Source organism: Cnephaeus nilssonii (genome assembly GCF_951640355.1).
Source record: "Cnephaeus nilssonii genome assembly, chromosome: 13".
In the NCBI taxonomy this organism is placed as follows: domain Eukaryota; kingdom Metazoa; phylum Chordata; class Mammalia; order Chiroptera; family Vespertilionidae; genus Cnephaeus; species Cnephaeus nilssonii.
The window spans coordinates 59,019,721-60,054,790 of NC_137084.1; the positions used below are offsets into that span (position 1 = coordinate 59,019,721).

General features: G+C 42.5%; 5 protein-coding genes and 3 pseudogenes across 11 annotated transcripts; 4 read left to right on the forward strand and 4 right to left on the reverse strand.

The window, feature by feature from the left end:
- Nucleotides 1–103,003: 103,003 nt before the first annotated feature.
- On the reverse strand, nucleotides 103,004–104,026 carry LOC307108756 (immunoglobulin-binding protein 1-like; the record flags this gene model as incomplete). The annotated part of the gene is made up of 1 exon (XM_079786921.1): nucleotides 103,004–104,026. One exon carries the CDS (start codon nucleotides 104,024–104,026, stop codon nucleotides 103,004–103,006), a length of 1,023 nt encoding a protein of 340 aa, XP_079643047.1.
- Nucleotides 104,027–291,564: 187,538 nt separating this feature from the next.
- FAT3 (FAT atypical cadherin 3) lies at nucleotides 291,565–809,657 on the forward strand (the record flags this gene model as incomplete). 3 transcript variants are annotated; one of them, XM_079787123.1, is made up of 28 exons in its annotated part: nucleotides 291,565–294,871; nucleotides 461,232–461,546; nucleotides 618,605–618,666; nucleotides 680,973–681,287; nucleotides 683,616–683,826; nucleotides 684,259–684,327; nucleotides 693,880–694,019; nucleotides 710,150–710,425; nucleotides 713,418–713,628; nucleotides 718,582–722,655; nucleotides 727,127–727,323; nucleotides 728,350–728,508; nucleotides 731,002–731,230; nucleotides 755,305–755,694; nucleotides 758,214–758,428; nucleotides 759,490–759,627; nucleotides 760,573–760,716; nucleotides 763,545–763,742; nucleotides 767,086–767,884; nucleotides 777,382–777,516; nucleotides 779,384–779,541; nucleotides 785,885–786,353; nucleotides 798,242–798,395; nucleotides 800,495–801,156; nucleotides 805,083–805,196; nucleotides 807,525–807,584; nucleotides 808,391–808,426; nucleotides 809,035–809,657. In XM_079787123.1, the coding sequence occupies 28 exons, from the start codon at nucleotides 291,580–291,582 to the stop codon at nucleotides 809,655–809,657; spliced, it is 13,845 nt and encodes a 4,614-aa protein (XP_079643249.1). The 3 variants fall into 3 exon arrangements, with proteins under 3 accessions (XP_079643249.1, XP_079643250.1, XP_079643248.1); XM_079787124.1 differs by lacking the exon at nucleotides 684,259–684,327 and having other exon boundaries at nucleotides 291,568–294,871; XM_079787122.1 differs by lacking the exons at nucleotides 684,259–684,327; nucleotides 807,525–807,584; nucleotides 808,391–808,426 and having other exon boundaries at nucleotides 291,580–294,871.
- LOC307108875 (ubiquitin-conjugating enzyme E2 D3-like) lies at nucleotides 411,206–411,884 on the reverse strand (the record flags this gene model as incomplete). Its single annotated transcript, XM_079787138.1, has 1 exon — nucleotides 411,206–411,884. The coding sequence occupies exon 1, from the start codon at nucleotides 411,644–411,646 to the stop codon at nucleotides 411,206–411,208; it is 441 nt and encodes a 146-aa protein (XP_079643264.1). The 5' UTR covers nucleotides 411,647–411,884.
- On the forward strand, nucleotides 627,165–643,518 carry LOC307109266 (translation initiation factor eIF2 assembly protein-like; annotated as a pseudogene). The gene is made up of 3 exons: nucleotides 627,165–627,206; nucleotides 642,554–643,101; nucleotides 643,197–643,518. The product of its transcript is annotated as a translation initiation factor eIF2 assembly protein-like (transcript).
- A 43,988-nt stretch (nucleotides 809,658–853,645) lies between the features above and the next one.
- MTNR1B (melatonin receptor 1B) lies at nucleotides 853,646–864,579 on the forward strand (the record flags this gene model as incomplete). Its single annotated transcript, XM_079789521.1, has 2 exons — nucleotides 853,646–853,871; nucleotides 863,708–864,579. The coding sequence occupies 2 exons, from the start codon at nucleotides 853,646–853,648 to the stop codon at nucleotides 864,577–864,579; spliced, it is 1,098 nt and encodes a 365-aa protein (XP_079645647.1).
- Nucleotides 864,580–929,472: 64,893 nt separating this feature from the next.
- LOC307109267 (DNA damage-regulated autophagy modulator protein 2-like) lies at nucleotides 929,473–929,882 on the forward strand (annotated as a pseudogene). The gene has a single exon. The product of its transcript is annotated as a DNA damage-regulated autophagy modulator protein 2-like (transcript).
- Nucleotides 929,883–946,817: 16,935 nt separating this feature from the next.
- Nucleotides 946,818–947,304, reverse strand: LOC307108800 (ribonuclease H2 subunit C-like; annotated as a pseudogene). The gene has a single exon. The product of its transcript is annotated as a ribonuclease H2 subunit C-like (transcript).
- Nucleotides 947,305–957,955: 10,651 nt separating this feature from the next.
- On the reverse strand, nucleotides 957,956–1,003,919 carry SLC36A4 (solute carrier family 36 member 4). Of its 2 annotated transcripts, none has more exons than XM_079787133.1 (11): nucleotides 1,003,754–1,003,919; nucleotides 996,218–996,341; nucleotides 994,320–994,410; nucleotides 992,949–993,037; nucleotides 990,884–990,979; nucleotides 988,595–988,679; nucleotides 983,194–983,421; nucleotides 981,056–981,154; nucleotides 978,029–978,198; nucleotides 972,876–973,045; nucleotides 957,956–962,141 (listed from the first exon to the last, which is right to left on the reverse strand). In XM_079787133.1, exons 1-11 carry the CDS (start codon nucleotides 1,003,803–1,003,805, stop codon nucleotides 961,837–961,839), a joined length of 1,509 nt encoding a protein of 502 aa, XP_079643259.1. In that variant the 5' UTR covers nucleotides 1,003,806–1,003,919; the 3' UTR covers nucleotides 957,956–961,836. The 2 variants fall into 2 exon arrangements, with proteins under 2 accessions (XP_079643259.1, XP_079643260.1); XM_079787134.1 differs by having other exon boundaries at nucleotides 961,992–962,141; nucleotides 972,889–973,045.
- Nucleotides 1,003,920–1,035,070: the final 31,151 nt, after the last annotated feature.

Here is a 1,035,070-nt window from a genome sequence, read left to right on the forward strand (position 1 = left end):
CCTCCTTATTGGCTGTGGACGCCACCATCTTTGCAACGGCATGAGGGTCCATTAGCATATTCCCTCTTTATTAGATAGGATATTGTGCTCAATGTTATCAGAAATGTAAAAATAATAAGGAAGATATAAAAGATTATCTTCACCTCAAGTGCTTCCTGTATTACAATTTGGAGGCAGAAGGCCCAGCCTTACTATAACTTGACTTGTTCTATGATCTGGGTTAAAGATATAGCCAATTTGAGTCTCATTTTCCTCATCTGTAAAATGGGAATAATAAATGTCTTCCAAGATTGCTGATGAGAATTAGTTGAGAAAGCATCCGTGAAGATATACTACGAACATGTGAGCTACTAGTGTGAGTCTGTTCAGAAGCACAGATGGGTGGGTACAAATATTGATAGAACAACAATTCAGTAGGCTCTAAAAGGGGCTGAAAAGCTGTGCTCCTATCTAATGATATTTGAAGCATGAGCCAGGGATCAACAGAGCAATAATCAGGATAAAGGATCTTTGGGAAATCATATATATTTTCCTATAGAAACTACAAGGAAGACGTTAGCTGAAGAAGAGAGTGAGATTTGGTGCCATCAGGCGACATTCCAGCATCTCAGATTCTTAATACGCACTTGGTATTCATCATCTCTATTTGACAAACATGGCCATAAACCTGAAACAGGGCAGTCAAACATAATTAAAGACCAAATGACTGCTCTGTAATGAGAAACAAGTTTTCCTTTTTTAACTCCAACAGCATGGAGTGTTGCAGTTTGGCCCAGGGAGATTAATATAGGAATGCAATTCAGGTAGAGAAATGGTGACCTCAATAGCAGCTTTTCCACTCCTTAGGTTCCTTTTGAATTTTGTTCTTGGACTTCAGTTTCCCACAAGGAAGGGGTGAGAATTGCTGTCTCACAGCATGTGGAATCTTGGGATTGTTTGTTTGTTTGCTATACAGCACTTTCTTTCTCTGGAAAGAATACCCCTACTTCCTTCGGTAGAATTGACTCTTTAATTTTGTGCAGTCTTGGTAGATCCTAAATAAAGATATTATTTCTTTCTTGAAGGGAAGGCTGGGGTGGGTGTTCATGATTCAAACTTAGCCAATAAGGCATTAAATGTAAAGACAAAGGACTTGAAAAGAGGCCTGGCACTCAATCTGAAATGTTATCTGATGAAACTATAATTAATTCTTGCTACCTGATTTCCCAAGAGGTCCTTTGCTTCCAAATCTTTCTGAAATGTTCCTTTAGTTCTGAGTCAACTCATACACCTTCATTAAACAACCTCTTTTTTAAAAAAAATTAGCCAGAATAGCAACTTTTTAAAGTTTGCAGAAACCTAAGTCATAACAAACAATCCAAAACAACCACAAAACAAAAATGCTATGATTTCCCCAACCTAATCGTGCTGAGAGGGGATAGTGCCATTAATATAGGAGAAAATCTGTGAGGAAATCATCCTTACAGAGCATAAATCCCCGCTGTTCTTCAGTCTCTCGTATGAAAGAGAACCGCTTGTGGCATTTAGACCTGCTACAAATATAAATTTTGATGTACTCCAATTCATCTATATTTTTGTTTTATTGCCTGTGCTTTTGATGTCACATCCAAGAAATCACTGCCAAAACCCAGAAAGCTTTTCCCATTTTCTTCTAAGATTTTTGTAGTTTTAGGTCTTACGTTTAGGTCTTTGAACCATTTTCAGTTAATTTTTGTATATGATGTAAGATCACAAATAGAAAGTTAAACATTGTTATTCAAGAAATCCTGACATCACTTTGTGGAAGTTCTAACAAAGGTAGTTTATTAAGTCAGGATCCCTGAGTGAGAGGGGATATTGGCAATTCAGGTAGTTTTTCAGTGTAAGGAAAATTGTGGGTCTGGTAAAGTGTAGTTTTGGTACTTTCCCACTTCCTTTATAAGGTCCATTTTTGCCCTTCCAGCACTCAAATAAAAATACCCTTCAAGATCCTACTCACTTCCAGCTTCACAAATCAACACCAAGGTCGGTGCTAGGAACGAGAGCTGACCTCTGTGGAGCACCTGCTTAGTGCCAGAAACTTTGCTATATTATCTCATTTCACATTATCAGAAGAAAGTTTTGCTCAAGATATGAGAATTTTTAATTCTCACCCTATGATATGTTTACTGATTTGAGAGAGAGAGGAAGGGAGACAGAGAGAGGGAAACATTACTGTAAGAGAAATATCAATTGGTTGCCTTCCGTATGTGCCCTGACCAGGGATCAAACCCGAAACCTAGGTATGTGCCCTGACGAGAACCTGCAATGACTTTGGTTTATGGACCGATGCTCCAACCAACTTAGCCACCTGGCTGAGGCTCCACCTGCATTTAAATGATACATTTATAGACTAAAATCCTTTCAAATCCATTTATTCCTTAATTCATTTGTTTATTTATTATTATTTTTTCAATAAATAACTATTGAGCACCAACTATGCATTGGGCACCATGCCAAGATCTAGAAATACAGCTATTAACAAGCCAACAAAGATAATGCAAGTGAGTTATTAAATAATTCCAAAGAAATCATTGAGAATGGTAGGTTCCCAATTTGGTATTTGAGAGCAAGCAACTCCTTGGCCAGAACATCTTGGTTCCATACCTCATACGATCCTAGCATGAAGTCAGCCCACATTCCGCTTAGATCATTTATAACAGATATAATCAGATCTGAAGCCAACAGTATTTGGAATTTGATTAGATGGTAGACCAGATGGTATAAGAATAGGCAGAAGGCACGACACCATATTGTCCCCTGTGCTATCTAGTGAAAATTCAGTAGTATCTCATTCTCACCCTCAACAAAAGATGACTGCCCATTAAAACCCAATAAAAACAAATATAGAATTCCCTTCCTTTGCTAACTCCAAACAGATGTTATTTGCATGAGTGACTAATAAATTGTTGAATCCCCACAATTTTGCCACTCTGTCCACATTATAAGAGTCTATCCCGATCCCCATAGTTTAAGGCAGATGTAAATTAACAGTGTAGATTGCCTATGGTTTCAGGAAGATTTTTGCCTGAGATAAAGGATGAAAAGTGCCCCTTATAAATATTTTAATTTTCTTTTAAATTGGGATTTGTTCTTGTTTTTCTTTTTGTTGTGGTGAGTTTTTGGTTTTCGTTTGCTAAGGGTATAGGTATTTTTCTGAGAAGTATCACAGTTCAACTCCAGAGGGTGGTGCCTTCTGCATGCCCCAAACACTAATCTTACAGATGACTATCAACTTAGGAAAAAACAGAAAATTAAAACTGAACCAGGTGACTCCTTTTTATCAGAAATGAGCTACACTTCAAGCCCAACTACTCTGCAACTCAACGGAGGAGGGGAAGGTAAAAGGTCTGTGATGAAAGGTTTCTCAGAGACAATGAAAAGATATCTAAAATGGATCAACAGGACAAACGCACCCAGACCTCGTGTTTTCTGACACGAACAGACACTTAGTGGTACAATAGCTTGTATTCACAAGATGTCAGGCTATTGAAAGCTTTCTTCAGACTTTTTGAAATATCTCTCTAATGAGAAATTAAAGCTAAAAGAGTGATAGTATCAGAGAGATTCCCCCCTGCCACTTTCTTTAGATTGAGAAACAAAATCCCTGAATGCTCTTTTGTTTCTGGACTCATTGACTATTTCTGGAGGCTTGGAGGAATTTCTTTATGGGGATATTTAGAAGACTCAATTCAGGTGGGGAAAGTTGGGACCTGTCAGCTAACCCATCCTCCCTTGGGGAGAGCTCAAAAGGAAGAAGAGAGTGGACACTGATACGCAGCTCTTAGGAAGCGCTATTCACCTGGGTTCAGAGGTCGCTTTAACTTGACAATATCCTATTTTCATTTATTAAGCAACTGCACTCTACTAGGCACCCGATCAAGCATTGACACCACTGAGATTTCAGCTCCTAAATCATAAATAGGTGACAGAAAGCAAAGGCGGAGAAAGATGAGAACTTGAGAGAATCCAATCTACCTAATCACCCAGGAATCCTGGGAAAGCCATGGAGACCCAGGCTTTTGTTCCCTACCAAAGAAGCAAGAAGCATCAATGGGCCAGTGTGGAAATACAATGATTCAAAATTTGAATTACTTTTCTTCCAAGTAGATAAGCTGACTACCATGCAGCAGTCTGATTTGCGCATTAAAACTCAAATTTATGTATGCTTTCCGAATACAGTTAAGATTCTGAGGTGTCTTGTCTTTGAATGAGCGGTATGACCTAGTGTCTGGGCCTACTTTGTGACCAGCAGAGATCCTGACTGTCTCATTAATCGTTGTGTTTCCATACCTGGCTCAGTGCCGAAAACACAGTAGACCCTTAACGGATATGTGATGAATGAGGAAAAGAAAAATAAGATCTATTAAACACAAATTATTATCAAAATATACTTTATGTCACTATGTCTATATAATAAGGATTCTGGTCGTTTCCTCCTGTTTTGACTTCCCATTTTGTCTAATATTATAGACCAGAAGTTCAACTAGAGTTTTTTCTCTGTGTTTATTTTTAGATTAAGGCTGAGGGCAGATATCATGAATTTTGTCCCTCTTACTGTTAGCCTCCAGCAGGACTAGGGGTATCTCTCTATTCCTCTAGCCACATCATCTCCTCTCTCTGCCCCCAAAATGTGGACAGTCCACATGAACCAGCTCCTATTGGGCAAATACCTCCATGAGCCAAAGCAGTTACAAAATTGTAAGGGATATTCTAGCCAGCTCTCTTTCCCTAGCTTCTGGACTGGGGGACTCTACTACTCTGATATCCCAGGAGAATAAGGCAAGTACCAGATCTCTGTTGTTTACATCCTGTACGTTGATCAGCCCATTCAGATCTAAGCATGAATGAAATAAATAGCTATTCTCAAGATGAAATTTTGATTCCTTAAACCTCTCCTTCACAAAAAGCTCTGCCCATCAGGCTGCCATGAAAGCATGCTCTCCTCCTAACTAGTTCAATATTCTATCATCTTTCACTGAAGCAACAATGGAGAAAATCATTATTAAAGGGGATGCTATCTGTGATGGAAAGATGGACTACTTATCAGATTGGTTCCTTGTCAAACAGTAGAGTACAGTGATTCACAGTATGGACTATAAAGTCAGACTACCTGAGTTTGAACCCCAGGTCTTTATTGGTTAGCATTAAGATGCTGAGCATATTACTTTTCTTTGTTTCTCAGTTTCATCATCGGTAAAATGGAGATAATTATAATACGTATCTCATAGAGTGGTTGTGATTATCAAATGAGCATAGCTAGATAGATAAATAATAGATAGATAGATGATAGATAGACAGATAGATGATAGATAGATAGATAGATAGATAGATAGATAGATAGATAGATAGATAGATTTTAAAAAAAAAAACAACAACAACAAGCCCACTGCATGGGAGAACATATTTGCCAATGTTATCACTGATAAGGGATTAATCTCCAACATTTACCGGGAACTCATACAACTTAACAAAAGGAAGATAAACAACCCAATCAAAAAATGGGCAACGGACCTAAATAGATACTTTTTGAAAGAAGACAGAAGGAAGGCCAAGAGGCATATGAAAACACGCTCAAAGCACTAATCATCTGAGAGAAGCAAATCAAAACGACAATGAGGTACCATCTCACACCTGTCAGAATGGCTATCATCACCAAATAAACAAACGACAAGTGCTGGTGAGGATGTGGAGAAAAGGGAACCCTTGTGCACTGCTGGTGGGAATGCAGACTGGTGCAGCCACTGTGGAGAACAGTATGGAGTTTCCTCAAAAAACTAAAAATGGAACTCCCATTTGACCCAGTGATCCCACTTCTAGGAATATATCCCAAGAAACTAGAAACACCAATTAGAAAGGATACATGCACCCCTATGTTCATAGCAGCACAATTTACAATAGCTAAGATTTGGAAACAGCCTAAGATTTGGAAGTGCCCATCAGCAGATGAGTGGATTAAAAAACTGTGGTACATCTACACAATGGAATACTACACTGTGGTAAAAAAAGAAGTTCTTACCATTTGCAACAGCATGGATGGAACTGGAGAGTATTATGCTAAGTGAAATAAGCCAGGCAGAGAAAGATAAATATCACATGATCTCACTCATTTATGGAATATAATGAACAACATAAACTGATGAACAAAAATAGATCCAGAGACAGAGAAACATCGATCAGACCATCAAACCTCAGAGGGAAGGTAGGGGACGGTGGGGGTAAGAGGAAGAGATCAACCAAAGGACTGGTATGTATGCATATAAGCCTAACCAATGGACACAGATAACAGGGGGGTGAGAGCATGAGTGGGGGGAGGGTAATGGGGGAATAAGGACACATATGTAACATCGCAATCAATAAAGAAATAAAAAAAGTAATAATTAAAAAAAAAAACCAACAACAACAGTTCTTAACATTTGAAAGCTGGCCTGGCACTCATAGGTATGTCATGTTATTCTCTTATTGGACATAAATAGAATGCCAACTTCAGGAACAGTTTACTCTGAAAACATGATAAAGTAAGACAAAGTGAAGCCACTTCATAATTTTGTCTAAGAATAGACAAAAGCTAGGTCACTGTGCTGCTCAAAAATGCCAAACAATCCCCCTGTCTTGGCTAAAATGAGTGACTGCTGCTACTTTAGCCATGACAGCTTTATCCTGGCTCTAATCTTCCCACCCCATAAGATAAGATTTAATGAGATCATAAAATTGCCCCTGCTTTTTGAAAACATCCAATTTAGAAGAAATAGGATGTTTTAGCAGGCTTCCTTAGACCTTCCCCCAAATCCCTCAATTAGATCCTAAATCCTAAATCCATGATTAAGTTATTTCTAACACCCTATTATTGACCCACAGTTTCCTTCTCATGCTCTTGGTGTTCTCCCACTTGTCAATTAGTAATAAACTCAGGTCTTTGGATGAAGGGTATTGATGATAGATATATAATTGGGAGGAGGATGAGAGAGGAAAGAGGAAAAAGGGGAGAGAGAGAGAGAAAGAGAGAGAGAGAGAATGACTGCTGACACATAGTGCTTGAAAAGTCTTTCCTACCATGATTACTATACATACCTTGAGAGTATTAAGTACAAGACAGGGAAATCATGTGAGATAACAGAACCAAGAAGGAGATCCAGAAGGTCAAGCTTATCAATCAAATAATCAGAATAAAGCATGTGTCTATGGCAGAAAATCAGTCCCTAGACAATGAGACAACTGGATAAGGGCTACCAAGTTCAGAGGGATTTGTAGTCAGTAAATAAGGTATACCAAAAGCATTAACACATTACCTGGTGCATAGAAAGCATGTAAAAATGTAGCTTTTTTCCATCATCGTAATCAAGTGCTCAGGAAGTCACTTGGGCATAAGATGACGTTAGCTCTCTGTTTATACAATATGAATCCATGAAGGACAAGAATACTCCTTTTACACTGAAAGAGCATATGACAAATTACTCAGAGGTTCTACTTTCAGAAAGTAGTTAGCATTCTTATCTGTAACTGGAAAGCACAAATATGTTTTGCATAGCAATCATATCACCATCATTTGGCATTCTATGGTACATTCCTGTGACAGGCATTTGCAGTGTAAATTCAAGTCACATCTGGCAATTTCACTATCATTCTTACTGTAAAGTCACCTTGCAGGTTTTGTCTACAAGGCTGTGATTATTTTTCAACTATATAACTGAACTGATTTGTTTTCCATTTGCTTATTGATGAATTTTGCTGTTAACCAGAAATATTTGTTCAGTGGCTAGTAGCAAGCCCAGGGAATCGTTACAGGACAAACCTTGCAAGCTGATAGGAATAGCAGGTAAAACTAATGTGGATCCAGCTCACATCGTTCATTTCACAGCCTGTGTTCCAGGCACTTATCAATTTATTCCACTGATAAGAATGGCAAACTCACAATAAAGTCATGGAGGGTGAAAAACAATTTATCTGTGACCATTACTTATTCATGCCCAAGTCACACGGATGAAAAATACTAACCATTAACACCAGAACAACAATCTTTTATGATAATTGGGCCTTTGCTTTCTTTACCATTCACCCCAGTAGTGTGCTACATGCAGCAAACAGAGGATGATTTGGTAATTAGACCAGAGCAAATAGTTTCTGACTCCTTATGTCCATATTGATGGAGTCTAGTACACACACAGTGTAACTCAGTTCAAACTAGTTGCCAGGGTTAATAGCGTAGGTTTTTAAAGCTTATTTATCATTCTAATGTGATATTACCATATTGAAGAAATATTTAAAATAGAAAAAATATTAAATTTCTCGTTTTATGTCTCTACAAAGAATACTCACTATTAATATTAATGTGTTTTAAGGTTTTGAAATTGATTTGAGAGAGAGAGAAAGGAAGAGGGAGAGAAGGAGAGAAGGAGAGAAGCATCGATATGAGAAACATCCATCAGCTGCCGCCTGCATGCCCCCTACTGGGAATTGAGCCTGCAACTCAGGCATGTGCACTGACCAGAGACCTTTTGGCAATGCTCAACCAACTGAGCCACACCAACCAGGGCTGATTTAAGATTTTTTTAAATGCTTATGGTTTGTTTTATACATATACACTTATATATACAGCCATCCTTCTGTACCCATGGGTTTCACATCATAGATTCAATCAACTATGGATAGTAAATATTCATAACAAAATAATTCCAGAAATTTCCAGAAAGCAAAACTTGAATTTGCCATGCACCTAATAGTATACTGAATCCATACAAATGAAGTGATAGGTGGGCACATTCTGCTATAGCCTATAGGCAAATGTTAAATCATCCTATATAATAAAAGGCTAATACGCAAATCGACCGAATGGCAGAATGACCGGTCGCTATGATGCACACTGACCACCAGGGGGCAAACGCTCAATGCAGGAGCTGCCCCCTGGTGGTCAGTGGGCTCCCACATGGGGAGGCACCACTCAGCCAGAAGCCAGGCTTACAGCTGGCGAGTGCAGCGGTGGTGGCAGAAGCCTCTCCCGCTTCCAAGGCAGCGCTAAGGATGTCTGACTGACTGCTGAGGCCTGCTCCCTGCTGAGGAACCCCCCAAGTGCACACATTCCATGCACTGGGCCTCTAGTCCTATATAATAAAAGCCTAATATGCTAAATGTCCAGTTGTCTGGTCAGCCGTTCAACCAATCAAAGCGTAATATGATAATGATATGCTAAGGCTGCTCAACCACTTGCTATGACATACACTGACCACCAGGGGGCAGACGCTCCGACCGATAGGTTAGCTTGCTGCTGGGGTCTGGCTGATCAGTACTGAGGGAGGTGGGCTGGACACGACATGGAGCCCTCCCGCGGTCCCTTCCCGGCTGGCCAACCTTCTGCATTTCTCCCCGGCCACGATATTGCACTGGTGGGATCCCTTGGCCTGGACTGTGCCCTCTTACCATCCAGGACCCCTCGGGGGATGTCAGAGAGCTGGTTTTGGCCCAATCCCGCAGACCTGGCCAAGGGACCCCACTGGTGCATGAATTTGTGCACCAGGCATCTAGTTTTTATATAAGAAACTTGATCATCAGCAGATTTAGATATCCCAGGGGTTCCTGGAAACAATACCCTTTGGATACTGAGGAATGACTGTACATGTGTGTGCGTGTGTGCGTGTAGTTGTATTCACATCATACATACAATTTTAAGAAAAGAATTGCTCTCCATCTATTCTCCATCTAGCATATCCTGTTCATATTTGTCAAGTGTTTGACTGAAGACTTGGGGAATATCCTTGTTCTACCTATATTAAATTTTTTTCTATTTCTTCATATGTTTATTCTTATTATTATATAGATACTGCAATAGAATTTTAATATTACATTATGTCCCCCAAACACGCATAGTTTTATTTTTTTTAAAGTAGATATCATCCTCACATCAGTTATATATCCGGTTTTTCAAAGGCATTATTTAACAGCATTGGGGGAAATCATTCATATAATTGCTTACACAGCAGTGGAAATTTCAATGCTGAGCTTTTGCACTTCTGTGTGCCATTGTGTAAGGCAGGAGGGTGCTGACTAAAGCTCTGCATGGGCAGGCATTCCCCAGGCCCAGGAGCTCCTGTAAGGGACATGTGGAGAATCTCTTGTATCAATAATGCAGAGATCACAGTGGGAGATAATGCACAAAGGACAGGGGGAGGTCAAAGGAAAAAAGTAGAACTGAAGAATAATTCCTCAAAAAGAAATTCAGCAACCCAAAGGAGCACTGTAGCTTGTTACACAGGTTCCCATGACTGGGAAGGATTAGAAAAGTTTCTGTATAATGAGGGGGCAATTAGAGCCAGTATAAGGCAGTCTTGTTAATTATGATTAAGCAAGGTCAACATGATAAATCTCTTCCATTATTTATAAGTTTGTCGGTAATTACTATAAATTCTAGGTGTTTTATATGTTATAATAGAACTCGTGGTAATGTTATTTTAGGTCCTCATGATGTGTGCATCTGTTTCCCCCAAAATTTTAGTCATTTGACCAAAAATACACACAGTATGCTCTGACATTAATCAAGAGAAAGAGCAAAATAATTTTTGGCATACTGAATTTTGTTTTTAAAGAGCATAGAATAATGAGAGCATAATTACTTTTATACTCCATCCTTTGCATATGTAAAACAATTTTTAAAAGCAGTTTACATCACACTCTTGGCTTGAATCTTTTTCTGAAATGCCTCTTTTGGTGACGACTAAAAATTAAACACACAACTCTTATGAGTAACGTCAATGTTTGCGGTAAAATGAGTCAATTGTTAAATCAGCTATAACACTGTGAGGTGGGCATGAACAATGCAGGGAGAACTGTCTTCTAAATTTGTATGAGTAACATTTCCAGTTTGATGAGGGAGTTAGCTTATAGCATCTGTTTCAGACACATGAACATTCAATTAAACTATCAGTTATCAGAATTACCGTGAAGCACACATCAACATAGGAAACCATGACCTAATTATATTATAAATTTTAAACCGGAGATAAAAGCTACATTACAAGTTAGTCACATTGACTGACTCATTTCCCAGAAAGCCAACAAATATTTTAAAAAATAAGATATTCTCTGGAAATATATGGAAAGCAGAATCTTGTATTTATTACTAGTCTTTATCAGATCCTTCTAAAACACAATTTAATAATAGAAATAGACATTTTAGTAAAAGAAGAGCAGACTTCAGAGTAAAGCACAGGAGGTTAAATTGGAAGATAGAGCAAAAGTTTCTATACTAGTAGTTCTGCCCTGGGAAATATGGAGGACAATGAATCAAAACTTTCACAACCTTGGAACTCTATTCCCACTCGTACTCTGACTACAAAGGAGAGGAGATATGCTATGTGAAGTGTGAAGGACAGAGCCAGGTCATAGAAACAGTAGGTTGTAACATGAGGGAAACTACCCAAGCAGAGCTAAAGCTAGAGAGTCCGTGGGAAGTCCTGCCACCATATTGGGAGCTTCTCCCATTGGAACCGAGCTCAGAATGTATAAGGAGGTCATCTGTCAGTCTTCCTACTTAAAATATTCATGTATTCATGGTCACAGAGTCATGGAGCAACACTGGGAGGTGAAAGTAATAGCAAGATAGAGGCCAGCTGCCATCCTCACTGAATACACTAAGTCTGATTTCACTTCCAAGTCCCAAGCATGGTGTCCTCTTATCCTCCCTGATCTGTGGTACTTATGAATTCTATCACCTTCACTGATTGATACTGTAAATTGATTTGTTTCTTACTATACAAATGACTAAAATAGTTAACTAAAGACAAAAGATTTTATGAAGTGACAACATATCTCAGCCAGATATGTCTTGTGTAGTATTAATCTAGCAATATGACCATGAGTCTCACTGACCTGCACATTCACCCTATACATCCAATACTTAAGTCATAAGCTTATCTCCACCTGCAAACCTTTGCTCACTCTGGCTGTGAGTCCTATACCCAGATGTGCCTCTGTACCTTCTGTCTACATGGTCAACTCTTAGGCTCACTTCAATATCTAGTTCAATTGTCTAACAGCAGATTGTTACCTCCTATGCTCCTAGAGCATTTTCACACACAAACTATCACAGCTCTTAGCATATCATGTTCTGACTTATGTATGTATTCCTGCGCTATTTTGATTACGAACTCCATGACAAAAGAGACCTATATACAAAGATAAATCAACTCATGTAATAAGGTCCACCACAGAAGTATCTTTAACTACTCTGAACTTTAATCAGAATAGGCACACCTGGCGAACGAAAAATTCTTGAGAATAGGCAGGCCAAGCTTCCATTCTAGCACAGAATGAGAGAGAGTACCAGGATAGTCTACTAAACAGACTGGACACACATGGGGGAGAGACCACAGTTAATACCCATAGAGGCACTCATGGTTTAGTTTACTTCCTAGGAGCCCACACAGTGGAAACAAGTGCTTTAGACTAATTCCAGAACATTCACTCTGGGCAGCTAATTAAAGCTATCTAAGATAGCGATTGATACCTACAGCAATAATCTAGGAATAACTTCTCATTCCTAGGTCAAACAGAATCTTTAAACTTGGTCATCATGACAAAACTAGCTAATCAAAATGTGTAAATGTGTGTCTATTACAGAATTGCTACACAGTGAATAAAAATTCACAGCATTTTTCTATTTTTTAACAGCCCATACTATCTTCACTAAGCCCAATAAACAAAGAGCCTTGTGGGGAGGATAATGTATAAGGCATTAAAAGAAGTGAATTAATACAGAACAAAGCAGCTAGTTACCAGAATTCAAGGGAAATAGACTAGGGCAGTGGTCAGCAAACTCATTAGTCAACAGAGCCAAATATCAACAGTACAACGATTGAAATTTCTTTTGAGAGCCAAAAACCAACTTCTGCGTATGGGACACGAAGTTTCAATTGCAGTGTATGTGCGCACCCACACGTGGTATTTTGTGGAAGAGCCACACTCAATGGGGCAAAAGAGCCACATGTGGCTTGTGCGCTGCAGTTTGCTGACCACTGGACTAGGGGAAGTAATAGTCTTACATCTTCAAGACTACACTTGATATTTTCTCTGCCTATATGCTCATGGAAAATTCCATCCTATATAATAAAAGAGAAACATGTAAATTGACTGTACCTCTGCTACACTCACCAACCAATTAGGAGTGAGTATGCAAATTAACCCAACAAATATGGTGGGTTAATTTGCATGCACAGGTGCTGGGCAGAGAGCAGAGCAGGAGAGCTGGTGGAGAGTGGAGCAGCTTGGGGAACTTGGCTCCCCAAGCCACCAGATGGAGAGCTGAGAGGGAGAGCGTGTGGTTTGGAGGACTTGGCTGAGCAGAAGGCCAGAGCAGAAAGGGAAAACCCAGAGCCTGGGGAGCACCAGGAATTCTGGGAGCAGTAGTTCTGGTGGCAGCCCCAGGACCGGAAGCGGAAGCCAAGAGCACAAGGGGCACCCGGAATGCTGGGAGTCATAGTTCTGGTGGCAGATGGATTACCTAGACACTAGAGCAAAGTGAGCCTGGAGCAAGTTACTGTTGTGGTGGGGGATGGAGGGAAAGCAAAGGTGAGAGACATAAGTAAAGTCAGAGTGTCGAGGAAACATTAAAGGGAAGATATCCTGCAACTTCCAGGAAATCTCCACCAATGAAGCAAAAAAAAAAAAAAATGCCTCTATTATTCTGTGAGCAACAAACCAAACTGGGTTGGGGTCTCAGACAATTTGCTCATATGATTGCAAAGACAGACAGAAACTTCCAGATTATAGAAGGCTCCCCTGAGGGCTCCCAGATTGGAGAGGGTGCAGGTCAGGCTGAGGGACCATGGGGGTGCACAAATATTCATGCAGCGGGCCTCTAGTTTAAAATAAGAACCCTGTAACTAGCAAGCTTGTCAGTGAGTTGTAGTATTTTTACCAATCATTAAATTCCACATGCTTCCTCGCTACTACTCATATACACTGTATTTTTATTAGCTGATTTTGTTTTCATTGAAGGAAAAGTGACTCTGGTTCTATAGATTTTTTTAAACATATAAAAACCCAGAAAAGGTTCACTCATAATTGGTTCAAAAATTATTTTAAATATATAATATATAGATTATAGAAAGTTGTCTATACTTCTGGTTGACAATTACTTTCCTCTCAATCTCAAAATCACTACAGTGAGAACCTTGTTCTGGCCTCGCCCATTCTTCTCAAAGTCACCAATGTCCACCCTGTTGCTATACCTAATCAATTCTCAGTCCTCATCTTATGGATCTGCCAACAGTAGAAAGCACAGCTGATCACTGTCTCCTCCTTGCTGTACTTGCTTCACTTGGTTTCCTGGACACCACATTCTCCTGGTGCTCCTCCTCCCTCTCTGGCCCTCTCCTTCTTTTCTCTTGCTTCTCCTCCTCTTCCCCATCCCTTATCACTGGAGTGTCCCAGGCTTCTCTTCTTTGCTCTACCTACACTCCCTCCATTGGTGATCTTATCTAGTGTTAGACCTTTAAGATGTAAAAGACCTGTACTCGGAAAATTATAAGGCCCTGAAGAAACTGAAGAAAATACAAATAAGTGGAAGCATATACCATGCTCATGGATAGAAAGAATTAACATCAATAAGATTTCCATACTACCTAAAGCAATCTATAAATTCAACACAATTCTTATCAAGATGCCAATGGTATATTTCACAGAACTAGACCAAATATTCCAAAAATTTACATAGAAAACACAAAAGACTCCAAATAGCCACAGCAATCTAGAGAAAGAAGAACGAAGTTGGAGGAATCACACTAACTGATATCAAACTATACTACAAGGCCATAGTAATCAAAACAGCATGATACTGGCCTAAAAACAGACATAGAAACCACTGGAACAAAATAGAAAGCCCAGAAATAAACTACATCTTTACAGTCAATTAATAGTTTACAAAGGAAGCAAAAACATACAATGGAGTAAAGATAGTTTATTCAATAAATGGTGTTGGGGAGAATTGGATATGTGCAAAAAATAAAACTATACCACCTTTTTACGCCATACACAAGAATAAATCCAAAATGGATTAATAAAGACTTAAATCTTATACTTGAAACCATAAAAATCCTAGAAGAAAACATAGGTAGTAAAATCTTGGACCTTTCTCTTAGCCATATTTTTTCTAATATATCACCTTGGGCAAAGGAAGCAAAAGAGAAACAAATGGGACTCCATCAACTAAAAAGTTTTTGCACAGCAAAGGAAACCATCAACAAAATGAAAAGACAATACACTAAATGGGAGAACATATTTGCCACTACATCTACTAAAGGCTTCATATCCATAATATATAAGGAACTTATAAAACTCAACATCAAAAAAACCCACCAAATAATCCAATTAAGAGATGGGCAAAGAACCTGAATAGATACTTCTCTAAAGAGGACCTAGAGACGGCCAATAAACATATAAAAGGATGCTCACTGTCACTAATCATCAAAGAAGTGCAAATTAAAACGACAATGAGATATTTCCTCACACCTGTCAGAATGTCTATCATCAATGAATCAACAAACAAGATATGTTGGTGAGGATGTGAAGAAAAGGGAACCATTGTGTGCTGTTGGTGGGAATGCTGATTGGTGTAGCCACTGTGGAAAGCAGTATGCAGTTTCCTCCAAAAATTAAAAATGGAACTGCTTTATGACCCAGTGATTCCACTTCTGGGAATATATCCAAAGAAACCTGAAACACTAATTTGAAAGAATTTATGCACCCCCATGTTCTCTGCAGTGTTATTTAAAGTAGCCAAGATTTGGAAGCAGCCCAAGTGCCCATCAGTAGATGAGTGGATAAAAAAGTTGTAGTGCCCTGGCCCATTTGGCTCAGTGGATAGAGTGTCAGCCTGCAGACTGAAGGGTCCCTGATTCAGTTCCAGTCAAGGGTACATGCCTGGGTTTCAGGCTGGATCCCCAGTGCGGGGTGTGCAGGAGGCAGCCAATCAATGATTCTCTCTCATCATTGACATTTCTATCTCTCTCTCCCTCTCCCTTCCTCTCTGAAAGCAATAAAAATAATAAAATAAAATAAAATAAAATAAAATAAAATAAAATAAAATAAAATAAAATAAAAGTTGTAGTAACCCTGGCTGGTATGGCTCAGTTTGGTTGGGTGTCATCCCATGTACCAAGAGTTTGCTGGTTCAATTCCAGGTCTAGGGCACATACCTGGGTTTCCAGCCCAGTTCCTAGTAGGAGGAGTAGAGGAGTCAGACGATCGATGTTCCATCTCACATCAATGTTTCTCTTTCTCCCTCTCTCTCTAAAAATCAATAAAAATATCTAATTTTTTTTTAAAAGCTGTGGTGCATTTACATAGTAGAATGCTGCTTAGCTGTAAAAAAGAAGGAAATTCAGCATGGTTGGGTGTGAAGAGTATTATGCTAAGTAAAATAATCCAGCTAGAGAAAGACAAGTACCACTTGATTTCACATATATGTGGAATCTAATGAACAAAATAAACTGACAAAGTGGAGACATACTCATCGATACAGAGAACAGACTGATAGCTATCAGAGGAGAGGGGTTTGGAGGCTGGGTGAGAAGGGTAAAGAGACTAATCAAAGAAAAAAAAAAAAGAAAGACTCATGGACATAAACAACAGTATTGTGATTCCCAGAGGGAAGGGGGTTGGAGTAAAGTAGAAGAGGGTAAAGGGGATATAAATGGTCATGAAAGGAGACTTGACTTGGGGTGGTAAACACACTATACAATATACTGATGATGTGTTGTAGAATTGTATGCCTGAAACCTATATAATTTTATTAAACAATGTCAGCCCAATAAATTCAATAAAAAATAAACCACTGGATAAAAATAAAGTATTATCTGCATGCCAATGAGTCTCAAACACTTATACTAGTAAACATTGTATTTCCAGTACAGCTTTTTTCCCAAAATCCAGACTCAACTATCCCTTGCCTATTCAACATCTCCACTTGCCTGTATCTGATAAAAATGTCAAACTTAACATGTCTGCAGGTGAATTTCAGATCTTCTCCTCCAAATCTGTTATCTTCAGCCTTTGCTCTCCCTGTTGTTAGCAATGGTATCTGTCTATTTGCTCAGGTCAGAAAATACAAGCATCTTTGACCTTTTCTTTCTGTGACACCACATCCAATTAATCAGCCAATCCTTTTGTTCTACCTTCAAAATATTAATCCAGTGAACCAATCATTCAAGAAATATCTATGGGAAGAAACACAACTCACTATACTGAAATGTAATTTAAGCATTACTTCATGCCCATCCTCATATGGGTTTCTGGGCCATATAATGAACCTAAAAACAACCTGCATATGCCATCTGAAACTATTGTTTTGAGTTTCTTTTTCGGAACATACTAAACAAAAGAAAATTAAGGTTTGGTTTAATCCCAGCTTTTTTATTAATATCTTTCTCCACAGATGCTAATGTCCTACAAGCTAGTTCATTATTAGAAAGTGACTATATCCCCCCAAAAGAGCATAATACTGTTCATTTCGCACTCCAGAGAGCCTATTAATACAATTTAAGGTATGAAAGGATAATCAAAGACATACAATTTTTAGCTTAGTATGCTTGCATGGTAATTAGTAAGAAAAAAACAATTTACTTGTTAATCTCTTAATACTTACATATTTCTCTTTGCTCTCTTTCTATTAAGTGATAAGATGCATATTTATTCTCTAGAGTAAACATATTATCCTATTTTCTCTGTACATATAAAACACATTTTACATCTGATGGGGTACAAATTGAAACCATGCATAGTAACAAATTTGCCTCTATGTTCAATAGAAAATGAGTGAAAGAACTTAAACAAAATCCTTTCATGTATTTTATTTATTAATCCTTTTAACAAACATAATTTGTGAAACACTTTGCTAGGAACAAGTGATTCAACAGCTCCAGACAAAAGTAATTTCTATCCCTCATTATAACTTGCAGTCTAGGGACAATCACAGACAAGGAAATGAGCTATTACATTACAATTTAAAACCTGCTAAGATGGGTGAGAAAAAGGTTATCACAGAAGACCAAATTTAGAATATCAGCAAAAGCCTCGTAGAGAAAGTAACTTGCAAATTATAATCTAAAGAATGAGTAGGAAGAACCCGCTTGTCAAGGAGAAGAGACTAGCGGTTTAAGCAGTGGGAGTGTCATTTGCAAAGACCCAGGGGTGAAAGAACATCTAGAAAACTCTAGAATTTCCAAGTGTTCAAAGGAAAGGAGTGGTCACAAAATAAAGCTAAAAAAGTGAACTAGAGCTGATTCTAACCCATGGCAAAGAAACTGTACTTTATAGCAAGGACAACAGAGAAACTGTCTTAGTCTGCTTGAGGTGCTATAACAAAAATATCATAGACCAGGTGGCCTGGGAAGTACAAGATTAGGTGTTGGTGAGGACCTGCTTCCTTTTTCATAGATGGCCATCTTCTCATTGTGTCTTCACATGGCAGAAGGGGTGAGGGTTCTTTCTGGGGTGCCCGCTTTTTTGAGGGTATTTCAAACATCATTTTAATTTTTTTCAATTACACTTGATATTCAGTATTTCTTTAATTAGCTTCAGGTATAGCACACAGTGGTTAGACATTTATAGAATTGAAGGAGTGATCCCCCTAATAAGTCTTGCACCCACCTGGGGCTATAGTTAGTTATTACAATACTAGAGGCCTGGTGCATGAAAATTCATGCACTGTAGGTGGGGAGGGTCCCTCGGCCAGGCCTGCCCATCTCACAGTCCAGGAGCCCTCAGGGCTGGGAGGTGACCTGGCAATCAGGGGAAGGCGACGCCCCCATCACACCTCTGCTGCTGCCACTGCTGGCGGCACAAGCCTTGGCCGGCCCTTGTTACCTGAGCCTTGGGAGGCCCTGGGCAGATGGGCAGCTGCCATCCGAGGCTTGCCTGTACCTCAGGCCCACCCTAGGCGGCTGGGAAGCCGCCATCTGAGGCTTGCCTGTGCCTCGGGCCCGCCCTGGGTGGCTGGGCAGCTGCCACCCCAGGCTTGCCTGTGCCTCAGGCATCAGCTGGGCAGCCGATATCCGAGGCTTGCCTGCACCTTGGGCAGGCCCTGGGCAGCTGGGGGGGTAAGGAGACTGGGGGACTCCAGAGGCAGGCATGCAGAGCGGCTAGACCCGCCTGGGGACGGGCCCGGCTGTGCCATGCACCTGTCACCAGGCGGGGCTGAGGGGACTGGGCACCACCATCTTGTGGCTGTGGATGCCGCCATTTTTGAGGGCATGGCAGTCAATTAGCATATTCCCTCCTTATTGGCTGAGGGTGCCGTCATTTTGTGAGGGCATGATGGTCAATTAGCATATTCCCTCTTTATTAGATAGGATCATGTAAAAATTGGTAGTTAGAAAATAGTCACAGAGATGTGAAGTATAGCATCTGAGATCCCTATTATAAGGGCATTAATTCCATTCATGAGGGATCTTCCCTGATGACCTAGTCACATCCTGAAGGTCCTACTTCCAAATACCATTGCATTGGGGTTGGGATTTTAATATATGAATTGAAGGAAAAACAAACATTCAACCTATGGCAGAAATCTTAAGCATGAAAGTGAACAATCAAATGTGTGCTTCGGAAAGATCACTCTCATTGCCTTGTAAAGGAGACACTAACAGAGGGGCAGGATCAGAAGTAGGAAAACAGGGAACAGTTGACCTAATCTTAGAGAGAAAGGATTGTGGTCTGAACTAAAAGAATGAGAACAGGAATTAGAGAAAACAGACAAAAGAGATTCTATCAGTTTGAATCATTGCCAGATAGAATTTTGGATGCATGGGGATCTTAAATTCTAACACATTTACTCAACAGTATTTTCTGTAAATCTTTATCAAAGCATGCAATCATAATCTGGAATCTAAGATTCAAAGAAATTAATTAAGGTCACATAGATAATTACTGACATGACTGAGTCCAAAATAGATCTTTCAGTGCAATGTTTTATACATAAGAATACTCCAGATATCGCAGTAAGATTAATTTATATCCATCCAGATAAAAATGTTATAAAAAATAAGGTTATGAACTAAAATGTTTAGAATGAGCTTCATTCTGATCCTTACAATTCACATTTTAGAAATGTAATTTTGTTGGCCACCTTCCCTCATATAGTTTAAGTCCCTTTGAATTAATCTTTTCATATGATTGCATCTCCAAACAAGAGACTAATATTGCTTGCCAGAGACTACCTCCAGCCATGCCAGGCCATTGTTAGAGCCATTAGCAAACAAATGTATCATGTACATTAACTTGCTGCCTTGAATGGAAGGTTACTGAAGTAATGACTTGCAGTATGAAAATCATGAATAAAATATTGGAATCTGCGTTGCAACTTATAAAGTTCTCTTATCAAGTCTGAAGACTAACTGTGCTCTCAAAGGTAATGCTCCCACCTTGGGTGACATAGATAAATGATGATGCTGATTAAAAAGGAGAGAAGAACAGATTAGCACCTTAGGTTTCTGTTGGTCTTGTTATCAGTTTGCTCCAAATAAAATGTGTTAATTTTTCTGTGTTTTCTCAGAGTTCAGCTGTGAAAATTGAGGTGTTTTGTGGAGCAAAGATTAAAAGGTGAAGATAAAATGCGTCCTTTCAAATGGCAAATGAAAAGAGAGCATATTTTTGTTAAAATCAAATTCTTCAATATATATTTTAGTTCACTCAGGGAGAGAAAGGCATGGAAAGTATGAGGTAATCTGCTGGGATTAAGTATGTGGGTGCAGGAAAAAGTGGAGTAGTGCCCTATAAAAAGGGGGATATTGCTGTCAAGTTTAACATATAGGATATATGTTTAGACTCCTGGGTTGAATTATCTAGGTAAATCTTGATGAAGACATAAATATTTTCGAGCAGTTCTGCCAAATCTCTCCAAATTCAGTCATAATTTAAACACGACAGTGAAGCTGGAAATTTCAAAAGGCTTCAAGTCTAACTGAAAGGGTTCAAGGTCCGCAGATACTGACTGACCCTTGCCAAGTACTGCACCACGCAGGTTTCATACACAAGAAGATCCACTGGCGATCAACCTGACCTCAGGGGCACCTTATAGGGTCTGTGGTGCTTCATCTGGGAATCACTTCTTTTGTTTGCAAGTAAATTCTAGGTAGATTTGTATTCACACAGGAAGCAAAGATTCAGCAATGCTATTTTTATTTTGCAAGTGTGATTATTCATCTATGAATTGGTATCTTTGTACTTAGTAAAAAAAGAATCATGCAGGTAAGGTAACCATGTGCAGGGAAGAATTTTTGTATTTCTTTAGAGAACTAAGTGCTTGCAAGCCCCTTAAAAGCACCCATTAACATAAGAGTATCAAGATCTTCAGAGTCAACTCAAAGAGGAATGTCCAGTCTTATTCCTCATTAGATTCCTAACAATAGACAGTGAAAGCACACTGGCTCTTTCTGGTAATCCTCACCAGAAGATAGTTTTCCACTGATTTTTTAGAGAGATTGTAAAAGAGAAGGAAAGACAGAGAAAAACATCTATGTGATAAAAACACATTGATTGGTTGCCTCCTGCACAACCTTTGATCAGGGCCTGGGTCAGGGAGAAATCTGCAACCAAGGTACATGCCCAGATCAAACCCAGGACCCTTCGGTACACAGGCCGATGTTCTATCCACTGAGCCAAACTGGCTAGGGCGGTGGTCAGCAAACTGCGGCTCGCGAGCCACATGCGGCTCTTTGGCCCCTTGAGTGTGGCTCTTCCACAAAATACCACGTGCAGGTGTGCATGCACAGTGCGATTGAAACTTCATGGCCCATGCGCAGAATCGGTTTTCGGCTCTCGAAAGAAATTTCAATCATTGTACTGTTGATATTTGGTTCTGTTGACTAATGAGTTTGCTGACCACTGGGCTAGGGCAACCCTTGCTCTTTCTGGCATCTACTTCAAAGGTTATGAATTAAGAAAAAATTAGTCCTAACTCCTCTTTCCTTCAGAAAGAGCTTATTTCAGCCCTTTATAAGTCTTATTAGACTTCAATCTATAGCTGGTCATTTAACTATTTCATTTAATTTTTATAACAACCCTAAGAAATGGGACTTAACTATCCTCAGTCTGAGAAACAGGATATTTTCATTGAAAATTTATTTATTCAACAACTATTTATTTGTCTGGAGGTCACACAATGAGGAATTGTGACACTGGAATTATTGCCAGATATGGTATTAAATTTTTTGAGTCACACAGTCTTATGTTTGAATCTCCATGGTTTACTAACTGTGAATTGGGAAAATTTTCTAAATTCTTTGAGAAGCAGTATAAAATGAGTCTAATATTAGTACTCACTCCATCCCTGGTAAGAAAATGTAAATGGTTACAGTGTGGCCTCCAAGGGGAATCCTATGAGACCTTCCCTTTACTGCATCCCAAGAGGAAGGAAACCCACTCAGGCTAGGTCAAGCTTTACAAAATTTTTGGCACTATACCATTACGTGGAGTCACTTACTAAAATTAAATACCCCTTGTTCCTAGTTTGACCTCATTATCTTTTTTAATTTCTTTATTGTATCTGAGTGGGAAGAATACCCAAGGTTCAATTTATTCTCTCTCCCTCTCTCCTCACCCCCATCCCCCAACCTCTGTCCCACCATCAGCGCCACCTAGGTTCTCCTGAATGCATGGCAAGGGCAAGGGAATGGGCCTGGGCTAGCTCAGTTCCAGGTCCTGTGGAAGACACTTTTCTCCATGTGTCCCCAGCACCACTTCCTCATTGGTTTTGGATGCCCTTCTCTCCAATGAATGAGAAAGGCAGAAAACGCCAGTGTGAGATTGGAAAAAATAGGAAGAATAGGTCTTACATTTATTTCTTTCCAGGATATGTGATCTGAATAGTTTAGGAAAGAAACCATCTTCCTTAGGGCCTAGCTTAACTTATGGGATCAAAGTTATCACATAAGGGTCAGTGTGCTCTGCTTTGACTTTTCCTGCACTGGCTGTCCTCAGGCTTCACACCAAGAAGCAAGGCTGGACTATGGCTGAAGTCAGGCAATCCTTGGTGCTTGGCCTAAGGCCACAATAACCTTCCATTATGATTTTAATATCTGTTATAATTATTAATAAACTAATTTTCCTCTATTCTTAATCTCTGTGATATGGAGGGAAACTCAGAAGTTTATCATATCTACCTATTTTATGATTTTAGTGACTGCTCTCACTTATAGAATCAATATTACATAAAAAGAAATTAGTTTTCAATCACTCTTTCTTACTATAAAATAATGTATAATGTAGAACATACTAAGGAAGCATTTTTTTCTGTATAATCTTATGCCATTGAAAATAATAATGTAGTATTTTCATAATACATATTCAGACTTTTCAGTAATTTACATGGGCCTTTCCCCTAGTTAACCCTAAATGGAATTGCATTGATTCATGGGCTTTTTGTTGACCTATCCTCATTTTCATCTCAGTCTCAGTTTTCTTATCCCTAAAATAGAAATAATGTAACAATGTTTACTTCTTAGCACTTGGAATTCACTAAATTTTTATAAGTGCTGTGTTTGAATAAGATGCTTTACAATAAGGGTTTAGTGTGACTGAATGAAACATGAAGAAGCAGTAGCACACTTAGACCCTGAGTAACCAAAATAATGCAGATATTCAGTTAAAATTACCTTCTCACTAAAGAAACTCTGCTGACACAGCTCTGTTCCAATTCTAGCAAACCTGATTTTATAACCAAGTATGAGCCTTATGGGTTTTCCCAGCAAGCTGCAAGACTTCATAGTATCACTTTTAGCCATATAATCAAATGGCTGTAATTCAAGACAGCCAAGTGGCTTTAAAAGGTATTCTTAATACAAAGTCTTTCTAAATTATTATTTTTTAAAAAAGCTAACAGCTCAGGAAATGAAAGAGACTCAGGAGAGAAGATCTAATCTGATGGCGAAGAGAATAAATGTCATCATAAAATAAAGTCATTGAGGTGCTTGGCATATAGCGTGGTGTTCTGAGATTGAGACATCTTTAATTTAACAAGCATTATTAAATGCCTACAACATGGCGGACCAGAACTGAGCTAGACTCCAGAGATACAAGAACAAATTGGCTGTGGTTCCAGCCCTCAAGAATCCCCACTCTGGTGGACAGAGTTAGGTCTGTAGAATACATTGGGATTGCGTGTGCGTGCAATTCACTGTATATGCATCAGTCTGGAGAGGAAACTGGGCCCAGTTCAGAGGGACTTTTATACCACAAGTCACATATTTCCAAACATGCTTTGGTAGTAAAAGAACTGATGTGAAACTGAGTAACTGCTTGAGGTGTGGGGAATGAACATTTAGATCATGTATCTCACATAATAGTTCCAGCAGACCTCAGAGGCAGTTATTGCTATCCCCTTCTATAGAGAAAGTAATGAGGCTCTGTCCCTCATCACCTGCTAATATGTGGCAGGCCCAGGATGCAGAAACATCTGATTTCAGAGCTTGGTTCCTCCTTCTGTCGCACCACGTGGCCTCCCATTAAGGGCGTGACTATGAAGCTGTGAGTGAACAGTGTCTGATTTCTGGGAAGGGGAACTCTGACTCCTGCTTCAGACAATAGCCATGGTAAGTTGATCAAATTGGCTCAAGCAAAAAAGACAGCTGAGTGGCTTTGAGTGGTCAGACAGTTAATATATGACCCTCCAGTACAAGGTGTATGTAGGAGATTGGCTGATAACAGATGGTCCATATGTACTAATTTGCTATCCCTCTTTGCCCAGAGGTTTGTAACACACTAGCATAACTCTACTAGTAATTATGCAAAGGGGTAAAATAACGGTTATAGATAAGGTTGTCCATCACCTGAGTCACAACAGATTAAAAGATAATAAAACAGTGCATCTCAACTGTTAGCTCTGTATACAAGCCCTGGGTCTGTGTCTGGTTCACTGGTGTAAGCTTAGCACCTCACACAGTGTCTTCACACAATAGACTTTCAATACTTCCTGGAGAAATGAATGAGTGATTAAATGAATGACAGCGGTACACAAAAATCCACATACCTCAATGCAAATTACAAGCCAGGTTTTTCTTTCCTGGTCTAATGATCTGAGGCCAGAAAGTAGGCCTGAGAGCGAGCCCTGGAATCTGAAGGAGAAGCTCCTATTTACCTTCTGGGGACACCTACAGTCTTCCGGGTGAAGTCAATGTCTTCATGTGATTTCCCCAGGGCTCAGCAGCAGCACCTGTTCAGGGACCCAAGTATGCTCTGCAAGCACATCTGGTGTCATTACAAGGACTCACTACTTTCTCTCTGTGCAGATCTAGTCCACAGATCAGTGGAGATGAATAAATGACCCAGTGCCTTAGTGCAGTGGTTTGGAATCTACATCAGTGCATGTTGTCTCTACAGCCTCATAAATCCCTAAGAATAAATCTAATCATCCTGTGCAGTAGCAGAGGACTCATCATAGGGCCCACTGGAGGTGAAAGAGAATGGGGGAGGAGGAGACAGTAAGGGAGTGTGTGTGTTTGTGGGGGGAGATGTGTGTATATGCATCGGGGAGTGTGTGCTAGTCTCTGTGTGGTTAAGAGATGTAAAAAGATAAAATCAACATGTCAGGAAGGTAGTGTTATATAGGAAGAGCATGGACCTTAGTGACTAACAGATTTAAGTTAAACCTTACCTCTAACCTTTACTTTGTCACTTCTCTGGGTGTATGTGAAGGTATCCATGAAACAACAACTGCATGCATCTTCATGGGTTATGGTAAGATTTAACTGAGAGAACTATGCAAGTCAAATGGCAAAGTACTTGGAGCATAGCTGGCACTTCACACACATTAGTGCCTTTCCTTTTTCTCCTTTCTGAAGGGGAAAGCCTTCCTTGCTACTGTGCTCCTTAATTTGGGAGCCTTCTTCTCCCCATTCATCCAGAGGCAAGTTTTGAACAACACGGGTTTCAACTGTGTGGGTTCACTTATATGCAGATGTTTTTTCAGTAAATATACAGTGGCTCTCTGTATTCCCAGATTTCACATTCATACATTTTTTTTAAAAAAGTGAATTGAAAACAACATTTTTCAATTCATGTTGGGAATCCTTGGATACAGAAAGCCAATTGTATGCATTGTTCTATGCCATCATATCTAATAAAACAGTAATATGCAAATTAACCATCACTCCGCGACAAAATGGCGGCGCCCATGGCCACAAGATGGCGGCGCCCAGTCCTCTCATCCCTGCCGGAGTCCCCCAGTCCGCCCAGCCTTCGCAACGCAGGTTGTCCAGCTCGGAGGCACCTGCACCCCCACACCACGATTCCCGCCCAGCGGTGTCAGCCTGGGCTGGGGTCTCAGCCTGCGAGGGGCACGCACCCCAACGGCACGATCCCCCTCCCAGCAGCCATAGCCTAGGCTGAGTCTAAGCCTGCGAGAGAGGCGCGCACCCCCATGGCGCGATCCCCCTCCCAGCGGCCTTAGCCTGGGCTGAGTCTAAGCCTGAAAGGGCGTAAATCCCAATTGCACAATCCCCCCTCCCAGCGGCCATAGCCTGGGCTGGGGTCTCAGTGCGAGGGGCACGCACCCCCACAGCGCGATCCCCCTCCCAGCAGCCATAGCCTGGGCTGAGTCTAAGCCTGCGAGGGGCGTACACCCCCACAGCGCGATCCCCCTCCCAGCAGCCATAGCCTGGGCTGAGTCTAAGCCTGTGAGGGGCGTACACCCCCACAGCGCGATCCCCCTCCCCGCAGCCATAGCCTGGGCTGGGGTCTCAGCGTGTGAGGGGCGCGCACCCCCACAGCGCGATCCCCCTCCCAGCAGCCATAGCCTGGGCTGGGGTCTCAGCGTGTGAGGGGCGCACACCCCAACAACGCGATCCCCCTCCCCGCAGCCATAGCCTGGGCTGGGGTCTCAGCGTATGAGGGCCGTGCACCCCCACAGCGCGATCCCCCTCCCAGCAGCCATAGCCTGGGCTGGGGTCTCAGCCTGTGAAGGGTGCAATCCCCCTCCCCGCAGCCATAGCCTGGGCTGGGGTCTCAGCCTGTGAAGGGTGCAATCCCCCTCCCCGCAGCCATAGCCTGGGCTGGGGTCTCAGCCTGTGAAGGGTGCAATCCCCCTCCCCGCAGCCATAGCCTGGGCTGGGGTCTCAGCCTGTGAAGGGTGCAATCCCCCTCCCCGCAGCCATAGCCTGGGCTGGGGTCTCAGCCTGTGAAGGGTGCAATCCCCCTCCCAGCATCCATAGCCTGGGCTGGGGTCTCAGTGCGAGGGCCGCGCACCCCCACAGTGTGATCCCCCTCCCAGCAGCCGTAGCCTGGGCTGGGGTCTCAGCCTGTGAAGGGTGCAATCCCCCTCCCAGCAGCCATAGCCTGGGCTGGGGTCTCAGTGCGAGGGGCGCGCACCCCCACATCGCGATCCCCCTCCGAGCAGCCATAGCCTGGGCTGGGGTCTCAGCCTGTGAAGGGTGCAATCCCCCTCCCAACAGCCTTAGCATGGGCTGGAGTCTCAGCATGTGAGGGGCGTGCACCCCCACGGCCCCATCCCCCTCCTAGCAGCCATAGCCTGGGCTGAGTCTAAACCTGCGAGGGGCACACACCCCCATGGCACGATCCCCCTCCTAGTGGCGGCAGCCTGTGGTCTCAACCACTGAGTCACACCAGCCAGGCAGATATGGAGAAGTCTTAAATGTTACTTTTTTTGTTACATATATTTTATTGATTTTTTACAGAGAGGAAGGGAAAGGGCTAGAGAGCTAGAAACATCTATGAGAGAGAGACATTGATCAGCTGCCTCCTGCACACTCCCCACTGGGTATGTGCCCCTAACCAAGGTACATGTCCTTGACCAGAATCGAACCTGGGACCCTTGAGTCTGCAGGCCGATGCTCCATCCACTGAGCCAAACCAATTAGGGCTGTCCAATATGTTAAAGAAAAAACCCTATCTAATAAAGAGGGAATATGCAGGGGAGGGCATTTGGGGGTGACCGGGTTGTCAGGGAGGGCAGTTGGGGATGATTGGGCTGGCAGGGGAACAGTTAGGCATTGATCAGGCTTGCAGGGGAGTGGTTAGGGGGTGATCAGGTTTGCAGGCAGAAGCTGTTAGGGGCAATTAGGCAGGCAGGCAAGCAGTTGGGAGCCAGCACTTCCGGATTGTGAAAGGGATGTCTGACTGCCTGTTTAGGCCCGATCCCTGTAGGATCGGGCCTAAACAGGCAGTCAGACATTCCCCGAGGGATCCCAGATTGGAGAGGGTGCAGGTTGGGCTGAAGGACACCCCCTCCCCCAGTGCACGAATTTCGTGCACCGGGCCTCTAGTGTTTTATATAAGGGACTTAAGCACCCTTGGGTTTTGGTATCCACTGGGGGCAGGTTCCTGGGACCAACCCCCACGGATACTGAGGGTTGACTGTAGTTAGGTGTGGGGGAGTCAAAAGTTACTTGCAAATTTTCAACTGCTAGCAGAACCCTTAACCCCTGTGTTACTCAAGGGTCAACTGCAATTGGGAATGTGCATTTTGGAGTCAGAACCCCCATTAAATTTCACTGCATCATGTTCTAACTATATGATTCTGGGCATTTATTTTACCTCTTTAAGCTCTGGTTATATCTATAATATGAGAATAAAGATAGTATCAAATTGTTAGGGTTTTTCTCAAGATTAAATGAGATATTATATAAGACAGCAGTTAGAGTCATACCTGGCCCATGTAAGCCTCAACATTTGTTAATTTTTATCATCATACAGCTGATGCTATGGAGAGTTTTTAAGTTGAATCCTTTCAGCTCAGTGCAGTTGAGGCAACTGAAGTTCAGAGCAGTTTAGGAATTTTCCTAGGTTCCTACATTACCTTAATTTCTTTTTTGATTGTGCCTCCCTCCATAAAGTAATTTCTTCAAACCTGCCTGGAGCAGGGAGGCCCCTGCCGAGGGGAGAGTGAGCTAGATTAGGAGGTGTCAAAGCTGAAGCAGTGGTAATTCCACTTATTAGCCGCACACAGGGGCAGTTCACTCCACTGCTCTGTAAATGAGAAGGCTCAACAAGGTGTTTGCTAAGGTCGCTCCTGGCTCTGACACCGATTCTGTGGGAGGGGCTTGGAGACTTGGAGAAGCGCATATCTCAGGGGACCTCGGTGGGCCTAATCGATGCTGATGACATTACTCGGGTCATCATCCTGCTTCCTTCACTTTCCCACTCACGGGGATGGCCCTGTCATCCCTCTTCCCACAGGGAACTGAATGAGGTTCTCATTATAATTCAACTTCCTCATCTGGAAAAGTATATTCCCAAACACCAATCATGTTTCCATATGGAGTACAAAGAACAATTCATTTCCTCTTTTTGTTTCCTTTGATTTGTCATCTCCAGTCTGGGTTGTCACAAGCTCGACTTCCTTGGATATTTTTAGGCCAGATCCACTAAAAATGATCACAAGTGTCAGGGGCTGTAAATATTGACAGTTTAAATGTCGTTTTGAATCCCAATTTTAAGGACAGACTTGGATTGCAATAATTCTAGTCAGGGTTCCCACTTTTATACTGAAATAACATATGTAAAAGCACTGTTAGTGAAATGTGTTTAAATTAAAATGCTGACCATCTCATCACACTGGCACAAAAATATTTGTTGCCTTGCAATATTTAATGTGCATTGATCTCATGCTATGTATCAGGCACTGTGCTAAGAACTTCATAGAGCCTATCATTTAATCCTTAAAGCACTCTGAGAATGCTAGCACTATAATTAATTCCATTTTACAAATGGGGAAACAGGCATAGAATGATTAAGAAAAAAAAATCCCTAAGATCACACAGAGATAAATTGGGCCAAGTATTTAACCCAGGCCTGTCAGATTCTAAAGTCCAAGATATAAGTGGTTAAGCTATTCTGCCTTCATTTGTAGTCATTCCTATTTTTATAGAATTTCAACAATAGTAAACATCTTCCTCTGCTGTTTCTGCTTAATATTTTCATAAACATTCTCTGGAATCACTTGAATTAATATTTAAAGATTAAAATAACAATGAACATCAACATTGCCAGGTACTGTTCTAAGTCCTTTACTGTTGGAACCCTCCGATTGCCTTCACTAGCAGAGAGGTGTGGACAAGGAACCCTGAAGGCTGGTCAACCTTGAAGCTCTGAAAGGTCAGAGCCAACCACCCACTGTTTAGTTGAGACAATGGTAGCTAAAGCAACTTCCACCTTTTAGTTTTATGTAAATTCTTGCTGATTGGCTATTATTGGAATTGCCTGCCTAAAGGCTATGGGTGGATCCCATAGTCTTAATAAAAGGGATAGCAAGGCCAGAGCTGGGTGGAGTCCTTCCCCTTGAGTTGGGCTCCTGCCCGGCCTCCAATATTTCCAAATTAATATTTTCTAGTCTCTTTCATTTGTGTGCGGCCTCCTCCAGAGCCCGAACCCTGAACCTGAACCTTGAACCACGCGGGACGTGGGGGGGACACTCGCAACTGGCAGCCCAACGTGGGACACTCGCACTTTATCATCGCTTTTTAATTTGGCCTTAAAATAGTCCTATAGGTAAGGAATTATGGATGTCTCCATTTTACAGATAAAGAAACAAGTGCAGGAAGTCACACAGCTTGCCATGGGCACAAAGCTTAGACATGGCAAAGCCACAATTTAAACTCAGATCTACCTGACTATGGAGCCCAAACTCAAAGTAATACAGTGAATAACATCCTCATAAAATGAAAGCATTCTCTGCTTTCTAAAAGGTGCAGAGTCAGCAAGATGTAGCAAGACTCCCTTTAGAGGCAGTGTTTCTTTCCACTGCTACCTGCCATTATTCAGGGACTCTGGGCTTTCAATAAAGACTAGGGATCTCTGCAAAACCATTGTCAACATGATAAGCAGCACTGGTTGATAAGGGGCTTGTGATGACACCACCCACAGCACTGCTCCAAACACTGATGAGGCCAGCAACGACCATTCACATGGAAACCAAGAGGAAGGCAGAGAAATGTGTGACACCTTCCTGTGGATCCTCAATGACATCATCTACCACGAGGCAAGCCAGCAGCCGTCCCCCATATGATCTTGCCATAATACCATTTCTATTGGCATAAATGGCCTTCTGATCATTTTATCTAGTGAGAAAAAAGTCAACACATGCCCATTGATAAAGTCTTGAGCCACAGAGAAAATATTTGTGAAAGAAATTGCAAGAAAAACTCATGAAGTTATAGAGGTGGGCTTCAATCTGTTACTTCTTAGGTATGTCACTTCACCCTTTGAATATCATCTATAAATCTGGGTACTAATGCCCCTCTCAAGACTCTGCAGGGATTAATTGAGATAATCTACACAAGTCAGCCAAAACACTCTTCACCCATAATACACAAAAACATAAATTCTGGGTCCTTGTGCAATGTTCACCCTTCCTCGGGGACACCCCGCCCCGGAAATCAGAAGACGTTCTAATCCAAAAAGCTGACTCACAGCCTTGAAAGCTGCTGAGCTATCCAGTGGTACTGTACAGTCTACATGATTTCATGGCAAGAAGCACAGCCATATTCGCTGTAAAATCATTGGCTTAGAGCCTCTTGTCCAGCTCCTATTAATTTTCTTGCACAGACGATAAAACTTAACAGAAGAGAGCTCGGTAGTGCCAAGGCTTCAGACAGCAAAAGCTGAAAGGCAAAGTCCCTCTCAGCTGAATTCACTTACACACAGATTATGCTTAAACACTGGCCATTACACAGGCCTAGATAAGATTTCCAGATGTGCACATTTGGGAGACCGATCCTGTGTGTGAGAAGACAAGTGAGTTGTGTTTTCACTGATGATGAATGATCTCTTCACCCACAGAATAACTCCCGGGGAAGATAGGGATGAGTACGTCTGGTCACCAAAAGGCTAATCCCCAGTTTTTAGGCACATGTGAGGCTCCTATCCTGGCTAAGGCAAGACCCTCATCCATCAATGGAGGGAAAGCTATGTTCTTTAATACCTGAAGTTACTTCTGAGGAGTGGAATGCAGGATGGTGGGGTGGCTGGAATTCAGCATCAGACCCTAGTATTCCCTCTCTTTGCAGACTCTGAATCATTCAAGGAACAAATCACTACCCTTTATCTCCTCTGCTAGTTTTTATCCCACTAGGAAAACTGGAGTTGTAATAATGATACCTGTGTCTAATTCCAGCAAGGGAAAGGATTGTGGAGTACTGTTCAGCCAGGATGATAAAAGCACTTTTCAAAGTACAGTTCAGCCACCCTCCCAAGCATCTGCCATTCTCATAAGCCCATTCCTGAGTGCTAAAATTATTTTAAGAGGCTCAGAGCATGGTGCATTAATAAATGATCAAAGGCTGTGCATTTTCTAATGTCCCTTTGCCTTGATAAAGAAACTGGCAAATATTCCATTAACCACAAGCCATGAAGTCATTTTTAAACTTAAAATACACTTCCCCATCTCATGCTGGTGTTGGGTCACCAGGATCGGTTACTTTATGCACTTGAAAATTAGATCCTTAAAGAAAAAGGTTGAGATGGATTATTTATAAATATGTGTAAATTATGTAGTGATTTCATTGAGATTTCTGGGATTTCTATGAAGTTAGAATGTCCCCTGTGGTGGCCATGTCTCATTTAATCCACACATTTCATCTTTTCCTACACTTCAGAGACTTCCCATATTTCAAAGTTCACTTTGAAACAATAGCTCATTTTTAAATGTAATTTAGCAATATGCTCATTATGTGTTTCTGTATAGCACAGAGTATTGCTTTATAAGAAAGAAATCCACACAAAAGGGAAAACGTACCCAAGAGCCATCATTAATTCATGATTAAATGGGTGGGGAGATTAATGGTACCAAACAAAATCACAATAAGGAAGATCAATGAGAAACTAGTGACCATGAAAACTATATGTGCTTCCCTCTTCTCGGTGCTTTAATACAGCCCCCTGCCTTCCACAAAGGATGGGGCAAATAGTATTAGTTCCATCTTCCACTGCATTACACATCCTACCAACCCTACATAAATGAGTCACTTGCAAATTAGCACCAGAAGTCTACAAAACAATAATATTTTTATCTCAGCTCCAAAATTGAAAGACATGAATCACTGTGGCCCCTTTTTGTCAGTGTTCCAAGAGACACATCCACATAAGCAAGAGAACATTCTAAAATATATTTGTATGGTAAAGTATATAATTACATATGTATGTAAGCACCCTATCATGCAAATATTATCTAAACAGATAATATAGCAAAGAGATGTGCATACATTTTCCATTACATCTTTTGTAAAGAATTTTAATATTTCTTTTTTATTGATTGATTTTATAGAGAGAAGAAAGGGGAGAGAGGGAGAGATCAATTTGTTGTTCCACTTATTTATGCATTCATTGGTTGATTCTTGAATGTACCCTGCCCAGGGATTGAACCAGCAGCCTTGATATATCAGGGTGACACTCTAACCAATAGAGCTACCCAGCCAGAGCAGTAAACAATTTTAATGTTTAGATAATAAGGGATTACACCCACATAATAAAACACCAAGAAGAAATTAGAAATGACATTAGAGAAAAAAGGGAAATCTTTATTGATATAGAAAAATGTTTTTCTTATATTGCTAAGAGAAAAATAAAACAGACTTCAAAAGTGTACTTGAATGGTAGCATTTCTGCAAAGAAAAACTATGGAAAATCCTGGCAGATCATGCACCAAATTATAACAGTAATCATCTTTAGTGGTAGAATTATAGCTAATTTTTGTTTTCTTTCTCTGTAAATTCCCATGCTTTCTAATATTACTATATTGAGCTTAACTACAGTTGTAATTAAGGAACATTGCAAACCCCTTTTTTAAGTAAAATAAAAAAAAATCTTTAAGAAGAGGCCACACCCAGTAGTACTTACTGATGAAATGAATATATGGATTCTGAGGACTCTATTTTAGAACCTGTCAAATTCTATACCAGGTTAAATGTGTAATTTGATGCCTTAATCGTCAAGTTAAAAATAGGAAGATCAGTACCTGAGAAAGTCTTCTCCTTAATTTTCAAAATATACATGGGCTGTAACATGAATAAAATTTAATGTGGATTTATCTATAGTTTTATAAGTTAAAACAGGGTTCTGAAACATATGAGGAGACACAGCAGAAGGTTTTGAGGTTGTCTAAGCTGAATGTCTAATGTCTAATCTAAATCAACAGTTTAGTTCAACCAATATTTATTGAATACACACTATACACCAGGCACTCTGCCGGGTGGAAAGAAAACAAAGATGAATGAGACATAGTCCTTGGAACTCACACAGTCCAGTGTGGAAGGCTGTGTGGAATACAGGACCGCATGGAACACTGTGTTAAATCCAAGAACAGGCATCAAAATCACACTGAGGATTGAGAGGAAGGAGAAGATGCTGAACTGAGTGTAAAGAAGCAACAGAAAATAAAGCAGGTAAGGAAAGAAAGGAAGATCACTAGAGGCAAAGGGGACTTCACAAGAGAAAGAGAAAAGAGACAGAAAAAAAAAGACTCAAATATCTGAGTCCTCCTAGAACATAGCTCATGATGCAGGGAATGGTGGGAGTTAGAGCTGGACAAGCAGGCAAAGGCCAGATCTTGTAGTTATTTGGTTGTGGAGGAGAAGGTGGGACTTGCCGCAAATGATGAGATGTGTGATGACTTTCAATATTTTGGCTTGGGTGCCTGTTTCAGTGATGTCACTAAGTGAGATAAGAATAGCAATAGTAATAATGGCAAATATTTCTTGAAATCTAAATTTTGCCAGGCCCTGTGCTAAACATGTTCACATATTGACTGCCTTAACCCTCACAACAAGCCTATGAGCCAGAGAAGTTAGGAGATGGTGAATAGAGGAAGGTGGACAGCCTGCGTGGGAGGAGCAGATTGAGATAAACTTTAAACATGTTGAATTCAAAGTAAATACAGAGCCTCCAGATGGAGAGGTTCTGCATCGGGAAGAAGCTGGATTCTCGTGTCAAAAGGGGAAATTAGGGGCAAAGATGTAGGTTTGAGAATAATCTGAATTTAAGAAGAATTCCTTAAAAAAAATTCTCAAGTTGTTGCTAGTTCAGACAAAATATGTTGTGTAAAAAAAAGTTGGGTTACAGACAGAGCCTTAGGGTATGGGGCAACAACACCAGATAGAAGCAGAAGGTATTTTTGAAGGACACTGAGAAGGAAGAGTCAACATGTTTGGGGAGAGAAGGTGCCAGGAAAAAAAAAAAATAAGACAAAAAGAGTTCTAAGAAAATTAGTACAAAGTGCCAATGCTAACAGGAGTTCAAATAAAGTAAGGACCAAAATATGCCCATTAAATTTGACAACATCAAGTTATTGTTAACTACGTTGTCAGTGCGGGTAAGAATGGAAGAAGCCACATTGTTGATGACCAATGATTCAAATGGAAAGGAGAAATTGAAAACAAGAGGCATAGAGACACTGCTAAGATGTTTGCATAAGAAATAGGTGAATGAGCCGAAACCGGTTTGGCTCAGTGGATAGAGCGCCTGCCTGCGGACTGAAAGGTCCCAGGTTCGATTCTGGTCAAGGGCATGTACCTTGGTTGCGGGCACATCCCCAGAGGGAGGTGTGCAGGAGGCAGCTGATCGATGTTTCTCTTTCATCGATGTTTCTGACTCTCTATCCCTCTCCCTTCCTCTCTGTAAAAAATCAATAAAATATATTTTTAAAAAAAAAGAAATAGGTGAATGAGATAAACCAGGAAAGAAAGGATAGTCGTCACAGGGGTTACTATCATAAATACAAGAGAGCAGGGTTTGCTGGTTGGTTTTACTGGGCTTCAGAAAACTGAGGCTCTAGCTGGAAAGAAGGAGGTAGTATAGAGGCAGAGGGTAGAGGCTGAAAGAAGGAAATGATTTTTAAGATGATTTTTAGAGCAGTTTAGCAATATTGAGCAGAAGGTACAGAGACTTACTACACACTTTCGCTCCCACTTATACAGAGCCTTCCTCACTATCAAATCCTGAAGCAGAGTGGTACATTGTTACAACTGATGTAACATTGGCACATCATTATCACCCAAAGTCCATAGTTTATATTAGGGTTCACTTATGGTGCTGTACATTTATGGGTTTTGAAAAATGTATAATGACATGTATCCATCATTATAATATCATAAATAGTAGTTTCACTGCCTTAAAAATCTGTATTCTCTCCATTCATCACTCACTCCCCAACAACACCTGGCAACCACTGATCCCTTTACTGACTCCATAGCTTCACTTTTCCCAGAATGTCATATAGTTGGACTCATAAAGTACATAGCCTTTTCAAATTGGCTTATTTTGCTTAGTAATATGTATTTAAGGTCCTTCCATGTCTTTTCATGAGTTGATAACTCATTTCTTTCTAGTGGTGAGTAATATTCCATTGTCTGACTGTATCACAGTTTATTTATCCAATGACCTTCTGTAGCATAGCTTGGTTACTTCCAAGTTTTGGTAATTATGAATAAAACTGCAGTTAACATTCATGTGCCAATTTTTGTATGGACATAAGTTTTCAACTCACTTAAGTAGAGGAATGTCATTGCTGGATCAGAAGGTAAGAATATGTTTTGTTGTATACTCATGGAGGGACATGAGTACTTTTTAGGCTGAGAGTAAATCCTGGCAGAGTTTGAAGAAACAGGAAGGAGGAGTAACTGCTGAATTGAGTCTCGGGGGGAAATAGGTGCCAGCGCACAGGTGGTGGGATTAGCCTCCACCTACGCAGCCTCCTCTAATCTACCAGGATGAGAATGAGATAGAGAAAGGGGAGGAAGCAGGTAAGTTTCTTCCTCCACTACACAAGTTAATTGCCTCTAAATGCTTTGTGAATTATGCTATACTATTCACTGGACCCTGGGGGTTTAAAGATTTCATTTAAAAAAGAGAGAGAGAGAGAAAGACCTTGGCATTACAGTCTTTTGAAACCTCTAACACGTTTAAATAAATTTTGTTAAATTATTTCCTCACCACCACATATTATTCTAATTGCTAAGTCTAAGGAAAGAATCAACAAGTCAACATATCAACTCTCTTATGAACCCTGCTGATTTTTTAAAAAAAACAGATATTTTCTGAGGCCAAAACTATAATTAAAATCATATATATGTTTTGCTACATCAAGTCAAACAACTGGAAAATGCAAACTCATTAAGTATATTTTAATCATCTCGTTACTTCTGTGGCATGGATGGATATAAATAATTTTAATTGTTCTACAGTTTAAGTAAAGCATTTGAAAGGATGATTTGGCTTCTGTGTCTCTTCTTCCCTAAGGCAAAGCAGAACTTGCAGAAACTGGGTTACTTCCTGCGGGATAAACCTTTCAACAAGAAAGTGGATATGGAAAGGCATATGGATCTAGTGACATTTTGGTTTAATTATCGAGACCACTGTTCAAACAAGTGTTGTGAATAACAAAACAAGTCAAATTCCAGGTTGCTGTAAACAGAGAAATGAAAAATCGCATCCACAGATGATACCTCTAATACACGATGCTGAAAGCGGCCTTCTCAGGTTTCCAGTTAAATCAGTTAATGTTGATTCGCTTACTTTATCTTCACCTCACAGACTTACAAGCCTCTGGGAAAGGGGTGGGAAATACACCTGTTTGTCAAAACTGCATGATGTTGCCCCAATGGCCTCCAGTCCAGTGCAATGAGGTGTATTTTCGGAGTTGGTGGGCAGTGACAATACTGAGAACAAGGCCTTACTTCATATTCCCCAGAGAAACAAGCAAGACTCTTCTCTTCAGTGAACCCAAAGGTGTCACAGCCACAGATCAGCAGAACTCTACTCCCAGGCAGAGCAAAGCAAGTATTCATAGAAGATGAGTGGTTAATAATATTTCACTGTGCACATTGCAAGCCCAGATAAAGGCTGCTTGTCTTCACATATTAACAGTAATAACTACAAAAGCCAGTCTTCTCAGCAATCCAAGGTCTATTTAACAAATATGCACACTTAAATTTGCTTTTTATAGGCTAAGAGAATAAATCAATATTAAAAACAAATATTAAAAACACATTTGTCCATCTCTCCCCACCCCACCCTACTGATTATGCCTATTACTAATAAGCTGAAAGAAACACAGAGGTGAACCTATCTCCTGACCAGACCAGAGGAAGTTGTTTTGCATAGAAAAGAAAAATATGTTCAGAATTAATAATCACTGCTCCCTAAGGCAAAAAAGAAAAACAAAACCAAACAAAGCAACTGAAGAAGGATTTTAGCTTCAAATGATGAAAGAGAGAAGGAGATAGATGATGATAGATAGATAGATGATAGATAGATAGATAGATAGATAGATAGATAGATAGATAGATAGATAGAATGAAAATGTGTCAGATGGGGAGCAAAGGATTGATTTTTATTCCATAGCCAAAGTCACTAAAAGGCCTTGTGGTAAAGATGACAGTTCTGTTCAAAGATGCTTTTAGAGGGTTAGGCCTTATAGTCCATCCTCTCCCAGGGCTATTTCACCCTCACTCCTACAATCAGAGGACACTCACTGATGACCTGCCCAGCAAGTGCTAAAACAGGTTAGAGTCACCATCAGCTCAACAGGAAACCCAAAGAGTGTCTAACACTTGTTCACTAATTCAATCAGCCAGCCAGCAGACACTTATGGAACTGTGATGAGAAAAATAGACACAACACCACCCTGATAAGGCTTACAGTTCAGTGGAATCAACAGGTAGATACTGATGTAATAAATAAGCCACAGGTTTTGCCTACCAAGTCTGTGGGTTCTGGGATAAAGTGGATTTGGGAGGTGGCTAGCAAACTTAGCTCTGAAAAAACTAAATTTGAACTGAGATCTCAACAAGGAATACGTGTGAACAGAGGGAAGAACTGACTGAGTGGCTGGAGAGCAGAGAGGCAGAAAGGAATCCAGCACAGACACTCAGAACATATTTCCAACGAACAAATAACGGATGAGCGAACACATGAATGAATAGATGTCCAGTTACACAATCACCCAACATTCCAGCCATCCATTCACGCAGGATATTCAGTACAATCCCAGTTGTTCATACCTTTTGCCTTCTCCCAGTTCACATTTTAAAATTCAAGTTTAATGAAAGTGAAAAAAAATTAGAGAAAAAAATAGAGCAACAGAACCATCCTCTCCAATATCTTCAAATGGAGATCCAAACCTTCCTGAATTGCCCCATCACAGGATAGAAGTGTGCCAGGCACTTTGTTAGGAGATTCTATACACATTATGTCATTGAATCTAAACAACAATCCTCTAAGTTAGTTATTGTTATTCCCAGTTTTGAAGGTAAGGAAAAGATTCAGCTACCTTGTGAATGTCCCAGCAGCACTATTCAAATAGCCAATTAGTTTGTGGGGGAAAGTCCATCAACTGGTGAATGGATTAAAAATGTGATATATTTATGCAGTGAAAGAGTTTTCAGCCGTATAAAGGAAAAAATATGCCATATATGCTACATTGATAAACCTTGAAAACATTATGCTAATTGGAAAAAAAACAAACACAAAAGGTCATATATATATCATATGATCCCATTTATATGAAATATCCAGAATGGGTAGATCCACAAAGAGAGAAAGTAGATTCCTGGTCACTAGGGGCTGGGGGTAGTGAAAGAGGGCAGTGACTGCCTATGGGCATGTGTTTCTTTTGGGAGTGAGGAAAGTGCTCTAAAATTAGTGCTGGTGGTTGCACAACTTTGTAAATACACAATAACCCACTGAATTACACACCTTAAAGGGGTGAATTTTATGGCATGTGAATTATACCTTAATGAAATAGTAAAAAAAGACATTTAAAGTATTTTATTTCCTTCAGTGATGGGAACTTTATTATCCACATAATTCCTGTTACTGTATCTCAAAAGCATTATTATTTATCTTTGAATAGGTGATTACAAATTCATTTAGAGATTTCATGACTAAAATACACTGTTTCTGAAAGTGGCTGTGCCTGCCCCCTTAAGATTGCAGGTCCTTCAAGAACTCCTGCTGCTGTTTATAGAATTAAGCATTCATTTGCTTTCCTCCAGAGTCCACATCTTCAGTGGTATCAGCCATTATGAACTGGCCTGGGAGCACACAGGATAAGATAAGATAGAACTGAAAGTTTAAAATGGAGGCCTTATGTCGTTTGATAAAATACCTTTAACTTTTTACTTACAGCAGTTTTGTGTTTGTTTTTAAAAATATACTTTTATTGATTTCGGAGAGGAAGGAAGAAGGGAGAGAGAGATCACCTCAATGATGAGAGAGAATCACTGATCGGCTGCCTCCTGCACACCCGCTACCAGGGATCAAGCCCACAACCCAAGCATGTGTCCTCACCAGGAATCAAACCATGACCTCCTGGTTCATAGGTCAATGTTCAACCACTGAGCCACACCAGCTGGGCTGCTTACAGTGTTTTAAATCATTTGCTTACTGTGAGAGCACCTGTTTTAGCTTGTTGTGACATCAATGCTCGAATCCTTTAAGGATTACCAGAAAAGTTACATCTAGTCTCAATTTCAAACGAACTCTACTACCTTGGTGTTTCCATTCTAATTTTCATTAACTACATCAATGGGGAGAGCTTCAAAGGTTAAAATGTAAAGGACTCTAGGATTCTTCCAACCTCCACTCTATCTCAGGAATCAAAGCCTTCCCTTCAGACTTCACCTCACACCCTTGCCAGCCAAAACCTGCTAGGGAGGGGAGAAAGAAGAAATAGATTATTTAGTTTTCCCCAAGGTCTTTTTCTGGGCCCAGAATGTTCAGTCCTTTTACCATTCAACAGAAAAAGGAAAAACTAGCACAGAGAAGATAAGTTATCCTTCTAATGACTGCAGGTAGGCAATGGGCAATGGATTCTGCAGACCCTTACGCAGCTCCATGATGCTATCTGAAGCTCCGGGATCCTTATCATACATGTGGGCTCAGTGATGACTGGACATGTAGAGGCTCACGGGACAGGAGATCATCATTTCATGAAAATACAGAATCTCATAGGTGAGAGAACACTAAACATGAAGTTTCATGCCCCTCCTCCAACAGTAATTATCTAGTCCTCATTTTGCATACAGCTATTAAGGAGACACTCACTACATGGAAAATAATGGCTTGAACGTCAAGATTAATGCAACCAAAATGCAGAGCATGTTTTGGTCTAGATTTTAATTGCAGATTTGTCTCTTACCAATTATGTCATTAATATTATCATTGTCAGTTTTCCCCATTCTCCCTTTCCATCATAATCCCATCCTCCTCAGCAAAGAGTCACGGACCAGACAGAGGAGATAGCAATGCTGTGTTAGACTCTCTTCCCACCTCAAGTCCTGGACTGAAGTGCCCAAGCAGAGCAGGGGAGCGGATTATTAAACACTGTAGAGCACCACATCTCTTTAAGACAACCAACCAGGAGCTTGCTCCCATCTAACACTTACCCAGGAAAGAGAAGGCACCACGCGGTGATTGCCTGATGCTTTGAGTGCCACTGTTTAGGAGCAACCAGCCATTGCCCTGGAGAAAGCGGCCCTGGTGGCCATGGAGCAGGCCGTGCATGAGCACGGAGTGAAGACCCAGGTGATAGCACCAACACATCGTACTGTGTTCCAAGATTTCATGCAGTTTTGGGGAAAGGAACATTATTTATTTCATTATATGCTAGATTAAATGGTCCTACGCTGGTTGAGTGAAGGAAAATAAAATAGAAAACAATCTTATCTTTACTGAGAAACTACCATATGCCAGGCCTAGTGCCAATCTGCCCTCACAAAGGTTATGACTAATCCTACAGGGGAAAACGAAAGCCTGGGCACTGAGCCCAAACCTAAGAATTTGCTTAGTTACTGCCCTCCAGTGCCCATTGTTCCCAGAGGGACCAGTCAGACAAACTGCTGTCAGCCACCCCATGGCTCCCTCAAGATCTCTGTTTTCAAGCCCATTGCAAGAGCCTTAATTTTGAGATGAAGAAATCCAAGAGGAAATCCTTCTATATGCTTATGACACCAAAATAAAGCACAGAACTTCACTCCTTGAATCCAGCAAAATGGGCACCACATTGAGAGTCACTATTCCGTCCCTGGGACTGTCTGTATACTCTATGCCATTCAGTTAACATTTATTGAGTTATACTTTGTGTCAGGCAGTGCGATACAAATGATAAATAAAAGTTAGTCTGTAGAATAAGGAATTCATACCCTTTTAAGCGAGGTAGAAACATGAGGCATGCTCTGTGGGTTGAGATGTAGGTAAGTGCTGCATTAGAATGTAAGTGGAGTGGCGAGGCAACCTAAAGGTTGGAGAAATTAATTTCTACTGAAGCAACCCAGGAAGGCTCAGATCTGGCCATTAAAAAGGCCAAAGATTTTAAAGCGCTGTAAGACATTTCATGCAGAGAACATAGCATAAGAAAGACACAGAGTGCATAGTATATTTGTGAAATCATGCGGATGACTTGATTATAAAAGACATGTCATGCTAAAATGTTTGGACTTGATTCATCAGGGAATTAAAAGCCAACAAAGCATCTTAACATGATCAATACTATATTCAAAGAAAGGTAATAAGCTAGGAGAACTAGGCAGGGCTTAACAGAGGAGGTGACATTTCAGCTGGGTCTTAAACACTATTTCAGAAAGTAAGAATCAAAGCAAAGATAAGTAAAGCCATAAGAGTCTACTTCAACAACAGCAGAACCCATGTCAATAACATCATGGAATCTGGTTTATCAAGAAATTAGACAGTACATATGATAGGAAGGTTAGAAGCAGATTGTGAAACGCCTTAAATACAAAAACAAGGCATTTATTTAGAATTTCTCAAGAGATGCTGAAAAGCTACCAAAGTTTGTGCTTAAATTTTGCTGATTAAAATTTTACATAATGAGAATGAAACTAACATCCAGAGATAGGAGAGTTTAGAGAAAGATGATAGAAGAGAGGAAATAAAAGGAATGTTATAATCACAACAATTAACTTTTATCGAGCACATAATTACTTTTATGTGCATTATTTCACTCAATATTCACATATAAGGTAAAAGATTATTTTAACTAAATTGAGAAAATTTAGCATTTGAGGGATTAAAGAACTTTTACTACAGCTCACAACTAGGAAATAGCTGAGAAGGGACACAATCCCATTGTATCTGACACTATATTTCCCGTACTTAGCTAGCTCTGACATATGGTAAGTAGCTAATGAAAAATGGTGAAACTATTATTGTGAAACTATCTTTTATAAAAAATTGATTGGTTGATTGATGAGAGAGAGAGAAACATTGATTTTTGTTCCAACCATTAATGCACCACTGGTTGATTCCTGTATGTGCCCTGACCTGGGATCAAACCCACAACCTTGGCACATTAGGACGATGCTCCAACCAAACTATCTTAACTTTGAATACCACCTATTCAAAGATGTTTTCGGATCAAAATTGATATATTTTTCTGCATCCTAAGTTTTACTGGTTATATTCATTTGGGAGTGCATCATCCTTCAAGTTTATGGCGGGGGAGGCAGAAAATACATCTTGCTCACTCATGTAGATCTAACAAGATGTTCAGCACAGTGTCTACCAGAGAAGAAACCTGATAAATATGGGATGACGAATACATGGATGAATAATGAATAGCTTTGCTAAGTGGCCTCTTCTCCATTTCAGCACAGGTAAATTTCAATGACTTCTCATGAAACATCCAAAGCATAGAATTGACTCAGCGTTCAGAATCAGGTAATTCCTTCCACTTTCTTTTCTAATGAGAATCTTTATTGGCTGTGATTTAATCGCTGCATTCATATTCTCCCCACCCCCTTTTATTCAATGTATTGGGGTGACACCGGTTAACAAAATTATATAAGTTTCAGGTGTACAATTTTATAATACATCATCTGTACACTGTGCTGTGTGTTCACCACCCCAAGTCAAATCTCTGCCCACCACCATTTACTCCCCTACACGCTCCTCAATCTCACCCCACCCTCTTGCCCCCAGCATCATATCCTCTCTATAGAAGCCCAAGTGCTCTGAGGTGGTGGGTTCTGTTTAATTAAATTTGATCAAGTAATAATGATCTTTAATTTCCTAAAATCAAGATCACTAAGCATATGTGAAGCATTATTTAATGCAATTTTATGACGATGTTCTTATTTCTTCGTTAACAGAGACGTGGGTAGACTCAGTGTCCTCACTGTGAGAATTATTAGACTAAAAAGTTTCCTAACTTAAAAATATTTCTCACATCTGCCTGCCCCACTCTCTAAAATTCCATCATCTATATTTTCATTGGGCCAACAGGTACCCCTTTTAAAATGAATGTCAGAGAACACAAAACATTGAGTCATCACCTCCCTTTTATCTTTTTGTTGTTCAGGGAAAAGCAAACCAACATTTATTGAACAATATCTACAGACCAGGAATTGTACTAAGCACTTTAAACACATTATCTCATTTAATATTCACAAGTCTGTGAAGTATTTATTTATAGACAAGAAACCCAAAACTCAAAGGAGATAATTAATTTGACAAAATCAAACAGGAACAGTTGAGCTGGGATCCTGGGTTGGTTCTCTGATTCAGTAGCTCTTTGTATTTTTTTATGCTGCCTGTCTTTGAGAAAATGGAGTTGTGAGAGGAGGAGGGGTATATAACATTTGAATACTGGAATAACATGGCATGCCTTAGTGTGTGTCTGGAACTAAGTTGGGACATTCTGAACTGCCTGTGGGCAACTGGGGATTGAGAAAGGGGAATGGTTACAGGATTTATTGGCCATAGAATTTTCTAGTCCAACTGACTTTATTAGATGGCTGATGGATACTTAATTTCAAAGAAAACACTTGCTGGCCAATGCCATTTCCTATTAAATCAGAAATTGGAAAATACATATAGAAGGTACTAGTTTCTTTCTACTTAACTTTTGTTTTAAAGCCGTATATTGCAAGATTTTTCAAAACTGTGAACATGTTTGCACACCATCCATTATGAAGTAAGTGTTTATGGGGAAAACACCTTAGAGATCTGCAAGTGGTAGAACTGAGAACTCTCCAGCCATCTAAATATTCAACCGCCTTTGACCTGATTCCGAACCAGGGACCTCTTATCCTATTTCTGAATGATATGTGACATTTGTTTAGGGTCTTATAGATCAAACATGCCCCCAAAATACTGGCCTGGGTAAAACGCCCACGATGTTATAGCTATGTGTTCAATTGTAATGCCTTTACAGCGATGAGTTAAATAAGTCTGCATTTCTGCCAACTGCAGGTTCTTGGCGGCTTTTCACCTTTAATTTTAGAAAAAGTCACTTTAGGAAAAACTGTGATGTTACATTTTTCAGTGTAAATTAATTCTCCACTCCTAATTTTTAGGCTCACCAATAACTGTTGCAGGATTTTGAGAGGGGGGGAGTTGTCAAGAGACCAGTAAAATCAGCAAATTAAAGGGAAAAGAGAACCTAAATAAAACGAGTAGACTTCCATCTTTGACTTACATTTTACATTTGAATGGATTGCCTCAACCCAATTCCCTCTACAACCTACCCCGAGTTGGAGATGGCTCTGCTTAAACACATACATCTTTTTATGGCAAAGGCACTGTGTGTTGTTGCTTATAGAGACACCACAGAATCAATAGTGCAGGGCACCCCAGCGTACTGTATTTTGCTGACATCCTGCTGGCTAGACTCAGATTTCCATTTAATTGTGTTCTTATTTAAAATGTCTGCTGCACCTGCAGTCAACTTGATCAGTATTAGCTATTTGCTTAGTGTCATGTACACTTATGAACAATGCAACTTTAGAAAAAAATGTCAGCGGAGATGCATAGATCATAAATCACAAGATGATAACATCTCACATGAAAAGAAAGTCTCTGAGAAAACAGGTCCGGTGATGTAAATATTGAATTTACCAGCACTGCCATATCACTATGGAGGCCGGACAATAGGCCATTTCTTAAATGGCAAGAGGGATGAGCTCTCTCCTTTATCTGTATTCACTTTTCCTTTTATTTTATTCCTGGGAAAGAGAAATGCCAGAGGAGAAGCTTAAGACAGATTAGACTGCGAGTACTGGATATAGGCTATTACATCATAACTGTCTTTGAAAACTCTCAAACAGCTGACCTGTTTATATTACAAGACGGGGTCAATTTCCATTCTAGTGACTCTTTTGATGTTTGTGAATACTAATGCTCTCCCCAGAATGCTGGCTTTAGAGTAAGGGCAATTGAACCATTCAGCCTTCTCTGATGCAATCTTTCTGCAGCCAGATAGGATTCTATACATGGATTTCATTGAAGCACACAGCTTGGCATGATCAAAAGCTTTGCTGGAGCCATGAGTAAATGATGTTTCAAATAATAGAACCGTGTTGATGCTGAACGTTTCTGCTTTAGTCACTGAGGCTGTATGCATGAGTGTGTGTGTGTGTGTGTGTGTGTGTGTGTGTGTGTGTGTGTGTAACACAAAACGACAGTTTTGCTTCCGTTAGAACTCAGAATGATTAAACATCAAAATGAAACAACAGGGTCATTTTCACGGCAAATGTCTGAGAAAACAAGAAAGGCCTCAACAGCCATGTTGAGTACTAAAGAACCTGCTGTGGCTTTGGTGGGAGCAAGACATGGATTTCACTTCCATTTCCTCATCTCTCCAACGATGGGAACTAAAGCAACTTATTTGTCCTCGGCCTCTGATGCCTCCTTTCTAAGATGAGAATGACATCATCAGTCTCACAAGGTTATAAGGCAGAATAAATGTACATACAACAACAACAATAATGGTTGGCACTTATTGGGAAAATATTCTGTGCAAGGCACTCAACACTTTAAGTGCATCATCTCAAACCAATCTTCACCACAGCCACATGAAGTAGGCACCATATTCATTCCATTCTACGTATGAAAAACCTGAGACTTAGAAATAAGATTGTATAAGTTTGTAAAGGGTCTTCAGTGCATATTAATTCCCCTTAAGACAAATTAAGTGAGCAAATCATGGTTTTCTGGTTAAACAGATTCGTGCTGGAGCATATTTTTAATGGAAAGAGTTCCAACCAACATTTTATCTTTGAATATTAGCAATAGAAGAGACCTTAAATCGTGTGCAGTCTAACACTGCGTGTCCCAAAGTAGGAATTCAGACATCAGCATCCCCGGTCACCATTCTGAACACTGCCTTCACACCAAGGAGCCCTGCTCCACACACCAGCCTGCTCCATGAATGGGCAGTGCTCTCTGTTACACAGGATTTTAACCTGCTTCCCTTTACATTCCACCTCTGGAGCTAAACATCTACCCTTCAGAGAGAAAAAACAGTTTTCTTATTTCCCCTAAGCCTGCACCAGACTGAGCACCCACAGCTCCTCAACTGTCCCTCTTACAACAGTGTCTTCACAATGCTGAAATTTGCTCTGGTTCCTCGATATCACCCTAAAAATATGGGAACCAAATTCTAGTATCAATTTAATCTATGTTCTCTGTGCATTTTAATTTTAAAGTAGTTTATAAAAGTAGTTAGTTTAGAGATTTATAGAGGAAAGACATCAACTCCCTTTGTCAGCCACAACCTACATACAAAATCAGATTCTGGATAGTCTTCCCTCCATAATTCAGTCTTCTGTTGAAGAATTCACTGCTTGTTCTTCCTCTTGCACTTGAGAGCCCTTGCTATTCAGAGAGAGGCAAAGTGTGAATTATTTAAATTTTATTGAAATACCTTTCTGGAGTTTAATCTTCTTCAGCCAGCTGGGCAGTACATGCTTGATAGCTTTAGCTTTGTGGTGGCAGGTGAATCAGACACAAAGTCTTCCAAATGGAAATGCCAACTCTAAAAGCTTAATCACTGAAATTATAATTGCTCCCTTTAGGGAAGAAAAGTGATCTGAATTCAAGACATTTCTTCCTGCAATGTAAGGAATTTTTTATGGCAATGGTTTCAGGGTTCAAATGGATTAAAATTTTATAGTATTTTTTCTTCTACTTTCATATAGTGAAGAATGCCCCAGCTCTATTGTTACCTGACTATATTACTTTGGTCACCTCTGTGTGTCTATTCCTAATCTGCAAAATGGATATAATACTTATTTAACCATGTGTGCTTTGGTAATTAAACAAAGTATATGAGAGCACAAACATTTTAGTATATTTACTACTGACTTTTCTTTGTGAAAAGTCATGAAGTTCATGTCTAACTTAGAAATAAAATTGTATTTGTATAGTTGTTTTGCTTTTCACCTACACCTCTCATTGAATAACAAAATAGCCCTGTGATGTATGTAGGGTAAGAACCATTGTTACCGCACTTGACACATAGGAAAGAGAGATTGAGGGAGGATGGGTACCAAGCTTCCAAGATCACACAATGCAATGAGACAAAGTTGGACCAAGAAGGTTTTCTGACTCCAGAAAGAATCAATGCTGCAGAGTAGAAAGAGCAAGATCTGTCTATAGACCTGGTCTGCCCATGCCAGCTCTGTGTCCTCAGATCATTTACTTGCTAACCTTGTTTATTTTCCATAAAATCCTGACAATTACTACCTTTTCCAGTCAGGGTCCTCCAGAGAAACACAACCAATAGTATAATAGATTGTGTGTGTGTGTGTGTGTGTGTGTGTGTGTGTGTGTGTGTGTGTATTTTGAGAGGGAGAAAGAGAGAGAGAGAGATTTGAATTGGCTCAAAGGACTATGGGGGCCTATAAATCCTAATCTCCAGAGCAGGTCAGTGAGCTGGAAACTCAGGCAGGATTTCTATGTTACACTGTTGAGGCAGAATTCCTTCATCTCCAGGCAACTTCAGTTTTGCTCTTAAAGTATTCAACTGAATGAGGTCCACTCACATTATTTCCTTTACTGGTTATAGATGTTAATCACATCTACAAAATACTTTCTTAGCAACATCTCAACTAGTATTTGACCTACCAACCATATCCTAGCAAAGTTGACACATAAAATTGACATTCATGCTATCTCATCTATAATAATAAAAGCGTGATATGCTAATTAGACCGGATGTCCTTCCTTCCAGATAAAGCTTCAGTGGGCAGGCCGAGGCAGAGGCAGTGGGGGGGGGGGGGGGAGGGGAGGGGGCAAGGCCCTTGCACAAATTTCGTGCATCGGGCCTCTAGTAGTCTTATAAGTTTTAAAAGAAAAACTATGTATTGGTTCAAAGTGGTGATCTCTAGAGATCAGCACAGGACGATTTGGGAATTAAAGGGGTGCTTAACTGAGGCTTCAGGTATCAGGACAGAATTCCCAAAAGAAGACATGCTTCAATGTCCAGTCAGGAGTAGACCCAGGTATATGAGCCTGTAGCTTCTATAATTTGCTGCCCTTTTTTAATAAAAAGTATTTAAAAATTAGGTATAAATATGAATATTTATTTACAATGAGAAAAATTTAAAGAAAATGAGAAGTTGCAATTTGGTCAACATGGAAGCAGACTTTCTTTGTTGTCTTATATTTACTTATTAAAGAATTAAGAAAATCAAATTAAAAGTTAATGAAATATGAAAGAAAAGCAAATAAGATAAGCACTGGAATCAATAGAAATTGTTTTGACATGGAGACTATCAAAAAATATAAAAATAATCTATTCAGCTCATACCCAAGGCAGTAAATTATTAAGAGGCAGAGATGAATATTGAATAGCACTGATAACTAGACTTCTAAGTTGTTTGATAATCCAATTAATGGAGAAGAGTGAATAATATAATGACATTGGCAAAAGATTTTACTTTCTTGCTGAGTTGATACTTAAATAATAAAAGTATCATGCTCCTTTTTCTGGATTTTGCAGTGTTTGAGCTATTTATCAGCTTCAATAATTTGTGTTTAAAACTGCACACACTGCCCAGCCAGTGTGGCTCAATTGATTGAGCATAGTCATGTGCAATAAAAGGTTGCTGGTTCAATTCCCTGTCTGGGAACATGCCTGGGTTGCAGGTTCAATGGCTGGTCAGGTCATATACAGAGGCAACTGATGGGTGTTTCTCTCGCACATCGATGTTTCTCTCTCTCTCTCTCTCTCTCTCTCTCTCTCTCTCTCTCTCTCTCTTTCTCTCTGCATGTCCTCAGGTGAGAATTAAAAATTAATAATAAAATAAAAATGAATACACTACATTACTAGACGTTTCCTGTTAGGGGAGGACTTATCTTTTGGCAGGTGTCAATGAGAACTGCATCCTTTGCTTACTATTTCATGTCTCACGTTGAGAAGGATTTTCCACAGCGGCGTCTGGCTCCTTATATATTGAACCGTGCTTCCCTTCTACTACCCATGCACTCCCAGTGGTGGGGCTGGCTATACAGGATGTGTTTTTATGAACAAGATAACTTCTGGTTCTGACCTTCTGTGTCATGACACCTGGTCAGTCAGCTCAGTAGGCAGCAGTATTCCTGGAAACAGTCCCACACCAGGGTGACTAACAATAACTTAACTTTACAGAGAATTAACTGAGACCCACATAGGTAAGACCCACTACATTCATACCGAAATTACCCTCAATTTAACCTGCTTTTAGCCATTATCAAAAATGTCATGGCCTCTCCAACACCTCCCGATAGGAGGAGAACAATGAAAGAAAAGGCAGAGTAGGAAGAGATACATACAGGTTGCAAATGCTTTTTAGTTACCATACCCTATTTTTGCAAATTACACAAAAATATATGTAATATATACCTATAAATATATAAAACCTGGCGATTGCAGAGAGGATGTTGAAAATACTTATTATAAAACTGAAGGGCTCTGAAGCCTGAACTTCATTAGTTTAATGTAAATCAGCGTAGGCCTAGTGCAAAAATGTTTTTCATTTCCCCAAAAGGAGACCTGGAAGAGCTTTGAAAGAGTGTGAGGTTCTCTGCATCACGTGCTAGCTGGCATCTTCTTCTCCCCTCCCAACTGGGCTCTAAGCTCCTGGATGTCAGCCACGCATGTTGTCACTCTGCACCCCTTGCAACCAGCACAGTGTGGGCAATGTGTGGGCACTCAATACGTATTTGATTATTAACGAAATGGTTAGGGCTAAACATTTTAAATAAAATAAAAGGAAAAGGAACACTTTTTAAACAGCTGTAGTGACAGCCTTCTAATCAAGGCACCTGGGGCACCACAGGTGTTCCAGCTTATATAATGCAAACCAATTACCCCAAACTTAGCAACTGAAAACAGCAATCATTATTGATTTCTCACTCACAGTTTCTCTGGCCTGGGAACTGGGTGCAGCTCAGCTGCATGGTACTGTTCACTCACACGGGGCAGTCATGTGCTTGCTGGGGCTGGCCTCATCTCAATACTTCTTCACTCCTGTGTCTGGTGACTGGTCTGGAAGACCCCAACGTCTGAGGCTGAAACAGATGCAGCAACTCATATCTCTCTTTCTCTCGCTCTTCTCTCACTCGCTCTCGTTCTCGCTCTCACTCTTCTCTCTCTGTAGTTTGTTTTCTCTACATAATCTCTCCAGCAAGCAGCTTCTGGGGAGCTGGATTTTAAATGTTAGCTCAGGGTCTCCAGAGGCCTGTCCCAAGAGAAGGAACCAGGGGGGAGCGATTTCCCCTTTTATGATCCAGTCTGAGAAAACACACAGTATCACTTCCTGCGCATTCTATGGGTTGAGGCAGTTACAACGTTCTCCCCAGTTTTGAGGGCTGGAAACCCAGCCTTCACCTCCATGGAGAGGAGTATCAGTGCCACGCAGCAAGCAAATCATCTGATACAGGGTACATATTGGTGTGACCATTTTAGGAAAATACTATCTGCAGTATGAGAGACAGCAGCTTCTAAATTTATGAGCATTTTTAAGCGATAGGTTTGTTGCTGTTTTACGCTCTTGCTACTAGCTACTAGCTACTGTTCTTTTTCTGCCAGACTACCAGGTGTACTGTAACTGCTAACTCCTCCCACCACTGCTAAGGGAATAAAGCATTGCACATGAACTTGCAAAGACCTCGCCTTCAGTGCACACGTTGGTGGATGATGTTATTTCTAAGAATATCTGCTACGTCTGTTGTGGTTTTCAAAGTGCCTTCAAGAGTTCCTGGCAGCAGTGCCATCTCCCTGTTGCCACGACTATTCAATATAGAGTGGGCAAAATCTAGTAACTAATATTAGTGCAGCCAAGCTATAAGCATAGGTTTATATCTTCCCCAAATGTACATGTTGAAATCCAGTGCCCAGTGTGATGACATTAGCAGGTGAGGGCACTGGGAGGTGATTAGGTCATGAGGGTAGAGCCTTCATAAATGGGGTAAATGCCCATTTAGAGACACCAGAGAGCTCCTTTATCTCTTCTACCGTGTGCACACACAGTGCGATGGCCATCTATTACCTAGAAAATGGGCCCTTACCAAACACAGAATCTACTGTGGCCTTGATCTTGACTTCTCTGCTTCCAGAACTGTGAAAAATAAGTTTGTGTTATTTATAAGCCACCCACTCTATTCGTATCCTATTACAGCAGCCTGAGCTAAGACAACTCCTATATCCGAGTTCACCATCTGTGGGTACAACAGGCATATCTTATGGACCTCCTGAGATTCCTGGACCCCTTGGCTACTTGGTCCAAGTGTGGCACTGCCATAAGGAAACCAAAAACAAAACCAGCAGATCTGAGAGGTTCTGCTTCCACGAGCTGACTTGACTAATTTCTGTAGTTGCTAACTCCTTCCACCATATCTACTTCCAGATTGCGAAAAACTTCCATGAAACAGGATATAGGATCTGACTTTCTGAGCAGCTGCCAAAGTTAATTCCTCTGAGGAAAAAATTGTGACCAATTGTAGACAGGATTCAGAAGGAAGCCAGCAGATGAATTCCCTCTCCCTTCCTCTTACTGATGCTCAGTCTGGAAGCACAGCATCATTTGTCTGGAAATATCCTATAAGGCCACCTGCCAAGTGACTGACCGTGTCTCTGTAAATCACGCTACAGTGGCCTGTAAAGTATTGTATCTTGTTACATAATACCCCTTTCTTTCCTGCTCCACTTCCTTTTTCATTCTCAGTGCCCTGGGAAGCATCTCCCAAATAAAGCACTGGGAATTCATCTTTTACTTGGGCTTTGTATTTTAGAGAACCTGGGCTAAGACCCAAACCAGTGATATCACCATTGTCTTCATTTTATTTTTATTTTTTTTAAATATATTTTATTGATTTTTTACAGAGAGGAAGAGAGAGAGAGATAGAGAGTTAGAAACATCGCTGAGAGAAACATCGATCAGCTGCCTCCTGCACACCCCCTATTGGGGATGTGCCTGCAACCAAGGTACATGCCCCCGACCGGAATTGAACCTGGGACCCTTGAGTCCGCAGGCCGACGCTCTATCCACTGAGCCAAACCAGTTTCGGCTGTCTTCATTTTAAATATGAGGAAATCAGGATGCATAGAGTTTCCCAACATCTCATAGCTTAGGATTTAAATAAGAATTTTTTCTTAGCTACAATGCTCATATTTTTCCTTCTTCACCATGCTACTTTCTCAAGTAGTCTACGACCAAGGAAAACTGGAAAAGAAGGTGGTGCTTGTGACCACACAAGCAAATTAAATAAATATAGGAAGTTATGTAACATAATGATATTAATACTTATTAAATAACTAGAGGCCCGGTGCACAAAACTTGTGCATGGGGGGGGTCCCCTCAGCCCAACCTGCACCCTCTCCAATCCGGTACCCCTCATGGGATGTCCGACTGCCAGTTTAGGCCCAAAATTGGCAGTCAGACATCCCTCTCACAATCCTGGACCGCTGGCTTCTAATCACTCACCTGCCTGCCTGCCTGGTCACCCCTAACTGCCCCCCTGCACCCTGGTCACCCCTAACTGCCCCCTGCTGCTGGCCAGGTCGCCCCCAACTGCTCCCTCCTGATGGCCTGGTCACCCCCAACTGCCCCACCCCCGCTGGCCTAGTCGCCCCTGACTGCCTCCCCCCCAACCAGCCTAATCATCCCCAACTGCCCCCCCCCTCCAGCCTGGTCGCCCCTAACTGCTGCTCTCCCCGCTGGCCTGGTTGCCTCTTACTGCCCCCCCTGCCAGCCTGGTCACCCCCAACTGCCCCCCTCTGCTGGCCTGATCACGCCTTACTGCCCCCCCTGTGGACCTGGTTGCCCCCAACTGCCCTCCCTGCTGGCCTGGTCACCCCCAACTGTGCCCCCCCCCTGCCAACCTGGTTGCCCCACGCAGCCTGCTTGTCCAGTCGTTTGGTCATCCCTCACTAACCCCCCTGCCGTACTGGCCACCCCACGCAGCCTGCTTGGTCAGTCATTTGGTCGTCCCTCATTAACCCCCCTGCCAGCCTGGTGATAGGCAGCCATCCTGTGAGGGTGTTAGGGTCAATTTGCATATTACCTCTATTATATAGGATAATAGCTAACATTGGTTGAGTCCTTACAATATGCCAGACTCTGTTCAAAGTAATTTATATGTGATTTCTTTAATTACATAAATTTCCTTATGATTTAAATGGTATTGTCATCATTACTTTATAGATGAGGAAACTGAGGCACGGGTTTACTATCAAACGTTCCATAGATACTAAGTTGTAGTGTCTTTGTATGGCTCAGTTTCCTTGTCTATTAAATGTGGGCATAACCCCTCTCATGCTTATCTCAAAGCATTCTCATAAAGTTTTGATAATGACATAAACATGCTTGGAAAAGTGCAAATATGAAACATCTTTAATATTAGAGCTGTTCTTCTGATAAATGGAGTGGAAGACACATCAATTCACATGTAGGTCCTAAAGTAAGAGCCTCACTCAGCCAATGATGGACTCTACGACATAGGGCCACACCCCCAAGTAGGCATGGGCCAGGTGTCCATGCTTACGGACAACAGAATTCATGAGCCTTTTGTTCCTTCTTTGGGTTCAGCATATCCATTTCCTGCTGATTTCTACCTATTCTAAAGAGTGCATCATATCAATAAAGGTCACTTAGAAGGAATCACAAATCACCCTCAATCCCACCACCCCTGGAGATTAGCTATTTTCACAGGCCCAATTTTCCTTTCTGCCTTTGTTCTTATGCATGAATCTTTTTACATAGGTATAACTACATTGGAGAAAAAAAAAGCAGTGTTTTATTTTATTTAATATAACCACTTCACAAACTTTATTTCTAATGTATATTTATATCCATCATTAAATATAATCAATTTTCACTATGAACTTGGAAACAAACAAAATCAAGGCAATGGGTAATCCTTTAGCAATCCCTTTTCTAAGTCCTCTTAATCTGACCTCACCATTACCCTATTACCCAACCCCACAAATTCATCACTGCCTAATCAACCTCACCTTAATTTATTTGAGGGGAGGGACCTTATCTGTCTTATCCATCTATGTTTCAATAAATCAAATTAAAGTATATGACACTCAAAAGATCCCTTCCCTATATTTTAGAAACAGCTCAAAATCCTATTACACCACATTGTACATGAAATTTCCCTACCAGCCGCATCACTCAAGGACACATATACAATGCTAAATATACATTAGAAATAAAGATTGTGAAGTAATTACATTTCAAAAGAGATTAACTTTTAAATTATTGCTTAATTGTGTCTCTAAACCCATTGAAATTGAAGATGTAACATTCAATAACAATGAGTTAACATGTAAATAGTTAAGCTCTCTTAAACAGGACAAAGACTATTTTCTGCTGAAGGTCTAATTTATCTGATATTAGCACCACTTTTTTAAAATCAGTGTTTGCATGGTGTAACTTTTCCTATTCTTTCACTTTCAACCCACCTATGTAACCATTCTTCAAAGAGAGGTTTTCTCACAACAAATCCTTTTTGTTTTTATTCATCTGAAAATGTCTTTCTTTCCCCTTTATTCCTGAAGGATATTTCACTGAACAAAGAACTCCTGCGTGACAGTTCCTTTCTTTTAGCACTCAAAGGCTGTTATAGCACTTCCTCTGGCCTCCATGGTTCCGGAGGAGGAACCAACCCACTGCCATTCTACTGGGTGTTCCCTGGTCAGGGATGCATCATTCCTCTATGACTGATTTCCACTTTTTCCTTAACTTCAGGGGTTAATTATGATATGCCTTCGCATGGATTTATTTGGATTTATCCTATTTGAGGTTTGTTCACCCGGAACCTATAGATGTTTGTCTTTTGCCAAACTTGGGACATTTTTGTCATTTTTTTAAAACTACTTCTTTAGTACCACTCTTTTTTTTCCCCTGGTAGCTATAATTTCTTTGGTTTAAAAAATATATTTATTGTTGAAAGTATTACATATGTTCCTTTTTTTCCCCATTGACCTCTCTCTCAGACCCCACCACAGGCCTTCACCACCCTATTGTCTGTGTCCATGGGTTATGCATATATGCATATGAGTTCCTTGGTTGATCTCTTTGCACCCACCCACCCACCTTCTGCTGCCTTCCCTCTGAGGTTTGACAGTCTTTTTGATGCTTCTATGTCTCTGGGTCTATTTTTGTTCATTGCTTTATGTTCATTAGATTCCACACAAGAGTGAGATCACGTGATACTTATCTTTCTCTGACTGGCTTATTTTCCTTGGTATAATGCTCTCCAGGTCCATCCATGCTGTTGCAAATGGTTAAGAGTTCTTTTTTTTTTTTTTTTTTTTACATCTGGGTAGTAGTCCATGTACCATAGTTTTTTAATCCACTCATCTGCTGATGGGCACTTAGGCTGTTTCCAAATCTTAGCTTAGTAAATTGTGCTACTATGAACATAGGGGTGCATATATTCTTTCTGATTGGTGTTTCTGATTTCTTAGGACATATTCCTAGAAGTGGGATTACTGGGTCAAATGGGAGTTCCATTTTTAATTTTTTGAGAAAACTCCATACTGTTTCCCACAGAGGCTGCACCAGTCTGCATTCCCACCAAGAGTGTACGAGGGTTCCTTTTTCTCCACATCCTCACCAACACTTGTCATTTGTTGATGATAGTCATTCTGACAAGTGTGAGATGGTACTTCATGGTCATTTTAATTTACATCTCTCAGATGATTGATGACTTTGAGCATTTTTTATATGCCTTTTGGCTTTCTGTATGTCTACTTTGGAGAACTGTCTATTTAGGTCCTCTTTTTTTAAATCTTCCTTTTGTTAAGTTGTATGAGTTCCCTATAAATGTTGGAGGTTAACCCCTTATTGGATGTATCATTGGCAATTATGTTCTTTCATGCAGTGGGCTCTCTTATTATTTTGTTGACAGTTTCTTTTGCTGTGCAGAGCTTTTTATCTTGATGTAGTCCCATTTGTTTATTTTCTCCTTAGTTTCCATTGTCCTAGAGATGTATCCATAAACATATTGCTATGAGAGAAGTCTGAGATTTTGCTGCCAATCATTCTTCTAGGATTTTTATGGTTTCGCGCCTTACATTTAAGTTCTTCCTCCATTTTGAGTTTATTTTTAGTATGGTGTAAGTTGGTTTAGTACCAGTCTTTACTCTCTTTCTGAAACTCCAATGATATAAATGTTTGCAGTCTTTTTTTTTTAATTTATTGTCCCACAGGTATAAATATTTCTCTCTTTTCTGCATCCAGCGTGGCTAGAGAGCAGTCTGGTTCCTGAGTAGGGTCAGCTGGGGATTGAGAAAATGAGAGACAGACACAGAGATAGAAGGAAAAAGCTGGAGTTGGGTGGGACAGCTATCCTCTGATGGAGAAACAGTGACCCAGAGCCAATACAGCATGTTTATTTTATACAGCAAAATACCAGGAAGTTTTACTAAAGCCCAAGACAAAGGAGATTATGCGTATTCTTGTGGCTTCTTTGTTATCGTCACTTCTGGGTGGGCCCAGATAATCCTGTTTGTTCCTGGTGGTTGGCTGGATTTTGATAATGAAATCCATGCCCTGGCGCCAGAGCTGAAGGTCAGGCTAACAACACACCTGCCTCTGGCAAGGTATGTTTCCAGGGCATGGCTCTGCTGGGCACCACTGGATTCAGATGACAATCAGCTCAAGGGCCTTTCCCAGGCGCTTTCTACACAAGTACCTAAGATTGTTCTTTTTGTTGTTGATGATGTTGTTGTTTAGCCCATTTTCTCTCATATTTGGATTTGGTAGATTCTATTGATCTAAAAATCAAATTCACTAATTCTATCCTGTCATCTCCATTCAACATTTTGAGACCATACAATAAAGGTTTTTATTTTTTAACTTTTAATAGTTTTATATATCAGTTCTCTAATTTCCATTTTGTTCTTTTTATAACTTTTATTTCATTGCTGAGATTTTCTATATTTTTATTCTGTTCCAGGATCATTGATAAAGCATTTTTATGATGGTTGCTTTAAACTCTGTGTCAGATAATTCTGACATCTAATTCATCTCAGGCTTAGTTTCTGTTGATTGTCTTTTCTCATTCATGCTGTGATATTCCTGGTTTTTGGTATGACAAGTGATTTTCTATTGTATCCTAGACATATTAGATATTATATTATGAGACTCTGGAATTGATTTAATCTTTTTCTTCTAATAGTTGGTCCCTCTGTTGAGGTGTAACACATGGGCAGATGGGCCCCACCAACATCATCTGGCATAAGAGTGGCACTGAGTTGCACTGTCCCATTACAGATTGGTGGGGCAGATTTTCCACTTCCTGCTTTGCTCTGCTGATTCCTTTCTTTAAAAATGAGGCACCAATGGTCACACTATATTGCCTTGTTGTCTCCAAGTAGGGGTCAATACCAGGCCCTGACTCTAGGCCCATTACCACTAAGTAGGGGTAAGCAGAGTGCTGATTCATAAGACTTTGTTGCTATAGAGAGGGCGTGGGATCCACTAGCATGGGTGTGTGGAAAATGAAATGCTTACCACCCCCAACTTATACCACCTGTTCAGTCTCATTGATGCCAGGTAGAGGTGGAGGCTCATCTTACCTGTGGACCCCAGTGATGCTGAGTTGGTGGGGATATCAGAGTATTGCCTGGTTCTACTGTGTGGGAGATGAGAAACCAGCTACTCACTCAGCTCACTAATACCATCTGGTAGTTGAGTTGGAGTGTTGCCACCTACTCTGCCAAGCAGAAAATAGAAGAAGAGGTCCCTGCTCTGCCCAGCTGACATCAGCTAGTGGGAAATTGGTGCAAAATATCTGTTACCACAGGGCATAGGCCAGGTGGTGGAATTAACTGTGGAGAGGGGATGGTATGATTTTTTCTGTTGGTGTTTAACTGGATTAAGGTGCATATTGCCACAAACATTTTCTGATGTTAGGACACCCTTTTCATAGTCCTTTGGCTAAGGGGAACAGATTGGAGACTTCTGTCTGCATCTGTTGGCAGTTCTGGGATGGAGGCTTCTGCAGGACCCTGCTGGGAACATTTTGGAGGCAATAAAGAAACCCAGGGAACTTATCACCATGCTGTTACTGAAGTCCCAACATCACTGGAGAGTCCACCTTCTTTTCATCTTTCAGACATGCTGGCCTGGTTTGTTGTGTTATGACCAGGGTTTTTTAGTTGTAAGAGGGAGGACAAGGAGGAATGGGACTACACCATCTTGTCAGAACATCAAAGACTGCCTTGTTCTGTGTGCTATGAAAAGTGCCTGACACACAGTAGAGAATTCAAATAAATATTTAGCCTATGAATGAAGGAGTTACTGTCAACTGATGGTAATTGGTGCCAATTCAATACCAACAGGAATCCCCGATTTGGGGTGCAGTGGAGAAGGAAACTTTATTCAGCACAAACTGCTCAACAGTAAAACAGCATGGCTGTGAAAATGGCACAGCTGTGTGGCTGTCCTGAGGTCATGCAGCCCTGAGACCACACCCGCCTTCAGTGAGGCAGCTGTGTTCCACAATGGTCTACTCAACTCCTGGGAGGCATCATTGAGGAGGCATCATCAGTGTTTCAGCTCTAGCTGGAGAGAGGAGGACTTGGGTCTTCAGTCTTTGGTGGAAAATGCACTCTGTAGCCAGAGGGGAGACAGCTTGTTTGAACAAAAGTCCCACTACCTTGTTCCTGATGGGTCCATCCTCATGCAAATGAGGACTCCAAATCCTCACTGTTTGATGCCTTGGAAAGGCACTGCCCTGATTGGTCAGAATAGAACCATTCTGACTGGTCAGAGCTGCACAGCTCTAATTGGATGGGGAAAGCTCAGTTCTATTGGTAGAAATAGAACTCCAGGAACTCCTTTATAAGTGCTGGCTCAGATGGCAGACACAGTGCAGGCAGGCACTTCAGTGCAGGGGCTCCTTCACAAAGTGCAGTTTGAGGAGAGGCTCCTGTGCAGAAATGGCTGCTGGGCTCTGCTTTCTTATGTGAGCCCTGTTAGCCACCAGGAGCCTTCTTATTAGGTGCCTTCTTTTTTTTTTCCTTTAAAGGTTCACATTACTAACGATGAAAATAGTACAGGCCCTCCCTGCAGTACTTTAGATCTGAATTCTCTCAACCTCAGCTCCCATCCTAGATGTGTGACTTAACAGCTTGAGTAAGGTCTTAAAAATCTTTAAGATTAATTATCTCTAAAATGGGTATTCTAATCATTCCTGTAGGGAGTAGCTGGTCTTCCCAGTCCTGATGATTCATTCCATGTCAAAGAGATTCCATTAATCTGTTAGTCCTGGCTTCTCTACCCAACTTCTTTTATTTTATCCTAGTGAGTGGTTGACAAATGCATTAGTCAACAGAGCCAAATATCAACAGTACAAGGACTGAAATTTCTTTTGAGAGCCAAATTTTTTAAACTTAAACTTCTTCTAACAACACTTCTTCAAAATAGATTCGCCCAGGCCATGGTATTTTGTGGAAGAGCCACACCCAAGGGGCCAAAGAGCTGCATGTGGCTCGCAAGCCGCGGTTTGCCGACCACGGCCCTAGTCAAATGGGGTGACCCCCTGATTGGTGAGTGAGGAAGGAGAAACTGAATATGTATACTGAACTTCTCAATTGTTCTAACTTACCCATGCAGGTGACAGCATGACTTCTGCCCCTCCTAATTCACTGTAAGCTTCTGGAAACTAGCAAAGAAAACCCCCATATATACTTCTTCAGTGCTGACCAAGGGCCAGATATTTTGTTGCTAAACAAAGATGAATGACTCAAAGTCCCTGCCCTCAAGTAGCAATTGGGAAATTGGAAATATAAATAATAACATGTAAATACACTCCAAAGTGCTATAATAGAAATATGAAAAATATCGTGAATTGAAACAAAAGTGTGGGACATAGGTAAGCTTTCTAAAACATTATCTAGTTAAACATACCTGTAAAAAGCCCTGGGAAATTAATCAGATTAATAAGGACAATAGGCTAACATTTACTGATTATATTCCATGATAAAGTGCTGAGAGCTTTATATACATTATCTACAAAATTTTCACTGTAACCCTTTAAAGCACACACTTTCCTACTCTCATTTTATGGTAAAAGAAACTAAAGCATAAAGGTGTGACTAGCTCTCTCAGGATTGCATAAGTAGTTAAGGATGACCCGTCCACCTACTCCAAAGCATCTGATCCTAACTATTAGGAAAAACTGCCCGTTCTGTAAATGAAGAGACTGAAGCTTAATTGTTTTTATTTTTGCATCCCCAGCATGGCAAACACTGAGCAGCCAATAACTACTATGGAATAAATAAAGGTGGGAGACAAGACAGGAAAGATAGGAGGGGAAGGAGGCTCTTAGAAAAAAATAATCCGCCAGAACAGCAGAATGATATATTCATGTAGTTTGTGCTGGTGATAGGTCTGTTGTCACAGGAAGCAGTCATTGAAGGGCAATATATTTGTAAATATTTAGAGTTCTGACTTATCTTGAATAGGGCAGGCTGAATACACAGCTGTCGTCACTCTTGGATATTTGTTTGGTCTATAAATAATAACAATGTGGTGACAGTCCAGAAGCTCTGCACAGAAACCACTCCTGGGTTACTTATCTCACCCCAAACATCCCAGGCTTCTGAGACCACAAAGCAAGGGCTTCCCATTCTAGCTGACCCTGGAGAGACAACACAGACACTTGGCAGAGGAATGATCAAAGAGTTGAAAAATAGAAACAGTGGCCAATGTTTGATTATCATTTTTTTAAAGTGCATTAAATCTATGGAGTCGTATTTTATATTTCACGAAGACCATACTGAATTTGAATTGTTCATAGCAATTGGAATTAATGTTATCTCTCAAACATGTAATAATACTTTTGTTATTTTTCATGGCCAATCTACTATATAAAATTATTCTGATGTGTTCCTATCTCATGTTCTGAATATACATACTCTATGAGCAAAGGCTGAGCTGTTATTTTATTTATTTCTTCATCCTCACTTCCTGGCATGTTGAGGCTATAAAATGATATATTAAAGCTCTCAGTAAATGACTAAGGAATAGATAAGTCATTTTAAAATCTTCAGTTTTTCCTCATGCTATCAGATCTTGAGTATTCACACACTGAGTGTGTTAGAACAGAAACAGGATTTACCCTGTTTGTAGCTTCTACCTTAATCCATCTTATCTACTTCTCCATCTACTTCCTGTTCATCTGCTCAGAAGCAGGATATTGGGCTGCCTAATTTCTAAGTGGCAACTTAGTAAACTCTAGTTACAGATTTCTATTTAAATTTAAACTAGTTAACATTAAATTAAAAATCCAACACCTCATTTCCACTGGCCACATTTTAAGTGCCCAATATCCACATGTGGCCAGTGGCTACTATACTGGACAGCACCAATAAGAGCATTTCTACCCTCAAAGAACGAGCTCTTGGACAGTGCTGTTTGAAAGAACTCCTTCTGCCTCCATCTCTTAAGGCAACCACTTTATCGAGAGTCTGATCCAAGCTTCCCTGGCTACACTATGTTTCAGAATGCACAAACACGACTGCTGCAGTTTTTCAGAATAGTCGGGAGATAGGCACAGAGCTGGTGGGAAACAACTGGGGGAACTATTATTGAAGGGGTGGACTGATGAGAGAGTCTGGAATATGACTGTGCTCCACATGAGAATCAGCTCTCTAGGACCTGTCTATTTGAGCAATTACATGTCCGGGGTGAGATAATTTGCATTCTGATGGAGTTGAGGGAGCAGGTCACCATTCTTCTACTACGGAAGGGATTGTGTGGGAAGCATTTATATACTCTCCATAAATATTCATAGAAGAGTGTCTGTCTATATGTATAGATATATGTGCATGTTTACTCTATGCAGATGATTAAAATGTGGCTACATGAGATTTGGAAGACCTAATATTTGCTATGCTAGGACAACTGTTATGTGACTAGAAATCACTCTGAAGGAAGGGGAGCAGGGAGGATACCTCTGCTGAGAAGGAGTGGCCAGGGCTGGGCAGCTTGTGAACAATAAATATGCCTTCTCCCCAGTCTTTTATTTCATCCTGCCACTGCTGATGTAGAGACATATCACTGACATTGTTGAGTCTGGCTATCTACTCCATCAGGGGATCTCTCTGATTGTCAGGCTGCCCCCTCACACCCATTCCCACTGTGGGAATGAACCATTCCACTTGTATTTACCCATTCATTTACATACCAGTATAAAGAGAAAAAAAATGTTGGTTAAAATTAGTTGATTTTCAACATGATTTTATCTGTTTCAAATTGAAACCTGGCTTCATTATTATTAGTTTATGGAATGATTACTATATGCTAGACTCACTATATCCACCAGCTTATTTAATCATGACAATACTCTATGCAGTAATGCCAGTAATATACCCATTTCAGAGATGAAGATACTGAAGCTGAGAGAAGTTAATGCCATTCCTAGGATCACACAGCAGTTTCAAGACTGATTCAAACGGAAGCACATGATTTCAAAGATGAGAAAGTGGATGAATTAGGATGGAGGGAAGACGATCCAATGTTGTATATCTTGGTGATTTATGTTTGCAACAGAACTGCACTGTCCAGGGACACTTTCCTAATGTGGAAAGGCCACTCATGCCCTAAACGTGACACTCACTCAGTGTGTGCTCTCCCGCTATCTTATTTCCCTGTGGACATGTTCATTTTCCAACCACAGTCTTCCTTCTCAGCTCTAAAGCTGGGGCTGTGCACAGTAGCTAAGAAGGACACTAGGTTTTTAGATTAGTGAATTCCCTGTATGCTTTCCTTAATTTCCTCCGCTTTCATTTTCACACCCTTGGAAAGAGGCACTGACAGATACCCAGACAGAGCAACCAAACACAGGACCAGCTCTGGTTTCAGATAAGATTATTCACAAAGACAAAAGCCTGAGACGTTTAGCAAATGCGAGTGCTAGCAGCCAGTTCAGCCTACCAGGGGCAGGGAAAATAGATTGCAGTGTCAACTTAATCAATGGTTCATCGCTGTACTTTTTCAGTGCTTGAACCTTATTAGGATTGAGGCTGCATTGCTTGGCTGAAAATCAATCCGGAATTTTTCAAACAGCTGCAAACTGCAGAAATGCAATTGAAAATAATTCGATGATTTTTCCAAGTGCCTTGGGAAAATCCATGCAGAGCTAAGTGGACTGGTACATGGATGTGCCTCTGGCTAGGGCTCAGGGGCAGGAACAGATGAGGCAGCCCCAGGATACATGGTGGAGTTCCAAATCCAGGGCAAATTGACTAAACTAGTGTCTTAGGTCAGCTTTGAAAATGTAGTGACTGAACATAGAAGTATGAGGGCTAGGCTAGCTAGATACAGAAACTGACTTCAGGCTAAGGTTGAAATAGAAAAGCCTACGGAAGAGTCATTGAGTTTCTCCTTGGGACCTGACCTAACATCTAAAAATCACTTCAAGGATAGTATGGATTACCAGGACAAGGGGAAAGATGAAACAGGGTGTAACAGATGAGATGTTGTAAAGAAAGGGTGAAGGAGAGTTCTAGAGAACCTAACCAGGAAAGAGCACATATAGATCTATGTGTCTACCTCAGTTAGGTAGTGGTTGGGTATATGATAGGACAATGCTCAATGCAGATGTTAGGAACATAGTTCTAAAGTTTTAAGACATAGGAAATCTGAAAGTGATTAATAAGCTTATGGGTAAAACATAAGTATTTGTATTGTGGTTAAGAACATCAACCTTCTTATCAGTGACATCTGAGTAAAATCCTGGCTCCACCATTTAGTAAAGCTGCTGATGGGAGATATTCAACCTCCTTAAGTCTCAATTTCACAGCTGTTAACAATGCTAACACTTCCCTCCTCTCAGGCTTGTTAAGAAGATAAAATGAAATAATTAAATATATAGCACCATGATTGGCATGTAACACATGGCCCCAAATAGTATAGGTTGATGCTATTATTGTGAAGAAGGTAAAAATAAGATTTTCAACTAGGTCATTGCATGGGTTGAACTGTGTCCTCCCAAAAATACTAGTATAAGTTGAAGTCCTAACCCCTGATATTTGTGTGGTCTTCTTTGCAAATAGTCTTTGCAGATATAATTAAGTTAACATGAGTTCATTAGAGTGAGCCCTAATTCAAAATCTGAAGTCCTTGTAGGGAAAGGAGAAGAAACACAGAGACAGACATGCACAGAGGCAAGATGACATAGAGACACAGAGGGAGAGGTTGGCCATGTGAAACTGGCAACAGAGACTGGAGACAGGACATCCCGGGGAGGCCATAAGGTGGAATAGCCAAAGAAGAATCATCTCAGGGAATACAGTCCAGCTAACACCTTGACTTTGGACTTCCGGCCTCTACAATTGTGAGAGAATAAATGCTGTTATTTTAAGTCACCTAGTTTGTGGTACTTTGTTACAGCAGCCGCAAGAAACTAATACAGTCATGATTCTTGCTCAAGGGGTCTCTCTATTTAGCTAGCATTTCATTAACTGTCAGTCTTAACCAACTAGAGATGCTTTGGTTCTCTAGAAGAGTTTACAAAAATCCAGAAAGACTGAAAAGTTTTGAATGTTATAATTTTGTGAAAGACTTTTTTATTTTCAGTATAGTTATAATGTGAAAAAATATTGCATGGTACATTGTATTTGCCTAACAAAATACCATAGATTGGGTTGCTTAAACAACAGAAATTTATTTTCTCACACTTCTGAAAGCTGTACGTTTGACATCAATGTGCCAATATGGCTAGGTTCTGGTGAAGACTTTGTTCCTGGCTTGAAAGTGGATGCCTTCTTGTTGTGTCCTCACGTGGCCTTATGGCCTTTCCTTAGTGTATGTGTCGGGGGGGGGGGGGGGGGGGGAGGGGAGAGAAGAGAGAGATAACGCTTTTTGGTATCTCTTCTTATAAGAATTAATCCCATAAGACCAGGGCTTCATCCTCTTGGCCTCATCTAATCCTAATTGCCTCCCAAAGGCCCCATTTCCACAAACCATGAATTGGGAGTTAAGGCTTCAATTTATAAATTTGGGAGAGATACATTTAGTCCATGACATATGTCTTAAACTGGAAAGCAATTTATTATTATCTTTCTCTTCCAAATATACCATAACATCAGGTTAATGCAGTTCAAATAACTTTGGGGGTTAGAGGGGACAGGCTATGCCCAGTGATTAGTAACATATATTCTCTGTCCCCAAGCATCTTACAGACTAATGGAAGAGACGGATTGTTAACAGGACATTCTGTATAATATGGTGCTGGAGGTAAGCTTGAGGGGCAACAGAAGAGGTTCAGAGAAATATTCCTGCAGGAGACTCCTGACTTAAGGGAAGGGATTGTGTCTCATTCCTTTTTGTCTATGAGAGAGCATAGCATATTGCAACATATATGCCTGGTGTTTAATAAATACTTATTGGAGAAATAAGTGAATGAATAAATGAACCATATTGCCATGAACCAGGACACCCAAATTCCTGACCATATTCAAGGATGCTCTATATCAGAAGTTCATTATAAAAGTCTAAAATGTAAGCCGAGGTATTGTGTAGCAAACAAACAAACAAACATTGAACTAATAATATAAAGAATATGTTTTATTCATAACTGTCTTTAACTAGCCCTGAGACCTTGGGTAAGTGGCTGAGAAAAAATACATCCAAGAGTGAAGAGGTTCGCCCAGCTCCTGTAATTTCTATGATTCTAAAATCTCCACCATGCATTACATCTCAGGAACATTATTAATAATATTTGTAGTGCTAAAAGTAACTCATTACTCTCTGTAAGGGGATAACTTGAAAAGGGATCCAAATATTAGCCATAATATAAACATTTGCTGAATCCCAGGGTAAGTAGTCTAATATAGAGGCTCTGGTGGATTTTATTTATTCATTCAAAAGTGTTTATTCAACTACAACTAAATGTCAGGGTAGGGGACAGGTAATGATGTAGTCATATAATTCATATATAGCTAAAGCACCAGGGGGCTAAGGGTATGAGTGGGGGGTGGGGGTGGGGGTGAGGGCAATGGGGGGATAAGGACATATGTGTAATACCTTAATCAATAAAAAAAAGAAATATATATGTGTTTCTCTATATATATGTAAATTTTAAACATTAATATCTATTTCTCCCAAGCAGCTCTCTAAAAGGCTCTTTATACTTTTCAACCTGAGTGCTCTGTTGCCATAATCTCATGCTAGCAATGCTTTCAGGAAAGGAATTCCCTTTAATGCTTTTAGTACTTGGCTCATGTATCTGCACCATGTGGTTATTGTAGTTGACAAAAGCCAAAATTAGCCCTAACCATGTAGTTCAGTAGGTGGGAGTGCTGTCCCAATACACCAAGTTTGCAGGCTCCATCCCCAGTCAGGGCACATATAAGAATCAACCAATAAATGCATAAATAAGTGGAACAACAAATTGATTTTTTTTCTCTCTCTCTTTCAAATAAAAAATAAGTTAAAAAAGCCAAAAATAGCTTAAGAAAATACACCCTATTTATTCACCTTAGAATTTGGAAAGTCTTAACAAAGTTTATAATTCTACTAGAGGCCTGGTGCACAAAACTCGTGCACGGGGGGAGGTCCCTCAACCCAGCCTGCACCCTCTCCAATCTGGGACCCCTCGAGGGCAGTCGGACATCCCTCTCACAATCCAGGACTGCTGGCTCCCAACTGCTCGCCTGTCTGCCTTCCTGATTGCCCCTAACTGCTTCTGCCTGCCAGCCTGATCACCCCCTAACCACTCCCCTGCCAGCATGATTGATGCCTAACTGCCCTCCCCTGCAGGCTTGGTCACCTCTAACTGCCCTCCCCTGCAAGTCTGGTCACCCCTAACTGCCCTCCCTTGCAGGTCTGGTCCCTCCCAACTGCCCTGCCCTGCTGGCCTGATCACCCACAACTGCCCTCCCTTGAAGGCCTGGTCCCTCCCAACTGCCCTCCCCTGCTGGCCTTCTTGTGGCGGCCATCTTGTGTCCACATGGGGGAAGCCATCTTTGACCACATGGGGGCAGCCATCTTGTGTGTTGGAGTGATGTTCAATTTGCATATTACTCTTTTATTAGATAGGATTCCAGTTATTTTGGGAAACATGTATATTTTGCTTTTCTTCCTAAATTCAAGTCTACCTCTGTGTCATTCCTGGATCCCTTCCCAGCCTTTCCTACATACTAAAGTGATATTGGAGTTTAAATGTATAAAGGAAATATCAATCCAAGTCTTGTCTCCTTTCTGCCCTAGGCTTATTTTCCAAAGAATCATAGAATATTAGTGGTAAAATGACACTAGGGCTGATTTAATTCAACTTTTTTATTTTGCACATAAAGAAGCACGCCTAGAGGAATGAAGATATTACCCAAGGTCATTCAGCTAACTGCTAGTAAGGGGTTGAGACTATTGTCCAAGTTTCTTGACTTTCAGTTGACAATTTCTCTAACTAAACCAATTGCCCTGTTTCTATTCTGTTCTTCACGTATCTTCCCTTACAGATGGTGGCATTCTGAGATTTCTGTCATACATCCAACTGGGTCATATTTGGGTAAATCAGGGTCCAGAAAACATTTTCTATAAAGGTTCAGATAGCAAGTACTTTAGGCTTTGAGGTCCACTTGTTCTCTGTGGCAGCTACTCAACTGTCACTATAGTACAAAAGCAGCTATAGATAATATGTAACAAATAAGAGTGCCAGTGTTTCAATAAATCTTTATTTACAAAAATAGGCAGTAGGCTGGATTTGGCCAGTGTGCCATAGTTTGCCAAATGCTGGTCTATATTTCTCTTCACTACTCATCATCCCAGAAGCTGATTTTTTTTTTTTTATCATGAGGTCTAAGAATGAGAGATGCCATTCTTCTTTCCTTATTGTAATAAGATCTATTAATTTTATGCATTACATTCAAGAGAAATCTATTTAATACCCACTTTATGGAAAAGGAACAATGAGTAAAATCCTATATAATAAAGAGGTAATATGCAAATTGACCCTCTGGCCCTCACACAAGATGGCCGCCCCCATGTAGTCAAAGATGGTTGCCACAAGATGGCCAGCAGGGGAGGGTAGTTTTGTGCGATCAGGCCAGCAGGAGAGGGCAGTTGCGGGGGACCAGGCCTGCAGGGGAGCGCAGTTAGGGGTGACCAGGCCTGCAGGGGAGGGCAGTTGGGGGCGACTGGGGCAGCAGTGGAGGGAAGTTGGGAGTGATCAGGCCGGCAGGGGAGGGAAGTTGGGGGCAATCAGGCTGGCAGGGGAGTGGTTAGGGGGTGATCAGGCTGGCAGGCAGGCAAGTGGTTGAGAGCCAGCAATCCCAGATTGTGAGAGGGATGCCCAACTGCTGATTTAGGCCTGATTCCTAAACCGGCAGTTGGACATCCCCCTAGGGGTTCCATATTGGAGAGGGTGCAGGCTGGGCTGAGGGAAAACACAACCCCTCCCCCCCCCCGCAGTGCAAGAATTTTGTGCACCAGGCCTCTAATAAGATGTAATAATAATAAGAAGATATGCTATCTATTGTTTACTATGTCTCAGTTATCAGACAAAATACTTTTATTTACATGCTTCTCATTGTTCTTACAAAAGGCCACTTTACTGCTAAGAAAGATAAGGCCCAGCAGAAGTAGTAAATTCCCCCAAGGGCACACAGCTAGAACGCCCTAGAAGTAGGATTTGAATTCAGATCTGCATAAGTCTTCCTGAAGTCCTGAGATCATGAGGGGATGGTTTCCTGTAAAGCCATCATTGCTCTAGCCCAAGGTCCATGTTGTCTTCAGTTAGTGCTAGGGGTTTCTCCATTCATTCCTCTACCTCTTGTCTCTTGTCTGGCAATAATTGGTGTGCAAAGGGACACATTATGAATGGTGTGAGTTGCTGAACCAAAGAACAACATGAAATTACAGTGAAATATTAGTCTTGGTTTCCAAAGGAGATTAAAAACCAAACTATAGATTTAAAGTAAATAATATATAGGTATATATAGATGTTAGATAGATAACAGATAGATAGGTAGATAGATGATAGATAGATATGGGTATATATATTTCAGCCTTCCAGTCTTTCAGTGTGTGTACTTTACCCACTCATTCTGACCAGCACAGTGCCAGGCATTACTGCTCACACAAGAGAAGATTTTTAGAGGGCCCTGAGGTTGAGGGCTAACTGCATCTACCTAGCTGAGAGAACTTGTGCAAATACCTCATGCTGTAGTCCTCATTCCCCTCCAATAAAACGAGAGTTAATACCTCATGCTGCAGTCCTCATTCCCCTCCAATAAAATGCGAGTTTTATTTAACACTCACCAAAATCCCTTATACTCAGATGTTCTAGTTAATGAGTCTACAAGGAAGGTAACGTGCCAAGGGGCAGCACCCCTGAGGTTTGAGAGTTCTTTAAAGAACTACCACTGCTCCATAAATTCTTATAAAAGGTGCTTATAGGGACCAAAATATAACAACGAGCACCTGACTGTGATACAAAGATGTGCAACTGCATGTGTGTGAGCACTACAGTGTGCTGATTAATTATCATACCCTCTGACTTACTTCTCAGTAGATTGTCCATTACATGATTCCTAACAGAACAGAGCTGGAATGGCACTCATAATAATAGCAATAATAATAACTGTGGTACATATTGTCTATTGATACTTAGCACCATCCCTACATTTCTTCTTTTAAAAATTAAATTTATTAGAGTGACATTGGATCATATAGGTTTAAGGTATATATTTCTATGTAACAAGATCTGTATATTGCACTGTGTGCCCACCACCCAAAGTCAAATCATCTTCTTTTACCAGATATTAGGTGCCCTCTGCCTCCCCGCTTCACTGCCCCTCTCCCCTCCCCCCATACTGCTGTTTGTGTCCATGAGTGTCAGTGTTATATCCCACATATTAGTGAAATCATACGGTTCTTAGCTTTGCCTAGATACAAAACCACATGTATATGGCAGATAATTTTTGACAAAGGAGCCAGAAACACACAATGGAGTAAAGAAAGCCGCTTCAATAAACGGTGACGGGAAATCTGGAAAACCATATGCAAAAGAATGAAACTAGAATTCAGTTTGTTCCCAGGCACAAAAATTAATTCAATGTGGATCAAAGACCTAAATATAAGATCTGAAACAACAAATTACATAGAATAAAACAGAGGTACTAAACTTATGGACTTGGTCGTAGAGAACATTTTATGAAATTGACCCCAAAGGCAAGGAAAGTAAAGGCAAAAATAAATCAAAGGGACTATATCAAACTAAAAAGCTCCTGCACTGCAAAAGGAACATCCCTACATTTCTGATCTCTCCCCTCTACTGCAGGACTGAAAGTCTAGAATCTGAATTTTCAATGCTGTACTTCTTTCACAATTTATACTTAACCAGTAAAGTATTTGCACAAGACCTATAAAACATAAATGAAAAGGGAAGCCATCATTTTCAGCTATGTACAGGTAAAGAAGCATTGACAGGTAGAGGTTTTTCCATAGCTTTGTGGCAGACAGCTGGTAATCACCCACTTCCATGATGCTGGCAGCTGAGACAAAAGGCAGTGTTTCCCCGTTATTCCTGCACATCAGTGTGTGTGAAATCCAATAGTGGCCTCCCTAATCTTCCACCCCCAGGTCCTTCCCAGATGTGTAAGCCTCTCCCCATGTTCAATTTCTTCCTGCCTGCAATTCCTAAAATTCTTATCCCTAGGGTTTCTGTTTTCCAGACAAATCTGCATGGCAGACTGTAATAGCTAACTCACAAAAAACTCACTTATTAAACGGTACTATTTTCCAGGCACTCATCTAAATGCTTTATGAGTATTTTCTTCTTTAACCCTTTTTAGAAATTATGAGGTCTATTTATTAGATGAGGAAATTTGGAATAGATATATTAAATCACTTCTACAAAGTCACATATAAACTGAGGGAAGCAAAGGGTTTCTGAAATCTAAGCAGAGCCAGTTAAGATGAGCCATCCCTTGCAGAAAGTACCTGGAGGAGGTCCAAGAAGGCAGGTAGGACACAGGATCCAGAAAATTATGATGCAGTTTTGGATGATCCAGGAAGCGGTACAAGGGCTATTTTCAGATGAGGTGAAATGGAAGTGCTGGATAGACAATCAAGTAGTTAGCAACAGTGAGGCTGAGCAGCATGAAGCAAGACACCAACTGCTCAAATAGGATTAAGGGCCAGGACTACATATCTCAGCAAGGCTCATCTAAACTATGACAAGTCTCAGTCTTGAGGGAACTTAAGTACATGACAGGATGGCAAAGCTAAAAGTCAAGTATGGGCAACAAGACTGGGATGGAGTGATTTTCTACTTACCTACTGGAAAGTAGAAAGCCCTCCAAGTATGAAATGAATTACCTTAGCAGGTTCTCGGTAGTACTCTTTAAAGCCATCCTGAAATTAAACTAGGATTATTCTCAGAGACCATTGAGGAAATGAGATTGGAGGTGGTTAGCATGAGACCTCAATTTTGGTGTTTGTAAAAGTGAAAAGACAGAACTTAGATAATTTATCATTACTATATCATTCTTTATACATTTCCCTTATCTATTTCATTTTTGAATATATTTTTATTGTTGATAATATTATAGATGTCTCATATTCTCCCCCTTTACCCCATTATTCCAGCCTCTACTCACCCCCCACCAGGTCTTCACTACCCTATTGCCCATGTCCATGAGCGATGCATATCCTCTCTAATAAAATGGTAATATGCAAATTAACCATCACTCCGCTACATAAGCCACACCCACCAGCCAAGCCACGCCCACCAACCAATCAGGGTGGATATGCAAATTAACCCCAATCCAAGATGGCTACAGCCACAGAGAGCAAGGTTTCCCAGGTAACAGAGCAAGCCAAGCTTTCCATAGCCGTTGCAGGCCTAAGCCTCCACTCAAGCTACAAAGTTTCAATTATAGAAGGTAAACAAATTCAAACAAATGGAGGCAGAATGGAGCTTGAGAGAGCAGGCCAGGGTTGCCGGCGGCAACAGGGGAAGCAAAGCTTTCCGCACACCCTGGCCGGGCTCACCCGCTTAAGGCTACAAAGTTTCAATTGTAGAAGGTGAATTAACTGCCACAGAAATGGCTGCCGCCCCAGAAATGGCTGCCACCCCAGGCTACAAAGTTTCAATTGTAGAAGGAAAATAAATTCCAGATACCAGGGCCTCCCCTTGGGTTGCCAGGGGGCGTGGCCGGCCTGCAAACCACCACAGGCCCCTCGCTCAGGCCGCCCCACACCCCAAGGGAACCCCCACCCTTATCTGTGACACCTTTCAGGGCAAACCAGCTGGCCCCCACCCGTGCACCAGGCCTCTATCCTATCTAATAAAAGAGTAATATACAGATTGATCATCACTTCAACACACAATATAGCTGCCCCCATGTGCTCAAAGATCCTGCTCCCATGTGGATACAAGATGGCCAGCAGGAGAGGGCAGTTGGGAGGCACCCGGCCTGCAAGGGAGGGCAGTTGTGAGGGACCAGGCCTGCAAGGGAGGGCAGTTGGAGGTGATCAACCCTGCAGGAGAGGGCAGTTAGGGGTGACCAGGCTGGCAGAGGAGGGAAGTTGGGGGCAAACAGGCTGGCAGGGGACCAGTTAAGCATCAACCAGGCTGGCAGCGGAGTGGTTAGGGGGTGATCAGGCTGGCAGGCAGAAGCGGTTAGGGGCAATCAGGAAGGCAGGCAGGCAAGCAGTTGGGAGCCAGCAGTCCTGGATTGTGAGAGGGATGTCCGACTGCCCGTTTAGGCCCGATCCTGGTCGGGCCTAAACGGGCAGTCGGACATCCCTCCAGGAGTCCCAGATTGGAGAGGGTACAGGCTGGGCTGAGGGACAACCCCCCGCCGTGCACGAATTTCGTGTACCAGGCTTCTAGTAAGTACATAAGTTCTTTGGTTTAAATCTTCTCGTCCCCCCAAACCCACATCAAGGTATGTCAGTCTATTCCATGCCTCCCTGCTTTGGGTCTGATTTTGTTGGTCAATTAATTTTGTTCCACAAATAAGTGAGATTATATGATATTTGTCTTTATTAGTCTGGCTTAGTTTACTCAGCATAATATTTTCCAGATCTATGAATGCAGTCCCAAAGGGTAAGAGATACTTTTGTTTTACAGCTGAATAGTATTCCATGGTATAAACGTTCCACAGCTTTTTTATCCTTTCATCTACTGATGAGAACTTGGGCTGTTTCCAGATCTTAGCTACTGTAAATAATGCTTCTATGAATATAGGGATGCATATATTCTTTCTGATTTTTTGTTGTTTTTTTTTTAGTTTTTAGGATATATTCCCAGAAGTGGGATCACTGTGTCCAACAGAAGTTCCATTTTAAATTTTTTGAGGAAACTCCATACTGTTTTCCATAGTGGCTGCACCAGTCTGCATTCCCACCAGCAGTGAACTAGTATTCCCTTTCCTCCATATCCTCACCAGTACTTGTTGTTTGCTGATTTTTTGATGATAGCCAATCTGATATGTGTGAAGTGATATCTCATTGTGGTTTTAATTTGCATTTCTCTGATGATTAGTGACTTTGCACATTTTTTCATGTGTCTCTTGGCCATTTATATGTCCTCTTTGGAGAAATGTCTATTCAGGTCTTCTGCCCACTTTTTAATTGGATTTTTATCTTCTTAACCAGTGCATTTTATAAAGAGCCATGGCTATAAAAGAACTAAGGAGTGAAAGCTATAGAATGTGTTAAACCATTTATCCAAGTGGTTTAGTTAGTAAGGGAGAAGGGAGTGAGTGACATGGGATAAGCAAGGGGAAAAAAAAACAAATGGTCTCATCTAGAAACTAGCTTTGTTCTGATGTCACAGGGAAGAACAATTTGCACCACAAAGTTAGTCCCATCTTCAGACAAGTGAGCTGGCCTTTCATATGACTATGCCTGTGAGTCTTTTGCCCCCCAAACAGGGATATCCTCTAAGGTGAGGTGTTCCTTTTTAGTCTAAGGCAATTCTCTAAAGAAGGAAAAATCTGTGAAGTATTCTCAACCAACACTCTCAGCAGGTGGGTTATGGGCTCACTGATTAAAAAATATCTGTGCAAGGCACCAACAGCACCCACTACACCACTTAGTCTACCCCTTGCACCACTTAGATCCATTTGACTCTTACATTAAGTTCATTCCCTCTGTGGGTAGGTTCTCAGAATTCTCATTGGTCTCAATTTCTTGGAGAACTCACAGGAGTATGGTTAACTGGAATGAACTACACCCACTGCTGCTGCTGCTGCTACAGCAGCATAATCAATATTCATCTCCATAGTTTCAAATATCCATGCTAGCTTTCTCTCTCCCTGGGCCAGCAAGCACTACTACTAGTCTAGGTGTCTTGTTTTAAGATTTGCCATAAATTCTTATCCCTAGCGTGTCTGAAACCTTGGTTTCTATGTTCTTATTGACTACTAGAGGCCCAGTGCACGAATTTGTGCACTTTGAAAGGAACTGTGGGCTGCAAGGCTGCGGTGGGCACAGGGGTGGATCTCAGCCCATCCTCTGCACCCCTGCCTGGCCCCTCCCACTGTGGCCCCCAATCCCCTGTCTGCCAGCAGCCCCACTCCCACCACAGCTGCTGCTCCCATGCGCTGACAGCGCCAGCCCCATTCGCACCCGCTGATGGCGTGGAGTGATTGGGGCCGGTGCCGGCAGCAGGTGTGAGTGGGGCTGCCGCTATCAGCGGGTGTGAGCAGTGGCTGCTGCCTTGATCGCCCCTCAGGAGCAGGGGGAGGTGGAGAAGCCCTCAGGGGCAATCGGGGTTGGCAGCTGCCGCTCACACCCACTGACGGCACCCAGCGATTGGGACCAGCACCAGGTGTCGGCAATGGGTGTGAGCGGCGGCTCTGGCACCAGCTGTGGGTGCCAGTGGGGCTGGCGCCGGCAGTGGATGCGAGTGGTGGCTCCAGTGCCAGCAGCAGGTGCAAGTGGGGCCATCGCCAGCAGGGGGTGCAAGAGGTGGCTTCCTGCCCTGATCACCCCTCAGGAGCAGGGGCAGGTGGAGAAGCCTAGCAATCGGGGCCTGTGCTGGGCACCTGCAGCAGGTGCAAGTGCCAGGCGGGACCGCGGTGCATGGGAGCAAAGAATTTTCAGTAACCACCAGAGGCTCGCCCCATGACAGTAATCAGTGCCCCACCTTGGTCTGGCACCCCTGCTCACTTGCTCCACCATCTTGCTGCAGCTGATGCCTGCCATGTTCCTTGTGCACCCCCTGGTGGTCAGCACACGTCATAGCGACCAGTTGTTCAGTTGTTCCGCCATTTGGTCTATGTGCATATTAGCCTTTTATTTATATAAGATGGTTGCTCTTTTTGTGAATCTGAAATAATAACTGGGCATGAAAGTACCAAGAGACACCTACGTGGATTATCTCTATGTTAGACATATCCCTCCTTCATTATGTATAAGCAAGCCTACCACCTCATGATAATCAGAGTTAAATACCTCTGCTGCTATGCTAATTTCTTTCTTTGGCTGATAGTCAGCTACCTTGAGGATCCCAAAGGACTAAGTGGCAGCTGTAACTTTAGATTAATAGTACTCTTACTGTGTCCCTCTGGGCCCTAAGATCTCTAAAGCCACAGAACCAAAATTTACAGAAAAGGGTTGTAAAAACTTCATAAATGGGTAACAAGGAGTCAAAATCATTGTGCTACTTGTACTGCCACGCCTTGGTTCTCAGACCCATGTATTCTACCTATTGGGAACATAATATCATATAATGATTAATGGCTTAAGATATATACTTACAGGGCTCAATCTTTGCATATTGTCTTTTCAAAGCTGGTGCTTCAGCTGTGGCATCAAGAGTTTACTTTCATTGCTCTACTAGGCTGTGGCTTCTGGATGGTATGTGATGAGGAAGGATCAGTGGATGCCATAGCTATATGTTCAAAGACCCTTCTCCTTTACTATAAATTGGATCCAAACAATGTGATATGGAATACCATGTTGGTAGATCAGATACTCTGTGAAGTCTTGGATACTGGTACTGACCAAGGCACTACAGACAGGCAAAGGCAAATATATGAGTAGATTCTGTGTCAACCCCAGTAAACATAGCTTACTGGTCTTTCCAAAATGGAAGAGGTCCAATCTGTCAGCTTGTCACTTCTTGGGCTCTTAAGGATGACACAGAATCAAGGTCTCTGTTGCTGGCAGGTAGAATATTCAGCAGTAGTATTAGCTAGATCAGGCTTGGGGAACCTGGGGTTTAACTGATGAAGCAAATAGGAATATGATAGAGATCACTAAACCTGAGGGTGGCATTTCTTGCTGACATTCCAGAATGTGTTCTTATTTTTATTTAGTTGAGGGGGTGGTTTGAGGAGATTCAACTTGGCCTGTCTTACAATAGTTCTTAATGTACAGAATTAGGGACTAATGTGAGGATTCTATTGATTGCCAAATATGTCTATTCCAATTACACACTTGGGAACCTGGAAAATGAGCTATTTTTTTTTCCAATACCCACTACATCCCTATTCTATCAGCGAGATCAGAGCAGCAGATATTACTGTTAACTCAGATTCTCTATCCAAAGTTCTCAAAAGATCTAGGTGTTCCCCTTCCTCAGTGTATACATACTCAAGTAAATAGCTTTTGTGAAAGTGCTACAGTAGTTATTACTATGTGCACTTGTCATGATGCTTTAGAGTTCTCCATCATGGGAACCTACCTCTCCTTCAACTGATGTCCTCTGAGTCTGAGAACTATATCAGACATAGAAACTGACTAAGATATTATGACTTTCCATTAAGGCACCTGCCCTCAGCCTTTTGTTCGTTTATTTGTGATCTCTTACATATATATATATATATATACTAGAGGCCCAGTGCATGATTGAATCATGCACGTGTAGGGTCCCCTACACGCTTTCGCTTTCGATCGCGGTGGAGCTGGGTGCCTGTCCGCTGGTGCACCAGGCCTTTCAGAAGCCTCCGGCTCGGCGGAGGCTTCTGAAAGGCCAGGTGCTGGAGCAGACAGGCACCCAGCTCCCCCGCTTTTGATGGTCCACGGCGGGACGTGAGCTCGCTGCCCCAGAGGCCCCTTCTGTTCCGCAGCACAGCCATGGCGCAGACGCTGAGCTCCGCCGCCACTGGAGATGCGAGCATAGCGTCCTGCCAGCCCAATCAGCTACCCCGGCCACCCCGAGTCCCGTCCCCTACGCACCCTCTGGCCCAATTGTGGGTGTAACGGAGTGATGGTAATTTACATATTACCATTTTATTAGGTAGGATATATATATATATATATATATATATACACACACACACACACACACACACTAGGGGCCCGGTGCACGAAATTCGTGCACTGGGTAGGGGTCCCTCAGCCCAGCATGCCCCCTCTCACATACCGGGAGCCCTCAGGGGATGTCCTACTGATGGCTTAGGCCCGCTTCCCATTGGGAGCGGACCTAAGCCGCAGTCTGGCCTCCCTTTGCGGGAGGCGACCGGGCTGATCAGGGGAAGGCACCAGCCCCATCACCCCGCTGCTGCAGCCACTGCCAGTCACCGCAGCCGCCAAGGTATTTTCATCAACACGGACTCCAGTCCCTTCACCATGAAAAAATGACAACTTTCTTTAAGCATTTTTAAGATGTATCTTTCATAGGATATGACATTTCTTTCTTTATTTTCCTTTTTATCCTCACCTGAAGACATGTTTCCATTGATTTTATCCCCTTCCATTGATTTTAACCCCAACCCCAGGCTTTAGGCTTGGGAAGGGGTTCCCCCACCTGCATCTACGATTGCAGGCTTGGCCCCTTCCCAAGCCTAAAGCCTCTGCCCCAGGCTTTAGGCTTGGGAAGGGGCCTCCCTTGCCCCTCCGATCACAGGCTCAGCCCCTTCCCAAGCCTAAAGCTTCCGCCCAATGGCCGGCTGGGAGTGACCTGTTTTCCAAGGAGGTTCCCGGGACCCAGGTATGTATGCAAATTAACCACTATCTTTGTTGGGTTAATTTGCATACTCACTCTGATTGGCTGTGGGCATAGTGGAGATATGGTCAATTTACATGTTTCTCTATTATTAGGTAAGATATATATATATATATATATATATATATATATATATATATATATATATATACATATATATATATATATATATATATATATATATATATATATATATATACATTTTTTGGCTGCCCTTCTATCATGCCTTTAGGAATATTGTGTTCTATACCCATCTCCACCTATGCCTCTGAGTCAGTTTCCCTGGCTGCCATTCTGCTTGAAAATAGGTGTAATTACCTACCACTTCTGAATGTAATGTGCTGCCACCTGTCCTCTGTTTTACCATGATCCTCTCATCTCTATTATTACTGGGAGCCCAGTTTACAACAGGAACTTCTACTGTGAGTCCCATTCTACAGAGACATACAATGGGAGATTATCAGTGATACTGGTGCTCCCTTCACCAACACATTCCTTACCACCTGAAAAGTATTATCCTCTAGGTTTATGTGAGTAATATGGTCAGCTGGTAGGTTTTCCTACCAGCTGACCATATTACTGCAGTCATCCCATTCTAGCATATCTGCTTATATGAGCATTTTTATTTCTCCTTCTACAGTTTTCCACAGCACTTCTGACATCTGTATTTTGTCTAATGTTAGGCCACTGCTTATATCCAAGCTTTTGAGAGCCATCACAGCACTCAGGGTCCTTGCCCAGGTGCTAAACCCTATGTAACAGGAGATTACCTTCTTATCTAGCTTGATATTCTCTGTCCCTTGATATAGCATCATTAGAATTCACTCACAGGTATACTATCCAATTCAGCCAATACATGCTAGCCCAGTCCTATAGGTACTTCAGCATATAACCCCTGTCTTATTTTAGTAGGATGGCTAGGTTATATTGCAATTTGACCTTAATTATGCATATGTGGACCAGAGAAGGTAGGACAAATCCTGAGGTGTCTTGTAAGGCTCATGCCTCATTTGAAGCCCCTCATAGTCTTCAAGCAAGAGGTCAAGGTGGCAGTACTCTATCTCCAACAAAGTGAAGCAGGCTACATCGTCCGCCCTGAAGCTCCAGGGAATTTGGAGTTTCAAGGTTCTCAATGCATCTACCAGCATTCCCCATCTCAAGTCTCAGAGTCTCACTCACTCCCTGTGAGGTCTTTGATTTTGGCATAGAAGACTTGCTGATATTTTAGACTTCTCTGAAGTTCTGCCTCCTTCTGAAGTAAGTCTTGTTCCTGTCCCTCAGATGTGCTTCCCCTCTGGCTGGAGGAGGTGTAGACTCTTTAAAAAAACTTTCAAGTAAGTTCTCTGTCTCTCACTTTACTTTAAAGTTTTGATAGCCAGATCTAAAAAATGTCATATTTTCTCTTGAATGAATGGGTGGTACTTAGAATAAATACATAATTCCATAGTCCCAGGAGTTGCTATTTTCCCACACATTTCAAACAAATGCCCAAGACTCTGCACTAGCTAGTGCACCCCTTCCACATGTAACCATCCCAGCTCACCTCAGGTGAACAGCGTAGCAATTGCATTGCTTCTTGCATGCCAGAGACTGTCAAGACTCCACCTTCTACCGGTGACACATTGCCATCTATCTAGTGAGTGATCCAACTCCAGAATTTCACCCCAGGACCATGTGTGATACCAACGGCCTTAGGTCTAGAAGCAGAGCCCAAGGCGGGAAATGGGAGTGCTCATGAGAAGGAAAACAAAGGTCACAAGGTCAGGGATAGGATACATGCTAAGCAAGACTGTGACCTCAACTGAAGACAAGCTTAGATCTGATCCCATAGGCATACTTTCAGACTTAATCTGCACCACGAAGTTAGTCCTACCTCAGGCAAGTGTCACTGTCTGAAATCCACAGTAGGTGAGGAAAGGGGCACATGGCAATTTGCAGCTTACATTCAGCCAGTGGTAATTCTCTATGGAAAGAATAGCTGTAAATTGTAATCACCCAACCCTCATGGCAGCTGGGGGACAGATGTACCAACAGGTAAAGGGGATACGGGCCCAACAGCATCCACTATACAACAGAAAGTCGGATTCTGCTCAACAAAATTTAAAAGCTTCTAGTAATATCATTTAGTTATTAATTAATTAATTAATTTTTTAAATTTAATGAGCAATCATCAGGGTGGGGTACATTGCTTTAAACTGGACAGGTGCAGCTTATGCTGTGGCCATTTGGACCCGACAAAGAATAGGTCCACGGGGCATTGAGGTCCCTTCCACATCCAAAGGGCTATTACTGTACTTCAGCGGAGAGAAAAGAATTAGGAAAATGAGTACAAAAAGGGGTGGAGAGAAAATAAAAGGAATCAAAGCTCTAAAGAAGAGTGTATTTACTAACTGGAGTCTTGACTGTGGGCAGGTTTGGGAGTGCATATGAACCCCTGAAATTGTATGCAAAACTCTGTGTGACAGAAAATATGCTTTTTGCTAGGAAAGTAGTCCATAGCTTTCTTCATATTCTCAAATGAGTTTATGATATACAGAGAGTTAAGTGGGAGTCAGGGGGCCCTTCATAAAGAAGGAGACATTCCTCACTGGGGACTCCCTTTCCCCCCCACGTATGTCAGGACCGGACTTTCCTATACTGTTTCGAAAATGTGTTTGATTGAATTTTTATAAGAGGAGATTGACATTGAAATGTCAGAGAAGAGAGACTGTACCTAATACTCTTCTGTATAGCTTCTGAGTTTTAGGCTGAAATTTTGCAGGGCTAGTCCTCTAACAGAGAATAGGAGACCAACGCCACTAATGAGACTTCATTTGTGTTAAATCTAAAATGAGGACACGCCTGGTGACTATCGCAACCCCTGCAATCCCTTTGCCACATACATTTTAACTCTGCAGTGAAGTTCAAATTTGGGAAGAAAAGTTCCAGGATAACAAGGAGGAATTGCCTCAGAGGACAGGAAAGTCCTGCTGCATAGATAGCATGCTTCTCTGCAGCTCCATGTCAACAGCTCACGGAAAGAGGGAAAGGCACACACAGTCCTTGTGACTCACCCAGAAGCTCCACTTCATGAGTCAGCGGCCAGTGTGGGTCTGACCTGCAGGACATGCCCTTTTGTGATTTTTATTATGACAACATTGATTTGCTCTATTGGATAGACTCATGGAAGGGATTTTATGGTTTATCTAAATGACTGACTCATTTTATCAATTAACAAGCTGAGGCCCAGAGCAGAGAAATGTGGCAGAGGTGAGCCCACCCCGGGGGAATATTGTGCTGACCTGAAAACAAAGATTGTGGAATCAGATTGCCTGAGGCCATATCCTGACTCTCCATGCTTGCTTGTTGACCTGCAGCAATCCAGGTAGCCTCACAGTTTACTCACATGTAAAATGGGGATAATATTATGGCAGGTGTAACTGAGATAGTGCTTGGAATTGCTTAACACAGGTCTGGTATGTGGTGATGTCTCAGTTAGTATGAGCTCTATTATTGTAATCTGGACAAAAGCCACCTGACTCCAAGTCCAGTATATTGTTCAGTAAAGAACACAGGGTTCAAGTTCTGAAACTTTCATCAACTAGATAAGACCCTTTGAGTTAAGCTTTTATGGGCTCATTTTCCCATCCAGAAGGTGAAGATAATAGTACCTACTTCATAGAACCATGTGAGGATAAGACAAAATAGTAAGTGTAAAACACCTCAGTTTAAGAAACATCTCACCTTCCATGACCCTGTCCCTAAAGGTTTTTGATTTAGAACTTCAGAGTGTGAGAGAAGAGTGTAAGTGGTAGAGAACACACAGGAAATTAATAATTATATTTGTATGTAGTGTGTGTACTTTACCTATATCATCTCTATTATCCTCAGTTCAAAACTATCTTTACTTTTAGTCCCATCTTACAGACGAAGAAAAGTGGGTCAGGAAGATTAAGGAACTTACTAGAGTTTGCATTGTGAACATGTGCCAGAGTCTTGAGTCTCACCAACATGCCACTTGCTCCTCTGCTTGGATAGTGGGGAGCTAACCTCACATTCTAAGGTCCCTCCCAGATGTAATGTTCTGTGACAGGCTCTATGGGTGTGAGAATAAACAAGTCATCTTATATGTCAAAGAACAGTTTAGACAGCCACCATGTTGGCTGCATGACTTGCAGCTCCCCTGGGGCCACCATCTTGAAATGGCAAAGGCCAACCCCTCCCTTTGAGTTAGCCAATCACAAAAGACTGTTCACCTGAGCTCCAATCAAATCAAGAGTAAGGGACGGGTCCTATGCGTCAGGGATTATAAAGCCAAGCAGACCGCCTGCTCAGTGTGTGCATGCTTCCAAACCATGTGCGTGTGCACCCTTCTACGTAGAAGTAAAGATATTTGCCTTGCTGCCTGGCTCCCGGGTATGTTTTGTGTTCTACCAGGACCCCTGACTTTGGGGGATTGCCTTATTTCTTACATGGGGAATACAGACAACAGAAATGGATTGAGGACTATCATGTACTGGGTGTGCCACATTCAGGCTTTACCTGGGAGATCACATTAGGAAGACATGGCTTCCGTGAGCCTGAAAACCAGCTTGGAGAAGACAGTACGTGTCCTATTGTCTTATCTTTCAAGTCACCAATGTTTGATTTTTTTTTTTTAATACCAAGGTAAGCAACACTGGTAAAGGGGCTCCCAGGTCTGTCTACACAGCTATTTACTCAGACACCCTTCCTCAAATAATTGCATTAAGTGAACTTCGAGTTGAGGAATGAACAGCCAAAATCAATTGCAGTTAGAGTCCATATGCATTAACTGCACAAATATTAAAACACTTTGCATGAATTTAGAATTACTTCTAATCCAGTAAAGAGTGGTGTCCAGAATTCATTGGCTGCTGGTCCAGAAGCCATGAGTTGGAAGCACAAGCACCAACAGAGACCTAGCTGTGGACAATTTGGATTTAGGAAGTCAACTTATCTGAGCTGTGGAAATGATGCTAATTTAGCCAATTCTTGAAGAAACCTCAGTTGACAGACTCCTAGTGAGCTCTTGTCATGCCTCTGTCTACATATTGCCAAACAGCATTTTAAAAAGTAAAAAAGTATATATATATATATATATATATATATATATATATATATATATATATATATATATATATATAATTGGTTATTATTTTAGCTACACACATCCATATAACTGACTTTTACCAAATTAATAATAATTAGTACCTGCTTGTTATTTTTACAAAGGACATTCAAATGTCCTTTATCATCCTTGTCTGAAAATATGTTTATTGATTCCAGAGAAAGGGGAAGGGAGAGAGAAAGAAACATCGATGTGAGAGAGAACATTGATTGGTTGCCTTCCATACCCACAACCTAGATATGTGTCCTGACTGGGAATCAAACCCACAACCTTTCAGTGTACAGAATGATGCTCCAACCAACTGAGCCACACTGGCCAGGGCCATTCAAATGTCTAATTTTATCCTCACAACTCTGAGAAGTGGGCTTGAATTAGTATTCCCAATTTATAGATGAGAAAATGAGAATGCAGAAAAATTCAGTGATTTTATCCAAGCTTACACAGCTGAAAAGTCAGACATACTTAAGAGAGTCTGAGTGTTTTCTCCAGAAAGCTAGTTGCCTTGCTAAGAAGCCAGATGCTGGGGTCACATGAAACTGAGTCCAACTCTAGCTCCCATGTAAAAGCTGTGTACCTTTGAGTACAGTACTTAACATGTTTAAATATCAGTTTTATCATCTGTAGAATGGGGAATAATATTACCTACCTCATTATATTGTGAGGATTAAATGAGCTCATTCTTATAAATCACTTAGAGCAGTGCCTGGTACATTGTAACAACTCACTAAATTTTAAATGTATTATTAATATTTCATAGATATAGCAGTGGACTAAAAGCACCAAGGTTTAAGCCCAAACCTAATACTTTCTAACTGAATGAGTTTGGTTAAGTCTATAAATATAATATGTCAAATGGGAATAGGTTATTCTTGCCCTTCCAGCCTCACAGGATACATGACATAATGTAAGTGAAAATGCTTTGAAATTTTCAAAGCCTATGAAAATATCGTAAGTTATTATATCAATGTAATACTGACTTTTCAGGCAGCAGAAATAATACTAGTTAACATAGTATTGACTCCTTGTACGCATGGCAGACAGTGTGCTCGGTACTTTGCATGCTGAACCTCATGTCATCCTCACAGAGACCTGAGGGGCAGCTATTAACATCCCCATTCTATGAATGTATACACTGAGGCTCAAAGCAATGAAGTAATTTGCCCAAAGTCACTCAACTAATAAATAATGGGACCCAAAATGAAATTCAGGTCCTGAGTGTAAGCTCTTAAACACTCTATTATAAATATGAACTATAAACTTTATAATGGTGAAGAAAGGACCAAGAATAAAAAATAGCATACTTTTATATGTGAAAGGCTCCTTTATAACATATGAATGAAACAGAGTAGATAGGCTTTGCTTGGACATGCAGGAATTATCAGAGATAATAAACTACTGTTTGCTTATCGTTTTGTCATCTTCACATATGGATATTGTTTGGCTGATTTATGGGGAAGCCCAAAGTAATGTCTAATCAAATCTACCCAAGTATTCTTACATCTTTCAACTAGAACCCACCACTTGGAGAGAGAGAGAGAGAGAGAGAGAGAGAGAGAGAGAGAGAGAGAGAGAGAGAGAGAAGAGAGAGAGAGAGAGAGAGAGAGAGAGAGAGAGAGAGCCAGAAAGCATCTAAAGAAAGTGACCCTCCTCCCAGGGTATTCTAGGGAAGGAAATTAAAAATGCCATTTCAATGGCAAAACATTTGAATTTATAATCTTGGATATTTCAATCTGTTCTTTTGGAGTTTGGCAGTGTTACAAATTTAGTGGCATCTTTTTTAAGGAAGATACTGTGGGAAGTCTGAATGGATTTATTTTTATACATCCATGCCCCTACCGACCCTATTTAGAAGAGGCCAATCTTGTGGAATATATATTTTTATACTTAAAAATAAATCAGAAAAATGTTTCCTTCTTTTTCCAAAAAAAAAAAAAAAAGTTTTTCAATGAATTTTAATGAGGCTCAAACTGCCACCCTGTGTGCCTTCCCTCAAGTTATCCATTTTTAATTGTCTTCAGACCTTGGCAACTTGATGCCATGGAGAGGGACTGTGGCTCTGTTCTGCCAGTCTCCCCACCCCTTCCTGGATGCTCACTGAAATAGGCTTAGCGGCCATCTGCACCTCCGGGTGGAGGCAGGCTGAATGTCAGCCCTCCTGTGGGCTCCACACAGAAGAGAGCTCCAGACCTGCTGGCCTCCCACCCAAACTGGCGTGGGCCCTTGCCTGTCTGGTGGCTTCTTTTCCTATTAATATTTCAACACTTGAGGAGGCCCTTTTGTCTCAGCAGGGAGCAGAAGACAAGCTTCAGAGTCTTGTTTTCGGCAGACAGTTTGAGGACTAATATTTAGATCTAACTAAAGAGCACAGTCTCTTATTTATTTATTTATTTATTTATTTATTTATTTATTTATTTAATCAATTGGGGGGGGGGTAGGCTAGAGGGACCTGATGTTCCTGTTAAGCTTTAAGAAAGTCAGAGGAGAAAGTATGGGTTGGGCTGAATGTTGAGTACAAGGGAAGAGTAGAAAAGAAAGAAAGGAGATGAGCGAGACTAAAGGGGAGACCACTGAGAAAGAAGGAAGCAGTTGAGAGAGGACTGAAGAAAGAATGGGGGTCCTGTGCTTAGCCTTGAGGTTGCAATGATAGTTAAAGCTACAGTAGGAAGGAGGGGGTGAGAAGAGAGATGGAGGAAGAGAGGCACAAGGATATCTGTAATGCCTACTCTGTACCAGGCATGCGTTTGGGGTTGTGTTATCCACTCCCTTATTTGATTTCCACCACAGTCCTATATGGTAGACACAGAGAAAGTTAAGCTCTGAGTGATTTTGAAAGTTGCCTAAATTGCAAAGCTCATAGCAGAATCCAGTCCCCAGTGGACATTACATCATTAAGTAAACATCTGCTGAGTACCTTATGGAGAGGTGCTGTGCCAGTTGTTCCAGTAAGTGAGGTACAGTCTCTGCTCTCCAGAACCCCACAGTAAACTATAACAGATGTACTTGACAATGGGTGGGAGTCTGTCCTCAAGGTGACTTGGCAGAGCTTCTGGAGAAGTCCATACAATACAAAATTGAGTTTCAGAATCAAATTAGGAACTAGAGTTCAATCTAGGTTGGCTGGAATGGCTCTCAACTCTTTAGAAAGTTGATGGAAGTGACTCAGATGTAGGGTCAATGTGTTACTCAGTTTTCCCTCACATTGGAGGGATTTTCCTAAGGTGAATATTTCCCACATATAGAAGGTTCAGTCCTGAAAGGAACTATGGCAGATGTCAACAATATAGTGGGCAAGACGGTCCCAATGCTTGTCTCCCTAACTAAAACAACAAAATCAATAAATAAACAAGTCCAATGTTGATGAAAATTGCTCTGTGAAAGCTCTTGGGTATAATGAAGAAGAACTAAACATTGTGCTGAGCTTCAAAACTGCGATGACCTCTTAGAAAAGCACAGGAAACAAAGTGTTTGCATTACCCTAGTCCTCAGTCTAGAGCACCTCAGCACCAAGTTGGAACCCCAAACCCCACAGGGAAAAGGAGAGCAGGAGAACTCCAGCAAGCATCATCACCACTGTGGTCTTTTGTATTCTTTGCTACTGAGGATCCCCTTCCCCCCAATCTTCACCAGCACTGAACCCAGCTGATAGAGCTGTCAGAATCCCCATCACCATGTCTTCTCCCTGGCTCTGGAGCTGTAGACCAGGCAAGGAAGCAGAGAGCTCACAAATAAACAGTAAAAAGAGATGGAAGGGGAGCTGAGCATTATACCATCTAATGACTCTCCTCTCCTGAAAGAAGTTTCAGATGAGACCTGCTAAATTCCCTTTGGGGAACCTGTTTCTACTATGCAACATAGCATTTCATTCCAAAGATATTTCCCGAGCACCTACAATGTCAATCCTCAGTGCTGTGTAGTGTGAGCTACAAGCAAGGAATGGAAGTTTGTCCTTTCTGCACTAAGCTCTGTGGTTTCCTTAATGGGCATAAACTTACATACAATGCAAAGATGAAAACTTGCAGGTACTGGAGGGCTTTAATCATGCCTTCAATATCCATTCAACAATTACCTTTTTTAACCTCAAGCCCTGAGTGCTTATCTGGAGTTCTGTAGAAAGCAAGTTGTTTTCTTCCTGTCTTTGATGTAAAAAAAAAAGTGCAATTTAAACTCTGATGACATTGTAGTTGTTGGCATGAGTGAGATAATGGATTCCTCCTTTCGTACTGTTCTATTGATAGAAGCAGAATATAGCTAACACCCACAACTTACAGGAAGAAGGGGTATTACGTAGGCCAATTTCATATACTCCCAGCTCTAAACACATATTCCATCCCTAGTATTGTCCATTTTGCTTGGTGCTAAGACTACTGGGATGAATAAGACAAATTCCCTGCCTTTTAAAGGCTGGACAAAATCCAAAGATCACAGAGAAACATGTAGTCCCAGCAAATACCAATCCAAAATTATGTGAATCCATCCATATTTCTCTTGTTTCCTGAGAGAATTGTTCACTAGCATTTAAGCATTATTGTGGCATGAAGATTCCTTATTCTCACTTTTTCATACCTCCTTTCTTCTCCACTGCCAGGACTATTGCTATATTTTAAAATATCATTTCCTTGAACAAGCTGACAATACAAGAGTGGTAATTACAGTCCTAGCCTATGTTGAGATCCAACTCCATAAATATGCCTGGTTTCTAGGTCACCTCTGTTTATGCATGATTTCTAAGTATGTGCAGCTCTCTATACCTTTGTCCATTTCAGGACACAGGTAGCCTCGAGGCACTCTTACGGGACTGGGTGTTTCATTGCAGTGAGGTGTGTGGGCATCATTAGATGGACAGATGAGTCCAATGCCTACTAAGTAGAATTCTTTTGGGGGGAAAATGACCCAACATTGATCAAAACTGCAACATGAAGGCTCCTCCATGCCACAATCATCCTGGAGTGCCACTAGCTGCCCCCACTTCAGGACTCAGGTTTACACTACACAGCTGCTCAGTGTTGGCACCTGTTTTAGTTTCCCAGGGCTACTGTACAAAGGACCACAAATGGGTGGCTTAGACAACAGACATTTATTGTCTCAAAGTTCTGGAAGCCAGATGCCTCAAATCAAGCTGTTGACAGGCTTGATTCCTTCTGAGGGCTGTGAGGGAGAATCAGGTCAATGCCTCTCCCCTAGTTTCTAGAAGCTTCAACTATGAAACTTAGTGCATTATATTATAGATGGTGTTCTCCCTGTATCTGTACACTGTCTTCCATCTACACATGTCAGCTTTGGTGCTCAAATGTCCCTCTTTTTATAAGGATGCAGTTACACTGAATTAGGACCTAGTCTAATGGGTTCCTCCTAACTTGATCATCTACGAAGACCCTATTTCCAAATAAGGTCACATACTATATAATAAAGGGAGAATATGCAAATAGACTGTCACACCATCACAAAGATGGTGGCACCCATAGCCACAAGATGGCAGCACCCAGTCCCCTCAGCCCTGCCACAGTCCCCCAGTCCTTTCAGCCCTGCCCGGGGGTGGGGGGGAAGGGGTGGAAGGTGCGCAGTGCGGCCAGACCCGCCCTCAGCCCCCCCAGCCACCCAGGGCCGCCCGAGGTTCAGGTAACCAGGGCCAGCTGAGGCTTGTGCTGCCAGCGTCGTCTTCCCCTGATCACTGGGTCTCCTCCCGCCCCTGATGGCTCCCAGACTGTGAGAGAGGGCAGGCCAGGCTGAGGGACTTCCCCTCCTCCCCCCCGCCCCCCAGTGCATGAATTTTCATGCACTGGGCCTCGAGTTCACAGATAATGGGGGTTAGGACTCAAACATCTTTTGGAGGGATACAATTAAACTCATAACAACAACTGAGAACTCATGGCTAAAACCCCACCTGAGGTTGCCCTCAGCTGAAGAGAGCCACCTCTCCCAAATCATGTCCCTATCTCTATATCAACCCACATCCTGTGACTGATCAGTGAAGGGACTGTGCGGGTCTGGATCCCCGGTCCCAATTCAGGATAACTCTCCATGGTTACCCAGCCCCAAAACTTCCTGCAGTGTTGGCAAAGCCTTCTGCTTGGTCCTTCTTCCTTCATCTCCATACAGGTGTTAGACTGAGAAATATACCACTATAAACTTCCTGCAAGCAAATAGCCAATTCAGGGTCTGCTTCCCATGTCTTATTACCTACAGCAGGGCTTCTCCACTGCCTTGTGCCAGATGCTGCAGAATCAAAGGTAACAAAACCTATCTGTGCCACCCAGACTTCTTTAATGTCAGAAACATCAGAAAGTATAGAAAGAAAAGCTTACCTCAAATACGACTTGCCTATTGGATCTCCACTTTATATTTTGTGATTTGTCTCCATTATCTGCTCTTCCCCGAAATCTCAACCAAAGATCACTCTTTTTCTTCCCTTAGAAGAAAAAATAAAGAGAATAGATTATTGTTTATTAAGTAGCAGAATTGTGCCCCGCCAGTGTCACTCAGTGGCTGAGCGTAGACCCATGAACCAGGAGCTCACGGTTTGATTCCTGGTCATGGCACATGCCCAGGTACGGGCTTGATACACACAGTAGGGGACATGTAGGAGGTGGCTGACCAATGATTCTTTCTCACCATTGATGTTTCTATCTCTCTCTCCCTTCTCCCTTCCTCTCTCTGAAATAAATAAAAAATATTTTTTAAAAAGTAGTAGAAATGTGAGCTAGACATTTTGCATGTGATCACATTAAATTATTTCAGCAACACTACTGCCTTTACATTACAAATAGAGAAACTGAGATCCTAAGAGGACTACCCAGCTCATCTGGCTTACAGCAGATCCAGCAAGAAAGGAAATTTCAAAGCCTCTAACACATCAGTGGTTCCCAGATTTATAGTACACAGGCTAGTAAATTAAAAACAAACACATAAAAATGGCAAACAAAAATAGAGCTAGCAACTTTGGAAAGTTCCAACAGCATTAACAAGTAAAAACTTCAGTCTACTATTACCACTATTTCATAATATAAAGGGACAGACATATCAACACAGAACATTTTGAAAAGAATGAACCACAAAATAAAGGAGCAGCACTTACAGATGAATTCATTTTTAGTGTCGTGAAAAATATGCCAATTTGCCCTTCATTTTCCCACAGAATTGTGAACATTTTGTCAAGAACTGGTACAAATCTTGAGATGGGGGAGAAAACTTGGAATCAGTTCTAATAAATCTGGGTCTTATTCACACTAAAGTATAAATGACCTCTCTAGGTTATTCAGCAAAATACTTTGAGTGTTTCACAAGATGTATGTCAGCTAGCTTTGATGTGATCAAACATCACCAAGGACGACATGGGAATGTTACATTTGAAGAAACAAAGTGAAAGCAAAAGGAAATCATATTTTATAACTTGGCTATTTTTCCCGAGGTCTCGGATCTCTCTCAGGACTCCAGAGCTGGCATGGGTCCAACTTCCAATCCGATTTTGCTTTGGCCTATCTATTCACATTTGAAAGTTGAAGCTGCATTTAACAATTTTCATTCGGTGATCAGTTACCTCTGACAGGGAACAATAGTTGAAACTCACATATTAATAACAAAAAGCTTATAAAATGTCAGCGCAGGGTTTGAAATGTATGATTCTACAATGTTTGCTGAACGTGCTTTTTAATTATTATGGAGAAGTATAATGAACTGATATATTCAGTAATGGCAACAAATCTATCTTGTGCAGAAATGGTGGCTTACATTTACAAGGTTCTTCCTCCCAAGTGCCCCAGCCCCTCCGTACAGGGCAGACAGCTCAGAGGCAAAAGCCCTTGTGTCTGAGGTTTCGCAGGACAGGGGGCACACGGCAGCATTATACTGGATAAGGCTCTGATTCCCCAAGTAGTGAAGGTTTAGAACTGACTGGGTATTTCATCTGAAGAACAAATATTTTAAGAAGGCTGAGTGCAATTTTAAAGTGGCAATCCTTATAGGCAGCTTGTCATCATTGAAAGAAGGAAACCAGGGGAATTGGTCAGAGTTAAGTTTGAATCCCAGTTCTACTGCTTACCCAGCTGGGTGACCCTGAATACAGCCTGGTTCCTCTTTGGAAAAGTGGGGATGATACCTTCCCACAAGCTTGTAGTACAAATTCAATGAAAGAATGCACCCAATATATGATAGTTACTGTCATTACTTCATCTGTAAAATGGAAGTATCCTGAATCTCAGTATTGTGAAAATAAAAATAATAATTTAAAAATAAAATAAAGTACATTTAGTGAGAAGTTACTATGTACCCAGTGCTTTGCATGTATTATTTCACTCAATGCTCACAGTTGTGGACCCCAAGAAAATTTTCATGTGATCCTAGAGAAAGAATGTTCCACCTGCTGAGATGGACTCCCTGTGGTCAGCTGAGGACTCAAATGTTATAAATAATGAGAGTCTAGCAGCCCTCTGCTGGCTGGGGCTTCTCACGCACTCTGAATACTGGGAAACATGGCTGGCTGAACTCTCGGCCTCTCACACTAGGCCATGGTCGTTCATGCTGTCTGAGTCAACTATTATAAAGGAGACCCTGGTTTTCTCTTTTGACCAATGGGCTGAGGTCTGTCCCATCTCATCAGAATTGCTCCATAACCAATCAGAGCTATGCACCTGGGACCAACCAGTTAATAACTGACAGATGATACCCACATTGGTAGTGTTTAAATGTATACTAGGAACCAAACAAATAGTATTTAGTTGATCTCTTAGAGAATGACTTGGGATGCCCGTCTCATCTCTCTCTACACCTACTTACCCCTCTGGCAAATTATTCTGAATGGACTCAAAGTGAAAGCATGCACAGTCCTCTTAGTTTACCCTGCCCCAGGATAACTGTGTTAGTTCCATTCAATGCACCAAACCATTAGGAGCTCCTGTAGAGGGCAAAGATTGTTCTTAGATGCTGCGCATACAAATATTTTTGAGATACAGGTCCAGTTTTGTCTCATAACAAGGCCATGATTATAGCTAATTAACCAACAAGTTACACTGTGATAAGAACTATGAAAATGTGAGCAAAATATTATGGACACAAAGAAAAAAGTAATTCTCCCTGGGAGAAGAGGGCGATCTACAGAGTGGAAAGGGCACTTGACTGAGCCTCAGAGCCTAAGCCACCTCTGATGGGATGTCAGTCCTTTGGGCTGAGCAGTACCCTCTCCTGAACGCAAACACTGCTTCTGGGAAGAGGATGGTATTAACATCTCTTACACAGTCATTTGTTTAGGTCATTTTTATTTTTTTTATTAAAAATATTTTTATTGGTTTCAGAGAGGGAGGAAGAGAGAGATAGAAACATCAATGATGAGAGAGAATCATTGATTGGCTGCTTCCTGCATGCCCCCTAATGGGGGATGAGCCCGCAACCCAGGCATGTGCCCTGACCAGGAAGCAAACTGTGACCTCCTGGTTCATGGGTCAATGCTCAACCACTGAGCCATGCCAGACAGACTGGGTCATTTTCAGCTGCGTCTGGCCAGCTCTGGAAATGTCAGCACACTGCGCCCTCAGAAAAGAGAAGCAGGTGAACGGGAAGAAACAGGAAACCACACATCGGGTGAGAAACACAGAGAACAACCTCCAACCTCTTTAGCTGAAGAGTGCAGGGCTATTAACCTGGAGCAGCTGACTGAGCAGCAGGAGCACGGTGCCCTTTCCAAAAGTAATGGGCTGGAATATGAGAAGCAGGGCTACAGTTTAGGTACCTGACAGGACATTTCCAAAAGCATGTACGTTTTCGGTTCCAGAGTCAGTTGACAGGAATTTAACTGGAACTTTTGATTTCTGCACAGGATACAAGGGACGGATGCAATGGATTGTTTGGGGCCTTCTCAGCTCTCCTTAGCATCTTATCGAACGAAGGCTGTCTCCAGGTAATATACTTCAATTTCAGAGGGAGACCAGCATTTCCAGAGGAAGGAAGATAGTTTTTTATTTAAAAAATCACCCTGAAGCTGTAATGATGGCATAGAAAATATGAGTTTGGGAGCTAAATGATGTGACAGTCTGTTTCCCTCAGCTGATCCTCACAAAATTCCTCGCAGTTATTTCTGACCCAGGTGGCCTTTGGCTACTCTATTGGGAAACGCTGCCCTAGACAAAGACGGTCGCAAGGAAAGTCGGCAGTTCGGGAACAAACCTGGGGAGGCTGAATTCAGAAACCTCAGGAGTAAGGAAGGGAGTAGCTCTTTTCTTTGAAATCGTGCCACTCTAAAGAACAGTGTTAAAATGTTGTTGTTATCATCATGCTACTCCTGCTAAATATTACAAATAGCTCCCCACTGCCAGGGAGATAATTTTAGCAAGGTTCCATAATCTGTTTCCCACTTACTTTGCCAATTTGCTCTCTTTCCTCATGCATTAGTCATTCATTTCAAGCAGAAGGACCTACGCATTATTCCAAGTACACCATAAACTTCATCTCGACATCTATGGAGGAATAAAAATATCTCCACGACTTGGAGTAATCTAACACTTATAATTTCTTCGAATTCCAGGACTAATGGCACCTCAGGCTGGACAGCGCCTGCAAGCCTGCTCTGTAGGCCTCCACAGCTTGTGTCCTCCAGGTCTCCAAGCCAGACTCTCAGGATTTCCTGGCAAGCCTGTGAGTTTCTAAAAATCTTCAAAAAAATCCTCTTTTGCCCAAGTTATCTAGAGCAATACTGTTGATTTGAATTAAAGAACGTTACTTCATACTCATTCTTCCTTTTCACCTTCACCTTCCCTACCTTTCCCTGGGCACTGTACATATCCTGCCTTATCCCATTATTTATCATACAGTTCTGAATTTTTCCGCAACCTCTTTTAAAACAGAGCGCCCAGCCCTGACTGGTTTGGCTCAGTGGATAGAGCATCAGCCTGCGGACTCAAGGGTCCCAGGTTCGATTCCGGTCAAGGGCATGTACCTTGGTTGCGGGCACATCCCCAGTAGGGAGTGTGCAGGAGGCAGCTGATCGATGTTTCTCTCTCATCGATGTTTCTAACTCTCTATACCTCTCCCTTCCTCTCTTTAAGAAATCAATAAAATATATTAAAAAAAAAATAAAAAATAAAAAAATAAAACAGAGCGCCCATGGCTTATAACTCTATATGTGCCCCTCTAAAGGTCTAGTTGTTGTCTTGAATAAATAATCTGGACTTTGGTCGGATAATTGACTCCCCCCAGAGATTCAAAGTCACCTTTCTGACTCCAGCATAAAGTACTTTTAACATCCTGACATCAAACTAGTTCTGGAATTTTCCAAATCATTACTAATCCTTTGCCAAACCAGTTTAAACTGTGATGGACAGGATGCATTCCTGTCTGTGACATTTCCCTGGTGCTGGCGTTTAATAAAGATTGCAGCGCTGTGAACATCCGCTTAAAAACAAAAACAGAATTCCTCCAGATGAACTTGATTTCTGATCTTCATCAAGAAATGTCCTGGACTCCAGCACTCATCAGAGCATCATGGAGCCCCACACACAGAATTCAAACCTCTCCTCTCCCCTCCGTTTAGGAGGTGCTGGGTGGGTTTTGAGTCACACACCCTCCCAGCAGCTCACCAGGTTCAGGATCCTGGCCTCTTTCTTTCTGATTATCCAATCTATGCACTCCTCTTACCAAGGTTGCTTTTCATTAGTGAAAGAACATTGCTAAGTCAAATACATTTACTGTGGATGTTGCCTTTCATATTTCTACATGGAAAGTGCACACATACACACAAAAACACAATTTAACTAAAATATTATTAATTTGCCCTTTAAAATAATCCCGTATATTATTTTAAAAAGTAATTTCATATATATTTAAAAAGGATCTATTCATTAAAATAAATTGATATTTGAAAAGGAAGTGGTAAAATAATGTGAACTTATACAGTTGTTTTTGGATCCTGTCTGTATAGGTAACAACCTCTGACCTTTCTTTGCAGAGACTCAGAACATATCAATCATGTACACACAGATTGTTAGTGCACTCTTAGAAAATGCTATCAAATATTCTTAGTATTTTTTAGTGTAAGAATCTCCTTTCCTCCCCCTTCTAGTCACTTTACCCGTTAGTCCCTGGGAAATGGACAAAATAGGGAAATATATGCATATACTGATAACCTTCAAGACTGGACTTAATTTTTTGACAAGAAAAATTGTGCTCAAGCCTGAAGCAATCTCAGGGATATTTTATAGTTACAAGTGACATTTCTTCTAGATAACCTAAGAGAAATGAGCCTGAGGTTACATTGAGAATAAACAAATTACCTTCCAAAGTTCTTAATGCTGAAACTCAGACAGTGAGTGACAATTTAGACTTCATGTGAAGTCTGTCTCCATCAAGAATTCCTTAGACAACCAAGCACTGCATTTAGAACACTTATTCTCTCCTACACAATTGAAAGTGTCACATGCATAAGAAAGCCAAAGTTTTTTTAAAATTCCAACAAAACAATGTGACACTGTCTTCCCTTTGACTTCTTCCGCTGAATCCTTCACTGCTTATTACTATTATTATTGATAATAAGCATTTTTGTGCCACTAAAATATTCACAGGACTCCTTACAGGCATCCTCCTATCTATAAGCATCCTACTTCTCAACCCCACCATACAGTGAATCAGTTATATTCTGATTTTATAAAGAGTAAAACAAAGACCTCAAACAAAAAAAGTAAACTGCCCTTTCCAAAATTATTTTACTGAACAGAAATTAGAATTCATCATTTTTATCATACATCAACATTCTGAAACACTCTGCAGATGAAAGTACAAAATAAGTCCACCAATTATTTGGATAACAATTTTCCTGCAAGTATCCTCGAAGTACAACCATATTTTCTTGGTAATTTTATCGAAGGAAAAAAAATATTAACCTTATGCCCAGACTTAATTTAACCTCCTCCAAGCAACTGCCAGAAACTTCGTTGGAAATGCTGGTTCTTGTTCTAGGAATTATGACACCTGAAGTCATGTATGACAGAGGCCTTGTTTTACCAAGAGCAAGGGAGCAGTCTAGCTATGAATCCACCTGTCCTGCCCATACATCATCACAACACAGCCGCCGGCCACAGGTATTTCTCTGGCAGGTCAGTAACACATCAGTGCAATTTTCAAACTAGGTTATTTATCAACTGCACTTTCCTGATGAAGCCCCTAATGCTAAGAGCAGAACTACTGGGTTATTTTTCCCCTTTTAAATGTCAAACCCCTCACTCCTTTAAACACAAAATGTTGAGAAAAGGAAAGAAGGACAGCAGCTTTGTTGTGGATGCCTCTTGCAATGATGGTGAGGAAGCTCCGGCTTCTAACATGATGTGTGGTTTATAGATAGCGCTAAATAATTTATAATTTAAAATAAAGATGAAAAAGTCATTGACCCCCTCCTCTGACTGGCATTTGGCTGATGAAAGTAAGATCAGCATTTATTCTTGCCCTATAAATGGTTATTTCCAGTAGGATCACTGTACCAAATTGAGTTATTTACATTTGTTATCTCTAAATGTACCTGTTTCAAACAATGTTAGCAATGCATTAAGCATATTTTTAAAAACGGAAAAGAAGCTTATTATTTGCAATTGAAAACAGAGAGGAGTCGCACTAGCTCGAGGGTCCCCATGTTCCTGGCCTTACTCCAGAATAGAGATCAGGGCCCCTCCTCAGCCACACCGCTCACTGCACGATTCCAGGGAACCCTCCAATGACCAGCCTTGCCACAGGCTAACCCTATAAGTATTTTCCTATCAAGCATGAAGCCCTCAGGGTAGGTGTGGGTAAAAGCTGGTACAGCTTGGATGACTCCTCTGGACTAGGGATTAGCCAAGCTGTCTGGCTTTTCCTGTCCTGATGACAAATGAAGATGTAGTGTTGGGTCTCGAGGGATCATTTGAATGAATGTTATGACAACTGTAGATGTCAGTCCCAGGCTGAAATAGGACTTGGAGCTTCATAGAGAGCTCAGTCACTACCTCCTGCCCCACCTCCTGACTCAGCTGGTCCCTCTCCATCAGGGCTATTACCTGTCATGAGGGCTTTCCCTTACTGTCATCTCCTCTGAAACCCAGGGCAAAGGGTTAGGGTTTTACTACTATTGGCTCACTGATGTCTTACTTAACAAGAGAAATAGAGCAAGCTAAAACATTTTTTTTTGTCTGGGTCATGTTGACCAATATGAATGAATCAAGTTTTGTTGTTGTTGTTATTCAAGTCAAGATATACTCACTATCTGAACATTAAATATACTCCTTATAAATTTGGTTCATCTTAGTTTCCCAGGGAACATCATAAGAATACTTTATAAGAAAGTTCCCAATATACAGATGGGTACCTAATTGCTTTTTTTCATCTTCCAAGTTTAAATACTTATAAATAGTACTTTTAAAATAGCTGAAAAAAATTTTACAAAAGACTATACAGGAAACATATGCTTATTCAATAAATAATGAACATTTTTTTCTAAGTGCCAGGGAAATAATAGTGACTAAGACAGACACAGCCATTGGCCTCGAAGAGTCTTCTCCAGGATCTTGAAAGAATTAAGATTTTGCCAACACCAATGCCTTCTATAAAGAAAACTCATACCAACCATGTTAATCCTAGAGTGGGAGCTCAGTAGTGGTTAAAGATGATGAAGGATGATCAATCCCTCCTGAAACTGACTCAGTTCTCCAGATATGTCACTATTTAAATGCGGCCTACATTTTCCCATCTATTTTAATCAAAGTGAATCTTTGTTTCAGCATATGGGCTGCAAGGTGCATACAGGTACCTTGCTGACAGTGTAAACATTCACTCCTCAGCATACTTAGGATTCAGATGCTGACATTTGTTTTGCTTCGCCTTTTAGGGTGGCATTACAATCCCATAGACAAGGAAAAACAAAGAAGTCTGGGTTGTACTGAAGACACACATTGGCCTAAGAGGCATGAGCAATTGATCACCCATCTACTACATTAATCCCAGGACTTGAAGTTACTGAAGTAAAATTGGGGACTCCTGTGGTCCCAGATGTTTCAGACTCAGATGTCTACTATCCTTTAAGATATTGATCAATAAGTTATAACCTTATGTACCGGAAATTTCCTTAGGACTTCCAATATGGCGACAGAAGTTGAAATTGGTCGAAATCTAACTGTTCAATTAAGTCCACCTAACGATGGCCAAGTACTCTGCTTCAGTAGCACTTGTCTTCTCCATATACCATTCCCTCTTGTACTTTAGGAAACAATTGGGTTAACCAAACAGCAACCCATTACCACCACCATGAATACATACACACACACACACACACACACACACACACACACACACACTTTTCTTCACATGGAAAATTCTTAATTATCCTTAAACGCTCAAACCAAATATCCTTTTCTCAGTTTCCTAGAAGCAGGGCTCCCATAACACTCTGTTCATAATTCTATTTTAAAGTTAATACTCTGTATTTTAAATCATGCATTTACATACAGGTTCCCTAACTAATCAATGAATTCATGAGGATGGGGATTGAACTTTATCTTTATCCACAAGCCTCACAGTATACTTAGAACACAGTAAGTACTTAACAAATACTGCACATTTAAAAATACCTCGTGAAACAGCAGTCAATATATTTATGAATATTTTCTTTTGTGATCAACAATTAAGTTATTGAGACTAAATATTAATCAATTTTTTTCAAAGAGGATGTACCTCAAATTGTTTACATGGGTTACTCCCCTTCCCCCAAAAAATAGTATTGGTGTCAGAGTAAGCTCTGTATTTCACTTTGAACAATTCAGAACTTAGACTTTCTATTTCGTAATAAAAAATACAATAAAGCTGGAGGCTACAACTGCCAAATTTTAATTTTATGATGAGACCCAGGAGAACATGATATATTTCCCATGTCTGGGGACTTTTCTCTTACAAAAGACAGATAATGATAAAGAGATACTACGTTAACTATGAGACCAGGTGCAACAGTGGATTGAAAAGTATGCTCATGTGTTATTGTCACAATCCCCCTTTGCTATGGGTGTCAGAAGTATATAGCATATGCAAACAGCAACATTATCAGTAAAGGAATCTTTAAAATAAGTGAGCACATATACAACCATCAGTCTCTTTTCAAACCTATGTCACCTGCACTAACATACTCCATTTATGAGTCAAATATTTGAACAGGGTGGCTGCTGTAGGGAGCAGTTATAGGGTTAAGCCTCAGACTGACCTGTTGGCAAAGCCAAAAAACAAGTCCCAGCTTAGAGGGCACAGCCCTCTTAGCATAATTAAGTTTGATCTTCTGAGGCTCCCTAGATCTTTCCTGGGTAGCTAGTGGGCTGTGAGAGGTGCAGCAAGTGCTGCGAAAACAAGTGAAACTTACAAGAACATTGTAAATTACCTTATTTACCTCTGACTGTAAAATAAAGGCTCTGCTTTCAGTCTGGATCTGTTCTGTGGTCTCAGCCAGGCACAGAAGATCCACCTAGACCCAGCTTATTCTCTTTGTCTTTTCTTCATCCTTCGCCAGCCCTCCCTCAGGCTCACCAAACCCTTGGCTGTGCTGGCACTGCACAGGCTGCCTTAAATTTTCAAAGCTCATTCTGTTCTTCAAATCTTAGAATTACAACTTCTTAAAAAAAGAATGAAAATATTTGCAAGAGCTACATAAATAATAGATTTTAAAATATCAGGTCCACCTTGTATTACTGAGCCAAGGTCCTTGAAAGCAGGGGTGGGCGGGTGGTTGGGAAGAGATTAAGAATTTCTATGCACATATGCATAACCATGGACACAGACAATAGTATGGTGAAGGCCTGAGGTGAGGGGCAGGTATGGGCCAGAAGGGGTCAACAGGGGAAATGGGGACCTCTGTAATACTTTCAACAATTAAGATAAAAAATACTTTTAAAAAACAAACATATATTGACAGCAGGGCAACCAGCTGAGTCTGAAAGAGCTCGTCATTGGAAACACACATCCCAAGAAGGATTCTATGACATGAAACAAGATTACTGACCATTTCATCTGAAATGGATTGAACCAGAAGGAAACGCAGAAGCAATATGCTAAAGTAGAATCGTGATTGGGTTGTTTTAGCAGCTTAGGCCATGCAACTATTTACTGTAAACCACTCTGGTCAGGGAATCAGAGAATGAATGTTCTAGGAAATATGCTGCAGATTGCAGCATTAGGAGACACTTCATGCCTGTAATATGAAGATGATGCTCGTCCTTTGTGCGTTACAAGGTACAGAACTTGAGGATTACAACCAAGGATTTCTTGCAAGCACTTGAAAAGGGAAATAGCAACTTTATCTACAAACACCACTATTGCCCCAAGCCTCTACTGAAATGGGTTGGCCCTCTGAGTTGGCAAAAATATAAGTAAAGGCCAGAACTTTCCTAACATAATGAGAACTCTGCCTCCCTCTTTCTAGTGTATAAAGCACATGGCGTTCACACTAGCCAGCAGCATGGAAGAGCTGCACCATGGGTAGTTGTTTGAGTTTAATCGTGAATTGTCTGTGACACGGCACTTGCAAAGGGCTGGCTTAAGTCATCTGATACTTGAAAAAGACAGTCTAATGGACCTGCCAAATACTCCTCCTCTTCGATTCTCTAAGCTTGGTACATTTTAAGTCAGATCATCAAGAAGCAATGTACTTGCACCAAATTATCTCAGTTCTCCATAGAAATGCCTTCACTGATTGATGACACAAAGTTTTGCCCTGAGCAAAACTAAGGGTCGATATGGAAACTGTCTCATCAGTGTTTCTATTGTTTTTGTAAAGCTGTAGCCAGGCAGTGTCCCCTATGATTGCAAATAAGAGTTTTAAAAAGGCCCACAGAAATTCACTTCACTTACCTTGATTCCAAGTAAAGGTTTATTTGTGTGTTTGATGCGCAAGCTTTCTTTTGTCTGTAGTGAACATCAGGTAACTGATGAAGTTTCCTTTTAGATGTTTGGAAACTCATAGCTGAATCCATACATCCCTTAACAATTAACTCACCTAGGTTTAATGGCACTATTTTGGGGTAGATTTTTTTAAGATAGCATTATGTCTATTGTAGTCATCAACTACCCATTTTACACGATGCACTTGGAAGCTGCTTTTAATGTTTTGAAAAATTTAGAGGCATACATCTGAGAGTGAATAGCAAAGGAAGCAAAATTCACTGAATATTTTCTTTGTTCCAAGTAGTTTACATATATAACCATAAGTGTTACTCAATAACACATTCTTCTGTTTTAAAGATGAGGTTTAGGTATGTCAAATAACATAATCTATACTACAAAGGTAGTAAGAGTCAGAGCTTATATTTGAACCCAATCTTTTCTGGTTTTGTCCAAAACACATACTCCTATCTATGGCTCCACTATCTATTAAACACTAATTTTTATTTTATTTTTTTCTGCACAGGCTCATCATGTAATAGAATAGACTTTTTTACTTCTTAAGGAGAATTCATTTAGCCATTGATTATACATAGCCTTTCTCAATACTCTTTTCTTGCCACTTAAGAAACTGGAATACATCATGATGAGCATGATGATGCCAAAACAAAACTGCTGGTTCATCATTTGGAGAACAAATACACACTTAATTGCTTGACACTTTATTGAACACAAAGCAAGATTAAACATCACTGCCTTCACGGTACAGAGCTGAAGCAGGAACCCAGGCAGAGGGAGACAGCACAGCTTTCCTTCATGGGGAAAAGGTGCCCCTCGTAGTCCCGTCTTGTTGTGGGAAGACTAACCCATGTTCTGTCGGTTGCCGTAGCCCCTAGGATGGGTGTCCTTCCAGTCATCCCACTCCTGAGCTCGGTCGTGTGTTTGCTCATCATCCACTTTCTCCTTTTGTTTCTGATCTTCCTTTCTCTGAGTTACTCTTTTGACCTCGCATGTTGTCTCGGGTATTCCCTGATCTGGCAATGTTCCACATTTCCCATACTGGTCATACCAGTCGTTCACCGTCATAGATGCCAGACTCGGATAACCAGCTCCAAATACTTTGGCTTGGGTCACATTCCGAGCGAGAATGAAGGGTCTCCCTGTAGGCCTGTCCGGAAGAGAGGAGTGTGAAGTCGATGCCTCTGATGAAGAGCCTCTTCCTCTCAGGATCGTCATCTCCTGGTCGATGCTCTCAATCTCTTCTAAGCTGATAACGATCCACCTTCGGAGGTGGAGGAGGTAATATTCACGAACATTCTCATCATCTACTTGGCCGCTTTCCACGGCAGATTTCATTGCGGACAACCTCTGCTCCACCTCCTTCTTCTGCTTGTATCTCTCTATTTTAGTCTGTCTTTTAGTGGCCATAGCAAGGAGAGTAGGATGGGCCACGGATGAAATAGCAGTGTCATTTTCAGTCGGGTTGTTGTTGGTTTGGGGCAACTCGAACTCTGCCACGTGATAGAATTGGCACTGAGTTAAGTAGTTTACGAAGTGTTCCCGAGCCCACTGCAGATGATCTAGACGCTTTTTGGGGTTGACTTGTTTCATGGCCAGCGCTCCTTGAAGTGCGGGCACCAGCAGGTACTTCAGGTCTGTGGAAGCAATCTCTTCCAAATCTTCGTTTCGGCTGAACAGGTCGAGCTGCGATAACATTTCGGCTGCCTTCTCAAGTTGCGTTAGCCCCTCCGATACCTTCTTTTGGATTATCTTGGAAGTGCTGGGCTCGGCTGTCTCTTCCACTTCATCCAGAAGTTGTTTGCTAGTTTCGAACAGCTCTGGGAGCCGCGGCAGCAGTGACTCTTCTTCTTCCTCTGTGGACATCTTGGGAAAGGGATAAACATTAATTTTTATATTAAGTTTATACTGAGCTTGATTAAGTTAATTAATTAAGTAAATAACTATTCCCCTTTACAGCTTTGTTATGCGGTTAAAATCAAGTCAGGAATGTACTTTGAGAGAATTTTTAAATGATACACAAATGTGATGTTTTATTACCTATTACTCCATTATATTGATCATTGAGAGATTTGAATTACTGTATTAAAATCTAATGGTTGTATGTGAGCATGTAATTATAAATCTTGAGAGCTCCACTATTCACTCTATTAGTGCTCAACAATGATTTTTAATCAACTGGAAAGCTGAAAAGGGCTTTGATAAAAGCCCCTCGAATGTGAAATACTTTACTGAAGTTCATCAACAAATGACATTCTAAATTAAACTTTAGTTCATAAAATTCCTATTCTGATGAAGAAATCATTCTACCACACATATAGCAACTTCTTACAAGCCATATGAAATCATGCATTTGAAAATCCTACAGTGGTTTTCTGACCTGCAAACAGGCATTTCTAAGACGGACAAAAAAACTATCCCTTTTCTGTGTTCTGAGGAATAGCCACAGACTTTATAAAATGATCCATGGTCTCTAAACACAGACAAGAACAGCCGCTTCTCTCTTCATCCCAGCCTGAATCTTCAGCCAATATTAAAGTGCAACCTCATTATGCTTGATCCTATTTCATTAAAGTCTGTCTGTCTGTCTGTCTGTCTGTCTCTCTCTCTCTCTCATTCCAGCTCTTTATCCTTCCAGAAAATGACTTTTGCTATTTCAACTCTGACATTAATTATATTGTTCATGTTGTGTGTTAGCCCTACTTTCTTTGTCTTGTAAGAAAATATTTTAAAACATGCTGCATTAGAAACCATGAATATTTTTCTAAGCATCAACTGCAAGTATCACGCAATGAAAACATCACCATAATGAAAAAAAAATCTGGTGCTACTTCATTATTAAGAAGGTATACAACTTAGGATGGACATTGCAGGCCTGGGCGCTACTTAAAGCTTAATTCCTTTGATAGGACATTTAGCAAACTGTAGATAAAATATTTTATCTATTTTATTTTTAACTCAATGAGCTGCAATAATATCTTATCTCAACCCCTGCCCACAGTTTACCATCACTAGTGGTTGGAGTATTTATTTTACTTTTCATTGTATTTCCAGAGGTCCTTGGCCATTGGCCAAATCAGATATCATATGGTAAGAAATTTCATGGAAGCTCCTGGTGCTCTATAAATATAAATGCAAATAAATTAATATATGGCCCTTAAACCATGGTAGTAAAGACAGTTCCAAGCAGTCACTGATAGTCTATTAGAGAAGTGGTAGAAAGAAAAGTTGGGGTTGCAAAGATGAGAAACACCATCCCTTTCTTAGAGGAGTATCTCTGATCCAAAAGACCAACAAGGAGGGGACTGCCTACTGAGCAAGTTGAGCATGTCTGGGAAACTTCACAGCCCCCTGAAAGCCAATGCAAACACAGAAAAAGTAGCAGGAAAATAAAGAAGCATGTGCGTATATTTGTCAAGTTTCATTGTCAGGAAGCAGAGCCTGAGGCAAAGACTTGGATGCAATCCATAAGAGAGAGAAGGAAGCAGAATGGAGAGGGAGAGAGAACCAAGCCAGGATGTGGTGTCAAGTGAAGTCTGATGTTGGTCTAATGGGTTGGGAATAGGCAAGACTCTAGAACAGTGATGGGCAACCTTTTGAGCTTGGTGTGTCAAACTTCGCCAAAAAACTGAGCATAACTCGGGTAGTGTGTCACTCTGAGGAAAAAACATTATTTCGCAAATGTTTCATCCTCAGGAGCAGCAAATGTTTCATCCTTGGCGTGGCCGCATGTCATCAAAAATGGCTACGCATGTCAGTGCTGACATGCGTGTCATAGGTTTGCCATCACTGCTCTAGAATAAGGGTCAACAGTTTTTGTTTTTTGTTTTTCTGTAAAGGGCCAGATAGTCTTTCCTGCAACTACTCAACCTTGCCATTGTAGATGTAAACAGCCATAGCCAATAAAATAAATGAGCCTGGTTTGTTCTAATAAAATGTTATCTATAAAAAAAGTCAATAACACAGATTTGGAGGAAGAACCATAGTTTGCTGACTGCTTCTCTGGAGTATAAATCATACCACAGAGTAGTGTGCCCCACCCCAGAGGCAAGGAGTTTGGCATTTTGTAGTGTTTATCAATCAGTCATCATTTGTGGAGCTAGGGTGGGGTGGGGGTGGTGCCCAGGCTCCAAGACAAGGTGGTTCCCATCAACCAGGACAGTCGTTCTCAAGCTTCACTGTGAATCAGAATCACTTGGGGCTCTACAAAGGACAGATTTCTGGGCCCCACCCTCGAGGGTCTGATTCAGTAGTTCTGGAGTAGGTTCTGAATCTGTAGTAGTAGCAAGTTTCCAGGTGAAATTAATGTTACCTTTTTGGGAGCCACTCCTTTTGATCAGATGATTCCCCGGAGGAGGGGCAGCTGTGAGCACTTTGCAGCCAACACAACAGCTAGAGGCCTGATGAACTTGTCTGGTACAGAGTAGTTCAGCAGGGCACCAACAGCGTCCAGTGTAATACTTCAAGTGTGCAGTATAGAAAGATACATTTTGAAAAATAAACATCTGAATAAGGAAATGTTTATTCATGCCACATTCTCCTTTTGATGAGGCTGCTCAGTCTTGAAATATCATTGCCTAGCCTATTCTGATCCAACTATTTCTTGACACTGAGTTATAGTTTTCTGAGCATCTTTACTTATTCATATTTGTTTTCTACCATGTGTTTATTGATGCATCCATTGGTATTGGTTAGCATATGAATCTTTGTTAAATTCTAATCTCCTTGAGAGCACAGATCATGTTTTCTCCTAATTTTATAACTATCAAGGGAAGAGAATTCTATCTCTTCATAGCTGTTTTGAATCAATATTTCCCAGGGAAAATGAAAATCATAGTATATGAAAAATAAGAGGTTTTTTTTAGTACCTCCCATAAATTCTACCTTGTTCTTTACCTATATTTCTGTTAGGATAAAACATATTCCCAGACAACTGACATTAGTAGCATAAACAGTGAGCCTCACTAAATTTGTCCTCATATGTATTATGCCCCAAGTAGTAATGCCTTCCCATGAGCACTCTAATTCTGGTTCATAGATTCACTGCAAGGAGACCAAAGCAGGAAAAAATCTTAATTTGTGCATTATGAAGCCAGTTCTCTGAGCTGCCTACAGTTTGAGGGGGAAAATATAGATCACTTTGTCCTGAACTGTGTATCTAAATCTTGATTTATCTTTCTTAATATCCTCAAAGACAAAGCAGAGAAATGTGGCTTGGGGTTGTGACTACTTGACTATTTAAACCAGTTTCTAGAGTGAAATTAAGTCTGGCTAAAGGGCAAGGATTAAGAAAATTATTTCAAACTCAAGTGTTCAGATAATCTCTCTCTCTCTCTCTCTCTCTCTCTCTCTCTCTCTCTCTCTCTCACACACACACACACACACACACACACACACACAGTAAACCAAGGAGTAAGTAGCCAGGAGTGTGGCTCAATTAGTCAGAGCTGATGGAGATTGAAGGGTTGAATAAAATGAAAAGTTATCTACACTAATAAAAGAGAAACATGCAAATTGACTGTACCTCCGCCACGCCAACCAGCCAATCAGGAGAAAGTATGCAAATTAACCCAACCAAGATGGCTGCGGCCATGGAGCGAGCAGGTGGCTTGGGTTTCCCCGGCAATGGAGGAAGCCAAGCTTCCCGCAGCCCTGGCCTGCCCTGGCTTCTGCTCAAGGCTACAAAGTTTCAATTATAGAAGATACATAAATCCAAACAAAAATGGTGGCGGCCACGGAGCTGGAGAGAGCAGGAGGCTTGAGTTGCCCCCGGTGATGGAGGAAGCCAAGCTTCTGCAGCCCTGGCCTCCACTCAAGGCTACAAAGTTTCAATTATAGAAGATAAATAAATCCCAGGTACCAGGGCCTCTGCTTGGGTCACCAGGAGGCGTGGCCAGCCTGCAAACCACCACAGGCCCCTCACCCAGGCCGCCCCACACCCCAAGGAAACCCCCACCCTGATCCGGGACATCCTTTAGGGCAAACCAGCCGGCCCCCACCTGTGCACCAGGCCTCTATCCTATCTAATAAAAGAGTAATATGCAAATTGACCATCACTCCAACACACAAGATGGCTGCCCCCATGTGGACACAAGATGGCCACCACAATATGGCCAGCAGGGGAGGGCAGTTGGGAGGGACCAGGTCTGCAAGGGAGGGCAGTTGGGGCCGATCAAGCCTGCAAGGGAGGGCAGTTAGGGGTGACCAGGCCGGCAGAGGAGGGAAGTTGGGGGCGACCGGGCCTGCAGGGAAGGGCAGTTGGGGGGGACCCAGGCCTGCAGGGGAGGGTAGTTAGGGGCAATCAGGCTGGCAGGGGAGCAGTTAGGCATTGATCAGGTTGGCAGGGGAGTGGTTAGGGGGTGACCAAGCTGGCAGGCAGAAGCGGTTATAGGGGCAATCAGTAAGGCAGGCAGGCGAGCAGTTGGGAGCCAGCAGTCCTGGATTGTTAGAGGGATGTCCCAGATTGGAGAGGGTGCAGGCTGGGCTGAGGGACACAGCCGCCTCATGCACGAATTTCGTGCTTTGGGCCTCTAGTCATATTATATAGATCAACACAATGTAAGCTAACATAGTGAGTTCCAGCCAGAATATTTTAAGCAGCACTGGTAAAGAGTCAAATACCAAGCAAATTAATACCAGCAAAACAAGAGCTGAATCATAAGCCACAGGTAAAGCTAAGATCCAATTTTTTTTTTAACAAAAGAGGAATTAGTATTCAAGAGGTCATAAAAAGAACAAAAAAGGATACAGGTAATGACAAAAAGGAAAGAAAGTAAATATAAGTGGTGTATGCAGTTTTTATCCCTCAGAATATGTAGAGGCATAAATTAAAAATCAAAGGTATTATTTTGTAAGAATGAACTTCAGCATACATATCTTGCAATCAAACTAAACCCCTCTTAGATATATAAGCTAGAGAAACTTACAAATGTACACCAACAGATATGACTAAGAGTGTTCAAAGCAGTGTCATTCATAAAAGTAAACAACTAGAAATAACCCCATACCTTTTTACAGGAGAATGGATATATTGTGCTATATACACATAATAGAATATTATACATCAGGGGAAATAAATGAACTGTAATTACATGTAATAACACAAATGAATCTTAAAAATATAATGCTGAGTGAAGAAAATGAGCCATATAAATCCTGCTTCCACTTAAGCTATAGAAAGCTGCAAGAAAATGCTGTTCCCATCCTAATGACAACAAAAACCAGATGATATACAAGATCATAACTTCTACTGAACCCACCAGGGAGCTGAGGTCATCATAAGGCAACCACAAGAACTGAATTTCCACTAGAGGCAATCCCCTCCAAGGAGAGAAAAGACAGGGACATTATTTTCCCTTTGTTGGAGTGCAAGAAAAATAGGGGGCCACTTCAGAAGAAGGTAGGTAATCAGGTACATGTTAATAAAATCTTAAAGGCCAACTGTAAGCTAGCATGTAAACTTAGAATAACCAGGAGCCCCAGACATAGGGTGGTTCGTACTCACACACCTGCTCTCCTCCACTGGGCTCCCAGAGTGCTCTAAGGAAAGATTAGGGGCAGAACAGGAGACCGGAGAGCTCTCCCTTCAGTGGTGCAGGCACACAGAAGGTGAATAGCTTCTGCTTGGATGCAGGTACAAAACACCTTGCACTTCCCTGGACCATCTCTCACAAAAAGCAAAAACCTCGGCCACTCGGGGAAGGGCACAGGAAAAGAGATAAAAGTAAAATCCATCTCCCTCTGAAGAAAGACTATGACACTCCCCTTCCTGCCACTGCTAACTTTCCCAGGGCATGGTAGAAACAAAGTTGTCTTCCCCAGGCCAGAGAAATGAGAATCTTCATGTCCCAGGGTGCTGCATCAATACAAAGCAGAAGTCTGCGACCCTAGGGGAGGGTCAGGAAATGCTTCTGCCTAGTACCCGCCAGAGATACAGGCAGAGTTTGCTTGATACAAGTAGAATGGGCAGAAACACTGAGACTGTCCTATAGACACGGCCCAGGTGCATAGGTCCTGGCTAAAGTTAAGACTGACCCAGAAGAACCAAAATATCTCCTGGTCCCACAACGAACTTAGTAGCCAGTAACAAGCAATAACAGTCTACCCCTGAGGAAGGGAAACGAGTGTGGAGAGAGACCCTTGCAACATAGTCATACTGAGACTCCTGAAAGCTGAGGGTAGAGCAGGTGCTCAGAGAACAAGCGTCCAGTACTCCAGACCCCACTGGGAAATCAAGGTAATAGCTGTTCACTGATGGAGGAACTTGAAACCTGTGGTACACCGAGAGTAACTATAGCAACAACAAACAGTAACTCAGTTGAACAAGTGACTAGATTGATTCAAACCACCATATTAACAGTCTGAGCAAAGAGAAATACCCATTTCCAGACAAATGCTATCTCCTCCATTCTGTCCTGTCTACAAATAATGCCCCATAGTCAATAACAAATATGAGACAGACAAAAAACTCGGGAAAAAAAAAAAACAACCCGAAGGATTTCCAAGGGATAAAGCAATAATTAGAATCAGATTCAGAGATAATTCAGGTGTTAGTTCTATCAGACAGAGACTTTAAAATAATTATGATTAATATGCTAAAGGATCTAATGGAAAAGTTTTATGACATATGTAAAAAGATGAGGCATTTTAGCAGGGAGATGGAAACTATTAAAAATGTCAAATAGAAAAGCTATAAATAATAATTTGATATCAGAGATAATTCTTTCAACAGACATATCAGTAGACTGCATATAGCTAAGGGAAGAATCCATGAACTTTGGGATAGTTCAATCAAAATTTTCCTAACTTAAGAACAAAGAAGAGAAGGAGAGAGGGACTGGGTGGGGGGGGTGGGGGGGGGAGAGAGAGATGAACCAGAATAGAGTATCCAACGCTGTGGTACAATATCAAATAATCTAACATATGTAGTTGGAGTTCAAGAAAAAAGAAGAACAGACTTCTTGTTAGAAATTTTGTGAGTTAGAAGGTGATGAAACATCGTAATTAAAGTGCTCAAAGGAAAAATACTGTCAACCCAGAATTCTATATTTAGCAAAGTCATACATCATAAAGGAAGGCAAAACAAAGACTATTTTCAGATGAACAAAAGCTAAGACAACATAATGCCAGCAGATCTGAACTGCAATAAATTTTAAACTAAATTCTTAGGCAAAAGGAGGATGGGATCATATGCAAATTTAGAAGTGCATGAAGAAGTGTAAAGCATCAGAAATGGTAAGAATTAGAGTAAATATAAAGTTTTAAATTATTTTTTTCTTACTAACTTTAAAAAAGCATATATAGCAAAAATGTATTACAGGGCTTATAACATAGAATTAAAATGCATGACAATAGTAAAAAAGTTGGGAGGGAAGAAATGAAAGTATTCTGTTATAAGGTTCATATACTCCATGTGAAGTGGTATAATGTAATGTGAAGATACATTATAATGACTTAAAGACATAGTGTACATCTTAGAGCAATCACCAAAAAAATTATAAAAGAGATTTAACTAAAAATACAAGTGGTGGTGAAATAGAATTAAAAAAATGTTCAATTAATCAAGAAAAAAATGTCAGATAAAGCAGAAAAGTGAACAAAAAACAGATAAGACAAAAACAAAGTAAGATGGTATATTTAAAATGAACCAGAAATAATTTCAAAAAATGTAAATTATCTGAATTCTCTAATTTAAATGATAATTCACAGAAACTGAACCATAACATAATAGCATTTTTATAAGCCTCAAAAATGAGTTAAACTAAACAATATCCTTTCTAAGAATGTTATGTCTACATAATTATGGAACTATTTAAATTCTGGATGGGAAAAGTCACAATACATATAACTTCTGGGAAGAGAGAGGCAGCACAGTAGCTGTGGTGAATTGGTGAAATTCTGGTTCTTGAATTGGCTATTGAGTGTACTAGTATACCGTATTAATATGCTTTGACATTCTCAAATATATTACTTGTATTTTGTCATATGTATTAAAGAAAATGCTTTTAAAAAGAAGACTGTTTAAATAACTAAATATAGAAAAGTACCTCAAAGTAAGCTAGACTGATTTTCAAAAGCAAAGGGAGAAAGGGTTTCTAAACTATGCTAAAGTGAGAGATTCCATAAAAATTTATCTCAACAAAAATGTCTTTAAAAAAATATTTTTTAATTGATTTTTTACAGAGAGGAAGAGAGAGGGATAGAGAGTTAGAAACATTGATAAGAGAGAAACATCGATCAGCTGCCTCCTGCACACCTCCTACTGGGGATGTGCCCGCAACCAAGGTACATGTCCTTGACCGGAATCGAACCCAGGACCCTTGAGTCCGCAGGCCAAAGCTCTATCCACTGAGCCAAACTGGTTAGGGCTCAACAAAAATGTCTTGATTATATGTTCTATGTGCAAGATGCTGAGCTATTCATTGGATATAAAATTATGAATAAGACACCATTCCCAACTTGGACAGCTTACAACATAGTGGAGGAGTTCACTATCAAGTCTCTATGTAGGCACAAAGAGAGCGTCAGTGGAAGTACAGATGAAATAAGATTGGCCATATGTTGATAACTTCTGAAACTCTGTGATGGGTGCAAGATGTTCATTATATTATTTTTCTACATCTATATATATTTGAAATTTCTCCTAATGAGAAGTGGGTTTGCTTGTTTTATTTTTTTACAAAAACTATCTGGTTCAGTACTTTTAATACAAAATGGGATGAGAATTGGTGAAATATTGATAAGCAGTGAAAAAAACTAGGTGATAATTTCATGATTCCAAAGTTCCTGACAGGCTAGAACAGTGGTCGGCAAACTCATTAGTCAACAGAGCCAAATATCAACAGTACAATGATTGAAATTTCTTTTGAGAGCCAAATTTTTTAAACTTAAACTATATAGGTAGGTACACTGTTATTAACTTAAATAGGGTACTCCTAAGCTGGCCTTTGCTAAAATCTCAAGGGGCCAAAAGCCGCATGTGGCTCGCGAGCCGCAGTTGAACGACCACTGGGCTAGAACAATGGGCTAAAAAAGAAAGTAAAAATATAATAAAGATGCAAGAAAAAGAAGTAAAAAGCATACACATTGGAAATGAAGAAACTGTCTCTACTTGCAAATGACATGATTGTATATACAGGAAATCTCTCAAAGAAGCTTCAAATAAACTATTAAAACTAATTAGTGAGTGCCCTGGCTGAGTAGCACAGTTGGTTAGAGCATCATCCTGATACAACAAGGTTGTGGATTCAACCTCCCAGCAAGAAGCAAACAATGAATGCATAAATAAGTGGAACAACAAACCAATGCTTCTCCTTTCTCCTCCTCCTCCTTCCCTCCCTCCCTCCCTCTCAATGTAAAAAGCAACAAACTAATCGGTGAGTATCAAGGTTAAAGAATACAATGTCAATCTAAATATTTAATCATATTTCTATATACTAATAGTGAATGATCACAAATTTAAATTTTTGAGTTACCATTTTCAATAGCACCCAAAAAAGGAATATCTGTAAAATCTTACAAATGAATGAGTGCAAAATCTGTATACTAAAACTACAAAACACTGATGAAAGAAATAAAAAAGGATCTAAATAAATGGAATGATCTAACAGTTCACAGATTAGAAGGTTCAAACTGTTAATATACCGATTATCCCCAAACTGATATATAGATTCAATATAATCCTAGGATATATTTTTAGAAATCAACAAACTCACTCTAGAATTCATACAGCTAGGCAAATAAAATAGAATAGTCAAAACATTTTGAAAAAAGAGAACAAAGTTTCACAATTACCTGATTTCCAAACTTACTATAAAACTACAGTCTGATGTGGGAGAGCAGACAGACATAAAAATAAATGGAACACAATAGAGTCTCTAGAATTAGATGCACACATATAATATCAATTTTTCATGAAGGGGCAAAAGTAATTCAGTGGAGAAAGGAAAGTCATTTCAATAAATGTTCCTGAGATGATTATACATATAACAAGGGTAAAAATATTTGTACATGAATCTCAATCCATACCTCTCACCCCATACAAAAATTAACTGAAAATCAATCATGGAAGCCTAAAACTATGCACTTTTAAATATATAAGAGAAAAATCTTGTAGTGAGTTAAACAATAATTTCTTAGATACAACAGCCAAAGCATAGTCCATTAAAGATAACAGTTGAAAAATTATGCTTCATCAAAATTAAGAGCATCTACTCTTCAAAAGACAATAGCTAGGGGTTAGAGAGGTTGTGGAGGCAAAGGAACCCTCATACACTACTAGTGGGAATGTAAACTGGTATGGCCATTATGGAAAACAGTATGGAAGTCCCTGAAAAAAAAATGAGGAATAGAGTTACCATATGACCCAGCAATCACTCTTCTGGATATCTACTAGAAAATTTTGAAAACATTTATTCACAAAGATATAAGTACTCCATTGCTAAGTGCAACATTATGCACAGTGGCCAAGACATGGAAACAACTGTAGTGTCCTTCAATAGATGATTGGATAAAGAAGATGTGGTAGATATGCAGGATGGAATACTACTCAGACATAAGAAAAGATGAAATACTGCCATTTGTGATAATATGGATGGATCTTGAGAATATCATGCTAAGCAAAGTAAGTCAGACAGAAAAGTAAAAAACCATATGATTTCACTCACAAATGGGGTATAAACCTGAAAGCAACAAACAAACAAGACAAACAAAAACTACCAGACACAGAACACAGTGAGGTGGTTACCAGAGGAAAAAGGGGGTGGGGTAGTAAAAGGTAAAGGGGGTGAAATGTATGGTGACAGGAGATTTGACTTTAAGTGTGAACACACAGTACGATATACAGATGATATGTTATAGAAGTGTACACTTGAAACCTATATAATTTTATTAAACAATGTCACCCCAATAAATTTAATAAAAGTTTAAAAAGACAATGTCAAAAAAAAGACAATGTCAGGAGACTAAAAAGACTAGCCAAAGACAGGGAGAAAATATTTTCAAGTCACATTTCTAAAAGCAGGTTAAGAGTCTCTCAACTGGGAAATAGATAAAACTGATTGTAGTATTTGTGCACGATGGAATACTACTCAGCAGTAAAAAGGAACAAACACTTGATAAACGCAACAATATAATTGAATCTTCAATGCATTGTACTAAATGAAACAAGCCATAGTCAAAAGCCTACATATTGCATGATTTCTTTAAATGACATTCTTGCAAAGGCAAAATTATATGAATACAAAACACATCAGTGATTGCCAGACATGGGAACAGGAGACTGGTTGACTACAAAACTACACTAGGAAATATTTTTGAGCAATAAAACTATCATCATGATTGCCGTAGTGGTCACATGATATATAAATTTGTCAAAAGTAGCAGAACTGTACAGTTAATATGCAAATTTTACTGAATGCAAATTATACCTTTTTTAATTTTAGGAGGGTTTAAAATATAATAGCAGTTACTTTAAAATACTTTATTTCTTTTACAAAATACAAAATGAGAAAGATATGGTTCAATATGCATCCATGCAGGGAAAAAAATTATAAATTCAATATGAGTAAACTCCTTGGCATGGCTGTCCAAAAAAGTAAATTCACTTAATAGATATATAGAATTCAAAATAAGGCAAAATACTGTTATTATGTACTATAAAGGTCACATGTTGGGCAGTATTTCGGATCTGTGTCCAGGAAGTAGGAGGAATATGAACCATACCACTATTTACAAATGGAAGAGCTTTTTCCCAGCCAGTGTGAATTCACCATCACTGAAGTTGTTCAAACAGAGAATACTGAGATCAATTTTGAAGTGACTTAATAAGTCAGAACTTTAGGAATTGCTTTCTTCCCAAAAAATATCAATAGGGCCACGAACTACAGAGACATGGGAATATGACAGTGAATAGGTAGATGTGTTTCCAGCCTAGCAATGACCGGGTTAAAGTTATAAAACTACCTACTCTTTTTTTCCAAACTATAAAACTTGTAGTTGAGAAAGTAGAAATGCAGAGAGAAATACTTCCTGATTTATTTTAATTATGTCCAGGAAACCCTCAGATAGCCATGAATATGAGAAGTCAGCCAAATTCTAATTGCCTGCCTATGCCTAGAATTCAGGTCTGTTCTGTTCTGTTTTTGTAACTTTGATACTATATCTGGACTTCCTCAGCATGGTTGCTTATTACCTTACCCTAAATCTTTCTCCAATTAGTATCAGAAATGATTTGAGTACAAAGACCAGAGATTAGCAGTTTATCACTTGCCTGTTTTCAGAGCCTCATATGTACTTGATGGCTTATACAACACAAAGCTGATGATGGCCTTTCCTACAGCTTTACACTCTATGTGGGAGATTTTTCCCATCTATGACACATTTGTTATATTGATATATTTTATATATCAAGCCATGATTTTCTTTTTTGCATATATGAATGCTCTCCTTCAGTAATTTCTTAATCATTCACAATTCATTCCTTCACTTATTAACTAATCACTTGCACATATAGCAAGTGTTTACTTTGGTGTCGCTCAACAAGCTAGGTGTTAGAGGTACAAAAGTGATGATTATTTCACTACAATTTCATTTTACTTTTAAAACTATTTCTGACTATAGAAAAAATGAATTGTGGATTTCTTTCTCAGGCCACTAGCTTTTGTTAGTGTAACACTCACAAACACACATACATCCAACTAAAATGACTTGATCTTCATATTTTCTTGTCACCCCCTTCATGAAAGTTTCTCTAATTTTTAGCCCATAATGATCTCCCCCTTTTGTATTCCCTAAATATATTTCACCATTTGTCTTTCACGTATAACACTTTATAATATCATCTCTTACATTTCTTTGTATGTACCTTCTGAATATTTTTATTAAATGTAAGATAATATAACCATGTGATAATAAGTAATGATGATAAAATATATCATACAAAAGTCATTGTCATGGAAAGCAACAGTCTCTGTCCCCCATTATCTTGCTAGGCACTCCCCAACAAATTGTCCTAGTCTCTAAAGGTAACTGCTTTTTATTTTATTTTTATTTATTTTAAAATATATTTTATTGATTTTTACAGGGAGGAAGGGAGAGGGATAGAGAGCTAGAAACACCGATGAGAGAGAAACATCGACCAGTTGCCTCCTGCACACCCCCTACTGGGGATGTGCCCGCAACCAAGGTACATGACCTTGACTGAAATCAAACCTGGGACCCTTCAGTCCGCAGGCCGATGCTCTATCCACTGAGCCAAACTGGTTTCGGCAGGTAGCTGTGTTTTAAAATTTGTAGATACTAGCACTTCTAGATATTAGCTGTTTTACTTCCTGTTACAAAATTAATGTATTATATCTTGATTCTTGATATGAAAGAATAAATTTTAACTTATTTCACCCAGTTTTCTGCATCCTTAGTCCCCACCCAATTTTTTAAAATTATTAATATTATTATTTTTGCTGTTCTTCTTTCCTCAGCTTTGGAAAGTACAGCTTGACTCTCAATTATGTACAATGAAGATATTACTGCTCTTACCTTTAATTCCACCTCTCCTCCCTCCCAAGGAGAATGCTGATACTATCGAAATCAAATTGATTCACTAGTATTTTACCCCATATTTTGTTAATTCATGCAATACATTTATTTCTTTCACATTTAGATTGCGACTTTTCATAAAATTTCATTTAATTTCCCCAGAAGTTTCTAATTGGCTTTCTTTTCTTCTTAACAAAATATTATCCATTTAATATTGCCAATTTTCAGCCTTCTGACTATTCTTTCTCCTGCTTATAATCCACATCCATTTTATTTTTGAATGAGGAGTGTCTTTACAGAGCCTTCTTTTGCAATTTACAATGACTGTTTTTAGACCTCGGCATAAACTGTCATTACAGGGTATGTTTTAATCATACTCTTTAGTGCCGTATTTTAAAAAATTATCTTTTTCTTGGTTTTCACCAAAATTTCACTAGAGATGCATTATTAAGAAAGGTTACATAGATCTGTCTTAACAAGGCTATAATCCTTGAATGTATGAAATGTTTTATTTTTTTCCTCAAGATAACTTGGCTAGGAATGGAATTCTAGATTCAAAGTAGTTTTTCTTTTGAATATTAAAGCCATCATTCTGATGTCATCTGTCAGCAAGTGTTGCTGAAGAGAATTTCTGCTAATTTGGCTCTCATTCCTTATTGCTGTTGTTTTCTTTTCCTCTCCAGTAGCTTTAAGGTGTTTCTCTTTTTCTTCGATATTTTGAAATTTCATGATGATTTGTCTCAGTGTCTCCATCAGGGCCCCCATAAGAATCAATGGCTGTCAATTTTCAAACTCAGTTGTTGTCCAGGCAAAGTCTTTAACTGGCCCCCACACACAAAGGGCAAAGAGAGACTGAAGAGAGAGGCAGGTTACTGTAGATTGCTAGGTGGTAGGTTTAATAAGCAAAAGAACTTACAAGGCTTGGCTTGGGAGGCTGCAATGAGTTGCTCTCTGAACCTGGTTACCATATCTTAAAAGTTTATATGGAGGCACTCCCCCACACTCCCTCTTAGATGTTATGTACATACCTACACACACAAATATATACATAGACCGTTACTGTCAGTCCCCAGAATAGTCTTGTTTCAGGAATTAATATGCCTATTTCAGTATGATAACATTATTTAACATTAAAACCCCTCTCCTCCTCCATCAGAAAGATGGGTGTTGGTTTACAACCTCGGGAGTTGCTGGCAAGAATTTCAAACTGGCTCTTACATGAAGCGCAAGGAACAGCCTGAAAAGGAGGCAGAGCAGTCCACGTGGGGGGTAGGTGGCAGGTTTAGTCAAGAGGCTTGTCTTCTGTGCCTGCAAGATTAGTAATCTAGGCACCTGCCCAAGAAAACCTTAAGAGTATATTTATCTCAGATTTCTTGTTATTTTAATAGAGTAACATTTTTAAAAGGTTATTTTAATAAAGTAACATTTTTTTAAAAAAAAGAGTATATACAGAGGCCAGTCACACATACCATCACATAGTCTCAGCAATAATCTTACTCTCAGACTGTATCCTTGAAAATGGCTCCAGCTATGGGAACAGCGGCTGGAACATATATATATTCCAGAGACAGGGGAGGGAGTAAGAAGCCTCTGATTGCCTGGGTCCAGCTCTCAGGTTAATTGGCCTTCCCGGGCCTTCTCAATTACCTCTTTCAACAATGGGGTAGCTATTTCTTACATTCTCACCTCATTTTTACCAGCCTTGGATTGTACAGGCTCTTTCAGGAGAGAAGCTAAGAGTGATACAAAAGGTAAGTGTTACTTACCTGATATTAGCAATCTACGCTGGACTTGTTGCAGGTTTAAATGTCAGCAACAGGTGTCTGCCACTAATTTAAGGACAACAGGAGTGCCCAGTCTGGGGTGCAATAGGAGGAGAAACTTTATTCAGAGAAATGCAGTCTCCTGAGGAAACTGAAAATGCTCCCATGGAGACAGAGGGCAGACCCCTTTTTATAGAGAAAGTTCCCGCCCTAGTCCCTGATTGGTCCATTTTTATGTAAATGAGGACTCCAAGTTTGCACAGTCTGATTGGTCCATTTAGCACTGTCCTGATTGGTCAGAATCATGCATGCTGATTGGTTGTTAGGGAGCCATTCTGATTGGTCAGTAAAGATGCAAATGAGGATATAGCTGCACTGTTCTGATTGGACAGGGAAGGTCTCAGCCCATTGGTCAAAATATCATACAGGAACTACTTTATAAGGGTCAGCTCAGACTGCAAGAACACAGTACAGCAGGCAGGCAGCTTAGTCTGTAGCTTTTCTGTGAGAGGCCTCCGTTAGCAATGACTGCTAGACTCTAGTTAGAAATTTTTGCCCAGTTAACCCCAAGGACTCCTTGGCAGGCATATTCCTTCTTAAGGACCACAAAAACTAAATCTCTTTGGGATTGACAGAAGTTTAGACTCTTTTTCTTGGGTTCTTCATAGACAGTATAATTACTAGGATCTTTCATCTGAATTCCCTTAACAGAAGCAATACCTCATCTGCCCGGTCCCATAAAATCCCCACATTTGAATGACCTACTCTGCACAAACTCACCCTTTTGAGGGCCCATCACTCTTCCTTCTTGGAGACATCTATTTTAAAACATCTCAGGGCATATTTTGTCTCTTATGGTCCCACATCTGCTTCTCAGGCAAATCTCATCCATCTGCTCAGACAGACTCTAACACTACCACCTATCCTTACTTGCTATAGATACATCTAACCAGCCACAGCCTCATAACTTTAGGCCTTTCTAGTCTTGACCTGTGGCTACAGAAAACACAGGTCAATCTACAAGTGGTTTCCTTAAAGTAACTCTCACTCAATTTGGAGTGAGTGTGAACAGAGCGGGAAGGGTGATATAAGAGAAAATGCTTCGACAACTTTTCCACATGCATTCTCTAATTCCCACTTTATAATTCTTTTAACGATGGGTGTTGGTTGATAGGTTACAAAGCTGGAGTTTGAAAACTGTTTTGAAAATCCTGCGTAGGCTGCCTGGTACCTCAGTCCATTATGGAACAGCACTTACACCTGCTGATTTGGGACCTCACTTTTAAACATCCTATAACCTAGAGTATAGAGACTCAATAAATGACTGCCTGGTTGCAATTCGTGTGGAAGCAAGTCCCAATAAAAGATAAGCAGACATTGAAAAATAGAGTGACAAAAAGATAAAAGTCTATTAAAGGCACATAAAACAAGGATTTCAACAAATCCCTATTGGGGAAGACTTGAGATAAAAAACAAAATTATAATACTGACCTTAGTAAATAAAATAATAATAGTTACTCGTTATTAAGGGTTTACGCTATGCCAAGCACAGTGAGAAACACTTTATAAACAGGATCTCTTTTAATCCTATTTATATGTATCAATCCTTAATCTATGTATTAAGTATTATTGTCCCTATAATTCACGGAAGGAAAATAAGACTAAGAAAGGCTAAGCACTTTTTCTGTGTAGTTGCGGGTAGTCTGCTGAATACCTACATATTTAGGCATATGTACTGATCTACTCCTGAGATTCTCCATAAATAATATTTTAAGATATTGTTAAAAGTAAGACTGAATTTGGGGGACCACAACAAAGGAACAAAGGTCTGAAGCCCATAGTGCAACGGTCAGGTTAGAAGCACCAGTCACCAGACAGCAGCTAAATCAGGTCTATCCATATTTGTGGCGTCACATGGAAAAAGGACTTCTATTTTTAGAAAAAAAAAACCTAAAAGTATTTTTGCAACTTATTCAGAAGCCTCATAACTCAGATCACCCAAGATATAAATTCAATATAAGCTAAGTCATCTATAACCAGTTTTTCTCCCACTTATGACATTATTTAACCCATAGCCTCTTATGTGGCTTAAGCAAAAGCCATTTTTAATAAGGAAAAATCACATATATGAAATTTATGAGCTTCCAATCATTTTATGCCAATAACTAGCTAGTCTGCAGAATTTCATAATGTGGTACGAAATTTCAATGGTTCTTTATGATTTGAAAGAGACTCGTTTACATCTTCCTTCTTTCTTCCCTCTAATAGTTCCCTGTCAGATGCGTTCTTTAATTTGCTCTCTGAGGCCTTAAACTTAATCTTTGTGTTAGTCACCAGAAAAGAAAATAAGCAGAGAGATTAACTTTATATTACCACACTCTGAAGTACTATATTTAAATTAAAAAACAAAAACAAAACACAAAATACTGTGAAATCTTGACCCTTCACTGTCACTCACCCACCAATCCCAGAAGCCTGCTGCTCCTCTCTGAACTCTGAATGTCTCCATCCACCTCGTTGCTCAAACCCCTCCATCCAATCACCTCCACATTCTGTAATTCTAACACCAAAGGGCATTTCAGATATCTCCACTAAACTCTACCATCACAGAAACCACACTGGTCCAACCCACCAGCATCTTCTCACCCTTCAAAATCCCCTATTCATTTCTGCCCCAATCCCAATCCATTCTCCAAATAAAAGCCACAAAGAGCTATTAAAATGTAAACCTCATTCCACGTGCCCTATGTAAAACCTTCCAAGACTTCTATCACACTCAGAATAAAATCTAACCTTTTTGTCTAAAATGTATTGGTTAACTGATTTTTAGAGACAGAGGAAGAGAGAGAGAGATCTATATGAAAGAGCAACATTGATCAGCTGCCTCCTGCACACAACCCTATGGGATCAAACCTGCAACCTAGGTATGAGCTCTGACTGGGAATTGGGACAACACTTCAACCTACTGAGCCACACCAGCCAGGGCAAATCTCATCTTCTTAAAAGGCTGACAGGAGCTATATAGTCTTGCCTCTGTCTATCCCTCCAAGCATATGCTGACTTGTCCACCCAGCTTTTATCCCAGTTTCTAAGTATTTGTGTGTTCGGTGTAATGTTCCTCTCCCCCACCAGAGTGTCAGTTACGTGAAGGAGGACCACAGTGGTTTTATGCATCATCCATCATCGGCCTGTACGAAAACATCTGGCTTCTAGGTTCTCCATAAGTTTTTGTTAAATGAATAAATGAACTTAAGTAAAAATTACTATAATCAGTAGGAAATATTCTATGTCATATGCAGTCAGTAAAATGGAAATTACAAACATAATAGGGAAATGTTTATAGTATATTATGTGTGGGAAGCAAAATAAGAAACATTATGTAAAATATAACTGTGCATAGTATTGACAATATGTTTAACATAACATTTACAATATGTATATATTTTACGTATACATAACATTTACAATACTACCAAGCCCATTAGGACATAGAGTAGACTTACATAATTTTTTAAACCAATCCTGGATATAAAGAGAGGGAGAGCTATTTAAAAAGCTATAAGCAGGGTCTGTTTTCTGAGGTGGAAACTAGCGTTTGCCTCTGGAGCACAGGAGTCCTTTGTCTGGAAGGGAATGTTCTGGTGGACCTTTTGGTTACCCAGTGAAGCAAAATGCCTTCTCTGCAATAGGAGGACACGTGGACTGTTCTGTGTAATGATGAGTTTGTCTTCAGGGTAAGCAGAGGTGCATCTTTGCTGATTGTCTTCTTTTGGAGGAACCTCTTGAACCCACCCTCCCATCCTCTGCTGTGAATAGCCATGGTGGGGAGGGTCTGGCTAAGAGGTTGGAACTAGAATTCTGTGTAGAAACACAGGCTAGGCAATAGCATTTTGAAAGCAGCTCGTGACAGAAATTTTGTGAGATCACTGTTAAAAGCAGACTTTATTACAATTCATTGTATAATCTTACAATTAAATAAATGTTATTAAAATTAAAGGTAACAAATACTCAAAGCTCATTACTTCCTAAGTATCCTATATAATAAAGAGGTAATATGCAAATTAACCCTCACACCATCACAAGATGGCAGCGCCCACAGCTGAGGCGGGGGTTCCTGTAACACAAGATGGCTGTGCCCATAGTGGAGGTGGGGTTCCCATAACAAGCAATCAGCAGGGACCTGAGGCTGTGTGGCACTGGGCCACGACGGGGGACCTCACGCCGCGCCCCCCATCCGGCGGGGCTTGACGGGGGGCTTCAAGGCGTGTCCCCTGCCCCGTCCAGGCTGGGGGACCTCAGGCTGCGCCCTTCTCCCTGGGCCAGGGGACCTCAGGCTGCACCCCCCCACACCCAGGTTTTGATGGGGAACCTCAGGCTGTGCCCCCTGCCCCAGCGCTGGGTCCGGGGACTTCAGGCCACGCCTCCTGCCCAGCAGGGCTTGACGGGGGACCTCAAGGCACGCCCCCCGCCTCCGTGCTAGGCCGGGGGACCTCAGGCCGTGCCCTTCACCCTGGGCCAGGGGACCTGAGGCCATACCACCATCCTGGTGCTGGGTGGGGGGACCTCAGGCCATTCCCCCACCCCAGTGCCAGGCCGGGGGACCTGAGAGTGTACCAGGGGACCTGAGGCTGTGTCCCCCACCCGGCGTGCGCCAGGAAACGTGAGGCTGCAGCCCCACCCGGCGGGGCTTGATGGAGGTGGGGCCGGCCAGGTCTGGGTCTCACGTGATTTCGAAGTGCACGTGGGTGGGCGGGCACTTGACTCTGGGTCCCGTGGTGCGCCCCAGACTCTGACAGGAGGGAGGTTTTCGTATACCTTTTACTAATTTTCTTTCATCTATGACACTTCTATTATAGACAAAGGGCAAATAGCAATATTAAAATATTTCCTCTAATTAATTCCCTTCTAATGTGCATGAATTTTGTGCACCAGGCCACTTGTTTTATTATATTTGATGATCACCTATGCTGCTGAAGTTACTTCTATCTCCTGTATCTGTCTGGTGAAAATGCTGTGTAATGGAATGTTACTGCCCAGCTCTTCCCAACTCTGTGACTCATGGTGTCATAGTGACAGCTTGAAATCAGCCATGGTAGCTGTATTGACTAGAAATCAACAACTGCTACAAAACAGGGGTGGACTTATTGTTGACTTTCTCGACTAAGAAAGAAAGAAAATGTTAAAAATCTAGTTAATCTGGATTGTGAATAGCACAAAAATTTACCCAAAACCCAATGAGTAAAGCTCTGACATATGTTGTCATTGTTTAACTTTTGCTGTATTCCTTAATACAAGTGAAAATATCAACCCGCATTTATGTCAGAACCACACCTGTTTGTCAATTGCAACCATATATTGTCTATGGACACAAAAGTTCTGCAAAAAATAAAAAATGAAATAATTCTATGAGAATCCATTGCAATATGGAATTTGCTATAAAAAGTATTGCATATCTTATTACTGCTGTAAATTGTGTTATACAGCCTTTCTAACAAACACATTAACCATAAACTTATGTACACATATAAATGCACACATTTTTCTGGGTCTAGGCCATTTATGTAGAATATCATTGGCGAGTGGGGGAGAGACACATAGAATTTTTTTGGGAAGAGAACTTAATAACATATTGTCCTTCCTGCAACAGAGTAGGAAGAAGAAAAGGGATGCAATTCGCTAGGGAAAACATAATTTATTTTAATAAGTGGCCTTTTACCCTCTCATTATTTTTGTTACCTCTAATTGGTGTCAGAATATAATCAGTATCATATCCTTACCTCATAGGACTCTTGTGAGGATTAAATGATATATAGAGTGCTTAACACAGGCATGCCATACACACTACAGACATGTTACTATATTATTATTATTACTATTATACTCTGGCTAAGAAAATAGGATGTCAGCTCTATACCTGCCTGGCGGTGTATTCCTGGTGCACATTTTCATTGTCTATCTTCTAACTGTCTGCCAGGCTTCTCCTTAGCCATGTTCACTTCTCTGACTTCCTTCTTGTTGCTTCATCCAGACTTCTCAGGATTCTCTGGCCACTGGATAGAAATTAGAGATAGATATTTAGCACACCGGAAGTATCCAGGTAGCAGGTCTCCCAGGATTTTTGGCATTTTGACGTGTATAAAGCCCAGTAAGTAGATTGTGGTGGTTTCTCAGGTTCTTATGTCACGGCCACCTAGAGAATGTTACTCCTGATGATTTACCTTTCCTTATTTTGCTTTTTTAGTCATGCTTTTTCGTTTGTTTGCTTTTAATTAATTTTTAGAGAGAGAGTCAGGAAAGAGAGAAACATCAATGTGAGAGCAAAACATCGATTAGATGCCTCTTGTATGCCCCTACCAGGGAGCAAACCCAAAACCCAGGCATGTGCCCGGACCAGGAGTCAAACCAGCAACCTCTCAGTACATGGGACTATGCCCAATAAACTGAGCCACACCAGCCAAGGTTTTAGTCATTCTTTTTAATACTAAATATATAATATTCTTGCTACCTGTGTTTTTTAGAACAAATGGCCAATTGTTTTAGAATTATGGAATTAAAGGAATGGGAAGAATCTTACAGATTAAGAAGTCAGAGCTCCCACTGAAAGTTGAGTATAGCATTGCAAAGCTTCCATTATACATCTCTTGCATCTCTCCATCACTTCACATTGATTACACTCAGGTCATGGGCACCTTGGTATTGTTGCTGTTTTTATCTGTCTACTCTCCTCACCATAGGAGTGGTCGAGTGACACAGGTAGGTCCAAGTATCCAATCACTCTGGACACACTCATGGTCTGAGGGTAGATATGTGACCAATACTGTGATCCGTGTTCTTTGAAGATTGATGGGGTCACCCTCTTGTTAATGGAACCAATATTCACCTGGAGAAAGCCTTGCCAGAGAATTCAGCAATTTGTAATTAAATGGAGTATAATTACCCTTTGTCATATATGCCAGGAACTGTCCCTGTTACTTCAAACATATTCTCTTATTCAATCTTTCTAACCAATTTTTGAGGTGGATATTCTCTCCCCATTTGTAGATGAGAAAGTTGAGTCTCAGATACGTTAAGTTGCCCAAGCCAAATCTCTAGTAACTGGCAAAGCAAATTTAAAAAAACACACACACAACTTTCTATCCCATCTTGTGATGACAGTTTCCACAGAAGTGAAACACTCTAATAGTGGTTGGAGCAACCTACTTCCCCACAACAAAGAGGCTGGGCATTCCTGCAGAGAGAGCTGAGGGGGGAAGAGGCCAGGTCTAGCGCTGTTGCTCCCTAGAAGAGACACCCTAGTGCTCTGAAATGGGCGCACGCCGCGGCTGTGTCTAATTGCTAGGCTATGTCGGCAGATCCACATGCAGGGGGAAGAGAGCTTGAATGTTCACATAAGTGATTAAAGCAAATCCAGGCTGAGTATTCCCTGTGCCATTCAGCCTGCTCCCTCTGGAGGCTGCCAATCCAGTAGTCAAGACAGTCTTGTAGATAAAAAGCAGTCACACAGGAGACAGAGACAGGTGCGGTGACTGAGTGACAGCGTGCCCTGGCTTTCCCGGTGAAGCTGAGAAGAGCTTGGCCTCCTATTCTGTTTTCTAGTGTTATTCCCTCCAGTTATTTTTTCCTCACATAAAATAACTTCTCTTCCACTTATTTCTTCAAAATATAAAAACAAAACATCCTCCCCTCTAAACACACACACACACACACACACACACACACACACACACACACACACCCACACCACTATTACCACCAACAACCTCCACCACAACTTTATTTCTCCCACCTTTTATTCCCCTGTCTTCTCTCAGTGATAGCAATTCTTCCCCGACATTGGTTGTCTAAGACTCTACCTAATGTCCCCCTGCCCTCCTCAAAGCCTTGCTGGTGACATGTGACTAAACCAGGGGAAAACTTTGTCCTATCCCTGTCCGGACCCCCCGGCACACCATTTACTCCAGGTTTTCTCCCTCTCAAACACAAGGTCATTTCATTTTCCCTTCTCAAAGTACGCCTTTTAAAAGCAATTTCCATAGAGAGTTTCTCTAAGCTTTTTCTGACCTCCTTCACTTCTTTGTCCTATCCCAACAGGACTCATTCTAAAGGTCTCCTCCTTCCCTCTCATTTTCTTAATCTGTAACCTCACAGTATTGAGGGTCAGGGTACCATGTGCAAGCGGAATGTGTCCTCCCCCACAATGCACGAGGCAGGCTGCCCCTGCTGGCTCTGTGCTGCCCCCTGTACTGATCTTTCCAGAAGCTTGACCACCGATAGCAACCACGGAGCATCCACTGCGGGCCATCTCGCATGACCCTCAAAGTGCCCCCATTGCCTAGGCATTATCATCATCATTTACTGATTAGGTCATATGTGGTTACAAAGGAGATGGAACTTAGCAAGGTCACGGAGCAAATGGCATTGCCTGCCCTCAAACTTCTCACCTTGTCCGATTCCAGAGCCTATGATTTCTTTCTATTTCCTTGTTTAACCCATACATTGTATTGCTTACCAAGGGAAATACAGTAAATCCAACATTACAAGGCTTGAATTGAAACCTTGGTTCACCTGTATGACGCAGTAAATGTAGGGGGCAGTAAATGAGGAAATAAGAAAAACGTCCTGGCCCTTGGTGGGGGACAGAACCGCTGCCCTCCCCAGAGCATACGGCTCCCACTCTACAGTCACAGGGACCTGCCGAGAATCCACGGCACTAATATGATAGCCTGATGTATTTTTGTTTTTAGATTAAAAAACAACAATTATAAATGAGCTTCCTGAATATATTGGATGCTCTTGCCCAACCTGAGGGTACCTGCACCAACTTCAGAGGGTCACTGCTCTGCTCTAGGCAGGGTCCTGGAGCACAAGAACTAAATCTTCTTCATTTTTTGTTTTCATCCAGTCAGGAAGGCTCTCTTTTAATAATAATGAACAACCAAGTATTATTCTGTTTACCCTTATCACTTAATCCTTACAAAAACCTACTAGGTGAGTATTATTATTACCCCCAATTTATAGATGAAAGACCTGAGAATCCTGAGAGGTAAATTAGCCTAATTAAGGCCACACAGTTAGCAAGTGGTAGAGCTGGATTTGAACCCAGGGTCTAGGGCTTCTGATCCCATATTACTCTTTTTAAAAATATATATTTTATTGATTTTTTACAGAGAGGAAGGGAGAGGGATATAGTCAGAAACATCAATGAGAGAGAAACATCGATCACCTGTCTCCTGCACACTCCCTCCTGGGGATGTGCCCACAACCAAGGTACATGCCCTTGACGGGAATCGAACCTGGGACCCTTCAGTCAGCAGGCCAATGCTCCATCCACCGAGCCAAACCGGCCAGGGCCCCATATTACTCTTAATAATGTTATTAACCTCATTTGTGCAATGTTTTTGGGTACTGCTGCAAATATTTTCTCCTAGTTCATGGTTTGTCTTTTTACTTTTAAATGCTGTCTTTGCATTTTAAAAATAAGTTTTTAATTCTAATATATTTTTTCAAATCTTATTTTGCTGGCTTCTCTCTCCAATATAATGTTGGAGAGAATTCATGAGAGTGAGATTTCTTTTCCTATTTTATGTTGTATAAATAATGCATTTATATTTTACCAGAAAATATTTTTATATTTTTTTCCATAGACATTATTTTTGTTTTATCTCTATCTTGTTTTTAAAAAATCTTCCTGATCTTTTCTTTCTAATGGGGATATACTAGTATAATCTTTTTTTTAAATATATTTTTTATTAATTTTTTACAGAGAGGAAGAGAGAGGGATAGAGAGTTAGAAACATCGATGATAGAGAAACATCGATCAGCTGCCTCCTGCACACCCCCTACTGGGGATGTGCTCGCAACCAAGGTACCTGCCCTTGACCGGAATCGAACCTGGGACCTTTCAGTCCGCAGGCCGACGCTCTATCCACTGAGCCAAACCGGTTTCGGCTAGTATAATCTTTATTTAAACTCTCCTCTTACTTTTATTAATTCTGTGGTAAATTCCTCCCCTATTGGTGGACTTCTTGGATTTCCTTGTTATTAATTTCTGTTATTTTAAACGTATTTTAGATGGTTGGATAGCAGATTTATTTTGATAGAGAGGTTGCTGTTATTCTCTCCTTCCCTTTCTCCCTCTCCTTCTTCCACTCCCTTTCTTTCCCCCTCTCTCTTCTCCTCTTCCTCCTCTCTTCCCATCCACCTTTTCAATTCGCTTTCACCCAACCTTTTGCACAACTGGTAGCCAGCGTGGCTCTGTTCTTGGTTGTGGAGCTGGGACTAAGTCCTCCAGCTTCCATCACTCTTATAGCCACACGTAAACCCCAGCCTCGAAAGCAGCTGCAATGCCTTTCCTACATCATCTCACCAGTGGGAGAAGCATCCCTGCCACTGGTTCAAGCAAGGAGCCTGGCTCAGGCCCCGCCTCACAGACAAACACTGTCAGTCCAACGGTCATGTATAAAGGGGACTCCTGGCTGCCTGTGTAACTGAACAGGAGGCCAGGGGGTCAGCAGGACACCTTCTTAGCTTTGCTCCCACTTGGCATCTATATTTTATTTCTGGTCCATGAGATCTTGTCTTGTTTTAAAGCCCAAGAATCTCTTTTTGAATTTCTCATTGAGTATTTTTTTCTATCTGGGGGGAGAGGATGGTACCTAAGGGGACAATTTACAACATTATCTCAATATAAGGTCCCTTATCTTTGTGCTCCTAGGAAGGAGCATGGCTTATCCACAAACGACTGATGCATCAGTGAAGACACGCAGGACTCCGTTCCAAGAGAAAGTAATGACTACCTTCCAGGACTGTCCTGAGGCTCGCTAAAGTAGTCGGGTCTGACTCTTGCCTTTGGTTTTGTATTTTTCAGCTAGTTTTACGCGATATGAGATGGTACCTTGAGGAATATCTGCCGGTTAGACAGGAGTTTGTGGGAGGAAAAAGATTGCACAAAGCGCTCCTAATCTGAGCCGGCTTCTGCCTGAGGGGCACATTTTGGGACAGGAGTCAAGTGACTTTATAATTGGAAAGGAAGCATGAGCACCAGACATCTGAGGAAAGCCACTTGGCTCTGGGATGGGAGAAGGCAGTGTGGGAAGGCTAAAGCCATTTGGGGCTAGAATCACATAAGATGCACTGTGTGAAAGAATTCAAAAAAGTATAACCTTAAACCGGCAAAGTGGGGTTTAGCGATCAAGAGACTTGCTTCATCTCCTTATGGTCTGAGCTCCCCAAACACAAACCAGGGGAAATGAATTCTGTGCTTTGCACAAACCACAGAATGTGCTACATGTTGGCTAAGGGTATAGGCACAGCCCTTCCAGCTTGCTGAAGGGGAAGGGGGCAACAGCGGCGTACATTAATTTCTTAAGTGTTTCCACATTAATAATATTAATAAAAGCTCCCAAATATTATTTTTACAAGCTCTTCTGATTTAGAGGTGTTTATTACACGAGCTTTATAATTTGGTTATTTATATTGCCTTTCTTTAATTTTATTTTTCTCATATGCAATTTAAAGGATTTAATAGAACTTGCTTAGAAAAGGCACTAAAACTCACATTCTCTTTTTCCGCACACCATAAAACTGAAACCTCCAGGGGTAAATATATCTTACAGGTATTTGTATTCACCGTAAGGCTAAGCTCTGTCTGTCGCTGGCCCCTCTTTGAGCCTGAAAGGAATCCCCATCTCAGAGGTGCCTTTGGGGGGGCCCTCCGGAGCGGAGGCTGACCCACGGCTGTGAAGGACAGCTGTGCCCAGCATCTGGTGGACCTGCCAACCTGTTGCTGAATCTGTACTTGGCCGCCAGTAAGTCTCTTCTAATAAATAAAAAAGAACGCATCCATGAAGGAACCAGATGCTATGGAAATAATTTTGCTCAGTTCGAAGATGGTTTTTATGAACTGCAATTTCCAAGAACAAAAATGTGCCTCTGAACAGGCTTTCATAATAGAAATGGAAACAGTTCTAAAGACCAAAGGAAGGCTGGTGTGTTTGCATACCCACAGAGAGATGTATTTCCTAATGTGAGGTGACAGGTATGAAATGAGATCACAAAATTGTTGGCATTTATAAATGTATTATTTATATTCTTTCCTGTATCCAGGTACCACAGTGTGATTTGTATCCAACAGTTAAAGCTGTGAGCCCTGATAAAATTTAACCAAGAGTTATTGTACTTGTAGCATTACAAAAGGAGACCCCTGTTTACTGCTAGAGTTAAAAGTCTATTTTCATTTTAACCCTCATTTCTGGGAGTTTTTCATCTATTAAACTGTATAAAAGGCTGAAGTTGGCATACATTCTTCAGAGTTATAGGGTCTGCACTGATGTTTTCTGTCCTTTAATCACATTTATGCATTCTACAGTGATTACTGCAGGATAAATCAGTGTGACCTGAAGATCGGAATGTTTTAATCAGCTGCCCATGTTGCAACAGAGGCAATGTTTTTATTCTGGGTTACATTATTAGTTGATTAGGGACAAAGCGTGGAAGCTGATATTTAAGAACACCTATTATGCTCCAATCTCTCTCAGAGAGTGTGCACCCTTTGATCCTTACAGCAGCCTTCCGAATCAGAAAGAATCATTTCTATTTTTTCAAATGAGGAATCAAAGGCTCAGAGAGGTAAAGGAACTTGCCCAAGGTCACACAGTAAAGAAGTGGTAACAAGAACAATTCTAGCACAAGTCTTCCTGACTTCAAAGGCCCTGCTTGTAACACATTCTTCTACAAGATCTTTATGCTCTAACACAAGGGTGCCAAGTTGGGTGGATAGAAAGAGGATTTCAAATCTTTGTTCTTTTCCCTCCAGTTAGGAAATTCCAAAGATGAAAAAGCAGATGCTGAGTGTGTGGACTAGAACCAGAAATGGACTTTAACTCGCATCTTTGCTGTGGGGAGAGCTGAACCTTCCCCGGACCGAGAGCTTAAGTAGCCACCCTCACCCTCCTTTCAGTCCACCTCACCAGCTCTAGGGAATGCCCTTCCTCCCCCGACAGACACCAATGCCCTTTGCCACACCATCCAGGCGTCCTTGGGTCACCTTTCAAGCTTTTATTCCCCAAGGAAAGCCTCATTCTTTAAACCTCTATGGTCAGTTAGCAAGTATTTCTCAAGGACCTATATGAGCCAGAAATTGTAGTAGAAATGCAAGATGCAAAGAGAGGGAGATAATACACAGTTCCTGCCCTACAGCATTGCAGGGGGGAAAAGGCATCCAAACAGGTAATTTACATATATATATATATATATATATATATGTATATATGTATTTATATATATATATATATATATACATATATATATACACACACATATACATATACATATGTGTGTGTGTGTATATATATATACATATACATACATATATATACATATACATATATATATACATACACATATATATATATATATATAAAAAGCTAATATACTAAGTGTCCCTCCGCCTGTCTGACCGGTCAGTAGCGGGCAGAGGCTCAACTCAGAAGCTGCAGAGCTGCAGTGACTTGGCAGCGGCAGTCTCCAGTGACACACCCTGGAACCAGAGAGGAGGGGGCCCGATTCCTCGCAGGGCTGTGTGATTCCACCTTAGGCCATGGGTTATGCTGTTGCTGCGGCCCTGTCGGCCGAATCTGGTTTACTGCACACTGTGTTTGCATTCTATACCCTGTATGACAGCAACTTTGCAGAGTTCCCTCTTGCACTCTGGGACCCCTTGGGGGATGCCTGATCCCCACAGGCCAGGCCAAGGGACCCCACATGCTGGAGGGACCCTGCTCACTCCGCAGACTTCGGGGAGGGACCACAGGAGGTTGGTTCCAGGGTGTGTCTGGCCATTATCGCCCAATCCCACCCCTCCAACCACCTTCTAATTAATTTCCTTTCAAAGTACATGAATCCATGCACTGGATCACTAGTTAACTATAATGTGAAAAATACTATAGGGCAGTTAAAAAGCAAGAAAAATAAGAACACATTAGAGTGAAATGAACTCCCCTGTGGAACCTGGATTGGCTTCCCAGAGGAGGTGAGCTTTCTGTTGGGTTTTGAAAGTTAAATAGGAAGTAAATAGAAAGGGGGGGGGGGGAGAATGTCAAAAGAATTTCAAAAAAGAGGAATTATGTGGGTAAGGGCAGAGAGGAATAAATGGGCATGGGGGTGGTTTGACGTGACTGAGGTAGACAGCATTGGTGTGATTGTTTTTCAGTGGCTGCTGTCACACAATCTGGGTGGCTTGAAATAACAGAAATGAGTTACCTCAGAGTTCTGGAGGCTAGAAGTATGATATCAAGGTATTGGCAGGGCCAAACTCTCTCTGGCAGCTCTAGAAGAGAATCTCTCCTTGGGTTCTCCTAGTTTCTGACGGTTTCTGCTAATCTTAGGTGTTCCTTGGCTTGTGGATACATCAATCCAGTCACAAGGCCCTCTTTTCCCTGTGTCTCCACTTCATCTCCCCTCTGTGTCTGTCACTGTGTCCAAATATCCCCTTTTCATAAAAGCGCCAGTCATACTGGGTTAGGGTCCACCCGAATGGTCTTATTTCAACTTGGTTACTACTGTAAAGACACTATTTCCAAATAAGTTTACATTCTGAGGTACTGGGTTTTAGAACTTCAACATATCTTTTCGGGGGGACCCGATTTAAACCATAACAAAATGAAGGCTGAAAATGTAGGTTGGGTGCTACTGCAAAGAATCAGTCATTCAACAAACATTATCAATCACTCATTATGTGCCAAAGACTGTGCTGGAGAAAAAAATGGGTCCTGCCCACAGGATGCTCTAATGTTTCTGAGCTATTATACAATCAATTTAGGCCATAGAACCAGAAAGAGCATTGTATCATCAGCTATGGCTCTTAATCACTCCAAACTTGGTGGCATAAAATAGCAATCATTAATTACCGATTATGCATTTGTGGGTCAGCTTGGGGCCCAGCTGATCTAGTCTGCACTTATCTGAGGATGCTCTTCTTCAAGGATCCCTCAGACTCCTTGGATCGGTGGGCCATGTGGGCGTGTTCTTCTCATGACAATGTCAGAAGAGCAGGAGGACATCAAGTGGAAATAAGTGAGGACTGTCACTTCTGTTCATACATCATTGGTCAAAGCAAGACTTATGGTTGAGCTCAAAGTGTAGGGGGAGCAACTGTGAAGTTGGGAAGCATATGTAGGAAGGGTAACAAAATGGAAGAAATCTATGATATAGATTTTGCAGTCAAATTGGACTTTGCAGACAAATAAGCCTGAGGTTATGTGAGACAGATAGATGATAGATGACAGATAGATAAAAAATTATTTTTTTGGTCAGACATAGCCCCTTGGCTCTCTTTACAGTAGGCAATACCTTGTTGCTGTAGAGTGTCTGAAGTCAAACTCCTTTTTATACTTCTTGTCCTTTTAATCTGTTCTTAATTTGTTGCCACAGACAAGAAATCTGATAGTCAATATAAAATGATAAGAACTGATAATGGTCTAATATATTATCTTGCCAGGAATACACAGAAGGACTCTGCCTAACCTAGTGGTGGGTACTGCTTAATCCATCATGGTGAGGTAATAATGGTGGAATTTCAGGCATCTATGACAAACTTTGAGGGTAGGCACAATCTTCCCACTACCCCACATAGCCAGCCACCTACTCTCTGTACCTATCTCTCCTTATCAGTCATCACCCATTGAAGGTGATGCTAAGGGCTGTCAGGATGCCTTACTTAGGGGAATGTAGATTAAATCTAGACTTGGGACTCTGTCCATCTGCGTGCTTTGACAACATCTTTATGCTGTCAGTACTGACTCTGTGCTCTTCCCCATCATTATTGTCATGGATACCATCCTCCCACCAGTAAATGTGTCCTTAGCCCCTCTGTAGTGGCAGCTTCACACACCTGAAATGTGAAGCCATCTCTGGGATTCCACTGGCAATGGAATTACAGCATAAACCCTAGCAGCTCTTCATGTGTGACAAGTAGGAGGAGATGAAATGCCACTGTGCTTCACCAAGCAGAAACACACATTTGCTTTTATGAAGAAAAACTTAAAATAAAAAATAAGGGACTCTTTCAAAGAGAAAATAAGTGACTTTTTAGGTTCACTTCTAATAACTAGAATTTTTTTCTCTAACTCTAAAGTAGAGCATGGTTATAGGCAATAGGGAAAATTATATAAAAGCAAAATAAATAAAGCCCACCCCTGATATCACCACCCACAGATAATCATGGTTACCTGGAGAATGGATGGTAAGCCTGGGACTCTGGATTAAGAGATGTAGTTTCACCTTTGTTTTTTTTCACTAGCAGTAATGGGGGGGGGGGGGGGGGGAGAAGGGTGCATTCCCAGCCTCACGTTGCTCATATTATAGAAGAATAATGATAATATGAACTTCATTGGTTTGCCTTGAGAATAAAATAATACACATAAAGCACTTAGTACATTTCCATGCACTTAGTGATTCAATGAATTTAACTGTTTTTATATCGTTCTGATTTGACAGTTACTTTAAATGCATAGGTAGCATCCCATGCCACAGCCAGGACTAGAATCTGCCTGTGTTTGCTGCCTCTCGCTCTAGAGATATTTCCTTTGAGGTATACCTGTGAGGAGTATGGTTGCAAGCTGCGCTCTCTCAGCCCTTCCATCTAGCCCCACAGTCTGCGTGTAATGGAGAGTCAGTAGATACTGCTGAATAACTAAAAAGCAGCGGACTCCAAGGCAAATTACAAAGTTGCTAATGTGTGTGTGTGGTGTGTGTGCGTGTGTGTGTGTGTGTTTCTGAGCTTTGTTTGGTATTGCTTTGGAGAATATTAAAGATATCAAGCATCGTTTGTTCTTTTGGCCAACCATCTGGTCATAAAAGAATTTAGGTGCTCAGATCGTGAACAAATCCTTCAAGGACACATCCTGCTTTAGCGGAGTTGACCTGAGCACAGAGATGTTGAGGAGCTAATTCCAGTTCTCACTGTCCTGGCAGGAGGAAAGGAGTGGTGATTGGCCTGGCTGAGGGGAGGGAAGGCATCTTGCTCCCTACTGAGGAGAGGCTGGGGCAGATCCATGGCCTAGGCATCTGAGAAGGGAGCCTGACTCAGTGGGTCTAGGACAGTGGTCGGCAAACGCATTAGTCAACAGAGCCAAATATCAACAGTACAATGATTGAAATTTCTTTTGAGAGCCAAATTTTTTAAACTTAAACTGTATAGGTAGGTACATTGTTATTAACTTAATTAGGGTACTCCTAAGCTGGCCTTTGCTAAAAACTCAAGGGGCCAAAGAGCCGCATGTGGCTCGTGAGCCACAGTTTGCCGACCACTGGTCTAGGACAAGTCCACGTTGGCATGAAAAGTTTAAGTTACTGAAGTCTGGCCGAATTGGAACAAAAGGCAGAGACTTCCTTGAGAAAGAGCCAGTGGGATGACATCCATGTCCTGAAATATACAGCTGAGCTTCTTCTCCAGCAACTGAAGATTCTGGAAAAGCATATTGCCGAGAGCTTTTCTATATCATTTGCTGAGTTTATTACTACAATGGACTCTCTTGTCACCATTTTTTGAGTATCTGCTGTGTGCCATGAACTATATATACATGACCTCATTTAATCCTCCCAATTGTCCCCATCTCCACGAAGAACAGCAACCCAAGGTAGCTAATTTGTTCATTTTAGCACCACTATACCCCCAGTGCCTACAACAGTGTCTAGCAGAGTAGATTCTCAGTAGTTTTTGCTGAATGTATGAAAAGGATGGACACTAGCATCCAAACCCGGAACTCAGAAGGGTGCGTGATGTGCACAGATTTGGAAATGGAGGGGTTAAGTCTGGAACCCAGATCCATGGAATCCCCAGCCCTGCCCTCTCAGCCACAGCCCTCCTCATTCTCACTGGTTGCCCTGCCTCTCGGCTCTTCCCTGTTCAAAGCAGATTACACATCACCACCATTAGTGCCCTAAAAGTCTGCATCTTGTCGTTTCTCAACTGAAAATGCTCCATGTCTCTCAGGGGCGTTAAGGTGACGTTCAGACTCCCTTACCCAGCATTCCAAAACCTTTTAAATCTGGTCCTCACATTATTATTTTCCACTAAAGCTCCCACAGATGAGCTCTAGCCCAGCACTCTGCCTTTCCCCGGAAGATCTCTAATGCACTTCTGCCCTACATCTCTCTCCCTTTGTCTATGTCATTTGAAATCACCGATTCATTCTGCCCATCTCTCTGAATCCCTCCCCATCCTTTAGGATTCAGCCCAAGTTGTACCTCTTCAATGAAACTTTTCTGAGTATCTCAGAATGCAATCATTTCTCATTTCCTAGGAATTGCAAATCTCTCTAGGCAGTTCGATAATGTTCCTATGATTACTGGTCTTTGTTCAGAGTATAACACAAATCTCTCAAACTAGAGAGTGTACGGATATTGAGAGCAATGAACATGGCCAAAAGCAAACAAAACAAATACTGTATCTCGTCTATAAGAATTTCCCACTGAATGGTTAAGGAAACTAAGTATGTTAGGGTAAGCTAGCCAGATGACATATACTAAATGTATTTATACGAAATGATTGATTTAGAATAAAAAAGGGCTAACTTTCATATCTTTATACTGTAAAATGGCCCTCCCCTTTCTTTTTTCTTTGCCTCTTCATTCTTTTCTGTTGGGAGGGTCCTTGTGTGTCTCTGTGCCAGGACAGAGACTAAGGGAAGACAGCCCACTGTGAGACAAATGCAGGTTACAACAGCCTTGAGGCTGGGCTGGAGTTCAAAGATCCCGGCCAAGATTTCAAACTGGCTCCATTCAAGAGCTATGGACTCCTGAGTGGCAAATTTAGCTGTGATATTACTGCTGATGCAGTTTCTCGGTGACTTCAACAGGGACATGATGGAATACCACCCAACCTAGCAGGCCAAGTCAGGGCTGGGCAGGGTGAAAAGAGAAAATCAGGAAAGACTGTAATTTAGCAGCACTTGTTAATGCAAAAATCACAATGATACACTTCTCATACTTAGGATGGAAGGATCATTCAGACTGAATTTTATTGTTCCTTCCAAGTTAATCAATTCTTATGGAAATGCTAATGAATGTGACTACATGTGCCCTGTTAGAGAGGAGGTGAGGAGGCACCGTCTCATCCGTGCACTGGCACATGCCATCACAATAAATGAAAAGCTTGCCGAGGTTCGTTCTCAAGGGCGGTTTCTGGTCCTTTTTGGGTAGGAGAATAATTGGTGCTGAGCCATCTCCCATCAATTGCTGTTCCTATTCCCAGAGGAATCCAGTTGTTCAAAAAAAACAAAAACAAACCAAAACACAAAAAAACTACTACCAAAAACAATCTGCTGAAAATTGTCCAGGAACCAGACTGAGGTCTCTACACCATGTGCAGTGGAGACACACAACTGAGATCTTAGTAGCTGCTCGGGAAATATTTTTCAAGTAGTTATCCATTTAAAAAAATAACGGTTTCCTTTTTTTGTATAATAAAAGCAAGTTAGGGACTTAGAGAAAGGGACAGCCACGTTGGAAAGGAAGCAGGCGTAAGTATTACAACTGTGTTTTAGGCTAGAGGGCATTGTAAAGGCAAGTAGGTACAACTAGAGGAGGATGCAAGCTCCTTGAGGCAGGAACTATGTCATGTTAACCTCTAGGCCCTCGGCTTCTGGAAGGTAACAGACACTCAGGAGTGTTCACGGAATGCATTTGTGCTTGCACACGTAAATAAGTGGGCTAATAAATGAATACAAGTACTGGTCTTTTTCTGTTTTGGCTCTTACTGAGTACATTAGTCCAAGGTTATCAGAATATTATTGTTATAAACCCTCTACTGTAAGTAACACTCGAATTTACGGGAATTAAAACCTGATGTTTCCTGAATTCTCTATAGCTTCCAAATATTCTAACCATAATGAACTAAAGCATGTATGTTTACTCAGCTTTGAAAAAAAAATCCCTCTGCCCCCACTCAAACAACTAAACAAAAAATGATGATGTGGTCTCTACATCAGGGGTCCTCAAACTTTTTAAACAGGGGGCCAGTTCACTGTCCCTCAGACCATTGGAGGGCCAGACTATAGTTTAAAAAAAACAACTATGAACAAATTCCTATGCACACTGCACATACCTTATTTTGAAGTAAAAAAACAAAACGACAAAAACACCCGCATGTGGCCCGCGGGCCGTAGTTTGAGGACGCCTGCTCTAAATGTTACTTGTCATTATCAGGACTGGGCCAGCTTCCTTGATGGTGACCACTAATAAGGACACTCTGCGAGACCTTCAAGAGCTGGGGATGTGCCGAAACCGGTTTGGCTCAGTGGATAGAGCGTCGGCCTGGGGACTGAAGGGTCCCAGGTTCGATTCCGGTCAAGGGCATGTACATTGGTTGCAGGCACATCCCAGGTAGGGGGTGTGCAGGAGGCAGCTGGTCGATGTTGCTCTCTCATCGATGTTTCTAGCTCTCTATACCTCTCCCTTCCTCTCTGTAAAAAATCAATAATAAAAAATCAATTTATATATATAAAAGAGCTGGGGATGCTCAACAGATTTGCAGGTTTTCATCCCGCTCTGGCCTCTCACTAGCTTCCTGGAGCAGCACAGCAATGCCTTGTAATGCCATTACTGCCTCTCCCAAACAAGCTCAGAAATAGGTTCTGAGAAATGAAATTTTCTTTAGACATTTCTTCACCTAAGCCTTCCAACTCGGAAAGATAGAAGGCTCTATCAAGCAAATCAATTTTGTCTTAAGGGGAAATAAAAAGTTATTGGCATCTGGTTTCAAATATCTCCGGGAAAGTAATACTTGCAGCATGGCTAAAAAAAAAAAAAAAAAAATTACTAATTTTAGGTGCATATTTTCCATCGTAACTCCTTAAGCATTCTTTCATATTTCCAGGTGCCTAATCCCTGTAAGTAATCTGATTATTTCCTACAACCAACAAGAATTGCTTGCAGTTCATTATTTGCCTGAACATTCCCTTCTCAAGATTTCAGAACGTGTGTTCTCCTGGGACTATGATGACTTAAATTCCAGTTCACATACAAGCAAAATTGCACTTACCATTGGCGGGGAAACCAAAGCTGTTGAGGCAAAGGCAAGAGAGCGTTTCCCAGCCTGATCCACTTCTCCTATGATGAATCTGACGATGGGGGCGAGGCACCCAAAGTGTAAGGAAAACACTTCCTTCTATCACTCGAGTGCCAGACCTTGGTAGCATAAAATCCTTTGAACTGGGGTATAAATGAGAGAAATTTGTGAACAGGGATGAAGAGATACAGACACTGGCCCTGTTCTCTCCTGAGCTGGTTCATTTCCCCTCCCTGGCAGGTCTCTGGTTGACTTCCACCTTGAGGGAAGAAGCTTGAACACCTTTAGGATACTGTGGATGGTTTTACCACCAGCTGTGTCTAAGGAAGCACTATGAGTTGGTTAATTGAAGCAATTAGCTGGCAATTCAAACACAAACCCTTCCCTAGGAAAACAAAGAGGTAGGGTAATTTGGAGTTTTTGCCAAATCAGACTAAATGACTACATCCTGTGCACGGATTTAAAGTTTGATTTAAAGGGGTGCGGGGCTTCTGTCCTTGAGGACACAAGAGCAGGTTTTAAGTGGGTGTACTCTGAACTGTGGGTATAAATGTGTACGTTAAGAGTAGGAAGACCTAGGCTAGTGGTTCTCAAATTGTAACAAACATTGGAATCACCTGGGTGGTTTGTTAACACCCCCCCCCCCAGCTTACTGGGCTCCACTTCCCAGGTTTCTGATTCACTAGGTGGGGTGTAACCCCTGGGGTGTGCATTTCTAACACGTACCCAATTGATGGGAATGCTACTGCTCTGGGAACCACATTTTCAGAACCACTGATTTAGGCCCAGGGAAAAAGAAACCGGTGTGAGGCTTCCTATGGGCAACTCCATAGTCTCCCATCCTCTACAAAAACAAAACAAACAAACAAAAACCCCACAAACAAACTAGGCGAGTGCAGTCATTCAACAACAAGCAAACGTTTTGTTGAGCAGCGGTTACGTGATGCCCATCTTGGTGATATAAAGACCAGCCCCTATCCTCAGGAGGCTCCTAGTCTGGTAGAGAGGCAGACATCAAACGAGATGAAGATGAGGCTAAGACAGTGTGAGAAGCGATGTCACAGAGGGGCCACTGGGAGCACAGACACTTCACCGGGACTGGAGGTCACCAGGAAAAGCCCCCAGGGTTGGCGCAGTAGCCAAGAACCGAAAATAACGGTATCAAGGTTAAGAGTTCTGTTTATATTCATAGGAGGCAATGTGACTGAGTCTAGAGGCAGCGCTAGATTTGGGTGGTTATCATGGGGAAGCTTCCTGTTTTATCAGGGACCATGTATGCTGCAAAGATTTCCAACATCGAGCCGGACCAGAATGGCTCAGTGGTTGAGCGGCCACCTATGAAACTGGAGGTCAGGGTTCGATTCCAGGTCCTGGCACCCTGGGCTCAATCCCCAATGTGGGGGTGTGCAGGAGGGAGCCAATCAATGATTCTCTCTCATCATTGATATTTCTAACTCTCTCTCCCTTCTCCCTTCCTCTCTAAAATCAATAAAAAAATAAATTTTTTTAAAAAAAGATCTCCAACATCTGTACTATCTCTGTACATAGTAGGTTTTCAGTGTATGAATGAATTGCTGTCAATGTGTCATAAATCTGTATAATGAGCTGATCTGCCCAATGGAAAATGTACTGAGGGAAGTGACTTGGTTCAAACCGAGGCCTGAGTCAGAGCCAGAGGAAAAGAACTTTTTAATCACCACAAATCTGGTTTGCATTTGGACTGGCAGATTCTGAAATGAAAAATAAAAAACTGAATCCTATCATCAACTCCTTGAACCTGCTAATTCCTCATAGCCAGTAGTTTTTTGTTGTGGTGGTTTGTTTGTTGTTGTTTGTTTGTTTTTAACTTTACTGAAAATCAACTGCATTTGGTAAGGGTCAGTTATTTTCCGGTGGACAACATTGTCAGATAAGAAAATAGATGATGTTCACCTAGCTTTCAACAGCCACGGGCAGCAAGGTACTGGTTCACAGTGACATTTTTGTTATGCAAATCGTTTAATGCAGTTCACTTTTGAAAAATTACACTGACATTCATGGCTAACATTTGGCCTGGTGAAATGAAGTAGGAATTAACTCATTTAGTTAAAGTATTCAAAAAATAAAGGTAAATAGACCCTTTTCAGGAATTCAAAATGAAAAGCGGGTTTTATATTCATTAATCTAAGGCAATATGCCTGCATTTATTTTTAATAATACTTCACTGATTCAATTAAGATCTGGTTTTTAAAAAAAAGCAATTGCTATAATTTGTTCACCAAACTCTTGGGAAGGGTTTTTCCTTTCCTTTGGTTTTGGAGCTGCTTGCTTTAGATGGATTTCTTTTTAACTTTCCTTTCTGTGAATAAGGTAGAAAAGACACCAATTTCCTCCTTTTAGCGAGTAGACAAAAGTCTTCATCCTGTGTCTAGACTATTTTTTGGAGGCGCACTAGAGAAGCAAGTTAAGAAGATTGAAGGAATCAGCAGGTAAGACATGTGGGCAAAGGTAACGACAGTGAGGGATATGAACTCTAACTACTTTTCTAACTCTTAAGATTTTATAGAACTTACAAGAAATGATTACCTCATTTTTATATTATATAGTAACTTTCCCTTTGCTAAAAGAATGTCCTGATTTACAAACAAGTCATGTTCCAAAAGTCTGTAAGCCAGTTGTGTTTTAAACTTGGAATGCCTTTCCCACAGAAAGATGTTATAAATTGTGGTCTAACTAGATTAGCCCACGAAAGCATATTTCATTCTGAATATAACTATATTGAAATATAGGGGCAGATAATAAGTATCCATAATTTATAAATAATTAAAAGCAGCGATTTTGAATGAAAAACTAAAATTTCATCTCAGAATACTTGAGGAAAAGACGGTTTAACTAGAGGTCAATGGGGTAGTTGAAAACTTTTGGTGAAGATGTTGAAGTGGGATCCTGACACTATTAATACCTTAGTATTTGATGACATTTGTCATTTATAACATTGAGTCAAAACATATACCAGGTGTAGCACTAAATGTCCTATTTGCTTTTCAGCCCTGGTTAGTGTTGAACTTTATTAATAAAGTAGGGAGATAATTGAAAATCTCTCCTCTCTGGAGTGGTGGTGTTCATTTAACAAACAACCTGGGGCATTCATTTGTAGCCCTTTCCACTGTTACATTTCTTACTTTCTTTTTTTAAAAAAAATATACTTTATTGATTTTTTACAGAGAGAGGAAGGGAGAGGGATAGTCAGAAACATTGAGAGAGAAACATCCATCAGCTGCCTCCTGCACACCCCCTACTGGGGATGTGCCTGCAACCAAGGTACATACCCTTGACCAGAATTGAACCTGGGACCCTTCAGTCCGCAGGCAGATGCTCTATCCGCTGAGCCAAACTGGTCAGGGCTGTTACGTTTCTTTATATGATTGTTTGGGGTAAGCAGTTAGACAGACATGAGCAGACCAAGGACAGTAGGCCAGGTACAGAAGGTCACCAGGGTGGAAAGCCCCGGGTGCCTAGCAACTGGGCAAAACTAGACAAACAGGGACCTGGCCCCCAGGGTAATCTTTCCTCCTTTTGTATATGGCTGGTCATGTGGTTTAAACCCCTGACTTTTCATATCTCTGGTCATTTGGTTCAGACCCTCCCCCTGACCTTTCCTATCCGTGGATGTCAATAATCAGGCAGTAGACCTCCTTGGAGGAGGAAAAAGGGGCCAAAGAGTGGCCTCATGCTACTCCTATGCAGGCCCTTGCATGTCTACAGCCTTAAGCATTAACCCCCAGGGAGAACATCTAGGCCTCAGTTGTGTTTCAGCTCTAGGCCCAGAAGAGCAGCAAAACAAGACAAGTGATGCCATGGCTGACATCAGGACCAGCTGCACTGACTAATGACCCACTACGCTGTTGCTGACCAATCGGTGGAGACCAGGATCCTGAGGTGAGACACCTGGAAAGTTGATGAATAGTCTATTGAGATCTTCCCCTGGGACTTTCCCTAAATCCCCTGCTCTTAAAAGCCTGTAGGATGGAGGATCTGGCTGTGATCCCTCTCAGGAACATGCCCTAGTCTTTCCCCTCCCTCTCTTCTACTGCCTGACCCCATTACCTTTACCTTTCTCCCTCCTTCCTTTGTGTATGTAACTTGTTTCCTGAGCCCATTTCTTCTACCACTCACTTCCTCTACCTTTGTGACTTTCTAAATAAACTTTCTCTTATAGTTTGAGTCTTGGCTCTGAATTCTTTCCTAGCCAGAACTCAAGTACCAAGGTTGCTGAACCGAGGCCCAACCTTACTCTACTGGTCTAACACCTGGTGCTGTTTTGGTTGTCACCAGGAACAGTTTGATAACGATGACTTCTCCTCTGGCCTAAAGAGCCAAAAAGGCAGATATCTTAGAAGTTTTTGCTAACCATTATATTCCCAGCACTTAGTAGAGAATGAAGTATATAGCTGCTCAAAAGCACTTTTTGAATGAATGAATGAATGAATGAATGAATAAGAGAGTAAGAAAAAAAGGAATGGTTTAAAGAACGTAGAATTGTAGATGTGTTAAGAATGAAATTACATTTATTATTAGTCTGTGTGTAACCAAAGAGGGGGGAGTCATAGCCAAGGAGGAGTATACAATATAGGATTTTTTTTAAGGACAAGAAGAGTCAGCAAGACAATTTACTTGGTAAAGGCCAAGTAGTTAGATCTGTCCAAGTTTCATCTGTTGTTTCTAAATAAGGGGGATTGGCTTGATCAGCCTTAGGATAGCTAAGTGGCAACGAAGGCCCTGTGCAAGTCTAACCAGTAGTGGGTACACCAGTAGGAGGGGCCTGCACAACGTGCAGGTAATGGGTTGTGTGGCAGCATTATCTGGAGAGAATTTAAAAAGGGGAGGTGGGGGAGGGGGGGTTAGAGAGCAACCAAAGGACTTGTATGAATGCACAGATGCTGGGGCAGTGGGGGCTTGCCGGGAGTGGGAATGGTTGGGGGGGTCAACTGGGGGAAAAGGAGACATATGTAAAACTTCAGATAATAAAAAAAAATAGTCTGCTTTATAGTATTGTTGTATGCCTGCAATTTTGAGAAACATCAGTGATAAAACATTCCTCTGTAATAAGATATTTTTGGTTTAATTTCTAAAAAAATTCCTGCAGTCACTTTTGTCTTAATTAGGTTACTGCTGAGTTTTAATTTGGAGCTTGTATATCCCAAATTAGCACTTTTTAATTACTTATCTCTTAATAAGCTTTGTAGTCTAAGTAGAAGTTAATTCAGAGAATGTCTAGTTGTATATCGGGTCCCAACACAGGTGGCCTTGGCTACACATTTGTTTAAAAATATTTTTTTTATTGATTTCAGAGAGGAAGGAAGAGGGAGAGGGATAGAAACATCAATGATGAGAGAGAATCACTGATCAGCTGCTTCCTGCACACCCCACACTGGAGATCAAACCCGAGACCTGGGCATGTGCCCTGACTGGGAATTGAACTGTGACCTCCTGGTTCATGGGTCAAAGCTCAACCACTGAGCCATGGAGGCCGGGCTACACGTTTGTTTTAAGAGTATGTTTTAAGAGTAAGTTCTCAAGAGTTTGGAATGATCCAAGTTCATTTCAGGTATGGTTTGTACCTCCAACAAATTCCTTCCTTTTAACAGTAAATTCAAAAAAGCAATGCTAGCAAGGTAACTAAAAACCTGAAGAAACGAAACTAGAGTTCTGGACTGTATTTTTTCATGTACAACATTTCCCCTAACCTGTGTTCTATGGAGGGAATTTAGAGGCAATGACAATACTGAAGTAGAATGCAACAAATATGGGTGTATATGTGTGTATTTTTAAAAAAAGAGGTTCCATAACTTTAATCAAAGAGGTCCGTGAACCAAAAAAGATAAAGAACCACTGGGATAAAGTGTATACAAGGTCTGTTCTATGTTCTGCAACGTTTTATAATGCATAGAGTTAAATGAAACATTTTTTCTAGAAAATATTTGCGTTAAAATTAGTCATATATGAAATATATGATGTATGTCATTCTTAATTAAAAAATGTAGTTTTACAAAAGGTGAATTTGAAAATGAAGGGGCTTTATGTATTAACGAAGAACAAAAAAGGATATAAATAAATGTTCCCATCCACAACTGAGCCTTTTTATATTACATATAAATTTTATGAATATCTGGAACATCACTTTGCTGTCCTTGAGTAAAAGTTTGGCCTGTAAGAGCTATGTGGATAACAAGATGTCATTCCAGACTAGGAGTTGCAATCAGAATTTTAGCATGGGAGATGATGGTAGTGTTAGAGGCAGAAAAACAGCACCAGGCATCAGCGACGAGTTAGGTGGCCCTCAGTTCAACAATCTGGGTACTTGCGTTCTGGCTAAGAGAAGAATTCAGAGCCCAGAAACTCGAATTATAAGGGAAAGTTTATTTAGAACATTGCAGAGGTAGTAGAAGGGCCCTTGGAGCTGAGGAGTAAGAGGGAGAGAGAGAGATAAGTGGCTTTAAGTAACTAAAGAGGGAGGATAGGTGCCTGGTGCCTGAGTACTTCAAGAAAGAGAGAGAAAGAGAGAGAGAGAGAGAGAGAGAGAGAGAGAGACAGACAGACAAAGGGAAAGAAAGAAACCTCCTGGGAAAAGAAGCATTAACCCCTGGGTGGGGAAAGGCAGGAGTCATCTTCCATAGAGAGCCCCACGGGGTCTTCCATCCTGAGGGCTTTTATCTGCAGTCTCAGGGAAGGACCTCAACAGAACATTCACCAGCTTTCCAGGTGTGCCCCCTCCTGGTCTCTACTGATTGGTTGGCACCAGGGGCGGGGGTCATTAGTGGACACAGCTGGCCCTTCACTCTGCCTCATTTTGCTGCTTTTCTGGGGCTGCAGCTGAAATACAGCTGAGGCCGATATGTCATCTCCAGGGGTTAATGCTTAAGGGAGTGGTGGATTGAGGGTTTGTAGTTTTGCCCATTGCTAGGCACCCGGGGCCCTGACCCTGGTGACCCTCTGTATCTGGCCCATCCTTCCTGCTCTGCTCATGCCTATCGAACTGCCTACTGCAGGAGGAGAGTCTGAACTTTGCTCTGGCTTCTGGCATTGACTTTAAGCTCAGGTGAAATGAAATAATTGCTTCATAATTTGTCTCCAAAATAATAGTAGCTAAAATTTGTTGGGTGCTTATTATATGTTGAGCACACGTTTTTATGAATTACTTCATTTACTCTTACAATAATCTTGTAAGATAGATACTATTATAGGTCCTACCTTACATATGAAGCAACTTAGACCTAGGGAAACTAGAAAACGTATCCAAGATCTCACAGCTTGAGAGTGGAAAGTGAGGATTCTAACTCAGTCAGTTTGCCTGCTTCCGGGGCCTGGTCACTTAACCACCAACCTCAACTGACTCTCTGACATAATACAGCTTGATTTTATCTGTTTCCAAGAAAAATCCTATTACCATAGTTTCTTGACAGATCCACTCCCACCCCAAGTTGATAAACATCTATCCATTGATTCAGTACTTCCAGGGAAGGAAATTCTACCACTCTCCTCAATAGCTCATTGTGGTAACAAATTCTTCCATTATTGAATGCTTTATGGACAGCTTAACAATAAGATAGGCACTGACTCAAATGTCACTCTACACACATGCCTTCCTGATTTATAAAACACAAATAAACTGAACAGGACTAATAGGAACAGATCTGGGTGGGGTGTAATTGATCACAAAGAGGAACCTGTGTGTGTGTTTACATATGTATATGCTATAGAGCACTTTGAAAAATCATTCGACTATTCCTTGATGTAAATATTTAGGATAAATGGTGGGTATTTAGCCTGGAATTGTCAGAAAATGGAGCCTGCAGTAAGGACGCGTGGGAAGTACATTTTGGGGGAGTGTAATCCCAGGGAGCCCGTGAGGGACAGCTGGAGGGGCCCAGCAGAGGAAGGAGAGCCAGTACCTGAATGTGCTATCAAGCTGGGCCCTGCTTCTGGCTACTGGCTGCTTCATTCAGTAAGACCACCTGAGGAGCACTATGTAACCCTTTTCAGCATCCTTTGTTGGAGGCCTGAAAGGGGAGCATTTATTAGTGGCCTCTCATCTCCCATTGATCACAGATTTACCACAGGGCGTTTAATCTCTCGTGCTCCTTTCTGGATTTTAGTCTACCCTGAAACTTTAACCAAGAAGTCTGTGGGTGGGAGGAGAGATGTAAGAGAGGCCTAAAGCAAGGCACTGTCAGACTGCACCTGTGTGAAGCTGGCTGGAGCCACTTAGAACTGGTTATCCCAGCAGAGGCTAAAAGACACAGGTGAGGCTCAGAGGAGTTCAAGTGGTGCGTGGGATGCTGAGGGAAAGAGTGCTGGCAAGGAAATTGGTGCATGTAACATAGCAAGGAACATTGTTTTCTTATAGGTTCACAATCTTTAATTTTTGGGCCTCCTTTCCTATAAGAACTTCCATCGCAAGCTTTCATTATCTGTATATTCTTCGAATTATGTATTGAGCAGTGACTAATATTCATTAAGTGTGCCAAGCCCTATGTAGGGAACTGTGGATAGAAATGTAAACATGGAGTGTGGCAAAGGTAGGTTTACAGTTGTGACCATGGGAAAGTGTTTATTCTTGTATTGTTATTTATTAATCATTATATTATTTTCTATGCAAACTGGAAACCTACTTTTTTGCCACCCTGTCTGAGAAACAGACTCTCTGATGTCATAAAGCTTAGTGTGTCATCGACTCTGTGCTTACCACAGTACTAGCACACAATAGGCACTTTTAAATACAATAAAGTGGTCTTCTAATACAATCAGTATTATATGAGGATTAAGTGCTATGCAAACCTTAAATGACCAGAAGGGTGTTCTGTTAGATAAACCACTCTATCATCTTTGCAGGAAGTCTCTTACCCATGGGCTATAATGGCTTGTGCCTGCCCTTTGAGTAAAGACCGTTTACTTTATTCTCTACTTACTGCCTAGGGAAATAGGAGGTTGAGATTTAGAGAGATTTTTTGTACTTATTTGTACGGCACCTTTGAGGCATAACAGAACATTCTAGGAGCAGGAATCAGAGCATCACCAGCAGTAGTAGCAGCAGCAGCAATGGCCACACCTACACTTATCTGGCAATCTTCCCAGGCAAAAGGTGGAAGATGCCCAATTTCTTTGCCAGCACTTTTTTTAAAAAAAAAATTAAAATATAGTTCTATTGATTTCAGAGAGAGAGATCGAAACATCAATGATGAGAGAGAATCATTGATCAGCTGCCTCCTACATGCCCCCCACCGGGACTAAGCCTGCAACCTGGGCATGTGTCCTTGGCCAGAATGGAACCTGGGACCCTTTAGTCCCGTGGTCAGCAAACTGCGGCTCGCGAGCCACATGCGGCTCTTTGGCCCCTTGAATGTGGCTCTTCCACAAAATACCATGGCCTGGGCGAGTCTATTTTGAAGAAGTGGCGTTAGAAGAAGTTTAAGTTTAAAAAATTTGGCTCTCAAAAGACATTTCCATCGTCGTACTGTTGATATTTGGCGCTGTTGACTAATGAGTTTGCCGACCACTGCTTTAGTCCATAGGCTGACGCTGTATCCACTGAGCCAAACCAGCTAGGGCACCTTGCCGGCATTCCTTCCCTGAGCATCCCATTGGCCAAACAACCACCAGATGACTCTACCCAAAGTACTTGGTTTCTGGAACCAACTTATTCCAGTACTTCCACAGAAACACTCAGGTGGGAAATATATTGGTTCATTAAAACCTTTGATGCAGTTAGCTGTATTCCATTGGTCACAAGAAAAATGCCATGCTAGGGACATATTTATATGGTAATAAACTTTTTAGTGCCCTAGAAAGCTGCTGATACAAAGATGAAAATAAAACTATTCACATTAAAACATTTTGGAGGGCAAGTAAGTCTTCTAGCCCTGTTGGTGGTTTCCCTCATTCCAGACCCATCCTCTGGCCTATGTGACAATGCAGCCCTAGGTAACACGCTGATTGTCTCCCAATTAGCTGATGTATGGGGAGCTGTCGCTCTCCTTTAGTATTCACATTCAACTCTCACGGTGACCAGAGCATGTCATGTTTTATGGAGCAGTCAAGGCGGCAAAGATGCTAGAGGCTTTCAAGGGAAACGTTCCACCTGTGAAGAGTGGGGGCTATTGTGTACTGTGACAAGAAGGAGGCCCCGGCCCTAACCGGTTTGGCTCAGTGGATAGAGCATCGGTCTGCGGTCTGTGGACTGAAAGGTCTCTGGTTCGATTCTGGTCAAGGGCATGTACCTTGGTTGCGGGCACATCCCCAGTAGGGGGTGTGCAGGAGGCAGCTGATCGATGTTTCTCTCTCATCGATGTTTCTAACTCTCTATCCCTCTCCCTTCCTCTCTGTAAAAAATTAAATATGCTGGAAGGACAGAAAGGTAAACTGAATTGGCTCTTCAAAGGGCTCCTTCTAGTGGCTGAGTATAAAGTCCCCTAATAGCAACCCCTTACCTAGCTCCCCAAAGAGAATTTCATGGTTCAAAAAAAGTAAACATTTCTTCTGGAGAATAGATCTGCAGGCCCTGTGCGCCTCTCCCCATGTATCAAAGGTTGAGCTGGGGAGAAACAGCCTAGGAGACAGCATCCCAGGCAATGGGCACGTTTATAGGTTGGCTTTAGGGAGATCTGTGCATTGCTCTGTGTGTGGGGCGCTGGGGGTGGGGATGGAAGCTGGTGTGGGGGTGGGGGTGTAAGACTGCCTCTCTGCTTTGAGGGGAAGAAAAAGAAAAGTGGAAGAGTGAGGGTACACAGAGAGGGGCTGGGATGGGGAGGTAAGGAATTGGGGAGACAAATGTAGCCTCTGTTGCAGGTGTGTGTGTGTGTGTGTGTGTGTGTGTGTGTGTGTGTTGGTAGTGGTGGGTGCAGAAGGTACTGGAACAGGCCTACTGGCAGGTTGAGTTGCAAATCATCAAGCCCCAAGTCAATCACTCATTCTCTTCGATACCTTTTAGTTTATACTCCTCCCTTCTCCTAAGGTTGTCAAATGGACAAAGTAGCAGGAGCCCTGTCTGTGTAGCACCTTTGGAATCAAGGTACACATTTGAAGGTTTTATCTCCACACTACAAACTAACCTTGGGATCTTAAGAGAAGCCATTTTCACCTTGATGTGCCTCAGTTTCTTCGCGGCCCTAGGAGAGTAACACGTGCAGGACCTCTGCGCGGGGCTGTGGTGCGGCTGGGACTGCTAGGACTGCAAGCGGTGTGTGCGTGCGCTCTCTGAAGCCGGCACTTCACTTTACGCGCCGCAGGAAAGCACGTTGGTGTGATCCTCGCGCCCCGAGAGACGGGTGGAGGAAGACCAGAGCTCTAAAATTAGTCCAGCTCGGCAGGCCCGGCGCCGGGAGCGCCCTCCAGCTCAGCGTGCCTCCCCCACTAACCACCTCTCCCCGCCCGCCCCCGCTCCCGTGCGCCGCGCTCGGAGATCGCCAGTCAGCCGGGACGCAGAAGCTTCTCTCCCCCTCGCCCCTTTCTCTCGCGGTTTGGGAGGAGGAGACAGCGAGAGAGAAGCGAGAGGGGGAGAGGAGAGAGAGGGGCTTGGCCGTGCGTCGGCGTCGGCTGTGATGGGGCGCTGGGAGCAGCGAGGCGGCGAGCAGTAGCGGCGGCGGCAGCGGCGGCAGCTCGGAGCCAGCCCGAGAGTCGGCGCTCCTCCAGGCAGGCTGCGCTGTGATCTGGGCTGCGTATTGGGATCTCGCGCCCCCGTCCCCCTGCGCCCGCTGCTGTTCTCCTCCTCCTGGCTACCCTCCTCCGTCTGCGAGCCCCCGTGGCGGCGGCGGCGGCCGCCGGCGTCCAGAGCGCGGAGCACCTAGAGCCTCCGCTTGTGGCTCTAGTACCGGCGAGCGCGCGGTGAGCTCGGCGGCGGCGGCGGCGGTGGCGGCCGGGTGGCCAGCTTGCCCTGGGCTGGAGCGCCGGGAGAGGAAGACCACGGGGGAAGCGCCTGGTGGAGCCGTGGATCGCCGGCGGAGGCAAGGGTGCGTGGGGTTTATAATGTGATTTTTTTGGCTGCCCTTTGCACCGGCTGGAGCGCGCTACCTAACCACAGGCGCAAAAGGGCTGCGAGGTGGGCTCGGGGAGGCGAGAGCCGGCGGGAGCGCGTGGGGGGAAACTTTTCACCTTGTAAAGTTCCTGTCTCGGCATGGCTCCGAGCCACCTTCGCCGCCGCCGCAAGAAGGGGAGAAAGGGGTTCTGCCCTGCGGTGGTAGCCGGGAGGTTGGCATGGAGAGTTGGCCAAGTTTGGGACCCAGCACTTGCTTAGGGAGGGAGCGAGAGGGGCTTGCGGATAGGTGCACTTCTCCCCGCCCCCTCCCAGTCCCGGCCGCTGGTGCAGGTGGATAAGAGGGTCCAGGCGGCGTGCCTGCCTGGTCGCCCGTGCCCATCAGGTGCAGCAGGGATGTTCTGATGCGGATGAATGCACTGGAGGGGCCGGGAGGCACGAGTTCGGTGGTAGCTTGGACGGAGCCGGGAGCCCAGATGCCTTTGACCAGGGAGGGGAAGGAGTTACCGGTCTGTGCGGTCGGCTCCACGCTCGATTCCGGCTTGCGGGTTCATGAGCAGGGTGAGATTTACTCATTGGCAGCGGGTCTCGAGCTGGAGCGACAGCCTTTTAAGCACTGGCTGGAAGAGGGACTTTTCCTGCTATTTTTACAGGGAATGGGAAACCGAGTGCCCCGGAAGAGTGCATGGTTTTTGGCGGGCGAGAGTGAAGGTTGCTTCTCTTTGACAAGGAAGCTGAGCGGGCCTGGCTGTCCTAGGGGTGCATTGCAGCCATCTTTGGGTCGGGGGCTGGGAACGAGAGGGCGTGCCAGTTCCGCACCATGAGCCCCTTCACGGGAGCTTCTGGATGGACCCCTTCGCCCGGACCAGTGTGAGTGCGGGGCCGAGGTTGGGGGTGTGAGGGGCGCGGGCCGAGGAGGCAGCCGTCGTGGCCCGGACTGTCTGCGCCGCGTGCGGTGCGCGCCAGGATTCCGCCAGTGGGGGTCGCTGAGCTAAAGTGCATCGGGCCCCCGGGCTGGCGCGAGGTGGCGAGCACGGGTATTTTTAGCGGTGCTTGTGGGCTGTGTTCCTTCCTCCCCCGTCCCACGGACTCTTGCCGCGTGCACTTTCAAGAGATGGCTAAACATCGGCCAGCATCGGGCTTTGCGGGAAAACAACTTTTATTGTTCACTTTTCCCTTCCCCACTTTCGTGGGCTGGCGTGCGCTGGGAGCAAGGAGGTGGCGGGAGTTTGGCTGTGAGCTAAGGGAGCCCCTTGGGTAGCCTACTACGAAAGGGTGGCCACGCTCCCGGGAGGTGTGCGTGTGCGGGGTGGCGGCGGTGGCAGCATCCTGCAGCTGCAGCCCCGTGTGATAATGTGGGCAAACTGGGCAGTGGAAGCGGTCCCTGGAAGAATGTGAGGCTGGAGGGAGGATGCAGAGGTAGCCATGGGGCATGGGGGGGGGGGTGGGGAGGAGAAGAGAGGTTCCTGGGGGGGGGGGGGGGGGGGGGAGAGGCGCCTGCGCCCAGGAGCGTGGGCGGTCGGTGGCAGAGCTGGAGGCTTCTGGCTGACTCCCGGCTCCTGGCCGGAGCTTCCTCTTGCCGCCGCCGCCGCGCGCCCTCGGAGTCTCCGCTTCTGGTTTCGGCGAACCTGCTGCAGCCTGGGCGGCAGGGAGGGAGGGCAGACCACGCTACTGTGGGAAGGGCCTTCTCTCCTCCTCCTCGCCTCTCCTCCCCCTTTCTCCCCGCCCCAGACTCCAGCGCGTTTGTTTTCCAAGTTGGATCCCACTTCCATTTACAAGTGTCAGACAAACCCGCGCAAACCTCCCCCACTCGCGCGGGCCCCTGCCAGACGGGAGAGGGGGCGGGGTGGGGGTGGGGGGAGGGAGTTGTCTGGTCGGCGCTTAGGGCTGTGCGACTCAGGCTAGGGGGCTTGCCCAGCTTGGGTTCACGCTTGCGGGTCCTCGATGCTTAAAAAATACGCAAACAAAACAAGGAAACCCAAACCACCCCTGGCCACTGGTGTTCCACCGCTTTGCGCCTCCTGGCCTCGGACGTATTAATTTTCTGGCCCCACTGCTTAGTTGGAGGCCGTGGGAGGAAGGGGGCGGGGGAGCAGGCCGACCAGTTCATCTCGGTGGATTTGTGCTCCTGGCTTTGTTGCTAGGATTAGATTCTCCTCCGATTGTACCCGGGGTCCAGTTAAAATAGATGCAGAGGGACCGGGAACCGACCAGAAAGCCTGCAGGCCACTTTGCCTCTGATTCAGAGGGCAAGTCCAGGTGGTGAAAAGGAGAAGCCTGCCATCTAGGAATTGAGGACTGAGGTGCCCACTTTTCATGATCGATCCCAGATCTCGCTTCCACCACAAGGCACTGAACTTCTCTTAACGTTTATCGAACGCTTGAATGATGTTTTGGGCTGTGACTTGGAGATTTGAATCTGACAAGGAAACGAAGGAAGGGGATAAAGAGAAAGAGGGAAAAGCCATCAGGAGATAGGGATTCTGCAGAATCCTGGAAGATGCACAAAGCCAACTGCTCCTGCTCTTTTTTTTTTTTTTTTTAGTTTTTATTCCTAAATTGGAGCCTTTGAGCAGTGAGAGACTAAAGAACAGCCAAGAAAACCAGGGCGCCAAGAGACAAAGACAAAAAAATGCATAATAACTTTAGCGCTTTGATGTGCTTTTTTCCCCCCTCTAGTAGGATTGGAGTGGGGGAAGGGTTTTTTTTTTAACGTTTTATAAGGAGAAAAGTTGTCTCTTAGAACGAAAACGAATGCCAACATTTAACCATGAATCCTAGTTGTTGCCTTTTTGGAACTTGGACAATAAAGGGTGCTGAGGCCAATTTCTGTGCACTGTGCGCTGGGATGAAAAAGTTCCCAGAACTGTCCAGTTATAATGTCTTCATATCTGAACCACACAGAGAACCCCACATGAAAGGCAGCTGGCTCAGAGATCAGAAATCGGTCAGCTGCTGGGCTGGCTCCATCTCTTGTAGCTGCAGGATTTTCACAGCCAGTGTTTGTTGCCCAGTGACTGGCTATCAAGCTCCCACCCCACTCCACCCTTTTGCCTTTTTCCCCCCAAATTTTATTTATTCTGGTTCCTGGCACAGTAATTTTGGGGGATTTTTAAAAATAGTCAGGACCCAGTCTGTCTCTTAACTAGCAATTACAGTTGTGCTGAGCTACTCAAAAATGAAATGAGTAGCAATAAACAGAGTGTGTGCCCACTGACCTGTATGCGATATGGTTATTTTGCCAGCTCATAGAGTTTCGTAAAGCAGCAGCTCTTCAGGCAGCTCACATAAGAACATTTTGATGTGTCAGGTTATGTTATCCTTGCTTTCTTCACTCGCTGCAGAATGACCTGCTCTAATCTGGCTGATGAATTATGTCAAATAGAAAGAAGTAGGCAATTACCAGAGAAGAGGATGTTTAGTTATTACCAGCTGGTCTGAGGAGTGCTCCCTATGGCTGTAGTGTGCTGTTTTAATAGCTCATACTGCAAATAGGACTAAGGGGGCTTTACCTTACCATTTGTGGAGTTGTTGTGTGGCATTCTATGCTGCCTATCCTACTGTCCAGTGGCTGGTGGGTTGGGTTATTCCTCTGGGGCAGGAGGCAAAGGATAATATTGGGGATGTTTGTTTGTTTTTTATTTTCTTCCTCCCCACCCCCCCCCACCCCCCTTATGGGCCATTCCTAGGTTTTTCTCTTCTGCAGGAGCATTGAGTGGGGATCATCTGATGGGATCAGGTGGGCAAGTTCATTCCCATTGATTGCTGAGGAAGGATTGTTGATGAACAGTTGTCTTTGCTGATTGTGACAAACACCAGGGAGGAATGAAAATTTAAGAGAGGAGGCTCTAACAGACCGAGAGGAATGGAAGCATCTCCTGACCCATTTCTTCTGCAAATAAGGCAGCCCTGACTTCACAGATATGCATAGTCTTAAAAAATTGAAGGAAGAAACACAACTCCTCTGTATATTGCTTTGCTTATTGATAAAATTTTCTGAAATACTTTTCAGTCTCTAATTGTTGACTGTGTCTTCATGAACCTTTTTCTGCCCACTAGGGAGGATTGGGTCTATGTTTTTATAGTCTGTCCTTTTGAGAACAACCATAGTGCCTAAGGCCTGATAGCCACAAAATAAATACTGGCTGTGTAGGTGACTTCCTCTGGGAAGACCCTGAGGATAAATATCTTTTCTGTGTTTTGGTCTATTTGTTTCTACAGTCTTTCTCAGACTTACGATTTTTCTGTCAATTGAAGAGTATTTTTTTTTTAAATAAGCTTTATTCCTTTTTTGTTTACAAGTTCCTTTCGAAAAATAATTCTAAGAAAGCTTGCTTTCCCTTAAAGAAAAAATAAAATAAAGTAACCATTCAGCTTAATGCCACCGATTGAATTTATTGAGAACCTATTTGGCACTTGTCTGGTCTACCAGAATAGGTTATCAGTTATGTGTAACACTGACAAATGACCCATTCTAGTAGTTCTGAGGTGGAATGGCACTCCCAGGTTAGTCTTAGTTTTAGCCTATCCTAGGATTGAGGTATTTTGTTTAAAGCAGAAGGGATGACAATTTGTGAATGAATTTACTGGCATGATGATGTTCAGAGAAAAATAGAGACCAGATTGTAAAACTTAATGATCAAGCTCTTCATATCATCAGAGTGTTTCTTCCTTTACTGGGTAGATATGTATGAGTGTGGAGGCCCAGGTGAAGTTATGGGGAGGGTTATGTGACTCATCTTCCTTAGACATTGCTTTATGAGAGCATTCCCTGGCCTGGACAGAATGTTGTACAGGACTCCTTGAGCAGATTTTAGTATTTCACCTTTCTGATCTTTCAGGGATCCAGGACTATGGATTATAGCCTCTATTTAATGAAGGAAATTTGTATAATTAACTCTTGCCCTTGTATGTCTTAAATTTATCCCTTTGTTTTTATTCTGTAATGTCATACAGAGTTTAAAAGCACTTATTTTATTTTTCTTAAAAAAAAGCTTTACTTTTATATTTTCCTATATTTTTCTTTGTTTCTTTTTATCTCTTTACAAAATTCATTTCTTTTAAATTTATTTTTAGTAATGTTTACTGAACCTACCTTCCTCTAGATCATTGGGCAAGATTCACATAAATCTTTTGTAAAAGTAAAATCTGTTCTTTGCTTCTGTGTGCTTCTGTTTTGTGGGGGAAGATGGGAGATGCCAATGTGTGCAAACTAGAAATCAGCACATCGCCATATTTGTTCATTGACAAAAGAGTTCCACTGAACAGGGTCCTAGAGGCAGAGGGAGAGATATTATGAGCTGAATCAAACTTTTAGGAGGAGTATAAAGTAAATAGAATCCATTGTCATAATTCTTAGTGAAAACCTAATGTGGGCAAACACCATAAAACTAATTAATTCTTTCATTTCTGTAGGACAGAGCTTCTTTTTGGAAGAACATACTCATGGAATAGGCCACATGGGTTGTTGGAATGTTAGTCCATATTTTCGAAAGACACCAGAATTTATTCAGGCCCTTTTCTCCATTATCCTTTGGTGGACTCCTCCAACTTCAAAGAGGGCATTTAAGTGTTTTAAATGTTTCTGCATGACCCCACTTCCTCCCAAGCAAAGCACACACACTGTGGCATCCTGGTGGTTAGATCACTAATTCTGGGTTTTGTAGTTGAGGGTTGGTAGTAACGAAAAAGTATCAGTGCACATAAACTGCATTTTAGGGAGTCATCCATTTTTGCTGTTTTCATAGAATGTAATAGGTTGTCTGTTGGCACTACCTATTATTCTTCAACAGTTAACTCCGGGGGGGCTTCTCACACTACCTAAAGCTCTCCAAAGTGGTCCTAAAGGCGGAGTTCTCAACCTTGACTGTACTTTAGGATCACCCAAATGCTTTTAAAACAACTGATGCACAAGTGGTATTCAGACCATTTACATCAGAATCTCTGCGGGTGGGACCCCGGCATCAGCATTTTTAAAGCCTTGCCGATTTTATTGGTGTGAGGAACACTGCTGCAAAGGTTGTGCATCAGATCTTCCTTCCTGTCTGAAGCTCCTAGGCCTCAGGGAATCTGAGTGAAAATCAAGAGCGTGTACATCAAGCATGTCAAACTCAAAGGCTAACAGGTGCCAGATAAACATGGTTTAAGTTTATGTGGGCCGCAAATAAAACACAAAAGCTTCAATTTTCATAGAAATGTAGGTTTATTTCGATAGAGACATGCTGAATACAAAGGGCAGAAATAAATGAGTAATCATTAACATAAAATAATAGAACATTTTAATAAAAATTAATATTTTTTTCTTGAATATTAACTTAGCAGACACTGAATAACTGCACAAATTAATAAGCGTGACACAAATTAACCTATTTTTCTTTTTCTCAGAAAGCTAAATATTTCCTGTTGTGCACACCAAACAAGTCAGTCCAAGACTAATGACGTGGCAATCAGCTGCTAAAATATTCGCTGCTGGTATTAGTGGAGAGAAATGGTGCTCCTGAGCGAAAGGCAGTAAGGGAAATGAATGCAACACAATTATAGTAATCAGTCATTAGCGAACGTCGTAGTGCGTTATTAATAACTAGAGGCCCAGTGCATGAATTCGTGCACAGGTGGGGGGGCCAGACAGCCCAGCCCCAATCTGGACAGATCTAGGCGGGGCCTGTCAGGAGGAGGAAATGGCGGGAGGTTGGCCAGCCGGCCCGCTCTAATGGGCGTCTATCAGGCCAGGCCGGCTGGGGGGAGGGGCCACAGGTGATTGGCCGGCGGGCCTTGCCCCTGAATGGGGTGGGGGCTGATCAGGGGTCAGCAGCTGAGGGAGGGGCTATGGGAGGTTGGCCGGCCAGCCCCACCTCCGATTGGTGTGTGTGGGAGGTGATTGGGGGGGTGGGGCTGGGTGGGGGGAGGGGCTGCAGGAGGTTGGCTGGCTCCACCCCCTATTGGGGTAGAGGGTGACCAGGGGCGGGGCTGGCCAGTGGGAGGGGCTGCAGGAGGTTGGCTGGCTGGCCCCACTTCCCTCCCCTGATCAGGCTGGTTCACTGGCTGAAGTGGGTGTCATAATGGTTGTTAGGGTCATTACGGTGTTTCGGTCGCTGGCTTTTTATATATATAGATTATGTATAACAGAATATTGTAAAAATTAAGTTACAAAATTTTTATTAAAACGTTTCTTACATACTGTTATATTGGCTGGGCTGCAAAAATATTCATGTGGGCCGCATGTGGCCCGTGGGCCATGAGTTTGACATGCTTGCTCTCCATGCTCTTCCATTTCCTGCTGGGAATGGAACTCCTAGGACTCTGTGCTGTGTTGAGGTTGTGCTGGACTGACCCTGAAGGGGGTGGCTAGGAAGCTTCATGGGTTCCTCCCTCCCACATTGTTTGGTTCTCAGTTTTGCTAGTGGTTTACATTCCTTCTGTTGCCTAATGTGGACCTATCCTCAGTTTCAACTCTAGTTTGCCTTAGTTCCTCTCCAGATCATAATCAGAGCATGGTCCAGGAGCTGGTCAATGAAATTTGGAAGGTTTCAGGCATCTCCAGGAATGCCTCCTCTTTTCATATTGGACTCTTGCTCTGGAGTCTATTTGATATGAAATTCGGAATTCAGGGAGTCAATTCAAAGTAATTCATCAATATTTGCTCAGTTCTCTTTTTATTGGAAGGGATTACAAGAGCTGCGTTGTGCCTAAAAAAATGACTCATGTCCTGAGGGAGCTTACAGTCCAGTTGTGGCTAAGAAGGTGTACACTTCAGGAGAAATTCACAGCACTGGTGGATGTTGGAGGTGGAAGGAACCTACTAAGTTTGGCAGGCATGCTTCTGGCAGGTGCTAGGAAGAAACTTCATTCCTTCAGAATGAGGTACTTGGCATATTTGGAGTTCCCTGTTTTCCTGTGTTTGAGGCGTAATTATAAATCTCAGAGTTCGCTTTGGCACAGAGAACTCTGAGGTATTCTGTCCTCGAGGAATTCAGCATTCAGGTCTGTTGCCTGCATTTTAACATTTAAAAATAACAATCAAGTAAATGACATGCTTAGTAACACTAGCTTCCAGAATGTGGGTGGAAAGGCTAGAACCTGGACATGCTACCTTGGCTTGCTGCTACTTGGACTGTGCAGAGCAGTTACAAACAATATTTCAGTTATTTTTATTTCTATTTTGAATCGTCAGAGATAAGCCCAGTTGTTGAAGGAGAAGCAGATATGAAAGGTTAACTGGAGGTTTAGTTGTAACTTTAGGACTTCAACTAAATTAAGTCCCAAACAATGTGAAAAAAATTATACCCTTTTCAGTACCATGGAAGGTTAAAAACTGAGCATGCTGGAGCAGCTATCATATTTCACATTTTAAAGTAAACCCCAAATTATTAATGCTTCTAAATATCATTGAATGTTATTTAAACACTTGTAAACATCTGAAATCATGCCAGATAATACAGATTCAGTCTAGTGACAAATGTGCTTAATGACAGTATTAATGTCATCTTTTTTTTTTTTCTGTTGGATAAACTGTGTGTGTGTGTGTGTGTGTGTGTGTGTGTGTGTGTGTGTGTTCGTTCTTCAAAGGCAGAATGAGGCTGTATCTTGGGAGGAGGGGTATCTGATCTTTTGTGAAACCTAGAGCATTTATTACAAATGGCATTTTGTCAATTTTTAAAAAAAGTCTATGTGATTAATATTAGCGCATCTGAAGTCTGTTTTTAAGGCTGGGTTTGAAATTCTCTGTTAGGCTCTAGGTAATGGCTGAATGATGGCAGTTGATGCTGTGATTGGTAGAGCAGTGTGTTGTTTGGCTAGGTCCCATTGCCAGATTACAATTCCATCAGATTGGTCTGGCTGTAGAGAGCCTCACTATAAAGAACTGTGCACATCGAGCCTGGCCGGTATGGGTCAATGGTTGGAGCATTGGCCCGTGCACCAAAGGATTGCAGGTTCGATTCCTGGTCAGGGGCAGGTACCTGGGTGGCAGGTTCATCTCCACATGAGATGAATGGTTGGGGCACATGCTGGAGGCAACCAATTGATGAGTCTCTCACTTTGATGTTTCTCGCTCCCTCCCTCTATTTCTTTCTCTCTCCCTCTCCCTCCCTTCCACTTGCTCTAAAAATCGTGGGAAAAAGATCCTCTTGTGAGGATTAACAAAACAAAAATAAGAAATACACACATCAAAGTGGGCCAGATGCAGATGACTTGACATTGTTGGAGTTATGGAGAAAGTGGGGTGTGAATCTTACCCACATTTCCAAAAAAAGTTTCATAATAACAATTTCAATCACATGAGTAAAAATTCAGATGTGTATAGCAATATCCCTTGAGAATTTGGTACCTATCTGTAAAGGAATTTCAGAATGGAAAAATATGCCTGGGATTGAATATAATCAAGAAATATTGGAGTCTAGTGTCGTCTACATATTCAGATACTGTATGAAATGGTTTAATTAGTGAACCAGGATTTGGATTTATTGATGGAGGGTCTCTTTCTCATGGCATGTTTCACTCATTAAAAGCTTATAATGTCTTGGATCTTTATAACTGTTGGGACTTGACCGCTTACCATTTTGAGCTTCTTGACTTCAGTGGTTTGTTTTTGTGTTTGTTTTTTAACTTTGCAACTCATTATGATGGTGGTACAGCTCCCAATGGAATGAGCATGTGATATTTTCTAACATCATGAAGTGTCACCAAAACATCAGGCAGGGTTTTGAATCCCTGAAAAACAAGGCTTGGAGAGTAACACTATTAATTGTGGAATTTTTGCTCTAGCATTTTAAAAGTAATTTGTGAGATTAATGTCTTCTGTAAAACTTTCTATTATATTTACCTAACAGCAGAGTTTACATTTAAATTCACATTTCTCCTTGTCCTTTTCTGTTTTAGTAGTTGATGTTTTAGTGGTATAAATCCTTCTTCCTCCAGATTGTTGGTGTGGAAAAGTTTTCAATCATACAGGAGACTTGGAGATTCTCTTTTAAAATCCTTGTTGTGAGATATATGTCTTTTTTAAAAATATATTTTTATTGACTTCAGAGAGGAAGGGAAAGGGAGAGAGAGAGAGAGAGAGAGAGAGAGAGAGAGAGAGAGAGACATCAAGGATGAGTATCATCAATTGGGTGCCTCCTGCACACCCCCTACTGGGAATCGAGCCCACAACCTGGGCATGTGCCCTGACTTGGAATCAAACTGTGACCTCCTGGTTCATAGGTCTATGCTCAACCACTGAGCCACGCAGGTCAGGCTAGATATATGTCTTTTTGAACTGCATTTGATGATTATAAATGCTTGGAAGTACTGCCATTAGTGTAAAGAAATAGCCTGGAAATGTTGACAACGGGTGAGGGAGAGAGAAACATGGTTCGTGGGTCCTTGATCCTTGAGGATTTGTCACTACCTGTTTTACAATTTAAATTTTAGCTGCCTCCTGTATTGGCGTTAGTGTGAATAGCTACTTTTATAAGATTTCTGAGTTCCTCATCTTCATAGGTATGTTGTCTAATTAGGAGCTGTTTAAAACAATCTAGCATCCCATCTTTCCTATAGACAGAACACATCATTCACAGTACAGTCTTGGTGAACTAAGTGCACATTTTATTGTTAGTCTGTCTGATGGCCTGTGCTGGATTCTTCACATCCATGTCCTTGTTGGCAAAAATGTATTGAGTGCTCTTATCACCTTGGCCTGATTTTGCATGGAGCATATTAAGCAAAGGTAGTGTCTGACCCTTCACAAGTTCGCTTTCTCCCTTGAATAATGCTTACTTAGGTAGGCCTAAGGCACACGTGACCCCAAGTCAGGAAGATGGCACCAGCGTCTTTCATTTGAGTTGAAGAGACAGCGACTGCTTGGAAGTTCCTACATTAATAATGGGACCACAATGCCTTTCATTTATATTCAGGAGATAACTATCACAAGGAGGAAACTATGCAAGCTACACAATTGATTAGGAACTATAAGACAAAGACTTACTGTATTGCCAAATCAGTTTCTTAGATCTCTTTGAATTATTCAATAATTAGAAAAATCTTCTTTTACTTGGGAAGTGTAGATTTTGTATGTGCAATTATTTGCGTTAATCACTTTATTCCCAAATTGTATTCAGCAGTGCATACCGTCTGTTTAATCTGTACTCTATATTTCTGTTAAATAGGTAGGATTAATAACATATTATACCTCCTCTCCAAAGAGAGAGAGGGAGTTACAGGTGTTTTATGAGGTTTGCCACTTTTATATAGCTCATCAGTGCTTGTTATAATAATCAAAGTAAATAAGCCTAGATTGCCTTTTTTACAATCGATATGTTTTTAAATGTGAGTGTAAATTACATTTTTCAAAGCAAATCCCATTTTAAATGCATTCAATTTGGGAAGAATCACTATTGAAGCAGATTCTGTAGCACATTCTTTTGTAAAGTAAAGACTATTGTGTTTCTCCTTAATTTATCTTTTTTAACTTTAAATTTTTGTATATCACATTTCTTAGACACGAGTGTATACATACGGGAAATGTACTGCTTTGAGAAGCATTAGAGGGGATGCTAAAGAGAAGACAGAATGGGGCTACAGTTAGTTAGGATGAGAAATGTCCACCTTATTTATGGAGACCTAGGGGAAATGTTAAAGCTTAAGGGTTTGGGGGCAGTAGGTTCAGGCCAATCCCACTCAGAGTTACTCCTCTGAGGGCATCAGCTCTTTTGTGAGTATACTGAATAAGCTCACCCCCGTTTCCAGACTTGGGAACATCCAGAGAGGTTTCCCGTTATCACTCAGGGTTTCTCACCTGATGCAGTCCCTCCCCACTCCTACCTTTTGCTCTCTTGGTTGCCAGTTAGCCCCTTTAGCTCTCCCCACCCTTCCCAACTCCTGCAGTCACTGCTTGGAGCCCTGTGCCAGTGGTCGGCAAACTCATTAGTCAACAGCGCCAAATATCAACAGTACAACCATTGAAATTTCTTTTGAGAGCCAAATTTTTTAAACTTAACCACTTTGCACTCGCTTGCTTTTTTCTCGATTCCTTTATTCTACTCGGGATTTAATTTTTTAAATACCCCAGATTTTACAAAGCGCGGCAGTAGAATAAAAAAACTGGAGTTTCTTTTCATACAAACTTACTTATTTGGATTTTTTTATAGTTCAAATTATTGATACATTCAAAGAGTGATTTTAATCTCTATAATTTTTCATGGTGTGATATTTTTTGAAACATTCACTCACATGAAGACCTGGTTTACATTCACATGTTTCGCAAATATAAATCGTCTCTCTTCTTCCTCCTCTGATTTTTCTGTTAGAACAAACAACACAATCTTTGTGTTTTTTGTTAGGGTGAGGTGTGATTATATGGAGCTTTCCATCTAAACGTTGCTCTAAGTTAGTGGATAATAATCTACCCCTGGAAGTTAGTGTACTGGTCTAACCTTTCTCACGTGACTGATGTGTCTTAGAAACAAATAGCCTTTGAAGATGCCATTGGTGAAGCTTAGGTGGTGGCCTCAGTCGAGACGGCATTTACATTTTACTTGTCCTTTCATGCTAATGAAAACAAGAAAAGATACTGGAAAAATAGACAAAAATCCCCCTTCTCCCCCGCGGTGAAACTACGTGTCGAGTGTGGCTCGACATATGAGCTGCTACCGATGCTAACTGTGTCGAGTCACATTCGACATCTGAATGCAAAAGGTTAAACTTCTTCTAACGCCACTTCAAAATAGACTCGCCCAGGCCGTGGTATTTTATGGAAGAGCCACACTCAAGGGGCCAAAGAGCTGCATGTGGCTTGCGAGCCGCAGTTAGCCGACCATGGCCCTATGCCATCCTAAAGGTTTGCTTAAAGCTCACCTCCTATATTTCTCTTTCACTTTTCTGCTTACAGGTCCCCACTACAGTTTGTATTACTGTTACGCCACCTAATGCCATCTGCCTTGTAATGGAACTACCTGTGCTGTCTTCCCCCGTTATACACCATTATTCCCAGGCCTCAGCGGCATAGCATTCATCTTTGATACCCCACTCTTATTATTGCGGGGTCTCACCAGTGTTAAATTTAAAAAATGAAAGAGCCTATTTGTTTGTGTTCAACTTGAATAGTGTATCGTTAGCTTTCACAATGGGACATCTGTGACCATATATTGAAAAATATCCCTGAGGTATTAGGACTGCATTGGGATTCTGGTACTGATGGGATATGGGATATTTGAGGCCCACATTTTCTACGTGAAGGGAAGATCCTCCTTTTCATAGGCATCCAGCTTCTTGATAGCTCTTCCAGTCCACGTTCTGAAACCCGGGTTCTGTCAGAGCTGCGGGTCTTTCCTGTAAGCTGGCAGTGAGTGTGATGAAGACACCAAGAAGGCATGTTGTAGGCGTCCAGATGTGTGGTTACCTTCCCGTAGCACCGCTTTTTTGAGGAGGTCCTGCCAGAGGAATGGTATGCCTCTTGGTACATCGCCACGGAGGCTGATATGCATGAGAGCTGGGAGTCATCTCAGGGCTGAGTCTTTTCTGTCTCAGGAAAGCTTAGAATGTGCACATAAAGAATGTTATTTGGAGGATCCCTGGAGCCTTTCTCATTTATATCTAAAAATTAAATTTTTCACATACACCCTGTGCTGTCACCATTGCTAGCTACCCTAAGTCACAATCATTACACCATTCCAGTGTATACTGAGTCATGGAGGTGCACTGGGGTACTGCTCACCATTGTGCAAGAGACTCTTGCTTTAAAGGTCAAATTTATAGTGTCTAGCACATAGCAAAGTTTCTCTGTGTACAAATGAATGGATGTAATTACCTGGCAGGTAGTAATAGACTAGGTTAAAATGCAAGGATTGTAAAATTCCAAATATCGTGTGTGTGTGTGTGTTTTCAATTGCACTGCACTAAAGCATTAGTTGAGCGGCAGGCATGTACCATCAACATGTAAACGGGTGTGTGACTTGGGACTGGTAAATTATAAAATTGTTCAATAACTATTTGTTGAGTTGAATGGAAGTTGGAAAAGGCTGCGTCTGTCTTTTAGACACTTTGTCATTCTGTGAGCTTAACAAACAAAATCTCATTAATACCAAATCCGCGGGAGCATGAGAAACGTGTAATGCTCTTAATTTCTCATTAAATGATTTGTGTTTATTGAAAATTGGCTTGAAGGTACACTGAACATCATTCATCATACTGGATTGAGGTGAGCGTGGATACCTGAGTCTTTTCCGTTACGTAGAATGCACTCACAGTTCAGTGTTGGAATAGACGGTGGGAAAAGTGATGTCTTAATTTCTGGAAGGATTTGCTGAAAGGAGGAGATGATGAGTTGGACGTTGGAGATCTTTCTCTTACGCGCCTGTGCCTTTTAGGTTTGTGCGATTGTTCCAGGCCTCTCTTTATCCAGGCACGCTTTGTACGTGCCTACGAGCAGATGAGAGAGAGCAAGGGCACTGAGGGGCTGGGGGAGGCAAATGTGAATCCCGTTTTTTCCTTATTAACTCACGAGGCCTGCTGGGTAGCAGCAGGCATTACCCGACATTTAATTGTGTGCTAGGTAAGGCTGGCACAGCTCCAGCGCCATGGAGGAGCAAGAATTACACTAATCAGCTGGGAGATCCTGCGTATCTTGATTAGAGTTGGATTTTGTTATGCAAAAAGTAAAATCCTTCTAAAATAGTGGGAAAGTAATTGAGAGTAATTAGACGGGCAGGGAGTTCCTGCACAGTTTTAGAGAGGAAAGGGCACTTGGCCCCTTTGCTGCATGTATTTTCCCGGCAATGCTGGGGCAGGCTGGGAGTGCTGGGTCTACATGGTGTGATCTCTGCCACCACTGAACTAGAAAGAGGGTAAATGGGCAGGCTGTGTAGATGAGGCACTAACGATCAACTTCCAGCAGTTTCTTCTTGGTGGCTCTTTGCTGCTGGAAACCTTTTTCTTTGTTCGGTTCTGGGGGCTTTTCATTTCTGTCTTTCGGCCTCCCTTACAGCTTTGGGTTATTTTTAAAATCCCTGATGAGAAGTGAATTGGAACCCCAGTATCTTCGTGAACACCGGTGAGAACATTAAACGTCACAGGAATTATCTGGAATTCCAGCATGTTTTGTGATTGCTTCCCTGTTCCCCCCAATCGAGAAAGCTTTGCAGTCATTGGATGCCACAGAAAATACTTCATCTGTAAAATGGTGACCTGGAAGAGTGTATTTGCATATCCTTTCTGGCCTCCTGGGCCCTTTCGCTCATAGGCAGTGTCTGCCACCAAATAGATGCTCAATGAGTATTTGCCAAGTGGATGAATGAATGAGCTGCTACGTAGGTACTGGATGCTGGAATGATTTCACATCTGTAGAAGTCGTAGATGCTATTTGATGGAGTTCAAGCATCTTTATGATCTGAGATCCTGCATCATTATGATCTGAGATCCTGAATAACAAGTAGGAAAAGGGGAATGGGGATAGGGAGAAGAAAATGGCTAAGATTTATTTAGCATATGTTGTATTAGGCTCTTTGCATATGGAGTCTTGTTCTGGTATCAACTGTGTTCTAAGAGGTAGATGTTAGCATCATCATTTCTCAGGTAAAGATATGGGTAGGAATTGAACCAAGGTCATAGACCTTAATTGGCAGGACTGGGATTCAGACTCACAGCTCTTGCCAACAACCAGGGCTTTTCAAATAGAGCCACACAAATTCCCATGCAGGAGTGGGATGGTCTCATACTTTCAGAGCCTGGTGGTGGAGCCTCAATATGGGGCATGAGCATCATTCAGATTTCTTTGCTGGCTGAGTATTGTGCTCCAAAACTTTATGTGAATTTTACAATCTGTTCTATAATGTGTTTATGTAAACATGACATATTTTAAACAAATTATCCGAGTACTTAATCCCTACCCCCCAAGAATCTTTGATTAAAAATGGACCCATCTAGGAGCTGGGGAGCATTATGCTAAGTGAAATAAGCCAGGCAGAGAAAGCTGAATATCACATGATCTCACTCATTTATGGAAAATAATGAATAACATAAACTGATGAACAAAAACAGATCCAGAGACAGAGAAACATCGATCAGAACGTCAAACCTCAGGGAAGGTAGGGGAGGGTGGGGGTAAGGGGGAGAGATCAACCAAAGGACTTGTCTGCATGCATATAAGCCTAACCCAGGCGTCCTCAAACTACGGCCCATGGGCCACATGCAGGTGTTTTTGCCGTTTTGTCTTTTTACTTCAAAATAAGATATGTGCAGTGTGCATAGGAATTTGTTCATAGTTTTTTTTTAAACTATAGTCCGGCCCTCCAACGGTCTGAGGGACACTGAACTGGCCCCCTGTTTGAAAAGTTTGAGGACCCCTGGAATGGACACAGACAACAGGGGGGTAAGGGCATGAATGGGGAGGTTGCGGGGGTAATGGGGGAATAAGGACACATGTAATACCTTAATTAATAAAGAAATTAAAAAAAAGGACCCATCTAAAAGTTGTTTGCAGTATATCCTCTGGGACACCTCTGGAATTTCCATAGAGAGAGAATCAGAGATGGCGATGGGTGGGAAGAGAGATTGGGGAGTCTATCTTGAAACTTTGTTTCCATGGCTAGTGTAGTTTGACTGAGATTGCATGCTTATTTTCGGGGGCCTGGTGCTGTCAGAGATAGGACAGGTGCTACAGCTCACCATGATTCCATTCTTGTTTATCCAGGAGCTTTAAGCACCAATAACAAACTGATGTTAATCGAGTTTGAGAAGCAGGCTCAGAATTGTACCTCCCTGCATTATTTGAATAATAATAATAATAATAATAATAATAATGCTAGCAAGGACAAATACTAGGCACATCGTTAATTTACAAAGGGCTGTTTTATTATCCTGGTTTTACTGTATGGATGATAAAGTTAATGGAAGAAACGAGAAAAGGAGAATAGGGGTTAAGAATCCTGAAAAACAGAACACTCCCCAACTTCCTTATGGTCAGCACGCATTGAATTGATAGGATACTGTTAAAAGGAATTCTTAAAAAGATTAGTTGGGCAACATGTACTGAACTTGTATTTGTTCATAGAACTTTGCCATTTACAACTTGGTCATTCATTTTCGTATTTACTAGCAACAAACTGGACAAGAGGTTTACATGTATTATCTGAATTATCCCCCACACCTTTGAGGCGGGTACTATTTATTATCTCTACTTCATGGGTGAAGAAATGGAGAGGCACAGAGCTGAGTAACTTGCCCAAGGGGACATGGTTCAGGAGGCGTCAGTTAGGATTCTAACTTGGCTTTATCTAACTTTACAACCTTTGTTCACCACCCCTCTTCTGGGCCAACAGGTGTTCCTCTCCTCAGTGGAGTTCTGAGTGCCTGTCCTGTCCCAGGGGCCTTATTCACAGTTCGAGTGACTCTACCGTGATCCTGTGAAAGCACCGAGCATGCCTGAAAACACCTGCCAGCACAGTCCTGGCAAACCGGGCCCGATTCTCTAAAACTTGCATGTGCACCCAGGCCAGCAGGAAGCACATGGAGTGCCTCCAGAGAGTCCTGGCAGCAGCGCACAGCTCCCTCTTGGAACTGACGTTTCCCTTCCAGACTAGTCTGATAACCAAAGGAAATGGAGAAGTGAACCAATGCCCCAAAAATGTGGGTTATAGCCCCTGCCCGAGCAATTCACCGCTCTCTGGAACTGACTTCAGAATGGCTGGGATGTTCTGAGTTCCTGTCATGTTACTAGTACTTCTGGGATTAAGAGTGACTGGCATGCCTTTTCCACCACGGTGCATGCCCCAGACAGGTTGGATCCAGAAGCTGGAGATCTGCTATTTTCTGATTTGGGCTTCACAGCTGAATGTAAATAAAAAGATGGGAGGTAGAATGTGGAAAATGGCATTAGCTTATTAGGGGTCTCATTTACTTAAACAAGTCTTTGAATTGCAATTACCCTCTGTCTTTGGAAGCGCTTTTTTGCTTTTTCTGTCCTCAGGTCCAAGGTCATTATTTAAAGGCTTCCTGTTTCACGGAAGAAGACTTACTGAAATATTAATTTCATTGCCTGAAGTACATTCATATGGTCTGGTGAAAACTTGAAGTTCTGTCAAAATCACAAAGTAATAGAGTTATTTTTTATGCTTTTGGAAAGGTGATTCAGGAATTTGAGTAATAGGCAGCTAAAACTTGACTCTCATTTTGCCTGTCTTTATGACAGAAATGAGTAAAAAATCTTTATGTTCTTTGGTAATTACTGTAGTGAACAACCATAGCTGACATATTCACGGAACCATGGGGAAGGTTTTTTGGTTTGGTTTTGTTCTCCTTTAATTGCACTGTGACTGGGTTTGAATTTGATGCATAAGACTCTGGGAGAGAAATGAACTTGTGACATTTGAAGCTTGGAACTATTCTTCTTTTTTTAAAAATATAGGTAGAGCTGGAGTATTCAGGATTTCGTTGAATGCCTTTTCAGTTTGTCACTGCTGGAACACAAAAGCTTGACTTCAGTGCTGCTTTTTCCTTGTTCTTCTGCAGCCTTGGCTGGGAGTGTAATTTAATCCAGTGCATTAAAAAGAAGTTTCATTCCTCAAGGGTAGAGGAAAAGTCCTCCATCCCTCTTAGTAGTAGCTAATGATGATAATACTTGCAAGCACAATTTCTTACAACAAAATAAGACAGAACAAAAACAAGCCCCAAGCTTTAAAAGAAGGTTTTTTGCATCATTACAGGCAACAGCCTCAGGCAGTAACAGATATTTTGAGAGAATTGGGCTCATTTTATTGACATATTGTTTTGTCTGTTGTGAGTAGACATGAATTATTCTTGGACCAACTAACATATATCAGTTGACAAAAGCCAGTAACTTACCTGGTCTCACTTTGGAAATAGCCTTCAAAGTTATTACTTGATTATGCTTTTCAGCTGGTTTTGCTCACAGAGTGACTCAGTAGCTCTTTGCCTGGCTGTTTTCCAGTCTATTTTATAATCCATACTTGTGCCCCTTCCTCACAACCTCCCAGCCCCACATTGCTGGAATCGGTTCTGTTTTACTTTAAAAAGCAGCTTGCTTAATGTCACAACAAAATAAAGCATGGATTAGAAACAGCATTGTACTTTCAGACTTAATGCCTTTGTGACATCTCATTGCTATGCAAATGAGATGCAAGAAGGTCATCCCTTTAGCAGTTGCTCCAGCCCTGGTATCTACTTGATATTCCTTGGCCAAACTTGCTAAGCATTCATTACTGGGCTAGCCTAGGTGTTTAACTCTTTGTGGGCTTTGAACTTGCTATTCTAGGCTGCCGAGCTTAACCACCTTTTTTAGTGGATGCTTTCATTTCAGGGACTTCTTTGTAGCTCTCCTCAGCTTCTCAGCTCGGGCTATCTCAGGAAACCCAGTACTCATATTTGCAAGGTGCACTTGTTTTAATGCCCAGGCAGGATTGGGAAAGCTCGTTTGTGATGTGTTTCTTTTGGCATCTCAAGTATTTTTATCATTTACTAAATACTGCATTTTTAGATAGGTGTTCTATTCACTTGCGTCTCTGATGAGTTCTTGCAAATATTTCATAGAACAATGTGTATCTATGCTGGTAAATGTTCATGTAATACTTATTTCAAAGTTGTCTGCATTTCAAATTTGATTTCATCTGATTTAGCAAATGTGTTAATAGTAAATACTTACTGACGGTAGTGGAATCTGATTTTAATTCAGTAAGGACCAGCTACCTTTAATTTTGTATTTATTGATTGATTTTAGAAAGAGAGGGAAAGGAAGGGTGAGAGAGAATGAGAAACATCAATTTGTTGTTCGACTCATTTATGCATTCATTGGTTGCTTCTTGTATGTGTCCTGAGCCAGGATCAAACCTGTAACCTTGGCGTATCGGGACCACACTTTAACCAACTGAGCTACCTGTTCAGGGTACTGGGTTTTTGCTGGTGTTTCATTTGCTTGGTTAAAGGGTGTTTTTAATTCACTAGTAAGATACTTTTTTTTTTTTTAATAATTATAAAAGTACTAGAAGCCTGGTGCACGAATTTGTGCATGGGTGGGGTCCCTCGGGCTGGCTAGTGATCGGGGCCACAGGAGGTTGGTTGGGGCAGAGGGGCCATGGGAGGTTGGCTGTGGGAGTGCACTGACCACCAGAGGGCAGCTCCTGCATTGAGTGTCTGCCCTCTGGTGGTCAGTGCGCGTCATAGCGATCGGTGGACCGGTCGTTTGGGGTCTGGCCAGCCTGGCCAGGGGGAGGGGACATGGGCGGTTGGCCGGCCTGCCTGCTGGTCGAACTCCTGGTCGAAGGGACAATTTGCATATTAGCCTTTTATTACATAGGATTATATAGGATATACACTGAGTGGCCAGATTATTGTGCGTTCAGAGATCATCCTATATAATAAAAGCCTAATATGCTAAGTGTCCAGTCATCTGGTAGGCCATTCAACCAATCAAAGCATAATATGTTAATGATATGCTAAGGCCGTTCAACTGCTCGCTATGACGTGCACTGACCACCAGGGGGCAGACGCTCTGACTGGTAGGTTAGCTTGCTGCTGGGGTCTGGCTGATCGAGACTGAGCGAGACTGGCCGGACACGCCCTGGAGCACTCCGATGGTCCCTCCCTGGCTGGCCAACCTCCTGTGTCCCTCTCCGGCCCCGATCATGCACCAATGGGGTCCCTTGACCTAGCCTGTGCCCTCTCGCAATCCAGGCTGAGGGACATCCCCCCCCTCCCCACACCACACACACACACACACCGAGTGTATAAATTTCATGCACTGGGCCTCTAGTACCTAATAATAGACAAACATGTAAATTGACCGTACCTCCACTATGCCCACAGCCAATTAGAGTGAGTATGCAAATTAACCCAACAAAGATGGAGGTTAATTTGCATACGTAGGCGCCCAGCAGCCTGGGTCCTGAGAACTTTCTCAGCACGCAGGTCACTCTGAGGTAAGCCCCGCTGGGTCCTGAGCAACCTGAGAAGGGCCTGAGCCAGGGGGCTCCTGGGAAGGGGTGGAGCCAGCAATCGGAAGGAGCTGCGGGGCCCCTGCCCAGGTCCCAAGCCTCGGCCAGAGGCTTTGGTCCTAGGCAGGGGCGGAGCAGGCGATTGGAGGGAGCTGGGGGCCCCCTGCCCAGGCCCGAGGCTTTAGGCCTTGGCAGGGTTGGAGCCAGCGATCAGAGGGAGCTGGGGGGCCCTTCCCCAGTCCCCGAGGCTTTAGGCCTTGGCAGGGGTGGAGCTGGCGATCAGAGGGAGCTGGGGGGCCCCTGCCTAGGCCCAGAGGCTTTAGGCCTTGGCAGGGATGGAGCCGAAGATCAGAGGCGATAGGTGTGAACTACAGAGGAAATACCTTTTCTGACCGCTCATTGGCTAAGCTCCCTGTATGCCACTGGTAATATTCTTAGTAACTTGGGTATAAGAATCCAAAAAGGTGATTTGGGCTTTTCCACCACACTCCTGGGGGAAAAAAAGAGGGTTTTGCTGCTGGAGTGCTAAGATATGTCATATCCTGCCCTAGCCGGTTTGGCTCAGTGGATAATGCCTAGGCTTGCCGACCGCAGGGTCCGGGTTCAATTCTGATCAAGGGCATGTACCTAGGTTTCAGGCTCCTCCCTGGCTGGGGCCCAGGTTAGGGCTCATGCAGGAGGCAAGCAATCAAAGCATTCCTCTCACTTTGATGTTTCTCTCTGTCTCTCCCTCTCTCTTCCACACTCTCTAAAAATCAATGGAAACATCCTCAGGTGAGGATAAAAAAAAAATGAAAAGAAAGAAAAATGTCATATCCTATGAAAGACACATCTTGAAAATGCCTAAAGAAAGTTGTCATTTTTTCATGGTGAAGGGACTGGAGTCCGTGTTGATGAAAACACTTTGGTGGCTGCAGTGACTGGCAGTGGCTGCAGCAGCAGGGTGATGGGGCTGGTGCCTTTCCCTGATCAGCCCGGTTGCCTCCCACAAAGGGAGGCCAGACTTCGGCATAGGCCCGCTCCCCCTAAGCCGTCAGTAGGACATCCCCTGAGGGCTCCCAGTATGTGAGAGGGGGAAGGCTGGGCTGAGGGAACCCCGCCCCAGTGCATGAATTTCATGCACCAGGCCCCTAGTGTGTGTGTGTATGTGTATGTATATGTATATGTGTATATATATATATATATATATATATATATATATATATATATACACATATACATATATATATCTCCTATATAGTAAAAGCGTAATATGCAAATTGACCAAATGGTGGAACGACTGGTTGGCATGGGGCAGGGCAGGTGAGCAGGCAGCACCAGTCCAGCCAAAGCGTGTGCCAGTGGGCAGAGGGAGGGGATGGCGATTGGGTGGGGAGGGGCGACAACCAGCGGTGGCAGAGGGGCGATCGGGCGGGGGCGGGGGGGGGTAGGGCTGGCTGGCCGTCCCCTGATCGGCCCACTGGGTTGCCTCCCGCAGAGGGAGGCCACCGGTGGCGGCGGCGTTGTCAGCGGGGTGTGGGGCTGGCCACTTGCTGGCCAGCACCGTCCCCTGATTGGCCTGCCCAATCGCCTCCCACAGAGGGAGGCCAGACGGACATCCCCTGAGGGCTCCCAGACTGCAAGAGGGCACAGGCCGGACTGAGGGCCCACCCCCACCCCCACCCCCGCCGCGAGTGCACGAATTTTCGTGCACTGGGCCTCTAGTGTGTGTGTGTGTGTGTGTGTGTGTGTGTGTGTGTGTGTGTGTATAATTCCAGTTTTGAATGAATCTTTTGCAGTTTGCGCAACTGGCCATATTTTAAATGGCTAACTTATTAAGTAATTATTCCAGTGCATTTTCTTTACACACACTCAGATACGGAGCTACCTAAACACTGAGTTTGCTCTGAGATTTTGGCAAAAATAACTGCTTACTCAAAGAAAGTGTACCTTGCACTTGGTGTAAGAAGGCTTGGAAACTGTGGAGAAAGCATTCATCTTTCACCACCGTCTCCTACATATTAAGAATTAGAATGATGACATTGAGGCAGGGGTGATTTGAACAACTTTGTGTTTAACTTGAGAATTCCAGAATGAGGATTAGACTCTTTTAAGGATTAAGAAGGCATCTCTGGATTAAGGTATTGAATGAAATACAAATTCTTTTAAAAGATGGTACTTTGCCCTCTTATAAACCAGTACCTTTCTAAAAGTGTCTTATCTGACTACAGGCTGGCATGAAGAACTGCTCAGACATCTACTAATGACAGGTTATCCTTAAATCTGCTGAGAGAGGCAGTATGCCTTCATGATTTTTATCAAGGACCGTAGGAAACTACTAGTAGTTAAAATAGTGGAAGAATATTTGAAGGGCCAGTTAAGTGCATCTTCAAAATGGAAGCTTAGAACCACCTATCCTGTGGTTCCCCAATTCCTTTCCTGTTCTCTACTGGTTCATAAATATTCGTGGAGCTCTGTGATACTGTGGCATCTTGCTGGATGCTGGAAGGGTCAAGGAGATAAAAACAATACTGTTTTTGACCTAAAGCCATGGTTGGCAAACTGTGGCTCGCGAGCCACACGCGGCTCTTTGGCCCCTTGAGTGTGGCTCTTCCACAAAATACCATGGCCTGGGCGAGTCTATTTTGAAGAAGTGGCATTAGAAGAAGTTTAAGTTTAAAAAATTTGGCTCTCAAAAGAAATTTCAGTCGTTGTACCGTTGATATTTGGCCCTGTTGACTAATGGGTTTGCCGACCACTGACCTAAAGGAACTTAAGGTGTGGGGATGAGATAAGGCTGCCAGGTCCTATTCCAGGGAATAGAAAGTGGTGTTGCCCCAGTGGTTATGTCCTGCTGGTTCTGACATGAAAGGGTCCTCTCTGAACTCACCAGGGAATGGGTTTCCCACCTGGACCCTGTGGTCACCTCTACGCAGGACGCCCCTTCCCATGCTGGCTCAGCCTGATAGCGTAGTTCACGGTGGCTTATGACCTAATAATTGCCCCTGGGAGAGTCAGGTTTCTCAACTTGATGCTCCCGATCCTTTCTGGGTTTTTAAAAGATTTATTCAAGGAAGGATTAAAAGAAAACCTTATTTATTAGGTCTGTACTAGGAGACGGAATGAGCAACCTTTGGAGGTATGTTTTGTTTTGTTCTTAAATGGTGGTGAAATCTTTTCACTTGAAGAAGCCCCACACGTTCTCCTTTTGTAAAGAAACACGTATAATTTATGAGTTGTGAATTTGGGTTTACTAAAACAATGTTAGGCATTTAAAGTCAGGGAATAGTTGTATTAAATTTACAGAATTATCCCGATGCCTGGCAGCTGCCTCTTCTCCATTGCCTTCCTATTTCCAGCTAAACCAGATGTTGAGTGCCAGACCTGTTGAATTGAAATCGACCAATATTGATTAAAATGAGAAGCGCCAAAAAAAAGGTAAAGACTCTGTATTAGCTAAAATGAGATAAAGTCTGCATTTCATTGGTCTCTGCTGTCATTGTTTCCATTACCCCAGATGATTCAGTGCAGAGTGTTCAGGCGTGGGTGAATTATAGTAGCAATAAGTTTTCTTTGGGGGCTTGTGGGCAAAGTTTTAAAAATGAGTTTGTTCAGAGTTAGATGGAAATGTATTTTGCTGGAAGCCTTGATTTTTTTTTTCTTTTTTAAAAAGGCCTTGGTCTATGTTTTAGGAAATTGCCTATTTTTTTCCTAAATAGAAAACTGTCAGAAAATTTTAAAAAATTATTTGTTCAAATATTTGTAATTTTACATATTGTTTTATTTATATATATTTTTTTTATTTTAGTGGGGTGACGTTAGTCTACATGAACATATAGGTTACATGTGTGGATTATTAATTTATATACTCTATATATAGGACCATGTGCCCACGTCAAATTACCTATTGTTTTAGATATCTACCTTCTCGTTACAAGGATGCTAGTCAATAAAATGCTGTACACTCACTGTTGTCATCATCGGCGTGTGCAAACACAGTGTTAAGGAGTTCTACCTGGATCGCCGGCCTGCTCAGAGGGTTAAATGCTACCAGATGAGCCACAGCCCTTTGGCTTGTGGTCTGGAGTCTGAACCATAAGCCAAGATTCCAAGCCAGGAGCTTTCCCCTGGATATCATTTTTAAACAATGGAAGCAATCTTTATTAAAATACCTTAAAATAGTAAGCTCCAGCTACGTTACTGCTCATTATCGGTAATGACTGATAAAGATCAAAGCTGAAAGAAGGGAACGTCCAAGTATTTTTAATGTCTTTCTTATGAATTCATTATGATTCATAGCACAACCCTTTTCTTAGGCACACACTTGATTAAAATGTTCCCCTCTGCCTTCCCGCTTTTCCCTCAACTCCAGGGTCAGAAGCTCTTTTTTGGGTATTTAGAAGAGGCCTTTGAAGTAGCTTCACCCAATAAGACCTTGCAGTTAGCTAGTTAGTCACTGACTTAGGAAGAAGGGAGGGAGGTTTTTTCCAAATGTGAGATGTTGAGGTTATCCTATTGTTTTGTACTATGTTTAGATCATTGGCTCCCTGATTGAACTTCATGCTACTTTGGGGTAAGAACCCTTTCATGTTCATTTTGCAGCTGTGCATAGGATTGCTAGATCGAGTAAAAAAAAAAACAACAAAAAAACAGCTTTCCAGTTACATTTGAATTTCAGATAAGCAACAAACAGTTGTTTAGTAAAGTACGTCACAAACGTTGCATGAAATATATTTTTATTGGCAACCGGACTCCTGCACAGATCACAGCTTATCCTATGTAAAGTGTTGAGAGAGGGTTTGTTGAATGACTCAGTGAGCCTGTAGGTGGAAATATCTGATAGTCGAAAATGCTAACTTAGAGCACAATAGAACTTGATTCAAGAGTCACGGTCACATGCATGGGGGGTGCTTGAAGCCCTGGAGATTGGCCAGGGTCATTGCGTAGACCAGTGGTTCTCAACTGGAATGAGTCTCAGAATCATGTGGGAGGGTGTTGTGAAACATGGATTTCTGTGCCCCATCCATAATGTCTGATTTGGTAAGGTTTGGAGTGGGGCTCAAGGACTGCATTTCTTACAAGTTCCCAGGTAATGTCAGTTCTGCTGGTGTGAGACCATACATTGGGAGCCACTATGTAGTAGGTATTCTAGAGGGCATCGGCAAATGTTTTCTGTAAAGGGCCAGACAGTAAATATTTTGGGCTTCATAATGTCTCTGATATACTTACTCAGCTCTAGCCTTTGTAGCTTGGGAGCAGCCATAGATGTTAAGATGATATGTAAAACGAGAGAACATGGCTATGTTTCAGTAAAGCTTTCATTTACAAAGGCAGGTGACCGGCCCTGTTTGGCCCATGGAAGCTCCCATAGTTTGCAGGCCCTGCTCTAGAGTGACCACTGAGCCTTAAGGATATCCAGGTTTAAGAACTGGGCAGAGAAACAAGAACCAGAGAAAGAACAATCTGAGCGATGGTGGGAGATGCAAGCGAGGAGAGTTGTTCCCAAAGCCAAGGAATCAGAGACTTTGAAGAGTGAAAGCAGGAGTCACTCTCATCCACTGTTGCAGGGCAATTAAGGATGCAGGAGTGGATGAATGCTGAAAGAAGCCCTTGCATTTGGCAGTGAGGATGTAATAACTAACTGTTGACTGAGCAGTTTGAATAGAGTGGTGGGGAGGGATGCCTGCCAGATCTCAATGGGCTGAAGTAAAGGAAGAGGTGGGGGGAGTGAATTTTGAATACTCTTTCAAGAAGTTTGGCAGGGAAGGAATGAAGGGGGTTGGGGCTGAAGCTTAAGGAGAAAGTTGGGTTCAGGAAGTTTTTTGTTGTTGTTACTGTTTTTGTTAATGAGGATAAGAGGAAAACAAGTATGTTTATAGGCAGAAAGGAAAGGACCAGTAGAAACAGGAGCCTGGGCTGCAAACACATCGTTTCCTAAGAAAATTGTACCCCCACGTTGTGCGGTATTGACTGAAAAGGGAGCAAATGGAAATACAGGAGAGGAGAGAGGATTAATGGAGAAAAGTTCTCAAAAGAGCCAGGATGGAGAGGGATTAAGAGAGCCTGCAGGGTCTCCTGCAGGGACTTCCAAGGAAGGCAAGTCAGGGCAATGCCAACTGATTGTTTCCTTGGAAAAGCTGGAAGCTAGGCTAGAGTGGGGAGAGTGTGGGAAACACTGGGGATTTGAAGGAAATTGGTGAAGGTTTGGAGTGGACAATGAGGCAGAGAATACACCAAAGGTAAGTAACCAAGTTTACCAGGCAGCATTGAGGATCTGCTGGAGTTGGAGCTCATGTATTCGTGCATCGGTATCACCCCGTTATATGGGACTTTGCTGTTGTTCTTAGCAGCCTGGGGGCTGTGAAAAATAAAGCAGATGGAGATACTCAGGAATTGCAGCTTGTTAAGAGATTTGAGTCAGATGCCCGTGAATGAGGATATTAAGGAAAACTAAGTGGAGAAGGAAAGGAAACCAAGTGAAGTCTTGGTGAAGGTGAAGAACAGGTTTAGAGGGGGACAGAAGGACATTGGAGAGGATTGGAATTTCTTAGTGACTTCAGAGCTGTGGCAATTCCAAGGCATGGCAGAGGCCTGGGGTGTGGTGTGGCATTAGGCTCCGAAGTCCCGTTAGGAGGAGTGTTGTCAGAAATTGAGGTAAGTGTGTTGTGAAGGTTAGCAGGGTAGACCTTGAAGTCACACAAGATGATAGCAGGAGAGGAGAAAGCTCTTGCCACAGCAGGGAGACCCGGTCCTCCACCTTCCTCACCCTCTGAGCCTGGCTGAGTTTTGAAACCCTGTCTCTTCTTTTGATTTCTGTAGGATCCCCCCAGTCCTTGCTCATGTTTGCTTCTGCCCATGCCAGGTATGGCTTACCCCTTCTCGGACCACTCAAGTAATTCAGCACACATGTGTACTCCCACTTTGCTCATTTTTCCACCCAGCAGAAGCATGAAGAAAGATTACAGATACATAGGGTGCTTCTGTGTTGGTCACTTGAACTCTGTGACCATCCTTTACAAAACAGACTGAAGTCATGTTCCAGTTTCCTCTATAGAAGAGAGGTGAAGCCTTCCTCCCTTCCAAGCATTGCTAGGTTCCTGGTTGTTAGGCATTGCTGAACATTTGCTGGGGACTTCAAGTCTGTATTGCAGCTGACTTCTTTGAGGAAGCCTGTCTGTTGTAAAATATTTGGGCTCATTTGTCTTTGGTAGTCAAGCTTCTGATTTAAGATCATCTAAAAATAAGCCGGATCTCTTTCTATTAAAAAATACAAACTCATGCTCAGTTGGTTAGAACATCATCCCGATAGGCCAAGGTTGCGGGTTCATTCTCGGTCAGGGCCCATACAGGAATCAACCAGTGAACCAATGAATGCATAAGTAAGTGCAACAACAAATCTATTCCTCCCTCCCCCCTCCCCTTTCTTCTCTCTAAATTAAAAACAAACAAACTCATGTACATAACAAATCAAGAATAACATATAAATAAAATTGTAAGAAGGGTTTAAAACAGTTGGTTAAAACGGTTTCACTACAGAGGACCCATGCTTCAGTAGAAATATCTCCCCATTGCCCCAATCCTTCCTTTTTCTTTTTCTCTTTCTCTTAGGATACAACCATGTTCTTTCATCTCCAGAAAAGAGGACTATGTTTTAAATTTATTTTTGTCTTTGAGACTTTTTTATAATATGGGAGTGGCTTGATTTCTATCTCATACTGTCATGTTATTAATTGAAAAGTCAGAGAAAATGAATTGGAACTAGTATCATTTTTTTTAAGTTTTGGAATCAACACATCTCACACTAGATTTCACAGCTCATACTATGGCATTACCCTCTGCACATTTCCCTCCAGTTAGGAATCACCAAAGATGTAAATATGAAAGGTAATTAATGCACGTTGGAGGAAGATTGTTAGAATAGCCATCTTGTGAATACCTTATCTGTTTGAGGAATGTGTAAAAGTTTACCCTTAGACTAAATCTGTGCTGAAAAGTTTACCCTATACTTGACATTGATCAGTATATTGAGAACTAAAACATTAAAAACAAATTTAAAGCCCGGCTGGCCTGGCTCAGTGTTTGATCGTCGACCTATGAACCAGGAGGTTATAGTTCGATTCCAGTCAGGGCACATGCCCAGGTTGTGGGATCCATTCCCGATAGGGGGCGTGCAGGAGGCAGCTGGTCAATGATTCTCTCTCATCATTGATGTTTCTATCTCTCTCTTCCTCTCCCTTCCTCTCTGAAATCAATAAAATTTTAAAAAAAGAAAAAAATTCTTTAAAACTCTATCCCAACTTAGTTTATGTATATTGTTGTTGCAGAAAATAATAGGTATTGGACAAAGAGAAATAACTGATGGGAATAGAACTTGGGTATCAAACATAGGATCTCAGAACTTACCACATAGCAATGATATTTCTTGGTACATTTTGGATAGGCATATAGTTTGGTATTTCAATAGCCTGTACATAAGTATAGATAATCCTTAAGGGCAGAATAAATTCCAACAACATAGCTACATTAATGATCCTGAAAGGATGTAAGAGTCATGGACAGTTAGGACTGGAAGAAAATTTAGAGTGAATCTGATTTACTTTTTTTTTTTTTTTACGGATGAATTGAGATTCATAGAGGGCTACTGAATTGCCCAGGATCACATAACTAATTAGGGACCTGCTGAAATCCTGTGTGCCTTCACGAATTGGCCATCTACTTTTAAGCACTTGCATTTTCAGCACTTAGGCTCAATTTTAAAGTTGGAGAGGGCATATTAAATACTTATTTGTGGTTTACAAGTAAGTTAATGTACTACCTGCATTTTGCTCACAAAACATGGGAACATTTTGACAGCTACATCACTCTGGAAACAAACATTATCACCTCAAAGTGAACTTGCAGGAAGCAATTGAGATGGAAATGATGATCCTGAGGAGGGATGGGAGATTGTAACAAGGCAGCCTGTGTTTGTGGGTACAGACCCACCACCTGTTGACTTAGGAGAAGTGAAAATGCAGGGTGACAAGCACTCTGAAATGTGTCTCTCTCATCCGTCAGTGTTTATCAGAATTGGAGGTCTTAGTAAGTGAACTGAATGCTTTCAATCCAGGCAGACCAGTAATTGCCATCGACCAGGCATTCTGTCACACCTGCCTGCTTTTCTTTCTTTTTCTCTTTACTTCATTACATATTGATTGACTTCTTGGGTTTTACAAGTTCATAAATCACCTTCTTTTGAGAGGTTTCTTGCCTTTTGTGTGTGTAGAATGAGAGTACTGGAAAAGATTGATACTCGAATCATAGCAACAAAGAACTTCATCTTTCAGGTTCATATGCAAGAGTGAAGCATCAAAAGATAGTGTCATTATGATGAAACAAATTTAAAAGCAGTGCAAACACCTTATAAAATCCTGTGGCACTATTAGCCAGCCCTCCTCAGTTGGATGGAACCTCTTGCCTTGCACACATGGAAGTCATCAGAGAGAGTGGGAGAGACTTTACAATCAAGAAGAGAGTTTAATATTAATTACATGATGAGATGCCACCCTTGTAAATAATGACAGACATTATTACCCAATTGCAAATCTGTAATCTTGGTGCAGGATAGAATAGAATTTCATCAGTTTTGGAGGGTTATATTTTATATTGCCTACGATAGAGTAATAGATGAGTTTATACCTATGATCTTTTCTGCTCCTAAATTTTTCTGAATGAATAAGTCTTAGGAATCAAAGTTTGGTTATATTTTTATGAAAAAAGTGTCCATTATTCTTTCTGCTGTGGACATTTTAAAATTCCTGTTTTATGGATGAGTCCTAAAATATTCATTTTTATAGTTTCTAGATAGACACTGATACATAAACAATTTTTTTTTGCTCTTTCTAGCATCTCAGTGTTCTTGATTGTAAGACAAGCAGTTATCTGACATTTGAAATTCTTGTTTTATAGATGAATTTTATAACATTTTTTTCCTGTTTACAAACCGGTATATAAACACCAAAGGGGATAGTTTTCTGTATTTTAGTATCTGTGTGTTGTTGTTTTTTATATTTTTTTATATTTTTACAGAGAGGAAGGGAGAGGGATAGAGAGTTAGAAACATCGATGAGAGAGAAGCATGGATCAGCTGCCTCCTGCACACCCCCTACTGGGGATGTGCCTGCAATCAAGGTACATGCCCTTGACCGGAATCAAACCTGGGACCCTTCAGTCTCCAGGCCGACGCTCTATCCAGTGAGCCAAACCAGCTAGGGCAGCATCTGTGTGTTTTTAATATAATATAAACCACTTATATGGGACTTTTAATGGAAAGGCATGTGCAAGTTGTACAGTATTAATGCCTATTGTTTTCTTAAATAGCAAGTCAGTCAACTTGGTAAGCCAGTAATCCAGTATTGGCAACAACAAAAAAATCATAGTCCAGGCAGTCTTTAACAACTGATTTAATTTGGAGATATTCAGTCATTCCTGTCTGAATTAATTTAATTTCTGACGGCCAGTTTAATACATCAAAAGGGAAAAAGAAAGCCAAAGTGAATTTGAGAATGTTTGTAATTAATAGAGCTGACTTCTGAAGAACTGCAGACTGCTAAACCCTTACATGCGAGAAGTGGCTTATTCTGAAGGGACTGTGCTTAGAAAGAGCAAAACAAATGAGGCTTGAGAAGAGGGTCTCTGCACCAATTTCCACTTTTGTGACTCAGAGCCATGGCTAATATTTTCTCCATGAGGATGAGGCGGGAGGACAGGAAATGTTCTGGGAATAGCTGTCATTTCTTAACACAGTTTGCAAACAGGATTTACAGGCATGAGTGTGTCTTTTGCCTTAGTTTAGAGAAACGACATTAGCTCTCACAGTGTTGCTTCAGAAAGGCAAATCAATGAAGTGATGTGATAAAAGATTGCCATGTTTACTGTGGGTCAGTCCATTTCTACAGTACGTGTGGTGTTTTCCTGAGACAATTTTAGTAAACATACAGATTCAGCGACATTCCCTTTAAACCAAAAGCCAAAAAACAAACAAACAAAAAAAACCCCTCAATGGAATACATGTCAAATGCCTTAGTAATAAAAAGCATCACTATTAATTGACAGCCAATACTGTGCTGCTTACTGTATAGATCGTCTATGTAAGTTTCACTGCTTTTGAGGTAGGTACTGCCCTTCAGCTTTATATGAGGAACCTGAGCCTGAGGGAGGGTAATTTGTTGATGGTTCCACACATGATAAGTAATGGAACCAAAGTATGTTGGAGATCATAGTTTTTCTTTAAAGGCTATGGCATATATCATATACTAATTGAATTCATCTAATTTCTTGTCTTAATTTCTTTAGAAACTTTTACAATATTACATTTGGGCAAAAAAAGCAGGTGCATAATTTAAAACAATGGAAAATAACTGATGAAGTTATTGAGTAAAGTTACCTCATGATTATTGTAGATTTTCCACAACTAGGACATTTTTCCTATCCTAGTTTCCTTACCTCTCATTTCTTCAGAAATGTGCTTAAGGAGTTCATACATTTTTTACTATTCATTGAAACCTAATTTAAAAAAGATAAGTCTGCGGAGTAAAGGCCCACAAATTACATTTCATAATTACAAGTGATTTTCCATTAGTTCATTGAAAAATTAATCAGAAATTTGAGTGCTTACTTTGTGTCAGCTTTCTGAAGCCACCGGTGATACATGGGGGATAGGACAGGCAAGATCCTGCCTTCCTAAAATGTATGGTTTTCTGGGGAGAGACAGATAATAAATAAGATGTGACTTGCTTTTATCCACTTTTCAATTGTCTGTGACCTAGAAAGACGCAATGAACACGTGCATGTGTTGAAAGTGCTGTTAGTGTACTTGGCAAACTGTTCCTTCCCTTCTGTTTTGCGTTAACAGACCAGACAGTTCCACACACATAACTCACTGGCTACTTTTGAAAACGTGATTAGGTCACCTAGGGTTGTATATTACTCCATTTTCAACAGTTTGTGAAATATCAAGGCTCCGAGGGCCTGGAGCTGGTCAACAATGTGTAAAGGGATCAGAAGCCACTTGGCTGGGGGACCTTCTGGAGAGGCTCCAGGGTGTCAAGGACCACACGTCTGAGGGGAGGCATGAAGCACCAGAGAGAAGAATGCAGAAAATAAATGTAGCGACTTTGCCTAAGACCAGCGTTTTACACAATCCTTGGAATGGAGAGCTCTTTCTAGGAAGTTATGTGTCTGGGTCAGTGAAATGGAATCCAGTGAAGTCCTTTAGCCTCATCTGCCCTCTGTGACCATCTCAGCCACTAGCCATCAGCATTGCCCCAAAGTGACATGGTTAAACAGCTGCAGAGCTGGGACTGGACCTTTTGACCCTTTCTTAGGAGTCCTGTGCTTATGGTTCTTTGAGGTGACGTTAAGGAGAGAACAGCCTTCCCAACTAAATCATGTCAACTGAGAACCTCAAAGAATTTACTTGGCTGCAAACAGTGCGCTGGATCCATGCATCATTTCCCTTCCTTTCTACTGACGTTTGTGTCTCTTAACAGTCACATGCTAGTGTGAATGCTTTTCCCTAAGCTTTGTTCCCAAAACCTGGCGGAGCATCAGAATCCAGGAGGTTCTAAAACACAGATCCCCAGGATCCACAGACAGTGGCTCATAATTGGCAAAGCAGAAGCAAGTAAGTGCTGGTAAACCTTCCTCCAATAGCAGCATTCTTTTTATGCACTTCACCAGCGAAACTGCTGGCCAGGCATTTCTTCATCAGCCTCCCTCCTCTCCTCCTGCGCTGTAGAACTTCGGAGTGAGTTGCAAATATCCCCATGATGCTTTTCCCAGGGGGCTTGACCTTCCCTTTGAGATCAGCAGTCAAGCCTAAGCACCTCGTGCTCCTTCTAATTTTGTTGCCACACTTTCCTACTACCCCTGCCTTTTTGCCTGAATCAAGCAGTTTGTAGGAGTTGGTGTGCATCCAGTGGACTCACTCACCCCTTCCCCGTTGCCTGGGGAGCAGCCTTGTGGCTTATCTTTTATTCCCTTTGAACAGTGGTGGGAGGCCCTGGGCAGGAACTGTGCAAGTCTGGCCGAGTTTCCTGCTGTGATGCTGAAGCCGGTTCTCCCTGCCCCAGGTCCTGAGTGGATTCGGGTAATGTGTCCACGCAGAGGGAGCAACGTTGGTCTATCACACCATCATAGGGCTGTGTACCCCTTTCTCCGGACCCCATCTTCTGGAAGGCTTGTTTCCCTTCCTCTACCCAGTGCTTTCAGATTTTGGTCCCACCTCTTTTGGGGGGGGACTCTCTCTTCAGTTGATCTGCTTTTCCTTGGTATAAAGGCTGGTGCAAAAGTAGTTTTACAGTTGTCAGTACATGAAACACAGTTTTCTTGTATTATTTGTTAATTATTGTATTATTTTTCATATGAACAACTGTAAACCTCCTTTTGCCCCACCCTGTGCTTGAACATGTCAACACTAACTTCACAGTTAGTAATTGCCCTTCTTTGTTAGTCATTCTTTCTGCTTATTTCCTTGGTTTCTGTTCTGAGTTTTTCCCTCCAAGGAATGGGACTTGGTGCTTTCCTTTGCCAAGTGCACCTAGGACATGTTTATTGGCTCTTTGAAAAGGAAACCAACTGGGAATCAGCCTAAGGATGATTATTGAGTACTTGGGATTTATAGAGAGCATTTCTTCACAGCAACTCAGGTTTCTTTTAACGTGAAGTAATACCCTTCCTAGACAAAATTGTAACTGTGATTTAGCTGTTCTCTTTCTTCTTAGTACTTTTTTAATAGGCAGGTTTTAAGAAAGTCAGCCTTTGTGAGGAATTTGCTTACTTCAGAAACATCCAAAGCTAAGAGGTCTAGGCTGACAGCAGATTCATTAAGTTATAGAACCTCAAATGGGAAGAGATTTAGAAAAGACTTCTAGCCTACTGTTAGTGAATTCTGGAATGAAAAGATCACATGGCAAATTCCTAGATCACTCTGAGATTTAATTCATTTGGGTTTGGAACTAATTCAAATCAGGTATCCGTAGTTCCCTGACCTTTTAAAGAAGTGGCATCCTCTCTTGACATTGAAATCCTTCATGGAAGCTCCAGATTGAACTAGATAAAATTGAAGTTCCTCTGGTTTCAGGGGGAGAGAAGTCTGTACTTTGATGGGCCCTGGGTGAAGGGTTCTTTGTTCTTTCTACCTGTATGTGTGCTTCTTGCTGAGAGATGGAAGGTGGAGGCAAAGCAGAAACCCAGCAACTCGGCCGTTTCTCTGTGGTCTATGAAAACTATACCGCCTCTTCCACACCAAGGGCTCTGTTCTCCACATCCAAATATGGTCAGTGTGTCAAGACTTAAGAAATGTTGATATCTTGAGAAATCTCACAGAAGGATCCAAGATCCTGTCTTATTAGAGATCAGTTTTATTTTTTATTCACCAGAATGTTACTGAGCTGAAAACTTGCACCAATGCATTTTAGAAAGATTTTAAAGGACAAAGTATAAAAAAGAAGTTTCAAATAATTAAGATCTTGCTGGCTAGAACTATTGATTTTTTTCCCCAATAAGAATTTGAAGGAAAAAAATGGCATTGCTGTATATTAAAACTTTTCTATATTAAAACTTTCAAATCATTAGGCAGGGAGGGAGCTTAGGTAAACTCCAAGGGAATGTTGGATGCCAGGCTGGAGGATTCAGAACAACTTGAGATTTTTAGGACTGGGGAAAGCATGTTATGACATGTTACCCTATTGAACCTGTAAACTGATCTAATTCCTAGGAGTAACATAGACAGCCAAGGAGGGATGGAAGGAAGGTTGGCATTTTGAAATTTTATCAGCAGCTATCTTGTATTGTTTTTGAAATTCAGCAATTGAATAAACAATTCCAAATGGGCAAGAATCAGGAATCCAAATGTTAAACAAACAAACTGAGTGGTCATTGCCTTTGTAGATGCTAGTGGCTCCATCAGCAGCATCAGAAATCTGGTTCCCTGCTTTTCCAGGTCCCCTATTAGATCCTGTCACAGGGTCCTCGCTGTCTTGTAGCGATGATCCTGACTTTATTTAATGAATCATTTGCATGATTTTTCATTGTAGGGTTTTTTGTTTGTTGGTTGGTTGGTAAATTTTATTTAAGTATTTGGATCATTTTTAATGTTAGGATTTAAAAAATAAACTTGTCTTATTTGTTTATACTCTCCTTGTGGGCAGACACAGTGTTTGTCTTCTTCATTACTGGGTCCCCACTACCCAGCATAGTCCCTGCAATGTCCTAGAGACTTGATAACAAAGCATATTTGAAGAATGGCTGAATGACTATGGAAACAGTCAGCCCCTACATTTTCCTCAGTGAAGAGGACTTGTGGTGGATGCTTTGGATATCAATGGAGTACTTAGGAACATGTTGCTTTGGACCAAGCCTGGTTCTGCTACTCCTTAGGCTCTTAGGACATTAGGAATTTACGTTCTGTGCTTTAATGTCCTCTAAAAATAGATAATAATAATGGCACCCACCTTATAGAATTTTATTATTATGAATCTGGGATCTGGCACATAGTAAGTGCTCATCAACTGAGGAGTGGTGTAAGTATAGAGGAACCTGCTCGTTAAGATGAAATACAGGAGTAATTCCACTGCCATATACTTGTGAGACTGTCACTAATTAGAAACAGGGCCGTTGCTATGACAAAGATGTCAGGAGTGGGTGAAACCAGAGAAGGCATTGCCCAAGTCATTGATATGTAGAGGTGACATCTTTCCCATTACTTCAGAGAAAATCAGGTAAAACTAGATGCCGAGTCTGTTGCAAATATCCTTAAATTTTGTGAAAAACTAATCTACAAAATTAAAAACATCTCTCTTACCTGGATATTGCAGTGTGACAATGGATAATAGATTAGTGTTCTTGAGCCTAGATGACACTAAGTATTTTGGGCTGTTTTGTTTCACCTTTTCCCTCTTCCACTTTGAAAAGATTTGGCATCCATCTGTTGGCACAGAAGCAGGTCACGTATGGAGCAGGGCATGTTGCTCCAGGAGGAAGATGGGCTTTGGTGGAGACCACCCTAGGAAGAGTGCACACTTAGTTCACGTACACTGTTGAGATGCTCATGGTCTCTCTCGGCGACAGAGGAATGCTTTCAGTGTTTGGAATTTACAGTCGGGGAGTTTCCAAGTGAGCAAGATTATGTATGACTCATTTGTAAAGCTTATAAAATACTGTAAATCATAGATAGAAGACGTCCTCCCGATTTAATATTCTTAATATTATAAACAAACAAGGTTATAAATAAATAAAAAGGAGGTAGAGAATTATAAAAACCGAAGTACAAAACCAGAAAGAAGAAAAACAACCTAGGCATCATTTGGCATGTGTGAATCAAGCTTTTCTAAATGCAAGGTGCTGTGGTTCTGTTAAGTTTAAAAGTAAATGAAGTGCTTTTATTGCATTATAATTTACTATGGATTTACTCTGGCATACAGGATGTTTTGTGCTAAGCACTTGATTATGTGTTGTGTCAAGATCATCTAAGTTGTATGAGGTAGGTATTATGCCCAATTTATTGTTGAAAAACAGAGGTTTAGAGACATCACTTAATTTGTCTGAGATTATATAGCTAATAGCTTGTGGAGCCAGAATTGGAACCCAGATCTGCCCTCATCCCCACACTGTATTGTTGACCACAGTTAGGCTATAAATCACACTATCTCAGCCCTTGGGAAACTTGCATCCTGTAACACTAACAGCAGGTCCTAGGTTGGTGAGAAAACCTTGCTCCTCTCACTACTGTTTTGAATGTTCTAGAAGTTGGTAGCCTGCTTTTGAGCATTCTGGCATCGAAAAAACAACAACACCCAAAATAAAAACCTGTGACCTAGCTCAAAAGTTGTCATTTTTTCCGAGAATGACAGCACCAAAAAAATCCCCAGAGGAGTGAGACTTGTTGGGGAGAACAACTATGGTAATACGGTTAACTCAGAAATGCATAAAAGCATGATGTGTTCTTTTTCATTTGTGCCTAGAATTGTTTTTGCTTCTTTGCAAAAAAGCAGAGATCCTGGTTTTCGGCTGTTTGCAATTTCAGCTCAGGTCTTATTATAAAGTTTACATTTAAAGCTTTGCAGTGGTACCAGGTTCCGGCTGAATTTGAAAGTAACTGTGGGGGAGACAACTTTAACATTTCCCCGGGGAAGTGGACTGGAAAACTGCTAGAGAGTGAACTATAGGGAACGACCTTGAATTGGGCTCTTGGGTTGTATATAATTACCTAATGGATTTTCCATCTCAAAATTTTAGGAAAGAAAAAAAACACCTTTCAAAAGGTAACAAAAAAGTGAAACTGGTAACTCCTTCCATTTTTCTCCAGGACTGTGAACTCCTGTTCTCCTGGCCAGCCTTTGAAGAATGGGTGGGTACTGGAATAGAGGCAAGCAACGGAGAGAAATCAGATTGATGTGGGACCGAAAACAGAAATTACCTAGCCCCTTTCCCCTTCAAAATCATTGCGAGTGCTGAGATTCAGCTCCATTCAAGATGGCTTTGGGTGCAGCTGGAACTATATTTTAATGAACAATATAAACTAATTATAATTAAGCGTTTTATTTTTCCATAGTCTCTAAAGGTATTCATTGAGTGTGGCTTAGCTGTTTGCATACCAAGGTTTCTTGGTCACAATGTCCCAGGATGTAATCAGTTTTCACCCAGAACACTTCCCATACTCCATCCCCATCTTTCTTGGAAATTGTATCTGGAATCAGGAACTTAAAGGGAGTTTCCCCCCCTCTGGATATATCCCAATACCTTTTCTATTTTAATGTGTTTTATGATTATTCATGTTGTCCCTGAATGACACTGTATCTGCTCTTACTACCTTTCCTACTTCTCTAAATTTAATTATTGGCTGATGCATGTAAGACTATGCTTGGCTTTGGGACTAACTATGCTCCTATAGAGGGAGCCAGCCAAATATATTCATTGGAATAGTAAGTGAGAGTTCTTCCTGTGTGCTTAATATTGTGTTACTGCCGTGGTGGACCCACAAAGGAAACGAACACCAGCTCACTGCTTTCTGCATTGAGAGAAGTAAGTCATTTACAGAAGAAATGGAAATACCTGGTATATATGGAGCAAGCTCTAAGGGATCAAAGTGCTATGAAGTTCAGACAGGGTGATTTCATTTGGCTTGAGGGGTCATGGGAGAGATCATCTGATTTAGCTAGTGTTGACTGTGCCAAGAAGGGACATTCCAGCTAGGTACAGCAACATGAGTGGAGGCCCAGAATTGGGCAGTGCAGAGTATTGTTTGTGTAGAGGGTGGTAGTATGGAGAGACAATTGGAGCCAGATTTCGAATAGTCCTGGGTGTCAGGGAGGAAACTTGGAACTTATCAATGAGAAAGTGGGGCTCAGCTGAAAAAAATAAGAGCATCTTGGCATTATTCTGAGAACCAGGGTTAGTGTAGAGTTATATGGAGGCTGTGTAGTGTGCACAGTGAATTGGAAAGACATGGGGGGAGAAAGCGAGAGAGAGAGAGAGAGAGAGAGAGAGAGGCAGGTGAGTTAGGATGAATGGTAATAAGGGATAGATGTAGAGTGGATGCGATGGAGATGGGGACCAGAGACCAAGACTATGGTGGAAGGAGAACCAACAGTTGAACCACTGATTCAGTATGAGGAGGAAGCTGAAGGACTAGAGGTTGGATGACAAAGGGAAAGACTGTGACGGTAACAGAATTAGGTGAGGAAGGAGGATACATCTTTCAGAGCTTGATCTGACATTTTCTTAGCCCTGTAATCTTAGGCAAGTACTTTACCCCCCTGAGCATGTTTCTGCACTTGGGAAATATATATTCAATTCTTATGATTCAATATTTCAAATATTATTTTTTAAAAGAAAAATAGAGAATGAAATGGTTCGAACAGTTCTCAGAAATCGAGAAAAGGAAAGAGCAGGAAATAGAATATGGAAATTTTCTGAACTTCCTGCCACTGCATAAAATTGAGACTATTGACATTTAAAGCAGAAAAATGCAATTTGAATGAGTAACGGAAGGGTATGTTAGTTAGTGAAGAGGAAATTTTTCCCTTTGACACTTAAGATGACAGTAATGTGGGGCAGCACCTACACTGGCCACATTTATAGTCAAGGCAAATTGTGTAATGTGTAATAAATAGGAAATAGGTTGAAATTTACTAAGAGACCACACTAGTGAAGATGTAATGAATATTATGAACTTAAAAAATGGTACCTTCAAGTTCCTGTCCTACCTTTAGAGGTGGTTGATGATACAAGAATATTTCCACGTTGCACTGGTGGTATCGGTGTATTTAGTGCTCAAACTCAATATTCAGAAAGAACTCAACTGCTTTTCTACATCTGACAACTTGTAAATAAACGTAGGGCTTCTAAGTTGCTTGACGTTTTGTTGAGTAGAATGAATTGGAAAGGAACCAGACCTGTCATTGAAAACTAATGGATTGAGCTTTCTTCAATGCTGGAGGGAACCTAAATGACCTCCCAGTTTTTAAAGGAGAAAGTTTTCAACCTGCTTTCATCTCCTCTTCCTTTGGGTATTTTTCACATAGCGGGTGGAGAGCAGAAGATGTGGTTGGGGTGTTTTTAAGATTGGACTGAAGTTTGCCCTTAAGTCTTCCAAGGATAAGACTGGTTTACGTATCAGGGATAGGATCTGTTACAGCCCGAACAGCTGCTATTTTTGAGGCAGTAAAGTGAAGTTGAAGAGCTTTGCACAGCTGTCATGCAGAATTCTAAGCACCCATTTGATAAAACCTGTTGGTGTGACCCGGATTCTTGGGCAGATGCAACCTTTGTACCCTCTTTCCTCTCTAGACCTTTTCTTTCATCAGGTTTGTTTTTGTTTCCTATTAGGAATGTTCCAGATTTAGCAGCTTAGAAGTGGTGTATGTGTATATGTGTGAATGTGTGTGTGTGTTTTAAGAGTATTCATTGGTGTGATTGAACTCTGACTCCTATTTGTCTTCTAGGCATCAAAAGAAAAAAAAAATGACTCAGGGCACTGGAAATGTTGCCCTGTAGGGAAAAAGAAGAGCAGAAATCCTTATCAGCTTTCTTATTTGGTTATAAAAGTGGTAAGGCATGAAATTGGAACAGATGGCATAAAAATAGCTGGACTTTTTGCCTCTAGTTGAATTTTGCTGACAACTTCTTTAAAATCTTTGTAAACTTACATGTTTAATAGTTCTCTAAGGGCTTTCAAGGCCTTATGGGTAAATGTATCAGTGTAACATGGTCTCAGCCAGGTATATTACAGGAAATAGGCAATAAGAGAATTCAGAACTCAGGATCTAGACCAGGAAGGCTATAGGAAGTGTCTGTAACAAAGTTAGGATCTCACCTGGTCCATTATCTGTCCTGAAGGTGAGAAGCTGTAGTTGCCATCTCAGTGGGTGTGAGCAGTAGATGGCCTATGTTTGATAAGTTGGAGCTGACCTTGGAACATTAGTAGAAGAGTTGAGAAGATTTTGAGAATTGTAAGCTGACTGAGTAGGCTGACTTGAAGGACATCAGATAGACAGAAAAATAACTTAAGTAGTGGGTATCCGATTCCCTTTTTGTCTGCAGATATTAAGCAGTTTGAATAGCTGGGGGAAAATGTTATATCATTATCTGTGGGTAGCGTGGTGATAGTTTATTATAGGGCAGAGTTACTGAAGGAGAAGGAGATGTATCATTATTCATATTAAAAAATGCTGTGACAATGAACTCCTTCAGATGACTGTTGTTCCATAAATCATCCCAAATCCCTATACTCAGGGGATTTTTTTTTACAAGATAGTATTTTCAGAGGCAAAATCATTTTAATTTCTTCATGGGAGGAATTTTAGAATGTAGGAAAGACTTCATCCAAGCCAGAAAGCCATGTACTGAGTTCATATCTTTAAATAGGAAAGGTGAGGAGGACTATGCCCAGTGTAAAGATATCTTAAAGCAAAATGAATATTTAATTTTTTCTTTTCTTTATATTTTATTGCTTAAATCTCTAGAAGAGTAAATGGACTCGGGCATTATTTTTTTTCCTTGTTACCTAGAAACAGTTGCACAAAGGCTACCATGTTAGAATACCTTTTGCTTACCAGAGACATCTGCAAAGATGGAATAGTGATAAGAACCTCTAAGAAGGAACATTTACTTAGAAATTCTATTGAATAGCTAACAAAATACGAGGAGACCTTTTTAGCTGCCCTTGACTGGTAATAACTGTTCACAAGTAGTTTTTTTTTAATTCTAGTCTATTGTTTTTATTTTTTAAATTCTTTATTGTTTAAAGTATTACATATGTCTCCTTTTCCTCCATTGACCTCTCCCCAGCCATTTCCACCCCCCAGCGCATGCCCTAACTCCCCAATTGTCTATGTCTATGAGTTATGCATATGTACATGCACACATGTCCATTGGTTGATCTCCATCCCCTCACCCCCCGTCTTCCCTCTGATGATGGACAGTCTGTTTGATGCTTCTATGTCTCTGGATCTATTTTTGTTCATCAGTTTGTGTTGTTCATTATATTCCACAAATGAGTGAAATCATGTGATGTTTATCTTTCTCCGACTGGCTTATTTCACTTAGCATGATGTTCTTCAGGTCCATCTACGCTGTTGCAAATGGTAAGAGTTTCTTCTCTTTTACACCAGTGTAATATTCCAATGTGTAGATGTGCCACAGTTTTTTAATCCATTCATCTGCTGATGGGCACTTAGGATGTTACCAAATCTTAGCTATTGTAAATTGTGCTACTATGAATATAGGGGTGCATATATCCTTTTTGATTGGTGTTTCTGATTTCTTGGGATATATTCCTAGAAGTGGGATCACTGGGTCAAATGGGAGTTCCATTTTTAATTTTTTGAGAAAACTCCATACTGTTTTCCACAGTGGCCGCACCAGTCTGCATCTCCACTAGCAGTGCATGAGGGTTCCTTTTTCTCTACATCCTCCCCAGCACTTGTCCTTTGTTGATTTGTTGATGATAGCCATTCTGACAGGTGTGAAATGGTATTTCATTGTCGTTTTGATTTGCATCTCTCTGATGATTAGTGACTTTGAGTATGTTTTCAATGCAATCCACATTAAAATACCAATGACATATTTCACAGACCTAGAACAAACTTTCCAAAAATTCATATGGAATAAAAAATGACCTCGAATAGCCACAGCAATCTTGAGAAAGAAGAACAAAGTAGGAGGGATCACAATACCAGATGTCAAGCTATATTACAAAGCCACTGTTCTCAAAACTGCCTGGTAGTGGCATAAGAACAGACATATAGACCAATGGAACAAAACAGAGAACCCAGAAATCAACCTCAGCCTTTATGTTTAATTAATATTTTACAAAGGAGGCAAGAGCATACAATGGAGTCAAGACAGTCTCTTCAATAAATGGTGTTAGGAAAATTGGACAGATACATGCAAAAAAATGAAACTAGACCACCAACTTACACCATACACAAAAATAAACTCAAAATGGATAAAGGACTTAAACATAAGATGGGAAACCATAAAACTCTTAGAAGAATCCATAGACAGCAAAATATCAGACATAGGTCATAGCAATATCTTTACTGATTACAACTCCTAAGACAATGGAAACTAAAGGCAAAATAAACAAATGGGACTACATCAAACTAAAAAGCTTCTGCATGCAAAAAAAAAAAACATCAACAGAACAACAAGAGAGCCCACTTATAGGGGACTCATACAACTTAACAAAAGGAAGATAAACAATCCAATAAAAAAATGAGCAAAGGACCTAAATAGACACTTTTCAAAAGAGGACATACAGAAGGCCAAGAGACATGAAAACGTGTTCATAGTTAGTTTTTTTAAAAACTTCAGAATTTCTAATCTTTCCTTTTCCTATATTTCCTTGTAAGTAGTTGTCTCTTTCCAAAGTAGTTTCAATGAATCATTTAAGTACTGTGTAGAGCCCTAGCTGGTTTGGTTCAGTGGATAGAGCATCAGCCCTTGGACTGGTCAAGGGCACGTACCTCAGATGCAGGCTCGATTCCCAGCCCTGGTCGGAGTGTGTGTGGGAAGCAATCAATGGATGTGTCCTCTCTCACATCAGTGTTTTTCTCTGTCTCTCCCCTTCTCTAAAAATCTCTAAAAATCAATGGAAAAAATATCCAAACATATGCCAACTTTTACTGAATTCAGAGGAGTCACTTGATATAGCAAGCTCTTTCTGTCAACTGAGGAATCCTTAGCTCAGAATTTGGAGAATTCTAGACCCTGAACTGTTAGGGGATACCTTTCAGGGATCCTTGGCCTGATGCTTCTTGTCAGAACTCAGAAGAGATCATCAGATCCTTTAATGATACATCAGGAGTCTTCGGGAATTAGACAAACCCCTTTCCCCATCCAGTGAAACTTTTGCTGACTAGGGCAGAGCATGATATGTTTTAAGTAATTTAATGAAAGAATGGAAACAAGTTTTACGTTGATAATTATTTGAGAATCCAATCCATACCCTTCTGGAGAAAATGAGAAGATTTGCATATGGGACTGTGATAAGACCGGGGTTGGAAATCTTCACAGGAAACGTGGGTGGGTGGCAATACCGGTATTCATGCTTCCGAATCTACAGAACTTGGCCAAAGTGCAAGTGATTGTCGCTCCTTCTGAAGGATGATGGCCAGTTCTGTCCCATAGAGAACAGAATATAGAAGCACAGAGAAGGAGATAATTTGCTCTGGTCAAGGAGGTACCAAAATTAACCTGGTTTCCTCAGGGATCCGTGTCATATCACAATCCAGAATTATGTATATGTTATAGTTTGCCATGATATGTCACATTAGGCAGTGGTTAAATAGGCAGTTGATTTTTTTGAAAAAGATTTTACATCATCAAAACTGTGGGAATAATAACCATATCACTGGCTTTGTAAATATTTTAAAGGTTTGTAAAAAAACTGTTTATCCTTCCTCTAAAATTTCCTTCCTCTTGTCTGCAGAAAGTATGGAGATTAGCATTGGAACTTGTAGGTAAATTCCATTTGGTAAGTGTGGTATTTGAATGTAAATGTAGATGCGCGCTATAACTTTAATTTTAAATTCTAAGTGCTTAAAAATGAACAAATGGTGAAGCATTTCCCCAGTGTTTCATCTGTCAGCATTGATCATATCTGACTTTGTATTGCTTCTCATCTCCTTTCTCCTTTTCTGTCCTGACTTTTGCAGTTACATTTCTAAGGCCCCAAGAGCAGGGCTCTGCATTTGATATTAGCTCTTAAGATGAAAGAAAGCTGACATACACTGAGCAACCACGGTGCTCTAGGCATTGAGCTAGACAGGCAGTGCTCAGAGAAGTGCTGCAAGGTAGGTGTCATTACCTCTGTCTTACAGGTTGAGAAACTGAGCTGCAGAGTAGTCAAGAACTGTAGGTACATAGTTAGTTTTGAGCTGCTGACCAATCACTGCAAAGCCGCGAGTCTCATTATGACTCCATCATTATAACTCTTCTACCTTGTGCATTCGAGGCATCATTTTGTTCACTTTGTCTAATTCAGTCATAGAAATGACAAATCACATGAGTAACGTGACATTTTCCTCTTCTCGTGACAAACCAAGGGACATGAACACTCATGTTTGTGTTTACTTCTGATTCGAATATGGAACACCTTGAGACTCAAATTTTGAGCCTTGTTTTGCTGTTCTTGTTTCGGGATTGTGGGACCTAGTGCTTTGTTTCCCACATCTGAAGAACAGAACATGAAAATGGTTATATATAGTGTAAGGGAACTGCGTATTGAAATGGTTAAATTGCAGAAACCAAAGTTGTTTTAAGGACATTAAAGTCATCTCTGCCCCTTGCCCTGTAGAACAAACTACGCATTTAGAGGGAGCTTAACCAGTAATTCAGAATGACCACTATCACATAGCATACACTTACTGTGGGCGAAGTCAGGTTGCTATGACGATGGAAATATTTTCATTTTCTCCTTTTTAGAGTATAAACACATGGAGCTTGAATATTGCTGAAGTCTGCATTTCATATTTATCCTTTCTGACTTGATGTTACAAGGAGAAAGAAGTGAGGAAGACACTCGCCATGCCCCTCTGAGTTACGCAATGGTTTCTTTCCTTCAGTGACGGTCCAGGAACTCAGCATGGCTGGCATTAGACACACTGACAGTCTCTCCTTAGCGCGGTTATGCCAAGAGATCAGACATCTTTCCTTACTATCATCATTCAAAGATATGTGTTTATTTCAGCTGGGATTTGAAATCTAAACCTCCTGGGTACAGAGGATTTGGAGTCAGCGGTATTCCATGCCCACCGTTCTAAATTGTAAGGACTTAATTCTGGGAAGCTTCTCTGGGTGATTTCTTGGCATTCAGTATAGAGGGGGAAAAAAGTAGAAGAAAGGAGAAGAGGAAAACAAAACAAAACACAACAATTGCTAAGCCAGTAGTTTAGAAATTACCACTCGCTCCCTGGAGCTTTTTGTGTTGGGAGCCTTTCTTGGGGACCCACCGTGGGAGTTCAGAGGATCATGAAAGAGTCAGATAGCTGTAGGTGATGGTTCAGCAATTTTTGAGTTATCCAGAAGCTGAAGCCTGTATTTATTGGAAAGGTCAACAGCGTATTGCCTTTTGCTCACTAGGCTAACGACAGAAACGGTTGAGGCGGTTTAAAAGAAACAACAACTTCTTCACCTTGTCCTTTCATCCACCCTCTCCCTCCTCTGCGCTCCTTTCTCTTTCCTCGCCATCCTCCAACGGTGAGTGAGGGCCAGGCACTGTGTTGGGAGCTGCAGATAAATGGTGAAGGGGAAGATCTCCTTCGGTCTTCACAGAGGCCCACTCATGGGGAAGACGGACAGAGGAGTAAACAGGAAATTACAGCAGGCCAGGGGAACCCCAGGGCCTCCAGTGCTGGGGAGACTCCCCAGAGTGTGGCTGAGGCTGAGGCAGGGGGCTTCAGTCTTCTTTTTCGTCCTCCCCTCCCTCTTGCTTCCTCTTCCCCGCCTATCTTTTGGTATTCTTGTTCGCATTTGTCCCAACTCAGATTATGATTTTAATAACTGCCCTTTATTATTAAACATAAGACACAATTGGTGATGTTTTCCTCCACGTCTTTAACTTGGAAGGAGATTTATCTCAGGGTCTAAGTGCCTCTTTTAAAGAAATGCCAGCTCTTTTTTTTTTTATTAAGAGAAAGGGATAATAAATAGGCTACATTTCTTTTCAAAAATTCATCATCAAAGTAGCTCTCGGAGCAATTCATGCTGTTTATTTCCTTTTCTAGTTTGAGAACCTGGGCTCACAATGAAAAATTATGTCCAAATACCCTTGAAACGGGATGTTCTGTTTAGTATGGGCAGGAGTGAAAGAAGTGTCTTCAGGACCAAAATGCTATTTATTCCCTGTTTGACACGTACAAATCCTCCTTAATGAAGTGTCATTAGGGAAGCATAGTGAGCTGTGTGGCCTCCGTTGATAGGTACTTTTCAGCTTTTATCACTGTCTGTGTCAGAAAATTAAGCGTAATCTAGAGTGCTTCCATTTCTTTATTAACTTGAGTGGGTACACTTTACATTAGGGAATTTAGTACACCATTTTGCCTTGGACAAATGCATGTCCATTTCCACTCTTAACAGCCTCAGCCTGCTTCGTCTGGCTTGGTAGTGGCTGAGGAGGACTTTTTGTTCCAACCTCTGGTCAAAAGCCCTCTGCCCAGGGGCAGCAGGAATTGCTCTGAGACTCACTGCATTTGTAGTTCCGTTGTGCAGCGAAGAGTGTCTTCTCTTTAGAGGGTGACTATTTGCCAGAGTTTTATGGAAACACCACCTGAAAATGTGGGCATGCTTTTTGGGTGCCTCCCCCCTATGTTTACCTAATGATTTCCCTTTTCTGTGACTCACTCTCCATTACCTCTCAGTTTGACTCTGACGTATCACTCCTAGAGTTAAATCTATGAGCAAGTGGCCCAGGGGCATGTGTGCGTGCTGCCCTGTGCGGACACCATTCTTCTGGGAGAGGTCTGGACTTCGCTGCTCCTCCACTGTGGTGTGGGAGGGCATTGAGTGGCTGCCTGCCTGCCACAAGCCATTGTTCCCTACATTCCCACCAGCTCATTTATTGAAAACTTGTCCTGGAAAAGAAAGCTACTTGGTATTCATGAGTTTATCCTATCACTTGTTCTTCAGGACAGAAGAAATGGGACAGAAAACAAAATCTTTGTGTCCGTATGCTCCTACACTTCGCAAAGATGAAAACACTGTACAGATTCCTCAGTGTAGGAACCTTCTTCCGTGTTTGCAGAGAATTTCTAAGTATATGCTGAAACCTCCCACCAGAAACCTAAGTAGTTAATTAGAAGAAATTAAACCTTAAGTGTAAGAAGAAATGGCGGAGATTTTGACTGGGGACAGGGGAACAAGAAGCCAGAAGCCAGCGGTCCTCTCCGCAGCTGGGAAGGTGCACAGAGTTTGGGGAGGGTGGCACCTTAGGAACAATTGCTTTTAGGGAGGAACAGCTAATGGGATTGGAAATACGGAAAAAAAGCAGTAATGGTGATGGGAAATGATCCCCCAAAAATAGATCTACCAATTAGACCTCTGACCTTCTGTCGATTTTTTAATATTCTCTGATTAAGTGGCTAAAATGTAGTTTTACCTAGAAGTGTATTAAAAGAATATAAAAAAGGGAAGTTTAATTCTGACACTTTGGACAGTTCTCAACAGAAGCCATTGGTTGACATTATTTGGAGATATTCCATATGAAGGCTAACACTCTGAAAATTTTCAGTCATCTGAATCTGTGAAAATCATTTATGTAAATTGTAAGGAACACTTGGCAGAATGATGTATATGAGCACGTATTTTTTAGGATCCGGGAGGGGCTGGTTCTTCAGATCGATCGAGGTGACACTTCATCATGAAAGTGCCTAGATTATTGAAAATTTATTGAAAATTCTTCATTGTACAATTCTAGCATTAGAGGCTTTTAGAGTATAAAGAAAATTTAGTTGTCTCTTGAAGTTCCTCAGGCAGGAGAACAAATCCTGGTGCCAGCTCTGTGCTGATCACTTTCAGATCATTGTCTTATTTAATCTTAGCCCTGACTGATTGCTATTATCACCATTACACACATGAGGAATGTACTCAGAGAGGTTAAGGAGCTTGCCCAAGGATACACAGCAGAGACAGAGATGAGTTTTTAAATTGAGATCTGTCTACTGTCAGAGCTCATGCCCTTTCTACTACCCAAGTTAGAGCCTTTCAACTAGTTAGTGATAAAGAAATGGACTAGAAACTAAACAGTAATGTTCCCAATATATTATACTACTTAACTTGAAAAAATTTAAACATGTATGCCAATTCTAAAAGAGATTAGTATAGAATTTCTTTTCTTAATTTTAAAAAAAATAAAAATAATTTTCCTTGAGACTGTAATTTCACAATCCCCCTCCCTTTTTTGTGTGTTAAACTTTGATTCTTTGCATAGAGTTCTCAGACGCATCACTAACTTAATTTTAATATACAGTCACTCTTCTGTATGTATTTTTTTTTCCATTTGGAAGATAGTTTGCAATTGTGGTTACCCTGATTAATGTTGTACATATTTCCCCAGGCATTCATAGAGAATTGACTAAAATATAAGTTACCCCTGGCTTCAGAAAACTCCTGGCATTTACAAACATGCACAAAATATACCCCTTGGTAAGCAGTATTCCAACTTACAATTTTCTTCCTTTTAAGGGGGAGGGAAGGGGAGACATTTTCAAGGGAGATTTTGGTTACAGTAAAGAGAGACTATGGTTTGAAACCATTATTTTTACCATTTCAGCTTTTTTTATCCTTTATAGGAAAAATTTAAAAAATGAATGTATTCAGGTGTTTTTAACATGATGAGCTGGAATGAAATGCAGAATCAGCTCTTTTCTTAATCTCAGAGCAGAAATATCACCATATTTTAAATTGCCTTGGGTCAGAACACTGTTTGTTGAATTATTCAACAGTTTGAACTGGTAGAATTAGAGGATTCATTATACTGAAGGTCAAAAGTTAAGTTAAAAGCGTTTCCTTATAGTTACGATATGACTCACAATGTTGACAGATTCCAGAAAGGCCGCAGGAGTTGAGAGATGTGTGGTCTTAATGAGTTAGAAACACTCACTTTTGCCTGGCCATTTAGCCCCTCAACCACAAGTGTCCTGAATTCAAATCATTTAGGTCTGTTCTCAGACCTGGAAGCAAGTATGTACTAGGTAGGACTCCCACTGGTTCTTTTCACAAAATATTTTGATGAGAGTGAAAAATATCCTATTGATTTATATTTATTTTTCTGACTTTATCCACATCCCATGAAAAATATGAATCTGGGTCATACTCTTTGAACAAACAGAACTTTTCGCTCTATAATTCATCTTTAAGTTATTTGTTGGAAGGGCCTATGGTTTGAAGTCATAGGATGGATCTATATTAAGACGATTTCTCATTAGAAGTCATGGAAAAAGAAAGGATGGAAGCAGTAATGTACATGAGTCCAGAGTACCAAGTGCTCTTGGGCAATAAAACAATGACCTTCTTCCTAACTTATTTTTATATGGAAGACTAGAGGCCCAGTGCATGAAATTCTTGCACGGGTAGGGTCCCTAGGCCTGACCTGCGATCAGGGCCAATCAGGGCCTTCCAGCTGCAGGCCAGGGCCTCCCTTCCCCGGCTGCCAGCTGCTGGCGGGGCCTTCCTTTGTTCCGCACCGCCCCATGGTGGTCAGCGCACATCATAGCAAGTGATCGAACTCCCGGTCGAACTCCTGAAGGGACACTGTGCATATCAGCCTTTTAGATATACAGATACTTAGTGTTGAGTATTACAGTTTTAGAGGTGGAGTAGATGAGTTTCAGAATAAAATCCAAGTACTTGATTCACTTGACACCTGTGTACCCACTTGCCCCACTTCCCCTTCCTATTTTAACAGCCCACTAGAAAGCTGGGCTTTGGGGAGTGTTCCCCATACATTCTCTAATGCCCCTGAAAAGCCATTTCCTTGCTGTCTGTTGAAGCTCACTTCTTTGAACATGCATTAAGTTATTACTTGGATACTTCAGAAATAATTGATGGTGAAGCCATCTGAGGAAGAAAGAAGTTGTTCACTTCCTACTTTGGCTGTGGCCACTCTCCTCTCCATTAAGGCACTTTCTTGCTCTGTGATTAATACCATCTTGTTGATCTGTATTTTAGGATTCTAAGCTGTCAGAGGAGGTGATATTTCTCAGCAGCATTTGGCACAGATGACCACTTTCTTCATCTTGAAACATTTTCATTTCCGGTCTTCAGCTATATTGCCATGATCCTTCCACATCACCTCACTGGCCATTCCTTCTTGGTCTCCTTTATTGAACCTCCAGCCGACCTCTGAATATTGAGAGAGTCTCAGGGTTTGAACTTGGATCCTCCTTTTCCTTTATCTCTTCTCCTTCCTTACCTTGAGTGATATCATTTATCCATTGCTATTAATACCATCTCGAGGTTAGTTACTCTTAAATTTATGTATCCAATTGAACTTCCACTTGGATGTCTAAAGGATAGCATGTACATACATGGCTGAAGAGAACTAATGTTCTCTCCATCCCCATCCTGAAACTTGTGTTTATCCAGACTTTCCTATCACCATACATGGCTCTACCATCACCCAGTTTCTCAGACTAAAAACCTAGGAGTCATCATTGCTTTTTTTCTTTTTGTCATTTCCCACATCCAATCCATTAGCAAATCCTGTCTCTTTTACTAACAAAATATATCCCAAAGGCAACCACTTCTCACCATCTCCGTTTTATAACACTTATTTAATCCATTAGTGTCTTTCCCCAGGACTATTGCAGTAGTTCTTGTCTGGGACAGACTCCCTGCCTCCAGTCTTGTATTGTTAAAGTCCTTCATCCACACTGAGCCAAACTATTTATCAGGCCCTATTACTATCTTGCTAAGGCCTTCCAGTGTGTATTCTTAGTGAGCATATACTAGTAGTAGCTGCTCGATAAACATTGGTTGACTATATTTTTCTCTTTGTTTCTGTAGCTCTTTTGATTTATCTTTTAAGGAAAGAGGTAACAATTCCCTTTGATAGGCTGGACTGAGTAAATTGGATTTGCCACATTCATCTGAATAAACTATCTCCCCAGATCCCATTCATCTTTTTAATGTAGCTTTGCATTTTCTGTCTTTCTCTAGGTATCCAGTTTTGGAAGTGGATTTATTTTATGTTGCAAAACTCTTACCCAAAGATGCAATCTCAGGGTAAACCACTCCCAACCCAATAAATCTTGGGTTGGGAGTGGTTTACCCTGAGATTGCATCTTTGTCATTATTGGCTGTATGAGAACTGAGATCAATTCTCCCAAGGAATCCTTGCCCTCCACCTCACTTCTCCGGGGTTGCAGACAGAAAAAGATCTGGGTTATTCATCAAAGAGAGCTCATTTATTGATGTTGTTCTAAATTCCTACACACATTTTATATAGAGGTGGGAAGGTGATGATGGGAGGGAGCAATGAAGCCACTGAACGGCAAAAGAAGGGAAATTAACTGGTGGGTTTACACTCTTCACTGTACCCTGCTTCCATGGGAATCCCATCTGGTTGCAGATCACAAAGCTAGAAAGAAATCCAGCATGTAAGGCTGAATGGGCTACACCAACTTTCTGGGTAAGGATTCTCTATTTTAGCATAAACTTTGCATCCCCATGGCACAATAGAACTACTTTCTTAGTTCCTAATAAATGTGTGACATTTTTTGAGTCACTGAATAGTGGTGATAAGAGTGGATGGGAAGGTGAATGAGGCGTGGATCATGTGTTCAAAAAGATCTTCATGAATAAATATGAAAATTACCAGCATAATAGACAGAATAGGATTTTTGAGCCAGAAGAAAGAAAGAAGCAAAATGTGAGAGTGTTTAAAGGGGGAGAGTCACAGGTAGGTTGGAAGAAGCATCGGAGAGAATGAAGAGGGAAAGGACAGAATAAAGAGGGAAAGCTGCATGGAAGGGGTGCCATTTGAGGAGCACGTGGTATGGGGTGGAGCAGTCTTCGGGCCTCCTTCATTCTGCTGTTGTCAATGACCTTGGACAACCTTGTTAAGGAAAGGATTGGCAAGGAACACTGCTAGACATTTTGCAGAAGTAAGTTCTTTTGAGCCAAATAAACTATTTATCTGCAGACCTGCTGTCCAGCTGTCCGATCTGACCCTAAACCTTGTCCAGTATTGTGTCTGCCAGCAGTGAACCTGGGGGAAATCTATCCCACCCTCTTAGAGGTCCAGGTTTCCCCGTAAATCGGGTTTCCATACATCACCTTCTACAGACGTGCCATTGCTGGGTATGACTCCTTACCTCGTAATTTTCTTTAAATCTATCCTCTATTTTACTTAAGTAAATTGAATCGCATCCTAAACGATAGTGTCTGTGAAATCATGAGTCTGTTATAAGTTTTCCTAAATTGTGTACCTCCTGTATTCATCTCATGTCTTTTATACAAGTGAAGCCAAGGCTGTTTATAGAGAACTTGCATCTTCGGCCTTTAAAATCATTTCAGCTTTGGAGAAAAAGAAAATGACTTCTTCAACATCTTCCTAGCAGTCCTATTAAGTCCTTCTCTTTCATCTCCCTCTCCCCTCCTGTCACCCCGCCACCCCCACCCCTTCCAGTTTCTGTCACATTCTGAGCCTGCAGGGGTTGTAGAGGACATAATAAAAAAGATCTTTGGTATTTTAGGATTTGAAGTGCAATGAAAGGAAATTACTGACACACTGAATCGCCATTTAATGGGCGATGGTGATATCGATCTGGTAATGTTTCCTGCGGTCCTAGTTGTAATAACTGTATAATATCATGCATTTTATCAAAATAATTTAAAAGCCGGCAAATGAAGTTGTTTTGGTGCCTCTGTGTAAAATGAAATGGAAGTCAGAGGGTCTAGAAGATGGTGACAGCGGAAAAACAGCAAGACCCCTAGGACTAAATTAGGGGAAGATTATAAAGCTCTGTAGCCAGAATAGATTTCTGAGGATTAAGTTAATATCTGCGTGGGGCTCTGAGTCTCTTGGAGCCTGTTATTCTATACAGAGTAAAAAATGAGGCCCTCATCCACCCATTTGCTTTAACCATTCTTCTGAGCTGACATTAAGTTAGCACACAAGATTGCTTGATTTGTAGAATATGATTCTGTTCATTAGGACATTTCTGGTATAATAAACCAACTTTATGAGGGGTCTGCTATCTGCAGGTTGCAAGTTTAGTGCATAGCTCAACACATTGGTTTTAATGGCCCATAATGAAATGTCTGCTGTTATCAAAAGTTTAATGAAAATTATGATGATATTTCTTAGCTTCCTTATTAAAAATCAGGTCTCAATATTTCTAAAACTTTCATTATTACTTTAATCACTTTGTACTCTCATTATCTTTCTCAGACACTAAAGTTCTTGAGATTTCCTTCAGCATTCTTTCTTCACTGTTTTCTTCCCATGCAGAATTTAGAACATGATTATAGAATAACTAGAGGCCCGGTGCACGAAATTCGTGCATGGGGGTGTGTGTCCCTCAGCCCAGCCTGCACCCTCTCCAATCTGGGACCCCTCAAGGGCAGTTGGACATCCCTCTCACAATCCAGGACCGCTGCCTCCCAACCGCTTGCCTGCCTGCCTGCCTGACTGCCCCTAACCACTTCTGCCTGCCAGCCTGATCACCCCCTAACCACTCCCCTGCCAGCCTGATGGACGCCTAACTGCTCCCCTGCTGGCCTGATTACCCCTAACTGTCCTCCCCTGCCAGCCTGGTTACCCCCAACTGCCCTCCCCTGCAGGCCTAGTTGCCCCTAACTGCCCTTCCTTGCCAGCCTGGTCACTTCTAACTGCCCTCCCCTGCAGGCCTGGTTGCCCCTAACTGTTCTCCCCTGCAGGCCTGGTTGCCCTTAACTGCCCTCTCCTGCAGGCCATCTTGTGTCCACATGGGGGAGGCTATCTTTGACCACAGGGGGGCGGCCATATTGGGTGTTGGAGTAATGGTCAATTTGCATATTACGTCTTTATTATATAGGATGGTTGAACATAGTTAAGGGAGATGTGCCTTTGTTTTTTTGGAAAAATAAGTATAAGTTGGGAAAACACACTTCTGTGAGTTTTCCTTCAGGCTCACACTACTGTTGCACACCACTTTGCTTCTGACACCAATCACCTGTGTGGGTTTTGTTAGCATCACACAATCCTGCAAGACCAGCTGGGTGTCCTACAATTCATTTCAGTTCTGACGCTCTGCCTGAAGTTAGCATCACATGCCATTGGTTAACGGTTCAGTCCCACATGACTTCTTCCACTTCAGACACCAATCGCAAGTCTCGGGTTATCACTTGTACTTCCAAAAAAACTGGCACAGAATCAGGTTCTCGGGACCCACTCCTTGGGTTCGATAACGGCTCACCGAACTGAGGGGAACATTTACAGGAGGCAGATGTACATCAAGATGGAAGAGGTACATAAGGCAAGGCATGTGGGGAGGAGCAGGGCTCTCCAGGTGAGCCGCTGTACCAACACCTCCAGGAGTTCACCAAACGGGAAGCTCTGAACCCTGTACTTCTGGGATTTCTATGGAAGTTTCATCAGGAAGGCAGAATTAATCATTAACTCAGTTTCCAGTCCATCTCCCTTTGCCACAGGATGGGGGCATGGATGAAAAGTCTCAAGCTTCTAGCATGGTTTGGTCTTTGTGGTGATCAGCCCTCATCCTGTAGCTATACAGGGGCCCACCAAGAGTCACCTCTAGAAGGAAAGACACCCTTATCACCCAGGGAATTCCAATGGATTTAGGAGACTTGTGTCAGGAATTAGGCTCAAAGACCAAATAGAATGAAATATGCTCTTAGTGCTGTTATCACTTAGAAATGGCAAGGGTTTTAGGAACTCTGACAGGGACCCAGGGCAGAGAACAATATATATGTTTTCTATTCACAAAGCAGCTGTTCTGTTATTACTGTAACCATTCTGTAAAGCCTTGATTTGGTGTTCAATATTTCTAATAGCTTGGAGGGTCACTAACGTTTGGCTTTGAATTATTGATAAAAAGGGTGTTTTCTAAGAAATTATGTATTGTAATTCATTTAGTTAAATACATTGCAAATGTTAGGTTTAAATTTAGAGACCCAGATTTTTGAACACTTTAGAAGCATCCATTTACATGTGCATTAATTTACTTGACCACTCAGGTTTATTTCCAAATCTCTTCTTCTGTGAATGTGACATGTCAGTTACAAAGTTTTCTTAAATAACTAAAGAATATGGGACCTCTTCTTACAGAAGATATTTTGGCCAAGAGTATACATATATTTTTAAAACTTTAAAAATACTTTACACTTAGCGAAGCCTTTATATTATTTCACTATATTCCTGTGATTTTTTTTTTACCAGTTTAGGGACAAAACTATAGCATAGGGATCTTAATATCATCTTAATAGTCTCATTTTACCCATTTTTTAAACCCAAAAGAAAATAAGACAGTGAATTCTTGACCTTTTTATGCATCTGTGCGGCACCCACATCTGTCTATATGTTTCTTATATGTTTATTTTGCTGTGCTGTTTGCTTTTATGCATGTTAGTATAAAGAGCTTTGCACAGCTGTTGGAATCCCTTAGATCTATATGAAAGAACAGTGACTTTGTAGATGGGGATCGTTAGGATATATTTTTCAAACAAGGTCCCATTTACACACACACATAATGGTTACTTCCATATTTTAGTTGTATATGTCAGGCATTTAGCACAATGTGAGTACACACAGCAACAGGAATAGGTTCCGGAACGTCTGCTGTAGGGTGAGCCATGAATTCTAAGCCCTGGATCCTCCCGGCTTCCCAGGCACCACATTGGAACCAGGAGCCTCTCTGTCTCTCCATCAGGGGTGTTGTAATCCTAGCCAAACCCAGGCAGTCAGTCCTTCCATGTGACTCTCCATTTTCAGCCACTTCCAACATGTAAGTTCCTCACCGTCTCAAATCCGAACTCCTGTGTCCTAATGTCAAATGCTGCCATAATTGGCCTCAATCTCTATATTCAAACTTATTTTTCTCTGTCAACAGCACCCCCTCCCCCATTCATCTCAGGTTCCATTGATTGGCAGACACAATGTGCGTCTCATTTCCATGACTTCAGTTATGACAACTCCCTCCCTCTTCTGAAATGTATTTCCTTGAATTTTTTTCATTTTCATCAAAGCCTATCTATCCTCCAGAGCGCAGTTGGATTCTTACCTTCATCATGTGCCCCTCACTTCCAAAGAGAGCAGTTAAGTCTCTACCAGCAATGTAACACTTAACTACCAATTGATTGGTTTACATTTCAGGAGCACATATGCTTTGTAAAACAAGAACCACCTCTAAATGTTCATTTTGATGATAATGATTCTCTCATTTGAGACCTGTATACATTTATGCTTCTTAAACACAACCTTTATCCTCTCTAATAAAATGGTAATATGCAAATTAACCATCACTCCGCTACATAAGCCATGCCCACCAGCCAAGCCACGCCCACCAGCCAATCAGGGCGAGTATGCAAATTAACCCCAATCCAAGATGGCTACAGCCACAGAGAGCAAGGTTTCCCAGGTAACAGAGGAAGCCAAGCTTTCCATAGCCGTTGGAGGCCTAAGCCTCCACTCAAGCTACAAAGTTTCAATTATAGAAGGTAAACAAATTAAAACAAATGGCGGCAGAATGGAGCTTGAGAGAGCAGGCCAGGGTTGCTGGTGGCAACAGGGGAAGCAAAGCTTTCCGCACACCCTGGCCGGGCTCACCCGCTTAAGGCTACAAAGTTTCAATTGTAGAAGGTGAATTAACTGCCACAGAAATGGCTGCCGGAGCCCCAGGCTTGGCTCTGCTCCAGGCTACAAAGTTTCATTTGTAGAAGGAAAATAAATTCCAGATACCAGGGCCTCCCCTTGGGTTGCCAGGGGGCGTGGCCGGCCTGCAAACCACCACAGGCCCCTTGCTCAGGCCGCCCCATGCCCCAAGGAACCCCCACCCTTATCTGTGACACCCTTCAGGGCAAACCAGCTGGCCCCCACCCATGCACCAGGCCTCTATCCTATCTAATAAAAGAGTGATATACAGATTGATCATCACTGCAACACACAATATAGCTGCCCCCATGTGGTCAAAGATCCTGCCCCCATGTGGACACAAGATGGCCACCACAAGATGGCCAGCAGGAGAGGGCAGTTGGGAGGCACCCGGCCTGCAAGGGAGGGCAGTTCAGAGGGACCAGGCTTGCAAGTGAGGGCAGTTGGAGGTGATCAACCCTGAAGGAGAGGGCTGTTAGGGGTGACCAGGCTGGCAGAGGAGGGAAGTTGGGGGCAAACAGGCTGGCAGGGGAGCAGTTAAGCATCAACCAGGCTGGCAGCGGAGTGGTTAGGGGGTGATCAGGCTGGCAGGCAGAAGCGGTTAGGGGCAATCAGGAAGGCAGGCAGGCAAGCAGTTGGGAGCCAGCAGTCCTGGATTGTGAGAGGGATGTCCGACTGCCCGTTTAGGCCCGATCCTGGTCGGGCCTAAACGGGCAGTCGGACATCCCTCCAGGAGTCCCAGATTGGAGAGGGTACAGGCTGGGCTGAGGGACAACCTCCCGCCGTGCACGAATTTCGTGCACCGGGCTTCTAGTATCCAATAATTCCAGTTTCCCAGCAACTTTTCCTAACGTATAAAATGAAGGAGTTGGATTAGGTGTCTCATCTCAAGAATATTTTCACCATTAAATTTTTTTGAATCAAATTTAAGAGTACATAGATAACTTATGTTTATGATATCATACATGTGTGATACATACAAAGTGACAGTATTTTTTAAAAAGGACACTATACTCATTAAATCAAATATTGGATGTGAAAAGGAGGGCGCTTTGCTGTCCTATGATGAAATATATTTTCTGATTAATTGCAGCTCTGTGTTCAACTCTGCACGGGCAACTAGCCCTAAACAAAAATGTTTCTTCATCCCAAACTGTTCAACAAAATAATGTCTAAAACCCTAATTCTTTCTATTTCTATTAACATTGCTTATCAGTCTAGCAATACATTTTTATAAAGTAGTTATAAAATTGTAACATAATAGAATGTTGAATGTAACTTTGAAAATCAATCTTAACCAGAATTTTCATATATTCAAGACCCCAAGTAAGCATTTTACTTTGGTCTATGTGGTGGGTTAGACCAGTGGTCGGCAAACTCATTAGTCAGCAGAGCCAAATATCAACGGTACAACGATTGAAATTTCTTTTGAGAGCCAAATTTTTAAACTTAAACTTCTAACACCACTTCTTTAAAATAGACTCGCTCAGGCCATGGTGTTTTATGGAAGAGCAACACTCAAGGGGCCAAAGAGCCGCATGTGGCTCGCGAGCTGCAGTTTGCCGTCCACGTGATTAGACTATTGGTGAAAATATTCACTCCCTTTTCCTATCTCCGTAGGAGAAGTGTATTTTCTCACTCTGTGATCTTGGACTTGGCCACATGAGTCTTGGAGCCTGCTACCTGTTCCTTGATGACTGGTGTGGTCATGTGACTTGTATTAGACCAACAGAATACTAGCATCCATGACACACGAGGAGGCTTGAAAGTTATTCTGTGCTTTGTCATCACCATGAGCAGCCAAAGTTAAATGCTGGGTAGCTGCTGCTCTTTCAGCCTGGGTACCAGGATGCTTGTGTATAGAGCAAACCCAGCCCAATGTACAATGGGGAACCAAGCTCATGTAACCCAACCTTGAAGCAAAGGTGCTGACCTGCCCACATCATAGCTGACCCAGGGACCTATGAGCACGAGAAAAAATTGCTTTATTACATGTCATTGCCTTGGGGCTACTTGGTTATGTAGCATTATTGCTGCGATTTCTTATTGATAACAATCTCGGAGGACAACCGTATCTGTTATTAAGGAATTTTCATTTCTGGTAGAAACTTCCCTAACTAACCCACGTCCGTTCCTTTCTGGGTTCACCGCCTCCCCCCTCCCGCTCCGACACCGTCTGCCTGCTCCGGGTGTCTCACTGATGGCGGTAGCTTACTCTTCCGTGTGCGCACATGCTTCTGCCCTGAGTGGCTGTTAGGTGCCCACAAGAGTAATAGGCTTTCGTGGTGCTCACACTGATACCAGTTGTACTTACATATTTTAATTCAACGTAATGTAAAATTCCAAAACATGTCTGTGTAAAGATAGTTGCTCCTGGGAAACAGGTTAAATGCTGGGAGAAAGCTAGTTTCCAAAATGTTTCTGTCAAATTAGGCAGGTCACATAACTGTATGAAAATGGGAAACTTGAAACGTCCAGAAGCTTCTTTGTAAAATATCCCTAAGTGACTCCTTTGAGAATGCCTGACGTGAAATCACAGGCAGTGACCTAGGTGTGCCATTTACAAGATGGTTCTGAAAGAGGCCTTGGTCCTTGCAGACGATTAGAGAATAAACTTGTATTTATGTATTTTATGTTAAAATTCGTGTTTAAGGCATGATTATTACATTAGTCACCTTTTTAGATTAACTGACCAACCATTGGATTAGAGAACAGCTTAGTAAAGGGTATTTCATTGGAGTTTATTTCTGGTTTGGGATATTCATGAAGAATTTCAACTATTGGAATGAACGTTACCTTATGTCTGTTCTTCACTGTAATGGTTCTTCATATAGATAGGCATATATTTGGATGTTCTACATATTTAGAATTTATTAGGCCTCTTTGGATTTTCCAAATGTAATTTTAAAGGTCATATTTTTGGGGGTTGTTAAATGTAGGGATATTCTTAAATCCTATCTAATAATAGACAAATATGCAAATTGACCATACCTCCGACACACCCACAAGCCATGCCCACAAGCCATGCCCACCATCCAATCAGAGCGAATATACAAATCAACCCAAACCAAGATGGCTACAGCCACAGAGAGCAAGGTTTCCTAGGTAACAGAGGAAGCCAAGCTTTCTGCCTGCCCTTGCCAGGCCTAAGCCTCCACTCAAGCTACAAAGTTTCAATTATAGAAGGTAAACAAATTCAAACAAATGGCGGCAGAATGGAGCTTGAGAGAGCAGGCCAGGGTTGCCGCAGGGGAAGCAAAGCTTTCCGCACACCCTGGCCGGGCTCACCCGCTTAAGGCAACAAAGTTTCAATTGTAACCCCAACACAAATGGCTGCCTGCCTTGGAGGGAGCCCCAGGCTTGGCTCCGCTCCAGGCTACAAAGTTTCAATTGTAGAAGGAAAGTAAATCCCAGATACCAGGGCCTCGCTTGGGTTGCCAGGGGGCATGGCCGGCCTGCAAACCACCACAGGCCCCTCGCTCAGGCTGCCCCATGCCCCAAAGGAACCCCCACCTGATCCGGGATGCCTTTCAGGGCAAACCAGCTGGCCCCCACCCCTGTACCAGGCCTCTATCCTATCTAATAAAAGAGTAATATGCAGATTGATCATCACTGCAACACACAATATAGCTGCCCCCATGTGGTCAAAGATCCTGCCCCCATGTGGACATAAGATGGCCACCACAAGATGGCCAGCAGGAGAGGGCAGTTGGGAGGCACCCAGGGAGGGCAGTTGAGAGGGACCAAGCCTGCAAGGGAGGGCAGTTGAGAGGGACCAAGCCTGTAAGGGAGGGCAGTTGGAGGTGATCAACCCTGCAGGAGAGGGCAGTTAGGGGTGACCAGGCCGGCAGAGGAGGGAAGTTGGGGGCAAACAGGCTGGCAGCAGAGTGGTTAGGGGATGATCAGGCTGGCAGGCAGAAGCGGTTAGGGGCAATCAGGAAGGCAGGCAGGCAAGCAGTTGGGAGCCAGCAGTCCTGGATTGTGAGAGGGATGTCCGACTGCCCGTTTAGGCCAGATCCTGATCTGGCCTAAACGGGCAGTCGGACATCCCTCAGGGGGTCCCATATTGGAGAGGGTACAGGCTGGGCTGAGGGACAACCCCCCTCCGTGCACGAATTTTGTGCACCTGGCCTCTAGTAACATATAACAATGGAAGCTGAAAGCTGTGGTGGTTGGAGTAATATCTATCTGTGTGTTTGTGTGTGTGTGTATTTTACAAAGTACACAAATATATACATTTCATAAATTTTATATACACACTATTCCTAGAGAAGCAAATTTGTAAGCAACTGTCAAAATACCTGGAGGAATAAAAGCCAGTTGTGATTCAGCTCTTTAGTTTTGAATTCTATTCATACGAAGTTACTTTGCAACATGGAATGATTCATGCCAGGTCCCCTTGCCCCGGGTGCCAATTAGAAAAGATTTGGTGATAGAGTGAGGGACGTTTTTTCTGGAGACCAGCCCATCTCAGGAGACGGTCTATCTCGAGTATGATAAATGCGGTGCTTGTTGATTAAGTGTGCCCTGTTTACTCCTTCCTGTCCTCTGTGGTGGGTACAGCTGGGTTCTAAGGACCACAGATATGCCCAGAGAAGAGGAAAGGAAAACAAAAGCTCTGAACTAGGAAATACCTGTGCCAAAAGGATGACATCCTCAGATGTGGAGTGTCAGGTCGATTCAAAGAAAAGTAACATCATTTAAAGTCATACTACTGTTCCTTTGGATAAGACTTCATAAACCCTGTGTACTGTGTACAAGGTGACCTTACAGTATGCAGGTTTGTCTAAAACCCCATCAGGGCCCACCTGTTTTCCATCCTTGGTGTGATCTGCCCATGTGTGACCCCACCTCTCCCTTCATTGACTGCCGTTGGGGTCATGGTCTCCTCCATAGGTACAATGGGTGAGTGAAGGTCACTTTGGAGACAAAGCTCTAAGGTATTGAGTACACATCATCTGTCAGGAGTCAGCAGGAACACTGAATATACGTTGACATGCGAAGGTTTTGGAGAGAACCTCAGCAGCATATTTGACATGAGAACCATGTAGATTACCTGTAGAATTATCCTCCATCCAAATCAGTTACCAAACTTTGTAGATTCCAGCAGCTTAGTATCCTTCCTTTGTCTCCCTTTTTGTACATCGCTGTTGCCTTGCTTCAGACCATTTGTGGTATTCTCCTGGACTATTACAGTAGCCCTAAAGGGTGTCTTTTCTGTTTCATTATTTCTCCCCATCTGTCATTGCCCCAAGTGTGACCTCTCTAAATCACAAATATCATCATGTTCCTCTTTTCCTGAAAATATTTCAGTTTCTCATGACTAACTCTCTGATGGAGTTAAATCTCTATAACTCAGCTCTCAAGACTATTTATGTTTATGGTTTGGTCCTTGTTCATCTCTCCAGTTTCATCTCCGTTCAGCCACTCCCTCACCCCAACATACACACCCCATTCATATAGCCTTGCCAAATTACTTGAAGTTCCTGGAAGTTGTCAGGCTGTTTCATGACCCTGTAGCTTCATAAATACTATTTCTTGTGCTAATGCTGCCCTTGCATTTCCTATTACTTTGCTTCAGTTGTTTTTCAAAACTCGAGCCTGTTTAAATTATGTATGTTCTCTATGATTTAATAATTCCACTTCTTTGTAACAAATATTTATGTGCAAATATGTTTATTGCACCATTTATAATAGCAAAAATACTGTATTTGAAGCAGCTTAAACATCTAATATTAGGGAAATGGTTTAATAAATGGTATGCAGTATTACATAGCCATTAGATTTGTATTGTCATAAATTTTTGATAACTTTAGAAAAGGTCTATAAGATAAAAAGTGTGGAACACAAACACATGCGTATGTATTCTCATGTATATGTTTGAGTGTCTGTTGCTATCTTTAGTGAGGAGGGGAAGAGAGAAGTTGCAAATATCACTGGAAGGAAATAGCTTAAAATTGGTAGAAGCTTTTTGGGTGGTAGAATTAAGGTGGTTTTTATTTTTTTTATATTCTAATTTATTAGGTTTTCCAAGTTTCTGCAAGTATAAGTGTGTTCTATAATTAAGATGGCATTCTAATTAAACACATGCAAATGAGCTCAAGGATGCACCTGCCTGAGAAGCCTTCCACGAACTCCCCTACTGATCAGGATGCCGCTCCTGCATTTCTGCTGGCCTCGTGCTTAACTTTATTTGTGCATTTGTAGCACTGAATGCTAATCACTGATTTATTCATGTCTCCCCAATCCTAGACTATGATATTTTAAGGGCAGCCTTGAGTCTTAAATGACTTTTCCTCAGATCCTGGCACAGTAACTGCCCTATCGTGAGTGCTCCATTGAAGTAATGAATCAATAAACTAGAAATGAAGATTCTTCTAGGGCAGTGGTCAGCAAACCGCGACTCGCGAGCCACATGCGGCTCTTTGGCCCCTTGAGGGTGTCTCTTCCGCAAAATACCACGGCCTGGGCGAGTCTATTTTGAAGAAGTGGTGTTAGAAGAAGTTTAAGTTTAAAAAATTTGGCTCTCAAAAGAAATTCCAATCGTTGTACTGTTGATATTTGGCTCTGTTGACTAATGAGTTTGCCGACCACTGTTCTAGGGCAGTGGTTCTCAACCTTTCTAATGCCGTGACCCTTTAATACAGTTCCTCATGTTGTGGTGACCCACAACCATAAAATTATTTTCGTTGCTACTTCATAACTGTAATTTTATGTAGGTTGCTATAGAGCCTAAGACCATCGGAAAACACAGATATTTACATTACGATTCATTAAGAGTAGCAAAATTACAGTTATGAAGTAGCAACGAAAATAATTTTATGGTTGGGGGTCACCACAACATGAGGAACTGTATTAAAGGGTTGCAGCATTAGAAAGGTTGAGAACCACTGTTCTAGGGTAAGGCAGCCACCTAATCACTCCCTAGTCCATTGGTGGTAACAGTAGACCTGAGAGCACCGAGACCTGGAAGAAATGATTGTACGTTTGGGTGGCTCCTTCTCCTAGAACTTAAACCAGTCCTCATATCCAAGGGTCTTACTGTTCAAGTCTCCATCTGAACCATATGGCCTGTACAAATTGTGCCCCTTCTTTCGGGTCAGTTTCAGATACTTGCAGCTCTTTGCAGCTCTTCCTGATGTCTCTAGTCAGATCAGTGATTTCCCCCCATTTTGTTGAATTTATTGGGGTGACACTGATTAACAAAATTACAGGTTTCCGGTGCACAATTCAACAACACATCCTCCACAGTAATGCTCATGTCTTTCAGTAAAATCCCAAAAATGTCCAACACCATTTATCCCCCCTATCCCCTCCTCCACCTATTCCCACCCTTTCCTTCCCCTGGAAGTCACTACACTGTTGTTCGTGATCAGAGATTTTTAAGTCTCTTTATTAGGGCTTCTTGTCTTCTCTCTCTCATTAGTTATTTTTGGTCTGTATCTTATTCTGTTATCAGACTTTAAGGATCCTCAAGGGTCTGAGCATGTCTGGTTTAGGTTGCAGTCTTTAATAGTGCAGTTTCTAAGGACATTTTTTTTACATAGTTCGTAGTCTGTAAATGATTTTTTCCATATATCATCAATTCTGCTTTATGATTTTTTTTTCCTCATTTTAAAACTGAAAACCTTTTTTTTTTTTGGTTTGTTTGTATGTGTTTTTTGCTCTGGAACTTTATATGTCTCTGTTCTGGTTTTTGTTTTATTTTGCTCTATAGTAATCATCACCATCAAACATACTAAATGGTTTACTCATTTATCTATAACCTCAAATAGATTAGTAGAGATGAATGTTAGTTTTGTTCACACCTGTATCCCCACAGCCTATAACTGTGCCTGGCGTATGGAAGGTGCTCAGTAAATATTTGTAGAATAAATAGTGAAGGCTGAATAAATTCAATTTCATTCACTTCAACAAGCTGGTACTAAATGCTTATTATTTGTAAAGCACTATGAAAAGAACTACAGATAGATTAAAGATGACAGAATATGGCTGCTGGTCCACAGAATTATTTCTCAGTCTCAGCTAAGAGACACTGCGTTTAGACATGGTACAGGGCAAGTGCAATGAGAAAAATACTGGCAGTGTGCAGGGCGACTGTGAAGATGGAAGACTTGATTTCCACTAGGTGTATATATACAGAGGCTTCTCAGAGGAGGTAAAATATGAGCTGAGTCTTGAAACATGGGTAAGAGCTGGAGATTTAGTAGAGGAAATAGTAGACCGTGGGGTGGCCAGTGTGAAAAACAAAAGTGGGAGAAGACAAAATGAACTTCAAGGATATAAATCGGTCACAAGTCTCAGTTTAAAAGAAGGGGGGTGGAGAGAATGGGAAATGACATTGGAATTTTACTTAAAGTATGAGCAGCCCCGTGGATGATGAGTAAGGCGATGCTGGAAAGTCTTGGGAAAGGAGAAGTGTAGTGAGGAAGAACTGGAGTCGGGGGCAGGAGGAGGTACGGGAAGCAGAGAGGTCAGTTGGGAATCTGTTGAAATCCACCTGATATGAACCGATAAATGTCTGGATTTGGGTGACAGTGGGTATCATATCTATGGAGCCTGAGGGTTTACAAAATAACATGGTACAAAGTGACATTTTGGATGTAAAATCGTTAGAACCCAGCTTCCTCTGTTTCTTCATTTGTAGAACAAGAATATAATTCTGTGTGGCCCACTGTAATTAGGCTGTTTAGAAAACATAAATTAATCTGTATTCGACATTAACGTTTGCTATGAATGCAGATAAGCTCGGCATTGAATAGGCCTTCAGTAATTACCCATTGCATTTACCTGAAATGTATAATCTGATTTAACTTTAAAAATAAGCCTTTGAGGTAAGCAGGCTTATCCTTGTCTTACGGATGAGAAAAGTAAGGTATAAAGGTTGGCTGATTTCTCCAGAGCCATATAACAATTAAGTTACGGGGCTGGTACTGGAACACGAGCCTCAGAATCCTACTCCTGTGCAAATCCTAGTTCAGTGCTCTTGTCTGCAACTCAGACCAATTCTCTGGAAACTATTTTTCCACCGTCTTGCTGTCGCCTCCCCAGAAACTGTTATACTGCTAACCATTTTATTCCCCTTAAAGCAAAATAAAATCTGAGACTCATTGGTGTCAAGCTTTGCCCCTGAGTTGAGAGGCATTCAAGTTCTTTATTTGACATGTAGGTTGGAGTATTATAAAGTTCATCAGTCAAAAATGTTGACAGCGAACAGCTACCTTAAGAATTAAACCTTAAATCATTTTCTGAAGCGGCCTAGGTGCTGTGACAGTCAGGTAAGCCTGGCTCTGTCAGGACACTGCCTCTGCAACACCTCCTAGGTTTCCTACTGATTAGTTCTAATCGTTTGGGTTTCAGGGACTTTTAAGCGAGCAGTTCGGCGAATGCCCCAAAGAGCTGAATCCAGTTTTCTTTTGCAGCTTTTACAGTTAATGGTGGCCTGTTCACTTGAATACGTTTCTGGTCTCCTCTTCAATTCAGGAACAGCTAAGTGATGTAATTCCCCTGTGCCTTCTCAGTGAGATTGGAACCCTGGTGCTTTTTGGAAATATTTGTTAAAATGGACTTGCATAGAGTGAAAGCCACAGGGTGAGTTTGCTATGTCGTTCATTCATCCACGCATTTATTCCTTTCTTTTACCGACTGTTTATTGGGTTGGTGTACCTTGAGAGTTGCAAACCAGACATTGACCTTGCTCTAAAGTAGATTCAAATCCAATAGGGGTGATGAGACCCCTTCCTTTGAAGCCTTCCTGAGCTACCCAAGCAGATGCTATTCTTTCTTTTGGGTCTGGGGACACAAACGTTTTCTTGGGAATTGATTACATCTCCTATCCTATTACGTTGCATTTCTATATATACATGTCTCTGAATTTCCTGAGGGCTTGGAGCAACTTTTATTCATTCATCTCTGCCTCCCTGGTACCAAACAAAGCATAGAAAAGGTTTTCAGTAAATGTGTGGGGAATGAGTAAACAAATGGAGAGTTAGGCACAGCATCAAGTAGACCTCCATTGGGAGGATGGTCGAGGAGGTGGCGTTTGAGCTGGCTTTAAAGGATGGGCATGTAGCAAAGGGAGGGAAGGCTCTATAGCAAAGGTTGCAGCATATCAGAGAGATGAAAATGGGAAATCATGAAGTCAATACCATCTCTTAGGTATTAAGGAAACGAAAGCAGTTCTGAATGGGGTCAGAATGGGAATATCGTGTTATGAGGATTAGAGCCTGGAAAATCCTTCCCGGAGCTCAGGACTGAGCGGGACTGGGGGTGGGAAGGCAGCCAGGGCTCTTGGAATGGGCCCATCAACCCTAGGGTGCTTTTTGTTTTCCTTTGTGGACCTTGGGGCATGCTGTGTTTGAACAGACGTGTGTTGGATTTTTTAAGACGAACTTTGCAGAGGCTGAGTGCTAGGGGGACTTTATCGATCTGCCCCTCGCTCTTTGTACATGCTCCCAACATAATACCTGAAATATCGCCCTAGAGTGCTTTCAGGTCAGTTCTCCACTGCTGGCTGCTGCTGGCTCATGCTTCTTTGTTTCTCCAGATCGAGTGCAGTGCTGGAACATGGCAGATCTTCCATAAATATCATCTGAGTGGAATTGAATTGCTGAATTATAGCCAAGGAAGGTATTACCTTGGGGACAGAAGGAACAGGGTTTTCATCTAGATTGAAGTTAGATGCTCATAGCTCATGGGTGATAGAATTTTTCTGTTAGGAAAATGACATTACAGGTATTATTTTCCTGGTTTCTTTATGGAATGGGAGTGGGAGGGAGCTGTAACAGAGGAGGGCAGCAGACTGTCGTGAAATTAGTAGTTATCTCTGGGATATGAACTGGGGAGTGTTCAGGAAAGTTGGGGTTGCCTGATGAAGTCAGAGACTGATGTCTTCCATTTTTAATAGGGGAGGAGTGAGGGAGCAGAGTATCTAAGATGACTTTGCGGGAGTCTGCTTATGAGTTGTGTATGCACAGCTAAGAATGCAACTTCTGAAAACCTATCCAGTCTATTTGTTTTTCCAACTAGAAACACATTTGTATATACATCTAGTTTATACTAAGGACAAGCTGTTATCTATTAACATGGTATCATTATTATTTATTTTTTTAAACATCAAACTGTGTTCATTGGTTATCAACCACAATGCTCTTTTTTTCCCCCTAAATGTTTTTATTGATTTTTAGAAAGACAGGAAGGGAGAAGGAGAGAGAGAAACATTTATGAGAGGGAATCATCCATTGGCTACCTTCTGCATGCCCCCCACCGGGGATTGAGTTTACAATCTGGGCATGTGCCCCAAATGGGAATCGAACCTACAACTCTTTGTGGCCCAACCAACTGAGCCACACTGGCAAGGGCTTATTAATTTTTATGAATGCTACTAGAGGCCCGATGCACGAAATTCATGCAAAAGTAGGCCTTCCTTCCCCTGGCTGCCGGCACTGGCTTCCCTCTGGCACCCGGGACCCGGGCTTCCCTTGCAGCCCTGGCTTCATCCGGAAGTATGTCTGGTCTAATTAGCATATTATGCTTTTTTTTTATTATAGATTACTATTGTTTTGCCAAATAGTTAGCCTTTCTAGAACGTAGGTGAATTGACTGCTTGCCCAGTATTTATGTGTGTAGAGATGTGAAGGAGTTAGGATGCTGGCAGAATTAAGACACAGTACAGACTGTGAAGTGCTGAGCATGTTCTAGTCAGAGCCTCATCCCCTTCTTATAGCTCATTTGAGGAGTCTCCTCAAGTGGACATTTGATCATCTGTGTGACATCTGGGGACAGGCAGTTAGGGCTCTTCTGTTTTTATTGAAACAATCTTATCTCAGCCAAATTTGAAATTCTTTTCTTTACACTTAGGGAAAAGCAGTCATCTTGGCAGAAGAGTCTTATATCTGGTTCTGTTGTGCATGTCAGTGTTTGGTCTCCTAACATGAAGCATTCATATATTTTTAATTCAGTGCCAAAATTAAGAAAAGTTCTCTTTCGTCACTTAGGTACTTACGTTTTGTGTGTTTCATTGAGGCGGTGGGGGTGCAGGGGGTATTGCCATGTCGCGCATCTGGGGGATTCTGTTTTGTTTTCTGGAATGTCCCGCCTTGCTTCCCTGCCCCTCCGTGGAGGACAGTGGGTGGGCAGGATGGCAGGCAGGAGGGGCAGCCCTCCTGAGTAGCCCTGCCGATGCTCGATGCTCTTCCCCAAGATGAGAGTGTTGGCAGAAGCTGCTGCCCAACAACAGCGTGACTCCGCTCCTCTCCTTGGAGACTGCCTGCCTCCCTTTGCTGTGGGCCCCGGGCTTTCGATCAGAGAGGGATCCTAGTGGGAAACTCGCCCCAGTTCTGGCAGCGGGGATGCACAGCGCTGGTGACGCTTTGTCATCCCAGCAGCCGATGTATTGCAGGGAGTCGGTGAGCCATGGCTGTGCCTTGGAACAATTCAGGGTTCCAGGCTGCTTTTAGACTGCTAGGCAGGTAATCACTGCCAGCGACGGGGTCCGTCCAGGGTTGTTGATTATCCCAAATTTGGAGTTGCAGAAGCCTGGATCATCTAGGGTGAGCAATGGATGTGAATGCCCAGATTCTGGACATCGCTTTGAGAAACCTCCCCTCAGACAGTGAGGGGACTCACTCCATGTGTGCACCCAGTCCTTGGCATAATCAGCACGCGGTCCCTCAGTCACTGGCGTGGGATGGGTCGTGTTATTCAAGTACAGAGCGTGGTTCTGATGTTGCTGTTTTTCTGAATGACCACACTTGAACTAGCAAGAAGTCTCTAATAACTAGTTCATTTTGGAAGGCCTCACACTCCCCTTGTTTTAATAATGCATAAAACACTTAGGACCTGGTTAGGAGCATTTTATTACAGTGATAGCATGAGAGAGCAACCTCTAGCTGTTGCTGGTCGCGTTTTGGTTATACACTAAGCGCTAATTTACCTTTGGCTATTAAGGCTGTGGCATCTGCTAGAGAAAAGGTGCTCCAGGCGATTTGGACGGAATTAGGGGTGTGGCCTGAAGTATTTCATGAATTGAACTGTGACTGCAGGTTGGCTCATTACTCCCTCTTGAGCAAGAGACAATATGTGAAGGATTCTGATTACAGCTCAGATGTTCGGTTCTAAGAAGTCGCCCTTTGAGCTTGCTCTGTAAATACTGATTAGTTGCAAACCTTCAATTTTGTTCCTTCACCACCCAGAATGGTGCCTGGGACTGAAGAAAAGTGCTTTTCCCACTGCCGGGGTGCTTTCAACAGCAGATTCTTCTGCAGGGAGATGAAAATAGGTCTCCCATTGTTCGAATGGGTGTTTTAAGTGCTTTGCAGGTGTTGTATCTTAAAGAATGGAGTATTTATTTTTAATGAGAAGGACTGAAGAACAAAAACAATCCCAGCCTTGGAGAATTGCAGATGAAAGCTTTTTTTAAAAAAATTTTTTTCATTATGAAACAAATGAAGGCCTCCATCCTAGGAGCTGGGAAATTCATTAATTTTTAATAGAGGAATAGGCTATCCATGATAATTTAATTCCTTGGGGAGAAGATCGTTTAAGTGGTGTTTAAAAATCTACATACTTGGGTGGTTTGCAGTGAAAACCTGCTGTGATATCTGGGGTAATAAATGTACAGTGCAGTTGAGAAACTTGTTTAGAAGCACTGTGGGCCCTTTATAACTGGTCTGTTTCTACCCAGTGTACCCTGGGATATTTTGTAGTAGCGCCATATTTAGCTCTTATAAGGGGCCTGGCTCCCCCCATCTTACTGTTTCAATCAGAAATACCACTGTCAGGAGGTGGACTTGTGTGCAGAAATAATAAGCAAATCTCAGACCTTCCAGATCTTCTGTTTCGCATTTTTCCTCCCTTGGTTAAGATCTCCCCTCACCCTTCCAAAGACTAGTGTTCTTCTCGAAATGATCTCATGGGAATGTTCTTTTCACCTTCAGCTACCAGCCGGGATGTTGATGTAAGAAGCAAGTTCTGCTGTCCGTGAGTTGCTGTGTCGAGCTGGACTTTTCAGCCGCTGCTTTTTGTGATCCTGGCCCTACCCTCCCACCCTCTTCAACATGGTGGTGCTGGCTTGGACAGAGCCAGTCTGCTCAGAAGGGCCACCTGTGCCAGGGGCAGCTCTTCTGTTTATTTTTATGCGTCTGCTGTGAACCGTGTTGGCATAGCCCGGGAACTGGGGACTGTGGCATTAAAGTGGCCTGGGTTTGGAGCCGCTTGGCTGGCATGGAAACGTTGCCGAGTAAATGAGTTGTCTGTGACATGGTTGTATGCATGGAGAATCCTATCTAATAAAGAAGGAATATGCTAATTGACCCTCATGCCATTGCAAAGATGGCGGTGCCCACAGCCAACAAGGAGGGAATATGCTAATTGACTGCCCCACCCTCAAAGATGGCAGTGCCCACAGCCACAAGATGACGGCACCCAGTCCCTTCAGCCTCGCCAGGGCGCCTGCCTCTGTAGCCCCCCAGCCCCCACAGCCGTCCAGGGCCAGCCTGAGGTGCAGGCAAGCCTCAGATGGCGGCTGCCCAGGGCCACCCGAGGCTCAGGTAACCAGGGCCGACCAAGGCTTGCGCTGCCGGCAGTGGCAGCAGCAGAGGTGTGATGGGGGCGTTGCCTTCCCCTGATCACCAGGTCGACTCCCACCCCTGAGGGCTCCCAGACTGTGAGAGGGGGCAGGCCAGGCTGAGGGACCTCCCCCCTCTGGTGCATGAATTTTCATGCACCGGGCCTCTAGTGCATTTATAAAACGGAAGTCACAGATGGGCTGAGAAATAGCTTTTGGGAAGGAAGACAAGTTGGGAGGTCAAAAATGGGTGGAAGTAAAGGAGGCCCTGAGGTCATGTGGTCTGCCCCCCTGCATTAGAGATGGGGACGCTGTGGCTGAGAGCGATGAAGGGATCTCCCTGAAGCCGTGGAGTCTGTCAGTGACTGAATTACCTTTCAGCATCTCCTATCCTTCCGCCCTGATGCTTGCTGGCTTATTTATGCTTTTTTTCATCTTAAATCTTTCCCAGAATAAGACAATACATAAATAAGTGAGCGAATTTCCGCCTTCTGTGTTTTAACAAGTTTATTCTTATCAATCTGTTTATCTGTATTATAAATCTGCACATGTTTGCCTATCTTGCTTAACTTTCTCTCTCCCACCCCTCAAATTTGGATTTGCATAAAGAGAAGGACTGTGTTTACAATGAAACAAACCTACGGCATCTAACATTTCCTCGTGTGCCTATGAATATCTGAGCAATGTTGCTAGGGAATGAGCAGTGTAAATCAAATATTTGCATTTTTTTAAATCTGCTAGGTTTGCCGGACGACACTTGGCTATGGTCTTTGGTGAAAGGTAGTTAAACCTGATCTGGAAGAATAAAGGTTTCCCATGGCATTTGCCTCTCTTTCTGTTCCTAGTGACAACTCTGGCCCCCAGCTGCTGGAGCCTGAATGGGAATGATCTGCTGTGAGCTCAGGCCCTGCTTGCAGGCTCAGGAGTCAGAGGGCGAGGTCAGGCCTGAGGCAGAGAGAGGCAGGGCTGTGAAAACAATCATAGATAACTCCTTGAGATTCACCCAGGAGCACGGGTTCTGGTTCTCTAACTCACTCCAACTCACTCAGCACATGCTGGCTTGCAGTTTGGAAACGCCCAGCGTTTGAAAGGTTAAGCCCAGGTCCCACTCCAATGCTTGTCTGTTCAGGGGCAGTCAGTTTTCCTTGCCTCTTACCTGTGCTTTCCTCCAGGTTCAGGGTTGGGTCCCTGATTCTGAATGGAAAGTCCTGTTGTACGGTTTTCCTGCATCTTCTCTGCTGCCTATTACTTCCCAGTAGCACACATGTCTATTGTAACCCCTCGCATCTCAAAAGAAAACTTCTTTATTTGATGTCACATGTCTGAGGGCCTAAGCTTCCCCTTTTAGTAAAACTCCTTAAAGTGTTGCTTATTCTTATTTCTTTCACTTCCTTTCCACCCATACTCTATTAGCTCCAACCTAGTCAGATTTTTGTCCTCATCACTGCACTGAAACGCTTCCTTTGAGCGCCACAGTGACCCAGGTTGCTGTATCCAGTGGGCAGCACTCAACCTCTTGTATTTTTAATCCTCACTGAAGGACATGCTTTTTTATTGATTTTTTAAAATTATTTTTTAGAGAGAGAGAGAGGAAAGGAGAGAAAGGAACATTAGTATGAGAGAGAAACACGCACCCCAACCAGGGATTGAAACCACAACCTGGGTATGTGCTCTGACTAGGAATCTAACCTGCCACCTTTCAGTGTATGGGACAGCGCTCCAACCAACTGAGCCACACCAGCCAAGGTGGCTCTCAGCCCTCTTATTTGACACATCAGCAGCATTGGACACAAGCTATCATGCCATCACTCTAGCTTGAGACAGATTCTTCATCCAAGGACACACCGGCTCTCCTCCCACCTCTCTGCCCGCTCCTTCTCAGCTCCTTTGCTGGTCAGTCCGGGTCTCCCTTATCCCCAAACACTGGAGTGCCCTGGGATCAGTCCTCAGACCTCTCCTCTTCTGAAATGAAATTCACTCCCTTAGTGATTTCCTCCAGCCTCCTGGCTTTTAATGCCTTGTGTACATCCCAAACATAGAGCTCCAGCCTTACGCTCGCGTAAAGTCCAGGTTCGAATGTGTTCCTTAAAGGGCTCTAGAACTTAACATGTCTGATTGGAATCGTCACATCTTAATCCCACATATTTGCTTCTTTCTGCATCTGCCTTGTCTCACCTCCATAATGGCAGCTGCATCCTACTCTGGCTTATTATGATTAATAATATATATTATAAATTGTAATATAAATTACATTTATATATTGCATATTTATTATATATTTATAAAATTATGAGTTATATAAGGTATATTTATACTAGTAGATATAAACATTTTCAGAGTCTGACCACTTTCCATTGCCACCACCGCAACACCTCAGCTCAGTAATATGGCTAACATCAGTCTGATCATCTCTCCCTGCTCAAAACACGGAGGGCTTCCTCTCTAACTCGGGGGAAACTGGACAAAGACCCTGTGGAATCTGGTCCCTTGATTCTCTCTGAGGTCGTCATTACCATTCTCTAGCTCACTGACTGGCCACGCTGCTCTCAATCCTGTTCTGGAGCGCAGCAGGCCTGCTCCCATCCGGGCGCCTTTACGGTGCTGCGCCTGCAGCCTGGGGTGCCCCTGGCCACCTGTCTACGTGTTCATTCAGGTGTCATCCTACCTGAGGGCCCTGTTGAAACTCTAACCTGCCCACAGTGCTGCGGGTCTCCTTTCCTGCTTCTTTCTCTTCACAGGCCTTATCATATACACTTCATTTCTTCTCAGTCTCCCTCCACTGCAATGTAAACCCCTTTGGGGCAAAGATTATCATCTTTTTCCATTTTTTTTTTTTCTGGGCCTGAATCACTAGCTCCTTAATGGGGCCTGACCCATAATAAGCCATTAGTACCTGGAATAACTGAATGAATGCTTTCTGGTGAAATCTGCCTTTTCCTGGCTCAGAGCTTCTGTTTTCTGTGATGTCAGTATGTTTTACTCCAAGCCCACCAGCAGAAGGAATGGGTTTAGTTTATATGGCTTCTGTCAGCTACACACCAGCCGCCTTAGAACTCCGTGTGATTCTCTTGTCTATCTAACCAGGGAATTTTCACATATTTATAATGGTGATGTTATAAATATTAATTTGAAAGGCAAGGACTTGCAAAGGTACATGGGAAGCCAGGATTTCTAAATATCTGACACTCTTTGAGCCCCTATCTGGGTTAAACCCTGATAAATGCTTTGGAATCTCTCTCTCTCTCCCTGTAAGGTAGGTGGGTATTTTTCCCATTCTGCAAATGAGGACCAGAGGTTTTAAAGAGCTTAAGTAACTTGTCAAGTTCAAAGGTTAGTAGGAGGTGTCTAACCAAGATCCTTCATTTTTATCTTTGGTGGGAGCTGACCCTTGCACCCATAAAATCAGGTCCAGCCGGGGAACAGAGAGAAGACAGAGTGAGAATAGTGCATGCCCCTTCCTCAAGGATCAGGACAGTACCCAGTCGCTACCCTCAGCTCTGTGCTTCCACTGGGGAGGAGAGGAGCATTGGGAAATGAAAAACGCAGTTGGGAAGAGGAGCCCAGTGTAGCTCACGTGGCTGGACACAAGGTGGACCTCTTACCTCTCTCTGGACAAAGAGCTTTGGTCTAAATATACACTGAGTGGCCAAATTATTATGATCTCTGAACGCATAATAATCTGGCCACTCAGTGTGTGTGTGTGTGTGTGTGTGTGTGTGTGTGTGTGTGTGTGCGCGCGTGTATATATATCTATATCTATATCTATATCTATATCTATATCTATATCTATATCTATATCTATATCTATATCTATATCTATACACGCGCACACACACACACACACACACATATTAGAGACCCGCTGTATGAATTCGTGTATGGGTGGGGTCCGGCCAGCCTGGCCAGGGGGAGGGGACATGGGCGGTTGGCCGGCCTGCCTTCTGGTTGAACTCCTGGTCGAGGGGACAATTTGCATATTAGCCTTTTATTATATAGAATATATACTGAGTGGCCAGATTATTATGCATTCAGAGATCATAATAATCTGGCCACTCAGTGTATGTCCAAATGTCTGTCTTTCTCTGCATGTTTTTGCTTCTGTCTTTCTCTATATGTTTTTGCTTCTTTCCCATGCCTGAGCCACCGAGAATATCCCAAAGTTCTCTGATGACCAACATCAGAGCATTGATTTTGAAGCTGAAGTGGATTTGGGAGCTTGTGCTGCAGGACTTCTCTGTCCTTGAGTGCCCACCAGTGGTTCTCTGCCTCACTCTGGACTTTGCATGCTCTGCTCCCGCTCCTGTGAAACTTCCCTTCCATGCTCCTCTGGTGAGCTCTATCTACTTGTACTTTAAGATTCAGTCTAAGAACGAAAATGCATTTGAAAATTTGCAGTTATTTTTCCAGAGAATAGTAAGGACAGTTAAGCATGTATCATGATTTGCTTTTCTGTTTGTGGCTTATTCATAGAAAAAAAATATTAATTTGTGTAAGTAATGTTATATGTGGATGCTAGCATATGAAATTTTGGTCACTCTTTTAATCCCTCTTTTCTGTTGCAAGGCAAAATATAGCAATAGATGTGAAATCCAAACAAGTGTATTTATTAACAGATATTGATCCGTTAATCAAGACATAGCCCGATGGTTAACCATATTTTTAGGTTAAAGATAAGCAGAAGAATTTGTAAAATATGCTCAATGTGTATCTTTAGCATAAGTGTATGACTACGTTAAGTATGGGTTTTATCATTATCATCCTTAGGGAGCGAAGAAGCTAGGTTATTTTTAACGATTCCAGATGTCCAGAACTGTATTTTTCCTTAAGTTTACATGTACCTCCAGCAGTAGTTTGAAAGTTAGAGCTGTTGAACATGACCGTGGGGAAGGTAAGTGAGGTGAGACAGCTGCTTTTGTCTATGAGGAAACTTAATTTGTGTGACACTCGCCTTCTGTCTTCCAGGAAATTAGCATGTGTAGTTTTAAAGCACAGAATGGAGATGCTAGTGTTTATTAAGCAAATTCCTTTTATGTCTCTGCGTATCTCTATGACTGTACAAAAGTTTTAGACAGTACTGCATATGGCTAATTCTGCACACCTGAAGTGACACTTTTATCTAAAAGTGGGTCTAAGTGTAGGAAGGAAGGGAACTGACATTTATGGAGAGCCTTCTTAGTGCCTGACAGTAGGCTAGATCTGTGCTTTGTGCACAAGTTGGCTTTTCTTACTGAACTCAGAAATTAGAGGTACTTAATTTATTTATTTTAAAAGATTTTTTTTAAAAAATTGATTTGTAGAGAGAGAGGAGGGAGCAGGGAGAGAGACAGAGAGAAACATCCATGTGAGAGTGAAACATAGATTGGCTGACTCCTTGCATGCCCCCTGTCAGGGATTGAGCCCGAAATGCAGGCATGTGCCCAGACCGGGAATCCAACTGGCAACCTTTTGGTGCACTGGTCAATGCCCAGCTGACTGTGCCACACTAGCCAGGGTATGACATTAGAGGTATTTTAAGAAGGCAGAGTGGTGATGGGGTTGGATCACCCTGAAAACTTGGGAATAAAATCAGTTCTCAGTGACCTGAACTGATGGAGGAGAAGAGCATTTTGGGAGCTCCCAGGACTTTTTTGGTTTTGTGTGAGGGAGCAGGAGTGGAAAGCAGAGATGCAGGTGAGGCCGCGGAGGACGGGTGAGGTCTTGTTCTTGCAGAGAGTGTTGGTAATGAGGTTGCTGAGTAGGATGTTAGTCTTTTCTTTAGCCTTTACCTTGTGAGTTTTTCTCTTGCTCTTCATTCAAAATTAACTCAATTGTCTCTTGACAATTTAGAGAATACACTTGAATATAAAGAAGACAATTACAACCATGTTTATAACTACCTGAATCTGATATTAGCAGATATATTTTTGAAGTGGAGCCTCAAATAGCAGATAAGATTTTTCTAATCTAATTTGAATATACAAACTATGCCCTTATACTAAATACATTAACCATCGGGTTTCTTAATTGAGCAATTAGGAAATAATGGTCTTGTGGGAAGAGAGAGGTCTCAAGAGGAGGATCGAGTTAGCATGCAGGCCACCGGAGACTGATTGTCGGAGTACATAGGGAAGGACCCAGCTTTGTTTATAATGATAATTATTTATTCAGCGCTTCTGTGATTCTTACAGTGTCACTATGGCTTGATAAAGGAGGTTTTATCTTGTCCATATTAGAGATGAGGAAATGAAATATTGGACTGAAGTTGCTTTCTTATGAATACATATTGGAGAGAATTTTCTAATGAAGTGGCTTTTCCACCACGTTATTAAGTTCATCAATTTCTTGTTGCCTTAGTCAGCTGGAGCTGCTATAACAGAAGAACATGGACTGGGTGGTTTAAACAATAGTAGCTTATTTTTAAAGAAATTTACTTCTTACAATTCTGGAGACTAGACATCCAAGATAAAGTCTTCAGCTGATTTGGTTTCCAGTGCGGGCCATCTTCCTGGCTTGTACATAGTTGCCTTCTAGCTTTGTCCTCACAGGGCCTTTCCTTGGTGAATGATCTCCAGTGGGAGGGGAGAGAGAGGGAGATAGAGACAGAGACAGAGATAGTAAGAGATAGAGAGAGAGAGAGAGATCTCCAGAGTTCTCTGGTGTCTCTTCTTTTAAGGGCACCAATTCTACCAGAGGATGGGGGATCAGGGCCTCGTCTTTAATTACTTTCTTGGAGGTCCCGTCTACAAAGATAGCCACATACTGAGGGTTAGGGCTTCAGCATATGAATTTGAGGGGATACAATATTTAGTTCATCACACTTGTCCAACGAACAGTATTAGGTGCCTCTTGCTGTTGTGCTGTTAAGGAGCCCTAGGTATGGAGACATTTCCATAAGCAACTGCCATATCATGCAGGAATGGACTTCAATGTGCACACTCATAGGACTGTAAGTTAGAGAGGTCATCCATTGGGAAGTGACATACGAGTTACACCTTTAGAGATAAGTAGGTGTCAGGTAGCAGAGGAGAAGGCAAGCAGGGTTGACTCTATTGCTGTCTACCTCTGGCACAAAGAAATATAACATATTTTTGTGTTTTCTTTCTTACTTTGTTCTATTTGACATCATCTTGCTGGATTATATGAAATCTTGCAAGCTTTGCAAATCCTCTACCTTATCCACCCCTTTTTAAAAATCTGGAATATCTGTATATATATATAAAAGCCGAAGCGACTGAAGGACTGATCAACCAGTTGCTATGACACGCACTGACCACCAGGGGGAAGACACTCAACACGGAGCTGCCCCCTGGTGGTCAGTACACTCCCACAGTGGGAGCTCGGCTCAGCTGACCAACGGGCGCCAGACGCAGGGCTCACAGCTGGCCGCCACAGCCCGAGACTGCAGCGGAGCCACAGCGAGCCTACCACGTGGTGGCAGCGGCAGGCGCAGTGGGGCTGAGATGAGCAGGAGCAGCAGGCAGAAGTGGCAGGCGGCATTGGACTGCTGGTTTTGGCTCGATCCCCGCAGGCTACGCCGAGGGACCCCACCAGTGCACGAATCCATGCACCGGGCCTCTAGTGAATAAATAAAACAAAATGAAGAGCCTGGAGTCAGGCAATTGTCTTGATATTAATTCCAGACATGTACTTCTCTCTGTTTCCCTCTAAGTTTTGTCTTTTTAATGAGATAGTTGAAAGATTTAGTAGAGCTGTGTAATCTCTATCAATCCCTATTGATCTCTCCTAGTGCAGTGTGCTCACTTTATTCAGTGGCTATAGGCATGGTTTCTTCTCTCAAGGTCCTTCTAATCACCTCATCAGGAGCAAACCTGAAATCTTAATTTGCTAAGAAAAGGAGGTCAGAGAGCTGGAGGTTCCTTGTCAAATGCATTTTTCATCTTGCTGTCTTTATTTATTCAATTCATATTTACGAAGTATTTACTACTTGCCTTAAACCCTTCTGGGCGAAAACTAGTGGGTACAAAGCAGAATGAGAGAATTACCTGGAGATTTGAGTAGACTAGCGCAGGGATAGAAAATACTGTTAAACTCATACACAAACCGCATATTTGCCATCTTGAGCTATGTGATGTCTAAATGTAATTCTCTCACTGAATTGTGGATACAAGGTCAAAAGTAAAAAGAATCTTCTCAGTTGGAAAAAAAATAGTCTCCCATTATATTATGATCAGTTACTTTATATTTAAATTGTGGTTAGAAATGCATTTTACTCTTTCGAGAAGTTTCTCCTCTGTTGCTTTTCTTCCTTGTCCTCCTTAAATTTTAGGTTACAGTTGGGACATTGTTCTCTTCTGGAGAGAGCAATCTGTCATCGGCAGGGAGATAGTAACATGCTTTCACAAAAGCATGAGATGAAGCCAGCTGCTCTGCTGACGTGAAAAAAAGGGCCTCAAACCCTTGACATTTTCTCCTTAACATAGTAATTCTCATTCTTGGATGCACAATAGAATCATCTTGGATATTAAAAAAACAAAAACACAAGAAACAGGTTTCACGCAGGTCAGAAGAATCTCAGGCTGGGGGGCACCCAGGCATGAGGTCCTAATGTGCAGCCAAGGTTGAGAACCCCCATGTCACCAGATCAAGTTCAGTCTCCACCCAGGTTTGGTTGGTTGGATGGTTGCCCTGGTACAGTTAGTTTCTCCACGTAAACAGAGGGGATAAGACATGAGGAGCAGAGGGAGGAGGCCACGGTAGTGGTTTCTTTTGGTCCGTGGTCATGGCCAAAGTCGGAGTGCATGAATATATTGAGATGTTTTTGTTCAGCATTAGACCCACATCCTTGACAGCTTAATCCTGGGTGAAACACACAGAACCCCACCTCTAATCCCCAGGCAGTCTCAGGGAAGCAGTACAGAATTGTGGCTAAGAGCACATGGTTAAGACTTTGGAGTTGGAAAGAACTGAATTCAAATCCTGGCTTTTCCACTTCCCAGGTATGTGGCCTTGAGGAAATGGTTTAATGATATCCTAACTTAGTGTCTACCTCTAGAAAATGGTGGGATAATACATACACCTAAGGCTTGTTTCATGGTTAAATGAGACTGTTCCTAAAACACTTCAATGGACCGAGTACAAGGGCAGGGCCCACCACACACTGGCTGTCCTGGTAGCTGCATACCTAGTGTGAGGGTCAACGACAGACCTTGGGCCACGAGTACCATCGCAGCACTAACAAGGCGGGGGGCTACCCCCTCTCTCTAATGCCAGAGGAGTGGAAAGCAAGTTCAGGACGTTGCTGGTGGCTGGGTACGCAACAGGTCCAACTTGTCAGGCCCCATCTGTTTCATGCGTTTTTGACAATTGGGGGAATAAATGGATGGAACGTCTAACAGACATTTCAAAGCCCTGGGTGAACTGGAGCTGATCTCGGTGGTCAGTCTGACTTTCCCACCTCATCACGACTGCCCTGTTCATCGGGATGGTGCATGAAGGGAGCGTCCCGATGCTCATGGCCGTGCCAGTGCCATGGCCTTCTTCAGGCTCAGGACCTGGAAAGAAGGACTGACTACTTTTCTGGATTTGAATATGCCTTTCATGCTATTTATACTTCTCAGTAACTAAGAGCAGTGGATATTAAGTGATCCCTACATTTCATTGTATAAATTAAGTAAGACTATATGCCTCAAAATTATCCAAACTTCATATTAAAAAAAAAAATTGGAGCTTGAGTTTCCATTATCTTGCTTCTATTTGTCCTCTAGAAACAAGTAAAGTAGGACAGGAGGAAGAGGAACAGCCAAAGAATTAGAAGGTCCGCAGTACTGCCATACTGTAGTGGACTGGATTTAGTTCACCATTGGTGAAGCCTTCCTCATGATGCTCTCCTGGAATTCCTGCCCTCCTCCAGCCAGATGCAAGATCTTGTCGCCCCGGAATTCACATAGTGTTCCACAGACATTCCGATGCCAAATTTTGTTTTGCTAATATTATTTATGCATATACTTATACAGCCTTCTTACATGGGCTTGTGGTATTAGTTATTTTTTTTTTTATCTCCCTGAAGATTTAACACAGAGCCTTTAACATAGTAAGTGCTCGATATTTGTCAGCTGAAGAGATACATGTTTTGGGCACAATCACCAGAAATGAATCCGTGCCTTTAAGACTTACCACCATAATCCTAACCATTGAATGACAACTGTTATTTATTTTTCAAGTATCTAATTGTAATACTGATAGTCAGACCTTTTAAACTACTTTTAAGAGTCTTTGATGCCTTAATTTTTAAATGTTCACGCTCCAGATAAAACCCATGTCCAAGAGCAGCGGAGAGTTTCCAGCATTATTTTCCTCCAAGATTACAACTAGTATATCAGCATGCATTTGCAGACATACGTTTTTCTGTGTTCTGCTGGTGTCTGAGTGTAGTTATCATTTAGAATTCTCCCACCTGCTTCCAGATGTCAAAGGGGGAGGTGGATTGCTCTTGAGAGCTCATCATTTCTGCTTCAGTGGACGCTGGGAAGATGCATGATGTAAATTCTCTTTTGAAATCTTAAATTGCCCACAATTTGTGGCAACCGTTGGTTTATTTGAATATGTTGGGATGCTGGGATGGCAGTAATTTGAGTGAGAAATTCTGTCCAGCAGAAACTGGACATAAACACTAGCATTTGCCTGCCTGGTGGTAAGCTCTTTTTGGAAGAATAAGCTTGTTTCTGAGTACACAAGGAAGTGGGGGTGGTGAAGACATCCAGGATGAGACAAGTGGTGATTGACAGCCCAGCTGGTAGAGATGGGTAATTGGAAATTCATGGCACATAAATCTCCCAGTACTTATCTTGAAGCACAGGAAGAGAGGAGATCTGAGCATGGGAACATTTAACTCTTTCAAAGGGATCTAATAACGTAGCAAATCGTTACGTTCTTCATTTTAACTTTAATTAAATTATGGTTTTCTGTCTTGGAGAGATAAATGCATTATGCTTAAGGAAATAACTCTGTGCATAGTAAATGGGAATCTGCAGAACTGTTGGAGAAGTTCTTCATTTGTTAGTTTACTTAGGGTAGGTAGTCCTCCCCCAGGGGTCCCATTCCTCCCATTTCTTTAGAGAGCCATTTTTCTCTCTCTCTCTTGATGGAGTTTTCCTTTCACTGTGTATAGTGAGTCTTCTTCATGTGTCTCAGCTTTCTAATTTCCAAGCTAGTGTTTTATAAAAGGAGGCGGTATTAGATTATTGGTAAGTCACAGGAATTAAAAATAGTAACATATTGGAAGAGACATGTGTCATGCTTGTTGAAGTCTCTTGCTGATGATTTGATTTTGGTTCAGTGTCTTTGTGCTTGTCAACTACTTTTCATTGTTTTCCTCATGATAACTCATCATACTATTAAAGACATTCATTATGTTTCTTGTAGTTTTTTTTTTCTCTCTCTCTCTCTAAGGGGGACAACCCCATATAGCGTAAAGAACTAAAATTTTTGAATCCCAATGAAATTGAGTATTTAGAACTTGTCAGGGTATGAGCGCGATTGGGAACCTCCGAGTGTCCAGTTTGCATCTGAACCTGACCCTTGGCCTTGCCTGGCTCCTTTCTGTAAGTGGGATGGGCCTCTGAAAGGAATGGATCTCTTACCAGCGGGGCTGCATTTTTGTTGAAATTATCCCAGTTATCTAATCTTAGTGCCTGTGTACCTGAAGATGTGTGGCCACGTCTGTGTTATTTCTGGTTGGCAAATTGTCGCGTCTGTTTCCATGCCCGAGTTCCTGCTGGTGAACAGAGCTACACCATAGGGGGCCAGCTCTCTATAGCTTCCATGAACAAATGCTCTGACATCTTGCTGAGGTCTGAAAAGAGAGTGGAGATTGGAGAGGGCCACTGAGGCACAAAGGCAGGAGAGAGAGTAGTTACAATGGTGGTACAGGATGGAGTAATTTATCGGAGGCAATGCCTAGAGCTTTGGAAGTGCCCAACACTTTTGTCGGTCATTCCCGGAGGTACCCAAGATGAACAAAGTGCGGCTCCTGATGACCTGAAGCCAGGAAACACACTCTACATCTGGCTCTTCCAGGAGCCAGCCTAGCCACCTGGGTTGAAAATGAAAGGGCTGCACCGGATAATAAAATACAGTAGGAACAAAAATGCCCTTGGCCGTTAAGGATGCTTTATTATTCTGAAATGTGAAGGATATGTTATCTCACACAGTACTCCTTGCTGTCCACAGAGGAGGAAGACGACAAATACACATGGGCTGGCTGATTCATTGTGGAGCAAGATAACGGCAGGGAAGTGGGTCACAGGGAATGGGTGAAGACTCATATTTGACAATCGCAGCAGGAAACCTTTAGTAGAAGTGGTTATCCAGCTTTCAAAACCATGTTTCATGTCTTAAAAAGCACTGCAATTAATATATGTCTCTTCCGTGAAGGAAACAAAGAGCCACATCTTCATTTAAACAACATCAGCTGCAGCTGTCAGCACCACCAATGTAGGCTTTATAAAGGAAGGCTTCCGGGTTCAGTGGTAGGTTAAGCTCACGTTTGTCATTCATAAGGTTGTAAATTATAAAACCTTTGACGGCCCCCATACCTACCGAAAGAAGTCCAACTCCTGCCGCCGGGCACATTCCAACCTTCACAAGGCACCACTAACCTGTCTCTTTACTCCTCATCCCATGTATTTGACAGACATTCCCTCACTCCACGTGTCAGGCATGGTGCAAGAAACTCAAGGTTCCAAATGAGGAAGTCCCCTTTTGTCCAAGAATGTACATTCCAGCCGTGGAGGAAAACATGGAAACAAATTCATACAATTAAGTGCTGAAATGGCGTAAGAGTCATGTACAGGGTACAAATGTGGCTCATTGACATGTCATGCCTTTGCTCATTCTATTTCCTGTGCCCAGAATGTTGTTTTAAACAGGTGTGGAGCACAATCCAACTCTTCAATCAAGTGCATGCTTCAAGGTGACTTCTTGGAAATGGTCACGGACTCTTCCCATTGGTATTCGTGTGGCTGCTTGGGTGTGCACTTATCATGTCACTCCACATGGGGACTTCAGAGGCAGGGCATTTGTCTTGTTCACTTTCGTGACAAATAGGAGCTTCATGAAAGTTTACAGGAATGCAGGCAGGCTGGGAAGGCAGAGACTCTGCGCTTGCTGTCCCCTCTGTGGAGAGTACCTTTCCCCCAGACCTCTGAATTGATGACTCAGCCTCAGAGAGCCTTACCTGCAACCTTATCTAAAATAGACCCTTCTCTTCGTCCAGGTTTCTCTTTTTCACTCCGTGCGTTATCTTCAGAGCGTATACCACTCTGTGAAATTATTTCTTAGTCGCCTTCGTCCGTTGCTGCTAAATGCTAGTTCTCTAAGAATGGAGATGTTATTTGTCTTATTCACCTAGAACAGTTTCTGCCCCCATGGAAAGCCTTCAGTCCATGTTCGTCTAATACAGTGGTCGGCAAACCGCGGCTCGCGAGCCACATGCGGCTCTTTGGCCCCTTGAGTGTGGCTCTTCCACAAAATACCACGGCCTGGGCGAGTCTATTTCGAAGAAGTGGTGTTAGAAGAAGTTTAAAAAATTTGGCTCTCGAAAGAAATTTCAATCGTTGTACTGTTGATATTTGGCTCTGTTGGCTAATGAGTTTGCCGACCACTGGTCTCATACATGGAAGGCATTTGGTTCCCTTTTACCTTGTTTTTGTTTCTGGTCTAACAAACCTTTTATTATTTAAAAAAAAAAATAAGGTCTTCACAATGTTTTCATAGTGTTTTTTTTTTTTCTCTCTCTGGGCTTGAGTTCTCCCCTGATAAGATAATGGCAGCGGGATGGCATTTTTTTCTTTTGCCACATTTAGCTCCATGCCACTAACCTTTTGTGGAGCTTTGCTCAGCAGATGCTGCACAGAAAAGGAGCTCTTTCTGGATCACAGAGGCCCAAGCCCTCTTCTCCTGTGCTTTTGGTGACTGACAGCATGGGGTCAGGGGTTGTCTCCTGACCTCCCTTGTCTTTCTCAGCTGCTTGTCTCCATCAAGTCAGCTGGACAACGCTGTATGTGACTTACATTTGAGAGGGAAGAACACAGGTTGTTTTTCCCCTTCTTTCCTTAGTCACTGCTGACGGTTGCATAGGAAATAAGGGCACAGAGTTGAAGGAAGAGGATAGGTAGATGACAAAGGAGGGTACTGCAGTGGATAAGTTGTGACTGGGAAATCCTGGAGTTCCAACCACATGAGTGTCCCACGTGCAGAAGGCCCCGCTCACTGGCTGGAAGTGACTGGGTGAGCACCTCTCTCCCTCCCTCTGTGGAATAAGCTCCGCCTCCATGGAGAGAGCTGAAGAGGCACAGACCTCTCCATCCTGGGCCCACAGCTCTGGCCAACAGCCATCCTTAGTGTGACCGCCTCTGCTCTGCAGTCTAGAGGTGGGTGATGGGATGAGGCTGAGGAGCTCGCTTTGCTGGATGGGCAGCCCAGCCCCACTCTTCAGCTGGACAGTTACTCCTGCTATTCTCAGCCTTGGGACCCAGAATAGCCAGTTAAGCTGTTTTTCTGTTTTTCTGTTTCAACTGAGCTTATTGTTTATTTTACAGTTATTCCAGGGGAGCAGTGGAATCACAATTCTGGAAATGTTAGATGACATAACTGGATCATCTTCGTAAGCCTCATTTTAGGTCTAGACTCGGAATGTGTGTGCACGTGCGTGTGTATATGCATGTGCATGTGCTTGTGTGCACAGGCATCTGTTTAGGTTAAACTGTAAGCACAAGAATTCACACAATGCCCCACCTCTTTCCAAAGGGCCCAGAGAATCATTCAGTATCCAGCCTAACTCTGCCCAACCTGCTGGAGTTCACTGACACATCCTCATGTAGCGTCAGGGTGTTAACCCATCTAGTTTCTGCTTTGGGGCGGGTAGTGCGTGCGCACACATATACATACCATAACCCTCTCCACCATAAGAGCATATGGTTGCCTTGTTGTTTATTGATTATTAGCCAAAGTGGTAGAAACTGCCTAACAAAAGATGAGAATATGTCTCTATGAAGTTTTAAAATACTGTTGGATAATATTCAAGTCTCCTGGTGGTTTTACCTCAGGGAAAGGGAAATTCTAAAGAGAAAATGGCCTTTGTCGCATGGTTACATAATGAACTAGAGTAGCATTTAGTCAGCTTAAAAAAATCTGGCAGTTGATTGTGTAAATGTAAATGGTAATTATCTGCCTAACCTTTTCTCATGTTAAGCATGTTACTGGAAAGGTTGTTTTATTTCCTAAGCTTTTTTTCTCCTTTCAGGCGTGGTACCATTTATGTGTGTATTAGGCTTAATTTAGGGAAAGAAAAAAAAATGCTAAAAAGTATTGATAGAAAGCACCCTTCAGGGAATATTATCTAACCTCTTAAGTAGCATGGAAGGTGCTACCTTTACAAACAGTCTCTACATTTGTAAACATTTTTTTTTTTCCTTGCTGGCAGGAAAATCCAAACGGAACGCATAGACCTGTTTTGAATGAGAAATGGTCTCAGGTTGGAATTTATTATTATAATCACTGTTTTTATGAACCATTTCACAAGTGTATGGTGTTGGTGAACTTTCTGGCCATGCTGTGTAAATACGGTTCCAAGGCAGGGAAAGAAGGCCTGTCATGTACCTGGGTTTCCTTTAATTTTATTCACCAAATTGGTATTTACTTCATAACGACTGTGGAAATAAGCACAGAGCCAGGCGTTGTCATCGTGTATTTTAGTGCATAGCTAATGAGCAGAGCAGGTGTTTGTGGAAAAATAGGTTGTAGAGCTATTCAGGGTGTGAGTCAAGGGGGTGGGCATGGACATGAGGAGAGTGTAGTTCGGATGAAAGATGCCTAGTCTCTACCATAGTATGATGTGTCCATGGATGCTTGATCCATGTGAATTAATGGGGGGGGGGGACGCGGATTGAGAGCCCGTGTATAATTTTAAATTTGTGCTGATTCATAATGTACAGAAGAGGAAACCCCTTTAAGTAGAGATCAGTTTTTCGGAAAATGTACATATAAATTTGGAGGTAAAATGTTATTGTAACATTAGGCTTGGTCTGTTGGTGCTAGTTTTTAAATTCTTTTGCGTTATTTCCTTTTCCATTTTCCCTCTCTTTATTGAATGGTGATAGGCATTCTTTACCCATTGGTCAGAATGGAGAGCTTCATCTCTTTATGTAAGCCCTTGTGGTTGTGTCTTGTGAATATCTTTCAAAGATTTACATCTGTTTAGTTTTCTGACTCATAAACATACCACCTGGATAGTTAACAGTCTGAGGGACTAATAGTTTTGATTACCCTGGGATTTGAAGTATTGAGCCGTACACTTTAAACCAAGGGGAAGACAGTGCTTCAGCATTTTGTTCTTATAGAGTCTAGAAGGTCTTTGGAATTATGACCATACAAATTAATTTAAGAGCAATACATCTATTGTTCAGCTCAGAGTTCCAGTAGCAGCTTAGGTGCTGAAGTAGCTTTTTCTTTTTCTTTTTTTCCTTTATGAAATATTTCCATCTTGGGATGGGCAGTCATGGAAACAATGGTATCCTAACAGGGAGTGGATTGGATTCACCTTATTACATCATCATTTATTTTGGGTGAAAATTTAGCACCTGGCTTTGCAAATCTTGAGAAAGCGTTAACAGCCTATGAAAATGCAATTAAAAAGGTTTTACGTAGATACCAATGATAAATAATCAATTACAGAGCCCTGTTTTAGCAATTGTATGGTTGTATACAGATTTTGATTGAAAGCCTGTGGGATTTGGAGACATATTCTGTTTCAGTGATTTTAAAGGTGCTCGTGGGGTATATATGTAGGAAGTAAAGGAACCATGTAATGTGGTTTCCAAGTAACTCTGTAACCTTTCCTCCTAAGACTTTTTCCCGCCTTCATCCTCACTAGGTGATTCCCCGAGGCATGCCTGCTTGAGGAGCGTGCCCCAGTACACCTCTCTATGGCGCCTCAGAGGGGTCTAGGTAGCTCCTTTGCGGGCCTCCAACCTTCCTCCTGCACAGTACATCAGGGTTCCCCCTGGGAGATTTCTCTGGGATGTTCATGATGCAGTGTTCTGCTTCTCAGTTCTCTCCTTGCTCTTTCTGGCAGCGTCTGATATAGGCCCAAGCCCCAGGGCAGGTTCCTCTACTTTACAGATTCCCTAGGAAGAATTGGTGAGGAGTTGTGCCTTGTGTGCCCCAATCACGGTAACAGTGTGCTCCTCTCTTTCTGGAATGAAGCTCTGCCTTTGCTCTCACAGAGTTTCCTCTTGGCTGAGTTTATTTTTATTGGTGTGAGTTTGCATGACTGGAATTGTAGTCTGATAGCTAGTACGTTCAGCCAGCTTGTGGTTCTCTCAGGTGTTTGTAGATGTGAAGGGGCAAAGACTGTTCGTATCTGGGTCTTGTCTTTGATCAGCACACACTAGGGTGGGAAAGATGAGGTCTGTGCTGTTTCTAACTGGGAGGGCATTGTTTGAAGGATGAAGGTTAAGGAGACAGCTTCAGTCTGGGACTCAGAGAAACCAGATCTTTCATTAACTCGGAGCAGGCAAGTGGAGGCAGGGCTCCGAGGAAGCACAGACAAGGCGATCAGGATGGACTGGGAGTTGGTCGTCAGCAGATGTGCGGTGTGGAATGTTGGCCATTCATGGCCTTTTGCAGGGCAGGTGTATCATGCTGGGCAGGTGTGATCCTTTACATGAGCCAGAGCAACCCAGGCAGGACAACAGAATGAGGTGTGAGTTGCTGAATTCAATTCTGGACCAGAAAAAATGTCATAAATGGGATGTGTTGGCTAAGTTTGCTTCCTAAGAAAAGTTATCCATTTGTTACAAACTTTTCTCAGTATAAGCCATAGTGGCTAGCGGGAAACTGATGGCATTTCTCGGTCCTCGCATCGCCTCCGCCCTCTCCTTCGCTGCAGTGGAGTTGGTGAAGAAGCTTGAAAGCTGCAGAGGGTTGAAAGGGAAGGCTCCGGAATGTTCATACCATCACCGTCTGGGTGGCACAGAGGTGCTGTTTTATGGATAAACCAACCATGTTGGGTTAGGGATAATTTAATTTTTATAATCTTTCTCTTGTAAAGGTCCCTATTCTAGAAGGGGCAGCTCTTTCTTACAGTAGAATTCTAGTTAATAAACGGAGAAGGAATAATGGAAATATAAAATTATTTTTTGGCAAACAACACAGCAATAATTGTTTGCAGGTGAGGAAAGCATCAGCGTGTGCTAACATTAGTGGGTGGAAGTATAAGGAGAAACAGGATATCTGTATGGTCCCAAAGTATCTCACCATAAGGAATATATACGTTAAAAGGGGAAAATAGTAATTTTACAGTGGAGAAACCTAGCAACCATGACCTTCACCAAATGATCAAAGTTAGTATCACCAGTAATGAGACAAATCAATATCATGTACCTCTTTATATGATGCAGAAGAAAGGAGAACATCACTTCTATGATAGTCTTTCCAAAAATGCATGCCTTAAATTAATCATGAAGATATATCAGATAAACCTAAGTTGAAAGACATTCTATAAAATAACTAGCCAAAACTCTTCAAAGGTCAAGGTCATGCAAGACAAAGAAAGATTGAGGATATGTCACAGATATTAGAGACTAAGGAGTCTTGACAGTTAGATGCAGTGTGGGTTCCTGAATGAAAGGGACATACCCGTGAGAGTTGGCAAAAACTGAATCGTATGTTGATTAGCTCATAGTATAGCATCAATATTAGTTTCCTATAATTGCTATAATGTTATATAATCTGGGAAAGCTGAGTGACAGGTAAATGGGAAAGTTATACTAGCTTTTCAACTTTTTTTGTAAATTTGAAATTCAGAAAAAGAAGGGAAAACTCTCTTTTCTTTAGGAGACACTAAGCTTCAGTGAACTAGTGGATCCACTAACTCCCTCATATCCTGTCTCTGAACAGACCTAGTCATCTAAGAAAATAAAAGCATATGGAGACTTTGGTGTTATCATTTTACTTGAATATGCAGACTAAATATTTTAACTTCTCAAGGCTCCTCTCTCCTCTTATCACCAATAAGAAAAGATACTCATACTTCTACTGCAGGAGGAAGGAAGTTCCAGCTCTCCCTAGTATCTGGGCCTTCCTACCCTTAAGGTGCTCTTTAAAAAAAAGGTGTGTGTGTGTGTGTGTGTGTGTGTGTGTGTGTGTGTGTGTGTGTATCCTACCTAATAATAGACAAATATGCAAATTGACCGTACCTTCACTATGCCCGCGATTGGCCAGGATGCGCAGGGGGGCGGGACTCGGGGTGGCCGGGATGGCCGATTGGGCCGGCGGGACGCTGAGCTCGCGTCACCAGCGGCGGCTCTAGCTCAGCGTCTGCGCCATGGCTGTGCTGCGGCACAGAAGGGGCCCTGGGGCAGCGAGCTCATGTCCCACCGCGGACCATCAAAAGCGTGGGAGCTGGGTGCCTGTCCGCTCAGGCACCAGGCCTTTCGGAAGCCTCCGCTGCGCCGGAGGCTTCCGAAAGGCCTGGTGCACCAGCGGACAGGCACCCAGCTCCCCCATGATCAAAAGCGAAAGCGTGTAGGGGACCCTACATGTGCATGATTCAATCATGCACTGGGCCTCTAGTATATATATATATATTAATTTCAAAGAGGAAGGGAGAGGGAGAGAGAGATAGAAACATCAATGATGAGAGAGAATCTTCTATGGGCTGCCTCCTGCATATCCCTCACTGGGGATGGAGTCTGCAACCCTGGCATATGCCCTGACTGGGAATCGAACTATGACCTCCTGGTTCATAGTTTGATGCTCAACCACTGAGCCACCCTGGCTGGGCCCCTTGAGGCACTCTTGAGAGAGAGGTCCCATTGATAGTAGAATCATATATAGAGTGTCCCAAAAATGTATGCACACTTTCACAGCCGATAACTCACTTAATTTTCACTCCTTTTTAAGTTGAACTGATTTGTAATAATGGGTGTAGTCAGACTAAGCTTTGAACAAAGAAAATTTATCCTAAAGTGCCACTAGACCTTTTTTTAATGGGGATGCATCAAAGAAAAAAATTTACGGTACAAAACTGGCAATAGTGGATGAATTGAGGGTGCACAAATACGGAAGTAAATGATTCCTGATGTTTGAGATTCCATTGCTTCAGGTTACCAGCAGTGCCTGGATTGGAACGGTCATCCGTTTGAAAATAAGCATTGACCAAAAATAAAGTATTATTTTCTGTAGATTCTTTTACATTTTGAAAATTAACTGTCATGTTAATAAACACTGGCTTTATAATCATCCAAGGTGCTTATGCATTTTTGGGACACCCTGTATACTGTGAATGTCTTGAAGCTTAAGCTTCAGACCCCTTCACTTTCATGGGCCCTTTCCAACGCCTTCTATTTAATTTTCAATTCCTAATTTTATACACTTTTCTTAAAGAGGATCCTCCTGTGCGTTGCTTCAGGCCCCACAATACCTGGAATGCTCCCACTTAATAGGAAAATTTTGCCTGGGGCAGCCCCCATGCATGACAACACAGCCCATTTACATCCTGGCTCATATTTCAAAACAGCAGAGACAAAAACAACATCACGTTGAAGCTGGAATAGAGCATTTTGAAAGTCTTCTTCCTTTGATTTGATTCATGACCTGGCTAGGCAACATGACAATCAAATGAAACAAAAGTAAACGCAAATAAAAAGCGTCCTTTTCGTTTGGTGAGAAGCTCAGCTTTGCCACTTCCAAAAGATCACTGCTCGGAGGAGCACACTTTGGACCGTTAGCTGCAACATTGCCTGGACTGTGACTTGCAGTGGCAGCTGTAAACACCAGCGGATACTTGTAGCCTCCAGCCCCAGCCCAGCCGCCAGCTAATCCAACTTCATTTTCTCTCTCAGATAAGTCACAGCCCAAGTTTCTTCAAACTTAGGTTTTAAAGAACCAGACCTCACAAGAAGAGGCCCATGATTCCCGCGTAGAAGTCTGTGTTATAGGAAATACAAGATCAAGCCAAGGAGCATGGAATTTGGAGTTGGTGTTGACAGCCCCTCTTTCCTGTCACTTATTTTATTTTCCTCCTCAGCTTGTGTCATTGCCTAAAAATGACTTAAACACAGGTTTTCATATTCCGTGATTGAACCGGTAAGGCCTTTGTAACACATGGGAATTAAGGATCTTTTTCTCCATGAACATTTTATCTTGAGCTTATTCTTATGGAAATTTGATCTTTAGGTTTTTTTGTTGTTTGTTTGTTTGTGGGGCTTTTTTGTTTGTTTGTTTTGCTATATCTGTGAACCTAGATATTCTAGCCTTGAATCTACCATGGACACTTTTTTTTCTGGTTCCATACTTTTGAAATTTGAATATTAGAATTACAACATGGCTCTCATTCTGAAATTGACTCTGTGTGTGTGTGTGTGTGTGTGTGTGTGTGTTTGGAAAGTTTTGCTGCCATCTCTTATTTCACAGGTTGTGTGAATATCTGCATTTCCAGAGTAAGCAGTGGGCAGAACGTAGAAATGCTTTGCACTATTTCATCACACTCGTTGCACTAGAAATAAAGTCTTATTAAATAAAAGCTACTGGGATGGAAGCCCCATTTGAGAATCATTCCTTTTTTTTTAATGAAATACTTAGATCTAGCAATGTTATTTTTGATGTTGTTTTATCTCTGGGCTTTGAAAAAAATATCAGTTGTTTGACAGTGAAGTGGAATCAGAACCAGAGAGGATACCACTTGTAAGGAAGGCTTTGTGAAGGTTACTGGGGGAACCGTGCAAGGTTTACCAGATAAGTGTTTCTGAGATGTGTATGAATGCATCCTTTGCCAAAAGACAGAATTATGTTAGGCAGAACACAGCAATCATTAGAGTCCCAGTGAGTTTAAGCTCAAACGCCTCACATGTGAAACACCGCTGACATCCCACGGCCTCAGGATGCAGGAGCTGATTTCATTGACTTCACAACTCTGTCAGATTTAAGATGCTTCAGTATGTCCAACCCCATCATCGTGCCCTTTCTGTCCTCTCTTAATGTTTCGTGTGTGTGTGGCCCCCCTGCCCCTCAGCGCTCATTTGGCTGTTACTCTCCAGAGGAAATAAAAAAGCAGCAGCTCCAGTTTGGGGGCTCTTTTATTTTATGGAGATGCTAAAAGGCAGCTTATTTCGTATTGATCAGACCAGGGAGCTAGCCAAGTATGGTGTTAATTGGGTCCTCTGGAATTCTAGACCCCAGGGACCAAAAGCGTTCCAGTGAGGAGGGAAAAAACCCTACAGGCTGCATAGAAATGAAGTCCAGGAGCCCACAATGTCCCAGTTGCTGGTGATTTGGCCAGCTCATTTTGTGTGTAGTTGCTTATTTCAATTAGCTTGTTTTTGTATTATGTTTCCCTATACCCCTCTCCTCCCCCCGACTTTCCTGCAAAGCTGTGAAGCCTTGTTTTGAAAACTGCTGCCCCAGAGTGCACTGGTTTGGCTGTCCTGGTCTCATTGTTCTAATGCTCATTCCATATGTGAGTCACATCCTAGCACTCTCCCCCACCCCTCCCATTCCTTCAGCCATCCCAGTCCCTTCCCTGTCCATACATTGGCTCTCTCTCTCTCTCAGACACACACACACACACACACACACACACACACACACACACACACGGACTTTTCTCCCCTCAAGTGGCAGAAGTAGGGGCAGATTCTTGAGGAGCTTGCAAGCAGAGCCATTCAAACTTAAAAAGCTGGTCGCTGTGCATTTAGTTTATGGCAAACACCACTTCACCTTCCTGAAAGTAATTATTCTGTTCTTCTCCTCCTTTCCCTCTCCCCACCTCTTGCTCTTTTCTCCCCTCTTTTCCCAGGACAAAGGTTTTTAAGAAACTAAGATTGCTGCTTCATTCGGCCCTTTCTTGTTACCCTGGTAGCGGGAGTCTCAGACAGTGAAGGATGGGGCAGGCAGGCTGGGGTTTTTATGCACAGCGCTTTGGGGCTGTAGAGGGAGTCCACTGAGAAATGTGCATTGCAGGCATGTCTGCTGAGTTTATTATGTTGGTTATCTGTCACTTATTCTGACTAAAAGGTAAGGGCTTCTGTAATTTGCTGCTGCAAAGAATTGGGGCATTGTTCTATTTCTAAGGCCTTCAACTAATTGGCTCTTGATGGAAGATTGGATTGGGAGTTTTTGCTTAACTTCTGTAGCTTATCCTATTAGATCTGTCTGATTTTTTTAGTATAAAAAAGAAAAATATTCTTGGCAATCGTGCGGCTATTGATGGAAAGTCTATTTACATGTATTCAAGGAAAAACTAACAAACAACAAGGCTGATTCCATGATGTTTCATTTAAAATCTGTCACCAATGAAGACATGTGGTGCATGAATAGTCAACATTCTCAATTATTTCTGTAAACTTCGGGAATAGGAGTTGTGGTCCTTTCCCAAGATAAGAATATTTTAATTTAGCAGATTACATTTTATCAATGAAAAATTACAGTGCATTTGAGTAATCAGAGTGAAGAAAGTTAGAGACTATTTAAATGAATAGTAACACGTTATTATGGTTATTTTCTTTAGGATGGATAAATGCATGATAAACATAGATCATCCATATTTCCTTTTTTATGTATGTTTAGAAGAAATTTTCTTCGTTCAGAATTCAGGTGTAAAATAAAGCACAGGCAAAAGAATCTTAGTAATAACTCTTATAGAAATACTAGTGGCCCAGTGCACGGAATTCGTGCACATTAAAAGGGGATTAATTAGAGGAAATATTTTAATATTGCTAGTTGCCCTTTCTCTATAATAGAAGTGTCAGAGATGAAACAAAATTAGTAAAATGTATATGAAAATCTTCCTCCTGTCAGAGTCTGGGGCACACTACTGGACCCAGAGTCAAGTCCCTGCCCACCCACGTGCATCTCAAAATCGTGCGAGACCCAGACCCGGCTGGCCCGCCCCCCCCCATTGGGCTAGATCCAGACCCAGCCCATCCCACCCTTGTCAAGCCCCGCTGGGCGAGGGGTGCAGCCTCAGGTCTCCTGGATGGCATAGGGTCGGGGGGTGCGGCCTGAGGTGCCCCAGGCTGGGGGGGGGGCGCACCTTGAGGTCCCCCATCAAGCCCCGCCAGGCAGAGGGCGCAGCCTCAGGTCCCCTGTCAAGCTCCCCTGGGCAGGGGGGCGTGGCCTGAGGTATCCCGGCCCGGGGCAAGAGGAGCAGCCTGAGGTCCCCCAGCCCAGCACTGGGGCGGGGGGCACACCTTGATGGCCCCCATCAAGCCACACCGGGCAGGAGGCATGGCCTGAGGTCCCTCAGCCTGGCTCCAGGGCTGGGGGAGCGGCCTGAGGTCCCCTGGCCCAGCACCAGGGTGGGGGCACGGCCTCAGGTCCTCTGGCCTGGCACTGTGGTGGGGGTAGCGGCCTCAGGTCCCCTGGCCCAGTGCTGGGGCAGGGTGCGTGGCCTGAGGTCCCCCATCAAGCCCTGCCAGGCAGGGGGGCGGGGCGCGGCCTGAGGTCTCTGCTGATTGCTTGTTAAGGCTCAAAACGTGAACTTGGCCTCTGCTGTGGGTGCAGCCATCTTGTGTTATGGAAACACCAACCCCCCCCCCCCCCAACCTCTGCTGTGGGTGCCACCATCTTTGTGGCAGAGTGACGGTTATGTTTTTAAACTTTCTACTTAAAGTAATTGAAACTAGACTATCAATTGCCTGTTATCTCTCAGAAAAAAAACGTACCTTTGGTTAAGAAACATAATTCCAAAAACATATTGCACATCACTATGGAATTTATACAGTTTGAAGCCAACTGAGCTTTACTGGAAAAAAAATGATTATGCCTTATTTTCTTAAGCGTTGGTGATTGATGAAGTCTCTTTGCTAGTAATGTAGGTTGTATTTTATTGGAGATGGAAATCCCTTTAATGATATTTTCTTTTGCAGTTGCTACTCAGGGCATGTGATGTGGGTTGCAGTCTAGCTCTATTCATCAATTTGTCTCATGAGCCACGAATGAAGGAAAGGTGTATGTTTGGATACCCGATTTAAGTCAACTCATTTTATATGTTACTTTATAAAATTTGGTCCACAGTGCATGTGGGAAGTGTTCCCTCCAAAAGGACGTATTGATGCATCTACTTATACAACCTAGTGATAGTAGCAAAACAAACTTGATTCCTTTAGTGGTTAGTCTTTGAGAAGAGACTCGCAGTACTGCAGATACTGAAGGGGAGACGCTCTCTGTAAAGGGGAAAAGTTTTATTTCCTTGACTCTGACTCAGAGGTTCCCACTGGGACTGCTGGAGGTTGAGTAGGGAGAGTAAGGCCCAGACTTCAGAGCCCCGTTCTCTCCCACGGCCATCTTGCATCCCCATTTCCCACAGTGTAGGTAGTGTCTCTGTCACCAAGTCCTCTGATTTCCTTAATGTGTCAGCAGGGATGGGTCACCTTCAATTCAGAATCAATAGGGCCCTAGCCAATTTGGCTCAGTGGATAGAGTGTCGGCCTGCGGACTAAAGGGTCCTGGGTTCAATTCCAGATTCCAGATTCCAGTCAAAGGCATGGACCTGGGTTGCAGACTCCTGGCTTTGGTCAGGGGCATTCGGGAGGCAACCAATTGATGTATCTCTCTCACATCAGTGTTTCTCTCTGTCTCTCCCTCTCCCTTCCACTCTCTCTCTAAAAATCAATGGGTGGAAAACATATCCTTGGGTGAGGAGAAAAAAAAAATCAATAGGAATGTCTCAGATCAGCACATTCTCATGAAGACCTTAAGTTTCCCCTCCAATGTTGTATCTCAAACATGTCTTTGTTAATACAAAAACGAAATTAATAAGGAAAAGAACTCCAGATACCTCTTGATATGCAATTTTTCTTCCGTTCCAAATTTTTAAGCTTTATTTTCTGGAATTTCAACTGGCTTTATTCCTTACATAAAGTGTGCTACCTTTTCATGTACTAAATTGGTGGCTCTCAACCTGGGGATGGTCATAGGGCTCACCTGTGCGGTGTTTGAATAATGCAGGCTCCAGCTGCCACCATCAGGGAGTTTGTTCTGAAAGTTGGCATCTGTCCCTGGTACATGGTAGGTGTTCAGTAATATTCACTGAATGTGAAATATCTAAATGTTTTCGAAGTAGATTCTAACAGGCCATATTGCTTAACAGTCACTGCAAAATCTTTTCCTTTTCCTCTTTAGGTGAACTTGGAGAATTCTACGTTTCTTACATGCATATTGGGAAAAACAGGGCTGCTTTTGAAAGGATAGGCTTCTTTTGCACATATTTTCAAACCTGTGAACGTAGGTGAATAGGGTCCTCAAGTCATTTTCTCCCACATGAAACAATACAAAAGTAGGGATAGGTAAAAGTAGGTTTACAGGTGTATGTGAAACAGACTTTTTTTTGGTATTATTTATTCATTATTGTATTATTTGTATTACAATGCTGAAGCCACTTTTGCCCTTCCCTGTAGTTACTTCTGTAGCAGTGATGTAGTGACAGTCCTCTTAGACATTACTGTGTACCCCAGTTCCCTGGCTTTCATGAACCTCAAAATATATGATGGAGAGAACCCAGCAAATTGATAACATTCTCTTTTCACATCTGTTTTGGGTTATATGTATCTTTTCACTTGAACCAGTAGGAATGTGCTTGTGGGATAATTATATATTTCCCAACCAACTATTAAGGCACCTTGGTAGATGTTCCATATCAGATGAGGTACCATATCCATGGACATGACCTAAGTGTTTGTTTTTCCTATTAAAGCTTCTCTCCTCCAGTATTTTCTCTGCTTCAGACTGAGTCTTAAAAATTATGAGAGGTCTCAAGGGATAGAGGCAAGACCCTTAAAATAAAATAAAGTTCAAAGGTACTAATATCTTAATATTACCTGTGATATAATATCTTAAATGACCCTGAAATCATTCCCAACTTTCTAATCTCTGAATTTGAGCCTTTATTCATTTTTTAAGTTTAATCAATTCTCAGTAGAATTAGTTCTGCTAAAACACTTCTTTTGAAAAATGAGGATTTGTTGCAAAGCATCTATAATCATAAAAGCATAATATGCTAATTAGACTGGACAGCTGAACAACCTTCCAGACAAGGCAGGCAGAAGAGTTAGGGGCGATCAAGCAAACAGGCGAGTGGTTAGGGGCGATCAGGCTGGCAGGCGAGTGGTTAGGGGTGATCAGGCAGGCAGGCAGAGTGGTTAGGGGTGATCAGGCAGGCAGTCAAGCAGTCAGGGGTGATCCGGCAGGCAGGCGAGCAATTAGGGGCGACCAGGCAGGCAGGCAAACAGGGGCAATCCAGCAGGCAGGCGAGTGGTTAGGGGCAATCAGGAAGGCAGGCAGGTGAGCGGTTAGGAGCCAGTGGTCCTGGGTTGTGAGAGGGATGTCCGACTGCCAGTTTAGGTAGATCCCAGTGGGATTGGGCCTAAACTGGCAGTCCGACATCCCCCGAGGGGTCCTGGGTTGCGAGAGGGTGCAGGCCAAGCTGAGAGACGCCCTCTCCCCATGCACAAATTTCCTGCGCTGGGCCTCTAGTTTGATATGTTAGGGAACAGACATAACACAAATATTTTCCATTTGCGTATGTCCCATTTCCTCCTGGAGAAACAGTAGGTGAATGCAGGGAACTGCAAATTATAGCCAGCTGAACGACGGCTAAACGCATGCACATACACATCTGGTCATCTACAGCCTCAGTTTACCCATGTGTTATGAGCCCCACTCAACCACATTTGGTGTTACAGCTTTCCAATTAATGTCAACTCACCCTTCTTCCATGCTGCAGGACAACTCACAAGATGCATTCTTTCCCACACCCAATTCTAGGCAAACGCTAGGCTTTTTATGGGGTAAAGTGCCATTAATATTGTAGCATTTATGGATTTCTTAACCATTTTACATATGTAGAACTGTGCTACCATTTTTATTAAGCTTCTGATTTTGATTTAATGTTACTGATATCCTTTTTCAGTGTTATACTGCCGACCCCATGTTCACTATAAGCCCTCTCTGGTTTTTATGGCCCCACTTGCATGGCATAGGTACTTTTAAGAACACATGTTTTGTTGCAGCAGAACGGACTGGAATGGATTCTGGTGTGCTAAAATTTTAAGAGGTTAAATGTTGAGGGCATTTTGTATGGCCTAGCATTATCTTCTGTGAATGTGGTCAACTTGACATGTTTTTTCCTACTTTGCGTTTTTCCTCCCCAGTGGCTCTTTAGGATTGCCTCAGAATAATCATTGCTTCAACCTCCAAATATCAAGGAAAGTTGTGTGGGATTCTCAAAAGTGAAGACCACTGGAAAATGATTAGAGTCTTGGTCCAATCCTAGAAATAAGAAGAGTTTTGTGGTTTTAGGTAATTAACAATTAAGGTCATTGGATCATATGTCTTTTAACAGATTCTAATTTTCAGGTTTACACACGGAGATAGTGTGATAGTGTCATACTTTTGGTATAAAACTTTATCAAATGAATCCAAATTTGCTCATTTTTTGTACTTACTAAAAAATTACTAAGCTCTTCATTGTATGAAACAAGAATGCCTGTCTGGTTTGGTAGAAAAGAAAGGGTGTTTTAATCTTCAGAAGTGATAGAGTGGTAGTATGCACTGCAGGCCTGTTGGTTTGTTTTTAATGTCTTCGTATTGTGGGCCTGGGAATTGGCGTTTGGGCTTTTGTTTCTGTTTCTGCTCATGCTTCTGACTTTTGGCCACTAAGTAATTACAGCCTGATGGTGCTCTGAGTACCATCGGGCCACTTCCTGCTGGGTTAATGTTTGCTTCACCAGCAAACTTGCCCGTTAGAACGTTGCAGAACTTCTCTGTGGAATTGAACAAGACTGGGTCAGAGTGTGGAGCTATAGATGGGGCCCTTGTGTTGTCCTAGAGCCCCTGGTTTCTAACTCTGTTATCTGTCAGGCCTTTGGCCAGGCTCCTTTGTCTTCAGTTGTAAAACAGAGCTCCTCTCCTGCTTCTGCCCTAGAACTTCTTCTAAAGTGTAACCATTTGAAAGCTTCCTGGGCAAATCTGTGGTAGTTAGAGAAGGTATGATGAACATGCTCAGAACTTAGTCACTGACCTAGAGTGACTAAGGTTGGAGCCTTGAGCATTATTATACTTACTAGAGGCCCGGTGCATGAAATCTGTGCACGGGGGTGTGTGTCCCTCAGCCCAGCCGGCACCCTCTCCAATCTGGGACCCCTCTCACAATCCAGGACTGCTGGCTCCCAACTGCTCGCCTGCCTGCCTTCCTGATTTCCCCTGACTGCTTCTGCCTGCGAGCCTGATCACCCCCTAACCACTCCCCTGCCACCCTGATCAATGCCTAACTGCTCCCCTGCCAGCCTGATTGCCCCTAACTGCCCTCCCCTGCAGGCCTGGTCACCCCTAACTGCCCTCCCCTGCAGGCCTGGTCATCCCTAACTGCCCTCCCCTGCAGGCCTGGTCCTCCCAACTGCTCTCCCTTGCAGGCCTGGGTCCCCCCAAACTGCCCTTCCCTGCAGGCCCGGTCGCCCCCAACTTCCCTCCTCTGCCGGACTGGTCACCCCTAACTGCCCTCCCCTGCAGGTTTGAATGCCCACAACTGCCCTCCCTTGCAGGCCTGGTTCCTTCCCACTGCCCTCCCCTGCTGGCCATCTTGTGGCAGCCATCTTGTGTCCACATGGGGGCAGCCATCTTTGACCACATGGGGGCCAGCCAACTTGTGTGTTGGAGTTTTGGTCCATTTACATATCACTCTTTTATTAGATAGGATAGAGGCCTGGTGCATGGGTGGGAGCCAGCTGATTTGCCCTGAAGGGTGTCTAGGATCAGGGTGGGGGTTCCCTTGGGGTGTGGGGAGGCCTGGGTGAGGGGTCTGTGGTGGTTTGCAGGCCGGCCACACCCCCTGGTGACCCAAAAAGAGGCCCTAGTACCTGGGATTTATTTTTCTTCTATAATTGAAACTTTGTATCCTTGAGCAGAGGCCAGGGCCGGCCAGGGCAGGCGGGAAGCTTGGCTTCCTCCATTGTGGGGGGCAACCCAAGCCTCCTGCTCGCTCTGTGGTCACAGCCATCTTGGTTGGGTTAATTTGCATACTCACTTCTGATTGTCTGGTGGGCATGGCTTGTGGGCGTAGCGGAGGTTTGGTCCATTTGCATGTTTCTCTTTTATTAGTTTAGATTGCATTTGTACTCTTAACCATACTGTTATGGACTGGATGTTCCTGTCAACCCCAAATTCATATGTTGAAGCCCTAACCCTCAGTGTGACTGTTGATTCCGAGATAGGGCCTGTGAGGAGGTGATAAAGGTTAAATGAGGTAATAAGGGTGGGGCCCTAATCCAGCAAGGCAAGTGTCCTTGTAAAAAGAGGGAGGAAAACCAGAGATCTCGCTCCTTCATGTGAGGACACAGTGAAAAGGTGGCTACAGTCTGCAGGCCAGGAAGAGAGTCCTCGCCAGCAATTGAAACAGCTGGTGTTTTGAACTTGGAGTTCCCATCCTCCAGAACTGTGAGAATTAATATTTTGCTATTTAAGCCACCCAGCCTTCCATGTGTTTTTTTTATTGCAGCCCAAGCAGATTAATACACATGCATAGTTAAATTTAGAACCTTATGAACTTTTGTTTAAAAAGAAGAAACATTGATGTTGACATACAAATAAGTTGACAAGTAAGCATAGAAATTATAATCCAGCTAATAAACTTGAGATTGTCCCGAGCAGATCAAAGATGAGTTGATCAGAGTTCTTATATAGCATAACAGGTGCTAAAAATATAAAATACAATGTCTATTTCATCTACTTCGGCTCTTTATTTGCTAAGGTTAAAAATTATTTATACCCACTCTACAGTTATTTGTTGAGAGGTACATGCAAATCAGAACCTGAAACCATGAAAATTATAAAAAATTGTGCAGGTATATGATACAAACACTTAATCATCACTTCCAAAATGTGTTTATTTAGGAAACAACATTGAATATTTAAAACTCAATTTACATTTTAATATGTGCTTGATCCCTAAAATAAAACCTGATATAATGATATTTAAAATTTTAATGGTAGACAAATCATTATTTTTCTTATAAATTTAAAGTACATTAAGCAGCATATATTACTTATTAAATGGGGAAAAGTTGAGATTGTCTTCATACATAATGAAACTTATTAAAATTGTTTTTAAATGAACTTTATGATAAAATCTTTAATAATGTATTGATCTCAAGTGAAATGCTTTATTTTAAATCCCTTATCATATACTCGGCAAAAAGAGGATGAAATGATTAAAAGATTTCCTAAGGGGTTTCCAGTGAGTACACATTATGGTGAAGAAAGGGTTCCCAAGTTAAAAATGAATAGACGATGCTAGGCTGAAAGATCCCCAAAGGGAGAGTCTACAGTTCTCTGTTATGCCTGGAACAAAGCAGAATGAGGCATAGGAAATGGATAGGAAGAAGCGATTACCTAGGAAGCATAAAGGGGATACTCCACTTGGAGCTCAGCAGGTACAGGTCTCATTTAGCTGAAAAGTGTGAGGTTTCAGTTCTCAGACACAGTCTGCGCTCTAAGATAACATGCTCTTTGGCAGCGGTATATCTATTGGTCTTTGAAGAAATAAACACAAAATACATATTTATTAGTTGCTTTGGTTTAAAAAACTAATCTAAATGTCTGTTTTTCTATTCACAAAGGTCCTCTTAATAATCACGCCAGAAATATGCCCCCAGCTGGCCAGGCTTTAGAAGTTGAATTGGAGATGATTTACTTCTTGAGCACTGCACAATTCACTGCTTGGGTTAGTCTTGGCAAATCACACAACCAAATTGTAGATCCGTTTTGTAAAGCCTCTGCAAAATTAGGCAGAAAAAATGCATACAAAGTAAATTGTGGCTGAAATTGCATGGTGCCCAACTTTTATGTTGAGGGAAAAGATGTTTAAATTACACTTTGGAATCATTGTATTTCCATCAACTCTTTGATCATGGGTCTAGGTTAGGGAAGGTCTGTGGGACCTCTATGCTGCTGTGGTAAGTGGAGTCAACTATTTAATAGCCTTATTGTAGCTTTCAGGCAATGATTTCCTACATTCCATACTTTTACCATTCTGGGGCCAAAGAATGAATAAACCATTCACCCTCCCAATTAATCCTTGGACATATAGAGCATATTGGCTGCGCCAACAAGGAGGTAGCAGATGAGGAATTGAGATCTGAGTACTGATGATTCTGAAGGTAGATAGGTTAGTCCCAAGGAAGGAAGGAAGGAAAGAAGGATGGTGGGAGGGAGGGAAGTAGGGCTGGAGAGAAGGAAGGTCAGAATCATGCATATTTGAAAAAGTGCATGTGCTGAATGTGGAATTCATTAATTCCCTCATCTATTCACAACTATTTATGGAGCCAGCATGCCTGGCACTCTCCTAGAACCATCAGTGAACAAAACAAACATCCTCCTCCCTTGAGACCTTCAATCCAATGGGAGAACTTTGATTTTTTGCTTATATGAAATGATCAGTCTGAAAATGATACACTCCAAAATGATTATTACACACCTCTCTGAAAGGCATGGGATAAAGAAAACAGGTTCCCCGCCCCTGTGTAATTCATATTGTCACAAATAGGAGGTGGAAAAGGTAAAAGCCTTCCTTTGGGTTATAGTTTTCCATCCTTGCTCAAATAGATTGGGGTATCATTGATTGATAGTCTCGAATGAGTTAAGCTGACTAGTAGTGAACAATAAGTGTTCAACAGGTGACATGACATGATTGGCAAAATGCAAAGTGTTAGACTTCAAACAAACATTGTTTGATTTTCTGAGATTTTAGGCAATGATAAACCATTTTTGCTTCAATTCATTATATTAAAAAGACTTTACAAACTCTTCTTGTGTTTAGTCAATATAATAATGTGAACCTTCATTTTAAGAGCTCCAGTAACAAACGTTGACTCATTTAATACCTCGTGTGAAATGTTGCTGATACAAAAATGAGTAAGAAATGATCCCCACCCTTAAGGCCTTATACATCAGTGAAACTCTACGGAAATCTGCTTCTGAACGTCATTTTCTTTTTTATAGTTCTGTAGTTTTATTGTAGGAGATAGGGAAACTGTGTTCTGAATAGGAACCACTCAGTATATATCTCCAGGGACTCCTTTTGTAATAAATTCCTAATATGAGCATTTCTGTATATTTACCATTTCTGAACTAGTGTGTATAAAAATGAGATTCTAAGAATATGACGGTTATTGAAATACTGGACTTGCTTATATTAGTATTTCCCAAACCTTATTTGATGGAAAAATGTTAACAGTTATGGGAGAGGGCTGGGGAGGAGAAGGACAGAAAGAGTTCCCATGGCCAAATGATTTTGGCAAACATTGGACTAAAGGAAGTAAGCAGGTTTTGCTTATTTATGCTTTTCACAACCTTGAATTTGCTGATGAGCATTGTGAATCTCCAACATGCATTATAGCAGTAGTCCTGAATCTGGCATCATGATCACAAATCCCTACCTTCCATGGACTTAGGGAATCATAATCGTGGAAGCTGACAACACGTTTGGAGACTGCTTTTAGGCAGTGAGTTAGTCTGTCTGCCTCAGCACTGATGCAAGGCACCATTGACATGCAGAATGCAGTCCTTCCCCCACTTACTTTACAGCAAAAATTTGTTTATGGAACTAACAGTTTAGAAAATGCTGGCTCACACATTCTCTTACTGTAGAAGGCTTAATGTAAAAGTGATCGTTAGCAAGTTTATTGGTTGGGACCTTTCTTCGAGTTGTATGTTTTGGGTGTAGTGGTAGTTCAGGTAGCAGTGAAGATCTAACTCATACTTTGAGACCATATTGATGTGTTATTATTCTTTAAAGTGATACTCATTTCGTTGATATTATCCTTGGATATTTGTTTTTCTTTTTTGCAGAGGTCATTCCCCTCAGAGATTGAATGTAATATGAAGTGAACTTTATTTTCTACTCTCACTTTGCTAAGGAATAATGCTTAAGCTTGTTTGATATAAAACCCGAATCCTTTGGGATAGGAAATTTTGTAATTAAAGCAAATTTGATAAGGTCTTGGCATGAAATAGATAAGTCTCCAAAGAGAGGAGAGAATGAAAGATCTTACTAAAAAACTTCTCCATTTTTTTAGGAGTGGTTTTTAGATTATTAATTTATTGTGCTGAGGGAGGGTTACAAAGGCGAAATTAAGGTGATATGATTAAACAAATATAATGCAAAAAATACTGCTTCTGAGAAGATTAATATTTTTCTGAGAAAATAGAGTGAAAAACCCTGCCAAGAGGCTTAACTTTCTCTAAAGAAACACTGTGACTCCGAATTGCAGAGCCAAGCTGTGGGTCTGAGTCAGTTCGGACATGGAGGTGCTATGTGGGTGCAGCTGTATCTTGAGTGGAGATAGTCAGCTCTCATGGTGTGACCCTTGTCATGGTTCTTAGCATCAGATCAAGTCCAAATACAATCTTGTTTTCATTTTGAATATTCTTCTGTGTGGGAAACTTTTTTCGTAAACTCCCATTTGAGTGTCTGCTCACTTCATTCAAGACAGTGTAAATCTAATCACCAGTTTTATTCAAGCGACTGTACCTTTAAGATGATAGGTATAAATGAAAGGGCTTTGAAAATGTTCATACAGTCGTCATCAAAAACCTTAATTGCTGAAATGCAGACCCGGGTTAAACGTAGGCCTTGTCTTACAGTCCAAGGAAATCAAGTGAATGTGAGATAACAAAGCAAAACAGTACATGAATGGTGGCCTCTAACCCATTTCCTGACAATTATAATTGATCTGAAGATGCGTGGAAGAAAAGACCAATTATCTCTGATATTCCTGCGCACTGGAACTCTTTGTAGTTCCTCACTGAGTCCTGCCACCAGAATTGGAAGATGATTCTTGCAGTGATATTCTTGGAACCAGGACCTTTCATCTGATCACATTCAAAATCTATTTCCAGCGTGTTAGGTAAATTCCGTCAGGGCTCTGGGGAGAGACCTCCGGGACCTGAATATTCTCTGGGGATCTTTGTGTGACATTTGGAGCAGGTGAGAGTCCTACAGCTTGTGGAGTCATTAAGGTGCAATTATGACAAGCTTCACTTGGTGCTGTCGGAGTTGTCTGCCAGCCCTGACAGCTCCAAACAGTTGGTAGGGACCTGGGGATGCTTCTTCCTCTGATTTCTTGTAGTGCAAACAGTGAAAATTTGTGCTCCCTGTGCCTGAGGTGCATGCAAGAATGTTTTGCTGAGAAAGGTAGAAGGCCCTCAGGTTGATGGTTGCTATGAAGTTAGAAACCTTCGTCCCGTTATCGGTGACTGTCTAGTTGTACAGAATGAGTATCATTCTTCTTCTTCTTCTTTTTTTCATTTTTACTTGAGCTGTAATTGAAGACAGACATTTTCTCATTCTGACAGTAACTCCTTACCTGAGTTCTCACTTGACATGAGGCTACAATGGTGTCTGTGCTTTTGGAAGGCAGGGCTGGGGCATGTCTGCAGCAGCTTGAGTGACCTATTTTAGGGGCCATTCTTTATTTGTGAGGATGTGTGCATTCCTTTCATGCATGCCTAAGCCCTGAAAACTTAGGGTCTTGCTCCCAAGCCATATTCATGTTGGTCAGATAGTTTAAAACCAGCAGTGTTTCTTGAGTAGGCAACATAACATTACTAAGAACGCTGAGCACTGGGTTCCCTCAGGCTTCATCATATACTCACTAGTTTCTAAACCCAATTTCCCCATCTGAGCAAAGTGCCTAATTAAACCTACCTCATAGCATTGTCTTAAGGTAAAATGAGAGTGTATTTAAAACCCCAGTGTCAAGGTACATAGTAGGTACTTTATAAATGGTACTGTAATTATTGTTTGGAGTCACTCCACCAACATAAAATATCTATATCTTTTATCTTCTTGGAGAACAGGGTTTTTTCTTTGACAGTCTTAAGTGATAAATGATACCGATATGAATGTGAAATGGAATTTCTGAATTAATGCATCTCTGCTCTCAAGAAACGGTCTTATGTTGGTGGCTTTGATTGAAAATAGAATAAAGAGATTGGCACTTGTCACATCAGCAAGCTTAAGATTACTTTGGTGTTCCTTACCTTTTCTTTTTTACTTTGGCTATTTTTAGATACAACCCCTTAGTTATATCTAAATATATTTTACCCAATTTCATAACAAGACAGAAAATTTGTATTGTTTAGAAATGCATTTGGCAGCAAGTAATAGAAAACCTAACCACAGCAGCTTAAACAGAGATGGGTGGTTGCTACCTTTGGTTTAGGGCCTCAGCAATGTTGGGTCCAATGTTTCTGTGATTCTCGTAGATTTCTCTCTTCTTTTTTTTCCCTATGTGATTGCAAAATGGCTACTGAATTCTAGACATCACATCTCCATTCAGGGAAGAAGAAGGAAAGGTCCTGCTGTCTGTCATTTATGCTAGTCTCATTGGCCTCACCGGAGTCACATCTTAGCTGCAAAGGAGATCAGCTGTGATAGTCACCTGGAGTTGGACATATTGGCTCTACAATTAAACAAAGTGCTATTTAAGCAACAGCAGGGTGATGACTCTTGGGAAGACAAAAGTCATCTCCTACAATATTGTAGACCTCAGCTTAGTCTTTGTGAAAGCTGTCTTCTGAATTAGAGGAATTAAACACCAGGGAGAAACAGTTGATGCTGATCCTTCTCATCCCTCTCCACGTGAATTGAACATGCTTAATGTAGTACTGCTTATTAGGTGCAGTGGACAAATAGGGGAGCATTTGAACCAGCCAGTTAGTTGCCTGCCCCAGTCTCCATTCTTTACTTCATGACAGCTTTTCTTCCCTTGATTACATCCATCAGGATGGTTGTAGTTTGTGGTGGATATAATGGAGATGATGTTGGACCATGTTTTACCATGGTAGGTGCCGACCTAAAGGCATCCAAACAAGCATGGAGCATGTTACTCCTAATACACCCTCTCAGGACCAGGCAAAGCCAACGGGTATGTTCTCCTAACACAGTCTACATTCATCAAGGCAGGAAACCATCCCTCCCCACCCTTATCCCTACTTCATCCAAACTGAGGGCTTATTTCCTATCTGCTTATTTACTCCCAAGACTCAATTAAAAATAGGGCCCTATATTGACTCCATTATCACCTAGATTAGTGAGTCACAGTTGACTAATTCTGTAATAATTTTGGAAACTAAATCTCTCCTGGAATCAGCATTCACAGGCCCCCGTATGAAGTAGCTGCTTCCTTATCCTACGACTAGAGGCCTGGTGCATGAAATTCGTGCACGGGTAGGGTCCCTAGGCCTGGCCGGCGATCAGGGCCAATCAGGGGCCTTCCAGCTGCCAGCCAGGGCCTGCCTTCCCTGGCTGCCAGCTGCCAGCTGGGGCCTTCCTTCATTCCGCACCACCCCCTGGTGGTTAGTGCACATCATAGCGAGCGATGGAACTCCCAATCTCCCGGTCAAACTCCTGAGGGGACAATTTGCATATTAGGCTTTTATATATATATATAGATTGCCTTTGAAACAGAAACTTAGAAGTTCACTCTCCTTCACCCAGTCATTTTTCAATGTGAAATAGGCATAACCATAACTTGAAGATACTTTTATGCAGTGTAAATAGCTTTTCAGTCATATTTACAAAAAGATAGGGAGTTACTTCTGCTTATCATACAACTTGTTACTGACTTTTTCTTTCCTGAATAAAAAGGGGAAAAAAATCTATAGGCTTCCTATTAAAAGGCAGCCTAGGCAGAATGGTAGATTTCATTTTATTATGATTTTTTTCTACTTTGCAAAGCCAGGAGTCAGCACCATGGAATCAGATAATTCACATTTCTTGATGGTTCAAGCAGAGTGAAGCAGGGAATGGATAGCACTAGGTCAAATTGTGTTTGAAAGACCAGGACAATGTGGAATTTCTTGGCGTGTTCAACTCTGATAGGTTCTTATTTTAGAGCAGAGTGTTTCAGAAGCCAAGACTTATAGTGGATGGAGGCCTGTAAAAGATTTTAAAAAAACGCTTACTGGTCTTCATGGTTTCTTTTTTCCTAGTAAAAGGAAATTATTTGGTGACTTTTAAAAATCATTCGTCATGAAAAGACAGGTGGCTTTCACCAAGGTTCTTACAAGGTGGGTTAAACGTTTCTCTCCTGCTGCATGTAGCCTTTGAATCGTCTCAGACATCACCAGCTCCCCATTGTGTGTGGGTGATGGAGGTAAAAGCAGTCCCCTAAGCTGAGAACCATGGGTCCTAGCACGGGTTTGGCCAGTAACTGGCCATTTAGCATTGACTTTGAGGAAGTCACTTAACCTGAGAGAGCTCTCACTAATAAAACAATGGGGCTGTTTGGCTTCTTCAGCTTCTAAAATCAGGGTGTTGCTCTCACTTTCAACCGTGCAGTTTTAAGGCAGTCTAGAAATTCTTGGATTACTGTTCCGAGTCTAAGGAGATATTAACTGTGAGCAAAGGAGAGGCCGAAGCTTCCATGAGCTTCTGTTTCTTTTCCTCTTTCCCACAAGAGGACAGGACAGCGCCTAGAAGGACTGTGATTTTCAGTGTACAGACCAGCTCTTTGGTTTGGGTGGGCTCTAGTTCCTCCCTGGTTTTTGCTGCCCCTCCATCCGGGATTTGGGGACATTGCCCTCTACCTTTCTTTGTTGTTCTGCCCCGAAATTAAGTGCTTTGGACTCTCCTACCCCACCAGACTGGCCCTCCTGCTTCAAAATGCTGTCCCCACTCCTGTCAACCTCTCCACTCTCTGAACACAGAAACCAAACTCAACTAGTTGCCAGATTATTTGATTGAAGTGGCGGACATGAGGTTGTCAAACGATGCTGAACTTTAGCAGGAGTATTTTCACTTTGAAAGAGCATCATGTCCCCCTGAAAAGGATCTCCAGTCGGTGGACTAGGTGGAGGAAATAGAAATAACACCCTATAAAATGCTTTGTCCTCTGCAGAAGGCCTTCACAGGAAGCATCCCATTTACTGTACTCCTCGTACCAGACACACAAACTGCTTAGTGCTCTTTCGCTGGAATGTTCTGTGTTTCCTTGTCACAGCTGAGACTCAGAGAGGTGGAGCAGATACTGCTCAAGGCCATCCGTCTAAAAAGTGAAAAACCAAGAACTCGCACCCAAGTCTTCCCATCAGTGCTCTGGCTTTTGTGAGAACCACCTCTTCACAAGTTCCACCTGCTGGTCCTCATCTGCTTTCTCCCCGTTGACTCAAATGCACTGGGGCATGTTTAAGGGTCATGCTGACTTAGAGGATGACCACTAAGTGAGACGGAGCTCAGCTGTATGGAGGCTCGCTTATTTATTTATTTATTTATTTATTTATTTATTTATTTATTTATTTATTTATTTTGCAGCTGTAAAACATTTACTACCAGCTGCTTTTTGGCTTTCTCCATCTTTTAAAAGTGGGCGCAGCAAAGACAGGTGTTTGATTGAGTGGCACAGAGGAGTGGGGATATTTTATACCATGACTTGTCACATTAAGTACGGTCCACCTGGTGACAGTACTTAATGTGGCATAGTCAGGACAGTTCATTGGGGTGGTACAGAGCCACCATCTGGTTTGATGTGTTAGAAGATTGTGCTTAAATCACCAAATAATAAATAACAAGTCTTTGTTCTTCAAAGAATATTCTTCAGGCACTAAAGGACATGATCAAATAAAATGTAAAGTCTTCTCCATTCTAATCTCTTTTGGGGCTAGTTTTGAGTGTGCAGTCTTCCAGACCATGTTGTGTGCCATATAAATATAAGTATATGTGTCCACACACACAGACAGACATAAGTCTATTTTATGTTATAAAAATAATATATGTCTATATCATATTCATAAATATATATTAAATGAATCATAGTTGATGTTAAAAATCTTATTTTGTTAATAAAGAGAGACTTACTTGATTCTTCTTAATGGGTGCCTGAAATTCTACAGAATGGACTCACCAGAAATATTCACCCTTTTCTTACTGAAGGGCCCTTAGATTGCCCTCAGTTCATCACTATTTTAAACAATCTTGCAAAAAGTATTATGACAGTATTTCTGTAGGCAGTTCCAAAGAAATGAAATTGCAGTCTAAGAATGTGCGCCATTAAAATTTTAATAAGGGCTGCCCTATTGTCCTGTGAAACTGTCACCCCAAATCACTCTTCTGCTAGCAGTGTTGGAGTGGGTCCAGTTCCCCACACGTTCAGCATTGGGGAATGAAGTCTGATTTTGCCTATTTTATAAACAAAAAAAGTACTCTCATTTGAATTTATATTTCCCTGGTCATGTGAAGGTTGTACAACTTTTTTTAAATTTTTATTTTTTTATTTTTTTGGTAGTTGTATGTCCTCTGATGTGAAGGGCTAGTTCATATCTTTGTTCCAAATTTCTTTTGAAGTATGTATTTTCCTCTTAGTGGTTAGTAAGATCTTTTTCTGGTCTGTTTTTAGTCTTTTAATTTTCTCTCTAGCATTTTTGTTTTGTTGTTATTATTGTTGTTGCTCATATGTTTTTAATTTATGTGGTCCAATTCATTAGCCTTTTTTCTTATGGCTTGCAAACATTGTGTCATATTTAAGGAAGACCTCTCCCTGCCAAGATTTTAGAAATATTCTAAAATATTTCTTAGTACTTTTAAAGTTTCGTGTGGTATTTTTGTTTGTTGTTGTTTGATTTTTTCTTTTCTTTTCTTTTGTTTGGTTGTTTTAGAGTATAGATGCCTGCTTCATGTATGATTTTTACTATGATAAAGTTATACCAGAAAACAAAATGGGCACTTTCCCTTTCCACCAAAAACTGAAGTGCATCTCCCTGGCTGAGCTGATACACTGAGGATGTCTCTCCAGAGCACAGCCCACCAGCGTGTAAAGCAGCCTGCGTGCAGTGAGAAGAGCAGAGCTGCGCAGCCAGAGAGGGCCTGTCCCCAGGGCAGCCGCTCAGCCTTGCTCCCAGTTTACCCTTTTATGAGTATGTTACAGCCACACTGCATCGCAGTGGAGTTCTCACAGCTGAGCTTATCACAATTGAGTTGTTTTCACTGAATAAAGTTTCCTTCTTCACAGCACCCTAAATTAGGGATTCCTGTTGGCTTTGAATCGGCGCCAAGACCGGATTCTGAGCCAGCAGAGAATCTGGAAAAGTATGGATTTTAGTTATTAATGAGTCACTGATATTGTAACAAATGAGCGATATTAATGTTACATGTTCTTCACAGGGGAAACTCGGAGTAGGATTAAGGGGAACTCCGTACTAACTTTGCAATTTCATAAATCTGTATTTAAAAAAAAATTCTTTTTAAATAAACAACAAAATATTGACCATAAAAAAAGAAGAAGAAAAGCTGGTCTTTCCAAGAAGACACAAAGATGGCCCATGAGTATATGAGAAGATGTTCAACATCAGGAGCCATTAGGAAAATGCAAGTCAAACCACATGAGAAACGACTCTACCACTCACCCCCATTAGGATTTATATTGCAAAAATAAAATAACATACGAAAAAGTAAAATAATTAGTGTTGGTGAGGCAGTGAAATTGGAACCTGGTGCATTATTGGTAAAAATGGTGCAGCTGCAGGGGAAACCAGTGTGGAGTTTCCTCAAAATAAAAAGAGAGAGAGAGAGAGAGAGAGAGAGAGAGAGAGAGAGAGAGAGAGAGAGAGAGAGAAAGGAAAACAAAATGAACTCCTAGTGGGATTAGGATCTGAAGAAGCATTTAGGGTGCAATTGGGGATCAGTATCACCCACAAGGTGCTGGGTCTCTTAAAGCAAGTTTCCCACCAAGATCTTAGGGATTATAAACTATCACACACTCCTATTTTAAATCCATCAAGGCGTGTTTTAGGACTAGTCCACCAGGACTTAGTGACTAATGAGAGAAAACAAGTCATTTGAATCGGTTCCTTAGTAGACACTGCAAAAGACCAGGCTTGATGTCCAAGAAGATACTTGCTAGAGCAAGCATCTTGAGATGGAGTACATCACAGACCCACATTTATGCTGGGTTGCAGAATTTATGCCTTTTTTCATCTGGAAGAGAATCCCACCAATACCAATAAGCTGATGCATTGTGGGTGATGCAGAATGGAAAGCCAGGAGCATTCATGGAAAGTGTGTTTAAATAATACAGAATGCCCAAGTGGCTTAGGGAACATGCATAGATAATTGGCTTAGAGGATTGCTTATAGAGGTCACGAGGCCAGGAAAAAATGCGTGCAGAAGGAATTTATTCTTAGTACGTTTTTCTTAGAAATATAGAAAGCACATCTTGGTATCATTGAGACCACTGTGAACTAAGACCCTGGGATGTTAGTCCCTGCTCTGCATCCTATCAGTGGATTGATTTTCTCAAGGCAGTTAACCTCTCTGAGCCTAGGCCTCCCCACCTGTAAAATGAGAGATAATGACTGCTTCCAAGGATTGCTATGAAGAAAAAGCTAGTACACATAAAAAATACCCGAATGATTAGGGAAACCCTGGGCAGATTATAAAATGTGCTGTGATTGTGAGGATTTCTTGTTCTTCATTCTGATATAAGTCAAGTTTCTTTTGATGACAGTAAAATGTTTATCTTGACTTATTTTGCCCTGAAACGTTATAGATACATTTAAAATTTTATTTTTATTTAATTTATTGGGGTGACATTGGTTCACAAAACCATACAGGTTTCAAGTGTACAACTCAACAAAACAGCCTCTGAACACTGCATTGTGCACCCATTGCCCAAAGCAAAGTCTTTTTCTGTCCCTATTTATCCCCTTTTTGCCCACCTCCACCTGCCCCACCCCCTTTCATTCTGGCTGTCACTGCACTGCTCTCTGTGTCTCTCTCTCTCTCTCTCTCTCTGTGTGTGTGTGTGTGTGTGTGTGTGTGTGTGTGTGTGTGTGTGTGTTTCTTAGAAGGGCAGTTTGAATTGTATTTTCACATTGTATAGGAGGGTGGGTGTGGTGGTGTGTTAAGCTTTCTAGGGCAAAGATCACATTGTCTAGTTTTGTTTATCCTCCAGTGTCTAGCTCTCAAAGTGCTATGCATGTAGAAGACACTACATAGAAGTTTGGTGATGATCATAGATTGTCACTGAGCTAAGCTCCAGATTTCCCTGCCATGTGGAGAGTTGAGGTATCCACGTCCAGTCAGAATATCATAGAGCTTCTGTATTGCTTCTGTACCAGCTCAAATTAAAATGCTGTACTTCCAGATGGATTGTCAAAAAGTCCCCCTACCTCTCATTTTGGGGAGAAGAAAGGTGGTTTAGAGACAGGCGCTAAGCATCTATCAGCCTTTGGCTGTGTTCTCACCTACCTGCCACAGAGACCTGCTCCAGAGCTCACATTCCCAAAAGCAAGACCTTGGAGAACTCTATGGGAAGTGGATCTTGGCAAGCAGTTTCTGAATAGGCACTCATCATTCTAGCTTTCAATCATCCTTAGGAGTTGTTTGCATCTAATGAAACTTTGACAGTTAAAATCTTCAGCCAATGAGCCCTCAGGATGCAAGGAATTGCTGGGGAGAAACTGCCTGTTGAGTAATTTGTTTTAACTTCAGCTTCTGCAAGTTGGGGGCCAAGTTAAATTCTTCCTGCAGCGCTTCCGTTGCTGGGCACCTATCTTTCTTTGTCTCTTGTCTCAGACAGTAAACAGAAGTTAATGGTTGCACAAGCATCCAGCTCTCTTGTGATAGCCTGGCAGCTTCATGCAAGGCGTTCTGAACAGGTTGCATAAAGGACTGTTGAATGCAAAACAAGGAACAAAAATACCCCTCTGCAGTTCGAGTCTGTTAGCTTTTTTCCAAGTTGTTTGTGAGCCTTGCCTATCAGTATGAATCTTGACAGTTCCTTCAGTGATCAACTGTTGGGTAGGTTTGAAACTTGCACACTTGATCATGACTTAGGAAGTTCTTACCTTTGCTTAAAACTTCAGCCTCATTGGAACAGATTTTTCAGTTAATAGAAATGGGGCATATTCTTAAAGTCAAACATTATACTGCCTTTGTACATTTAATGTTTTTTCAAGTGAAGGTTACAAAGCCTTAGCATGAGAAGGAGACTAAGAGACAAACCTAATAGCAGTTATGGCGTAGTGGAAAGAGAACTGAAGGGTAAAGTAGAAGACCTCGTTTTTCTCCTAGAGACCATTTCAGACCTTCCTTTGCCCCCCACATGGAAAGATTATGATGTACGTTCCATGTGTAAATCTAAATAAAGGGCTATTTTTTTTAAAAAAGTCATAAGACTCGATGTATGTTGAAATTAAAATATTGTATTTCTTTTGGCTATGAGATGGCAACAGGGTGTTGCCAGTGACTAGACCTCGGTTCAGCAACTTAGGAGAAAGAAAGCAAAGGAACACACGTAAAGGAAGAAGGCAGTTTTGGCTCTAGAGAGGGCAAGCATGTTGGGTCCTCCTCCTGAGGATTTTTAGGGAGGACGTTTTATGGGAGGTCCTAGGAGAGGCCTTCAATGGAACATACATCAGCTTTCCATGTGTGTCCTTTCAGGGTTATGGTCTCTACTGATTGATTGGCTGGCACTAGGCTAGAGGATCATTAGTGGTCAAAGCGGGTCATGATGGCAGCCATGGTGCCACCCTGCCTGGCCTTGCTGCTTTTCTGGGCCTGGAGCTGAAACACAACTGAGTCTAGATCAGTAGTCACCAACCTTTGGACCTCATGGACCAAGTGGGCCACTGGTTGGCGACCGCTGGTCTAGATGTTCTCTCTAGTTTGACCAAAACTCTGACTCTGTGGCCAACAGACCTGAGGCTTTGTTCTTAAGATTATTTGATTCGGGTCAACACCTCCTTGTCCTGAGGGCTAAATGCTTAAGGGAGTGGTCCTGCAAGGGCTTGTATAGGATCTGATGAAGCTATTCTCCGGCCCCCTTGTTTCTCCTCTAAGGGGGTCTAACACATGAATACACAGGGAGGGAAGGTCAGGGGAGGGCCTGAGCTGCGTGACCAGTGATCTGAAAGGTCAAGGGGTCTAAACCACATGACCAGTGATATGCTAGGGGAGGAAAGGTCACCCTGGGGGCAGGTCTATAGCAGGGTCTCTCTTTTCCGAGTCCAGCACGGAAAGAGAGATGATCCGGTTCTTTGAGTAGAGGGGCTGGGGATTGAGAAATAAAAGAAAGAAAGAGACAAAGACACAAAATGGAAGGAAAAATCTGGGAACCGGGTGGGACCGCTGCCCTCTTCTGCTGGAGAGACAGTGACCCAGAGCCGAGGCAGCGTGATTATTTTATACCCCCAAATACCAGGAAGTTTCACCAAAAGTCAAGACAGAGGAGATTATTTGCATTCTTGAGTAGGTCCCAGCATTCCTGGTGCTTGACTGGATTTACATATCAAAACCCACTACCAGACACCTGGGCTGAAATGAAGGTCCAGTGTTCCTAGGGCGTGGCTTTGCCTGTCACCTTGGGTTCAGCTGACAATTTAAAGAAATGCCCATGTGCCTCCCCAGGTGCTCTCTACACAGGTCCTTGTTTTCCCCTTGCTAGGTACTTACGGTCCTTCTGTATCTGGCCTATTGTCCTTCCTCCGCTCATGCCCCTATGCCTATTACATTTCTAGATTGGATGATTGCAGAATTTGGCATGAAGTCACGGAAGCTGCCCTCCCCTCCATTCTCCTTTCCGAAATCTTAACAATTGTTAGTCTGCCTGTTGGGGAACCTAGCACAGCTGGCTTGTCTGTCTTGCCCTCTGGCTTTGACTCTGGGCCAGATATTTTCTCTCTCATCCTTGGCCTCTTCATCAGTACAATGAGAGGCATTTCTGCATTAAATTTCAAGGCACTTTCAAATTCATAGTAACTCCAGGAGTTAAGTGAGGAGGAGGGAGGTAGAGAGTTGAAATGTTTTGCCCAGGGTCTCAAGGCAAGCAGGAGTGCAACTCAAATGTTCACTTTCCGAATCCAATTTCTTTTGGCTCCACTGCGTGGCTGAGGTTTAAAATCAGCAAGAATTTTTAAAACATGCAATACCTGACTGTTTGTTTAGTCAGGGGCACTGACCTCTTTTCCCTTAGATTGTTAAAAAAAAAAAATGACAACAGCCAACACAACAATAGCTGTCTAGTGTGAATGAATCAAAATTATATTTTCTTTTTGTCAGATTGGCAACAAATATAATACATTTATTGTGTGCCGCAGCATTTTAGTAATTAGTCTATGTGTGCCGTGAGATGAAAAAGGTTGAAAATCTCTGTTATAAACTGTAAGGACATGACCTTGGGCAATGGGCAAAAATATGCAATTACATAGAGTACTTTATTGCTTCATTGTTATGTATTTGAGTAAATATTCATTTGAATGTTGCCATTATGCCTTCAAAATCTGTAATTGCTTTATTATTGAAACATTAGCACTTTGGAAGGAAAAGCTTTAAATATCTGATAAACATAGTAAATATTGCATAATATGAAGTATTTTAATGAGTTTTCATTGACTTTAGTTTGCAAATTATGGTAATGAGGTGAAGGAAGGGATTTCTTGTGAAACTGACAGGATGTGTGTGTGTGTAAAATACCTGCATTTACAGCTTTTCAAATGTTGTTATCAAATGTTAGACACAGTTGTGTAAATAAATGTTAAGAAAATAAAACCTGTAATAAAATACGTTATCATGTCAAATAAAATGTATACCTAGCTGTGCTGTTGGAAGTAAGATTTCTGCCTATCTCTAGAGGTAGTAGATCAAGAGTAATTTAAGAATATTTAGCACTCCTATGGCACAGTTCAACATTATCTGTGAGGGGTGGATGGTTAATGGAATGCAGTGCACATAAGGTATGTTTTCCTTTTTTTTTTTTTTTTTTTTGTAAATGAGAGTTCCATCTAAACCTCTCTAAGATATTAAAAGTCCTTCTCTGATCTGAATAAATATTTTCTCTTCAGGCAGGTCATATATCATAGTTTGTTTAACAAAATAAAGGCTTGTGGCAAAGGCACTTGAAGTGCACAGAATGGTGAAAGAGCGCGGGAGGGAGCCTCCCAGGGCAGGTGCGGGTGTTATTCCAGCAGTAAACCCTCCTTATTAAAGTCGCTGTCCCAGGGCGGCAGGAGCAGCTGATGTTCTTTTGAACCAAAGTGGCTGTAAAACCCCATTCCCACCTCTTTGCCTTGATCTCGGACTGAGGTACTCCAGGAGCGAGCTACTCACTCTGTTGTCTTTGGCTTTGTGAAATCCATAATACAGTGATACCTAACATGAATCAAAAACTGAATTTGAACGTTGCTTTAAAAATATGAAGTTTTTTCATATAATTTTTTGTTACTCGATCACTTTTTATTTGTTGAATAAAGATAGTATTGAGATGTAATAAAATTATGCATTAAACAATAATGTGTATATGTAAGATACTAAAGCTGAGATGAATTAACATGACGAAGGGCCATTATGTGTTCTTAAGACAGCCTTTTCCTAGCTCCGTGTTCCTTATCAGACCTCCCTGCCTCTTATCTGTTCCCTCCATTATATCCCACCCGTGTTAGCTACAGAGCTGTAATTCCAGCTCTTGGAGGTGGCAGCAGGTTCCAGAATCTCCTCTAAGTTCAAGTTCATGGTCTTCAGTTTGATAGTTAAGGCTATCAAACCTCTTTAGCTTTATTTACCTTTTTCTCCATCTTGTTCTCTTGCTTCCCCCAGTCCAGCTAAACTGGGTCACTGGTTCCTTTAGTGGCCTTGCACTCATTACTTCCTTTGCTTCCTCTGGAGTTGGGACTCAAAAGATTTCACTCAATCATTAGCATTCTTTCTGCCCTCTGTGGCCCACCTCAGAGAAGAGTATGATGCTGGGCTGGGTGAAAGCCTGGGCATTGAAGTCAAACACACACCCAACTTGAAATTGTCGCTCTGTCATATATGCATGAGAACATGGGCAAGAACCTCTCAGCCTCCAAAACTCAGTTCATCGTCTGTAAAATGGACATAATGACACCTCATGAATTTATTGTGAGAATTAAATATGTGAGGCATATATGATCAAAATTCATGGCATTCAGTAGGTACTTGGTAAAATACTATGAAACACCTCCCCCGCTGTGGATGGTGTCTGTTTTCGTGCCCCACCCAGCAATTAGCTTCCCCTCTCATAACCCTTTGGATCTTTACCTGATGGTATTGCCATTTTCTGTCAGCATTTCCATTTCCTTAAGCTCCTTGAAGTTTATCTCTGCTAGGTATTTTTCACAAATGTTGGTTGCATTGTGTTGAACTAGTGTACTTAGTAACAGTAGAGTTTAAATGGATTTCACCATAAAATAAATGGGACTTTTAGATAACGAATGGTTTCTAGGTCATGCCTAAAGCCCATATTTTTATAGTGTAATAAATGAAATCGAGCTGAAAAAGAGCACAGTTGAAGGCCAGATCCTTCCATTGTAAACAGCTCGGGAGGACAGAAGAGGTCAAATAGCTGAGTGAAGGTCGTTCGACATGGAAACATGTCCAGGGTATTTGGACTTAGGCACCACTGGTTTCATCTGCACCCTTTGTTACAAGTATTTATTGAGCTAGTGATTTCTCTGTGTTTTAGATTCTCAGTAAATTAGCAATGCTAACTTGCGAGTAATCATAGCAACTGACTTACTCAAATCACTGAAATTACGGAATAGGAGTCAAGCTCCTACTCCAGTAAAGCAGCAGACATCGGTGGCCTGTGACCAGGTGGGAGGAGGAGTGCATGCTCTGTGTTTGGCAGTCACTCCGCACATCTCCTCCTCCTCTTCTCTGTAAACAGTATGGGGCAAAAGTAGGTTTGCAGTTGTTCATATGGAAAATAGTATGATAATTAATAAATAATAATATGAGAATAATATAAATAATAATATAAGAATGTGTGTTTTATGTACTCACAATTGTAAGCCTACTTTTGCCCCACCCTATATGTATGTTTTCTCTCTGAATGCCCTTATCTGGTGGGGATTTTGGAACCTCATCAGAATTCTCTAGATTCTCATCTTGAAGCATCAGAGATAGGAAAAACCAGGAAAGTTTCTTTCAACCTTAAATCATGTTTAAATGATCATCCTCCCTATATATTACAAATATCTTTTACTGTAAACTTATTTTATTTCTCCATTAAGGTAGCAGCAAGACTTATAGAGCTTTAATACCCTCCCTAGAGCATCTCTTTAATCAAGATCCTCCCTTCATTCTCCTACCTGCCCTCTGAAAGAGCTAAAGGGGAGGAAACATTTTTTTCATTTTGTTTCCAGTTAAATAGATGACAATTGGTAAGGGACTGAAGGTGAATATTTAATTAGGAAGCACAGAAATTGACCAGTATTTTTCTATATTTACATATTGCATGTTCTTCTCATTTATAGTGATGTCATAAAGAATGGAAGTAATAGCCCTGGTTAGGTAGCTCAGTTGGTTAGATCAGTGGTTGGCAAACTCATTAGTCAACAGAGCCAAATATCAATAGTACAACGATTGAAATTTCTTTTGAGAGCCAAATTTTTTAAACTTAAACTTCTTCTAATGCCACTTCTTCAAAACAGACTTACCCAGGCTGTGGTATTTTGTGGAAGAGCCACACTCAAGGGGCCAAAGAGCCGCATGTGGCTCGTGAGTCACAGTTTGCCGACCACAGGACTGTTAGAGCATCATCCCATATGCCTAGGTTGTGGGTTTGAACCCTGATCAGAGTACATAGAAGAATCAACCAATGAATGCATAAATAAGTGGAGCAACAAATTGATGTGTTGTTTTTTTTTCCCCCTCTCAAATCAACCAATACAAGATATTTCTTAAAAGGAGAAAGGAATTCAATAACTGAAAAGGAGTAACACCATTACATTTGGTAAATTTTGAAAAATATCTTACTAATACCTTATTGCTTTTGTCATGATCCACTTGACTCAGGATCTATTTTACACCCCCACATACAAGGCTAATCTGTGGTCTCTGATTTTCTTTGTCTTCATTTTTTAATTTCAGTCATCTATATAGAGGGATTCCAGAGAGTGCCATTGATAAAGGAGTGATTCTTTCTATGAGTCAGGAGGGTGCACCCTCCGTGCCAATAATGCCATTCATATCTCGCTTAGAGTTCTTTCCCTGGGAGCGTATGAAAACATCACCTTGAGGAGCAAAGATAGCTGCTTCAATTATGGGAAGACTTTGAAACAGCCTCAGGCCAGCATTTGTGAAACCTGTTCAGAGCGCCTCTCTTCTGTGTGAAGAGCTGACTCAGATAAGAATTGTTCACAATTAAATTAGGCTTATGTGCGGGCATGACAAGCTGGAGGCACTGCCCTGTGTGTTCGCCATTGATTAGACCTGTGGAAATCCTTATCCTGGTGGGGCTGTGTGCCAGGATCTTGATGAACTCTGAATATATTAGGAAGGAGAAGGGCTCACCGGTTAAGAGATGATGCCACAGTGGGAACATTAGAGACAAAGTCATCTCTGTCATCTGACTACTTTGAATATCCCTAGGAGTTCCCTTTGCCCAGTTCCTCCCATCCGGTGCATTGGACCCATCTTTTGTTGATCTATTTGGGAAACCTATTTGCGTATTTTGCTAAAAATTGGAATAATTCCCCCAAATGTCTCCCTGTCTCCCCACTCAGACACTGAACATATGCAAAACTCCCAAATGACTTGAAATGGAAGGTTTTCCTCCTTTGACTTTTTAATTTAGGTTAAGCGGTTGATTAAGGTTTCATTGACAGGCCGAGGAGTTTTTCAATCCATGGGATGATGGACAGAGCTGATGTGTTAGAGTTATTGTGTCCTCCCTTGGGTTTGAGTGAGGGGATTGTTTGCAATTACATAGTCTGCAGTAACAACTCCCTCTCACTCCCCTTCCAAAAAACGTCTGACTGCTGAAAAATCTCAGATGTTCTGCATTGTATGTCGGCACATAAATCTCATGTAAAAACATAAAAGCACTGGCCTTGAAGGAATATTTTAAACTTTTAAAATTGTGATAAAAACATGTAACATAAAATTTATCATTTCATCTATATTTAAGTGTATAGTTCAGTAGTATTAAATATATTTGCATTATTTTCCAACTGTAAGCTAATGGTTTTGAGGTGGTCCTGGGGAGAACCAAGTGGACACAGTTTTCAAGTGGGACTTTAAAATAAATTGTGAACATGTAAAAAATTGGGACTTATATTAAAGTGGAATCAATGGAGAAGGAGAAGAATCTAGAGCATAAAGGTCATTCCAAAATCCCCCACTACCCCTTAGTCAGATAGACACAGTAAAGTCCAATGTTTCAAAAGTAGACTGCTATGTGTTGAATCATCTGGGCATATATTCTATATAATCTGTATATGAACTGTGAAGGTCAAAATTACACAAATAATGTATTCATCTATTTAACTTTTACTTAGTGGAAAGATCAGCATTATAATGCTCTAGCACAACTGCATTTTTAAAAAAATCTAATAACCAGTAACTATTTGATTGCAAAACCAAGCAATCTTAAACTATCAAATAATGGTTTTTTACTATCTCTTATGACATGTTAAATTCAAGTGTGGGAGAGATTGGGTCATGAAGTCTATGGCTTTCATCTGAGATTCTGTGAGAGGATGGTCAATAAGCATTCTCTTTGTACTTCTAGAATATTATTTTAAAATATACTAGTAGTATAACTGTGTGTTTTTAGTCTGGAGTTTCCGTTTTCATCCTGGCCCTGCCATCAGCAAGCCTGTGTGACGACTGCTGAATTTCTGGCACCATCATTTCAACTCCAGGGCAAAGATGCTGAACTAAAATCCTCAGAAATGTCTTCCCCTTAACCTCCCTAATTCCGGAATCACCAACCTTCAAGTTGTCTTAGACAACAGAGCAATGCACAAGGTCAGGCAACGTGGTCAGTGCTCATTCTGTATTAGCTGTTATTATCATTCCCTGATTCAGCTAACATTTATAAATAACTAGTTGATTTTGAAGAATATATGTGAGGCAAAGGGTAGCTGCTGCCAAGAATTCTGGCTAAGGATGTTTAATCAGTAACTTTTCACTAATCAAACCATTTTTTTCTTTCTCCTAAAAACACGTAAGTATTGGCAGGATGGTATTGTTACCCATGTGAGGGTGAGAACTAACATCTTTCTTTTTGATGTGGAAGATAAAAGTTCTTGAAAACAGTCATGTAACCTCGTGGATTCTTGAAGCTCAGAACATGAGCTACTTGGTTATATAGACTTTGTTCTTGCTAAATTCTTTATTAGTAATATTTACTCTTGTCTGTTAGCATTTACCGATGAGACAGGGACATGGAAAAGCAAGCTTCTGGGCTTACATTTGTAATGGTGTAATGAAATTTGCTCATCACGGTCAGATCACTAAGCCTTCTTTCTTTAGTTATTGAGAGAGAGAGAGAGAGAGAGAGAGAGAGAGAGAGAGAGAGAGAGAGAGAGAGAGAGAGCCATGTTAAACACAACAATAGAAATTTGTTCTAAAGGAAAATTCAGATCTGAGCCACCTACGTGGAATGGTGTGGTAAAGGTTAAACAAACCTTCTCTCTCTCCAGTGGGACTTTAAAATAAATTTCATCTAAATTCTCATCAGCTTCCCTCTACAGCTGTCCCTAAACATCTGCTGGGGATGCTCAGAAGTGCTGCTCTCCCCCTTCACAGTTTACATATGCTTGTGTAAACTATTTATTTGTAGTACATAATTAGTGGCCAAGTGGATAGTACTTGGTTTTTAACTACATGTACTCAGGGGTGGACTAGAAGAAAAGTCAATTTACATGGAATGAGTGTCCTTGGTTTAAGTCTTGTCAGAGTAACAACCCATTTACTTTCCGGCAGCTGTTGCTATTAAAAGAGTGTTTGAAAATCTGTTTCTGTTCTTGTAGCTTGAGGCAGGATTATGGGAGGCGTTGTGCTTGGTCTCTCAATCCAGGGCAGGGTTTGGTAGTCCTGTTTTGTATACCGTGCAGCAGAGTAAAATGATTCCCCAAAACCATGGAAAAGTGAGGCCACTCAAATGTTTAGGAGGCTGTGATCTTAGTCAGGCAGAGAAAATGATGTAAACTTTCAGAGAGGTGGCCCTCTATTGACCTAGAAATATCAGTCTTTCAGGGTCTTGATTGTGTTGGCAGAATAATAGCTTCTGTAAAGAGTGAGATCCCAGTCAGGGTGGTGCAGAACTGGAGCACATTGGTCCTTGGGAGCAAATGGAGATTCTGGCTGTCAGGGTGACTGATGGCCTTGCCACACGTGAATTCTTCCTGGAGAAGCCAGGCCAAATGGTTCTACCCCTGAGAGGTGACAGTACCTTCCTTCTCTGTGTGGGCAGGTTGCTGAGAACCCAGCCAGGTTTATACTCTGAGAGTAGAAGTCCAGAGGAGGGGAGCCCAGTTCTTAGCACCCAGGACCCAGAGCTGACCTCCAGGAGGCGTTATCCTTAGAACATCTCAGTGGCACTGGGAGAGTTCCATGCAGTGTATCCACGATGACCTGTTCTTGGGAATTGTGTGTTTTTTCTGAATACTTGGATCTATCCTTCTCAATATGATTGCCCTAGTTCCACTAAGCCAGCTGTGACCTCCACATTATTGGCATTTTACATAAGATACTGCTTTGTTTAGGAGGCTGTCCTGTGCCTCGGAGGACACTTCGCAGCATCACTGGCCCGTACCCACTAGATCCCAGTAGCACTTCTCTCATTGTGACATTGAACAATGTCTCTAGGCACTGCCAGATGTCATCTGGGGACAAAATAGTCTCTAGTTGAGAACCACTACTCTAATCCTATATTTTCTTGAGGTTTTATAAGTCATGCATATTTTATCCAACAACAGATATTTATTGAGCACTTACTATGTGCCAAGCAGTATGTTTAGTATGGGCAACAATGGTGGCCAATAGAGACAGTACCTTCCTTCATATAATTTACAGCCAAGTTGGGATAACATATACCAATCAAAGAGGCTAACTGAAATATCACTAAAGTGGTAATAAATGTCATGAAGGAAATGCTCTGGGTTGTCTGAGAAGACAAAATGAGGGCCCACAGGTGGTCTCGGGGACCAGAGAATGGTGGTGTGTTTCTGTGATGGGGAATCAGGAATGAGAAGAGAGTTGAACTCAAGGGCAGCAGCATAGGCAAAGCACCTGAAGCAGGAGGTGATCTGCCAAGAACCAGAAAGAAAAAAAGACCACTGTGGCTGGAACTCACAGTGGTTAGAGATGGGTCCCGAAAAGAAGTCAGGGCCATATTTGGCTGGACTGTCTCAGCCATGTTGGCAATTTGGGTCTCTCTTATCCTGAAAGCATAGGGAAAGTTTTGAAGTGTTTTAGCAGGAGCAGGATTTGCTCAGGTTTTAAGTTTGTGACTGGCTGGTTATAGCAGGAATGCTAGGGAGAGGGTGAGGGTGATGGGTCAGGCTGGTCAGGGGTTGAGGCTGTAGGGTACTGTCCTCTTTTACACAAGGGGCCAGCCCTTGGCTCTTAGTGGCACCCTCATTTTTTTTTCATCAGCAGTGTGTGAATTTGATTTCTTCTTTCTCCAAAGCCTGGGGTGTGTACTCATTGAACTCTCATACCTTCATTTGCTTTTTGAACCTACTACATTTAAGTGTTTTCTCACTTCTGGCTTTCAGTTTCAGAAATGATGCCAGCCAGGGTCCCAAGAAGGAGGGTGAGGGAGAGGCCCAGGGAGCCACTCAGTAAGCACACTACCACCTGGGCCCTAATTCCTCCAAGTTGCCATGTGCAGTAGGATTCACAGAGATGCAGTGGGATTCCCATCTCCTAGACTCAGTGGTCGGCAAACTCATTAGTCAACAGAGCCAAATATCAACAGTACAACGATTGAGATTTCTTTTGAGAGCCAAATTTTTTAAATTTAAACTTCTTCTAACGCCACTTCTTCAAAATAGACTTGCCCAGGCCGTGGTATTTTGTGGAAGAGCCACACTCAAGGGGCCAAAGAGCCGCATGTGGCTCGCGAGCCGCAGTTTGCCGACCACTGTCCTAGAGCAGTGGTTCTCAACCTTTCTAATGCCGTGACCCTTTAATACAATTCCTCATGTTGTAGTGACCCCCAACCATAAAATTATTTTCGTTGCTACTTCATAACTGTAATTTTGCTACTGTTAATGAATTGTAATGTAAATATCTGTATTTTCCGATGGTCTTAGGCTCTGCAGCAGCGGTTCTCAACCTGTGGGTCGCAGAAAACACCATCGGAACTGTATTAAAGGGTCGTGACATTAGAAAGATTGAGAACCACTGTCCTAGACTGAGCTCAAGTGACCAGCCCTGTCCAGGTGTGGTTAATAATCACTCTCCAAAGACAGGATCCGCCCTTGGCCTTTGGCCTCCATGTTGTGCCAGCGCCTCTGGGGGCAGAATTTTTGTCAGGTCATCGCTGAGGCGCTGAGTGTTCTCACTCTAGTCCATTTCTGGTGGCTTTCGGATAGTAGCCCTGTCCTGGACCTAGTATGTTAGGCTAAGGTGGTTTATGTTGAAAATTGCTAATACTTGCTTGGTAGGTTCTTTCACAGTTCCTTCAGCTTGTGTCTATAGAAATGTTTAAAAATGTCTTGTCGCTCTAAGAAGATATACTGCCTTAAGTGAACACGAGGACCCCACTGACGGATGGTTCTGTAGCCTTGAGCATTTTAGTTGAGATGGAGTGTGGCTGGTGCTCACATGTCCTCATTGACCTCGTCTTAGGAAGACTGTGTGGGTGGTCCCATGTGGGCACAGAACCTGTGACCCAGTCTCATTAGAACTTAGCACTAACCAAGGCGATGTGGGCATAAACCCATCAATCAATAATAAGTAATCTTAATGGGGAGTACGGGAGAGCTGAAGGAACCAAGTTTGCATTCTTGTCTTGTTTGCTGAGACACAGTTGTCAGTGATGGCAATGCCAGGGGAGGTGACTGACAGGATTTCTGGATTGTCAGCAAACTTCTAGACTGCATTTCTTGACCCACATGCAAGCTGTTTTAAATCCTGTCAACTTTCATCTTTCCTATTCCTAAATAATCTTTGTCTCCTTCTATATCATGAGTTTAAACTTTCTCCATAATATATTCATCTTCCACATGGAAGCTGTTTTGTCATCCCTTCTCCTTTCGGAGTGTATTGTGATGGTTGACTAAGGCACCTTTTAGAATCTCACCGATTTCCTGACATACCATTTCTTTGTTTCTTGCACAAGTATTCTCTTTTCCCCATCGGCATTTGCCAGTCCCCCATCCTTCATGAGGTGAACATAGAGTATTACTCTGTTGTGTTGAGTGTGTAACTCCTTCCTCGTTAGATTCACTCAGCAATTCTAGACTGGGCACCTAACAGTGCTGCTGTCTCACACTCGAGGGCAGGCGTCCTCAAACTACGGCCCGCGGGCCACATGCGGGTGTTTTTGCCGTTTTGATTTTTTACTTCAAAATAAGATACGTGCAGTGTGCATAGGAATTTGTTCATAGTTTTTTTTAAACTATAGTCCGGCCCTCCAATGGTCTGAGGGACAGTGAACTGGCCCCCTGTTTGAAAAGTTTGAGGACCCCTGCTCTAGGGTAACATTTGGTCAAAGAGACAGGCAGTGCCAGGTCTGCCCTATGGAGCCAGTGGTCTGCTTTATCCACAGTAAGACCTGGTCCCAGGAGTTACCTGGGGAAAATTGGGGATTGAATCCTATTCTCCAAGAAGTCCTCTACAGCCTTTAGGATGTTTTCTCATTTCTCACATTTTTCTTTGGTGGCTCAGTTCTTTCAGAAAAGGGAAACCTGATATGTTCTTGATCCCCTCCAGGTCCTAGAACTCTGTGTCCCCCTGAGCCCTCCCGTGGATGCTCACTTTCCTCTTGCCTTAACATTGCCATCGCTTATCACAGCAGGAAAGGGGTGCACTGTGGGGAGCTCCACTAATCTGCTTTCCTGATCCCTGATTTTACCATGCAGAATACTCCCTTTCTTGAAGGAGGCTCCTTTATGAAGGAGAAGGACACTCACAATGGCTAAAAGGATGTTAACGTTTGGAAACCGGACAGAGCGCAGAGACCTAACCCAGCAGTCAATGTGGATTCTGTTGGCGTGCAGCAAGCAGAAAGCTCGAGAGCACTGTCCCCCTCAACCGTATTGTGCCCCTCACTATTGGAATGGACACACCATTAAAGACATTGGTTCTATTTGAAACTCTTCAGGTTCTTTTTTTATTTTAATTTTTTTCAGGAAGTTATGTCACAGTAAATACAGTTACTTGGAAATGGTTTTTCTTGTTTTGTTTTTTAAATCTTGAGCATAAGCGAATCCTAGTGTATTTACCCTTTGGTTTCTGTCAGTGAGGCCACCAGAGAAAAATTGAAATCATGCGTTTCTTTGGAACATTTTCTCAGACAGCCGAGCATAAGAGCAAATTATGTCCTCTCCATACATTTTTTTTTCCTCACCTCATGATGAATTTGTTCCTCCAGAGAGAGAAGTGATTTTTAAAAGGCTTGAACAACATGCTAATCTTTCCTTCTGATAGCCCCTGGTTGAATTAGCCCCTGAATTCAAAGCAATTGCTGATGAAATGATACTTGACATTAACCAGTGTTGTATGGAAATATTTCTAGCACCTGGGGAGAGAGTAAAGGAGGGTATTCATAACACTGCCGCTGTGTGGCTGGTTCTTCCATTGAACCTACTTGAATTACACTTGCTTCATGCTGACTGACTTCTCTCCTGAGAGACCACTTTTGAACAACAGAAAGATCTGCACCACTGGACAAAGTTAGAATTTACAGCGTTATTACCATGAAAAGGGGTGGGGTCGCGTAAAGGTCCACTTAGCTGGTTGGAATTCTTTTTCCTCCTTCGGAGTGACAAGAGGTGATATCATACCCTTGTAAACGAAATGCTCTTCTTGCTTCGAAAGGCCTGCTTAGACTTGGGGCTCAAGGAGCTAAGCTGGATTTTCCAGAGAAGAGTGAAATCTGAACTTGGTTTTGCCTCGCAGAGTATGGTTGACTTGGCCCCCTGATTTTGGCCATGGCTATATAAAAATAGATTGAAAAACTATGGGGATATATGGATGATTATTCAACATTAATACGTTTCTTCCTCATGCCAGTCTTTGGTAGCACATGGAACTGTGCCAGTTCTTGCTTGTTTTTATGTGAGAAGAAAATAGCACAGCAAACTATGGAGCAGTCATCTCACTCTTCAGTTGGGGCATGGAGATGTGTTCATATGACAAGTACTGAAGCAATTTCTTCATGAATAACTCTCGGCTTAGTTGAAATGAGAATTTATACCCTGTGAGATGGTGTAGGAGGAAGAATAATGAACTAGTCTCAAGAATCCTGGATTACACTCACATCCAAAGCTTTCCAGGCAACTGTGTGGACTGTCTGAGGCGCAGTATTTCCCAACTGTATTTCACAAAATACGCTGTCTTCCCCTGCAAGTGGCTATGTGTGCTGGGGCTGTGAGGAGTGGGGAGAAAGATTCACGATCAAATAGATTTTAGAAATTGTGCATATTATATCCCTTGGAATCACAGTGTACTCAGTGTGTTTGTACATGGAACAAGTGCTTCCTGAGTCCTAGGTCCCAGGAAACTTTTACTGCTATTAGTGGAAATAGACACTAAATATAGACTGTGCTTTCATAAGGAGATACCAAAGTAGGGTGAGTGGTTAGCGATGACTAAGGACAGGAAATGGGGAACATTTATTTCCAAGCATACTGAAGTCTCTAAGAAATTATAAATTATGTAACCTGTTTATGTTTGTTTAACCAGTGTTTCCTAAAATGTTATTTTAATTGTATACTTGCTCACATCTCATAAAATAATGTACCATGGAACTGGCAAATCATGTGTTAAGGGAAATGGTTGACTATTTCCTCAGGGTCTCTCAGTCTTTCACTTATAATTCCTGATTTGTCTGAGGCTCACTTTCATCTTCTCCCTAAATCGTGTTGTGGAATTTAGGTCTACGCTGATTAGGCAAGTTTTACTCAATAAAAATTGATTGAGTTTTGGCCTTTCAAGGGTACTATAAGAAGACATAAGGGAACTTACTACCCAATATGTAATTTAAAAGCACACATAATGAACTTCCATACAAGTAAGAAAGTGCTGTCAGAGAGGTACATGTAGGTAAAAGCCAGACAAAGTTTCAAGCCAGGGTTCTGAGGATGCTCATCCCAGGACCAGCATCCCTTGGGGACTTGTCTCAATTGTAAATTTTTGGCCCCATCCCAGACCATCAGATCCAGAAACTGTGGGGTGGAGCCCAGCGATGTGAAGCCCACCATGACTCTGATTCTTGGGAACATTTGACAATCAGAGTTAGAAGTGGAGTTCACACTTGGATGGGGAATCTCAGGGATTGTTTCATAGAATAGGTGGCATTGTTAATCTTAGAAGATTAAAACTTGTGAACAGTAGAACAGTAGAACTGTATTCATTTTTTGTTGTTGTTAATCCTCACCCTAGGATATTTTTTCCCCACTGAGTTTTAGAGAGAGTGGAAGGGAGGGAGGCAGGCAGGGTGGGAAGGGAGAATCAGAGAGAGAAACATCAGTGGGAGAGAGACCCATCAATTGGTTGCCTCCTGCATGAACCCTGATCAAGACTGGAGAGGAAACTTGCAACCCAGGTACGTGCCCTTGATTGGGAATGAAGCCTATGATCCTTTGGTATGCGGGCTGATGCTCTAACCACTTAGCACCACCGGCCTGCGTTAGACTTATATTCTTACAGGAGGCAATAGCAATATGAGTCAAAAATCACAGTAGAGATCTGAGGGCTAACTCTAGCTTTTTTTTTTTTTACTAGCGAGCTATGTGACTTTGTCCAAATCACTTAACCTCTCTCAATCTGTTTTCCTTAACTTTAAAACTAGAGTGTTGGGCTAGACAATTTTATGATCCTTTTGACTGTAAAACTCAATTAGTTTACGTGGCTCTGGTACTAGCTGAGTAACGGCATGACATGAATTATTTGTGACCCAAGTGCCTAGTATATTATCCTGTACACACTCAAGCTACAATGGTTTGTATTAAGAAAAACGACACAGTAAACATTTTTCCTTCTTTTCAGGCGGGCATTAGCATCAGCCAGAGAGTAAAACTTGATTCCCTAGAGTGTCGTACAGACAGTGCATAACTGATTTCAGGAGCAAGGGCCCCGAACATAAAGCAGTGTCGTGAGGATGGTAATTTGAGCAGCATCGGAGCAAGCTGCTCTGGGAAATGGGGCTTCGCAGTATCTGGCTGTTCTGGGACTCATCATTGCAAGGAGAAATGCTGCTGGAACTCCCCTGGAATGAAATGCAGATCTGCGGAGTAGCTCCTAATGCAGCGATAGTTTCCTAACTTTGAAAGTGTACATGTGGGAGTTGGAATAGGTTGCAGAGCTGTGGCAGTAGCCCTTGGCCCATGTCGCCATGTGCGGATGCCTCCCTGGTGCTGACCCTGACCCATGGCATGGGGACTGGGGAAGGGGAATGGCTACCCTGTGGATCGTCTCGTTCTTGACCCTTTTCCCTTAACCCATTTTTTCCGCTTGCTTTCCATATGGCATTGCTTCTTCTGAACACCTTCATAATGAAATACCATGTAGTATTCATGGAACATGTACTGTGTGCCAGTCACGATTCCAACCCTGTTACATGGCAGTGGGAATTCTTACAGTCACCATTTTGAAGATAAGGAAACGGAGACTTAAAAAGCCTTAAGTGTTACCCCAAGGTCACCCAACCAGAAAGTGACAAAAAGCCTGGATTGGAGTCAGGGTTCTCTAACTTTTGGGTATAATATAGTAAGCCGTGGCCTTTAGTAAAGAAAAGACATCCTCTCCTTTACCTTCAATCTGGCTTGTCCTGATGGAGAAGAAAATGTCAGCGTAGGTTGTAAATTTCCTTCCCCATCGCGTGGCTCACAGATTTTGTCTTTTCTAAGTTTAACTTAATAGCTAGCAGTTGTATACACACCACGTGCCAGGGACTGTTTTAAGGGCTTCATTTTTATTAAGTCAAATCCTGGTTGGTAGGAGCGATTTTTCTCATTTGATAGAAGCAGCAGCTGAGGCACAGAGAGGTTAAATAATGTACCAAAGGTTACACAAGTCAATGGCAGAGCTGGGGCTCAAACCCAGGTGGTCAGGCATCAAAGCTTGTATTCCGGACCCCGTGTGCTCACAGCCTGGGTGTAGGTGTAGGACTCACCTGAGTGGCAGCTGATTGCCATTTGCAGTTCTAACACAAGCCTTCTTCATTAAGGATGTCTTGCAAAACCAAGGCCTTTTATATTGACTTTTTTCTTTATGGTGCAGCCTAACAGCACATTTCCTCAGTACCATGTCTGTGTGGCTAACAAAATCCTTTCAAAATATATAAGCTAGGAAGGGATGGAGTGAAAATGGGATGTTTTCTTAAGATGCCTTTTTTACTCTTCAGGAATCTCAGCTGTTTAAGGAGGCTAGTTTAATGATGGCAGAAAAGAGCTGCAACTGGGTTACCAAAGCAAGCAGAGGCACCCTGCTGGGTCAATGCATGCCCAGGAGAGAGGTGGCCTTTGTGAGAGCTGGTCCCTGCCCCCAGGTCTCTGCTCTTTATGCAACCCTGGAGAGGAAAATCACCTTGCCCTTCTGAGTCCCATGCTCAGATTCACTCCAAGTGGGTAGGGCAGGATGGGGAGGCACGTTGGGCTGCCTCTGAAAAATAAATGTCTCCAAGTTTGATTGATGTCTTGAAGAGCTCTTTGGAGATTTTATCAAAAATTATTGATTATGTTACTAAGTCATAGAAAATAGTCTCTGAGGTTGGGAACTAAGTGCTTTCTTTAAAATAACCCAGGAGCAGTAGAATAAATCAATATGTAGAACATCCAAAACACTATAACCATCATGTTGGTTTCAGTGTGGAAAAAGCAGTACTATTTTTTTTTCCCAAAGAGCATCTTAACAGTTGTATGGGCATTGTAAAATAAATAAATAAATAAATAAATAAATAAGGAAGCCAAAAGTCTTTATCCTAGTATTTACTTTGAAAATTTTATGGAATTCCTAACTTCTAACACTCACTAATTTTCTAAATCAATGAAAATAAAAAAAACCTGCAAGGCTTTTAAATTACTCTGTGCCAGATAGGGATTTTTTTTCTCTCCCCCCCCCCCCAAAATAAGGAAACAAAAACCTTATAAAGATGTTTTAGTTTTAAGAACTGAGGCCAACAAGTTTAATCCTGCTCAGTTTTTGGTATTAAATCCAAATTTCAGTACACAATAATACTATTCCATGACAGTTTGGTTTGGAGACATTTCTATTTGCATTTAAGATAACTGATTCTGCTTTATAAGAAAAGAATTTCCAGCAGTGTATCTTGCTGGAGAAAAAAAAACAACCCACAACAACTTAGCATGCAGCATACCAATTTTAGAACAGTAAAATTGAATGATGTTTTTTTTTTTTCGTATTATGACAGCATTCTGTGCTTTGAAGGATTTACCAGAAGGGTTTGTAAAAGTAACTGTCCCCTTTGGGCACTTAAATATTTACTTAGAAACAGTTAACTACTTAGAAGGGAGAGTAGGACCAGGGAGAGTAATAAGGTATCAAAAAATGATGATCGCTGCCAAATGATGATAAAACCACATCTCTCAAATTGTTAAGTAACTCAAAGAAAAAGTAATTCAATTAACACATGTTTCCGTGTGGCACCAGCTCTGTCTGTACCTGGGAGATCTGAGACCTGGTATTAGGAAAATCACTTCATCTCTATGGGCCTCAGTTTCCTCATCTGTAAACTCAGGAGATTGGACCAGCCCGTCTTTAAGGCTCTTTTGAGTCTGAATAATTTCTTGGTTCTGTTTCCTGAAGTAGATGTGCTTATTTTGGGCGGATTTGGAAACTGAATGTAGTCAAGGCTTCTGGGTAAATGGGGCCCTTAATGCTTTGTTCAAACCAGTATGTGTGCCTCCTACATGGCACCTGCTGTGTTGGGTGCTGGGAATAGGGTGAGGTACAATTGCTGCTCCTCCCTTCATGTTTCCTTTAGTCTGGGTTTAGGGTGGTAATGGGGTTGGGGCGGGGAGTGGACAGACTGAAAACGAGTTCAGTTGAGCTGAATTTGCCCCTGGAGCTGTCTTCTTCCCTGATGACCACAGAGTCCAGACTCTTTGAGGCAAGTGCCAGCAAACTGCTCCCACCGGCAGTGAGTGGGAAATGAGGCAGAAACTGGATTGGTATTTCCCCGGGGATGCTAAGGAGCGACCTCCGCTTTCTGCTTGGAGAGAGTATGCATGGCCTCTGGTCATTCCCTTATGAGAGCCATGTCTCATTCCATTATAGTCACAGTGGACCTAAAAATACCTCCCTGTCCGGGAGCATTCGCAGATGATGAAATAAGAGTCCGTTGAGGCATAGGAAGTATCACTAAGGCCTCTTCCGGTTTACATCCCTGATCCATAAACAGGGCTCTCCCGCTCCCATGTCTCACCGTGTGCTCCACAGAGAGGCACCTCCGGCGTGCTGGTCCCGTTTGAACCTACTACGTCCACGCTACTGCTTCACACGCTCAGCACCCGAGGCGTTTCCGAAGGACAGACAGCAGAGGAATTGCATGTGAAATTAACTTCCCATTATAAAAAGGCACCCCGTATTTCTCCTTTTCATTTTTACTGTCTATTCCGCTTCTGAAATCCCTGTATTAAGCTGTACTCCTCCTACCTGCCTACGCAGTGTTTCCTGGCTATTAAAGCAGATGAGAAGAGCAGGGCAAATTTCACCCCCAGCTGGAACCAAGCAATGCATGTCTGGAATTGTGCTTTATGAGGGTCTCCTGAAGGGCAGAATTTGGCGGAAAAATAGGGAGGGAGAGCCTTGTTCGGTGTGGAGAGAGCCTGAACACCGGCCTCTGCTACCAGGGAAATGAGGTTTGCTGGGCTCATCTATAGAAAGGGTGTAATAGCATGTGCCCTGCCGACCCAGGATGTGAAGGCGTTTTATACAGTTGTTCCCCTCTCATCAGTGGCTTCACTTTCCAAGGTTTTAGTGACCCACAGTCTACCTCAGTTCAAAAATATTAAATGGAAAATTCCAGAAATAAACAATGGATAAGTTTTAAATCGGGTACTATTCTGAGTAGCGTGACGAAACCTCATGCCATTCTGCCCTGGATGTAAATCATCTCTTTGTCCAGCGTGTCTAAGCCCTTTTCGCTCAGAAGCGGTGGTGACGTAGTAGCTACCATCTTGATAAACTAAGCCACTGCCATGGTATCTCAGTGTTCAGGTAACCCTTATTTTATTTAGTAATTAGAGGCCCAGTGCACGGATTCATGCACCGGTGGGGTCCCTCGGCCTGGACTGCGCTCTCTCACAATCCAGGACCCCTCGCAGGATGTTAGACGGCCACTTTTGGCCCGGTCCCTAGAGGCCAGGCTGAGGGACCCCCACCGATGCACGTCTTCACTGGGCCTCTAGTATGCATATAAGATCTTTGGTTAATCTCTTCCCGCCCTCCCCCCTTACTCCATCCCTCTGAGATTCATCAGCCTGTTCCATGTTTCCATGCCTGTGCACTGAGTATCTGCCCCCTGGTTGTCAGTGTGTGTCAGAGCTACCAGTCGAATGGTCACTTAGGCTTTTATATATATATAGATGGCTCCAAAGTGTTAGAGTAGTGATCCTAGCAATTTGGATACACCAAAGATAAGCCATCAAGTGCTTTCTTTAATTGAAAAATCATGTATGTCTAGGAAAAACATATATACGGTTCGGTACTATTTGTGGTTTTAGGCATTCACTGGGAAGTCTTGGAAAGTATCCCCCTTGGGTAAGGGGAGACTACTACAAACTACAAAATAATTTATAATATTTTAAGTGTTAAAATTCTGTAGGGTATTTTTCAGCTTACGTCCAGTAATTGGAACTAGTTTAAACCCAGAAAGGAGATAACCAAATAGAGAAGGTGGGTGGGTTTTACCCTTTCCCATCAATGATACATGTTTCCTAGTTTAATGGAATTAAATTATGATATAAATGCTTTTAGGGGGCTTAAATTATTTCATTCTTCTTGCAAATAATTTAGAGAGAAAGATGGTGTGATGGGGAAAAGCATGGCTTTTGCACTTAGAAAGACCAGGGTTTGAGATCCCACTTTACGACTTACCACGGTAAGACGGAGACCTCTGCTGAGTGGGACAGTAGTCCAGCCAAAGAGGTTAACTTCTCTTTCAGTTTTCTAACATAGTTTGGTAGTAGCTTAGGGTTGTTATAAGGATTAATATAACAAAGTGGGAAAATGGCTGACACAATGCCCCACTCACAGTGTGCAAAACCTTTAATTTCCCAAGTCTGATTTTCCCCACATTCCCCATCGAGGAGAAAGGGCATGTGAGGTCCTGCAGCCTGTGCCCTAGTGGAAGAACCATAAACTGGGGGTTCTAAAGATCTAAGCCATCAGGGGGTAAATAGAATTAGCTGTTTCTTGTTAAATAGCCCCTTCCTCCCCACCTTCTGTTTTAAATACTTGACAGATCTCAAAATAGGACAATATTTTTATCTTTTAATCTGCATATTCATAGAACTGTAGTGACTATGGCAATTGAATAGACTGATAAAAATAATTGGACATCATTCCTTAAATTACTGTTAAGAAAATAAATTTCTTACAATCCTTTAGTTTTTTGCGGTTTGTTTGTTTGTTTGTTTGTTTGTTTTTGCACAAAATCTTACTGTTCTTGTTCTGAGTAGCACAGTCCACTCACAGATATTACTTAGGTGGTGCAGCTTCTTAGGGGTGGTTCTCTCTGCTTTGTTATGAGATGTTTTGTTCATCCTCATTGTGGTGGATTATGCATAAATCTCTATCAATTTAAAAGCACAACAAAAAATGATAATATCTTGGATATATTTCTTTAAAAGAAATATTATTACTCATTAATGGTTATTAATGAGTAATAATATTATTATTACTCTTTAATATTACTCATTAATGGTTACATAATTACTTCATAATTGTGAAGTAATTATGTAACCATTAATGAGTAATATCAATTGAAGAAATGTTAAAAATGAACATAAATCACACTACACAGATAATCCTTTCTAAATATAAAAATATAGCTGTACGTTAGATGTTTAAATAATAGAATTATACCTCACATACTGTTTTATGATCTTGTTTTTATTCTTAGCATTATATCTTATTACATCAGAAATTACATGTCTTTTTATTTAAAATTATTTTTACTGGCTGCATAGTATTTCACTTTATGAATATGCCAAATTATTTGATTCTCTGTTGATAAGCAATTAGTATCTTTTCAATTTTTTTGTATTTTAAATTGAGCTGCAAATAGATGTATACTTGTATAATTATTTCCATAGGATACATGCTTAGAAGATAATTCCAAGTCAAAGGTAAATGCAATTTTTAATTCTTCCAGTATATATTTCTAAATTGACCTTCAGAATGCAAGAAATCTTTCACAAAGGAATTATGCCATCAGTAGTGTATAAGTGTTATTTTTTTAAAAAATCAAACAAGTTGAGATTAAATCCTAGTGATTTTGAATTCCTTGTCATTGTGTAGTAAAAAGGTATCTACTTTTTAAATTGTATTTATGTTTTAGTAAAAAGAGTTTTTAAATTAAATTGATTGGGTGCCATCGGTTAATAGGATACTATCAGTTTAAAGTGTACATTTCTACGATATGTTCATTGCATATGGTAAAAAGGTTCTATAATGAAAGTATTAATAGCACTGTTTCATAACAGTTATTTCCTAGGTCTTCTCCCACTTTCCTCTAAGTTAACTTATTTTTTATCTCTCTCTTTTTCCCCTCTCCAGGATGGAAGTATGATGTGATGGATATAACTATGGGATACTGTGTGGGTACACGGCCTCCTCCTTCTTGCCTCATCCTCCTGCTTCTCAAGCTCTTGGCCACTGTCTCCCAGGGGCTGCCGGGGACCGGGCCCCTGGGCTTCCACTTCACACATTCCGTTTACAATGCTACAGTGTATGAGAACTCAGCAGCAAGGACCTACATCAACAGTCAGAGTAGAATGGGCATCACCTTGATTGATCTGTCCTGGGATATCAAATACAGAATAGTATCTGGAGACGAGGAAGGCTTTTTCAAAGCAGAGGAAGTCATCATTGCAGATTTCTGTTTTCTCAGAATAAGAACTAAAGGCGGGAATTCTGCCATATTGAATAGGGAGATTCAGGACAATTATTTATTGATAATAAAAGGTTCTGTCAGAGGGGAGGATTTGGAAGCATGGACCAAAGTGAATATCCAGGTTTTAGATATGAATGATCTTAGACCTTTGTTTTCACCCACCACATACTCCGTTACAATAGCAGAAAGCACACCTCTGAGGACTAGTGTCGCCCAGGTGACAGCAACAGACGCGGATATCGGTTCCAATGGGGAATTCTACTACTACTTTAAAAACAAAGTTGATCTCTTTTCAGTTCACCCCACGAGTGGTGTCATCTCTTTAAGCGGACGATTAAATTATGATGAAAAGAACAGGTATGATCTGGAAATTTTGGCTGTGGACCGAGGGATGAAACTCTATGGAAACAACGGAGTGAGCAGTACCGCAAAGCTTTATGTTCACATTGAACGGATAAATGAACATGCCCCAACTCTCCACATAGTCACTCATGTTCCTTTCTCACTGGACAAAGAGCCAACATATGCGGTGGTGACAGCCGATGACCTAGATGAGGGGGCCAATGGAGAGATTGAGTCTGTTTCCATTGTGGCCGGGGATCCTTTAGATCAGTTCTTCCTGGCTAAGGAAGGAAAGTGGATACACGAATATAAGCTTAAGGAGAGAAAACAGGTCGACTGGGAGAGCTTTCCCTATGGCTGCAATCTCACTCTTCAAGCAAAAGACAAGGGTTCGCCTCAGAAATTCTCGGCCATAAAGATAGTCCACATTGCCAACCCCAGGAGAGACACGGTCCCAAGTAGATTTGAAAAAGAAATGTACGATGTGAGCATTAGTGAATTTTCCCCTCCTGGTGTTGTGGTTGCTATAGTAAAATTAAGTCCCGAACCGCTGGATGTGGAATACAAATTGTCTCCCGGGGAGGATGCACAGTACTTCAAAATTAATCCTCGGTCAGGTCTAATTGTCACAGCACAGCCGCTGAATACCATTAAGAAGGAGGTGTATAAACTGGTGGTGACCAACAAGGAAGGGGATTTAAAAGCACAAGTCACCGTCGGCATAGAAGATGCGAACGACCACACCCCAGAATTTCAGCAGCCACTGTATGATGCTTTTGTGAATGAAAGTGTTCCAGTGGGAACGAGCGTTCTGATGGTTTCAGCTTCTGATAAGGATAAAGGAGAAAATGGGTACATCACCTACAGTATTGCCAGCCTGAATATGCTGCCATTTGCCATTAACCAGTTTACAGGGGTTATTAGCACAACCGAAGAGCTGGATTTTGAATCCTCTCCAGAAACTTACAGGTTCATAGTCAGAGCCTCTGACTGGGGTTCCCCATACCGCCATGAAAGTGAGGTAAATGTGACTATTCAAATAGGCAACGTCAATGACAACACCCCTCTCTTTGAGAAAGTGGCTTGCCAGGGAGTTCTTTCATATGATTTCCCAGTTGGGGGTCACATCACAGCTGTCTCAGCCATCGATATTGATGAGCTTGAACTTGTAAAGTACAAAATCATCTCGGGAAATGAACTTGGTTTCTTTTACTTAAACCCCGACTCTGGTGTTTTACAGCTGAAAAAGTCACTGATGAATTCTGGCATTAAAAATGGTCAGTTTGCCCTCAGGATTACAGCGACCGATGGAGAGAATTTTGCGGACCCCATGTCCGTAAACATTTCAGTCCTACATGGGAAGGTGTCTTCAAAGAGCTTCAGTTGCAGAGAAACTCGTGTGGCTCAAAAGCTGGCAGAGAAACTACTCCTTAAGGCAAAAGCAAATGGGAAACTGAATCTGGAGGATGGATTTTTTGACTTTTATTCAGTTAACAGGCAAGGGCCACATTTTGACAAGTCGTTTCCCTCCGACGTGGCTGTGAAGGAGAATCTGCCAGTTGGTGCTAACATCCTGAAGATTAAAGCCTATGATGCCGACTCTGGCTTCAATGGAAAGGTGCTATTTACAATATCTGATGGCAATACAGATAGTTGCTTTAATATTGATATGGAGACTGGGCAACTTCAAGTCCTTATGCCCATGGATCGAGAGCACACAGACCTCTATCTCCTCAATATCACCATCTATGACTTAGGAAACCCACAGAAATCTTCATGGCGGTTGCTGACCATCAATGTGGAGGATGCTAATGACAATAGCCCGATTTTTCTTCAAGACAGTTACACAGTTAACATTCTTGAAAGTTCAAGTATTGGCACTGAGATTATACAAGTGGAAGCCAGAGACAAAGACCTGGGTTCTAATGGCGAAGTGACTTACTCAGTCTTGACAGACACCCAGCAATTTGCCATCAACAGCTCAACTGGCATCGTTTATGTAGCTGATCAATTAGACCGGGAATCCAAAGCAAACTACTCATTAAAAATAGAAGCCAGAGACAAGGCAGAAAGTGGCCAGCAGCTCTTTTCCGTTGTCACTCTTAAGGTGTTTTTGGATGATGTCAATGACTGCTCCCCAGCCTTCATTCCCAGCAGCTATAGCGTGAAGGTTCTTGAAGATCTCCCCGTGGGCACTGTCATTGCTTGGCTGGAGACCCACGATCCAGATCTTGGACTGGGGGGTCAAGTGCGCTATTCTTTGGTCAATGACTATAACGGGAGATTTGAAATCGATAAAGCAAGCGGCGCCATTCGCTTGAGCAAAGAGCTGGATTATGAAAAGCAGCAGTTCTACAATCTCACGGTTCGCGCTAAGGACAAAGGGCGGCCTGTCTCTCTGTCATCGGTTTCCTTTGTTGAGGTGGAGGTGGTGGATGTCAATGAAAACCTCCATACCCCCTATTTCCCAGACTTTGCTGTTGTTGGATCTGTAAAAGAAAACTCGCGTATTGGAACAAGTGTGCTGCAGGTGACTGCCAGAGATGAGGACTCTGGGAGGGATGGAGAGATCCAGTACTCCATCAGGGATGGCAGTGGTCTTGGAAGGTTCAATATAGATGACGAAAGTGGTAAGTTTAATATTTTGTGTCAGAAGTGTAGTTTTGCCTCTCACGAATGGTCAACAATGGAAAAGCAAATGGAGATTCTCACACACTAAAAGAGAATGACAAATGAGGTTGTGTTTGGTGTGGAGGTGACACAGTAAAAGCTTTTTCTTAGAATGTGTTGGTTTATAAGACCTGCTTATACAGTAATGGTCATTATTTTCAGTAGAGATGTCCTTGTTTTTTGTCCTTATTTAGCACTATTTCTAGATTATCTTTTGATAAGCGTAAGTAATTTTCACCTTTGTTGATTGCACTTTTGACTTTCACTAAATTAATGGCCTTGACAAAGTAAATTTCATTTGAATTGGCTTTACATTAGAAGTGTGAAATAGATTTTCAAATGGATCTTGTGTACTAATCTTTCCCTTTACAATAGTGCTTTGCTGAAGTGATATCAGTAGCTTGGTCTTCATGTTTCATGGGCACATCTGGCCCCTTGAACAACAGCATTTGCACCGTGTATGCTCCATTAACATATGGAGACCTGCTTTCACAGATGTTTTCGTGATAGACTAGAGCAGGCATGTTGTGGGTTTTATTTAGTAAATAAATTTATTTTAAGATGTTATTTTTAAGAATTAATTTATTATATTTTAAAATACGGGGCAAATTTTACCCAATATTATTATTGTCCCCTACCTATTTACTTACCCTCTGTCATACATACAGATATGTATATACTTTTCTATTTTTTTGTTATTCTTATTATGTGTCCTTTAAGTGTACATGTGCCTGGGCCTGTACATATATGTGTATGTTCCTTGATTAGCACTGTGCATTTTTCTAGTCTACTTTGGATTGCAGACATCGCAAGACAGGGGCTGTGTCTTCTTTATTCTTGTGTAAGTGGTAATATTAGCACTTTACAGTCTTCAGGACACACGTTTCTCTATTAAATCATTTTCAACAACACTCACAGGGCGCTTTGTTCCCAGTAATGATGATGATAATTAAAACAGGGAGTGGGAAGGTCCATTATAGGGATACTAACTGTACATCATTCACACCAGAAAAATGATTTGATGCATTCTATGAAATATTGGATAGGAGTTACAACATGTGTACCCTCACAAATTTAAACTGTAATTTTTGTATATACATTGGCTCCGATTATGGGCGGTGTTAAATGATAAAATTTGTCTTCATAGCCATAAGAAAGGAAAAGGTAAATGTCAAGAAAATTGGGTTCTGATTCAGCCACCTACTCTATTTTATTATATATAACTTGCTATATGATTTGGAATATATTTTCACCTTTGACGTACAAAACGAGCAAGGCTGGGAAATAATCTTTACTGAGTGTCTACTCTGTGCTAATACTTTATTACTACTACTAATAATGATTTCTTTGAATACTTACAGTGGGCAGTAAAATGTTTGAAGGGCTTTATAATCGTGTCTTATTTATTTCTCCCAATAGCCCCATGAGTAGAACTAATAATGAACTCCTGAACTGACATTCAGAGAAGGTAGATAACTGGAGCCAAGTTTCAAACTTAGCTCTGAGTGCTCCAATATATTATGCTGTCTGCCATCTAAAGCCCATATGGACTTCCTTGCATGTTCCTACATATATTTGAATTTGGTATTGATCTAAAATCTGTAAGACAATAAAGTGTTAAACAGATTTTAAAGTCCTCAAACCCTGGGCTCATTGGCTGCTGACACAGGTCATTAATTACCTTTCTATCTTCCTTAGAGTCCCATTGTTTGTGTGGCTTTCCTGTTAGAGAAGCTTAGCTTTGGGACGCAGGTGGATGTGGGCAGGTAGGTCAGCAGGAAGGTGTTGGACTGAATCATTAACTACTGCTGGCTAGGTGACTACATTAAGCCGCGTTGAGCTGTTTTATTAGGAAGTTTCATCTTGGTGTAGCCCGATGCGGGGAAGAACAGGAACAATTTGGTGAAAGTGGCCTAGATTTCCCCCGTTTGTACCATGTTATTTTGTTCTCATCTTGGGTGTTATTTCAGAAAAACGTGTGTATGGTTTCCTCTGATGATATAGCTTCCCTTATAATTCTTGATTTCAGGAGTTTGATGTCCTTTGCCTCTGTTGAGGAAACAACTCACTGCTCTGCATTTGTTCTGTTAGATTCTAAAGTACATAAAATACACTTTTCCACAGGTGATAATAATGCCCTGTACATTGTGACTTTGCTGCGTGACTTAAAAGCCCGTTCTTGGAAACATTCACTCCTTTGGGTTAAAGAGAAGCTACGGGAGTCATATCTGGTCACATGCCCACAGGAGGACATAGATGAATCTCTCCTAATACAGTGCTCTTTTTTGGGGCATTCATCACGTATGTTTCTGATTTACTTTCCTAGAGGATTTTTAATATTTAAAACTATAGTGGCATTGTCCTTTTCCACTTTTCATTTTGTTTCATTCTCTTAGAAAGTAAAACTGTGATTTTCTTCATAGGATAGAAAAAAAAAGTTTGGGCTTGATGTTAAAGTTTTTAATGAAGGTTAGAATTTCCATATAAAAATATTCTTATTCATCTTACTTCCTTCCCTCTCACCTCTTATAGATTTTAATAGCTGAGCCCAAGACATTGATGAGGAATGATTGCCTGGACTTGTGTTAGGGAGATGCTAGGGCTAAGAAGTTTGGCAAACGTATGCCCAACAAGAGAAGTCATCACCATGGTGCTGTTGGGTTTGCACTACTGTTGAAGGATCCATCAGCTCTCGGTTTCCCAGTGTTAAAAATCATGGCTTGAGCTGCTGGCAGAGTGCACAGCTATTTAGCCCTGCAGCTGTTACTGAGACTGAAGTTCAGACTCTGTTGTCTCCATTTGACCCTTGGGCATAGAATGGCCTAAACTTGTTTGGATTTTTGTCTTTCAAGAACCTTTCAGTCGGCTGCCAAAGTTTACTTAATAGCTCACATTGTCTAGTGGTTCTCAAATTTAGGAGTGCACATGAATCAGCTACAGAGTTTGTTAACAATGCAGATTCCCAGGGCCAAGTCCCAAAGATTCCAATTCAGTAGGTCTGGGCAAGGTGCCCAGGATTCTTCATTCAAGCACTCCAAGCATTCCCTTTGCGTGTGGTTCGGAAACACTACCCTAAATTTACTTGGCCTCTTCAGAGAGTGTCTACCAGGTTACGTCTTTTCCATAGAGTCCTTTTCCTTACTCTTTTGAAAGGCAGGGAATTGAGCTTATATTTGGATAAATTTCTTTATTAGTCGAGTGTTATAATCCAGATACATCTTCGGTTATTTATTAGTTTTCTGAATGCCTTCCCAATGGATCAGAAATCTATTTCTGTGCCTCAGTAATTTCATGCTCCTGTTTTATGAAACTGCATGTGCTGGGATTAGTTGATCTATTTAGTAATTTTATGTTCTCGACGTTTCTGGAACTCAGTGAACAAAACCATACCTTTGCAGTTCTTTACCACTCACAGGCATTTAATAAATGCTTAATAATGTTCACAATAAATGGATTAACTGTGGGGCCCAACCACAGTGGATTTGATCACAATTTAAATTACTAGTCTGGAAGACTCAATATAATCATTGTTTCCTTCGCTAAGAATGCATTCTTATTCTTTGACACAATAGTAATTCATATTCTTTAATGTTTAGGTTTTAGATGGCTTAGAAAGCACACATTGTCTATTTTAAACTGTTATTTTCTATTAGATTCTTTTGCAAGCTGTAAACTTAAGCAATGATTTCACCATTTTATTTACTTGAGATTAAAGAAATTTTTAATTGAGATAAATAATTTCTAATTTAGGACATTAATCATTTATAATTGGGAAGATATTTTTGCCATCCATTATTGCTAATTATATATTTTTTTCCATTTATCAAGTATCTATTATATTTCATGCACTGTGCTAGGTGCTTTATGGACACTGTTTATAATTGTCGTAGTAGTTCAGCAAGGTCGAGTTTAATGATACTTGTCCACCTGGAAGTTATCGGAGCTGGGATTGGAACTCCAGAGAAATGGGCGCCAAATGTCATTTTAGTCACTCTCTTTCCACTCCAGCATGCCGTAATAACCTTTATAAACATGTATTGGTCACATTTTTCTGTATCATGATGGCTGCATAACAAACAGTCACAAAATTTCAGTGGCTTATCGAAACAGACTTTTTTTCCTTGCTCCTGAGACTGGGGAACAGTTGAAGCAGCACTGTTGCAGGCTGTGAATTGAGTGTATGTTCCACATGTCTTCCCATTGCAGGGTGCAGGCTGAAGGCGTGCACAACTATCCGGGATGTGATGTTCTCAAAGGGGAGGTCAGACGTGCAGTAGGGCTGCTGAAACCTGCAGTGCCTCTTAAAGCCTCTGCTCAGAACTGGCTCACATCCTATTAGCCAAAGCAGGTCCTGGGGGTAAGCTCAGTGTTGAGGTGGGGCAGGGAAGAATATTTCTACAGAGGGAGGAAGGAAGAGGGATGGATAGTTATTGAATAATAATATAGCCTATGACAACTCTCATTATCCTATCTAATAATAGACAAATATGCAAATTGACCATACCTCCGACACGCCCACAAGCCACGCCCGCCATCCAATCAGAGCGAATATGCAAATTAACCCAAACCAAGATGGCTACAGCCACAGAGAGCAAGGTTTCCTAGGTAACAGAGGCAGCCAAGCTTTCCGCCTGCCCTTGCCAGGCCTAAGCCTCCACTCAAGCTACAAAGTTTCAATTATAGAAGGTAAACAAATTCAAACAAATGGCGGCAGAATGGAGCTTGAGAGAGCAGGCCAGGGTTGCCGCCAGCAACAGGGGAAGCAAAGCTTTCCGCACACCGTGGCCGGGCCCACCCGCTTAAGGCAACAAAGTTTCAATTATAACCCCAACACAAATGGCTGCCGGATTCGGAGGGAGCCCCAGGCTTGGCTCCGCTCCAGGCTACAAAGTTTCAATTGTAGAAGGAAAATAAATTCCAGATACCAGGGCCTCCACTTCGGTTGCCAGGGGGCGTGGCCGGCCTGCAAACCACCACAGGCCCCTTGCTCAGGCCGCCCCACACCCCAAGGGAACCCCCACCTGATCCGGGACACCCTTCAGGGCAAACCAGCTGGCCCCCACCCCTGTACCAGGCCTCTATCCTATCTAATAAAAGAGTACTATGCAGATTGATCATCACTGCAACACACAATATAGCTGCCCCCATGTGGTCAAAGATCCTGCCCCCATGTGGACACAAGCTGGCCACCACAAGATGGCCAGCAGGAGAGGGCAGTTGGGAGGCACCCGGCCTGCAAGGGAGGGCAGTTGAGAGGGACCAGGCCTGCAAGGGAGGGGATTGGAGGTGATCAACCCTGCAGGAGAGGGCAGTTATGGGGTGACCAGGCCGGCAGAGGAGGGAAGTTGGGGGCAAACAGGCTGGCAGCAGAGTGGTTAGGGGGTGATCAGGCTGGCAGGCAGAAGCGGTTAGGGGCAATCAGGAAGGCAGGCAGGCAAGCAGTTGGGAGCCAGCAGTCCTGGATTGTGAGAGGGATGTCCGACTGCCCGTTTAGGGATCCGACTGCCCACCGGGATCGGGCCTAAACGGGCAGTCGGACATCCCTCGAGGGGTCCCAGATTGGAGTGGATACAGGCTGGGCTGAGGTACAACCCCCCTCCGTGCACGAATTTCGTGCACCGGGCCTCTAGTAGTCTTTATAACCTAAAATTAATTGGGTGCTGCTATGTGTAAGGCCCAGGGCCAAGCACTAGAGACACATACAGGTGTAATGCCTGGGCCTTCCACAGCAGGAAGTTTCCCAGTCTGTCTGAGAGGTCAGAATGCAGCTGCCGGTGATGATGCTGGTGGCGATGGCAGCAGTAGTTAACAGTGACAAGTTCTGTGCAAATGCTTTATACAGATATCTCATTCAGTTGTCCCATAAGGTAGGGACAGTTGTATTCTTATTTTTACACATCTGGTACTTTAAAAGGAAAAACATGCACTCAGATTGACCTTTCTTTACATTGAGGTTCTAGCCAGCACTTACCCAGCTCATGTGAGCCTAGAATGCTTTCTTTATTGCCCATGTTTTGATAGAATCAGCAGAGGCTTAGGGCTAATGTGCACTTTGGTTCAAATAGACACCTGTAATAAGTTTCTCACAGTCATTAAGCACTGTAAAACTAATGACATCTTTTGTGTACAGACTATTTCAACAATAACGGTAACTGTATGGTTGTGTTTAGTATCGGTGCTAGCTTTCTCCCATTTGCCACCCCAGATTCACTTTCCACCCTCCTTTCTGCTTCATGTCCAGGAGCCTGAGCTCTTCGGCCTGTGGGCTGCTTTGCTCCCTGACATCTGTTGGTTCTGCCGGTGGGAACATGGAGAGGATGAAAGAGAGTTCGTTCCGGTTATTTCTCCCTTTGACTCATTCCACACTGGTTACTGTGGACTGGCTGCACCCCTCTATTGATGGGTAGAAAGAGCTCCCTACTGTTATCAACTCTTGGAGCACAGCATCTGTTTTTTAATTATGATTACTTTTTTCTACACCCTGCCCACACCTTTGTAAACAGTCTATTTGTTCAATGCTTCTCAATTACCCAGTTTGAGTGTACCATCTGTTTTCTGACAGGGCCCTGACTGATAAAATATGTTTCTTATGTAAATATCCTAAAACAAATTTTAAGTTTAAAATCATTTCTAAAGCTGATGTAGTCTAGCAATTCCTACTAATTTCCATCTCTATGATGCTGCTCTATGTGTTAGCACATTCCACTGGAGACCTGGAGAAACAACAGAAGAAGACTTATTTAGTACTTTCATTTCACAAAGAAAGAAGGTGAACCAAAGCAGAGAGCTTTGCTTCCCCATCTAGTTTATGCGTTCCCCAGCTTTTCTACCTTGAAAAGAAAATGCTTTGCTGAAGATTCTGATCCACCAGACACAGGAAAAGGTGGAGCAGCTGGATGGATGGTGTGATATCAGGATCTCTCAGGCTCCCAAATGTTGAGATGCGGTGCTTTGATCTGCTACAGAGAGAAGATTCATTTCAACTGGTGGCCAGGAAGAAATTCAGACATAAAACTGAGCAGCTTTTATTTAATTAGTTCAATTGAAGCACTGGTTTCTGGGTGCCAGTGCTGAGTCTAATTCTCAGTCTGTAGTCTGTAGTCATCAACTAGTTAAGAGTGAGTGAATGAAAAACAAGGAAGGGAAAATGTGAATTAGAAATATGAGGAGCTTTCATCATAGCAGGAACCGTTAGTCCCAGCCCAGACATTTAAAGAGTTGGGTAGTTCCCATAGTAGCATGATCTTGCATAATGTAATAATAATAAGCGTCCTTTTCCTTCTATTTAGAGGCACTGGAAGTCATATTTTGTCTTATGGTGATTGTTCATCTTTCCAGCTTCTTTTTGGCCAACTTGCTTATTAACGTCTCCTTGACAAGTAAAGCAGGTGTTATTTGGTGGCTTTGGTGCAATTCATGACAATCCCAGAGTTAAATGCATTCCCCATCCTCATTCTTTGTTTGAGATGATATTTTTACTTCCACCCATCTAAGTCAAAAGAGATTCAATGTAGTTGGTCCCACGCTTACCCTTAATAAAATTTGCTCTTAGGACCAGAGCAAGCAAAGGAGAGAAATGGAGTTATGGTCAACTGACAGGAGAAACGTTTCTTGGATCTGGATTTTTAACCTAAGGTCTAGACTTTTTGAACATAATTATTTGAGAGAAAAATAATGTGTCCCAGCGGAGCCTTGGACACTCCACAACATTCAGATGAACTTAGTGGTTGTCATGCAAGCCAGGTGGGATAAAGGATTAGAAGCTTCTGGAAAGTAATGAACAGCATGTTTTTATTACTCTTTTCAGCAGGTGCCTTCTTCTTGACCTTTCCTTAACTGTTGGCTGACGGCAATTTCGGTTTTAATAGAGGACTGTTGGTTCAAATCTGTAATTATGTCTGCATCATATAGCAAGTTTGAGCTGCTATTGTCCCGGTGTAACTAGTAAGTGATAAAAATAATGACCACCATAAAGAAGAAATTCAAATAGGGTGGTAAACCAACAAGCTGGAAACTCCTGTGGTCTTTTCTCTGAAATTGGACTTCCTTTTATTAATATTAATGGAAATTGTTAATGGCTTACCTGGCCCTTCACGTCACGGTCGTTATTTCTTCGATTGTTTTTATTTCTTCAGTTAACAAGAATGAAATTCAGGGGTCTCATAAGCAGAGGGTACAAAATCTACCAACTGATTACTCCACATATTAGTGGTTCTTTAGAAGGTGTGGGATAAATGTGTTGACTCCGGATAGCTCGCGTCTCATTTCAGTCTTCTGAAAATATTTTTTGCAAGTGTTTTGAAGACACTTTTATTTGTCATTACATTTTGAAGAATTATAGAGCTCAATAAATATTTCTGTGATGCCACTACATTCACAATGTCTCATTGAAAAGAAAATGAAATGAAAATTAAAATGGGCTGTAGTCTGTATTTTTAGCTTGCTATTTTTTATAAAAGCACATCTTATCAACAGACAGAATCTACACAGAGTTGTGTATAGCATTCAATTCAATTTATATTAAATTCTGGGCACCGGTCTATGAATTATTGAATATAATAGGGCTCTCCAGATTTTCCCGTTGGACATTGGAGGATTTAGTGGCTCCTCTAAGGCCAGTCTTTGTGATTAAACTCACAGGTTTTCATTTGCATAACATAGGTAATATTCTAGTTGCTTTTAGAAAGCAGTATGCTGGTGAGAATAATAGTGAGTTAGAAAAACATTGAATATGAAATGTCTTGGGTCAAAAAGAGAATGAAAGTTGAAGGAATTAAGCTAAAAATTTGAGGTACACACACACACACACACACACACACACACACACACACACACACACAGAGATATTATGGTAAAAACATAAAGGCATTGTGCTTTGCCCCAAAATATATAAAATAGAGCTTCTACCATTTTTATAGGTTTTCCTCCACCTGATTCTATTAAAGTCTCCTTCCCTCCCTCCCTCCTTTCTATTCTTTCTGAATAGCAATGGGAAAAAAATATTCTTGGGTGAGGATTAACCAAAAAACACAGAAAAATAAAATTTAAAAATAGAAAGTACAGAAAGATTATTTTGTTTTCCTGCAGTGTTGTTGATTGAAATTTGTGTTTTATTATTGGTAGTTTAGAAATGTTTTTCTCTCGTCACAACTTGTTATTGGTAATGTAACTAAATTTTCTATATTGGTGTCATTTAAAAAAAAAACCCCTCTATCCAATATCTTATATAAGCTATAACAAATATATTTACTGTTAATACTGCTACAGGGCTGTGCAGGAAAAAGTATTAGAGAGGTATGGCAGGCATTTAATCAACCAATTCTCTTAAATTCTTATTTAAGAGAATCTAATGAACAAAAGAAAAAAAATTACCGCGCATTTATTATTTGTATGCTGAATTCCAATAGAGAACTTTCATTTGGACTCTGTGGGCAAGAACCAAATTTTCCAATCACAAGTTTACAATGATTGGGGCATTTTCCTCAGACCAGCTTCTGGCCCTGTACATTCTGAGCCTACTCTCTCCTCCCCCACCACTGTAACTCCAGTGTTGGTCACCACAGGAGCGTTCCTATGGTGACACAAGTACTAGACCTTCGTTTCCATGTTATAGTGGTATGTGCCTCAGTGTAGTATGTAGTAGGAGTGTTTTTGGAATCCATTTCTACATTGGGATGACTAACAACAATTTGACTATTCATGGAATTGATGATGAACCACATAAACATATGTCACTAACTTCAAACTAAATGTATCCTCAACTCAATTCTCCCTTGAACAGATGGCCCAAATGCCTGCAGCCACTCTACCTGAGGATGCAAAATGTCACTGGGGGGAAAAAGGAAAAAAGTTTTAAGTTACTGTTGTTAAAATATACTACTTTTGCAAAAATGTTTAACCATGAGATCTATTGCTAGGGTCCTCCATAGGGATTGGAAACTTCAACTTTGACACTTCCTGTTAAATCTGCATCTGCCTAGCAATGTCAGTACATGAACGCTTTTCCAAAGAAGTAAGTCTTCAAGATCATCACAGAAGAGTGACTGTGCTGGGCCAGGCCACAAAGACTGGTCCTGATTTGAAAATCTGTGACACCTAGACCAGATTTAAGGTTTCTGTCACTCTCATGTATTATTAAACCAGCAGACAAACCTGTGCAAAGGACATAAATTCAAGGTTACATGTGAGTGGATCTGGCCCCCAGGTGTCCCCAAGGAGGTGTCCTGGAAATTCTGTTGCCAACTCCACTGGAAGTGTGAGAAAATCTGTAAGTTCAAGAAATACAGTCGTGAGCACTGTCCTTTCAGAGCAGATGGCTGGTGAGAGAATGACATTGTTCCGTGGGCCCACTCTTTTTTATGACACCTACTTGGCAGTTCACTAGCAAGAATACACCTGGATCTGGAAGCAAATACAAAGGGCCTTTGAGAGGTGTCTTAACAACGGTCACAGAGTTCTTTCCCTTAGACCCGTGGTCGGCAAACTGCAGCTCGCGAGCCACATGCGGCTCTTTGGCCCCTTGAGTGTGGCTCTTCCACAAAATACCACGGCCTGGGCGAGTCTATTTTGAAGAAGTGGCACTAGAAGAAGTTTAAGTTTTAAAAATTTGGCTCTCAAAAGAAATTTCAATTGTTGTACTGTTGATATTTGGCTCTGCTGACTAATGAGTTTGCCGACCACTGCCTTAGACTCATCATCTGTATCCTAAAACATGACTCGGGGGTTTTCCCATAAATCACACGGGTTTCACAGGACCATAATTTCCATATCACTATCAAATTTTATTATAGATAATCTAATTTATTACTATTACAATGTACATATCAGTAGCACATCTTACAATCAGTAATTTTAATATCCTTGGGATGCTGGCATTGGTAGAATGTTTCTGATTTCATTGACTCTACCTTTGTTAAAACCCTGTGGTTACTGAAAATAAACATTGACTTTCGGTCAGCTTCCATATGGAATTATATACTTGGGATATCATATCATACTTGAACCAGTATGAGGACCTGAGATCCTGAATGAAGCGTGGTGATGGAGGGTAAGTTAGTCTTAAGTATGTGGATGCCCTGCCCTTGTACATGATATTGCCCATCTTTCCCCAAACCCGGCTGGAGTTACAGATTTCTCACACCATGAGGATATTTCTCAAGGAATATTTACTACATGGTTAAACTGAATGAGCCTTGAAATGAAAAGAGTAGTTAAGTTATGGATACAAATTTCTTAAAGCATTGTTCTAGTTGCTAAAAGTGCAGGTGTAGTCCTTTTTTGGTCTGTCTGGTAGTTTTATTCTAGAAGGCAAAACTCAGAATCATACTAGGTGAGAGTTCCCTTTATGGTCCCTAAATTTCTGTGTTTCAATCAAGGGTGTTGATACTAAGTCAGAATTCTATATTCTGCAGTCACAGAGCATGATTAAAAAATGTGTACTAATAAGTTAATTGAGAACTTGATAATTTGGTAGGATGAGCTCAAGAACCAGGATGTAAGCAAAAATTGCTGTTGGGGAGTCTTCTAAATAGCCTGTGAAAAGAATTTTAGAAATCTCAAAGCAGAGATAAGTCTATAGGTAGATATACTAACATCAGTTGGAAATAACTGTTAACTAGGCAGCAAGATAAATAAATAGCTAACCCCCATTGCATGATTATTATGTGTCAGGCATTAAAAAGTATTAACTCATTTGCTTTTCACAAGGATTCTATGAGGTAGGTACTTCTTATCCACATCTCACTGATGAGGAAACAAAATCTTGATTTTACATGGCTGGTCCAAGGTTTCACAGCTTGTGGTAGAGCTGCAATTTGAATGAATCAGTCCAGCACCAGAGTCTGAGCTCTAGTCACTACTCTTCAGACACTCTCTGGATAAATAGCCCTAAGTATCTCCTTAAGGCCTGAACCCATAGGGAGCCCATCACTTCATCACCACACAGTGTAGTAGCTGATCGTTATAATGGCAACTCCCACCCCTTGTAGAGGCTCTCACTCCCTGGAAGACAGAGCCTGAGGCAAAAGTTACAATACATGCTAATGTTTTATTAAGCCTGCAGATTCCAGCAGAGCTCAAGTGAGGGGAAAAAGGAAGCCAGATTGGAAAGAAGGGAGACCAAACATAATAGTGGAGTGTTATCAAATTGCTCATAGCTTCAACGTTTTTCTCAGTCACTAATGTCTCCGGGGAGGCTGAATTAGGCCTAGATTTGAAGAGGAGGGCGGGCAATTTTCCTCTTAACTCTTTTCCATTTTTGACCTCTTATGGGTGAGATCTGCCACCCAGGACATTAACGTCCCAGCTCTTCTGGATTGTGTTGCTGTGCCTGGGCAACTGGTGTGGAAACCAGGACCTTGTGGTTAATGTACAGTCTGGCCATTGTTCATTCATTACACTGTCTCCCATCAGCTGTGGGGGAAGCTCCTTTTTCTGTTGTAGCAGCAAGAGCTCCTGTTAGGAAGCTGGTGAATAGTTGAGGCCTGGGAGGTGGTGGAGCAGGTTGGGATGAGTGGATGTTGATTGTGCAAACTGACCCTGGGCAAAGACTTGCAGTGTATTGGGGAAATATTTTTCATCAAAACAAAGGAAACATGACCCATAAAATTGTGATGCCGACCTGGGCAGATGCTCAACTACTTTTTCAGAAAACTCAACTACACAAAACAACACATTTTCTAAAGGCTCTTATTGGTCAAGGTGGTATAATTCCTGTTTCTCCAGACCCTGGATTGCTTAGTACCGTGGTCGGCAACCTGCGGCTCGCAAGCCACAAGCGGCTCTTTGGACCCGTGAGTGTGGCTCTTCCACAAAATACCACGGCCTGGGCGAGTCTATTTTGAAGAAGTGGTGTTAGAAGAAGTTTAAGTTTAAAAAATTTGGCTCTCAAAAGAAATCTCAATCGTTGTACTGTTGATACTTGGCTCTGTTGACTAATGTGTTTGCCGACCACTGACTTAGTACTACGAGGGAAGCAATGTCAGTGTTTTTTATTCTGTGACCGATGTGGGCAAAGTCACACCATTGTACCTCTCCATTCTTAGGAGCATCTGACACAGCGTACTATTTTACCAAATGTGTGTGTACAAATGTATGGGCTAGAAATGCAGAGGGAGATAGAAGAGGACCTAGAGTTGAGGATTTTGTGAGAGTTTTTTCTGTTGAACTTAGTGTCCCATCTTCATTTCTTGTCACTGTATCCTCAATGTCATTGTCTGCATCGTCAGCACCATCACCAGTATCATGTAGGACGATGAGACTTGTTAAGATGCAGTGGCTTTTCCACAGATTCCATGGTCCTTGGTACACCTGAGCTTTGAACCCAGGACATGTAAGCATGGGCACTGTTTTGCACTGAGATGTCTTGATGATTCAAAACATGCTTTTTAAAAAAATGCCTTAGGTTGTCATAATTAACTGTATTTATTACTGAGATGAGTTACTGACTTGGCTGTAAGCAGGCATCACCTTTGACTAGAATGGCTGATGCCTGAGTTGACTGTGGTGCACTTAGGAAGTTTTTTAGTGACCCTACTCTTTATGCTATTCTGCTACTTAGTATTTCACATTCTGTTCTTTACTGACCTGAAAACATCACGCATAACATTTGAAGCATAGATGAAAGCACATTTTGTTAATCACAGCCCTCAGATTTTAGTCACAGAACTCTTTAAATTAAATCATGAGCATATGCAAACATTCCTTTTCCCAAAGTGGTTTTCTATTCAGCAATTATTATGTTGTTTTGGGTAAGACAAATAAAACCAACATTAAGACACTAGACATTAAACCAAGAATCAGTATCATCTTATATAATAAAGAGCTAATATGCTAATTAGACTGGACAGCGGAATGACCTTTTGGAACGACCTTCAGGCACAACCAGTGGGTGGGGGTGGGGCCAGCGAGCCTGGGCTGCCAGGCCAGCCATGGTGGTCCTGGTGCCTCCCCTTCCGCAGAGGCGGCCGCAGAGGAGGCAGGAGAGGGGGCAGCGTGGTTCCAGCATCTCCACAGAGGCAGGATAGGGGGCGACCTCGGTGCCTCAACCTCCCACAGCCCCTCCCACATCTGCCCCCCCTACCTGTGGGCAGGGGTCGGACCAGCGCTAAGGAGCAGTGAGCCCAGTTTCTGGTTGAGCAGCAGGGATCGGGCCTAAGCTGGCAGGCAGACATCCCACAAGGGGTCCCAGACTGCGAGAGGGCGAAGGCCGGGCTGAGGGGACCGCCCCCTCCCCAGTGCACAAATTTTGTGTATCAGGCCTCTAGTGGTTATTATAAAATATTAAGGAGCTAAGAAAACCATGAACAGCACAGCTCCTGGCAGTGCCTGTTGTACAAAGTGATGTCCCTGTTATTCCAGCTTCCCTGGGTGTACACTGGAGCGTTGACAATTCTCTGCTGGGATTGACTGCCTAGACCACGTACTTTAGCTAGGGGTAGGTGGGAAAGAGAGGCTCTGCATTCTTTTGTTCTGATCAAACCAATGCAGTTTCTCCAGCTTGTAAGGTCAAATTTCCAGCTCTTCGGTAAAAGTACATTGTCTGCTTTGTCTAGTACCAGTTCTAGTTTCAGGCAGACAGACCTGCAGTGGGAAAGCAACCCATGTGGGGAACAGGAATGTGCAGTTGGCTCTCAGGCAAATAATTAATCATTCTGAGGGCCTCCAGTGCTCACTTAACATGCAGAGCTCCATACCCAGGTTTGCGTAGATGGCTTGTCACTCTCACGATTACTCTCTCTTGCAGGGGAATATTTCCTAGTAGGTGCAGGGGATTATTAATGAAGATGTTGGAAACAGCAAACCTGCTGTGTTTTGACTTCTAACCAGAAGTTGGATAAAGATCAGATGTCCTCTGTCCCTCTAAAATGGACCCTAGAATGTCTCACTTTAGATAATGAGTGTGTTTTTCTTCTCTTGGGTGTTTGTTGTTATTGTTTTTTGTCTTTTAGTGTTTTTTGAGTTGCTCTGATTTGGGAAATCTTGAACAGACATGTGAGCCTTAAATAAGTGTACTGAGAAATACAGGAAATATTGAGCAAGAGGCTATAAGTAAGCAAATATATCCGAAGAGCTCACAGGTGACAATTGCTTTTTATTTAATGAGTCATTTTTATTGGAAGGTAATGGTCATGTCCAGGCAATAAATACATTGTCAATTCCCTCAGTAGATATTAAGAAGATGACTTGCAATTGGAAGTAGCTTCAAAGCTTCAGAATATTGAGGTACAAATTTCAAACTGTGCATCCTGTACATATATGAATAGGAAGAAATGAGTGAAACCCAGCAAGAGCTCATGTGTAGGAACAAATGTTTATGACCATCATCTGTAGATCATTGCATATAGCAACACGGACAGTATATAACAGTATATTGGTAACAAGTTTGATAGCATTGCTGCATTTGTCATTTTTGTTAATCCTCACCCGTAGGTATTTTTTCCATTCAGTGGAAGGGAGGGAGGGTGGGGGAGGGAGAGAAAGAGGGAGAGAGTCAGTCATTGTGTAAATGAGACACATGATTAGTTGCCTCCCGAATGCACCCCAGGGGGATGGGATCAAACCTGCAACCCAAGTACATGCCCCCCCCCTTTTTTTAAAAAAATATATTTTATTGATTTTTTACAGAGAGGAAGGGAGAGGGATAGAGAGCCAGAAACATCAATGAGAGAGAAACACCAATCAGCTGCCTCCTGCACACCCCCTACTGGGGATGTGCCCACAACCAAGGTACATGCCCTTGACCGGAATCGAACCTGGGACCCTTCAGTCCACAGGCTGACGCTCTATCCACTGATCCAAACCGGTTTTGGCCCAAGTACATGCCCTTGACGAGGAATTGAACCTGTGATCTGTCAGTGCTTGGGATGACACTCTCACCACTGAGCAACACTGGACAGGGCTGCTTTTGTCATTTTATTGTTATAGGTAATCTGTGAGTGATCTACCCTCTTTCAACTCCACAATAAGAAAAATGAGACACAGTAAGGTTTGGTGACTTGTCCAAATACTTCATCTTTCCAACATATCATTGTCTCTTCTTGTGTTTATGAATGTGTAATTTTTAAGATTAACAATTTGAACCATCTTATCTTCAAAGATCGATTACATTTTTCTTCCAGGAACACTCAACCAGGGAAAGGAGTTACTGCTGCTGGTTGACCCTAAATGTTTAGACAGAATACTTTATAAAAAAATTCAACAGTGCTGCACGTGTCCCTAGGAAATGAAGTAAAAACTGTTGTCCAGTTACTTTAAATCACATTTAGTCTAGGTGTTCTATAATCTGTCTGCGTTAAGATTCTGTTCAGCTGCCCAGGGAGCAAGTGATAAAACTTTTCTAGCTGATTGTCATATTGTCAGAGAATCTGGCTCTTTCCACCTAGTGCTGTGAGATAAGCTGGTTTGGTTGGAATTGCTGAGCATGCCCCAGGTTCGGATTTACAGGCCCAGCTGAATTCACAGCCAGTGGCCATACTTATTTCAGCATCAGTTGTGTATTTGTCTTACTACCTCTGCTTGATGGTAAGTTCCTTGAAGGCAGGATTTAGTTCTAACGCACCATTGTGTCCTGTGTCTTGGCAGGTCAGAGCTTTGCCTATGATTGCTGCTCAGTAGGTAATTTTGCAAAGAAAGGAAGAGAAGGAAGGGCTGGCTGTGCATATATATCCAACAGCAGCCCTGTGTCTCTGTCACATTCCTTTTCCAAGGGTGGATTAGATAGAGAGATGTTTTTGCCCATCAGCTTCACCTCTGGACATGCTGGGGATTTGTTCTAGTACCTTCTTCGCTCTTTTGTGGTTCAAAGCTTTGAATAATGTCTGTGTAGACCAAGAACACTGAGACATGGATGATCTACGAAGAGCTTAACTATAAATATGGGAGTCTGTGGCTTATTTTTTCACCAGCGATTTAAGGTAGTGACAAAAGTAATGTTAATAACTTACATTGAAAAAAACATTTGACTTTTCAATAAGTTTCAGTCCATTTTATTGACCCCAGTAGGGTTTTTAGCTTATATTTATGGCTTCTTTCTCCCTGCCCTAACAGAGCCAAGAAAGTGTCTACAAACCTAACCATCACTTTCTCACAAATGCAGTCATCTCAGATTCCCCAAGCTTTCTTGTCACCTGGCTTGTTCTAATATTATAATGTGTTTAATGCTCACTTGGTCAGTTCTTGGATTGACACTTTATATTTCTTTTATCTGGAGGGCTTTATCGTCAACATAATTCTTTTATTGTCTTCTCTCCTCTCCATCTTTCAATAAGGCCCCATAAACCTATTATTGGGGACTTAGCTAACCATGTCCCTCTGAACCCCCACCTCCGTTGGGCAGCTGCTGCCTCTCATACCCAGGTTAGAACATTGGATTCATTTTAGGCAGCAATTATATAAGACATTCTATATCATTTCTACTTGCCAAAGACCTCGGATTTCACCACTCTCTTAAAGAGTTTTTTAATATTTTCATCCTCAAGTCCCTCAATTTCTATTTTATATTCATGGTCCTTTTTTTGGTATATTTTAAAAAAGTACTTTAGTGTTTTTCCAAGTTAGGTTTTTGGCCTTATCACCCTCCCTTCCATCCATATGCTTTCTGCAGGCAAAGCTTTTCTTTAAAAAGACTCTAGCTTCTCCTTTATTCCATCTTAAGTAGGAAACCATCTTTCTCCTTGGAGAGCATAGTTTTAAGCTTGCTCCACAACCAATTTTGTGTTAGATACTAAATGAGTTGTTGTATATGCAGCATAGAGCACCATGTCTGGATGCCTTATGTATTTATTTTAGCCTTTCTCATTCCAAAAGGAGTGTAATGGGCATTACTTGTGCTCCCTAGCACCTGCCCCTATACAGTCACACATGCAAATTTGAAACATAAAAAGCATTCAGTTATCAAATATGTCTGCCTTTACCAAGCCATGACTTCATTTTTTGCTTCTGGCAAGTAACATACACTACTTTTGATAGAGTTACTCTGGTTGATGGGCCAGAAAAACAGTCCTCGTGAACAGAAAATCATCTCTTTTGTACATACTAGGTTGTTCCAAGGCTGTTTGGTGGTAACTCAGACCCAGGCAGGTTCTGTCTTTGCCTCTTCCAAAATCACTTTGCTGGACTATAGATGAGAATAAAACCTGAAATTTGGGACTGGGACAGTTCATTTTCTGACAGTTGGGAGGCTCTTGTGAACAAATGAGAAAAAAAAAAAAAAAGGTTTGTGGGTCAGCCCTTGGCTTGGACTTCCTCATCTGTTCATTTTCAGAACCAGAACCTTCACAGATGCGATTGAAAACATACTAAGTATTAGAAAAAACTCAAACTTTTCTAATGATCATCATCTGTACATGATAACCTTCATTTAAATATAATAACTTGTATTTTATGTTTGTCATTCTTTTGGGATTACTAAAATGGCCAGCATAGGGTCTTTGGAGTAGAAGAATATGGACTTCTTAGTTCTAACCATATATGGAAGGAAGAAGGTCAATTAGGAATCCGACCAGTTCCTGGAAGACTGATGTCCCAGAATGGGGCTGTGAGGTTGGATGAGGTTAGAGGGCAGCTTAAATGTGCTGGTGAGATCAATAACTGGAAGAACATTTGGAGGCAGTAACCATGAGGGACAAGATGGACTGTGCTCTTTTTTGATGATGTTTTTGGGTTGGAATGGTATCTTGTATCAGATTCTTGTGTGTCTGTTTGGGGGAGGAGAGAAGGTGTATATTGAAGGAAGCTAGGAACAAAATGTTAAGGGAGATTCTGTTGTGAAGATAATTGTTGTTAAATTTAATAACAAGGATTATGTGTGGGAAAGGTCTATTTTGAAAACTAATGAGAACGCACCTGTTAGTCACATAGAGTGTCTCTTATCTTCACAATTCCCATTTGTGGTTAATTTTTGACACCGTATCTCTTGCTCATACCTGGAGTGGACAGTTTGGACCTGGTATGTAAATATTCAACTTGCTCTGTGGCCCTCAGGGTTTGTGGTCCTTAATGGGTTCTGCATGCACCCACCATCCTCTTCCAGCCAGACTTGGCTGTCTGGTTGGTTGTTCAGCTGTAGTTTACAAAGCTATTTCTTCTTTTTTTAAAAAATATATATTTTATTGATTTCAGAAAGGAAGGGAGAGGGAGAGAGAGATAGATAAACATCAATGATGAGAGAGAATCATTGATTGGCTGCCTCCTGCACTCCCCACACTGGGGATCGAGCCCACAACCCAGGCATGTGCCCTGACTGGGAATGGAACTATGACTTCCTGGTTCATAGGTTGATGCTCAACCAGCGAGCCATACCAGCTGGGCTGTTTCATTTTTTCTGAAGACCCCAAAATAAACACTGTTGACTGTGGTCCCTCATGTGAGGTGTTGCCCACATGACCTTCTCAGCCACCCTAAGAGGTATAATTATCCACACTTCAGGGATAAGAGTACACAGATAGCATAATTTAGCTCTTCAGAGAGCTGAGGCAAAACCCAGATCCCTTCATGCTTAGACCAGCTCTTTTTGAGAGGCGACCTATTGGTGATACTTTGATTTTTTGCTTAGCAGCTACAGTTCTTTTACAGGCTGAGAAATGTGTGAGATCACATTTCCATGAGTGGGTGCTAGAATATTGACTCCCACTCAATGCCCTTAGAATCCCATTGACCACTCTCTGTCTGTCAGCTGTTGATGCGATGATGTCCTTAGGGAAACCACGGACTTTTCCTGTTTTTGTTTTATTGAGATGAAGGACCCATAATATAAAAGTAACCATTTTGAGAGTTCAATTTAGTGGCCATTAGGGCATTCACAGTATTGTACAACTATCACCTCTATCTGGTTCTGAACCTCCTAGCCATCTCCCTTCCTCCCGAGCACCTGGCCACCACCAGTATGTTTTCTGTCTCCTATTTTTGTGTTTTGGTTTTTTTTTATAAGCATAAATGATAGCCATATGGGATGCAACATGATTCAATTACCCCGATGTTAAAAGAGAAGATGGGATCTTAGGGACTGGCATTTCTTTTATGTTATCATAAATCCAGGAGGTGAGTTTCAAGAATAAAGCCACATCTTGCTTTATCTACCCTTTAGTAATAAAAGAAAGATGTTAATTTTTTAAAGCATCTTTGATCTGACTCTCAAGAAGTAAACTCATGTATTTTTGTTCAAGAAGATAGGCAGCTAGCTGAAAAGTTATTAATTGATGATTTTTTTTCCATTTTAAAATTGTGTTTTTTACCAGCAAATTCCAGTAACAGTCTGGGAAATTTATGGATTAATCTCTCTTTTAAGTACCCCATTCCATTTTTTTTTCCTTAAAGGGAAATATTTTTGAAACATTCATTATGAGAAGATGATTGTACAAGGAGTTTAAAAGAGAATGAAGGAAACATGAGATGCTGTCTTTTCCTCCATTTGTGTTCATTCAGCAGGATTTTTGTTTCATGAGGTTTTGTTGCGTCTTCCTTGCAGTATTAGTTACTTTCAGTGGGCCAAATCTCATAAAATGGCAGAATATCAAGGAGAAAATTGAACTTTTGGGCTCAAATCAATTGCATATTATAGTAGGAGACAGCAGGCTTATGTGAAGGGGCAAGACCTGGGTTTTCCTTTGATTTCAGATTTTAATATCGACTTCCAGTATTTAATAGTAAAAAGACATGGCTTCACATGTATTTTTAATTTGCTCAAGTTTGAAAGTTGCATGAGTCTTAAAGTGGCCTTTAAAAGTGGATTTCAGAGTTGTTATTTAAAATATAAAAATAACAAGCATGGGGATAAGTTGGAGTGTCCTTTTCAGGAACAAGCAATATTTACATTGTCCTTTGTTCAATATTTTCTTCCATTTTCCTTTGGCAAATCTGGTTGTTATTGAAGTGACAAAGCTAATGGAATTACCTGCTGAGGTGCTTCCTCCTGGGAAAGCACCTGGTACAAAACCTTTCATTTTCTGAGGGGAGAGCAAGAGGGTCCTGCCTCACAAGAAGGACCCCCTAAGGGTTGAACTCGAACATTTCTCCTTTCTACCTGAGTGTAATTTGGATTTATTCTTACGCCACCACTTAGATGCCTATCAGCCTCCAGCTTGAAATCATTTTAAAATATACTCCTTGTTGTTTTTTTTCTTGAATTAAAAAACAAACAAAAACCAAACTTTCTAGAGATTCTTTTCCCCTTCCAGTTTTGCTAATCTTGAAGTAGCAAGCATTTGAAGGGCTTTTTCATGTATGCATCAGAAAGGATGTTCACAGTCACACAGTCACATGAAATTACAGGTGAGGATCTGCTGTTTCAGGCGACGGTAGCTGCCATGAGTCAGCAGATCTGGTGTGGGCCAGGCATCTGCATTTTAAACCAGATGACTTACTTTATTTTTCTTTATTTATTTTAAACATAGTTTATTGAGTTTTAGAGAAAAAGGAAGGGAGAAAAGAGAAACATTTATGTGAGAGCACAAGGGTGCAACATTGATCTTCTGCCTCTGGCATGCCCCCCCACCAGGGAATGAGCCCAGGCATGTGCCCTGACCAGGAATTGAACCAGCAACCTTTTGATGCATAGAAGGATGCCCAACCAATTGAGTCACACAGGCCGGGGCCAGATGATTAACCTACATCGTCTGAAATAAATCAGATGATTCTTATATAGGTGATATGCAGATATACTTTGAGAAACACCTTCCTAGTCTATGGAAGTCATTTGGGGTCTTGCTTTGTCATCCAGTATATTTGTTGTCCGGTCTGTAAGTTATGTAAAAATTTGGTGAGAAGTCCAGAACCTAATCCCAGTCATTAGGAAAAATGTTGTCAGACACAAGACTGAATTCAGAGCCCTGAGGCGAGCCACTGGAGACTTCTCTCCAGGTTGACACTGCCTTGTGTGTTCTGAAATTCAATCCCCCTCAAACCCCGTTCCCTGGCTTGTCATTCGGCCCACATTTTCCCTGTCTTGCCCTTTGGGATCTCAGGAGAGATTTTATCAAATGCCTTGCTGACATCCAGCTATGCTAGATGTGCAGAAATTCCCCTGATCCACCCGTTTAGCAAACACATTTTTTTAAAAAAAAAAGGAAAGAAGAAAAGAGAAGGGAAAGTTAAATTTAAACAAAGGAAGACAAAAGTGGGATTAATTTGGCATGCTATTCACTTTGCTGCTGATCCAAAGATATAAATTTGAATCAACAAATTTCTTTGGTTGTTTCATCTGGAACGCGCAGATTGTATGATATACTTCCCAGTAGTCACTCTATCCTAACAAAGAAATCCACATGCATTTTACAGAAAGCCTTCCCCTCCCCACAGGAACGTGTGCAGACTCAAATCTTCAATACCAACTTCCCTCATTGTGTGATGGGAAGGTGGGGATGGGGGGAGGCATCTATTAACCCTGAAGCAATGATTTTTTGGGAAAGGTTCAGAGATGGGCATTTTCCTGTAAAAATCTCCAAAGGCTTTATACTGATCATCCCCCACTTTCTCATCTGCATGCCCCTACTCCCATTATTGCTAAGTGGCCTTGATACCTTCATCTGTTTCTTTTGTGTATCAGGGAAGAAAACGGTATAGGAGTGCTGTTTGAAACAGAAAGGGGAATGCCTGTAGCACATTTGAATGACAAAACTCTATTTCTAAGAGGGTGTATTTCTAGAAAAAGGAAAGTAGTAGGAATATGCATGCCTTATAATTCTGACTATGAAATGACAGAAAAGAAATTTGATTCACCCCTTATTTAATCTAATTCCTCCCCCAGTGTCCCCACGCCATTGTGAAAACCCGAAGCAAACTGAATTGAAGCTGACACAGAAACTGGGTACCAGGCCCCTGGGAGATCACACATTGCTGTCACCCCAAGAAAATTGGTGGTTCAAAAGTGCTGCCCTTCTGATGAACAGAATTTAAGAGTGGGGAAAGCATATTCATGATATTCAAAAGGAATTTAAATTAGTCTAATCAGTGTAGTGGAAGAAACCAGGAGCAGTTTACAGATGTGCCAATGTAGAAACATTAGTATTGGCTTTTTTTCTGGAAGGAATGGTGTTATTCTTCCCTAGCTAATTAAAACAGGCTTATCTGTAAATTTAGTTATTCATAAAACTTGCTTCCACGGAGCCCTTTTTTTCCTAATAGGATGGGAAGGCTGGGTTTCTGTAAATGTGGGTCAACCATGTGATTGAGTGACCCAGATTTCTGCAGACATCCAGAAGACAGGGCAGAGAAAGGATCCCTGGGCTCCAGGCTGAACAGCACAGTGTGGGGGCTCCCAGCACTTTGAACTTCAAAGTTCTCACGTGGAAACCCCTCACTGGTAGTTTCCCCCTAAGAAAACAGCACCAACAACCAGGTCTTCCTGTTTATTCTTGATCGCATCTCTTTCTGAATTCGTGAAGAGATCTTTTTAAGCATTTAAATTACAGTAGCATTTTCATTGACTTTGACCATGGCTGGTTGACTGACAGTGCAGGAAGCGGACTGGTGTCCCAGAGTGTCCATCAGTGGAGAGTCTGGTGGTGAACTCCCACTGACTTTAGACAGCTCATCCTATTAGCATCTTATTATCTCTCTGCTCATTTTCTCTCTAATGTAGCAGTTGTTTTCACTGCACAGTCAGCTCTTTTTTTCTGTTATAAATTATGTTCAAGATGACATGGTTCAATGTAGAAAAAACTAGAACACATGGATAAGCAAAAGAAGAAAGGAAATTTAGGAGATGATGAAAGATAACTCACTCATTCTCACAGATAACCATTCTTGTTATTTTTGAAACAATCAGCAAGACTTGGTCTTGTTTAGTGGATAAAATGGGGGTGGGGGCTCTGACACTAACTACCTGGATTGAAATTCAAGCTCTGCCACTTCTCATCTGTGGGGTTAGGGGAAAATAATTGATCTCTTACTATCCGGTTTCTTCTTTGATAAAAGAAGGATGCCTACCTCAAGAAAATGACTTGATACACTTGAAAGGCTTTGGACATAGTGAGTGTTCAATAAGTGTTTATTGGAAAAGACATTGAATGCTTAGGTGGAATGTTTCCCATGTGGTATGAAGTTGTTTGTATGTCTGGTGTCTAGTCCATTGCCTGCAGCCACACTAAAAACATAATGGAGCTTGCTTAACCCAGCGTGGCACAGTAAGGGCTGTATAAGCATTAGTTATTATTATTGCCTGACACATTATTACTGTTTGTCAGATATTTGTTGAATGAATGGATGTCAGTCACTGCCTTTGGGTAGTTTGAACTTGAGAGAGAAGACACGAGAAGATGCATGAAACAGTAAGTGAGTGGTGAGCCACTTGGTACCCAATGTGAATGGAAGCTCCCAAGGGGCTGTTTTACGTGGGAGGTTTCCTGGGCGTGTTCAGTTGTTTAAACTGCTCCCATTGCAGTCTGACTGTTATGGGTAATAGATCTGGGGCAAGATCATCTCATCACAGGATGGGAAGCCTTCATTTATTCACCGTTTTCATTTTCTTTCCCAAGAAGCATTTCCTGAGTGCTTAGTGAGTGTCAGGAATTATGTCTGATTCTGAAGATCCAAAGACATTTGCAGAGGTCACAGTCTTGTTAGAGAGACTTGTGATGCAAAGAAGAATTATAATGTGCTGTGATATATGCTGTGAGCCAGCAATGGCCAGGGCTGTGGGAGCCAGTGCGCATGTGCGAGTGTGTTGGAGAGAGGTGGTGTCAGAGCATCCTTTACCAAAGAGGGTCCAGTTGGAGCCAAGTCCCAATAAGGTAAGGGCCAAGTATTAGCCTCCCATGGTAGGTGGAGATTATTATACACTGAAGACACAAGAGAAGCATTTACAAAGTTTGAGGAGAGTGAGAAAGCCATGGCGGTGAGTAATCATCCTTGGTTTAGCATGCCTACAGGTCTAGGGTGAATGCTGGATGGGGTGAATTGCCATTGAATGTATTTAAGCAGAGAGTGACATGATCAGAGCTGCATTTTGGAAAGCTAGCCAGAAGCGGTGTTTATGGTGTGTAGCGATAGACTGCAGCCAGGAAGACTCATTGTAGGAAATCCAGAAATAAGGAGCTGGAGTAAGGGCGGGGCAGCAGGGATGAAGTAAAGGAACTGATTCAAGTTATTAAGGAGGGAGAATTCACTGAATTTGGCAACCAATGGATGTGTCTGTGCTGGGGAGAAGGGTGGTGGTGGGGTGAGTAAGATGGAGTTGATGTTTCTCAAGTTTCTGGCTTGTCATGGTGTGCATGGAATGGTGAGGTCTTTTATATAGATTAAAAATATAGGAGAAAGAATAAGGTGGGGATGGGGAGAATAATGTACCCATGGGTTTTTAAAAATATGTTTTTATTGATTTCAGAGAGAAGAAGGGAGAGGGGGAGAGAGATAGAAAAGAAACATCAGTGATGGAAGCAAATCATTGATTGGCTGCCTCCTGCACGCGCCCCCCCCCCCCCCCCCCCCCGGGGATTGAGCCCTCAACCCCAGGCATGTGCCCTGACCTGGAATAAAACCTTGACCTCCTGGTTCATGGGTTGACACTCAACCACCAAGTCACACTGTGGATTTTGATGAGCCTCTGCCATATCAGATGGGGCTTCTGAATAGGAGTGGCACAGAGTAGGAACTGCTGTGGAGCTGTTGCCAGAAAGCATGAACTTCTTCATGCAGATTATCTTCTTCTAGTTGGATTAATATATGTCTCTAGATTTTTCCTTATGAAGTAGCTTTGGGTGTTATTAGCTTATATTAAGTTCTGTCTTCTTAGAGTAATTCTCGAGTCAGTAAAGAACCTTGTCTGAACTAGATGGTATGCTTTCCTTGTCTGAACTAGATGGTATGCTGTCCTTGTTTTCAGTACAGTACAAGGATATTTTCTGATGAAGGGAATTAATCTGAATAACGAATGTTCATGTGGGGAATTTTTGTCAGGCTATTTGAGGTACCACTTAGAAGCAGAGAGGAGTAGATTAGCCCTGACTATAGTTTTGATGTCTTGGCTCCAAGCAGATAAAGGAATGAAATGTTTATGATTTCAGCATGGTGTTGTGCATATGTCACAATTATTTATGTGTTCTTTGTTTGTTTGTTTAATTTAAATTCTTTATTGTTTAAAGTATTACATAAGTCTTCTTTTTCCCCCCATTGACCTCTCCCCAGCCGCCCCCAGCACGTACCCTCACCGCCCCCCCCTCCCCATCTGTGTCCATTGGTTTTGCTTATATGCATGCATACAAGTCCTTTGGTTGATCTCTTACCCCCTCACCTCCAACCTTCCCTCATAGGTTGGACAGTCTGTTCAATGCTTCTATGACTCTGGTTCTATTTTGGTTCCTCAGTTTATGTTGTTCATTATATTCCACAAATGAGTGAGATCATGTGATATTTATCTTTCTCTGACTGGCTTATTTGGAACAGACTTAAGTGCCCATCAGAAGATGAGTGGATTAGAAAACTTTGGTACATCTACACAATGGACTACGATGCTTAAAAAAAAAAGAAAAAGGAATTCTTACCATTTGCAATAGCATGGGATGGAACTGGAGAGCATTATGCTAAGCAAAATATTTATCTGTTTTTGAAAGGGAAGGAAATGCCAGTTCTTAGAAGAACTGTCCTCTCCTTGTGGCTGAGTCTGGCTATGCTGGTTCCCTTCCCCCCCTCAACACTCAGTCAGTTCATTTAAACAAACTCTTCAGGGGAGGTTCCTCCTCATCTCCTGACCCTCACCGAGGGGGTAGAATATAATAACTCATCACCCATCTGTTTACTCACTTTATGGTGCTTAGTGCCTGAGGTCAAGATATTTCCTAGAAGAGAAATAGTGGGGAAGCAATATTCAGAAAACTGAAGATGTTGCCATAATTTCTTTCTTAATCTTTCTAAAGTTAGACGTGGCACCTTAGCCGGTTTGCTCGATGGTTAGAGTGTCAGCCCATGGACTTAAGGCTTCGATTCCCAGTCAAGGGCATGTACCTCGGTTGCAGGCTCGATCCCCAGCCCGGGTCAGGGCCTGTGCGGGAGACAACCAATCGATGTGTCTCTCTCACAGCGATATTTCTCTCTCTCTGTTTCTCCTCTTCCTCTCTCTCTAAAAATCAACAGGGAAAAAAAAAATCCTCAGATGAGGATTAACCAAAAAATAATAATAAAGTTAAATATGACAAGATAGAAAATAGGGTTATGTTTCAACAGCATTTATTTAGGACTTATTACTGTGTACCAGATATTGTGGTTCGTCTCCTCATGGGCGGATGACCAGGTTTCCTATATAAACCAAGTGGGCCTAGTAGTCGTGACTTGGAGAAGCTTATTAACTTCCAGGGGAAGAGGGGTTCCCAAACAAATGCAAAGCAGCGAGGGAAAAGTAGTGTAAAAGAAGTGTATCCACAGTAGTATGGGGGTTCAGAGCATAACCGCCCGGAGAACTGTGAGGAATTCTTTGCAGAGGGAGTGCTATTTTGCAGTCTCAGACTTGCTTTCCTTGTCTGAACTAGATGGCAACTTTGTTGAAGGTCACGTCCTTTTCCCTGAGCTGGGCTTTCTTTATGTTTTATCTGTGCTTCTTCAAATGCATCTGCTGCTTTGGCTTTGTGCTGCAGTTTCTTAGCAGGAGTCCCTTCTCCTACACTCCCCTGGAGCACCTTCAGGGCACGACCCCTGTCTGTGCAACTTCCTGCTCCCTGCCAGGCTCTGCAAGTGCCATAGTAGAGCATGAAATTTCTCATTTTATTCTCTGAATAGCAACCTGGCACAGATGTTGCTATCAGTCCCACTTTTACAGATAAGAAAGCTAAAATTCAGAGCATTGAGAACTTTCTCAAGGGGTTTTAGTTCAGGCAGCTTTAAGAAAATACCATAGACTTAAAGAACAGGGATTCATTTTCTCACAGTTCTGGAAGCTGGGAGTCTGAGAATGGCTGCGTTTGGGTGAGGATTCTCTTCCTGGTTTGTAGAGCGCTGTCTTCTCTCTGTGTCCTCCTGTGGCTGGTGAGGGAGGCGGAGAAAGAAGCCAGCTTTCTCCTGTCTCTTATAAATAAGAGAACATAATTCCTTCTGGAGGGCTTTACCTGCAGGACCTCATGGATTACCTTCCAAAGACCCCATCTCCAAATACCATCACATTGGGGACTAGGGCATTTTGGGTGACACGGACATTCAGTCTATAGCACGGAGTCACACGGTTATTTGAAGGAAAACCATGAACGAATCCAGATTTTCTGACTTTAACTCTTAGACTCTTTTGACTAAACCACCTTGTTCATTAGCATCACCATATTGGAAATAAGTATAGGACTGCATCCCTGGGGAAGCTCAGTGAGCAATGAAACAATGTACATGGGTGCTCCTACTGTCTGTTTAAAAAAATTTCAATTACAGTTTACTTCCAATATTATCTTGTATTGGTTTCAGCAATACAGCATAGTGTAGCGATTTTTAACTGGTGTGCCACAAGAATTTTTAAAACATGCAATACCTGACTGTTTAGTCAGGGGAACCGACCTGTTTTCCCTTAGGTTGTCAAATAAAAAAGGACGACAGCCAACACAACAATAGCCTCATTGTGAATGCCCTGTCTTGAACCATAATATATAGTTCATATAATAGAGTTGCATCTTATCAGTTACATCACATAATAAGGTTGCATCTGATTGGTTAATTTTGGTACTAGAAATCCTTACTGGTAGATACAAACATAGGCAACTGCTGTTTTAAAAAATCACTTTGGAGCAAAAAGGGTAGGTAATTACTATCACTACTTTTTTTTTTTTTTGGAGAGCATTATGCTAAGTGAAATAAGCCAGCCAGAGGAAGATAAGTATCACATGATCTCACTCATTTGTGGAATAAAATGAACAACATAAAATGATCAAAAATAGATTCAGAGTTATAGAAGTATGGAACAGACTGTCAAACCTCAGAGGGAAGGCACGGGAGGGTGGGATGGGGGTGGGTAATAAATCAACCAAAGGACTTTTATGCATGTAAGCATAACCAATGGACACAGAGAGTAGGGAGATGAGGGCCTGTGCTGGGGGCTGGAGCAGGCTGGGAGAGGTCAATGGGGGAGAAAAAAGCAACATATGTAACACTTTCAACAATAAAGAATTTTTTAAAAGTCACTTTGGAGCAAAAAGGGTAGGTAATTACTATTACTATTTTTTTTTTGGTAAATCAATTAAAGTTATACCTTTTTAAAAATCAGATTGCAAAAATATACATTTTTGTTTACCACAGAATTTTAAGAATTAGTTTATATGTGCCATGAAATGAAAAGGCTGAAAATCGCTGATGGTGGTTAGACAGTCATATACTTTACAAAGTGTCCTCCCCTCACCGCCCTGCCCCTGATATTTCCAGTCCCCACTGGCACCATACATGGTTATCACATGTTACTGACTATACTCCCTATGCTGAACTTGACATCCCTGTGATTATTTTGTAACTTCCAGTTTGTGCTTCTTAATCCCTCCACCTCTTTCACTCAGTTCCCCAACCACCCTTCCCTCTGGCAACCACCAGTCTGCTTGCTGTGTCTATGGTTCTGTTTCAGTTTTGTTTGTTCATTTATTTTGTTCTTTAGCATCCAGATATAAGTGAAATCACATGGCATTTGTCTTTCTCTGCCTGACTTATTTCATTTAGCGTAATACCCTCTAGTCACAAATGCTAAGATATAATTATTTTTTATGGCTGAGTAGCATTCCATTATACTAGTATACTTTGGGAAGCTTATGGTGAACATGCTCCATCTCAAGATCCTTGTAAACGCTGGTTCAAGCGCATTAAAAGGGTTGATTTCGATGTGAAAGACAAAGAACATCCAGGTCAACCAAAAAAGTTTGAAGACCAACAATTACAAGCATTATTGGATGAAGATGCGTGTCAAACTCAAAAACAGCTTGCAGAAAGATTAAATGTTGCTCAGCAAACCATTTCCGATCACTTGTAAGCAATGAGAAAAATCTTAAAGGAAGGAAAATGGGTGCCATATCAACTGAACGAAAGACAAATGGAAAACCGAAAAGTCATCAGTAAAATTTTGCTTCAATGGCACGAAAGGAAGTCTTTTTTTTTTACATCGAATTGTGACTGGTGATGAAAAGTGGATTTATTTTGAGGATCCCAAACGTACAAAATCATGGGTTGATCCAGGTCAACCATCAACATCGACTGCAAGGCCAAATCGCTTCAGAAAGAAGACAATGCTCTGCATTTGGTGGGATCAGGAAGGTGTTGGTGTGTTATGAGCTTCTAAAACCAGGTGAAACCGTTAATACTGATCACTACCGACAACAAATAATCAATTTGAACCACACTTTGATCGTGAAATGACCAGAATGGGCCAGAAGATACGGCAATGTAATTTTGCTTCATGATAACACATCATTACACACTTCAAAATCAGCTAAAGACATGTTAAAAGATCTTGCCTGGGAAATATTAACCCACCCGCTGTATTCACCAGACCTTGCTCCTTCAGATTACCACTTGTTCCGATCAATGGCACATGTACTATCTGTGCAGCACTTCAAAAAGCACGAAGAAGTAGAAAATTGGGTCTCTGAATGGTTTGCCTCAAAACAAAAGTTCTATTGGGACGGTACCCACAAATTACCTGAAAGATGGGGGAATTGTATAGCTAGTGATGGACATTACTTTGAATAAAGCACTTTTGATGTTTCTCTTGAAATTATCGTGTTTTCTTTTATTACAAAATCCACCATTATTAACGGGTACACCTAGTATACTGGTATATGTACCACAGTGTTTCTATCCACCCGTCTATTGATGGGCATGTGCTACTACTATCATAGCTTGAGGTTCCCAGAATTTGAATTTAGGGAGGTTGTTTGGGGGTAAGCAGAGAGTGCTGCTGGTCAGGGGACAAGTTATTAGCCATTTACCACATTGAATACCTGGGACTGATTCTGAGGAGAAACTCTGGGAAATGGTATAAAATACATTTCAGAATGATTCTGTTTAAGGGGTGAGGGAGCTGAGGTATTAAAGTGCCATGTGCATCTAGTCATTGCTTGGGGGCTGCTGAGGGGTGGGGGGATTCATTTCCTGGCACTCAGCGTCCTATGAGGTGGGCAGAATGGCTCTAGCTCCGGAAAAATAGCCAACCCTCAGACCCAGAGATGCTGTGGGAAGTCCTCCAGAGCACCCTGAAATGGTAGAGCCCCTGGGATATCAGCGGGGTACTGACAGTGTCTCCTATGCCACCTGCCTTTCTTGCATGCATCCAAGCTCAGAGACGAGTTTCTTGGGTGCTTAGGTTTTGCCCATATGGGATATAACAGTAATGACTACTGTTCTCTGTCCTGGAGTCAAACTAAGAACTCTTAATGCTTACAACCCCTATTAATGCTTGTAACTTTGCAAGGCAAATTATTCTTTTTCCTCTCTTACTGTTGAGAAAATAATGGATGAACTTTAAAATCCAGCTAGGGAGAGAAGGCTTACATGCCTGGAAAATGAAATAAAAATAGATTTAAATAATAAAGACTAATGATATTAGACATACTCTAAGGCCAGAACCGACTCAGTTGTCAAAGACCTGGTGCATAATAAAACTACACTTCTATTGCGTGGTATGGATGTGACATATTCTGGGTGAAGCACTTCATACAATTTATAATTTATAATATAACTTCACAGTAGCCGTTAGAAATGAGTACTGCTACTTTTCTCTTTTATTGATGATGAAATCAGCACAGGCAAGTTGATTGCCTGCCATCACATAGGTATTAGTGTCAGAGTAAATGTGAGGTCTGTTTGTTTCCGGTGCTTATTCTCTTAAATACTATGGTATTAGAGAAGTGTAACACCCGTGAGATGTTAAACTTTGAGGCTTTCTTCTCCACACTGCCTTACGTCTGGCTTGCTAGTCAATTGGTGGTCTTCATGTTTCCTTCTGCAGAATGAGGGGTATTCTAGGCAGGGAGAACACTCAGCAGGAGGCATGTGCACAGAAAAGCCAAGAAAAAAAAAAAAAGAGGCTAACTTTTTTTTTTTTACTTCCAAAATAGGCTTTTGAAGTTTACACTTGACAGTTTTAAAAGCAAAGGTTTTTTTTTTTTTAATCTTAAAAGCTAACTTTTGTTAGAAGAAAAGTCTCCTGAGAATAAAAAATGAAGGTCTCTGGTGTAGCTGGGCAGGGTTTATGCCATATTAATAAATCAGAAAGGGACTAGAGGAAGATGTAATAGCATTCTTCTTCAGACCTAGAGTTTCCAAGAGTCGCTGAGGATCCTTGAGCTAGGAGAGAGGGAGCGTCAGTCAGGACATGAGCAGGGAGGAGGGGTCTTGGGCCTGCAGTGATGGGGAGGGACCTGGGCCAACCCTCACATCAGAGGAGCAAAGCCAGGTGTGGAGAACATGCCAAGCACCATCCATGGCCACCGGTGGGAGCCCAGCCCAAACCCACTCTCCTTCACCTTTGGATTGGGCATCAGATGTCACCTGTGTCAAGGAACCTCAGGGGTTGCTCATCACTGCTTGCGGGCCTTCACTGGTGGCTGTGTGAGTGCTGCTGGAACCAAAGCTTCCTCCTGTGTCCTGAGAGTCTGCAGAGCCTTGGTGTGACTCACTACATTTCTGGTAGGGACTCACTACACTTCAAAAGAAGAAGTGAAGAGGACTTTAAGATGGCTTGCAGGAGCAGGTGGGGCCAACGCAGGACCTTGAGGGATGGGAAGGTACTGGGAGGACAGAGGAGGTGGGAAAAGCTCCCAGGAGGGGAGCAGAGTGCCCAGTGGCATGGCCAAGGAAAGCCTAGTGAGTGTTGTGGAAGTACTTAAATCCTGTAGCTACAAGTCAGGCCTAGACCCTGGCACAGAGTGTCTTGAATGAGAAATCATCCTTTAGAGTCCCGGTCGCCAACCTTTCGGACCTCACGGACCACCGGTTGGCGACCGCTGCTGTAGAGTTCAGCCTGTGGTCAGCAGGGAGCCATTGAAACCATCTTTTCTTTGTTTGTTTGTCGATCTTTATAACGGCTCCATGAAATCCTCTACTATGCATTTAACACAGACATATGACTCACTTAGTATTCAAAAACAACACCAGAGAGCTAAGTAATTGACCTAAGTCCACATAATTGAGAAGAGGTAGAACTCAGCAGATTTGAATTCTAGGTTTGTCTGTTGGAGACAAAGTCTTGTGTTCTTCCCAGCTCTACCAAGCTGCCCCTGAGCTCCTCCTCCACCTTGAACAGTTCTTGACTCAAGAGTAGTCAGACTCCAGTCTGTCCCTCCAGGGGACAGTGTGTTCCTGCAGCCTTGCAGATGAGTATAAATCCCTAACAGCCCTGTCCCCCAAAAGTTTTTCTAGCCCAGTTATTCCCAGGTTGTGTGGGCCCTCATTCTTTTAAGTTCTGTTTAGACTGAAAAGTGCAATCAGAGGGAATCGCCCACAAGCTTTGGCCAACTCCAAGGCTGTTGGAAGATAGTTTTTATCTTGACATCTTCGTTCCTGGATCCGTGCTTTGTAAAAGATCCAAGTGTGTAATTTCTCCCCCTCACTCCTTCAGAGTAACTTAGTTCATGTGCCCTGGGAAGACAATTTGTATGCTTTACTGTGAGTTCTTACTATGTATATGTGGTTTAGATCTGTATTCTGTCAGCTCATTAATTTGTCTACCTTTCCTTCAGTGAATGACGAATGTGGACTTTGCAAATGTTTGACACCTCAGAACAGACGCCTTGGCAGTTTTGTGCTTTTAGATCAGTTACTCCAACTTGGAGATTTATCTAAATTAGCATGACAGTGGCTCTTTTTCCTCATACTTGTACCTGTCCTTTCGGAGTTTTACTTGGCACCTGAGAGTTCAGAATGGGATCCATTAACAGCAACAATTCTTTGAGATTGATAGGACCAGTATCTTCATGCTCTTGTCATAGATGAGGAATCCACAATATACAGAAGTTATATTCCTATCCAGTGGAGTGATGACAGTTGATTGGACTCAGTTGTGTCTGTTCATTAGCATTCAACATCATGCTCAAGGTGGAAGTAATTCAGACATCTACCATCAGATAATCCCCCTCTAGCCTCCCTCCCTCCGTCCCTCCCTCCCTCCCTCCCTCCTTCTCTTTTCCTCTCTTTCTCTCTCTCTCTCTCTCTCTCTCTCTCTCTCTCTCTCTCTCTCTCACACACACACACACACACACACACAATACACATTATATTCCAACCAAATTGAGCCAGGTTAATTTTCCAGAATGTTCTATGTTTTCTTACCTCCAAGCATCTGTAGATGTTGCTGTCAATGGTGATAATAATAATAATAATAACAACAACAAAAACAATAGTAATGATGGCTATCAGTTTTTAAGTTGTAAGTTATTTACTCACATTTTCTCATTTAATATTACTATTTTCCCTTTTACCAGCTGAAGAGCTAATGTTTGGAGCATTTGACGACCCGGAACAAATTTCTGTCTGACACTAAGTCTGCTTCCTTTGCCTTGGCTGCACTCCTCCCTAAACCCTGGCTAACTCCCATTAGTCTTGGGGACTCAGTATGCTGCCCCCTTACTCCCAGGGCCTCTAAACCAGCCCATCACTTACTGTAGCATGAACACACTGCATTCACTAGTTTATCTTGCTGACTCCTTTGCTAGAGCCAGGCACCATGCCTGTCTTGTTTGGTACCGTGTTTCGAGACTGTCACTGTTCAGTCAAGGTGGAATGGATGACTGAACGTGGCTTGGTAGGTAGGGGAGGAGAATGCTCCCCAGCATCCAACCTCTCATCTCTTTTGAGGTTGTGGCTCTTGAAGCCCCTCCCCTCCTGATCCATAGCAGGCGATCAGTAAATATTTGCTGACCACCTGGATGAGTCTAATGAAGATGGATCTGAGCAGTTTGTGACAGGAGCTTTCCGATCTGTCAGTGCCGCAGGCCAGTGGAGAGACCGGGGGGCTCGGAACCTATCTCTAAGTTGCCAGCAGGCCATCTTTTCTTTGATTGTGAGTTTGGTGAAAGGCTGGCGGCGACTTCCTGTTTTCTGATTGGAACCTAAGGATCCATTTTGTAAGCAACGAACAAAATAGTTCTCCAGTTGCTGTTCCCTTTCCAGCTGGCTTTACACCATTGGAGATAGATGAAGGACATGTGGAAGGCAGACCTCACCTAATGTTGTGTGTACCTGTGTGCATGCGCATGCACACATGCCTCTGTGTGTGTGTGTGTGTGTGTGTGTGTGTGTGTGTGTGTGTGTCTGTCTGTCTGTGGGAATTAGGAAGGGGTTCTGTTGTGCCACCAGCCTCTCGGGAAAGGCGTTGCTGTCATCACAGTGAAACATGTGGTGTCAAAGCAGCAGCGGCAATTATGCCACCATTTGGATGTCTGTGCGATGGCAGCATCTGCTGATGCTTTGAGACTCTTCTGCCAGGATTTTGCCTGCCAAACCACCCAAACCATATGTTCTCATCAGCAGTAATACCCGCATCCCAGTCTTTCAAGGGTGAGGCATCATAGATCAACGGCCGACATCTCATCGGGGATAAGCACAGCTTGTGCTTGGCTTTGATAACAGGGGAAGAGGATGGGATGTTTTGCAGTTTTGATTTCTGAAACAATCGGTATTGAAAATAATGTTGAAATTGCTTCTTACTCACAATAATTGACAGTGTAATTAATGGATTAATTAATTACAAAGAGTGGTATTTTTCCAAGGCCTAATCAACGGACTCGTTGTTAGTGAGAAGCATCATTAAACAGAATGGCATGAAGGGCTTCACTTGAAAGCAGGTATTTTCTTAAGAGGCAGAAGAAATTTTCTTTATTATTTTTTAAAATTGATTTTTAGAGAAAGAGGAAGGGAGAGGGAGAGAGAAAGAGAAACATCCATGTGTGAGTGGAACACTAAATCCCTGCCTCCTGTACAACCCCTACAAGGGATGGAGCCTGCAACCTGGGCATGTGCCCTGACCAGGGATTGAACTCAGCCACTGAGCCACAGCATCCAGGGCTGAGAAAAGTTACCTAACTTCTGGTGGGGAGTTTTCCACTTGCCATTGTCACTAACACATGAATTTTACATGCTACTGACTCATTATCTTGCAATATCTCAAGAATTGCTCTGGAATGCTTCCCAGTTGTTTCAGATGTATATGTTTTATTCATCCTCTCATCCGCATGAGAAGTGATAAACCTGTTAAGGGTAGGGGTCCACATTCTATTCCTTTCCATCCCTAGGCACGCACTAGCATTGCACACTTAGGAGTTGCTCAATAAATCACCCAATGAAAAAATAACATGGACAAATAAGGTTTATTTAGGAGACATTATAGTATAATTAAGTCACCAACAGATTATAAAAGTTTAAACTTTTATCAAGTGATCTACATATGCCCGAGCTGATTTGGCTCAGTGAATAGGGCGTCAGCCTGTGGACTGAAGTGTCCGGGGATCGATTCCGGTCAAGGGCACAAGCCTGGGTTGTGGGCTTGATCCCTAGTTGGAGGCGTGCAGGAGGCAGCCTATCAGTGATTATTAGTCATTATGGGTGTTTCTCTCTTTCTCTCCTCCCTGTTATAATCCCTCCTTCCCTCCCTTTCTCTCTGAATCAATAAAAAAATATTTTTAAAAAGGTGATCTACATATAACAAGAATTGGAGCAGAAAACTCATTTTTAAATTATATGTACAATCCAGAGTTTCTTTGACAGTCCACAATTAATAGAAAACAATAATTTATTTACCTTAATATATGTGCCATAGAGTATTTTTACCTACTTATACAGATGAAGGCTTTTGTAATCTTTTAAAGGGGTAAGAGTTTTGCTACTTTTGCCAAACTTTTTAAATTAAATAAATATTAACTATGCTCCTAGAATTCAGCTCCCAGTAAGGCGGCGATGTTTGTCTGTTTTATTTTTTGCCATGCCCATTGACTAGAACAGAGGTCACCAACCTTTCGGACCACACTGGTTGGCGACTGCTGGACTAGAAGAAGTCTAACACACAATAGTCAACAGTAGATGTTGAATATTGGCGAATGAATGAATGAACCCCACATCCTTTCTAATTTCATTGAGAGTGGTATACATAATATTTTTTACAATTTAACATCAATTAAAATATTCTCAGGAGGACTAAATATTTTTTCTACAATTTCCCTCGATGTATTCTTTTCATCCTTTACCAGTTTCTTGTTTTGTCTTTCTGTGAAACTGAAAGAATTAGAGTTTAAATACACTTGACTTGTTTGATGCTAGTGGCATTATTCAGCACTTGGAGCTGCACCTATCACACAGTGGGTGCTCCATAAATATTATATTTGAGGAAACATGGCTGCCCATCTTATTGACTCTCAGTTCCCTTCTGTACATGGGTACCTTTTTGCTCATAAGAATTTCTAAAACAAGACTGTATACAATTTGTCCCAGGACTTTCATAGCATATTTGTCTTTGACCTTTGTCTACCCAGAGTCCTGAATTTTAGCCTCACTACATTTCACCAAGTTTCTTGCTTTCTACCAAGATGCTAATCCCCCCTGCCACCCGCCCCCATGCCTTTTTCTCTCCCCTACTTTACATCCTTATGGCCCATATTCAGTGTCACCTTCTTTGTTCTCTTCCTTGGGAATTCTTGAATCCTTGTTTCTCTTCTGTGGACATATTGAACCCGTTTTACTGTAGTGTCCACTCATCTGGGTGCCTCAGGTCTCTCCTTCTAGGGGTTGAGCCTGTCCAATTCCGGGAAACTAGCTCTTTTACCCTTGTGTCCTTCCCTGTCTCCCTCCCTCACACCATGACACCCTGGCACCCACTCAGTCCCCAGCATGTTTTGGACACTATACATGTTAATGGAAGGCATGGATGACAGCTTCCCTCAGGTACAAGTGCAGGTTGAAATCTGAGGGGAATGGAGCACACCTGTGAGCCAGGCATTTCAGTTACCATCGATCTCCTTAAGTCCTCAGAAACTCATTGAAATGAGTCTGATCATTAATCCACTCTGTTCCTGAGGAACCAGAGGCGTGGAGCTACTGCATGTTGAAGTTTGATTTGTTTATCGAAAATGTCATCGCCCTCCTTGCTCTGCTGCCTTACTATCTTCTATCCTGGCCTATCGTGTGGGCTAGAGGGACAGAATTTAAAAGCCCATCTGCTTGCTCATCTGAGCTGGAAATGGGAGATCCAGTGTATGTGTAGGTAGCGCCAGGGAGTAGTTTCTTGCCAGTGGGTGTTGGGTATTTAAGTGTGTTGTGAATCAGCTGTCTCTTCTAGCTCGGTGTGAATAGCCAGGGGACCCACATGGGAAGTCCTGTGATTACATGAGAAAGCAACTCCTGAGGAAATCATGCCAGGCTTCCCCATCTCCCCATTTTGTTCTCAGTAACAGAATAAGGCATTAGCTTTCATCTTTGACACTTTCATTGGCTACACACTTTTATAAATAAATGAGATAAGGTAATAATGCAGTTTCTCTCAGTCAATGTTAGTATGAGCCTACATTATAGAAATTTTGTGCCACTTAACTGTGTCACAATGTGCATGACAAAGAGCAAGGTTAAAATTGTCTACAAAATGCTTTTTGGTTTGGCATATGTAAAAAAAAAAAAAAAACCCAAAAAGCACAAAACTGGGGTTTTTGGGAATTGAGCATTAAGCAATACATTTGCCCAGATGTTAAAAGTTAATTTCTAAGGAATACAGAGATCTTGTTTATGGTATGTGAAGGAAGCTTACAGGGAATTGGTTTAATTGTGTAAGAATATTAAGCAGTCTTCCGCCGTCTGTTGTCAATAGTGCATGGGTCCCTTAAGGTCTGCTTTTCCATTACTCTGATTTTTCTCCCTGTCTGGATGGAGTGCCCAATATCATTAACACGCCTCATATAGCTTCTTTTGAAGCTTTGGCTAGGTTAAACCGTTTCTACTTATGCAAAGTGGATTGGCTAAAACCTTTCCCCAAAGACCTGCCAAAAATGACTATTTTTGTTTTCTCTTGCAAGAGACACATGGTTGTTCTCACACAGTATATTACCCAGTTGCCAGCTACTCTATTTAATCATGCTGCTCTTTCTACCCATCTTCTCAGAAAACTCCATCCCCCGCCCCCACCCCAAACACTACACCTCTCTTCTCCTTTTTCTGGAGTGGTTTGTTTGTGTGGGTTTTTTTTTGTTTTTCGTTTTTTGCCTGCCTTCTGTGTTAGGGGATTGCCCAGATAGATTTCAGTAACAGATTTGCCTGGGTTATGGAATACTGTTAGACAAACCTTTTGACCACAATCCATAGCAGGAATTAAATTTACATTGTGACCCAGAATACACACCCACACCCACTCCCACTCCATAGAAGCTTTCACAAAACAGCATTGCATTCGGTTCCTAGGGCGGCAGCAACAATTTACCACAAACAGGTTGACTTCAAACTACAGACATTTATTGCCTCACAGTTCTGGAGGCCAGAAGGCTGAAAGCAAGATCAGCTTGCGCTGTGCTCTCTCTGATGAGTCTAGGGGAGAATTCTTCCCTGCCTCTTCCTAGCTTCCAGTGTTTCCTGGCAGCCTCTGGTGATCCGTGGCAGGCTCTGGTGATCCGTGGCAGGCTCTGGTGATCCGTGGCAGGCTCTGGTGTTTTGTGGCAGCCTCTGGTGATCCGTGGCAGCCTCCGGTGATCTGTGGCTGGTTCTGGTGTTCCAAGGCAGGCTCTGGTGTTCCGTGGCTTGTATATGCATCACTCCAGTCACATGGCTATATTTTCCCTGTCTCCCTATGTCCTCACATTGCCTCCCTCTGTGCATATCTGTCCCTGTGTTTGATGCGAATCTTTTATAAGGACATCAGTCACATTGGATTAGGGCCCACCTTAATAACTTCATTTCAACTTGACTGCCTCTGTAGTGACATTGCATTCAAGTAAGGTCATATTCTCTGAGGTCCTGGAGTGAGGGATATCCCCAACTAGGAAATCACTGTATCTTTTTGGGGTACAAATCTAACCAATAAGAAAAACTAACCCTTAAATAATGCCTTAATGTCTATTCTACTCTCTCATTGAAAAATGGACCTTGCTTCTTAGTAAAGTGATTTTACATTAATTGGAAAATGTTGTTTAGGGCTATGATTCTGCATTTGAACCCTGGCTTCTTTGATTTTCAGTTTCCTCCTTTAAACATGAAAATATAATCTCTACAAGTCTTTGGTGAGAATTAATAAGAAAATATGAGAAGGAGCTTGATAAGTTAAATATAACGAAAAAAAAGTAAAAATGAATATGAAATTGTGAGGAATACCTTTTAATCTGCTCAGGGAAACTACCTAGAATCCTTTCTGTTTGGTATGACCAGGATCTGTTAATCAAAAAATTCAATGAAACATGGGACTATTAACAATTTTAGACACACACACACACACACACACACACACACACACACACACACTGTACAAGATACAATTATTTGTTTATTCTCTAGTCTTTTAATGTTGGATCAAGAGTTTTGTTTGTTGATGTTATTTTAAGAGTCCCGTGGTTTATATCTCACTGCATTTTTCTTGCATAAAGCTCATTATCATTTATGGTTTCCTCTTAGAGGTTTTTTAAATTAATGTAATGGAGTGAATTAAAAACACAAAGTAATCTGAGTGTCGAATTCTCAGTAGAGCTTTCTCTGCTGATGTAAAAAAAGTAGTTAACTGCTTCCCTGGAAAGTTTCACAGTTGTCTTGCTCACATCTAATGTGATGGCTGGTTTTTAAAATTTGATTTTCATTCAACTTAGTTTTCTTTTTGTTCACACTCATCTTTTCAGCTTCTGAATATTTAATTAAATGATGAAACGTTGCTAACAAATAAAACTGGCATACACAGTTTAAGGCATGAACTCATTGAGGATATGGCTCAGTTAGAGGGGGAAGAAACGGAAGTCCTCAGTCTGACATGGGCATTGGCTCCTATTTTATAGAAGAAATCTAGAGCAGTGGTTGATTTGGTGAGCTGGTTTAGTGGTGGTGGATTAAGCGAGTTTCTATTTTAACAACTACCTATGTGAATTGGTTCTCAGCGATTTCTCAACCAGTATGCCTGCAGTGGCCACACTGGTGTGCTCCGATAATTTTTGAAATATACAATACCTGACTATTTAGTCAGGGGCACTGACCTCTTTTCTCTTAAATTGTCAAATAAAAAATAAAAATGACAACAGCCAACACAACAATAGCTGTCCAGCGCAAATGCAACACAATTATACCTATTTTTTGTCAGATCAGCAAAAATACATTTTTTCATGTGCCGCAGAATTTTAATCGTTAGATTATGTGTGCCATGAGATGTAAAAGGTTGAAAATCGCTGGTTTACGGGATTGTCTTGTCTAAACCTTCTGCAGTCCCTCCGACCTGCACATTGACTACTGATTTGGGACTTAGATTATGATTTGGAAGGCAGATCCTGCCAACATTAGGAGTGGAGCTATATGGAGAAAGAAGTGAACTTTCATAGGTAATATTTTAGTGTGTGCTGTGCTTCGAGGGAACTCCTGGAGTGGACTTGGGGTATGTTCTCTTCTCCAGCTTCCTGGCTCTTCTCCAGCACCTTTGTGGTTGTTTGGAAGAGAACTCACATCTCACAGTAGAAGAGCTGATACAGGTGACTTTTTGACTGTGATATTATTTTTGGATAGCAAAAATAGCAAAATAGGGTTAAGCTGAATTTTGAAAAAAGCAGATGTTTATCTTCACTGGGTCTTTATTGGGAAATGCCAAGTGGTGTTTCATTAACTTCGTAAGTTAATGCCAAAGAAATTTATAGGCGGTCTGCAGCCTGGCTTGAAACAATTGAAAGACATTTTTTTTTTGTAACTGTCTTAGCCTTGGATCACTTTTACATGAAAGGAATATGCTTTGACTTTGCTTTTAAGTGTTCTCTCAGCAGACCACACTCTTCAATAAACTGGCCTAATGCTTAGAGGGTAAGTTGGTGAGAAATGGCTAGTATAGTGCATGAGCTAGATTATAAAATAATCCAAAACAAAGGTGTCTGATAGGAAAAGTATTTTGAGGTGGCAATAATTAGCCATATCATCTCCTATTTGTGCATTACATATACGTTATCAGAAGTGCATTTTCTTATAAGCAGCTCTGTGAGAAAGGTATTGTCTATGCAGTTTTCTTCCCAAAGAAATGTGAGACTAAAACATTTAGATATTAGGTAAATAACAATAAGCTAAACAAACAGAAGATAAAAGTAGAAATTAAGTATAACACATAATAAAATAATGAAAAATAATGAAAAATGTATTGACAAATGAGAGAAAACATAGATCAGTAATATTCAAAACATGCATACTTTTAACTTCAGTAGAAATAAAAAGATTTATATGAATACATGCACACACAAAGGAACAATGCTACGAACAACTGTGTGCCAGTAATTTTGAAGACTAAATTAAATGAACGATAGTCTGTAAAATACATAAATTACTAAAATTGACCCAGGAAGAAATAGAAAAACTGAAAAGTTTAAAACCATAAAAAGGAGATACTTATCTTAGCTCTGGCATGTAAAGAGACTGGAAGCTGTTACTCCTGATGTTACCACCACAACAAAAATACTGCACAAATTGACATTTCTTGAGATTTCGTTACCTGGAGCTGAAAACACTAGGTCCCATAAACTGGTAAGAATATTTCAATACCAATGTTGATGAATTGCTGGAGGCTGAATGCAGAGAATTGGGGGATTGAAAAGCTTCTGGGGTCTATAGTCTAAGTGGGTCCCCATACTTTATAAGCTTTACGCTTTGGAATCCTACTAGGTATCCAGGGGGAGGATTCGAGAAAACTCCTCTCATACCCCTGAGAAAAGGGAGTAGGGTAGAGTAGCCATCGTGAAACCTAACAAAGGCCTAGTCTCCGTAGGGAAGGACTTTTCCACAGGGCAATTCTAAATCCTTATCCCAGCTGAGGGAAGGAAACTTGGCCCCGCCCTGCTCCAGCTGCCTATATTCTTCCTCTTTCACCTAAGGGGAAAATAAGTAAATAAAATCCATAGTCAACAGAGGAGGGAGCAGACAGTGCGTCAAGGAAATAGACTGGTAATGTTACAGCCAGGGATGCGAATAGGGGACAGGACAGAAATAAAGCTCTACTCCTGGAGAAGGATCAAACCCTTCTGAAAGCCATTCCCCCAAGACATGCTCACTAAGACTAAGAGTTAATTAAAATATATGAGAATATCTTTTTCCCCTAAACCCTACTGCTACACTACCAAGCCTCCAGTAATAGTAGCAATGGAGTACAGCTGAAGAAATTGAAAAATACGAGAAGTAGTAAAGAGGAAAACTTCAAAGCCAAAAGGAAGTAACAAAGAAGACCACTATAGGAATTTGAAGCCCCAGGTACCAATAGCTACAACACACATTAAACATAGGTCACCTCTTAGAAAGGTTAATATAAATTCATACACTGAAGACCTATTCACATCAATGCCTATTATCCTATACAGATTTCCTGTCCTACTTTCAATAAAAAATTCCCAAGGCATGACAAAAGGCAAAACAACAACAACAAACAAACAAAAAACCCCCACACATGTCCACACACAATCTGAAGAGACAAGAGTCATCAGAACCAGACCCAAATATGACACAGCTTTTGCAATTATCAGAGAATTTAAAGTAATTATAATTACTATGTTAAAGGATTTAATGAAAAATGTAGAGAACATGCAAACCCACATGGGTAATGTAAACAGAAAGCATCAACAGGAAATGATAGAAATAGAAAATACAGTAAAAAGAATAAAAAATAACTTTGATATGCTGTTAGGTAGATTTAACACAGCTCCTCCCTCCCCCCCCAAAAAAAATAATAGTAAAACTTCTGAAACTAAAATAACAAAGATAAAAAAGAATGGGGAAAGACAGACAAAACCTCCAAGAACTTTAGGACAGTATAAAATCTGTAACATATCTTTATGAGAAAACAAGGCAGAAGAAATATCTGAAGTCCTAATGGTTGAGAAATTGCCAAAATTAATGTCAGACACAAAAACCACGGATCCAAGAAGCTCACATGATGCCAAGCAGGGTAAATACCCAACAACAACAACAAAAAAACAACAACAAAAATCCATACCTACACATGTTACATTCAAAGTGCAGGAAACCAAAGACAAAGAGAAAAAAGGCAGTGCCAGGGGAACATGACAAAGTGGAATCAGAAGCCAAAACTCTCCCACCCTTCTTTTCTGGCTCCACCCAACCTTGCCTTCCTCTCTAATAAGGTAACCAATACATAAGCTCCATAGCCAAATTTAACTAACTTTAATCTCTACTTTATAAAAGAAAATTCCAGGAATTTTTTTTTTTAATGGAGATGGGGAATGAGAGAAATTACATAAATTGTTTTATATGTCTTACCTCCTTACCAAAACTGGACAAGTACTGAATAAGAAAAGTCTAGACAGTTCCCATTTGCATATGTAAATATGAAAATCCCTAAATAAAATATTAGCAACTGAATCCCATACTATAATCTAAAATGTACATTATGCCCAGGTAGTATTTCTCCTAGGAGGTAGTTTAACATTAAGAAATTTGTCAGTTAAAAAGGCTGATTAACACATTAAAAATGTTTAGCTAAGTAATGTGCTTAGTCATATAGCTATTGATTGATGGTACTATGATTTCACCTTGCATAGTCCAGAGCCAAAGATTTTATCAACTACCAGGGGCCCAGTGCACAAATTTGTGCACCTTGAAAGGAACTGTGGGTTGCGAGGCTGCATTGGGCACAGGGACGGGTCTCGGCCCATCCTCCGCGCCCCCGCCCGGCCCCTCCTGCCGTGGCCTCCAGACCCTGGTCTGCCAGTAGTCCCGCTCCTGCCGCCCCCACTCCCACACGCTGATGGTGCTGGCCCTGCTCGCACCCACTGACAGCACCAAGCGATCGGGACCGGCGCTGGGCACCGGCTGCAGGTGTGAGCGGGTCCAGCGCCAGCAGTGGGTGTGAGCAGCAGCTCCAGCGCCAGCAGCGGGTGCAAGTGGGGCCGGAGCTGGCAGCAGGTGCGAGTGCCGGGCAGGACAGCAGCGTGCGGGAGCAAAGAATTTTCAGTAACCACCATAGGCTCGCCCCGATGACAGTTACCAGTGCCCCGCCTTGGTCTGGCGCCCCCACTCACCTGCTCCACCATCCCACTGCGGCCGTCGCCCGCCATGTTCCACGCTCTGCCGCCTGCTGCTGATGCCTGCCCTGTTCCGCGCACGACCCCTGGTGGTCAGCACACATCATAGTGACCAGTTGTTTAATTATTTGGTTCTGCTGTTCAGTCTATTTGCATATTAGGGTTTTATATATATAGATTCTATCTCTGAAGAAAGCAAAAAAGCCCTGACCAGTGTGACTCATTTGGTTGGAGTATCACTGCCATACATGGAAAAGTTGCAGGATTGATTCCGGGTTAGGGCATGCCTGGGTTGTGGGTTCAATCCCCGGTCAGGGCGTGTGTGGGGCAGCCGATTGATGTTTCACTCTCACATCATGTTTCTCTCTCTCTCCCTCTCCCTTCTTCTCTCTCTAAAAACAATTAAAAATGCATTTTAAAAGAAAGATGTATGCATAGCCCATGGACAGACAATAGTCTGGTAAAGGTGTGGGGAGGGGGCAAGAGTGGGGTGGAGGGATTCATTGGGGGAAAAATGAAGGGCATCTGTAATACATTCAACAATAAAGATTAATGTAAAAAAATAAAGACAAAGAAAAGTGAGGATGGGGCCAAACAAAGCTGTGATGGCAGCAAATAGAAAAAGATTGTGGTAGCTGAGCAGGATGTCTCATTACATTGACCTTTTATTTGGTTTTCTGTTTCTTCTTTATTTTACCCAGTCTTTTAAGTTCCCACCCTTGGCGTCATCTTAAAGTGTTTCATTCCTGGGTTTCTCATTGACTAGCTGTGCTTCTCTTAGACATTCTTACTCCCTCTTATTTCCTAAAAAGGGGGGTTGCTCTTTGGAACACAAAGAAGGCTCCCAGAAAAGGTAAGTTAAATACAAATGATTTCACCATATGATTAAGTAGCATGTGGATATTTCAGAACACAAGCACAGTAGGCATCTATACTAATAAAAGGGTAATATGCTAATTAGACCGGGTCGACCTGACATCTTCCGGTCTTCTGGTTCTCCTTCCAGACAAAGCCACAGTGGCGGGGACCGAGGCAGAGGCAATTAGGGGCTATCAGGCCGGCAGGGGAACAGTTAGGGGCAATTAGGCTGGCAGGGAAGGGCGGTTAGGGGCAATCAGGCTGGCAGGGGAGGGTGGTTAGGGGCAATCAGGCTGGCTGGGAGGGCAGTTAGGGGCAATCAGGCCAGCAGGCAGAGGCGGTTAGGGGCAATCAGGCAGGCAGGCAGGTGAGTGGTTAGGAGCCAGCGGTCCCAGATTTCGAGAGGGATGTCCGACTGCCAGTTTAGTGATTGGGCCTAAACTGGCTGTCAGACATCCCCTGGGGGGTCTCAAATTGGAGAGGGTGCAGGCTGGGCTGAGGAATGCCACCCCCCTCCACCGTGCATGAATTTTATGTACTGAGCCTCTAGTTTAAGAGATGAAAGCTGTGAACATGGTCCAGGAAGACAAAATAAAAAGGAATTAGAGTTGAAGTAGGTCTTGGAATTTTGGATTGCCATTTGCAGATTTACAAGGGTGTTGAGAGCTAGGGCAACAGCACTGTTAGATGCCGAGAGGTGGGAACCTGAAGGTCAATGTCCTGCTCCCTCTGCTCCAGGTGGAGGGAAAAGTGTGTATTGAGGAGTTGTGGGAAATAAGTATGGAAAAAGTTTGTTTTGGGATGCTATGCTATAATGAAAAAAAAAAAAAAAACAGATAAAGATTTTGGAACTTTCATCTGTGAGTTATTTTTATTTATTCCCCCATTGAACAAATACCGAGTCTCTATGCTACCATCCAGAGTGCAAGTATTAAAAGGACATGATTTCTGCTTTCAAGGAGCCTTGCAACTAAAAAGATAGATGTGTCTATAACTGAAAGAAACTGCGACAGGTGCTCTATTGGTGGAATGTATGAGTGGGTATGGGAGGCCCCGAAGAAGGAGTGATTAATTTTGTCAGGCAGGGGGAAGAATAACAAATCACCGGGAGGATGTAATCTCAAGTAAACTACCCTGGACGACGTAGCGTACACGATCCATCTTTGTCAGGTCCTCAGCACTATTTCTCGCTGAGCAATCGGTGGACGCTGGAGGTCCTCCATCTGTGTTGGGTCACAGCCTGACCCCGTGTGTGTGTGGGTCATGGCTTCAGAGCCTGGCCTGGCAGGTGGATGAAGCTGCCTTGCTGGCTGTTGCTCCAAAACACCTGTTATTTACTGGCTCTTCCTGTGTTCCCCGTGGCCGTTTCTCTCCGAGCAGAGCTGTCCTGTTTGACAGATACTTTACTTCCCGGGGTGGAGGTTGCTTCTGCTTTCCCCACGTGTATATAAATCACTCTGCTCAGGGAGGATGCCTTCCTGATGCCTTCCCAGCATGCTCTAGAGAAGCAGAGGGATCACCTGGGAGCATCGTTAGCACAGTACCTGCTGAAATGTGAAATTCACTGTGGCACAGCCTTTCTTAAGCCTGGTCCAAGTGTGAAAGGTGTGTTATTTGTCAAGAACTTGCTCTATAACATGATCTCATCAAACACTCTTTTGAGTGGCATCTAAACATGGTTTTTATACAGTAGGGTCCATTAATCAATTGGAGAGCTTTTAGAAAAGTATGTATTTGAGGGGTACAGAAAGAGGGGAGTGGGAGTGACTAGCAATGTTCTATTCTTGGGCAACTTGCAAAGAAATTTAAAATTCTTTATCACCAGTGATATTTTGCATTTTTTTAAGAAAGATTGTTTTGTTTTGGAATTCTTCCAGTTTCCTGGTTAAACCCATGAACATTTTGAAACTTTGAATATTTCAGGATGTATTTCTGAAATTTGAAGTATGTTTTATTATTGTAAAAGCTAAAAAAAAAAGCTTCATTCCTTAGTTTATTAGTACATGTTGCTTGATTTATATAGTGCTGCTTTTAAATCCTTTTTAGTCTCCACTAAGAGTTCCATTTTTGGTCTTCAGCCTGGCAGCAGTAAAATTCTAAATGAGATTCCTTTTTACCATTTGAGCCACACATTCTATGACTTTGTCTCAGTGTTTCTGTGGAGATTGTCTTGTCTTTGAGAAGTGAACTGTTTTAGGAGTTAGTAGTGTAAAAAACTGAGCTTTTTTTTTATTTATTTCTGGTTCCTTGTGTTTACCCCAATCCCTGATATAAACCCTATTTTTGTAGCAGTTTATACACTTCCTTTCTCATTGTATTTTTAGCACGTGAGGGATCCTTAAAAGTTCCTTCTTAACTTACTGTTCCCTTTCTTAAATAAATACCTAGTGGGTCCTAAATTAGAGTATCCAAGGGAACCTCATTTCCCTAAACGTAATCTGATTTCCTTGCTTCATGAACATGATTAATTTGCTGGCCTGAACGCTGTACAGATCACAGTGGACTTCCAGAATTTTCCCCTTTTAAAAAGGGAAAGATAACTTTGAACTCTGTGGAGTCATTCCAGTCATATATGCCCCATGTGAGCCTGGTTGGAGGAACACTGATTTCAGCCCCTTCCCAGGAGCCAGAAACAGCACATGGAAGTGGCTCCCAGTGTGCAGGTTCAGGTGCCTGTGGGATCTAGTTGACTGAGATTGCCAACCTGGACTGAATAGACCAGTGGTTGGCAAACTGTGGCTCTCGAGCCACACGCGGCTCTTTGGCCCCTTGAGTGTGGCTCTTCCACAAAATTAGGAGTACCCTAATTAAGTTAATAACAATGTACCTACCTATATAGTTTAAGTTTAAAAAATTTGGCTCTCAAAAGAAATTTCAATTGTTGTACTGTTGATATTTGGCTCTGTTGACTAATGAGTTTGCCGACCACTGGAATAGACACATCCTTATAGGCAACAGCGGACTTCTCGAGGTCTGTACCTTTTTCCTGATCAGTCAAGGAATCCACCCTACGGAGCCTAGAGAGGCCTCTGTTTCTTCATCACACTGTCAAGTCATTGGTTTTTTTAACTTTATTTATATTGTTGACACTATGACAGATGTCCTCACCCCCCCTTTTCCCACCTCCACCCAGTCCCCTCCCCCCGCCCCCCCCCCCTTCCCTCTGACCATCACCTTGCTGCTGTCTGTGTCTATGGGTTATACATATATGTTCTCTGGCTAATCTCTTCACCTTCTTTCATCCAGTTTCCCCTCCCTTCCTCCCCTTTGACAGCTGTCAGTCTGTTCCATGTAGCCATGCCTCTGGTTCTGCTTTGTTCATCAGTTTATTTAGTTGATTACATTCCACAAATAAGTGAGGTCATATGGTATTTGTCTTTCTCTGACTGCCTTATTTCACTTAGCATAACAATCCCAGATCCATCCATGCTGTCATAAAAGGTAGAGTTCCTTCATTTTTATGGCCACGTAGTGTTTCATTGTGTAAATGTATCACAGCATTTTTATCCATTCATCTACTGATGGGCACTTGGGCTGTTTCCAGATCGTGGCTATTGTAAATTGTGCTGTTATGAACATAGGGGTACATACATTCTTTCTGACTTGTGTTTCAGCATTCTTAGGATATATTCCCAGAAGTGGAATTGCTGGGTCAAAAGGCAGTTCCATTTTAAATTTTTTGAGGTTAATCCATATTGTTTTCCACAGTGGCTGCACCAGTCTGCATTCCCACCAGCAGTGTACTAGGGTTCCCTTTTCTCCACATCTTTACCAGCACTCGTTTGTTAATTTATTGGTGGTAGCCATTCTGATGGATGTAAAGTTATATCTCATTGTGGTTTTAATTTTCTCTGATGATCAGTGACCTTGAGCATGTTTTCATATGTTTATTGACCATCTGTATGTCCTCTTTGGAGAAGTGTCTAGTCCAGTCCTTTGCCCATTTTTTAATTAGATTGTTTGTTTTCCTGTTGTTGAGTTGTATAAATTCTTTATATATTTTGGAAATGACCCCCTTATCAGATGTACCATTGACCAATATGTTCTCCCACACAGTGGGTTCCATTTTCATTTCGTTGATGGTTTCTTTTGCTGTGCAGAAGTCCTTTAGTTTGTTGTAGTCCCATTTGTTTATTTTTTTTCCTCGTTTCCCTTGCCTTAGGATATATATCGGCAAAAATATTGGATGAGAGATGTCTGTGATTTTAGTGCCTCTGTTTTCTTCTAGGATTGCTAGGGTTTCAAAACTTACATTTAAGTTTTACCTATTTTGAGTTTATTGATTTTTAAAAGTTTCCTTTAATATTCTCAAAGGCCAGAGCAAGGGGCTGTGGAGGGCTAAACTTTTTTGAAATTGAAAATCATTCTAGCTGCCAGAGACCTTCCTCATGAATATTAGCTCTACTCAGGCTGAAACAGGTGATTTTATTTGATAGAAAAATTATTTAGGCGATATTTCAAATAGTAGGAGGGGCAGACTGTGTTCAAGAGAAAGATAGGGAGATTGAGATTGACTTTCAACACTTAAGGATCATTTTTTTTTTTTTTTTTAGAAAAATGTGTTCTTTCCCCATTGATGATAGAATAAATATCAAGTGCTAGGTGCCATGCTAAGAGCTAGGGATACAGTAGTGAGAAAAAAGACAGGCACAGTTATCAAAGAGCTACTTAGAGTTGTCCTCAAACATTATCAATTCATACATCTCCAAAATAACTAGAACACTGCCTAGCACATAGTAGGTACTCAATAATATTTGTTGAGGGAAAATATGAATCAATATTATGAGTGAATTTCTGTGAAGTCACCTATGTATTATTTTCAAAGTTTTTCAGCTCTTGTACCTCAGCTTCTGCTCATGCATTTAGTGTAGTTTGCCTATGAAACCCTGGTTGATTTGAGAGGGAAATGCCCATGATTACAGACATGTAACTAGTCAGGACTGATCAGATTGAAATCTAATGTAGACTCCTAATTTAATGAGGAGAGAAAAAATTACCCAAACAAGAGCATGTGTAATTATGCTAAATTTCATGACTTCGGGGTCACAAATGGATTTTCCTTGATGTTCATTTGACACGAATTAATTCTAGCTGTTGCTGACTGTTAAGCAGCGGCTTGTAGGGCCCTTTATAATAAGAGGACATTAATTCCTGTTAAATTATGATGAGCCTCCTGCAGAATCACACATTTCATTCATATGGATGCAGCTAACAAGGAGACAATGAAAGACCAGGAGGATCAGAAGGAAGCATTTGCTGCAGAAATTGAGGGGGGATTAACTTTCCCATCCCATGAGGCAAAGTGACAGGGAAGAGCTTTAGAGTGGGTGTCTTAGTCAGCTGGGGCTGCCATAGTAAAATACCACAGACCGGGGGACCTTCAACAATAGCAATTTGTTTTCTCACCGTGCTGGAGGCTGAGCAGTCTAAGATCCCAGTTCCAGGATGATTCAACTCTGGTGAGAGCTCTCTTCTTGGCTTGTGGATGGTTGCTCTGTCCTCAACAGGGCCCTTCCTCTGAGAAAGTGCAGAGAGAGAGAGGTAGAGGGAAGGAGAAGATGGAGGGAGAGAAAAAGACAGGGAGGGAATGAGAAACTTCTAAGGACACCAGTCCTATCAGGGCACGGCCCTACCCTTCTGAGGTCCTTTAATCTTAATTTCCTCCTTATAGGCCCCATTTCCAAATGTAGTCATATTGTGAGTTAGGACTTCAATATGTGAATTTGGGGAACACATTTCAGTTCATATAGAGGGGTAGCTTCAGGTTTGAACTCCAGTTCTTTCTCTGCTTAGCTGTTTTGTGTGTGGCCAGTTGGGTGGGCTCCCTGACTACATAGATCATGCAAGTAATAATCAGAGCCTGAGTCGAGAGATTGCAGTGGATTGAATAAGTGTATGAAAGAACTCGCCCAGGGCAGGGCACACAGGGGGTGTACCAAATGCCAGCCCTCTACCTTCTTCCTTACCACATTATGGTCACTTGGATTCTGCCCTTCTTTGCCTGGGCAGGCCAGGCCCCAGGTTTGCAGGCACATTTTTGGTATTGACGCCTCTCTCAGTGATTAGTGGAGGTAATTCCAGGAGGGCATAAAAAAATCTTCAGAAGCCTGGATCAAATATAGAACATGTGATTATCTGAAAAAAATGGTGATGTTGAGAAAATGAGAGGATTAACAAGTACATTAACTTCAATGGAAATTATGGAATAGCGATGCTAAGGAAGACATTTTTATGATTGGAGTAAATGAGAGAGTGACCTAATTCTATTCTTCCAAACTATGGGATTAGGCTAAGGGCTTTCTTTGATGAGAAAATGAAATGGAATAATTTTCAGCAGAATTTGGTTTTAAAATTAACGCCATCTTTAAATATTTTTCTTTAATAATCCTGTCAACTGTTAAGGAATTAAACATTATGTATAGAAGTGTTGTTTTTCGTTTCCGCAATGCAAATAAGTCTCATGAGAAAATATTTTACATCTTCCCTGGGCTTTATTCTCATGGTATTTCGAATTAAACTCATCTGGCCAAGCGTTATATAAAATTCTTATTCATGAGTTTAGCACAAATGCTAATAAATGCCACCACAGTATATATGCTCTTATTATCCCAAATTAATGAAGTTTTCATATATATATGTGTGTATATATATATATATATATGTAATATATATATATATATAAAATACATTAATACAGCCTAATCGGGTACTTTCAAAGAGATAAGCATATTTTTTATCTCTTCCTTTGTGCTGTAAAAAAAAAAAATCATGGTATGTTCTTCCAGCTGCATTTCAATACCTTTGTAGATTTTCGTTAACTATGCTGTTTGTGCCTATGGATTAAGCCCTCTAAGGAGCTAATATCACTCCTCCACCACAGTGTGTCTGTGGCATTTCCTCAGCTCAGCAAATGCATCTTCTTTCATTCATTCAGCCTGTGAGGTAGTTGTCAGTTGGTGCTATTTAGTGTGACAGGAGGGAGGAAAATGAACTGTGTTTTAAAGTGCTGTCAAATTATTATCTTTTTTTCTTCCAGTCCCAGTTCTTATATTTGATATTCAAAAGACACCCTTTATTTTAGGGCATTGAGTGCAACATTAGATCAGTTCTATAAGATAATGACCGTCCTTCACAGCTATGAGCCCGTGTGATTGCAGGGTAGTGCTTACCGCTTTGAGTCGCTCCGAGATGAAGTGTACTTGTATTTGTTATTTTCTTTTGTGTTACACCAGCCACAGACAGTGTTTCTCCTGGCCGTTTAATGTTCCCAAATAGAGTGCAGCGGAATGGACATCACCTTTCTGACTGCTAAATTGTGCTGGTGCATTGGTTTATCTACTCATTTGTAAGAAGAGGTAACAAAGAGCAGGCATTGTTTGATGCTAGGAAAAGAAAAAAAATGCACGGAATAAACGAGAGTCAGGCCATAAGGAATAAAAAAAAGTGCACTTTCCAGATTTCTTTTACCTGAGGATCTTCTTAGGCTTATCATTATAGTTGCTCTGTGTGAGGCGGCCTCTGATTTTCTTTTCCTTTTTGTCATCAGGGGTATTGCAGCTATGGGATTCCACAAATACAAATCTGTGTGCTGTTTTCTGCCCAGCTTCCTTACATGCATTCTAATTGTACTATGAGGTCATTTAAAAGTTCACTGTGTGTGTGTGTGTGTGTGTGTGTGAGAGAGAGAGAGAGAGAGAGTGAGAGAGAGAGAGAGAGAGAGAGAGAGAGAGAGAGAATAATCACTGGGGCTAATATGTGGGGATAGCGGAGCTTAACCTATGCTTTAGAAACATCTGAGAGATTATGATATGATGCCCTAGTGCTGGGCATACAATCTGACAAATAGCTTTGTTAAGTGAACTTGAGTTAACTTGAAGCCCAAGAGACATTTCTCCAATCTTTCTATTAGGGGGTCCTGGTTTTGGATGTTGTGTAAATTCTTGTGGCAGTATTGGCTTTTAGTTCTTAGTGAATACGTTAGCTTGGTAGTTGAATGGAAGGAGAGGGTAGTTTACTGAGTAATTTTCCAGATCAGTTTCTGGCCCAGGCTTCAGCTGCAACCAGCATGCTTTCAGACGTGCCAGGTCCCTATTTACTCATTGACCTCCCTGGCCTCCCTGCCAGAAACCAGGCAAAATAAACAATAAATAAAAAAAAGTGGCTCCTTTCCTGCCATTTTCTTGGACTATAATCTTGGAAGCATAAGCCAAAACTCTGCTCTAATGAGGAAAAATAAACCTTATGAGAAGGAAGTTTTCATATATCACACTAGATTTTATTTTCTTAATTTTGAACGTTAGATATGGTTGGCATATGTGACTATTTCACATGCAACGACTGGAATGTCTTAAAGCTGTGGAGTCACTTAGACCAGCAAACAGGAGAAAGAAACACATGAAAAATACGAAAGCCAGAGAAAACTCGAGGCAATTTAGGATGGCCCGCTTTCAAGGGAACAAGCTAAGGGGGTGCTGGCCCCGTAGAAGCGTCAAAGTCGGATCAAACCAAAGTCTAGTAGGAAAGCGCATAGCAGGCTATGGTATAAGAACAATGACAAGTGGTCAGAGAAGTACAGATGTGTTTTCAGGAGAGGCAAAGTAGGGAAAGGTTGCATCTAGTTCCTTGCTTCTAAAAGTGTGTCTGAGGCCCTAGCCGGTTTGGCTCAGTGGATAAAAGTGTGTCTGCAGATTAGCTGCTCTTGGAAATGACATTTCCTGGGCCCCACCTGAACCTATTCTGGGACATGGGTTCCGGGCATCGGTATTTTGACAATGATGCTCACTACAATTTCAGAAACACTGGCTTTGTTCATTGCATAAAGAGAGTTCCGGGGCTCTTGCAGGACATGGTGTTGAAATTGGTCAGGAGGAGCGTACAGAACATGAGTAGGCGCTGCAGGAAAGCAAACTTCGCCAAGTCCTGAGGCTGCCACCTATTTTAGTGCCTCCCGCTCTTAGAATGAAAGATTTATTCTACATTTAATCTCCATTTGTCATGCTTTTCCGTGAGGCTGTTTCCTCCGCTTCCATTCTCGGTGGAATTGTGAATCACGGTGATTATATTTTGTGTAATAGCCTTTGCTATATTTCAAGGCAAATAGTAAGTTCCCCACCGTCTTTTCTTCCCCAGGCTAATTAATCCTCATTCGTCAGCCTTTTCTCTTACCTTCCAACGCTTTCATCATTTTCATTGCTCTTGTCTGGACTTTCCCCTAATTTTTCATATTTCTCCAAAGTTACAAAGATCCAAACCACACCTGGCGCTGTGCTGAGGCCTTCGCCTCTGTGGGCAGAGTGGATTAATATCTTAGCCCCCCACATGTTAGTTTTCTTAGTGAGAATTTACCCAGAGAAGAAGCAGAGTGTAGAGTAGTATATGTCATGTGTTCTCTTTGGGCTCTCAGGGAACTGGAGTTATGCTCCTATGGGATTCTTAGACTCATGTAGGTACCGCCCATTGTCCAGAGACTCGATAACTATCACGATTCCCACATAAAAGCATTTTATCTTATGTATTTAGCTGAAATAGGGATTAGTGAAATTTTAACTCTGTTATTTTATCCTCTTGTGTTTTCTTAGACTAAAAGTCTATCATGTGGGGAATCTGCAGTTATGAATGTCAACAAAGGAGCCCTGCTGTATTTGACAACACATTTACTGGGAAAACAGGCCAGACATTGGACATGATGGCCTGTCCTCATCTGCACAATAGGGAGAAAACTATCCATCTATCGTGATGCTGATTGTGACGATAAAGTGGTTACAGTCTGTAGAAGGACATAGTAGGTGTTTAGATCGTATCTGTAAAATGGGGCCACAGTTTCTCCAGCTACATCCCTGTGTTCTTATTACTTTCTTTTTTTTAAGTTTCTGTGGGGAGGGGATGAGGAAAGCTTCCGTTTTGAGTTTCCTCGGTCAGAGTTGGCCTTCTCTGTTGTGCATTTTCCCCTTCATACTCTACTGGTTGTCTAGGATTTGGGCTTGAACTAAAAGCAATAAAAGAGGATGTAGTATGGAGTGGGTTTGCTGCATAGCACCACGTGGAAAATTTAAGACACTTTTCTATATAGTCATTTACATTTTCACCAAGAACATCATTTCTGTATACACAGGAGAGGAACATTTCTGACCCCAGGAGTCTGCAGGGTGTTGAAGATTAAGTAAATGTTCTTAGCAGAGCTGAGATGAAGGTGTGGCTGGTCTCAATGGGGCCTCTGAAGGAGGTACAGTTTTCTTGGCCCAAGTCTCCCTCTAACTCTGTGACCTGTGGTGTTTGTTGGTGGTGTTGGCATAGGTTGCCCCTTTAGTTGTTGCTATAGAAACAGATGACACCACACCTACCCTCTGTGTCTGCTTTGCATTTTATGTGAGTGGGGTTTGAGAATGTCCTTGTATGAGTGCTTTTTTGACATCTCACTGCTGAGTTCATATGATTTCTTCTTGTTCTGCCAGCTGGAATATCATTTCCTGTCTTTCTCATTTCTATTTGTCTTCCATCCTTAGGCTTTACTTTGAGTTATCTGGCTTACAATAAAATTCACCTATCTGAAACCAAGCTGGGAAAGATCCTCACCCCCTATGGCCCCAATTCATAAGCATAGGAGCTCTTATGAGAAATTAGTGAACAAGTGAGAGTCCCATGTTTAAAGAGAGGGCCAGAAAAAGGCTTCATGGATTTGGTGGCCTGGTCAATGCAGCATATTTGAAATCAATTGGAAAATTAGACGTCCTAGATGATCTCCCTTTTGTCAGATTCTGGCACTGATGGCTTTCCATTGCAAAAACAAAATGTAGTTACTTTCACAAAATTTAATTTTTAAATGTAGCCTGTCTTTCCTTGTTTTACCTTTTTAAAGCATTGCACCAGTTTTGTATTTCTCTGCTACTTCTTGGCCTAGAAGAAACACAACACATGGGGTTGGACGATTTTCCTTCTTGGAAACATGCTTGACAAAGCTGTATGTAATAAAAGCGTAATTTTCTCAGCAGGAGAACAAAACACACTGCCCTCTCACAACTGGGCTTTAAAAAAATCTAAAGAATACACTCACTTAGATACATTTGGCTTGTCTTTTAATATTTTTGCAGTGACATCTCTGCTTCAGGACGTTCCCAGTTGAAAACTACAAGACTTGCTTTTCCTGGTGTGCTGGGGGAAAATAGATTCTCCTGCCAATTTCAGCATGAATAACCACGGTGCCTGTTTCACTTGTTCTCTTTGTAAGCTACAAGCCTAGGATAATCCTGCCATTTCACAATTTCGGATGCGTTCTCGTTTGATCTAATTTATGCAGCAGTGAGTGCTGATGGCCGTCCACAGACTGACCAGCCTCTCAGGTGGTTACATGCCTGGGGAGCTGCATGCCTAGATGTTAGTGTGCTTCTGGCCTGCCTGAATCAGAGTGGGCGTGGGATCAGAACCCTGGGAGTGGGGACAGCTGCCTCAGGCCTCTGCTCTGTCCTCCTGCGTCACTGGAGCAGCAGAATTGCATTTTCTTCACCTAATGTTGGCCCCCGTTTCAGAAACGAGAAGCCTCCTTAGACCCGTGGTCGGCGAACTGCGGCTCGCGAGCCACATGCAGCTCTTTGGCCCCTTGAGTGTGGCTCTTCCACAAAATACCACGGCCTGGGCGAGTCTATTTTGAAGAAGTGGCGTTAGAAGAAGTTTAAGCTTAAAAAATTTGGCTCTCAAAAGAAATTTCATTCGTTGTACTGTTGATATTTGGCTCTGTTGACTAATGAGTTTGCCGACCACTGCCCTAGACCATCCTCAGCCTCCATGCTTCACATCCCAGTGGCGGTGATTAGGGAGGGCGCTAGGTTGTCGTGGTGGAAAAAAGAACACCTGTAGTGCCTGAAAGGAACAGAAATACTGATAGGCACAAATCCACGTGCCTTCAGATGGTTCAAAGCAGCTGAAGTCTAGGACTAACTGGGGGTTTCCCTGGTACTGTGGGCTTTGCAAGGTCCAAATTGGCTCCTCCAACATGCTTTGTTATAGCCTCTATCACTTCGACGGTAAGAAGGGGTGTAAACCACCGTACTGGGAAATCTGTCCATCTTTCAGAATAAGAATGTTTGCTTTGTTTTGATCCCTATTCCTTATAATTCAGAGCAAGACATCTTCACACGTTAGATAGGCCTCATTGAAGCCTTTTTAAGAAAACATTTCTCATATCAACATTAATGATAATATGAGACTCGATCTAGTGTATTTTATACATTTTTCTGTAATTGGGGAGAAGGATATGCTGTGTTTGGCAGAGCAGATTATTTCTAAACTCTACCAGTGCTTTATCTACTATACAACAGCAACGTGGCTTGAGACCTAAGCAGTCCACATAAAATGTTGTTCCTTGAAAGCATTTCACATCTTAGCAGCCCACCCCAGAAACCTTGCCCGATGGATGAGATTTCAGCGGGGTGTGAGGTCACCTGTGAGATGCCCTTGTTTATTGGGTCCCAGTTCAGAGGGCAAACACACGGAGAAACTGACCAGCGCCTCTCTTGATGGCTCCTCTAGCGTTCTTCACAGGTGCAGATCTGTCCACATCCCGCTGAGAAAGATTGATGTGTCTGACCTTTGGTTGGAGCAGAGGATGGTACCATGACAGATGCTGGCGGTTCGGCAGTGTCCCGGGGAATCTGGCCAAGGTAGCTTGGATGCAAGCCTTAGAAAAAACCAGCCATGTAGAACAATCTTGGGGCTGTAACAAGGGAATGGACGATAAAAAGACATGGTGAAATTTGTTATTTAACTTCTACTTTAAAAATTATAACATTTTATGCAAGTTATTTCTAAATCACAGCTATGGGGAACACTTCACTCTCAGCTGGTAACAGAGCATGTTCCTCATTAGATAATTAAGCCCCTCAATTTTGAATTGCACACTCAACTTAGCATAAAATATAGTGGGTACCTCTGAGGCATTGTGCTGGATCCTGAGATACCAAAAATGAGAAGAAATAGACTCTGTTCTCCTAGAACTTACCATGTCATAAGAAGACATATTTGCAGATCAATTACTATAGTGTGATGAGTGAGGGTAGCCACAGAAATGCATAAGGAAAAAAATTAGCATGGAAGAGGCCATGGCTAACTCTCCTGGATGGGGTGTGTGAAGCAGGGCTGTCTTCCGAGGGGGGGGGGGGGGTGGTATCTGAAGCAATTTGACATGTGGGTCGGAATTCACCAGAAAGGAAAAAGATATATGATGGAAAACTGGGCAGGGTCACAGCATGGTGAAGTTACATAGATGGGGTTTTTAGGTGCCTTAAACTCCTCTTGATGGGAAAGAATTGACTTACGGAATATTAAAAATTAAAATAAAAAATTAATTATTAGACTCTGGCTGTACTAATGATAACATAGCATGTTGGTGCTTCCTGTGGAGCTTTAAGAGATAGCTGTCCTTAAACATAGGCAAGATCCATCTTCTGGCCTGACCTGGTAGCTCAGTTGGTTAGAGCATCAACCTGATATGCAAAGGTTGCAGGTTCGATCCCTGGGCAGGGCAGATACAGACCCTAAAGAAACTAGCTTTTACTAGATTAGAGGAGAAATTACTTTTAACAACAACAAACTTTAGTGAGTTGAATAGCTTCCTTCATCCCCCGAAAGAGAAAATAAATGTTTCCATCCGAACACCACCAAGCATCTCAGACCCTGTGCCTTGCTGCAATTTGCATCGTCACCCTCCCAGTGTGATGCTGCGTGCCCAGTCATCCGAAGGCCATCAGCACCCGGCAAAGAGACTACTGAGAGCAAGCCCGCCTCACTGTGCCTAAAGGACCCCAGGACCCAACAGAAGTGTTTATTGACCCTGCTGCTCCGGGAGCCCCTCCAGCCCAGAGTGTGCATCCCTGTCTGCAGTGACAGATGCGTAATGTGGTTTGCTCAGGGAATTTGTTTGGATTCTTTTTGAATCAAAGTTCTGTTTCAAAAAGCTGTGGGTTTTTGTTTTTTGTTTTTTTAAATTTGATGTAACTTTGCTGGGAATTGGCTCAGTGGTATAGGTGACTAGCAACATTTAGGTTCCTACCTTCACAGTGCTTTCAAGCTTTGCAAGACCAAAGATGTGCCCATTGTAGCTTTTAGGAAATCACTGGGCCAGAAGAGAAAAACATTTTTATAATATCCAGACCTCTGGGCCAAACATTTCTCCAGGTTAAAAAAAAACAACAACCAACAAAGCAAAGGAGTTTTCAGACTCTTTCCCCACCCAGGCCCCCAGGCCCCTGACTTAGATTCACTGAATGAAAGCCCTTGAGTGCAGGCTTCTTGCTCCCTAATTCCAATTAATATTCCACCTTAAAGTATTAGTACTCTCTGTGGAACCTCCTTTAGAGACCACAACCATTATGATGACCTCTGATTTTTTTAAATGTAAACTTATAAGACAGCTTAATGTTTCTGTTGCTGTGTTTCATGGTGGTGTGCTCAGATGCTGTTTCAGCTCTATGTGGCATTCTTAAAAGTGGTTTAAGGCACTTCCATGTTTCTAAATAGACTGGACTTCCAGGGAAACCTTGTAATAAGTTGCACATTGACCTACAAAGATCTAGGAAACTCATGGGGCCCCATTTTTGTTCATCTTATTATAAGGGTGCCTGAAGCAGAGCATTTGAGGCTTGGAAAAAGCTGAAGATCCTCATGTAGATTAATTATAAGATATAAAGTAAAGGTAGGATGAGTATAGTACATTTCCTTTAGACCTCAGATTTCGTTAATCCCTAGGTGTGTTGGGATAGTTCTTATCTTCAGAGTTGGATTAGCTAGCAAGGTAAGGGTGGAATTTTGAATTTCCACGTTCTGCCGTTTCAGTACTCTATTTAGTTGTGTGTCTGTTCATCTTCAGCTGTATACCTGTCACTAAAGCCAGGCCCTCTACCAGTCTTACGTGGGATAGGTGACAGTCTGGAGCTAGTGAGTCCAGTTCATTTGCACTTCTTAAAATTTATTTGAAAGGCTTTGTGCCTCCCTCTGGCTAAATGACAAAATCACACATTGGCTCAAGGGATACTTGATCATATTCCAGGATAACCACTTAGAGTCTTTAAGAAAAATGTGAAATATTTTATGTGAAAAATCATTTTCTCAAGGATGGCCAAGGCAGGAGAAACACGGGAAGTTCATTGACATTTGAAGCCCGTCCTGATTTCTATAGTTGATTGTAAAAGCATTGGCCAGCAAAGTCTCGCCTGTACACTGGCTGCCTGCTTTTGTAAATAAAGTTTTAATGGGACACAGCTTTTGGCATACAAAGGGCAGAGTTGAGTACTTGCCCAACTACCTGAATCATAAAACCTTAATTTGACCCTTTCCACAGGGAAAGTTTGCCAAACCCTGCCTTAAAGTATTACCGGTGCTTAATATTTATTAGGACAATCTAGCTATCAATTTTAAGTTGTAAAAAGCAGGGGTCTTATTGAGAAATCCATACATTATGGTTGCTGCTTTCCTAAAAGTGTTCGAACTTTTTTTTTTTTTTGACCACTCAAAAAGAACTTAGTGGTAGGAAAGGCGGAACCAAGGTTGTGTGAAGATAGTGATGGTCAGTTTAGGGAGACATCCTAGGGATGCTGTTCTCATCTATCCCCAATTTCATAGTGAGTGGGATCTCATATTCAGGCTCTTAGTCTGGGAGGATTCAACAGTTCCAGAAGATGAGGCTAGAACACTCTCTGGCCAGCCATGTAATTCTTTGACGGAGCCTGGGGAGCAGAGAGAACTATCTTAACTAAATGCTTACTAATAATTTAAATTTTACAAATCCCAGGACTTTCCAGCTTGACTCAAGAAAGGACAGACTCTTTGCTGTCCTTCTCTTTTTAAACAGGAAAAAAAATACCCAAGCAGATTAATATGCTCTTACCAACCCATCTAGCTTGTTTTTAAGCTCCCAAAGGAGCACTTGATTCTCAATTACACTATTTTTCCCTTTTATCAAATTGCTAAGAAACAGTAACTCAATTGATTTAAATGATTTCTATCACACATAGCCTTTAAGACAAGTAATCGGCTTATTATGCTCAGTCATAACCATGGTATTTTGCTTCTATCAATTGTATTTTCAGCAGTGCTCGTAAAATACCCAGTTTGACTTCATTTATTAACTTTCTAATTTTCCATTAGTCGATGTTTTCCTGTCTCAGATAATTCTCCTGCCTGTTGATATTGTGTAGCTCAACAGAAATGTGTCTTTCAAATGCACTAACAGAACATTCTTTGAAGTTTGGTTAAGATGAATATATCTGAATAAATCTCAAGGAATAATTTTGTTTGTTTGTCAAATTTTACTTCTAATGTTGTAACTTGAGTATCACTTTGCATCATTTTGAATTTAACTGTTTTAATTTTGTGGTTTGCTATTTAGTAGTTTCTTATTGCTGAGAGCCTGCTGGATATTTTATAAAACATTTATTTTCTATTTTTTAGATAAAAAGATATGCTTCAAATTCCATTTATTCAGCTCCTGTTGTCTGCAAAAGTAATTAGAAAATATATCTGGTCCTAGATTAATGTGTCAATGTGGTATTTAATTCTCTACTGAGTCTCAGTCTGTTGCTGAAGGGATCTAAGCCTGCATAAGGCATCTGAATTATTATTTTTTTAAGCTTCCTCTTGTTTTATTGGCAAGTGACCATGTGTATGGTAATTGAGCAATTGTGTGTTTACATGGGTTTATGAAATTTGTATGAGCAATTTTTGGAGATCTTAAATTTTTGTATCTAAACAGACTTGAAGAGGAAGCTTTCTGAAATACTGTCTTTTAGTTAAAAGTACATTTTTTGCATTTTTATTGAATGACAATCTACCTCAAAACATTGAAGATGTATTTCCTTTTACTCTTGACTGTATCTTGTGTTTTTGTTCTCTTGAAGACTGAGGCAACTTTTTGTTTGTGAGGGGAGCCAGTGAAATGCAAGAGGAAGGGGGAAATGTTGACTGAGCCCCACCCCCCACCCACTCCAGGTGGAGTGCCTTAAGCTAGCTAAGCCTTCATGGGCATCATCATAGCTTTCCTTGCCTGTAAGTTGCTCTTTTTCCTCCTGGTTTGACTAATGAAAATACTGAGATCTAGAGGGTGAGGTGACCTTTGCCTGAGTCACCCAGCAAGTGACAGGAAGAAGCTTTCAATGCAGATCTGACAGGCACTAAAGGCCACGGGCTGTTTCTTATGCCCTTTGCCCACCTGTAGCAAACCTATGTCACCCTTTCCTTAGGCTCTCAGGTCAAATTTAATTGACGGCCCCATCAAGAGAGACACCCAATTCTCTTTGTAGCCTCTACCCACAACCCCATTTCCTCTTTGTTTGGGTTCTGATCCATTTATTCCTGACCTGGACTGTGCTGTCTCCTGCCCCTGTGGCCTACCATTTCCACTTCTCTTCTTGACTTCATCTCTTACTTGTGCTTCCCTGACCCTCCTTCACTTTTTCAGTTCCTAAGGGCAACTCTTGATGGGGTGGAAGTGCTTGTGTTAAACTTGAGTTCCTCATGCTTGAGCCAGATCCTTTCTTAAAGCAGTGGGACCTGTTCATTCACTGGCAGCATCTGGAAGGCCCCATGAAAGGGATGCGGTTTGAAGGGGGCTTTGAAGAGGAGCAGCCTGGCAGGACACATGGATAGGATGTATATGTGGACAGGATGCTTACATTGGGCATGGAAGGGTGAGAGAGACAAAGGCTGAAAAGTCCGTTGAAGCTGGGGTATGGGGCCTGGAATACAAACATAGGGCTGGGAGTTTATTCTGTTTGCAGCTGAGAGCTCTTGGAACTTAGTGTCAGGAGAAATTGTGCCTTGCCCTGTGCCGGGCACTGCCAGTCAGCGATGATTTATTGCATGGCCAATGATTGCATCTGGACTTTATGGGTTCTCCTGTAAGGGGCATTAATTAGACTGGAGTAGAGTGAAGCTAGAGGTAGTGTAACCCATTGGGATGCTAGTGTTATTCATTCTCCCTCTTCTCTGGGTGTAGTATTCATAGGAAACTAGAGATGCACTGAAGGAAAATTATCTGGAATCATGTTTCTAGATGATATATTTACGTTCACTATCGCTTCATTTATATTTAGGAGAAATATACTCCACACCAAAGGCTATGTGGAGTATAGACAAAATAAAATCTCTGATACATGTGCCTGTCTCCCCCCCGCCACCCCACTGTCACCAGTGTGTCCTGAGGTAGAGTAATCAACACTGAATGCCAGTCAGCCCTGGATTCCTCTAATTCAGCTTTTCAAACTGAGTTATGATCCCATCCACAGATCATGCAATGAAGTTAGTGGGTTGCAAAAAGCATTTGAAATGACACATATTATAAAACATAAAACAGCCTATTGCATTGCACATCATAAGGGTCAGTTCTGTTTTGTGGCAGAAGATATATATCTTACTGTGGGTTACCAAGAAGACTGAAAAACAACATCGTAAGTGAAAAGAGCTCATTACTTAGGAATACCATAAATCTTTCTTCAGCCCTGCATGTAAAGAGATCATATAATTTATTATCCCAACCAGGACACACTTCAGAGGAAAAGGGGTGGCTCTTAATTACACCACAGCAAGCGGCATAAATAGGGACTGTCTCAAGCTAATTAAGAAATAGAGTCACTCTGCTCTGCCTGCATTAGAATTCTCCAGAGAAACTCAACCAATGGGAGAACTATCTATCTATCTACACACATCTATTTATGGATCTAGATATAAGTCTATCTACACATATATATACACACACACCTATATATAGATCTACGTCTAGATCTATCTATCTGTTTATCTATCTATCTATCTATCTATCTATCTATCTATCTATCTATCTATCTATCTAAGAGACAGAGAGAAAGAGAGATTTTAAGGAATTGGATTACATGATTGAAATACAAATCTGTAAGTCAGGCCAGAAGCAGACTGGCGATTCAGGTCAGAGTTGAAGTTGCAGTCTTGAATCTGATTTGTGCTGCAGGACAGCAGTCTGGAAACTCAGACAGGTTTTCTTTGATGCAGATTTGAGGACAATTACTTCTTTCTTAGACAACTTCTGTTTTTGCTTTTAAGGCCTTTGACTGATTGGACGAGACCACTGAGATTATGGAGGGTAATCTGCTCTATTCAAAGTCCACTGATTTAACTATGTATCACATATAAAAAATACCTTCACCACAACATCTAGACTGCTGTTTAACCAAACAAGTGGGCACCATAGCCTAGCCAAGTTGTAACAGTGGGGAATTATAACTCACCCCACCATTCTTTTGACATTATTTCTGTAAATGCTGACTCTGACCACTAGCGTGTTTATATAAGAATCCTAGGAACTAACTTCAGAAGATCCAGACTCCAACACTCCAACATTCAGTCATCCTAGTTCTGGGAGATTTGCTGACCTTCAGCCATAAAACCAGATGATGATGACCAGGATGACATATACTAGACCATCACTTGACAGTTTCAAGATCCTTATGAGAATGGATTGTGTTGGTTTACATGTAAAGAACTTTTCAACCCCTTCCCCTTGATTTCTTTGTTCTGCTTTCCCTCTCCCTTCTTATAAAAACCTCTGCCTGCACTGAGATGTTGAGATGCGCTTTGCAACAAGAGTCTCCCATATTCTCAGGTTACTGGCAATTGAATAAACCACTTTTCTTTTTTCATTAGCATCTGTTTGGCTTTCATGGTGATAGACAGCTGAACCTTGGTTCCGGTTACATTGTCATATAAAAGTAACCAGCACACTATTAATTTAAGGAATACAAATAGTGGATGAACACAGCAACGAAATTACCTTTAGTGTCCCATGGCTATGCTGAAGCTGGACAGTTTGTTAAAATTTTTGTGCGGTTTATTTTCTTTCATAGTTATTAGCAAAGAACTTACTGAATATTGCCATTTTGAACTTACGTCTTAAAATATGTTTTTTTTTAAAGTTTAACTTCTCATTTTGGTAATCGAGATAGCTTTTTAACTATGTGTAACTGTTTATATTTGAAGGTGTTTAAAAAGTATATGAAATATTTCATGAAATGTTTGGAGAAGAATGTTCCTGATTAGCATGTCTTCTTGGACACACTATTGATCCTATAAAAATTGCCACAAAAATGTCTTCATAATTAGTCAGCAACTTGCATGTCTCTTGCTCCAGATTAAACAGTGAAGGCTCTGAAGTGCTCCAAGAATCTGTGAAAGCTTTGATTCTCACAAAGTGGCAGGGACTAACTATTAGGTACCTTTACCCTTTAGTAGACTTCAACAGAGGTGCTGGTCAATCTCCAGCAGAAACATTGCCTTGCTAGGATGTTTGAAGCAGGAGAAGGAATTCTGCAAAGTTCCATCCTGAAAAATGTTAAAGTGAAATTCTCATCAGTTTATGTTTGCTGAACTGATAGTCAACCTAATGCTGAATTCCTTTTTTTATTTTCTTCAACTTTAGAAGGATTGCTTATAGACAAATTTGGAAGTTATTGAAGAAGTATGAAGAAAGAGAAGAAATAAAAAATAATAGCTCTGATCATATTATAGCATAATCATTCACTTATGAATATTTCCATTCTATTTATTTTCTGGGAACTTTTAAAAATTAACATTTCATTGGTTATATACTTCCATATATAAACACATTGGTTATATACTTGTGTTTTGTCAGGTGACTTAAAAAGAGAACCTTTTCCGCCCTAGCTGGTTTGGCTCAGTGGATAGAGCATTGGCCTGTGGACTCAAGGGGTCCTGGGTTTGATTCCGGTCAAGGGCAAATGCCTGGGTTGTGGGCTCGATACCCAGTAGGGAGTGTGCAGAAGGCAGCCAATCAATGATTCTCTCTCATCATTGATGTTTCTATCTCTCCATCTCCTTTCCTCTCTCATATCAATAAATTTTTTTTTTTAAAAAGAACCTTTTCCAATGATAATAAGTACTCTTTACAAGTGTTCGGTTTATAATCCATATACAGTTTCATCATGTGGGTATGTCACATTTAAGTTGTTTAGAGTTCTTCCCTTCTGGACCTTCAAGTTGTTTTCCAATTCTTTTCCATTGTTGTAAAGAAAGCAGTAATGTACAGCTTTATGAATGAAGCTTTCCTGTGGTTTTGTGTGTGTTTTTAAAGGTATTTTCTTGGCTGATTTTGAATATTAGGATTATAGCATCCCTATCGGGCCCTGTCTGCTTTGGGTTCTGAGGTTGGCTGGGCAGCACCCAAACCTCAGCATTTATGGAGACCTTCATGGAGGGCTGAGCTGCTTGGTAAGGTAGCAACAAAAAGCTACTTCTTCAGAAGAGCCGTTAACTTAGATTCAGGGACGCTGATCAGGGGAGAGGCACTATCAGTCTTCGCTACCTCACCTCACTGTGGGTTCATGGAGGCTGGTGAGTCACGCACTCAAAGAACTTGGAGTCCCGGGGAGGGAGGTGGTTGTGCAATGGAAACTGCCTTGCTGGGGACGCTCATGTGTCTCACTGGCAGTGCAACACCAGTGGATTTTTAGCAAGGAGGATGGAGGGGGACTCTAGCGCTATTAGAATCTCACGTTCAGGTCTATTTACATCATTTGTACTGACATCTAAAGTACAGTAAGGGCTCATGTCTTCAGTAGTTCTTTTACTCTTGAATAGAAATCAGCGGTGAATGTAATCTTCGTCAGAGGAGTCTGAAGAACCTTCAGATTGCCTTGTTTATGTGGTCAGGAAAGCTTGTGCTCACCCAGGAGAGGCATCGCCACTCTTGATCATGATGCAATGTGGAGAGAACCCAAGTAGTAGGTAGGGACTAGGAATCTCTTCTGTCTCTGCCATTCTAGAGCCCTGATACTAGTTCATAGCACTGGTTCGAGAGCCAGGCAGATCTCAGCTCAAAAATCAGTCTCCTCTCCTGATTCGCTGTGTACCTCAGCTGCTTAACCTTCTGTGCCTCTCTTTGCTCCTCCGTAGCATGGATATCTAGCATCCACTGCTCAGAGTTTCTTTGAGGGTTGGATAAACTACTTCTAGCAATCCATGCATGACTTGGTATATGACAAGGACACATTAAACGAAGCTGTTTTTATTTGTATTAATGGATTTCCCTAATGATGTCTACATCAGTGTCCTCCGACATGAAATTTCCGTACACTGGTGGGCGGCTCTTCCTCGGCGTCTACACTGTGACTGGTCCTCACTGGCATTAGTGCATCACCAAGAAATGGCCCAAGGTGATAACACATTTCTTAAGGACTTTATTCTTTAGGACTTTTCTCTCCCTTCTCATTTCCTCTATTCCCATTACTAGTACTATGAGTGCTGAAGGTTTTAAGTGAATAAAACAGCCTTTCACTATTTGTGGCCTCATGTTAGTTCTGTGGTCCAGTAGTTCCCAGATTATCTGTAATAATGAAAGCGTAATATGCTACTTAGACCCGACATCATTCCAGACGACCTTCGGACTAAGCTGGGGTTGCAAGGGCCAAGGCAAGCTGCCCACGGCTGCGAGGGCCAAGTCCCTTGCACAAAATTTGTGCATCGGGCATCTAGTGAATATATAAATGTATGAGTTAAAGTACATCTAATGATGCATCTCATTTGCCTATGACACAGCCTAAGGATTCACAGACCTGAAGGCCTTTATGCTGCCTTTAGCTTGATACCCCAAATTGCCTCTGTTCGGACAAGAATCCCTTCTTGAGAGAACATGTTCCATCTTTCAGAGTTCAGACACTGCCTGTCAGCTTAGCATGGTGTCAAGGACCAGGCTCTTCCTAGCCCCGTTCCTAGTCCCTTCGGAGGCTGGGCTGGCAGCAGGCACTGCTCTTCCTGGGAACAAAGATGAAAATCTGCTTCCTGGTCCTAGAGATGGGGCCCACATCAAGATGAGCCTCTGGCTGGATGCCCTGGGTCTGTTTTGAGGCCCATCTGCCCCATTTTGTCTCTGAGTTTCCAATCCTGACAGGTCCATTTGGCTATCCTGGTTCCTGTTCTGGATTGTTTTGTTTCCTGAGCATAGACCAGGATGATAGTATGTGTGGCACGGCTGCCCTCAAATGAAGAAATCAAGAGAAGGTGCATGTTTGTCCTTGCCATGGAAGCCTCAAAATTTCAGTCTTGCATGAAAAGTAGTTTTATGGCCCTATCCGGTTTGGCTCAGTGGACTCAAGGGTCCCAGACTCAAGGAGCGTCGGCCTGCGGACTCAAGGGTCCTGGGTTCGATCCCGGTCAAGGGCATGTACCTTGGTTGCGGGCACATCCCCAGTAGGGAGTGTGCAGGAGGCAGCTGATCGATGTTCCTCTCTTATCGATGTTTCTAACTCTCTATCTCTCTCCCTTCCTCTCTGTAAAAAATCAATAAAATATATTTTTAAAAAAACAAAAGTCGTTTTTTGACACTAGTTTTCCAATGCTATCTTGAGCCAGGTCATTGCTTTTTTGGCAAATATTTATGCTGCCATTGTCGGGAATGGATTGGTCATTAAGAGGAGCTATAGCAATGACATGTATGCAGTGTGTGGTGACTTTTTTTATTCCTGTCTCCAGTGAACTTAGAGGACAACTTCTTATTTACCTAAGCAATGTTCTGAGTAGGCAGCAAACAAACCTCCATATTTTGAAGGATGCAAAGGACATAAAATATTTAAGAAGCTCTTGAAATCTCATAGCCTATCAGAGTTGAAAATACTTTCATGGCTACTTAATCAACCGTCTCTTATGTTAAAATTGGAGAACGTAAAGCCAAGTTAAAAGTTTTGCCCAGTGGTACTTAATGTAGTGATTAATTCAAGGCAGAGGAAGTGGGTTTGAATTTAGCTCTCCCTCTTATTAACTGTGTGATCTTGGGCAAGTTATTTAAGGTCTTTAAGCTTCAGTGTCCTCATCTATATGACAGGAGGTAATTATCTCCATCAGGCTTACAGACCTGTTATAAATTAAATGAGATAAGCTTGCCACTGGTTAGTGCACTTCAGTAAATAGCCGCTATTATGAAGGAGGACAGGGAAGGGCAGGAACAAATGTGCTCTCAGATGGACTGCAAAAAAAGAAGACATTTTCAACAGGTGCCAGTGGTGGGTGAGGATGTTCCAGGAAGATAGGACACAAACAGAGGCAGGGGATTGAGGATCATAATGGTTTCATTGAGAGTAATCCAGCTTGGCTCTGTCCTGGATGCATGAGGGCAAGAAGGGGGAGGCAAACTCTGAAAAAGTAGTTGAAACCTGATCATGGACAGTCTTGAATGCCAGGACATGGGATTTAAACTTCAATTATTAGTCTGAGATGGGGAGAGAGGCCAATAGATAGTGTGTGTGTGTGTGTGTGTGTGTGTGTGTGTGTGTGTGTGTGTAAAAGAGAGAGACAGAGAGCTGGGCTAACAGAGCATATCTGGCTGATGATGTAAAGCAGGGGTCCTCAAACTTTTTAAACAGGGGGCCAGTTCACTGTCCCTCAGACCGTTGGAGGGCCAGAATATAGTTTAAAAAAACTATGCACAAATTCCTATGCACACTGCACATATCTTATTTTGAAGTAAAAAAACAAAACGGCAAAAACACCTGCATGTGGCCTGCGGGCCGTAGTTTGAGGACGCCTGATGTAGAGAAAGAGGTTGCCCTCTTTCTAAAAAGTGGAATTATGGGATATCATTGGCAATGTATGTACAAATGTGCCTCTCTCCATCCTGGCAATTCTGAATACAAAAGTATTCAGAAACAATGATTTAAAACTAACAAACTTCAAATTAGATCACCAAGATAGTGCTAAAATGATTTTTAAAGTATAAAATATTATGTCAGTGTGATCTCATTTTTTAAGACATTCATGCATGAAAGCATATGTCTTCATTCATAAAAGTTCAGAAAGAATTTAAACCAAAATGTTAACAATGGTTATCTTTGTGAAGATGTGTCACAGGTGATTTTTTTATTGTAGTAAAATGTACATAACTTAAATTTTACCATTGGAATCATTTTTTAAGTGTTCACATCTGTGTTATTAAGTACATTTCTCATTGTTGTGCAGCCATCACCATTATCCATATCTAGAACATAGGTAATTTTTTTTTAAATAATTGCTGTGATGTGGGAAATTATATCCTGTGTCAAGATCAGGACAGTTGGAATGAACAGGAAGTACAGGAACTGACAGAAGGCCAAGTTGTCTAATATTTTTATTTACAGTTTTTTTATCCCCTTGGATTAGAGGTGCTTTTTCCTGAGATAAATTTGGCATGACAAGTTGATGGCAACTGGACGTGGGACCTGTAGGCTTCTGGTGGGCACCAGTTGATTAGAGTGAAATGGAAATTGTGGCTGGACCACCAGATCTCTGAATGAGCTGGCGTTTACATGGTCGTTCCACCTTCAGGAAACCAAGAGTCTCAAATCTGGTTAAGGTTACATATCTGAGAAAAACACAGATAGAGGCAGAAATCCTTGCATATGGCTGAGTGGGAGAGCCTTGCTTTGTTTTAGTATCAAGAAGCTCAACCTCAGCCCTAACCAGTTTGGCTCAGTGGATAGAGCGTCAGCCTGCGGACTGAAGGGTCCCAGGCTCGATTCCGGTTAAAGGCATGTACCTTGGTTGTGGGCACATCCCCAGGAAGGGGTGTGCAGGAGGCAGCTGATCGATGTTTCTCTCTCATCGATGTTTCTAACTCTCTATCCCTCTCCCTTCCTCTTTGTAAAAACTCAATAAAATGTTTTAAAAAAAGCTCAACCTCAATTTTATGCTGAATATATTTGGATTCTCTGATATCCAAATTCCTTAACTTATAGGAGCCTTTGTTGCAAAACATTAACCAAAGGTCTCAAAGTAATAAAACAAAACTTTTTTTTTTCATTATCTGCAAGATACTCTCAATTATCTGTTTTAGATCTGTAGGCCCGGGTGCCTCAGATCTAAAACAGAGAATTTGAGAGTATTTTATCATTTTCCCCTCTCATATATTCTGTCTTATTAGGTATATTTATTCCATAATGTGAACGCCAGATCTTCCCGTGAGATAAGAAAGGAAAACACTCATAAGGAAGCATCCTTCAATAAGAAACACATGGTTTTATTTAGGGACATTTCTAAGGTTCCTCTCCTTTCAGCGGGCATTTAATGAATGCCTACCACAGGAAAGCACAGTTGCTCCCGTGGAGGCGAGAATGAATATGACGGGGTGTCTGCCCTCCAGGAGATCATAACTTAGTCCTTGGATTGTAGTAGAAGTAAATACACAAGTACACGTCCTCATACAAGGCCTGCTGAAGTGTGCGATTGAGACGTACACAGTTCTCGGGTGGGTGGAGTTCTTCGTGGGCGAGTGGCTAAGGAGCATCAGTAGGGATGAAGATGGCCTTGAACCTTGAAGGGGGGGGTGACCTTGGTAAGGTGACTCTGCACAAAAGGGGTGTTTTCAATTGAAAGAATAGCTCGAGTCTAAGTGCGGAATGGGAGATGTACAGCATGGTGTTTGGATAATGTCTTATTGGGTCCTCCCAAAAGCAGAATTGGAGTCATTTACTGGGCGCTGATCCCAGGAAACATGAGTAGGGGGGTAAAGAAGGGAGGTGGGAAGGGAAAGAAATCAGTAAATGGTATGTAGGAAGCCCATGAGGGTCCACTGAGGAGCTCTGAGAAGCTGTGTAACACACCTCAGAGTTACCCCAACTGAAGGCCGAGGAAGCCCCGTCGACAGCTCTCAGACTATCTTTGGACGAGGACTGCTTTCGGGGGTGCTGACGCTGGCCCTTTCAGCTTGCTGTGCACACGTGCAGTGTGCTTCTGTTGCTAGAATAAAATCTCAGGCAGTAGTTTCAGTGCTGTTGGTAGTTTGAGCCTTCAGCATGAACACAAGGAAGAGAATAGAATGTTGCGGTACCTCCATTAAATGAGTGGTCCCTGGTGGTGTCAATGGATGACACAGAAAGAAAGGACAGAGATAAAGTAGAATGCCATGCAGTGTCTTGGGAGTCGGTGAGAGGCAGAGTTTCAATAAGAAGGGAAAAGAATACGTTGCTAAAAGGATAGTAATAATTGTGCTTTCAAGCCCCAAACCATCCTAATACGCGCTGACCGGAGAGGTGTAATGGAGAGGCTGGCTCTGTAAATTGGTTCTGGTTCTGGCCCTGTTACTAGCTAATTGTGTGACCTCAGATACCTGCCTTACCCTTTCAGGGACGCAGGCCCCTGTGTGTACAATGAGGTTGTTGTTTCAATCTCTCCCAGCACTGAAATGCAATTGGTATGGATCCAAAGATGTGGGTCTGACTCCTACCTCACTCACTACTTACTGTTTATTAAGCTCATAAGTGTCTGACATGTTAAACAGAGAAGTAATCTAATCCCACACTTAAATAAAGAGCTAATTTAAATTACTTTTGAAATTAAATGTTCATGGAATACATTTGGTGCGTCTAATAAATGAACTCTCCATCATTCCTCCCCTCCCCCACCCATCCTCTGAACCTGCCCCTTTGTATGTTCTCTGTCAGCTGGTGTTCTTCCCTCTCATCTTGGGCTGGAGAACTGGAGGGCTGTTTTTATTTAGTGTTGGTTTATTTTTATCTACGGCTGTTTTGGAGCAGGAATTATAATGTATCCGTGTGCCTGACAGAGAATTTTACATGGAGCATGTGTTTGAAAGATTACTATAAGCAGTTGCTTCTGAAACAGTTTAATCTTGCTTTCCATAGTAATGAAAAATGAATAATCAAAAGCAGTAAATTATGTCTGGAAGATAATAAATACTTCTGAAAGCATTTTAGCACTGGCTGTGAATTATAGCTGACCCCTGAATGGGGGAGTCACGAGTATGACCAATTGGAACTCCACAGTGGGTGCCGGCCTTTTAATATTGGTCTTCAGCCGCTAGATTCACTTCATTGCTCCCTATCATAATGTGGAGAATCTGCTGTCCATCTCAATGATTTAAAACTAAAAATGACCTCTCATTCCAATTAGAGGAACCTGTGTTTAAAATGCCATAAAACAGTCCTTGTCCCCTTCTGTCCCTTGACCAACACACAGACGGAAGTGGGCCTTGGTTAGGAAATATAAATAGTAACAATCAAATTATTCTAGATCCAGCCACTATAGATGGGGGAACTCCTAAGGATGTATTTTATCCATAAAGCACCCCAGTAATTTCCTGGGTATGGATCCTACATAAGTAAACTCTACAAAGATCTCTTAGAAATTTATTATTTCCTTCAGTTACCTACCTTCTGCAGGCACATTCATGAACTAGGGGGTTATTCTATAAATGATGTTTTGAAATGTAGTGTACCTCTTTAATCAGGCATTCGGTGCAGTATTGAAGTCCTGAAATAGTCTCTTTTTTTTTTAACGCAAAATTTAGGACATATATTTGTGTACCTGTGATATTCAGATTGCTATGTGTTGTGCCACCAAAAAATAAATACATAAAACCAATACATTTATAGTCTCTCTCTGTCTTGAAGAAACTGAAAAATTACTTGACAAATGAAGACTTAACGCACTTTACAAAATAGCCGTCAGGCACAGACACCTGCAAGGCTGCTGGCAAAAGGCATCCAGACATGACACTGGTCCAGCTCCTTCGCTGTGTGCATTTGCTGCATTTAATGTGTTTTCATGTGTTTCTGTCTGTTTGCTGCTCTGGTGCCGAGGGAGGCCATATTTTCACATTACTGAACCAAAAGCAGGATGCGTCTTCCTTCTCTGATGAAGCTTGACAGGGAATTGTCCCTGGCTTGTGTAGTAAGGAGAACCCCAAGCTACCCCTTTAAAGACCTCTGAGTTTTTTTGTAGGTGACCTATTAGCTGAGGTGCTTGACCTCACTGAACCTCAGCATCCTCTAAAATTCAGATAACACTCCCCTTTTCTGTTTTAAAAAAATGTTTCTAATAACAAATGTAAAATAGAGAGAGAGAGAGAGCCTTTGAAAACTCAACAGTGGTAAAAACCTACCAGTAAGGAACTGTCTATTGATCGATCTGTCAAAAAGTTGATTCCTCTTCTATGTCTGTTATGATTCTCTAATTAATTGTAAACATAACCATGTGAAAGCTTTAGACAAGTAAATGTCCATCTCTTGTACATTGGCACCGTTTGTGTTTTCAAACCCAGAGATGTAATTCTGCAATCTCTTAAATCAGTGAAAGCAGAACCAAGTCAGCACAGCAGTCTTCTGAGAGGCTCTTCTTGGTTTATTGTTTCTAAAAATAATCTTGCTTAATTTGGCACAGCTGTTGGGGAGCAAGGATGGGATGTCAGGAGCTGAAAGTCCCCGAGTGCCCTGTATCGTCAAAGGCTTGCAGAGCTACTGAGAAAATTCCTGGCATATGTGTTCAGTTCTAACAACTTAGCTTTTTTCTTTTAACGTTGTTTTTATAAAACGTTCAGATTCTCCTGGATTCTTTTGAACTGTTGCCAGCGGGAGATGTAAGTCCTGGACTTGGCCCGGAGAACTGACGTTGAAAACGAGAGATGGATAGCCATGTGGCCCCTTACACATGAGCGTTGTCCAGTGCACACTGCACGTCACCACGGCCAGTCCAGCAGGAAGCATGTATTTTATTTTTGTTCTGAAACATTATATTTTGAGATATTTCCTGAAGGGCTTTGCAAGAAACCAACCCATTGTATATGGGAAGAGGGCTATTTCCCAATGAGCTCTTTACTTTTATAATCTCTTGTTCAAAAGTGTCATGCTCTTGGTGGTGGTAGGAGGAGGAGCAGGAAAGGGAGAAAAAGGAGGGAGAAGGGAGAGGAGGAAGAGGAAGAGCTCGTAATGATATCCTTCAAATTGTTTATTCTTTTATAATTTGCAAAGTGATTTTCTGTGTTTGTGTCTAATTTAACATTTGATGTCACAAATGAAGAAATAGGTTTTCTTTGGAGGATGGGGAGAAGTAGAAACGGTTTTTTAAAGGTATCATTTCCTATGTGTCGTATAGCTTTAAATAATGACAGGGCTAGAGCTTGAACTTGTGATTCAAAGTCTGATATTATGATACATTTTTCTGCCAAACAATTTATCCCATATCTGCATTCATAGCTCTACATGTACAATGTGGAGTTTACAATGTGACCTACTAGATTTGTAAAAGGCTTGAACCCCAGGGTCCTGCCCAGAATGAGTGCTATATCGAAATTTGATAAATAAAAATTTAATTATGGGAAGAAAAAAATGAAACATAGATAATTATTAGAGTTCATCTCTGACATAGTTGGAAAATGTCCACCGATTTCCTGAGAAGAAAAAGACTAATGATATTCATGAATATTATGGGGATAAAGTAATGCAAAATATAGTTGATATTATTTTCTTAAAAGCACACATATTTTTAAGAATGGATGATTCAGCTTTACAGAAGTCAGATAGGAATGTTCAGTACATCCGATTGTGGCAGCTGTCAGTGCACAAGCCACGTCTCAATAGGAAATTAGCAGAAACTGCATAATTGAAATGTAATGACTGTACCCTTTCAGTGGCATGTGTCTTAGAAGGAAAACGTTCTGTCATTTTGATGGAACATAATAAAATCCAATAGCCACAAACCCTTACAGGCCAATTTGTGTGTTCCGCCCCTCTCCCCAAATTCATGTATTGAAGTCCTAACCTCCTGTAATTTCAGAACGTGACTATATGGAGATAGGGTCTTTAGAGCTAACTAAATGGAAACCAGGCCATTAGGTTTGACCCTAATGCAGTATGACTGGTATCTTTATAAAAAGGGGGGAGATTGAGACACAGGTGCATACTGAGCGACAATAATGTGGAGACACAGGGAGAAGACACACCAAGGACAGAGGCCTCAGAAGAAACCAACTTTGTTGACACCTTGATCTTGGACTTCCCAGCCTCCAGAACTGGGAGAACATAAAACCTGTGGTTGTTTTTAAGCCATCTAGTCTGTGGGACTTTGTTACAGCAGCCCTAGCAAACTACACTCTGTTAAGTCAGTAGCTCTCAAATCTGGTTGCATTTTAGAATCACTTTGGATTTTTTGTTTCTTTTCAATAATATCAATGCTCAGGCTCCATCCCAGAACAGTGGCATCAGAATTGCTGCGGACAGAGCCTGGATGGCTGTTTTTTCAAAAATGTCCAGGAGATCTTGGTACAGTTTCGGTTGAGAATTACTGATCTACATTGTCTTTCAGAAGATTTCCCAGTCAGTTCCTTTCAAGGAAGGAAAACAAATCTTCCACCCACTGGGTTGTTGAGGCTTATTAGTCACAGAGCAAAGGAAGACATGCCAATGGGTCAGGAATGGTCCAACGTGGAGGATCCTTAGAATCATCTGAGCATCTATTTAAAAATGCGGATTCAGCTCAGCTGGTGTAGCTCAGTCATTTAGTGTTGACCTATGAACCAGGAGGTCACAGGTTCGATTCCCAGTCAGGGCACATGCCAGGGTTGTGGGCTCGATCCCATGTGGGGCATGCAGGAAGCAGCCAATTAATGATTCTCTCATCATTGATGTTTCTATCTCTCTCTTCCTCTCCCTCTTTGAAAACAATAAAAAATGTTTTTTAAAAAAATGCAAATTCGTAGACATTCTGATTGTATCTTTGGAGCTCTGGGATGGGGCAGGAGTTTATATGTTTAAGATAGTCTATAAGTGATTATGATGCTATTTTAGATTCAGAATGGCCTATTGTTTGTTTTTATGTGTAAATATGTATGTATGTAGGTGTATGTTATGTTTGTGTGTGTGTGTATGTATGTATATATGTATTGTCTTCAACAAGCAAGGAGCTTATTTATATTCATAATCGTAAAACAACTCTGTGGTAATGCTGTTATCCCCATTTTACAGATGAAAAAATTGAGGCCAAGGCAGAGCTGTCCAGTAGCTCATCTGAAATCCTGGAGCCAAGAAGTCGTAGAGGCAGTTTGATTACAGAGCCCTTGCTCTTGACAGTTATTAGTCTCTTCCAACCCTAAACTTACCCATCAACTCCCCCATAAGCCCTTTTCTCAGTTTCTTTTTCTTCTCTTTTAGACCTAATTCTAGCAAACTTGGCTTTTAGGTTTCCTAACCAATATCAGGTTAGAGCAGGTTTCCCAATCAAAAAATCAAGGTCAAAATTTATGAAATGGATATTTTAGGGTTATTGTCCCATTTACACAATTCTCTTATTTTCACTTACAAAAAAGTAATATAGTATGATTTTCTTGAATGTAGTGGGTTTCTGTAATAATCTTCTCATATAGTAAATTATAAAAATATCCATATGACCATAGCCTGTACTTATAAGCCTATCTTAATACAAAAACTATTTCCATTTTGCCTACTATATTCTAGTCTTCAACCTTCTGGTATTTTCCTGTCATTGCAAATGGAGCATATATATTTTTATATGCAGTGTTTCACCTATGCAAAGACATTTTCTGTAGTTCTACATGGGTCCAGATAGTCATCAGAGTAAATATCTTCAAATGGTTCTTTAAGTTGATATGTCTGGATTTGCAGCCACATATGTCTTAGCATTTTATCTCTTAAAAATCATCTAGGTTGTAGGTTTTTGAGGTTTGACAATTCTCTCTAACTCATCCCTAAATCTTTAGAGCTTGGCAAACTGCAGAACAAATTAGGTATTCAATAAATGTTGATTGATTGAGCCGAAACCGGTTTGGCTCAGTGGATAGAGCGTCGGCCTGCGGACTGAAAGGTCCCAGGTTCGATTCTGGTCAAGGGCATGTACCTTGGTTGCGGGCACATCCCCAGTAGGGGTTGTGCAAGAGGCAGCTGATTGATGATTCTCTCTCATCGATGTTTCTAACTCTCTATCCCTCTCTCTTCCTCTCTGTAAAAAATCAATAAAATATATTTAAAAAAATAAAAACAAATGTTGATTGAATGTAGCATAATAATTGTTATTAACATAGTCTCTAACTGGAAATGCTATATACACATACAATGCATATAATATATATATATGTATATGGATATATACATACATATGTACTAGTATATGTTGTGGTTTCAGAGTTAAGTTGACTTAACACTAAAGTCCTTACTGCAATATTCATTCTCTAATTCACTTTGGCGACATTAATGGACCTCTCCTAGTCTCTCTTTTATTTTTCTATATAGTGAAGACAATAATATCAACTAGCAGGTGTAGATTAAATGACAGAATAAAGGAGGAATTCTTGAAGATGTGCCAGTATTTCCCAATAAATGCCCAATAACAGCTAAGCAATATTACAATTAAAATTCCATTTACCCCAGTCTGAAATATGGTAATGTACAAAGCAAGGTAACGTGTACACTGAGTGGCCAGATTATTATGATCTCTGAACACATAATAATCAGGCCACTCTGTGTGTGTGTGTGTGTGTGTGTGTGTGTGTGTGTGTGTGTATGTATTAGAGGCCTGATGCATGAATTTGTGTATGGGTGGTGTCTGGCCAGCCTGGCAGGAGGAGGGGACAATTTGCATATTAGCCTTTTATTATATACTAGTAGCCCATTTGCAGGAAGAATCCTGCAAGCGGCCGCTGTGGCCGCATGCACTGCGGCTGCCGCGCCTGCACCCGCTCACCGCTGCTGCCTGCCCCGCTCCGCCCCTCTCCGCCCCGCCCGGGCTTTCCCTCTGGCAGCCACCTTGCTTTCTGCTTTCCTCCCTCTTCCTTCTAAGTTGTCTTCAGTCTTCACTCCTCCCTCCCTCAGCGTATGCAAATTAACCACCATCTTTGTTGGGTAATTTGCATACTCACCCTGATTGGCTGGTGGGCGTGGCTTTGACTGGTGGGCGTGGCTTGGGCGTAGCGAAGGTGCGGTCAATTTGCATATTACTATTTTATTAGTAGGAGGATATACATTGAGTGGCCAGATTATTATGTGTTCAGAGATCATAATAATCTGGCCACTCGGTGTATATGCAGGTACAATGAGAATAAGACGCAGTGAATTTCCCCTAGTCTTTTTTGGAAATAGACAAAACCACACTTCTTTTGCTGAATCTGTACCAGGGTTTCCTGTGTAAGTTGCCAGAACAAGTGTCTTCAGGTAAGCAAGTCCATCTGCCACAGTGAGCCAGGACCAGGAGTCAGGGACGTAGAAACATTTCTGGAAGGAGAGTGGAAAGAAAAGAACCAGAAAGGCTTCTTTTAGTCAAAGCTAATCCTGTGAACAGTGGCCTGCCTAGAGCACTTATACCTTGGAAGAGGATGGATGCTGAGTAAAATCTTGCAAGGACAGGGACAGGTAGGCAAGGTCAAGAATGAAGTTCAAATTGACTTGGAGTTTTAAAAGCTCATTTCAGAGCTAGGGGGAGAGCTTATGGGAGATGGCCAAATGAAGTCACTAGGGACAATGGCCTGGGCTCAGCTCTTGGCTTAGCCACTAATTAGTTGTATGACCTTGGGCAAGTCTTTTTGCTTTTCTGTGGTTAGTTCCCTTAATTATACAGTGGGGGTAAAATAGCACTTACCTTCTAGGGTTATTGTGGAGATTGAGGAAATTAATTTATGAAAGTGCTTGGAATAATATATGGCAAAAAGTACACATTCAGTAAATGTTAGCTATCATAAGCTACCTAACCCCAGAGGTCTGAATGGGCACTTCTTCTCTTGCTAAGGCTTCCAACCCCTCTTATTCATGATTGTACCTGGATTTATCTGCTTTTCCATTTAAAAGATAACTCTGAAGGTTTCTGGTTTTCTGGGGGCAGATACATATATGACATTATGAATTCTAAGTCCTGAGCTTGTTCTGTTATTAAAGTCATGGAAATAGTTGATTTTTATATTAAGAATTGTTTATCATCTTTATTAATCTGTAAAATGCAAAATCTGCATTCAGATAGGCGTGAGTAGTACAGAATACATTTTCCAGGCAGAACAAAAAGTCTGTAAACGGCCCACATATTTCTGAAGTTAGCACATGGTCTAGTTTTTAGCAAAGGTGTTTGTTTAGGATTCAAATTGTGTGTCTTGTTCTCTGTGCTAAATTCCTTTAACCACAGCTGGAGTTTTTGGTAGGTCTGGACTCCCTCCCATGCTCACTAATTTATTGTTCTCGTTGCCTGGGGAAAGTGTGCTGGGAAAACAGAACTCTGCTCTCCCGCCTTCTTCTCCCTGCTCCTTTGCATTCAGAGTCTCTGGGATTTCACTTGTCACTAAGCCCAGTTTATCGCCACTGATCTCTGGATTCTGCTAAGATGTTCATGCTGTTACTGCAAAATGTACTACAAGGCTCACAGATGTTTCTACCCAGGTAGTTCCCAAGGGCAGCATGTGGCTGCTCAGGTGACAGTCCCTGTCTTAAGTCTGGAGATGTGTGTGGCTGGCTGGCACACTATGGCACTGGCCCCACTCGGGTCAACAGTTCGTAGCGGGTATGAAATTTCGAGTTGGCCAGCAGTTAGTGAAATCTTTCAATGGACTGGGCTCAATCCTAGGCGGCTTCCGATAAGTCCTCTTACCCCATCACAGCATCCTGATGTCTATTTTGCAGATTCTTGGGAATGTCCGAGTGGGTCACGCCTCTCAGCCTGAGTTCTGAACAATTTGAGAAATAAAGCAAAAGAGCAAAGATGGAGGCCAGGATTCGTCTTTATTGTAGAGATGCTGAGTTGGCGGTCATAGGCTGTTGTCATAGCCAAATGAGCTTGCAAAGACTTAATCCTGGAATTAGGCAGATGTGCACACCAGTTACTAGTATAACAGCAATGGAAGCTTCCTTACCTGGACCCTGGGCCCCAGCAGCATCTGAGCCCTGGAGGGCAGTGGCATTGGGCTTCTCTGAGGGTAGCTCAGTCCCCAGAGGAAACAGTGTGGAGCTGAGGGAGTGCACCTCGTTGTTCTTCCCGAATGGACTAAACCAAGGAGCCACCCCTCCTAGGGATGAACGGAATGCATTAAGTGTTGGAGAGAGGCAGAAGTTGTTTAGGGGAAATACATCCTCCTGAAAGCAGTGGAGGGTCAAGTTCAGATGAGGAAACGGAGGTACAGAGAAACAACATGCAGAGGCTTCACCATCTCCTTAGCTGTGGAGCTAAACTTTGAATACAGTCTTTCCACTCTTCCATCTTAGGCTGAGTTAGAGCTTTTCTCCAAATTGAAACACAGGTATTTTGACGTAGGAAAGATCTATGAAAGGTCATTCATCCTCTGGAATCCAAAATAAGGTTTTCCATAAACTAAACCAAGTGGTGACACAGGTATTTCCTCCCTTAGGTTGGCTAACTTTTGCTCTTACCAGTCTGTTGAAAGTGCTAGAGACCTTATCTTTCATGATACAGCTCACTACCTTCTCATGACGTTATCCTGGCCAGTGGACTTTTTCCTCTCAAAACTGCCTCTGACCTGGTACACGAAAGCCACGCCTGGGAAACTTGCGCTTAGACCACAGACTACTTGGAATCCAGCTGCCTTCCCAATGTCTTGTCTTCCTAGCCTCAATCGCCTCCTTCGCCGGAGGGGAATGCGGCCCCAGCACCAGTAGACTGTGACCACCATCTCCGCACCTCTTACCTGACCTGCTGTACCCAGTGTTGGCAGACCAGTGGAGGGCCCATTATCTGTCTTAAGGCCTTGTTTTCAAAACAGTCTCCTTCTTTAAAATATGATTATTATGATGTTTAATATTTAAACATTTTAATTGCAATCTTTAAAGTTTTGCCATTGGATGGGACCCTGCTATCCAACTGTATCAGGTTCAGAACTTGGCTTCCTTATGGCTGTGTATATGGAGGGATTGATGGGTGCAATTCCCATAGGAGGCTTCCTGGAAGATTCTTATGAATGAGCTAGATAAAGAGCCAAAAGGAGACACAGTATCACAGTCTGGTTCCCATGAGACCTTATGAACCACATATGGCTGGAAATAATTAGCAGCAGCAAGATTTGGGAAGTAGGAGGAAAAAAGTTAATCTTGTACTCAGAGTTAGACGCAGGAATTTAGAATTGTGTCTCTTTCGGGTGAATTAGAAGTTAAAGTTCAGAAGCCATGAAATCCCAAAGTCTACTTATCTCCAAAATAGCAATTTTAGGAACCAAAATATCCTTTGCCTTTGTGGCTCTGCTAAAGTGATAATATGGTCAATTTATAGGTTGGAAAGACTGTATGGAAAGAGTGGGAAGACTGTATTCAAAGTTTAGCTCCACAGCTGAGATGGTGAAGCCTCTGCAAGTTGTTTCTCTGTACCTCCATTTCCTCAAAATGTTATTCACTGTATAGATTTGCATTGTTTTGGTAATAAGTAGTCTTTCAGTATGGCCAGTTGTAGTTAAAATATGAAAATGCTGTAAACTTGGGCTTCCAGACATGGGTTCCACAAGAAATTTAGACATAGAATCCTGATCCTTGCTGGCCAGACTCTTGAAATATATCCTGGAGATATTTTTTCCTAAATATTATGGAACAGATTTTATTTAAAACTAGAGGCCCAGTGCACAAAATTCGTGCAAGGGTAGGGTCTCAAGTGGCTGCCAGCTGCCAGCCAGGGCCTTCCTTTGTTCCACGCCTCCACCTGGTGGTTAGTGCATGTCATTGCGAGCTATCGAACTCCCGGTTGGTCCAACTCCCGAGGGGACATTTTGTATATTAGGCTTTTATATATATAGACTAGAGGCCTGATGCATGAAATTCAAGCAAGGGTAGGCCTTCGCAGACCTGGCTGCCTCACAGCCCCACCCCCCACCTGCACCCGCCTTGGCCTGGCCCTGTCTGCTTCAGCCCCAGTTCCACGGAGCCCCCCGATTGATCGCCATGCAGAGTGTCCTGGGCCTCCCTCTTTGGGGTGATCGTGGAGCCCCCCCCCCCCATTGATCACCCCCCTGGCCCGTGGCCTGGGCCTCCCTCTGCAGAGCAATGGATCAAGGACCCTCCCTCCCCCCATCGATCACCCCGCAGAGGGTTGCCTGGGCCTCCCTCTGTGGGGCAATTGTGGGGCAATGGCAGGCCCCTGACCAATCGCATCACACCTGCCTTGGCTGGCCTGACGCCAGTGCGTGTGTCATAGCCTGGTAGTCTGGAAGGTCTTCTAGATGGTCTGCTGTTTGGTCGTTCGGTCGATTTGCATTGCGCTTTTATTATTATAGATTACATAAAGCACTTTTTCTCTTTCCCTTCTTCCTGTTGCCCTGGCTGAAATCTTGGTGGGTGCGCAGATTTTTGCAAAGTGGTTTTGCAAAGTGACTCCACAAGCACCTCCCTGCCTGCAAGAGGCTGTAGCTCTGAGGGACCCTGGAAAGAGAATCCCCCTCCCCTCTTGTGTTTCCTCTTTATGGCCAGGTCATTGGGCGGTCACTCTGGGGGAGTTTATCCTAAGCAATTTAATTTGGGTTGTGAAACTAGTGACCCTTCAGCGGCGCTCCATGAATGAGGTTGTAACCAGCCTTCCATAACAAGCCCTGTCTCGGTTTCCCTTGAGTTAGCATTATTCTTCGGACTGTCAAACCTGCACCTTTGGATGTTTCTGTGACCTTGAAAATTAGAATAATTATGTTTCCTCTGGCACAGTGAGACTCAATATGCGTAATTAACAGCAGCAACATTCCCTGGAGATCAAATTTATGGAAGACATTAAAGGAGGAAAGAAGAAAACCTTTTTGAATGAGAGGAAGTGAACATTAGTTATGTGAGCACGGCCATTTTTGGATGTTTCTTATCATAGGTATGTAGATATTCCTCTGAAATTTAATACTGCATTTTCCCTTTATTTTTCTTGGTAGCACCAGCCACATGAAACGGGAGGAAGTGAATAGTGGCAACTCAATGAATGAACAGGGACGAGAACTAAAAAAACCTTTATGCGAGAGATAAAAGTTAGTTTCAGCCTACATTAAGTTTTCTGCTGCAAAAAAAACTTAAGGCCATGATGTTGTGTATGTTCATTTTATGTTCCTACTCTGTGACAGTGCCTAGCATAGATTGGTCACAAGTAGAAGCCTAAAGAATGTGGAACATATGATTTTGAGTGCATGTCTTTTTAACACTTCTCCAAACAACTCTGATGCCTTTTAGCATTGTTTTCTCTGAAATTTTCTTTAAGTGCATATAGATACATAGACTGATAGATGAGAGAGTGAGAGCAAGAGTGAAAGGCTGAGAAAGAGAGGATAGAACAATCTACTTAGGAAACAGTTCTGTCTATTGATTGCTCTGGGTTTGGGTGTATGCTTTCAGCCAGTGGGAGCTTAAAGAGCAGGCAGTAGATACACTCTCAACCAATGACATTAGCATTCTATCTGGAAATGCTCTCTGCTAGTGAGCTCTTGTAATGGCGTGTTTGTCCTCTGGCCTAATCTGGCCTTTATTTCATGATGTTAGAATTACTGCCATAAGATATGCAAATGATAGTGTGTCTGATTGCACCCAAAGATAAAGGAAGAGTATCAATCTAGCTGTAAACACATGGATTTTACAGTGACTTCAGACAGACACCTCCAAGGAAATGATTTAGGCAAGTAGTAGAGACCAACAGATGACTGTAGATAAATGGAAGTCCTTTGTCCTTATGAAGAGCATTATAAGCATCTTTGCCACTGAGGAGGTTGATCGATAACCTATTTGGTAAAGAATGTGGCAGAGAAGAGGTTTTCTGAAAGGCTCTGGATTGCCAAAGTATGGTTGGTGTTATAATGACCTGAATAGTGTGATTTAGTTAGTGCTCAATGGAACAACAAGCATATATTCTTTCCTTGATAGAAATGACTACAAAGAGGGCAGGGGGATTAACTGCTAAACATCCATCATGACAATTCTAAGTTGATATCTCTATTTTTGTTACTGGTCTTTACCCATTACCGCTCACATTATTGGCCATTAGCTTCTCTTCTCTTCTACTGTAAGTCAGTATTGAGAGGATCTGAATGTTGAGAAGTTAACCAAAAGATGTTCTTAGGGCTTGGATTCAGTGAGTGGGTCATAGTAAGACAGATTATTGCTCAAATGTTGCTTTTCATACTGTTCATTAATAAAACCAAATGCCATAAGTTAAATACTCATCATGTATTATTACGTACTACGTCCTCTGTATTTTAGGCCAGACCGAATGGTCTATTTCTCTTTCTTAGGGTCTTTTGGTTGGGCTAGTCATACTCCAAAATCTCTGGTCCAAGTAGAAGACATCTTTTTGTACTGCTCCAGATTTTTAAGACTAGAGTCATTTCCCAAAACTTTTTTTGGGGGGAAAATAAGTCCTATATGGTCCTCAAAAAATAATAAAAAAGAATGCAATTATTGTGTGATCAAATAAATATGAGAAACACTGTCCACTTACCTTCTTTGAGAATCAGATTCCAGATAAATATAGAGTAGAATTCTGAGGAGTCCTGGACCAAACATTTTGCTTTATTTAAACTTAAGCTTTAACTAACTGTATTCAACATGATAATAACTATTCTAAATAGCTAACATTTATTGAGGAACTCTTTTGTCCTGGGCGTAATTTTATTGCCTACCCTGCTTTTGTTTCATCATAACAACTTGTGTGGTGAAGGCCTGGGGAGGGGAAGGGCATTAATAGGGGGAGGGGACATCTGTAATACTTTCAACAATGAAGATAAATTAAAATATATATGACATGTGAAACCATCAAATAAATAGGTACTTAAGGACAAAAAATGATATACACCCATGTATGATTTGTGGTCCTCATGGTCTACAATAGCACTGTCCAGTAGGCATATTGCCAACAACATATGTCATTTTAAATTTTCTAGTAAAAAGGGTAAGAAAAAGGTGAAAATAGTTTTAATAGAATATTCTATGAACTCACTACATCCAAATTATAAAAGTTAGTAATAACACACTTTACATCTTTTTTTTCCTACTAAGTCTTTGAAATCCCGGGCATAATTTATACTTGCAACACATCTCAATTCACACTAGCTTTATTTCAAGAACTCGGTATCCACATGTGACTAGTGACTCATATTCCGGATAGTGCAGGTCCATCCCAAGACGACCTCCTGGGAGAATCTCCCCTGCCCTTCCTTCCAGGAGTGTGGTGCGCCCAGTTCTCATTTGTCCCCAATATCATCCTTCGCCCCTGTGAGTCCGTTAGTAGAAGATATTTAGTTGTATGTTTGTGTTTCTTTGATGTTTGCTTCATTCAGCTCCAGTTTCCTTCAGGTTTACTCAATGGAGAGGGAACACAGTTGATGGAAGTCTTTATGAATTACTGAAATTCAACAGGAAGGTATATAGAAACCTTCTTTAACCTTGTCAGGATAAAATTTAATTTTGTTTAGGATAGGTTCTTGAGTTGACCTGGTGCGTATTGAAACCCTGATAGGAATGTGGATGTAGTAGAAGAATGGTGTTGAGACCCTTTAGTTAGAACACTGGACTAGTCTTTGAGGGCAAGAGAAATTTCAATAGAGTGTAAGTTGAATAGATATGGGTGCATGTGTTTATTAGGAAGTGGATAATAAGAGTAATACTTAACATACCTTTAGTGTTTTCCATGTACCAAGCCCTATTTAATATGCGTTATCTCCTTTAATCCTGACCATTCTGTGTATTGCCTCCTTATATAGAGGAGGAAAAGAAGGCTTAGGCAGTTTAGAAAAATTTGACTAAGGTTCCACATTGTCAGTTCTGCTCAATGCTGGAGCCCATGCTGTTATAGAACGTGGGATTCCCATATGCTCTCCATCTGAGAATCCTCTCCTTCTGGATTCAGTCAAGATTGGACACAGTCAGGGTGGGTGGCTGCACATGTATATGTCCTTTGGGAGAAGAGCACTGAATATCCATGACATCTGGTGTCCAAATACTTCCTTCAGTTCCGTGAGTGTGCGGATCATAGCATTTCTAGTTTAAACCTTGGCGGATAATTTGAACATAGTCCTGGAGACTCAAGATTGTTCTCTGGGCCTTGGCTGGGTGGTTCGGTTGGTTGGAGCATTGTCCCATACACAAAACGGTTGTGGATACAATTCCCGGTCAGGGCACATACATAGGTTGCAGGTTTGCAAGTTTGATCTCTGATCCGGGAACATACCAGAGGCAATGGATAGATGTTTCTCACATGGATGTTTCACTCTCTCCCTCCCTCTATTTCTCTCTCCCTCTCTCTATAATCAATAAACATATCCTCGGGCGAGGATTAAAAAAAAAAAAAAAGATCTTTGTTCTCTGGGTATAGCTTCAATTTACCCACACCTTGCAATTTCAACATGATGACTCTCTCTGCTCCCAGAAATTGAGGCTCTGACAAGCTCCTGCTGCAGTCACTTCATTAATCTTACTCTGCCAGGACACCTGTTCACTACTGTGCGGTGTCTGCTGATATCATATGGTAATTATGTTGTTAATTCATGGGCTGATGTTTTCCAGACTGAAGCATGGCTTCCTGTAGGTAGTGATCTGGGAAATCAAATCAAGAAGGCAAGGAAAACATTGACAATTGTCTGCTTCTACTAGCTTGGTTATATGATATCATTTTGGGTGGAAAGAATGTCATTTGGTAAATATAATCTTTTTCATTGGGCTGCTACTCAGCAGAAATTCCATTCATTGAAGGGTGGGATAAAACATAAACTCTTGAGTGAGATTTAACTGGACCTAAATCCTAGCTCCACTCCTTATTTTGAGATCTTGAAGTTACTTAAGCTTTTAGAGTCCTCTTCTACATGATGGGATAAGGAGCCAGTATTACAAAACACAAACTCTTCGCCCAATAAAAAGCACTCAATATATGTTAACTTTTTTAGCAAATGTATATAGATACTTATTGTTAACTTACTAGTAGCAACATAGAAAAGCTCCTTAAAGTAGTACTCTAGGTATTTTTTGGTAATAAGAGTAAAGAAATAAGTGGAAAGAAGATAGAGGGATGTTACAGGTGGGGGAGCAAGCTGCATATGTGGCTTGAGTCCTTGAACTCTGAGAATTTGCAAACGAGATTTTTGCTTTCAGTTCCATGTAATGATTTCAGAAGGACTTAAACTAGAATCTTGGCTTTACTACTTTTTAACTCAGTGACCCTGGCAAATTCCTCAACCACTTGGTTTCTTCATCTATAAAGATGCAGATAAAAATAGTACTTACATCATAGGGTCACAGTGGGGATTAAATAAGTAAAACATCAAATGCCTAAAATAGTGCTTGGCTCATGGTAAATAGGAGAAATTCGCTCTTGTTCACAATAATGAACAATATTCTGGAGTGTATAGGTTACTTAAAGAGGCAGATCTTGCACATGAAATAATTAGTAATCTCTGATTCATTGCAACATGTGTGGTATAACCTGTAGTTAAGAAGAGTGATTTCTAATCTTCTCATCTACAAGTACCTCCTCATCATTCCCTACTCAAATGACTTAAACGAAAAAGTACAACAGCACCACAAATACGTCTATTTATGTTTTCTTATTGTAAAAGCAATGTATGGACATTGTAGGCAAATTATAAAATATAGATAAGCAAGGTGAAGGGGGAAATGAAACCCATAATCACACCACTCAGAGATAAATATGCTCAATACCTCGATGTATGTTATATAACTTTCCATCTTTGTCCCAATGTATGTATATACAAACGTTCTAAAAATAGAATTACACTATCCATACTGTTTGCAACTATTTTTGGACTTCTTCGTGAATATTGTTACCCATTAATAAATGTTTCTCAACAAGAATTTCTAAATGACTAAACACTATTCTGTTGTATGGTTATGCTATAATTCACTCAGCCAATCCCCAGTGCTGGACATTTAGGAGCTGTCCTTTGTGGGTGAGTGCACCATGGCAAACATCACTCTGATGGGACTACCTTGTACTGACGTGGTTGGCCTGCAGCCTGGGAAAGTGTTGTGCTTGATCTTAACTTCTGAGTAAAGAGGATAGGCATGGGTCTGTCGCTAGGCGGTAAGGGCAGAGGTGGACCTGCTGTCCACTTACCGGGCAGAGAGAGGTGCAGGAGTGAGGCAGTCCCAGGCAGCAAACCTTAGAGTGGAGGGAAAATGCGGTAGAATTCAGGTATAGGAGAGGACAGGTAAGGCGAGCAAAGCCGAGCCCACAGGCCCTGCAGAGGAAGCCGAGGAAGAACCCTGTTAACAGGTCTCTGCAGGGCTGGCCCCCTGAGCCCGTTTCCCTTTGGGTCTGTGAACCTCTATCCTAAGAGGTCAGAGAAGTGCCAAAAGCTCTGTGAGCTGGGCTGCCAGGAAAACCTTGAAACCGATGTTTTGGATAATAAATAAAAATAAACAGGTTGGTGCCCTGGCTGGGTGGCTCAGTTGGTTGGAACAGTGGTCGGCAAACTCATTAGTCAACAGAGCCAAATATCAACAGTACAACGATTGAAATTTCTTTTGAGAGCCAAATTTTTTAAACTTAAACTTCTCCTATTGCCACTTCTTCAAAATAGACTCACCCAGGCCGTGGTATTTTGTGGAAGAGCCACACTCAAGGGGCCAAAGAGCCGCATGTGGCTTGCGAGCTGTGGTTTGCCGACCACTGGGTTGGAACATCCCATACACCAAAAGGTTGCAGGTTCAATTCCAGATCAGGACACATACCTAAGCTATGGGTTTGATCCCTGGTTGGGGCTCATACAAGAGGCAACCGTTCAATGTTTCTCTCTACCTCCCCCTTCCTCTCTCTAAAAACCAATACAAACATCTCCTCGGTTGAGGATTGATTAAAACAAAACAAAACAGAAAAAAACAGGTAGAGGAAATGTAAGAGTGCCTGAAAAGGGCAAGTAGCATGTGTGGTCAGGTGAGGCTTGGTCCCATGAGCTCTGAGAAGCTAGCAGTACCATGTCATGGTTGGGATCACTCTGGGGAGCGTGTGGTAACTGCCTGCGAGTTGCCTTGCAAAGAGGACCCTGGCCCACGTTAGTTGCCCAGAGAAACGGAGAAGAAAAGCTGATCAGTGAACATCAATGGATATCCTTACCTTAAAATATAACCCATGGAAAATGACTTCTCCAAATCAGTCTAACTTCAAAGAATAAGATTGTATTGAATGTAATTACACATTAAAATAAACTAAAACTTCTTTGACCACTGGGTCAAAATTAAGCCAGCAGTCTCCCTGCCTCTCACCTGACTAGTGGCTGAGAAAAAAAGCATCACCTTTCTCATCAAAGCGTCCTACTTATAACCAGATGAAAATCTCTCATTTTCTCTAATGTATCACTTATTTTTTGGTGGTTTCTGATTTTCCTTTTCCTTCTGTGGTAAACAGTGCTATCAGGAGACTGTGGTATTCCAGCTTGGTTATTTTAAATATTTTAACTAATGGAATTTTATTATATTTTTGCCTTGGGGACTCGCAGCGCTGAGCAGAACTATACAGGGCTAACTGATGAATAATAAATGCCATAATGTCCATTAATCTATATTTGGAAGCAGTGTTTCCTTGCTTTTTGCAGGTTCTGGCATGTGCTTGTACTCTGTGTATGTAGGTTAGGTAGCTGCACTTGGCATAGATTCATTTTCTTTACATTTTCAGAACCGGTAACATATATTTTTCTCTACCACTTGCTCAGTAGGGAAGAGTGTTCATATTACTAATGAGATCCAGCTTGTTTTCTGTAAGTTGCCATGAAACTGAGAAACCCAGTGCTGTTATCTGCACCCCCTTATTTCTGCCATTCCCCTTTTCAGCTATAGCAGTGACCTTCCTTTATGTCCATTACCTGCTCAATTTCCAAAATGGTGTGGCCATTGTGACTGTCATTTTTAGGTGAAATGACCTTCTATTGGCTTCTCCAGAGATGTGTATCTGTTGGCCTTTTTAGCTTGTGGTACACCAGGGAGAGAAATGACAAGAGGCAGCACCATTCTGCATGGTCTTGGGTCTGGGCAGGCTGACATCAGTCCTTCCGAGAGCACCGGAGTCCTTGCTCTGATCCCAGCAGAGTTTGGCTCATTGCCTTCATTCAGCAAGATTCATTCGCCAACACTGTACGTGCCCTCCAGGGACCAAGCCCAGGCACTTCATAACTCGCTAAATTTGAATTTAGGCAACATTGTGACTATTTCCTATAATGTGTTAAGACAGTTGATTATATTTCCCCACATCAAAAAGGCATCCGCTGACAACTGAAATGCAGACAGCCCTGTGTTTCAGTCTTGTGACCATTCCTGCTGAGGTGCGATCGGCCCACCTGTCCGAACACCTGTTAGAGCACAACTCCCGAAGGCCCGGTGGCTGAATGAGGCGGCATTGGTGCGTGTGCGTGCGGTAGGATGGGTGCTCAACCTTCAGAGACTGTGGCTTCAGAACCATTGCTGGCACAATGGAGGGTTTGGTGCATCTCCTCACCCTTGGCTCTGAAAGCTGCTACTTGGTGTTCTGGAGCCAAAAGACAATGAAGAGAATGAATAATGGAAGAAAGGAGCAGCTTTGGGTGCCTGGTTCTGCTCCTTGCCACCTTTGTAGCTTGGGCAAATCCCAACCTGTCCTTCTCCTAGAGTTCTTTTTTATAATCCTATATAATAAAGAGGTAATATGCAAATTGACCGTCACTCCAAGACACAAGATGGCCACCCCCATGTGGTCAAAGATGCCTGCCCCCATGTGGACACAAGATGGCCGCCACAAGATGGCCAGCAGGGGAGGGCAGTAGTGGGCGATCAGGACTGCAGGGGAGAGCAGTTAGGGGTGACCGGGCTGGCAGGGGAGGGCAGTTGGAGGCAACCAGGCCTACAGGGGAGAACAGTTGGGGGGGACCAGGCCTGCAGGGGAGGGCAGTTGGGGGGGACCAGGCTGGCAGGGGAGGGAAGTTGGGGGCAATCGGGCCAGCAGGGGGGCAGTTAGGCATCAGGCTGGCAGGGGAGTGGTTAGTGGGTGATCAGACTGGCAGGCAGAAGCAGTTAGGGGCAATCAGGCAGGCAGGCAGGCGAGTGGTTGGGAGCCAGCAGTCCTGGATTGTGGGAGGGCAGTCGGACATCTCTCAAGGGGTTCCAGATTGGAGAGGGTGCAAGCTGGGCTGAGGGACACACACTACCCATGCACAAATTTCGTGCACCGGGCCTCTAGTGCAGTAATAGCATTCCATGTGTGCCTACCTTCTTTTTGTTGTTGTTTGTTTGTTTGTTTGTCCTCACCTGAGGATATTTTTCCATTGATTTTTAGAGAGAGTGTAAGGGATGGGGAGACACAGATAGAGAGAAACATCAATGTGAGATTCACTGATTGGTTGCTTTTTGCACATTCCCCAACCAGGACTGGGGATCAAGCCTGCAACCAAGGTAGAGGTACGGTGCCCTGAAACGGAATCAAATACTGGACTCTTCAGTCCACTGGCTAGGCTGTACCTACCTTCTGGGCTGTTGTCAGGTTCCATTAAATAAGCTCCTCACATTCCTTGAAGCTCTCTCTAACTTGACTGTCTATGCCCCGAGCAGAGGAAGTGCTGGGAAGTATTGGATGATAGGATGAGTGTAAAGTTCTACATGGATAATTTTGGTCAAAACTTTTCCAATCTGAGCAGATGGGACCTCATTCACTTCCTGCTCATTTGAAAGTACAGCAGTTGCCTCACTTGGCTAATTGGGGGAACAGCCAAGAGTGGTTTGGTGTCATCTATCTGCCAACATCAAACCCATGTTTCCCTGGGGATCACGAACGGGAATCTAGCTGTTGTAGGACATGATGTGTTCTTGCCATTGGTTCAGATGCTAGTTAATCTTTAACTTCGCCTGCCTTGTCTTCATGCCTAGAGCTCCTTCGAAATGTAATATCAAGGGACAGGAGCTATGGTTAGTGCAAAACAAAGAAAAAATACGTTTTCTTTTGTTTTGTCTTTAGCCCAGGGTGTGTTGTTGCCAGAGCCCCATTTCTTAGCCACTTTTACAAAGCAGCTGTTCCGTCTTCTTTTTTACCTCCAGTGGTTCCTTCCTCTGACATTTGGGCACAGCTTAACTTTAGCAATGCTCTGTAAAGCGAGTCTTGGGAAATGGATTTTGTATCTCTTTCAGAGGTAAGAGGAATGGAGGCATAAATATTGAATCCACATATTAAAAAGAGGGTAGATAATTAAGTTCTTGTCTGGTCTCCGGACACTTGTTGACGTGTTTGTTTTATCTGGCGAATGAGTGATGTTTTTCCAAGGAAGGCGCCGTATGGGAAATCAGATCTCTACTGAAGCGTAGCCCTGATCCCTGCGTGGTCGTGTTCTGCATGGGTCCAGCTCTAACCCACGGGCGTGCAGCAGGGCCAGACTGATTTGCAGCTGTCAGAATCACACAAATGAACAGGCTGGGAGTGCTGCTTTCGTATCTGTGACCATGTGTGTTAGTTTGGATTTCACTTCTGTAAGAGTGGTGTTTTAGCAGGCCAGAGAACATTCATATGAGATTGGAAACTTTCTGAAAACAGTAGGGAAAAGTATGATTCCATGCTTGTGGCGCAGTGACCAATAGCTTGCGACCAGTGCAAAGCCACCATTGCTTATAGAACAAATAGATGAAATTTAGAATCACACTGCAAGGCAGTGTCCTTTATGCTCTGCAGAAACATGCTCATTCGCAGGCAAAACACACGTACCCGGTATCTCTACTCTCATTAGATGTATGTTATGGGTGCCCTATGGGTAAAGTGTAATTATGTTGTAGACATAAAATGGGAAGCTTTATGATACCAGGATCTTTCTCTGTGAGCAGGGGAGGGGACTGCTCTCCACATGAACCATTCACTACTGACTGCCCCTTTGACTTTACGATGAGTTGGAAAGTCATTCAGAAACCAAAGAGGTCCTTTTGTGTTGAGCTGTACAAAGCAGGTAGATGTTTGCAGGGGTATGCATGCCTAGCCATATGGGAGCATGCCAATAAAGGAACAATCAGTCATGCTGACCTTGTTTGTATTTAAAATTGTGACATTTTGTTTATCATGGATTACATTAATTTATTTTTTTAAATGTCACATTAGGATTTTATCTATCGAGATTGTGGAAGTTCCACATGTGAGATGGGTATCTTACATGTGTCACTCTGGTCCCAGGGGGTCCTTTGCATTTCTCTTTGACAGGAGAGGTCAGAGACAGGAGCTTTACTCATGCTGTCCCCACTGCCCGGTACCCTCTCCTGGTTAAGTGATAATAATTGAATCAGATGCAGTGGCCACATTCATCAAGTTAATGGTCTGGAAGTAATAATAGACAAAATCAGATTAAATACATTTATAAAATCAGAGTAAACACACTTTTAAAAATTAGAATAAACACAATTTTTTTAACAAAATGCAAAGCATTTATTTATTTATTTGTTTGTTTGTTTATTTATTTATTTAGTAGGGGCCCAGTGCATGAATTCGTGCACCTTGAAAGGAACTGTGGGCCATGAGCCTACCGTAGGCACAGGGGCAGGTCTCGGCCCATCCTCTGTGCCCCTGCCTGGCCCCTCCCACTGTGGACCATGGTCCCCTGTCTGCAGGCAGGCCTGCTCCGGCCACCTCCACTCCCAGTAGCTAAAGGCGCAGGCCTGCTTGTACCCGCTGACAGTGCAGAGCTATTGGGGCCGGTTCCAGCAGCGGGTGTGAGTGGAGCTTACTGCCCTGATCGCCCCTCAGGAGCAGGAGGAGGTGGAGAAGCCCTCAGGGGCGATCGGGGCCAGTAGCCGCCGCTCGCACCCACTGATAGCACCAAGCAATCAGGGGCCGGCACCGGGCAGTGGGTGCGAGCGGCGGCGCCGGCAGCAGGTTCAGGTGGGGCTGGTGCTGGTAGCAGGTGCAAGCGCCAGGCGGGACTGCAACATGCGGGAGCAAAGAATTTTCAGTAACCACCAGAGGCTCACCCCAATGACAGCGACTGGCGCCCCGCCTTGGTCTGGTGCCCCCGCTCACCTGCTCCACCACCCCACTGTGGCTGACGCCCACCATGTTCCCTGCTCTGCCTCCTACTGCAGACGCCTTCCATGTTCTATGCATGCCCCCTGGTGGTCAGTGCACATCATAGCAACCGGTTGTTCGGTTGTTCCACCATTCAGTCTATTTGCATATTAGCCTTCTATTATATAGGATTTATTTATTTATCTATCTATCTATTTTAACCCTCACAGGAGGATATGTTTATTTATTTAGAGAGAGGAAGGGAGAGAGAGAGAAACATTGATCAGTTGCCTCCTGCACACATCCAGACCCCATCCAGGGTAGCTAGAAACAGCCACATGGCAAAACTGTGGACACCTGATGAGAAGTGTCAGTGCACTAGGTGAGATGGGGAGAGAATGCCATGCAGAGGATGCAGTGTGGTGAAGAGCCAAGTTATTAAAAAAGGGAGTGGCAAATGGGACAGGAGGTGGTAGAGGAGGGGAGGCACCCAAGGGGCTGGAATAGGGGGCAGGGGCCAGAATAGGATGGCCTCTGAAGGTTAAGGTCAGAAGTCTAAATAGGGGTGATGGAGTTTAGAAGTCCTCTCCTCTAAGAGACTTTCTCTCTCTCCACCCTGATGCACCCACAGCTTCACACTACTAGTATAGTAAGTGCTTGGTTACATTTTTTGAAACCCCTTTAGCCTGAAAACTCCACAAGGGTAAGGAATGTGTCTTGACTGTTCATTTGTATTCCCTGTGTCAAGCATGGTGGTTTATTGTGACATAAACTAACCCTTAGTGTCCAAGAAGACATGCTGGTAGCAGACATCAACCTGGTTGAGAAAAGCAGGGAGTACCTTGATGATATTACCCCTTTGGGAATGAGAGTAGCAATATGCCCTAAAAGATAATTTATGACTCCAGAAAGCTCTTTGCTGTATCCTCTGGGAGTCTAAGGACCAGAATCCCATACTGTGAACACATGTTTTTATATTATTTACTAGCGGCCTGGTACATGAATTCATGCACAGGTGGGGTCCCTCTGGGTGGCCTGCAGGAATCGGGCCGAAACCTGCAGTCCAACGCCGCCTGCAGCTCCTACCTGCCACTCCCACTCATCCCGGCCCCGCTGTGTCTGCCGTGGGCTGGTGCCCAATCAGTCCCAATTGGGAGAGGCTTGCGCTGCTGCAGCAGCGCTCGCCAGCCATGTGCCCTGCATCTGGTGCTCTCCCAAGGGGAGCGGCCTGTGGGATCTGGCTGAAATCCACTCTCCGACATCCCCTGAGGGGTCCCAATTGTGAGAGGGTACTGGCCAGGCTGAGGGACCCCACCAATGCACAACCGGGCCAGGGAGGGACCACAGGAGGGCTCTAGGGTGTATCCGGCCCATCTCGCTCAGTCCTGATCAGCCGGACCTCAGCAGCAAGCTAACCTACCAGTCGGAACATCTGCCCCCTAGTGGTCAGTGCATGTCATAGCGAGCGGCTGAGCAGCCTAAGCATATCATTAGCATATTACACTTTGATTGGTTGTTTGGTTGTTCTGCCGTTCGGTCTATTTGCATATCACTCTTCTATTATATAGGATGTTTCTTTTAGTTCATTCATTCTCTTTCCCTTGGTTTATAAAGAAAATACTTGCTCATCTTAGTTGTTAGGATTTCATCTGCAGGGATAAGTCATCATCCTCCTGTGTTTAGAAATAGCTGAGGAAGGCAGAAACAAAGTGAACAAACACTGAAGGAAAGAGAGAACCTAGGGAAAGTGGAGGACCACTTAGAGAACTTCCACAAAGCGCTGTTTTCTCCCTGTTTATTCTCTGAGAAAACCTGGGAGGCTTTGTGCATGTATTACCCAGAGTCATTTCTTTGCTCCATGCTGATGAGTTCAAAATCTAAATTATTAATTAGCTTTCAGGTTTTAACACCCTGATGCAATGGCTGATTATCTTTGTTCAAGCTTTTTATTAAGACTTGTGTTTTATAGCCAAGATGCAGAAATAACTAAAGTGTCTATTAATGATGGACAAATAATAATGGATGAAGAAAATGTGAAATATATATATATATATATATATATATATGAAATATATATGAAATATATATCCTGTAATGGAATATTGTTAATCTATAAAAAATGAATGAAACCCTGCCATTTACAAAAATATGGATGAATCTTAAGGACATTATGCTAAGTGAAATGACTCAGACAGAGAAGGACAAAAACTGTATGATCTCATTTATATATTGAATCTAAAAATGTCCAAACTCATAGACACATAGAGTAGATTGGTGGTTTCCAGGGTTCTGGGGTGTGGGGGAAATGGGGAGATGTTGGTCAAATGATGCAAACTTCCAGTTATAAAATGAATAAGTTATGGGGATCTTATATATAACATGGTGACCATAGTTAACAATACTGTGTACTGGAAACTTGCTAAGTTCTCACCACACACATAACTATGTAAAGTGATGACCATTTTAACTAAACTTATGGTAATCACTTCACAATATATACGTATATCAAATCATCATGTTATACACATTAAACTTACACGTTATATGTTAATTATACCTCAGCAAAGCTAGGAGAAAAATTAATTGCTTTAGGAATTGGAATTCCAACAAAACGTAAGAGGTTAAAAGAGTGTTTGTCTTATTCGCTGGCCAAACAGAACTTCCAACACCTCATTATCTCTTTTGACCACTTGGCACCTACTCTGCCCTTTATTTTTGCCTTCCACAAGCACAGGTTGCTGTCTGCTATGGGCTGGGAACTGTGCTAAGCACCAAGATCCTCAAGTCCATGGCCAGCATCCGATGGCTTTGTTCTCGCTGGTTTGTGGGTGACAGAAGGTGGTTTGCTGTGCTTTGGAAGCACAGTAGAGTGAGAAGTTTATTTTTCGTGCATATTCTGCGAAGCTTCCTAGAGGAGCCAATATCTGTGCCAGCACTTAAAAGATGCCTACCAGATGTGTAAGGCTAACCACATTTATCTACCTTGTGGTAAGTATAGTCTCTGGAATGCTCTCAGTTTATACCAGCCTTTTCTGAGCATTCTTTTGAAAATTATTGAATCATTGGTATGTTTATTGGGAGATAATGTAGCACAATGGTTCCAGAACAAAACAACCTATGTACAAATTCCAGCTCCGCCAGCCAACAACATGTGTAACCTTGGGGAGGGCTCTGAATGCCTCCAAAGTTATAAAATGGGGATACTATTAGAAGTACCTTATAGAATTCCTGTGAAAAGCAATGAAATGGTCCGTGTAAAGCACTTCGTGTAGTAATTGGCAATTAATAAGTGTTCAATAAATGGCAGCTATTTTTATTAGCGTCAGAATTGACTTGGGGAGTTTGTTAAAAAATACCAGCTCTTGGTTCCCGCTGAGACTTACTCAACCAGCTTTTCCAGGTAATTTCCAGAATCTGTGTTTTTCACAGGCACCCTCGTTTCTTCTTTTTTTTATTATTGATTTTTTACAGAGAGGAAGGGAGAGGGAGAAGGATAGAGAGTTGGAAACATCAATGAGAGAGAAACATCGATTCAGCTGCCTCCTTGCACACTCCCTACTGGGGATGCGCCCACAACCAAGGTACATGCCCTTGACCGGAATCGAACCTGGGACCCTTCAGTCTACAGGCCGACGCTCTATCCACTGAGCCAAACTGGTTAGGGCATCCCCATTTATTCTTACACAGGTACTCGGGCACCCATGTCTTTACTGGGGCTTGTCAACTGCAGAACAGCAAAGGGTAAATGACTGGACTTTACAGGTAGAAAAACATGCCTCTGGATTTCAGTTCTCAGCCCATTCCTGTCTCTCTAACTTTGGGTAATTCCCTAAACACACCGGCCCTCTGTTTCGTAACTTATACAATAGAAATAAAACCATCTAAGGTTTTGGTTAAACTACATGAATGTGGTGAACCATAAATGCCTAACACTTGGTGCTTAGCACATAGTAAGTGCTTAAAGCTTGGCTGCTGGTCCCATGCGTGTGTGCTACCCACCGTGTTAGAAGCTGGGGATATGAAGACAGTATTCGTCTTCACGTTTACAGTGTTTTAACGAAGGATGGCACCCAGCACAGCCATTTGAAGGGCCCAATAATTTGAACGGCATTTAACGATCAACTAGTCTCATCGGATGAATTTATTATCACTCCTTTACCGTTCCCTGCAGGTGGCGATCATCTAAATGGTACACAACTCTGGCACAAGTGCTCTCTGGTGTAGCAATCCAATTGTGTGCATTCTAATTATTTGTCCTTGCCATATAGACCCCTCTGGGTTTCTGCAGAGTAAGTCTCATCCTTGATTGAAGTTGCCATCTTGAAATATCTGAAGGCAGATGTCATATTCTCCCTTCCTTTAATTTTCCACGTCAGCATCCCCAACTCTCCAGTTCTTTCTCATATAGGAATTGCAGGGCTTCCCCCATGCCTACGTTCTGCTCCCGTTAGCAGGGTTACCTTCGGCCATAAGAGAAGCTAAGGGAACACCTATCATGACATGGATGCCTCTGCAGAAGAGCACGTAGGGCCTTTTAGAAGGCCTGTATGGCAACAGTTTCTCATTTGAAATAATACCGTTGCAACTGACAGTCATGGCTGGACCTGTAATTGTGATGTGGATGGATTCGGTCATTGTGGAAGAACATTGAAAAGCTGAATAGGAAAAATAAGTGCTTCTGAATAGTTCTTAGAATACCCCTGAGCTGTAATCTAAGGCTTCCATTTCTGTTTAAAATTATTTCTTTGGGATGTTGAAACTATCTCTGGCATATAAAGGTCGTCTGACTTCGCTGTGCTCCTAACAAATAAAAATGCTCCGGGACCTGTTTGAGAGGACAATGTCATTTAAACCCTGAGAGCTAATGAGAAGGCCAAAGCATACATGCGATTAGCTTTGTCATCTTTTTGTCTGCAGATCATAGACCTTGCATTTTAATTTACTATACATAATGCTTTCCTAATGAGTTCCAGTGGATGGCCATTGAAACATGCTGGAGCAGCTGCCAACGTGATTATGGGGGGAGGGAATAAGGGGGGGACATTTATTTGATTTAGGTGATATGCAGTTAGGGTGACTAATATTTGCAGCCAGGGTACAATAACGGCAAGGGAAAAAAATCTTCAGTATTACTGTGGACAGGAGAAAGGTGCTAAATCAATTTATTTTTCCTGTACGTGTGAAAACTACTAATTGCAAGCTAATGGAATTGCATTTTAAATGTTGAGTGCCTTGCTAGGCTCCAGTTTTGCTTTATGCCAGAAAGTTCATATTAAGCCAATGCAATTATCAGGATTATTTTTAAAGTGAAAATTGAATTGAGGCTTCCTAGTACTGATTTTGACTGTGTTATAAAAGCACTACTTTAAAAAAAAATAAATTGTTGGTGGAGGAGGGAGAAAAGATTGGAGATAATTCCTAAGGGTAAAATGTGAACATCACAGATTTAGTCTTCACCATAATCACAGTCACTAGGTACAGGGCTATAGAGTTAATAAGCATTGAAAAGCACTTTCATAAATATCGCATCATTTAATTCTGTTAAAAATTTTATATAGGAGTTATTAATTTTCTTGTCTTTCATATGAAAACACTGAGGATTTAATAGCTTAATCAATTTATCCAAGGTAGGGATGATCAAATCAACAGGGATTTGAACTCTGACTCTGACTTTCACTTCATTTTTAGGGATAATAATACCTGTCCTTGAAACACTGTTGTCTCAGTCAAGTCATGTTATGAAAATGTTTATTAAATTGTAAAGTACTATCTCTATGGATATACAGTGTAATTATTACAATTATTAATTATACAGTGAAACCAGAGGTTGGGAAAGGAAAATGGAAAGCAAGCAATTAAAAACCTAAAATTGAGGTGTGTAGATAAGAAGAAAATGGTTCCCAGATGTTGGATTCATAGAGTTTTATCTCTTGGTTCTGCACTCAGCATCTTCGATGTGTCCCCATTGTCCCTGTTCACTTGGTCTGCCAAGGTGCCGCATCTTTGCCTCCTTTGCTGATGTCTTTTGACATGTAATTTTCCTCTACACACACACACACACACACACACTCACATACTCATTAGGTGCCACCCTTGAGTTACTGTTTTGCTTCTTCTAGTAAAACTTCCTTTCCTTGGGTTAATCAGAAAGAGTCATGATCCCAGCTTCGATTCTTACTATGTAAAGATCTAGACTTACCATGACCTCACTCTCCAATCCTCAGTGCCTGCACCTCTTGCCCTGTGTATGATTTGGTTCGTCCTGTCTGTGTTTGTCCGGGGCTCACTTGAGTCCAGCCTTTGTTCCTCGGTGTTGGTCTATTGCCCATTGCCAGTTGCTTCAGGCTGTGTTTGCATCAGGTGCCCAGAAGGAACTACTCATTGGAATCACCGTGTCATTGAGGGCCGACCTTACCACAGTGCCCTCTAATCTGGAGGCAACAGTATTGCCATTTTTTTTAAAAATTCTTGCCTGAGAGTTCACTGTTTCTCTAACCTAGGATGGCAGCACTAACTTGTTTGCTAGTTGAAGACAGGAAAATACAAATATTAACACAAGTCCATTGTCTCGCATCAAAACCCTTGGGGCCAGATGTGTTTCAGAATTTAGAATTCTCGAGGATTTTTGAAAGGCAATAGAGAGGGGGCATATACTGTAACATATGCATAACATCCTCAGCAGGGTCTAGGGCAATAGCTTGTAATCAAATACTTTAGTATTTCAGTGGCAAAACATATGGAGAGTCACACTGGTGGGCCGAGTATAATAACCTCACTTTGAGCCAGGTTGGGTGTAATCATTAAATTATTTCTGGTTACATCAGGTTTTGCAGTGAAATGAGTTTTCAGGGCGTTGGGGATGTTAGAGCTGTGGAGAGATCAGGAACTGCAGCCCTGTAATAAGGCAAGGATCACTGTGTAAAGTAACTGTGTGCCACAGGCCTTGTTACAGAAATCCAACTCTCCATTCTCTGGTTAGACAGCAGTACATATTTTCTTATAATAAGACTAGTAGCCCGTTTGCACGAAGATTTGTGCAATAGACCTTCATTCACCTGGCTGCCTGCACCAGTTTTCTGCCGGCACCGGGGACCCAGGCCTTGGCTGTGGCCACCGCCTTCTGCCTTTTTCAGGGTCGGGGCTTGGCCCCGGGCGGTGGCCTTGGGCTCGGCCGCACCCAGTGTCCCTGCTAAGGATCGCAGGAGCCGACCCACAGTGGTTTCCTGCAATCGGTGCAGGCTCCCCGCTGGTGCCCGAGGCTTTCCCGGCCTTGGGCTCCGCCACACCCCAAAGTCCCTGCAACGGTTTCCTGGTGGGCGTGGCTGGTGGGCGTGGCTTGGGCGTAGCGAAGGTACAGTCAATTTGCATATTTGTCTATTCTAAGGTAAGATGCACTGAATTTGAATATTGTTGGCTTAACATGGTGTTTTATAATCTTGACAGAAGCCTTAGAGAGCTCTGTCATGTAATTTTCCTCTTATCTTTTGTGAAAACACACACACACACACACACACACACCCTCACATGTCCACGCTCATTAAGTTCCCTTAAGTTACTGTCTTGCTTCTTCTATTAAAACTTCCCTTCCTTAAATATATACCCTTTCTTAAAGCATTCATAGTGCACTGGCTCACTATTTTCAGAAGAGAGGTGTAGCGTAATTTCTCCCTTTTTCCCTCTGGGAAACTGAGGTGGGTCATTGTAAAGGCAAACAACATTTGAAAGGTGTGTGTGTGTGTGTGTGTGTGTGTGTGTGTGTGTGTGTGTGTGTGTCTGTTGGGGGCGGGGGGGGGTGATTAGAGGCTTGGTGGCAATCTCTACAAGTAATTTTTCCTGCTGATCATTTCTTCTTCTAGGATGTGAGAAATGGCCAAATCACCAAGGTGTCTTGTTATCCTCAGGTCATTTTCAAATGTATTCCGAGTTTTAAAGCTGAATAGTAATTTTTCACCATGGTTTCATTGCCTGTGAGGGTCATAGCTTAACGAACCATAGGGCTGATCAAGGTCATTGTATATGTTAGGGATGATTAAAAGAGAAAAGGCAGACATGTGGGATCTTGATTGTTTCATTCAAAAACCCAAAATTGTTCAGGAACTCATAAATTAGCCCTGTTTAATGTTTATGAATATAATTAGGGAAAGATTGCTTCAAAGTAATAACTGTTATAAAAATGAGACCTTTTTAGAACCCTGATTTATAAAGCACTTATTTGCCTTCAAGAATTTTGGGGGCTGATTTATAAGCTGATTCGCCATCTGTCTCTTCTTGGCAAGACAAAGGAGAAATGGTTGGATACTATTTTAGGAGCTAGATTAAAATATTAATTGTATATTTTACATGGGCAAGAAGCAGGGAGAGCTAGCATTTTGCCTTTGTGGGTTACTCCTTTTTTATAAAGTATCTTTTAAATCATTCTAATTTGTGATTGTTTAAGATGAACAAATATACTTTAATGGAAAAAATATAGCTTGAAACCAAATTGTGTTGCTAGTAAGCTTCTAATCAAAGCTTTTAGAGTTTTATGTAATTTACATAGTGTAGCAGTTAAATATCTGGGATATGTTATCCAATGACACTCTAATTCCAAGTGCAGAAAAAACCACTGTATTCCTGAGATTAATGTTTTTCATTTATTGAGTGCCTCCAACATGCCACACGTAGTGTTTATTTTCATTATCTTTAAAGGTCTAATAACCATGCAAGGTTGATACTCTGATATTATTCCCATTCTTACGATGAGGATATTAAGGCTGAAGAGGTTGAGAAATGTGCCCAAGGTTTCACCCAGGTATAACTGAAGGATGCTCTCTGTCTTCTGTTCCAATATGTGCCCTTGATTCTTTCAAAATTCTGGAAAATTATAACCAAATGTTTCATAAAGTGAAGTCACTTATACCAGTGTTTCAGACCATCCAATGTTGGGGTCAAAGTGTTTTCAAATCTGTCTTCTCATTCTGAGTCGATGTCTTCTACTATCAACTACATTAAATCTACTTATTTTAAAACCCTCAGAATCCAGTTCTAGCTACGTTTTCTACTTAGATCTGGCTTGACTCTCCCTAAACTGTCCTGAAATGTAAGCATAGACACAGAAACCATATGCCCACTCCATGACTGGGGTACAAATTGCCTTTCTCATCCCTTGTCTGTTTGTCTTAATTGTCTCATCCATCTTACTTAGAATGGAAGTCCTTTGGGGAAACACCCAGCCCTGCTGTATATGGAACCCACCGAACTTTGGGGGCTATTATTTTCCATTAGGTGAGACAGCAGTGATCCAAGGGTGATCATCTTCTGTGGGCTTGGCTGAAATACCTGGCCTTGGGAATGGAAATCCTGCGTACATGAACACACGGGTCTTAATTTGTACCTTTTAATGTTCCTTGCAATCTGGTGCTGTTCAAAATTCTCTTTTAGATTAATTTTCCTCCTTATAGTCCAGTTCTGAAAGAGACTCCTCTCTATATTTATATGAATAACCTTTTAAAATGTTTAATATCCTTTATAGAAATTTTAGAAAAACATAGGAATAAAAAAAGAAAAGAAACTTCAGTTAACTACCAGTAATTGGTGTCATATTTTTCTTTGAGAGGATTTTGTAATCTTTTTTCAGTTAATATATTTTTGTATACATTAAGCATTCTTCTATAAATGTAGTTTTCATGTCTATATAGCAGTCTATTTTCTGGATATGCCAAGTTTTTTGTTGTTGTTGGGAAATTTAATATTTTTTCATTTTGTGGATATTAGTTAAGTATATTGGTTGTAATATTTGTTATTATAAACAATGCTTTGATGAGCAGCTTTGGAACCTAAATCTTTTTTGGGGGGCAGGGTGGTAAAGGTGGACTTTTTTTTTAATTGTTTAAAGTATTACATATGTCTTCTTTTTCCCCTATTGACCTCCCCCCGGCCACCCCCACCCTCTGGCACATGTCTTAAACCCCCCCTAGTGTCTGTGTCCATTGGTTATGCTTATATGCATGCATATAAGTCCTTTGGTTGGTCTCTTACCCCCTCCCGTACCCTCCCCTACCTTCCCTCTGAGGTTAGACAGTCTGTTCGATGCTTCTGTGTCTCTGTATCTACTTTTGTTCATCAGTTTATATTGTTCATTATATTTCACAAATGAGTGACATCATGTGATATTTAACTTTCTCTAACTGCCTTATTTTGCTTAGCATAATGCTCTCCAGGTCCATCCATGCTGTTGCTAATGGTAAGAGTTCTTTGTTTTTTACAGCAGAGTAGTATTCCATTGTGTAGATGTACCACAGTTTTTTAATCCACTCATCAGCTGATGGGCACTTAGGTTGTTTCCAAACTTAGCTATTGTAAATTGTGCTGCTATGAGCATAGGGGTGCATATGTCCTTTCTGATTTATTGGGATATAGTCCTAGAAGTGGGATCACTGGGTCAAATGGGAGTTCCATTTTTAATTTTATGAGGAAACTCCATACTGTTTTCCACAGTGGCTGCACCATTCTGCATTCCCACCAGCAGTGCACGAGGGAACCTAAATCTTTTAACCCACTTTTATTGCTTTCTTATTTTTATTTCATTGAAGTATAGTTATTGAGTGAAAGAGTCAGAACACTTTTAAAGGCCTTAATACATAGCGATAATATGTTGTTTATAAAGTTTTAAAACAAAGGATTAGTATCGACATGTAAAAAGAAATCATACCAATAAAATAGTCCCATAGAAAAATGGGTACATGTTCTTGACTAAGCATTTTACTGAAGAGTCCCCCAAGTGGTCAGTAAACATGAAAAGATGCTCACCTTCACTAGCAATCAGGGAAACAAATTAAAATAGCAGGAATCATTTCACACTCATCATTTGGCAAAAATTAAATTTGGCTCCAATCAAGTGGTTTTGAGGCTGTGAAGCAATAGGAACGCATGCACTGCTGGGAGGGTGTAAATTGTTTCAACACCTCGGTGGAACAATTCAACCATATTTAATAAAGGAGAGGTGAAAATGCACTTAGGATAATCATTACCAGAGAACATTCTTCGAAAAGTGCACAAAAGTTTGTTATACTTTTAGGGAACAACCTAAAAGCCTGTCTCTGGAGGAATGGGTAACATACTGCAGTCTGTTCATGCATTTGAATACTGTGTATCTGTGAAACAAATAAACAGGAGCACATTTGTCAGTAGAAATGAATTTTAAAAAATAGGCTGCTGAAGGGAAATGGAGGCTTCAAAAAAGCCTGCTTTTTGTATATATGTCTGTCATTTAAAGAATATTTAAAACACAGAACATTGCTATATATTATTTTTGGAGATATTCACATGGAGCAAATATATTAAAAAGCATGCACGAAAATGAGAAATTCGTGATAGTGATATATGGAGGGAAATGGAGGGGAAAGTCTATACAGGGTTTCAATTATATTTGTAAAGTTTTAGCTCTTAAGCTAAATAGAGCAGTACATAGTGAATATTATATTTATCCTCTACGATTTTTAGTGTTCTGAAATCTAAAAGAACAAATTTTACATCAACCGGCAGTGTGTTATTCATTCTTCCTACCTTTTCCAACCCTGACCACCCCATTTTTTATGGCAGTCCTATAACAGTGTCTCCACAGCTTAATTTTGAGTATTTTTTTCCTATCAGCCCTGATAGATTTGACCTGCCTGATACATCCACACTCTCTAGTTTAGTTTTCCTGTGAAAACCAAAAAGCATTTGGAAGATTGGCAAGAGTCAAGGTTATTTTCCAAGCAGTGGAACAGATTTTTCTTTGTAACAAACTACCTGACCCTTTTAGACTCCCACGTTGTTTCCAGTTAAGCTAATCACTCAAGTCAGTGCATGGTTTTGAGTATCTGACATGTGCAAAATGCAGTGTTTTGAGCCCTCAGTGCAACTAGATTTTCTCCGTAAAAACTGGGGTACTGACACCCTTTCAGATTCTGAAGCTGTTCGACAGTGTGACTGACGTGGCCTCCAGACTGCCTTCCAACCCCGCTTTGCTTCCCTTTATCCATTGGCCAGAGGAGTCTTTGTTAAACCGGCCAAAGGGGTCATTGTCAAGTCCTTCTACACCACTGCCAATGCTGCTTCAGGTAAACCTTTCCGAAGATGCCAGAGGATGTTCAGCTCCTTAGCTGAGCATTTGAGGCCTCCTCACCTAAGCTCTCCCACTTTCCTTCCCAGTTCCCACACCCTACAGGCCCAATTGTGGTTCTTAGAAGGCGGCTTGTTCTTCCATTCACCTTTGATTTCTAGGTTGTTCTTAAGCATTTCTAGAATTTTCTTATCCTTTATTTGCTTGGCACACCTCACTTTCCTTTAAGACTTTAGCGTACATGTAAATTCCCACGGAAAGTCTTCCCTGAGCTTCTCAGTCTCTCCCGTGGGCCCCTGAGTCCCTGTGCATATCGCTATCAGCACACGTTGGCCCTGACTGTGGCTCTTAGTGTGTGTATCTATCTCCCTAATTAGGCTTATAAGCTTCTTACAGCCAGACGATGTTCTTCACGTTTATATACTTAATTGGCACAGTACTAGCGCAGGTACTCAGTAAATGTTTGTGAACTTAATTGGAATTAGAAATAATCTCTGTTTGTATGGTAGAATGACATGCAGCCCTCCCCCCACACGAGGGGGAGAGAGAGAGAGAATGAATATGAACGTCAGCCACTTTTTTGTTATATTTTCACTCCTATCTTTTGCATTTAATTTTTTTCCTTACAATTTTGAAATTGAAATTATATCCATTTATTTGTAGTATTGGAACACCTGCCAATTTAACGTCTCCTGTACATTTAGTAAGCGTATCTTTGATTATTTCGTCTTTGGTATCAATACAGACAGAAGTAAGTTGCATTTTAGGGCTTTATTCCTGTGAAAAACATGGTGAATCTCTCTAAGGGTTTCTCAGACATTTGCTTTCCTCAGGTTTGCATTGAAGTTAAATATTAATTTCTAAAGCTGGGGTCCCAGTTATCATGAGTATTATGCCTCATACTGGAAATAAGCGGACTTGGGTCAGCAAGTCCTTTCACAGAGAAAACACCGTGGAACATAGGAACTGGTAAGAAACATGGAATGTTCTTTTCCCATCGATAAAACAAAATGCCATTCCTGCAGTCCTAGTCCGGAATGATTGGAGTTCTTTGTGGGCCTTATGTGTAGAAACACTATTAACCAAGTGACCTGCTCAGGCACCCATGGGAATGTTGCGGTCCACTGTTACTTAAGCCTGTGGTCAGGACAATCTGCTGCCAGCGTGCTCGTGGGCCTGGTCATCACACACATCGCGTGGATGTCTTGTTGTTAGGGAACGTGAAATTGACCTGGAGAATGGAACTTTTCGTGGTCAAAAGATAAATGAGCAGCCTTGTCTGTTCTTCGGGATGAGAGTTCTTTCTGGACGGTCCCAGTGGTCTCTTATGAACCTTGCAGGAGGCTCACTCCTGTGGTTGTTCCCAACACAAGTGTGGTGGCATTTTGCATAATGGGGATCTCCTTGGCCTGCTAATAGGCTATAGTAACTTCTTTACTAATGACGAGTGGTTATGCCAATGAAACGTTTCTTTACCGGAAATTTATGACCAGGAAGAGATACAGAAAAGGAGATATACAAATATGTTCCCCCAAAATAGCATGAAGAATAGATTTGAACTCCTATAAAACCTTGAGCCACTACAGCCAATTGAATTATGGGCTTGGGAATGGTAGGGTCAGCACAGAATCTACCTTCATTGGTAAGAATTCATGTATTGAATGTGTTCTATGTGCTGGGAGTAAGAGGGATGGATCCGATAGATGTCATCGCTGCCCTCCAGGTTCTTAAGGTGCAGTGTGGCAGGGGAAAGAGGCCTGAGACAATGAACCAGAGGGTGATGAGGGTCTCCGTGAGAAGAGGAGACGCTGGGATCCCACAACAGGATGACTATAATAGACTAGGGGCCCAAGGAAGGCCTTCGGAGACAGAAAGCAAAGCAAAGCCTGAAGTTTGAGTATGAGTTACCAAGGGAGGAGATAGTGGGTTTTTTCCATTTAAATAATGCCAAGGTAAAGACTGATGATACCACATTGCTCCGAGGCTAGTGATAGAGTTAAGAAGCTGGAAGGTGGGGAAAAGACTGGAGATGCCAGAGCACGAGTTTTGCTGTCTTTATAGTCTGTCATCCCTCACTGATTCTATTTCCTGTCCGCTGTATTTAGAAAAATACAAGCAGTGATGTCATCGTGATGACCTGCATGGGGAAGGCCAAAGGGGAACATTGCCTTTCCTTGGTGTTTACTGGTCTTGGGTAATTCCATTCTCCATATCCTGCTTGATGTGGGTGGGTATTTTTATCACCATGGGTCTTGATTAAAGGTTATTTTTTGTTCATGTATGTCTCCCATTTTCATGGCAAGGCTGTGGAATGTGGAGATTGTGTCTCCTGTAGTTTTGGTGACACCACTCTTCCTCAGTTCTCCTGTCTCCTCAGAGATTCTGTGATTCTCTGCATTTTTTTATTATGCTGTTTTTCGTGACTGTTTTCAAGTCATTTCGCTCATCCTCTGGCAGAGAACTCCATAGATCAGTAGCACTGTGCTGGCTCTTTTGTTCAGGCTGTCTGTATTTTGCCCTTGGGTCACTGATGAAGAAAAGACATGGACATACCCTAGGATATTGCTCTAGACTGTTGTTATTCATTGTGGGAGCCCAGGGTCAGGGGGAAGGTGAACAGTTCAGAAAGGACATACATATACATGTGAAAAGATGGTTATATGCCCCCCTCCTGCCCCTCAAAAACACAAATCTTACAATTCTCACTCTTATGGGTGTAAGTTTTCAGTCCTAACTTTAAAAAATGCTAACATTATTTGTTGAAGGCAAAACAAAGAAACGAACCAAAAAACCCTTAGCAGAACAAAATGTAGGAGAATATTCCAAAATTTTAAAAGAGTAGAATCATCATAGTCAAATATAAATTTGTTTTTAGGGAGTCACCTCCATACAAATCTTTATGAAAAGGCTTTATTGAGAGAGCAGATCATGAAATCAAGTGAAAAGGAAGAAACTAAAGACCAGAGGTTACTATAGAGTGAAGGGGAAAGGTTAAGTGATTTATGAGAAAACCCAAGCAAGAGAGTGACTCCCTTTCAAAGTTCACATGTCTAATGGCAGCACCAGTCCGGCCAGCATTGAGTTAGTGTGAGTGTGTATGTAAGTGTTTATGAGCATATATGGGGATTGGACACGGTTTCAGAATGGGTGAGTATGCAGTAAAGGGGTGTCTATAAAACACTGAAAAGAAGACACATATCAAGAGGGTAGTCTTTAACTCAAGCATGTCAAACTCAAAGGCTAAGATGGGCCAGATAAACAAGGTTTAAGCTTATGTGGGCCACAAAAAAAAAAAAAAAAAAAAGCTTCAATTTTTATAGAAATGTAGGTTTATTTCAATAAAGACATGCTGAATAGAAAGGGCTGAAATAAATGAGTAATTGTTAACATGAAATAATAGAACATTTTAATAAAAATTAATATTTTTTCCTTGAACATTAACTTACCAGAAACTGAATAACTGCACAAATTAATAAGTGCAATGCAAATAAACCTATTTTTCTTGTTCTCTGAAAGCGAAATATTTCCTGTTGCACACACCAAACAAGTCAGTACAAGACTAATGATATGGCAATCGGCTGCTAAAATATTCGCTGCTAGTATTAGTGGAGGAAATGGTGCGCCTGCGCATAAGGTGCGTAAGGGACATGAATGCAACACGATTATATTAATCAGTAATTAGCCAATGTTGTAATTTGTTATTAATAATTGTGTATAGCAGGATATTGTAAAAATTAAGTTAAGAAATTTTTATTAAAACGTTTTTTATATACCATTATATTGGCTGGGCTGCAAAAATATTCATTGTGGGCCGCATGTGGCCCATGGGCCATGAGTTTGACATGCTTGCTTTAACTTGTTTTGGCTTTGGCTAGATCACCATCTTTTTGTTGAACCCCCCTGACAAGGTCAGCTGAAATCAAGCTGACCAGTTGGAAATGTCCAATTGATTATATCTCTCATTTGTGTAATCCAGTTTTAACACTATTCATAGAAGCCATCTAATAAGTACATTTGGGTCATAAAAAATGTACATCAAAGTCAAGTTTGCTTCTTTCCTCTATAGGCTATGGTCTTACTGTGGAGGTAGAAAGAGGGTTTGGAATTTTATGGGACTTTTCAGCAGAGCAGCATACACACCACACAGTCTGTACATATATGCATGCAGAAATGCACAAAACCAGAAAATGACATGAAATGCTGAAGAAAGTAGAGAGCAAATGATTTAGCAGTTCACATGTAGTGGCAGAGAGAGTGGCGGGGGGGCGGTTGCCTCCTATACATACTCGTACTGGGAATTAAACCTGCAACCTGGGTGTGTGCGCTGACCAGGCATTGAACTGGTAACCCTTCAGTGCATGGGATGTCACTCAACCAACTGAGCCACACTGGCCAGGCCAGCATAAAAGACATTTATATGCACTAACTCTATCAAAACACAGTAAGTAGTGAGCCCTGGAAGAATGTAAAGCTAACAACTGCCCTTTTGGAGCGCATAAGCTTTAAATAATAGGACACCTGAAGAGCGTGGCATGGTGGGAAACACAGGTGGAAGAAGGAAGCAAATGCCATTTACTAAAATTATCCAGGTATGAGTATACTGTGTTGGAGGATCAGGTTGAAGAAAGTGATTCAAAAGGGCTAAAAATGATTAAATTTGTTCTAGAAAATTGGAGGAAATTGCTTGTATCAAGTATATTTGCTGTGACTTTCTCCTCTACTTATTTATTTCTTCTGCTACCTTGACTACCATGTGAGGCCTAGTTTTGTATAACCAGTTATTTAATTCTGTTCAGACTACCAGCAGCCAAAGGTGGTAATATAAAATGTAAATGGTGTGCTTTAATTGCATTGAAAATTCCTCCATATGCCACCTTTTTGGTTTCTGAATACCTGATGGTGAAAATTCATTGATGAGCTTTATTAGTGAATCCAGAGGGACCATAATTGCTCTTTTATTTATTATTTTCAAATGAGACTGACATCTCTATTTACAATACTTTCCCACAGAAGAGAGTGGGGTTGTCTGTGGTAACGTGAGACTATTTGTTCTTTCTTTTTTTTTTTTTTTTTTTACTTTCTCACAGTTCTGGACACCATACATCCAAAATCAAGGTGTTGGCTTCTTCTTAGGGGCTTTTTTTTTTAAATTTCTTTATTGATTTAGGTATCACATATATTTGTTCTTTATAACAGATGACAATGTAGATTTCACTACTTGGGGGTCTCTGATGTAAAGTGTATTTTTGTCCACAGCCCCATGCTTACGTAGGTTGCAAATGCAGCATTCTAAAAATACAAACTGACAGGCTCCTAGGTTAGGGAATTGAATAAATAGGTACAAAACGAGGTAGGCAACCTAATCCCCCAAACTGAGTGTGCCTCTTCCCTCTTCTGGGTAAATTCTTGTACCTATCCTTTCGTAAAGCCTTGTTCTTATAGACATGTCTATACTTCAAATGTTCTACTGTGGTGTTCTTTCCCTAACCTTATTTATTCTCTCACCGAAAATCAGCAACTCTCTCACCCTTTATGTCTACATCTCCTCTAGTACTTAATGTGTGTTAGAGTACTTAGTGTTTGTCTTATGTTCAGGCTTGGCTGTGAGCTTCCTAAAGGCAGAAAATGTGTTATTCATCTTTGGAGCTCTTACACTTAACACAGCAGGTGTCTGACCCCGAGCAGATGCCCACTCAATGTATAGGGTTAAATTTGTTCAAGGTTCATGGAATTTTCCTATGTCTCTGTTAGAATATGAGATCAGATACTGGTAGACAGCTCAGGGGTAGCAAGTCATAATCAGCCTTGACCTTGGGTAACTTACAAGAGCATGCTCTGGGAGGTCTGTCAAAATGGCAGCATGGCTTGGGTCTGTGAGACGACGGGGCTCCTTAGAGGTCAGTAATACTGTCCATGGCAATAGCCTTCAGTGTAGAAGTCAGAAGGCCTTGTACATCTACGAGTAAGCCAGCAAGGCACATTACATTTCTGAAGTGTCCTTGGGGGAAATTACTGTGTAGAAAAGTTATTTAAGGTAGCTAGCTATAGGCTATGTGAGGCCAGGCAAACATTTTCAAAACAAAATGTTTTCCTAGTCCTGGAAAATACTAATGTCAGTATTCAAGATACATATTTCAAAGGAAACCTCTTGATGTGGTGACTGCATTCATCACCGTGACTCTCTTCATCTAGTTTTGATTCTAAAAACAACATCATTTTCCCAGTCACCCAGAATAGACATACTGGATTCTTCTTTTTTTTTCTCTCTCTCCATCTCTTTTTTAAAAATTGCTTCCCCGTTCCAGTCAAGATTCTGGCATATGTAAATGTAGTACTCCCTTCTTCCGACAGCCACATTAAAATTACAACTAAATTACAGAGCAATGATCATTCAGAACCACCTGCAGTGTAGCGGAACAGAAATCCTATAACTAAAGATATACAGAAGAAGCCATGTTGAGACTGGTAGGAGGCTCAGTGATGTAGAATGGACTGGTGCCTCACATACCTACATGTGGAGGTTAAAAATTGAGCCTAGATATCCCTAGGCTATGGAGGTCCCCCTTGAGGAGTCAGGGGTCCAAGCCCCACACTAGCCCCCAGGCTAGCGTTCCATTGCCAGGAACATAAGTCCCATAACTTGTGTCTGGGAAAACCAGCAAAGACTGTAGCTGAGTGAGAGGGAGGGCTGTTGGAGTCCCAGCCATTCCTCTTAAAAGACACACACACACACACACACACACACACACACACACACACGAACTCATTTGTTCTCAGCTGGGCCTTTCTTGGGCACCTCCAAGCCAAGCACAAGTAGCAGTTATCTGCAGATCGCTCTTTAGCTCATACTGGGTGGCCCTGGGCAAGGCACAGGCTGTGGCTGACCTTGACCTGCACCTCTCTGATGATTAGTGACGTTGAGCATCTTTTCATATGTCTATTGGCCATTAGTGGTTATCCTCTTTGGAAAGGGGTCTGTTCAGTTCCTTGGCCCATTTTTTAATTGGATTCTTTGTTTTTCTGGTGTTGAGTTTTATAAGCTCTTCCCAATTTTGGATATTAACCCCTTATCAGATGTATCACTGGCAAATATGTTCTCCCATTCAGTGAGTTGTCTTTTCATTTTGTTGATGGTTTCCTTTGCTGTGCAAGCTCTTTTTAGTTTGGTGTATTCCCATTTGTTTATTTTTCCTTTTGTTTCCCTTGCCCAAGGAGATATATCAGAAAAAAAATATTGCTATAAGAAATCTCTGAGATTTCACTGCCTCGGCTTTCTTCTAGGATTTTTGTGATATTGAATCTAACATTTAAATTTTTAATATATTTTGAGTTTATTCTTGTGTGTGGTGTAAGAAGGTGGTCTAGTTTCTTTCTTTTCTCGCATGTCTCTGTCAAATTTTCCCAACACCATTTGTTGAATAGTCTGTCTTTACCTCGTTGTATGTTTTGCCTCCTTTGTCAAATATAAATCAACGATAAAGGCTTGGGTTTATTTCTGGGCTCTCTATTCTGTGCCAGTGATCTATATGTCTGTTTTTATGCTAGTACCACGAAGCTTGGATTAATATGGCCTCTTGGTATAGTTTGATATCAGGTAGCATGATTCCTCCAACTTTGTTCTTCTTTCTCAAGATTGCTGTTGCTATCCAGGGTCTTTTGTGGTTTCATATGAAATTTTGGATTATTAGTTTTAGTTCTGTGAAAATGCCATTGGTATCTTGATAGGAATCGCATTAAATCCGTAGATTGCTTTGGGCAGTATGGACATTTTAATGATGTTAATTCTTCCTATCCATGAACACGGTATACACTTCCCCTTATTTGTATCTTCTGCAATAAAATACCTAGAAATAAATTTAACCAAGGATGTAACACACCTGTACTCAGAAAATTATAAAACACTGCGGAAGTAGAGTTTTTTAGACTTTTCTGCTTGTCTAAATTCCTTTTTATTGTAAAAGAATGATGAAAATTTACCTCTTGCTTTGTGGGGGATTTCTATGTCTGTTTTGATAGAACCCAGCTCTGGAACAGCAAAAGGAAGGCTTGAGCTTTATGATCTACTACGTGAGATCAAGACTTCTCACTCTGCAAGACACAGATACCACAACAGCTGTATGGCTTGGACAAGAGGAGGCAGCATGGAGGAGGGTAGAGGGGACTCTCCTCACAATTGAATGGGGAGGCAAAAGTCCTAATAATTTTGCCCTTTTAATTGTGTGGAGTGCTTAGAACTTCTAAGTATGCTTGAATAGATAATATTGTAACCAAAACGCAGGTTCAGCTGACTGCCACCAGAAAAGCCAAACTCATGAGACAAGTTCTGATGCAAAAGGAAGGAACTTTAGTTAGGTGCCCTGACCTGGGAGGATAGTGGACTCCTCTCTCAGAGACCATCCTGCGTCCTGCTTGAGCCCAGGGTTCCTATAGGAATAAGGAAGGGGTGGTGTGTTTTGTTTGTTTGTTTTGTTGTTTTGTTTTGTTTTGTTTTTTTTAAGAAAATAAAAAAGGAACAGTAACTTAAAGTTTATTCCAGCTACAATGCAGGTTATTCTGACTTTAAGGTAGCATCACATGGCATACTTCTGAGTCCATTCCTGAGATATTCTGTTGTACTTCTCTCTGTCTGTTTTATAGATCCGTGCAATCTCTGGCACTAGGGGGTCATCTGGGTCTGGATCACATAGCCGTGAACAAATGAGTAAAAGAACTTTAGAAATAGTTAATGCAGGAGACCACTGTGATCTTAGAATATCAAGACAAATGCTGCCATTACTGTTAATATTTGGATGATAAATTCTTGTAAATGCAACCTTAGGTGGTTTGAAGGGGTAGTCTGTAGGAAAATGAATTGTCACAAAGAATACAGCACCTTGATATGGGCTGTCATTAGGTCCCATAATTGTGGCTTCCCAATGAAACATATCATCCCCAACTGGACCTGCAGAACTTTGTGCTGGAGGGTCACGGGCCAAATCACGAAGTTCCCTGTTAATCCCTCTCAGTGCCATAGTCTGTGCTTTGTGCCTGGCCTCCCACTATCTCGGTGTGTGCTCAAAGGTCCGGCCAAAACTCTTGATTACCCCGGCAGCAGGGAAGGCTTGTCTCTTCCTCTCATAGGGGCTCTGCCAGACACAGGCACTGAGGGGCCGGGGCCTCCCTCCAGCTGCGGCCTCGGCCTCCTGCCCACACGGAAGCTGGGTGCCTCCCTGGCCCTACGGGGCTCCTGCATAGGACACAGAGACAAGATGTCCGCTCTGACGGAACTAGGGGGTGTTTCTTTTATTCCATTATATTGCTAGCATTTGGCATGCACTCGGTTTCTGTCCATTCATCTTTCTAGCTTTTTGGCCTGTTCAGTGTAAGAACCTTCTTACATCTGGTCAATGAAAGTGACACCCTGGTGCTTGCTCCTGACTGTCTAGGCCAGTGGTCGGCAAACTCATTAGTCAGCAGCGCCAAATATCAACAGTACAACGATGGAAATTTCTTTTGAGAGCCAAATTTTTTAAACTTAAACTTCTTCTAACGCCACTTCTTCAAAATAGACTCGCCCAGGCCGTGGTATTTTGTGGAAGAGCCACACTCAAGTGGCCAATGAGCCGCATGTGGCTCGCGAGCCGCAGTTTGCCGACCACGGGTCTAGGGTATCGGGCACTGCGAGAGGCGTGGGCTGCAGGCCCCTGTCAGGAAGTCTGGAGATGCTGCAGCCCTCAGCCTGCATTCCACATTGGACATGGCGCTGGCACATCTGGGAAAGCCAGTTGGAGTCTGCAGAGCACCCCTGGATTCTGGGGTGCCTGAGTCCTCCGCGCATCCCTGACTCTGCCCGCCCCTCTAAAGTGCCCCCCGCCCCCCGCCCCTCCCAGGCTGCTGCTCACCCTGCCAGCTGCCGGAGTTCCAATTGACTGTCTCTGGTAACATGATCACATTCTATTCATTTATTTCTCCCACAAACATTTGTTAAGCATTTATTTTGTGCCAGGCATTCAGGAGACATGCATCAAACAAAGAGTTTCAGCCTGCTGTGTAGTAGAAACTCGGGCTGCTCTGAAAGCACATAAAGAGATACCTTACTTTCTGTAGTAATTTCAGAAATTTAGGTAAAGTGAAATTTAGGTAAAGTGAAGGACTGTGGAACCATCTATTGAAAGGCCAATGTGCCTGGAATATGGTGGAGATGGGTTTAAGGCGTGTGACAGGTAGTTTTGTGGAGGGCCTTTTAGACCTTTTGAGTGATTGGAGAACTAGTCCACATTTGTTAATGATTTTTATCCCCTCAAACAACCTCCTGAGACCAATAGACAAGATATTACAATTCCCACATTATAAATGGCTGACATGCAGCTAAGATGTTCAGCGTCTTGCTCAAGGTCAGGGCATACCTCAGAGTTTTAGAATTCTCCCACTTTCACCACATTCATTTAATCACTCGTTGAACAATATGTATGAGTATTTACTGGTATAAGGCCTAAAATCAAGGGTTGGTATTATGTACTACCCTAACATCTGGTAAAATCAGGAAGGCCTTGAATGGCCTAACTGCAAGTTTTCCTCTCCACTCTGGTCCTGCAGATAAGATCCTCTGGTCAAATACCACCCCCGCCCCCCTCCCTTATCAATGGGACCAGGCACAGTTCCCGCTTATTCCTGCCAGCCTGCCAAATTACTCAAACAAAGCAATCACATCATCCCCGGAGAGCCAGGGGTCACTTTTCCCCTTTAGTACCGCAAAGCCTGCCTCCCACAGCCTCTAGCTGTTCACTTTGTTCCCAAGTACAGCCCCCTTGTGACCCTGCATGACATGCATTATCCTCCTCTCCTGCATTGTGAGTGTATGTGACTAATAAACTGCTCTTGCTCTCATCTGTCCAGTGTTGAGTGGCCTGTGTTCTGCCATTCCCATGACCCTGTGTTGGGAACCCTTCCCTCAACAATAAGGTAAACAGGGGGCCATCAAAACAGTGCCAGAAACGCACATTTCAAATGGAGTAAATGCAAGGAGTTGATATGTTTGGAGATGACTGCCTCTGTCTACCTTGAGTTACGGAGCAAACCGACAGCAGAACTTTTGCTCTAGAATTAAGGAAAGTGTTTTCATCAAAGGGCTCTCAATGCCCAAACTGCACTGGTGAGTGTTTTTTGGGGAATGCTACCCAGGGGGTGAAAGGCAAGAGGAATGACTAACTTGATGTTCTGCTTCCCTGGTAAGTGCCCATGAAACATATTTTCTGGTTTCTGCTAAGATTACCTGAATAAGGTACCTAATCCTCCATATGTTCCTTTTCAGTAACTTTCTATGATGCATGAGAATTTTCCTGGGAGATCAGAAAGGCTCCAGTCATAATGGAAGCAATGCTTATTTTATTGTGACTATAAGAGTAGTAAATACTGGGTTATAGCACAAGGGGAGTCCAATTTTGACTTTAATAAATATTTTCATTGAATGCTGCATAACCAAAACCTATGAATAAAGAAATCATGTAAAATGAAATTATGACTTTATGCAAGAAGCAGTAAGAGGAGATAATAGGAGAATTCCTGGCAAACGTTTGTTGTGTGAATGAAGCTTTAAAAAGCTACTAAACCACTCTGTCTGGTCCCTGTTACTCATTTTTATAACTGACAAGACATTGTTGAAAATTTAGGAGTTAGAATGCTTCACTTATGAGAAATGGGATGTTGATCAGGAAGGAAGACTTGGAATGTCAATATAATCATTGCTCATTTCAGCATTTGTTGATTTGTGATTATGCATTTCAAGGACAATACTAAATTATTCTAATCAGTTAAACTGGAATCCTACAGTTTCCACTTCTTGCTCATCTAAATAAAAGTATCTGGCCAATGATATTTAAATTTTTATGTGTACTTTGAAGTATTATGTTTGTGTGGAATATTTATCTCTTCATATTATATACTAGAGGCCCGGTGCACGAAATTTGTGCATGGGGGTGCGGGGGGAGGGGTGGTGTCCCTCAGCCCAGCCTGCACCCTCTCCAATCTGGGACCCCTCTAGGGATGTCCGACTGCCCGTTTAGGCCCGATAGAGATCGGGCCTAAACGGGCAGTCGGACATCCCTCTCACAATCCAGGACTGCTGGCTCCCAACTGCTCGCCTGCCTGCCTTCCTGATTGCCCCTAACTGCTTCTGCCTGCCAGCCTGATCACCCCCTAACCACTCCCTGCCAGTCTGATTGATGCCTAACTGCTCCCCTGCCAGCCTGTTTGCCCCTAACTGCCCTCCCCTGCAGGCCTGGTCCCCCCACAACTGCTCTCCCCTGCAGTTCTGGGTCCCTCCCAACTACCCTTCCCTGCAGGCCTGGTCGCCCCCAACTTCCCTCCTCTGCCAGCTTGGTCACCCCTAACTGCCCTCCCCTGCAGGCTTGATTGCCCCCAATTGCCCTCCCTTGCAGGCCTGGTCCCTTCCAACTGCCCTCTCCTACTGTCCATCTTGTGGTGGCCATCTGTGTCCACATGGGGGCAGGATCTTTGACCACATGGGGGCAGCCATTTTGTGTGTTGGAGTGATGGTCAATGTGCATATTACTCTTTTATTAGATAGGATAGAGGCCTGGTACAGGGGTGGGGGCCAGCTGGTTTGCCCTGAAGGGTGTTCCGGATCAGAGTGGGGGTTCCCTTGGGCCGTAGGGCGGCTTGGGCAAGGGGCCTGTGGTGGTTTGCAGGCCGGCCACGCCCCTGGCGACCCAAGCGGAGGCCCAGGTATTTGGGGTTTATTTATCTTCTACAATTGAAACTTTGTATCCTGGAACGGAGCCAAGCCTTCTGCTTGCTACGTGGCGGCAGCCATTTCTGTTGGGACTTATATATCTTCTATAATTGAAACTTTATAGCCTTAAGCAGAGGCCTGGGCCAGCTAGGGTGTGTGGAAAGCTTGGCTTCCTCCATTGCTGGGGGCAACCCTAGCCTCCTGCTCTTTCCAGCTCCGTGGCTGCTGCCATTTCTGTTTGGATTTATGTATCTTCTATCATTGAAACTTTGTAGCCTTTAGTGGAGGCCTGGGCCGGCAAGGGCAGGCGGAAAGCTTGGCTTTCTCCATTGCCGGGGAAACCCAAGCCTCCCTCCTGCTCTCTGTGGCTGTTGCCATCTTGGTTGGGTTTATTTGCATATTCGCTCCTGATTGGCTGGTGGGTGTGGTTTGTGGCGTGGCTTGTGGGTGTAGCAGAGTTATGGTTAATTTGCATATTACTCTTTTATTAGATAGGATTAGGATAATAGTGATGTTTTTAGCTTTGCAGTATTGCTTCCTAAATCTAATCCCAAAGTATTTTTTGAAGAAAAAAATATAGCAATTAGAACATAAGCGCTGAGGTTATATGAAACTAACAAATTCAAGGAAATAGTATATACCTATTACAGTGTATTTGTTCATTAATCCAGTTTATTTTGTTTAGAAAATTTTGTAAGAGTTTCTAATTGAAGGTAGATTTGGATTTGATGGTATTATTCAAGGAAAATTATAATGTTTCATTTGTTCTAATAATTTCTCAGAAGCAAATTAACTAAAGAAGTGAATTAAGGGTCAACAGCTACAATATAAGAGCTTTGTGCTTACAGCTCTGTCCTCTCAATTACTGCACCTTTTTATTTCTCTCCGTTGTGAGATTACAGAGCAGAGAGATTTAAATTGCTGATGATGAAGTGGAAAAACACCAGATACTTGATTCTAGTTACCAGTGGACACCAGGTAGCAAATGGAATATTAAGAAAAGGCTCAGCCATAATAATACCTGCTACTTGAAAATAATTGTTAACATTATTACAAAATGGATACATATTTGTTAAAACACACAAACATGCAAAATATAATTTAAAAAATTAACGTCTTCTTTCATGATGTCCTTCATTAGAGATAACCATTTTAATAACTTGATGCTTCCACTTTACAGATTTTAAAATATGCATTTTATTTACTTGGAGAAATTGTATTGTTGAACTTTTTTACTTAATTATACATTTGGGCGTCTGCATGTCAGTTCACAGAGATATATATCTCACTTATTTTAATATAGTAGAAATGTACTATGACATAAGAACTGTTTTTGTTAGTGAACATTTGGGTTGTCTTTCATTTTTTCTCATTTCCAACATGATTACAGTGAATAGACATCTTCACTTATGTATTTCTGTGAATTAATATTCTTATAATGGATATTATAGATTGAATAATAATAGTGGTAGCCGTTGGTAACTTTTTGGTCCTCACTATGTGCCAGATGTTCTGCTAAGAAAGTGCAGTATTCCCTTCTAATCCTTACCACAACCCTATTAGGCAGATTCTTTTATGTTTCCTTCTTTTATAGCTGAGGAAATTAGGTCTTAAAGAGATTAAATAATTGCCCAAAGTCACCTAGCAAATAAGAAACAGAATCTGAACTTAAACCCGGGTCTGATTTTATAGACCATCAATGCCCTCTTGCCAACATCACCATGCCTACATCTCCATTGGAGTTTTTCCACCCAAACACATTCTCCCTTCTCAGCTTGAATTTCTGCTCCAGATTCCTCTCTGCTTTGCTGTCCTGGCAGCCAAGTATAAACCCCCAACCTCTCCTTTGACCCTTTTATCTGGAGACAGGCCTGAACTTCCAGTCCCGCCCTTATTGTGCCCGGACCCTTCCTCAAGCCCGTGTTGGCCTCCCTTGCTTAGGCTACATCCCTGGTAAATGTCGAAGCCTACCTAAGTCTGAGAGTGGAAGAAGACGGGAAAGTTCCCTCTAGGTTTTCTGGATTTATAATGCCTTTGCTGTCAGCCAACAGATTCCAGCTGACCAGCAGTCTCAGAATCAGTCACAAAGAGCAGCTGTCCTCATAAATCGGGGGTTGGTGGGGGAATGGAAAGAAAAATTGCTGCATGTCCGAAATGGAAAGTCATAATGCTCTTTGGTGCTTTGAATCATACTGGCACAACCAAGTATTGGGAGCAGCCAAATAAATGAACTGGAAGATGTTGGCATGTCATTCAGTAGAACTAATATTGCAAAAATAACCACCATCCGGTGCTGCTGCTTAGGCAAGCTATGTGAACTACAGTGTACAGACTGTCCAGTATTTGAATGACCTCTGGGTACTGTGTGGGAGGAGTACATTTGTCTGGAAATTTTCTATGTGTCCATCGTAACTCAACTTTTTTCTAAATCTTATCCTAGTTTCTCCTTTAAACACTTCTTTTTCTACTTTTTATTTTCTTTTGTTATTTCTAAACAAAGTTGTTTTCTAACATTTGTTTATGTGGCTCTCTGTCTTTCAAACTGTGAGATAGGGTGTGGATCCTATCTCATTTATCTTTCATTCTCACCGTATTTTTCTCTACCTTTTTTTGCTTCCTTTCTCCCATCCAAGTTTATTAACAATCTCTTCTCTGTCAGGCACTATGAGACACATCATATCCCTAGAGGTAGATGATGTGTGTGAAAGATGCAGACTATTTTCATACCAGGCTTATAATCTAATAGAAAGTGCTGGCAAAATTAGACTCTCACATAGTATCTGACACAGAGAAGATACTCAATAAATGCATTTATTGTATTTGTTAAATTCTTACAGATACGGAAACTGATTCTCAGGATTATTGACTGACTTGTCTGCTCATTCCTTCAGCTCCAGTTGTGAATGCCTGCTGCCATGATGCAATTCCCATCTTGTCTGCCCAGTTAATGTACCATATTTTTCCATGTATTAGATGCCCCCACTCTTACAACCCAAAGTTAATAAATCAATATTTTAAACATATTGCTGGTTTTCCTCTTAAGGCATTCTTCTTTTTTGGCATCTTATGGAGTTGTTCTTCCTGTTTTCTCCACTATCTGATCATACATTCAATGGGAGGAGGTCCAAATTGTTTCCCTGCAGCTCTTTTGCATAGCTGATTACATTCAGTTTGAATTTTGCAGAGTAAGACAGTCGCTTACCATATTTATCTTTTTATTTTTGACATCTTTATGGGCTCAGAACTCTCCGGTCCCTATTGCATCTGTGCACTCTCCACCTCCACCTCCAATTAGGGCATCAGCTGAAGTCAGTAACAATAAGGCTCATGATTGAAGGAAGACTGTTTGACAAGGTATAGGCAGCTAAGCACCCGTGCAGCTCTCTCTTCTGCTGTCTTCCATGTATAAGACACCCCTGGATTTCCAGTCTAATGATTTTAGAAAAAATAGTGTCTTATACATGGGAAAATACGGTGATTATTTTTATTGTAATATACTAAGATGAGGGTGGTTTGTCAGGGCTCATAATCAGTGTTAATTTTCTAAGAATTGGCATGTGAGAAGGACAGGTGATCAAGGGTTATACTCCCTTTACTTTTTCAATGTGATCATTTGCATGAATTTTCTAAAAGATCATTTATTGTTCCAAACTGTGTCTTTGGCATAGAGTCCCTCCTCCCCCCATTGACCCTATGTCTATGCTATCCTCTCTAATAAAATGGTAATATGCAAATTAACCATCACTCCGCGACATAAGCCACGCCCATCAGCCAAGCCACGCCCACCAATCAGGGCGAGTATGCAAATTAACCCAAACCAAGATGGCTACAGCCACAGAGAGAAAGGTTTCCCAGGTAACAGAGCAAGCCAAGCTTTCCATAGCCATTGCAGGCCTAAGCCTCCACTCAAGCTACAAAGTTTCAATTATAGAAGGTAAACAAATTGAAACAAATGGAGGCAGAATGGAGCTTGAGAGAGCAGGCCAGGGTTGCCGGCGGCAACAGGGGAAGCAAAGCTTTCAGCACACCCTGGCCGGGCTCACCCGCTTAAGGCTACAAAGTTTCAATTGTAGAAGGTGAATTAACTGCCACAGAAATGGCTGGGGCCCTCGGAGGGAGCAGCAGGCTTGGCTCTGCTCTAGGCTACAAAGTTTCAATTGTAGAAGGAAAATAAATCCCAGATACCAGGGCCTCTGCTTGGGTTGCCAGGGGGCATGGCCAGCCTGCAAACCACCACAGGCCCTTCACTCAGGCCGCCCCACGCCCCAAGGGAACCCCACCCTGATCCGGGACACCCTTCAGGGCAAACCAGCTGGCCCCCACCTGTGCACCAGGCCTCTATCCTATCTAATAAGAGTAATATGCAGATTGATCATCACTGCAACACACAATTTAGCTGCCCCCATGTGGTCAAAGATCCTGCCCCCATGTGGACACAAGATGGCCACTACAAGATGGCCAGCAGGGGAGGGCAGTTGGGAGGCACCCGGCCTGCAAGGGAGGGCAGTTGAGAGGGACCAGGCTTGCAAGGGAGGGCAGTTGGAGATGATCAACCCTGCAGGAGAGGGCAGTTAGGGGTGACCAGGCCGGCAGAGGAGGGAAGTTGGGGGCAAACAGGCTGGCAGGGAAGCAGTTAAGCATCAACCAGGCTGGCAGCGGAGTGGTTAGGGGGTGATCAGGCTGGCAGGCAGAAGCGGTTAGGGGCAATCAAGAAGGCAGGCAGGCAAGCAGTTGGGAGCCAGCAGTCCTGGATTGTGAGAGGGATGTCCGACTGCCCGTTTAGGCCCGATCCCACCAGGATCGGGCCTAAACGGGCAGTCGGACATCCCTCCAGGAGTCCCAGATTGGAGAGTGTACAGGCTGGGCTGAGGGACAACCCCCTGCCGTGCACGAATTTCGTGCACCGGGCTTCTAGTATAAGTTATAAAAATAAATTCTTGTTGCCCTGGCCGGGTGGCTTACTTGGTTGGGGTGTTGTCCTTGAACCAAAAGATTGCAGGTTTGACCCCTGTCAGGGCGCATACCTGGGTTGCAGGTTTGATTCCCAGTTGGGGCATGTTCAGGAGGCAACCAATTGATGTTTCTCTCACATCAATGTTTCTCTCTCTCTTATCTCCCCCTCCCCCTATCTCGAAAAAGCAATTAGAAAAAAAAATTCTTGGGTGAAGATTACAAATAAATTAATAAATTATTAATTCACAGGTTTTGTTGTGCTGTTTTCCCCCTTAGCAGTTTTATTTTTGTTTTGTATTTTATTTACTTTTTTATATCAGAACTATTACCATAATATATATTGTCAATTTGGGCAAATTGTACCCATGTGTAGAATTTTCACTAGGGTTTGACTAATATAAGAAAAACAGAGTCCTGGCCAGGTAGCTCACTTGGTTGCGGGAAGAATTGCTCTGATGCGCCCTGTTGAGGCATGTACAGGAGCAGGAGTCAACCAGTGAATGCCTGGGTGAGTGGAGCAACAGATCTCTCTCTCTCTCTCTCTCTCTCTTCTCCCCTCTCCCCTCCCTTCCGCCTCTTACTCTCTAAAATCAAATAAATAAAAAAAGAAAGAAACTTTTGGAAGATGCTGCTTAAAGAATGTTGTTAATAAGGGTGCCTATTTTCATTGGGTGGATAGGTATAGGAATAGCATGCAACTCAATGAAATATACCTGGAAAATGAGAAAATGAAAATTATTTTAGAGCAATGGCATATCTCCTTCATTAGGCCTCCTCGGAGAAGGGAAAAGAAAGATTTAAAATGTTGGATGTTGGAAGCTGATAATAACAAAGCATCAGTAGTTGTATCTTATGTAAATTATTGGACTACAGGAAAAAATCTAATCATTTCATCTGAAACCCACAGCGTATTGTATGTAAGTTAAGTTAGAAGGACTGAGTCATTCTTGCTATTCTCCACAGAGCAGTAACTATAAATTTCACCCTATATGTTCACTTATATGTTGCATCTTCAACTAATAACCGTCATTAATAATATTCTGAAACCAGACACCCAGTTTCTAGACTGTAAGTGTAGCTTATCTATAGATGAACAGGATTTATTTGTTCATAAAGAAGTTAATTGGACAAGTAATTTTTGAAAAAGGCCATTCAAAATATAAGTGTGGTGAAAATGTGTGTTCATGTATATATTTATACAACCTAACTTTACAGAGTATACCATTTTTGGAAAACAAGATTTACAGGGTAAAGAATATAGGAAGAACTAAGCTTACAAGTGGGCTCCTCTGTGGGAAAAAAAACAGGTCATTTTAAATGTCAATTGACTTCAAATAAAATAACTCAAATTCGAAAAGCTTCCATACATCATGGTAATATAATGAAAACATGACATTTTTAACTCCTTGGAATTCTAGTGTTGGGTTATAACCCTAGTGTCCACTACTTACTATCTGGAAACTGTGACTCATCCTAGGTATTAAATAAACATGGAAGACTGGAGAGATTCATCTACCCTCCACTCATCTACTCCTTGACTGATTTCTTTTGGAAAGCAAAAAGGAGAGTGGAGTGTCCAAAGTTTCCTGAGAAAGGTCCAGAAAAGTGATCTCCAGAGTCATTCTTCTATAGAGAAAGGAAAGGACCAGGCTAAAGCTGTGTTTAGACCATCGAAATAATTGGACCACATATTGATAGACTGGCCTATTTTAATTATCTTAATGAAGGCACCAAATCCAATAGATTGTGGAGAAATGAAAGGGCCTGAGCACCAAATTAGTGTCTGAAGAGCTAATTCTGTGGTCCTGTATATATTACGTGAATGAAAGCATTTGTCTCTGCCCCGCCACCCCACACACATAAACACACAAATGTATTTGTACTAAACAACCACACATCCCATGGGAGTTCGCGTCAGCTGCTGGAGTAACCAGAAAGGCAAGGAAACAGTCCTCAATTACAAAGAATAAAATACTAGCTTTTAGTAAGTCTAAAATTGTACTGTTTAAAAATAATCATTAATGATTTGATGAAAGGACTTCTGATTGGTTAACTGGCTAATTGCAACCTTATCAAAACTCTGTTCCTAGATGAATACTACTCATGAATAGTTAATTCTGAAAATGTTCTGTGTGCAGGGAATAGAAAAGGGTTGAGCCCACATTTCATACAGTGTAGCTGCCCTGGAACAAAGGGGTTTTAGGCGGGCACTGTACGCTGTAAGTAGGAGATAGGGGAAAGATAGCAATAATTTCCATGAATTCCTCTAAGGACTCATATGGGAAATAGAGGAGAGCCTGCCTATTTTTTTTTTTTTTTTTGGTAGACTCATCTTTGTTTTGCTTTAATTTGCTCTCAGAATAAAACACTCCAGAATTGTCCTTTGGGGGGCTGTTACCATGGATTGGTTAGTTACTTTATTGACTGTGTATTAACATTCTCGGAACTGCATGTTCTGCCTGTTTCTACACTAAATTATACTTCCCATAGTTGGCAGATGGTGGTGCCTGTTTTGGAGGGACATGTTGCTGTGTGTGGTTTTGTGTGTGTTTTTTCACACATGCTATTTGTTTGGACATTATCCATCTCTTATCTCAGTGGTCAGTAATGGGAGGTCAATTGCAATGTACAGGAAAAGATTATAAGATTTTATTTCATTTATTCTCTACTTTATAAGATTGAGCACTTATTTTGCTCTAGATAATGTGATCAAGAACAATTAAAAAAAACTCCTAGTATTTCTGTCTTTCCTCTTTGATCTACCCAAATAACACAACCCAGAACTCCACAACCAATAGCTGCAAGTTTGGTATTCTCCAGATGTTTCCTCATGTCTTCCTCTCTTGTATCCTCATCTCTATTCTCTAAATCTTTGTTTTACCTTTGCAAGGATAAAAGTACATTCAAGTGACTTTTCTAAACAAAACAGCTTACAAAGAGGAATTCTCGTCTTTACCTTATGGCACAGAGAACTAGAGGAGGGTTTGAAATTAGTTGTCCATTATTTCTACCAAGAACTTTCCCTAGTGTCCAACTCCCTTCAGACCCCTACTAGCAGACATTCTCTTAAGTGAAAAGCTTTCCCCAAAATTGGGAAGGTAATTGTGATTGGAAAAGAGAATGAGGACCCCCAAAGAACAGGGGAGAGAGAAGGTTGGGGTATAAAAGAGTCATCTCCACTTTCCAGAAGTAGCTTATCCTCCCCCTTATCCAGGACGGTAAGACATGGCTCCTGCCTCCAAGGAGGTCTCAGTCTAGTAAGGGAGATAGAAAAGTCACCCCACAATTATAGTATTGTGTGGTAAGTGCCAAAGGCAAGCGTTTCCATAGAATGGGCTCCCCACAGGATCATTGTTTAGCTACTTCCTTGAGGGTGTTGGTATAACTTTCTGTGATCTGTTTCATATTACTTCTTTCAAAGGAGGTAAGTATAGGAACTGGATCCCTGGAGGGTATACAAAGCATTCAGGAGGTCTACACAGAAGACTTTTTTTCTAGCAAACAGAGGGGAGCTGGTGGTGGCTTACTTTCTGTTACACGGGAGTTTAAAAAAATCAAACCAAAACAAACCTCATACTCTGGGTGTTGCTATCCTCTCTAATAAACTGGTAATATGCAAATTAACCATCACTCCGCAACATAAGCCACGCACATCAGCCAAGCCACGCCCATCAGCCAATCAGGGTGAGTATGCAAATTAACCCCATCCAAGATGGCTACAGCCACAGAGAGCAAGATTTCCCAGGTAACAGAGCAAGCCAAGCTTTCCGATAGCCGTTGCAGGCCTAAGCCTCCACTCAAGCTACAAAGTATCAATTATAGAAGGTAAACAAATTCAAACAAATGGCGGCAGGATGGAGCTTGAGAGGGCAGTCCAGGGTTGCCGGCGGCAACAGGGGAAGCAAAGCTTTCTGCACACCCTGGCCGGGCTCACCCGCTTAAGGCCACAAAGTTTCAATTGTAGAAGGTGAATTAACTGCCACAGAAATGGCTGCCGCCCCAGAAATGGCTGCCATCCCAGGCTACAAAGTTTCAACTGTAGAAGGAAAATAAATCCCAGATACCAGGGCCTCTGCTTAGGTTGCCAGGGGGTGTGGCCCGCCTGAAAACCACCACAGGCCCCTCGCTCAGACCGCCCCACGCCCCAAGAGAACCCCACCCTGATCCGGGACACCCTTCAGGGCAAACCAGCTGGCCCCCACCCGTGCACCAGGCCTCTATCTTATCTAATAAAAGAGTAATATACAGATTGATCATCACTGCAACACACAATATAGCTGCCCCCATGTGGTCAAAGATCCTGCCCCCATGTGGACACAAGATGGCCACTACAAGATGGCCAGCAGGAGAGGGCAGTTGGGAGGCACCCGGCCTGCAAGGGAGGGCAGTTGAGAGGGACCAGGCTTGCAAGGGAGGACAGTTGGAGGTGATCAACCCTGCAGGAGAGGGCAGTTAGGGGTGACCAGGCTGGCAGAGGAGGGAAGTTGGGGGCAAACAGGCTGGCAGGAGAGCAGTTAAGCATCAACCAGGCTGGCAGTGGAGTGGTTAGGGGTGATCAGGCTGGCAGGCAGAAGCGGTTAGGGGCAATCAGGAAGGCAGGCAGGCAAGCAGTTGGGAGCCAGCAGTCCTGGATTGTGAGAGGGATGTCCGACTGCCCGTTTAGGCCCGATCCCACCAGGATCGGGCCTAAACGGGCAGTCGGACATCCCTCCAGGAGTCCCAGATTGGAGAGGGTAGAGGTTGGGCTGAGGGACAACCCCCTGCCGTGCACGAATTTCGTGCACCGGGCTTCTAGTTCTTATTATAAGTGGCAGAGAAAAAATACACCTTTCTCAAAAGTAAGATTTTTCATCTATAATATATTTGAAATCTAGAAGGAGGAGCATTACATCTTATACATTCTAATCTCATTTTATGGAAGAAACTGAACCCCACATATGTTAGCAACAGAAGCCTACGTTTATTGAGCAAGCTCTTTGTTTCAGACTCAGATATAGTTTACATTGACGATTATTTAAGTCTCATGACAACCCTAAACTCTAAGAAACAGATTTTATGGGAAGGCCATCATATAGATAAAGAAGCTGAAGCCACACAAGGTTAAAGAACTTGCCCAAGTTCACACAATTTAGAAGGTGGTAGAGACTTGAACCTAGATATTAATGGCTCCAAAGCCCATGCTCATGACCACAGTGCTAAACTATGTAATCCAACAGAGCTATTACAATCTTTCCGTCTTTTGATCTAGAAGGCAAGATTCAAAGAACTTGCCTTCTAAATGTCTCTCAAATCTATTGTCTGGGTAGTGGTTCTCCACCCCACCATGAGCCAGCTGCTTATATTGGGTAGAAGGACAAATATTACATGGGAAAGTAGGAATTGCAGGCATGGGAAAGTGGGCATGGGATAATCGTTACAGGTTACAAATCATGCGGGCTGGGGAGGGGGCGTGTCACAGAGAGCAGGTGCCTCTGGGTGCCCAGGGACCAGATTACAGGTGATAGGGGCTGGAGGTTGGAAAGAGCAGGTGCCTTCTTAACTAGATTGTTTTGCCACAAACAATCTTTGTAAATCTTTCCATAACGATAGGCAGTTCTCCAAAGGAGGATGGACTGCATTCTGATGTTAGCTGCAGTGTCCCAGTTTAGGATGTCCTTTCTCTAATCAAAACAGAACCATCATGGTTAACAGATTATGATTAATATTTCTTCTTATTGTAGCTGGTCCCCAATATTCAATTTTATCCCTAACAGTAAGTTTTATAAAGACTCTCTTGCTAACAGATTTGCTGTAGAGACAATGCTGACTTGCTGAAGTCTGTTAGCATCTGAGTAAGCTCATGTGGCAAGAAACTTCTGGCACCTTCTAGAGCCCGAGAGTAGCCTCCCTCAGACGATAGCTAACAAGAACCTGGTGCCCTTAGTGTTCCACAATCACAAGTAAATTAATGCTGCCAATAATTGGGATAATCTTGGAAGCAGATATTCCCCAGTCAAGCCTCCGGATGAGAACACAGCCTGGCTGACATTGTGACTGCAAGCTCCTGAGACCCTGAGCAGAGGACCCACCTAAGCAGTGCTCAGAGTCCTGTCCCATGGGAACTAGGAAATAATAAATATGAGCTGTTCTAAGCTGCTAAATTTGTGGTACCTTTTTCACAGCAGTAGATAACTAATACATCCCCAGAGTTTCTGATTCAGTGGATCTGGGGGTGGGTCCCAAGAATTTGAATTTATCAGAATGTCTCTGGGGATAGTAATACTGCTGGTCCAGAGACCTCATTTTGAGAATCACTGGCCTAGAACCCAGACAACTGCATTATATCCTCCTTGTTCTCCTCATACACTCTCCTAACCTCTCTCTTCCATTTCTCACACTGCAGTCAGAGAACTTAAGATGCAAATCATATTACTGTTTCCTAAAAACCTTTCAGCACCTTCCCCCAAGGGTGCACGCTCTGGTGCTGCAGCCCCGCTCCCTTGCTGTCTCTCCCTCTTCCCTCCCTACACAGGTCCTCCTTTCCATTCCCCAGTTCCCTCCTCTGCCTAGAACCACCCTGTCCACCCAGATTAACTTCTGATCTCTCTTTGGATGAACTTTGACTCACCTTCTAGCAAAAGTGGTAACCTCCTTAGCAAAGCCTTCTCTGACCTCTGCCTGGATGAGGAGTCCTTGTTGTACATTGACTTGGGGTTGAACTATATAGGCTTATGAAACTCATCTGTCAGGGTTCAAATCTCAGCTCCACCATTTTAATAGCTATGGAATCTTGGACAAATTAATTAACCTTTATGTGTCTCCATTTCCTCAATACTAAAGTGATATGCTTAGTTACTTCATATTAGGAAAATTAACACCTCCCACATTAAAATGGGATTGATTGGCTGATGGTACTAGGTTATTTTCTTAAGATAAAAAAATCATATGAGTTAAATGCATGGAAACCTGCCTGGCACTTGGTGTGCTCTCAATAAATGGTGATGGTGCCTGCTTTCTGTGTTGTTATTACTGTGGTGATCTACCACAGACACACGTTCCCTTATTTCAGTGCTTTGTAATTTTGTATGTGTGAATGTCCATCTCCCCTTCTAGATTATAAGCACCATGAGAGTAGGACCCATGGCCAATCCTGCTTCTGTTCTTAGCTCCTGTGCTTGGAGCAGTGCCTGGCACAACATGGACAGTCAAAAGATCCAGAGCATATTTGAGGAATGAACAGTAACACAACCCCAGTCCAGGAGGCCTATTCCCTGATCAATATGTTTCCTTTCCAGTTGGGTGGAATGCAGTTTCCTCTGTATTTCAGTTCCTGGTTGTACCCGTCCCTGCGCTCTACCCTTCATCCACTGGGTTGTGATGAGTCTGTTAGGTTGTCCTGCATTTTGGGTTCCAGTGGACTCCATTCCATCACCTACAATTTGGTTTTGCCATGGAATATGGAGGAGATGTACTCTTCAATAATTGTTCCTGAGCCCTGGCTGGGTGGCTCAGTTGGTGGTGAGCATTGTCCCAAACACCAAAAAAGTTGCAGGTTTGATCCCCGGTCAGGGATCATGGTGCATACCTAGGTTGCAGATTTGATCCCCAGTTGGGGCATTATAAAAGGCAGCTGATCAATGTTTCTCTCTCACAGAGATGGCTCTCTCTCTTTCTCTCTCTTTCTCTCTCTCTCTCTCTCTCTCTCTCTCTCTCTCTCTCTCTCTCTCTCTCTTTCTCTCTCTCTCTCAAATCAATAAAAACACATCCTCAGGTAAGGATTAAAAAACAACAACACAATAGCCCAGCTAGGGTTGCTCAGTGGTTGAGTGTCGACCTATGAACCAAGAGGTCACGGTTCGATTCCCAGTTGGGGCACATGCCTGGGTTGTGGGTTTGATTCCCAGTAGGGGGCATGCAGGAGGCCATTTATCAATGATTTTCTCTCATCACTGATGTTTCTATCTCTCCATCCCTCTCCCTTCCTCTCTGAAATCAATAAAATAAAAACACACAATAATTGTACTTGGGTCAAACTATTGAACATTTTTGCTTCTTAAGATTTTCCTTCGCACTTCAATGTTGTTTCAAAGTTGTACATCTACCAGATGCTAATAGGACATCATTGCTCTAAACCAAAATATGTTGGCTTCTCTCGGAGATCAAGTCCAGAACTCAGCTACTTTTCTTCAGGGCTGGTCAGAGTGCTGCACAAGAGGTGATGACACAGCTCTCTTTGCACTGGGCTGAAGGGTGGCTGTTTCATTCTTGATTGCTAAAATAGAAATTCATTCTGTAGATTTTTTTTTTTTTTTACTTTATCTGGAGAACTGACTTAGAAAACTACAGTCTGCAAGATTCCCTGGAGATGTTCTCCTCTCTACCCTAATTTAGTGACCTTTCTTCTGAAAGTACTTTTGAATGTCTGGGTTTAATTAAGAGTTTTTGCATGCAATTATAGAAGTTGTCCACCTCCCCCCTTTGTTATTCCTTCATCTGATTTGTGTTGAACATATATTTTTTGATAATTAATTATAATTGCTTTGGACAATTATACAATACTAGAAGCCCGGTGCACGAAATTCGTGCACGGCGGGGGGTTGTCCCTCAGCCCAGCCTGTACCCTCTCCAATCTGGGACTCCTGGAGGGATGTCCGACTGCCCGTTTAGGCCCGATCCTGGTGGGATCGGGCCTAAACGGGCAGTCGGATATCCCTCTCACAATCCAGGACTGCTGGCTCCCAACTGCTTGCCTGCCTGCCTTCCTGATTGCCCCTAACCGCTTCTGCCTGCCAGCCTGATCACCCCTAACCACTCCACTGCCAGCCTGGTTGATGCTTAACTGCTCTCCTGCCAGCCTGTTTGCCCCCAACTTCCCTCCTCTGCCAGCCTGGTCACCCCTAACTGCCCTCTCCTGCAGGGTTGATCACCTCCAACTGCCCTCCCTTGCAAGCCTGGTCCCTCTCAACTGCCCTCCCTTGCAGGCCGGGTGCCTCCCAACTGCCCTCTCCTGCTGGCCATCTTGTAGTGGCCATCTTGTGTCCACATGGGGGCAGGATCTTTGACCACATGGGGGCAGCTATATTGTGTGTTGCAGTGATGATCAATCTGTATATTACTCTTTTATTAGATAAGATAGAGGCCTGGTGCACGGGTGGGGGCCAGCTGGTTTGCCCTGAAGGGTGTCCCGGATCAGGGTGGGGTTCCCTTGGGGCATGGGGCGGCCTGAGCGAGGGGCCTGTGGTGGTTTTCAGGCGGGCCACACCCCCTGGCAACCTAAGCAGAGGCCCTGGTATCTGGGATTTATTTTCCTTCTACAGTTGAAACTTTGTAGCCTGGGGTGGCAGCCATTTCTGGGGCGGCAGCCATTTCTGTGGCAGTTAAGTCACCTTCTACAATTGAAACTTTGTGGCCTTAAGCGGGTGAGCCCGGCCAGGGTGTGCAGAAAGCTTTGCTTCCCCTGTTGCCGCCGGCAACCCTGGCCTGCTCTCTCAAGCTCCATTCTGCCGCCATTTGTTTGAATTTGTTTACCTTCTATAATTGAAACTTTGTAGCTTGAGTGGAGGCTTAGGCCTGCAACGGCTATGGAAAGCTTGGCTTGCTCTGTTACCTGGGAAACCTTTCTCTCTGTGGCTGTAGCCATCTTGGTTTGGGTTAATTTGCATACTTGCCCTGATTGGCTGGTGGGCGTGGCTTGGCTGGTGGGCGTGGCTTATGTAGCGGAGTGATGGTTAATTTGCATATTACCATTTTATTAGAGAAGATTAGCTCTTTCTTAGGTCCACAAATCCTTAATGCTGGCTTATATGCAACTAATGATGATAGCCATTGACATAATCATTTCTAATGATCTCTACTGTCTGCCTAGTTTTGCATATAGGATATAATTCAAATTTTTGGAAGGTTGGACAGAATGGCTCTTGGTTCTGTGTTTTACTACAGTGTTCACTGGAAACAGGTCCATTATTGCAAACTGGATTTGTTTCTCTACTTTCCAACTCTGGAAATGTGGGGAGATTCTCTAGTTCTCTTTGGCTATGTCCTCACTTTTCCACTAATACTGTCTTGAGCAATCGAGACCATAAAATATATCATGGGGCCCTGGCCAGGTTGCTCAGTTGGTTGGAGTGGCCTTCTATACACCCAAAGGTTGTGTTATTGGTGGAATTGGGGTTATTGGGGGTACTGCTGGTATTAATAACTAGCTAATTAGTTATTAATTAATTAGGTGTGGGTTCGATCCCCATTCAGGGTGCATATGGGAGGCAACCAATTGATGTTTCTCTCTCTCCCTCCCTCCCTTACTATCTCCTTCACTCCCCATCTCTCTAAAAAGTAAATGGACATATCCTCAGATGAGAATATAATAAAAAGTATCATGTGTAATGAAAGGGCTTTATAAACTATAATGTCTTCTTTACCTGTAAGTGATTATTATTTCTAATTCATATCATCCTGAAGTGATTTTGCAATGTTTGTTTGAATGCTACATTCAGAAAAGAAAGCTATATTTAATTACTGATTATTTTAAAAAGTCAGATAATAGCAACTTATAACTGTTTAGCACTTACAATTTATAAAACGTTTTCTCACATATTAACCCATTCCTAACCTGGTGAAAGGGGAAAGTTGATCTTGCTAGGCAGCTTGATGTATATATTTCACTTAACCCAGAAACCTTGTGAAGAAGCTAAAATTAGCTCCATTTTTTAGATAAGAAATTTAGGATCACGGTTCAAGGTGATACAGCTTGAAGTTAGGTCTTTATAATTCATCGCTCTTTTGTCCTCAGTGACATAGTTCTTTTCTGTGAAGAAAATTGGAAATAATACAGAAAGGGACCTTGAGTTTGCTAGAGTGGATCACTGTGCAAATTCTCCTCTTTGACTCCTAACCTTCACTTACTTTATTGGAGAAACATGGAACTAGAAGGGGCCTTCAGTCTCCTGAGATCTAAGTGTAACCAACGTATAGATCTAGCACTGAAATACTCTAGTGGTGACATTGCCCTTGCCTCCACCCCCACCCCCACAGTTGACTATATTTGGAGACATCTCTTATTGTTGCAGCTGGCAAGATGCTCTTGACATCTAAGTGGTTGGAGAGCAGGGATGCTGCTAAACATCCTATAGCGTGCAGGACAGCCATACCTCTCACAGCAAAGAACTGTGTGGCCCAAAAGGTCAATAGTGCCAAGGTTGAGTAACGTTTCTTTAGCTGGAGGAGTTAGGGAAGGCTTGAAGGAGGCAACACAGAACTGGGGATGAAAAAATCATTTAAAAATTCTTCAAGCAGGCTATAGAGAAGCAAAAGGTATATTGCAGGTAAAGAGTGAGGCATTTGCCAAAGTAGAGAGGCCTGAAATTGTGCCTCCCCTGTAGGAATGTTTGAGCTCTTTGGCGCTGTTTGAGCATTTCTGGGAGGAGAAGTAGTGGGATGACACTGAAGCAATGGGTTAAGTTCCCTTTTTCTAGAAATAATTCACAATATGAGTTGGATTGTAAACTCATTTTGTCTTTGATTATCATTCTTTTTGCTGGACACCTGTGAACATCCCACGAGTTCTTAAGTTCACGGAGAGACACCTCTACAGAAATGAGGCGGGCAGGTAGTCAAGGCCAACTTCAATTCCCACAGTCCTGTGCTCATCTCCTCTCAGTGGGTGTCTGCAAGGACTGAGGCACATGTAGGCGAGCACTTGAACACCTGCACTGAATATGTCTTTCCTAGCGTTTGTATCCACAGCCCCTGGTACCATGTCTCCTGCGTGGTCTCGGCTCTAGAGAAGTGAGATGAGGCAGCATGCACAGTGGTACTCAGGGTGCTCTTATGCAGTAATAGAGGATCTCCAGCCAATGCAGTTTGCTAGCCTTCCATGCTATTGAACCAATTATGCAGAATGATTCCCTCCTCTTTATTATACCACAGCTTCAATTTGGTTACAATCAGTTCTATCCAATGTATCTTTCAACCCTAATATGTGTGTGTGCTGGCAAACTTGGGTCGGAATTCTGGCTTTGGCTTTTGCTTGCTGTGGGACTTCTGCCAGATGCCTTCCTCTCTAAAATGGACATCATAACACTTAGCAAGGCTGTATTCAGGATTAGAAATGGTATGCAAAGAATCTGAAACTGTGATGATAAGTATTCTAAACAAATATTAGCTTTATTATTACTGCTATTATGGCAGTGCTGATGATAGTGGAGGATATGAAGGGTGATAAGGTGCATTCTTATGTTTTGGAGCTCCGCTTAAAAGAGCACCCACTCTCCAGCAATGGCATTGTACTGCTTAGTCCCACCACCTCAATGTGGTGCCCGTCCTGCACCAGCAGCCGTGATCCTGAGCTTTGTGACCTTGGGTAGTTTATTTAACTTCTCTGAGCATCACCGGGTGATTTGCAAGAACCAAATGAAATAAAACGTTTAAAAGTCTTGGCACGAAGTAGACACTGAGCAAATGCTGATTCTGTTCTCCCTGAGGCAGTCATCGTCAAGATGTTTTGTGGATTTCACTGCTGGCAAAAACAAACGAGGTTAAATCAAAGTCAAGGGTGAAAAGAAGGGGAATCACAGAGTTTTTGTTTGGTTTGGCTTCGTTTTCTTCAAGTTTTGCAAAATATGCGGAGATTCTTCTCTCCCTCAAACTTGAGTGGATTTCAGATGACCTGTCATTCTCCAAGGTGAAAAGTGTTTTTCTGATTTGATCATGAGACATCTCCGGACATTTCTCATAGATGGTTTGGACCTTGGACCTTGGATGGAGATAGCTCAACCCTGTCGGCACCAGTCTCCTGGTTACACCCTTTCCATTCCCAGTTTGAATTCCCAGAATGTCTTCTCTGGCTCAGTCACTTCTGCCCTGGCCTCTGGGGGGTCTGCTTGCACTAGACACCCCTCCCCCCCCACCCCCCACCCCCCACGCACACCATGGGAGACATTTTTCCTGTTTACTCCCAGAGCTCCTGCCCTTTGGCTCGTGGCCTTACTCCAAGCTGCGGATAGTACCCGAGGCACTTTACTGATGGCATGTACTTCCCTGCCTCAGGCCCTTCATGTTTCCCTGGCCCAGACTGAGCTCCAACTGGAGTTCAAGTAGCTCTCCCCCACTCTTTTGTTATTTCTTCTGATACCTTATAGTGCTGGTTCTTGAATATGCTAATGTACATTCTTCCCATTGAATTGCCCTTCCATCCTCAAGGACTGGGGTGACTGTCACTTCCAGTCCTCAACCCAGACTACCTTGTCCTAGGTTGATTTCTTAGGGCACAGGGACTATAAGAAGTGAATCTTTATTGGATCCACAGCCCCTGGTACAATATAAGCATAGAGTAAATGTGCCCTAATGCATATAACTAAGGAGACAGGGAGAGAAGCAAAAACGACCTACAGACATGCTGAAGGAAAATGGCAGGAATGGGACTATGAGTAGATCCTTCAGATTTAATTCTGTTGGTGCCAGTGTGAACTAAGCATTTGGAAAGTGAAGATACCAGGAAGTCCAGGAGTATCAGAAACTGAGCCACAATGAGTAGTGAACTGGGAGAATGACCTGGTAGATGAGCAGGACTCAGAGGTGGGAGAGCAAATCTTCATTCCATCACTAAGTAGCTCTACAACATCATTCAAATTCAGTTCTCTGATGCTACGATTCACTTTCGGTAAAACTGTGCTTAGTAGCCCCTACTTAGAGCTAATACATTTGGCCCATGGTAGGCACTCAATGAAATGCCCTATTATTAACTTCAGGGCTAAAGATGATATATACTCGAGGTATTCCCTGCATATATTTTATGCATTGTCTGAGTATATGGCATCTACCCTATTATTCCCATCGTCATGATCATTAATAAACATTTAGTGTGCCAAGCACTGTGGTGGGCGCTTCCTATACATTTTCTTTTTACTCTTCCCCCCAGTAATACTGTGTGATAAGAGGGTTTATTGACATATATATTACACAGATGAGGAAACTGGGGATTAGAGAATGTAGGTGTCTTGCCCAGTATCTCCCATAATAAGTAATTTAAGCCAACCAGTCCTGTTGAAATCCCTGCACTCCTCACCACTATCCTATAATGCCCCTTACAGGATTGTCAGAAAACACCCATGTGACGCTTTCCTGAGTGCTGGCTATAGGAGCCTTAACAGAACATGTGGAAATGCAATTCCTGCCCTTAAAACACACATGAAACACTGTCTTTCAAGGCCCAGATGTACCGAGAAATGGACCAAAGGACCAGCTAATCCTAATACATAAATTATGTTCTGAAATGATGAGACCACTGAGCATCATTTCGAGCAGCATGAAAACTGGTTTAGGAGGTGAATTTTTGATGTCTTCCTTTAAAGTTCTCAGATTAACAGATATATGCTGATTTTATCATGAAAAAAGAAATCTAGAATATGTGTGTTTGTGTTTTGTTTTGTTTTTTTCCTTTCTACCTCCTCAAGGATAGGTAGAATTTTTCTGCTTAATGATAAATCATTGTTATTTGTCTAGCAAATTACACTTTCCTAAGTGCTTTTGTAAACCTGTCTCGTTTGATCCTCCTAGCACCAGGAGAGGTAGGCCAGGCAAAGGACATTCTTCTTTATGAATAGATGAGGTGGCTGGGGCTCTTAGGGAGGGTGTTCTCCAAGGTCACACAAGTAATTAGTAACAGCCTGGCTGGAATCCAGGTCTCTTGCCTCAGCGTGCATCTTCCCCCAAATGCTTCTTGCATGGGTATCCGAAGGCTGCAGCCAAGTGTACACAATGAAATCTTCCACAAATGTTGACTGGCTGATTGGGCTCACAATAATTGAAGATCTTTTCTCGGTGATTTCCATTGTGTCTGTGGAGGAGTTTAGGAGCACATGATCTCCAGGTTGCTGGTGCACAGGAAAGAGGCAGAGAGCAAACCATGGGACCGTTTCTGGAAGCTGTTTCCTCCGAAGCCTGAACCGACATCAGAGCAGGGAAGTTTGCCGTTTCAGTCCATGGTTAACATAGATTCTCCTCTCTTCAGTCATAACTGGGAATAATCTGCCTGGAGCTTGTAAAATGGAGCCCAGCTTCATGGTAGAGAGGACACCCGTCCAAAGACTGTGATTTCTGGGACATAATATCCACTAGGAGGTCCCGAGAGAGTAATAAAACTGTGTACACAGTGTAGTATTTTTTCAGATCGTCGATAGAGTGTTTTAAAGGAGTTCTTTGTAGTGCGAGCCACGTGGGCTGGGGATGATTTGGGGACATTAACGCTTAGCTATTTGAACCCAAATCAGCTGGTTTACATCAGCGTTGAAGAGACATTTCCAAGTTTTAGCTATTTATCTTGGTAATCTGTAAAATCTTCATTGGACGTGCATTTGCTCTGGTGTGGATCCATGCAAAAGATGAGCGCTGAGAATTTTCAGTGCAAAAATTAAGGGGCTGTTGATTGCTTAAATCTGTTGTGCTGAGGATGAGGGAAGGCTCGGATTAGGATCCCTCTCCCAGCACATAACCACCCTGTCAGCTGCCCCACCTACAGAATGGGCACGTAACAAAGGCCAAGGGATTTTACAGCAGATGGAGCCTTTTGCTTAAATAACTTGAGGTCCAGTGCACAAATTCGTGCACGTGTGGGGTCCCTCGGACTGGCTGGTGATTGCACAGTCCAGATTGAGGCTGATGGAGGCTGGCTGGCCAGGGAGGGACCACAGGAGGGCTCCAGGGTGTGTCCAGCCCTCTTGCCCAGTCCCAATCGCCTGACCGCAGCAGCAAGCTAACCTACCGGTCAGAGCGTCTGCTCCCTGCTGGTCAGTGCATGTCACAGCAAGTGGTCGAGTGGTCGGCCAAAAGTTCCACCCATCAGTCAGACTTAGCATATTATGCTTTTATTATATAGGATATTTCGTCTGCATTGAGATTTTGCTCATGATTCTGTCTCCGGTGCCTGGCACACAGTAGTCAGTAAATATTTGTTGCATGAGTGCAGCGTAGTGTCTTGGACCTTTGCCATCTTTACCCCTTGACTCTCCATTCACCTCTGCTCCCCTGTCTTACCCACACACACACACTTCTAACCCTGGTGCCCTCCATTACAAGCACACCATACTTTCTGTTGCTTCTTGGAAAAATCTCTTCTCCCGTAGCCCATCTCCTGCCTGGCGATCTTATTCACTTTGTGAAGCCAGGTCACATTCTCTTCCTCTGTGGGACCTTGTGACATCTGCCCCAGAGTTCATAGCATGCCTGTTTTGTGCCTCGCTTTCCCTTGCACACACTTCCATGGCCATATCTGACACCCTACATTGTCACGTATGGTGGGATCTCTAAGTTCACTGAGGCTACAACCATGAGTGCAGGGCCTCTTTTATTCACAGGTTGTGGTGGGCACACAGTGGACACTTACTAATTCCTTGTTGGGTTGAAAGAAGGAAGGAATGCTAAGTGTAGCCCAAAGGTTATTAGACTTGCAAACCACAAGACTAGGAGGAAGGGGATTAAGTTTTAAATTCTGAGATCCTCCTGTGTGGTTGGAGAGAGCCATAGAGAGCAGGGAAGTAACACTCCGAGGTGGGGAAGGGCTAAAAATTCAGCCTAGCCCTCGCGGTGATGATTGTAAAAATGATTCGCACGCACTCCCTACTGCACTCTCTTCACAGTGATTACTTCATTGTGCCACTCAGGTGCCACACACTGGCCTTTGGTTAGCTTTCCCACTTGGGTTGAGTGTGTTTTGCACTGAACCTGACTTTGGTCATGGAGTTTACCTGGAATTCCTTAGCCTAGTTTGGCTCTCTCTGCTACTCTTTCCATAGGTCCCTGGGCTTCCCCTTCTGTAATGAATTAAGTGTGTATCTAGTCTCATCAGCCATGCACTTTGTCACAGTGGGATGCTCAGTCTCTGTCTCCCTCTTAGTCTTTTCACTGCAGTAGAAAAGGGACCCTGGCTGGGTCCCTGCTGCCTGGCATTTAAGGTTTGAGCACATTTTTGTTAGATAAATGAACCTGCATCAGGAAGATTATTTTTACAGAGAGGATTCAAATCAAAGTCAATGTGCATTTTAAATACTGCCAATTGGTGCTTAACACAGAGCTTCTGGTTGGAGATGTATTATTTTAATATAGACCATTTCATACAAATAAATCCTCAAGTCAGTGGCAGCTCTCCTGTACATTTCTGTCTTCACTCCCCTGTACATTTCTCTCTTCACAGTGAGGTGGGTGTCATTCTCATCGCGATTTTATGACGGAGGAAACCGAGGCTCTTGAGCAATGTAATCCTTGGCTGGAGGTCACATGGGTAGTTAATGACAGAGTCAGACCTTGACCCAAGTCTGTCTCCAGATTTTATAACATGACATCATCTGGTAATTATGGCGGTGACACAGCTTAAGATGGTCCGAAACCATCAATCAGTAGGACAAGGATACTATATAAAGGAATCTAGTCTGTGGTCATTTTTGTGAGGTCTTTCTTAAAAGCAAATGTGGACTAAATGGCTTTTCCAAGGTTCTTCTCTCCCTACTGGTCTGTAATTCAATGATGCAATTGCATGATATGTAGTCTTTTTTAAAAAAATATTTTAAATTAAATTTAATTTAATATAAAACATTTAATGTTGACATTTTTGCAGGTGTCTCCTTCCCCCACCCTCCTTTGCCCACCTCTACCCACCCCTGCCTCCCAACCCCTTGGCTTCACCAAACTATGGTCTGTGTCCGTGGGGTATGCATCTATGTTCTTTAACTCTAATGCAGATAGTGTACTTAAAAAGGAGATTGTCCTACAGATAAAACGCACCAAAATAAGAGAATCTGGTTTTGAGATCCCTTATAATACTTCTCATTTTGTTCCCCCAGCTGTTGATGGAGAGTGTTGGCTGTGCCAGGTACAGTGTGTGACACTCTGGGAGGCCCGCTGTGCCTCGGGGAAAAGCAGCCCTGCTCTTGCCCTCAAAGAACTTACCCTCCAGCACCCTACTTATTATACCAAAATATCGTGGTCCTAAAAATAACTCTAAACTTCTCATGTTAACACAGTAGCCGTCTGTGTGCTGTTCCTTTTATATTTATAGTGTATTTTTCTGTTGTGTGGCATTGTGGTGTCATTCATATAGCAAACATTTCTTGAGGACCTACTGTCTTCGTGATACAGAGTGTTTACTACATGTGACCATATCTATTCTGGGACCTTGAATATGTATGTTCAAAAGGAAAATGATTCTAACGTGGGGATCGTTTATTATTATTTTCATTGATTTCAGGGAAGGGAGTGTGTGAGAAAGAGAGAAACATTAATGATTAGAGAGAATCATTGGTTGGCTGCCTCCTGCACACCCCACACTGGTGATCGAGACCATAACCCAGGCATGTGCCCTGACCAGGAATCGAACCATGACCTCCTGGTTCTTAGGTCCACGCTCAACCACTGAGCCATGCCAGCCGGGTGGGAGTGCTTTATTAGTGGTACACAAAATTTGTTTTCGAAATTGACCCAGTTATTTAACTTCATTTTCTGAATGGTAGCTGGGACCATATATTTTATCACATTATATAAAGTGCAACTGTCATTTACTATTCAAATGCTAATTATTCTTGGGTCTAGCATCAATGTTATTGATTATTCAGAAACTACTTTGAGAGTGCTTGATATGAATAATTGCTAATTTCACTGAGAATCCAGTTTTGTGTGTGTGTGTGTGTGTGTGTTTAATATATATTTATTGACTTCAGAGAGGAAAGGAAAAGGAAGAGAGAGAGATAGAAACGTCAATGATGAGGGAGAATCATTGATTGGCTGCCTCCTGCACATCCCCTACTTGATCAAGCCTGCATCCCCAGCTTGTGCCCTGACGGGGAATTGAACCATGACTTCCTGGTTCATAGGTCCACGCTCAACCATTGAGCAATTCTGGCCAGGTGAGAATCCAGTTTTAAGCACCTGGCCTGGGCTGCTTCATAGAAGCAAAGCATTTGCAGAGTGAGTGGGCCTAGCTGACTTCCCAGTGGTCACATCTGAACTTGGCTTTGTTGTTCTCCGTGCCATGTAGAGTCATCTTGTATATGAGCAAGACTTTGATTGCTTTGTTGGAAATGAGCATCATTTGAAATATTAAACCTTGGAAAACATGGAAAGTTAGTCAGTTAACTTGTGTTGGAAAAGGATGCACAAGAAATGTGGCATTTCTCAGAAAAGCAGTAGTCAGACAGATGTAGAAATTTTTGATGTTCAGTCTGGGACTATACTGAGACCTAAGCAATATGCTAGAATAGCAAGGGTAAGTAATACTGTACGATTCAGAATGCTTTTAAGCTTCCTTGGGATTTCACATCCCACACTATATCCACAGGCTGTGGAAATGTCTACAAATATGGTAGATGCTTAGTAAATATTTGTTGACTGGATTTTAAAAGGCTCATTAACATGAAAATGCTAAGATTCATCACATACACACATATTTATTTTTTTCCTTTAAGGATCAATTCCCACAGATCTGTATTGGGCCCTACAGTATTACTTTAAATTAAGTTATTATAAAATTTAGTTTAATTTTAGATATCTTATTATCTATGAGGTACTTTTTTTTCTTCTAAGAACAGATTTGTGTTCAAGGTTAAAACTAACTGAGCCTATTAAGGTAGCATTGATCGTCTCAAATGCCGGCAAACATGATTAAGCTGGTTGTAAAAGAAATGTGAAGGAAGAAAAATAAGATGAACTATTTCAGATAATGATCCCTATTAACTCACACTCATGGCCTTACGTGCATTTTTCCTTTACGTCTTTCTCTCTCTCCCTGGAAACATATTCTTCCTGTGAGTTTTCCCCCTTATCAGAAGAACAAAGTTAGTAAGAGGTAATTTTTTTTTTTCAAGCCAAATGTGACAGAACACACATCAGCATTCAGGAATGAGGTTTTAGCAATAGGTAGTAGTGCAATTGGTTTTGCCAGCAGCAGAATGTACAATCCTATTAGAGATGGGGAAAAGGAAAAGTATCACCTTAATTTACCTCCAGGCGGTAGAGCAATAACTTGGGCTGCCTAGGGCTGCCTGTGTAAAGATGCTTTAATCATACAGTAAAAACATTTTTAGTGGGCTGCCTTCTTTAGATGAGCGAAGGCTCGCCTATGTTAATAAATGAAATTCATCCAGCACACAGTCTGGCAATGATGATATGCTATTCTTAATCTTTGTCAACATTAAATCTGTTGAAGAAATGTAGCAGGCTACAATGAGATCAGCCCCCCTCCGCATCCCCCTATATTCCCTGTGTTCACTGCAGAAAAATTGGACCGCAGCCTTTGGTTGGGGCTGCACAAGGAGGAATTGCTCTGGAATTAAGGGAAGTCAGAGTTTCATTGCACACCCTTCAAATGGAAATGCTTTCTGTTGTCTTGAACCTTTGGGATGGAAGTCATTATAGTCACCATCAAACAAGAAAGTCTTCAGCTGGGGTATTCCTCGTGTTTGCTCTCTAGCTGTATGGGGAATGTGAACTTTAATTAGTTCAGGTTGTAAAATATTGCCGAGAATTTCCCAGGCACCACTTTGCTTTGTCGTCTAGGTCAGCAAATGCAACCCTGTCTTAATTGTGGCTGAGCTATTGTCTTGGACTGGTATTCCTAGAGTGCCTTTTACCAATTAATGATCATATACCACTGGGAAATCATGTTGCCTCGTGGAAGCTCAAAAATAGCCATGCCCTAATAGACTGCCTATTAATAGTAATACAAAGTCAAGGACCTAATGCCATTTGACGGTGCTATTCATGTGTGAACGCCGTCTAGTAACTACCTTAAGGTATTTCAGCCGTCAGAGGAGTGTGTGTGTGTGTCTGTGTGTGTGTGCATGTGCACACGTGTGTTTTCCTTTTGTCCCTGTCCCTCCTCTTTGTCTTTCTGCTTGGCTCTTTTCTAGTATGAATTTCCATTTTCTGTCAACTCTATGATTGATTGGGTTCAGGGAAGCAACATGTGCCAGTCGTTGCCTTTGAACTTGCACTTCAGATGTGTGGCGTTTTATTTTCTCTCCTGCCTCTTGGCTTATCATCAATTCTAGCAGTGAATTTTGACATGTGCAAATTAATAATCATTCAGTCAAAATGAATACGGTGACCTCTGTGCCCACAATGTACTAAAGGAGCCAGGCAGTGCTCATGTGCTCGAGGAGTTTAGAATTTAACGAGAGAAGCCAAAATGTAGGCTTTTGTGTGTGTATGTGAATTTCCATCTGTCTCTAATAGTCTATCAACTTATTATAGTTTAATGTAACCCCGTGATTTTTACATCTGCATGTGATCTACTCCCAAGAATAATAGTTAAATTTATGAGAGACAGAATTAAGCATTGAAATGACCTCTCTAGGCTGGAAAGCTGGGCCAAAACAAGGCAAGGAAGCACTACAGGGATAAAAATTAAAACTTAAAATTGTGGTTCAAAAATGAGGTTGTAGAACTGCAGGGTGGACAGATGGCCCAGCAGTTCATTTGAAAAATACCTTGATGTTTTGGTTTTGGGTTTGTTTTTTTTTTTGTTTGTTTGTTTTTTATCATTACTCCAGAATCAAAGTCGTTTACAGTGAATTAGCTGTTTTTCACCTTTTTTGGCCATGGACCCTCAATAAGAAATACATTTAAGTATTATTTTTGATGGGAAAGATATGAAAGCAACCTAAGTGTCCATTGGTAAAGTAATGGATAAAGACACAGTGGTACATATATGCAATAGAATATTACTCAGCCATAAAAAATGAAATTTTACCATTTGCAACAGCATGGATGGACCTACAGGGTACTATGCTAAGTGAAATAAGTCAGACATAGAAAGACAAACACCATATGATTTTACTTATATGTTGAATCTAATAAACAAAACATGGACAAACAAAAAAGAACCAAACTCATAGACACAGAGAACAAATTGATGGTTGTCAGATAGGAGGAGGGTTGGGGAAATGGGTGAGAAAGGTGAAGGGATGAAAAAGTACAAATTTCCAGTTATAGAAATAATCATGGGGATATAAATTACATCATAGGGAATATGGTCAATAATATTTCAATAGCCCAACCGGCGTGGTTCAGTGGTTGAGCGTCGATCTATGAACCAGGAGGTCATAATTCAATTCCCAGTCAGGGTTCATGCCAGGGTTTTGTGCTCAATCCCAGTGGGGAGCGTGCAGGAGGCAGCTGGACAATGATTCTCTCTCATCATTGGTGTTTATATCCCTCTCCTAATAAATACATATTTTAAAATTATGTTTCAATAACTGTATGGTGTCAGATAGGTACTATTCTTAATGGGATGATTACTACCTAAGGTACATAAATGTTTAATCACTTTGTAGTACATCTGAAACTAATATAAGATCATATGTCAGCTGTAATTGCAAACAAACAAACAAACAAATAATTGATGGAACATTTTGCGGTAAATAACATTTTGTTGTAGAGGGTGGAGGAAAGAAATACATTTATCCATTGTAGCTGCAAAGGCTCTCTCCCTCTTGCTCTCTCTCTCTCTCTCTTGCTCTCGATCTCTCTCTTTCTCTCATTTTCTCCCCTCCCTCCCATCCTCTCCTTCCTTCTTCCCTCCCTCCCTCCCTCCCTCCCTCCCTCCCTCCCTCCCTCCCTCCCTTCTCCTCTTGTTTTATTCTCACACACATATTTTACAAAGCACTATTTATCCTTACTCCATACATCATATTCTGATTTTTTTCATCATATTGTATTTCATTTTAAAAAATACACAGGCCAAACATATTAAGTGATCTTACTAAGTAATCATAACTAATTACAATTTTAAAAATAATGCAGACTTGTTATATCTCTTCCTATAGGACTGACAATTGTATACATTGGATGAATTATAGTCCTCATGTATGTAAAAGGATTTGCTCCTTCCTCTTTTGAGATGGTCCCATGAAACAGTGTCATTTCCTAACGGCAGAGGTTATGGTGAAGGAGAAGCACATTATATGAATCATGTTGTCTAAATGAATTACTGCTGTCATCTGAATTAAAACAGATACATTGTTCCAAATCAGAGTCCTAAGTGACTTGAACATTTCCATCAGAGATTGTGAATCATTATGTAATGGAAGCTAACTAGTTGTAGTTTTTCATTTTTGAACAGCCATATCTGTCAGGTCCCAGATCATACACGAAAGCCAAGTTGTGCCATAAAAAATGCAACGTGGGAATCAGGAGACAGCACAGAGTCTGTGAAGGAGCTGGGCTGCTTGGGAGGTCAATGATTAGACCAGGGCGTGTAGGGAGCAGGTCCAATTTATTTTGGTGGTTTTTTCCCACCTCATCTTCTCTTGGATGCTTCCCAGTGACTATGCCTATTTGTTTAAGGGCCATTTGAAACCTCTCTGTTCTCTGCTTGGGGCTCAGGTTTAATAGCAGAAACTGAAGTAAGATATTCCAAAGGTCCCCTGGTTATTAGGAGTTTAATATTGGTTCTCTGCAGGAAATCATGCAAATGGCTGATAAGCTCTATCCACTAAAAATGAAGCAACTTTATAGCTAATTTTAAAAGTCCTATGTTGGAGATATCTTGGAAGGATTGCTTTAACTGGTTATGAATTAGTATGTTGCACTTTTGCCTCCCCTTCCTTGCTATAATTTTTCTTTCTACGAGAACAGTTATCCTGGCGAACTTTACAGTCTTCCTGACAAGATTTACCTGTAGTCATGTTCCCTGGCAGGGCATTTCTGCAAACGCCTTTAGTTCAGGAACGTTTCCCTTTCACCCAACACACATTTGTTGGGAGCTTATATGTGCCAGGGACAGAGAGCACAGAAGATGAATAAGACATTGGCCCCCTTTAAGACACTCATCAAGGTATCAGATATGAAGAAAATTTCAAGATAGTGTGCTAAGTACTTTCCTAGTGGTAGATGTAAATATAGCGTGAAATAAGTGGCCAGGACTGCTTTGGGGGTTAGTGACATCCCAGAGGAGGAAGTGTTCAGGGAAGGGTGGTTATTCCAGGATGAGGGAACAACATGAAGCAATTCTAGGGTGCCTGGAGTATGCGGGTGGATGGAACAGGGGGTGGAAGTCGAAGAGGCTGGAGAAAGGAGTGGAAAGGTCATTTCGATGGCCATGTGTTCCTACTGGAGGTTGTCTCGGTGCACTCGCTACCTCCTTTGGACCCGCTCTGGATGCTGGTTCGCCCATGTGATCATGTACAGACTCTCAGAGGAGAATGGTTCCCTCTGGCACTCCCTTGGCAATTAATCGTGGACTTGCTGAGACTTTTCCCTGGAGACTGAACAACATTACACTTGATTCATGACGTTGGGTGTCTGCGTACATCTCTGGTCCCGGCTCCGCGTTGTGCAGCAGATGCACTGTGGAGGAGCCAAGGCGGCAGTGCCAGCCAGGGTGCCGCTGGCGTCCATCACCGCCCCCTCCACCACCCCCCCCCCCCCCGGGGTGTCTGCTGGAACAAGGTTGCAGAGCTACATCTGCGACAGCTTTGCTCGGGTTATGTGAAGACTTTGCCCACTGGTGAGAAGCTTAGATTTTCTCAACTGGGCCTCCTGCTATTTTAATTAAACTTTGCTTTTAGCAGCTCTTCCTGTTTCCACTCTCCTGGGGCTGACTAGGTGTATTTGTGTATTTCATTTTGCTTTTCAACTCATTGCCGGATGGTTGACACTGTGAATGGATGTAAAAAGTCATAATAATCCTCTGCTGGGCTCTTCTGTACAATCATCAAAGCCACATTGGAAGTAGGAATACCATTCATTATTCAACAAATATTTATTGTTCCGATACTATGTGCAATAACTGTCAGGTGCTCTGTAGGTGCTGGGGTCTGGGTTGAGTAAGACACACAGGATCCTCTCCGCTCTGGGAGATATTATAGTCAATTGGGGGAGGTGGACATTAACCTTACAATTAAAGTCATATGTGATGGAACCCACTCCTGAGAAAGGCAGGACAATGCATCGTTGGCTATAGAACATGCCAAATAGCTTTTTAGATTTTTATTTATATTGATTTCAGAGAGGAAGGGAGAGATGGAAACATCAATGATGAGAGAAAATCATTGATTGGCTGCCTCCTGCATGTCCCACCCTGGGGATGGAGCCTACAACCCGGGCATATGCCCTGACAAGGAATCGAACTGTGACCTCCTGGTTCATTGGTCCATGCTCAACCACGGAGCCACGCTAGCTCCTTTTGAGCAAGCAGCTGGTCAGAACTGACCCCCAAACCAAAAACTTAACCCGTGCAACCTACAGTCCAGAATGATCTGCAATTCCAGTTTTATTCTCTTTTCACACCACAGTTCCCGTGTTTTCCTATCTGTTGCAAACTTCCACAAGTACCTAAGATTTTACCTCTATTGGACTCTGAAGTGTAGATGAGTGAAAGGAGTGGGTGAGGATGTGGTCATGGCCAAGGTATCCATCCAAGAGGCCCTCCTTTTTGAACATATAGTCCATTTTTTCCCCCTTGAATCCTAAGGTTGTCCCTCTTGTCTGACCAAGAGACTCCTAAGTTTAACCTAGAAGCTGCCTATGTCGAGTGATAGCTCCAACATACCACTCTCATACATTTTTATTTCATGAACCAGTTTTCCTTTGGAGATTGGATATGTATCGGTAATGTACATACACTGTCTGTACCGAGCATCAGCATCGCTCACTTGCACCAAGCAAGCACATTTTTTAATAGTCTGTTAATATAAGATTGGAACATTTTTCATATCATCTTGAATTTTCACAGTACCTATTTTTTTGTTTCTAAAATAATTATTTCTTATCTATGCATATTGCTTGCTTTACATTATGGACAGGTTCTAAATTAATATTCTTACAAAGGGGAGAAAAATCAACATGATTTTTCATCTCTGTCTTAAGGAAAATGCATAGCAATTTGTTCACAAATCTCAATAATTTGTTCTAAAACTAATATTTACCTGCATTGCTGTTTACAACATTTAGAATCCCTAAGCACATTTAAATAGACATTTTGAAAGAGCCATCCTATCTGCAGCATACAAGCATCATGGTAACCACACATGGGTCTTCTAACAGCATTCCCCCCTTCTTTTTCCTTCTCTGTACAAGTCAGCTGCTATGTATGTAGCAAAAAATGCAAGCCTTGTGCATACGCACGCTGATTTTCATGACTGTAACTAGATGAAGATCCTTGTTGTGTTTTCTTGTCTCTTGTCTTGTCGGAGCCTGATCTAACAGAGTGAGTTAGTACTTATCTGTGTCTTGTCGATGCTTCTGGTACTGCCCAGAGCAAGTGGGCACATTTCATCTCAATTACGAATAGAAGATGCACACAGGGTGATGAGCCTGAGTCAGAGGTTAGAAGCATTTAATGGGATGAAATGCGAATGAAAATTGGAAAACAATCCCAGGCTTCTATAGAAGATGAGAACAGGAGAAACTCAATTAGAGAAAACCATACTCTTTCCTCCTTCTGGGCCGGGCTTTCTTTGCACTATTGTAGTCGCTTATTTGGTTATAAATAGGAGAGCAAAGAGTTTATTGTTTCCATTGTGAGGAAAGGTGAGGTGGTCTCCCAAGATTTCATTCATGTGCTCCAATGCTTATGTAGAGTCCCTATAACCTAATCAACCTAACTTAATTACCTAAGCATGGCATGGTCTGAGATTTCCAGCACGCCGGTCAAAGGGAAAAGAAGTTTAGGAGGATTTAACCTGAAAGGATGAAAGAAAACAGAAGTTCTGTAGGGAGCTTTTCCCATGGTGAGCTATTCTAAACTTGTCAAAATAAAGATAGTTCAAAGATTTTAGGTCACAAATAGGAAAAAGCAGCAACGCTAAACGTAGACCCCATCCATCTTCCTTGGTTTGGCCTCTGTTTGGTTCCCATCACCTAGAATGTGTTTTTTTTTTGCCAAGGGACTGAGTTCAGCTGTTTTGCTTACTCAGTAAGCGTCCAATCATCTGTGAAGGCAGAGCCCATTCGCTTAAGAGAAGGATAAGTGAGCTGCATGTTTCCGTTATTTTATTAGGACATCACTGAAGACTGTTGTTCTGTGTGGACCGGTGGGTAGGAGATTTGTACCTGGTTGGATGGGGCTTCACTTACAGTTTTCCTATTCTGATATGGGGAGAAATCAAGGAAAGAAAATAGGGTTCCCTCAATTTTCCAAAAACCACAAAACGTCAGCATAAAAGGGGAGAAGTTCCAGTGGGTCTGTCTCAGAGTCAGGATTGGGCATCATACCATCCAGCATTGCTTGCAGAGTAAATGCATGTGCTTTTGTGAATGGACACTTGTGTACACACTGCAAAGCCTTTGCCCCAGTCATTTCGCTTTAGAGGATCTTTCTTCAAGGCTTATACCTACAGCCCAAAAAGGCTTTTCTAAGCAAACCTCAAAGTCCCAGTCCACATGAAGACTTGTGTATAGCTCCTCTGCTCAGAGGCCCCAGATGCTTCTTGTGCTGAGTTAGAGCTGGTTGCTAGTAAGTCTAAATATTGGATTAAAGTATGACTAATGCTGACCGCCTGTCCACATGAACACGTTCTTACTTGAAGAGCTAAAGGCTATGTTATGACATTTTATTTAAAATTCCCACAGCACTTTTCAAGGTTGAAGAGTTTTACGAACAAATTTTAATTTAATGAAAGTTGTGCCTCGTGTGAAGTTTTTCTTCTCAATAACATTTTCAGCACCATGTCTGTCAACAAAGTTTCGTCCCAGTTGTTTGTCTCTTAGTCAAATGGTGGAAATACAGTGAGGAGTGGTTTAAAGATTTTTATTTATGAGGTCAACTATTATAGATGGTAAATTGTATTTTTTTTATTTTTGTTTTTCCCCCAACAATAATACAAATCTTACAACGATTTATTCAAAAATGTGATCAGAAACTGCTGATGGGTGATCATTGGTGCAACTTTTCTATAAGGCAGACAATTGAAATGCTTTTAAAGATGTACATACCCTTTGACCTATTAATTCTACTTCTAGGAATTTATTCTGAAGAATAATTGGAAAGTGATATAGATACAAGGTTACTCATCTGATCATGAGTTATAATAGGGAAAAATAAAAATACGACCTAACGAATGACCTAGCAAGAGGGGCTTCATTAAATAAATGATAAATATCATATGAGTATATCACATGCTTACTGAGCACGTAGTGTGTACTAGCCGTTCTTCTAGGGTACACAACAGTGATGCAGCAGAGAAAATTCTTTCACATCAGAAGCTTACATTTGATTGTGTTGGTGGGCTAGTGGGAATGTGAGCATTACTCCACAGTTGTTAAAAAAGTGAATTATATAGAACTATAGTTACTGATGTGGAGAAATATTCAGTATGCGATGGTGAGGTTCTTCAATTACTGAGAAATATGCTGTTTTGGGGTGAAAATAATATCGAATAAAGCAATACACCAAAAAGAGTAACAGTTATTATCTCTGGGTCATGAGATAATGAGGTTTTGTGAGTGAATTTTTTTTTTTTTTTACTTATTTATGTTGCGTATTTTTTCAATAATGAAGTCTTCATTTTTTTTTTTAAATACAAAGACTAACCTAGTAACCAGTTTGATTACTGCAAAAAATTCCTGCCCTCCTCTCCCCACTCAGTTTCCCCCTTTCCTCTCCCCTCTCATCTATCTATCTCATCTATCATCTGTGCCTGAAACACAGGAATACAAAAAAGCTTCCCTATTCCTTTGTCTACCGTTGCTATCAGACTCTCTGTCTAGATATCCAACCAAACTCCTGTGTGCTCCAGTTTGTGCTCATTTCTTCTTCTAAAGAAATAGAATCTAGCTAATTAGTGCCCTTCATGGAAAAACCTCCGTGCTTTCAGACACTTAAACAAAACCACTTCTGGACTTTATTTCCTATATTGTCTGAAAGCATTTTTTTTTCCCATTGAGATTTCAGCCTCTCTTTCCATTTGTCTGTGTGGATTCATACCATTGTACTGGGTATGGTAGATATGCAAATTAGCACAGACCACAGAAAAGATTTGAGTCTGGGTTACAGGAAAGAAAAGGATCAAAACTGAATGCAAGCTGGGTGTGTTGCTCACTGCCGGGTACTCCCTGTCTGCTTCCTCTTTTCAGGCTGTTGGTGCTTGGCGCCAGCTACTCACCAACAGCCTGAACGCTAGAATGACTGTAGAGAGAGAACAGGTATACATGTTGAGTTTATTAACAACCAGTAGTACCTAAAAGTTTGTGGGTTGTTGTTTTGTTTTTGTTTTTTTATCTAACCCCAGAGGTATGTTTACTGAGCCTACACATCTTCACCACCGGGGAGGCTTAGTGTAGAGCAGGCAGCACAGTTTAGATTTCCTAGGCCCTACACACACAAGGAGAGCTGTCCATTTTCATTAACTCCCAATAAAAGCTTGCATTCAGCCAGCAGCCCTTTGTCTTCACCTTCTGCGCAGCTCTCCAGCTTTGAGCTTTGTGAAATAACAGAATGAAGGTGGCTTGCATTCCAGCACATAATTGTTCCCCACCACTGCGTTGTGGGTTTTTCTTCTCCTTCTGCCAAGATGAAAGATATTTCATCCATAGGAGTAGGCATGAAGAGGAGGGATCAGAGGAGAGCTGAAGTGTCACAGGGTGGATGTGAGCCAGTGAATGAGGGCCCGCAGAGGGAAAGAGCCCTGCTGGTGCTTTATCTGGGGGCCTGAAAGCATGGATTCTGACTACCTGGGGAGTGTACCTTTTCTCCTTTAAGTGCAGGAGAAAATCAACCAGTGTCTCTATGAGGCTACAACTTGGCGTTAAGCTCAGAGGATGTTACCATGACACCATCTGCTTTCTAGGTAGCAAAGGGATAGCCCAAAGGTGGACGTGATTTTTAAGAAAACTGTCTTATCGAATAGGATAATTCACAAATAGTTAAATTTCAGAGCCAGTGAACTGTCAATTCTGCATATGCATTAGAGCAGACTAAACTAGATGACAAGCTCAGCCCATCATTTCCTTTTGCCCAGTGATCCCAGGATAGCAAAATACCTAGTTGACTTTTGTACAGCTAGTTACCCCCAGTGCAGCTATTGGTCAGACACCCCAACTTGCTTGAATTTACCAAATGTCATAATGTTCTTCTTCACTTACTTATTCAACATTTACAGTGTTCCAGATTCCTAGCCACCATCCTAGGATAGAGAAAAATAAGGAAGGTTCCTTCCTATTGGAAGCTCTTAGTCCAGTGCAACAGGGACAATAATAAAGGGCTGAGATAAAGACAGAAGGGATGAGCCCCAAACCTGCATGACTGGGTGAGGGATCTTCTCTGAATCTGAAACCTTGAAACTTGAACACAGAGGCAGTTTGGGAGGCAGGGCCAAAGATGCAGCATGTGCAGTATCCTGTATAATAAAGAGGTAATATGCAAATTAACCCTCACACCCTCACAAGGTGGCTGCCTATGACCAGGCCGGCAAGGGGGTTAGTGAGGGACGACCAAACGACTGAACAAGTAGGCTGCGTGGGGCGACTAGGCCAGCAGGGGAGGCAGTTGGGGGCGACCAGACTGGCGGGGGGGGGGCACTTGGGGGCGACCTGGCCAGCAGCAGGGGGCAGTTAGGGGTGACCTGGCCGACAGGGGTAGCAATTAGCAGTGATCAGGCCAGCACACTGAGGCAGTGAGGGGCAATAAGGCTGGCAGGGGCGGGCAGTTAGGGGCGACCAGGCAGGCAGGCAGGTGAGCAATTAGGAGCCAGCCGTCCACGATTGTGAGAGGGATGTCCAACTGCCAGGGATCGGTCCTAAACCGGGAGTCAGATATCCCCCAAGGGGTCCTGGATTGGAGAGGGTGCAGGCTGGGCTGAGGGGATGTACCTGCCCCCCCCCCCATGCATGAATTTCGTGCACCGGGCCTCTAGTTCTTTTATAAAAGCAAAGGAGTGATGGATATTTAAGGAAGGTTCCGTCCACCAATTCATCTGGTCTCAAACGAAGCCACCATCTGAGAATCTTCTGAGAAGATATAAAAGTGGATTCAGAATGATACCTTTTTTAGAAATGGAGGAAGGGAATAAAACTGTTGAGTTTCCTATTACCAAAGAGCTGAGACCTACCCACTGTGAGGAGCTCAAAGGCATGGAATTGCCTTCTTTTTCATGATAATGGACACATGTGGATAGATCTGCAGGCAACTCCTGTAATGAAAAGTGTCTGTGACTCCTATTCACTGCTCCAGATTCCAGGCTTGAATTTGTCGCTTGATGAGCTGGGCGATTCCTTTAAAATTGCCAATTTAAAAAAGTACATTAAAATATATATTTAAATACACTGTGTATCAGGTATGTGATATATAAAAGTATATGCACATTATAATATGTATATACTAACATTTATTTGAATGATTTTAAATATCTAAGATCCTCTTCACCCACAATTTCTCTACTCATCTTGGCTCATCCCATTTCAGCTCATTTCAGTTATGTCATTTCAAATTGGCAGCAGTTACAGATGTAACAATAGGACTGCATGGGTTTATGAGGATGAGAAAATCCCCATTCTTTCTTAATTATGACCATCTGTTCACAACAGTGATCACTGTTAAGGCATTAAGAGCCTAATGCAAGTCCAGGGATTAATAGGCCAAGAAAGAAAAATGGTATCTGTGTGATCCTGCTGAAGGCAAGCCAGGGTTGGCTAAAAGTGGTTACAGAGCCCCTGAAGAAATTCATGGTGCTCTCAGCAATTTAAAAGTGCACTTAGATGTTAACATCTGGGAATGCTGGGTGAAGGGTACATGGGAACTCTCAGTACATTTCTTTGCACCTTCCTGCGAATTTATAATGTTTTCAAAATAAAGTTAACAAATATTTTAAATGCACTGAGAATTAGGAATTAATGTTTTGACTCACTAAAAATAAGAATTAGCACAAGTGAATATACTTGATAAAAAGCATCTACAAAGAAAATGCCATCAGGGTATTTTTTATATTGTTGTTTAATCTTTTTTTTTTTTTAAACTGCCTCCGAATCTTTAATACTTATCTCTACCGGGTGATTTTCATTATGTTGTAAGCACATGACCCCAGAGGATTTCCTGAACTATTTGTTGATATGCTGTGTTAGCACTGTTGTGGGTGTTTGGGTGCCATTCTTTTGGGGCAAGATGTCATTGAGACCTGGGATATGGCATATGGGATATGATTGGAAAATAGATAAAGTGAGAACCCCAGCATATAATAGTCATCTGATTGTGAACAACTCCATACATTTTTCCCTTTCAGCTCAAATACGTAGAGCCTGTTTGATGAGAACAATGTACACATCCTTTTCTAATACTTGTTTTGAATAAAGAAGAACAATTATAGCTTACATGTGCTTCATGCTGGGATCAACTAATTCCAGTTGAAGCTGTTCACAGTTCTTATAAATACATCATACATACATACATGCATACATACATATTGTTTGTGTATCTGCTTTGCTTATACAATTAAATATTAAGATGCCGAATGGATTCTGGTCTGCTATTGTCTTTCTTATACAGCAAATAAAGACGAAACAGGAAAAGAAAAATTTTATGACCACAAACAGATCTCAAAAAAATAAAGGGTATAAAAACTCAAACATATTTCCAAAGAATTTTTAAATGACATTTTCCTATCCACATAAAATTTGAGCAACTCAATTGAATCCTCTTTGAGCATTTCCGTGATAGACGAAAATGTGAAGGGTAGGAGTCCACATCTGGATATCCCACCTGAATTTTTTCACTGAGCAGCACTACCTGGAACATGCTACAAACTCACTGTGAATGGTTTATTGTTTAATAAGATATATTACCCATGTCCACTGCCGCTTAATACACATGTGTGGATGGACAGAGGTCAGACCCTGCTGATTCAGAGGCAGAGATGAGGAGGAGAAAGAACTAGAAGCCTGCGTAACACATGAGGGCGGGATTCTTAGAGTGGAAAAGAAAAGCCCTGGAAAGAGAAAGACATCTGCTGTTTAAAGAGCTGTCACGGGAAACGGTGGATGCAGACTTGTTCTGTTTTATGCTGCGATGTGAGGGGGGAGGGGTGCAGGTAGAAATAGCATTTGAAATTGGAGAGACCAACATTTTGCCTCAGTGTGAACACCTTCACTTTAGCTCAGTGGTTCTCAACCTTTCTAATACCGCGACCCTTTAATACAGTTCTTCATGTTGTGGTGACCCCCAACCATAAAATTATTTTCGTTGCTACTTCATAACTGTAATTTTGCTGCTGTTATGAATCGTAATGTAAATATCTGTGTTTTCCAATGGTCTTAGGCGACCCTGCTAGCGGTTCTCAACCCGCTGCTGTAGAGCTTAACAGTAGCAAAATTACAGTTATGAAGTAGCAACGAAAATAATTTTATGGCTGGGGGTCACCACAACATGAGGAACTGTATTAAAGGGTCGCGGCATTAGAAAGGTTGAGAACCACTGCTTTAGCTGAAACACCCTAGTAAATAGAGAGGATCCTGTCACCAGACTAAGAACCAGCTCGGGTGCCTGGTCAAGGATGTTGTGAGAGGGATGCTTTCATTAGAGGGTCAGTTATAGTGAGTGATCTTTGAAGTCTCTTCCAGGTCTGATTTGAGTGAGGTTAACTTATCTCATCACTGATGTAAGTTAAGTTACCGCTGATTCAGTATCGAGACTTCCTTTATTCATGAACACAGGTTTACTGAGTGCCAGCTATATGCCAGACACCACTATGGGCAGTGAGACTATAATGTATTAAAGCAAACAGACCGAGACTCTCCCCACAGAGCCTACTTTCTGTAACAGGCTTATGGAAGGAAACTCCTTTCTGGAGATCAACACTCCAGCATTGGGTTGGGTAATGGACCAAGAATATTTCCAAAACATTATATTCTGCATATGTTTCTAAATCAAAACAGACTCTCTTTGCAGAGGATCAGTACTGTTTTATTTATTTATTTTTTAATATTCTAGAATGATATACCAAAAAGTACCTTATGATGATTTCCACAGTCAATCTGGAGAACTAATATAGAAAAATATTAACTCAATAATATTTGCCCAATTAATGACACTTCTCTATCAGAGGAGAAAAAATTTATTTGGGCACAAAACACTATGCAAGTTTGATATTTCAATGGATTCATAGTGTTTTAGTTAACAACTGGTCTTAAGTTTGGTATACCAGGTTTTGAGAACTACATCTTCTATGTACTGTTTACTTAACCTAATCTCTGTTTTCTTATCAGTAACATAGGGATAAAAACAGTAATTACCTCATGAGTGCTTGACACTAATAAATATTTGCTGAATAAGTGAGGGATTTAGAAAATATAATGAAGAATGAGTTTATCGCATGTCCTTAGTACCAGGCCCTTAATGAATGGGTGTGGAGATGATGGTAGTGATGATAGTGGTTGTAAAACTGTCCTTATTTGGAGATAATATGGTCATCTGCATAGAAAGCTTATGGGATTTGTAAAATTCTGTTACAACTAAGATGTAAGTTTAACAAGGTTACAGGATATAAGATCAGCATAAAAAATGACTTTTTATATATTTACAACTAACAACTGAAATTAAAATAATAATGCTGGTGCCTATCATGAGAAACATGAAATGTTTAGGAGTGAATTTGACAAAAGTTGTGCAAGATCTGTATAATAGAACGACAAAGCATTGTTTAGAGAAAATATAAATAAATAGAGAGATTTAAGCATCAATAGAATCAAAGTTGCTCAGATGGCAATTCTGACCAAAAGGATTTAGAGTCAACATCATGGTTGATTTTTCTAAATTTTATATGGATTCTAAAGCTAATTCTATAATTTTTATGGAAACACAGACGATCTGGAATAGCTCAAACAACTCTGAAAAAGAAGAGCATAAAACAAGAGTTACACTTCCTGATTTGAATACTTACTGTGAAGCTACCTTAACTAGTGTGATATCAGAGTGAAGATAGAAGATTAGATCAATGAAACAGAATGGAGAGTTTAGAAATAGACTCAGACGTATATGTTCAATTAATTTTTGATAAAATTCAATGGTAATTCAGTGGACAAAAAAGAGTTTTTTCACCAGGCTGGGCTGGAAGAATGGACATCTACATATAAAAAAAATTAACTTAGGCCAATACCTTGAGCCATATACAAACTTTAGTCAAACTTGATCCTAGACATGACCATAAAACCTAAAATTATTAAATTCTAGAAGAAAATGTAGGAGAAAAATTTTTGTTCTTGAATTAGGCAAAGATTTGTAGATATATACCAAAAGCATGATTTACAAAAGAAAAATTGAAAATTTGGGTATCATCAAAATTGAAAGTTTCTGCTCTTCCCGAGATATTTATTATTAAGAGAATGAAAAGACAAGCCACATACTGGAAGAAAATATTTGAAAATAAATTATCTGATAAAGGAGTTCTACCCACACCTATAAAGATTTCCCAAATCTTAATAAGAAAACAACCCAATTTTAAAAATTGACAAATAATTTGAACATTTATCCAAACAAGATATGCAGATGGTAGTAAGCATTTTTAAGTATGCTCAACATTATCAGGAAGATGCATATTAAAACTTAAAGAAGCTACTGCATACTCAACAGACCGTGCGAAAAGAGGATATGGAGCACCTGGAATGCTCCACATTTACTGCTGGTGGAATAGAAAATGGTGCAGACACAGACCTGTCATATGCTATAGCCATTCTACTCCTAGGTTATTACTCAAGAGTAATGAAAGCACTCCCATACAAACTTGTATGTGAATGTTCTCAGCAGCTTTATTTGTGACATCCAAAAACTGAAAGCAACTTAAAGGTCCCTCAACGTGTCAATAATTTTTTTTTAAACTGGTATACCCATACAATGGAATACTACTTAGAAATAAAAGAGAAAGGGGATGATATATTGTTATACAGGGTGGGGATGAAGTAGGTTTTCAATTGTGAATACTCAAAACACAGGTTTTATTCTTTCGTTATTTACTACAGCCACTATGCACGAAATTTGTGCACGGGTGTGTGTGTGTGTGTGTGTGTGTGTGTGTCCCTCAGCCTAGCCTGCACCCTCTCCAATCTGGGACCCCTCAAGGGATGTCCGACTACCTGTTTAGGCCCGATCCTGGTTGGGCAGTTGGACATCCCTCTCACAATCCAGGACTGCTGGCTCCCAACCGCTTGCCTGCCTGCCTGCCTGATCACCCCCTAACCACTCCCCTGCCAGCCTGATCGACGCCTAACTACTCCCCTGCCATCCTGATTACCCCTAACTGCCCTGCCCTGCCGGCCTGGTCACCCCTAACTGCCCTCCCCTGCAGGCCTGGTCACCCCCAACTGTCCTCCCCTGCAGGCCTGGTCGCCGGTAACTGTCCTCCCCTGCAGGCCCGGTCACCCCCAACTGTCTTCACCTGCTGGCCCAGTCGCCCCTAACTGCCCTCACCTGCCAGCCTGGTCGCCCCTAACTACTCTTCCCCTGCAGGCCTAGTCCCCCCACAACTGCCCTCCCCTGCAGGCCTGGTCCCTCCCAACTGTCCTCCCCTGCTGCAGGCCTGATTGCCCCCAACTGCCCTCCTCTGCCAGCCCGGTCACCCCTAACTGCCTCCCCTGCTGGCCTGATCACCCACAACTGCCCTCCCCTGCAGGCCATCTTGTGGCGGCCATCTTGTGTCCACATGGGGGTAGCCATCTTTGACACATGGGGGCGGTTATCTTGTGTGTTGGAGTGATGGTCAATTTGCATATTACTCTTTTATTAGATAGGATTGTATTATTTTCCATAGGCTACCTTTGCCCCACACTGCATATACAACAGGAGTGAATCTCAAAAAAGTTACTCTAACTGAAAGAAGCCAAACAATAAGAGTATATCTTTATGACTCATTTCTATAAAATTGAAGAAAATACCAATTAATCTAGTGACAGAAAGGTAATCTGGCAATAGGGAGAATTAGGAACATTTATAATTGAGATTAAAAATGAGGAGGAGGATACTTTTAGGGCTAGTGGTTATGTTTGTTAGCTTGTTTTAATGGTTTCAGGATATCAGAACTTGCCAAATTGTTTAAACATGCATAGTTTATTATATGTCAGTTATGTCTCAATTTTAAAAAGTAATAAAGAATGCATGGCGGTTGTCACAAAGCTAAGGGCTCATGACATGATTTGGGCAACCTTGAGGGTGAGTTTTTGCTTGATAGTAAATCATGTGGATTTACATTTTCAGTTGTGACCATGCAGATCATCATTAGCTGTGAGGGCATAAAAGAAAGTGAGGAAATGCTATCACTGGATATTGGTAGTAATCATATGGCTAATATGGAGCCTGAGATGAATCTTACAATCACTGTTAACACATTTCAGTCACTCTTTTAAATCTGTCCTCAAATTTTTGGATCATGAGATGGATGCCAGAACACTGTGTTCCACGATACTCATTCACACTTCTAGTTAATGAGTAAATATAGCCATAGACATGATTTTATCTTAATAAGAGAGTGAATTCTGATTTCTAGATGACATTTCTATCCTTCCTTTAAAAATACTTTAAAATCCAACCATATGATTTAATTCGCATTAGTGGATGCCTTTCATCAAGGACTTCTCCAAGTCATTTAATGTCCAAAGTCTATGATAGACCATCTTCCTGTCTGACAGGTGAAAGGAACGAGAATTAAGTAACTTCCAGGAATCACAGAGAAATTCTGTGAAGGCAAATCTGGGTGCATGTGAGTGCACATGAGAGCATGTGTTGTGGGTGGTCAGGCAAGGTACAAACCACACCAACTTCTTTCATGTTGTTGCTTATTGAGACATTTTTTTTTCTTTTTAGTGGCCTTACTTTTTTGTTTTCCAAGCAGGCCAGATATTTTTATTAAAGGGTATGTCATGGGCAAGTCACAAAAACTGCAAGAATGCCCCATGACCAGAGAAGAAATAAATATCTCACAAGATAGTATATCCCCAACTTCTCTCCCTTCAAGATTGTCCCTTTCTTTGGGGTGTGGTTAGTATTTACCAGGCTTTTGGTATTGCTTTTGATTCACATTGATTTATCTTATACTCAGCACCTACTATGTTGCAAGCATTTGGCCAAAGTCGTAGGATACATTTAATTCCATGATCTGATCACTACAGCTGAAATATGGGTAATAAAATTAGGCTTATTTAGTTTAAATACCTTGTCCAGGGTCAAACAGGTAATGAGTAATAGAGTCTGGATTTGAAACTAGAACATTCGAAGCAGACAGACTGGGTTTTTCTACAAATAGCTGTGGGACCTTGGGTAAGTTACTTACTTGAGTTTGAGACTTAATGTCCTCATCTATAAGAAAGAATTATAATATTTACATTATAGGGAAGTTGTGTTGCAAGTCTCATAGAACATCATAGATGCTCAGTAAACACTATTCCACTTGCCTCCCAACCCCTTCTGGTTCCAGATCCTTTGCCTTCCCAGCCTGTTAGTCTCAAGCACATGAGACTGAGTCCAGCTGTTGGCTGTGCAGTTATCCACTCAGTACAGCTCTCCTTGTTCAAGATCTGTCTACTCAGAAAGATTCTGAGTATCTTGAAGACAAAGACTCTCTCTCACTTATCTCTGTCCCTCCAGTGCCCAGCACAGGGTCCAGTAGATGCTTATGAATTAAATTAGAGGACCGGTGCACAAAATTTGTGCACTCGGGGAGGAGGGGGTTGTCCCTCAGCCCAGCCTGCGCCCTCTCGCAGTCTGGGAGCCCTCAGGGGATGTCCCACTGCTGATTTAGGCCCACTCTGGCATTCGGACATCCTTAGCCCTGCTGCAGAGGCAGGAGAGGCTCCTGCCACTGCTGCTGTGCTTGCCAGCCGTGAGCCTGGCTTCTGGCTGAGCGGTGCTCCCCCTGTGGGAGCGCACTGACCACCAAGGGGCAGCTCCTGCATTGAGCGTCTGCCCCCTGGTGGTCAGTGTGCATCATAGCGACCGGTTGTTCTGCTGTTCAGTCAATTTGCATATTAGCCTTTTATTATATAGAATTGACAGGTGTCTTCAAGAGGTGTTTCCAGCGCTTTTAGAGAATTTTTTGCAACCAATGTCCCACATCCCAGATTCTCCCTGTCTACTCTTCGTCTTCATTCCAGAGACCACTTCATCTCCATCACTTGAACATCCTCTGATTGGAAGAGCTCCAGTTCCCCTGGGTGGTAGCAGAACCCAGGTCTGTGTGGTGGCACGTGGTTGGGACTGCTTCGAGTGTCCCACTGAGCTGGCCATGGTTTTGTGATGGGCATGCGCCCTGTACTCACAGATCTTCTCACACCTGACCAGGTCTCCTTCTCTCAGAGCCTTCTCTGGACCTCAATGTCATGTTGACGTTCTACCTCTCAGCCCAGCTGATAAGGCTGCCTGTTATTCATTCAGACAATGGACACATAGCCTCATGTTTGCAATCATTATTTTTTAATCCATTGGTTGCCTCCTGCTGCGCCCAGACTGGGGATCAAACCCGAAACCTGGGTATGTGCCCTGACCAGGAATCAAATAGGAAACTTTGTGGTGTATAGGATGAACTTCCAACCAACCGAGCCACACTGGCCAGAGCAATCATTATTTTTTTTTCCTGTTTTTCTTCTTAACCTCGTATCTAGTATTTAATCTTCTAATGCCATATTAGCATTTCTGACTTTCGGGAATCATCCATGAATCTACAGGAACCCTTGTGCTTTACATATTTCCATTGAGAATATTTAAGCTTATCTTTTGTCAGATGGCTAACATTGTGCAGGGTTCTTCAGTGGCTGACTTTGGAGTTGAAAGGTCAGCACCAGTAGGGTTATCTCTTTGGAAGAGTTTAGCAGTTCTGAGATTTAGGCAACTGAGTATTTCATCCTAATTGTTTCTGGACAGATGCCCTCCTCCCTCTCAGTTGCTGTACTTGTCAATCTGCTTATGCAGGGTCTGTATGTGCCTAATATGGTCTGTCCAGAGTCTGACAGAAATACAGAAGATAGAGTTTTCGGATCAGAATTGAAGGACTATTTTTGACTGGGGTATAATATGAATTCCATGCCTTTTATGAGTATCCTAACTGCTTAGAGTTTTTGTAAGCTGAGCCCCAGAGTTTCTTCCCCACCTCAGTGGAAATGCGTGCGGTCCTGTCCCTGTCCTGTTTCTGAGCCAGTTGATTTGGGTGAGGGCTGTAAAGGCACTGAATAGCACTGTATCTGGCTTTTCTGGCAGATGCCTCACTTCCTGTTGGCACTTGTTTCATCCATGAAATGAGAAAAGGTGGGAGGGAGAAGATTGGGCATTTATCGGGTCCTAATTTTGAATAATCGTCCATGAGTGTCTCTCCGAGTGGCTCAGAGTTTATTTATGGCTTTCCGTAGTGTTCTTCGGGGGCCTGGAGCTCATTTAGACAGTGTGTTGGTGTGGTGTCTTCACTGATTGTTTGGAATAACTGTGACATTAGACTTTCAGGGAAACAGTGTGAAAAAAGGCTGACATATTTGCATGCAAATCATTTGTATCCTAATCGGCAAAAGAGTATTTGAAAGGTCTTTTTTTCATTTTTGTGAATGAGCACATAAAATAATTTGCCCTGAGAGAGCTTTTGCTGCATAGGAAATCAATGCAATATCAGGTCACATGGAGACATTAACCTGATATTGTTCTAATTCCTCAGGCAGCATGGGAAGTATTTTGACCTCTGCCCCACTCTCTTTGCATTGCTTCCAACTGTGTCTTCTGTGTTGTGCGCGCATGTAGTGAGAGTCTGCCTATCCCCAAAATGCAAATAAAGCCTTTGTGAATGTATTCATAATCCTCAAATGGTAGAAGTACTCATTAATATGGTTTTGCAGGAAATAGTTTTCTTATGTAAGGCGGAAACATCTTAATGTAATCCTGTATTATGGGTTTCTTTTTATATGCCAACGTTACTTAGCACAGCCCTCGTGAATTCGGGATGATTTACTGAATGTCCTTCAATTTCACGGTAGCAATCATGCTCTCTGTTTCCTCCTAGGAGTCATCTCTACTGCAGACATCCTGGATCGAGAGACAACAGGGTCCTACTGGCTGACAGTGTATGCCACGGACCGGGGCGTGGTTCCCCTCTATTCCACTATTGAGGTCTACATTGAAATTGAGGACGTGAATGACAATGCCCCGCTGACCTCGGAACCTATTTATTATCCTGTCGTCATGGAAAACTCTCCCAAGGATGTGTCTGTCATTCAGATTCAGGCTGAGGATCCTGACTCTAGTTCCAATGAAAAACTGACATACAGGATTACAAGTGGGAATCCTCAGAATTTTTTTGCCATCAATATCAAAACAGGTAAGGGCATGCTCATATGACTCGTTAAAATTGGTAGGCCAGCTTTTAAATACATCAGCCTGACGCTTGCTTACTTATACTATTTTATTTATCCCCTTATTTATTTATTTTGTGTGGAGAACAGCATCCTCCTTTCAAAGGGAGAGTTTCTGAAAAGCAATGCATTCTACTATCTATGGTATATTTACATTTCAACTGATACCAAGGTGAAGTGATCTAATAAAAATTAGAGGCTTTTATAGAAAGCCTTGTATTTGCTTTATTCAAAAGAAAAAAAATGGCCCAGCCGGTGTGACTCAGTGGTTGACAGTCGACCTATGAACCAGGAGGTCACGGTTTGATTTCTGATCAGGGCACATGCCCAGATTGCAGGCGCCCAGTGTGGGGCGTGTAGGAGGCAGCCGATCAGTGATTCTCTGTCATCATTGATGTTTCTATCTCTCTCTCCCTCCCCCTTGCTCACATATATGTATATATATTTGGGGGGAAAAAAAAAGAGAAAAAAATGGGTCCAGGATACTCAGAGGCCAACTACTGTCTTTCTGTTTCTGTTTCTTGGGAGAGAGGAACGTGGCTGTGAGTGAGCTATCTGTGACACCCCTCCTTCTCAGAACGTCCTCCTTGCTTATCCTCAGTCCAGCTTGCTGTAAGATCTCCTTAAAGTCTTACCTTTAAGCCTGTAGTTTCTTGTGATTCCTATACCTACCCATCAATGAAGGGTCAGTGTTTAGAAGAACTTCTGGTGTCTCAATCTCTACACAAAGTATACAAACATTTAATTTTCTGGTCTTTTGCTCAAAACATTTCTAGAGAGTGTAATGAAAAAAAATTTGAATAAGGATCAAAAAGGGCCAGAGTGGAATTTGTTTGAATGCATTCTGAGACAAGTACATGGACTGGAAAATGCTTTGTAAAGCGAATCTCAGTTTGTTGCTTTCTTGTGATTTGCCTCTTCTAGATCTTAACTCAGGAAGTAAAACACTCAGTGAGAGTTGTGATGGATAAAGTTTTAATTGATTGAAATTTAGAAGAATATAAAAAATAGATACTATTGCTACCTCACCCTGGAAAAGTGAAAAGTTAGGGTAGGTTGGTATTTGTTGGTGTGGACACAGTTGGCTTTCCAAACAAACTGCTGATCGTGTTGGTAGTTATTTCTCCTGCCTGTGTTTGTTAAAGTAGAAACACACAGCTGACCCCAGGCGTTTTATAAATGTGAAGTTCCCATTAACATAATTTAAAGAGAATGCCAAGTATTTTGGAAACTATTGATTTTCTCTAATTATGAGTGAGTCAGTCATTTTGTTAAGCAGAGTTTAGCATTCTAACGGTGTTGAATCACGATTTGAATTGTGTTTCATTACAAAAAAGAGTGGTCTTCATCTGCCAATGAGTGAGGCCTGCTTGAACCTGAAGAAGTCTCAGAGATTTGGAGCCTGGCCCAACTTTTCAGAGCCCCATTAGGTAGGGAAAACTGCTGGTGCACTTGAAGAACGCCTGAGCTGTGCTGGGAAGTCCCTCCTGATTCGCTTTATTGCTATAACAAAGAGCTCCGTGTAATATGGTGACAGAGAAATGAATTCTGATACTTTAGAAAGTTCAGAGAGAGAGAGAGAGAGAGAGAGAGAGAGAGAGAGAGAGAGAGAGAGAGAGAGAGAGAGAGAATAGTGGCAAAAAAAAGTCACAGTAGAGGTTGAGGACGCAAACATCTTTACATTTCATAGCCCCTGTGGAATCTGAGATACCTAGTTGGATTCTGCACTTTCCACCTTGATTTCATTAGCCCTTGATCATTAACAGTGAGCCCAGCATCCTCCTTATGATAAAAGACACTGCAGAAGGGCACTTTCCACTGGAAATAAAGGAAGTGTGAATGTCACAGGGAAGAACTGGGGTTGGATGTGAAGAATGTAGACTGTACATTATGTCCGGAGAATCTGTAGACTTGTCTAACTAAAACTGTCTTTTTTATAGTTTTTAAAAAGTGTGCACATGAATGTTAAGAAAATATTGTACTCTCATAATTTGGCCTATCTTACTTAATAAGAGTCTTAATCGTATTTCTAATTTCTATGTTTTTGCGATAGATTTTTAAAAGCATTTGTGCTGGGAATGTCATTTTAGAGTAACTTTTTAAATTGCCTAGGATAAATGTATAGCATACTTTGTAATTCTCAGGCACATGGTAAGAAAACACTGGATATTATTTATTCATTTGATCTCTCACCAAGCATATGTTGTGCCCAGCAGTTTACAAACAAGATCTAATGAATAAGATATGTTCCAATTTTTTCAGGGACCCAAGGAAAAATGAAATTAAAATTACACACACACACACACACATATGTGTGTGTGTGTGTGTGTGTGTGTGTGTGTGTGTGTGTGTGTGTGTGTGAGTGTATATATATATATATATATATGTATATACTAGAGGCCCAGCGCACGAAATTGTGTGCAGGTAGGGTCCCTAGGCCTAGCCTGCAATCAGGCCATCTTCTGCCCACTTGCCAGTCCCCAGTCCCACCCTGCCACCACCCACCCTGGTTCCCCGTGGTTTCCAGTTCGCCATCCAGCAATTGGAGCCTGTGGGCCAGGGGGAGGGACCAAGAGGTCTGCCTTCTGCCTGCTTGCCAGTCACCAGTCCCGCCCTGCTGTCACCTACCCCGGATCCTAGTGGTTCCCCCTTCACCATGATCGGAGCCTGCGGGGCTGGGGAGAGGGGCCAAGAGGTTGGCCGTTCTGCCTGTTTGCCAGTCCCCAGTCCCGCCCCACCGCCAACACCACTCCAGTTCCCCGTGATTCCCCACTGGCAATCCAGCAATTGGAGCCTGCGGGCTGTGGGGAGGGACCTAGAGGTGGTCAATGCACCTCATATCAACTAGTCCATCAGTCGTTCTGGTCGTGGCTGGCCTTTTATTATATAGGATATGTACACACACACACACATATATATATATATATATACACATATATACATTGTATTCTTTTATTGTATTATATATATAATACAATAAAAGAGTACAATAATTGATTATGGTAGAGAAGTTTTGCTCATTATGAGGTTAGGGAGAGTGATAGTCAAGGAGTGCTTCATGGAGGAGGTGACATTTGAGATTAGAAGTCTTATGTTTCAAATCCTTTTGCTGCACTTCCTGAGAAACAGGAAAACATAGACTACATCAGACAGCTTCACCAGCTTCGTGAACTTTGGAAAATATTTGAACTGTCTGACCTTCAGAGTTCAGGGAGCAGGGATTGTTGCAAGGACTTATCGAAACCTCCTGTGAAATGCTTTCCATGGTGCCTGGCACAGTGACGCTCTGCAGTGCAGGCTGAGAGCACATCCTGAGGGCTTTCACTCTGATTACAGGCATGCCATTTAATCTCCTTGCACTTCAGATTCTTAGCTGGAGAGTGAGAATGACCTTACTGACTACACAGGGGTTGTTCATGAGACTGAATGCCATGCTGTGTTTGAAGGCTGTAGGTAAACTACAAAGCTCTGTAAGCATCGTGTTTTTACTCTGTGCATTTCTGTTGGGATTCGCAGAACCACAGGCCTGGCGTAATTTTGTTAAGCGTGTTGCCCTAAGTACCACGGTGCCTATGTAGCAATGCTCAGCCAGCTCAACCAACTTTCCAAAGAGACATTTTCATTTTTGGCATTCCTTCCTGTCTCTCTAAAGTCATTTGCCTGAAATAGTTATGTTAATGTAACATTTTTTTAGTAATGAATCTGGAGATGTACCTACCCGGTATATTTAGGAAAGATTTGTGCTTTAGATTTTCTCAAGTAAAAATTGGATGTAGACTCATTTAAACTGACCTTTCATTCCTTCCTCTGGGTTAGAGCTGAAATTTATAGAGTTTTGTTTTGTTTTGGCAATGTGCTACATAATAAATAGAGATTACAATGATTAATGCAAAGTCAAATACTATCAATAATTATGATCCACAGCTTGCAGCAGATAACAGATGTCCTGGACCCAGGAAGGGAGAGAGGTTTCTGTATTGAACGCTCTGTTCTCTCTCCAAAGAACTGTTTGCTTTTTTTCCTACCAGATTTGAAATCACGTAGAATCAGTAGTCTATGGACCTTCTTCAGTAATTCCTGTGGCTTAAGAAGAAAAACAAAAGCTGTGATGGTGTGAGGTCCTTTCTGGCCTGTACAGAAACATTTGATTAATTCCAGGCTGAGCCGTTGAACTCAATCAAATGCAGCCCCCTCGCATGTGCATGCCTTCCCTAGTCAGTAACTAGAGCCCTGCCCGTGTGCTCTGAACAGCAGACGCCCAGCAGACTGGTGTTCGCTTGCTCTTTGGGTGAGCACGACTCAGAGACTTCCTTTCAGCACTTGTAAGGAAATCCAAGCTGGCCACTGATTGGTCATCCAGGCTGAATTGGGAAACAGGTGTAGGAAGTTCCTCTAGGGGTTCGGAATGTTTATTTCAGTCCTGTCTACAAGCATGGAATCCACTGAGCACAGTGCCAACACCTAATACAACACTCGGCGACCGTTAGTTGTTGTTATTGTTAGCCATCCTGTATTCCTCACTGGGATAAAGTTTGTGTAAGTTGCAAGCATACACCTCCACTGTCTTGAGGAAGGCGTACTTGAAAGACCGCCTTGTCTCTTCTCACCAGTTAGTATGTAGCATTGAAACCTTCCATTCAGTTTTATAAAGTATATTGTGCACGACTTTGTACTGCTGCCGTTCTAGACCCCAGATGTTGGCAGGATGGATGATATTACAAAGTATAAAATGGTTTATGCACTCAGGGCATTTAGCGTCATGGGGAAAAATAGGAATCACATGAGGCAATTTGTAAAGACATGGTCAACCTCTGGGGCATGTAAGCTGTGAACAAGGTCACATGTCAGATTAGGGCAGGTCGGTGCCAGCTGGAGCAGAGGGGCTGGAGCAAGGACTCCACAGACCTGAAGTGGGTCCCGAAGCGTGGGTCCATCTGCACAGAGAAAAGCCAGAGGGCCACCCAGGGAAGAGAAACAAGTTACGCTGACCTTGAAACCCATCTGTTGCTACTAGACCTAGTTTGAGAGGCACTGTATGATTAGAAAAGGAATTTTAAAAGACTCATAATTGCCTGGAGTATTGCAAGATATTAGGAGTAGCAAATATGCACACCTCCTTGGGTTTTTTTGTGTTTTTTTTTTTTTTTTTTTAGTTTGAAGATATCTTTCATTGTGTATTTTTAAAATATATTAAAATCTGTACTTTTGTAACTTCCTTCAGAGAGGCCTACGTGAAATAAACGTAAGTCTAAGATCAGCGTGGGCTGTGTCGAGGGCCTGGGTCTATGAAAGCAGGCCTTCCTCGCTCCAGATCTTCCCATGATTGGATATCCAAGGCATGGGCTTTCTCAAGTCCTTCCTGCAGTGGCAGTATCTCTCTATGGCCCCATCCCTGGCATGGTCACCTGTGTTTGAGTGGAGGTGAAGCTCAGCTTTCTTTCACTTTCTGTGAACATCTTGGGAGAACCCTGACCAACGTTGGTTTGATTTATAGGCAGACCAGCAGGTGAGTTGAGAGGAAGAGATCCCCTCCCAAAGTGTGTCAGCTGCAGGAAAACCTCAAATCCCTCTCTTCACCACCGATTCCCTTGGGGTTTGACATTTTCCCTATTAAAACAAGAGAGTGCCTTATTAAAATATTGAGTGTCCTTATTTCTAAAATCAACTCTCACATCAGCTCATCTTTGGTCTATGGTATAAGACGTAGTGGGTATTAACGGAAGAGGCAACAGAAAGAGACATCTAGACGACCACCCTTCAGCATGACGATAATCACAGGGCAGGCTTGTTAGAAGACAGAAACCTGGGGTAGAGCCCAATGATTTGCTTTTCTAACAAGTTCCCAGATGATGCTGATGTTGCTCCCCTGAGAGCCTGGTTAGTAAGACTCTGGACTTTAGCATCCAAAGAGAAAGGAAAGAGGGAGGTCACACGGTGCTCAGAGATGCACCTGAGGACAAAGTAGCCCACTTTATCATTCATCCACTTACAGTCCTGGAGTTTTGAGATTTGACTATAAAGTTAAAGTGCTCTCTCTACCATCACCCCCAATCAACTTGCTTATATTTCCTGTTTTATGAAGTGAAAAAAAGAAAATTCTGTCTTTCTAATTGTCCATGAGCAAAACATCAGAACTAGATTCGTAGTTGATAAAAAAAAATGATGGGCTATATACTATTTAGAAACCCTTGTATTATTTTCATATTTGTAGAATCAAACAAATTGTTACTAAAGTGGAACTCAGACCTAGCTACGTGGATAAACAAGCATTTGATTTTCGTATATCTCTATTAAAAAAAAAGGTGTTAGTTCTTATGATAGTCGTGCTCAAAAATAATTTTGTATCTTAAATAAGCTAAGTCTTAGATTTATGCACAGCCTGTTTGGTGATAATCTGCTTAGAAAGCCACCTTTTCCTGGAAAACAGTAGGATAAATTACTATGTATAAAATCAGAGATTACAAAGAAAATCAGAGTATGAGGGACAAGGGTACATACGAATACTGATGCTTTTTCTTAGTAGTGAACATTGTAGAAAACTCCTGCTGCCCTCTCTTATTCCTTATTCCTGCCTAATGAAAGCTCACTTCTGAATGAGCAGAAATGGCTGCTGGATGATGAGTTGATATTCATAAGTCCGGGCACAAAGTGGATAATGTAGCGAATGAGTATGTATGAAACTGTAAATCACCCTCGCTCCTTCCTTCAGCCATGAAAGGAGACCTTGTCCTATAGAACATTCAATTGTGTTCGTTTAATCCAACAAGTCCCCTCGAACAAATGGGGCTCATGCAGATTTATCACAGGAGGTTATTTAAATTCAGCGGTGACCTTTGCCTCCCTTGTGCATGTGCTCCCAGTGAACAAGGACAAAGGGAACGGTCGTGCCCCGTCATTATGTCCCTAAGGAGGCTGTGTGTTTCCCCATTTGATCAACTCTTTAACTGGGAGCTAGGGGATGGGGTAGGGAGTCTCAGGGGTGCAGAAGGCTTGGTCAAGGTGGCCATGTGTTCTCCTGGTGGGGACTCTGGCTCTGCCTTTCTGTGGTGTGATTTTGTTCGAATGCTGGTTGTGAATGCAAGTACCAGTTTCAGAGTTTTTCCATCTCAGGATTGCTAACAGTTTGGACTGGAGCAGTCTTTGTTGTAGGGGACTGTCTCGTGCATTATAAGATGTTTAACAGCATCTCTGGCCTCTACTAGATGCCAGTAGCACCCCTCCCCCTTTTTGTGACAGCCAGAATATCCCCAGACATTGTCTCTGGGAGTAAAATTGCCCCATTGAGAGTCATGAGGTAATGTGGAATAGTCTATAGGCCTCTATTATATATGGCCCTGAGCAAAGCACCCTCTACAAAATGATGTACTGGTTATGGAGGTGTGATGGTATTGTTCACTGAAAAAAATGTGTATGTGCATATATCTCTATATATGAGCACATATGTATCATCTATATAATAAAAGCCTAAGCGACCTTTAACGTGGAATGACCAGAACGACTGGTCGCTATGAAGTGCACTGACCACCAGGGGGCAGATGCTCAACACAGGAGCTGCCCCCTGGTGGTCAGTGTGCTTGCATAGGGGGAGCTCTGCTCAGCCAGGAGCTGTGCTCTTGGCTGGCAAGTGCAGCAACGGTGGTGGGAGCCTCTCCCGCCTCCACAGCAGCGCTAAGGAGCAGTGAGCCAAGCAGTAAGGAGCCTACTGCTAAAGAGCAGTGAGCTGAGCAGTAAGGAGCGAGCAGGAGGGCAGTAAGGAGAGAGGGACCCCAGATTGTGAGAGGGATGTCCCGGACTGCGAGAGGGTGGAGGTCAGGCTGAGGGGATGATTCCCACCCCCAGTGCACAAATTTTGTGCACCGGGTCTCTAGTCTATATATATAAAAGGCAAATATGCTAAGTGCCTCTCCTACCATCTGACCAGTCGCTATGACGCACACTGACCACCAGGGGGCAGATGCTCAATGCAGGAGCTGCCAAGCTGCATTGACTTGGCAGCGGCGGTCCTCAGGTGATGTACCCCGAAACCAGAGAGGAGAGAGCCCGATTCCTCGCAGGGCTGCTCGATTCCACCTTCAGCTGTGGGTTATGTTGTTGCTGGGGCACTGTCAGCCCCGAATCAGGTTTACTGCACACTTGTGTTTGCGTTCCACACCCTGTACAACAGCAACTTGGCAGAGTACCCTCTCGCACTCCGGGACCCCTCGGGATGTCGGAGAGTCAGTTTCGGCCCAATCCATGCAGGCCAGGCTGAGGGACCCCACCTGCCAGAGGGACCCTGCTCACTCTGCAGACTCCGGGGAGGGACAAGGTGGGAAGTTGGCTGCAGGGGGTGTCTGGCCCATCTCGCCCAGCCCCACCCCGCCAGCCCCCTTCTAATTTCCTCTCAATGTGCATGAATCCGTGCACCGGGTCATCACTAGTTAATAATAAAATGACAAAATACAAAGGGAAAGAAATCCAAAGCCGCCTCTCACTCCACTGTAACTCCAGGATCTTCATATTTTGAAGGCCCTGTGAATACTTGAAATCAAATCTATTAGAAAAAAAAACAAACAAATCTACAAACAATGAATATGGATGAAGTTATCATTTTCTCAAATCTTAGTATTTGGAGAGGATTTGCCTGGTAACAAAATTCTCACCAGAGTCAGTTTTGAATAGCATTCTCCGAAGACAGCACGCAGAGATTATTTTGAGGGTTCCAGGGTTTATTCCCTTGAAATGCTTAAGCAGCTCCAAATCCTGTTCCTGCTTAATGTCAGCCTCTGACAGATACATATGTAGACTGTTTCTTCCCTGGAATAAAAGTGATGAAAAAGAAAAAAAAAAAAAAACACAAAAAACCCTTGACCTTGGTTGGGGATTGTGCAGCCATGTCGCTAGGTAAGGCTCTGAGCTCTTGGTCATCCCTGGTAGCCGTGCAGCACTCACTTAGGAGCCGCAGGAAGTGGTAGATTCCTGGGAAGTTAAACCAGTGTCCCAGATCGCCCTCTTGGATAAATCTTAGGATTGGAAAGACTAGCTGAGTGGGACCTGGTGCCACCCTCAGTAATAAGAAGGAAACCTTTTCCCCAAAATTAAGTCCAGTTTCGATGGTCCTGGCCAGTAGGTAGGCAGTATCATGTGTTTTTTCCCCATTTATGACATTCAGATACTTTGAGTTAATATGACTGCGATTGGAAAAAGGATTTTGGGGGGCTGATTTTATAAAACTGAACTACAGGCAGGGATGGTAACTTTGGTAAAAGTGAGCGAAGACTGAGCTGGCACAAGTTGGAGAGAGGAGAAATGAGGCTGCTGCTCATCTGGGAACCTACCCTGGGCTTGTGGGTGACTCGGAGGCACTCGTGGAGGGGCAGGGTGCCAGCCACTCTGTGTGACTAGTGGTGTTGCCTGTCTTCCAAGCTGGTCCTGTGTCCTGCTCACCCACCTAGGGGCTGGGGAGGAGGGACATCCAGCCTAGCCCTGGAGCTCAGCTGCTAGCATAGCTGCTGCTGCAAATTACTGAGAATTATTTGGGAATGAATGAGTCATGTAAATAGAGGAGATGATGATGATGATGATGATGTGTGTGTGTGTATGTGTGTGTGTGTGTGTGTGTGTGTGTGAGAGAGAGAGAGAGAGAGAGAGAGAGAGAGAGAGAGGGAGAAATTGATTGATTGATTGATTGATTGATTGATTAAGGTTATACATTTCTCTTCTATTTCTTCTATCTGGCTATTTATTCCACTGCAATAATTTACTACATCAGTTTATTACTTTCTTCTGTTCTGAGAGAAACAGTGAATTTTAGTTGAAACCATTGCCTGCCTCCCTTCATTCTTCCAGGCCATTGTTAGGGAGACTCCTGGGTCTCCCTGAGTTTGTGCCCCCTCCCTCCCAGGTATGACAGGAGGACTCCTAACCCAGAACGGAGGTCTGCTCGGTGCCCTGAGCCATGGTGGCGTTTTCATGTATGAACTCCTTTGGCTCTCACCACAATCCTGGAAGAAGCTGGGATTCTGGGAACCTGGGTGACTGGCCCCAGGTAGCCCAGCTAGTGAGCGCAGAGTTAGGGTTGTTCTGATGAACGGTCCATAATGCTAAAGACAGATGCTATTGAATTTGAAAAATGTGAGCAAACTCAATAAACACATTACTGATCCTAGAACTTTGGAGCGCCCGGAAATCTTTCAGATGATTGTATGCACACTCTCTGTTTTACAGGAGTATTATGGATTGAATTGTGTCTCCCAAAATGACATGCTTGAAGTCCCTATACCTGTACCCATGAATGTGGCCTTATTTGAAAAGAAGGTCTTTGTGCAAGTAATTACGTTAAAATTAGGTCATATTGGATTGAGGTGTACCCTAATTCAGTGACTGGCGTCCTTATTAGAAAAGGGAAATTCGGACACAGAGACAGAGGTTACAGGGCATGGAGCTAGGCTGCCATAAACCAAGGAATGCTGGGGATTGCCAGCAACCTCCAGAAGCTAGGAAAACACAACGGACTCTCCCCATCAACTCTTCAAATAAAGTGTGGCCCTGCTGACCCCTGATTTCAGTTTTCCAGCCTCTAGCACTCTATGAGAATAAATACGTTGTTTTAAAAAATCATTTATTTATTGATTTGAGAGAGAGAGAAACATTGATTTGCTGTTCAATCTGTTGATGCATTCATTGATTGCTTCTTGTATGTGCCCTGACCTGGGGATCAAACCCACAACTGTTTGAAAAAATCTATAAATTTTATTCACATTGAGGTAGATTATTCTAGGAACCCATTCTTGGCATATGGGGACTGCATTTGAAATACCTGAACAACCCAGACAGGACGACATTTCTGCTATTTTAAGCAACCATGTTTGTGGTGCTTTGTTATAGCAGCTTTAGGACACAGGTGCAATCTCAGGCTACAGGTGGGAAGGTTGAGCTCTCCTAAGGGAGTGAACGAAGCTAGTTGGCAGAACTAAGGACCACCTACTCCTAGTCAATGTTCTTTTTACTAGACTAAATGTTAAGAGTTTAAGCAGTATTTTTTTTTACCATAGTCAAGCCTGGCCTTAATTAGGTTTCTGTTTGTTTTGCAGTACGTTTGACCTAGTTGAGTTTAATTGTTTCATAGTTCTAAAAGCGATAGGGCTTTGAAGAGAGCATTGTGTGGCATTGGATCACTGTAACTATTCCAGGACTTCTGAGAGATCATCCGTGGATGGTCCTCTCATCTTGCATCGGGCTGACTGTGGGGGTGTTTTATGTAAAGCAGGTTGTCTCCTGGAAATTACTGTTGACTGGCATTCGATGTGCTTCATAAATCAGATCTCATCAGAGTCTCATTTATTCGGTCCTTTCTCAGTCTTTTAAGGTATATTCTCTGGAAATACTTTTCTGTTAAATCACTGCAAGTTTCTACCTGAAAAGTTATTCCAGGATGGAACGTAGCTTCACCATCGACCTTGAGAACTTGAAGTTCAGCTTTAGTATTGTTACCACTGCATAGCCTCCTCTTGTCATTGTCTGCCATCTTCGAATGACTTTGGTTCTAGCTTCTTGACATTCTTATGAAAATGTCTAATTGTTTTGAAAATCTATAAACTTCATTCACAATGAGGTAGATTATTCTAGGAAAGCATATGAAAACCTAACAATGAAATGATAAAACCAACATGTGGTGAGTTATGGGTAGCAGCCTCATAACTTTATAGCAAAAATGACAAATGTTTGTTTAGAGCTTTGCCATACAAAGTCATAACACTGGGAGGGGGAGGAGCTGCATGGAGCAGTGTTCAAGAACTTGGACACTAGAATCAGATGTCTTTGCATTTGAATTTGAGCTCTACGATGTCTTAGCCGTGTGATGTTGGGCACATTACTTAACTTCTCTGAGCTTCAGCTTCATCCTCTGCAGAAATGGGGAAAATTATAGTAACTAATGAATTGGCTTACCACCAGGACTAAAGGAGTTAATATATGTAAAGTACTTTCAAAAGTACTTGGCATGTAGTAAACTCCCAATGCATGTAAAATGCAATTGTCTTCACTAGCACAGTTTGTTTTAGTTAATTTGCATCCACATTATGCAATTAAGTTCGTAGGCAGTTGGTGTTTCCAAGCTACCAATAACACTTTGCCTATAGGTTCCTTAAGTATCATCTTGTAAGACTGTCCATCTGCCATGCTCACTTCCCTGTGTGATCATCTAAACTAAGTTGTAGCTGAAAGTGGACTTTGATGGCACCAAAGAGCCCTCTCTAGGGCTCCTGGAAACCCCTCTCCCTGTTTTAGATCTACTTCGTAAGAGTAAAATATAAGATGCCTTGGAAAGAGCACTAGCAGTAATAATTGGGTTATCCAGACCCTGCCCTTAACTACTCTTGTTACCATGGACACATTTACCTCATTCCTGTGGGCTCAGAATCCTCACCTATAAATCAATGAGTCTGAACAAGAATCAAATACATCAGTACCTGATGGGTGCCGCCCCTGCTTCCTGCTCCCATGGTAGACATCATTAATCACCTGTAGCAGCCTTTCCTATTGTGCCCATGCTTGGCACCAGGTCAGCCTAGCACTGATGGGGAGCTGCTGGGACATGTTGCATTTATTTTCCACTGAAGGCCCTGAGATCATTTCTACCTCTGCTAGCCTTTGAGTCTATAAATGACAAATGACGGTGGCATTGAAGGGAAGGAAAGAGAGGAACTGAGGGTAGAGACGTGGTGGAAATACAGTTTCCCGGGGACTTGGTGACACTGAGAATAAGTGAACATGAGAGGTGAAGACAGTCTGAAGGGTGTAGGGAAATGGGGTACCAGGCTTTAAATCTCACAGTGGAGACATCTTGCTGTAAATAAGTGGACATATTTGGTCCAGCCCACAACATCCCTTTTCTCAGAGTACCCCCTCCTTGCCCCAGCCAGTTAGAGGGGGATAGACACTGAGGCCCAGATTCTGCCTTCCGGGAATTGTTAGTGGGATTCAGAGATGATAATCTCTGGCTGTGGTGGGATTGAGGAGTTGTAAGCCTTAGAACTCTAAGTGAGTATTTGTGTCCCACCCTAAAATTCATATGTTGAAACCAAAGCCCCAGTATGATGGTATTTGAAGGTGGGGCCTTTGGGAAGTAGCTGTGTCATGAAGGCAGAGCCCTCCTTAATAAGAGTAAGATCCTTATTAAAGAGACACCAGAGAGACCTGCCTCCCCTGCCACCATGTGAAGACTCAGCTAGGAGGCTCAACCTGTCAGCCAGGCAGTGGGCCTTCACCAGAGGCCGAAAGCAGCTGCCAGCATCTTGACCTTGGACTTGTAGCCTCCAGAACTGTGAGAAAGAAAGTCCTGTTGTTCATAAGCCACCCAGTGTAAGGTCTGTTGTGACGGCGCCCAGAACATACGTAGGCAGTGGCTGTGTGCATGAAAGCTGCTTAGAGACATGGACAGATGGGCTCTGAGAGGCTTGATCCTAGACCAGTGATGGGCAACCTTTTGAGCTTGGTGTGTCAAACTTCGCCAAAAAACTGAGCATAACTCGGGTAGTGTGTCACTTTGAGGAAAAACATTATTTCGCAAATGTTTCATCCTCAGGAGCAGCAAATGTTTCATCCTCGGCATGCGGCTGCCTCAGCGGCCGCATGTCATCAGAAATGGCTACGCGTGTCAGTGCTGACACGCGTGTCATAGGTTCGCCATCACTGTCCTAGACCTTCCAGTGGCTGCCCCGATGTGAGTGAGACTCAGCTCTACTCTTTGCCCTTAGATTGTCTGATAATATATCACTTTGCCAAAGTTTGAAATAGGTTTCTTGTTATGTGAGGACCATAAGAGGCTGCTGCTGTAGAAAGCAAGTCAGGAGTGAGGCTCCAGAAAGAAGAAATGTCTTCTCTCGTGTTGCTGCTGCAAACAGGTTAAAGACCACAAGAAGCCTATAGACTGGGTAAAGGGGAGAGATCAGTGGGAGGTATTTGTCTTTATAGGTTGCATCATGGCTGGGTGTCTCGTCTACATTAGCCTGAATGCTGACCGCCACTTTTTATCTGCCATTCCTGAAATGCTGTGGGTCATGACCTAGAATCTGTGTGGTCTCCAGCATGTGCTTGGATTAAGCTCTGTCTCTCTTTATTAAGAGTTCGTAGATGGATGTTTACTGGTTTAAATTTTATCTGCAGCATTCCATAGGAAAATCTGCCAACAAGTATCCTATTTCAGACAGCTCTGCTTATCCTTAACCGGTGGAACGAGATGTGCACAGTGGCCACCTGTCGATCAGGAATCTCAGCCTGGGAAATTCACCCAGCGCACCCTTGGGAAGTCTGGATCCCTTCTCGATTGGAGCCCCATCTCAGTCACATGGCAGAGGACAAGTTTTTAACTTCTTAGGCTCAGGTTCCCCATCTGTAAAGTGGGGATACTACATGAGTTGTTGGGAGGGCGAAAGGGCTAATGTATTTTATAAAACACGTAGCTTAGCCTTTATCCACGAAGTGCTCAGTAAATATTAACTAATATACAGTACTTATTAAATGCATTCAACTTCCTTGCCTTTCAACAGAACTTGCTTATAAAAAGAATCCTTTCTTGAAATTTGAGGAAGAATCAGCCTGATTAAATACATTAAAAAATCTAAGATGTATAACGCATGTTCATGTTGTACGCATGCCTGCTGTATACCAGGTACTGTGCTAGGCATAGAGGGTCTAAGGATGGTATAACAAGAACTCTATCCTTAAATATCTCATGATTTCACCGTAAACCATCATCAATTGCTACTGTCACACATCTTTAAAATGAAAATAATATTCAGGCTTTTTATGGGACTTTATTTTCTGACAATAATAAATGGTTATAATATATATTGGTTGTATCAGGAAGGAAAACATGTTGAGACATTGAGTGAGGAGATGTCAAATAAATCCATCACATTAGACTATTCCAGGAAGAAAATGCTAAGCCTTGGCCAGTGCACCATTTTAAAATACGTTGCCATTGCAGATACTTTAGTTAAGGAAGACAAATCCAATTTTACCTCCTACCACTTAAGTTAATTTCTCTTCTCCGTAAAATTTCCTGTTTTATAAAGACATACTTCATCTTGGCTATGTACGTACTAAATTGTTCATTTTTTACTTAGTTAAATTGTTTTCTGTCACAGTGAGAAATGCTTTCCTCTGAAGAAATGATGTTCATGCATGGGAAATAGGGATATTTATTAAAATGGTTATTACAAAACGAGATGTAGAAGTATTTCTATAATTTGAGTATTTAAGTATTTTAGTACCCAATGAAATGACTTTCAGTGTGAAGTGGCCTTTGATCATCAGAGTCTCCAATCAAATACACTTGGTGGATTTGTGTTTACTTGCAAACGTGTAGAAATATTAGAGGTGTTTTCGTGGATCTCTAGCAAGGCTTTGCCGAGTTGTAATGACTAGTAAATGACATGAATTATTTCATGCTTTTATCCTTCTCCGATTTAATAAGCCTTTATGGACTTGGATTCTGAGCATGGGTGAGGGGAGAATTCAAAGAAATAGGAAGTTTCTCAGTCCTAAGAAGCAAACCGGCTGTTCACAAGACAAAAACACTTGGCTATAAAGGGAAAGCCTGTGTTTAGGGTGAATCCTGAGCTATTACAGAAGTTGCATGTTGGAATTTGAGTGATATCTAGTATCTTCCCATAGACATAAGTGGGTTTCCCAGGTGACCGAAGTTTAACTCTTTAGGTGCCAAAACAAACAAAAGTTTGTATTTCCGAACTGCTTTCCAAAGGGTATGAAACGTGCCTTTTCATTTTTAAGCACAGTGTACTGAGTGTAACGGTATAAGCAGGTCTGGCTTCAGGGACTTTCAACCTATGCAGTCATGAGGGGCCCCTTTTCAGAAGGGCCACGTGCTTGTTTTAATGCTCTGCTGTCATTGTCTGGAAATTCTTCATAATGTTTTAACAAGGGGCTTGGCATTTCCATTTTGCACTGGGTGCTGCAAATAATGTAGCCCATCATGGGTACGAGGTTTCCATTTGGACTGGTAATTATTGTCTGGGGCCATCAAGTGCAGTCCTGTCCCATTTCCTCCGTGGAGCTCAGCTTGCCAGCACTCACTTCTGTTATCAGCATGCCTCTCTCTTCCAGGTCCCTGCCTCCTAATTTGCTGCTTCTCATCTGCTGAGACACCATGTAAATAAGGTATTAGAATAGTCAGTAGGCTGAGAATCACCAGGCTCTGAAGGGTGACCTTGAAGACTCCTCCCTCCGAGTGAAAGCACCGCAGCATCAGCAGCGAGCCTCGGCAACATGTGCTCAGTGATGGAAGGCCGGTTTTGTGCCTCTCCTGGACCGATCACATGGGGGAGGAGGCTGTCTCTGTACTAACACCAGGTGGGACCGTGCAGTTCTGGCCCGTTTCCATTAAAGGGAAAATGTTGTAAATAATCTATTTTAAAAGCCCAATTATTGCAAGAGTAGTATGGATGATTAGAAGGCAAGTGAGATTTCTTTTTATGAGACCACTGTTACCTAAATCTTATAAGCAACGAAGGTTTCACTGTTGACCATAAGAGAACTTTTTGGATGCCAGTCATTTCTGTCCCTCCAGATTGTCCACGTTACTCAGTAAACCATGGCATACCTTCCTGACACAGGTCACAGTTGCTAGGTTTGCCTGCCTTTATGCAACTTCCTTTGTCATTGTCTACTTAGGCTCTTATCAGCTAAATCAAGTAGAAGTGTTCTCTCTGCAGTGATTTCTACTTTCCTTCTGGTGTATTTTGCTGGTTTCCAACATCCAAACTGTCTGCAGCAAAAGCAAGCAAAAACCAAGGAAATATGTTGTCGTTATTTTTAGGTCATTCGTAATATAGGAAATGTATTACAAAGATGGTAAGTTTTTCAGAATGGGGAAAGGGTTGTTTCTTAGTCCTTTATTATTCAACATTCAATGTTCTTTATTGAGCACCTACTGTGTGCTAGGCACTGTGGTATTACCAGGGTGCAATGGGGAATAGCACAATAGTTATCCATCCTAAGGACAGTGCTTTATACACAGTAGGTGTGTTCTAAGGAAATGCCAAATGAGTAAATGACTGAGTAGGTGAATGAATGCTTTGAATAATATGTATCATGTATTAATATTGCACAGGGATTTCTGAATTCCTTTTGTAGCAAGAAGTACTTACACCTTTCTGAAATATATACATGGCTGAAATTCTTGTAATTGTTTTGTTTAAACTTCCACCTGACATTTGAACTATTTTCAAAATGCCATCTCTGGATTCACTTGCCTCTGAGGAATTAAGGGAAGTTTTATATTGACATGGTTTACAAGTCTTCAGAATGCACACAGTACTAGAAATTTCATAAGTGTTCATAAAGGAAAATTAAGGGGTCCTTAGTTGCTTTGTACATCAGTTTATTCTAGGTTGTAAAAGTTCTTTGAGAATTGCAGCATCAATTTTGTGCCAGGTCTTAACACTGATATTCTACCTCTGTGATATTATCATTCTGTTGTTTGATTTTAATGGTATTTAATACGTTGGGGAGAAAGCAGGTAATTATTTGAGAAATGCCTTTTACTTTCATAAACAAGAAAAATATGGGAGTTGGTCTCCTCTAATAGATACCCTAATTGCTATCATAATTGTAAATTATATGATGCTTCAGAATATTAAAACACCTATTTTATCTATGGTAGGTTAAAGTTAAGAATAACCTCTTTTTCAAGATAAAGGTCTATCTAGAGAATCTATAGGAAAGTTCTCTAGAATTATAATTTTATGCCTTAGAATCAAAAGCAACAGACAAATCTAGGTTACCAAACCACACTGATTAGCTCCTTCACTTTTGAGGTAGGTCAACCATTGCATTGATAGTTAAAATAAAGGGAGAGGTGTCCTGGCTTAGTTAGTTGAGTGTCATCCTGTGCACCAGAGGGTCACCAGTTTGATTCCTCATCAGAGTGCATGCCATGGTTGTGGGCTGAATCCCCAGTAGGGGGTGTGCATGAGGCAGCAGAGTGATATTTCTCATATCATTGTTTCTCTCTCTCATCCTCTCCTTTCCTCTATTAAAAAAATGCTGTGAAACAGTTAGAAAAATCTATCTATCTACCAATCTATACTCATATATACACACACACATATATCCTATCTAATAAAAGAGTAATATGCAAATTGACCATACCTCCACTATACCCACAAGCCACGCCCACCAGCTCTCTAAAAATCAATGGAAAAATATCCTCAGGTGAGGATAAAAAGAAAGAAATGTCATATCCTATGAAAGAGACATCTGGAAAATGCCTAAAGAAAATTGTCATTTTTTTGTGGTGAAGGGACTGGAGTCCATGTTGATGAAAACACCTTGGCAGCTGTGGTGGCTGGCAGTGGCAGCGGCATAGGGGTGATGCGGGTGGTGCCTTCCCCTGAACAGCAGGGAGCGGGCCTAAGCCATCAGTAGGACATCCCCTGAGGGACCCCCTCTTGTGCATGAATTTCGTGCACTGGGCCTCTAGTAAATAAATAAAGGGGGAGGTGATGATAAAAGTAGGGCCAGCCCCAGCCGGTTTGACTCAGTGGATAGAGTGTTGGCCTAGCCTGCAGACTGAAGGGTCCTGGGTTTGATTACAGTTAAGGGAAGGTACCTAGGTTGCAGGCTCGATACCCGGCCCTGGTTGGAGCACATGCTAGAGGCAACCAATCCATGTGTCTCTTCCACATCCATGTTTCTCTATATTTATATCTATCCTCCTCCCTTTCACTGTCTCTAAAAATCAATCGGAAAATATCCTCAGGTAAGGATTAATCCGAAAAATAAATTAATGAAATAAAAGAAAAGTAGGGGCACCTGTCTATAAACCATATTTATAACAAAATACTAAAAGTAGTAGATTGTGTGCTTATGGCTTTGGCCTCTTTCATAAACTCATTCTGAATAAATTAAACATTCTCTGGCTTTAATAATTCATTATATTATTTTGCTTGACTTATGTATTAATTATGAATTAATCAATTCAACAAACACTTATGAAACACCTGTTCTGTGTCAGGCCCTGTGCTAGGCCCTAAGAGAACAAAAGGAGAAACACGTCATCCCTCCAGGCCCGCAGGGTCTGTCTGTCACGGCCCACTTCCCTTGGACTTTGGTTCCAAATTTCGCAGTACTTCATTTCATTTTTATCGATCCCTGCTGAACAACTGGCTTCTTACCCTTTATAGCTTTAATCTCCCCTGCATCCTAGGTTCTTTGCCAAGTCAAGAGTGATCGTAAACCAGCACTTCGCTGTGCTGGGGGAGCTCTCCTGAATGTGAACCCTATCGTCAGCCCTTTCTACCGAGAAGAATCTCAGATGGTTCTGCTACGGGGCATACACTTCCCAGCTAAGCATTAAAACGTACACATGTCTGAAAGAATGTTGGCAGGGAGTAGCTGGTTTCTTTAAAAAGTAATTGTAGACCCACCGGTCTGTTATAACCACCAATCAAACATGACAACGACAGTCTGTGTCTGTCAGCACCTGACCTGCCTCCACGCACCGAGGGAGAAAATCACACTGTGAAAGAAAGCTGGACCTTTAACAGGGTCATCCTTAGGAGAGGTGCCCAGAGCTCTGTCCCCAACCAGGAAAGCTCTGAGAATTCAAAAAGAAGTCTCTCGGTGCTTCCAGGGTGCAGTGCCCTCCTCGGGTGACTGGAAGGACTAACAGTCCGCTTCCACCTCAGGGCACTCCAGGTCAAGATGGACAGACACTCATGGGGTTAGGCGGTAAAGCAGTGCAAGTATAATGCTCTCCTAGAGAGTTTTGAGACTGATGTGTGCCAGACACTGTGCCAGGGTCTTACTGAAGCTGCATAACTATTGGAGGCACACACTGTAATTAATGGTCACTGTTCTACAGATGTTCAGAGTAATGTGTCCCACTCCATCAAAGCCCAGGTGCTTCCGTTGGCTGCTAAGGACAGGTCTGATCTGCCCCATCTCTGCCCCACTCACTCCCCACTTCCCTCCTTATCTCACTTGAGACTCAGACACACTCTTGACTATGGCCCTGCTGGTCCTGCTGCCTGGTATGCTCTTCCTCTTGGCCCCCAAATGACTGGCTCACTAAGTCCCTTTGGGGCAATCTTTGTGGGTCATCCTCCAACCGGGCCTTCCTTGGTCACCCATCTAATGCTGCAATTCCCGCTTCTTTCTTTGCCCCTTTCTGCTTTACTTCTCTCTTGAGCACTCATCACTATCTAACAAGGGTCGTATGTAACCTATTTATTTTGCTTATTCTTTACCCCCCCACACACACACACACTAGAATGGAATCTCCATGAAGACAGGGCTTTTATCAGTTTGTGAACCATTTCATATTCTGCCTTGAACATTGACTAGCAAGGTGTAGGTATTTATTAGATACTAGTAGCCCATTTGCAGGAAGAATCCTGCAAGTGGCCGCTGCGGCCACGTGCGCTGCTGCTGCCACCGCCATTGTGGCCCCCACGCCTGCTCCCGCGCGCCGCTGCCACCCGCCCCGCTCTGCGCTACCCGGGCTTTCCCTCTGACAGCCACCTTGCTTTTCGCTTTTCCTCCCTCTTCCTTCTAAGTTGTCTTCAGTCTTCACTCCTCCCTCCCTCAGCGTATGCAAATTAACCGCCATCTTTGTTGGGTAATTTGCATAATTGCCCTGATTGGTTGGTGGGCGTGGCTTTGGCTGGTGGGCGTGGCTTGGGCGCAGCAAAGGTGTGGTCAATTTGCATATTACTATTTTATTAGGTAGGATTTGTTGAATGATTGGATGAATTTGTAAAAGAACACATTTGCCAGAATTCTCCCTCTGAGGTCCACATTTGTACTCACTCTGTCTAGAGGCCATGCCTTAATCTTCCAAACCAAGAGTCCAAGGAGTAGGTAAGATGGAAACCTGATCTTTAAAAATGTGTAGATGTTGGCAAGTTGGTCAAGGAGAGAAAAGACATGAAGGTGTGCAAACAGAGGCAGCCAGCCACATCCTCTCTCTACTGCCCTGAGTTTGTTTGGGAACTTGCTTGCCAAGCCTCTAAGGATAGCATCTCTACCTCTTCAGTCATGGGTGTGTCATGCTGCACATCAAAGCCATTTCAGAGCCACCTCCGGACGTGTTGGTGCTTAGCGAATAAACTCTCCACCTTGAGATTACAACTGATCAGTGAACGTGACCAGGCATTTCTAAAATTAAGCTTCCGATCCCTGAAACATTCACAACTCTCCTTAGAGAAGTTGTCTTTTTTCTCCCCACTCCTCTCTCCACACGTGCTTGTTAGATTTTTCCATACGTTGTTTATAATAACTTCTCCCTGCGGTTGAAGATAACAGATTTTTGCTCCGCATTCAAGAAATGTCGTCTGCTGTAATGTTTTACAACATGTTACTTTCCAAGTTTCCGAGCGGGAGTGTGTTGCCTGACTGTGTTTTTGCATGTGGAACTGTGGAAATGGTGGTAATACCCTGGAACCTTGGTGTGCAGATCATCTGCCTTCTATCCCTTGTCTGTGTGCTTAAGTGAATGTAAAGGATTTTTTTTTTTTGTCACTGTAATTTAAATTCAGAAGGAGTCTATTTGTATGGTAATCACAAGCTAAGGAAAACAGTGTTTCATTTCTCCCTGGGATTTGTTTTCTGACATTTTCACATTCCCTAGTACTTTACCCTGGCAACAGCATATTAACCGCCATTCATACTCCTTATTTTAACATGTAGAACGTACCCAGAAGATTAATACGTGATGAGGAGAAAGAGCTAAGGAGGGATGTTGAGGCCATAATTAATTTTGCTTCCATACACCATATGCTGTTATTTTCTGATCTTAACTGAAATTAGACTCACCGTAGAGTTTTCAATTTTAGGGAGAAAAAAAAATTATTGTACACAGTGAAGCACAAATAACATTATCCTTCTTATTAAAGATGAAGGTTCCAATATGAAGATACAAATGATATTCTCATTGTTTGGATTTATTATTTTTCCACAAGGTTTTTTTAAGGGGGAAATTTTTTTTGTTTGTTTTTCAGTCAGGAAAGATGCCCTTAACTAACTGCTTTTCTGGCCTGCCTTGAATTGAAGAAGACAAGTAGTTAAGAGAGACTTCTCTCCCAGTGCAAGTGATCCCTGCATGTTCTTGCCTTAAGTGAGGGTCACAAGGCCCGGAATTATATCTTTAATTACACCAAATGGCACTAATATGTTCATGAAACAAGCTCAATTCAGTTAATTTCCCTGGATTATCCTCTTAGGTGTGGTGATTCAGCTAATGTCTCAGGGTTTCTTCAGATCTGGGATCTTGTGCTCAGATGCCAACCTAGGAAGACAGGTAATGGAAGGTTCACAGGTAGTGAGCCCGGCCTGGTCAAAGGTCTCCATGAAAGGGGGGCATTGGTTATGCGGTCCAGCCCAAAGCTTTACCCTGCATCTCTGACGGGACCAAAAGGTTGTCCCACCCTGTCTAAAAGGGAGCTGCTGCGAATCCCAAAGGATGATGGAATCCAGAATGTTGCCCTGGAATGGCCAGAGGTCTTCCTTCACAAGTGGCTACCAGTTGCTGTTTTCATGCCAAATCCCCTGATTACTATAAAGTGTTAGCTCAAATCTAAAAGAAGCAGTCATGCTGTAACCGGTTTGGCTCAGTGGATAGAGTGTCAGCCTGCAGACTGAAAGGTCCCAGGTTCGATTCCGGTCAAGGGCATGTACCTTGGTTGCGGGCACATCCCCAGTAGGAGGTGTGCAGGAGGCAGCTGATAGATGTTTTTCTCTCATAGATGTTTCTAACTCTCTATCCCTCTCCCTTCCTCTCTGTAAAAAATCAATAAAATATAATTTAAAAAATTAAAATAAAAAAATAAAAGAAGCAGTCATTCCTGCCAGCCTAACAAAACATCCTATGGTCTTAACCTTTTCATAGGTCCAAGATCAAAAAGAGAACAAGTAGAGCCCCACAGACCACAAGTGTAAATATTTACAAGTAATAAATCAAGCTATCAGAATTATTAAAGGGATCGATCCCATCCTCTGACTCAGACAGACATTCAAATCTGAAAGGCCAGATTTGAAACTAGAGTTCTCTAAGTCTTACGAGAGTGGGGAGCATAGGCCCTGCCTACCCTCCACTCTGCCCAGCTGCTCTTCTCACCCCTTCCCCCCGGCTCTGTCCCATGCACATGTTCCAGCTCTAATCTCCCATCCTCACCTCACCACCCCCTATAAACAGCTTCCTCTTCATCAATCCTCAATCCTGGGCACTGGGGAGGCCTGTCCTGTCCTAGGGAGACTGGATCCAGCGAAGAGACCCACCCTGGCCCTGGAAATAGCCTTGGTGGTCATCTTTGCAGAGAACTCCCGTGTGCCTAGAACCAGAGCTTGGTCTAGAACCTAGACTTGAGAATGTGTCGGAAAGAACATACGCACAGACACCACGTGGGCATATCTCCTTGGCTCCTTCTCTCCTGGCCTTGTAGGAAGATGCGAGGTTGAAGGAGGGCCGGGGTGCCTTCTGCATTGTAGGGGCAGAGGCCTCCGTGGCTGGAATATAAAAGGCCATGTTTGAGCTCTTGATTTATGGACTATTTCTTCCCAATGAGATCTTAAAGATCCCCTATGAGTCCCAAGGTCTCAGTTTACAAAGGAGGATCAGCTTAGGAGAGGCAGTGCATCTTCCTGTAGAATCGCAGGTTTTTGGTCAGACACATGGGAATACCTGAACCTAATCCCTCATCCAAACACTCGCTAGGTCAGTGGCATGTGACCTAACTTCCTTGAGGCTGCTGTGCTCCTCTGGAAAAATGGCAAAGTCCATTTTATTCTGGCACATCAAGGGCTTTTCTGACCAAGTATGATTGAGACCTTTGGATTCTGGTTCATCCTAACGGAACATCCATCCGTGGCAATGTGCAATCCCATGTAACTTTCTCAGCCACAGTTGTTTGCTTAGGCAGTTCTGGTTAAATACAAGGGCAGTCTTAGCCTGCCTTTCCAGTCCTTGAATTATCTTTCGCTTTTTTTTATGAGGGGAACAACAAACAGAGAAAGGAAGTTAGCAAGATCATGTTGTTTAAACATGAAAAAGTTCATCTTTTCTCTGAATCTGATGGCGATATCTTTCATTTTTCCGGTCTTTATAACTATTTCAAAGCTATACATAATTTTAAAATTAATTTGTTCGCAAGACTTGGTGCAGGGATTCTGGCCTACGTTTTCCTGGAAACTTATACCTGTGTAACTTTGAGGAATGGCCTCAGTAGGAGGTCTTTGCAAAGACAGCCTTCAGTCTTTGTTTTAGGAAGGAAGGAGAAAAGAGAGGGAGAGAGGGTTTCCTTACTGAGAGGAAAATATTTTAAATACAATGTAAACCAAAACCAATCTCAAATTATAAGACTGGCTATTTGGTGTAGAATTTAGAACTTAATATTGAATTGAGGAAATTGCACTTGCAGTTTTTATTGGCCAATAAGGCTAGCCTTTGAGTGTTGGCATCAAGCTTATATTCTCTTTTATTTAGAATATTAAGTGAGTTGTTTAAAAAAAGAAAGTCTGGATAATTAGTCTGCCGAGAAAATAATGCTCACTAACTGTCTAGTTGTAAGGCTGTATAAACCCATCATAGAATACTTCTTTTATGTGCAGGATAGTTCCAAATGCCTAAAAAATGCCATTAGGGCCTCTTCTTAGATATAATAAGTATTATTGAACACTCACTTTCTTACAGACTCATTAACATTTTTCTTATCTTAAACATTGTCCCTACTATCTGGATATTTTCACTTAGGACAAGCAATAAGTCATATTTTGATACACTCATAAGATCTAGTTGCATATAAGAATATTTCAGTCCTAGAAGGCCATTCAAAATGTTTTCTGCTGCTTTAATAACAAAGGAGCCATTTTGTTTTATTATGTTGTGGATTAAGGTTTTCTTTTTCATTCACCATCAGCCTATCATTGAAGTACCTTTTTTTCCTCTTCTCTTGCATGGCCCGAATGTGTTGGACAATGGACTATTTGTGAATCTCAGATAATGGTAGAAGATATATGCAAATGTTACGATTTTGGCACTTAGTGAAGGTACAGATTGATGATGATGGTGCTGATGAGCTTATACATTGATATGTCTTTGCCAAGCATATTTACAGCCGTGATTTTTTTTTTTAGAATAGTTTATTGATTTTTAGAGAGAAAGGAAAGAAGAAGGAGAGAGAGAAAGAAATATCCATGGGAGAGCACAACATTGGTTGGCTGCCTCTTGCACATCCCCCACCGGGTATTGAGCCTGCAACCCGGGCATGTGCCCTGACCAGGAATTGAACATACAACCTTTTCATACACAGGACGATGTCTAACTAAGTGAGCCATACAGGCCAGGGCCAGCTGTGATTTTATACTCATAATAATACACCGAAGTCTGTGGTATTAGAATGATCATTCCCAATTTACCATTGAAAAAAATGAAGTGTAGGAATCTAACTTGCCAGAGTCACTCAGTTAGTAAATAGCAAGGTCAAGACTCAAGGCCAGATTCACTTACATGAGAGCCTGTGTTTCTGTTCAGTACTCCATGCATAGAGAGATTAATGATAGGCAACAGTTTTTAGAAATAGGAAGTGCGTTATACATATGCTCTCATTTCATTTCATTCCAACAAGCCAGAAGAGGGTATTATGATTAGCTGCATTTTATAGCTGAGGACACTGAAGCTCCGAGAGTTTATAATTGTGCCCAATCGGCACAGCTGGGAAATGCAGGAGTTAGGATTTACTCTGGATCCTCAGGAGTGCTGCATTGCCTTTGGACAAGAAAGGGAAACAACATTCAAGAATTAAAAGCCAGTTTTTGTTTTAAAAATCACTTTCTTTTTTTTAAAATTTATTTTTTATCTTTATTGATTAAGGTATCACATATGTGCCCTTATCCCCCCCATTGTCCCCTTACCCCCCCCCCACTCATGCCCTCACCTCCCCCTGGTGTCTGTGTCCATTGGTTAGGCTTATATGCATACATACAAGTCCTTTGGTTGATAAACATCACGTTCTATGACATTTCACAGATAATGCTAGAGAATCCTACCTAATAAAACAGTAATGTGCTAATTGACCATACCTTTGCTATGCCCACAGCCAATCAGGGCGCTATGCAAATTAACCCAGTAAAGATGGCGGCCCCCACACACTGCCCCGCCCCCCATCACCTTGGGAACCGGGGCCGGAGGGAGGTGCCGGGGCCTCCCACTGCTCCCATCACTGCTGGTGGTGCAGCGCCCGCCCCTCGCCGCTGCAGCCTGGGGCCAAGTCCCGACCCTGAAAGAAGGCAGAAGGCGGTGGCCAGAGCCAAGGCCTGGGTCCCCGGTGCTGGCAGAAAACTGGTGCAGGCAGCCAGGTGAATGAAGGTCTATTGCACGAATCTTCATGCAACGGGCTTCTAGTTAAGCCATAAAAGAGATGCCAAAGTGTCTATATTTGGTTCACCAAACAAACATTTCCAAATGAGTCATTTTATCTGGCTGTGTGGTGTATTACCGCCCAGCATAAATGAACAAACCGCCAGCCAATCCAGAGAGCCAGCAGGCTGCAAGGTGTGGTTTTGTAAATGTTCAGAGATTAGAGTGGATTATTATCAATATTATTTTATAATTTATTGTGCAGAGGACATATCCATTTGTATATATGTGGGATTACATATGTTATCATCTTTATATAATTATAAAATTCCCCTGCAAAATGTCCTGGATATGTTAAATAATTTTTTCAGGGGTATTTTCATAGGTGTCCCCTTTCTCAAGTTGTTTCTAGTGACCCCTCTGCATTAGGCAGAGATGACCCCTGGGAGGACTGGCTAAATCTCTTTTCCTGCTGACCTGAGTAGCCTCTTTGCAGAGCCCCTGCTGAGATAGAAATTCACAAACAATAGGTGGCCATTGCCAGCAATTTGAGCACAGCAGTCCTGGTCCTTGGCAGCAGTAACCAGCAATTGGCAAGCTATTACCCAAATCCCCTGCCAAGAGAAAGCTAGGACTTTTGAAATTACCTTGTTCCTTTCACCTGGTTGCCTCATTTTTCTCTTAAAAAATACAGGATTTGTGTGTGCAAGTATGTTACTTCACAGCTTTTTTGTTAAAACTGTCCTTGGCATGAGCGTATTTGGGTCTTTACTGGTGTGTAGCCAAATGAATGACCTTCCATTTTGAAATGCAGTTCTTTATGGGGTTTGATTTAGAGTCCTCTGCTTCTTGACATCTTATTGGCACCTTAACTGAAAATTGTAAGAGGATAGATTATAGGTGCTAGTGTGTGCTGTATGGCAGAGTATTGAGTTGTAAGTCAACCCAGTTTTTCCTTTCAATACAAGCATAGACTCAAAGGCACTCAGAGTTTATGTAACCCCGCCTCCCCATTATATAGAAACAGAAACTGAGATACTCCAATTTCATTCCTCAAAGACTGTGAACCTAATTTTTATTCATTGGGCATTCATCGACCCCTGCTATGTGTGAAGGGGGTGATACTGAGGTAATAAAAAATTAAAATATATTTTGTGGGGGATACCTATAAACATGCAGGAATTAAACAAAAGCTTGATTCTGCATATAATTAAGAAATAAATATTACCACTGGTAATAGTCACTTCAGTGAGAAAAGAAGAGCCAACAGAAAGAAGAAGAGAGTGTAGGGTAGGGGAAAGCCATGTGCTGGACACTTCCCAGGTGTATCTGCTCTGATGCTCACTGCCATGTTAAGTGGTCCTGTTGTGATGTACCCCAAATCTCAAAAAGGACGCTTCAAAAAAAGTCAAATTATGGAGTCATTTACTAAAGATCCGGCGGCTGACGAGGGGCAAAGCTCTCCAGACCTCGCAGCATCGAACAGCTTGCCACGCCTGGCTTATATTGGCAGAAAATCACAAAAGTATTGATTACATCTTTGGGTCTGGAATGAGGAACCTGTTTCGTGAAAAAAGCATTTTCACAGAAGCAGAATCTGAGCAACTTAGTTATCTACGAATCACTGAATCAACGGAAACACATTATCATTATCTGGAACCACCTGGACAATTTAGAATAATTGTGCTGTCCAGATTCTGGGACCACTGAGTCAACCGGAACTCAGTTATCTGTAGCTACTGAGACAATTTAGGATAATCTGATTCTGGGACCACTGAGTCAACCGGAACTCAGTTATCTGTAGCTACTGAGTCAATTTAGGATAATTGAGCTGTCTTGGGTCCCAGAGGAATGTGTTCCGATGACCAGTGAGATCACAATCAATGGGATAGTCAAACTGTCACCAAGGGAGTATTCAATCATACGTAAGTTCAGAAAATCAAAATAACTCTTCTATTATTTTAGCAAGCAAATGAATACAGAAGCCAAATAGCAGGTTAAGTTAAGATTAAAACTACCATACTTCAGTCCAAGGTCACACAGCCAGCAGGAATAGAACTCTAATTTAGAGCTGTACTAAGTCAGGTTGTGCTCTTAAGAAGCTACGTATGGGAAAATGATTTTAGTTAACACTTAAAACATGGCTGCTTGTTATGATATTGTGTCTATGGACAATGGACACTTGAGGTATTAAGGATAATCCAGGAGACACTGTCCTTGGGCCCCACTAGAGAGTGGCTTTGTCCTGCTGGCAGCTCATTGCTGGTCTCCGTGTATCCGGCAGGCCTCTTGCTCACCCCTCTAACCTCCCTCTGCAGCATCCTGAAACTGAAATGTGGGGTTTGAGTCCGAGTTCATTGTCTGGCAAAATTGAAGAATGGAGTCACGGACAAAAACGGTTAACGGAAGCAAAGTTTATTGAGAGAAGCCAGTCCTGGGAAAGGTGCAGCTGGGGTTCCAGGAGCAGGCCAGTGTCCAGAGTTTCCTTTCCATGTTACCGTCGGGTGTTAAAGTCTGTTAGTCCATGTGTAGAACCCCACATGGCCATAGCCAAGTAGGTGGAGGCGATGTGCTCCCCTGCCACAGGAATTTCAGGAACCCATTGTGCACGAGGGGGGCAGGGCGAGAGGAACACTTGCTTTTTTGTATGCATGCTTGCTAGTTTTTGATTGGTTCTTTCAAATAATTCTGCCTCAGTAACATCCTTGGGATTGGTTTATATGCCTCATTGCCTTGTGATTGGTTATCTGTGCGCTGTCTTAGCAATATCCATACATGTTAAAGTTCATGCTTTGCCCGCACACCTTTCCTTTCCTGTCCAGTTGGGGTGCCTTAGTAACTCTGCCCAGCTGGGTTCCTGGGTCTACTTCCTCCCTGCCCCTACCCCCCTTCCTCTATGGTGCCAAGTCCTGACTGCCTAGCTTCCTTCTGTCTCCTCAGTCCCTTCTTTGCCTGTGAGGTCCCCACTCATCCCTACTTATTGCTTGCCACCTGCTCCATGAACGAGCACTTGTGTTCTGCCCTTCTCTGGTCAGTGAGCTACCAGTTGATCTGCAATTGTGCATGTAATTCCTTCCCAGGAAGTGTACCAGCCAGATACAGCCTTTGAGCATGCCCCAGTCTCCAGATTCCGTACTTCTTTGTCCTGGATGAGGCTGAACCTCAAAGTGCCTCCATCCTCCTGCATCTGTATCTATGATTGGATCCCTCTTCAGCAGGGCTGGGCCCCACATGGTTACGACAGACTAATAGCAAATAATCTCAACTTAACAGATGTCTTGGTCCAGTATGGGGGTCACCCTCTAAAAGCACATGCAGTGGAAATACAAGATTCAAATTTGTAGTCCTTGGGACTTCCCAAATCTCTCCACTCTAGGAAAATGATTCGGTCAATGCTGTTTTATAATTGCAACTCGGGCATAGGTGGTCTCTCTCTCTCTCTCTCTCTCTCTCTCTCTCTCTCTCTCTCTAGTGTGTGTGTGTGTGTGTGTGTGTGTGTGTGTGTGTGTGTTCTCAATAACAAACAAACTTTTCCTCAACCTCTTTTCTAAATTTTGGATTAAAAACATTTTTCACAGACCCCTCAAGTCTTTCTCTCTTTTTATTTATTTTTTTATTTTTTACAATTCTGTATTATTAGAATACTCAAGGAAACTATTTCTTCCTGAAATTGCTATACTTGGCCATGTTTTTACAGGGACACGTTATGGGCTTATTGTTTTGACAGTGAAACATTTTTAAACTAAAAATTTATAGTATTCATCCAGCTAAGGTTTGTTGCTATTCAGTACTTCTCAGATATTACTTGTTTCCAATTTTAGGAAGTTGTTTGTTTTTTTTGAAAAAAAAAACAAACCAAAAAAAAAACAACAACCTCTTATCAAGTAAGAATAGACTGTGACAAACTCAGCGAGGTATAAGATAAGCTGTCTTCCTGCTTCTCCAGGCAAGTGGTATTTTGTCTTAGTGCAGCCTCCCTGCCTTTGGTATGCTCAAAGAAATTAATTTGACTGTTTACAATGTTATTTAATTTTCAATAATTATTCAAGCATATATAACCACAGACATCTATGTAGTAGGCAGATGGATCAGCAATTGTGCATGTAATTAGAAATAACCCATGAAATATAAAAGTAGATTTTAATATTCAGCATCCAAAGAAATGCTAACATTACAGATTGCTGGGACCCTAGTGTTGCAGCCAGTGATGTAAAATGTTAACTATAACAATTGAAATGAAAATTTCAGCCTCCTCAGGACTAGGCAGTTATTGAATGACAGTAGAAAATCATGGCAAAATTACTTAAAGGGATACTTTATCTTCCTTAAACATAAAAAATCGTGATGTGTTTGTGACTAAATATAACTTGAATAATTACATTTTAAGTAATTTAGATATTAGTGTCTCTTTTTATAACATCACATACTCAAATGGAAAAAGTCAAATTTCAGTATCATATTGGTAATTACCAACATATTTTAAAATATTTTCAGAGAGAAAAATACTGTTTTCTGTTGTTTTTTTAAATGAAGCATACGACTCTTATTTACTGTTATCAATAAATATAAGGAATTTATTTCATTTCCTGCTGAGAGAGAGGGAGAGGCACAAACATATGGTGAAATGAATTCTGGTTTTAGATTAATGAGCTCTGGATTCAAGTCCATGGTCTGCTATTTACAAGATAAATAGTTTGAAGTAATTCCTCTAAAGTCTCAGGATTTGATGGTATGTTTGCTATAGTGGCTACTGTTTTAACTGTATCTAACATGGTCCCTAATACCCTGCTAACAACTTTTATTATTATTATTTTTTTTTAATCTTCACCCAAGGATATTTTTTTCCATTGATTTTTTAGAGAGAATGGAATGGGGAGAGATAGAGAGAGAAACATCGATGTTAGTCAGACACATCAACTGATTTCTTCCTGCATGCCCCCCACCCCCACTGGAGCTGGGGATCTAGCTTGCAACCGAGGTACATGCCCTTGACCAGAATCAAACCTGGAACCCTTCAGTCAACAGACTGACACTATAACCACTGAGGCAAATCGGCTAAATATGCCAGGTGTAGTTTTACAACTGTAAGCATCACCTCTTTATATTTTGTTCAAAGGTTAGATCTTGCCCATATACCAGATATTTCCCCCTTCTCTTTTTAAATTAATAATAGTGTTTGTGGAGTTCCTTTTTGTGCCAAGAACTTTGGGAGATATAAAGTTGAATGAGGCACAAGCACTGGCTCCAAAGAACTTAGCATTTAGAGAGGTTATTTCTTCCAGAAAAAAAGGAATTCTCCGTCACTGGAGTTACCAGGCATCTGTTCAGCTGTAGAATGGGGGAAGGCTGATATTACACAGGAAAACCAGAGCTGCATGTGCAAAATTGGAACGAAGTTGGGCTTTTTGCCACACCAGGAGCAGATCTAATCCCCAGAGGGGCACTGATGGGAAATTGAAGACATATATTCTAGAACCCACTATGGTTTATCGTTGGGAGAGGCAGGGTGGGGTAGGATTTGGTTTGGGAAAGAAAGAAAATGTAGGACTTGGCAGCATTCATTGTTTATTTCAAACCCATAACTGGAGGAGGCACCGGAGAAATAAGTGGCCACTGGTTTAGTGGATGAGATCAATGCTTATGACATCTATAATTGAACTCTAATCCCAATCTTTCATCCACTTCCTTTAAACATAATATACAAGTCAAGAAGTATGTCCTCCTAGGCCCCTCTTTTGTGCCAGCTCTTATATTTCCTATGGCTGGTGCGCACTGCTTATAGAGCAAGGTAGTCCCCTCTCCTTAAGGGGGAACAGCTGCTGCGTGTGGCATGGCGTGCTGGTGCCAGTGTCTTCGCTGGCCCTGTGCACTTCCGTGGTTGTCATTGGAGAAAGTGTAACACACTTTCGCCTCGGCTTCCGGTTCTAACGTGTGTGCTGCACAGAGCTCATAACTCGGGAGAATGATGACACTGAGGATTAGAGAGCTGGTCGCACCGTTTTATTCATTGGTGTCACTGGGCTAATTCACTCATATCTCAGAAAGAGAATATCTCATGTTACAGAGGCATGCTTTTAAATCCTATGGTCAGAACAAAAGCTTCGGGACAAAAAGAATTCTAGTTTTCCCCCATGATACCTAGAATTAGGTGGTGCTTTAGATGGAAAAATTGCAGAGACACCACAAACCCAGATACATTTTCTCTTCCTGGAAGACAAGATGACTTGCTGAGGCGATTCTCAGATTCTGTGGTTGTCACTACCATGATGTAATAGCGATTGTACCGCAGAATTAACAATTTAAATAGCTAAGTGCAAAATGGGGAAAAAAAAAAAAAGAAATGTTCCCTTTGGTTAAGGTTAGGAAGAATATTCTTTCTTAGGCAACTTTACATTGGAAATAACTTGAACTGCGTGCCCTAAAATTAGTTTTAAATGGAAATGGGGAGCTGTGGTTGTTTGAAGATGTTTTCCTTTTTTATTAAGCCAAGTGCCCTCTGGGATAACAACAGTTTGTATACCTTTAACTCCCGGGACAAATTTGGTTTTTCATTAAAGCTTGTATTGAGCGGAGAGATTGCTCCCTGGTTACTGCCCCTTTGTGCCTTGTGTGTGAACAGAAGGGAAAGCAGTGAGTGGCCTGTGGTTATTAATCCTGCCAGGCACACGCCTCCTCAAGGCTGGGCCAGAGCAAGACTCAGCTCAGCCATTGGTAGAATCAACAGTATTCATGGATTCATTTTGAGAAGTTTATGTAGTTGTATATTTTTAATTAAAAAAAACAACACACAAAAATCACCACACTTATCCCCAAACCCTACATTTTTGTCATCCATTCTTGTAGCCTATTAGTTAAAAGTGTGCACTGTGTGTTTACATCCTAATTGTACTGGCTTTTGACCAGACAAGTTAAACATAAACCCTTAAGGCATCAATCTGCCAATTTTAAAAATGAAACTAATAACAGTACTGGTTTAGGGTGAGGATTAAGTGGGATAATGCATGTACAGTGATTAATTCAGCACCCAGGATTAAGTGTTCAACAAACGTTAGCTATGATTATTGTAGTTTTTATGAGTTTACCCCTAGCCAGTTCAGCTAACTATAGAGAACTTCACTTTTCTGGAAACTGTATCAAGTAAAGGAGAATATAATATAGGAACCAAGGTAATGCATATCTAGTCTCTTGCACTAAATTTACCTTCTCCTTTTAGCTGTTATCTACTAGCTTCTCAGACGGCTTCTCACAAGTCATGTGCTCCACACCTCATCTACCATCATCTACTCCATCCTTCCCCTCACTGTCATCCTACAGCACCTTCATGGGTGATTCCCAAAAAAGTGCATTATTTGAACCAAAATCATCTTCTCTACTCTTCAGCTCATTTACATGGCAAAGCTACTGTGTTTCCTTTAAGCCCTGCTCCTGAAACTGAATTCCCACAATTCCTTAGTCTTCTGTATCTGTTCATAGCCTTCCTACTTACTAAAGAGCCATGGTAATTTATTACTTTAATTCATGGACTCCTAATTTCAAACACTTTTACTAAGGCCTCAGGCTGACCCAGGTACTCTCCAAGGTGCTGAAACACTTGTAGAAGCCATAGTGTTGTTTCATAAACACAATGTCTCCACGTTTAATTTATTAACCCATAATTCTAGGTCACTGGAATCACTGATTGTATATGCTATTTTTAGACTGCTAAGTCCCACTAGAAGAAGAAAAAAACATCTAGGAGTTGCTAATTATCTCCATTACAGATTATTATTTATAAATGCCTGTTCCTTTGCACATCGCAGCACTCATCAGGCACTGAGTTGTAACTTTCTGTTTATGTAACTGTCTCCTAACTAAACTCAGAGATCCAAACACTGTTTCATATGTCTCTGTACCCCTGATTCAAACCTGGCTTAAAGTACAGATTCAATTAGTTTGTATCGAATTTATGTCAGTTAATGTGTTTCTCATTTTCAACTTGGTAACTAGTCTGATTGTTGATTGGCAAATCCATTATTCATGTTTTTTATCTTTCTTTTTCTCTCTATAACACTCCTCTCAGCTTCTCTTTCAAACTTCTCTGCACCCCTCACTCCATCTTCACTTTCTACAGAAGAATTTGGCTCATGTTTTACCAAAGGTGTTCATGCCTTTTTATGTGAGTTTCCTTGAGTTCCCTTTAACGTGCTTTGATGGTCACTGTCCTTCACTACGCCCACCATGATGGGAAGCAGTGGGAGGGTCCCTCTTCCTCCCAGATGCCCCTCCATCTGTGCTTTCTACTGGGCCCTAGGTCAGTCACCTGCAATATAGCACAGGCTAAAAAGAAGTTTATTGAATTTAATTATCAAGAGTCCCGCGGCCCCCCCACCCCACCCCCCGCCGCCAAGAGTCTTTCCAGAGGACTGACCTTAAACCAACTAAAGTCCTCCTTGGCTCTGTGGATCCATACTTTTTGCCTTCATTACCTGCCTTTGGCCTTGTGGGATGTTCCAACCCTCAAGCCAGAAGTCATCTCTTAGTTCACTCCTCTTTAACCCTAGCCCCCTTATCTGCGCAGCCCTGACCTTGCCAAGAGGGATTGATCCATTCTTGATAAACTCTGGGGTCAGTGGCAGGCCTACCCTGAATCCAGCCATGATGTACTGACAGCCTACAGCTCTCTGCCCCAGTGAGACTGGAGGGGAGCCTTCTAAATTCCTGAGCAGAGGAGGGGAGATAAAACTTAGGCCTTAGTAAGGTTGTCCTGGCTTGGAAGCAAGGAAAATAGATTCATATGATGACTTACAAATGCCTTAAAATCTTGGCCTCTGGTGTACTAGAAACCCAGAAATGTCTGAATATAATAAGGAAAATAAAAGAGCTCATCCTATGTTCCTGAGGGATGACTTATTTGGGGGTGAAGATTCGCCATGATCGTTTTTGACGAAATGTGAAACTTTCATAGGCCTGAAGGCACTTGCCAGGTATTTTATGGGCCTTACTTTGGAGTGGCTTCTTTTATTTGGCCAGGGTAGGTGTCTCATGCTATCATATCAGGCATTTACTGCCAGCCTCCAGTGTGTGAGAAATGCTTGGAGATGTGAAGGATGCCAGGAATGCCGTAGTCCTCCATGATGGGCCCACGCTTGCTGGGCATGCAGACTTGGCCCTCAGGAAGACACAGGGATACTGTCTGTTCTCTCAGATACCTTTGTCAGGAGGCTTATTCCAGGGAGCAAAATTACTAAACATGGGTAGGAATTTATTTTAATAATTCCATAAAATGTTTGTTTAGGTAAGAGGAAATTTTTTTCCTGAAGATAAGCTCTTGACTAACCAGCATTAGATTACATTTCACATGGTCTCTCAGAAGCCAAAGTATGAGTGTAGAGTGTGATCTGTTTGTGTATGCCAGTGGTGTGTGTGTGTGTGCACGTGTGTGTGAGTGTGTGCGCGCGCAAGCTGCTGAGTGCTTCAACCTGCTTTTGTATTTTGAGGGTTGTTTCTAATAGGAGATGAGCCTGCCCAATTTATCTCTGGCACTGAGCGAGCCCTATTTGTCTCTGGCATGAAACAGGCTTAGCTCATCTGGTGCCGTGTCTGGTTATCACGCTACTCAGCAGGGGTAATTTGTTTTGTTTTATTTCTGTCCTGAAAGGTAATTAATAATATAGGGGCAAAATTGTTTGTGTAGTGTTTTTATATTTTTGGTTCCCTGAAGAAGAAATTTTCAGGAGCCTTTGCGAATAGCTGCTTTGCACCTGGGTGGAAAACTGATCTCCTTGATGACAAAGAGCTGACTTTTGAAAAACTTCCAGGGTTCTATTCCTTCACCTTCACATACCTCCAGCCCCCACTTATTATGGGTCAAGGGGGACTTCAGAGGGTATTAGAACACATATCGGTGACTAGTCTTAGGTCAGAGCCCTCATTTTCTAACACTATGTTCTGACTTTCTAACACTATGTTCTGACTTCCACCAGTGATTTAAAGAAAACCTTCCAAGTGCTATTATATGCCAGGTGTTGTGCTCAGTTATTTTTCTTTTCTTTTTGGCCTTCCTAACAACCAATGAGGTCACTACTGTTGTTCCCAATTCCAGAGGTGGGCAAATGGATATTCAGCAACATAGTATTTAAACCTACTTTTGCATTTTCAGAGTCATTTCTCCCAACCCTAGGATCTTAATCATTATTCCAGGAGTGGCAAACTCAGTGGTCCACAGGGCCTAGACCTATCGGTTGGGGTTGCAGCTGATTGATGAGCACCTGCTGTTAATATTCTGTGTTTGCTGTTGGTTGCCAAGGGACATTGGGGGCCACTGATGTCAGATAATTCTTAGTTTTCAATACAAATTTGAATCCTTAGGTTTCAGAACAAATTGGTACTCTTCATTATAATTCTATGCTTGGTAAAATCATTACTTCCTTTTTTTAGAAGAGGTAAACTGAGGCTTAAAGAGAATGCGTAACTTTCCTCAAACCATTCAGTTAATCCTACCTAATAAAATAGTAACATGCAAATTGACCGCACCTTTGCTACGCCCAAGCCACGCCCAGCAGCCAAAGCCACGCCCAGCAGCCAATCAGGGTGAGTATGCAAATTACCCAACAAAGATGGCGGTTAATTTGCATACGCTGAGGGAGGGAGGAGTGAAGACTGAAGACAACTTAGAAGGAAGAGGGAGGAAAAGCGGAAAGCAAGGTGGCTGCCAGAGGGAAAGCCCGGGCGGGGTGGGGTGGGGCGGAGCGGGGTGGAGCAGGGCGGAGCGGGGCGGAGCGGGGTGGGCGGCAGCGGCGCGCGGGTGCAGGCGCGGTGGCCGCAACGGCGGCGGCAGCAGCAGCGCAAGTGGCCGCAGCAGCCACTTGCAGGATTCTTCCTGCAAATGGGCTACTAGTAAGTATTATAATTGGAGTTCAACCTATGTTTGTCAACCTCAAAATCCCATTGTGTGCTATTGTGTCTTCCTTTCTCTGGCACCAGGTGTGTTTTCACTCTCACCTGCAGCCACTAGCAACTTCCAACTTACCTTTAAAAAAAATAATAATAATGTGAATCATATTGAGATATGATTCACATACCATACAATTTATAATTCACCTATTTGAAGTACACAGTCACTATTTTTTTAAATATATATTTTATTGGTTTTTTTTTTTACAGAGAGGAAGGGAGAGGGATAGAGAGCTAGAAACTGGTGAGAGAGAAACATTGATCAGCTGCCTCCTGCGCACCTCCTACTGGGGATGTGCCCGCAACCAAGGTACATGCCCTTGACCGGAATCGAACCTGGGACGTTTGAGTCTGCAGACCAACGCTTGACGCTTTATCCACTGAGCCAAACCAGTTAGGGTGGTATTTTTGGTTATATTCATAGAATTGTGCCTCAGTCCTAAGGAACAACAAGCCTACTTTCTATCCCTATATATTTTCCTTTCCTGGACATTTCATAGAAGTTAAATGATATCATATGTGGTATTTTGTGACTGACTTCTTCCCGTGAGCATGTTTTCAGTATTCATTCATGTTGCTATATGTCTAAGTGCTTCATTTATTTTTATGACTGAATATTATATGCATATACTACATTTTGTTTATCCATCAGCTGATGGACATTTGTGATGTTTTGGTTATTAAGAACAGTGCTACTGTGATTATTTGTGTATAAGTTTTGGGGTGGATATATATTTTCACTCCCTTAGGAATATGTGTAGGAGTAGAATCTGTAGGTCACATGGTTATTGTGTTAAACTTTGTAAGGAATGTCCTAGTGTTTGCCAAAATGGCTGAACCATTTTACATTCTTGCCAGAAGTATGTGAAGGTTTCAGTTTCTCCACATCTTCTCCAACACTTGTTATTATCTCACTTTTTGTTTTTTGCTACCCACGGGGTATTGAGTGGTATCTCACTGTGGTTTTGAGTTACATTTACTTCATTGCTAATGATGTTGAGCATCTTTTCCTGTGCTTTTTGCCTATTTGTATATCTTCTCTGGAATTTTTAATTGTGTTATTTTTATTTTTATTACTGAGTTGTAAGGGTTATTTACATATTCTGGATACAAGTTCCTTATCAGTTATATGATGTGCAAATAGTTTCTCCTACTCTATGGATAGTCCTTAGCTTTCTTAATAGTGTCCTTTGAAGAAGGACTGTTGCTAATTTTGATGACGTCCAGTTTATTTTTTGTCTTTTGTTTCTTGTGATTTTTTTTGTGTGTCGTATCTGAGAACCAACTGGGATAACCAGTGTCACAAAAACTTGCCCCTATATTTTTCTAATTATTTTTATTGTTCTCAAGTATATTTTTCTTTTTATGTGTATATTCCCTAGGTCTAAAATCCTGAGATTTGTTGAAAAACCCTGCTTCTGATATGTATAATCATAGAGATTTCTGTCATCCAATTTGTGGGTTACCTAAAGGTTCCTTTCCCCCCATCAGACATCATTTTTGTACATTGTACATTGGTTGGTGCTTTGCTGTTGTTTATTGGTCACTGTGTGAACTACATATTTCAGCTCCTGTGTTTTATCTGATGTTTATGTTTTTTGCTATTTTCTATTGTTCTCCCAGATTGGCCTTATAAACACTTTTATAGAAATACTGTAGTATTTACTGCAAAAACTTAAAAAATTTGAAAGAATCTTTTAAAAATCGAAAGAATACCTGTCAATGCACCTACCCTCTTATGTTATCAACTTTTTTGACAGAATATTTAACAGGTGATTTAAGCCTGGTTAGGCAGCACTTATCAGCAGGAAAGAAAATTTCTCTCAGTTACTTAATAGCCTATCTGAAGCATCTGAAAGGAAATTCTCCAAATTTCAGAGATGCTTTTGTCACTACAGTACCCTAGTGTATACAGCATGCCTGACACTTTCTTAGCCCTTCTCTTTAGCAGTGACAGTCTTTCGGAGCCTTCTGCTTCCTGTGTGTGTTTACCCAAAAATAGTTCCATTACGACACTTTTATCTGCCTTATACATTAGTAATGTTACCTGATTTATGTATTAATAATGCTCTTTGAATGAAAGTATGGCCTTTATAAAAAGAAAAGTCAATTATTTATTTGTTTAATATTCATAAAATTTCCACCCAAATCCTTGCAGTCAAGATACCGTAGAGTGTTGAAATACATTTCTTTAAGTAAAGTAGGACTGTGGTTCATTAGTTTTTACCACTTTTTTTTTTTTTTGCTTTGTTTGTTTCCTCAGAAGGAGTAATACATTTCTTTCTAATTGGCATCAACCATTTGAAATTTTAAACAATAAATAGAAATGTCTCTTGCTTATTAAGGAGGAGGATTTGGGGGTGTGATTTAATTAGTGTTGGCATCCTTTCACTAAATTGGGTAATTCATACCCTACAGAGGGCAGTTGTTCCCTTCCATCCTCCGTCCTGTTACCTGCATGCTTGCAGCTCCATGGCAGTATTAACTGACCCCTTCCCTGCCTTGCTGAACTCTGTCACTCTTCAGCCTTCCGCCAGTTGAAGATTTTACACATATGATCACTGATATATTTATATTCATATGTGATGTATATATGTGGCTGCCTCCTATAGGAGGTACAAAAAAAAAGGAAATTCCTTATGAAATTATCCATTCTCATTAATTCTCTTTCTCCCCTGCATTCACATAATTTACTATTTTAATAAATCACTAAATATGCTGAGCTTTAGTTATCTCACCTAGAAAATAGATATAATATCTAATAGTGCTATCGTGGATATGAATTTAGATCATGTTTATGAACAGCTTTGCTTTTTGGGATGCATTTCAGAAGAGCTGGAGAGTGGGCTTCTGCCTCTGGCTTCTCTGTGTCTTCTCCCCAAGATGCTTCTGCTCCAAGCCCATTGTCAGCTGGAGAGCAATTGCTCAGAAATTGTTTTCTAATTGGTCTCTGAGTAGCTGCCTAATTCTTTGTATAGTAAAGGGATTCTCTGTATATAATACGGATTATATAGAAGTGATAGAAAAATGTGAGAAAGAAGGAAGGGGCTGTCAGTAATTACGGTGATTTAGTAACTAACACAGTGGTCTCCCAACTTTTTGATCAGGCACAACTTTCAGTAAAACACCTCAATATTTTGTGATTCATTGAAGATCAGATTTATGTCAACATCATAAATTAAATGGTTCTCCAAATATAGTAGTAGTAGTAGTAGTAGTAGTAGTAGTAGTAGTAGTAGTAGTAATTAAAAAAAATCTCAGAGTTCTTTAATTCTTGGCCAAAAAATATGAACAAGGATAGGCATCTTGATAAATTACTAATTTTAGCTGAGAAATTAAAGAAATTTTTGTGACTGACTTTCTCTCCATCTGAACCCCATTCAAAATTCACCCTATTCAGTCAGCACAAAATAGAATTGAATGTCTACTCAGCCATCTGGCACTATTCTAGGCTCTGACAATGCAGAAAGGTACACATAAACACAGCCTCTGTCTCTGTCCTTACGCAAATCTACCTGCCAAGTGGAGGCAAGCAAAATGCATTTTGGAATTTGTAAATACATTTCTTTTAACCTCCCCCAAGACCAGAAGAATTTACATGTTACTGGTGTTTAATATATAGATTGACATTGACACCACCCCTTATCCATGAGTTCGGTGGTGACCTGCCAGGTGTGGTAGTTTCGGTATCCCGAGGGCATCACTCATCAGAACCTGAGGAAGTGGACTAGTAAGCAAGTTTTTATATTTTGTATCTGCTTTAGAGTGAGCCAAAAATATGTATGTGATGACGCTTCATTGTGATTAATGCCAGCAATGCAAAGACCAGAAAAAGTGTCCCTGTTAGATCTACATATACAAAACTGGAACAAAACCTGAGGCAGCGGTTAGATCATGGTGACTAGACCGATGAAAAGAATCCTCCTTAAAACCCTTGACTAGTTCTCATCTATCGTAATAGGGTAGAGTCCACCCTCCTTGACCTGGCCTACAGACATCTTCGCTCTCCGATCCGGCCTGCTTCCTAGTCCTGTCAGTTCTGTTTCTCACATTTGCACATGCCTTGGCTGCCACCCTCGTCCCGTTTACCTGTTTCTAACTCGTCCTTCAAAATTCGGCTGGAAGGTCTTCCCCACTGTGAAGTCATCCTGGGTATTTCCAGAGGGTTATTGCTCACTGTGTTCTTGCCTCCGGGGGCACCTCTGCCTGGATGCCTGTCAACCCTGAGGTCTCTGCTATTTTAATGATCTTTCCTTTTCCTTTTCTTTGCTAAACTGTGAACACGTGCCACCCTTCCCTGTCCTCATGAAAACTAAAGTAGTTTTGTTTTGGGAGGCATTCAGGGTAAAACTTGATTTCCGGGAGTTAAAAAGTCTTCTTTTCCCCCAGTGTGTCTGCCCCATCAGCTTTCACGTCACTGAACTTGAAGGAGCAGAGATCCAAGCCCTCTGTTTGCAAATAGAGTAAAAGCTTCTAACAGATACGGTATGGCCCAGCGGCTAGCTAAGTGTGGGTTTTAGTCTGCTAGGACACAATCCCTGCTCTATCATATACCTAGCTCTATAGTCTTATATTACTTAACTCTATGTGTCTTAGTTTCCTTTTCCGTAAAATGGAGATAACTAGCATACCTATTTTATAACCTTGGTATGCAGTAGGAGGAATATGATACTAAAGGCAAAGCTGTCAGAGCATTTAATAAATGTAGCTGCTGTTGTTAAAATGTGAAGTCTATGCAAGTACACAGATGTACGCATAGCCTTCAAAGTGTAAATGATGTATTTATGTCATTACGTTCTTGCGTGTTTTGAATAAGTTTGGTATGGAGGATGGAGAGAGGGATGTGACCACAGAAAGAAGAGTAAAGAAAGATGAGACTGGGACACCAAAAATACTGTTGCCCCCGTTTTCCTGAGAGAAATTCTGAATTTGAAAGATTTCCTGTTGTACTGTTGGGGAATTTAGCAGAAACACTGCCGCCCCTGTAATTTTTGTAGTTGTTCTCGTTTACCCCAAGAGAGAAATGGTTAACTATGCTATAGATCCCATTGTCTTCAGGATAAATTTAGTGGACACATCCCTACTTCATTAAAGCCCCCTCCCTTTAATTAGGTCACTTTGCATATTTAATAAAGCTAGAATGCTCGCCGCCTCATTAGGAGCCCAGTGGATGCTGTGGGACTTGCAGGTCTTTACCATCTCAGTGGCTCATCACCGTAATTGGTTGGAAAAGTGATTTCCAGCAGCTCATGCTATCTGGAGCTCCGAGTGAATGTTTCATCTCACCACAGGCCTCCTTGTCAGTCTGTGATGTGTTATTTCTCTCTTTTGTCTGACTATGTAAGTTCCTGTAATGTCTCTGCCAGCAAGTACCTGAAACTCACAGCTTCAGTTGGTGATGAGAATTGTTGTGAGTGTGTCCTTAATGGCTATATAGCCCCATGTAATAAAATTGGGTTTGGGCTGTGAAAAAAACAAAACAAAAACAAGGATAGAGTGAATATGCAACAGTTGGCTAGAATGAAAAACTACAATTGGTTTAAGTTGAATTTACTCTTTAGCTCTCTATTCACTGTCAGCGCTTTCCAGCCTTTGCCATCCAATATAATAAAAGCCCAGCGACCGAACGGTGGAACGACCAGAACGACCAGTCGACCAGTCACTATGACATGCACTGACCACCAGGGGGCAGACACTCAATGCAGGAGCTGCCCCCTGGTGGTCAGTGCACTCCCACAGTGAGAGCGCTGCTTGGCTGACCAGAATCAGTGGCAATCCCACAGCAGGCAGATCCCCACAGGCCACGCCCTCCACCAGTGCACGAATCCCGTGCACTGGGCCTCTAGTGTCATAATAGCAGTAGGTGCGCGTGTGGTATCACCTCTAGACTGTAAGCTCCCTTAAGACAGGCCCAGTCCTTGGTCTCCTAATGCTTGCTCATGAAGCTGTTTCAGTACATATGACTCTTCAGTCAATGCCAGATGAGGGAGACTCTAACATCGTGTTCGATAACCATTAGTGATGTTACCTTGGGATAGTTTCATAAAGTTTTGATTATGAAGATCCATAAGTGTACACAAAAGGGAAAGAGAATAGTATAAGGAACCCCTGTATAGCTATCATCTAGCTTCAACAGCTATTAACTCTTGGCCAACCTTGTCTCATCTCTAACCCTAGCATTCCTTTCGCCCACCAGACTATTTTGAAGAAAACATATAGAAAAGGTTTTGACATGTGTGTGCAGATAATGCAGTAAATTAAATAAACACGGGACTTATTTTGCATTGTCAGCCTTCACGAGATACTTGCTAACAGCAAGCTCTCTGTGGTGTTGTAATGCTGCTGATGGATAGAGGCACATTCCCTATTCATTTGGACCCTGTTTTGACCACACAGAACCGCCTTTTCCAGGGTTTCTCAAGATTCTCATTCTTTAATAGCTAGTGGAACTAAACTACCGACAGGTATAATTTCAGTGTCAGAGCTGGGAGCTTGTTCATTCATTCATTCATTCATTCTCAGAGGATGAAATGCCTGTCCTCTACTGAATAGTGTTTAATAAAGGCCATAAATTCCCTGTTCATTCAGACCGTGTTGGCTGAGTGTCTGCTGTGTCACTGGCATGAAGAAGACATAGCCCCTGCCCAGGTGGCGCTCACCACCCAGTGTTTCTTATGGTGAGAAACTGTCCCCCTAAAAGACATCATTTGTTGTACAATTTAAACGTAATGATCTTATTGAAGGTCTGCAATGTTAAATATATTATTTACTTCAGCTACTGACTATATCATTCTACCAAAAAAATTGCATTGATAATTTTTATGCTCAAAAGCTGATAGATTCTGAAGAGATTCATCCTGAAGCCAGTCAGGATGGAATGGTACCTGAGAATCTGACAATGAAAATAAAATGGAATAAGCACTACAGATAGTTCAATGTTCTCTCCTCCACGCACTGAATGCCAAGGGCTATTTTAAAGAGTGCTGCTCTCTGTGCTACCTGAGCAGAGTAATAATATCTGACCATGCTTTTAAAAAAGCTGTCAATATTGCAAGTTTAATAGTACAGCGAAAAGAAAGATAGCACGTGGCAATACATCATTACAACCACTGGCATGTTAGGCGAGGAATAACGATTAAGAATGTTACAGGAAAAAAAAGAATTAAAATGTCTATGTACATTGAGTTGCTTTTAACTAGTTAACCAGTAATTGAAGTAGCTAATTGCTGAATGGGTGGGTTGTCCTGATTCCGCCTGGACTGTTGCCTTGACAACAGAACCTTTCATCTTCCTTAATATACATTGAATTTCCAGTGCTTACAATTTAAGCATCTGATTTCCTCCAGACTTAACTGATAAGCATGCAGAGTCTTGCTAACCTAATTAAGAAACTGGTGCCATATGAAGATGGTGCCTAGAATGCAAGTGAAAAAAAGAGAAGACATATTGTTAGAAGTAGATTCATGTCAAAATTGAGAAATCCCAGGGTTTGATTTAGGCAGCAATAATGAATGGTACAAAACTGAAGCTCTTTTATTTTCTCTCGTAGTCCAGTTCCTTTCATTGTCGCCTACCTTCCCTATAGCTCGCCTGTGTTAATTATTATGTTCTGGGACCTGTGCAGGTGCTAACAGTACAAATATGAAAAGCCTGTTCCTGTTTTTCATCAGCCAACAGTCTAGTGGGGAAGCATCGGCTAAATTGCTATCTTGGGTCATAAATGCATAAATACAGGTGCTGTGGGGGGACCCTGAAGGAGGGCTAACTCTGCCTTCCCTCCTTGGCCCCCTAGGGGTGTCCGTGCTGTTGGGGAATAGAAGTTTCCCCAATAGATCACCTCTATGCTTTCTATTTTGTGGGAAGTGAACACAAACCACAATCATTACTGGTTGCAGTGGGTTGCTTAAGTAGCCTCCAAAATATATGTCCAAGTCCTAACCTCAGTACCTGTGGATGTGACTATATTTGGGAAATAGGGTTTTTGTAGATGTCTCTAAATCAAGGATTTCAAAATGAGATCACTGTCATTTTTGGGCAGGCTCCATGTGCAATGGTGAATCTTCTTATAAGAGACAGAGAGACACCCAGAGAGAAGAGAGGTGTGTGAAAATAGAAGCAAAGATTGGAGTAAATGCAGCTCCAAGCCAGTGAATGTCCAGGGCTGCCCGTAGCCCTCAGAAGCTATGGGAGAAGGAGTAGCATTAATTCTTTCTCAGAGAAGGGAGGCCAGCCCTGCCCACACCTTGATTTTGGAATCCTAGCCTCCTGGAATGTGAGAGAATGAGTTTCTGTTTAGTTAAGCCTTCAAAGTCTCTGGTAATTTGTTATAGCAGCCCTGGGAAGTGAACACACTGGTCAATTAAAAAAAAAAACCTAATAAAGAAAATTGAAATCACCTACAATGAAAGTTCTCCGTTCAGCCACCACATAAACCTGGCACATTCCTCCCAAGACAAGTTTAATAAAAGAGCAAATGTTTATTTTCCCAAGGCCGACATGCCTTGAAACATCCCCAGGGCTTTCAGGGGGAAGAGAAATTGGATTTATTCCCCAGGCTGGCTGAAAATAGTGCCGCAGCGGGTGAGGCTGGCTGTCACAGAGCCGTGCCACACACCTGTTTAGAAGTGTTGTGGTCCTGGGTGGCCGAAGTTAGACACAAATGTTTGAGATGCTACTGTATCAGCAAAGCAACCGGAAACAAAAAATCCCACCCCAGACTCCCGGTCCTTGCATCCGATTTTAGAAGAGACTTTGAAACATGTGCATGGGGCACATCAGAGATGACAGGCGTATCTGCTCCCAGGATGGCTTCCCCAGCCGTCTCTCCGCGGAGCCCAGATGCCTTCACCTGGCAAAGGAATGGGCAGTGGAATGAGCCCTGTGTCCTGCCCAGCCTCTAACTCGTGCCCCTGAACCGGGCCTTCACCTTTGCGGGCCTTCGTTTCTTTGATAGAATGGGGGCAATGCCGCCCACCACGGGAAACACGGCTCGCCAGCCTCCTTGCATGCAGGGGAAAAGCAGCTATACTTCTCCTCACTCGTTCATTTTGCTTTCCTCTAAAACAACCTGTACATCTCCAAGCAGATCGTTTCCCCCTTTACGTTAATGGGTTTGAGATGGAGCCAAATCCTGGTGAGCTTCCAGCAAATGGACTGGGCATTTGGCACACCTCTTGTGTACTAGGTAGTGTGTACTGCCCTTAGTACTGGTGGATAATGTTTGTGGAGCATTGCTTCAATTTAGGCACTGTGCTAAGTATTTCACACTAGAGGCCCGATGCATGAAAATTCGTGCAAGAGTAGGCCTTCCTTCCCCCGGCTGCCAGCACCGGCTTCCCTCTGGCACCCGGGACCCAGGCTTCCCTCCTCCGGCTGCCCGCAGGCACCAGGGACCCGGCTGGCTTCCCTCCGGCCCTGGCTTCATCAGGAAGGATGTCCGGAATGATGTCCAGTCTAATTAGCATATTACCCTTTTATTAGTATAGATATTGTCTTAATTGCCTATCTTATAGTAACCAGGTATGGGGGTAGTGAGGCTCTCAGCAGCTCCCCTGCAGAGAAGGGAACTGAGGCTTTGAGTGTTTCTTTCCTTAGCTCGAGGTTCCACCGCTGTGAAGGGGTGGATTGCCAGCTGCACGTGGATTCAGACCTGGTGGCTTCAGAGCCCAAGCTGCCGAGTACACAAAACATCAGTATCGTACTGGGCCTCGCTTTTATAAAATGGTTGCACCTTTCCCCTGATTTCTCATTTATTAGTCATTTGTGATATTATTTTCCATGTTTATCTTTTAGCTACTTTATGGACTTGGAGGGACAATATATAAAACTAATACATGTGATGTAAGGATGACTTGCGGTAACAGGAAAACTCCCAGCCCCGTTTCTGGCCCATTAAAGGCATGCACTTAATACAGTCCCTTTGGCTTCCCAGTCAGTGCCCACCATCACCACCTCCCCCCCCCCCGTCCAGTTTCTTCTACTTCCTTCTACTTCTCAGCCAACACAATAAGTCGATTGCAAATGATATGGCAGGAACAATAATGATAACACATTGAGTCTGTAATGAGATATCCTAAAATGAAACAAATTTTCACTTAAACATTATTTCTGTATCTTGTCTCTCCTACTTTCAACTTAATTATCTAAATATTAAGTAACTAAGGCCCCTCTAAAGACCTTGTAAAAGAATTTGCGGGTGGGGAGGGTAGGTAGAGGGGTACTTTCTTTGACAATATTAACATTTACCTTCCGTTTTATGCCTCAATTTCCTCATCTGTAAAATGGGGTTGATAATAGTTACTTCACATGCTTGTCATAAAACTTTAATGATAAGAGGATATGCTAACTTCATACTTGGCACTTTTAAATGGTATAGTTTCATAAATAACATGAATAAATAATATCTGCCTCTTTCTCTCTTCCTCTCTCTCTTTTTCCCTGAGAGTACCTTATTGTTATTTCAAAATTATTTTTAATCCGAATGAGTTAATAGGCAGAGGGAAGAAGGCTTTTCTTCAGGACTATATTTAGGTTGTTGTTTGTTTGTTTTTTTGAGACTAGAAATAATGAAAGACACTTAAAAGTATCAGATATCTTGCCCTGTAGGTTGTACTAAAATGTGACATTGTTAATTTGAGTTTTACATGCTAATTACTTTCATAATTAGCTGTCATAAAGTGAATTATAAATTAGAAGTTTGAACATGTGCACTGATCCTGAGTACCAGCTTCGCCAGTGTAGGTAATTGCTGAGACCTGGGCCCGGTTTCGCAGCCCAGGCAGATTATCAGAGTGGTTTCTAAGGGAAGGACTTTGATCCTGAAAGGTCTGAGGCTGAAGGGAAGCAGCAGTCTCCACAAGGCCAGCTTCATCATAGAACTGCAGTGATGAGGGGCCTCCCCACAGGGAATTCCCAGAGAATATTTAATTACTTGGTTTGGTTTCAATTGCCTGTTGGTCTGAACCTTAACAGGACCTTGCCTGTGTCATTAAATAGCATCTTGTGGTGAGGTCTTTGGGACATTTTAACCAACAGGTGGATTATATCACAAGTAAACTTATAAACCTTCAGACTGAGAGAGGAGTTCATATTTCTCTGTTATAGATCTTGTGCTCCTTCCCTGCTTGGGGGATGTGTACGCTGTTCTTACTTCACCAAGTACAGTCTGTGAAACCCTGTTAGGCCTTTGGGATACTCCATTTAAATTCTAGCCTCGGTGCAAATGCTTAATATTGTAGATTTGGGCAAAGCACACAGAGTTTGCATACTCTCTAAGGAATACCTGCGCTGAAAGTTGGCAGCAACTTTGAGGCAAAAGTTTCAATCAGTGGAGGGTGCAGGATAGGAAGAACTACTACATTTTTTACCACTCCTTGTGGCGAAAAAACAGCTTTCTTTAAGAACAACAACTTTCTAATCTAACTTAGATTTTGCTCTGATAATGATCAAGAAGAGAAGGAAGCAGTACATGCAATATAATAAAGTTTTAACTTCCTCAAGAAAGAAGAGATGCTTTAACAAAAACTAGTAGCTGGCACTGAGACCCTGTAGGCAGGCTGCCTCGAGCAGCTCAGCAAAGGCATTCCAGGGCAGCAGAAATAAACTAGTCATTTCCAAACAAAAATGTAGGTCCATTTGTGATGCACAATTATTTTTTCTTTTTTGATATACATTTTTGACTGTTTTATTTCCTTCACCTGTGTCTTGTGGGGCACCAGTGCGGGGGGGAGGGAGGGTAGAGATTTAAAGAGAGAATGAGAAGAAGAGATAAACAGAGAGAAAACACTGAACTAGAGAACATATACAATGAAAAGAAAATCAATTGAAAGTAATCAAAATATTAGAAATAAGCTAACAGATATCTGTGGTATAGTTATGGTATGTACAGTATGATGGGATACATCGCTAGTATGTAAAATAAAGTGCAGACTCTGCCAATTTATTTAAGAGTTTTCATCACAAGGGAAAATTTTTTTATTTTTTTGCTTTCTCTTTTTATAGCTATATGAGATGATGGATGCTAACTAAACTTATAATGGTAATTATTTCACAGTATAGGTTAATCAAGCCATTATGCCATTCACCTTAAACTTATACAGTGATGTATATCAGTTATATCTTAATAAAACTTGAACAAAAAGACATTAAAATTATTTGCAGGCTAATAAATTATTGACTCAAAGAGATACTGAAATAGTTGCCAGAAAAATCACTCTTTGAGTATTAAATGTTAAGGATAAGAAAAACTAGCATTTTGACCAATACTAACAGGTAGCATTCAGAAGATTACTCAGCCAACACTGACTAGTAGGGGTCACAGGATAACTTGGTTGTCCTCATTAACAAGTTGTACATGTGCTAAGTAATCTATACTAAAAGGCTAAGTGACCGACTGTCGTCCATACATCCGTCTGACCAACCGACCGGCAGGTACATATGATGTGCACTGGCATTTTAAAAATAAATGTTGACTTGCACATGCGAGATACATATAAAGCTCTTGCTGGCACCAGTAACGTGTGTGTTTCCATCTATCATTGTCGATTGTGAATTTGGTTGACACTTCTATTATAGAGAAAGGATGAATAGTGATATTAAAATATTTCTTCTAATTAATTTCCTTTCAATGTGCACGAATCCGTGCACCAGGCCACTAGTCTTAAATAATTATACAATGCATTAAAAATTCACAGGGTCTCCTGATCAGGTGGCTCAGTTGGTTAAAGTGTCATCCTATGAACCAAAAAGTGGTGAGTTCGATCCCCAGCCAAGTGTGGAGACAACTGATCAATGTTTCTCTCCTCTCTTCTTCTCTTCTCTTCTCTTCTCTTCTCTTCTCTTCTCTTCTCTTCTCTTCTCTTCTCTTCTCTTCTCTCTTCTTCTCTTCTCTTCTCTTCTCTTCTCTTCTCTTCTCTTCTCTTCTCTTCTCTTCTCTTCTCTTCTCTCTCTCCCATTTCGCTAAAATCAATAAATGTAATCTCGGGTGAGGATTAAACTAAAAAAATTAAATAAAGAAATGAAATAAAAATAAAAATTCAGGGGTTTATCATGGTGGTCACTTCTGTACCCCGTTTGGAAGCACTGTTGTATCCTCCAGGATTTATCCTGTGGGTCACATTGTTTTCAAGACTATTTCACAAAACAAAAACCCAGAGAGCTTAAGTAGTCTGCTGGAAATCACACATCTAAGAAGTGGTGACCTGGTATCTTCACATTGCAGACCCTGTCGGTTTTCCACCAGGCCGTGTCGCCTGCCCAGAGTCACACTGTGTTGGACATATTTCCTATTTTGATAATGGACTGCAAATTTGAGAGTTATTACACAGTGCTATCTCCTGGCTGCATTAGGCAGCAGCGAGCCTGGGAAATGCAGCCCCATGTTCGCCCCTATTTTCCGTCTGTAAAACCTCAATCATGTGATCTTCCCAGGCCTCACTTCCCTGTTTATAAGATAAGAAGTAATAAAACCTTCCATCTCTCAGGGATGAGTGTTTTAAGGACACATTAGATCACTTATGAGAAAAGCTTTATGTTCTTTAGAAGATAAGTACATGGCAAAGTAACATTTTTCACCATAATCGCCTAATGTGTCATAAAAACCAATGTTGGGAAGGTAATTAAGTATGTGGCTTTGACAGAGGAGTTGAAAGGAATGAAAATAAAAATAGTTATCTTTGCGTCTGGAATTGTATTACCTTATAGGGGCATTCCTGAGCCCATGGTTCACCAAGACAATTCTTCATTAAAAACCAGAGTAGTGTCTGTAGCTCCATAATTGTGTTGTTAGCTAAAAGCCAGGCTGGTCTGGGAGTAAAATTTGTAACCTAAAGATCAATGATCTGTTCTTATTAAATCGCGGTCAAGAACCTACGTCAAGTGAAATATTTGGAGGAGGTCAGTAATGGATCCGTGAAAATGATTCAAGAATTGGGAAGCAGAACCTATTAGGGAATGGTTGGAGGGGAGGAATAAAATAAAAGACAAGGCTGAAGGATGAGAGAAATATGAGAGGTGGCTGGTGACTGGAGGACAGAACGGGAAGAAATGGGTTTAAATTATGACCAGAGGACTACAGGTGGCACCCAAGGGAGAGCCTGATGCACCTGAAGCTTGTGAGCTGCTGAAATGTACTATTGATCTGCTTTATGGAATCTCCTTTTTTTCTGGAGATATCGTTAATAATAGGCCACCTTTCCGTTCCAGCAGGTTGCTAGAGGCTGGGGATAAAAGGGTGCCTTCTATCATGCAGTGTGGTTATGCCCTAAGATAATGAGATCTGGGGACAGAGTACTTCTGTGTTTGGTGTATCGCTGGAAGAGCTGCAGTATTTCAGCACCCCAATCAAATGCTACTCAGCCTATTAAGTAAAGACCTATATTCCGTATTAATGAAAACACAGTCACAGAATTCTGACTACCTTAGGAATGGCATCAGAAAAGTCTCCCCATAATCAAGTTATGGGACTAGCCACACTGTATCACCTTATGAAACACCTTCTTGATATTGCTGATGGCAAACTGTGCTGGATTCCCTCTTTGAAAATAATAAAAGGTTTATAAAAAGAAGTAATTATATAATCTCTGAATATTTCAATGTAATTAATAAACTTTAAACACACCAGTAGTTAGGGTAAACAAATGATTGGGCATAAACTAGAATATTACATAAGCCTAGTTATTCAGAGTACATTATATGCCTCATAGTGCTTGAATTGCTTAAGGCACATAAAATTGCCTTGCTTTTATTCTTGTTTTTATTATTTTTAAGTTAGCATGGAAAAAAATTAAAAATGTAAGCTTTTTGCTGTTGTTACAAAAAAGATTAGGCCAGGATGAATAATGACTCCTATCTCCTATTGAGGATCTTACTTTTCTCCTTAACTCTAATTTTGTTTTTCCAGCCAGTTCCACAGCAGTCTTACCTAGATGCCTCAATATGCCCTGGGCCCAATGGGCCATTTAATCCAATGATACTACCATCCTAACCAAAGGATATTTTTTCCATTGAAAGTAGAAGGAAGGGAGGGGAAGAGCAAGAGAGCGAAAGAGCATGAGAAGGATTGAGAGAGAGAGAGAGAGAGAGAGAGAGAGAGAGACATCGATGTGAGAGAGTCACATCTTGGTTGCTTTCTGCAGGCGCCCCAACTGGAGCCAGAGAGCAATCCAGCGACCCTTTGGTGCACAGGCCTACACTGTAATCATTTAGCCGTACTGGCCGGGGCCTACTATGATTTTTTATGTTACCTTTGTTTGAAATGTCCCCCAGCACTAACTGCACCTGTTAAAACCCTACCATTTCTTTAAGATCCAACTCAACAAAACTTTCTTCAATTCCCTCCTCACCCCTAATCTGGTAAGAGTTCCCTGCCTTGAGCATAGTACCTAGCTCATGCCTGCACTTGCTCTGCATCAGAATCTGGCTGTTTATTGTTCTCTATCATATCCTCAATCTTTGTCCTTTTGGTCAGGAGCATTTTAAAGGAATTGATGTCTTACTTACCCTCATCTTCTTTGCAAAGCTTACAACGTTATCTTGCACGTATTGGATGCTTACTAAATACCTGTTGAATCTGTTCCCCTTCCTGTGTCCTGTTTGCCCACTGTCTCTATGGTCCCGTTCTTTCTGCCTTCAAACAGGGTGTCTTCTGGCCATTTTCACTTCAGTGATCATGGCCTGGGCCTCTCTCGGTGATTTATAGCTGAATTCCTGTCCCGCCTACCGCCTCTGAGCATGTTTGGATTTCCTGGCAGTCTCCTCCTCACCTGCCAAGCGCTGGGAGCCCATCCGAACCCCACAGCTACAATGTAATAGCTCAGGGATCTTTTCCAGCAACTCCCTGCGTCGTGTCATTCCATTTCATCTTCCATGTTCGCTTTGGGGTCGCTAGTTTCTAACTTGTTTCCACATGCTTGTGCTTGGCCTCTCTGGCTAATTCCATTCTGTCATTGCCCTCCTTGGGCAGCGCTTGGCTTTGCTTTCCACTCCAGTTTTGTCCAGGAACTAGCCCTTGGCTCTACTTTCTCCGCAAGTTTTTCCCCGCCCAGTGCAAGTCACCGTTCAGCATTCCCCAAATCCTAGCAGGGGCCAGAGATATGCTATTCTCCTTGAAAGAAGGGGAATTATGACCTCTGTGAAGCTAGCAAGCCAGCTTCTTGCGCCAGCATCAACAACTCTGTCTAATCTACCCTCAAACAGCCCCTCCTCTAGGCCGGGCTGATCTTGGTGATGCTTGAGGATGACAGGCTCATCCCCCTTGGGGTGTTTCCTTACACAGAGTGGTCCCTCACCTATTAATAGAACACCTTTCTCTTTACTCTCATTTTTTTCCTTACAATTCCTTTAGCACCCAATTTAAGGTCTACTCTGTCTATGATTTTCTTTAAATATATTTTATTGATTTTTTACAGAGAGGAAGGGAGAGGGATAGAGAGTTAGGAACATCAATAAGAGAGAAACATCGATCAGCTGCCTCCTGCACACCTCCTACTGGGGATGTGCCCGCAACCAAGGTGCATGCCCTTGACCGGAATCGAACCTGGGACCTTTCAGTCCGCAGGCCGACCCTCTATCCACTGAGCCAAACTGGTTAGGGCATATGATTTTTTTTAATCCAATAATTCAGGCCATCTCATTTTTTCCCTGTCTTTACCCCCACATTGTGTTTATAATTTTGGCCTTGACTGAATTGTTATCCTATGATTGTTCCAGGAATGGGTAGCTCATCTTACCAGCTAGCTTATAAAGGATCCCAAGGGGAACATGATGCCATAAACTTCTCATTTGCCATTAAACTTTCCTCAGAAAATATGATTGTAATTATGTGTGTGTGTGTACCAGGCATGATACTAGATACTCTACATGAATTATTTAACTTAATTTACACAATTAGGCCAGATAAAATATAGGGTGCAAATATTGAATCCTGTATTATAATAAATACATAATTACTCTAAATATTGTTATCTATCTGATATTCAGATTTAACTGAGTATCCTGTCTTTCAATTTGCTAAATCTAGCAACCCTTTACACAACATACCTAAGAGCAAAGTATTTATTACATCCGTTATTTTAGAAATGAGGAAACTGAGCCTCAGTGACATTCAGTAATTTGTCCAGAGCTAGATTTCAGATGAAACCTTTTGGATGCAAAAGTATGTGTTTCTTAAACACTATTCTTTTTTTCTTTTTCTTTTTTTTTTTTAACTCTTCACCCAAGGATATGTTCATTGATTTTTTTTTTTTTTTTGAGAGAGAGAAAGAGAGATCATGTGAGAGAGAATCATCCATCTGTTGCTTCCCACATGCTACCTGATTAGGATAGAACCTTCAACCTTTTGGTGTAAGGGACTATCTTCCAACCAACTGAGCCACCCAGCCAGGGCTAAACACTATTCTTAACTTAGTAAATGTGAAATATATACTATAAAGATATAAGGTCTATTCAGTAGTTGGAAAATGTATCCCTCTACATATTATTTTAATGTAGGAATGGACTTCTTCTAAGTATGAAAGCAAAACCTACATCCAAACTTAGCCCCAATAGGTGCAGTAGAGAGCAGTGGAAATAAAATAGGTTGTATGAGGCGCCTTTTAAATACTCTTTAATAATCTTGTGTTTCACTTAATATACTTCCCAGTAAATATTGGTTTCCTTTATTAGACTGTTATTACAGTGAAATCACATTAGCACTTTGCAGAATTTTTTTTAAAACCACCCATCTCCTACAATTACATTAAATTAAATTTAATTCAGGCTTCCTTGTCTAAAAGGAAATATCTTTGCATTTACTGGATCTAATTAGCATTATACAGACCTTTCCTATTAAGGGAGGGGGCTTGGTATATTCCCCTGGAATCGAGAAACTCTTTTCTGTATTAATGAGGAAGAACAGGGAAAAAGCCTAGGGAGCATTTCCTTTCTTTGTTTTTTCCTTTCTTTCTGGGGGAAGGCCAGTTTTGAATCTCCATAGATAATAGCTATTATTGCCCTGAGGGTGTGGCTCAGTGGTTGAGCATCAACCTATGAATCAAGAGGTCACTGTTTGATTCCTGGTCAGGACACATGCCCAGGTTGCATGTGCAACCACACACCAGTGTGGGGTGTGCAGGAGGCAGCCGATCAACAATTCTCTCTGATCATTGATGCTTCTGTCTCTCTCTCTCCCTCACGCTTCCGCTCTGAAATCAATAAAAACATGTTTTTTTTAAATATCTATTATTGTTATATTGTTGCCGGTGGGATTAATGGGTCAGACTTCCGAAACACGAGTGGGAATGAGGCTCTTGGGGTGCCACTGAAATAAGGATTTTCAGAAGCCCCCACGGGACGATGGTACGTGGAAACAGGCTTTAATTGAATAGAGTTACATTTCTCTGGTGCCAACGTCCCATTTCCCCCAAGCCAGTCCTGGAAAAGGTGCAGCCGGGAGTTCAGAAAAGCCAGAAACAAGGCCAGTGTCCAGAGTTTTCGTTCCATGGTGCAGTGGGGTGTGGCCCTGCAATCAGGCCAGGTTAAAGTCCCTCAGCCCATGTGTGGAGCCCACAGGGCCATGCTCCCTGTGGGCAGAGGGCCCTAGAGCCAAGAGAGTGGAGCTCTTTTGTTTATATACATTTCAGTTTCTCTTGCTTGCGGTGGCCACACCCATCCTGGCCAGCTGTCTGTTTTCAAGTGTGATTGGCAGGCAGTTAGCCTCCCAGGTCACTCAGACCTTACTGGGCATGTGTCTAAACCGCCTTTGTCTCGTCGCTTCCCCATCGATGAGCAGTGGGAAACAGACTTGGACAGTGTAAAATGTAGCTTTTTGGCAAAGCTATATAAATGGCATGTCCATATTCAGTCTTCCCTTTTACTTCTTTCCTGTTAAATAATAACCAGTTATTACAACGGTGTCAGTATTTGTTGTATATGGTGGTTGGGATCAGGTGTGCCAGTCCCTTCAGCAGCCCTTTGCCCACAGCTTCATCTCCTCCCTCCTAGGGCACAATGACTTTCCTTTCCCAGTGACATCAGTGATCATACTGGTCCTTGGATTCTTCTAAGACCAAACCTTTGTGTTTTCAGTCATTTAAAAAAATGATTTACCTGTAATTCATGTAGTTTATTGAAGTGTATTTTGGGTATAGAAAGCTTTTTTGTGTGTGTTTGACATTTAGTTAAGTCTGATCCTGAAGGCTAAGTAGCTCATTTGGGGAAATTATTTTACCTTATCATCCTACTACCCAGATGCACCTGTCTTAATCCATAAAGGCTGCTATAACAAAGTATCACAGACTGGGTGACTTACAAGCAACAGGTATTTATTTCTCACAGCTTAAAGAAAATAAATACGGGAAGTCCAAGAGCCTGGTGCTGGCAGATGCGGTGTCTGGTGAGGGCCCACTTTCTTACAGGTAACCTCACATGGTGGAGTGGATGAGGGAACTCTCAAGTTTCTTCTTATTAGGTCACTAATTCCATTCACACATTCTTTATATTGTGGATTAGGTTTCAACACGTGAATTTGGGGGGACATAAATATTCAGTCAATAGCAGCCCCTGCACCTGTTTGTAGACCCAAAGGTGAGAGTATATGCTGAGTTAGCATTTCACTTTTGTTAGTGTCATTGATTTGTGAAACAGTTGTGTCCAGGAATATGAAATAGAAGTTGAAACGGGTCTTCATAGGCTACTGATGCAGTGGCAAGTGTTACAAAACATACAAAAGTGTGGAATGCATACATTTCAATTTTTTGATAGTCTGTGACCTTCACAGAGGTGTGTGTGGTATATAAATTAGAATATAAATTAGAGACCACAATATATAAATTAGAATATTTCTTTAGAGACCACTTCATTTTATTAACGTGCTGAGGAGCATTTTCAGTAGATTGAAGAAGAAAAAAAAAAAAGACTCATTAGGAAATTAAGTCATTATCTCAGCTGGAGGATAGTATTTTGCCTTGAGCTGTGTTTTGAATAGCCTGTGGAATTTACTTAGATTATTTGAGCTGGAGATTTGTAATTTAAAGTAGTACCCCTTTGTTATTTATATAGGTGCTTTCATTCTAGGAATGCTAACTGCTGAAGAAATATCTTAATATCCTGTGGGAAGAAAAATGATAGAAATGATAATGGCAGTCATTGGCAATGAAGTTACTGGGAGAGTAATTAATATTTGCAAATCTTTGAATACCAAGAAAACCTAGACTGTTCTTGTGATGTAGACATTCTGTAGAAATGAGGGATTGGGGAATAGGAAGGAGTCTGGGCTGGGTATGATAATGAGTAGCATTTTCAGTGTTTCTAATTCTGGTGACTATGAATTTAATGTTGCACTGTCTTTCTATATCGTCAGCATTCCTGCCAGGACAGCTTAAGGTAAAAATCTTGGTTGGACTCATTTGTGTCTTAAAATGGTTGTCTCACAGTGACATCTTTGATAGTACTATCTAAGGAGAGAAATTATGCACTTCTATACACAAGTAATAAAAGAGTTGGCATTCAATTGCTCTTACAATGTACCAGGTGCTATTCCAAATGCTTTACATGTATGCTATGAACACATTTGTCTAATAAGATAGGCACATGATTTCTGTATTAAAGATGGTGAAAAGCACAGGCATTAAGACAGTAAATTAAATTGCCCAAATTTTCACAGCTAGTAAGTAGCAGATTGAAGATTCAAACCCAAGAAGTTGGATTCCAGAGAGCATGTTCTTAGACATTATTCTCTGATGCCTCTTTTCTTTCTCCTTTTCCTCCTCTCTCCCCGACCCCTGCTTTTTCCTTGTTAAATGCTCCTTACCTATTGCTACAATGTTCTTTCTTTCCTTCCATCCTTTTTTCCTTCTTTCTATTTCAGTTAAAAAATTTAAAAAATTAAAAAAAAAGCAGGCCCAGGTGAAGAAGAGTGACAAGGTGGGTTGGTGCCTCAGGGTGGTGCCTGAGCAGGGTGACACACTGGAGTCAGAGATGGAGGAAGGGAGGTTTTGGGAAGAGCAGAGGCTGATTGTGTCAGTAGATGAGATTGGTGACATATGGGGGTATTGAGCAAATATGGACGGGAATATGGAAGCCAGGTTTTGTTGTTGTTATTGTTTTTTACTATCAGAGGAGAGGGTGTTGCAAATAGGAAAAGTGGAAGGCTAGACCTAACCTGTGGTGATGGATTGGAATTAGAGGTATTGGTACATTTTCACAGTATATAGTTAGCAATAGAAGTAAATGTTGATGCAAGAGTGTATCTATGTGTATTTACTAGTACATACAAATATTTCTGAGTGTTGTCCTGTAAAAATGCCTGGAAGTAGGGACACCTTGGTAGTTTTAAGCATCCCTGAGCTCAGCCTGTGTTGTCCACAAGGATAAGGTCACGAAGGTCAAGAAGGACTAAAGAATGTCTTCCTGATTGAAGAAAACTAAAGCTTCATGACCACTACGTGCCACATGTGGTCCTGGATTGGATTCTCTTTCTATAAAGGAAATTATTCTGACCACTAGTCAAATTTGAACGGGGTCTCTAAGTGAAGGATTTATGAGAGTTCTTTGTACTCTTCTTGCAGCTTTTCTGTAAATTTAAAAATATTCTGAAATAAATAATAATAATGGTCCGGAAATGAGTTGTCTTGTTACTTTCTAGTTCTTTTTGTCAGTAAATTTAAAATTTTGGAATTTAACCAAGACCCCAGAATCGTGGATTAAAATAAGTTTCTGTTAATTGCAGTTAATGAGTCTGAATAATGGCAATAGTTTTGTATGCTTTCTTTAGGGAACATATTTTGGTTCACTGATATACCATGGTTTTAAGTAATGGGCTGCGTTTCAGCAACTACTTTCTCTGAATTGCTTTTGTAAAATCGTGTTTCTGAATGATATTAACTGGAGAGTTTTAGAAGATAGATTCCAGGTAATTAAGGGAAAGTTGTTTTCCTTGTCTTGGAATAATTTCAAACCTAAGAGGCATGGCAGAAATGACATGTATAAAGCTCTGCAACTGATTTCCTATTAGTATATGTTTACCCGCATTACTAGCGATGAGAATCTCCTTAAAGCTGGGTTTTTCTCTTTACTTCACTTTCTTCCAGAGATGGGAAAATAGCAATATGACTTTTCTAGGGTTATTTTTTATTTCATTGTAAATTGTGCCCACTTTTACAGTCTTCTTAAATACAAATAAATTCATTAAAATATATTTAGGATCCTCAAGACAAGGACCTTGATCTATAGAAAGTGGGATATTAGTATAATTTCATTACAGCAGATCACATTTACCATCTTTTCTCTTGTCTACAATAGCCACGGTGGGGCTATTTTTAAAATTTTACTGATATTAAAAAGATACTGTGATCAACATCTTTGTAAACTACTGTATTTTCCTGTGTATAAGACGACTGGGCATATAGAAGATTTTCCTGGGTTAAAAGTCGTCTTATACGCCGGAAAATACAGTAATCTGTTTTTATTTTCCCCTTTGAATAAATTCCCAGAAGCAGACTTCCATGTCAAAGAAATGCACATCTTTCAGGTTTTTTATAAATGTTGCCAAATCATTTGTAGTCTCACAAACTAAAATGGCACCCTTGTTTTATGTACATGAGGTATTTTTAATATTAAAAATGCTCAAGTATATCATATTTAACTTAGCAAAATAAAGCCTTGATTTAGAATGTTCCATTGTGTTCTTAGAATAGCCTGTGGACTCAGACCACACATGATGCTAGAGAACATAGACGTTCTTTTTCCTGGGGAGTCTTCAGGGCAGGTGGGATTGTGAGCTCTGACCTCTGAAGAGTGTACTGGAGGGCTAATGTGGAATTGGATTCTCCTTCAAGAAACACAATTGCAATTCTTTACAATTCTTTTTTTTTTTTTTTAATATGTTAACATAAAAACATTCAAACCTGCAAAGAATTTTTGTGAGTTTATTTGAGCCAAACTGTCGACAATTGCCAGGAAGCAGAACCTCAATGAACTGAGGTAATGCTCCGGAGAATGGTGGGTTACATCTATATTTATACATTGCAATCAAAGGAAGGGACGTAGGTGGGTTACATGAAATCCATTGGTGATAGACTAGAGAGGTGGGAGAAAGAAAAGCGGGGAAACCCCTGGGTTTGGATAAAAAGTAAAATGATAGACACATACTTAGATGGGTGCAGGAACAATCCTACCTAATAAAAGGGTAATATGCAAATAACCATCACTCCACTACGCCCACGATTGGGCCGGCGGGAGGCTGGGGGGCGGGACTTGGGGTGGCCTATCCAGCCATTGAGAGGTGTGGGGGGTGGATCGGCCGCCGCTGAGGGGGGACCGAGGGGGCCGAGGGGGGACTGATGGGTCCAGCGGGAGGCGCGGTGGGAGCAGCAGCGGCGCCCAGTCCCGCCCCTCAGCGTTCGCTCCTATCACTGGGTCCCTCCTATCACTGAGGGACCTGGGCGGTGGTGGCACCCCAATCGCGGATGGCGGCGTGGGGCCCGGCAGCTCCCGCCCCATGCTGCCGCATCTGCCACTGGGGTCCAAGCCCCCACCCTGAAAGAAGGCGGAAGGAAAACTGGTGCCAGTAGCCAGGTGAAGAAAGGTCTATTGCATGATTCTTCGTGCAAAGGGCCTCTAGTCTATAATAATAAAAGTGTAATATGCAAATCAACCGAACAGCCAAACAGCGGAACAACCATCCGGACGACCTTTCAGATGAAGCCAGGGCTGTGAGGGCTGAGGCAGCTGGCCTGTGAAGGCCTACATTTGCACGAATTTCATGCATCGGGCCTCTAGTCTATATATACTAGTATATAAAAGCCTAAGCGACCAAATGACCAGTTGACTGGTTGCTGTGATGCGCACTGACCACCAGGGGGCAGACAACGCAGGAGCTGCCCCCTGGTGGTCAGTGCGATCCTATAGCCAACCTCCCGCAGCCGGCTGGCCAACCTCCCACAGTCCATCCCCCTGGCCCAAGAGCCCCCGCTGATCAGCCCCAAGGGTGGGGTGGGGGAGTGGCCCGCCAACCTCCCGTGGTCCCTCCCCCCAGCAGGCCAGTCCCCCCAATCAGCCCCGATTGCTGGCCAGGCTGAGGGACCCCACGCGTGCACCAATTCATGTACCACCGGGCCTCTAGTTAACATGATAACAATGAAGGAATTTGTGGTATTTGTCCTGGTGCCCAGGCACATTAGGTTGTGCCCCAAGGGGTCCAGGAAAAGGGAAGTTACAAGTTACCCAGACATGTCAAGGGTATGCTATTATAGATGCAAAAAGACAGATAGGCTCAGTTAAGGTAAATGTTGACCTTGCCAGTGAAAATACCAGCCTAGGATATAGCTACCCACCATAACTGCTTTTAGTCAAAGTTTAATTTCAGACCATCCCTTGTGGTTACTTTAGATCTCTGAATTTGCAGGACCGCCATGCAGGCCTCCCCTGAGCTTGTCAGGTCAACATGTGGTCCCTTTCGTCCACAGATGGAACTAAAATAAGAGGCAAAGCTAGCCCTTACCTAGCTTTATCTAAAGCCAAATCTCATCAAAGAACAAATTCAATCACTTTTTTCCTCCACAGTGGAATTGGAGAAAAGTTGACTGGCAGCCCTGAATAACCACCCTCCATTTACTCTAAGTCTGTTGTAAAATCTCATCACTTCTCTGAGTTACCTGAAGACTTTAGGCAGTTGGCCCCCCACTTTGCTTCACCCTCAAGAGGATGACCATACAGGTGTAAAGATCTCCATGTGCTGACATTTTTCAATGGATTTATGCCTGAGACTTGGAAAACATGTATACTAGTATTTTGTTTTCAACAGCAGTGTCCTTTTCCCACCATTTACCTTGGTGCATTTTTAGAACAATAGTGTTTCCAACAATAGCCTCTGTTATTATTCTTTTTTTGATGTCATTTTGGCATGGCTCACTGATTTTTCATTTGCTTGTTGCAATAAGATGCCATTCCAGGGCAGAGATGGAATGCTCCCCCCCACACACACACACACACACACACCCACCCCCAGTAACTTGCTAGTGTAGTACATCCATTAAATCCAGTTCTACATGTAACAGAATGTACTATTGTTATTGGCAGTGACCTCATTGATTAATTACAGGCTGACCTTCTTGACAACTTCCTACTGATTTTTCTTCTTGAGTGATTAGTTCCAACATTGTTTATGCAGTTGGATTAAAGGAGGCTAAAAATAATAGTTCTGCTTTGGAACAGCCTCTGTTCTACCTACATTAATTAACGAAACACTCCATAGAGGAAAATGAGTATTTATTCTATCACAGATGGAAAAGGGTTAAGAAAGAGACTTGTCCAGACCATTCAGCAAGTCACTGGTACCTCTCAGACAGGGTGAGAAAGAAATCAGCCATTCTTTTTTAGACATCAGCCAGATGAGTGTGGGTGGAGTGAAGGTAGACAAAGTATGTGGCACATTTCCCACAAAATATGATCATCATACCATAGTCCCCCTTCTGAATCAAGATGGAAAGTCTAAATGCAACCACCTTCCAATAGTTCTGGGAGATGTATAGTAGGGAATTAATAAAGAATTATATTAAATAAGATAAAAATTAAGTTACAACAGGGGATACTCTCAAAGTCCAGCATTTATTTCTCTTTAACAGTTATGAAGTGACAGTCCAGGTAGGGGCGTTGGTTCTATTCCATGGAATCAGTCACAGGCTAGGAATTTTCTACTCCATCTCCTTAGGCATTATCTTTATATCTATGGTTGAAGCTGAGTCATAGGCCCATTCCTATTCCAACTCTCAGAAAAAGGAAAGAAAGGAACTCCAGGATATGTAACTTGTCTTTGACCTTGGAGATGACCTGGAGGTTGCATTCTATTGGCCTGAACTAGCCATATCCAGCTAAAAGGAGGCTGAAATATGTATGTGGTTTCCTCCTCGTGGCCATGGTTTCCCATTACTGTGTAAGAAGAGAACATTTAGTGGTGGAAAAGTGGCAGTCCCTACTGCAGATGCATTTGCCATAGCACTTTTCCCTTACTATTGAAAGTTTTGTCAAATGGCATATCACTAGCACTTGTAGGTACTCAATATATATTTGTTAAATGAGTTGATTTAGGTATGAAGAGGTATGGCAAGTTCCAACCTCTAGATACCAATTCCTGACCTTCTCCTCATGGGTAAACACACACTATCTAAGCACAGTTTTCTCCTTCTAATTTAATTGTGCTGCCCACGTAAGCCTACACTTGCTCACTTGCTCAGCAAAGTGGCTATATCATATTTGCTTTACTTGAGTAAGCTTATCTTTTTGAATGACTTTTGATGGTCTTTCTCTCTCTGGCCATATAAACAGAATTCTGTCCCCTCAGATCTCAATAACAGAGATGTGACACATGTAACTGAGGCCTAATTGAGCCTATTCATATTGTGAGGCTGCTGTCTACTTCTGTATCAAGCACCATTTGTCATAAAAGGATGCTTAAATACAGGAAATCAATCTTATACATCAGGGAGCACATGGAATACCAGCTTGCTACATTAGACCAATATAAATGGATGCCTAGGTGCTCATGTTTATCGCAAATTAAATTTCAGTAGATTTTTAAGTTGGAACAAACTTCTCTCCCTGTAGAACCTTTTTCCCCATTTTTTTTGGTGGGGGAGGATGTTATTTAATATAATTTAAATAAATATCCTTGAAGCAGCTTCTATTATTGAAGTGCTATGCAGAGTTCAGATGCTTTGTATGTGAAGGCTGACACAGAGAATTTCTTTTTAAGTTCAGGGAACTTGTAAGTGGGATAATCAATATATAAACAATATACTGGAGGAGTATGGGAGAGGGACAAATGAATTAAAAATGAGAATGTCTGACAAAGTCTCCTTGAGAAGATTTGAACTTGGCTGTTAAACCTAAGAAGGACATACATGGCAGGAAGGCTTTGAATGGCAGGAAGGAGAGCTGAGTTTCAGAGATGGCAAAGTTCAGAATGAGAGTGCACTTCTCTGTTTGGAGGGGCCTGGAGAGTAAATGAGAAAAACTGTGTAAGTAGATAGAGGCCGAATTGTGGATGGCTAAGTAACTGATAATGTATGTGACAGAAAGTGGTCAGGGTCACCAAAGTACAATTTCTCATAATAAAATCAAACTCTTATTTTGGCTAGTTATCACTACTTCTGTTATGCCCTAAACATTGCTGACTTTATATCAAACTAGAGGCCTGGTGCACGAAATTCATGCACTCAGGGGAGTCCCTCAGCCCTGCCTGTGCTCCCTCACAGTCCAAGAGCCCGGGGAGGGGTGGGGGTGTCTGACTGCCACAGAGGTGGGAGAGGCTCCCGCCACCACTGCTGCGCTCACTAGTCGTGAACCGGCTTCTGGCTGAGCGGCACTCCCCCTGTGGGAGTGCACTGACCACCAGGGGTCAGCTCCTGCATTGAGCATCTGCCCCCTGGTGGTCAGTGTGGTCATTTCACCATTCAGTCAATTTGCATATTACCCTTTTATTATATAGGATGGTTAAATAAAAGAGAGCTTGAAAACTAATATTTCTTTATCCAAAAATAGTCCTGTGTGTTGTATAGTTATCTTCTAGTTTGGTCAAGTGCAAATACTTCAAAGCCTTTGCTTACTAAACATTCACTGTAATAATAGTTTATTAGCATTCACTGTATTCTGGGCTTAGAGAGTATGCTGATATAGAAGTAAAAAAAAAAAAAAGCTGATTTTTTTTTTTACCTTCATCTTTTGATAGCATTCCCTCTCTCTATCTCTGTTTATGTGGTCATAGGAGCTAGGATTTTGACACAGAACCAAAGCTGTGCTAAGTTGGTTAACAGGGAAAATGGACTAGAAATTGGGAAGGAGTCAACAGAACTCATTTCCACTACTGGACTGATAATTCAGCCACAAGCCCAACTAGGCTGACTTCTGTGTATGTTGGACTGGGCGGTTTATGGTAGAGTCTCCAAAAGGCTAATACAAATTTAGGACCCTTGGGAAGAATTCTGTTACCAAGCCAAATATAAATTTACCTGCCCCAGGAACAATACAGTAAAACCCACTGAAAGTACGTATAATGGCCTCTGGCTTTGAAAATGAGGCTTTAGTGACTTCATCCTCTTAGGCCGAAGTTTAATAATCCTCATCTCTGCAGTAAGTGCCAGAATAGCTCATGGTTCCTAATGGGCCCTTGTGCTTGCACACCTGGGCCTCTGGGAGGGGTTAGTTTCCACAGTGCAGGCCTTACATATATGAAGCATTATAAAAGAGGAACATTCTAGGAGAGGTGATTTTGCAAGTATTCAACATCACCATGGAATATATTCATGTATTTCTATCAGTTCAAAGGATGCATTATCTATATAATAAAAGCCTACGCAACCATTACAGTGGGACGACCAGAACATCCGGTTGCTATGAGGTACACTGACCACCAGGGGGCACACGCTCAATGCAGGAGCTGCCCCCTTGTGGTCAGTGCACTCCCACAGGGGGAGCGCCAGTAGCTGGGCTCATGGCTGGCAAGCACAGCAGCGGTGGTGGGAGCCTCTCCCGCCTTCGCTAAGGAGCAGCAAGCAGGCGGGCAGTAAAGAGTGAGGGGTCCAGGACTTAGAGAGGGCACAGGCTGGGCTGAGGGACCCCCGCCCCTCCAATGCACGAATTTTTGTGCACCGGGCGTCTAGTTTTATCATAAACAACCACATCACAGCCACAGAAGCATTACAACTAGGACATTCAGTGCGTTAATTACATCACTCTTAACCTCCTTATTTCTTCTATAGGGTTATCTTCTCAGAGTTTTCATGTCTAATGCAGTTTCACTATTGTAGGTGCTAAGTAGGAATACCAAGTCAATTTTTTCTGAATTATAAGCATACAAGCTGTTTTTAAAAACTCACAAGGGAGGCTTAAAATATATTACTCCTAAAAAGGCATAGCATGTTATCATTTTAGCTGCAGGTAGAATAACAAGCATCTGGCTCCTGACATATGAATTGTTGCAAAGGAAATGAACATTTTCTATCTATGTTTCTTTGGACCTGTTCTGTTTCAAAAGTAGTTAAACTGAAAGAATGTGGTCTCTGGCCATTTATTCAGTATTTGTTCTTAGATGTTAGGGATATAGAATAAATAAGAGAGACCCTGCCCTCAAGTCATTTTTAGTCTTATGGCCTCTAGTTTTATCATAAACAATCATATAAACTTGTCTAGTCACTAACTCTTTCATAGACCACAATATTGCCCAACAATACATCAGAAATCTTTTAATTCTTCTTTAAAGAGTATGAACCATTTTAGTACTGGTTGAAACAAGCTATATTTAAAAGAAGTTTATGGGACAATTGGCCATTTGACTATTGATGGATATTTGATCATTTTAAAGAAGTATATTTATTTAGGTATTGTGGATATTATGTTTGTTTGTTGCTGTGGACTTTGTTTTTTTATTTGTGGCAAAATACAATAACGTAAGTGTTACCATCTTAACCACTTTTAAGTGTACAGTTCAGTAGTGTTAAATACATTCCATTGTTTGGCAGCCAATCTCGAAAACTCCTTTCATTTTGAAAAACTGGAACTCTATACCCATTAAACAACTCCCCAATTCCTCTCCCGACAGGCCCTTGGCAACCAGTATTCTATGTTCTATCTCTATGAATTTGGCTACTCTAGGCACCTCACATAAGTAGAATCATATAGTATTTGTCTTTTTGTGACTGGCTTATATCACATGGCAATAATGTCCTCAACATTTATCCATATGGTAGCATCTGTCAGAATTTTCTTTTCTTTGTAAGGCTGAATAATAGTCCATTGTAAACTGTAAACATCACAGTTTATTTATTCACTCATTGGTGGTTGGACACATGGGCTACCTCTTTCTTTTGTCTATTGTGAATAATGCTGCTGTGAACATGAGTGTACAACTATCTTTTCAAGACCTTGCTTTCACAAATTTTAGGTATATACCCAAAAGTGGGTCTGCAAGATCACGTGATAAGTCTATTTCCAATTCTTTGAGGGCCCACCACCCTGTTTGCTATAGCAGCTCTACCATTTTACATTTCCACTAGCCGTCCACAAGGATTCCAGTTTCTCCACACACTCACCAGCATTTATTTTGTTGTTGTTTTTTTATAGTAACCATTATAATGGGTGTGAGGTGCTCTGATTTGGTTTTGATTAGCCATTTAGCACATGTTTATGGAGCCCCTGCTGGGTAGAAGACTCTAGGCTAGGTTGTGCAAGCTCTGAGAGTGTTTTCCTTCTAGTCGATTGACTGATCGACAGTTACCTAGTGGCATCAGACAACCATTAGCTGCATCTGTACCTTCTACATTCTAGGAATGTGGAACACATTCCATTGAACACATGCCATTATGACATAGGACTGGATTCCCTGGCTAGGCTAGGAGAGCCTATGAAGCAAAAAATGATACTAGGTATGATAGCTTTTTGTTATAAAGCATTATTTCAGTCACACGTGTTCCCAAGATCCCCGCTCTTAGCTGCATGCATACCCTGAACAAAATAGGAGGAGCAGGGACCCCTTCCCCGGCCCTCGTTTCCCCATTTATAGGCAGTGGCATATGTCACAGTGAGGGCTCAGCACTAGAGCCAGGACGAATGTAGAGGCAGCATTCGAGGAGCTTGGGGTGGGGGTACACTGCAGAAACTTTTGAATACCAATCATTTAACTTGCACATGTGCATAAGGGAATGATTTAATACAGTCTTCCTGGTTCGCTAGGTGTTCAGAACCATGAAACCAAGGCCATTTTTCACCTCTATGTACAAATTCCCCCTGTACCTTACTTAGCCTTCACTTAGTGGGCCAAACTGTACTGAACACATCTTTTTGGTACTTAGTGTAGGTCAGCTGGGCACAGGGGATAAGGTGGTGAGAAGCATAACTTAGTCTCCGAACTTAATGTCTGTTGATTTTTATGGGTTATTCATAAGGCAGAGGTTCTTAGTCGAAAGACTGCCTATACATTTTGCAATAGTATCCCATATGGCTTTACCATAAACCCCAGCTCCCGCCTCCCCTCCCTTTATATTTGCTGCCAAAATCCACATTATGCTTCAAATCGCTTTCTATTTTGGTGGTGCTTCTAAATGGCTGTGAGGTGGATTGCTTAGAGGAAAAAATTATGTATAGTAGGGTTCACTTAAAATAAAATGTAGTGTTATAAAAAACATGAATAGTAAAGCATTCACGCATACGCATATACTACATGTGCATATACTATATATATTTCCATATACTATATGTGTGTATATATATATATATATATATATATATATATATATATATATATGTATGCATGCATATGCACTGAGTGGCCAGATTATTATGATCTCTGAACACATAATAATCTGGCCACTCAGTATATATATATATAATTAGAGGCCTGGTGCATGAATTCGTGCATGGGTGGGGTCCGGCCAACCTGGCCAGGGGGAGGGGACATGGGTGGTTGGCCAGCCTGCCTGCTGGTCGAATTCCTGGTCGAGGGGACAATTTGCATATTGGCCTTTTATTATATAGATATACACTGAGTGGCCAGATTGTTATGCGTTCAGAGATCATAATAATCTGGCCACTCAGTGTATAATTCCTTTGGCGCTAGGAATAAGAGTCTTCTTGATGTCTACATGTACCCCACATAAACCATGTAGGCTCTTTAATGACACTCCCCTTTTTCTCTCTAAGATGAATGCTTCTCTTTGCCACGAAGGATGAGACTGGCAGGGATGTGAATCTGAATTTAACAGCATGTGCTTGTAGAAGGGGGTGGTGGAGGCAGAGTCTCTGGTGAAGCCAGTGTCCCTGGGAGCCAGAGTCCCTACTGAACAAAGCTCCAGGGGACACTCCCACCCCCCAGCCTGTGTGTCCTCCTTGGCTTGACCTTAGATGGCATTTCTGAGCAGGCTACAGTCGGTTTAATTGAGTACATGGATGTGGGCAACTGCACGAAAAGTGTTTTATTTATTTCCTGACAGGCTTTTAAAAGGCTCTGCTTACAGTGGGAGAGAAATGCATTCTGTCCACAGCACAAATTGCTTTTCATCCCGAACATTATGGTGGTACTTCCTGGCCCAGGATTTCCATGTTTGTTGAATTTGTTCTCTCTTTTGTTGGTTTTTGACCTAAGAAAGAAAAGAATCAGACCTTTGTAACCCAAATAAAGAAGTAATAAGTTCTTTCTAAAGGCAGGCTTGTTCCCACATCTTATTCCAAGGTACAAAACACATACTTTCTCATTAGGAAGCATTTTAAGTACTCATGGCAGTGGACTGGACATTAGACGGAATACATAAATATGACCTTATAGGAATACAGCTGCACCCTGAGGCTGACCCCGTTTGCACATACAGACATGTTCTCAGATGCTGTTAATGTCACCCAGTCGCAGTGCTGGTCATACTCCCCAGAGTAGCTTCCCATCCCCATTACCCTGTTCATGTTCTCATGCTTGAGATCTAGGTGTGGGTCCTGGAAAGGTAATCAGCACCCACTTGTTACTGATTAGCTTAGAGTAAGAGAGAACGTCAGGCAATGCTTGTGTGTAATGCCCAGAAAAGATTGGGGTATCGGGTGGTAGAGAACTCACTGGTGTGAGAGTGATGTTTCCCAGGTCATCTTTATCCATACACAAGTCCCACCGCAACCACTTTTGTTTATTCGTAAAATACTACATGTTGATGTATGTTCTTCTAAAAATTCCTGGGGAGAGTTCTTGGTTGTTGGAAGCCCCTTTGACCATGTCTCAAGCAATACTTCCTTAGGTGCTCATTTGCATGCAGAATAGGAGTAAAAGGTTTGACATATTCCTTTCCTCCCGGGGAGCTTGCTAAAAATGTGGACTCACCGTATATTCTGAGAAATGTAGGCATTTCTTCCGAAGTAGCTCCTACTATATCTAATTGATAACAGGATACAAAACTGAATGACCCAGAGATGAATGATTAGTCCAAAGTTTATAACAAAGTTCAGCATGCCAGACCCATATGAATCAAAAGAGGAAAAGACCTTTGGGAAAATGTGTGAAATATTCAAGAAAAAAAAAATGCATCAGTAACCCATGGGAATACAAATGGCCTCACTCATTTCAAAGGTCTGCATTTTATTTGAAGTTTCCTAAGAGACCAATCTTAGCAGGAGAACAACTTAGAAATCCACATTGAAGAATATGATTGAGGGGAGGGGAGAATAATTAAACATGTGAACTCCTAGTGTGAAGGCTAGATAGCATTTTCTTTTCTTAAATGGGTTTCTTGGGTTTGAGAAAAACATGTTACCTGTGCTTGTTTGGTATTTCACATGGAAATAATCAGATATATTATATAGAGTTTACTTTTGTATCCCACATAAAAGTTTCTGCAGGGATTTAAGGGAGTCACTTGAGCTTCCTGCAGCTCTGTGAGGGACAGAGTGTGGATGTATACATTCCCATTTTATAGATGAGAAAACTGAGGCCGGAAACTTAGGTGATTTGTAAGATATCCAACTAGAAAGTGCAAGGCACAGTAGAAACTGGACCTTGTGCCCTAGCTGGTTTGGCTCAGTGGATAGAGTGTCAGCCTGTGGACTGAAGGGTCCCGGGTTTGATTCTGGTCAAGGGCACATGCCCGGGTTGCAGGCTCAATCTCCAGTGTGGGGCGTGCAGGAGGCAGCTGATCAATGATTCTCTCTCATCATTGATGTTTCTATCTCTCCCTGTACCTTCCTCTCTGAAATCAATAAAAATATTTTTTTAAAAAGAAACTGGACCTTGTGAGGTAATGTGGTGTAAATGATAAGTTGAAAGACCTTAGAATTACAGGGTCTGGAGTTGAGGCCTGGCGCCTCTATGTACTAGCTGGTGAACCTTAGGTACTAAGCTCTGAATTCCTTAGTTTCTTCTTCCATATGATAATGATGATGATCATAGAAAAGACCTACTAGAACTATTCTTAGGATTCAGTAATGGTCAAAAGTACTCAGCACAGATTTTAGCACAAAATAAATAATAAATGTCAGCTCCTCTTGCAATGGTGTTGACCCCTAGCCTGTGCTCCTTACTCCATGCCATCCTGCACCCAATGGCCCTGGAAGTCGCTTTCAAGAAGACGTCTCCGGACCACTTCAGGTCTGGAGATGAGAACAGTCCTCTGCTGTTTGTCACCTCTCTGCTTTGTGTTACTCTCTAGGAAGTAGCTGCCCATGGGAACGATCTCAACATTTCAGGAAGAAACATTAATAGAAAGTTTAGGGGTTCTAATCACCCAGCCCCTCCACTAACCCAGCCAATATCAGTTAACACCGTTACCACTTAGCAACATGAATTAGCAATTGCAGAGACTAAGTTTCACATCCTAGGCTGGTTCCCCAAGAAATAATGCCATCGCTAAAAACTATGTGCCATCCCTGTGTGGGCCTGCAACAAGAATGCCTTAGGTATTTGACCTCACCAGGCAAGACGTGCCCCACACAAAGGGGACAAACCTAGACAACTGAAAACTATACCTTTAAGTGCTTATACCTCAAAGAACTCACTTTGATTGTAAACTTTTCTAAGATACATAATACTTCCCCGTGTCTTTAAAAATTGGTAGTGATCATTAAGCTCATCTGTGATCACACTGTGCTCTAAGGAGGTTGCTTTCATGACACCTTAGGCGTTGGCTGAGGTGAGTAGGGGGTTGGCTCTCACTGTGAAATGCCATCCCCCCTACATACAGGTGTGCCTTTGGACTTCTTATACCTGTGCAAGACCCTTAGTGAGGCCCCAGCGCCTCTCCCCCAAATTAAGGGCATGAACTTCTGATGACTTCTGATTTACACTGCATTTGCGATAGATAGTTGAGGTCACTGCTCTCAAGTAAGTGGAAGCCAGTTGGGGAGAGGAGACTAACACTTTTACAGATGAAATAAAACAATTGTGTTTATAAGAACGTGCTCAGTCTTGATAGGAAGTGCATCAGGAGTTCAGATTACGTGAAGCCATTAGAAAGAGCTTCATAGGATAAGAGCAACTAGACCTCCAAGAACTACTTAGAGGTGATACTCACTCACTCACTCATTCATTTGTTCTGAGAATACTTATGTGGTGCCTAGTATGGACAAGGTTGTGTTGTAGGTGGACAAGATAAATAAGCCAAAAAAAGGTTTCTGTTCTCATAGGACAGATATGTGAGTAGAAAGACAATAGACAAGTAAACAGAACAGAAATAAGAGTATATCCAAGGGTAAAATTGCCACCAGAAAAGACATGCCCCACACAAAGGGGAGAAACCTAGACAACTGAAAACTAGACCACAGTTTCTCATTCCAAATAAGATAGGAAAATAGGAAAGTGAATGGTGGAGACTTTGGGTGAGGGCTTCAGGGACTGCTTTCAGGAAGGTGGCTGAAAAGGCCATAGTAGAGGTGAGGTGTTAGCTGAAACTTGAATGAGGAGAAGGATATGGCCCGGGGAAGAGCAGGGAAAGAGAATTCCAGTCAGGGCAGCAGGAATGCAAAGGCCTCGAGGCTGGAGCAAACTTAGCAACATCAAGGACCAGAGAACAAGTTGCCGAGGCTGGAGCCAGGAGGAGAGGGGCAAATGACCTCAGAGAGGGAGGAAGGGCAGGAGCACATGAGAGTTTAGGTTTTACTGTAAGTGCAAGGAGAAGCCAGAGAAGGTTTGAAAGGGAGAGTGATGTGAACCAAATGTTCTTTTTAAAAGTTTCCAGTATGCTGTGAGGAGCAGGTGGAGACGGCAGCAGGAGTGGAGATGATTGTAAAGATAGACGAAGCCATTCCAAGCAGGCATCTTCAAAGGAAAAACAAAAAAAAAAAAAGCATAGAATACAAGGGTGTGTGTGTGTGTGTGTGTGTGTGTGTGTGTGTGTGTGTGTGTGCGCGCGCGCGCGCGCACCAGAGAATGAGAGAGACAGACACACAGAGTTCAAAGGAGGACATAACTGTATGCAATCTATTACATACAAAATAAATTTTGTATTTGATAAGGCTACATTTCTCTGTTTATCTTTCTGCAAAACAACTTGAGGTTGGTGTTCACGCCATTAGTTCCAATTGATCACCTCTGAAAGTTCCCATAAGAGAAATGACACCACAGTTTCTCATTCCAAAATAGCTAATCCTTAAATGTTGCTGGCATGTGCCCTAAGTGAATCTGGGGCTTTGGAAGGTGAATGTGGGGTGATTCCAGCAGGTACTCATAACACCCTGGATTCTGCTTCTCCCTCAGTAAGAATAGTAATAGCTGACATTTACTGAGTTCACACTATGTGCAAGGCCCAGTTCTAAGTGCTTATGTGTATTGCCTTATTTAATGTTCACATCCGTTTTTATCCTAATTTTGTTGATGTGGAGACAGGCACAGTCAGCCAATTCGCGTGCTCAGGGTGACAGATAATGAGAAGAGGTGTTTGGATTTGAACCCAGTCAACTTGACTTCTGAGTCCAGGCTATTCACCAGTGTACCTCCCTCAGGCCTCAGGGGCTGATGCCATGTTCCTGTAAGAATGCTTATGGATACAAGTGTGGATAAAGCATGAGGCAAACCAGAGAGGCTCAGATGAGCCGCCACTCAGTGCTCCGGGGAAAGGCTTACTATTCCGCTCCACACCCATCTGCTCTATTTCTTTGTTAAATAGCTACAATAATCAACCCCAGACCTCTTTGATAGGAGGATGGTAGGTGTTTATTGTTGAGTTTATTAGAAATTTAATAATAATAATAATAATAATAATAATGATAAAGGCTCTGAGCCTTTGAACAAAAGATTTAGTGGACTCAGGGGTTTGGTGAATTTTCTTTCATTTACTTGTTGGCTCTGCTAGGTATCAGTCACAAAAAATTAAAGGCACGATCCTAGCAGCTTCTACATGCTTTTCAACAAAGATTTAATAGCCTGCACTATAAGGGAGGTTCATTTGACAAAGACTTTATTACTTTTAGTATGCATTCTGTGAGATAGGGTGATAAATCATTTAACCCAAACTTTACTAATCAGAATAGATGTACATAAGTTAGTTGTGATGGCTGCTGTTTTCTCAGTCATTCCTGAAGTTTGCAAGCTTCCCAGGACTTCCAAGTCATCAGTGAGAATTGCAGGCGTTCCAGTGCCCTGCTGTTGCCCATCTACCCCTGTGGCAGCTGCTGTCCAGGAAAAGCATTTCCAGGACCATGTAATTTCATAGTAATTTCCGCTTCCTCCTGTGCCAGACATTGGGTGCCTTTTAATGCCGGTAGGTCTTGATCCAGCATCTAAAAGGGTTCTGGAATCTGGAGAAAGGGCTGTGCGTAGATTAAATAAGAGTCCAGAGACAAAACATAATTTTGAAAGGCATTTGGGGGGGTTGGGGGGGTTGGGGGTGGGAGAGGAGCTTTAACTAAAGGAGCTAAGTTCCCCTTGTCTCAGGACCCCTTGCTTTTTATTAACACAATTTGTCCCAAGGCAGGGTGGAGATATATACTTCAAAGGGTAGGGTTTTGTATAGAAGCATTGTCAGGTTGGGGAACACCTATGGCTGTTCAGGTGTTTGGCCAGAAGGAGGCAATAACATGTAGATTAAGATGCCCTGAGCTGTCTGGCAGCAAACAATCAATTTAATGCATCCTTTTCAGGTTTGGGGAAATGCCTTCAGCCATTCCCAACAGGCAGTAACATATGTGACTCAGTCCTTGTTGAGTCTCCAAGTTCCATCAACCTTTTGATGAAACTCTTGCAATTATGACATGCTGGAACTGGCTTCCGGCACTCCTGAATGACTAGGTTGTGTATGAATGAGTTAGGCCAAAAGCTCAGAGCTCACTAGTCTAAATGGTGGGAGAACAATGAACTGTGTTTGTTCATCTGCAATTCTCAAGGCTAACTGCTTGGTCATTTCAGTAAAGTGGATTTGCTTTTTATGAGAGCCCCATTAATTAAAATTGTACCTCAATTTCAACAAGGAGTTAGAATTTCAGAAGTCCCACCTTCCTTATAAAGGTATAGATTCAGGTTAAATCATTCGATATTTGGTTTGAGTGCGTTTTATTTTTCCCTTGCGCCCTCACCAGGGTGTGCTTCTGTCCCATTGTTTTCTGTGGCCCCTGGGTCTTGCTTCATCTTGGGGTTTTCTCACAACCTAACACCAAGCTTAGCACCAAGCACCATATCTCATGCCTACAACAGGTTTGTGAAATTGAACAGCTCTGAGCAGTTCACCAGGTTGCACATAAATAACTAGCATCAGAAATAACAAACCAAAAAGAAGCACAACATTACATTTTTCGTCCTTTTAGTTATTCCAAGATCTCTGTTCTCACATGGACTTATACTCTGCATCCTGAAAACAAACCCAGATACATATTTTACTTTGCCCTTAATGTTTAGTTGAAAATACCATCTTAACCACTTATATTTAAAATTCTGTGCTGTGCATCAGAACTTCCCTCTGTGGAGGGGGCCAACACAGTTTCCTTTACAATGAGATGGATGTCACACACCGATTTCCTGTGGTCTCCTCGGTGTTTGGATGTGTCCAAGGTCCTGTTTGTCCTGTGAGTGTGCCCATCAGCCGTGCTGATGACTTTCTAATATTCCCTCCCAGAGGGGAGCTCCTTGGAGGCCTACGTCCCACCCTAACACTGAACAGACAGAAAATGTTCCAAAAATGCTTTGTAAAAAAGCAGAGGTTAATATATATGGACCAATTTTCTGGGGAAGGATTATATTTCTTTATTATGGATTTGTGCTTGAGAAGTGAGAAATGTTATAAACTTAATTATAATTATACTTCAATATCTTCTACATCTACAGTACTAGGCCAGGAATGGTGAAGGGGGAAAAAATGGCATAAGTATTGTCCTTTTTGTAGGTAATTCATTTATAATCTTTCCTGGGTGGGCTCCAGTCCCATAGTTTTTCCCTGGAGCCAAACCGTGCTATATACCTCAGGACCATAATCTGTTCCAAGAAGAGGATTTTCTTGCACTGCTCAAACTCATGTGGGGGCTTTGGCATTCACTGCTCTGCAGTACTTGACCCCAATGTGCATATCTTCCTACATCATCTTACTCTGCTCCCAGCAGCAGTACTGGACCCAGGAGGGCTATCCCCACCCCCCTGTCCTCCTCACAGGCATGACACCGCCCCCTTCAGAGGAGCCCAGGAGGAGGTGATGTGCAGTAATGGTTGGAGCGGAGGATTCAAGGTCAGCAAGGCCTGGGTTCAAATATAGGTTCTGGCATCTACTTGCTGAGCACTTCTGAGCAAGTTATTTAAACATTTTGAACTTGGTTTTCCTCATCTGGAAATATAGTGCCTCTGTTTATGAAGGTGGACATGAGGTAAGAATGCAGAGTGTTGAAAAGTGCTTGGTGCAGGTAGGTGCTTGCTGGATGCACAAACCCGCTACAGGGGCCATGCTATGAAGGTTTTCCAGTGCCTCCAGCATCATTCAGAGTCTCCCCCCCCCCCACCCCGCCCCCCACCCCCACCCCTCAAGCTGCCTCCTTGCACTTGGAATCGGAGTCCCGGACTTCCTGTGAGGCAGAACCTTAAATTCTGTCTTCTGAATACCCACATGCCACCTGGCTGGACAGAAAAGAGAGGCTTGACAAATACCTACTGACTCTTGGCTGCCTGATGAAAGCCGTCCTGCCTCCTCCTGCCGAGGGTCTAAGTCAGCAGCATGTGTATGAAAGGAGGCGATCCTGGACCTACGGCACACATCCAGGGTGGGCTGGGCTGTGCTGGGCCAGGGGGCCCTCATCCCCCAGTATTTCCCAGGTGCTGACTTTTACCAGCCATGAGCACAGCCCTGCAGATCTCTGCCCTCTGACAGGTTACCATCTGGGGAAAAGGTGCTTCAGTAAACACACACTAGTATCGTATTTTCCGGCATATAAGACGACTGGGCGTATAGAAGATTTTCCTGGGTTAAAAAGTCGTCTTATATGCTGGAAAATACGGTATATATTGAAGAGAAGAGGACGCAGAGAAGAAGAATAAGCGGAGAGGGTGCTAATATGTTTGGAAAATTCAGAGAAATCTGAATGGTACAGATAGCATAATAATAATTGAAATGATGCACTGTTTACTTTGTGTATTCTATACACATCATAAAAATTAAGCCTCCAAAAATTAAACTTCAAATAATGTAATAAAATAGCCACTATTATTATCCCCCATTTGCAAATAAGAAAATGGAAACTCGGGGAGAGTTATTCTTACCCAAATCAACCCCGATGACCTGGCAGAGCCTGGACTGCCTCCAGGAGTAGCCACAGTGCAGGGTGCTTAGTTCAGTGATCAGTTTGTCACCCTCCCTGCAAGGGCTCCTTCGCCAGGTCTCCTAGGACCTAGGACCTCAGTTTTCAGAAGGGTGACCAGCCAGGGAAGCGGCTGGAGGAGAGCAGATGGCAAATTCAGTGAACATGGAGGAATGTTATCCTTTAACCAGAAACCCCTGTTCCCTCCTCATTTACAAGCTGAGTGAGTCGGTCCTGTGATCCAGCGTCTGCTTTCCCCTCATTAGGCCGTCAACAACCGGTGACAGATTCCCAGGCCTCAGCTGCCTCCTGTTTTCCACCTACTTCTGTGAAGTCAAGAAAGCATCGCCGTGTTCTCTCCGTCAAAGGCGTTAGGAAATGTCTGTTACTGCAGTGTTGGTACCTTGTGATTCTGTCCCAGGAGTTGCCTGTGATATTGAGAAATCTTTATTGGTAATCGGTGAAAGTTCTTGCTGTTTGTTTGTTTTTTAATTGCTAAGCAGAAAATTCTGTTCTCATTTGGGTGGAAGCCACGCCATCCCTTCCAGCTTCATCCAGTTTGCAGTCATCCCTCTTCCTGCCAGGACAGGAGTGCCACCGCATGTCCTTGCCTGGGAGATGGAAATGTCTCTAGGCCAGGGACCTGGTGCTCCGAGGACCCAGTACCTGCGCATTGCCTGGAGCTCCGGCGTGTTTTTGCCGTCCCACCTCTGTATTCCACTCACAGATGAGCAGACACCTCCACTTGCTGAAAGTGATAATAGCAATAATGAAAGCACTTTCATTTGTGGGGTGCGAGCTCTGTGCCAGCGTCCCACTAACTGCTTTATACACGTGGGCATGGTTTAATTGAATCCTCACCATGGTTTTCTGAGGTCGCTATTAGGAAATCACATTTAGGGCTGAGTAAACTAAGACTCAAGATGGTCAACTGATTTGCTCAGGACTCAAACCTGGTTCTGTTTGAATCCCAAACCTGATTCTTTTCTTTTTTAATTTATTGATTTGAGAGAGAGAGAGGAAGCAGGGGAGAGAAATGATTTGTTGTTCCACTTATTTATGCATGCAATGGTTGCATATATATATATATATATATATATATATATATATATATATATATATATATATAGTTGATAGTATTACAGGTGTCTCCGGTTTTCCCCCCATTGGTTGCTTCTTGTATTGTCCTGATATAGAGATCCAACCTTCAACCTTGGCATATCAGGATGACACTCTGACCAACTGAGTTACCGGGCCAGGGCCCCAAACCTGGTTCTTAATGAGTTCCTGTGGGCTTTGGAGCAGACGGGGGTGGGAAGTATCCCATCTCATTTCAATTTATGATCACTTGGTTCACTGCGGGTATCCTTTCCCAACCAAGACGGTGAAGTGGGGGAAATGGAAGGTGTTAAGTGACCCTAGCATTTTGTTATGTTACAGAACAGCATTAGCAACTTCCTTCATCTTCATCCTCTCTGTTCCAAGCCACCCCATCAATAGCAATGAACAAGTGTAACCTAACCATCACATCCTGTTGAGGTCCTTACTGAGTAGTCTTTCGTAATGTGTGTATTTCTTGGTTGAAAGATTTTAGCTGGGAGCACAATTACTATTTTTGGTAGATGTGAATTTTCTGTGATGCTGAGAAATTTTTGTTGGTTATCAGTGACGTTCTCACTGGGATTTACCCCATAATGTTTTCCATCGTTTCTCTTCACTCTCTCACGTCTTCATGCACTGCCATGGTAAGCAGGGTAGGGCGCCTGCTGACAGAGGAGACTAAGAAAGAGACGGAAAATGACTTGTCCATAGTCACACAACTAGCTGACTTATCTGTCATCCATTTGATCAAAGAAACAGGGCAGTAATTACATCCATCTTTAAAATTTACTTCTAGAGAAATTTTAATATAATATTTGGTTAATAACAGAATGTTTTGTCTCCTTAAAAAACTTCATCTGTTTTCCCCCCACTTTCTTTCCAGCTGCCTTTAAAACAAATGCTTAGGAATTTCTTGCATATATAAAGGCATAATTATTGTTTTGCTCTTCAGTCATGAAACAAATTAAGTAAGCAGAACTATATTTTAAACGTGTATTTAACTGTAAGATAAACAGTTCAAATGTTAAGGATCCTCTTAAATACTACATTATTAAAATTGTCCCCATATTTTATGTACTATTTATTATTATAACCTTTTCTTTAAACAGGAGTCACATTTTTGGTTTAAAAAATGTATTACCAATTTCTCATTTACGTTTAAATTTGAAAAGGCAACAACTTTCCTTGCTGATCCGTTTTTCAGGCGGTTGTTCTATACAGCTGTGAGTAAATACAAATATGGGTTTGGACACTCTTAATAATACTGGTTTCCACTTTCCATAGCCCTGTCCAACTTCCTTTCCCTAAGAGGACATTGGGCCAGCATCTCTCACGTCTACCTACATTCCTTTAGAAATGGTCAAATCAACAGAATGCCTTCTGTTTTTGCACATTTGTTTTTTTTTCACCTTAGAATGAAATACCACGGCATCTAACATTGTGCTTGAAGTTTTAAGCATGTTCAGGAAATTAAAAGCTGGAATCCCTGCAGGAACCGCGAGATAATGATACACGGATGATATGTGTAACAAATTTCACATATCTGAAAGCTGAGCCATTGCTGCCTTTTTTGCTGTGAACAAATACCAATTCCCTGACCTTAACATCTTCAAACGTTAAGTTAATGCATTTTATTTCCATATCCAGTGAGTTGTTTGAGGCAGTATTACACACATGAGTTCTGATGGCTTTTATATTACCCGGATATTGAAACTTGCCAACACTCAGTTAATTTACTTTTCATTTTCAACTTCTTGTGGAATGATATGCTGTTAGTTGTTACTTTTCAATCTTGTGTTCACGCTTTCATATTGCAATTACTCAACTTTTAATAGAAAACTAAATGGAAAAATCCTGCTTGGGTGTGAAATATGTGAATCTGCAGGTTGCATATTTTCGGCTTGTTTCTCCTTCTTGCATCATACCTCAAAACTTCTCCAACTATCCCCTCTACCCTGACAATAGAATGAAATAGGATATAGCTTTTAGAATGGGCTAGCTCGGTGGTCAGCAAACTCATTAGTCAACAGAGCCAAATATCAACAGTACAACGATTGAAATTTCTTTTGAGAGCCAAATTTTTTAAACTTAAACTTCTTTTAATGCCACTTCTTCAAAGTAGACTCGCCCAGGCCGTGGTATTTTGTGGAAGAGCCACACCCAAGGGGCCAAAGAGCCGCATGTGGCTCGCGAGCCGCAATTTGCCGACCACGGGGCTAGCTGATTGCATAGTAGTATTCTTGGGTAATTATGCATATAAGAATCAGGGAATTAAAACATATCTGATAGTGAGGTAATGTTCTCCATGAAAATACAGTCCTGACTTCAGCAGTAAAAACAAACAAACAAACAAACAAACAACAACAATAAAAACCAACTTATATCCAAGGAGGCCGTTTTAACACAGCAATCCATGTCGATGCCTAGGGAATGGCCCTCCACCAAGCAGGGTGGAAGTAACCTTGGAGAGCCAGCCAGCCAGAGCACAACACTCTGAGAGCCTCCCCTTTGCAGGAACCTGCTGGAAAGATGGAAAGCAAACTCTTGCCTTGGCCCAGGCTTCCTGACACAGAGCAAGGAAGGGAGAGCATGAAGATAAATAGGGGCCTTTTCCAGAGACACTTCCTATTTTTTTTTTTTAATATATTTTATTGATTTTTTACAGAGAGGAAGGGAGAGGGATAGAGTTAGAAACATCAATCAGCTGCCTCCTGCACTCCCCCTACTGGGGATGTGCCTGCAACCAAGGTACATGCCCTTGACCGGAATCGAACCCGGGACCCTTCAGTCTGCAGGCCGACGCTCTATCCACTGAGCCAAACCAGTTAGAGCAACACTTCCTAATTTTTAATTTTTGTGGCTGCGGTTTTTGAATACTGCTGTTTATGAACACACTAGAGGCCCAGTGCATGAAATTGTGCATGGGGTGGTGTCCCCTCAGCCCATCCTGCACCCTCCCCAATCCGGGACCACTGGATCCTAACTGCTCACCTGCCTGCCTACCTGATCGCCCCTCACGGCCCCCCTCTGCCGACCTGGTCACCCCACACAGCCTGCTGCTCAGTCGTTTAGTCGCCCCTCACTAACCCCCCTGTGGGCCTGGTTGCCCCACGCAGCCTGCGGCTTAGTCATCTGGTCGCCCCTCACTGCCTCCCACTGCCAGTCTGGTTGCCCCCAATTGCCCACCCCCCGTGGGCCTGGTAGCCCCACGCAGCCTGCTGCTCAGTCGTTTGGTCGCCCCTCACTGCCCGCCTCCCCTCCCGCCAGCCTGGTCGTCCCCAAATGCCCTCCCTCCCTGTGGGCCTGGTCGCCCACGCAGCCTGCTACTCGGTCATTTGGTCGCCCCTCACTAACCCCCCTGCCGGCCTGGTTGCCCCACAAAGCCTGTTCAGTCATCAGTTTGGTTGTTTCGGATGCGATGGTCGCTTAGCCTTTTATATATATAGACTAGTGGCCCGGTGCATGAAATTCGTACACGGGGGGAGGGTGTCCCTCAGCCCGGCCTGCACCCTCTCCAATATGGGACCCCTTGCAGGATATCCTACTGACAGTTTACAGGGATCAGGCCTAAACCGGCAGTTGGACATCCCTCTTGCATCTGGGACTGCTGGCTCCTAACCGCTCACCTGCCTGCCTATCTGATTGCCCCTAACCACTCTGCCTGCCAGCCTGCTCGCCCCAAACTGCCCCCCGCCAGCCTGATCACCCCCAACTGCCCCCCATGCCAGTGTGCTCGCACCCAACTTCCCCCCCTGCTGGCCTGCTCACCCCCACCTTCCCTCCACACTGGCCTGCTCACCCCAACTGCCCCCCTGCTGGCCTGCTCACTCCAAACTGCCTCCCCGCTGTCCTGATCACCTCCAACTGACCCCCACTGATGGCCTGCTTGCCTCCAACTGGCCCCCCTGCTGGTCTGCTTACCCCCAACGGCCCCACCCCCCACCAGCCTGATCACCCACAACTGCCGTCCCATCCTGGCCTGATCACCCACAACTGCCCTCCCCTCTTGGCCTCTAACTGCCTCTACCTCGACCCTGCCACCATGGCTTTGTCCAAAAAAATGTACAGAAGGTCTCCTGGAAGGTCTCCCAGCCTAATTAGCATATTACCCTTTTATTAGTATAGATTATTAGAGGCCTGGTGCACGGGTGGGGGCCGGCTGGTTTGCCCTAAGGGGTGTCCCGGATCAGGGTGGAGGTTCCCTTGGGGTGTTGGGTGACCTGGGCGAGGGGCCTGTGGTGGTTTGCAGGCCGGCCATGCCCCCATAGGGTGAGGGTCCCTGTTGGGGGGCATGGCCAGCCTGGGTGAGGGGCTGAGGGTTGTTTTCAAGCTGGCCACACCCCCTTCAGTGTTGGGGTCCCCGCTGGAGTGCCTGGCCAGCCTGGGTGAGGGGCTGAGGGCTGTTTGCAGGCTGGCCACAGCACCTTCAGGGTGGGGGGTCCCTGCTGGGGTGCCTGGCCTGCCTGGATGAGGGGCTGAGGGCTGTTTGCAGGCTGGTCAAGCACCCCAGTGGGGACCCTCACCCCATGGGGGTGTGGCCAGCCTGGGTGAGAGGCTGAGGGCTGTTTTCGGACTGGCCACACACCCCGGCGACCCAAGCTCCCAGCCCCTCCTTTTTTTCTTTTTTTTTTTTTTCAGCACCTCCTTGAGCGGAGGCCAGGGCCGGCTGGAAGCAGGTATCTGGGATTTATTTATCTTCTATAATTGAAACTTTGTAGCCTTGAGCGGAGGCTAGGGCCGGCCAGGGCGGGCAGGAAGCTTGGTTTCTCCATCACTGGGGGCAACCCAAGCCTCCTGCTCATGCCAGCTCCGTAGCCACCGCCATCTTTGTTGGGTTAATTTGCATACTCGCTCTGATTGGCTGGTGAGTGTAGTGGAGGGATGGTCAATTTGCATGTTTCTCTTTTATTAGTGTAGATATGTTTTCTTTTGCGTACATTTTAAGAGTGATGTATCCTTGAGCACTTATGAGCAAAGAGGCCCTTTCTTTCCCACTGATATTTATTCTTGATTGCTGAATAACTAACCATGGGTCATTCAGTTCTCAGAACTCTAATGTGCTGTGTACACCTCTTGCTCCTAGGTGTCTCTCTGCTGCTTCCAACGCAACAAATGAACTTCTAAGCAATTCCTTGATAATAGAAAAGTACTTACAGAAGCACAGAATGGGGGTGGGAGAATTTCTAGTTAATAATTCGTGTAAATGTAGGTTAAAACCTCTAGGGAATTTGTAGGTAGCAATATTTGTTTGCTTTGTGCTTGTGAGAGTGTGTCTGTTAGGTGTGATACACTTAAGTTTGCATGTTATCCTGTGTTTAAATGTGTACAAATCTCTGATGGATTCTGAATTTAGTTTCACTTTATGAATTTATAAGAAACAAATGTACAAAAGCTCATTATAAATCAGGTACTATCTAACCCGACTTAAGTGGTGGCAAGAAAATATACTTTTGTATCAAAGATTATTTGGGGACTTGAATAAAAACTAGAGCCCTGACTGGTTTGGCTCAGTGGATAGAGCATCAGCCTGCGGACTGAGGGGTCCCAGGTTCAATTCCTGTCAAGGGCATGTACCTTGGTTGCGGGCACATCCCCAGTAGGAGGTGTGCAGGAGGCAGCTGGTTGATGTTTCTCTCTCATTGATGTTTCTAACTCTCTATCCCTTTCCCTTCCTCACTGTAAAAAAAAAAAAATCAATAAAATATATTTTAAAAATAAATAAATAAATAAAAACTAGAGAACAGATACACAAGTGAAAACCAATAATTATCAAGGGCTGAAAATTAAAGATTGTTCATTGGGAATAAAAGAATATACCGGAAAGATGTGTGTGTGTGTGTGTGTGTGTGTGTGTGTGTCTACAATTTGATCCTATTATTTCCTATTGATACCATTTCACTTGCACTCTACAAAAAGGCCTGGAAGCTGTATCATTTATTATTAATTTAAGGGTTCAGATATTGAATAATTGAAACTGAGCTACTTAAAATTGGCAGGCTAAAGTTGTCTTTTCTTATTAATAAGTGAAATGAAGAGTTACTTACAAACTTTGAAACTTTGTCAATAATATTAGAAATAAATTCCCATTCGATATTCTCATTTTTTTCATATTAATAGTTCACAAAGCATTTTAAGCAGGTTCTTTTTGAATTTTTCTTCACTTAATATCCGTTTTAGTAAGTTGAAAATTTGAGGTAATTTAATTTTTATAGAGCTGACATTTACTGTTCCACTGGTATTAAGGATTGCTAACTATATTAAATTATTCTACTAGATTAGTAGTAAAAACCATATTAGAAGGGGTATTTCAGTCACGCTTTCAGGAAGTATTTATTGAAAATTTCTAAGTTATTGTCAGGAAGATTCTTCTTAAGGACATAAGAAAAAATTTGTAATTTTTGAAAGATATTAATGGGACACTGTAGAATAAGTCTGGCCCAAGTTCATGTTACCTTTGAAAACATGGTTAAAACATTTATTTATGTTACAATATATGTTTGAAAAGTATCAAGCTACACCCCTTTAAAATTTATTATTTTTTTAATCCTCACCTGATTTTATAGAGAGGGGAAGAGAGAGAGGAGAGAGAGAGAGAGAGAGAGAGAGAGAGAGAGAGAGAGAGAGAGAGAGAGAGAAACACAGATGTTGAAAGAGAAACATTGATTGGTCGCCTCTTCTACATGGCCAGACCTAGGATGGAACCTGAAGCTAGGTATGTTCCCTGATGGGGAACTGAACCCACAACCCATTGATTTACAGGGTGGCACTGCAACCAACTGAACCACCTTGCCAGGGCAGGCTGCACTCCTTTGAAAATATTCTAAAGTTCCATCATTCCTCTATTTCAGACCAGTATTTAGGCCCAACTTTTCTTTTTTCAGACATTTTAGTATCTTTTCCATTTTTGAGCTTCCTCTTTATACCTATGGAATCTAGGTTTAAGTATCTTGTCCTCAAGGACGGTCTTTGGTATCTTAGAACAGGTTGGGTTCCCCTCCTTATGATCTCAAAGCATCCTACGTTTCTTTATAGTCCTTATAATTGAAATTACATCATTAAAGGTATTTCTTTAGTGCTTCTCTCCCCTCTGTCCTAAAAGCTTCACAGGATAAAGACCATGTTTATCCTGTTCACAGACAGGGCCTGGCACAGGGTTGGCTCTTAGAGATATTTGTGGAGGGACTCGGTGAATGTGCAAAGACTGCAACAGGCTTCAGTCCTCTGCCTCCTTCACATGAGAGGTGATGCTTTTGTTTTCATTGACCTCAAAGTATTTGTAATTTCCCTGTGATTTCTACGTTGACCCATTGGGTATTTAGGACTGTGGTTCTTTAATTTCCACATGTATGAATAGTCCCAAAATTTCTTTCTGTTGTTTTCTAATTTCATCCCATTTGGGTTAGATAATACCTTTTGCATGATTTAACATTTTAAATGCATTGAATCTTGTTTTGTGACCTATTCTGAAGATTTCCATGTGGTTTTGAGAAGAATATATAATCTCTTTTGCATGTTATACAGATGTCTCATTGGCCTACTTGGTTTTTAGTGATGTTCAAGTCTTCTATTTTTTTAATATATTTTTATTAATTTCAAAGAGGAAGAGAGAGCGAGAGAGGTAGAAACATCAACGATGAGAGAGAATCATTGACGGGCTGCCTCCTGCATGCCTACTACTAGAGATCGAGCCTGCAACCCAGGCATGTGCCCTGACTGGATTTGAACTGTGACCTCCTGGTTTATAGGTTTATGCTCAACCACTGAGCTACACCAGCCAGGCAAGTCTTCTATTTCTTTGTTGATCTTTTGCCAAGTTATTCCACAATCTATGTGCTTTGACATAGAAATCTCCATAGTATAGATTTTTATGTTGATTTAAGCCCCATGTTTTAAAAAATTTCACCTTTATCTCCAGTATTTTCCTATAGCAAATATATTTTTTAAAAAAACAAACAAGTTTCAATCCCCTAAACTAATTAGAAAAAAATTTTAAATGGTTTCTTTTATTTACTCCACCTTCATACACCTTTATTCTCCCGCTATGTAACACAGTACATTTTGCAGTTTATATTTGTAATTGAAGATTGAGTTAACTGGGTTTATTTGATTCAAAATCTCTTTTGTTTGATGTTATTTCCTTTGTTGTTCCCTCCATCACTGCCTTGGTCATTTTAGGCTGTTATAACAGAATATCATAAACTGGAAAATTGAAACAACATTTATCTGTCATAGTCTGGAGGCTGAAAGTTCAAGATCAAGGTGGTAAGAGGACCAGTGTGTGGTGAGAGCCCAGCTCTAGGTTTGCAGCCATCTTCTCACTGTGTCCTCGCAGGTTGGAGAGCAGAGAGAGAGCAAGCAGCTCTCTGTCTCTTTTCAGAAGGCCACTCGCATCATGAGGGCTCATCCTCATGACTTAATTGCCTCCCAAAGTTCCCATCTCCACACATATCATATCAGGCATTAGGTTTCAATAGACATGTTTAGTGGAATACAGACGTGCAGTTCCTACCTTCCTATGTCACAGCCTGATTGTGAAAACTGCCTCCTGATTTGACTCCAAACTTTAATTCTGACTTTATTCCTATCAGAACACCTTCTTCCCAGTCAGCCAGGTAATGCATTTACATGTGCTCGAAGTTCATCAGGGAATCAAGAGTATCCAAACAAAGAGAGATAGGAGGAAGCAGGAAATTTCTTTGTCTTGTGTAAGAAGTCAGGAAGAAAGAAAAATTAGTTTTAAGATCTTTGGGAAGCCACTACTTCCCAGTGGATTAAATCACCAGCACATTTTGCTTATATTTCACTAGAGGCTCAGTGCACAAAATTCGTGCACAGATAGGGTTCCTGGGCCTGGCTGGCAATCAGGGCTGATTGGGGCCTCCCTTCCCCTGGCTGCCAACTGCTGGCCGGGGCCTTCCTTCATACCATGCCTCCCTGTGGTGGTCAGCACATGTCATAGCGAGCGGTCAAACTCCTGGTTGGTCAAACTCCCGAGGGGACAATTTGCATATTAGCCTTTTATTGCATAGGATTCCTAAGTCCTCCTCCCTAAGGTGTTGAAGTCCATGCAACCAGATCAATTCTTTGGGGGCAATGGAGAGAGTCAAGTGTCTCACAAAGACACTTGCCAACGCTTCACTGTGTGAGGAGGCTCACTCTTCCAGACACCACTGCAGCACCATTGGTTTCCACAGCACAGGTAGCTCATGACCGCCCTTTGCCATTAATGATCAGGATTGTTCTTCTCCCTGTTCTTTTACTTTATTCTAGTAATCCATGCTGTTCTTTGAATGTGTGTGACTCCTAAAGTTTTTTTCTTTGAGTTGCTTGAGTTTCTAATAGTAAGAATGGCATTAAAGGTGTCTGAGTTTATATTAAAAGTCAACTTGAATGACTAATCACACTGCTGTTTCTCATGGTTTGATCAGCAGAACTGCTGTATCAAATGCCTGGGATGCTTGTTTGGAAATCATACCTTGGCCCAGTAAGCTCTCGTTGTGGCCCAGGAATCTATATTTTAACAATCCCCAATATTCTAATGTACTGAAGTTTTAGATTCACTGATGTAGAGGCTTGTTGAGCAAAAACTCCATTGTACGTAAGAATTCTGTCCTGTTAGCCCTTAGTTAGTTTTCGCCCAGTACCTTAAAAAAGCTGGTAGAACATAATTATGAAAGAGTTCCAGAGATTAGACTCTCTTATTAAAGAGTTCCAGAGATCGGACTCTCTTATTAAGTCATTTTATGTACTAAATATTTGATCACAGACAGTATTCCCAATAATCCCTTGCTGAGCAATTCTCTGGAGGCAGTAGAATACATACAACAGCAAGTGTTTGCAGCAGCAGATGGGTAGGGAGACACAGGGCAAGGTCATTTCTGAGTGAGTTTGCTTGTGAATCCATCTTGCTGCTTTTTCAGCCTTGACTCCTGGGGAGCATTTGAGGTTTCCCCTTGTGATAGATTTTTAAAAAAACGTGTATGCTGTGGGTATTTATATCAACCTTCAAGTGAAATTGTCGCACGTCAGAAGTCACGCATGACCTGTTTTCATGGGATTTTAGGAAGCAGTGGAAAATTTGCTAAAAGGAGAAGAAGGATGCTTCTCAAGTGCAGGGTCACGTAGAGTTCTCATTTGAGCTCTACTAGTTTCATCGTGAAGCCACAGAGGTTAATAAAAAGGAGTTTAAATCTTCTCCCTGAAATGATGTTCTTCTTCCCTGAGACGCCCTGTAAGAGACTTGGCTATAAAAGCAACCTCATGTCTGCCTCCGCTGTGTGAACAAGCTTCCTCCTAAAGAATTACGGCCGGGCTCCTGGGTGGCTCCATGACAGATTGTCAGTCACTGACTGAGAGCTCTCCCAGAGTGGCCTCCCAGCATGTAGGACTCAAGGCTCCTCCGATACTGAGGCTGACCCAGGGATGACTTGGAGTGTCTTTCACTCTTCCCTCTTGAAAGCCTTGGTGTTCATCCCTGACATCATCTTAAAAACTTAAAAAAGAACTTGAATATGAAACATTTCTGTAATGTTGATCCTTTATAGCAGTGGTTCTCAACCTTCCTAATGCCGCGACCCTTTAATACAGTAATACAGTTCCTCATGTTTTGGTGACCCCCAACCATAAAATTATTTTCGTTGCTACGTCATAACTGATTTTGGTACTGTTATGAATTGTAATGTAAATATCTGTGTTTTCCAATGGTCTTAGGCGACCCTGATAGCAGTTCTCACCATGTAAATTGACAAACATGTAAATTGACCATACCTCCGCTATGCCACCAGCCAATCAGGAGTGATATGCAAATTAACCCAACAAAGATGGCGGTTAAGTTGCATACACAGGCGCTGAGTGACGGGGTGGGACGCAAGCATTCTGCCCCACCCCTGGTCTCTCAGGGCCTCTGGGCAGCATGGGAAGGCGGGGCCGGAGCAGAAAGAGGCGGCTCCGGGGCCTGAGCGGAAAGGGGCTGGGCCGGAGTGGAAAGGTGGTGCCGGCAGCCAGGGAAAGGAAAGTCCATTCTAGCACGAATCTTTGTGCATCGGGCTTCTAGTAACTAATAATATAAGACTATAACAATATAATGTAATAAAGGTTATGTGGATGTGTTCTCTCTCTCAAAATATCTTGTTGTTATACCACACTCACCCTTTTTGGGATAATGTGAAATGATGCAGAGGCTATGTGATGAGATGAAGTGAGATGAAGGAGACAATGTAAAGTAAAATAAGGGTTACTTGAACACAAGCACTGACACTGTGACAGTTGTTCTGACCTCATAGACGGCTACTAAGTGACTAGCCAGCATGTACCATCCACAGTGTGGAGAAGCTGTACGAATGGATGATTCACAGCCTGGGCAGCATGGAGTAGAATGGCATGAGATTTCATTGCATGACTCAGAACAGCAAGCAAATTAAAATCTATGCATTATTTAGTTCTGCATTTTCTATTTAATACTTTGGGACCATGATTAACTAGGAATAACTTCAACTGCAGATAAGGGGGATTTCTATAAGTCTTTTGACAGAGTATGTGCAGGTACTATGGGAGCAATTCAGGACAGGAATTAAGCCCAGCTGGGGTCAGAGAGAGCATCCCAGAGAAGCGGCTGGAAGTGATGACACCTGGCTATGGTTGGGCGGTTTTCTGCCAGGTGACGTGTAAGGGGGTGGCTATTCCCAGCAGAGAGAGTAACATAAACACAAACTCCTGAGGCTAAGTGAGCCTGGCAGGTTTAGGAAACCAGGTAAGGCTGAAGCCCTGGATTTGAGGGAGGGGACATTAACAAGATAAAGGTCTGGGAGAATTTAGCTGAGTAAGATCCCCAAGGGTCTGGTATGTATGGGCTAAGCACACTTCCCCTACACTGATGTCAGGAGATATGCATTGAAGGGTTAGGAACAGGTTTGCATTGTAGGAAGACTACTTTGGCAACAGTGAGAATTGGAAGATGACAAGATTTGAGGCAAGCTGACCAGCTAAAGCCTCAGGTGGTGATCCACGTGAAAGATGATGGTGGTCTGAACTAAAGTCTAACAATAGGGTTGAGAAAAGTGAATGGTTTCTAAACACATTAAGTAGATATAGTTAGGGAGACCAAAGATTACTCTTGGCTATAGATCAAGAGAGAGCGGGAGAGAAATGGAATGTCAATGTCTGCCTTGGCGGCTGTTTTAGTTGCTAGGGCTGCTGTAAAAAGTCTAACAAACTGGATGCCATGAAGAGAAATTTACTGTCTGGTAGTTCTGAGGGCTGCAAGTCTGGAATTAAGGAGTCAGCAAGAGGGCTGTTAGGGAAGGACCTGTGCAAGGCCTCTCTCTTCGGTGTGTAGATCTCCATCTTCTCCCTTTATCGCCTCACATCATCTTCCCTTTCTATAGGTCTGAGCCTGAATCCAAATCCCCCATCCTTTTAAGGACATCAGTCTCAGATTGAGACCCACCGTAAATGACTTCATTTTCACTTGATAACCTCTATGAAGACCCTATCTCAAAATAAGATCACCTTCTGAAGTGCCTGGGATTAGAACCCCCACATATCTTTGGAGGGACACAATTCAGATCCCTAACAGTAGGTGTGGGGCACTCACTGAAGACGCAGGGGTAGATTCGGCGGATGCAGGGGCTAATAGGATGATTTTTGTCTTACGCTATGTTGCCCAGGCCACATTTTTGCTTAAATATGGTATTACAGTCACCGAGCTGCATGCTTTTGTGACGTATTTTTATGCCTATTCAGCACCTTTGTTTCTGTGTTTATCTGGATTTATTGGTTCAGTCCTCGGACAGTGCCTGAGGGAATGCTGCTGTGGAGAAAGCCTGGGCTGCCCAGTTTATTATACATGGGCTGTCAGATTGAATAGCATTTCAGATATTCTCTGTGGACACCGTTAGTCCACGTTTCAACTCCCCCCTCCTCAAGACAGTGGCTGCCATCGCCAGGAATGACACCTGCGGCCAGCAAAACCAGCTTGTAGGAGCTCTCCACAATCATGCTGTCAGTTGGAGCCCCCAGCAAAGCCCAGACCAGTAGCCCAGAGAGCAGAGATGTTGCTGTCTAATTTAGCGGCTAAATAAACTCAGACACCACACTGACTCTTTCTTTTCCCCCAAGTTGTCATTGGCTATGGTCATTGGATGTTCTATGAGGTGAGGTGAGGTGGGGTGGGTAAATGGTCAACCACTAAGTCAGTAAACCAAGTATCTGTCCTTTAATTTTTTTTTTTAAAGCAGGATAGCCAGTATTGCCCAAATCCGGAAACATATTTAGCTAACCCTCAAGTCTGAGAGTCTTCTCTTTTGTCACTTTGAAGCATTGGGTCCTGTTGAAGGCAGAGATGAATGGTGACTCTCCCGAGTCACATCGGAAAGAGGGGCTTCCTGGGTTTAATTAAAGTACCCAAATTGATGAGCATTGTAAGTGACTTGCCAAATTGCCTGACACCGTGATTTCCACAGATAACTCTTCTGTTTTCAGAAAAATGCAAGAACACAGCCAGGGTTTTGAAGTGAACCAAACAAATGACATCCTAATGGAGGATTAGCTGGAAGATGCCTGAGGTTTGGAAAACGACCAAGTATTACTGTGGAAAACACCTTTTCTTATAGCCCCTGGAGCAGCCCCAAAGCCTAACTTTGGGTTATCCAAGGCTGTTTTTCTCCTCAACTGAAGAAAGGCATTATATTTGCCCAGATTATTTTTGTTGAGAGTTAATTTCAAAGAAAGACAATTGAGATAATAGCTTCAGAAGTTAGGATTTAACTTGGCTGATTTAATAACATTCAGGGACTAACATTTGGGGAATTTTTATATTACAATGGTTCAAAAAAATATGCATATGTATCATTTTGTTGGCTAAGCTAAGCAAAAAAAAATTGGGTCAAGGAAAAAAGGAATTTGACCTTGGCATGGCATAATCCATTTTTTGTTGTTCAAAAATAGAACCTCTTGCTTTCCTTAATGAGTTAGTTAATTTGTCAAATTACTTGATAGCTTCTGTTTCTAATATTTGCTGTTGACCTGAGAAAGAAAAAAAAAAAAATCCTTACTAAGAAGGGCTCCTGGTGGCTTATTGGGCTGAAAACCAACCAACAAACAAAAAGCACAACCTAACAGCCAGTGCTGAACAGGGGGCCTTGACCTGCCTGCCACCTGCACTGCACTGCCTGCCTGCACTGTGTTCCTACCATCTGAGCCAACCCTTGTAAAGGAGTGTATTTCAACCAATAGGAATGAGACTTACCCTGTTCATTAGGAGCTGTGCAGCTATAGCCTCATTGGCATCTTTACTGACCAATCAGAGCAGCACCATTCTGACCAATCAGGACATTGCTTTTTGTACCAAACTCTGAGGATTTGAAGTCCTTATTTGCATTAAGATAGACCAATCAGAGACCAGAGACAGGGAATTCTCTCTATATAAGTCAGCTCCCCTCTGGTTCAAGGCGAACACTTTCCCTTTCCATCGAAGAGTGTTTCCCTGGCTGGAAATGTAACATGGAAGCTGTCTTGCCAGACCTGAGTGGAATGGAGCCATGCTGCCGCAGAGGGGCTAAGCTCCATCACCAGGCCAGAGCAGCTGTCTTGCTGATGGGGAGCTGAGAGGAGCTGCAGACTAGGCCCGCCTAGCCCCCATACCTACCTCATAGCCCGTGTGCTGTATCGTAATCGAGTTGTAACACGATTGAGCCATCTCACAGTTCTGCTGCTCCACAGCTTTGCTGTATCACAGGTGAACTCATTACACTGAATGAAGTCTCCCCGGTCACCACCCCAAACTGGGGAATTCCTGTTGGTGTTGAATTAGTGCCAATGACCATCAATTGACATGGCATAGGTCCTTTTGGGGGCCAATTACTATAACCCAGAAGACACTGAAGTTTCTCCGATGTGCTAGCTCCAGAAGGAATGGGGAGCAGTTCTGGAACTTGGCCTTGATGGAGAGACGAAGTGCGTTTGCACAAGGAACTGGGATGACTGTGAAGAGGTTTGGATTTTCTCCTCAACCCTACAAAGAGTTGAGGAGAATGTGGAGTAAATGGGATCGTTGTCACAGGGTTGCCCCAGGAGGTATCCTCTGCTCTATTGGTGCTGCCAGCTGTGGAAGTTGCTTATTTCACTTTGTATGAACTACGCGTGATACTTGTGCTGGTATAGAAGGAGCCCATCATTAATGCTCTTCATCGCAGTAAGAGCCATTCGGCACGACACTTTTAATTTACCCAGTGACACACGCTTAAGAAAAAAATGAGTGAATTTTACCAGTGAAGCTGCAACGTTGTTGGAGTAGACTTCCTCGTCCTGTGAATTCTAATCAGCCTGCAAATCCCCATTTATTAGTGAAGGGTAATCTACAGAGGTCTTCCTTCTTAATGGCCTTCAGAGAAAATTGAATTGTTGTTGAATCATCAGGGTCTTCTTTGGTATGCATGTAAGTCATGTTAACATTAATCAGTGATCGTCACAGATTAATGAGAGAGAACTTTTCATATAAAGGTTAGTAAGGGAGACACAGGCAGTGATTTCAGTGGCCCTCCATGAGCAAATAAGGTGGATGGCTTGATGCGTAGGTGAATGTTCTGTTACATCAGAAAAGATAAATGCAATCTAAGGAAGTACGATTTTATGACGGGCTGGGGAGGGGTGGGTAGAGGTAGCCTCGGACAGTTGCCTTTATAGCAGTTAACAGAGTGGGAGGAAGCCCTTTGTGAAACTGGTCCCTGGGATTTAAACTTTCATCATATAAAACGGCTCCTAAGTATCCAGGAATTTACAGTTGCAAGGGGCCAAGGGAGGGAAAGGAAGAAGAGATAGGGACGACCTCTGAGGAAAATAACTTATCAATAATAAATAACAAGGATTAGATCACGGGTGTATGGGGTGGTGAGAAGCTGTGGTTCCAGAACCAGGAGAGACTCTGATTCAACTCTCCCATCTGCGGAAGGAATTTGCTCTTTGCACGTTGGTTTTCTCGGCATTAACGTGAGATCCTTGGTCATTTTTTTTCTTGAAGTCTCCCCTTCCTCTAACAGGTAATGATTATAATGTAGAGAGCAAAATGTGCATGCCACTGAAAAAATAGGGCAATGGCACTATGAGGCTGAATTGACATGAATCGTGAAAGGTTTTCAGGGAAAGGTAAGGTCTGAACAACTTTGTGAGCAAAAGACCAGCAAACAGAGTGAGGGGCTTTGGAGTCCGGAAGCAGGTCTGAACATCGCTCAACACCTACTGCGTTAACGGGGAGATGTTTACCCCCACAGGTACCACTGCCTCATTTAACACAGGATGATAGTCTTCCTCACTGGGATATTGAAGAAGACAGTTCAGTTATTAGTTACCCAGAGCGTAGCAATGTGTCTGCAGATAAGGGGCCATCAGCAATGGGGCCTTGAATTTTGAGTAATGCATATGTGCACTCTCTCATTCGCATGTTTGGCAAATGTTCCCTTATTTGTTTTTTAAAATAACTCGTAGACTGCAAATGTTATCCCATATTCAAAGGAGTCCAGCTTGAATCTCTTCACAAAGGGATTTTAGTAATGTTAATTTTCTACTTATAATTTATAGGGCTTATGAAGTTGGCTTCTTGTCTGTGGTGTTTTCTTAAAGTGGAGCAAACCTGAAAGCTTACCAAGAATTTGCTCCATTCACGTTTGCCCTCCTTTGTGAGCCGCCGTGATGAAATGTGGTGACTGACTCACGACAGTGCCTCTGCCCTCCTCTCCTGCAACATTAAACTGGGGAAACGTTTCTCCCAGCGATCGTTCTCACAGGTGGAATGGTCTTTAAATTGCAGTTGACAGAGCGCTTAGTGAAATCCTGTATTTAGGGACTATTGTGTACCTTTGTCTATTATCTGTGTTTCCTTTCTTTTCCACAAGGCGGTGTTTCCATGGAAAAGGCGCATTTGTTGCTTAGGAGATTGTCTGCTCTTGTCTTCTTGCTTATCTTTCCCATTTAGTCACAGACAGGTTTGTAATATCATTCACAGTTGCTGTGGAGACTATTATGATGTCATGTGTGTGGAGCTATTATTTAAGTTGGTGACTTGGCAGCTGGATCTTCTGAAACAAGAAGGATACGTACACTCAATCTCATTCTCTCTCCCAGTCTCTCCCACCCTGCCTCCCTCCCGCCCTCCCTCCCACGCTGCACTGCAGGAATTGTTCCTTAAAATAATCCTATCACAGGCATTTTTAAGGGAAAAGTGCATCCTTTTTTTTTTTTTTTCATAACTTAGTTGAACTTATAACTAATTACTATAACCCAGAAGACACTGAAGTTTCTCCGATGTGCTAGCTCTCAGACAGCCTGGATTCTCAGTCATTCAGGATTAAAATACTGACAAGAAAAAGAAGATGTCCAACTTTTCTTGCATAAGATTCTACCTACAACTGCAGCAATCTGGGGCGCAGCTACTTAATGTGTAGTGTGCACCCAGATCGTTCCCTACAAGCTGGTCATTCTTTGTTAACCAGTGTGACTGGAACTAGCAATGAGAGAATTCACTTACTCATAACAATGCTAGAAATTTATTCTGCTAAAGGGAAAATGAAAGGAGAGAACTAACATTTTATTGAGAACTTACTATGTGATAAACAGTTTACTCCCCCGAATTCTCTGCCTCTTCTCTCCTGGCACCATGACCTCTCTCATTCCTCTCTCCCTGACTTCAACTGATAAATATGCTCATCTCTCACATTTGACCCCCACTCCCGTCTGAATCTGACTCCTGCCCATCTCTCTCTCCAAAAATAGTCTGTGCCCAACCAACCTCTACATCAGAATGGCCAGGGGAGCCTGATAAAATACAGATTCCTGGGTCCGTTTATCTGTACTTTTCAGCAAGTTCCATGGATGATTCTGGTGTGCTGTCAGTACTAGAACACTAATCTATACTCTTTGCCTCTTATTTCTTCTCTTCCTATTCACTCCATTAGTCCTGCTCAGTCTGGCTTTTATCACTCTCATGCCAGTGAAAATGCATTTGCTGAGGTCACTGTGTCCTTCCTCATCATTAAGTGCAGTGGCATGACGGCCCACTTAGAACGCTGAACATGGTGTGACACCCCCACTTTGAAAGTCTTTCCCCATTTGGTGCCTGTGATTCCGTGCTCTCCCAGTCATCCCTCTAGCCCCTTGGACAATTCCTTCTTGGTATCCTTTGTGGATTCTAATTCCTCATCATATCCTTACAATGTTGGTTTCCGCCCCCCCCCCCCCAAATACCATGCTCAGCCTTCTAATCTTATTTCCCTAAAGATGTTGAGCGATTTCATCCATCCTTATGGCTAACTACTGCAGGTAAGTTGATGACACTTCACATGTATTGACATCCCTGACCATCTCTTACCTAAGCATCACATTCATAGATATCTTCATGTACTAGGTACATGTGGCAACGCCCTGTAAGCTCCTTAGGCTCATTGTGTCCAAAACTGAACCCATTGTCTTCCTCACCAAACCACCCAAAGCATGTTTTCTCCCAGGAGAGATCCCAGAGTCAAACAAGCCAAACGTGTGCAGTCACCTTTTAATTTTTCTGACTTCCAACATTAAACATTACCAAAACCTTCCAATTTTTGTCCTACCTATTTCTTTTCGCGCTTTCTCCTCTCCCAGCTACAGACCTTCATTACCCCTCGTGACAGTCTTCTAACAGGTTCCTCCAGGCATCTAGCAGGTATTTATGTTCTCACCACCCCTCTAGGATGGTTAGATCCATGAAGTTAGAAAATATGGCTTCTTCATGCTGTATTCTCAGCATCTAGCTGAATGCCTGGCAGGTGATCAATAGCGTTAGATGAATGAAAGCGTGAGCCATCTAGCACACAGCTTCTTGGGAAATTCTTACTTACAGATCAAACATTCAAAGCAATGAGCTTGAGGGCTAGAGTGTTTAAAACCTGAATTGCCAGCAACCAGATTGGCATTGGCGTTAAGCTGAGAAGTTTGCAATTTATTTCCCTCCCTTAGGTCCTCAGCGCCAAACTGGGTCAGCTTGGACTGTTTCCTCACACTGAGAGAGGACAGCTATTTCGTTTAAAAGTGACCTTTTTCTGGTTTCACTGCCATGAATCTCAACTTTACAATGAGTTACTCAAACTTGTATTCTCTCCTGACCTATTTAGATTAGCAATGAATTACAGGCATGGTCAGTCTGGCTGGGGTCTCCTCTGTCACAAAGGGTCACTATAGCAATCTCCTCACCGTGTCTCTGATTTCTCTGTTGGATCTTTCACAGCGTGGGAATACTTGCTGCAATAAAATATCACTGAAAAATTAAAACCTGCCATAACTGGTTTGGCTCAGTGGATGGAGCGTCTGCCTGCGGACTGAAGGGTCCCAGGTTCGATTCCAGTCAAGGGCATGTACCTTGATTATGGGCAAATCCCCAGTAGGGGGTGTGCAGGAGGCAGCTGATTGATGTTTCTCTCTCATTGATGTTTCTAACACTCTCCCTCTCCCTTCCTCTCTGTAAAAAAAAAATCAATAAAATATATTTTTTAAAAAAGAAAAATTAAAACCCATCACCCACCCCCCTCTATACACCATGTAGAGGGCAGCAAGCACTTGTCCAGTAAGCTGATTACCTGGGAGAATTGAGAGTTCTCGATGTCTTTGACATTGAGGAAGCCACTCCGCTTCCTTCTGATACTCCTGTCTCCCCCTGCAAAACCTGCTGGCTTTTCTGGCCAGTCACTGGATTACTGCATTATGTAATATGTATAAAGAGCATCTGTAGTTTCTTGGAGGAAATACATCAAGTTCAATAAGTAGTTATTCATGTAGCCATGGGTGATAGGTGACATTTAAAAGCCCATGTTTACAGTGACAGTTTTTAGGATTATATTTGCTTTTTTTTTTTTCTTCTTCAGCCTCTGGAAAGATCATCAACATAGAACATATGTGAGGACTTGAAGGGCAGTTTGCTGCATAACCTGCCATGTAGTAAATATAGCCATTCCAGCAAGGCCTTGACTAGCCATGCTAATGAGGACTGGACATGGTATGGATAATTTAAATCTACAGATAATAAAAAAAAAAATCTCCAGTCACTCAGCATTATCTATCTTTTCCTGCTGTCACACAGGCCGTCATTTGAATTTCACATCCTCTTCCTCCTCCCTTTCTCCCCTCCCCCCCAACACTTTCCTGAAAGGCACTAATGAGAGGCAAAATGGCCAAGAGGCAGGCAGGTTACCGGAGAAGGAGCTGTAGCTGGGGGATGAGCTGAGGCAACAACTGGATAATCAGCTCGTGAAATCAGCTTCAAAAGGCATTATTCAACTCGTTTTGACTGCTCCTGAGGCTAGGCAGTCACTTCTATTCTACAGGCATTCACTGAGGCCTCCTCTCAGCCAGGTTCTGTTCTGGGGGATGTGAGAGAAGTCGAGCAGGTAAACAAGACATGGTTGTACACAATTTCCTGTAATAGAATCCAGCCCCTGATCAGTGTCAGAGGAAAAGTCCCGTGTGCTGCGGGTTCAGAGGCAGGAGGCAGAGAAGCACTGACGGAGTCCACCTTCTGGCCTGTAGTGTTATTCTTCCACATTTCACTGCGTATGTATAATCAGAGGTTAATCCTTATTTCGGGCCTGAGGTCAGGAAGGAAGTGCCTCTCCTCATTCCTCAGTCTTGGGGGAAACACGTGTCTTGAGCACATGGGAGTAGTGGGCTGGGAAGTACATAGTTATTTTACTGCCTCTGAAAAAGTGTCTCATGTTACCGGGGACAGTACTACCTATCCTTGTCCTCTACACATTTTTCTCTCTTTTCCCCCCGCTACCTGTATTGAAGATTAACTGAAATGATTGTTTTACTAGTAAGATTTACTTTACTCATTCAATAAGCTAGTTGTGTGTTCCTGGTTCTTTTTCTTCATTCTCTAATACTTTATGACACATTAGTGGCTTGACTACTTTCATGAATTCTGTTTATGCCTAAGTAGCTTCACAAACAAAAGGAGCTTTTCACTCACAGAAGGACTACAATGAAGGGAGTTTTAATACCTTGTGGGTCAATGGTGTTTAATACAAAAGAGACAGCTTTCCCAGGTTTGATATCAGGAAGTCCTGGCTCCTATGGCCTCAGACAGTCATTTCTTATCTGATGGGTGTTCCTAGATAAGAGTAAATTTGCTGCCCTAGCCTGTTTTGCTCAATGGATAGAGCCTCGGCCCTCAGAGTTTGATTCCAGTCAAGGGAATGTACCTCAGTTGCATGCTCAATCCCCAGCCCTGGTTGGGGTACATGTAGCAGACAACTGGTCAATGTATCTCTCTCTCACATTGGTGTTTCCCTCTTCTGTCTCTCCCCATTCCTTCCACTCTCTCTAAAAATCAATAGAAGAATGTCCTCCAGGGAGGATGCACAACAACAACAACAAAAAGAGTAAATTTGCTGGTTACATTTTCCAAGGCAAAATAAGCCAAATATGTTGTCAGCAAGTGGCTTTAACAAGCATCCTTTGCTTGCCAACATCCTAAATTCAGGATCTTGCCCCTGTGAACTCTGTGAATGTCGTTGACTGAGTGGGAGGTCAGTGTAGTCAGTAGACTGTTGAATAATTCCACAGTGTGTCATTCACTTCCTGTGTCCTCAGATTCAGCAAACTGATATGGGGAAGGGAGAACAAAAGATTCAGGCCTACAGTGAAAGGCAATGAACTTCCCTTTCCAACATACATTGGTCAGCAAACCATGTACATGACCAATCCATGCTCAGTAAACCATGTCAGACTCTTGCTCATCCTGCTACTTATTAGCTTTAGAGATAAAGGAAGGGCATACACTGAGTGGCCAGATTATTATGATCTCTGAACGCATAATAATCTGGCCACTCAGTGTATATCCTATATAATAAAAGGCTAATATGCAAATTGTCCCCTCAACCAGACACACACTGAGTGGCCAGATTATTATGCGTTCAGAGATCATAATAATCTGGCCACTCAGTGTATATCACTTGATAAGTATGAGTCTGGTCACTGTTGGTCTCCTTTCCCATGATGGTTTTCCAAAGAGATCTTCAGTGGGTGAGGTTGAAGATAAAGTAAAATTGAACATGTCCAGGATCAGTGGGTTCATCATCTGTCTGTAGGTATTACAGTTTTCACTTCAGAAAGGAAAGATTTACTTAACCTTGCCCATATGTCCTGAGTACTGTGCTAAGTATAATGAATGTAGGCATTAAATGAATGCAACTTCTCTCAGGGAGCTTGGCCTAAAGCAGAGACAGGTACATGAGCATGTAAGGATGATGGCATACCCATCACTTTTGATTCCCTATGCCAAGGAATTGAGATTCCAATGGTGAAATCTTAAATTTCAAGCACAACAGAGCCCTGCACAAGGACTGGTGTGACAGACTCAGTGCTTTGTTTCTGACCTTTCACTGTATCTTTCCACCATTTGGGACCCTTGCCTATTTCTTACAGCTCCTGGGAGCCCAGGTTTCCCCACTGTAATCCAGCTTCCTGTATCTCAGCTGTCATGGTCAGGCAACAAACTTGTGCTGTCAAGATTTCTAGCCATTAGATCTCATTTAAATCTCTCCAGTGTTGTAACTTAATCCTGTTTTCTCCTGACTGGCTCCCAGTAGCAATAGAGAATAGCTGGTCAGAAGTCTATGCATAATGCCTCCTCCTATATTGAAGATGTTAAGTCACCTCCATCTTCTCACAGCTATACAATCCCTGTTCCTTTGACCTTTCCTCATAAAGTTCACTTTCTTGAATCAGGGGCTGATCATTTGCTCCAAGGAGGAGAGCACAAGGCTTTTTGTAGGGCCTCAGCACAGGGAGGTGGTAAGATCTTTTCCCGGCTTTTCTGGGGCCAGTCACGCACACTCTGAGGACCTGGCACCTCCTACAGAACAGGGATGAGATGAAAAGTGTTACAGTCTACATGCTTGTGTCCCCTTAAAATCCATATGTTGAAGCCCTGATCTCGTGTGACTGTTTTTAGAGATGGGGCCTCTAAGTAGGTAATTTAAAAAGGTCATACGGATAGGGCCCTGATCTGATAGTATTAACGTCCTTCTAAGAACTGACACCAGCCCTAACTGGTTTTGCTCAGTGGTTAGAGAGTCAGTCTGCAGACTGAAGTGTCGTGGGTTCGATTCCAGTCAAGGGCACATACCTGGGTTGCAGGCTCAATCCTGCCTCCTCCTCTCCCCATTGGGATGCATGCGGGAGGCAACCAATCAATGTGTCTCTCGCAGCACATCAACGTTTCTCTCTCTCTCCTTGTGTGTGTCTCTCTACCTCCCTTCCATTCTCTCTCTAAAAAATAAAAAGAAGAAAAAGAAAAGACAAAAGAAAATCAATGGGAAAAGTATACTCGGAAGAGCTTGCGCGCTCTCTCTCTCTCTCTCTCTCTCTCTCTCTCTCTCTCTCTCTCTCTCTCCACTCATGTGGACTGAGGAAAGGCACATGAAGAGAGACCTCACTAGAAACCAACCATGCCAGAAACTGATCTGGGATTTCCAGGTTCCAGAACTGTGAGAAAATAAATGTAGGTTGCTTAAGCCCCCCAGTCTGCGTTTTGTTGTGGCAACCTGAGTATACCAATACACACCGTTCTTGGGCAATCCTTACACAGCTCCTCTGTGCCTCAGTCCTCACAAGATTTGTTCCTGCAGAACCTACTGTGATGTGCATGTTTTGCTCCCCCCGGCCCCCGGTCATGTTAATTTTATATTTTCCCAGAAAAGCTGGGAAAAGATCATGACAGGATATTTTCATGTTACTGACATTGAGGAATCCATTGCATGGAAGAGTTTGTTGAACAGGTGTTTACTGTATGCTACCATTCATTCATTTTCCATTGGAATTGACTTAATCTGTAGTGCATTCAAATATCTACATATATAAAGAGCCAGGGTCATAACATCCACAATGATACACAGGGACCTAGCCTAAACTGGCAATTGGACATCCCCCGAGGGGTCCCAGATTAAAGAGGGTGCAGGCCAGGCTGAGGAACCCTCCTCCATGCACCGATTTAGTGCACCGGGCCTCTAGTATTTAATAATCAGCCATATCATGAGGGCATTCTACTTTATTATTAAAATATCAGGGATCACTGTCTGATGAGGTCTTCAGCATTATGTTATAATTACATAGAGAGAAAAAGAGTTCTGAGGCCTCAAGTCAGGGTGTAATTTAAAAAAAAATTATTTAAATTGACTTTGAAACACCTCCCAGCCATTTGTTCAATAGTTAAATTCCCCAGAATGCCTGCTGTTTTCTCTCTAATTTTTGACATTATTATCTTTCTGGAAACAGAGCTGCTATTTAACTCGGCTAGTACTGAACAGAAACTGATTATTCTCTTTTAATGTAACTGGAGTGACTTAAATACTTACAGTCCTTTGTGCTAAGGGAAGATTAAAGCATAGGAGAAAAGTGTTCTGTTTCACAATTCAAAATAAATATTACAATATGAAGTGGCTATAATATCTTTAGGAAAAGCATACTGGGTCACTGGGCAGCAATTCAATAACAAAGCTTTAGAGATAGATGTAAGCCATTCCTATAGGGCTCTATTATTATTTTAAAATATTTTTTATTGATTTCAGAGAGGAAGGGAGAGGAGAGAGAGAGAGAGAGAGGATGAGACTCATTTGATTGACTGCCTCCTGCACGCCCCCTACCAGGGATCAAGCCCCCAACATGGGGCCTGTGCCCTGACTGGGAATCAAACCATAACCTCCTGGTTCATAGGTCAATGCTCAACTTCTGAGCCACACCAGCCAGGCAGGGCTCTATTCTTAAAAGTCACAAAGGTGTCCTTCAAACTTGGTTATGATCCATGATTGGGCAAAAGAAAGTGAGGCTAAGTTATACCAGGGACTCATCTTTCTATAAATCAGAGACTTGTCATTACCTTATCCATAATCTACATTCCTGTCAGAATTCTTCAGAAATTACAGTTCCTTTCAGTCATTACATCTTCTTAAAGGACTTAGACTGCAGCAGGGACAAGTAGGGCTTGAGAGGTTTAAGTAGCATTTAGACCATCCTAGCTGTTGGACAGGAAGTTTTAGCAACTCCCAAAAACATCCTTAGGCGTTGAGTAGTCTCTGAGAAACAAAGATTCAACTTAGTAAAGGAGAAATCAGTGTGTTATAAAAAAGTAAAACCAGCATGATTCACAATAGCTATTGGGCTTTCTGTGGGAGGTAATAGAATCTAGTGAAGACTAGGCTTGAACTGGACTCAGGCTTCAGAACCTTCCCTTTGTTTAGGTGAAGGGTGCAGACTAGATAGTGTGTTTCTGGCAGATAACCATGGTGGCAACCCAGCTGTATATTTTTTCCTGACTTAGTGGCCAACCTTTGTAAACTTAAGTCATCTTGGCTAAAAATATCAGTGCAGGTCCTGTATCTCCTCTCTACTTGGACATCTGGCTGTCACCGCAAACTCAACATGTGCCAAACTGTTCACTCTGTCTTTTCATAATATTTTCTCCACCCTCCTCCAACCTGCCCATTTCTGTCAACATTCAAAGGACCCCTCATTCAATGAGAGCAAACCTTTACTGAGGAAAATTCAGGGCTAGGTGCTATGTTGAGAGAGTCAGGACCCAAGTGAGAAAGGGAGGTCCAAAGTTACATGAAAAGGAAAAGGCAGCCCCTACCCTTACAAAGATGACAGTTTGTTGAGGAGGTGGTGTCAGGGATGGAATGTTTGAAAAACCAATGTACCATTGAACATGGGTTTAGGAAAAAGTACCCAACTTCTTGCTTATCCCTTCTTCTCAAAGCCCCATTCATATCTATTGTCTGTCTGTTTGTTTTCAGAGAAAATGGCTAACGGGATCAGGAAGGGTGGGTTCTATTTTTATAGCATTTATTTCATTAGCAACAAAATTAAGAGAATGTAACCTGCCTCCCATCTTGCTGAAAAGATTGTTAATTTCTATCACTTTTTCATTTTTATTTTTTTTTATTTTTTACAGAGAGGAAGAGAGAGGGATAGAGAGTTAGAAACATGGATGAGAGAGAAACATCGATCAGCTGCCTCCTGCACACCCCCTACCGGGGATGTGCCCGAAACCAAGGTACATGCCCTTTGACCGGAATCGAACCTGGGTCCTTTCAGTCCGCAGGCCGACGCTCTATCCACTGAGCCAAACCAGTTTCGGCTATCACTTTTTCAATGAATCTTGACAGAGAATAATAAGAACCAAAGGATACCTTCCTCATTAATGGCACTGAAGTCAGAAATGCCTTCCTCACAGCAGGGCTTAACAAATAGCCACACCACTGAGTAGCCATGTGAGTTATGTCTGGCATCAGTGTGTGCTGTTAAGAGATGTGAGCCCTGTAGCCACTTCATCAGTGTTCACCTCCATGTGGTTATGAAAATCTCCCAAGAAAACCAGAGCAAGGTAATTGTGAATAATGGGGTTTATCGTACCTTCCTGGGCTTCGGAATATTGTCTGTACTGTGAAAATAATTCTGACTCTACCGTATGTCTAGATAATGATGCATGGGGCTTTTGTTTTTAAAGTAAATGAGATAACACGTCAAACATTAGGAAGCTCCTGAGAATAAATTTGACTCTCGGTGGAAGCTGCCTGTTGGGTGAATATTACCTTTTTTAACCTTACTATGTTACACATTCCTCCTTCTGGTGACAGGTACTATTGAGGCTTGGGAAGCCCACATACTTCTTGTTATGTTTGGCGCTTCCACTGGCATGGGTCATGGTCATGTGGAAATGTTGAATCTCGTCACATGGATTTAATTCACTTCAATTTTCAATAAGTAGAGCTCAGTAAAATGCCTTTCAGAAAGGTTGACAGGAACTCATTGGACTGGGTGATAGGGTGACTATTTGCATATTAAATTTAAGCTACATTAAATCACATGGACAGCAAATAAGCATGTGTATGCAAGTATATACATAACCCTGAACTCCGATGTCTTTTCATGATCTATTGAATGTGATCTTGACCCAAATTCTAGAAAGTAGTCGCAGTTCTACTTTAGGACTTTTTGTTTTTTTCCTTAGGCATTTTCCCCTCTTACTTTTATGTCAGTTTGCCTTAGCTGAGATTTCAAGTGTATCCCATCATGACTGTCAGCCGCTCTGTGATTCTCCCTTTACCTCTAAGTGAACTGAGTAAGCTATGCTAGATCATTAATTTGGACTTTATGGAGTCCAGATTTTATAAATGGAGAAAGAAATGTTTGGCACTGTGGTATTTAAATTTCAGTGAAATGAGTTCTGAAATATGGGTCCTTCCCCTCCGTTCTACACATTTGGACCCATTGTGTATTCTGCAATTGAATTGGAAACTTATTAGCGTGCACCACAGCAAATGTCAGTGTCAGTAAGTTTTAGATGTCATGAAGACATTCCGCTGTGAATTTTGCTTTTCTGGATCATAATCATCAAGGAGTAAGTGAAACTTGGCCAACTGTATGCAGCAACGCTGATTTCCAATACTCATTAATCCCTTTGTCCAAAAGTTCAACCTGATACAATAAAGGAACTTGATGATGATTGGTCTGGTAGTGATATTAGGCATGTTTCAGACTATAATGGTACTTGTTCATTGATCTATTATTAACCTCTTAGTGCCCCTACTAGTCTTACATAAGCCATGTCTGAGAAGGCGCAGATCCCATACCCCCAAGCACAATCAGTATAGTTCATTCCCCATGAACCCATATTTCTCTGGATTAATACATTAATTTGTAATTATAATATGATAAGTATATTGGTGCTAATAGCCTGAGGCACAAACACAGATAATTAAGCCAGGCTGCCTTCCAGACTTAGTTCCCTCTTGTACTAGAATCAACCCTCTGGCCCGTCCCTAATATGTGTATCAGCATATGCATGTGTGGGGGGAGAAATAATTACAAGAAGCCTTGGTAGGACCTTGGGGGCTCCAGGTTTAGTATCTGCCACTCCAGAGGAAGATTCTCTGACACAGTCTTTAATGTGTTCCCCATTCTCCTTATGTTGGGGAGCAACTGAGCCAGATTTCTCTAGTCTAATAAATTATACTCTAAGGATCATGACTATCCACTGGGCCAGATGCCTCTCCTGTAGTTCTCAGCAAATTGCACTGCAGTATGGTTGTAAAGAAATCAGTCTCTCTCTCTCTCCCCACCCCTGCTCCCCTCTCCCTCCATCCCTCCCCTCCCCTCTCCTCTCCTCTCCTCTCCTCTCCCCTCCCCTCCCCTCCTCTCCTCTCCTCTCCTCTCCTCTCCTCTCCTCTCCTCTCCTCTCCTCTCCTCTCCTCTCCTCTCCTCTCCTCTCCTCTTCTTTTCTTTTCTTTTCTCTCTCTCTCTCCCCCCCCCGCTCCCCTCTTCCTCCATCCCTCCCCTCTCCTCTCCTCTCCTCTCCTCTCCTCTCCTCTCCTCTCCTCTCCTCTCCTCTCCTCTCCTCTCCTCTCTCCTCTTCCTCTCTCTCTCTCTCTCTCTCTCTCTCTCTCTCTCCCTACCCCCACCCCTTACCCCACCTGGCCCACTCTGCTGGGAGCCATTTAAAGTCTGAGGATGATACTTGACAACATACCTAAGTTTAGAAATACGCCTGCAGCAGAAACGTCTGACTTGTGTGAATCTACTCTGCCGGTGAGGAGCCTGAGTCTGAGGGCCTCTGGGCCTCCCTCTTCTGAAGGTATTGTACTCCTCACTCCTTTACCAGCCAGCCGTGGCCTTTATTTACAGGTAGGCTCTGTTGCTGCTGAGAATTACCACTTTTGTCTTACGGACTACATGGATTTTGCTCACACTTAACCACTTTACAAGTATCTTCCCTGGAGTGGAAATTTATTAATCACCTCACAGCAGCGACTTTCATCTCATGGTGCAGCAAAAAATATATATATTTTGTGCCGATGTAACAAAAGAAATGAGTATGATTTTTATTCATTCACACCGGAAGGCCAGTGTTGTGTTGGCTATTTAACCACCTAAGGGAAAAGAGGTCAGTGCCCCTGACTAAATAGTCAGGTATTGCATGTTTTAAGAATTCTTGCAGCACACCGGTTGAAAATCACCACCTTACAAGGAAAGGACTGGGCTACACTCAGACTCATGTGCTTGGCATTGGAGGCTCCCGTGGTCTGTGCCAGGCCAGGTTCTCAAATGTGCCTGCGCTTTCCACCTCCACATCTCCTCCTTGGAGGGCCCATTTCCCCAGCTCGCCCTGTCCAAACCCGACTCAGCTTTTTAATACCTCCCAGTTTCTCCAAGTCTTCATTTTAGTATTATGACTTTTCCCCCCCCATTTCTGTCTTCAAACAAATAGGGGCAGGGAATTTGGAGAGGTCACATCGGTATCCTGTTACTGATGAGTAGTAAATGAGAGATCACACAGCAGGTTTTAGGTCATACCTGCCCTAGGCCTGCTCTGTACTTGTTAGGGTCAGGACTCTGGAGCCCAAGAGCTGTGGTTGGAGACCTGTCCCTCCTGCCTGTTCTAACAACCACCAGCATGGACCAGTCACCTCATCCTGATGAGCATGACATTTGCTTCTTTATCTGAAAAACAGATACAATAATATATTCTTCAGGGAAATTCTTTCTGGACTTTTTAAACAAGATAATATACATAAGTGGTTTAACCTGGTGCCTGAATCATACTAGGCGTCATTAATTACTAATTATAGCCATCATGACTATTATTTTATGGTTATTATAGAACAGGTTAGAAACATATAAAAAAAGTTTTTCACCAAATGAATATATATAAAAATAAGGATATTGCATTACAATAGTTTATACAAACCATTACTCTATGTTTCATACCATATATCCTTTGAATATTTATTGAGCATACTACACATTTGTAGTTGAGTGTACATTCTGTTAATGCAGGTAGCTTGATTTCTGACAGGTAGCCTAACTTGACCTAGTATTCAATGATTCTTTCTGAGTAAAACATAACCTTGTATTGTGTGTTTTTTTCAACTCAGTTCCCAACTTATGGGCTCCAGAGCCATTACTTTTCCCCACATAAGAATTGTCGAATGTGGTTGGTCAGTGGGTCACAACCTCTTTTATTTTGTGTCCCATCGTGCAACCTGGGATGATGAATTTGTATTTCCTGTGATGAAACAACACATTCACCATATAATACACAAACACTAGATGGATGGATAGATAGATGATAGGTAAAGACATAGACATATATTAAACATATACATGTTATAAATATACTGTATTAGTTTCCAAGGGTTAATGTGAGGAATTACTGTACCATAAACTTGGTGGCTTAAAATATCAGAAATTATTCTCTACAGTTATAACAGGCCAGAAGTTCAAAGTCAAAGTATGCAGGGCCCTGTTCTCTCTGAAGGCTCTCACGGACAGTCTGTCCTTGCTTCCTCCAGTTTCTGGTGGTTCCAGGCATTCCTTAGCTCCTGGCTGCATAACTCCAATTTCTGCCTCCTTCACATGGCTTTCCTCTCTGTCTTTCACCTCTCCCTCTGCCTTTCTTATAAGGACACTTGCCATTGGATTTAGGCTCCACCCAGATAATCCAGGATGATCTCATCTCAAGATCCTTAACTTAATTACATCTGCAAAGACCCCTTTTTTCCAAATAAGGTCACATGGACAAATTCTGAGGGTTAGAACTGAAGCTGTCTTTGAGGAAGCCACCGTTCAACCCACTCCATACACATTACAACCCTTGTGCATACCTGTTACAACCATTATGTAACTCTATCATTTATGTTAAGTTTGGAAGTGAAGTTTATTACTACAACCTTAAAACACAAACAAAAATAATAGCTGTTAGGTTAACTGAAAACTTATTTCAACACACTGACTACCATAAAATGCTGAGATCCATAGAACACGGTTGAAAGAGATCACAAAGCACACTGTAGGAGTCTTTTGAGGAAGATTGAGTTCTTATGAAAGGCATTGGTCCAACCTGGACCACCTGTCCATTCCCCCAAATGGGAGCAGCTATGATAAACCATGAGATGCATATATCAGGAACAGGGGCCTGTGAATCTTGCCTTGTGATTTGCCTTTGTGAAACCCAAGGAACAGATCCAAGACAGCCCTGGATACAGGGAGAGGAAAGGTTCCTGGCAGATCTGCCTTGGCCTTAAGCCCCATCCTCTTTCCCATCTTTACCCTGCCCCATGGTTACCTTTGAGTCCCTGAGTAGCATGACTCAAAGATGTGCCCTCATACAAAAGAATGGCCAACCTGCGCCTTCAGTTGTCATCAGCAGAGCCCAGCAAGTTGACAGGGTGAATCACGATCAGGACACAGAGCTGATGCAATGTGATATTTTAACCTCCGGTGCAAAACTGGACTGTCATCTCAATTATTGTCCGGGCTTCATGCAACCATTTGACTGGCAGGAAGCCCACTCAGCTAAGTGAATGTTAGAAGGTTATTTGGATTTCATCCTAACCAGAGAATTGAGGTTATATTTAAATCAGCAAGGAATGCTTATAGTATTACAGACACAATTGCTATTATTTTCTCTTTAACTCACATTCTTGTTAAAAAAAAATTATTGATTGATTTTAGAGAGCTAGGAAGAGAGAGCGAAACATTGACTTGTTGTTCTATTTATTTATGCATTCATTGATTGATTCTTGTATATGTGCCCTGACCGGGAATCAAACCCATAACCTTGACATATCAGGACTGTGCTCCAACCAAGTTACCTGGCCAGGGCCTAACTCTCATTCTTAAACAAGGGCTCACACTGAAGCACTACTGCCTATTGAAGGATTTGCTGAGCACATCTGGCTAGCACTGGGGCATGGCTTCCCTCCCTCACTCCTTGAGAGACAGCAGACTATGTCATGCTGGGACTTCCCTCTGATTTCTTTCTTGACCTTTAGCCACAACAAGGCCTTCTCTAGATGGACAGTCTCTTGCATTACAATAAGTTCTGGGGCAGCCCCATGATGGAAACTTAAGAACACCCCCCCCCCCCCCCGCATTACCGAGTAGAACAAAACCCACAGGGGAGTCTGATAGAGGGAGGAGCAGAGCTAGCCCTTACTTCTTGCCAGAACTTTGCACGTGCGTATTAGCCACATCGTCTCATCCCATCCTTATAGTGACCCTGAGAGGTGGTATGAATGAGAGGTGGTGTGAATGAATAAAGGGAGTTGAATACATCATGTCGGCCTCAGGATGCTACGATTTACTATCAATTGCTGCATACCCACCGGTCACCTATAGCTGTGAGGAAGCCAAGTGCCAAAGAAGTTAAGTTGCTTGACGATGCTCATCTGGGCCTGGCTGGGAGTTGATCCTATGCTTGCCAACTGAATGTTTTAGCTCTTCCTACTATATCAGGTTGCAGGTTAACTGATGCAGGTACCTTGGTCCTGTCCTGATTCAGATGCCTCTGGGCTTTTACCTGCAATCTCAGAAGCAAGAGGGACATTTGAGATGTCCTCAGACAGCCCTGCAGCAAGGTGCGCTGGCACCCACACTTCTGTTCAGAGGCTTCAGCAAGAGTGTCCGTCAGACAGCGCTGTGTCTGGGAAGCCTTGAGTTTGCAGTGAGAAGACGTGTGAGTTCTGCTAGGCTTCTTACTTGCTTTCTAGCTCTGGGCAAGTCCCTTCATGCCTCTGATCTGTCTTGTGCATCCGTAAAATTAGAATAATGCCACCCGTCATGTCAGGGGGGATGGTGGTGGTAAGTAAAGATACATTGTAAAAAAATAGCTGTACAAATGTTAAGGTGCTCATACAAGGAGATGCGTGAACTCTTAGATAGACAGTCCCTTGCATTACAAATCCCCAGCCATGATCACGGCTGTGAACACGCCAGGCTGGCACAAAAGCCCAAGACACAAATATGACCCCACTGCTTGTGCACACACCCTCCAGGCCATCAGCGCTGTGCCATGCCTGCGGACTCGGGCTCAGCGTCGGGCTGAGCCTCTAACACCTTTGATGGTGGGAACCTGACTGTGATATTTGTACGGCCAGTGTGTTACTGACACACCAACTTGCATAAATTGCCTCACACAGAGAAAGCACTAAGTAGATGCCTAGTAAATATTTGCTGAGTGGGTGGAAGAAGGAATGCATGCCTTCGAGATTCTTTTCAGTGAGCTGTGAGGTTACTGCCATCAACTCGGGGCGGATAAGTGCTGACCTTGCAGCCCTCCCTGTCAGAGCCTGGCACCTGAGCTGCTGCCTGCCAGGGCCGCCCAGGGCGGTCTCTGGGGCGGAGGGCCACCTTCAGTCAGGCAGGCCAGGGGGGCCACCTGGAGCTGCGCTGACAGACGGCATCTTCTTTAGCAGAAATGCCTCCCCTGTCAGGCACCCCCTTCAGTTTCAGTTCATCATCTGCATTTTTCCCTCTGTCAACTATTTTCGGATTGTGCCCTCTGGACCAATAACCATGATACTAAATTTTGAGATATGGGCCAGGCATTCTGAATATTCTTGACCGTCCTCAGTGGGAGCTATTGCGGAAGAGATGGCTTCCGATACCTGTCACTGTCCATGTTTCATCCTGTCGGGGAAGATCCACGTGTCCCCTGATAACCTCTGGCCTTGGCCTTGCGCCTGAAATAAAATGATTGCCTCCTCACACCCCTTCTCTCACACTTCTCGCTGGAGATAGATTTTGATGCATTCGTATCGTGAGCCACTGGCGCACATGATTACATCTCCTTTGCCTCGCAGTCCGGAGATGTTGTTGCCATGTGACTTGACTGTCCTGAGGCCAAGAATCCAATAAAGATGACATGCCCGCCTTGTTACGTGTACCTCCGCTTCTCCACAGCTCACCGCCAGCCCAGGTGCTGCACTTTGGGGGCAGAGTCAGAAGTTAATTGAAGTGGCTGCCACATTGCATCGCGCGGAGAATCCTTTCTCTAACATGCGTGACTGGTTATGGCTCCGTGTAGAAAGTCTTCTCTTTTGCTGTGCAAAGCAGAAGTGGAAATACGAAGCCTCAGAGAGCAGGGGCTGTATTCTTGATTGGAGCGTAAATGTGACAGAAACAGGACTCGCGGTGAGAAAGTGCTTCACTCATTGTCAGCACTTGCTCTCACAGGGCGATTCGTTGTTTTGGTATGGTTTTTTTTTAAAGTGTGTTTTATAACCCTCCTGCACCTTACTTCCTTCAGTCCATGGGAAAAAGTTTTCAGAGTGGATGGCAAAGAACAATTCTTAAAATGTGTGAATACCAAATGTAAACGAAAAAACATAATTGCAGTTTAGACTTCAGATTTATTTGAAAAGGGGATAATGATAGTAATTACCCAGTTTGAGTTTTGTAGAAGGCTAATTAGATCCCCAAAGCATTTGTATGCACAAGGAAACCCATAAATACAAAAGACCATCTGGTCCTTATCAGCTTACCACACCAACACTATCTGTAATTATTTTTCCTATATTGTTTTGATGTTGACATTTTATGGAGCGTTACATTCCGCCCTGGTTAGGTAATAACCTACCTTTCTGAAAACCTGGGGGTTTACCCCCATTTTCCTAGTAAGAGTTGTAGGAGTCCATAGGCAAATGACACTGCTATAGAGAAACAGGTAACCATCCTTTCATTATACCCATTGTTCCAGAAATGGGTTGTTTATAAACTTCTCTGGCTTATCTAACATGTCTTATTAGTGACTTAGTCTTCCAAATACTTGGATTCAGTTACCTTTTTTTTTTTTTTTAGGTTAAATTGAGAATGACAGATTTAGCTGTGTTGTACTGCAGAGAAGTACAGCATTCATTAGCCACTTTTTGTAGTTAGCACTGTGCCTGGCAATTTGGATATTACAGAAGTAGCACTATTTGTTTTCATGTTCATTGTCTGACTCCCCTACCTAAAACATCAGCTTTAAGAGGGTAGAGATTTTGCCCGGCTGGTGTGGCTCAGTGGTTGAGCATCAAACTGTGAACCAAGAGGTCACCAGTTCAATTCCCCGTCAGGGCACGTTCCCCGGGTTGAGGACTCAATCCCCAGAAGGGGGCCTGCGGGAGGCAGCAGATCAATATTTCTCTTTCATCAGTGTTTCTCTCTCTCTATTACTCTTCCTTCCTCTATCTCTAAAATAAATAAAAACCTATTTTTTTAAAAAGCAGAGATTTTTGCCTTATTCATTTTATGCTCCTACAGTAGTTCCTTATATGTGGTAGATACTCTGATTACATGATTTCAGCCTCAGGATTCTTTTGATTTATTACAAATTGTTCCATACCACCCCCAAAATTAACTGCCTTAAAATAACTAACATTGCCCTGGCCAGTGTGACTAAGTTGGTTGGAGCGCCATCTGTGCACCAAAGGGGGTGGAATCAATTTCCGGTCGGGGCACATGTGGTAGGCTACGATCAATGTTTCTCTCTCACATGGATTTTTTTCTCTTTCTTCTCTCTCCACCTCTTCCTCTCTCTGAAATCAATAAAATAAAAAATAACTATCATTGCAGTAGATCTCAAGATTTTGTTGTCTAGGAATTTGGGCAGGACTCAACTGGGAATTCTTTCCCCCTGCTTGCTGTTGATGGTGCCTTGGTGCTCAGCTGGCAGATGAACTGGTATGAAGGGTCCACAACAGCTTCATCACATGCCTAGTCCTTGATGGGGATGGATGGAAGGATGGGCTGAACTGGGGCTGTTGATCAGAGGACCTGTATGGCCTCTCCACGGGGCTGAGGCTTCCCACAGCACGGCCCACTGGGTTCCAAGAGGGCAAGACAGCAGTTGCCAGTTGTCTGAGAGGATAGGCCTGGAATGGGCCTAATATCACCTCTGCCATTTTGGGAAAGGCACTGTAGGAAACAACACATACAGTCTCCAACTGCATTTTCTGTGAAATGCTGATTGCATTCTCCTTAGAGAATCCCTTGAGATTTATCTTCCGGAATCATGCCAAGAATAGGCTTTGTGAAACCTGTCCTGCTTTCTTCTTTCTGACAAGAACTGGGACATTCCTGTTTGCTTTATCCTGTTGGTTTCTGGGAGGCTCAAACCCAAATTGAGGCTCAGGCAATTAGGCTGAGCCTTCCATCTGGAATTTTTGAAGCATCTCCTTTTCTTCTGTCCAAATATCCCAAATCTCTTTCTGTTTTGCTAGTTTATCGTATGAACTTTTTGCTTTAATCTACCTCAAAAAACTGTCCACAAATGATTTAAGCAAGCTATACTGATTATGCTAATCCTTAAAGTTAAAAAGGGGTATAGAAATAATTATGAACAAATAACATAAAATCCTTATTTAAAAAAGAATATATTGTTTAACTTAGGATTCCTGAACAGAAGAATTAGAGAGCAGGCTGCAACTGTCAGGGAGGTGAGAAGGGTGGCTGTTGGGTGGAGGTGGATGGAGAGATTGAGCAAAAAAGAAAAAAAGAGAGAGAAAAGCTCATGGACACAGACAATAGTGTGGTGATTGCTGGGGAAGAGGGAGTCGGGGGAGGTGGAAGAGGGTATAGGGGGATATAAATGGTGATATACGGGGGTGATAAGCACATAATACAGTGTACAAATAATGTGTTATAGAATCGTGCACCTGAAACCTGTATAAGCATTCCCATAATCAGTGTCACCCCAATAAATTCAATGAAAAGGAAAATTATATATATATATATCTCCTATCTAATAACTGCCACGCCCTCAAAGATGGTGGCGCCCACAGCCACAAGATGGTGGCACCCTGTCCCCTCAGGCCACCAACCACCCAGCGCCAGCCTGAGGCTCAGGCAAGACTCAGATGGCAACTGCTCAGCCACCCAAGGCCGCCTGTGGCTCAGGTAACCAGGGCCGGCTGAGGCTTGCACTGCCGGCAGTGGCAGCAGCAGAGGTGTGATGGGGCATCGCCTTCCCCTGATCACCGGGTCGCCTCCCACCCCTGAAGGCTCCCGGAATGTGAGAGGGGGCAGGCCAGGCTGAGGTACCCACCTCCAGTGCATTAATTTTCATGCACCAGGCCTCTAGTGTGTATATATACTAGAGGCCTGGTGCATGAAATTTGTGCTTGGGGGGGGGGGGGTGTCCCTCAGCCCAGCCTGCACCCTCTGCAATCTGGGACCCCTCGAGGGATGCCCTACTGCCCATTTAGGCCCGATCCCAGTAGGATCAGGCCTAAACGGGCACTTGGACATCCCTCTCACAATCCAGGACTGCTGGCTACCAACTGCTCACCTGCCTGACTTCCTGATTGCCCCTAATCGCTTCTTCCTGCCAGCCTGTTTCCCCCTAACTTCTCTCCCCTACAGGCCTGGTAACCCCTAACTGCCCTCCCCTGTAGGCCTGGTCCCCCCCAACTGCTCTCCCCTGCAGACCTGGGTCTCCCCCAACTGCCCTCCTTTGCAGGCCTGTTCCCTCCCAACTGCCCTCCCCTGCTGGCCTGATCGCCCACAACTGCCCTCCCTTGCAGACCTGGTCCCTCCCAACTGCCCTTCCCTGCTGGCCATCTTGTGGTGGCCATCTTGTGTCCACACGGGGCAGCCATCTTGTGTGTTGGAGTGGTGGTCAGTTTGCATATTACTCTTTTATTAGATAGGATAGAGGCCTGGTGCACGGGTGGGGGCCATCTGGTTTGCCCTGAAGGGTGTCCGGGATCAGGGTGGGGGTTCCCTTGGGGCGTGGGACAGCCTGGGCGAGGGGCCTGTGGTGGTTTGCAGGCCGGCCACACCGCCTGGCGACCCAAGCGGAGGCCCTGGTATCTGGGATTTATCTTCTATAATTGAAACTTTGTAGCCTTGAGCAGAGCCAAACTTCCTGCTTGCTCCGTGGCCACAGCCATTTTTGTTGGGATTTATTTATCTTCTATAATTGAAACTTTGTAGCCTTAAGTGGAGGCCTGGGCCAGGCAGGGTGTGCGAAAAGCTTGGCTTCCTCCATTGCCAGGGAAACCCAAGCCTCCTTCTCTCTCAGTGGCCGCAGCCATCTTAGTTGGGTTAATTTGCATGCTTGCTCCTGATTGGCTGGTGGGCGTGGCTTGTGGGTGTAGCGGAGTGATGGTTAATTTGCATGTTACTCTTTTATTAGATAGGATATATATTTTAAAATAACAAGGACAGATATGTGGAATGGACTTCAAATGTGATAATTAATAGAAATAAGATGAATAAGGTGAGCTGTGGTCACCTGACTAGCTCTTGAATGCCAGAATAAAGGGCCTGTCTTAACTGTAAAATTGGGAAAGTCTGACATCAATATGACAAAGTATTTCAACGTGATACACATATCCTTTTCTCAAGGATTTGCATTTTTTCAAGGATATTTCTTTCTATCCTTTTTCCTCATTAAGAGAGTCAGTCAGAATTCTTATAACATTTTTCAGTTCATCAGTATTGAGGGCCCAGGATGAACAGCGAGCTCTGCTAGGGGTCTGGGAAATGTAAGGACTGGTAAAATGCATTTTGCACTTTCAGGAAGCTCACAATAGAGTTGGGGAGACAACACTTTGGTTTATTAGCAGCCTAGCAGATAAGCTGTACTTTCCCTATCAGATTCTCCTGATCTTAATTCCTCTGGCTTTCTGAACAAGGGACACAGGAAATAGTAGACTTTTGGGGAATTACACTGCTCCTCATGACCAGGGTTTTAATAAATGTTAAAATGTACAGACACAGCAAGTGACTAAATGAAATGATAATGTGCTTGTTTTCTGTGATGTACATTCACCCTGTGAAAAACTATGCCCAGTCTTATGTCACTGGCAGGCCTAGATTTCAGAAGGTTGCCTTCACAACTCCGTGGGACAGAATGACCTGAATGGAGGTTTCAGTAGAAATTCACTTGGCCATGTCCCAGGAAGCGATCAGTGGGGGGACATTGGAGGTAGAGAACGTGTTTTAATCTTCATTCTGATCATTTGATCTGTCAGATTCTGTTCTAACAAGTGACTGTGGTGATGAATAAGGTAGAGAAAACAGTAAAGTTCTTTCTGGGTTATAAATAGCAGATGAATCAAGTTGTGATATTTCAGTTTGGAGGAATGAGTCTTTATGCAAAGGAGGTACATGTGGATGGTTACTTGAAGGATAACTACAGTGTGGTCATTGACACTACTGAAAACCAGACAAGGCACTATAATAGCTTTGTATGTGAGCAGCACTTTTTTTTTTTTAATCTTCACCGGAGGATATGTATTTTACAGAGAAGAGAAAGGGAGGGAAGGAAGGATGGGAAGAGAGAGAGAGAGAAACATTGATGTGAGAGATGAACGTAAATCAATTGCCTCCTTCCCATGCCCCAACTGGAAATTGAACCCACAACCTAGGTATGTGCCCTGACCTGGAATCGAACCTACAATTTTTTTGGTGTACAGGACAATGCTCCAACCAACTGAGCCACCCGGCTAGGGCATGAGCAGCACGTTCGGCCACTCTAGACTATGGCATGACATAGATGCTGTGGTGTGCTACTTGACCCCTCCAGGGTGGAGACACCATTCCTCCTGCTGCTGGGAGTGCTGGCAGCTGATGCTCTAAGTTGCTTCCATCTCTGAGAATAGTTCAGCTGAAGAGAGCCACTCCGTCCTCCCCGGGGCCAGTCCACAGCCAGGGGTATGCAAAGGCCTGCCTTTCTCCAGGTAGAACAACTCTGCAAGGTCACCCGAGCTCCAGCGCTCTCCCTGGATCAGCTGAGGCCTGTGTTGCCTTTCAGTTCCTCCATGTGCCTCATCCTACTCCTGTCACAGGCCCAGGACTGTTGGTCCCATGATCTCCCGGAACACTTCCTGAACGCTAATCTTTGTCTAGGTCTGCTTCCTGGGGAACCTGAGCCCAACATATATTCTGTCTTCAAAATTGTGTCCCAAAACCTAACTAACTAATAATTGTCACGCCCATACTTCTTTGCCGGGGACTTACGACAGGCATTTGAATAAGGCCCATGGCAGCCCATAGTCGGAGGCTGTCAAGAAACAACAGGGATGGCCCGAGAATGCTGCCAGCATTTTGGCTCCTCCAGGACTGAGCGTGGCTCTCCTTCCCTGCTGTTTCCCATCCCTGTTCGCCTCAGTCCTGTTCGGAGTTCATCCAGGTCTATTTGTCTTTATGATGCAGCTTCAGGTCTCTGCCCAGTGAGGCATAAATGCTGATATTGGTCTTTCATTTCCAGCGTGTGGAACAGCAGTCTGGGCCCATGATGAAACAGGCCTCACCCCGGATTATGATGAAGACCAGCACTTCTCACTAATTATAAAGAATATAGGGTCACCGGATCTATTGATTTCCATTAACTTGTGTGGAGTGATGAATCTTTAAATGGAAGTCCACGGCTATAGATACCTTAGGATCGTGTTTTATAGAAAGCAGGACTCTGTAGACAGTGCCATAAAAATCAGTGTTGGATGCTCGTCTGAGGGTTTATGACTTAAAAGATTGCTTGTGCTTTGTCTGCAAATTCTCCCTGCCCTTCTTTGTAATACTGGCCTGATTGAGGCACGGGCTACTATGGAGTTCGGCGCAGAGCTCTAGAGCTCCCCTAAAAGTGGCTGTTTTCTGTCTTCATTTCCCTTTTCTTCTGCCCATTGTTGAGAAGGACTTATCTCCTTGTCCTATTGCCAGAAGGTAGCTGCTCTGGACATCCATTGCCCACGTTTTGGAAATGTCCTTTCCAAAGCGACAGAGTAGGCATTCACACCTTGGCTAAGTGCTTGGATACCCAGCCCTTCATCTCAGAGGGCTGCATGGAGTGCCCCTTAATGCAGGGAAGGCAAATGAAGGAGCAATGGCCTGTGTTCCGGTGAGGCCAGGTTGGTCTGTCTGCCTTCTATGTGTGCAATGACAGAGATCTAGATATTAGATGGTTAGAGATCAAAATGAACTCATAAGTGAGTTCTCCGTTCTTCATTAGCTTTTGTCGTTTATCCAGCAAGCATTCACTGAACACCCACTTTATTTATGTACTTCCTTTCCCTTTCTTTTCCTTTTCTTTCTCCCTGTGCACTTTATTTCTGCGGCAAATACATGAAGAGGAACTCCAGCCCTTCCAAGGAGACTACTGGGTCCTTGTTGTGTATAGAGATGATTGGCTTCATCAGTCCACCTAGGAGGGATCAAACATTAGAGAACTATCAGGTCCACAGAGAGGTGATAGCAGCGTCATTTTCCGTCATTACAATTGAGAGTATACCTTTCTAATGAGCACACTGCTGGTGTCTGCTCCTCCTCCAGGTATCAGAAGGCAGCTAGGAATCAGAGAAGGGACACTGGATGATCTGAAGAGAGATTTTTCCTATTCCTTGTTATTCCTTCCTACTGTGAACCTAGCAAATTACATCTCATTATTGTGGCTGCCTACGTATGGCCTAATTAACATTAATTCTTCCATGTATTTTCAATATATCCACTTTTCTTTTTTCTTTTTCACTAGAATAGATGATTTGTGCTGCCTCTAAACCAAGGCTTCTCCATGCTTCTAGAAAAAACAACTCCTACGCATATTGCCCACCATTTTTCAAAGCTCTCCATAAATCTTATGGACGTATTGCATATTTCTAAGCCTGTGATATTTTGTTTTAAATTTTGCTTCTAAGTTACTAAATCACCCCATTCTAAGCCCACATTCCTTTCTTATTCTGTGGCATATTTTTAAATTACTTTGAATATCTTTCTTTGCCAGTGATGGCAGAAATGCACTTTCTTAAGGGACTTTGGATATTGCACACTCTGCAGCATTCAAGAGACAAATTGATCAGAGACAAATTTATTACACATTTCCTTCAGAATGCCAAACCACTGGGAGGGCAGCACCTGTGCCAATGTTGTAAAGCTCTGTATCTCCGCCACATAGAACAATTTCTGGCACTTTGTAGACACTTAGTAAGTATGGGATAAATGAATAGCTGGCTGAAAAAATGAAGGAATACTAGCTCTATTACTTTGTGTCCATAGACGTGTTGCTTAATTCTTCTGCACTTGTTTCTTTACCTGTAAATGAGATTTGTCATCAGGACCAACTATAATAGTTATACAATCCTCTGAGTAAAATAGGCAGTTGTCAGTGTTTGTTATCATTACTGTTATTTCCCTATACATTTCTACCTCATCCCTCCATCTGTCTGCTCCCAGATCCTTCAGGCTCAGCTCTCGAGGAAGGTGCTCCACCAGCCTTCCGTGGAGGTGGTGGGACGTGCCCTCTCCTGACTCTGACCTCCCAGAGTGCTTGCCTTGAACACGGCATTCACAACCTCTCTGCCTTGTGTTCGGCTAGTCAACATTCTTGTGGTGCCTACAAGGTACCAGGTGTTGTGCTAGGTATAAATGTATTTACTTTTGTCGATTATTACTGGTTTATTTCGGAAGCTTGACTGGAAGCTCCTGAAGAGTAGGCCTCTGTCTAATTCTGCTTTGTAACTTCATATTGTCTAGCCAGGATTACACCTTGCATACAATCCTCATTTCATAGATATTCAATGTATGAGTAATTGGTTGAGTGAATAACCCTCACTAAATCTTAAGCTACTTGAATGTATTAAATCCATTCTACCCTGTATTTCTTGTGGACCCAGGAGGGACTGAGCTGTGAGATCTTTGAGATCTTGGCCCACACACTGGTAAAGGCCCAAAGACCTCTGAATTTGAGGATTATGAGCACCTGGAATTGGGTTGCTTAACCTCACATTTGATTCAAGCCATTGACTCTGCTCCCTGTGACAAATGATCACCAGATCATCTTGGTAATATAAACAAAATAATGTAATGTTTAGTGGCATGAAGATGGGGCTTGGTTATTAAATTTCCCTTTGTTTCAACTGTAGAATACAGATTAGTAACTGCTGATGCATTTGCTTTGTCCCATTAAAATCCACCCCAGTGCTGGTGTAGTCAACTGGGCACACAGTGGTGATTCTTTGTCCTGGGTAAGGTCCATCGGCCTCCAGCATATAGGTGTCTTCTTTTCTACTTCAATTTTGCAGCTGCATGCATGCATTTTTTTCTACGTATTTGTTTTTATAACCCAAGGCCCCTGCTCATTGCATATAACCCATCTTCTTGATATAATGACACAACCAAACCACTAGACAGTGATATAAAATCCCCACTATGATGGCTTATACCACATTAGTTCTGCTTATTTTACCATCCTAATAATGGATTCTCAAGTTAAAATTTACTTTCTAATTCAGAGCGACCTTAGTTTCGCTAATTACTTAAATGGTTTCTGTGGTAAAAATACTTAGCAGTAATGACATTCTTTGGGTTTTTAAAAGTGAATCATGGTCATTAATTAGCCAATTAATGAAGCCTCCCTGGGTGGAAGACTTTGTCATGCTGGACTCCATTTTGTAGAGGGAGCAACAGAAACAGGTCGACTCAGACTTGGCCTTAGAGCTCTATTTTTTCCATTTAGTTCTCTGCCTCCTCCTCTACTGGTCATTTTACCACATGTTTCCTCCCCAGAAGCTTGCATTACAGGTTGTTCTGGGTGGGGAGAAGTCTGTGATAGCTATAGCACACAAAATACCTTGGTGATTACCACCAAAAACTGAGCTAAGGAAGTCCTTGTCCTAGAAGAGGAAAGGGTTGGGGTGAAACCAGAGTGAATATTTCCACTTGGAAGTCACATTGTTAAGTGTTTTTCAGATCTGTTGCAAGGCATGACCATGTTTCAGGGGCATCACCAAAGATCCACCCTACTGCCCACCCAGAATAGGGATCAAGCTGATCCCCCATTACTCTGAGTGGTTGGCCATCTCCCAAATATATCTACAGTAGTGTATCTAGTAGTGTTCCCAATAAATTTAGAGTAAGAAAATTTTGCTGAATAAAAATAATCACTAAAATGTGAATGTATTCATTTTATATTTCTTAGGGAATACTATTGATGGCAGATGTTCAGTATGCAGCATTTCATTATTATTTTCACTCTGGACACACAGAAAGGAAGTAGTGGTTGCAGCCCTGGACTTTTAGGTAGCCAGGCTTATGGTGAGGACTGTGCAATCAACATGTAGAGTATAGAAGAACCCCTTTGATAGGACTGAGAGGGGACGTCTTAATTGTTACAAATGATGTCAGGAAGTTGGAGTGTACTGTGGAATTCATACATCTTTGAAGCCTTCTCAGATGAATTCCACAGCATTTTATCATTTGACCAAATAGTGGAAGGCATATTTATCAAATTTTCAGAGGACATAAAGATAAAAGGGAAAGCAAAGGCTTTTGAATATTGCATCACAGTCCAGGGAGACCTCAGACAGCAATAGCAAGCTGATGATATCTAAATTGGTAGAGGCTAGATTCAGATTCCACTGTTGGCTCCAATGTCTGTGCCTGTGAGACCTGGTAAACCCATTACAAAGGATATGATATTCCCAGCACATTGTTAGTGGTCAGACAATATCTGAAATTGTGTGTCTATCTCTGGAGTGTATAGACCAGTGCTGTCCAATAAATATATAATTTGAGCCATATCTGTAATTTAAAATGTTCTACTACCCACATTAAAAGCTTAAAAAATAGAGGCAAAATAAATTTTCATAATATACTTTATTTAACTTAATATTCACAAAACGTAATTTTGATATATAATTATTATACAAATATTAGTGGCATGTTTACATTCTTTTTCATACCAAGTCTTCAAAATCCAATGTGCACTTTACACTGATTGCACATCTCAATTTGAATGCTGTTTTCACCAGAAATATCTGTATTTAGATTTCCTAAAATTTATGGTAGAAAAAAATAGATTCACAAATCCAAGTTGTTCCAAATATATTTAAAAGTTTTCAAAATGAAATCAAGTATCGGGTTTTAAATGTAAATTTGAACTACTTAAAATTAAGTGAAATTTCAAAGCTAGCACCTCAGTTGCACTGGCCACATTTCCTGTGCTCAGTAGCCACATGAGGTTGGTGGCTAGTGTATGGGACAGTGCAGGGGTAGATTCAGAATTATGCCCAGTGTGGGCATCGGGATGAGGTAGCGTCTCAATCAAGAACAGGGGGCAAATGCGAAGGAGTTGTTTGTCATCCATCAGGGACGCAGTGGAAGGAAGCCAGACTGAATGACCTCTAGTTTGATCTCAGTTCATCCAGTTTAGCTGAGCCCCAATCCAGTGACTGCCATTTGCCTTGCTGTTTCCCCTGAGGCTGTTGACTCAGTGCTGACAAGGCCTGAACATTTTTAGTCTTCTTATAGTTACAATGTCACCTGTTTTCTCAAGTTCTCTAAAAGTAGTCATGTTTATAGCTCCTCAAGGACCCATTACATTTTCTGAATAGATAACCTCTCTTTGGAGAGACAGCTGGCTCAGCCTGCTTCACCAGCTTGGACTCATTATGAGTTTTAAGTGCCTTATGGGTCAAGTGTCAAAAAAGTAGTTGCCCTCATCGTCTTGGCCATTGTCATCATCAGTGTGGTCATCTTTCCTTTCTCCCTTTAGATCCCCAAAACCTCATTATGTAACTAAAGCTCCTATTTGGGGATAAGAGAAACTAGGTCCTAATACCATGTATCCAACTATGGAGTTTATGGAAAAGAGAAAAAACAATAATATGCTAGGCGTTCAATCGTACATAACCCTCACAGTACAGAATACAAAAATTCACAGAGATTACCCAGCTTGCCCAAGGTCATATGGCAGAGCTCAGATGCAAATCCAGGGGGACCTTATTCCCATGTCCATGCTATTTATCCTTATTGGAGGAATAATGCTGCAAGTCCTCATTGTTACACAATTATGTTGTATGTTGAGTTTGTACTCCCAAACAAGTTGATGGGCAGACTGCCTTCTTCCCTGTTTGTTATAAAGTCATGAGGATTCTACTCTCACCTTCTCTTTCTAAGAATGCTCAAAATAACGATCATATGACTTTCCTCACAGATTCCTCCTAATTATCCTGATTTTGCCAATGAAAAATTCAGGAAGTTTCTGAGAGGAAAAATAGTCAAGTGTTAGTGAAGGAACATTGGTTTCTGGGGAAATAATATCTCAGGGAGGGCTGCTGCCTAGGTTCAGACTCCCTATTGTAAAGTCAGGAGCATAGCAGGAAGAAGAAGGAAAAAAAAAGAAGTGTGAAGCTGTTGGAAGAAGATGGCATTGTTCCCAAAGCATGAGTGACTGACGAGTGATGACTGACAGTGATGAAGACACATTGCAGGGAGTAGCCAAGTGGGAGAGACGATGGAGAGCCTGCCAAGTGCATCTCAGGGAATTCAGACTGGACCTCCTGTGTGTGGACACCAAGCCTGTGCACATGCTGCTCAACGCAGTAACTCTTTGAGGAACACTGGAAAGGTACTAGGAAGAAATGGGAGCCAAGATTTATCGCTCTTTCTTGGGGCTCTTACTTAGCCATATGTTGAGATTATGGTTGGACTTTCCAGGTGACATGTAGAAAAATCATGAAAGGAAAATTACGAAAGACTTGATGTAGCCATGTTATGCATCACTTAGGACTTTGCTTTTTTTTCTTGGTCTGATAAACTGTAAGGATGTCCACATAAGTATAAGAATAATACAATAAAATCCAAATAACTCTTTGGATTTCTGCTGGTATTATTTTATTCTTTTACTTATTTATTGCAGTCTTTTAGCATCTATTTTAAGAGTGAATTGCCCATTTGAAATACATGAACATTTGTGCAGGGGTTGGGGTGAGGACAGGGTTTGTAAAAATGTCTTTAAATCCACGAAAGTGATAAGTTCCTAAATTAACATTCAGAGTTCCAACTGAATAAAGATATCAAGAGCGTTTTATTTTCATTGACATCTTACCAAGTGGTGGGGGCTGGAGCCGGGACAGGGGTAGCAGAGGCTAGCAGAGGCTGGGTGATGAGATAAGCAGGCATTACCCTTTTGAGGGTCAGAGCAGTCTGTCCACTAAGATGTATAAAATCGATAAACAGTCCTACACCAGTAGTGCTTGCCCCTACTGCATCCCACTTACTAATGAAATCTTGTTTTAAGCTTGATGAAGAGGTGTCTCATGGTGGTCACTTCAGGACAGCAATGGTAATGATTATGAGAGGTAGTGTTACGCTGAGAGGAGAACAGGGAATGAAAAGTCTGTTCATGCAGTGATTTAAATTGTGGTCTTCAACTGTGGACTTAGCCTTTTCTTGCTCTGAATTTCATGGCTTTGAGACAAAGGTAAACAACAGAGTCAGCTTGTCACTGACCTCATGGGCTGAAAGACTTTCATCATATAGCTTTCACCTACAATTTTCTCCAAAATCGTAAGCACATAAAACACATCTTATTCTAGATTTTGTCTTAAAACATCAACAGCTGTCTTCACAGTGGGGATTCTTCAACTTTTAGGTCCAATGACAATTATGTTATAGCATCAACAGACCTAGTAAGTTAATCCTTTAAAAAATATTATTCCTCTTCTCTGTCTATCTACACATATATATGTTCATCTGGGTACTTCATTATGTAAGTACCTGATAATGAAGCAGAAGGAGCTGTGGGATTGAGGCAAAGAAATGTGTTGAGTGGTATTGGAAATGATTCAGAACTCAAGAGGAGCCCGTGGAGTTGGGACAGGAGGCAGGGGTGACTATGTGGTAAGCAATTCAGGCACGGATTGTCTGAGTTCACATCCAATACATAATTCCATCTCAGTCAAGGGTGCACAGAAATATTCATGGAATACACTTGATAAAATATGGTCACATGGAGCAGACAGAAAGGTGTGTGGTCTTTTGAACCCTGGCCGTGGTCCATGAGGTGTCCAGAACTGCCCCTCCCCCAACCACCACCGTCTCGGAGGGAGATGCTGTTACCATATGTGGTGAAGACTTGAAATTAATTCAATTTCAAGATCCACATCCTGCCTCCAAGGACCCCCTAGAGTCACGAAGACAGTTTCGTACATGGATTCCAAGGCATAATGGATGGGCATTAAAGTGTGTGCTTGGCAGTGCTCCTACGATGCACTGGTGTCTTTTTTGCATTTTTCTTTTTTTAGAGCATGTTGACACATATCCACTCAAATATATAACTGTTTCCATCGCCACTATCTGTTTGGAAGCATCAAGACATTCATGTGTGGAGAAACGGATTTGTCTTCAGAAAAACTGGGGAGAGGTGACAAGCGTTTTACAAATGATCAATAAATCAGCATCTAATTTTTTTTCCTAAAATAAGCACTGGCTATTTATATAGTCCAGGCAGAGATGGGAAGAAAGGAATTATAAGATGGAGCAATACAAAGAATCTTTGTTTTTTTGTTTGACAGCCAGAGGATCTCCCAGCAGATGTAAGAGGCATGCCTTCCACATCTGTGAATGGGAGTGATTATTAAACAGAAAAGTGGCTCTCTTGGTAGCCAAGAAGATGCTGTTTCTTCTACCTCTGTATTAATATGATTACTGCTGTTACCGTAATTATTAGGATCACATTAACAAACCTGACCGGTACAAATAGAGAAGGAGCTCTATTTTATGCACAGAATCTAAGGATATGTGCATTCATGTTGGCACTTGGAATCCAAGTTGCCCGTGTCTTTTCAGTTAATGTGGAGTAAGAACAGGGCATCAGGTGCCAGGAGCCATTATCAGAAGCAGACACAGTGTGCTGTCAACCTTTCAACAGCAGTGGGGGGTGCGGAACGTCTTCTACTTGTCTCTGCATCCCTCACTCTTGGGTGATGAGAGAGTTTACAAGGAAGGAGAGGCTGCCTCTACTCTGAGGCCCACCCCTCATTAACCTAATTCCTTTCTAGAGTAATCCCTTTATAATTAGAGGCCGAGTTATGTTGTTTTCCTGGAAAGACATTAACTGTTGACAGCAAAGATCACACGCAGCCTACATTTATCCATAGTCAGGGTCACCGATGCTTGTGTTTTCACGTAAGTAGCCATAATTGTTTTTAAAAATCTAATGAGTACACAAACATGAAAACCTCACTATTAAATTGCCAAAGAAGTCACACGTCCCCTCTTCTTGTGCTCTGCACGCAGAAGTCCTGACGCTTGGGCTTAGAAGAAGGGTCATGTCAAGTAGAGAAGCCGGATGAGCACCAGGAAAGAAGCAAGGGCTAATCTTTGCAATTTTGTCAGTTCACTGAGTCATTTGTCATGTTTCATCACATCATCCCGAGTCCTCTCTTCCCCACTGGGGCCCAAGTGATCAGCCCTGAAGCTTTTAGCTTCCGATGTGATAGCAAGACTGTTCCCAAGAGCAGAGCAATGGAGGTTACATGCTCTATGCCCAAGGTGCCTTTTCTGTTCAGCACTCCTTGATTTAGCTTGTCCTAGGGGAACTGCCCTGCTCCAGATAAACTCCCAGTCGAATGCAGGAGGGTGACTCACGGAGACAACCATGGGCCAGGCTGGAGGAAGTAAGACCTTGCATCAGAGGTGCGAACTGCGTATTCTGGGAGTCCAGTCAAGAAGAGAGGTTGATTATCATTGAGAGGTACCCTTGGGGGAACACTTGAAGGTCAAGATGGGATCTGGAATGAAGCCTGACATGAGTCTAATTTCAATCAGTGGAGTGAATGTGCAGGACAGGAATGCAAAGCTGAGGTAACAGCACAGATACCTAAGGCCTGTTCAGGAAGTGACAGTGGTTTCTTTGGCTTGAGCGTCCAGGTTGAGAGGAATAAGGCTGAGAAGAGGGTGGAGACTAGCTCACAGTGCTCTTTGAACGTCTAGATCAGGAGCCTGCAGCTGGTTCTAAGGGCAGCAGAGGAGCTAAAGGGAGTCCCTGCACCAGAGTGACAGACCTGCAGTTCAGGAAGAGCACATTGCTGATTGACTCCCAGATATGCCACCACCGCACCTTGCCTTCTCTCCTGGGATTCAGATCAATGTATCTAACTGCCCCCTGAGTAGCTCTATCTGGATTTCTCGTGTGAAATCTTGAATCAAGTTACATGAGTTTATCTGTTTGAAAACAGATAAACTCATGTAACTTGAAAATTATAAAATCAACATTGTCTCCATGACCAGTGAAGTTCTTGTACCAGAATTTTAAATATTAGATTAACTTCTGATCCTTCAGGGAAATATTTTTCTCATATACAGTATTCAAATACTATATTATTTATTTGTTTGCCATTTGAAGTGGATACTTTTATGAATTCCTCTGCTCCATTTAGTCTTTCCTCCTCATTCCATCAGCTCCCTCTTTTACCCCCCCCCCCAAATGGTAAATTGGTTATTTGTTTTGCATTTTATTTGATTTAATGAATAAGAAACAGTTTTGATTTGGTCATATGTTTGCTCTGAAATTTCTACCCTAAAAATCCTAAGCATGGAATCTTCTTGTCTTATTTGTCTTCTATGATAGTTGCCATGCCAGTTCATGCTCAAACTCTTCTAAGAGCTTGTTAGGTCATTTTTAATCAAATTAGGTTCTACAGCCAAAATTACTTTAATAATATGAGAAAGGAAGGTTTGAAGAATCTCTGTTTGTCTAATAAATAAATAAAGTTTCCTCAAGGACCTCCCACAAATGCATGTTGACATTCGTTTGAATGCCACGTCCCCACTGTACTGACCTTGCATCATCTCTGTTGTGCTCTCACCAGAGATGAGTGGTTGACCAATGCATCTCACAACATGATGCTATCAAGTATAAAAGAATGACTCCAGTAAAAATAACGCATTTTTTAAAATGTAATAAGTACCAACTGTAGTTATGTTCATCCAGTTTTACTGACAGCAGGTTTCTTTTTCTAATTAACGAAAAGGAGAAGAAATAAAAATATTCAAAATGGGAAACACATGACAGCAATAGATACATTTCTCAATGAACCCCCAAGAGAGGTTTTCTAAGCTTGTTGTAACTTTCATGAACTGAATTGTAAAGCAAGTTGTGCCACTCAGTTGCTAATCACTGAAACCTTAATTAAAGAATGACCAGAGGCCAGTGAAACATCAAGTCAGTCTCCTTCATTCCTTGATCTCCAGCTCTAAGCTTGGTGGGAAACGAGTTATGTGTACATAAGTTTCCTTGTTGACTAGATATGGGTCTCCCCTTCTCTGTTCTCTACCAGGCTGCCTTGAAAACCATTCCATTCATATTGTTGTATAGCCAGGCTCTCACAGGATTGTAATATTTTCTGTGTTGGAGAGGTGCAAGTTGCTCTGAGTCTTCCTTTTCTTCTACTTTCAAATGTCTTGCACTTCAAGATTTTTCCGTTTGACACTTGTCAGCAAAAGTTTTCTGCCAACAATCTACTAGTAGTGCCAACAGGAGTCTAACCTGGGGTGCAATAAAAGGAAAAACTTGATTCAGGTAAACTATTTATAAACCAGGGAGACACAGCCTCTGGTGGAAACCAAAAGTGTGCTCTGCAGAGACAAAGGACAGCCCAGGGTTTTTAGAGAAAGTCTCTGCCCTAGTCCCTGTCTATTTTCATGCAAATGTGGGATCCAAGGTTGTACAACTTGATTGGTCCAAATACTGTAGCACTCTCCTGATTTGTTGGAATCGTGCATCCTGATTGGTCATAAAGAGCAGCTCTGATTGATCAGTAAAGATGCCAACGAGTATATAGCAGTGTAGTTTTGATTGGACAGGGAGGTCTCAGCCCATTGGTGGAAAGACAATACCAGGAACTCCTCTATAAGGGTTGGCTCAGATAGCAGGAACTCAGTTCAGAAGGCTGGCAGCTCAGCCTGTAGTTATTCCCTGAAATGCGGTACTTGTGAGAGGTCTCTGTCAGCAATGGCTGCTAGACTCTGGTTATGAATTTTAGCCCAGTTAACCACGAGAAGTCCTTCTTGACAGATGGACTCTTTCTCAGGATCCACATACTCTGTTCTGAAACACCTTTTCTGCCTCATTTGGTGCAAATTTTATGATACTGCCTGTTGGCAACTTGCTGCTAAAAAAAAAAAAGAGGCTCACAAAAGGGTTGAGTTATGAAAGTAGTAACTAGGAACATCAAGGTAGAGAGGTGTCTGAGGAAACATCTGTTTGACGATGTAATTGATAAAGACATTAATTTGGCAAGGGAACAGAAAATACTTGATAGATTAATTTATCCCTATTTTATTTCTAATGCATAATTAAAGATGAATTGGAAAGGCATTTAAATTATATCCTGAAGGGTAGGTTGCTGGTGTCAATTGTTCTGCTATGGTGAGAGATAGCAGCATGAACCAGGCACTACTCCATGGACCAGGACGGAGGGAGGGGCAGATAGGAGAGCAGAGCTACAGTCCAGTCTTATCAGTGACTGCAGTAAGCCAGCAGGAGGGACTGAGCATGAAACCAGGGCATGGAAAGTTATCCTGGGCCAGCCTAAAAGTGACACGCCCCACATGGCCACACCCAGCTACCTGCAAGGGAAGCTGGGAATTCTAGTCCAGTGGTTTGCACGGGAAGAAGAAGAAACGAGCTACAGTGAGCAGCTAGCTATTGCCAATAGAGAACTAGGGACAAGACTCCGTCTCTGGGACTCAGTTTACTCACCTGCAAGATGAAGAGGTGATGCCTAAGATTTTGCTTTTAACTAACATCTGCGATTCCAACTCCTTAACAGATCTGATTATGCTCCACCAGTGGTCGGCAAACTCATTAGTCAACAGATCGGCAAACCTCGGCTCGAGAGCCGCATGTGACTCGAGAGCCACAGTTTGCCAACCATTGTGCTACATCATTTGCAGTTAATTCTTAGATGGTGTTTTTCAACATTAAAAAAAAGAAGAAGAATGAGAAGTGGGCTACAGCACTTGTGTTAAATGGAAGTACTCTGTCTGCCCTCTTTCCTGTTCCGCTCACATGGGATCGAGTGGGTTTCTGCTTGATCTTCTCCCCTCCTCCCCTCCCCCCTCTCCTACTTAACCCCAGCAAGCTTGTAAACACACACAAGAGTAACAAAGCAAGAGAATCTCACCACACCACCAGCACCCCTCCCCCTCGAAGGTAATTTTGAATGCAGGCCAACTTTCTTTCGGACGGAGGCCAGGCATTTTGGCAGATCCCTTTGGAAGCTTGAAGCCGGAGTGCTGACAGTTGAGATCTGAGTGAACGGGCCTGCAGAGGAGCCAGTGCTGATGAACGACATACACACAAGCTGCTCTTGCTGGGGTGGTGATGTCATCCCTAGCAACAGGTGGCGGCCTCTTTCTCTGAGCCCTCCTCGGAGGTCCTGGTGTTCCCAGCCGTGAATGAAGAACAATAGGGCCACCGCAGGGTTAACTGCCACTTTCCCTGGCTCTTTTGTGGCATCGGGGCCTTTCCCATAGAGATGTCATTGGCTCGAATGGATTTCTTTTTTTCTGCTGCCCAAAGGTCAGACTCTCATATCAAAGTGGATTATGAGCCACTTTTGCCACGAAGGCCTTTTGGATATCAGCATAGTGGTGTGTACGCTTTCCTCGTGCAAATAGAAGTGAACCTGCTTTAGGGGAGGGCAGGGGGACGGGAGCCTGCCTTGCGCTCCCCCCTAGGCAAGATGCAGCCGAGCAACATGAAGCCTGCATGGACTGTTGGGTTGATATTTTGCCTTTTTGTCTCCTCTGGATTGGGAGCCCAGCATGCCTTCAGGACTGGATGACAGGACAACAAAGTTTAAAAGGCCTCGCTAGGAGTTCTTGCCAAATGTCAACATGCATTTGTGGGAGGTTCTTGAGGAATCTCCCCCTAGTAACCTGTATCAGGATTGGGGTTGGCTGACGGTGCCCTCAACCAAAGCTCCCAATCCTGTTACACCAGCCTTTTCCAAATGCATAGCCTCGGTAACATCCATGTGCCCAGCACATGAAATGGGAAATACAGAAAAGAAATGACCCTTGCCCCTGGGAAATGTGTACGTCAGGGTAGCCTTGAATTTCTGTGTTCAGAGTGACCCCGGTGGTTCTGTTTCACACTGGCCTCAGGCAGCGATTAGGGCTTCCAGTGTAGAAACAGAGATCGCAGTAGGGATGGAGCAATAACATGAGCTTTGGACTCACACAATGTGGTTTAGAAACTGGATTCTGCTGCCTGCAAGTGGCGGCACCTTGGTGCCGTCATTTAGCTTTTCTAAACCTGGCTTTCCAGTAGCTGTAAAGCAAGGAAAACTGTATCCTCCTGTAGGATCTTTGTGAGTGTAAAATAAATCCTTGTGAGGTTAGCTCCTAGCACAGTGATTTTCAACAGATGTGCTGCAAGAATTTTTAGAACAGGCAATACTTGCCTATTTAGTCAGGGGACACTGACCTCTTTTCCCTTAGATTGTCAAATTAAAAAAAAAAATGATAACAACCAGCACAATAGACATTCGGTGTAAATGAAACAAAATTATACCAATATTTTGACAGATTAGCAAAAAATATAACATTTTTGGTATGCCACAGGATTTTAGTAATTATTTATGTATGCCATGAGATGGGAAAGATTGAAAATCACTTTCCTAGCACCATGCCTGACATAGTGTAAATTGTTTAGTAAAAGGGACTGTTTTTACACTACGTCTGACTCTTCAGTCTCATATCTGTAAAACAAGGGGGTTGGGCCAAGGTAACTTCTAAGCACCTTCTAAGCTTTAAGATTCCTTGGTGCTGCTCAGGCATCGGGGTCAACTTTCAGAGTGGGTTGTGTCCAACAGCATGAAAAATTCCCCGGCTGGAAAAGGAGTCCTCGACTAGGGAGTAACGTGGAAGTTGTGGACCAAGCAAGGTACTGAGATAACAGCAATAGGGGATGCCTGTGTGAGGACATTGCTGTCTTCAATGATTTTAATTACAGCATTACCAGGCGTTCTGTAAAACATGCCTGGCTTTCCAAGACACCTTTACAGTACCAAAAACCATTGCTTATCTAGATCCTGTTCCAGCTGTTTTAGGGTTTCACCCTATCCTGTGCCCTGGAATAAAGAATCTAAGTTGACTCTCACCATCCCAAGTAATTGTAGAACGTGTAGATCTCATTGTTGCACCCTGCAGAGACTGGGCTTGGTTTCAGATGGACAGATCTGAGTGCCAAAGGTTTCTAGCTTTGTGATTTCACCCAGTCATTCAATGTGCCCGAGCTTCTAGAATATGGACCACAAAATCAATAGGATTATAGAGCTATTGTCCAAAATAAATGAAATGACTCATGCCCTGACTTCTACAAGCATATTGTTGTGCGGGGGCTTAAGAGGGGGGACTTAATGCACAAGAGTTACCTTCTGAGTCTCACAGGCAAGCCCATGTTCACTGGGTCCATGCCTTTGTGAATATACAGATTTTTTAAAAAATATTTTTATTGATTTTGGAGAAAAAGGGAGAGGGAGAGATAGAAACCTCAATGATGAGAAAGAATCATTGTTGGGCTGCCTCCTGCAAACCCCCCATTGGGGATCGAGCTCGCCCACCTGGAACTGAACCTGGGAGCCTTTACTCCACAGGCCAATGCTCTATCCACTGAGCCAAACCGGCTAGGGCGCGAATATACAGATTTTGACCATATCCCTTCTTGCGCCTACTGCCCCCACACCCAGTCTGTCCTACACAGAATTTTCACTTTGGGCACATCGGTTGCCAGTTCCTCAGTACTTTGCCTGTCTTTGTAATATCCTCTGAGCAACCAGCACCTTTGTCCATTCCGGGTAGGATAAGATGGTGAGCCTTCTTATCCAGGGGCTGGGTGGCAATGACAGTGTTGAGAGCATGTACGTTAGGGACAGGTAACCCTGGCTTTCAATTCCAGCTCCATCACTTACTGGCTACAGGCCCTGGGGGCAAATCATTTAATGTCTGAGCCTCTGATTTATAAAATGGAGATAATCAAGCCAACTACACAGTGTGATTGTGGAGATTACATGAGAGCATGTAAATGAATGGAAAGGCAGCTTCGTGCTACGGTCATAAAGAGGCAGCATGAGCCACTCACAGAAAATGGAGCAGAAGCCAAAGACCCAATTCTACCAACTAGTTACATGACTACCGAGGAGCCAGTTAACCCTCCCTGGGTGTGTTTCCTTAGGTTGTCAAAAGCACTAGTAATTCTTCTCATGTGGATACCGCAGCGGTGTTTTCTGGCTTAAAAGAGATAACATAAAAGTGGTGTCCTTATTTTGATTAATGCTTTAATTAGTCATTGTGGTGATGTCCAGAGATGGCTTTCATTCTGATGGCTTGGCATCAGATTTATAGACATACTCTTGAGGCGCAGGCAATTTCTAATTGATCTTCAATGAACATGCTTGTGATAGGGACATTTCATTCCTTTGGTCAAAATAGCTGCTTTCTATGCTGGAGCATTCCTTCAAAGCAGACTTCCCATTAACAAACTTTAGTTGACTCATTGCTGATCAGTGTCTCTCCTGCCCAATTAGACAAAACCACTGTGCAGCCATTTCTAGATACGGATCTGCAGCCGCATTGCATGTTTCTTTATTAATGAAACCTAGCAGCAAATTGCATCCTTGTAGATTCTCAAATTACCCCCAGGGATGAAGTACTTTGCTAATGAGCCGAACTGCCTTGTTTAGCGGGATGAGTCGTGTTGACATATCAGGTATCCTTTTGAGCCAAGGTGCCTGGGAATTGGGGCCAGACAGTGTTTTATGACACAAGTTTCCTGAATTCCATTGCCTGAAATTTTCTGTAGCAAAGCGGGTGCTAGATTATTTACACGGCGATAACATCTGCAGGAGAAATGGCTTGAATTTCAAAAGAGAAAAAGGCATTTTATAAATGGGTAACACCTGTGGCGGGGAAGCGAGACAGGTTAGGGTGGACAAATTGTCTGGACACGGAACACTCCAAGTCTAGCCGGAGCTTAATCATAGGACAAGAAGAAGGCTCAGGAAGCCTCTAGATCCCATGCTGATAATCAATCATGTCACTCCCTTTCTCAAAACTCTTAAGTAGCTTTCCAGTGCTGTGAAAATAATTTTCAAAACATTCCTAAACCCAACGCACAAAGCCCTTGCCTCATCCCACCCCATCACTCCCGACTCCTTCTTCTGAATCTCACTGGCCTCCTTTCACTGAGCTCTCCCCACCCACCCAGATTGTTTCCACATGCTGGCCACTGCCTAGAATGGTCCCCTACTCAGACTGACTGAATTGTGCCCACCCTGAGGGCTCACCTGTAAGGTTTCCTGCTTAAACTGGCCTTCCCTGGGAACTCCAATCTAAATTTGGTCCCTTTTATCCATTTTATTGTATTCACTGGTTTTCCTTCAAGGCACTTCCTATAATTCCCAATCCTATAGTTATGTGTTTGTTTGTTTAATGTGTGTCTTTCCTACTAGACTGTATATTCCATGAGGGTGGGGATTGAATCTACTTTGCTCTTTGTTATATACCCTTTTTATATCTAGTAAAGACCTTAGACAATAATAGAGGCTTGTGAGATAAATTCTAGAATGGATTCATGCATGAATGAGGTCTCTGGCAGGGACAGGAAACGGCTAAGCAAACAGGACAAAATATACAGTGGATACCTCTCATCCCCATACTCATCCACCCATCCAATCCTGGTTCTCTTCGCCTGGCACCCTGACATCTTTATCACATCGAAAGACTCTGTTAGAGTCAGGCTCTCCATCTATGTAGTCTGAAGCCTGCTCATTGTTGGATGGGCAGGGAAATCTAACAGACGCATCGTTAGAGCAGAAATGGATTTTGCAGTGTTTCCAAACATCTGAAACCTTGGAGTAAATGCTGCCATTGATTCTGCCCGTTATTTTAAATTGTTGCAATTTATGATGGAAAGTCTCTGGCAGTCATATTGCTGTTTATTCTCCACTGACAGACATACCTGGTGTAATCAGGACATGTCTCAGCATCTAGAATCACCCAAAACATTACCAGCAAGCCCTGTTGTTCCCACTTCTTTATGATCTAACGAGATATACAGATCGGGGAGCTGGTTTAGAGGTAGATGACCATGATGGGGCAGGATCTGAAATCCTTGAATCTTGAATTGGAATGCGGAACCGGGACATAAAGATTATCCTTAAAGACAAAAGGGAAATTCTATGTTTTTCATTAATATCCAGAGTGTGTAGAACAGGAGTAGAGTTTTCTGTGTTTTATTGGAGGATATACTAGGTAGATAGGGACACACAGTTCAATCAATACAAAGAGGAATTTATTATCTCTTTTTGGATTCAGAAGTGAAGGATGACTTGTCATGAAGCTATGAGAAGAATCCAGATAGAGGTTGGTTGACCATGTGTTAGGGATATTGCAAAAAGCATTCGTATTGATTCTCCGATGAACTACAGAGCTCATTCCACACTAGGCATCAGTCATTCTAATTCTGTTTGGGATTATTATTAAACTCCATTTATTGGTTTGACTTGAATTTGGATTTAGGCTGCTTGACTTCAGGCCTCAGGATCTGAAGGTCATGCTGATTTTCTAAATTGATTTAAAAGGGAAATTAAATTGAAATTAGATTATTTTCTCAATTTTTCATGACCAACACATACTCGTTGGTCTGCAACGAAGTCATAAACTAAAAAGCTTTTTCCAAGTGTCATTTTTATTTCTTTTTTTTTTTTACTGTTAAGTATACAATTATGTTCAATTCAATAAACACTATTGAACACTTGTGTTGTGCATTCGTGCAACAAATCTTTATTGCCTATTTACTGTAGGCCAGGCTGTATTAGACACTGAGAACATAGACCTTGTAATTAGGGAACTCATGGGCACGTTCAGGCAAGTCCATCAGCAGTAACAGTGCTGGTGGTGAGTGTGCCGTGAGGGACATTAGTATATGGCACTAGGTGAGTGTAAAGAAGACCATGTACGTCGTCCTCAGTGAGAATGAGTGGTTAGGGAGGCTTCCAGGGGGAGGTCAGCTGCTACACACCCAGATGCAAAGAAGGATGAGACATGTTTCCTCTCCTCCAAGAGTTTGCAATTAAATTGGTATTTTCCCATCATAAGATACCTACACGTTCACAAGGTGCTATGTTAGTTTGTTATGTGTTGGACATTAACTATGACCTGAACACTGTATATTACTTTTCAGTCTAGTCTGACCTTCAGTCTTGCAGTAAAAATGTTTTAGTAATGTAGTAGAAATGGTTCAAAAATGGTATGAAACCAGGTGAGTGAGGGTTTCTCATTGACTGTCCTGAATTTACCAGGAGAAACACTTGTGGGCCAGGCAAGATGCTGAGTGTGATGTGGGAAGCAATGAGGAATTTGGAAAAGTAGAGGGCAGAGCACTGTGACATTAGTGTTTCCAAGGACTGTGAGCTCCTGAGGTTTAGGACAAGGAGAGAAAGGGGGGGATTTACAGGTGTGCGCTGTGGTGCACGGAGAAGCAAAAACATGGAGAACCTGGGGGCAGTACGTTAGGACTCCCTCTTTCTCACCCACCCACCCCAGTTCTGACTTTTATTCTAAATTGTGTTACTTAACCCCGCATCTAAAGGCACAAAATAATCTAGAAAAAATACATACATATACTATATATATATATATATATATATATATATATATATATATATATATCCCTAGCCAATTTGGCTCAGTGGATAAAGCGTCAGCCTGCGGACTGAAAGGTCCCAGGTATGATTCCAGTCAAGGGCACATGCCTGGGTTACAGGCTTGATCCCCAATAAGGGGGTATGCAGGAGGCAGCCAATCAGTGATTCTCTCTCATCATTGATGTTTCTGTCTCTCTCTCTCTCTCCCTGTCCCTTCCTCTCTGAAATCAATAAAAATATGTTTAAAAACATATATGTGTGTGTGTGTATGTGTATACACACACACACAATATACATATACATGGTTTTGTAATGAACAAGATAAGTAAGTTATGTTCATTAAGGTATTTTCATCATTTGCACCACCTCTGAGAATTAAATCTGCTAGGTTGCATTCCTTGTTCCTCCTCTGAAATTGATCTTCCTCTGACTATTTTCTTAGCATTTTAATGGGATAAGAATCCTTGTTGCCGTCACTACTTAAAGAGGTATCCTGAGACTTCATTTCCTACAGATTGAGTAGCTGAGAACTATAATTCTCAAAGAGGAAGCATGAATGTTGTTACTCCCCTTGTGATCCTTGAGAAACATTTATTGTCTGTTTGCTCTACTGAGAAGCCAAATGAGCAGTGAGGAAAAAATGCATCTTAGGTAGGTTCAGAGAGAATCTCTTCTGTGCAATTTGGAGGAAGAAAACAGTTCCTAAATGGGCAGCTAGGTCATGTAAGAACCTGCTCTTTATGTTTGATAGTGGTGAGGACTTAAAAGTTCATCTCAACAGCACTTAAACTTAGAACCCAATGCGTAGCAATTAGGAGAAATTTAAAGCACACCCAGGAGGCTCCAAAAGTAAATATTTCTCTGGGCAGATGTGTTATAGCTGAATTAACTGGGTGTTTGTGCAACTGCAATGAATCGGAGAGATAACGGTCTTTATTGCCTGTAGATGTAGCCTCTGATTTCAAAATACAAGTGGTGTTAAATGTTCCCAGTAGAGGTTCAAGTAGTTTGCTGAGCAAACCATTGCTGCTGCCAGGTTATAATCTTACTGCCTTAGGTTATTTGTCCAATTCTAAGTAATGAGGTTCCCATCACCCTCCATTTGAGGTGTGTTTATCTTAAGAGAACTTGGGTCAAATTGAACTTAAATTTCACCTGATCCTATTCTCCTCTAAGGATCATTCCTAGAGGAGTGAAACACAAGATCCCTGCCTTTCATGCTACTCCTCGTTTAAAGTTTTCACCGAAGAAAAACAAATGGTCTTCCCTTTTAGGTCGATTGTGTCATTTAGGCTGGTGCCCCCAGCCTCTCAGTTTCAAAGGTGAGAAAGCTGTAAAGAGGATGCTGCTGTCTGAAAGCTCTGTTCGGCTCTCTTTTCTTCCAGAGACCACATGACAGGGGCAGCCTTTGTGAGACTCCCTTCCCGGATAGAGAAACACAAGACGGGGACAATGAGTGTAGAGGTGGAGGCCACAGGGCCCAGGAAAAAGAACCAGGGAGTCCCTGGGAAGCAGTAAGCAGCAAATATCTGTCTGGCTTTCCACAATTGTTGTTACCCTTGCGTTTCACCAAGTTAAAAACATTAATACCAATCGGAATGATCCAGCTAAGACCAGGGTAAGGCTGGGGTCTGATCACCAAAGGCCCTGAACATCAAGTTGAGTCAGGATTCAATCGGCTACAAAGATGTGGTTGTAGGGAAGTCATGGATGATGGTGATGCCGTCAGCATAAGGAAGGTATTTACCAGTACTAGTACATGGGCATGAGCACTTACTCTACTCCAACCCTCATGCTACATGCCTTTATATGTATGATCATAATTTATATTTTTAGTAAGCACATAATCTGGCTATTATTTCCCACCTAACAGACGAGCAAAGAGAGTCAGCCCCATATCACATGGTAAATAAAGAACAAAACTTGGGCTAGAGTCCCGTCTGTTTTAAATATGTTTTTACTGATTTTTAGTGAGAGAGGAAGGGAGAGGGATAGAGAGATAGAAACATCGATGAAAGAGGAACATCATCAACTGGCTACCTCCTGTATGTCCCCGCAACGGGGATTGAGCCCACAACCTGGGCATGTGCCCTGACCTGGTATCAGATCTTGGACCTCTTGGTTCCTGAGTCGACACTCAACTGCTGAGCCACATTGGCCAAAGTCCCAATCTGTTTTATTCTGGTCATCTTAACTTAGATGTGGCTGAGGTCAGCATGATTGCCGCAAAGGCATTTCACCCACAGGCAAATGAGATGGCAGGCATTGTCCCCAAAGGGTCAGACATGAAAAATTCCTGAAGGAGGTAAGGATCCTGGTGCCTAGCCTGAAAGCATTCAATACACTCTTGTTGAGTCAATCAGTAAATGGAATGACATTGAAACTGGGTTGTTCACATATCTATACTGAGGACTAAAATATGAAAGACTTTAACTATTGTCCTATTTTGTTAAAGTAACACTTTTTATTTGAAATAGCTCTTTTAACGTAATCTTACGTTTATCCTCTCATTTTCATTCATTCTCTCAATTGGCATTTACTAAAGCACTATGTCTAGGCACAGTGCACAAGAGGGTGAGGGCTAGAAAAGGCTGGGGTCTGATCACAAAGTCCCTTAACATCAGGTTAAGTTGGGACTTGACTCAATAGGCTACTGAGATGTGGTGGTCAGGAAGTAATGGGTGATGATAAATGGATGAGCTATGTGGTAAGAATAGTTCTTATTATCCCTGTTATAAGTGTGTTCGGTGTGGACTAACCCTAGGGAGTCACAGAGTGGTTATGTGACCTGCATAAGACCATAGACTATCTACCTAGAAATGGGCGATTATGTGAGGAAGACAAAAGGAAGTCCTAAAGCAGTTCTGAGTGTTTTTGAGCCTGCGCAGCAACTTATTGGAGCTAAGCATTGTGGAGTCTGACGAAGTGCTGCTCCTAGCTAGGCCTCAGTTTCCCCATCTGCAAATAGAAGTGGATGCCAGGGCAAGATAGTAAAAGCTCTCCCTCACAGGCATCCAGCCTTGAAAACCTGCTCTTTGACAACTTAGTCACAAATATCTGCCGTTTGGTGTGATCTAATCCTAGGGAGCCCAAACGTCCTGGTTGGTCCAAGGCTGAGAGGTATCTTGGGATGTAGAATTGCCATTTTCAATGCTAAAACCATGATAGTCTCGGGCAAACTGGAGGGTTGCTCACCCTACAAAACGGTTGCTCCCAAGGGAGGCAAAGGGAATGAGTGGGAGGGAGCTCTATTTAAATGGTATTTGGTGGGTGCTCTCCTAGTATCCCATACGTGTCACTTTGTTAGGGTCAGGTCTTGGCTAGTAATGTGGTCTTGGTCCCTTTAATGTGAATGTGACAGGAACGGAAGGAGAACCTTTCCCACTGTCACCCACAATGCTGTTTCATGATGTGCAAAAATGTAAAAACGCCTCGCTGTTAAAAGTTAAGAGCTGACTGGCTGAGTGCTCCAAAGGAGAAAGTATTATTTTCCTTCTGTTCCCAACCATAAATATTAAAAATGTAAAAAGTTACTTCAAGGTCTCTTGAAGAGACTTTGGGACAGGCCCAGGGGTACTTCTTGCCTGTGTGTCTTTCCTGTCCCATCAGAATATGGTGAATGTTCCTCTCCTCCTTGTCTACCTGACAAACGTCTACTCACTCCAACCAAGGGACCCCATTCTGAAAAGCATGTCCTTGCACCCCCAGGTGGGGTTCATGGCTGACCCCTCTGTGCCCTCGTGTTACTTTCCTTGCATAATTCCTCCTGAGCCTTTAACGGCTGGGCTATAATTTTTTATTCACTGCTACTCCCCATCCTCTCAGAGTTCTCTGAAGGTAAGCACCCCAGTGCCAGGCCAGTGGTGGGGCAGAAACTCTGGCGAGTGCTATATTAGAAACCCAGAGCCGAGAATGGCTGGTGAAGCATCCTGCCCTCTGTCCTGTCTGCTGGCTGGTTTATTAAACCTTCCAACACTCTCCTTTCCCATGGGAAAAATGAAACCCATTAACATAATTTTAGACCCTAGTCTGCTGAGCTTGAGTCCCAGGTTTTCTAGTGCCAGGGCACCTGTGTGACACGAAAGCATTAAAATTGCAGCAAAATGAAATAATCGTGTTGAATGGATGCTAAACCAGGCGGTAGCATTGACATGCACAAATACTAATCAGCCACTAATTACAAGCAGAGAAGAACTGAGCTCATTTTCACTGAGAATGAAGGACTGACACTGTGTTACGAGTGGTTTGAAAACCCACACTCATCCCTGGCAGGGTAGCTTAGTTGGTAAGAGCATCATCCCCAAAACTTAAGGTTGCAGGTTTGATCTCCGGTCAGGGCACAAGAAGCAGCCAATGCATGAATAAATAAGTGGGACAACAAATAGATGTTTCTCTCTCTCTCTCTCCTTTCCTCTCTCTCTCAGACATCAGTAAAAATGCACGCTCAGTCTCTGTATGCACAGCCTTTTGTTCAGTAGGGACTGAGCACCAACGAAGATGACATTTCCTTTTAACATGGGTGGCATGTTTATTTGGCTGGTTGGTTTTGAAATGGGTATCTCTTGTGTAAACTGTTGGTCCCAAAGAGGGGATGCTAAACTGCTGACAATGCAGAAGAAACATTTTGCAGCCCTGCTTCTGGCGCCTTGGCTGGATTGCATGGGAGGGATGGAGGTTAACCTTGGGATGCAAGAGAAGGAGTAAGAGAACACATGTGCCCCACAGACCCACCTTCAGCTGCAGCCTTTCATGTGGGATTTGCCAGGAACCGTGCCCGCATTTCAGGTCTGCTGTCAGTGTTCTCATCACTGAAATAGGAGAAGGCCCTAAGCAAGCTCTTGCCACTTCTACCAAGAGAACCAGTAGAGGGAAACCAAGAAAAACAATTACAGTATGCTAGCTGAGGTCACAAATTTAGAAGTCACACAGAGGAACTCTCAATAAATATGTATTTATGTTGCTTTTGTGGATAAAGGATAAATATGGAATAAACAAGAACTAAGACAGATGCCATAGTGGGCTTCGAGGCTGCCCAACTCCACGCGCCAGCCCCGATCTCGCAGAACCAGGATTTGCTGCTCTCTGACTTCCCTCACCTTTATTCTTTCAACGAGTCTCTCACTTTCTTGCCAGGTTTTTGTTTTCATTTTCCAAGCAGAAACTAAAATGCCACCTTTGTTACCCTTTTGATATTACAGGACTGAGGTACCTCTTAGCACACTCCTTTCTAGATTATTAGTTGTATTTTGGATGGATTAATTCATTTGGCTCAGCCAGGAGTGTGATCCTACAAGGCCCTTTGACTCCTCTTCCATTTCGATGTTCACCGTGGCATGCTTGGTGGACCAAGAGAAGTCAGAGGCTGGCTGCTTTGCAACCCTCCCCATTGTCTTTCGCTCTCCCCGCCTACTGCCCAGTGGGAAATGAAACATGGGTTGAACCCTCTCTGACAGGTTAGCAATCCCTACTTATGAGACAGATTCTTGGGTAAATAACAGTTTAGTTAAACTGAAAGTAAAGGCAAAAGAGAAATAAAATACATATTATAAAGAGTCAAGAAAAACATTAACATTGGCAATTTGCCATTTCCTCCCATTAACCTCAATTAACCACACAGACGGAGACTCTGACATACATTACAAAAAAAAAAAAGAAAAAGAAAAACACATGGCTTTATGAACGTGTAATGTTTTTTTGTTAAAAATCAAAAATAGTAATTATCAGAGCACATAATTCTATTTTGAATTTATTTGGAAGCCTTTCCCAAAATGCTAGGCCATCATTCTCACATAGATGGACCATTACCTGCTATGGATGGTGTATATGTACATGCATTCACACATACTTCCATATATATTTTCAATAGTATAGCTATTCATCCAGCAAACTAATTTGAACTGATCACAATCCATATGCCAGGCACTGTGCTAAGCATGAAAGATACAAAGATTAGCCTATGCCAGTGGTCAGCAAACTGCGGCTCGTGAGCCACATGTGGCTCAAGAGCCGAGGTTTGCCGCTCTGTTGACTAATGAGTTTGCCAACCACTGGGATAGGGGCTTAAGCACAAGGAATAACAACAGCCTGTAATTATTGGAATTAATAGTCTAGGTCAGTGGTCGGCAAACTAGTCACAAGCCACAGTTTGCCGACCACTGACCTAGGCTCTTAAAAGGTACTCCTGTAATGCACATCCTAATATATAAAAACCCTGGGTCCATCACGACCGGAGGCTCAACCAACTGGAAGTCAGTCCTGCAGTCAGCGCTGCATTGCCCTGGCGACCCAGCACTGACTGCTACGGCAGCATGTGCGGTGACCCAGCACTGACTGCTGAGGGGGCTGCGAATCAGGCCCAGAGAGAGGACTAAAGAGAGAAGCAGGGTCTGATCCATAGCCTCTGTAGCAGCTGCTGATGAGCACTTGCCTCTCTCTTTCTCTCTGGGCCTGGCTAGCAGCCACACCTCCATTTCTCTCCAGGCCTCCACGGGGGCTGCTGATCAGCCCCGCCTTTCTGATCAGGCCCCATTGATAGGCCTAGAGACGCTGACTGGCATAGAAACCGACCAATCAGAACCAAATCTGGGTGAAGTGTGAGAAGCCAATGCTGCCTAGGAGGCGGAGCTTTTGACGCTGACTGGCATAGAAACCGACCAATCAGAACCAAGTCCAGGTGAACTGTGAGGATCCAATGGCTGCCTAGGAGGCGGAGCTTTTGACTGGCATAGAAACTGATCAATCAGAACTAAATTGGCTGGCAGAGGAGGGCAGTTGGGGGTGAGATCAGGCCATCAGGGGAGGGCAGTTAGGGGTGATCAGGAAGACAGAGGAAGTTAGGGGCGATCAGGCCGGCAGGGAAGGGCAGTTGGGGGCAAAATCAGGCCGGCAGCGGAGGGCAGTTGGGGGCAGCCAGGCCGGTAGGGGAGGGCAGTTGGGGGCAATCAGGCTGGCAGGGGAGTGGCTAGGTCTTAATCAGGCTGTCAGGGGAGCAGTTAGGGGGCGATCAGGCTGGCAGGCAGAAGCAGTTAGGGGCAATCAGGCAGGCAGGCAGGCAAGCGGTTAGGAGCCAGCAGTCCCAGATTGTGAGAGGGATGTCCGACTGCCGATTTAGGCCCAATCCCACAGGGATCCCCCGAGGGGTCCCAGATTGGAGAGGGTGCATGGTGGGCTGAGGGACACCACCCTCCCACCCCCACCCCCAGTGCATGAATTTCGTGCACCGAGGCTCTAGTTAAGTGAATAAAAACATAGTTTCCCTGGAGAGGCCACGGTCTATTGAAGGAAACAAACATGCAGACAGAATACAGTGTGGTAAAGCTATAACAGAATTTTTATAATGCTCTTTACAAGATAGCAGAAGGAGTATACACCTTTTCCCAGAATGGACAGCATTTTCCCCCAAGGAAGTGTTTAGGATCCTAGCTCCTCCTTCATTTCCACTTATAAAGAAAAAAAAATAGTGTATGTTACTCCTAGTGAGGAAGAGCTTAATTGCTTCCCCATTAAATCATTGCTATGTTTCAAAGGAAGAAACTGAGGCACACAACAATTTTAAAGACCTGCACAATATTGCTGCACTGATAAATGATTAAGCATAAATTTCATTATTCTTGCAATTGATGGCCCTTCTTCCCAAAGAAGAGAAATACCATAAAATTTCATTAATTCAGACTCTCATTGTGGAGGATTTTATAGCAGTTGAAAAGGTGAGTTTGGTCCTGGTTGGATAGCTCAAGTTGGTTCGAGTGTTATCCCAATATGCCAAGGTTGCAGGTCCAATCCCTCGCCAGGACACATACAAGAAGCAACCAATAAATGCATACATAAGTGGAACAACAAATCAATGTTTCTCTTTCTTTCTCTCTCTCTCTCTCTCTCTCTCTCTCTCTCTCTCTCTCTCTCTCTCTCTTTCTCTGTCTCTCAAATCAATAAAAAGAATTTAAACAAAAGAATATGTGGGAACACCTGTTTACTAATTTCACAAGGTTAATGTTACTATTAAGAGTGTCGCCTATCAGAAGACCTGCTTGGACAGTCTCTAATGAATAGTTACACAGTTTGTTTGCAATTAAAACATCAAAATGCTGGTTGTTAAAATTAAAATGTTTTGCAAATGGTTTGTTTCCAGTACATTAAATACTCCTCTGAGACTTTTCCACCCTATTAATTTACCTCGGTAGTCCAAAGGTAAACTGCAGCCAGCCACATAACTGTTACAAATGTCCAGATAGGTGGAATGAAAAATGAGGTTTCACAGTACTAGTAAATATGTAAAATTCAGAACAGAAAGAAAGCATTGAAGTATGTGAAAATTAACTTGAAAACGTGTGATATTTTTTAAAAAAGTGTTGTCAGTCTTCTGATAACATTCAAAGCTCTCCATAACAAGTGATATTTTTCCCAAGAATATTTTAAATTAGGTTTTAAAACATTGCTCCTACCGAAGACCTTGTATCAATCATGGAGCAAAGACATTCTTAATGACCTGGGTACCTACAAAGCACACACGTGTTCTCAAGCCTTGGCACATCCTCCTCTGAGTCATTTGCACTTCATCCATCCTCCTGATTTCATCTGTCATGTGAAAACAGATGTAGAAACAAATCATTTCCAGTGAAATCATTTCTAAGGGGAGTGCGGTGGTGGTTTTCACACCTCCAGGGTGTGTAGGAATTAGACAACTTTACAGTGTTCATTCAAGTAAACAGAAGGAAACAAACTTCCAGTTGCCTGGTTATTAAATGTTCAGACATTGTCAGAGGTGACCAATCTAGAGACAATAAGGTTTCCCTTTTGAATGTAATCAGAAATAGCACCCCAGTGCTTTTAGGGTTTTTACCAAACATAAAAGATAACACACTGTTTTTTATGGGTGCTGTGTCTGTTTAGTGCAAGCTCTCTGCCAAGCACGTCATCTGTATTGTTTTGGTACCAAAAGCATTTGAGGGAGAACTACTATCCCCATTTCATAGATGGCAAGACTGAGGTCAGAGAAGTTGTGTAACTTGTCTTTGCTCATACAGCTAAGAAATAGCAGAGCCTGAATGTAAACTCCCATTTACCTTTTTATGTTAGTCTTCTGTCTCCTTATTCTCTGCTACAGATTAGGTATTATAACTTTTTCCAACTTCTCTATGGGAATCTTATTCGCCATTTAAGGCCTAGTAAAAATACAACTTATTCTCTTATCTTTTCCAGGTGCACAATTCAGCATTATCTTTCCTTCGTCAGGGCACCCCGAGTTGTCAAGGACATGCATTAGATCACACTTTGGATCACAGTTATTTGCCTGTGTGTCTGTCTACCTCAGGGGGCTTGTGTTTGTTGCATGGAGGCAAACGTGGGGACTTGTATCCTCGTGCCTTACCACTGTGCCTTCTGTCCAGTGTGATTCTGTGGGGAATGTGTGTAGCATTACCTCTGCTCCAAGAATGCTTTACCTCTGCTCCAAGAATCCTGGGGGCCAGGTGGAGCTTGGAGAGGTGTAAACCTCAGGCAGTACAGGAAAGTGTCCTGGTAGGAACAAGCCAGACTGTAACTGACACAAGCCAGTGTTTTAGGGGAGGACACAAAGCCTGTGTCAGATCTAAAAGAACAAACCTGGTAACCACGTAGTGGACTCCTTTGCTGGGAGGATTTAGATAGAGCTTTGTGGAATTCAGTGAGGACAGGCAGGAGACTGTGTGCCATTGTGTTGGCCTTGAAGTTCCTTTGGATTATAAAATTGAGTGATTTTCATTGTGGAAAAACTAGACAAGTCAAAATTAATTATTACAACCCTATCACCCAAGGAGGACTACAGCTGTACAGACAGTGATTCTCACCCTCGGCTGGATATTAGAGTCACCTGGAGCTGTTTAGAAATCCCCGTGCCTAGGCCTCCCCCGATACCTAATCATTCAGAGCCTCTGGGTGTGGGACCTTGGCATCTGCCTATGCTAAAGCTCCCCAGGTAATTCCAACACGCAGTCAAGTTTGAAAACCAGCAATGGTCTAAGGTCCAGGTTCTCAAATGGGGTGTCCTACAAGGAGGCTTCAGTTCTGCATTGCTCACCTGCTCCCAGGTGCCGCTGATGCTGCTAAGCCGTGCCACGCTTTGAGGACCTAGGGTATCTGCTATTCTCGCAATAACATTTAACAATTCATGGATGAAGGATTTCTTATGCATACGTCTTTGAACTATTTACTTGAACTGTGAGCATCCGTGTCCTTATCTGCCAGATGACAGGGGATGTGGTAGACATTTTACAGTGTTTGTTGCCCAAATGTCTAGACACATTTAAGGGAACCTCAGAATGGAAACGAGGCAAGATTAGACCCTTAAACACATATGATACTCCCGGCATCATCTTTGGAGCTTATAATAAGAGTAACATCCTGTGAGCATTTAATACGTGCCAGGAACCAAGCTAAGCATTTTAAATCGGTTATTTAATTTAATAAGCCTCCTTTTACAGAGGAGGAGTCTGGTATTTAGAAAGCTAAGTAACTTGCCGAAAGCACAGGCAGTCGCCTAGGGGTGGGGCTGGGATGTGAAGCCAGGCAGTCTGATGCCAGAGCCTCAGTCTGGTTGGCATACTGCTCACCAGTGTACCAGGATGCTTCTCAGACCAGATCATCTCTAAGACCCTTCCAGACAGTGTAATTCAGATTGCAGGACACTTTTTCTTCCTTATTTTGATCAACTAGTATTTAGAATTATGCAAAAAAAAAAAATCTTGGCAGAGAGAGAAGGGGGGAGATGTGCACCATATTGCACATCTGAGCGCACACGTCAGTGGCATGTTCATGGCACCTAAAGGTGGCATCATTTCATACTCCATCCTTAATATTGGTTCACCATCTGTAGCTGAACTCCTCTGAAGAAATCCATATGGCATTCAAGGTTTAGCTAAAATCGCCCGGAGATTCATTCAGGTGCATAAATACTTCTCCATCTCTGCCAAATCAAAAGGCAGAGCCGCAGGGCTGTGTGAGATTTGCAGGAGAGCCATGAGGATTGGTGCTGTGGAGAGGAATTGAGGGGAGGACATACGGGACTAGTGAAGTATTCTGGCAACATTAAACTCACAGCATCTCTGGTCCTAAGCGTGTGTGTGTGTGTGTGTGTGTGTGTGTGTGTGTGTGTGTGTGTGTGTTCAGGACCAGAGAGAATTAGAATTATTCAGAGGAAAGGCCTTTGGAAAGATTCTCCACCATAGATCTTCTTCATTACTTATTACTCCTCCTGTGTTCGCCACTCTCTTATCCTTCCCCCTGACGGCAGTTGCCTTGACCCAGTTGTCCCGCATGGATCTAGTCTACAGTGAGTGGTACAATGAGGGGCCAGAGCTCGCCTGCACCTCAGAACTCTCTCTCCGGGCTGTGGGCAACTAACTCCATCTGCTCACTGGACCCCAAGGGGGAGTGCCAGGTGTGCCAGCATCAGCACTTTGCCTTCACAAGCTGGCTTTTCCCGTGGCTGCCTGTAGCAGCTACGGATTCCTGTGTCCAAAGGGGAAAGCGCTTCTGGCAGAAGAAGTGCCGCCTGTGATTTCCCTGCTGCGGAGGCAGGACGTGCGTCCATGGGCTCGCAGAAAAAGAACAGGAAACGTGCCTGTTACAGAAAAGCAACAGGGACGCAGCAGGTTTGACCCACAGGGTTTTCAGACTTTGGCTTAAGGTGCCCCCTCACTTACACCGTGTCAAAGCTTCTGTGAGCATCTTGGAAGTAACTATTTGTAAAGAAAGTTTGAGTTGCAGGCGTAAGCTCCCTCGGTGATTTCCCCCTGTCAGGTTTTCTTAAGTAAATTTAATAGCGGCGCTGCGTGCTCAGTCGAGCAGCTCCAAGTCTTTACACCTGCTGAAACAGCCCTTACTTAAGAAGCATGTCTTCTGGGGCCAATTTCTAGAATCCTGTTCTTAACCCCCTCATAACTGATGTTGTAAGTCTTTTATATTTTTTTCCCTTCGTATTATTCTGTCCTTTTCAAACGAGCATCCTATGGTCTGATACCACCCATTACTTAGTATTTTTAAAAATGAGCGTAATACGTGTGTTCCCTTCAACTGTAATTTTTTCTACCATCCTGAATTTGCATTTACCGTGGCCCTTTTATTCCCTCTCTCAATTCATTGTACACCCTTACGTCCATGTGTACAAACGGCAGGGAACATTTTAAGGCTTCCTGATGGGCTAAAATGAGAGGTGGAAACAGGTTCCAGAAGTTATCATCTTAGAGAAGAGACAGTACATTCATGGGAATGACTAAGGTTTTTATTTTCCTCGTGAAAAACATGCACTCGGGTTAAGTGACATTTTTACTTTTTCTCTCTTGAGAAGTATGCACGTGGGTGTTCAGTGTTGATTTTGTGGGTAAACAAAAACTAGACGGCAGCCCCTCTTCCTGCCCAGTGACCTCACACAGCTGGACTCCGGTCCGTCAAGAAGAAAGTGGTGAGAGTAGGAAGAAGAATCCTATCCTTTTCATGTTCTGATAGTTACACGTTTTACACTGAAGAAACTTTGGAACGTTCCTAGGAGAGGAAACAAGGGCCTAGAGAAAAGATGTGATTGCTGTAATCGCATAGCCAGTTACTGACAGAGTTGAGACTGGGACCCAGATCCCCTGGCTCCTAAGTGGGTGGCTTTGCCACCACTCTGCACCCTCGCCTGCCAGGGAAAGAGGCAAGATGCTTCAGAGTTTCTGCGTTTGAATCCTTGCTCAGTCATTGGAGACCTTGTGCAAGTTATTTACCTCCGTTTCCTCCTATAAATGGAGTCAGAACAGTTCCCACTTATCTGAACTGTTGTAAGATTAAATGAGAACACATATGTAAACAGTTTAGTATAGTGCCTGGTACATAGTACTCAAAGGTTGGACACTACTATATTAGTATTTGCCCACCTTTCCCTGTAAATTAGATAGATGTGGGAGAATGGTGAAATGGCCCTGTGCATGACATTAAATAATAAAAATTTTAATCAGCAGCTGAAAAAAATTTTTTTAAAGGCTCTCAGGAATTATTCTAATGACCTCCAACTATCAGCATGGAAGAGGGTGTCCAAAAATGGGGAAAATATTAAAATCATTCAGAGAATGGAAGAGAGCGTTCCGATAATGTTAAGTCCCATGGCTTGGGCCCATTATGGCCTCTTTATAAAACAATATTGAGAATTCTGGGAGACTGCACCCATGTCACCATCATTCAAACATGTTTTGCTTGATACCTACAATGTGTCTGGTTCTATGTTAAATACCAAGAACATGAGATGAATAAGATCTAGTCACTACCCTCTTGTCTATATACTATCTGGAAAGATTGACTCTTCAACAAATAACTAGAGCCAACTATTGGGTGATATGACGGCCGTATTTATATACTCAGCAAATGTGATAGGCACGGATCCATGCTCCTGAGCTCAACTGGGGAACTACCCAGTGTCTGCCTTGCTGAAACCATGAGGGGGATTGAGACAATAGTAGTCACATGCAGCATGCTAGCAGAGAGAAGGAGACCATTGAGCTGTCTGGAAGGAGGGTGAGGGGTTTACTGGATAGCTGGGGGGAAGGCGTGGAGAAATGGGATTTGAAAAAGACAGAGTTAAAAGCACTAATTTTGGTTCACAGGGCTGATAATTCTAGTTTTATTTGTAAGGCAAACCCAGCTTCCATGGGTCTCAGAAAATCATGCTGAAACAGCTAAGAACTACACAGCTTCAAGTAGCACTTAAAGAAAATGTGAATGTCACGGCAGTAGATTACACAGCTGCGACCCAGGACACCCGTGGGGAGGAGGAGCCGGGGAAAGATGTCAACCTCCAAGTACCACTCCTCTGACCGTAGCTGCTGAGAACAGCCGAGTCCCTTGGAACAGGCAGCCACATGTTCAGGCTCAGGCTGTGTCTCAGAGTGACGGTTAGACTCCTCCGTCTCCACAACAGAAAACCAAAAATGGCCGTTTTTAAAGTAATTGCACCGTCCCAGCCATGTGCCCTCCCGCCTTCTTTACCGAGTATCATTCACCGGGGACTGGACTCACCCCCCTTCCTGAACTGGAGGTTTGCATATGTAATTATATCAAATGATGTGTTTGTTTCTATCTCCGAACCACATTCAAAAGCTTGCCCATGATTTATCTTTGAAATTCAATTTCGTCATGTCAGTCCCCAATTTACTGTGCCCAATGGGTCTGCAGTTGCATGCGTGATGTAGATGCCTGTCTCCTGCAGAGATTGCAAGGAGGTTGCCTTCCACAGTGATGAATCACAGCAGTTGAAGAGGGAGGTTGCTCTCCTCCATCCTGTTTCCTTTTCTAAAGCCCAGCTGCATTCTGCTACAACAAAGTTGTTAAAAATGAAGATGCAGCTTTGGCGATTTCGACTAATTCCTCTGGACTGTGAGGGATGGCTCAGTGCATTCCTTTCTGACAGTAAAATACACAGTGCTGCTGAAGCATCATAGCTCATCCTAAGTGTGTTCCTTTAGTGCAGCGATTTTCAACCGGTGTGCTATAAGAATTTTTAAAACATACAATACCTATTTAGTCAGGGGCACTGACCTCTTTTCCCCTAGATTGTCAAATAAAAGAAATGGCACCAGTCAACACAACATTAACCATTAGTATGAATGCCCTGTCTTGGACCATAAATATGTCCTATCTAATAAAAGAGTAATATGCAAATTGACCATCACTCCAACACACAAGATGGATGCCCCCATGTGGACACAAGATGGCTGCCACAAGATGGCCAGTAGGGGAGGGCAGTTGGGAGGGACCAAGTCCGCAAGGGAGGGCAGTTGTGGGCAATCAGGCCAGCAGGGGAGGGCAGTTGGGAGGGACCAGGCCTGCAAGGGAGGGCAGTTGGGGGCGATCAAGCCTTCAGGGGAGGGCAGTTAGGGGTGACCAGGCTAGCAGAGGAGGGAAGTTGGGGGCGACTGGGCCTGCAGGGAAGGGCAGTTAGGGGACCAGGCCTGCAGGGGAGGGCAGTTAGGGGCAAACAGGCTGGCAGGGGAGTGGTTAGGGGTTGATCAGGCTGGCAGGCAGAAGCGGTTAGGGGCAGTCAAGAAGGCAGGCAGGCGAGCAGATGGGAGCCAGCAGTCCTGGATTGTGAGAGGGATGTCCGACTGCCTGTTTATCGGGCCTAAACGGGCAGTCGGACATCCCTCGAGGTGTCCCAGATTGAAGAGGGTTCAGGCTGGGCTGAGGGACACCCCCCCCTTCCCGTGCACGAATTTCGTGCACCGGGCCTCTAGTAGGTCATATAATAGAGTTGCATCTTATTGGTCATGCTGCATAAGAAGGTTGCATCTCATTGGTTAATTCTCGGTACCAGAAATCCTTATGTACATCTATAGACACCTGATTTTTTTTTAAAGTTACTTTGGAGCCAAAAGGGGAAGTAATTAATATCATTTTTATTATTGTTGTTACTATTATCATTTATAAATCAATCAAATTACACCTTTTTTGCCAGGTTGGCAAAACATGTTTTTTTTGGTGTGCCACGGAATTTTAGTAATTAGTTTATGTGTGCCATGAGATGAAAAAGTTAGAAAATCACTGCTTTAGAAGGAAGAAAGCTTTTGCCCCTTTTTGGCTTAGCTGGCCCTGGCTTGATGAGGATTATTTTTATCAGTGCAAATAACTACCAGTTGCGGCTTTAACCCAAAATGTTTTGTTAGTTACTTTTATGCTCCAGATCCCCATGGACAAACCTGATCACTCTCTTCCTTCCAACCCCTTTTCAGGCCTGATTCCTAAATAACTCACTCACCCCATCATCCATTCATCAAGTATTTTGAAATGTCTGTCTTCTCCAACTAGAAAGACTTGTTAAAATCTAAAAGACAGAGTTATGGTCCCCTACTGATGTATAATTACATAAAATATCACTCACTCATTTAAAGTATAAGTTCAGTGTTTTTCAGAATACGTATGGAACAGTGCAACCATCACCGTAATCTGTAATTTTGACGTATTTTCATTAACACCCCCCCCAAAGAAACATTGTGCCCATTAGTCGTCAGTCCCCGTCCCCAAGCCGACCTCATCTGATTTCTGACCAATTAGACACTTTTTTTCTTATTTCTGTGAAAATAAAGGCAATACAATCCTAGAGACCGGAAGCCTACAGAAGCAGGCCTGCCTTTCTTCTAGGAGCAGACGTTGCTTGCCTTCCTCACAGCCCCAGTTTCACCGTTGTGAATGCTGTTTCAGACTTTCCAGGAAGCCTGTAGCTTCCTCTGTTGGCTGGTAAATATGTGAAAAACACATCTTGGTGAAGGTATACAGATGGGAGGGGAGCCACTGCTCTCTCAGTTGCACGTGCGCTTTGTTAAAATGCGTGACTCTCCTAAAAAATTACCCTAAGAATGATCAGGGGAGGAAGCTGGCAGTGAGCTGTGAACCCCGGTGAGTAGGACCTGAAATGACACGAGTGTCCTCAGGGGAACAGAGGGCAAAGGGCTCCTGGAAGAGCAGCAGGCAGACAGCAGAGTGGAAGTGACAGCCCTTCACCCATCCAGAGCCTCAATATGACGAGTACTTCTCATTCCCACGGAGACCTCTCACTGAGGATGCTCCCGGAAGAGGTGAAAGCCCCCTGCCCCCTTTTGAGAAGACAGTTACTTCTCACTTGGGAAGAGCCTCTGTGACATAGGACCTTATAGAACAGAATAGCCTGAAAATGAAGGCATAGTGTTGGTGTGTTAGATGTCCCCTGTTGTGACCACATCGACCCATAGTCAACATGAATCAGGGAGTTGTGCTCCCTTTTATTCCTCTTTTATCACCCCACCCACTAGTGCACTCACACATCATCTCCATCTCCCCCTTGCTCACCCCCAGGCACATACTGAGCCCAGTCGTCTGCTCCAGAGGCTGAAGCAGCTCAGTGTACTCCCATCCTGCCTGTGGCTGAGCAGAGAAACGAATATCAATAAAAAGTCATAGTGAGATTCAGCAAAGGATTGTGGGATGACGTAAACCTTCTCTTAGAATCAGTGGGCCTTCTCAGGCATTACCCCAAGAGATTCAGATGCAGTAAATGGGGGATGGAGTGGGACATAGAATCTAATTTTTGAGTTTCCCTTGAAGTTCTGATGGGGAGCTAGAAAAAGAGAAGTTACTGATTCTCTCCCTTACAGTTCCTGGTAACAGTCTTCTCTCCACAGCCTTGAACAGTTGCTCATCTTTGTATCTGAGAGTGAGGAGCATGTCACCATTCACAGAGAGGACCTCAGTCAGTGGCTTCCAATAAATGCTAAAGGCATCTGCCCTCTGCCCACCATCATTACTTTCCTTACACACTGAGCAGTACCCTCACAAGCAAACATTCTAAGTCTGTAGTGAAACTGAAGATTAAAATATAAATAATATCTCTCTTCCACAGAAATTTTTGTCAACTGAGCATTAATGAAGTTCCCATTCTTTGTTTTAGGCCAGGAGCTAGGTGGCCCTTATGAATGAAAGGCAGGCCCTTCCCATGAAGGCACTGTGTCAACTTGTCCATTGGGGAAATGCAGACATATGAGCAAAGGATGATCATAGAGGGCAAAGAACAATGGTGGTGGAGGATATCGGTTCTGTTGGGACACGTCACATGGTCACCTAACCCTGGTTAACACCTGAGCTAACAGCTGACCTACATTTGAGAAGTCAGTGGGTGAAGTAATGAAAGGGGGCACATTCCAGAAAGAATTCACAGAAAGGCAGGCCATTTGTGCAATGGGAACTTAGATTTGCCTTCATAGGAGTGTAGACAGGTGAGAGTGGAGGGGAGGGGGGTAGCTTGTAAAGAGACCTGCTACTCGCAGTGGGCTTTTCTTTTGAAGGCCATTTATCTCCTGGGGCCTCTTCTTGGCTTTCTCTAAAGCCTACCATGTACTCCCACCCACCACTTCTGTGTAAAATAAAAGCTGGAGGTCATGAGATCCTCAGCCAACCTCAGTAGGAGAGCTTTTCCTTATGCCACCTACTTTGCCAACCTTGGGAGTCATCTTTTCAAGGGATTTTACTCTCTGCAGCGATTTCCTGTCAATCAGCATATGTCATGAAAACAGCCCAACCCATAAATCTCTTGTCTTTAGGGACATTGTAGACTCAAGAAATGGAATGTAAGTTTGACCTCCTAATTGCCACTTGACAATAATAATAATAATAAAACCTGCAAGAGACAAATTGGTGCAATAAGCTGGGTGGCTGAAGGCTCTGTCTTTTCATTCCCTTTTCTTTGTCTTTATACTCAAATGGGCGATTCATTTATGAGAAACACCATTCAAAGGAAAGATAGATATTTCCCAGGTGGGACTTATTTTGTGTGAAGATTTAAACACATAATAAAAGATAAAATTACACTATGAAATCTTAGGTATGTGAGTTATTAAATTTGCAATAATTTTGTGTACAATAGTTATTACAGAAATAACCTTCTTTGTCAAGTTTAACAAAAAAAAACATTATAAGCATAAAAAAGTTAAATAAGAAAGTGCTGTTTCATAGCCTGAATCTAATCTGCATCAACAACATATTAATTGTTCAAGAACTCTAAACTCTTTAATGAGGTTCCTACTGTATAATTTTAATCGTATGCAAATAAATCATTGAAATTCCTTCTTATCAGAAAAACAATGGTTCTTCAGTGAGTTTTTATATCCCCAAAGTGATTACATTACCTGAGGTAAGCAAAACCCCACACAGTTTTCAGGTTTTCTTTGTAAGTGTTATTTTGCTTTAAGAATAAGTCTGCCCTGGCTGGTGTTACTCAGTGGTTAGAGCATCAGCCCTCACACTGAAGGATCATGGGTTTGACTCCTGGTCGAGAGCAGGTACCTGGGTTGCAGGTTCAATCCTCGGCCCCTGGTCAGGGTATAAGCGGGAGGCAACCCATCCACGTATGTCTCTCTCTCTCCTCCTTCCTCCATCCCTTCTACTCTCTCTAAATATCGATGGCCAAAATATCCTCTGGTGAGGATTAACCTAAAAATAACAGAATAATTCTGAAGATTCCTAAATTGCTTATTCGGAAATAAAACAAGGAAGAATTCTGAGACTTACCTTATTGCCCCTGGGACTGGAAAGTTACAGTTCCTCATCACTTTTGCTTTTGCTTTAACTGGACTTGTTTCCCACACTCCATGCCCCAGATATTTAAAAGTCAAATATTCTCATTTCTACGCAGGTCTGATTACAACCACTTCAAGGAAACTGGATCGAGAACAACAGGCAGAACATTTTCTGGAGGTAAGCGCATAGAGGGAACTGGCATTCATTAAAACGGACTTCCACTAAACTTCTTTATCCTTCCACATGAACTATAACTTGACTGCCTCTGATCACTGGCCTGCACAGTGAAGGTGTTCATCTGGGGCTGAGGGGTTCTGAATTTGGAGATTTCTCAGGCATAGTGCTGTATGACGCCTGGGTGCCCAGCAAGGGTGTCAGAGCTGCCTTTGCATTCTGCTGAAAACAAGCAGGTGCATGGATGTCTCTTTCTTGACTTCAGGATCCTTGGTCTACTAGCGGCAAAGAAAGTTCAGGAACAGAGCCCTCTGAGCCTCAGCTGCAGAGTGAGGAGGAGCGGAGTGCTGCCCTGAGAGGGAAGTGCCTGGCTTTGTTCCTCTTTTCCTTTTTTCCTTCTTTCTGGGAGAGGTTTGAGGAAGGGAGGGCTGCGAGTTGATTCGCTGCCCGAGATGACTTTTCTGAAACTATAACATGCACTCCTCTAATTCATTAAGACAGAAACAGCAGAATTATAAACTATAAGAACATTATTCCTGGATGGGGAAAAGAAACACCAGAAGAAAAAAGATAGAAAAATGGGCATGAAGGAGCTTTGTGGAACAGTCTTTCTGTACATGTCTCAACTATGTTTATTGGGAAGCCTGAAGTCTGAGTAGGATGTGCGACATTGTGATTTAGGTATGATTGTCTGGTACGGAACAGATGACAATGCTTGGAAGTTAGGGGTTTGTTGAGGTGTTGCAATGTGTCTATGCTTTGAAGATGATCTGCTAGGCTTTAAGAAACACTGGAATTCACAGGTCCTCTTGGCATACACACGTGCACATGCACACAGACACACACACACACACACACACACACACCACACACACCCTCAAATCCCTGCTGTTCTCCTTTAAATCAGTTCACTAGCAATGACATAAAAAGAACAGTGGACTAGGAATCAGTGCCCTTGGGTCCCAGAACTGCACTGCCATGATTGGCGTGAAGTCTCAGAAGCTGTTTCATTGCCCTGGACCTCAGTTTCCCCTACTGTGAAATGGGACAAATTACTACCCCGTATACCTCAAAGCATCGCTATTAGGATCAAATCTTACATTTTTATATCACAGTATGTTTAACACTCTTAAAGCATAATGTACATAATAAAGGATCATTATTATGATGATGCAGCATCCTGATAACCCTTTTAAAACATTGCTATCATCTTATAAAGGTGAAAGACTCCAGGCTACCAAAAAATAATAATTCTAATTTTTTTTTTCAAAATTACACTAATGGGCTGTGGTATGTACCTGGTCCAGAATTAGAGAACGTTTGCCAGAACAGTAACACTTTATATTATCTTGTGTTCCTTGCCTTTGCAGCAGAGTCCCAAAATTCCTGGGGAGTCTGTGTTCTCAAATGGTGGAACCCTTTACCTCCCTGCAGGGAAATGGGAGGGGGTCTCATTAGCTGGGGAATCTACCTGAGATCACTTACTGGCTTGTCCCTACAAAGATGGTGTATTCAGGGTGTATGTGGTGCAGAGTGTGACTAGTAGATAAAAACACAAGAGTGTTTTCCAGGCACATGAACATACATCCTTTACAGACTTGCCTCAATACTGACCAAACATTCTGGTTCTTTAGACAGACAATGATTCATCTGGCCCATCATGTCTTAGTGTCTGGTATCATCTACCTAATGAAGTAGTGTAGTATAGCAGTTAACAACCTCAGAGGGCTGTTGGGAGAATCAAAAATGAAATCTGTGTAACAATGATAAAAGAGAATCATTGATTGGCTGCCTCCAGCAGGCCCTTTACTTGGGATCAAGCCTGCAACCCAGGTATATGCCCTGAGCAGAAATCTAACCAGTGACCTCTAGGTGCATGGGATGATGCTCAACCAACTGAGCCACACCAGCCAGGGCCTTTTACTTTTTCTGAATGGATCATGGAAAGAATATCAGTTTAACTCAGCCCTGCAAAATACATACATACATACATACATACATACATACATACATACATACATTATATCTCCTATATAATAAAAGTCTAATATGCTAAGTGTCTGGCCGTCCAGTCAGCCATTCAACCAATCAAAGTGTAATATGCTAATTATATGCTAAGGCTGCTCAACTGCTCACTATGATGTGCACTGACCACCAGGGGGCAGACGCTCCAACCGGTAGGTTAACTTGCTGCTGGGGTCCAGCTAATCGGGACTGAGCTAGACAGGCCGGACACTCCCTGGAGCCCTCCCATGGTCCCTCTGTGGCTGGCCATCCTCCCACACCCTCCCCATCCCTGATTGTGCACCAGTGGGGTCCCTGGGCCTGGCCTGTGCCCTCTTGCAATCTGGGCTGAGGGACCCCTCCCCTGAGTGCACGAATTTCGTGCACCAGGCCTCTAATATATATATAATTCAGATTAGTGTTCTGCACACACATTTTTATATCTGCTGATACATGTGTCATTTGTAAGTACTATGTGGGGGTGATTAACCTCCTGGAGAGCCTTTAATTGCTAAGATAACCCTATGCTCCTTTTAAACTCCTATTAACCTCTGGCTCTAATTTATATTTCTCTGTCCCAATAAAATTAAATTTCTCTTCTTGAAAGGACCCATTTAGAAGCTGACCTGGAAGGTGCTCTTATGAATAAGTAACCAGGAGGACATTAATGATTTGTTTGTAGTTTGCAATCCTCATGATAGCAGGCACTTTGTGCACTGCTGGGTGTCTGCCTGTACATTGATTTAAGATATTTAGCTTGACCATGTATGGGCTATAAGTGTTTTTGAGTCTGTAAGCATTCACCTTAAATCTCTGACTATAGGAAGAAAGTTATTAACAGAATCCAAGGGACTTGCAAAAAAAGCAAGAACAACAAAGAACTGTAAAAAAAATTCACAAGTATAGCTTATATTTCTTAGGTGAATTCTGAGCTTTAAACTCTTGCCTAATTTGGAAGTCTGTTATGTGAAAATATTTGTCTGATCTTCTCTCCCTCCCATAAAATGCAAAAATGTGGAATTTTCAGCTCACTTATTCAAAGTCATATACATAACTTTATAGCCAATTATGATGATAGTGGAGGTAGAAGCCTAATTCCAGCAAATAGATGCAGGAAGTTGATAATGGATGCATAAACTAAATAGTGAGTTAACATTTTAGCTTAGTGGTTGTGACTTCAGCCCTGATTACCTCATTATCAGAGATGGCAGCTGTGAAATAAAGGCACTAATTTTTTCTTATAATCACTTATACAGATTGTTTCCTCACCTCCTAAATTTAAACTCCTTGTGGGATTGAAATTTGATTTATCAAGCTAGTAAATGGAAGTGGTGTGGGAAGGCCTGGATGTTAAATTCAGGCAGGCCTGAGATGCTATTTTGGAACTGCTCACAGGCTTAGATAGGCCACCGGACCTCTCTGAACCCCCTTTTCCTCATCTGTAACAATGCCTAACATAGGGTTGATATAAAGAGTATATGAAATGACAGGTAAAAAGTGCTCAGGATGCTGCCTGTTAGACAGTAAGTGTTCCATGAATGGTGGTGGCTGTTGTCAGCACCAAATAAATGTCTTTCTCATTGCTGTATTCAGAGCAGCCAGACCCATACCTGAAAAATGGGAGGCACTCAATAAATGTCCCGTGATTGAGAGATTAATCTAAGAGACCTTTATTTCACTCCAGATGAGATCATGAGTGGGTATTAGCATACTGTAAAGTGCGTGAGCTCAGAGACAGAAGGAGTGGAAGGCACTGCCTCTTTCCATTTGCTTGGATCCTCCATTTCCTCGTCTGTAAAATGGAGTTAAAAATCCCGACCTCATGGATGAACTGCACAAAGGGCCTGGCCCACAGAGACACTACTAAGCCATCCTCTGTCCCTCCCTCTTTTCTACCCACTCCCTTTCCCCCTTGTCCTCAACAAACATCTTGTCAGCTCCCTTTCTTTTTTCAGTACTGACCCCAGTAGTATGAATAGCTTATAGCAGTTTCACTATTCTTAAAAGATATGTCCACTTAAATAACTCTATACTGCTGGCTTAATTATGTGTGAATCTTTATCTTGCTTGCTGAAAGAGTATTAGTTTGCCTCCCTTTTGATCTTGAAATGTTTCTCTGTTCAGGGCTGGATGGTTCTGATAAGAGAACAGAGAGATTATTTTATTTGCAAATCAAAAAGGATGACAAGACACAGTAACCCGTATAAAGACAAGAGGGTGAGAAATGATGTTGTGTGTGCATATAACCTGAGGTAGCCAAGAGAATGTGGTGATGTTTTATAGCGCAGTTGGTATAAATAGCAAAACACATTACAGAGGAGTACACTAGATCTATAGGGATGTAAGTTATCTAGTCTCTGTCCCTTTAGCATACTCATCCATAACCATCGTCCTGGGTAAGAGGCACCTCATGTGACTGTTTTCCTGTCTGCAATTCTCATCCCTTTTTACAGTTTATTTTCTGAGGAAAAATATACTGCCCTTTGCTAAGTTTTTATAACATTTCCTCCTTGACTTAGGATGCAAATTGATTTCTTCACTGAGTGCACTCGTTAGCGGTTTCTTACTTTGATAAGCATCTGCTTTGGAAATGATGGTAATGTCTGGTGCTAAAGAACCGCAGGCCTATTTCAGCCCATTAAGAAGTCCATATCTTGATCATTTAACTGAGAGAAATGGAAGTTTCTCTCATTGGGTTCCTCCTTCTGACACCCTCAAAAACTTTGCAAGAAGTACCAGCAGGCCCTCAAAAGAGATGGATATGTGTGCACATAAACAGCACCTGTCACAGACTCGGGGCTCAGAAGGAGAGCTGGGCATCACTTCAGCTTTCCAAAGCTCCCAAGAGAGCCTGGCACCCTCTCTTCCAGGTCTCTACCTCGAGGCCCACACCTTTTCAAGCCTTAGTTGTTCATATTCATGTTGTATCAACTTGAATTAAGTTCATGGAAACTCACTTTTTTCCCTCCTGTCTTAAAAGCTTTACCAAATGCTTATTCTGGGCCTAGCATAGGGGTAGGCAGTAAGGTTCTGTTACCGGAGTGAGTACTTTTCTATTTGCCTTTCACCCTGAGGTCTTTAAGAGATGAAACTGTTGGTTACTCATGAGCTACTACAGTGAGCTGGTGTCCTGGAATCAAGGAGCTGATTTTCATTCACATCATCCAAACTGCTTCTCTCCCATTATATAGATACTGAGACTGAGAAAAGAGAAGAGAGAAAGGTCCAAGGTCACACAGTCACTTCATTGTAGTGTCCAGTATAGGTCTTCCTTCTTCATAGAACAGATACGGCCCTAAACATCCATCAGCATATTGAAATGTGGCAAATTGAGTCATCTTTCCCCACTGTCATTTTCTAATAGATTTACCAGGCGGTGAGCGATCAGCATACACATGTCTGAAAAGAGGAGGTTTTCTCTTATTCTCTTTTGTTGTCCATTCACAACTCCCTCAGCTGCTCCTCAGCACCTACTGCTCTCTCCTTCACTGCGCACCCAGCTCTGGACAGGGGATCTCTCTGCTGCTGGGCACCTCCTGGAGCTCCAGGACAAAGTCCACCTGAGAGGATGCTGTGCCCACACTGTGAGTACCAGCTTGGACTCCAGCAGAAGAATGAATATAGACTAGATGTTATGGGCTGAATTGTATCTCCGCCCCCCCCCCCCCCCCCCACACACACACACACAAAGTCATATTTAGATGTTCTAGTCCCTAGTGCTTCACAATGGGGCTTTATTTGGAGTCTTTAAAGAGGTAATTAGGCCCTGGCTGGGTAACTCAATTGGTTAGAGCAGTGGTCGGCAAACTCATTAGTCAACAGAGCCAAATATCAACAGTACAACGATTGAAATTTCTTTTGAGAGCCAAATTTTTTAAACTTAAACTTCTTCTAATGCCACTTCTTAAAAATAGATTCGCCCAGGCCGTGGTATTTTGTGGAAGAGCCACACTCAAGGGGCCAAAGAGCTGCATGTGGCTCGCGAGCCGCAGTTTGCCGACCACTGGGTTATAGCATCCTCCCAATACACCAAGGTTATAGGTTTGATCCCCAGTCAGGGCACATAAAGAATCAACCAATGAATGCATCAATAAGTGGGACAATGAATCTCTCTCTCTCCCTCTCTCAAATCAATTTTAAAATTTTGTTTAAAGGTAATTAAATTAAAATCAGGTCTTTCGGGTGGGCCCTGATCCAATAGGAGTGGTGTCCTTTTAAGAAAAGGTAATGTGGAACAGACACATATAGAAGGAAGACCATGTGAAGACAGAGGGAGAAGACAGCCATCTACAAGCCAGGGAGAGAGGCCACATAAGAAACCCACCCTGTCCACACCTTGACCTTGGGCTTCTAGCCTCCAGAATGAAAAAATGAATTGATGTCATATAAGCCACCCAGTCTTTACCTTCTGTTACGGCAACCCAAAGCAAACTCCTACAGCAAGCCAGACTTCATTTCCTGGCCTGGCCTGCCCCTCCCTTCTCCGCAACCATCTCACAAGGCTTCCTGAGGGACTGAGGCAACCACAATTACAGTCCAGGGGGATAAAACCACCATCTAAATACAGTTATTTCCATGTTCCTGGCTCCATGCTACCAGTTAAAATCTTCACGGACATCCCCCTCAGGGCCTACCTTGGCTTCTAACTGCTCCGAGGGCCTGCTTTTCTGAGCGCTGCCTCCTCCACAGTCCTCACTGAGGGTTTCCCGCCCATCCTTCCCAGAAACCCTCCAGCTTTACCCATGGGACTTGTTCTAGCTCGGGAATGAAGCTCTTCTCAGAGCACATTTTTCTTACGTCTGGGATCATGCTCGGAGAGGGTGTCCGCAGGGCAATTAGGAGTGGCCTGTGGCACTCCTCGCCCAGTTCAACAGGGAGGAGCTGTGGTGGCAGTAGTGTTGACAGTGGTGTGTGCACACACATAGGCACGCACATTCGCAGGAGGTTGTCATTCCAATTTCTGCAGAACAGTTCAGGTTGGTGCGGGCCCTGAAGAGCGATCCTTTGCGAGATCCTCCCAGCAGTGTGAATTGCAGCTGTAGTTCCCAATTGGCCAAAGAGTAAATATTGAATCAGACACACAAACGAAGTTTTCAAGCCAAATTATTAATTCTCAAAGGTACTTTGTTCAAAACAGAGAGTGTGAGATGCCCACAGGGCTGGGCAGGGGAATTCAGAGGAGCAGCATGTGTGTGTGGTGGGGACAGGGGGGGAGCATGGCGGGTCTCTCCTGCCCTTCTAAACAGGCTCAGCCAGGGGCAGGTGTGGAAACAAGTGGGCCCAGTTTCATCAGACAAAATAACAAAGTCGGATTTACATGTCAGATCTCCTTATACTATATGTTGACACCTCCACTTTAAAAAATGAGCCTCTGATTTGCAACCTATGATCTAAAGGAAGATTTCTTTGCTGCTTCATAATGTGTAATCCTCTCACAATAAAATAATTTCACAGGTATTCTAGAATGCAGTGTGTGTCTTGGCACCCCTTTAACCCACACTTTTTCACAGTGTGCCCCTCTGGACTCAGGGACATGTTAGAAATGAGCCCAGAGGTTGGAAGTAGCAGCCTGTGAGGACTCGGTTCAGATCTCAGCTGAGGGTGTCTTCCCACCCCCTCTGCTATGAACCAGGGAAGGGAGGGTGGGGGTGTGCTGTGGGTCCTTGGATTACCTACAGTTTCCTGGGCCTCCTGTCTGCTTTGTCTCCCCCTGGCAGTTCTTCAGTCCTAACCTTGCTTGTCTGTGTTCCCGGTTAGCCTCCAAGTTAAACAATCCGCAGGCAATCACATACAGTAGGAGAATTGACTGGAAAAAATCCTTGATGCCATAAATAACCACCTCTAATTTACCTGGTAGTGCAAGGTTGCATTTGTTTTGCTCCCCCTTGAGTCTGAATCCTAATTAGTAGAGCAACAGCCAATGAAACCCCATTCCCTTGGACCTGGGAGGGTCCTGCCAGTCCCTGGCTCAGCATGGAAATGGAAGTGAGCCGGCTTTTGCACTGGGCCCATGAGAATTGCTCCAGGCGGGTCACCGCTTGCTGAGCTGGGCACCAGGGCTCTGCTTTTGTGTCCACTCCCGAAAGGTTCCCAATGGGGCGCTATGCTGCTCCTTCCTGGGCTCATGCTGTGGGGGCCTGTGGGGAGGGAAGGAGTGGAGAATCTCTTACCCTGCAGGTCTGGTCACATGAATGGCTTATCCCTGACCTCTCCATTGCAAATCTCACATCCTGGAAGCCGGGCTGGCTCTCCCCTGAGTGCAGCGATGCTAAACGGACCCCCTGCCCTGCGCTTCTGAGGCTCCTCTTCCCACGTCCGCCATCCTGTTGCTTCCCTGGTTTATTTTGTGCCGCACACTCTCTGAGCAGCGGGGTGATCCGTCCAGTCCGATTTCCTTTGGGCCCTTCAGAAACCATCCAAGCCTGTGCCGAACACCTGGGTGTGAATGACCCAGTTGGGCACTGTAAGTGTGCCTGTGGGAAAAGAAAAATGGAACAATGGAACGGCAGCAGGAGCGGGACACGTTGATGCCGCCTCAAGTGCCTCTGCTAATGAAAAGGAAAAGCTGCTTTGGCTTGCCTCCTGCCCGCTGCAGACAGCTCTGAGCAAATGAGCTGTTGTTTCAGGACCTTTCCAGTGACTTGCTTTGGTGGCCAATTGGGGGCTCCCAGCCTCATCTGTTTGGTGGCAAGACTGGTTCGGTGAGATGCTGAGAGGGTTGTCAGTGAGACGCAGATCACTGAATGGAAGATAAGTTAGGAGAGTCCCCATGTCAGAGCCAAGGAAAATAGGTCGGTATATCAGGGCAAATACTATCAGTCCTTTTAAAACTGAGAAAACCCGTGATAAATGTGCTTATTGCTTTGTTTCTATTGTAGCCCTATATGGATTTTACACAGTTATTCAGTCTGACTTAGTAAGAAATAAAACGTCTCATAAAATAATGCCCTGATTACGGTAGTTCTTTTAAAGTTCATATCAATCTAAAATTTATATCAGTCTAATCTTGTGCCGCAGATGTAGACAGAGATGGTTAAAGCATAGGTTTTGAAGACAGACAGGCAGACTTCACAACTCACTAGCTGTGTAATCTTTCTTCATCCAGTTCAGTTTCCACTTCTGTACATTAGGATAATAATAATAATAATAATAATAGATTCTTTATAGGATTTTGTGAGGATTGGCGGGTTGCATGTACATTGCACATTGAAGTGTTATGATTCCTGGCATGCTGCAATACACTTTTAAATATGCTGATAAATCTTAAAATGGGATATGGGGTTAAGCTCTGTGCTAATGTATACTTTGCTATTATGTAATTGAGATAAAATCTACTTTTAGGATACTACTTTCAAATAAAATAGAAAGAGCTCAATATTTTGAAAGATATCTGAGAACTTAGGAATCGCCCCCTTAAGAAGCTTCATGCAGACACTTTAAATTAGGCAGCTAGCACCTGCGGAGCAGGGCCTTCTGACCAATGACACCATGTTCTGAAAAAGCAGGATGTCCTCTAACTTTCTTCCTGTAAAGAGGGACTTAATTTGCTCCCTTTTGTTGTTGTTGTTGACACTATTACAGGTGTCCCCCTTCACACCCCCTCTTTGCCCACCTCCACCCAGCCCCTGACCCCGCTCCCCGGGCCTTCACCACACTGATGCCTGTGTCCATGGGTTATGCATCATGTTCTTTGGCTAATCCCTGCACCATCTTTCCTCCAGGCTCCTCCCTCCCCTCCTCTCTGAGATCTCTGTCTGTTTCACATGTCCATGCCTTTTGTCTTATTTTTAAGTTGAATGCTGTGAAAACAACTTCTGGTATCCTATAAGTTACAAGATTGCTTCATTTTCCTCTTCATTGCTTGGGGACAGCCTTTTTGCCACTTGAGAATGAATTTGGCCAAGTCTTATGGTTACATGTTCCATCGCTACCATCAGAGGCCTTGGACCGCTGCTCATTAGGTGGAGAAGTCAGGATGTCAGCAGTTCGACTTAAAGCGGCATTATAGTCCTGCCAACAGGGAGGCAGGGCTGCAATAGATCCTCGTGGAAGGAAGGAATTGGAGACGGGCTTGTGTGGTTTCAGCTAGAGAATATGGTGGGGTTTTCTTTAGCATTTTACAACAGTGGATGTCATTCCATCTCTATCAGCAGTAGCCAGAGCATGCTTGCTCCGCCTCGCAATAAAGAATGACAAATCTCTCTGTGCAAGGCTGTGACAGACCTATGATGTGTGCTTTGATAACATGCACAAAACCATTTCCCATCTTCAAAAATGATGCTTCCAGGAGCAACTCATTTAAAAGTTCCTGTCATATCACAAGGACATCAATATGTAAGGAAGAGTGAACTCAATTTCTAACAGTTTGAAGCATGTGTATATACACCTCCTTAAAAGAGGGAAAATTAGAGTCTCTTTCAAAACTCTTCTTCTAGAAATTACATAGTGCTTAGGGTAGGAATTTTAAAACTATTTATTTCTAATTATAGGGTAATTAGAAATGGGTAACTATGATGTACCAGAAATATGTACTATAGAATACATGTTCATTGTAAAAAAAAAAAAAAAAAGGAGAGAGAGAGAGATAAGCAAATTTTTTTTCTGTTTCTGAAAAAAAATGTAACACTCATAATTTCCCATGTAATAATGATCAATTTTTACAGTTTGGAATATAAACTTTCAAAACTTCATTTTGCATTTGTGTATATAAGCTCACACATTACTTATGATTCTGCATAAAACTTGTCAAAAAGATTGAAATAATGCTCTGCATATTGTTTCGTAACCCCTTCTTTTGCATTTATCAATTTATTTTGTGGCATTTTTTATATTAGCCAATTCACATTCCGTTTGTTAGTTTTTCAGTAGCATGAGATTGCATGTGGTAGGGTTTTTAATAATGATCTTAAGTGATGGACGGTCTGTCACTTATTCTGGAAAATTGCGTCCCCTGTTCGCACTCTGTAGTGGGTTCGGTGCCCACTTTCGGCCAGGTGTTTACTTACCCTCTCTTCTGCCTGTGGATCAGCTGGAAGAAAGACCCTGGACATGGGAGGATGTCATCCAACAGGTTGTATCAGGCACTTGACCAGACTGCACACAGATATGAGTGAAATTCCTTCGTTTGACTGGAATTGTGAAGACTTCCTTATAGGATTCACTAACTGAAAGAAAAAATATAGAGTAAGGACATTTTTACATCAACATCTCTGAAACACTTGGGGAAAAAGACTCCTGCATATTATATTATAGCATGTCATTTGGAAAATTATATCAGAAACCTGAACATGTAAAACCTAAATATGGAAACATAGACAGCTGAAGGTTTTACACACAATGTGAACTACTCCCCTCTCTTCCACTGTAAAATATGACAGCATTGGGCAGCTATTAATATTCGACCTTATAACATTTTCTCACTGAAGGCAAAATGATTCATTGTAAGCTTCTGTTCACAAAAGTGCAAATGAACCCCAGAGCATCATAAAATTTCAGCACTAAACAGTGCCCGTAGAAATCCATCTATTAGATGATACACTATTAAATCCCAAATTAAAGATCTGGGTAAATATTTGCCAAATGTGGGCATGCAAGCGGCATTCACATTTGGCATCGCTGTCTGCATTCTGTACTGGTGACAAATTGTGGTGTAAAAAGAGGGACGAGATCCAAACCAAACTGTAGCTGAGGCTTGACGTGTGTTTGAGAGGGCACATATGCCTGTCCATGTTTAAAAGCAAAACCCCACAGATGAGGCAAGTAGACGAGCAGGAAGAAGGGCAGCGCCTGCGTGTGCCCATCAGTTTCAGCTTGGAGCTGTGAAGTACGAGGGCCTCCAGAGAGACCAGCATGCACGCCAAGAATAAGTCATCTCTGCTCTCAGAGCGGCTCCACTTGCAGACAACCTTGAAACGTGGTTTTTAATCAGGGAGGGCAAGAAAAATAACATACTCCCATGGAATATCCTTTTTTGACGGCAAAAATGTAAAGAAATATATAATTCATGAATATGTGTCTATTGTGAGGCCGCAGATTACAAGGTCCTTAATGATTATTTTTGTTTTCCTCCTGGCACTGAGGTTATACTTATTAGACTCAACGTGGATTGGGTTGAAAAAAAAATGTTTTCCCCTCCTCCCTGTTGCGTTTAGACTCAGGTAGGAAAAAATGGATCTCAACTCAGTTACGATTAGTTCCTATCTGGGAGGAGGGTCAGCTATGTAGGCCTGTGCCCAGATATTTCTAACAACATCACATATAATGTTAGACACCTGCCAAATGGCAAAACCAGTCCAGAAACCATAGGAGGCAGCACCATCCATGAGGCTGCTAGTTGGTAAGACAAATCTAACTGGTTCATTTGTCTCTACAGTTCAGCTTCACTATGTCATCCACAAGGATCACTTGTTCTCAGAAGAATAGAATGTCTCTGTGGTTGCCTAATAAATGGTATTTTCTGGAGATGCCTATATTTCCAAAGGCCAGTCCCAGAATATGAGGTTGAAATCAGCACTCTGACCAGTTTACATGTGACATGGCACACTGCTTACCACTACACACAGGTGTTCGGGCATGAGGTCTGACAGCAGATTAGGAAGACAAGCCAGTGGAAAGTACAGCTGCTGGAAGCAATAAGTAGGCCCAGAGATGGACTCATATGATCAGGAATGATGGGTGAATCTTAGCGAAGGGAGTTGCCCTGGACTGCCACAACCCGGGTTTGGAGTCAGAGTTCAAAACCACAAAGAATTATAATCAAAGGGAAAGCATTGTTCCCACTGCTTTTCTGTTCTCTTCTTGATTGTCATACATTTCAATGGCATCCAGATGTTCCATTATTTTAGCTACCAACTTGGGAAATTACATTATAGTTACTTTCAAAGTTGTCAGAACACTAAACTCAACAATGACAGTTTATAACCCATTTTCTCTAAAGTGCTTGAATTTTTTTTTCTTATAACCCTGATGGGCTGGCATTTAAATAAAGAAAGTCAGGATTCTGAAATTCAATTAGTTTTTGTATATGCAAAGTTATTCTTTGTGCTCACCCACATGCATATTGGTTCTTATACATACATATTGGATGTATTGTACTTTAACTTCTCCTCTGCTGGTGTCTAGAGTTGTTAAAAATAGGACATTTGATTCATGGTTTTTATCTTTGAATATTTGCACTCCAATTTTAGACTAAACTATAAGTTACTTTGGCTTTCAAATGTATGCTTTTTTTCAGGAAATTGAAGGCTAGTATAAAAAGGCAATATTATTAATTTTGAAAACATTTATTTTGTTAGTTTACTAAAAAAACATAATGGTATGTATATCATATTTTACAACTGATTTATTTAAGATGTCCCAGAAAACCCCATTCATAATTTCCAGTTGCAAGGGGATGAAGTTCTTCAGTATAAGCCTACAGCATTCTTATGGTCATTTTGAAATTAGGAGACGTGGCCACATTCATACATGATAACTAGAAAATCGGCCACTTTTAAATGAAACAAAAAGGCATAGACAGCCTTGAGGATACTTTTGAAAAGAGACTATTTCTAACAAGTTTAGTTACAGTGTCAGTTCCTAGAGCAAATGAATGGGCGAGTCCTTATAAGACCATTGCTGTTGTGTTTTTTTTTTTTTTGTGGAGGCTGCTTGTATTATCTGTCTATACGGTACTTAGCACCCTATTGAACTCGATAAATGTGCAGTAGTGATAATATTATTGCTTAGAACTCATTTAGCACTTTCTCATCTTTTGAGTGTCATGATGTGCTGCCTACAAGGTGCAGGGAATTTTAATTTAATGCTCATTCTGGGGCTTAGAGCTTGGAAGTGTAATGACCAATGTAAGATAATCCTCCACTCCAGCAGGACATTTTTGGAGCAAAGCCATGGGGTTGACCAAGAATTCATTAAAAAGCGGAGAAACTTTACTTCCCACACTAAAATTCAGGAGCTCAGTGTACTGGCTTTTCCAATCTCTGTCCTCTAAGCCATCCACATCATAATCCCCCAACCCAAAGAAAGAGTAATAGAGAAAAATTGAGTAGGTCTATGGTAATTAAATAGTTCTGACCAACCTCAATCAAACTGTGTCTGTCATGGTAGAGGTCAAAATAGAAATGGAACAGGGCTGGAACAAGGTTGTGTGTGTGTGTGTGTGTGTGTGTGTGTGTTTTAAATCAGGAAAACCAAATTTGTCCCTCAGCCTAATTCGGCTATCAGTAGACTTTGGAATATCTGTTAGTTTGCATATATATATATATATATATATATATATATATATATATATATATATTTCTCTTATAAAACTCAATTTTCCTTTTGGCTTAATACAAACTATCCACAGAGAGTTTTGATACCAATAATGTTTTTGATACCTGCCACAGTACCTGGCATCTCATAGGCACTCTAGAAATATTTAACTGAATGAATGAATAAATGATTCATGAAGGAAAATTCCCAGCTATTATAAAAACCAGGGTCTTGGTTATTTTATTGCTTTTTTTAAAAGAGAAAAGTGTTGCGGTTACCTGACAAAATCCTTAACTTTTCCTTGTATCTCATTTGGGATTATAGGGCAATGAGCCTACATTTAAAAAATCTAATTTATCAATAATGTAATAAAATGCTGTGGGAATATTTAATTGTATATTAAATCTATGTAAATAGTTATTTGTGAGAATAGGCAAATATTTGGTATGAGATTTGGTTAACAGACCATAGCTAATACAAACTCTTTATATAAAATTCTAATATGCAAATAGACTGAATGGCGGAACAACTGAACAACCGGTCGCTATGATGTGCGCTGACCACCAAGGGGCGCGCATGGAACATGTCTAGCGTCAGCATCAGGCAGCAGAGCAGGGAATGTGGTGGGCATCGGCTGCGGTGGGATGGTGGAGCAGGTGAATGGGAGCTCCAGACCAAGGTGGGGCGCCGGTCACTGTTATCAGGACAAGCCTCTGGTGGTTACTGAAAATTCTTTGCTCCCATGTCCCATGGTCCCGCCGGGCACTCGCACCTGCTGCCAGCACCAGCCCCGCTCACACCCACTGCCAGTGCCAGAGCCGCTGCTCTGGCACCAGCTCCTATTGCTCGGCGCCATCAGCATGTGCAAGTGGTGGCTGCCAGCCACCATCTCCCTTCAGGGCTTCTCTACCTCCCCCTGCTTCTGAGGGACCATCAGGGCTGGTAGCGGCTCTTGCACCCGCTGCCGGTGCCCGGAGCCAGTCCTGATCGCTCGGCACAGTCAGTGGGTGCAAGCAGCAGCTGTCAGCCCAAATTGCCCCTGAGGGCTTCTCTACCTCCCCCTGCTCCTGTGGGGTGATCGGGGCAGCAGCAGCTGCTTATACCTGCTGACGGCACTGGCCCCGCTTGCACCAGATGCTGGCACCAGTCCCAGTTGCTCTGCGTGCTGTCAGCAGGTGTGAGCGGGGCCGGCACTGTCAACATGTGGGAGTGGCAGTGGTGGGAGCAGGGCTGCCTCAGACAGGAGACCGGGGGGCTGTGGCAGGAGGGGCTGAGCGGGGGGTGCGGAGGATGGGCCGAGACCTGGCCCTGTACCCACTGCTGCCTCATGGCCCACAGTTCCTTTCAAGGTGCACAGATTCGTGCACTGGGCCCCTAGTAAATAAATAACCACAGATACATATATGCGCGCGCACACACACACTTACATACACATGCCTACTTCCAACACATAAAACATGGTGATTATACTCAAGGTTACTCTTAAACAGTTGGGACACCAGAATAACACAATTAATGCAATAATTAACTGTAGGACCGAATGTAATCACATTATGTGTCCAATTGTGAGAAACAGTGTGTATGTCCTGTAAGAATTAAGGGCTGGACTTACCAAGGGGGACTTCGTGGAAGATTAGAGACTTGATCTGGCCTTGCATAGGAAGAGGATCCCTGTAAAATGAGAGGATATGTATGATCCAAGTATGCAGGGATGGATATGGCACCCTTGGGAGACTGTGCCTAGAGTGGCCTAAATGCCAAGGAAAATAGGATTTGGAGATAAGTGTGGGGGTGGAGAGAATGAGGTAGTAGTTTTGACCATAGGAACTATAGAACAATGAAAGGTTTTTGAGCAGAATGGTGACATGATGGAAGTTGTATATAAAGATAATTTATCTAGTGAAAGGGGGCTTTGGAGTAAGAAAAGGGACTGAGAGCAAGCCAGCCAGTTAAGCAAGGGCAGCTCCAGGGATGAGGGGATTGCTACCCAATCACACACGAGTGGGGATATCAGTAAGATGAAAGAGACGTGGGAAAATATGCAAAACTTGGGGCTTGAATGAGAGACTCACAGGAGGCACAAGGGTGGTTATTTCCCACAGTTGTCAGAAGCTAATATTCAGCAGCCGACCTCTAAAGACCTCGTAAGTGTGCTTGGCTTCATGTGTGATTCTTCCTAAATGAAGTGATGGGCTCATCATGCCGATTGCTATCTGTTTAAGCATCCCTTTTTCATTCACCATCAGAATATGACCTCAGGATTGGTCTACTCTTGTCTTCTGCAAAAAAGAAGCCCTTATAGCATCTTTTTTTGGGGGGGTGGATAGAAAGAAAAATGTTCCTTTTTGTTGTAAATATACATGTATTTTAGCTTTACTCATTTCCATAAAGTTCTTGACTCTGCATGTTGCAACCACTCTGGCAACTGCAGTGTTTCTCAGGCAGGTGCGTTTGACTTAGAGTCCATGTATTTTAATTTTCTTCTTCACTGAATGTGTACCTGGGATGTGACCATGAGGAGGAGGCAGTTCACTCGCCGGGGCCTCTTTGTCTGATAAATCCACCATCCCAGCTGACTCACAATGGTGTAGAGATGGACGCTAGAGAGATTCTTTAGGGAAAGGAGGGCGGTTTCCCTTTTATGACTGTGGCAGAGGTCTAATGTTCTCCAAGAGAATGGAAACCAGTGGAACATTTGTAAGGCTGGGAGAAACCCATTGGTACAAGCTGCAAAATGCCTGGGTCTTAGTTCAAGCTGACCAAGGTGTTTTGAATCAAGATTCTGCCATTTATTGGTTGAATGATAATAGAGCAAATTTGTAATCTATGATAGTTTTCAGTATCCTCAGCTGATAAATGGGGAAGATAATAGCACCTTATTAGGTGGTTTTAACTGCTGTGTGGAGAGCATATGTAGAGAGACTAGCAGAATGCTTTGCCAATAGCAATATATCAACTATTGTTAATTTCCTTCTTCAAGGCAAAAATGAGGCATGTTTCATTGTCCCCAATACCTAGCCCAGTCCTAGCATAGTAAGTGAATATTTTGCTCAATGGATGCAAAAGCCAAAGAGCACTTTAAGGACTGGGGAAAGCAGCAATATCTATAAATATACCTGTTTGCCTTATACTGGAGGCATCTTTTTAGCACTTCAGCTAACATACATCCTTGCTGACATGCAAGTGTGTGTATTGCCCTTGTACTTCTGAAGGTGAGCCCTTTTATTCCCTCTCACAGGTCTGTCAGGAGGCTCAGATGACTCAGCCTCCTACAGATCAGGTGGCCAGTTATGTTATTACAAAGTAGAAGTATCTGGAATGGCTTTGTCAGCCACCGGACAGCAGACCTCGGTTTGATGATGCTGTGTTTAAAATGACTGAAGAATGTGAATGATATGAGATGATGTATGAACATATATGGAAGAGGGTTTTTTTTAAATATTTTATGGCAGACTTTATTTTTACTGCTATAGTTTAGCTATTACATTGCTCTTCATTTAAAATTGATTTTAGTTCATTTCCACAACCATTCCTTCAGTGCCTAGGATATGCAGGTTCTGTGTTCAGTGTGATAGGGACATTATAATGGAAAGGGTGAACTGGATGATGCCAAACTGGACTCAGATAGATAACCAAGATGAACTGTAACAATGGCCACACATTTTTGTAGTTTCTCCCATCAAGAGGTAGAGCCTTGGCTTGGTGACTTGCTGTGATCAAGCATCAATAGCATCCAGAGGAAAAAAACATGTGGAATTTCTGAGCCGGGGCCCCCAAAGATATTGCTTCTGTTCCTACTGTGCTTACTAATCCTGTGACTTCGCCCTCTTTTCATGATGTGCTCACTCCTCAGAGGGGAGATGGACTCTCCTACCAAATTTTGGGTTGAATCTCTAGACAAGATGCCACACATTCACCCAGAGGTTATGAAGGGTTCATTACTGGAATAATTCACTTTCTGGGGAAAGCAGACTAAACCCTCACGCTGGTCCAAAAATGGCTTGAGGAAGTAGGGAAAGGAGACTGGCGTGGGGTTGCATGTGCTTGGGGCTGGGGCTGAAGTGAGTGTTCCTGCTGTGGAGCTGCTGCTGAAGTGGTTGGCACTTCTTACCAGCATGAAGGCGGGAGTACCTGAGCTTTCACATCTACTTGCCCAGACGTGGGGCAAAGAGAGAAGAGCATGTGGTAGGGCCTGAAAGCTGTGAGCAGCCAGAAAAATGGTGTCAGACTCTTCCTTAATCTTCATTGCAAGTGTCTTCATAGCACTTAGCACCTACAGGTATATTTTAAAATTTTTTACCTATTTTTTTATTAATTCCTCTACCCTCTCTACAGATTATAAACTGTGTAATGGTTGAGACCAAATCTATATTGTTCTCCACTGAATCTCCAGCCTCTAGGTTAGTACTTGACACCCAGTAGGTGCTCAGTAAATATTTGCATATCAATGAACTTCTACAAGTGAGCATTAGTTTCTCTGTACTCAGTCCTAATGCTTAGCAAACCCATCAGAGAACAGGTGCACTGAAGGTAAATTATAATGATCTTACGATTGCGTGGCTTGCTCTGCATCTCCTATAAGTTGAAACCCCCAGAGGAATGGCTGGGGAATGTTAGCCTTTGGTTCTTCTCTGTGCTTTATCTTTCGTATCAAGTCAGATTGCCAGAAAACCATGTACATGGATCAAGTTACACTGGCTTCCTATGGAAATATTTTTACAGCATTATGTTCTTGATTTTTTATTGACATTATTGTACTACACAGTTATATCCACCTGTCTCTGAGTATTTTGTAAAGGTGCTGCTCAGAACAATGTCCTTTAGGTCATGCAGCAGAATCTCCAAGTTTAGAGCTGGGGCTTGGGGCAATTTCCTCCTTTATTACATTAGCCATCTATTATAGAGCAACTGTTGTGCTAAACACTAGTAGCTTCCCTTAGCTTAGATTTTCTCATATTGTTATCCCTACCACACTCACACCCCTAGCTCTTGCCATTTTTCCTATATACATATAAAATTATATATATACTAGGGGCCCAGTGCACAAATTCATACACCTTGAAAGGAACTACGGGCTGCTAGGCTGTGGTGGGCACAGGGGTGGGATGGGTCTCGGCCCATCCTCCATGCCCCCACCCGGCCCCTCCCACCGCACCCCCTCCATGACCCCCCCACCCTGGTCCCCTGTCTGCTAGCATCCCCACTCCCACCACCACCGCTGCTCCCACACACTGATAGCACCGGCCCCGCACCCACTGACGGTGCGGAGCGATTGGGGCCTGCGACAGCAGCGGGTGTAAACAGGGCCGGTGCCATCAGGGGTTGCAAGCAGCAACTGCTGCCCAGATCACCCCGCAGGAGCAGGGGGAGGTAGAGAAGCCCTCAGGGGTGATCGGGGCCAGCAGCCACTACTCGCACCTGCTGACAGTGCTGGCAGCAGCGGGTGCAGGAAGCAGCTCTGGCGCCGACTGCGGGTGTGAGTGGGGCCAGCGCTGGCAGCGGGTGCGAGAGCCGGGCAGGATCATGGCATGCGGGAGCAAAGAAATTTCAGTAACCACCAGAGGCTCGCCCCGATGACAGTGATCAGCGACCTGCCTTGGTCTGGTGCCCCTGCTCACCTGCTCCACCATCTCGCTGCGGCCAGCTCCAGCCATGTTCCTCACGTGCCCTCTGGTGGTCAGCGCACGGCATAGTGACCAGAGGTTTGGTTGTTCCACCATTCGGTCTATTTGCATATTAGGGTTTTATATATATAGATAATATTAATGACATATGTCTCTACACACACACTTTTTCTGGTTAGTCTCCTCAAACCTTCTTTATTAGTATTAGTAATTAATAAATGGACCTTCCTTCTAAGACACACTGAAAAAAGTCCGAGTGAGATGGAACTTTCCATTGTCCTTCCTCTGTTTAAGGGAAATGTGGTGGAAAGCTGAGAGTGATGCTGTGAGCTTACTCCATCAGAGGTAGAGCATTATTCACCCTTAAGTCTCCCTTAGCACAGTAAATGTTTACTGCATTACTCTTCCTTGAGGTTTTTTTTTTTTTAAATACCATAGGGGCTTAATTAGTGTTATTTATAATCGGAACTTGTAGAATATAAGGGTCTAGAATTTGAAACATGACCGCTTTCCAGAGATATCCCAGAGGATATCTTTAAAGTAAAATAAGAGGTTGATTTTCATCTGTATTCTCTCACTTCTTAACATAGTGCCTACGGCTTAGGCCCTAAAAATTGTTGTGGAATATTTACTGATTGATCTCCAGGAGCACTTTAACATCTTCGAAAATATGGGATTGATTATCTTCTTTTATCTAGACCCTGATACACTGAAAATTAAATAAGAAGTCACTGCCAATATAGTTGCTTTAACCTATAATTTAAAATGCTTTAAAATATAATCAAATTAACCTTTTCTTTAAGAAATAGGTATACACAAGGTGAGCTATAAAGTTAGTTTCTATAAAGTGAATCTGTTCTCCGGCCACTTTTTGCCATACAATTTGAGATACATTTTAATTGAAAACATGTCATGAGATATTAAACTGTGAAGCATTTAGTGAGCAAGGACTTTTAATCTGACAGTATTGTACACTGGGTGAGAGAGTGGTAAAAGCGTTTCCTAATACTTTGAGAAGTCTCAGCTCTATCCAGTTTTCCCATTTGCTTCATCTCCATTTCTAGATTGATTCAATGCTCCAGCTTCTGGAACTTAACTAACTCTCCTCCATCTTATTAATGGTAATTTGAAGTATCTTAATAGCCATCTAAATTCACGTAAAATTTTTGCATTTAAAAAATGAATTATTGAGAAACCAAGATGGCGGCATAAGGTAAACATCTATACTGCTGCCTACCACAACAATTTTAAAACTGCAACTGGAAGACAGAGCGGACATCGTCCAGAACCACCGGAAAGCTGGCTGAGTGGAAATTCTACAACTAGAAGGAAAGAGAAAAGGACACTGAGACTCAGGAGCTGTGGAGGTGTGGAGACCTGTGCACGCGGGAAGGGCGGGCAGCTGAATACGCGGCTGGCTTACTTGCGGCACACGGAGAGGGCAGGCAGCAAACGCGCAGCTAGCTTTCTCATTCGGGAGGAAAACAAAACCTCCCGACTGCACTGAAATCCAGTTCTGGGTGAGACTTTGGGTACCAGACTCATTCGGGGAGAAACTGGACTGTCTGGCAGTGGGCGAAACTCGAGAGCAGCCTTCTCTCAGAGGTGCATGCAGCCATTGCTGCGGGACACTGAGACACAGGGCCCTCGTAGGGCGGGGCTGACGGGAAACCAAGGCTTGTCTGCTCCACCTTGAGACTTCGCCCCATCCAAGCTCAGCACAGAAGCCCTCCTAGCGGAGACACTGCTGATCCTCACAGCCAGTTGGCTTAGAGGTCAACTCCCCCCAGTGATACCAACAACAATCAAGGCTTAACTACAACAAGACTGCACATACAGCCCACAAAGGGGTGCACCAAGAGTGTTCACCACAGGTAACTGGGGAGCCTGAGCTACTGGGCCCTGCTAGGACACCTAGCACACAAAGCAACTCCATCAACCCAGGGAAGCAGCTAAAATGCGGAGACAAAGAGGCAGGCCACAATTGAAGGAAATGGAGGAAAGTAAAAGACTGGATATAGAGTTCAAAACCACAGTTATAAGGTTTTTCAAGAATTTCCTAGAAAAGGCCGATAAATTTAACAAGACCCTCGAGGTTATGAAAAAGGATCAACTAGAAATTAAGCATACACTGACTGAAATAAATAATATTATACAGAGACCTAAAAGCAGACTAGAGGATTGCAAGAATCAAGTCAAAGATTTGGAATACCAAGAAGCAAAAAACACTCCTCCAGAAAAGGAAAAAGAATCCATAAAGTTGAAGATAGTGTAAGAAGCCTCTGGGACAACTTCAGGCATACCAACATCAGAATTATGGGGGTCCCAGAAGAAGAGAGAGAGCAAGATACTGAAAACCTATTTGAAGAAATAGTGACAGAAAACTTCCCCCACCTGGTGAAAGAAATAGACTTACAAGTCCAGGAAGCACACAGAAGCCCAAACAAAAGGAATCCAAAGAGGATCACACCAAGACACATCATAATTAAAATTCCAAGAGCAAAAGACAAAGAGAGAATATTAAAAGCAGCAAGAGAAAAACAGTTACCTACAAGGGAGCACCCATACGATTGTCAGCTGATTTCTCAACAGAAACTATGCAGGCCAGACGGGAATGGCAAGAAATATTCAAAGTGATGAATAGCAAGAAACTACAACCAAGATTACTCTACCCAGCAAAGCTATCATTCAGAATTGAAGGTCAGATAAAGAGCTTCACAGATAAGAAAAAGCTAAAGGAGTTCATCACCGCCAAACCAGAATTATATGAAATGCTGAAAGGTATTCTTTAAGAAGAGGAAGAAGAAGAAAAAGATAAAGATAAAAATTATGAACAACAAATACGTAACTATCAATAAGTGAATCTAAAAACCAAGGGAATAAAAATCTGATTAACAGTATTAACTGGTGAATATAATAGAATCAGGGGCATAGAAAGGGAGTGGACTGACAATTCTCAGGGGAAAAGGGGAGTGGGGGGTGCGGGAAGAGACTGAACAAAAAGCGTACACCTATGGATGAGGACAGTGGGGGGGGGGTAAGGGCAGAGGGTGGGGTAGGAACCTGGTGGAGGGGAGCTATGGGGGGAAAAAAGAGGAACAATTGTAATAATCTGAACAATAAAGATTTATTAAATTTTAAAAAATGAATTATCATTAACCTACACCAGGACTTCAAACTCAAAATCTATTGAACAGCTCCTTTAATGCAAATAATATTTGAACTCAGCATTTGCTATCCTCTGAGGATTTATTTATGTGTGATAGTCCTGGGATTCTAAATGCCATAGCATATCTTTAGTAACAAGCACACACTGCATATAGTACAATAAGGACTACCTGAGCAAATGCAGGAAATATGTTATTACAAGTTAAATGGGATAGTAAAGGGTCTTATCAGCTATTGTTCGAAAAATATGGAGTAAAAAGCTGTGTCCCTTTTGGGGGTGATGAAAATTGGACTTTGGTGATTACACGACTCTATAAATATACTAAAAACCATTTAAGACTGCTTTGGGAAGGCGTCGAAAAAAGAAAGCACGAATCTGAGGCAGCAGTCTCCAGAGAAGCTCACACTACTGATGAGAAACAGCCCTGAGCAATTATAAGAGGATGTGCAGGTGCCCCCAGGGCATCCTTAGATGCGCGTCCCCCTCCCCCACCACCACCACCACCACCACCACCACCTAGCCTTAACGGGATTACTTTTGGGCAGTACAAGCCCATCTAGGAGAGAAACTGGGGGGGAGCCATGTTCTTAAAGTCCCATTCTCAACACTTTCAGAATTCCTCTTCTGGGACCCAAACTGTGTGTGAGTATATGAGTGTACACTAAAAGTACACCCCATGATTCTCCTCCTCCGCTGCCTTTCCTGTCACTTTCTACGTGCTGTATGGACCAGAGTAGTCCTTGAGCCACTGTAGCTCGGTGGGCACTTCCATCACCGGAGAAGTGGGTTTGGAAGGTGCTGGGAGAAAGAGAGAAGCCGCAGCAGGTGGTGTCAGACGTAGAAGGAGCATGTGTTGCACTGTCAGTTCTCTGCGTGGTACACACTGTATTCCTAAGCCTTCCCGTCAAGAGTGTCCTTCTTCTACTGCCTCCAAATGTGAAGGATTATTTGCTCCATGAGGGAACTCTGGTGGTCTGAGCAAGAGAAGCTCCTCCAGCAGCTTCTCAGCAGGATGGGGATGATGAGGCAGAAGCAAGGCAGTGGTTGGATGAGGAAAACAGTCACACGTCAGCACCGGAATTTCCTGAGTTCGCCACTAGACTCCAAGAAGCTATTGATGCCCTGGGGGCAGTGTATTTCCTAAACTTACCTGGAGTACCCCAAGGGATGAGTACTGGATAGCAATGAATCCTTTTCTGAAATCTAAAACCTGCAGCGACATCTTTCTACTGCTCAGGAGTTCTGCTATCATCACTTGTGACTTCATTCAGCCAGTTGTCCATTGCACTGATGATTCCACAGATGCTGGTATGGAATCTGAGCTTTGAAAATGGTGTGAATTAATTACTGAGGCCGAGTGCCGATATTTTCTCAGAGGAACTGCACACAATGCTATGATCATATTTCTAAACAAAGGGATGAGATTTTCAGATGTATACAAGACTTCCTGAAGAAACACAGATAGTATAAATTCTTAGATGAAGACTTTGTATTGGATATATATCAAGACAGTAGGGGGGAGGTGTGGCTAATCAATTTTAATCCATTGGGTGAAGTAACAGATTCACTGCTGTTTACTTGGGAAGAACTAATATCTGGAAGAAAATTAAAAGGTGATTTTAGGGAAGGAGGGGCTCTGGAGCAGGATTCTACAGCTTTCCATTGCACAAACAGTGAAGTTACAGTTCAACCCAGGCTCTGACTTATCGGCTGCCCCAGGACTTTGTGGGCCTCTCTACACAGGAAGATGCTCACAAACTCATCGATTTTCTTAAACTGAAGAGAAATCAGCAAGAGGATGACTGACTAGGGTGCTAGAGTTCAAGACTGAGTTAAGGAGGAAACCACAGCTACTTCAGGAGTCTGTTTATGGTTCACAACTTCCTATTAACCCAGTTGGATGAGGGTGGAGTGAGCAATGTGGAAATCAATAGTTTTTTATATTCATGTATATTAACCAGGGGAGGGGGGAACAGAGGGACTTTTACTTGTAAAAATGACATAATAAATAGATCTTAAACATTAAAAAACGTCAACATTTAATTGCACATTTTAAACAAGTGAACTTTATAGCATCTAAATTATATCTCAGTAAAGCTGATTAAAAAAACAAAACACAAAAAAAACTTTGTCCTGGCCCTAGCTGATTTAGCTCAGTGGATAGAGCATCGACCTGTGGACTGAAAGGTCCATGGCTCGATTCTGGTAAAGGGCACATGCCTGGGTTGCCGGCTTGATCCCCAGTAGGGGGTGTGCAGGAGGCAGCCAATTAATTATTCTCTCTCATCATTGAACTTTCTATCTCTCCTTCCTCTCCCTTCCTCTCTGAAATCAATAAAATTCTATTTAAAAACAAAAAATAAATAAAAACCGTGTCCTGGTGAAGGAATGAAAGAATGGTTTAATTTACATGTACTATAAAAAGCTTCAGTAATCCTAATAAACTTTCAGTTGAAACAAATATTAATTGCAACATTAATGGTGTAAACATCAACTGCCCAAGGAATTTTTTTAAAGGTTCGTCTTGTCTGTAGCTATGGCTCCATCTTATGACATAGAAATGTAGCATCTTTGATGATCCTGCCAATTGTGAGGTATTTATTGAGTTCAATTTTGATAGGGACTGCTCCTGGAGAGGCAAAGGTACCTATATATATAAAAGTGTAATATGCAAATCAACCTGATGGCAGGACAAGGTCAGCTATGATGCGCACTGACCACCAAGGGGCAGACGCTCAATGCAGGAACTGCTCCCAGCCCGCAGGCTCTGATCGCCCGTTGGGGAACGGGGAACTTGGGGTGGGTAGAGGCAGATGCAGGTGGCCCCAGGGCCCCAATCGCCCTGCCAATAGCCCCACACACAGAGGGCAACCAGTGACCAGAGGTGGTGGGGGTGGGGCCAGCTGCTGGCAGCTGGGGAAGATTGGCCCTGATCGCAGGCCAGGCCTAGGGACCCTACCTGTGCACGAATTTTGTGCACCAGGCCTCTAGTAAAATATAAAACACAATTGCATTAGTCACTTATTATCGTGTAACAGAACTTTGTGGCTTAAAGCAACAGCCATTTTATTTATCTCACGATGTTGTGGATTGCTCAGTTGCTGTTATCTTCCCTGGCTGGGCTGATGTCTGCTGGGCTTTTTCAGGAGATTATGGTCAGCCGGTGAGAAGATTGGTTGATCTAGGACAGAGTCACTTGTATGTGGCAGTGGGCAGGTTGGCATCTGAGGTGCTTTGTTCTCCACCACTGGCCTCTTATTTTCTAACTCGGTCACATAGTGATCTCAGAGTTTAAAGGGTAGCATGAGCAGAAACCACGAAGCTTGTTGAGGCTCAGAATTAGAACGCACACAGCGTCACTTTCACTGCATTTTATTAGTCAAAGCAAGTCACCAAATGTCTTAGCATAGGTTGCTATAACAGAGTTCCACAGACTGATTATCAAGTCCAAGATCAGGGTGCCAGCATGGTTGGGGGTCTAGTGAGAGCCTTCTTCTGGGTTGAAAATTGCCAATTTCTCATTATAACCTCACACACACACAAAAATAGACCCAACTAGCTCTCTGGTCTTTTTTTATAAGGGCACTCATCCCATTTATAAGGGTTCCTTCCATCCATATGACCTAATGACCTCTAAAGGCCCCATCCTTTAATATCATTACATTGGAGATTATATTTCAACTTAAGAATTGAAGGGACATACAAACATTCAGTCTAGAACACCAAGCCAGACCTGATTCAAAAGCCAGGGAAATAGAAATAGAATTCACTTCTTGATACAGGGAGCTATGAAATTGCGTGGCCATTTTTGCAATTCACAATGATATACTATCTATGTGAATTTGGTTTGGTGTTGTATACCACTTTCATTTTAATTAGAGTAAGTCTCATAATGAAGATGATTTGACCTTAGGTGGTGTTAAATACACAGTCATAATGTTACATATGTATTAAATTTTGGATTAATTGCCTCATTGGAAGTGGCAGGGATAACAGCAACTATTACCAAAATTGTTTATATTTTGCTTTTGAGTTTTGCCACAGATTTATCTAACATAAGTATTTCTTTGTGCTCCTAATTTTTATACCATTAAGTAGGAGTCTAATGCCAGAGGATCATGGGGAACCCATGATGGGATTAAAACTATGCTGTGGTTAGTACACTTTGGGTTATTGAGAATCAACAACATCATGATTTCTGTTCTAATTCTGGTCATTTGCTAGCTAGTACTTTTCTCACAGCAATGGTAAAAGTTGGGGAGTAGACTAAAACATTCACATGAATACAAGAAGAAACACAACAAGAGTAGGAAATAACACCCTAAATCCTATTGACTAATGTTAGAAAAGAGATTCATAAAATACACACTTGGTTAAGCTACCCATCAAAAGGAAAATCATCAACAGGAAGTGGGAAATTGCCAAATATGATCTCACATCTTTGTTAAAACTATGAGGTCATCATTCCCTTGCCAACTGTCCCTAAGAGAGAGGTCTCCCCCTTTTCGGTGGAGAGCAGAATGCGCAGGTCTAGCTAGAAAAACCACTCAAGTCTGGACATTTGACATTAGCCATGTCAGAACCAAAGACCTTTGTCCACAGCCATTAAAATTTTTTACAATCCAACTTTGAAAAACCTCTTCAGGTTCAACCTTGGGTCTCAAACAGAAAAATTCACGCCCCAGCTACTTCATCAAAGTGTACTGTTCAGTTTAATTTCCTATCCCTAGGCATCCATTTTCTATAAACACAGCTCCCAATGTGATGGTATCAAAATAAATGCCTGCTTCCAAGTTATCTGATAGAAGAAGAAGAAAGGAACTTGCTACTTGAGAGGTTTTTTTAACTGATTATACAGTTATAGAAGTCTAACATCTTAAAGGGTATCTTAAATGACTCTTTTCTTCTATAATCTGTTGCCCTCAGATACAGTTGAGATTTTTTTTTAATAAAAGGACTAAGCCAGTTTCTTAGTAGCATGTAAAGTGAGGATTATAAAGAGCTTTTTTTCCATTGATACATTTATATAGAGACTCCTTTCCACCATTTCTGTCCACTGAGTCAAGAGTGGAACAGTGGCAAAAGCCTCGCCAGGTTGCTACACTGGGGAGACTTTCCATCTCTGCAGTATTGCTTTTCAAATAGACAGTTAATATTTTTTTAAAATTTCTAAAAATTTCTAATTTTCAAAATTTTTTGATTATTCGGTCTCCAAAATAATTCTCTCTAGATCTCTAAGGCACTTTGCCAAATTTACTAAAATACCAATGCTGAAGTCTGCAGGACTTCACATTGGATGGAATTGTCAAAGCCTGTGCTGTGACAATTTCTAGGAAATTTTGGTTCCGGGTTTTTCTTTTTCTTTTCTATATCCAGCATTTTAAGTATATTTAATTTTTCAAGAACTAAGAGTCACATTTGGCTTAATTTTCTTATCAATATGTTTATTATTCAGAAATGTATATTTTATAATCAACAACCACAATTGAGGATGACACTAATTTCCCATATCTTCATCATACATACGAATTTGCTGAGGAAAGATGCAGAGCAACCATATCAATAGCAAATGGTGAATTTCTTGTTAGTTGTTAGAAATGCAGATCTTAAGATGATATACCCTTTGAGTCATTGATAAAAGAATGATAAAATGCCTAAGATTTGAAATATTTTTAATGACAGGATGGAAGACACTCAGATGCCTAAGACATCTTCACACTTGATATAATAAAATTTAACGAGTGAATTGCCAGAAGCCAAATTAAGGCTAAGTCACTCTGATTGAAAATATAAAAATTTTTAAACTCTAAAATAATAGAAAATGACATTCAAAAACAACTAAAGAAATCTAGAATGTCTAAAACCACTCCATCTCAAATGATTAGTTCATTTGTTATTCCCTAGCAACTGGGGTATCTATAAATGGAATATGTCAAGTTGGTGGCAATGGGCAGGCTACCGGAAAGTGAAAACTGTCTAATGCGATAGAAAAGAAATAGGATGGGATTACTCAAAAGATCAAATTTATCATCAAGTTTAATCTATTCAGAAGTCTAAGTCACTCAGGTTCTTAACTCTCAACAAAATGAACATTCACTAAAATGCTGCTCTTAAGACAAAATGGAAAAGTGTCACTTCCCTAAAATCCTTAGAAACTATTAAAACTACCTAATTAAAACCATGTGAATGAATTTTCATTAAACTTGTAAACAGTTACAAGAAAAAGAAATGTTTTGGTGAATTTAACACATTGATTTTTAGCACATTGGCTTTGCATTGTTTATTTCAGCATATTGATCTTCGGCAGTTCTGCTTTCTTCTGATATCTGGTCCCCTCAGAGGAAGAACAAACTGGATAATCAAAAGTTCATTTATAAAATAAATAAATATCAAGTGCCAAAACTCACCGGCTAGGAAATTGGGTATCCAGTGGTTCCTGAGACAAGCATTGCCCCAAAACTTATGAGAGTTACAGTATACCAAGAGACACAAACATTAAATAAAAGTTACACAAATAGTTATTTAGCTAGAGTCAAAGTAGTGCTTTTTAAAAAAGCCGTGATGTAACAGCTAAAAAAAAAAAGAAAAGAAAAGAAAAACTAGGCGTGGTGTGAAATGAGAGGAGGGTCTGATAGCTGTAACTTCCTATTTTTAATTGGTTTGTAATTAAACATTTTATAAAAGAGGAAGTGCAGTTCCTGCCTGCCAAAACAGATCAGAGGAATAGAGGTTCCATCCCCACAGCAGGTGTTGCAGATGATGTGGTTGCTCTACAGGGGCAGAGGCATGCAGACCAAGGGCAAAGAAGGTCCTGGTGGAAGAGCAGGGGCTGGCTTTCTTTAAAGTCTCCAGTGTTCATCTTTGTAGGGGCCCTTCCTGTTGTTTTCACATGCGCTGCAGATTATCTTTGTCCTTAAAACCTCATTCCCATGCCTCTTTGTCCTTTGTCTCACCTGTAGGCTCCTAGCTTCTCGCTGCCTACTGCTGCTGTTCTGTGAGAGCTCTCCAGGGCCCCCATTAAGGCTGGTCTCCCAGTTCCTTTCCTTTTCTTCTCCGGATTTTTATTCTTGCCGTTCCCTGTCACCTGCTGTACATCTCAAGGTGCTAGTAGGCCTTTGAGAGAACATGCTGGCCAGCCATGGCACCCCAGGATGATTGAGCACCTCAAATTCATTAGCTGTAGCCTGTGGGTCCCTGCCACTATCAGGAAGTGTCTGCACTGTTCCCAAGCTTTAACTCCACATAGTCTTTTTTAGAAATCTAAGGATTATCAAAGTTTAGACTTGAGATCACCAGTGCTTTATTTTAACCAATAACAGAAGACAAGTTATCCATATTATTAACAAAAGTTATAAATATGTAGAATTTGTTTTAAAAAAAGGTAAATGAAAGACCAGAGATGAAATTGTGTGATTAAGACATATGCAATTTGTAAACAGCTATGTTAAAAAAAAACAAAAACCTCTAGTAAAAATCATTAAGAGAAGAAATATTTTTTTTATTTTTCAATTACAGTTGACATTCAATATTATTTTATACTAGAGGCCCAATGCACAAAGATTCGTGCAGTAATGAGCCTTCCTTCCCCTGACTGCCAGCACTGCCTTCGCTCCAGCCGGAGCCACCTTTCTGCCTTTGCTCCAGCCCAGAGCCGCCTTTCCGCCTTCCCATGCTGCCCAGAGGCCCGGATTGTATGCAAATTAACCTGCCATCTTTGTTGGGTTAATTTGCATACTCACTCTTGATTGGCTGGTGGGTGTCGCAAAGGTATGGGCAATTTGCATCTTTCTCTTTTATTAGTGTAGACTAGAGGCCCGGTGCATGAAATTCATACGTGGGTGGGGTCCCTAGGCCTGGCTGGCGATCAGGGACTATTGGGGCTTTCTCACCCAGTCCTAATTGGGGCCAGTTGCCAGACACGGCCTGCCAAACAGGGCCTGCCGGATGGGGGGAGGGACCGCAGGAGGTTGGCTGGCTGTGGGTGGTTGGCTGTGGGAGTGCACTGACCACCAGGGGGCAGCTCTTGCATTGAGCGCCTGCCCCCTGGTGGTCAGGGCACATCATAGTGACTGGTCGACCGTTCCTTTTGGTCGTTCTGGTCGTTCAGTCATAACAGTCGCTTAACCTTTTATATATATAGATATAACCTTTTATATATCTACTAGTGGCCCGATGCATGAATGAAGATTTGTGCAAGAATGGGCCTTTGTTCTCCTGGCTGCCGGCACCGCCTTCACTCTGGCCGGAACAGCCTTTCTGCCTTCCCATACTTCCCAGAGGCTGGGAGCGGCTGGGGTGGTGCGGAACACCTGCATCGTCGCCATGGCGAAGATGCAAGCATCCTGCCCCGTGCTCCACGCCTGCATATGCAAATTAACCCGACATCTTTGTTGGGTCAATTTGCATACTCACTCCTGATTAACTGGTGGGCGTCCTGAAGGTACGGTCAATTAGCATGTTACTCTTTTATTAGGTAGATACTAATAAAAGGGTAATATGCTAATTAGACCAGGAGACCAGACATCTTCCTGCCATCTGACTTCCTTCCGGACAAAGCCACGGTGGTGGGGGCCGAGGCAGAGGCGATTAGGGGTGATCAGGTCAGGAGGGTAGGGCAGTTGGGGGCCATGAGGCCGGCAGGGGATGGCAGTTGGGGGCCACGAGGCCAGCAGGGGAGGGCAGTTGGGGGCCATGAGGCCAGCAGTGGAGGGTAGTTGGGGGTCATGAGGCTGGCAGTGGAGGGTAGTTGGGGGCCATGAGGCCGGCCGGGAGGGCAGTTGGGTGCCATCAGGCCGGCAGGGGAGCAGTTAGGCGGCGATCAAGCCGGTTGGCAGGCAAGTGGTTAGGAGCCAGCGGTCCCGGATTATGAGAGGGATGTCTGACTGCTGGTTTAGACCCCATCCCTGGGATGGGGCCTAAACCGACAATCGGACATCCCCCAAGGGGTCCCGGATTGGAGAGGGTGCAGGCCGGGCTGAGGGACCCCCCTCTCATGCACGAATTTCATGCACTGGGCCTCTAGTATATATATATGCAGGTGTACAGCATAGTGGTTAGACATTTTTATTGAATATGGAAATGTGTGTGAGAAAACTAATTGATGGTTTGCATTCTACTTATTCTTAAACCAGAAATGTTTTCAAAGCATGGCATAGATGACTGGTTTTCAACTAGGGGCAATTTTGTACCCTGGGGACATTTGGTAATGTCTGGAGATACTTTTTGATTGTCACAATAGTGAGGGGTCAGGGGAGCCCAGAGGGGATGGACATCTAGTGTGTAGAGGCCAGGAATGGTGCTAAACCTCTGCAGATGCACAGGATATACCCCCACAATGATGAATTACATGACCCCAAATGCCAGTACTGCCCATGGTAAGAAACGCTGGCACAGATCAACAGCATTGATCTTTCGTCTCCATCTCCCAGATGTTCCCAGCTCTTTCCCACTGAAGAATAGAGCTGCGGGCTTTATGAGATGTGCATTTAAACCAGCAGGTCCACCAACATTCCAGGGATCCAGACTTGCTCTTGGTTCTTCTTGGTAACCTTGCATAGCAAATGGCTTTCTTCTCACCTCAAATCTAGGGTAATGAAGGAGGCTTGCTCTCTGGTGGCTTAAGGATTCTGTGAGGCCCTTAGCTTCATTCTTTTAGGGGGAAAAAAACATTTAGGCTAGTAAGAAGACACCCAAGAGTAAAGGAGTGCAGTTGGTTACTCCTTCATCTCTATCCTCTCTGTACATCTCTAGTAGAATAGGGTTGTTTGGCTTTTGTTTGTTACAATTTAAGGATATTGTTTTTGGTCTCCTTAGTAAATTAAATTAGGGCATAATGCCAGTACCTAGCATAATGGCAACACACAAAAAATTAAGTGATAAATGTTTGTTGAATGAATGACTTTAATAGTATTGTTTATAGTTTCATATTCAAGTTATAGATCATATATTCCAGTTGCTTATATTTCTCTGCCACCTTCTTCAGAATCACAATGCTTTCTGGATTCAAAGCATGTTTACTTTTACTTCAGTTTACTTTTCCCCTTGGTTTTACGTTTGTCATCTGGAGCTCTGTTTTTCACACAGTTAGTTAATTCATAAATTTAGTAATTGTTCCTTATGATAGGTGTAGCATTTCCAGAGAAGTGTAAGGGGACCCGTCTTTCAGGAATGAAGAAGCAAGACTTGAGTAAAGGCAATATCTAATTTAATTATAATCAGATAATGGCTGGAAGCTATAGGAATCTATTCATTGAAAGATAGAAATATAATTTTAATTGTAGAGGAGGAGCTATGCTCCTAAAAGTAAGATGGGATGTAAACAGTTATATTTTTATTCATCACTCATTTATTCATTCAGGAAGCAATTTTGAGTGTCTACTAGAGATACAAAGAAGAACAAAATACTGTTTCTTCCTCAAAGAGCTCATGATTTGGGAAGGAAAAATGAATAGTAAACAAATCTTCTGGGATAGTTTGATAAATTTTTATCCAGGGGATTATAGAACAGGTTCACTTGACTCGGAGGGTGGAGAGGTGAAGAAAAACAGCTTTCCTGGGGAGAAAAGCCACCAATTTAATGTTAAACATGATTGAAACTTAGTCTTCGGAAGAAACTGATCCCAGTGTTCCAGACATAAAACAAAACAGCAGATTGTTGATGGGTAGGTGGTTGACTAGAACTTAGAGGAAGATGAGACATGGGGTGCTAAAAGGGACAAGGACAGTAGGAACACAAGAAATTGAGAGGCAAAGCTGGATGCCAGCAGGCTTTGTGTGCGTTGGTAGAGTATGGATACAAGTGGGAGCCACTGGAAGAAACAGAGTGCTTGCTCACTACTTAATAGATGAATAAAATAATTCTGTATTTCAGAAAGTTGGAAGTGAAAATTCAAGTGAATTTGGTATATTCTGGAGTTACTAGCCCAAGGATCATGTTTGACCATCTAGGATGCTAGTGTAAGTAGAATGAGGCAAGACTATGGTAGAATTTGGTAGTCTTGGTGGTCAATTATCTGCAAAGGGACGGAGTGTTTTAGCACCAGACTTGAGGCTTACATACCAGATAATGTGATTATTATTTAGTTATCAAACTATAGACCTGGATAGGGGAGAGCAGTTGAAACAGCAATGAAGAGAGGGGCCCCAGTCTTCTGGAAGGAAGAACGAGCAGGATGAAAAGGAGAGGAGAGAGCCTACAACTAAGTATAAGCTTAGGTAAATGAGAGCGCGTGGTGGTTCCTGGATGAAATAGACAGATGTGTTTTGAGAGACAGATGGTGAGCTGAGTTTGGTTACATTATGTTTTAGATGCAAGAGAGCCAAAAAAAAATGAAACTTTCCATTTGGATCCTGGATATATCTGGGGAAGGCATGTGCAAGAAATTGAATCTGAAGGTACAGATTTGGGAATCATCAAAACATAGATTTATTTTTAAGAAAAAGCAAATGCTTCTTCATGTTCTTTATGTCAGTTTTTGAAAGTTTTTCTGGTGTTAAATAGTTGTTTTTGTAAGGCATTTGATTAACAGAGCAGCACTTGTAAATACACTTTCTTTTCTGGAAACATCTGTTTAATATGTGCTACTACCTAATAAGCCAGCGTGTTCTTTGACTCCCTCGTGATCAATTGACACCTTTGGAAGCAGTGTGAACATTTCCAGCCTCCCAAGCACTCTATGAGCTTCTGACATTGTAATACATAGGCGGACATCACTAGCTTAATTAGGAGAGTTCTTAACCAGATGCCATGCGTGGGCGTTTACTGCTTCTTCTAGAAAAGAGAGACTCTGGTGGGGAGAGAGAAGCAAGCTTAGGTTCAGTTTGGTGTCACTTATGTCAATGCGACCCCAGCATAATTGAGTATCAGGCACTGGATTAAATACTAAGGATACAACAAGTTCTTATTGCGGCAAGTCAAGAAAAGAATCACAATGAGTATGGATAAGGCCTAAAAGGAGACCTGTACAAAAACTATAAAAGCCCTAGAGGAAGCAGAGGCTGACCTTGCCCAGGGAAGTAGGGCAGAAAGGCCAGTGGTTTAAAGCATACCCTAAAGGCTAAGTCACGTTGAACACTTGCGTTAGCAGTTAAATGCAATAATGTCAGCTGGCACCAAATGTATATAATGAGCAACCAATCTGTGCCAGGCACTGAGGATGTAGCAGAGAGGAGGCAGTCACAGTGCCTGTCTTCATACAGCCTATATTGAGGTGGAATTAGGTGGACAATGAACATGTTAAGAAGTAGCCCTAGCTGGTTTGGCTCAGTGGGTAGAGTGTCAGCCTGCGGACTGAAGGGTCCCAGGTTTGATTCTGGTCAGGGGCACATACCCAGGCTTCGGGCTCCATCCCCAGTAGGAAGTGTGCGGGAGGCAGCCGATTGATGATTCTCTCTCATCATTGATGTTTCTCTCTCTCTCTCCCTCTCCCTTCCTCTCTGAAATCAGTAAAATATATATATATATTTTAAAAGAAGTAGAATAATGAAGTGGAGTGACTAAGGAAGTTGCTTCAGTAGATGGTCTCTATGAGGGGGTCCTATTTGATTTAAAACCTAAATGAAAAGAAGAGGACAGGTGGGGGATAAGATTTACAAGTTGAAGCAACACCAAGTACAAAGGCCCCAAACAGGAATGAATCTGGTATGTCTCAGGGGCAAAAAGAAGGCCATTGTGAGTGGCTGGAACCTAGTAAATGGGTAAAAGCAGTAAGTGATAGAGTTGGGGACGTAGTTTGAGGGCTGACAGTTATATAGGTGCCTTACAAGACACGGTTAAGAAAAACTCTGTATTAAAAAACACACACACTTTATTTCACTCCAGATGTAAGGGGGAGGCTTTAAAGGATTTACACTGGGAATTGGAGCTCTAAGAAAAGATCCCAGGTTGGAGATCTAAAGCTGGGAGCCATCATCATATGGAGTGTTTTTGAGGCCATGAGAGAAAATGTAGATAGAAGAGAGGAAAGGGCTAAGGGCTTTGGGCTGTCCAATATCTTGCTATGACTGGAAAGGTGGAGGAAAGCATACAGGCAATGGTGCCTTGGACTCAGAGAAAACAGGATTTCAAAATAGCTATGGTTTGAGGTATCAGAAGTAGAGAGAAGCCAAGTAAGATGAAGACAGGATGGAACATTGGCTTTGGCTAGCACACAGCATTGGCGATGTTGGTAAGATCTGTTTCAATGGAATAGTGGAGGCAAAAGCTCAGCTGAATGGAAGTGGCAAGTTAGGACGTAGAGTTAGCCAGTAGCGCCAACTCTTTGAGGTTTTTGGCTATGAAGGAAAGAAAAGAGGCAATAACAACAACTGATTCGAGTTAAGGAAGGCTTTTCTTTTGTTGTTTGCTTTTTTAAGGTGACTACTATTGAAGGAGTGAAAAATGGTGATCCAGGAGAAAGAAATGAAATTGCATGAGCAAAACCCTTGAGTAGGCTGGAGGGGAATCCAAGCTGAGTAAAGAGGGAGATGAATAAGGGGCGTAGTGGATAGTGAACATGTGGAAAATCCAGTGGATATGGGATCTTGTAACTGTGCTGTTTGAGCAGGAATACTGAAGGAGGTAGGCTGGAAGGGTAGGAGAGGATGACCACAGAGGGTAATGTTTGAAACTGAGATTCAGGGCTGCTGCTTTTATTAGTGATGTCAAATCTAAGGTACATCAAGTAATATCGAGGTCATATTAAGTTTACATCATAAACTTGTTTATCTAACTTAGTTGACAATTATGATTAACAAAATATTCATAAAGCATATAATGGTAATTGCATTGCATGTAGATTTCTGAAAATCATAGTAATCATACAGGTCCTCTAGTTCAAGAACATCAACACTTGGTATAAGAGTTCTGAGGGTATTACAAAGGGAAAACACATGAATTTGAAAAATGAGGAGGTAACCCAAAGTTAACAAGGAAATACACAAACACACTGATCATAACAAATATCCAAAACACAAATAACTGTGTTTGCAGGTGAGGATTTGGAGCAATAGGAACTCACATCATTGCTCATGGGAATTTAAAAATGGTACACACACTTTGGAAGACAGTGTGGAAAATGCTTACAAAATCAAACATGGGACTTGGCAGTCATGCTTCTCAGTATTTACCCAAATGATATGAAAATGTATGTCCACCCAAAAACTGCACACGGATCTTTATAGTTGCTTTATTCATAATTGCAAAAATTTTGAAGCAATCACTGTGTCCTTCATTAGGTGATAAATGAACTGGGGTACATCCAGAGAGTGGAATATTACTCAGTAATAAAAAAGAAAGGACTATCACCCCACAAAAAGACATGGAGAAATGGTAAAAGTACACTGGTTAATGAAAGAAGCCAATCTAAAAAGGCTGCATACTGTATGATTTCATCAATATGCTATTTTAGAAAAGGCAGAACTTTGGAGGCAATAAAAAGCTTAGTGGTTGCCCAGCCAGCATGGCTCAGTGGTTGAGCATCTACCTATGTATCAGGAGGTCATGGTTTGATTCCCAGTTGGGGCATATGCCTGGTTGCGGGCTTGATCCACAGTGTGGGATATGTAGGAAGTAGCCGATCAATGATTCTCATCATTGATGTTTCCATCTCCCTCTCCCTCTCTCTTCCTCTCTGAAATCAATACAGATAAATAAATAAATAAATAAATAAATAAATAAATAAATAAATATTCAGTGGTTGCCAGGATTTTGCAGGGGAAGAGAGGAGTATGAATAGGTTGAGCACAGGGGACTTTTAAGGCAGTAGAACTGTACAATAAATACTGTGATGATAGACACATTCATTATTCATTTATCAACCCATAGCATGTACAACACAAAGAGTGAACTGTGATGGAAACTTAGGTACTTTCATTAATAATAATATACCATTATCAGTTCATCACTTGTAACATATGCACCACACTAATACAAGATATAAATAATTGGGAAAACTGGGAAGTCTATTAATTTTTTTAAAAAGCAACATCTTTGTTTCCTTGGAACAGGAAAATAATTCAAAAATGAAAAAAAAAATCTTTGTCACATAGGTAAGGAGATTAAAGAATAAGGTGTGTGTATTCCAGAAGGAGGAATAAGGTATGTGTCCAAAAGCACAGAGATTGGAACAGTAGGCATGGCGTGCAGGTTGTTGGGAGATCATGCTGAAAATGTTAGTGAGTGAATGATCACATTTGCTTTACAAAAGGATACCCGAGCCTGCAGTGGGAAGCCTGGATTACAGCCGGAGCAAAACCAGATCAAAGAGACAAGCCAGGAGGTTCTTGCCCTGGTCTAGAGGAGAATGAATGGGATCTGAACTAAGGTAGGGAGGGAAGCGAGGTGGACCCTAGATAGGTTTGGATGGTAGAATTGACAGAACTTGGTGGCTGATCAAATGTGTGAATAAACAGTCAAGGATGCTGGAATGCCATCATTTAGGGACTTCCGGTGGAGTGTGACTGAGCAAGTCACATCTGCCTGGGAGCATGCCTATCTGACCCACCTGCGCTGACGGATGAGCCTGATCTTTCCAGCACCTATGCTCTTCTGCTTGGTTGTGTGCTTGACACTTTGGGAAGTGGCACTAACACTTTCAGGTCACTAGGGGGCTAATCGTAGCCATTTCCAAGATTGTACACTGAATTGCAGTTCTGAGAGCATAATCACTGCAGGTCACACAGGAAGAAGATTTTGCTATCTTAGGACAAAGTCATTTGCATAAGACCATCCCATGAGACCAGCGTCATGAAAATCACTATTTAGATAGCTTTTGCTCTCAAAATCCTAACTACCATAGAAGCACACTCAGTATTACTTTGACTATTAAACCAGGTGTGTGTGTGTGTGTGTGTGTGTGTGTGTGTGTGTGTGTGTCTGTTAAACTGATGGATGCAGACTGTACATGAATGAATGATTAGGAAGATGGATGGATAGACATAAATAAATAGACACATTAATAGAAATTAATATTAGAGGATGCTCTGTTTCCATGAACATGTTAACAATTTTGAAATAATAAATTTTTAAAACAAATTTTAAATTATTTTTTAAATCTTAAAGAAAAAAATGACTTAGTAACAAGAGAACTTGTATTTATTAAAACAGCTAGATTCAAGGCACTGTGTAGGTCACTTACACACACTAATAGACTCAAAGCTCTTGGCTGCATCAATTTACATTCCCACCAACAGTTCACAAGGGTTTCCTTCACATCCTCGCCCACACTTACCTCTTGTCTTTTTGAAGGGAGCCATTTCATCAGGCGGAAGATGATAGCTCATGCGGTTTTGATTTGCATTTCCCTGATGATCAGTGAGCACCTTTTCATTTACCTGTTGCCATGTGTATGTCTTTTTGGGAAATACTGTATTATATACCTGAAAGTTGCTAAGAAAGTACATCTTAAATGTTCTCACCACAACAAAGAAGTGGGAATTACGTGGCATGGTGGTGGTGTTGAGCTAGGGGGCAATCTCTTTGCAATGGGAAAAAAAACTGCTCTTGGAAGACAGAGGTGGAGGGTCCTGTCCCATTGCACCCTCAGTGCTTACCTGGCAGGTAGTTGGGGTTCTAAAAATGTTTGCTGACTGGTACTGGCACAAGAACAGACATATAGATCAATGGAACAGAATAGAGAATCCAGATATTGACCCAAACCACTATGCTCAATTAATATTTGACAAAGGAGGCATGAACATACAATGGAATAAAGACAGTCTCTTCAATAAATGGTGTTGGGAAAATTGGACAGATACATGCAAAAAAATGAAGCTTGATCACCAACTTACGCCATACACAAAAATAAACTCAAAATGGATACAGGACTTAAACATAAGACGGGAAACCATAAAAATACTAGAGCAATCCACAGGCAGCAAAATGTCAGACATATGCCAAAAGAAATTCTTCACTGACACTGCCCCTAGGGCAATGGAAGCTAAAGAGAAAATTAACAAATGGGACTACATCAAAATAAAAAGCTTTTTCACAGCAAAAGAAACCATCAACAAAACAACAAGAAGGCCCACTGCATGGGAGAACATATTTGCAAATGGCATCACTGATAAAGGTTTAATCTCCAACATCTACAGGCAGCTTATACAACTTAATAAAAGGAAGATAAATGATCCAATAAAAAAATGGGCAACAGACCTAAATAGAATCTTTTCAAAAGAAGACAGAAGGAAGGCCAAGAGACACATGAAAACATGCTCAACGTCACTAATTATCCGAGAGATGCAAATCAAAACAACAATGCGGTACCATCTCACACCTGTCAGAATGGCTATCATCAACAAATCAACAAACGACAAGTGTTGGCGAGGATGCGGAGAAAAAGGAACCCTCGTGCACTGCTGGTGGGATTGCAGATTGGTGCAGTCACTGTGGAGAACAGTATGGAGTTTCCTCAAAAAACTGAAAATGGAACTCCCATTTGACCCAGTAATCCCACTCCTGGGAATATATCCGAAGAAACTAGAAACACCAATTAGAAAGGATATATGCACCCCTATGTTCATAGCAGCACAATTCACCATAGCTAAGATTTGGAAACAGCCTAGGTGCCCGTCAGCAGATGACTGGATCAGAAAACTGTGGTACATCTACACAATGGAATACTATGCTGCCATAAAAAAGAAGGAATTCTCATCATTTGCAGCAACCTGGGAGGAATTGGAGAACATTATGTTAAGTGAAATAAGTCAGTCAATGAAAGAAAAATACCACATGATCTCACTCATTTATGGATAATAAAGAACATTATAATCTTGAACAAAAAGATAGATACAGAGACAGTAAAGCATCAAACAGACTGTCAAATTACAAGGGGAAGGTTAGGGAGAGGTGGGGGAGATAAGAGATCAATCAAAGGACTTGTATGCATGCATATAAGCATAACCAATGGATGCAAAACTCTGGGGGGTGGGGGCATATATGGGAGGGGGGTGTGGGGAGGGCAATGGTAAGATATGTACACATATAATACCTTAATAAAAAAATTGAAAAAAATAAAATAAAAAATAAAAATGTTTGCTGAATAATGAACATAATATTGTATTTAATTCTAGTAATATATCTGTGAGAGAGAGCGCGCCATTTTCATATAACAGACATGGACAGTGAGGCATAATTTAAATAACTTGCCCCAAAGATGGTACAGCTCAGAAGCAGGGAGAACTGGAAATGGAACACGAGCTTCTGTGATCCGGGACCATTGTTTTTCTCTCCCTCCCCACTGCCATGGAGGTGGCTCTTTGAAGGTACTGTGTGATGGGATCCTACCTGAGCTTCTATACAGTTCCCTGGTTATGCTTTCAGGTCATGGAGAAGTGTCTTCATTATTAGCGGCCCACTTGTTTGTGCTGATGCAGACAATTCATATCTGCACTCAGGAAGCCCCTGCCAAGAGCCCGAGCCGAAGCAGCCCCAGCCCCCCAGCTTCATGAAATGAACCAGATAATGACTTTCAGGATCCCAGTCGTGCAAGATGCTCCCCAAGCCCAGATGTGCACCCTCCGCAGAGCACACTGTGATTCCTCACCCACAGGCCACCAGGCTGAGTTCAGAGAACCATGAAGATGATTACCATTGATTCAGTGGAACCCGATTACACTGCAAACGAGTGAAATGGAGTAAAAGAATGGCATTTGGAGGCAGAATTGTTAAGTAATAAAAAGTAAATAATTCCAATTGACTCCTTAGGTGCTCGGTCAGACCCACATAAGACTGCTTGCTACAAGAACACACACATTTTAAGAGACCTGCTCCCTGAATGCCTGCCACCAGAGGCCATTAGCATTGTCCTACCAAATTCTCCAGCAAGTCCCCAAGCCCCATTCAGCTACTGATATTATAGAAATTTCGTCTTTATGAAGAAATTCATAAATATAGCAACACCTATACCCTTTTGGAAATGAAAGATTCCTAGTAGTTGAGCTATAAATTCAGACTCTGATCTGTTCATTTAAAAGATCTGTTGCTCAGATGCAATTTCAGTCACTTCTAGGGTGGTCTTTTATTTTTCCCCCTTTCATATGTGTAAAACGGAGGTAGGATCCTCCTGCCTGTCCCATCTTGCTGATGTCTTTAGAAAGCTGGAACCAGACTCCAATTACAGACATTTGTTGCCATAAAGAGACAACAGATTGTGGTTAAGGAAGAAGAAAGAGCCCTAACTATGAATTCTTTTCCTCTGATGGCTAATTTTTCCCCCACTTACACCTTTCCAAAAAGGTGGCAAGGTGACAGCTACTTAGAGTGTATTTAATTGCAACTTTCAAAAGACTAAAGCTGTAATGCCTCCTAGAATCCTCAGTCACAATTCAAAATGTTTGGAAAAGCAGAAGAGAAAGCATACTGTCAGCAGAGGGGGGACACTGGAATTTCGAGTAATCTGCCTGGCCTACTGATTACACTCTGTAACAAAGAGGATGTACCAGCCCTTGATTTTAGTCTCTGATTTCCATTCATCTGGGGTCCTTTCATTACGACAGGGTTTCTCTCTGGGTAGCCAGGTACTTATGATCTAAAGAATAGCAAAGAGCATTTTGTTCTATTATAATATGGTGATGTCAGATGCAAGTAATTGGACACTAATCCCCTACCTACAGCAATCCAAAGACACACTAAAGACCTCACCCGGAGCATCTGCCTAAATTACAGTTAAACGTTGTGTGTGTGTGTGAAAGTTTATTCATAAGGAACACATGATAAAGTCATGTGAATAATAAAAATGGAATACCAGCCATTAGATAAAAAATTGACCTGGTTAATGTATTTTTACATATGATTACTAAAAATGAGCAGTCAGAATTCTCAGTATATTTTTACCAGCATTTTTTTTTTTAATTTTAAAATTGATTTTTAGGGAGAAAGGAAGGGAGACAGAGACAGCAAGAGAGAGAGATGGAGGGGGGGGAGAGAGAGAGTGAGAGAGAGAGAGAGAGAAACATCAGTATGAGAGAAACATCGATCAGTTGCCTTGATTAGGGATCAAACCCACAACCTCAGTATGTGCCCTGATTGGGAATCAAATCGGCCACCGTCTGGTGTACATGATGATGCACCAACCAACTGAGCCATACTAGCCAGGGCTAGCCAGCTTTTTAAAATTCAGTAGAATTCGCTCCTGAAATTTGGGAAGAATAAACTAAATCAGAAAATGTATTACTCCTGTAACAGGAGCCCAGCAGCCATGCATGGTAGGAATTGCTCCACTGTGTGACAAAGTAAGAAACCTAGTTCTTCAGTCCTGCTGTCCTGTCAGGACATCCAGACGCCGGCATCCCTCGTGGTTCTAAGATTGCCCCCAGAAACAACGAGAACTATTTATTTCCTTCTTCACATTGGCATAGGGATGGGGGGTAGGGAAGGGCTGCCAAGAGTCAGTGGCAAGTAAACTGATGCCCTATAAATCCATAAATAAGATGTGTAAAACCTGTCACCTTTTATTCTGTAGCATTTTGTGAGAAGTACGGGCCTAAGGATAAGCAGGACCTTGAGAAACCCTCTGGGCAGCCCTCCAAAACAGCACAAATGTATCACTCCCGATAGATTTCAAAACACCCCATCTCGTGAGGAAGAATTCTGTAATCACCTTATAAAAAGAGAAATAAGTAATACAGATTTCTTTTCCAGGACTTTGATTTTCCAAAAGTAAAGGGAATTTCCTGAAAACCCCGGTCTCCCCAGGACACTGGGGTGGCATTGAAAAGAGCACCAGAATGTTAACAAGGCCACTAGGAATTTTTAGAGTGACAGCTTTCCTGCGCAGCCCGCTTGCAGAGCTTTATCCCCCTCCCATCATCCCTCCCTTATTCACCAACATGCCCGTTTCCTCTTCTGGGTGCAAGCTCCTGCAGGAGCAGAGACCATGTTTTCACTCATCTCTGCTATGTCACTCCCCCACAGTACCTCCCATTGCAGGTCCCCAGGCAGGGATTGCTGAACCTGCAGTACATATTTCAGATGGAGTAGTGAATTCATCGCCTTCTGACATAAACAATACTCTACTTGCATATATGAAGACCTGATACCCCTTCTTCACATTTAGTTGGTTTTCCGAGGAGTATATGTGAACTTGAGCTGGTGCCCTATGAGTCTGTGAGGGTGTCATGCCATCTGTCTGGATTTCACAAAGTGCTGTGTCGCAGGATCATGCTGTCCCCCAGGAGCTGAGTGACTTTACACAGAGCTTTCGACCTTGCAGGGGTCTTTCATCTGCTGTCTAATGGGATTAATATTCCTGAACCAATTTTCCTAGTTAATTTGTTGGGAGGGATTGAATGAGGTCACAGGTAAGAAAGAGTGGCATGAGGTGGCCTCAATATTATTACTGTAATGGGTTTTAGGGACCCAAGAACATGAAGGGTCCCTGTTACCCTGTGACTTTCAATAATAAAGCACCATGGCAGCAGACCCACCCACCTCAAAAGCACCAAGGAAAAGCCCTAAGACTTGAGCTGCTTGAGGATGTAACGTGTGTCCGGGGAGCAGCTACGAGAGTTCAGGCCATCGCACACTCAGCCGGCCCTGGACCGCACAGATGTGTCCTGGCCCATGACCACCAAAACTGAGAGGACCAGCATCTGGATAGCAGCCAGTTAGCTTTCAGCTGCCGCCGACACCCTGTCCTGATGCCTCCTGTGATCTTTTCGTTTGTATAATTTCTGGCGTTTTCCAAGGAAGGCTGTGAGCCGGTATGTTATGGTATTAGGCCTATTCATTGGAGCTTGGAAACTGATAATTCTTTAAGATCAATAGATATCCCCATTACCATGAAGTCTGTCCAAGAATTATTTTTCTCGTAAGCTTTCTGCTGAGTTTTTATTCTAGTAAAATCTAATCAGTTTGGGAACTTCAGAAGCTGGTTCCTCATCCTCCATACGTTTTAGTGAATTATTTTTTCTCGCATTGGTTGAATATCGGAATCCCTGACATACTCCTTTGACAAAGCCAGAAGGAAAAGAAAGATGCTCATTCACAAAGACACATGTTTAAGTCTAGGACGAGATTTTTCATGACCACTGGAGCAAATAACCGAACCTTCCGTGAGCGTGCACTCTGGTGTTAAATCTCTCCAAATGCTTGGCAGTCTCCGCTGCCTCTCACACATTCGGAAATGTGATTTGGGAATATTTCTCCCAGAGTACTTTTGCCATAAAGTAAAAATAGTTTCCGCTGCCTGCTAAATAGAGTTCCTACAAAGAGACATTCATTATTCATTACTCACTTTTCTCTAGTGCTGCCTACCAGGGATCTCAGAAGTTTTCACACATAGCTAATTGTGGGCAAGATCTTCTGAGAGAAAAATTGAGATAAAATAAAGTAGTCAAACTGTCCTGGTAATGTGATGCCCTGGTTCACAAAATGAATGGGGAGAGGCTGTCCTTTACACACAGGGATGTGTGAAGATGGCACGTAGTAGGGTGTCATATATAATTGTCATGATAACACTCCGAGGAAAAAATTCAAGAATGTGAAGTATCATCTGTGAAAACTACTGAATCATATTTCTACCCAGCAGAGAAATTGAGTATATATTGGAAGTTTTTTGTTTCAGGTGGCTTTTCAATATTTTCTGCTGGGCAAAAAAAATATTTCTAGAGTTTACAGGTGTACGACTGAGTTATACATTTTTTTATTGACTCCTTGGAACAGGGTGTCTCTCATTTATCTTCCACAATTTAACACAGTTCATCTGTTTTGCTTTTGACCGGGCAGAAAGTTCACAGCCTCTGTTTTGACATTACTTAGGTCTGATGATAAGATGAGATAATGATGAGAATGTTCATACTTAGCCCTCTGCCTTCACTGTTGAAAAAGGGAAAAGCAAAGAATCATTTGAGGTTTTTAATGGAATTTAAACAGTTACTGGGAGCAGAGTGGAAGCTTTAAGCTTTTTTTTTAAATTATTCTTTCAGATAATTATGCATTCTCTTAAGTTTTTGGGTTTCTGAATCTATTTGATTTCATGACCAAAGTTAATTTGGCTTTTTCCTTCCTTATCTCTGGGAGAAAGAATTTTAAAAACCACTGTTTATACTTAAAAAGAAAACTGTTGCATTTTTTATTTTGCAACAGACGTTCAAATTTTCAGGAACTTATAACAAAAGAGGTGCTCTTAGAGCACATATGTGTTTTCTTGTTTTACATTCTTTACTAAAATATTAAAATTTCCAGGATTTTCGTCTGATGGATGAGTTTTATATTTTATATTTGTGATTTGTTTTATTTTCTGGATATAATAGAACTATTTCATCATCAACAATTTTCATGTCTGAGTTTTCATATCTTTAGCAGTTTACTTTTTTATGCATTGCTTTCATTCATCCTATTCTAAGTACTGAGAATGGGAAGATGAAAGACACAGTTTCTGCCTTCCAGGCACTCAGAGACAAACAGTTTTAATGCAGGCTTATAGGTGGATTGATAGAAATGAACATAAATTCTGAAGGAAGCCAGAAAAAGAACATAGTTTAGACCTGGGCCTGGTTGTGTGTATCTTACATTCTCAGGTAAGGCAAGAACTGGATGAATATAAATACACTTCTAATAAATTTGCTGACTATAGATACATGATAAATACTTCATAAATATTGCATATCGATTATAATATTCAACCTGGAATGTATCTTTCTGAATCTATTAAGTCTACTGATGATCTTTATTTAAAACTTACATCTATTCCCTTTTGTCTTGTGATAGTAATTAAGATACTTTAAATATCTAAGATGAACCATTTTTCTCTTTTAGTAGCTGTATCCGGAGACATGTTTCCCGAGGGTTTTTAATTTCATTATGTGTAGAGAACAAATCCTACCTGTTGGGTGATGGATTCACGAGTACACAGGATTTTTAATAGCTCTGTTAATGGGATAATGAATGATGTTTGTTTCTAACCAACAGGACATCTACCTAATTTATCCTAAATTATTAGCAATCTAAGATGCTTGCTATGACTCAAAATTAAAAGTAGGAAAACAAAGCAAGATAAATAATTCCTTCAGCAATGCCGGGCCTTATTCATGATCCCTTTTATGGAAACCAAAGGGAATTGATATCAGAACATTGTGCTGGATGCTGCCAATATAGTAATTGTTGTGGCATTGTCTTCACCCCCAGGAGCTTACAAGCTAGTTCAATGCAAAGGTGTTAAAAAGGACAGACATAATGATTTGATATGTGATAAGTAATGTGTTAGTATATGAATAAAGTCAAGTGAGGCATAAAAAGGAGTGATCTACCTGGGTGTGGTCTCTGAGGAGGCATTAGAAGGAACAGACATTTGGATTGAGCCTTGGAGGATTTTTTAAGAACTACAAGAATAAAGTGTCTAAAACTCTGCACATGTTGAGTTGAAGTAAGTGATGTGATTGTGTGATTAAAACTTTAGGTATAGAGTGAATAGAAACTAGAGGCTGAAAATAGCCCCATGGACAGGCTCTCTCACTACTAAAGAATCTTGTAGGCAAGTACTAAGTGTGTGGACTTTATCCAAAGTATGTTCCTTAAAATGTCAAATCTTAAGGACATTAATACGCATCACTCAAAAAAGAGTTCTGTTGTCAAATAAGTTTGGGAAATACTGGCTTATTTGCTTGGACTTTGAGCCTTTACTCTGAATACGTGCATTGTAAAGCTAAAGGAAAGTTTGTTCTTCAAAATTCTAGGGTCCTGGAGCATCTCTTTTAAGCCAGGCACCTTGCAAGATGGGTGTTCTCTATGACACATTTTATGAAATCTGCTCAAAGCATTGGGGAGGACTTAAAGACCTTCCAGCAGGGAATTGTATCATCTGAATTTAATTTTAAAAGATTCTCTGCTCTTCTGAAGAATGAACTGAGATGAGGCAAGACCAGAGGCAAGGAGAGCAGGTTAAAGACAGGTGCAACAGCTTAGGCAGGAAATAATGAGAGCTTGACCCCAAGAATCCAGAACAAAGAACCAAGAATTACAACTGACATTTCAGAGATAGAACTTGTCAGGGCTGTCGTTAGAGGTATACAAGTTGTGCCCTGCTCAGGGACACCCGGCCGAGTAGGTCACAGGGAACTGAATCTGGTCCCCACTCTTTGTGAGTAAACTGCACATCCAGAGGCATGGCTGTGTTCATCCTCAGGAAGGCCACCTAGTTCTAATCCGCAGCTAGCAGTCTTTGGTTAATGACTGATGAGATGTGGAAGGAAAGCAGGAGAAGCTTTCAACATGACTCTTATTTCATATTTAAAGGATCGTATGGCTAAAGATGCCTTAATTTTTTCCCAAAAATAATTATTCTAAAATAATAATATCTAAAGGGATAATGAATGTGCAGTTCTACTCTTCTGAACAGTTCCTTTCAAAAGCTATGGATGCCTGGCTGGTGTGGCTCAGTGGTTGAGCATCAACCTATGAACCAGTAGGTCACAATTCGATTCCCGGTCAGGGCACGGGCCCAGGATGCGGGCTCGATCCCCAGTGGATGGCATGCAGGAGACAGCCGATCAATGATTCTCTCTCATCATTGATGTTTCTGTCTCTCCCTCTCCCTTCATCTCTGAAATAAATAAAAAGTTATATATATTTCAAAAGCTATGGTTTATCTCCAACACGCATTAAAATATGCATCCTACCATCACACAGAGATTTTACAAAGACCTTGAACCAAGGGTTACAAACTTAAATGTTTACACAGCCCACTCAGGCATCATATAAGAGTGAAGTGTATAGCAGGCTGATTGTCCATGCATTAAATTTACAGGAAGGTACTTAACTTACAAAAAGAAATATGTGTCTTCCATTTGCCTTTGAATATGCATTCTTCTCCATCTATCCTATATAATAAAAGCCTAATATGCTAAGTGTCTGGTCGTCCCGTCAGCCATTCATTAATCAAAGCATAATATGCTAATGATATGCTAAGGCCTCTCAACCATTCGCTATGATGTGCACTGACCACAAGGGGGCAGACAGTCAACCAGTCAACCAGTCACTATGATGTGCACTGATCACCAAGGGGCAGATGCTCCAACCAGTAGGTTAGCTTGCTGCTGGGGTCCAGCCGATCAGAACTGAGCCAGACAGGCCCTGGAGCCCTTCCGTGGTCCCTCCCCAGCTGGGCCACCCTCCTGTGTCCCTCTCTGGCCCCGATCATGCACCGGTGGGGTCCCTCGGCCTGGCCTGCACCCTCTCGCAATCCGGGCTGAGGGACACCCCCATCCCCCGAGTGCACAAATTTTGTGCACCGGGCCTCTAGTTTTTCATAACCAGTTTAGATAGGAATATGGATCATGAGAAATAGTTTCCAGTTCCAAGAAAATTTTCCTGACAGTATTGGTGATGAATGACAACTCATAAGGCTGCAGTATTAGGAACACAATAGAGAGTGGTGGCCCAGGTATTCTGATTTTTCAAGAGAGGCTGGTGATTTGAATTTTGTATGTGAAATTTCTGTAGTTTGAAATGTTGGCAGAAATTTCACAATACACTGTATAGGCCAAAACAAAATAAAAGCATATCTCTGGGCCACCAGTTGATGATTTCTACCTACCTCAGTCCATATGGGCCTAATTTTTTTAAGTTGATGGATTTAAAACTTATATTTTTTAGGAAGACAAGGTGTTAAATGACCTGCTAAATTGCTCTGCAAACTCATGTTGAGTTGTTGAGTGAGAGGAGAAAAGCCGTGTTTCCTGAGCTAATAATTAGAATGTGTTTTTATTTTTGCATGAAGTCTTTCCTGTGGGAAGAAAGACCAAAAATCTGATGCCTAGTGGAAGGGAAGTGCTTAACTCAAATAGCACCATCAGCAGAGGTAAGGCCTGAGGGTCTTCCAGGATAAAAGTTCCATACAGTGTGAGGTCCAATGTTATAAAATAGGGGACGCTAAGAATCTACTCTTTGCATTGTAATTTGTACCTGGTGGATTCTGTTTCACGGGGAGGGGAATGTGGAGTAGCATATTGACTAAGGCCTTGATGTCAGGGAAACTGGGAAATAGTGAGGGGGATTTAGTCCGGGGGCTAATATGATGTCACATCTTGGTTCATGGCAGAACTTTTGTAATGGTTCACATGTGAACCCAGAGATTGGACCCATGTGTTTGGAAAGGGGAGTTAGCACATGTGTGGTAATCGCCATCATTCTAAAGAAACTTTGAGGAGGTGTTTAGTTCCTGCTGATAGGGAAGATTAGAATCAAGCACATTTTATGAATAGAAAATGATGAGCAGATGAGCCTGCAAGGAAATGGAAATGTGATGAGATTAGTAGCTGATGTATACCTCTCTGCAGGGAAAAAAAGCTTTAAGAGACGTCAGGCTGGGAAATACTTTATTTCCTGAAGTGCAAAGAGATCTGGACAAAGCTGTAATCCTAGCAGCCTCTGCCAAAGTGAATTGGTCAAGGATCTTTCTGAAAAGCTGCCATTTAGCAGTTGCTGGGTCTAACCATGGCAAGAAAAAGATGGCTTCATTGTCCTGAGATGCAATGTTCACATATGCGTTCAACCAACAAATATTTATGGAGGACCAACTACATGCCCCCTGGAGTAGCTGGCAGACCTATGGGAATTGATCCTCTGCATGAGACAGACCACAGAAGGGGTCTCTGGGTTGGTTGTGATTAGATTTTTGTCCTGGGGCTCCACAATATTGTGGCATCTTCGGGCAAAGAGAAAGATACAAAAATGAATGGTGTGGCCCCCAACATCTAGGTTCCATGGTTCCACAGATCATAGAGTGCCTCTAGTTTGTGTCTTTCAAAAAACTAGGAAAAATGGACTTTCTGAAAGACACTTCAGAGTAAACTCTCCTCTGATTGATCTATCTTATTCCAATGGATTCTCTTGATTCCTCTTTAAAGGGCCTTTTCTGTAAGAAGGGAATGCACCCCTTTCTCTTGAGAAAGCTTCTCTGTGCCTCCCAGATTCACCTCTCCCCAAAAGGTTACCTGCCTTCCTTCCTTGTTGCCTTCCTCCCTTTCTTTTTTTCCCTTTACTCCATACTTCATCTTTTCTTCCTCCTTTCCTTTTTCCTTCCTCTCATCTTTCCCCTTTTCTCCTTTTCTTTCCTATTAAATCCACTTCTTTCCTTCTTCTTATTTCAGATGAAGACTTTTCCCTTACAAAATAAACCATTCGATAAATTTATGCAACCTAGTAAGTAGACATCTCCTGAAATACCTGACTTACTGAAACTGGAAATAGCAGGGACACGGGTATTTCACAGTCCAGAGAATATGTCCCTCAGTCGTACCTAATAGAGAACAACACATGGCAGAGAAGACAGGACGGTAAGTGACCGGAACACCTGTCCATCTCCGCAGAATTAATTCTTAATGCCAAATTAGAGGTCACATGGATCACATGGAATAAAACCTGAGCAGATGGTTGAAGGCTGGCTTGTTTCTTTTCCTCCATGGAAAATGTGGGTCACAGTACAGGTTAATTTTAGCTCATTGCTTTCAGGAAGTTTATCTTCAAGAGCCGTTCCTCCTTAGAGACCTACCCTTTACTTTACTCTTTGCACATAGTTTTATTTCCAGGAAAAGGCTGAAAACACTTGTCTTCCCAACTATAGAGTGGTCTGAGCCCATAGGCAGACAGATCTGCACTCCAGCCCCGACCTTGCTATCAGCCCCTGAGTCGTGGAGGTCATTTCTGTTTCTCCGCTTTTGAAGAAGAGATAAAGTTTTCAACCTTTCGGCTCTCTTGGGAGGGTTAATGTTATTTAATGTTTGTGAAACATTTTAAAGATTACAAATAAACATAACATCTACTCAACACATTTCTTTTTTTAAGAGTTTAACATTCTGAAAAATACCTTAATCAAAACCTCTGCAGTATTGAGATTCCCCAGGTGAGAATTGATTAGTTCATAATGATGAGACTTATGAATGCAATGTAGAAAGGGGCAGTTTGGAAGTATGGAACCCATGTCTTGGAAGACTGAGGTTATTGCTAGTAGTATGGTGCTGAGCTCTGAAGCTCATCTATATAAACCTGTTCTCTCATCTGTAAAACTAGTGGATTCAACCAGAATGATGTCTAAACTCTCACTTACTCTTGAGTTCTCTTAATGCCTAGTGACTCTGTGCTTTCCTGTGTACAGAATAGGTAAGGAAAGGCAGTTTCCCTTTGCTCGGAAGTTCTTCAGTACATGTGAACACATGACAGTGGGTCCCGTCATCTGTTGGCCTACCTGTGCGGTGATCAAGGATGGAGACACCCAAGCACACACAATTGGTAAAAGCTGTGCTATCCACAACTAGTCTTGTAAGAAACTAGTGAAAAAAGATGGGCTTCCTCACCAGAACTAATTTCCCATAGTCACAGCATCTAAAATCCTACCCTTAAAAAGTGTGTGTGTCCTTTGGATCCAGTGATTTCTCCAGACATATTATTTTAAAATATATTATTAGTAATTTATTACAGAGATTCCTAATCTTTTCCCCATTATGATGCACATAAGCTATGATAATATTTGTACAGTGTCTTTAGGTAAAGAGAAAGGCTAACCCCAGCCAGAGGTGACTAGCCCCAGGGCCCAGCTATGTGAGGTTATACTCACCTACCCAAGAGTTAGGAGGATCAATATTGCTGCCTATCTGTAATCTACTTGGCACTTGTAGTTGGAAGCTATGCCTCGGTTGAAATAGTTTTATCTTTAGATTTCTTCCTTGCATAAAATCTATTAGCTGAACCCTGAGACTTTTGATAGTGAGAGGGAAGAGGGGAAAATAAATTTCTTTTGATCTTTGTCTTCTGCTTTAGCAGAGTATCATGTGCTAAAGTAGCTTAGGGCAACCAGGAGTCTCAGGGTAAGGGCACAAAGTGCTGGAGAAGAAGAAGGAGATTTGCCAGGATAGGGAGAAGGGAGGTAGCAGCCAAGTATGCGTGCAGAGACACTTGGTATCGGGGGTGTTCAGCCTGGACAATGGCAGCTGCATTAGCAGTAAAAGTGCTCTGGGAGCTCCATCGGGGGTGCTGAGAACACCTCCCATCTACAGTGTGAAGTGTAATCTACCTACTGTGGCCTCAGGGTGCAGCTGGCAGAATGGAGCAGGCACAGCGCACATGCCATCCTCCCAAAAACCATGGTGCTGAACACCCCCAGATTCCAAGTGTCTCTGCACGCATTTTATGCAATGGAACTGTGTTCCAAGGATGGAAAGTGTGGCACACAATTTGGGGCAAGCATTTAGGTGAGAAGGTAGTGGTTAGGGTCACAGACCCTAGACCAGGTTGAATCCACTTCATCTTTCAGTGCTGGTGTCTAATCTATAGTATAGGGGCAATCATTCCCACTTCTCCCGGGACTGGCCAGAGGACCCAGGAGTTGATATTTGTGAAGCCCTTAGAAGAAGGTCTGCCCAGAGTAAACACCAGGTGCCTGATAAATAAAAGAGAATGAAATCTGGGGACCACCCAGCCCTTCCTTCCTCCTACCTCCTTCATCGGGGATAAGGGAGAGCAGATTTTGAGAGAGGGAGCTGAAGATGTGGAAGTGTAACAAGATAGCAGAAGATGTAAACAAACTTGGGTCTCAAGACTTGGAGAACTAGAAGAAGTTGCCATTGTGCGCCACACCTGGGAGCAGTAGTGTAAGCAATTGAGGAAAACAGGAAAGGTGTGCAAAGACTGGAGACAGCCAAGGATGGTCCCGATTATCAAAGGAGGGAAAAGCTTGATTCTAGAAGCACATCGATGAGCTTGATTTTGATCCAGAGCCACACTGGGGAGGGGATTTTCAACAGATGGTCACCAGATGCTTCTACATAAGCTGTACAGGGGCGGGGAAAGAGCATGAGCTCTGACGCCAAACTGACTTGGGTGCAGCCCCACGTCTTGTCACTTACTGGCTGAGTGGCCCTGGAAGAGTTACTTAACTCCAGAGTCTCATTGTCTGCAGCGGAAGAATAGAAATGGCAGTGCCTACAGGGTTCCTGTGAAAAAAATAGTGACGATGTAAGTGATCATGCCGTGCACTGAGCAAAGCAGGTATGAAATAAGTGATACCAGTATAACAAAAGAGGCAGCAGACACAGGGTTTAGGACAGAGATCAGCAAATTCTTCTGTAAAAGGCCAAATGTTTTAGGCTTTGTGGCCCGTACAATCTCTGCTTCAACTACTCAGTTATGCCTTTACAGCATAGCAAAGCCGCCATAGATAATATGTACATAGATCATGTGAATGGCCATGGCTATATCCCAATAAGACTTTGTTTACAAAAACAAGTGGCCAGATTTGGTTTTAGTTTGCGGACCCCTGGTTCAGGGCCAAACTGCCAGCATTAAAACAAGGCTTTGCCACGTATGAGCAGTGTGACCTCGGACAAGTTTGTAAATTCAATTACTTTATCTATGAAATGTGTGTAACAATAGTAACTATCTCATGAGATTGTTTTAACAAATGCAGGAATTAAAGGGACAATTGAAGGAGCATGAGCTGGCCTCTCACAGTGAGTCCTTGATAGAGAGTAGGTTTTTGACACCTGGTACCTGTCATCATTATGGTTATCCCAACCATCTAGAGTAGAGAGTCAAAATCTCCAGTAAGATGAAATTTGGTAAGGACAAATGGAAAAGCCAGCAGTTTGGCTCCCAAAAGAAAACCACAAACTTATAATTTATTGCTTTTCACAGGAAAAAGACCCAAGTGGTTTAATTCATTCATATCACAGAGCTGTGTGACAGGGCTGCCATCCAAAATAAGTAGTCATGGACTGAATACATACACATGAGATTGTCTCTAAGACATCAGAGGTATTGAGCATAGATCTGAGTAAGTTTAACATGGTATTGTTTTGTCCTGGCCATTGTATTCTAAGAAGAAAGCTGTTATATAAGAAAATACTTGAAAGAAGTAACCAGTATAATGAATAACCAATTCATTATAAATAATGAATGACCTGAGTGATGATTATATGAATTAGAGTTTTTCCAGCCTTGAGTGAGGATCTCAAATATACTTCAGGATTTTAGGAGTATGACAATTTTAAAATATGACCCCCTAAATTACTTAACTCTCCTCTCATAGAGGTGGGGTTTATGACCCCTCTCCTTGAATCTGAACTCTGAGACTGTTACTGAGTAGCATATGGATCAAGTAATGCTGTGCCAGTTTCTGAGCTCAGCCTTGTGAAATTGGCAACTGCTGCTTTCTGGACTCTCAGCCTTTTGCCCTTAACACCCAGCCACTATGCTGTGAGAAAGCACAGGCCACACAAAGAGGCCCCTTGTAAGTAATGGGGCTGTTGATCTCAGTTCCACCTGAGGTCCCAGCCAGTGGCCACCACCAACAAATAGGCATATTCAATGACTACATGCCCAGTTACTTATGACTGCGACTGCGTGAGAGACTCCAAGTAAGAACTGCCCCTTAGACCATGAGAGACAAGAAAAGGGTCATGGTTATTTTAAGCCACCTAAGTTTGGGTTACACTGCATTAAATAACTGAGACAATGTGGAAGAGGAATTTGACTTTTTTGTAAAGTTACAAAGAGTAAAAGTAGTCTATTGAGCTATAGGCAGTCCAGGCTAAATATAGGCTGGTAGATTCAGGCTCAATATTAAGAAGAGCTTCCTAAAAATTAAACCTATCAATAAGTGGGCTGTTTCATAAGGCATTGGGCTGTTATTGAAAATATCTAGACTGTAGCCACTTTGGAATATTATAGAGGATTTGAGACATGAGGGAGGAATGAAGTTGATAGGAATCTATGTATACTTGTTTGTTTATTTCCCAATTTGCCTCGAAAAGAATTTTGTAACTAGATGGCAATGGATGAAAATTTCATTAATTCATTTAACAAATATTTATTGAATGCTTACTACATCCACTGTTATAAGTGCTAGCAATACTTCTGTGAACAAAACAGATGAAAATCTATGCTTTATGGAACTCATATTCTAATAGAGGTAGACATGCAATAAGCATAAAAGTAAAATAAATATATATAAGTGAAATCACATAAATATAAAGGGTCAGGGACAAATAAAAAGCAGTGGAGGAGATTATAAACCTGAAGAAAGGTTTACAACTTTAAATATAGTGTCTGGTAAATAGCCACTTTTGATAAACTAATGGTTGAGGAGAATGGCAGAATTGAACTCTCCATATTGAAAATAATTGAATATATTCTCAGACACTCTTGTAATCACTGGGGACAAGGCAGTGGGCAAGACACAAGGTCTCAGTTCTAAGAGTGTTTACACATTATATTCAAATGCAGGGAGAGAGACAACAAAATAAATGTGTCAGGCAGTTTCAGTGAATGAGAAGTATGGCCTTCCACCAGATGCTATACCTTTATAATTCTCAATGTCCATCCATTTTTGGTCCTACACGGCTTTTGCATCTTTCTGGGAGAGACTTGAAATCATGTCCCCCTTTGTAATTTTGTCATAATCTATTGGGGCATGTGGATTACCTTCTCGCTCTGTCTGATATTCACAGACCACAAGGGTACGATAGACAGTTGAAAAGGATTGTGATATTCTTTCAGTGGTACTGAACTATTTGTGGTTCCTTTTATTAGCTGTAAACATAGAAAGATACTAATCTTCCAGGCTTTTGATTAATTCCCAAACCACTGATTATTGATTAATGATGAGAATAGAAAATCTAAGTTAGAATAGCTTGGTATTTTCTTGTCAGGTTGTGGCAGAGCAAGAAGACAATGGGTAGTTTCTAAGCAATGGCTAATTTCTTGCATCGTTGATGAAAAAATGATACAGAGGAAGAGATAATGGGGACTTATCTCAGTTAGTTTTGCTTCAGTCTCCAGTGCTACTTCTCCCATATACCATATTTTCCGGCGTATAAGACGACTTTTTAACAAAGGAAAATCTTCTCAAAAGTTGGGGGTCGTCTTATAAGCCGTGTGTCATCTTATAGAGCAGGTATATCCCAAATTCTATATTTTAACTAGAAATGTTGGGGGATCGTCTTATATGCCCAGTCGTCTTATATGCCGGAAAATACGGTAAGCTTATTCCTCATGATGGGCTGAGGCCAATGGCAGTATTAAATACAAAGTCTAAGAATCTGATAGAAACATCAATGATTAATATTCCAGGCACAAACATGGCTAGACACATGCATGATTCTAGAAAAAAGGTTGACCTTAAACAAATAGGCTGCTAGATAGTTCTCCAGCAAAATGGGTTTATTTGAAAACAAGGAAGAACTGTAATTTGGGGCAGATGATCTAAAGGTGAACCACACACAAGACCAGAGAAATGAAGGGTAGAGAGGAGATGGAATGCTCTTTTATGGACTTAGAGGGGGTGAGGTAAACAAAGACTCCGTTGGAGGAAACTGAAAGTTCAAAGTATATATATGTGCCTGTTCATTGGCTGAGTTATGGCAGTTTCCCTTTGGCTGAGTTGTTACTGGGCAAGGAGGAATCTTTTCTTTCTCCTGCTGAGGAAGTAATGTGGTATCACTTCCGGTTGGCGATACAGGGTACATATCTCTTCCTATTGGGATCAGTAGTATGTGTGGAGTGACATGTGTGTGAGAGTTATCTCTTTCTAGCCTCTCAACTCCATTTTAAATGAGCTTTGTGTTTATTAATTTTCACAGAAATAATAATGAAAATTAAGACTTTGAGGTTAGCAATGATGTAGTTCAGTTCAGCCAGCATTATTAAGAGTACACCAGGTTCCAGGAAAGAGATGCAAAAGACAAGGTCCCTGCCTTTGAGTAGCTCACAGTGAACTGAAGGAGCCAAACATATGAATAAATCATTTCAGTAGATTGTAGATAAGTGGCCAGCTCAGTTTTGGAATTGGCTAGAAATCATTATGAGTAATCATAGGATTAGTAGTGTTCCCAGTGACGTATAAACCCTAGAGTGCATGGCTGAAATTTAGTCTATCTCTACCTGATCCCCATTCAAAGAATCATAGAGTGAGAAACACTTGGAAGATAATATATTATTAACCTCTTTATTTGTTACAGATGAAGAAACAGAGACAGATCCTTTAGTATCTAAATGTGCTCTCCATTTATTATCATAGGAAAGAGTTTTGGGTAAATTAATTCTTAATTTTATTCAACAACACTTCCTTGGCACTTAGAGCTCTGCCAGCTGCCAGAACATAATGATGAGTAAGAGACAGGCCCTGATCTCAAGTTGCTCATGGTCTGAAATGATTGAGTGAAGACCAACCAGCAAATCTATAATAATAAAAGCATAATATGCTAATTAGACTGGACGTCCTTCCAGATGACCTTCCAGACAAAGCCAGGGCTGTGAGGGAAGCCCGGTCCCGGGTGCCAGAAGGAAGCCCGTGCTGGCTGGGGAAGGAAGGCTACTCTTGCACGAATTTCATGCATCTGGCCTCTAGTAGATACATAAAAATGCAAGTTGATAATTAGTGTCCTGGATCTATGCACACAGTGGAGTGGGAATATGGTGATAGTACAGGACGCAGGAATGGTTTTGTAGAAGAAGGGGTATTTGAATAGATGCTTCTAGAATGAGTCATGTGTATTCTCAACAGAAGGCATTCCACGGAGACAAACAGCTGTGCAATGGGATGGAGATGCAAGAGCATGGCATACTGAGGACCTCCCAGGCTCAAGTGTAACTGAGCATAGAGAGAGGGAAAGGAGCAGATAGTGATAATCTGGTGACAGTCAAGGCCAGTTCCTTGTCCTCAAGGAGCCCCTGAAGAATAACTTACAGGTCAGATTTTTGAGGAAGAAATAACACTTTATAACAAAGATGAAGGCCAGAAGCAGGGAGACCAGGAGACTAATGTGGTCGTCCAAGCAAGATGCAAATGAGGCTTGTCCATAGGGCAATGAGGCAGATGAGATTGGCATAGGGGCTGCACATGAGAGATACCCGAAGGCTTCCAAGTTTGGTTGGATGTGGATAGTTAGACAGAGCAGGGACTCTAGATGGATGTCGAAGATTCTCTAGATGGATGGATCAGTATGTGAGTAGATGGGGGTATCATTCATTGAAACAATGAAAACAGGAGAAGGAAGAGGTTTGAGGATAATATTTCAGTCTGTTATTTGGGGGTATTGGGGCGCATGTGAGAGGGACAGAGAGTACATTCTTAGTAAATAGTTGAACATGTTGGTTTGGAGATGGGAAACGAGGCTTAGGCACAAGTGTACACACTGGGGAATTATCAGCATATAGGTGATGATTGGAGCCATGGATAAGAAGATGGAAGGGTTATAGGCTAAAGGCAGGAAAGGCTGGTTGTAGTGATGTTATAAAGGGCCTTGAATGGCCTATGAAGGTTTTACAAGGTGAGACTGTCTTAGCTAAAGAGATTGTCCAAGTGGGAGTTGAATTAAAGTCTAATTCATTAAGTAAGCATGTGTGGAGCATGTTCTGTGTGGCTTGACATGGGTGAGGCGGTGAACAAAAAAGGCAAAGTCTGTTTTGCCCTTATGCAGCCTATCAGCTTAGGTTGGAGAATCATGTATGTAGTAATTTCCACAACAATAAGTACTACAAACGAGAAGTACTTAGGGCACTTTAACAGTACATAATTCAGGAGGGGAATAGAGGAGGGGGCTGGCACTTGGTCTGTGGGGTCAGGGGAGGAAGTGACATTTCAGCTGGACCTAAAGAATAGACAAGACCCAGGTGAAGGGATGGGGAAACCACTCCAGAGAGAGAAGACGGCATGTGCAAAAGCCCTGAGATGGTAGAGTGTGTTCAAGGGCCTGAAAGACGCCTGTGTAGCCTGAGGGAATGAGAGGTGGGTGCTTGAGGTGAGGTGGTGATGTAGGTAACCCAACTCTCCATAACACACCGGGGAGCTGCTGCATGAGCCCATGCAACTGCCACTCTGCCCTGCTTGCACACACCTTGAGGACCTGGGTTTGTCAGTCCAGGTTTACTCCAAAGGAAAACATTTTTACAATAGCAGGATCCTTAGTGAGCAGTGAGCCACAGCCAGGAGAGTCACTCTTTCCCTTGGCAGCCACCTGGACCCGAATCGGCACCAGAGTTCCATCTTGGAGCTGACTGTGGGGCATTATTGACAAGCAATGAGGAGGTGAAGACTGTGAGAGTTGTCTGGATTTGGAGAGAGGCTGTTCGAGAGAAAAAGAAAGGCAGAGGAATTGAAAAGCCAAGAAATCAATGTGTTTTGGTCGACACAGCTCGCCTGGGAGTATAACGTTTTAGTTTGGCAGCAGCAGAACATGCCTTTTTTGGAACTCAGCATGTCCAGAAATTAGCTCAAAAGTCAAAATCCAGCCTTGGAACATATTGGTCTTGATGTGTTTCTTTTGTGAATCCTAACAAACCAATGGGGAAAATAACTTTGGAAGGAAACTTGATTGATTTTTCAAAGAAAGCAAGAACTCTGAAAATTTACCTTAAATCCATTAAAGCCATCCTCCTAGGCAGCTTGTAAGAGAAACTAACTTAGATTGCAGTTCTGTTTTGCAAAAAGTCTTTAATTTGTTTTACCAAATATGGGGACTTTTCCCCCGTTATTCCTGTCAGTTTGGATTATTAGGTGAAAAACTGGATGGCCAGGTTCTATAATTCACTGGGGGTTTTTTCCCTCCTATTGATAACAAATGCATCTTCATGTTCTCTCCAGTCTCCAAATACATACTTTGAAGTAATAAGCTGTTGTATTCAAGGTAATTATTTAAAGTTTAAATATAGGGCCCTAGCTGGTTTTGCTCAGTGGATAGAGTGTCGGCCTGCAGACCAAAGGGTACCGGGTTTGATTCCGGTCAAAGGCATGTACTTGGTTGCAGTCTCCTCCCCGGCCCAGGCCCTGGTCAGGGCTCGTGCAGGAGGCAACCAATTGATGTGTTTCTCTCGCATCGATGTTTCTCTCTGTCTTGCCCTCTCTCTTCCACTCTCCCTAAAAATCAATGGAAAAATATCCTCAGGTGAGGATTAAAAAGAAAAAAAGGTTAAATATAGGTTCTTCCAGATTTTGTGGTAAAGCAGAATTGCCAAAAATTCAATACTTAGGCTTTAGCGCTTAATAACAATGGGACCTCTGTGCCTCTATTTTCTCATCTGTAAAATGGAAATAAATAAGCCTGTTTACTTACTAAAGAGGGCGTTTGGAAAGTGAATGAAATAAGGCAAGGAACAGTGCTTTATATACTGTGCCACCATCCACATGTTAAGTCTTAATCTGATAATAATGCTCATCACTATGACCAAGAAGAAGATCATTCACAGTAAGACTCAAAGACTTTTTTATATCTGCCCTGCAAATTTTTATATGTATGCTCTTCATTTATCTCCTCTCTCTCAATGTTTACAAATATACCTAAGAATCTCACCTCAGAAATATGGGAAGGGGGGGTCCATTCCCCTCCTATTTTCCAGAGAGGAAAAAAAAATTATTTTGTGACTGTCCGAAACATAATTTAACTGTCAAATCTACCAACAGAATTGTAAAGTATATATCACAGTTTCCCTTTTGTCCATTAACAATGTAAAATTTACAAATTTTACATGAAGATAGAAGAGAAAGAAAAGAAATAGTGAAAAAATTTGAATGGTGATAACATTGTCCAAGGATTAGAAGAAACACTCATGGGTTAACATATACTAACTAGAAGCCCGTTTGCACGAAGATTCGTGCAAGACATTCATTCACCTGGCTGCCTGCACCAGTTTTCCGCTGGCACCAAGGGGGTGGTTGTGGGGGGGGACCCAGGCCTTGGCTCTGGCCACCATCTTCCGCCTTCTTTCAGGGTCGGGGCTTGGCCCCAGGCGGCGGCGGTGCGGGGCAGGCACTGCCCGCCCCGCGCCACCAGCAGCGATCTGGGCGCCTCCTGCTGGCCTGGTTCCATCAGCCGCTCAGGGTTGGGGGGCGGGGCAGCACGTGGGGGCCGCCATCTTGGTTAATTTGCATAGCGCCCTGATTGGCTGTGGGCATAGCGAAGGTACGGTCAATTAGCATGTTACCCTTTTATTAGGTAGGATTGTCATGTTGTTTATTGTGTCTGTTGCAGGGAGCCTAGGATAGGTCCACTAGGTCTGCATAAGCTGGCACATTTTGTAAAGCAGTCCTATTTCTTCTCCCTCTTCACTCCACACCATGAGAGCCTTGCCTCTCTCCTAGCCTTTCCTCGATGGTTTCCACTACTGGACTTAAGGCTTCCCCTCCCTCTGTGGATGAACTATGAAGAGCAATGCCTTGGGCGTGAACTACAGGAATAGGAAAAGTTGAGATGTTCTCGAGCACAGAATAGACCTTTTGTGGGGTGGCAGGAGGACGAGTGGCAAGAAGAGATTTTCTCCTTTCTGATTGTAAAATGCTTTCTCTTTCAAATCTCAGGTGACAGTAACAGATGGCGGTTCCTCTCCGAAACAGTCAACCATTTGGGTGGTGGTTCAGGTTCTGGATGAAAATGACAACAAGCCCCAGTTCCCCGAGAAAGTCTACCAGATTAAGCTACCGGAACGTGACCGGAAGAAGAGGGGAGAACCCATTTACAGAGCTTTTGCATTTGATAGAGATGAGGGCCCCAATGCCGAAATCTCCTACAGTATAGTGGATGGGAATGATGATGGAAAGTTCTTTATTGACCCTAAAACTGGCATGGTTTCTTCCAGAAAGCAATTTACAGCGGGGAGTTATGACATCCTAACGGTAAGATTTTTCTGAACCTCAATAACATTAATAGGGGGAGGGAGTCACTTTCTCATTCATGTATATTTATTTGAACAATGAATCTTTAGAGTGAAAAGTAGTGGAAGGCTACCTCTGTTTCAATGATATTCTTAAAATAATGATACCATTTTCTTAGGTTGTGTCCTATCAGCAAATCTCCTTCATTCCCAGTCTACATCCTGCTCCACCACACACTCAGCACATTCCCTGTGACCCTAAATTGTTTCAAGGTACTGTGCATAGATGTAAACTAGAGGGTAGGGGAATAGCAGAGTGACACAGCCCACCTGCTACTCAACATCACTCAATGTGTCTCCAAGAATTTCCAAAGAAAACAACTCTTATAATTGTTGACAGTGTGATAGAACGTGAACTGTGAATTGTGAGACACAAATCACAGTTATGCTTATTCTCTAAAAAGTGGGGGGGGGGGGGAAACCTTAAGTAAAAAGTGACTAGATTTTTCAGTGTTAGAAAATTAAAAACAGACATGAGCACCATCTCAAATAGAGACTTAAACTCCCATGTCTAAGGTGCCAGCCTGCTCCCCCAACCCCTAACCACGTTAGACATATGATACTTATGCCAGAAAGGGGACTGGTCATCCTACAAATGATGGGCACTTTCTAGGGACCCAACAGATGGCATGAGTTAGCACCATCTGCCATCTTTCTATTAGTCCTCAACTTTCTCTGCTGTATACAGTCCGTTCTTTATTGTTTTAAAGGATGCCCTTTGTCCCTTAATTTATCTTTTCACTCCTATGCTCTGGACTTGGATTCTTTCCCTGCTCAGTAATGCATCCAGAACAGTGGGCAGAGAAGAAAAGATAATAAAAAACTAGCCCTGTGTGTACCATGAGAAGCTCTGATGTAGTAAGTGCTGTTGCAGGTGTGTGAGACTTGCCAATGGGAATCTGTGAGGATGGCATGGACTGCAGTGGATGCCATTGGTGCCCACCCAGATTCCCTCTACTAGGCTGGTGCAGCTCTCCCCAAACTGATGTGACTGGGTGTTGGCTGCTAAGGGCTCAGAGCTGCCCTCTTCTCCAGAGAGTCATCCTTGACTGAACTTCTTGGTTCCACATTCCCACCCCAGCCCAGCAGCCCACAACCAATGACTGACAGACACCTGATACAAAACTCCAACCCCCCTAGCCTCCAGGTGGATCCAGTTCAGTGGTGCAGTTAATGATCCCAAGGTCCCTATGGGATAAGGCTGAGATTAGACTTTAACTGAGACCCCATCCTTGCTTAACATCTTCCCCCTGTCCATCCTGCTTTCTTCACTTCCTTTCTCCTGAGAACACTTCTCCTCCACCCAAAAATCATTTGTACTCAAATCCCTGTCTCGGGCTCTGCTCCTAGGGAACCAGGGCAAAGTGATCATCCATGAACACAGAGCACTAGGGAGCTAGGAGTGCCACTGTGTTTAACGGCTGTCACTATTACCCACGCATCTATAAGTGTTCATTTCAATCTGATATTTTTTAAATCCTTTGTTTTTCTTTTCTCTCTGTGGTGGCTTACCTACCCCTCCCCCACACACACACACACACAATTTAAGTCTAGGATACCATAGCAGTTAACCCTCCACATATGGCTGAGGAGACATGCTTTCCTTGGCTTTTACATCAGACCGCACAGAAGAATCATTAGCACCCTCTCTTCCACTCCACTGCCCATGTTCCCATCAAGAGAGGTCTTCACCATCAGTCAGCTGGCATAACGGAAGGGCCTTTGAGGCAGTTAGAGTGAGGCTGCTGCCTTTCCCACACCTACGCCACTCGTCCTGGACTGTGGGAGGGGAACCCTTCTCCAGAATAAAGGAGAAGGAGGGAGCTGCAAAACATAACCATCCACACACACACACACACACACACACACACTTCATTCACACTTAAGCAGAGATTCACAATGTACTTGATTCCCTTTCAAGCATCACCCTCAGAGGTATAAAGAATCAAATGAGCTATTTCTACTCATGTAGCTATCACTCATGACCATAAAAAGCTAAGAATTGTAAGTGCAACATTTGTTTTTCAAGTTTTCCACGTGGATAAGGTTGGCTGTGGTCCAAATCACCTTCTGGTGAATGTGGCATGGGACCCCCATGTGGCCCAAGTTGAAGCTGTTTCCCTTCCAGGTCCTGAGCTCATTCTTCCCAAACCTCCACTCTCTTCTTCCCTTTGCTGACACAATGATGAGTGTGTACATTCAGCTCAACAATGTATGAGTGACAGATCCAAACTTCTGCAAGGATCCAAACTCTAAGAGATCTTTCTGTTTTCTCTCCGTGTGTGAGTAGATAAAGGCGGTGGACAATGGGCGCCCACAGAAATCCTCCACGGCCCGTCTCCACATTGAATGGATTAAAAAACCACCCCCTTCGCCTATACCACTAACCTTCGATGAGCCATTTTATAACTTCACAGTCATGGAGAGCGATAGAGTCACCGAGATTGTGGGGGTTGTGTCTGTGCAGCCAGCTAACACCCCTCTGTGGTTTGACATAGTTGGTAAGTTTGAGTCCTCCAGAGCTGTATGGGGCAATGTGATCATTGACTGTTTGGAGCAACTAGCAAAAAACAAAACAAACAAAAAAAAACAAATTAAGAAAAAAACACTAATGACCAGTGCTAAGATTGAAACATGTAGTGCTGGAATGCAAAAGAGCCAGTAAAATGAGTAATAGACATGTGCTTTCGTTCCGACTCTGTAGCTAAGCTGAACAGAAAGTGCTCTCTGGCTGGATTTTCCATAGTCCGTTATTTACTGCAATCTTAATGTCTCTCTGTGTGTCATTTAAATTCTATTGTCACACTTGGCTAATCTCATTTCTAAATGTATTGATGGTACTAGACTTGCTGTCCTTCATTTCTCTCTTTTTCTTCACCTTTTTTCTGCATTCTGTTCTTTTTTTTTTCTGCTCCCGACTGCCCTGCTTCAAGGTGGCAAGCATGCTCGAGAGATGTTCTATATTCTACAGACAGCTTGTGGGCAGAACTGTTCAACAGAAGGTACCCTTAGTGCAAACACATTTGCTAAAATACAACTATCCAATCTGCCTTTTACAGTTTTTTTTTTAAGCGAATTAAATGACATCTTTCATAACCGCCTGTGACAGGCTGAAGTGCAGCCCACAGACCTCATTCCCGCCTCTAACAGCGATTGCATTACTCGTATCCAGTGACTCTTTTGTTTGAGGTTGGATGGGGTTGGGGTTTCCAGTGGGGGTTGTTCTGATTTATTTTTCATTGTTTTTGAGGTACCCTGGGCTTTTTGTTGCTTTGTTTTCATCTTTTTTGTAGGTTGGTTTATTTAACTGGGCCTTTTCCAATTGAGAAGTAAAGTAAAATATATCCCAACTCGTCTGTTTTTGCAGCAGTAATGCCATTCCTAGCCCCAAAAAACCCCACCAGGAAGAGTTTCCTGGCTGCTCTCCACAAAAGGAAGGGCAGGAAATGGAAGCAGGATATATAGCCAGTGAGAGCTTCCCTCAAGAGCTGAATAGAGAAAGCAGATGGAAGCGCGCAGGATAGACCTTGGGAGCCAACCTTTGAATTCCTTGAAAGCAAGCAAGCAAGCACGCAGGCTGCAAAAGGAGAGGGTGACACAGCCCCGCTGCCCTCAACAAACCCGCAGGGAGAGCGGCGGAGAGGAAATAAGTGCTGAGGACCAGGAAACCGAGGCTATTGCCCAGAGGAGAGAGGGGAGAGTGTCTGCCAGCCCTGGATCCGACTCGGCTGAGCGAGAGCTGACTTCCCACGGTTCTCTGTGGGAGGCGGGGAATCCAGATTGCTGGTCTGGGGGAGTCATTTCCTTCCACATGTCACTGCCTGGAAAGGATGGGCAGGAACCTGCCTCTCTTTCCCAGGAATGACTGGATCTGGGGAAAGCATTTGGAACATTCCACGTCCGTTTTAATGAGGCACAGAAAAAGAATGCCTCGTGACCCCCAACCAGACCTCCGTTAGAGGGTCCTCCGAACTCCAAGCAAGAAAGGACTTGTTTTTGCCGAAACCGGTTTGGCTCAGTGGATAGAGCGTCGGCCTGCGGACTGAAAGGTCCCGGGTTCGATTCCGGTCAAGGGCATGTACATTGGTTGCGGGCACATCCCCGGTAGGGGTTGTGCAAGAGGCAGCTGATCGATGTTTCTCTATCATCGATGTTTCTAACTTTCTATCCCTCTCTCTTCCTCTCTGTAAAGAATCAATAAAATAAAATATATTTAAAAAAAAAAAAAAAGAAAGAAAGGACTTGTTTTTTACATATTCCATCTTCTGAAATGATGGTAGAACGTCTCTGTTTTACTTAATTGGCATTAATCACAGCATCCCTGTACATGGCCATCCTCATTCCAGGCTTTCAACTCCTCCTTCATCTCTGCTTACTGCATTTGACATGGAACCTCCTCTGATCCATGAAAGATGTCCTCTGCTTCTGTATCTTCTCAGTAATTTTCATCTCCTTGAGTTATTATCTGATGCAGCTTTCTCTCTCTTGGTGAAACAAAGGGTTGCCTCTCTGCATCGCCTGGCTGTCTGTGCTCTCTGCTTTGGTGATTCCTTTGCCACCACTCCCAGGTGGAATCTCAGGAAGTGCATTTCAATGTCAACATGTGTCCTTGGTGCCGGGCCCCCAGGGGCATGTGTGATAGTGACTTCTTTTAAGTAACCCACAGGAGTCTAGTCCAAACCCAACAGGCAGCGGGCCTCCTGGGGTGCTGCCCCCAGTTGCGGGAGGAGCTGCCCTCTCTCATCAGCCACCCGTTTATTTCCCTCCTTCCCTGACAGTCCAGTTTGCAAGCACCTGGACAGCCGGACAGCATTGCTTCTGTCCCTTGTGTGATCTGCGCATGCAACCTCCTGACCCTCAGCATGTCCCACCACCTTCCCTGCCCACCCTCTTCAAAAGCGCTGCAAGCACACCTTTCGTGGATGTTCATTCTGACCAGCCACCTGACCCCAGTTAGCCAAGTCAGGTTTGCAGTTCCTCAGCATTCCTGCATGTGTGTGTCTGTATGGTTACGTATAGGTAAGCATGCCTAGTAGTACTGCATGTTCCCTTACTTGCATGTTTTATATCAGCATTATTAGTGCTATTGTATATTTTCATTCATGTTTCTTTATCTCCATTCATAAACCTGAAGGTCGAGACCTTTGTCTTCTCATTCCTTCCTTCTGCCAATGCTTCTGTTGTGGTCCACTGAGGGTGCATGGGATAAACAACGGTGATCGATAGAGATGGCCCAGGTAGACAATGCATTAACCCTGTGATGCCACCTGAGACCAGCTGAGTGAGTGTGACCTTCCATTGCATTCCCAGCCATATCCACCACCGCACCTGAGAGGGGCAGTTTGCAAATGAGAGCCCTCACTAGGAAGAGTCCCTTTAGGCTGCTCCAAATGTATGTCTGGGAATCACTGTCCAAACCATGGCATCAGTTTTCTGCTTCTCCCTCTTCGTGTTTCTAAGTGCTGTACTCTTCCTATAGAATCCTCTCAGAGTCGGTGTCCTGAGTAGCTCCTTTAATGAAGACCACAGGGTTGTCCCTCTGGTTTGTGATGCTTCCATCACAGAGATTTCACCGGTAACCTCTAGCCAAGCTTCTCCTACAAACAGAACTTACTTAGCTGGAGGCTCAAACAGAACATGATTTTATTTCCACCCCCGCATCTACCCAACTTCTTGAAACACCAACTCTCTATTTCACTGCAAAAATAAAGTATTTTCCCCAGGTGCTGGTTGCTTTCAATATAGATATGGTCCCTCTTCCACAAAATCCCCCTTTGAAAATCTTTTCTAATCTAACAATCTTTTTTTTCTCCCAATCTGCAGACAACAGCCTGTTGTTTTCTTTATCATATTCAAACGTTTCATTCTCACTTTTAAGATTTCTTGCTTATTTTTCCTTAGCCATTGAAACTTTTCCTCTCTCTTCCCTTTCTCCTTACTAAGCATCTTTCCTGGCCAAGCTAACAATAGAGGCAAGAGGGAACAGTACTTCCAATGGTTAAGGAACTTAGCAGTGCACTATAATTGAATGCTAAGAATAGACACGAGGCATACCGTGTCAGCACGGATCTGAAACGGGGTCTCAGGTTAAAGTAGGTCTTGCCCAGGTGAATACTCTATGACTCTTCCAAGGGGAGTCAAGGCAGGCTTCCATTATAAACCCAGTGCATTCAGACACCTATGCTGACACTCAGGGTGACAGAGAACATAACATCCTGGTCTAGCACTTACAGCTTACATCTGCTGTAACGGATGAATTCTCATTAAGTGAGCACAGTGTTTCAGCATGCTTTCCCCCCTGAGAGTATTCTCCTCATTTCCATAGTTATACATCTACTTGATTCTTGTTTAATTGCATTTCTTTCCTCCCACCAAAATATGATTCCACAAAAACTGTGTGGCCAGCATGATTTTGTTCCCAAGCCTGGACTCTCTGCCCCAAGGATCTGCCAGTCACTTTCCTATGTCTCCAAAGAGACCACTGCTCACAAGATGTTATACAGCCAGACTCTGCTTAGCTTCTAGAAACAGAAGCCCAACTTGTAACCTAGTTAAGAAAGCTGTTATTAAAAGGAAACATAAAAAAGTTCAGCTGTTCTGTGTTTAAACAGCCCAATGCACAGCATGTTCCTTCTGTGTGTTAAAAGGGGGGTTTGGGGGATAAAGGGAACAAAATTAACCCATAATCCTTTGTGGCTTTATCACATATCTTCACACTTCTCAGGAGACTCTAATTTCAACTCAGTAGCTCCGTGATTTACATACTCGCTAATGTGCACACACTGAGGTTCGCCGTTCAGTCCCCATATCTTTATCCCAATGGCAAATATTTGTATTGTGAAGACCACCGCCATTGCCCACCTCAAGTAATTCCTCTTCACCCACCGATTGAGGGGGGGTGTTGCCACCCACTTTTGTAGCTTCGGACCTGACTTTGGCTAGAAAAAGGTTTCCTTGTAGATAGTAAACAATGACAATATCTTTGTGCCTTTGCCTCACCCAATGTGTAGAGAGGAGACAGGCTATTCCTTGAAATACTTCTCTGGTGGTGTGAGCTAGCACACAGGACCAACTCGGGCAGAAATACCTTTCTGTGTTGCAGGTGGATAGGGACTGCCTGGCCCCTTATTGTCATCGGTTTCTGCACACTCTGGGTTCTTGGATGCTTCTGTCTCATAAGCTGAACACCTGTCCCTCTTGACCCTTGTCCCCAATGGAGCCCTCCCTTTTTAGGGTTGGATCACGTGGACAAGTTAAACTCTTTGGTAGCACTAGCAGCAGTCTTGTTCTCTGACCAAATGGTCACATGTCTTTATCACAACACTCTTACCCACCCCTCCTGAAAGAAACCACGTCTGTGCACCATGTCTAACATAGCTGTCTCTCCGTCCAGTTGACATCAAACACTTCATTTCTCCTATTCTGCACTCTGCCCCTAATTTGATCCCAAATAGGCACCTCTTTTCTCCATAGCAACAATACAGGCCATGGGAGCACACCCGGAGAGATGTTAGGAAAATAGTAAAAAGCCTAAGCAGTATTTTCTATGTTCATTGTTTTAAGAAAGTGAATTTTAAATCAGATTCTTGAAGGCATTTTCCTTCCTACCACTGTTTCCTGACCTCCGCCCCGCATCTCCTGCCCTCCATGTAAAGGCCCTTTTCAGCCCCGTGCTGTGCTTGCTTCACTCCAAGGCAGAAAATTATTCACGATCAAATGTTTAGCACTTTCCCCTTAAGTTCCGTGTACGCGCGGAACTTGAATGAACAGCTTGTGAACGACTCCCTTAATTCATTGAGATTCAGCAGCTCAGTGTTTTGGAAGCTTCTCAAATAACACATCCCCCTTGGTGACTACTAGGTTTGGGTTGATATTTTTTACAATTGCACGGAGAGTGGAATGGAATCATATGCTAGGGGAGGGGCCCAGAAGCTTCTCTGAGAGGGAAGCGGCGTGATGCTCACCACTGGGTCTCACCATGGGGAGATGGTGATGCTTTGCGCCCTTCCTAGAGAAAGACGACCAAATTGTGGCCCAACACCCTGCTGCCCAGCACATTCAAGCAGTAGCTGCTGGCTCATAGGATTTTCATTCTTGTCCCTTTTTTTTTTTTAAAGTTTTTTTAGGACATTCCGTTTTGCTTATTTAATTTTAGAACCCAGTAGATATCTAAGATGCCTCGTCTGCTCTTTGTTGGCCCTATTACACCTGTCTTGAGGGAAAACAGTCACAGAGGAATGTCCCCAACGTGACTTATCTGTTATGTGGGCTGTTCACAACCTCGCTTTAACCATCTCTGCCGCACACCCCTGCAGCAACGCCCGGGCTGTGGCTTTTCCAATTCCCCACTTTGTTGGAACTCGGACCCGCTGGGGTGCCCTTTCTTCTCCCCCCTTTTGTTGAGCTAAGGCTGCCGCAGCAGCACACTCTGGCTTTGCATGTTGTGTTACTGGCTCTGAGGAAGCACAGCTTGGTTAAAGGGAATGCTGCTAGTGGAAATGGACTCCTTCCATCCGAGAGTCTCACCCCAGATGAATTGCTATGAAATGAAATCACCTTTCAGGCTAAAAGGGAGCCTGAAAAATGAGCCCTGGGTGGGGAGGGGGGCGGGGGAGACGGAGTTGTTTAAGAGATGGGATGCTTAAGTGGTAGGTTATTGAACTGTGTGCGGGTTGATGGTGAACTGCTGGTCTAGGTTCCGTGTCCCCTGTCAGAAATTCATTTTAAAACACAAGGCAAGATTTTGGGAACCTTGTTTTACATGAAATCTTGGTTTCACTGGGAGCAAACGCCCTGGAGGCAATGAGCAGCGGCGGTTAGCCATGCTGACGGACTGGGAGCGACCTCACAGGCTCTCTCAGGCGCTCCTTGGTCTGCTTTTTGTTTGTCTGTCTCCCCGACCCCGTTTAAAGGTTTCTATTCTAGAATATTTGAAACAGTAAAGGTGAATGAAGGAGACACACACACACAGAGGAAGAGAGAGAACCACAAAAATTTACAGCCCTAAACGTAGCCAGAAATATTATTTGATAGGAAAAATAACGAATAATAAAGCTCACAATCTACTAGGTATATGCCATATATAAAATAAGTCCATTTTATGCCACTAAGCACATGAAATGACCATGTATGTCTGCATAGGACCCCAAGGAAAATGTGAGTCTTGAGCAGGTGAGGGAGAGCATATAGGATTGCCCCATTTAGACAGTAACTGAAACCGGACATCTTTGCTTGCATGTTCTCTAATCCAAAATTCTATAATTTGCATAAATTCTATTTTGTCTTAATCTATAAAGTTTCATCTTATAAAATAATTGATGTTGAAAGGTGACCTCTTTTCCCACCCTCACCCCCCAAAACAATCAGTGTCCTCAGATTTAAGAAAATATAGTATAGTTTCCCCTTATCCTCGGGAGATATGTCTAAGACCCCCAGTGAATGCCTGAAATAGTGGATAGTACCCTACCCTATATATACTGGTTTTTTTCCCTGTACATACATACCTATGACAAAGTTCAATTTATAAATTAGGCACAGTATGAGATTCACAATAAAAATTAATAATAAAATAGAACAATTGTAACAATGTTTTGTAATAAAAGTTATGTGAATGTGGTCTTTCTCTCTCCAATAGTTTTTTTTTTTTTTTCAGTCTAAACCTTGTCCTGACTCTGTGTAACCTGCCCTTACCTGCAATAAATGGCTTGGTGTCCCTTGTTTCAGGGGTCCCTTGCTGACATCCTTCCTGGCACAAAACGAAGCCATCAGTTGGAACCCATTTTCTGTTCATGTCTTTTACCCACAAATTTAATGCCTTTTCCATCCTAACAAAGCACTTACTATGTATTGTGAAGGTGACTTTTGCAGTTTGAGGTGCAACAGCAAAACTAGCACACATGTCTGTTTCCTTCTTCACAATTTCACAAATAGAAAATTCACTCTTATCACAGACCTTAGCAGGCTCAGCACAAGATTTGTTCTCTTTCCAAGTTGAGAACTTTTACCTTTTCACTTAAATGAAGCACCTTCCGCCTTCTCTTTGGCATATCTGACTTGCCAGCATCAACAGTCCTGTGCTTTGGGGCCATTATTAAGTCAAATACGGGTTATTTGAATGCAAGTTAGAGATAACCAAGGGAGGCGTAAACAGCATAGATACTCTGGATAAAGAGATGACTCATGCCCGGGGCAGGATAGAGCTGGACAATTCAGGATTTAATCACACTAAGAACAAGCAATTTACAAATAGTTTATTTCTGAAATTTTCCACTTAATGTTTTCGGACCACAGTTGAAAGTTAAACCAGAGCTACTGTAATTCTTAGTTAAGAAAACATTCTAAAACTGATTTGAACTGTGATTTAAGAAATGTCTTAAGAAGTTGCATTCTTATCTTTTTTTTTTCTACACAGGTCTTAGGAGATTTGGAAGTTTCCTTGGCAAGTACCACTCGATAGCAAATGATTTTCCTTTGCTCATTAAGATCTTTATTGCAGACCCTCGAATCAGCCTTACATTTTATTTCACGTGGTAATCCACATGAGACAGCCCCCTTGGAGAAGACGTGGTGACCCGAGGGCTTGCTTCCCTCTTCAGCCTAGATTTCCTCCCCTTTCTCCTTATCCTGTTCTTCAAAATACTTTCTTAAATTTATAATTAACATTTAGATCTCAGTAAACCAGTTAAAGATATTAATTGGAAGATGAGTCTCTTTTTAGATGAAATTTTTGAAAAATGTACCTTCTCCAAGCAATTCGGTGGTACCCCTGTATCTCCATAACTTTAATGAAATGTCAAGGGCAATTATGCTCTCTCTGGCAATTAAATAATCTTAAGTGTATATGACAGCTGCAAGCAATAAGCATTTGAGATATGTGTGACCAGGTTTTTTTTTTAATTAAGCATGGTACAGCAGTGCCCCCTTATCCATGATTTCCCTTTCTCCAGTCTCAGTTACCTGCAGTCAACCTTGTTCTGAAAATATCTATGTCATTCACCTCACTTAGGCATTGTTCCGTCTCACATCATCACAAGAAGAAGGGAGAGTGCAGTAGGTGGTATTTGAGAGAGACCACATTCACATAACCTGTATTACAAAATATGTATTGTTAAAATTGTTCTATTTTATTATTAGTTAATGTTGTTAATCTCTTACTGAGCCTAATTTATAAATTAAACTTTACTATAGGTATGTATTTGTAGGAAAACTCAGTGTATTCAGAGTTCAGTACTATCCTGGGTTTCCGGCATCTAGATAAGGAGTCTCCCCTTATTCCCTGTGGATAAGGGGGCCAGCTACTGTATTTATTTTGTGTCACTGTATATCAAATCCTAGTAATTCAAGTAGAATTCTCCTTTCCCTGAACTCACCTGCTCATTTGTAATATCATAAAAATTGTATATAGTATTGTTCATTGATCAGCAAAATGAAAGGAAAAGAATGCTGACTGTAAAAGAACTCAAGATTTCTTTTCTAAAATAGGAAATTCAGTAAATGCATTGCCCTGTGAGCTGTAGCTAAATAAAATTACTGTCTAAGAGCGAAATACACATCATGAAATTTCAGACAAAAATAAATAGAGCTTGCAAACATATACTGATATTTAATTAAAATTGTTCTAGCCTATAAATGGTATAAACCATTATCTTCTCTTTCTCCTAAAAATAAATCTTTCATTTTGGAACAATCATAAACCACACTTTGGTACACAGGAATGGAAAACATCTACAGTAATTCTGCAAGGCCTGTATTGTCTTCAGTGCATCATTCACAGATTGTAGATTATCCCTGGTCCAGGAGGGGACAAGTAACGTTTTCTAAATTTTTTTAGTTAATTGTTTTATAACTTGATATACATAAGCTAATCTTTTTCTCAACTTCTTTCCAGATTTCATTTTGTAAATCTCCCATAGACTTTCTACTTTGGAGGGAGAAAAATAATTCACATTGTCAAAATAGCATAAAAACATTTCTATAAATAACCCAACTTGCAGATATAAAAATTTTTATATGAAATTCTCCTTTTTTTCTTTTTCTTTTTTTCCAGTATTTATAATTTTATTTTTGACAAGTAATGGGGGGACTCTGAATTCTAGCAACCAAATGTTTACCATCAATCCTGGAATAGATTTAGGAATGTCTACTCATTTTTGTTCATCATAACTGGACTGTTTATTTAGAATGTAACCTACTTTGGAAAAGCAAAAGGTTATACAAATTCCTAGCCCAGGAGCCATGAGGGGTTGATGGGTCTTTAGTTTTCTTAATATTTTATGGAGTCAGTTTATGCTTCACTACTCTTAACGTTAGTGCTGAGGTTTTCTTTACAATACATTATTTTGGGGTGACATTTGTTATGTATTGTAGCAGCTGTGTTTTACAATATGAATTAAGTTAGGTATAAAGAGGCCCCATTTATTATGTACAAAATTAAAACATAAGGATGCCTGTCAAAAATATTATTATATAAGAGCTCACTTTAAAGCAATGTGCTTCAACCCATGTAATAACTTCTCAGATATGCTAATTTGATGTTGTTTTTGTGAAATCATCAGGGGGGAATTTTGACAGCTCTTTTGACGCAGAGAAGGGTGTCGGGACCATTGTCATTGCCAAACCTCTGGATGCAGAGCAGAGATCCATTTATAATATGACTGTGGAAGTCACAGACGGGACAAACGTCGCTGTCACTCAGGTAAGACATCACGTTGCTAAATAGTGGGCTTGCTGAAAGGTCTGCTAAAGTCAGAGTTGTAAACAATTGCAAAATGCATTGGACATAGTAAATTAGGTCCATGGATCTCTAGTGTTTAAAAAAAAAATCATTTGAGAGCACAACCAAAAAAAGGATCCTATTACAGGTATTGTATGAGCTGCTTCTTTCCAGAAATCGTGATTGTTCCTGTATGGGAGAGTGAGATGTATTTGTTCCCTGATCATTTGCTGTAGATTTATCTCTTTGACAACGTCAGCTTTCTTTGAATTTACAAAGAGGAGAACATCTACATTGTCTGAGTTAACACACTGTGATATTATTCACCTCATTTGTTAGTCACAGTAAGTTGGAGCTAGAGAATACCTAAGGGTCCAACTTCATTTTATAAACTGCGATCAGATGAGTGATATAGCTAAGGTCGCACGCATTAATAAAGACAAGGACTGGGATCTAGGTGCCCAGACTCCCACCTCCCTTTTTAGCCTGGATTGGTGGAGGGACCTAGGGGTTGTTAAAACCACTGAAGCCTGGGCTCCACCCCCAGAGATCCTACAGGATTCTAACAGGCAGCCAAGGTCGAGGACCACTCCTCCTACTCTGCTACTTGAGTGGTTATGAAAGGGCATAGAATCAAGGAGGAGAAAAATCTCTAGGTGAGACTAACACAATGTTAACTATCAGTATGAGGCAGATTTACCCTATACACAAGAAAAGTTTTTTTTGTTTGTTTTTATTTTAGTATCAGATACCTTAGGCCAGTTATGACAGAGGATTGGCGCACGCACACACACACACACACACACACACACACACACACACACACACTCGTCCTATAACCTTTCCCACTTCCCTCTCTGGTTCCCATGACCCCAGAAGCCATCACTATTGATCAAGATCCTTTTCCCCGCTGAGCCCAGGTGTCCTCAGAATCCTGCTCAACACAGTCCTTCAGGTAGTGAAGATGAAATGCTTGCCAGCCCTGAAGTAAGCAAGTGTTGATGTGTTTAAAATATGATGTAAGCCTTTGTAACTATGTAGTTTTGAAAAGGGAATAAGAGGAGTGTTTCATGTGCTTGTCTATGCAGCTGCCTCTTAATTTGAAGAGGTTTCAAAAATATGCTGAGACCCCTTTGACACTATTCTTAATCATAGAATGCTGGGATTATTAGGAAACAATAAGGACTATTATAGTAGAACCCTTTACTTTCATCCGAATAAACAGAAACCTAGAAAGGGAGGGACATGCACAGGATAAGGCAGCCCGCATGTGACCACTCCTGGTCCTTTCCTGGGATGACTATAGGATCCTATTTGCCTGAGAGGGTCCCATTCACTCCTGTGGCATTGATATAATTAATTTCATTAACTCCTAAAATTGCTCCAGTTGGGACAATGAATCACATGGTCACCCTACCTAAAGCTGTACAGTTTCAGGGTATTTTCAGGACACCAGGAAAGTGTCTGTGGTTGACATCCTACAGGAATCACACCAGCCTAATCTATATATATATATATATATATAAAGCCTAATATGCAAATTGTCCCCTCGGGAGTTCAATCACTCGCTATGACATGTGCTGACCACCACGGGGCGGCATGGAATGAAAAGGCCCCAGCCGGCAGTTGGAAGGCCCCAGTCAGCCCTGATCGCTGGCCAGGCCTAGGGACCCTACCTGTGCATGCATTTCGTGCACTGGGCCTCTAGTATAAAATAACCCACTTGCAGTACTGCTAAGTCTTCAGTGCTAATTCACTTTAAGTGGAAATTTAAATCAGGGTTTTTAAATTAGACATGTCTTAGCATATCCAACCTCAACTTTTTAGCACCACTGAAAAACACAAGATATATTTGAGTAAAATACAAATAAAGCATGGAACCCTATTCATTTCCATACTTTTCTCCAGGGTTTTAGAATAATTGAATTAAATGGTAATTCAATATGCCCAGGATGTTCTAGAGATATATTAAGTATTTTTAGAATAAGTAAATGAATAGCAGACACTACATATTCAACAGGACCTACATGGCAGGCATGCTGGATCCAAAGCACAGAACCAATTCATGTAAACCAAAAAAATTATCAATGAAACTTGTATTTTAGAATTTCATTAGGACCCAACAAGAAAGCAGTTAACAGCATCTATTTCACAACTATTTCTTTATGCATGCCATGTGCTAGGAGCTGTACTAGATGCCTGAGGTCACCATGATTCAGATTTTAAAGCCAGGTCACTAATGTGTACCTAGTTTTTAAAAATTAATATGGAATTTATTTCAGACTAATGATTGCCAGGGCAGTTGGGAAGGAGGTAGAGAATCGGGGTGAACTTGGGGCCTCCCCTTGGTAAGGCCAAGCTAAGCTCAGTGGATTAATAAAGGGCATCAAGAGATTTTCTTGTCAAAAGCTTCCAAGTTACTCTGTGTCCCCAGGGCCTTGACCCTCTCAAGAAATGAGAACTAACAGTTTCCAAAGTATAAACTGGTATGTCATCATTATCACCATCAAAAAGCCATCACTCTGTCTACTGGGCTGTGTTGGGCTTGGATACCCCACCAGCCTCTGCCAGTCAGCCTCTGCTCACACGTGCCACAGCCCCTCTGGCAGCGGTGACAGCAGCTGTTCTCCGAGTCAGTCAAAGCCCTCCGCGTCAAGGACGCTTTTACAAGAGGATGTTTGGGGAAAGAAAAGCATCCTAGGTTTCTTTTAGAAACCACTAAAGCGTGCTCCAACCCTGACTCTAATGATTCCACCATCAAACAGATACCCTTCACCGTATAACTGAAGAAAGGCCCCGGAGCCCCCAAGCACCTGTTCAGTTTCCCTTTGGGAACTTTTCTCTACTTTGTTCATCTGGAATCATAAAACATGGTATGACACAAGTTTCAATCGGCCATAAACAACATGTGGAAGTCTACTTGGCGAATGTCAAATAAATCTGAGCCTCGGGGCTCTCTGTCTGCATGAAAACGCTTCCTTCATCTTCGGTTTGGCCTGTCCTCCCAACTCGCAGGATTCTCGTGCCTCAGAGCTACACTATCTGGTGATGAATAAACATCCTTTTCCTTACTAACATTCCCCAACGTGAGCGCAGACTGTAAAATGGTTCTGTGGAGGTCAAGTTGCAAAGATGCAGATGTACTAAATGGAAGAACAAAGCCTCCCAACATATGCAGAAACCTCCTGGCGAGATGGACAAGGGTCTCTGCATAAAATAGTTGTTGATTTTATGAAGGACGTTACTGTACTTTAGGTAATACAGCAGAGTATTTGACAGCACGGGCTCAGCAGCAATAAATCCGTGTTCTAATCCCAGCTCTTCCACGTAGTAGCTGAATTCCCTCCAGCTGGTGCAGGTCGATAAATTTCTCTGCACTCTAGTCCTTGCATCTATAAAATGGGCAGACTCACACCTGCATCATTAGAATTGCTATGGGTTGCATGTGTTTACAGATACAGAGTATTAGCATGAGGTCTAAACACAGTAAGTTCTTAATAAATATTAGCTACCGCTGCTAATGTTCCAAGAATTACCCCCAAGGTTTTACTGTCATCACTTAGCCTAGGTGACCATCTGTATCATTGAGACTGCCACCCAGGTGGTTGTGAGACATGAATGAGAGCCTGAGCCAGCGCTCCGGGGAAGGGGGTGACTCAGCGCTGCATCCCAGGCTTTTCATGGAGGACTATTATGGACACTTGCTGACTTGTCCTGGGATGGAAGTGCAAGATGATCCCTGAAGGTAACCTCAATGCAGATCAAACCAGGCAGAACTTGTCAAGGACTCAGAGCGTACCAGAGGTGCATTCCTGGCTTTTCCTAGTTCCCGAGGCTCCCTCCCAGGGTGGCCACTTTTGATGGCTCTTTGACACAGTCTTCTCTTTGCCTAAAACCATCCAACATTGTTGAGTGCTTTCTGTGTTCCAAGAATTACGCCCAAGGTTTTAAAAACTTACTCCCAGTATAATGTCATGGAATGGGAACAAATAGTTCATGACTGGCACCAGAAATAGCATTACTCTAGGGTCTAGACCAAGAAATGAATAATGTGGAGTGGAGAGATTTAAAACCTGCACTCTGGTTCTAGCTGTGTTTCTTCCTGTGGAGACCTTTGCCCAACCTCTAACCCCTGTTGCCTCCAGCAAACCAATGCAAATCAGTACCCAGTTGTGCAAACAAATTAAACTCTCCAAGATATTCTGAAAGGTGCCTCAAGCCCATCAACTTGTTTATAAAAGTTGGTGTGTATGTACCTTTTTTAAGAGAGTAGGTCCTTAGTATTCATCAGATGTTCAAATGTGTATGTGACCCAAAAATGTTAGGATAAATTAATTTATTATCACTTTTTCATCACTCAGAAACTCCAGTTAAAAGTTTCAACATGCAACCACCCATGCTCCCTAGGAAACATACACACCTGAGGCGGTTGTTGGTTTTCAAAGCCTCCCTGCTCTGGTGACCAAGCTGGCTGTTTCCACAGTGTTCCAAAGCACTGTTGGTCTGGGTTAAGAAAGAGACTAAGTTTGTCTACTAGAGCCCTGGATAGCAAACAAGAGGTTAACTCCCTTTGAAAAATAAAAAATAGAAATAGCCATGTTGTTCTTTTACATTACAGAAGTGTTCCCCACTTTGATGTTGTAGAAGCCCAGAGATGAGCATGAGTGTCTGGCTGAGAAGGGAGGGACACAAGGGTTGAGAGAGGTGGTACAGTCCGTTAGAGGAACGGTGAGGAATCAGCTGCTATGAGAGGGGAAGGGGAATATCCAGGTGACAGATCTTAAGATAGAATATCCTGGATTATCCAGGCGGGCCCAGTCTTATCACACGGGGCCCCTCAGCAGATGACTTTCTCCAGCTGAAGTCAGAAAAGATGCAGCAAAAGGGGCAGAGATTCCAACTGTGAGAGGATCTGAAACACCACCACTGGTTTGAGTGTGGAGGCGGCAACATGACAAGGAACACGAACAGCCTTGAGGAGCTAAGAGCGGCTTCTGCTGGCAGCCAGCGAGGACAAAGGGGCCTCAGGCCTATAACCTCAAGGAACTAGATTCAGCCAAATTGGAGCTGATTCATCCCCAGAGCTTCCAGAAATGAACACATTCCGGCTTTCAGCTTTGTGAGACGCTAGCAGAGAACCCAGTTGAACCTTACCATACTCAAACTTCTGATCTACAGAACTAGGAGATGATAAATGAGTGTCGTTTTAAACTGCTACGTCTGGTCATTGAAATAGGAAACTGTCCACCTAAGAGACATCCAAACCTGCAGAGAATTTTCACAAGCTTATTTGAGCCACACTGTTGACATAGGCCAGGGAGCAAGACCTCAAATGCTCTGGAGAATGGCAGCTATTTCATACATTAAAATCAAAGAAGATGGAAGGAAGGTGCATGAAATCCATTGGTGGTAGCTTAAGGAGGCGGGAGAAAGCAAAGCAGGGATTTCTCTAGGATTGGGTAAAAAGCAGAATGGAAACACATACATGATTGTTAATAATTAACAATTACAGCACACAGAGATGGTATGCAGGGAACTGAATAGTTACGAGTAGTTCTATGGTCTTGTGTTCTGGTGCCTGCTGTTGTGCCTTCCTGGGGTCTAGAAAAGAACATTACTCTGCCATGTCAAAGGTATGTGATCCCACATGCATGAGAACAATGGACAGAGCTCACTTTAAAGTAAAGATTGATCATTGCTAAGGAAACCACAGGTCTGAGACATGACTACCTGCTGTGACCTGCCCAGTTAGGAATTTGTGATCATACCAACCGGTGTGGTTCCTTTTGGTCACTGAACTTGTCAGACCTGCCATCTGGCTCCCCTGAACTTGTCAAGCCCCTTTGAATTCACAAACTAGTCCCCTATTGCCGTGCCCATTTTACAGATACGGAAATTAAGGCAAAGCAAGGTTCAGTAACTTGGGTAGATCAGGGCTCAGACACAGGCAGTTGGATTCCAGAGCCTTATCTCTGAACCACACACTGTGCTGCCTCTCAAAGGCACAACTGAATTCTAAGGCAGGAAGAGCAACTTACCTAGCCCTACTAGTTACCAGGGGGGACACTTTTTTTTAATTTCTTTATTGATTAAGGTATTACATATGTGTCCTCATCCCTCCACTGGTGGCTGCCTTCGGAACATGGCACCCCTGTGACCATTAGAATAAAATGTCTCATAGCCAGCCGTAAATAATATCCCATCCTCCTCACTGCCCTCTCTTCAACCCGCCGAGCTTGCAGGCGACAAAGGCACGCATTTCCAAGGATGAGAAATTATGAATTTTAAGGCGACAAAGACACGCATTTCCAAGGATGAGAAATTATGAATTTTAACAACTTTCCTCAAACATCTGCCAGACAGTCTGAGCTACTGCATCTTCACAGCAAATTTAATCAAATCTAGAGCATGACTCTTTCAAAGGGTCAATGGATGGAAATACATAGTAATATAAAACTTCATATTTGCATAATAAGATTTAGCAAGTCTTATTCTTAAGTTTCATTTCCCTGTCACCCTATTACCATTACCCTCGTTTTTCTGGAGAGAAACTGAGGCACAGACTGGTTAGGTGGCCACCCTAGGTATACACAGGTAAAGAGATACAAACCCACTTCTTCCTTCTCAAACTCAGATGCACCTCAGGAACTTTCCCCTGCACACCTATCCATACAAAGTATACACTTTAATGCATTCGGGGAAGCACTTGGCATAGCAGAAGGAGCACTGACCCTGAATCAGGTGATTCAAGTTCAAGTTAGCACTTAACCAATTCCTGTCTTTGTTACCACAGAAGGAGCTCCAACTCGATGAGACTCAGTTCCTTCTGTATAATGGGGCTAACTACGGCTTACATGCCTTATGGGTTGTTGTAAGAATAAAATATCATGATGTGTTGGATACATGTAGGTTTTATTATTACAGCCCCCCTTTCAACTTGAAATTGGAATAATACACCTGATAGCTAGACAGTATTATGCGTGTGTGGCTTTTATTGTTACTTATGAAAGACAGCAGAGATAGTCATGCCCAAATAATAATCTAAAATTTACACTAGTTCGATTTGGGGACTCATGGTATGTGTTTTTGTGATTTTTAACATACTTTTCTTATTCAAGTCCTGGTTTGATTTATAAAGATATGAAAATCAGCCTGTATTTGTATGCTCCACAGCCAAACTTGAGATTAAAAACCTCTTTCACATAATCTTCAAAGTTCTTAATGCCCCCAAAGCCAGTTCACTGAGATGGGCCACCAAGGCTTTCGGCCAAAGAAAGGGTCTGTGTTTACTGGGCGGGCAGGTCTGGAGCCTGCATCTCTAACGTTAGCCTTGTCCTCCACAGCCACGGGGATTCCATTCCTCTTCTGTCTCTAAGTGACATGCTGAAAGTTCCTTACTAGCCTCCTTTCTTTCAAAGCAATCTTTACCTTGAAAGTTTGGACTTGGAATTATCCTTTCTCTCCACCCTGCCCCTGCTTAAAAGGTGGGTGCTGGGGGGAGGGATAGAAAAAAAACCACTTTGGCCAAAGCTGCTCCATGATTCCCCAAACTCATTAGTCAACAGAGCCAAATATCAACAGTACAACGATTGAAATTTCTTTTGAGAGCCAAATTTTTTAAACTTAAACTTCTTCTAACGCCACTCTTCAAAATAGACTCGCCCAGGCCGTGGTATTTTATGGAAGAGCCACACTCAAGGGGCCAAAAAGCCGCATGTGGCTCGCGAGCCGCAGTTTGCCGACCACGGCCCCAGATCAAGGGACTCCCAAGGGACACTGCCCTCATCAAAGGTTTTCTTTCCTCTCTTGTAGTGTCGGGGCACACTCTGCAGGTAAAAAGGGCCGTGGCCCAAAACGTCCTTGTATACTTAAGCTAGGGAAATGCTGGGACAAGTGCAATTACATAGAGAAAACAATAAGGCAGCAAGCCAACTCTAATGTGAGACTTTCTGTTAAAAATAATAATAATAATAATGGCAAAATGTCACTGCCTCTAATAGGTCTGTGCCTGACAGTTTTATGCGTTAATCAGTTTTTGACAATGAATTCCAATTGTAAGGGCAGCAGGGAACTTTCTGTTTGGAATAATCCTAGGATTGATGTTCCTAAAGAGAGAGCTGTCATGTCAGGTATCTATTTTGTAAATTCGGAACTCTGTATAGCAAGGTCCATAATATTTGCACCCGTATTTGTTCACATGTGTTTTACAACTAATGTGTATGGAGCGTAAGTGCACATGGAATGGGATGGTGGAATGAATGGTATGAATTCACAATGCGGCTCCATAAGACTCAGCTTCAAGCCTGGCCTTGCCATTGTCACATTGGGCACATTCCTCAAATTCTCTGATTCTCACAACACTGGTAAACTAGAGATAACAAAGATTAAGAAACAAAGATGATACGGGTTTGTCTATTGTAAAACAAACTCAAAACTGACATGATTTTTATGTTTATACATTCAAAACCAAAATGTGTTAGCTTGGGGAAAATACAAGGGGTGTGACCCTTGAAATCACAACGGTAGAATGTTTTAAATATGGTTTTAAAATACCAACAGAGGCAGAACAGAATTTCAGTAATTTAGCACTTAATTGGTTCTAGTAAAAGGCAGGCTTTTCCCCGCAACTCACCCCATGGGCTTCCCACCATGAGCCTTTGTAAAGCCGGGCTTGGCATTCACCCAGACTTAGTTGAGAGGAGCCTGCAAAACCCAGACTGTTTGTGGTGGGCAGCATTGAAACCAGCCCTGAAGAGACTTCCTACATTCAGGTCTCCTCCTGCTTTGAGTCCATTGTACTTCCTCAGGCCTTTCAATGACCATTTTGAACACAGCATCTCTGAGAGTTACTTTGCTTTGTTTGTTAGTTCAGGAGCTCACAAATGGCCCCAACTGTGGGAAATAAAAAGCAAATGAGGAAAAGGAAGTCTTTTACAGAGAAACACTTGTTCTGACTGTAGATTAGGCTCAGGACAAAGCAAGCAGAAAGAGGCCAGCTTTTCAAGAGCACATCGACTTTGGAACTTCCTAAAGGTCAGGGCAGGCTTGCTGCTGCAAAGGCTTCTGTACCCCATTGCTGTCGCTGCTTCTGTGAACACAAATATTTTAGCATCTTGACTAAGTTAACTTGAACTTTTTAAAGGAAAGAATTGACATTCAGGGAATGTAGTAGACTTTCCAAGTACAGTGGAGATAAAAAAAAAAAATACCCAAACCTCTATAGGCTCACTTCTCACTCCGTTTTCTGCCTTAAACCACAGGCAAAGCTTGTGCCCATGTCAGGGTCACGCCCATGGGCAAGTGGTCCTGGCACAGAGGTGAGAGCCAGGACCTACTTCTCTCACTCAAAAAAGCACATCTGGCTCTAACCGGTTTGGCTCAGTGGATAGAGCATCGGCCTGTGGACTCAAGGGTCCCAGGTTCGATTCCGGTCAAGGGCATGTACCTTGGTTGCGGGCACATCCCCAGTGTGGGGGGGGGGGGGAGGGAGGGTGCAGGAGGTAGATGATCGATGTTTCTCTCTCATAGATGTTTCTAACTCTCTATCCCTCTCCCTTCCTCTCTGTAAAAAAATCAATAAAATATATACTTTAAAAAAAAGGCATGTCTGGGCCAACATGCAGTTATGAAGACAACCATGCTAAGTTTATGTTTATAAAAAATGTTCAAAACCTATTTGAGAAAAATTAAAACATCTCTGAAAAACAAAACAGTATATTTGAGCAAATGAAAAACGACAAACTATGTTTTGGGGTAGGAAGACTCCATCCTAAAGAAACCATTTCTCCCTTAGCATAACCCCAATTTAAAATGCTTCACGTTCTGTCAGGTGCTATACAGGTGGATTTTCAAGTTCATTTGGAAGAACAATCAAGAATAGCCAGGAAAACCCTGAAAAAGAACAAAGAGAGGACCTAGCTTTTCCAAATAATTAAAATGTGCTGAAAAGCCTCTGTAATTAAAACATTTGATAGCGATGCTTGAAAAGACTGGTAAACCAATGGAACGAAATAGGAAAGCCTGATGTGCACCATTTGCATGTATAAATTTAGTATACAATAAAGTGGCTTCTTAAATTTCTGGGAAAGTGTTGATCTAAAAAGTGGCATTGAAATAAATGGAGAGCCATGTGGGGAGAAAAATAAAACTGGATCCATTCCTAACATAATATACCAGGAAGAATTCCAAATGGATTAGAGATGGAAATGTAAGTAAAGGGAACATGTAAATGTTATTTATAAAAAATGAGTGTGTTCACTATAGCCTAGAAATGTAGAAAATGTTCTAAACTATGACTTAAGGTCCAGAAACAACAAGGGAAAAGATTGATGTATTCAATTACATGACCATGAAAATAAAAAAAAAACTTTGCATAGTAAAACATCTCCATGAGCAAAATAAAGATAAATGACAAAATTGAAAACATTTGCCATTTATATCATCATATTTTCCAAAAATAAAGGCAAAGACCATTTCACTCATAGAAGAATGATCTGATATAATTTTAACAGAAAAAGAAATGGAGCGGTAAAAAAGAAGGAAGTCTTACCATTTGCAACAGCATGGATGGACCTGGAGAGTATTATGCTAAGTGAAATAGGCTAGTCAGAGAAAGACAAGTATCCATGATATCATTCATATATGGAATCTTATGAACAAAATAAATTGATGAACAAAATAGATCCAGAGACATAGGACCATGGAACAGACAGGAATTTCAGAGGGAAGGTAGGGGTGGGGGGATAATGGAGAGATTAACAGGGGAATTTATATGCATACTAGAGGCCTGGTGCACGAATTTGTGCACCAGTGGGGTCCTCAGCCTGGCCTGAGGGATCAAGCCAAAACCGGCTCTCTGACATCCCCCTAGAGGTCCAAGATTGCAAGAGGGTGCAGGCCAGGCCGAGGAACCCCACCACTGCATGATCGGGGGCCAGGGATGGGCCACAGGAGGGCTCCAGAGTATGTCCAGCCTGTCTAGTTCAGTCCCGATCCGCCGGACCCCAGCAGCAAGCTAACCTATCAGTCAGAGCATCTTACCCCTGGTGGTCAGTGCACATCATAGCGAGAAGTTGAGTGGCTTTAGCATATCATTAGCATATTATGGTTTAATTGGTTGAATATACGACTGAACAACTGGACACTTAGCATATTAGGCTTTTATTATATAGGACTAGAGGCCCAGTGCATGAAAATTCATGCACTGGATGGGGGGTCCCTCAGCCCCGCCTGCCCCCTCTCACAGTCCGGGAGCCCTCAGAGGCTGGAGGCGACCCGGCGATCAGGGGAAGGCGACATCCCCATCACACCTCTTCGGCAGCACAAGCCTTGGCCCGGCCCTGGTTATCTGAGCCTCGGGTAGCCCTGGATGGCTGGGCAGCCGCCATCCGAGGCTTGCCTGCACCTCGGTCCAGCCCTGGGAAGCTGGGGGACTGAGGGGACTGGGGGACTCAGGAGGCAGGTGTGCAAAGTGGCCAGGCCCGCCCCCAGGCCTGCCGCCCTGGCGGGGCTGAGTGGACTGGGCGCCACCATCTTGTGGCTGTGGGCACCGCCATCTTTGAGGGCATGGCAGTCAATTAGCATATTTCCTCCTTATTGCCTTTGGGCACCGCCATCTTTGAGGGTGGGGCAGTCAATTAGCATATTCCCTCCTTATTGGCTGTGGGCGCCGCCATCTTTGCAATGGTGTGAGGGTCAATTAGCATATTCCCTCTTTATTAGATAGGATATGCGTAGCCCATGGACACAGACAATAGTGTGGAAAAGGCTTGGTAGGAGCAGATGTGGGGTGAAGGGGGTCAGTGGAAAAAGAACCAAAGTGGATTTCTGTAATACTTTCAACAATAAAGACAAATTTAAATAAATGAATAGGAAAAACGTGAAAACAAAATGTAAATGACTCTTAAACATATGAAAAGGAAAAGATGCTCAACCCTACTCATAGTAAGAGAAAAGCAATGAAAACCTTATTGAAATGCAATTTCTATCAGATTAGCAAAAAATCCAAGTTTTACTGCATAGGTACTCTGTTGGCAAGGCTGTGGGAAGACAGTCACTCTCATACACAGGGTAGGGCAAAAGCAGGTATACAGTTGTTTGTTTGGAAAATGATACAATAATTGATAAATAATAATAGAATAAACTGTGTTTTATGTACTCAGAACTGTAAACCTGCTTTTGCCCCACCCTGTGTTGCTCTGGGAATGCCGAATGATAAAACTTTTGGGTAAGGGAATATGGAATTATCACCCAAAATTGAATGAGCACTTCTCCTTTGATCCAGTAATCCCAAAACTAGGGTTCCAAATACTACTATATAAGAGCAATAGTATGCAAAGAAAGACATGGCACAAGGCTCTTCATTATACACCCTAAGACAAAAGCAGGGAACATTTTAAATGAACATCTCAGTAGAGGATTGATTGAATTAACTGTGATTTATCTACCCATTGGAAGAATATTTCTAAACTGCTGTGGGCTGACCTTGAGGATATAATGAAGTGGCATGTTGACATTTTGGGTCAGATAGTTCTTTATTGTGGGGGACTGTCCTCTGCATTGTAGAATGCTTAGCACATAGAGAAGAACTAATCTAAGTGATTTTAAAGGTATTAATTTGACTATATCCCAGCAGAATAAATCCTGAGGACAAAAATAACTGCAAAATAATACTAAATTGTTTTTGAATGGCCATAATTGTAATGTAATTATAATAACAATGTTGGCATTGTTATGCTTAGGTTTTGTTCTTGTGTTTCAAATAAAACCATGAGTAATTATGATGATGTCATTGAGCATGAGAAATTTCAGCATGGGAAACTGGACATACAAATATTTTTTAAAAATGAAATTAAATAAAAACCTTGATGCCCTAATTTTAAATTGGAAGTATCAATATCAACTCATGAAATAATTATTAGAAAGAAAGAACTTTTGCTCTGGCCAGTGTGCTCAGTGGTTAGAGTGTCGGCAGCACACCAAAAAGTCGTGGGTTCATTCCAGTGAAGGGCACCTACCTGGGCTGCAGGTTCCATCCTTGGCCCCAGTTGGACCGCATGCTGGTGGCAACCAATCAATGTATCTCTCTCACATCCATGTTGTTCTCTCCCCGCCCCTCCCTACCCCCCTTCCATTCTCTCTAAAAATCAATGGAAAAAATATCCTCGGGTGAGGATTAACAAAGAAACAAAAAACTTTGCTGATTATGTCCACTGAAAAAAAGCTAGACACAATAGCAGATCTAGCAGCAATGAACATCCCTAGTACCACACCACATCGTCATCTCTAAATGCCACTTCTAACTAAAAAGTAACCAACACTTTTTGAAGAAACGGATAATTCAGGACTGGGCTTAGAAAATGTACAAGACGACCTTGGAAAAAAATACTGGTGGAAATTATTGGAAAGCAAGTAAGCTATCAAAGATTACAGTAGTTGTGTCAAAATATCATCAGAGTCAATTTGAAGGGACTCTCACTGACCAAGGAAGGGCCATTTGTGCATCAGTAACTTTAATGGACAGAAACATATCAGATGTGATTAAATTCAGAAGTTCATAATGATGCTTGGAAAAAAAAAATACTTCACTGATCACTTTGGGAGGAGCTGAAGAACCAGCTCATTATTTCTGAAATGATAAATAGAGGGAAAGTATTTATGCTGCTGTTCCTACAGGAAGCATATATCAGAGTAACCAAAGAGTTCTTTTTAGAGCTCCTCCAGCTAATAAGTGAGAAAGAAATCATAGAATTAAAGCATTACCATTTTGCATTTTTAATGAGTTAATGTTATGTATACAATGATCATCAATGGCTGTTAATATCACATAACCAGAGGGAGAACCAGGTATTATGTGTCTCCGTATGGAAGTACACTGTATCACTCATGAAGTATTTTTGTCAAAGAAAAAGGAGGAGGAGGAAATTAAACTTGAATCTTATCAAGCCTCCTATATCAAACTACCAATGTATAAGTAATACTGGGGACAGTAAGACCTGTAGAAAAAAAACATAGTAATGGAATGAGTGAAATTCAGACCATAGAAACCACAAAGATAAAATGGCTCAGTTTGTTCAATGCCAAAGATAACATAAAAATTGAAAGGAAATAAAGGGAAAATCTATAAATTAAAAGACATCAAGCAAATGCAATGTTTCCTATTTGCATATCCTGATTAAAAGAAACTATGAAATATGTATACATATATATGTATAATACAAACGTACATAGCATTTTAAAAAGCAATTATAGAGAGAACACTAACCGAATGTTTAATGACAATAAGGAATTAGTTCTCTCTGTATAGATGCAATAATGGTATTGTGTGTGTTTAAGAGTCCCTGTCATTTAGAGACACACTGAAATTACATGATGGCTGGGATTTGCTTCAAAATAATATGGGGGAGCAGGTGGGGATGAAACAAGGACTTATAAAGGAACACAGGTTAGGAACTTCGTATTTCACTATCATATTCTTTACTCAACACGTCCCTTCTGAAAGAGAGCCGCAAGGTGTGGACACTGCAGTTGAGAAGCTCTGCTCTCTCTGAGAAGGCCACCCCTGTGTCCACTCCTCCATCCTCAGTCTCTTCTGTTCCTGTCCCACTTCTGTTCCTGCCTCCACATTAAGTCCACTATGAGGAGCACGTAACAAGAACCTAAGATAATAGGAACGGCCCTGGCTGGTTTGGTTCCATGGATAGAGCACCTGCCTGCGGACTGAAGGGTCCCAGGTTTGATGCTGGTTAAGGGCACAGGCCTGGGTTGCAGGCTCAGTCCCCAGTAGGGGGCAAGCAGGAGGAAGCCAATCAATGATTCTCTCTCATCATTGATGTTTCTATCTCTCTCTCCCTCTCCCTTCCTCTCTGAAATATATACACTGAGTGGCCAGATTACTATGATCTCTGAATGCATAATAATCTGGCCACTCAGTGTATATCCTATATAATATAAGGCAAATATGCAAATTGTCCCCTCGACCAGGAGTTCGACCAGCAGGCAGTCCGGCCAACTGCCCATGTCTCCTCCCCCTGGCCAGGCTGGCCGGACCCCATTCATGCACAAATTCATGCACTGGGCCTCATATATATGTACTAGTAGCCCGTTTGCATGAAGATTCGTGCAATAGACCTTCATTCACCTGGCTGCCTGCACCAGTTTTCTGCCGGCACCGGGGACCCAGGCCTTGGCTGTGGCCACCGCCTTCTGCCTTTTTCAGGGTCAGGGCTTGGCCCCGGGCAGTGGCCTTGGGCTCGGCCGCACCCAACATCCCTGCTAAGGATCGCAGGAGCCGACCCCCAGTGGTTTCCTGCGATCTTTGCAGGCTCCCCGCTGGTGCCCAAGGCTCGGAAAGCCTCCGCCCCAGGCTTTCCTGGCCTTGGGCTCGGCCGCACCCAGTGTCCCTGCTACCGATCGCAGGAGCCGACCCCCAGTGGTTTCCTGCGATCGGCGCAGGCTCCCTGCTGGTGCCCAAGGCCGAGAAAGCCTCCGCCCCGAGGCTTTCCCGGCCTTGGGCTCCGCCACACCCCAACGTCCCTGCAACGGTTTCCTGGTGGGCATGGTTGGTGGGCGTGGCTCGGTTGGTGGGCGTGGCTTGGCGTAGCGAAGGTGCGGTCAATTTGCATATTTGTCTATTATAAGGTAAGATATATATACATATATATATATATATACACACACACGCACTAAGTGGCCACATTATTATTCGTTCAGAGATCATAATAATCTGGCCACTCAGTGTGTGTGTGTGTGTGTGTGTGTGTGTGTGTGTGTGTGTATTTTAAGTACACAATATGGCTTTCAAAGAAAATAGGAATGAAACACACTGAAGTCACCTTGTGGTCTCTCACATGGTGCCTCAAGTGACCCTGTGGAGTTGTCACCCCTGGGGGCAAGCTTAGCTGTTCAGTTAATAGTGAGAGTATTGATCAGCTGTAGTGTATGTCCCTGCCACTGTGAACCCCTGGTTTACTGTCAGCCTCTAATTACAGAGTATTTTCATACAAGAACTTCCTACACGTTGAGATAGCTGCTCCAAGCTGGGATCCAAGGACCGGGCGGGAAGAAAGAGGGCGTTGGCATTAGTCCTCACTCTTGTCTTCTTTTCACTGTAGGTATTTATCAAAGTGCTGGATAATAATGATAACGGCCCGGAATTCTCTCAGCCGAGTTACGATGTGACCATTTCCGAGGACGTGCTCCCCGACACGGAGATACTGCAGATCGAGGCCACAGACCGAGATGAGAAGCACAAGCTGAGCTACACGGTGCACAGCAGCATCGACGCCGCCAGCATGAGAAAATTCCGGATGGACCCCAGCACCGGCGTGCTCTTCACTGCCGAGCGGCTGGACCACGAGGCCCAGGACAAGCACATCCTCAACGTCATGGTAGGCCCGAACGCTTAGTTGCTCTCCTGGCAGGATCGCTGACCCCTCGAGGCACACACCTTAGTCCCAGACGTCCAAGGCCCCTCAGTTTCGTAAGCAGTGGGGAACCTGGTCTCTTCGCAGCAGGGCTGCCTTCATTTTCGCCTTTTTCTTTCAGTGAGGAATTACTGTTGTTAGGCAGCGACTCCATATTTTTTGCCAAACTGAAACTTGAGATGAATTCTACAGACAGTAGCTGCTCGGTAAATGCTGCCGACAGACCGACTTGAGAGGGAGGAACAGGCCGTGTTTCCATAAATCTCCCAGTGTGCATAGTATTGGTTCGCATCCAGAAGATTTTGTAGAAAAGTTTAAAAGAAGTTCCTTGAGAAGTTAATCACAATGGTAATCCTTTGCTGAACCTGTGCCGTGCTCCGGCCTGGAAGCATTTAGAGAATTTGTTTATTACCATTGCTCCGGCATTGACCTTGTAGTAATACCAGTGCACAAAAGAGGACTCAAGCCTGCAGAGAGCCTTAAACATGCATGTGGGTTCACGAGGCCTCCAAATTATGTAGACGTTGCTTTCATTTTAAAGTGGAGTTTGCCTAGTTCCCATAATTGGGAGGTAAAGACTAAAAAGAAGCCTTCTTGGTTCGTTTATGGCCTAAAACCTGTCCCTATAACCACCCAAGAACCCTAGGGGCAGTTGCACAGCCTCTGCCTACAGAGCCCTCCTGGGTTCCTTAAAACCAGGATGGATAACAGAGGCTTAATCTCGTGTACTGCTGGGCTTTAAAACACGCCAAGACACTACCAATTCCCGAGCCGCTGGAATTCATGTTCTTCTAAGAGCTACTCCTCCTTCCCAAGTCCAGAAACCTCTCCGAACCAGAGGAAACCTGAGTGCCGTGCCCTCGGCGATGGTTTCCAGCTGAGACCCCAGGGAACAAAAGAGAGACTCGGGAATCGTCAAACCCATCGCTCTGACCACCATTCATCCATTCATTAGATATTTCTCTAGCACCTAGTGTGTACCAAACACTGTCCTAGGCACCAAAGATATAAAGTAGACAATGCCCCAGTACCCTTGGGCATTCATGTGGAATTCATGTAAATTCAGCCTCTATCCCATCTAATAAAAGAGTAATATGCAAATTGACCATCACTCCAACACACAAGATGGCCACCCCCATGTGGTCAAAGATGGCTGCCCCCATGTGGACACAAGATGGCTGCCACAAGATGGCCAGCAGGGGAGGGCAGTTAGGGGTGACCAGGACAGCAGAGGAGGGCAGTTGGGGGGGACCAGGCCTGCAGGGAAGGGCAGTTAGGGGGGACCCAGGCCTGCAGGGGAGAGCAGTTGGGGGACACCAGGCCAGCAGGGGGGGGCAGTTGGGGGGGACCATGCCTGCAGGGGAGGGCAGTTAGGGGTGAACAGGCCTGCAGGGGAGGGCAGTTAGGCATCAATCAGGCTGGCAGGGGAGTGCTTAGGGGGTGATCAGGCTGGCAGGCAGAAGCAGTTAGGGGCAATCAGGCAGGCAGGCAGGCTAGCACTTGGGAGCCAGCAGTCCTGGATTGTGAGAGGAATGTCCGACTGCCCAAACGTGCAGTCGGATATCCCTCGAGGGGTCCCAGATTGGAGAGGGTGCAGGCTGGGCTGAGAGACACCTCCTTCCCCCCCCCCCTCCCATGCAGGAATTTCGTGCACCGGGCCTCTAGTAATAATAATAATAATCTGGCCACCCTGATATATATATATTAGAGGCCCGATTTCAGTAAGCCCCAAATACAGAGTCCAGCCTGGTCCTTGCGTGTGAGGGCCAGCCTACTGACCGGGAAATCCAGCGCACTCACCAGGTTGCTTTTATAGGTATTTCTTCAGGGGCAGGAACCTTTTGCCAGTGACTAACTCCATTCTCATGATTCTTCAAGTCATTTCTGTTCATTCTTTCCTTAACAAACTCAAAATTCAGTTTGGTTACCCTGTGTTCTTCTCAGTACATTTTCTAATTTTTCACATCTTTCAAATTATGGTGCCTAAAATTGAACAAATGGAAAGGACACATTTGATCATTGCTACATAAAATTGCTTCAGAATCATGTGGTTAGAGTTAAAGAGTTGCTTATTTGCAAGCTTTTGCCATATGCAAAAGAGGGGAAACTTGAAAGCAGTCAGGCAGGCTCCTTGGTGAAGTGAAAATGGGGTCTCACATTTTAGAAGTTAAGATTCAGTTCATCTTCCCAGTGAACAGGGTTCTCTCCCAGTACTGGGCCTCTGTCTGTGCTTGTTCTTTTTGCCTGAGATACGTGCCCACAGCCATCAACACCATTTTACCACTTGTACTTATTTCTGTTACCGCTTCCAAAAAGCTGAATAGAAAGTGAAGTGCCTCTCACTAGTCCCATCCTGGCACTTACCACTGGGCAGTAGAGCTGTCTGTTTACTAGTTTGCGTTCCCCAGTCAACTATAAAGTTCTTGAAGTCAGGGACTGCATCTAATTCACCATTGAACCAGCAGAGTCAATTCTTGAGCTTAACAGATAATAGGTGGCAATAAGTGTTCGATGAATGAATGCATGAGTGAATGAATGAGTGAATGAATGAAAGACAGTGCCTACATTGCATTCATTAATTCCACTTTTTAGTTTCCTCTTTAGAAGAGGCTCCATCCACCATTCGATTAGCAGCTATTTGCACAAATGAGTGGTAGTGGCTGTGTGAGGGGGGCCAGAAGAAACTGCTGTGTTTGTGATATCCAGGCATCAGTTCCATAAACACAGACCAAACCATCAGGCCTAACACTGAGTAATAAAGAGGATGTGGTCCCTGCTCTCAGTTTATCATCTGACTTGATAATAAATCCATTTATTGAGCACCTACTATGTGCCTGGGACTGGGTCAAACACTTTGTGTACATTGTGTCATTTTGTTTTCACTACAGACATCGCCATGTGAGTTCTTTGCAACTTACGATTTTAGTCCTACTGCTTCTTGTTATTTTGCCTAAAGGTCAGAGATCAGGAGTTTCCTTATCGAAGAAACTTGGCCCGAGTCATTGTGAATGTGGAAGATGCTAATGATCACAGTCCTTATTTTACCAACCCACTGTACGAAGCATCTGTGTTTGAATCGGCTGCTCTGGGATCAGCTGTTCTGCAAGTGACGGCTCTGGACAAAGACAAAGGGGAAAATGCAGAACTCATATATACCATAGAAGCAGGTGAGAGCTGTTGCACTCATTGCAGCATAATGCATGGCACTGGACCCTCCAGTATTTATCACCTTGTCAAATTCACGTGGTTATGGCTGGAACATCTCCAACTGATTTTTTTTTTTTTTTTTTTTTGGCCAAGCAACTGCCCCATTTGCATGATGGTGGTGTATAAAGTTCTTGGCATTTCAGTCATATGTTTTCCATCATTGACAGCAAGGAAAGAGTTGCATTTTATTGGGTTCAATCTCAGGTTTTTCTAGAATGGAAAAGAGAGAAGAAATGTGTAGTAAGCTCGGTGTCTTTTACTTATGGGTCAACAAGTCATGGTCACAGACTGAAAAAAAAAACAAAGCCTCCCATCATCTGAGGGCTGCCAGGCAGCTCTGTGAATGAACCTCACATGTCTTTGTTTACTTGTCAGTGGGTGGGCTGTGGGCTTCAGAGATTCCTATGCCCCAACATTGACACAAATTCACTTCATTGGAAGTGATCTGAGTAGCAGAGTAGTTGGTAGGTACTAAACTGCCTGCTTAACCCAACAGATAAATAAATACAGACTCACCAGCTGGCATGGCTCAGTGCTTGAGCATCGACCTATGAACTAGGCAGTTGCTGTTCGATTCCCATTCAGGGCACACGCCCGGGTTGCGGGCTCTATCCCCAGTCGGGGGTGTGCAGGAGGCAGCTGGTCAATGATTCTCTCTCATCACTGATGTTTCTATCTTTCTCTCCCTCTCCCTTCCTCTCTGATATATATATATAGATATAGATATAGATATAGATATAGATATAGATATAGATATAGATATAGATATAGATATAGATATAGATATAGATATAGATATAGATAGATAGATAGATATAGATAGATAGATATACACACACACACATATATATAAAATAGATATATATATGTACATGTCTATATGTATATATATAACTGTGTGTGTATATATATATATATTTAAAAATAAATAAATATACTTGTTTTGTTAAATTTGAGATTTTTAAAAAATTGATTTTAACATCTATAAGCAGGACCATAGTTTATTGATGGTTTGAGGATGGACCACTAAAAAAATTGATGACAGAAGACATAAATGTTCTATCAAAGGAGAGGAAAGGATAGAACTGTGAACCTAAAAATTACGAATATCCTTAATCTACTCTATTTTCCCTTTTCCTCTCCTTCTTCTTTGGAATATTCAAGCCACATATTTCCAAAATGTTCTGCAACATTATGTCTGTCACGCATCGTGCCAGACGCTGTCTCCACTCCTGCCAGCACTGCAAAGCTTCTTTCCCTTGATGTAAATGGGGAGCATTTTTGTGATTGGTGGAACAAAAATATGAATGCTAGAATGACACTTTTGGACTAAAAAATAGTGGGAAATGAAAAGCCAACAACCTTCTTTAAAAATCCCTGCAACCTAAAATTATCGCCTGCATTAGGCATTCACATTTTTCATAAGTCAGTGCTAAACTCTATACAAAAAATAAAATAAAGTAAAATACGTTGGTTTATAACAGCCAGGTGCCCCCAGTGAATTCACACATTTCTTTTTCTAGATTAATAATTTTTAAGATGGTATTTTATATCTCTTAGTTTATTCATTCTTGTTCTTTTGTTCTACAAATAATATGTAGAGAAACTTCTTTTTAGAAAAGCAATGTTTCAGTAACATCCTAGAAAATGTCACCTACTCCAATAACTCTTTATATTCTTTCTACAGTTTTCCCCTAACATATATTTTCCCCATATTCACTCATGCATATACATTGCTTCATGTCACTGTAATCATTTAGGTATAGGGTTTTATGTCTTCTTTCCTTACTTGACTTTGTCTAAGCATTTGTCTGAGTGCCTACTTGCTGTTTATATTTGTCAGGAAGGCTACTATTATACTCCTCTCAGATAGCCAGATCATTTGTAAACCAAATTGGAGGTTCTTGAAGAGTAATTTAAAAGGAAATTACCATCTAGCTGAAAGGACTGTCTCCCTTATCTTTTAACCTCCACAGAGGACAGCCTGGTTCTGTGCATAGAGAAAGCACTTGGTCGTTTCTCTCACAGTTCACTAAAACTAGAGAGAAAAGTTATTTCCTCAAAACACCTTTTATATAGAACACTTGAATTTCCAGAAACCCACAGGGACGGTTGGTAACTCAAAAAACAGCCTTTGACTGTATGTGTACAAAGCTAATGAGAATTACAGTGGATACAATAAGTCTCAGGTGGTTGCTGGGCCCCTTCATGGACAGACAGATAGATAGGCCCACACTGACCTGGACTGGTCCTACCTGGCCAGTTTCTTCCCAGATCAGGGTAGGAGAGAAGTGGATCCCGGAGGCTTCAGCATTTTGAAGCAAATGCCAAGTGGTTGTGTGAAGTGTGCATTTTAAGTTCTCTCACAGCCCTCCGATGAGCAAGATTTTACTCTGTTGTCTAGCGGGCCATGCAATCACTCCCCTGCCTGGTTTGTAAGTAACTACTGGAGCTTTTTAGTTTGGCCTGAAGGACTGAGGCAGAATTCTAGTGCAGAGCTTTGGTCACATTTCAGCAGTCACAAACCGGTAGTCCGCGGGCCACCAGTGGTCCGTGAGGTCTGAAAGGTTGGCGACCGCAGCTCTGTTTAACTCGGGTTTTATGTCTGGTGCCAACAGTGGCTTGTGTGTGTGTGGCTCTGAGACCAGGCAGTACAGGGGAGACCAGAACTAAGATTTGAGTTAGGATGGGGATGTATTGTATCCCAAGATATATACAGACAGAGAATTAAAAATCGTTTAAAATCTCTCCTCCCAATCAATCTGAACAAATATTTATCAAGCACCTTCTTTGTGCCAGGTACTGTGCTGTTTAGATAAATAATGGTAAGATAAGCACAGCTCTTGCCCAGTTGCCGAAAGGCTACAAGAAGCTGTGGACTCCAAAGAAACAAGCAAAGGTTGGTTTCCAAGGATTTAAGTGTAGCAGGAGAGAACAAGCAGGAGTGGACTCTAAGAATATAGGACAGTGCATTGAAGAGGAAAAGAGCAGAGAGCCCACTTTGGACCTGACATACGAGCAGGCGTGTAACGAGCAGCCAGCAACCATGTAACAGCAGGGTTACGAAGGTCTACTCAAGGTCAGAGGCTGGCTCCTCTTTGCCCCTGCCATGGTATCTTGCTGGGCATGTAGAAATCTGCTGTGCCTAGAGTGAGGAAGGACTTACCTGGAAACTCCACCGAGGGACACTGTGTGCTCTCTTGCATTCATCTTTCAGGGTTGCATGCTGGTGCCATTGCTGGAAGGTAACCAATGCTCAGCTACGTCTATATTTTTTCTCCTCTGAGGTGCTGAAGTGAAATGATTGCTGCCTCCTTGTGAGGATCTATGAATCAGAGGTCCGACTCCCACGCAGTTGCACAGTTCTGCTTATTGAAAATCTGCAAGCTTGCTTATGAGATCATTGAACTTGTTGTCATCACAGGATGGTCATGTTTAGGTGGCAAAGTAAGATCATCCCAACATTTGGGGGCTAGAATCAAATTCTTTACCTCTTTGTTAGATTTACTTTCTCTTTAAAAATAAGCAAACATCTTACAGAAACGGATTTATAGGGACATGACTTTTTCATTTGCAGACATGGAAAAGTTTATTTAGTAAGTATGAAGCAAGAAGCATGTATACAGCTGTGCTTGCTATATATTTCAATGGACACATTATATAACTGCCTTCTTTAATGATGACATTTAAACTCTCCATGTGTCTGCCATGCTGCGGTACTTCAAAAAGAAAGAATAACCCCAATATAATTGAATAACCAAGATTATTAACTTTGGATTTAAACGAATCTCGACACACAAGCATCTGTGTTCCTTGCGAAGCATTAGGGAGGCTGATGAGAGAAGCAAAAGCAACTTGGTGAAGGATGCTGCTCCACACCATCCACCACTTTTGAACTACATTCTTTACATTCTTCGAGTTATGTGTTCCCCATTATCATCTCTTTAGTTTTCCTCCACAGTCCCAACCCCTCATCCCTGCACGTGTCTGAGACAGAGCTCTAACCTTGCACCGTTTCCAGGTTCCCAGCCCTTCCCATTTCAGAGGTGGCCAAGCGGGCACCAGTTTGTCAGTCTCAGAAGGGTTACACCTCCAGTCTTTGGTTTGGATGCTGGTTCCGATGATCGACAGTTTCCTACTTCGCCAGAAACTTCTGAAATATTTGGCGACTAGAGCGGTTACAGATTGGAGCAACTGCCTTATCATTATTTGTCTAGTTTGATGTCTGTGTGTGCATGTGTGTGTTTGGGGATGTGGGAAAATGAGAATCGGTTAGTCAGAAAAAATCCTCATGACTTACAAAGCCAGCAGTGACTTAGGAAGAATTCTCCTTGCCTGAGCAAAACCCCCTCACCAAAATAGTGTTTCAGATGAATGCGGTTTGGATAGCATGGAATGATACCAATTCCATGTAGTAAAGCTTACCTTTAGGTTAATCTGAAACCCAATGACTGTGTGGTAGTGTTCTAAAACAATTTCTACAGCCCTCCTCCTCGGAACGTGGAACATAGAATATGGTTTAGGTGAAAATACCTTTTCACTAGTGGCATGAGCCTGTGCCAGCCCAGTCTGGTCCTCTTCTCACAAGGCTGAGAATAAGAAAGTTTAAACAGAAAAGTCTCTCGCGCAAGCTTTTATTCACCAGGTTTAATGTACACAGTGCTATGTTGTTGTTGGTAACCTGGATTAAGAAGATAGTGATCTGAAATTCACAATTTTATCAGAAAACTCATTTCAGTTGCTTTTGAATACTAAAAGAGAAGTCTCTTGTTTTATTTCAGAATGAGATGGAATGATTATGAAAAATTGCTTTTTGCTTGCCATGTTGCAGTCAAGTAGCCTTTAGATGAAAAGTTAATGTTCAAAACATGATCCAATTGTAACTCATTTCCCCGTTGATTTCCATATTGTAGGGAACACTGGGAACACATTTAAGATCGAACCAGTCCTGGGCATCATCACCATTTCCAAAGAACCAGACATGACAACTATGGGTCAGTTTGTCTTGTCAGTCAAAGTCACAGACCAGGGTTCCCCGCCCATGTCTGCCACCGCAATTGTGCGCATTTCTGTCACCATGTCTGATAATTCTCACCCCAAGTTCGTTCACAAAGACTACCAAGCAGAAGTAAATGAAAATGTTGATATTGGAACATCGGTCATTCTGATCTCTGCAATTAGTCAATCTACCCTCATTTATGACGTCAAAGATGGAAACGTAGATGGGATCTTTACCATAAATCCATACTCTGGAGTCATCACTACCCGGAAGGCACTGGATTATGAGCGAACTTCCTCTTACCAACTCACCGTACAGGCCACGAACATGGCAGGAATGGCTTCCAACGTCTCCGTCAATATTCAGATTGTTGATGAAAATGATAATGCCCCCGTTTTTCTCTTTTCTCAATATTCGGGCAGCCTGAGTGAGGCTGCCCCAGTTAATAGCATTGTCAGGAGCCTAGATAATAGTCCCCTGGTAATTCGGGCCACCGATGCTGACAGCAACCGGAATGCTCTGCTTGTGTATCAGATCGTCGAGTCCACGGCCAAGAAGTTCTTCACGGTGGACTCCAGTACAGGGGCCATCCGAACAATTGCCACCCTGGACCACGAAACCATCTCCCGGTTCCATTTCCACGTGCACGTGAGAGACAGTGGCAGCCCCCAGCTGACTGCAGAGAGTCCCGTTGAAGTCAGCATAGAGGTGACAGATGTGAATGATAACCCGCCTGTTTTCACCCAGGCTGTGTTTGAGACTGTCCTGCTCCTACCTACCTACGTTGGAGTGGAGGTTCTGAAAGTCAGTGCCACCGATCCTGACTCCGAGGTGCCCCCCGAACTGACGTACAGCCTACTGGAAGGCAGCGTGGATCACTTTGTAATGGACTCAAATACCGGAGTGCTCTCCATAAAAAACAACAACCTCTCCAAAGACCACTACGCGCTGATCGTTAAGGTTTCGGACGGGAAGTTCTACAGCACGTCCATGGTCACCATCTTGGTTAAAGAAGCCATGGACAGCGGCCTCCACTTCACACAAAGCTTTTACTCCACCTCAATCTCAGAGAACAACACTAATATAACCAAAGTTGCTATTGTCAATGCCATTGGAAATCGCCTTAATGAGCCCTTAAAATATAGCATCTTAAACCCAGGAAATAAGTTCAAGATAAAGTCTACCTCAGGAGTCATCCAGACCACTGGAGTCCCCTTCGACCGTGAGGAACAGGAGCTATACGAGCTGGTAGTAGAAGCCAGCCGTGAAATGGACCATTTGCGCGTGGCCAGGGTGGTGGTCAGAGTCAGCATCGAAGATATAAATGACAATTCTCCAGTCTTTGTGGGCCTCCCTTACTATGCTGCTGTGCAAGTTGATGCTGAGCCTGGGACTCCGATTTACCGGGTGACAGCCATCGACAAAGATAAAGGTGCAAATGGAGAAGTGACCTATGTCCTACAGGATGACTATGGCCACTTTGAAATTAACCCTAATTCGGGGAATGTTATTTTAAAAGAAGCATTCAACTCTGACTTGTCCAACATCGAGTATGGTGTCACCATCCTAGCCAAAGATGGTGGAAAACCTTCTTTGTCCACATCCGTAGAACTTCCCATCACTATAGTCAACAAAGCGATGCCTGTGTTTGATAAGCCCTTCTATACAGCATCCATCAACGAAGACATCGGAATGGATACCCCTATTCTAAGCATCAATGCCACCAGTCCAGAAGGCCAAGGCATCATATATATCATTATTGATGGGGATCTTTATAAACAATTTAACATAGACTTTGACACTGGGGTCCTGAAAGTCGTTAGCCCTTTGGATTACGAAGTTACACCTGTTTACAAGTTGACAGTAAGAGCCAGTGATGCCCTTACCGGTGCCAGGGCTGAAGTCACCGTTGACTTGCTAGTTAATGATGTAAATGACAACGCCCCTGTTTTTGACCAGCTTACATACAATACAACATTGACAGAAGCATCCCTCATTGGGACGCCTGTTTTGCAAGTTGTTTCCACTGACGTGGACTCAGAAAACAATAAAATGGTTCATTATCAGATTGTCCAGGACACTTACAACAGCACCGATTATTTTCACATAGACAGCGCCAGTGGCTTAATCCTGACGGCGAGGATGCTGGACCACGAGTCAGTGCAACACTGCACTTTGAAAGTCAGAGCAACCGATAGTGGTTTCCCATCGCTGAGCAGTGAGGTCCTGGTTCATATCTACATCTCAGACATTAATGACAACCCTCCGGTTTTCAATCAGCTCATTTACGAGTCCTATGTGAGTGAATTAGCCCCCCGGGGCCATTTTGTGACCTGTGTGCAAGCCTCCGATGCAGACAGCTCTGACTTCGACCGGTTGGAATATAACATTTTGTCTGGGAACGACCGGACAAGCTTTCTGATGGACAGCAAGAGTGGGGTCATCACACTATCCAACCACCGCAAGCAGAGGATGGAGCCGCTGTACAGTCTCAATGTGTCGGTCTCTGACGGGTTGTTCACTAGCACCGCACAGGTGCATATTAGGGTACTGGGGGCTAACCTGTACAGCCCCACCTTTTCACAAAGCACCTATGTAGCTGAGGTTAGAGAGAACGCGGCTGCTGGGACAAAGGTGATTCACGTTCGAGCCACAGATGGGGACCCAGGGACATACGGGCAGATCAGCTATGCCATCATCAATGACTTCGCTAAAGACCGATTCCTCATAGACAGCAATGGACAAGTCATGACAACAGAAAGGCTCGACCGGGAAAACCCTCTGGAAGGCGACATCAGTATTTTTTTGAGGGCCCTGGACGGTGGGGGAAGAACGACTTTCTGCACCGTGAGGGTGATTGTCGTGGATGAAAATGACAATGCTCCCCAGTTCATGACAGTGGAATACAGGGCCAGCGTCAGGGCAGACGTGGGACGGGGCCACTTGGTCACGCAGGTGCAGGCCGTGGATCCAGATGATGGAGCCAACTCAAGGATTACTTACTCCCTGTACAGCGAGGCCTCGGTCTCTGTGGCCGACCTGCTGGAAATCGACCCTGACAACGGTTGGATGGTCACCAAGGGCAATTTCAACCAGTTGAGAAACACAGTGCTGTCCTTCTTTGTCAAAGCAGTCGACGGGGGCATTCCAGTGAAGCACTCCCTCATCCCCGTCTACATCCACGTCTTGCCCCCTGAGACGTTCTTGCCTTCATTTACCCAGTCTCAGTATTCTTTTACTGTTGCAGAAGATACCGCCATTGGGAGCACGGTGGACACCCTAAGGATTTTGCCCAGTCAGAATGTCCAGTTTAGCACAGTTAATGGGGAACGTCCAGAAAATAACAAAGGGGGTGTCTTCGTCATAGAACAGGACACGGGCACCATCAAGCTCGACAAACGCCTGGACCATGAAGTCAGCCCAGCGTTCCACTTTAAAGTAGCAGCCACGATACCCCTAGATAAGGTAGACATTGTGTTTACTGCGGACGTGGACATCAAGGTGTTGGATTTGAATGACAACAAGCCAGTCTTTGAGACGTCAAGCTATGAGACCATGATCATGGAAGGGATGCCTATCGGCACCAAACTCACCCAGGTGAGAGCCATCGATATGGATTGGGGAGCTAATGGGCAGGTCACATACTCCCTGCACTCGGATTCCCAGCCCGAAAAGGTAATGGAAGCGTTCAATATTGACAGCAACACCGGCTGGATCAGTACCTTGAAGGACCTGGATCACGAGACAGACCCCTCATTCACCTTCTCCGTGGTGGCGTCCGACCTTGGGGAGGCCTTCTCTCTTTCTGCCACGGCTTTGGTCTCTGTCAGGGTGACAGATATAAATGACAACGCACCTGTCTTTGCCCATGAGGTGTACCAAGGGAATGTGAAGGAGAGCGACCCTCCGGGCGAGGTGGTAGCCGTCCTCAGCACGTGGGACAGAGACACTTCCGACATTAATCGCCAAGTGAGCTACCACATTACAGGTCAGTCTTACCACCCTTGGTTTTCACTATGGGCTCTGCCTTCTAGAGATGGAAGGTGGCAGGCAGTGAGAGTAGGAGGGAAGAAGGAAGGCGAGATGAGGGGTTAAGAGTATTGATGTTCTGGGGCTGAGGAAGAGATCTGAGTAGATACGGTTGTTGGTAGTTCCTCACGCAGCCTTAATTTGGCGTTGATTGGTTTGCCTGCAACTGATTACCCAGATTGGTACCCAGGCCTTGAGTCACCTTTTATCATTGCAAATGGAGTCCAGCCAAACTTCTCAGCTGAAGAAATGAAAACAACAGCTCTTTTTTGCTGTTATTTTAAAAAAAATATATAAGAGATGTATTTTTAACTATATTCTTTTCCCTGCATTTTTAAGGGGAAAAAAGCAAATAGCTTGACCCTTGTAAGCTTCACTTACAAGTTTCCTCTGATAATGAAAACGCATATACGTTCACATTAACAAATGAGAGAGCCAGGTTTGACCTTCTGCTAAAAAAAAAAATAATAATGTTATAACCCTAAGCCAACGATATTTCTCCTGACAGCTCATTTTTCTTGGATCCCTTTCCTGTCTTTCCAAATAGTAAGTAGCAGTTCAATGGGAAAGCCAAGATAGACAAATGCGGTCACCCAGAGGGCACAAAGTATGTCACCATTGCTCTGAGAGCCTGAGGACTTCATGTCAGAGTGAAGAAGGGGTGTCTTGATTAGGGGCAGCTTTCCGGGGGCGACTGGCCTTAAACTCCGAAGAGGAGAGGGTTGGTGATGTGGGAGCAGTCTTCCTAAAACTATTTTGGGGTTTTAAAACGAGCATTTTGATGTTGTGACATTCAAAGGCAGAACATAAGCAAAGTGCCAAAAGATCTTAAAGAATCCATCAATACTTGTAGTCAGGTGGTTTCCCTTTAGAAAAACTACATTATTCACCGTGAAAAATGAATTAATTAGAATGCCCCCAGGACACAGAATCTGCTTAAGTACGTTGGTGGGAAAGTTAATTAATCACTGCAGAATAAGATCCACGGGAGGGCATATGCGTCCGTGCTAGCGACTGCCACACTTCTCCACGTTACTCTTCTTCTTCATGGAACTGTTTGCTTGATTGTTTTCTGTTTAAAGCTATTTATGCATTTCATGCTTTAGCTGATGACTTCCTTTTTATTAAAATGTATGTTTCTGCGGTAAAGACATGAGCAATAGTGGTAAAGAGAAATAGGTGAGTAAAGCATCACTTTGATTTTATTTGCATTCAGTTGCAGATAAAAAGCTTCTTAAGCATTCTAAGGGATACTCTTCTATTTGGAAGAACTGTTACTCAGCTTTAATTATTTATACATTGTCTCTGAATGGAAGATTTAAAGGGGCCATCCTATCAACTTTACCAAGGTAATGAGAACAGAGTAGCTTAAAGCTACTGTTACTGTTAGCAGTGCCAACCACCAACTGAGTTTAATGAGATTTAACTTTTGCTCTTGATGTAGCACAACTTGGCTGTGCTTCCACAGATTAACGAAGGACCATTAATCATTTTATTTAACAAAAGAACAGTGTGGGTCTGCACCAAAAGCATCTGCTAGGTTGAATTTGTGCATGCTGAATATTCAACCACAGTCTAACGGAATCCTAGCCAGTGATGGAGGAAAGTGATCTCGCAGGGACGACCCTGAGCCTCTCGGGAGCAGATTTCTCACCCTGGACCCTTGACATTCTGGGCAGATATGACTTTGTCACAGGTGGCAGTTCTGTGCCTTGTAGGATGATTAGCAGTGTCTGTGGCCTCTACCCAATAGATTCCAGTAGCTCCACCTCACAACCCCAGATGTGACATTCAAAAATGTCTTCAGACATTGACACGTGTCCCCTGAGGGGTGGGGGAGGGAGGCACAGTCACTCCCAGCACAAGCCCACTGCCCTAAAGGAATGTGCACTCCCTCCTTTTCTGCACTGTCTGCCTAGTATAGTCCATTCATCCTGTGTTAGCCCCACGCCGCTGAGACCCCTGGACTGATTCCACCCCCCACCATGCCTTATAATCCAGTGCGCAGGCTGGCTTTCAAAATTCCTCCCTTCCCACTCCATCCCCTCGGCAGGACCAGGAGCTCTGCCCTGGGCTCTTTCAAAGATTCATTGTAGGAAGGCAAGTTGGCTCCACCTTTTCAGTGAAGTAGCAGCCAGGATGCAATATGTTCCTTATTTATTTGTTTACTGTTAGTCTTCCCCACTAGAATGTGAGTTCCACCAGGAGAGATTTGGGTCAGTTTTGTCCACTGCTGTAGCGCCACTGCCTGGAGCTGAGTCTGGCCCAGAGCAGGTGATAAATACTTGTTAAATGGCTCAACCAGGGAAACAGTGATGATTTCACTGAATTCCAGGCTCCTTGCCAGTTGTCTAGTTCAGTCTTCCTCCAAGTTTGAAGTGACATTATTTTCCTCTTTGGGCTTGGAAGGTCAAGTAGTTTTCTTCCCTCCTGTTCCCATCTTCTGCAAGCCACTGTTGTCACCGTACAATTCAGTGATGCTGGAAGTAGTATTGCTGGGACCACGGTCAGTGTTTCAGCCTCATCAAAAGCTGTTCCACTTCACCTCTTCTCCTTTTCTTCCTCTTTCCCCAGCTTTGCTCTGATAAATTTGATCTAATTGTAGTGCTTATCTTTGAACTGCACCTTCAATGACCCCTCATTAGGGCCCTTTAATACTAATGGGTCTTCCTTGGTCATACAAACTTCTCTCCCCCAAACCCCAGTCCTTATAGGGAGAGTACAGCTGTATGACAAATCTTTCATGAAAAGATTCCTTAATAGCAGAAACCCAAAACACTAATTCAAACGAATCTATGCACCCCCATGTCCACTGCAGTGTTATTTATAACTAGGGGCAGGTGCACAAAATTTGTGTACGGGGGGGGGGCGGGGGGGAGGGAATCCCCTCAGCCCAGCCTGCACCCTCTCCAATCCAGGACCCCTCGGGGGATGTCTGACTGCCGATTTAGGCCCGATCCCCTAAACCGGCAGTCGGACATCCCTCTCACAATCCGGGACCACTGGCTCCTAACTGCTCACCTGCCTGCCTGCCTGATCACCCCTAACTGCCCCCCCCCCTGCTGGCCTGGTCACCCCCATCTGCCCCCCTGCCAGCCTAGTCGCCCCCAACTGCGCCACCCCCCGCTGGCCTGGTTGCCCCTTACTGCCCCCCCTACCAGCCTGGTAGCCCCCAACTGTCCCCTTCCCTGCCAGCCTGGTCGCCCCTCACTGCCCCCCCTTGCTGGCGTGGTCGCCCCACGCAGCCTGCTGTTCGGTCGTTTGGTCACCCCTCACTAACCCCCCTGCCAGCCTGGTTGCCCACGCAGCCTGCTGCTCAGGTGTTTGGTCACCCCTCACTAACCCTCCTGCTGGCTTAGTCGCCCCATGCATCCTGTTTGGTAGTCCGTTCGGTTGAGATGGTCGCTTAGGCTTTTATATATATAGATAGCCAAGATTTGGAAGCAGCCCAAGTGCCCATCAGGAGATGAGTGGATAAAAAAGCTGTGGTACATTCACACAGTGGAATACTACCCAGCTGTAAAAAAAAAAGAAAAGAAAAGAAAGAAAGAAGAAGAAGAAGCTTATCTTTTGTGACAGCATGGATGGACCTGGAGAGTATTGTGCTAAGTGAAATAAGCCAGTCAGAGAAAGACAAGTACCATACGATTTCACTTATATGTGGAATCTAATGAACAAAATTAACAAACAAAGTAGAAACAGACTCATAGATATGGAGAACAGACTGACAGCTGTCAGAGGAGAGGAGAGAGAGGTTAGGGAGCTGTGTGAAAAAGGTGAAGGGCTTAAGAAAAAATAAAACTCATAGACACAGATAATAGTATGGTGATTACTAGAGGGAAAGGGGGGTTGGGAAGGTAGGAGAGGGTGTAGGGAAATAAATGGTGATGGAAGGAAACTTGACTTGGGGTGTGAACACACAATACAATATGCAGATGATGTGTTATAGAATTGTGCACCTGAAACCTACATAATTTTATTAACCAATGTCACCCCCATAAATTACAAAAGGTTCTTCAATAGAACTGACTGCCTTTCCTTGATTATCAACAGCAAATGACATTGTCTTGGTAACAAGAGCTACAGTGTATTACATCCTCTCTTGAGACAAAGTGGAAAGACGGTTGTATCATCCTGAGAAGAGGATTGATTGTTCACAGTTTGAATTTGATTGTCCTTAAGGGGAACTAAACAAGAGCTCACCTCCGGCTTCTCTAAGTGCATTTTATTCTCTTGAAAGTTATTGTTTTACTTTCCACACAAGCCAAGCATATAAATACCAGGCTTTCTTGCACAAGGATCAAAAGGAAGTGAGAATCGATTGTTGTTCAGTATCATAAATGATATAATTTACGGGGCACCTGGATGACCCTACACTGGCCTCTCGCTGTCACTGCACAGCTTCAAAAACTTTTTTTTTTTTACTGCAGGAGGGAATCCCCGAGGAAGATTTGCCCTGGGGCTGGTGCAAAGTGAGTGGAAGGTCTATGTGAAGAGACCTCTAGACAGGGAAGAACAAGACGCTTACTTCCTCAATATCACGGCCACCGACGGGCTCTTTGTCACACAGGCCATGGTGGAAGTGACTGTCAGCGATGTGAATGACAACAGCCCAGTGTGTGATCAGGTAAGATTTGTGGCTATAGCAGATATATTGCTCCCTTTTACTCTGCTTCTCTAAAATTAAATCAAGACCCATTTCCCTTCTCTGCTTAAGGCCAAGCTAATTTCTGCTCTGACCTGCTTAGTTAGTGAGCTCCAATTGGATATAAGAGGCCAGGAGTTGGAGTCTGGGATGAAATATTATAAACATGGAAAGAATAGAGGAGGTAGCATGAATCGGGTACATAATTTTGCCCACAAAAAACAAAACCATGAGTCCTGAAATTAAATAATTTTAAAGGAATCATGAAGGACCTTAGAGGTCTGTTCTGTCTAAGCCATTGATTTCCTAAAAGAGAAATGGACCCCTCAAAAGCATAAATTACTTTTTTTTGGTAAGTTTACACAGCTGGTTCATGGCCATGTTAACAATGAACCCAGATCTTCAAGCTCGTCATGAGGTAGCTTTTCTGTCACGTACCAAACATGACAGTCAGTGCAAGGTGCCAGTACTAGGCTTTGTTTTCTTCTGACTGAAATTAAATCCCTATTCATTTACCTTTCTTCTTTTAGTCACCATCTGGGCCCAGAGACAATATTGGTGTTCTGTAGCTTAGAAAAAATGCAAATAGACTTAATCTCTCATACTAATGCCAAATGCTAGTAGTGGCTTTTTAAAAAGTTGAAGGGTCCCAGGGATTCACTGGTGCTTAACAGAAAGAGGACCGTGATCAATATGAGACCTGCGTCATGGTTGCACAGGGGCAGGGATTTTTGTCTGTTTTACTCAACACTGTACTCCTAGAATCCAAGTAGTACCTAGCACATTGTAGTGCTCAATCAGTATTTGTTGAATGAGTGAGCATGGGAGGGGCAGGGCAAGAGACATACCATGTTTCATCATATATTATAAGATGGTTCTATGATACAGGAAAAAAAATAGCTGAAGCTAAATTATGTGAATGCATCTAAATTTTTTGAATGCATGCTACCTATGGCAGTTGCCCCACAAATACTAATGATTTGATTACGTTTCTTTACCTTTGACTAGGTGGCATATACAGCATTATTTCCCGAAGACATTCCCTCAAATAAAATCATCCTGAAGGTCAGTGCCCAGGATGCCGATATTGGATCCAATGGAGATATACGATACTCACTCTATGGATCTGGACACAGTGAATTTTTTCTAGATCCAGAAAGTGGTAAGGTGACATTTATTCTTTGGATAAATATCATTGTTAATCCAGGAGAGAAGTTAAGCTCTCATATGGTCACATCGATAGTGCCTCACTAATATACAAGAGCCTTTAGATGATGCCTGGCTATCTTGGGCTCTAAGAAATACTAATTGTACATGCTCTGGTTGGTGTGGCTCAGTGTATTGGGCATCATCCTGTGCATCAGGAGGTTGCAGGTTCAATTCTTGGTCAAGGGCACATGCTTGGGTTTTGGTAGGGGACATGCAGGAGGCAGCCTAGCAATGGTGTGCTCTCACATCGATGTTTCTCTGTCTCCCCCTCTCCCTTACTTTCTAAAAATTAATAAACTATTCTTTAAAAAAAAACACCTAATTGTGCATGGTATCTGAAGATGGGTGCTCTGGAGCACACAAACTTTATTTGGCTTATAAACTTGCTCTGACTTACTTACATTTATTAGCATCAAGTAAATCAGACAGGTCTACTTGCTTCTCCTATTTCTCATAGTCGTTGAGTTAAAGCATCTGCCCTACAAAGAGTTTAAACAGAATTACATCAGAAACACAAGTTGCCATGCAAACCAGACAGCAATGCACAGTAAGGAGAGTTTTCCCTGTTGAAATCCCTTTTGGGTCCCTTCCCGATGCGTATTAACACACTTGTCTGGTTTTTATTAAACATTCCTGTCTCCAAAGTTATGAGCCCTCAGATTTGCTTACACATTCAGGTAAAATGTAAAAAGTGAAAGGTTATGTACGCCACAGCAGATGCCTGCACTGAAGGCCAGGGCTAATGGAAAAGACATTTTCTATGGAGGTAAATTATTTCAGTGTTGTGCACTGGATGGTTCATCTTCGGGAAATTTGTAAATGAAGAATACAGATGGAACAACTTGCATGTTTCCAGTGTTGTCTTGGTCCTATTGAACCACAAAATATTGAGACTCCAGGAGGTAGTGGTTCCTCCTTGCTCACTCCCACAGCACCTTAATTCTACTTGGAGGCACTGAGCTACTTAAAAATATACTGCTTGTCCATATGTGCCTGATGTTTGTGTATCCAATAGCTAACACTTATTGAGTAGCTAGTTGACATAAAAGGACTTATGGCATATTTGTGGTAGACTCCAAGATGAGCAAAACAAATCATGTCAAGTGAGGAAGACAGACCAGTAAGCTAATAATAATAATAATAATAATAATAATAATAATAATAGACAGAATTAAATGAGTGACCCAGGAGAGATATCAGGGGAGATATATCTGGGCTCAGGGGAAGAAGTAGGTAATATTCTACTGAGAGGAAAGAGGAAACTCTTTTAAAGAAGAGCTGACATTTGAATGGAGCCAGGATCCTAGTAAGGAAGTAAGACAGGCCCTGCAGGGGCAGCAGGAGCAGAGGGCGAGGCCCATCCAGGGAATGCCAGGACAGCACTGCCACTGGTGAGAGGAGTTGTGGAATGGTTTGTGACCAAAGTGCTGGGGAAAATAACTTCCAGCCACATCACGGAGGGTCTTGAATGCCCAACCAAAAAACTGGCGGTTTTGGAATAGGAGAGGGAATTGATCTAACCTATGTTTGAGAACTGGCTGGCGCAAGGAAGCCATGGGAGGGACTGCTTTATGAGTCGGGCTGGCATGGTCCACATAACGCCTGCTCATTTTATTTAAGCATAATAATACTTCATGAGTCATACTTGACACCAAATAGCATTTATTCAGGTCCTGATGCTTAACTATTAAATTCTAAATAACAACCACAGAATCTCCAGGCTGGGGAGGGGGTGGGGGGGCTGACACCCAGCACCAGTACAGCTCTCCCAGTGGTTAAAATACATACCCTACCTCCGTGTTGGTTGCTAATAGCTGCTTCTCTGAGCTCCCCAAATATTTCTCCACTGGAAACCCTCCCCACCAACCATGGGCCCTTGCACAGTCCAGCTAGCAGGGTTCACCTGGCACAGTAGGGCTCCTTCAAGTCCTCTTTGTGCTATCACCAGCCTCTGTTGAGATTGTTTGTTTTCCTCTAAAAGATGGGGCAAAAACATGTTGAGTAACAGGAAGCAGAGAGACTGCCTTCCCCTTCTGGGTCTACAGGTTATTGACATGATTGACTATCAGAGAACTCAGACCCTGGCCCATTCGCTGTGCTTTCTCTGGAGACAGCAGGAACCCAGAGACGTAGCTGGGGAGGTCGAAGGAGCCACGGAGCTTCTCCATGTAGCCAAAAGGAGGAACCCCCGATCCCAGAGGTTTCACAGTGGCATTAATTAATTTGAAGGTCCTGCCGTTGGTTTGTTGTTGCATCCAAAATCACAGAATTTTTTCCCTGATGCTTTCAGTCGTATTTTTTCTATTTTTCAAAATTATGAGACACTTGAGCCCAATATCATTGGTCCTTCCTCTATCGGGATTCTTTATAGAATTCTTTATATAAATTCTCTGCTTTTCAGAGAATTGAGACAATTTTTGAAAAGCCAGGCTATTTCTTTTCACAGGCCAGTTAAAAACTTCGTCACCGCTGGACCGGGAGAGAGTCCCTGCGTACAACCTGGTCGCCAGGGCCACCGACGGGGGTGGCAGGTTCTGCCAATCTGACATCCACTTGATCCTGGAAGACGTGAACGATAACCCCCCTGTGTTTTCTTCCGACCACTACCACGCCTGTGTCTATGAGAACACGGCCACGAAGGCTCTGTTGACCAGAGTTCAAGCTGTGGATCCCGACATTGGTAAGTCAGTCGCACCGATGGGATGTCTCCCTGTCCAGGGATTCAACACATTTTCGGGTGCTTTCTTTCCAATAGTCTCATCAGCCCATTCTGGTTCCTTACCAAGAACATGTACACTGAACCACATTTCAGCTCTTCTGATACTGTGAGTTCCTTTACCTTTTAACCAAGAATTTTGAATTTTTTTTTAATCTTTAGAATAAAAGTAACAGCTTCCTTACTTGCTCGCTCCTCCTAAACGTAGTTAAAATGCCGTATTGTGTGGCAGGGAGAATTCATTTCCATCTCTGTAAAAAATTGCATCACATGCTTCAGCTGAGACATGACAATCTCAATTTATGCTAGTGCCCCATAGTGCAAAGACCAATTACGAAATGTGCTGCCTGTCCAGTGCAGACAGTTTTAAACTGCCATTTTCCAGAATATTTTGGTCACATATAAACTGACATTTCCAGGCAGGCTGAGCGTAGGTAAAATAAGAAGAAATTAGAATGAAAGTTGCTAATAAAGTTTATGTTCAAAACCACTTTACATAATGAGATGGTGAGTTGGAAAAGACTGGAGTTAATTGCCAGGTAGTCCTTCTGAGAATGAATAGGTTACTGAGGTGACTGCATGATGGAATATAAATACTAAAGGGCATATAGACAGCTTCTTGGTTAGCATTTTAATAGCTGTAAATCAGAGGACTAGGGAATGATGGGGTGTGTCTGCTATGCTAAACAGGCCTTTATGTAATTCAGTGTCTTATTGCTTAATTCTGATTTGAAAGAAAAATTACTGGACTAATGGAAAAGTAAATACAGAATAATTAGTTGAAAACAGATGTAAAGTCCAGGGTCTTTGCATATGTCCCCTTAGAGAAATTAGTGGCTACTCTTTAAATTATTGCTCTTACCTCATTGGCATAATTTTCTAGGCTGAGAACCAATCCTTTAAAATCTGCATATTACAAAGCTTGATAAAAAATGATAAATAGGAAAAGACTCTTATTTACTTATAATTATGCAATACCTACAAATGCTCTTTTTTAAAGGAAGATTAGAAAGCATTCTCTGTACTCTCATTAGCAGACTTTTTTTTTAGGGGGGGCAGGGAGAAAGAGGACAGAAATCATTCAAATGAATCTTTTCATTATTTCAATTTGACTTTGACAATGTGTAATTGGGCCATAGATGAAATTTTAAGGTTTAATACATTTTAATTAAAATGAAATTGAATTAAAATTCCAGTTGTAGGAAATTGGGATTTTTCTACTCATTTTCTTCATGAAGGAACTGGGGGGTGCTGCGCTCTATCTACTAGAGACTGAGACAGAAAGAGTCTGATTAGTGCACGTGATGTTTCAGACGGAAAGATGGGGCGATGTTACTGACTCACCATGTGGTGTAGTGAAGAATAAGTTATTAGCCCCACCCCTTTTTACTTCTGCTGAGTAGGCTGTCCTTGTTGGGAATCAGAGAAGAAAGGATGGCTAGACTCTGAGCCTTAAGCAGGGCAGAGATGATAAAGTCTTTAAAGGATCAAAACCAGAACAATTACCTTATCAACACCTCCCTCTGCTCATTTGCACTAAATGTCAAATAGATGCAGAAGTTGTGAGTGCTGCTGACACCTATATATAAACTAGAGGCCCGGTGCATGAAATTTGTGCACGGGGGCGGGGTCCCCTCAGCCCAGCCTGGACCCTCTCCAATCCGGGACCCCTTGGGGGATGTCCAACTGCTGGTTTCGGCCCAATCCCTCTCACAATCCAGGACCTCTGGCTCCTATATGCTCACCTGCCTGCCTGCCTGATTACCCCTCACTGTCCCCCTCTGCCGGCCTGGTAGGCTCTCACTACCACCCCTGCTGGCCTGGTCACCCCTCACTGCCCCCCCTGCTGGCCTGGTCGCTCCACACAGTCTGCTGGTCAGTCGTTAAGTCATCCCTCACTAACCCCCCTGCCTGCCTGGTCACCCCATGCAGCCTGCTGTTCAGTTGTTACTGAGGGCATCGTGACCAATTTGCATATTACCCTTTTATTAGTATAGATAGCATTCATGGGGCCTCAGGAAAACTCTAGCTTAGGATACCAGATCGTGGCTCATTTTTTAGTTTTTGTAGAACTTATTAAGCTTTTGAAAATAAAAGAACTAAGCTATCTGGAGAAGAACAAATTAACACTTCCAAAAAACACAAACTGAGCGCCTGCTCTGTCCCGGGCACCATGCTAAGGAAGTGGGTGTAAAGGTCTGGGTCAGAAGCCAGTAGCGGTTGTGTGATACTGAGCTGTAATCAAACCGACAGTCTCCAGAATTTCACTGGTGGCTCATGCCATTTTCAGCAGTGGCCAGAGAAGAACTCTTACTTTCTTGGGAACACCCATTTCTTTGTTTTTCGTAAGGAACCACAGAGGAGCAGGAGCTGCGTACTGAGGCTACATTCATCTCAGGGTCAAACTGAACCTCTGGCCTGAAGCTAATTTTGCACAGGAATCATTAGGCTGAATCCAGCCCTTGCATATATTTAGTATGGCATGTATACAGTGTTCAAAAAGTTTGAATTAGTTGTTAATGAAAGTCAGGAAATTTTTACATGAAAACTTTAGTTTCTGGCATTTCATAAAAACAGCAACAGCCCTCGGAAGCCTCAGCAATTCCAGGTGCCCAGCCCCACAGCGGGAGGAGCCAAATCAAAGCTGCCTCCTTCATATCCGGCAGTTCTCAGCCTCCCTACTCCCACCCACTTCACCTGCTTATGTTATTGCTGCTCTCAGAGGCCTGTTCTCTAAAGTGACAAGGAAATATCTGGATTTTAAAAAACTTTTCATTTTGAAATAATTATAGGTTCATAGGAAATTGCAAAAAAAAAAAAAATGTACAGCACTTTCCCCCAATGACAAAATCCTCCATAACTGCAGTAAACGATCAGATTTGGGCGTGTGCGTGTGTGTGTGTGTGTGTGTGTGTGTGTGTGTGTGTGTGTGTGTGTTTCTGTGTAACTTCATCACCTGTGCAGCTTTGTGTAACCAGCACCACATTCATCCACCACAGGGCTCCAGCTTAGGATACCAGATCGTGGCTCATTTTTCCTAGTTTTTGTAGCACTTATTAAGCTTTTAAAAATAAAAGAACTAAGCTATCTGGAGAAGAGCAAATTAACCCCTTCATAGCCACACCCACCTCCTCCCTGCACTTCCTTTCTAGACTCTAATCCCTGGCAATCGCTCGTCTCCATATCCATGATTTTGTTATTTCAAAAATTGTACTTAAATGGAATCATAGAGTTTGTAACCTTTGGAGATTGGCTTTTTTTTTTTTTCTTCCATTCAGCATCATGCTTGAGATCCATCCAGGCTGTTCGGTTGGTTTTGATTCTCATAAAGAACATTGGCTGCACTTGTGTAAATGATAGGGCTGTTTGGTTCATGAAACTGCTTTTGTTAAGCATATTCCTTTACCTGAAAGTAACTGCCTAGGTCAGGAATAAAATAAAACCAGAGGCAGACAAGATAATTTCAATACTCATTTTAGGAGTTCTAAGAAATAGCATGGCAATTGTCTAGATTTTAGCATTAAGTTCTTAGTTTTCCTATAAAATGGAAATATCTTCAATCCCATGAACTGATGGCATGATACAACCTAGCATTTATAAAACTCAATCTTTTCAGTAAAGATTAGGAGACGTTTGTTCTTTGGGTTAATATCTTACAATTTAGTCTACCAGGTTCCAATTTTTGAGGATTTTTTTACTCAAGCAAATCCTATATAATAAAAGCCTAATATGCTGTGTCTGGTCGTCTGGTGACTGGTCAACTGTTCAACCAATCAAAGCATAATATGCTACTGATATGCTAAGGCCGCTCAACCACTCACTATGATGTGCACTGACCACCAGGGGGCAGACAGTCAACTGGTCAACCAGTCGCTATGACATGCACTGACCACCAGGGGGCATATGCTCTGACTGGTAGGTTAGCTTGCTGCTGGGGTCCGGTTGATTGGGAATGAGCAAGATGGGCCAGACACGCCCTGGAGCCCTCCTGCTGTCCCTCCCCAGGCCGATAGTGCACCGGTGGGGTCCCTCAGCCTGGCCCACACTCTCTCACAATCTGGGACACCTTGGGGGATGTCAGAGAGCCAGTTTCAGCCTGATACCACAGACCACTCCCCTCGAGAGGGCACCAGATGCAGGGCTCGTGGCTGGCGAGCGCTGCTGTGGCAGCATGAGCCTCTCCCAATCAGGACTGATTGGGCGCAAGCCCGCAGCAGACACAGTGAGACCGGGATGAGTGGGAGCAGCAGATAGGAGCTACAGATGGCATTGGACTGCAGGTTTCCGCCGGATACCCACAGGCCACCCAGAGAGACCCCACCTGTGCACAAATTTGTGCACCGGGCCGCTAGTGGAATATAAAGTGATAAAGTTCAGAGCTAAAATCTGTGACCATTTTAGGCAAAATGACATGAAAATAAAATGTAAACTTGCCCTGGAATATATGCTATAGACCATGTTTTATTGAGAGTCCAATTTCCAGATATTTGAAATGCAGTAAGACATGGTTCTCCTCTTATGGATGAGAGACATAAAGCAAAGAAATGTTCCAATGAGCAACTCACTCCTTTCCTGTAAAATGTTTCCTTGAAGGCACAGAACTACTTTCAGGGGCTTCAGAGGAACTTGGAGGCTCATAACACACATTACAGCTATTTTCCATTCAATTTAACAGATATTTAATGAGTAACTAGGTAATAGGTGCCACAGAAGGAGCTGCAAGATTTGCACAGATGAAGAACAAGCAGTGACAGGCCTCGGGTAATATGCAGTAGAGAAGGGCATGAGTCAGGAACACACATGCATTACTAAAAGGCAGAGCTCCCAGGATTTCAATAGGAAGGCATTCAGGAAGATTAAGTCATAAAGCTGGGAATGGTGGACCCAACTAAATGGAGAGTATCATGTTGTGCAGGATGAAAGAGGGAAATGAGGTGAGAAAAAAGTCTGGGGACTGAGGATGGTGGTTCATGAAGGGAATCATGTACTTAAAACAAGGTTGAAAAGAAATCGCTCTGGCCCGTGTGGCTCAGTTGGTTGGGCGTCATCCTGTGCATTGAAAGGTTGCTGGTTCAATTTCCAGTCAGGGCACGTGCCCAGGTTGTAGGCGCGATCCCCATTGGGGATGCATGCAGGAGGCAGCCAATTGATGTTTCATTATCACATTGATGTTTCTCTCTCTCCCTCTCCCTTCTCTTTCTAAAAATCAATTAAAAATATTTAATGAAAGAAAAGAAAAGACATCATCAACCCTAGGTTTTAGAAATGTGAATCTGATAGAAGCTTCTAAAATGTGGGTAAGAAAAGCTTGTAGGAGGGGGTTGAAGAAGACCACAGGGCCAAAATTAGAGTGGTGGCTTTGGGATTTAAAAGAAGGAGCAGAATGTTCTCTGTGTCTGTGAGTCATGGGGAGGTAAAGTACAGCATAGGGAAAGCATAGGGAATATAGTCAATAATCTATACTAATAAAAGGGTAATATGCAAATTGTCAGAATGCCCTCATGCAACAACTGAACAGCAGGCTGCGTAGGGTGACCAGGCCAGCAGGGGGGACAGTTGGGGATGACCAGGCTGGCAGAGGGGGACAGTTTGGGGTGACCAAGCTGGCAGGGGGGCTGTGAGGGGTGATCAGGCTGGCAGGGGGGGCAGTGAGGGGCAACCAGGCTGGCAGAGGGGGCCAGTGAGGGGTGACCAGGCCGACGGGGGTGGGGTGGGCAGTTGGGGGTGACCAGGCCAGCAGGGGGGACAGTTAGGGGCAACCAGGCCAGAAGGGGGGGGGCAGTGAGGAGTCATCAGGCCAGCATGCAGAGGCGGTTGGGAGTTATCAGGCCAGCCAGGGTGGCAGTTAGGGGTGATCAGGCTGGCAGGAGGTCAGTTAGGGATGATCAGGCAGATAAGCAGGTGAGTGGTTAGGAGCCAGCAGTCCTGGATTGTGAGGGATGTCCGACTGCCGGTTTAGGGATCAAGCCTAAACCGGCAGTCAGACATCCCCCAAGGGGTCCTGGATGGGAGAGGGTGCAGGCTGGGCTGAGGGAAGGGCCCCCCACCCTATGCACAATTTCGTGCACCGGGCCTCTAGTATTCTAATAACTATATCATGTCAGATGGGTATGAAATTTATCAGGATAATCACTTAGTAAGATATATAATGTCTAATCATTGGGGTATACATCTGAAACTAATAATATTGATGTCAACTATAATTGAAAATAAAAATGAATTTTTTAAAAAAGGTGCAATGAGATATTTTAGATGTGAACTCTCTAAGTTTTGGGAAGATAGGTTAGGCAAGATGTCAAGCATGGGCACAAGCTGAAGGTGCTGTATGAACAGAAACAGAATAGGTAGCCTGAAGTAGGACTTGGTGTAGAGAGAAAGAAGAAAAATTGGGAGGTAATAGGAAATTAAAGAATACAGTCCTTCAGAAAAAAATGTTAGGATAAGTTTGCAACTTGTGACAAAGTGGGGAGCTCTTGCCCCCAAGGGGTTTACAGTCATAGCACAAAAGAACATTCAAGGAATAAGGTAGTAAATGTTATAATAATAGAGTTGCATTGGCAAAAGTAGGAATTTCCTAAGGATTAATCAGCACATATAAAATGTTAGTACAGGTTCCCTTGGGAACATTGATATGTGAGCAATGAATTTTCAACTGGGGCAACTTAGGAAGGGTCTACAAAGTGTCATTAGCATATAAGTTGGGTATTAAAGGATGGGGCTTGAATTTGGATGGGCAAGAACAAGGGAAAAATCCAGTAGTGAGAGAGAGAAAGGGGGTGGGACTGAGCAAGATGGGGGTGGGGAGAGAGAGAGAGAGAATGAGGACTATATCAGCCAAGTTGGCTTGGCCACACTGGGCTAATTTTTTTTTAAGTCTCAGGGGCTTAGCATAGCAAAAGTTCAATTCTTTCCCATGTGAAGTACAGGTGACATGGAGATCTGGTCTCTATCTTGTCAGCACCACATTCTTGACCTTTGGTTCCCAAGGTCATCACTGCAGGAGAAGAGAGGGAAGAAGGAGACACACCAGCTTCAGCCAAGGGAGAGGCCCCTGTCACCCTGTCGCTGTCCATTGCCCAGAACGAGTCTGGGTGAGGTAGGAAAGGTGGGGGCAGCCATGGGATATCTGGTGAGCACTCGTTTCGGCCAGGAAGCAGGAAGGGACACTGCCCCAGCAGGTCCCAAAGACGCAGGAGAGGGTGACACTGCGACTGTGTTAGCCTCAGCAACACAGAGAGAACACTTGACCTTAGAAATGAAAAAGAGAGAAGCAGAAAGGAAAACCTGATACTCAGAAGATGAAAAGGGGAGAGGCTGAGGATAACCCAGTGGGAGGCACACATCTGCCCTCAGACATCTGCATTTGGTGAGAGGTTCTGTCATCTCCGGAGACTGATGTGGCAGCAGCTGGGCTGGGCCCTCTGAGGAGAATGCAGAGAGTTTGTTTCTGGGGAAAGTGAGAAGGAGTCACCAAGAAATGAGGGAGTAAAATGCCAACCACAAGGCAAGATTGTTGCTTAGTAAAATTTTAAGTGATAATAATGATGTGGCTAATACGGTTAACGGTTTCAGCTTCTAGGACATACCACACGTGTGCCAAGTACTGCAGATATGTTATTTCCACGTCTCACAACAACCCTGCAAGCTGGCATACACTTTGTTGTTCTATTTAACATATGAATAAACTCTGAGGGGTTAGCATGCCCTGAGCTACCAGCTAATTAGCGGCAGGGCCAAGGGAGGTTTGGTTAACAGATATACAGCTACTACTTATGTTTCAGTCAAGGGCAACAGTCCTCAAAAAGTATTCCCTGGATCAACAGTATGAGTATCACCTGGAAGCTTGTTGGAAAGGAGGACTCTAAATAAGAGACTCTAGACAAGTGGTTCTCAATGGATGGCTGGTGCCCTGTGCTATGTGCAAGCCGTGTGGAATCACCTAGAGGACTTGTTAAAGTGGGGGTTGCTAGAACTCACCCCAGATTCTGATTCAATGGGTCTTGGAGGAGACCTGACCATTTACATTTGAGAGTAATTCCCAGGGGATAGTAATGCTGCATTCCCAGGCCCAGGCTTTGAGGGGTCCTTGCTTAGGAACACTTAATCACTTTGTGCCAGGAATACTTTGACAATTTGGGGATAACTACAGATTGCTTCTCAGAATGATATTTTATAATGCATAAAATAAAATACAAAAGGTTAAAAATGAAATAAATATTTTTTAAAGTTGTTATGTAGTAATATGAGTTTCTGCTTTACTATATTAAATACTAGAGGCCCGGTGCATGAATTTCGTGCATGGGGCAGGTGTGTCCCTCAGCCCAGCCTACACCCTCCCCAATCTGGGACCCCTCGAAGGATATCCGACTGCCCATTTAGGCCCAATCCTACTGGGATCGGACATCCTCTCACAATCCAGGACTGCTGGCTCCCAACTGCTCGCCTGCTTGCCTTCCTGATTGCCCCTAACCGCTTCTGCCTGCCAGCCTGACCACCCCCTAACCACTCCATTGACAGCCTTATTGATGCCTGACTGCTCCCCTGCCAGCCTCTTTGCCCCTAACTGCCCTCCCCTGCAGGCCTGGTCACCCCTAACTGCCCTCCCCTGCAGGCTTGATCACCCCCAACTGCCCTCCCTTGCAGGCCTGGTCCCTCCCAACTGCCTTCCCCTGCTGACCTGATCGCCCACAACTGTCCTCCTTGGCAGGCCTGGTCCCTCCCAACTGCCCTCCCCTGCTGGCCATCTTGTGGCAGCCATCTTGTGTCCACATGGGGGCAGCCATCTTGTGTTTTGGAGTGATGGTCAATTTGCATATTACTCTTTTATTGGATAGGATGAGACCTATCACAGTAGGTCTAATAACTTCCATAGTTTGGAGTAGTGGTAAATAGAGGCATGTACAACATCTGTAAAATAATATGAAAATAGATATCATTTCTATTGGTTACAAAATCACAGGAACTGCTCATACTACAGTGATCTGTTGCCTACATTTATAATTGAATTGGATGCTAAATCAAGTCAGAGGTTAATGAAAATAAAGATGTAAATTTTCCCCTCTGTGATAGGCAACCACTAAAGATGCCCCCAATGACCTCCACCTCTTGGTAGTCACAGATCTCTGCTTGAGACTTACTGACTCAATTCTGATTAATAGAACATGGCAAATGATATCACTGCTCACAAAAGGTCTGTGGCTTCCGTCTTGGACTCTCTATATTAATCTGCTCAGGCTGTCATAACAAAATACCATAAACTGAGTGGCTTAAACAACAGAAATTAATTTCCTCACAGTTCTGGAAGCTGGATGTCCAAGTTCAGGGTGCCAGCATGGTCAGGTTCTGGTGAGATCAAGTTCCTGGCTTGCAGGTGGCCACCTTCTCTCTTCGTGCTCAAATAGTCTTTCCTAGGTGTGTGCACCTGGAGAGAGAAAGAGTCCTCTCTGTTTTTGTCTTCTTATAAGGCCACCAATCTTATTGGATTAGGACCCCACCCATATGACCTTATTTAACCTCAATTATCTACTAAAAGCCCTGTCTCCAAATATAGTCACATTGGGGGTTAGGGTTTTAACATATGAATTGGAGGAGGGGGTACAGTTTGATGCATAGCTCGCTCTCTCGCTCTCTCTCTCTCTCTCTCTCTCTTTCTCTCTTTATCTCTCTTTCTCTTGGGTCACCCACCTGGGGGGAAAGAGCTGAGCTTTTCTGAGGCAGCCCTGCAAGTGGCCCCAAATGATGAGGGACCAAGGCCTGTGAACAACTCCATGAGTGAGCATGAAAGTAGACCTACACCCACCTCCATTTGAGCCTTCAGGTGAAACTGCAGCCCTGCCCAACAGCTTGACTGAAACCTCATAAGAAACCTTGAACCACAGATAGCCATCTAAACCATGCCTGGATTCCTGCCCCACAGAAACCATAAGATAATAAATATTTGTTGTTTTATTCTGTGATGTTCTGGGGTAATTTGGCATGGAGCAAAGGACAATGAATACACTAATGCAAGGCACAGGCTGTGACTGATCTTGGCCTGCACCTCCTAGGAAGCCCCAGACCAGTCCACCCAATATACAGCTTCAGACCACACCTAACCACCATCCAACTATCTCCATGAGCAGCACATTCAAGGGGCAGACTCATCAGGGTACCAGAAGCCCATGAAACAAGTCCTGATTCATGGCGTCTCCCTCTGAACAGCAGCTTCTCCACAGTGGTCTCAGTCAGTCCTTGAAGTTGATCCACCTAGGGGTAAATCTCTCCCATTGATTAGCAACCAAGAAGCGTGCACATAGTCCACAAGGGGCACACCTAGAGAGCCCAGCTTGGGTGAATGATGGTGGCTGTGCCACTAGGCCCTGTAGGGCACCTACTACATAAGGCCACTCTACCAAGACTGGGAGACATAGAAGCTCCACCCTAATACATAGAAACAAACACAAAGAGTCGGCCAAAATCAGGAGATGAGGAAACATGGCCCACATGAAGGAGCAGAACAAAACTCCAGAAAAAAGAACTAAACAGCCCTAGCCGGTTTGGCTCAGTGGGTAGAGCCTCGGCCTGCAGACTGAAGGGTCCCAGGTTGGATTCTGGTCAAGGGCACATGCCTGAGTTGCAGGCTCGATCCCCAGGAGGGGGCATTCAGGTGGCAGCCGATCAATTATTCTCATCATTGATGTTTCTATCTTTCCCTCTCCCTTCCTCTCTGAAATCAATAAAAATATTTTTTTAAAAAAAGAGCTAAACAAAATGGAGACAAACAATCTACTAGATGTAGAATTCAAAACACTGATTATAAGGTTGCTCAACAGACTTAGGGAAAGAGTAGATAAAATTATTGAGAACTTCAACAAAAAGATAGAAAACATAAAAATGGAAATAGTAAACAAAAAAGAATCAGTGAGAAATGAAGAACATAGTAACAGAAATGAAAAATGCATTACAGGGAATCAACAGTAGAGTAGGTAAAGCAGAGGGTCAAATCAGCAATTTGGAAGATAAAGAAGCATACAATTCCAAATCAGAATAGCAAAAAGGAAAAACAGTCCAAAAAATGTGAATAGTGTAAGGATCCTCTGGGACAACTTCAAGCATACCATCACTCACATTATGGGGTTGCTGGAAGGAGAAGAGAGAGAGCAATGAATTAAAAACCTACTTGAAAAAATATTGATGGAAAACTTCTCTGGTGAAAGAAATAGACATACAAGCCTTGGAAGCATTGAGAGTTCCAAACAAGATGAACGAACACTTTGTGGGTTTCCAGAGGTGTGAGGGATTGGGGGACTTGGTGAAAAAGGTGAGGGGATTAGGAAGTACAAATTGGTAGTTTCAGAATAGTCACAAGGATTTAAAGTACAGCATAGGGAATATAGTCAATAATATTGTAATAAATATGTATGGTGCCAGATGGGTACTCTATTTATCAGGGTGATCACTTCATACGTTATATACATGTCTAATCACTGTGCTGTGCACCTGAAACTAATATGATATTGTTCATCAACTGTAATAAAAAATAAAAAATTATTTTAAAAATACTTTTTCTTTTTTTTAATTTTATTTTTCAATTACAGTTGACATTCAATATTATTATATATTAGTTTCAGGTGTACAGCATAGTGGTTAGATAATTATATAATTTACAGTGATTCCCCAGATAATTAAAGTACCCATCTGGCACCATGCATAGTTATTACAGTACTGTTGCCTGTATTCTCTATGCTGAACTTTACATCCCTATGACTGTTTTGTAACTGCCAATTTGTACTTCTTAATCCCCTCACATTTCTCACCCAGTCCCCCCACACCCTCTCACCTCTGGCAACCATCAGTTTGTTCTTCTGAAGAGGAAACTGAGACCCAGGGACAAAGAGATTTACCCAAGATGAGTGGGCCTGAAAGCAGGCTATCTGCACACTCAGTCCAGTGCTCTCTCCTACATTCTAGAAATTTTACCCGAAGATGTTTCACGAAGGACTCAATTCTGAATTCAGCCCATCTGCTCTTAAATATCATATATTCTGTATCTTTCTTAACACCTTAGAAAATGTTACCTCTAAGCTGCATAGGTCAGTGATTTTTTTTTTCTTCCCAAAGCTCTGTTATTCTCTGAAGTATTAAATCTTTGAAGACAGTTGAGGGACTATTAAAATGTCCATAAAAATTAAATCATCCCCCTAAAGACGGAGAGATGTGGGCCACTCTCTCAAGCACATTGAGGTCAAAGCCCTTTGTCTGTTGTAGATATCTAAACAATATCATCTTACATTTGAAGCCTTTCTCCAGAGAGCCCCAAACACTTACCACATGTAATCTTACTGTGGCAAGAATAGATCTTGATACTCCCACCTGCAGATGGGAAAACAGAGGTTCAAAGAGTTTTAAGTGGTTCTTCGAAGGCATGTTAAATGGAGAGTGGTCCTAAGTAAAGGGCTCTGGGGTCCTCTAAGCCCCTCCCGGAATGCTTTACATCAGGACACCTTCTGCAGTGCATGCAGCTAGAAGGCGGGGCCATGACACCTCGTCACCTCTGCGTCACATTGCCTGTCATTTTGGGAAGCTACCTCACACAGTGGCTTTGGGATGAGACCTGGTTAAATATCCCAGTTCCATACCTTACTATCTGTCTGACCTTAAATAAGTTCCCCAACCCTTCTGAAGTCTACTCCTCTTCTCTGGGAAAATGGAGATATTCATTTTTCTTGTTTTGTTTTCCCACCAGACCATGAGCTCCTGGGAAGCTGGGACACTGGCCAGATAACCTGTGTCGCCAGCACTGGCATCAGCCGTCCAGTACATGTCTGTTGAACTATCAAGTTGTTGGGGGAACTGAGTTAGACAGTCCACCTAAATCCCCTAAGGTCCTGCCTAGCGTATGTGTTCCAGGGTCCTTCTTGCAGGAATCCTCAGAACCTGAGCGTTCCCCTCTCCAGTTCCACTGGAGATAATGTGAATGTCTTCTGCCACTCGGCGGCTTAATTTGGGAATACAAAGTGACACCCTCCCCATGCACAAGAAAACAAGATACCTTCTGTTGATTAGGGTCCTACGAACCACCTTATCCCAAATTCCAGAATCCAGCAGCAGATAAAATAATGCACCCAAACCAGACAAATTGATTATCAGCCCTGGTTATGCATCAGCAGCCCCTTGGAAGCTTTTAAAGTAAACAGTCAAAAATAAGCCAACAGGCAAGGGATCCATCTCCAAAATCTGATTCAGAAAGTCTAGGGTAGGGCTCTACATATATATTTTTTCTACTTGACTGTGATGCCTTGCCTGGTTTAGGAATCTTTGCATTTGACACATATACGCTATTATTTCTCTTAAAAATCCAGTGTCTTCCAAGCAGGGAGAAAAAAACAAACAAACAAACAAAACAAAAACCACTAGTTGTCAAATGAAATAGCTAATTCCTTTCAGAAAAGGACATCTTAGTGAAACATTTTAGCAGTCAATCTTGGGCAGGAATTCTCATGGGAATGGAACAGTTGGTCCATTCCCATTCGCTCACCCATTCACACTCATCCATAGATGCCACTGGTTGGTAGTGCCTCCAAGCTGCTCAACTGGATCAATCCTGATCCAACATGCAGCAATGCAAACAATGGATTTAAGGGAGTGCTAGGGTGTCTGGGGGAATTTCCACCTCCCCCTGGGCATTTTGTGCAGAATCCAAGGATCCCCCACCTTTGGCTCCCTGCCTTTCCAGGCTGTGATGAGGTTCAGTGGAGTGTGCTTATCAGCTTTGCTGCAGGATATACGCTCTCACTTCACCCTGTGAAGCCTCCTTGACAAGCACAATTATATTGTCCATCATCTGCTGGGAGCTCTTTGCATAACTTCCCACATATTAAAAACCGGCTCCCACCCACATACCCTCTCCAACTTGCTCCTTCCAATCGTCCTTCTCTCTCTGCAAATGTATCCATTATTGTATGCCCAGGTTTTAGATTACTAGTAGCTATAATTGTTTGTAACAGCGCTGCTAGTTTGCTGGTGGCTCTGAAAATAGACAGCTTCAGCTCCTGTCATTGCAAACTTCTAATTCAGCAATTCTGGCTGAACCCTGGACCCTTCTCTGAGTACACCTTGCAGTTACATCATTCTCACCCTCACATGTGTTCCTATCACCTGAAATGCTCATTCTGTTGGTCTCTTTTCCACTCCAGTACTCCTGACAGCTCCTGTCTTTCTTTCATGATTCAATTCAGTTCTTCTCTTCTCTGGGAAACTTCCCGTGGCCACCCCTCTCCAAAAATCAACTATATACATGTTTGTCTCCTGAGAAATGAGAGCCATTTGAGGATGGAAGGGTGACCCATCCTTCTTTGCATCCCCAATATCTGCCATGCGACAAAGTCCTAGGAATCTTTATTGAATGGATGAATGAATGAATGAATGAATGAATGAATACAACTATCATACTAAGTTAAAACCACGCAGGAAACATTTTGAATATCATTGTTAGGTAGCAGTGCAGCATAGAAGTTCTGTGCATCAATAGAGATGGAGTTTTGGACACTTCGTTGATGAATTAATTTACTTACACTTAACTATCCCAGGCCTAGCAAAGTTGAAAGAATTTATACCCAGATGGACTGTCTTTGAGAAATCACAGGAAGTGGTCTCGCTCAGCAATGAGGCCAGCTTTGTGGGTATACAGAGCGCCTTGCTTAGAAGGGCCCCTGGCTTGGTTCATTGCTTGGTTGAACTCCTTAACATCTTCCACACATTTTTCTGTTGCATGGGACCTCAAAGCGTGTCGCCGATCCTACCCAGCAGAGCTGGTGCCAGCCCATCTGGCAAGTCGCCGGGAGGTTTATGGTATCGTCAGGATCTCTCTGACTCTGTGACTGGTGCTGCCTTCTGTCTTTTTTTTTTTTCTTTCTTTTGACCATTTAAAGACCCAAGGGACTGCAGACCCCAGAGTTGGTATTTTGCCCATGGGAAAGTGCCAGGGTTAGTCATCACCCAGTGAAAAACGTTTAAAAGGCACTTAAAACAGAAATAGAGAGTCTATTTAAAAGTCCTTTCTAACTTGAGAAGTAACTGCAATTCCATGGACCTCCTCATGGCAACTTTCCGTTTTATTTCCTGGCATCTGCAGGCATATTTTAAAGATAGAAATGAGCAGTCACTTTGAGTTCTTCCACTGTAATAGGGTTTTGCTTGCCTCCCACAGACAATGAAAGGAGAATTTTAGGCCAGCCTAAAAATTCTATGGCTTAATTTTAGTGTTAAAAAACTGGCCAAAAAGTGTATCCCTTGAGATAACTTTATAATGAGACTTTTCACAAAAATGATTTTCTAAGTAAAGCTAGTGTCTTTCTGAGCACAAACTAAAATGAGGAATGCAGATACCCAGAAAAAGAACGCTTACACAATATATAAGTATCTTTTTCTACAACTATTCCAGTTGGTATGTGTGGTGAGCATTAAATTAGCCTAGAAATACCTTGAAATTTAGACTTCTCTCCAAAAGTGATATTAAAGAGTTATTTTCCGTGTATGTGATGTTTGTAATAGTTATTTTACTTATTTCAAACATGATCTGTGTCCACTGCATAGAATCTGGAAGGACAAGCAAAAAGGAAAAACAAGTCCGTTCTAACCACTGTTGCCATTTTGATAAGAAGTACCTTCTGCCTTTTTTACTTTACAAAAAGTGGCTCATAAACTAGATATTATTTTGGAACCTGCCTTTTTCACTGGCTTGCAACATACAGGGCTGGACAAAAGTAGGTTTATACTTGTTTGTAATAAATAACACAATACTTAATAAATAATAATAGAAGAGTAAACTCTTTCACGAACTCACAACTGTAAACCTCCTTTTGCCCTCCCTTTATTTCAGTGTCATTATATGTTCTTTTACACTTTCATATGATGAGGTAAAGGTATTCTGTGATATGTTTGTATTAGATTTTATTGAACCAGTCCTCATTCTTGGAAAATTGGGTAGTTTCCAAGTGTGTTTTTTTTTTCATAAATGCAGACAGTGAAAAAAATGAGGGTGCTTAATATATCATAAATGTATTATGTACATTTTTAATACTAAATATTCCTGGTTTCTCTGTGTTGCACCCTTTTGAGTTTCTTCAGTTCTTTAACCATGCATTTGCAGTGGTCATGCATGTGCATGCATATCCCCTCCATTCATTGCATTGCCATGCTAGCACACCTGCTTTGGTCCCCTGGTTGTTTCTTCTGCAGTTCAGCATGCTTTGCTTTCTTCCTGTGTGCAAGGCTCTGAGCTCAGTACAGGGTACAAAGACAATAAGACACAGTCCCTCTGCCCAAAAGGTACCTTAATCGAGTAGGATAGAAGACATAAATATAACTAATGATCATGCAAAAATAATGGTAAGGGACCAAAGAAAAGGCAGTAACTGGGGAATTAAGGAAACTGTGCCAGAGGACACCCTGCACATACGTAGGGTTTTGACAAAGGAAGGAGGGGAAGCGAACCTTCTGAGCAGAAGGAAGAGCAGGGGCCAAGGCCTGAGGAGTAAATGTGGGTCTTCCGGAACTCATGGAGTAGACAGTACATGACGAAAGTGGAGCAGAAGGTGACCCTGAAAGAGTGGGCTGGGACCAGGCTCAAAGGCCTGAAAGCCATTCTCAGAAGTTTTTACTTGTGACTGTAAGAAGTGAGAAGTCAGGAACCATCTTGAGCAGCTGAGCAAGACTGGATCCAGTTTTAGGACTTCACTCGGGTTAAGATTGGCCAGGAGAGGGTAGAGTCTGCAGTAGCTTGTAGTCGGGAGTCTTGCAGCAGTCTAGGTGAGAGGGGACGGGAGCCTTACCTGGCTGTGGAACCTGCCTCAAGACAGGCGGTAGATTCGGGAGCGGGGAGCTGGGAAGACATGCAGGAAGCTATTAATGTAAGTAATCCCTTGTCACATTGCTGAGCTACTAGAGTTAGGGATGATGTCTTTGGGCTCCACTTGCCCTCAGTGCCGTGCCTCATCCTATTAAATGGAAGGGTCAGAGCCAGTGTTTCCTGTGAGGAAGATAGAACCCTTGCACTTCTCAAAAGTAACTACTGTCCTCTAAGGATAAGGCCGTAGCAAAGGAATGCAGTGACATATGCAAGAACCAAAGCTTTGTTTATCATTTTTCTTCTAAAGATAATCCTTATAGTTTAACTAAGAGCATGCCTTAGTCACCATGCCTGGGTCATAAAAGCTATGAAATCTAAATAGACTTGTGAGATTTTAAGCGCTTATGAATAGGCATTCAGGAAGGCAGGAGAAAACGTTGGTTCAAAAACCATCTATTAGGTTGCCTGGCTGCAATGGGACATGAAGAACTTTAAGGATTAAAATGTTCTATATCTCAATCAGGGATGTGCGTGTCAGAATTCATGAGCTGCACACTTAAAACATGTTCATGTTGTTGTATGTAAATTATGACCCCTCAATGAAGTTCATATAAAAATGATTAGAACCAAAATTTAAAGTGTTACTGGAGTCAGTTTATTGCTATTGTTTCAAATTACTTCTTTCCCAGATATATACAGACCTCAAAAAAGAATACACACTTTGTCTGTAGATTCTATTACATATTGAGGATGAAATGTATTTTAGTAAACACTGCCTTTATCATTAGTCAAAGTGTGCATACAGCCTGTATTCCATATATATTTAAACCCTTTTCTAAAATCCAGTTTATAGCAATTTTGTATGGCCCACATTTTGTGTGTGCTGCTTATAGGCCAGATCCTGTGCAGTCAGTCACAGGAGGGTATAGCAATGAGTGTCACAGACAGGGCCTTGCCCTGGCACAGTCAAAACAGCTGCCAACATAAGACCTCAAAGTAAGCTCTTGTTGGGTTTCTTAATTTAGGAAGCTTGATCTTTGGAGGAGGGGAGAAAACATTTTTTAAAGATCAAGTTGAAAAAAAATCTCAGTGCACTTGCTGTGTTGCCCACTCTTGCCATTTGGTTTTGGTGCTGACTTTAACACCTTTAAAATCTCAAACATAAAGCGGAGTTATTCTGACACTGGATTAGATCCTTGGGGATGATCCTCGCCGTGGACGTTATTTCTCCCTGGGGTGTAAGAGTCTTGCTATGAGCTGTATGTGTGAACTCTGAACATTTAACTGAATGGTATGAATCTGCTGTGTTGATTTTCTTACTTTTCATAAAATTCAATAGCTCATCATGATCAAGGGGTCTATGGACTATTTCTTTGCCGATATGGCCCACCTTTGCCCACGTCTAGCAACTTAATGGGCGGTTGGGGGAGAAGGGTAGTCGTTTGGAAATAAAAACCAGTGTCATTAGTTTAACTTGGAAATGAATCATAGTGCTGGAAGATCCTCTTAGGCATCACCTGATCTCGGTTCTGTCGTTTTAAAAATGAAGAGAACTGAGACCCAGTGAAGTGAAGTGACTTGTCCAGGTTTACTTGCGTAGTTTCGGCAGATCATGGGCTAGCAGCAAGGTGTCCTGTCTTACAGGACTGGACCACATTGACAGTCCCATGTCCAAAACGCCCATCTTCCCATTTGGCCAAGTTGAGAGGAACTTCACCTCCATTTAGAAATCTTTCAAGGGAAGGAATATACATGCCCTTGGCAATCCACCCCAGGATTTCACAGCCTTCCCTACTGGGAATTTTTATGTGCTATTTTTGTCCTCCAGCCTCACTCTACAGAATGCCACTACCTATTACTTCCTTTGAGCAAATAGGGATTTTAATCATTCTCCTTTTACTTGATGTTAATCCTCTGAAGGCCTGCTCCATTTGCCACAGCTAACGTGCAGAAACTTCACTTGCAATGAAAGTCATACTTCTCTTGGTAGCCTGGCATTTCAGCATTTTAAGAAGCTAAGTAGCTCCGTCCTCATTAAATTAGGCCCAAATTGGAGAACAGAATTACATACTTAAAAACACAGACACAAAATGATGGATTAATGTTATACCTCCATGTAACACATCGTGACATGTGGTAAGAGCATTGGACCAATTAGCAAGCGAGTCTTCTGCTCGGGTTCATCTTTTCTGCTGGGTATGTAGCAAAGGGATGGTGATTTGAAGGATGGCATTTATCAAACGCCCTTGGGTAGGAAGTTTCTGCTTTAGTGACATGACCTGCATTCATTTAACAATGACAGCACCCCATTGCCTGGAAACACAGCCCAGAAAGTGCCACACCGAAAGTACAGCCTCCAAATTGGCATTTACACGTCTGACTTTATTTCTAGAAATCATTAAAAGCCATCGCAATTGTGTCTCAATTGGAGTTAATATGTTTCAAAAATATATATCCTGCTCTTTCCTTGGGAGCCACCAAATCCTAAGTGATGCCATTACGCGGGTTCATTGGTTTGGGATCCCCGCCCCCCCCCCGCCCCCCCCGCCACCACTCCTCCCACCTTTTGTGGTCTTGCTTCCATATCGGTCTGATTGGTAACAGACAGGAGAGGTAACCAATAAATCTCCCAGTTCCTCCTGGTGTGAATGCCCAAGATACTGTCAAAAGCAAAACGTATGGGGAGGTGGGGGGAGTTTAGGTCAGCAGCTTGGGGGGAGGGGATGGTTTTTCTGCGTGGTAAAGCAGAAAAATCCTGTCATCGAGTTTAAATGCACAGGATCTGCCCGGCGGGGAGCCATGGTCTTTGTGTGGCTGATTAATGTCAGCCTTGTAAGCACAGTGCCCCAGCATCAGGGCTGGCCCGCTGAGCAGACGCGGGAGAACACAGCATCTCCTGCTCGGGGGTCTGAGCAGAGTCCGGTGCCTCTGAATGGGGCTGGACGAGAAAGCTGAAGACCGGGAACATGGGAGCTATGTTTGAGATTTCAGCTATCTGTCCCAGTGAAGGGGACCCAGGCAGCCATTTAAAAGAGCACCTTCCCTTCAGGCCTTGCTGCCACAGGGAGCGGCACCGTGCAAATCCAGCCCCTGTCTCTCCCAACTCAGCTGCTCCCAGCACAGGGAATCCAAAAGGACCTGCTTCCTAAATGATCTCCAGGCCTGAAGAGGAAGTGTGTGCAAGAGCAGAACTTACATCCTTAAAGGGATTGAGCAGGGAGCATTGGGAAAAGGGGACTTTGGCCCTGGTGCTTACCCTAAAAATGCTGGTGGCGCCAGGCAAATCCATCCGCCTTGGTTTATGCATCAGTGGAGTGCGCTTTAGAGTTGTCAGCAAATGCTCAGAGGAAAGCCCCGGCGTGAATCCCCTGCCCCATTTTATTGTTGGGAAAACATGGTCTTCCATGAGTTGGGGGTGAAAGTCAAATCCACAGGGAATGTGTGTGATTTAAAAACCTGAAAACTATGGGATGCATGTATGTCCATTGCTCATATGTTTCCATAAATTCATTCTTGAGACTTTGAGGGGTGTCCTGTGACCATCCAACTAGTCAAGGCAGCTTCTGGGGCAGACGATCTGCTCTGACATCCAGGCAGTGGTTTTTTTTTCAGGTGCAAGCTTGCTCACCTCCACATCCCTAGGAATTTATGCTGAAAAAGTAAATCTTCCAGACACTGTAAAAATAGCCCAAAACCATCCCGAAAACCTCTGCTCTGGGGCCTGATTTCTAGAGGCAGCAAGAGAAGAGGAAAAGAGGAAAGCCTCTTTTTTTCTTTTTCAAATCTCACCACCAATAAAATCAGAGATTGGTGTTTATATATTATATGGTGGTTGTTGTGAGAAATAAATTAAAGTAAATGATGAAACTTTAGAAAAAATGGACTCTCTGGAATGGAACCAAGAACAAGCTCTTAGCGTTGACCTTTTGGTTAAAGCCACATAATGCAATTTATGTCATCCCCTCTAGATATATTATTTTATTGGTTTGCTGGGAATTTTGGCTTAAGGGAAATTGTACAGTGGAGGAGTTACTGCCAAATGTCTGTCCCCGTGGTGAGGTGTTACCATAGAAAACAGCACAGGCTTAGGCCCTCTAAGTGCTTCTATCCTGCAGGTCCCTGATTCACAAAAGACACTTTCAGACGTTGTCATAACGGAAGTCATGACTGCTGGCTGTCCTCATTAAGAGCACTTAGGAACAAAGTGGTGCTTTTTCAGCCTACACAGCTTTTAAAATTTTATTCTTATAAATCTTAACGACTGGTGAATTTGAGGTTTATAAACCTTTTTGCAGTGCGGAGATCCTCAGATGAAAACAGTTAAACCAGTTTTCAGAACCAGAAGTCAATCCAATCATCAGTCACTAACTTGCTGGTTGTTGATGGATATTTCCTGGTTGATATGTTTCAGCTTTCGTATATCTATAATAATAAAAGGGTAATATGCTAATTAGACTGGACGTCATTCAGGACATCATTCTGGACATCCTTCCAGACGAAGCCCTGGCTGGAGGGAAGCCTGGGTCCTGGGTGCCAGAGGGAAGCCAGTGCCCGCAGCCGGGGCAAGGAAGGCCTACCCTTGCACGAATTTCGTGCATCAGGCCTCTAGTATGAAGATAAAATTGTATTTTGGCAACTAAGTGCATTTCTTTAAATCATAGAGCTGGAGGTCACCCTCTGACTAGATCTCCCCCCTTCTTCGATGGGGTGCGCCGGGCTCACTGGCCATTAGGTTTCTTTTACATTCCCTTATGACCTCATCCATTCTCCTGGCTCAGTGGGCCATCTGAATGCTGAGGACCCTCCGACTTATAGCTCCAGCTTGAACCTGTCTATCTCCAGCCCCCTGCACTAACTTCCTACTTCAATCTCTACTTAAATATGAAATGCCTATCCCAAATTTCATTTGTCCAAAATGCGGTTCCGGATCCATCCAAATTCTCGTCCTCTTTCATCCTCTCCATCCCTTTTGATGGTAACTCCCTCATTTCACTTGCTCAGGCCAAAACCTAAGAGTCATCCTGGAATCTTCTTTTTCTCCCACATCCCATAGCTTGCCAGCGCCACAATCAGAAAACAGTCATATCTCACTGTTAAGGGAGAGGAGGGTGCCTCCTCTTCCCCTGTTGCTTATGGGTGTGGGCTTCTTGGGGTACCGCTGGAATAAGCATTTCCAGGGGCCCCGCAGGAGAATGCTATATAGTAGAAAGCTTTATTTCTGTGGAATCACACCCCTGAGTTTCCAAAGTCCCATTTCCCTTAGTTTAGTCATAGAAGAAATGTAGCTGGGGTTTCGGCAGGACTAAAATCAGAGCCAGTGTCCTGAGTTTCCTTTCCACTTCTGTATAGTCCAATTATTGCATCGGGCCAGCTTAGCTTGTGTTTCCCGCTGCAGCCCATTAGTCCATTATGTGGGGGTCCTCATGGCTGAGGGCCACAGGGGCCAATGCAAGAGAGTGGGAGCAAAAGAGCCCCCCAAGCCAAGAGTCCAGCGCAACAATCGAATGAATTCCTTTGTTTAGGGGAATATGTATTCCCAAATGTTCACACCCTTACAGTGGCCACGCCCATTTTGACCAATCATCTCTGTCCCCAGGATTGACAGGAAAGTACCTTCCCTATGTCACCCCTCCTTTACTGGGTATGTGTCTATCTTCCCTTTATTGGATCCTTCCCCTAGTGTCTTTTTTTGTGTGTGTATGTTGTTGTTGTTTTTTGTTTCTCTTTTTTTTAAATTTAATTTTATTGTTTCAGGTATTACAAATAGTAGTACATATGTCTCCTTTTTTTCCCCCATTGACCTCCCCCCGGCCTCCCCTACCCCCTGGCACTTGCTCTCACCCCCCACCCCAGTGTCTTGCATCTGTTGGTTGTGCTTATATGCATGCATACAAGTCCTTCGGTTGATCTCTCACCCCCGCCCCCCAACCCTCCCCTACCTTCCCGCTGTAGTTTGACAGTCTGTTCGGTGTTTCTTTGCCTCGATCTATTTTTGTTCAACAGTTTATAATGCTGGGAACATGCTTATAGTGTCTGGCCTTCCCTTTCTTCCTTTCCTGTTATGAATAACTAGGTAATTACAACAGTAGATCTGGAACGAGACCCCTTCTCACTTCTCATCCCTTTCACCACCACCTTGTTCAGGCTGCCATAGCACACACCTGTATTCCTGTGGGAGCCTCCAGCTGGTCTCCCTGCTTCCTCTCTTAACTGCTCTTCAGTCATGAGTGATCCTGTTAAAATCTAAGTCACATCACATGACTCCCCCAGCCCTCCAATGGCTTCCCACCTGACCACCCCACCCACAGTATCTGCTCCCTGATCTCATCTTCATTTCTCTCTTCTTGGCTCCAGTCGCACTGTCTTCTCCCCGGTGCTCCAACACCCGGATGGGCTTCCGCCTCAGGACCTGCACACTGCCTGTTCCTGTGCCTGGAGTGTTCTTCTGCAGCCAGCCGCACTGCTCACTCCCTCCTCTCCTAGGGGCTTTTTATTCAAATGTCAAGGCCTTCCCTGGCCACCATGTTTAAAATTACCACCCTTCCCTCCATCTCCCAAATACTCTCTCCCCCCAGCACTCCTATGCCCCCTTATGGCTTTATTTTTCTCCCTTTTTACTCCCAAACATGCCATTTATTTTTATTCTTTGTTGTCAATCTCTTATTTACTCCCACTGGGATGTAAAAATTTCCACAGCAAATGTCTGGCTTTTGCCCATTTCTGGAATCGCTGACATCTAGAATAAAGAGTGCCTGGTAGATTCTAGGTAAACATTTATTGAAGTGATTAATTCATTAATTTTGTATTTCTATTTCTGTGGCACTAGATAATATATAAACAGTGCCTGATAGGCTCTAGGAAAACATTTGTTGAAGTGATTAATTAATTGATTAATTAATCACTTCTCTTTCTGTGGCACATCTTTTCACACATGTATTTATTGGCATCTTAGGTATTTTCCTTCAATATATGAGGACTATCCAACTATTTCTGATATTTGTTGCCAGTATTTATTTCTTTACTATTTAATTTACTTACATAGATATTTACAAACTGAAGTTGACATCTTTATAGGAGCAAATCTGTGGGTTTCTAGTCTATAGTTGCTGTTTTTCTTTGCGTGGTCCTTCAGAGTCAGCACAGCCACAGTATTCTCGAGCCCAGCATCAGGCTGCATTTCCTTGCACTCACGCTCTTGCGTCTCCCGCAGGCATCAATAGGAAGGTCGTGTACTCCCTGGCCGACTCGGCCGGTGGGTTCTTCTCCATTGACGCGTCGTCCGGCATCGTCATCCTGGAGCAGCCGCTGGACCGAGAGCAGCAGCCCTCCTACAACATCAGCGTGCAGGCCACCGACCAGAGCCCTGGGCGGGCCCTGTCCTCCCTCGCCACCGTCACCATCACCGTCCTGGACATCAACGACAACCCCCCTGTGTTTGAAAGGAGGGACTACCTGGTGACCGTGCCTGAAGACACCTCCCCTGGCACCCAAGTCCTTACCGTTTTCGCCACCAGCAAAGACATCGGCACAAATGCTGAGATTACGTATCTCATTCGGTCCGGGAATGAACAAGGGAAATTTAGGATCGACCCAAGGACAGGTGGGTAAACAGCAGCCTATTTAGAATTCAAGGCTTCTTTCTGTCCCGCTTCCACTCCGACCCCTGAACCACTTTTCTTGGTGGGCTCTTTCTCCTGCCACTTCCCTGGCAGCAGAAATAAGACTTCTCATAGCAGGGCCTGCTGGCCCATCCCAGAGTGCCCTCTGGCACCCTGCTCCTAAGGATGCCCTCCTCAGTTGGAAGCCCCTGCTGCGGGCTCTCTCGGCAGATACTTGACCCCCAGGCTGTCTCCAGGATTTCCCGCAGGAAGGTTGGGAGCAGTGATGTGCTTCCTAGCTGGGGAGAGGAAGTATTCTTTGCACAGCAAGCTCAGGTTTTGTTTATTTCTCTCTCTTGGCTGTTTGTTTCTTGGTTCTCTAACTTGGATCATGAGTTTTGGAAGTGCTCCTGGAGATTAGCGTCTACTCACCACCATCCACACTCAGGCTGCCACTCTCTGGTCACCTGCCAAGGCAGACATTGATAAGTGACCTGCAGTTCCTCCCACCCGCACCCCAGGCAGCTGGAACTGGGACCGTATCTGAATCCTGTTCACAACACTGTCATTTCTCACCACACGCTTTTGAAACCCTGGGGAAGATATGGCATCATCTAGGGCAGCGGTCGCCAACCTTTCGGACCTCATGAACCACCAGTGCTCCAGGGACCACTGGTTGGCGACCGCTGATCTAGGGAAAAGGTGCCCAGGAAGAAACAAGAGAAACCCCCAGGGCTTTTGCATCAGAGAGTTAAAACTATTAGGGGTAATTTGGGCAAATAAAGGTGGTAATTTACAATATAAGCTTAGATGTTTTTTGTAGAGTAAACATATTCATCCTTGTATTTTCATACAGTGTTTGTGTTAATATTTTCAAAGTAGTCCCATTTTGCAAATAAGAAAGGTGAGTCTCACACTTCCCGGCCACTGGACATAAATCCCTCATTGCTCAAGGACTGTGCACTTGTTGAGCAAGTTAGCAAAGGAAGTCCATTTGGATAGTCCAATAAATATAAACTAGAAGCTAGCATAATTAGCATAATTAGCAACACTCACTAACAAAGCAGATGCACCAAATTCCTATTACATCATTAGTTATTTCTCACGTTTTCCATATAAGGAAAAACAGAGCTTCAGAGAGGTTAAATAATTTTCCCAGGGTCTACTGTAAGTAGAGGATCCAGGATTCGAACTCAGATCTTCCTGACTTTGGAATACCTGCTTAACATCTAAATTACACTGCTATGCTAAGGAGGGTGCAAAAAATGAAGGAGATAGAGTCCCTGACCTTAAGTATAGGGAGGTGCAAATATTGACGGAAGAATTACATTAGCGGCTTCTCCCAGCAGTAACTCTGTTTATTAAGGTCATTACTTCAAATTAAAAGGTATGGGGCTTTTCCTCATTTAAATATGTGTTAGTCTTAGCTGGTCTAATTATGATATTGTATATGGACACCATGGGGAAATGGTTAAGTACTGTTTACATTTGGCGCTGGATAACGAGACATGGAGTGCTAAGGGTGATAACTGCTAAGAAAACTTAATTATGGAGAGAAAAAGGCTCCTGTAATTGGTATGACTTCTGTCTCTCGCCTTAAGTGAAGGGCAGCCTTCGCTCCTAGAGAAGTCGGATGTGACATACTCACCTTGGTCCTGCTGCTTGCTTTTCAGGTGGGAAAAGGGTCAATGCCCTTGATTGCTGCTCTGCAGGTAGTACAATGACCAGGAACCAATGGCAGAAGGAAGGCAGGATTGGGTTGCCTCACCAGAAAGGGCTAGGATGGGAGGGAAAGAGCTCTCATGGAACTTCTCCCACGGGAGGCACCCAGCAAGCTGCCTTCGCCTGTTCTATTTGCTTCATTTAAATGTATCTGTGACACCGGCATGATCTCCGTCCTGTAGTTGTGGACCCTGAGCTCACACTTACTATTTGGCCACTGATCCCCAGGTGTTTCCCTTCCCACTGTGTCACGATCCCTTGGCATTTCTGAGATCCTTGCCCTCTTTGTGCCATCCTAGTTTTCGATAAGCACAGAAAGCTGAAGGCCGGGAACATTGGAGCTATCTTTGATGAGATTTCAGCTTTCTGGAAGTATTTACTTGCTGACGAGGGATGGGGTCATACACTCACACCCACACATCTCGGCTCATTCTCGGTCAGCCTGGGTCCACTGGAGGAGTCACTGGGAGACACTTATCAGGGGTGTGGTTCTTGTCCCTACTGCCTAGTTGCAAGAGGATGACTAATGCCAGAGGCTTTCCGGCTGCTTGAGAAAGGAACTATTACAGAAACATGCAGAGACTTGACGCCTTCAGCGATGTGTCTGATGGGTCTCCCTGTTTTAACTGAAAGCATTCATCAGACTCTGGGTGCTTTCAGAAGAGCATTCAATAAACAAATTCCTGGATAGCTAATATTCTTGGCTGGAGATGATGTTATAAATATTTCCATGATTATGGAACTGCTTACTACTGTTTTTTTCCCAATCAAGTCTAAAGCTCCCCGTTTCTCTTCAAAGGGGGCATTTTAGTCTCTGAAGCCCTGGACTATGAATTATGCAAAAAGTTTTACCTGGTGGTGGAAGCTAAAGATGGGGGTACCCCAGCTCTCAGCGCCGTGGCCACCGTCAACATCAACCTCACCGATGTGAATGACAATCCTCCCAAGTTCAGCCAAGATGTCTACAGCGCTGTCATAAGTGAAGATGCCTTGGTTGGGGACTCTGTCATTTTGGTAGGTGCCAGTGGGAGGTCCAGATGTCTGGGGCTAATAATCCTCAAGAGAGTGAAAAAGTGAGCCAAGTCTGTCTTGGATTCTCTCCACACTTTCCTTTCAGTGTCCTTTTAACCCCAAGAACCCTAGTGAGGCACCAGTCTTTCAACTGTTCCTTCTCCAGTGTGTCTATTAGAAAGGGTTTGAATAATGCATTTATATGAAGGTGCAAGTGACTGGTAATCACTGTCCTCCCAGGAATGTGTATTTTTTGAGAAAATAAGACACACCATGGAATGAAGTTGTAATAATAATAATGGCTCCTGCTAGCTTGTGACCTTAGATGATAAGTTATTAGGTAGCTAAGGAGAGAATAAAATTCCTCCCAACCCCTTACAGAGAGAGAGAGAGAGAGACAGAGAGACAGAGACAGAGAGAGACAGACAGAGAGAGAGAAATTGGAGCAAGTTTAAGATGAATAGGCCACTCTTAGAGGAGTTCTTTCCAGAATGGTTTTTTTTTCCTAATACCAGTAAGAACAAATCATGTGTTGCAAGAACACAGGCTCTCTTGGACTTACACATTACATTTTTGGAAACAATGAATCCCATCCTTACCATGCTCATCATCCCTAGGTTGGGCAGGTCCCACATATAAGTCCCAGCAACACCAACATGAGCAGCAGACAGTGGGGAGTATGTCGGCCAGGTGGGAGAGGGAGTTTTTTTTGGCTTCCATAACATGAAAATGCATAGGTTGAGAATTGGAAAAGAATCATAAGAGTATCCCTAACAGTTAGCTCTGGCTCTATCCTTACTAGCTCAGGGCCTGAGGAAAATCAGGCCTAACTAGCAGCAGGCTGTAGGCAAGTGAAAACTAACAGAAATAAAATGGCAGCTCCAGCAATAGTGGCTTCCTTCTTGAGCCAACCCCATCATCTCTTCCTGGGGTTATGCTCTGTCGCTGCTGATCGTAGCGCCTACGAAAGCCGCCAGAGCTGGGCCCATTTGTGCAGACCTGGAACCCTAAGAATAAGCCTTTTGTGTCATGCCTTTCCTTTGGTTTGCTTGTGTCCCATCAAGCTAATCGCAGAAGATGCAGATAGCCAGCCCAATGGACAGATTGCTTTTTCCATTGTGAGTGGCGATCGGGACAATGAATTTGCTGTGGATCCTGTCTTGGGACTTGTGAAGGTTAAGAAGAAATTGGACCGGGAACGGGTAAGCTAGTTTAAGTCAGGTCCCCTCCCACCCACTCCCATCCGCACCCATCCCTTCACTGGAATCAGGCACTGGCTCAGTGAGTATCAGTAGGAAGATTCTCTGTTCTAAATGCTGAGAGTGAAAAGGGAGGGGCTACAATGCAGCACTGTGTATTTGCGTTAGAACTTTGAAAGACTTTTCTGCCAATAGATGCTGGCGGTTTCTTACGAACGTTTTAAGGAAAAGCAAACGTGTATCTTCCTGGATGGTTTGAAGTTGGTCCTTCCTCCAGCAAGGAGACAGAAAAGCATCTTGAGCACTGGGATCCTGTGGTGCAGAAGGATCCCCTGAAGGAATCTAGGTCAAAAAGAATGATGCAGAAAATTCCTTTGTCCAAGGTTGAACTAAGTTTCTAAACATTATCTTTTTTGGCCAAAAAATACTATCCTCAAGGAGAAATTAAGTATGGGAAAAAGGTGCTCTAGCAGTGATGCTAACAAGCAGAACGTCCTCACTGGCTGATATAGACCCCTAACTCACGAAGTATCAAAACCGATAAGATAGACCAGTATTGACAACGGTCCTGTCTGAACAGAGGCCAAGAACTGCGATGCTAACCAGGGATGGTTTTGCCCCCCACCCTGGGAACATATGGTCCCCCCACCACCACCATATGTTTGGAGGCTGTCAATTTCCAGTTGTCACAAATTGGCAGGAGGTGATACTGCCTTCTGGTAGGTTGAGACCAGAGATGCTGCTTAGACATTGTACAAGCACAGGTCCGCCCCCAACAACAAACAGTTACCTGGCCCCAGTGGTGCCAAGGTTGAGAACCCCTGGTTTAGAATCAAAGAGAAGATGGCTGAACTTCATCAGAGCCGAGCAGAGCCTGCGGCGCCTCTGAGTCTGTGCCGAAGGAAGGCGACGCGGCGCTTCCTCACTGTCCGCTCTGTGCTCCGACAGGTGTCCGGGTACTCCCTGCTTGTCCAGGCGGCGGACAGCGGCATTCCTGTGATGTCATCAACTGCCACCGTCAACATCGACATCTCTGACGTGAACGACAACAGCCCGGTCTTCACACCTGCTAACTGTACCGCTGTGATTCAGGTGCGTGAACCGGGCCTGTCGGGCCCTTGTCTAGACACACTCAGCGTCCTTTCTCTGCTGTTGCTCGGCATGGTGTATTACCATGTTTTACCTAACATCAACGGACCCAGTCACAGGGCTGGTATCAAAAGAGTCTGCATTTTCTACTGCAACTGATTCACAAACGTTGATCAGTGCAACCACCCGTGGGGTTCTTTCAAGTGTCAGGGACTTTCCACACACCGTCTGTCCCCACCCCAACCCCGTGAAGTGTGATGGTGGCTCAGCCCCCACTTTACAGGGAAGGAGCTAAGGATCTGAGGAGTTAAGTAGCCCACCCAAGATCATGCAGCGAAGTGGTAGAGTCAGGATTAGAACTCAGATCTGTCTTTGGCAAAAACTGTTTTCTTACCACGGAGGCTGCCTTTAAGCCACTTTGTACTATCCTGGCGGGGGAGGGAGGTTGATACTAACTGGGTCATCAGTCAGGGAGACTAGGCATCAGGACAGAGCCATAGAGCCGCTACTCACCAAAACCACTCTTCCATAAGCAATTTGTTTAGCACTTCAAATCCACTAGCTCTTTAAAATTAGATGGAGTATCTTCTGGCATTCTACAATCAGAATGACTCTCTTTCCCATCTGTTTTTCTCTTATTCAAAAGATATTTAATTAGCGCAGTGCTGGGCCCCGAGCTACCTCCACTTCCCCGTGTTTCTAGAAGCTGGAAACCAACCTCGGGAGGCTCAGGAAATCCAGTCTGGGAGTACAGTCGGTGTGGAGGACTTAGCAGAGACCAGACTGATATACATGTCTTGGGGGGGGGACCCCAGATAGTCTAGAGAATCAGCTTCTGCTTGATCCAGTTTGGCCTCAGAATCACCCCCCACGGGGCCCAGGGCTTTGTGGGTGGAAGGTAAGATGAGAGTGAGCCAGATCTTGAGGGGCCCTTTTGGAATAACATTCAAGACTTTGCGTCTGGCTATCCATAGCCTGTTCTCCTGCACCACTGAGCTAGGAATCGGGCAAGAGGCAGGCATACAGCCAGCAGCTTGCTGCTTCATCCCCCACCGCTTTGTCAGAGAAACCGGATCCCTTCACCTGCTGGTCTTTGGGTTTTCCTCTCCTCTCTGATGCTTTTTCCAGCAGCTGTGCATTCTTGTCTCTCTCCTGCTCCCACGGAGCTTCCCACAGGGTCTGCACCTTCCTCCAGTCCTCCTCCTCTCGGACTGCTCTTCTCTGAGACTGGCGCCCCTGGGCTCTCTCTGCCTCTCCCGCCGCTGTGTGCTCGCCCCTAAACAAAACGGGCTTTGCCTACTCACCATTCAGTTTTATGACACGCATCCATCAGCTTGACAGACCGTTTCGCATGCACAACAGGAAGTCGGCAGTGAAAGAACCGAGAACCTCCGACGTGAGCAGTGACCCTGCCTCATATCTGCAGCGAGGGGCCTGTGTTATATTTCACCCTTCTTTCTCCGATGGCGACCCGGGGGGTCTCTCTCTCTCTCTCCCTCTCTCTCCCGGTCTCTCTTACGGAGGAAATGGCCTTGGTAGACTGAGCAAACAGGTCGATAAGTCTTCTGTTTTGTGTGGTGCTGCGTATGCTGTCAGTGTGGAACACGAAATCCACGCTGGGCAGAGGCGCTTCCACGACTGGTTCCAGACGGAGACCGTGTCTCGATCCTGATGACCAAAAGGCCACTTGAGGCAAGGGGCAAAGTAAGAGATCTCTGAGGTCCTTCTCTTGTTCTCCTACAAAAGGTGTTTCTCCCTTTTTACAACCCAGGGTAGTTTTCTTATTCCAGCACCTGGTTTTTATAAGACTAATTCAGCACATAAAATGAGTGCACCAGCCCCGTGCATGACTCCCCTCCAAACTGCTGCGTATCCTTGTCTTCATCTCTGCGACCCAAGCTCCTGTAACCCCAAATCGATATCACCCGAGGCCTGAACTAATGAGGCTGACTTCAGGCCCTCACCGTGGTAATGCCAGAGTCTAAACAGAGTGGGGCAGGGGAACCAGTGCCTGAGCTACAGAGGAATTTAACGTGGCCTTTTCAAAGCGAGGCTAGCCTTTGAGCCAAGAAAGGATGGCAAAGATCCTTTGTGTTTCTATTTTTGGGGAAAAGGCAGAGAGGTTCCGCAAAGTAATGCCCGCCGCATAGTAACTCCGGGGCTTCCAAATATTTTGATGAAGTTGAGAAATATTCCACCCACCCACCCCCCCTTCTCTTTCCTCAAGAAACATGGCAAAACTTGAATTCTGAGGTGTCGGGTGTGAAGCCCATTTTCCATCTGGCATAAGCTTTTGTATATTTCCTGGGAAGTTGCCAGGATGTCCTTCCCACCCCCAGCCCCAAAGTCCAATGTTGTGACATTGTGTCACGGTGTTGGGCCTCAGCATATTCATGTTGTGACATGATTCTGTCACATCCCAAGAGGTTGATGTTTTCTTGGTCTGAGAGGAGTTTCGATGTGATCACAAAGGCCAGTGAGCACCGTGTATTTCCAGAGCTGTGCACGAACTCAGTACATCCCCAGCCTAGCCAAGGGCAAGGTGGAGCAGTACATCTTTGGAACCTATAGACCCGTCCAAGGTGAAGTCCTGTGTTCTCACCTGCAGCCCATTGTCTCATGAGGCAGCTGTAGGAGGCAGCCGAGGACTGAAGCCCGACGCTTTCGGACACCAGCGTATTTTCAGAAGACCAGATACTATCCCAGGGAATCCCTTCCTCTAAAGCCCTGTCTCCTAGCACAGCACTCTCAGGCAGTAATAACGGGGCTTCTTAAAATGTGAAGAGAGGTGTAATTTTATCTCCTTTTTTTTTATGTACTCTCTTATTCAGGAAAATAAGCCAGTAGGCACCAGCATTTTGCAGCTGGTGGTGACAGACAGAGACTCCTTTCACAACGGGCCTCCCTTCTCGTTCTCTATTTTGTCGGGAAACGAAGAGGAGGAGTTCGTGTTGGACCCGCATGGGACGCTGCGGTCAGCCGTGGTCTTCCGGCACACGGAGTCTCCGGAATACCTGCTGCGGGTCCAGGTGCGCCTCCCCCCCCCCCCGACCCCGCCCCTGCCCCCCCGCACCCCCACCCCTGTCCACACCCGGCCGACGGCCTCTCTCCCAGGCCCATCGGGTGGTTTTCTTTGTGGAGCACGTCAACATAATTCATTACCATGCAGGCATGTTCCCCTTTTAATCTCAAATTCAATTTCACACCAATAAAAGCGGCCTGGGTGTGTGAAATTGAACAGGAAGGAAGGGAAGCGTCGTGGTTCAGCAGGGACATGCCTGGAGAGTGTGCCGGGCAGCAGGCACAGGGCCTAAATCTGCATTCCGAAAACTCCTGGGGTTCTAATTGACCCCCAGAGTCGAGGCTTGCTGCTTTGTACTGAGTAGTGTTTGCCGTGTCACCCCACTTGGGGAAGCGGCCAGTCTTGGTCCTAACAGGATGGAGCCCAATGATGGCCTCTGATTTTGAAGAGACCTCTGCTTGGTAAGTTCCTCAGAGAGACAGGAGGGGATCAAGCGCTCACATGGCAGTGGTCCCCCTACATTCCTGCTCCCTCAGTGTGTACAGTGAAATGGGACAAAGAGGCGAAAACGGCCGGGATGGGCAGCATGTGGATAGGAGCAGGAAATGAGAGAGCACCCAAAAGTCCCTACGTGTGAATTTTGACAGAACAAGATTTGGGCCCCATCAGTGAAATTGGGTGACTATTTTTTTAAAATATGTTTTTGTTGATTCTTAGAGAGAGAAGAAGGGAAAGGGAATAGAGAGATAGAAACATCCATGAGAGAGAAACATGGACTAGCTGCCTCCTACATGCCCCCTACTGGGGATCGAGCCCACAACCAGGACATATGCCCTGACTGGAATTGAACCAGGGACCACTTGCTTCATGGATGGACACTCAACCACTGAGCTACACCAGCCGGGCTGAGTACTATTTTTATACACAATTGGACAACCTAAAATCATTGTTAATGGTGGCAATCATAAGCATAGTAATTTTTTTGTATTGGTACAGCCTTTAATTGTGTACATCATTTCTTTTGATAAGTTATGGCTTACCGTGCTCCATGAAACCTTCCAAATGAATGACTTTGGACTCTGAGCACGTGAATGAACTCTGCAGATGCCATTCATTCCTCCAACTATATTATGTGGTTTTATATCACAGTATAGATGCTAAAGGGCAAGGAGAGAGTTGTGCCTTCATGCAGAAGCGAGTATGGTTCTTTGCCTACCTTCTCTGAATATTGGAGAGCAGATTCACATCTCGGACTTCGAAAATACTATAGAAAGCATTCTCCTCCCAGTTCCTCGCATTAAAACACCACCCACCAAGTCTGCGTTTTTGCCTTCCCAAGGTCCCAGTGTGCATCACTTACATTCCCTTTGCCACCACCCACTTTATTCTAGATGGCCCCCACCTCATACTACTGCAGAAGCCTCGTGGGTGATTCCTCCAGGTTTAGCCGTATTCTTTTCAGATCCATCTCTATACCCCTTCTAAATTAGTCATTCCACTTTGATTATGTCATCCCCCTACCCCAGGGGTCAGCACACTATAGCCCCTAGACCACATCATGCCCTCCACCTGTTTGTATCAATAAAGTTTTATTGGAAAGCAGCCTGGCTCCTTTGTTTACATATGCTGTGTGGCTGCCTCATGCTGGAATCATAGCTGTGCAGTTGACAGAGGTCATATAACCCCAAAGCCTAAACTACTGTTTCTTATCTTGCCCTTTACAAAAAAGGTGTGTCAACTCCCCGGCCCCGCACCCCCCCCCCCCCCCCCGCCCCCTAAACTAAACCATCTGGGCTTCCCAGTCCCTGAAAATGTGTGGCCTGCAGGTTCAATTCTGGCCCAGACTCTTTCAGATTCTGAATTTCAGGGTCTTTAGGAGGACATGACTCTGTAGTCCTCAGGCCACAGCAGCCCACTAGTCTGTCACTGTACACCCAGCGGCTTCATGCCTTTCTGTCATCTTTCTGGCCTCTGACACTTGAGTGGGCAACCTCTGGCTTATAAAGTCCAAACTCATCACTGTCCTCTGAGACCCTCCGCAGTTTGACTTCACGTTCGACCTACTTCCCTAAACTTATCCTTTTCTCTATGAATTTCCCAGGTCAGCATCTCTGGTTCACAAATTCCATTCCATAAAGCGTGTGATGAGGATAATAAAAGTAACTCTCATATATGAAGCACTTCTGTGGGTCAGGCCATGGCTAAGCACTTGGCAATTACAGTGTATTTTAATCCTTACAATATAAGAATCCTGTGATGTAAATACTACTATTTTACTCATATTAAAGATACAAGATTTGAAGCTCAGAGAGGATGAGTAACTGAAAGCCAGACATGAGCGGCAGGACCAAGATTTGAACTTAAGTCTGTGGGATGCCCAAACCTCTGCTTTTATGCTGCCTTCCCCTTACCAGGACACACTTCCCCAGATTCCATCCAGCTTGCAAGGTCCACGTCAGCCCTGAATCCTCAGACACCTGCCCTGGGGACCCCGCCTGTGGGAACCTGCCCTTCATTGAAGCCCCACAGCTCCGACTACCTCCACGTTGTATGTGGCAGGTGCTCAGTAAAGATCTGTTGTCAGAGCAGTTCCATCAACTGACATAAAGAAAGAAGACAAAAAAGGCTTTAGTCAGGCTCCCTATTTTTCCCTTCCATACACCACTCTTTATTCTAAACCTTAATATTGTGCAAGTCCCACTTAAATAATGTTCCTTCTGAAGTGTGCAAAGGGGTGCTATCTGGTCCAATCAAAAGGAAAGAATCCAAAGAGAACAGAAAGTTTGTCTCTGCCCTGGCTGGGTAGCTCAGGTGGTTAGAGCATCATCCCAATGTGCCAAGGTTGTGGATTCGATCCCCAGTCAGGGCACACACAAGAATAACCAGTGAATGCATACATAAGTTGGACAACAAATCTCCCTCTCTCCACTCCCTCTCCCGTCCTTTCTCACAAATCAATCAATAAAATTTTTTTTAAATCTTTTTCTTCCAAGAGGGAATACCAGTTGATGAGGTTCCCTTATGGCTTCTGTCCAGAAGTAAAAGAAGGCCAGCCTCTTGTGGGTATGTTGGATCTCATAGCACCCTCTAGCCTCCTTCCCTGCTCACCACATGTATTGTGTTGATACATGTTAGTGTCCATAACAAAGCGGACATGTGGGAAATAAAGGTGTTAAAACTCTCCTCTTAGTTAAATGCACATCTTCAGCGTTTTGCAGACCAGTGGCAGGAGATGGAGAAAGAAGTGAATGTGGTTAAAGGAGCAGAGGTCTTCTGATTTTGTGTTTGTTTTTCAATGACTCTGACTTTTTTTCTTCGTTCCTTGCCTTTCTGCCTCCTGGTTGCTTTAGGCGAAAGACTCAGGTAAACCCCAGCAAGTTTCTCACTCCTTCGTCCGCGTGCGGGTCATTGAGGAAAGTATCCACAAGCCCACGGCCATCCCGCTGGAGATTTTCATTGTCACCATGGAGGACGACTTTCCGGGTGGAGTCATTGGGAAGATCCACGCCACAGACCAAGACATGTATGACGTGCTCACGTTTGCCCTGAAATCGGAGCAGAAAAGCTTGTTCAAAGTGAACAGTCATGATGGGAAAATCATCGCCCTGGGAGGCCTGGACAGCGGCAAGTACGTCCTGAACGTGTCGGTGAGTGACGGCCGCTTCCAGGTGCCCATCGATGTGGTCGTGCACGTGGAGCAGCTGGTGCACGAGATGCTGCAGAACACCGTCACCATCCGCTTCGAGAACGTGTCCCCCGAAGACTTCGTGGGGCTGCACATGCACGGCTTCCGGCGCACCCTGCGGAACGCGGTCCTCACCCAGAAGCAGGACAGCCTGCACATCATCAGCATCCAGCCCGTGGCGGGCACCGGCCAGCTGGACATGCTGTTTGCCGTGGAGATGCACAGCAGCGAGTTCTACAAGCCGGCCTACCTCATCCAGAAGCTGTCCAACGCCAGGAGGCATCTGGAGAACGTCATGCGCATCTCGGCCATCCTGGAGAAGAACTGCTCGGGGCTGGACTGCCAGGAGCAGCACTGTGAGCAGGGCCTGTCGCTCGATTCCCACGCACTCATGACCTACAGCACGGCTCGCATCAGCTTTGTGTGTCCGCGTTTCTACCGGAACGTGCGCTGCACCTGTAATGGTGAGTGCGGCTTAGGGTCCCTCCCACCTCACCTCCTGAGATTTGATTAGACTAGGCTGCCATTCCTGGTACGCATGCGTTTGTTCATTCACTCACTTAACAGTATATTTGCTGACCATCTACTACGTGTCTAGCAACCATGAGGGTAACAAGACCGGCCCTACTCCCATATGGCTTATGAGCAGCCCAGACATACAAACAGGCCAGCTTGAGCACCTGCAGTAAGAATTGTTAGGGGAAGTACAGTCCTTCGGGGGGACCCAATCCGGAGGTAAGGTTTCCTAAAGGGAGTGTGTCTAGGCTGAGATAAAGGGTGAGCAGGAATTAGGCATGTGGAAACAGGTAGGCGAAGGAGAGCATTCCAGGTGGAGGGTGCCTTGCATGAGGAAGGCTTAAGGGCAAGAGAGGAACCTATACTGAGGGGATTGAAAGAGATTTCCTGTCGCTGGAAGGAGCGGGGAGTGATGACGGATGCGACTTGTGAGCAAGCCCGGGGACCACACAGAGCTAGCCAGGATGAAGATTTTAGAAATGATCCCGGGGCGGCGGGAACTGTTGGCTGATTTGAAGTGAAGAAGTGACAGGATCAGCTCCGTCTTTCACAAAGAGCGTGCTGGCTGCAGAGGGGATGGATTAGGCTGGGCCAGGCCAGAGGCAGGGAAACAAGTTAGGAAGCCATTGCAGAGGGCACGTCAGCTAGATTTGCTTCAGTGAAAAACAGAGGCCAGATGTCCGGGAGCTCAGTCAAGGGATGGATTCAGCCCTCGGGGCAGCAGAGATGGACTGCTCCGCGTTTGTTGATGTAACTAGAATCACTGAACCTTGACCTTTCCTGGTCAGAGGCCGTAACTGCACAGAGTCACATGCCCACAGCGGTCAGGGAGAAGCATTGCTCCCTCCCTCTTTCCTCTCTCTGACATGTGGAGCCATAAATTCACTGCCCTCTTCTGGGAAAATTGCACCCAGTCTTTCCAGCCAGTGTGAACTTGGCCCAGAGGGGCCGTGGCCAGAAGAAAGGCCCTTTGTGAAACATCCCCTTAGGTAATGGGGGACAGGCAGGGCCTTGGCCTCTTCCTGTGTAAAAGTTTTTGGTTGCAGTTTGGAAAATAAGTTCAGCAGAGGAAGACCGTGAAGATCGTAGCTCCCTTTGAGAGACAATTCCACAGCCTCCCAGCAGCCCAGACGAGTTCCGGCTTCTTACTCTTCGGTACCCAGTGAATTCTGTGTGTTTTCATGGGATAGATGCAGTGATGTCTGACCTGTTGAATATGCAAATTAGCTCCAGAAGAACTCAAAGCATGCCCGCTAGGTGCAGTGTCTTTCTGGCAGATGCCACCAACAGGCAGGATTTATGAATGCCAGCTGTCCGGGCCTCACCTAGGTTCCTCTGTAGGCAAACTGATGGATGCCCCAGAGCTCTGCCTGGGCCTTGGTGAGACAATTCACAGCAGAGTTCAAAAGGCATTCACCGCAGGATAGGGCAGACCCTTCGGGAGAAACTGAACCAGCTAATTAAGCCTTGTGCTCTGAGAACTGGTTTCATTCAGCAAAAATCGGTGGAGGCAGCAGGGTCCTACACACGGAAGATTCAGGAGTAAAAAAAAGAGCAGTCCCTGCACTCAGGAGCTGGCTATTGTGAAGTCAACTTGCGAGTACCTGTTTGCAATGAAAACGTCGCAGTAAATGCTAGGGAGTAGAAAGGGCAGATTCCCTGTTGTGGCCACGGGAAAGCTTTCTGTAACATGCGTGCATGAGAGATCGCCTAGGTACTGGCCCTTGAGGGAGGAGTGTGAGTGCATCAAGAAGAGACAGGGCAGACGTAGCAGAATTTCTTTAGAGGAGGGGTTTAGTGGGTTGACTTTTATTGGGAGGGGTTTGCTCTGCATTTTGCGTGAGACACAAATGCAGTCATTTTTGGGGCGGCGTCCTTGCCCGGGACTCCTGTTCTCTGTCCCCATTAACCGTCCTACTCCCTATAAATGCAGAATGTTGGAATGTTTTGTGATTCAGCCCCCAGACAGCCCCCGAGCAGCCTTGGTTGGAAAGCAAACATTTCCTCAATGGGGGCTCTGTGCAGATTCCGGTCCACCCAGAGCCTCTTCTCACCTTCAAGTCACTCTTATAATTAAGCTATAAAATAAAATACCAGATTTTAATGGTAAAAGGGCCCCAAAAGGTCATCTTGTCTCAGCAGGTGACATATGATCAGTTCTGTCTTGTAAATATGATGCCTCTGTGCCTTACCTAGGGCCATATAGCTGGTGCAAGGGGCATGCTGATTCAGTGAAGGTCCATTTGGGGCCCCTATTTTATTATCTGCATCTCAAGAACGGAGACTCTTCCATTTTTTTTTTATGTGAGTCATAACCCCAGTGCTGTTACTCTGTAGGAATACTCTGATAACCCCGTTTTTCCCAGCAGACTAATGCCCAGACTCGCAATACCATCTCAGGAGGGCAGTGGGTTTCTCAGCCTGCAGTATGCACAGGGCTTACAAGAAATGCTGGTGGCTGAGCCCCACACTCAGCTATATCAGGAGGTTCCGGGTGGAGCCTAGGATCTATATAGGCAGCCGGGGTGATTCTAATGCTAGTCGTCAGAAAATCAAACTTTGCGAGATCTCACAGCAAGATAAAGCAGAAAGAATTTCCTCCAGGTTCAGGGGGCAAGCTTTTAGTTATAATAGTAATAGCTCTCTTACTTCTTATAAAGCATCCTCTAAAATAAAAATACAGTGAAGAACTATTCAGGAAAACATTAGGCATTTTAGGCATCTCATTTATTGGAAAGGAGACGTAATTAAATTCCATAAATGCCCCCCCCAACAGACACACACACACGCGCGCACACACACACACACACACACACACACACTAGTATTGGCTTGCTTACCCTGGAAAGTTGGCAGATTCACTCAATGGACTTCCTAACCACGTGGTAGAATAATCAGGATGATGAGGGCTGCAAAGTAATATTTATACAGATTTGGCCTCAATATTTATCCCTCTCCTAACTTCTTTTTCTCGTGCAAATGTTTTGTGTCTAATTAACATCATTAGCATCTTGAACCAAAATGCCAAGTTGCTTTGAAAAATGAGAGCAAACTTGAATATTTGGTGCCAAATAGGTTCATTGAATTCCAGCCACCCATCCAGCATCGTGTTTGAACGGAAGTTCAAGAGATACAAAGTTCCGATGCCATGAGATTGCCCCTGGTAAACTTCAGAAGTCCAATGAACATTGGCACTTCACTGAGAAAACCTGACACCAACTTCAGGGACGAGGGCATTGATAGGTGCCCTTGAGCCCCCTCAGGGAAAGCAAGCAGACAGAGCATCCGGGGCAGCCTATGGAGCTGGGCGAATGGTCTATTTTGGAAAATTTTCACTGATTTTTCAAAAGTCTGATATAGAAATGTATCTAAAAGGAGACATCCCCTAGCTGTGTCTCTGCAGACCCCTCATCTCCAGCACCCGAGTCCCAACGTGCCAGGAGTGGTTTGGAGGTGTCCGGCTTCTCAGTGTCTGGGTATTCCCTCAGATATTTAGCTCACGCATAAAGTTGTCTTTAATGAAACTTCACTTGGCCCTTAGCGAAATCTCCCAGAAAATATGGCTGAGCCAAGAAAACACCCTCACACATGATTCTGTGCTTATGGGAGAACCCCAAGAGACGGTTTCAAAGCCAAGAGGCCTTGGGAGAAGGTGTTTTAAAATGTCATGCCGTCCAGGAGTTAAGATGGAAGGTAATTGACTCCTGTGGCATTTGCAAAGATGTGACATCTTGGCAGAGCCCATGAATTCAAGGTGTTTACCATTTAGTTACTGGATTCTCGGTATATTGTTTACCGTTAGTTATTGGATTCTCCGTGTAATGAGGCAGAAACATGAATCAAGAGGTTGAATCAGCTCGAAGTGGCAGCGATAATAATCACAGCTAGACACTGATGTGCTAGCTGAAGGCATTGACTTCATTCGGAAGGGGAGGGAGTGCTGTGGGAATGCTGGGGAGATGAAGAGAGGAGAGTCATTAACTATGGTAGCGAGAACCTTCTGAAACCTCAAGAGGATTACCTTTCTCCTCCCCGCAGTTTCCAAAGCTCTGAAGCTGCTGTTTGAGTGAGTTGCATGTTGTTAACTCGGTCGAGAGTGACCTAAATTTCTGTCTGAGCCAAACTTCAGAAGGTGGAAAACCTTCTCTGGGAGAATGGCTACATTGTGTGCATGTTTCTCCTTAGAGGGAGACTAGGAAAAGCACACCTCCAAGGTGATGAAGGGGCTCCCACAATGCACGTGGCCTGTGACATTGATTCATAAGAAGCTCCAGGCCTTATTATTTTGTGTCTCCCATGTACATAATATTTCACTTTACCTGTCAATTTACAAATGCTGAATTGGACCCAGAAAGGACAGTAAGGAAAAGATTACACTTGAGTTCAGGTGTCTGCCATGTTGCTGAGGCAAGCTCCTGTCCCTAGTTTGGGGGGCCTTGTTGTAATTTGTTTCTACTATAAGTATTGTGGGTTTTTTTCTTTGCAACTTGCTTTCACATACTAGTACATTAGCCCATTTCATTCTTACAACTCTATGAAGAATCATTATCCTCATTTTTCTGAGAAAGAATTGAGACCCAGAGACATCACGGGACTCGTTCAGAGCCACGCACTCAATAAAGTGAACCATCAAGTCGGGGCCAACACCCAGGTCTGCTGCTTGTCAGCGCAGCACCCCTGTCGATAACACTACCCCGCCTTCCAGAGGGGACCGGGACGGGAACAGAGCTTTCTCAGCCTGCTTTATGTTCTGGCAGTTGCTAAAAATGTCTGCTCCTCCTGCCTGCTCTGACATACAGCAAACGGCGTCAGCTGGTTTGATCAAGTGGGACCCTTCTCCCTTCATGCTCATTCTGGCACCAAATGGATGGGTGCCTGGAGATGCCGAGCACGGAGGTCTAGAGCGCCCACCCCCCAGGCTGTCACTGATCACAGCACAAGTTCATGAAACCTGGATTATTTAATGATCGTTAATAAGATAACTTCCTCCCAGCAGCCAACGGGAGCTGACACTGTTGTTTCTTCACTAGTCCTGGAAAGCTGATCAGGCACTTTCTGCCGCCAGAGAGAGGGTCTGTGAGGCTCTTTACGACGGTAGGTGAAGGGGATGACATAAACATGGCTTCTAAGAACAAGTTAACCCCTCAGCGTCATTAAAAGTATACTGGATTTTATGTTGCTAGAGACTTGAAGCCTTTGCTCGGAAAGATGCTCATTATCCCCAGGAATCTGTCCCCAGGACTCAGACCTGAGCACATCTGAGGTTGAGGGACACAGGACATTGTTCAGGGTGGACATTCAAAGATCAGGTCCCTCTGACAATATATATTTCTGATCATGGTCCATGGAGAGAGAACTACAACACTGCATATGGGAACTATTTAGTTCCGGGAAACCTGTTTTGCAGTAACTAGAAGTATTTATCTACTCAGAATAGATTGCATTTTTTAAATTGATTTGAGAGAGAGAGAGAGAGAGAGAGAGAGAGAGAGAGAAAGAGAGAGAAAGAGAGATTGATTTGTTGTTCCTCTCATTAATGTATTCATTAGTTGATTCTTGTATGTGTCCTGACTGGAATTGAACCTGAAACCTTGGCATATCCAGATAACACTCTAACCAACTGAGTTAGCTACCCAGCCAGGGCCTAGACTGTATTTTATGCACATGCTCACATCTGCCCCCAGCTAAGAAGCCATTGTATTTACACGGACCTCCAGATGCTAACCTGTCTTCGTACTTCCTTGAACCACAAGAGGGTGGACAGTGAGCAGAGTAAACAGACAGCTGCAGCTGGGGCCTGGCAGTTTATGGCTCCTCCCATCTCAGCCAGGACTGGGGACGAGGCCCCAGAAGACTTTAAAGCATCAGGAGTCGAGTCAGATTGCTTGCCAAGAACAATCCCCATTACCTTAGAAAACCTATTGGAAAAAGAAAAAGGAAGAAAAATAACCTATCAGAGTCAATTGCTAGAATAAATAGAAATGTACATTATTATATACCTAACATATCATTAATTTTAGAATACACATATTATATTTGTATTAATATATTTTTACATATCCTCCACCTAGAATTTTCATAATGGGGACTGTCTCTAACGTAATTCATTAATTTACTGGATTTAATTATATGGGTTCTATGGTTATGACAAAAGGAAAAAGGAAGAAAAAAGCTGTGAGTTTGAACTTCAGTTGTGGGTCTAAATGGCCTTGTGCTTTAACCAGCATAAGAGATATGAGTGAGCACGGCCGGCTTGTCTCAGTGGTTGAGCATCAACCTATGAACCAGGAGGTCGCGGTTCAGTTCCCGGTCGGGGCACATGCCCAGGTTGCAGGCTCGATCCCCAGTGTGGGCATGCAGGAGGCAGCCTATCAATTATTCTCTCTCATCACTGATGTTTCTGTCTCTCTCTCCCTTTCCCTTTCTAAAATCAATAAACATATTTTTTTAAAAGAGAGAGAGATGAGTGATAAAATGAAAAGCCCTGTACTAATTACCAGGTCAGGAATGACAGTCAAAGAAAAGGTCAAAACATGTGAATAAAAGAGAGAAATAGTCAAATGTTATACTTATTCTGAAATACAGTGTTTAGTTTTTATTATATGCACTTATAACTCTTTTATTTTAAGTTACCATAATTCCTATAGGAGAAAATAGCTTTTCTATCATGGGTCTGAAATTATCTAGCCCTCTTGTCCCCTTTGAAACAGTGGCTTTTAAACTGGATTTTTGATAATGGCAACGTTTCTTAGCAATGTAGCCATTGCGTCAGAGCAGAAAAGGTTATGAAGACGTGTCTCAGAAATGCAGAAATATATGGAAAGGATGTCCTTAGGCTGGTTAAAATAGGACAAGGAAAGAGGTGTGTCCATGGAATGGGACGTAACAGATTTCTTCAATCCTAAATTACTTTTTCTGTGTCTAATTAGAAGAAACTATCCAGGTAATCTAGAGTTACAACTATGTCATGTGATACATTTTTTTTTATTTGTGCACATTGCCACCTCCATGTAGCAGAGGTTAGCAATGGGCTCCGTGTGCATTTTTGAGCATATATTCACCTGTCAATATCTGGGAGCAGCATGGAGGTTGCAGGCCATCAGAAACTGAAAGGAAGCCACTCATGGAGACAGCAAAGGGTCAGCTGGTAGAGTTGTGAACTTACCATGAATAAACAAACACATGAGTGCAGTTAAGGACTAACTATGGTTGGTTCATTCCCACGAAACACAGTTCCTTATTACTCAAATGATCTCATCCTTCAACCTGGAGTGTAAAATGCTCCCTTTCTATAGGAGACTGACATTCTCCCGGCAATCACACTTTTCTTTCTCTGGTACTTCCGTTGCATTCACATATCTCTATGAAAGCAGTTTCCTCATTGTGTTGTAATCATGTGTTTGTGGGTTGTTACGTAGGAGAGGAAGAGACACAATCATTTCCTTTCATCTTTACATGTCCAGGCCTATCACCTCATTAGCCCTGAAAAATTATTTGTTGAATGAATGCACCAAACATTATGTAAAAACTGGTTATCAAAAGCTTCTTGAGAGATCATAAGGTGGTTGAACAGCTTTTTTCAAATTCCATAAATATTGATACATATGTGGCAGGAATAAAGATGTTTTTTTGAATGAAAAAAGGAAGATGTACTTTATGTTTTTTTAGAACCATTTGTAGGGATCATTCTAAATTTTCAGTTAAAAATCCCTTCATCATCTAACACTCTTGTAAGCTGGACCGTTGCCAAGGAGTATCATTTTGGGCTGAGCTCTAAACCAGTGGAAAATAGGATTTATGAATTCTAAGTTTGCTGGTGCTACTTATATTGCTCCTCTCATGGATTACAGTGTTTAAAATGTTTATAAGTAGTTAGCATTAAATTTTTGCTTTCACCACCCTAGCCAGTTTGCTCAGTGGATAGAACATCGGCCTGCAGACTGAAGGATCCCGGGTTCAATTCTGGTCAAGGGCACATACCTGGGTTGCAGGCTAGGTCTTCAGCCCTGGTCAGGGCGCGTGTGGGAGGCAACTAATCAATGTGCCTCTCTCACATCGTCGTTTCACTCTCTCTGTCTCTCCCCCTCCCTTCGACTCTCTAAAAATCAAAGGGAGCCCTAACTGGTTTGGCTTGGTGGATAGAGCATTAGCCTGCGGATTGGGGGGTCCCAGGTTCAATTCTGGTCAAGGGCATGTACCTTGGTTGCGGGCACATCCCCAGTGGGAGGTGTGCAGGAGGCAGCTGATCGATATTTCTCTCTCATAGATGTTTCTAACTCTCTATCCTTCTCCCTTTCTGTTAAAAATCAATAAAATATATTTTAAAAAAATAAAAATCAAAGGGAAAGTATCCAGGGGTGAAGATTAAAAAAAAAACCAAAAACACACAAAACAACTTTTTGCTTTCTTCCAGACAAAGAAATGACGGTAAAATGGGATAATGTGCTTAACGGTGAGGAAAGAGTTGGGATGGAGAGGACTATGATAAAGGCCCAGATCCTGCTGATGCCCAGCCTGTTCTAGGTTCGCAGAGACGCTCCTTTAGGCCTCGGCTAACCTACTCGTGGCTTATTTTGAATGCCCCCTTTTTTATAGTCCTGGGTACCACTTAAACTCTCACCAGCTGGAAAGTGGCCTAATTGCATGTCAAGTAGCCAAGGCCTTGGAAAAGAGCGCTTCCTTCCGTGGACCCGTGTTTGCCATCGCTGCAGTTCTGAAAAGACTCACCTGGGCCCTGCATTCTGCCTCAATCACTTAATCTGCTTTCCAGGATTCCCTCCGTGAGGGATTAACCTTTCATCTCACTGAGCTGTGAACATCAAACAAGTAGGAAGGAAGCCTTCCTTTGCCAGAGAGAATTCTGCTAGCTGTGAGAGCCGGTAGGGCACGTTTACAGCTAATCAATACAATAGCATGCAGCAGGAGGGATTAGGACATAACATTAGTTGTGCTTTCACAATTTAGCATTAGTCATGTAGTCATACTTTTCTTCAGAAAAGTCTTCCTTCCATTCCCTGGTGAACAACAGCTGACATCTTCCTATGTCTACTCCTAGTTTTCCAGGGCAGGAGAGGTGTGTAGAAGAAATCTAAACTCAAGTGATGCATAGAAATGGCCACAGGTAAGCAGGAACCCCACTCCAAGAAATACTACCAGAGCCCATGAAGTGAGATTTCTTTTCAGCTGAAGTTGGTCTAGTCACAACCTTAGCATCTTTTAGCCTCAGAGGAGGAGTCCCATTTACGCTTTGCGCCCAACCTCCTTGAGTCTGACTGAGCTTTTGGCAGATACAGGGACGTTTGATGGGCGCCCACACCAGGTGAAGCCCACCCAGGCGCTCCTGCTTCAGGCAGCCTGCGTAGTCCAGCTCTTGAACATTCCTGTACTTCTGGAGTGTAGAGTGATTCCCTTTGTGCTGATCATGCATGTTCCCCTTTTGTCGCAGGAGGACTGTGCCCTGGGTCCAATGATCCTTGCGTGGAGAAGCCGTGTCCAGGGGACATGCAGTGTGTCGGTTACGAAGCCAGCAGGAGACCGTTCCTCTGCCAGTGTCCACCGGGGAAGCTCGGAGAGTGCTCAGGTGCAGAGTGGGTTGCAATGACGAGGTTCTAAACTCCCAGTCCTGAAGCCCTTTGCCCTTGAGTAAATGACACTGCCCCAGCCCTTTCAGAAGACATTTCTGCCTGCCGGCAATACTGTCCTTCAGAATGGACCAGAGCTGACACCCGCCCTCACACATACTCGGCGTTTATGGCAGCTGCAGCCTGTGTGAAGAACACATGCCGTGACCGTGGGCTCCTGACATAATGCGGAGACCACAACATGCGTTTTCCATCATGTTACATGGATGGTATAGGTGTGAAATTATGGAACATACACGGCTATTGGGTGGCAGAAGAGTTGGAGTGTCTGTGGCATGACCTTTGATGTTCAGAGGGCTGCACAGACCCATAGTCCCAAAACAGCGATCCACAGAAGGTAGAGCTGAGCCTGTCCAGTTGGCCTTCCATGGGGTCAGCCCAGCCTAGAGCACCAAGTTAGCGTCTCTACTGGAGATGTCTGACGAACTGCATGTTCCCCAAACTATAGGTGCTCACCTCTGTTTCTTAAAGAAAGAAAAAAACACAGTATTTATATTATTTCAATCCAAATGGCCCTCTGTTTCTGATCTTCACTCAGTGCATTTTTGATTCATGAATTCTCTACCTCTTTTTTCTTCTAACAAGAGTATTGTTCATTTTAGGCACCAATAAAACCCTCTCTTTGGTAGAGGATATATTTAAAATACAGGTACACTGATGCCAATTTTGGAATCCAAGAACTAGATTGAGTAATGATTGAATAGTAATTATAGTGATAATAGAAAATGATTATGACTATTGTGTGCAAGGCACTTTGCTAAGCAGTGGGTTCCAGAAATAAATTTAGCCTTTGCAAAGAGAAGCTCTGTTCTTAGAAATGGAAGCCAAAGCTCTTTCATAGTTGATTTCAAGAACAGAGCTGCCCGTTAAGTGAAGGGATCACCAGTGTATTTTGCTTTTGAAGTCATCTAAGGCTTGGACTTGAAAGATATTTATGCTGTCCCCACCCCAGCACACATGCCGTGCACATAGCAGGTGGGGACGTAGGGTGACAAGAAGGCCAAGCCTCGTAACTTCAGATGTCACTTTCTGCCCATCTCCTTTCTCCTCTCTATAGAGAAAACTTCTGATTGTTCGCAATTATCATCCATTCAGTGTATTTCCACACTTACCACCTTTCCTCCCAGCAAGACAGCTTTTCAACCATTACTTTGCTTGTTAAAACATAAAGTTGGAGGCAATAAAAAAAATAGGATAAACTCAGAATTGGGCGATGTGAAGAGGGCTAAAAATTCTGAGGAGAGCCTTGACATTAATAGTCAAGGGAGAATTGTGGCTGCATATGACATGAACTCCCTTTCTACCCGTTACTTTTTTCTAACGCTAGTGCAAATGTCATGATTTGGCTATTTGGCATTAGGATATGTGGGGAACACGGGTATTCTTTGAAAATGGTTGTGTCTTCCCATAGTTCCATGGAACTGAAAGTTCTTAAGTGTCTAAATGATGGGGATGGGCATGATGGGTTATCGTTTAATAGAGCTAATTTTAGAAAGTGGGAATTTAGTGGCACTAATAAAATTCCAGTTATAGAATTTACCAAGTTGCCCTTGTCATTAGACAACTAAGACTTATTTATTTATTTTTTTGCATCTGGACTAATTAACATTTGTTTTCACTTTGAAATTAGAGTGTGACCTGAAATGGAGAACCCGTTTTTAATCACAAATGGTTTCTCCTCAATGCCTTCACTAACGTCCCGTGGTCTTTCATCACCTCGCTTGGTAGTTGTTGGGTGATTTCAGGTGCCCCTGCTCATTTCTGAAAGTTAAAAGCCTGTGTGGCTTCTCATTATGATCTTTTCAGGGCACACTTCTCTCAGCTTTGCTGGAAACAGTTACATCAAATACCGGCTTTCTGAGAATAGCAAAGAAGAGGACTTTAAGCTGGGTCTGCGTCTGCGCACACTGCAAAGCAACGGGATTATCATGTACACCAGAGCAAATCCCTGCATAATTCTGAAGGTAATTAAAATGGGTTATCTTTTCCTGCAGTCAGTTCTCATGTTAGTCTTTTGGCTCGTGGGTTGGGGGCTGCTGAAATTGTTTTGTCTTTTACATTCAGGAGACCAGAAGCAGACTGTAGGACAGGGGGAGCAGCAGCAAAACTGGGAAGAGTGCCAACACCCCGTTTCCTTTTGTGTATTCGGCTTCGAAAATGGCTCTTGGCAGACAGGGGATCGCTCTCTAGAGTGGGTTCAAGGGCCGGCCTCCTTGGAGCTGTAATCACTCAACAGCTCATTAGGATGTATCTCCTAATCAATTCCATGGCAGGGTTAGGCCTCTAAAAAGGTTGGCTGTGTACTCTCCTCTCCCCACTGACCTCTGAGAGCGACTTCTGTCCTTGCTCAGCGAGAAGTTGGCGATCTGGGCCATGGAGGATTCCGTGTGTCCCATCTGACACAAGTAGCCCAATTTTTTTAAGTAATTTCCAGCCTCAGAAACCCTCCAAAGGCAGCCAGATTTCCTTTAGAGCAGGTCTGGCATTTGTGTTCAGCTCAGAGCTTCTGGTACCTTCATAACAACAGCAATAGTACTAAAAGCTTTACACACATCATTTGATTTTTATTATAAAATTAACATAAATTAATAAATTCGTTATATCTGATCATCCCCATTTGATGGAGAAGATAGAGGTTCAGAGAAGTTAAGTAAGTTACCTAAGATTGTACAGCTAATAAGTGGTAAAGCCTGGACCTACACTCCAGTCCCTTAATCTCCATGCTTTCCCTAGTTCTCAGTGTTGACACTACAACTTATTTGATCAAAAAATAACATTCTGGCCCTGGCCAGTAGCTCACTAGAGCATCATCCCAATATGTCAAGGTTTTGGCTTTAATGTCCGGTAAGAGCACATACAAGATTCAACCAATGGATGCATAAATAAGTGGAACAACAAGTGTCTCTCTCTCTCTCTCTCTCTCTCTCTCTCTCTCTCTCTCTCTCTCTCTCTCTTCCTCTTTCTCTCTAAAATCAATCAATCGATCAATAAAAATTTAAAAACGCATTCTGGGTGTCTATAGGACAGATTAAGCCCTCCAGTATTGTGAGGAGAAGAAATAAGAATGAGGAAGACATGCTTAATCTAATGCTTTTCTTACCAGGTTGCTACACCAGCCCATTGTAAGGGCGTTCAGAGACATATAGTCTGTCCAGCAGGAAGTGCCCACCGAGGTGGAAGTGGCTGACAATGTTTCCTTCCTAGGATTCTATCACTAGGTTTAACTGGAGTCATGGTGGACCTTCCTAGCTTCTATCCTTTGATTGTTTATAGGTCACATCCAAGTTGATTAGGTGGCCCAGACTTTAATCCTAGAGGGAGAGAATTGAATGCCAGTGGCTTCCCCTGTCACATAGACTTTTCCCAGGTCTTATTGCCAAGTATTACTTGGTGGCCAAGAGTGAGTGATCGGGGAGTTGGAATTCAAAAGCTGGCTACTTTTGTGGGGAATCTCCCACTGTCCTTGCTCATTCAACTCAGAGAATAATTTTAGCTCTGCAAAGGAAAGCAGTATTTTTAAATTTTTCATTTATTGATTTGAGAGAGAGAGGAAAGGAGAGAGAGAGAGAACTCAATTTGTTGTTTCACTTATGCATTCATTGGTTGGTTCTTGTTATTTTTTAATCCTCACCTGAAGGGAGGGAGAGGGAGAGAGAGACAGAGACAGAGAGAGAGAAACACTGATGTGAGAGAGATTCATGGATTGGTTGCCTCCCACATGCGCCCTGACTGTGGCAGGGGATCAAACCTGCTACACAGGTATGTGCCCTTGACTGGGTATCAAACCCACGACCCTTTGTTATGCGTGCTGATGCTCTAACCACTGAGAAACAATAGCCAGAGCTCATTGGTTGATTCTTGTATGTGCCTTGACTGGGGATCAAAAAAGACTCACTCTGACTCTGGCCAGTGTGTTCAGTGGTTAGAGCATCAGCCCACACACCCAAGGGTCATGGGTTCAATTCCCAGCTCTGGTCAGGGCTCGTGCAGGAGGCAACCAATCCATGTGTCTCTCTCACATCGATGTTTCTCTCTCTCTCTCTCTCTCTCTCTCTCTCTCTCTCTCTCTCTCTCTCTCTCTCTTTCTCTCTCCCTCTTCCCCCCCTCCTCCTCCCACTCTCTCTCTCTAAAAAAATCAATGGAAAAAATATCCTTGGGTGAGGATTAACAATAAAAACTCATTCTGGAAGTGCAATTTTAGAAAACAGTTACTTCAAATCAGATATTCATGGTGGAAGAAGAAAAATTCAAAGACTTAACTCCTGTCTTTATTCTCTCCTGGCCCCAAAGCATACTGCCTTCAACCCGTAGATCACGTTCTAAACAGCCCTGAGTATGGAGGTTGGTATAATTGCTTGGGAAATGCTCTGTCCTTCGAGGTACCAGCTCCTGCTGGTTCTGTTTAAGTGTTACTGACCTTCCTCTCTCCTCCTTCAAAAGGGCTGGTGGGTGCAGAGCATTCTTATGAGGCAGACACTTTCTGTTAGCAAATCTCTTAAATTGCATTGAACTTGAGAAGAAGAAAAATCTTGGATCTGGATGGCTTGACCCTAAAATGGAGCTTGTCATTTGACACATCACTGGAAAATGTCTAAAATGTGCAGCTCTCTGGGGATGGCAAAGAAGAATTAAACCTTTTAGGCAGCGCTAGCTCCTAAGGTAGATAGTATTTCATGGAACGAGCGTGTTTCTGGAAGTTGTGTAAATTGAATCTCTATAAATGGAATTCTAATAAACTCGGGATGGTTGCCGATTGAGGGGACTCTCCCATTAATCCCTTTGTGATGTGAATAATCACCCCCCAATCTGTCTGTTCTCTACATTTGCTTCTCATATGTTGGGTTAGCCCAAAGCAGGACACAGCTGTACTGAACTATTGCAGATATTCTCCTACAGTCGCCAGGAATATCCACTTAGGGGATTTGGATCTGTTTGCTTAACATTTCCAACCTCGTGCAAGATTTAATTTTATTGGCCTTAGGTACGGTGTGTGGCTTGTACTTTGGTTCAATGACTATGCTGAGATGCTTTGTTTAAATTGCACCTTTGGCTGTTTGTATTTTCCCGGTTACAGCGCATTCTCTTAAAAAGTACTTAAGACAGTCAGTGGGGTGGAGTGCACCCCTTGCAAACAGCGAAGGCAGTGCGTGGAGACCTCAAGAAGTGAAAATGCTGGTGGACAGGGAGCACTGCTCTCTCCAGGCAGCAGTAAAGGGGCGCATTCATCTGTTTACCACGGACACCCTGTTTGCTTCCCAAAGAGATTCCAGGCTTAACACAAACACCCAAATGCAATAAAATCGAAACACCATTAAGAAAAGAACTAAACAGCCCTAGCCGGTTTGGCTTAGTGGATAGAGCATCGGCCTGTAGACTGAAGGGTCCCAGGTTCGATTCTGGTCAAGGGCACATGCCAGGGTTGCGGGCTTGATCCCCAGTGTGGGGCATGCAGGAGACAGCCCATCAATGATTCTCTCTCATCATTGATGTTTCTATCTCTCTCTCCCTTCCTCTCTGAAATCAATAAAAATATATTTTTAAAAAAGAAAAGAAAAACACACACAAAAGAATAAGAGCCAACCAGTGAAGTGGGGAAGGGCAGAACATCATCTAGGGCTGCTACTTCAGTTGAATAGAAACCATAACTCTGAGTTTCCTGGCAGCCAAAGCAAGAATAGAAATGGTGGGGTAGGTTCTGTGGCTGTCCTTGAACCTGTAATAAAAACAGGAGAGATTTGCCAGATACAAGTAACTTTTCCCCTGTGCCAGTCTTTTAGGTCCCGTGTTAGAGCAAAAGCACAAGTCCTTGGTGATTAATTTAGAGCTGTCACGTTTTTTCGCTTTTGGAGACGTGCTAGATGATGCATTGCTTTATGTTGATGATTCTCAAACATGGCTAGCTTAACACCCAGGGTTGAAAGGAAGATGGTCAGGGAAAGCTCCTTTGGTTTTTCAAGCTTATTCGGCCACTTGGGGAATCCAGATCTTTCTAATATGGATTGGAAGAGTAAAAAGGAAGCCCCCCGACCCAAGATCCCAGCGTTCCAAGGGTCTGCATCAGAGTATCCCTAAGAAGGGAGTTAACATATTATAATAATAACATACCTAAAAACATACCCGTGGTGACTACTCTTCTGCCGATGAAGAAACCAAGGCTCGAAGAGATTCAGCGACATACCCAAAGTGAAAGCTAGGGAGTGGCAGGTCTTGGCTTCCGACAGAGGCAAACAGGTTGAGGGCACTACAATGTTTATAAAAAGAAAGTATTTGGAGGGCTGAGATGATAATTTTTTTATTCAAAATGTATTTTTGAGCACTTACTGTGTGCCAGATAGCTCTTAATGGCAGCCATGAAAACAGGTTTGTTAAAAGTCCCCTTTTCAAAGAACATGTACTCACCCCCTTGCAAGGTCTATGATAGTGGTGTGCTTCCTAGCAGCACTCAGCGAAGATCCAAAGCAGTAAGACTCTGTGTCATAATTTAAACTGTTTTTGCTCAAAATTCTACATTCCTCCAAGAAGACTTCTTACAGACAGCTTGATATGTCGTCTCCCAAGCCTCAAGCCACAGAAGACCCGAGTTAAAGCACACCACTGATTTGAAACAACCCCAAGAGCCTAAATGTTAGGTAACATCAGGGCCACCCTCTCTGAATTATGCATTTCACTGAAGACATTGCCTCCTTCCCCCAACCCGGCACATCATTTCAGGTCATTGCTATAAACTTTCCTTACGGTTTCATGCACATCCCAAATTCTATTAAAATAGCTTGCCCTCTGATTTGAGAAAGCTTTGTTCTCTTGAAAGAGAGATCCTTTAAACCTGGGTTAACCCTATTCTGAAGACAGAGAAAAATAAATAGGATCAGAGCATAATTTTCCAGTGTGAGAGCATATGAAAGCATTCTTTTCGATATACTTGTGAAATAGCAAAAGATTAACTCTTTTCAAGGCAGCTTTTGGCATCAGCATTCTAGTTTGTCATCTAAACAAGGCTTATAATTCCAAACTCCTAGAATTTTGAAGATACAGATGAGTTTTGTTTTCAAAAAGCTGAGGATCATGTAGGCCTCTGGCTTCCTATTCATTCAGTAGTGCTGCTGCTGTTATTATTATTATTATTATTTTTTTCAACAGGAAAAAAACGGTAAACTTAGCGTGCTCAGTGTTAGTCTGGGATAATTTTATGATTCTTAGTTACAGAGCTTCAGTGTATGAATACATCAGAGCCACATCAGTTCTCCTGGGTGAATTTGTAACTTGGTTTGCTATCCCAAGAGATAGGGGGTCGGGTTGGGGAGGGGAACGGACCAAGTAATATATTAATTGACTACTTCCTTTGACAGAACCTTACATGAATTGTACCCTCACCACCAGATTTTCCTTGATAGACTAGGGACACCACTTTGTAGCCACAGAGCATAACAGCAGATGGACTGTGCAGAAGGTAGTCCCCAAAGTCGCATTTGATCATTTTATGACTCACATCGAAATAAAAATATGGATATTTATCCAGGAGTTGTCACTGAGCAAGTATTCTGGTATGATTTACAATATCCACTCGGTCCATTTTGTTGAACTGAAAAGGTAACAAAGACAACAGCATAGATTACTCACGCAAGCTCTCTGAAAAGAAAAGAAATATTTGTCTGCCACCTTTTTACATCCATACATTTGTGTTACAGAGCAGAGTGCGCATGTCCTAACTGCGCGCGATGTGGCTAAACATTCTGCAGGGGACCTCGTCTTCTTGTAAAACAAGCCACCGCAGATACCTCTGCTCCACAGATAAGGGGTCAACCAGGTGGCTCTCTCCAAGTGACCTGGCTGATACAGGACAGAGCCCAGTTAGATCCTCATTCCTAACTTCCCAGGGCTCTGCCAGCTCACAAAGCCTCCCACCTTCTATAGTAGTGTACATGCTTGTGTGGCATGAGCCTATGAAATTTATGCAAAAAAAAAAAAAAAAAAAAGAGGTGCCAGGGAATCCATGGAGCCACCGAAGTGGAAACGAGAGTCCCCAAGAATGAGCGAGTGGAACATACTGAAGCACAGAGTTGTAATCTGTTTGTGAGAATGAGTGACGCTCTGAGAATCCCTCACGGGTCTATCGTGAGTCAAACATTTCGGAAAGACTGGCTCCGTCTGTTTCTATGAGTTCATGTGCCATTTATGTCTCCTTAGCTCTTAGTGACCTGGAAGGTCTATGTTCCTTCCCTTCCCCCTTCCCTGTTGGAGGACAGGGTGTACAGGAATGTATTGCCTGATGCATATTAAAAAGCGCTTTGGTGTCGTCCCCCCGCGCAGATCATGGACGGTAAGCTGTGGTTCCAGCTGGACTGTGGCAGTGGCCCCGGACTCTTGGGCATCTCGGGCCGCGCGGTCAACGATGGGAGCTGGCACTCGGTCTTCCTGGAGCTCAACCGCAATTTCACCAGCCTGTCCCTGGACGACAGCTACGTGGAGCGGCGCAGGGCGCCCCTCTACTTCCAGACACTGAGCGCCGAGAGCACCATCTACTTCGGGGCCCTGGTGCAGGCGGACAACGTCCGCAGCCTGACCGACACGCGGGTCACGCAGGTGCTGAGCGGCTTCCAGGGCTGCCTGGACTCGGTGGTGCTGAACAACAACGAGCTGCCCCTGCAGAACAAGCGCAGCAGCTTCGCCGAGGTGGTGGGCCTGACCGAGCTGAAGCTGGGCTGCGTGCTCTACCCTGACGCCTGTGAGCGCAGCCCCTGCCAGCACGGGGGCAGCTGCGCCGGCCTGCCCTCTGGGGGTGAGTATGCTGGGTGCGCCCTGGGCACCCTGCAGGGGCAGTGGTGGATAGAGGGATGGGAGTGATAGACTTGCAGGGGGGCTCGCTCTCACATGCTTAACCATCCCAGTCCTTGCCCAGAGACCAGTATTCATCCAAGATGCTAGCAAAGCTTCCTAACCCCCTTGGGGGGACTGAGTGGTTGGCAACTACAGGAGTGTCCAGTTTAGCCAGTCCATTTGCAACATCCCATAGGCAGTGCACTACCCCGACCACAGGAACCTAGAGATGCTATCACAGATGCCCCCTCCCTGGCCCGCCCCACACTCCCCCAGGCCTGAGCAGCTTGGAGGAATCAGACCGCCTTTTTACGTTGATGCCCTCTTGAGTCTCCTGCATGTCGCTGCAGAATAACTGGTAGCAGTCTGAGTGATGAAGGCCATATGGCAGCAGGTACACAATCCTTTCACACATAGACATACACTGAGTGGCCAGATTATTATGATCTCTGAACGCATAATAATCTGGCCACTCAGTGTATATCCTATATAATAAAAGGCTAATGTGCAAATTGTCCCCTCTACCAGGAGTTCGACCAGCAGGCAGGCCAACCGCCCATGTCCCCTTTTCCTGGCCAGGCTGGCCAGACCCCACCCATGCACGAATTCATGCACTGGGCCTCGTGTGTGTGTGTGTGTGTGTGTGTACACACACACACACACTGAGCGGCCAGATTATTATGCCTTCAGAGATCATAATAATCTGGCCACTCAGTGTATAACTTTACTAGAAGCTAAAGGGGTGGGGTGGATGGTGAACCCACTACCCAGGAGTAGAAATAGAGTGGAGATGTTTTGGAGCATGCTTTTAGAATGTGTGTATTAAAGATGAGTCTAGTCACAACTCTATAAAGGGGTAAAAAGTCAAGAATAAGGAGAGGTCAATTGACATGAAATCTCCGGACAGATAAACAGTGAATGAGGGTTTCCTGCTTTAGCTCAATAATTTTCCTCCCAAAGATACATCATGAAGATGAAAGAAAGAGCAAATAGGGTGCCCCCATCCCCAAACAAAAGGGTGGCAGGACTTACAGAGGGTTTCTGTTGTTTGAGGGAAATGCCAAGGTTATTGCAGTCCTAGGAGTCTGAAGATACAAGAACCCCTGACATTACCCAGATGCAGTGTGCGTTCCTGCAAACTGGGCCAGGCCCTCTCTGGGTTGGAGCCTTTGCCACCTCCCTGTGGCTCAGCCACTGATTCTGTGGCAGCCCCTTTTCGGACTCGCCCGGCGGCATTGTGATTAGCAAATTTAAACCTTCCTCACAAATCACTTAGAGATTCTGCTGTGCACATTACCATCTAATGTTCGTGAAGCCCAACTCCAAATTTAGAGTCCATTTTATTATTAGAATGGTATAAACTGTCCGCGGAATGATGCACTGCCAAAATACAGACACCAGCGTTATTTAGACTTGCATATGTTACTGCCACAATGAGGGCCGAGGGCCCTGGGGGGAATTTCTGCAGGCTCGATTTAAGAAATCTATTTGCTGTTTTTACTATCTCAGCAGTATATGTAAATAAAGGGTTGTTATGGTGCCATAATTCCCGAATGATGGGCAGTAACTATACTTCAGTGGTTCTATAAACCAGCCCATTATGACAAGTCATGGCCAGTTTTTCACCAGGCAAAACAATTCTGCGAGTGTGAGCCATCTAGGATATATAAAAGGAGCATATAATTAAATTGGGTTGAAATAGAACACCACTCCATGTCAAATGCTAGGTACACAGCCACAAATTGTAACATACTTTTTAACGATGGCAGGACATGGTTTCTTCTGGCAGAGCTATGGGCTTCCACGATGGGTTAGCTTTAAAAATCATAATAATCACTGTATTAAGGAAAAAGCCTATGGAATCTTCCTCTTCGGGGTGCATTTTAATTTTTTTTTAATTGCCATGAAATCCTTGAGCTAAGTATTCAGTGCAGGTATGTTCATGAAATGACTGTAACCCGCATCAGAAACAGCGATTTCCCTGTATTTTTTAATCCCCTTTTGGTTTAACCAGATTCCAGCACTGAGGACACGCCTGTCATATACTTTCCACATGGCCCAAAGAACTTGCTTTCCAGGGGCCCAACCTTGCCCACAGTGGTCAAGGTCAACCTTGCCTGCTTGCTTTCTCTCATACTCCTCTTTGTCCCCCTGCTCTCCACTCCCACCAGTGATGGGGTCTGGGATTCCACAGCAGGTGCTCCTTCTTCCAAGGTGAGAGAGCCTCTTACCTGTTCAAGAGTCTCCTTTGGACCTGGGGGCTTATGTCTCCCTAAAGCAAAGAAAGTATCCTCACAACTTACTTCTCTCAAGCCTACTCCTCTGTTTAATGGAGGGGGCCCAGTGGTTCTTATCTCAGCAGCCCCCAGGGCATGGTCCAGGTGGGGCAACCTGGGGCTCTGAGGCACCTCAGTATTGAGCCCCGGGAGAGCAAACCCCTGACACTCACCAGGAAATCCAAGAAGAGGGCTTCTGTTGCTTCCTGTGGAATCAAAGGCACAAGATTCCTCTTCTGATGTGTGAGGAGGCACCTACCTGCTTCCTGGCTTTAGGGATAAGGCCTCAGCTTCTAAGGAAAGAGGAGAGAGAGAGACTCCATTTCCTTGTCCGCCTTATCTGTTCATATTAGAGTAATTTTTGCCAGGTCCCTGTATCCTATCTGCACATTCCCTCCATGGGTGCCAAATAGTAGGGGGCGGGGACAAGAACAGAAAAAAACCAACAATCTGGCTTTTAACTCAGATTTGTGAAACTATGCAGCTAATTATAAGGCTATTTAAAATAAAAAGCATCTTAGTTATGAGTGATAGTTTAAAAAGGACAATAAGACTGAGTCATTCATGAAAGACTATTCATGCCTTGAAGGATTTCTTCTGGCTACCAGGAGTGTTTAATGGCAGGGAGAGAGTCTTGCTTCCCCAGATCAAAGGCTAGAATGCATGCGGTATTCAAAGAGGAAATTGGGGCTAGAGAGAGTAGAGAGAAGTCATTAAAATGTGACTTCATGCACAAGGGAATGTTGATAGCACAAGTTAACTGTTTGAACATCTCACTGTTGTGGGAACCCTGTGTGACCATGTGTTACTCTAACATTGCGGAACACATATGTAGCATAATCATTCTCTCGACCACTGGAGAATGCTGGAATATTGTTGCTCATTGGCTCTCCTGGTGGCCCACTCTCACACTGTGGCCATCCTAGCACATTACTGCAGAACACTCAAGAGTTCTTACACCAGGCAATCCACAGCAAGAAGCATTTTCTGACTAGAGAAAAGAAGCTAGAGGAAAAGGATTCTGCTCTAACCGCCTCCAAGCGTAATCAGCCTCTGGCATGAAGGGCACGGAAGCCACGCCTGCTAGCTCGGAATGACATGGTCAGCGGGTTTGACCAGTGTTGTGACTCTGGCTGTCCCAGGAGCAAGCCACGGGGTCCCCGGGGACTCAAAGGCCAGAACACTGACGTGTAATAAGAGTGTAAACATGAGGCTGTCAAGCAACCACAGAAGGAAGGCTCTCTTTCGGTAAAGCCTTCAAATTATATATATTTCATAACATGAACTGGAAATAGCAACCATGGTGGAGGAGAAATGGTCTGGTCCCATTCTGACCCCTGCGTTTCCAGACCCAGTGGGTAGGGAGCAGCCCAGCGAGCACCCACAGTCTGAACCGGGAGTCCCCAGTCCTCCGTGCCTTCTCCTGATCAGCTTAAGCCCATTACCGGAAAATCTAGTTGAGGCTGCTCTAGGCCAAACAAACTAGTCATTCGGACAGCTTTGCATGAGGCTGGAAGTCTAAATCTTAAAATGAAAAGTTAGTAAATTTTTAAATGCTAAGAGCTACCATTTGTTAAGCTCTCACTATGTGCTTGGTACTGTGCTAGGCGCTTACCTTGCAAGTGCTCACACACTGTGACATAATTCTCGCAACAATATTCTGGGATCCGTGCTATTTTTCTCCCCCTCTCTGCATTTTACAGATAAAGAAACAAGCCAGAGAGGTTAAGTAACTATCCCAGCATCACACAGCTAATAAAGTTTGTGGAACCACCCAGCCTATGCTCTTACCCCGTCCCTCGAAGTGTGTTCCAGGGACCAGCAGCGTCGACATCACTGGGAATAGAGGTGCAGCATCTCAGGTCCCACCCCAAACCTACTGAATCAGAATCTGAATTTTAACAAGATCCCTAGGCGATATCCTGATTTCTCTCTCTGTCTCTTAACTGCCCCGAAACCTAGGAGAACTAGTTCTCTTTTGTTTGTACATATTACACAGAGTGGTTCTCAGACTCTGAGGTGCAGCGGCATCACCAGAGGACCTTATTAAGATAAGACTGTGTTATAGAAGAGTCTCTTGATTGTTAAAGGAAAAGGAACATCTGTTTACTCGCCTCCATCATTTGCTGCCCGGGTCAGAGGATCCTTCTGCTAGGTCACTGAATTGTACTTGCGAATTTCTGAACTTCCCACCAAGACCAATTTCTCAGAGCAAAGTCTGTGGGGTAAGGGAGACTCAAACATACAAGTCAGAATCTGCACAGGTAGGGATTCCGGAATCTCTGTTTTTAACAAGGCTCCAGGGTACCATGCACATCTGAGTTTGAGGACCCCTGAAACTTGGAAATCTCGGTAAACTCTGTGTTTGCAGGAATGTGGCTCAGTAAATTCCAGAAGAGTTAAGTAGTCACAGGACACTTAGGAATTGGGTGTCAGACGCTCATCCTGCATTTTTATAATTGCTTTCACATTAAGATTGAGCTTCATTCCCCAGACAGTCAACAGTCTGGAGTCACCCTGAGCTTCCCTTCAAAGATAAAGGTAACAGTGTCTTCCTAGTCCCTCTAAGCAAGTTGCACAAAACCACAAGTTCTTAGATGTTACAAATAGTTGGGCATAGAAATGTTGTCAGCAACAAAGCTCCCCGTGCTACTTTGGGTGATGTTGTACTGAGTATTTTGTGTCCCTGGCTTGTAAGGGAAGGAAAGCTAAAAAAGAATGAGGTCTCAGTTAAGATTGGTCTAGCCCAGTGGTCGGCAAACTCATTAGTCAACAGAGCCAAATATCAACAGTACAACGATTGAAATTTCTTTTGAGAGCCAAATTTTTTAAACTTAAACTTCTTCTAACACCACTTCTTCAAAATAGACTCGCCCAGGCCGTGGTATTTTGTGGAAGAGCCACACTCAAGGGGCCAAAGAGCCACATGTGGCTCACGAGCCGCAGTTTGCCGACCACGGGTCTAGATAAATGCAGTTAGTCAAACTTTAATTAAGTGCCTGGTTTGTGCTGAGCTTTATGTTAAGTTCTGGGTTCCCATTGCTGTTTCTGTGACCAATGGACTCAACTGTGTGGTCTCCGTCCCCTCGTAGCTGGTTTAAGGGGACTGAGCACAGAGGGCAGAGAAGGGGAAAGCCAGGCTCCCAGTGAATATACCGTGGACATAATTTGACTGAACTTTGCAGCTTATGGGGGAAATTTTTTTTTTCTGAGTGGCATTTAAATAGAGTTAAAGCTTTTTTTTTTTTTCTTTTGAAAAACCTCATGGTAGTGGCATAAATAACATCACATCAAGAAATTCAAAACCCTAAAGCAGTCAGGTTATATGTGGACACAGAGAACATGCTAGCAGGTGAGGATTTACTGTGTGCTTAGTGTTGTTCACACATTAAAGTTTCCAGATCCTCAAAGAGGCTCAACCCAATATACAAGATATGAAACCTGAGCCGGTTTTCCTAGGGGAAGTTACAGGCCTGCCTTCAAAGGTTTTTATTTTACTAGGTCTTAGGTATTGTGTGTACCTTGGTTGGTGAGAGAGAAACGTCCGTTTGCCTACACATTGAAACGGTGAAGTAACGACAGAGGCTGTGATCTGTAGCTGCGCTGGCCCCACTCTAGTTTTTTCATACCGAGATTCACACAGGCTAGAAATTTCAATATCTTCCAATGTCCAGTCTAAAGAGGAGAAAACTCCCATTGCTTTCAATTGTTTGGTTTATGAGCAACACAGAAACTTAAGAATGCATAGTTATTATAATAGTCACAACAATAAAGCATCTCATGTGTGGGTGCTCTATTGTGGTTGACGAATCCAGAAACCTTATTTTCCTCTATGAAATGGGTATTGGTGAGGCTCAATTATCAGATAAAAATAGAGGGGTTCCTAGATAGAGGTCAGGCAGCTCGGCCATGATCATGCCCGGCTCCTGGGTAATGGACAGGACATATACGTACATCCGGGGCCTCACCCCCAAATCACAGCTGCCTCCCCAAACCATGTAAGTTCTCAGAGTTTCTAAATGAAACCCGTAATTCAGCGGGCATAGTGGTTGATGCTGGCTCCAGATCCCAAGTGCTCGTTGCACATTTGTCATTATTTCTCCCTTTGTGCGGCAGGCAGATGTTTCCTTATCAAGGCAGCCAACCCCGATCAGAATGATGTTCACCTAAGCTGGTGAGCAGGGCTGAGGGGTGAGGCCATTACCTGAATGAATCAGGTTGGAAAACGACTAAGAAGTCACAGAAGTAAGATAGGAATTATCTTGATTATTTGCCTACACAGCCCAAATACACTCTATAATTGCTCAAACCACTTCTATTTTTTGCACTTAATAGGTTTTGCCATGTTCTTCTTTGAGCGAGGGAAGGAGGGAGCATTTTACATTCGTCTGGATGCAGATTTCAAAACCATCTGCCTCCACTGTAACTAGAAGGATTGTAAACAAGAGCACAGCTTTGAGGAAAAGCGATGAAATGCACTTCTCATCCTGCCAGATTTGAGAGGAGAGAAGCTCTGACATTGTTTTGAGGTTTTTTTGTTTGTTATGTTTTGTTTTTTAACATGTATCTCAATCCTTGGAGGACGATTGTCTTTTTTTAAATCTGAGAACTGGTGTAAAGTGGCACCTGCCACTGAATTGACTGTGTAACTTTGGGCAAGCCAACTTATTTAAGCCACAGTCCCTTCATTTGTAAAATGACTATTATAATAGCATTTATACCATAAGGTTTTAATTAAGAATTAAATGAGAATAATGCATAGGAAGTTCTTAGCATTTTTCCTAGCACCTAATAAGTTGTTGTTCTTGCTAATGGTTTCCTTATTTGACATTCTCCCCCAACCCAGAGAGGGGGAAAAAGCTGCTCTTTTTAATAAGATTTTGAGGTCATCCACTGAATTTTATTTTCCTTTTACATTTACAAAAATGAAAATAATGTGTGATCAAATAATGCCCGGATATCTCTTGAAATTCTGTTCATTTTATTTGTGTTTTATAATAACATATGGTAACGCTTGGGAAGAGGAGAAACTTTATTATGCCATTATCTTTATTATTTAATGATTATTTGGCTCCCAGAAAGGGTGTCTGATACTGTTCATCTCAGTGTAGCTCATCAGCTCCCTGGAGAGTTGTGGGGAGTAACTCCGAGCCCCTCCTTCTTATTCCTAGCAAGTAATGAGCTCTGGCTCACTGACAAGTCCCAATGCCGATGCAGTCTGGTAGAAAGATTTGAAAATCTGAAAGCCTGGATTCAAGTTCAATCACTTACTAGCTGTATGTCCTTGAACAAGCCACTAACCTATCTAACACCCCATGGAGTTGGGATGTTAATGGGCCTCTTATTTTTCCTTCTTCAGATTATTATTATCCTTCATAGAATGACTGAAAGTGATTTAAAAGCACTAAAGCATTAGATCACTTAGGATCATTATAGCAGACTTACTGATATTATAAAATTATTAATAATAATGCCTAGGCTGATATAATGAGATCATAAATAACACTTTGTGAGAACAAGTTAATTTTGATCAACAAACCTCTCTCATACAGCCAAACAATAGATCACTCTTCTTTCATTAAAAAAAAAAAATCTGACCACTTTTTTTTAAATCTAATTGCTTTTCCCTCTCATTGTCTTAACATAAGAACTCCTCCAAATTTAAAGTTCTAAAAATGGAGATTTCTTCCAAAGGGTCTCTCCTTTGTCCCGGGGTTTGAGATCATGAGAGCAGACCCGACACAGTTTCCTGTTAGCTAAACAGAGAAATCCAGGTAGAGTGTGTAATGAAGTGTGATTTATGGAAATACAGTTCAAGATCATACTGAACAGTTCAGGCCTCTGATGGCAGACTGCTCCCCTTCAAATCCACTCTGGGTCCATGGCTGTGAATAAGTCATCAACTTCTCGTACCCCAGTTTCCTCCTCTATAAAATGGGAATGATAATAGTCCCTTTGTCATAGGCATTTTTGGAGAATTAAATGAGTTAATATATATATAAAGTGCTTAGAATTGTTTAGCACATAATAAGTGTCATGTAAGTGTTAGCTACCATTATCATCATCATCTTCAAAATGGACAGCAAGTTCTCTCAGATGTAGAACAGAGCTCCCCAGTCATGCATGTGTTTCTCCAGCGCAGGCCCAAGGTCCCCACTCTGTGCTCCCATTGCGCCCTGTGCCTGCTCTCGGGGCAGTTTTGGAGCTGTCTCTGTGCTCATGCTGTCTGTAATTGTCCTGTCTTTGTCTTCCCAGGGCCTGCCATAGTCCCTATTCCAGGGGTGTGCTGGTAAGCCAGCTCTCTAAAAATAAGAGCCCTGATTTGTAGCATTTACTGATTTCTGTGGTGTACATACTCCCACCTTGGCTGATGCCAGGCTACCCGTCGTTTAGTAACTGGCCTGCCAAATTCCCGAATGTTAACCGTCAGCTCTCGCGCCCTGCCTGAGCTGGCCCCAACACACCACGGCCTATTGCTTAGCACTCGGGCAGTGAATGAGTTAATCACCCAGGCTGGCTGCTGCAGCAGGTAGCACTAGAGAGCCCACAAAAGATAATGAAACTGACAAAAAGCAGAAAGAAATGTGTGGGCGTAAAATAGTGCACTGGAGGTAGGGCCTTGTTTTAAAGTCTGATTTTTCCAGGGCTCAGAGACATCAAATCAAAGGAATCAAACCCACGACCCTTGTTAGAATCCAGTTTCCATGATAGTGATTCAAACGTCCCCGTTTTCCAGACAGCCCCTCCTTGTCTTTCCCTTGCCACCTACTACTCCTGCTATAGTTTATCTGAGCAATTGCCTGAATGGTGCCAAAAAGGAGCTGGAGAGGGAGGAGTGGTACCTGAGCTGACCCCCTTGCCTTAGATTGCTCCTTTGTGACTTCCCTTCTTCCCCACCACCAATGTGCTTTCCAGAATCCTATACTGCAGCTGCCCCACCCCTCCTGTTAGTCTAAAAAAGGAATCTAGTTCATCCTCACAAGTTACTCTACCTCTAAATGGCATGCTATCCTGGCCAAGGAGTGCTGGTAAGCTATCTCTCTAAAAATAAAAGCCCTGATTTGTAGCAGTTAGTGATTTCTGTGGTGTAAAGGTGACACAAAGAAGCGTTTTTCCCAGTCCCAACTGCTTTCAGCAATCCTCAGTTCCATGTAGGGGAACAACTTTCCAAATTGGGAAAGAAGAATCCCACGTCAGCATTATTTGAAGCAAGCATATCTCAGACCACGGCACCTGCCCTCAGACTTCATGCTGGCCATCTGCGGACACAGTTTGCATCAGTAATGGTCTTTCCTTATAAGTTAGTTCCCTGGAATTTCATCGGGGTTGCATTTAGGAGTGTCTCTCTGAGCCTCCGTCTCTGTGTTTCTTGGTGCCAGCGAGGCTGGGGAGTCCCTCCTTGTTAGGATGTAAAGTGCTCTCTTGCCTCCTGAAGATGAGTCTTTCTCTCTCTGAACTATGAACACTCACATGCAATCATGATGTCCTCCTGTTCAGGAGAGTTCTCTGTAGTGTGGATTCAGGAAAACGTTTATGAGAGCATGTTCTGTTTTGATCTAAAGATTGTTAACTATCTTATACCTTTAGAGATCAACCTACACAATCCCAACTTCAGTCACTGACCACTGGGGGAGCAGAGATTAGCCAAAGAGCCCTTCAAATTAGAGTCAGATGGTTATTTGCAGGGTTTACGGAGTAAGTATGATGTGCTCAGTGGATGCTGACACCCACGACCACCCTTCCTCTACCACCACCCAGCCCCCCTCCACGTTAAAAACAGGCCTTTGCCCTCCCTCTGGGAAGATGATAAAGGTAATTTTAGAGAAATTGACCACTTCAAAGGTACTGACACAGTATCATCGTTAACAAGCCTCAAGTGCTTAGACTTCCCCTCAGATTTCTAGTTTTTACCTCCCCACTCTGCAATGTGAGCTGATAAGCCAGGATTACCAGACAAGGAAGGAACTCCTCTAATTTGGGAGACAGAGAATTTTTATTATGGTTCTCCAGAGAAACAGAACCAATTGGATGGATGGATGGATGGATGGATGGACGGACGGACAGATGGATTTTAAGAAAGTGGCTTGCAGGATTGTGGGGGCTGGCAAGTCTGAAATCTATAGGGCAGGCAAGTAGGCTGGAAATTTATGTAAGGGTTGATTTTGTAGTCTTGAATTTGAAATCTTCAAAGCTGGAAACCCAGGCAAGATTTCTGTATTGTACTCTGAGGCAAAATCCCTTCTTCTGAAGGCCTTCAGCTGAATGGACAAGACTCAGCCGCATTATGGAGGGCAATCTGCTTGCCTTAAAGTCACCTGATTGCAAATGTTAATCACATCCACAGATACCCTCACAGCAACATCTGGAATAGTGTTTGACCAACAACTTGGCTCCATAGCCTAGTCAGTCTGACACATAAAATTTACCATCACAGAGACCAAAACACAGAAGCAGAGAAAAGCAACTTGGAGGAAACTATGCTGGGAGAAAACTTCACAAAAATGTTATTAATATCTTTAGAGATATAAGAGAAAGTATTGCCAGCACAAAATAGGAGCAAGGTGCAATGTGTTTAAAAAAAAAAAAAGAAAACCTCAGCAAACAAATAAAGAGCCCTTGGAAAATGACAACATAAATGAAAATCTCACAAAAGTTTCCAAAGTTGAGAAACACTTTTAGAAAATAAAGCAAAAACCCACAGGGATGTAATATAAGAGAGACAGACCAAATTCAAGCAAGATCCAAAAGATCTGAGCCGAAAACCATAAAAGTTCTATAAAGACAGAACAGAGAGAACAAAGGAAAGGAAATTGTCAGTGTGATAAATAAAATTTCCCAAAGTTAAAGGACAAGAGTTTCCAAATTGCAAGGGCCCACTGAGTACCCAGTACTGATGGAAAGAAACCCACTCTGAAGTACATCATTGTGAACTCTCAGAAAACTGGGGACAAGAGAACACACTTCAAGCTGTTGGGAAGAGAAACCAGTTCACACATAAACTTGAGGAAACAAAACAACTTCGGATTTCTGAAGAGTAACATGGAGGTAATTGCTTAGAATTCCATACACAACCTAACTATCAAAGAGGCATAAGAGTGAAATAAAGATATGTTCAGCTATGCAAGGTCTCACAACATTCACCTTTTATACACAAACCTCTTCTCGGGAAGCTGAGGACATGGGCATGGTACCTGTGATAAACTCCTGTCTGGAAGCATCCTGTCCGTTATAATAGCAATGTGGTGGGAGTAGCATCTCCCTCCCCATCCTGGTCTCTGCTCTTGGAATCTTGGGTGTTCCTTGGGTGTCTCTTACCATTCTCACGCGCATTCATGTATGTGATTAATGAGGTGAATTTTTGAGGACTCGTGGGATACCCAAACCATTACATACTGGCATTTTTGTGAAAAGCTGTGTTCCAAGTTCAAAATAACCAATTTACTAATCATCTTTGGAATTTGGGATCTGCCTTTGATTTGGTTTGGAAGGAATTAGGAGGACGTGTGATAACCGAGTCCGTGCACTCTGTGTTACCAGCAGCATCCGTGGCTCATGAGGTCCTCTGTTTCCCCAGGCTATCAGTGTTCCTGTCTCTCACAGTTCACCGGGAGAAACTGTGAATCAGAGATCACAGCCTGCTTCCCAAACCCTTGTCGGAACGGAGGCTCCTGCGACCCCATAGGAAATACTTTCATCTGCAGTTGCAAAGCTGGGCTCACTGGAGTCACGTAAGTGAGATTGTTCAAGTCTTTTATGCTGTTTCTTGTTGCTAAGAAGACAAAACAGTAAACAACTAACTGGATGAAATATTTACCAGTGATAGGACAGGCAAAGGGTTAATATCTTCATATAAAGAGTGCTAACGAGTGACTAATGTTAACGGGGATTATCTCTGGGTAATGTGGTTATGGGTAATTTATCTATTTTACTTTATACTTCTCTATATTTTCAAATTTTTATATAATGACTATGTGTCCTGTAACGAAGAAAACAATTCTTTTAAAGAAGGTCATCTCTGACCCCTAATGCTTCCAGTATAATTCTGAGGCAGACAGACTATCATTTCCCCAGAAATTATTACCAGGACTCTACTGCTTAGCATTTTATGATCATTCTGAGAAACTAAAGCCTACCTTTCCTTTGCAAATCTTCTCTCTCCCACCCCCAAGAAATAGGGAAATTAAAGTGTTCGTTGAATGAAAAGGAAATATTTTAAATTTTTACTAAAATGCCACCTTCATCCATCCTTGATGGCTTTGAAAGTCTATACATGTAATCTCAAGCAAGTGATAGACTAATTACAGATCAGTCTTATGTATTCATTAAAGCAAATCTCCCGAGGACTTTACCAGGAAAAACTTAACCGACTTTGAGTCTTTGGATGCAATTTAAAGTAATAAAGCTGCATTTATTTTTTAAATACTCAGTGATTCTGACTAATTTCCAACTGACCTGCCTTCAATCTGTTCAAATTAGGGACATTTGACTACATTTTAAGAAGTGGATTACCAAAAATACAGGTGTTGGGGCCTTTTAAATGAATATAGCAGAACAATTACTCAAGTACAGAAAAGGGAAGGAAAAATTGGCTCTGTGTTCTCAAATAATTTTAAACTAAGAAATAGTAAGAGTTAAATGTTTGCCTTATAATAATACTCAAAGCAAGTCTTGGATTGTTTTAAAGAGAATAAAAGTAATTTAATTATATTTCACTAGAATGTTTTAGTAATTTTTTTCTAGTCATCTGCATTAGCATTAGCTTTTTTTAAAAAAATCCTCACCCGAGGATATGTTTTGTTTGTTTGTTTTTAAGGATTTGAGAGAGAGAAACATCAATCGGTTGCCCCAACTCTGTATGGAACCAACAATCCAGGCATGTGCCCCGACGGGGAATCAAACCTGCAGATGTTTTGGTGTAAGAGATGATGCTCCAACCAACTGAGCCACCCAGCTGAGGCGGCAGTTAGCATTAGCTTTTAACATAGGCATAAAATCTGAAGATATGTAGACATGTAGCCCTCCATGCACCTACCCACCTATTACCTATCACACCCCATTACCCCAGTTGCACAGAGGCCAAAACTCACTGTAACCATTACAGGAAACTGTCAGAACTAAAGACTTCCTCCTCTCAGGAAACTCCATATAGGGCATGTAGAGTTTCACAGGTCTTTACCTATAATTCTACAAAACCCAAAGCTCAGAGAACTGACAGGATTGTGGATAAATCAGTGGCAAACGAATTTGGTGCTCCAAACAGCCGAAGCTACTATAAGACTATTTCTAGTCTTTATTTCTTTCCTTTAGTGTAAATATCTATATGTTTTACTGTGGAAACAGTGGTGTACCAGTATTTGATTTTGGGGTCCTACGCCTGTTTCTTGGGTGGGGTGGGTATGTTACATCATATAATAAAAGACATGTACTCTATGTCATTTCTAAAATTGCAAAATTTTAAATTCTGAAATGGGTCTGGCCCCAAGAATGTGGAAACCAGTACCTCGACAACAGCATCCATTCTTTCTCTTTCTGCTCCTTCTCTTCTCTCCCCAAAACAGCCTTTACCTTGCCCCCACCAGGGTAGGGGGTCAGACTACCTGGGAGAGACTGGGGAGAGAAATACCTTAATGCACGCTGGTGATGCAGGCCACCACACACACACACACACACACACACACACACACACACACACACCATCACACCCTTTTCGTGGTGCTTTCTTTTCTTTTCAAGACATCGGCTCTAAGTGGAGCTCCAGGGTAGGAGCCTGCGTGGTCGGGTCCGAGGCTGGAGAGGGGGCAGCTTGTGTGTGTGTTCGGCCCCGCAGGTGTGAGGAGGACATCAACGAGTGCGAGCGGGAGGAGTGCGAGAACGGCGGCTCCTGCGTCAACGTGTTCGGCGCCTTCCTGTGCAACTGCACGCCGGGCTTCGCGGGCCCGCACTGCGCGCTGCGCCCCGTGGTGGTGCCCAACATCCAGGCCGGCCACGCCTACGTGGGCAAGGAGGAGCTCATCGGCATCGCCGTGGTCCTCTTCGTCATCTTCGTCCTGGTGGTCCTGTTCATCGTCTTCCGCAAGAAGGTCTTCCGCAAGCACTACTCCCGCAACAACATCACGCTGGTGCAGGACCCCGCCACGGCCGCGCTGCTGCACAAGAGCAACGGCATCCCCTTCCGGAACCTGCGGGGCCCCCACGGAGGGGACGGCCGCAACCTCTACCAGGAGGTGGGGCCCCCGCAGGTGCCCGTGCGCCCCATGGCCTACACCCCCTGCTTCCAGAGCGACTCCAGGAGCAACCTGGACAAGATCGTGGACGGGCTGGGGGGCGAGCACCAGGAGATGACCACCTTCCACCCCGAGTCGCCGCGCATCCTGACGGCCCGGCGCGGGGTGGTGGTGTGCAGCGTGGCCCCCAACCTGCCCGCCGTGTCCCCCTGCCGCTCGGACTGCGATTCCATCCGGAAGAACGGCTGGGATGCGGGGACTGAGAGTGAGTAGGAAGTGATGCGGCATTATCTACTCCCTGTTCCACTCGCGGTCACGGGGAAGCCGCAGGGGTGTGGGCAACTGGAGAAGGGGGTTCGGGGAGGGAGAGAGAACCCGCAGACACAGGCACTCGTTATGGCATGTTCTGATACTGTGTTCGCAGATCGGCCCTGAGAAACTGCCCTCGTTCCTATCCCCATTTACAGATGGGGAAAATGAGGCTCAGAGAGCATCGTAAGATGCCCATGGTCACAAGGCTAGTGAGCGTCTAAAAGCTAATGAGAGGTACTGCAGTGCAGGGCTGCCAACCCCTCAAGCCCATGCTCTGCTCACTGCAGCGCACCATTGGCGGTAAAGCCAGCAGTGCAGCTACAGGAGTGATGCCCAGAGAGTGCGTTCTGGAGGGTCTGAGGAAGAGAGTGTTTCCGGTCTTACAGAGTGCCGACTTGAGAAGAGCAGAGGCATTTGAGTTGGATCCTGGTGGATTATAGATCTGGAGAAAGGAGGACATTCCACATGACCAGAAGGAAAGCAAGGTGTTCTATTTGACTGGAATGCAGGGTCCATGAAACAAGAGAGTGAACCACAGGCGGGAAGAGCGGTCCGGGCCAGATGGTGGTGTTTCCCAGCCCTGTGGCCTCATGCAGCAGTATTCTAGGCCAGTGGTCGGCAAACTCATTAGTCAATAGAGCCAAATATCAACAGTACGACGATTGAAATTTCTTTTGAGAGCCAAATTTTTTAAACTTAAACTTCTTCTAACGCCACTTCTTCAAAATAGACTCGCCCAGGCCGTGGTATTTTGTGGAAGAGCCACACTCAAGGGGCCAAAGAGCCGCATGTGGCTCGCGAGCCGCAGTTTGCCGACCACGGTTCTAGGCAGAGGGAAGAGCCACAGGTTCAAAGGCCTGGGGGTGGGAAAGCCCTGGGCATGTTGAAGACCATGGAGGAGATCAATGTAGTTGGAACTTGGTGAGCACCCGGGGCCGTGGGTGCATTTGAACAGCAAGCCTAGTGGGGGTTTTGAAGCAGCGGAGTGCCATAATCTAATTTATATTTTTAAAAGATGGCTCTATTCCTTGGAGAAGAGACTAAACAGGACCAATGAAAGAAGAAAGTAGAGAGACTAATTAGATGGTGTTTGTGAACGTCTGGGTGAGGGATGGTGCTTGTTTCCCCTGCCCTAACATCAGTCAGGATGAAACGAAGACAAGCTCTATTGTAACCTGTGTCTTTTCATCAGGCCAAATAGCTTTCTATTTGAGTAGCAGGGACACCCTGGGTGTACTAGGATGTATGTTGGGGTAGAAGGTAGGGAGAGAAGAAGGTTTCAAATGAAGCTAGCCAGCATATGCATCTGAGGAGACACTGGGTGTCCTCCTGGAGGAAAGGGGCATGCTACTGGTGTTGCTAAGCATGAGTAAGATTTTGGTAGGAAACTATTGGAGAGGGCCTTCCAGACGCAGTGAGCATCTGGACCAGTGGAAAGGACACACAAGGGGTGTCTGGCTCTGTTGTTCAGGAGAGAGGTGAGGCTAGAGGTGGACACCTGCATGCAGGATGGTTGAACCGCTAGGGGGGGTGAGCTCCCTGGGGGAGCAGGAGCAGAGAGGAAGGTTCAACTGGGCCTGCAAAAGAACCGTGGAGGTGCCTACATGTAGGAGATGCCTACGTGTCTCAACAAAGAGAGCGCAGAAAAAAGGAAGGGGCAGCCATGCAGAAGCCCACGCTATCAATAAGGTCTGCAGGGCTGAGTACTGTAAAACTGCCAAGGAGGACACAGGCTAAAACCTGAATTGCACTCAGCATCTAGAAGATTCTTAATGATCTCAAGAGAGTTTCAGTGAGTTACCAAGACAGAATCCAGAAGGCAAAGGTTGAAGACAAAGAGATTTGGTGAGAAAACAGAGGCATCAGATAAGCATAAAAAGCCATCACTGCAACCCTGGCCAGGTGGCTCAGTCGGTTAGAGCATGGTCCCATCCACCAAAAGGTTGTGGGTTTGATTCCTGGTCAGGTCACATACCTAGGTTATAGGTTTGATCCCCAGTTGGGACACATAGCTGATTGATGTTTCTTTCTTCTCTCTCTCTCTCTCTCCCCCTCAAATCAATAAAACACACACACACACACACACACACACACATAACCTTGGGTGAGGACTAAAAATAAAAAAAGCATCACTGCAGTGTGGGGATCATCTTAAAACCGAAAGTAGCTAGTAAGAGGGGAAGGTGACAATTCAAACCTGGTTCCCCCAAGTTCAGAGCCTGTGGTCTTACCAACACTGCCTTCAGAAGCTACAGCAGGAAGGAGGGAGACGGATGTAAGAGAGAGAGCATCCCCTGATAGAGGCGGGCCTCTGTTCTATTCTAGTGCTGCTCCAACTGTTCTACATCTGCTGACTCTGGTTTTCTGGAGACACATTTATACTTTAAGTTGATGTCTTTGGACTTTTTACCATCAATTTATTCTCTCCCAAATCATCTGTAAAGTTAAACTTGCCAATCAACTAGATCAAGCATGTCAAACTCAAAGGCTAACAGGGGCCAAATACTAGCAAATGAGGCACGCTGCCCGCAGGCCGCGAGTTTGACATGCTTGCACTAGATAAAGGAAAGGCCCGTTTTTATTTAACAATGAAAAAGTGGGGTTTGAATAAATGGAGACATGGAGAGAGCAGTTTTATGCACAGCACCTTATTCACCAGGATAGGTCATTTGTCATTCTTTCCCTTGTGTTCAGGGCTAAGCCTGGTGCCCACTTCGTGCTTTTCAAAGGCATGTCTTCATGTTGTCTGTGCTGTGGCTGTTGGGAGGTGAATTTCTCCCTGGCGGGCGTCTCTCTCCACTCAGATGAGTTGTTTATCTAGCTCATCATTTTGCTGTGTCTTCAGCATCTGACAGCAGATGCCCGATACTGCCATCACCTTTGGTAGGAAAATCAGGGATTTCCCCAGCCACGAGCAGGAGCAACTTTTCACTGAGTCACAAGTCTCCAACTCTTCATACCATCATGCCATCATGGTACAGGGTGATTTGAAGCTTTCCTAGTGATCATTTCCCTCCACCCGCTTCGTAATGTGACAGCTTTATTTCCAGAATCCACCTCAGGCCAAATCTCACATTTCCCCCCAAAGCATTATTGTGTTTTTATTGAATACATTTCTTTCTTTGTTAAGCAAGGCAGTTAGCTGGCAAGACAATCTCTAGGTGGCTAATTCATTTTTCACTTGACACTTTCAAAATATGGGTTGTTTTTATTGTTTTCCTTAGTCCATCAAATAAGAAGGTAGCCCTGGAGAGAGAGAAAGAGAGAGATCAGTCTGTTTTTGCATGGCAAAGGAGGAAGTATGTGGATAATGGTATCTCTGCACTGCCCGCTGCCCTCCTACCTGAGTGCAGAACACTCATTCCCAAAGCTGATGCGACACTGCCCTCTAGAAGGCAGTGCTGAGAACTCCACGCGCTCCCCAGAGATGGAAGTCAGGATAATGCAAAGGCATTCTTGCCTATAAAATATGTATACCCCTATTTTAAAAGGAATCTCCTTTAACCCGGTGTTGACACCACACGGGTTCATGTAAATGATTTAAATTAACTCTGAATGGCAGAGAGCAGCCCCCGCACTTCATCCCGGTTCCCTCTTCGGTTAGGCTTCCCTTTGAGGAGGGAGCAGCTACTTTGGGCTGTCAGCTATTTGGAAGCTCATTTACCAAGGGTTAAGGGTTTGCATCCATAATGTAAATCACTTGATTGACAGGCGGACCTTTGCCCCCCAGTGGCACCATCGATTCTCTGCTGTGGAGCTAAATTATTTTCTCTGAGCAAATGAAAGAGCTCCGAGAAGTGAACTCCGGGGGTGGCCGGGCTGGAAGTACGCACGAGGTAACCAGTGTCATCTCTGCTTGTTCTCTCGCTGTCCGCCCAGACAAAGGAGTTGATGACCCGGGAGAGGTGACCTGCTTTGCAGGCAGTAACAAAGGCAGCAGCTCTGAAGTGCAGTCCCTGAGCTCCTTCCAGTCGGATTCCGGTGACGACAACGGTAAGAAGTCACGGATCTGTCTCCCCGGGGGTGGCTTCCGCTTCCTGTGCCGGCATCAGTGGTTGAGAGGAAGGGGATGTGACCAGTTTGGGTTCTTGACCTGATCCTGGGCATTTGCACGTGTCCACCAGCTTTCTGGTTGGCTCCGTGGTTGGGCCTCATTGCTGAAGGAGCATCTATTGAGCTGCAACTGTGAGTAGGCCCGGGGATCTGCATCAGAGGTTGTTGAGGTTCCCCTGGGCCTCCAGTAATGCGTCCTCTTTGATTTGGTTCATGATGGAACTGCCTCCTCCCAAATGATACCCACTAGCAAACAGTGTAATTTATTTGTGTGTGTTTTTAAAATTTTTACTAATGATTATCTCTTCACTATACATCCAACCTCCATATTATTAGAAATTAGTTAAGAGGCAAGACCTTCCCATAAAAACTCCTTCCCATAGAAGTGACATCTTCATTCAGTTGAACCCCCTTATGATCACTTGGGGTCAAGGGCCTTCACAGAATCTATTGAATACATAGATGCATCAGCTCCTTAGAAAAATGCACATACACCCAGATGTTGCATGCAATTCCATGTTTAGAGGATGGGTTATGCTCCTGGTAGCAGAAATGGTCTTAGTACAGCAAGAGTGGTGGACTGAGAATAATTTCAAATAGTCATCCACAGAGATACTTAGCCTTACCTATGTCATTTTCTCATTTATAAGCAACTAGAGGCCCGGTGCACGAAATTCGTGAACTCGAGGGGGGGGGGAGCAGTCCTTCAGCCCAGCCTGCACCTGCTCGCAGTCCGGGAGCCCTCAGGGGATGTCTAACTGAGGGCTTAGGCCCGATCCCAGCAGGGAGCCTAAGCCAGCAGTCAGACATCTTTAGCGCTGCTTCGGAGGCAGGAGAGGCTCCTACCACCACCGCTGAGCTCGCCAGCTGTGAGCCCGGCTTCTGGCTGAGCAGCGCTCCCCTGTGGGAGCATACTGACCACCAGGGGGCAGCTCCTGCATTAAGCGTCTGGCCCCTGGTAGTCAGTGCACGTCATAGTGACTGGTCATTCTGCCGTTCAGTTGATTTGCATATTAGCCTTTTATTATATAGGATTAGCAAAAGTTGAATATTTATTACTTTATGTAATCATGCAACCCATGAACCCTTGTTGAGTTTCTTCTGTGTGCTGAACCCTATGCTGGACATTTTGTGCCCAGAAGTACAAAATGAAAACAACATTGTCTTTGCCCTCCAGATAAACACAGGAGCAGGTGAGCTCGAAGGCCATAACAGTCATGGAAATAAAATAGTCCACTTTCACCACCACCACCCCAAAATCACTTCCACCCCAGTACCTGGCACCCCTGAGATCCTCCGTTTACCTGGCTGCTGGGATGACACACTATGTAGCAGTGCATTTCTTCTGACCATTTTTAGGTCAGGTACCTGCCTTTAGATCTGTTTGCCTGAGTGCCCACTCCTTTTCTCATCCCCAGCCAGAGGAACAGCTGTCACCGGTTTGTGTTTTGTAGAGAAGCAACCGAGAACAGATAGTTTCCAAACTCCTGGCAGCAGCTCCCGCAATGATGCCAAGTTGACTATTCTCATGGGCTCTGCTCTGTGTGCTCTCAAGTCACACGCTCAGACTTACATGTTTAATATCCTGGATGGGTCCTGACTAAAGCAGGCAGTGCTAGGAATCCTCATTAGTTTTAACAAGTTGCTGGTACCCAGTGTTAATGCAACTCCTATAGCGTACAGAAATCTCCTTCCCCGATCCTATTTCAGAGGTCAAATGCTGACGTCTGTCTACACTGCAGTGGAGAGAACTGGGCCTTGGGTCATTCTAGGCTACGGTGGCATCGTGTGAGAGTGAAGCCACCAGTCCCGCAAAGGTTATCCTCCATCGTGGCATTTGGTCGTGGCGGCATGGCTGATCAACAAAGAATTCTCTTTGGGAATAGTGAGGTCTCCTCTAGAGCTTCCGGGAGTTGCTAATGAGAAATTAGCCTGAGCTTGATGAGCCATTGCCTTCCTAGATTGATTTCACTGGGCCATGAAGTGTGAATGTAGGACCCAGCCATCCCTGCCCATCCTGCCTTTCAGGAGGAATGGCCCCGGATGTGTGCCATTTCCCTTCCGTTCCCAGAATCCTGGGACCCTGGAAAAAAGAGTCCACTGGATCACTGCCTACTGGATGGACTGTGGGAAGGCTCTGGGTGTTTGCATGCTGCACCTTTGTTGTTGCTATTGCTGTTGTTAAGAAAAATTAACATATGTTTAAAATACATAACTAACCTGAAGCTGTCCTTCCCCTCCCTCCTGTCTTCTTTTCCTGGCCACAAGCATCCATAGTGACTGTCATTCAGCTTGTCAACAATGTAGTTGACACTATAGAAAATGAAGGTATTTACTTTTTTTTCTTCCATAGCATTTCTTTGTGTAAAGAGTTATACTTTTGGAAATATTGCATCCTTGTTACTTTGAACTAGGGGTGATTTTGAGCAGCTAGCAATAGAGGAGGCAATACACAGGTGCTTTCAAGGGAGACACTGGATATTTCTCTAGGGAATTGGGGTAAATTTTAAAACTTGGAAAAAAATCGAGTTTATAATTTTTTCAAATATAAGGGATGCTCTTTTTATAAAACTTCTTCCAAGAGAAGAGTACCCAAATACTTGGAATCGAGATTAATGCTAAATTCATTCTGACATGCAACATGTATTCATTGAGCACCTACTATGAGAGGGGATACGTAAGAAATCATTCAAAGTTGTGACATAATGGGAATCGATTTCCATCAGGGAACTTATATTAGTGTCATGATACAATTAGGGCCTGGTGTAGATGGGATTTATCTTTTTATTTCCTAGATCAGTGGTCGGCAAACTGCGGCTCACGAGCCACATGCGGCTCTTTGGCCCCTTAAGTGTGGCTCTTCCACAAAATACCACGTGCGGGCGCGCACGTACAGTGCGATTGAAACTTCGTGGCCCATGCGCAGAAGTCGGTTTTCGGCTCTCAAAATAAATTTCAATCATTGTACTGTTGATATTTGGCTCTGTTGACTAATGAGTTTGCCGACCACTGCCCTAGGTAACAGTGGGGAAAAATAGAGGCATGTTTTTAAGTCATCTAAAATGTTCTCCTTTGCCCCCTGCACATACATGGCTTGGATGATCAGCTTTACCTCTCACTTTGTGTTTAAACAGTGTCTGTCATGGATCAAGGACAGAACTACAACCGAGGTGACTCTGCTGTGACCCCAGCATAACGTTTTACTTCTGTGTTCTGAATTGCTGAGTTCGTTCTTACCCTGTCCCTCTCCCTCCATTTTCCTTTGATCTGAGTTTTGCATGTTCCAGGTGTCTTGTGAGCTTGGTATTGGAGGTGAAAGCCCTTCCCTCATCCCTCCTCCCCCAGCTGCTCCTCTGCGTGCGGTTCATCCATTTGCGTGCACACCTCCCTGACTTTTGTGGTCCACAGGACAGCTGACGCGTATCTCTCTGGGAGCATGTTGCCAGCCTGGCTCTGCACTTGGCGTAGGGATAGGAATATAGGAAGAGAGGATGGGGTGGGGGTCCTGGGATCCTCAGCAGGCCCTCGCTGGCCATCTGTATGGCATGGCTGGGTGTAAGGTGCTGCAGCCCCAGCTCTCAGAGCTGCCATTGCCTTGCTCCCCCAGGGCCAGAGCATGGGCTGGCCCCTGATTGAGCCTGAAAGGAGCATGCACGTGACTTGGCTTCTTCGGGTCGGTCCCTCGGATATGAATTGCATGCCCTTATCTGCTCCTTTCCAAACCCTGCCCCCACTCCAGCCTGGAGGAAATTAACCATCAGGGCTTCTTTGCTCACAGCCTATCACTGGGACACCTCTGACTGGATGCCGGCCGCCCGCCTGTCGGACATAGAGGAGGTGCCCAACTATGAGAACCAGGAGGGAGGCTCTGCACACCAGGGCAGCACACGGGAGCTGGAGAGCGACTACTACCTGGGCGGCTACGACATTGACAGCGAGTACCCGCCCCCTCATGAAGAGGAGTTCTTGAGTCAGGACCAGCTGCCCCCTCCCCTGCCGGAGGACTTCCCGGACCAGTACGAGGCCCTGCCACCCTCCCAGCCTGTCTCACTGGCCGGCACCCTGAGCCCAGACTGCAGGAGGAGGCCCCAGTTCCATCCCAGCCAGTACCTCCCGCCTCACCCATTCCCCAACGAAGCCGAGCTGGCGGGCCCGCCTGCCGGCTGTGAATTTAGTACTTTTGCCGTCAACATGAACCCGGGCACCGAGACCGCGGGCCCAGCCGACGGTGTGTCTCTATCTTTGCACAACTCCAGAGGCACCTCATCCTCGGATGTGTCGGCCGGCTGCGGCTTCGAGGACGCCGAAGTAGCCATGAGTGACTACGAGAGCGTGGGCGAGCTCAGCCTCGCCAGCCTTCACATCCCCTTTCTGGAGACTCAACACCAGACCCAAGTGTAGGGGACGCGCCTCGGTGCTTTGCACTGGTTGGTACGGAAGGAGACTGGCTGGGCTCGTGTCTCCATGCAGAGCAGTGTGTTGGGCGCGGAGGAAATGCAGGTATTTCCCACTGGGACCTTCTTCACAAGTCAAGCTGTTTCACGTCAGTTGGGTGAAAAGGAAAAGGCTCAGAAATTGTTTCTGAGGGGGGACTGATCGCCCTTGCAGTATGTACCTGCATTCATGAATCAAGAAAGCTCGCCGAGGTTTTAAAGGGGGGATGCATTGCACCCCCTAAGGTACGCCGTCGGTCTCGTATGGCTTTGTGCAGTATTGTGCCCTGGAAAGTATTCCAGCATCAGCCCTTGCAGTATTAATAACTGGCAACAGTGAGCAAAGAGGCATGTAATTTTCAGCCAATGGTGGGGGGAGAGGGAATGAAAATACTAGGTATCATTGTTGGAAAAGTTAGTCACTTAGGCAAAAGAAAAGAAAAACAGATATTATTAAACAAACAAGAAAATGGGCTGGAGCCTTTAAAAATCAACTTTTTTTTTTTTATAAGCTGCCCAATTTTCAGCTATAAAATTAGGTTTAGGTAACATGTTTAGTATGCTTAGTTATTTTTGTTTGTGTTAAGCATCCAATATTATATAGTTGGGTTTTGTGATCTTTGAGAAAGGTATAATGAAGAGGAACAAGAGGGTATTTGGGTACCACTTTGTGGGCTGGGGACGTTAACATTGTTCAAGCATTAGAAAGAATGTGATTATCTGTTTTCCATGAAACATTCCTCGCTGTAACTACAATTTTAACACTTGTGCAGCAATTGGCATTTCTTCTGAGAATCAGGAAACAAAAGGGGGAATAAAGTAATATTTTGATACTTTATTCTCTAGAATGAGAGATATTTTGAGGTTTAAGCAGAATTCACAAATTTAGGGAAAAAATCAAATATAACACTTTCAAAGTGTTCAGCCAGATAATCACAATTCTTGATAATGTAAATACAATTTGAGTGTTGTTCTAAATTGGTTAGCATCACCACTATAAGTCCAGTTGTGTTTGTAGGAAAGTAGATTAGTTTTTGTGTATAAATTATAATAGTGTGTGTGTCTGGGCCTATGTACAAGCACGTGCTTGCACTCAGTAAGGCTGCTCTTGAGGACCGCGAACGTGGACGTCTTAGGCTATGGACTACGTTCAGAATTCTGCCTGCGAGGCGGACCTTCCAGTTTCTCTAATCTCTGTGATGTCAGAGAAACACCAAATGCCATACTTTACTCTGGTTCAGTTAATCTTATTTTGGTACTGCCATTTATATTAACTTAAAGCAAAACTGTGCTTTTTAAAAAAAAAAAACACACAACAGTATTTTGTTATCATTTTCCGGAACTAAACTCTTGTTTGAAAAATGTGTAATGTTTCATTACACCCTGGGGTTCTCCTCTATCTGACATGTGGACTTTGGCCGTGAGTTTCCAAAACTGACAGGGGAATCATCCCACTGGAAGTACAATAACTCAGCACTCGAAGCTGAACGTTGACACGTTGAGTGACTTTCCTCTTTCGCTTCAATCAGATGATGGCTGCGTGTGTGGTGGCCATGGTAAGTAAATGCATATTTGCACTATCTGCTTCATGAGCAAATCTGTGTCCACAGTTTCTGATGACACATGGCATTGGTGTGTAATTGTGCCGTCCCGAGTCTGTGTATCACCCACTCAGACATATTTTTAGTTGTTTCAGTTATGTCGAATCCACTTCTTTGTAGGAGTCAGTGTTTCTGAAGTTTGTTGTAAAAAAAAAAAAAAAAAATTCCTTTTCATTGTCAAGCTTCCTGAGTCCACGGATACATTTCACAAATGTTTCGGCTTTTCTCCTCTTCCTGTCTCTTGCTTAGACCTACTCACGGAAGCATTATCTGCACCGTGGGCTTGAAATGCATGCATTTCAACCAGGCTGCTTTGCAGAATAAAAATCTTTGGTATTTTTTCTTACGTAAGAAGCACATTTCAGAATCATGGAGAAAATGACGAGCTAATGGTCTAGAATGGAATCACTGCTACACTTTTTAATGATGCAATGTCATAAAAACCATCAAAGTAAAACCAACAATTCATTTCTCGCCCCCAGGAAATATTAGAAGGAGATTAATGCCAGTGAGTCACTATTGCTTACACAGCATCCCCTCCGGGGAGAATGCCTGACTGACACCGTAATGAAGGAATAAATAGAACCTAATGCGGTTGTGAAGTCACCCAAGAAAACCGTTCCCCCCCCCCCCACTTGGCTCTGACCTATATAAAATACCTCTTTCATCAGAAGAGCTTCCCTGGTTTTCTGCAGAGTAGCTCTGCAGCTAAATGTATACCAGACAAGCATGGTGTGTTTTTACTCATTACCCTGTGAACACGTAGCTTTCCACTTGCTGGAAAATTGGACTTCCCTGTAGAGTATGAAATGGTGTTCCGTCAGATGGAACTAGGTGGGATGTCAGCTGATTTGAAGATCTGGAAGGGTCCTTAAGATTTGTCCAGCCCTCTTATTTTTATAAAAGAGGGGACATGCCCAAAGAGGGGAAGGCACTTGCCCAACCTCACACAGGAGGTTAAGTAGCTGAACATCCATTTGGCCCATATTCTTTCCATGTGACATTGGTCACTGCTACACTGCCTGGGGCATGGCATCTGCTGGACCTTCTGACTTCCCACCATTCTTGCTTAAAAATCATGGAGATTATTTTTTTTTGAAAACCTCATGACCTCGTGTTTCCTAGCAGCTCTTCTAGGGAGCGTACAGTTACAGAATTCACACATTTCTTTGAACAGGTATCAAAATGCTGCTTTTACCAAATGAATGTTTTGTAAAATGAGGATGGAAAGATAATTACAGAATGGAACCCAGACTAGTCATCAGTTATGGTGACACTCAGTTTATAAGATGACCAACCAGGTGCATTTTGGTTCTTCCTTTTCTCCCCCATTCCAGGCCTGGTGTCTGTTCCTACTCCCGCCACTGTGCTGAACCACGTGGAAACGATTGAAGCCCATTACTGTTTTCCCGTTTTGCTCACATGTGTGTGCCGCCCCCCGGAAGCCAATGCCATGGCCTGTTGCAGGCACTTTACTTCCATGGTGCACATTCTGGTGAGAATGGGTGTTTGTCCCGTGGGAAGCAGAGCTCTGGGGCTGTAAAGGGTGAATAAAGGAGGTGTTTGTTCAATTTCTTGTGCGGGCCTTGTGGTTGCTGAGTTCCATTCCATGCCAGCTTTCCATGCACTCACATCCTGCCCATTCACAAGGCGCCACTGGAGAAGACTTAGCACTATGAGTAGGTCAAGTCCATGCAATTGTTTGCCCTATCAGAGAACCAGTGTGAAGGCCTGGAAAGGGAATTTATGCTGCATTCCTGGAACTTCCCTGGGATTCCCCTTAGGAATCACTAATACAGCCTCGAAAAAAGCAAGTAGGATATACAGGGGTGAGTAAAAGTAGGTTGACAGTTGTTTGTATGGAAAAATATATAAATCAAGAATAAATAATAGTACAAGGATAAACTCTGTTCCACATACTCACAACTATAAACCTACGTTTGCCCAATATATATAAATAGGAGATAGTATATATATATATATATATATATATATATATATATATATATATACTATCCTATTTACTTTCACCCCCACCCCACCTCCACTGTCCCCATTAATGCTGTGTCTACATAATCAAAGTCAGGAAATTGAGGAAAGATATAGCAAAATAAATCATTTAAGGTCCAGAAAACGCTTTCATATGAGAAAATTCAGGAAGATTTAGTGTTCGTTTTGCAAGGGTCGCCCAGATAATTATCTCTTCTCTTTCCTCTGCTGCCCTTCCAAGACACAGATATTGATGAAGTGATTAGGCTTTTATGTCTTATGTTTTTTAGCTTCAAACCATGGGGCATGGGGATTGGGAAAGGCATTTCTTCAGCGTCATCATTTTGTGTGGTCTGTGAGCAGGTGGTTCTGTGTTTTCCCTGGGTTTTGTCCTGCAGTGTTCAACTGCGCATTATTCTGGTGAAAACCCACAGTGTCTTTAAGCTTCTGGTTGTATAATTCTAGGGTTTAAAGTCACCATTGGTGGCTTTGGCATCAGTTACTATTTAGCCAATTGGCTAAGAGATAGGAAAAGAATTAAGGTTTTCTTTCCTTATGTAATAATGAAAGCAATAATTACAAGTATGTAATATTACACAAAGGCCATAATAAGTCTCTTCCAATGTTTAGGATGCACTAGAGAATCATATAGTCACCTGGAGCGTGTTTGGACCCATTAGTATGTACTGTAGTACCCTTCCAGCAAACCAATACCTGAATTGCTACTATTGAACAATTTTATGAGCCCATACTACTGCATTTCGGGAAGTGAGAAATGTGTGGGGAATGGAAGCAGTTCTTTCTAAGCACTGTACTGGAGAGATTGTCTTGTAAATTTACCTGTTGCAAACAGGCTGGTTTGTAAAAGATGTATGTTTTGGTGTTTAAAATGTTTATAAAATTGTATATAATGGTTTCAATTTTCCAAGCTTTTGTAGATAACTGTATTTGATGCCTATCAGGATGCTTTAATTTGGGGGGTCGAATACAATTCTAAGTCATCCATGCTGTCGGTCTGCAACCTTCTGAGGTAACGACACGCAATCACATAAAGGATTTGGGGTTTGAAAATGGTGTTTTTCAATCATTTCAAAATGTACTGTAAACATTCTTTGGTTCTACCGTTTTCATTCAACTTTCTCTGTTTTCAAGCAAATGTTCTTATTGGCATTTTTTAAACGAGTGTGTTTTGCCCAGTTACTCAGTCCCTAATATCTTTGCCATTTCAGATTCAGACTAAAACATATCATTTCTTCACACACATGTGCACTCACCTAAACTTGCACACACATCGCACATCAAACCTTATGCAAAGGGGAAAGCCAACATTGCAGTAAATCTTGCCCCTGAAGGAAATGAAGTGTTTCTGCATCTATTGCTGTTGGCAGGATTCGTCTGGTGTTCTTTTTCTAAAAAAAAAAAGAAAAAAAAAAGAAAAACAAAAACAACAAAAAGACAGCCAAAAACCCAACAGTGTACAGGTTTATAACTTACAAAATTTGATGGTTAAAACAAGTTTTCAAGTAAAAAGAAAAAAAATGAAACTAGCCGTTGTGTTGACTCTTCTTAAGTGTCTCCTCCTATGTGAATTCAGTCGCGACGCACCTGGCCGGTGGGCAGTCCGTCTCTGCAGGGCGGGTGGGTTTTTTTCAGAGACTTCTCACCCCCGCAAAGACTTCTGCTGGTTCCGGTGCACATGTGCTGGAATCGCATGCAGCTCCATCCTGGGCACATACGCTGTGGGGTTTTTCCCCTGATGAAAATGGAAACAGTGCTGGAGACTAGGACAAAGGAGGATCAGGGAGTCCCGCCTCTGCAGAAATCTCTGTTAGACACAACCCCACACCTTCAAGGCAGCCTCCCTGACTTGAAATCCTTGTTGTGCTGGCAGAGTTCGGTGTGCTGCACCCCTCTGATCACCTGGCCATCCCCACTGTGGTATGCAGGTAAATGCTTAACACCAGATGCAAAAGGGGGAGCACCAATTGGTCGCATTTGCCAATTTCTATGATGTAAGTACTCCTATCATGGCTGATTTCAAGCTACCAAGGTAATGTGAACCTGCTCGCAATATTTCTTAACAGTGGCCCAGTATGACCCACTGTCAGCGTACCACTGCCTGCCCACCAAGACCATAAACTACTTGAGTTGTGTCTTCACTATCTTTGTTTTCCAGGTTCCCAGTACAGTACTGACCCTCATTAAATGCTTTTGATTGAAAAGTAAATCGATGTCTCCAGCTAAATCCCCTTGACCTCATAAATCCTTCCTCACTTGGGTGAATTTAGAAACTGCAGTGAGAAGGATTTCAAGAGAGGCGAGAGCTAGAAGTCTCTGCCTTTCCACCCAACACTACAGTGATGTGGTCAGGAGTTGAGCACCAGGAACATATTTGTTCATGTCTTTTACATGGCCACCCTTGGCAGAAAGAGAGCTGGTTTGCAGTTCCATTCATGCCTCAGAAATGGTAGAGCAACCCGGAGATGTCAGTTAAGAAATTGCATTGGGCACTAGCTGGTTTGGTTCTGTGGATAGAGCATCAGCCTTCGGACTGAAGGGTCCCAGGTTCGATTCCAGTCAAGGACACATGCCCGGGTTATGGGCTCGATCCCCAGTGTGAGGTGTGCAGGAGGTAGCTGATCAATGATTCTCATCATTGATGTTTCTATCTCTCTCTCCCTCTCCCTTCCTCTCTGAAATCAATGAAAATATAGATTTTAAAAAAGATTTTTTTTTTTTAAATTGCATTGGTACATTGGGGAAAGGGGTAAAGAAAAGACTTTTCATGTCAATCTTCATTCTCTGCTGGTTCCTGAGAAAAATGGCTGGTTCCAAGCTTGGAAATAGGTCTCTGTGGGAAGGTCCCTTTTGTGTGTGTACCTGGGTCAGGGGTCCCCAAGAACACTCCCAGGTTCGATTCCCTAGGAGGACGCAGGACCCAGCATATACTTGTGCTCGTGACTATTGCTAATCTGGGAAGCTTATTACACTCTCAGCACCAAGAGTTTTATTAGAGTCAGATCTTGTCAGCAGCCTCTGCCTGGGGTGTACCAACATTCCAGACTCCCAGGGAGAATGCAGGTGTTCAGCATAAATGATACCAAGGTGGTAGGGACACTCTCAAATTCAAGTTCTCAGATACCAGCCAAGGGCCAACCCTGTAAGCAGGCTTGACAGAGGATAGCATTGGGCCTTCCAGTCTCTGCCCAGTCCCTCTGGAATTTCTACCTGGAGTAGACACTCCTGTTTGCCCAAACTCTCAATAATTAACAATTTCCATTTTTCATGGACCCTTCCATGTGGCCTGCACAGGACTGCTCCTCAAATCGTCACCTGCCGTCTGTGTGCCAGCAGAGGAGCCAACCAACACAATTCTGCCAGAACATTCGGGGTGAATGCAACTGGTCAATCAAATGTTACTATTCAATACTGATTGGAGCAAAAAGTATCATTTTCAGTAACTAGTTCTGGATCACTGCTAGTTTGGGAGGCAGTTTCTAACCTAGATATTTGTCTTGAAGCATTTTGGCCCGTTTCTCAAAATTCTTACATTTTTGTCTCCATTCTTTTGCTTTTAAATTCTAATTAATTTCCAGCCAATTATGCTTGCTCTGTTCTGTTTTTAATAAAGAAGATTTGGAACAACCTAAGTATCTAACAATAAATGATAACTTGAAACAACCGACACAAAAATTAAAACAGTCTGACAAGCAGAGCAGGAACAAGTAGGTTAAAGGTAGAAAATTCAAGCCCTGGCCAGTGTTGTTCAGTGGTTGGTGCATTGGCCCGTGCACACCCAAGGGTCCCAGACTCGATTCCCAGTCAAGGGTCCCAGATTCGATTCCCAATCAAGGGCATGTACCTGGGTTGCAGGTTGGATCTCTCTCTCTCTCTCTCTCTCTCTCTCTCTCCTCCTCCTCCTCCTCCTCCTCCCTCCCTCCTTTCCACTTATTCCCTCTAAAAAATCAATGGACTAAATATCCTCAGGTGGGAATTTTTTACAAAAGTAGAAAATTCAAAAACATTTTTAAAAAGTGTTCCCTTAATTTTTCTGCTGCTATTTCTCCCCTCCCTCTTTCTCCCTTCCTTTCTCCCTTCCTTTCTTCCTTTACCTTTCCTTCCTTCCTTCCTTCCTTCCTTCCTTCCTTCCTTCCTTCCTTCCTTCCTTCCTTCCTTCCTTCCTTTCTTTCTTTCTTTCTTTCTTCCTTTCTTTCTTTCTTTCTTTCCAAAGCAGCACAAGGTTATTACAAAAATGAGCAAATGAAGACAGGCAAAAGAAGGTCATAAAGAACCCCTGTAGGTTACTTTCAAAGATGCCCAGATAATGAAGACTCCCCATGTATGTACATAGACACGTATGTAGATGGGAGGGAGTTACATAATCGGATCCTATTTTACATATTGTCCTGAAACTTGCTGTGTCCCTTAACAATCTAGCTTAGACACCTTCGCAGGTCAGTGCTGCAATCTTCTTAATGGCTGCATTGTTTTCCACATTATGGTCATTCCATAATTTACTTAACTGTGTCCTTATTGATGGACTGTTTTTAATTTTGGACATGACAGATAATGCTCCCAGGAACAGGTGGGCACATGTGCTAGGGTTTCTGAAGAATAGGTTTCTGGAAGCAGAATTTTTAGGTTAAAGAGTATGTCCGTTTTTTAAGTCAGGGCATTTCTCCCATTTTAATTGCCTTCAAAGTGGCTTCATCCAAGACTAACCCCACCATCATTCCCACATAGTATGTAGCAACTAGATAGCTCACTCCACTAAGTGCATGGAACTGGCCCAAGTTGCAGAAGCCACACTCCATAGGTTCTCAGAGACCTTCGGTTGGGGACTGCTCTGGGCAGCTTACCTTCACCCTGAGAACTGACCCATTAAGTCTCCACTTCTATAAACACTGTCACCTGTGATATTCTCTCTGTCTGTCCAGAGCAGGGCTCACCGAGAAGGGCTGATGGCCGGCTGGCCGAACCACCAAGAACAAATTCTCTCTGACACACTAAATGCCTGGCTCTCAAATCAGATGCTTGGACAGGAGGGTCCAGGCAAGACAGATTTTGCCAAGAAAAACCGGAGCACATTCCACAGAGCTTGAATGCTGAGGTTCTTATAACATCAGGTGTGTCTGAATGCTTGTTATTTCACAACCTTTAACCTTGAGAATGTTAATTTCTGCAATGTAAAAAACAAAAACAAAAAACCCCACAAGGAATCCTTAAAACATGTCTTTCCATATGAGCTTTTGTCCGTGGAAAAGGAAAAGGGAACATTAAAAGGAACCATAGTGTATTACTTTAGAGGCTGTACACAGACCAGCAGCACTGACCTCACCAGGTGCTTGCTAGAAATCCAGAATCCCAGACCCACTGAGCCCAAATCAGCATGTTAACAAGTCCCCAGGTGATTCGTATGCCCGTGACTATCTGGGAAGCACGCTGGGTTTTTGACGTGGACTCTGATACCTACCAGCCATGTGGACTTGGGTGAGTTACTCAGACACTGTGTACTTCGGTTGTTTCATTTACAAAATAGGTCGGATCCAAGAAGACAATGATGCTGTGCATGCACAGAAATTAGTACAGTGCCTGACAAAGAATAAGCACTCAAATGGTAGCCACATGTCGTTTTTCCTAATTTTCATCCAAGTCCCACTGTGTAAAGGAGCTTTCTCCCCGCCCTCTTTCTTTTCATCATTTCCAGGGGTCCCATCCAGTGTGGCTGCTGGAGAAACAGTTCAGTCATAATGATTCAAAGTATTAAGAAAAGTTCTTTGAATTAAAGCTCAGGTGTTCTCTGGAGTCATGCTGGCTGAGAAAACCCTTTGGGGCCTTATCCCGCGTCTCATTTAAATAAACGTGTCTTGCACAGATAGGAGGTTCGGGGCTTTGATGCGGTTGAATATCGTATGGAGGCTCATCGCCTCTCTCATCCAGTCATTCTCTAATGAAGCTGAGCCCCTGATCAATTTCAGGAGCTACTTCCTGCGGCAGAGCCTTTAATGCTGCATCATTGCTGTGACCCAGAAAGAAACGGCATTTGACGCAGTCACTGAGGAATTCGGTGAAAGGTGACCTGATCTTGGTGTGTGGGAAGGCTACCCTCCGGATGCTTGTTCCAAATGGTAGGAAATTGACTCTGAAAGGAATGAGATTAAAATAACCAAAAGGGCAGCAACTTCAGGGACAAAACTGAAATGCAGTGATGAGATGCACTGTGTAAATAACTCACCTCGCTCAGAACACGGCTTAGGATGGGCTCTGAGCACAGAGGGACTTTTTCACGTCTCAGAATATAATTAATTAAGAACTCAGGATACAAGGTAATTAGAGAAACCATAACCTGGAGGCATGCCACTGAATTATTCCGATAATTTTAACAATGAGAAAATGTAAGTTTCCCATCTTCTGGCATAGATTTTAGATTTGGATAATGTGAAGAGCAAGGTTCACACAGTGCAGTCAGCAAATTAAATTACTTCTTTTGATTTTGACTTTCCAGTAAAAATAGGGATCAAATAATTCAATTTAAATCATGGAAATGATCATCCGAGTTGAAAAATACTTGAGAGAAAAATGTACAAATTGCAATGAAATCTCATGTCGTCCTTAACACTAAACTGCCACAATTGCTCCCTTTGTAAGTGTGTGTGTGTGTGTGTGTAGATCTATTTCATTATCTGATGTTATGTGCTGGGGTGAGGGGAATGAATAAATTATTCCTATATATAATGGAGGCGAACTCGAGTTACCAAGAAATTACACTCACTTTCCTTGTCAGGAAGAGGCTGTCAATTTTTAGTCTCCAATTAGTACTCATAGAGTTAAAAATTAAGAACTAAATTCACTTTTGATGAACCCAGCATTCACAGAAGATGTGCTGCAATCTACTGTGCTTGAATTATCCACTTTTCACATTATTTCAACAGTGATTATTTAAATATTTTCAGGTGCACTTGAAATGCTTTAATTAAGGCATCAGTTATCCAGCCTGCCTTTTCAAGACTGTGAGAATGATTTTATGGTCTCCGTTGCCTCATTTTGTACCTATACAATCCCTACTTTAATTGTGCGGAGATCTCTCAGCGCCCCACCCAACAGCATAGATTTGGAGTCAGAGAGGCCTGGGTTTGACTCCCTCTGCTGCGGGTTGAATTATGCTCCCTGAGAAGGTATGTTGGCCCTAGCTGGTTTGGCTCAGTGGATAGAGCATTGGCCGGTGAACTGAAGGGTCCCAGGTTCAATTCTGGTCAAGGGTACATACCTGGGTTGCAGGCTCAATCCCTGGCCCTGGTCAGGGCATATGTGGAAGGCAACCAATCAATGTGTCTCTCACATTGATGTTTCTCTCTGTCTCTCCCCCTCCCTTCCACTCTCTCTAAAAGTCTCTAAAAATCAATGGAAAAATATCCTCAGGTGAGGATTTAAAAAAAGTATGTTGAAATATTATCCCCACCTTTCCCATGCCTGTGAAAGTGACCTTATTTGGAAACGGGGTCATTGCAGTTGTAAGCAAGTTAAAATGAGGTCACACTGGATTGGGGTGACCCCTAATCCAATATGACTATTGTCCTTATAAGAAGAGGAAAAGAGACACAGATACATACACAGGGAGAATGCCATGTGAAGATGGAGACAGATTGAAGTGACTTGTCTGCCGGCCAAGGAACACCAAGGACTGTCATCAACCAGTAGAAAGTAGGAGAGAGGCAGGGAACAGATTCTCCCTCAGAAACTCCACAAGGAACCAACCCTGCTGACTCCTGGATTTCAAGACCTGCTGAGCAAACCATATCTACCTTACAGAATCCAGGGTAGTGGTTAAATGAGATCCCGCTGATAGTTGCAAATACTATAGGTGCTTGGCACATGCTAAGATTCTAGTTTCTACTTCAAGGAGGCCTAGAGATAAGAAACAAGCCCAATAGAAGTAGACAGCCCTGTGCTTCTCGGCAAAAAGATGTCATCCAATTTTCCATTTTGACTGACACATGCTCATTAACAAGCAACAACTGCAGTGCTAAATAAACTTTTTTTTTCCTTTTCTGTTTTAAAAAAAAAAAACCCTCTAAGGTTCTTTATGCTCTACTTGTTATGTTTCAGAATTCTATTGCTCTTGGCCCCACCTATAAGAAGAGTAAGAGAAAAGCACTCCATAAGTACCCCACAATTAACCCCTAAATTCTAAAGGAGGCTTCGCCCCAAGAGAATGTGGCCTGGTACCCAGGCCAGCTGCACATGCCTCTCAGAACTAAATAAGCTTTTGTTGGTAGAGAGGAAAACTCAACACACTTCTATCACCCTAACAATTTATTTTTATTTTCTATTATTACTTCACAGTCTTTCATTCATTTGTATAATTGTTCACAGTTGTAATCACAGTATTGACATTATTTTATATTCTATTTACTCACTCTGTGTAAAAAAAAATATTTTTCTTGCTTTTACACAGTCATCGTACTTAAGTTTTGATGAATTGTCTTCAAATCTAAAAGATAGTCTGCTGACAGAATTCCCTCTTGCTCTGGGGAGGCCAGTCATTTTTCTATTAAAGGCCTTCAACTGATTAGATGAGACTCATCCATATTATAGAGGACTAGAGGCCTGGTGCACAAAATTCATGCACAGGTAGGGTCCCTAGGCCTGGTCAGCGATCAGGGCAGATCGGGGCCTTCCGGTTGCTGGCCGGGGGCCTTCCTTCATTCTGTGCCGCCCCCTCATGGTCAGCGCCCATCATAGCAAGCGATCGCACTCCCAGTCTCCCGGTCGAACTCCTGAGGGTACACTTTGCATATTAGCTTTTTATATATATGGATAATCTGTTTTATTCACAGTCCACTAATGTAAGTGTTGATCGCACCAAAAAACATCTTCACAAAATAATTTTTGACCAAAATAATGTTTGATTAAATACCCGGACACTATAGCCCAACCAAGTTGACTCCTAATGCTAACCATCACAGTCCTCCAGGGCAGAAAGTCATGCCTTCTTAGTCATCTCTGAATGTTCAGTGCCCAGGGCTAGGAAGATGGTCCATGTTCTTCATACATTTTTAACTACAAAAGGAATCTGTACACATTTTAAATCAGAAGATAAGTAAAGAAAATGAAAGTCTTCCTTATCCCCAACTTACTTCCCAGAGGCTCCCCAAGATAATATTTTGATGTATATCCTCCCAGGCTTTCTTCTATGTATATGTGAAATTTACAAATATGGGATCCACCTGTACACACTGTTCTGGAACTTGCCTTTTTCATTTCATGGGAGTCTCTGGACATTCCCCTTAATCAGCATATTCTTTTAGCAGCTGCATAATATTCTGATGTGTGGATGCACCCTAATTTATTTAATAGTCCCCTTTTTGATGGGCATTTTTCACTGTTTCCAGTTTGGGTCTCTCATATACAGCACTGCAATGTATATCATTGAACACATCTTAGCAATGCTGTGCAAGTACATTGTATGATAAAAGCCTAATACTGAAATTGTTCAATCAAAGGGTATGCCTACTTTTAAATACTGCTAGATATTGTCAAGTAATAGGTGCTTAAGTAGTATTTGTTGAATTTCTCTGAAAAATAATCAGAGTTCTAAAGCAAGGACAGTAAAAAAGGAAAGGAGAGAGATTAGGAAAGAAGTGGAGAATGTTTTGATACCAATTTGCATTTGGCTCTGCCGGTGTTATGGTTAGTCCATTGTACCCGTGAGGGTTCTGCAAAATGACTCCCGTGAGGTGAGCTCCAAGAAGAGAGGGCTCTGTCTTGCTTTGTTACTGATACAACACAAGCTCTTAGAACAGATCCTGATACAAAGAAGATATTGGATAAATATTTGTGGAATAAATGAATGCACGAAAATCAAGACTCATTGGACATTAAATAACTTATGAAAGGTATTTTGCATATCATATTCACTCAGTATCTGGTAGCTGCCTTTATAATAGCAGACACAAAATTATGCTATCAGTAGTACAACAGTTAATAAAACCAAGTTTGCTACCTCCAAAGTAAGCGACTCCCCATGGCCCCATATGGGGTATCCTTGGCTAAGAGACATCATCTAGAAAAAGGGCGATTCAGGTTCTATGCTTGGATTGAAATCCACACAGAGGCAGAGTGGAATAACTGAGAGTAGCACATTTTAGAGTTATCAAGGCAAGGGTGGGGAGGGGGTCCTGAAGGACTTAGGCATGGCCTTAAGCTTCATTTTTCACTTAGGCTCTGGTTACTAGCTGTATGGGGCATGGGGGAGAGGATACAAATGTTTTCTTCTGTAGAATTTCCTCTGACAATGCGCAGACCTGTTTTCCTCGTGGCATGAAGAGAAAGTGGCCCGAACACTGCGTAGGTTCTGCCACCTTCACTGAAGCCGTGGCAATTACACCATTTTGGATAATTGTCTTGTAATTGCCACCGTGATTTAAAATCTAATGTTATCCTCCAATTGTTCTGATGTCTTTTCACGAATAATGCAATCGTCCCATGAGCCCTCTGCCAGTTTCTCATCTAGATTGGCCCTGTATTTGAGTTATGCACCATTGTCTCACACACCATCATCTCACAAAACTAATGTGGCAGAGACAATACAGGGAGTCATTAGGACTTGCCTAATTATGGGGAATGGGAATGGAAGCGAGCAAGGTATAAAGTTCTTCTCTGGATATTTCCAACCTCCAAGTGGGCCTATAAGTAAACAGGACGGGGGGCAGATTTTTCTTTGAGGATATTAGTCTGCTGCGCTATATGCGTATGCCGGACATGCTTGCTCTGTCTGATGTCATGTGAGTTTTCTTTTTGGAACAGAAGGAAAACAGATTTTCCCATAGGGTGACTTTTCTCAGTTGTATTATGTTGTCATCAGCAAATGCAAACAGCTCTGTAAACATGAGCTGGTGTGTCTCCATCCAAGGCCAAAAAACTAATTGTGTATATGAACAGGCAATAGCATCTTGGATTTCTGTTGCTAGTATCTGGGACTTGGTTTAATGGAACAAGACAAAATCAACTGCATTCCAACAAATGACAGCAGAGTCGTTTCAGAACTTCAATTTCGCTTCTACCCTAGGAAGGGATTATCTCAGTCTGGTAGAGTTTGCTCATTCGTTTCCATGCCAGCGACCTGGATGCCCTCCTTACTAGGCCCTCTCAGTCTAATGAAAATGGGAGGTGGTACCCTGACCACAGAGCAGTGAATGGAAGTGTCAGGTTTGGTCTATCATCGTGTTCTTTTTACTTTAGGGCCCCAGTTTCTGAGACAGCTCAAAGCCTGCACTGCTCATTGAGAGGAAAGGTATTCACCTGAGCACCCCAGGGCTCCTCACTTCCATCACCACCACGTCCAGACTCCCTAGCAGCTAGGGCCTAGCTCAATACCAAGGCCTCCAAGGACCTGCCCGTTCTTGACCATCCCCATCTGCAGGCCAGCCGTACTGCCCTCCTAGGCTGGCTCCCCTTTGGGCGTTTGGGCATGCTCTTTGTAGAGGTCAGTATTTCTAAGACGTTTTCTCTGATTCCTCAGCTTTTTTGTTGCCCCTTTTACATTCTTCCACAGCCTCCTGTAGTTAACCTTTCACAGCGTTTCTCAATTCATGTTATAATTTCCTAGTCACTTGTCCGTCTCCCTTAGAGACGGATATCTGGGTGGGCAGGACTAAGTGTTCGACCCAGGTCGACCACGCTTGTCATCTGTGAATACCTGATAAAAGAGGGAAGGAATGCCTGAATGATAGGTAAGTGGCTCCCCCGCTTCCTGGCCTCAGGCAGGTGTGGTAAGCAGGGTGTCCACAGTGAGTCTGCAGGATCAAGGGCCACCGCCACGGCCTGGAGTGCTGAGGGGCTGGGCCCCGTGAGCAATGTGTGTCAGCTCCCTTCACACAGGCGCAGACCACCCAGGGAGGAGGTTGGGAGCTACAGAGCCTCCTGAATCGGCCGGAGATGGCCTTACAGCTGACTGGACAGGAAGCTGCTTTTTTTGTTGTTGTAATCCTCACGCAAGCATATTTTCTTCCCTTTGGTTTTCAGAGAGAGTGGAAAGGAGGGAGGGAGGGGGAGAAAGAGAAAAAGAGAAAGAGAGAGAAACATTGATGTGAGCAAGACACATTGATTGGTTGCTTTCCTCATGGGGGCCGGTGCTCTAACCACTGAGCACCACTGGCCAGGGCAGACAGGAAGCTTTTTAGGGTGCTGGAATAGGACAGATAGAGGAGAGTGCCCAGAAATCTGGGAGCCAGGGTGCTTCCTTTTGGGTCTGAGACAGTCGGGCCAGCTCTGCCTCCAGGGACTGCCAGAGATAGCTGTGGGTACCGCAGGCTTTCACCTGAGAGGGTGGCTCAGTGGCAGCCCAAAAGCTTCCCGAGCACTGACCCATGACTGGAGGGAAGGCTGCTACCAGGGTAGCCAGTTAGGGTTTCTGGAAAGTGGAAGGGAGACTGGGTTGGGGTTGTGTAATCTCTCAGGAAGGAGTGGGCCCAAGGACTTCATATGGAGTTTGAATGTGGCACGTGGTCGGTAGGATAGTTTTATACACAGTGGGGGTGGTTGTTTAACACCTGAAGACCCCGAATTGGGCCTACACACTCTATAGGTGGTTATTTAGCATCTGACTGAGTAATCAGTAGCCCCCACAAGCTTGGACAAGCCTCAACTTTAACGAGCTCCAGTCAGCACCAGAGGGTTGTTGTTTGTCACAATAAATATTAGTAAAGGAGTACATTGACATATGAGTTGACTAGAAGTATTGTACAGGCACCTTCCTGGATGAACCGGTGAGCCCATCAGCCTCCACCCTTTGAAGAGGCAGCCAGGGCCTAAGGGATCTACCCTGTGTTGAATCACTTCCAGGGGATTATCTGCCAATGGAAGGCTAGCTTAAGCCTTCTGCCAGGTGCTGTCCTGTACCTGCACTCGAGATGCTCATCAGAGACTGAAAGGGAAAATTGCTGAGACTTCATCAAACCCTACAATAGACATAGGACTATTATATGCTAATAAAAATGTGTGTGTGTGTGTGTGGGGGGGGGGGTGGTGGTGGAGAATTCAGTCTGAGACTTGCTTCATTGTACCAAATGGTCTCAGGAACAGGCATGGGGAGAGCTAACAGAGAAAGTCACCAATACTTGTCAACAAAGAACCTAATTATTGTGACTGCCCAGCATGCCTTAGATCCATTTGCAACATGATGATAAGGACTAAATGAGGGGGCTCTAGGCCAGCAGGCATTACTTCTCAAGTAAAATGCCAGAGCTCTTACATGCCAGTCTGAACTGCTATAGTCCAAAACGCTGGTCAATTCTTGCAGCTCTTTGCAGAGCTGCAAAGACATGGTCTTGGCGTTTCTAATGAGAGGAGCTTACCCCTCTTACCAGCAATGTTTGCACTGGCCCTCCATCTTACACTATACACTAAAATTAACTCAAAATGGATTAAAGCTTGAACGTAAGACTTGCAATCATAAAAGTCCTAGAAGAAAACGTAGGCAAGTAAACTTTTTGACATTGGTCTTAGTGATGATTTTTAGGTTTGACACCCAATGCAAAGGCAACAAAAGCAATAATAAACACATGGGATTACACCAAACTGAAAAGCTTCTGCACAGTAAAAGAAACCATTAACAAAATGAAAAGGTAACCTACTGAGTGGGAGAAAATATTTGCAAGGCATATGTCTGATAAAAAGTTAATAGGCAAAATATATAAATACATTATACAATTTAATAGCAAAAATCCTCCAGGCAATCCAATTTAAAAATAGGCAGAAGATCTAAATAGACTTTTTCCTGGAAAATAAAAAAGCAACAACAATGCACAGATGGCCCTCTCCACTCTCTCTAAAAGACAATGGGAAAAAGAAGGATTAACAACAACAAAAAACAATCAGAAACCAGAGCTCTTGTTAGGAATTGCCACTCCCTACCTTAAGGCCAAAGTCTCAGAGGTCTCCCAGGGCTGATTGGATGTTTGGAAGAAAGGTGGGTGGGTGAGGCCCCGTATTAGTTGTTTAATTAAATTGCTGGGAGGTTAGAGTGGTGAGGGGGGGAAAACTGGAAATTTAAAGGTGAGATGGGGAGAAAATACAGAATAAATTCTTCACAGTGCCAGACTTTGTGCAGGTGACTCTCCAAGACTGGGGTGCAGAGTGGTAGCTAATCATTCATTCATTCACTCCTTCATTCAGCATTTATTGAGAAAAGCAGTGCCCAATGCAGTCAGAGGCTGAGCACCCCAAATTAGGGAGCAGGCCATCCTCGGTTCCTGGAGAGACAGCAGGGTCTGCTTGTCCAATTTGTAATCTGATTACTGTACTTAGAGGAAGATCTGTTTGGGCTGCATTGAGTCTGGCTGTGGCTGTTGGGAGTTTTCTCTGAGGCCAAGTGTCTTATCCTTCCCTAGGAAAGTCATTCGCACAGATCAATCCACATACAGTAGATGCTCACATTTTTCTCCCACTCTTCTCCCTAACTCATGTCAGTCGTCTGGACTTTCAGGGTTCTAGAAGACACGATTTATTTAGCCAGTTTATTCCACCTTCATCTGAGAGTGACCACGGCTTGGCTATGCTCTGGGAGCTGTAGATGGAAATATGAGGGGTACAGCCCCTGTCTTTGAGGGGTTCACACTCTGGTAGGGAAGACAGAATACAAATAAACTAAAATTGACCTTTCAATGATGTAGGTTTGAACTTGGTGGATCCACTTATAACTGGATTTTTTAAAAATATATTTTATTGATTTTTTTTTTTTTACAGAGAGGAAGAGAGAGGGATAGAGAGTCAGAAACATCGATGAGAGAGAAACATCAATCAGCTGCCTCCTGCACACCCCCCACTGGGGATTTGCCCGCAACCAAGGCACATGCCCTTGACCGGAATCGAACCTGGGACCCTTGAGTCCGCAGGCCAACGCTCTACCCACTGAGCCAAACCGGTTTCGGCTGGATTTTTTTTTCAATACATAGTATCGATGTATTTTCTCTTCTTCATGATTTTCTTCATAACATTTTCGTTTCTCTAAGCTTCCATTGTGGTAAGAATATAGTATATAATACAGATACCATACTGAACCTCTTTTTATTGACTTTTTATGTTATCCATAAGACTTCTGGTTAACAGTAAGCTATTAGTAGTTAAGTTTTGGAGGAATCAAAATTAATATGGGGATTTCAACTGTGAGTTGAGGGGAAGGGTTGATGCCCCTTTCCCTGGCATTGTTCTAAGCTCAACTGTATTTTAATGTATTGAGTGGGTCATGAGCGCTTTGAGTGAGATTATTTCGGGTGTGTGGGGAGGCGAGGATAACTTCATAGGCAAATTGTGTTTGGTCTTTAAGACAGTGAGCCTGCCAGGGCCCACAGGAACAGAAGGGACGCCTGACAGAAGAGTCAGCTGAGCATTGTCCTACACTCAATTTGCCTAGAGGGCAGTGAATGGGAGAGAGAAAATGGTGGCTAAAGAGATTAGGAAAGGGGGGGGGGGGGAATCATGCTTTAACTCCTCAGAGTTTAATTTTTCTAAACTGTAAATTTAATTATGTAATCACCCTGCTTAAATCTCTTAATTAGTCTTTATTGCCCTCATGGGAAAAATTACTCTATTCATTAAATGGTGAGAAGCTTGGAGAGACCGAGAGCGGAGGCAGGGTGCTACTTAGGAGGCCACTGCAGAAGTCCTGGTGGAGGTGACGGGGCCTCAGCCAGGTAGGGCAGGTGATTCATATTTGACACAAGGAGAAAAGAGGGTCAGAGAGAGGAAAGTAGCAAGAGTTTTAATGGGGGTACATGCCATCAGAATGGGGGGTGCATACATTTTTCAACATCTTCTCCTTCATCCCAAAGTCAGTGTCAAGCCCTCAATGCAGTAACCTAAAGACTCTACCATTAACTATAAAGGGTCAGAGTTTAGACCCCTTCCTGACACTATAGTCCACCCAACTGGTGCATTTGAGCTGGCCTGGCCACTTTTTTTTTTAGATTTTTAAAATTGATTTTGAGAGAGGGAAAGATAGAGAAACATCGATGTGACAGCTCCTGCATGCCCCCTACTGGGGATCAAGCTCACAACCCAGGCATGTGCCCTAACTGGGAATCGAACCAGCAACCTTTCAGTGCGCCCAAACGAATGAGCAACACTGGCCAGGGCCAGCTAGTCACTTCTTGCTCTGGGTCTGAAATTGCCAATCTGAGCCTAAGACTATATTACCATCTTTGGTATTTTGGCCTCTGAAATAGCAGAAAGGCAAATTAAATATATAAGATAATTTTGCCTCAGACTCATATGGACCTGAGTCTAAATCCTGCCTCTACTACTGACCAGCTATGTGAACTTAGTATCTTTGAGCTTCAGTTTTCTTACCTATGAAATGGAAATAATACTGATTTCTTGCTTAACATGAGGATTAAATGAGCTCCTCCTGCACAGTGCCTGGCACAGGACAAGTGATCAATAACTGCTTTCTGCTAATAAGAAACAGGACAATGCCTCTCCGTCCAATGGGTTTCCAGGCTGCTTCTGAGCCAGATGGTCTCCCCATTAGGAAGTATTATTACACTTCTTCCATGTGATCCATTTACATAATATCTCTGTGCTGACTCAGAACTGAAGGGATAATCAGAAGTAAGAGGTTTTCTGACATTGAAATAGGCTAAAGGATAAGTGTTCCCGATAGAATGACTTTCCCTGCCTACTGTAATGGGCTGTTGCTAGGGAAATATTCCCAATATTTACCAATTTGAAGGAACTTGGCAACTCACTCTCATTTTATTAGAATGGTATTTACAATTCATAGATGTAAAGTTATGAGAGCTTCTGGGATGGGATGGTTAAGAATTAGAAATGAATCTATAGTGGCTGTAATGCAGACTTCAGGCCGTTAGGATGAAATAAAATCATTTAGAACAGCAAGCACAATGCAATAAGAAGTCACAGGGATAAATGAAGTTCCGTTAGAAAGTGTGTTTGTTGGGCAACTGCATCATACAAGGAGAAGTAACTTTCTAGAGAAAACACAACATGGAGGGTCAATGCCTAAAGGACTAAATGATGTCACCAATATTGGCATATGAATCCAATACATCTATCTATTAATCTATCTCTCTAGATGACTATGAACCAAAGTCCCTTGGTCTCTATAGTTAGTGAACAGAGGTGTAGCCATGAGATTCCCATACTCTGTCCAACTTTCAGGACACAAAACTCACCGCGGACATAGACTGAGTCTGCACAATAATACCAGTTTATTTGAGAAGAAACACACAAAATGAAGCAAACTGGAGCTAGTAATGGGGAACTTTGATGACGAACATTCAACACCCAATGCCAAGAAATTAGAAGAGCACAGCAGTGTGTTTTTGTTGAGCCATGCAAATAGCCCTAATTTAAACAGTGATGAAGTTACTGCACTGTAACTTTTGTGTCTCTGGTAGGAATGAAACCATTCTGTTTGGGGCCAGTTTAGGTTAGAATAGGGGTGTCTTCCAGAAGCGGTTAGGTTGAGGTAGACTTGGGGAAGATTCCCCTTTCTAGTTCCTCCTAGTAACCAAGCTTCTCTTATTCTAATTTATAAAATGGATTTTTTTTTTCCAGCGAAATAATTGCTCTGAAATAGTTCAGCCCAGTTTTAAGTGTGTGCATGAGTAGAGAAAGCCAACTCTCCCAGGGCCTGATCTGTTACCTGGATAAGGAGATATCCAGTTTACAGACCTGCAGAAACAGAAAACCAAATTCTGAGTAGAAGTTATTTCTTTACAACAAACGCTTAGAGAGCATCTTGCAGGGTGCAGTCCTGGAGCATATACAGACCGTGATCCGTGCTCCCACTGAGTGACCAGTGGGAGGTGGAAAACAGGGATGGGTCATCTACCCTGCACCAGGGAGCTGGAGTGGCAGCACTGGAGGAGACAAAGGACTTAATACTTTAGTGACTTTAAATTAGTGATTTTCTGCACAAGCCACCCTTGCTGTGGTGGGGAATGTTCCAAAGCTTGACAACTTCAGGAAAAAACTGTAGTATGGGTAGTTTTGGTCAAAGCCCATAAAATGGAAAGCAAGCCAGGCCAGTGTGGCTCCGTGGCTGAGCATCGACCCATGCACCAAGAGGTCAGGGTTCTATTCCCTGTCAGGGCACATGCACAGGTTGTGGGCTCGATCCCTGGTGGGAACCGATTCCAACATGTCATAATTACAAGAGTTTCATCAAAAGGTTGGTGAAGCTTGGGGGGCTTAACAAGGGCGGAGCCACATATGTAGTTTACCTGTTGGAATGGCTGAACGGCACTGCCCCCAAACCTGAATAGGATTGTCTGCTGCCAGACAGCTCAGGGCATCTTAAATCTGCATGTTATTGCCTCCTGTTGGCCAAACACCTGAACAGCTGTAGGCTATTCCCCAATCTGACAATGCTTCTGTAAACCCTACCCTTTGAAGTGTATGTCTCCACCTTGCCTTAGGACAAATTGTGTTAATAAAAGCAGGGTCCTTAGACAAGGGGAAGTCTTTAGCTCCTTTAGCTGAAGCTCCTCTGACCCCCAATGCCTTTCAAAATTATCTTTCGTCCTTGGACTCCTTCTTGAATCTACGTGCAGCTCCTTTCTCCAGATTGCTGAGCCCTTTGTAAGGCTGGGACAAGAACCCCGGCAGATCCCCAGCGCAGGGTCCCAGGTTCAATTCCGGTCAAGGGCATGTACCTTGGTTGTGGGCACATCCCCAGGAGGAGTGTTTCTCTCTCATCAATAGACCTTTTACATCTCTCTTCCTCTCCCTTCCTCTTTCTAAAAATCAATAAAAACGTATTTTAAAAAATGAAATGGAAAGTAGTTCCTCTGAACTATTTGAACATCATTCACTCAACAAATATTTCCTGAGCTCCTTTGTTAATGTACCCCCCCACCCCCCCGCCCTACTGCTGTGGATGGACATTTTTTGCCTTCATTTACAGATGGCTCAGAGAAGTAAAATGATCAGTCTAAACCACACAACTCGTACATAGGCAGTGGAGCTGGAATTTTAATCAGGACATGTTCTTTTCTAAAAATGACATTCTTTTCCCAGCCAGAACATATTTCATTTTTAGAAGTCCCCCAGGCATCATTCTAGTACAGAACCTTCATCTTAGATGTGGAATCTGAGGCTCAGGCAAGTCTGATTCAATCTGATTTGAGTCCATAAACATTTATGTGCTAGGCCCTGTGCAAGAAGGATCCATACCTCCAGGAAATCTCCGGCTAACTAGGGTTACACCCTTATCCGCACACACGGCAGGCTATTCCAATACACAGGCAGTGGGATCACACACCCTCCATGGGTCCTGCTGATTGATTTGACTGACCACAGGTGCCTCTACTGAGCATCCATCCAACAAAAGAAGCCCCTGGTAACATTCGCATAATTAACTTTCTTCTCCAGTGCTCTAAAGGCAGCATCTCTTTCTGCCAGGCTGCAGTTCATTTTGAAACTCCCACCCTCTACTCACTTTGGATCACAGGCCAGATAGGAGTATGAATCCAAAAGTAAGTAGATTCTAGCCCTAGCCGGTTTGGCTCAGTGGATAGAGCGTCGGCCTGTGGACTGAAGGGTCCCAGGTTCGATTCCAGCCAAGGGCATGTGCCCAGGCTGCGGGCGTGATCCCCAGTGGGGGGTGTGCAGGAGGCAGCCAATCAATGATTCTCTCTCATCATTGATGTCTCTATTTCCCTCTCCCTTCCTCTCTGAAATCAATAAAAAATATATATAATCAAAAGTAAGTAGATTCTGAACTTCAGAGGCAGGGCAGGGCACTTTTCCTCTGTGGTTCAATGGGGATGGAGAAGCAGGCAGGATGAGGTGGTGATAAAATGGGTGGTAACAAGAGAAATGTTAAGGACACAGTTAAAATGAAATGTCCCAGGGGCCTTCCTTTAAAGACAGCAAGTATTTGAGAAGTCAGTAGATATCAGAGGAGAACTTTCTATTCATTCATTCATTTATTCAATCATTCATGTAGCCATGGAAAAGTACATGTTTTCAATTCTAACTTTTTTCATTGTGAAGCATGTGATGTAGGAAAAATGAGATTGTAGATGTCTCATATTTGTGAGCCCCTCCCCTCCCCGGATTCTAGATGTCTTATATTCAGGTTCCGCCTCTCATTTTTCACTGTAATAAGCTACTGATAATCTCTGAATCCTGAGGTCTTCCCCCGTAGAACAGGTCTGAAACCATCCCTGCCCTGTCCCTCTACTAGTCCTTAAAAGAATGAAATAATGGGTTGGAAGTGAAACTATAGGCTTGTTGCAGAAGACCAAGAAGACCAAGGACGCTTCTGAGGAAGTTGGAGGGACACTGTTTAATAACGCCAGCGGACTCAGGAAACAGCCTTCCAAATCTGAGTGAAGGAACATGCATAGGGCCCTCCCTTATATCTCCCTCCCTGTGCTCTTTGTCCCACAAGCATGGGTCATGCTTCCGGTCCTTTTCTCGGGCCTTGCAAGAAGGCCCCCAGGTGTTGGGGGTCTCCAGGCCATATCTGGTGGTCTGGCCTGGCATCAGAGTTAGGAGCCTTCCCTCTGGCCAGTGCACTGTCCACATTCCAATGGCCTCTGTAACCGGTTCTGCAAGACCAGTGTCTGGGAAGAGGTAGTGACTTAATCATAGGTCATCAGGAATGTACACCGAGCTTACTAGCCCGGATTCAGATCACTAGCCCCAAATATCAGGGCTACATTGGAATTAGCCCTTTTTGCCTCCTCAGGCTCACAGAGCAACTATACTCAAAGTGAGCAGAGACTGAGAACTTTAAACTTAACTCTGCAGTGCTGGCGAAAATAGATGTTATTCCCAGAGCACTAGAGGAGAAAAGGGATTATGTCAATGTTACCAGGTGCTTCCTTTGGTGGGTGTTCGGGGATCATGACAGACTCATTCAGTGCTGTTTCACAGTGATTTGCACAGAGTCCATTAATGAAGGGATCGAATGAAGTGCTCAGATGTCTATTAAGTGTCCATTTATTACTTAATACTTAAAGCACCTTACGCAGTTGAATGCAAGCTAACTGTCCATGAGTACATACATGTTTTATGAATACTTTGGTTTTCTTTGGAAATAATTTCATTTGATAGTAAGTCACAGACAAATTTTAGACAGCAAACCAAAGTTCTCCTTCTTCAGGGATACTCCCAAAGTAGGTGCACCCTGCCCTCCCTCACGCACCCCACCCCCCCCGCGACTTAGTTCCCCAGACACACATCTGCCCTTTTTCAGATACTAATGCTCCAGAATTGATAGTACATCAGGTGAACAACCAAAATATTATCCCGAGAAGTGTCAGATTCCACTGCATAGTACTTATAATTTAACTGTTATTTAGCATTTATGGATAACACACACACACTTACAAATTGTTTTACAATCATTTTATAGTTGCTGTGTGAGAGATAATTAAAACAAAACCATTTTAAATGAAGCTACTCAAAGAAACAAAGCTGTTGTGCCAATAATGTGCTATATAAATGCAAATTACCAAGATTCGTATTCTAGTGAAAACTGCTTATATCATTTTTCATGAGACCAACATGTAAATATTATAATAGTTTCCTGATTTATAGAGCACTTGTCTCCCTAAAAGATAACCATACCTAGCCATGCATTATTAAACAGATCTTCCCAACCCCCAGGGATGAGTAAATCCGTTAATTTATTGATCCTTTCAATCAGATCCTACAACAATGTCCAGCTCATAAAGGTCCTCAGTGTTTAACAATTGACTGACTGACTGACTGAATAAGGTAGCATTTTAACAAGGTTCATAGCCCTGACTGGGTAACACAGTTGGTTAGTTGGTTAGAGCATTGTCCCAATATGCCAAGGTTGCAGGGCACATACAAGAAGCAACACTCTAACCTACTGAGCTACCTGGCCATGGTGAGGAAATCGATATTTCTAATGCTCTGAAAATAAAAATGAAAAAGAAGAAATAATGAGAGAATTTGCTAGTGATTGGTGAGGTTAATGTTCTGGAGAAGTAACCCCAAATGAGCAACAATCTGTACCTTTTAGGTGCCCAAAAAGCCAATAAAAATGTAATCTCGGGGGAATTGTGTCTTCATTAGTATGGATAAAGCATCAGCCTCATCAGTGGTGTGAACAGAGCAATCTACAGTTTACATTCTAGAATTCCCGTTTCATAGTAAAAACAAAGCTCATCTTAGATTCACCACATATTTAGGGAACCCTGTATTAGAGGCACACTATTAACCACTCGTGGAACTAATGTACTGAGAAATACAGTTTGGAAAATACCGGTTTAGAGCACAGAAAAATAGAACAGAAAAAGCAGTCCCCATGGTGGTTGCATTTCTCATAAGGAAACAAATCACACTCCTGTTTATCTTTGGCACTTAACCATCACAAGAGATTTTGAAACTTTGAATCCCCAGATTTCTGAATACCACCTATAGCATACCATTTTTTTTTTCTATACAATGTAGTGTGACTGTATCTGGGGCATTTAAATGACCCCTTTGGCCTTTATTGATTCTGTAGACATGAGAACAAAGTCTTTTTAGTAAAGCCATTGCTGTCATTTTTTTTTCCACATTGTTAGAGAGCAGAACAGTGCCCTGTCTCTAACCATTGGATCCATGTGAGCTATGCCTTGGCAGAGCTGTGAGTCCCACACTCCATACAACCATCGTGGCCCTGGATTGGGACGATGATGGGTGCATACCTCTGACTGATTTTGATGATAGTTGAACCAAGCAGGAGCCTGACTGTGTAAACTGCAAAGATCATCACTAGTTTGCTTCACTATAAAATAACAAAAAGAAAAAAATAGCCTGGACCTTCTGACACAGATTTGAGCACTTTTCATGCATTGCTTCATTTCATCCTCACTACAGCCCTATGAGCTGGGCACCATTACAGTCCTTTCCCCACGGAGACTACTGAGATACAGAATCCCTTTGGAATATTGGTTTCCTGGTATAATGCAAATGCCTTCTGCTGTTCCCAGATTTTTTTTTTAGCTCATTTTTTTTAAATCCTTACCTGAGGATTCCGTTGAATTTTAGAGAGGTGGAAGAGAGAGGGAAAGACAGAGAAAAACATCGATACGAGAGAACCACATTGATTGGTTGCCTCCTTCATGCTCCCCAACCAGGGCCAGGGCCCAGGAGGAGTCTGCAACTGAGGTACATGCCCTTGACCAGAATGGAACCGAACAGTCCGCAGGCTGACACTCTATCCACTGAGCCAAATCAGGTAGGGTTACTATTCCCAGATCTTTATGGTGAAAGTGTCATTTTACTTTGGCCTTTGAAAGAACGTTGGATATTTTCAACCGTAATAAGTAGGCTGGAACTCTAAGCAAAAGAAGGTTTAAAAGATCCCTTGAGTTTGAAATGAAGGTCACAAGTTCAACTTTCAATACATCAATAGTCCTCTTCCCTCCAATAACTTAATCAACTTATGGCACAAAATTGATCAAATGATTGTAGCTTTCTTTCAAGTCTGGCCTTAATGACAGAATGATTTTTACATTTTGAAATGACTGAAAAAAAAATCAAAGGAAGAATGATGGCTTATGAGTATGAAAATCAAATAAAACTCAAATTTCAGTGTCCATACGTAAGGTTTAATTGGAACATAGCTACATCCATTCATTGACATGTGTCAGTGGCTGCTTGGGGGCTATCCCAGCAGACACCAGGTCCATAAAGCCTGAAATATCTGGACTCTTATAGGTAAGTTTGCTTGATTTAGAGCATTGTGCTTTCTGGTGCTCATTCATTCATCAAACATTTTTGAGTACCACTCTCTCCAGGCACTAAGGAGACTGAGATCCAGGGAGGTAAGGAAAAAAGGTGACACCAAACATATAGCATCCAAAGTGCTTTAGTAGAGAGATGAACACACAGCTCAGGGGATGTTGGAAGGAAGCAGTAACTGGGGTGAGGCAGTGGGAGGGTTCAGCAAAAGTTCCAGGAAAGAGCTAACAGTCCACCAGGTTCTCCAACATAACAGTCACACAAGGAGTGATAGGGCAGACCATCTGGAGTCACTATTTTGCAGATGAAGATACAGAAGCTCAGAGAGGCCAATGGCTTGCTGAAGAACAACTGGTAAAGCAGGGTCAGAGCAAGGCTCGAACCTACTTCCAGGCTTCCCAAGTCCAGGCCCATGTGACCTACAGAAGGAGGCTGCATGACAACAAGGGAGGAACCATCTGGGCAACAGAGTGGGAGGCCACCCAGAGGGGAAAGGTCAGGTGACTGCCTCAAGGAGTAGACCAGATTCAGTCCTGGAGACTAGTAGTGGGAACTGAAAGTGCTTGCTAGTCCAGGGCAAATGTGACTTCTGAATGACCATTCAAACATATAGGCAGTTTCTTTGAACTGGAAGTTACTGTTCCAAGAAGTTTGTGCTTGTTTGTATGTTAGGAAAGCTGGTGCCAAAGCCTGGATTTTGTTACCTGCTTTGAAATCATTGGGAATAGCCCAAGTTTTCGGTCTGGCTTATTTCCATCACTCCGTTTGGGACACATCCATGAAAGCCTGGAAGGGGAGAGTTGTCCTTTTAAGTTTAGCCATTTTCCAAGCATTTTTTATTTGTTTTGTTTTGTTTTAGCAAATGTGTTAAATGTTTGCCATGTGTCAGAAACTTTTACATTACATCATTTCAATAAATCGTGGTTAGGGGTAAAAGGCAATTGTGCTGAGCATATACATATTTTATCTCATCTCATTCCTGTAACAAGCCTGTGAAATGCAGGTTTGTAAGTCTGGAAGTGGAAGATCAGGACAAGAGTGGGAGAGGAAAAAAGAATTGACCTTAACTGAGTGCCAGTTATAGAATTCAGAAGGTGTTTCCCATTTTTTGCTATTATGAATAATGGGGCAGAGAATAACAATCTAAAATAACACTGAAATAAAAACATTTTATCAGGCAAAAATATTTATCTAAATTGTTGATTAGCATTGATACTACGTGAGACTGCCCTCTATTCCTCCAGTGGCTCTGAATGTCCCCAGGGAGGTCATAGATCAAGCTGATACTGAGCCTGACCTTGGTAATGGCACCCATCCCTCCACCTCCTGCTCCCTGTGGGAGAACGTGAGCACCTATTGAAAATCTGGGGACATAGTATTCGGATGACTCCTTAATCTTGAGTCCATATCCTCCTTTCTCCTTCTCCCATCCTAGTCCCCACAATCTCCAACTCTGACCTGGCTTAGACTGCACTGGGGGTCCTTGGAGCTTGATGCTGGACATCCCATGGCCTGAGAGAAGGAAAGGGATTCTGTACTTTCACTTTGGGATTTGGGCTTTTCCTTTCTAACAACGGAAACTAGAGCATTTGCAGAAAGTCAATATTCTTCCTAATTAAAGTTCACAGCATGTGAAATATTCACCGTTAGGAGCTATGATTTATTTTCCCATCCAGGCCCCTTGATGTTGTAATTAATAAATGAAAATCCAATAACTTTCTTTACCACGAGATGCTCTTTGTCTTATCTCTGCATTCCTAAGTCTACAAGAGGAGACTGAATGTAGAAATTAGACATGGGAATATTAGTCAATTCCAGGATTTGATTGATAACTAGGGGGCACTCAGGAGGACGTGGGCTTCTGCATACACCACAACACAAGGTACAGAGCTCAAGCTGCCTGGGGATGCAACTCTAGTTTGCTACTCACTAGCTGTGTGATGTTGGGCAAGTCATTTAATTTTTCTGAGTCTCAGTTTCTTCATCTGTACAATGAGGATGATACCAGTACTTATATTTAGATACCAGTACCTAGGGTCCTGAATATTAAATGAATTAATCCATAGAAAGGGCTTAAAGCAGTGCCTGAACATAAGCACCCAGCAGATATAAGCTGTTATGGTTACTTACACTTGTCACTGAATTACAGAAAGGAAGCATCAAGTAAGAGCTGCCCTGAGAAGAAACATGTCATCCTTCATAGATTACTCACTGGGCAAGTGGATCTCCACATCACATAAGATGTATTCGCCATTAAGGAGATTGATGTGCATGAACCATTCATCTGTGTTTTTCATCCAGACACTCCATGTGGCAAATGCTGAGGTCCAGGAATAAGATCTATTCATTCATTTATCAGGCTCTAGGCTAGAGTGCAGAGGTCCACATAGCATGTGTCTAAATATTTATATCAATTATATCAAAGTAGCAAATCGTTACATAAAAAAGTTTTAGCCTACTTTGAGAAATTCACTTTCAAGATGACCTGGAAAGCCAGTCCCGCCCCCTCCCCCCACTGCCATAGATTATGCAGTGGAGTTCCCACATCTAGGGAAATCGAATATCCAGGGTGCAATGGATAAGCCTCGCCCTGGGGAAAACCACCTTCATGATCATGGTATCTCCCCTGCCAGGTAAGTATTGGAAAGCCAGGTTTGAATTTAGAATTCCTGGAACTCTTAGCGTTCTCTGCCCAAATGTGGCAGTCAATGCAAGGATTGCCAGCCCTGATACCCCCTCCCCGCCCGCTCCCCCCCCCCACCTGCCTATGGCCTGGCACCTGCTTTTCCCACCCCAGTTCAGTTCTGCACCTGCGTCCTTGCACACTGGCATGTGGATGCTCTAGCTTGCATGTTCCAGCTCTATGTACAGCTCACCCACCTCAGGGATTTGAGGAGGTGGAAGCCCTATACAGCCGGCCCCTACTCCCAGGAGGCCCTGTCTGGGTATAGGGAAAAGACTACTGGATCTTTTTTTGTTTTTTAACCACCATTTAACACAAGATTTTTGTTGATTGATTTGAGAGGAATAGAGGGAGAATGTATGTGTGTGAGAAAGAGAGAGAGAAACATCCATTTGTTGTTCCAGTTATTTATGGATTCATTGATTGCTTCTTATAAGTGCCCTGACCAGGGGTAGAACCCATAACCTTGGTGTATCAGGACAACGCTCTAATCAACTGAGCTACTGGGCCTGGGCTTAAAGACTACTGGATCTAGAATCCTAATCTGGGTTCAAATTTTCCATCTTCCACTTGAGAAAAAGAAGTCATGCTGAAGGAGGGGAACTGCTCTGAGCCTCTGCTTTGCTCCCTGAAGAGGACAATTCTATGGCCAGCGGAGTACACAGGGATACCTCCTGGAATTTTTAAATATTCTGTGAGTCAGCCACTATTGTGAGCATGTCTTATATTAACTCAGGTTAGCCTCAGACCCTCTGAGAGGGCACTATTTTCATTCTGTTTCGACAGATGAGGAAGCTGAGGCACAAAGATGTTAAGTAATTTGCCCAAGGCCACCCAGCTCGTCAAAACTGCGCCAGTCTGTGCAGAGCTGGTGTGCTCCCCACCGGCTGCAGCTGACTTCAGGCACCAGGAGACCTCCCATTTACAGAGAACCGCCCCCCCTCAATGCTGGGGACAAGATGCAGGTAGGACAGGGGCATTTGTATCTTCTGGCTGTTTTCGTCCTGGTGAAGGTGCCTGTTGAGAGCTGAGAAGCGGCGGTGCTTTATCTTGTTCGGTGCTTTTGTCCCTGTAGATACTGTTTTGCTTAGTGTAAGTGGAGGCTCTAGTCTGGGGCTTTGGTGAGAGATGCTTCCTTCCTGACTTCACCGCATGTATTTCCCTTCTCTACCACCGGGGGTCACAAGTGCCCACAATAAGGTACCATCTCTTATTTAAAAAGCCAAGTTCTTTTTCCTGAATGAGAGCTGTGCCTGGCTGAAATAAGCTAGTTTTGCTCCTTTGTTCATGCGAGATAAAAGGAGTAAGGGTGGGGGGACATGGGTAAAGGGATGGGGTGGGGAGAATAAGGAGGCAGAGCTTGGAGTCACAGGGCAGGGAGGTGTGTCTCCTCTCAGGGAAGATGCCTCCTCCCTGCTGGTGACCACTTGTGGTGGGCATAAGCGGGTGCTAACGTAAATGTGTGGAGGGGGAATAACTGTCCTGTGTTAACCACACCTCCACCCCCCAGGCTGAGTAGCCTTCCTATGTGCTGCTAATTGGGCAGCCAGGGTGAAGAGCTAGCTGAGGGTGAGGTTGTATGTTAGAGGAGAATCAACTTAAAGTAAAATATTGAATAAGAAAAGGTTTGGGATGTTCTTGTATATGGCCAATGGGTGAGTGATTGAAGCTTGGGGAACAGTTAATTTTATTGGCCCTTTCTCTTCCACTAGGCTGGGAACCTGTGTTTTCAGACTTTGATTTCTGTCAGCGGATGGTTGTTGGCACCAATTCAGCACCAACAGGAATCCCTAATTTGGGATGCGGTGAAGAGGGAAATTTCATTCTGTGCAAACAACTCAATTGTGATACACCATGGCTGCGAGAACAGCATGGCTTGGAACAGGCTGACAGTGTTACAGCTCAATTATGGAGCAGCGTGGCTGTGAGATAGCAGGGCTGCTAGGAGGTGCTGGGGCAAGGTGGCCCTGGGTGAGGCGGCCGGCAGCCAGGCCCCTCTCCAGCTAGGCAGCTCTGCTCCCTGCCTGCCCGTCTTCTCTACCCTGCACTGGTCTGCTCTCGTGAGATATCTTTGGTGTTTCAGCTCCAGCAAGAAAACAGTCTACAGTCTTCCATGAAAAGAGAAAGTGAGCTCTCTGAGCCAGCAGGAAGCTGAGTTATATAGGTAACTAGGAGCCCCGTGCATGAATTCGTGCACCTTGAAAGGAACTGTGGGCTGCGAGGCTGCCGTGGGCACAGAGGTGGGTCTCAGCCCATCCTCTGCACCCCCACCCAGCCCCTTCCACCATGGCCCCTGGTCCCGTCTCTGCTGGGAGCCCTGCTCCTGCCATTGCCACCACTCCCAGGAGCTGATGGCACGGTCCCGTTCACACCTGCTGATGGTGTGGAGCGATTGGGGCCAGTGCCATCAGTGGGTGCAAGTGGTGGCCGCTGCCCTGATTGCCCCTCAGGAGCAGGGGGAGGTGGAGAAGCCCTCAGGGTGATTGGGGCCAGCAGCCACCTCTCGCACCTGCTGACCGGCACCAAGTGATTGGGACCATTGCCAGGCGCTGGCAGTGGGTGCGAGCGGTGGCTCTGGTGCCAGCAGTGGATGTGAGCAGGGCCAGCACCAGCAGCAGGTGAGAGCGCCAGACTGCAGTGTGCGGGAGCAAAGAATTTTCAGTAACCACCAGAGGCTCTCCCTGATGACAGCGACCAGCGTCCCGCCTTGGTCTGGTGCCCCCACTCACCTGCTCCACCATCCCGCTGCAGCCTGCCTGCCATGTTCTGCGCTCTGCCACCTGCTGCCAATGCCTGCCATGGTCCACGCGTGCCCCCTGGTGGTCAGCACACGTCATGGTGACCGGTTGTTCTGTTGTTCGGTCTATTTGCATATTAGGGTTTTATATATATAGATAGTTCCTGCCCTTGGTCCCTGATGAGTCCATCCTTACGCAAATGAGGACTCCAGGTCCTCACAGTTTAATCCAAAAGGGACTGTCTTGGTTGGTCAGAATTGAGCCTCTTTGATTGGTTGGGGGGGGGGGGGGTTGTAGAGCTATGCGGCTCCAATTGGATGGGGAAAGTTTCAGTCCTATTGGTTGAAATGGGATTCCAGAAACTCCTTTGTAAGGACTGACTCAGATGGCAGGAACATAGTGCAGCCAGAAGGTGGCAGGCAGCTTATTGCTACCTAAAGGGTGGTTTATTTGAAAGCCCTGCATAGAAATGGCTACTAGGCTCTGTTTTTTTGGTTTTTGTTTGTTTGTTTTTTCCAATTTGAACCCAGTTAGCCACCAGGAGCCCTTCTTAGTAGTCATCTTCTTTCTTAGGGTCTACAATTCCCAGTGCCTGATGTAGCTCCTGGGCCATGGTAGACCCACACTAAGTACTAGAAGGAAGCAGTGAGAGGATGAGAAAGGACAGAGAAAGGAAGGAAGAATGAATGGAAGGTATGTGTAGTAGATGGCCACCCGTGTTCTGGCATCCATGTCCCTCAGTAACCTCTTCCCTTCACTTCTAAATAAATACAATATTGCAAAAGTGATGCCTTGTGCTGCCTCCAAGATTAGGTTTAAAAAGGCTGTAGCTTCTGTCCTGAGCATACTTTCTTGCTCCCTGACTCTTGCTTTGAGGGAAGCTGCCAAGTATAAGCTGCTCATTGGGAACATGAGCTCAGAGGCAGGGGCACAAGGCGTGGGTGGGCACAGCTGAGACAGGAGTCACAGGGACGTGTGCTGGGACACAGGCAAAAGTGAGGGTCAGGCAGGTGTGGGCTGGTGGAAAGAGCCCTGGATGCTGTTTTCCTCTTTACACCCATGGATTTTACGTACGGATATTAGACTGTCATTGAAAGGACTTAATAACCCAAAGAGCTCTGCAACCTCATGGCATTTGCTCCAAATGTCTTATGAAGCTAATGAAGCCTTGGGGTCCCAATCAGATGCTTGCGGGAGCCAGGCAGGCACGATGGGTAAGTAAACCAGCTTAGGTCGGGCCTGAGGCACAGCCCTTCCTCAGAGGGCAGCTGCCATGCAGGCCGCGCTGGGAGTCAGGCCGCGGGTGTCAGAGCTTCCGATTTTTAAAGAGCAGCCACACCGACCCTGTAAATGTTGGCTCAGCATTTTTTTTACACTTCCAAAAAGATCATAGCTGCCAGCAGCAGACTGGGGAAGGCTTTGGTAAATGCCTTTTTAAAGCATTCAGGATAAAGCGCCAGCGACTGATTTGAGGTATGGTGTGAGGATATTTGAGGGTGTCCATCAACAGCTGGGTTGGTCCTGCATGGTGGGCAGCGGGCTGCATTCAGGGGCCTGGTTCCCAGCTGGCTGCCCCTCCCAGCGAGCCCACACCCCCAGGCAACGATGATGCTCACCTACACCCCTTCCTCTAAGAAACATCTGCCACAGCACCTGCCTTGGGGAAGGGCTTCCTCCCCAATGTGAAGGCAACAAATCCTTTCCGTGAGTCTCCCAGACTCAGATGTGCAGGAACTGAAGTGGGAAAAACTGGAGGCAGGGCTGGCCTCTCCCTTCCAGTGTCCGCACGCCACTCAGTCTCCCTCCACACGGAGGGGGCGCCGTGAGGAAGAGCTGTGAGAGGGGACAGAGCAATGGGGGGGGGGGGGGGTGTTCCAGCCAGTTTCCACTCCAGAAAAAGAGTTTCATTCCTTCAAGGAGCATTTTTAAACACGCATGTTCGATACCATGTCAGGCACTAATGGGGCTAAAAGAGGAAAGAGAAGGCACAGTCCATCCTCAAAGTGTTCTGGTCTAATGAGGGAGAGAGTGTACATTTGTTAGAACCTCGTAGGGAGCCAAACGGGGTCTAAAATAAAGGTGAGGTAGACTGGAGAGAGATGTCGGCATAAATGAGAATGAAATCAATAATCCTCCGAGGACACTCCTTCCCCCAGCCCTAGCATCATCCTTCCACCTCAGCCTCAGGATTCTCTGTCTTTCCCAGGGAGCATCAATTGTATTGGAAAAGGAGCTAAATGGTTTTAACTATCATATTTTCTAAAACAAAAAATTCTAGAGAGATAGTAAAACAATGACATTTTTCTCCCTAATGCTTAAAATTATTTATATGGGAAGACTTACAAAGGCACACCGATTAGATCACATCTGATTACTCAACTCACAAACTGTCTTCATAGGAAAAGGTACGGTTAGGTGAACTGGAACATCTGGAACGGATGTCCTGGACTGTCATTTGCTGCTCCGTCAATGCCTTCCCTGTTCCCCGTTGGCGTGACGGCCACGATTTGGCCAATTCTCTGTGAAAGGGGGCCTAAGCTGAGTACTTTAAAAGATCCTAAATCAATCTCTAGACTAAATTGACTGATCAAAATCAGCCAATTTAGTCCAGACACGGGGCTGGTGTTTTTTTGGGTGTTTTTTTCCTACTTATACTTGGCTTTTAATTACCCAATAATTGGGAACTGCCATGGTTTATGGAGAGAGTGCTGCTGAGACATTTTTAAAATATCTTAGTCATTGGCTTTCATAGTCATTGACATGGCAGAAGATTTGGGACTCACTGGCCTAAAAGGGCGCTCCAGGTTTTGTCGAGGGACTGAAGAGGGGCTACTTCTCCTGGGCCACAGGAGGGAAGAGGGAAGGAGAGTGCAGTAGGCCGGGCATTAAGCTTCTTTGAGGCTTCCTGTGGGATTTATTCCATTCATTCCAGTTGATCCAAATCCTGGGATACCTGCCACACATCAGCACCAGCACCGAGAAGCTAGGAGAGGAGTGCTCAGTAAAATGGCCTCCCAACTGAAAAGGCGTGCAGGGAGCTGCCAGGTAAGATCCATGAACTAGTGGGTAGGGACAAGGAGCACTTAGCACCCTACGTGTTTTATTTACCCGTGTTGTAAATATTAGATTTTCTTGCTATAAGGAAATAGTACAAGCATGATGATAGATGACAATTGATTCCACTTTGGTATGAAGAACGCAGTAGTAGTAGTAGTAGTGGGGAGGGGGGTATGGTACCCTGCAGAGTGCAGGCCCATCGCAGGTCATTGGGATGGCAGCTTCTATTACCCTTGTCAGGCCAGGCACACCAAATCTCCAATTTTTCAAGAGAAGCCAGATGTCAATATTTTTATGTGAGATCTTCATATACCCAATCGTTGACATCTAATCAAAATATTTATAAAATGCCTTATGAGCCATAATTTTGTGGTCAAGCAAAACTGATTTCATTCCCTGAAGAAATGGACCCTGTTCTTCATTAAGTCGCCTTATTCCTGGATGGCTAATACATACTAACTTGAGCATGTAATGAGAATATCTCTGGTATATAATGGGTACTTAACATATACAGTATTCACACATTGTCCCTTCTTTCCCATTATAAGAGAACTAGAGGCCTGCTGCATAAATTTGTGCATGGGTGGGGTCTGGCCAGCCTGCCCCGATCTGTGGGGGTGGAGGGGTGGCAGGTCGGGGGTGGGACCGGCCAGGGGGAGGGGCCTCGGGCTGTTGGCCAGCCAACCCCGCCCCCTGGTTGAACTCCCAAACTCCCAGTGGAGGGAACTATTTGCATATTAGCCTTTTATTATATAGGATATTTATGGGGTAGGAAAAAATCAATCATAGGTTTCCCATATTTTGGTATTAATTTCTAAGATGGGTGACCTTTCTTCCTCCAGGTGAAGAAAGAGAGTGGGCAATAGAAGAATTACTGGAGTGTTCTGCTAGTGAGGATGATGGGTAAGGGGGCTAGCTGAGGGCTACATTTCTCTACTCAAGAATGGACTCAAGCCGAAACCGGTTTGGCTCAGTGGATAGAGCGTCAGCCTGCGGACTCAAGGGTCCCGGGTTCGATTCCGGTTAAGGGCATGTACCTTGGTTGCGGGCACATCCCCAGTAGGGGGTGTGCTAGAGGCAGCTGATCGATGTTTCTCTCTCATCGATGTTTCTAACTCTCTGTCCCTCTCTCTTCCTCTCTGTAAAAAATCAATAAAAATATATTAAAAAAAAAAAAAAGAATGGACTCAACACAAAAAATCTGGAAAGGAAGAGAAAGGCTGGGGCAAAGGAAAAAGAAAGCAGGAGAGAGAGATTCAGGACAATTGCTGAAGGGAAAGCAACTTTAAGAAAAAGAGGGAGACGCTTAAAAGGATCTTAAAATCTTTTGTTATGATGCATGTACATAATCTCCTGCCCTGTATACTCAAGACATTAAAAAAAGAAATCTACAGTGCTCTTCAATGTGCTTGTAGTCATAGCTGTGTTTGCTCTGAGGTAGAAGGAGACAGCCAGGCTGGGTTACCTTGGTCTGTGCCACAAGGTAACATGCACTTGAGAGAAGGTAAATTTCAAAAGGCATACACTGATTTTTTTGAAGCCTTTGAGAATTATGGTAAATGAGGAAATCCATTACGAGTCACTTGCTTAAAGTATTTGGTCTTAGCAAATATGCTAATGAAACCAGGAGTAAATCCATTTGACTCATAGAAGACCAAACTGTACAGAAATTTTCGCCATGATGAATTTGATGGGGCGGAGGAGGGGGGACTATAATCTAATAGATCGAGCACCTGAATTAAATTGAAATGTAATCATATTATTTTAAATCCTAGAACACATATACTTATGTGAATAGGGGGTTAAGATTATTATATTTGAATAGGGGGTTACGTTTTTCTTAAAGTTTCCTTTTCAAGGCCTGTATGAAGCAATTGAGGAGGAGACTCAGCTGTGAATCCAGCAAGCAGAATCAATAAGCATGGTCAGGCCGACCCACCAGGCGTCAAAACATCATCTCAGCAACATCATCTCATCGCTTGGTAAGTACAATAGCTGACGTCTGTGGACCCCAGGCCTGCACGTAGCTGCATTCCTCACTCAGCCCCTTGCCCTTTATAACCCTGTCCCCGGCACCTTGCTGGAAGGCAGGATTTTATGCTGATAAGCACCCTGCCTCCTTGGTTGGCTAGCCTTCTCAATAAACGCCTAATATGATTCAACCCTGCCTTCGTTATTGGACACAGCAACAGACAGTCCAAGCCCAACCGAGGGTTTCCGGTAACATATTTAGTAAGTGCTTATCAGAATAACGACTACACTGAATTTGAAAAGATTCTGAAAACAAATCACAGCAGCAGCATGGATGACCCTTTCATAAGGGCACACATTGAAGAGCTTTTGTGAAACCTCAGAATACAAGTGCTCATTAAATTAATTAAGCCTTACACAAGAACACATACTCCTTTTATTCCTAAAGAGATAAGCATAGATGTAGCTGATGTGGAGAGTTTGCTGGTGCACTACATATTGGATAACACTATTCCTGGCTGAATTCATCAAGTCAACCCACTCCTTGAACTGGATCATCGGAAGAGGGGTGGGGCCCAATATACTGCACTAGATAAATGGAGCAACTAACTAAATTCTCTCAACCAGGCTGTAGTCAATAAACTGGCTTAACAGAGAACAAGCTTTTACAGACATACTCCAGATGTCACAGTACAGAGATGTCATTCTTACAAGAACTGGGAATGGCAAAACTACTGTCTGTGGAAGTGTCTTGAAAATGATTGGAGTTAGGATGGCAGAGGTGTTTTTTAAGATCAACTGGTTTGTGTTTTGCTGCTGCATTTATCACAAGAAAAACAGCCTTACTCTCCAGAGTAAAAGCAAAATGCCACAGACTGACGCTCTATCCACTGAGCAAAACTGGCGAGGGCTCCTGCCCACTTCTTTAGCCCAGTCTCTAGCTTCTCTGCCCTGAGCTTACTCCTCCTGAGGTGTCTTTTCAGTTCCTTGAAGGTAATACCCTCTCTTTTAAACCTGAGCACTCCTCTCTATCACCTCAGATGACCTCATTCCAATCTAGATTTGCTTGAATTTGTCTGCTTGATAGCTGGGTAGATTCTGTTTTGACTGAGGATATATTGCCCCCTGGCAATAACCTTCCTTCTTACTCTGCCACCCCCCCCCCCCTTAAATAGACTTTATTTTTTAGAGCAGATTTAGGTTCAAAGCAAAATTGAGTACAAATTACAAAGAGTTCCCATACAACCCCTGCCCCTACACATGTATAGCCTCCCACACTATCAACATCCCCCACTAGAGTGGTATCTTTATTATAATCAATAACCTACATTGACATATTAGGGTTCACACCTGTTGTTATAAATTCTATGGGTTTGGACAAATGTCTGACATGTATCTATCATTGTAGTATCATACAGGGTAGTTTGACTGCCCTTAAATACACTCTGCGCTCCAAATATTCATTTGTTTCCTCTTCCTAATCCCTGGAAAACACTGATCTTCCTATTGTCTCATAGTGTTGTCTTTTCCACAAGGTCACATATTTGGAATCATACAGTATATAGCCACTTATTTGTTTAATACTAGAGGCCCAATGCAAGAAATTCATTCAAGAGTAGGTCTTCCTTCCCCCGGCTGCGGGCACCGGCTTCCCTCTGGCACCTGGGACCACAGCTTCCCTTGCAGCCCTGGCTTCATCTGGAAGGTCATACGGAAGGACGTCCAGTCTAATTAGCATATTACACTTTTATTATTATAGATTTTATTTATTTTTTAGAGAGCGAGGAAGGGAGACTGAGAAAGAAACATCCATCAGCTTCCTCCTGCATGCCCCCCACTGGGGACTGAGCCCACAACCTGGGCATGTGCCCTGACCAGGAATCGAACCCCCAAGCTTATGGTGCACAAGATGATGCCCAATCAAATAAGCCACACTGGTCAGGGTAGTATGTAGCCTTTTTAGATTGGTGTCTTTCACTGAGTAATATGCACTTAAATTTTTTCCAAGTCTTTTCATGTCTTATAGCTCATTTCTTTTTAGTGTTGAATAATATTGCATTGTATCAATGTGCCACAATTTATTTATTCATTCACTTACTGATGGGCATCTTGGTTAATTCAAAGTTTTAGAAATTACGAATAATATGACTATAATTATCTGTCTGTAGATTCCTATGTGGACATAAGTTTTCAACTCTTTTGGGTAAATTCTGTGGACCTCAATGAGTAATATATCTGTCAAAAAGGACTCCTCGTAGTCAACTGGGCACAAATTCATAACTAGAGTCTAGAAGCCATTTTTAACAGAGACCCCTCACACATGCTGATATCAGGGAAAAGCTATAGACTGAACTTCTAAGCCTTGTGCATTGTGTTCCTATCATCTGAGCCAAACCCCATAAAGGAGTTCCTTGAATCATATTTCAACCAATGGGCTGAGACCTGCCCTGTCTAATTGCAGTATTACTGACCAATCAGAGCAGCTCCATAATGACCAATCAGGATGCAAGATTTTTTTAAAAATATATTTTATTGATTTTTTACAGAGAGGAAGAGAGAAGGATAGAAAGCTAGAAACATTGATGAGAGAGAAACATCAATCAGCTGCCTCTTGCACACCCCCTACTGGGGATGTGCCCGCAACCAAGGTACATGCCCCTGACCGGAATCGAACCTGGGACCCCTGAGTCAGCAGGCCGACGCTCTATCCACTGAGCCAAACCGGTTTCGGCGAGGATGCAAGATTTTGATTGATCAGGACAGTGCTATTTGGACCAATCAAACTGTACAAATTTGGATTCCTGGTCTGCATAAAAATGGGCCAATCAGGGATCAGGGCAGACACTTTCTCTATGTAAGCTGGCCTCCTGTTTGTCTCCGGGGGATGCAATTTCAGTTTCCTCCAGTGATTGCTATTCCCGGTCTGATAACTTTACCTGAACAAAGTTTCTCCTTTTTCTGCACCCTGGGTTGGGGATTCCTATTAGCATTAGATTGGCGGCAGCAACCTTTTGTTGACAATACCAAAAAGTGCAATTACCAGATTGTATGGTAAGAGTGTATTTGTTGTTTTTAAGAAACTGCCAAATTGTCTCCCAAAGTGGCTGCATCATTTCCCTGCCCTTTTAAGACACAGCTTGGTCATTTCACTGCCCTTTTTAAGGCACAGCATGGTCATTTTCCTGCCCTTTTAAGGCACAGTTTGGTCAGCTGTGCCAAGGCACAGCATTGACTTCTTAGGTAGAGAGTGCCCCAATTCTCAGTGCCCAAAGGTCTTGAGATACGCTGTCGTGGATATGGCAAGGTGCACATTCTGGGGCAGTACAGGACAAATCCCTGTCTCATGCTCAATTAATCAAATGTGTGTTATTAGTGTGTCTGAACTGGGGCAACTTATACTGTATTCAACTTATCTATTGCTATAAGGGTTGCTGAAAGTCAGAGAAGCACCATTACATTTTCATATATGTGTGTGTGTAAGACCCGGAAAGTATAGCTGTCCCTTCTTCCCGAACACTCACACGTCCAGCTGTGTCCTTCTCCTCTTCCCTGTAGCTCTCCTGCCAACTAGCTGGGCATTCCTTCTCATTCATTGGGGATTTGCCTTCTGACTTATAGTTGTTGTTGTTGGTGTTTTATCTCATCATCGTGAAATCTACCCCCTAACTTAGTTCTATAAGCTTCTCATTTCAACAAGCTTTCACTCACCTTCTTCCAGCGCCCCACTCCCATAATCACCATCAGAACCCTCACATCAGTAGAATCTGCACTGCTCAGAAATCTCCATTTCAAACCAGTCACCCTCTAAAATACCACAATCTATTTTTTTTTTCAGATTCACTCACCACAATTCTTTGAATTCAATCCCTCTAATCCCTTGATCCCACATCTTTCTCCTGATCCATCAGCCCCCTTCTGTCTTCTCATCATCCCTCATTTAATGCAAATCCTAGAGTCGATCTTCCTGCCATGTCCTTGCATTTCCTTCTGTTATTTACTCCTGGCTGGCCAGCCTGGATCCTCACTGAAGTTCCCTCTGCCTTCTCTGGGCCTGTCCTGAGCCGCTCCAAGTTGCTGATTAACAACCACCCGACAAAGCTTCATTTAAAGTCTCAATCTCAAGCCATACGGACACTTGTTCTCCTGACATACCTGTCATGCTTTCCTAGGTAACTTCCCCATTTCCTGAAATGACATTTCATACCTTCTTCTGTCTGCACATCTCCTACACACTCTCCCCTGAATCCTGGCTAATGAGGGAGCCTCAAACTCCCTGAGAGAATAGCAGCCAGAGAGGAATGTGTTGGTTCATCTTCTCACCCAATCTAGAAACACTTCTGAATTGGCACCTGGCTTCTGCTTCCTTTCTCCTGAAGGGGAGAAAACCTCTCTCTCCTAACAATAACATTCCTCCTCTGGATGAGCTCATCGCTCAAGGAGTTTGTTCCTTTAATTATCATCTTCTGCATAATCACATCATCAGAGTCCCTCCCTCTCCAAAGCTTCCTTTATCTTTTTTATTTATTTAAATTTTTATTCATTGATTTGAGAGAGAGAGGGATCTATTTAGTGTTCTGCTTATGGATGCATTCACGGTTGCTTCTTGTATGTGCCCTGACCAGGGATCAAACCTGAAACCTTGGTATATCTGGACAACACTCTAACCAACTGAGCTCCCTGGACAAGGCTCACTCTTCCTTTGTGTTTTTGTATTTGTGGTGGGAGATGAGAGAGTATAATTTATATTAAAGCCCACATATACAAATAACCTCCCAGAAACTTATTTTGTGTTCTGTTCCAGTCAATCCTCACCCCCACAGGCAAACATTGTTCTGGTTTCTATCACTTTAAATTAATGTTTCCTGCTTTTGGACTTTACGTAAATAAAATTGTACAGTAGGTACTCTTTTGTATCTTGCTTCTTTTGTTCAATTTAATACTTTGAGATTAATCCACGTGGTTGTGTATATCAGTAGTTTCCTTGCTGAGTAGTATTCCATTGTATGAATATGCCACAATTTGCTTACCTACTCATCTGTTGATGGAAATTTAGGCTGTTTCCAGGTTTGGGCTACTATAAATTAGGCTGCTCTGGATATTCTTGCACAAATCCTTTTGTGGGCATATGTTTCATTTTATGCATTTCATTTTTGATCATAAAATGGCTTATGCTTAACTCCATAAAAAACTGCCAAACAGCTCTTTAAAAGTGGCTGCACCACTTTGCATTCTCAGGAAAGCGGTGTATGAGAGTCCCAGGTGCTTCACCGCCCCGCCAGATTTAGGATCATCAGCCTTTTTTATCTTCGTGATTCCAGTGATGCAAGAAGTGCTCAGCACAGTGCCTGGCATAAAGTTCGCCCTCCAAAGAGGTTAGCTATTATTATCAGGGTAAATGCTCGAACATTCTAAATAAAGGGCATCTAAGTTTCTTCTCTCTTATAGCCATTTTACCCTTGTTTTTGTTGTAAGCCCTCCAAAGCCCACATTACAATAACCTCCAGTGTTGACCATGAATCTGTTTACATATTATGTTTAAAGAGATGCCCACATCTACCCAAGTACCGTCTTGCCTTTATAAAGAGGACAGCGCAGAGACATCACCAATGGCTCCCACGATAAACAGCAAGTGCTCAATGAACAGCACAGCTTCACCTTTCTCCTGCAGCTGCCGAGAATGTAACTTTCCACCCTACAAACTCTGGGCTGTGTTCCCACAGCCTGGGGATTGCATTCTCTTTAGAGCTAGGCTTTGCCCTTCTGACAACAGCAGGTCTGGACCACCAGCACCTTATCCAGTCTGCACACCTGGGTGTCCCCCCTCTAAGCACAGCTTCTGGGGGGCGCCGGGAGGGGGAGAAGGGGGATCCTTGCGCTCAGAAACGGAAGTCTGAGCCGGACGAAACACGTGCTGGTCTCTGGGTGGCAGAGCAAGCAGCTCCCTCGCAGCTGCTCCAGAGCAAACTACCAAGGGACCCACTCCTTTTGGCAAAGCCTGCACCCCAAGTCCTCCTCCTGTTCCCACATTGTTCTCCGCCCCCTGCCGGGGCTTAATTATCTCCTTCAGCTCCCTCCCCACTGGCATCCTGCCGGGCCGCGCGGAGCGCTCCGCTGCGCACGGCACCGCTGGCGGCGGCCGGAGGGGGCGGCGCGGCGGCGGGAGCGCGGCGCACGGGGGTCCAAGATGCCCGAGAATGGATCCTTCCGCAACTGCTGCGAGGCGGGCGGGCGGGCCTTGCGCCCGGGCTGGCCCGGAGAGGGCGGCGGGCAGCCGTCCGGGTACCCTCGGCCTCCCTGGGTGGCGCCCGCTCTGTTCTCGGTGCTCGTCTTCACCACCGTGGTGGACGTCCTGGGCAACCTGCTGGTCATCCTCTCGGTGCTCAGGAACCGCAAGCTCCGGAACTACGCAGGTGAGCGCCACGCCCGCTTCTGGGCTCAGGCGGTCCCCTGGCCCTTGACCTCGCAATCCGCCGCCCAGTCCCTCCTCGGTGCCAGGGTCCCCCGTTCGTTTCTCTCTAATCTAGTCCCCAAGTTTGGTCATGAACTCAAAAGTTAGTATGAGTTGCTGCCTTCCCCTCCGACGTGCGGCTCTGACGCTCGCCTCCTGGAGTTGCTGAGGGCGCACTTGGCGCACCAGTGCTGGCATGACTTGGGGGAAGTTTTTCTTGCGCCCTTGGTGGCGGGGCGCAGGATCTGTGGGTACCCACGCGGCTGGACAGCCTCGCCCTCCCTGGAGCTGCAGCTTGTGCCGGTCCAGATTGGGCCCCCCTCTGGCCACAGAGATCTCAGGATCTTGAATACTTCTCACTCTCCCCTCCAGCGCTGCGGCTTTAAGCAATAGGTGCTTAGAAAATATTTGCTAAGACAATGAGTGAATTAATGGAAGCATTCCGGTGGTTTTGTGTCAGGAACTTAATCTCCAGGCCATTTGAAGATCCAGTTCCAACCCAGAGAGCGCAAATGCAGAAATCTGCAGGCTCTGCCTGGACCCAGCTGGGTTGCTTTGAGATGGTGTGTTTTGGTTGTTTATTTGTTGGTTTGCTTTTGTCCTGAGGACAGGGCATTCGTGAGATTGAAGGAGGATTAAAACAATGATTTGGCCAAATAGTGCTGCCAGCCTTGAAAATATTTCCCCCCTTCCAGCCCACTCTCGTTTCTGTTTCCCCATTCTCAGGTCTGCAAGGGGACACAACCAGAGAGAGGGAGGGAGTAGTGAACTCTGGCCCTGGAGGGTCCTGGGAGTGTGCTGACCATTTCTGCTTGGGAAGAAGCTCAATGACCTGTGTGTCAATTTGTAATTTCCCAGTTTGGGCCTTAGAGGCTACTCATACACTGGCGTGAGTTAAAATGAAAAGATAACAGCAGAAAGCCAACCATATAGCTTAACATGCGTTCCTAAGGAGCTAGACTGTTCAGAATGGCCATTTTTAGTCAATGGTTCTATGTTTACATTTCGGGTGGCCCTGTGACTCTAGGATTTTTATCTAAAGAACAAACAAACAACAAAAGTGAGCTTCTGTCCCTACTATGGAAAACAATATCTTAAGAAGTAAGCTTTCTAACTCAGCCCTTTCAGTAGCGGTGGCTAGTATTATTTGGAATATTTTCAAGATATTATTGTATCCTTTGAGGAAAAGCCTGTATATTAGGAAAGATTATGATTCGAAAGCTGTATTTAATACTGTCCATCACATCGTCTATTTGCAGCAGCCACAAACATTCATTTCCTTCACAGAGGGACAGGGGCAAGCAGGGCCGTGCCCTCCAGGTTCTGACACTGGCCACCTCTCTCCCTGACGGATGGGGTGTTGAGAGCAGGCCTGGTGGGGCTGTGGCCCTGCTCAGTACTGGGGGCCGCCTGCCATGAGAGAGGTGGTGGCTGAGGGCGGAGTGTGCCGCTTCCGCTCTTCTGTCCTGCTGGCCTTTTCTGCCCTCCTAGCAGGGCTCACAGAAACCTTCGTGATTTGAGAGCATGGTCGGAGCAGGTCATGCGTGTGTTACATTCCTGGCACGTCCTCTATTCCATCCTTCCTGCCTCCTGTTGAGTCTGTACAGCTCAGCACCAGAAAATAAAAATTTAACACTATATCTACAGGACATTGATTCCTCACGCACTGGGGACTGCTCTAGGCATGCAATTTAACCAGTTCTTATTTTACCACTGGCTTTATTAATGATAGTAATGAAAAATCATAGTATTGACTTAAAATAATGTTGGCAGAGTGAGATTTCAGAAGGTGCTTAAAAACTTAACTTTGAGCCGAAACCGGTTTGGCTCAGTGGATAGAGCGTCGGTCTTCGGACTGAAGGGTCCCATGTTCGATTCCGGTCAAGGGCATGTACATGGGTTGCGGGCACAGCCCCGGTGGGGGGGTGTGCAGGAGGCGGCTGGTCTATGTTTCTCTCTCATCGATGTTTCTAGCTCTCTATCCCTCTCCCTTCCTCTTTGTAAAAAGTCAATAAAATATATTTAAAAAACAAAAACAAAAAAAACTTAACTTTGAGCCCGGCAGGTGTGGCTCAGTGGTTGAGTGTCAACCCATGAACCAGAAGGTCATGGTTTGATTCCCACTCAGGGCACATGCCTGAGTTGCAGGCTTGATTCCCCATCCAGTCGGGGGGGGGGGGGGGGGGGGGGCGGGTGCAGGAGGCAATCAACCATTCTCTCTTATTGATGTTTCTACCTCTCTCTTCCTCTCCCTTCCTCTTAAAATATTTATATAGTTTAAAAACTGAATTTTGGCCCAAACCTGTTTGGCTCAGTGGATAGAGCATTGGCCTGCTAACTGAAGGGTCCCAGGTTCGATTCTGGTCAAGGGCATGTACCTTGGTTATGGGCACATCCCCAGTTGGGGGTGTGCAGGAGGCAGCTGAATCGATGTTTCTCTCTCATTGATGTTTCTAACTCTCTATCCCTCTCCCTTCCTCTCTGTAAAAAATCAATAAAATATATTTAAAAAAACCAAAAAACAAAACAAAACTGAATTTTGAATAGTTAGCACCATTCATTCCACTATTAATCAGGTCTTCTCTTACTAAAGAGTTTGGGTTTCCTTTAAGAAACACCTATCTCAGACCTTTCTGTAATTAAGTCTGGTTCCTTAATTCTTGGTGTTAAGAAGATAGGCATGACAATGAGAACACGTATTTCCGATAACCAAGGCACACAGTTCATATTAAGGCCATAGCATCTTTCATAGCAGACATCAGTATCCTTTACCTGACTATTACAAACCCAGTTTCTCTGTGGGGCAGACCCCTGTCATTCTTAACAGGGCTGTTCCTGATGGCAGGGTAAGTGGTCAGCATCATTGTCCTCTTCTTTTTTTTTTTTTCAGGACTGCCCTGTCTGCCGCTTCTATTGCTGCAGGCGTTGGGTTGACTTTTTCAGAGGTGGAACTAGAGAAAGGCAGATAGGAGGGATGGGGAGTGGGGGGGTGGGGAGGGGGGAGACAGATGCAGAGAACTGACTGTACTTAGAAGGTCAGGCCAGGCATATACTCACTCTGCTGTCTTCTCAGAGCCTCGCACAGCACACTTGGCACAGGGTTGGCATCTCATCCTTCTCAGGGTGTGCTTCCTGGGTACCTGTCCCACTTGGGGCGCTCCTGACAGCAGCTGAGGACTTTCCTTGTACCTGGCACTGCTACTCTTACCCCAGACTAGACCTCCCCAATGTCAGTCCCTGGATTTTTACTATCTCTTCCTTCCCATGCTGTTCTGGAACCTTCCTCCATCAAAGTCCTTCTCTCTTTTCTGTGTTTTTAATGTCTGCCTCTTTCCCTTTAGCCAACACATACACACACATACAGGGGTCTCCAGTGTTTAAAAGATAAAGAAACTCTCCTTCATTTTTATGTCTCCTTCTACCTTCCTTCCCTTCTCAGCAGACATCTATATATATAAAAGCCTAAGCGACCCAACAACCGAAAGACCGGTCGCTATGCTAAGCACTGACCACCAGGGGACAGACGCTCAAAGCAGGAGCTTCCCCCTGGTGGTCAGTGCGCTCCCACAGGAGGGGGACGATGTTCAGCCAGAAGCCGGGCTCATGGCTGGCGAGAGCACTGGCGGTGGCAGGAGCCTCTCCTGCCTCCACAGCAGGGCTAAGGATGTCTGCCTGCCGGCTTAGGCGGGAGCGGGCCTAAGCCATCAGGTGGACATCCCCCGATGACTCCCAGACTGTGAGAGGGCACAGGCCGGGCTGAGGCCCCCGCCCCCCACCAGAGTGCACGAATGTCATGCACCAGGCCTCTAGTAAGCAAATCAATAGGCTGGCCCTGGACAAAGGCTCTTGAGAGGTGTGGAGGAACTGTTGAATTGACCCAGAGTCCTTGCCCTCCAGGCGTTACAGGGTAAGGAGAGCCTCCTTCATCGTGGGGCTCTGTCCTACTGCTGACCTCCCATGGAGATGCCTCTAGGTGACAGGTGTCTTTGGACTGCTGAGTTTGTCGGGTTTGGAGTGCTTGTTATCAGAGGAAGACCCAACTTGGCTAACGTGGAGTCCCTCCCTGAGGTTGCCTGAGCTCTCCAACCTCACAATTCATTTCTGAATACAGGACCTTATTATCTCTTCCCGAGCAAAAATGAACACATTTTTAATCCCATAATTACATCTTTAGCCAAATAATCATGAAAGCTCATAATCTTCTTTAATTCTTACAGTGTAGCTCTCCATAGCCCAGGGATATGAAGACTTTCAGGTTTGACTGCCTTTTCCCCCACCCCAGAAAGTTGGATTCTGTATTAGCATGATACACTGCAAAACTGAGAAGATACTGATGTTGTTCTTACGTCTCACCATTCTACATATTTATTGCTGAAAGAGTAGAAGTTAGGGAGCTGGGAAGTAAATTCCAAATTCTCAGTTCTTAAGGATCTTATAGGCACCTCTTACCTTCTTTATCCCCCTCCTCACCACCGCCTTCTCACAGCTTATCTCACAGGCATCCTACCTAGTCCAGCACTCTGCATCCTACTCCAACACTTTGAACCTCTGTCTTGTTCTTCCTATGCAACTAATCATAATAGAAAGACACCAATCCTAAATAATAGCTGATATTACTATGTACTTATTATGTGTCATATACAAATCTCATTTGAAAGAACGAGGGAGAGGAAAAGAACGAAAAAAACAACCCTGCACAATCCCCCATCGAAGGCCATATCTTTCTAAGTCCACTCTACTCTCCTTCCCTTGAAGGTGGAACCTACAGCACAAAAGTTTATTCTCCAACATGCAACAGAATTTGCCCCTGCTGATATCACTGTTGGTCTCCTAACTGCCAAGCTAAATGGGAATTTTTCTCTTCTTCCTCACTTTTGGAGATGACCAGGAAACAACACCATTGCCCTTAATCCACTTGACATTTCTTTTTGTTGGTTTCTCCTCCTCCTCCTCCTCCTCCTCCTCCTCCTCCTCCTCCTCCTCCTCTTCTTCTTCTTCTTCTTCTTCTTCTTCTTCTTCTTCTTCTTCTTCTTCGCACTTTTTCTCTGTGTGGCTATAGGCAATTCACATAATTCATGTGTTGGATTTTTGATCTAGAAAATGGAAATCACCCTCTGAACATTAAGGGACTCTGTTGAGAAATGTGAGTCTATTTATATAAATACACATCAGGAACTTTAAGATGCTTTACCAATTGTTTTGTTATGACATATAATTAAGGTAATAAAATGCTACTCTTAAGAGTCTCCAAGTGATCTCTTTTGATGATTCTGGCAGAATGTTTTGTAATAAAGTTACTTTTTTTTTTTTTAATGAATGCTTAAGCTCTTAAACATATTTTCTTATTTTAAGGAGTTAAAATATCCCCTATCATATTTTTATTTACACTATTAGCTTGCTTTGCCATCCTTTCCTTCATTAATTAAAGTGAAGTTAGATTTCAGTTCAGCCCTTATGACCCATCCACATGCTCTAGGATTTTCATAAATAATGTGATTTTTTAGGAAAATAATTCCTGCCCTCAAATAACTTGGGAATCGAATTAACAGCTTACATTAACATAAAAGACATTGTTTTAGTATTTGTAAGAAAATCAACTTTTTGATAAATGATCTGTTCACAATGATTTCACTTGCCTATCCTTAGAAAGTAATAAAGATGATCTCACTTTCATTTCTTATGCCCTTTCCCATACAAGATCCTATTTGAGGGGTCCTATTTGTGGGATGAAGGCAGCTGCTGCAGGGTCTTGGTGGTTTTGTCCAGCTTCTTAAATTACCCTGCATAAGTAGCTCCATCCCCCGACACTACCCCCAGTCCCACGCCAGCTTATTTATTCCCCACTTTTCCCACCATCTCCTTCTGGCCTTCCTCCCAGCTCTCACCACACTGAAGGGCCACTGTTTCTGTGTCTGCTCCCTCAACAGCACAGTTGGCTTCTCAGCGGTAGGGGCCGTGTCTTTCATTCATCACTGTGCCTACCCAAGCACGGTAGGTACTCAATACTGTAACTGTATTACATATTTGAATGGGTGGGAGATAGAAAAGACCTCAAGGCACCGGAAGTTTAATCGTGTTAGAAATAATAGACCATCTGTTGACTTCCTTATCATAATCCTCACTGCATCTTGTTTTTATTTAAGTACCTCCTCTCTGAGACCCTGAGCTTTGTAAAGGGAGGGAGTGTGCCTATCTTGCTCACCACGTTTCCCTGAGCCCTGGCATAGGCAGAGCCAGTACCTAGCAGATACTCAGCAATATTTATTGAGTAAATTACTCAATGACTGTGTATTTCTACACAGTGACAAGTGACAATTTAAATCCAACAAACTCTTCTCCCGGGCATGCAGGGTGGGCACGAGGATGAGAGGTAAGGGCTTAGAGGTAGCTTTGTCTTCCAGGCTTCTCCTATCTGATGGAAACTAGGTAGCTCAACACTCACTGGCTCTTTCCCAGTTTACCAGGTCCTCAACAAGAAATAGGTTTCCCAGAAAGAAGGAGAGAGGAGGGGACAGGAGAGGGAATCGGTAATCGTGATGGTTGATATGTGAAGGGTTGTGCTTTGTGTGTGAATGTGGAAGGGAATTACATATTAGTAAACAGAACCCTGTTGTCTGTGTTTGCTAATACGCCCTGCCTGATGGAGGAAAATGGAAATAAGCCGCACCGGGACTTGTGACATAAATATTCATCAGAAGCCTGTGCACGGGGTGCTGACCAGGGCTGTGTGCATCCTGGTTGATTCCTCACCTGTCTGGGGAAGAAATGGATAGAGAACCGGGTCTTTCCTTGACTGTCATCCAGATAGGACCTGACTTCTTACAGATGGGAGACAAAACCAGAATTTTATTCGCCTGACTTAGAATGATGTCAAGAAAGCCAGAAGACAGTATGACATCTGGGCAGATAACTGTACAGCATGAACTCGTTGATTTCAGCCTTTTAAGAACAGCCGGAGTAATAGGGGAGAGTAATTGAATCACTTTCCACGTGGAGTTGGATGTGTTCTCCCCACTATTTACCAGCTGTTTGCCAGCCTTTGGGGCATTACGAGGGGATGAGCCACATTAACATGGCAGAGCTTGACTCACTTTCCTGGGGAAACAGCTGGACGGGCTTGCACCGGCTCCCAGCAGCTGTTGACTTTCTCTCCAGGTACTGGCAAGTACCAAAAGCTTGTTTGCTGCTTAGCAGGCCTGGCAGAGACCAATATTCCTGTGCTGGAAAGAAGCGGTTTTCCTCATCAAAACAGCCGTGTGGCATGTGCATGAGGAGGAGGAAGGAGGCCTTCCAAAGGCAAGGAGGGAACCGATGAAGGAATCATCACAGAGAAAGACGTTCATTAACTCTCCCAAGTTCACGTGGGCGCAAAGTGGCCGAACTGAGATTATCCCAAGTCACTCCAACTCCCAGCGCCAACTCCAAATGTCACAGGGACATTTAAAATTCAGCTGAAAGCAAGAACTGTGAGAAGGGAAATCCCCCCAATCTTTTGGGACCAAATGAGGTCTGAGTAGGGGAGTCAGAGACAGAGCTTACCAGTGGAGACAGCCAACAAGGCCGGGAATTAAATGGAGAAGCAGGAGACCCCTCCACACCCCAGGAAAACCCTCAGATGTGCATCGCTTGCTTTGCAGAATCAACCAGAAAGAACACGACGGGCTTGATCCCGTTGCGTAAATAGATTTCCTAAAATAGTAGCTTGGGCGGAATCCTGCAGGTCAATCTGAGGCCAGAGTCTCCTTTACCATCAACCTCTATGTGAACGTCTCAAGAGACAGGGACACTCACTACCTCACAAACTCTCCAGTTGTCTAGATCAGTGGTCGGCAAACTGCGGCTCGCTAGCCACATGCGGCTCTTGGGCCCCTTGAGTTTTTAGCAAAGGCGAGCTTAGGAGTACCCTAATTAAGTTAATAACAATGTACCTACCTATATAGTTTAAGTTTAAAAAATTTGGCTCTCAAAAGAAATTTCAAGCGTTGTACTGTTGATATTTGGCTCTGTTGACTAATGAGTTTGCCGACCACTGGTCTAGATGATCTCTTTCTCTCCTCTACATCCTGTCTCCCTCAAGCCCTAACCTAGTTATCTGGACTTAGGAGTAGCGGGTCCTGAGAACTCCCAGGGAGCTAACAGATTTCTTTTCTGTTGGTTCTGAGTGGGGTTGACCCCAAACCTCTGAGGCCAAAATAGGCCCTTCAGGAAGGCTGCCTGTAGGTCTTCTAGGTTGCCACGGGCACATGGAGCATGTCCCATGGAAACTTTGTTGAGATGGGGCGAGAATGTGTGTTGGGACAGGGGAGGGCTGAAGAACCTTGTAGGTTCTTAACTGCAAGTTGGAGTCCACCTCACCTAAAGGTCTGACTCAGAGGAACCCCCAGCTGGGTAGCTCTGAGGCTCCCTTTATCTGAATCCTTTTGAAGCCAGACCACAGCCCGGCCTCTCTGATCACTGTGCTTTTTGGACTCTTCCCATCTGCCTGACCCTTGGGTCCCTGGGCTGGTCACATCGGCCTCTGGAGCGCAGAGCAGATGCACGGTGGCAATGGGGCATCAGTGTCCTTGCCACGTTGGAGAGTCCCCCCTGCGAATGCATTCCTCCTGCCCTCTGTGGTCAGCCACTCTTCACCATGTGGCAAGAGGGCAGAGGATTTGAAACACTGTGTCCAGCACCCAGTGTGTCCCCGAGGGCCTCTGCTGGTGGGAGAGTGTCTTTTGAGCTCACAGTAGGGGCTCAGAGAAGACGACACTTGGTGCATAAAACAAACGGCATTAGAAACTTTATGTTGTCCAAACAGTCAGGTTTTCGGTGCTTCATTCATGAGTCAGTGTTTGTTTGGAAACAGAGACTGTGTTCTTTTGGATTAAGTCCTGTCTCCTCCCTGGGATGCTGGCCCAGAACATGCCTACAACATACTGATCGATGGTTGTTGAGGTTTACCGAGGCTCTCCCTAGATGGCTGAGCTTGGTGATGCTGGAGAATGTTCTATTCAGAGGCGGGAGGCAGTTCAGGAAGCGAGGGAATGTGCAGGCACAGCTGGGAGGCCCGTGGATGCTGTGAGACGGGGAGCATCCACAGCCCCTCCCCTCCATGGAACTGGACTCTGAGCCACCAAGCCAGGTGTCTGCAGCATGGCAACATGGCTTCATTTAGGCCCCAGATAAGGCAGACAGGGGAACACCAGAACTCATCGTTCCCGTTCTCAAAACCTTTCTTCCCTGCCACCTGCAAAATGCAATTCACATTTAGAAAAATGAATTAAAAACTCTTGGAAAGTGCCTGCTAACAAGTGGGGAGAGGATGCAGAAGGAAACTGTTAGAGAGATATGTGGGAGATGGGCAGGAAGAGGGGAGGGATGGCAAGTCCATACTCCTGATTCTCAGATTCTTCTCCCCAGAATCCTTGCCGGAGTTAAATGGATCAAAACCACGGAGCATCTGTGCCTGTCATGAAACCAGTTACCATTCGTGAGCACCCGCTGTGCTCCCAAGCATGATGAATCATTATTTAATTCTCACAGCTACAGTATAAAGTAGCATCAGTATCCCCAGTTTACAAATGAGAAAAATAAGTCTCAGAGAGTCTGAGCAACTGCTTCAGCCACACAGTTAGTGAACAGGGGTGCAGTTGGAACCCAGAACTCCGTGTCCCTTAAAGCCACGTAGTTTCCACTCCCAATACTAACAGTAACCCAGTTAGCTACTATGGAGTAACTGAACAAAGAATAGAACATTCTACAGAATAGAAATCGCGAGGTCTCCTCCTGACTCCTACTTCCTGTTTCCCGTTCCAGGTAATTTGTTCTTGGTGAGTCTGGCGTTGGCTGACCTGGTGGTGGCCTTGTACCCCTACCCACTCATCCTCATGGCCATCTTCCATGACGGCTGGGCCCTGGGGGAGGCGCACTGCAAGGCCAGTGCCTTTGTGATGGGCCTGAGCGTCATCTGCTCCGTCTTCAACATTACTGCCATTGCCATCAACCGCTACTGCTACATCTGCCACAGCGTGGCCTACACCCGGATCTACCGGCACTGGCACACCCCGCTCTACATCTGCCTCGTCTGGCTCCTCACCGTGGTGGCCTTGGTGCCCAACTTTTTCGTGGGGTCCCTGGAGTATGACCCACGCATCTACTCCTGCACCTTTATCCAGACGACCAGTACCCAGTACACCGTGGCGGTGGTGGCCATCCACTTCCTCCTCCCCATGGCTGTCGTGTCCTTCTGTTACCTGCGCATCTGGCTGCTGGTGCTCCAGGCCCGCAGGAAGGCCAAGTCCGAGAGGAGGCTGCGCCTGCGGCCCAGTGACATCCGGAGCTTTCTCACCATGTTCGTGGTGTTTGTCATCTTCGCCATCTGCTGGGCCCCGCTGAACTGCATCGGCCTTGCTGTGGCTGTCAGCCCGGAAGAAATGGCTCCTCGGGTGCCGGAAGGGCTCTTTGTCACGAGCTACTTCCTGGCTTACTTCAACAGCTGCCTCAATGCCATCATCTATGGGCTCCTGAACCAGAACTTCCGAAGGGAGTACAAGAAGATTGTCTCGGTCCTCTGGAACCCGTGGTTCTGCTTTCAGGACACTTCCAGGGGCAGCCACACTGAGGGGCAACAGGGCCAGGATCTACCTGTTGTTAATGCCCAGCACCCCGTCCAGGCAGACGCTCTCTAGCCTGGATCTGAGACACACTGGCTGGGCGGCAAACTCAGCACTGGTAGGAGTGAATCTGCCCCAAAGGGTGAGATCAGACACTCTGCTGTGCTGTCCTGTTAGCATGACAGCACATGACTTGTGGAACTTCATCCTGTGGACAGAAGCCTGTTACCACCCTTGGTTCAAGCTGGTCAACGGACAACTACAGGTACTGGGGGCCATGTCCCACTGAGCATAGGCCTGGACCTGGCAGACACTCAGTGGTGCATTCAAGGCTTGACGTCTACAAGGTCTAAAGAAGAGACAGAATAAGAAAGGCCTGGGGCAGAAGAAGCCAATTCTTTCCCATCGGGTGCTCTCAATCCCTTAGTCTCCTTGCTGCTTTCTCTTTTCCCCTCTGAGGGGTGGCAGGAATGGAGATCTTCCAGTCAGCAAGAATGAAAGAGCAGGCTCTGCAGAACTGAAAGGTGAGTAGCTGTGTAGGGACCTCAGGGGGCTGGGGTGAGTGCAGAGGGCAAGCGGTCTACATTCTCCCTCCCTGACCTTCCCTACACATGCATGCATGCACCTGTACACACACCATCATATATACATTGTACATGCCACCACATCATACTATAGTAAGCGTAAAAATATCTATGATGTTAACACCTTCAGAAAATTTGACATATGATGTTTTGAAGCTTGCTGTCAATACAACAAAATAGCATACATATCAAATTGCATATATATCAACATATGTGTAACTCCACCTGTTGAAAAAAAATCCGCATTATTAGTTGGTACACCTAGTATATGTGATATGTATATATGTTCACATCACACTATACATGGACACATACCACAGATGAGCTGCACATCATTCTTCATGCGCTTGAAACACAAAGTCTGCCTGGTTTCCTTGCCTGATTTCACCAAGTTCAGTTGAGGGACTTGCGACAAGTTCCCTAACCTCAGTATTTCTCAGTTCCTCGCCTTAAAATGGGATCATCCAGTTCCTCGTAGGGTAGTTGTGATGAACTGCGGAGGACAATGCCTGACACACGGCTAGCACCGAGTAATCACTGGTTTTTACTCTGATTCTGACTATACAAAATGAAAGACAGCCTTGAAGGAGAGCAGCAGTCACACACACAAAGGAACAGGAGGAAAGAGAAAGGGAAGGTGTGTGTGGAAGTGGGAGAAGGGCAGCCCCATCCGAATTTCTGACGGCTGGTGTGTTTATGGACTTGCTATTTGTAGACATCAGGTCTTCCTTTAGCACCAACACACTTATCTGCCTTCTGCAAATCCACAAATATTAACAGAGTACCAGCCCAGCAGAAGCAACAAAGGGCATGTTGTCTGCCCTCTGAGAAGCCATAGTATGTTAACAAAAAATACCAGCTGACATTTATTGGGTGTTAGCTTTGTATCAGGCATTGTGGTACATGCACGGTATGTATTATTGCACTTAATCCTTATCACACTCTTTGAGAGGATATTATTATCCATATTTTTGGTAAGAAACTGAAACTCAAGGAAGTGAGATGATTTCCTGAGTTCACAGAGCTGTTGAATTTGAAGGTAAGTGTGGAGCCCAAGTCTGTCTGATGGCAGCACCCACTTTGGTTCCCTTCCCCCTATACATACACCTTAGAATGTGTGGCCATCAACAAAGAGGAGTGGAGAACGTACCCCAAGTATATAAAATGCCTAGGGGCTCCAAAGAGAGAGAGAAGCTCCCTCAGCCAGCTGCTGCTTCCCGGAGGAAGAGCCCAGATGCTGATCTATCGGCACTAGAATGGATGCTCTCCTTCCCACGTAATGGGAGGAATCAGGCCCGGTGCTGTGCTTAGTCACCTTGTTGCCTGGGAGCTTGTTAAACATTAGCAAATGCTCTGGGCTCCACAAACAAGGTTTCCAGCGTGGAAATCTGGGGAAGGCCCTAGGAATCTGATTCAGCCCCCGGAGGTCAGGACCAAACTGTTAGAAGTGTAGGTGTTCCAGCTCTGGTTGCTGGCACTTGGGATCCAGTTGCTGGGTGTGGAGAGTCCTGCCCAAGGAGGCCTCCCAGTTCAGACCTCAATGTGAGAGACTCATGAGGCCTAAGGCTTTTCCTTGAGCTACGACCACTTTTCCTGGCTCTGGGCAGAGCATGAGCTGACCAGGGAAGGCATATATTGGCTCTGCCAAAGGCATGGATTTGCCCTTCACTCCTGTTGTGGAGGTAACGAGGTGTCCCCTCGTGCTCCCCTTATCCTTAGCTTTGAGCTGAGCGGCTCAATAAATAACAGATTGGAGGAACAAAAGCTCTCTTCGGTTTCCTGGTTTGCCAGATCCCAGCACTGACAATCCACTCACTGGGACCTTTTATGTTTCCACAGGTTTTGGATGATGGTCCAGGAGCTGAGAGAAGGAAGGGGCACGGGGAAAACCTGGGACGTTGGGCCATGTACATATTCACATGGAATGGCTGTGACTTAAATAAAGACAATTTTGCTATAATCGTGTGGGAACTCTATCCATCCTCTGATTTCTTGACTCTGGACAGTTTGTTTGAAGGTACCGCCTTGCAACCTTCCTCTCCATCTGTATCAGTTTGCTGGGGCTGCCATAAAAAGTACCACTGAGTGGGTGGCTTAATCAAGAGAAAATCCTGTAGTTCTACCTTCAGAACGTTTGCAGCTAGTATTGAACAGAATCTGACTAAAGTTGCAACAATGGCTAGTCCCAGGTCACTACAAATTAGACTGAGGCCGACCCCCTACCCCACTAGAAGCCTGACAGGAGAATGGGCGTGTCCTTTCCTGGGGATTAATGTATTCTACTTCGGTTTTGACTGTTCTTTTCACATTATGAGACATGCAAAGAGAAAGGCAATGTGGTCCAGGAACAAGAGAAGACTCATCAATAGAAGAAGATCCAGAGATGGTGCAAAGGTTGGAATCAGAAGACAAGGACTTTAAGATAACTTTGACAGATATGTTAAAAGCTGGATTGGAAAGGTGGACAACACATGTGATGGCGAATTTTAGTGTAGAGATGCAGTGACTTAAATAAAGACAATTTATTTAAAAGGGGGTTGTTGAAATGAAAAATATAATATCAGACATGTAAAGTTTATTTGAAGGGCTTAACAGAAAACTGGACAGAGCAGAGAAAATTAAAGCAAAATTAGTAACGACATGGGGAAAATCTGGCTGAAAACAGGTACCAATTTCCAAGAGACCGCTCCTGATGGAGTCACACGGGGAACAGTTATTCTGGCAACAAGCATGAAGCGTTATCTGCCAGAGAACCTGGCCTGAGCCTAGATGTCCAGGATTTTTATCTGGAGGTTAGTCACACAGGCACCCTCTGCCTGGCAGACTCCCCAGAGAAAGTTGGTGTTCATCATAAACCGCAATATTTGCATAAATAGTTTATGTTCAATGAGCCGCTCTTATCAGGTGCAGAATGGTGGAAACCCTCTTGAAATCCAGTTCCCAGATGCCACCAAAGCCAACCTCACCAGCAGGCCTTTCTAAGGATGCCAGTCGCAGACCTGCTGTGTTAACTCTTCCCTGCACCTTTCCGTATTGCAAATTAAGCACATCTAAATAACCGTGGTCAAAGAAAAAATAATCACAGCGGAATGAAATGTTTTTCAGGGGGGCAGTGGGAAAGACTATAGTAATAGAGTTCTGTTTCCTCTTTTTGAAAAATCTCAAGCCGACAAATTATAATCAGATCTGAGTGCACTCATAGAGCATTGGTGCGGGTTTTTTTTTTTTTATAATAATCAGGTAGAGGCTTGGAGATCAGCAAGCCACCAGGTCAAAATGTGCACAGTAGGTGACCCCACCCTGAAGCTAGGCCAACAGAAGGCCTGGTGAAATGAAGCGGTCTGCCACCGACCTGCGTCAGGTAGCCAGTGTGCACAGCCACATGACAGGCCAGGGATGAGAGGCGGATGGTGGCGCTGATTTGTCACGTGCTAAGGCGGCTGCCACGCTTGGACTCTTTCACGGACTGCCTGCCTCACCTGTGTCAGCACTGTGCACGGGGTTTGGCAGGACGGGGACTTCAGATGAGTCACACGTGGTTTCTGCCGTCTGAGCAGTTCACAGTCCCATGAGAGGGAGGGGCTTCTAATGCAAGGAGAAAACCCTTTTCTAGGCTTTCCTGCTAGAACCCTGACTGTGGGAGAGAGGGGCAGTGATGTGAAGGAGGAGGAGAAGGATCACAGCTATAGTTACAAGGCCATTTACCACTGACTGAGTGTCTGCCGTGGCGCTTTCTACGCATCATTTCCACGGGTTAGGTGTTGTTATTGCCATTTTATGAAGGAATAAGGGAAGCTCAAGTTAAGTAACTTGCCTAAATGTATACACGAATCCACCTAACTGAGTTCATATGGGGGAGTATGGGCCTCTCTCCAAGCCTCATCTATAAAGCAGAACAATCACATCTGCCCACCACTGTGGGAGCTGGTCTGAGACAAGACTCGTTAGACATGCATCCATTATGAGGTAGCGTGTGACTGCTGAGTTAAGGTCTGAATCATGGCCCCATTGTGTAAATGTTTCATAACGTACCTATTCATTTGACAGGCACACCGACACTGGTATCAATTTAGATTGCCTCCCAGCAAGCAGTTTTTCCTTCAAAATATTCTCAACTTGGCTTCCTCCTTCAATTCGACTATCTCTGAGGGGGTGTTTTCTTTTCAGGAAATCCCTAATCAGGAGTACTTGTTCTTGAATGGCCAAGTAGCTCTACATTTTTCTAATTGCACATAAGAAGTCAAGAAATAGAAGCTTATTGATCTTTGATCAAGTTGCAGTTTTCAAATCAGGTTCTGTACCAACACCACCCCGCAGACAAGGCCTGCACACCATTGTGGGTGACGGATGCATTCTAAGGAAGACTTGACTTAGCAGGGAAATTCATCCTGTGGGGCATGAGAATTCTCTGCCCTCAGGTTTCTCTTGACTGTTTGTTTTCCTTAGTACAGATTACAAATCACATTATTTTCTTCATTCTGCGAAGAGAAGGATGAAGTCCATTCTTGGAATGGCACAAACACTAGGTAAGAAGGCAGATAGTCACTGTGCATACACACCCAGCATCACTCACATGAACAGAGCCCCCCGACCTGGGCCAGGGGAAGCAAGCAGGTGATAGGTACATGATGTCAGCCAAGATGCCCACTGGGAAAGGCTTTCTGAGAGGAGTGTAGTGACAGCTGTAATGAGCCCTACAGCCTTGCAAAATGTTTACTGTTTCTCCTTAGCTGCAGTAGCAGGTTTAAGTAGGATAATCAAATACTTTGGAAATGAAAGAAGGAACTGTTAATGAGTATGTAATGACAACAGGTGCAAATCGACCATCCCGGGTACGGTGGGACCTGTGGTTGCCCGAGGTTCAGGGAAAACATTCCTGATACAAGGGAAAGCTGCAGGAGAACTTCTGAGATGACAGATCTGTCAGAATCAGAAACAGTTATGTTAGTTTCTGTCTATGTGAAGTCAAATGCTCATGAGGAAAATAATGGAAGAATTCAACCTATTAATGGTTTAAACTAAAATACTTTTGTAAATGCCTCAAAACCCCCTCCCCTGCCCCACTTCCCAGAAGGCAATGTAATAATGTCTGCAGAATGCTCAGATGACCCAGAGAAAGTGCTCATAGTGTTAGCAGAGTTTGAGGGGGGAGGAGGGGGGGCGGGCAGCAGAGGGAAGAACAGTATCCGTAGTAGGGTTGGTAGTAGCAGCATTGTGCTGGCAGAGAAGAGGTGTGAGTGGAAGGCCTCTCTGTGGGCTATGGCTGATCAACATGAGCAACCGGGTCACTGGAAGAAGGAGCAGGTGTACGAGAATGAGGCAGGCTGAGATGGAATGGAGATGGATGGAATTGCCGTGGGTCCCTTTGAAATTTGGGTTTGCAAATTCAGCCTCCAAGATAGCATGATCTGGGGGCAAAAAAGATCTGAAATGAAATACCTGTCACGTTCTAGCAATGAGAACCTAGCTTGCTTGTGTGAATTCTCAATACCCAGGTTCCTTTTCTGTGAAATGTGGAGAATAATAGCCAGCTCTTCTGGTCATGGAATGGGTTGAATGACTGTGTAGTCAAGTTCCTGACACTGGGCCTGGCACAAAGTAGTTGTCCCATCCCTAGAACTTCGTATATAATGAGGGAGAAACTGGTAGGCAAGATTGAGGGGAAGCGCTTTATTTACACTTTCTTTTTCTTTTCTTTTTTCTTTTTTCTTTTTTTTTTTAGAGAGAGAGAGAGAGTGGAAGGGACTCAGGGAGGAGGGAGGAAGGGAGGGGGAGAGAGAGAGCGAGAAATATTGATGGGAGAGAGACCCATCAATTGGCTGCCTCCCCCATGCGCCCAGAACAGAATGGGGATCGAACCTGTAACCTAGGTGCACACCCTTGATTGGGAATTGAACCCACAACCCTTCAGTGTGCAGGCCAATGCTCTAACCAGTGAAACACACCAGCCAGGGCTACACTCTTAAAACCAGGCTTTTGTTTGTTTGTTTTTAGTACACTGAGCACACAGCTTAGAAAGCCACTTTTAAAGAAAATAAAATCTAAAGTCCACTAAAACTCAAGCACTATGCATTGATTTCTATTTGAGTCTTTATCACAGACTTTGGTAGAGTGTGTCTTTGTAAACCACACCCTTCCCCTCTTAATCCCACCTCATCTACAGTGTCCTCCCAGCTCTTCAGACATCAGGGTGAGGTATGAAGGCATGGCAGGTGTTCATGAACACAGGATATTGCAGGGGTTGGAAATGAGTGGAAAGGGTCAGGACCTAGCAGAAGGCTTACTCATTAGAGTTTAAGAGCTCAATGATGGGGTTGGGGGTGGGGGTGGGAGTGGGAGGATGGCAGGGCCCAAGTCATGTTGGCAAGAATACTCTGAGAGCAGGAGGTCGAATGGATGGAAAGGAGAGAGATCAGAGGGTGGGGGACCATTTAGAAGACACTAATTCTAGGAAAAATACAGAGGAAACTTTACCTGGGGGTAGTAGTAATGTGAAGAGAAAGCAGATGACCAAAGCTAGCAACACTGCAGTGATAAAGTGTACAGATTTCAAGTAGGTTATTCCAGCTTATTTATTTATTCTGCTACCTGGCAGTTAAGTCACCGTGGCTTAGCACAACCCACCCTTCCAGCTTCATCTCCTGTTATCTTCTAACTCATCCTAAGCACTGACCTGGAAATTGAGACTACCTGCAACCTCAGACCTTAACTATGAAACAGAGACTGGAGACCATCTGTGTCCACAAAACCTCACCATTTGTTTCATGAAAAATTTTGCCCAGGAAGATAAGGTTTTATACTCATATCTAATTTCACGGTGTGTTCCAGGAAATCCTCATAAACCGATAGCTTCAGGCAGAGTTTGTTTATCTCGGCAAACGGCTCTGCTATAAGGACAATAGATTGTATCCATCTGGGCAAATGGCTTCTCAGTAGACAACAACTTACTTCTCAGGATTGGCTAATCGTAAACTACCCTGTCACAAAACTTGCCCAATCCCAGCTAGTTACCCACTGGAATTCACCTGAAACCACTAAACCTAGTCCCCCCCCCCCCCCAAACCTTACAAATACCCTCCCTGACTTGCCTCTTCGGAGATACTACGAAGACTCTTAATGTGGTGTCCTCCCTCACCCACTCTGCCCAATGAACTTCGCTTGGCTTGGCCAAGAGGCTTTCTGAGGATCTCTGCAGAAGCATGTACTCAGACCTGACAACTCAAGGTCCACAACTACACACCATTCCTCTCAGAGACCAGTGTGATGGTCATGCATGATGTCCTTGCATGATGTCCTACACAGACTCACACACTCTTGGTGCTACTTACTTCCCTTTGCCTCATATTACAACTGTGCGTGTATTTGTTTTATTGCTCTTTGCACTGGCACCTATATTTAATGTGACGATGCCAACATGGAGCCATGCGCATGACCAGGGCAAAACAAGCTTATTCTAAAAGTGATTTTAAAGATTCCCAAAGCATTTAAGGAGCACAAGTCAAAGGGAATGTAAAATCCTTGTTTCCCCCACTCCTAAGGCAAAATCCTAAAAGGAAGGTCTCTGTTATAATTTAGAATTGTGTTTGGCGTTACAAAAATAGGCTTCTTCCAGTTCTTTTGAAAGTGCTTGGTGATTCCAAGTCTCTTTCGTTCTCTTACACCCACAGGCAATCCACACATCAAAGCACATCAGCCTAGGTATCCTGGGATTACCCTTTCCTGTTGTTGCAGCTCTCCTTTCTCTTGTGTTTTGTACACTTGGTTTGGTATTTTGAGATATTTATCTACTTCTTTCTCTTATGTAATCCTACTAGAATCATGCCCCTGGCACTGTGCTGGGTGTTTTATGCATGTCATGGGGCTCCCGTGTGGTTGGAGCTCAGGTTTGGGTGTGCTGCTGAGGAAAAACACGTGACGGCACACCACAGTCCTTATTTGCACAGGCACCCGGCTTCTAATGAAAGCTTAGGCATAAGCAGACAAAGATTGATGGATTGCCGGAGCGGTGGTGAAGGAAGCAGGATAGCGTTGGGAGATGACAGTAACCTCAAGAAAAAAATAATCAAATATGAGTAAAATGAGCCAGGCACAGTGGGACAGTCCCAGCCCGTGACAGGGAGGACAGGAACCAATCCTAGGTCTTGGCCTCATCATGGCAGCAGGCTATGGAGGTCTTAAGGCTTGCACAAGGTTACCCCAGTCCAAACAAGCATGCCCAAGCTCTTTACCTTGTCATGTTTTACTTTATTGCCACAGTTTACCCTCCCTACTCACCCTCCATCCCATCCTGCTCTATGCTGTCACCACAACAACTATATCCTATGACAAGTGGCAGAGCCTTTATCAGGAAAGATAGAAGCGAACCTGCCCAGTGACTCTCTTATTTGAGGTAGCCTCCGATTTCCTGTCTAATTCTCTTCCCATGAGCTTTCAGTATCTTGAGATGGATGACACCTGCCGTGAATCTCTGGAAACTTCACTCCACATGTTAGGACCAGATCAGGAGTGGCTCTTGACCCTCCCCAAATATTAACTGACCAACTTGATATTAAATGAATATAAAATATAAATTCGGATAAAGATAAAGGTTCAAATTTCTAAGACGAAAGGAAGTGCACATGTTCGTTTTCAGTTCATAAGGAAATGCAGTGGGTTATACCCTGGGGGAACCATGGGGAAGAGCTGTTTTCCAAACATATTAGCTTCCAGACCTCTGCTGCTCAAGTGGGGAACACTCCTCCCCATCCGCTGGGAGCCTCTTTTAAGAATACTTAAAGAGAATTGCTTGCCTCATTAGTTATTGTGATACCAAACCAAACCTATACTATACCAAAGTCAAAGTCATTTTTTAATATATATTTTTTATTGATTTCAGAGAGGAAAGGAGAGGGAGAGAGAGACAGAAACATCAATGATGAGAGACAATCATTGATCGACTGCCTTCTGCACACCCCACACTGGGGATCGAGCCTCCTGGTTCATAGGTTGATGTTCAACCACTGAGCCACACCAGCCAGGCCAGAGTCATTGTTTTGAACTAAAGTCACGGTTTAGACCTCAAAATGATGATGTCCCCTTCTCAAAATTTCACTCAGGGAAATTAGGTTGGATATAATTTATAATGTAGCCTAGGATTAAGTCTCTCTTATTTTTTTTAAAATTTCTTTATTGATTAAGGTGTTACATATGTGTCCTTATTCCCCCATTACTCCCCTATCCCCCCCACTCATGCCCTCATCCCCTGTTGTCTGTGTCCATTGGTTAGGCTTATATGCATCATAGAAGTCCTTTGGTTGATTTCTCCCCCTTACCCCCACCCCCCTCCCCTACCTTCCCTCTGAGGTTTAATGGTCTGATCGATGTTTCTCTGTCTCTGGATCTATTTTTGTTCATCAGTTTATGTTGTTCATTATATTCCATAAGTGAGTGAGATCATATGATATTTATCTTTCTCTGACTGGCTTATTTAATTTAGCATAATGCTCTCCAGTTCCATCCATGCTGCTGCAAGTGGTAAGAACTCCTTTTTTACCACAGTGTAGTATTCCATTGTGTAGATGTACCACAGTTTTTTAATCCACTCATCTGCTGATGGGCACTTAGGCTGTTTCCAAATCTTAGCTATTGTAAATTGTGCTGCTATGAACATAGGGGTGCATATACCCTTTCTAATTGGTGTTTCTAGTTTCTTGGGATATATTCCTAAAAGTGGGATCACTGGGTCAAATGGGAGTCCCATTTTTAGTTTTTTGAGGAAACTCCATACTATTCTCCACAGTGGCTGCACCAGTCTGCATTCCCACCAGCAGTGCAGGAGGGTTACTTTTTCTCCGCATCCTCGCCAGCACTTGTCGTTTGTTGATTTGTTGATGATAGCCATTCTGACAGGTGTGAGATGGTACCTCATTGTCGCTTTGATTTGCATCTCTCGGATGGTTAGTGACTTTGAAGTCTCTCTAATTTTAATAAGACTTAGAAAAATCTTCCCAAGAGTTTATTTGTAGCTAACTTTTATTGCCCAGTTTTCTGTTTATGTACATACTCTGTTGTCAAGTTTACCCAATTGCCAATAAAAATCTCTTATTTTTTCTCTTTAAATGATGAATCAGTATTAATGTAGCTTGAAGAAGAGAAAAACAATATGGCTCCTTAACCTATCACAGGGTCTCTTATCATCTCTCTATATAGATAAAATCATAATAGCCTGGTTCTTACAATCCCATGTGTCTCTGTGGCCCTAATGTCACTTTCCTCTGATCTAGTTTCCATACTCCAACCAAAGTTATTTTTCCAAAATGTGAAAATGATCATTTCATCTCCCTATGAAAATCACTCTTGCATTTCTTTACATTTATGAAGTTCAAAAGCCCTTTATGATTTTTTTCCTTGCTTGTCTCTCCTACTTCATCAACAGCATCTTCTCTGTCTTCCAGCTCCTGGAAGCCCTCACCATTGTTACCTCAGGGCTCCAGGCCAGCTGTGGCCTGTGCCTCTGTCTGTGCTGGCTCTGTTGGATGGCCTGGCAGGCCTTCTTCCACCTTGTGAGCTCATATTTAACCTGTAGTACTCAGATATGTTTCTGCTCTTCCCTGGGCTGGTGTATTCCCACTTTGGGCCACTGCTGTGCCTTGTACTTACCTTTATCATAACTTTTATAAACAAAACATGTTTACATTTGTGTGTTCCCTAAAGAGGCTATAAATTGTTTGGGAGCAAGGTCTGTTTCTTAGCTAATTTTGTTCTTTCTGTGTTTAATATAGTATATATAATATATAGCAAGTGCGTAATAAATCTAAACTGAATGAGTGAATAAACAGACAACTCCAGAGAATCTTTTGATAGGCTATATGGAATGGATAAAGAATAAAGCTTTTAAATGTCCTCAAGTTATCAGATTCACACAATCTTTCTTCTGCTCTACTGAAGCTAGTGGAGATCCCAACGGACCAGTGTCAAGGAAAGTCATTTCAAATCCTCTTTAAATTTTTTTCACAGAACACTAAAGTTGTATTCACTGGTATGATACAAATATAAATTAAGGCCAACCATTCTCTTAATATAACATGGACCATTTAATCCTGGGCTTACCTGAAGCACACTGCAGTAATATACAAGCAGATCAGTGGAACGGAAACAAGTCCAAAGGCGTGTGTGTGTGTGTGTGTGTGTGTATAATTTTATATACAAAAACTATTATTACAAATCAGTGAAGAAAGAACAGCGTGTTTGATAAATTGCGCTTGAAACGGTGGTAAGATATTCATTCACTTATAACATGACCACTGACTAGTGTATGGGGCAAGGCCGAGATGACATTGGAAGGCCAGGTGTTCTGAGCTCTGGATAAGGAGGCTGTAAGGAGGGGAAACAGGCAGGTGTTGGTGCCATTCAGGGTAACTGGGAAAGTGCTACAGACCTTGGTTTCTGGTTGGCTCTCCAAAGCTCTACAGTTAGAATGTATTTGGTCAGGATTGTGGATTCAAAACAGAAATCACAATACACTCTAAAGAAATACATAGTACTGACTCAGAGTTAAGGCTTTTAGAATTTCTGATAAATATTCCTCATGATAGACTTCTTATTGTGAGGGTCATTAGGAATTGAGAGACTGGTCATAGTTAAGCACACCGCCACGTTAGGTCTAAGTCCATCAATCTGGATGATTCTCTTGTCTGAACTTCCCTGAAGCCAGTATCTACTTGTATTTGATGGAGTAGTAGGCAAAAGGAAGAGACATAAGTGCTGTCTTAGATTTATGGCCTCCTTTTTCACTCAAGGTAAGGACTCTAGAATTCAGAATACTAGTTTTTTATTGGACGTATGAGATTAAATTAAATGTTGAACTATGTGATAGATGAAGCTGGGATTAATTAATGTCAGTCCTCATATAAATTGCTTATGATGAGAAAAAATGAAATTTAGGTAAGTAGATGTGGTACATCATCATTCCTCTTCAGTTAACCCAGCTGAGAGGTGGGTAGGAGGAAGACACATTCATATACGAGAAAAATGAGCAGAGTTGACAATTCGCATTAATTTCCTTTTCAAAGTAGCCAGGAGTTGTTGTCATGACCCTAAAATTCATACGTAGTGAATAAGCTAGCTCCATGTCTTTCACTTAAAAGAAGTCTGGTTTGTTTTGTCTGGCAATACTACAACCCTTTATTGTCGCAGTGTAAATTTGCAAGGGAAATTCTCAATGGCTAAAGTGTTATAGCTACAACACCTTTCTAGTTAAGACTTGGATGGGATGAGTTCCCTTGGAGCCTGGCCCACATGACAGGAATTTTACAACTCTGCTCACATGCATTCAGAACTCAAAGCCAGACCTCACCCAGGAAGTATGGGGTCAGGTCTGATAGTCAGCTCCACAGTCCATTCCTACTAACCATCTTCCTTTTCTCTGCAAGGAATGAATACTCAGTGGCAAATCAGAGAAGGACCTTCACTAGAGACGGTCCAGTGTGGCAGGTTACCACCCAAGTATGTCCGAGCGGAGACATGACTGCAAACTGCAGAAATCTAGTCTGCTAATTTTGTCACCAAGTGAAATGCAACCAAGGCGTTTTAAAAATTCATTAAAGGGGCACCTGTCTGGTAGGACGGTGTTGGGTGCTGAGGACACCCAGATCCCTGTCTTGAAGAAATGGATAGGGAGATAGGCACCTAAACAAATAACATGGAAGGAGCAATAACAGAGGTCTGACCAAGTGCTGTGGGAGCATTTCATATGCTCGTGGGAACTGTAGGTGTCCTCAGGGAGGGAATGTCTCTGGGCAGTGCAGAATCGGTAGATGATCACCTGCCAGAGGGAGGAGGGTGAGCGGAGCAGAGGGAACTGCAAACGCAAAGGTCTGAAGTGCATAGTGTGATTTTTCCTGTGAGTTGGACAGTGATTGGGAAATGAATATGATACTTAGTGGGCAACAGTGTTGGAAACAAGCCCTCAGGTGTTGCTGGTTGGAGTATTATTAGCTGGTGCGAGTTTAGAAGATCTCTCATGATTACGAACGCACTTACATGTGACGCAGCGATTCCTCTTTTAGGAAGTTGTCCTGCAGATACACTCATCCTAGGTTGATCATTGCAGCATAGTTTGTCAGAGAAAAAGTTTGGGAACAAGTGTATGTCACCGCATAAACCTCAGCATAGTCCTACAGTGCAATACCGTGTTGCCATAAAGGAAAGAGAAAGCTCTTCATAACCTGAGGTGGAATAATCTCCAATGTACATGATGAAGAAAATGCACAAGGTGTAGAACGGCAGGTGCGGACGACTACTATTTGTGTAAATAGACGGATCCTGATTTTATTTCCTTTAGATGTATACCCGCCAGTAACTTTAAAGTATCTAGTTGGTTTGGAGAACCATCTGCTGTGGCTGGAATTGAGGGTGTATCTGAATGTGTTCGGTGGGAGGGTGAGACCAAAAGGTCGGAGGAGGCATCCTGGGCTGGTGCGTGGCGTTTAGGACACCGGCTTTGGCAGCAGAGACCTAGCTCTAGAATCCCACCTGGCTGCCTGTTGCCCTGAGCAAGCCGTCAACGAGGTAGCTTGTGCGACAGTGCCTGGTTCAGTTCCAGCCACAGAAGGCTCTCAGTAAATCCTTCTCCCTCTCTCCTTCATTTCCCTTTCTTTTTTCCTACTAGATGGGGGGGGGGGGGAGCCTACTCAGTTCTTGCATTTGTATGTATGGATCAGAGAAAGAACATGTCTAAGCAGGTCATTCTCCATTGACCTGGCTTAGCTGGGTAATAGGGTGTTCCCTGAGGCAGGGAATGTACCTCCATGGTGCTCTCTGCTTCTCCATGTCCTTTTCCTATAGCAGAAAAGGCAGTTAAAAAATGAGACACATCGTTTTAATTATTTGCTTCAACAGGGGACACATTACCATGATTTCATGCAACTCAGAGAGAGGTCTCATGAATCAATATGACGCAGAGGAAACGAATTGAAAATGGAATTGAATGTGAGAGGATCATTCTGGACACAGAAGTGCACTCAGATTAGCTCAGGCAATTCCATTTACCATGGCTCTCACCATTAGGAAAATATCATTACTTTCTACTTCACTTCCTTCCTGGAGTGACAAAGTGGTTGGACAAAGCTAAGATGTCATGCGAGCAGTTTGTCATCACAGTAGAGGAAGGGAAGAGTTGGTTTAGAATTCGGTGTGCTTTCCAAGGAACCACGGAGACCGGGGATGTGGACTGTCAGGAGCCAGAGCCCTGTGATGGCAGGTCCTGAGAACAACAGGGACAGGTGCACCCAAAGAGAGGGGATGCGATTCCTCATCTATTTTGGTGCAAGTTAATATTTTTATAAATTAGAAAGTGTCTCTTCATTTATTGTTTCTTTCCTTTTTATGTTTGTTCTTCATTTATCCAACACATATTTATTAAGTGCCTGTTATTTGTTTAACATTGTGAAAGGCAATCAGAATGCAAAGATAAAGCCGTGGCCAGGTACACAGTTGGTTAGAGCATCGTGCTGATACGCTAAGGTTGAAGATTCGGACACACACAAGACTCAACCAATGAGTGCATATGTAAGTGGAACAACAAAAACTTGATCTCTCTCTCTCTCTCTCTCTCTCTCTCTCTCTCTCTCTCTCTCTCTCTCTCTCTCTCCCCTCCACCCTCCTGTCCTATAGCAGATGCTCAATAAATTTTAGTTTTCTCCTCCTAGTTCTTCTGGCTACACTATATAGCTTCTCTTTGTAGAACCATTCCCGCCCCCTCACGCCTGGGGAATAACACTCATTTTGTATGAGATCGGTTAATGACAGAAAAGTTCATCACTGAAATGCAGTCACGGTTTGCATTCCCAGGGAGGGCTCCTGAATTCTAGTGTGAGCTTACGCACACGTCACCCGGAAGCCTGGGCACGGCCGTGTGCAGTTAGCTGAGCAGCCAGCTGTGGGATGCCAGGAGAAGCGGCAAGGCTGGCTTTGAAGCAGGTTCAGGCTTGTCATCCATCAGGCAACATTGGAGGCAAGCAGGAATCCAACAGGTTTTCTATCCCATTCAAGTCCCAGGAACCTGTGAACTCCACCACAGCTAAATCACTGCATTTGCATAGAGTATTTCCAAGGAATTCAGAGGGACCACCTGCTCTGCACTTGGGAGTTCCAGGGAGTCTGTGAGGGGTCTTCAGCTGTGCTGCTGTGGGATGCGCAGGTGGATCTGGAGCACCTTGTGAGCGGACAGGTTTTCTCTTTCTCCCTTCCTGGCCGGTGAGGGTCTGGAGGAGGCTGCCTTGCTGGGCCGGCAGTGCCCCCGTTCTGAGTTCCACTTGCCTGTGGAATAGGGTATGAGGTTGAGAGGCGGTCTCTAGAGGCAACTTTCTGTGGGCTTCTGCATCAGAGCCAAGGTGACAGTCTGAGACTAAGCTATCCATCAAGTGAGAGTAGATGAGGAGTTAAAAAGCAAGCAGGTGGGAGATTTCAGAGAACTGACTTGTGATGCCACCTTGGGTGGAGGGAAGATGAATTCAGGGGCGAGCAGTGACGTTTTAAAGAAGGGCTGTGGCCTCTGGCATGATAGGGGCCATGACCAGTTAAGAATACTGACAAGAGAGAGAATTATTCATGGTTATGTTCCTAATGTGGTGCCTAAAACACAGTAGCTACTCACCAGATTCTGTTGACTGAAAGGATTCGTTTAGTGGGGCCAAAAATAAAGGCCAGCTTTATGTTTCTCTTCAGACCTGGAGAAGCGACTACTGTGGAACAACTCTTGTTTCTTCTAGTCTCTTCAGGCAAAAATGAATAAATTCAAGAGATGATCTTTATTATTTTTCTCCATGAATGGGGAGCTGTTGTTAGTCATTCCAGAAATATAATAATCTAAAATATCTCTGGTCCTCACCAAGAAAAAGTTCTACCTCTGAACTTATTTTAAGGAGGACCCGCACTTCCCTGGGATGTGCTCAAAGCTGTGAACAGGTGGATTTAAGAAGAGTAGAATGAGAAAGATGCAACTTATCAAATGCTTTCCATTGGCTGCACAGAGGCTACAAAGTACTGGGGTAGGATCCACGTGCCTCGCCCCCGGAACATTCCACGCAGAGACTGATGGGAGAGCATCACCACAGGTCACGTTGTTGGGGCCGTGCAAGGCCACACAGCTAACACCTGGGGAGTTTGCTTTTGGCTAACAACTGGCTTCCTCACACACTCTGCTTTGGCTGACATGTGTATCCAAAGTGAAGCTGTCAGAGTCCGGTACAGTCAGGCTTGCAGAGAGAGAGAGAGAGCTGTTCCCTAGCTTCCCCTCCCTGGACTTTTGCAATTTATTTTCGTTGATTTATTTTCATTTGTTTTAACCAAATTTGAAATTATAAAACTATTCCATCTTATTTTATTAGCTTCGATTCATCTCTCCAGCCTGCCTAATCTTTTCCGATCCTAATTCTGCAATCAAGTATATTCAACATTTTTTTTTTGAGTATCTGTTTCATGCCAGGTGCTCTGTAGATTGACTTTAATTTTCACAACAAGCCTGAAGGTGTAATCAACATTCCCACTTTATAGAATATAAAGCTAAGGCTCAGCAATGGCATGCCCAAGATGACATGCTCATATGTGGGCAGAGGTAGAATTTGAAACCAGTATTTTTTTCACACCAAGCCCATGCCTTGTCCAGATTATGATGGATTTACTGAATCAGAACTTTGATGAGGCTGCTCTGGACGAAGATACTGGGCCCACGCACAAGTCCTCCCACCCAGAAGCTTCCTCTGAGTCACCATGGCTTAAAGGCAAACAGGCTGAATCTCCCTGGTGCTTTGCTATCGCTACAGATGTCTTCATGCGGACCAGAAAGGTATCCTGGCATTGCAGAAGGTACAAATAATGGAGGTACCTATGCTTCTTACCTTCCTTATCTATTGGTCCAACCTAACCCTTTATTAAAGAAAATAAGATTTTACCAACATGACTTGTTCCTTAAAGAAACCATACTAAAACCTATGGCAGTGGTCGGCAAACTCATTAGTCAACAGAGCCAAATATCAACAGTACAACGATTGAAATTTCTTTTGAGAGCCAAATTTTTTAAACTTAAACTTCTTCTAACGCCACTTCTTTAAAATAGACTCACCTGGAAGAGCCACACTCAAGGGGCTAAAGAGCTGCATGTGGCTCGCGAGCCGCAGTTTGCCGACTGCGGACCTATGGCAATGGTTTCCTCTTCTGGGTTTACATCCCGTTTTCCTTTCTCTTCCTGCTGCTCTTACCTTGTTTCAGTAAGGACTTGAGGTGCCTTACATGCATGCAATATGATGGTAAATCATAAATATGCACTATGTAGCAGGACCAAGGAATTTTAAATCAGAATGGGGATACTGGCCAGGGGCAGAAAATAGAATCCAATTATGCAGACTAGCGTTTTTCAGAGTTGATAAGGTTGAGGCTGAAGCTGTTTCCTAGCAGTTTAGAGTAAAAATTTGAGGTTGTACATTACATAATTCTTATCAAAATGGTTTTTTAAAAAAAGTTCATGCTGGGTATTCAGCAGAAAGCTTTGTCTGCTATTGAGTTCTACAGGGAAAACTTCACAGCCTGTTTTATGAAGAGCACTGGGAGCACATTTATATGTTCACATTCCACCCTTTGCAGAACCTTACTTGAGTGCACCTCATCCTTACCTGTTGGAAAGTTGCAAAATCCATTTCTGCCCTTTTATGAAAAGTGGCATTAACTTATATCCGGTGTTTAGTACTTTCAGCCGCTTTTACAAATCCCCGGAGAGGCTCCAGAGGATGCTTAAAATCAAGGGGGAAATTTCCTAGAAGGAAGAAAGAGATAGACTTATCTTACCAAAAAGGTTTATATAATTTAGTCAATAAATGTGAGCGCCTAGCATATGTGGAATTAAATGATAAACTCAGACTTTTCAGTCGACAAATTTGAGCACCTGCTATCGGTAGAATTAAATGATAAACACAAACTTTGAATCAGTCTTGAAAATATTAAAAGAAACTATGTTACCATGATGTTTCATGGGAAAAATAATTTTGTTGAAGTAAGTATTTGGAGAATCCAAGTGTAAGGCCATTTATTGCCCTTCTCAGAAAAAAGGGGACGAGAAAGTTGGGGAATGTCTACATTCTGGCCATCACAGGAGCACCATGAGCGAGGAGCACTTTGAGGAGAATAGGCAAGTGTGGCAAATTTAAAACCCTGTGTGATCTGCCTCTTCTTCGATTGTGAAATACAGCTCATACAAAATAGTGCACAGCCCTAACCGGTTTGGCTCAGTGGATAGAGCGTCGGCTGCAGACTGAAGGGTCCCAGGTTCGATTCCGGACAAGGGCATGTACCTTAGTTGCGGGCACATCCCCAGTAGGGGGTATGCAGGAGGCAGCTGATCAATGGTTCTCTCTCATTTATATTTCTAACTCTCTATCCCTCTCCCTTCCTCTCTGTAAAAAAAAAAATCAATAAAATATATATATATATATATATATATATATATATATATATATATATATATATAAAGAAAAGAAACAAAATAGTGCACAAGGCAGGTCTGTATGATCTGTGGTAATTATAAAGCAAATGTCCATGTAACTACCACTCTTGTCAAGAAAGGGACTATTGTCAACACCCCAAAAGCCCCTCTTTCTGCCGCTTCCCATCACAAACCTCTCCACCCAAATTGCCACTCTGAGTTGTGGAATAATTGTTTCCTTGCTTTTCCTTACCATGTTATGACCAATGTATGTAATCTAAATAACATCATTTCGTTTTGCCTGTTTTTGGCTTTGATATAAAGGAATCATACTATGTGTGTGCTTTTAGGCCATGGACATCCATGTATCCTGGTGCACATGTGCACGAGTTTTGCTAGAGAATATTCCTAGGAGTGAGACTGTTAGGTGTTGTGCATCTTCAGATTTACCTAATAAGTGCCCTGTTCTTTTTTCAAAGCGGTGGTTCCAATTTATACACCCTCGTCTGGCCATCATTTGGGAGTTTATCTCCTTAACTTACATTTCCCTGATGACTAATAAGTTGAACACTTTTTCCTATGCTTATTATATATTTGGATCTCCTCTTTTGTTAAGTTCCTATTTGGGATTTTTGTCCATTGTGTTGTTGTCTATCTTATTGATTTGTAGGAGTTGCCATAGATTCTGTATTTTGTTGGTTTTATGATATAAATATATTTTCCCTCTCTGCAGCTTGCCTTTTTTATTCTTTTCATGGTGGTTTTTTTGTTTGTATGATGGTTTGATTGTTTTTGGAGAAACAGAAGTTCTTAAACTAGTGTGGTCTAATTTATCAAAATTTTCTTTTATTATTACTATTATTACTTTTGAATGCTTAGCTCCTTTATTTTTCAATGCCCCTTCTTTTCTAATGTACACATTGAAAGGATAAATTTTTCTTTGAGTTTGTTCTTTAACTGAATCTAAAGTTTGATAAGTTGAATTTTGTTAATTTTCAGTGAAAAATATTTTCCAATTTCTGTTGTGAATTCTTTTTTGACTCATGAGTTATATAAAGTATTTACAATTTTAAAAATATAGGGATGTCCTAGTTATATTTTTAGTTTTATTGCATTGTAGTCAGAAAATATGCTCTAAATGAGGGCAGTCCTTTGACATATATTGGTCATATGTCATAACTCTATTTTTGTCAATTTATAAAAATTTCTATGTAGGCTTGAAAATAATGTGTATTCTGTATTTGTCAGGTAGAGAGTTATATACATATTCATTAGGTTAGATTGTTAACTTGTATCAATAGAACTTTGTGTATACTCATAAAATGTGTTTCTGTTCCTTCTACCAATTATTAACTAACTAGAGGCCCAGTGCACTAAATTCATGCACTCGGGGGGTAGGGGGTTTCTCAGCCCAGCCTGCACCCTCTCACAGTCCAGGAGCCATCAGTCGGACATCCTCAGCGCTGCTGTGGAGGCAGGAGAGGCTCCCACCACCTCCGCTACACTCGCCAGCTGTGAGCCAGGCTTCTGGCTGAGCGGCATTCCCCCTGTGGGAGTGCACTGACCATCACGGGGCAGCTCCTGCATTGAGCATCTGCCCCCTGGTAGTCAGTGTTCATCATAGCGACCGGGTCAGGCCGAAACCAGCTCTCCAACATCCCCCGAGGGGTCCTGGATTTCGAGAGGGTGCAGGCCAGGCTGAGGGACCCCACCAGTGCACCATCACGGCCGGGGAGGGACGCAGGAGGTTGGCCAGCTGGGGAGGGACCGTGGGAGGGCTCCATGGCATGTCTGGTCTGTCTAGCTCAGTCCCGATCTGCCGGACCCCAGCAGCAAGGTAACCTACCAGTTGGAGCATCTTCCCCCTGGTGGTCAGTGCACATCATAGTGACTGGTCAACTGGTTGATTGTCTGCTCCCTGGTGGTCAGTGCATATCATAGCGAGCAGTTGAGCAGCCTTAGCATATCATTAACATTTATGCTTTGATTGGTTGAATGGTGACTGGACAACTGGACTCTTAGTATATTAGGCTTTTTGTTATATAGGATTGTATTAAAATTTGTTGCCATGATTTTTAATATATTTATCCTTATATTATAAATTTTTGACTTATACATTTTTAGGTCATCTTATTGGATGAAAAAGATTTTAGAATTGTTATTTTTCCTGATAAATTAATGGTTTATTACTAAAATATACTATTTCTATTATTAATAAGTCTTTTTGCTATAAGGCTATTTTAGCTAATATTAATATAGATATATTAACTTTCTTTTGGTTAATATTTGCATTGTGTATCTTTCTTTTTATTTTCAAACTTTCTCTGTCTTCATATAATCAATATTAATCTTCTAATTTCTCAGTTTTTAATTTTTTAGTGAGATATTTAATACATTTACATTTAATATAATTACTGATATATTTGGATTTAAATTAAACAGTATATTTTTGATTTTCTATTTGTTCCACCTATTCTATATTTCCTTTTGCTTCTTTCTTGCCTTCTTTTGGATTGATTCTTTTTGTTGTAATTTCATTTTATTCTATTAGTTTTGGAGTTTCTATTCTTTTAGTGGTCACCCTAGAAATTAAAACATGCATATTTAATGAACCTTTAGAGTTAATTAAAACTGTTACCCTCCTTTCAGATCAGATCACACGGAACATTAGAGCACTTTACTTCATTTACATCACTAATACTTCACACATTATTATGTTTTTTCATCCTATTTTTAAAATCCCACAAATCATTAATGTTTTATGCAGCCCATGTCCATTTCAAATTGCCCACATATCTACTGTTTCTTAGCTCTTTCTTTAATCTTGTACCTCAGACTTTCATCTGTTATGATTTTCTATCTACTTAGAGCACTTCCTTTAAAATTTCATTCTAATCAGAACTAATTTTGGCAAGCTCTCTCTGTGTTGCTTTGCCTGGAAAATATCAATTTATTCTCACTTTTAAATTTTTTAAAATGTGAATGCTACAGGTTTTAGTATAAAAGTTGCCATTTATTTTCTCTCAGTACATTGGCGATATCACTTCCCTGTCTCCCGGCTTCTTGAGCATTCAGGTGGAGTTCTACCTATTGCTCCTTTGAAGGTAAACTATCTTTTTTTTTTCTACTTTTAGGACTTATTCTTGTATGCAAAAACTGTATGTAGTTGTAGTTTCACGAGGGTGTGTCTGATTGGGATTCCTTTTTGTTTATCCTACTTTGGAATCACCATTCCAAATCTGTGAACTGGTTTTTTTCATCAGCTTTGAAAAACTCTCAACCATTGCCTAAACAAATATGGCCTCTGCCCCATCCACTCTACTCCCTTCTAGCACCCTGATTAAGTGTTTTAGAACTTCTTGCTCTGTCCTTCGTGTCTCTTAATCTTGTTTCCATGTCTTCTATTACTTTATCCCTGTGTTTCATTCTATATAACTTTTTCTGGCCTACCTTCCAACTATATCTCTTTACCTATGTCTAACTGGCTCTTAAGCCTCTCAGGTTGTGAATATTGGTAACTACTTTTTCCATGTTCTATTTGATTCTTTTTGTAATCTTCTAGTTAATGTTTTATAATTTTCCTTTTTCCTGTGGTTACTTTCAAGTTTGTTTTTATTTATTTGAACAAAGTAAGCCTCTTTTAAAAAAATTGGTCATTTTAATATCTGAAGTCCTCACGATTCTCTGCTCTTGTTCTTTGCTGGCTCTCACTAATCGTGCTTTGTTTCCTTGTGTACTTAGTAAAATTTATTTTATTGTCTGTTGATCACTGTTTTTGAAATATTACTGTGGTGTTCTTTTAGGTCTAGGATAAGAGATCCTTTCTCTGCAAAGAATTTGGGTTTTCTTGTCTACGTCACCGAAGGAAGTGTTTCCAGGATAGTACCACCAGGTGATGTGCTATGAATTTGGACTGTAAACCCATTAGAGATATGGGTTGTGATTTCAGTTTCACAAGGACGAATTTTGTTGATTTCTTTTATTTGTTTGTTTTGAATTCCTTCATGGCTCTACCCAATGCTAAGTTAACTTCCTTTGAAGTTCTCTGGGCTGCAAGTGAGTTTCCTTCTGATTCATCCTTACTGTAATGTGTAGCTCCTTTAGGACCCCAGCTTAACATGACAGGGGTCTCCTTTGGCAGCCATGGACTTTGACCTCTATTCCCAGCACCACAAGAGCATCAAAACCAAGTTCAAATTCTTCTGCGCTCTATTCCTGCTTAAGCCCTCTGCGGTCACACTCCCCTTTATAATTTAGTTTCTTTAGATTATAATTCTTATAATCTTAATTCATTAATCACAATATACTAATATATGTATAATACCCCCTAAATTAGTGACTTCTCACAACAGAGATGTATTCTTGACAATATACATCTCCATGTCAAGTTGGCAGGTGGTGTGCTCCACAATTGTCTCACTCAGAGATCCATGCAGCTGACAGAAGCATGGTCATCTGGAAGTGGGAAGGGATATGGTGAATCACACATGGACCTTCATTAGCTCAGCTCCTATTTTATTGTTCAAAGCAAGTCACATGGCTGCACTAACTTCAAGATGGTTGGGAAGTACAATGCTACCATTTGCTCAGAAGGAGGAGAACTTGAAATATTGGTAAACATTCCTAATGACTAGCATTCTTACCAACTCTTCCATGTTTTTAAGGTGGTACTTCTTAAATATATTTGTAGTATTTGTAGTTGTTTTTAGTAGGAAAGTTGGCCAAAAGAATCCTTTGTTCATATTATGTTCCCTTTTTTAATGCCTAGTAATAGCCACTAAGTTTGTCTACATACCTGTCTCTGGATTAAATCTCTCTCTCTCCCACCAATAGTCTCAGGGTGTTGAAAAGCAAGTTGATAGTTCTCTAAGATACTCAGGGTGATGTAAATGATACTCATTTACTTTCACAGGACTGTAAATTTTAACCATACATTTTTTTATAACTTGTTTAACATTTTTTTAGGAAACTTTATTTGTATCCTCATATCACCCACCATCTAGAACCCTGCGTGGTTGTGTGTATATGTGAATGTGTGTTTATTCTATATAAGAGATATAGAGTGAACAAGACAGGTAAGACTCCTGATCTTATAGAGCTGACATTCTCAAGCAAAGGTCAGAAAACTGAAGACTACAAGCCAAATCTATTTTCTATGCCTTTGTCAGCTGCCTGAATGTCCATGTCCATAGTGACCTAGGAAGCCACATGTGAAAATGGCATGTCTCAGCCTGGGCCCTGGAGTGACAGAAAGGAGACAGAGACACCCCCACTATGAATGAAAAGCAAAGTTCAGTTGAATTAATGTATTCACGTTTCAATAGAATAAACACACATTCACATATACACACAACCACGCAGGGTTCTAGATGGTGGGTGATATGAGGATACACTGTGTGGAAGAGGTGCAGAGGAGGGGGAGCAGCAGTAATGAAGATTTGGGGAGAGAATAACGAGCATGTATGAGACACTGGAGCCAGTAGAGAGCTGGAACGGATCTGTCCGGAGCTCAGATGAGAGTTCCTGGCTGGAGAGACTAGATCTAGAGTTGTGATCATTTTAAAGGAATCGAAGCCATTGGCAACTGGGAAGGTGTATATTGCAGTTGAATGTTTCTTTTCTCTCTAGACACAGAGCTTTTGTGCAGAGCCCCAGGGTGGTGTCCCAGGTCTTTAATTGTGAAAGAGATATCTATTCTGAAAAATGCTTTTGTTGTCCTATGAACTGTATTGGAAGGTACACATCTCCTTTGGAAATGGGGAGTGACTCCTCCCTTTCATTGCCAGAGCCTGAGCAAACAGGTGGCACAGTGGCCTCTGACTCCAATTCAGACCTAGTGAATACGAATGAGAACAGCTGCTTTGAAACACTGGAAGCGCATAAACCAGCAACTAGCAGTACTGCATGCCCAAGAGAGGGAATCAGGAGTGGGCCAAATTTCTGAAAATGTTCTTCTCCCCAGGAGAGAAATTCTGCTGTTGGGATGAGTGACACACTTAGTTAAACAATTTTTTTCTTATTAATACAAGGTTAATCTGCACATGGATTTATACCATACCACTAATACTTAAGTATTTCAGGATAAATTACCATATATAAAATATAACACTGTATTTTTAAGAGTATAAAATTCTCACAAAGTCATACTCAAAAGTTCTCACCACTGACCTTTAATGATTCTAGCCATTGCTGGCAATACAAAAATGTACCTCGCTATCTCTATACCACTAAAAAATAAAAGTTTCCAAAAGAAGAAAGAGTATACCTAAAACAAAACAAAACAGAGCATTCCATCAGCATACATATCACAAATTTTAGACACAGTCTTAGAAGGAAAGGACTTGGATCTATAGATCCTGACATAGCAATCCATCAACTCGCAAGATTATTGTGCAAAGGGTTAAAATAACTTTCAAGAGACTCACCGCTGCTACTCTAAGTACAATTACTGTCAACTTCTGGGGACAAAAGAGTAGTAATTTTTATTAGTATGTTTTGTCAACAGTATGTAGGGGTACCTTGTCAGTATATGAACATTTGATTAAGAAAACAATGGATAGTGGGGTGAAGGCCTGGGGAGGAGACAGGAGTGGGAGAAGGGGAGTCAATGGGGGGAAAAAGTTAACATCTGTAATACTTTAAGCAATAAAGATAAATTTAACAAAAAGAAAAGAATGGATAAAAGTTTGCCAGCACTGTCATGGATAGAGGAGTTCCAAAACAATGTCTTTTTTTTAAAAAAAATCATTTCTTTAAATTTTATTTATTTATTATTTGTTGACACTATTAGAGATGTCCCCAAATTTTTTTCTCTTTACCCACCTCCACCCAGCCCCTGCCCCCCTCCCCTGCAAAAGTATATCCTATTAACCACTTAATAAGGGAATAAGCTTATCCTCCTATCTAATAAAAGAGTAATATGCAAATTGACATCACTCCAACACACAAGATGGCTGCCCCGATGTGGACACAAGATGGCCAGCAGGGAAGGACAGTTGGGAGGGACCAGGTCTGCAAGGGAGGGCAGTTGTGGGCGATCAGGCCTGCAGGGGAGGGCAGTTAGGGGTGACCAGGCTGGCAGAGGAGGGAAGTTGGGGGTGACCACGCCTGCAGGGAAGGGCAGTTGGGAGGGACCCAGGCCTGCAGGGGAGAGCAGCTGGGGGAGACCAGGCCTGCAGGGGAGGGCAGTTAGGGGTGACCAGGCCTGCAGGGGAGGGCAGTTAGGGGTGACCAGGCCTGCAGGGGAGGGCAGTTAGGGGCAATCAGGCTGGCAGGGGAGCAGTTAGGCATTAATCAGGCTGTCAGGGGAGTGGTTAGGGGGTGATCAGGCTGGCAGGCAGAAGTGGTTAGGGGCGATTAGGAAGGCAAGCAGGCAAGCAGTTAGGAGCCCGCAATCCCAGATTGGAGAGGGTGCAGGCTGGGCTGAGGGACACACACACCCGTGCACGAATTTCATGCACTGGGCCTCTAGTTATCACATAAGTTTTGCTAATAGTCTGATGACATAATATTGATTTTCCTTGCAATATCTAAGAAAGAGGCTTTCTGATTGGGGTATCGCTGGACCTAAAATATAACTCCAACAATATTCAGTTCTCCAGAAAAAAAACTGAAATCCACAGACCTCCTAGGGTAGGTGTGGGGAATTTATTTGGGGACATTAGAATGAGAGATACTTTGTTGGCTTGAAATGGCTCAACTGCTTCCTTATTCCTCAGGCCATGGTGGAAGAGTCCTTTCCTGATGACCTAGAAAAGATGCACAAAGATATAGATGGTCATTGGAAAGAGATATGCTTCTCAATTTATGCTTTGTGTTCACCTCCATGGCGGGTATCTGCACCCACTATTTTCCTCTCCATGTAGAGGCTGTATGCATATCTTCGGCCAATGCCATGTAACTTATAAGAAGAAACACCAATGTGATTGCAAACATATTTTTCTATCCGCTGCCCATCATCACAGCAGGAGAAGTGGTCTGTGCTGCTTCTCCCTCTCCCTCGGCTCTTGCAGAATGGCACAATGAGAAACAATACCACAGAGATTAGCTTTCAAGAAAAGACACTGTGTGGTCAGTGCTTTTGATGTGTTTTCCCACAGAAATACGAATGTGAGGCTTTGCTGTGGAATAAGCAGAGGGCTGTTGTAAAGGGCAAGTATCTCTCTGGTTTTGGATCCCAAAATACTTTGAATATATACAAAACCCAGGCTACAAATCTCATATTAAATTATGAAGCACACATGTTAAAAATAAGTTAGAGAGGAAACTTGGGGACCAATTTTAATAATATTTAAACAGATTTTTTACTACTAATTTTCAAGACTGTTTAGTACCCATAATTCAAGTCTTAGGGTTAGTGCATGAGAGTCTACTCAGCATGATATCCTGGGAGGGGTGTGGGCATGCATAGGGTCTCACTTCCCTGAGTCTGTGCTTCTAGTCTCTGAAGCTAAACACATTTCCACAGGCCTTGGGCTTCCTGGGACATGTGGGAGAAGTCCCCATTTTATGAAAGTGTTTCAGGATCAAACTATGTAGGTCCATGATAGCTCTGAAATGCTAGAGCTCTACCAGCTGATGCCAGCTGACAGAGGAGAGCTTGTACAATGCAATGAAGAGAATAAGTTGCTTGATCCATAAAGAGACTTACAATGCTGCTCTAAGAATAATATTCAGATTCCACATATGGCTGGTATTCTATACTGTAAAGACATTACTCGGACAATTTGTTCCAAGAGGGTGCAGGGTGTTGAATAAATGCTACCTGCTTACATCACAGTTCAAAGACTGGTGAGATGGTGCCCTATTTTGACAGCACAAGTTTATATTACTTTCAGGAAAGAGATGAAACACACCCACAGTTTAATTATGATCATTTGGCAGGTACTAAAAACATACTTTCGATCTGGAAAAGATCACACTGTATTCACTGCAATGAACATGTTTTTCTTCCCTGTTCTCAAGGAGGGGTGGAAAGCTGCTAGTATTTGTGTTCTATTGCATCCAGGCTAAGATCAGCTAGCCCACCCCTCTAAGCATACAAAGCCGTAGCAGAGACTTGGTGTTCTGTAACACCGTATGAGTAAATGTGGTACTGGAAGTAACAGATAAAGTTCTGAGGTTTGTGAAGTTGGCATTTCAAAGGCGTCCCCTCAGCTTTTTGGTGATGATGTTCACCACCTCCACCGTAAGCAGGAGGCACTAATTTCCCAGCTGGGGTGAGGTTATCAGGCAGTAACACAATATATTAAGGACCGTTGTTTCAAGGAGTGCTCATGTTGAGTCCTGAGCATATTAATAGAATTGTTTCTGGTGGGGTAAATGTGAACCATGATCCAATCTTTCCCCCCCCCCACTTTCGTGAGAAGTCTGGGAGCTTGTTTGGCCATTAAGTCTTCGCCTTCTTAGGATATGTCCTCTTGAAAACTCAGAGGTGATGCTATGGCTTTGGTTTGTTGGGAGGATGCCAAAGACCCCACACAGACTAGAGCAAACATCAGCAGAGCCTGCTTCGCTGCCTCCTGCACTATAGAGCAGGCATCTCTGGCATGTGCAGCCCCGAGAGTTTCAGCATCACAGAGGAGGAGCGGTACCCATCTCTTTCTGCGGGCTGCAAGTATTATAGCGTTAAGACATGATAATACGCAATATAGTGGCATTACATTGCATGCTGGGAAGAGTGGCAAAGTTCATTTTGACAGGTTGGATTATTGCAAAAAGGGAAAATGAGCTCTCAAGTGTTGTCATATATCAGTGAGCATCATGTGTGTTGACAGCTGTGAAGGATAAAGAAAAAGATGGAAAAGAGACTGCAAGGTGGACCTATGTGTTTTGTTATTATTAATGACTTTAAAGCATGTCTTTGTGACTGGTAAATCTTATGTTAGGCAGTGATACATTAGCTAGGCCTTTTAATTCTGGGGGAAATGTGTGTGTGTGTGTGTGTGTGTGTGTGTGTGTGTGTGTACACACATGCATGATTCATGTGGGACAAAACTAGTGGGAAATGAAGATAAGGTGTTATCAGAAGTTTCTCAGAAAATAGTCTGGTGCTGGCAGTCTTTATACAGCGAGTGGCAGCACTGTTTCCCACGCATGATCTTTGGAGCCTTCCTGCAACATTGAATGACGTGGGGCGGTGGTTCTGTGAGCATGGTCAGTGTGCATCATAGCGACCAGTCGGTTGGTCGGACATTTAGCATATTAGCCATATATATATTATTGACTATATTTTCTATGCTCGTGACTATTTTGTAATTACCAATCTGTACTTCTCAAGCCCTTCACCTTTTAAGCCCAGTCCCCCAATTCCTTCCCCTCACCCTAACCTCAGCAGCCATCAGTCTGTTCTCTGTGTCCATGAGTCTGTTTTGCTTGTTTATTTTCATTGTTTTTGGGGTTTTTTTCAATTGGACAGTGTGAACTGATGCTCCAGAGAAAACTCAGCGCTTCTGCTGAATAAGATGCAATGTTACCAACAAGAAGCCCTGAGGGCAGAACAGAGATTATAAGAGCGTCTTGAGTGTTCTTACTGACCTAGATTGCTTTGCCATGCATCCTGGCGCAGGCAGGCACCAGCTCACGGGAGGGACATTTCCAGCTCTGCTTAACGGTACCACAAATTCCATCGTTTATTCCGAGGAAACACCAAGGCATGGGAAGATGTGCAGCTTCCGACTATCTTTGTCTGGTGAACCTGGGGAATTAAAGATGATCCTGCTGTTGAATGAGTGCAGCTGCTAATTAAGGAAAAGCCTTTATAGAAGGAAAGAGAGTTTTTATGCCTCCTGCTCTCCTTCTTTTAAAACAAAATGAAATTGATTTCTTCGCTTATTAGCCTTGGGAAGGTATGAGTTTGGGGAAAGGGTGAAAAATCACCCACAAGGAAACACAAAATAAACAAAATACCACAAGTCAGTTTATGACTGACAAATTGTAATCTTCTTGATCTTAGTGGCTGATGGAACTCCTGTCAGGAGATACCTGTCTGTAGAGAGTGAAAAAGATTGGCAGTAGCAGTCTATTATTACACTAATACTGATTGTTTTATTTATAAAATAAATAACCATCCTACTATTTAGACAGAGGAAAATGGAATATATTTTTACATTCTGGTGAAATGATAATCCTGCTGATGTCAGTATAAGAAATGAACATTTAAAAACCACTGAGTTACAGGCACATGTTATGGGACGTGGAATGTTCTTATTCTGAAGTGTTATTGATATTTTACTTTAAGAAGACTTTTGGAAAGCAATTATTTAGGCAAGTGTCTAAAGAATTAAAAAGCAAACTTACCAGTTGTTTTATAGAAATGAGCTAAAATGTGCAATAATTTGAATATTTAAAAAACTAGTTATTCATAAAACACCAAGTAAATAAAAATCCACAAGTTATAGTGAGCTTCACACAAGGGAAGATTTGGATAAGTTAAAGCAGAATATAGTGAATATAAAAGGAATAATGTAATTGGAGAGTCAGTGGTTTCCAGTATCTATATATATAAAATCCTAATATACAAATAGACTGAACAGCAGAACAACCGGTAGCTATGACGTGTGCTGACCACCATGGGGCGCACGCGGAACATGGTGGGTGTTGGCAGCAGGCAGCAGAGCACAGACATCATAGACTTCCCCATCCACCTTCTGGTGCCTGTGACATATGTGGATTATTATGTGGATTGCAGATGTGACATCAATATATATAAAATCCTATATAATAAGAGAGGAATATGCTAATTATCCGTTACACTTTGAGGTGTAACTACCAACCACGTAACGACCAGATCACAGTCTGCAGGAGGGTGGGGCAGCAAACTACAAGCGGGCGGCGAAAAGCTACAGGAGGGGGCAGGGCAGCAAGTTATGAGGGGAGGGAGGGAGAAGGGGAGCAGGGGGAGCTCCAGGAGGGCGGAGCAGTGGGCAGAGAGCTACTGGCACACGGATTCGTGTGCAGGGCTACTAGTACATATATATTTATAGATGAATATACTTAATACCACCCAACTGTGCACTTAAAATGATTAAGATAGTAAATATATTTATTTTTTTATGAATCCTCACCCAGGGATATTTTTTCCATTGATTTTTAGAGAGAGTGGAAGGAAGAGAGGGAGGGATAAAGGGAAGGGGAGAGAGAGGGAGGGAGGGAGGGAGGGAAGGGGAGAGAGAGAGAGAGAGAGAGAGAGAGAGAGAGAGAGAGAGAGAGATATGTGAGAGAGATACATTGATTGGTTGCCTCCACATATGCCCCGACTGAGGCTGGGGATTGAATCTGCTAATCTGCAACCCATGTACAAGCCCTTGACCAGGAATCAAACCAGGATCCCTTGGTGTGCAGGCTGACACTCTAATCACTGAGCAACACCAGCCAGGGCAAGATAGTACATTTCTACATTATGTATATTTTACCACACTTTTTAAAAATTGGGGGGAAATAGCATGTTACATAGCTAAATGGTAGACTAAAAGAGAGAAAACATTTACAAATTATATTTCTTCTTAAGATGCTTCTGGGTACAAGTAAATAAAGCCCAATGTGGCTTTAGAAAAAATAATAATAAATATAAAAACAAACTAAAAAGTAAATGCACTGGTCATTCTTTCTTAAAACAGTCAAAGCCAGTTTTATGCACAGGAAATTTTCCATTGCAGCTTCCAGATAGCTGGGTATTCTTTCCTGTGAATGACTACACAGCCTAGGAAATGGAGCGCTGAGACTTGGAGGACTTGATTCAAAGGACAAATAGGCACTTGGGAGTTCACCAGCTCTGTGAGAATTACCTTCTGTGACAAAACAAGGATGAAAGGTCACTTATGCTAGATAACTACATCTCAGTCTTTGAAGTGTCTGGAGAGACTATGTGTTAGGAGGAATATCGAAATAGTATTCGAGGTTTATCCTCAAAGAAAATGACTGTATGAGCAAATTATAGTAATTTCCTTGTTGGTACCCAAAGCCTGCATTTCAGGCACATTTTTTTAAAAAGGAGGTCTGCTTGTGTTTACAAATGTGGGAAGGGTTCTTGCCTCTGGAACTTCAGAGTCTATTATTAAAATGACTAGAGGCCCGGTGCACGAAATTTGTGCATGGGGGTTGAGGGGGTTGTCCCTCAGCCCAGCCTGCACCCTCTCCAATCTGGGACCCCCCGAGGGATGTCCGACTGCCCATTTAGGCCCGATCCCACTGGGCAGTCGGACATCCCTCTCACAATCCAGGACTGCTGGCTCCCAACTGCTTGCCTGCCTGTCTTCCTGATTGCCCCTAGTTGCTTCTGCCTGCCAGCCTGATTACCCCCTAACCACTCCCCTGCCAGCCTGATTGATGCCTAACTGCTCCCCTGCCAGCCTGTTTGCCCCTAACTGCTGTCCCCTGCAGGCCTGTTTGCCCCTAACTGCTCTCCCCTGCAGGACTGGCCACCTCTAACTGCCCTCCCCTGCAGGCCTGGTCCCCCCAAACTGCTCTCCACTGCAGGCCTGGGTCCCCCCCAACTGCCCTTCCCTGCATGCCCGGTCACCCCCAACTTCCCTCCTCTGGTCCCTCCCAACTGCCCTCCCCTGCTGGCCATCTTGTGGTGGCCATCTTGTGTCCACATGGGGGCAGGATGTTTGACCACACGGGGGCCGCAATCTTGTGTGTTGGAGTGATGGTCAATCTGCATATTACTCTTTTATTAGATAGGATAAGTTCCCAGCCGAGGTAAGTGAAATGGCACTCTGGATCATGCTAGGGGAATGTCTTTTCTGAATAATGCATGACGCAAACTTGTTTACTTCCGACTTCGTACTGAGATTGTTTTTTTCTTCCTCAGTTGAAGTGCTATTTGCTCTCTGAGGAAGTCTTTGCCTCACACTCCTGATGGTACTTTTAATTTTATACTTTCTTGGGTCCTAAGGTCCCCTTGAGGAATCAACCTTTGTACCAAAAACCGCCCTAGGAACTCAAATAGGCAGGGAGACAGAAAATCTGAGTTCCATCCTTTGGTTCTGCCCCAGACCTTGCTCCCTTTCTGCCACTCTCTGGGCTCACTTACTCTGCTGTAGAACAGTTGTGATAATACTAGCTCACAGGCTCTTGGTATTAAGTATGAGACGCAATGCAAATATAAGGCATTCCAGGGTTCCCATAGTGCTGCACATTGCCCCTGAGGAGGATGAATGGCTGGCAGCTGCCTTGTATGGAACAGAGATACTGGCATCCTCGGCTCCTTTTCTGCTCTGTATGAAAGTGTCCAGTCGCTCTGCTGCTGCCTTTGGGCCTAATTAAACCCCTGGGTGGGGAAGCATGGTAAGCCCAACTGCGTGGCAGACACTGAGGGGATACAAGGCTCCTGCTGTCAAAGAGTTTAGCTGAGGAAGGAAGATAAGCATGCGTGAAAAGTTTGTGGAAAGCAGCAGATAGTTACTATCTTAGCCTCGTGTGTTAGTTTGCTGGGGATGCCAGAACAAAGTACCACAGACCGGGTGGCTTAAACTACAGAAAGCTACTTTCTCATAATTCTGGAGCATAGAAGTCTGAGATTAAGGTGTCAGGAAGGTTGGTCTCTTCTGAGGCCTCTCTCCTTGGTTTGTAGGTGGTTCTCTTCTCCCTGGGTCTTCACGCCCCTTTTCTCTGTACTCACCTATGTCCTAACCTCCACTTTTTATAAGGACATATGTCCATTGCATTAGAGACCACACATATAACCATATCTTAACTTAGTTAGCTTTTGAAGGGTTCTATGTCCAAATACAGTCACATGCTGAGGTACTGGGGGTTAGGACTTCAACATATGAATTCTGGTGGGTACACAATTCAGTCTATGACACCTGGTTCCTAAATGTTGGAGCATCTCAGGGTTCTGTCTTTTTTTCTTTCCTATCTTTACTCTTTCTGGGAATGATTTCATCCCCTCCTGTGACTTTAAATACCATCGATGCTGATGACACCTATAGCTATACTAGGAGCCCAATGCTCGAATCCATGCACCTTGAAAGGAACTGTGGGCCGAGAGGCTGTGGTGGGCATGGGGGAGGGTCTTGGCCCATCCTCTGCGCCCCCACCTGGTCCCTCCCACCAGAGCCCCAGGTCCCCTCTCTACTGGCAGCCCCACTCCCACCACTGCCACTCCCACATGCTGATGGTGCCAGCCCCGTTCACACCCACAGAGCAATTGGGGCCAACGCCAGCAGTGGGTGCAAGTGGGGCCAGAGCCATCAGTGGGTATGAGAGGCGCCAATCGCCCCTCAGGAGCAGGGGGAGGTGGAGAAGCCCTGAGGGGTAATTGGGGCCAGCAGCCACCACTCACACCCGCTGATGGCACCGAGCAATCGGGGCTGGCGCCGGGCGCCGGGTGCCGGCAGCGGGTGCGAGCGGGGCCAGTGCCAGTAGCAGGTGCAGGTACCAGGTGGGACCATGGCATATGGGAGCAAAGAATTTTCAGTAACCACTAGAGGCTCACCCTGATGACAGCGACCAGCATCCCGCCTTGGTCTGGCGCCCCCATTCACCATCCCACTGTGGCCAACACCCACCATGTTCTGTGCTCTGCCACCTGCTGCTGCCGATGCCCACCATGTTCTGCGCATGTGCCCCCTGGTGGTCAGCGCACGTCATAGCTACCAGTTGTTCCGCTGTTCGGTCTATTTGTATATTAGGGTTTTATATATATAGATTCCCAGCCTTGGTTCTGCTCTGAGTGCTAGAATCCATATAAAAATTGTCTGATTGCTTCTCCTCCTTAGGTGTCTAACAGGCATCTGAAACCAAGTCTCTACTCCTCTGCCTCCCTCCTGTGTCTACTCATCCCATTAGTGTATCTCATTCCTACAAATGGTACCACTCACTCCCAGTCATTATTCTCTTGGTGGGATTGATTGCAACTGAAATTGTATTTTTATTTCCCTATGTGCCTTTTGCCTGAGCTAGAATTCTGGTGCATAGTATGCGCTCAATAAATATTTGCTTGAATGAACTGGCAGAATAGTCATATAGATGATAAGTGCATACAGAGGGAGATTTCTAGGGAAGTGTGGTTGGGTCACTGCAGTAGTAAGATGGAGCTGGCTTAAACAAGCTCACAAGAGCCAATTGTCAGATTTTCAGTTGTTAAATACAGCCAATATTAAAAATTAAATTGAAGTTACAATTCAAGTATATGGAAAATAAAGGTAATAAATACTCAAGACTCCTCATTTCTTAATATTTCTCTTTTATTATTATTATGCTCTAGAGATTGTTCAGTTTTATTATTTCTGATGATAGAAATACTTCATAGCAGTGTGCTTATCTCTGCTTATCTCTTCCCAACTCTGCCTTCAGGGACATCACATTGGGAGATTGACATTGGCCATAATGAGAGTATTTATGGAAATCAGGAAGTGCTGCAAGTCTGTTTATTTGTTTGTTTGTTAATCCGGAGCAATATTTATTAGTATACTATAGCTTCCTTGCAACAAGTGTCCTTGAAGAATGATGAGAAATCATATATACAGGATTCTAGGCAGTATCCAGAACATACACATAGGTTCAAAAGAAGGAATACTATTTACATTTGGAGACTCATGTTTGGAGTGTGTGTGTGTGTGTGTGTGTGTGTGTGTGTGTGTGTGTGTGATCTTGGGGAAATGGGGAGTAGAATCACCCTAGCTGGGGCCTAGACTACAAGGCTAAGAGGTTTGAATTTTATTCTGTAAGTAATGAAGCACCACTGAAAAAATGTTAGCAGCCATGCGAGGTGATGAAGGCAAATAGTAAATACCTGAGGAATGGGATAGAAGGGAGCACTTTCAGTAGAGCAAACAGTTGTCATAGTTCTTTATGTGATTTTCCAAGTCTGTGAGAAATCTGCACAGTCACTGTGAACATGTGTGCTGAAGATGCTCACTCAGGAGAAAAATTGTTTCAGCTAAAACTTCTCTGGATTTTTCTGAGCTGAGTGGAATTAAACAGACTGCATTTAGGCTATTAGATTAAGGTTTCTCTTCCATGAATACAGGAAAAAACTCATGAGTCAAAATGTGGAGTGGAGATGATCAGTTAGATGAAAGCTCAGTGTGATTAGCTGTATCCACAGGGGGAAAAGTCAGCATGACTTTCACTGCCAATAAACCTGTTAATATCCCCTCTCCACTGACCTGAAAAGGTGAGCAAGTGTAGTTTCCAGTATGCTTAATAAAAGGGTGTTTCTTTGCACATTTAAAGCTCATTAGTAGCAGCTGAAAGTAATTAGAGGGCTAATTAAAACAGAGTAATGAGGTAGGTAAGCCCTAATGATATGATACTTATTGTTATCCACTCAATGGTGCTCTTTATGTCTCATCTGTAGTTGGGGGAAGAGCATGTGTTCTGCTAAATACAAAGGGGCCTGGCCCGTTTTTATTGTAAAAACATCACAATTATGCACATAAAAAGAAAATCTTGAAAGAGCAAGATAAACTTGCTGCCTCTCCTCTTCCATAAAGTGAGTAATAAACTCAACAACGTGAGTGGTATTTGGACCCTAATGGCCAATCTTCCCTTCTTGATATGAAGACAGTTATATATATGGAAATATAAAACTTTAAATAGTAACGGGAGAACAAGGAGATCTTAAAAATGACGAGTGAATTCGCAAAAGGAAAAGAAAAACACGCTTCAATAAATAGCAGGAACCCCTTTGTCCAGAAAGACATATTCAATCTCAGAATAATGAAAAACTGAGAAATCTTTCTTCTTTGCTTCTACTTGATCCCATTTGGTGATATTGGTATTGCCTAGTAAGAACTCATTATATTGCAAATATGTTTGTAGGTTGTTTTTTTTCTTTGTTTTTGTTTTCAGAAATGAGGAGTTTAGTAGGGAAAATTTAAAGTTCAAAAAATATTTGCATATACGCTTATACAAAGCCTGCCAGGCAATTTGACAATGATGATGAAAAAATATGTTATTGAAATTTCCAAGGAAATGCATATAATAGAACCTAAATATAGAAACCGGACTCATTGTAAAATTCATTCAAACTCAGCCAGCCCATTACAAGTAGGGAGCTCTTAGTGATGGAAATACCAACTAACTTCTCACTTGAGTTTAGTAAAATATACCCAGTAATTATTCTTCTATAAGGTGTTTTGAGCTTTGGAGGTTTTTAAAACCTTGTATATTATCTTGAATAGCAGAGAAACCCCTGATAATAGTAAATTGAACACACCTTGCTAACTCAGAAGATGGCTGGATTAGAGATCTACCATCTCCCTCTCAGCCGTAGGCAGACCTGGTGTCTAATTCTACTCCCTGCCTCTTGCTTGGCCCCACGTTTCCCCATTACACTCAGTAAATGCTTTGTCACACCCCAGTCTGGCCATGTCACAACTCTTTGGTTGCTCTACATTCCTTGCGGTGAGAGCCAGCCAGCAGACCAGCTGTCTCTCTTAGGAACTTTCAAATATATAATATAGGATAACGAACTATAATCACCACCCTGCACATTAGATTTCCAGAATTTATTCATTTCATAAGTGGAAGTCTGTACCCTTTGACCAATATCTCCCCCATCTCCCCATCCCAAGTTTCTGACAACGACCATTCTATTTCTGTTTCTATGAGTTTGGCCTTTTAAATTCCACAATTAGGTGACAAAATACAGTATTTGTCTTTCTCACCCTGGAATAAGAAGCATTGATTTAAACTAGGCGTCCTCAAACTACGGCCCACGGGCCACATGAGGGTGTTTTTGCCGTTTTGTTTTTTACTTCAAAATAAGATATGTGCAGTATGCATAGGAATTTGTTCATAGTTTTTTGTTTTTTTTTAAACTATAGTCCGGCCCTCCAATGGTCTGAGGGACAGTGAACTGGCCCCCTTTTTAAAAAGTTTGAGGACCCCTGATTTAAACCCTCAAGCACTTATTAGCAGCAATTGTGCATTGGGGGCTTGTGTATTAGGTACTTTGCCAAACACTTTACATAGACTGTCACTGTGGAATATCAGATAAAGAGCACCAGCTCCATTCTATGTACAGGAAAACTGAGACTAGGAGAGGTCAAGTAACTTGCCAAGAGGCTAAGTAACTTCCACAGAGTGAGAAAGGGGTGGAGCTGGGATGCAAAAGCAGCCCCTCTGACTCCAGAGCAGGCACTTGTAACCAGGTCTTTGCACAGCCTGGTCTCCCTTCCTGCCAGTGTCCCCAACCACATGTCTCCTTTTCCCTGGCAGTGGCAGTGTTTTCCAGGGTAGCAGCAACTTTTGCACCAGTCAGCTGGTGCCCCTCCTCAGTGGTGGGAGTCTCAGGTCCTTGGGCCCTTCTGCCAAGGCAAGAAATGCCAGCACCAGCTGAGAGGTTACCCACCGCCTGGAGATCTAAGTCACAGCTTGGCAGGGGGTCTTCTAGCTTCAAACTTTAATAATCACAACCTCTTCTCTCTGTTCTCCCAGCCCAGGGTGGGAGCAACCTACTGAATTTGCTACCTCTGGGATATCTTAATGTTCTCTATCTGAGCTTTCAGTTACTTATTTTGTTGACAAATCTTGATACCTAGCTAACAATCTTTTATATTAAGCTATCTCCATCTATACTAATAAAAGGATAATATGCTAATTAGACCGGGTCAACTGGACATCTTCCGGACATCGACTTCCTTCTGGACAGTTAGGGAGTAGCCAGGCCTGCAGGGGGGCAATTAGGGGATGACCAGGCTGGCAGGGGGGCAGTTAGGGGTGGCCAGGCCAGCAGGGGACCAGCTAGGGGCAATCAGGCAGGCAGGTAGAGTGGTTAGGGGCGATCAGGCAGGCAGGCAGGCGAGCAGTTAGGTGCCAGCGGTCCAGGATTGGAGAGGGTGCAGGTGGGACTGAGGGACCCCCCCCCCACTCCCCGTCCCGTGCATGAATTTCGTGCACCAGGGCTCTAGTAATAATATAATTGCTGTGGTTTCTCTGTCTTGACTAGACCCTGACCAATAAAGATGCTCCCTGGTACTTACCAAGGTTCATTGCTAAATACTCCATAGGCAAAGGGCAGAACTGAACATATGTATTATATATAACTCAGGCAATTGCCATATATATTCAGAGCTTTGAATGTGCCTCCTGGAAATTGTGGTGTTTATCAAGAATGTTAACATATCTGATCTTTTGTTTATGATGACATCGTGAATGGAAATAAAACAGAGACTATGGTGCAAAGAATGGTGGAGATGATTTATCATCCAATTTTATCCTGATTTTCATGTGGGGTCTCTAAACATGCAGGCAACAAGCTAACACCACACACTGGAGAGGGCAACAAAATCTGTATGAAATAAACTTTTTAAAAAGCTACATTTACTATAGCTATAAAATATTGGTAGAAAATTAAATTGAAAATAGGAGAACTGCCTTGGGCGGGGGGGTCTTTGGATCAGCACTGGAGAATTTCTTCAAGAAAACAAATCAATGGGAAACAGAGTCTAGGTTGATAAATCTCACTGGTCTATTTTAATTAACAAATGCTTTCCCCCCTAGCGATAGGATGTGAACATTAATGAGTTTCAGTCATGGAAAAAGCACATTTCATGCTTATATCCCCAATGTGGCAGTTTAATGCCTTTTCCAGGAACTGTGCCTGGAAGTGGAGGACGTTCTGCCTCCAAAATGTCTGAAGGCTTTGATCACAGAGTTTGTGTAATAATCCCCAACTTGATTCAAAGGCTAACCTTATACGCAAAGCATCGTAAATTATTTTGAGCCACTTCTATGTTAACTGCTCCTCAGGGTTTCCACAGCCCCCTGTAGGACAAGGAAACATATGCAGGAGAACTGGGGGTTTACACAGAGAGCCAGCTTCCTGCTGGGTAGCCCCAGCTCCTCTGACTTGAGCCACAGGGTCCCTGCATCCCTGGCAGACATTGCATTCTCCTCAGGGGCCCATTCCTGCTCCAAGAGCTATTCAGACTTCCACAGAAACCCCGATTCTCTGGAAAATGACAACCCCTTGGTGGATTAGCCAAGGTTTTATTGCAAGTCATCTCAATACTCCCATCTTTCTTCTTTTTCTTTGGAGTGTGACATCTACTAGGTTTCAATATTTACAACTGCACAGTTCTCAGCAAATGCCTGGGGTTCTATACTAAGAACGTTTGGAAGTCAGTGCTTACTTGAAATTTCTGCACAAAAACCTAATTAGATTTATTTAAAAAGCAGATAAGAAATTGTGGTCTAGTGGAAAGAACCTGGGACTCTTGTACTAATTCTATTATCAGTTAGGTTTGGGATGTTTCATCTCCTCCATTGTCTGCATTTTCCCCTTGAAGTAAAATGAGATTATCAGACCTTTTAATTCTGTGTTTCATATTATTTATCTGCTTTATTTGAATATTCCATTTCTTTATATACTGGAGCTTGGAAAATATGTCAGATATACCTTCCATTGCTATGTTTCGTTTTTCACCTATCTCTAATCTGCTAAAACTCATTAAATGAGTATTTAATTTTAATTTCCATATTTTTTCATTTCTAGTAGATTTCCTTTATAATCTGTCCTTTTAAAAATCTGGACATTTTTATAATCTATGATTGCTTGACTTTGTTTTTAATTCCATGCTTAGCTTTTTAAAATATTTAAAAGATATTTATGATTCTGACAATTATAGTGTTAAGTGCTTGTATAACAAATGTGACAGAAGAATATAGGCAAATTTTTACTTATTTGAACATCCATGTGCTTATCCTCTGTTATCTGGATCTTATATTTAGTGGATTCAAATCTCATTTCCTTCCCTTTTTCTTTGTATTTATTTTTATTTATTTACTTTTTAATATAACTGCTTTTATAAAATGAGAAAAATAACATTTTATGATAGCAAATTTCATACAACTCAACAACAAACAAACAAAAAACCACCCCAACAATCCAATTAAAAAGTGGTCAAAGGACCCTAGTCATGTCTCTCCAAAGAGGACATACAGATGGCCAATAGACATATAAAAAATGCTCAACATCACTAATCATTAGAAAAATACAAATTAAAACCACCTCATGTCTGTTGGAATAGCTATCATTAATAAAACAACAAACAACAAGTATTGGTGAGGAAATGGAGAAAAGGGAACTTTTATGCAACCCAAGTGCCCATCCATAGATGGGTGGGTAAAAAAGTGGTGGTATAGCTTGGCCAGTGTTGCTCAGTGGTTGAGCATCAGGCCACGCAGCAGGAGGTCACTGGTTTGATCCCTGGTCAGGACACTTGCCTGGGTTGCAGGCTACATTGATGATGTTTCTCTCTCATTGATGTTCTATCTCTCTCTCCCTCTCCTTTCCTCTCTCTCTAAATCATTAAAAACATTTTTAAGTGGTGGTACATATATACAATGGCCATAAAAAAGAATGAAATATTACTATTTGTGATAGCATGGATGGGAGGCTATTATGCTAAGTGAAATAAGTCAGACAGAGAAAAACAAGTGCCATATGATTTCACTTATATGTGGAACCTAAAGAAAAATATAAACAAACAAACAAAACAGAAAAAGACTCATAGATACAGAGAACAGACAGATGGTTGCCAGAGGGGAGGGAGGTTGGGGGCCTGTGGGAGAAGGGCTTGAGAAGTACACATTGGTAGTTATAGAAGAGTCATGGGGATGTAAAGTATAGCATAGGGACTATAGTCAATAATTTATATCATAAAAGGCCTGTGGTCATGACACCGTTATGGCATCAGGACCAAACGAGCAGCGGCTCTAGCAGCAGGTGGGGCAGGGCGTGAGCTACTCGTGGTGGAGAGCAACTAGCAGCGGAGAGCTACGAGTGGTGGAGGGCGGGGCAGCGAGCTACTAGCGGTGGAGAGCTACGAGTGGTGGAGGGCAGGGCGGCCAGCTGAGGTAAGCAGAAGTGAGCTACTTGTGCATGATTTTGTGTGCGCTGGGCCTCTAGTATTATAATAACTATGTATGGTGCCAGGTGGGTAATGGAAATATCGGGGGAACACTTTGTGAAGTAATGATTGGCTAACCACTATCTATATGCCTGAAACTAATCCTATATAATAAAAGGCTAATATGTAAATAGACTGAATGGCAGAACAACCGAACAACCAGTTGCTATGATGTGCGCTGACCACCAGGGGGTGCACGCGGAATATGGTGGGCATCGGCTGTTGCGGCTGAATGGTGGAGCAGGTGAGTGGGAGCACCAGACCAAGGCGGGGCACCAGTCACTGTCATAGGAGCGAGCCTCTGGTGGTTACTGAAAATTCTTTGCCCCCATGTGCCACGGTCCCACCTGGAGCTCGCACCTGCTGCTGGCACTGGCTCTGCTCACACCCACTGCTGGCGCTGGAGCCACCGCTTGCACCCCCTGCCATCACCAGAGCCGCTGCTCACATCCACTGCCGGCATTGGCCCTTCTTGCTTGCACCCACAGCCAGCGCCAGAGCTACCACTCGCACCCGCTGACGGTGCCAGCCCCACTAGCACCCACTGCTGGCACTGGCCCCAATCGCACTGCGCCATCAGCGGGTGCGAGTGGAGCCAGCGCCGTCAGTGCATGGGAGCAGCAGCTGTGGGAGGGGAGCTGCCGGAAGACAATGGATCAGGGGCTGCAGTGGGAGAGGCCAGGTGGAGGCACAGAGGATGGGCCAAGACCCACCCCTGTGCCCACCGCAGCCTCGAGGCCCACAGTTCCTTTCAAGGTGCACGAATTCGTGCACTGAGCCCCTAGTACAAAATAATATTGACTGTCAAAAATATATATACTTTTGATTAAATGAAAAACAACAACAACTGTGAGTGGCTGGCTCTCAAAGTCAACTTGGGCAGATTGTGTCATGCCTCCAGTCCAGCAGAAGGTTCTGTATCCTGAAAATAGTCCTCAAGACTGCTGCAAACTTAGATGGATCTCTGTATGTGAAGTGGGGAAAGATGCCTCATCTCCCAGGCAGAAAACAGCTTTTCCTGACTTAATGAGTGGTATGAGGCTAAAGAGTGAAGGGAGAAGGTATCTTAAAACAAAACACAACTAGGGTGTTCTTACTAAAGGGAGGGGAAGGGATGTTGAGTGTGTTCATTTCCATTCCAAACAAAGTCTCAATGTGCCAGCTTTGTATATGATCCACTCACTCTTATGAAGTACACAACGCATATAACTACACAAGGCAGCCATATGAGAGTTAACACAAATCTTATTCAGAATCCAAGAGTTTGAAGAGCTCTAAACAACAAATTGGAGGCTGTGAGTGCTGGTGGAAAAATGAAAACACAGCAGCACTACTCTATTAAGCCAGATGGTGAAGGCCACTTTTGTAAAGGGTGACCACAAAGAGAGAGATCTGAGATGGTATTTACCTCTGAGCAGCCACGTGAATTTCTTCCCAAGGCCACAGTGGCTCACTTGGACTTTATCTGAGAGTGTGTTTTCCATCCCATGGAGGTCCAACAGAAGTGGACCCTCAGGATCCCTTCACCATATGGGGTACTAATACCCCAGTTGTCCTTTGAAGAACTGCCTCACTTCTACTCCAGTTTTAATGATTTGGGTGCTGATGATCCATAATGGCTCCAGAGATGAACAAATGACCCAGATTTCATCAATCAAGATAAATCTCCCAGGATCAACTTTGCTTTAGAATCCATAGACTATGGAATCAGCAGAAGGGATAGCATAATGTTGAGAGTGTGACCACTGAAGTGAAATCCCAACTCTACAAACAACTAGCTGAGTAACCTTGACCCTTCTGGGACAGACTCTGAGGTGGCCCCCATAACCCCCATCTCCTGGTACTCACAACTTGTGTAACCCACTCCCCTTGAGTGTGGGCAGGACTTGTATTTGGCTTCTAACCAATAAATATGACCAAGATGATGGAATGACATCACTTCTGTGATAATGTTACATAAGACTGTAACATCTGTTTTTCTTTAAGACTCTGTGTAGCTCCTTGTCTTGGAAGAAGTAAGTGGCTGTGTTGGAAAGTCCATGTATCAAGGCAACAAGGAACTGAAATGCTCGGTTCCACAGCCCAATAGTAAAGGGCCGCTGCCGACAAGCATATGAGCTCAGAACCATATCTTTCCCCAGTCAAGCCTCAGATGAGACCACAGCCCTAGCCAACACTTTGATTGCAACCTTGTAAGACCCTGAGCAGAGGACCCAGTTAAACTGTGTCTGGACTTTGACCCACAGGAATGGTGTGATAATAAATGTAAGTTTCTATAAGCTGCTAAGTGTGTGGTAATTTGTTATGTAGCAATAGATAAATAATACACCCTCTCAGAAAGACAGTCACGTGGGTGACATAAGGCCTTCAATATGATGTCAAGTACTCTGCTGATTGCTGTGAGGCTTAAAATAAGACATTGCAGGAATGTGCCTGGCACACAGCAGACACTCAATACATTTCACTTTCCTTCTTCCCTTCAGTCAGACCACTGGCAAAAGTTGGAAACCTCAGAAAGGCAAATATAAGGGAAGTGCTCAAACTGAACACAGTGTCAAGGTCATTCCAGGAAAATGCCAGCAGAAATTAAAAAGTCAAGCTTTCTTTGTGAAAGGTAAAGTCATTTCATATCACATGACTTTAAGAAACTGTGCACAACACAAACACTGTTTCATAATCCTGCCATGTAAACCAGCTGGGATTTTCCTTCACATAAATTGGGCTTTGATTTATATGTCAATAAACGCCCCCAGAAACCTCATCATTTGAAAGTTCATCAATCTCAGCTGCAACTGCAGATACAGCCCTAAAGGAACCTCCCAGGGAAATAGGGCCCTCATTTACCAGCCCCACATGCTGATGGGGGCATGAAAAAGGGAGTGAGAGGCAGGAGAAATAGGGTCACCTACTGGAGCTTTGCAGTGTCAGACTAAGGACTCGATTCCCCAGAAGAATCTGAGGGAGCCTTGTGCCGACAGGCATGGAGGTGTGGCATGGCTGGAGCAGGTAAGGAGTGGCAGCTTGAGAACAGGGAGATGGGGAGGGGATGGTTATGACTAGCACTGAATGCCAGGACATGGGGTTTCGGTTTGGAAGCCAGAGAATGGCATATCAAATCTGAATCTTTGAAACAGCATTCTAGCCTGCAATGTGGAGAATAGGATGGAGAGGCAAGACGGGGGCAGGCAGACCAGTATAGAACACCACTGTTCTTTTACGAGTAATGACTGTGCCCTGGATGATGGTGGCTGTGGGGGTGGAGAGAAGAGAATGAATGTAAGAACTCTTGGGGGATCCATTTTGGCAAGCTTGGCGACCTGATAGGACTGGTCAGAGAGGGCTGCTAGGATGACAGTGGTTTCTGACTTAAGTGAGAACATGGTGGTGGCATGTAGAACTGGAATTGTTGAAGAGAAATAAAATAGTTAGTGGCCAACCAGAAGACTCAGAATAGTCTCCAAATTTCACTGAAGAGAAAAAAAAAATTTCAAGTCAGGAGGGCACAACCTGTACCTGGGAGAAAATTGCCCCAAATCAGCTACTTCCCACATTACACTGTGCAAAGCACCTGCCACAAACACTTCTTACAATGTCCTCTCTGGGGACATTATGATCCAGCTACAAATGAGTCACACCATTCCCTTTAAACCTAATGAGTTTCTTTATCTATAAGCCATGACTTCTTTGACTCTTCTGACATAAGGGATTAAAATTATTTGGTTGAATGTTTTACTGAGCTAAAGAGTTACCTGGCTGACCAGTACAATTGACAAATATGTGCTATGTGCTTGGGGGCTTGTCAACTGCATTTTCATTGTCCTCCCTTAATTGAGGCCTGCATCTAGTCTCAAAAGACTCCAGTCATTCTGCCCTTCAATCCATCTAGCACATGGCCAATTATTTAATATTCTAAGCTCAGAGGATCCTTGTAAGGACTAAATGTCATGATGGGTGTAAAGGATTTAGCAGTTTTGGGTACCAAGGAAGAGCTCAAATTTCCCTATAATTGGTACCATTGTCATTGATGTCAATAGTGTAACTATTGTTATTATAAACATAGGATGGGGCTGGTCATATCACTCCCCTGCTCAAAAGCCTTCCATGGCTCCACACTGCACATAGGAGAGAGTCCATATTCAGCCTGGCCATCAGTACATGACACCAACGTACCTGTGTGGGTTTAATTGCTTCAACTCTCTAGGACATATATTTTTAACCATACAATCCATACAATTGTAGGTATTTACAGCATTTTGCAAAAAAAAAAAAAAATAGGAAAGGGAATCACACATGAATTAGATATTCTCTGCCTCATGAAACTAATGCTCTATTTGTAGATTAAGACTCCCCTAGTAAGAGTAGAGAGAAAGTTAAATGCTGGGCAAGGGACAACTTTATAACTAACTAGGGATTTGATTCCTGACCCAGATAGTCCCTGATAAGCAGGAGAGAAAACTATAGAAAAGTCTCCTTTCCTAGACCCACTGGGCATTTTAAATAATCATTTAAGTTTTGGGGTAGGCACTGTTCTAGGCATTTGGCATATATTATCTAATTTAATGAATCACAACTCTATAAGGTGTGTGTTTTTGTCCTTATTTTATGGAAGAGAAACCCAAAGCTCAGTAAATTAAGTGACTTGCTTAAAGTTACCCAGTGAATAAATGGCAATGCCAAATCAAATTCAGATCATTTTACCTACAAATCTCATAATACTTTCAAGACCACTGGAAGGGATTCCAGGTTCCGATTGTCACTGAGAGTTACAAGACATGCAGGATAGACTTACCAAGCATGAGTTTTACTTCAGTTTAAGAATGGATACAGAATAAAGAGCAGAGCAGCATATTAGGCTAATTGTATCATAAAGGCCTTAGTCATCCAGAGCCAACATCCAACATCTCAATCACCATTTTGCTCTTGTTTTAATTTAAGAAAAACTTTATTTAATCTTATTTTTAAAGCAATCTAGTTTCAAAATAAACTGAGGTCAAGAGAGAAGAAAAAACATGAAACCTAACAGAGCCAGACAGTTGGACAGACAAGAGGGAGGACAACTGCTGGTCGGGGTTCTACATATCAGATCTTCTTCAGCTTGGAAATGAGGTCATCCCAGATTCTGGTAAGGTCATTGTTTTCTGTAGTCCTCTGCTCGCTGGTCTTCTCCAGCAATGATGTGCACCTGCCCCTTCCGCAGGCTCACCTGGAAGGCCAAGGCCTCCCCTTGGGCCTTGCTGGGGCCTGGGCTATCTCCTCATTTGTCCATTTAAGTTTCTCTTCTGCGTGGCCCGTCAGCACCTGGTGTCTCCGGCCTTCCTTCTCAATTTTACTATGTGATTAATCCCCAATGCACTTCTTCATTGCTTCTTCATTGTCAGGTAGCTTTTGACCACCCCCTTCTGCTTCTCAAACCGCTTGAAGTGGTTAGAGAAAGATTTTTTTTTTTCCCCCATGGAGTTCAGGTCTTCAGTAAGTTGATCTTTTTAGTTCTCTTTCTGGATTCCGGCTTTGGCAACTTCCTTCTGCTTTTGAGCCTCCTACAGCAGCTGGCGCAGATCCCCTCAATCCCGTCCACGATTTTCCCCATCTCCAGGTACTTCGCTCGGAGGCCTCACCCCTGCTCTTCAGCAACAGGGCCTCCTTTTGTGTTTGCTTCCACCGCCCCTTCCAGATCCCTCTGTCTGTACCGCAGGTCCATCATGGGACACACACACCCCTACCTCACCCTGGCAGAGGGCGCAGGGGGCAGGCCCTCAGCAGGGGGCAGGCCCTGAGCAGGATCACCTGAGCTCCTGGGAAATCCAGTCCCACCTGAGCGCCTAGGAAGACCAGTTCCACCTGAGCGCCTAGGAAGACCAGTCCCACTGCAGCTCCTCCGCGGACTTCCGGTGGGGAGGGCGCGTGCGCATGCGCACTGTGGGTCCCAGGCTCTATGCCCTCCCAGGTTATTTAGGGCAGTTGGGACTGCCTGGGTCGAGCAGGCAGTCCCAACTGCCCCAAATAACCCCGGGGACGGCATAGAGCCTTAGCTGGTGTCAGGGGCGCCCCTCACTCAGGCCTGCCTGGGCCTGGTTCCTCTGAGGAGGGGGGCACTGGTCAAACAACAGGCAGGCGCGGAGGGCCGCTCGGGCTGATGGTCAGTGCGGGCGCAAGCACACAGCGAATCGGAATCCGAACCCGTGGTTCCTTCCTGTTCTCGCGGGACCTGCTCCACGGGAGTATCACCGCTAAGGCCGGACCAGACACGCCGGACCAGACACCCCGCAGGTGAGCACTCTGCGCAGGCCCAAGGCCGAGGCCGGGCCCGGGCTGCTGGAGGGCTGCTCTGGGCGCGGGGCCTCCCCGCCACACCGGAATGAAGTTCGGGTCATCCCTGTGTCCCAGGCCGGGTTGTAAGACCCAGGGAGGGGGATGGCACCTCGCCCGCCTCCCGGGCGGTTGAGGCTGGTCTCCCCACCCCCGTTTCCTGGGTGGGCGCCTCTTGCTGGCTGCGGTCAGGGAAGTCGGCTTCCAGCCTCCAGCCCACTCCTCCAAGGGTCGGCCACCTGGCCCTAGGCCTCTTCCTCCCGCTGTCGAGGTTCTCAGGACCAGGGGCGTCCTCGGACAGCCTGGCTCCCCCCCAGGCAGTCAGCGAGGGGCCTTCCCTCGAGGGCTTCTTTGGGGTGCGTCCCAGGAGGCCCGGCCTGGGAAGCGGGGACCCCTCGTGCCAGCTCCCTTCCTCCCGCGGTTCTGTGCAGGTCTTCTGGCCTGTCTTGGGATGCCACGCGGGAGGGACTTTTAGGATTTCGGAGGGGGGAATAAGCTTTTTAAAAATATATTATTATTATTTTTATTGAATTTCTTGAGGTGACATTGGTTACCATACAGGTCTCAAATGTACAACTCAGTCAATCTGCACACTGCATCGTGTGCCCCGCTCCAAGCACAGTCTCTTTCTGCCCCCATTCGCCCCCCACCCTTTACCCACCTCCACTTACCCCCACCCCTTTCCCTGTGGCTTTCACCACGCTGTTGCTTGTGTCTATGTGTTCTGCGTATATGATTTTGGCTAATCCCTTCACCTTTCATCCACTCTTCCACCTCCCTTCTGACGTCAGTCTGTTCCTTGTATACATGCCTGTTTTTGTTTTGTTCGTCTGTTTATTTTGTTCATTGGATTCCACAGGTAAGTGAGATCATATTTTTCTGTCTCTGAACTGGCTTATTTCATTTAGCATAATGCTCTCCAGGTCCATCCATGTTGACGCAAAAGGTAAGATTTGCTTTTTTTTTTTTTTACGGCTGCCATAGTATTCCATTGTGTAAATGTCCCACAGCTTTTTGATCCACTCATCTACTCATGGGCACTTGGGCTGCTTCCAAATATTGGTTATTGTAAATAATGCTGAAATGAACATAAGGGGGCATATAGTCTTTCAAACTGTTGTTTTGGGTTTCTTAGGATATATTACCAGAAGCGGAATCGCTGGGTCAAAAAGCACTTCCCTTTTCAAATTTTTGAGGAAACTCCATACTGTTCTCCACAGTGGCTGCACCAGTCTGCATTCCCACCAGCAGTGCACTAAGGTTTCCTTTTCTCCACATCTTCGCCAGCACTTGTTGATGGTTGATTTATTGATGTTAGCCATTCTGACAGGTGTGAGGTGATACCGCATTGTGGATTTAATTTGCATTTCTCTAGTGACATTGAACATCTCTTCATATGTCTGTTGACCATCTGTGTGTCCTCTTTAGAGAAGTGTCTATTCAGGTCCTTCGCCCATTTTTTAATGGGGTTATTTATCTTCCTGGTGGTGAGTTGTATACGTTTGTGTTTTTTGTTTGTTTTTTTTGCTTTGCTTTGTTTTTTTTAAACATTAAATATCTGAATCTATGTATAGAGTACCTTTATTTATTTATTTTTAATATATTTTTATTGATTTCAGAGAGGAAGGGAGAGGAAGAGAGAGATAGGAATATCAATGATGAGAGGGAATCATTGATGGGCTGCCTTGTGCACGTTGGACCGAGCCCACAACCCAGGCATGTGCCCTTGACCGGAATCGAACCTGCGACCCTTTGGTCCGCAGGCTGAGGCTCTATCCACTGAGCCAAAGCAGCCAGGGCTGTATATTTTTTTATATATTTTGAAAATCAACCCCTTATCAGATGTATCATTGGCAAATATGTTCTCCCATACAGTGGGATCCCTTTTCATTTTGAGGATGGTTTCTTTTGCTGTGCAGAGTTTTTTAGTTTGATGTAGTCCCGTTTTTGAAAAATGTTTCCTTTGTTTTCCTTGCCTGAGGAGATATATCAGAAAAAATTCCTATGAGAGATGTCTGAGATTTTACTGCCTATGTTTTCTTCTAGGATTTTTATGGTTTCATGACTGACATTTAAGACTTTAATCAATTTTGAGATTGTTCTTGTGTATAGTGTACATTGGTGGCCTAATTTCCTTTTTATGCATGTACCTGTCCAGTTTCCCAACACGATTTATTGAAGAGACTATCTTCACTCCATTGTATGCTCTTGCCTCCTTTGTCAAATATTACTTGACCGGAAAGGTGTGGGTTTATTTCTGGGCTCTCTGTTATGTTCCATTGATCTATATGTCAATTTTTATGCTAGTACCATACTGTTTTAATTACAATAGCCTTGTAGTAGTCTTTGATATCAGGTATGGTGGTACCTCCGATTTTGTTATCAAGATTGGTGAGGCTATTTGGGATTTTTTTGTTGTTCCATATAAATTTTTGGAATATTTTTTCTAGATATGTGCAATATGCCATTGAAATTTTAATAGGAATTGTGTTGAATTTATAGATTTCTTTGGGTTGTAATAAACATTTTAATGATGTTAATTCTTCCAATCCATGAACACAGTATATTCTTCCACTTATTTGTATCTTCCTCAGTTTCTTTCTTCAGTATCTTATAATTTTCCAAGTATAGGTCTTTTACCTCTGTTAAATTTATTCTTAGGTACCTTATTTTTGTTGTTGCAATAGTAAATGGGATTGTTATCTTAATTCTCTTTCTGATAGTTCATTATTGGTATATAAAAATGCCACCGATTTATGAATATTAATTTTGTATCCTGCTACTTTGCCGAATTCATTTATTAGATCTAGTAGTTTTTTGGTGGAAGCTTTTGAGTTTTTCTGTGTCATCTGTAAATGACAGTTTTATTTCCTCCTTTCCAATGTGGATCCCTTTTATTTCTTCTTATTGTCTGATTAGAGTGGTGAAAGCGTACATCCTTTACTTGTTCCCAATCTTAAGGTAAATGCTTGCAGTGTTTTCATATGTCTGTTGACCATCTGTGTGTCCTCTTTAGCGAAGTGTCTATTCATAAGTGTCTATGACGTTATGTTGGCTATGGGTTGTCATATATGGCCTTCATTATGTTGTGGTATTATCCCTCTATTACCATTTTGCTGAGAGGTTTTTGCACAAATGGGTGCTAGATTTTTATCAATGTTTTTTCTGTATCTATTGATATAATCATGTGATTTTTATCCTTCATTTTGTTTATGTGATATATCACATTTATTGATTTGCATGTATTGTACCAATCTTAACATCCCTAAAATAAAACTGACTCAATCATGGTGTATGTTCTTTTTAATGTATTGCTGGATTTGCTTTGCTAATATTTTGTTGAGGATTTTAGCATCTGTATTCATAATGGATATTGGCCTATAATTTCTTTCTTTGTAGTGTCTTTATCTGGTTTTGGATATAGGATAATGCTGGCCTTGTAAAAAGTGAGCTTGGGAGTTTTCCCTCCTCTTGAATTTTTTTGAATAGTTTGAGAAGAATAGGTATTAGTTTTTCTTTGAATGTTTGGTAAAATTTTCCCATGAAGTCATTTGGTTGAGGACTTTTATTTGCTGGGAGCTTTTTTGTTTGTTTGTTTTTTAATTGCTTCAATTTTGTTAGTTGTAATCAGTCTGTTCAGGTTTTCGATTCTTCGTGATTCAGTTTTGGAAGATTGTATGTTTCTAGGAATTTATCAGTTTCTCCCAGGATGTCCAATTTGTTGGCATATAGTTGTCCATAGTATTTTCTTGCTATTTTTTTTTTATTTCTGTGATGTCAGTTGTTACTTCTCTTTTGTTTCTGATTTTATGTATATTTGGGCCCTCTCTTTTTTTTCTTGATGAGTCTGGTTTAAGGTTCTTCAATCTTCTTGATCTCTTCAAGGAACCAGCTCTTAGTTTCACTGATCTTACTTTTTTCATTCTCATTCAAGGACATGCTCATTGTTGAGAGAGAGAGAGAGAAAGAGAGAGAGAGAGAGAGAGAGAGAGAGAGAGACAGACAGACAGACGCAGGGGGGAGAGAGAGATATGTAGGGCCCAATGCTCCAATCAACTGAGCCACACTGGCTAGAGCTCATTGATATTCTGTATTGTTTCTTTTTAAGTCTCTATGCCATTTATTTCTGCTTTGATCTTTATTATTTCCTTCCTTTTACTTATTCTGGGCTTTGTTTGTTGTTCTTTTTCTAGTTTTTTTTTTAGTAGTAGGGTTAGATTGTTATTGAGACTTTTCTTTTTGAAGTAGGCCTGTAATGCTATGAACTTCCCTCTCAGGACTGCTTTCTCTGTGTTCCATAGATTTGGGGTTGTTCATTTTCATTTGTTTCCAGGTATTTTTTTTCTTCCTTGACCTAATTGTTAACCTATTATTGTTTAGTGACATGCTATTTAGCTTATGTGTTTGAATACTTTTCGTTTTTTTATTTTTATTGTAATTGATTTCTAGTTTCATATTATTGTTGTCAGGGAAGATGCTTGATATAATTTCATTCATCGGGAATTTGTTGGCTTATTTTGTGTCCTAACATGTAGTCTATCTTTGAGAATGTTCCATGTGCACTTGAGAAAAATGTACATTTTGCTTTGGAATGAAATTTTCTGTAAATATCAATTAAATACATTCGATCCGGTGTGTTGTTTAAGGTAATGGTTGCCTTTCATTTTTTTAATTTTTTTGTCTGAAAGTTCTATTCGTTGATGACAGTGGTGTGTGACTTTTTCCCTTACCAGGTTAGGGAAGTTTTCTGCCGTTATTTCTTCAAACAGGTTTTCTATTTCTTGCTAACTCTCTTTTCCTTCTGGTATCCCTATGATGCAAATGTTGTTATGCTTGATTGTGTCCCAGAAGTCCCTTAGACTTTTCTTATTTTTTAAAATTCTCTTTTTATTTTATGCTATGCTTAGATGCTTACTGTTACCTTGTCCTCTAAATTGCTGATTTGATCCTCTGCTTCATCTAACCTGCTATTGATTCCATTTTAGTGTATTCTTCATTACAGATATAATATTCTTTATCCCTGACTGGCTTTCTTTATTGTTTCTATGTCTTTTTTTAATGCTTACTATCTCTTTGTTTACACTCTTAGTGAGATCATCCATTCTTCCCCTAAGGTCCTCAAACATACTTACACCCATTGTTTTAAGCTCTGCATCTAGTATTTTTGTTACTTCCATTTCATTTAATTCTTTTACTGGGGATTTCTCATATTCTTTCATTTGGGAGCATATTTCTTTGTCCTCCCATTTTGTCTCTTTGTATTAGGTGTATCTGCTATGACTCCCAAACTTGTCATGATGGCTTTATGATGAAGGTGTTTTGTTGGGTTCAATAGTACTATCTTCCAGATCACCTGAGCTCCATGCTCCAGGAATGTTCCTTGTTGGTTTTGTACATCCTCCTGTTGTAATTGAGCCTTTCATCCCGTCTGCCTCACCCACCACTCCTCTGATATCTGTTAGACTATACCATGTATCCATCACTTTGGTTCTAATTTGTTCGTCAGTTTATTTTGTTCATTAGATTCCACATATTAGTGAGATCATATGGTATTTGTCTTTCTTTGACTAGCTTATTTCACTTAGTATTATAATTTCTAGGTCCATCCATGCTGTTGCAAAAGGCAAGAATTCCTTCCTTTTTACAACCCTATTTTTTTTAATCTACTGATGGGTACTTGGACTGTTTCCAAATCTTAGCTATTGTAAATAATGCTGCTATGACATAGGGGTGCATATATTATTTCTGGTTAGTATTTTGGGATTCTTAGGATATATTTCCAGAAGTGGGATTGCTGGGTCAAAAGGCAGTTCCATTTTTAATTTTTTGAGGAAACTCCATACTGTTTTTCACAATGGCTACACCAGTGTGCATTCTCATAGCGTTCCCTTTTCTCCACATCCTTTCCAGCATTTGTTTATTGATTTATTGATGGTAGTCATTCTGAAAGGTGTAAGGTAATAGCTCATTATAGTTTTAATTTGCATATCTCTGATGATTAGTGACGTTGAGCCTTTTTTTTTTCTTTATGCCTATGTTAAACTCACTCTATTTCTTCTTCTTAAATCAGCTCTTTTAGCATTTCTTGCAATGCTATTTCAGTAGTACTAAACTCCTTTAGCCTTCTTTTATCTGGGAAGTTCATTATTTTGCCTTCCAATTTTAAATGATAGCCTTCCTGGATAGAGCAGTCTTGGTTGCAGGTGCTTGCTTTTCATTACTTTGAATAAATACTTCATGCCAATTACTTCTGGCTTGAAGTGTTTCTGTTTTTTGTAGTGTCTTTTGCTCCTTATAGGAGTCCCCTTGTTGGTAATTAACTGTCACTCTCTTGCTGCCTTTAAGGTTCTTTGTCTTTAACCTTGGCATTTGAATTATGATGTGTCTTGGCATAGGTCTCTTTGTGTTCATTTTGATTGGGACTCATGGTATAGTCTGACATTTTGATTGGTATACTCTGTGCTTCCTGAAATTGTGTGTCTTTTTCTTTTACCAGGCTATGGAGGTTTTCTGTCATTATTTCTGCAAACACATTTTCTATCAGACATAGAGTTCAAAATAATGGTTAATGAGAACTACAAGGAACTTAGTGGGAACTACCTCAGCATTAAAAAGGCATAGAAACCATGGATAAGAAGCAGTCAGAAATGAAGAATACCATATCTGGCATCAAGAATACACTGGAAGGAATTAAAAGTAGGCTATATGAAGTAGAGGATAAAATCAGCATTTTGGAAGACAAGGTAGAAAAAGCATACCCAATAGAGCAACAAAAAGAAAAAAAGAATAAAAAAGAACAAAGATAGTTTAAGGGGACTCTGGGACAATATGAAACATAACATCTGCATCATAAGGGCACCAGAAGGAGAAGAAAATGAGCAAGGGATAGAGATCTCCTTAAGCTCATAAGCTGGATGCTCTAGGAATGTCCCTTGTGTGAATTATGTGGGCCCTTCTGTTATAATTGGATCTTGATTGCTGTTGGCCCGTTTGTGGGTGGGATTGACCCACAGACTAACTGGCTGAGGCTCAACCTAACCACAGTGTGCAGGCTGCTGTGTGGGTGGAGTCTCAAGGTGTCATGTTGGGCTCAGTGGCACCATCTTCCAGATCACCTGTGCTCTGCGCTCTAGGAATATTTCTTGTGGCTTATGTTCGACCCCTGTTGTAGTTACGTCTTTGATGAATGCTATTGGCCCTTTTGTGGAGTTAATCCTTCAGTCTTAGTGGCTATAAAGGTAAACTACAATCACCATGTATAAGATGTGCAGGGCCTGCCGCCTGATGTGGAGTTGTTCCCAGAAGGTTTTAGTGCCTGCTGGATTCCTTCGCTGGATGTGTCACTTGTGTGGCTAGTTGGGTCAAGCTCTGGTGTTGTCTGAAGTCCATCACTGGTTGTGTTGGCTCTGGGTCCACTTGGATGGGTTTCAGGTACAAATTACTCTCATATGTTGTGTGGAACCAGTTTTGGGCTACCTATCTGGAGATACCACACTGCTCACTGTTTGTTTCTGCATCTCACATTATCTAGTTCTTGACCTCTATCTATCAATTCAAATGTCTTTGGAAATATGGTAAAGAAACAAAAAATAGTTTCCAGCTACTTTTGAATTGAACATAGAGAGTAAACCAAAGACATTTTCTTGGTCATAAAGTAGCCTGGTTGTCTCTAGGATCACATAATGAATGGCAGCCGAAGAAAGGCAAAGAAGAGATTGTTTTTCAAACTGCTAATTAAGGGACCCATGTCCATCACAACAAGTTCTGAGAGCCTCCTGAGTTACAACACAGCATAGCAAGGATACCATAAAACAATATACCAACCAGAAAATGCATCAAGGAAGCATACTCCTTCCTAACATAGGAGAAGAGGATTTTATACAGGAACTTGCTAAAAATAACTCCCAGATGTAACAGGCTGCATTACCTTAGTCACCTCTTACGTATCACTAAGATGGAGGCTGCCTGGGACATTGGTAAAGTGAAATAAAGGAAAACCAGCAATCATCTCTATTTAGCCTTGGGTTTGAGTGCAAAGGCCTGAGAAATAGATCAGAGGCATAAAGTCGGATGTATGCTGCTCAATAAGAAATCCCTACCACATTTTCAAAATGGAAACTTGGCTATTTGAATCAGACCCAACTCTACAGTCACTGCATTTCTCCAGCAGCATTAGGGCATCCATGGTGTTTGCCCCAAATGCCATGAAAAACTTGATTTCAAATTGAGAAAATCCCTGACTAATCATAAGGTCCAGGAATTAGAGATTGATTAATTGCATTTTCCAGTCAATTGAGTGCTAATCGGAAAATCATTTTTATTTTAACTCCTCTGACTCATTGTTATTATGAACCCTGGCTCTATCACTTAAGTGATTTGTAGCCTTGGGCAAGTTACTTAATATCTTAGTTATCTATTACCACATCACATATTGCATCAAATTTAGTGGCTTAATATAACACACAATATCTCCCAGTTTTGGTGAATTGAGTAGTCCAGGCAGAGCTTAGCTGGGTCTTCTCAATGCTCCCACAAGGTGTTTGTGGGCTCTTTTCTGGAGCTCTGCATCTCTTTCCAAGTTCAGATGGTTGTTGTCAGAATTCAATTCCTTGCAGTTGTGGCTGAGGTTCCCATTGTCTTGGTGGTTATCAGTTGGGGCTACTCTCAGTTCCTAATGGATGTCTGCAGTTCTTTGCTATGTGACCCTCTTACAACATGTTAACTTACTTAACATTAACTTGTTGAGTGTTCACCATGATCTTCTGAAGTAAATGCAATTATTATTCCTACTTAACAGATGAGAAAATGGAGGTTTAATTAAGTGTTTTGGTTGGTACAAGGATATCCATCTAGCAAGTGGCAGAGCCCAGATCAAAGTCAAGTTGGTCTGGCTTCAAAGACTATATGTATAAGCACTACAAAATGCTGCCTTCTTCTTAAAAATTATCTGAGTTATATTTTGTCATTTTTTATTTTGGAATATATCTTTTGCACATTGGATAGAGAAATTCTTGGGAAAAGGAGCCATGTCTTATTCATATGTGTCTCAGGTCCATAATACAAGTTTTGGCACATTATGGCTAACTAATGAATGTTTGCCAAATGGATGAATAAAGGTCAATAATTGGTGGGTGTATGGATGGATTGGTGGATGGTAGATAGTGGGGAGTTAATGGATGACTAGATAGGTGGATGGAATAAATGGATGAATAGATGGATGACTGGGATGGTGGATTGAGTGGGTGGTAAGTGAATGGATGATGGATGGATAGATGGATGACTATGGTTAGTGGATGAGTGTAGTGGATGGGTGGATTTGAAAGGGGATGCATGTGTGGAGAAATAAATGGATGGAAAATAGGGTGGGTGTTAGGTGTCATATGGAGTGGGTGGTGGGTGAAGAGATGAGTCTGTAGCTGGGTTGGTGGTGAATGGGGGTGGGTGTGCAATAGGTGTATAGAATCAGACAATAACTTCTCTCCCATCTAATAGTCATAGCTTCCTAGACATTCTCTACTTTTCCTCTGCAATCATATATATATATATATATATATATATATATATATATATATATACACACACACATACACATACATACATACATACATACTTCGGGCAGGTTTAAATTCATCATTAAATTGATCCCCATACAAGTATATTCAATCTTAAGAATCCATAAATTACAGGATATCACAGGGTTTGACAGATACCTATAATTCTAGAATGGAGTAAGCTGATTGGCTGCTTAATAGGTGGATGGCATTAGACCACCAACAGGTCGATCTTAGGAGAAATTCCCTGCCCAGTGGAGCCCAGAGCCCTGGAAGGCTAAAGGATGCTTCAGCTTCTACCTGCCTGGAAATGAGAGAAATTTTGCTTTTTCAAGAACTGATGGAATCTTGCTGACAGAAGAACTGTGTATAGGCCTCCCCATACCAGGCATTGGGTAACCAGATCCTGTGGCATCAACTAGAGCAGTGGTCGCCAACCTTTCAGACCTCACAGATCACCAGTGGTTGGCGACTGCTGAACTAGAGCAGTCTATGCCACCCCAGTGCCATTCCAGAGTCATCCTGACATCATTTAGGAAGTTTGCAGCAACAATAATAGTTTAATGAGCATTAACAATGTACTATGCTAAGGGCATTAATGTATATCCCATATATCCTCGAAGTGACCCCAGAGCCTGGTGCTGATATTATCTCCACTGGTTCAGAAATCAGGTGAAATTATCTGCTCAAGGTCAACCAGCTGATAAGAGGGAAAGTTGGGCTTTACAACCACTTGGCTCTAACTTCAAAACTCTTGCTTGCACTTGTGTGCCAAACTGCTGCTTCCCAAGAAAAGGGAGACCTGGGACTCTTGGGAACAATACCTTGGAACACATGGTTTTGTTAAAGAAAAGATTGAAATAAAATGCATCCCCCCAAATCTCCCTCTCAACCATAATAATTGTGGAGACACCTCTTGTTTGGCTGATGGATTGGGGAGGGGGAAATCCGAAAGAATTGTCAGATTGTTTGAGGAGGCCCTGTTGGATGATTCCACTGAGCTTCACATCCCAGAAAATGTTCCCGATCACCAGCCAGAATAAGAGAAAACCAGGGAGACCAAGGAGAGAGAGAGGGGAAAAAGGTACCCAAAGGGCTGTAGGTGGATGGGGCTCCTTGTGCAAAGCCCTTAGCACAGTACTTTGTTAATTTAAGAGCCCCACATATCCTTCTTCCTCTTTAATTGTGCTGGCTTATTCCCATTCTCCTGTCAACATCCATTCTCCTCCTTCTCCTCCATGTGCTGTGCCAGGGGCCTGATCTTGAATGGCTCTATCAGTGGATCCCTTGCTCTCCACTTCTAGTTCAGCCAATGGTAGGTACCAACAGGAGACAGAAGGGAGGGAAGAGGGTATAGGTGAGCCATCTCTTCCCTCTACTGAGGTCACAGTTCCTATCATGCTGCCCAATCTAGTAACTTCCCCTCCCTCTGCTCCTCCTAATCAAGGGGTATGCATTAGTCAGTTTTACAAACAACCTTAAAATCTCAGTAGCTACTGGAGCAAACATTTAGTTTTCTGCTCAGGTCTGTAGGTCACCTCTGTTACTATTGGGCTCAGCTGATGTTGATCCAGACTGCCAGTTGGGTTCAGATTTGCTTCATGAGTTTCCTTCTTGATTCCTGGAGCACATTCTTCTCTCATGGCAAATGACAGACATACAAGAGGGTTAGCTAAGCCACACAAGCACATTTCTAGCCTCAGCTTATATTGCTTTCTTTTGACCTTAGCAAGTCACATGGTCAAGCCCTACCAAATGGTGTGAGAATGTTCATTCTTCTCTTTTACTGGGAGGCACTGCAAGACCACATGGCTTAGGAAGAGAAGTGCTGAAACAGTCATCTTGGCTATTCCAAGATGGAAATGGCTCTTCCCTGGCACAGCACTGTCTTTAGCACTGTCCCATGTTGGTTTTCCAATGCCCCATTGACATGTTTGTAAATAATGCATGCATGTATAATTTTAACAGCTGTTTTGTTATTTAAATATGTTTTTAGTGTCATTAATTTTTTAAATTAAACTCTCCTCAAATTACCCTGTTTGAGTATATGATCTGTTTCTTGAAGAACACATTTCATTCATCATGCAGTTGAGTCAGTGTTCTATGAGAGCCTCCTCTGTGCCCAGCATGGGATGGATAAAATTCACATGGACAGAAATGATGCCCTCTTCTTGCTGAGCTCACACTCTCTGTGCACGGCACTAATTTATCTTTATGTGCATTATTTAATACAATGATCACAACTGTCTTGAACAGGGGCTTCTATTATTAGTCCAATATAAGGGAACTAAAGCTCAAAGTAATCAAGCGACTTAATCCAAAGTTACTCTGAGAGCTTGGAAGTGAAAGAAGTAAGACTTGACTCCAGGTCCATCTGACTACACAGCCTCTTAATAACTGAACTTGATAGCTTTGTATTGTAAAAAAAAAACAAAAACACACACACAAAAAACCTCAAGTGTTTTGCAAATATAGACTCATTTCATCTTTATCTGAACAATAAATTCAGTTTATTGTCCATTTTAGAGGAGAAAACCAAGTATCAAGGAATGGAGTCCAATTTCCCATAGTACAATAGATAGAAAATTGCACAGCAAAAATACCAATCCATTTCTACTCATCTCCAAAACTGCCAGTACTCTTTCTAAAACACCTCACTCACTGCCAATCAAATCTACTCTCTCAATAAGACTCTGTCCTAAGTAGGTCCCAGTGGTAACAGTGGCCAGCTCTTACCACAGCCTACTAACCAGAGGTCGGCCTCCTCCACTTTCTACTTCATCTCTCCCCTAATAACCTGGCCCCTCTCCAGGCCTCTGCAGTTTTTCCACTCCTATGTCAACCGCTTTACAGGGTCGTCTGTCACCCATACTTTACAGCCCACTCGATGAAGAGCAAATCTATATTGATCTGAAAATAACTCAAGCTGTAAATTGCAGGTCATGATTGGCTTGGTCACCCGAGATGATAATCTATCGACTGTACCAGGGGTCTAAATCTAATTATCATCCCAGGAAACCTAAAGGCATGGTGGCCCAGTGCCTATGTAAAAAGGAACTATTAATTCGTCCAAAAGCTACCTGCAAAAATACATACCACATAATTTAGAACTGGCCCTCATCTTTGTCTGACAGGTCAAAGTCTAGGGATGTACTCTGACCATCAAATTAAGTATGAGAACTGACCTTGAACCATTTGTGTTAATAATAGTAATAATACTAACAATGACACACAATAACTATTATTCACTGACCACTTTGCATGCATTTCCTTCTAAAGCTTCACAGTAGTCCTGCCACTTACTAGTTGAGGGATTCTGGGCAAGTTACTCAACTCCGGTGTACCGCTGTTTTCTCATCTGAAAAACAAAGGATAATAGCAACACCTCTTTATCATGTTGAGAGAAAGGTTAAATGAAGTAATTTATATAAATTGCTAAGGTCAGGAGTTAGGTATATTCTTACCCTCCTTATTCATGAAGAAATAGAGCCCAGACATCTTGAGAGACTTGCCCAAGGTCACAAGCTAACACAGGATTTTGTCTGAATCATGGTGCATTATTTTTTAAATGTTTGATGCCAGCATTAAAAAAAAAGAGAGAGAGAGATGATTGCTTGTTTCTCTTGAACATTTGAAAACTACTGGCAGTACTGGGCCTGCATTTCTTTTTACCACATTTTATTCCTAACCAAATCTAATTCTCTCAGGTCAGGTAGGCCCAGCAGTGCCAAAGCCCACCCATAGACTCAAGCAAAACTGCCGAATTTTGGAATTTTGAGGTTATCTGTAATACCTTGGATCTAATGCATGAGTGCTCTGGATCAGATGATGCTGACTAGCAGCTGTCCCTGTTACTTGGTGTTTGTGCTCCTGGTTAATTGAAGTCCTCACCACGCCCTACACTTGACCCATTTTTCTCATTAATCATGTCTGTCTGACCCCTGTAGGCATCTGAGATTGTGGGGTAGATTAGCACACTCAAGTCTCATATTAAATCCCTGAGGGGTATAATATTATCATTCTCAGTTTACAGAGGCAGAAACAAGTTCAAGGAGCACAGTGACTTGCCCATGGTCACATAGTCAGCAAGTGTCAGAACGAAGTTTCAAACACAAGCCTACCTCCTCCCAGAGCCAACCTTCCCTGTCTTTTGCTAAGGTTCCTTCCCAGGTTCACAGGGTAAATGAAAATCTGCAAGCAGAGGCAAGAAAGGAAAGTCAGTGTCAATCTCTCTCACTGGGGAAGAAATATGAAAAGAGAGAGTGCTCAAGTCTGCTTTCAGCTCTCATAGACTCTCCTGAAAGGACTTTTCTGAAGACACAGGGCTGTTTCCAATGGCTGATGGCTCCAACAATGCAAGACCCTTATCAGTGAGAGCACAGAACTTAATATGTCCCTGTTTGTGAACATCATAAAAAAGCTTCCTCAGTTTAATATTTCCTTTTCATTCTTCAGAACTATCAGGAAAGCATGAGGAAGGGAGGGCTGCGGCTCACAGGGACCCATACCCAGCCCCCTCCCAGTGGGTGACAGTGCCAAGGCCCCACTTTCCTGTCAGCCCCAATGAATAGACAGCTCCCAACCCCAAATAAAGCAGACCTCGAGGTTGAGGGGCCAGGGAGAGAGATTTCATTTTCTCTCCTTAGGAAGACAGAAAGATCTGAGCTTTATGATTCCACCAATATTTATGGCTTTTCTCCCTGCCTCTGCCTCAGCTTCACTGCCTGTAGGATGCCTCATTATTGCTCTGCAGTAGCAGCTTGTTTGTACTCTGAGATGAAGAGCCACCAGGTGGCGCTGTTGTCTAGTGAATGACCAAGGTGATACATCTGCATTAGCCTAGGTAGTGTATGGAGTGTGCTAAAGGCTTTACTAGTATATAGGCTAAATCATTTAATTCTCACAACACCTCCAAGAAGGAGGCAGTGAAGTTGCTTACCCAAGGTCACACAGTTAGGAAGTATTGGAGACAAAATTCAAATCCATACACCAGTGGCAGTTTTCTGTAGCAAAGTGTCAGTATAAAGATACCAACTGTCCCTTGCCTGGGAAGGGCTGTGATTACTATTTTCTGAAGTTATGTCCTTCCTATTTTTTAGATGTTAAGAACATTTCTTTTATGAAATTATAGAACAATGAATATGTCTGTTGCTTTTATTTGTTTAATTTTGTTTATCAAAATTAAAAGTTTTGCTATCTTATGTCCTTCTCTCCCTACCACCCACCTCCAATCTTCAGCCCCCTCCCCTCCCCCCGCGACCAATCCAAGATCTAGGACCATTTCTCCTGATGACCAAGCTATTGTGCTGAGCTAGGAGGAAATTTGAGATGCAATTGATTCAACAAGAATTGTGTTGGTAACACTCATATGTGAATTTGTGAGCTATGAAGGTGCTGCAACGGAGGGGCTGTTACATGGACTGTGAGGTCAGGGAAGGCTTCCCCAAGGAAGCCACTCATGAGCTGAGATGTAAAGGATGAACAGGCATCAGTTGGTAGAATGGAGGCCTGGAGAATATTCCAGGCAGAGGGAAGAACATGAGCAAAGGCCCTGTGGCCCAAGAGAGAATGATGGGTGTGAGATCAGCAAGAAAGCTACTGAGACTAGAGCAGAATGAATGGAGAGAATACGGCATAAGATTCAGGTAAGAAGTTGACAGAGGCCAAGTCCTATCTGTGGCTTCCCAGGGATTTGCTCTTTATCCAGAACTTCATTCCTGATACTTTATGTAAGAACTGATTCTTTTCAATCCTAGATGATCTTCCTCTTGTAATAACCTTGAATAATTTGGCTCTTGGTTCAAATATTGGTCCTAGTTGATGTGCCTGTCTAGTTGGTACCATCCAATAGACTGGTAAGTGGAACAATGGGGAATTGTTGGAGAATTTTCAGCCCCTGGAACTGAAGGACATCATATTTTATTCAAAAGAACCCTTGGCTTTGGTGTGGGTAAGAGGCCAAAGAGGCTCCAGTGGGTTGGGGGGGACAGATGAGTACATTGGACAGTCCTACCCAGACAGTCATATCAACCAGGACCAACATTTGGACTAAGGGTCAAATGATCACCTGACAAAAGGAAGACGATCTGGAATGGAGAAGAATCAGTGCTTGCGTGCAGGGCCAGGTGAGCTGGTGGGGAGGCTCTATCCCATTTGCAAGGGTCTGACAAACTTGTGCCATTTGAAGAAGGAAGATTAATTTGTCCAGTTTGCTAAGGACTTTTTAGCACTTGAAGTCTCAAGTCAGGGGACTCCACCTTCACAGGCAAACTGGGACTGTTGGTTATCCTCATTTCAGGATCAGGTCTGCTGTCATTCGGGGTATCCCTGTGTCTTGCTCTGTTGAACATTTTATTAGAATGTGCCAAGTGGTGCACCCCAGGGCCTGCCCCATCTGTCCAGCCTGCAGGCTCAGGATCCAATGGTCTGCTTTGGCAAGTGCATCCTAGCAAGGATCTACAAAAGGAGCAAATATGGGCAGATTTGAAGACTGATACTAAAACAGGAGCTGGGAATATAATGATGATCAAAACTGTTGGTTCCTGCTCTCACAGAACTTAAAGTTGAATAAGGAGGATAAAACCAAATAAGCAAGGAAGACCTGTTTGAGACCTTGGATTCAGCAAGGACTCGGTTTCCTTCCTTTGGCCCTTATCATTTGGACGGCTGTTGCTCTCATATTTTCGTACATTACTGCTGTCACTCTCCACCATGTTGACCCTGCTTCGCCTCATATCATTAACACTGGTACAGTGACTTCAGAAACTGCTTGTTTGGGGCAATATTAAAATTTGTCACAGTTTTATGTGTTGCTACTATTTATGTTTGTTATAAGCAAGTTCATGCTCTGAATTCTGAAGGGAAATATATCACCAGGTTAAACAAGGCCAGCCTTGTACTTGGATTGTTGAGTTGTTTAGGACTTTCTGTTGTGGCAAACTTCCAGAAAACAACATTTTTTATTATACACTAGAGGCCTGATGCAATAAATTCGTGCAAGAGTAGGCCTTCCTTCCCCCGGCTGCTGGCTTCCCTCTGGCACCCAGGACCCAGGCTTCCCTCTGGCCACCAGCAGGCACCCGGGACCTGGGCTTCCCTTGCAGCCCCAGCTTCATCCGGAAGGTCGTCTGGAAGGACGTACAGTCTAATTAGCACATTATGCTTTTATTATTATAGATGTATATGGCACTGTGCTCACCACTGGTATGGGTTCATTGTGTATGTTTGTTCAAGCCATCCTTTCCTTCCAAATGCAGCCCCATATTCATGTCAAACAAGTCTTATGGATCAGACTACTGTTGGTTATCCTGTGTGGAGTAAGTGTGTTTAGTATGCTGACTGCTCATCACTCTTGTACAGTGGCAGTTTGGGCTCAGATGTAGTATAGAAATACCACCAGAACCCCGAGGACAAAGATTATGTGCTTCATATGATCACTACTGCAGCAGAATGGTCTATGTCATGTTTGTTCTTTATTTTTTTTCCTGACTTATATCTGTGATTTTCAGGAAATTTTTTTATGGGTGGAAGCCAGTTTATACGGATTAACCCTCTATGACACTGCTCTTTGTCCTATTAACAATGAATGACCACACTACTGTCCAGAGGTTTATGATGAAAGGATACAATATTTCTGTGATGATTATGATTCCCAGGGATTGGGAAAATATTCATAAGTTTCTTCTTCTGCTCTGAAGTTTTCAACCAATTAATCAAAGTTGACAGTGACATTGATGGGTCCTGATAACTAAGAGACATGAAGTAAGTTATTTTATCAATAATTTTAAAAGATGTCTGCAAGAGGATTATGTAAAAACATTTATGCCTATACTTTTTTTAAAAAAACAACAGAAAATAAAACCAAAGGGCTATTAAAAAACAAAAAAAGAATGGGGCAGGCAACTCTAACTTGTGATTTTGCCTTTATTAAACTTCATTCTCTGGACAATGACTGGGATAAGTAACTAGTATCATGAGCAAGATGCTTTGTGACCAATAGGTTTTTCTGTGAACTTGGAATAGGATGTTTGGGTTAGCCAAATATTTTTATTAATATTTATATCATCCTTTTAAGGGAATCCTACATGTTAAAGTATGATATTGCAATAAAAATGCACTTTCATTTTATAAAAAGTAGTTGGCAAAGCCTTGTGGTTACATGTTTGAGTTGGAATGCCAGACAGCCTTGGTTCAAATTCTGCCTGTGTCATGTATTAGTCCTGTGGCCTTGGGTTTATTATTTAGCCTCTCTGTGTCTTGGTTTTCTCATAAGTGAGACAGAGATAACAATATCTACCTCCTAGGGTTTTGGTGAAAGAATGCATATAAAGTGCTGGGCACCGTGGGTGGCAAACACTAAGCACTCAATAAATGTTCCCTTTAGGTACGAGTCAAGGAACATTAAATAGAGAACTGTATGGAATTGACCAGACTAGAGCTGCAGTGTTTATCAGTCATCAGCTGCATGTGGTTGGTGAGCATTTAAAGTCTGAATTGAGATGTTCTATATTGTAAGATATTCTTTGAAGATTTAGAAAGAAAAAAAAAATGTAAAATATCTTCTTGCTAATTTGTATATATTTTTTCCATTTTTTAAAAATTGATTTTAGAGAGAGAAAAAGAGAGAGAGAGAACACTGATTGATTGCGTCCCATATGTGCCCTGACCATGGTTGCCTCTCGTATGTGCCCTGACCAGGAATCGAACCTGCAACCTTTTTTGGTGTACCAGGTGACACTCAACCAGCTGATTGCATATTGAAATAATAACATTTTGAAAATATTAGTAAAAGGTGAAAGATTTATGTGATCTGAAGAGAAACCAGAGTATATACATTTTGAAAATATTAGGCAAAAGAAAATAATTATTAATTTTGCCTGTTTTTTTAGTATGATACTCACATGTTTGGAATTATATATGTGCTTTCCATTTGTGGGTCACATTCTTTGTCTATTGAACAGTGTTGGACTAGAGCAGTGGTCGGCAAACTGGGGCTCGCAAACCACATGCGGATCTTTGGCCCCTTGAGTGTGGCTCTTCCACAAAATACCACGTGCGGGCGCGCACCAACAGTGCGATTAAAACTTCGTGGCCCATGCGTAGAAGTCGGTTTTCGGCTCTCAAAAGAAATTTCAGTCGTTGTACTGTTGGTATTTGGCTCTGTTGACTAATGAGTTTGCCGACCACTGGACTAGAGGTTGAGGGCAAAGGACAAGATGAAGGAAGGAGAAAGAGGACGTGTGCTACCACCTCAAAATGCTCTCTGAAACCACACAGCTTGCGGTACCCACATTCCACTGTGGTACCAGAACTGCACTGTGGTCACACTGCCCATTCTGAACCAGAAGATGCCTTTTGTCAGATATCAGATCACTCCATGGCCAAGTTTTGATTTCTAGAATGCTAGAAAGCAAAGGGGAATCAGAATAGATGACATTGTGGAGAACAGAATTTTCTCTCCTGGTCAGTGGAAACATGCTGTTCTTTTGTCAAAGACAAAAGTGCCCTCTCACATAGATGATCTCATTATGCTCTGAGCCCTGGCAGGGTGAAATCTCTCTGCCCTCTTTAGACAGGAGGAAGTGGGGACCTCTAGAATTTGGGGTGCCTCCTAGCCCCTGAGAATCTCAGGAGAGAGGGGCTAGGCACTGTTTCCATATCTTGGTGGGACTCTGAGTCCCACAGACATGCATTTGAGTGCATTATCTGCTACATGTGAATGAAGACAAAGGATCTAAAAGGCTTCAATCTGGTCTTTTGTAAAGGGAATATTTACGGCAACTCAGGGTTTTGTAATGATCGAATGAGATGTGTGTAACTTGCTTATCACATTACAGGAGCCCCCTTCTTATCCAAGGTTTCGTGTTTTGGGATTTTATTTAGTTGTGATCCAAATGTGATACAATTTCCCAAAAATAGTAAATGGAAAATTCCAGAAATAAACAGTTTATAAGTGTTGTGTGGTGTGTTTTTTTATATAGACAGAAGTTTTCTTTTATTTCCTCTCTGTTCCTTTCTTCTTTTTTTATCATTATTTAAAGTATTAAAAATAGTAATACATATGTCTCCTTCCCACATTGAGCTCCCCCACCCCTGACACATGCCCTCACCTCCCTAGTGTCTATGTCCATTGGTTATGTTTATATGCATGCATACAAGTCCTTTGGTTGACTTTTACCCCCCCTCCCCTGCCTTCCCGCTGAAGTTTGATAGTCTGTTTGATGCTTCTATGTCTCTGTATCCATCTTTGTTCATCAGTTTATGATGTTCATTATATTTCACAAATGAGTGAGATCATGTGATATTTATCTTTCTCTGACTGGCTTATTTCGCTTAACATAATGCTCTCCAGTTCCATCTATGCTGTTGCAAATGGTAAGAATTCCTTCTTTTTCTAATCCACTCATCTGCTGATGGGCATTTAGGTTATTTCCAAATCTTAGTTATTATAAATTGTGTTGCTATTAACATAGGGGTGCATATATCCTTTCTGATTGATGTTTCTGTTTTCTTGGGATATATTCCTAGAAGTAACTACAACAGTTTATAAGTTTTAAATTGTATGCATTCTTAGTAGTGTGATGAAATCTCACACTGTCCTGCCCAGGATGTGAATCATCCCTATGTCTGGGATATCCATATTATATATGCTACCCACCCATCATCTGGGTTATCTGATAGACCAGGGGTCGGCAAACTCATTAGTCAACAGAGCCAAATATCAACAGTACAACGATTGAAATTTCTTTTGAGAGCAAAAACCGACTTCTGCACATGGGCCACGAAGTTTCAATCACACTGTACGTGCGCGCCCACACGTGGTATTTTGTGGAAGAGCCACACTCAAGGGGCCAAAGAGCCGCATGTGGCTCGCGAGCCGCAGTTTGCCGACCACTGAGATAGACCAGGGGTGGGGAACGTCCGGCCCAAGTGCCGTATAAGGTCTGATCCTGCCAAGGCATTAGGGGTGAGTTAATTAAATGTTTGACCAAATATAGAAGGCTAATTTTTTATAATATATTTTTATTGATTTTAGAGCGGAATGGAGAGGAAGAAATAGAAACATCAGTGATGATAGAGAATCATTGATCAGCTGCCTCCTGCACACCCCCTACTAGAGATAGAGCCTGCAACCTGGGCATATGCCCTGACTGGGAATTGAACCATGACCTCCTGATTCATAGCGCTGTTCAACCACTGAGCCATGCTGGCCGGCCTAGCAAGCTAATTTTTAGGTTGATAATTTTGTATGGCCTGTGAATGACGTTATACATATCCAAATGACTCTTTGCCGAAAAAAGATTCCCCACCCCTGAGATGGTTGTGGTTTGCAGTGTTTATGTTCAAGTAACTCTTATTTTACTTAATAATGGCCCCAAAATTCAAGAATAGTGATGCTGGCAATTCAGTTATACCAAAAGGAAACCATAAGTTTATCATAGTTATGTATGCATAAGAATAACATAATACATACCAGTGTAGTGCTCAGTACTGTCCACAGTTTCAGGCACCGGTTGGGGGTCTTGGAAAGTATCCCCTGTGATAAGTGGGGGACCTGTATCTGGCAAACAGTGATACTCTTTGGTGTTGATTTTGTTTGCTTTTTATTTGTGAGATTCATCCACATGGTTGCATGCAGGTGTACTTTGGTCATTCTCAGTGCTGTGTAGTGGCCACTGTGTGACTATGCCACACTTTATCCAGTTGGCTGTTGATGGGTATTTGGGTCGTTTTATGTCTGGGGCTATTAGGATAGTGGTGCTACTGGTATGAATATTCCAGTTTGTGTGTGTTTGTGTTGGGTCGATATAGAGGGGAAACTGTGGAGTCCTGTTTTAGGAAATACGAACATAGTTGTCCAGAGCATTATATCCATTTATCCCACCATCCTCAGCAGCACTAGATATTGACTATTTTCGTTTTAGGCATTCTGGTGACTTGTGGTAGTATCACACTGGGTTGTCAAATTGCATTTCATTGAAGACTAATGGGATTGAGCACATACATATTTTTTAAAATTTATCTTTATTATTGAAAGTATTATAGATGTCCCCTTTTGTGTGTGAAAAAGTCTATTCACATCTTTTGCCCATTTTCTCTTGTGTTTTTTTCCCCATAGACACAAATCCTTTGTTGGATATATGTATGCAAAAAGCCTTTTCCACTACGTGGCTTATCTTTTCATTCTCTTAATTGTGTCTTTTGATGAACAGAAAGTTTTTCATATTAAAGTAGTTGATTTTTTTTCATGGTTAGCACAGTTTATCCTAGTTATGTAATCTTTGCATACCCCCAACATCATGAAAACATTCTCCTTTCTTTTATTCTAAAAGTTTATTGTTAACCTTGAATAATTACACTCACAATACCAGGTAAACCTGGAACTGATTTTTGGATATGAGTTTGAGGTCAGACTAAGGATTTCCATATGGAAAATGGGCTGGCAATATGTACTAAAAAGGATGGCTAAATTTTTGTTTTCATTTCCAAGAATAAGGTATTTTAGCTGCAGTTATCTTAAGTGCTTGGTGCATAACCTGCAACAGTTTGCTCACTTATTCACCAGCATTAACTGAGGTCATGCTCGGTGCCAAACTCTGCGCTAGGTGCTGGGGACATGTGGGCACTGCCCTCAAGGTCCCCAGGGGAGTGGGCCCATGACAACCCGCCCACAGTGCTGTGGCACATGCTGAGTACTTGACAAGTTATAGCTAGTGAAGTTAATGTTGTCACCGTAATGTCAGTGAGCCCTGTAAGCAGTCGGTCGTCATCACCTTCTAGAAAATGAGGAGTACGTCACCTCTGTCTCGTCCACACTGCAACCAAGGAACCAGGGATGGTGTTGTCTTAGGTGGGTGCAGAGCAGCATCTAGTGGAGAAGAAGCAAAGGTGACTGTGTCACGAGGACATTTGGAAGAGAAAGTTTTAAAGGACAGGAAGGTGACTTACATGTGCTGGTGTCCCTAGCCAGGGGTAAGACAACGACCCTTCCTCTGAATTCTACCAAATATTTGAGATAGAAATAATGTCCATCTTGAACACATATTTCCAGAGAACAGGTACAGGGAGACATACCCACACTGCTCCCACTGCAACAGGGGAATCTTGACATTGCAGGAGGGGGAATTACAAGTCAACTCTTCTGAATGTTAGTGGCAAAATCTGTTACCTATTATTAGCAATCTATCAGAGATTATAGAGAAAAAGGACACTCGAATTTCATGGAGGGATTTACATGGGTTGATGTGGACAGGATCACTGGCTCTTTGGGTGCTGCCTAGAAGAATGGTGAGAAGGAACAGTGTCATCAGGTAGGTGGAATGAACATTTGGTGACAGAGGTTAGGAGGGCCTGGTGATCCTCAGGGAGCATCCTAGGGTTGATTCTCCACAGTTGGTAGCTGTCTTTGCTGGATCCCTTCCGGTCATTGCCATTCTGACTGTCAATGTTCATGGAACTGCTGGGGATGTCATGTAGCATGGAAATCAGATTATTTTTAAAAATTTATCTTTATTGAAAGTTTTACAGATGTCTCCTTTCTTTCCCCATTGACCCTCTCCACTCTCCCCACCCCCCCAACCTAGGCCTTCATCTCATTATTGTCTCTGTCCACAGGTTATGCATATATGAATGTAGGTTCTTTATATACTTTGGAAATGAACCCCTTATCAGATGTATCACTGGCAAATACAGTATGTTCTCCCATACAGTGGGATTCCTTTTCATTTTGTTAATGGTTTCTTTTGCTGTGCGGAAGCTTTTTATTTTGATGTAGCCCCATTTGTTCATTTGTTCATTTCTTTCACTTGCCCTAGGAGATGTATCAGCAAACATGTTGCTACGAAAGATGTCTGAGATTTTGCTGCCTAGAGTTTCTTCTAGGATTTTTATGGTTTCACAATTTACATTTAAGTCATTTATCCATTTTGAGCTTATCTTGTTTATGGTATAAATTGGTAGTCTAGTCCCCCTTTTTTGCATGTACCTGTCCAATTTTCCCAACACCATTTATTGAAGAAACTCTCTTAACTCCATTGTATGCTCTTGCCTCCTTTGTCAAATGTTAATTGAGCATAATGACTTGAGTAGATTTCTGGGTTCTCTCTTCTGTTCCATTGATCTATGTGCCTATTCTTGTGCCACTACCAGGCTGTTTTGATTACAAGGGCTTTGTTGTATAATTTGATATCTGGTATTGTGATCACCCTACTTTGTTCTTCTTTCTCAAAAATGCTGTGGCTATTCGGGGTCTTTTTTGGTTCCATATAAAGTTTTGGAGCATTTGTTCTAGATCTGTGAAATATGCAATTGGTAATTTAATAGGGATTTCACTGAATCTATAGATTGCTTTGGGAAGTATGGACATTTTAATGATGTTAATTCTTCCTATTAATGAACACGGTACATTTTTCCACTTGTTTGTATCTTCCTCTATCTCTTTTTTTCAATTCCTGTAGTTTTCAGAGTATAAGTCTTTTACTTCCTTGACTAAGTTTACTCTTAAGGGTCTTAATTTTAATTTTTTTTTTTCAATGGTAAATGGGATTGTTTGTTCAGTTTCTCCTTCTGGTGTATAAAAATGTCATTGATTTCTGGGTGTTAATTTTGTATCCTGCTACTTTGCCAAATTCATTTGTGAAATCTAGTGGGTTTTTGGTGGAGTCTGTAGGGTTTTCTATGTATAATATCATGTCATCTGTGAATAATGAGAGTTTTGCTTCCTCCTTTCCAATTTGGTTGCGTTTTGTTTTCTTCTTATCTGATTACTGTGTCTAGCACTTCCAGTACTATGTTGAATAAGAGTAGTGAAAACAGATGTCCCTGTCGTCTTCTGTTCTTAGGGGAAATGGTTTTAGTTTTTGCCCACTGAGTATGATATTGGCTGTAGGTTTGTCATATATGGCCTTTATTAAATTGAGGTATGATCCCTCTATTCCCACTTCGCTGAGAGTTTTTATTAAAAATGGGTGCTGGGCCTGGCTGGTATGGCTCAGTTGTTGAGCGTCAACCTATGAACCAGGAAGTCACTGGTTCAATTCCTAATCAGGGCACATACCTGGGTTGCAGACTCAATCCCTAATAGTGAGCAAGCAGGAGGCAGCCAAACAATTATTCTCATCATTGATGTTTCTATCTACCTTTCCCTCTCCCTCCTTCTCTGAAATCAATACAAAATATATTTTAAAAATATGAAAGATTCAGAAATCACCTACACATACACACCCATACACATGTCCTCCCCTTCTAAAATTCAGGGAAGGTTTGAGAAGGAAATTGATATGCCTTACTTTATTTTTTTAAGGTAAGGATGCCAAAAGCTGTATGGCAAATATTGTTAATTGTGCATCCAATATCGATTTTTTTTCTTCCTTCTTTACCAACAAAAGCCCAATTTTGTTTAGGATATCAAGATACCTAGTTAAAAACATTCACTTCTCCAGGTTTCATTGCTTCTAGAATTGACCATGTGACCAAGTTTGGGCTAATGAGAAACATGGAACATGAGTCTCTTGGAAAGCTTGTTCAACAATTCATACATCTTTTCTTTCCCTCCCCTGCTTTGTCCTTAACCCTTTGTCCTCTTACCGCTTTCTACCTAAAACACAGACATATACCTAGAGATAAAGTATCCATCTTTTAAAGATGATGAAACAAGCCATGCACTAAGGATGGTGGAAAGAGAAGCAATGAAGGGCTTGGATTCATTCCTGTTGTGATCCTGAAGCTGCCTGACCCATCCTCTGTCCCACTCCAGATATTTTTCCATGAAAAAAAAAAATTTCTTGTGGGGAGGGGGATAAGACTATTTGTATAAATTGTGTTCCTGTTACATGCAACCAGATGTATCAGCCAAAGTGATACAGGTGAGTTCTGATCATATAAAATTAATTGGTCAATTCATTTCAGTCCCCCAAACCCCCAAATAACCTGTGAACTAAATGGACAAATTTGTTGTGTGGGCATTTCAGTGAGTAGCTACACATGACTTTTTATTTGTCTTTGAATGTCTGTGTGGGATTGGTTGGGAGTCAGCATCCAGGCGGATTTACTTGACCTTCCAGGACTTATCTGTGGAGAAGGTCCAGCAGAGCTCCAGGCAGTCATCAGTGGCTCCATGTTTTCTCCAGTTTTCAATTCTAACACCTTGCAAATGTGTCTCTTCCCCCGCCCCCAAACCCCCACCCCCTGCTGATAATGAGAGTACCTTTTTGCTTGGGCAAAAAGTGTAGAACGAAATTTTATGCGAATTACATTAATCATGCTACTTCCTCAAAATTGATTCCTACTTATATTACTCTATTCCAATTTTATTATTTATTTGAAAGTCCTTCATTATGAGCTACTTTAAAATCATTTGAAGAAATAGATGGGAGTATAAACATGTATGTTCATACATACATAGTTCAGTTAATATTTCATCATAATTTGAGGTAGCTGCAGTTCTTTTTGCAGGGCTCCAAATAGTAGGAATTGTTCTTATTACTCTGTGGAACTTTTTTTTATGCCATCTGGGTTTTTTTGTTGTTGCTTCGTTTTTAATCTTCACCCAAAGATATGTTGTTGTTTTTTATTGATTTTAGAGAGAGAGGAAGGGGAAGGGAGAGAGAAACATCAATGCAAGAGAGAAACATGGATTGGTTGCCTCCTGTATGCCTGGGGATTGAACTTGAAACCCAGGTATGTGCCCTGACCAGGAATAGAACCTGTGACCATTTGGTGTATGGGATGATGCTCCAACCAACTGAACCACACTGGCCAGGGCTATGCCATCTATTCTTTCATGTTTGTCATTTAGGAGGCAGCATTGCAAACTTTTCCAGAAGTGATGAAGTGAGATGTTTGGTGGCTCCCTAGAGAGTTGAGTTCCAAGGTTTTTATGTTATTTTTCTGGAGAACAAATGCATACAGACATCAATAAATGGCATTTATTTTCCCAACTCAGAAATGAATCAAATACATTGCTGTTTTTGATGACCAAACTGTCAAATATTGTTTCTTCTTTTTTCTTTTTTTTTTAAATTTTCTTTTTTTTTTTTAAATTCACTAATTTGCTTTTTGAAAATAAGACTATAAAAATATAAGCTTGGAAAATATCTAAGGGCCCTGACATAGCCCACTAACTTACCAAAAAAAGACATTTAAAGCTTATAGTTAGGAAGGTAGAGAAGTAGAAGAATGCATCTCCCTAAGAAACTAAAAGGCACTGGCTGCTAACATGGGATCGTCTCTATGTTCCTTCTGATAGAAAGTTAATGTTTGTACATCCCAGGGAAGTATAATAATTATAAGGTTGATTGTTTATTCATTGCCAACCAGTGTGCTAAGAACTTTGCAAACACTTACCTCATTAAATTCCTATAGCAAGCCCATGGAATATTAAAGAGAGTCAGATAAGACCTCTTTTTGAGGAAGGAAATATGTAATCTAAAACAGAAATGTCCTGTTAAGAAGGGAATCAGCTTTAATCAAAGGGAAACTATAAATGAAAATACGTGGTAATGCAGATGCAATGCTCTCTGAAGGCCTCCCTCCATGCTGACAAAGCCGGGAATCAGAGCTAGAGATCTAGGGCTCATTCGCTGACCCCAAAAGACAAAATTGATGATGCTACGTCAAACTGACACTCCGCTCTGATGCCCTTCTCCTTGTGAAGGCAAAGCCATGAAAACGCTATGATGTTAAATTGTTTTATTAAAAAATCTGCCCTTATCTGTGTTAACTAGATGTTAAGGTTTGTAAAGCATGTTTTAATAATGGCAGAAAGACATTAATAAGTTGTATATTTCATCAATCACTTTAGATGTAACTGTACTTTAAAATAAATTTACTGTGCTCTATCCTCTCTATCATTCTCCTTCATTTTCTGCCTAAAGCTAAGCTCTTGTTCTTTCACACCATAAGAAACTAAAAATACTTTCTGCCATTTTAGATACAGTCATTTTGTTATCTTCTACTTGCACTGCTTCAAAATAGATATTCTCTGGCAATCTTAAGAAAGTCTAAAGTAGCCCCAAATTTAATTTATTCTTAAACAGAGTTAAAATTCCCCAATTGAGGAAACCAAGACCTGGAGAGGAACTTTGAGGATGTCACACAGCTAGTAGATGACAGAATTGCAAGTCAAACCCAGGCCAGCCTGACCTGAAAACCTGTGTGTCTGGTCAAAAAGGAAAAAACTAGGTTTTACAGAATTTATCAACTGGGTAATACCAATAAATAATAATGCTGAGAGCTAACATTTATAAGCTAGTCCTGTTTTAATTATTTAAATGTATTTATTTAATTATCACAACAACCCTATTTGATAAGTGTTATTATTATCCCCATTATACAGATAAAGTAACTGAGGCAGGAAGCTGAGATTAAATATTTTGTCCAAGGTTACAGAACAAGGAGTGAAGCTGCAGAGAGTGTTCATCTAGGGCCTAGATTTTAACTACATTCTTATAGAAGTCACAATTAATAGCATTAATTTCTACTAGCAGTAACCAACTGGAAAATGTTATAATAGCAACAAAACTGTAGTCTTGAGGAATTAATCTAAGAAAGAAACACAAGATATCTATGGAGAAAATGTCTTGATGATCATTCTATTTTTTAAAAACCTTAAAAATGACTGAGCAGTAGCTCACGTTCATGGGTGCTACCTTACAGGGCTGTTGTGACAATTGAATGAGTTAATACACATAAAGCCCTTGTCATAGCTCCTGGATATAGAAATGTTCAATAATATTAGGTATCATTATTTTTTTTAATCAGACTCACCACTGATTTGTAGTATGGCTTTGGAGAAGATCAAATTATTCTCTCTATTAATGTTATCTATAGAATTGAATTAATAAGCAATATCTTAGTGCTGCTATGAGGATTAAATGAGATGAGTAAAACCAAACCTTGCGTTGTGCCTGGAACTTGAGAGGGATGCCATTGGGGTGGATTGTCTTCCTCTTCTGGGAAAAGATGGTCCTTATTGTTCTCTTGAATATGCTCATCCAGTGTTCCCTAGACTTTGAGATTTCAGGCATCAATATTTCCTCTTGGTGTACTAGTTTCCTAGGGCTGCCATAGCAAAGTGCCACAAGCAGGGTGACTTAAACAACAGACACTATTGTTGTCTCACAGTTCTGGAGGCTACAAATCTGAAATCAAGGTGTTGGCAGAATGATTCCTTCTCAGAGCTCTGAGGAAAGGATCTGGTCCATTCTGCTATCTTAGCTTCTGGAAGCTTTGAGCATTCCTTGGCTTGGAGATGGTGTTCTCCCTGTGTCTTCACATCACCTTCCCTCCATGCATGTCTGCCTCTGGTGAAATTCGCCCTTTTTATAAGGACACAGTCCTATTGTGCCTACCTGATAACCTCATTTTAATTTGATTACCTCTATAAAGGCCCTATTTCCAAATAAGGTCACATTCTGAGATACTGGAGGTTAGGACTTCAACATCTTTTTTGGGGGACACAACTCAACCCATAAGAGTTTGACAGATTAATTTTTTTTAATTTGCGAAGCCACTGTAAAATTGCCAGGTTTTCTTGTTTTGATTTTTGCCAACCCAACTCTTAAAAACAAAATGACTGCCATCTATCATTCTACCTTTTCATGTAAAACATTTTTAATGCTAAAAAAAAAAAAAAAAAAGGAAATTGTCTTGCTCTGGAGCAGCAATAGTTTTCAACAGTGTGCTGTATGAAAGGTATCTTAGCTGGAAATGGAGGAGAATGAATCACGTAGGGTTCTAGGCCACTAAGATCAGACAGGTTCTGTATCTATTAATTTCACATACTGGAAGTTCTGAGAAAGGGTGAAAGATTTTATTTGAAAATCACTAGATTCTTTTTGAGTAATCTGTCTGTTTCTTCTTATATCGTGTTTTTCATGTTTTTGTAAGTGTTGTAGACTGAATGTGTCTCCTCAAAATTCATATGTTAGCACCCAATGTAATGATATATCGAGGTGGGACCTTTGGGAGGCGGTTAGACCATGAAGTAAGTCCTGGTGAATTAGTGCCCTTAGAAGGAGAGCTATCAGAGAGTTGCTCTCTCTCTCCACCATGTGAGGATACATCAAGAAGACCCCTGCTCTGCAAACCAGAAAGACAGCTCTGGCCAGGAACCAAATCTGCTGGTACCTTGATCTTGGGCTTTCCAACCTTCAGAAAAGTGAGAAAGAAATGCTCCTTATTTAAGCCACTCAATCTGTGCTATTTTGTTAAAGCTGTCTGAATTGACAGACAGTAAGCCAAAAGCAAAATTTTTCTTTGAAGTCCTTGCTAATGCATTTGTAATGTCTGCACACCTTGCTTGGTTCATTTCTTTTATTGTTGCTATTTTTTTCTCCCAGGGAAGGATTTCCGGTACTTCAATTTATCTCTTGGGAGATCCATAGGAGGGCCGGATTATCTAGGGCACCTCTAATCAAGGAACAAGCATTTGGCAGTCAGGTTTTCTGTGTCAAAGAAAACAGTCATCACTTTGTGCATCTCTCTTCCTCTCTCCTCCTACCCCCTTTTTTTCCATACCTTGGGCTTTGAAACTTTTTAGCAAAAAGTATTTCCAAATGGAAGTTCATTTAATTCTCATTTCAGACTTGCACTTTCATAAAAAATCATTGTTTAGATCATTTGCCTTAAAAAGTAAGTGGTGGTCCCTCTCCCCCCAATTTCTTTTTCTTCCCTCTGCTGGTAACTATTTTTCACTTATGCTCCATTTGAGTTTTCTTCACCCAGAGAAAACATCAGCTTCTTGATGCCATGAAGCAGTTGGTTTAAGACATCTATTTACTGTCCTTTGATATTAGTGAGATTGTTAGTTGTACAGTAGAAACATTGTACTTTAATACTTATATAGCATTTAATTAAGAAATAAAGTATAATGGAATGTGGTTTGAGACTCATTAAACATCTCTGCAGAGTCTAGTTGGTCTTTTTATATGTATTTTCGTCTCATTGTACATGTCTTTTTAATGAACTCCAGCCCCAGAAGATGTTTCCAGAACTGTTTTATTTTTTTCCAGTCTAAATACCTAATGAAACAGCATTTCATTCAGTGAGTATATCTTTGAACAAAATGCTAACTTCAAAAATGACTTGAGATTTCATATGGTAGAAACGTTAGGCAGGCTTTGTGGTGTAGTGAATTTGTGCCTGGACTGGTCTGAAATTTGAATCTGAATGCCAGCTTCAGTGCATATTGGCTTGATCTTGGGGAACACGTGTAGACTCTGAGTGACAGTTATGTTTCATATAAAATAATTATAACAGTACCCATCTTACAGAGCTGTTGTAAACCTTAAATTATACATAAAAATTAGCTAAAATATTGACTATAAACATAAATACAACACTTAGAACTACATCAAAATTAAAAACTTATGATTTGCAAAAAAATACCATCAAGAAAGCTAAAAGACAATCCACAGAATCGAAAAATATTTTGAAAATCATATATCTAATAAGAGACTTGTATCCAGGATATAAAGAACCCTTACAATTTGAGAAACAAGAATCCACAAAAAACTTATATGTGAGTGTTCACAGCAGTATTATTTATCAGAGCCAAAAGTGGAAACAAGCCAAATGTCATTAAACTGATGAATGGATAAGCAAAAATGTAGTTTATCCATACAATGGAATATTATTCATAAAAGAGAATGAAGTACTAATGACACATGCCACAACATGAGTGAATCTGGAAAACGATGCTAAGTGAAAGAAGCAGTCATAGAATTTCATTAATTTAAAATGTCAGGAAAAGCCACATTTATAGAGAGAGAAAAAATTAATGGTTGCTTGGTGGGGGAGAAAGGGGAGTGGAAAGGAATGAGGAGTGACTGCTTAAGAGTATGGGGTTTCTCTATGTGGACACAAAAATGTTCTAAACTTAGATTGTGATTATGGTTGCACAATCCTAACATTGAAACCACTGAACTGTATGCTTTAAATAGATGGACTTTATAGTATGTGAGTTATATCTCAATAAAGCACATCACAGGCATGCAGCGAATATAAATTCTTCTCCCTGGATCGTCATAAACCACATTGGCTTTGTTAATTTAGTGTACTTTTTTTCTGTTTCATTAATTTATGTTCTCATCATCATTTCTTCTATTTCTTTAGATTTGATTTATAGTTCTCTTTCCAACTTTTTAAGATGATTCCTGAGCTCATTAATTTTTATCTTTTCAAATATATGTATTTAAGAACATTTTTCTTTAACGATTGCTTTATCTATAACCCAGTGTTTAAAGAGGTACTATTTTTATTATGCAGTTCAAAGTATTTTAAGTTTACCATTTGACATCTTAAATATTTAAAAATATATTTATTCATTTCAGAACATAAAAAATTCCAGTTATATTTTGTTACTGATTTCTATCTTAATTGCACTGTGGTCAGAAAATGTATGTCTTTTGGTTCTGAGACCAATTTTAACATGTGTATGTGTGTAGGGGGGTCCCTCCACCCCATACCACCAAGCAAAATAATTCCCAGTACTTAACATGACCAACACCACAACTAGCTGACCTCCAGTTTACCCCTGCAGGAGTGGACCCTGTTTAACTTAAAGGGAATATTCTTGCATAGATAAGTGGGCCCATTAGGTTGTTTATTGCTTTGTATTAAACAGCTTTTAACCAGCATGAGTGATGCAGCTACACGCCACCTGTGTTAGCACGAGCCATTTGGCTCTATATAACAAGCCCCAGCCATTCTTGGGTGTAGAGGTCTATCATCTTGCTTCTGCTCGAGTTATTGCTTCTGTCTGTAAGTTCCCTTGATGTAGTTCTGAAGTTGTCAACCTCTTTTTTTGGTCTCTCAGCCCCTGCACATTTTCCCAACACCACCAGCTGGTTGTCCTACAAGTCAACTCAATTCTGACACTGTCTACTCAGAAAGAGCATCAAGTTACATAGGTTAAGGGTTTATAGTTTTACAAGACTATCCCCTCCTTCCCATGTCCCCCCACTTCAGATGCCAGTTGCAAGCCCATGTTGTTACCTATGGTTCTGACCAACTGGCTACAGATTAGAGGTTACTATGACCTCCTCCTTAGACTTCAGACAGTAGTCACAAGCTCTGGTTGTAGTTTGTACTTCTGACCAACTGGCTATAAATCAGATGATCTCATGACCACCTCCTTGGGTTCAATTTATTTGCTAGAGCAGCTCACAAAACTGAGAAATATTTAACTTAACTAGAATACTGGCTTATTGTGTAAAGATACAACTCTGGAAGAGCCAGATGAGAGAGATGCACAGGGCAAGGTACGGGGTCTGGGTGTGGAGCTTTCATGCTTCCTCCAGGAGTACGATTCTCCCAGAAGCTCCACGTGTTCAGGAGCTCTCTGAATGCCATTCTTTTGGGTTATCATGGAAGCTTCATTATACAGGCAAGCTTGATTAAATCATTGACCATTGGTGATTGAGCTCAATCTCTAGCCCCTCTCCTCTCCCTAGAGGTCAGGGGGTGGGAATGAAAGTTCTAATCCTCTAATTACATGATTGGCTCCACTGGCAACCAGCCTCCATCCTTAGATACTCCCTAAAGGTCACCTCATTAATACAACAAAAGAACCTTTTTATCACTCACAAAGCTTAGGAAATTCCAAGGACTTGGAAAGTTGTGAGCCAGGAACCATGTAGGAAGAAGACCAAATGTATGTGAAAAGTGTTTTGGTCATCTGAATGACCAAATATATATTTTTCTGAAATATCACAAGATTGTGGCATGATTTCCACTCTGAAGTTTGTTGCAACTTGCTATATGACCCATTTAGACCATCTATCTGCTGCTGTCATGTGCCATGTTCTATGTCCATTAAGTCAAGCTTAACTTGTGGTTCAAATCTTCAAGTCATAGCTTAAATGATTAGCATCTGTTTGTTCTGTTGTTGAGATAGGTATGTTAAATCTTGGATTGTTGTTGATTTGTTGATTTCTCCTCGCAGTTCTGCCAGGTTTGCTTTATATATTTTGACCTTATTTTATCCATACAAATTTAGAATTGCTGGTGAAATGACCTTCTATAATTATGAAGCATTTCTTTTTCCTCTGTAGTAATGCTTTCAACATTGAATCTATCTTGTTTGATATTAGTATATAGCCACATCTTTTCCTGTCCTTTTACATTCAACCTTCTGCATCCATATATTTAAGGTATATCACTGGTAAGCAGTATGTGTTTGTTTTTTTCATTAGTGTCTGAATTTTTTTCTTTTTATAGAGAAATTAGGCTATTTATATTAAACTAGAGGCCCAGTGCATGATTGAATCATGCACGTGTAGGGTCCCCTACACACTTTCGCTTTTCACGGTGGAGCTGGGTGCCTGTCCACTCGTGCACCAGGCCTTTCAGAAGCCTCCGGCTCGGTGGAGGCTTCTGAAAGGCCTGGTGCCGGAGCAGACAGGCACCCAGGTCCCCCACTTTTGTTTTTTTTTGTTTTTGTTTTTGTTTTTGCTGTGAAAGAGCTCATTTATTGGGGTGGTGGACTCAGTGGATCCAAAGTGGAGAGCTGGTGAAGGGATGGGTGGCTTCCAGTTTCAAGCGCTGGTTCTCAGTCCTGCGGCACCTGTTTATGGATCCCTTCAGCGAGGCTGGGCCAGGTCAGGGCCGCATGCACTTTGGCATCCGGGCCAGGGATGCTCTCCAGGCCCCACAGGGTGAAGCGGCTGAAACTGGCGGAGGCACGAATAAAGCGGTCGAAGTCCCGCTCCAGCGCCTCCGGGGGTTCCACCAGCTCCTGCTCCTCCTTGTCGGATCCCACTGAAAAGTCCTGCTTCCCCACCGACTTCTCTTCCATCACCATCACGTATCCCAGCAGGCCAGGCGGCACCTCCACCTCCTTGCCCCTCAGACTGCGGCCCCGAAACGACACTTCGAGTCCATCGGGACCCTGACGGATGGCCGGGGTGAAAAAGCGCCCCACAGGGGCGGCCGGTTAACCCGGACTTCACAGGGCAGGAGGTGCAGCGTGTGCGGAGAGTGACGGGGCGTAGGTGGATGCGGTGCTTCTCCATGTCTTCCTCGTCGCTGCTCTCCATCCTCTGCCGGGTTTCCGTGGTTTCCATGGCTCGCTGACTGAGGCCAGAGCTCGCTCCCCCACTTTTGATGATCCGCGGCCGCTGAGGGGGTCTCCCCTGCTGTTGAGAGGCGCAGGAGGTGGGACCCCCTCAGCGGCCCGGATCTGGGTTGAGAGGCGCAGGGGGCGGGAGTCCCGCCCCCTGCGCCTCTCAACAGCAGCGTAGCCCCGCTCAGTGGCAGCGGATCCGTGCCTCTCAATGGCCGGATAGGCCACCCTGAGTCCCGCCCCCCAGCCTCCACCGCCCAATCGTGGGCGTAGCGGAGTGATGGTAATTTACATGGTACGCTATTATTAGATAGGATGTTCTTTGTTTTTCTATGTTCATTTTTAAGTCATATACTTTTTACTAGTCTCTTAGAAGCTATAATATGAATTCTTGCATGATCAAATTAAATGTTAATTAATATTTATCCTCTTTCCCAATAAAGCAAGGAACATAAAGTAATTTAACTTTATTAAATTATTAAATCTCCCATTATTTATGTTTTTGCTGATGTATATGTTATTGTATATTTAAATTTTCTTTCTCTCTTTGTCTTTTTCCTCCATCTTCTCCCTCTTTCCTTCTCTCCTTTTCAGCCTTCCTCTTTACTCTTTAACATATAGATATATGTCACAATATATTATTATCTATATTATTATCTTATAGAAGCAATATTCATTTAGATTTACTCATATCTTTGCCTTTTTCTAGTATTTGTAAACTTTTTGTGGGAAATTATTTTTGTTTTTAGAGTCTGCTGGCAATTAGTTTTTTCAATTTTGTATATCTGCAATGTCTTCATTTGACTTTTCATTCTTGAAAAGAGTAGCTAGGCTTACAGCTACTCTTTCTACAAAATTCCCTATTTTGACTTTGAATGTTTTTTGTTGTTGATGAGAAATCAATTCAATCTAATAGTTTCTCCTTTAAAGGTATTCTTTTTTTTTTTGTTCTGTCTACTGTTTTGATTCTCTATCTTTGATTTCACCAGTTTTATTTTGAGGTGTCTAGGTTTGGATTTTTTATTTATCATACTTGGGGTTTGCAGAACATTTTTTAAATCTGTGCATTGAACTCATCTGTTTGGGAAATCCTCAGCCATTATCACTTCAAATATTGCCTCTGTCCCACTTTCTCTCTCTCATCCTTCTGGAAGCCCATTTAAGCAATATGGTGCACGTTCTCACAGTCTTCTCTGTGTCTCTTACCCTCTGTTTTATATTTTTAATCCTTTTCTCTCCCCATTTTTTATTCTGTATAATTTTTTTCTGATCTATATTCTTTGTAAAAAAAATTTCTATTCAGCTGTGTTTAATCTACTGTCAAACACAACTTCTGGATTATTAATATGTTATTTTATTCCAAAATTCAAAAATTTCATTTAATGCTTTTATAATATTTTTCAGGTTTAAAATTTTAACGTATTTTTATATTCCAAATCTCTAATGAAAATGTACATCTTTTCATGTATTTTCTCCATTTCCTCCTCCATTAAAAATATATTGATCATGTTTCTTTTAAAATCCTTGTTAGCCAACTCTAATATTTGACTCCTCTGTATGTCTGTTTCTATAATTTTTTTCTCTTGCTTTGGTTTATAGTGCCTTGTCTTTGGCATGCCTAATATTTTTTATTTGTTGCCAGATGATGTGTATAAAACTGTGCTGGAGCTCCTGATGATATAACCAGACTCTAGAAAGGGTTTACCTCTCCACTGGGCAGATAGAGTGGTGGTTTATTATTTTAGTCCAAGTGGGAACACCTGCCTTTGGCTCTCCCGGTTTCAAATAATACACCATATGGTCTCTTTTCCCAGTGGTTCCCCCAACTCTCACCTTGCCTCACAGGATTGCTAAAAAACTCCTTTCCGAAGTTTTCCTGCTTAAGCTTTTTAGTCTGCCCCATGCATCCCTAGTATTCTGGAAATGTACTGAGGGAGAAACTAGTTCTGTGATTGAGGAACCCAAAATCTCTGCCAAAAGTTTCTCTGCTCTCCTACAGCATCCCTTCCAAACTTTGCATCAGACTTTTCACCATGCTCTCAGCCTTCTTACTACACTCAGAATTAGCACATGTCTTTAGGAAAAAAGTGGCTGTAGAAGTCAGCTTGCCTCTCCAAGGTTCTTCCCTCTCTGGAGTCTTGGTCCCATTAATTCTCACTGCTTCTGCAGCCCTCCACTGCTTTAAAACCTTTTGCACTCGGATGTCGAGTGTGACTCGACACGGTTAGCATCGGTAGCAGCTCGAGAAAAAAGCAAGCGAGTACAAAGGGTTAAAGTTATCCCTTTTGAATTGTATTTATATTTTCTAGCTATTCTTGTGGGAGGGCTGGTCTGCTGCTAGTTATCTCATCCCAGCTGAAAGCAGAAGCCCTTTCAAAATGTTTGTCACTTCATAATTTCCAGCTCTTTCCTGAAATGTCTAAACTTGTCCTTTATCTTCCTAAACATAATAAGCATAGTTTGTTTTAAAGTTTTTGTGTCAAATAAGCCCAATACTAGAGGCCCGGCACACGAGATTTGTGCACTGAGGGGACAGGGGTGTCCCTCAGCCTGGCCTGGGCCCTCTCGCAGTCCGGGACCCCTCAGGGGATGTCCACTTGCTAGCTTAGGCCCGATACCTCCCCCCCCACCCCCTGCCTAAGCCAGCAGTCAGACATCCCTCTTGCAGTCCGGGGCTCCCGCCACCGCCACTGCGCTCGCCACCTATCAGCTGGGCTTCTAGCTGAGCGTCTGCCCCTGGTGGTCAGTGCGTGTCATAGCAACTGGTCGTTCCACCGTTTGGTGAATTTGCATATTACCCTTTTATTATATAAGAAGATATGGAGTCACTGCCTGTTGTTTTTATAGTTTGTTTCTGCTAATGTTTGTTCTTATTGTCTCATGTTCTCAAATGCCTGGTTATCGATTATGTGCTAGACATAGCATTTAAAAAATTTTTGAGTAATATTTTAAAGACTGGAATTATCATCTCTTTCTCCAGAGAGGATTTTTGTTTCTTCTGCCAAGTGTTCATGTCTGAATTCTGTGCTACTAATTTTTTAAACTTCTTTACCAAGATTTCTGCTATGATAGCAGTGTGTGAATGTATTTTCTCAGGTGACTATAGTTGAGCCCAAATTGAAATCCTTAAACTCATTTCCTTTGAAATGTTTTGCTGTCTTTTTAAAAAAAACACATGCTTTTCACATCTTAACAGTATAATTGTTTTTTGTATTTTCTATTAACATTTCCAGCTGAGACTTGCTAGATGTTTACCAATCACATTACCTCTTCCTGGGCACACAGAAAGACCATTTCCTAGTCTCTCTTGGAACTAGTAACACAGGACCATGTGATTAGGTTTTAGGCAATGTGATGTGGGTGGCAGTGATGTTCTGTCTTTAGTTGTGGCCACAAAACTCCATGCAAGGTTGCCCATGCTATCGCTTTTCCATAGTGACCTTGGAGTTTATATGTTTAGTATGGTAGTGACACAAGATACAAAAAGCAGGGATCCCTATATCCCCATGTGGAGGAGAGGGACTCCACAGCACACTGTGACATGGCCAAGAAATAAACTTTTATTATGGAAAGCTGCTAAGACTTTTGGGGTAGTTTGTTATAGCAGCTGTATTACTTGTCCTGTTCAATACACCATTAGAAAACCTTTTTTCCTCCCAGCTGTACTCATCGAGATGCAATTTTATTGAGTTAGTCAGGTTTTAAAGTGGGGCTGAATTGAATGGTGATAACATTATATTGGGTATCCAAAATTTCTAGACCTCAGGCTCACAAAAATATGTGGATACCAAAAATAATTATTTTCTTTTTTCCTGAAACTCAATGGGCTCTCTCAGGGTAATCATTGAGAGAAGGTAACTTGAATACAATGCAAAAATGCAGTATTTTCAGGATAGTTTAGGATGAAATTTTAGTGAGTAAATCCTCTTGTCAGAGGAAAAATTGTTAGCATCATTTGGCAGATTTAAAGTCTTCTGACCCATTGTCATGCTGTTAGAAAAAATGATGAGTAATGATGCAATTTATTTTACACTAATGTGATTATTTTCATGAGTTATGTTTGAAGTCTCAAAAGACTCAATCATCCCCATATTCACGTCTTTATCAAATGCAAATCCTAGGACTTGCAACACTTCCTCTCTTGCACCAGGTCTCAACACTTATTCCCAATTTTCTATGGCTACAACTAGGAAAAACCCCTTGGAGGTTCACTTTCATCTTCTTCAGGACTTGTGCATCCCAGAGAATGCCCTCAGCCATTCATTCCACCAACACTCTGATCAGCATTTCTCAAACACTTGTTAATCCCAAACTACTTACTGGTTACTCAGTGTATTCTTTTGATAAACTTTTGGCTCAGTAATTTAAGCATTGGGTTCTACATGCAGTATGTTTCTTTTCTGCCTCTTTATTGCTACTAAATTATAGGACTAAAATTATAATTATAGGTGATTGGGAATGTCAGCAAGTATTTGATGAGTTCATCAGATAGTTCTGGATATTCAGGTCTAACATGAACCCAGAATTAATGGAGAGATTTAATGACTAAGTCTCTTGAAAATTCTTAAGTCCACAATTGACTTAAAGGCTGGCAGTTTGATTGGGTCTACTTGGACTAGTAACAACTAAATTCCTGATCTGCTTTGATTGAAGTTGTGTTCCGTCAAGCAATTCTTTATTTTACTGCAGCCCCTTGATGTGGCTTTTAAACATACCCAAGATTTCATTGCTTTGCTTACTCTAATTAAAAAAAGAAAATCATTAAATATTGAGAATGAGTCAAATTCCCAGTGGCTGAGGCATTTGTACCACGTCTTGTTTTGTTTTAATCCTGACATCTCATTCTCACCATTGAAAATTGGCTGTAGTTTATCCCTGAAGTGATAAATTCAGGCTTGTCCAAAAAAACTGAGGGTGTTGCTGAGATATACCAGACATTTGAAATGATAGAAATGGTCTTTACCAGTATTATCAGTGTCAGGAGGAACTTTCCTTACCCCTATTTCACAGTTCCTAAGAGCACATTTATTTCTGCCAACCAGGGTTCTTCAGTGGGGGAATAGTGTCTCATGTTCACTGTCCATTCCTTGGCAGAATGTGCTAAAAAAGTGTACACTCAATAGCTGCAAGTTAACCATAGTTAAAATTGTCACTATTTCCTTAAACATAAAATTGCAATCAGGAGACTCTGTGGTAGACTGCCAATTAATCTCTGAAAACCAAGCCAGTGTGTGGATTTGCATGGAGGGGCCACTCTTCTAATCTTGTAAGAAGCTGGGTCTCTGTCAGAAATGAGGGGACACCTTCGGTCTATAGAAGGGCTCTAAAGTAACATATAAAATTTCTTCTCCTGTGGTCTGGGTTTTCTGTATTACAGCAACCACAGGTCATCAAGCACTTCCTTCACATACATAGTATACAGGTAGCTGAAAAGTGGAACTGCTGTCTGCTTGCCCGTTTGATGAGCATCTTCCATGTTGATGTACACCATTGCTATTAGCAATCTCAGCACTGCCTTTTAATGTGGATATTGACCAGCCATCATTCGGTGGCTAGTCTACAAGAATATAGTGAAGAAGGTGACCCGAGTCTGCTTTTACCGTGAGGAATGTAATCTTGTTTTCTTCCCGTGGAAAATTTCCTTGTGAAAAAGCCTGTCTTTTTCCAATGAAAAAAGCCATCTATTTTATACTGAAAAGTGTAACTGTGGTCATAGAACACACTGTGCTTTCTGAGTGAATAACACATAAAAGACAATATATGGAGCAAATGGATTTTCAGTTAATTTCAATTTGCAGATATCCATTGCTATACTTTTCACTTTTCATTTCTAGCTACTTCTAAAACATGATAATCTCAAACAGTCACCTTTCCCAAAACTTACAGATTCCCACTCTTGGTTTTTTCTGGTATGTATGATCTTTCCTGGGGTCCAGTGATAGCATGTACTAGGATGCACTTTGACAGCAGGTGGTTTCTCAGAGCAGCCAGAGAACAGCCTCCTTCATGAGAGAAACCGCTTCATGTGTGACTCTTGCACATGCAGGAACTCTCAGGCATCAAAAGTTCAGGAAAATACTCATTGTGGCTTGTTGGTACACTTTAGGCAGATACTTCTAGTTTTTATACAAAAATGGACCACTTGCCTTCTAGTGCATTCTAGGTCATGTGTGATTTTTTAAAATAGTGGGTAGGAAGAACTTCTGGTTTTGTTTGTTGTTTGTTTCTCTTTTTTTTATTTAATAAATCTTTATTGTTCAGATTATTACAATTGTTTCTCCTTTTCCCCCCCCCCATATCTCCCCTCCACCCGGTTCCCACCCCCCGCCCTTACTCCCCCCCCCCCCCCGCTGTCCTCATCCATAGGTGTGTGATTTTTGTCCAGTCTCTTCCCATACCCCCCACACAGACACCCCTTTCCCCCTGAGAATTATCAATCCACTCCCATTCTATGCCCCTGATTCTATTATATTCACCAGTTTATTCTGTTCCTCAGATTTTTAATTCACTTGACTTTTAGACTCGTTGATAGATATGTATTTGTTGTTCATAATTTTATCTTTACTTTTTTCTTCTTTTTCCTATTTTTAGAGAATACACTTCAGCATTTCATATAATACTGGTTTGGTGGTGATGAACTCCTTTAGCGTTTTCTTATCTGTGAAGCCCTTTATCTGCCCTTCAATTCTGAATGATAACTTTGCTGGGTAGAGTAATCTTGGTTATAGGTTCTTGCTATTCATCGCTTTGAATATTTCTTGCCACTCCCATCTGGCCTGCATAGTTTCTGTTGAGAAATCAGCTGATAATCGTATGGGTGCTCCCTTGTAGGTAACTAACTGTTTTTCTCTTGCTGCTTGTAAGATTCTCTCTTTGTCTTTTGCCCTTGGCATTTTAAATATGATGTGTCTTGGTGTGGTCCTCTTTGGATTCCTTTTGTTTGGGTTCCTGGACTTGTAAGTCTATTTCTTTCACCAGGTGTGGGAAGTTTCAGTCATTATTTCTTCAAATAGGTTTTCAGTGTCTTGCTCTCTCTCTTCTTCTGGCACCCCCATAATTCTGATGTTGGTACACTTGAAGTTGTCCCAGAGTCTTCTTACACTATCTGCAACTTTCTGAATTCTCTTCTCTTCTTGCTTCTCTGGAGGAGTGTCCTTTGCCTCTTTGTATCCCAAATCTTTGACTTGGTTCTTGCGTTCCTCTAGTCTACTGTTGGGTCTCTGTATAATATTTTTTATTTCAGTCAGTGTATGTTTAATTTCTAGTTGGTCCTTTTTCATATCCTCGAGGGTCTCATTAAATTTATCGGCCTTTTCCAGGAAATTCTTGAAAAACCTTATAACCGTGGTTTTGAACTCTTATGTCCATTCATTTGTTCTCCTCCATTTCTTTCGTTTGTGATCTGTTTCCTTGTCTCCTCATTTTAGCTGCTTCACTGAGTTGGTAGGGTAGCTTTGTGTACTAGGTGTCCTATTGGTTCAACGGGTCAGCCTCCCATTTATCTGAGGTGGACACTCTTGGTGCACCCCTTTGTGGACTGTGTGTACAGCCTTGTTGTAGTTAAGTCTTGATTGTTGTTGGTGTCACTGGGAGGAACTGACCTCCAGGCCAATTGACTGTGAGGACCCACTGTGTCTATAACAGAAGAATTGCTGTGCTGGAGACACGTTTATGTGGCAGGACTTGTTCCAGTAGGGCTTTGGTGCTCACTGAGTCTGCCTATTGAATGTGTCCCTTATGAGAGTGGTTGAAATCTGGTGTCGTCTCACACCGACCACTAGATACACTAGTTTCTGGATCTCCAATGGGGTGCAGGTCAGCTACTGTCTGAGGCCACCCAGCAGGAGGTACAGCAAGAACTACAGTTTTCTCCTCTTTGCTTGGGGTTTGGCGATTTTGGAGCAGTCTGACTGGAGCTGCAGTTTATTTGGTTAAGCTGCCACAGAACAGGCCATTTATATGCAAAAGCTGCTGTGTGGAGCCTGGGCGGGTTTGGAGAATGTGCGGGGCGGGGTCTCAGGGCAGGGCGGGGCGGGTCTCAGGGCGTCACTAGGCTAGGGCGTGGCAAACAGCGATGGCTGCCGTCAGCTGCCTCTGCTTTTCTGCGTTTCCAAATCCCTGCGTCCCGTGCTCCAGCGCAGTAAACAATGATTGCTGGGCGCACCTCTGCAGAAAAGTCACTCTCACTTTCCGACCCGATGGCCGAGAGTCCAGCTTCTCCCCATAGGCATCTGGGTCCCCCGCGTGTCCCCAGAAACTGGATTTCAGAGTGATCGGGAGCTTGTCTCCTCCCTTCGGGTTGAAAAAAAGCTGTGTGCCCAGTGGCCTGCCACCAGCCCGATTCGTGCGCCTCCGTACCTCAGCTTTTCAGCGTTTGTGCTCCTTTCTCATTCCTTCTTAGTTGCAAAACTTCCACTCAGCCCCTTTCCCGTGGTTCTGGGTGGTAGACGTTTTGTCTTTTAGTTGTAGTTTTGAAATTGTTGTGCGAGGCGGCAGTTTAGTTGTTTACCTTTGCCGCCATCTTGGTTCCTCCCCTGTTTGTTTTTTTACAAAACAGTCTGCTCATATAAAACATGAAGGTGTGTGAGGAAGAGTTTTCAGTCTTTTCCTTATTAGACTTCACACACATCAGAAGCTCCTGAGTATGTTATAAGGCTTTGTTGATTCATAGCATTTTCTGTAAGACACTCAGACTTGGAGGTCTTTGTTTTACAATATTGTAGCCCACTGAGCTAGTATACCAAGCAGAAAATGGGCTGGCTGCAGTCATTAAACAAATAGGCACAGGGGTGAAGGGGACAGTACCAAAAACATGACTTTGCCCCATACTTCAAAATGTTTATACCAGAGCTCTAAGATAGGCTTTTCCTTGATATGTTTGTCACTTAATTCATTCCACAACTGTTTTTTGAGCATCTACACCAAGCATGTCAAACTCCTGGCTGTGAGTTTCACATGATTGATTGATCTACACTGTGCCTGGCACTCTTGTAGGCATTGGATTTTCAATGAACACAATCAACAAAAGTGCCTCCTTCATGGAGTTTATGTTCTCTAGGGAAAGATAGAGAAGAAATAAAACAACAACAAAAAAAGTATATATAGCATGCTTATAGAATTCTCAGTTTAATGGAGAGATGAACACAGATACTTAATTACCAAACCATGTAGAAAGAGGGATAATAAACCCAAGGGCATTTGCTAGTATGAAGGAAGGAATACACAACTCACTCTATGTAGTGAGATGGATGGATGGGAAGGCTTCTTGGTAGAAGAGACATCTAAACTGAATCTTAATAGCCAAGGATGGGTCAGTAAAAAAATTGGGGAGGGAGTAGAAGGGTTGTTTCAGAATAAGGGTTGATGGAGTAGTGCAAAGTATATGGGGGATGATTGTGGTATGGTACAATCAGAACTTTGGTGTTGCTATAACTTGCAGGGGGAGGCAGGGGGCAAGGGCGGCCAACAAACCACATTAAGGAGCTTGGTCTTTCTACACTGAGATTGGGGAAGAAAAGACTTAAGTGTCAAAATCAGATTTTCTAGTGCCTATTCTGTGCTTCTGTGAAGTACTATTAGATGCATGAGCTAAAAGATACAAGACATTATAGGTACATCATCTGAAGGTGCTTGCTTCTGTATTGTCCAGTCTTTTGGTTTACTTCTTGTTCTGCTCTAGACCTGCTCAATCTTGATCCATACCATTCCTCTCTGCTCAGTGCATGCTGGATAGTCAGTATCTAGTCCTTGTCCTTCAGCCCACAGAAAGATCCAGGATGGAGGATATAGCAAAATTACTCCCTAGTTCCTAAGCAAGATTAGCGTATTAGCTTTAGTTAGAGAAGCACTCTATCACCTGGTACCATGCGGTCCTGTGCTTCATGGCACCAGAAAACTGGGACGACCAAAGGACCCGATTCCCTCGTACATTTTAAGCCTTCAAATCTACCTTTATGGGAAACTTGGAACCAAATCTATCCTTCAAATACTGATGCACCTTTCCCAAGAAACTTTTCCCCTCAGGTCTGCGGACCCCTTGAAATGTGAACATCATCAATTCTATGCAAAATTTTGAGAGCTTGTGTATATATGTTAAAAAAAATTCTATATATACCTATGGCATAAAACCATCACTAAAATTAATTTTACAAAGTGGCTAATTTTTAATTTTTTTTCCTTTAGCAAGTATTCCATAGGGCTTTTCATTGCATTTATATATCTGTATACCTGTCTTACCCCAACCCCATGGTTTTTTTGTCTTTGTTTTCCTTCTGTTGTTTGCCAAGAGCATGTACTACTACTATTTGACCTTAAAGTGGTACATTAAATCATGAATGCAGCATTTGCAGACGGCTCATTCTGCATTTACTCTGTAGGAAGTCCAGGTCATGGTTTTGAGTACCGTATGTCTTTTCATTTTTAATCAACATCTGCTCTTAGAGGTACATAATTCAGCTCCAAGGTTGAAGGTCATATGACAAAGTATTAACCACAAAAAGTTATTAAAATGTTATGAGAATATTACACATACTAATGCCATTTTCAGCTATGACATTTGTCAATGTCTCTTAACCTTATATAGGACAAATTTATTTTAAAAGGCATTTGCAAGCAAAATAATGTTTTATTGAAAATTGAGAAGTTACAGTTCTTCAGAAAAATAAGTTAAAAGAAACAGAATTGACTCAAGTGCAATGACATCTAGTTTTCACTCAAACACAATCATTTTGAAAAATAAAAATCCACAGTTCAATTTATTTATGGCATAAACATGTGTTTTCCTATTATCAAGAAAATGCTAATGGAATAATTTTCAGAGTGATACTTCAACATATCATCTTTCTAGACCCAGTTTAAATGGTACGTTAGTATCTAGTTCAAATAGATCACTGATGTGTGTGCAGAAGAACTAGCTAATTTTTAAGAATATTTACCATTTATCATAGAGCAATATATAGCATTCCTAGATATTTCTTAAGCATGTTTTCTTATCTCCTTGGTAAAAACCAATCCCTTGCAGAAAGTTGTTTAGCCTGGTGAGCACTAGTGGCATAAACCAGATTAACCATAATATTGCTAAAGTATTCATTATTACAGTCAGCCATTTAATGTTAGAAAGTGTATGGTTATACTTTTAAAATCAAAATTTCTCAAATTTTCGTATGAAGGGGAAACTAGTTGAGCCAGGAAACTAAATATAGATTGTTTTGTAAAAAACTCATTTTATATTATCAATGGTCTATATTTTTATCAAATTATTTTTTCCTCAACAGAAAATATTCATTGAGCCACTGGTGTTAATCTTACTTATTTCCATGATCTATATTCTGTATCTTCTTCCTTTTAGAGAAAGGAGAACTGAGGCCAAGACCCACTGGGTACAGATATCAGTAAACAAACGTACTATTCTGATGCTATGCTGACTGATGTCTAGAGTGAAGAGGTGCCACAGGTTAGCTACAGAAAGACCTGTGCTTTGCCACAGCAAGACATGGCACTAATGTAGAACTTCAATTAATGTTTCAAGTAATATTTTAGAGTATTTTGTAGTTAGACAGCTTTTTCTGTATTATGAAATGAGGCCTTGTTAAGAAACTTATAACATGCATATTGCATAAGATGCTTATAAAATGTTAAGTGCATCCTAGGTGAGAGGCAGAAATGGTTTTAATAAAGGAGAATCCAATGAGGACAGAATTAAAACATGTGGCACTTGCTAATACAATACCTCTTTCATTTGGTACCACCATACAAATGGTAACACCAAACAAATTGGTCTTTAACCAAGAAAAAACCCTAGTTCTTAATTAATTGTGGAGAAGTCTGGCCATGTCAGGAAAAGATCCTCCGATAAAAAATATCTGAGAACCAGTGTTTTGACAAGTCAATTTTAAAACTGGTGAAGCCCTTTTGAATGTAAGGGATTAGTGATAACTTAAAACAGAGGGTATCAGAGGTAAGAAAAGCTTTTTTTTCCCCTCACCCCAGTTAGGAAAGGCTCTCAGGCACCTGATCAGCTTTCTGAGAAGAGGGGACTTTATGGTGGTGGCAGATGAAATGCTGAAGTAATTTTAGCCATAATGTAATGGAGCAAAGATACCAAACAAAAATTTGGCAGGTGCAATCACTCTCATTTTTCCAGGCCCTAATATAAAAGCAAAAGCTTGTCTAATAAAAATATCTTCTCCAAAAATCTTTAGAAAATGTTATGACTCATTAAAACTACATTTTCAGAGGAAAAATATTGCCCAATGATTTTTTACAAATAAAACACATCATCAAAGAATCCATAAATAAGAGTGCATTTATAATTTACATCTAAATCATGTTTCCTCTTAAGAATTAAAACTACTCTCTCCCTTTTTAGCCCCTCTTCTTTTTTGCACTTCAACTTTTCGTTGTACCAAAAGTATTGCTAATTTAGTGAATTAAGTACTGGATGTCAGTTAAGCACTCACTGCATGAGAAAGCCTGGTTAATAATGTGCTCAACATTTATTCATTTGAATTTAAATTTTATCTATTACTATGATAAACTAATCAAATTGTCATTGAATTAGATGACTTCGTAAGGAAAATAAACAGGTGAACGTATAAAAATAAAATTTTACACACGGACTAGAAATATTAAAAACAGCTGACAAAAACTTAATAGTGCTTAATAGTGCTTTCTATTAAATAATGATTTCCAAGTCAGTTTATACCATTAAACTTTTTTAGAACTCCTGATTTATTCTTAGATTCAAAATTATATAACACTAGTTTCCATGATGATTACTTTTCCTATAACTTCTTTCATATCTCCTCAATGACTAAATGTTCAACATAAAATTGACATAAAAAGTATCACAATTATTGGTATTACTCAATGCAAATATTTAAAAAAGAGTTTGATTCATATGAATTTGTACCAAAATAAAGCTTCTAATATTTCTTTAGGATTTTACTTGATGATTCATTCATGATATAAGCAAAATATACTTGAACTAAGTTAACATTTACATATAAAAATATAGAATATATAGTGTACGACAGTGATCTTGATGTCTTGTACTGTTACAAATTAGAGTACCACCAGCCTGATTAAAAAGTTCAACATGTTTTTAAATTATAAAATTTTTAAAAAGCAGGATTCTTAGTTTAACACTTAATTTTAATCCTCCATATCAACTGAGTTTCTTTGTTTTGGCTCATAACTGGGCTTGAAGAACATGGAATAGAGAGAAGTATTTCTCTGGAAGAAACAGAGAAATGTTTAGTAGACAGTTTATTATTGTCTTTATTTTTCCTAAGCATGAATATCTTTTTGTTTATTCTGCCCATTCTGATCAATAAAAGGAAAGCCACAGGGCAGGAAACAGTGAAAAAATCCTGTCTTTGTCAGATATCTATTTTCTGCCATTAAGAAGAATGGATGGTGCCTAAAACAACCTCGAAAGGAAGAAATAAAAAGAGCTCAAACCACAAAGAGAAATAATAAGAGCTTGGCACCTTCTACCAGCCAGCAGTTAAACTAGCAAGCGGTTTCTATTTTGTCTTTTTTTAAATTGCTTCTTTTCCTTGTTGAGGTTTATATGGCTGAAGTGCAGGCTTTTTAGAGTTCTGATTTTCTGCTCAAGTCACATGTGCTATTCAAAGATCACCGGCTTTCAGAGTATTAAAAATAATTAAATGGACTCAACACTAAAGTTAAACTGAAGTTAATTTATTCTTTTTCATAGATGTGATGTGAGGAATAAAAAATCCTGGACTAGGAATCGAAAGTTCAGTTCTCTTGATCTCAAGGCTGTGTGATCTTGACCAAGTTACTTAACCATTCTGGGCATTAATTTCCTCAGGTAAAAATAAGGGAATTGTATTGGGTAACCTTTAAAGTCTCTTTCAAACTTAATTGAAGCACTAAGGCAGAATCTTATAGGGTGCCTCATAGTTGTCATTATGAAGATCAACTACCATGACAGAATATTGTAAAAATAATTCAGGTTTTATGGATTTCTGATGCTAACATTATGGTTAGTGAGAGTTTTCTAAACTTCCAGAGGCTAATCATAAGTATTTGGCTCTCTAATAAAAATAAAATAAAATCGAGATATTTTTACATTATACACAAAGTATGCTTTGACATTCACTGGGACGGTCTGGAGTTTTACTTACATCCTTTAATTCTCTTATTGTTGAATCCTGTTCTCTCTTCAACTGGGTGGCAAATAGTAGCATGAGGATAAAAGGATCTTGGTTAAGGTATTTCTGACTGAATGAAGAATAACAGAAGTCTTTTAATTAACATTTTAATTTTAATTTTATTACTAATATTTAAAACCAAGAATCTGTAATAGTTTACCACTGTTGGTAAAGAATTGAAATTTACTGCCAAAATATCAATATTGTGCCAAAAGAAAACAGAGTTTGGTTCTATTTTTAAGTATATGGCATTGTATTCTAGTAGTTCTTATTTTAATCATTTTCAGAATTGAGACAAAAGTAGAAGACTCATAATTCCATGTCAACTATTTCAAACCAGATGTAAAGCATGTTGAATTCATTAGAGAGGGACTTTGTGGAGTACCAGATATAACTTTGGGAGAAGGGTAAATAATTTCTTCAACAGTTACATAGGTACCTAACAAGAAACCAACAACTCCAGTAAATGCTATAGAAATATTTTTCAGAATCATCCATATATTGTAGTGTTCCTTAGAAAATGTAAGAATTTCAACCAAAGGTGGGAGGATCAGGGCCAATGTGCTGCTGCTCACAGCTCCAACGAAGGAAATCACAATGTCTAAACGAGGAATCAGAACTGCTCCGGCACCTGGTAAATGGAAATGTCTGTATTTAAATATTTATTACTTACATGAATACTATATTTTCAATATATTACATTAAAGTTAATTAATGCAAGTAGGCACTACTAAACTACTGCTTATAGGAGAATCTGATGAGCTAAAAAGGAAGACAAACAAAATGGTGAGTGACATTTCTTGAACTTTGACTTGTCAGAATTTATTATATAAAGAACTTTTAGTATTTTGCTGTGAGATTCTGGACAAAGAAATTTGGATAGTTTATTTCCAAAGCATTTTCATTATTCTGCCATTCAGTTCATTGTAGATGAGGTGGTGTGATATAAATAAATTAGAGCTAGCTATTCCTTACACCAGAATTTCAATTAACCAAATAGAAGGAACAATAGAAATAGAAAATCAATTATTAAGCAAACACCACAGTGATAATTGTTGTACAAAAAGTCACTAAAAGATGCTAAAATTGGTGGGCGAAAACTGTAGAGAACAGGATATTTGCATAATTTCAGAGTATCTCCCTACAAAATACTTAATTATAAAGGGAAAGGGACTTTCTTTATAGTGGAGAAACCTCTCAAACACCCTTCAGCAAGTGATCAAAGTTAACATCACTAATAAAACATAATCGATACCATCATGTGATGCATTGAGAAGTGCAAAGCATCACCTATGGAATTCTTGTTAAAAATGCTTAACTTCAACCTAATCATAAAGCATCATACAAATCTAAACTGAAGGAAATTCTACAGAATTACTGACATTTCAAACGGAGACAAAAACTGTCAAGACTAGAGGAAACTAAGTAGACATGACAACTAAATCAAGTGGGATGTTGCACTGGTTCCTGGATCAGAAAAGGATATTAGAGACAAAACTGGCAAAATGAGAATAAGGTCTACAGGTTAATTAGTAGTGTTGTATTAATGTTAATTTCTTGGTTTTAATAATTGTAGGAGGCGGGTCCAAAATGGGGGTGAAAAGGACATGGAGTTTGCCCCCTCCCATGAAGACACCAAATGCCTGAATGTGCACTTGTATTTAGAGAAATTCCTTCTGAGAGACAACTGAACAACAAAGGAGAGAAAGACTACATAAAGAAGAGTAAGGAACTGTGGGAGCCCACCAGAAATCTGAGGGAACCCATCAGGAATGAAGGAACTTGTAAGCACCATTGTTTACATACCCTTTGCACTTGGATAGCTCAATAGGAGCTTAACTAGGTGCTCTGGCTGACCTTCAAGGCTGCAGTAACACATCTCCAGCCAGCCCTCCTGGAGCTAACTCCAGCAGGAAACAAGAATGAGCCACAGTAGGTGTGCACAGCCCCTCCTACCCTCATCCCCCCCCCCCCCCCCCGCCACACACACACACATCTGGAGCTATAATCAACAGGGTGCAGAGGTTCCCCTTTACCAGGCCACAGCTGCAAGCACCCCCTGGGCTGCCTCACTAGGAGCAAAAGCAGAACCACGAAAGCCCTAGCTCATGCATCCTGGGTAGCTGTGTCTAGAGAGAGGGAAATTGGTGCTGTGGTGATCGTGTTTACAGGGTGTTCTATCTCTGACCAGGCTCTCATGACAGTCGATCAAAACAATAGGGTGAGCCTTGCATGAATAGCAGAAAGTACCTACTCACCAACCCCCCCAGTAAGAGGGAGAGTTCTGCTGCACCTCAGGCCTACACAGGGCTCCCAACCCAGACCAGCAGCAGTCAATCAAAACAACAGGGCTTGCCTCAGCCCCCCCAACACCAGGATGCTCTACCTAGATCAGAAGCAGAATCAGCAGGGTTCTGTAGCACAAACCCATAGGACTGCCCCACCTGGCATAGCAGGAAAGCTCATACACACCAGGCTACACCACCTGGAAATTGCAACTTCAGGCCAGACAGCATCCCAGAAACCACCACTCCCAACCCCAGAGTCTACACAGAGGCCACTTTTAAACAAGACCATTTTTTCAAGATTGGGAGAGAGAGCGATCTCATCTAACTCATAGGAACAAACACCAAAGGTCAAACAAAATGGGGAAACAGAAGAATATGCCCCAAATGAATAATAAAACCTGGAGATAAACTGAAACATAAATAATTGGCCAGATAAAAAATTTAAACAGTCATAGGATGATCAACAAAGTTGAGAGTACAATAGAGGAACTCAGAGAACTTCAACAAAGAGTTAGAAAATAAAGAACCAAACAGAGATGAAGAATACAAAAACTTAAAAGGAACAACAGGTTAGTTAACACAGAAGAACAGGTTAGTGATCTGGAAAAGTAGTGGAAAACACCCAATCAGCAAAATGAAAAAGAATTTTTAAAAATGAGAAGGATCTCTGGCACAACATCAAGCACTCAAACATAGCGATTCCCAAAAAAGGAGAAAGAGGCAGCAAGTATATTAAAGAAATAATGGCTGAAAGTTTTCTAATCTGAGGAAGGAAAGGGACATCAAAGTCCTCGAAGCACAGGGAGTCCCAAACAAGATGAACCCCGCCAAGACGTATTATAATTAAAATGGCAAAAGTTAAGGATAAAGAGACAATCTTTAAGGCAGCAGGAAAGAAACAGGAAGTTTCATACAAGGGAAATCCTCATAAGGCACTCAGCTGATTTCTCGGCAGCAATGTTACAGACCAGAAGGGAGTGGCAGGAAATATTTAAAGGACTGATAAAAAGGAGCCTACAATCTAGACTACTATACTCTCTGCAAAGTTATTATTCAGAACCCAAGGAGAGATAAAGAGCTTCCCAGACAAGCAAAAATGAAAGAAGTTCACCACCACTAAAACGGCTTCACAAGAAGTGGTAAGGGATCCTCTTTATGCAGAAAAGAAAATAGAAAATACAGGGAGGAAAAAACCACTGGTAAAGGCAAATATATAATAAACAGTGAATCCATCACTTAAAAAGATAAAACTAGCAAACAATTACAAAAAATAGGGAATGTACAAAGCAAAAAGATATAAAACATGACATTCATAAGTGTGTGTGTGTGGAGGGGTAAAAATGTAGTACTTTTAGAATGTGTTTGAACTTAACCCTTTGCACTCGCTTGCTTTTTTCTCGATTCCTTTATTCTACTCGGGATTTAATTTTTTAAATACCCCAGGTTTTACAAAGCGTGGCAGTAGAATAAAAAACTGGAGTTTCTTTTCAAACTTATTTATTTGGATTTTTTTATATTTCAAATTATTGATACATTCAAAGAGTATAAAAAGAGCTGCTACTGATGCTAACCGTGTCGAGTCACACTCGACATCCGAGTGCAAAAGGTTAAACACATGTGATCTTAAAATAGACTGCTGTAGATATAGATGGATATATGGTAACCAAAAATAAAAAGAAACCCAAACAAAACACTAATTAAAGAAAACTGGCATACCAAAAGAAATCAACAGAAATAGAAAAAAATTAAAAACAATGAACAAATTGGCAATAAGCACATACCTCTTGATAATTATTTTAAATGTAAATGGACTAAATGCTCCCATCAAAAGACATAGCATGGCAGAATGAATAAAAAACAAGACCCATCTATATGCTGCCTACAGAAGATTCGCTTTAGATCAAAAGACACACCAACTGAATATGAAGGTATGAAAAAAGATATTCCCTGCAAATAGAAATCAAAGAGATCTGGCGTAGCAATACACATATCAGATAAAATAGACTTTAAAACAAAGGATTAAAAAGAGACAAAGAAGAATATTACATAATGTTAAAGGGGTCTATCCAAGAAGAGCATATAACAATTGTAAATATTTATGCACACAACATAGACACACCCAAGAATATAAAACATATTAATGGACGAAAAGCCAGAAATTAACAGTAATAAAATAATAGTTGGGGGCTTTAATACCCCACTTACTTTAATGGATAGATCATCAAGACAGAAAATTAGTAGGAAATAATGGCCTTAAATTAGTCACATTAGACTAGAGTGACTTAATAGACATTTCTAGAACATTTCACCCCCAAATGGCAGAATACATGTTTTTCTCCAGTACATATGGAACATTTTCCAGGAGAGACCACATATTAGGCCACAAAACAAGCCTCAATAAATTCAAGATCACTGAAATCATTATCAAGCACCTTTTCTGACCCAAATGGTATATAAAACTAGATATCAACTAAAGGAAGAAAACTGGATAAAACATAAATACATGAAATTTAAATAACATGCTAATAAATAACCAATGGGTCAAAGACAAAAATGAAACAGGAAATTAAAAACTACCTTGAGCCCTAGCCAGTTTGGCTCAGTGGATAGAGCATTAGCCCACAGACTGAAGTGTCCTGGGTTCACTTCCAGTCAAGGGGCACATACCTCAGTTGCAGGCTGAATCCCCAGCCCTGGTTGGGATGCTTCAGGAGGCAGGCAACCAATTGATATGTCTCACACAGATGTTTCTCTCTCTGTCTCTAAACCCACCCCCCTGCCCTTTCTGAAAATCAATGGGAAAATATCCCTAGGTGAGAATTAACAACAACAACAAAAAACTACCTTGAGACAAATGAAAACACAACCTTCCAAAATGTATGGGATGCAGCAAAAGCAGTTCTAAAAGGGAAATTCATAGCTAAACAGGCCTTCCTCAAGAAACAGGAAAATTCTCAAATAAGCAATTTACTTTTATATCTAAAGGAGCTAGAAAGAGAATAATAAAGAAAACCCAAAGTAAGTAGGAGGAAGAAAACACAGATCAGAGTGGAAATAAATGAAATACAGACCAAAAAATTAGAAAAGAACAATGAAATTCATAGCTGGTTCTTTAAAAGGATAAGTAAAATTAACAAATATCTAGCCAAACTCATCAAGGAAAAAAGAGAGCCCAAATAAAATCTGAAATGAAAGAGGGAGAGACTGCAACAGACAACACAGAAAACAAAGGATCATTAAAGAATACCATGAACAATTACATGCCAACAAACTGTACAATCTAGAAGAAATGGATACATTTCTAGAAATATACAAACTTCTAAGACTAAACCAGAAAGAAATAGAAAATATGAACAGGCTGATCACTGGCAATGAAGTTGAAGTAGTCATAAAAAAACTTCCAACAAACAAAAGCCCAGGTGAATTCTACCAAACATTTAAAGAATAATTAATACCTATCCTTCTCAAACTATTCAAAGAAATTTAAAGAGGAAGAACTGCTTCCAAACTCATTCTATGAGGGCAGCTTTTACCATGATATCAAAACCAGACAAAGATACGAATAAAAAGAGAATTACAGGTGAATAACCATGAGAATATAGATGCAAAAATTCTCAATAAAATACTAGTAAACCAAGTTCAACAATACATTAAAAGGACTATGCACCATGATCAAGTGTAATTTATACCAGGGAATGAAAGGATGATTCAGTATCCTCCAAACAATGTTATACATCACATCAAAAACCAAAAATAAAAATTATATCATCTCGGATGCAGAAAAGGCATATGACAAAACTCAACATCCATTTATGATAAATACTCTCAACAAAGTGGGCATAAAAGGAACTTACCTCAACATGATAAAGGCTATATATGATAAGCCCACAGTTAAAATTATACTAAATGATGAAAAGCTGAAAGTGTTTCCTCCAAGATCAGAAACAGATAAGGATACTCACTCTCACCACTATTATTCAATACGAGTGACCCAGTGCACGAAATTCGTACACATTAAAAGGGGATTAATTAGAGGAAATAATTTAATATTGCTACTTGCCCTTTCTCTATAATAGAAGTGTCAGAGATGAAAGAAAATCAGTAAAATGTATATGAAAACCTTCCTCCTGTCAGAGTCTGGGGCTCACCATGGGACCCAGAGTCAAGTCCCCGCCCACCCACATGCACCTCAAAATCGTGTGAGACCCAGACCTGGCTGCCCCCCGCCCCCACTGGGCTAGATCCAGACCCGGCCAGTCCCAACCTTGTCAAGCCCTGCCAGGCAGGGGGAGTAGCCTCAGGTCCCCTGGCCCGGCACCAGGACAGGGTGTGGCCTGAGGTCCCCCAGCCCAGACCGGGGCAGGGGGCGTGCCTTGAGGTCCTCCGTCAAGCCCAGCCAGGCAGGGAGGCGCAGCCTCAGGTCCTCTGGCCTGGTGCTGGGGCTGGGGGAGCAGCCTGAGGTCCCCTAGCCCAGCACCAGGATGGGAAGTGCACCTTGAGGTCCCCCGTCAAGCCCTGCTGGGTGGGAAGCATGGCCTGAGGTCCCCTGTCAAGCCCCACCTGGTCGGGGGGCACGGCCTAAGGTTCCCCGGCCTGGCGCTGGGGGGGGGGGGGGGGGAGAAGCAGCCTGAGGTACCCTAGCCCAGCACCAGGACGGGAAGCGCACCTTGAGGTCCCCTGTCAATCTCTGCTGGGTGGGGGCACGGCCTGAGGTCCCCTATCAAGCCCTGCTGGGTGGGGGACACAGCCTGAGGTCCCCTGTCAAGCCCCACGGGGACAGGGGAGGCCGTAGCCTCAGGTCTCTGCTGATTGCTCGTTAAGGCTCCTTATGGGACGTTGGCCTCAGCTGTGGGTGCAGCCATCTTTGTGATGGAGTGATGATCAATTAGCATATTCCCTCTTTATTAGATAGGATAGTACTAGAAGTCCTAGCCACAGTCATCATACAAGGTAAAGAAATAAAAGGCATCCAAATTGTAAACGAAGAGGTAAAACTGTCACTATTTGCAAATGACATGATATTCTATACAGAAAACCTACAGAATCCACCAAAAAATTAATAGAATTAATAAATGAATTGAGTATAGTAACAGGATACAAAATTAATTTACACAAATCAGTTGTGTTTCTATCTATCTATATAAAAGGCTAACATGCAAAGTGTCCCCTCGGGAGTTCAACCGGGAAACCAGGAGTTCAATTGCTCCCTATGGTGTGCACTGACCACCAGAGGGCGGTGCAGAACAAAGGAAGGCCCCAACTGGCAGCCTGCAGGCCCCAATCAGCCCTGATTGCCAGCCAGGCCTAGGGACCCTCTAGTATACTAATAACATCAGAAGGAAAAATTGATAAAATCCCATGTATAGTTACAACAAAAAAGAAAATAAATGAATAAATTTAACTGAGCAATCTACAGATTTAATGCAATTTCTATCAAAATACCAATGCCATTCTTCTCAGAACTAGAACAAATAATACTAAAATTTATATGGAATCACACACACACAAAAAAACATAAATAGCCAAAGCATTCTTGAGAAAGAGGAACAAAGTTGGAGATATCACACACCCTGATGTCAAACTATACTATCTTATATAATAAAAAGCTAATATGCAAATTGTCCCCTCAACCACAAGTTTGACCATGGGGTGGGGCTGGCCGGCCAACCACCTGCAGCCCCTCCCCCTGGCCAGCCTGGCCCAATTGGGGCAAGCTGGCCAGACCCCACCTGTGCAGGAATTCATGCACCAGGCCTCTAGTAAACTTATAATAATCAAAATAGTATGGCACAAAACCCCACACACAGATGAATGGGACAAAAAAGAGAACCCATAAACCCTCACTTATATGGTCAATCTACAAGAGAAAAGGAAGAATTTATAATAGAGAAATGATAGTCTTGTCAACAAGGTTGTTGGGAGTACTAGACTACTCTTTTATACCATATACAAAAATAAAACTCAAAATGGGTTAAGGGCTTAAATGTAAGACCTAAAAACCATAAAATTCCCAGAAGAAACCATAGGTAGCAAACTATTTGATACCAGTCTTAGTAATATATTTTTGGAGATAAGCAAGGTAAACAAAAGTAAAAATAAACATGGTACTTCATCAAATTAAAAAGCTTCCGCACAGCAAAGGAAACTAATAAAACAAAAAGACAATTTACTGAATGGGAGAATACATTTGCAGATGATATATAGGATAAGAGTTTGATATATCCAAAATATATAAGGAACTCACACAACTCGATAACAACAACAAAAATGAATAATCCAATTAAAAACGGGCAGAGAATATGAAGAGACATTTCTCCAAAGAAGATATACAGATAGCCAGCAGACATATGAAAGGTACTGAATGTCACTAATCATCAGAGAAATGCAAATGAAAAACACAATGAGACACCACACCAGTCAGAATGGCTATTATCAGAAAGTCAACAAATAAGTGTTGGTGAGGATGTGGAGAAAAAAGAACTCTTGTGCACCATTGGTGAGTCCAGAAATTGGAGTAGCCACTATGGAAAACAGTATGGAGATTCCTCAAAAAACTAAAATAGAACTACCATACAACCTAGCAATTCCATATTGGAGTATTTATTTTTTTTAAATGAAAATACTAATTAGAAAAGATACATGCTCTACTATATTTACTGCAGCATTATTTACAATAGATGATATATAGAAGCAATCAAGGTGTCCATTGACAGATGAAAGGATAATGAAGATGTGGTATATATACAATGGAATAGTACCTATCAATAAAAAAAAAAAAAAAAGGAACCCTGTTACTTGCAACAACATGGGTGGACCTAAAAAGGAACCCTGTTACTTGCAACAACATGGGTGGACCTAGAGGGTATTATGCTAAGTGAAGTAAGTCAGAAAGAGAAAGACAAATACCACATGATTTCACTTATATGTGGAATTTTTGAAAAACAAAAACAGATGAAAAGAAAGAACAAACTGATGGTTGTCGGGGGTGGGGGCTGTAGAGTGGGTGAAAAGGTGAGGGGGAATATAGTCAATAATAATGTGATAAATTTGCATGGTGAGAGATGGTTACTAACAGGTGGCACATAAGATATATAAATGTGGAATCACTAAGCTGTACACCTGAAACTAATATTGTATGCTAATAATAACAATAAATGATTGCTTTGAAAATAAGTTTTATCTACTTTAACCAGCTTTGGTTTTCCTTCAGACAAAATGTAATACAGTGATGGGCAACCTTTTGAGCTTGGTGTGTCAAACTTCGCCAAAAAACAGAGCATAACTTGGGTAGTGTGTCACTTTGAGGAAAAAACATTATTTCGCAAATGTTTTATCCTCAGGAGCAGCAAATGTTTCATCCTCGGCATGCGGCCGCCTCAGCGGCCGCGTGTCATCAGAAATGGCTACGCGTGTCAGTGCTGACACGCGTGTCATAGGTTCACCATCACTGATGTAATACATCTAATTCTTTACATCTAGGCCTAAGCTCCACCCCAAACTGCTCAATGCAATTTACAGAGTTGCCCAAAATTTTAAGCTCTATCACCCTCTAACCTTGAATGGCCAACATGGTTACCAATATCTTCCACAGAATTTCCAAAGCTGCTTGTTCCCCCAGAACACGAGTAGCCTGGTCCTTGGTATCATTCTAGGCAATCCCATTCAATAGTTCGGTGTTAGTTATCCTTCTATTTGTAGTTATAATAATAGTGACAATAATAACTTCTAGCTATTTTGTTAATATTTTTAAACTCTACAAAAATGCCACAGTTGAGGAAAGGGGAGCCCAAAGGTGGTCTGCAACTTCCCTGAAGACACCAGCAGGGAAGTGGTAGGCCTGAGTTTGAACCATCAGGTTAGTGTGACTCCACAACTCACACGCTCCACTATACCAAACTCCCTGTCATAAGTCTCCTTTATGAATATTTGTAAAAGCATTTTCCAATGCAAAATCTTGATAACACATTATGTACACTCAAATAATAAGTAAAATAACCCATTGAAATTATTAAAGATCAAAACAAAGCCCATTCCCATAAATAGTCATGGAGAGTTTAACTGTTCAATATATAAAAGTTAGCAGGGAAAAAACCTGAGGAAAACTAGAACCATAGTAAAATGTATATCAACAATATAAGGGATCCCTTATGCATTTGATTTAAATATACCGTATTTTCCGGTGTATAAGACGACTTTTTAACCCAGGAAAATCTTCTCAAAAGTCGGGGGTCATCTTATACACCGGGTGTCATCTTATAGGGCGGGTATATCCCAAACTCTATATGTTAACTGGAAAAGTTGGGGGTCGTCTTATACGCCGGAAAATACGGTACTTATATTTTAATCATCACTGATGTCATTTTCAAAATAATACTTTGACTAGTTCTTCTAAGTATGATAGTATCTGGTTGTGTTTTTCTTACATAGTAGAACTAGGAGCCCAGTGCGCGATTCGAAATCGTGAGGCGCTGCCCACCCTCGAGTCGCCAATCTGGCCCTGCCTCGCTCCCCAGGCCCCACAGCAGCCGCTGCCTGTCTGGTCCTGCCTCGCTCTCTGGCCCTTGAAGCCGCCACAGCCGCTGCTGATCAGGCCCTCCCCCAGCGCAGGTGCTCGGAGGCCCCTGCCACCCTGCCTCCGAGGCCCCTGCCACCCTGCCTCCGACACTGCGCACACAACCTCCTCCTGTCCGGTCGATCCATTACAGCGTCCTGGTTAATTAGCATATTTCTCTATTTTTATATATACCGTATTTTCCGGCGTATAAGACGACTGGGCGTATAAAACGACCCCCAACTTTTCCAGTTAAAATATAGAGTTTGGGATATACTCGCCCTATAAGATGACATCCGGCGTATAAGACGACCCCCAACTTTTGAGAAGATTTTCCTGGGTTAAAAAGTCATCTAATACGCCGGAAAATACGGTATATATAGATGATAAAATTTTAAACCAACAAGTATCCCAGCTAGGTGAATAAAATTGTTCAAAAATATTTGAAAATATACTTGAAGGTGCTTCAGTATATGAAATTCAACAATGAAAAATTGTTATGATGTAAATATGTAGTGATACTTACAAGTGATACTAACCAAGATGGATCTTATCACAAATTCACAGATTTGCTTCCACTTAGACTGAAATTTGGATGTGATCACAGGGATAATGATCTCTGCTGGAACGTAGAACTGAATGGAATATGTCACAAAGATGCCGAAAGAATATAGAATTTTCACTGACTGATATAACCTGGTAAAAAAAAATTCAAAATTTAGTCATTCTTTTTTTCCCCAGCTTTATTGAGGTACAGCCTAAAAAATAAAACTGTAATATATTTAAAGTTTGCAACGTGGTAATTTGAGATGCATATACATAGTGAAAAGATACCCACAAGCAAGTTAATTAACAGACCCATCACCTCACATATTTACTTTATTTATTTATAACACTTTGGTTCTACTCTCTTGGCAAATTTCAATCACACAATTCAGTATTATCAACTACTGTCACTATGTTATACAGTAAATCCTCAGACCTTATTCATCTTAAAACTAAAGGTTTTACTGAGCTTTCTTCTTTCCACCAGCCCCTGGGAACCAATCCACTCTCATATGAATTGGACATTTTTTTTAGACTTCACATATAAGTAATGCCATGCAGTATTTGTCTTTCTCTGTCTAGCTTATTTCACTTAGCAAAATGCCTTTGAGGTTCATTCACATTGTTATCTTAGTATGAATCTAGCTTTCTTTATTTTTAATGTTAAGATAGACAAGAAATCCAACACAAACTAAGGCCAGTATATTACTAATTAAATGCTTATTATTAAAAAAAAAAAAAAAAGGTCCACTGACTGGCTGATGTAGCTCAGTTGGAGTATCATCCCATTCCTCGAAAGGATGTGGGTTAGATTCCCAGTTGGAGTGCAAATGGGAGGCAACTAATCAATGTTTCTCTCTCAAATCGATCTTTCTCTTTCTCTCTCCGTCCCTCTAAAATAAGTAAGAAAATATATCCTAGGGTGAGGATAAAAAAAAAAAAAAAAAAGGCCAGCTGATCTCTCAATTTCTAGACAATAGGTGGACAATTCATTCTGACAAGCCTACGAAACAGTGGCATGTGAAGATCTGTGAAATACTGCCAGTGGTCGGCAAACTCATTAGTCAACAGAGCCAAATATCAACAGTACAACGATTGAAATTTCTTTTGAGAGCCAAATTTTTTAAACTTAAACTTCTTCTAACACCACTTCTTCAAAATAGACTCGCCCAGGCCGTGGTATTTTGTGGAAGAGCCACCCTCAAGGGGCCAAAGAGCCACATGTGGCTCGCGAGCCGCAGTTTGCTGACCACGGGGCTAAGCCATGGCTCTGAAGGTTAGGCTGAGCCCCAGGAAGAGCTAATGTTTTTACAACTTTCTTTTAAAAAATTGACCATATTGTATGTCTTTGATATCTCAGACATTTATATATAGAGGAAAAACTTCAGATTGAACTCTGAGTTCTCCTTGCTTGAAAATTTTGGTAGGTATGTCATTGGTTGCAGAAATGTTATCATTCTTAAGTCATAAAAGAGGCCATCTAAATGGTTTCAACTTGCAAACTTCTCCAGATTATATAGGAGTTTTACCTATTTTAAAGTTGCATTAATAAGGGAAATAAACTTGAGTTGGGTTATTGTTTTATCCAAGTAAACATGTAAACATGTTTTTATGCCCAGTGCTTCAAAAGAGCACAGCAATGTTTAGTTTTATCAACATCTTTAGATTTCTATATTGTAGATAGCCTCCTGTCAATACTCAGCATGCATGTCTTAATAAATTGGAAAAATTCATTTTATCGGGCAGAGATTATTTTAAATGTTGATAATGATAAAGAATACATAGAATCGTAGGACTTAGAGGATCACTGTAGAACCTACTCTCTTGGGTTATAAGTAATAAAATTATGTGTTTTATTTTTTGAAATTCTGGATATTTTATAACAATCAAAAGAAAAACCCAATTGCTCTTATTTTTAAGAAAGAAAGTAGAGAGGAGATTGGATCGAATGAGGGACAGCACTGGGGGTAGTAACTGACGTTTGTCCTCTTTCAGCAGAAATGTCACTAACACCACAATCTTCCACTTAAGACTTCCACTTTCCCCCCTAGGAGGCCTATGCATGGGAAAGAGTACTATATTTCTTTCTTAGGAAAAAGCATTCATTTTTAAGGAATATAAAATATTCCACTGTTGGTGAATAAAGCCTCAACATTAATTAGGCTTTCAGCTTATTTCTGATGTCTAACATTCAGAGCAGTCAAGATTATAAATAGTTCTCTCAACTGTGGCCAAGCAAGAAAGACTTCACTAAGTCTCCCCCTAAAACGTATTCATCAAGAGGAAGGGAAAAAAGCTGAGCAGAAATAGATGTGAAAACACTGCAAACAGCATAGTTAAGGAAAGAAGGAACTCCTTAAGGCTGGTAACAATAAATCCTTAACTTTAAAATGACCTCAGATATATTTCTCAGCTTGAGACTTAAAGTTTACATACAAAATGGTCAAATTAGTGAAATAAACGAAAGATGCCTGCTTCATATGCTCTGAAATGTAATGGTGAAAATTGAATGTTCTTATTAGTTTATTAGAACACTCCTTTTTTTCTAATTATCTTTTAACTTACATATTTTTAAAATATGGTTAACGATTATTTTACAATACATCATTATGCATATAAGTATAATTACTTTTCTACTGATATATAATAAGTTGTACAGGCTAAGAATCTGGTTATTATGAATACCATTTAATAGTATTAATTATATGCAACTACTATAATTTTGGTGTTGTACAGAATAAAAATGGGAAAATAAAATTGTTTGGCTCTTTTGAAAGTGGGTGTACTAGCACATCATCAACCAAAGAACAGTAACATAGAAATAAGAGTGTTTAAGAAAAACACTTCAGTCTTTTAGAATCAATTGTTCCACTTCTACTTGTTTTCTGTTTCAAGAACCCACTAATTTTTATGTTTGACATCTATATTTTCAATCACTCTTAACTATTTTTCTCTACTCAAATTTTGTTTTCATTTTGGTGTTAAGTGAGCATCTATGGTAAGGGTCCATATGAGAATACACCCATTAAACCATCTCTACAAAGGATAAAAAATGTTCTTGAAATTAGGAATTTGAGAACATATAAGAACATTAAACAACTTGTAAGTAATGTGTAGTGTACATTAAAAGTTCTTGAAAGTTAGAGACTACGTTTTATTCTTTGTACCCCCAATGCACTTAATGATACTTACTAAATATGAAATTAATATTAATAAAAATGGGTATGAACAGGTAATTTTTAGAAACTATATCCATTCAATATCACAAATAAAATACTTCAAAAAATAAAATGGCCTTGGCCAGTGTGGGTCAGTTGGTTGGGCATCGTCCTGTGCAACGAAAGGTTGCTGGTTTGATTCCTAGTCAGGGCACATGCCCAGGTTGCAGGCTTGATCCCCAGTAGGGGGTGTGCAGGAAACAGCCAATCGATGTTTCCCTCTCACACTGATGTTTCTCTCTTTCCCTCTCCCTCTCCTTTCTTCACTCTCTGAAAATCAATAAAAAATATTTTTAAAAATAAAATGATTCTTGCTTGAAAACAAAATCTGTATTGCTGGCAGCAAAAAGACTTCATATCAAGTAAAGAGCAGAAATCTATTTTTTAAATAATTGTTTTTCAGTCAATATATGAAATCAGATTTTGGGGTGGGGGAACAACTAAATATTGTCCAGTAAAAGCATTAGTTTTGAAAACACAAGATTTCAAAACTGGCAATGCTTCTATTCTTTCCCCACATTGGTTAAAAAAATCAATACTTAGTCTTAATTCACAGGTATGAATATATTTTAAAAAAATTTTAAAGCTAACCTAGGAAATAAGTGGTTGACTGATTTTTTCTCTCAAGGCTGCATACAGGAGCTACCCCTGAAAAGAGCCTGATAATTCACTGTCCCTCTTAGACCCTTCATGATACACAGATTAAGAATCTTGGGTTTCCCAGTAGCTCTGTTAAGCAGAAAAGAAGCCTTTATGAGGACTAGCTTCAATCCTTATCAAGAACCTCATTTCATTCTCAGCTAAAAAATAAGACAACTAGGGTTATCTAGTATTCATCACTAGATTGAATGCTTTGAACCACTTATATTTTGTAGCATGTTCACTAGAATGTAGCATTATGAGGAAGAGATTTTTATCTGTTCACCACTGTGTCTCTAGTGCCTGTAACAGTACCCAGTACACAAAAGGCATACAATAAATATAGGAGTAGTAGGCAAAAGTAGGCTTACAGTTAATACAATAATTATACAATCATAAATAATACAAAAATACACTCACAACTATAAGCCTACTCACAACTATAAGCTTGTGTTTCATGTACTCACAACTATAAGCCTACTTTTGCCAATCCCTGTATCTGCTAGATCCGTGGTCGACAAACTGCGGCTCATGAGCCACATGCGGCTCTTTGGCCCCTTGAGTGTGGCTCTTCCACAAAATACCCCGGCCTGGGCGAGTCTATTTTGAAGAAGTGGCATTAGAAGAAGTTTAAGTTTAAAAAATTTGGCTCTCAAAAGAAATTTCAATCGTTGTACTGTTGATATTTGGCTCTGTTGACTAATGAGTTTGCCGACCACTGTGCTAGATAAATGAATTTGGTAGATACCCTTTATTTTGAATTTAATATCCTATATAATAAAAGCCTAATACGCTAAGTGTCTGGTCGTCCTACTGGGGATCGAACCCAAAACCCGGGCATGTGCCCTTGACTGGAATTGAGCCTGGGACCCTTCAGCCTGCAGGCCAACACTCTATCCACTGAGCCAAACCAGCTAGGGCCAGGTTATATTATTTTATCAGGAACTGGAGTTTTGAATATTTTGGCAGTAAGGATAGGTGTTAAACTTTTTATTAAAGTGTCTATATTAAAAGAATTCATGTTTTACTCTTATACTTTACTTAATTTGGAACAACCTACAATGTTTTATCTTTTTTAAAAATCCCACAAAGACCTGTAAAATCAAAGATGGTCTCCTCTGAAAATTATTTGTGTAATCTAGAATATTTTTATAAAGAAATCAGTAAAAATTCATGTTTAAAATATAAATCCAAGAATTCACCTTTATCATCAAATATTGGCAAACTATATCTATATAATATACAAATTAGGATTAAGATATTCATAGCTACCTACCATACGTCTTGAGGAAGATTTAAAGTTATGCTGCCTTTGATTTCATCCTGAAAACACATATATCCTAAGGTAGCTAATGTTACATACAAAGTTGTAACAATTAGCATACCAATGTTCAATGCTTGGGGGAAGCGTTTTGATTCTCTCATTTGATTTTCAAGTGGAAGGACCTAAGAAGAGAGTGCAAATAATACAAATCATTTAAAACAATCTAGTTTCTTGTCATATATATACAAATTAATCTTTCTGTAGTTTATCTGAAAATCTTTTTCCTTTAAAACACTTATAATTGAAGTATTTTATCACTACCGATTTTTAAACTCTTTAAAAAATTTAAAATTAGCTCTTAGCAGACAAACCTGTTTGTTTAAAAAAATAATAATTTCAACACTTTCCCTTATTAACATTTTACACAACCAAAGTACATTTGTTAACAACTGAGAACCAGCACTGGTGCATTACTATTAAACTCCAAACTTTATTTGGATTTCACTAGATTTTTCCACATGTCCTTTTTCTGTTCCAGGGTCCATCCCGGTAGCGACCCTCCACTGCATTCTGTCACCATGCCTCCTTGGTCTCTTCGGGTCTGGGAGAGTTCCTCAGTCTTTCCTATTCGTCATTATCTTGATAGTTCTGAGGAGTGTCAGCTACGTATTTACCGTAGTATGATGTCCCTCTATTTAGGTCTGATGTTTGACTACACTGGGATTTTAGGTTTTAGAAAAGGTTATCATAGGGGTGAAGTGCCCTTCTCATCACACTTGTAATCAACCTGAGTTATCACTGGTGAAGTTAATTTTGATCACTTGGTTAAGGCAGTGCTGGCCAGGTTTCTCTGCTTGTAAAGGTCTTTTCTTCCCCCCCTCATCCTACTCTGTTCTTTGGAAACAAGTCACTCAAGGCAGCCAGCCCACACTCCAGGGACTAGGGGGGATTAAGCTACACCTCCTGGAGAGGGAGCAGTTACAAAAATTATTTGGAAAGCCCCCTTATTTGATTAAATTATGTACTTATTTAATTTACAATAGTATGGATTCATGTATTTATTTATACTTTGAGTATGAATACAAAACATTTATTTTGTTACTCATATTGTTCCAGCTTTGGTCATTGTAAATTCTATCAGGTTGGTTTCTGTGTCCTTTGACCTGCCTCCATTCTTTTGTTTTTTTGAGCACTTCCATACTTTCTGGCACTACAAGATGCTCCAGACTCATCTTGAATTTCCTTGCTTCAATCCTAGAATCAGCCATTTCTCCAAGGAACTTTGGTTCTTTTGTTGAGAATGGTATTTAGAAATCAAGATCTGGGTGCTCGGTGTGCTTATTGCTACTGGGGTATCACCGCTTATGTGGCCTCTCAGCAGACAGTGCTAGAAAACATATATATAATAACCCATGTATACACGTCTATAATTGCTTCTATATTTTTTCATCTGTATCTACTGTCTGTTAATTTAGTGAGATGAATAAGTAATTTTCATTATGTAAAAAAGTAAAGGAAAAGAAAAAAAGGCTAATTACCAAGTTAAGTTTTTAGGCAAATCTTCAGAGACTTTGGCCATATGATTTGACCATACAGTAAAAGACAGTAAGTAACAATACTAGTAATTATTTACTGAGAGCTTACAGTGTGTCACACATTTTTCTAAAGACTTTGCATGTAGCATCTCACATTATCCTCACAATAACCCTGTGCGATAGTAACTCTAATATTATTCCACTTTTCAGGTGAGAAAGTCAGATCCATATGGAAATATTAACTGGTTAACAGAAGAGAGAACAGGGAACAATTTGGGTGCTCTGGACATAATTCAGGCCCGAAACAAGGGGCTACCATCAAGAATAGTGCCGGTGAAGCTGGAAAAGGGGAAGGGGAAGAATTAGCATTTAGGAAGCCTCCCTCTGTGTCAAGCAGCATTGTGGGTGCTTTACATAAAGTCTCACTGAATAGATTTGGGGAAGCATGGAAGAAGAATCGATATGCCTTAATTACTGACTGGAATGAGGAAAACAGTAACAGAGGGAAAAGAATTATTCCAATGTTTCAAGCTTCAGCTATTGAAAGTAAAACGAGAGAAATAGGGAAGTGAAAAAGTAAAGCATAAGAAAGTATCTGTCAAAATCTGGAGTTGCTGAATTTGAGATGTCAGGGAAAAAAAACACACCACTTAACTGTAATTATCCAACAGTTAACGAAAGCTTAGTAGGTAAAGACAGACATGAAAATCTAAATGAGACCGCCTGTAACAGTGATAAGTGGAGCTACAAGAACTTGTGAGAATTCTCTATAGGAGAATTCAGAAAGCAGAAACCCAAGTGAAATGGTGTAAAATTGTCTTTTACATCTATTTTGTCTGTGTTTCATATTAGCAGGTGTTTATAAGTAGTTTTGCTCCCATAAGAAACCATCAGACTATGAAACGTAAGCTACGGAGTAGAGAGCAATATTCTATTTTCCACAAATCTACACAATTCCAGGCTTTTAAAAAACTGGAAGAATCTTGAATGGAAATATTTAAGATCTTAAAATCCTCAGGATGCCTGTAACTCTTGGAATTACCCTTATAATGACATTATTTTTTCAAACCAAACATAATATGCACAAATCTAAAGGGAGAATTTATATTTGACTCTTCTTATGAAAGAGTAACACTAACCATTTCAATTCACTTCAAGTCATCTAGTCTATACAATATGATGTTTGGAATTTGAATATAACCCAGGCTTGGTAGAATAGATGGAATTTAGATAAAACTGGCCATAAGTTAATGGTTTTTTAAACTAGGTTATTCTCTAAATTTTCTATAGGTTTGAAATTTTCCATAATAAATTTTTAAAAATCATCTATCCTCATGTTACAGATTAAGATAAAGAGAATTAGAGTTTAAGTGATATGTCTAAGAAATGCAAATCATATTCTAGAAAAATAGAAAAATTAAAAACATTTTTAAATGCAGTTTAGACTATATAAATCTTTGTGTTGATTTAAGATTGTAAAAAATAACAAAGACTGAATCCTTACCACTCCTATGCCTTCAAAAGCAAATACAGCAGTACCAAAAAAAAGTGGGTATTTTTTCCAACCAGCCACGATTGGAAGGTTGTGGGGATCTGGCATATTCTGGAGAAAGAAAGAAAAAAATAAGGCAAGTTACATCTGTACTTACTTTAAAGAATTTTAAATGAAAGAGCAAAATCACACACTTCCCAGCTTTACAGCAGCAAGTACAGGGTGGGGCAAAAGTAGGTTTACAATTTGAGTACCCAAAACAGATATTATTCTTGTATTACTATTTATTAATTATTGTGTTATTCCCATATGAACAAATGTAAACCTACTTTTGCCCCACCCTGTATGCATTACCAAAATGAATAATTCTTTCAATAAGCACTTTAAGCATCCTCTGTTAAATGTAGCCAAGCTGTTAGAATTCACTGCCAAAGCAGTTGTTTTCCTCATGCCCACACATTCCATCTGAGCTCAATACTCCTTATTACCTGTTTCCATCTGCAAGTCCCAGGCTGTTCACACTGGGTATGGCTCCTACCACAACAGGAAACATATAAGCATACTCAGGGACTGAGAGCCATTTAATCAGTTATCAACTACTACGGGTGGTCAACAAAATTCCTTCTCTTTCTATTTTCATGGCTCAGTCTCTAAGACCCTGGCTCCAGACTCTGACTTTCTACCTCATCACGCTGTGCTGCTCCCTAGCCCAGGCCCTCGTTTTCAGTGTGTTAGTCTCTGACCTGACAGCTGATAAGCAGCTTATTACTTGTGCATATGCCTTGACTCAGGCTGCGATTACCGGGTCCTGACTCATAGCTTTGTTCCGACTCTCACTATCTGAAACTTACAAACTGCACATCTTGTTCAAGATCTCTGGCTCCACAATGGGTACCTCTTCCAGCAACCCCAAATCTCCTAGTCCCTACTCTCCTAGTCCCAACTGTGTTCTCTGCCTTATCTGACTGCAAGTGGAATTCAAGGCCAAGGAAAGAGAATGAACTAAGAAACTGAAGTGTGAGAGCACACAGGTAATTTGGGAAGTAGAGAGGTCTAGAACATTTGAAACTTAGGTAGAATTGTGTGATTAACGGTGATACAGGACTAAAAATATAAGCTAGGGTCAGAATAAAAAGGGTATTAAAGTGTTTGGATCATCTGATAACACTAAACTGTTATTCAATGCTCACACTGCTCCTTCTATTTAAGGAACTTCCTTTTCTGCTCCACTCACTCTTCCTTGTTCAGCTAAGGATCATGAACTCCAGGAAGTCTTGAGCTATTCCTGCCTGTCCCCTTCCATTTGTACATGCTAAAAGAAAGAGTCTACAGGTTTTGGAATTTAGGGGGCAGGGGGAGGGTGAAACATCCATCCATCATAAGAGAATCTATAATGAATGCTACTGGAGATTTCAGAATAACTGCTTTGGCAGCAATACGCAAGATGGATTGGACCAGGAAAGAAAGAACAGAGAGTCTCCACCTTTCTTGAGTCCTTGGCCTGTCTGAGAGATGAAAGCTGTATAGGTGCCCAGGAGAAACATCGAGAAACTCATTAAGTCTTACAAATAATTTCAAGGAATTTACAGAATCCCTTGAATACATTATTTTAAGGAAAGTGGGTTAAGAATCCCCAGATTATGAACAATGGAATCAGTTGAGGTTACTGCGTAGTTCCAATAAAGAGGTTACAGCAGTGTCAGTGGACTGAAGTGGTAGCAGCAAATAAAAGGTTCAGAAGCGAAAGGAAATTATAAAACTATATCTATACTCCTATCTCTTATGATTGGTTCAAATCTTAAAGGAATAAACAAAACACTAACAAGTTCTTAGGCAGTATACCAAGGTGTGACCCTAAATCGCACAACTTTAACAGGGGAGTATTACTACCTTTGGAAGCAATACCATAAAGCCCAGAAACACAGTTACCAAACTTCAATACCAGATCTAACTATGAAGCCTGTACTTTAAACCTCTAGGTCACACACTTGTGCAATCAGCAGTATCCTCTAAAAGGAAAGCAAAGTGTTCTGATTATCTCCTGTGTGCCACATGTGAAGTAGGGGTCTTCACACATTACTTTTACCTCCAAAGTAAGCAAAAATTTACTTATTAAGAAACACATGACAGTGAAAACTTGTTATACTTACCCTAACAACATATTGATAAATTATCACAAGACTGACAGCCATGGAAATGTTGGCAAGGAATGAGAGCATGAACAGATTCTTCAGCTCACGAATGAAGACCAAGAGAATTAAAAATGGAAGAAAGCAAAGCATATATATCCTTAGGTCAATACTTCTTCTCTCACATGGATTTGATGAATTGGTGCTATTCAAAACAAGCGCTTTACTCTCCAGGAATCCTTCATGAACCTACACAGGATTATTAAGAGAATAAAAAAGAGGGTGGGAAAAAATTTCCATCAACTTATAATCATAAAAGAAACTTATGATCTATACACTCAGTGACAAATTCCTTTACATATTTACTTTTAAGATGCTAGTTTCCCAGAAATACATATATTAAATTTAAGGATATTAAAATAGGACACTCTTCTTTGCAAAATAATTTTTACCATACTGTGAACAGAAAAATGACTATAAAATGATGAGGGTAGATTTACTAACTCATTTTGAAGCTTTGTGACTAACCATGATGCTTCATGATCCTGCAAAGGCTCAATCTGCCTCTGAGACCATCAAAAGAGGAGGCTTACTTGTCTAGAATGGCCACTGGCATGCTACTTCAGCTTACTTTCTTCACAGTAGAAAGCTCCAGTGCCTCTTAGAAATGTACAGTAGCCCAAATAAAATTTAGAAATCATAGCTTTAAAACTGTTGTAAAAATCAGTTGTTTTTACGTTATCATCATATCAATAAGTATTTATTAAGAATCCACTAAATTCATGCATGGCCATATGTTAGACAGTAGATACATTTTTGCTTAAAGAAAAAACCTTCTTTAAGATAAATCAACTTTACCTTAAAATTTATTCAGCCACTTTTATAAACTAGTATTCAGTTTTCAAAACAATGTTTTATAGGATCCATGTATTAAAATGTGTCTCTGATTCAATTAATCACATAACCCAACTCACTAATATAGTAATGAAATGACAGAGAACTTTAAAAACAATTTTAAAAATTCACAGCAGAGACTGATCTTACCATAATTTAAATACCAGTGAAAATCTATTTGCCCCCAACACTGTATCCTCCTTTGAGCATAACTTATCAAATTTCTGAATACATAAAATTTCAAGAACCAGATCCTATACTAATATAGTATTTTTAATAGAGTACTTTCTATGTATCTATACAGCATCTCATTCAATCCTCAAAACAACTCTCTGAGGTGGGTGGTAGTATTAATTTCTATTTATAGTAGAGGAAACTGAGGTTTATGAAGGGTAAAAAAAACTTACATAATTTCAAGTCAGTAAGTGTTGGTTCGAGAATTCAAACCTAGGCTTGAGACTCCAGAATCTAGCTTGTAAGAGCTACATGTTGACCTGATGAAATACCGCCGCCCTGCCTAAGTAGCCACCTGGCTTCCCCTCCAACATCTCTCTCTCTAAACAGAGTAAGTATTAACAGGCCAACAAATCAGAAGTTCAGGACAGAATTCTCATGTGATTAACAATTCAAGTGTTAACTTTAATTTTATACTTAATAATCCACAATAAACACCTAAAAATGTACAAATCATCTTCAACTGCAGGGAATATATCTACTAGTTTTAAATTATATAGGCAATTTCTTACTCATACTGGACTAACAAACTCTCAGGTTACACCATGCACCATTTAAGAAATGTATAGCTCACATTAATCTTGTAAGTGGCCATCAAAACTTTATATTTGATTTTCTATAATATGAAATAGAAGCTAAACTGGTAATTCACAATACTTGGCTCTTAAGAAGATATTTTATTTGTTGACTCAATTTTCTCAGTAACCAAATTATTTGGAGCCAAAAACTTTTGCATCAAAGGAGTAACTCCAATAATCAGATTAGATATTGATCAAAGTTAGGTGCTAACAAGGATAGCTGGCAAGAGAAAAGCAGTTACATAACCAGTTTTTAAAATGTTTTTTTTTTTGAATCATGAGGTGCTTGGGAATATGAAATTAATTCTATCACAAATATCTCATAATTTAGTATTCTTTTGCAGAACAATGATTATAAAAATTTTCAGGATTAAAAAATAAAATAAAAGTGTAGATACATACCTAGAGCAAGATTCAGGTAAACATTTGAGTCCTTTGGTGCCCTCTAGAGACAGAGATTGGCTATCTAATAGGACTTCCTATGATCTCACATGTTTACCAAAATGCAAAACACTGAAATAAATATTATAAAATAAAATTACTAAATTCAGTTGTTTCCAGTTAGAGCTCAAATTGACTAAAAATCACTACTTATTAACTTTTTTTCAATTATTCAGTAATCTAATGGTTAAAATTCCAAAGGCAGGTTATGTTTTTCAGCAAAGCTAAAATCAAAATCAAAGCCATAATACCCTACATTTGTATGCTGCTTGACAGTTTACAAAGGCTTTCACAACCCTTTTGTCAGCTGAGCCTCACAATAAGGGAACAAGGGGAGCTTTTATCACTATTCCCATTTTACAAACAAGGAAACTGAGACTTGAGTAGGGATAAAGGGATCTTGCCCAATGAGTGAGTTAAAACTGAGAGAGCAAAGATTTGAATTCAGATCTTTTGACTCTAAAGTCCATACCAAATCTTTTTTTTTTTTTTTCTTAATATCCCTTCCCCACTCTTCATTTCTCACAAGGCCCATATATACTATTTCATCCCTCTGAAATGTTCTAGAGCTGTGGTAGGCAAATTGCGGCTCGCGAGCCACATGTGGCTCTTTGGCCCCTTGAGTGTGGATCTTCCACAAAATACCACGGCCTGTGCGAGTCTATTTTGAAGAAGTGGTGTTGGAAGAAGTTTAAGTTTAAAAAATTTGGCTCTCAAAAGAAATTTCAATCGTTGTACTGTTGACATTTGGCTCTGTTGACTAATGAGTTTGCCGACCACTGTTCTAGAGTATCTTAGAGTAAGAACCAAATGGAGCTATAACTACAATGGACTAAATCATGGGGAAAACTATGGCTTTTTCACCCTCCAATTGTCCAAGGTGGTGTAATGAGACAGCCATATGGCAGCTGCAGAGCAGGAGGTTCACACATCTGTATAGCAACTAAGCCCTTACTTCCTTAGTTTGATGAAATACTACACTTCCAATTTTATGTAGATTAAGGCGGTAATAATCTTACCGTCTTTAACTGTAACAGTAGTAATTGGTAAGATTTGATCAACTGTGTGTTGGTAAGGTTTGATCCAACTACCAGAGACTGCTATCAAATGTGAGAGCGCGCCTCTGGAGTGGAAATCTCTGATGCTGCTGTTTCAGTGACCATCTGTCTGCTCTGCCGAGGTGACATGTTCATCATTCCTTTCAATTTTTCTCAAGTCTCAATGAATGTCTTTTTCCATGTTGCCCTTTATTTATCACAAGGCCTTTCATCTTTCTATCCATACCAGGCATTCTTCTTACCTCCCAGAGAATCACTTTTCTACCTGGTATTCTAGCACATGTGCAAATGCGTTAAATTCTTCCATTTACCTTTGGAAGCAACTGATAGTATTTTGTAGGAGAACGTCACCAATCCTAAGCTTCAGATATTCATTTTATGTACTTTATATACTCTTTAGGTCACACATATGCAACTAAAATCAGACAAGGTTCTGTCCAGTGATGAGCAATGAATATGCTGGGTGGCAGCTATGTCAGACTTAGGTTTCTGCCTAATTTATAGGGCACATTGCTCACATATGGCAAGACTCAGTTTCCTCATTCATAAAACAAGCATAGTACTTACATTACATTACAGAGTAGTTGCAAAGATTAAATGATATGTCATAGCTTATAAATATGAAATTATAAGGCATCATTAGCATTATTCATTATTCATAAATTCAAATCAAGCTTTTTGGTTGCTCTCTTAGGAGATAATAAAAAAGATACAGTATACTACATGTTGCACAATCCTAGAAAGGCATCATTTCCATTGTATTCTACATAAATGATTGGTAAGATGATATGTCTTATCAGCTCTTGACAATAAACAGCTTCTCAACTGAGTTAGTAGTCCTAGAAAAATGCAACTTGTGAAATTAACTACTTGCAAAATTAAAAGTACATCATCTATAATAAGTAATGCTAATGAAAGCATCAATTCTCTCATTTATAAAAGGGAGTTTGATTCAATAAGCCTTTCCAATATTAGAAATCTAAGCCAGTGGTGTTAGCAAACTATGGCCCAAACACCAAATCCAGCCTATTTTTGCAAATAAAATTTTATTGAAATACAGCCATATCTCTTTGCTTATGTATTGCTGTTTACGGCTAAGTTGAGACAAAGGCCATATGTCCAGCAACACTAAAAATACTTATTATCTGGCCTTTTACAGAAAAGTTTGCCAATCCTTGGTCTAAATATAAAATAAAGTATTCTTTATACTTAGAAAAATTAGTCAAATATACTTATATGTATACATACGGATTCTTTAGAAAACAGTCACATTATAATTTTGCATTAAAATACCTAGAAGACAAGTACTACATATTTTATGTAAAATGCCTAATGTTGCACCATACACATGTGGATAATAAATGCTATTAATTAAAATAATGAAAGAGCAGGGTGTAATGTAGGAATAATAAAGACAAACTACCAGTGAAAGCACATAAAGAAATGTGCTCTGTCACTGTTTTGATAGAGGAGCTTTTTTATTTCAGTGCTTTGCATATTTGTTCAAATCAACAGTCTCTATTAAGACTGCAAACCACTTCCTCTTAAAGCAAACATTTACATATGGAGAAAATTAAAGAACACTGTACACTCCTGGACATAGCATCTCTTTAGACCATGGCAATAATTGTTGCATTTTAGTAATGTCCACTTCTGTACTTCACTCTTTAGGCTGCTGGCTAAAGCCTTATATGTCTTTATAAAACATCAACGTAAAGAATATGTTTCCGAACATCTGTGTACCTAAATTTCGAGTAGCTAAGACTCAGTAAATTGCCGAAACCGGTTTGGCTCAGTGGATAGAGCGTCGGCCTGCGGACTGAAAGGTCCCAGGTTCGGTTCCGGTCAAGGGCATGTACCTTAGTTGCGGGCACATCTGTGCAGGAGGCAGCTAATCGATGTTTCTCTCACATGGATGTTTCTGACTCTCTATCTCTCTCCCTTCCTCTCTGTAAAAAAACAATAAAAAAAAAAAAAAAAGACTCAGTAAATTATGTCCTGTTCTGATCCAAATGAATAAGCGTTATTGATATAATGATAAGAAAAGTAAGATCAGCAATAATAGCAGAAATCCAACTAAAGGAAAATCTACAAAGAAACATGATTAATGAAAGAAACACATTTGCATATTTGGCCATGGCTTACTCAGAGGAAACATGATGCTATAATTATGGCATTTGAAGAAAATGATTTCAATAACTGGAGAAAAATACTTACTTGTTTCACATTTTCAGCTAAGAAGACAATATAAACACTACAGAATCCCAGCTGTGTTATCACCAGAAAAAAGTCAACCACACTCCTAAAAAGACATACCCACAAATGAGTATTAATAAGAGCTGCTGAAATATCAATATATATTTTCTTTTTAACTACTTAAAAGCATTATAATAGTGTATATTCTTTTCACATCCTTAATATAAAAAAATAATTAAAATATTTATTTTCTACAAAAAGCACACTTTTATGCTCAGTATATCACTACAATTATTGAGCAAAAGAATGTTCCATTAAGTTAAAAGGCCAACATTTTCCCATTACTTATTTCTGAAAATTCAACAGTTTGTGAGTATATACTTATAAAATGATTTAATGAAAACATTCCTTCTTTTAGATTAGTCATATCTCTTCTACTTCTCAAGCTATTTTTCAGATTAACCCAGTGTATTTCCCAAGCCTCCCAGCTTCATGTCATTTGCAAATATCATGAGCATACTCTCTACTATCAAATCACTAATAATATGGAATAGGAGAGGACTGAGGGCATGGCCATCGGAGACCTCTTCAATAGCTTAGCTCTGTCCTTATTTTCTGAGGAGATTATCTGTAAAATTCCAGCTAAACAAAATAATGTATGAGGAAGGGAAAGGGATATCACCAAATTAGCATTCTTTGGGTATGGCAGTTAATTAAGTCACAAATTTGTCTACATGTTAATATATAGCCCATACTTCTCAATCTTTTTCATCCTCACCCGAGGGTATTTTTATTGATTTTAGAGAGAGGGGAAGTGGGGGGAAGGAGAGAGAAACATCGACATGGGAGAGAAACATCAATCAGTTGCCTCCTATTTGTGCCCCAACTGGGGATCAAACTGGCAACTTAAGTATGTGCCCTGAGCAGGAGTCAACCCCACAACCTTTTTGGTGTACAGGACAACACTCAACCAACTGAGCCAGTAGGCTAGGCAAGATTCTCAATTTTGTTCTGGGAACAATAAGTGACTACAATGAATTAGTAGCATGCACCTACTAATTCATTATAGTCTCTCATCTGACCATCAATGTCAAGCTGTCAAATAATCTGGTCTACAAATCTACAGACCCTCCTTCTGCCATTTGAAACTAAAAGAGCCCTTGCCTATATCTTCATTCTGGCCCTATCTCTACAGTTCTCCACGGTTCTTCAGGTACCTCTTTTGGAAGTAATCTTGGTACCCTGAAATGAATTCAGGTTTCTTCTCTCTGATGAATTACATTTACGTATTCCCTTAAGGTCTCTTCATTCATTTTGACATTAGTATCCCACCAATAATCATTCCAACCACTTCAATGGGAAGCCATTCTTTTGATAGAAAAAACAGACACAGCTGCCTCTGGACTGGAGCAGGAGGAAGAAGGTACAGTTCTTGGGGCAAATGCCTAGGGCCTGAGACTGTTTTCTTCCTTTTCCTACTCAGCATATCAAGAACTCTGAGCAGCTCATAAATACATCTAAACTCCTGAAAAATCCCTAGAAAGGCCACATTTAACCATAAACTATTAACACTATTCTTTTTCTTCTTTTAATTTTCACTGCACATATAATTTGTACCACACTCAACATTTTGTTGATCACCTATGCTTAATTTTCCAGGCCTGTATTCATCTCACTTTGATTAACTATGTCCACCAATGATAGAATTATATTTAACCAATAAGATAAGAATATCCTAAAATGCATACTTCAGATGTCTTCTAAGCATGTAGTTAAACAGCATAATTTTCTTTGAAATAATGAGATCACAACTTTTTTCTTTTACTTAAAAAATGACTGAACATGATAATATCATACTAGAGGCCCAATTCGTGCAAGAATAGGCCTTCCTTCCCCCAGCTGCTGGCACGGGCTTCCCTCTGGCACCCGGGACCCTGGCTTTCCTCGCAGCCCCGGCTTCATCCGGAAGGTTGTCCGGAAGGACATCTGGTCTAATTGTCATATTACGCTTTTATTATAAGTTTGCCAGGTGCTTCATAAATATTATTTTATTTAAACTACTGTAGTAAGCTTGTGAAGCAAGTATTATTATAAACTAATTTGATAGTGAGAAAACTAAAACAAAATAATTTGTCCGGGGTCATAAAATTGAAAAATGGTAGAGTTGAGATCTGATCCCAAGTCTAACTCTAAAGATTATGTTTATTCCCCCAACTTTATCATACTTTTATTAACAGCATTTATAGGTTAAAATACTTAAAATTAATGTAATTTCAATAACCAGATATTAACAATATAGCAAGTACTTACCGTCCCCACGCTGCTTGCTTCTGAAGACAACTCCAAGGACTTACTTCCATAGCAAAGCTCACAGTGTCACTATAGCCTAATGTTGACTTTTTAAACCTGTAATTTAATGACATACATGTATATGAAAAAAAATTCAAGTAGGTTCATAAATCCTTTCCTTGAAAAGAACATCAAATAAGTGGGAATTAATGACTATAGGGGTATGCCCAGACAGAGTTTTGGAAATTTCAAGATCTGCATAAAGTATGTCTCATGAAATTTAAAAATTTTATCTGTCCTTATTACCAATATATTTTATCTACCGTTGAAGTTTACATATTTGTAGAATTCATATAACAATAGTTGTGCTTCACGGATTTAAATATTTCCATTACCTAAAAACATTGTTCACGCTTAAATTATTCCATTCTTAGAATAGCATTACTTAATACATCTGTATAATTATTTTCACATAACCTATCTTCTTTAATCCTTAAAGTAGCCCCATGAGGTATTATTTCCTCAAGTCCTCTTTCCCACTTTCAAGTATACATTGTTATTTAAAAATCATAAATGACTTGCCCACAGTTTTAAGAGCATTTAAAACAACAAGAGTTAAAGATTAGAATATTAGTTTACTATCCCTAGCCAGTTTGGGTCAATCAAGGGCCGTGGTTATAGGCTCGATCCACAGCCCCATTAGGGCACGTGCAGGAGGCAAGCAATCGACGTGTCACTTTTACATTGATGTTTCTCTCTCTGTGTCTCTCCCCATACCTTCCACTCTCTCAAAAAAAAAATAAAATCAATGGAAAAATATCCTTGGGTGAGGATTAACAACAATAACAAAGAATTTTAGTTTACTAGAATAGACAATATTTATTTTTTAAAAGAGGTCCATTGTAAAGTAGAAGCATTTCATGATAAAATATAAAGAAAAAAGAATATTATTTTATGGCCAAAACGGTTTGGCTCAGTGGATAGAGTGTGGGCCTGTGGACTCAAGGGTCCCAGGTTCGATTCCGGTCAAGGGCATGTACCTTGGTTACGGGCACATCCCCAGTAGGGGGTGTGCAAGAGGCAGCTGATCATTGTTTCTCTCTCATCGATGTTTCTAACTCTCTATCCCTCTCTCTTCCTCTCTGTAAAAAATCAATAAAATATATTTTAAAAAAGAATATTATTTTATGGACTATCTACCAATCCACATATCAGCAAAGAACACCAAAGTCATTATACCCCAAACTGACTTACTAACAAATTGGAGATCATTATGCTATAACTAAAAGCAGTATTGCTTCCTCTATTTCCCCATATATCTTTCCTGATTTTCTCATAAAAGAAACCATTCTACGACTAATAGGGCAATATTTTTATTTGATTTATTTTTAGAGAGAGAGAGAGAGAGAAAGAGAGAAACATCAATTTGCTGTTCCACTTATTTATGCATTCACTGCTTGCTTCTTGCATGTGCCCTGACTAGAAATTGAATCTGCAACCTTGGTGTGTCAGGATGACACCGTAACTAACTGAGCTACCCAGCCAAGGCCAACAAGGCTATATTTTACTTCATCATTTTTTGTTAATCATCACCCGAGGTATTTTTTTCCACTGATGTTTAGAGAGAGTGGAAGGGAAAGAAGGAAGGGGAGGGGGAAGGAGGGGAAGAGAAGAGGATGGAAGGGGGGAGAGAGAGAGCATAAGAAAGAGAAACAACAATGTGAGAGAGACACATTGATTGGTTGCATCCCACAAGAGCCAACCAGGGTTGGGGATCGAACCTACAACCCAGGTACATGTCCTTGAAATCAGATCCACAAGCCTTTCGTGCGTGGGCCTTTGCTCTAACCACTATGTTCATAGGCTAGGGCAAGGCCATATTTTAAAATAAGTAAATATATTCTGACCAGATTTCAACCATATAAAATGCTACCATTTTCCAAATTCATTATCTTAAACTTGTTTATATAACATTACAGGAAATACAACTGCTAGTTGCAAAGCAGTGTAGAAATACAAGACTATCTATTGCTTTAAATAATTACACAGCTTCAAAATAAATTAGGCTTAATGAATCCACATTTACCTCTGACAGAGAAAGTGACTGCAACGTACCAAAATGTGCATACAGTGAACAGAAATAATTCCTATAAACACAAGGCTGATTGGTCCAAGCTGTAGGGGGAAAATTATAAGGTTTAAATATGTAAGTTTAACAAAATTTAAGTTGCCTTATAAGCAATAAGAACAAACCACACACTTGCCAATAAATATTTGTTGGACAAAATGATTAAATAATTATTTTTATACAGGAAAACTAATAAACTGGATATAGAAAGAATTCCAGTAATACTTAACCACATATAATTCCATCTTATCAACTTGGCTGTCTAAACCTATGAATACAGAGTACAGATAGATATGCGACCAAGTAGGACGGAATACATATTATTTAACATGAGATGGCAAGTCTATCACTACCAGTGCCCCACCAAAATAATTACATGCAACTATGAATCATTATCTAAATCAGCGGTCGCCAACCTTTTGGACCTCACAGACCACCAGTGGTCCTCAAACCACCTGTTGGCAACCGCTGAATGACTAAAACAGCACTCTTATCAATCTGGGATTGTGGGCAATCCATTTCTTCTATAGACTGCTTATTGAGCACTTACTATGTGTGAAGAACTGTGCCTAGAAAATAATTATTTGAAAAAACGGTACATAAACTTCAGGTATTTATTACTAAAATTAAAGTTATTCTGGGGTTGCTGAGACACAAAGTATAGCCGAAGTTCATTTTACAATTAGAAAATTTTAAGTTTCTCTAAAATAGAGTGAACAAAGTCAAATGCAGAGAAGGATGATATTAAAATTGTTTTTTAGAAAACTGGTCATTTAAAAAAGGGTTAAATATAATTTCATTACTTAAGTGAATTCTCCCCTATCTAGAGTCTCTGCAACTATAATAATTGGTTCTAATACTTAAATATTTGTTTTCAAAATATGTTATTCCTTTTTTTAACTATTGTTCTTGAAATCTGAAAACTACATATTTTATTCTGAATCTAAAAAACTATAACTTCACTAATACAAATAATCTTCTCTATAAATAAATGTGTTGATATGTGTACACTGCTTACTAGTAAATCCCTGAAAATCCAATAATAATAAAATATAAACATACCTGTAAACTCAAATACTATTTTAGGATCTTTCTGTCAAATAATACATATTACTAATTAAGTAGAAATGAAAAGAGTAATTAACTGTCATGGTTAGATACTATTATCATTAATTGGCATAACTTTATCAATACAATGGCTGAATGATTACTGTTTGTCACCTGACCATGTTTTAGTTGACTAGGCCAGATGTTAATTTGTGGTAATTTTTGCTGTAAATTAAGGCTGATAGCTGTATGGTAACCACAGAGCACAATGATAAGTCTTACCACGATGCCTGCATTTTTTATGGCCAATGGAAGTCCTAAAAGGCCAGTTCCAATATTTCCTTTAAGAAGATGCATAAGAGTTTGTACAAATCTGAAAAGTAAAAGTTGTAAGATTTAAACATTTTAGAACAAAAGCTATTAAAATCACATGATCATGGTTTTAGCATTAGGAGATAACTAAAAATTAATCTAGGCAAGGAATCAACATTTCCATTCAACCAGAAGTTAAATGGGCCAGAAGTCATATTTGGTTCAAGTCCCATTTTTGCCATTTAAAAGTAAAATACAACTGATTGAATTTTTTAATAGTGGTTTTAATTTATTTTTTAAAAAAAGAGTTCTCAACACTACCTAAGAACTTGACCAGGAAAATAAAATAAATAAAGAATAAAAATACAATAACAGTAAAATACCTAAGATTATTATGGAGATTAAATTAGATATTTAAGTAAAAGTATTTTTGTACATATCTATAATAATAAAAGTATAATATGCTAATCAGACCGGACGTCCTTCCGGACATCCTTCCTTCCAGACAAAGCTGTAGCGGGCAGGGGCCGAAGCAGAGGCGGCAGAGGCCCCCGGGCCATGGCGGCGGCAGGTGGAGGCCAGGGCCAAGGCCCTTGCACGAATTTCGTGCATCGGGCCTCTAGTTAAAGTAATAAAGGTAATTTTCTCATAAGACTCTTTGCTGCTGTAATATTCAGAACAATACTGAAGATTATATAGCTAGGTTGGTAAGACAGCAATTTACTGACATTGTCTATGTAATTATGGTACTAAACATATTTGATCTATGATCTATGATGAACATAAGAGGAAGTTAATTAAAAGAAAAAACATACAAGTTTAAAAACAATGTGTATCATCAGATAAGATAAATACTGGTTAACTTTTAGACTATGAACTCCTTAAGGCAGTGGTTCTCAACCTTTCTAATGCCGCGACCCTTTAATACAGTTCCTCATGTTGTGGTGACCCCCAACCATAAAATTATTTTCGTTGCTACTTCATAACTGTAATTTTGCTACTGTTAATGAATCGTAATGTAAATATCTGTGTTTTCCGATGGTCTTAGGCTCTAGAGCAGCGGTTCTCAACCTGTGGAACGTGACCCACAGGTTGAGAACCACTAGCAGGGTCACCTAAGACCATCGGAAAACACAGATATTTACATTACAATTCATAACAGTAGCAAAATTACAGTTATGAAGTAGCAACGAAAATAATTTTATGGTTGGGGGTCACCACAACATGAGGAACTGTATTAAAGGGTCGCGGCATTAGAAAGATTGAGAACCACTGCCCTAAGGGGTTTCACCTAAGAAAAGTTTCCTCTAAAGAGGCATTTGAAGGAGGTCTCTTGACCAAGAAAAAAATAAACTAGGAAAACTAGCACAAACTTTCAACTTAGGAAATAAAAATGCTTAAGATTTTTTAGTTTATGCTATTCTTTTCTTATCAATTAAAACATTACTTTGCTAAATCATTAATTACTCCTAGAATAAGAACTTACTTAAATCTATTAATGATAAAATAAGGAAAGTTTTAAAAAGTTCAACTGCATAAAGAAGGTTTTACTACCTACCTCCCATGATCTGACTCCTAACTATTTCAGAAGCAACTTCTCTTAAAATTTATATTCCTCTCAATCAGATCTCCCTTCAAGATCATTAACCTTTGATATGTATCATCATTGGAGTAATTCCTATATACTGCTCTGTAATTTAGATGTATTTGTTCTTTCCCAAATAGACTATAAACACCTTGAGGGCAGGAAGTATGTCTTATCCATCTTTGTGTCTTCTGTAGTATCTAGTAGGGTCCCTTGCCCATAGAAGATTACAAAATATATACTGAATGAAAGGAAAAGGAGACATGTAAACCATAACACTTACGAAATGCCCTCTTGATCATCAAGCTGGTAATGCTTCTGAACAGGTAGGAGCTCTTGCTCATGTTCTTCATCTGACGTCCCATCGAAATTCTGCTCATTTATTAAGGGCCTCATTACATCCATATCTTTAAAGAGAAAAACAAAGAAGTCCACTATTATTTTTAAAAGTGGGATAAAGCTAGTATAAATTAATTTTTAAGTAGTATATACCACTGGTACTCATCTTGACTATTTCTACCGTAAGTTAATGCACATTAATATTCTGAGTTTTAGTATATTTAAAAAGAAACAACTAGACTTATTTGCTGGATATTTTGTTTGGACTAAGCAGTGCAAAATGAAAAGCGTAAGTATTCAATGCAAAATGTTTTTTGCTTTGTCTACATGAGGTTTACAGTAAAGGTCATAGAATTATGAGAAATGTGAAGAAATAACAAAATGAATTTTTATCTCATTAGCTTCAAATCATACTATATATAAAAGTAATTATTTTTAAATATTTAAAATTACAAATCCATTCCAACCATTACATTTTTAGAACCAAAATTTGCATATACATATAGCAATTTTTAGCATGATTTTGCTCCTTTCAAGGAGAAAAGCAACACTAGCCATCACTCTCTGTCCTGTTCTAGTAAAATTTACTAAATTCAGATTTATTGAGATGACCGATATGCATTAGTAAAGTCTGAAGTACAGGATAGTTTAAGGACATGAAAGTTTGTTCCATTCAAATACAATAAACCTACATAACAAAGAGCTGAGGCAAACAAAATGATTTAGTTGGGAATGACTGACATACAACTTTTAAAACTTTTTATTTTTGAATACTTTCAAATTTACATTAAATTTTCAAGAATAGTATAAAACTTCTATGTAACCTTTACAGCCACCAATTTTTAACATCTTTCCTATCAGTTAGTAGAGAACGCATACAAGTAAAATTGACCATTACTAGCATAATACGATGTGTTAAACTCTGTTATAGGGGGGTTGTAGGGTGCTCTGGGACACTTAGAAGAGAGACCTAAGCCTGATTTGGGCTTAAGGAAGGTCGAGCCTGTAACTTTACATAGGGCAGTCAGTGAGAAAGTGGGATTTGAAAGAAGACCTGAAGGCAGGCTGAGAGTGAGCACTGCAGCCATCTCAGGGAAGAGCAGCCAGGCAGTGGGAAGAACAAAGGCCAAGGCTCTAGTGATGTGGAGAGTCTGGTGTGTTCACGCAGGAAGGAGGCCAGAGTGGCCAGAGAGGAGCGAGCAAGGGGAGTGCGGTGGGAGAGGAGGTCAGAGCAGACAAGAGCTGATGGTATACAGCCTTGGAGACCACACCAATGGACATGAAGGCCACCAGAGCAGTGCTGACCAGCAGAGATACAATGTGAGCCACAAACATAATTTAAATTTTCTAATAACCATATTTCTTAAAAAGGAAAACAGCAACAAGTGAAATTAGTAATATATTTTATTTAATCCAATATGTCTAAAGTATTATCATTTCAACATGTAATTAACATAAAAGATTATTAACAAGATATTTTACATTCTATTTTTCATACTAAGTCCTGGAAATCCAGTGTGTATTTTATATATACAATCTATTTTAATTTGGACAAACCACATTTCAAATGCATATATAGCTAAAGGCTACCATGCTAGACAACATCACAGTAGAGAGTTTTGTGCAGAGGAATGACATGATCTGATTTATATTTTAACCAGGATTTTTCTGGACCTATCTCTGCATTGTGTCAAATGAGAGTAATAACTTCTACTTCACAGGGTTTCACGACAATGAAATGACATGTATATGAAGCATGGAGCCTAGCCCCTGGCACATAGTAATCAATAACTACTAGTTTCCTTCCCCTTCTAATAAAATGATATATTAGAAGCAAATTATGCTACATAGAATTTTTAAATGTAAAGCTTTGACAAGAAATTAATTTACTAGTAATAATAATTCTGAGCATTTATGAGCTAATACTGAGTCTACAAAGATAAACAAAATGTGTTATGCCAGCCAGAAAGAAAGATACTAGTAAAGGAGTCAAATACTTAAAAAAACCTAACATAGTAAAAGCTTTAACAGTTAAAACATAAATAAAATCACACAAAGTAATTAAAAATTATAAAATCCAATTTGCATTATACATAAAGTCTATTATTTGCCAATGTCTTGCTGTAATTTTTGGACAATTGCTGAATTGAAAACCTCTAAAAAATGCTATGTGATTACTGTAAGTAAAGTTAACACTACTTTATAAAATACTACTAAACAATGGATGTCAAGCTACCTAGACCTAATTATTTCTATTTATATATGAAAAACTTATAAATGGACACAGCTTTAGTCAGTATTATGCACTATACATTATACCCATATGTATACATTAGTGATGCATTCTTAAATTAGGCAGTGCTTCTATGCTGTCTTATATTGTCCAGACAATTATTTCAACCTCAATTTCCTAAACTAAAGTCAACCTAAATTTCCAATTTTAATCAGAAAAATTACAATTTAGCAATATGTATTGAAACCTTAAAATGTTTATCCTTTTCACCTGATAACTCCACTTCTGAAAAACTATGGAGAAAAGAATTTCTGCACGAAAATGTTAACTGAAACATAATTTATGCTAAAAATTTGGAAACAACCTAAATGTGCAACAATCAGGAAATTGCTAAATTAACTACACAATGCATCCACTTTGTAAAGTATTACAATAACATTAAATTATGGTTTTGAAGTCTGAGTAAAACAGGCAAAAGTGTATCATATGCTGAGTGGAGAAAAAGCTGAATAATCACAGCATGAGTACAACAATGTTTTTTTGTTTGTTTAAAGACTATTTTTGCGGGATACAGAATTCTAGGTTGGTAGAATTGTTTTCAGCATTTTAAAATGATTCATTTCTTGTCTTCTAGCGTCTATTGGATAATGTTTTAAAAAAGTTAAATAAAAACAAAAGACACAAAATATATCAAAATGCTAATAATAAGGATCTCAAATGGACAATGAGATCCTGAGTATATTTTTCTATTTTTCTCTGGAAAATGTAAAAAAAAAAGAGAAGTAATCAATTTGGCTACTTTTATAACATGAAAATAAAGGAAATCATTTATTTATATTTTGGCAATGGACAAATGAAAAAGTAAAAAATAGTTTCTTTATTTAAAATAACATAATATTGCCACTAAATCTATAAACTAGTATCTATATAAGATGGAAACAGTAACCATTTTACTCATTTCTCAGGTGGAGAAATATGCACAACAAGAAACCTTCCAGAGGTCCCCATAGTCTATGAAATGAAATGCAGCCCTTACACTATTTATAACGGTTAAGGAAACCTGTATCTTAACTCCTCCACCAATGCTTTTCACATAGACACGTGATTTTTAAAATTCCTTTTTAAATGAAATATTTGGTCATTGTAGACAATCAGGAAGCATATAGATAAGCTTCATTTTTGTAATTAAATTTACCTCATACCCTGGAAGGTACTACTGGTAACATTTTAGAGTATTAACAAACAAACCTCCATGTTCTCATTGAGTCCCATGGCTTTACCTACTCTCTCTTTGCTGATGACTTCAAATTTATTTCTCCAGACCAGACCTCTTACTCACTCCAGAAACAATCCAATTGCCTACTCAACATCTGCCCTTTCAGGTCTAACAGACATCTCAAACTTAGCATTTCCCCCAACTGAACTCCTGGTCTTCACCACCCAATCTGCTCCGCCTGTGGCTTTACCCATCCGTCCTGATTATCTACTGCTGTGCAACAACTCATGGCTGTTGTCAGGAGGTCTCCATTCCATTCAATGGGGTCCTTCCCTGTGGCTGTTTAAGGATTCTTACAACCTGGTAGCCAGCCTCCTCCCAAGTGAGTGAATCCAAAGGAGAGGGAGCAAGGCACAATGCCAATTAGAATTGAGGTCTGAAGTCACACATTTTCACTTCCACCATAATCTATTCATTAGAAGCAAGTTACTAAATCCAGCCCACAACTCAATGGGAAGGAAATTAAGTTCCTCCTCACGAAGAGAGAAATATCAAAGAATATTATAAACACTAAAGACATCTCCTATCTAATAAAAGAGTAATATGCAAATTGACCAACACACAAGATGGCCACCCCCATGTGGTCAAAGATGGCTGCCCCCATGTGGACACAAGATGGCTGGCAGGGGAGGGCAGTTGGGGCAACCAAGCCTGCAGGGGAGGGCAGATGGGGGGGCCAGGCCTGCAGGGGAGGGAAGTTGGGGGCGACCAGGCCTGCAGGGGAGGGAAGTTGGGGGCGACCGGGCCAGCAGGGGAGGGCAGTTGGGGGCGACCAGGCCTGAAGTGGAGGGCAGTTAGGGGCGACCAGGCCAGCAGGGGAGGGCAGTTAGGGGTGACCAGGCTGGCAGGGGAACAGTTAGACGTTGATCACACTGGCAGGGGAGTGGTTAGGGGGTGATCAGGCTGGCAGGCTGCAGCGGTTAGGGGCAATCAGGCAGGCAGACAGGCAAGTGGTTGGGAGCCAGCAGTCCTGGATTGTAAGAGAGATGTCCACCTGGGATCGGGCCTAAACAGGCAGTCGGACATCCCTTGAGGGGTCCCAGATTGGAGAGGGTGCAGGCTGGGCTGAGGGATACCGCCCCCCCCCTCCCCCGGCACAAATTTCGTGCACCGGGCCTCTAGTTACATTATAAAAACACTGTAAAATCTCAGTTGATCATAATTCCTTGTCTCTCATCCAATCTGTTAGAAAATCATTCTGGTTCTACTTTCAAAATATATAGAGTCTAACCATTTCTCTCCACTCCCCCTACTACTCCTAATACTGCTGTGAAGGACTGCTGTGTAAATCTCTTTCTGGAATTGCTGAAATACCCTTCGGCCTCTACTTTTGCTCCTTACAGTCTATTCTTCACCCAGCAGCCAGTGCAATCCTTTTAGAATTTAAGTCAGATCATGTCACGCCTCTGCTGAAACCCTGCTTGGCTCCCCGTTCTCTCAGAGCAAAAGCCAAAGTCTTTCCATGACCTTCAAGACCCTACATTCTCTGGCCTCACCATGTCCTTGATCCTTCGCTTGGGCCACCTTGGCCTTGATATTTCTGTCTTTACTCCAGCTGTTCTTTCTGCCTGGAATGGTCTTTCCTCCAGATATTCACTTGACTACCTCACCTCTTCAAATCTTTGCTCAGATTTCACCTTTTCAATAAGGTCCATCCTTGACCACTTTATAAAATACTACAAACTACCCAGCCCCCACCCTCATTCCTCATTTCCCTTACTCTGCTTTTATTTCTCCACAGCACTTTTCACCTAACATATTACATAATCAACTGAGTATTGTCTGCTTTCTCTTACTAGAATATAAGTTCCATGAGAGCAGGAATCTTGATCTGTTTTGTTCATGAATGTGTCCCAGGTGCCCAACATAGTGCCTGGCACAGAGGAGCAGCTCAATAAATGTGCTGAATTAATAAACAGACATAATTTTTTTAAAAATTAAAATAATCTGGAACCTTTCTTTTCAGTTAATAAAAATACATATGTTGAATATCTTCCCATATTACTTTTAATGGCTATTCAGAACATGGCTCTATGACCATAGCCCAATTTACCTAAACAATTTTTTTTAATTGAGTATTTAGTCACCAGCTTTTCTCTATTACAAATACTGTAATGGACATCCCTCTTTACATAAATATCTGTTATTTCCTTGGGAAGTATTTCTAGAAGTAGAATTGTTGGATTAAAGTATATGTGCCTTTTTAAATGTGTGTGTGTGTGTGTGTGTGTGTGTGTGTGTGTGTTTCTTTTTTTATTTCAGAGAGGAAGAGAGACAGAGAGAAAGATAAAAACATCAAGAATAACAGAGAATCAGTGATCGGCTGCCTCCTGCATGCCCCCTACTGGGGATGGAGCCCACAACGCAGGCATGTACCCTCAGCATAAATAGAACTGTGACCTCCTGGTCAGGCAACACTCAGCCACTGAGCCAGTCAGGCTGTGCACTTTTAAGGATAAATGCATTATACTACTCTTACCAACAATGCATGAGAATACACATTTCCCCACATCCTCACCTAGATAGGTTACTGATGAATTTGAAAGTCGAATAATGTAGAATTATGCCCCTGAAACCTGCATAATTTTGTTAATCAGTGTCATCTCAATAAAAAGAAAAGTCAGATAAACCTGGGTTTGTATCTGGGTTGCCATTAATGAACTTAAATTATTTTATCTATAAAATGGGGATAACAGTAGCACCTACCTCACCCAGCTGTTGTGAGGATTAAAGGAGATATGCATATATGTAAAGCACTTACTTAACACACTATGCGATCCACAGCAAACATTCAATAAAATTCTGAGTTTATTTCTACCATTATTATGACTTAAAAGATATCAAATTGAAGTGCCCTGCACAGTATTACAGGGATGTCAACCAACTAGTTACTGTCATAAAGTATTTCTTAAAAACTCAACTTCTTTTTTAATCATTTAGCATCAAATTAAAAATATCCCTAACTATAATGCATTTACCTAAGAGGAGCAATATCTTTACTTTTGTTTTCCCTCGGACAGCTGGAAACCCTTAGGGTGTTTTCCATTCCCTGGCTGGCTGTGATGTGTACACACCGCACCCCCCACCCCCAGCGCACACACTGAGAAAGGGCGGCTGAAGCTGCGGCTCCAACTTGACTCGTAACCAAGGGAACACGGTAAATCCTCATCAAGGCCTTCCGTGGGGCTGGCCACGTCTACGCAAACAGTTCCGATTAAAAAGGTAAACAATTACAGAAGGAAATGCCTGTTCTTTATCCTAATAAAATTTAAACGTAATTGCTTCCCAAGACTCCTGACTACAGGTGCTCCGCGACCCTATTATCTGCAGATTCTCCCCACCTGATGTGAAACTGCTCCTCCTTCAATGCATGTAACTAACTACAACTGCTGATGCTGGGCTGTATTTTTCCTTGCCCCCCCCCCCCCCCCCCCCCCCCGCCTATATAAACATCCCCTTCTTGGAACTCTTCCCCGGCAATGTCCTCTGATGAGCCCAAATAAAAAAAATCTTTCCTTAAATCTACAAAGGTTCGTATCTTCCCTTTGTTGAACACACACACACACACACACACACACACACCCTCCGCAGACCCTGGCATGGAGGTCAGTAACCTCCCAAGCCTCGGCTTGCCCCAAAGGTCTCGGGGAGGGTTTGCCTAGCCGGGGTTTAAATTCAAACCCGAGCCTAAAACAGTGCCTGGCACACAGACGCGGCCAGGCGTTTTTCTTTTTTTTTTTTTTTTGGGGGGGGGGAGGCAATAGAGGGGAGGGGCTCTCTCCCTGTCCAGGGACTAGCAACTTGAACCCCGAGGCGGCCGGCCACGCGCCTGGGGCAGGGTCGCGGCGGCCCCGGCGTCCGCGCCCGCCTCCCCGGCCCGGGCCAAGCGCAGGCCGGGAGCCTCGGCGCATCCCACGGACGCGCAGCCCCGCGCCACGTCGGCCCGCGCCCGGCCCGCACGCAGCACCCACCGAGCTCCTCGTGCCCCGCCGCCTCGGCCGCCGTCGGCGCCGCCGCTTCCATCTCTCGGGGGTCTCCAGGTCGCCGCCGCCCGGGGCGCGCGCTCGCCGCTGCGAGACCGACGTCAGCCCCGGGCCTCCCGCCGAGCGAGCGGACCTGCGCCGGCGCCCGCCCGCGGCCCACGCACCCAGCCCGCCCGCCCGGAGCATGCGCAATGGGGCGGCCCGCCCCGCCCCGCGCAGCGCAGGGGCGCGAGGGGCCCCCTGGAGGCGGCTGTCGGGGAAGGAAGGGCCCCGGGGTAGCGAACCCCAGTGAGGGGAGGCCGGGCTGGGGAACGGCCAGGTCACGGGAGGGACGGGGCGTTCGGAGATACCCGGGCGTGGGCCGAGAGGGGCATCTTGAAAGATGACCTGGAACCTAAATCTGAGGAGCCCACCCATCGACAGGGCTCCGGCAACCCCTCAGGCAGACACCTTGGAGGATCCAAAGCGGGAGGGGGTTTGCCCCTGTCCCTGCTGGAGTGGGTTACCGGTCTCCTTACGCCCCGATTTAGAGAGAGAGGAGGCATTCGGTAGAATTTAATGTAGTCAAATTGTTCACTTGAAGGGTTTTTCCATGTCCTTCAAAGATATTTGACGTTAAGCCGCAGGGCTGAAAGGAAATAAAGGTTAAGAGTAATTATACTGGTGTGGTGTCCAACACTCTTGAGCATCACACATGCATTGTCTTATTTAATTCTGATGAGAAACCTGTGAGATAATTCTCACGTTTCTATCCATTCTACAGAGGGAATTACAGCACACAGAGCCACGTAACTCGCCCAAGGATAGGAAGCTCCTAAGTGGCCAAGCTGAAATGCTGCCTGCAGCCAGAGCTGGGGCCCACAGGTGGGTGCCCGTAAATATTGGACGAATCAATGGACGAAGCAAGCTTTCGATAGAAAGGAAAATGATTTTAATTTTTGACATTGCTTTCATTTTTTTTTTTTCCATTTCATACTACTTTAAAGTCAGGACACCAGACAACACTTTTTCTTTTTGTCGATTCCATTTCAGTTAGGGGTCTTAGAAAAGTGGGGTTTTTTTGGGGGGAGGGGCGGGTCTAATTTCTAGGATCACTCATGTCACTACATGGTAAGGGGGTTAAATATTTAAAATTCCTGGATTAAAAAGGTACACAATTACATGATATTTATACATCTGTCCTCCTGCGGCATCCTTTGTAGATTTCACTAGCGGTAATGATGGTTTGCCAAAACCCTTTGTTTTCCTGTAGGTCACCCTCAATCATTCACACACCTACACATGCAAACCCCAAAGAAAGGTTTTATTTAAAATGTTCCTGACACGTGACAAAGATGTAGGGGAGGAAGAGAAAAAAGAACTCTATCCAGGATTATAACTTGAGGAATGGTCCCTAACACCAATCAGGGTGGGGCACCTGGTGAGAGAAGACAGGCCTCAGACTGGCCACTGCCCATAAAACTACCCATTGTAATGAGAACACTTGAGACAGTATCTTGAAAGAGGAACATTATCCGTTGAGTGTTAACAGGGATCAAAAGTCACTGTCTTGCAATCTCAGCATCAGGAAAAGCAGATCTGGCCGTGTGGAAGGGAAAAGGCCTGAGCCTGGGCTGAGGCGGGCAGCCATGCTCAGAGCCTTCAGAGCGGAGATAAGCCACGTGATAGGGATGATCATAAGGTCAAGAGAATTGTGGTATTCATATGTCACTACTTGAGAAGATGTTTACTGCCACTTCTGCTCCAGATCTTGTAAATTGGAGACAGAGACATTATCAAGAATCAAGCCGTTTGAACCCTGATAATTCCTTTCTTTCCTTTCCTCACTTAAACTTCCTGGATCATATCTCAGTTATTTCCTTCTTCTTTTTAAAAAAATATATTTTACTGCTTTTTTACAGAGAGGAAGGGAGAGGGATAGAGAGTTAGAAACATCGATCAGCTGCCTCCTGCACACCTCCTAGTGGGGATGTGCCCGCAACCAAGGTACATGCCCTTGACCGGAATCGAACGTGCGACCTTTCAGTCCGCAGGCTGACGTTCTATCCACTGAGCAAAACCGGCTAGGGCACCTTCCTTCTTGGTACCCGTCTTTGTTCACATCTCTGTTACAGCACTTCTCCCCTGGTATAATTCTTATTTCCCTGTCTGGGCCTTAGGCTACACTGTGAGTCCCTGCAGGAGAGAAGCTGTATCCTTCTCTGTGTCTTTGTCTCAACAGAATGCCCTGCAGGAGTTGAAAGCTGATGCATATACCTTCATAGATACAGGAAAGGAAATACAGTTGACCCTTGAACAATGGGGGTGTTAGGGGTACCAACCACCGTGCAGCCAAAAATCTGTGTATAACTTTTGACTCCCCAGGATCTTTACTAATAGCCTACTGTAGACTGGAACCCTTACCGGTAACATAAACAGTTGATTCACGCATATGTTGTATGTTATATGCATTGTATACTCTATTCTTACAATAAGGTAAGCTAGAGAAAGGAAAATGTTACTAAGACAATCACAAGGAAGAGGATATACATTTACTGTATTTGCCAACATTGTAAGTTTATGTCACCTGTTTATCAGATGAATCATCTGTCAGTACCTACATAAATACTGTCTTGTACAAAGCACTGTACATGTTACACGTATTATTAACATAGACATCAAAAATTAAAATATAATGTGAAAAATCCATATTCATTTACAAGTATAATGATTCATGCATTGATTAAAAAAAAAGCAGCGTAATGATTGCTTAATGGGAGCCTAGTGTGATGGATATGATTGCTTCACAGTAGCTTAGCCTCTACACAAATAAAAATATCATTTTAAAATTTCTTTGGCACTCAGTATTGCAGTCATATTCATAATACAGTATTGGAAACATTGTTACTTTTTTAAAAATACCACTTACCTGTGATGATAGGCTGATACAATTTCTCCATTTAAGAGAGAGGGGACGGCATACTGTACAGTAATGTAATTCTCTGAAAGCAAAGTTATAAAATAGTAAGAAAATTAACACATTATTTTTATATGAAATACAACTCACCTTATGCCTCTGTAAGGCTAGGCTATGCACTTCCATGCAAGTCTTGCACACGATGAATACTCAGGCCAGGATGACGACACAAAAATGTTTCACACAGTTATTAGATTTTCACAGGAAGACACACACCACATACAACAAATAAGCTTATTAACTGTACTGTGTTATGACAATATGTTATTTGTTAAATGGGAGTGGATCATTATAAAGGTCTTTATTCTCATTGTCTAAACATTGAGTAGGCGGAGGAAGAGGGGGGTTGGTCTTGCTGTCCCAGGGGTGGCAGAGGCGGAAGAGGCGGAGGAGGAAGTGGAGGTAAGCACACTCAGTGTAACTTTACAGAATACATTGTCATTTCTGTCTGACATTTTTGCTATTTTATTTCTCTAAAAATGTTTCTGTACGGTACCCATTCTTCTCCCACTGTTTGCTGTAGTCCGGTGCCATATCCCAGAAGGATCCATGTTGTAAAAGAAGTCAGAAGCAGTCTTGTATCATCAGAACCCTTCTGCCCGATTGTCTGATGTCAATTTGTTTTCTGGCGCTGCGTCTACATCTTTCTCATGGTCCGGTCACGGGTTCAGAAGCACTCATCTCCATCAAGTTGTCTCTTGTAAAATCCTCTGGGTGGGGTCTGTTAGCTCTTGAATTTCTCCAAGATCCTTATCTTGAAACCCTTTACACCCCACCTTTTTGGGGGGTCATATCCACAATCTCTCCTGTGATTTATTTGATGGGCCCTGTCATAAATCTTGTGAGGTCATGCACAACATCTAGACACAGGTTTCTCCAGTAGGAACTTACTGTTCCCGGCTTGATGGCTTTTTGCCTTTTTCTGTAAAAATGATGGCCTCTCCAATGGGTAATCCTCCCAGACTTTCATTATGTTCTCTCTATCGGGATTCTCTTTCATGGCATTGGCAATCCTTACTAATAAATATCCTTTGTGGATTTTCCCCCCAGAATAGGAAAAACCTGTTTAGGGGGAAAAAACCTCATAGACACAGACAACAGTATGGTGATTACCAGAGGGAAAAGGTGGGTCAGGGGAGGTAGAAAAGGGTAAAGGGGGGATAAATGGTGATGGAAGGCGACTTGACTTTGGGTGGTGAACACACAATACAATGGACAGATGATGTGTTATAGAATTGGACAGCTGAAACCTATATAATTTTATTAACCAATGTCACCCCAATAAATTCAATTTTAAAAAGGCCTCTTTAGGCAGATATCTTTGCTTTCCAATGATTTTGTTACTGGCATGTGGGAACTCGTCTGCTGCCTCTCGGTGGGCAAAAGCAGCTTCTCCCATTATCTTGACATTTTTTAAGCCAAACCTCTTTCTAAAATTATCAAACCATCCCTTGCTGGCCTTTCATTCTGCAGCTTTAGATCCTTCGCCTTCGTTCTAGTGCTGCCATATAGCATATAATGACTTCGCTTTTCCTTGAATCATATTAAGGGTCTATAGGTATGTCTTTCTTATAGCAATCCTGCACCCACATAAAAGCTGCGTTTTCAACAAAGATAAAAAATGCATTTTGTAAAACGTGCTAGGTTTTCACACCTGCTGGTGGAGCTGCAGTAACAGCTTCATGAAGTCCTTCCCCCCACCTCACCCCCCTCCCTCCCCGGCAATGGTCCTTCCACTGGATTCATTTATCTTGAAATGGCAGGCAACTGCAGCTGCAGACCTCAATCTACGGTACCTATCAAGCAATTCAACTTCAATGTCCTGACTTTTCTCTGCTTCTCGGGGGCACTTCCAGCAGCACTAGTGCCACTTCGTATGGCTCCCATGGTGTTAGTCAAGGTTTACAGTATTGCACTCCACAGGATGAAAAATACACAGGAGCCGCGAGAGATCGCTGTTTGCTGCAACATGCACTTACCTGGAGAGACGAACTGCTCACGGGGAGATGATTAGCATCACTGGGCATCTTAATGGGGCACCCGCAACACTTGCGCTCACTGCAATAGCAATGGGGGGTGGCTACACAATTATTACAGTAGTTCAGCGTGTGCCGCGGTACATGTCAGGCAGTGCTGGTTTAATTACTGGGTCTTTACACTTGTTTACATTTCTCTCAACTGCAGATGGTGCCATGTATGGTCTGTGTTTGTTTGTGTAAGTTTTGATAAATTTTAAGTCTTTATAATAGATTTGTGTATATTTTATGGTAGCCAATGATAAAATAGTATCTACATATACGTACATGACATACCTAACTTTTCTTAATTTTTAAAAATATTTCTAGGCTACATGGTTTATCTGCGAGTTTTTTTCAAATTGCCAGTTATCCAAAATTGTTTCTAACAGACTTATTGAAAAAAATTCTGCAAAGAAATGGACCCGTGCAGTTCAAAACGATGTTGGCAGGGAAAAGACCACGCACGTGATGACATTTTCCAGTTGACTTCCAGTTCCCCTCCAGGTCCACTTCCGCTCCTTTTCCATCTTGCTCTGCGCCCAGAAGGCTGTCCTGTATAGCGGGCTTCACTGGGCTTCCTGGAGCTCTGGCTTCCACTGGAGGTAGTGGAGAGGTCCTAGCACAGAGGCGAAGTAGGTCTGGCGCCCTCCCCACTGCGGGTTGGCTGTATTTCTCTAAGAAGCCATAGCTCCTGCAGGCCGCCCTCCCCTGGGCTCCTGCAAACATTCCTTCTTGTTGTCTCTCCAGGCCTAGAGGTAGGCATGTCTTTCCTCCCCATTGCCCACCCAGGCACCGTATCACCCCCTGTTGATTATCCTAAAAACCAGCCCAACGTCATTGTAAGTAGTTCCTCTCCCTGACTCCCTCCATTAGCACTTTGTATGAGTGTGTATGGTGTTTCCTAGTGAGACCCTTATGATAAGTGCCCATACACAAATAATCTCATTTATTTCTCTAAAAAGAACTTCAACAATTATCTCCATTTTTACAAGTGAAGAAACTGAACTTAAGAGAAGTTAAGCAATTTGCTCAAAAACTGAACTTAAGAGAAGTTAAGCAATTTGCTCAAAATATGCAATAGTAGAGTCAAGATTCAACCACATTGTCTCTAGAAACATGTATTCAGGCCATGGGGAATGACATTCCCATCCCAGAAAGTCCTTCAGATTTGGAATCCCATCAGCCCTCATCACCAACCACCTCAATGACTTTGTCAGGAATGGTTACTGATAGAGGCCAGTAATTGCCAGGAAGGACAGCAATTAGGGAAGCAGCTGATGCCTTGATTTGGGCCAAAAACAGAAACCACTGAGCGAAAAAATAAGCATGCTGGATGGAATGGCACATGGGTAGCAAGTGAGGGTCCCGGGTCATATGTCACTCACTTTGCCTGTCCAGCAGCCTCTTCTCCTCTCTTCATGGTTGTTAAACTGGGAACAGAATTTTCTGCAAACGGGTCCTCTGATCTTCCCCTCACCTTGTTCAGTCCCAGGAGGGTCCCACTGAGGATATACTGTCCTAGTAATGGGCCATCGGATTGTAAATTATCCAGGAAAATTGTCCACGGAGGCTGCATTTTTCTGTCATTTGGCAGTGGGTCACGGTTTGGGCTTAACAATGGGGTAAAATGATAAGAGCAAAGTTAATTCAGTTTAGTCCCCTTAACTAGATTTTTGCTCTTCACCTTCTCTTTTGTAGTCATATCGGAAAGTTAAGAAAATAAGAGTTCTCACACCACAATGGTCCAGTTAATTTTGTTAAAAGTAGTAGACTACTAAATATGATAAGAAGGAAATCTACCTTCCGATGAGCCAGGCCTCATGCTAAGTATGACCTCATTTATCCTGCACAATAACCCTATGAAGTAGGTACTATATTATCCCATTTTTTAGTTGAAAAAATTGAGGCTTACACAACCTAAGCAACTTTCCCAGAATCCCACAGCTGGAAACCAAATTCAATGGCAAGTCCAGGACACGTGCTCTAAGCCACTGTGCCTCTCAGCCCTAGGCAGTGGGTGCCATCCCAGGTTGGCAGTGTGATGTAGCCATTAGAGCACTGTCCACATCTGCCTATTCATTCTCCTACCGCTAAGGGAAGAATAGGAAACTCATCATGAAACGAGGCAATGGAGCTTCACTATCGGAGCGTAACACTGGCATAAATGTCCCCCACTAACATATTCAACCCTGCCTTCTGAAAATTTTACTCTTCGAAGGCAACAGAAAACGCAACCATGGTAAGTGCTAGGAAGCACACACTTGATATTCATACTTCTTGGTATTTAACATAAATGGGAAATAGGCTTTAAAGCTTGTACTTATGTAAATCCCCGGTGTAATTCCAAAAACTCAAAAGAAAAGAAGTGCTTTCAAAAATGTGCTTCTTCCCATTTTAAGCATTAGGTATTAGTTAAACATTAACCTACAAGGAAACTACTTAACTTGTGTGGTCTTCTAATAAAACTATTGTCGTGCGGAGTACGGAGTCTGGGTTTTCTGTGGACGCTATGAATTTGTGATCCTCACGTGTAAATGAATTAAGTCCTCTCTTTTTCATTTTAACATCAAAGCCTGCTTTGGGATTGGATTTAGCAGGCTGGCTGTACCTGTCAGCTTTTGTGTAGCCTCCTTTTCATCACAGTTCAAAGGGAGAATGTGACTTACTTATGGTAAGTAGGTCACCTGAGACATATGTCATGCAGGAAGAATCTCACAATTCCTGCTGCTTGGAACCCTCTCCATGGTGATTCAAGAAGCCTGCTCACAAGTTAATAATCTTGTTAAGTAATGCCAGCCCCACTGGGATGAAATAAAACCAAAGCTCACTAGGAAAATCTGCCTAAAAGATGCTAATCCCAATGGACCTCATTAGAGAAAATAAACACAAACATATAACCTGCTTTCTGGTAATAAAAAGAAGTGACATGGGTGTTAGAAAGCTTCCACTGGGGAGGAAGGAGGTGGCCCAGTTCCAGGATTGCATTCCAGCTCATGTCCTCGGGAGTTTTTAAGACAAGAAGTCCTTGGAAAGAGGAAATGTCACCAGCCTGTCTCTTTAAGGCCAGGCTGGTTGCCAGTCACATCAAGCTCCATTTATATGGTACCATTCCTGTCGATTTTGGTTTTTAGTCCTAATAACACATAATTGCTCATTGTTTGATTTTTCCCTCATAAAAACAGCTAAGCACTTGACCTGACTTTTCTCAATAGACTGCATCCATTTTATAATAAATTAGGTCAGTGATTGATTTTTTAAAGATGAGCCTTTGTATTAAGACAGAGAAGTGAGAAATTGACCAAGGAACCGTTCATTTTGCATGATATAACGGTTTCCTAATTCATCTTCTGGTCAGCTCTTTGGACCTCCATTCATTGTATCAAAAGACTCTTTACCATCCAACAAGTTTGACCTTATCTGCATTACTGATCATTCAAATGTGACTTTTTAGGGAAATAAAAAATATTATTTAGCCGGCTGGTGTAGCTCAATGGTTGAAGGTTGACCTATGAACCAGGAGGTAACAGTTCGATTCCTGGTTAGGGCACATGCCCAGTTTGCAGGCTCAATCCCTGGTGAGGGGCATGCAGGAGGCAGCTGATCAATGATTCTCTCTCATCACTGATGTTTCTATCTCTCTCTCTCTCTCCCCCTTCTTCTCTGAAACCAATAAAAGTATATATCTATTTAAATTTTATTCATATCACAACATTCAGTTTTTTTAAAAAACAAAGCTCTTAATTATAGCTTCATTTTCATGTAAATAACCAAAACTTAGTTCTGAAATATGGAGCTCCATGGGTAAAATTTGCTTGGCCTCATACATTCTGGACTCAGGCTAGAACAGTAGGGATGGGAACAGAGTAGATGTTCCATTCATGAAGGGATGTGGCTTTTCCACACTGAAGAAGGTGCCTCCTGGAGTGAACTATAAGTTACAGCCTCATGCTGTACTAAACAGTACCTCTCGGTTGCTATGCATGTTCCACAGCTTGATTTCTTTAGGAATGTCCTGGAGTAAGTGAAGCCTCCAGTCCAGGATGGGCTGAATTCCAGGTTGAATGGTCAAAGAATTAAAAAAGAAAAAGAAAAAGAGGCTGCTCTCCTATATACCATATTCTAAAACAGCAGAACAGCAGATAGTAGTACCCCCTTATCCAGGGGAATAAGTTCCAAGACCCCCATTGCATGACTGAAACCACAGATACTATATATACTATGTTTTTTTCCTATACATACATCTATGATAGAGTTTAATTTGTAAGTTAGACACAATAAGAGATTAACAACAATAATTAATAATAAAATGGAACAATTACAATAAGCACATGAAAGCTATGTGAATGGCTGTGGGGACACTGTTAAGTAAGCTAAAGATTAGTGGGACACAGCACTGCCACCCGGGACAGGTGATCTGATAACGGAGATGACTGATGGGCAGGTCTGGTTTACAGCACGGATATGCTGGACAAAGGGATGAGTCCTGTTCTGGGCATGGGGAGGGATGGCCCAAGATTGCACCACGCAACTCGGAGCGGGTGCAGTTTAAAGCTTATGAATTATTGACTTCGCATCAGAACTATTTTTCATGAATTAACTACTAAGACTGGTGTTTCATGGACCAAATTTTGGGACATGCTCTTCTGCAGTTTCCCAAATTCACTGAAGGATACAGTTTACAATTGGTTATATTTAACATGAAAGGTTCTGGAGAGGTCAATTCAAATTTCAGGATATTATTTCTTCACCACACTCCTTTCCAGGCATCTGGCACCAGGCACAGTCACTAGGATTCTTTATTCCTCTTTTTCTCACAACTACTCCCATGCTCTTGTCCTAGAATTAGGGTTTGGCATCCTAGGGCCTAGAACAACATCAGTGGCCTATTCAGCATGAGGATTATCTACACTTACTGAGCATTTACTCTGTTCTAGGCATCACGCTAAGTGCTTTTGATATGTTATCACATTTTATCCTCACACTAGCCCTGCAAAATAGATGTTGTTATCAATATTTTAGAAATAAATAAATATGCTCAGGGAAGAAGTGCATCTCAAAGTCCCATAGTCAATAAAAACCAGGACTACAACTCTGTTCTGATAGATATCAAAGCTTCTACTCATTCTCTTATTTCCACTGCATACTTTGGGCATCTAGCATCATCCTGTGTGCTAAAATATTGCCCCCATGCCCCTATGCCTCTAAGAAGTCTGATATGTTTTCCAGACTACAATAGATTTTTTTTTCCCCTCTGTTCAGAAATGTTGGGAAAGCCCAGGTAACTTTTGCTGAAGTAAATAGCTCTTCCATTCAGAATAAAACCAAAATGGTTCTACATACAAAATAAACTCTTCAAAACCTGAGTATTCATTGATAACCGAGTCATAGATGGAGGAGGGGCAATAATATATGGCTCCTATACCCAATCAATTTGGGAAGATAAGACAGTCCATGTAAAAAACAATCACCAATGCACAGCTGTGTATGCCAAAGGTCAACTGGACTAAACCACTTCTCACTGCTACACGGGATCAAAATCAGTAGAGATACCTTCTAGTTAGGCTGATGATGAATTCCCCTTAAATCTCAAAGTCTGTAGTAGAGAAGGCTAGAGCGTTTCTGGGGATGGAGAAAGCAATGGGATTTGGAGGACAGTAAGAATAGTTCCCAAAGGAATTCCCCTCTTAGTGCGCCTTAGAGAGAAGGTCAGGACCTGGAGAAGTCCTGGGATTTCCACTTGGCTGGAGGGGACAGAAGACACTGGATGCAGCAGTGTGAACCCCCAGGCCAGGTATCAGCCTCAGTGTCCAGGCAGGTCTGCTGCCTACCCACTGTCTCAGGGTGGTGTTTGCAGGAGAAGCCTGACTCTCCTCAGCCGACCAAGGCCATGACTTGCTGACTGAGACACCCGCTCTTGCATTCTGTTAGGGATTTACTGAATCAACCCCTTAGCTTTTGTTCAGTCACTTCAGGATCAATCTGGCACATCCTGAGATTTTTAGCACTTGCTCTCAGGACGCACACCTTACCTTCTCTTTTGGCACTTACGTGTTGTTGAAAGAAGTGGCTGTCACTAACTCCATTCCCAAGGCAGTGATCTCATCTCTGATAGCTAAGGTTCCGGTTTGCCTGGGATAGTCCCAATTTATTCTGTTGCTTCCAACGTCCCAATTTTAACAGTAAGTTGTATGGCCACCCCATACATACCTTCCAACATGGGAGCACGTGCCCAGAAAGCCACCTTTGCCCCTTCTCCCTGCAGGTGGATCTACACTGAGTGGCCAGATTATTATGATCTCTGAACGCATAATAATCTGGCCACTCAGTGTATATCCTATATAATAAAAGGCTAATATGAAAATTGTCCCCTGACCAGGAGTTCGACCAGCAGGCAGGCTGGCCAACCGCCCATGTCCCCTCCCCCTGGCCAGGCTGGCTAGACCCCACCCATGCACGAATTCATGCACCGGGCCTCTAATATATATATATAGAAATAAATAAATATATATACACACACACACACACACATACACACACACACACACACACACACACACACACACACACACTGAGTGGCCAGATTATTATGCGTTCAGAGATCATAATAATCTGGCTACTCAGTGTATATTCCTAGTATTGTTCACTGGGACACGATGCCATGGACCAATACCCTCAGTGTGGATTTTGGTAACGCTGCTGCTCTTTGAAATGCATCCTCCTTCTAAACCATTTAGAGAGCCATCTGGCTGATAATAGACAAAGTATCCAGATATTTTTACTTTTAACAGAACATTATACTTCTCAAAGAGTACTGCAAGCTCATCAGTTACAAATTCTGCTCAACAGCTCTGGCCCCAATACTCAGAGGACAATTTAAGTACCTGGTGTTGCCACCCAGTCAACTGTCTCCTCTTTACTAGTACAATGCTCAGAAACAACGGGAGAGCAAATATCAGCCATAAATGTTACATAGGCAAACAATGGGAGGTCCGAAGCAGCCCCAGGCTACCCAGATGTTCCAAGGGCAAACAGATCCAGTGTGTCCTGTTTGCACTCAAATATTAATGTCTTCTTCCCCAGCTCTAATTGGAAATTCCCTTGCCACATGAATGCACTTCTGATTTAAAGGGCTGGGAGGCAGGCTTCTCCTCTGCTCAGCGCTGAGACAAAACATGCTTGGTAAGGAGGCTGGAAATGTCCTTGAACATCTGGATCCGGCCGGGGTGGCAGTTAGCATAGGTCATTGAGAACCCAATCTAATAGAGTAAAACTTTGTTGGGCATATACTGCAAGCAAGACTACATAGAATTTTGAATATGATGTAGTCTCTGACCAGGACAGAGTTCGACAACAAAGTTGCCCTTCACCAGGAGAGGGAAGGCGGGTGCACAAATAGCTGTAGAATGCAGCGGAACCTGTAAGTACACATCCTAAAAGGAGTAGAAACAAGGGCAATGAACACACAGGGAGAGAGAAGTTCTGACTTAGGGGATGGTACGGATTCATGGAGGCAGAATTTATTATTTATCATCATCATCATAATGACATTAATTAGCCTTCATGGGAGGCTTATTATGACTCAAGAGCGATTCTCTGTACTTTAAATGCATTTATCTAAATTAGCCTCCCTTAAGTTTGCGCTTGGATAAAAGGTATAATTGAGAGAAATAGAAATGGAAAAGGAAGGGTATTCCTGGTAGCAAGAAAAAAAAAAAAACACTAATGAAAATTATGATGTCAGGATCTAAATTAGCCTCATTTAAGCTTGCGCTTGGATAAAAGGTATAATTGAGAGAAGTCTAAATGGAGAAGAAAGGGTATTACTAGTAGTAAGAAAAGACGAACGAAAGTTGTGATGTCAGGAGGCATTCAGGAAACAGTAGATATTGTAATGCATTTGGCCAGACTTTGGAATATGTAAGGAATGAAGGGAGATACGGCACAAATCAAAAGTTGCCTATAATATTGCAATGAGAAATCTGAGACTTACTGATGAGACCTTATTGAGGTTCCATTACAGCAATGACTCTTAACCACGCTCTACCTCCGGATCCCTGGAGGAGCTTTCTCAAACACATATGCCCATACCCCACTCTCGGAGACTGAGTTATAACAAAGTCTTATCTGCACTTTTTCAAACCTCCTGGGCCATTCTGCTGGACCTCCCAGGTGAGAACTACTAATAGAAAGGCTTCACTTCTGGGAAATGTGATTTGAACAGAGTTTTGGGAAGACTTGGGCAGCGATGTAGAAGATAATTGGGCGGAGCACAGCCTCATTGCGGAGGGCTGAGTTAGTAAGCCCCTGCAACAGCAAGTGAAATGTAAATGTAAATGTAAGCAGGCATGGGGAGGGGAGCGGGGTGACTGTGGCATGTGCTGCTGAGGGGAGCAAGCCACAGAGCTGGAATCAGTGGGGTCCATGCATGGCCAGATGGGAAGGAGGAATTAGAGGTGACTGATATTTAAGCCCATGCTACGGGGATGGTGCTGTTCTTGTAGAGGTGGGAAAAGCAGAAAAAATAATCATATGAAAGCTAACATGATGAGTCTGGTTGTAAACACACTGCATTTGAGATGACAATAGGTCACCTTAGGTCAGTGGTCGGCAAACTCATTAGTCAACAGAGCGGCAAACCGCGGCGGCTCGCGAGCCGCAGTTTGCCGACCACTGCCTTAGGTGGCGATGGGCACCAGACAATCACAAATGTACGTCTAGAACTTGGATTCTATTTGGAGTCACTGGCATGGAGGGGGCAGGGTTTCTGGCTCATTCAAATTTTTGTTGGCTACATGAGAACGTAAAAAGATTCCCAATCAAAACATTCTGTGAAGCTTCTCACCAAGGGGTGGAGGAAGAAGAGGAGGAACGTGGAAACAAAGAAGATGCTACAGGAGAAGAAGCCACAAGAAGAGAAAGTCAGCAAAGACTCAGAGAAAAGGATTTTCAGCAGGGAAAGGTTTCTTCAGCGCCCAGTACTTCTAAATTGTTAAACGGGGTAAAGAATTGCCTGAGAGGGTTTGGGTGTGAAGAATAGGAGTGGATTCTGTTTAGCTTAAACAGAGAAACGAAGTGAAGGCCAGCGCCTAGAGAAGGATTCTGGAACAGCTCAGAGAGAGTCATTGGGAGAGATGAGCAAGAAAGGCTGGGGCCCGGCTGGTGTGGCTCAGTGGTTGAGCATCAACCCATGAACCAGGAGGTCAGGGTTTGATTCCCAGTCAGGGCACATGCCACTCCCGGCCCCCCCACCCCCACCCCCAGGTTGTGGGCTTGATCTTCAGTAGGGGGCTCTATCTCTCTATCTTCTCTCTCTAAAATCAATAAAAACTGTTTTGTTTTTTTTATCTGAAGCAGTGTAATTAAAAAAAGAAAGAAAGAAAAGAAAGGCTCAGAAGAGGAAGAGCTCAGGGAGCTCTGGTGTCCTAGGAATTCACAAACCCTTGCTCCAGGTGGCGCAGCCATTAATGCAGCTTTGCTCCAGGGAATTCTGTGCTTCTCAACCCAGTCCCCAAATCCCATCCCAGTGTGTGTCTGTCTCCCTCCCTGAGACAATCGGCTATGGCCCAGGGAGCAGTGTCAGCCAAGCCAGGCAGTCACCCCAACGGGGATCTGGCCCATGGAACCTACCTAGCCCTGATCATAAAAACTCCAGTATCCTGACGACAATTTCTCGTTGAAAACTAATCATTTGGTACCCTGTCAGGGCAGACGTTGCTAATTGCCTATCCAATATCTTTGTTTAGTGACACGTTGTCACCATGAGTACATGCATGGCCCTCTTTCATTCATTTTATGACACTATTGACAAATAAAAACAATAAAAACTGAAAACTAGAAAAAACATATGATGGTTTGTATATATCTTCTGTAAGTCTGGAATGAATCCTTAGAGATAAGTTGTCTCTTCATAGATCAACAAAATTAGGGTTTTTGTTCTGTGGAGTAAATTGAGGTCATTATGCCGCTGGTGGTGGGGGTGGGGTGAGAGGTCTCACTACTGCTTGTTTCTTCAACAGCCACTGTAGACCGGGATGCTTATCTTCCCACCTGCCTCTTTGCATCAATGAAAAATGTTGGCGGAACAAACACAATTTCCACAACTTTTAGTCACAGGAAAAAAATCCATTTCTTAATCTTTAGTCTCTTGCTTACATGCCAGGGGATATTAGTTGATAATTTTTGAGGTGAAAAACTAATACCGTATTTTCCGGCATATAAGACGACTTTTTAACCCAGGAAAATCTTCTATATGCCCAGTCGTCTTATATGCCGGAAAATACGGTAATAGCTACCATAGAGTAAGTTTTGACTATGTGCCATGAGTAGTGCTATTTATGAATTTGTATTATCTCATTGACTCCCACCACAACCTGCCCGGCACCCAGTAAGAAGAAGCTTCTGTACCTCAGCCACGAACACAGCCTACGTCTCGAGCTCTTTGAGTTTACCAAGCTGTGACCTCTATTTCCCACTGTGCCCTGATCTTGGTTCCTCCCCTCTACCCCCATCCCCAGCAGTGTCACAGCTCAGGGATCCCTCTGGAGGACCCTGATCCCTCTGAATAACCTCAGCCGTGGTTACTCCTACCCATGAGAGCAGTCTAGCGATGACTTATCTGGGTCCAGGCTGGGGCACAGGTGGGCAGCAACTGCCCTGGCTGCAGCCCACGAAGCCAGCATCCCCTCCAGACCTGGCCCCACCTCTCCAGAGGGCAGCAGACACCTCACTTTTGCACCTCTTCCCATGGCTCTCACACCTCAGCAGGGGCTGACCCCTCTACACCCTCCCATGGGGATCAGAGCACCAGACGGGCACTACCTGAAGTCCGCAAGTGCCCCAGCTTCTCTTTCTACCTCCTTCTCCATTGGAACAGCCAGCTTCCCAGTGCTAATCCTTAGAGCTCTGATTCGTCTGTTAAATTCATCCCAGCGAGATTTAGGTTCCCTTCTAAATATTACTACAGGCCCGATGCACGAAATTCGTGCAAAAGTAGGCCTTCCTTCCCCCAGCTGCCGGCACCAGCTTCCCTCTGGCACCCAGGACCCGGGCTTCCCTCACAGCCCTGGCTTCGTCTGGAAGGTTGTCTGGAAGGATGTCCATTCTAATTAGCATATTATGCTTTTATTATTATAGATTATTATTAGTATTAAGATGATGATATCTGTTCAATCAGCAGGTCTTTAATTATTTTCTTTGAATGCAATTTTTGTCTTCTGGGGAAGCCTGACTGGTCAGATAAAAATAGGAAAGGAACAAATAGCACCACAATTAAGAGTGACCATCTTGTCCTGATTTTCTCAGGACTTTCCTGATTTTAGCATTAACAGCCCTCATCCTTGGGAACCCTCAGTGCTGGGCAACCTGGGACAGTTAGTCCCCCTACCACCTCGAGAGAAAAGAGCACAGTGACCTTGAGTGATCATTACATAGCCTTAGAAGGAACACTTTCACTCACTCAAGAGTCTTCCTACAGAGATTTTTTTTTCTGTATTAGCGCAAGTGTTGAGTGATTACTACATTCTAGGCCAGTGATGGGCAACCTTTTGAGCTTGGTGTGTCAAACTTCGCCAAAAAACTGAGCATAACTCGGGTAGTGTGTCACTTTGAGGAAAAAAACATTATTTCGCAAATGTTTCATCCTCGGCATGCGGCCGCCTCAGCGGCCGCGTGTCATCAGAAATAGCTACGCGTGTCAGTGCTGACACGCGTGTCATAGGTTCGCCATCACTGTTCTAGGCAATGAGACAGTTAATACAACAGTGCTGTGAAATCAGTATTATTATTCCCATTTTCAGATTTTTTTTTAAAGTGAAATTCAGAACAGTGAACAAGGTCCCACAGCCAGGCTTAACCTCTGGCATGTTTGACTCCCAAGCTCATGGGCTTGGCGATTTATGGGGTTAGTATTTTATGGCAGAGAAAAAGAGGAAGAGATGGAACGGCTGCATGTCTGAGGGAAGCTGAGCTCTGGTTCCAGTGCTCACATGGAGGAGGGCCGGGGGCCGCCATACGTTTGCGAGGCTGGCTGCCACTCCGCAGTGGCTGTGCCTTCCTGTGGTTCCAGCTGGCGCTGTGGGGCACGGTCCCTGGTGACCTTCGGAGTTTCAGCGTCCCGTGCTTGGAGACGTTGTTTGCTAACTCTTGGGTTGCTATGAGACTTGGAGACTGGGGCTTGGGCTCCATATGGCAGGGAAGAACTGCATCGTATATAAATACTAGCAGCCCAGTGCACAAAATTCATGCACTGGTAGGGTCCCTAGGCCTGGCTGGTGATCAGGGCCCATCAGGGCCTTCCAGCTGCTGGCTAGGACCTCCCTTCGCCTTCCTTCATTTTGCACCGCCCCCTGGTGGTCAGCGCATGTCATAGCAAGCAATCCAACTCCTGGTCTCCCGGTCGAACTCCCGTGTGGACCATTTGCATATTAAGCTTTTATATGGAGAGAGATATACATAAACAATATGTAAGTATACATACATGGGAGTACATACATGGATGTGCACTTATATGTGTATATTTATGCACTTACATAAGGAGGTTTACTTTTCTGTATTTTAAAACTTTCCTTTGATAACATGTGCCACTTCTATAATTGGAGTACACCAAATTTCCCAGTCTATGGGTATAATAAGGCCACCTTGTCACGAATTCCGTTTTCCCTGGCTCATTTCCCACACACTCTGATCTCGTAGCCCCTGAGAGTCATCAGGAGCTGCCACATGTGCCCAATCAACTCCACGATCGGAGCCACCCTCGCTGCCAGGTCACGAGCCAGCATCTCTACCACGACTCTGCCCCGCAGTGGTTCTCTCGGGTGCCAAAGCCGGGCAGCTTGGAAACTGGTAACGGTGGTGACAGTGGGTTCCTGTGGGGAACAGTGTGGGAGGGAAAACTTACTTTTTCACTGTACGGCCTGTTGTACCTTTTAAAATTTTATCCATGTACATACCAGCATTCTTTCAGAGATAGAAATAATTAAGAATTGTTAAAGCTGTGTAGGCAGCTTTATAGGAGCCAGCTAGAATGGCTCTCTGGTTTCTAGGTGATAATCTGATAGTGGAAACCAAAGCAGACCTGCTTCTGCATCAGCGTATTCCAGACAGACCTGTCATTTTACTTCTCAGCCCTTGCTCCGCCCAGGACTCAGGCAAGCATCCAGGGACCTGGCCTGGAGTACATGCCAGCCACCAGCCCTAATTCCCACTCCCTTCTGGTGGTTGAGGCTTGGAACCGTGATGAGCCAAACTCCATCTGCCGGGCTTTTCAGCCTCAGCCCCTAACAAAGACTCCCTGGGGTCGCCCAGAAACTTACCAGACATTCCCAAGATGAGAGAAGCAGCAACCCAGCCAAGGGTTGACATGAGTCTAAGAGGAAAAAAAAAAAAAAAAAGATACACGCTCCAAGAAACACCAGTTATAGCTGAACATTGTCTGTGAAACCCTGTCGAAGGCCTTTGACTAAACTATTAATACGTTGGACCTTAAGCTGTGAGCACGCATTTACGTTGCTGGCGTTACGGTTACAGGAGCAGCCCTTTCAGTCCCTGTGAAACCCTTAAGAAGTGGGGTAGCCTCGGGCCCTACACACTTGTAACAGTGCCTGGCACGTAGCAAACGCTTCGTAATGTTAGCTCTTTTTTTATTGTCGTGTCTGTAAGTTCAGGTGATTTAGAATATCAAAAAACTAAAATCCGTTTTGAAAGTCTGGCGTTTAGCTATCTCATGAGAGGAACCATGACACCTCAAGGCCACATGTCATCATCATTTAGCAATAATTACTCTGTTCCGAACAGCAGCACCTTTCAGAAGATTCTCAAACACTCTTTGTTCCAGAGAAACGAAGATTGCGATAACACTATGGGCTCTGCTGCCACCTAGCGGGAAATCAATTAACACAAGCTGCTCTGAGCAACACCTCCCGAGGTCATTGCGGATTGGCTCCCTTTGACCTGCGTTGCACAGCCCATCACAATTCCCAACCACAGAGTCCGTGTCTGTGTTGATGCACCTTTTCCTTTCTCTCTCCAAAAGCAGCAACAAGCACATAATCCTGTTAGCTGCCTAGTCATGGGCCAGTGACCACTACAGAACATTCTTGGCAATGGCCAGGTCTCCCGGGCACTGGGACATTGTGGGCTCGGCTTGGAAGAGCAGAGGGCCTGGCACGTGGGGAGCCTTTGACAAATAACCGCTAGATGAACATTTGCCACAATAGTTGCAAACAGAGAAACAACCCCACACACGGCAACATGAAAACCAAAAGCCACCTAATCACATTTCCCTTCGGAGTTTGTAAGATGTTTTCATATATTATCATAATTTATTCTCAGAAAAAAACACCCTATGAAATAGAGTACTTTTTTTTTTTTCATTTTAAAGATGAGGAAATTTCTTCTTGAGAAAGCTAACACATTCAGGAAGTCAAACAAAAAAAATCAAAGCTGCGTTCTCACTCCAAATTCTGAGCTCTTCCCGCATCAGTATTCTGCTTTGCAGGATGCTGTGGGTGGCTCATCGGGGAGATATCAGGGAAGGAGGGAACACTCTTGTTGGGAGAGGAGAGGAGAAGCCTTTTGGGAAGTAAGGGAAGGCCCTGGGGCCCCCAGGCCGCTGGTGGGGAAAGCTATTCCTCCACCACTGTGTCCACATCCCCTTCCTGCTGGTTCCCCTGGGCGATTGCTAGTTGAAGCATCTCCCTTTTCTGCTTCTGCAACCTCCTTCTATCCATGGTCAGATCCCTTTCAGCTTTAAAACTCAAAAACAAAGCCCACCTTCACCCAGCTGTCGCTGTGGATTCCATGGTATTGCCCTCCTATCTTTCGGGATGGGCTTGTCAAAGAGCAGACTCGGCACAGGGCACCCCCACACCTGCTCGTTAGCGCACCACAGCAGGGTTTGAACACTGACCCCACTGCCCTCTCCCCAGACACTGCTGTTGCCCAGGTCACCAAGGGTCACCTACCTGCCAAACGGAGTTGACTTCTCAGGTGGCGGCTTTACTCCTTGGGCATTTTACACTGCTGACCATGGCCTCCTGCTGTCCTTCCTTAGCCCCTGGGACATGGCGCACTGGCTTCTACCTGCCTGGGTGCCACTTCTTAGTCTCCCTCATGGGTGACACTCTTATTCTCCAAGCTCCCCCGGGATAACTCTCAAGGGGGTACCCCACCTGACACTGAATTCCATGTCTTAGTCTCCACCTCCTAAACACTGGACCAGGCGTCCTCAAACTACGGCCCGCGGGCCACATGCGGTGTTTTTGCCGTTTTGTTTTTTTACTTCAAAATAAGATATGTGCAGTGTGCATAGGAATTTGTTCATAGTTTTTTTTAAACTATAGTCCGGCCCTCCAACGGTCTGAGGGACAGTGAACTGGCCCCCTGTTTAAAAAGTTTGAGGACCCCTGCACTTGACCATATCTATCTTTTAAAAACAGGGATATTCTTTCACATGGAACAAAGATCACTTAGAAAATTTGATGATGATATAACACTGTTATGTAACACGCATCATATACAAATTTTACCAGCTGTCCTTTTTTTAAAATATATTTTTATTGATTTTTACAGAGGGAAGGAGAGGGATAGAGAGCTAGAAACATCGATGAGAGAGAAACATCGACCAGCTGCCTCCTGCACACCCCCTACTGGGGATGTGCCCACAACCAATGTACATGCCCTTGACCGGAATCGAACCTGGGACTCCCCAGTCTGCAGACCGACGCTGTATCCACTGAGCCAAACCGGTTTCGGCATACCAGCTGTCCTTTATAACAATATGGTTTTTTCCTTAATTGAGCACCCAGTAGAGAATGATGCCTTGCATTTAGTTGTCATAGCTCTTTAATGTCCTTTAATCTACAATGTTTCCCCAGCATTCCTTTGTCTCTTCTGACATGGATATTTTTGAAAAGCACAGACCAGCTGCTTTGTGGCTTGTTCTTGAGTATCCTATATAATAAAAGGCTAATATGCAAATTGTCCCCTTGATGGGAGTTCAACTGGGAGTTTGATCAGCAGGCGGGGCCGCCCCCACCACCCGCCCATGGCCCCTCCCCCTGACTGGTCCCACCCATGATTGGGCTGGGACCCCACCCGTGCATGAATTCGTGCACCAGGCCTCTAGTGAACTAAGATAATGATCAACCTGGGCAATGAGAGAAGTGGGGCGGGTCTGCTTTCCAGCCTACACATGAAGAAAGGACATGACACCATTTCTATGTGTCCCCAACGTCGCTCCATAAAATGCAATTGTTTTCTTACCTGGCCTGCCATTTTAAGGGAAGACTTTATGCCCTTCTTTGCAGGGATGGTTGCTGTCTGAGCAAAGGGGACCATGGGGTGTGGTGACCTCCTTTATCAAGGATCCTGCAGTGCTAGTGCTACCAGCCTGAAGCTAAGCAAAGCGGGCATTCGTGTCCTGTCCAATCCGGACACTACCTGCATTGCCCTCACAGTGGCAGTATAGCCTTAATTAGCTAATGCTTATCCTGGGCTGCATGGAACAGGGCATTGCAGTGGCACTGCTTAGCTAGGCGGCAGCCTCCAGCCTGGGCCCTTTGCAGATGAACGCTCGCATTTCTGCCATATAGTGCAATTAGGACACCAGTCATTCATTCACTCCCTCACTCACTCATCCACTTCATTTTTCTCCCTCTTAGCAGCCATGCATGGAAAGCCTACTATTTGTAGGAGTTCTGCAAGAGGGGCTGGGGACACAAAGATTTAAAAAACAATTTTCTTACAGCATGCTCCAAGACTTCCAGGGGCTCAATGGTGAGTGAGAGATTTGAGAATAGCAAACTCTGTGTAGCCATGTAAATGTGGAGCGCGGTGGCGGCGGCCATGAAGTGCGATGTGGCGCAGGACAGAATCCTTCAGGTCTCAGCTTAAACGTGGCTTCTGTGGGGCTGTCTGCCCTGGCCCCTAGATGAGGTTGTGCACCCCTGCTCTCTGGCGTTGCAGACCCCTGTACATCTCCTACCGTAACACTCGGCGCAGTGCCTAGTTATCCTTATTCCATCGTCTACCTTTCCTGAGAGAGATAGCAAGCTACTCAAAGACAGGGGTCATTTCTGTCTTGTTTCTTACTACATCCCCAACACCTGCCAGGAAGCCAGGCTCACAGTAGGTGCTCAGTAAATGCTTATTGAGTAAAGTCTAACCCAAGTACGATTGTTCCATGACACCGCCAGGGGAAGAAACATCGTATGTCTTTATATTCCAAAATCAAATCAAATCTCTGCTTCCTAAGATTAGCAACAAGTCCAATATTCTTTCATTATTTGTTCAATTTCCTTCTACCTCCTATGGTTCATAGCCCAATCCCAGAGTTCTGAGGGTGATGCAGTTGAGGGAAAGGCCGCTGGCCCTTACCGCAGCCTTTTGTGCTGTCCGCGGTGGCTACCGAGCTCTGTCCTTTGTTACCAGTTGGGCTTGTTGCTCTGGGGAGGTTATAGCTACACCTCTCACAGCCATATTACTCTCAGTCCTGCCAGCAGCACCTCCCATCTAAGTCCTGCCCCTCTCGAATACTGCCTACAGGTGTGCACAGGTCCAAGGTGAGTCCCAGAACATACAGACACATACACCCTTCCCAGCCCCTGGTAAGTCACCTCCAGGGCGAGGGCACTCTCCATTTCCCTCCCTCCCCCCCTTAGATAATCATCCTAAGGACCTTTGTGACTGCCCTTGCTTATCATCTTGGGAAGGGGCGAGAAAGTATCTTTCCAAATTGATACTGGTGAATTTAAAGCTTCAAAAATACAAGGTACCAATTAATTCTCAACAACTCTCTGTCTATGAATTCATTCCATGAGTGAAGGTACTTTGGTGGAGCTCTCTTTATAAGGACGTTTCCTATTTCTGTCTTAAGGTCACTGAACTTCTGTAAGTCAAAAAGCACCCATTACTTCTGGGCTAGTAACTTCTTTCCATCTCTGAAAAGAATACCTACTTCCTTGTGAAGATGAATTGAGATGTGTTTGAGTGATTTGGGGAGCTAAAAGTACTATACGAATGTAGAATGTTGTTGGTACTAGCTAATGATTTTTGTATTTTACAGCCAGAGGAGAGATGACATGATAAATGACCTCTTTGATGTCCTTTCCAATTCTCCCATAATTTTTTTTTGTGTTAAAAACTGTCTTTCAGCTATTCATTATTTTAGAAAGATCTGTCCTCCCTCTCCCCCCCAAAAAAATCCATGATCAGTGTTGACTTCTTTTTCTTTCTTTCTTACTGGCTCCTAATTTAAACCTGAGATTTGAGATGCTCAAGCTGAAACCACTTTGAGGGGAACAAAGAGACTGTATGGGTCCCTTTGAATTCTAAGGTTCCATGATTTCTCAAAAGTTCTACATATTAATGATAGCAAATACTTGATTTCTCCTCTGTTCATTCATTCACACATCCATTTGAATGATCTTTAGGTAGCACCTATTCTGTTTAACATACTGTTCTAAGCATTTCTTATATTTAGAATTGCCTGCAAACATACCTATTCAATATTCTGCTAACACCTGAAATTTAGCATGCCGATTTAGCTCCAGCCTTCTCCCCACTCCCCAGTCCCCAGCCCCCTAAAATCTTCCAGTGCCGGATCACCAGGTGCTGCCTGATTTCCCCTGCTTTATCTCGGCTTCCTTGGATGCCTTGAGCTCATGTGCCTCCACTTCTATATCAAGGTTCTTGACTGCTGCACAGCTTACTGGGTTGATATTGGTTGTTAGAGGAGAACATTCAGGAATTCTGAGATAACACAGGGAGAAGCAGAGCATTGAGATAAAAGCAACCGAATAAAAAGCCAGCGAGATATAAAATAAAAGTGTTCATCCCATGAAGCGTGACCTGTGTTTTCTCTAACTGAAAAAATATCAGTGGAATCATACTTTACACATTCTTGTGTGTCTGGCTTATTTTGCCCATTATTAGCTTGCAAGATTCATTCCTGCTGTTTGGTGTAGTCATGGTTTGGCCACATTCATGGATGTATAGCATTCCATTGAATGAATATACACTTGGCTTCTTTCCAGTCTGAGGCTATTACAAATAGTGATACTATATACATTATTGTACACATCTTTTCAGTAAACAAGTAAATGATTTGTGTTGGGTATGTGCCCGGGGGTATAAAAGGAGAAATTTAACCCAGAGGGCCGGGATTTAGGCAGGGTTGGTACCTAGGACATATATGACAATGAGATCATAAGAAAACCAATTTCTGACCAACAAGGATATCTTCAGGCCATAGCTCATACGTGATATTCTTTTTCCACTTAAATTTAGGGAAGCTTATAAGAACACTCTTCTTGGATTACAGGATCTTTTGCAGAAGGTGTTCCTGGGTAGAGAGCAGTTTCATCAGAGCACATTCAGGCTTGAGGGACATGAAGCCTGCCACAATGTGGGTTTCTACCTCAGTGAAAAGGACGAGAACCAGAGGAATAGAAGTATGCGTGATGGAATGTGGGCAGTCACAGTGCAGAAGTCTGGCACGTCAGCCATCGCAGGCACAATGTCTGAGAACTCTGAAATTCAATCAGCTGGATTATAGAAAGCAATTCATCCAAAGTGGGCTGGCACCGACGGGGACACAGCAGTGCCTGGAGCGGAACTCAGAAGTACAAAATCTGACGGCAGGATGAGAGAAAACGGAGACACTCCAGACAGGGACCAGCACAGGCAGGGTGCCAGGCACCCTGGCAGTCACCCGGTTTCTCCCTCCAGAATCCGGGCTCCACACCCGGGGGAGGAGAGAGCAAAGGTGAGAGATGGAGGAGAGCAGTGCACAGAGGTATTGTGTGACACCCTGGATCAGTGGTCGGCAAACTCATTAGTCAACAGAGCCAAATATCAACAGTACAACGATTGAAATTTCTTTTGAGAGCTGAAAACCAACTTCTGCGCATGGGCCACGAAGTTTCAGTCACACTGTACGTGCGCGCCCGCACGTGGTATTTTGTGGAAGAGCCACACTCAAGGGGCCAAAGAGCCGCATGTGGCTTGTGAGCCACAGTTTGGCGACCACTGCCCTGGATGATGCTGTACCTGCATGAAGCTGTGCCTGGACCACAGGCATCCTGACCTCCCGGTTTCATGAGTGACACAGTTTGAGCTAGGATTTCCGATGCTTACATCCAGAAAAGGATCTTCACTCACATAGGAGATATGCTACTAGTTGAAGTCATGAGTAAAAATTTGACTCTGAGCCCATGCTCTTACCTCCTAGGCTACACTGCCCAAAGGGGCAGATTTGAAGAAGACTTTGACAAAACATAAGATTAAATTAATAAACAAAAATGAGATAGACTTGAGAACCAGAGCAGTGCCCAGTGCTTGTGATGAAACCTATGTAAGTAACAGCTGCTAGAGAAACAAAAGGGACAATATCCTGAGAGAAATACATTGGGTTTGGTCCCTTCTCGGTATCTCTGTGCGTAGACATCACTTTGCATCTGGTCCTTCCTATCTGGTGTGGCAAGATCTGTGTCCTTTTCATTTACTTGTGTGAAGTCCTCAGCACAGTGACAGCATTGAGACATTGCTATGACGAGGCGCTATAAAGCAATGCTTCTCAGCCTGGGTACCACGGACCTGTGCAGAGGGGATTTAGAAACATTGCCTGGGATCCACGAACCGATAGGTATAGTGTCTGGTTAGAAGTAGATGTCAATAAAGCTTTGTGAATGAATGCTGAATGAATAATATATACTAATAAAAGGGTAATATGCTAATTAGACCGGGAGACCTTCCAGGAGACCTTCTGGATAAAGCCATGGTGGCAGGCCGAGGCAGAGGCAGTTAGGGACAATCAGGCAGGCGGGGGGGGGGGGGGGGGGGAGGGACAGTTGGGGGTGAGCAGGCCAGTGTGGGGGGGCAGTTGGGGGTGAGCAGGCCGGCAGGGGGGAGGGCATTTAGGGGTGATTAGGCTGGCAGGCAGAGTAGTTAGGGGCAATCAGGCAGGCAGGCAGGTGAGCGGTTAGGAGCCAGCGGTCCCAGATTGCGAGAGGGATGTCCAACTGCCAGTTTGGGATCAGACCTAAACTGGCAGTCGGACATGCCCCAAAGGGTCTCAGAATGGAGAGGGTGCAGGCTGGGCTGAGGGTCACCCCCCCCCAAGCACAAATTTCGTGCACCAGGCCACTAGTCCTATATAATAAAAGACTAATATGCAAATCGACCAAATGGTGGAACGACTTGTCGCTATGATGCGCACTGACCGCCAGGGGGTAGACGCTTAATGCAGGAGCTGCCCCCTGGTGGTCAGTGCGCTCCCACAGGGGGAGCGCCGCTCAGCCAAAAGCCCTGCTCACAGCTAGTGAGCTCAGCGGCGGTGGCAGGAGCCTTTCCACCTCCGAGGCAGCGCTAAGCCATCAGTCAGACATCCCCCAAGGGCTCTCAGACTGTGAGAGGGCACAGGCTGGGCTGAGGGACCCTCCCCCCTCAGTGCACGAATTTCATGCACTGGGCCTCTAGTATGCACAAAAAATTTACCAATGAAATTACAAATGAAATATTTGGCTCATACAGATACATTTTACTGTTTTATAAATAGAACTGTTGTGATGAATAAGATAATAAAATAAAAATTTACTCAAAGGCTTTATTGATTTCATAAAAGCTTTCCCCCTCCATTAATAGATCGCCAAGTAACAGACACTAAAATACCTAATTCCTGGGGATTGACATTAGCTCTGAAAATAGTTGCAGAGTTAAATATGCTATATTCCTCCCTCAGCCCTACAATATCCCCTGCTCTGCATGGCTTTTTAAAAATGGGATATTTCCAACTTAAAAATCGAGATTTTAAATATTTCTCTTATAAAATCAAAAGCTCCTCCAACTTCTCAGGGCCTGCATTTCCATTTGGCAACAACTGTCTGGTATGAGAGGCCGTGCCCTCCTTAGCTGGGGCACGCTCGCTACAGCTGGCTGAGCCCCGCCTGTGCTCTGTGCCTTCCTTACTCAGAAGCTCAGCATCTGAGGCTTTGTATGTTATTTTCTCAACTGCTTCTCTCCTCTGTTTGACCTACTGGACCCTTTATTCATCTTACTAGTACTTTGCCTCTCCTGGTCTAAATGTCTAATTCATAAATGGAACTGTAGCCAGACATTTGACGTCCCCAACCCCTCATTGTTCAGGCTGCATCTTGCCCTTCAGTTTCCTGCTTCAAAAGCTAAAATTCAGTTTCTTTTATCCAGAGTTCAATGGCATGAACATTCTGGCTGTGGGGAAGCCCACAGACTGTGGTTTACCCTGAGACCCGCACCTCCCGGAGATAGGCTCTTCGCCTTTGTATGGATTTCAGGGAGTATATTATCTTTTGCACAAGCCAAGAGAGCTATGTGGGTCTGATAGGTACCTTCTCAAAGGAAAGGAAACCCAGAGAGCAATTTGTTTAGTAAATTTTGATTCATGTGCTCTTTACTTAGAACATTATCACTTCAAGTATTTCTGTAAAAGGAATCTGACTTTGACCCCCTGTGTATTCCTTAACCATCGATGAGCTTTGTACATGTTACTATTGTGGAATTGAGAACATATTTTTTAAGCCTCCATCTGGATATATTGTTGGGCAAGATGGGCAGATCGCCATAAAACAGTCCTCTGAGCCCTGGCATTGAATTCTGTACACGTGTGGAATAGAGTCCTTTTTTTCTCTGCACTTTATATTCAACTCGAATCACACTCTTATAGGCTATTTTAAGTACATGATTTGCTCGATCTATTGTTTTCTAGTTAATTCAAGTTGCTTCATCTGTGCATGCTTTCTGTTCCTCACATGGCTAGTGGCTACTCATCAGATAGTGCAATTCTAGCCCATTGATCTTACTCTGCTCTGTGTCAAAGATTTCAACTGAGAAAAACCTGAGGGAAGGTCGCTGGTAAGAGACTATTGCAATAGTCTAGGATTGCAAGATCATAATGACATAGAACAGGCTTAAAGCAGTGGGAATGAAAAAAAAGGCATACATTATTATCTGATTGAAGGGCAATCCATTAAAAAGTATATATATATATATATATATATATATATATATATCCGGAAGCCAAGAGGAATCAGCACTGAAAGAGCTTCAGCTAAAGTTTGTCATCTCAGCACCAGAGCTTCCCAGCAATTCAGCTGAGACCTCTGTTGCAACTGTTTTGCAGTCCAACTTCCCCTATTTTTTCAGTCCTGCTTTCTTCACTCCCTCACAGCTGTCGTAACTGAGAGTCCTCCCAATAAACCAGATGCACATAACTCTTTATCTCAGAGGTTTTTTTTCCAGGGAACCTATTCTGTGATGGATATGGAATTGAAGGGTTCTTTCTGTAGCTTAGGCAGGCTGGTGTAAATCAAAAGTCTGATCACAGCCTAATGATTGTTACACTAAGTCAGGCTGAGTTTAATGGACGCTCTATGTCCTTATCAATTTCCTGCCAAAGTGGTTAGAACCCTGAGAGTTCCCTACAGGGTTGTAGGCTAGCTTTGTGCTTCAGTGGCTAAGAGGAATGTGGTATGAACAAGAAGAGGTTTGAGGAATGTGATAGAGATCAGGGTCCTAAGGTTGTGATCTAAGAAGGATGATTGTGAAATATCAAGAAACTTCGATTAGCTGGCCACTCTCAACCAAGAGGGAAGGGTGTGCTGGGTCTCTCTGAGTAAGAGGTATTACAGAAGAAGAATCGGTATAAAAAATGTCAAAAATACACTTTTAATTGTTTCTCCAATTTAGAGGGGAAAAAACAATCTCTAAGTTCTATACTTTATATTCTTTGATGATTGTGTTAGTTCACTACTTTTAAACCAGATTTGGCTGAACATTATATATTTTTGATGAATTTCAGCATAAAGAACTCTAACACATGACCTCATGACCCAGTAATTCCATTTTTGGTAAATACCCCCAACAAATTCTTTTACATATGAAAGAAAAGCAGAGCTGTTCCCAGGATCAAAACTTTGAAGCAGTCCAAATATCCATTAAGAGAAAAATGGATGAATATTCACATAATGTAATGTTGTCATATTCAGCCACAGAACACAGCAGTTGAAATGAACTACAGTGAAATGCAAAAATATGGATGAATTTAACAATAGGACTTTCAAAGCAAAAGGTTAAAGCCAAAAGATTACATAGAGTATGACCCCATTTTTATAACAGTACCAAAACTCTATAATAAAAAGGTATTTTTTAAGAATACATGTAAATGCAACAAAACATGAAATCCAGGGTGATAACTAGGTAGAGGGATGTTGAGGGATGCCTGATTAGATATAGGTTATTATCACAGATCTAGCTTTTCTTTTGGTAGTGGGCGGGTCCATAATCTTACCTAATAATAGAGAAACATGTAAATTGACTGTACCTCCGCTACGCCCACAGCCAATCAGAGTGAGTATGCAAATTAACCCAACAAAGATGGTGGTTAATTTGCATACATACCTGGGTCCTGGGAACCTCCTCGGCACCCAGGTCACTCCCAGCTGGCCATCAGAGGGGCGGGGGAGCCCCCTTCCCAAGCCTAAAGCCTCCAGAGCTTTAGGCTTGGGAAGGGGCCGAACCTGCTATCGGAGGTGCCGGGGTGGGGGGGTGGGGACCCTTTCCCAAGCCTAAAGTCTAGGGCGGAAGCTTTAGGCTTGGGAAGGGGCCAAGCCTGCTATCAGAGGTGCCGGGGTCCCCCTTCCCAAGCCTTAAGCCTGGGGCGGAGGCTTTAGGCTTGGGCAGGGGCCAAGCCTGGGATCAGAGGGAAGGGAAAAAAATCAATGGAAAGATATCCTTAGGTGAGGATAAAAAGAAAAATAAAGAAAGAAATGTCATATCCTATGAAAGACAGATCTTGAAAATGCCTAAAGAAAGTTGTCATTTTTTCATGGTGAAGGCACTGGAGTCCGTGTTGAGGAAAATACCTTGGCGGCTGCGGTGGCTGCAGCAGCAGGGTGATGGGACTGGTGCCTTCCCCTGATCAGCCCGGTCGCCCCCCACGAAGGAAGGCCAGACTGCGGCTAGGTCCGCTCCCAATGGGGAGCGGGCCTAAGCCATCAGTAGGACATCCCCTGAGGGCTCCCAGTATGTGAGAGGGGGCAGACTGGGCTGAGGGACCCCTCCCTAGTGCATGAATTTCATGCACCGGGCCCCTAGTGCTTATTATATTAAATAATTTAGTGTTCGTACATAGATCACTGATGGGAATGTGCCATGAACCAAAGATTGCAATTAATACAAGTCCAGTCCTGAAAGGGGAAAACCTAAAGATGACCATATCTGAGTTGCGCCTTCAGTGTTACTTCACTTTTTAGTATCACCCAATTACATACCCATGGTGAGGATTCTAAATGGGCTCAGTTGGCTCATTCTGTCCCCCTTTTAAGATGCAGAGGCCAGAAAGCTAAAAACTACACTTCTCAGACTTCCTTGCAGCTATAGCTTCACAAATTAAATGAAATCAAGTGAGAATTTGATTTAGAACTGAGCCACATGGGACAAGAGACAAGGTGGCACATTGTTTGTCTGGTATGGACAGCAGCACTGGCAGAGAAACAGACGGTGCAGGAGCCAGCAGCTGGGATATCAGCTTCCTGAATCTGCAGCCTCTTGACCATGGCAGAGGCAACTGCTCCATTGACCCAGTTCCACAGTTTGGTCTTGGAAATTGATCTTGGAGGATCAGCCTAGCGGCAATTCTTTGCCTCCCAGGGTTACAGTAAACCACAAAACACCCTTTAATAAACCCCTTTCTCTTAAACTTGCGGAATAGTTTCTGTTCTTCAAAACTTAACCCTGGCTAATACAATATCCATAGCAGATTTTTTTCTATTTCTCTCTTAATAAGATAATATTAAAAGGAAAACAATGATAGTTGATTAGTCTTTTTGCTCCAAGCTTTCTTCTATTGAGAAACACTGTATAGAGGGACCTGGAGAATATTATGCCAAACCAAATAAGCCAGTCAGAGAGAAGATAAGTATCACATGATCTCACTTATATGTAGAATCTAATGAATAAAATAAACTGATGAACAAGTAGATCCAGAGACAAGGAAACATGGAACAGACTGACGAACCTCACAGGGAGGGGTGGGGAGATTAACCAAAATATGTATGCACATACTAGAGGCCCAGTGCATGAATTCGTGCACAGGTGGGGTCTGGCCCCCTGGTGGAACTCCCAGTTGAACTCCCGGTCAAGGGGATAATTTGCATATTAGCCTTTTATTATATAGGATATGCATAACCCATAGACACAGACAGTAGTGTGAGGAAGGCCCGGGGAGGGGCGGGAGCAGGGTGGAGAGGGTGAATGGGGAGAAAAAGGGGACATCTGTAATACTTGCATCAATAAAGATAC

Coding starts and splice junctions, on each gene's coding strand:
- SLC36A4 (XM_079787133.1), bottom strand. CDS start 1,003,805: ATGGAAGCGGCGGCGCCGACGGCGGCCGAGGCGGCGGGGCACGAGGAG. Junction 978,199..981,055: donor CTTTTGAAGGCATAGGAGTG/GTAAGGATTCAG, acceptor CTCTCTTCTTAG/GTCCTTCCACTTGAAAATCA. Junction 973,046..978,028: donor AATCTTCCTCAAGACGTATG/GTAGGTAGCTAT, acceptor TTTTTTTACCAG/GTTATATCAGTCAGTGAAAA.